The 1,023,304-nt window shown below is 41.5% G+C and overlaps 5 protein-coding genes and 2 pseudogenes across 11 annotated transcripts; 6 read left to right on the forward strand and 1 right to left on the reverse strand.

Annotated features, from left to right (window-relative positions):
• Window positions 1–69,322: 69,322 nt before the first annotated feature.
• On the forward strand, window positions 69,323–82,506 carry MSL3 (MSL complex subunit 3). Of its 6 annotated transcripts, none has more exons than XM_066356516.1 (13): window positions 69,323–69,509; window positions 70,810–70,892; window positions 71,262–71,357; window positions 71,624–71,784; window positions 72,336–72,421; window positions 73,314–73,436; window positions 74,076–74,236; window positions 74,933–75,091; window positions 76,228–76,490; window positions 77,071–77,180; window positions 79,840–79,939; window positions 80,489–80,573; window positions 81,720–82,506. In XM_066356516.1, the coding sequence occupies exons 1-13, from the start codon at window positions 69,408–69,410 to the stop codon at window positions 81,817–81,819; spliced, it is 1,629 nt and encodes a 542-aa protein (XP_066212613.1). In that variant the 5' UTR covers window positions 69,323–69,407; the 3' UTR covers window positions 81,820–82,506. The 6 variants fall into 6 exon arrangements, with proteins under 6 accessions (XP_066212613.1, XP_066212615.1, XP_066212617.1 ...); XM_066356518.1 differs by having other exon boundaries at window positions 71,690–71,784; XM_066356520.1 differs by having other exon boundaries at window positions 71,693–71,784.
• A 289,962-nt stretch (window positions 82,507–372,468) lies between these two features.
• Window positions 372,469–879,722, forward strand: FRMPD4 (FERM and PDZ domain containing 4). 2 transcript variants are annotated; one of them, XM_066356802.1, is made up of 17 exons: window positions 372,469–372,672; window positions 686,360–686,476; window positions 784,321–784,481; window positions 788,901–789,003; window positions 823,086–823,131; window positions 834,960–835,064; window positions 838,019–838,126; window positions 842,530–842,661; window positions 844,762–844,881; window positions 852,681–852,817; window positions 856,119–856,245; window positions 858,867–858,956; window positions 859,454–859,636; window positions 862,603–862,741; window positions 867,125–868,189; window positions 868,545–869,834; window positions 871,447–879,722. In XM_066356802.1, the coding sequence occupies exons 1-17, from the start codon at window positions 372,584–372,586 to the stop codon at window positions 872,769–872,771; spliced, it is 5,337 nt and encodes a 1,778-aa protein (XP_066212899.1). In that variant the 5' UTR covers window positions 372,469–372,583; the 3' UTR covers window positions 872,772–879,722. The 2 variants fall into 2 exon arrangements, with proteins under 2 accessions (XP_066212899.1, XP_066212900.1); XM_066356803.1 differs by having other exon boundaries at window positions 871,442–871,524.
• Window positions 446,935–447,839, forward strand: LOC136385934 (large ribosomal subunit protein uL23 pseudogene; annotated as a pseudogene).
• An 8,398-nt stretch (window positions 879,723–888,120) lies between the features above and the next one.
• On the forward strand, window positions 888,121–888,297 carry LOC136386545 (U2 spliceosomal RNA; annotated as a pseudogene).
• Window positions 888,298–926,072: 37,775 nt separating this feature from the next.
• On the forward strand, window positions 926,073–955,415 carry PRPS2 (phosphoribosyl pyrophosphate synthetase 2). The gene is made up of 7 exons (XM_066356556.1): window positions 926,073–926,307; window positions 931,814–931,997; window positions 941,517–941,615; window positions 942,439–942,563; window positions 950,518–950,691; window positions 951,820–951,979; window positions 952,922–955,415. Exons 1-7 carry the CDS (start codon window positions 926,186–926,188, stop codon window positions 953,012–953,014), a joined length of 957 nt encoding a protein of 318 aa, XP_066212653.1. The 5' UTR covers window positions 926,073–926,185; the 3' UTR covers window positions 953,015–955,415.
• Window positions 955,416–970,603: 15,188 nt separating this feature from the next.
• Window positions 970,604–1,002,245, forward strand: TLR7 (toll like receptor 7). The gene is made up of 3 exons (XM_066357270.1): window positions 970,604–970,768; window positions 971,123–971,223; window positions 998,002–1,002,245. Exons 2-3 carry the CDS (start codon window positions 971,221–971,223, stop codon window positions 1,001,146–1,001,148), a joined length of 3,150 nt encoding a protein of 1,049 aa, XP_066213367.1. The 5' UTR covers window positions 970,604–970,768; window positions 971,123–971,220; the 3' UTR covers window positions 1,001,149–1,002,245.
• A 6,166-nt stretch (window positions 1,002,246–1,008,411) lies between these two features.
• On the reverse strand, window positions 1,008,412–1,009,817 carry LOC136385442 (mRNA export factor-like). The gene has a single exon (XM_066356357.1). It carries the CDS (start codon window positions 1,009,674–1,009,676, stop codon window positions 1,008,570–1,008,572), a length of 1,107 nt encoding a protein of 368 aa, XP_066212454.1. The 5' UTR covers window positions 1,009,677–1,009,817; the 3' UTR covers window positions 1,008,412–1,008,569.
• Between the last annotated feature and the right edge of the window lie 13,487 nt (window positions 1,009,818–1,023,304).

The raw sequence follows: 1,023,304 nt of genomic DNA on the forward strand, positions 1-1,023,304 counted from the left end.
GATGGTGTTTGCGTTCTTCTCTCCTCAAAAGGAGTCACGTTAGAAGTAAAAGAGGGTGGGTCTTGCCTGCCCCTATCTTCCTTAGCAATACCTTGTAACTTGTCACGAGTAATGAAAACACTTAATGTCTCTACCTTTGGATACCATTGCATGGAATTGGTTATGCCTCACTGGAGTTTGGCATTTGGGGTAGATGGTTAACAAAGTCACACTCCATAGAATCACTTATAACTCAAGGTGGTTGAGCAAATGTAATTTAGGGTTCATATACATTCTGTTTCTCTAAGCCCATATGATGATCACGGGGTTGAAAATGCAACCCTGGCATAATTATGTCGGGCTAATAAGAATGCCCTCCAGGCACGAATTCACACATTCTTGGTCATGGAGAGCCAGTGAGCAGAGGAGCACGTCTATTGGCACTTGGTGCTTGGAGCAGACACATCCAGTTCATTCATCATCTTGTTTCCAAGGGGTCCTGACCCTCCATTAGCCTGGGGCTTGCCTCACAGTTGGAAACAATGAATAAATTGTTTAAATATTCATAAGTAAAGCTCAGGCTCCTTTAAAAAAAACCCAGTATAAGTATGTGTACTTTTAAAACACAGTGAAAAAATGGCACTTCTGGAAAGAAAACGTTTTTAAGAAAAGTATTCGAATTTTTAAGTGATATTTTAAAAACTATTTTGATTTCCAACCTGATTGCTATTAGATTTATTTTGCGGTCGTTGTGGCTTATGGTATATATTCATTCATTCTTAGTTAGGGCATCCTAGTTTACTCTTGTGTGTTATACAATCACTTTGCTTATATAGACCTACTCACATGGACCTTTCTGATTGATTGTCATATTATGACAAACTTGATTAAGGAAGATCGCGGTTTCATTTACCAATTACAAAAACGGCTGGTCTGCTCTGCTAATCCCCAGAGCCTTTCTCACTATTCGTAAACCTGCTTAAGAACCAATAGAAATGGTAGCCCAGAAACAAATAATCTGGAATATATATATACTTTAAAAATCAAGTCTCTAAGACTTTGCTCCTTCATTTGGGCATTTGCTATTGAAAAGTAGTATCCATATTTGTGGGATTTTTGTTTTGTTTTGTTTGCCTCAGAGCTCAAGTTAATCAAAGCCTTAGGATACCTTTTATTAAAGGACAGAACAGTCTGTTCACTATTCATTCCCCATTATACTTACCCTAGAAGTTCATGATTTAAAAAAAATCTGTTCCACCTGACCTGTGGTGGCGCAGTGGATAAAGCGTCGACCTGGAACGCTGAGGTCACCAGTTAGAAACCCCCAGGCTCGCCTGGTAAGGGCACATACAAGAAGTAGATACTATGAGTTGATGCTTCCTGGTCCTTCTGACCCCCTCCCTTTTCTCTCACTCTAAAAAATCAATAAATAAAATCTTTTTTTAAAAAAAAGAGTATGAAAAGGGGAGGGAAAAAATCTGTTCCATCTGGTCATGGCATAAGAATATTCTAATGAAAGTTCTAGAGGCCTTGGTCTGACATCAAGGTATCCTCTTATCAAGAATCCCAGAAAACTTATCAGTTTTCTCTCTACTCCCTTGACACCCTGTTCTATAAACATATACATGTTACTACCCAAGAATATGGTCCATTAAACTTAACTTTCCTCTTTCTTTATCCCTTGAAATTTTTCTTATCTGCAGCCAAAATTCCTCTTTCCCCTTGGTGTTAAGACCCTTGAGCTATTTGGAGATTTTGATCCTGCCCCTTGAGTCTGACTCTGTGGTTTGGCTACACTATAAAGTTCATATTTTGCTTGAAAAGCATCATTGTAGACGATGTCCTCTGGATTTCCTCCAGTCGCTCATTTCTTTGCAGTCCTGAGGTCCAATATTTCAGGTTAGGGCATCCTATTTTGCCCTTGTTTTGTTATATAATCCTATTGCTTATAGAGTCCCAAGTCACATTGCACTTCCTAATTGACTGCCCTTATATAATATTTCAGATTTCTATCTGATTGGCTCCCAGGTCTTAGTCAGCATCACTGATATTTGTTTCATCCTGTCTGTCTCTCAACCTGATTCTGATCCCTCTGGTATCATTTCCACCTTAGCAGCGTGCAGGGTAAATGGCTCATAGCACCTCGCTCTCCCGTAGAAGTCAAGGGTTCTGCCTCCAAGCCCTGAACCAAGAAAAGAGGAACATGATTGTAATCTGCATTGTGTGAAATATATGAGAAATGTGTGGAGAACTTTTACAGGCTTTAGGAATGCTAATTACATTAAATAGCCAGATTGCCCTACGCCTAAACTACTTCTTGACTGTAAGCAAGGAATGTTTTGCAGCTGAACTAAGAATGTTTCTTTAGATTCCTATTCTGGTATCTCCCTGAATGAATATAATTGCCAAGAAACTTACACTACAATTGATGGATGTTAGTGGAAGTAAATCTGCAGTTGCAGGATATTTCCATATGGATAAGATTAGTAAAAACTTACTTTCTTAAACACCAACCCAGCACTGAGGAACAGGAATCATTTTCCAAAAAATGGAAGGGTTGTCATAGTCACTCTCCAGAAGGTAAATATAATGATTTGCAAGATGTAAGGGTTATTTGAGAGCTTGAGTCCTAACTGGTACTATGGTGTGAGAAGACAAAGTTGTAAGTTTCTCTCTTCACCTTACAGAACAATGTAATATTATAATACCAGAAGAGATATTCAAGAAAAAAAAGGGAAAAGGTGCTAAACATGACTATACTGCTTTCTAAATCAAACTTAGTGTTGTACTCAAGATCATTTGCTCAGTTTGTTCCTGATCCTTTAATCAAAACAATATAAAAACAACACTTGTTGGAATTTACTGTATAGTGGGCACTGAGCTGAAATCATACATGCACTATCCAAATCAACAGTCACCCCCACACAAAATTGTAACACTTAACCCTCAATTTTATAGATGAAGAAAACCAAGACCTACACCAGTCCCATAGGTTTCCCCCTGGGTAAGTGGCAGAGATAGTATTCAGATCTATGTGATCTTACTTTGACCGCTAACTCTTGTGGGACTAGAATTGCAGATTAAGGTGCCATTTGATTTAGAAATGCTTTGGGACCCTTTTGGAATGGATTTCAATTTGTTGATTTCTTATCTAGCTATGTGACCTTGGGCACAGCACTTTACAGTTCTCATTCTCACTTACCACCTGCAAAATCATACCCACTTCAGAAGACATCGAGATGAGTAACAGACCTAATGTATGTCGAATGCTTAGCACAGAACATTCTAAAAAAAACGAATATAATGATAGGAGTTATATAAGCTATACAAAATCTATTATTTTTAAATCATATTATAAATCCAGATATATTGAACAACCATCCCTAATGTGAGTTCACCTGGTCTTACACTCAGAAGACCTACTCAGACCTTTCAAATTTGTTAATGAATTGTTTACTTAAAATTATTTGAAAAAGACCCATGGTCAACCCGGTGACTAGTCACAGCTGAGATTTTCACCACTCTCCTCAAGTTTCAGTGAGGTGTTGTCAGTACCAACTAAATTATATCAGCATGGGCTTTCAAAACAGGGCTCTTTCTTGAGTTAAATGAAAGACAATTTGGGGTTTTCTATATTCAGGATTTTTTCTGCCTCTTTTATTACATTTCTATATCAACAGGCCAGTTTCTTGGCTCCATATTTGGGATCAATTTCACATTGCCCAAAATTAGAAACACGACCCTCTTTTTAAAGCAGGCACCCAGTTGAGGTTTTCATATCCATCTAGTTAAGATCAAAATCTATAACAATTTCTTTTGACATTATATTCAGAAACCTAAATGACTATTTTTATACATCTATCTCACTTATCCCCACTGCATGTGTCTAATTTCACCATCCCTAACCAATCATGGCACAGTGGATAGAGCGTCAACCTGGACTGCAGAGGTAGCTGACAGGAGGCCTGCAGTTGCCAGCTCAAGCCCAGGGTCACCAACTAGATCATGAGGTCACCAGCTTGATCTCAACGTTGCCAACTTGAGCCTGAAATCACCTGTTCAGTCCCTGGTCAAGGCACATATGAGAAGCAATCAATGTTTGTGCAATTACGTGAAACGAGTTGATGCTTCTCTCTCTCTCTCTCTCTCTCTCCTTTCCTGTCTCTCTCTCTCTCAAAATAAATAAATTAATTAAGGGAAAAAGTTCCTGTGTCACTTGCAACACTGTCCATTCTCTCATTGTCTGTGCGAATATTAGCAACGTGCTGTATGTTTTCTAGTGTTTGATCCTCACCTTCTAAAAGCAGTCTGCATAGGCACGCTGTTCTACCCTTTCACTTACATGTTGATTTCTCCAGTTGGTGTGAAGATAGTATTCTTAAATATGAACCCTTTTGTTTTCAGGGTACCCATCAGTGAGGCAGCTGAAAAGCAAGGCTGAACAAACACCTTCAGCCAGGTTGCCGTATGGATGTGCTTAGCAGAGTGCCAGGGGCCATTCATAAAACAAGCAATTGTCTACCCGCAGCCAGCATTAAAAGAATATTCCAACAGCAAATCCTAAATGCATGACCGTTGTCATTTTTGTTTTTAGTTTCAAAAATCAGGAGTCTTTTAATAATAATAACACAAATTGTCTAACAACCAAATTGCATTTCGGCTTATCAACATTTTTGAATATGCACGTTGTGCCGGAGCCTTTCCTTCCTTGTTAGTTTCACTTTCTTCTGTCATTGAGGGTGAAGGTGTCTCAAAGTAAATGCATTTTAGCTGAACCTGGTGTGTGGCTCACCTGTACTTTATTACTTAAAGTATTTCTTAACATCTCCCTGTAATATGTTTTAGAAGTTGTTGGGGTTTTTTTTGTATTTTTCTGAAGCTGGAAACGGGGAGAGACAGTCAGACAGACTCCCACATGTGCCCGACCAGGATCCACCCGGCATGCCCACCAGGGGGCGATGCTCTGCCCACCAGGGGGCGATGCTCCGCCCCTCCAGGGGGTCGCTCTGCCGCGACCAGAGCCACTCTAGCACCTGGGGCAGAGGCCAAGGAGCCATCCCCAGCGCCCGGGCCATCTTTGCTCCAATGGAGCCTTGGCTGCGGGAGGGGAAGAGAGAGACAGAGAGGAAGGGGGGGTGGAGAAGCAAATGGGTGCTTCTCCTATGTGCCCTGGCCAGGAATCGAACCTGGGTCCCCCGCATGCCAGGCCGATGCTCTACCGCTGAGCCAACTGGCCAGGGCCTGTTTTAGAACTTTTGAGGATGAAGAATTATGAAATAATGTAAACCATTTTTAACATTTTGTTAATTACTCTGAAATTTCCCATAGTCTAAACATTTTTTCAATATTTCTAATTTTTCAAAGTAACTAAATAATGTGGAGTTTTTCTTCTAAAATTTTCATTCCCCCCCCCATAATCTTCACTCATCTATGTTGAATAGAAACAGGATAACGTATTTGCCCAATATGTGCTTCTAGTGACAAGATAGGGAGGGGTGTGTAAAGGAGAGGAGAAGAGAAAAATGGGTGCTGTGCCTTGGCCTCTATATTTGTTTCTCATCTACTTTACTTAGAAATAACCTACCAGCAATAAACTGTATCAGTGAGCATTGACAGCTATGCATACCTATGAGACCACCAGCAAAATTCGGATTCAGCACGCTGCCATCGCTTCCTGGTATGCTTTTATTAATGCTCCAAGAACATTGACAACTAGATTCTGCCCCACATAATGGTTAAATTGGGCCTTCAGTCAATATAGAAAGGGAGAAAGAACTAAATAGAGATCAGAGCTTTTTACTTCTTGTGATGGGTTCTGTTGTGTCCCCTCCAAAAAGATACATTCAAATCCTAATCCATGGTACTAGTGAATGTGACCTTATTTGGAAACAGGGTACTTGCAGATGGAATCGAGTTAAGATTAGGTCAGACTGCATTTGTGGATGAGGGCGGGTCCTAAATCCATGGACTTGTGTGTTTAGAAGAGATAGAACACAGCTTGGATAGACACACATGCACGTACATGGTGGAAAGACCACATGAAAATGAAGCAGAGAGAGATTGGAGTGCTGTGTCTACAAGCCAAAGGTTACCAAGGATTGCAGGCAACCTCCAGGAGCTAGAAGAGAAGCAGGAACCAGACTCTCCCTGACAGCCTCCAGAGGGAACCACTCCTCTCACCCGCCATCTTGATGGTGGCTATCTGGCCTCCTTAACTGTGAGAGAATACATTTCTCTTGTTTTAAGCCATCCAGTTTGTGGTAATTCGTTACACTTCTTAAGCATAGTACACCACAGCTTGGTTCTCATTCTTTCTAACTATGTAATAAAACCCAGAACCAAGGAATTAATTGATCAAAAAGCAATCTCAGAGAATTTAAAAGTAAGAATGGCTAATGAATGCTGTCAGCGTTTCATTTGAAAAGAAAGGAGAAAAACGATCAACCCATCAGACATCATGCCTAGGTGTTCCGCATGACGAGTGCCATCACTGTCATAGCAGCAGCTTAGCTGCGGCTGGGTCCCACACGTGGGTCTAGCCCCCCGTCAGGATGGCGTGGACTTCTCCCTCTGGGAAACTTCTGCCCTTCTGTGCATTTGTTTCAAGAAAAGTGTTTGGGGTTTAATTTTGTAATTGATCAATGGCACATAGAAGTGTATCACGGACGCAAGCCAGAAAGAGAAACTAAAATCCGGAGAACTGTGATGCTTTCATTTAACCTTTTTTGGTGTTTAATTCACTCTGCATTAAAGAGGCTGAGCGCACCCCTGAGATGCAAATGCGTTCAAGTGCCCGGCTCAAGAGAAATAAATGCCTTTGAGAGAACGGCTGGGAGCTGGTCAAACTCCTCAACGGACATGGAAAACCGAAGCCCACTGAGGTTTGCTTGAGACAGACCACCAGCCAGGCAGTAGAAAAAGCAGAGCTGCTCAAGTTCAGGACTGCACGCCCTTCATTTGCCTCCTGTACAATTTATTGGGAATTCCTCGGGTATTTTTCACAGTTCACTGCTTTGTGGCATGACACAGATTAGAGACATACCAAAGAACTCCCACCCCCTTCTCTTTTAAAGACATACGAATGAAATAAGTCACACAAGGATTGTAATAGCAGGTTGTAGACCAGGGAGCAAAATGTAAGGGGTTTTCTCCTTTTTAAATGGAAATGGCTCCACAAAGCAGTGTCCCCGAGTTGGCAAATGCTAACTGCCCAAGTTGCTGAAGGTTTAGCAGCAGTAGGGAAGACCCAGGAAGGATAATCATACAGCTAATTGTTAGTACAGGCTCAGCTACTAACTAGCCCAGTCCACTCACCTTATGCAAAATAAGTCCCTACTCACCTCCCAGGTCTTGGCTTAAGCATCACTCTCTTGAGAAGCTCTCCCTGATTTCCCCTGTAGCTAAATTAGGTCCATGTGATATGGTTTCTTACTCTCAGACTTCTTCATGATAGCATTTACCAAGACAATACCTATATGGTACTCATTAGTGCAGTTATCTATGCTCAGGCTCTGACACCCTCAAGATCATATGCTTCCTGAAGCGAGTGACATCACTGGTTAGTTCCCCCATGTGTTCCCTGGGCCGGAATAGCTCATATCACATAGGAATAAGAGTTTAATCAATAATTATAAACTGCCTGACCTGTGGTGGCGCAGTGGATAAAGCGTCGACCTGGAACCTGGAATGCTGAGGTCGCCAGTTCAAAACCCTGGGCTGGCCTGGTCAAGGCACATATGGGAGTTGATGCTTCCTGCTCCTCTCTCCCCCTTCTCTCTCTCTCTCTCTCTCTCTCTCTCTCTCTCTCTCTCTCCTCTCTAAAAATTAATAATAAAAAGTAAAATTGAAAAAAATAATTATAAACTGAGCTCTCAGCCCCAGTATTCTTATCTGAATTTTGGCTCTTCTGGTCCCTGATGGCTCTTGCCTTCTGTGTCTCAGAAAACTTGGAATTATCTGTAGGCATCAGTGGGAAGTATCTTTATTGATCTTACTCGGTGCGGGAGAACTAAAATAAGCAATAATAATATGGGCATCTGCTTATCAAAACCATTGATATTTCATTAAATGCATGGCCTCTGAGTTGGATGTCCCCTACTTGGAGTCCTAGGTGTGTGTGTGTGTCTGTGTGTGTGTGTGTGTGTGTGTGTGTGTGTGTGTGTGTGTGTGTGAGAGAGAGAGAGAGAGAGAGAGAGAGAGAGAGAGAGAGAGAGACAGATCAACCAAACTTGGACAAAGTTATTTAATTCTTCAGAGACTCAGGTCTTCTTCTGATACATGGAATTAACAGTTATAAGATGTAGAGCATTTAGTACATTTTCTTTTTTAATTTTTAAAAATTTATTTCAGTGAGAGAGGAAGGGAGACAGAGAGAGAGAGACAGGAACATTGAGCTATTCCTGTCTGTGCCCTGACTGGGGATCGAACCAGTAACCTCTGTGCTTTGGGACAATGCTCTAACCAACCGAGCTGCCAAGCCAGGGCATAGTACATTTTCTGATATAGAACAAACACATAATAACTGTTACCTATTATTAATAAAATTTATTAGCATAAATTACAGAAATAAGGCACATGATATGGCTTATCTAGACTTGTCTATCTGTATGTATTATCATAAAATCAAATACCTTATAAGAATAATAGTAATAATACCAACCCTTAATGTGCATCAAGCACTTTGCCAAGTGCTTTATATGGATTACATATTATTTAATCCTCACAGCTTGATGAGGTAGTTATTATCTTCAGTGTCCAAAGAAGGAAACTGAGTCACTAAAACGTTAAAAACTTGCCTAAGTGAGCCAGGATTTTTCCAAATTGACTGGTCAGTGTTGGAGCCAATAAACTAATCCCAACACACGATACTAACTGGGATTTTTTAATGTTTTCTGTATAAGGTGTGTGACAAAAGAAAAGTCATGCTAATCTTCCCATTCACCCAATGTAGACCACATCGAGGGCTGGGAGTGTCGGTCTGGGGGTCAGGTGTGGAGGAAGGTAGGGAAGGGCTAATCTTGCCCGAGCACCTATTCTATGCCAAGAACCTTTATACGGATTCTTTCTCTACCACATTGCTGTGATGTGAATATTTGTATCACCATTTTATAAATCAGTGATTCATAGCTACATCTGTCTAACATCAAAATCCATCTAATTCTCACTATACTTCATGAATGTTGAATCTGGCTAAAAAAGCGAAACGATCACTGTCATCACAAAACATGAACGGGAGAATTTGCCCTTCGTCGTTTCTGAATGTAGATGTAGTCATAGCTGTTTCTCGTGCATATTTTTATTTATTAAGAGTTCTAGCTTCCTTCAGGGTAAATCTTTAAGTTTTTTGTTTTCTCTAGTATCACTATCTAGTGCTTTAAATATATTCTTTTGAGCATTTTTTGTGTACTGCATATTCTTCTTAAGTTGCGAAGCCCCAGCCTGACCAGGTGGATGGCACAGTGGATAGAACATCGACGTGGGACACTGAGGACCCAGGTTTCAAACCCGGAGGTTGCCAACTTGAGCCTGAGCTCATCCACCTTGAACGCGGGTTCACCAGCTTGAGCACGGGGTCACAGGATTGAGTGTGGGATCACAGACATGACCTCAAGGTCTCTGGCTTGAGCAAGGGGTCACTCCGTCTGCTGTAGCCCCCTCCCCCCGTCAAGACACATATGAGAAAGAAATCAATGAACAACTAAGGTGCTGCAACGAAGAATTGATGCTTCTCATCTTTCTCCCTTCCTGTCTGTCCCTATTAGTACCTCTCTCTTCTGTCTGTCTGTCTGTCTGTCTCTCTCTCTGGCCAAAAAAAGAAAAGCTGTGAAGCCCCAAACAGACCCAGTACTCTTGTGAAGAACATATTCAAGCTCTGTTTAGTTTGATTGTGTGTGTCAAATAAGGAGTGAGGCTTTTATTCACCTTTTATAATTTGCTTGATGTCCTTAGGGTGGTGGTAAGTACATCAAATTCTTGTTATCTCTAATGTCAAGGGAGGCCACTGCTGTTCAGAACAGCTCCTTTGGCCCAAGTGAGTTGTCATGAATGGAAAGTCAGTGTTCCTGAGCCAGATGATCCTTGGGGCCTTTCCAAATTGCCTGCTGGAGCAAACAGTGACTTCTTAAATGGAGATTTATCTGACAAAGCAGAGGTCCAAGAAAAGATCTATTTGGCTCAAGCATATGACGCAAGGTGAATTGTTAAGATAATGGAAAAAACGTGTTTAAACTACTGTACGTGAGAGCCTGATTTGTGGAAATAATCAACTTTGATTAGATTGCATAAACTTTTTATTCTAAATATATTTATATATCACTGCTCAAAAAACTAGGGGATATTTCAAAATGAATATGAAGCGATAAAATATCCCCTAATTTTCTGTAAGCAGTGTCTATCCTCTATTGACAGTAAGCACTCACATCTCAGTAGCTGCCTAGCAGTTTTTGTGCCTGCAGTTATGCCCTAGGGTCCACATCTCCTCTTTGACCTAGTTGTTAGTACCTCCACCAGTGATGAGATTCATCCAAGTCGGAGAAGCACAGCATCGAGTCCATGTAGTGGAGAAATGGAGAAAGCTATGGCACGGAAATGGCAAGTGACATGTCCATGATAGATGAGACTGTGTTCCATTCAGTGTTTTTACCCCCAGAGTATTCCACAGTGCCTGATACAAGATAGGCACTCATTAAGATGAAAAAAATGAATGGGTGAGTGAATGAATGAGAGATTAATGGAGCTGGCATTCTTGCCACCTGGCACACTGAGGTCACCCTCCATAATGCACTTCTGAATTGCATATGTGACATTAATTCATTCAGCTCATTGCATTTCATTATATCATAAAATGTACCCAATTTCAGCTCAGTTCATTTTAACTCAATTTAGGCAAACAGAGTTGAGTTACATATATTTATTTAAAGTCTTTTTGAAGATTTATTGGGAAACAAGGTGAACAGGCACCATTAAAACTAGTTTTGGAATCCATCTCTTGATTTACTTGTGAATGCATCACTTGAGACCAGTTGAGAAATGAGTATATTTTTCAAAATATATATTGACTATAACTAAAAGAGATCGCCTGATACATTTGTAACTTAGTGGAGAAATAGTCCCAGCAATGAGGAGCTTGCTCTTTTCAGTAAGAGTCTTGCTAGTGAAAAAGAGCTTCCAAAGAAGAGTCATGGGATTTTCCAATGATTGACCAGATCCAGAGGCTAAGACTTCTAAAAAGGAGCCAGATGGATTTATTATTACTGATTTCCAGCAAGATAAAGTATTTGTTTTCACAGATTGCTTTAGTGTACTGGTTTCACATTTACTGTTGTTTTAAAAGGCAAATTAAAAACACTGGAAGTGAGAGGGCCAGATAAAACCCAATCCCAAACTGCCCTGGAGGAACAGTCATTGATAAAGGGATCGTGACCCCCCCCCCCCTTCTGTGGCCCTGGACAGCCCAGAGTCCAAGGGATTGTTTGCTTTGTAGCTCTCTCTATTTGAAAAAGATTTAATCCATGGTCAACTGGCTTCTTTCTCTTCTAGGAGCTCAAATTATTAGTCTCATACTGACTATCACCAACTTTTTTTTTTAGCGAGAGACAGATAGGAACAGACAGAAAGGGAGAGAGATGAAAAGCATCAATTCTTCGTTGAGGCACCTTAGTTTCTCATTGATTGCTTTCTCATATGTGCCTTGACTGGGGGGCTCTAGCAGAGTGAATGACCCCTTGCTCAAGCCAGCGACCTTGGGCTTCAAGCCAGCGACCTTTGGGCTCAAGCCAGCGACCATGCGGGCATGCCTATGATCCCACACTCAAGCCAGCAACCCTGCACTCAAGCTGGTGAGCCCACACTCAAGCCAGTGACCTCTGGGTTTCAACCTGGGTCCTCTGTGCCCCAGTCCAATGCTCTATCTACTGCATCACCACCTGGTCAGGCCAGGCTGTCATCAACTTTTAAAATTTTTATTTTGCAGCCTGACCTGTGGTGGCACAGTGGATAAAGCTTCGCCCTGAATGCTGAGGTCTCATGTTCAAAACTCTGGGCTTGCCTGGTCAAGGCACATATGGGAGTTGATGCTTCCTGCTCGTCCCCCCTTCTCTTTTTCTCTCTCCTCATTTAAAATGAATAAATAAAATCTTTAAAAAATAAAAATTTAGGCCCTGGCCAGTTGGCTCAGTGGTAGAGCGTTGGCCTGGCGTGCAGGAGTCCCGGGTTCGATTCCCGGCCAGGGCACACAGGATAAGCGCCCATCTGCTTCTCCACTCCTCCCCCTCTCCTTCCTTTCTCTCTCTTCCCCTCTTGCAGCCAAGGCTCCATCGGAGCAAAAAGTTGGCCCGGGTGCTGAGGATGGCTCCATGGCCACTGCCTCAGGCACTAGAATGGCCCTGGTTGCAACAGAGCAATACCCCAGATAGGCAGAGCATCGCCCCCTGGTGGGCATGCCGGGTGGATCCCGGTCAGGTGCATGCAGGAGTCTGTCTGACTGCCTCCCCGTTTCCAACTTCAGAAAAATAAATAAATAAATAAATAAAAATGTATTTTTCAATTACAGTATACATTAAATATTATTTTGTAATCTTTTCAGGTATATAACATAGTGAGTAGACAATCATGTACTTTACAAAATGTTCCCCCTGATATTTCCAGTGCCCACCTGGCACCATGCATAGTTATTTCAACATTACTGACTATATTCCCTATGCCTTACTTTACATCCCTGTGACTGTTTTGTAACTACCAACTGGTACTTCTTAATCCCTTTATTTTTTTTCCCATCCCCCAATCCTTTCCCTTCTGGCAACCATCAGTCTATTCTCTGTTTCTATGAGTCCATTTCATTTTTTTTATTTTGTCTTTTCGATTCTACATATAAATGAAGTCATATGGTTATTTGTCTTTCTTTGTCTAACTTAATTCACTTAACATAATACCCTCTAGGTCCATCCATGCTGTCGCAAAAAGTAAGATTTCACTCTTTTTAATGGCTGACTAATGTTCCATTTTATATAAGTACTACCTTTTTTTTTTAACATAGTTGTCTATTGATGGGCACTGGAGTTGCTTCCATCCATTGGCTATTGTAAATAGCACTGCAATAAACATAGTGCTGCATATATTCTTTTTAACATTTTGGATTTCTTTAGATATATCCCCAGAAGTGGAATTGCTGGGTCATAAGGCAGTTCCTTTTCTAACTTTTTGAGAACCCTCCATACTGTTTGTGGCTGTACTATTTGCATTCCTACCAATAGTTTAGGAGGGTTTTCTTTTCTTTACATCCTTGCCAACACTTGTTTGATCATCAACTTTTTTTTTTAAGATTTTATTTATTGATTTTACAGAGGGGGGGGTAGAGCAAGAAGTATCAACTCATAGTTGCTTCATTTTAGTTGTTTATTGATTGCTTCTCATATGTGCCTTGACCAGGCAAGCTCAGGGTTTCGAACCGATGACCTTGGCATTCCAGGTTGATGCCTTATCCACTACGCCACCACAGGTCAGGCTAATCATCAATTTTAAAGGACGGTATTAACTCAATGAAACCATCATCTGATAAGATTGAAACCCCAATGAAAGTAACCTGCTGGTGAGAAAGACCTTTTCTAGTTTTTGTTTTGTTTTTGTTTTTTTGGAGGGAGGCAGGGGTCAGCTGTTATGTTCTATGTTAAAGTGCTAAGGGAAATGAAACCTCTCCCAACATATAGCCCCTTTTGTGTGACAACCATAGTACACCTTGGAAATACTGACTTTCCCTCATGACCTTTATAGACAAAGAAAAGCTTTGGCACAGTACTCCTGACTAATCTGACCCAAATCAGACATAGTTTCAACAGATGGGTTTGACCCTCCAAATTCTTGTCAAAGCATCTCTTGAGCTACATCTCCCCAAAATGGATGAGCATGTTTTTTTTACCCCTAGTCAGTCAGTCAACAAATATCAAGCAACCATTTATGTACTAGGAGTTCTCCTATATAATATAACAGTAAACAGGAAAGAAAGCTTCCCTGCCTTCAAAAAAGTCATCAACTTGCAAAGGGAGGTACATAACCCATAAACAAGTTAATGTACAATTTCAAGAACTATTATGTACTATAAAGGGTAGAAAACAGAGGGGCTGGTGGGCTGCTTCAGCTACAAGGATGAAAAAAGACCTTTCTGAGGATACGGTAAACAATTTGATTTCTATTTCCTGAAGTAAACTCAGACTGAGACAATGACCCAAGGCAAATGGTGCTGAGCATGAATACCAGGAGTAAGCAAGGCCAAGCAAAGGGTGAGCCCTAACGACCCTGCCACTTTCCCAAAGGCATGCTTCACTGTGCTCATGAGAAAAGCCAAGTCTGGATTCTTTAAGATCCTGTTAGACGCTTTAATCACTTGCCTGCTGGTAAACGCAGTGGCTTTTTTACCTTTAGAAGCCCATGTATTCCAATTCAACCCACAGATCTGTAATCTTTCTGAAAAGACAGCACTTCTGTGATTAAAATACATATATTTTTGGTAAAAATGCTTCACTTATACTCAGAATACAGTTTCCAGAACTAAATATAGTTTTGGCATGTATGCCATTGGCTGACATCCTGCAGTCCATTTGCCTTTAAGGGCATGTCGCTTTCCAGTTCTCATGCCTTCGGACACCGCTGTCAGCTGGCTTCGCAGCCCTGCGAGGGCAGCATTTCAGTGACCTCCTATGTTTTCCTTAATTCTTTAAAAACCTTACACAAACATTGTTGTTCATATTAGGTTTTGCAAACCTTTACCCTTCTGCTTTTTTTTTTCTTTTGCAAAATCCTAAATTTGGTGCTTAAACTAATTTGACCTCAAAATATATCATCTTTTAAATAAATACAAGACTTGACAAGGTCCAGAGACTGGTGCTGAAATGGAAGACAGGATCTTCTTCAGTTTTCTGAGGCCAGGTCAACAGAGCTACAATTATCCCAATAACTCAAGGGGGAAATAAAACACTCTATTTTGGGGAAGGAAAATAAACATTCAAAGGGACTATCAGTTGCGGCGGGTAGGGTGGAGATCCATGAGATTTAAATGAGTGTTACCTGAATTCTTTATCTGCCCAAATCTTTTGAAGTATTTTCTGGAGTCTATTTCACTTTGGGTTGTAAAAATCAGCCCTAATGTCATTATTTCTTGGTCATAAAAATGCAAGAAAATTCAAATGATCAGCAGTAAACAGACTAATTAAACATGACTCCATGATTCAAAAAACTCCTCCTGACTGCAACTAACCATGTTAGTTTGGTCAAAGCTCTAAATAACCTCAGCCCTCTTGGTTGCTGGTCTGATGATGAGGACAATGATAACATCCCATATGCACGTCAGCCATCTTTGTTCACTCCCTGTCCACAATGAGTGAGAACTATTTAAATAGATAGCACATGCTATTGCCGTAATAGTAGAATCAGTTTTTAAAAGAAAACAATCGTGTGTCTTACAAAGCAAAGCTTCAGCATATAACTTTTATTACTTGTTAGGCTTTGAGGGAAAATTTGTAGAGCACAATTTCTAAGCCATTTGCCTCATTATTTCCACAGAAACCACAAGGGGAATTAAATAGGAGTGCTGAGCCATTATATGAGAAACTCACATGGAAAATGGCAGCTTTGTAATGAATTTTCTGAGTATTGCAGCACTGTAGAGATGATAGAAGAATGCTTTTTAAAAGCAAAGTCTCTTTCTGTCCCCATCTCCCCCTCTTTGCCCTCCTCTCCCTTTTCCCTCTGGCTATGGCCACCCTGTTGTAAGAAAAAGAAAAATGAGGGCTGAACCAAGCAAGATTAATGAGGATGCGGACTCTTGGAACATATACAGATTATGCATATCAGTAGGTTCGTCCTAGGGCCAGGTTCTTCAGCCCAATTATCTATGAGACTCACATAAATTCATAGTTCCCAGAAAGACAATTATTGCGAATAAAGACAGAAAGCTGAGAGGAAAATGGGTGAGGGGAAGAAATTTCATCAACCCAAATCGTTTCCTCTCTACCCAACTGGGCGATTAGGAAGAGAAACATAGGGAGGGAGGCAGAGGAAAAGGGAGGTGCGTCAGCCACTGCAGGCTGACAGGTTGCAAAGGGGTTGGCACCCTCTCGGGAAGGGTGCAGAGGAATGCAATGAGAGATGAGGAATGAGAAAGTGCCCTCAGCTCCCCTGTGACAAGCATGGCTAGCTGTCTAGTGCTGCATTGCTATACAATTCACATTGCTTTCTTCTTCAGAGACCACCATCCAGCAAATCATGCAAATGGCAAAGTATATCCGAGAGGCAGCAGAGTAAAGGGCAATGAGTAGACAAGATGGCTTTGGATTTCGTCTCTGCTCCTTACCAGTTCTGTGCCTCCATTCTTCTGCTATCAGTTGGTATAATAGCTGTCTTTGCTCCTGGCCTAGTATAAAAATTCAATGAGTTAATACTTGCAAAATGCTTAGAACTCTGCCTGGCACATGGTGATCACTCAATGAGCATTTAATTAATAAGCTCAGTTACTCCTATCACTTTTTTTTTTTTTTTAGAGAGAGAGAGAAAGGGGCAGACAGACAGGAAGGGAGAGAGATGAGAAGCATCAACTCATAGTTGTAGCACCTTAGTTGTTCATTGATTGCTTCTCATATGTCCCTTGACCACGGGCAGAGGGCCCCAGCTGAGCCAGTGACCCCTTGCTCAAGCCAATGACCTCAGGCTCAAGCCAGTGACATTTTGGGCTCAATCCAGTGACCATGGAGTGATGTTTATGATCGCACTCTCAAGACAGCAACCCCACGCTTAAGCTGATGACTTCAGGGTTTCAAATCTGGGTACTCAGCATTCCAGGCTAAAGCTCTATCCACTAAGCCACCATTTGGTCAAGCACCTACATTCTTTATTCTGTGTATTGGTAGGTTTATCAGCTGATAGATTACAGGAAGTATTTTTGATTGCTCATAATTCATACTTCAATTTCTTACTTTCCAAGTCAGAGTAATATTTCCATTTATTTTTATAATTTTTTAAATTCTGGGAAAATTCTTTTATAGAAATTTCCAGCCCTGGCTGGTTAGCTCAGCAGAAGAGCATCAGCCCGACATATGGAAGTCCTGGGTTTGATTTCCAGTCAGGGCACACAGGAGAAGCAACCATCTGCTTCCCCACCCCTCCCCTCCTCCTTCTCTCTCTCTCTTTTTCTCCTGCAGCCATGGCTCAAATGGTTTGAGCAAGTCAGCCCTGGGTTCTGAGGATGGCTCCATGGCTTCACTTCAGGCACTAAAATAGCTCGGCCGCCTGAGCAACGGAGCAGTGTCCCCAGATGGGCAGAGCATTGCTGTGTAGGGGGCTTTCCGGGTGGATACTGGGGTCAGGGAGCATGTGGGAGTCTGTCTGCCTGCCTCTCTACCTCTTATTTAAGAAAAAAAGAAAAAAAAAGAAATTTCCATGAGCTTGACCAGGCAGTGGTGCAGTAGGTAGACTGTTGGCCTGGGACTCTGAGGACCAGGTTCGAAACCCCAAAATCACAGACTTAAAGCCCAAAGTCACTGGCTTGAGTCCAAGGTCGCTGGCTTGAGCAAGGGGTCACTCGCTCTGCTGGAACCCCCCTCGTCAAGGCACATATGACAAAGCAGTCAATGAACAACTAAGGTGCTGTAACAAAGAATTGATGTGTCTCACCTCCCTCCCTTTCTGTCTGTCTGTCCCCCCCAACTCTGTCTCACAAAAAAAAATAAAAAATTTCCACGACAATTTCTTTTTCCCAAAATGAACCTGGTTTGTAGAAAGTTGATGAATTCCATGATGGCCACCCAATATTTTTTACCTACACAGCATGTACACACAATGCGTCGTAGGTACTGAGGACTTTTTCTCCTCCGGGAGCTGCCTTGACGTTCTTTCACACTGGGCCTTTCAAAGAATCCATTTGTGATTTTATGGAAACATTTCTAATGAATGGTGCTGCATTTGAAGTTAAACACACTTATTCTGTGGAAAATGTAAGTAACACTTGGCATGGAGAAGAGCAAGGCGATTCTGAGAAAGAAACCAAAATATTTATATATTTTTCCACAAAAGACGTGCACCAATGATCTTAGGTCTAGAGAAAAATGAGCTTTGCCTTCGATGCTCAGACATATTCATTTACAACAACATGAAAGATGCCATAAGCTTTCTCTTTGTTACTGAGTCGCCACAAATATGTGAGTTGGGTGAACTGAGTGTGTTCTTAGCACTATCTTTAGCTGCTAGTCTGGTGGTCCTGTTGGAGCCAGACTTCTCTTGTTAACTCCAACTTTTTTGGCAAAATGTAAAATAGCTGTTTTATTATTCCTTGCATTTTGGCAAAGATAAGTTTGAAGTTACTACTACTCTTTGACTGTATTCTGTTTCTTACACGACTTCATTTTTTTTTTTTATTATATAATTTTATTTTTTTAATGGGGTGACATCAATAAATCAGGATACATATATTCAAAGATAACAAGTCCAGGTTATCTTGTCGTTCAATTATGTTGCATACCCACCACCCAAAGTCAGATTGTCCTCTGTCACCTTCTATCTTGTTTTCTTTGTGCCCCTCCCCACCCCCTATCCCTCTCCCATTCCCCCCTCCCCCCCCCCCCGTAACCACCACACTCTTATAAATGTACACGACTTCATTTTTATCTAGCTGCCTGGTGCTGTTACATCTTCAGTTTGAATATTATGAAAGTGATTGACATTTGATGAATTTTATTTCCTCAAACACATTTTGCTGCCATTTTCCCCCCAAAGAAAGTTCTTTGAGTGGAATTGTACTACATTTCAGCAAAGGAACTAAAAAAATATATATTTCACTACATAATTTCTTTCGTTGTTTTTTCTTTTTAATTTTTTTCCACTGATTTGAGAAAGAGGAAGGGCGAGGGAAAGGGATAAAGAGAGAAAGAGAACTATCAACTCATTGGTTCACTTAGTTATTCCATTTAGTTATGCACTCATTGATTGTTTCTCAAACGTTCCCTGATCAGGGATCACACCTACAACCTTGGTATTCTGTGATGACATTTTATCCACTGAGCCTCCCAGCGAGGGCTCACTACATAATTTCTTACAGGTTTAATTTTGGACCACCATGTTATTTAAAGAAAAAATAAGAATAGATTTCTCTCTTAAGTAATATTCTACAATGTCTCCCAAACATTTTTCTAAACATCTATGTATACATAGACAAATACATGTATACATATAGACATACATATATATGCACATGTATAGACATAGGTGTTATAAATATTCCTACCAAGCTTTCCTCTGTATATAGAATGTTTTATAGTGGTTTGTAAGGTGGAGTAACTTCTCTTCAGTCAATGATGTCCGGAGACTTGAACACAGGCACTTTCAAAATTCAACTCTCAACAAAAAAAGATAAATAAATACTGGATGATCACTTCCAAAGGCCATTAGATAGGTAGGTAGGTTTTAAATAAAACTGCTCATTTAATGACCATTTCTCCATTAAGCAGGTCATGCTTTAGCATATCACGCGACAGAAAGCCTACATTCTGGTCGGAAGCCGGTATTAACAGTGCTGAAGAATGTGATCTGAGGTCTGTCCTCAAGCCGAGTGTCCCTTCTCCTAAACTTTCCTACTGGGCATCAGTAGGATGCACACACTGCCAGTTAAAGGTCACTTTTCACCAGGCAGTTATATTCCTACCTCATACCTGCGGCCAAGAACCTGGTGCAGGCAACCTAAGAAGCAAGTCACTCAGGCCCTTGACACCAAGCTCCCTGGCCCTGATCTCCCAAGGACACAGTGAGCAGCCCTCCTTGGCTTGCGAGAGCTCACACTCGTGCAGATCAACCCTAACTTTCTCCTTGGGGAGCTCGCCATTCTACTTAACTCTCCTTGCAGATTTCATTCTGTTAGTCCTGTCTTAGTCAGTTCGGGTTGCTATGACAAAGTGCCATGGACTGGTGGCTTATCGACAACAGAAAGCTATTTCTCCCAGCTCTGGAGGCTAGGGATCCAAGATTGCGGTGTCAGCGTGGTCACATTCTGATGAGGGCCCTCCTCCAGATTACAGGTGGCCGTCCTCTTGTTGTGTCCTCCCATGGCAGAAGGAAGACAAGGGAGCATTCTGATGTCTTTTTTTTTAAATGAGGTCACTATCCCATTCAAGGTTCTCCTAATCCCATGGCATTGTGGGATAGGATTTCAACATACGAATTTGGGGAAAACAAAAACATTCAGTCCATTGCAATCAAACTCCATGTCAGGGGGCGAGTAGATTGAGTAGGACCTTGAGGGTTTTTTTTAATGTTTTATTTATTGATTTTTTAGAGAGAGAGGAGTGAGAGAGAGAGACAGAGAGAGAGAGAAGGGGGAGGAGCAGGAAGCATCAACTCCCATATGTGCCTTGACCAGGCAAGCCCAAGGTTTCGAACCGGCGACCTCAGTGTTCCAGGTCGACGCTTTATCCCACTGCGCCACCACAGGTCAGGCCAGTAGGACCTTGAGTTTTGACTGGACATGTTCCAATGTTTCTATTTTCAGGGGACCCTTTGAATACTCACCAGTGCATATAACAACAACTGCATTCTAGAGACTATAACTACTAATGGGAATTATAAAATTTTGAATGAAACTACATTTTCTTTCCTACCACCGGCTAGAAAAGGACAAGCAAACACTTATCCTCTACAACTAATTTTTTTTACTTTAGAAATGAAAATAGTATCTATTTTGCCCATCTCACTTCTGGCACCATGAGAAAAGACATAAGCTTCATAATAAAATTACCTTGAAAGCAATCTTAAGTCCACAATTGGGAAAAAAAGACAATAGCCCCTAAGGACTAGAGGTGAAGTAAAGAGTCAGCCCAGGGAAGGTGCTTAGGAATTCCAGGACTGTCACAGAGTGTGTGTCACATAAAGTGGAACTGAGGGAGGGGTATGCTCCTTAGTCTAGAACTTCCAAGGCCCTGGTCAGAGCAAGCAGACATGCCTTCCCTGGTGAAAGAACTGTCTCCTCCAAACATGAAGTGAATAATTTCAATAATTTTTATTTTTTAAGTGAGAGGAGGGGAGATAAACAGACTCCCTCATGCACCCTGACTGGGATCTACCCAGCAACCCCCAATGGAGGTTGATGCTTGAATCAACCAAGCTATTTTTAGTGCCTGAGGCTGGTACACTCAGACCAACCCAGCCACTGGCTGCAGGAGGGGAAGAGAGAGAGAAAAGAGAGAGGGAGGGGAAGAGAAGCAGATGGTTGCTTCTTGTATGTGCCCTGACTAGGGACCAAACCCAGGACATCCACATGCCAGGCCGATACTCTGTCCACTGAACCAATCGGCCAGGGCTTAATTTCAATAATTTTGATTTTTAAAAACAGCAGTATTTCCTTTTTTGTGGTTGCACAACACATTTGAACTGATTGAATATTTGGGGTGCATTCCCCCATTTAAGTGAAATAAAAGCATCAAAGAGGGAATGAGAGGGAAATGCCAAGAGAACACGTTCCACACTAGTGGACAGCACGGTGGGCCAAAGCCAAATTCTGCAAGCCATTGGCAAGATTTACCATGTCAGCAATTAAAGCAGCCAAACAACTAGGGTCGTTTAGAAGAACAGAATTTTGGAACCAGAAGTTATCTTGGCACCAATATAATCCATCTTCCTTCGTCTTTGAGGAAACTGGGGCCACACAAAGTCACCCCGAGCTGGGTTTAAAATTTTTGAATATAGGGTTCTTGTGCCCAAGTCTTCTGACCGGCCGGGCTACGCTTCCTTTGAGTATGGGACTAAAGTAACTTCAGTCCAGGGTCGCTTTCAATTCACCACCCCGGCGCTGCTCCAGGATTTTTAAGAATTTCTGGCTGTCTAGGTCATAATAGTGAACACCTGTTATGCCTCACCTAACTTCTGATTCCTGCATCTTCAGTTACCTCTCTAGACTTCTTGCTACCTTCATATTCAAACTACTTTGTCCTGGGTTGAAGACACAGAGTCTACTCATCTTCATTGCCAAGATGGAACTCAGAGAGGTGCTGTGTTGTGTAGCAAAGTTTACCAAAGAGTGAAAAAAAGTGAAGAGGAATTGCCACGTTGTCCCAGAAATCACTTAAAACTAGGCACCCACGTGTTCCTAGGTCTCTTCAGCTACAGCTGTTATAGAGAAACATCTTATTGACTCTTTCCATAAGCCTCAATCTCTCCTTCTTCCCCCCACTTTTCAGACCTTAAATCTATTTCTTGCAGAGCACCAAGCAGGTATCTCCACCTTCCTCAAACTCCTGATCTGACACGAGGTCCAGTGACAGACCTCTGCAGAGCCCAAAGTCGCATTAAATATTTTCCTAAATCAAAGAGGAGTTCTTTTCTCGAGTTCTGTCTCCTAGCATACAAACATAAATGCAGTTTTCAAAACAGCATCTTTTTTCCTAGGTCGTGGATGTAGTAATCAAAATAAGAATCAGAGATGTTGCAATCATCAATTTAGAAGCCATCTGCTCAACTTCCAGGCCCACTGGTGGTTTACAAATTCATTTTGCTCCCTGATACCTCGCCCGCCCAGCCTCCTCTCCATCACTGGCATTGCAATGGACCATCCATCACTGGCATTGCATGGACCATCCATCACTGGCACTGCAATGGACCATCCATCACTGGCATTGCATGGACCATCCATCACTGGCATTGCATGGACCATCCATCACTGGCATTGCATGGACCATCCATCACTGGCACTGCAATGGACCATCCATCACTGGCACTGCAATGGACCATCCATCACTGGCATTGCATGGACCATCCATCACTGGCATTGCAATGGACCATCCATCACTGGCATTGCATGGACCATCCATCACTGGCATTGCATGGACCATCCATCACTGGCATTGCAATGGACCATCCATCACTGGCATTGCAATGGACCAAGCCCTTACCATCTTACCCGGGACTCTGACCGTTGCCTCCTCAGCTTATCTCCCTGAATCCAGCCTCTTTTTCTACCAATTGCATTCACCTGGCAAGCAAAGTTTTGTTTCAGAGATCAAACTTGACCAGGATGCTCTCCAAGTTAGTCATCATAATGACCAACACCAGCTGTCAAAAGCACATTGGTTTTAACCAGCTACAATCTAGGCCTTACTTAGCATTCTATCCTCACACCCTTCCATTCTCCTAATGAGGTGCCTGGCTGTAGAGCTTGCCTTCTCTTTCCACACCTCAGCATCTTAAAGAGGCCTTTTCCTCTTTTTGGAATGTGACCCATGACTTCAAAAATATCTTAACACACCTGTTTTAAAAATGAAGGCCCTGTCTATGGCCATACCACCCTGAACGCACCCGATCTCGCCTACAAATCAAGGCCCAGCTTGGACATCACTTCTATGAAGTCTCCCTCTTGGTTCTCATAACCTTCAGTCCATGCCTACCGTGTCGCATTTTCCATATTATTTTGTTAGTGTGGAAGTGTCCTCTACTAAAAATAAAAAGAAGCATTGGCTTTTTAAAAAACTTTATTTATTCATTTTAGAGAGAAGAGAGAGAGAGAGAGAGAGAGAGAGAGAGAGAGAACGGGGTTGGAGCAGGAAGCATCAACTCCTATATGTGCCTTGACCAGGCAAGCCCGGGGTTTTGAACTGGCAACTTCCGTGTTCGATGACAGAACATTAGCTTTAACTCATCTTGATTTCCTAGTACTCAGCACAATAATTAGCTCTGAGGAGACGCTTAAGAAATATTCATTTAATCGAATTAAATAGACTAAGTATTGTTGAGCCAGATCCAAAAATAAAGCAAGATATTTAAGGTGCTACATTAAGCTTTTTAAATGAACTTCAACTTATTTTTTTTAAATAAGGGAAAAGGGAAGATCCTGCTTTATTTCATTTAAAACCAAGGACAATAGTGTTTCCTGGATAATTTGGGGAAAATTAGCTCTATTTATGAAAAAAAATTATTTGAATTGGTATCTCAAACCATTGTGCAAAAATGACTTCAAAATGAATTAAAAATCCAAAACTGAAAGTCATCCATGGAAAACAAAGCAGTGATCAGAACTAAAAGTACATAAAAATGGGTAGATCTTAAAAACAGAGTTAAGTAAAATCATAAGAAACATAATCAAATCTAGAATACAACAACATTTATGTAAATTAAGATAATAAATATCAAAATACAAAACAACAATGAATATTTTCCCAGGATACTTTCTTCTGCGCGGACACGTATTGGCCACACTAAGGTATATGCCTAAGGCAGAATATAGAAGGAAGAAAGTTAACAAAATAAAAGAGAAAAGAGACGCTACCTGGACTGATGAAAATAATGGACCATGAAAGAGGATCTTTCAAAGGTACACCCATATGTAAAGAGATATGTTGAACCTGGTAGGGTGGTGTAAGGAAGAGGAAAATCAAGGGGAAAAATACAATTTTTGTAGTGTGTAATATAGGAGATGGTGTATTATGCACTGAAGAATATAAGCAACACAGTTGTGGATCTAAGGACTAAATAATGAAATCAAAAGTTGAGCAAATGCAAGAGAATATCCCAAGTTTGGTCTCCTAAACAATGGGTGTGTAGGCCCACAGAGTGTCTGCACCGAGTGATGTCATGGGATGCGCTGGCTGCCCGAATCAGCTGCGGCCCCTTTCTGCAGGCGATGGGGTAGAATGGGCCGGGGCAGACCGCAGGTTTCAGTTCCCTGTGTCTGGGACTCGCTGGGTGATCCCGGCAGGCCACTATACCCCCTCTCCCTCCTGCTTCTTATCAGAATGTCCCAGATAACAGCTCGGATGCCTCACCACAGAGGGCTGTGAGAGCAAGCAGAAGGGCTGGGCCTTACCAATAGCTTGTTTCCCTCCAGATAGCCAATGCATTCAACAAACAGAGGGGACTCCAGCTCCCAGGCGGACAGGAGCGCCTGCTGCCCATTGTCAGCAGCCTGCAACCACAGTAGTGGCATTAGGAAGGGAGGGAGCTTACAAACGAAGAGAAGTGACTGGCCCAGCCGTTGAAGCCATCTGTTGCCTGCTAGCTTTTGTCTCTGGGACTGCTAAAGCTTACTTAGCGTCCGTGTGACTTTGGGAGAGAGCATCCAGAGTCTGGGGTCTAGGGTCAAGTAATAGAATCAGATCTTCCAGTGACTGGAGACGCTTAGCCCCCAGCCCATTTCTGGAGAAGGGGGTCATATGGAGGTCATGTGATAACAGCCTGAGACCTACATTTCAAAAGTCTGAGGAAGGCTGCCCTAGAAATTTCCTTCCTGTTTGGATTGAAGAGAAACTGTTAACTACTTTTAAGGGCCGAACGGAAGGTTCACCTGTTTTGCTCATCTGCCAACACAAACAAGGAAAATCCCCCCTTTACATAAAACAGTGCATCTGGACTTATTAAATATTATTGCTATTTTGACACAATTTATGTTTAGTATGCCCTACAATTAGATTGGAGGTAAATATTTATAAAATGTGGACAATTATTTTTTTTTTTAAATTTTATTTATTCATTTTTAGAGAGGAGAGAGAGAGGGAGAGAGAGAAAGAGAGAGAGAAGGGGGGAGGACTGGAAGCATCAACTCCCATATGTGCCTTGACCAGGCAAGCCCAGGCTTTTGAACCGGTGACCTCAGCATTTCCAGGTCGACGCTTTATCCACTGCGCCACCACAGGTCAGGCGACAATTAATTTTTTAAAGATCTCCAAACTTACCTGTATTCAAACAGAACAGTAATTTCTAACCTTTAACAGTGGGACCTGCTGTGTGAAAAACATGAGCTCTTCCAGGCGTACACAGAGAAGACTGACGCTGAAGTCTCTTCAAGAGCATTGCTGATAATGCCTTATTCGTTCGCTTTCTTCCCGGGAACCGGCACCATGTTCACACCATCTGTCATCCAGCTGCACACCGTGCTGTGCCGTGGGGGCAGGTGAGTGACTCATCAAAAATGTCTGGAAGGAAAGACATGTTCTAGAGTTGGGCTTAGAACTCAAGCCTCTGACTTGATTTTAGAAAACTCGGTTGATCTTGTTGCTTTATGGTATTAATTATATCCTGTCTACACAGGAACAAAAAAAATAAATTTTTCTTGATGCAAAAAAAATCCTGACTTTAGTCTAAAAATGTACTCTCTGTTTTGGCAGATGGAGAGCCAAGTTGCAAAGGGCTTGTTCATAACTTGTCATCAAGTGTGTGCTGTAACGCAGTTCGACATCGTTCGCGTGAAGATTACGCGAGCAAGGAGGAGGGGGCTAGCAAAAGAGGAGAAGTAACTTTATCTTTGATCCATTGAGTGGCTTTTTGAAACCTGAGTCATCAGTTTAGGGTTGTCTTGTGGGAAAAGGCCAGGAGAGGATAAACAAAATAAATGACAGAAAAGCACTGTTCTGTGAGCGTCTGGCTGCACAAAGAGGAACAGTAGACACAAATCAGTTTCAAGATGGGATCTTGATAACATTATAAGGAGTGAAATAAGTAAATCAGAAAAAAACAAGAACTACATGATTCCATACATTGGTGGAACATAAAAATGAGACTAAGAGACATGGACAAGAGTGTGGTGGTTACCAGGGGTGGGGGGAGGGAGGACAGGGGGAGAGTTAGGGGGAGGGGGAGGGGCACAGAGAACTAGATAGAGGGTGGCGAAGGACAATCTGACTTTGGGCGAGGGGTATGCAACATAATTTAATGACAAAATAACCTAGACATGTTTTCTTTGAATATATGTACCCTGATTTATTAATGTCATCCCATTACCATTAATAAAAATTTATTAAAAAAAATAAAATAAATAAAAAAAATAAAAAAAAAAAGAACAATCATCCTGAAAAACCAAAAAAAAAAAAAAAAAAAAAAAAGACTGAACGTACGGCTACGTAATGTTTATGATGCCATAAACATAAAATGATTATTAAACCTGCTACTGAATTTACACTATTCCACTCAATTTGCACAGTCATGTACTGACAGCAGAAAACATTTTAGTATCGTAAAGCATCAGGAAAAGAACAGCGGTGTCGTAAACTGAACTAGATAAATCTGATGGCTCTGGTACCACTGACGTTATTCCTTGCTCACCATTAATTAGTATAAGGAAAATCAACCCCCCCCAATAACAACTCATGCAATTCAACTCCTTGGCAAGATGTTACTCTAATCTGGCAAGACAGGCACAGTAAAAAAGCTCATAATGAAGAATAGAGGAATTAACTTTTTGGACATGAAAATTCCTTTGTGATTATTATAGCTGTGTGTAATTTCTTTAAATATCCTGCGATACTGAATCTTAAACAACAAACTAAAGATAATGGTGTATGCCCCAGTCTATTGCTATCTTTAATGGATCATTGAGAAACATACTCTGCAGAGGATGAAACAGAAGTTTCTTTAATTTATGAGATATATTAAAGATGTTAAACATTGATAAAATAGCTGCCATTTATTGAGCACCTATGAGGTATGACATAAGTGGGTTTGTTAATGTTTTCTCAATCCAACAAAAATTAAATGTGTAATTCATAGGGAAACTCAGGAGTTAAAATTTTACCTTGAGAACTAGTAGCTTTAGTTATAATCAGGAGGTTTAATGGGTAATGCAAGTAAAAGCTTTCTTCCAAGAACCGGGACACCTGAACCCGCCCACAGATCTGCCATAATCCGCCGTCGAGCCCCAGAGGTTGCAAGCATTCCACCGGTTGTACCCCAGGGGGCTGCATGCAAAGTCTTTGTCCTCCAGGGACAGACAGAACACCCGCTGACTATGATCTAATTAACTTCCCTGAGTGCCAAACCTCCTCCCTACCCTTTTCTTCCTCTTATGAAAAGGCTGGCTGAGATGAGATGTTAAAATGGTTTTAGATACATGCCCCATCTTCTCAGGTCTCAGCCATCTGAATAAAGTGCCCATAAAGATTCAATCCCTGTATCTACTTAACTCGCTGAGCGGTGACAAAGCAGCACAAATGCTGATGTTTCCAGTGTCATTTCTGGTGACTCCGGTGAAATAGCTTCAGGACTCTTCGACCTGAGTATGTAGCAGGAAATGCAGTGGCTGTCTGGACTGGGGGGCCCTGGGGCACAGATTTGGAGACCCCTCAGCAGCTCCTGAGTGAATCCAATCCTTGGCTGGCACCCTCTGTGGCCTTCACCTTTGATTGAATTGCTGTTCTTTCTGGTTATAATTTTGGGTTATGTCCTAGAACGGTCATCAGGTTAAGATGCCTTCTGGTTTCCAGTTTTCAGTTTTACAGAACTCTGTCTCGTAGAATGGGGGTGGGGAGCTTCCTTTCCGGAAAAAGTCATCCTTTGGGGTGAATTCTGGCTCATTGGTCTACCTATGCTTGAAATGGGATGAAATCCTCAAGGTGGCACCAAAGGTTAAAGGTTGAGGTAAAGCAGGGCAGAAGGAAAAATGGATGGCTGGTTTTAACTTAGGCTTTTCCCTTCTCCCTCTCTCCCTCCCTCCCTTCTTTCCTTCCTTCCTTCTGAGACAGGAAGGGAGGAGAGGATGAGAAGTATCAATTCATAATTGCTTTCACTTTAATTATGCATTGATTGCATCTTGTACATCCTTGACCAAGCCAGTGTCTCTTTGCTCAAGCCAATGACCTTGGGCTTTTCATGCCAGTGACCTTTGGGCTCAAGTTGGAGAGTTTTGGGATCCTGTGAATGATTCTCTACTCAAGCCAGTGACACCACGCTGACAAGCCCATGCTCAGATCTAACAACCTCAGGGTTTGGAAACAGCAGCCTTAGCATTCCGGGTTGATGCTTTATTCACTGCACCACCACAGGTCAGGCTCTTTGGTTTTTCAATTGCAACTGCTTTCTGAGGGTCTAACCAAACTTTTTGATAGTAGAAAGTTGCAAGTACTTAAATCAACTTGTGATGACCAAAATGGAGCACTTTTTTATTCTTAAATTAATTTTTATGCAAAACTAGAAAACACCAGCTCTGAACTTAAAATAGCCTCATTTCTGCAGTATTTAGGTACTCTGGACAGTATTGCCTTGAAATTGAAATATATAAGGAGCACTCATTTAAATTTAACTGGAATGGGATTCTGGGTCCTGAACTTGTTCTCTGTTTTGTACTCTGTTAGGTGTGGCTATGTTGATGGTTATGCTCTGGGTCCGTCCTCTCCAGTGTTGAGAGCTGAGTAGCAACTCCGATATTAGGCTTGATTAGGTTTTATTTATGTGTCATGCTCATGTCCCTACATTGTATGTGTCTTATTTGTACGTGAAAATGTACTCCTGTTTATGAAATAGGAAGAGTCCGTTTGGGTTGAGAGCTCTCATCTGTCTGTCTGTCTGAAATTCTTGCCATTCTATGCACATTAGGAATCCTTTGTCCCCACTGTTTAGGCTTTGTGCCATCTGGACCTTATAAAGGTCATTTGCGGTACCAGTTGGCATGGGATAAAATTCTAAGACTAGTGTCTCAGTCCCTCCTTCTGAAGGATTTGATTTGTAAATGCTTGTTTGAACTTTGTCTTTCTTTTGGATTTTGTTTAAGTTTCCAAATAAAAGGCTTGGTTTCGGTTCCATCAGAGAGTTCATTAGACTGTAGTTTAGCTAACTGGTCTACTTGCAGCTAGACCTGTTTGCCAGTCCCAGAGAAATGGACAAAGGTTCCATATACCTAAGTCTTTATGGCTCTCAGGGATGACACTGAACTATGTAGATCTCTCTGTAATTGCTGCAGAGCCCGAAAGAAAAAACAACATATATATCCAGATGGAAAAAATTCCCCAGTTGGGTAAGTGAATTTGTCAGTCCTTTGCCAACATGTGGGTGGCAGCTCAATTCCTGAGGTATTAAAAACAACTGTTCTTGTTCATAAATAAAGTCTTTACTGAACCAGAGGTGTGGCTTCAGAAACAATTCAAAGCCCAGCAAATACTTTTTCAGTTTCATAATTATCATGAGTAAGGTAATTCGATTTTCTTTTTAAGAGCCTGCCCACTGAGTGAGTTTTCCAGCATAACCATCTATAGAGGTGATGTGTATTATGTTGTTATTGCTTAACATATGTCAAAATGCTATGTACACAGGACCTCCGGTGCCACTCTGGAATCAAATAACTGTTTATTTATTTTAAATTTATATATTATTTTGGTTCAAAATATGTTTTCCTCCTTGACTCATCTTTCTTATCAGGATTGAGTCAAGTGGATTTTATCTGAGTCAACAGTCTCAAACCAGTTACCACCATGTGGTAGGCATGATTTCTGAAGAGGAATTGCCCAAATGCCCTGAGCAAAGGCACCATCTCTACTCAATGTAATGACTCTCAAGGCTTTGTACAAGGGAATATGTGTCCTCTTCCACAGAAGTACGTTCAGGTGAGGTTGCATTAGAAAGATCAGCCACAGTCATTTGCAAGAGAGCAAGGAGCTATAACTCCTTATATGCCCTCCTTGCTCTCATCTAAGGTCCTTGTTTCTTATTTTACTGAGAAAATGAGACCTCCTCTTTTCTTTATCAACACTAATCTATGCACTCTCCATTCCAACCTCTCTTGCAGAAGAGCTGTCCACACTCTAGTCCAGTGGTTCTAATTAGCTTTTACATCTTTGTGGCATCTGTAGTTAGCCCTTTTTATATTTTTAAGAATAGTGGGGATGCCTTCTCTATTGTATGAGTTTTGTCAGTTGCTTGTCACTATTGTTAGTCTTTTAAAATACATTTTATCTTATTTTATTTTATTTTAATATACTCTACTACATCTTTTCTTTATTTTCTGTTATCTTTACTACTCTTATCCTTCTATATTCTTTGAGCTTAATGTTTCTTTATAGTTTCTTAATTTGGAAGTTTCATTTATTTTTAATTTTTTTTTGTATACACATCTGATTTGTATAAGCATCTATAAACTTCATATTAATACCACATTAGCTGCATCCCCCAAATTTTATGTGTAGTACTTTTAATATTTTTAAATGTTAAGTATTTTCAAATTTCCAATATTACTTCTGCTTTGAATTATATATATTTTTTCCTAATTTCCAAAACCGTGGGTTATGTTTTTGTTTTCTAATGTTTTATTTGTCCTTGAATTCTTGATAGGAAAAGTAAGATATGTGATAATGATTTTTTGACATTTGTTAGAATATTTTATGTTTCAGTATGTAGTCAGATTTTGTAAAGATCTACATATGCTTGAAAAAAATATGTATTGTATAGCTGTTTTGTATACTCTCTCTTTTTGCCCTACCTCCCCTCTTTCTCTCCACATATATATGATCAAGTTTGTTTATGATATATTCCATATCATTATTGTTTTCTTTCTTTTTTTAAAAAAAAGATTTTATTTATTGATTTTACAGAGAGAGAAGATAGAAGGGAGGAAGAATGAGAAGTATCAACTCATAGTTGCTTCACTTTAATTGTTCATTGACTGTTTGTTGTATGTGCCTTGACCAGGCAAGCTCAGGATTTTGAACCTGCGACCTCAGCATTCCAGGTTGAAGCTCTATCCACTGTGCCACTACAGGTCAGGCATTATTGTTTTCTTTATCTATGATTTCTTGATAAAGAAAAGTGAAAGTTATCCTTGTGACTGTAAGTTTGCTATTTCTCTTTATAATTCCATCAATATCTGTTTTACAGATTTTAAAGTTATGCTATTAGACAATATGTTTTAAATTGTCAAAATTTCTGATGCATTAAACCTTTTATTAATATTTAATGATCCTCTTAGTAATATATTTTGCCTGATATTATATATGTATCATATATGGATATGCCAACTTTCTTTTGATTAATATTTGTCTGATATAACCTTTCCAGTCATCTTACTTTCAACATTTCGGTGCTCTTTTGTTTTAGGTATGCGTTTCTTGTAAACAACATGATTTAGAAAAAGGGTATTTTTTTATTAAATTCAGGCTCCTGACCAATGCTTTTAATGAGAGAGTGAGTTATAATTCAATTATTGTGATTACAAACTACTTGGGGTTCATTTTTCCATATTATTGTATGTCTCCCCTTTGTTCTAGTTTTTATCTCCTTTTCCCTTTTCTCTACTTCTTCTGTCCTTTGAGTGAAGTTTTCTCTCTATTTATTTTTTCCCTCTGCTATGATCTGACGTCTGGTCCTGTCAGACTGCTCTGCACTTCCTAGAAACGTGTACACTGGCCACTACTTCTGTTCCCTTGATTTCCCCGCACCCCCATAAACAGTGCTCCAGCAGGCCCGGGGGATATCTGCTTGGACAGTTGCTCATGTTTGCACAACAGCCATTCTAGGTAGTTGGAGAAATATTTGGCTTCATTTTCATTCAGACAGATAAATAGGCCCAATCTAATCTCTCTCTGAGGATAACGTCAACTACCATGAATGTTATCAGTCGATATATTCTCTAGACTTCTCAGTTATTTTATCTTAGTAGTTTACTACACTGATAAAGCAAAAAGATTTGCTAATTATATAGCTCAGCAAATGTCTGTTGCTTTCATGGGTTACAGCAGTGTAAGTCCCTACCCCTACTCTTGACAAATGGTAACTCCATTTGGGAGGAAGAGAATTCTGTGCTGAAAACAACAGCAAACATGAGAAAGGTCTGTGGTTAAGGGCCAGGCTGGGCGGTAGAAAGCTGTACTGTAGACATTCAGAAATAGGACTTGTGAACTGGGGTGGGTGGAAGTGACATTGTGGCAGAAGCAGAAGCTGAGCCCAGTGAGTAGCACTTGAATAGCACATCCACCTATTGCATAATGTACCATTCTTTTCATAGTTAGCTATTCACCTGTCTATCATTGTTTACTCTGCCGTGCTTCTCAGAACATGAGTCACCTGGAGTCTCGTTAAAGGACAGAGTCTGGCTTACTAGGTCTGGGGTGGGACGTGAGAGTCTGCATTTCTCTAAGGTGATGTGATATTGATATTGCTGGGCCAGAGACCACACTTTGAGTAGCAGGTGAGAGACTATTAGTTCTCTGAGGTAGAGACCATGTCCCATTCACCTTCTCATTTCCAAAACCTAGCACACTGCCTGCACATAAGTAGTCTCAATAAATGCTACATGAACTCATGAATGAATGAGGATTAGGAGAAGGAGCATCATTCTCGTACAATATTATTTAGAAGGAAAACTGGAAAAGGCAATGTTGATGCCGGGAGGTCAAAATGTTGGTTTGCTAGGGCTAGAGAACAGGGTCAATTAGAAGTAAATCATGACACTCCATGAAAACCAAGCCTAGAATTTTATATTTGAAAAGTCTTAAACTGTGGAATCAGTAAGAACTGTAGACAGAGGACAGGGTAATAAGAGATGATTTTAAAGATGAATTTTTCATTAAAGCATAAAACATAGGGATTTCTTCTGCCAGTAATTGCCATGATTGAGCATCAAATACTAATCACATTTCTCAGTTACAGGATTTCTGTAAGATGGGTGCTCACTAACTGATACTTTTTATATACAACTAAGTCTTTACCACCAGGGCTGGTCTAAACATGCTCTTACTTTTGGAGCCTCCATCTACATTATATAAAACATATTACAACAAACCCACATCCCACGGGAAGTATAATTCATTGCTGTAAAAAATAGTTAAGGATTTTATAACTGTGTTTTATGATATTTGGCCAAAAGTAACTTTTGATTTATGAATTGGTTATAATTTTGCAGCAGTCATAACTTACAGATGGTTTTCAAATGTAATGAAATGTTTATGGGCACTAAATTTATTAATTATTGAAGTTGACATAATTTAGGATTTGTGGACATTTAACTAAACATTTATTCATTTATATTTTAGAGTTCTCACTTTGTGTTTTTGATCCCACAAATTTAATTTCAGTTCTTAAATATCTTTCAATCTCCAAAGAACCCCAAAGCCTTAATTATATGCTCATAAGATATAATGAATGAATTGGCCCTACCTCTATTTCCTGCCTGCTTTAATCCTGCACCAAAATTATGATCGATCTTTTTTATAGCCATAGAGACAATTGGCAATGACAACCACAGTAATGGAGAAGAAACCAGCCTATGTAAGATTGCCTTAAGAGTGAATGTGTTCACTTTATTCCAAAATATCAAGTAGGAAGTTATTGCTCATTTCTGCAGTATTGGTACATACCCTTTCTTTGGAAATGATCTTTGCTGCCCACATTCTCTTTGCTGTAAGACTTCTTATGTTCAGATACTAATTGACATGAATTTTTAAAGAGATGTTACTTAAAGTATGAAGCAAAACAAGCTATCCTTGAACCTAATCGAGTCTATGGACTTCATCACCTCCCACTTATCTGCACTATGGCAAGGTTTACTAAAGATTGAGACTTCCAAATGATGAAAGAGTACAGCATTGTGAAAGCATTTACATTGCTTTTAGATGTTATTTTAGTCTTTATCTCAGATGTCCTGGAGACTTAAAATACTTTAAAATGTTGGGTGCACCCTGTTAGGATCTCATGGCCTTCCCTACTATGCAAGATAGTATCTTTCTGATACTACTCTCAAATCATCTTTCTGATAGACTACTATTAGGAAACTAGCAATACCAGAAAGCAGAGTGGGTATTCTCTGAAAGGTGCAAAGAAGGAAAGAAGGACATTTTGAGAACCTACTGCATACTTGACACCTTCTCTACATCCTCTCGTTTAACCCTCAGAAGAATCCTATGTTGTCAAAACAGGGAGTAGGGTATGGAAAGAGTCTGGGGTCCGGCCACTGAAGAAGGTAGCAGATGCAGGTGTTCAGCCAAAGCTGTATCTGAAGCCAAAGCCTTGTCTGTAAGCTGCATTTCTGGAAATGGACTTTTTTTCAGGTTCACACCATCCTAGGACACAGAGATAATTATCTTGACTTAAAATTTTAGTTTACAGGCTTCATAGACTATTTAAAGATCGCATATGTATCGACAGACTAACTTCTTGAGCAAAGTTGGTGAAAACTCACTCTAGTATTGAATAATTGAAATCTGATTTTATTATTGATACTTACTATTAATTAAAATTAATTTAATATTGATATGAATTTTGTTCCTCTCATTTCCAGAGAGTTTGTTCAACTTACTTACGAAGTAAATCTGCTTCTCATTTTTGTGCAAAGAATTTGTTGTGCGATTTTATTGACATCCACTAATTTATTTGCCACTAGTTAAATATATTACTGTAACACACATGATTTCTTAAAATAGGAGCTGGTTATTTTTCCTAAAATAATTCCTCCTTAGAAGCCCCATTTGCAAAAGTCTATTTCAGGCACGCCTTTTGAACTTAATTTTGATCTATGTTTACTTGTATCACCAGTCTGCTATTTATAGATGAGGGATTAACATTCCCATGTTCCTTTTGACCTGTTATTCCCAACATCTAATTCCTTCCCTGAGACCTAATTAAATATAAATTAAAGTATTTAAGAGTCCAGATTACTTAAGTGAAGTGATGTGGTTTATGTTCAGTAAGAATTTAAATATTTTCTTAATGAAATGAAAGCTGAGTTTATTTACCAACAATCACATTTTGTGTAATAGTGACAGTCACATCAGTCTGTGTGCTATAAGAGCTGTGAGAAGCAATGGACCCATTGGAGCGGCTAAGTAAGTCTTCAAAGGGTAACTGCCTTTAGTGCTTTGGGGCTACAATAACCATATGCCATAGACAAGGTTGTTAACAAATAACAGACATGTAGTTCTCACAGTTCTGGAGGCTAGAAGTAGAAAATCAAGCCGCCAAGCAGATCCTGTGTCTGGCAAGGGCCAGCTTCTTGGGTTATAAATGCCCATCTCCTTGTCGGGTTCCCACTCGGTGGAAGGGGCAAGGGGAGTTTCTTTTCTAGGAGCATTAATCCCACTCGTAAGGTCTCTGCCCTCACGACTTAAGACCCCACATCCCAAAGACCCTTCCTCCAAATACGATCACATTAGGGATTAGGTTTCAACCTATCAATTTTAAGGGGACAAAAACATTACCTGTAATAGTTACTGAGCATCTTTTAGGTATATATTAAGAAGTTAGATATCAGGGGAACGCTCTATAGAAGAGGTTTAACAAAGAAAGAACGCAGAGGGGCAAACTGCTCACTACCCACTCTCTCCTTCTCCCCAGAGGACTCATTTTTCCGGGTTTGTCTTAGAGCAAGAGCTGGCCGTGTGACACTACGATGACATGTGTAACACAAGCCAAAGCTTTCAGAGGGTTCTGAAAAAGCTTCTGCTCTCCTGATTAAAGGAGACAGCTGGGATGGGCCTTTCCCTTTGCCCTCCTTGAATGCAGTTATGAGGTGTCAAGCTGCGGCCCGCTTTGGATCCCTCACCAACAAGCCTGAGGGAAAAGGCAAGGCGGGCACAGCTGTGTTGGGCTTGGTATCACGGAGTCCCATAATCAATGTTCTCCGTCAACTCTAGATTTCTTTTTTATTTATTTATTATTTTTAGATTTTATTTATTCAATTTTATTAGAGAGAGAGGGGAGAGAGAGAGAGAGAGAAGAGAGAGGAGCAAGAAGCATCAACTCCCATATGTGCCTTGACCGGGCCAGCCCGGGGTTTTGAACCGGCGACCAGTGTTCCAGGTCGATGCTTCAACCATGCGCCACCACCGGTCAGGAAACAACTCTAGATTTCCTGATGTGTGAGAACAAAGCATGGTACGATGCTGTTAGCTGTTGTGTCACGTGCAGCTGACTATTCTCCTAACAGCACACTTGTAAAGTGTTCTTCTAAGACTTTGTGGTGCAGAGTGTGGCCCATGTCCCAGCAGCCTTGGTGTCACCTGGAAGCACGTTCAGGCCCACCTCAGACTCTGAACCAGGATGTCAATTTTCACAAGATCCTCAAGTGATTTGTATGCTCATTACAGTTTGAAAATCACGGTTCTAAGATATTATGGAAACAGAGAGAAAAAATATACTCTGTTTAGAGTATAGAATAACGGTCATTTTTTCCAAACAAGATATTGTAGGAAAAAAGGGGGAGCAGAGGGGCGTAGTTTCAAACATTGGTATATCACCTTCTAGGTGCCAGGCATTTTATATATATGTTAGCTGCAGTTTCTAGTCATTATACTATTTAAACCTCAGCTACGATAAGCATTTATTCATTGATCCACATGATGAGGAAATGAGGCTTTAAAAAGTGAAATAATCTCCGGAGACATGAGACAGAGCTGTTTATTGAAGCTAGTTCTTCTTGGCTTCTAAGCCCATCGTTTTCTACTGTACTCCACTGACTTTCCGGCTACAGATTGAAAGGAGGTAGAATATGAATAAAACTGGGTTTTTTTTTTTTGTGATAGACAGAGAGAGAGAGACAGAGAGAGGGACAGACCAGCAGGAAGGGAGAGAGATGAGAAGCATCAATTCTTCCTTGCGGCACCTTAGTTGTTCATTGATTGCTTTCTAATATGTGCCTTGACCGTGGGGCTACAGAGGAGCAAGTGACTCTTTGCTCAAGCCAGCGACCTTGGGCTCAAGTCAGCAACCTTGGGCTTCAAGCCAGCAACCTTTGGGCTCAAGCCAGCGATCATGGTGTCATGTCTATGATCCCACCCTCAACCCAGCGACCCAGCGCTCAAGCTGGTGAGCCTATGCTCAAACCTGATGAGGCTGCGCTCAAACCGGCAACCTTGGGGTCATGTCTGTGATCCCATGCTCAAGCCAGTGACCCCATGCTCAAGTTTGTGAGCCTGCACTCAAGCCGGTGATCTTGGGGTTTCAAAACTGGGTCCTCTGCATCCCAGTCCGACACTCTAGCCACTGTGCCACTGACCGGTCAGGCTGACTAAAACTTTTGAAGGAAGAAAAAAGCGTGCTTTAATGGTGAGGGACCAAGAGAATGAACTCCTAGGGTCCACATCTCTGGGAAGAATTTAGGGGTTGGGGAGACTGAAGGCTCCATAGGAAAAGAGAACAGGATGGAGAAACATGGGAGAGAAGGGAGTTTACATTGTAAAAGGCAAATTGCAGGCACACACTTAATTGCGATGAAAAACTAAAGCTGTTAGGGACAAAGAACCAACCAATGTCATCAAATTGACTTGTTTTAGAAAGCCGCAGCCAGAATTTTAAATTCAAGCAGTTGTTTTCTGGCATGACATCCTGGAGATCATTTCTTATCTGTAACACTCATTTTTGTTCATGTTCCTAGGCAGTTCTGCTGACAATGCTGTTGGCTTAGCATTGCACATCTGGTCAGGGGGCCTCGTCTCGGCCTCCTGAGCTGCCTGAGATGGTATACATTCACATAACCTGTGAAACACCGACTGAAATCAGCAAGCACTGGGACGTATTTACTTTTCCTCAGGAAGATAATGTTCAGTGGAAATGACCGGGAATGTGGACAGATATCGACACTTATATATCAAGGGGAGATCCTTTGTCCAAAAAGCCTTGGCTCCTTCAGAAATATCTTTATTAACAAAAACCAAAAGAGAAACTTCCTGTTAATGTACACTGGGAAGGTGATAACATGCCTTGACTGTCTTACTTCACTGCGTGGATCAAAATCTCTATCATTAGAGATCCTCTTAATGAACTTAGAAACAAAGTTGAAGAATTATTCTCAGAAAAGCTCCACTCAGTAAATGTTTGCTAAAACTCCGAGTATGAAAGGAGGCCAAGAGACTCCTCTTTTCTGTTGGCGTCTGAGTATTTATTAAGCCAAGATAAGTGGAATTTTCTAATACATTGTTTGGATAGTGATAGTCCTTTGCTTTGAAAAAATATATGATCTAAATGTGTCCCCAGCCCTTTGTTATCTTTCTCATCATCCCATTTTATTATTTTCACCATGATTGTCCTGATCTAAAAGATGTCGTTAATTTCTTTCCTGGTTTATCGCCTGTCTTCCCCTTCCAGTAACAAAGGCTCCAGGGCGGCAGAGACTGAGCATCTTAGTCATCACTGCGTGATCGGCTCCGGGGACTGTGCCTGGCACTCCGTAACTGCTTCGAAAATGAATGAATCGTGCCCAATACAGACAAACAAGACAAACTCCAAACTCACCTCTGTTTGAGATCTTTCATGGGCTGACTCCATGGGTTTCCCAGGCTTACTACCTCCCTTCTTTCATGTTTAACTGCAGCCACATTTGCCCTGTTATTGGTCCACAAATAGAAGGACTTTCTCTCCATCAAGGTTTCTGACTGAGTTTCTCCCTGCCTGCGGACCTTCCTTGCCCTCTGCTGGCCCAGATTCTGTCTGTGGTTCGCCGATGCTTTTCCTTCCACTGGTACACGCCTTACTCTCTTCTGTACTCACATAGAGTGTGTTCATTCCATGTACTGGGCAACCATGTATGTTTCACCTGCATTCTCCTTCTCCTCTCATATTGGTCTCATTCATATTATCAATTTATTGTGCTATCTTTATTTTTTCTTTTCCTTTTTTTCTTCTTTCAGAGACAGAGAGAGAGTCAGAGAGAGGGATAGATAGGGACAGACAGACAGGAATGGAGAGAGATGAAAAGCATCAATCATTAGTTTTTCGTTGCGACACCTTAGTTGTTCATTGATTGCTTTCTCATATGTGCCTTGACCGTGGGCCTTCAGCAGACCGCTCAAGCTGGCGACCTCAGGGTCTCGAACCTGGGTCCTTTGCATCCCAGTCTGATGCTCTATCCACTGCACCACCGCCTGGTCAGGCTTATAGTGCTATCTTTAAATTGTTGTGTGTTTCTATTATTTTACACTGTATGTATACTAAGGAACTATATTTTTTTCACTTTGCTTTTCAAATAGCAAATTGCACAGGGCTTTTCACATAACAGACTTTAAAACAAGATATCAATTGAATAATAGATTGAATTAGCTAATTGACACTAATTCGAAGGTACAATGATAAGGGCCTGAGGAAGACGTTCCTTGTGATATGGAAATATTAAGAGACTAATAGTAGAGGAATTAATTATCTTGTGATTGGTGATAACCTATAGACGAGGGAGAAACAATAAACTTCCTTTAAAAGGTCAGATTAAAAAACAATTTTTTTTTTTTTTTTTTTACAGAGACAGAGAGAGGGATAGACAGGGACAGACAGACAGGAATGGAGAGATGAGAAGCATCAATCATTAGTTTTTCGTTGTGCATTGCAACACCTTAGTTTTTCATTGATTGCTTTCACATATGTGCCTTGACCATGGGCCTTCAGCAGACCGAGTAACCCCCTGCTTGAGCCAACGACCTTGGGTCAAGCTGGTGAGCTTTTTGCTCAAACCAGATGAGCCCATGCTCAAGCTGGCAACCTCGGGGTCTCGAACCTGGGTCCTCGGCATCCCAGTCTGACGCTCTATCCACTGCGCCACTGCTTGGTCAGGCAAAAAAACAATTCTTAAAAAGCAAGTTCCCATGCTATTTTGTGTAAGTAGTAAAATCAACTGCATTTCATTTTGGTGACATCAGATTTTAAAAGTTACACTTGCCATGTTTGGCCCTCAAAACTTTCCAATGAATAATACATGAAAAACAACTGACAATCCATACACTTGTGAAAGATTCACCTATGGTTTTCTCACCCACTAGCTCATTTGGCAATGTCCTTTATTATAGATAATAGTTCTCAAAAGCCAGTATTAGCTTGGTCATATCATGAATAGCTACCTAATAAGTATCTAAACCAATTGCCTGTTCTTACATGTCATCTAATGTAATGATTGTCCCCCACATTTCCTTATTTCCTACACAGTAGGATATAATTTTTAACTGTGTAAATGATGCAAAGTCAGTGATTTTATCAAGATAAATGAGCAAAGAATCACACATGCTGAGTTATCACTTTGGCTTATTTTCAAAGATTGACGTTTGTATCTCAGCATGGTGCCAATGTGTGAATGCATGGAAAACTAGTCACTTGGTTTTAAAATTACAGGGTTTTTTTCCATCTAGGATTAATCGAAGAGTCTTATGAATAAGAAGATTTAAATTTACTAACAGCAAAGGCTTTTGATTGTTTCCCTATTGAATGTGAAAGTAAGAAATTAGCTCCTTTCATGATTTGAACTTTAATCTGATGTTGAAGATTTCTACTTTGCTGCAATATATGAAAGCACATTGCCTATGTTTTCAAAGCTTTGACATAAATGTGAGATACTGAATAAAACTTCAAATAATAAATTTTCTATTACAAAACACTTGGTTGTTTTACTACTAAACTTAAAATTGCAGAATTCACCCCTATTATATGATTTGAACTTTTCATAAACTTTAAAAAGAATGATATCCTCATTTAAAATACTGAAAAGTATTTATTTAACAGATGTCATTGGGATTTTGATGGGGATTGCATTAAATATATATTGCTTTGGGTAATATGGCCATTTTAACTATATTGATTCTTCTTCTCCATGAACATGGGCTATCTTTCCATATCATCATGTTTTCTTCAATATCTTTTAATAATTCTTTGTAGTTTTCAGAATATAAGTCCTTCACATTCTTTGTTAAGGTTATTCCTAAGTATTTTATTCTATTTTGCTGCAATTGCAAAAGGAATTCCAGAATATTTTTATCACCCCCCAAAAAAACCCTGTGCATTAGTTGTCACTCCTTATTTCCCATTCCTCCAGTCCACTATTCATTTATTTAAAATTACAAAACATTCAAGCACAGAATGAATTCCAAGCAAAACTCAGAGCTGGTTTTTAAATAGCACATGTTCTTGTAGCCCTTGTGCCCAACACAGACAATATGATTTCTAGCAGGTTTAAGTCTGGTCTTGAGCTCAGTATCTACTTCTATTTTTAGATTTCAACATTTTCTTCTTTTTTTCTCCTCCTGCTCTTCTTTCTCCTCCTCCTCATTATTATTATTATCATTATTATTATTATTATTTTGAGGTCAGTGTGGGCTCTGCAGAAATACAATGCTCACATTTACACAGTGTTGTCAGACCTGCGCACACCCATTAACCCTTCATCACTAAATTCTTCTCATCTTGTCTTCTGCTAAAAGCAAACTTGGGAATTTGCACATTCATTATAATAGACACTGGTATCTATTCGTTTTTTGGTTTTTACATTTTGGTTAGAATGTCAAAGTAAATTTCTAAAAAAGGAAAGACAAGGAAAAGAAAAAGAATGCCTTCTATTCTTGAGATGTCACTATTTTCATTTGCCATGAATTATCTGAATCTACTATAAAAATTCAAATGTTATAAACCAAAGTTAATTTTTTTTCTCTCTAAAATATATACAGGTGTGAAAATGGCAATGGAAGAAGGTTAGCCTAATTAAGGAAATCATGCAACAACTATGTATTAAGTGCCTAAAGTGTGCAAGGTGTGGTAAGAAAGTGATGGGGAAAAGACTACTGGAGGATGAAAGAGAAGGTGAGATAGCTATCACCCAGTATTTCTACATTTCTCATTTTATCAAGGATCTTTCGCTCACTTGTAGTTTCCCACGTCTGCCAGCTTCTGGACACTCACCAAACATTTTTATTATAATGCTGGACCAGTTGCCATCCCCTTTTCTCCACCTCCACAACCATCACTTTGGTCCCTGGTCTTACTCTCTCCTGCCTGGATAAAAGAATGGCTCTTCACTTGTTGCACACAGCCTCATGTCCCCTTCTTCTCCAGTTCCTGCTCCTCATGGTTACGTAAAGCATTTTTCTAAAGCACAGACCTATTTATGTCCATCCCCTGCTTAGACTCATCACTTGGCTTCACCTTGGCTGCAGGATAAATTTTACTCTTTAGCGTGGTATGTAAGGCCTCCAAATCTGACCTAGCTCATGTTTTCAGCATGAACAATCATATATACGGCCCTGTCTCCCATGCCATTCTAGGGCTGCCTACACTACTCATTACCTACAGAGTTCTCCCCCAGTCAGGTCATGCATCTTCCTACATCCTCTTGTCCCGCCTCTTCCTCCTGCTCTTCCTAATCTCAATAGCTCCTCCCACCCCATCTACCTAGAACACTTTCTCTTGTCCCCTAAGATCCAACTCAAATGATACCTTATCTCTCATGCCTTTTTGGGTGGAAATGTATCACCATCACAATAGGCAACCATTTTAGGACTCAAGACTCTCATAGGAGCCTGACCAGGTGGTGGCACAATGGATAGAGCATTGGATTGGGACATGGGGACCCAGGTTTGAAACCCCGAGGTCTCTGGCTTGAGCGTGGGCTCATCTGGTTTGAGCAAGGCTCACCAGCTTGGACCCAAGGTCACTGACTTGAGCAAGGGGTCACTCGGTCTGCTGTAGTCCCCTGGTCAAGGCACAAATGAGAAAGCAATCAATGAACAACTAAGGAGCCGCAACGAAGAACTGATGCTTCTCATCTCTCTCCCTTCCTGTCTGTCCCTATCTGTCCCTCTCTCTGTCTCTCTCTGTCATAAATAAAATAAAAATAAAAATAAAAGACTCTCACAGGATTTATTCCAAAATCCTGATATTTAGGAGCAGACCTGGGCTATGCCCCGAAGATAGTGAGTTTTTATTTTGTGTCTGGTTGTGCTAGTTGATAGGAATGAGTGATTGGGCACCCGGTGATGTAGGCTAAAATAATGATGGCTGCCCATCCCTTACGACCCTAAGGGAGTGTTTGATAAGACTGAAAGCTGAAAGGGAACCAAAGAATGTCACCAATAACTGGTTTGGACAGTCCAGAGGAAGACTGTCCAAAGGTTTTCAGTGGTGAAAAAGAAGGTAATTACATATATGTGCCATTATTTCAAGTCAGCCTTAAAAACAAGGTATAAAATAGCTAACTATAAATAGCAATACCTATAGCCTCTTCTGTTTTCTGGTTATTTTTCTTGTAGTATTGTTGTTGTTTTATGTAACAGAGAGAGACTGAGAGAGGGACAGGTAGGGACAGACAGACAGGAAGGGAGAGAGATGAGAAGCATCAATTCTCCATTGCAGCTCCTTAGTTGTTCACTGGTTGCTTTCTCATATGTGCCCTGACTGGGGGGCTACAGCAGAGCGAGTGACCCTTTGCTCAAGCCAGCGACCTTGGGCTCAAGCCAGCAACCTTGGGCTTCAAGCCAGCAACCTTTGGGCTCAAGCCAGTGACCATGGGGTCATGTCTATGATCCCACACTCAAGCCAGATGAGCCCCCACTCAAGCCAGCGACCTCGAGGTTTCGAACTTGGGTCCCCTGTGTCCCAGTCTGATGCTCTATCCACTGTGCCACTGCCTGGTCAGATACATAGTATTGTTTTTAAATAAAGTTCAAAGAGGATTGAAAATTATCTTTTATACTTTTTCATATTTCAGATGAGGATAAACATCTGTACTGTGCTAATGTGTTGTAAAAGGTTTAATTTTTCCATCAGTGTCCAGTCAGGGAAAGGAAAATTATACCAGGTGTTTGAACAGAAAGAATTTGACGTAAAGAATTAGTCAAACATGCCTGACCTGTGGTGGCGCAGTGGATAAAGCATTGACCTGGAATACTGAGGTTGCTGGTTCAAAACCCTGGATTTGCCTGGTCAAGGTACATATGGGAGTTAATGCTTCCTGCTCTTACCCTCTTCTCTCTCTCTCTCGCTCTCTCTCTCTTTCTCTCTTGTCTCTAAAATGAATAAATAAAAAATCTTAAAAAAAAAAGAATTAGTCAAACAGGAAACAGGTACGGAGCCGCCTGGAAGGACATAAAGGACCCACCAAAGTAAGACAGACGAGCACCTGCGAGAAGCGGCTACTGTCCTAGGGCTGAGGGAACAAAGAGAAAGAAGATTTGCGGTTATTAGAACCCAGGAGAACAGACGAGGAATTGCACAGCACGGGGACCCAGGCCTCTAAAGAGCGGCATCGCTTGGCTAGTGCTGCAGTCTTCACGCAATACGGCTGATTCCGGGCTGATGGATGAAAGTCCTGGAATTGAGACAGCTGTCACTGTCAGGCGAAGAGCTACTGTGGGAATGACACTGACAGGGACAAGAAGCAAATAGTGGAGAGCAAGCCTCTTCCTTCCTTCAGCCTTGTAGTCTCCCCACCACCGCACTACCCCCCCCCCCCGCCCTTGTCCAATCATAACAGGGAGGGAACTGGCAGAAGAGAAATGAAGTCTGCAGACACTCGGCCACGACATCGCACAGAAGAATGGTGAAGACCGGGTTTGGGCTGAGAGACAAGAACCTAACGAACGGCACATTTCCTAGTATTTAGTTCCACGTTGATGGAGTGAAAGAAAAGTTCCCATGTAGGAACAAATGTATGCAAATGCACATTCTAAATCTATTGGCTTTTATAACTATAAGTTAATCATAAGCTACATAGTTTGTCTGATAATGTACTGGATTCATGGTTTTAGGGTTCCTGTCAATTAATTCTCAGGAACAGATGCCTTAAAAATTCTGAATCCAATTTAGGGATAGGATCAATGTTAACGATATGTGTGTCTACTGGACATACATTTCAAAGTCAGGATCGCTGACCTCTACCCATTAGATGCCAGTACCGCCCCTGCCCCAAGTTGTAACAACCAAACCATGTCTCCAGACATTGCTACATGTCCCCTAAGGGCCAAAATTACCCTGATTGAGAACCACTGGCTTACCACTACGTGAGCACGATGTTGATCAAACGTTTCTGATGATGACAAAGAAAAATGAGCAACGCGTCTCTCATTTTCACCATCCCTAACTGGAATAGTCTCTCTGCTACATCAGTGTGAAACTTGTAACTGTTTTTTAAAATCCTGTTAGGCTTTGTTTTAGAAAAGATGACTTTTTGGCCCTGGCCGGTTGTCTCAGTAGTAGAGCACCAGCCCAGCATATGGACGCCCTGGGTTCGATTCTCAGTCAGGGCACACAGGAAAAGTGACCATCTGCTTCTCCACCCCTCTCCTCCCCCCTTTCTCTCTTTCTTCTCCTCCCGCAGCCATGGCTCAGTTGGAGCAGGTTGGCCCCAGGTGCTGAGGATGACTCCATGGCCTCACCTCAGGAGCTGAAATAGCTTAATTGCTGAGCGATGGAGCAACAGCCCCAGATGGGCAGAGCATTGCCCAGTAGGGGGCTTTCCGGTTGGATCCTGGTTGGGGAGCATGTGGGAGTCTGTCTCTCTGCTTCCCCGCTTCTCACTTAAGAAAATAAATTAGAAAAAGAAAAAATGACTTCTCATCTTTGGGGAAACCATTCCTATATCTGGGCCAAAGTCTTTTCATTTGTGCTTGTAAAGGAACAGGAAGAATTCCTGAATCTGAGTGTGCCTCATGGCATTCCCAAGTACCAAGCTCAGAATACTGAGTTATGTTTCGTGACTGCTCCATACTATTCATCTTAAGCTTTTGTAGTCAAAAGCCAGAGCTCTAAGATGTCTGAACTGTGAAAGCTCTCAAACTGAATGTAAAAGAAAAACAAGTCAGGTGGAAGTAGAGAATGGTTTTCCCCAACAATCAGTTTTTAGATTCATTATTAGTAAAGAGACCATTGAATACAAACGCTAGAGATGTAAGAATTTTTTTTATTTAGCAAAATACCTACGAATGTTTGAAATAATTGTAGCTATATTTGAAATGTTTGTTTCTTTCTTTTTCATATGCTTTCAAGAGAAAACACAACAGAAATAAAGACAGCACAAAGCAAATGAAAGCTTCTGAAGCACACTTGGTTAGGAGAGGTAATCACTTTGCTGATATTTCCTTAAATGTAGAAAGATGGTCACCTATCCCACCAGAGCGATTCTATTCAATTAGTAAATATTTCATACAACCAATTCCATATAATTAATGAAGCCATTATTAACTGTTATAAATAGTTCAATCAAAGCATATCATTATTCACTGATGGTGTTAAATAGTTCTATGCAAGTAAATTTAGCTTCTCCTTCTGTCCCTGCCTTTCCTCTCTTTGTGCTGCAGACTACATACTGAATATGGAAAATGTACAAAATAAAGAGGGAAATAACTTAAAAAATCAGACAACATTTTGTTAATTTTATTTTATAAATTACATTTAGAAAGGTGACATTGATTAATAAGAGTATATAGGTTTCAGGTAACATTTCTGTAACATTTTGAACTATTGACTATGTTGTATACTCATCATTCAAAGTCCACTCATTTTCCTGAAGGTTAAGGATTGAATCTTTTTTAAAAAAATATTTATTTTATTAATTTGAGAGAGAGAGAGAAAGAAACATCAATCTGTTCCTGTGTGTGCCCTGACCAGGGATCAAATCTGCAAACCTCTGTGCTTTGGGACATTGCTCTAACCAGTTGAGCTGTCTGGACAGGGTTTTTTGTTTGTTTGTTTTAAAGATTTTATTTATTGATTTTACAGAGAGGAAGGGGGGAACAAGAAGTAGTTGCTTTCCTCTAGCTGTTCACTGGTTGCTTGTCATAGTGCCTTGATCAGCAAGCACAGGGTTTTGAACTGTCCACCTCCGTATCACAAGTTGACACTCTACCCACTGTGCCACCACAGGAGCTTTTTTTAAAATTTATTTATTCATTTTAGAGAGGAGAGGGAGAGACAGAGAGAGAGAAGGGGGGAGGAGCTGGAAGCATCAACTCCCATATGTGCCTTGACCAGGCAAGCCCAGGGTTTCAAACCGGCGACCTCAGCATTTCCAGGTCGACGCTTTATCCACTGCGCCACCACAGGTCAGGCGACCGGAGCTTTTTTATAGACAATATTTTAATGCATTTCATTCATTGCAGCATTTGTTCTCTGCACTATTTTGCCAGTGTGTTATTATTTATCAAAAAAATCCATATCTATGAATTGGGATTGTACTTTCTTTAAGTTTTATAGTTGAATTTTTTTTATTGAACATTATATCATGCACATTTTTCGATAGGGCTAAATAGTCTTCAAAAAGATCAAGTATTCTCAACTTCTTCATATAGAGTAACGTTATGCTTAACCATGTTTATGTTGTTTTTTTCTAAGAGTATTCCCACTCATGGAAGTGAGCTTCTTTGATAATTTATCCAGTGTTTATATGATTTTTAAATTAAGTTCTAAGCTAACTATTAAAAAGTCTCTAATTTTGTATTTCCTAGATTCTCACTTTATTTTTTGTATCAAAAGAAAAGCAGAGGGCCCTGCCTGGGTGGCTCGGTGGGAAAAGCATGGTCCAAGGGACTCAGAACAAGCAGTTAGTGAGTACACAACTAAATGGAACAACTCCGTGGGGCGAGTTGATGCTTTACTCCATGGAGGTCTAGCACTCCCTAAGGCCCCAGGTCCTCTGCCTCCAGAAAAGAGAAAATAAAAGGCCCTAGTGTCTTTGAAGACCCCATATGAACGAACAAACACGAGTCTCCACATTTCATTGGTGAGAACGAGAGGCACAGTCACACTGGGAGTAAGGACAGCTGGAAACCACAGTGCCAGGCTGGGCATGGCTTTGTGATAAGTATGACCTTCTGGGGATTGCTAGCATCCTGTTGTAATGAACAAAGTAGTTAAAAAAAATACTTAGTAATTGTTATGGGTTGAATTTTGCCTCCTCAAAAGATATAATACAGTGCTAACCCCTAGTACCTCAGATCATAACCTTATTTGGAAATAAAGTCACTGCGGATATAATTAAGATGAATTAAGATTAGTTAAGATGAGGTCACTTTTAGTGGTTCATTGACTGAGAAGGTGGTGGCACAGTGGATAGAGCGTTGGCCTGGGACACAGAGGACCCAAGTTTGAAACCCCGAGGTTGACAGCTTGAGCATAGGCTCACCAGATTAAGCAAGGGGTCACTGGCTTGAGTGTGGGATCATAGACATGACCCCATGGTCACTGGCTTGAGCTAGGGGTCACTCACTCTGCTGTAACCTCCCAGTCAAGGTACATATGAGAAAGCAATCAATGAACAACTAAAGTGCCACAATGAAGAACTGATGCTTCTCATCTCTCTCCCTTCCTGTCTGTCTGTCCCTATCTGTCCCTCTCTCTGTCTCTCTCACTAAAAAATAAAAAAAATGAAAGATGAATTCATACTGAGGTAGGTGTGCCTTTAATCCAATATGACTGTGTCCTTGTAGAAGGCGAGGGCATACAGGAATAAGACAGCTGTGGGATGACAGAGGCAGAAATTGAAGTGATGCGTCTACAGGCCAAAAAACACCATGGATTTCTGGCAAACAGCAGAAGTCGGAAGAGGCCGGAGGGATCCTCCCGTAAAGCCTTCAGAGGGAGCGTGGTCCTGCTGACAACTTGACTTCTGGCCTTGAGAACTGAGAAGAATAAATTTTTACTGCTTTAAGCCAGCCGGTTTACAATACTTTGTTATGACCACACTTGGAAACTAACACAGCAATCAATTACCGACATGTAATATAAAATAGTCATGAGAACATCCCCTGGACTCACATGTTCTATCTATCTTTGACTCAAGTGTCTCTGCTTTCTATTTGCCAAAGAAAACATGGCTGATGGTGGAGGAAAGGGGAGGGGAGCTGGTTGAAGAAACGGAGCTCTTTGGTGAGGATTTCATCCAAAGTCCCTCAAAGAGGGAGTTAGAGCTCAGTGCATATCTTTCTCCATCTCTGTTTCTTGAATTTCCTGCAAATGATCCTGTGCATTTAGCCTCTTGGGGTCCTAAGGAGGTGGAGGAGTTGCTGTAAGAGACAATAAACAGCACTGGGACATGAACTGTTCCTAGCGCAGGCCCACGAGGTGCCTTCAGGACCTGCTTCTCTGTCTCCCCGGGGCCCCTATGGCCTCTCCCTCAGGGAACCTCTGCTTCCTTCTGTCTGCTCCATTATTCTCCATGTCTGAACTGGCCAATGTTCCCCGCAGTTTCCCATCCAGATTTCACCAGGAGCTAGTCCCATCGGCTCAGCTCCTTCCCTCTGCCCTATGAGACAAAGTCCTACACCAGGTCACAACCGGGGACTCCAACCCGTGGGGGCTCTCTACTCCATCCTTGGGCCACTCGGCTGCTAAAGATAGCAATCCCTGTGGTAAGAAGAGGCCGTCAACGATTCTCCATCAGGGCGCTGTGTCTGGGGTGTGCCCAGCTAGTAGGGGGCCCTGCATTTTACATCTGAGGTGTCTGACAGAGACCCAATATATGTCCTGTTAGTCTTTGCTCTATCTTAATCGCTTATTCTTCATGCATGCCATTTTATCTTTCGATGTGGTGTGGTTGTTCAACGTGACTAAAGGCACAAAACCAGAGCCTGGAACTTCATTGGCTAGTTTCAGAGGCTACATGATGGGACCATGGTGGCTTCTCTGACAGCTAATTCCTTCACAGAACTTTCCAAGATGTTACCAGGCAGCCTTCAAAATACTTTGTATATAATAACTTCATACATAATAATGTTCATAACAATCTTCTTGAGGTGGACACCATTAATATCCCCATCTTTTTTTTAGATTTTATTTATTCATTTTTTAGAGGGGGGGAGGAGCAGGAAGCATCAACTCCCATATGTGCCTTCACCAGGCAAGCCAGGGGTTTTGAACCGGCGACCTCAGCGTTCCAGGTCGATGCTTTGTCCACTGCGCCACCACAGGCCGGGCAATATCCCCATCTTATAGCTAAGGGAAGTGAAGCACAGAAAGATCAAGTAACCTGCTCACACATGTGCAGTAATAAGTGGATGAGAAGGTATTTGTAAGGGAACATCTTAGGAAAGACCTTGAAAAACTAAGGACATGTGAACTGCATTTGGTAAAACACAGACAGACATTGAAGTTTCTGAGAACAGAACGATTCAACAGAGGGAGGAAGGGACAGAGCCCTTAAGGTCAGGGATGGGGCTCTGCGAGGAGCTCCTGCAGAAAGCCAGGTTTGGGGGAGAGTTCTGAACTGAGCAGAGGCAGAGGTGGTGAGACAAGGAGCAGGGAGTCAGGATCTCAGAGTCCTGCAGGACTGCCCGAGTAATGAGAGCAGCCGAACAGGTCCGGTTCCTGATGGCTCGTGCTGCCTCTTGACACATGGCTGTCAGTCCAACTTTCTGTCCCGATCACTGTTCCCCTCAGGAACCCTGATGGTTCTGTCTGGCCCTCTCCCTGGGCACGGAAGCTCTCGAGGGCTTTCTCCACTCCTGCCCCAAGTCTGACCTCCTGGTGATGAAAAGTGCCCCAAGGTCCTTGTTCCCCATTGGACCTTGCCTTTCGGGCGCTCAGTCACCCTCCCAGCCAGGCCTAAAGACAAGCGATCTTCTGAAATCAGTATCTTTACATGTGTGGTCCTCAGATCATCTGCATTAGAATCAAATGTAGTGTAGTACTGGTAAAAAAAAAAAAAAAAAGGCTGGATCTTCAGATGACTGAGACATACTGGCTAACAGTGTGGCTTGCGGGTAAAAATATATATTTTTAGCAAGTATTCTAGATCAAACATAGATTACTCACTCGTGGGGTGCTCCCACCTCAACAAAAGCTAAAATTTAAACCTCGGCCTGCTTCCCGACAGAAGCTATTCTGAGTTTATCATGATGTAGCTGATATCTAAAGTCAGGCTGTTCACAAAGTGTTCTTTTTAAGTTATGTATAAGGTATCTCTGGAAGTAAATGTTGACGAACCTTTGAGGAATCAGTGGAAACGCCATCTGGTGGTCACATAGAGCAATGGCTTATTCTCCAGAGGGAATGAGAGGTGACTTGGTAAAAGTGGGGGAGGTTTAACTAGCGCCTTGGTATCTATCTTAAGGGCTTGGCGATCACAGCCTCGCTTTTTATCTGGTATGCTCTGACTTTTTCCTGTATCAGCAGAGTTCTGACACACAGCTGTGCAGTGTACTTACACTTTCAGGCAGGAATGATTTTAATTAGATGATCTAGCCCAGAAAACTTGTTTTGTAAAGGGCCAGATAATAAATATTTTAGGTTTTGTGGGCCATCTGATCTCTGCTGAAATTACTCAGCTCCGCTGTTGTAGGGCGAGAGCAGCCACAGACAACATGTATACAACGGGCGCGGTGCGTTCCAATAAATCTTTGTTGACGGGCACTGGAATTTGAAATTCATGTCATTTTCACATGTCACAAAATATTTTTCATGTTTTTTAACCATTTAAAAATTCCACAACCACTCTCAGCTCACGGGCCTTGCAAAACCAGGCCAGTGGTCAGGACTGCTGGATACAGGACCATCCGACCACAGTTTGCTGACTCCTGATCTGGTCTACAAATTTCCATATCTGTTGCCTTCTGTGGGGATGACTGCGAGGGATACCTGCTGCATATTTGTGTTGAGGGTCTTTCCTTTGTGTCTCCACACATTAAAGAAATGCGGGACAGTAGGACTAAAGTCCACGTTATCCGGAAACTTGGAACCCTGCAGAGCTTTGACAAAGACAACCAGGAAAAGCTTACAGCAGGCTGATTAAAGGACCCACTATAGATCATTTCTTCTAAACATTGAGTTCCCAGATAAAATTTACAGGATATGTGAGGAAATCAAATGCTGTGAGAAATGATGATGAGAGCTACATAACAGATGAATCTGATTTGATCATTAAAATAAAGGACTGAGTAATGAGTTGAACAGCGGAGCAGACACAGCTGAATAGAAGATTGTGAATTAAAAGAGAGATCTATACAACCATTATGGAAGAAAGTATAATGTTCTTCAATAAATTAAGAATAGAACTACCATATGACCCAGCAATCCCTCTACTGGGTATCTACCCCCAAAACTCGAAAACACTGGTAAATAAAGACACATGCACCCTTGTGTTCATCGCAGCATTATTCACAGTGGCTAAGACATGGAAACAACCAAAGTGTCCCTTGATAGAGGACTGGATAAAGAAGATGTTGTAATATGTACAAAAGAATACTACTCAGCCATAAGAAATGATGACATAGTACCATTTACGACAACATGGGTGGACCTTGAGAACATTATACTAAGTGAAATAAGTAAATCAGAGAAAGCTAAGAACTATATGATTTCACATATAGGTGGGATATAAAACTGAGACTCATGGACACAGATAAAAGTGAAGTGCTTACCAGGGAGACAGGGGCAGGAGAAGGGGAGCAAAGAGGGACAAATACAAGGTGACAGAAAATGATTTGACTTTGGGTGATGGGCATACAATATAATCAACAGTTCAAATGTCATAGATATGTTTATCTGAAACCTGTGTACTCTTATTGATCAATTTCACCCTGTTAAAGTTAATTTTCTAAATAAAATTTAAAAATTAAAAAAAGAGAGATAGAGAGATCTAAAGAGAAGAGCAAATCCGTGCAGAAGAGTAAAGATAAGAAAATTGCTAAATAGAAGCTAAGAAACAAAACATGAAATGGTGAGAGCTCCAATATGCAATTCATAGGACTTACAGCCGGAAGGATGGACAGAAAGGAAGAGAGGCAATGATTACAGGGATAATGGCTGAGACATTTCCAGGAGATATTCTTGCAGACATGTGTAAAATTAATTTAAGTATAGTTGGGGGACTTGAAAACATGGACTTCAGGACCAGAAAGATTTCGGTTTGAGCATGGTTCTATCTCCTGGGACCTGAAATCTTGAGCAGATAGCTTGTCTTGATTTTCGCATCTGCCAATGTATCTTCCACAGAAAGCTCGTGACAACTGTCTCGGTTACTGCGCTGTCACGGGGAAGCACGAGGAAGCTCTCGGCTGGATGCAGAATTGGTTCTGGGACTGAGGCAGCACCTCGGACTCTCATCCGTCAATTCTTGAAGTGTCGATCTTTTCTCCCACGGTGGTCCTGTGTGACTCGTTTCTATTTGTCTTGATTTCCGCCTCGCTCTTTTGAGGGAGAGGGCACATTTTGTTTGCTTTTTACTTTCCCTGTCATCTCACACTGAGTCCCCATGGCCAGTTTCCCTGCTGAGAATGACCACTGCATCGTTATTGAGGTATTCCTCTTGGACTCTTCAATGCCGCTGGGATAGTTGGTGTGTCATACATACATAGAGTTCTCTTCACTTGTTATCCTCTTGACTCCAAGTTAGAACCTTGTGGAACTTTTAAGAAACAGGTGTTTGCCTGATCAGGCGGTGGCGCAGTGGATAGAGCATCGGACTGGGATGCGGAAGGACCCAGGTTCGAGACCCCCGAGCTCACCAGCTTGAGCGTGGGCTCATCTGGCTTGAGCAAAAAAAACAAGAAACAGGTGTTTGCATGAATCCTGCTCTGGAGCTATCTGCCAACCAATTCATTTCAAGTAAATTGAGCAGAAGACCTGAGGGAAAGAGGTCTGAGGAGGACACAAAGCTCCCAGCAGAGGTTCTGCGCCTTTGTCCTCTTCTCACCTGTTTTCTTCTTCCTGTTGTTCTTCTGCCTCTCCTCCTCGTTCCTGTGTCTAGTTTTAGATCACCATGTCATAGTTCAGTGACAATGAATACATCGTTTCACAAATGATAGTGCTTTGGGATTTTTTCCCCCAGACAAGTGCTTCATAGAGAACATTCTAGAACCTTATGAAGTTTACTCTCCTGTGCGCACTTCAGGGTACAATGGTGCAGAATACAGTTTCTCCGTCTCGGCGCTGCTGGCATTTGCTCCTGCAAAACTCGATCAGGGGCTGTCCCAGGCACTAGGGTTGTTAGGAGCATCCCCGGCCTCTTCCCATTAGATGTCAGCTGTTCTTCTCCCAAGAACTGACAACCCAAAGTGGACCCAAGCATTGCCAAATATTTCCTTTGGATGAGGGAGTGAAGCCGTCCCCAGCTGAGAACCACTGATTTAAAAAAATATGCATTGCTCATTTACCTAGGTTTATAGTGTTTATAATTAGCTAAAAATGAAGAAACATCTACTGCAACACCTATACTGCTGCTGGATATTTTTATTCTTGTCATAACTGCTTTCACATCGTTTCAAGTGTTCTTAACACTATAACTAATATGTAGCTTTATAAAGTTAAGAGATTGTTATATAAAATTCATGTCACCATCTGACCAGGTGCTGGCGCAGTGGATAGAGAGTCAGCATGGGACACTGAGGACCCAGGTTCGAAACCCCGAGGCCACCAGCTTGAGCGCAGGCTCATCCGGCTTGAGCACAGGCTCACCAGCTTGAGCGTGGGGTTGCTGGCTTGAGCGTGGGATCATAGACATGACCCCATGGGCTTGAGCCCAAAGGTCACTGGCTTGAACCCAAAGGTCAGTGACTTGAGCCCAAAGGTCGCTGGCTTGAGCACAAGGTTGCTGGCTTGGGCAAAGGGTCATTGGCTTGGCTGGAGCACACTCACCTCGGGTCAAGGCACATATGAGAAAGCAATCAATGACCAACTAAGATGCCTCAACTATGAGTTGATGCTTCTCATCTCTCTCCCTTCCTGTCTGTCTGTCACTGTCCACACCCTCTCTGTTGTTAAAATCAATAAAAATAAATAAGTAAATAAATAACTAATTCATGTCACCATCACGCTTGGTGCTTGTGCATTTTGGAGCCACAGCAGTGACTTCCAGCCTTTTTCATCTCATGGCTAATAAACTGATTAGTAAAATTCTGTGGCACACCAAAAGAATTTTTTTTTGCTGGTCTGACATAAAAATAGGTATAATTTTGTTTCATTTAGACTGGACATCCATTGTTGTGTTGGTTGTTGTCATTTTGTTATTTGACAATCTAAGGGAAAGTGCCCCTGACTCAATAGGACAGTGTTGCGTGCTTTAAAATTTCTTGTGGCACACTCGTGTGCCCGCCACACACAGCACAGCAGTGACCAGTTCTGAGCCCCGGGCCTAACCGCCATTTCTCCAGTGTGCTCGTACTTGCACACCAACCTATGTCCTAGTCACAATGGCAACATCTGGACTTCCTCCCTTGCTCTTTGATTGTAACCCCATCTTCTATCTATTTTCCATCCTGTCTCATTCTCAACTCTTTGTTTTGTTCTCTAGCCAGTTTCTCCTTTTTCCCAGGGTTCCATCAAGAATCCCTGCTGTCTCGAGTTTAAGCGGCCCATTAGATGGAACAGTATCAAAGGTTTTCTGAAAATTGAGATTATCCATGTTGCATGCATTACCGTTTTCCAATGTGTCTGTAAGCTGCGCCAAAGTATACAAAGAGCCAGTGAAGTTAGATAGATAACATCATTGTACATAAAACCTCCTCACTCTGTCTTCTTGAGGCCAAAACACCCATCTGAAAGGGAGAAAGATACTTGTCAAATATGTTTTGAATGCAGTCCAAATATTTGGATGCTTGGCATCATGTCGACAGCCATCTGGAAGGCTGATACATTTTTCTTCTAGATACTTTGGTGGTGTGTAGCCCGAGCTTCTGAGTTGTCTTGGAATACTCGCAAATGTGGCTGGTTCAGCATTAACTAATGTTTATTGAGCCCTTAGCAAACGTCACACATACAGTACGTATTTGATCCCCATGAGCATCTTATATGGTATGTGGGCTTTCCCGCCTATTTTACAAACAAGAGTGATGAATCTCAAAGACTGAGATCACAAACTAAGTGGCAGACACAAATTTGAACCCAGGGGTTCTGGCTCCTACTGCAGTCTCTCTCCTCTACAACACAGGGGAAGAGCACAGTGTCCTGTGCTGAAGATACAAGTTTTAATTCTCATTAGGTAGCTCTCCATGGTCTCTACTCAAAATGTGACCCTTGAACCAATAATGTCAGCAACATTTCTAGCATGGTTAGAAGTGCAGAATCAGGGACCCGCTGCCGACCTGCAGAATCAGAATTTGCATTTCAACAAGATCCTCAGTTGCTTGCTAAGTATATTAAGCTTTGAAAATTACTGCTCTTCAGCTCTAAAGATATGGAAACATGATCACCTAGCTGGTCACTGGACTGTGTCTCTTTGCAACACTAGTTTAACCAGCTACTTGGCCTCTTCTTGTTGCCACTGCCTACCTCCCACCACGGGCACTCTTATATCCTTCTGGGTGAGCATTCTGCCTCACATCCCAGGCTGGAAAACACCAAGAGGTTTCAACTCCTTTGCCAACACCAATGAATCTTCAGTGGTTTGCCAGAGCTCTGTGTTGATAAGGATTCTGAGGCTCTCTATCTGGCGTAGGCTGGTAAGAGTCTGGTGTTTATTACGTCTGGGGGTGAAGAGAAGGATCTGTCTGGGCATCTAGAAGTACTAGAGACACAGAAAGCGACCAAATACTTACTGGATGATGGGACACTGTATAGGGCAATGGTTCTTAATCTGCTTTCTAGAATTGAATGGACCCCATGGATGTTTGCTTCAGAAAAAGGACAGTTCATGTACAACTTCACACGCAATCTCAGGGGTTTAAGTACCCTCTAGGCATTCTTGAATGCCAGGCTAAGAACCCTCGATGTATAGTCTTCTAGGATAACTGTTCAGATGGGTCCTTATTCCATACCTCTCATCAAAACGCATTCTGATGAATCAAAGAATTTATCATTACAAAAGAAAGCATGCATTTTAAAAAGAATCTTAAGGTGATAGGGATCTTTCTAAACATAAGACAAAGATGTCTAAACAGTGAAAGAAAAGACTAACAAATTCAACCACAGAAGAGTGTGTGTGTGTGTTCTGTGCAGAAGTAGGACAGTAAACAAAATCGAAAGGCAAATGACAAAATAAGGAAAATACTTGCAATTCTTATCAAAGATAAAGGACTAATTTTTAAAAGATTTTATTTATTGATTTTACAGAGAGAGGAGGAGGCAGGGAACAAGAAGTAGGTGCTTCAGTCTAGCTGTTCATTGGTTGCTTGTCGTATGTGCCTTGACCGGGCGAGCCCAGGGTTTCAAACCTGCGACCTCAGCGTTCCCAGTCAGCACTCTAGCCACTGTGCCACCACAGGCCAGGAGAAGACAAAAGACTCATTTTGTTAATATTAAACACATTGATATTAATACTAAAGGGTAAGTTCACAAAATTTGATATAAAATTGTTTTATTTAGTATCTGAAAAGATGCAAAGATGCTCAGTTTCATTCATAATACAAGAAATTCCATTTTCAAATATTAATTTGGAAAATATGGAAAAGACCGAGCACAGTCTTGGTGATGGTACAGGAAGGATGCCATACATACACTGCGAGTGGGAGCGCAGCGCGGTGTGCAGCCTCCAGCCCGGTGCTTGTCGAGCTGCCGTGCGCACACAGATCACTTGGGGATCCTCTGAAATGCAGGCTCTGGTTCCATGAGTTGGGCGTGAGGCCTGAGGTTTTGCATTTCTAACCAGGTCCCAAGTGAGGCAGCCCTGTGGTTCACAGAGTGCACGCTGTGTTAGAAGTTCTACTAATTTGGCAGTGCTTAATAAAACTTTGAATGCACACATCTCTTAAACCAATTATATCATTTCTAGGAATTTATCCAGCTTATATTCTTGCATATGTGAAAAATGGGGTGTGCACAAAGAGGGGGAGTAGAATAACAAAAGACACTAAACAATAGAAACATGTTATCCTGAGTGCACTGCACAGTTCTCTCCCTTCTCTGTTCCTACTCTGCATCACAGGGGTTTAGAAGACGAGAAACTGCATTTACTAGGCTCTTGTGCTGCTAGGCTTTGTGACATGATTTAGATCTCTTTGGTGGGCCATGTGTACAAAATTTAAAATCAGAACGAGACACTTTCTGATGTTGTGGAGTCTGGAAAGGAAGGTGAGGCAGACACGAGCATTTGCAGCAGCTGCACTGTGTTCGCGAGTTTCCCACTCGCTCCATCCCTAAGAGGCTCAGTTGTGGTGACAGTACCGGTGGCGGCAGCTTCCTGACTTTGCAATCACAGCAGTTATGGTATGACCTTTACACCTTCAGTCCCTGGACTCAGCTCCTGACTCATTTCTAGAGTTTTCAGGTTCCTGGTTTGCTGTAGCAAACCCCTTTCTACTTGAAATACCTAGAGTGGGTTTTGTTGTTGTTGTTGCTGGCGATGGTTTGTTTTCTGCATGTAACTATTACTAAAACCACATTCTACACCAAAATTGAGAACTGGAGTTAAATATCTAATGGGTTTGGTTTTCATGGCAGTGATAACTTCATCACTATACTGGCTTATATCATCCAGCATATAAATAACCCTAACCAGCTGAAATACTATTCAAAGGCAAAAGAAACTTGGGATGCTAAATGAAGAAAGAAATGGATAAATGCCAAGTACAGCCTCAAGATTAGTTGTCATATTGAGGAATATAATGCCTACATATACTTTGTTTTGTTGTTTTTTTTTAAGTGAGAGGAGGAGAGATAGACAGACTCCCACATGTGCCCCAACTGGGATCCACCCAGCAACCCCATCTGGGACGATGGTTGAATCAACCGGGCTATCCTCAGCACCTGGGGCTGACGTTCAGACCAGCTGAGCCACTGGCTGTGGGAGGGGAAGAGGGAGAGGAGGGGAGAGGGAGAGAAAGAGAAGCAGATGGCTGCTTCTCATGTGTGTCTTGACGGGGGTCGGACCCGGGATGTCCATACTGGGCTGCCACTCTATCCACAGAGCCAGCCAGCCAGGGCCTTTTAGCCATTTTATGTATATATTTTTATATATTAACTAAATCCCTTTCTACTATTATTTTATTCCAAGATGTGTAAATAGTGATTATTTTTATCATTTAGTCCTTTTATAGGGTATGAAAGTTCAATTGTGACTAATTACAAAGAGTATCAAAATCAACCAGAGATGGATTCTGCAACTGATGGAATTTGTTCTCTCTTTTATGGGAAAAGCGTGAATGTATTTTCACTTGCATTAGGTATAATTGCACTACATAAGGCATGAGGCATGACCATGGTATTGCACTTTAAGGACGAGTGGAAGGCTGAGTATTTATGCAGAATAGCCAAAGGGGTGTTAGTCAGCCAGCTTTTGGTATCCATTTCTACTCCCTTTTCTGTTTTATTTAGGCTTTGCTGTTAGTTGCTTTTTTACGACAAGAAAGGGAGTACAACTGGTGTCCACGCTGAAAGTGAGACGAGGGCCGTCCAGTTCTCTGACACAGTGCAGGAGGCAAACAGTGAGACGTACATTGGTGTGGGCGCGTGCTGGCCTCCCTCTCCCAGGGTCTACTCTCCAACTCCATGGCTATGAGACAACAGTGACACTCTGTGGCCACAGTGACAGCAGCTTCTACAATTCCAGATCATGGCTTAGGTTCTGGAACTTGGAAATCAACAGTCCAGTGGCAACCCCATGACCTTCACTCGTTGGTTCCCTTTCAATCACTTCATTGTCATTTAAATCCTAGAAATAGAGTGAATTTCTACTTCCTACATTACATTCTGACTGCTACTAGAGGGCTGGTTAAACAAATGATTGTACATCCATATGTACGGAGAGAGTATATCCACCAAAAAAAAAAAAATGATGCGGTTCTCCATTTTCATATATGGAACAAGATACAGGATATATTATTTATTAAACAATTGCTGTAGTTCGTTCAGGTTGCTATAACAAAATACCATAAACTAGGTAGCTTTAAAACAACAGAAAAATGTTTCTCACAGTCTGGAAGCTGGAAGTCTGAGATCAGGACACCAGTATGGCCACGTAAGGACCCTCTTCTTGGTCAGAGACTTCTCATTGTAACTTCACATGCTAGAAGGGGTGAGGGATCTCTGTGGGGTGTCTTTTGCAAAGGCACTAACCTCACCTGACTGGTGGATAGAGCATCGACCTAGGACGCTGAGGACTCAGGTTACAAAACCCTGAGGCCACCGGCTTGATCACAGGCTCACCAGCTTGGGTGGGGTTGCCAGCTTGAGTGCAGAATCAATGACATGACCCCATGGGCGCTGGTTTGAGCCCTAGGTCACTGGCTTGAGTAAGGGATCACTGGCTCGGCTGGAGCCCCTGGGTCAAGGCACGTATGAGAAAGCAATCAGGCTCTGGCCGGTTGGCTCAGCAGTAGAGCGTCGGCCTGTTGTGTGGGGGACCCGGGCACATAGGAGAAGCGCCCATTTGCTTCTCCACCCCCCCTCCTTCCTCTCTGTCTCTCTCTTCCCCTCCCGCAGCCAAGGCTCCATTGGAGCAGAGATGGCCCGGGCGCTGGGGATGGCTCCCTGGCCTCTGCCCCAAGCGCTAGAGTGGCTCTGGTCGCGGCAAAGCGACACCCCGGAGGGGCAGAGCATTGCCCCCTGGTGGGCAGAGCGTAGCCCCTGGTGGGCATGCCAGGTGGGTCCCGGTCGGTCGGGCGCATGCGGGAGTCTGTCTGACTGTCTCTCCCCGTTTCTAGCTTCAGAAAAATACAAAAAAAAAGAAAGCAATGAATGAACAACTAAGATGCCGCAAGTTGATGCTTTTCACCTCTCTCCCTTCCTGTCTCTGTCTCTCTCTCTCTTTCTCTCTAAACAAAAAACAAACAAACAAACAAACAAAAAAACAAAAAAAAAACAAGATTCAAATCATTTTGGGGACTCCTACATACTACTAAAGACATTTATACCAATAAACTGCTGTGATTAAAATGCCTATATATTGCTTGCTAAATGAAATGTCACTTACGCAGAGCAGTCACTTACGAAAATTTAGAACAGACCTTCAAATATAATTTCCTAGGAAATAGCTTGGTTTCCAGAATGATCTGGCCTTTTATCTCCAAATTATAATCCTAGTCCTTCACTACCATCTTTTTAAAGTCTTGAAGAGGCTGATGTTTGCTAGTAATTAGGAAGGTAACATGGCTACCTTCAGTTTGTATATGGAAAATGAGATTCAAGGGGTTCAAGTGTTCTCGGGCTAAAGAGAGGGTGATCGGGAAGAAACAGTGATGTCATGGTTTTTAGATTTATTTTGTTTTGATTTCTTCCACAAAATTTATGTTAAAACTCATCACCTTCAATTGCCTTCCTCAGCTACACTTTTGTCCCTCAGAACTTAAAATCTAGCATAAACAACAGTGATATGGATATTCAGTGATATAGTCAGCATAAAGTTTAAATTACATAGGTTGAAAAAATACACATTTATGTATTATGCATGTGACATCCCATAATCTTTATTATCGTCACTTAAGGACGAGCCCGAAAATCAGAACTGTATACACTTTGTTGTTTTCATGCTTCTTTTGCAAGGCCTATTAGTCTCCAGTCTGTAAGAGACCTATCAGCAAAAGAACTGGTTCTCATTTTTAAATTACTTGGAGGATGTCAGTAAGCTAATAAAAGTGAATTAATATTTAGGTCTCGTTGAAATAACACAGTTTAAACAACAAGTAAAAAATGCATGACTTGTCTCAAGTGCTATTTTACAACATCAGTTTATTAGAATCCTAAAAACTGTTTTTTTAAACATTGTTAGATGAAAATTTTAAAAGATTTCCAAAAAAGGGAAGTTTGATAGCACAAATCTATTTGGTCAGAAATGCTGTCTTTATAGGGACTCTAGGAGCTTTCTGTTTATAAAATAAACCCAGTATTATTTGTATTTTTCCTTTGGGATATAAACAAGGGGAAAATGGTAAAAAAAAAAAAAATTCAATACAGTAAACTATAAAGTTAGCACGTTTAATCTATCTATCTTAGTGAGAAGACCCAAAGATGTTTATAAAGTAGGTGACTTCGACCAGCCACAATCCAGTACAAGGATTTAGGAAATAGAGTGAGCTGATGTGCCATCCTTAACAACGTTCTTCCACTGTCAGCTGTGGCCAGAGTCCCCACTGGGCAGTGAGCAGCTCCTGAAGCGCTCTCTGATGTCTAGACTTCAGGCAAAGCAGCCTTGTTCATGTTTGTAAGTCTCTGCACGGGCTCGTTTCCGCTCTAATTCTTTCTTCCCTTTCATCACAACTTCTTCTCCAGAAAACCCTCCCATGACCTTTGGACATGAAATTGCTTACCCCTTTCTGAGTTCCTCTAACCCTCCGTGCTTCCTCTATCATTACTTTTGTTTCTTCGCTGAGTTTGTAAATCCGTCTGACTGTTGCGCAAGACTCTAGTTTCCTGAGGGCAGGAGCATGCTTTCGGGCTGTCAGTTGCTTAGTCTCTCCTCTAGTGTCTAATGCTACTATGCCCTTTTTGGAGGAATGAGTGATCAAAATGAGCACGCTGCATGACTCTCTCTTTCCTATTCCCATGGTCTCTCACTGTGTTTCTCCTCCTAGGACACACATCTTTTTCAAAATGCAGAATTTGCACTGAAGATTTATTGCAACATAAACTTTCCTGCCTAGTGTAAAAGTACTGCTGGGTAGAAAAGGCACAGGGCTCTCTAGGATTCTCAAGTTCTGAATTGTATCCACATAAATTTCACCGTGCTCATTTCAGTATTAGATCAGGGAAGTGGGCATGTGTCTTGTACACATTTTTAATAAGTTTGCCTACCCATACATTCCTGCAGAAAAGGCAAGTCTTAAAAATAATGTTCATGTCTAGTTTGGGGTTTGGATTTGACAAGCTTATAAAGGATCAAGGAGCAGAATTAAGTAATGGCTGATGATGACAATGATGATGATGATGATGTCAAGGATGACAACAAACAATTATATGTGCCAGGCACAATTCTAAGTACTTCACAGTATCTTATCACTTAATTTTCCCAGCAATACTATGAGGTACATATGAATACTCACTTGACAGATGAGATGTGTGCACACACACATATTTCATGAAATATGGAGCCAAATGACCTGGGTTGGAACATGGGCGCTACCACCTGCCACCTCTCTGTGCCTCTTAGAACAGAACCTGGCACATGAGGGCTTTCTGGGTGCTCACCATGCTGTGTCTTGACTTCAGTTGGTTATATAAGCATTCATTTCACAATAAATTGTTATATAGTTAGATTGCATGTACGAAACATTTTACCATTTTAAAAAAGGTTGAAAGAGAAAAAGGACTGGAGGGTGGGAGGGAAGGAGACAGAGGAAGAAAAAAGAGCAGCAGAGATGGGGTAGGAAGGGAAGAGCCTAACAAAGTATTACACACCTGTCTACTATTATTATCTGAAAACAATTTCCTGTGTGCTTGGATGCATTTTGTTGTTGTTGTTTAACTTTTGTAAAAAGTTGGTTTGAGAAAGAGAGGAAGAGAGAGAGAGGGAGGCTGAGACATCGATCTGTTCCTGCATGTGTCCTGACCAGGGATCAAGCCCGTAACCTTGAGCTTTGGGGGACGCTCTAACCAACCAAGCTATCGGGCCAGCACTGGATGCATTTGTGACTGTAGGAACAAATATGGATCAGTAAGCTGCATGGAGTGAAGTGTCATCGGCACACGTATGTAAATAGCGCTGGGGGGTACTTTTGTGTTACCACTGTTGTACCTCTTATTACTATTAAGACGTTTTTATTATGAAATACTACAAACACACAGAAAGTTAGACAAAATGAAATAACAAATACGTGCATACTGTATCAATTCTTTATATTGTGTTCTATTTGTTTCTTATTTTCAAAGAAAAAATTAGTTGCACAATTATGCCACTAGAATATCTCCCCAATATGTTCCCCTTCGCTTCTGTTTCTCTCCTTTCTTGGGGTGACCACCATCATTAATTTATTGTTTATTTCCATGTGTTTTTATACAAGTATCACATATCATATGCACTATTATTTTGCATATTTTAAAAATTATATTTTACTCATTATTATGATTTTGATACAATGGCTCTCTGCTATTTTGTTTGATGTATAGTATTCTATTATATGAACATATAGTACATATTTTATCCATTCTCCCTTTATTATATATTTAGATCATTATCATAATTTTTTGCAATTACAAGCAATACTAGAAAGAATATTCTTATACTTGTTTCCTGTTACATAAAGAATTTTTCTAGCTATCTCCCTAAAAATGGAATTGGTGGCCTGACCTGTAGTGGCACAGTGGATAAAGCGTCGACCTGGAAATGCTGAGGTTGCCGGTTCGAAACCCTGGGCTTGCCTGGTCAAGGCACATATGGGAGTTGATGCTTCCAGCTCCTCCCCCCTTCTCTCTCTCCTCTCTCTCTCTCCTCTCTAAAATGAATAAATAAAATAAAATTAAAAATTAAAAAAAAATGGAATTGGTAAATCAAAGGATAGTGCATCTTCAACTTTATCATTTTTGACCAAATTGTTCTCCAAAGCATTTTGTTTTGTTTTTCTCCTTTACACTTCCACTAGCAGCATATAAGGATTCTCATCAGGCCTGACTAGGTGGTGGCACAGTAGATAGAGCATAGGCCTGGGACACTGAGGACCCAGGTTTAAAACCCCGAGGTCGCCGGCTTGAGTGAGGGCTCACCTGGCTTGAGCACGGCTCACCAGCTTGAGTGCAGGGTCGCTGGCTTGAGCGTGGGATCCTAGACATGACCCCATGGTTGCTGGCTTGAAATCCAAGGTCGCTGGTTTGAGCCTAAGGTCACTGGCTTGAGCAAGGGGTCAAGGCACATATAAGAAAGCAATCAGGCCCTGGCTGGTTGGCTGAGTGGTAGAGTGTCGGCCTGGCTTGCAGGAGTCCTGGGTTCAATTCCCAGCCAGGGCAACCAGGAGAAGCTCCCATCTGCTTCTCCACCCCTCCCCCTCTCCTTCCTCTCTGTCTCTCTCTTCCCCTCCCACAGCCAAGGCTCCATTGGAGCAAAGTTGGCCCAGGTGCTGAGGGTAGCTCCATGGCCTCTGCCTCAGGCACTAGAATGGCTCTGGTCTCAACAGAACTATGCCCCAGATGGGCAGAGCATCGCCCCCTGGTGGGCATGCCGGGTGGATCCTGGTAGGGCGCATGCAGGAGTCTGACTGCCTCCCCGTTTCCAACTTCAGAAAAATACAAAATCAAAAACAAAAACAAACAAAAAAGAAAGCAATCAATGAACTAAGGTGCCACAATTAGTTGATGCTTCTCATTTCTCCCTTCCTGTCTGTTTGTCCCTGTCTGTCCCCCTCTCTCTATCTCACTAAAAAAATAAAAAAGAAAAAATAAAATAAAAAATAAAAAAGAATTCTCATTGGTTAGTATCTGTACCAGAATTGTGTATTATCTAATCTTTACAGTTTTGTCAATTTGAGAATGCAAAATTAATATTGTTGCCCTAAACACTAACAGGGCTATACATATTTTCAAGTGCTTGTACCATTACAATTTTGTCCCACGATTCGAAACCCCAAGGTTCCTGGCTTGAGTCCAAAGGTCACTGGCTTGGACCCAAGGTCGCTGGCTTGAGCAAGGGATCACTGGTTCGACTGTAGCCCCTGGTCAAGGTACATATGAGAAAGCAATTAAATGAACAACTGAGGTGCCGCAACTAGGAGTTGATGCTTCTCATCTCTCTCCCTTCCTGTCTGTCTCTCTCTCTCTAAAATAAACAAATAAACAAATAAATAACACTGACATAACATATAGAGAAAAGAGGATCCAGATCATAAGCTCATGGCCCTGTAATTTTCACCAAGGTACCTATGGCCACATTACAAAACAGAACATGACTAGTGCCCAGAATAAACTCTTTTGTCATTCCTTCCTTCCAAGAGAAAACACTAGCCCAACTCCTAATACTATGCATAGTTGTTGCCTGTTTCACAACTTCATATAAATGGGGTTAGCCACTATGTACTACCTACTTGTAAGGATTCTTTCACTCAGTAATGTTCTTGAGAGATTCATCTATGTTGTTTGTTCTCTTTGATACATTTTGTTCATTGTAGTAATAACTTATAATTTATGTATCCAGTCTTCAGTTGATGTAACATTTGGCTATTACAAGAGTGTTACAATGATAAAACCAAGGAACACTTTTTAAGATTCACAGACTGAAATGTGAATGCTTAAATAATCAAAAAACTAATAAATTCCAGAATATAGTAAACAGCCAAATTTAGTTTACAGGAATTTTATTCTCCAGTCAGGGCTCATCAATAGTTCAAATATACAATGAATAGAAGTAGCTTCATTATTAGTAATACTGAGTCATCTTATGTGATTTTTTTTTCAGAGACAGATAGAGAGTCAGAGAGAGGGATAGACAGGAGCAGAGACAGATGAGAAGCATCAATCATCGGTTTTTCGTTGCGACACCTTAGTTGTTCATTGATTGCTTTGTCATATGTGCCTTGACCGTGGGCCTTCAGCAGACCAAGTAACCCCTTGCTCGAGCCAGCGACCTTGGGTCCAAGCTGGTGAGCTTTGCTCAAACCAGATAAGCTCAAGCTGGCGACCTCGGGGTTTCGAACCTGGGTCCTCTGCATCCCAGTCCGACACTCTATCCACTGCGCAACCACCTGGTCAGGCTAAAATTCTTATACTAAACTTCAGTTAAGCTTTAAAGAATCTTTGGCTTTGGGAGACATACATTATTATTTGCCACATTTTAAAAAATGATTTGATATTATAGACCTTATGTAAAATAGGTTCCTATAAATTTCTCTGATATTCTAATTGTAAGGAAACTTCTAATCTGGCTTTTGTAGCTGATCTGACTTTCAATATCATAAAGACGGAACTGATTCTAGGACTGTGCGTAACTTGGTCATGTAAATGATATTCTGTGTGCGAGCGCTAATTTGATACATCACAGGTGTAGAGAGCAGAGGTTACATGGCAGTATTAAGACATAGACATTTGAAACTTCTTTAGATTTTTCCATGCCTTTATCAAAGCTTGTAAAACCCGCTAGGAAGTTAACAAGTAAATTGAGAGAGTACTAGACATGGGAACTGGAATCAAGAGCGGAAGACATGTTTATTGGGCAAATCCCTTAATGTCCCTGAACCTTAGTATTCTCATTTTTAAGTTGAGAAAATAGTTCCTACCTCAGAGGACTGTTTATGGGATTAAATAAAATAATGAATAAAAAGCCCTGGCATTTGGCCACTTCATAAATAGCTGCTATTATTATTTGGTTCTGTTACATGGAGTAAGACTTAGCTTTGAACATTTAATTTTGACTAAGAAGGTTGAGAATCAAGTTATTTTTGGACTTATCCCTAGGGACAAACCTAATGCCAATAGTGACTTGACTCAAACTTGCCTGATAAACCACAACCTGAAGAGGAATCATGGCTCCAGTTGTGGCTTCTCCACTGTATTGTCTGGCTGACTTTCCCCAATCTACTCCTCCTCTGGTAACCATTATTCTGGTCAATGGACCTATCCCTCACCCAACTTACTCTGTCAGAAACATCCCTGAGTCTCTCAAGACTCCTCCTTCCTTCTCCCCTTTCACATCCAATAGGTCACTGAGTTTTGTCAACTGTTTCCTAAATCCGTAATCTGTTGTTTCATTAAATATTTATTGTGGCAGCCCTGTCCTCCCTGCTTCAAGCAGCTGAGCACCCGAGAGAGGGCATTTCCCAAAGGAATAGCCCCCTTTTATTGCAAGAAATGGATAGAGGCCTGGGAGGGAATGCTGGAGTATATGATTCATCTAGGGAAGCTTGAAGGTTTTACTCTGGGCCATGGCCCACCAGAAAGGCGAAGGATGTGACCCAGAAACCCAGTGATGGGGGAGGCAAGTGCAAATTCCTGGAGGCAAGAAGAGCCCAGAGCGTGGAGAACTGGCAGTTCACTACACCTCGGAGCCTCAAAGCCAGTCTCAGTCGGATCTGAATCCAGAAACTGCAGAACCCCAAAACTTTACGTTCCTGAAAATGGAGAGAATATAGTACCCTGTCTTCTGTTTCTGGAAGTTTGCCCTTCACGAATCTCCCAGCACCTGTCATTCGTTCATCAAATGTCTCCTGAGCACAGCCTCTGTGTGGGTACTTGCTAGTACCAGTCTAGCAGAGGGGTCTACCTTTAGTTTTCCTCTTATTATTATTTTTTTACTTTTTTTATTTATTGATTTTAGAGGGAGGGAGGGAAAGAGATCAGTTTGTTCCACTTGTTTATGCATTCATTGGATTATTCTGTGCGCCCTAACCGAGAATGGGATCCATAACCTTGGTGTATCAGGACTCCGCTCTAACCAACTGAGCTACCCACGCCAGGCTTAGTTTCCAAAGTATTGTGGAAGACAAACCTTGAGGGAGCAACTCTGAGAGCCGGGGGCTGGGAAACCACGCGGAAGCCAAGACTCAAGATGGGAAAGGACCTGGAAAGGACTCATCAGACTCACCGCCCACTGCTCACCCGCTGTCACTGGGGAGCTCCTGGCCTGCCGTCGGCTAGTGCTCGCCCAGGTTTGCCTTAGTGCTTTATTCACTCCCTCACTACCCTTTGCCGCCAAGGCCACTGCCATCCACACTTGCCTCCAGCCCCAGGTCCTCCGCGATTAGCCACGCAGGGGGCTCGTAGCCCTGCTAAGGTGGCCGGCGGGGCGCGGCCAGGGGGCTTCAGGACAGCAGCGGTGGGCAGGCTGCCCCACCGCCAAGTCCACCCCAGGCGGGCCCTATTTAAGAACTTCCCACATCCCGGCTGCAGAGCGTGAGCCGGCGTGATGACACCGTGGGAGCAGCCCACATCGGCAGCCTTTCCCACGAGGGCGGGAGGACACGCTCTGCAGGAGGACCTTGGCCACGGCAGGCGCCTCCCGATCGCAGCCTCTCTGAGCCCGGGAGAACTCGCGGGGTCACGCTCGCGGTGGGGAGGGCACGGAGCGCGCGCCCGGCGGCTCCGAGGTCCGGCGGGGGCTCGGGGCGGGCAGAGGCGGGACCGAGGGCGGGGCGGCCGTGGCCTCCGCCATTCCCCGTCCCTTCCCTCCCTCCCCCGCCTCAGAGCACCACCTCCCCGCCCCCAACCCCCGTTCCCCACCGCGCGCGCTCCGCCCGCCCCGGAGCCTCGCCCTCCGCCACGATGAGCAAATGAGCGCAAGCGAGGGCATGAAATTTAAATTCCACTCAGGGGAGAAAGTGCTGTGCTTCGAGCCTGACCCCACCAAGGCGCGAGTGCTGTACGATGCCAAGGTGCCGCCGCGGAGGGACAGGGAGGAGGCGCGGGGCGGGGGCCCCCGGACGGGATGCGGGTGCGGGCGAGGGTGCGGGTGGCAGCGCCGAGCAGGGGAAGCCGCGGGCCGCGGGGCTCCCTGCCCGTGACTCCTGGGCCTGCGCGGTGCCGCGCGGACGGCAGGGAGCGCTCGCGGACGCCGCGCGGGGAGGTCGGGGCCGGCACGCTTCCGCTTCCGTCCGGCGCACGGATCTGCGCACGCGCCTTTTGAAATCTCGCTCCTGCGGTATCGCGAGTCTGTGGTCGCGCGTCTGTTTGCTCACGTGACGTCAGTGAGATCCGCCTGTCTAGGAAACCTAACGGATGGCGCGCTAAATGTCTTCTCATCCTGCGCGGAGCGCCGCGTGGGCTCCCGTGTGACGCCCTGACCCACCGACCCAGGTCCTAATATATAGCACCATATCGTGGGCTGTCAACTCGCGATGTCGTTGTCCTGGGGCCCCAATTGTGTTTGGGCCCCTCCCGTCGGCCCCGAGGGTTAGGTTGACCCGGTGTTTTTTTCCCTCAGGGCCTTCCTACATTTTTGTCTTCCATCCCTGAGTCGCGCCCTGTGCCCATCACTTAAGTTTTAGGGGGTTTGCGGGGGACGGAGCCACATCTGCAGCTCCTTAGGTCTGGGTGGCGACAGGGAGTGGGCATCTCAGTCCGGCTCTGGGGCCTGACCGGGGGCCCCAGGTGCGTCTGCGCCGCGCTGCTCTTTGGGCGACTTCCCAAGGCCACCGGGTTCTGCGGTTTTAGGGTTCCGCACCGGCAACCGTGGTCTCTCTTTTCTGTTTGCTTTCTCGCCTCCCTCCCCGCCTTTAGTCTCCTCAGGGGTGACACGCCCCGTCATTTGCCCCAGATGTTCCCTCTGGCGGCACCGCTAGAATGGATGGCGTAATCTGCCAGCCATCTGGCCCTGGACGCAGCGGCGCCGGGCAGACTACAACTCCCAGAGGTCTCAGGGCTGCAGCTCTCTGGTCTGGCCAGGACTCTTTAGTGACAGATTGTCTGGCCAATGGCTTTAGAAGCTGCACCGAGTCCCGCACTCAGAAACCAATCACGGGGAGATTGGAGGGATGTTTCCTATTTTGAGGCATCCACTCAGGAAAAACATGTAATTGAAAGGAAAAATGTTTCAGCCCAGCTCTCGGTCTGAAAAAGGAGTGAAAGTGAATGCTTTCTTTTCTTTTAGAAGAAGGTCTATGATCTAGTTTTCCTGATCTAACCTCTAGTGTTCTGTATGTTCAATCATTTGTGGACAATATTTTCTGGTTTCAGATTGTCGATGTTATTGTTGGGAAAGACGAAAAAGGCAGAAAGATCCCAGAATATCTGATACATTTTAATGGTTGGAACAGAAGGTGAGTGTCCTTGTTAAACCGGACTGGAAACTGATCGTTTCTGCAGCACAGGAGCATTACAAACTCCTTTGTTAAGTTTTAGAAACACTTGTAGAAAAGTTTCATGTCCTGTTTTTGCTTTTTAAACAAATCTTGCCTATTCAGAAGAATAATTACTTTTAAGTCGATTGGATTTGGGTTCTCTGTGGGTAATTCTGGAAACTCCAGTTGCTTCTATGTCTAAATGAGTGCCTTTTTCAGTTTATTCGCATTTCTAGTGATTTTTAAAATATTTACATAGTTTTCTAAAATGTATGTAATTCTGGGACACTTTCATAGCAAGCTAAAACACTGAATTTTACATCCTTTTTTGTTTTTTTTTTCTCTTAGCTGGGATAGGTGGGCAGCCGAAGATCATGTCCTCCGTGACACCGATGAAAATCGGAGATTACAGCGTAAATTGGCAAGAAAAGCTGTAGCTCGCCTGTGAGAATTCAAAAATCATGACAAATGTGTTTTCTCTTAGTGATAGAATTTGTATGATATAAAAGTAAAAATGTAAACGTGGTTTATTATGCATTTTGACTGTTGAAAGTGTGTTGGGGAGGAGAGTTTTCCATTTCATTGTAACTGCTGTGTTTTCTGAGAGGATATTGTATAATCTGGAATGGAGATCCTCGTTCATGTTCTAAAGGTGGAGTATTTGTCAAGTGCTTAAGAAACTGTTGTCATCACTGGTTTTTTACCTCCAGACCCATGTCGGTCAACATTAAAATGCACTTCAGCTGTGGTTCTCGTTGCGCTCCTTTCCCCAGAAGCAGAGGGAGGAAGAAGAAACGCTGCCGCTTGCCTGGTGTTGATTCTGTCTTAAGAAGCCTCCCTGTTGAAGAAAAGGATAAAAAGGATGAGAACTGTGAGCGGCTTGACTTACTCTCTCTGGTTAAAAACACTTTTACCTAGTCCTTTCCTACTGCAGGATTGAAGAGGGAGGAATCATTGAAATTACAGACAGGGAAATGTTTTGAGCTTGTTACATATAATATTTGCCCCTTTTGTTTTTGACAGTTAAGGAAAGCGTCAGGAATTAGTCTTCATCAGTCATGCCCCTGATCACAGCCTTCTGTGCCAGGGTCTTTATACTCATCCCTTTGGGGTCTGTTCTCATGTGTTCTTATTGGTATCTTCAGGGCCTTGGCTCACTTTCCAATGCAACACATAACCATAGGATCCTAGGTAACTCAACACTTTCAGATCATTTTCTTGGGTGGTTTTGCATTCATTGAAATTAGTGCTATATTTTTCAAAATAAATTCCTATTTTGAAAGGTACAGCATTCGTGTTCAGCATTTAAAACACATGTGGGACTGTGTTTATTATTAGCGGTAGGACACATGCCACTTTAGACAATGGGGAGACTTAGGGACACATATTACGGGTTCTCCTGATCATGTTTGTCTCTCCTAGCGATAAGCACTTCCTCTGACAACAGTAGCGAAGAAAAGGATGAAGCAGTAAGTGACGAAAGTGACACTGAAGAAAAGACTAAAGCGGTAAAAAGTTTTCATTGTGAAAATTCTTTGTCTTTGCTATATATTTTAGTGGTAAAATTCTCCGATTATAATCATCTTATAAAATTACATTTTTAACCAAGTATTATAAAGTTATACTTCGTATTTAACCAAGTATTATAAAGTTATACTTCGTATTTATTTATGTCTTTATTGATTTTATTTAATTTTTTAGCGAGAGAGGTAGACAGACAGGGACAGATGGGAAGGGAGAGAGATGAGAAACATTAATTCTTTGTTGTGGCGTCTTAGTTGCTTGTTGATTACTTTCTCATATGAGCCTTGATTGGGAGTCCCAACTCCCAATCAAGCCAGTGACCCCTTGCTCAAGCCAGCGACCTTGGGCTTCAAGCCAGTGACCTCAGGGTTTCGAACTTCAATCCTCTGCATTCCAGGCTGACGCTCTATCCACTGGACCACCGCCTGGTCAGGCTATACTTGGTATTTAAGGGAAAGGAACTTTTATTTATAGTCACCATGTGAACCTGTCAGTGGCTCTTTATAGCTGTAAAGTATTTCCACAAATCATAGTATTTCCTTTTTAGTGAAATTGTGAACTTTATTTTTATACTGTGAACTATTTTTAAATGTTGTGTATTAGAGTTTATCATCTTCTGTCTGTCTTCAAAGTTGATGTGAATCCTGGTAAAATTAAATGAGGAAAAAAGAAAGTAAGTGTTTGCAGTGGGGTGATTATCCTGGAAGAGGTTAAGTTTTGGACTTTAATGTACTTTTCATGAGAACATGTATCATTATTGGTGTGGATGTTGAGACTTAACTGGGTTTGTGTCTTCGTGGGCTCTCATGTGTTAGTCCTTTGGATATAGACTCTACTCTTTTAAGAAACTGAAACTGTGGAACTGTGACGTTGCAGAAGGCAGGACTGGAGTTGCACATGAAGAGGGCAATGGAAGAGAGAGCAATAACTATAGACATCCCTGAGGTTCTGAAGAAGAAGCTGGAGGATGACTGCTACTACATCAACAGGAGGAAGCGGGTACACGGGGCAGCGGGGGCCGCGCACAGCACGTGGGTCTACAGTGGGACGGTCGTTCAGCCCTATTGGTAATCCCAGGTTCACACAACTGAGCGCCATGCCTGGGGGGAGTGGCATTTCTGTGTCAGGTTTGTACTGACAGGGGCGCTCTGCTGTGCAGTCTTCCCCAGCCCCGGCTCCCACTAGACTCCTCGCAGTGTTTTCCAACCACTGGTCTGCCAAAGAGTTAACCACCCTGCAGTTATATGGAGATTGCAGACCCAATGGTCTGCTGCCTGGTGGTTGAAAAGCACTGCTCTAGGGCGCTTCGCAGAGACCTGATGCCTGGTTTCCACCCGGAGGGTAAGACGGGATTGATGTGCAGTGGGGGGTGGCTGTCAGTACAGGCTTAGAGGGTTCCGCAGGTGGTTCTAATGGATCACTAACATGAGAATCACTGCCTGCATTTATTGAAAAAATGCTGCAATCTACATGATGATATGATCAGTAGACAGAACACACAATTTGAAAGATTCTCTTTGAGCAGAGTAGGCTTTATTTTTGAGGTTAAAAAGTGATACAGACAGGACTACTGTTTGTTGGAGTGGACAGTTTCTGTAGTGGGGTGAGTGCATCAGTTGTGTGCCTTTTTGTTCACAGTTAGTGAAACTTCCGTGCCAGACCAACATCATAACTATTTTGGAATCGTACGTGAAGCATTTTGCTATCAATGCAGCCTTTTCGGCCACTGAGAGACCTCGTCACCATCACGCCATGTCGCATGCCACCATGAATGTGCATTATATCCCAGCAGAAAAGAAGTAAGTAGAGGAGAGGGCTGGGCGGCTCGTGGCCCGTTCTCTGTGTGTTAGAGAAGTGATTTTCATTGAGAGGAGGTAACGCTTGTCTCCATTTCCATTACTATGAATTCATATAATATATTACTTAACATACAGTTCATTATCAAAGTATTATCCCTTTGAAACGTTCAATAACTGTATCTGGTCTGGATGCCACACCGAGACCAGTTTGTTCAGTGGTACAATTTAGGGACATAACTCTTCCTCGAGAAGCACCAGAATGAGCAATGAGAATTTTGTCCTCGCTTGTTTACAGACTCGACTTGATCGTAATCTGAGTTATATACTCCTAATCCGCCTCGGCACGCGTGACTCGGCTGGAGTAGAGACGTTGGCATCCGAGCAGGTGTTCGCTGCTCCTCGGCCCACGCCTCAGCTCCCGGGGGCCGCGGTGTGCCGGGGAGCCCTGTGTGCCACTGAACATGATGCTGTGTTCAGTGTTGTGAGTCAGACTGGCTGGCATACTCTGCCCTGTAAACCAGTGTTCCCATTTCATTATTTGTCGGCATCTACGAGTTCAGTTTGTTGTTTCTGTGTATAGATAGGTACAGTATGTAGTTTAAAACTCCGCCTTATTAAATATGTACAGTGGCATTGTGACATTTCGGAAAGTGCCGTTTCTTGCATCTCTAATGCCTTTTGGTTTTAACCCTTCAGTGTTGACCTTTGCAAGGAGATGGTGGACGGAATACGAATAACCTTTGATTACACTCTCCCGCTGGTCTTGCTGTACCCATATGAACAAGTTCAGTATAAAAAGGTGACTTCGTCTAAATTTTTTCTTCCGATTAAGGAGAGCGCGACAAGCACTAGTAGGTAAGTTTCAGCAGAGATAACGTGGTGGGATGTTGGCCGCCCTCCCCCTTTCCAAAGACAGTGGCTGAAGAGACCTTGGTCTGAGAAGGGTAGGAGAAGTGGGTTTGGCTTGAGTTCCTCACTGGCTGTAAGGCTCGGGAGGTGTCTTCCGAACCCCTTGCTTCTGCCTCTCTATTGTGGAAAGAGCATCTGTGTCCTTGGGTAGCTTCTGTTTAATGAAGTTTACGAAGGGCCAACCACGTGTGGCCTTCAAGTAAATGTCAGTTCCCTTCCCGCTGTGCTGCGTCGCCACTCTGTTCCATCAGTGGCCGAGCACAACCAAACTTCTGTTCTTTGAGGGGAAAAGTCCCCTGACCTGAAGTCCGCTGTGATCTGTATAAGCGCCCTCTGCCTCGTGCCTGTTCCTGAGCCAGGGTCTGCTCCGCTTTCCCCTGCCCCCTCTCTCCTGCCGCCCCACTGGTGTTGGCCACCTGCGGGGCCGTGTGCTGCAGAAGCCACCTTTCCCTCTGTCCGTTCCGCCCCTGGTGGCTCACTGCTCCTGGTTCTCAGCCTGCCTGCCTTTCCTGTGGGTGTCACTGCAGGTGCAAGGCTTGTGCGGCTCCCTGGGGGCCGGCATTGGTGTCCCCGTTCCCTATTCCAAACTGCAGGTTCCCAGTGTCTCTCGTGAGCTGTGTCTGCACACACTGGGGCTTTCGGTAGTTATGTTATGAGATAATATGCTCTTCTTATTCTTGCGACCAGGGTTTCTGAACTTTGGCCCTGTTGCTGTTTGGAACCTTGTTGTGCTTTGCTGCGGGGCGCCCTGCGAGCTGTAGCAGCGTGCCTGCTTTCACCACTAGATGCAGTAGTACTTCCCAGTTGTGAGAGCCAGAACAGTGCAGTGTCAGCGTCCCCTGGCAGGCCAGACACAGGAGGGCAGTGACCGAGAGGGTTAAGGTGGTTGAATGTGCTTAGTGACTTTTACGGAGACTGCCTGTCTCGGCAGACTTGAGAGTGGATGTTTACAGCCCTCCTGCGGTGGAGCTGAGAGTGTGTTTACTGGTCCGTCTGAAGGAGGACACGGAAGAGCCAGCCCCTCCAGGCTCTGCCAAGAGCCCACAGGCTAGGGGTGCGTGACACTCCACTTTCTTCCGCAGGAGCCAGGAGGAGCTCTCTCCAAGCCCCCCTTTGTTGAATCCGTCCACCCCGCAGTCCACGGAGAGCCAGCCGACCACCGGGGAACCGGCCACCCCGAAAAGGCGCAAAGCGGAGCCTGAGGCCCTGCAGTCTCTGCGGCGCTCCACGCGCCACTCTGCCAACAGCGACCGGCTGTCCGAGAGCAGCGCCTCGCCGCAGCCCAAGCGCCGGCAGCAGGATGCATCCGCCAGCATGCCCAAGCTGTTCCTGCACCTGGAAAAGAGTAGGTCCTCTTCTGGGTCCAGGGTGCAGTCTGACCGCAAGAGGGGCTGGGGAAGGGTCGGGGATGGTGCACAGCCCACCCAGGTTCTCCCACTCGCCTGGGGAATTCCATCCACGCTTGGCCCAGGCTGAGGCTCGGGGCGTTTCCCAGGCCTGGGAGCAGCGCAGTGAGAGAGGCGCCGCTCGGCCTCGGCCCGGCACCTGCTGCTTTAGTCGTGTGTTGCGGCCAGTTCAGCCACTCTGCACTCTCTCCCTGGCCTTGATACCAGGCAACCAGTGGTTACTTGCTGCCCCTGTGGACGTGTCTCCTCTGAATCTTCTCTGGGATCCTGCGCTGTGTCCCTTGTGTGCTTTCTTTCCCTCGGCGTCCTGTTTTCCCAGTCATCGTGCTGTGACTTCTGTTAGGACTTGACTCCTTTTCTTGGAGGTGGTCAGATGCTGCTGTACGTGCTGTCTTATACTAGGAGAGTCTTCCTGTAAAAGATTAGTAACTTCTCTGCTCTCTGTAACTGTCTGCCAGCGTCTGTCATTCAGTGCCATGTGGTTTGTAAGTGAATAATGAGCGTCTTTTCCTTCTGAAGAGACGCCTGTGCACAGCAGATCCTCCTCGCCTGTCCCTGTGACCCCCAGCAAGGAAGGCAGCACGGTGTTTGCCAGCTTTGAAGGCAGAAGAACCAATGAGATAAATGAGGTACAGTTAGTGTCTGGCTGGCTGTCCCCCGCAAGTCCTTCCTTGTGTGGCTGTTTCAGTCCCGTGGGAGGAAGTCAGGTTTCCTTAGAAGTATGATGTTGCCTTTGCTGTGGATAGTAACAGAATTGTTCATATGGTATGTAGCATTGTATATTTGGTTTCTTTTTTTTTTTTTTTGTATTTTTCTGAAGTTGGAAAGGGGGAGGGGGGAGGCAGTCGGACAGACTCCCGCATGCCCCTGACTGGGATCCACCCGGCACGCCCACCAGGGGGCGATGCTCTGCCCATCTGGGCCGTTGCTCTGTTGCAACCAGAGCCATTCTAGCGCCTGAGGCAGAGGCCATAGAGCCATCCTCAGCGCCCGGGCCATCTTTCCTCCAATGGAGCCTTGGCTGCGGGAGGGGAAGAGAGAGACAGAGAGGAAGGAGAGGGGGAGGGCTGGAGAAGCAGATGGGCGCTTCTCCTGTGTGCCCTGGCCGGGAATCAAACCCAGGACTCCTGCACACCAGGCCGACGCTCTACCACTGAACAACCGGCCAGGGCCTATTTAGTTTCTAAAAGGAAAGAATTGTTAGGATTTCAGCCCTACACAACATTCGTCTTTTTGTTTTTTGGTTTTTTTACAAAGACAGAGAGAGAGTCAGAGAAAGGGATAGACAGGGACAGACAGACAGGAACAGAGAGATGAGAAGCATCAATCATCAGTTTTTCATTGTGACACCTTAGTTGTTCATTGATTGCTTTCTCATATGTGCCTTGATCGCGGGCCTTCAGCAGACCAAGTGACCCCTTGCTCGAGCCAGCGACCTTGGGTCCAAGCTGGTGAGCTTTTGCTCAAACCAGATGAGCCCATGTTCAAGCTGGCGACCTCAGGGTCTCAAACCTGGGTCCTCCGCATCCCAGTCCGACGCTCTATCCACTGTGCCACTGCCCGGTCAGGCAACATTCGTCTTTTATCTTAAGTATTGAAATATGAGTACAGTAAGTCTTCACATAACATCATGGGTGGGTTCTTCCGCCTGAAGCAAAACGACATAAAATAAAAGCAGCCTTACTATAGGCTAATTGATATAAACAAGAGTTAAATTCCTGTGGGATCTCATCATAATCAAGTGATGTGATCTGAGGACCTGCTGTATTTTCATCTTATTGACTAGGCATCGGAACACTTACTCTGAAAAAGGCCAGAGCGGAAATGCTTGAGTCTTGGTGGGCTATACGGTGCTTCACAAGCTGCGCAGCTGCAGAAGTCTCCATGACACTACGTAATGAATGAGCAGCCTGTGTTCCAATTACACATGGACACGAAGATTTCAAATCAGATAGCTTTCATTGTGATGAGATGTTCCTTTTTTGCTATTCCAACCACTTACAAATACAAACCCATCCTTACCAATAATCTGAATAGCCATCCCTCTGAAGGCCTGCTGTATGTAGCATTGTGCCAAGCACTTGCCCTGAATTACCTCAGCTTCCTGCCTGCCACCAGGTTTCCATTTCACAGGCAGGGAAACTGGGTTGTGAAGCTGTTTATCAGGGCACTTCCCTGGTCTAGGTAGTGGGAGTTTCAAGGACCGAGGAGATGGATGTCTTAGGCCAGCAGGACATTCCGTGGGTCTCCCGAGCGAGGGGCGGTTTCCCTGTTTCTGAGTAGGGGAGGTGCCTACTGGGCGGAGTCAGATTGTCAGTGTTCTCAGCTTCCATGTCTATTTTCACTTGCTTCAGTGGGGGAATTTGTCTTCAAAGTGAATGTAACGGCAGACATGAAGGGTTTGGAAACAGCAGTGCCAACGTGTTTGGGTTACTTTTGCCGCTTCATTCTCGGACACAGCAGGGTCCCGACAGGCAAAGGGAGAGGCCCAGCAGCCACAGCTCATTGTAGGTCGTAGCTGCTGGAGATTAGGAAAGCACACATTTCCTTCATCTAATCTTAAGTCTCCCCCCGACTTTTATTTATTTTTATGAGCTTTTGTTTATTTTGATATGGTGGTATATTTTTCCTATACATATAATTCTAATTTTTTTGTGGTTAGAAGTATCTCCATGTAGCCAAGAAGGGTCCTGTGATTGATTTAAAAGGCAAAAATGTTTTGAAAAAGGATAGTAGAAAAGTATAATATATTATATATGCTAATGTATAGTCTGTATGGAAAACATATATCTATATTTTCTCCATGTCCCTGTACCATAATTCCACCACTAAGAAATGAACATTGACATTTCAGTGTACACTTCTTGGTACTTTTTTGTGTGTATTTACATAATAATTATGCACAGTATTTTATATTGTGTATTTACCTTTTTGCAAGTATCGCGTTGCGCTTACCCTGTAGCTTGATCCTGTTCAGCATAGCCCATTATACCCCCGTCCCTCCCGAGATCACGCCCACACAGAGCTCCGGCAGGAAAGTCGGACCGGACGGGTCCCTTCCGAACTGCCGCGTTGGTTTGTTGTCACTGTCTCCTCCCCGTCTCTGGTCCAGCTGCGGAGCAAGTTCTGAGGTGCCAGACGGCCGGGAGCTGGGACATGGGATTGGTGACAGCCTGCTGGTCTGCGGAAGTCCGAGCGCATGTGCTTCTGCCGGGCCTCCAGGTGCTGAGATGCGCTGCAAATGGCGTGTGCAGATCCAACAGAGCGTTCCATCTGTGCTTTTCCCAGGTCCTCGCCTGGAAACTGGTACCTGACAGCTACCCGCCAGGTGACCAGCCTCCTCCGCCCTCTTGCATTTACGGGGCTCAACACTTACTGCGATTGTTTGGTAAGAAATTCTGGTCCCTGCTTCCCCCCACCCCTTGTGTTTTTGGTTTTAACACTCTTGTTAGCTTGTATACAACTTGGGGTCTACGGAAAATTACTGGCAGGTCACCCTTTCATTAAAAACCAAGGTACTTACTGAACCTTAAATTTATAAAACTTGCACAGGCAGTCCCTGAGTTACGGACCAGAGGGGTCCTGTAGGTCTGCTCGCAAGTTGAATGTGTATGTAAGTTGGAATGGGTACATTCACTGATTAAATGCAACATAGATGTTTATCTTAACGTAGTCTTTATTTTTACCTCCTTATGCTTATAAATCCTTGAGACCATTTTCAAACCTCCAGAACCGATCTCACTTGTAACCTGAGGACTGCCCGCATGTGTAATATTAGTACTGCTATTCTGTCCTTGTGTTCACTCAGCTTTTCGTTCCATAATGTAGATGTTCATTTCAGTCACAATAAGGACAGAGCCCCAGACAGTCCCTAGTGTGTGCTACCCGTTGTCAGATTCTGCCGATAGTAAATGGTTCGCTTTTCTTTTTAATGCAGTGAAACTTCCAGAAATCCTTGGGAAGATGTCCTTTTCTGAGAAGAATCTGAAGGCTTTACTGAAGCACTTTGATCTCTTTCTGAGGTATTTTTATTACTTTGTCAAAACTTACCTCTACTGCGTGTATGTGATTGGCCTGGATTTCTCTGTAGCAGATGTGGAAGCTAGCTCTAATACATGTTTTATAATAAATACGAGCAGTATTACCTAAGTACAGTGGGTTCTAACTGCAGTTGTAATATTAGGGGGATTTTGGCTGTTTCTATTTTCCATGATTTATCTGCTTTCTGAATCAAGGCTACTCACTGTATGGAGGTGGTATTTTTTGTGTCACTAGAAGAATCCAGCTGGGTAACCTTGTAAAAAGAAAATTAATTTTCTACAGTAGAATTGATTAAGAATGATAATTTTGTACTTTTTATTCAGGAGTGTGTTAAGTATTAGACTCTTTGTCACAAGTACGTAAAGTAACTTGAAGATTAGCATTTATTGGTTGGATTTGAGGCTTTACTTCAGCGTTAAGAAAGAATGACTAATGTTGACAGTGTGTGAGTTTATCCTTACATTTTTAGGCATTTGGGATAGGAGGAGCTCGAGGGAACGTGAAGCCTGATTCGCTTGCTCGTTACTGGCCCGTGGGAGTGAGTGTTGAGCCCTCTGTGGTGAAGTCTGGGGCCCTTCCCTGTCACGGTAGCATCTGTGCGTTAGTCTGGAACGGGCGCACGGAAACTTCTGCTGCCCGCAGTCAGTCAGTGTTCTTGTTTGTACTTGAGTGCTGTAAGCTGGGACTCTTACACTTCCTTGTGGCAAATAAGGGCACAAAATGCTCCTTGCTTGTTACACCATTCGACTTCGGTGTAACTTAGCCACTAGAAGCGTTGTGAATTTTTCAGGTGGCATTTGCTGAGTTTATGGAAAGGTAGAAATGGTCACTGAGGCCTGTTGGCATAGAGGTGTTTATATAGTCAAGACTGCCACCTAGCGGAGTTTAGGTCCTATCTTTTTATCTGTACACTTGATAACGAAAGGATTCTGAGGAAATAGTCATTAACGTACAAGTTGGATGTATGCAGTGAAAGTAATCAGTATAGAGGCACCAAGATTATATTCATCCTTTCTTCCTAGTGCCAGAAAAGAGGGACGTGTTAGAGCAGTTGGCAGTTAAGACTGTGCTTGCTGGACGTGGGTCCTTCCTGTGGTCATCACTGATGCCATTGTTTCTTTCCCCAGGTTTTTAGCAGAGTACCATGATGACTTCTTTCCAGAGTCTGCCTACGTCGCGGCCTGTGAGGCACACTACAGCACTAAGAACCCCAGGGCCACTTACTAGTTGCGGTGGCTCTGGGCGGACAGCCTTCCTGCCCGGCTCTGCGCGCTGGGTCCCCAGTGGAGGACTGGGGGGCGGTGGGAGGTGCACTACCCACCCCAGGGAGGCTCTAGCAGAGGCGGGCCCAGTTCTTTGAGTTATCACATATACTGTAGTTAGTTTTGTTAAGGAGGACCTCCTTGGTCCCTGAACAGCCTCCATGTCACCCTAGCCACTGTACATGTCACCTGTGATGGGGGAAAGAACAGCTGTGTTCCCAGTGAAATGTTCATGAAAGTGTGCGTAGCTTAGGCTGTTTCAGTAGACATTGGAGTTGTTAGCAATAAGCATATTTTTAGTTATTTGTTAGCACTAAGCAAAATTCTTTTGCAAAAATGTTTTCATTCTGATGATGGGACTGAGCAACTCTGTCCAACAAATTTTAGTTTTTCTTGGAAACTGCAGAGTATTACCAAAATATTTTACAGGGAGTTGATATTGAAGGCAAAAGGAAATGTGCAGCTATACAGTTGCTTTATAGTTCCCTTTCTGTAAAATCTTATTTTTGGTGATCTAAAAAAAGCCTTGCCTGACTTGTTTGAGATTTTACCGCTGTACTTCGTGGTGTAGTTTATGGTTCCCATTCCGTGTAATGTTCTTTTTGATGTTCTAAATAAAGCAGAGCCCGTCTTGTTGGAAAGACCCAAGAGAGCGAGTCTCCACTCTGGCCTGGCCTCTTTCTTTATTGCAAAGGAGCAGTAAGGTAACTTGCTGACTTCTAATTGTTTGTTTGATTTCGTTTGACCTTTGTGCCTTTTTTTTTTTTTTTTTTTCATTTTTCTGAAGCTGGAAACGGGGAGAGACAGTCAGACAGACTCCCGCATGCGCCCGACCGGGATCCACCCGGCACGCCCACCATGGGGCGACGCTCTGCCCACCAGGGGGCGATGCTCTGCCCATCCTGGGCGTCGCCATATTGCGACCAGAGCCACTCTAGCGCCTGGGGCAGAGGCCACAGAGCCATCCCCAGCGCCCGGGCCATCTTTGCTCCAATGGAGCCTTGGCTGCGGGAGGGGAAGAGAGAGACAGAGAGGAAAGTGCGGCGGAGGGGTGGAGAAGCAAATGGGCGCTTCTCCTGTGTGCCCTGGCCGGGAATCGAACCCGGGTCCTCCGCACGCTAGGCCGACGCTCTACCGCTGAGCCAACCAGCCAGGGCCCTTTGTGCCTTTTTTGTTAATGCTTTTGGTTTTCCGTCTTTTGTGTCACTTGGCAGCTTGACTAGAAGGTGCTTACTGGAAGTTGGTACAGCCCTTCACTGTCGCTGCCTTCTGGGCCGGTCTACGTCTGACACATTGGTCCCCTCCATTGCAGCCCGCTGGTGGTCTCTCAGAGCACCTTCAGGTCCTCATCTTAGTCTCTCACATGCCTCCCCTCCCCTCCCACACAGTGTTTAAGAAAATCCCAACTCCATTCAAGGGATGCCAATACCATCTAAGCCTTAAATAGAGCACGTGCCTTCTAGCTCAGCTCAGTTGATCTTCATTTCCAAAGATCACTGGTTATGAATAACAAGGGCCACAAGAAATGTTTGAAAAAATTTGTAAATGGTTCCTTCCAGCAGAGAAACTTCTGCATATACTGACCAGTGAGAATCGGACCTTTAAATCAGAGTCGGTTTCAGCATGATCTTAGTGCACTTAGTTGCTAAGACCTCAGGTTGTTGCTATCTAATCTGGCGTAGCTTTTGGATTCGCGCTAAGTGTCATCTCCACTTGCTTTATGCGGTGTCTGTTCAAAGTCGGTGCCCCTGCAGCGTGCTCCAGAGAGTTGAAAACATGTAACCGGTAATTCTTCCTGGCTGGAAACGGAAAAAGGCTCCCTGACAAAGATCTGCTTGTTAAATGTCTCCAGTGAAATGACACAGCCTGTCTCTTGTTGGAGCACTTATGAACTTCTATGCCTTGAGTTTACAGTTAATTCACTTTCTAATTATGAAGAGTTCCTTTCACGTGCCATGGCCCGAGGCCGGCCGAGGTTTCTCTGCTCCACTGAGGTCACACTCCCCCCGAAGTCCAGAAGACCCAGCGCTGCACCTCCATACACTTTCCTTCCTAAGGGAACGTGGAGGTGACAGGTCTTCAAACTTCCTTGACTTCTAAATTCTGCATGGCAGGATATAAGGGACAAGTATATACTGATGTTATGATCTAAGCAAAAAAAGGTTAATAAACAGGTGAGTGACAGTAAAAATAAGAATAATGCAAATCGGAACCAGTTTATCTTCATAAGTCGTCATGTTTTAGCATTTACAACATCAGTCTCCATCATTCCAGAAGGTCGTGAAAAACCGAGGGTAGTAAAGTACTTGGCTGTGTTTTCCTGTTGATTTGTACTATTCTCACTCGGGTTTACAGCCTTCAGTGGAACGATTTACTAAGTCGTTTTGGAGATCTGCTTTGGCACAGGGGAATTGCAGCGGCCTCAGTTCTATTTACTGCCCAGTCTTCACTATTGTAAAGGGGACATTGGAGAAAATGTCAGGTCATCAGCCTCTATTAATTGTTGACTGTTATCCAGAAAAGAATATGGGGTGAGCTTATTTTTGAGCTGTCCAGAAACATAGCCATTAGTGTCAGGATGGTCACTGTTTAAATGTGTTTGGGCAGTACGTAAAACAAAGTCTGAAAATCTAAAGCACTCTCTTGGAGAGAAAACTTGGTCAGATTTTCTTCTGATATATGATTCACCTTGTCTTTTATATTTTATAGCACATAAACCTTAACTAATCATTGCACCATTGTTAATTTGGTGGTCCAAAGGTAGACAGATTTAAATGTTTGCAAATCTTTACACACACACCATACATGCCATGTCCCTGTCCCTTGAAATTTGAATTTGCAGTTTCTCTTAAGAGGTAGGATCTATTTTCCTGTCCCCTGAATTTGGTCTGTACTTTTTATTTCTTGTGTTGAGAGTGACTTTACAACAGCTCATATCAAGGGAGCTGTTATGCTAGGCACAGAATCCTGACTAGTCTGGCTTTGCGACTTTCCTTAGCCACAAAAATATGGCAGAAGTGATTTCACTTCCTTTCGCTCCTTTGGAATCTAGCTTGAGATGTGAACAAGTCTGAACTAACCTGCTGGGTAAGAGAAAGGCTGTCTACTTATTCTCATCACCCAGCCAACAACCAGTTGACTGCTCGGCATGTGAGTTAAGTAAACCTTGTTAGAGCAGTCAGCCCCCAGCCTATATCTAGCAGCCCACTACTGATACATGCACAAGCCAACTAAGATGTGCCAAGCCTAGCCTGGTTTAGCAGACAGCCGGTGACCCACATATCGTTGATCAATAATAAATGCATATTGCTTTAAGCCATTGTGTTTTGCAGTGGTTTGTTAGGCAGAAATAGCTAACATTAATGTGCCTTTGTGGTGTGTATGTTTTGTACCGTATTGAACAGCTCACACTTCATTGCCTGGCCTGAAATTGCTGAAATTCTGGAATGTTCAGAAACCATTAGCTAACCAAAGGACATGTACCCGCTCTTATGCTCATATAACAAGAAAGGAAATGGATAGAGAAAGCTACGCGTCTTTGAAATCTTGTAGCTAGCACGTTTTATTTTGTAAGAAATTTAACGTTTGCAGAACACAAAAAAGAACATAAAATGTTTTCACCATGAAATTAATAACTATTATGTTTTTTAAAGAAATTAGATGTTTTAAAATTTTACTTATTGATTTGAGGGAGAGGGAGAGACAGGAACATTGATCTGTTCCTGTATGTGCCCTGACCAGGGCTCAAACCAGCGCCTCTGCTTCGGGACAACGCTCTAACGTCCGACCAGGGCTCAAACCAGCGCCTCTGCTTCGGGACAATGCTCTAATGTCCGAGCTATCCGGCCACAGCCCTGTTATTATTTTGTAAGGTTTGTTCCCAGCCATTGTATTAAAAAGAAGACATTTGGATTTCACTGAAATTCCCTTTGCTATAACCTGGACCTCTCTCTGTCCTGTCCCTTTCCCAGAGGTAACACTAGCTTGATTTTGAGGTGTGGACTCAGATTGTACACAGGGAACTCCTTACTCGACTACTCTTCATCTTTTTATAGACATACATATATGTAGATATATACAGTGTGTCCATAAAGTCATGGTGCACATTTGACCGGTCACAGGAAAGCAACAAAAGACGATAGAAATGTGAAATCTGCACCAAATAAAAGGAAAACCCTCCCAGTTTCTGTAGGATGATGTGGCAGCATGTGCGCATGCACAGATGATGACATAACACTGTGTAGACAGCGGAGCAGCCCACGGCCATGCCAGTTGAGATGTGGACGGTACAGAGGAAAGTTCAGTGTGTTCTGTGGCTCTCTAAATTCGAATCCGTGACCAAAGTGCAACATGAATGTTGGCGCGTTTATAACGAAGCGCCACCACACAAGAATAACATGACTTGGTGGGATAAGCAGTTGAAGGAAACCGGAAGTTTGGTGGAGAAACCCCGTTCTGGTAGGCCATCCATAAGTCAGTGACGAGTCTGTAAAGGCTATACGGGATAGCTACCTAAGGAGCCGTAAAAAATCTGTGCGTGAGCCCACATCGAACTGTACTGAATAGGTTTGAAACGGGGAGGGTTTTCCTTTTATTTCCTTTACAGACACACTGTATATTGGATAAATGAATACATAAATAAGTAAATACTGGGTCTCAAGAATTGAGTAAAACTGATATAAGAAAGTGCCTCAAGTTTACCCTGCAATTCTCTGTGCTCCCTGGCACATTGCTGCATGCATGCGCACACGCGCGCGCACACACACCCACCGGAATATGCATAACCCAGTATGTAAACATTGGATAGACCTTACTCCATTTGACCCTCACAACAATCTTCTGTACTGGGCACGTATTATCTGCACTTCACAGCTGAGGAAACGGAGGCCTAGGGTATTAAGTGAGTTGCTTAGACCTAGGCTGGCAAGGAGGTGAAAACCACCTTGGGCCGCCAGACCAGGAGGAGCACGGGCTACAGCGTGGCTCCACTAGGCGCCCTCTCTGGGGAAATGGCCTCTGAGGACCAGAAGTCTCCCGGGAGGGGGTGTGCAGTCAGGCCTGTGTTTCAGAAAGATCCTTGTGGTGACTGCAGAGAAGGGATCAGAGTAGACCGAACTGGGGACAGGGAGACACCGGGGAGGCTGCCGAGACAGGTGCCCGGGCTGGGCTGGGAGAGAGGACCAAACCCAGCAGCTCCAACAGAAGAACTGGCAGGACCCGGGGTCACTGCCTGGCGAATGAGGACAGAAGGACGAATGTCCCGAGTGTGACTCCAAGGTTTCTGATCTGGAGAAAGGTCTAGCGAGGGGAGGGGCGCGTTCTCGGTGCATTGACCAACGACAAGCGAGAGGAAGCTAGTGCCCACCAGCAGGGAGGGGTGCAGAGCAGCAGAAGATGGGGCGGGCAGTTCAGGCCTCCAGGAGATGGGGCGGGGCCGGTCCAGGCCTCTAGGCCTCCAGGCCTCCACGAGATGGGGCGGGGCCCCATGAGGTGGGGCGGGGCCGGTTCAGTCCAGGCCTCCAGGCCTCCACATACCTCAGAGCCTGCACACCTCTGAGCCATCTACCTTTCTACCCCCCACCTCCAAGAGCACTGAAACTCCAACTCTGGTGCTAGTGACTGAGAGCTGCCACCAGAGGTGGCTCGTCCCCTGGCCTGCTGGCCTACATGGGGTGGGAGGAGGGTTTTGTGCTTGCAGAGAAATGTGGTGCTGCCTGGGGCAGGGTGGTGAGACCCCGCATGTAAAGGGGTCGAGGTGTGGGCAAGCCCCCACCCGTGCCCGCTGGAGCTCTCATTTCTCCTCTACATGGATGCAAAATAGGCATAGATTCCATAATACACCTAGGTTTTAATAAAAAAATACTGTACAGTGTGTCCGTAAAGTCATGGTGTACTTTTGACCGGTCACAGGAAAGCAACAAAAGATGATAGAAATGTGACGTCTGCACCAAATAAAAGGAAAACCCTCCCAGTTTCTGTAGGATGATGTGGCAGCATGTGCGCATGCACAGATGATGACGTAACACTGTGTAGACAGCGGAGCAGCCCACGGCCATGCCAGTCGAGATGTGGACGATACAGAGGAAAGTTCAGTGTGTTCTGTGGCTGGCTCAATTCGAATCCGTGACCAAAGTGCAACGTGAATGTCAGCACATTTATAACGAAGCGCCACACACAGGAATAACATGACTCGGTGGGATGAGCAGTTGAAGGAAACCGGCAGTTTGGTGGAGAAACCCCGTTCTGGTAGGCCATCAGTCAGTGACGAGTCTGTAGAGGCTATACGGGATAGCTACCTAAGGAGCCCTAAAAAATCTGTGCGTGAGCCCACATTGAACTGCACTGAATAGGAATGAAACTGGGAGAGTTTTCCTTTTATTTGGTGCAGATTTCACATTTCTATCGTCTTTTGTTGCTTTCCTGTGACCGGTCAAAAGTGCACCATGACTTTACGGACACACTGTATTTACACACACAGATATACGTATACATATATGACATTTATAATACATATGTACATATACATAACGGCATCAATTTGTGTTTTTACATATCTGCACATTTAGTTCAATCCTTTTAACTGCTATCTAAGCAGAGATTCTCACAGATGTATCACCCCGTTTCAATTCCTGTACCATTGGTGGACATTCAGATTGCTTCCAAGTGCCCCTTTTACTAACTGCTGCAAACCCCCCCAGTCCCTGTATCCAAATGCCAGTCTTTCTCGGTCATACAGCCAGAATTGCCGGATGCTCAGACACATGCTCTTTTACATTTACTGGAGTCTAACGTTACCCCATTAGGCAGGGACCTGGCTTTATAAGATTACCAGGTGTTAAGTTTCAGGGCACTCGTAGGTGGGACTGATTTATAACACAGGGAGCTAAACATAGAGCAAAACTGGATGAAAACTTGATACCATTTCAGAACATGCTGGGTTCCTTCATCTCACACCCCCACCCCCAGTGTTTTTATGCAGTATTGGGAATTGTTATTTGAGGGGTCTCGGAAATTGAAAAATAACTTAATAAATTACAGCAGGGGAAGAGGTGACGGTCTGTTCCTTTGCTCACTAATTGGTTTCCAGGGTAACTATTGACGTTGTGGAAAAGAGTGGATGGGTCATCCAACAAGTGTTTCAAACCTTGTGTTGAATAGGGCAAATGCACTGCATTCAATACTTTCTGAGGGGTCTCGGGTTTATTATTCAATAAGACAAATCAGTTCTTCTCTTCTTAGTGCAAAGGGCAAGTTTAAAAACTCGGGTTTTGCCATGCTAAGACATGATCTCATAAGCACACCAGGCATGCTGTGATCAAGGTTAGGTCAAACAATACTGTCTCTAAACAGGAGAAAATCACTCTTGTTGCATATGCAGCAAGTAGCTAACAGTTTTTAGGTTTTACACATCCCCTGTCATAAGTGAATTAGTACACGAGGAGACTGTCCTCATGATCGACGTTCTCCAGAAATTGTGTGCGCTCTGCGCCCTTTGTCTTTTGGGCTCAGTCCGGACCAGCTGATCTAACAAGATGATGTCAACATCCCCGATTGCCTTCAGCGTGTAACCGTATTTGAAAGCTGCCCGAGGATTTTCGATTTATGGCAGGTTACATTATAGATGCGCTGTAATGCAGCTGCTCTTAGTTTAAAATTCTCAGAACAGGCTATCAGAATTGCTGGTTTGTAGAAGTAAGACTCTATCATGCATTTTGTATTAAAAAATGAGGAGAAATAAAACTACTGGAAAACGACATCCTTGTCCTTAAAACTTCCAAGTCAGACCAATCACAAAGGCATGATCGAAATAAAATAACATTCACGAACTTGCTTGTTCCTGGGAATCACTCTAATGGAACATCTGATGCTAGTTTTACAATTCTGTCCTTTAAGATTTTTGGAATCAAGGCTCTGGTTTGGGGGTATCCAGTATATGTTGTACCCTTGAGGAAAATTTTATAAAGACATTTCAAGGTGTCTCCAGTTTTCCACGCACCGCTCTCTGCAGTGCTGTGTTTTTCTGTAAAGGGGAGCCAGCGCCCCACATTCGAGGATGCCGGCTGGCTTCCGGCTTCTGCCAGTAGAGGGCGCGGGAGAGGTGGCGGAGGACGCACGCGCAGGGCTTGCCACGGACTCGCACCTCGCCCTGGGGGCAGTACCTGCTTCCAGAGCGGCCTCCGGGGCGGCGCCCGGTCTTCCGAAATCGGAACCTCAGCCCCAGCGGCCCCTTCCGCCAGGCACCGGTCCGCAGCAGCCCGGCGGCGGCGCGCCGCTCCACAAGTAGCAACACGCACTGTCTACAACGCTGATAGGCTTCGTTACCCAGGTGCCAACTTGCTGTCCAGACCAGTTACTGCGACTGACCCTCTCCCTGGTTGAAAAGGCTTCTAGAACGCCCTCTCCTACTCAGTTTTTGTCGTTCATTAACTCGTTGTCTTTTACCTTTTTTTTTTTTTTTTGTATTTTTCTGAAGTTGGAAACCGGGAGGCAGTCAGACAGACTCCCGCACGTGCCCGACCGGGATCCATCCGGCACGCCCACCAGGGGGCGATGCTCTGCCCATCTGGGGCGCGCTCTGTTGCAACCAGAGCCATTCTAGCGCCTGAGGCAGAGGCCATGGAGCCATCCTCAGCGCCCCGGCCAACTTTGCTCCAATGGAGCCTCGGCTGCGGGAGGGGAAGAGACAGAGAGGAAGGAGAGGGGGAGGGGTGGGGAAGCAGATGGGCACTTCTCCTGTGTGCCCTGGCCGGGAATCGAACCTGGGACTCCTGCACGCCAGGCTGACACTCTACCACTGAGCCAGCTGGCCAGGGCCTGTCTTTTACCTTTTTAAAATGATGTTTAATTTTTATTTAGTGGCTTTAGAGAGAGAAACACTCATTTGCTGTTCCACTTATTTATGTATTCATTGGTTGATAACTGGATGTGCCCCAGCAGGGGATTGAACCCGCAACCTTCCTGCATCGAGTGGATGCTCTAATCCACTGAGCTACTGTGGCCAGGGCCCAACTTTTCCCTTTAAGTCAGAAATTCGGTGGTTCCCAAATGCAAGCTGAGATGGAGGGACCGCGACAGACTGTCCGCCCCAGCAAGCCTCCAATAGGTGTCTTCCAGCCCTCTGCAGATAAGGCTGGCCCACCTGGGCTAGCTCTTCAAATTTACTACAATCGCGCCTGCCTTTTTCTTTTCTTTTTACCTTTTCAGTAATTGTTGTTAGGTTCCTTTTAACATTCATAATTTAGGAGGCATTTTTCTCCTTTTTTATTGATTATATTTGTCAAAGGTAATCACTTTTTTTTTTACTAGAAATTTGCTCTTGGATTCCTAAACAATGCTGTATTTTTCTGTTTTCTAATATTTTTATTTATTTATTTATTTAGACAGAGACCAAGTCAGAGAGAGGGACAGACAGGGACAGACAGATAGGAAGGGAGAGAGATGATAAGCATTAATTCTTCATTGCAGCACATTAGTTGTTCATTGATTGCTTTCTCATATGTGCCCTGACTGGGGGTGGAGGTGGGGGCTACAGCAGAGCAAGTGACCCCTGCTCAAGCCAGCTACCTTTGGGCTCAAGCCAGCGACCATGAGATCATATTTATGATCCCACGCTCAAGCCAGCAGACCTGCGCTCACGCGTGAGCCTGCGCTCAAGCAGGCAACCTCAGGGTTTGAAATCTGGGTCCTACGCGTCCCAATCCGACGCTCTGTCCACTGCATCACCGCATGGTCAGGATCTAATATATTTATTTCAGTGCTTCCTTCTCTTCATTATACTTAGACTTTTAAAAAAATTACTAAAAATGTTAAGGTAATTATTAATTATCAGCACCAGTAGTAGTATTGATATCATTAATCAACCAATCCCCATTTCACACGATGCTAATATTTTCAGACCCCGAAGTAAAACCAAGTTAAAACTGAAAAGGGGCAGACACATCAGAGCACGATTAAGAAGAAGGAAAACAGTCATCCGCCGTCCCGCCGCCGTACATCTGCGCCGTGATCATTCTGGAGCGGTTTTGAGTTCCCTCTTTGAAGCACCTGTTTCAGTGGTTAGCAAAAGTCTCTCTGTTCTTTCAGATTTAAATTACATTTGCCTGAGCCCCGTTCTCCACACTCCATGGGAAATCTAATCCCCCCGCTCCGAGCTACTGTAACTACACAGGGACTTCTAGTCTCATGTCCATGTCAGTTTCTTCCCTCACTGCATTCCTCTCTAACCGCTTTCTCGTTTCTTCTGGGAGTAGTTGTCAACTTGGACCCTGTGAGCACTAGTCAATTACAAGTTGCCTCTCATCAGCAGACTTACTTAAATTCAACAACTATCTTTTTGGTTTCCATAAAGTCTTTCTCCTGACCTGTTTTCTATGTAATAAGACAAGTCAAAGAGAAGGAAGTGCTTTCTTCAAAGATGAGATTCTGAAACCCCTGACACTGAGATGGTGGATTAAAAAAGAAATCAGCCTGACCTGTGGTGGCGCAGTGGATAAAGCGTCAACCTGGAACGCCGAGGTCGCCGGTTCAAAACCCTGGACTTGCCTGGTCAAGGCACATATGGGAGCTGATGCTTCCTGCTCCTCCCTCCCCCTCTAAAGTAGATTTAAAAAAAAATCTTTTAAAAAATTTAAAACAGAAATCATTCCCCAGTCAGGGCACAGACAGGAGCAGCTGTATGTTCCTGTCTTTCTCTCCCACCTTCTCTCAAAAAAACAACAAAGAAAGAAATCATTCCAGAGTTTAGTTTATCAGTTGAATCTTCCTGCTGCTGCCCGTGGCTTCACTGCCTTGTGCGATTCTCCGCGTCTTCTATGTAGGTTAGGAGAGGCTTTTCAATCGACCTGCTCACTGCGGTCTGAGCAGAAGGGGGTTTCTTGATTTTAAGATATGAAAGATGATGATGGAGTTGGCTTGTTTTAGAACTATTTTTAAATATATTAAAAGGTTTTTTAAATTTTATTTATTGATTTGAGAGACAGAGAGAGAGAGGAAGGAAAAAATAATCATCGATTTATTGTTCCACTGAGTTGTGCATGCTTTGGTTGAGTCTTGTATGCGCCTTGATCCGGGGAACGAACCTGCAACCTTGGCGTATCAGACAATGTTCTAACCAGCAGAGCTGCCCTGCCAGGGCAGTATTTTAAAGTTTTGAAATACTAAATGGAATATCGAAACCTTGAGTCGCTCTGTTGCTGTGTAATGACAAAGTTTGGTGGTCTCAAACAAGGATTTCTTCTCGCGGCACCATCGGCTGCCTAGACGGAGCTAGGCAGTTCACCGCGGCGTGGTGTCGCCTCAGGCCACTCCTCCGCCTGTGTCCAGCCGGGAGCTCAGCTGGGCCGGGGGTGTCCAAGATAGCTTCACTCAAGACTGTCACCATAGCTCGGGGGCCTGCTATGTCTGGGGCCTGGCAGGGCCTCTCTCTTCAGCAAGGGAGACAGAATTTCCACGTGGCGATTCAGGGCGCCAACACCGAAGCAGAAGCTGCCAGGCGGCTTCTGCGCCATTCTGCTGTCAAAGCTGGTCACAGGGCTCCCCCAGACTCAACGGGGAGAAAGCAGACTTTCTGTCTCAGTACAGAGAGCAGAATGCAGCACAACAAGGGGAGGGCTCTTTGGCAGCTGTATTTTTAGAGACAATCTGCCAAAACGTAATGTAAATCCCATTAATTACATTGAGGAAAATAACACACTAGACATTGAAATTTTACATATCTGATATTTATTGTGCCAGAGAGACAGTGAGGATAAATAATGAAATGTCTAGTGCAGTGGCTGGTAAAAAGCCAGATAATAATTTAGGCTTCGTGGGCTGTCCAGTCTCTGTTGTAACCGCTGAACCTCCCATTGTAGGTGAAAGCGGCCCAAGAAGGTACATCTGTGTGTAAACACACAGACAAGGCTGCGCTCCGATACGACTGTCTTTGGGAAAAACAGGCGTGGACAGGATTTGTCCCAGGGGCTGTCTTTGGCTACCCCTGGTGCGTTCTAAAGGGATTTGAAGTAGTTGTCTAAGGAAGATTCCAGATTCTGATAATCCCCACATAAACTATCTGAAACTAAAGTGAGTATGATGAGCAGTAGTGCGCTTGTACTTGTTGTCGTATCATTAACATCACTCCACGCTGTGAGCATCGGCAGGCAGGATGTGTGGAATCTGTTTACTGCTTCTGAGCAATGCATGGCGAGACAGCCTTTGTCCTCACTTGATTACCATCGCCTTTTAGATGCTAGAAACTCTCTTCATTCCTCAGAGGAAGGGTGTTTGATCATGTGAAATCCTGCTTGGTAAGCAAAAGCAAACAGTGGGCTAGTTTCTATTTTGAAAATGCATTTACCAGCTTTATGTCCCCACAACTCCAAATATTTGCGTTCTTGGGTTCTTCCTAATGAAGCAGAAGGGAACTCATGATTTCAAAACCTTCCTGAGCACTTTTTTTTTTACCTCTGCATTTTTCTGTAAACCCTCAACCTCTCATATTTCATCCGTGATACATTAATGCTTTTATAAGGTCATAGTTTGCTGGTTGGTTTTTTTTCACGTCCAAGCATGTCCACAGGTGGGGGTGATTTTGGGGAATTTCCACCCTCAGCACCAAGGATACTTCTTGTCACATATTTTTATGTATGTGCATTATATAATTCAAACATACCATTCTTTCCATTGCTGCATTACGGTTTGTATTAAATCCAAACAGAAGTATTTCTTTTTGCAATTAAAAGAAGGAAGCTAGCCTGACCTGTGGTGGCGCAGTGGATAAAGCGTCGACCTGGAAATGCTGAGGTCGCCGGTTCGAAACCCTGGGCTTGCCTGGTCAAGGCACATATGGGAGTTGATGCTCCTCCACCCTTCTCTCTCTCTGTCTCTCTCCTCTCTCTCTCTCTCTCTTGTCCTCTCTCTCTCCTCTCTAAAAATGAATAAATAAAAACATTTTCAAAAAATTAAAAAAAAAAAGAAGGAAGCTAAAAAACATGCAGTCTTACAAATGAGTAGTTTGCAACGTTTTAGTCATGTCTTCGCCCTTTGAGACTCAGCGAGACTACAGCATCAGCCATAGTAGCAGATGGAGTCCTGTTGCCTGGACGGTCTCCATCGAAGTGAACAGCTCTAATCTTTTCCTGCGATGTGCCTCAAAATGAGTCTGCTCTCCGGACATGCGGAGAGAGCCAGGCAAGGCAAACGGTGTTCAGTGTTGATGACTTCATTGTGTATTTCGACCCAGTCAACTAAAGAGCATTTGAGCTCATTTTGGTCTCCTTAAAATATGGGTCTTGCTAGAACCATGGCTTGGCCTCCAGTTGGCTTCAGTCACTTGCTTTGGGGGCCCATTGGTCCTGTCGAGCTTCACAGTGGCTAAGTTGACAAATAGTCCATGTCTTGGCCCCTCTGACTACAGCGCCATTTTTCACAGTTGGCTGTTCTATAGCTCATTTGTCAACATGGCAAATTGCATTAAATTAAGAGGCCTAACTTGGGACTTGCGCCATGATTCTGTAATACTCATTTTGCCATGGTGTAACAGAGAGGTCCTTTCCACATGGTATGTATGCAGAGGAAAAAACACAGTTGATACAGGGTTCCATACTATCACGGTTTTAGGCATCCACTGGGGGTCTTGGACTGTATATTTAAAAAATATATTTGGTCTAGGATAAATACTGCATGCCTTAGTCATGTTAGATACTCAATAAACATTTGTTAACTGCACGGATGAAAGAATATTTTGACTATAATGTTTTCTTAAGATATTGGGAGTATAGGGTTATATTCCCTCTTAAAATGAATGAGTTTAGATTGTTGTATTTTATATTTGTCTACTTCAAAGTTTCTATTGCATTTTCTATGTATATGCTTAGTCTTCTGTTTCAGTTTCTTTGTTCCGATCAGGCCAGAAACGATGTCCAGCTATGTAATTGCTGATCTCTTCTTCGGTTTCTTTTCCATCTGGAGTTTTTCTCCCTCTTCTTTTATCCTCTTGCATTTTATTTTTTGAAGAGATTAGCTCTTTGTGTTGTAAAATTGCTCACAGTCTGGATTTTAGAAATGTTTGTTTATTAATTTGAGAGAGACAAGCAGGGGAGAGAAAGACAGGAACATGGATCTGTTTCTGTATGTGCCTTGACTGGGGATCGAACCAGCAGCCTCTGCCGCAGTGTGGATTTGGCTAACACAGCTACATGCTAATTGTTCACCATGTTTCTTTGTTCTCCCCGGTTCCTCTACATTAGTTGCTAGATCCAGAGGCTGAATCAGATTCAAGTTCACATTTTTTTTTGGCGAGACTCCTTCATAGCTGCTGCTTTGTTGCTTACATCAAGCGGCGATTCATGTCTGGTTGTCTCCCTGGTTGTGACGGGAGCAGCCATTGATGATTCTAGCACAGATCCATTCATTCATTGGGAGTATGAGGAACTGTGTTTGTGGTAGCCAGCCTCTAGGACAGCGAGGAGTGCTTCATGCCCTCCCAGATTCATCCCTCTCGGGATGTTCTTCTGCGTCGTGTCAGGGCTGCCCTGCACAACCAGCAGCAATGATGGTGTGTCACTTCTGAGGTGAGGCCCTAAAAGGCAGGATAGCTTCCGCTCGCCTGTCTCTGAGGCCCCTCACTCTGAGCAAAACCAGCAGCCATGTCATGAGGACCACGTGGGAAGGCACTGAGGTCTCCTGCCAGTAACTCTGGGACTGAGCTTGGTAGTCAAGTCTGCAGATGGCTGCAGCCATGGCTGGTGCTCTGATCGCACCTCCTGGAAAATCCTGAGCCAGACCCCTAGCTTAGCCATCCCTGAATTCTTCACCCATAGAAACTGTCTTGTTTGAAGCCTCTGTATTCTGGGGTAATTTGTTACTCAGCAAAGATAACTAATTCAGTGTATTCTAATACTTTAATACTTTCAAGCTTCATTTATTATGTGGAATACTTCCATAAAGAGAAACTTTCCTTCAAGAACTATTTGTTTATTCAGTGGTATAGTTGGTATAGAAAATAATAGTTATTCTTTTAATTCAGAATTATAATCATACCATATATATTCTTATAGAATATGTAGATAGATAGATTTATAGATATATTTAAGAAACTTAGAGTAATTTCTTATATTCTAACAGGTTGTCCTGAACATCCTGTTACTTGTTGTGTAATATTCCACTGAGCTTATTTAACTATTATTCCTCCTTGCTGGAAATTTGATTTGTTTTTAAGACTATTTTTTTTTAAAGATTTCAGTTATTGATTTTTAGAGAGAAGAGAGTGAGAGAAAGGGTTGTGGGGCACAGGAAGCATCAACTCGTAGTAGTTGGTTCTTGAATGTGCCTTGACCAGACGAGCCCGGGGTTGCAAACCAGCAACCTCTGTGTTCCAGGTCAGCACTTTATCCACTGCATCACCACAGGTCAGGCAATCTTTTTAAAAAAAATTAGACTCCTAAATATATAATGACTGAAACCAAAGTTATGGGGGATTTTAAGGCCTGATATATTTTTCTAAAGTACTTGTCAAAAAGGAAATACACTTTCTACTGGCTCCAGCGAACTCTGTGTGGCCATTTCACTGTGTTGTGTTAGGGATTTGTGTTATGTATTCATTCTATAGTATATTCGTACGAAAAACTTTTGTAAAGTGCCTACTATATGACAGGCACTGGTCGTAAAACCAAAACCAAAACAAAACAGAACAAAACAACACTCAACTTTTTTTTATCTGGTACCACAGTATCTTACAAATTTTGTTTGAAATGTTTTATATCTACTTTTTAAAATATTTTATTCATTTTTAGAGAGAGAACAGGAGAGAGAGAGAGAGAGAGAGAGAGAGAGAGAAGGGGGAAGGAGCAGGAAGCATCAACTCCCATATGTGCCTTGACCAGGCAAGCCCAGGGTTTCGAACCGGCGACCTCAGCATTCCAGGTTGACGTTTCATCCACTGCGCCACCACAGGTCAGGCCTGTATCTACTTTTAAAATACTATCTCTTGATCCCTGGCCAGCTAGCTCAGTTCATTAGAGCATCATCTTGAAGTGCAAAGGTGGCTAGTTTGATCTGCAGTCAAAGCACATACAGGAACAGATCGATGTTCCTGTCTCTCTCTTTTTCTTTCACTAAAGTCAATAAATAAAAATTTAAAAAGAAAAATAAAATATCTCTTAATACTTCTGTTTTACCCTGTGATCAGGCAGGCATTTATGGGGTCTGACCCGCCGCCAGGCTTGCAGTCTGCAGAACCTTCTCGCTCCGACCCTCTTCTGTTTGGTATCTTTTATTCCTACAGGCTGGGAAGCCGGATAACCCCCTTGTTAGGATGATGAATTAAATGAGGTGACTTTGATTCATCTACTGCCTCTATCCATTCTCGTAAATAGAAGTGTAAATCGCTTTGCAGGCCATATTTTATGTAGCTTGATTTATTATTTCTCACAAGAATAGCTTTCCTTGAAAGTCCTGGAGGGAAAGCAACCTTGTAAAGATGCAGCGAGACATTTACTAACAAAGCCTCTTTTGTAACAGAGACTGGCATCCTTTAAAGCAAAGAGACATGGACCAGTTTTCTTTTAGCAATGTTTTGGGTGATAAATGGAGAGCCGAGATTAGATTTCTTTACAAGGGCCAGCTTGTAGATTCCATCTCTGAAGGAACCAGTGGTTCCTTCTAGACCAAATCACCAAGTCGAGTTGCTGCTTCTGAGAGGCTACTATTGAGGTGGTTTCAGGTCCCTGTCGATAAAAACTATATCCCCTCTGCCATTCTCAAAGTAAGGAAGAAAGCTTACCAAGTCAGAAAAGTAGAAAGACAAGTAGCCAGTGCCCACAGCCCCACCACGCAGGTTCCATAGCGTGGCTAAGAGTAGGCCCTGTAGGGAAAGGATAGATGAATAAGACCAGGGCTGGTAAGAGACGAGCAGCGTGGGCGCCCCACCCTCCCCATATTCCACAGAAAGGAGGGTCACAGTAGCGCTTTTTGCTGTATATGCATCTAGGCCCACAGTCCAGTGGGATCACTTGCCCCTCGTGAGTTTTCATTCTTACAGGAGAGCATGTCAGCCGCCATATCCAGGGCTTCAGACAAGTAACCTGAAGGCTGGTATTGGGAAGTCTAGATCTGGTTGCCAGCTGTTTGTAGGACTTGTCTAGAAATGCTAAATCCCCAGGACGCAAGGCCCTTGGAGTCCATGGGAACTTACGTCCCCTCCTGTCTCAGAAAGGAAGCCAATGGCAAGCTGAGTTCCGGTGAGGTCCCTCTCTCTAGGAGAAAGGGCGGGAGCATCTTTCTTATGTAAGGCAGGATCCCAGCTGTGCTTTAGTCCAGGTGGTCAGCTGGGGTGGGAATGGGTTCCTCTGTCATCCCTGTGCCTGCATTTCTTCCTAGCTGGCTATGTGTGTGTGTGTGTGCGCGCGCGCGCACGTACGCCTGTTACTCTATCTTCCTGTACACACACGCACACACACACACACACACACACAGTACCCAAACTGCAGCGTGGGTTCCAGTTACTCTCAGACAGAGCTGCCCACACAACCTCCGCAGCTTTAAAGCATCCAATCAATTCTGTTTTAAGTATGCTCTTAACTTGCAGTGGTTCTCCTAATGTTATCATCTTATTTTTAAATTAAAACCGCAAAGAATCATCTTTAAGTTTTCATGTGTTTTTGGAAGGTAAGCTGAACCCCAATTATGAAAAGTGGACTTGTTTGCACCTTGCCAGGGACAGATCTTTTACGTCAATCAAGCGGTACAGTCTGTCAATTTCTGTTTCTATTGTCAGGTCTGGCTACTTCTCAGCCCTGGGGGAATAAAAAAAAATGAGAAAGGGTGAGATCCAGGCTGTGGCTCCTTCATTTCCCTGTTTATTTCAGTTGAAATTGAGGTTTTCTGCAGAGAAGCAGGAGGTCATTATAAGACCATTATGCGATTTCTGTCAAATCCCTCACACAGAGAACAAAGCAGAGCTGAGTTACCTGGCGGCAGATTTTAGAAATTGAGGAGCAAGGTCAAGAAGCAGATCTTGGCTAGGTGCCCTCTAAAATGTCCGCCGGACGATCTGGCGGGGGGTTTGTGCGAAGAGGGAAGAGGAAGAGGCCGCCTCGGTGTAGCACATGCTGGGCCAGAGCGACGTACACTTGCTCATCGAAGCCTCCCAGCAACTCCTGGGGGGCTCTGTGGACCCGCTTAGCTGACAAAGAGACACGGAGCTAAATAACACCTAGCCAGTAAGGGCAGAGCGGGACTCCGAACCCGAAACAGAACAGCTTAGCAGTGAGCCAATCACACAGTAGGCCTAGTTAGCCCTAACTCTGGGGCAGGGTTTCTCACTCAGCACAGTTGACTTTTTCAGGCTGGGTCAGGGTTCCTCATGGTGGGAAGGCTGGTGTATGCATTCCATTAAATTCAGCAGACTCCCTGGCCTCTACCAGCGAGATGCTGTAGCATCCCTTTTCTACTTGTGTCAATCCAGACTATCTCCAGACATTGCCATGTGTCCCAAGGGGCACGAGTCAGCCCTGCTGGAGAACCACAGACTGAGAGTGGTGATGGTGAAGATGAGGGCGGGCTCCCAGAATGGTCTTGCTGTCACGTGCTGTGTGAAGTTATCGGTCACCAACCTGTATGTGGTGTGAAAACCATGTCCAGGCAGAGAAGCAAAAGAAAAAATAGAAAGAACTAAGTGTGGACAAGGGTCTGTACCACTGACAAAGCAGAGTTCACTTCATTTATAAGATATACACACACACACATATGAAATTCTTCACTTACTTGTTCGTAAGAAGATAATACCCCAAATATTCTTGTTTCCTCTCCTGTTGGTTCTAAGTACAGTAAAATATTATACTTTCTTTTTATTTATCTTTTAACAGTTCATAATTTGACAGAGTGAAAGAATATGAATTCTTCAGGAAAAATTTGGGCACTTTTTATCATATAGTTACTATTCAATAAATAACAAGTAGACAACACCTCCCGTGATTTTGTGTGCTCTACGGTATCTATTTTAATGCATTCTTGTGTAACTTGTATTCTGTCACTTGTAATTTATGTCTCTTTGGAAAAGGAGATCTTAAGTTTTAATATATTATTAGCATCCCTTGAAAACATCTGCTTTGTAAACATCCCATCAATTCTGTTTCCACCACATGTTTATGATCAGGTTGGGAGATGGGAGACAAGGGAAGGGAAGGGGAATGAGGATGTTACAGCTTTCTAAAACTCTGGCTGGTGTTAATTGAAAATGAAGGCACTTTATTCCCCTTGTCATTTTGATGTATCTCTGAATTTTTGTAAATGGATTTTCTTTTAAGCTTCAGAGATTACAAGCTATGCAATATTCTAGCGCTGCCGGTGTAATTGATTAGCCGTATCTTTCGTTTTAACAGTGCAGTGGCCAGCGTGGAAAAGAATAGATTCAGGTCCAGCCTTCTGAACTGAACTTCAGTCAGTTGCATTGCAGCCCAGGACAGATGCGTTTTCTTAGACGGTCTAAGTTTCTCTTTGACATCAGTGTTTTCAAGTGTAATGCAGACTTAATTTTGCAGAAACTATTATTTTTTATTCCAGGCTATGAATATGTGCTGGTTGGGTTATGGTTAATTACACTCAAATAGATGGGTGGAAGACCAAAACAAGTATTCTTTGTTTTTAGACAATAAAGTAGCTCAGGGTCAATAAATGTATCTGAAGGAAATTAATTTCCTCAGATAATAGAAAAACTTTATGAAAGTGTATTATTATCTCATAAGTTTGAATGTGTTTCTGTAGAATTATAACATTTTAAAGAAAATTCCTATTCAGATATACATCTCAAACAGCAAATTGAGAAAAAGAGATTTCAATGCATCAGAATTCCAGTATGAGCTACCTGCCCAAAGTTTTACGAAAAGTAGGAATTTTTCTCAATTCCAATTACAAAAAACTGATTTGTAAATTTAAAATAATGCACACCTGCTCATGTTTGAGTTCTCTAAACTGTTCTCAAATATAAGCTTTCTCAACAACAAACATATCGCTACTTGTTAAACATACTTTCTCAACCTCCATCGGAGTGACGAATGGTAGCGAAGGGGGCGCCCTTCCTGAGCCAGAATTGGGATTCTGCAGGTGGAATGCAGGATGCTGACAGCCACGTGGTCTATTAGATACAAGCCCAGGGGGAAGCGGCTGAGGGCCAAACTCCTTGAAGTTTCTCTCAAACAACAGGGCAAAAGGGTTAGGGGTAGACTAGGAAGAGTTCAAGACTTCACAGTTCAAAGCCCAGTTAGGATAAAACTGGACATTTGAGGCAAGGTAAAATGGAGAAACCATTGTAAGAATAGCTCCTTGCAGGCTCCCAAATTGTCCACCAATCCCATTGGATGGACGTACGCCACACACTTCTAGGGAGAAGGGACTTAAAATGTGATTCTTTTTTTATGTTTATTTTATTTATTTTAGAGAGTGAGGAAAGGAGAGAGAGCGAGAAAGAGACAGGAACGTCAATCTGCTCCTGCATGTGCCCTGACCGGGATTGAACCGGCAACCTCTGTACCTCAGAACAGTGTTCTAACCACCCGAGCTATCTGTCCAGGGCATGTGTCTTTTTTTTTTTTGTAATAGAGAGCACCCATGTGCTGCTGAAAGCCCTGGAGGCTAGTTAGGATTGTCCAAGGGGCTCATTGGTGGGGACCACAGAGCATCCAACATTTTTAGAGCAGACCATGGCCACTTGGACTCAGAGTTGTGCAGCTGCCACGATAGAACACAGGCATAAGATGCTACGACATATGAACCCCGTGAAACAACATGGATGATGATAGGCGAGCTGCCTCTTCAATAGCAGGAGACTTTAGTAAAACAGTGTTAGAACACTTGGTGTAATTTCTTAGGATAGTGCCCTATTTGGAGCCTTTGGGAAAAAATCTATCTTGCCTGTCCTACCAAGATTCTGGAAAATTTCTTATGAATTGGAAACATAGAGGCAACAATGTGTGTTACCATGAAGAAGAAAGTTCTATTTAAGTATAATGTACAGGCAGTAACATGCAAAGACCATACGTGCACAGTTCAGTGAGTTTTGACAAAGAAATACATGCACGTACCCACCACTTCAGTCAAGATATGTAACATTTCACCCTGGCCTGGTAGCTCGGTTGGTTACAGCATTGTCCTGATATGCAGAGGATGCCAGTTCTATCCTCAGGCAGGGCACAGACAGGAACAGACCGATGTTTCCGTTTGCTCTCTCTCTCTCTCCCTTCCTCACTCTCTAAAATGGAACATTCAGGGGTGGGGGAGAATAATGAGGACAAATATACAGTAAAGGGATGGTTTGACTTTGAGTGATGTGTACACACATGATCAACAGTTCAGATGTTGTGGAGATGTTTGCATGAAAGCTATGTACTCTTGTTGATCAATGCCAGCTCATTACATTTATTTTTCTAAATAAAATGATAAAAAGTGTTTTAAAATATATGGAACATTTCTAATTCTCCAGAAAGTTCCCTCATGTCTCCATCCAGTCAAATCTACCCCGAATTCTTCCACCCAGCCCCAGGCCCCTCTACTTGATTTCTTCACTATAGAAGTTTTCTTTGTTCTAGAAATCGATAGAAATAGAACGATACAATATGTGTTGTTTCACATCTGATTTCAATCACTCAACGTACTGCTTTGGAGTTGTTCCTGCCTTTGCATGTATCAGTAGTGTGTTTCTATTGCTGAGTGATATAACATTATATGACTATACCACAATTTGATTAAATACTCACTTGTTAATAAAATTTGGGTGTTTGCAGTTTTGGGTGACAGTTCCTATGAACATTTATATATAAGTCTTTGTGCAGACATATGTTCTCGTTTCCACTGAGTAACTACCTAAAGAGAATATTTGGAGGGAAGTGGGTGGAAACTATATAAGAAAGTGTCAAACTCTTCTCCAGGTATGTCAAACCATCTCATATCCCTCACAACAATCTGTGACAATTCCTGTGACTCCATCCCCTCGCTACCACTTGTTGATACTAATATTTTCATTTAAACCATTTTATTGGGTTTATAGTAGTATCTCATTGTGGGCTCAGTTTGCATTTCCTGAGGACTAATGGTGCTGAGTATATTTGCATGCGTTTACTGGCCATCTGTAATCTTTTGTGAAGTATATTTTCTTTTTTTAAAAGATTTTAGAGAGTAGAGAGAGAAGGGGAGGAGAGAGAGAGAGAGAGAGGGAGGGAGAGAGAAAGGGGGAGGAGCAGGAAGCATCAACTCCCATCTGTGCCTTGACCAGGCAAGCCCCGGGTTTTAAACCAGCAACCTCAGCATTCCAGGTCGACGCTTTATCCCACTGCACCACCACAGGGCAGGCCGTGAAGTGTATTTTCAAACCCCAGTTTAAAAACGTAGAACTGTACTTGTTGGTTTGTAGCAGTTCTTTCTATCATCTGGGTTTGTGTACTCTGTGTGGATTATGAGTTACAAGTCTGATCATAATCTGTGGTTTGCTCTTTTATTTTCTTAATGGTGTCTTGGTGAGAAGAAGGTTTTAATTTTGATGAAGTGCAGTGTATCACTTTTTTTTTTTGTATTTCTCTGAAGCTGGAAACGGGGAGAGACAGTCAGACAGACTCCCACATGTGCCCGACCGGGATCCACCCGGCACGTCCACCAGGGGGCGACGCTCTGCCCACCAGGGGGCGATGCTCTGCCCCTCCGGGGCGTCGCTCTGTCGCGACCAGAGCCACTCTAGCGCCTGGGGCAGAGGCCAAGGAGCCATCCCCAGCGCCCGGGCCATCTTTGCTCCAATGGAGCCTGGGCTGCGAGAGGGGAAGAGAGAGACAGAGAGGAAAGAGAGGGGGAGGGGTGGAGAAGCAGATGGGCGCTTCTCCTGTGTGCTCTGGCCGGAAATCGAACCCGGGACTTCTGCAAGCCAGGCCGACGCTCTACCACTGAGCCAACCGGCCAGGGCACTTTTTAAAAAAATTATTTATTGATTTTAGAGAGAGAGAGAGACTGACAGAAACATCGATCTGTTCCTGTATGTGCCCAGGATTGAACCCATGACCTTTGCGTATCAAAATGATGCTCTAACCAACCGAGCTATCTGGCCAGGGCTATCACTTTCTATTTTATGGTTAATGTGTTTTGGGTCCTGTTTAATGAAATCTTTGCTTACTACAAGGTCAAATAGATATTCTCCTACGAGTTCCTTGAGAAATTTTATGGTTTCTGCTTTTTACATTTAAGCCTGTTTACGACTTATATACAAATCTGTCAGAGACACGAAAACATTTTATTTGGCAAAACATCTCTTTGTGAAAATAATGGCATGCAAAACATGTGTCCTAAAAATAAGTTATTCAGAGTGACCTATTAAATCGCAATGGTGTATTGGTAAGCAAGCGATTTAGAAAATCATCTGCCTTTCAAAAGGCTGGGAGAGCTTGCTAATTATTCTAACACTCACTTTGTAATAATATGAGAAAGAGTATCTGGCTGAATTCAGTTTTGCTAACAAAAGAATGTGCAGGCTCTTCCGTACATTTCTTTTACACAGATGCATTTCGCAATTTGAAATAATTTCTTACCAATGGCATATTGTCTCTAGAAATAGTTACGGTTTTGGAAATCTCTTCTCTCGGTGTCTATGCAGAACAGCGAACTCATCAGCCCTTTTCTTTTCTGAGTGGCACATGGTGACTCGTCCAAGAGGTGCTGAGGGTGGTCTCTACCAGCAGCAAGGCCAGTTGTTGCAGATGACCTACGTCTCTGTTTCCAGGGGGAAGCCCAGAGTGCACTTTGTGGATAGAAATGCCCATCTCCCTTCCTTTTCCTGTCATCAAAGAGCCAAGGCACCGCTGTTGTGCTGGGGGGTACACATAGTTAGAGGGGCATCTAGGATACTTCTTGATTGTGTTGTGTAATTTCCTTATTAATTTTACCCACATGAAATATGTAAATAAACAACTCTATCAGGTTCTCTAGAGACAGAGAATTAATAGAATATAAGTGTATATATATATATATATATATATGGATATATGTGTATATATATGTGTGTGTGTGTATATATATATATATATACATGAGGTGGCAAAAGTAAGTTTATAGTTGTGAGTACAGGACACCGAGGGGTTATTGTATTATTTGTTAATTATTGTATTATTCATCTGTATTATAACTGTAAACCTACTTTTGCCCACCCTATATGTACAAACATTACACATACATATGTATATATGCATACATTAGAGAGATTTATCTTAAGGAGTTGGCCCACAAGGTTGTGAGGCCTGGGGGATCCAACATCTGTAAGGCAGCTGGACACTCGGCAGGAGTCAATGTTGTAGTCCTAAGTTCTTGATATGGAGGGTAGGCCAGCAGACTGCACACTCAGGTGAGACTTCTCTGTTATAGTCTTAAGGCAGAACTCCTCTAGGAAACTTCAGTGTGAGAACAGAGGGTTTATGGGAGATCTGGGTACCCTGCCCTTAATATTTGCTGGGAACTTTATATGTCCTAAAAAAAATAAACTCTTAAAAAACAAAACAAAATTCCCGAACCCTTTCCATATTATACTCATTTATTTTAGATAAGAAGGGGGGACGACAGGGAGGTCAAGTAGTAGAACCAGGACTTTATTCTAATTCTTTGCCTCCAAAGTCCGTGGTCTTTCTGCTCTGCCACATTGGAGGGTCACTGACAGCGTCCTGCCCTCACCCTCTTGGTTCTCACTCTTCCCACACAAGATGACAACTTCCTGTCAGGAGCTCCCAGGCCTTTCTGCCGTCCTGGGCTGCAGAAATGTGCTTGGCTGTGCGCCAGGCAGCCCAGAAGGACCGGAAGTCCATGTTCTAGGGAGCACCCTTGATAATGATGGGCAGGTGTCAGGGAGAACTGTCCCAGCCTTCACCTGGGAAGCAGAACAGCAAGGCTATGGACTGTGGTGATGGCCAGGGTTGAGATTAAGGGACTGACCTGTCTGTGATAAGTGGGCACATTACTTCAGAGGTACCATTTAGAAACGCTTACAACAGTTGGACAGAGAAATTGCAAGTGTTTTGAGTCTAGTAATTTTTAAAAAGACTTGTATTTTGTGTTTTTTAAAATTTCATTTCCCCCCCAGTGATTCATTTTTTCGTGTATTTATAGAAGTCTTGTTTTGCAATGGATTGGGCATATTTTAAAAAATGGGTTTTTTACCACAGGAGTTTAAGAGACACTATTCTACAGTGAGGGGTTGACAAACTGCAGCCCTTGGACTGGCTGCTTAATTTTACAAATAATGTTTCATTGGAACATAGCTATATCCATTTATTTATATGCTGTCTTTGTCTGCTTTCACATCATGGAGGCAGAGCTGAGGCCTGTGACAGCGATCTTTTGACCCTAGTTGAAAACGTTCGCTCTCTGGCCCTTTACCAGAAGCGTTGGTGAGCCGCACCCGTCTCCGGTTTCCTGAATGCTACCGTGCCTTCCTGTCGCCTTCTTCCCCTTCCCTGTCTGATTGCCTCCCTCCCCGCCAAGGTTTCCTACATCTTCTCCCAAATAAGCGCCTTGAACTCACGTTCTTGACCCAAGGGCGGCTTCTGAGGGAAGTCAACCCAATGCACACGCACTGTCCTTGTTTGTTCCAATCCTGGGCCAAGCTCACTAGCAGAGTGGGGACCACTCACCAGCAGCTGCAGCCTTGGCACACCAAGGAAGCTGTTGCATGTATGTCCAACTATAATTACAAATAAATTTTAAAAAAGAAAAGGAAGTGCAAAAAACCCCAAAGCCGTAACACTGGCCCCCACCTGTGACACCTGTCCCTTTTGCAACACCCTGTGAAAATTCAACTTTGCGGGCATGGATTTTTCCCATTCATTTAGTCTATCTTACCAAGTGCCACCTCGGTGCCAGGGACGGTGGCGGAGAGAACAGAGACAGGGTGGAGGAAAGAAAATCTCCTCTTGCCCTGCATAGGATGCAGCCTGCCGGGAGCCGATCCCCGGTGTCCCTGGTGTCCCTGGTGTCCCTGGTGTCCCTGCCCCAGTCGGCGGCTGTGCCTCGCCTGCCAGGACATGTCCGTGCCATTCCTACCCCCACCTCACTGTCTCCCCTTTCGTTCTCTGTGTCTGCCCCTCCTAATTACTCAGGTCACTTCAGACTTAATTCTGTCTTCTAAAGTGTAACACTGCCATAATTAGGCCATATGTTAATTAGCAAGATGACGTCTTGTCACTCGTGAGAGATGTGGATCATCCCGGAAAGCGCCATCGAAGGGGAGGGCGGCGGGCAGGGGAGTGTGAGGCTGCAGGGGACTGGCCGCCCAGCGCCACTGCCTATGGCGTGGGGCAATGGCGGTGTGTGACAGGGCGAAGCGGTGGGGCCACACAGAGGAAAAGAGCTGGACTTGACCTCTGTCACACCCCAGGAATGAGATGGAAGCCAGGTGGCACACCTGAGGCCGGGAAGCCAGCAGGGATGGCAGAATCTTCTGAAGGGCTGGAGGTGACCAGGGCTGAGGTCAAGGCCCCGGAGGAGGCCGTGGGCAAGGTGAGTGTCAGCTGTGCCCCCGTCTCTGGCCTCTGGAAGCTGTGGGAATGCCAGTCAAAACTCAAGCCCTGTCTCGGCCTCTGTGGACTGTTTAAGTCCTCTCTAAGCCACCTGGAATAACGTGGTTCTGGTGGCCTGGGGGCTATTTCTCCATACTATTTACTAACTTCACGTCGGTTCCCTGTGTTCTGTTAACTAAACTTATTTTCTGACATTGACGAGAAAGCTGGAAAGAGTATTGGGCAGGTGGTGACTATTTCCGATTTCAGATAGTGCCACCGTTATCACCTGGGAGACAATTTTCCAGAGACTAATTACTCAGGGAATTCATGGTTGGGTGCAAGGACATGGGAATTATAATGACATTAACCACCCTCCAGTTCGCTGTCAAAACCTGATGCGATGGGAACTTGTTTTGTCATCACCCACGTAATGGATGAAAGGAATAAGACAGTTACTTTAAGTTGTTTTAAATGCATTTGCGTAGATTTCAAAAGGCATTTGACACAGGAAATGCCTGTCAAAAGCACACGAAAGGGGAAATTTTGAGGGGTAAAGTGTGCACTAGTGATACTATTAGTAAGATGGTTATTATCATTGCTAATGTTTCTTGAGCCTCTTGAGATGATTATTACCATTGCTAATGTTTCTTGTACTCCAAGCCTTCATAGCCATAACTTCTAATACACCCACCAACCCTCAGGGACAGTCCCTTTATCCTCATTTCACTTAAGGGTCCCAGACATTGGATCGTACTCAAAGATCACACCACCAGCCAAGACAAAACTGAAATCTACATTACTATTTTTTAACTCTAAAATTCGAGCTCTCGGCAGTACACCGGGCTCAGCAAACTTTTTCTGTAAAGGGCAGACAGTGAATGTTTTCAGCTTGCTGGCCAGACGTGTGTGTTGTGACTGCTCATTTCTGCCAGAGGCCATACCTAAGTGAATGAGTGTGGCTGTGTCCCAGTGAAACTTTATTTAAGGACACTAAGATTTGTTTTTAATATATTTCTCACACATCATGAACTGTTCTTTGGAAGCTTTCCCAACTGTTTAAGAGCTCACAGGTGGTACCAAACCAGGGGCAGGCCAGGTTTGGGCTGCAGGCTATAGTTTGCTGACCCTTCCACTGTACAAAACTGCCTAGCTAGTAATGACTTCTGAAAGCAATGAAATGAAAGCAACTGAGCTACGGATTTTACGTAGAGGAGTCATGGCAGCTACAGGAAAGCTCATCGGCGTGGAGCTGCAGGAGCGAGCCTCTCCTTCTGGCTCTCTCCTCACGTTAAATGCGTAGGTTTAGGGCCATCTCAGAACTTCTCGCTCTTCCTCTCCTCCTCTCCCAGAAAAAGATCCCTCACAGTTCCACTATTCTCGGACTCTAATCCTAGTATGCCTACACCGAATGGTTCCCTTATGATCAGAATCTTATTGTGAGATTATTTGAGTGGTGCCCTCGTTGATACGAAGGAAGCCTGGGGGAGCAGGTTTGGGGCTGAGAGCAAGAGTTTGCTTGTGAGCAGGTGATGTTTGCGGCACCTGATAGACGTAAGTGGAGCCAGTTGCGTAGAACCTGGAGTTGGGAGAAAAGGCAGGGCTAGAGACTGAAATGTGGGGTCCGCAGTGTGTAGACTGAATCTGGCTGTCTCGTGACATTGAATAACATCTTTTAGGGCAAGCTTATATAATCTTGGCACTGCTAACACTTGGGATGGGATGATTCTCCGTGGTGGACACTGTCCTGTCCTACAGTGTACATTGTTGGGTTTGCGGCAGCCTTGTGGGCTCCTACTCACTAGATGCCATTAACACACCTGCTCACCCTACCCCCAGCTGTGACAACCAAACATGTCTCCTGACGTCGCCAAGTGTCCCTGGGGCTGAAAATCACTCTTGGTTGAGAATCACTGTTTTAGGAAAAAGGCTGGAGATGGTCCCCAAGGACTCCAACATTGGAGGTCAGAAAGAGGAGAGGAGATGAGAAAGGGACCCAGAAGGAATGGCCAGTGAGATAGGAGAAAAAATTATGTGTGGCGTCCTGACTGTTCAGGCTGGGATTATTGTAATGGTTGATGACAGACAGAAGTGGAGGTCAGACTGGAAGTACGTAATGCTGCCAGGTCAGGGCTGAGCCCAGGGAGTTCTGCCATGCTTCCTCTGTGGGGCCCCCCATGGGGCTAGAAGGGCCAGGGGCGCAGGAAGCGTTAGGTCATACATTTTCTAACTTTATGGAGCCTGCAGATCATGCAATGGACAGTGTTTTCTATTCGGGTATTAAATAGGAGTTCACAAGTAACGTTTAGAAACCAAAGGTAAAGACATATTTCTTCTTCTTTCTCATTTTATTTTTAGAAATAATTCCCAGAGGATAAAAACGTTATTGTCTGAGTGCAGGAGCAAAACAGGAGCAGAAAACGAGTTGCTACAGTTTTGAGCAAAAGGGACTTCAGAGCTGGGCTGTTCGCCACCCTGAGATACAGAATGGACCCTATGGAAGTAAAAGGAAAAACAGTGATCAGATTGTATGAACCTTTTCTTTATACCTTTGAAAATTGAAGTGCTATGACTTAATAAAGACCCAATATAAAGGCTAAAAATATCAATTCTTTCAATCCTTCTGAATGAAATTAAGGCCATTATACAAGAGTGCCTCTTAGCACATGGCTGCTCTTAAAGGACCAGAAGAAGGGGAAACATCTGCTTTGTCCTTTCAGTTAAGTCGTCTCACTCAGGAAGGGGATAATGAGTTACCTCATTGGGCTGTTATGTATAAGTGCCCAACAGTGCCCAGTGCATAGTTGGCCTTCCATAAATGTTTAGAAAGAATAACAATGAGTGTTCTGGTTGTGGTGGTGATAACATGTGACTAAAGTTGCAAAAAAATTTCATAGAACTAGACCATCTATCCCCACCCTCAAAAACGTGCGTGGAAAGAATGAAATCTGAATAAGATTATTAGTTCACACTAATACGACACCGTTGGGTCAGCTTCCTGGCTTTGGCGAGGTGCTATGATTAGGTAAGATGTTGTTTGGGGAAGTTGTATAGCGGATATACAGAACTCGATATTATTTCTGCAACTTCCTGTGAGTCTTTCAACGATTTCAAATAAAAATATATAATATTTGAAAAGAAACAAGTTATTAGAGGTTGAAAGAGATTGACAAGACTCCCTGTTTATGACTGTTGTACAGCTCAGGGTCATTTGGTTTTGTGGTCAACTTGACCTTACAGATTCATTTTTAATTTAATGAAGATTTGTATCATGAGTAAGCCAAATTATCAGGTTTTATTTATAAATGACAAAACAGAATCTAATCACTATAGTTTAGGCTAATTCAATAGGTTATAATCCAGATTATGAATTTAATAAATATGAAGCCCTGGCCAAGTAGCTTGGTCGGTGGGAGTGTTGTTCCAACACACCAAGGTTGCAGATTCGATCCCCAGTCAGGGCACATGGAAGGAGCAACCAGTGAACGCATAAATAAGTGGACCAACAAATCAATGTTTCTCTCTTTCCTTCTCTGTCCCTTCCTCTTTCTCTAAAATCAATACATTTTTAAAAGGCCCTGGAAAGTGCAGCAGATAGACCATAGTCCTGGAGTGCCAAGGTCACCGGTTCAATCTCAGGGTCACCAGCTCCAGCCCGGGCTCATGATCCTGGTGTCACTAGCTCAATCTTGGGCCCACTGGCTCAATCCCAAGGGCACTGGCTCCACCCCGAGGTTGCTGGTTTGAGCCCCAGACAGGGGACATATGAGAAGGACTCAATGGCATAATGAGTAGATGCTTTTCTCTCTCTCTCTTTCTCTCGTCATCCTCTTTCTTTCTTTCTTCTCCCTTCCTCTCTCAAAAAAACTGCTTTCAGAACAGAAAATAAATAAATAAATGTGCAGTCATGAAGCCCAATGATAGGTGGAAACCTGAAATTAAACAGGATTGCCATTTAGCCTTCACTTTCGGCATATTTTATTTTTGGTTAGTCCAGGCCTCATCTAAGCTTGCCGAGGAGTGAGATTTTCACACAACACATCGTTAAATTCCTTGAGAAGTCGAAAAGTAGAGGTGGCTTGCCTACTTCTGTAGGTGAGAATTTCTACTTCAGCAGCCTTCGGGGAGGGCAAGCCTCCTCTATCTTGCTGATATGCCGAAGACGTGATCTATTTATATTACAAACCATATGCAGAGCCTGGCAAGCCTCTCTGGAAATGAGCTCATGGCTCTGTCCTAAAATAGGAAGCTGGGAGGGGAGGGGGCCACCAAAGACATTAAGTACCTTGAACAACGATTACGCCTCTTGGTGCTGATTGAACAGGAAGGATGAACAAGATCTATGAGTTCTGATGAAAAGGGTAAATAATAAATACCTGTCAAGGGGAACAAAATGCTCTCCCTGGTCCTGCAGGTCATCAAAGTCAAGTTCTTAAAGACTTGAGTACTTTTTAATGGGTTTTCTTTTGTGTGTGTGCATTGCACAAATTGCAAGTACAGATCATTTTAGATTTGTTTTACTAATGGGCCTCCTTCAAAGTGCGATGAGTTTTATAGACCTTCATTCAAAGCAACCAGTATTAACCAGTGTTAAGTAATTAGATCAATCTGTAAGGAAATAGAGACGAGCACTTGCTGACCTCAGAAGGCTCCCAGACAAGGACAAAAGAGGTGAGAAAGAAAGAAGTATATTACAAAATGACAAGCATAGAAGAGGGCCCCATACAAGGCTCAGAGGAAGGGACAAGTGGTTGCTCATTAACTGTTTAGAATGGCATGGCTTAAACGGAGCCTGCCAAAGGAGGTAGGCATTCTTGGGGGGGAGGGGAAGGAGGTATTCTTGGTGTGTGTTGAACTTGCTACAAGGATTTAAAATTTTCGTTTTTCATTTAGGTAAACATTATATGTTTACATTTATCCACATATGTGCACATTTTTTCCACTTATCTAGATGAGTCTGTAATGAGAGCAAACACAATTCCAGTCTCTGCTTCTATGAGTTTGACCACTCTCAGTCCCTCCTATAAGTCGAGTTATATAGTATTTGTCCTTCTGTGACTGAATTATTTCACTTAGCACAATGTCCTCCAGGTTCATTTATGTGTCACATAATGCAGGATTTCCTTCTTTTTCAAGGCTGAGTAATATTCCATTGCATGTATACGCCACATTTTCTTTCTCCATTCATCCATCCATGGATATTTAGGTTGTTTCCACACCTTAGTTACGGTAAAGTGGATGAGCCTGTGGATTTAATGCATTTGCACTATGTACTGTATAAAGCAGTATTTTGCTTTTGTTTAAATAGAGAAAAGTGGATAAGAAAACGGAGTCATTCCATATCTATTTGTCCCAACCAGCAAAACTTCCTTAGAAAGTGTGGTAGAACATATGCACTGAAGAACCCGTGCTCTCCAAACTTCAGTCACAACACAAAGGCATTCATTCAGTGCCTGCCTTTAAATGAACGGGAAGTTGTGCCTGTGACAGACCCATTCCCCTTCCTTTGTATTCTTATCATGAGCAAGGCAGTAGCAATTTTAACACTTTAAGAAAAGGCCCAAAAAGCTATAGATGCATTGGCAGTGCACCAATCAGAAATTGCACTCAGCTGCTACTAATAAAAACCCATCAAAGGGTGGCTTAAATTATGGCTTTCAGTCCAGTGCGGGTCATCTGAGGCAGTTATGGTAGTTACATGATATAACCAGGGTTCCATGCTCCTTTTTGTTTTGTGCTTTATTATCCTAATCCTCCTGTTCTTAAAATGGCTTTCAGAGCTCCAGGATCATGTTTTTTTTTTTCTTTTCTCCTTTTTTTTTTTTTTTTTTTTTGTATTTTTCTGAAGCTGGAAACGGGGAGAGACAGTCAGACAGACTCCCGCATGCGCCCGACCAGGATCCACCCGGCACGCCCACCAGGGGCGACGCTCTGCCCACCAGGGGCCGATGCTCTTCCCCTCCGGGGCGTTGCTCTGTTGCAACCAGAGCCACTCTAGTGCCTGGGGCAGAGGCCAAGGAGCCATCCCCAGCGCCCGGGCCATCTTTGCTCCAATGGAGCCTCGGCTGCGGGAGGGGAAGAGAGAGACAGAGAGGAAGGAGAGGGGGAGGGGTGGAGAAGCAGATGGGTGCTTCTCCTGTGTTCCCTGGCCGGGAATCGAACCCGGGACTTCCGCACGCCAGGCCGACGCTCTACCACTGAGCCAACCGGCCAGGACCCAGGATCATGTTTTTATTTCTGGCATAAAGAAAGGGAAGAACAAAGAGAAAAGAAGGCACATGCCAATTATGTTGAGCCCTTAAACTTGCCTCCCTGGAAGTCTCCTTCAGTGGTTTTTACTGACATCACACTGACCAGGACTGTCTCAAATACTGCCAGTTGTAAGAGAGACAGGGAATTCCGTTTTCAGCTTGTCACATTTTCCCTTTAAATAATCTCAAGGGTGGTCTAGTACACACAAGAGAAAATAGATATTTGGTAGACAGAGAGTAGCCTGTGCAATACTGGGATCTATTATCATTGAGTTCTAGATCCAACTTTAGCAACTACCCACATGCAGACTTCTTGACGCATGAAAGAAGCAGCCTTATTTGTTACAGCTACTGTTGTGATTCAGGTGTTTGTTAATTGCCGCTAAACACATTCCTGAGAGAAATATAGATACTGTTCATTAATGTTTAACTTTTTGAATTGACTCATTGATCAAGTATCAGGAATTCAAATATATTCAGGACTAGATAGGCAATGTTAGTGTGCGATCCTGGTTGGTGGGGGGCATGACAAACTATGTGGGCCCCATCTGAGGTGGGCTGCTGTTGCTATTGAGCTGAGACGTTTGCTTTCATACAGGACTCCCAGCCCACAGTTGCCTGATAAAAAACATTTAAAGCCTGACCAGGTGGTGGTGCATTGGATAGAGCATCAACCTGGGACACAGAGGACCCAAGTTCAAAGCCCTGAGGTCACCGGCTTGAGCACGAGCTCACCAGCTTGAGCATAGGGTCGCCAGCTTGAGCGTGGGATCGTAGACACGACCCCATGGTTGTTGGCTTGAGCCCAAGGTTGCTGGCTTGAGCAAGGAGGTCACTGGCTCAGCTGGAGCCCCACCGGTCAAGGCACATATAAGAAAGCAATCACTGAACAACTAAGATGCCACAACTATGAGTTGATGCTTCTTATCTCTCTCCTTTCCTGTCCCTGTCTCTCTCTTTTGCTAAAAAAGAAAAAAAAATATTCAAGAGAACCAGAAAACCTGGTCTTTATGCATATCACAAGGTCAGGAAATTTTTTTCCCACCACATTATAGATATGAAGAAAAGAATCTCATTTTTTTATTAATGTGCAATTATGACCTCTCCCAATCTCCCTTCTGCTGGTTAAAAGAAGAAAGACAAGATACTAACCAACACACCTAAAAGTCATTCTTGTTTAAATATTAGTTCACTCTGAAAATTTAGGAAATGTAGCTTTCTTCTTTTTTAAATGATTAAGGTACAATGCAAATACCATTAAAATTTACCCTTTGAAAGTTTACAAGTCCATGGTTTTTAGTATGTTCACAAAGTTATGCAACAATTGCCACTATCTAATGCCAGAACATTTCATCCCCCCCAAAAGAAACCCATACGCATTAGTAGTCACTCCCCACCCCAGCCGCTCATCTTATTTCTGTCCCTACGGGTCTGCCCACTCCAGACATTTCATATAAATGGAGCGAGCCAATATATGGCTCTTTGTGACTGGCTTCTTTCATTTAGTATAATGTTTTCAGGGTTTATCCATGTGTAACGTGTAGTAATAATTCATTCTTTTTTATGTCTGAATAATATTTCATTGTACAGATAGATCACATTGTGTTTATCCATCAACTGATGGACATTTGAGTGGGTTCCATTTTTGAGCTATTATGAATAATGCTGCTATGAACATTTAAGTACAAGTCTTTGTGCAGAGATAGGTTTTCACTTCCCTTAGGTATATTCCTAAGAGTGAAAATGTTGGATCAGATGCAAGCTTTGCATATAACTTTTTGGGGAGCAGCCAGACTGTTTTCCAAAGTGGCTGCACTAATTCTACATTCTCATCAGCAATGTGAGGGTTCTGATTTTCCCACTTCCTTGCCAATTCTTGTTATTGCCTGTCTTTTTTATTATAGATCTCATTGTGGTTTTTAAAAAAGTATTTATTGATTTTTGAGAGAAAGGAAGGGAGAGAGTGAGAGAGACAGAAACCTTGATCTATTCTTGTATGCACCCTGACTAGGCACTGAACCTGCACCCTTTACATATTGGGATGAAGCTCTACCCAGCCGAGCTATCTGACCAGGGCTCTTTGTAGTTTTGACTTTTATTTCCTTAATGACTAATAATGTTGAGTATCTTTTTATATGCTTATTGGAAATTTGCATATCTACTTTGGATAAATATCTATTTAAATCCTTTGTCTATTTTTAAAATTAGACTGTCCTTTTTAATTTTTTTTATTTTTTGAGAAAGAGAAAGGGAGAGAGATGAGAAGCATTAATTTGTAGTTGGATCATTTTAGTTGTTCATTGATTACTTCTCATATGTGCCTTGACTAGAGGCTCAAGCGGAGCCAGTGACCCCTTGCTCAAGCCAGCAACTTTGTGCTCAAGTCAATGACCTTGGGCTTCAAGCCAGAGACCTTTGGGCTCAAACCAGCAACCACGGATGGGGTCATGTTGATGATCTCTCACTCAAGCTGGCGAGCTACACTCAAGCTGGCAACCTCAGGGTTTTGAACCTGGGACCTCTGTATCCCAGGTTGACACTCTATCCAGTGCGCCCACCATTGGTCAGGCTATTTGTCTTCTTATTGAGCTGTATACTTAATTTTTATATACTTTACAATATATGTTATTGTCCTATTTCACAGGTTACAAATGGTTGAAGATTGGCAACTAATATGGTTCAAAGTAATATAAAAATGCCCAGGTTCATCCTGCCTTTGTCTGAGAAGAGCACTGAGATGTGGGGGTAGGTTGCAGCTTGTGTAGCCTCCTGGTTGGAGGGCAGAGTTCGGCTCTGGCTCTCTGGGGGCCCCTGAAGCAATGTTCCTTATCTACTTGGGTGCCGCTAGGGTGGCTGGCACTTGTGGCTCACGACCTTGATGGGAGAACTGGACATCGGGCCACTCTTGGCTTTGTGAGGGTCTTGTATTGCTATGGCTGCTTTGGCCTCAGTTCTGCCTATTTTTAACTTCATCTTTAATTATATATGCATATTGTAGACCCTGTGTTATATAAAATACACTGTTATACAAAATTGCCACATTCACTTCCAATTAGTGGGTTCATTGTAACATTTTGTGAATTTGACCAAGATGCCACCATTAGAAATTTTATCATGATTCACAGAGATCCACTAATTTGCAGTGAGCTCTGCAACATAAGCATTTAATGTATTATAATCAACTGATTTTTAAAAGGCCTTGTGCACTGTGGCAGCAGAATGAAGTTTGAAGTCATCTCTCCAGAAGTGATGACTGCATTACATTTATTTACCTTCACCATCAGGTCAAGTGACCTTTATCAGCATCCAAATTGAGTTTGATTGAGGTTATTTCAGGTTAATGTGACTTCCCCAAATAGTATTTTGTTGTTCAAAATGGAGTAATTGAGAGACTGCCTGTAATAGGAAACTCTTCCTAAAGACTCTATTTTGATGGTATAATTCTGAGGAAATATCTGGCCCTATATTTGGGTACATACAGAATTTTGGGAAGAAGAGTACTGGAAATTTTGTGGTGAGAGAAGTTAGTTAACTTTTCATCTATAGTAGAAGAAAATTATTAGAAATTTGATTTTGATAAGCCAAGAAATTGTGACCTGAAATATACTATCAATACCTAGAGATATTGAGGCAACTGCTAAATGATCAAGCACCAATGACAGCTTCAGTTAGTGGCTGTGGGGAGCTGTACTGGGACAAGGTAGGACCGAGTCAAGAAATGTTTTGTTCTTTATAAAAATGGCCCTGGCTGGTAGGCTCTGTGGTAGATGTCGACCTGGTGTGTGGATGTCCCGGTTTTGATTCCTGGTCAGGGCACACAGGAGAAGCGGCCATCTGCTTCTCCATCCTTCCCCTTTCCCTTTCTCTTTTTTTATTTCTTTCTCTCTTCCTCTCCTGCAGTCATGGCTTGATTGGTTCAAGCACATCGGCCCTGGGCACTGAGGATGGCTCTGTGGAGCCTCTACCGCAGGCACTAAAAATGGCTCAGTTGTAAGCGTGGCCCCAGATGGGCTGAGCATTGGCCCCATAGGGAGCTGGCCAGGTGGATCCCAGTGGGAGCGCATGTGGGAGTCTGTCCATCTCCCCTCCTCTCACTTAGAAAAGAAGAAAAATAAATTTTAATTAATAAAAAATAGTACTTAAATCATTATATTAATATATTATAATGAAAAATGTAGAAGTTAAAGCAGAATATTAAAATAGATCAAATGAGAGATGATGAAGCCTGTTATTGGTGGTGAGGATGGAAGGAAGAGGCAGATATTAGAGCCATCTCGGGGGAGAGTTGATGGGACTTTGTGCGGGAATTATGGGAGTTAACGGAGCCGTAAGGATGCAGGATGACTTGTAGTTTCCCAGCTTTGGAGACTGGGTAAATATAGTGCCACGTCGGAAATGCATGTACAGGGGAGTGAATGACAATTGGGTCTTTGTGAGCACACATACTCTGTACCTATGGCTTGTTCAGCATACAGGATTCAGGGGTGCAGGAGAGAGGCACTTGGAGAGACACGTTTGGGCTTCATGAACATACAAGTGGCTAGATTCCTGGAAGGTGTGTTCTATGTACCATAACAAGGCTGGGACTGGGCTTTGGGAACACCATCACTATTAGAAGGGAGGGGAGAGAATCCAATGAAAGGGACTGAGATAAAATAGGACAGAAAGAAAGAAGGTCAAGACAGTAAGGGGAACGTGTCAAAGAAAGCATATTTAGCAAGTACATATTTGATTTCAAAGGAACACCAAATGAAACAAGGAATAAAAGTATCCACTGGATTTAGCAAAATTCTTTTTTATTTTCTAAATAAGGCTGTGAACTCCTTAGCAGATACATATTTCTTCAAACAGCTTATACATTTTTAAAATGGATTTTAGTGAGAGAAAAAGTGAGAGAGAAATATCAATTTGTTGTCCCACTTATTTATGGGTTCATTGGTTGATTCTTGTATGTGCCCTGATGGGGGATTGAACTCATAAACCTGGTGTATCAGGACACTGGTCCAAAAAACTGTGCTACCCAGCCGGGGTCTCCAAGCAGTTTAGAAAAACCTTTTGAGGAAGGTATGATTCAGGAATATTTAGTTAAAAGAAAATATTCATCAAGGAGAGGATGAGACTGGAGAAGCAAGTGAGTGTGCTTTTGCCCAAATTTGCCTGTGGCCCTGCACAGTGATAACGGCCCAGAGGCCTGAACTGAGCGCCCTGACTCTGTGCTGCAGGATCTCAGGTTCACTCTGTGTCTGGCTTGTGGTCCAGTCTGGTTTTGTCTGCTTAGCGCCGACGCCTCCCTCAGTTTCTTTCAACGACATCTCTATGGCAAGGGCTTCACCTGTATTGGTGGGGTTTCTGTTGATTAGATATCTGATTTGCCTCCACATACACACTGCTGTCTTTCAGGTTCCCACTGACATATCAAAAGGGTGGGAACTATGGGAAGACACTGTTTCAATGCAAGGGTGACCCTCAGACACAGCAACTGAAAGAAGTAATCAAAGAGGCGCCAAATTTTCAGTCTCCAAACATCTTCTAGCACCCAACTAGGTGACCTTTCAGCAGTCACGCTGCAGAGAAAAGAATTCCTCTATCAGATGAGCTTTAAAACCCCTGCCTGTCCTGAGAGCCAGTGGTATCCCGACATTAAAGAGAGCATAGTAATAAGGGAAGCTCAGGGTCATCTGATTCACTTCCTACTGAATAAATATACCCCTTCTCCTGCCTTACTGAAGAGGAGGCTCCCCAGCTTCTTGGTTGTTTAAATTAATAAACTTTATTTTTTAGAGCTCTTTTAGGTTCACAGCAAAACTGAGTGGGAAGCACAGAGGTTTCCCATCCGCCTCCCAGCCCTGGGATGCACAGCTGCCCGCTGTCGCCACTCAGTGGAGGGCTCATTGGTGACAGTGCTGAGCCTGCACTGCCACTTAATGATCACCCGAAGTTCAATTTACACTAGGGTTCGCTCTTGGTGTCACCTACTTCATGGGTTTTGACAAGTATATAATGACATATGTCTACCATTGTAGTATTTAAAAATTTTTTTACTTATTTAATTTTTTAGCATATGTGTGTGAGAGAGAGACAGACAGGAAGGGAGAGAGATAAAAAGCATCAACTTACGGTTATGGCACTGTAGTTGCTCATTGAGTACTTCTCAGACATGCCTTGACTGGAGGGCTGAAGACATCTTGGTTGCTTTCAAGTTTGGGCAATTATAAAGAAAGCTGCTATAAACATCTGTGTGCTGGTTTTTGGGCAGACGTAAGTTTTCAATTCATTTGGAGTTTTCAGTTCTAGGAGCATGGTGGCTGGATCATATTGTAAGAATATGTTTAGTTTTGTAAGAAACTGTCAAGCTATCTTCCAAAGTGGCTGTACCATTTTGCATTCCTACCAGCAATGAATGAGAGCTCCTGTTGCTCCATATCCTTGCTTGCATTTGGTGCTGTCACTGTTTTGGATTTTGGCCATTCCTTGGCTCCTCTTTGAATGCTCAGTGAAAATTTACCATGCTGGAAGTGCAGAATGCATTTAATGGCCAGGCAAGGAAGGCCTTATCAGCAATAAGCTGAGATAAAGAATGTTTACAGCCTGACCAGGTGGTGGCGCGGTACATAGAGTGTCGGACTGGGACATGGAGGACCCAGGTTTGAAACCCCGAGGTCTCCCACTTGAGTGCAGACTCATCTGGTTTGCTCAAGGCTCACCAGATTGAGCCCAAGGTCACTGGCATGAGCAAGGGGTCACTCAGTCTGCTGAAGCCCCCCCCCCCCCAGTCAAGGCCCATATGAGAAAGCAATCAATGAACAATTAAGGTGCCGCAACGAAGAGTTAATGCTTCTAATCTGTCTCCCTTCCTGTCTGTCTGTCCTTATCTGTCCCCTTCTCTGTCCCTGTCACACACACACACAAAATGCTTACGGTACCTATGTTAACATTTCTAGCCAGCCCTCCCATTGGCTCTCCAGTGGTTTCTCCGAGTCTCACTAGTAACAGAGCTCCAGTCATGAGCTCACTCGGTGACGATGCCCTCACTTACAATTACAGAACAAGGCCGTTTATTCTATTTTTACAAGAATCTAACTCATTGTTTTTCAACCCCCGGTCCACTGACCAGTCTGCCAGAAATTTCATGCTGGTATGCATAAAAAGTTAACTTCCCTGATGTTGTGTGATGATTATAGACCCAGAGATCTTAGTCAAATTCGCTTATGCTCAGGGTGATTTCTGCCTTAGCGGTCCCAGAAGTAATTCTTCTATTTTCACCAGTCCTCAAGTGTAAAAAGGTTAAAACTGCTGGTCTAACTGACATCAGGTTTTTCCTTAAGTGAATTTAATGTGCCTAATGAAAATTGTCTTGTGTTTGCTCAACCTCCATTATCTGGAGTTGTGAAAATATCTTCTCCTTCTATGTGACAGTCCTACCTGAGGATGGAACGCTGTCATGTTTTTTCTAATGTCTTCTCTTATTGAGGGTGCCTGATTTCATCCAGGTGAATACATATATCTTTACACAAAGTGAAACTTTTCTGATAATAAGAAAATGCAATGATAAGAGGATATACACTTCAGTATGTGAATATAATTATAAATAATATTATACATTTAACCCAAGAGAGATGAACTTGTTTCAGAAAACCTAACACATATGTAAGCTGTATGCTAATACCTATAATCCATCTGCTTTTTATAGATCTTTCAGTTTTCTTGGTACGATTTCAGTCCGGATTGAAACTTGGCAAAGCCTTAGTCTGACAACAATTTTTAAAATATAAAATGTGAAAAATGGAGAAAAGGATTTGTCATATTTTTTAATGACACGAGCACTAAGGCAAGGAATAACTCCTTTATCTTCTTTTCCTTTTTATAAACTTAGAAAGTAAAAAGGGGGAGGGTTGGGAGAGCACCCTTCAACTTAAATACTAGCAACTTAAAAAAATAAAACCACTTGCCTGACTGTAGTGGCGCAGTGGATAAACTGTCGACCTGGAACACTGAGATGGAATGCTGAGGTCGTCGGTTCAAAACCCTGAAGTCAACGGCTCTGAGCACGGGCTTGTCAGCGTGGGTTCACTGGCTTGACTGGGGCGTTGTCCACAGGATCCCTAAGCTTACCAACTTGAACCCAGAAGGTCACTGGCATGAAAAGCCCAAGGTTGCTGGCTTGAACAAGGGGACACTGACATGGTCCTGGTCAAGGACATCTGAGAAGTTCAATGTACAGCTAAAGTAAAAGCAACTATGAGTTGAGGCTTCTCACCCTCTCCCTTCCTGTTTCTCTCTCTCTCAAAATCAATGAGTTCAGGCTTCTGAGCATTACCATCCTATTCTCCGTGACGGAGCCATTCATCAATAAACTAGCCAATATTTGTCCATTGCAGTTCACATTGTCTAGGGCAGTGGTAGTCAACCTGGTCCCTATCGCCCACTAGTGGGCGTTCCAGCTTTCATGGTGGGCAGTAGCGGAGCAACCAAAGTATAAATAAAAAGATTTAACTATAGTAAGTTGTTTTATAAAGATTTATTCTGCCGAACTTAGCGAAAATCCAACATAACGTACTTGGTAAGTAATTATTATATGCTTTAACTTGCTGTAACTCTGCTCTATAAACTTTATAAAGTAAAGTTACTTCTCTACTTTATAAATCATCATTATTGTGGAATCGGTGGGTGGTTAGAAAATTTTACTACTAACAGAGATACAAAAGTGGGGGTAGGTATTAAAAGGTTGACTACCCCTGGTCTAGGGCTTGGCTCTGCTAGGGCCAGGTGAATGGACTCATCCTGTTCTGTGACACTTCTAGCAAATCACTGAAGGTGTGGGTGGTCTTGGGACCGGTGAAACACGAATGAAAGCTAATGTTATGCCTGGCCCATTTTGCTACCTTCAAAGTGGCATTTAAAAGTCAGTAAAAGGACTGCTGATTTTCTTACCTTGTGAAAATTATTACTTTTTCCCACTGGGAAGAGACTTCTTTTAAAAGAAGGGGGTGAGGTAAGTGAAGACGATTACCAGTACATACCAGGCACTGTGCTAAGAGCTATAACTCTATTCTGTTCTTTAATCAACAACCCTGGGAGGTCGTTATCACTCCTAGTTTGAACATAGGAAGCTGGCTCACTGAGGTTGACAAAGATGGGACTGGAGGAGGCTTCAGGGGTTTAGTTCAGTTTCATGAACATTTATTGAACAACTAATATATATCAGGCAGTGTGATAGGGACAAGAGGGAAATGATAAAGGCGTCTGAGAACCGACTATAGGGCCGTTCACTCTTTAGGAAGCAGCCAGCCAGATAAACCTAATTGTTACACTCTCGTGAAAGCTGGCGACAAATATATGCCTACGGGGCTGGGAAAACTGAATCTAAATATTTTTGATGGCAAAGTTTAGGGTTTTTTTTTTTAAGTTCGTTATTACGAGAGCCCCCCCTTTCTTTAAAGGAAAATGTATATGAGCAAACGAAAAGCCTTATTTTGTTCTTGAATATGTTGTATTAGGTTATGAAATGTAGAAGTGCCATATGTTCATGATAAGAATGACAGTGCAAGAGTGTACAATGAAAAGTCAAAATCCATGTCTCTTTTTCAATAATTTCTTCCATTCTATCCTGCCAGAGAGAATCACGTTTCCCTTTTCCCGTTGTCCCATTCACTCCTTAATACTGGAAAATGTCAAATAAAGAGATATGAACCCAACAATACGAAATTTTAATGCTTCAAATAATAAATCACTTTTCTCACAGCCTTTCTGAGTAGAGTTTAAGCATCCTGACTGTCCATGGTCATATTGGACTGAATTTGTGTTTCTGACTCTGAATTGTATTTCTGACTAGAAATTATATTACTGCCCTGGCTGGATAGCTTGGTTGGTTAGAGCTTCATCCCAAAGTACAGAGGTTGCTGGTTCGATCCCCAGTCAGGGCACGGACAGGAGCAGATCGATGTTCCTGTCTCTCTCTCTCTCTCTCTCTCTCTCTCTTGCTGAAATCAATAAGTAAAAAACATTTTTAAAGAAATTATATTATTGACTATTTTAGTTTATCTTTCAGTTCATTTTGAACTGAAAAAAATGTGTATTTTAATGTTTTTTCATTAAAAAATCCTACCAGTCAATTCTTTAAGTTAGGCATCTCGAATATTTATGTTGCTGTTGGATTTTGAAAAGATTGTTTTGAACTGTCCCTGGATTCAGTTTTTTGAAAAGCTGAGATTTTGTTTCTTCTATCCTGAGAACTGAAAAAAAATTCTTACTTTCCTAAAAATGTGATAAAAGAACAGTGTGACAAAAATAGATTCATGCTCAACTGCTACAGAAATAGGCGACAGTGGGTAGACATGATAAATAATAGCCAGGAATAACAGGGGGTCGTGATTTCTGTCAGAGCTCGAAGGAACCCCGGAGCTCACCAGTGTGCCCCCTCGTTTTACATATAGGGCTTTCCATACTGCTAATGATGCCAAACAGAAATGAGTAATAATTCAGGAGAGGACAGTTTGTGGTTTGTTTGATATTTTTATTCTAGAGGCTATTTTTTGTTTGTCCCTGAATGTGAGTACTCTTGTGTATGTTTGGGAAATTTACAGCAGTATAAGCTGAGTAATTAAGGAATAGAAAGGCCACTCCCTTGGATCTAATTCAGGAGAAAGGCTCTGTATCATCAAGCTTATTCTTATGAATTTACATCAAGTAAGTTCAGTTCAAATTAACTCATCAAGAATCTAGCACAAATTCGTGCCCTATATTCCAAGCTGCTCTTTATCTCATGGGAAATAGGATTTTCAACATGAAAAATTAGAAAGCAATATCAGAGTTCAAACATGACATGCAGACAAAAGGTGGTAGAAGGCTATTCATGCATTTTATGAGCTAAAGAAGGCAATTTTCTTATTTGTAAAATAAAGATTTTGGATTAAGTTGACCCAATGTGTTTTTTTTCCTTAATTTTTCATAAATATATAGAGTGTGTAACCATCACCATATTCTTGTTTTATAATTTCCCCATTATTTTCAAAATCTTCCTTGAGCCCTGGCTGGATGGCTAGGTGGATTGGAGCATCGTCCTGAAGCACAGAGGTGGCTGGTTCGATCCCCAGTCACAGCACATATAGAAACAGATCCATGTTGCTGTCTTCTCTCCCTTCCTCTCTCTCTAAAATCAGTAAGTGAAAAAAAATTTAAAAATCTCCCTTGAGCCCATTTGTAGTCAATTTCCAGCACTATATCCCCACCTCACCCCACCCCCAGCAGGCCCAGGCAAAAAATGTTGTGCTTTCTATAGCTACAAATTTGCTCTTCTGAAATTTCAGGTACATGGAATTATACAGCATGTAGTCTTTTGCCTCTGGTGTCATTTATTTAGCATAACTTTTTGATGTTCATTCATGTTGTAGTATATATATCAGTAGTGTGTTTCTTTTTACTGTGGAGCAATATTGTATTGTATAGATACATCTCATTGTGTTTGATGAAGTCACTAGTTGATGGACATTTAGGTTATCTTCATTTTTTGACATTATGAATGATGCTACTACACACATTCACACTTCTCTCGTATAGATTACTGGAAGTAGAATTGCTGGTTTGTTTGATAAATTTAATTTTTAAAGAAACTGACATACTGTTTTACAAAGTTGCCATGTCATTTTGCATTCCTACCAGTGTAAGGGTTTTAGTTTCTTCAAATGAGAAATGATGTGCATCTTTTCATATGCTTATTATTTTTTGTATGTCTTTTTTGGGGGGAAATGTTTATCTACATTTTTTACTCATTTAAAATGGGCTTATTTGCCTTTTTATTGTTGAGTTATAAGTTCTATATATATTCTAGATACAAAGAACTAAGAAATGAATTTTTAATTTTTAAACTCTTCTTATGAATTTTGTTAAACAAAGGATTTTGGGAAGTACCTGATTTTAGCTTGAGTACAATAGTAATAGAAATTTTCAAGAATGCCTAAGCTCACACCTTGTAGTGCAAATTATATGCAGTTTACCTACAGTAACTTAGGTGTAAGTATATACAAACAAAAATCTCTAACAGATATACAACGAGGTTCTGCTCTCAATGTCTAATTCTTTATCACCAGGAAGTTAATGAAATCCCTTCATCTGGTATGACTTGTTTTGGTCTAGTGGCAAAACTTCCTTCCTTGTTGGATATTAGCTGAAAATAAGAGTCCAGACCATTGGGTTGAAAATGAATATAGGGTGAGGTGAGGGTTAAGATATCCCAGGTTAGCCACTTTATGCAACCTGGGCCACACAATCCTGCCTTCCATGTGGGAATTACATGTCAGTAAGAAGCACCAGGCTTTATCAGCAACATGGGCCTCCCTCCACATTCTGAGTCTATGGTAAGAACACACTATGATTTGTCTTTTTTAATTTTTATTTATTTTTATTTATTTATTTAATTCATTTTAGGTAGGAGAGAGAGAAAGAGAGAGAGAGAGAGAGAGAGAGAGAGAGAGAGAGAAGGGGGGAGGAGCAGGAAGCATCAACTCCCATATGTGCCTTGACCAGGCAAGCCCAGGGTTTCCAACCAGCAACCTCAGTGTTCCAGGTTGAGGCTTTATTTACTGTGCCACCACAGGTCAGGCTCAGTCTTTTCAAATTTATTGAGATTTGTTTTGTGTCCCAGTCTATAGGCTAGCCTGTAGAACAGGAGTCCCCAAACTTTTTACACAGGGGGCCAGTTCACTGTCCCTCAGACCGTTGGAGGGCCGTCACATACAGTGCTCCTCTCACTGACCACCAATGAAAGAGGTGCCCCTTCCGGAAGTGCAGTGGGGGCCCAGATAAATGGCCTCAGGGGGCCGTAGTTTGGGGACGCCTGCTAGAATGTTTGTTCCATGTATACTTTAAAAGAATCTTACTATGAAAACTCAAAGAGAAGAAAAGTTGATTCTGACTATAAAGTAGCCTGTGAAATGTGCTTTGAATCACTTTATGCTACCCTTGTGTAAATGAGGCTTCTTCCTATTCTCCTAAGGTAAATTTAACAAGAAGATGCATATTTATGATGCAGATTATTAAGAAAGCAAATATTATACTTGCAGAAATTCTTACAAAGGTAGCTGTGAAAGTAATTTATATTTTCCTATCCCTGGGTTTAATAAACAGTTGAAGGTGTGAAAATATTATTTATCTCCTCACCATGTTTTTCAACATTGTGCACATAATACAGGTTTATTAAGGCCATTCCTATTCTCAAACTGAACTATTTGACATTTACTTAATTAAAAAATTATTCATTTACTGCACATGGAAGAGCTACCCTTGCAGAGAAGGCCAAAATTATCAAGGATATCAATTTTGATTCTCTGCAATCTGAAGTTGATATTAGTTAAAAGCAGGAAGCCTGAAGCAGCAAAGCACAGCGTTAGGCAATGTTCTGAGGCTTTGACACATGGTGTTAAAACGGAATTTCGGGTTTCCAGCTGATCAAATTTTGCAAAGTATTTTTATTCTTGTCCTTTCAAATTTGAAATTGATCACTTTGAGACAATCTTGAGATGAGGTAGACATTTTCTAGGATAATTTTTTTAAAGATTTTATTTATTCATTTTTAGAGAGAAAAGAGAGAAGGGGAGGAGCAGGAAGCATCAACTCCCATATGTGCCTTGACCAGGCAAGCCCAGGGTTTCGAACCAGTGACCTCAGCGTTCCAGGTTGATGATTTATCCACTGCGCCACCACAGGTCAGGTTAGGACAATTACTTAAAAAATAAAAACCAGGTCATAACCATAGTATTCTTCCATTTTGCATAAAGGAAGGAGGCCTGCTTTCCAAGGCGGTGCTTTTTTGTGTTTTGGAAGCTAAATAGTTACGATTGCTTTGTTATTCAGTTTCTCACTATTTTTTGGAATAACAGTGAGGTTCAAGGTCAGGGAAGAATTACTGAATTGTTTCTCCCACATATTTTAAGTTTGCTTGTGGGGGTTACCTTTTCCACTACTCCACCTTCGTCTCTTGTTACATTAAGTGGTTTCCCATAGACTTGACCAGCTGCTGCCACCACTTCCGATGAAATACTCATTTCTGTTTCCTGATGTTTTCACTCTGCCTGTGTCCTCCTTCCTCTTGTTGGGTGTGCTTCATCTGGTTTTTATACTTGAGGATTTGGACTGTCATTTCCATTAACTTTGCTTAACTTTTACTTATGTGTTGCAAACTTCCAAGAATTATTGTTGACTTAAATGAGCCAAATTAGTAGTTAAATGCAACAAGGATACTTCTCGAGACAATATAGAATTAAGAACACATTTGCCAGAGCACTTGAAATTTATAGCAATAAGCACATATTTTGGAAAGAAAAGTTTCTCAGTGTATTGTTTTCTCTTGAAGAATGCATTGCGGTGGGGCTAAATTGTCTATTTTATTCTAAGCACACTTATTACACATGCTTACTATTTCTCAGGTTAATCAACTTTTTGAAATTGATGTGTAGGTATAAGAACTTCTTGGTTGAGGATTTTCTTTTCTTTTCTTTTCTTTTCTTTTCTTTTCTTTTCTTTTTTTTACAGACAGAGAGAGTCAGAGAGAGGGATAGATAGGGACAGACAGACAGGAAGGGAGAAAGATGAGAAGCATCAATCATCAGTTTTTCGTTGTGACACCTTAGTTGTTCATTGATTACTTTCTCACAGGTGCCTTGACCGGGGGGCTACAGCAGACTGAGTAACCCCTTCCTTGAGCCAGCGACCTTGGGTCCAAGCTGGTGAGCTTTCCTCAAACCAGATGAGCCCACGCTCAAGCTGGCAACCTCGGGGTCTCGAACCTGGGTCCTCCACATCCCAGTCCGACGCTCTATCCACTGCACCACCGCCTGGTCAGGCTTGGTTGGGGATTTTCTATGGGATTTTGGCCCAAAGATCGCCTTCTTCCAGGATGTATCTGGACTGTGGGATTGAAATCACTCCATGACTCAGGTGGCGTTTGCAATCCTGACTCATCCCCTGCCAAGCCACATGTTGATACCGGAGATTTTCTCCTGATTATCATTAAAGTTCCCTTTCCTTAGATACACGTGGCTTTTCCAGGAAACAGAGCTGGAACTTAAAGCCAGTTGGCACCTGGATAGCTATTATGTGTTCTCCCCCTGGGATGTCAGCTCCCCAAGGGCCCCACGCCAATCACACTTTAATGATATTTAAGAGAAGAATTCTCTTGGAGAAAATATTTCTGCCTTGCAAGCATCTTATGAGGTTCTTAAAAGTTGATTATACAAATGAACTCATGAAAGAGATAAAAGTTTTATACATCAGTTGACTTTTTCCTCAACCCAGTTAGGAATAGATGGTTCCTACATTGCTGTAGGTGGCGGGAGGTGAGTTTTAAGGGCTTTCTGTAAAGCTCAAATGCCTCGCTGTGCTTGGAGATGAAGATTGATGAATCTTCATTTAGTACTAATTGTTGTCTTGCTAAAAAGTTTTGGTAGTTCTCTGTTTACATCAAAGTAGAATCAATTTGTAGATTTCATTTTCATCTAAGACTCTGAATTCAGTTGGCATTTTTTTTCACAAAGTATTTCATTATTTTTAAAACAAAGAAGCCATTAAATCTGCTATGGGACTCATAAACAACTTCAAGGCATTTAATGATTTGATATGTCTATGCTAATTGTGGATGTACTTGGTCCCAAGGTGAACAAGAGCCCAAAGCTCCAGCAGAAGGCTGGCACTGAAACGTGAGATAAGTGAGAACCGGAGAAAGGAACGGGAATAGCTGGAGTATTAGTAGGATTGTTAAAAGATATAAAAGAGGCATATTAAAATTTTTAAGAGTTTAAGCAAAACTCAGTTGGAATTGGGTAGCACCAAATTCCTTGGAATATCTTGACGAGTTTCAGCCGGGCAAACAGCAAACATTCCCAGCAGTACTGATTGCCCAGAGGGAATCTCAGAGACACTCCCCTCCTCACATCCCGAACCACTCCCGGAGATAACCAGGGAACGGAGGCCTTGTACAAGTCTCCTGAGAGCAGGTGACAGTCATGAGGACCCTAGCCACAAATGGACTGCAACCTACATTCCTGCCCAGCCATATCTAGCCACAAGTGGAGTCCAGCCCAGGTTTCTATCCGGCAGTGTTTTGGGGGACCCCAACCTGCCAGTCACCAAAGCAAGTTCAAATGATACAAACAAGAAGGAAATAGCTGTCCCGGGAGAGAAAGTATCAGTAACCAATGCCTTTTATTGCCCATCTGAATTTGGAAAGGCAAGGGTAATGTGAAACGTTACGTTACTCCCTGGACCAGGCATACTGATAGACTCCTGAGCGAGCCGACTGGCAGGAATCTCCAGCCTTCCTGCAGAACTGGCTTTCTCAAGTTCGTCCAGGACGCCATCTGCAGGCTCTGGAGCGAGGGTCGTGTCCCCATGGGTCTCATCCTCATCACCAGAAAACTGTACAGATGGAAAAGTAATTTCCCCTCTATCCTCTGCAGTGAGTGCCTGGTTGAGACCCCTTTCTCTGTGAGGACCTTGGAAAGGGATAGGTTATCTAGGATGGTTCAAGTTTCTCCGCTGTAATTCATGATCATGTTTGGTTAGGCTCATCTCCTTGTTCAATCCTCAAACAAAATCTTCTTCCCCTGAGGTGTCACGTTGGCCCTGGGTAGGAAGCAGTCCAATTCCAGCAGTTTCCAGACCCGGTTCAAAAGAAGAAATGCTCAAATGAAGTGTGAAAGCTTGTAATGCCGAAGCGGAGAAGCTCATCCTCGGGGCCCAGAGGGACTGGCCCGCCATCTCCGGGGACAGGGCGACAGCAGCAGCTGCAGGAGCAGTGCCAGAGCAGTGAGCAGGAGCACCCCGCGGGGGCTCCAAGGCAGACCTGCCGGGAGAGGCAGGAGCGATGTGAGGAAATGATTGATTGTCTAGCACTTCAGGCCTAGTTGGCTGTTCGTGAGGCATTGTCCTTAGCTTCTGATTTTGTAACCTTGAGGTGTTAACAGGCTTAGATTTGGGTTTCCTTACATAGGCCTCAACGGCATTAGGGCCGCCGCAGTGCAATGGCCTCCTTGTTTAATTTAACAGGCTCTTATATTTAAATCTCTCACCAAATAGTCGTTTATTGGGTCAAGTTGTTATGTCAGCTAATTATACTGTGTGAATTTTTCCATGACTGCAGCAATGAAGGTGTCCTTTCCAAGGTCTGTTGGATTTTTTTGCCTTAATGTTAGAACTGTTACAAATTTTGGTTTGATAGTTTCTATTTATCTTATGAAATGAAAACGAAAAAGAACACAGACATGAAAAAGAGAACGAAGAAGTTATTTTACTTTTATTTTTAGTCTGGAGTTGATAAAGACACACCAGGCTAGAATTGGTCTCTCTTTAATTCACTTACTTATTCGGTTTGCTGTTTGCACAGAATTACAGGAATACAAACTGGAACTGTCCCGCGGAGGTTCTGAGGCAGGAGAGGACCTTCCTTCTCTAGTAGGGCTCGTCAGAAGCGGCGGGCGCAGCGGCGTTGAGGGCAGTCTCGGGGTTGGACTGGCATCTCAGCCAGGCCTCACAGAGTACATAGGGTCGGGAAAGAGGCTTGCAGGTGAGGAATGTACTAGGAGAAGGAAATGGCATCAGGGAAACCATTTTGGTCACCTATGGGGCTCAGATGGGGATTAAGGCAGTGGGGGATTTAAATACTTTAACAACCAGTTCTCTGCCCTAATGACTGTTTTAAGTATAAAAAAATGATATACCGTAAGGTAGTTTATTATTTCATACATTTAATAGTCAAGTAAGAATAATAAAAGACGTACACAAAACTAGATTGTTATAAGAAAAGGTTTTAAAATATTAATAAAAAAGTTTTAATAATATCTGACAAAAAAACCAAAAAGACTCTTATTTAAGATATTTCTGCCTACCAGGCAGTGGCGCAGTGGATAGAGTGTCAGACTGGACATGGAGGACCCAGGTTGGAAACCTCGAGGTTACCAGCTTGAATGCAGGCTCATCTGGTTTGAGCAAGGCTCACCAGCTTGAGCCTAAGGTCACTGGCTTGAGCAAGGGCTCACTGGCTCTGCTGAAGCCCCCGGTCAAGGCAGAAATGAGAAAGCAATCATTGAACTAAGGTGCCACAACGAAGAATTGATGCTTCTCATCTCTCTCCCTTTCGGTCTGTCTGTCCCTCAGTCTCTCTCTCTCTCTCTCACACACACAAAAAGATATTTTTATGTTACTTCTTGATTGGCATCCTGACTTCCAATTTTTTTCACCTATGGACAGAATGAACATTACCACGGGCACCTAAAACACGCTGGTGCGCAGATGCGCAGATGAACATTAAAAAAGAGTGAGGAATGTAAATCTGTGATTTCCACATTGGGCGGCTCCCAGGCGCCCACCTTAGAGAGAACCCTGATGACAAATGCCATTTGAACAACCACTTTGCTGACTCAACAAAAAATTAGGTATCGGTTCTACTGAATTGGTGTGAACCGGATGAATCCCACCACTGTGTATGGCCAAGGAGATTGTCTTGAAGACGTGTTTGTAAGGCAAGCGTGCTGCTTTTAGTCAGGTTGCGTGGCCACCTGAGGAGACTTGATGGAATTGGTGAAGACTATGGAGGCCTTTAGCACCCCTTAGGCAGTTTTTAAGTTATTATAAGAATGATGACAGACTATTTCATGGTGCAGTTATAAGCTCTGACTAAGGTCATATGTATGACTAAAGAAAACATTATTTTAACTCTAGTTAATGTAAACTAAAATATAGTTTCTGCTCCAGTTTAGTGCTTTTGATTTAGACAGAATTGATGTCTTAAGTGTTTGATAAAGACAGCTTAGAAATTCTTTTCTCCGTTATTTTCCCCTCAGTATCCCTTTAATACATTTTATCAGGAATTATGGCACGATGATACAATTTCTTAATTTACAATGCTCCTTCTTTATATAATTTGTGAAAGAACTCTTATGACAGCCAGGAATTATTTTGGCTCAATTTAGTATTAATAAAGACCTATGTTAAAGCGTGTGCCTTGTTCGCCTGTCCCTCCGCTTTGAGTTAGGCTTGTCTTGCATTGAAATAATTCTAGGACCATGCTGTTGGTTGCCTTGGATATCATGAGACTGTCACAACTTCAGGCTGTGACTTTGCTGCTGGTGATAACAGGAGGAGACAATAGACTGCCAGGCAGAGGCAGAGAAAGGAAAACTGGATTCCCACACAAGCTGTGGCCTTGGCAAGTCACGTTGCTTGGGTCTGTGAAAATAACTTCTACCGCGAATATATGTCAGAAGGAAACAAAGACCGCTCGGAAAGTTAACAGGAGGGAAGGAGTGAGGGAGGAAGCAGGCAGGAGCCTGGGTGCAGCCCGAGGGCACCTGGATAGCATTGCACTGGCAGCACTGAATGCATGGTCAGACAGCCCACAGGGCAAGGACAGAGGATGCCGCCTGAGGGATGCTAGAGCCCAGGAGAGGAAGCCAAGTCTTTGCACAGGGTAAGTAGAAGAGAAGGAGAAAGTGGCCAGTGGTGTTGATTTGCATGCACAATTGAATAATAGGAGCTTTTGTGCTCCTCCTTAGTGACTAATGGGTTTTTTAGCAAATGCAAAAGTAGTCAGGCCTCTGGTCTTTATATGCAAAACTATCCTGTCATTCTTTTGTTGCTCTGTGAATATTCTAGAGATTTTATGCCTCCTTCATCCAGGAAGACTTCCATTAAGCTGCTAATTCTCTAAGAACAGAGATGCATTCCAAAATAAAAAAAGAGTTTAAGGGACACTTTGCATTGGCTCCTTGATTTTGTTGGCATTCTATTTGTGTGTGTGTGTGTGTGTGTGTGTGTGTGACAGAGACAGAGAGAGGGACAGATAGGGACAAACAGGCAAAAGGGACACAGATGAGAAGACGCATCAGTTCTTCATTGTGGCACCTTAGTTGTTCATTGACTGCTTCTCATATGTGCCTTGATGGTGGGGGAGAGGGGCTCTAGCTGTGCCAGTGACCCCCTGCTCAAACCAGTGACATTGGGCTTCAAGTTGAAGAGTACACGCTCAAGTTGGATGAGCCCGCACTCAAGCCCGCAACCTCAGGGTTTCAAACCTGGGTCCTCTGCATCCCAGGCTGATGCTCTATCCACTGTGCCACCATCTGGTCAGGTTTGTTGGTATTCTTGACTCTTGTTTCTAGTGAAATGTGAATGCTTCCTTTTGGAGTAGAATGGATTTTTCTCTAGTTAATGTTTGGTTTTGTGCAGAAAAATAGGAAAGAAGCCTTATAATTTATTGTTACCAGTTTCATAAAGCTAATTATTATTTAAATTGAGGGTAGTAGAAGTAGAGAAGTCAGAAGAACACCCATTTGTGACATTCCCAGGAGAAGAATTCTTACAGTGAGTAAAAACAAGTGAATTATACTGTTCTTTAAAAATATAGTATATAATACATTTGTACAAAGATGACAGTCAAACAGGGCATCATTTCTCTTACAGGTGGATGGAAAACAGACCAAGAGAAAAAAATAAGTGACTTACTGACCGAACTACCCAGACAGTGCAAAACAAAGGCAAGATTCTGTACCCTGCCCTTCGTCTTTACCTTTGAAAAATACAGGTGAGTGTTTGTAATCATTTTAGGAGTTGACCTAGTGTCTATGGAAACCAAGTGACCGAGACAGCAGTGCCAATCTGATTCAAAAATTGTTTTCATTTTCTTGCAGTTATAATTGAATGGTATTGTTTTCTTATTTGTGAATGTGACAATGTGTGACTTCATTTTTTAAAGCACATCAATGTGAGTTGTGTAATATTATGAGGATATGCTACTTAGAACTAAATCTCTACAGGGAAGACAACTGTCACAATGGCAACAGTGATAGCCACAGCTTATAGAGTGCTCATTCTGTGCCTAGCATGGTGCTGACGTGCATTCCATAGATTTTCTAATCAATCCTTATGATATGCTTAAGTAAGTATTTTCAGCATTGTATGAATCTGAGAATGCATGAGGCATGAGGCTAAGACATTGGCTGAGGTCCATGGATATAACGTGACTAGTCCAAGTTCTTTTCTCTCTCTCCAAAGATAATTCTCTTAACCAGGAAAGATTATGTAACTGGTAAGTTGAGTGGTGATCAGGACACACCAGATCCTTTTTACACATTTGACTTTTCTAAAGGGATATTCAGATTGTAAAGTAAGTTGAATCAGAATGAACCCATTTCTACAAGGCTTTGACGGAATAATTATATGTGGCTTGGTCTTATGACATCTTATGTCTATTCATCACTTTTGTTGGGGAGAAGGATTCACAGAGTAGGGACAGTTTTCAGGCTACTAGTTCAGGTAGTAAAGGACTGTGAACATCAAGTTTAGGCAATGATGGGAGAAAGAAACCAAGTGCAAAAGCACAGTTCCCAGTTCTAGGGTCCTGATGGCTCCCTGCCCGTCCATGGTGGACAGATTCCATGCGTTACGGTGGTGGTCTCTAAACTTACTTGTTCACAGATTATCTCAGCAAAGACATGGGAACATTGTTTATTGATGCATGCATCTGTGTAGGTATTTATGTTTACAGATTATGTGAATTAATAAAATGAATCATTATATTAATTTATATATTAAGAGCTCTTAAAAGAGACTTAAATATGCATCAAATTTAGTAAAATTTAGTAAAGTAATGAACTGAATGTTGCCTCATGCTTTTTAATGTTACTGGAAACTATGGTAGTGGTTTGTTTTCAATGGACTGGATTTTAGTCTTAAAATATTTTATAAGTTGTGATGACTTCATGCTACCATTAGCCAATTTCTAAGGGGGATAATACACTTTTGTGGTGAGACTGATGATTGACAGTAATGGATGTGAATCTATGTTTAGCTAGTCATCTTAATTTTGATTTTATGTGGCTGATTTTTCCTCAGAATGGATTGTTATCAATATTTTTGAAACTGTATATCCCAACCTATTGGTGGATTATAATATTAGTAACAACTAACATTACTTTTAAGTAAATATTTTATTTGTTGATTTTTTAAAGGTTTATTTATTTTTTATTTATTCATTTTAGAGAGGAGAGGGAGAGACACAGAGAGAGAGAGAGAGAGAGAGAGAGAGAGAGAGAGGAGAGACAGAGAGAGAGAAGGGGGGGGAGGAGCAGGAAGCATCAACTCCCATATGTGCCTTGACCAGGCAAGCCCAGGGTTTCGAACAGGCGACCTCAGCATTTCCAGGTCGACGCTTTATCCACTGCGCCACCACAGGTCAGGCTATTTGTTGATTTTTTAAAGAAGAAAGAGAAAAAGAGAGAAAGGGGGCAGGAGCTAGAAGCATTAACTCATAGTAGTTGCTTCTTGTATGTTCCTTGACCAGGCAAGCCGGGCCTCGAACCGGCAATCTCAGCATTCTAGGTTGATGCTTTATTTACTGCATCACCACAGGTCAGGCATAACATCACTTTTTAATAAAATAGAAAAGAAAAGGTTAGAGTACATACTAATAAATATTGTTTTGAGAAAATCTTATTTTAATTATATGCCTATATCTTTATATTTTGATATAGAAGGTTGGATAAAACTAGGTTTATAGTTGTGAATATACAAAACTGAGTTTATTCTTATATTAGTTATGAATTATTGTATTATTTATGCGTATTACAACTGTAAACCTACTTTTACACATTCCATATTTACATGTCTATATATGCACATCTAAATACTGAATCATGATGTGAAATGTGTCAGTCAGACACTTGAAAAAATTGAATTAGATCATTATTGTTTTTACCCTGGACTTGTCGCTGTTAAAGAGCTTATGCTATGAGAAGGAGAACCACAAATTCTACTATTTTCTTGCTTTCTCTTGGGCTTGCGTTATTCGCATTACTTTCAATTCTTGATTATTTTTGCACACAGTTTTTTAAGCCATTCATGTATTGTATGAAGGTTCATTTAGATACAGCCAGAGAATATAATCTGTAAATTCACTTTGGGGAGAAGGACAGGCACACATATTAGCTGCAACAGAACAGAAGTATTGCAGGTGCTTGACAGACACTTTGATAACTCTTTTTCCCTCAAGCAACTTCTAGTAATGGCACCTGGTTCCTGACCTTCAGACATCCTGCCTGAGAGAGAGCACCAGTGGCAGTGTTTATATGACCTATCAGCAAAGCTTCCTATCTTTCCTATCACTTTAGACACAAAACCCTTTTAAACAAAAGTACTGATACTTTTATCTTGTACCTCAGTGGGTCGTCCTGGGCCCAGCCTGGTGGCGCATGGACCCTGATCTAAAGCCACTGTCTCCGAGGCCCCGTGGCCACAGACTGCAGCCACCCCTGCATTCTGCTTTGACTTCCTCTCACACCAGTCTGCCTGCTCTGATCGAAACATACTAAACACACCAAACAAGTTCCTGCCTCAGGGTATATGAGCTGCTGGTTCTTTTAATTTTATTTTTTAAATTTATTTTAGTGATTTCAGAGAGGGGTGGGAGAAAGGAGAGAAAAAGATAGAGAGAGAGAGAAACAATTTATTGGCTGAGTCCTGTATGTGCCCTGACCAGGGATCGAACCCACAACCTTGGCATATATAAGTGATGCTCTAACCAACTGAACTACCCGGCCAGTGCAAACCAGTGGTTTTTATTATGATGACCCCTATGAGGCTGGCTCTTTGTCATCATGCAGAACTTGGCTTAGAAGACACCCTCTTGAAGAGGCCGTCCTTGATCACTATATTTTAAACAGCTCCCTTATCTCTGTCCGTGGCCCTAGGTCACTCTCTGTTTCATTAGTCTCTTTTATTTATTGATTTTCTCAAAAGCTATCACCATCTGTTTCAGTCCCCCTCCTTAATTATTTTTTTAAAAATTTATTTTAGAGAAGAGAGAGAAAGAAGGGGGGAGGAGTAGGAAGCATCAACTCCCATATGTGCCTTGACCGGGCCAGCCCAGGCTTTCAAACCGGTTCCAGGTCGACATTCTACCACTGCGCCACCACAGGTCAGGCCCCACCACCACCAATTTAAGCTCCTCTAGAACAGATCGTTGTCTCGACAGCTTGCCCCCATCTCCCCAGATGTTGTTAGAGCTCATAAACATTTGCAGAAATGTTCAAAGAAAGACTTAATGCTTTCCCTGAAGCTCAGCTCCACTTGATCCGGTCTTCTCCTGCGTCCCTGAGACGTTCTTCCCCGGGGGGCATTTGGCAGAAGCACTAGATTAGAAGGAATGGAGCAGTGGTACGGTGACCAAATGCTGTGAGAATGACTTGGAAGAAATGCTCATGACTCCGGGGTCGGATAGGGTTTCTAGTTCTGGGAATCCTGAGGGTTCATTTCTGATAATTTTCAAGCCACCTGGGCACTTGAGGACAGAGAACTACACTGCAGATGTATTATGCTGTTTTCTCTAATGGAGAGCAAACATTTTGTGTCCCATAGCACATGATCAGAAATTTGATCTCCAATTGGAGATGTTTTCTTGAGACACAGTAGAGATTGTTAAATTTGATCACTGTAGACAAACTATTACAGTGTGTGAACTTGGAGTCAGTCAACTGTACCTGTATTCTGCCTCGTTTCCGGCACGCAGTGGATTCTTAATAAGTATTAGTTAGGTAAATAAAAAAACATAGCCAGTCATAGAAGCTGGGTCTGGCCTGTCTGACACTATTTAGCTGTGCAATTTAGATCAAGGTCTGACAAACTATGGCCCATAGGCCATGTCCAAGTCACCACCAGTTGTTGTTGTTGTTTAATTGATTTTAGAGAGGGTGGAAGGGAGAGAGAGAGAGAGAGAAATCAATTTGTTTTTCTACCTACTCATGTATTCATTGATTGATTCTTGTATGTGCCCTGACTGGGGTTTGAACCCACAACCTTAGCGTACCTGGATGATGCTCTAAGCAATTGAGCTGCCAGGTCAGGGCCCACCAGCAGTTTTTGTAAATAAAGTTTTATTGGAACATGGTCCCACTCATTTGTTGAGGTATTGCCTTTCATACTACAGTGGCAGAGCTGAGTAGGGTTCTCTCTGGCCCTTTACAGGAAAAGTTTTGCTGACCCCCATGCTGGAGAACATCACTGAATATCCCTGGGCATTGATTCTGTCATTTGTAAAAGGAGTTGAATGGATTCAGTGGTGTCCAAGATCCTTTTTGGGGCTCACATCTTGAGTTTCTGGAATCTAAGACACTATGTCCACAGAGAAATTCAAAGTGATATGGACTTAAGGTTACACTTAGAAAATGTATGATTTTGAGAAGTTATGTTTTTCTTAAGTGGATGTAAAGGTTTTACCACATTTATCTTGAAGACGTATGGCACGCTGCAGGTTGAGTTCATTTCTGTGGTTTGGTGTTTAAGTGCTTGGAGCAATAGAGTCATTATGCTGCTAGGGGCTTTCCCACTGCTTTGCCCAAAGCCTGTGCTAAAATAAACCCAAAGAGCTTGTAAAGTAAGTGATAAGTGGGCTCACTTACAGTCTATAATGCTTTATGCGTGAGCCTGGTGTATAGAGTTAACAAGTGAAGAATAGTGTTAAATATAACATTAAGATCCCAGTTGAATTTCTTTGACCTACTGTGAATTCATTTAGGGGCCAGATAAGAAAATTATTAGTTGCTACATTTTGCAGGAGAAAAAAATCCTGGTTTGGGAAGAAAATTTTGTTTTTATTAAGTTCGAATCAATGAGATTATCTTGATTGGTTTTCTTGTTTGGGTTTAAATGATAAATGCTTAAGTAAACAAAAGCCTCATGGACACTTTTTAAAGATCATTAGATGTATAAACATTTTGTTCGAGTCATAAAATTTGCATCGGATATTTCTTCCCATAGTGGCTGTCCTTTTCCCTCACTTCTCCTGTTACTATTGACTGGATCCTGTATCGTAGAATATGAACATAGCAAGCTAATCATGTCATCAGGGGTTTCTAACAAACTGAGCAAAAAAAAAGTGAAATACATTAACTTCTCTGTTCAAATAAGCAGTAAGTTGCAATTCAGGGACTCTGTCCCTCATTCATTAAATATTTACTGAGCATCTACTAAATGACAGTTTGTACCAGGAGGGAAAATATCTTGGTTATGTGTTATCTTTTATAGATTATAAATATGTAGAAATTTAGAGATTTGACACCATGATCCCACTTGATTTTCACCGCACATTTGGAAGGGAACAAGAGCAAGGCTTCTGCCCACCGCTGAGATTTGTGTGGGCCCCTCCTAGGAAAGGCTGGAGTGACAGAGTGACGGTGCGCCCAGCCTGGCACTGCCTGGGGATGTTCCATCTTCCTGGCTTGTTTACACGGGACCTCGGGACCTCGGTGTGGACTGGGGAAAGCCAGGTCCCTTGCTGGCCTGAGGATGCGGGGCAGGGTACCCTCTGCATGCAGGAGGCCTGATTCCTAACTCACATAGTACTCTTTCTCCCAGACCCAAGCAGATGGCTGGGTTTTCAGCTTGCAGTGATAGGGGCCCTTCTGAGTCTACCTAATGCCTGGATAATTCTGGTGTTTGCTCAGTACCCAACTCTTAACCAAACTCAGATTGCTGCTTCTCTGTAGGGTGTGGAGTGTAGGACCGGGGTCTATGGCAAGTGAAAATTCTTTGCAGCCACCCATCACTGTTTGATGGTGACCTGATAATAATAGAGAAGCAGCAACTTGGACCTGCCAATCAGTGACTCTTTGCCTTTGGGTAGGAAAGTCTGAGCCATTCTGTCCTGATCTGTGAAATAAGGGAGTTGGACCAGATTATATCATATATTTGAAGTCTTTCTCGATTCTTACTTGCCATGATTTTTGGAATTCCGGTTGACTCCCAAGTAAATTCAGTTTTTCTCTGGAGCTCACAATCCAGAAATATCACGGTGGCAGCTGCTGTCTCCGCAGTGCCACTCACATCCCCCTGACACTCAGCCTTCCAGCTGGCTTTGCTGGAAGCGCCTCTCTCTCTGCCGCGGGTCTTCACCTGGCCCAGAGGTGTGCTTGGCTGCAAACCCAGGGAGTCAAAATCCCCACGAGTGATACCCAACTAGTGCCACATATGAGCTGAAGGATAATGCAGACTGAGGAATACACTTTTTTTGCCCTGATGAGGGTTACCGGATTCAGCAAATGAAAATACAGGACTCCCACTTATGTCTGGGTTTCAGATAATATCAAATGACTGTTGATATAAGTGTGTCCCATCCCAAATATTATGTGGAATATACTTATACTAAAAAAGTCATTGTTTATTTGAAATCCAGATATAATGGGAGTCATGTATTTTATCTGCAATTTCTAATCCCAGCACTCAGTGAGCATTGGGCATGGCAACTAGACCAACTCAGAGCTGAGGAAAGGGGGTCATTGGCTCTGGCTTAGAAGATGTCCAGTGAGGAGGCAGTGAGGCAGACCTAAATCCCAATGCCCGAGGATAAAGATGTGTTGAGGACCATAGAACAGATGGGTGTGACGTGGTGGATAAGGAAGGATCAATCCAAACGGCTAAAGCAGAGAGGCAAAAACCAGGTACAATAACACTGCGACCAGCAGTCTCAAAAATGGTGGGGAGCGGGTGGCTGAGGGTACTGAACTTGGCCGGACGTTACTCATTCCTCCGGCCCTGCTGCGTAGTGCAGCGCCTGGCTCGGTCCTGGTGCTCAGTAAACACTGAGTGAATGCCAAGGAAGAAAGATTGATGGAAATACCAAATTCTGTCATTCTGTGAGTTTTATGGAAATGGTGCTCACTGAAAAATGCACAGGGCCTTTTTGAGCAATGATGCGTCTGATTATAGAGGAAAAGAAAATAGGAATTGCTTTGTGAATTCTAATAATGAGCTTTTCTAATCCTTCCCTCATTTTTCATTGCAGGTACAATTCAGCTTAAATCTTTCATGGCTAGACAGGTTTTTGAATGCCACTTGTATGTTCAAAGCTAATTTACTTAATAGCCAACTGGTCTGAACCTTGAACAATATTACTGGAGCATTTAGATTGAGCAAAAGGATTTGGAGGGAATTTTTCCATTCAATTTCAAAAGACTAATCAATTTATGTTTTCAATGACATTTCCTTTTCTTTCTGCAGGAAGGGTAAAAGGACGATAAAATCTCATTCTATGTTTATTATTTCTAACTACAAATTCAAGGTTGAAAAAGATCTGTTTTAGCCTCAGCAAGCCATGTGATCTTTCCTTTCTCATTTACAGAGAAATAGAAAAATAAACAATAGCATGTGGATAACAGAAAAGTACCATCAACATTTCCTCAGTTTTCTTTAAAGTCAGCTAAGTTTTATAGAACACTAAGCAGGCTGTTCTCCAAAGAGTGGTTTCAAATTCAAATAATTTATTCTGTGGATGATGCATTTTTTAAGAGTCAATGTGTTCATCCTATGCTAATAGTGTGTCAGCCACAGTAGCAGGGCAGAAATCTGTGTATGGAACAGTACTAAAAATATACCTAGGAATTCAAAATAATATATATTTTAATATAAAATTAAAGTTGCCCTTGTTCTTGGCATTCTATCAAAAATAAGTTTCCTCTGATGCTATATAGCCAATGATAGTTCTCTGAGGCTCATTGTACCAGCTGTGTGGCACCATCATGAAATTATATAAAAGAAATAAAAGGAGCTCTGGTCTAGAGCATTGTTCTAAAGTGCAGAGATGCCGGTTTGATCCACAGTCAGGGCACATACAGGAGCTGGTCTATGTTCCTCTCTCTCTCTCTCTCTCTCTCTCTCTCTCTCTCTCTCTCCCCCTCTCTCTCTCCCTTCCTCTCTCGTTAAAATCAATAAATTTAAAAAAAAAGGAGAAGTAAAAGGAAGTCTCTTGTTTCTGAGAGTGTCAGGGTCAGTGATTTAGACCAATTCTCTGGGTTTTTCTTTTTAGTTATTTTTTAAATTTTATTGATTTTAGAGAGAGGAAAGAAAAGGAGAAAGAGAGAAATGTCAATTTGTTGTCCCACTTATTTATGCATCATTGGTGGATTCTTGTATGTGCCTTGACCGGGGATGGAACCTGCAACCATGGAGTAGCAGGAGGATGATGCTTTAGCCAACTTAGCTAATTGGCCATGGCTAAAATATGTTTTAAAAAGCTTAAAATTACTGAAGAGCTAACAAAAGTACAAAAGGGTAGGAAGATGTAAGATACCAATATTGGCTAGGATGTGCCTAATTGGAGCCTTTGTATACCGTTGGTGGGAATGAAATGGTCCAGCTGCTGTGGAAAACAGTCTGGCAGTTTTGCGTAGAGTTAATCATTGAGTTACCAGATGGGCCAGTGACTCTACTCCTGGGTATGCGTTCAGAAGAACTAACGCAGGCATGCGGACAGATACTTGTACACCAATATTCATAGCAGCGTTAGTCACAATATCCAAAAGGTAGAAACAGTCCAAGTGTCCATCAGAAGATGGATGGAGAAACAAAATGTGTTCTATCTGGGGATGGAATATTATTAAGGTGACCAATCATCCTCCTTTAGGGAGGACAGTCCTTCTTTGTAAGTTCCATCCTCCCTCGAAAAGTGTCCTCCTACATGTCCTCCTTTTTGATATTGGAAGACTAATCTGTAAATGTCTGTATTCGATCAATGCAGAGTCGATCCCTTGAATGTGATGTGATGTATTTGTATCTAAATGAGTACTTTTTTCTTACAATTATTATTTAAAATTAATAGGCATGTAAGCATAATTACAAAATAAATTATTACAAATGTTTTCATTATGCATTTATCATATTATAGTATATTATTGTTGCAATGAATCAAATGTTTCTTTTATTTACGATATTGTTTTCTTCAATTTATTTTTGTCCTCCTTTTCATTGTAAAAAAGTTGGTCACCTTAATATTATTCATCTATAAAAAGAAATGAAATTCTCATACATGTTACAACATGGATAAGCTTTGAGAACATTGTTAAATGAATAAATACTCTATGATTGTGCTTATATGAGGAACCTAGAAGAGGCAAATGCACAGAGACAGAAAGTAGATTGGGGGTCACCAGCGGCTGTGCGAGGGGGTGATAAGTGTTGAATGAGGACAGTTTCAGTTTGGAAAGATGAAAAAAATTTGGAAATGGATAGTGGTTATGGTTGCACAGAATTGTGAATGAACACTTAATGTCATTGAATCGCCCACTTAAAATGATTGAAATGGTAAATTTTCTGTTCTGTGTATTCTATCACAGTTAAGAAAAAGAAAAAAATATGGAGGAAAAAATGAGAAACATGACAGGTAAATGAATAGGGAAGCTGCTTTTGACCTGCGGGTGGTGCCCTTTCTCAGAGCAACCTTTTCTTTTATAGCGTCTGGCAGCAAGAGAGAAACCAAAGCCCAGCGTCTTTCTGTTGGCTTTTAATATTCCTCTTCATTCATTTTATCTTGAATGTGCCCACCCGAGGCTTTCTGAATCAGTAGTTATTTACATAATAATGGCTGTATTGGGCCTTTGCCCCAGACCTTAACCCTGGGACATCACGGTGAAGGCCAAATGGATTCATCCCTTCTGTGAGGGGCCAGCTAATTCACAGGTAGGAAGTGGCAGAGTGGAGTTTCTCTGCTTATAGACAGGAAGAAGGGGCAGCTGCCTCCCCCTCTTCTCTCAAAAAGAGGGGATAAAACGTTTGGACTTAGTGATGAGATGAAAGTGATATTGGTTCTGGTACCATTTCTGAAGGGGTTTGTGTATGGTGTCGCATAAAAAGCATTTAGTAAAACCTGCGGTTGGAGAAGCTTATGCTTTTTCAGTAAGATATCTTCAGAGTGAAATACATAGAAGGTTGTTCATAGATTCCCAATGTCCCATCTCCCTCTGTGTTGCCAAAGGAAAAGTCCAATCTAGTCTTCAATACACCCAGTATAAAGACCAGAGCCCAGATATTCCGCGCCACGGCTTAGCCCATGTCAAAGCTCAGTCTAGTCCAGGCACTGCTCAGAGTCTGTGCTTAGAGACTGTGCAGCTGCCAGAGCACGTGCTCAATGTGGCTAGTGTGCTTCTCCCAGCAGGAAAGCAGAGAGAAGGGCAAAATGCCAAGAAGGGCGGAATCCCTGGTAAGCCTGTGTTTGTATTTTTCCAGCTGGGAAGGCCTAGCTTCCCTTTAAGCTAACCAATCAGTTTCTTTAAAACTTCTTGTGAGCTTGTGTTGGTCCCTCCCACTAACCAATCAGATTCTTCTGGACTACACTGACTATTGGTCGTCGCCATTGTTGCTTCCACTGAGGTGCCAGAAGAACATGCTCGGAAGCTCCTTCCCCATAGTCTGGGGTTGAATTGCTTTTATCCTGGCAGTCTGGAAAAACCTCTTCTTTTCCTTTTTTGTGTGACAGAGACAGAGAGAGGGACAGATAGGGATAGACAGACAGGAAGGGAGAGAGATGAGAAGCATCAATTCCTCATTGCGACACCTTAATTGTTCATTGATTGCTTTCTCATATGTACCTTGACCGTGGGGCTCCAACAGACCGAGTAACCCCTTGCTCGAGCTAGTGACCTTGGGTCCAAGCTGGTGAGCTTTGCTCAAACCAGATGAGCCCACGCTCAAGCTGGTGACCTTGGGTTCTCGAACCTGGGTCGTCTGCATCCCAGTTCGACGCTCTATCCACTGCGCCACCGCTTGGTCAGGCCCCTGTTCTTTTCTTAATGGTCTCATTGGCTCATTGTTCTTAATGGTCTCAGGTACCGAGGGCTCAGTGGCACAGTGGATTTCTGAAATGTGCAGTTGGGCCTGTGAACACTTTAAGCCTTTTAGCAGTTTAAGCTGAATGGGATGTTGCAGCTTCTTACTGAAGCAGGCCATCTAGTTTTATTCAACTTGAATATTTTGACTCCTTCTTCCGACTGCCTTTTGCTCCCTTACTAAGTGGCTAACTGTATATGCCACAAAAGGATTCTGGGTTCTCACTCTTACCTTTGGAATGTAATTAAACCTTTTAAAGGTCCTGAGACTCATTTCCCTGGAAACGCAAACACAGTCCTTCAGAGTTAGGTAAATCTCTGTGGAATTCTCGGTAGCGATACAGTTCTCAATTACCTTCCCAAGGCTTGCTCTTAGCTCAGGGTCCCAAGTTTTCAGCAAAGTTTATTCAGAAATACCCAGCCATGCAGAAACACAGATATTTCCCCTATATCCCATACTGTTGAAAAGCACTCTTTAAAAATGTTTATGAAGTTCAGTTTATCAACAATTTGTACTGCTTAAGAATGCTTTCCCCATCAGATCAGGGACAAGACAAGTAAGTGTCCATGTAAGAAATATTCAAACCCGTAGAGAATTTTTATGAGTTTATTTGAGCCGAACTGATGACAATTGCTGGGAAGCAAAATCTCAGCAGTCTGAGAGAGTGGCAGTTTGGCACATTATTTTATAGCTATCAAAGGAGGAGGTGTAAAGAGGGTTACATAAAATCCATCGTTGGTAGATTGGGGAAGCGGGAGAAAGCAAAGCAGGGAAACTCTGGGGTTGGATAAAAAGTCAAATAGAGAGACAAATACTTCTCTTACATTGCTAGGTACAGGACAGTTAATAACGAGCATTTCCAGCACAGAGAGGAGAGATGGTACACAGAGAACAAGATAAAGATTGACCTTTGTCAATGAAGACAGCAGCCTAGGACATGACCACTTGCCACGACTCAGTTTTAGATAAGTTTTAATTTCCAATCATCCTCTGTGGTTACTTTAGGTCCTTGAAGGGGACCCACCATTACAGGTCTTTCTGAACATTTCAGGTTTAGGATGGGGCCCTTTTTTGGTCCACCCGAGGATTTCCATTGTCACCACTTCTGTTCGACATTGTACTGCAAGTCCTAACCAGTACATTGAGGTGGGGCATGGAGAGGATTTGGAAAGGGAAGAAAGCTGAGTCTATTTGCAGATTACAGGATCTTCTATGTAGAAAATCCCCAAGGATCCACAGAAAGCCTGCTGGAACAATAAGTGAGTTTGCAAAATGGAACATAAGGACCTGCTATGTGAGGCAGAGTGTGACGGCTGCTTAGACATGAGTACCACGTGCTTTAGAAGTCCTCAGGCGGGGAGACTCATTCTCTTGGAGAAAGTGGGACACATCACAGGAGGGCAGCTGTGATCAGGTGTTTGAGGGAGGACTGGTTTTGGTCAGGAAGAAGGAAATTGGTGTTCTGATAGAAGAGAAGAGAAAAAAACAAATGTTTGGAGGTGGAAAATCATAGGGACCCGATTGCATTCTTTAATAAAATTGGCGCTGGAAGTCCAGGAAGGAGCAGAGGGGAGGAAGGGCCAGGAAGGAAAGTTGGAAAGTGATGGGAGAGGCCTTGAATTTCAGACGCACAATTCAGGACTTTATCTGAACAAATTTAAATAATTTTCAGCACCTTCCTTATAGGGGAATGAAATTATCTTCTCAACTATAAAATAGTTGTCTTATTTTCCTGTTGGACAATCAAAAAAAGATGGTTATGTTTACAAGTAATTGTAAAGTTACTCAATTACAGTGTATCTTTAGATTTTTAAACTAGGCAAATAATTCAATTTTATTTAAAAACATAAAATGAAAAAATGAAATCTCTTCAATCTGTTCCTCTTGGATGTTTATCATCCTGTATCCGAGGCCCCTAAGTAACGTGTTATCTAAGTCTTTTCTCTTCGCCATTGTACGGCCCATTCAGTAGGTGTATTTATTTATTTATTTATTTATTTATTTTTACGCAGAGACAGAGAGAGGGATAGATAGGGACAGACAGACAGGAAGGGAGAGAGATGAGAAGCATCAATCATTAGTTTTTTGTTTCGACACCTTAGTTGTTCATTGATTGTTTTCTCAAATGTGCCTTGACCACAGGCCTTCAGCAGACCGAGTAACCCGTTGCTTAAGCCAGCGACCTTGGGTCCAAGCTGGTGAGCTTTCCTCAAACCAGATGAGCCCGCGCTCAAGCTGGTGACCTCAGGGTCTCGAACCTGGGTCCTCTGCATCCCAGTCTGATGCTCTATCCATTGCGCTACTGCCTGGTCAGGCTCAGTAGGTGTTTAATACATCTTTGACACCCAGCTATGGTGGACAAGGGTGGTAATCTAGTTGGTAGCTTTTGACATTATTAAGAAGTGAGTGTTTTTGAGTTAAATAAAAAGAAAAAAACCACAGCACACAGTCAAGGAATAAATATGGGAAATAGGCTAGAAACAGATTTTATTTCTTGAAGCTTCTGCCCGTAGGGCCAGCACTCAAGTGTAGGTCCTTGCCCCGGCCAGTCCGCTTCGAGTGTCCTGACATTTCCCAAGGTGGACAGCTGCCACCTCCAGTTCAAGCCAGAGAGGGGACATAGTTTACCTATCTCAGAACACCACTCTGCTCTACTAAGAACCCTTTTTTCTCTTTTTATCCCAAAGGAAATTGGGCAGAGCTCCTCTCTTTCCTTGCCCACCCTTTCCATAGGAGCCTCGAAGCACAAGCCTCAGGCTTTCTTAGACTTACTCCACACCAATTTCCAAAACACGCCCAGAAGTGGGCCGTGTGCTGACGGTTACCCACGAGGAACTTGCCTTCGTTTTGATCATACCCACTTCCCCTCAGGAAGGAAAGTCTGAGGCTGTACACACTGTTCTTTCTCCCAAGACAACTTCCTTGCTGCAGGATTTCATTCCTAATGAGATGTCCACCATCACCTGTGGACTGCCGAACTGCACATTTGCTCTTGAAACCATCTGCCTGGTTTTCTGATTGTTGAATTTAAATAGGCTGCTGTTATTACCTTTAATTGAAAGGACTTTCCCCACTAACCTAAGGCACATAAGGAAACATCCTAACTGGGGTTGAGGTGACGTGACTAGGAGGGAAACTGCATCCTCATTATCTCTGCCTTGATTTGTTTTGCTGTCAAAGATCAGCTGGGGGTAGTTTGCCAGAACAACTCTACTTGTCATGGGATGACAGAAAGCAAGGTAAAACAAAGAGTGTGTAACTAAAGAGAAATTAGCCCATTCCAAACCATGGGTTTTAGAGGCTTTGAAACTATAGTAGGAAAAAAAAAAGAAACTATAGTAGGGTTATTAGAATTCTACAGAAAAACACAGAGAGAGATGTATTAATTTGTTATAAGGAATGGACTCACATGATTATGGAGGCTGAGAAAGAAGTGCTGTGACCTGCCAGCTGCGAGCTGGAAACCCCAGAGCGCCAGTGATATAAGTTCAAGTTAGAGTACAGGAGAAAACCCGTGTCCCTGCTCAGAAACAGCCACGCAGCCTGACCAGCAGGTGGCGCAGTGGATGGAGCTGGAAACCCCAGAGCGCCAGTGATATAAGTTCAAGTTAGAGTACAGGAGAAAACCCGTGTCCCTGCTCAGAAACAGCCACGCAGCCTGACCAGGAGGTGACGCAGTGGATGGAGCGTCGCACTGGGATGCGGAAAACCCAGGTTCGAAACCCCGAGGTCTCCGGCTTGAGTGCCAGCTCATCTGGTTTGAGCAAAGCTCACCAGCTTGAGCCCAAGGCCGCTGGCTTGAGCAAGGGGTTACTCAGTCTGCTGTAGCTCCCCAGTCAAGGCACATATGAGAAAGCAATCAATGAACAACTAAGGTGCCGCAATGAAGAATTGATGGTTTTCATCTCTCTCCCTTTCTGTCTCTCTGTCCCTATCTGTCTCAAGCAAGCAAGCAGAGCCCTGCCAGACAGCTCAGTTGCAGTTGGTTAGAGCAGCATCTCCTATGCAGAGGTTGCTGGTTTGGTGCCTGCTCAGGACACATACACAACAGAATGATATTTGCCTCACTCTCTCTCTCTCCTCTCTCTCCTGCCTGTCTTTGGCATAGTCCTATCTCAAATGTAAGTAACATTCCCCTCTTTTTTGAAAAGTTTTACTAAGGAAATGAGTCTAGAGCAGTGGTTTCAACCAGGGGTGATTTCTGCCTCCTGTGGGATATCCAGCAATGTCTTGTTAGGTAGAATGATTCTTACATGGCACTTTACATGACTGATTTAAGATTTTAAATAAGCTGACCACCTGTTTACCCCAGGAGGGGTGGACCCACATCACCTGAATGGGATATTCTTGCAAAAATAACTGGGCCCATTAAGCTGTTTGCTGCTTTGGATTATACTGTTCTCAACAAGCACGGGCCACGTGGCTATAAACCGCCTGCGCTGGCACGGGCCACGTGGCTATCCGTAGCCCCACTGGGTTTTGGGAGTGGAGATCTATTGTCTTGCTGGCTCTCAGGATGCTGCTTCTGTCTGTAAGTTCCCTTAATAAACTTTTGTAATGCTCAAGTTGCCGTCCCCTTAGTCCCTCGGTCCCAGGAAATTTCCCAACATGTCCAGAGCCATATTTTGGTTGTCACAACCAGTGACATGCTACTAGCTTCTAATGAGTAGAGGCCAGGGAGGCTGCCAAACTTCCCCCAGTGGACAGGGCAGCTCCACAAAAAGTATCCAACCCAAAGTGGCAATAGTGCCAAGGCTGAGACAGCGTGATCTAGAGAAAAGGGGACTTTCCACAGCACTTGACACGGGGTGCCCCAGATGCCCCGTCCGTGGCCTGGGGAGCTAGTGCTTTCAGGGCCAGCGTTTGCCCGCTGAGCTTAAATTGCTGGGTAGGCTGTAGCATTGAAATTGGCAACCTTCAACAGCTTTAAGGTAGACCCGTTAAATCTCAAATTTGGATGAAAAACAAGAAAGGCAGGAGGGAAGTTAAGCAGCACTTTAAAATCTAGGAGAGCTGCGAGAGTGGCACGCAGGTGACTTCGCTCCAGCTCATGGCGCCAAATGTCCTGTAGTGAGTTCATGGATGGGGAGGAGCAAATATTCATTTTCGTCAGAGGCAAATGCTGAAATTGCAATTGTGGCCTCTCAGCCCTTCAGAAGGCGCCACTTGATTCCCACTGTAATTCACTTCAGTTCTAGCTGTGCTGGGTTGTCCTGACTCATAGGGGTCAGTGGTGGAATATCAGAAAGCTTGTTTCTTTGGCTCGTCCGTTTATGTGCTCCATGCCAAACCGGATTGCTTTTTCGCTTTTTTTAAATGAATAATCTGCACATCTTTGCTCATGTCAGGAAAGACCATCCCTGTTAATAATTTACGAAGACACAGTTACTCCTCTTTTGCATCTTCAAATCTCTCCAAGCACGTGATTGTCTAAGCATATCTGGTTTCCAAGTAGCTGACTGATGAAATATGATTGGCCTCCCAGCATCGATTTCTCCTCTCCTCCCCCTCGCTCTTGTCTAGCAGTTATTTGTTCGGATACAATCATTCTCATGAAAGAGTAAAGAACAGGGTTCTTGCTTTCTATCCTCAGGCTGTGTTGGCTTCCTACCATGGCTGAGAATCTCGAAGGAGCAACTTGGCAGACCCTCTCCCATCCCTGGGGCTTCGGCAAGGCGCTGGAGGAGGAAGGAGGCCACGTGTGCCCGTGAGTAATAGTCCTCAGGTTAACACGGCGGGGGGCTGGTGGCGTTTTCTGAGATTAGCTCACTTTGAGGTGCGATGAATTGATCTGGACAAGGGTTGAAAGCCACATCTTGGGGTTATACGAGAATGATGCCTTTGATAGAAAAGTGATGAGATCATTTTGAGGTTTGTTTAGGTAATTCTAATACTTAAAAAGAATATTGAAAGTGAGGCAGGAGTATTTTGGAAAAGTACAAAATCATATATTACTTTGGTTGTTTACTTCTTCGAGACTCAATATCCAGAGGCACTTTCGGTAAAAGAGAAACTGATTTTAGCTGATTGTCCTTATACGTGGTATTATAACAGGCTCTGATTTACGGTAAACTTTTTACTACACTTTTGGGGAGGGAAATCGACTTGTGTGATGTTTATTTTCTTTTAAAAATGGTATCTTCTCAGTAACAAATGTATCAGTAAGGATGAAAAGTTCTGATTTTTAAACAGAAAATGGTATGTTGGTTATGCAAATTGGTTTATATTTAATTGCTTGTTTATGTTCAATGGTCTTGATAAATAAGTTTCTCTCCTTTGAGAAAAACCGCAATTGTACAGAAAGTTCAGATCATTCCTGAGTGGCTTAGGGTTTATATAAATATATCATTCTTTCTTGGGGTTGTCTAGGTTTCAAGTATAATCCATTTGTTAGGAATGCATACATTTTGGAAGGCTGATTGGAAAGTTTCCAGTCATTCTGCTATTTAATGCTTTCTCATTAATCACTGCTGCTGAGTATTACGAGCCACTTAAAAATTTGTGGAAGTGATATTCTTTCAGTAGGTTCTATGATTATTGAGTATTTAAGTATTGCAATAAGAACATTATGTGACAGTCCATGTATAAAGCAACTGCCACAGGTTAAGGGAAGCTCTCCAAGTGGAAAAAATTCACTACCTTGACTTTTACTGCTTGGGATGTAGAGCCAAATATTTTTTAGAATATTCAGAATTTTCTGGGATTGTAATTACTTGGTGACACTATTTGTTTTCAAACAGTTTTAAGGGTTTGCATGAGTGCAGATAAAACCTCTTTCTGTTATGTAGTTCACTGTAAGGAAAATTGAGAAATGGACATTGTCATTGTATGGGACTAGAATACAGAAGATTCGGACATTTTGGAACTTGCTACTTGATCCCCCGAAACGACTGCTTGTGTCATAATTTTATTTATTTTTAGTGCACAGATTTCCCCCTGGTTTCATGCTTGAAGGATGAAATGATTGGCTCTTTGGGCTGAGGAAAGTGACCACGAAAGACATAGGATCCTGAGATTTGTGTTTCTTGCTTGCTTGGTCAATAACATGAGAAGAAGAAAATCCAGCTCCAAGTTCATTGAAGCATACTGTTTATGGCTTTTGGAGAAAATGAGTGATAGAAGAGATAAGAAGTATTTAAAATCAAAACACTAAAGCCAAACCGCTATATTGCAGTTTGATAGCTTGTTGGCCATAGTTTTAACTACATGTATGCTGTGAAAAGTCTAGTGTTATTGTTTTATTAGAATTAGTGTTAGATAGGTCTCTAAAGACTGAAGCTCTGTGTTATCCCTGGATGTGCTTAGTAATTAGATGATTCAAGTAGTATATTATAATCTTTGTTTCTATATATAAAATACTATTTCATTTTCATGACAACATAAAAAGCAACCATTATTATAACTTCAGCCTATGTCTCCAGTGGAAGGTGTTCTCAAGTATAGAACTAGATAAACTTGCTTCAGGATTTAATGGATGGGATAATTTTCATAGAGCAACAAGTGATGTTGGTCTGATTTGTTCAACTGAGTCTCACTCAGCTGCTGGCTACATGGGAGGAAGATCTAAAATCTTTAGCCTGTCTTCCAATAGACAGTGCCGGCTGCCCTGACTGGAGGTCCCGCACCCTCATTCATGTGCCTCGGTGATCTGCAGGAGCTGTCATTAGACTGATGTGAAGAGGAGAAGGATTCACTTTCCTGAAGTTCTATAACACTTGAAAATGAAAGTGACTTGAGATGGTTTTTGCTGTTGATTAAAGAAGGAACTACCTGCCCTGGCCAGATAATGGTTGGGGCGCCATCCTGATGCGCAGAGGCTGTCGGTCCGATCCCCAGTCAGGGCACGTACAGGAGCAGATCAATGTTCCTGTCTCTTTCTCTCCCCCTTCCTCTCTCTCTAAAATTGATAAATAAAAATGAAATAAAATAAAGAGCAACTAATAGGCTCTTTTGCCCAGTCAAGCAGCCACAGGAAATAGTTAGGACTATGGTTTCAGAACGAGCCTGACCATCGCTTCTTGGCTGTGTGACTTCGGGCAAGTTTGTGAGTGTCATTAAACCTCAGTTGTCATGTCTGTAAAACGAGAATAACACCTACTCCTTCGGGTTGGAGGAGAGAATTACTATGGGAACAGCTCCTAGCACAGTGCCTGGCTCATCTAACTCACTGCTGATGGCGAGTCTTACTGTGAGCACCAGTAACCGCGACTGTGGGCCCTTTCAAAGCCATCTTGTTTATGTTGGAGTGAAAGTTATAGGCTGTATTGCTACATCAATCTTCTAGTGAAAAGAATGATTCCTTCAGAACTTGGGAGACAGCGTGAGTGCAGGAAGGCAGGGGAGAGTTTACTAGATCTATGCAACTTCTTTGGTTTTAAACACAAAGCCTGGTAGAAAGTGTAATTAAAACATTAGTGTATTTTAAAAACGGGATGAGTTTCTGTTCAACAAATACTTATTGAGAACGTACCAAGGTGCTAGGTGCTGTGGTACAAACATAAAAGCCAAGGCTGCAATGAGATGCCACATAGCACCTACTGGAATGGCAAAAATGGAAAATGCAGGCCGTGCTGAGTGCTGGCAAGGAACAGCTGGAGTTCTCGTACACTGCCAGTGCACCACCAACAAAATATTACTGCCACTCTGGCGACCGTTTGCTCGTTTCTCATCAAGCAGAATATATATTTGCCATAAAACCCATATGATCCCACTCCTGGGTCTTTACCCTAGAGAAATGAAACTCGTGTTCACAGAGGAAGCTTTCAAATGTTTATGGCAGCTGTATTCAAAGTTGCCCCAAACTGGAAACAGCCCCTAAATCCTTCAATGGATGAATGGATAAACTGTGTTAATTCTTCACAATGAAATACTATTCAGCAATAAAAAGGAACAATCGATTGATGTACACAACACTTTAGATGAATGTCAAAGGCAGTATACTGGGTGAAAGAAACAAGTTTCAGAAGGTTGCATGTTATACTATTCCATTTTTATGATCTCAAAAAGATAAAACTGTTGGGACGGAACGGATCAATGTGCGGGAGGGGTAGGGACAGAGCATGATAGCGCCTTATGTGACAGAAGTATTCTGTGTCCCAACTGGGGACGTGGTTATAAGAACCCATTCATGTGAGAACATGTATGAAACGACATCAAAAATCAGGTTTACTGTGCTGATTTAAACCATGAATAATGAGAACACGAGGTTCTTGCCCTTGCGGGGTTCACAGGTGCAATGCCCTCATAACACAGGTAATTGCATTAGTGTGGTGGATGTAGTGATTGCAGCGTGCTGTGAGAGCAGAGCTGCCAACCAGTGTGACAGGCCACGGCTGGGTTACAGGGGTTCCCAGATGCTGCTGCACGAGGACAGTGGTGGTCTGATACCCAGGCCCGCTGCTTGTGGCCTTTTATCCTTAACCACTTTCTACGTGCACCAAGATGTGAAAAGGTTCAAGTCCCGGGTTTGGGATTAGGAGAGCACAGGGGAAGAACACGTTGCCCGATTGCCTGGGAGATGGCAGGCTGGTACCAGAAAAGGCTTCATGGGGAGACAGTCCCTGCAGTGGGAATTCAAGGATGAGAAGGAGCTGGGCAACAAGCCTCTCCAGAGGAGTGGGGGAAAGCCTTTCCTTACATACAGAGGAAGAGGCGGGACAGAGAAGTGAGGCTGTGCACAATTCATGGACTGCCTTATACAGTAACGGAACATTCTGTGTTATGATAGTAGATTTTGAGCATAGTAAGAGGCAGATGGGGATGAGGCCGTAGACAGGACAATTTGTTAAAAGAGGAGCTGGAGGAATGAGATAATGGGAGAAGATGCAGGGTTTGGTCTTAACTGTCAAATGCTGGAGAACCTTCTAACATGTTTAGCATTAATGGAAGACTCTGCCTCCTAGGAAGATCTTTTCATTCATTTATTTATCAATTTATTCAACAAATCTTTACTGCATACCCACCGGAAATGCTAGGCATTATTTTAGGTCCTGGGGATCTGGCAGTGAACAAAAAGTTTTATGGTACTGATGTTTTAGGGGCTAAATGATCTCAGCTTTGGACGCTTTTGAAGTGTAATGAACCTCCGAGGTGCTAACGCCTGGGAGACAGGAGCTACAAAGAGCTGTCTGAGCTGCAAATACAAATTGGGAATCGCTAGCACAAAGATAGAAATTGGAGCCTTAGATATTGGCTAAATAATCTATTTCTATACCTAAATAAATATCGAAAAAAATCCTCTGCACCAGAATTCTCAGTGATTTGCCACCAGAACTGGTCCTTCTGTGAGACAAGGAGAGATGTATCTGGTTTATGCTGTTATCTTGTGGCTGCTTATTCATTTGTCCATATTCCTTTTCTGTGACATTCTGGTAAAGGGCTCTGTAATACTTCTAGAAGAAACTAGTACAAATGTCTCTGACATGCAGAGCATTATACTAAGCTCTGGGGGTACAGGGTAGGGAGTGTGGGGTAGGGCAGGTTGATAAGAAAGAGTAGATCTGGTTCCTATTCTGAAAATACTTCGAGCCTGAGGAGAAATGGCTGTGTTGTTAGAGCTATTATAACTCTGGTACTTATCGATGCCACCATGTTGATGTGGCCCCAAAACCAAATCATTAAACTTCCAGCTGTTCTGATAACCAGGAGATAAACAAATGGATATCCTTTCTGCATTCTGTGGACTCATCTCCCCTATAGTGGCTTGGGACAAGGTGGGAGTTAGAAGTGGCAGTTGAAGGGATAGGTTCAGACATGATCTGGCAGGGAAAATACCCAGGACAGGGAACTATGTGCTAACCATTGTCCTTGGCTCCTAAAGGACTTTTCATTTTTCTAAACTGAGTGACTGCTCTTTCTCAGAAAACTCATGGACATCTTGAATGGTCTACATTGCCTGTTAACTAATTTCACCTTTAAAGTTACAATGGCTTTACTTGTTTATATTCAACAAAGAACTACACTTACTCAACTAAAAATTTAACTTCTTTTTCCATATGACGGCTCAGGCTAGTCACCCCTGCTGGTTTGAAGGCTTCGTTAGCAGTTTCATTGATCAGTGTTCTGGACACCAAAGCAAAAGACGGGAGACATTTGTGTCCTTATTCCGAGGCCCATACTATGAAGAAAGTCTTTACATTTCTAACATATTCTAATATAGATATATCTTTTATTCATTTAGCAAAACTAATAAATTTTCTTTGAATTCACAGTCTTAAGAGATGGTTGAGATAATCTTAGATACTTATTTCTAACAGACTTTGAGAGATCTTTATTGCCTTTTAATTATCAAATGAATATATAGTTGTAAAAAATTAAAAAATACTGAGGTGAATAAAGTAGAAAGTGAAATCTACATAATTGAGGAGGGGATAAGTATAGAATGAGGGTCAGTGACGTCTGTTGTAAGTGTATGCCTTTGTCATGACATTTCACATTTTGTACGGGCCATTTGGACAAGGGACCTGCCTCAGGTTTGGTGAATTTTATTGTCCCTTGCATTTAAAGGGTCCATCAAAATAGCTGCATCAAAACCATTCTGGTCTGACCAGGTGGTGGCACAGTGGATGGAGCATCAGACTGGGATGTGGAGGACCCAGGTTCAAGACCCTGAGATCGCCAGCTTGAATGCGGGCTCATCTGGTTTGAGCAATGCTCACCAGCTTGGACCCAAGGTCGCTGGCTTGAGCAAGGGGTTACTGGGTCTGCTGAAGGCCCACAGTCAAGGCACATATGAGAAAGCAATCAATGAACAACTAAGGTGTCACAACGAAAAACTAATGATTAATGCTTCTCATCTCTCTTTGTTTCTGTCTGTCTGTCCCTGTCACTCTGACTCTCTCTCTGTCAAAAAAAAAAAAAAACCCACTACAAAACCATTCTGTTGTCCTGCTTCTGGTTATGTGGCCAAGATAATTGAGAGCAGGCTCTGAAAGAAAGATCTGCACTTCCATGTATATAGAAACTTTATTTACCATAGCCAAGAGGTAGCCTGACTAGGCAGTGGTGCAGTGGATAGGGAATCAGCCTGGGACCCAGAAGACCCAGGTTTGAAACCCTGAGGTCACCAGCTTGAGCATGGAATCATAGACATGACCCCATGGTCACTAGCTTGAGTCCAAAGGTCGCTGGCTTGAGCAAGGGGTCATTGGCTCAGCTGGAGCTCCCTGGACAAGGCACATATGAGAAAGCAATCAATGAACAACTAAGGTGCCACAATGAAGAATTGATGCTTCTCATCTTTCTTCCTTCCTGTCTGTCCCTCTCTCTCTTGCTAAAAATAAAAAAATAGAAGCAACCCAACTATCCAGTGATGGATGAATAGTTAAGCAAATGTACTGTATCTCTACAATGGAATATTATTCAGCCTTTAAAAGAAGGAAATTCTAACACATGCTACAACCTGGATGAATCTGCAGAGCAGTATGTTGAGTGAAATAAGCCAGTCACAAAAAGACAAGTACTGTATGACTCTGCCTGTATGAGGTACCTAGAGTTGTCAAATTCATATAGAAAGTAGAATGGTAATTGCCCAGGGCTGGGGGGAGGGAGAATGGGAGTTGTTTAATGGGTATAGAGGTTTTTTTGTAAGATGAAAAGAGTTCTGGAGATTGGTTGTGCCATAAAGGTAAATATATTTAACACAACTGAACTGTATACTAAAAAATGATTAACATGCTAAATTTTACATTATGTGTATTTTACTACAATTTAAAAATATTTTTTTAAATGTTTAAGGATAGGCCATGTCAACCTGTTCTGCTTGGGTGCACACGTGACCTATAAAATTGGCATTTTTCTGCTAGAGTCATGTAGACTTGAAGTGTTACTGTTGTCACATTCTCTGTCTGCCGGTATCTCTAAGGCAGGGGCTTCAATAATAGACCAGCGGATCTATGAACTCCATACTTAATGCAAATGTTTATCTGTTTAAGCATTTTTCTCGGGGAAAGGGGCCACCAGTTTTTTCAGGTTCTCAAAGAGGCGTATGTCTGCTTCTTCCTCAGGGGGAAAAAAAGCCTAGAAATGCTACCCAATACATTTTTTCTATTAGATTTCATTAAATTAACTGAACACAAAAGCTATTTTTTCAAAGCTTTTAATATACACTCAAATAAAGCAAAATCATATTAAGGCTTATTTATGCACTTGATTATTCCTTCCACAGTTTCAGTAGCTGGGATGACTTAGTGGACAAATACTTACAAAAGGAAGGTGCCCCTGTGTCACACCCGGCGTGGAGAGTGCTTTCTTCTGCGGGGATGCACACCCCATCCAGGAATCGGGTCTGTTGGCTTCTCCGCTCTTCCAGCACAAATCAAGAAGCTGTATCCAGTAGTAATCGATGCTTCAAACCCCGCCTATCTGTGCTCGCTGTTCACAATTTTCCTCTAATATGCACCCCTATTTTCTGAAGATTTTTTTTAGTTGACAATTAGAGAGTCTCCTACTGTCTCAATAAAGTAAATTTCTAGAAGGGAACAGCTGACAAACGTGGGAATTACAGAGAGGAGATCTATTTAGAGCTTTGTGTTGTTGTTTTTTTCCTGGTTACAAAGCACAAACTCAGTGCTTTGAAAAGCAAACAGAGATGTCAAGAGGTCTTTCCTCAGGCGGCTGCACATGTACTTGAAGGACCCTTCTCAGACAAGGACTGTGCTTTGCCCTTTGAAAGCTCACTCTCAGGTACAGATGGTTATCCTGTATTACAGATCCTTGCTGACTGAGTTGAACACAATCTTCCCAGGGGACTGGAGCTAATGGGCTGGAAGTTGTCTGTCTTTAATATATTTGCCCATAGAATACCATCTTCCCTTCCCAATATAGAACTCAAACCACCACAGCAGGGAATGTGCATGCACACACGCAAACCCAGGTCTTTTAAAAAAATATTTATTTTATTTTAAATATTTTTGTTGTTATCTGATAACCACATCTTAATACCAACTCTTCTTTTGACTCAGGATTTTCCTGCCAATTGTACCCTTTCTCTGGAATGTTCTATCACTCATGTTTCTACTCAGATGTCTTCTCTGTAGAAATTTTTTTCTGAATACCTTACCCCAGAATTGTTCCTGCTCACTGCTCCCTCCTCCCGATGCAGCTTGACTTTCTTTAGAACACTTGTAATCTTCAGATTGCAACTTTTATGCAATTTTTAAGAATACTTGCATTTTTATATATTTATTAGTTTACTATCTTTTTCCCCCCACCAAATAATAGGTACTCAACAAATATTCTTTTATTCCAATTTTAAGTTATTGAAATATTTTCCATATTTGTCTATTTATTTGTAGTTTAATAAATAAATGAAGAAATGTTCAAAGGAAGGTTTAATTATAAGAGCTTAAGGAAAAAAGCCCTATACTCTCGTACTTCCTGTCTCCAAGCCTGTCCTTGAGAAAGCATGCATGCACTGACCTTTTTCATTTAATGGCTCTATGGAGTGCTGTGTAGCTGGCACTCGTCTAAATGTTAGCGGGAGGGTAGCGTTGTGCCATTACTAAACCGATCTTTTGTCTCTCTGTGAACACTCAAACACTTGAGTAGGATTCGGGGCTGGAACTTCTGTTTAATACGGGCACTGTCCTGAGTTCTCACGTTACCAAATAGATCAGCATTGTGCTCTTTCCCTCTGGATTTTCCTGGAGGAAGAGACAGAAAAATGATAAATGGCGTTTTTTCAAGGTGCTTACAAGATTAATTTCCAGTTTAGAAAACTGGATTTATTTATTATGCAATACACTTAAAACATGATTTCTAAGTGTATAATTTCCTTACAGAAAATGCTTACAAAGGATATTATAAGATAAGTAAAAATCTATTTTTCACACCTTATTCATAACCATTGAACTCATTTTATTGGAATATTATTGGAAATTTTAAAGTCTGAATGCTCACATTTTTAGTGGCAACCATTTAATAGAAAATATTTTCCAAAATGAAGTACCTTAGAAGTGGGATGCAGGTTAGAGAGCTAAGGGTGATCACTACTTACATCGAATCCTTTATATTTATTCCTCAAATTTCTTTTGTGCACCCGTGTGTGTGTGTGTGTGTGTGTGTGTGTGTGTGTGTGTATGTGTATGTGCGTGCATGTGTGAGCGCGCGCACACGCGCGCGCATGCGTACAGCTCTCACCTTTAAAGTTCTATGTCATTATCTTTTGGCTTTCACATTATACCTTTATCATTTCCCCCGTATTACATCTCTGAAATTCTACTATTTCTATTTCTGTAGCATATATTCTATAATATTTTTGAATTCCTACAATTTACTACTTCACTGAAATTATGTGTGCCACGTACCTTAGCAACTAAGAATTTTAAAGATCTATTTAAAATTGTCATTCTCTGTATAAAGGACTTTGAGTATTTTCTAAAATATATTTGTCAATAGGGCTGACTTTTTTATTTTTGAATAGCAAATTTGAACACTATTACTCAGTTATTTATATATCTGTTTTTACTCCTCTACTGATCCAGGTTTAAGTTTTATTTCTTCTGGTGAACTGTTCTATGATAACTCCAGAACACACTGACTGAACTTCCAAGTGTCCATAGAGCAGGGGTTGGGAACCTTTGTGGCTGAGAGAGCCATGAACGCCACATATTTTAAAATGTAATTCCGTGAGAGCCATACAGTATGTTTAACACTAAATACAAGTAAATGTGTGCATTTTATGTAAGACCAACACTTTTAAAGTACAATAAGTCTCTGAATTCTTTTTAATAATGTTGTTATGCTGTTGCTAACAAATGATGAATAAAGTACTTCTTACCATTAATATAAATGTGCTACTCTCTTAGGAATATTATCTTGTCTACGGCCATACCACCCTGAACGCGCCCGATCTCATCTGATCTCGGAAGCTAAGCAGGGTTGGGCCTGGTTAGTACTTGGATGGGAGGAATATTATCTTTTATTTCCAACCTCATCCAGCAGTGTTTTAAACTGGCGATCATTTAAAGGTCGGGCAACAATAAAGTTGACCACCCAAATGACCAGTGACATCACCTCACCAAGCTGCTCGCCACACATCTGAGCACAAAGCGCCTCCTGATGTAGGATGCAGTGAAAACTTAGGATGGGTCTCTTTTCATGTTCACAAAGAAGCGCTACGAATCTTCTGTTTTTCCCCACCATGCACGGAGCAGCATCAGTACACACCAAAATAAGTTTATCCATTGGTAGATTTTTTTCTTTAGCGGACTCAGTGAAAGACTTGAATAAATCCTCCCCTCTTGTTGTCTCTTTCATAGGCAAAACAGCAAGACTTTCCTCACATAGTGTGTCACCGACAGCATACCTTGCAATCACGCTGAACTGGGATAAATGGCTTATGTCTGTTGACTCATCCAAAGTCAGAGAAAAGAATGGTGCTGCATTTATGTCCTTCACTTGTGTTGCCTCAATTTGATTTGCCATCATGATGGTACGATTGTGAACAGTTCTTGCCAACAGAGGCATGTCTTTTATTCGTTTGATTATCTTGTCTTTATCTGAAAAGTCGTCACAACATTCATTGGCAACATCAAGCATGAGTGTTTTGGCATACTCCCCATCTGTGAATGGCTTTCTGTTCTTCACAATTGCTAAAGCACCAGCAAAGCTAGCTGAATTTCAGTCTCCTTGTTGGGTCTTGCTTCTACTGTACTCTCAAAGCCCAACAATATTCAAGCTGGATTCAAGGGGAGGGGCTGCACTTCTGGATGGGAGGAACCACAAAGTCACTTTGCAGAAGAGCAAGAAGGGGGGGAGGAACAGCTGGCAGCCATTTTTCAGGTCATCTAGCACAACACAATAGTCTGAAAGGAATGTGAAGTCATCTAGATAGGGTGGAAAAATTTTGCATCTGAGAAAGCTGAAGCCTAGAGAGGTGACATGGCCTGCTCAGGGCACCACAGCTGGTTTCCTAGCCCCCTGCTACACAAAGTGTGGTCCTTGGACCAGTGACATCAACACCACTGGGAGTTTATCAGAAATGGAGACTCTCTGGCCACATCCCAGACCTACTGAAGCAGAGCCGACCCTTTTCCACCATTCCCAGGGGCTCTGAATGCATATTAAGCTGTGCCATGAGGTTTCATTGCTCCTTTGGCTACTGAAGGAGATTGAAGACCTGCCATTTACCAAAGAAGGTATTACAGCCAGAGGCTTGACTTGGCATAGAAAAGGCTTTGTTTACTTAATACCTATTATCTGTTTTTAAAAGTTCCATCCTTGGCTCTTGACCATTAATATTGAATTTAATCCTCCCAAGAACCTTGAGGGGTAATTTGTTTTATGATTAAAAAAAATGTTTTTTAATTATTCAATTAGATTTGACATGCCATATATTAGTTCCAGGTGTACAACATAGTGATTAGACATTTATATAATTTATAGAATGGTCACCCCGATAAGACACCATGCATATAATCATTATAATATTACTGACTGTGTTCCCTGTGCTGTACTTGACATCCCTTTGACTTTTTATAACTGGCAATTTGTACTTCTCAATTCCTTTGCTTTTTTCACTGAGGGGTCGTTATTATATTTCTATTTTACACAAAGAGGAGACTGATGCTCAGAAACCTATACTTGTACAGGGACCAGAATTCAAACCTAGGGTTTTCTGACTCCGAATTCCATGTTCCTAATGATGGACCGTATGCATGGGCAACTGCCATATGACAGCAGCGAAGGCGTCTACATGTTTAGAGGAAGAGATGGTTAGAGGGGAGCCATAGCATGTGGCTGGCTTGGGGGGCTGTCCTTCCTTTCCTGATGCCTCCCACTACCACCTTGCCTAAAGTGAGGAAGCTGGCATGGGCATGTGACAGATGGCGCCGCCTTGCTCTGCCATATGCGCGCTGCTCCCTGTTCCTGGGCGCACAGCTGCCTGACACAGACCTTGCCAGTTGGGCAGCCGCCTCTTGAGGTGTCTCCAAGGGCTGCTGCTCAGAGTGCAGGCCAGCATTTTCTCTGCTCTCCATTTTAGACGCATCTTCCGTCTGCTCCTTGGGTCTCCACCCAGAGCACAGAGCACCCTTCGGGTTCTGATTGAGAGCCAATGCCAGATCTGGAGCTGCACAAGACAGGTGGCTTGTGGATGAAGCTCATCCAACAGTGGGCCAGCTAAGGCAAAGAGCAGGGAACGGCTCCCACTGGCTCTCTGCTCCTGGGAGAGCGAGGCGTCTGCCAGAGCTTCCTCCGACAGCTGTGCGTGGGGTGCAGAGGCATCCCTCCTAGCCGTTCCCACACTGGGAACGAGAGGACAAAATGGAGAATGAGGAGCAAGTGCAAGCAAGGGCATTCCTCTTCCTAGACCCAGAAGCCGGGGGAGAGGTGGGGCCAAGAAGGAAAGCTCCAGAATCCTCCCACACTGGATAGAGAGAGTGATATTTCTATTTGCTTTGGTTCCGTCCGCACTCCATGCCAGCACTGGACGGGTTAACAGTTGACAGCTAACACCGAATGTGCATGCAGCTAGCTGGCTCACGTGCTGCAGGTACCCTCTCTAGATTCAAATCCTCTCTGCCATCACTTTCTTTGGGTAAATTGCCTGATCTTGATAAGCCTCAGATTCTTATCTGGAAACTGGGAGTAATCATTTGATTTCCTCATGTGGTTGTTTTGAGGAATAAGTGGTAAAACGCATGTAAAGGGATTACATAGCCCAGTAACTGACATTTAATACATATTTGATAAATGTTATTTAATAATGTTAAAGTTTTTGTGAGAGTAGTAACTGTCTTGTCTACTGATAATATCCCAAACTCCCAGAATAGCTCCTGGCACATAGTAGGTACTCATTATTTGATGAATGAATTAATGAACATGTTCTATAATATAATACTATGACAGTTATTTTTGTGCTTGATCAGAGGACTCAATGGCTTTAGGTATAGAGGGTTGCACTTATGTGTGTGTGTATGCATGATTTTGTGTATCTATATATAGGAGATGTGTGTATATATCACTTTCTTTGGGTAAATATATATATGTGTATATATATATATATATGGACAGACAGATTTTTTCAGATGCTGCTCAGTTGGTCAGAAATATTACTGCCTTTTTATTTTTCTGGAGCTAACTAACTTCTTCCCTCCCTCTCTTCCTCTCTCTCTCTCTCTCTCTCTCTCTCTCTCTCTTTCTTTCCTTTCTTTCTTGTTCCTATTTTGGCTTTGGTGTTAAAACCCTGTTTCAGAGCATATCTAAATAGGTTGCTTTCATGCTTACAGTAGAGTAGAAGAGAGTGACCTGGATAGAGGCCCAAGGTCTTTGCCAAGTGAAATAGTACAGCCTCTCTGCTCTAAAGAAGGTCTTTTGATAATGTGCTCACTTTCGTTGTGATTCAGACAAAACTCCAGGAGAGCCCTTCCACAGGCCTTCTTCGGAGAATGAGCAGTCTGCAGGCGTACAGCTCCTCTTGATCTTGGCCTGTTGGAGGTCGAGACTCTTAACAAGTACCTGCTCCTTGGATCCCACATGTGTTGGAAGGAAGACAGGAGGAACAAAGGGACACACATGCACTAGGATACAACTAGAAGCACAAGAATCAGCACAGAACATCTGCGGTGCGGAGAATGGAATGACTGTTCAGTAATGAAGTTCTGAGCTGGTATGACTGAGGGAACTTTTCACACTTAAAGAAAGAAGGAGAGAAGCCCTGGCTGGTTGGCTCAGTGGTGGAGCATCGGCCTGGCGTGCGGAAGTCCTGGTTCGATTCCCGGCCAGGGCACACAGGAGAAGCACCCATCTGCTTCTCCACCCCTCCCCCTCTCCTTCCTCTCTCTCTCTTCCCCTCCCGCAGCCAAGGCTCCATTGGAGCAAAATTTGCCCAGGCGCTGAGGATGGCTCTGTGGCCTCTGCCTCAGGCGCTAGAATGGCTCTGATTGCGGCAGAGCGACACCCCAAGATGGGCAGAGCATCGCCCCCTGGTGGGCATGCCGGGTGGATCCTGGTCGGGTGCATGCGGGAGTCTGTCTGACTGCCTCCCCATTTCCAACTTCGGAAAAATACAAAAGAAAAAAAAAAAAGAAAGAAAGAGAGAAGACTAATCTTGCTTTTCCTCGGGGTCTGCTGCTTGATCCTGGGCATAGGTTGCTCTCTTGTCCCTTAGGTTTCCTGTGTTGTTTTTTTTTTTTTTTTTTAATGTTTATTTTATTGACTTTAGAGGAAGAGGAAGAAGAAGAGAAGGAGAGACAGGGAGATAGGAACATCAGTCTGTCCTTGTATGTGCCCTGACTGGGGATTGAATCAACAACCTCTGCACTTCCAGATGATGCTCTAGCCAACCGACGTATTAAGCCAGAGCACCTGCGTTTTTCTAAAGAGATGATTTTATAGCAAGACTTGGGAACAGAGCCTGATCAGTGGTGGTGCAGTGGATAGAGTGATGACCTGGGATGCTGAGGACCCAGGTTCAACCCCTAGGTCGCTGGCTTGAGCACAGGCTCACCAGCTTGAGCATGGGGTCACTGGCTTGATCATGGGATCATAGACATGACCCCATGGTCGCTGGCTTGAGCCCAAAAGTCACTGGCTTGCAACCCAAGGTTGCTGGCTTAAGCGAGGGATCACTGGTTTGTCTGGAGGCCCCCCCCCCCCTGGTCAAGGCATGTATGAGAAAGAAATCAATGAACAACTAAGGTGCCACAGCTATGAGTTCGTGCTTCTCATCTCTCTCCCTTCCTGTCTCTGTCTCCCTCCCTCCCTCCCCCTCCTCTCTCTCACTAAAAAATAAACATAAATAATAATAAAAAGAATTGGGAATAGAATATGTTTCAGAAACAAATCTGGGGATGGGTCTCAATCCTGGGGCTTCCTACAAAAAGCAAGGAAAGCTTTCTCAATATACACGTCTGGACCTCAGAATTTTGAGCAAAATTCCTGGACGTTCTTCCAGTTTTGTTTGTTTACTATATTATTAAATGAATAACCCTGGTCATTCTAGGATAAATTTAGATTTGCAAAATGCTTGCAAAGGTAGAACATAGAGTTTCCATATTGTCCTCACTCAGTTCCTCTCATTGTTAACATCTTAGATTCCCTTGATACATTGTTATATTTCTATTAATATATAAATATATTTTTCCCTGAGTTTTTATTTATTTATTTATTTTTTTAAAATAATTTTATTTTTAATGGGGCGACATCAATAAATCAGGATACATATATTCAAAGATAACAACTCCAGGTTATCTTGTCATTCACTTATGTTGCATACCCATCACCCAAAGTCAGATTGTCCTCTGTCACCTTCTATCTAGTTTTCTTTGTGCCCCTCCCCCTACCCCTTTCCCTCTCCCTTTCCCCCCTCCCCCTGTAACCACCACACTCTTATCAAAGTCTCCCTGAGTTTTTAAATAGTTGGTAATGACGGTAGGGGTCTAAATTCCTTAGGGTTGATTATGGTCCTTATATTTTAGAGATAAGACTGATATTTACAAATAAATGATATGATTCCTGGGACTAACTTCAAAATAACGTGTGGGGAAATGGGTGGAGATACAGCTAAAATAAGAGTGACCATGTGGTGATAAGTGTGGGTGCTGGGTGTTAGGTATGTGACGCTCATTGTATTATTCTCTACTTCTGGAGATTTATATATATTTATATATATATATAAATGTTACCAGAATACAAACTAAAAAAAAAAAAGGTGATTTTCTGTTAGGATGTTTCTTCTTGTGATGAAAGCTTTCTAGGAATGTAGGAGATGTTATCACCAAAGACTACTTTTGTTCATTTATTCAACATATATTTATTGTGCACCTACTATGTGTCATGCATTGGGCACATAATGGGGATACATCAACAGATGAAATGGAAAAAAATAGGCCTACTGTCATTGCACTGGCTTGCTAGTGCAGAAGACAGCAGTAACTGACTAACATAAATCAGTAAATTAATTCTGTAATCTGCTGCACATAGGCGCTATGGGAAAGCTGGAATGGGGTAAGGGGACCAGAAGTGGTGGAAGGTGGCATGTGTGGTTGGGACATGTGAGGGTTCATTGGGCAGTTGGGTGTTCAGTGTAGGCCTTTGTGAGAAGATGACGTTTGCATCAAGTCCTGAAGTAAGTGAAGGATTTAGCTCACACAGATAATAGGACAGAATATTCTAGGCAAAGAACAGCCAGTGAGAAGGTCTGAGGCAGAAGCAGTCTGAGGTTTCAGCAAAGAGGAGGCCCTTGTGACTAAGAGGGGTGTAAATGGGAGGGGAGAAGGCATTTAGGGAGGAGCTTAGGGCACTGATCGGTCTCGATCAGTTACTGTAATGACTGACACTCTGAGATGAAGGCCACCTGATAATTTCGAACAGAGAATGGTGTGACCTCGCTGCCATGTTGTGAATAGACTTTCAGGGCCAGAGTGAAATGAAAGGGGGCGGGCAGGCAGGTGACTCCACTTGAGTGGTTTGTCCCCAATGCCTTCTCGGATGTGCTGCGTGTAGATGGCTCAGTACCCTGTAATTTACAGCCAAAGATAACTTCCTCTTTCCAACCTCTCCTCTCTTCTCAAATATCCTTCAATTTCAAATACACTGCAGAGCCTTGAAACCCAAGGTAGTTCGTGGGCCAGCAGCATCAGCCTTACCCGGACAGAGCCCCAGATATGCCCCATCACTAATCCAGGTGAGAGACTATGGGAGAGTCAGACAAAAGGGAAGCTCTGGAAGCAGGAAGAAGCCGGATTCTGGAAATGATTTGTAAGGAGCCAAGAGCATGCTGACCAATGTGATGTAGGCAGTGTGCCATGAGAGAGTGAAGGATGTCTTCAAGGTTGTAGCCCAAGTGAGTGGAAAGATGGAGTTGCCTTTGAAATAGGAAGACGGCTCTGGGTGTCTGAGAAAGGGTGCATAGGTTGTTTGACAGACCCTCCACTCTACTGTGCACATAACATCCAACTTAGTTTGTAGTTGTGCAATCGCTTCATAAAAACTACAAAATGGTTTTTCTATTGAATAGAATTTGAAGAGGTATTGAAACATGCAGGAAGTCTGAACTATGCATTTGTAGGACATTTTGTGTGATCTTAGCCACTCATGACAATATGTTCTACATTCCTCTCTCTGGCATCCTGACTTTTCACCCCTAAAATGCACCTGGGTAACAGAAAATGGATTTGCGGGATTCGCTTTTTTTTTCAGGATGTGGCTGGTGTCTGTAACAACCAGAATGTAGCAAAATAATTTGTTAGTACAGAGAAATGGCTCAGGTAATTGTAGACTAAAACTTGACATCAAGCTCAAGCCTACTCTGACTTTCACTTGCTGTGACTCAGGAGTGATGGTGACTTTCTTTGCTGCTGACACATCATGCTGCCAGTCTCCCCTTTTAAGTATTTGTTTGTTTTTTATGGTCATCCCATTGACATCTTTTTCTTCTCATGAGAGCTAAGGATTAAGGTTGAAGTGATAGATAATAATGATTACTTAGCCATGGTCAGTGAGTTGCCCAATACTGCTTTCATGTTTATGAGGAGCTTTGAACCTAAGTACACATTCACTTAGATGGACTACTATGAAAAATACTGGGGTCATTTTATAGCAACAATAGAGCACAGTTCCAAATGGACAGCAGTTTCTCCTTTCCATTACTTTGTTATTCGCCATCAGTATAGCAACATTCTTCCCTGAATCATCTTCTGCTATTACCACAATAATACAAAGCATTGGGTAGTAAAGAGTTATTCAAATGCCTGGTTTTTGGAAAAATAGTCTATTAGTGATTCAGGGGTCTGGGCTTCTGGACAATTTTGGTTAGACCAGTATTTTTAGGCCTGTTAAGAGCCAAGTTCTTTGTCTATCTTTTGCTTTTTCATCCAATTGTGAGCAATCCTATATGAAAGCTATCATAATTTGACAGATTATTAAATTGCCTTTCAGTGAGATTTGCTATTTAACTCTTACCTTGTAAAAATAGAATTACTGGGAATCTGTTCGTGACTGCTGACAAGTGGCATGGGAAATCATCTCCTGTACCAGAACTGGAGGGAAATAGTGGTGGCCTTTACCTCCCCCTCACGCCCAGTATGCAGGAGAATTTGCAGAAGGAAAATGAATGAATGATCAAAGGGCCGAGGTGATGACTGGAAGACTGGTTGGGGGTTGCTGCAGTCATTCAAGGGACTGATGGGGGAAGCTGGCATAACTGGACTGGCCATGGAGCTTGTGGGAGAGAGGCAGATTCTGGAAAAGTTTTAAATATAGGGTTAACAGGCGTGACCTATGGTGGCGCAGTGGATGAAGTGTCAACCTGGAACGCTGAGGTCGCTAGTTTGAAATCCTGGGCTTGCCTGGTCAAGGCATGTATGGGAGTTGATGCTTCCTGCTCCTCACCCTTCTCTCTTTCTCTCTCTCTCCTCTCCTCTCTAAAATGAATACATAAATATCTAAGGCAGCGATTCTCAACCTGTGGGTTGCGACCCCGGGGGGGGGGGGGTCGAACGACCAAAACACAGGGGTCGCCTAAAGCCATCGGAAATTGACCCACAGGTTGAGAACCGCTGATCTAAGGAAAAATAAAAATAAAATAAATATAGGGTTAACAGGATTTGCTGATGGGATAAATACTAAGCGTAAGTCAAGGATAACTCCTAGGTTTTTGGCCTGAATAACTAGAAGAAGATAGTTGTGAGGCAGCTATTCTTAGAGGCCTAGAGGAAGGGAACTGAGGAAGATGGGATTTGGAGAACAAAGCAGCACTGGGTAGGAGACAGCTGCCATTTTCCATTTTGTTTACAGCCTTTGAGTATGATTACCAGTCTAATCTGCCACTGGACAACTTCCAAAGCTTTCTAGTAAATGAAAATTATTGGGAAAGATAAGTGGTGTGTGTTTATATGTCAGTATTGAGCATAGACTTCGGCTCCAAAATGGAATATATTGCCCTCATTTTCTAAACTATAATATTCTCAATTTTAATATTCATGCGACCATAACATTCTTATTGAAGAAAATTGAATCAAACTTTGGTTGAAAAGCAAATGAAAGCAAACCACAGTTATATATAGTCTAAATTCCTTGACCCAGAACATCAAAATATTTAATGTAGCTATCAAGTAATAAGGCTGATTAATAAACCACCGGGAAACCTATTCTTGGCTCCTTATAGCCCAATTGCTCTTCCCCGACTCAAACCCAAATCGCAGTTCCATTTTGTTCAGGTTCCATCTTTTAAATTCCATGCTTTCTGGTTTGAAGTCAAGACGTTTTTAAATTACAAATTTAAAAGTCATTAAATTATATCAGAAACCTAATGATTGAACCATAGTTGTAAATTCAGATTCTATGTTCTCCAGCCAGGATGCTACAGAACTTCCTCTTTGTAGCCCTCCAGCTTGTCTTTTTTTAATTAAAGCTATTTTAAATCCTATGCTATTTTGATTTGAATGTATCCTGTTTTGAGTCTAATTTTGAGACTATTAAGTGGAACATCAGGATATTGTGGAAGCATTGTTGATTTATTTTGAAATGGTCACATTTATCTCCTCCGTCTTTCTCTTGCAAGTGGGTGGGGGTACAAATAATTATCATTTTGGTCTAAATAAATTTTATTTTTATTTTTTACAGTGTCTATTTCAAGAAAAACCAGACAGAGCTCTCTCCTCATGAAAGGTAGATTTAATCAGACTGCCTTACTCACTGAACCCAAGTAATTAAGGAGAGACTTTGCCACGAAGCTCTAGGTTAAGGAAGGTGTATGTCTTTCATCAAATCCTGTTGATTGTTGACCTTTTTGGTTGAAGGACAAGTGAAACTTAAAGTGTTGGCTTCAAGGAAGGCAAGAGCTTGATTTGGGCTTTAAATTTAACATTCAGTTTTGTCCTACCAACATTGAGTCAAGTGCTTTTACACAATTAGCTGAGACCGATATCGAATTTCCTGTCTTGCTCCTCACTTTCACCTTTCTAAGGAAACAAGTCAGCATCGACTCTACATCAGCCTTGACCTCTGAGACCCATGGGAGCTCAATACTCATCAGCCACCTTTTAGGACTATCAACAGTGACCATACTAGGACTGAGTCATTGATCCTTTGATTGGTGTTCTCACTTTAATGTTAGAACTTGACCTTGTCCCATAGCTCTTGAGCTTTTATAATGTTTATTTTTAAAGATACAACAGTATTATTGACATGTAGAGAAAAAAATCTATTTTGGATGATAATAGAATAGCTCCTCAAATAGTAAGACTGTGTTGTTCTTTTTATTTCTTCCTGTGGTAGATAAAATGTTATATCCATAATAGCATTTCCCTTTTCCTTGCCACCAGGAACTCAATTTCATTTAAGTGGCAATGTATACAAACCTTTGGGGATGAGTTTCAACCAGTGGTCTAAACTGGTGGTCTAAATAAGTGTATGGTAATTCCATTTCCCTTGGACAAATACTTTCTTTTCTAGCCCCTCTGGTAAATCAAATGACTTTTGGCCAATGAGACGTAAGGATAAGACTGCTGAGGGATAACCAGGAAAGCTTTTACTGCCTTACAAAAAAGGGAGTTTGGAAAGAAACCTCCTCTACACTGCACTTTCCCCCTCCTTCCTGCTTTAAATGTGGTTATAAGATGTGATGCCTGGATTTGTAGCATTCATTTTGCAAACATGAAGTTGAAGATGGCAAAATGGGAAGATAATGATCCTGAGACATTGATGATTTTGTTGATCTAAGGCATCAAACCAGGAACTCCCTACTGGTTTTATTTTGAGATAATAAAATATATTTTTTTACATTTTTAAATAATTCATCAGTAATAAACATTTCTTGTTGATTCAGCTTCTGTTGTGTTCTTGAGGCAAATCATCCACATACTTCACTTTGTGTATAGAAAGAACCCTGGTGGTACAGTGGATACACGTGGGCCTGGGACACTGAGGACCCAGGGTCAAAACCCTGAGGTCACCAGCTTGAGTACAGACTCATCTGACTTGAGCACAGGGTTGCTGGCTTGAGCATGGGATCATAGACAGGACCCCAAGGCTGCTGGCTTAAATCCAAGGTTGCTGGCTCGGCTGTAACCCCCCCCACCACCACCACCACTGCCCTGTCCATCAAGGCACATATGAGAAAGCAATCAACAAACAACTAAGGTGCCGCAACAATGAGTTATTGCTTCTCATCTCTCTCCCTTCCTGTCTGTCTGTTTCTGTTTCTCCCTCTCCCTCTCTGTCCTTCACTTAAAAAGTTTCTGGCTTTCCAGGTGCTCTGCCATTCACCCCCAGGGCGTGTTATAACCTCAGGCTAACAGAGCTATGGCCAGTCCTCTTTAGTTTCCTACTGAATTTGTAATTTTGAATGACAATACCATCGTTCATGGAGTTTTCACCCTCTGCTACAAATCAAAGCAGCTCCCTCTAACAGTGTTGGGTTTTACAGTATGAGCCCCACCTCACTCAACTACAGAATGTCCCTGCTTTGCTGGTGAATCTGGGGCAGGGATGGGTTTGTGTGTATCATCAGTTCCCTGCAGGAGTGCTGCAGCCTCACTATTTTGCTCAGATGTAACCCAATTTTGCATGGATTAATACATCTCAATTTGTTGTCTGCCTTTGGTTTATTTTGAGAGCCTTAAAATGGTTGGTTTTGGCATTTGTCTGGTTTTATAATTGGGCTTTGAGAAGAGATTTGCTGTTTGACTGTTGGTCAAATAAGTTTATAAATATGATGTATATGTTTGCTTGCTTATAGTTTGCATTGGGTGTGAGGGACAGGCTGTAAGCAGGCAGGGTCCTTATAGCCTAAGGCTTAGTTTTAAGACTAAGCTTTTCCCCACACCCTTGACTGTTGCATGATGTGGGGTGGCGCACTCTAATGAGGAATCCCATTATGCCGCAGATAAGTGACTTTGTATCATGGACTTCCTTGTTTGTATATTGGATTAAAGGTTTTGATTTATATACTATAAAATGAGGCAGACTGGAAACTTGCTCTCTCTCGGTTCCTGAGATTAGCATTAGAGGAGAGAGCAGAGAAAGGCCACGTGGAGGAGAGGAGAAGCAGCCAAGATGGCAGAGTGCTGAAGGAGAAGCCAGTTTGTGCAGAGTTTGTGCAGAGAGAAGGAGATGGGGAACAGAGGTGAATAAGGCTGGTGAGGTAGAAACCTTTGATTCTAGGAAACTCAGATAAGTCAGTGGCTTTGGGAGCCCTGAATAGAAAGGGAAGTGTTTTCCCACTGTGTGTATTTCTTGTCCGCCAGGTGCAAGCTAGGATTAAAGCTAATGGCCCACCAGTTCTTGGCTTCGTTGTTTCATTACCGTCTGTCCGAATAAAATGCAAACCTGCACGGGCCAGGCGGTCATGATAGTGGCTGTGGCTACTGGCCTTACATTGACTTTCACTGAAAATTTTACTTTTACTTGTTGTTGGGCAGATAAAATATATTATGCTTACTTTGTTAAAGATGGTGCTGCCCACGTGGAAGCCCGTTGCCCAGGTGATTGCTTGGGATGGGTGTGATTGTATTAATTTGTGTTGAGGAAGGGCTTTCATACCAAAAGGTTTTAAAAGGAAGAGAGATCATGTTGTTCCGGGAGAAGAGTGATGGTGTTCTAGGAGGATGGCAAAGAGCAGGGAGGAAAGCAGAGAAGGGCCACGTGGAAGAGGCCAGGAGAAGCAGCCAAGATGGCAGAATGCTGAAAGAGAAGCCAGTTAGTGCAGAGTTTGTGCAGAGAGAAGGAGATGGGGAACAGAGGTGAATAAGCCTGGTGAGCTAGAAACCTTTGATTCTAGGAAACTTGGATAAGTCAGTAGCTTTGTGAGCACTGAATGAGTGGGTTTTGGAGCCCAGTATGTGTTTTTACTTGCCCACCGGGTGCAAACTAGGATTAAAGGTAATGGCCCACCAGTTTTTGGTTCTGTTATTTCATTACCAACTGTCCAAATCAAATGCAAACCTGCATGTGAATGGCCATGATGGCGGCTCCTGGCTTTACATATATTTAATGTTAGACCTTGCATTCCCAGAGTAAATCCTATGGGGTTGTGACATGTTATTCTTTTTATGTATTGCTATGTTGAATCTGCTAACATTTTTTTTTTTTTGAGACAGAGACAGAAAGTGGGACAGATAGGGACAGACAGACAGGAAAAGGAGAGAGATGAGAAGCATCAATTCTTCGTTGTGGCGCCTTAGTTGTTCATTGATTGCTTTCTCACATGTGCCTTGATGGGTGGGGGGCTACAAGGGAGTGGCCCCTTGCTCAAGCTAGTGACCTTGGGCTCCAGCCAGCGACCATAGGATCATGTCTGTGATCTCATGCTCAAGCCAATGACCTCATGCTCAAGCTGGTTGAGCCCTTGCTCAAGATGGCGACCTCGGGGTTTCAAACCTCGGTCCTCTGTGTCCCAATCCAATGTTCTATCCACTGCACCACTGCCTGGTTAGGCTGATCTAACATTTTATTATAATTTTCCCTATCTGTTCATAAGTGATATTTGTTTCTTGTTTTGTTTACTTGTAATATTATTGTTTGTATTTGGTATCATTGTAATGTCCCACTCAAAAAATTAATTGAAAATAGAGTGGGGCAAAAGTAGGCTTACATTTGTTTGTATGGAATACACTACAAGTATTAATAATAATACAAGAATAAAGTGTGTCTTGCATACTCAACTGTAAACTTACTTTTGCTACAACCTGTATTCTGCCATCTCCTAGTTTCTGGAAATGTTTGTGAATAATTGGTCTTATTCCTTCTTTAAATATTAGCTAGAATTCACTGTTGAAGCCATTTATTGGGGGGGGAGTCTTTTAATAACAAATTCAATTACTTTAATAGATACAGGCTATTTTGTTTCTACCTGAAAGAGCTTTGATAGTTTGTGTCTTTCAAGAACTCTATTTTACTTAAGTTTCAAAATGTATTGACCTAACATTAGTCATGGTATTCCCTTAGTGCCCTTTAATGTCTGTAGGCTCTATGGGGATGTCTGCTTTTTCATTCCTGATATTGTTAATGCATGTGTATTTCCTCATTTTTTTCCATCAGTCTGGCTAAGTTTTTTTCAGTTTATCTTCTCAATTGTGATTTAATAGAATTTATTTATTGTCTTTCTATTTTTCTAGTTCTTTGCTGTTAGTCTAACACAAGGGTCCACAAACATTGTCTGTAAAGGGCCAGATAGTAACTGAATTAGGCTTTACAGTCTGTATCACCTCTGCCCAGGCCTGCTATTGCAGTGCAAAGGCTCTGTGCACAGTATGTGGCAGGATAAGCATGGCTCTGTTCCAGTAACACTTTCTTGATAGACACAGGTGGGCTTGATTTGGCTTGTGGGCCACAGTTTGCCAACCCTGGTATATCTAGTAACCTCTGTTTTGCTCTCCTCCAATTGAAATACTGCATTTGTTTATCTTTACACTTGCATTTTTAACTGAGAATGGCGAAAAGGTATTATGTTCAGGAATGGTGACAGGTAGATAGGACAAAAAAAGTTACTGCTTGTTTGGGCTGGTTTTGAACTCCCTGCAGTGAGAGCAATGTAAAGGCCAAGGTTAACAGAACTCTTCAAGTACTTTAGGAGACTCTGGTTACAATTAAAGAAGCTCTGTGGGACTGGCTGCCAGAATGTAGTACCGTGTTGTGGCAAAGGGCTTCTCTATCCTTCTGAATGGACTCCAACCCCATTCTGACAACTTGGAGAGCAGCCACAGAGAGAATATGGAGTAATTTGGGGGGGGGGGACACGAGAGGCATTGGCATCAGGTAGGCTGTTTCTAGAGAATGAGAGGCCAGTGGAGGGAGACATGGGTAGCAAGAGCAGGAGAGCAAACTGGGGTTGACATGCAGCCAGGATGGACTGAAGTTCGCAGACATTTTTGTGGACACATAGCCGCATCCTCTTGAGGACAGTCTAGTTGCTTTACAAATGAGTGCTGTTGAACCAGAAGACATTTAAGCAGCAAGAAGAAGTAGCTGAGGTGAGCCAAAGTGGCGTCACAGCCAGACTTGGCCAGAGAATAGAAGATGGGCAGGTGGAACCTATGCACCTTCCCCCAGGGTGCTTAGATGGTAGCAAGGAAGTGGGATCTTGGCTCTACTCGTGGGTTTAATCGATGGACTGGTTATGAGACCAAGATCCACAGTGCAGAGAGGGGAAGGCTTTCAGGGCTCCTTCATCTGTGGAGGCTGGCTCCGCCTACTCGGAAGCCAATGAAGGACGTGCCCTGAGGTCCTCGCAACTGCAGCCGGCATGCAGGTGAAGAGAGAGTCTCTGTAAGCCACTCTGCCTCTTTCCTTATTCTTTGCCTCTTACTTTAAAAGTTTTAATATAACCATGTTGGCTTCACATTTTTATATGTAGCTCAGCCTTGGAATGTTACCCTTGGAAATGAAAACTTACGCTTAACACCAGACAAAGTGTGCTCCTTTTCTCAAAAATCAAAAAGGAGATTATTTACCAGAGAGATTTTCCTCCCCGTCTTCCATCTAAATGATTGACACAGTGATCAGACAGTTTTAGTTTGCTACTGCTCTTGTACATTAGATAGCAAATGGCTTGTTGTGATAATAGCACATAAAACGAATATAAAAGCTCAGATTCCTAAGGACCAAAATACCACTTGACAGATGAGTCCACTGGCCTGACAAGCTAGTGAACTTACCTTGACCTATGGAGGAGAAAAGTCCTATGATGACAAAGCATGGTTTAGAATTGTGCCAGCAGGTATCATTTTGGTTAAACATACAACTTTAAAATGCTCCATCAATTCTTGTAAATTTTTATATGTGAAAGTATTCTGTTGTCCAGTGACAATTGTAGAATGTGATAGCAGATTGATTATTTTCAGGAATGTATAGCAAAATAAATGAGATTACAAAAAAAAAGAGAAAAGAAAAAAAGAGGAAGAGGCTTCTATTATACAATAGCAAAATGGGGAAGGGAATTTATGGATCACCAACTAGGCTCTGGGCATGGGACTGGGTCTTGTTTTATTTCTTTATATCATTTCACTTAATTCTGAGGTCATTACCGTTACCTTATTTTAGAGATAAACTAATACTAAATGAGATTAAGAACTGACCTTGAGGCCTGACCTGTGGTGGCGCAGTGGTTAAAGCATCGACTGGGAACACTGAGGTTGCCAGTTCAAAATCCTGGGCTTGCCTGGTCAAGGCACATACGGGAGTTGATGTTTCCTGCTCTTCCCCACTTCTATCTCTTCTCTCCAAAATGAGTAAATAAAAAAAATTTTTCTGTATTTTTCTGAAGTGAGAAGCAGGGAGGCAAAGAGACAGATACCCGCATGTGCTCGACTGGGATCCACCTAGCATGTCCACTAGGGGGCAATGCTCTGCCCATCTGGGGTGATGCTTTGTTGCAACTGGAGCCGTTCTAGCACCTGAGGCGGAGGCCACGGAGCCATACTCTGTGCCTGGGCCAGCTTTGCTCCAATGGAGCCTTGGCTGCGGGAGGAGAAGAGAGAGATAGAGAGAAAGGAGAGAAGGGGGAGGGGTGGAGAAGCAGATGGGTGCTTCTCCTGTGTGCCCTGACTGGAATTGAACCCGGGACTTCCACACACCAGGCCGACGCTCTACGGCTGAGCCAACCGACCAGGGCCAATAAATAAAATCTTGAAAAAAAAAAAGATTTAAGAAACTGACCTTGAACCTGACCAGGCGGTGGCTCAGTGGATAGAGTGTCAGACTAGGATACAAAAGACCCAGGTTCAAAACCCTGAGGTTGCTGGTTTGAGCGTGAACTCATCTGATTTGAGCAAGGTTCACCAGCTTGAGCCCCAGGTTGCTGGCTTGAGCAAGGAAGGGGTCACTCGGTCTGCTGTAGCCCCCGGGTCAAGGCACATATTAGAAAGCAATCAAAGAACAAATAAAGTGTCACAATGAAGAATTGCTACTTCTCATTTCTCTCCTTTCCTTTCTGTCTGTCCCTATCTGTCCTTCTCTCTGTCTCTGTCACAAAACAAACAAAAAAAACTGACCATGAAATGGGGCCCATAGCTTTTACATGGCCAAGCTGAGATTAATATTCATATCTGCCTCCAAAGCCAATGGTCCTTGTGTCTTTCTCTGCTTTCATGTAGCAGGTGGTTTATGGTCTTTATTGGGCCTGTGTATTTCAGAGAGTGCTAAGAATATGCAGATTCCTGTACCCTGGCCCCAGAGTTCCTAATTCTCTTGCTCTTTGAGGGGCACAATCAGGAGCTCCCGTTTTCCCGGCATGGTCCATGATTGTGACACTGAGTGACTGGAGACAGTCCTGGGAGGAGTGCTAGTCTGGACCTGAGGTTCTCCTTGCTGGCTTTACAGGAGGTTTACAAAGTACCAATGCTTGGTGCCTCGCCCCAGTTTCTCTGGAGTGGTGCCCAGGGATCAGTATGTAAAATGAAGTCCTGACCCCCTAGGCCATGGTCATTCTGATGGACAGCGAGGGCTGTGAATCACTTGTCTAGTTGTTTCCGGCCTATATTTCAACAATGAGCAAATATATAATCACTGACAGTCCTTACTTCTCTTTTATGTGTCAGTTGACTAGACTAAGGGATTCTTAGATAGCTGATAAAACATTATTTTGGGCTGTGCTTGTGCGGGTAATTCTGGAAGAGATTAGTGTTTGAAGCAGTAGACTGAGTCAACAAGATCTGTCCTCATCAATGTGGGCGGTGTGGTTCAAGCTACTGGGGCCCAGCTAGAACAAAAAGGCAGAGGAAGGAGCACTTTTTAGACTTGTAACCATGTGAGCTAATTACTATAATAAATCTCTTCTGTATATCTACATATTCTATTGTTTCCGTTCTCTGGAGAAGCCTAACTAATATGTGGGCTCTACCTTCAGGATCTCTTCCAGATGTCCAGGTCTTAGAGGAAAACTAGTTCAACTAGTTGATATTGGATGCATCATTCATTGTCAGTAAAAATTCCAAGTATATTATATATGGTTGTCTTGGAGTTTAAAAAGTACATATCATTGTCCCTTTGGCAAGTAAGAAAAACATGATTTTGGCAGGTAAAATCTGATTTTGTTTCAGAACTTCCTGTAGAATGAAGATCCAGAATTTTCCCAAAGCTCTGATACAGAATGGGAAAAAGACAAGGGCTGGAAACGGGAGGTGGAGTGAAGGTGCAGTGGTGAGGTATAACCCCAGGTCAAGTCTTCTTTTTCTTTCTTAAACATTTTTTTAATTTATTGACTTTAGAGATAGGAGAAGGAAGAGAGAGACAGACCATCTATCTGCTATTGTATGTGCCCTGACCCGGGATGGAACTAACAACCTCAACCGAGATTTTCGTTTTGCTAGAGATCTGTGACTTGAAGAACACAATGACTTAAAGAGCATGGGTCTACAACTCTGAATCCCATAAATACAACTCTGTATCCCATAAATACTTCCTGGGTCAATTAATTTCTCCAGATTTATAGAAGATTTATAGATGTAGAAAGTGATTTTGTCTTTTCTATAAAGAATTACTTCATACAGCATGGTGAACTGATGCTGTGTTGCATCTGAACAGCAAATTGCACAATGCCCTTCAATTCTGGTGTCACTTGGATAACAATTAGGTAAGAATATGAGTGCTCTGAGTTCCTATAGTGGAATACTGCCTACCCAGGGGTTGCAAACTCAAACGCCTATAGGGGGCCAGGCAGGAAAACTAGATAGGAGTACCAAGCAGATGTAGAACAGGGAGGAACCACAGAGCCCTTGAGCATGCAAGTCCTACTGGAAAGCATTCAAATACACATTAATCAAAAATACTGTTTAGGTGGAACAAAACATGTCTAGTGGCCATCACTTTACAACCCCTGATCCAAACAAAACCAATTAGTATCCAGTTGCAGTTTTATATTGTACAGCTTTAAAGTCATAATCATCTAGCCCTGGCCAGATAGCTCAGTTGGTTGGAGCCATTGACCTGATGTGCAGAGGTTTGCTGGTTCAATCCCTGGTCAGGGCATATATGGAAAGAGATTAATGTTTCTCTCTCTCTCTCTCTCTCTTATTCTCTCTCTTATTCTCTCTCTAAAATCAATTAAGTAAAAACTAAATAAGGTCATAATCCTTTGAAGTAGTGGAGAATTCTTTACAACCTTTAACATGCCACTTTGTTAGCAAGCTCTCTTCTCTTCCTGAGAAAGAAAACAAAACTTGAAGCACACAGAGAGCCCTGTGTGTCCTTAAGCTGTAGCGGCAGAGCTAAACCTATGGAGAAATTATTTGTATGGATATTGTTATTCTCCGTGTACTGTGCCAAATAGGGAACAAAATAAACTTCTTTCATGTATATGTTAAAGAACAGGGTAAGACACCACATATGCTGCCTTTGTCACTTCGATATTTTCACACTGAGTTGTGTTCAGAAATTTAAATTAATGTGATATCTTGATGCAGATACATGCTGTAATTTCTAAGCATGTAGCTACACACACATTTTAGGGATAGGAGAGAAAAAGAGCTTTCTAGCAACATAAAACCAAAGCTTGCAGGATGTGCTCATCTTTATTGTAGTTGACTTTTATTTCCTGTTCTGAGGCACACTGTGCTGACCTTATGAATGTTATTAGATGATGACCTGTAAATATAAATAAGAATTGTCAATAAGTAGAATTATATTTCTGAACACAAAGGTCAGATTCTCCTCTGAGCTGCATGAGGTTGCTTTGTGAGCTTGTAGTATCAAAAAGTAATAAAACAAAAAACAAAGTAATAAAAAATTTTTGAGAAGTATTTTCTTTTTTTTGTAGTTTTTTAAAGTTGATCTTTTAGAGAGAGAGGCAGGGAAACAGAGAGAGAGAGAGAGAGAAAGAACGAGAGAAACATGGATTTCTTGTTCTACTTATTTATGCATCATTGGTTGATTCTTGTGTGTCCTGACCAGGGATTGAACCCCCAATTTTGGCATGTCAGGATGACAGCTTGACCAACTGAGCTACTCTGCCAGGGCTCAGAAGCATTTTCAATTAGAGTAGTTAAGAAAAAAAAATTTTAAAGGATTTCTTGAGATTTAACATTCTTTTTTTAAAGTTTTGTGTTGATTTGAGAGAGAAAGGGGGAAAGAGGGGGGGGATAGAAAAAGAGAAGCACCAACTCCCCGTTCCCCTTAGTTGTTCCCTTTACTTGTGCACTCGGTGGTTGGTTCTCGCCTGTGCCTGGACTGGGATCCACCCCGTGCCCTCGGTGCGCCGTGCTGGGTGTACGTCCAATTTCCTGAGCCACTGCCTGGGGCAAGCAAGTTTTTAAAAAATGTATTAACTGGTTTTAGGGAGAGAGACAGAAACATTGATCTGTTCCCATATGTGCTCTGACCTGGGATCAAATTCACAATCTTTGCATAATGATGACAACACTCTAACTGACTGAGCTATCTTGGGCAGGGCAAGCAAATGATCTAATAATGATTGTTGAACCTGTGTTGCGGAGTGGGGACTCAGCAAACAGTCTGTCCCTCAATTGTAGTGGTAGGAAAGCTGCCGTAAGTTTTTATGGCAGAAAAGGAAATAGGCCCGACTATTTCATTCTAGCGAATACGAAGCTGTATCCTGGGGGGTAGGATAATGAACAAGCCACACCCTGCCCTCATACGGAGTGGAATACGGTGGTGAATGATGTGGGACCCAGTAGCCACACTGGCTGTTTAGCCCTGGCCGGATAGCTCGGTTGATTAGAACAGTGGTCCCCAACCCCCGGGCCGCAGACTGGTACCGATCTGTGGGCCATTTGGTACCGGTCCGCAGAGAAAGAATAAATAACTTACATTATTTCCGTTTTATTTATATTTAAGTCAGAACGATGTTTTATTTTTTAAAAATGACCAGATTCCCTCTGTTACATCCATCTAAGACTCACTCTTGACGCTTGTCTCGGTCACGTGATACATTTATCCGTCCCACCCTAAAGGCTGGTCTGTGAAAATATTTTCTGACATTAAACCGGTCCGTGGCCCAAAAAAGGTTGGGGACCACTGGGTTAGAACATTGCCCCGAAGCACAATGGTTGCTGGTTCAATCTCTGGTCAGGGCACATGTAGGAACAGATTGATGTTCCTCTTTCTCCCTTCGTCTGAAATCAGTAAACATTAAAAACCCAGTGTTTTAGTCCCACTGACCACATTGCAGGTGCTCACTAGCTACACGTGGTTTGCGGGTACCATACATAAAAGCAAAAGACGGAGAATCTGTCCTTCATGACAGAAGAGTTCATTGGATGATGTTGGTGTAGGAATTACCTCTAGAGTCAGACTGGTGGGTTTGAAACCAAAAAGAATTATTTGTTTTATGTGTATTTTATTGATTTTAGAGAGAGTGGAAGGAAAGGAGGGTGGTAGAGAAAGAGACGTAGAGACAGGAACATTGATCTGTTCCTGCATGTGCCCTGCCTGGGGATTGAACCAGCAACCTCTGTGCTTTGGGATGGTGCTTTAATAAACCGAGCTATCTGGTCAGGGCCTGAAAGAATTTCTTGAGATCATTGTGCCTCAGCTTCCCCTATCGGTGAAATTGGGAGGGTTGCAGGGACAGATAAGTGACTTTATCATGTGAGGTACTTATATAAGTACCTGGCCTATGGGAAGTGGACAATAGATACAGGGGCGCATTCCTCACTCGAGGTTCAACAGAACATTCTGAACACCCAGACGATGCAACAAATTATTTCCAACACGGAGACTGAGGAAGCTTCATGGAAATGGTGACATTTGCATTGAACCTAGAGTGATGAATTTTAATAAGTGAAGAAGGGGAGTGGATGGGAAGGAAGATTCCTTAGCCTCTTGAAAGGCATGGAGGTGTGAAATTACGTGGTGCATCTGAGTAATGGCTGATCGCCTGATCTGTCCATGAGCGGGGGTCAGGAGAAGGCAACGCTGGAAGGGCGGGGGAGAGACATGACCCAGTGCTGAGCGTGCCACACTGAGGAGGCCAGGCTCAGTTTTATATAGAAAAGAGAGAGGCAGCAAGGGATTTTGACAGGACCATATCTAAGTTCTGGCAATATAACTATATGCTAATATTGTGAGAAATGGGTTAAAGCGGGAGGCCAGCCATTGGGAAGGAGATGATGAGATCTTCAACCACGCCTGCAATCTTGAACTAAGGCTGAGAAATTGTGGAGGTAGAGGCAAGAGCAGTAGTGACAAGTTTCAGGGCTGAATTACATGTGGAGAAGCAGAAAAGGGGGATCTGAAGATAATTCCTTAGGCTTCTCACTTGGATGGAGATGCTTCCTACTGAAATGGGGATTTCTGGAGAAGGGTCAGTTGGGCATTGCCCGTCCAGCCTTCTTTGACCTCTCCAGACAGTGTTGCCAGCTCCTACTTTGTGTCTTACATTTTAGCTCTAGGTGGCAGCAAGCTACCAGTCACCAGCATTGCCTTGTGCTCATCTGATTCTCCCCGCAACAGGCTGTGAGTTCCCTGAGGACTAGACATGTCTACACTGTCACACGCCTTCTTGGGGAACCTGTCCTGCCCTTTCTTAGCTGCAGACACTCCCTCCCACTATGATGCCAGACCGCCGTATTCCCAGCCTCCCTCTCCACTAAGGCTAGGGCACGTGATTCAGTCCTGGCCAGTGTGAATTTAGGGAGGTATTGGGGCTGGGCTAGTCAAAAACTTTCTCCCTTGACCGAGGAGCAGTATGGGAAGCGTCTTTCCCATTCGTCTTTAAGACATCGTTCCATGAAAATGTGACAATTAGAGTTGTGGCCACCACATTGTGACAATGAGGCAAATGTGAAGAGATCATAGAAGATGACTCTGAACCAGATATTTGTTGAGGCCTCAGACCAAAAAGGGAACTGCCTTTCTCCTCACACCCTCCAGACTTTTTTTTAAATAGAGACAGAAAGAGAGTGGGATAGATAGGGACAGACAGACAGGAACAAAGAGAGATGAGAAACATCATCAGTTTTTCGTTGCGACACCTTAGTTCATTGATTGCTTTCTCATATGTACCTTGACCGTGGGCCTTCAGCAGACCGAGTAATGCCTTGCTCGAGCCAGCGACCTTGGGTCCAAGCTGGTGAGCTTTGCTCAAACCAGATGAGCCCGCGCTCAAGCTGGTGACCTCAGGGTCTCAAACCTGGGTCCTCCACATCCCAGTCCGATGCTCTATCCACTGCGCCACCACCCGGTCAGGTCCTCCAGACTTTTTACATCCCCTTGACTCACGTCTCCTGGGGGGCAAACTCTGGCCTGGTTGAAAACTATTGTTCTAGACAAAGGCTTTGGTTATATTGTCCTTTTATTTTACAGCCGTACTCAAACAGTCATTATCTGACTTTATTATTATTGAAAAATATTGGCAATCTACAGGAATAACTGGTAATAAATTATGTGGATTTGGAACCACAGGATTTCTGGGAATAACTATCTTATTTATAGCTTTGAGATTCTGTGTTAAGTCTATTTTACTTGAAATCTAGAATTACAAGGGTTTGTACATAGAACTACAAATTCCTTTTTCAGTAATCTAATCTATAATGGTCTTAATTTCAGCTCCTGGGGCATTAGATCTTAAAGGATATTGGTGAATCTTGCCAATATCTGTATTGAAAAAGGCCCAAAATTGTATTGGAATATTCTGCAACAAACCTTAGTCTCAAGATTATTTTCCTTTCATGGAAATTTCTTTAAAGTTATTATTTCCCCAGTTAGTGCAGTATTTGATTTAATTTTAAATACATTTTACCCTTTTGGAAGATATGTGGGCAATCACTGGTTTTATTTTATTTTTTTATTTATTTTTTATTTTTTTGTATTTTTCTGAAGCTGGAAACGGGGAGAGACAGTCAGACAGACTCCCGCATGCGCCCGACCAGGATCCACCCGGCACGCCCACCAGGGGCAATGCTCTGCCCACCAGGGGGCGATGCTCTGCCCCTCCGGGGCGTCGCTCTGCCTCGACCAGAGCCACTCTAGCACCTGGGGCAGAGGCCAAGGAGCCATCCCCAGCGCCCGGGCCATCTTTGCTCCAATGGAGCCTCGGCTGCGGGAGGGGAAGAGAGAGACAGAGAGGAAGGAGGGAGGAGGTGGAGAAGCAAATGGGCGCTTCTCCTATGTGCCCTGGCCGGGAATCGAACCCAGGTCCCCCGCACACCAGGCCGACGCTCTACCGCTGAGCCAACCAGCCAGGGCCCAATCACTGGTTTTAAAAAAAAAAGTTTACCCTGTCAGGTTAACTGGGGCCTGGTTGAAAACTATTGTTCTAGGCAAATGCTTTGGTTGTATGTCAAAGTGGAAAGAACAAATAATAGGACTACACAAATATCTGTTACGGATCATGGGTGAGTGCATCAGAATCCATCAAACCGCCTAACGAGTTGGATGGTGGGGAGCACAGGGCCTATGGGGCAGGGAGACTGCAGAGCAGTCAGGGGCCGGTGAGATCGTAGGTGTCACGGAGGGGAATGGGTCCAGCTCGAATGTTTCAGGGAACTCACAGAGAGTCGGGGTCAACGGTGGGTACCAGGAAATTGCGTTTGCTGGTTATCATCAGAGGGATCCAATGACAATCTGTGTACTTCAAGAGTTGTTGGAGATGAGTATTTGGGGAAAATGCTGCTCAAATGAGGAGTTCCACCATGAAAACTTGTTTATGTTTCCAATTCAAGGCTATTCATGCAAGCTCCGTCATCATAGCCAATTCTATAGATTTGAAAGCTAGAACAGAGTGGAGCATCTCTTGAAGAAGGCCTGCCTTCCCCCTGGAGCTCCTCTGAGATTGTCAGTGTCTGTACGCTGTGCCGCGGAGCTCAGAGTCCGTGACAGCACTGCACGCTGTCTGCTGGGTAGCCATTAACCTGTGCTGGAGTCAGGACTGAATCACGGAAGGACACTATGGCAAAGAAGAATAAGGAAATGGATATTTATTAGTGAGCAAATCTCTTTTTAGCCCTATAATTCCTGAATTCAAAAGAACACAGCTGCCATTTCTTTATGAGACATTGCAGAAACACATCAAACTCCCTCCCACCATCTCAATTCCTGATATAATTCCCAAAGCTTTCCCCCTGATTTTGTTTCTAATAAAAATAGAGATTTTTTTTTCCTCTGGACCATTGAGATTCTTCATTGCTAAGAGTGGGGGGGGATATTAAGTAAGGGGGGGGGAAGCCAAGCATGTTTTCAGCTTTTGCAGTAACTGTAAGCTTTAATCACAGTCAATGATTACTGTAACGTCTTTATGGCAACGCCGGCATCACTATGAGGAGTGTGCTGCAGCCACTTGCAGTGCCCTGTGCAATCCATGCACTGAGCATGTCGTCCTGCCTGCAGGTGGGCTCCGTCAGCCTCCCCTCCTCCTTCCCCGTGTCCTCTCTCTGGTCCCCAAACAGTGAGTCACTATATCTTCTGTACGGTAATTAGTCCTGTAAGATGAGCTCTGATTTCAAATGATGATTTATGGAACAAAGGAAAATGTCTTCTTTGATAAGACTGATACATGCAAAGCTTTGAATTCCCCTCAGGAGGAATTTCTTCCATTCCTAAAGTAGAATATAGGAAGAAAGCAAAATAATATTTAGTGGAAAGCTACTGTGTGCTAGGACTTTCTTTCATTTACTTCTCCGGGCAGTGCTGGGAAGCAGGTCGGATTCTTACTTGACAAAGTAAAACTCAAAGAGTTAATGAAATTTGCCCAAGGCCACAGCACTGATAAGTGTGAAATCAGGTTCCAAGGACAAGGTTGTGTAGCTATGACACCTGTCTCTTCCACTGGGGCCAGCTGCGGTTCATTCTTTGAAGTCTAGGAGCAGCGTCAGCCCTGGACGAAAGGAGAAGAGAAGGATGTTTTGCCTTTGGTGCCCCTGAACTACCTTTCTGCATGTGTCTAGCTAGATGCTCCCAGTGCATCTGAAAAGGTCAGGGTAACACTGACCAGATGCTTTAACAAACACCGCCTCCCACTTCAGTGGCATAACGTGATAGGTGATTTAATTGTCAGCAATTGTTTAGTCTCCTACTGTGTATGAAGACTATCATTGTCATCTGTTGCCATGTAACTTGAAATGCCTCTGTGTGGGGGGTGTCAGTCGGCATAGTCTGCCACAGACTGGGTGGCTTAAACAATAGAAATTTATCTCATGGCTCTGGAGACTAGAAGTCCAAGATCAAGCTGCTGGCAGGTTTGGTATCTCCCGAGGCCTCGCTCCTTAGTGTGCAGATGTCTGTCATCTTGTTATGTCCTCACATGGCCTACTTCTGGTGTCTCCTTCTTTTCTTATAATGATGACAGTATTACTGGATTATTAGGTTACCCATATGACCTCATTTATCTTTAGTTTCCTCTTTAAAAACCCTCTGTCCAAATCCAGTCACGTTGGTGGCTAGGGCTTAAACCTATGAATTGGCAGTGGGGGAGGGGATTATTCAGTCCATAACAGGAAGTAAGTAGAGTCTCCGCCCTGCGGAGGCTTGGCCATGTCACAGGCTTTTGCCAGGGGAATGTGAGCAAACAAGATGAATGCCACATCTGAGCAGAAGCTTAAGAGCCTACTGATGGTTCATGTACCCCCTGTGCCATGGAAACAGCATGTCCACAATAGGGGCTGAGCCAGTGTTAACCTGGATTCTGAACTGAAGAAACCATAAGGAGCCTCGCTATAGCCAAGCAACAGTTAGCATGTAATCTGAACAACAAATAAACCTTTGTTGTTATAAGCTGTTGAGATTTTTGGCTGTTTGTTACCGCAGCCTCGTCTAACAAACACTGATTGATACAGTAAACAATATAGAAATGTATTTCTTGCTCAGTACGGTCTGGCACAGGTTGGATAGCTTTCCTTTATGCTTCTCTCTCTGTTTTTAATTGTTTTAGTTATTGATGTTAGAGAGGAAGGGAGAGAGAAGCCTTAGTTTGTCGTTCCACTTATTTATGTATTCATTGGTTAATTGTTTTATTTATTCTGTAAATAAAAATTTAAGATATATTGATTAATTTTAGAGAGAGAGGAAGGTGTGTGTGGGGGAGACAGAGAGGGAGAGAGAGAAAGAGAGAGAGAAACATCCATCTGTTTCTTTATGTGCCCTGACCGGGGATTGAACCTGCAACCTCTGGATATCCAGAGGATGCTCTATGTTCTAACCAACCGAGCTTTCCGGCCAGGGCTCCTTCATGTTTCCCTTTTCACACAGTGTCTCAGGAATCCAGGCCCCTTGCATCCTAGGGTTCTGTCATCTTGAAGCCCTCATTTCTTGCCACAGAGATGGAAACAAGAGAATGCCAACATACTCTTAGGAAATTTTCATGGACAGACCTAGAAATGGAGTGTATCACTTGGTCTTCATTTCTTTTTTTATTTATTTATTTTTTTTATTCATTTTAGAAAGGAGAGAGAGAGAGAAGGGGGGAGGAGCTGGAAGCATCAACTCCCATATGTGCCTTGACCAGGCAAGCCCAGGGTTTCGAACAGGCGACCTCAGCATTTCCAGGTCGACGCTTTATCCACTGCACCACCACAGGTCAGGACACTTGGTCTTCATTTCTTTGATGAGAATCTCATAGGCTGAACCTAAATGCAGTGGAGGCTTAGAAATATCGTTTTCCAGAATCCCCAGGAAAAGGAAATATTGGTGAGCATTTTGTCACTCTCTGCTTGAGCACCTATCCTCAATGTTTAATTCTGAGAGGAGTCCTGTCCTCCAGCTGTTAATTATCCCTCTAGGGTATTAACGGACTCTGGCATACACATCTGTTTTAACAAAGAGCTTTTAAAGATCAGAAAGCCTTGTGAAGCCCAAGAAGAGGAATAAAGTGCCAGCAATCTACGTGAGATATGATGGTACACCTATATGCATCTGTTCACAAGCCAAGCCGAACTCAGGTACTTCAGTGAGTGCTTGTTAAGCACTTAGCTGTGCCCACGTGAGACTCGACAAGGTGCTGAAGGAAGTCGGGAGTGAGGAATTTCGCCTGTGAGGTACCGGCATGGTTGTATGGAACAGGTGAAATTTGAACAGCCCCCAAATATTTTTCCACTGGTGAACGTAGCAAATGGTGTTCTCGTCAGAAGGGCACTATCACGCGAACACAGTCATGCAGACACATGACAGAGCACAGTGTGTCATGAAGAGTGCCAGTGGCAAAGAGTGCTCAGATTACAGCCTGCATTGGACTAGGGACAAGGAGAAAGTGATGACATGGAAAAGTGAGGTAAAGTGGGTTGAGTGGTGGCCCCTGAAAGTTATGTCCATGTGGAACCTGTGATTCTGACCTCGTTTGGCAAAGGGTCTTTGTACATGCAAATAAATTATTTCCAAATGAGATTATCTTGGATTACCCAGGTGGGCCCTAAATCCAATAACAAGTGTCCTTGTAAGAAGAGGAGAGCATACACATAGAGAAGGCCACGTGAAGACAGAGGCAGAGATTGGAGCGATGTGGCCACAAGGCAAGGGATGCCTAGAGCCATCAGAAACTGGAACACGCAGAGAAGGATTCTCCCCTAGAGCTTTCAGTGGGACACTGGCCCTCCATATACCTTAATTTCAGACTTCTGTCTCTAAAACTGCAAGAAAAGAAATTTCTGTTTTAAGCCAGGAAGTTTATGGTGCTTTGTTATGCTATCCATAGGAAACCACTACGTGAGGATATGAAGTGTCCGTTCTATATCTTAATGAAGAGTCTGCACATCATGCTGGGGACAGGGGGTGGGCAGAGGAAGTAATATTGATAATCTTGAAGAAATAACTGATGCGGTCTGCTTTGTACATCAGAAAGGCAACTGTGATGGTCCTGAAGGCGATCGAGCCATTATTGCCCTTCTGCTTGTGCTTGGGAACAGGGATGCCGGTGACCTGTAGTTGAGCCCTGAGCGCAGTGCAGTTGAAGCAGAAACCTCAGCCTCGAGGGCCACTGGCTGTGCCATGGTCATGAGGTTTCATAGTCTCTTCCCAGAGAGTGAGTTACCGCAGCCCCCGCTCACTGGATACTTACTGGCCTGCCTTTATCTAGCTCCCTGCAGAACCAGTTCATCACTAGAGGGAGGGGAATAAAACCTTTTCAGCAATTCTTTTCTGGAAAAGGCAGAAAGTTTGTAAGCATCTGGTTTATACATTGGCTCTTCTAGAATGTGGACCTCTGAAATACTCTGAGTGCAACAATATGTATGAGTGTCACATTGCTGAGCCCCAAATTCCATTGAGGCTTATTTAGTTGTGCATGTGAGGTTTTTAACTGTATAATGAACCATCCCAAAATGTGGCAGCTTAAACCAACAGTCCTTTTATCCTCCCTGAGTTCTGTAGGTTGAAGAGGCTCTGCTGTGCCACTCTCCTGCTGGTTTTCCTTGGGGTCCTTCATAATTATAATCAGAGAACAGCTGGGTCTACAGTCTTCTGGAGGCTTGTCTGGGACTCTAGGATGGCAGGGCCTCTATCCCTCCTTCCATGGCTTCTCCATGTGGTCTTTCCTGAAGGGGAGTGGGGCTTTTTCCACGGTGGTTTTGTGGCCCTAAAATTTGAGAGATACAAGAGGGAGGAAGTGCTGGAGGGAAGACCTCAACAGCTCTTTTGGAAAATGTTATTTACATTAAGAGATTGGTCAACTGAACAGATCGCTATGTCATTCTAAAGCAGGACTCTTTAGCTGTGAAATGTGCCATGAAATTCTTCAACATTTACTTCTTTGAGTTTGGTGTCTCAAACCATGTGCCAGGTATTAAATACCCAAAGCAAGTACTGTTTTCCTGTTGGAACAAAGTGATGTCTTCAAGAGGAGCAAAGAATAAGACAAGAAACATGCTAATAAGCTTTGGACTCAGCAAGCATGTTCCTGGTGGGTTCCCCCAACCCACTCTTTCCCCATATCCTCCTCTGCTTGGAACTCACACCTTTGGCAGGACTTGCCCCTGATCCCCTTCAGAGGCCTGCTCAAATTTTGTCCCACTCATCAGAGTCACCTTTCCTGACTGCCCTTACTAAAATAGCGTCTCTATATTCTAAATTTCTTCATGGCTTGTAAGTTGAGTGGTTGGTTTCCTGTTTATAATTTGTCTCTCTCCACTGAGAGCAGGGGCATTGCTTTCTCATTGGCACCCTATAGTGCCTGGCACATAGCAGTTGCTCAGTAAATATGTATTATTCACAAGACCAAGTCCCACCCTGGCTTGGTAGCTCAGTTGGTTATATATCATCGTCCTGATATAGCAAAGGTTCTATCCCTGATCAAGGCACATACAAGAATCAACCAATGAATGTGTAAATAAGTAGAACAACAAATTGATGTCTCTGTCTTTTTTTCTTCCCCTCCCTCCCTCCCTCCCTCTCTCCCTCCCTCCCTCCTTTTCTTTATCTCTCAAATCAATTAATAAAATAAAATTAACCTTAAAAAAACAAGTCCCAAAATGTCAGTTTAATGTAATGCACCGGAGTCAAAGGCTTAGACACTCCAAGCCCAGGTACACATTTTCACAAAAGAGAAAAATAAACACTACTGATGGAAGTCTCAACCCTAGGTTCTAATGTGGAGACATCTGCACCAATTGTGCAAAAGGCTGCTGGTTTCGGATTGGTCTCATTATTCTCAAGTCGTAAAAAAATAATTGTCTGTTCTTAGAAGTGGTTCATCACCAGTATTTGCCCTTTTGTACTAACCGTGCCATTGCTGTGCTCTCCGTGAAGACAGCTTCCTACTTTGCACGACATTCCCCCTTCTCCATTTGCTGCCCTCTTTTTCTGTATTTAAGCTATGAGCTATCTCAGCAGTCTCAAATAATTGGTTGAAAATACTTTTCATTTAGATGAAAGTTTTCCAGATGTGTGAATTGCAGTATACCACGAAAAAGTGGAAAATCAAACATTTTATTTTATTGCTGCAAAATGATTTTCAATTCTCTTACACTCAAATCAGTACCCAGAAATTCCAAGAGATCAAACACTTCATTGCTTTTCAGTGCCTCCACTATCAGTTCTATTTCAGGAACCAATTGTACCCGCCCACTCTCAGTTGGGGAGAATAATTGTGTGCATTTGTAGGAGTGAAACTGAGTTTCCAAAATATTTGGTGATGTTGTTGAGGTTAGTTCTGTGTCTTTAGGGACGATCAATATCTTGCTAGAATAAATGTAGCATCAAATTGCATTACTTCAGTGGCAGGCTTCTAATTATGATTCCGTTGATAAATCTGGTGCTAAGCATGCAATAACCTTGCCTCTTCGTTTGTTTGCTCTGCGCTAATTTTCTTTTTAAATTAAACTCTTCAGAAGAGAGCCTAAGGTGTAGAATTTTTATTTCAGTTAAGTAGTCCTAGCTCATTCATGGCATATCCCCAGCTCTGTTGGTCCATTGCTCGTCATACTTAAAGCGTAGATGAGCGTTACCAAGATGGCAACTAGTTTAGTACCTGATAATCTCAATTTTCGAGAATTTCAAGCAAAGCGATATTGATTTAGTTGACTGTGCCTGGTTAATGGAAGGATTGCTGCATGCTTACTGGGTCAATGCTTTGGGTACTAAGACTTGAAGCTGTTGGGATTTTGTCCATTTGCTTGCCTTACTTGGCTCTCTCCCTAACCTTGAAAACAGAAACGTGTGCTTGAGTTCTCATGCAAGCATGGTTCTGCCAACCTGCATGGCAGTTGGTCTACCTAGGAGGGCTGGAAGGAACATATTGGCTCCCACTCTCCCTAAGCACAGCCAATCAAAGGCTGCTGAGCAATGGAAAGCATTTCTCTGTCGGCTTGGGATAGTACCGTATTTCCCCATGTATAAGACACACCCAGTTTTTAGACCCCAAATTTTTCCGAAAAAGTGTGTGTCTTATACATGGGGGAATACGGTAGTTCCTAGACTAAAGCCAGTCCCAGGGTAGTCTCCATGGTCGGGGTGATTTATTTAACTCATGAGAGAGACTGATGTTCATTATAAATGTACAAAGTGCAGTTGGGGAAACACTTTCTGTTTCTACGTTATGAAGTAATGTGTTTTTGAGAAATATAACTGGGTAGTAGTTTGTATTTTGAGAAAATAACTTGGTGAAGGAGGCCTTTGTCTTTTGTAAAATGGTTACTTTTTTGTAATTGCTTACAGAGATGTGACATCTCTCTCTGTCTTTTTTTCTTCCCCTCCCTCCCTCCCTCTTTTTCTTTCTCTCTCAAATCAATTAATAAAATAAAATTAACCTTAAAAAAACAAGTCCCAAAATGTCAGTTTAATGTAATGCACAGGAGTCAAAGGCTTAGACACTCCAAGCCCAGGTACACATTTTCACAAAAGAGAAAAATAAACACTGCTGATGGAAGTCTCAACCCTAGGTTCTAACGTGGAGACATCTGCATCAATTGTGCAAAAGGCTGCTGGTGAGATTATAAATGCTCTGAGGTTATAAACAAAGTCTTTCTCTTGCACTGATACATCACCAACCTAGGACAGGGTCTGACACGTGCCAGAGTGTCAGCAGACTGTATAATGAAGGAATGAATGATATCCTTGAAGCTGATAGCAACTTATTACCCAAGATCATTGTTGTTGTTGTTGTTTAATTTATTTGTAAAGGAAGAGGAATATACATTATATTATGTGAATAATAAAACAGGGGGATGACAAATTACATACAACTGGTCTCTCCTTGTGACTGTTGAAAGTCAAGTCCATTCATGTATACCAGTTTGTCAATAAACTTTAGCCTTTTGTGGCACTGGGTTTCTAGCAGTTTAATAAACTATTGGAGAGTTGTTTATAGTACTTTTGGGAGCTGTTAAGAGATGATTATTATGAGAAATACCATATGTTTACCTGTAGGCCATTCTGGTATTTTCTAGTAACTGCATTCCCCAGGCCCCCAGCGCTTTGTGAAATATAGAAGTTTTTACCCTTCCTCCCCGACAGTTAGCCATATGCCACCTCACATTGGTAGGTAAATCTTATATATCACTCCCTCTTGGGAAGGAAGAACAGCTTCCGTATACAAAGGCTCATTCGAAAATGAGAAGCATGGATAGTGTTTAGTGTAAGAAATACTTCAGCCTAAACTATTTAAAAGCTTAAAGACAGCAGTCCCTTTATTGGAATAAATCCCGTGTTCAAAGTTTGAGGAAATCCAGTCGGCTTCAAGCAAGCCTGTAGATTTATCCCCTAGTTTAAAAGACAGGCAAGGGAGATTGAAGGCATGGGAGTCATTTTTAGGACTGTTGAAATTGTATAGGGACACCTCTATTGCTCTGCAAGTTGAGAAGTCTTTGCTTCTGCGCTGAAAACACCAGGTCTTCTTCCTCCTTCCTAAGGTAATGGGTGAGGGTGATAGGAGACCTGGTAATCGTCAGCCATCAAGCCTCAAGTGTGACCAGGGGCTTCCGGGAAGGACATGTGCAGTGATGAAGTGAGGAAAACACACTATGCAGATGCCTGTGAATGCTAAAACTTTGAAGATGGACAAAGGCAAAACATTATTGCAAGTAAGCATCTGGTTTTGATGCATATAAAACAGCAAGGTAAAGGCCTCTACTCATCCTGCCCAATGCCAGCCACTCTTTGAAGTAGTTGTGCTTTGGTGGAAATTTGTGTTAGATTTTTCATTTTAATAGTAATTTTGCTTCAGACTCTTACCCTGTGGAAAGTTGCTGGGTGATTACGCCGGCTATCATCCTAATTGCAACATACATTTAAACAATTTATTGTTACTTAAGTAAAAGTATTTAATTTGAAAAGTATTAAATAAAAAGGCACAGAGGAAGCACAAGTAAAATTCTGGCTGTTGTAGAATTAAGGGAGAAGCAGTATCCTTCCGCCTCATGAAATTGATTGGAAATGAGCAAGTAGAAGGTTCCCCAAACATAGTGAGTTCATTATGCACTTAGGACTAGATTTTTTATCTGTTGATGTTAAAGATTAGCTTATCTTCCATCATTGGTCTCTTACTTTTAAAATGAGTAAAAGGAAATCACATGAGATCAATATTTTGTGTGTGTGTGGTAAAATACACATAAAATTCACCATCTTAACCATTTTAAAGTGTATATGATTCAGGGGCACTTACTATTTCACAGTGCTGTTCAACCATCAGAACTAGCTTGCTCCAGGACCTTTTAATCACCACAAAAGGAAACTCCATCCCCATTAAATGGTCACTTTCTATTTCCCCTCCTCCCAGCCCCCATAACCAAGCACCAGACGTGAGCAACCAGTAGAATCAGCTTGTGTTGCTTTGGGTTTACTTAGTTTGAATATTTCATATAAATAGGATCCACTTTTTGAAAGGGGGAAATCCAAGCCAGCAACAGCCATCAGTTGATAAGTAGGGAAAGATCAAAGCTTTGATTTGTAGTCAGGGACCTTTGCTTCTCCCAGCTGGCTACGCCAGAAGTGAGGGACAAACTGGAGAATCTTGATACTTGAGTGGGAACCAATACTGTAATACTTAGGTCCTACAGGTGAAAATCTATAGTTTCAGGTGAATTTCTATGCCCTAAAACCAGAAATTTGGACAGAATTCCCTAGTGGAATCTCAGATTGTTACAGTGACCTAAGTCTGAAACTTGAAATTACTCATGCTGACTTGTGAGAATTTAGCTTCCTTCATCTCTCCTACCCTTTCTTCTTTCCTTCCTTTTAAAAATAAGCTTTATTAAGTATGTAGTATGGTCAACACTATGGAATCTATGCCCTCAGAGTCTACACTTGTGTGGAGACAGACAGTAAAATAAGTACCTACGCTACTCTGTAAGTGTTGTGAAGAAAGAGAACACTGTATTATGAGTGAAAACAGTTGAAGTGAGCAGCTCTTTATACTGCATGATCAGGAGTGGTCTCTCTGAGGATATCACATCAAGCTAAGAGCTGAAGGAAGCAAAGAAGGCAGCCATGTGAAAAGTGGTGTATAGGAGTTCCAGGTAGCCCTGGCCAGATAGCTCAGTTGGTTCTAGCGTTGTCCTGAAGCACAGAGTTTGCTGGTTTGATCCCTGGTCAGGGCACATACAGGAGCAGATTGATGTTCCTGTCTTTTTATCCCTCTCTCCCTTCCTCTTTCTCTAAAATCAATTCAATAAAAACATAAAAAAAAGAAAGAGTTCCAGGTAGAAGAAATATCACATGCAGTGGCATTGTGGCAAGAAGGAACATAGCACTTTCCACCAAGAAAAGACCAGAAACCTAGTGAGCGAGATGAGGCTGCCGAAGTAGCCAAAGGCCCAGTCATGTAGGACTTTATAGTCCAAGGTACAGAATTTACTATAAAAGCAATGGCCAGTCATTGGACAGTATTACCGTAAGTAGAAGATGGAATTGATCCATTATTAAAAATTGTAAATTCACTTGCTGCTATGAGGAGATAGGATTGAGGGTGGAATAGACTCAGGGAGATCATCAGTTAGGCAGAGAATGAAAAGGTCTGGGTGAGAGAGAGTGGCAGTCTGGACAAGATGGAGATCCATCTATTTATACAATGGTCATCTGTGGAATCCTATGGCTGTGCTAGGCAAATGGATTGAACAGGATGTTCATATTATTGGGATATTTTGTCCATGTACCGTCCCTCTTAGGGAACTTGGAAGCAAAGAAAATACAAATCGCAAATACAGTTGGTAACTTGTTACAGTTTAATAAACATGTATTGAAGTCTTCTCTGCCTAGCAGAAGATGGCACCCTTTTCCTTCGGAACTTTGAAAGCTTTGCTTCCGTGTTCATCTTCTAGTCCCAGGATTGCTGTTGAGGAGCCCATTGCTGTTCTGATTTTCATTCCTTGCCTTGACCTAGATTTTCTCTCTGGAAGCTGGAGGGATTTTATATGTTCTGCTCTTTCATGATGATGGGCCTTGGTTGGGATCTCTGTTAGCCATTTACCTGGGCATTCCTGGGCCAATTCACTCTCAACATTTGTGCTTGTTAGTACCTGACATTTTTGAAATAATTTCATCAATGATTTCCTGTCGGCCATTTTCTTTTTACTTTCCGTATATTGTATTACATTCAGATGTTGAACTACTGGACTTATTTTTTGTCTTTCCCCCCTATTTTGAGGACAGTTATGTACCCAATTTTACCTTCTAACCCATCCATTGAGCTATTAATTTTTAGTTTCTATGATCCACCCTTCGTTCTTTATTTAATCTCAAAGGTTGTTCCTTTGTATTGGATCTGGGAACCGGGAAATCTAATTGCTTCTTAAATGTACTCTTCACCCCCCTTATAACTTCTTCCTTCTCCCAGCTGGCATTTATTTAGAAATTTTACCTTGGTCGGATGGTTTGGTTGGTTAGATCATGATCCCAATACTCAGAGGTTGCCTGTTTAATCCCATCAGGGCACATACAGAAACAGATCAGTGTGTTCTGCATCTCTTTCTCCCCTTCCTCTCTATAGAAAAACCATGAATTTGAAAAAATTTTCTTAAAATATGAAAAGGAAAAAGAGTCATCTATTTCCAGCAATTGGTGGAATCGTAGCATTTGTAATTTTGTGTAAAATTAATGGAATATAGATTTTCAGCAGCTCTGTCAATATATGGAGCTAACTTGCAATTGGAAGGTGAGAAAAACAGCTCTCCCAAGGAGATGCAGGCACCAGCCTAATATATTCAGATATCTGAGGCTGCTGCTCCCGTGGCCACCCACTGGAGTTAGAACAAAGGCCACTGAGGCTGTTGCTAGTCCTTGCAACCTGAACTTTGAGCCATGATGGCAAATAGGACAGGAAGCCACACTCTGAGCTAACACTTCCCAAGCAGCTCAGGGAATCAGCACATATGTTTCTAAACCATGATTATGCTCCAAAATCTCTCTCACTTCCTTTCCTAAAGCAACACAAACGTTTCCAGTGTGTTATTACTGAGGAAAGAAAGAAAAATACATTCAGTATTTTCTCCAGTGAGAGAATTTTTATTCAGTGTGTTAGGAAATATTCCAGGAGCAGTGGCTTTCTAACATGATTGCACACTGGTGTTACCTGGGGAGCTTTAGAAAACTCCTGATGCCCAGGTCCCACCCAACTCATTTACATCAGAGTTGCAGAGTGCAGAGCCCCCGGCCCACATTTCACAGCTCCCTGTGGGAGTTTCTTATATATTGTGGACATTAACCCTTTATCAGAAATAAGGTCTGCTCATATTTTCTTCCATTCTGTAGGTTGTCTTTTCATTTTGTTGACTTCTCTTTTCACTGTGCAGATACATGTTTCTTTTATGTCGTCTCCCTTGTCTACTTTGCTTTTGGTGTTAATAGCCAAAAAGTTATTGCCAAGACCAGCTCCAGGAAGCTTTTCCCCTGTGTTTTATTCTAGGATTTTTAGAGTTTCAGGTCTTATTGTTTAAGTCTTTAATTCATTCTGAGCTGATGTTTATGTGTGATGTAAGCTAGAAGTCCAGTATTATTCTTTGGCCCATGGATATCCAGTTTTCCCAACACCATTTGTTAAAGAAACGATTCTTTATTCCATTGTGTAGTTTTGGCTTCATTGTCAAAATTCAGTTGACTCTATGTGCTCAGATTTGTGTGTGTGTATGAGAGAGAGAGAGACAGACAGGAAGGGAGAGAGGTGAAAAGCATCAACTTGTTGTGGCACTTTAGTTGTGCATTGATTGCTTTCTCATATATACCTTGACTGGGGGGCTTCAGCTGAGCCAGTGATCCCTTGCTCAAGCCAGTTACCTTGGGCTTCAAGTCAGCGACTTTGGGCTTCAAGCCAGTGACCTTGGCTCAAGCCAGCGACCATGGGGTCACATCTATGATCCCATGCTCAAGCCAGTGAGCCCGTGCTCAAGCCAGCAACCTTGGGCATCAAGCCAGTGACCATGGAGTCATGGCTATGACCCTGCACTCAAGCTGGCGACCTAAGGGTTTCGAACCTGGGTCCTCTGCATTCCAGGCAGGTGCTCTATCCACTCTGCCTCTGCCTAGTCAGGCTCCCATGAAAATTTGAACCGTGTCATTGCTTGGAGCACAGCTATTTCCTGAAAACGGTAAATGGGCAGTCCTCTGCACTGAGCGCTTGGAAGGCAGGAATTGTCTCATTTATCTTGGTAGCCTTAATGCCTGCCGTGGAGTGAACACTTGGTAAACAGGCACTGAAAAGAATGATGGCACGAAGACAGTTTAATACCTGGAGCTTAAGCTCCAGGGGAAAGAGCAAAGAAGATATAAGAGGTGAAGGCAAAAGTTATCTACTTTATCTAGTTCACAATTTTGCCTTGTTCAAATAATGAAGTGGAGGCAGAGCAAATCCTGCTTGAAAGGACAGTCTAATGGCTCTAAGTACATGCTCATGGGTGGAAGTCAAGATTAACTAAGGTAATTTGAACAAGTAGGGCTCTTAGCACTGGTTTATAGTTAACCTGGAATAATTTTAGCTCTTATTAATTTAAAAATAGGTAGCAATCCTCAGAAAACTGTATAAGAGAGGGGAAATTTGCTAACCCTGTGATTTTCAAACTGTGCTTTACTGTGCTCTATGGACTGCGAAGCACATCTTCAGCACCCCTGGATGGGACATCTCAGGGCCCCGGGAGGGCAAGGATGGGGCTTGATCCATCAGTCAGCCCCTGCGCCAGCTGCAACAGCTCTCTGCTGTTTCACCATCGGGGAATGGCTTCCACACAGGCTTCTGTCTGAAGAAAGGGTCTTGAGAGCATCAAAACAACCTTGAAACCATTTGCATAATATATTTTTTAAAAAGACCTTTGGCAACAAGTGTTGAAGACTATGGCTTTTGGATAGATTTTTTAAAAAATTAAAAACATTAGAAATATTATTGACCTTTGAGAGAGAGAGGAAAGAAAGGAGAGAGCAACAGAGAGACAGGAACATTGATCTGTTCCTGTATGTGCCCTGACTGGGGATCGAACCGGCAACCTCTGCACTTCGGGATGATGCTCTAACCAACCAAGATATCCAGCCAAGGCAATAAATTTCATTTTAAAATAAATGAATGAATGAGTATTGATAGGGTTCTGGTATTCTGGCTAATTACGATTTTAATGTAGCATCTTGACATAACAGTTTAAAAACTAATGCTTTAGTAATCATGAGTGTGTGTGGGTCCTTGCAACATTGCCTACCTCCTCAGAAACCAAATGATGGATTTGGAAATTTGTAGTTTAATCACATAAGATATTTGCTAAGCTAGAATTTAATGAGATGTTACTTAAAGCTGCTAGAATCACCTTCTGCCTCATGAATTAGTGGTTCTGAAGGGCGCTCTATCAGTGTTGTGACTTAAGATAAAATTAGATATTTGGAGAAAAGGCCATTGCATGGATTCCATTTTTGAGGTCCCATTAATGTGCTAAATGTGACATCATGAAGTAACATCAGCTCAGTCTGGCATTTATTGTGTAGGGGGTAGATACAAGAAGGCAGTTCTCTCATGAACTGACTGACCCATGCGGTCTTACAACAAGATGATTTTACTGTTTACCCTTCATCCCTGTTGATTCTTTTTTTATTTATTTTTTTATTTTTCTGAAGTGAGAAGCAGGGAGGCAGAGAGATAGACTCCCACATGTGCCCAGCCAGGATCCACCTGACAAGCCCACTAGGGGCTGATGCTCTGCCCATCTGGGTCGTTGCTCTGTTGCAACCAGAGCCACTCTAGCGCCTGTGGCAGAGGCCATGGAGCCATCCTCAGTGCCTGGGCCAACTTTGCTCCAATGGAGCCTTGGCTGCGGGAGGGGAAGAGAGAGACAGAGAGGAAGGAGGGGGGAAGGGTGGAGAAGCAGATGGGCACTTCTCCTGTGTGCCCTGGCTGGGAATTGAACCTGGGACTTCCACACGCTGGGCTGACGCTCTACCGCTGAGCCAACCGGCCAGGGCCCTGTTGATTCTTTAAGAATTCCTGTTCTGGAAGCCTCTGTGTAGAAAACAAAAACGAAACTGGAAACTTTCAGAGTACTAGTCTGTTCATATGTGGGTAGGAACTGCTTAGAATACCTAATCCATTAAAGACTTTCAGGAGGGGGATGGTTTCTGAAGACAAATCTGATTGTTTTGAAATCTTGTCTGGAGTGAACCCTGAGAAGTGTGTATGTATGCATTGGTGAGGAGCAGCTAGAGGAGGAATGGAATTTTTCCCTCTTTCTCTTTTCTCTCTCAGAATATCTCTGAATCCTAGGATTCTCAAGTGAGACCAATATGATTAGGAGTCTACTTGAGGTCAAGCAGGGCTGCACTTGGCCTAGGGCCATGATGGCCTGAGCAACATTATCACAGGATGGGGAGAAATGCAACCTGGGTCCCCACTGTTTAAAATGGACCTTTGAAACCAGCACTCAGTCCCGTGCAGAAAGGAAGCCACCAGAGACATTTTCACCTCTCATATAAGTCTCTTGGATGACAATTCTTAGTATTGCCATTTAATATTTGAAGAAAGAGTCTAGATGACAGAACTTAAGTTTAAACTCAAAATGTCTGATGCCAAGTTCTGCTGTTTTTTTTTTCTCTCTCATTCATGGGAAAACCATCCCTGTGTCTGGAATACAATGGAAAATGTTCCCTATTGAATTGTATGAGTCCTGTTGGTGATGTTGACACCAGGGCCTGATGACACCAAAATCAGGACTCGTACAAGTGTAGGACTAGTAAGATCAAGCAGACTCTCCACAAGCTTGATTGCTTTGGGCATACCATTTTTGGCTCCTGTTTCTAGTGTGGGTTCCGTTTATTATCCTACCCTAGGATTTACTGCTAAGAGATGTGGGTTTTTTGTTTATGAAAAGTGGCTTTAAATTTTTTTTGTTAATTTTAGAGATAGGAAGGGAGAGAGAGAGAGAGAGAGAGAGAGAGAGAGAGAGAGAGAGAGAGATTGAATCTGTTCCTGTATGTGCCCTGACTAGGGATTGAACCCACAACCTTTGCATATCAGGACAATGCTTTAACCAACGGAGCTATCCGGGCAGAAAAGTAGGTTTTTTAGAGGCTTCTATTTGGTACTCACTGGAGAAGGGATATATAAAGTAACTTCTAAGACCTAGATACAGCTATCAATTAGGCTGTTTCTGAGTGGCAGGAGACCAGTTGCTTGGAGGGACTGTGTCACAGTCACTAACCCAGAGTTCAAAGTGGGGCAGGTGGGCTGCGGTTGGGCCAAATCTGGGACTTCTGTACTTGCCTATGAGTTTCCTGCTGGCTGAGAGAATAGTTTTGGTTTTTTTTGGGGGGGGTGTAACTATTAGAAGGCAATTTTATTTCTTTTTAAAAATGAAGATATAATTCACATACTATAAAATTCACCCTTTTAAAGACTCTGATTCAATGATGCTTAAGATGGTCGCAAGATTGGGCCCGTAACACTAGGCCTCTAGTGCCTAGTGGGTAAGTTAGTCCAGCCACTGGTCAGTGATATGGGTGGAGCTGGGGACAGCAGGAGTCCTTTCCCCTAAGGGGGGCTTTAAAGAAATAACAGGATGCATGTTCCTTCCCAGTCAAGCTAAGCTTCCTGCTTCTATTTCTTGAAGCTGCAAAATCGACACTTCTAGGGACAGCAGAATAGGCGCATTAAATCACAGCTGGAAGTCATATTTATCAGGGTAGCCTCTCCCTTAGGTTTATCTAAGATGCTGCAGTTTGCATCCCAGGGGAGCAAAACCTAATCTGCCTTCCCTAGAGCCCAATTGTAATCTTTGAAAGGAGTGGGAACTGGCAGCTGCCCAGCCTCCCTTCTCCTATCCCATGAGGAGGATGCTTGAAACTGAAGCAGCTAGTTATTCAAAGCTCAAAGGAGTGTCTTCTTAAGGGCCCTGATTTTTTGCATTTCCTCTTGTCCTAGAGACTCTAGGAGGAGAAAAACTGATCCTAGGAATGTATTTGCACCTGTCACACCATGTACATCCTCTCTCATCCTCCCCCGAGACCAGGGCCTCCCTTGGGGATGGCTGTCCTGGCAAGAGGCCTAGGGTTCCTTGGCCCAGGATAGAGGAATAGTGAATAGACCAGTGCCACTCGCGGTGGGGCCCATCGGCGGCAGCATCAGCTTGTTCTGAAGCCTGTTAGGAATGTCAATTTTCAGGTTCTACCAAAAGCAGAAACTGAGGGTGATGTCCAGCATAAAGCCATAACAAGCTCTCGGGAGATTCTTTTGCATGTTAAAATTTAAAGTACCTGTTGGTTGGAGCAGCATCCAGATGTGCCAGGGCTGCGTGTTTGATCCCTGGTCAGGACACATGCAAGAGTCAACCAATGGGCGCATGAATGGTGGAGTAGCAAATCAATCTCCTCTCTCTAAAAATCAATCAAAAGATTTTTAAAAAAATTTGTTGAGAAGATTCTTGATCAGGTGGGGCTTGGAGTACTAGACACATGAGATAACCCTGAAAGCTAGTGTAAAACCAGTACAAAGAAATCAGGTGACCAACTCCAAACATCTCAAGCTTGTGCATGGCCGTAAATACCCACACATTATGCCATTTTTATATAGGCTAAAAATGAATGGGATTTCCCATGTCCTACCAGTATCTGCTGGTTTATCATTTGGTAATGTCCTTCAAGAAGCTTTTTATTGTTAATTTCTGCAAATAGATTAAATTAAGACAAGAAAAAATGTAGTGGAGAGTGAAAAGAAGGGAATTTTTTTTTTTTTTTTGATCCTGGGATTTAGGAGTCTTAAGATTCCAGCTATGGTACTATTTAAGACTTTTACCCAGATGTCCATTGTCAAATAAAAACCAATATGGATTTAGGTAAGGAGAGTCTTACTGAAAGAGATCATTGCAATAAGGAAGGAGACTCTTGCAGTAAGAACAGAGAACTTGGCAATAGGGAGACCAGTTTGATTATAAGATCTGTAAGCATCTCAAAGACCATGCAGCAAGAAACTTTTTTATAGGGAGTAACAAGGCTAGAAAGAACCAGGTACAGGGCAGTGGGGCGGGCAGGTGGTAAGACCTATTAGTTGATCTAGAGATGTCTTTCCTTGTGCTCAACTGTCTCTCCTGAGGGGCTGGTGAAACGTGCTTGGTTGGTTGGTTGGTTGGCTGGCATGTCAATGCTGTTAGTAGGTATTTTGTTCAGACTGGTCAGTAAAGACAACCAGTTCAGCTAATTATTTATGGCAAGCAATGGGAATGTGGAGGATCTGGGTCTGATTTTCCATTACATGAATTCACAAGTGTTATTGGAGTCATATGGGGAAGGTGGTTCTTTGTGGTTGGCCACTTCCAGAACACAGAGGGATGGAAGGTTTCTTAACCTGTGCTGTTTTCCAGGCCCCCAACGCTCAGATAAAGTTGACATTGTCACTATATATCATTTAAACATTTTTAAAACACGAACCTCTTAGCATTGGTGTAATAAAACAAATTCTTTTTAATAGAAGATAACAGTTGTTGACTTTAATTTGGTTAACCTATGAGTTTTATAATTAAAGAGAATTTGCTCTATTGGATAGATGGTAAACTTCTCTCTTAGGAGAGGTACTAGTACCCAAACTTAACATTAAATACATGCAAATACCTAGCATGGACCTTTGTAAAGTATTTTGAAGATAGACTTGAGTGAACTATTTAAAGCTGGATGCTAGAGTTGCAACTGAAAAAGTACTACATATTTTCTCCCACGTCAGTAAATCTAGTATATATAATATGTGACTGTGGTACACAAAGACGTGCTGGCAAGTCATTAATTACAGTAATGATATAACAGTGTGGCTAAGATGGTGTTCACAAGTAGTCCCATTAGCACTTCCTACAAATAGTCATCATAGCTGAAGTGGTTTTATTTTTCATGTAGAAAGCTTAATAAGTAAAACAAAACAACTAAGAGCAGGGAAATCTTTAAGTAGAGGAGAGGGAGAATAAAAGGCTAATTGTTTAACATTTTTCAGTGCTGTGGTCCACTGTGACCATCAGCTGACTGCAACTTTAAAATAATGTAAATCCTTTCTGATATCATCCTGGAGTTTTGCCATTGTGTTCTGCAGTTTTGCACTGTTGTTCTCTATCATTCTGACTTTAACTATAGGGTCATAAATTGATTATAGGACCTGCTAATTCTTCAGGGAGGATTTGTTCTTGACCTTACAGGTGTCTTTTGAGGGCTGTTTTGCAAAGTAAGAAAGTTTTATCACCAGAGAAGAGTCCAAAACTCCTTCAGAATAACCACAGTGAGAATAATAATAAAAACATTTTTTAAGAATTAATGGGACACTGTCTTAGGCACAGATAAAGTTAATTTATATATTGGACCCACAAAATTGGGGCTGCCCCAGTGGCGCAGAACACGTCACAAATCTAAACTCAAATCAGTTTGCATTTATAGGAAATGTCTCATTGTCAAGGAATCATAATACCAATTCTAATCCTCCAACTCAGCTGTAGCTAGCTTATCATACCCTAGACAATGGTACCTGCTAGCCTCATAAGAAAATCTCAGACTTCATAGCTAATTGTACCCTGTTTCCAAGTTGCCATTTCCAACATTCTATGAAACTTGCTCTAGTCCATGTGGGGCTGGAAAAAGTAATTTTCTTTCTATTCTTCTAAAGTCTTCTGGCTGGACAAATTAATACAAGACAGGTTAACAGGAGAAAATGACCAAATTTATTAAATATGTGTGCATGGGGGGGTCCATAAGGATGTGAGTCTGAGGAGAAATTGGGCATTTAAGACTTATATGCCCCCCTGGCAGGGTAGCTCAGTTGGTTACAGTGTAGTTCCAGTACGCCAAGGTTGCGGATCTGATACATGGTCAGGACATATACAAGAATCAACCAATGAATGCATGAATGGTTGGAACAACAAATTGATATCACTCTTTCTCTCCTGCCTCCCCCTCCTCCCTATCTCCCTCTTTTCACTTTTGTTTGTCTCTTTCTAAAAATTAATAAAAATAATAAAAAAGGATTTATAAGCCATCTAGAGCTAAAGAGAAGGGGTGGGAGGGTTAGGGCTTGGGGCTTGAAGGCAATTCACATGGAGATGAAAAGCAAATGTTTGCTAAAGAAATGTTTTCTGGGCCATCTTTACCAATGGGACACAGGGGGGACTTTGATCAAACAGGCCTTGCCACCCAAAATGTGACACTTTGGCATATTGAATATTTTAAGCTAACGGAATTTGAGGAATAGTAAGTGCTGGAAGGAATCGCAGGCTTTTTCCTGAAGAGGGTCGTAGGACTCTCCTGTGAGAGGTGCCCTCCCTGTGCCTGGAGGGAAGCAGCGTCCTTATCTCTGAAGACAGAGGGTCACTGAGAGGAGTCCGAACGAATGGCCTCACTATGTCTTCCCCAGTCTACTGCCCTTACCTCGCACCCTTTAGTGTAATCACATTTCCTCATGACATTGTACTACTCCCTGGTCTCTATTTATTTATTTATTTATTTATTTATTTATTTATTTATTTATTTATTTATTTATTCGTTTTAGAGAGGGGAAAGAGAGAGAGAGAGACAGACAGAGAGAGAGAAGGGAGAGGAGCAGGAAGCACCAACTCTCATATGTGCCTTGACTAGGCAAGTCCAGGATTTCAAACCAGCAACCTCAGCGTTCCAGGTCGAAGCTTTATCCTTCTGCACCACCACAGGTCAGACCCCTTCCTGCTCTCAATCAAGGCTAGCATAAGAAGACGCAGGTTTAATTGCTTCTTTAGGTGTTCATTTTCTTATGAAGGTTCCTCTGTCACAAAAAACTGTATATGAAATAAATTTGACCTGACCAGGCAGTGGCGCACTGAATGGAACATTAGGCGGGGATGCTAAGGACCCAAGTTCAAAACTTTGAGGATGCTGGTTTGAGCGCAGGCTCACCAGCTAGAGCGTGGGATCATAGACATGACCCCATGGTCCCTGGCTTGAACCCAAAGGTCACTGGCTTGGCTGGAGCCATGCAGTCAAGGCACGTATGAGAAAGCAATCAATGAACAACTAAGGTGCCGTAAGAAGTTGATGCTTCTCATTTCTCTCCCTTCCTGTCTCTCTCTCCCTCACTTAAAAAAAATTTTGGATTTTTTTCTGGTTAATCTGTTATGGGGCCATGCTGAGCCTTAAAATGTGTTACACCCTTTGAAAGATGATTCTATAGTTTTTTTTTTTAATTGATTTCAGCGAGAGAGGGAGGGAGAGAGAGAGAGACAGGAACATCAACCTGCTCCTGTCTGTGCCCTGACTGGGGATGGAACCGGCAACCTCTGCGCTTCAGGAAGATGCTCCAACCAACCGAGCTGTGCAGCCAGGGCAGATGGCTCTATAGTTCTTACGGTTGCCGTGGGCTTGAGTGCTGTCCCCACCAAGCCAGAGGCTACCCCACCGCACCCGGCTCTCCACGCACGGAGAGGTCATCGCCTACTTCTACTCGGTCTCCTATAGTTCTTACGGTTGCTGTGGGCTTGAGTGCTGTGCCCACCGAGCCAGAGGCTACCCCACCGCACCCAGCTCTCCACGCACAAAGAAGTCATCGCCTACTTCTACTCGGTCTCCTATAGTTCTTACGGTTGCCGTGGGCTTGAGTGCTGTGCCCACCGAGCCAGGGTCTACCCCACCGCACCCGGCTCTCCACGCACGGAGAAGTCATCGCCTACTTCTACTCAGTCTCCTTATTACCATGTCGTTTTCTCTGCTGGCACTGGAGTCTGCCTGACTCTGTACTCTATTTCTTGCTTTCCAAAAGGTAATATTATAATAAATTCAATGAAAGATGCATGTGAGGTTTGGAGAGAGAGGGACTGCTTTAGAGTACCTTAGCTTCTCAAAGATAATGTAAAACCATTACGTTAGGAGATGCTGAATATAATAACAATAGGAGATCACTCTACTGTTAGTATATAGTTAGATTAACCCTTAATATGATTTGTGGCTGCTAGGGTTCTGTGATAAATGTATACACTTTAAAAATTACCCTCTGCTATAGCCTGACCAGGAGGTGGTGCAGTGGGTAGAGCATTGGACTGGGATGTGGAGGACCCAGGTTTGAAACCCCCAAGGTTGCCAGCTTGAGTGTGGGCTTGTCCAGCTTGAGCGCAGGGTCACCAGCTTGAGCGCAGGGTCACTGGTTTGAGCATGGGATCATAGACATGACCCCATGGTCACTGGCTTGAGTCCAAAGATTGCTGGCTTGAAGCTCATGGTCGCTGGCTTGAGCCCAAAGATTGTTGCCTTGAGCAAGGGGTCACTCACTCTACTGTTGTCCCTCCTCCACTGGTCAAGGCACATATGAGAAAGCAATCAATGGACAACTAAGGTGCCACAACGAAGAATTGATGCTTCTCATCTCTCTCCTTTCCTGTCTGTCCCTATCAGTCTCTCTCTCTCTCTCTGTCTCTGTCAAAAATAAATAAAAATTTCTCTCTATTGTAGCCTAAGTTTTTCCTTGTTTGTGGACAATTCTTGTTTAACCAATATACTTTCTTTTGCATAAACATTTTTCTGTACCAGGCTTTTTTTTAGAGATTTTATTTATTGATTTTAGAGGAGAGAGAGAGTATACCAGTTTTAAATAGCATCTTTGTTCTTTTTCTTTTTCATCCTTGACCTTTCAGAAAACACACTTAGGCTGTTTCAAAAGCATTAGAATATTCTATCCCACCTCACCCCCCCACCTACCTTGCATTGAAGTTAGAGCACTGAGATAGAATTGTCACCCAAGGAGGCAGTCTGGAGTTTCAGAAAAGGGAGTTAGGTGGTGCTGAGTCTGTCAGCCTTACATGTAGCCTGTTCTCATAGAAGCTGGTTTATCATCAGAGTTACAGCTTATTTGTTCGCACTGGGAAATTCAGTTTTCAAGTATACTAGAAAACCTGTTGTATCTGGGTATCACATTTTTTGTTATATCAATAGAAAAGCTCTTGTGGTTTTGTGAACTAGAGAACTAAAACAAGAAAGACCTAGATAGATGAAGTCACTAAAGGGTGTCATCTCCTCCAAGATCCTTTGGATGTTAACAACTTCCTGAAGAGAATCTGCTAAAGAATCATTTTTAACAAAAGGCAAAATCATGACTTATACAATATAAAGTGAACTCACAAAATATTTTATATAACTCATTACTTAAATGAAGGCCTCAGCAAGATAATCTCCAACTTATAGAGTTATAAGATAGCTCAAAGAAAAATAATCAGCTAACCCAAAAAGTTGTGCTCTGCACAAAGAATACAGGGGTCCTCGGGTTACGACAGTCTCGACATATGACATTTTGAATTTATGACGCTCACTCCCATAAAAACTTTAAAAAAATGAGATGTGTTTTGGATTACACCGTTAGTGTACTTATGGACTGTGTGGGAAAACTAGTTTGGTTGCGTGTGGCAAAAGAATACACAATAATGCAGATATGAGTGAGGGAGCTGAGTCCCCCAGTATGTTTACCTACATCATTTTGGAATGTTCAAAGTGCAAGTGTTCCATTTGTGTTGCTTTGTTTGGTGGCATTTTGGCCTTTTGTTTTTTTCATTAAGTGAAAGGCGGAGAAGCAGAGAGACAGACTCCCCACATGCGCCCTGACTGGGATCCACCCAGCAAGCCCCCTACCAGGCATGCTCTGCTCATCTGGGGCTGCTGCTCTGTTGCTTAGCAGCCAAGCTATTTTAGCACCTGAGGAGAAGCCATGGAGCCATCCTCAGTGCCCAGGGCCAACTTTTCTTGAACCATTGGAGCCATGGCTGCAGGAAGGGAAGAGAGAAGGAGAGAGAGAGAGAGAGAGAGAGAGAGAGAGAGAGAGAAGATGGAGAAGAAGGAGGAAGAAGAAGAAGAAGAAGAAGAAGAAGAAGAAGAAGAAGAAGAAGAAGAAGAAGAAGAAGAAGAAGAAGAAGGAGGAGGAGGAGGAGGAGGAGGAGGAGGAAAGGAAGGAAGGAAGGAAGGAAGGAAGGAAGGAAGGAAGGAAGGAAGGAAGGAAGGAAGGAAGGAAAGAGAGAGAGAGAGAGAGAGAGAGAGAGAAAGAAAGAAAGAAAGAAAAGAAAGAAAGAAAGAGAAAGAAAGAAAGAAAGAAGAGGATGGGGGAGGGATGGAGAAGCAGGTGGTCGCTTCTCTTGTGTGCCCTGACTGGGAATCAAAACTGGGACTTCCACGCTCTGGGCCAATGCTCTACTGCTGAGCCAACTGGCCAGGGACTTTTTGGCCCTCATCATGGCTCCTAAACTGTGTTAGGATAGGTAAGTACTTAGGCTAGGGTGTGTTTTGACTGACATCAAAATTCGGGTTACATCACTGTCATAGGAACAGAACTGTGTCGTAACCTGAGGACCCCCCTGTACTTTTCCCTTTGGATATATCCAGTGATCTTTTTGCTTTGTCCAAATTTTTTTTTTGACAGATACAGAGAGTCAGAGAGAGGGACAGATAGGGACAGACAGGAAGGGAGAGAGATGAGAAGCATCAATTCTTCATTGTGGCACCTTAGTTCATTGATTGCTTTCTCATATGTGCCTTGACAGGGTGGGGGTGCTACAGCAGAGCCAGTGACCCCTTGCTCAAGCCATTGACCTTAGGCTTCAAGCCAGTGACCTTTGGGCTCAAGCCAGTGACCTTAGGGTCATGTCTATGATCCCTCGCTCAAGCCAGCAACCATGTGCTCAAGCTGGTGAGCCTGCACTCAAGCCAGCAACCTCGGGGTTTTGAACCTGGGTCCTCCATATCCAATCCACTGTGCCACCATCTGGACAGGCTGTCCCAATTCTTATAAACTAGTCTACATCTTCTTTTGACTAGTTTGAAGGTTATTTTTAGGACTGATTTTTCTTGACCTTGAGGCACCTTTTCTCCCTCCCTTCTCCCAAACCTGGGTGATTAGAATCATTGAGTTGGATTTTCAGAAATACAGATACCCAGGCCCACTCTAGATTTTCTGATCTAGGTTCTTGAGAATTGGAGCCTTGAAACATACACGTCTTTAACAAAATTTTTTCTTAGGAATCGCTGGATATACTACAGGTTAGAGACAAAAGGGTCTGGAAGGAGGAAATGTCAGTATTGATGAAAAGGAGGGCTGGGCCAGAGGAATATTTGAGGTGAAATCGGCTGGACCTAGTGATAAATTGAGTATTGTAATGGATGAGGGGGGAAGAGGTGTTTTCACAAGTTGAGAATGAACAACTTGTTGGGTAGAGATAAGACCCGTCATCTGCTTTACCATATTTAAATCATTAAGATACCTGAGTATAGCTTTCCCTGCACCACTAATCTGGAATTGATTCCAACATTTACCATCACTTTACTAAGATGAATTTTGTGAAAGAATGCAATTCTCTGTATTGTCTTAGTAGTATTTTATATCAAAAACCGATATGCAAATAAAGGATGTTGGGTAGTTTTAGATTCCATTAAGTTTAATTAAATTGGCATTAAAAATCATAATGTGAAAATAAAATCAAAATGTAGTTTGTATCCTAAAAAGTAATCTTAAATGAAAAGCCCATACTGTTTTTTATTGCAGGTTGTATTTGTGAAATTGTGATATTGGGGAGGAGTGAGTTTTTCCCCACCCTCTTAGGGTCCCTGGCTGGGTCTGAAAATTGAACTGACAAAGAGATTAACATGAGAAAAGCATAACAAAATGATTTAATATAAGCTTTATGGTATTCAGGAGCCCTCAGAAGGAAATGAAGACTAGAAGAAGCTGTCAGGCCTGGGCGTTAAACTGGGGTGTGTGGGAGGCGGCTTAGCAAGGCTGTGTGATCACATTCTCCTTCCCCCTGAATCCTGGGCAAGCCCTTCTCACCTGAGGGCTTTATGACCCATTTCAGGGCCTACGGGGGTCGGAGCATGGTGAGCTTCCTGTTGATTTCTGCAACTTCTTCAGACCGTCTATGCTGAGATGCCTGATTTTGGGGTATCTTGCCTGAGTTCCATCAGTGATTTATAATAAGATATATATCTATTTGGTCTTTGTCCCTGTTTCTGGCACAGAGCTGCTTTATTTTTGTAATTTCCTGAGAGCTCTAGAGTGTTTTTTTTAAGTATACCAGAGTTTATGTTAATGCGGTGACTTTTGGAAAGCCCCAGGTTACCTAAGCAGGGGGGCTGGTTGCCAGGGGAACCAGTTCTGATTAAAGGGTTAGAACTTTGATCCCCAGCCCCCAGCCTCCCAGAAAGGGAAGTGGGGCTGGAGTTTGAGTCAGTCACCAAAAGCCAGTGACTTCATCAGCCATGCCTCTGTAGTGTAGGCTCCGTAAAAACCCTGAAAGGACTGGATTCATAGGGCTTCCAGGTGGGTGAACGCGAAGCGTCCGTGTGTCAGGAGGGTGACACACCCCGAACTCCAGACGATAGAAGCCTTTTTGCTCAAGACCCTTCTGGACGTGTGCATCTTCATTTGGCTGTTGTTCGTGTCCTTAAATGTCATTTGTAATGAGCTAGTAATCTTGTAAAACTAGTTTCCTGTTCTGTAAGCTGCTCAGGAAAATGGATGGTGTTGGTCAAATAAGTTTGTAAAATGTGATTTTTATGTTTGTTCACTTATAGTTTGCATTGGGGCTGGGAAGCTCCAGGTATATGTGATCTGTGAAGTTGCAAATTACCTTGCTGCTTGGGAAGGGCCGTGGTCTTGCTAATGTTTGCTGGAGGAGGTTTTCCAGCCAGAAAATTTTGAAAAGGAAGAGAAAAAGGAGAGAGAAGTCGTGTTTGCAGAGTGAGAGCAAAGAGAATGCAGGGTGCTTAGGAAGAATCCAGTTTGTGCAGAGAGAGGAGAAGGTGTGCCATTGGGGAACCAGAGCTGAGGGGCTTTTGCGAGCTCCGCTGAGACTGGTGGGGCCTTTGATTCCAGGAGAAACCGGAGAAGAATATCCTGGTTGTGGAACAGGAGAATGTGTCAGTGGCTTTGGGAGCTCTGAATCAAGAGGGAAGTGTTTTCCCTGTGTGTTGCTTGTCAGCTGGTGTGAGACTTTGATAAAGGAACAGCCCATCATTTTTTGGCTCCACTGTTCCTTTACCATCTGTCCAAATCCAACGAGAACCTGCATGTGCATGGCCACGACGGCCGCGGCTACTGGCTGGACAGATGGAGCCCAAGGAGAGACCTGTGGCGGCCTCCACTCAGTCAGAAGCACGGGTAGCAACCTGGGGACTTGTTATCGATGTCGGAAGTACATGTGTGCTCTTTTGGGCCAGCGTTGGTGGACCACGCTTCATAACCTGTGGGTTCTGATGCTACCTCCAGTTCGATGGGTTAGAGTTGAGTTAAACTGGAGGACACCCAGCTGTTGTCACAGACTTGCTTGATGTGTGGAGAAGCCACACGTCCGGTGTGAGAAGGGAAGCAGTGGTGTTGTGGGCAGTGAGAGGACGGGAGACAGAGGAGTATGTTTTGTTTTGTTTTTTACAGTATTTCTTTAAACAATTTCCATAAGTGAGGTGGACATGCCTTGTTCCCACCACAGCTACTTTCTAAAGGATATAAAAGCTCTTCATTGACAAATGGTCTATCTCATCGGGGGGAAAATCACTTCAGCAAACGGTAATCGATGATGCCAGAGAGAGCTCTGTTGGAGGTTCAAGTGTCTCAAATGATGGGACATCACTAAACAAATTCAAGAAGCCTTAATCCATCAGTGTTGAAAACGAAGTGCCTGCAAGGAAAGCAGCAGGTGGGAGCTCTTGCAGCAGATGGAATGCGTCCCAGACCCGGCCCAGCGCTGCTTATTACAGCATGTGCTTTACGGTGTGGGCAGTAATAAGTCAATACCAAGCTGCTTCCTTATGGATTAGGGTTTCCTGCATCTCCCCTGCCCTCCCCTCCCCTCGCCTCCCTCCAGCCTCCCCCTCTGGTTCACGTGGGTGTTGCCGGGGAGCGTTTGGATTTTAAAGAATGGAAAGTAAGATAAGTTCTTTCTCACCTGGATTGACCACTGACCAGCGGCTTCCTTTGGGTGTCCATGGATTTAAGTCATTGGGAAGGCTGCACATCCTCTGACAAAGAATTCCTCATGTGACTTAGTTCATGCTCCAGAATAATTCAAGGACATTTAATCAGGAATAAGGCTTCTCAGTTTATTAAAGCTCATCTCGCTCCAAAAAAAATCATGTCTGCTTATTTAGAGCAATCTGTGTTTTACCAAAGCTATTGTCTCTTCTCCAGGACCGTTATTTTCTTATTGTTGAATTCTGTAAATGATTCACTTCTTCAAGAGTCCTTGGATTGGCAGAATGAGTCTAGTAAAATCACCTTCCTATTTAATAGTTATTGTTGGGACTAAAAATAAGTATTCTTTTGTCAGTAGTACATGGTTCCTATATGTTGCTTTCCACTCTTACAGCGTCTTAAATTAAAAAACAATGCATTCATGAATACAAAAGGAAGTGGTGTTAGCTCTTTTCACTGCAGTGGGGATTGGAACAGTGCTCGGTTTGACTGTAATTTAGAAGCAACCTCCTTCTGTTCCACAGCCACACAGGGCAAGAAGCTCTTTGCTCTCTAACAAGGAGAAAATAATAGTTTTCTTACATCTTTCACAATATTTGTCACACTTTCTGAACTCTGTATTTTAATATTTAGTAAATCAATCTGGGGAGTATTTTTAAAGCACTGCTTGATAAAAGACATCCAAGACACAAACTTTATGTACAATACCCTTAAAATCTAGTGAAATATATATACAGGAATGGGGAAAAGCAGATTTATAGTGAGTATAGGAAACAGAGTGTATTCCTGAATTGTTTTTTAATTAATGTATTATTTTTCATAAGAACACCAAAGAGTAGAGTTAGCTGAACCTTTTCTATGCTATGGAAACATATTTGCATCTAATTATTATAATAATAGTAGATTTTAGCCTTAAGTTGCCTCTATTAACCATGGTACTGGGTTGAAAAGATAGCATGAATATGTAAAAATCATCTGTGATCTCAAAATATTTTAACTAAGAGTTAATTTTATCACAAATCTAGTCTTTTTCTGAAGTGAAATCAATAAGTAAAAGCAAACTGAGTTGAATTTCACTTTCCCCATTTAACCTTTTCAGTCATGCCAAGTGATGATTCCTTTGATTCGTACAGACTCTTAGATCTCAAATCCACCTGAAGGCTTCATTCCTTAAATCTCCAGTTTCTCAGTTTCTGTGTGTGTGTGTGTGTGTGCGTGTGTGTGTGTGCGCGTGCGTGTGTGTGCATGTGTCTGTGTGACAGAGAAAGAGAGAGGGACAGATAGGGACAGACAGGAAGGGAGAGAGATGAGAAGCATCAATTCTTCATTGTGGCACCTTAGTTGTTCATTTATTGCTTTCTCAAATGTGCCTTGACCAGGGGTTCCAGCAGAGCCAGTGACCCCTTACTCAAGTCATCAACCTTTGGGCTCAAGCCAGCAACCCTGCGCTCAAGCTGGATGAGTCCACGCTCAAGTTGGCAACCTCGGGGTGTCAAACTTGGGTCCTCTGCATCCTAGTCCAGTGCTCTATCCACTATGCCATTGCCTGGTCAGGCTAGTTTCATTTATTTTTTAAAAACTAACTTTATGAATGAAGCTGATATTTTTTTTCAAGTAGGATAGATTAAACATTCTGAATGGCCACACTTATTTGGGTTATACTGAATATTCTCTTCCAATTATGTTTATTTTAGCCCCACCCCCTTTTCAGCCATATGCAAGTAAGTGGCTTAGGTGTAAGGTTTTTTTAAATACTTTTTTTTGTGGCAGAGACAGAGAGAAACGGAGAGAAAGACAGACAGACAGGAAGGGAGAGAGATGGGAAGTATCAACTCTTCGTTGCAGCAACTTAGTTGTTCATTGATTGCTTTCTCATATGTGCCTTGACAGGGGGCTACAGCAGACTGAGTGACCCCTTGCTCAAGCCAGTGATCTTGGACTCAAGCTGATGAGCCTTGCTCAAACCAGATGAGCCCATGCTCAAGCCGGCAATCTTGGGGTTTCGAACCTGGGTCTTCCGTGTCCCAGTCTGACGCTTTATCCACCGCCTGGTCAGGCTTAGGTATAAGTTTTAATCACTTATCTGTTTTTTGTTTTTTTTTTGTATTTTTCTGAAGCTGGAAACGGGGAGAGACAGTCAGACAGACTCCCGCATGCGCCCGACCGGGATCCACCCGGCACGCCCACCAGGGGCGAGGCTCTGCCCACCAGGGGCGAGGCTCTGCCCACCAGGGAGCGATGCTCTGCCCCTCCGGGGCGTCGCTCTGCCGACCAGAGCCACTCTAGCGCCTGGGGCAGAGGCCAAGGAGCCATCCCCAGCGCCCGGGCCATCTTTGCTCCAATGGAGCCTTGGCTGCGGGAGGGGAAGAGAGAGACAGAGAGGAAGGAGGGGGGGTGGAGAAGCAGATGGGCGCTTCTCCTATGTGCCCTGGCCGGGAATCGAACCCGGGTCCCCCGCACGCCAGGCCAACGCTCTACCGCTGAGCCAACCTGCCAGGGCCCACTTACCTGTTTTTTGTTTGTTTTTTTGTTTTTTTGTTTGTTTGTTTTTCCCCATGCTTTTCAGGACAAGAAGTAACAATTTTAAAAAATGCTATTGTCCTGGAGTTTGAACTGTGCAGAGGCTTTAGATGTAATATAACTTCCCCATGTTGGGGTTTCTTCCCTTTCATTGTCTTAAGGAGTTGGAAACAGTGCCCCATCCCTCTGCCATTACTGAAAACATACACAGTGATGAACCGGTTTGCATGGACAGCGCTGATAATATGGTGGTGTGTGTGAGACCCTGGCGGATACATTATTAAGTTTATCTTTAGTCACAATTTACTGCTTCAATTAGAACTGTGTCTCCCAAATCCCTGAATGACTTATTTGCACTGTGCACTCATAGCGATGAGCTTTTGAATTTGTAAATTTCCAATGCCTGCGCTCTTACTGCCCGGCCTAATGATCATTTGCATTTCCAGCTTAGCAAGAGCACCTGCTCTGACGCTGCAGGAATGGAGGGGAAGCCCACCAGCTTCCTTCAGCTTATCTCAGGACTGATAGGAGCTCGAGATTCAGTGAAGGGCATGACTACCTGGTAATTGTGGTGGTTTCTGTAAGGAAGCTGACCTGCCATTATGGGAGTAGGTTTGTTCATTGCAGATGCTATTGTCACTGTCCTCTTGGTTTTCTCTGAGAAGGAGAAATAGAAGGTTGGCAAGTCTCTTTATGGATGGCAGTGGCCAGCATCTAGAATATTGTGTCTCCTCTTTTCTCTATTTGGCTACACAAGTCCACCAATTTTTTCCATTCCATCTTCCCTCGCTCTTGCATCCCTTTCTCCTGTGACCTCTCCCTTCGCATCCTCCCCCATCCCCATTGTTGGAGCTGTGGGTCTAGGTCATGGTGAAAGTAACTATTTTAGGCTAAGCACTGTGCTAATATTGGCAACAGTCCACGGTGGAGATGCTGATATTTTCTTCTGTGCCCTCTTGTTTCCCAGGTAAGGCAACTGAGGCACAGAGGGGTTAGATAAGTCGTCCGGAGCTACACATGGGCAGTGGGTGGTGGAGAGGATTCAGACCCAGACCACCTGACTTCAGCACCAGTGCTCTCAGCCAGCAAACTACCCTGTCACTCCATTCAGCCATATGCTGCCTATGTCTCATCCTGCCCGAGTATGGGAAGCAATAAAGTTGTTTATTCCTGCCTGACACAGAGACCAACCAAAATCCTATTTGCTTCATTTCAACCCCCTTCTTATCCAGTGGTAGTCAACCTGGTCCCTACCGCCCACTAGTGGGTGTTCCAGCTTTCATGGTGGGCGGTAGTGGAGCAACCAAAGTATAAATAAAAAGATAGATTTAACTATAGTAAGTTGTTTTTTAAAGATTTATTCTGCCAAACAGCGAAAATCTGACATAAAGGACTTGGTAAGTAGTTATTATTATATGCTTTAACTTGCTGTAACTCTGCTTCATAAATTTTATAAAGTAAAGTGACTTCCCTACTTTATAAATCACCATGACTGTGGAACCGGTGGGTGGTTAGAAAATGTTACTACTAACAGAGATACAAAAGTGAGCGGTAGGTATAAAAAGGTCGACTACCCCTGCTCTAGTCAGAGAAAATAAGGAACTTGTGGGGGGCTTACTTTCCAATATTTATGCTGAGTAAAGTTTTAGTCTTCTTTCCTGTCTATTTCTTATTCATTCCAATCCAGATATTCTTTTAACTGATGTATGCTACCTTCGTAAATGTGACTAGGAATGAGAGTTTTTCAGAGGTGCTATTAGCTATTGTTTAGTCATAGGGAAGTATTTTTAAAGAGTGATAGTCTCCCTAACCCCTGGCCATATAGCTCTGCTGGTTAGAGCATCACCCCGACGGACCCAAAGGTTGCAGTTTTGACTCCTCATCAAGGCACAGACAGAAAGAGATTGATGTTTCTATCTTGCTCTCTCCCTTCCTCACTCTATATTAGAAAAAAAAGGGGAGGGGGTGATAGTTCTGAGGAAGAAAAGACGGCCCTGAGTTTGTTGGCAGGAAAAAGAAGGGTGCCTGTAGGGGGAGAGGAAGCTCATCTGTTATTCCATGAAGCCATGTAGGATTGTTAAAACATGTTAAAATGTTTTCCGGGAAAGATTTGGGAATCACCTAGATCTCCTGCTTGTTTTGAACTCACTATATTTTGTTTAAAAATGCCTATCATTTATCTCATACTATGGTAACTGAGGCAGAGAAAATACATCCCACCCAAGAGTCTCATAGGTGTTGGATCACAGTTTGTGATAGTTAGGGGCCTTGGGTTGTAAACAGAAACTTCTAACAGGATGTTGACCATTTCTGGCATGTCTGTCACCAAGGAGGTCATCCCACTGCTGGCCACGAGTAGGTGTGAGAGCAGCAAACTTGGGCCTTGCACCCTGGGTGACTGCTTAACTTCAGTGGTGTCGTGTCAGTGGCGTGTTGACTGAAACAGAGTCTGTTTCTCATGACCATTTTCTCTCTGCAGCATGCCGAAAAGCCCCGAACGTCTTCTCGGGTGACACCTCCAGCAGAGCCTTAATCTAGTCACTGAGTCGCGGCCCAGCTATGGAAATCTCTCCTCAATGCTGATGAATTCAGCTGTGAAGTGGCATGCCCCCAAGAGTGCTACTGCTGAGGCAGTGCCATCCTAGGTGTGAAGGTTCCAGAAGCTTTCCATGGGGTTAGTTAAGCCTTAGACCTGAAAATAGGAGCCTCCCATCAAGGACTTGGATAATGGAATCATAGAATCATGGGCACTAAGATTCCAAATGGCCTTAACACAAATTTTAGGGGTTTGTCCTGCAGCTTGGACATCAGGTCCAAGTCTAAAGTTGCCTTGATAAATGGCAGTGATTATCAGGATCAAACAGTTAGAAGCCCAAGGCCATCTTGATAGACAGCCACCACAGAAGTTCTGTGTGAAGTGCTGTGCTTTGTGAAAGGCTGGCTAAGATTAGGATTAAGGCGATACAGAAAGCCTGGCGTCTATATGATTTAATAAAATATAATTGTCTTTGTTATGTAAAGTATGTAACAAACATGTCAGTGCAGCCTTACTTCACTCAAAGCAATTAGCTTAATAGACTGATGGGTTTCCTATCCCCCAGCCTGCCACCCTTCTTGGAGTATGCTGGGTTATGGTGATAAACTGACTAGCCTCAGATCCAGTAGCTGTGGCATTTTAGCGGTTTCTAAGATACTGGAGCAAAACCAGAGACAGATAATAGGTTGCTATATTTTTAGAAACTTTACTAATTTTGTGCTGCCTATTGGCACCAAGAGAATTGGCAGTTTTGCAGGTTTGCGTCTCCTGCCCAGATCAAAGAGAGATGCTTTTCCAAAGGTGTACATTATTAGTGTTCTTTTCCATTTTTCTTTCAACTCGGGAACCTTCACCCCTCCTGTCACCATAAGAACTTTCATCGTATAATAAGCAGTGATTATCAAGAGGGGCTAAAGAGGAAAGCTTTTCATGTTGTTTTTGCTTCTCTTCCTGGGGCCCATCTGGTGACCTTATCTTCCTGCAGGTGCTTTTCACTTTGTAATACATGATTATGGCCATTAGACTAGTGATGCTGCCACATTGTGTGGAAGCTTTTTGATCACTCTTGCTTCTCCATTGTCCAGCGTCTGCACATCATGGTCTGGGTAAATGCCCAATCATGTTGACTCTGTCTAGAAATTGGGAGAGAGGTTTGGTCCCAGCACTAACCAACTGTGTTCCAATCACAAAATTTAATAATGTTCTAAGCGAAAGAGCTGCAGGATGTCATTGCTCTTCTTAGATAGGAGCTATACAAGAACCACCAGGGGAAACAGAAAGAGTAGGTGTTTAAGTCAAGTCAGGAGTAAAATTTCTGCTGACTGCACACCTCTGCCACTTTGGCTGGGTGAAATGATTTTTCCGGGAAGATTTCAGTGATTGCCTAAAGCACTCGCTAGTTTTGATAATGTGGTTTGACCTCACTAGAGCTCTCATCACAGATGCCTGTCATTTATCTCAGATCCACACAGCTGAGGCAGAGAATTTATTCCCATCTAAGACTCTCACAGAAGTTGGATAACAACACCCTTTGGTTCAATCCAATTCCATTTGATTGTCTCCTAGTTTAAGTGTCCCCTACAAACAAATATAGTATTGATCTGCTTGTCTGTATGTGTAATTGGCAATTCTTCTTTCCCTTTTCCAGATCGTTTGTGTGTCTCACATGGTTGGCGATGGCTGAATTTGTCAGGGGTTTTCCCATTGGGCTTCCTAGATTTCTGCAGGTCATGATCTGATCTCCAGGGCTTATTTCCTGCCTTTCTGGAATCTCTGAGTCATCGAATGTGTGTTAACCATGGGCTGGCCTGCCATTCTTAGTCCAAAATTGGAACCTGTTGCTACCTTACATGCACCAGATTTTGTTAGGGCCGGAAAGATATGTTTCCTTTCACTTAACATTAAGGCTTTCTGGGTACAGTGTTCTACATGAACACATTTTCTATGGGCCTGCCATTTCCTTTCGTTGATTATTTGGTTATTATTCATAGAACATGACTCAGGGATTACTTTGATTTTATAACTTTATTACTTATCTAGAATATAGATCTAATACTCAACAATGTAAATGTCAGTATAGAGGATGAGCTGGCCACTGGCAGGATGTGTGTCTTGTTCATCTGTTATATCCTGGCACCTTGAAGAGTACCAGCTCATAGTTGGAATTCACTGAATGAATGCATTTCAATGACTAAGGGAATGAATAAATGAATGAATGATTTTGCACTGTTGGGCTTTTCCACATTAGTTAGTGCCTAGTAACTTAAAGGATATTTCATTGTTTTCCCAACATTCATTCCACACTCCCCCATGGGTAACAGCAGTAAAGCATTTGGTACAGGTATTGCACGCTCCCGGCTCTAGGGAGAATTATTGACTGGTTCAGACCTATTGTCCCTGTTTAGATGCCATTAAGAAAAAAATGAGGAAAAACCCTGACATGTATTTTACTTCAGAGATGTTACAATATGAAAAATATGTATCTTACAATGGATGCAATATGGTAAGTTGGTTCCATCATTGAAGTTCAGGATTTTTGATAGTTTTGAAAAGAGATATCCCTCTTCTCAAGTGCCGACGAGGAAACCAGTAGTTCTGAGACTCCCCAGCTACAAATATCCTAGACTCTGACTGGTGAGGGGTGAGGCTGGCCCCAAATGTGGCCAACAGTTGGAATAGCAAGGTAGAATGCCAAAGAAAAACTGGGTGGTTCTTAACATTATCCCATCTCTGGAGTTCTTCCATTATGTGGATTAATATTATACATTTCCTTTACCATTTAAGCCAGTTCCAATTTTACTTTTTTTTTTTAAATAATTTTATTTTTAATGGGGCGACATCAATAAATCAGAATACATATATTCAAAGATAACAACTCCAGGTTATCTTGTCATTCACTTATGTTGCATACCCATCACCCACCCAAAGTCAGATTGTCCTCTTTAAAACCCAGGTCCATGAGTTTAGTACCTATGTCTTCTTCTATGCACTTAATTGTTTAAGGTCTTATGTTTAGATCTTTGATCCATTTTGAGTTAATTTTAGTACAGGGGGACAGATTGTAGTCCAGTTTCATTCTTTTGCATGTCGCTTTCCAGTTTTCCCAGCACCATTTATTGAAGAGGCTTTCTTTTCTCCATTGTGTGTTCTTGGCCCCTTTATCAAAAATTATTTGACTATATATATGTGGTTTTATTTCTGGACTTTCTATTCTGTTCCATTGGTCTGAGTGTCTATTTTTCTGCCAATACCATGCTGTTTTGATTGTCGTGGCCCTATAATATAGTTTGAAGTCAGGTATTGTAATGCCCCCAGCTTCATTCTTTTTCTTTAGGATTGCTTTGGCTATTCGGGGTTTTTTATAGTTCCATATAAATCTGATGATTTTTTGCTCCATTTCTTTAAAAAATGTCATTGGAATTTTGATGGGAATTGCATTAAATTTGTATATTGCTTTGGGTAGTATGGTCATCTTGATTATATTTATTCTTCCTAACCAAGAACAAGGTATATTCTTCCATCTCATTACATCTTTTTCGATTTCCCTTAACAATGGTTTATAGTTTTCATTATATAAGTCCTTTACATTCTTTGTTATGTTTATTCCTAGGTATTTTATTTTTTTTGTTGCAATCGTGAAGGGGATTGTTCTTTTGAGTTCATTCTCAAATGTTTCATTGTTGGCATATAGAAAGGCTGTTGACTTCTGTATGTTAATTTTGTATCCTGCGACCTTACTGTATTGGCTTATTGTTTCTAGTAGTCTTTTTGTGGATTCTTTGGGATTTTCGATGTATAGGATCATATCATCTGCAAAAAGTGATACCTTTACTTCTTCTTTTCCGATATGGATGCCTTTTATTTCTTTGTCTTGTCTGATTGCTCTGGCTAGAATCTCTAGTACCACATTAAATAAGAGTGGAGAGAGTGGACAACCCTGTCTAGTTCCTGATTTAAGGGGGAAAGCCTTCAGTTTAGTGCCATTTAATATGATGTTAGCTGATGGTTTATCATATATGGCCTTTATCATGTTGAGATATTTTCCTTCTATACCCATTTTGTTGAGAGTCTTAAACATAAAATTGTATTGTATTTTATGAAAAGCCTTTTCTGCGTCTATTGATAAGATCATGTGGTTTTTGTTCTTTGTTTTGTTGATATGGTGTATTATGTTAACCGTTTTACGTATGTTGAATCATGCTTGAGATTCTGGGATGAATCCCACTTGATCATGATGTATTATCTTTTTAATATGTTGTTGTATTCGATTTGCTAGTATTTTGTTTAGTATTTTAGCATCTGTATTCATTAGAGATATTGGTCTGTAGTTTTCTTTTTTTGTGCAGTCCTTGCCTGGTTTTGGTATGAGGGTTATGTTCGCCTCATAAAATGTATTTGGAAGTATTGCTTCTTCTTCAATTTTTTGGAAGACTTTCAGTAGAATAGGAATCAAGTCTTCTTTGAATGTTTGATATAATTCGCTGGTATAGCCATCAGGGCCTGTACTTTTATTTTTAGGGAGGTTTTTAATGGTTTTTTCTATTTCTTCTCTACTAATAGGCCTGTTTAGGCTTTCTGCTTCTTCTTGACTCAGTCTAGGAAGGTTGTATTGTTCTAGGAATTTATCCATTTCTTCTAGGTTGTTGAATTTAGTGGCATAAAGTTTTTCATAGTATTCTACAATAATTCTTTGTATATCTACGGTGTCTGTGGTGATTTCTCCTCTTTCATTTTGGATTTTGTTTATATGAGTTCTTTCTCTTTTTTCCTTGGTGAGTGTTGCCAAGGGTTTGTCAATTTTGTTGATCTTTTCAAAGAACCAGCTCCTTGTTCTATTAATTTTTTCTATAGTTTTTCTGTTCTCTATTTCATTTATTTCTGCTCTGATTTTTTTTTTTAATCTCCTTTCTTTGGCTGGTTTTGGGTTGTCTTTGTTCTTCTTTTTCTAGTTCCTTAAGGTGTGAAGTTAAGTGGTTCACTTGGGCTCTCTCTTGTTTGTTCATATATGCCTGAAGTGATATGAACTTCCCTCTTATCACTGCTTTTGCTGCATCCCATAGATTCTGATATGTTGTATTGTCATTTTCATTAGTCTGTATATATCTTTTGATCTCAGCACTTATTTCTTCTTTGACCCCTTCATTTTTTAAAAGTATGTTGTTTAGTTTCCACATTTTTGTGGGAATTTTTTCCTCTTTTTTTGCAGTTAAATTCTAGTTTCAAGGCTTTATGATCAGAAAATATGCTTGGTACAACTTTGATTTTTCTGAATTTGCTGATGTTGTTTTTGTGGCCCAACATATGGTCAATTCTTGAGAATGATCCATGTACACTGGAGAAAAATGTATACTCAGTCACTTTGGGATGAAATGTCCTGTAGATGTCTATCATATCCAGGTGCTCTAGTGTTTTGTTTAAGGCCACTATATCTCTGTTGATTCTCTGTTTGGATGACCGATCTAGAGCCGTCAGCAGTGTATTGAGGTCTCCAAGTATGATTTTTGTCAGTTTTTGTTTTAAGGTCAATAAGTAGCTGTCTTATATATTTTGGTTCTCCTTGGTTTGGTGCATATATATTAAGAATTGTTATGTCTTTTTCATTCAGTGTCCCCTTAGCCATTATGAAATGGCCATTTTTGTCTCTGAGTACTTTTGCTATCTTGTAGTCAGCATTATCAGATATGAGTATTGCTATGCCTGCTTTTTTTTTTGGATGTTATTTGCTTGGAATATTGTTTTCCAGCCTTTCACTTTGAAAATGTTTTTATCCTTGTTACTTAGATGAGTTTCCTGTAGGCAGCATACAGTTGGATTTTCTTTTTTAATCCATTCTGCTACTCTGTACCTTTTTATTGGTAAGTTTAATCCATTTACATTTATTGTAATTATTGACACTTGTGAGTTCCCTATTGCCATTTTATATATTGCTTTCTGTTAGTTTTGTGTCTTGTTTGATCCTTCTCTTTCGTTTTTCTATCTTTTGTTTTTATTTGGTTGTATTCCATACATCTTTCTTCTGTTGCTATTTTATAAATCTCATGTGCTTCTGTGGTGGTTTTTTCAATGGTGGTTACCTTTAAGTAATGAAAAGGGTTCCTACCCTGTTCATTGTAGCGCAGTATTTTGTGAGTACTTTTGCACTCCATCGTCCTTTGCTACTGTTAATCTCCATCCTCTCCCCCCCTTTCTTTTTGTTGTTGTCACAGTTTAAATTTGGTTTTATTGTGTTCTTCTTGGAGCTTTTACTTGTGGCTTTCTTTTTTTTTTTTTTTGTTCTTTGTATCTGATTGGAGAACCCCCTTTAGTAATTCCTGGAGTGGGGGTTTTTTGATGATAAATTCCCTCATCTTTTCTGTATCTGTGAATGTTTTTATTTCTCCTTCATATTTAAAGGATAGCTTTGATGGGTATAGTATTTGTGGCTGGAAGTTCCTCTCTTTCAGAACTTTAAATATTGGGGTCCACTCTCTTCTAGCTTGTAGAGTTTCTGCTGAGAAATCTGATGATAATCTAATGAGCCTTCCTTTATATGTTGTATTCTTCTTTTCCCTGGCTGCCTTGAGAATTTTTTCTTTGCCATTGGTTTGTGCCAATTTCATTATGATATGCCTTGGAGTAGGTTTGTTGGGGTTAAGAAAACTCAGAGTTCTGTTTGCTTCTTGAATTTGAGGCTTTAGTTCTTTCCACAGGCTTGGGAAGTTCTCATCTATTATTTGTTTGAGTATGTTCTCCATTGCATTTTCTCTCTCTTTTCCCTCTGATATACCTATTATTCTTATGTTATTCTTTTTGATGGAGTCAGATAATTCTTGTAGGGCTATCTCATTTTTTTTAAATTTTTGAGTCTCTTTCTTCTTCTCTCTGTTGTGCCTCAAGTTGCTTGTCTTCTATTTCACTAATCCTCTCTTTTATCTGGCCTGTTCTATTAGCTAAGCTTGTTACCTTATTTTTCAGCTCGTGAATTGAGTTTTTCATCTCTGTTTGATTTGTTTTTATAGTTTCAATTTCCTTGGAAATATATTCTTTGTGTTCGTTGAGTTGTTTTCTGAGCTCCCTAAATTGCCTTTCAGTGTTTTCTTGTATATCTCGGAGGATTTTTAGGATTTATATCTTAAATTCTCTGTCATTTAGCTCCAAGGTTTCCAATATATTAAATTTTTTCTCCATAGATTTTTCCTCATCTAGCTGTATTACCTCTTTTTCTTTTGTATCCATGATATTCGATTTTCTCTTCCTTAATGGCATCTGAGGGTGGTTTTGTTGATAGTATTAATGAGATTTAATAAAGAATAAAAAGTTTAAAAAAATCAAAAAGAGTTTTTTTTTTGAAAAAAAAATTAATAATGAAATAAAGAAAAATAAAATAAATTTTTTTTAAAATAAGGAAATTATCCCCCCCTCCTTTTTTTCTCTCCTCTCCTCTCCCCTCTTTCTTGAGAAAATCTTGTGGTGAACTGTGAATTATATTTTACTAAATAGAACAAACAATGCCTGTAATGGAGGGCCTGAATTGGGGAGAAGTAATAAAGGGGCAAAAAAAAAAAAAAAAAAAAAAAAAAAAGGGCATATGGATCCACAAAAAGCAAATAAGAAAAAATATTGAGTTAATAATAAAATGATTTGCTTTTAGGTATTGGTTGACTAAGAGTTATGATGAGAGGAATAAGAGGGAAACAGAAAAATGGGGGGACAAATTAAAAAATTACTATTGTATTTTGTGGAACAAGAACTAGATAAAATGGAGAGCCAGGGATGGGAGCACTGCTAGTGTGTTAAAGAGGTGAAGTAAAAACCCCCCAAAATGCCACAAACATAAGTTTGAGTCTCAGATAAGATATTGTTCGTTATTGAGGTTCGAATGAGAGGAGCCATAAAGGAGAAAGGAAGAAACTAATATAGAGGGAGAAAAGAAAGAGAGAGAGAGAGAAAAAAAAGAGGGAACCACTAAAAGAAGAAAAAAGAAAAAAGAGGAGAGAGAGAGTTAAGGGTTTTGGAGTGCAACCCTCATAGAGAGAAAGGAAGAGGAAAGAAAAGATAATGGGAGATGTAACACTTATGGGTAGTGTAGTTTAAGGAGAGGAAAGAGTAAGACCGGCAGAGAGCTAAATGACCAAATTGGAGGAGGAATAAAAAATATCAAGAATGAAGATAAGAGAAACAAACGAAAAAATATAATAAAATGGGATAGGCTATAAAGTCTGCGTATTATTCTTGATTTTGAGAGGTTATCTTCTTGCTTTTTCTTTTCTCTCCCTCTTCCTGGTCGGTGACTCTGTACCTTGGGTTCTGCCCCTTTGGCACACTCAGGTAGAGGTTTGCAGTTGATAAGTCTCTATGGCAATGTCATGTATTGTGCTTTAGTCTCGTTGGCAGTTGAGGCTCATTAGCATTTATAGGCTCCACCAGTGAGAGAGTCTGTGTTCCTGAAGCCTTTCTCCTAGTCTTTCCTTCCTCAATTAGTAGCCTGATAATCCAGCTATGGGGTTGCTGCTGCCTCTGCCTGGATAGTAAAAGGCTCAAAGAGCTGGCAACTCCCCACTCTATTCCCACTCAGCACAGGGCTCTGGGTAAGGCTCAGTCAGTCAGAGCTGCTAGCATAATCAGGCGGGGCTTCTGCCCACTCAAAGACCTCTGGCTCTGCCACTCTGTGGGATAACACGGGTGCGCACTGCCGAGGTACTTGGAGGAATCTCTCGCCCACTATCTGCGCGCGCAGATCAGAATATCAGGCCAGCAGTCTCACACTCTGAGTGAAACCCCCACCCACACGGAAAAGTTCCAGCGTTGGAATTGGCTCTTGCTCCGTGCCCGGGCACAGCTTTTTCAAGGCGCTGGGGCGGCCCAAGATTATGCTTTTTGGCCCACACAAAGGCCCCTGACTCTACCCCTCTGTGGGATAACACGGGTGGGCACTGCCGAGGCACTCGAAGGAATCTCTCGCTCTCTATCTGCACGCACAGACCAGGATACCAGGCCAGCAGTCTCACCTGAGTGAAACCCCCACCCTCACGGAAAAGTTCCGGCGTTGCAATTGGCTCTCACTCTGTCCCCGTGCGTGGCTTTCCCAGGGCACTGGAGTGGCCCAGAGATTCTGCTTTCGGCCCACAAAGAGGCCTCTGACTCTGCCCCTCTGTGGGGTAACACGGGCGCCCACTCCTGAGGTGCTGGGAGAAATCTCTCGCTCACTCTCTGTGCGTGCCGACCAGGATATCAGGCCAGCCACCTCACCCTCTGAGTGAATCCCCCTCCCGCACGGAAAAGTTCCAGTGTTGGAATTAGTTCTCGCTCCCTCTCCGTGCGTGGCTTTCCCAGGGCGCTGGGGCAGCCCGGAGATTCCGCTTTCAGCCCACACAAAGGCCTCTGACTCTGCCTCTCTGTGGGATAACACGGGCGCACACTCTCGGGGCTTTGGAAGGAATCTCTCGCCCACTATCTGCGCGTGCCCACCAGGAGATCGGGGAAAATGGCTGCCCTGCTTGTCTTTCTTTGTCTGGGTTTGGCGCGAGTGTTAGCTTGTATTGCCCGGGTTACCACAGGAACAGTTTTTCCTCGGCCTGGATCTCTGTGCCACAGCCTGGTTCGGCCATTTGTGCCATGGCCTGGATCTATTCGCCCCCTTTGCCCGCCTCAGTTTCTATATTCTCAGTTCCCAGTGAAAGCCACCCTGTTTAGGTTAGTGAGGAAGGCGGAGCATTTCTTACTCCTTATTTCCTTCGGGGTTTGATTATATATTTAGCCAATTTTTCACTTGACCATATCTTCGGGTGTATTGCAAAACATCTGGAGGCTCCAAGGATAGGTTTTTCTGTTTCTGGTTGAAGATCTTGTTGAGTTTTGGGGGAGATTTATCGGTATCGCTTCCTACCGCGCCATTACTCTGACGTCATCCAATTTTACTTTTTAAATTTGATACCCTAAAGCATCTAAAATCCAGTATGACTTTTAATAAAGGATAGTGGGCTCAGAGAAGACAGACCATGTACTAGTCAGCAGTTGGAATGACAGTGAAAGAAATTATGCCTGACCAGGTGGTGGTGCAGTGGATAGAGTGTTGGACTGGGATGCTGAGGACCCAGGTTCGAAACCCTGAAGTTGCTGGCTTGATTGCAAGATCACTAGCTTGAGTGTGGGATCATAGACATGATCCCATGGTTGCTGGCTTGAGCCCAAAGGTCGCTGGCTTGAGCCCAAGGTCACTGGTTCGAGCAAGGGATCACTGGCTCAGCTGGAGTCCCCCCTCCTATCAAGGCACATATGAGAAAGCAGTTAATGAACAACTAAGGTGCCACAACAATGACCTGATACTTTTCATCTCTCTCTCTTTCTGTCTGTCTGTCCCTGCCTTCTCCCCCCACCCCCACCCTGCTAGAAAAAAAAAGAAAAAAAGAAATCGAAACCACAATGCAGTAAAGAATGTGAATAAAAGAACAACAAATAGGGGGAGTAAAATGAGCCCTTCTACCTGTTCATCTTATCTAGATTCTCAGATCGTCACTAGTTCCTGCTCCACCTTTGCTTGGAGAACTTTTTTTTTTTTATCATGCAGTTTTTAAAAAAAACTTTCATTTTTTTTAGAGAGAGGAGACAGAAGAGAGAGAGAGAGAGAGAGAGAGAGAGAGAGAGAGAAAGAAAAAGAAAAAGGGGGAGGAACAGAAAGTATTAACTCCCATATGTGCCTTGACCAGGCAAGTCCAGGGTTTTGAACCGTTTGGAGAACTTTTCATTAGAACTCCAGAGGACTTTTCCAGGGAAAGTTGATAAGAAAATAAATTGGAACTGTACAGTTTTGGGGGTAAAAAAACCACAAGAAGTAACAGAGGCAGGATTGTATAGTGGCTGAATGTTTAAGGCTAGCATTGAATGCCTGAGTTCAAATCCTGGCTATCTTGCTCCCTGCTCAGCACTGGCCGGATAGCTTGGTTAGTTAGAGTGTTGTCCCGATACACAAAGGTTGTGGGTTCGATCCCTAGTCAGGGCACATATAGGAACAGATCAGTGTTCCTGTCTCTTTCTCTCCCTCCCTTTCTCTAAAATCAAATAAAAATAATTAAAAATAGACTGACCTCAGGCACTTTGTTTGTATTCTCTTTTTTTTCTCATCTGCCAAAGGGACTAATTGAGTGCCTACCCTTTGCATCTTTAAGAGAATTAAATGAGATCGATTCATGTAAAGTGTGTATCAAATGTCTTACAGATGTTAGTCATTAGTATCATAAAAATTTAGAAGTCATTTTCAATTATATGCTATATTCAGAAGAGATAGTAATCAGGTAACCTTAGCTTCCTGGGTATGTAAGAATAAATTAGTTTATATTAAAGCTCAATGATTTCAGTTGATAAAAAAAAGAAAAAAAACTTCAGCCAGTAAAAGCTGCTAGACCTCAAGATAGTAGGAAAGTAACATTCTTATCTGTGTAGCTTCAGTGAAGTCCTGTCTGCAGTTTGCCGAGTGCAACGTTCTGAAATGGAAGGCTTGCTTTACCTCACTCTCCCATGGAGTCATGTCTTTGGGCTCTTTTATTCTTTCCGCAGCAGAATTCAATAACTTTAATTTGCCAGGTTGCCCAGTAACTTCTACTTTAATGCCTCTTTTTAATTTACATTCTCTGTTCTTTCTCTTTCTTCTGTTGAAAGAAACAACTTCTGTGTCTATTAATTCAGGCCCTCATCCATCGCTTTGAAGAAAGAAATTGTTATGTTTGAAAACATTTGGTTTTGCTTAAGTGTATTATAAAATGTGCTATTGTGAAGAAAAAGGCTATGGTTTGAATTGGAGACCAGGGCTGTGTAGGCTTGTGCGTACTGCTTAAGGAGGAAGCAAGGTGGAAGTCCATCTCCAGGTACTGGCAGGTTCAGGGCTTTGCTGCTCAAAGTGTGGGCCTTGCTGTAGCCAGGGCATCACGTGGGACTGCTCTCAGCACCTACCAAACCAGAATCTGCATTTTAATCGGTGCCTCCAGTGGCTCTGAAAGTTGGAGAAGCTCTGCTCCTTGACCTGGACACATGTGAAGAGCTGCATCTATCAAGTTTATCTTCTGATTGAAGAGGGCCTTTGTGTGATTTTATGGTGATAAGTTTCCATTCTTTGTTTTCTCTGCTAACCATTTATGTATTAAGAAAAAACAAACAATAGAGAGCTGCTGGGGATAAGGGATGTTACACAACACTAGGGACTAAGCAGTAAAAAGTGTATTCTGCCAGAGAAAGTCAAAGGGCTGTAAGAATGGTGGTTAATAAATTCTACTCAAGTCTTGAGAAGAATCAGGATTCGCTCCAGCAGCAATCAGCAATGACTGAAGTTTCCTCTGCACCCCGAGATGAAAAGGACTTGGGTTAAGAGACTCTGGACACAGCTCACAGGGGCACAGCTGAAAGGGTGGGCACAGAGTCAGGTTCCAGGAGGGACTGGGAGCCGAGAGTCTGGCAGAAACTAGAGAATTTGTGCAGTGAAACTCTGGTCAGCATGGAGTTGAAAAACATGCAGAGAGAAAAGATCAAAGTCAAGAGACAGAGATATGCAAATGGCATAGGAAAGAGCAAAGACAAAGGTTAAAAGTCCATATCAATAGTCAGAAAGAGAGGCTCCCTCAGAGCTGAAGTGAGAGGAGGAAAGGAAGGCAGACTTGGGGCTTCAGCTCAAGAGCATCTTTGCTAACGAGACTCTCAGCCAGAGAGATGCCGGTGATACATGCAGAACGTGGAGGTGTGCCTGTGGTTCAGCAGGTATGGCTGGGAGGGGGAGAGAGGCTCAGAGAGGCTGCCGCTGAGCAGGAGCTGTTGACCCAGGCCGGTGTCTGTGGTGTGGGTGGCAGTGAGGGAAGGCTGGGCAGGAAAGATGACATCCACAAGGTCAGAAAAGCCGCGCGAGATAGGTTAATGGAGGAGCCCCAGTTTTCCCATTGCACCAGCCCCAGGACAGAGTTCCTGAAGGATTGCTGGGGGCAGGAAGACAACAGGAGGTCAGCTTGGGTTGGAAAGGTGGAGGAGTCAGGTGGACAGAGCCGTTGGCCTGGGATGCTGAGGTTTGCCGCATGTTGGATCTTTGGGCCTTTTTTCCGAGCCTGATGATGGGCTTGAACATCCCTGAGCATAGATCACGTGCCAAAGGGAGCAGAGACCTACAGAGAAAGAGCAAGACACTGCAAATCAGTGAAGCCTGTACCTCTGTCCTGTGTTTTCATTTTAAGTCTTAATCCAAAGAAGATGAATGAGCTTGGTGGGTTAGAGCATTGTCCTGAAGCGCATAGGTAGCAGGTTTGATCCCCAGTCAGGGCACATAGAGGAACAGCTTGAGGTTCTCGTCTGCCTCTTTCTTGCCCTTCCTCTGTCTCTAAAGCCAATAAAGAAACATTACAAAAAGATGATACCAATTTAAATATAGGACAAAACGTGCTATCAAGAAAATTTGCAGGCATTGTGGCCAGACACATGGGGCTTTGGAAAATTATGTTTGAGCTTTAGTTCTGTTTCCATAAAATTGAGAAAATGCTGTTTGCAGGGTTGTTGGAAAGGTTTAACACATTCAGAACATCTAATTCAGTAACTAACTCCGAAGAAAGCTCTCCTCCTTGCTCACTGAGCCTTCCACCTACTGTGGACTAATCATGGACATTTCATTTTTCTTTTAGCATTAGGGGGTGCTATTTTTTTTTTTTTGTATTTACTGCAGGAGGAAGATGATAATTCCATTTCTGGTGATTAATGGATGAGGACAAATCTAATTCTTCATTAAAAATATAATTGATAAAGGGAAAGTTGAACTGTGCCCAGCAGGTGCACCCAGCATGGTGGTAGGGACAGTTCTCATTCCCACCCCCTTCCCTGCTGTGGGCAGAGCCTCAAGGGAAAGAACGGCTACTTCAGTGCCAGTCCTTAAGGTTCCTGTCTACAAAGGGAGGGCCAGCATCTCAGCTTAAATCAATCAGAGTTGCTATTTGTTTGGTGAATTATGTGTAATGCCAACTGCTATTGAAGGGGATAGGTAATAGGTTAGTATCCTACCTTCTCCAGACAATGGATTTGCATTTTAAGCAGGGATCTCCAGATAAAAATGCCACCATTCAAAGCAGTGACTCTTCCTCTGCCAAGTTTTGAGGCTGTGGTGTACCCATCCATGGGAGAGCTGTTTGCGGACAGGGAGGCTTTATGCTAGTCCTGTTCTGGGCACTCCTGGGCGGTCCCACTCTGGGTGGATGTGTCCTTGGCCAGGTCAGTCCTAAACTTGCCTGGTGTTGAGGTGGGGAGTAGATTCTTCTCAAGCTGTTTTCTGGCTTGAGAGTTTAGGTTTTGTGTCAGAGGTATCTGATAATTTGTAGCTTATCACACAAAAAAATCTAGAGACAAATTTTCCATGAAAGAGTAAAGAACAAAAAAGAAGGGCCTATTGGCCTTTTTTGATAGTTAGTACCATAGAAGATGAAAGTATTTCCTGTAGGAGCTATTTTTACTTTACAAAAATCATGGAGCTTTGATTTTCTGGTGCTGTCTTCCTTTTAAAAAAATCCTTTAAAACCCAACCCTCTTGACTACACATCCATTTTCAGGTGAGCTGTGGCCTGATCAATAAATTGATTTTTACTTAAATGGGAAGGAAAACCTACTTTTCTGTCAAGGGTAATCAGTCTGGTTGACCCTTTGAATGTGTTCATTACAATTGTCAAAGGAATTGAAAGATAATAGCGTTAGAAATTAGATCAGTTGATCAATTATAATGTGATTCCTCAGATCACACACTTATGTTTTGTATCAAACAAACCCATGGCAATTCAAGTTGTTGCCTTATGAGAACTGAGGCCAAACAAATGACCAGTGACTAGCCAATTGAAGAGATTAAACCTGCTCAAAAAGATCCTGTGAATGGCTGTGATTCAGCAGTCTCATTAGACCCAGTGCTTCCCTCTTTATTTACCATAACTCATCACCATTGAATGGACCAGTTTTGTGATCATTTTTCACTTTATTTCATCTTTTCTTTTAAATTGTACCAAAAAATTTTTAAAGATTTTATTCATTTATTTTAGAGAGGGGGAAAGAGAGAGAGAGAGAGAGAGAGAGAGAGAGAGAGAGAGAGAGAGAAGGGGGAGGAGCAGGAAGCATCAACTCCCACAAGCCCAGGGTTTTGAACCGGCGACCTCAGTGTTCCAGGTTGACGCTATATCCACTGCGCCACCACAGGTCAGGCAAATTGTACCAAATTTTTAATATCCATGGTACAAGATCATAGGGATTGCAGAAAGGCTTTTTCTTCTTGTAAAAAAACAAACAAAAGAAGTATTAATTCTGTTTTATGGAAACAGTGGCAAACTGTACCTGATCAGTAAGCAAATAATGTTTTTCTCCTTTATTAGGAGTAACAAATGTTAAGACGGCATTTACGTTGATATAGTTGGCTGCTTATTGGAAAGTAGCTAAAACAGTAGAAAACAAATTGTGAGAAAATGGCTGCATCCATGTAAATGGATGCAGCCATTTGCTTTCTAGAATGATCTCAGCCCATTGTGGTGCTGGGCTGTCGGCAATGGGATCTGTGTATGGAACGGAAGCAGGGACATCTGTCAGCGCACAGATATTTACATTCTGGTGCTTGGAACAATCTGACATCATTGGGGCTTCACACTGCTTCTTCTTGGAGAACGCCTCCGAGGCCGACATCCACCCTGTGGTTCAGAAGGGGCTGGCTACCATTCAGATCAGGAGAATGTGTTCAGTGATGTTAACTGCGGATGCGAGGAGAGAAGGGCACCCAAGATTCGGCAGCAGGTCTACTCTAGAATGATCGACATATCCAGGACATTCTGCCTGTTAAATAAAAACAAAAGACATTTGGAATTGACAACTGACTCAAACACTATATGCTATCCATTTTAAAAGGGAAAATCCTTCTGATAATGACTGTAGAAGAACTCTAAATGGAATCACTGAAGTAATGAACTGGCTAGAAGTCATTCTAGCTGCTAGGAAAAATGGAATTGTAATGAGTAGAATGTCTGTAGAGAATAAATCAGGCTCTACAGTAAAAACTTTATTTTGAAGCAATTAGAAAATTACTGGTCCTGCCCAAGATAGCTTGGTTCATCAGTATAGAGTCATCCAGATACGCAAAGGTTGCTGGTTTGATCCCTCATCAGGGCCCATACAGAAACAGATCGATGTTTCTCTCTGTTAGTTTGTCTCTCTTTCTCTTCCTCTCTGTCTAAAAATCAAGAAATAAAAACAAAAACAAAAATTATGGCACATAAGAAACTCTCTTTAAGATATTGTCATTTTTTGCCTGACCAGGCAGTGGCTCAGTGGATAGAGCATTGGCCTGGAATGCTGAGGGCCCAGGTTTGAAACCCCAAGGTTGCCGTCTTGAGTATGAACTCAGCTGACTTGAGTGTGGGCTCACCAGCTTGAGTGCAGGTTCACTGGGTTGAGTGTGGAATCATAGACATGACCCCATGGTTGCTGGCTTAAGCAAGGGGTCACTGGCTCAGTTGGAGCCCCCCGGTCAAGGCACATATGAGAAGCAATCAATGAACAACTAACGTGCTGAAGCTATGAGTTGATGCTTCTCATCTCTCTCCTTTCCTGTCTGTCTGTCTCTGTCCCTGTCTGTCCCTCTCTATCTCTCGCTAAAAGAAGATATTGCCATCTTTATTTTTTCAGCTTTATTGCGGTATAAATGACATAAAAATTATATATATTTAGGTTGTAAAACCAGACATTTTGATATACATATGTATTATAAAATTATTACCACAGTCAAGCTAATATATTCACGACTTCACATAGTTACCATTTTGTGTGTGTATGTTGAGAACACTTAATGTTTACTCTCTTAGCAAAGTATACAATACAGTATTGGTAGCTATAGTTAGCATGGTGTGTATTCGATCTCCAGAACTTAATCATCCCGCATAACCGAAACATTATCCCCTTTGACCAATATCCACATTGTCCTCTCCCCCAGGCAACTGCCATTCTCATCTCTTCTTGAGTTCTATGCTTTTAGGTTCCATGTATAAGTGAGATAAAGCAGAGTTTGTGTTTCTGTCTGGCTTATTTCACTTAGAATAATGCCTTGCAGGTTCATCTGTGTTATCAAAGATGGCAGTATTTTCTTCTCTTTAAAGGCTGAATTATACTCCATTGTGTGTGTGTGTGTGTGTGTGTGTGTGTGTGTGTGTGTCTCATGTTTCTTTATCCATTTATCTGATAATGAGCACATAGGTTGTCTTCATGTCTTGGCATCTTGAAGATCTTAATTCACATTGGGGTGGTACTTTTCTTGAAATTCGGGGTATATAGAACTGCAATGTTCCCTGTCTTCTCCCCTCTCCATACCACTGTCCCCCAACAACTCACCCTACATAGGTAGGTTTGTAATTATTATTACCTTTGAAAATTAATTATGGGGAAGTATGTCAACACCATGTGGTGGGACTCATTTGGGGTCACATTAGGGTCTATCTGCTGCAGTGTCTAATCCTTAACAGCATTTCAAAATGAGTTCCAATATTTCAGGCATAAACAGTTCCAAGTTATGGTTCCGTAAATAATTATCATGTAAAGCAAGAAGCCAGCCAGCCTTCTAGTCTTGCCTATAAAGATCTCATGCCTTTGAGTCTATTTCATCTTTTTCTTGGAAACACAGAAAAAATGAGATGCCTCAGTAAAAGACCACGTAGGTGTACACTGCAGCAGAATTTCTAACTTTGTATCTCTATTCTAACAACAAACAGGGATTTAAATTTAGACGCTAATTGTAGTTGAATAGACTTATAAAGTCAAGCTTAAGGGTAGTGGTTCTTTCTAAAGTTCCACCCTTCTCAAATCCTCTTGAATCTGAAACGTTTCTTCTGTGCTGTGAGCAATAGAAAAAATGGTTTCCATTACATTTGCCATTTGCCTTATAGTCACTTGAAAATATTTAAACATTTTTTTTTCTCTAAACCAAATAAGAGACAAGAGTATCTTTGAAGCCGAGAAAGCATGTGTTTCAGTTGAGGTGCATTATAAGGACTCAGAAGAGTTGAGTTGATTTTAGCTTTGCTTGCCCTAATTGTGAGGAGTGGCGATTGAAATCACACTGAAGTTTTATTGCAAGTGCACTCACATTCAGACCACAGGGATGTGTTGTATTTTGATGTCTAGACTGCTATCCAATGATTTAGAAGATAGATCTGCTCTAATTTTATTCAATGTGTTCTTTCTGGGTGCCAGACGAGGCTTTTGTTTGCACGCTGGCACCTAATTAAGAGAGGGGGGGAAAATCACTTGTCAAAATCAGCTGGGAATAATCAGAATGATCATTCCATGGCTAATAAATATTACATGAGCAATATGGGTGCATCAGTGATATTTAACCATTTCCCAGTTTTACTTAAAACTTTTTCTTCTAAAAGTCTCCAAGCCCAGGAGAATATTGGTGTTTTAAATTCTTGATCACAAGGAGAGTTTATAGGATGTCTATTTGCAGTGATTTGGCTTATTTACATACTTGAAAGGATTATTATAAAAAAACGAACATGTATTGCTGTAGCCAAGTGTTTAGCCTCTCAGGATTGAAATCCAGGGTGAGTTACCCAGAATCCCAAGGGTGAGACTCCTGCGTTTCTGGGGCTATTTCACCACCACTCATATTTTGTACCTTAATATTTTGACTACTTTTTTGTTGTTTGAATTCCATTGCATTTAGAGAACTTGGAGCAATGGGATAGATTACATAAATCTTCAAAAAAAAAGTTTAAGTTATATCAGAGCTCTGATTCCAAAAATTTAGCTGGAATTTCAGATGAGAGATAGAAAGAGAAAATAAATAGATGATGAAGAGATTTACTTAAAGAGGGAGGAGCATTCCAGCCCTGCTGGAGTTCTCTTAATCGCCCACTTCTGGGCCCCCTCATACCCTCTGAGGGTGCCTGAGCATACCTGCCCCGCAGGAAGCTGCCTCCTCCTCTTGAAGGACTCCCGGGGCAGAGGGAGTGATTCAGGCCGAGGAAGAGCCTGTTAAATGTATAACCAACAAATACTTTGTTCCAACATAATGATTTATGACATTTGATGGCCCTTGTTTTTTGCAAATGTTCCAATTTATCCATTTGAAAATAGGATTGTATTCTACCCATACTTTAAAAGTTTGGTTTACCAAGTATGTTTTAACTGAAAAGAATAAAGCTATTTCTTTGTCCTCTTTTTTCAAAAAAGTCAATTTTCAGGTAATAGTCACATGAGGCACCTGCTGTAGAGCTAGTCCTATACTTAGCATCATGATCATTAAACAAATAGAGAAGCTATGGGAACCATCACTTTCCCATAGTTTGTAACCAGCTCAGGGGCTGTGAGTGGGAGTTATTATTTTTCTAGACCAGGATTTGGCAGCCTTAGCACTATGGACTTTGGTGGCTGGATAATTGTTTGTGGTGGGGGCTGTCCTGAGCACTGTAGGGTGTCTAGCAACATCTCTGATCTCCACCCAGTAGATGTTAGTCACATTTTCCCTCCTCCCCCTCAGTAATGACAACCAAAACTATTTCAGAATATTGAAAAATGTTCTGCACCCTGGGGGGCAAAAACTGTCCCTATTTGAAACCCCTGTTTTCAGGAAACCATAGAGAATAGAGAGGGGCATACAAAAATTAGCAAAAATAAACATTCATTTTAAAGTCAATTTGTTCTATAGATTACTGTGTCAAAACTGAGCTAGAGTATTATACAAGTCAGGAATGTAGTATTCACATTTTTGGAAAAAAACAAGGTTGTGCCTTTTTATATGTTTATATAAAGTTACTTTACACTTCAGCCCTGGTCAGATAGCTCAGTTGGTTAGAGTATTTTCGTGAAGCACAGAGGTTTCCAGTTCGATCCCTGGTCAGGGCACATACAGGAGAAGATCTATGTTTCTGTCTCTTTCTCTCTTTCTCTTTCCTTTCCTCTCTCTCTGAAATCAATAAATTAAAACAATTTTAAAGTTATTTTTCATTTCAGTAGTTTTTGTGGTGCACTAAATTCAAGGGCTGTAGTGAGTCTAAAGGAATATAGTCAATTATTTGCCCTTTAATGCATATTCAAGTAGGTATTTGTAAATAAGTCCAAGGGCAAAGAATGTGACAATATATTGAGTCCTTGCTTGAGAATATTCATGTGTAAATTTTTCTTCAGTGAAGTAAGAACAAAAGCTCTTGACTGGTGGCCAGTTCTGCTAATTATTTTGTGATGAACAGGGTTCCTGTTTTGTTTTGTTCTTTGATTTCCAGAGAGTGAATTTATGTACTACTAATGGCAACTGCACAAGAATAAAAAAATAAAATCTGAGGCAATGAATTTAAGATTACTTGTGTTTGGCCTGACCTGTGGTGGCGCAGTGGACAAAGCCTTGACCTGGAATGTTGAAGTCGCTGGTTCAAAACCCTGAGCTTGCCTGGTCAAGGCACATATGATAAGCAACTATTACGGGTTGATGCTTCCAGCTCCTTCCCCCACCTTTCACCTCCCAACTCTCTCTCTAAAAAGTCTAAATCAAATCTTTAAGATTACTGGTGTTTGCAAGTAAGACACAGAACATCAGTTTTCAACTGCATGACCCCTGCACCCCTCCCCACTTGGCATTGTCCACGGATTATTGATTTTCACCACTGAGTGAAGGGATGTTATTGGCATCCAGTGGGTAGAGGCCAGGAATGCTGCTAAATGTCCTACAGTGCGCAGGACAGTTACTCATGACAAAGAATTCTGCAGCTCCAACTTCAGTAATACCAAGCTTGAGAAACTCTGGTATAGACATAATGAGAAAGGAGGTCTTTATCATATTAGGTGACTCAAGGGTCAGAGTAGGTACTATATCCCCCAAATTCCTCTCCTATTTTCCTATGAGAGTTCATTCCTTTGAGTGTAGCATAGACTTCTTATTCTTTTCTTTTAAAAGGTCTTAAAAGACATACAGTATTAAGTTTCTAAAATACAGTCAGAACCCTCCAAGTAGTTTGCTCTTGTGGAAAGAAGACTGTGGGATAGTGCAAGTGCCACACCTTTGTTTGGGGTGTGCATTTGGGAGGGGAGAAGTCTTGGCATTGAGGAGGAACTGCCGAAAGGGGCCGTGGAGTTTGTAATGTTGAAATGTGTTCTTGTTTCATTTTCTTATGGTTGGTGGTTTTTGAGGACATTCTTAGATTCATGAACACAGAATGGCAAACGGTATACAGGGGCGTGTGTGTGTGTTTGTGTATAGGAGTCATATTTTAGATTACATCTAAAAGGTAATTCCTAGAAAATGTGATTTCTATGCTTGCTAGTTCTCCAGATAATGAGTGATAACGAGGCCCATTCACCCCAATAAATCAAGCACCTCAAAGTTTACATTTAGTTCATAGACTTCTAGAAGACATCAGTTCTCTGGAAGCTCTATGCTGAGTCCCCCATTCCGGCTCTGCTTCTGTGTTCTGTCTTTTCATTGTTGCATATCTAATACCATATGTCTGCACCCAAGTCAGCCCAGAATAATTTGAGATACTGGTATCACTTCATAAAAATTCTTTTTCTCAAAGTCATTTTCCACTGAAGCCTCTAAAATCCTTGAGCAGTTCTCTTCTTTTCCCCCGAACAGCTTCAACATGTGCTCTTTGGACCTTTGTGTCCCTCTCAAGAGTATGTCTTTTGTTGGTGGACTGAAATGTTTCTCATTGCTAAATTGTAGTTCTTTACAATGAAAGTTGGGTTTAATTAAGAGTTGAACAGAAACTTTCAAAGTGATTTAAAGATCAAAGATTTGAAATTAAGAATGCCACACCATGGTGTGATTCTTTGAGATACAGTTTCCCTAAATTTGGGTTTCCTGACATCTATTTCTTCATGATGGCATACTGTAGCACTTTATTATTGTTGTTGTTATTGTATTATATATATTTTAGTCACAGATCATCCTGGAAGAAGCCCAGAAAAATTTCATTTTGTCATCTCAGTTTTTTCCACTCTTGCTTGAATCTTGCCAGCTTTAGTTTCTTAGGATCCCCATTTAGTTGCCAGTGAGCTGTAAGTAGAGTTGATTCTTTAACATCTCAGACTTATTTCCCCTGCTCACAGGCACAAAGTAAGGCTCTACTTTCCTTGGGAAGCACTCCTTAAAATCGAAAGGATGAGAATTGAAGATAATGAATTTTTTGATGCTTTTTTTTTACCAGTTAGCTTCTTAGGCATGCAGTTATTTAAAGTAGTAAGAGAAACATTTAAATTGTTAAAAATCTCACTGTGTCTGTTACCATAATTATTATAATTATTACTGTAGTTAGCCTTGTTGGTCATTTGAAGTCTTTAACCCAATGGGGTTATCATCATCTCTTCTGTTGGCATCCGTCATACCTGGAAACAAATAGTCCTGGACTTGAATGAGAAGTTGGTTAAATTACTCACTGACGTGGTTAAACATCTACTCCCATAATTAGTGTCAAATTGCACTTGAAGTAGCCAGCGTGTCAGCTCTTCATTATGACATGATTGAAATATTGGAGGCTGGAAGTGGTCTTCAATTAAACTTGACTTTTAATAAATACATCAAAGCTATTTTCGGAACCTTTCCAGTGTCACCTTAAAATTCCGTTACTGAGTTCTGTTTCATAAACACAATAGGATTTTAAATCTTCCTGAAAATCTGCCAGGTATAAGGATTCAGCTATTTAGATAGGCTCTCCATTTAGGGGGGGGGGGAAAGATCAGACTGTGTACCTAGAAAATGCAATTCCGTTACTTAGTGTATTGATTTTGTAACATAATACACTGCCTCTTTGATAAATTATGGAAGTTGCCTACATTTCTGTCAGATGACAAGGGGAAAATTGAGAAAACACATTTAAATATTTGTTTCTGGTAAACTGGGAAACTATAAATAGGGTGCCTTAGCAGAACATACCCTCCCCACATGCCCTTTTGGCCCTTCCTCACTGACTTTGCAAGGAAAATAAATAAGGATTGACAATCATGTTCCCGAAATGGTGGCAATTAGGTGAAGAACATTCTCTGGGTAGGACATGATGTGACTTCAGGAAATGGATATATCATGATCTTCTTCCATCTTTTTAGTTCAGCAATAGATATAGCATTTAAAATACATATGGAAAGCTAGCCGGGTAGCTCAATTGATTAGAGTGTTGTCTCGATGCTCCAGGGTTGTGGGTTCAATCCCTACTCAGGGCACATGCAAGAATCAACCAAATGAATGTATGAATAGTGGAACAACAAATTGACGTTTCTCTCTTTCTCTCTCTCTCCCTCTTTTTTTCTCTCTAAAATCAATAAATAAAAACCTAAAATATCTTGAAACTATATACAGCAAATACAACTCCTTCAAAGGAAAATAATAATGTTTCCTGTTGTGTACTTATTTGATGTTACTGTAAATTGTGAAGCTCTTGAGGCCATGGGCATTGGTTTATTCACCATTGCATATCACAGAGCCTGGCACATAGTAAGTTCTCACTTAATATATATTGAACAAATGAAAGCTTATTTTAGGGTATCCAACAAATATCCATTGCCTATTGTGTCCAACCATTCTGTACACAACTTTGAGGGAAGGGGCCAGAGACTATAGTAAAATTTGATACAGTTCTGACTTTCCAGTAGATTTCCAGGTAGTTGAAAAGAGAAGATGCATATACATGCACATATACAAAGTCAGTCCTTAACTAGATGCTGTCTAGACTAAAAATGTCATGGGGATATGAACAGTCCTTGCAGCTCTATGAAGTCTGGGAAGGGTGATTCCTACATGAAGTGGCTTAAAATAAGGCTTTGTAGATAGGATCAAAGAAGTAAATATTCTCAGTGGGGTTCAGGGGGAGAGGTTCTTTTGCCTGAACAAAGGTATGGCATAAAGTACTAATTAGTCTGGCATGCCAACACTGAAAAGATTAAACTCTTTGGTGGTGTTTGGAAATAAGGCAGCATTTGAATCTGAAATACAGTGTAAAGGGAAGCCCTGCAGATTGTGAGAAGGTGGTTTGTAAGAATAGTCTAGACATAGACTTCAGGGTGGATGAGAACTGAGCAAAACCAGACTCAGGGATATTGGTTAGGAGCCTGTTTCAGTAATCCAGTTCTAAGGAGGAATCGAAAGACTATCTTGATATTTTGAATTTGGAAGAAGAAGGGGTACAGGCTTAACTGGGAGGCAAACATTGTTGTCATATTTCCTAACATGAATATATTAGTCAGTTATTGCTGCAGTAAAGCTGTGTAACAAATCATTCCCAAATGTAGTCATTTATAACAATAAGCATAAGCTCATAAATTTTGGGGTTGGGTAAAGTGACTTTTTGGGTTAGCTAAAGTGGCAACTTGGTGGGGCTTGGTTCCAGGTCCTGGAATCCCTAGGCCATGATTGGAACTCTAGGCTTCTCATCTGAAGCATGCGTCTCATTAGGGGGCCCAGGTCAATGTGACATATGGTACTTAAAGCATGCTCTAATCATGATCATAATAGGAGGGCAAAACTTAAAGCTTTACTTTAGGTATATTCATACTCCTTTGGTCAAAGTAAGTCACATGACAAAGCCCATGCAAATGGAGCAGGGACTTATAAATGAGGGAATCTAAGGGAATATTTTCTGAGCAATAATCTAAATTTTCAAAACTGGTATTTTTTTTCAATGTTTCTAGACAAATCATTGAGTTGGCTCCTCACTTGTGTAAAAGCTAACCTTAGTAAAGTTGGAGCTTTACAGTCTGCTCATCCTCCCATCCTAGTGCTATGTTCCCGCTTCACTCTTCTGCTCCAATGACATTGACCTGTTTGGAGTTCACCGTGAAGTTTATGCCTTTTCACACATTGTTCTTTTCTTCCTTGAATGCCCCTCTCCTTTCAATCCCTCAAGATGCAATCTAAGTGTTGTCTTCTCTCAAAAGATTTTCTAAGATTCGGAAGGCTGTGATCGATGCCACTTGTCTTTATTACCTGATACTTTATGCATAATTCTGTCACAGTACCTACCACATTTTAATGATGTGCCCTGGAGGTTGGACATGTGGCTGGGCTGGCTTATTTACATATACCTCCTTTGCATGTATTGATTGAATTTGGTTAGGATAATGGCAAAATCTTTAGAAGGAATTGGAAGCTTGGGAAGCAGAACTAAAGGTTTTCTTCTTGTTATTATTGTGTGGGTTGATAACAGATAAGAAATTGAAAAGTTTTCCCTTTAGGTCTTTCTAGGTTTGAGATGAGGGTAGGATATCCAAGTGGCTCTCTATAGTTGGAACTCCTGGGACTGGAGTAAAGATGAGAGGTCTAGGACAGAAAACCCAGTTTTGCAGCCATCTGCATTAAAGTTGTGTTGCAGTCTTGACTATGGTGATGCAGTCTTTTCTGCCTGATTGCCTTCTGAAATTCTGCTTTTGAAAGTTCTTCCCATAAGAGAGAATTTCTTAAAAAGCTTTTTTTGAAATCAATTTCTAAATCATATAAATCATAGGAAATGTGTGATTATTCATACTCTGAGGAGAAATGATTGTTACATCAACTTGACATATCCTACCTCTAAAACTTTTATTTCTTAATGTTGATGAAAAGTTATGCAAACTTTGCTGCTTGAGGAAACAGCTTGTCTTTCAAAACAGCATGCATCAGGAACAGCTGTGCAGTCACTTAAAAGAAATAGTTGACTAAGAAGTGCTTTTCAGTTTGTATGGGAAAATGATTTTCCTTTGCTTAATAAAAAAAGAAAAAAGAAATCTGCTTTGGTTTTTAAAAGCAGAGATAGCTCAGGGTCCATATGTAAATGGGATATTAGTCTTTGCATAATTCCATATGTTTATGGGACACACAGTAAGTAACAGTTGATCATCTGATTGCTGGTGTATAAGGATTTCATTTAGAAAGCTGCTTCCTGTGGAGGCCTTGGGAGATGGTCACCTGTCAACCTGCCCCACCTACCCACACCACTTTATCCTGGGTCCAACATCCTGCCTCTGCACACATCCACAGGGCTCTTTTCAGAGTTGCCATATTGGTCCATGACCTGCCACTCAGTCCAAAGGCAATAAAGACATTGCTGGCTCTATCTACCAAACTAAAATTGAATGGTTCAGCTAGCAACTTCTTTGTTCTAAAGAAACTAAAGGAAGAAACAGGATCCAGAAATGGCCCACCCTTATAAATTAACATGTAGTTTTAATAATGAAATACTAACTTTAACAACTGAATCAGAAAACTTTCAAGTTAAATAAATGTTTTCTTTTAACAACTCCGACAAAGGATAAACTCAAGACAAATAATATTGGGTGTATTGCAGCTATCTCCTCAAGATGTCATTAAGGCAGGTTTGAAAGTTGATGGGGGAAGTTGTAGAAGTAATTGACAAATTCACCTCAGTCAGATGAGTTAGCACGTGCAGAGTGGCGTGCAGAGTGACGCCACACCTGTAACCATCACATCAGGGACTCTCCCAGGGCAGAAAGCAGGTCTGAATGGGAGATTGCAGAGAAACAGGCAGAGGAAGCAATCATCAAAGGGAGCACACCAGTTCCCCCAACTGAAAACCTCTGACATGATTATGAGCATCTATGCGTGCCGTTGATGGCTGTGTCTGTCCTTGGAGCCCATCAGAGATACTCAGAAAGTGGTAAAGGTGAGACTTTCCTTGTCAACACCCTGAGCACATGCTGAAAAGATGTCCTGTGATTTAAATTCTCTTCTACTTTTGAGGAAAAGAACTCAACTTACTAACGCGTAAAAGGCCCATGTTTGAGAATTAAGCCTGAAATGATAAAATGATATGTCTTCTCAAATTTATTTTTGATCACGCCAATTTATATATTCTAAAGAGGTTTTTTGTTGTTGTTTTTTTAGAGAAAGAGAGAGAGAGAGAGAGAGAGAGAGAGAGAGAGAGAAAGTCAGAGAGAGGGATACATAAGGACAGACAGGAACGGAGAGAAATGAGAAGCATCAATCATTAGTTTTTCATTGCAACACCTTAGTTGTTCATTGATTGCTTTTTCATATGTGCCTGGACCGGGGGGTACAGCAGACCGCGTAACCCCTTGCTCGAGCCAGTGACCTTGGGTCCAAGCTGGTGAGCTTTGCTCAAACCAGATGAGCCCACGCTCAAGCTGGCGACCTTGGGGTCTCGAACCTGTGTCCTCCGCATCCCAGTCCGACGCTCTATCCACTGCACCACTGTCTGGTCAGGTGGGTTTTTTTAAAAAGATATTATTTATTGATTTTACAGAGAGAGGAGGTTGGAATGAGAAGTATCAACTCATAGTTGCTTCACTTTAGTTGTTCATTGGTTGCTTGTTGTATGTACTTTGACCAGGCAAGCCCAGGGTTTCGAATCGGTGACCTCAGAGTTCCAGGTTGACGCTTTACCCACTGTGACAGCACAGGTCAGGCCAAAGACAGTTTGTTTTTTTTTTTGTTTTTTGTTTTTTTTTTTTTTTTGTATTTTTCTGAAGCTGGAAATGGGGAGAGACAGTCAGACAGACTCCCGCATGCGCCCGACCGGGATCCACCCGGCACGCCCACCAGGGGCGAAGCTCTGCCCACCAGGGGGCGATGTTCTGCCCCTCCGGGGCGTCGCTCTGCTGCGACCAGAGCCACTCTAGCGCCTGGGGCAGAGGCCAAGGAGCCATCCCCAGCGCCTGGGCTATCTTTGCTCCAATGGAGCCTTGGCTGCGAGAGGGGAAGAGAGAGACAGAGAGGAAGGAGGGGGGGAGGGGTGGAGTAGCAAATGGGCGCTTCTCCCATGTGCCCTGGCCAGGAATCGAACCTGGGTCCCCCACATGCCAGGCCGACGCTCTATCGCTGAGCCAACCGGCCAGGGCCCCAAAGACAGTTTTAAAAACCTTTTTTCCCCTCTATCTTACTGACTTGAGATTGTTTGTCTGTTTGTTTGTTTTTACCATCCCTGCTCTGCCCTCTTTGTGCTCCTACCACATGGAACCTTTTCTGCAGGTTTTGATACAGTTTGCATTATTTTTCCCCAATTAATTTGATATAGAGAAGAGTTGTGAAAGTATATGTGAAGATCTGAGTTATAGGAGGTAAGATGATGCATATGCCAAGGAAGCATATTTGCATTTCAACTCTTATTTTAAAATATCCTTAGCCTGACCTGTGGTAGTGCAGTGGATAGAGCATCAACCTGGAATGTTGAGGTCACCAGTTCGAAACCCTGGGCTTGCCTGGTCAAGGCACATACGATAAAGCAATCAATGAACAACTATGGTACCATAACAACGAGAGTTGATGCTGCTCATCTCTGTCCCTTTCTGCCTGTCTGTCCTTGTCTGTCCCTGTCTGTTCCCTACCCCAGCTAAGGAAATAAAACCCCTCATAATAGTGCTTGGAATTATGCAGGAGAAACAAATATATAGTCCAGTAGAGTCTAATAAAAGACAACTTTGACATGAATATGCAGCAAACCTTAATAGGAGAAAAGTTCAATATTATAATAGACCAAATATAGATGGTTTGCTTGTAGAGAAATTGTCAAATATGATACTGAGTTCAGCTTGTTCTGAGCATCCTCTGCTTATTCCTTCCAGTTCATGGTAGCTACCTTCAGACATATTTTCCTTGCCCAGGACATTCTTTTCTTCTTCAGGTTATATTCACACTTTTCAAGGCTGAGCTTGGGCACTGCTATCTCTGGGACAGTTGTCTGAAATCTCCAAATTAGATTTGGTGTCTTTTCTCTCTGCGACCTTAGCACCCCCAGGCTAGCTCCTTCATCATACTCAGTTACCCTACTTCCCACGTTTGTGAGCTCCTTCCCTATAAAACTGTTTCTTCTATTTCTTCAACCTCAAGCGCCATAACAGTATGTTGAATGAATGGTATTTTATCTGTAAATCTCACCTTTCTACTTGATTGAATTTGTAACTTATTGAATGCATTTTAGAAACTGACATGAATCTATTTATAGTCTTTATCTCGCCCAGTGTGAATAATCATGCATTTAGATGCAGAAATAAAAATGTGCTCGATAATTAGGTGCCATTCAGGACTCTACTCTTGAGTTATATAATAAATTGTATATGCATTGCTCACCTTTCTAAAATCAGAAGAACAAGGATACTTTTGAAATGCATATGACCTAAAGAGTTTCAGATAGATGTTGGTGGATCTCTGCCTACACACTGCTCCCTGGCACAGTACCTATGCATAGTTAGCAGGCATTTGCATAAATTAAGGTTGGTTGTGCTTGCTGCTGTAATGAGGAATGAGAGGGAATCACATTCATTATATGGTTCCTGATAATTCTTTAAGGTGGACCACATGAAATTATTCTGAGAAGAAGTGCAGGAATTTCCATTAAGTTGCCTTTTCTGCTGCTTTACTTGACAATCGCATAGCAGCATAATTGAAAATATAGGAAGGTGATAGGTGATAGTTTACATTAAGAAAGAGGGCAACCGGGCCTGACCAAGCAGTGGCGCAGTGGATAGAGCACCAGACTGGGATGCATAGGACCCAGGTTCGAGACCCCGAGGTCGCCAGCTTGAGCATGGGCTCATCTGGTTTGAGCAGAGCTCACCAGCTTGGACCCAAGGTCGCTGGCTCGAGCAAGGGGTAACTCGGTCTGCTGATGGCTCGCAGTCAAGGCACACATGAGAAAGCAATCAATGAACAACTAAGGTGTTGCAATGAAAAACTGATGATTGATGCTTCCCATCTCTCTCCATTCCTATCTGTCTGTCCCTGTGTATCCCTCTCTCTGACTCTCTCTCTGTCTCTGTTAAAAAAAAAAGAAAAGAAAAGAAGGAGAGCAACCGATACTAGAAGGAGAGAAGAGAGAGCAAGGAATCAAGAATCTGTTTGAGCCTGGCCCATGGTTGCATAGTGAATAAAGCATTGACCTAGAATGCTGATTTGAAACCCTGGACTTGCCTAGTCAAGGCATATATGGGAGTTGATGCTTCCTACTCCTCCCACCACTCTCTCTCTCTTTGTCCCTCTTCTCTAAAATGAATAAATTCTATTTTTTTTTTATTTTAGTGAGAGGAAGGGAGAAAGAGAGACAGATTCCTGCATGCACCCCGACTGGATCCAACGGCAAGCCCACTAGGGGGCGATGATCTGTCCATCTGGGGCTGTGCACTTTTTAGTGCCTGAGGCAGAGGCCACAGAGCCATCCTCAGCACCCTAGGCCAGTTCATTTGAATCAGTCGAGCCATGGCTGTGGGAGAGGAAGAGAGAGAGAGAGAGAGAGAGAGAGAGAGAGAGAGAGATAGAGAGAGAGAAGTAGAGAAGCAGATGGCTTTGACCAGAAATTGAGCTCCAGACATCCACAGGCCTGGCCAACACTCTACCTCTGAGCCAACAGAGTCTTTTTGTGTGTGTATGTGTGACAGAGACAGAGAGAGACAGAGAGAGAGAGACAGATAGGGACAGACAGACAGGAACGGAGAGAGATGAGAAGCATCAATTCTTTGTTGTGGCACCTTAGTTGTTCATTCATTGATTTCTCATATGTGCCTTGACTGTGGGGCTACAGCAGACTGAGTAACCCCTTGTTCAAGCCAGTGACCTTTGGTCCAAGCTAGTGAGTTTGCTCAAACCAGATGAGCCCGCGCTCAAGCTGGCGACCTCGGAGTCTCGAACCTGGGTCCTCCGTGTCCCAGTCTGTCACTCTATCCACTGCGCCACTGCCTGGTCAGGCCCAAATAAAATCTTAAAATAAGAATGAAAAAAACCCTTGATTTTCTTATAAAAAAATCTGTTTGCAGAAATAATGACCAAAAACTTCCCTAACCTGGTGAAAAAAAAAAAGACACAAAGTTGTCTAGGACATGAAGAGACACCCATACAAGATGAACCCAAAGAGGCCCATACCAAGATACTTCATATTTGAAATGGCAAAGGTTAAAGACTAGGAGAGAATCTTAAAAGCCACAAAAGAAAAACAGTTACCTACAAACGAGATCACATAAGAATGTTAGCTGACTTTTCAAGAGAAACATTTCAGGCCAGAAGGAATTGGCATGAAATATTCAAAGTGGTGGAAAGCAAGGACCTATAACCAATACCACTTTACCCAGCAAAGCTGTCATTTAAAATGAAAGGAGTAATGAAGAGCTCCCCAGACAGGAAAAAGCTGAACGACTCGTTACTACCAAATTGGTATTACAAGAAATATTCAAGGGCCTGCTTTTAGGAGGAGGAGGAAGAGGAAAAAAAACCCCAAAGGAACATAGTTAAAAAAAATAAAATGGCAATAAATACATACCTACAAATATATACTTTAAATATATATGGCTGAAATGCTTCAATCAAAAGATATAGAGTAGCTGAATGGGTAAGAAAACAAGACCCATAAATATACTATATACAGGAGACCCACCTCTGAATGAAAGATACACACAGACTAAAGTTAAAAGGATAGAAAAAGATATTTCATGCAAATGGAAGGGGAAAAAAGCTGGGGTAGCAATACTTGTAGCTGAAAAAATGGACTTTAAAACAAAGGCTATAAAAAGAGACAAAGAAGAACACTACATAATGATGGAAGGCATCAATTTAACAAGAGTATATAACCCTTGTAAACATTTATGTACCCAATATAGCAGCACCTAAATATATAAAGACATAAAGGAAAGATTGACAGTAATACAGTCATAGAAGAGAATTTTAACACCCCTCAAACATCAATGGATAGATTTTCCAGACAGAGAATCAATAAGGAAATGGTGGCCTTAAAGGACACACTAGATTAGATTAATTTAGTAGATATCTTCAGAACATTTCACCCTAAAGTAGCAAAATATACATTCTTTGCAAGTGCACAAGGAACATTTTATGAAATGGACCACATGTTAGGACACAAAACATATCTCAATAAATTTAAGAAGATTGAAATTATATCAAGCAACATCTCTGATTTTAATGGTATGAAGAACAAATCAATCACAGGAAAAAAAACTAAAAACATACAAAAACATGGAGCCAAAGTAACATATTATTAAGCAATAAATGGATTAACAATGAGATCATGGAATAAATCAAAAGATACCTTGAAACAAATGAAAATGAGAGCATGACAATCCTAAATCTATGGGACACAGTGAGAGCAGTTCTAAGAGGGAAATTCATAGTATTACAGGCCTATCTCAAGAAAAAAGAAAAATCTCAAATAAACAATCTAACTTTACACTTAAAGGAGATTGAAAAAAAAACAAACAAACAAAGCCCAAAATGAGTAGACGAAAGGAAATAAAAAATATCAGAGCAGATGTCAATGAAGTAGAGTCTAAAAAAAAAATACAAAAGATCAGTGAAACTGAGAGCTGGTTCTTTGAAAAGATAAATAAGATGGACAAACCTTTAACCAGACCCATCAAGAAAAAGAAAAGACCTATATGAATAAAATCAGAAATGAAGAAGAAGTTACTACTGACACCACACAAATACAAGGGGGTTTAAAGAAATATTGTGAATAGTTATATACCAACAAGTTGGACAATCTGGAAGAAATGGATAAATTCCTAGAAACATACAAAATTTTAAAACTGAACAAAAAGAAACAAAATCTGAACCATCTAGTTATAAGTAATGGAATTGAATCAGTAACCAAAAAAATTTCAAGAAACAAAGGTGCAGGACTGGATGGCTTCACAGGTGAATTTTATTAAACATTTAAAAAAGAATTAACTCCTATCCTTCTCAAAGTATTCCAAAAAATTCAATAGCAGAAAAGACTCCCAAGCATTATCCTAATTCCAAAATTATATAAAGATACTACAAAGAAAGAAAATTATACGCCATTATCTTTGATAAACACAGATGCTAAAATTCTCAACAAAATACTAGCAAACCTTATCCAGAAATACATGAAAAAGATTATACACCATGATCAAGAGGGATTTATTCCAGGGATGCAAGGTTGGTACAACATCCAGAAATCAGTAAATGTGATACATCACATAAAAAAATGGAGGATAAAAACCACATGATCATATCAACAGATGTAGAAAAAGCCAACACTAATTTATGACCAAAACTCTCAGCAAAGTGGGAACAGATTAAATATACCTCAATGTAATAAAGGCCATATATGACAAACCCACAGCTAGTATCATAGTCAAATAGCAAAAACTATCATATAAACCTTTCCCTTGAGGTTGGGAAAAAGATGGGGATGTCTGCTTTTACCACTTTTATTTAAACATAGTACTGGAAGTCCTAGCCATAGCAATCAGACAAGAAGAAGAAATAAAAGGTATCCAAATTGGAAAGGAAGAAGTAAAACTGTCATTATTTGTAGATGACATGATATTGTATATAGAAAACCCTAAATATCCCACAAAATCTACTAGAACTGATAAGTGAATTCAGTAAAGTAGCAGGATACAAGATCTCATACAACTTAACATCAAAATCACAATCCAATTAAAAAGTGGGTAAGGGGCCTTAATAGAAGACACTTTCTAAAGGGGACATACGGATGGACAATAGACATATGAAAAGATGCTTTATGTCTACTAATCATGAGAGAAATGCTAATTAAAACCACAATGAGATACTACCTCATACATACCAGAATGGCTATCATTAATAAATCAAGAAACAAGAGTTGGTGAGGATGTGGACAGCAGGGTGACACTACAACCAACTGTGCTACCTCTCCAGGGCAAAACTGGTGCATTTTTTATCATTGTAATTAGCGTATAATTCTTCCTTGTAAATGAATTCTCCAGAATGCTCTTTGAATTAATCATCTCACCATGTTTTTCCAAAGATTATTGGTTTTGAATGAAGATTGATTTGCCATCATTAGCAGACTGGAATCAAAGCCTGCGCTTTCAGGAGATTTCTTTAAGAGTGAGCCATGAATGAAATGTCTGTGTGTAACCAGAAAATAGGAAGTGAACAACAGCGATTGGGGCTTGCAGCCTTCCCAGGGGCCAGTAGAGCATCCAGCGACATACAAAGCTCTGCCTTAAACACAGGATTAGGCGGTTCTGTGAGGCCTTTTCTCATAATGCCAGAAAGGATGGTGCCGAATGTGACCACAGAGCATTGGACTTCGTTCTCAGTGCATTCCGTAGAGCATTTATTACCCAAATTCTGGACAAGGAAGGATGTGTTTTAATTAACTTTCTGTCTCTCCAGTGAGTTCTTGGGCCCCTCGTTCCCCTTTATGTGGCTTGAATGATATACAGGAGCAATAGCCTGCCCGCTTTTGCTCATGTGGGCATGGGAATCCTTTATTTTCCTGGGCTTGTTCATAGGCAGGCGGCTTTGATTGCCTGTCAAATCAGCAGTTCCAAGAAGTTTGATAGTATTACTCCTAGAATTGTATTTCTAATCACAGGACAATGCCCTGGACTGATTTAAAGCACGTGTGTAACATAACTGCCAAGCTAAATTAAGTAATGGTAGAAGTCAGAAGCAGTTTCTACTCTGTCTTATTCCTCTCTATGCTCAGTTTTTAAGCCCTTGATTTGAGTGTAATAGTATTGACAACTGAGAACTTCTGTTTGTGTTCATTGCTATATCCCCATCTCCTGGAATTGTGCATGGTGCATAGGACATGCTCAATAAATGGTTGTTGAATGTATGAAAAAAGTCCTTGGAAACTTGAGGAGTACTCCTCTGAGGTTCAGTTGTATGGTCATTTGTTCATTCATTCAACCATTATTAAGCAGTCACTATGTATTTCACAAGGGATGCAAGGCTGAATTCTGCCTGATCAAGTTTGTTGAGCCTAGAGAAGGTTTAGAACATGTGAAAATGCTAATGTCACTTATTTACTGAAGTCGCTGTGGTAGACATGCATTTCAGTAGTCTGACTAACCAAGGAGGGGAGGGAGCTTCTTTTCTAGAGACCCAGGCACTCAGACGCAATTGGGTGGAGTTTTAGTAAAATAAGCTGGTATCTACCAACTATTCTAGAAGCTGCTTTGTCATGAAGTTACTCTTATCAAGTCCCTATCCCTTCCAGGAATTCAAACTCAAAAGCACAAACTGCAATGACTGAGTTGCTGTGGCAGCATTGAGTTGGGTCGCGCCCTGGCATTGCTGCCTGTTGTAGCACAAGATGGCACAAGAGGGTGCAGATCTGAGAGCATTGATTTGGAGTGCCAGCTTTGCAAGTTTCTGTACCCTGTGTATGCCTTGATTTTTTTAATCTCTAAGATGGGGATATAATGCAGTTAATAAGGACAGTTGCAGAACTGAGGGAAGTGACCTTACTTAGAAGCCTGAGCAACTGTTCATTCCCTGCCCCGTTTGTCACCTGGTTCCTGTCACAGGTTCTTCTCCCTGTGCTTTATAAAATCTACCCATTGTTATTATTGCATCATCATTAACATTATAAAATGTACAATTTTTTTCCTATATTTTATCTCCGGTTCCACACAACTGATTGAGTGTGGGTATTTCAGGCACATGGGCTCCTAACATGATTAGCTCAACTGAGGTTCCAGTCATGAACCTGCCCCTCTACCTCCATATCTCTCCCCAAAGGCAGGCTGGGCCAGGGCTGGCTTTTTCTCCCCTCCCCTTGCCTCCTCTCAGTTCTCAAGCTGGCTGCATAACAGAATGACTTGGTGAACTTTTAAAAGTACTCCTGGGTCCCACCTAAGCTATACAATTCACCTGAGCCTGGACATCATGTTAAAAGTTGCAGATATCAAGCCTGACCAGGTGGTGGCGCAGTAGAGTGTTGGCCTGGGATGCAGAGAACCCAGGTTCAAAATCCCGAGGTCACTGGCTTGAGCCCAAAGGTCACTGACTTGAGCAAGAAGTCACTGATTCGGCTGGAGGGCCCCGGTCAAGGCACATATGAGAAAGCAATCAAGGAACAACTAAGGTTCCGCAACGAAGAATTGATGCTTCTCATCTCTCCCCCTTCCTGTCTGTCTGTCCCTATCTGTCCCTCTCTCTGTCTCTCTTAAAAAAAAAGAAAGAAAAGAAAATGTTCCAGAGATTGAGAGCCACTGTTCTAAAGCAGAGCTCCATTGAGGATGGAGGACATCTACCTGGGTCAAGGTCTGGCAGACTGATTCAGGCGAGTGCTGCTTCCTACCTAGGGCAGGGGGATTCTGATTCAGCCTGCATCTGTCACTTACTCAGTAATCATTGCAGAATACATTTGCTTCCTTGCTTTGACACACCAACAGAATACTTAACAATCTTGAACATGGTCTGATTTGCATCACCATTTTTAGTCTCCATACAGCCCACATAGCTCTTGTCTGGTTATGTTCTCCATGAGGGCTGGCCTGCCCACATCATACTATGAGCCAGTGTAAAACCCTTCTATCGTTTATTGCCTTGGTTGAGGCACTTAAAAAACGGGAACAAATTGGAATAGGTTAGATTTTAAGATTCTGATTCTGTGTTTCTGCTTGCTGTCTGTCCATGATCTATAACTGTCCCCTTGTATCTATGTGGAGTGTCTGGTCTACTGCCTCTCCATGCGAAGGGGCATGGTCTATCCAATCCAACTTGCTTCTTTGCCTGCGTGCCAGGGCCCGTCTCTCCTCCATCTGCAGAGCAGGAACCGGGGTCTGCTGGTTCAGCACTCTGCTTGACGTCTTCACATTTAGATCCTTAACACCTCATGTAAAACCTTAATCACCGTATACCATGCGTAATTTTGGGACAAATGATTTTGATAACTCATCTGTGAACTTGTTAAGTTTCATTGATTAGCATTTTATTCAGCTCCTGTCAAACTTGAGACAATTTCCTAAAGACCCAAAATACAGATGAATTATGCCTCATTTTGTTTTGCCTTCTTTAGCGTGAAGCCTGAGGAAAAGCAAATGGTATTTTTTGCTGTAGTTCCAGTCTGGAGCGGGGTGTCTCACACTGCAGCATGCATCAGGATCATCTGGGAGGCTGGTGGACACAGATTGCTGGCTCCGCCCCCAGAGGTGGTGACTCACTAGGTCTGGGATGGGGCCCAAGGATGCGCATCTCTGACATGCCAGGGGCTGCTGGTGTGCGGACCACACTCAGAGCAGCCCTGGCTGAAATCACAACTCTTCCATTCTGGGTTGACAGTTTACATTTGAACTTCAGCCTGACTGTTATTGAGAAACTCCAGCATGAAGAACTTGTGACAAGATAATCATTTGCTTGGTTCTCTTTCTTTTACCATTATATATATTTTTTTCCAGCCGAGACAGAGTCCATTTCATGTCCAATGTTTCTTTTAATCCTTAAGTACCTGGACATGCAGAACCATTGCATAGAACTTTATTGTCCTAGTTTTTACCCTGATGAGTCATCTTTTCACAGACACGTGAGCCTTCACCAAATGCATTATGTCACCCTCCTGCATGCTGCAGAGAAAATTGATAAGCTTTTGGATCCAATGGCTTCCGTGTGCCCGTCATCCAGCCACTCTGATTTGGGAGGCTTCCCAGAAGTGTGACAGAAAACCCTGTGGCTGGGGTCGAGTGGGACAGGGGTGGCCTGTGCCGCTGTTACTAAGCCTCCAACCTCCATGCTTGCGTGAGCAGGTGCGTCTCTGCCCAGGCTGCCACATTCAGGAGTGGATTCTATTTTTAGAGAGAAAAAATCATTAGTCATTAGACTCTTACAAACTTATTTTTCTCCCTCTGGGTAAGTTTTCCGGCTGTTAAAGGAGATGGTAAAATGATTATAGACTTGGTACAATGAACACACTTGCCTTTCTTCCAGATGAAGGCCACTTCCCACAGGAGTCGCTGCTCTTGGGCCCTGCGCCCGAGTGAGCCTTGTCTTTCACATATTATTAGAGAATCCCATGACTCTTGATTTCCTGGCCCCTCAAACCTAGTTTTTCAGAAAAGGAATTTTATCATACACTGAAAATGTATTTGTAAAGTCCATTATAAAATGTCATAAAAGAAGTTGATTTTTTAGCAAAATAGCTCTCAGCTTAAGTATGTACAAAATTTCACTGAAGAACAGTATGATTGAATAGATATAGTCTATATTAGAGCAGAAGACAGAATTTCTCTGATATCTTCAAATTCAGGGTTAAACTGTAAGGGCTTTTAACATGTTTCCATTGCCTTGGGCTAAATAAATGTGATGTTAATGGTTTTGCTACCAGAAAAGACACCAAGATAACCAGTTTCTGTTTTTAATTAAGTTGTGTCTATGAATGTATAGCTGGCAATATCATCATTTTTTTGGAGCATATCCAGAATTCATCATCACCTCATAGCTGATAAGGCTCAGCTGTCCCCTGGGAGGAGGGACACGGCACATTTCATCACATGCCCCCTCCCATGGCTGTAACATTTTATCACAGTTTAATCTTAGTGAGACAGTGACCATCAATTTTAAGAAAGCAGGAGATGGATTTTACAAAGGGAGTACCCGAAACCAAAGGTGGGAAGGATTCTCAAATATGACAACCCAAAGTCTGAACGGTTTTTGCGGTCTTAAGGCTAGAGCAGTGGTCGGCAAACTCATTAGTCAACAGAGCCAAATATCAACAGTACAACGATTGAAATTTCTTTTGAGAGCCAAATTTTTTAAACTTAAACTATACAGGTAGGTACATTCCTTATTGAGGTAGCACCCACACATGGTATTTTGTGGAAGAGCCACACTCAAGGGGCCAAAGAGCTGCATGTGGCTCGCGAGCCACGGTTTGCTGACCACTGGACTAGAGGAAGGGTCACATCATCATGGCTAGACAACTGTAGCTGCGCTGCTTTGCTGACTGATGGGCAAGGAGAGAGAGCTTATAGGAACTTTTTCTTTTTTAACTTAAAACAATGGAGTGTGGCAAATTAAGATGGCCACAAATTCTTTGACATGCCTCTCCTTGGCGGAAGACTCTATGGCTGTTTACTTGAACCTGAATGGGCTTTGTGATGGCTTAGGTGACAGAATGCAGTGGGATGTTGCTGTGTCAGTTTCTGGACCTGGACCTTAACAGACATGACACTTGTATTTCCTGTCTCTTGGAACACACTGTTCCTGAAACCCAGCCAACATGCTGGGAAGTAGTCCAAGAAGCTCTGGAAAGGCACACTTGGACATAACTGAGGCTAGATCCAGCCAATACTAATTTGGTGGCCCTATGAGTAAGCCATGTGGAGGTGGACCCTCCAGCTTCAGCAAAACTGCCCCATTGCCACCACGTGGTGTAGAGACAAGCCTTTCCTGCTAAACCCTGTTCACCTTGCAGTTTCAGGACCAACATAAATGATGGTTGTTATTTTAAACTACAGAGTTTTGAAGTCATTCTTCATGCAGTGATAGATACCTAGAACAGTTAGCATTTCCTTTTTCTACTCCTTCCCATACCTGCCCCTAGAGGCACTGCCAAGACTAGGCAGTGGCCCTAATGGCACCACCCTTCAGGCAGAGGCCGGCTCAAATTTCCAGAACTATCTATAGCTTTGTATGTGGCCATCCAGTTCTTTTCCCCAGCAAATGCTGTGGTCCAAACTGCTTTCTGCATCACCCCAGCATCCACAATTTGTCTTACTCTCATTCAGAGTCCACTTGCTAACCAAGTAATGTGTTTGGGATCAAGAGCAAGAAGTCACCTAAGATTTCCCACCTGCTGCTAATCATCATCCCAACAGAAAGCTCTTATCAAGATTAAAAGCTTTTCAGTCTTCTATATCCCCACTAGATGACATAAATATGCCTTTAGGGGATGTAGCTAAAATCTATGTTAGTGGTGAATTTTGAACAGGTATTGGTGATAATCACCTAAGAGTAAGTCTTGGCCTATTGGTGACCAGAGCTGGCATCCTCCCCTTAAACAGTGCTAGGAGGATGAGGAGACTCACCATTAAGAAGAACAAGGAGCCTGACCTGTGGTGGCACAGTGGATAAAGTGTCAGCCTGGAATGCTGAGGTCACCCATTCAAAACCCCTGGCTTGCCCAGTCAAGGCACATACAAGAAGCAACTAGAGTTGATGCTTCCCACTCCTTGCCCCCCCCTTCTCTCTCTCTCTCAAATCAATAAATATAATCTTTAAGAAAAAAAAGAAAAAGAACAAGGAGAGGTACATGGAAAAGTAAACAGGAAATGCAAAAGGCATCAGAAATGCACTCAGGTGGTTTACCCTGACTAGCGGGTTGTACTCCTGGGTCACGACTTCCCAGGCTGGTGCTGAAACATGACCATGATGAGTGCTAATCCTCCTAGTTGCTTTCATAGTAGGGCTTCCTTTGTGGCAGGTACATGTGCAACGCCCTATTGGAGACACTCAACGCCTATTGAGAAGACACTTGGCCAAGGTCACATGGCATGGCAGTGCATAACCAAATTGAGAACCAGGGTTCAGTCCCAGGGTGTCTGGCTCCAACATGTGTCACTGGCTTCAGCTGACATCTGAAGTCTGGGCATAGAACTGTGGGGATGCCGGTTTGGGTTCACGGTCTACATTTCATCTTTGGCTCCTGTCATGCATCATGTCATGTAGGCTAAGAGATGCTTTGTTTTTCTTATATTCAACACATTTTTAAATTTCAAATATATGACATTTACAAATAAACACTGAAATCTAGTTTATAAAAGCATATGTAGGCCTGACCTGTGGTGGCGCAGTGGATAAAGCATCAACCTGGAAATGCTGAGGTCGCATTTCCTGCAAGGGTTCCGGTTCGAAACCCTGGGCTTGCCTGGTCAAGGCACATATGGGAGTTGATGCTTCCAGCTCCTCCCCCCTTCTCTCTCTCTCTCTCTCTCTCTCTCTCTCTGTCTCTCTCTCTCTCTCCTCTCTAAAAATGAATAAATAAAATTAAAAAAAAATCTCTGCCTGCACCAAGACAGGGAGATTTTTTTTTTTTTTAAAAAAGCATATGTAAAAGACAACAGAGTAGCACTATATGGTAAGAATTAAGGGTTTGGGGTCCAGCCCATCACTTAGCCAGCCCACTGGCTCTCACTGTGATAGTCCAGGAAGCTGGGTCACATCTACTTTAAGCACATGTTTCTGAGTTCATGGGCAGTCCAATAAACCTTATTACAATGACTTTAAAAAATAATAATTTTTGCTTAAAAAATAATTTTTGCTTTAAAAAAATAGACGTAGGTGTTTTTGTTTTTAAAGTTTACAAATATGTATTGGTTGCCCACGGAGAGATGAATGTATTCTTCATGATCTGTGATTTGCCAATAGGTTGGCCTTCAGCTAATAGGACCACCTGCATGTATTGAAGCCTTACATTTGTGCTAAGTTGCATAGTTTAAACTGACTGTAATGCCTCAGAGAGGCTCAAAAACCACGTCCATTCTTTCTCACTGAGCAGAAATTAGAAGACGCTCCCTAACTATAAAGAATGTGACCCAGTTCAGAGAAAGGGGTATTTTTACAAAATTCTATTTGTGTATCAAAAACAGCAGAGTTCTCTAATATAAATGCAAAAACATTATAAATATTGTTTAAAAATTCATGAGTCTACTGTTCCATGTATTCAGAATAAAAGGTTTTTACAGGAAGACAAAACGAATGTCCTCTAATCTCGCCACTCTGCTTTTCCCCCATGTTTCATATCAGCTGTGTAAACAATCGATACAGAATAGGAAAGAGGTATTGCTGAGCAGATAATGGACTTGAATTAGATAAACTTGGCTTTGGCAGACTGAACATACCATTGGGGCGTATTATTCTTACTTATGGTTTAATCTGATAGCTACTAACTTGAAGTCAATAGGTTTGAATGAAACGTCGAATGAAAAAGAGAGAGCAACTGCCTTTGTCGGGAGGCCAAGCTGGGAGAAGTGGTGTTACTAGCCTGGGAAATGTACATTTTCTGTAGCTTCTGAAGTTTAAGAAACATCCCCTCCATTTTGAGGGCAGGGTGGGGAATTTTTTTGGATTAGATGTTTTACATCTTAAGTTTTGGAATTTAATATGAAAATTACTGTTTGATTTTATAAAACAAAATATTTTGAATCGCTAGTTCTTATAAAAACAGTTGTGTTTCTATTAAAAATAAGCATAGTGGCCCTGGCCGGTTGGGTCAGCGGTTGAGCGTTGGCCTGGTGTGTGGAGGTCCTGGGTTCGATTCCTGGTCAGAGCACATAGGAGAAGCGCTCATCTGCTTCTCCACTCCTCTCCCTCTCCTTTCTCTCAGTCTCTCTTCCCCTCCCTCAGCAAAGGCTCCATTGGAGCAAAGTTGGCCCAGGCTCTGAGGACGGCTCCATGGCCTCTGCCTCAGGTGCTGGAATGGCTCTGGTTGCAACAGAGTAAAGGCTCAGATGGGCAGAGCATCACCCCTTAGTGGGCATGCCAGGTGGATCCCGGTCAGGTGCATGTGGGAGTGTGTCTGTGTGCCTCCCTGCTTCTCACTTCAGAAAAAAAAGAAAAGAAAAAAAAAGTAAGCATGGCATACCTGGGCCACGGTTATTAATTCACCAACTAGATGTATATACATTGGTATTCTGAGTTCTGTTGGCATCTTAGTTCAATTCCAGGAAGCATAGAGACAAAATGGATTAGCTTGGAGCCAGAAATTCAAAGACCTGAGTTTATGACCCAGTTTTGCTCTGTGTCCATCAGCAAGTGTCTCTTTGTGCCTTAATTTCTCACAGTGTAAAATGTAGATAATGAGACCTACTTTCACTGTGTGGAGAAGTTATCTTGATGAGAAAATGACAAATTGGGTGGGATCATGTTTGCAAATAAAAAATGGATATACATAAGCAGGCACTATGGATTTCTTATAAAACAAAAAGGTATTTAAAATACTTATTAGGTTACTGCTATATGTAGGGCAATATTCTGGGTTTTGTGAAGATTTTTTTTTTAAGAGAGAGGGACAGACAGGAAGGGAGAGAGATGAGAAGCATCAATTCTTCATTGTGGCACCTTAGTTGTTCATTCATTGCTTCTCATATGTGTCTTGATTGGAGGGCTCCAGCAACAGAGCCCCTTGCTCAAGCCAGCTATCTTGGGCTAGTGACTTTGGCTTCAAGCCAGCGACCTTAGGGCTCAAGCCAGCAACCATGGAGACATGTCTCTGATCCCGTGCTCAAGCTGATGAGCCCGCTCTCAAGCCAGTGACCTCAAGGTTTCGAACCTGGGTCCTCAGCATCCCAGGCTGGCATTCTATCTACTGCATCACCACCTGGTCATGCAGTTTTGTGAAGATTTAAAAGAAATACAACAGATTGCCCCTGAGTCCATTCTGGAAGCTGAGAGTAACGAAGATCAGCAAAATTGCTGTGAAGAGCTAAGTAGAAAATGTGTTAGGCTTTGTCAGTCAGGTTGTCTCTGTTGCAGCTGCTCAACTCTGCCATTACTTGGCAAAGGCAGCTGTAGACAATAAGTAAAGCAATGAGCATAGCTGTGTTCTGATAAAACTTTATTTACAAAACCATGCAGCGAGCCACATTTAGTCCATAAGCTATAGTTGACTGATCCTTGGTCTAATCAGAGAGCTGATGGGCACATAAACCTATAACATGTGGTCAGAACACTAAATGTTAACCACGAAATAGATGAAGAATTGATGACATCCGGCTGAGACAAGAAAGTCCTCCAGGACATTGTAGATTTGAGTTACGTCCTGAAAGATGTGGTTGTGTTTGGATTTGTAGAGGTTGAAGAAGGCCTTTCTTCTCAGCAGAAAGGACAGTCAAAGAAAAGGTATAAAGGTGGAAATATTTAAAGAAGAGCAAGCAATTTGGCAAATATGTAGATTAGAGTTACAAGCAAGCATTTACTGGGGTGGGTGTAAAAGGGGAAAAACATATACAGTTATTTAAACATAAGCTATACTGTTTCTGACCTCCCACAGCCCCTTAATGAATACTAAGCTGTAGTTATTAGAAAAGCATTTCTTAGACAATGCCAAGTTAATGGCTACCAGATTTAATAGTTATATATGTTTTATTTTTTTATAAATTTTTATTAATTTTAATGGGGTGACATCAATAAATCAGGGTACAGATGTTCAAAGAAAACAGTTCCAGGTTATCTTGTCATTCGATTATGTTGCATACCCATCACCCAGTCAGATTGTCCTCTGTCACCTTGTATCTGGTTTTCTTTGTGCCCCTCCCCCCTTCTCCCTCTCTCTCCTCCCCCCCTTCTCCCTCTCTCTCCTCCCCCCCCCTCCCGTAACTATTACACTCTCGTCTATGTCTCTTAGTCTCATTTTTATGTCCCACCTATGTATGGAATCATGCAGTTCTTAGTTTTTTCTGATTTATTTCTTTCACTCCGTATAATGTTATCAAGATCCAACCATTTTGTTGTAAATGATCCTATGTCACCATTTCTTATGGCTGAGTAGTATTCCATAGTATATATGTGCCACATCTTCTTTATCCAGTCATATATTGAAGGGCTTTTTGGTTGTTTCCATGTCTTGGCCACTGTGAACAATGCTGCAATGAACATGGGGCTACATGTGTCTTTACGTATCAATGTCTTTGAGTTTTGGGGATATATACCCAGTAGAGGGATTGCTGGGTCATAAGGTAGTTCTATTTTCAGTTTTTTGAGGAACCACCATACTTTCTTCCATAATGGTTGTACTACTTTACATTCCCACCAACAGTGTATGAGGGTTCCTTTTTCTCCACAGCCTCTCCAACACCTGCTGTTACCTGTCTTGTTGAAAATAGCTAATCTAACAGGTGTGAGGTGGTATCTCATTGTAGTTTTGATTTGCATTTCTCTAATAACTAATGAAGATGAGCATCTTTTTATATATCTGTTGGCCATTTGTATTTTTTCCTGGGAGAAGTGTCAGTTCATGTCCTCTTCCCATTTTTTTATTGGATTGTTTGTTTGTTTGTTGTTGAGTTTTATGAGTTCTTTGTATATTTTGGATATTAGGCCCTTATCTGAGCTGTTGTTTGAAAATATCATCTCCCATTTAGTTGGCTGTCTGTTTATTTTGTTGTCAGTTTCTCTTGCTGAGCAAAAACTTTTTAGTCTGATATAGTCCCATTCATTTATCTTTGCCTTCACTTCTCTTGCCTTTGGAGTCAAATTCATAAAATGCTCTTTAAAACCAAGGTCCATGAGTTTAGTACCTATGTTTTCTTCTATGTACTTTATTGTTTCAGGTCTTATATTTAGGTCTTTGATCCATTTTGAATTAATTTTAGTACATGGGGACAAACTGTAGTCAAGTTTCATTCTTTTGCATGTGGCTTTCCAGTTTTCCCAGCACCATTAGTTGAAGAGGCTTTCTTTTCTCCATTGTGTGTTGTTGGCCCCTTTATCGAAAATTATTTGACCATACATATGTGGTTTTATTTCTGGACTTTCTATTCTGTTCCATTGGTCTGAGTGTCTATTTTTCTGCCAATACCATGCTGATTTGATTGTCGTGGCCCTATAATATAATTTGAAGTCAGGTATTGTAATGCCCCCAGCTTCATTCTTTTTCCTTAGGATTGCTTTGGCTATTCAGGGTTTTTTATAGTTCCATATAAATCTAATGATTTTTGTTCCATTTCTTTAAAAAATGTCATTGGAATTTTGATGGAATTACATTAAATTTTTATATTGCTTTGGGTAATATGGCCATTTTGATTATATTTATTCTTCCTATCCAAGAACAAGGAATATTTTTCCATTTCATTGTATCTTTTTCGATTTCCCTTAACAATGCTTTGTAGTTTTCGCTATATAGGTCCTTTACATTCTTTGTTATGTTTATTCCTAGGTATTTTATTTTTTTGTTGCAATCGTGAAGGGGATTATTTTTTTGAATTCGTTTTCTAATGTTTCTTTGTTGGCATATAGAAAGGCTATGGACTTTTGTATGTTAATTTTGTATCCTGCAACCTTACTGTATTGGTTTATTGTTTCTAGTAATCTTTTTGTGGAGTCTTTGGGGTTTTCGATGTATAGGATCATATCATCTGCAAAAAGTGAAACCTTTACTTCTTCTTTTCCAATATGGATGGCTTTATTTCTTTATCTTGTCTTGGGCTAGAACTTCTAGCACCACGTTAAATAAGAGTGGAGAGAGTGGACAACCCTGTAGTGTTCCTGATTTAAGGGGGAAAGCCTTCAGTTTTATGCTATTTAATATGATGTTAGCTGATGATTTATCATATATAGCCTTTATCATGTTGAGATATTTTCCTTCTATACCCATTTTGTTGAGTGTCTTAAACATAAAGTTGTGTTATATTTTATCAAATGCCTTTTCTTCATCTATTGATAAGATCATGTTATTATTGTTCTTTGTTTTGTTGATATGGTGTATTACATTAACCGTTTTACGTATGTTGAACCATCCTTGAGATTCTGGGATGAATTTCACTTGATCATGATGTATTATTTTTTTAATATGTCATGTATTTGATTTGCTAGTATTTTGTTTAGTATTTTAGCATCTGTATTCATTAGAGATATTGGTCTGTAGTTTTCTTTTATTGTGCCGTCCTTGCCAGGTTTCGGTATGAGGGTTATGTTGGCCTCATAAAATGTGTTTGGAAGTATTGCTTCTTCTTCAATTTTTTGAAAGACTTTGAGTAGAATAGGAACCAAGTCTTCTTTGAATGTTTGATAGAATTCGCTAGTATAACTGTCTGGGCCTGGACTTTTATTTTTGGGGAGGTTTTAAATAGTTTTTTCTATTTCCTCCCTGCTAATTGGTCTGTTTAGGCTTTCTGCTTCTTCATGACTCAGTCTAGGAAGGTTGTATTGTTCTAGGAATTTATCCATTTCTTCTAGGTTGTTGAATTTCGTGGCATATAGTTTTTCATAGTATTCTACAATAATTCTTTGTATATCTATGATGTCTGTGGTGATTTCTCCTCTTTCATTTTGGATTTTGTTTATATGAGTCCTTTCTCTTTTTTCCTTGGTGAGTGTTGCCAAGGGTTTGCCAATTTTGTTGATCTTTTCAAAGAACCAACTCCTTGTTTTATTAATTTTTTCTATAGTTTTTCTGTTCTCTATTTCATTTTTTCTGCTCTGATTTTTATTATTTCCTTTCTTTGGCTGGTTTTGGGTTGTCTTTGTTCTTCTTTTCCTAGTTTCTTAAGGTGTGAAGTTAAATGGTTTACCTGGGCCATCTCTTATTTGTTCATATAGGCCTGAAATGATATGAACTTCCCTCTTATCACTGCTTTGCTGCATCCCAGAGATTCTGATATGTTGTATTGTCATTTTCATTTGTCTGTATATATCTTTTGATCTCTGTGCTTATTTCTTCTTTGACCCATTCATTTTTTAAAACTATGTTGTTTAGTTTTCACATGTTTGTGGGTTTTTTTCCTCTTTTTTGCAGTTGAATTCTAGTTTCAAGGCTTTATGATCAGAAAATATGCTTGGTACAATTTCAATTTTTCAGAATTTGCTGATGTTATTTTTGTGGCCCAACATATGGTCAATTCTTGAGAATGTTCCATGTACACTAGAGAAAAATGCATACTCTGTCACTTTGGGATGAAATGTCCTATAGATGTCTATCATATCCAATTGCTCTAGTGTTTCGTTTAAGGCTAATATATTTTTATTGATTTTCTGTTTGGATGAACGATCTACAGGTGTCAGCAGTGTATTGAGGTCTCCAAGTATGATTGTATTTTTGTCAGTTTTTGTTTTTAGTTCAATAAGTAGCTGTCTTATATATTTTGGTGCTCCTTGGTTTGGTGCATATATATTAAGAATTGTTATGTCTTCTTGATTCAGTGTCCCCTTAATCATTATGAAATGACCATTTTTGTCTCTGATTACTTTTGCTGTCTTATAGTCAACATTATGAGATATAAGTGTTGCTACACCTGCTTTTTTTTGGGATGTTATTTGCTTGGAGTATTGTTTTCCAGCCTTTCACTTTGAATTTGTTTTTATCCTTGTTGCTTAGATGTGTTTCTTGTAGGCAGCATACAGTTGGATTTTCTTTTTTAATCCATTCTGCTACTCTGTGTCTTTTTATTGGTGAGTTTAAGCCATTTACATTTAGTGTTATTATTGACACTTGTGGTTTCCATATTGCCATTTTATAAATTGCTTTCTGTTAGTTTTGTATCTTGTTTGATTCTTCTCTTGTTTTTCTATCATTTGTTTTTGTTTGGTTGTATTCCATATTTTTTTCCTCTGTTGCTACCTTTTTTTTAAGTCATGTGCTTCTGTGGTGACTTTTTCAGGGGTGGTTACCATTAAGTAATGAAAAGGGTACCTACCATGTTCATTGTAGTACACTATCTTATGAGTGCTTCTGCACTCCATCATCCTTTGCTACTGTTAATCTCCGTCCTCTCCCCCCCCCTTTTTTTGTTTTTGTTGTCACAGTTTAAATTTGGTTTTATTTTGTTCTTGGTGTAGCTATTACCTGTGGTTTTGTTTTGTTTTGTTCCTTGTATCTGGTTGGAAAACCCTCTTTAGTATTTCCTGAAGTGGGGGTTTTCTGATGATAAACCCCCTCATCTTTTCTGTATCTGTGAATGTTTTTATTTCTCCTTTGTACTTGAAAGATAGCTTTGATGAGTATAGTATTTTTGGCTAAAAGTTCCTCTTGTTCAGAACTTTAAATATTGGGGTCCACTCTCTTCTAGCTTGTAGAGTTTCTGCTGAGAAATCTGATGATAATCTAATAGGCCTTTCTTTATATGTTGTATTCTTCTTTTCCCTGGCTGCCTTGAGAATTTTTCTTTGTTGTTGGTTTGTGCCAATTTCGTTATGATGTGCCTTGGAGTAGGTTTGTTGAGGTTGAGAAAACTCGGAATTCTGTTTGCTTCTTGAATTTGAGGCTTTAGTTCTTTCCACAGGTTTGGGAAGTTCTTGTCTATTATTTGTTTGAATATGTTCTCCATTCCATTTTCTCTCTCTTCTTCTGATATACCTATTATTCTTATGTTAGTCTTTTTGATGGAATCAGACAATTCCTGTAGGGCTTTCTCATTTTAAAAAATTTTTGAGTCTCTCTCTTCTTCTCTGTGTTGTGCCTCAAGTTGCTTGTCTTCTATGTCGCTAATCCTATCTTCTATCTGGGCTGTTCTGTTAGCTAAGCTTGTTACCTCGTTTTTCAGCTTGTGAATTGAGTTTTTCATTTCTGTTTGATTTGTTTTTATAGTTTCAGTTTCCTTGGTAATATATTCTTTGTGTTCATTGAGTTGTTTTCTGATCTCCCTAAATTGCCTTTCTGTGTTTTCTTGTATATCTCTGAGTATTTTAAGGATTTCTATTTTAAATTCTCTGTCATTTAGCTCCAAGGTTTCCAATACATTAAATTTTTTCTCCATAGATTTTTCCTCATCTATCTGTGCTACATCTCTGTCTTTTGTATCCACGATATTCAATTTCCTTTTTCTTAATGGCATCTGATGGTGGTCTTGTTAATAGCACTAATGAGAATTAATAAAGAATAAAAAGTAAAAAAAGAAAAAAAATGAAAAGAAATAAAAAAATTATTATTATTTTTTCTCTTTTCCCTTCCTCCTTTAGAAAATACTGTGATAAACTGTGAATTATATTGTGCTAAGTGGAACACAAACTACCTATAACAGAGAGCCTGAGTTGGGGAGAAGTGATAAAAGGGCAAAAAGGGAGGTAGGGACCCACAAAATGCAAAAAAGGAAAAAATTTGGATTAAGAATAAAATGACTTGCTTGTAAGTAATGGTCGACTGAGAGATATAATGAGAGAGATAAGAGGGAAACAGGAAAAAATTACTATTTTATTAAGTGGAACCAAAACTAGATAGAATGGAGTGTTGGGTTTGGTGGAATGCTAATGAGTTAAAAAGCGAAGTAAAAAGCACCCAAAATGCCACAAAAAAAAATTGAGTTCCTAATAAAGTAATTTGTGAGTGAGGATTGAATGAGAGGAAAAGTAAAGGAGAAAAGAAGAAACTAATAGAGAGGGAGAAAAAAGAAAAAGGGAATAAAAAGAAGAAAAAGAGAGAGAGAGAGTTAAGTGTTTTGGAGTGTAACCCTCAGAGAGAGAAAGGAAGAAGAAAAGAAAGAAAATGGGAAACATAACACTTATGGGTAATGTAGTTCAAGAAGAGAAAAGAATAAGACAGGCAACGAATAAAAGGACCAAGGTGGAAGAAAAACAAAAAAGACAAGAAGATGAAAGAAACAAAAAACAAAGTGGAAAAAATTATAAAGTCTATGGATTTTTCTTGATTTTGAGAGGTTATCTTCTTCCTTTTTCTTTCTTCTTCCTCTTCCTGGTTGGTGGCTCAGTACCCCAAGCTCTGCCCCTGTGGCACACTTAGGTAGATATTTGCAGTTGATGAGTCTCTATGGTGATGTCATATATTGGGCTTCAGTCTCATTGGTAGTTGGGGCTTGTTAGCATTTGCAGGTTCCAACCATGAGAGAGTCCATTTTCCCGGAGCATCTCTCCTAGTCTCTCCTTCCTGAATTAGCAGCCTGATGATCCAGCTATGAGGTTTCTGCTGCCTCTGCCTTCGTGTTCAGTGTGTGGGACTTCCAGATGCTCCAAGGATAGCTTTTTCTGTCACTGGTTGAAGAATTTGTTGAAATTTTGGGGAGAGGTATCTATCGGGAGTGCTCCTCACGGCGCCATTTCTCTGATGTCACTCCTCCATATGTTATATTTTTAATGCTACATTCCAATTCTATGAGTTTGGAAGCTTACTTCTGCAATCTCAAATGTTTGACTACATCTGACTTAGGCAAAAGGGTATAGGCATCCCCATCTGCTCAGAGCCTGTTGTGCAGAGAAGTAAGCCAGGTATTGTGGAAAATTATAAAGAAAGCAGAAGATAGTATTCTAGCATCAGACTTTTCAATGAGTGCTTCGAAGAGAAAAAAAGTCAGAATTTAAAAAGTCTATGGTTACAAAAAATAGAAACATATTCATATTTATCATGTGTATGTGGTATGTGTGGCAGTGTGTGTATATGATTAAGGAACCCGAGAGGGAGCCATGGCTTGAATTGCTGCTGAAAATACACAGCAGCTAGTGCCCTGTGATTTTGGTGGAAGCGGGAACTGCAAGTGCTGCATGTTGAAGAGGAGTGGCAATGAAAGATCTAAGGATGCAGTTGTGAAAGACTAATCTCTCTCCATTTCTCAATATATCACAGTATAAAACATTCTAGGTGGTAGAAAGACAAATAAGTTAGCTTGGTGAGGACTCCATGGTTGGATTCAAAGATAAAGAACAGTAAATGTGGGTGCATTTTTTATTTTTGCTACATTTGTGTAACTAGATTGCTGGATTTTGAAAAAAATTCTTGCCTTGTTTAAAAAAAATCCAAGAGTATGGTCAGACAAAAGAATTGATCTTCCTGTGAACTGGCTTTGGCAAGATTGTTATCTTCAAGTTCAGGAGTTTTAAAAGAGATGGCTTTAAACATGGCTCCCCCCATGTTATAATTTATTTCACAGTAAATTTTAAAAACTTAAGTTCCCAGTTTTGGCTGGTTGGCCACCTCCCCAGTTTGAACAGAGCAAAGAGAGCAAAATGCCTCCGCGCCTAGTTAATTCTGATTTATTTCTCAGGTTGCACTTCTCAATAAGTTCTTCGTGATTCTCTCCTCTTCCCCATGCTAAATCACATTGCCTCGTTCATTACATGCTCTCTAGCAACCAGTACTTTTTCTTTTTTTGACAGAGAGAGTTAGGGACAGACAGGCAGGAAGGGAGAGAGATGAGAAGCACTAGTTCTTCGTAGTGGCACCTTAGTGGTTCATTGATTGCTTTCTCATATATGCCTTGACAAGGGGGTGGGCTACAGCAGAGCTAGTGATCCCTTGCTCAAGTCAGCGACCTTGGGCTCAAGCCAGCGACCTTTAGGCTCAAGCTACCATAGGGTCATGTCTATGATTTCATGCTTAAGCTGGCAACCTCGTGCTCAAGCTGGTGAGCCCGTGCTCAAGCTGGTGAGCCCACTAGTGGGCGGTAGGGACCAGGTTGACTACCACTGGTCTAGAGGTATGTGTTACTCTCAGGACTCCAGGAAGGGAAGAAGAGTTAAAATCAGTGTAGGATATGCAAATATTGTCTCTTATTGAAAAGGAAAAGAAGTTCTTCAGATAACCTTTATTCTTTCAGAGAACTATAGTTAAACTGTGACTAGATGACCCAGTTGTTTTTGTAAGCCAGGAAGCTCCCACATCCTTCTCTCTCCATTCTCTAAAGAAAGGAGAGGGCAAGAAGCCTGACTTTTCCTCTTTAAAATGGCATTTGCAGTACTAAGTTTTACAGTTCTTTGGCACCTTATCACATCAGTTATATGGTTTGCAAATCTTTTCTGCCAGTCTTCAGGTTGCTTTTTTATTTCGTTGATTCCTTTTGCTGTGCAGACCTCTTTAGTTTGATGTTGTCCCACTTGTTTATTTTCAATTTTGTTGCTTGTGTTATTGCCCCTTTATTCTATCTAAAAATAACTATTTTGCTTCAGGTAGACATTTTCCCATCAAAAATCTGCATCTCTTAGACTCCTATACATTTGCAGCTGACCATATGGCATAATTCAGAACCATGAAGATATAGTTAAAACCATAGGGAATGCTTTTGAAAATGGCAACAGATACAGCTGACTTTAGGTGAATTTTTTTGGTTACACTTTCTCTTTTCCTGCTTAGGGAAGTCACAGCATTGGAACACAAGCAGCCACTTTGCAACCACGAGGCAATAAGTGTTAGATAGGTGATACACACTATGCTGAGCTGATTCAAAAGAAAAATGCAGAATGGATTCCTCAGTGGCATCACAGAGCCACCATACCCCTTGGGACTTGATTTTAACACAAGAAAAGAACCGCTTTGTTGATTTTCATTATTATTATTTTTTTTTATGTGAGAGGAGGGGAGATAGACCCCTGTATATGCCCCGACTGGGATCCACCTGGCAACCCTGTCTGGGGCCAGTGCTCAAATCAACCAAGCTATCTTCAGTACCTGACTGATGCCCAACCCAGTCGAGCCACTGATTGTGGGAGGGGAAGAGTGAAGGAGGAGAGGGAGGGGGCGAGAAGCAAATGGTCGCCTCTCACATGTGCCCTGACTGGGGATTGAACCCAGGATATCCGCATCCCAGGCCAATGCTCCATCCACTGAGCAGCCAGCCAGGTCCATTCATTGCTATTCTATTTTCAGTTTCTGTTGAAGTGGTATGGAGGAAAAGCAAAGAAGGAACAACAATGTTCACTGTATTACCTAGAGAAATGAGCTGGGTTTCATTACACTGAGGAGTGACATGAGGGAAGATAATACCCCTTCTGAGGAACTCATGACTGAAGAAGTCAGTAAGAGAGAAGAAAATTGTGGGCGAGGCCAAGACAGCACTAGAAAGAAATGGGAAAAGTGCTCAATATGAATGAGTTAAGTCAAAGGAAATGAAAGCTGATGTTCCTGTTGTAAAGTGTGGTTGAGTTCAGGAGAGAGACTCAATGTGGTTAGTACACTTATGTGCATTAAGCAGACCAGAGTGCATTAAAAGGGGAGTGAATTGATTTTACACAACTACCCTCGGCCATCTTTTTAGAAATGTAATGACTAATGCAACCCTACAAATGTATTTCTCCGGAAAAGCTTTTGGGGAGGGGAGATTTATTTTACCTAATCCCTTTCATCCATGTTCCTTATTACTTAATATGCTTATTTGACCTTGAGAACAATACTGGCCATGAGGCAAAGGAAGGCTTACCTCGGAACAAAAATTGTATTGAGCATTACCTGTACAAAATCAGCTATTTAGGTCCTTCAGACTGTCCACACTAGGGAAAGGCCCAGCTTTCCCACGAAGCAGGCCCCAGCCCCTCATCGGAGGGCAACTCTGGCCTCACTTCTCCAGGGCTTGCACCTGACCTCCTAAGTGTTCTACCGCTCCTCTATTTTCTCCATTTGCCAGGCTATTGTTCACCTTAGAATAGCACTTGCCCCATATATCAATACTATTTATATCCTCCCATTTCTTCCTGATTGACCTAGCTTTGGAATCCTCACTTGCCCTGATCTTGGATAGTTGTGTACATTCCCTGACTGGCTTGCCTTTTGGCTTCTGATCCATTTCCTGCTCTGATTTCTGGTATTTGTACAATCAGTAACTCACGCCCTGTCCCTGTTTCCTTGGTTCTTGGCTGGACCCTTGTAACACCTTGAATTCTTTTACAGGGCTAAACGCAGAGAAGCACAAAGATGGACTGTTTGGTAGGAAATTCTTATGAGCACATAACCTGCACGTACCCCAGCCATACAGTAGAAGCCCAACTTCCTGCCTGTGGCTGGTGATAGTATCCCTTCCCCAGCCAGTTAGAAATAAGCTAATCCTGGGAATCTGATTTTATAAGCAGGCTTCATTTCACATGTCCACATTCAAGTGCACCCTACCCTACACTTTGGGTGATCTCAAAGAAACATCAAAGTCATCCTTTATAGAAGAGCTTGTTTAGGTCAAATCAGTGGTCAGGGAAGGGTCAAAGGTCTATTGTTCCAAAATAAGGGAGAGGTATAGTACAAAAATACTACTTCCTCTTATATGTTTTTATATAAATTTTTTTATTAATACTTTATTTTTAGAGCAGTTTTACGTTTGCAGCAAAATTGAGGGGAAAGTACAGATTTTCGGTATACCCCTCCCCCCCACGTGCATAGCCTCCCCTGTCTCTGCCCTCCAGCAGAGTGGTGCATTTGTTATAATTGGTGACCCTACACTGACATATCATAATCAAGTCCAGAATTTACAGTTTGGTTCTTGCTTGGTGTTGTGCATTCTATGGCTTTGCACAAATGTGTGATGACATGTGTACACCATTGTGGTATTATACAGAGTATTTGTATTAACCCAAAAGTTCTCTGGCGCTCTGCCTGTTCCTTCTTCCCCTCCTTATCCCTGGATTATCTCCTTTCCACCGATTATCTCCATCGTTTTACCTTTTCCAGAACGTCATGTAGTTGGAATCACACAGTACAGTATGTACCTTTGCAGGTTGGCGTCTTTGAGTAATATGCATTTAAGGTTCTTCCATGTCTTCTCATGGCTTGAGAGATAATTTCTTCTTAGCCTTGAATAATATTCCACTGTCTGGATGGACCACAGTTTATTTATCCATCACCTACAGAAGGACATGGTGGACTCCAAGTTTGGAAGTTATGAATAAAGCTGCTATAAACCTCGTGTACAGTTTTTGTGAGGACACAAGTTTTGAGCTCCTTTGGGTAAATACCAAGGCTTGTGATTATTGTATCACATGGTAATGTATATTTTGTTTTATGAGAAATCATCAAACTGTCTTCCAAAGTAGCTGTCCTCTTTTTGCATTCTCACCAACAATGAAGGAGACTTCCTATTGCTCCATATCTTTGCTTAGATTTGATGTTGTCATTGTCCTGGATCTTGGCCATTCTAATAGGAATGTAGTGTTCTATATGTTGTTTTGTTTTGCCATTTATTTCCTTTTGACAGTGCTTCTATTATTCAGGGGAAATAGAAACAACGTGGTAAGTGGTTCTCCTGTTGCTTGTTCAAAATAAAATCTGTCTGCCCTGACCCTCTCCCAGATGTTTAAATGAAAATGAAAATCAATGTATCAGTACATGTAAAGCTCTTTGGAAAGTGTCTGGTGCTATATAAGCACAGTGCAATTGTTTGCTACTGTTTTAACTAAAAGTTCTTATGCATTCATGTGAACTGCTGGCAGCATGCACACCAGGAGCCCATTTGGTAGCGTGGGAGTGTTGCTGTGTTGAGCCTCGTTGGTAGGCAGGACCCGCTCATTCTTTAATAAAGGACACAGCAAAGATTTTTACCCCTGGAATTTCTCTCAGAATTGGTTCTGAAGATGAAATACTTTCCTGACTTACCAGCTGCAGCTCACACCTGACTCATTCTACGTTGTTAAACCAACATGGAGCTGTGCTGGGACATGACCCACCAGGTCTTCTCAGTCATGCTCAAGGTGTTATCAGCACCATTATGTCTCAGAAAGCCCAGATGATATATCTCCTTAATCATCTTCCTTAAGACCCAGGCTCTCTCCTGTGCTGATGGCTTTAATCATACCATCCTCTACAGTTTCTTCCAACTGAAGCAAGAGTCAGGTACCAACAAGGTCAGTCTTGGCTTTTAGTTAGTGATTCGGCTTAAACTCCTTATAAGAGTTAATCAGAGTCTGGTAGGTGTGCTTGGATTCTTGTGAAGCTGGTTGGATCCCTCTGCTCTCCTCCCCCTTACCCTCCATCATCCGGACTCCCTCCCCACCCGCATGCATAGCCTTGATGCCACTCTCAATGTGCCTCGGCACCATCAGATCAAATCTCATATTGTCCTTTACCCTGTTTGAACTGGGGAGTCACAAGAAGTTCAGTCTCCCCAAATCATTCCTCATCTCCTGGACTCTCATCCGCACACGTGTCACCTTATCAGGGAGCTTGTCCCTAATCACTGGATTATTAATTTTCAATCCTTCTGCCTAGTGCTCACCTGCTTTATTTTTCTAAATTACCACTATTTATCATTTCTTTGTTTATTATCTGTCTCTTCCCCCTACAACATAATCTTTGTGAGGGCCTGGATTTTGTCTTGTTTGCTGTGTCTCCCTGGTGCCAAGAACAGTATGTGGCATGTGATAGGAACTTAAAAGACAATTGTTGAGTGGACACATGACACTTGGGCAAAGATTCTTAGGACGTTATATTCTCTCATTTACCTTCATGTATTGTGCTCCATTCCTTCTTTTCAGCATCAATTTCCTTTAAATTTCTGTTCAGGGTCTGAGATTTGTTTGCCTTTCCCATAGTAGTCATGACTACAGTGATCCTCCTCTCTAGACTCCTGCCTCACTCTGTCTTTTCTTGGTTAAGTACTTGCTAAAGAGATTCCTGCTGTCTTTTTCTCTTCATTAGTTTTTTTGGGGGGACATGCAGTGGACAGGGTAGGGCTAGAAGACTGCTGTCTTTTGAAAGTCACGCAACTATCGTCAAGGCACAAACTTTGGCTTGCTTCTGGCGATCTTTTTTTCTTTTAGTTTCTTTGTAATAACACAGTCAGATCTGAATACCATTTAGCAGTATTCCTTGTTATTTTCTTTCCCCTTCCATTTCCATTTCTTTTAACTGTAATTTACATTCTAGCTAAGCTCTGAAAGATTGTCCTTTTTCAGCCCTCCTTGTGAAGGCTGAATTACAGCTATCATTTGTTTATTGCATAAGATACATTCATCTGTGTGTGCACTTATATGTTTGTGTTTGCATATATACACGTGTATTTGCGCATATACATTCATATGTATGTGTTATATACTCTCATGCTTGTGCAAACACACATATGTACATATATATGTATACACCATTTTACAGATGAGAAAACAAAGGTTCAGAGAGAGAAGCTATGGATAAATAACTTGTCCAAGATCACTCAGAGGATGGAGTCAAACTTCTCAGAAGAGCAGTCTGCCCTTTCTCACCTGCCATTCTCTAGCCGATTTAAACCTCCTTCATTTAAAACTATTTTTAAAAGTTGCTAGACCTTGTCAATTTTCATTCATTTAAAATTTTCACAATGAAATATTTTAAACATATAGACATATAAAAAATAATGTCGGAATACTCATTATTATTCTATATTTGCTTCAAACTTTTAAAATGAAATAATATACTACGAATAAAGTGATATCTATTGTGTACTTTTTCCCAATCATATCTCCATTCCTTCTCCAGATATAACTGCTTTCATGGGTTTTTTAAAGTAATTCCTATGCTTGCTTTAATATTATTTCTATTATAAATGAACCTATAAAATATATATTTTAGATATTTTTTAACTTTTAAATAATTACCTGTCTTGGTAATAGTTGCCTTTTTTTTTTTTTTTTTTTTTTTTTTTTTAGCTCAGTGTTATGTTTTGGGGATTTTTTCCATGTTGATGGGCATGTTTCTTTCTTCATTGTAATCGTTCTCAGTATTCTATTGCTTGAATAGACCACCTTATTCTACCTCTCAGCAACAATTTCCAAGGTTAACCTTCCCTTATTCTTCTATACTTTTCTCTCTTGGTTCTGCAACATCAAGACTCTTTGGTTTTTTCCTTTTCCTCTGGTCATTCCTGAGTTTTCTTTCTGCTCCTGGCCTCTTCTACTTCATCTAAAAATGTTGGGGTTCCCCAAAAGTTGGTATGGAACTTTTTCCTTCTCTCCCCCCCCCTTTCTTCCTAGATGGCCTCAACTATACCCATGCCTCTAAATATAAGCTGGCAATATTCAAAGTGCTATCTTTTGCTCATATCTCCCCTCTAACTCCAGATTCATGAATCATGACAATTGCCTGCCTACTTGACACATCTCTTCTTGGATATTTCAGAGGTCAAGTTTAAAATTATGACATCTAAAAAAAAAAAAAAAAGGAACTCTTCATTTTCTCTGTCTGGACTTATGGTAGAGAGTTTCTAATCTGGTCCTCAGTGACCTGTTTCCACTTTCTAGTATTTACATCTTTGCATAATCTCCCCTTGAGAGTGGGCTGGACCTAGTAACTTGCTTCTAATGAATAGATTAGAGCAAAAGTGATGGGATGCCTCTTCCAAGTTTAGGTTACAAAAGACTGACTTCCATCATGCTTGCATTCTCTCTGGCTCTTCTTACTTTCTTACTCTAAGGAAGCCATCTGTCCTGTTGTGAGCTGTTCAATGGAGAGGCCTCTATCAAGGAACTAAGAGCTATCTCTGGCCAAACACCAATAAAGAACTGTGTTCTATCAAAAATTACAAGGGTTTGACCTTGGAAGTTGCTCTTGCTGCAGTTGAAAGTTACGATGGCTGTAGCCATTGTTGGCATTTTGATTGCATTCTTTTTTTTTTAAGGTTTTAATTATTGATTAGAAAGAGAGGTGGGGAGAAGCAGAAAGCATCAACTCGAAGTAGTTGCTTCTTGTATGTGCCATGACCAGGCAAGCCCGGGTCTTTGAACCCACGACCTCAATGCTCCTGGTTGATGCTCCATCCACTGCACAACCACAGGCCAGGCTTAATTGCACTCTTTTGAGAGACCCTGAGACAGGATCTACCTAAGCTGTACTGGGATGCCTGACCCACAGAAACTAGGAGATAACAAATGTTTGTTGTTTTAAGCTGCTAAATTTGAGGTAATTTTTTATATGGTATTAGATATCTAGTAGAAATCCTGTTCACCTCCCAGTGGTCTCCATATCAATAAGCCATCAACTTGGCAACTCAAGTTAGAAACTTGAGTCATCCTTGACTCATTCCTCTTCCTTAGACTCTATAGCAATCCATTTGTTAGTCCTGTAGCTCTTATATTCTAAATAGAACATAAACACTTCTACTTTTCTCCCCACTAGCATATGCTGGGCCAAACCACCATTGACTCTTGCCTCCAGAGAGAAAGAAGAGGTCTTTGACCAGGCCAAGGGGATGTTAAGGTCATTTTAGCCTCCTGCCTATTTTTCTTACTAATTTGTTAATCATCTATATAATACATTTTTATCACTGAGGTCTTTTTTTAAGTATTAGGGATGGTGATCAAATCTCAATTTAACATGGTCCCTGAGTCATGGAGTTTGCAATAAAATAAGGTAAACAATATGAATCAAATTAACTGAGAAATGTCAAGATTATCTGAAAAGGTAACTGGTTCTAGGAGAATAGGGTCATATTGTTGCCCAGTGCACTAATGATTTCCAAAGCAATTTATATTGAGAACCATTCTATTCATTCATTCATTCATTCATTCATTCATTTTAAAGAGGAGGAAGAGAGAGAGAGAAAGAAGTGGTGGGGAGAGGAGCAGGAAGCATCAACTCCCATATGTGCCTCAACCAGGCAAGCCTAGGGTTTCAAACCAGTGACCTCAGTGGTCCAGGTTGATGCTTTATCTGCTGTACCACCACAGGTCAGACGAGGACCATTCTTGATCAGAGGTGCTTTTCCCAAATTGATTGTTTGAGGCAGAATTTTCCAGCATGGTGCCGAGAGTGATAATTTAAAATGTTATACATGTGTCATATTCCATCATCTGACTAATTATTCTCTTTCTTTCCTTAATTACCCTGCTCATATATGAATCTCTGGAGATGGGCCTTTAAACATCAGAACCTGTGAGTGGGAGTTTGGGCAAACTGTCAAGTTGCATTATGCCTCAGGAGAAAGGGCATAAATGTGTTCCTGTCATATATAATAAGTGATGTACATATTATACTATGATTTGTGTCCCAATACAACCATTTAATGATGTAGGATATCTCTCTAAATTATTATATTTTTTTTCTTTAGGATCATAAAACCTCTTTGATTGGTATATGGACTTTTACTGGTCATTGGGTTCACTCTCCCATGTAGCATAGGAATTTGCCCTAAACCTTCATAAATAGTGATCTTCCAATCTGGGAATCCTCACTTCTAGTAATTGGCAACTCATTATCTTCCAAGGCCAGATCACTTAATTGTTACAAAGGTGAAAATGTTTATAGCCTCCGACAGTGATTAGCATTGTGATACCTTTTGATTTATGTCTGTTGGGCCTGTTTACTATGGCCAAACTGAGTAATTGTAACCTAGGGTCCATTGCTACTCTGCAAATTCATATCAAAAGACTTACATCGTGCATGAGTAAGGCTTTTTAAACGGTTATTACTGTTAGGTCCTCAAAGTTAACTCAATTTGTTCATACACCAATCCAATGGATTCTTATAGTAAGAAACAATCTTTAGATACTAAATTGTGAGAACTGTAATACAGGTATTGATTGACTTATGACCTATGCAACTTACGACCATTCAACTTTACGACCATAATTGCTAGCCACGACTACTCCGCGTCTGGCAGTACAAGTGTTGCCCAGCTGGGCATACGACAGTGCGGACCAGCTTCCGGCAGCACTACCATCTCTGCATGCACCATTTCAACTGTTATCCCAGACTCGGTACAACAATTTGTGTTTTGTGTCTTGGATACTTTTCATCAAACCCCTCCCAAGATATCTACCAAGAGGAAATTGTCTTTGTCTTTGACTTAAAGATTTTTATAACATCATTTCACAAGCCCTGGTCGGTTGGCTCAGTGGTAGAGCGTCGGCCTGGCATGCAGAAGTCCCGGGTTCGATTCCCGGCCAGGGCACACAGGAGAAGCACCCATCTGCTTCTCCAGCCCTCCCCCTCTCCTTCCTCTGTCTCTCTCTTCCTCTCCCTCAGCTGAGGCTCCATTGGAGCAAAGATGGCCCAGGCGCTGGGGATGGCTCTATGGCCTTTGCCTCAGGCGCTAGAGTGGCTCTGGTCACAACAGAGCGACGCCCCGGATGGGCAGAGCATCGCCCCCTGGTGGGCAGAGTGTTGCTCCCTGGTGGGTGTGCCGGGTGGATCTCAGTCGGGCGCATGAGGGAGTCTGTATGACTGTCTCCCCGTTTCCAGCTTCAGAAAAATACAAAAAAAACCAAAACAAAACCCAAAACCAAAACCAAAAAACAAACAAAAAAAACCACAACAAACATCATTTCACAATACTGTACATATAGCCTACTCAACTTATGACCAAATCGTGTATGACCAGTCTGTCAGAACCAATCGTGGTCGTAAGTCGAGCACTAGCTGTATTCTCAATCATGGACATTTGAAGCAGTCATCTGATGTGAGCAAGCAACATATGTGAGTAAAACTAGACTCAGCCTGAAACAATTCCTTCCTGTTCCTTGGAATATGATAGAGTGATCAGAGAAAACTGTTTCTAGAATTCAACTCTCATTTCTCAGTCTTTGTTTTCTGAAAACAAATTTGCTGGCATATAAATAGGATAAGCAGTAAGTAAATAAGAAAGATAGGTCTAATGCCTCCAAGTAAGAAAAAAGCCAAGCAGAAACATCTCAGCCTCGCTTCTTGTCAATTGGACGTTGTGATGCATTTATAGATATCTAGTAGAGTATTTAGAACTAAATCATGCCTTTTTCTAGTCAAAACAAATATTAGTAAAGCTGATATCGGGAATATGTTACTTGTGCAGATAAAATTATTTCTGCTAAATGGTCAGTGTAGTCTTAAATGTATAGAAATCACTTGCTTTAAAACTATATAGTCTTTCTATTATTGGTGTCTAAATATCATTTATGTATTTGAGGTTCCCATAAGATGGAAGAAGCAAGTTTATTACATAGGTCACCCGCTCACTGATCTCCTGTTATCAACCAGTGAATTTTATATCTCAACATTAAGGATGCATTAATTTTCAGTGGCTATGCAACAAATTGCCAAAAACTTAGTGGCTTAAAAAACTTAGTATGAGCCAAGGGTCCATGCACTGCTTAGCTGGGTTCATGCTGTGTGTCACATGGAGTTTAAAGCAAGCTATTGATTGGGTTGCATTCCTTTCTGGAACTCGGAGTCCACTTTCAAGCTCATGTGGTTGTTGACAGAACTAAGTTCTTAGCAGTTGTATGACTGTTGACCCCACTTTCTTCTTGGCTGTGAGCTGCAGGCTGATCTCAGCTCCTAGGCACTCCTGCAGTTCCCTGCCACTTGCCTTTCTCAAAACATGTCAGCTTGCTTTTTCAAAGATAGCAGGAGACTCTGAACTCTATACCCCCTTTCTAAAGGCTCCTCTCTTTAGGTCAGGACCACCCAGGACAATCTCTCCTCTGATGGCTTGAATGTCAACTGATTAGGGACATTAGTTATGTAACTATCTGTGAAATCCCTTTATGCTTGACATATAATGTAACCTAATCATGGGATTGGCTTTTCCATCTTATCCACAGTTTATGCCCACATCTAGGAGAGATGATTACCTAGGGCATGTATACTGGAGCAGTGGGGATCTTGGGGGCCACCTTAGAATTCAGCCTACTACATTACATTTGTGCATTTCTGGTCCTAACCTGAGCCTCACTTTTATCATCTGTTAAATGAGAATTGCTAATAGATCAAATAGAACTGTTATACATATTAGGGCCCCACTGGTTGCAGCACCTCTGACTTTCTCTTGATGTGATTGTAGTAAAGATAGAAACCACATCGGCGTATAGAATCACAAGAAAATTTCCAGACTTCCCGAGGCACGCTGGTATCCTGGATGGAAAATGTTATGTTTTCTAGATCACCTCAAAGGAAGAGGCTTTCCAGAAAAGTTATTATCTACATTGCCATATCTTTCACAGTCTTCCTCTGGTTCCATGCCATGGCCATTAGCACAATACCCCAAAATAAATAGAAGGGATACCCACACACAGGATGTCAGAGTAAACCTCCAAATGAGAACTTCTCCCCTGGGTGGTTGTATTCCTGTTTGGATTTTTTTCTGATTGTTTTATGGTCTCTTGATTATGACCACCAACATGGAAAGCCTCATCAAGTCCAGTATTAATAGAAAAGACAAACAATGAAAACAATATATACTCTCTGTGGAATATCAGGGAATGGCAAAGAAACCATAGGCATCTAACCATCCCTTAGTTGCAAAGGAATCTGGACCATTCTAAGATAAATGGGCATTAAAGTGGTTAGAGAAGGCACCATCCATTAGCACTAGTAAAGAGAAAAAGAAAATTAAACCAAAAAATCAAGTTGGAGCTAGCCATCGACTTCCTAGAGGTAAGGAAAGACAGAATGCTAGTTAGTTGAAACAAAGCAAAAGGGTGAGAAATGAAGGCTGTGTTTTGATAATAGATATTTCCCTCTTAAGCTGAGTGCCTGGTGTTCCCAGTATTACCCACCCCCAATCCAACTGAGCATCACCTTGTCGATGATACCCTAGTAAATGCTAAAATGCCACTTTAAATGAATTTGAGTGAGGACCATCAACAAAATTTGTAAAGTACTTACCATGGTGCCTGACAGATCATGAATGCACAGAACATGCTAATCTGTAGTGTTTGTAGGAGAAATATGAATGGTCGACAGTGCAATTTCCGTAGGTAGGGAAACTATAGAACAGTGTTCACAGTAAACTTGAGGAGGCTGGGGAGAGGAGGATTGCATAGAGAAAAGCAAGTTCCAACATGCTTGGTTGGATTTCAGGAATAGGAGTGGTTGTGTGTTTCCCAGGAGGTCAGTCTTCTGGTAGAGACTAGTGACTAGAGAAGCATGTATCATCTGTGTCCCTATGATAAATGCTATTGGGAGCAAAGAATTATTTATAAAAATCTCTTGAAATTAAATCTGCAAAGTGTATTTGGCAGGTTAAGAAGAAATATGGTGGGATAGAGCAATACTGAGAACAAAAACTCAAAATGTTGAAAGAGACAATGTCCACTGTGGTGAATTTGTGCATTTCCTGCAAGGCCAATGGAAGGTGGAAATAATGACCTGTGTAGACAATGAGCTGGGAGGGGGAAAGCTGAGAGGTCCTTTGCTTTCAATTACTTCAGGCTGCTATTTCTCAGCTTCAGCTGAATTTGCCCCTCAGGCTACGTTTAGCGATGTTTGGAGACGTTTTTGATGGCCAAAATTGTAGGGAGGAAAGGTGACTACCAGTCTAGTGGGTGGGGGCCATGGATGCTGCTCAACAGCCTACAATGCCCAGGACAGCACCCACAACAAAGAGTTATCCTGCTCTTTCACACTGGTCAAAGTGCCATGGTGTGAAACCCCGCTCTACCTATTTTCATTCTATTACTGGATCAAGTGGAGCCAGACAATGTTACATCCATGGAATATATTTGTTGAGTCCCCTGTAGAATCACAGGGTTGTAGTTGCTTGATTTGCCTTTTATCTTTTTCAAAAGCCACCACTACAAATAAACATAGAAAATTTAGCATGACATTTGTGATTAAAAATATATTTATATTGTTCATACCTTTCATGTTTCTGTATTGCATGAGATGTTTCTTACTTTCATTGCTAGTAAAAAAGTATCCTTTGCTGAGGAATTTTTATGCATTTTTTGTTTAACAAGATCCACGTAGTAGATCTTCTATCCCATTTGCCTTAGTAGCCAGGGAATTCAGGACAAAGCTTAAAGCTCAATTGTGACTTTTGAGCATTTGAAGACATGGCTTGAATAATGTGTATCTTTCTTTACTTTGGTTATGATTTTCCTCTCACATTTCTTTTTTCTTTTGTCATTTTTTTCTATAAAATTTTTTTAAAAATTTTCTTATATTTCTATTGAATTACTATTCACATATATGAATATATATAATATTTATGATTTTCTCATAACCAGACAGAAAGAACTTCCCTTGCATAATAGAGTTTCTAATCATTGTTAACATGAATGACATACCTGGGTTGTTTATATGTAAGTTATTGTGACTTCATGCAACTTCATGCAATAAGGACCTTATTGGGATGCAAGACACAGCACTGTCACCTGCCATTGCTGCTGTGGGGACTTGGTATGAGCAAAGACACACAAAGGATTAGTAGTCAGGGCATCCTAAGGCCCAGTAAAGGCTGGCTCCCTTCAATTTAGTGCCCCAAATCCGGCTGATTGGGATTTCCTACAGCAATCACCAAGCATTTTGGTGCAGGCAGCATCCATGTAGACAGTTGGCTTGTTAGGGCTAAGGTTTGGCCAAGTGGATTTGAGAGAAGCCAGTGGAGGGAAGGGTACTGTGGATCACATGGCCATAGAACCAAAGTAAATGGAGAAGGAAAGACAGGGTGCAGAGTGACAGAATAGGAGAAAACAGAATAAGCAAGGAAACAGAGGGTCCCCCTGGGGGTAAAGAATAGCTAATTGGAAGAACTGGAGGCAGAGGAAGTTGTGGTGTGAGGGGAGCTATTTAAGTTTAAGGTTTCAGACTTAGAGGCCTTTCAAGTGAAGACAATGTGAAAATGTGACCATGGGTGGAGGCAGAGGAGGAGCAAAGATGAAGGGAATTGTAGATGAGGAAGTCAAGGACTTAAGTGACAAGGTTGTTAATGCAGTATCCAAATTAAGGTGGCCTCAAGAGGCAGTCATCATGGACTATTAAAGAAGAAATACCTTCATGGCACGAGGAGAGAGAGAGGTTTAAAGGGAACGGCAAGGAAGACAGGAGAGGAAGGTGGTGCTGCATGTCATCCACAGAGGAGGTACTGTAAACCAAGGACGCAGAATTGACATCTGCAGAAGTAGCCTGTAGGGTGAGGAGACAGAGAGCTCTTTCTCAACTACACTTAGTTAGGAGATTTGGAGACTGCATGGATTTCACTTGACAGACTTTGAGGGAACACATGATGGGAGAGAAGAAGAAAGAAATCAGCTGTTATCTCACTGTTCTGAGCGATTACTGTTAACACATTTAAGAAGATTGCACCAGGATGGTGCAATAATAGCTGGTCAGAGGGTGGAGACACAATGCACGCAAGAAGGTAGTGAAGTCTTGGACCATGGGTTGGGGTGGTTGGGACAGAGATGAAGATGGAGCCAGAGACAGATACAAGCAAAATCTGCATTCAGATAGTTGTTTTACTACCGTTCAATGCCAATGTTGGGCATAATCTGTGTTCACAAGGCCTGCCAGGGTTTTCAGTACTCCTCTTGGCTTATCCTTCATGCTGAGGTTCCCTTCATGTCACTCTTGCCTCCTGCTTCCTTCTATTGGGAGTTGATTTAGCAGAACACATTTCATTTGGTACATTATCCTCTTTTACTTGAAGTTTCAAGTGAAGTCACCAGCTTTACCAATGCTTATTTTAACACTTGTGAATATAGCACCAATGATCGTACAGCCTGCTGCTGTGGCTCCACCCTTTCTGGTGTTCTTACTGGGAAGGTCCATTCAGCAACCTTCCAGCTACATTACTCAAGAATTGGATCAGATGAACTCATTAAACAGCATGTAGACATTACTTGAAGGGAGTTATGCTTTGGTTAACTAATTTGTTTCTTTGTCAGAACCAATGTGTGTATGTGTGCACATTCATACATGTTTGCATTTTTGTTAGTGTTCCCTATAGCCCCGGGTGTTGGCAGTTCTGGCAGCCTGCGAAACTGATGCAGGGGACGGGCACCTCCAGTTGTTCTCTTAAAGCTGTACTCCATTCCGTGTGGTCAGCATAGAAAGCAGTCAGTCTCTTGAGCAGTTTCTACCTGGTTCTTGGCATCATTAAAATCCTGTTCTATTCAGTATTGCTTCATTTGTACAATCAAGATTCTCCGTTTTTAAACATTTAATGCCTTGAAAAATTTTAAATACATGGATTTTTATTTGGCATCAGATCCAAGTGAATGATCTTTTTATGTGGGTAACAACAATATAACTGTATTTTGGAAGGCATTTCCCCTTCTTTGACTAACATTTGTACGTGTTCTGTGGCTTCCAAAGCTCTTTAATGCACAATATATATTAGTGCTTATTCAACCTCACGGAGTTGGTACTGTGATCCCAGTATAAAGATGAGTACATGGGTTTTCAGAAAGGAAAACTAAATTGCCAAAGGCTGTGTTTTAGTGATGAATTTAAGATGAAAACACTGGTGGTCTTACAATCTAGGCGCCCTTTTATTATAACAATAACTTTGAGCCGGTGGAGTTTCTAGTGTATTACCAGTTCGTATTGTAATAGTGTATTCAACTTGATCTCACTGTATTTCAAGGTTAACACTTTATAAGTGGAACTAACTCACTGCAGCTTAGGCCAGGGGCTGGAAGTTCATTTATTGATCTACTCTGATATCTTGGGTTTGTTGGTATTTGGTGAGATGGTGCATTTGTCAGTACATTGGGGAAGCATTTTGATTCCTCCAGAATGAAGAGCACTGCTCTCAATTTTAAACAGAAGAAAAAACTGTCCAACAGGACTGTGGGCGCAAATCATAAACAGCAAGCCTCATGTTGGTACGAAAAGAAAGTAGGTAATTTCTGTAGGCCCTGTTTATCAACATCTACTTATAACAATGCCTTAAAAATAATAGGAATATATGATAGCCTCTGAAAAATCTAAATAATAAGTAAACATATTTTTCTATTCCAAAACTATATGTAATGAGATTATTGGTGATTAAGTGGGTTTATTTTCAAAGATATACTCTACGATGTCATAATATTTATTAAAATATATGTAATAAAACTAAATTATTAACTATGAAAGTATTTCTACATGGATTGCTTATTAATTACAGAAGGCAAAAGATCCCTTTATCACAGAGAAATCTGATGAGCAGATGATCCAAGTTAATACCCACAATCCTAGGATAAATGAAGATCACGTGCATTCTGATGAGATCAGCACGAAGCACACAGTATCACGTCTGTGGATACCCGCTTAAAATGCTTAACTAGCATCTAATCATAAGAAACACCAGACAAACCCAGGTTAGAAGGCATTTTACAGCAAAACTGACCCATACCCTTCAACATGGAAATATCTCGGAAGGCAAAGTCTGAGTAGCAGTTCCAGATTGAAGGAGTCTGAAGAGATGGGGCAACTGTCTGCAAAGGGTTACATCTGGATCAGAAAAGCAAAATTGCTGTAAAGGATGTGATTAGAGAAATTTGCAAAATAAAAAGTTGAGCAGGAAAAACAACCACTATCTTGACAAATAATTGAGAACATTTTTTAACATTTCTGTAGAAATAATAGCAATTGATTTGAATGTTATTTTGAAAACAATCTAAAGCTAAGAAATGACCAGTTTGCCCAGAAACTTTTGAATTTGCTTCATTATTTTAAAATACAGGAAAAATAACAAATCCTGCCTATTTTGAGTGAAACAAATTCATTACATAACTTTATTTCAACTCAGGCATTATCTAATTTATACAGATCAATTTTACTTGCATAGAATTGTAAGATTTAGGTAGACTTTCCTTATTTTGATTTGCTTACCTGATTTAAATTTTTAAGTGAGTTGTTTGAAAAACATTTTGTTCTTTATTCATGATCCATTTTAAAAAATGTTTATCTGTTTACTTTTTTGGCAGTACAATTATGTATAAGGATTCTAAAATGGCCACACAGGTACTATTTACACCAGGGGTCCCCAAACTATGGCCCACGGGCTGCATGCAGCCCCATGAGGCCATTTTTCCGGCCCCCAACGCACTTCTAGAAGGGGCACCTCTTTCATTGGTGGTCAGTGAGAGAAGCATAGTTCCCATTGAAATACTGGTCAGTTTGTTGATTTAAATTTACTTGTTCTTTATTTTAAATATTGTATTTGTTCCTGTTTTGTTTTTTTACTTTAAAATAAGATATGTGCAGTGTGCATAGGAATTTGTTCATAGTTTTTTTTTATAGTCCGGCCCTTGAACAGTCTGAGGGACAGTGAACTGGCTCCCTATGTAAAAAGTTTGGGGACCCCTGATTTACATAATAGTGTGAAGTCGATTTATTTATAGCTTCCTCAGTTTTCATATTTTACCATTTACGATTCTACCTCTATACCTGCCAGAGTATCTGAGTTTGACTAAGTATCTATGTTAGAAATAATTTATCTGTCCATTTGTTATACAAATATTTATTAAGCAGCTGTGAGATTATAGCCCTTTGCCGGATACTGGGACTCCAGCTGAGCCAGTGACCCCTTGCTCAAGCCAGCGACCTTGGGTTTCAAACCAGTGACCTTTGAGCTCATGCCAGTGACCATGGGGTCATGCCTATGATCCCATGCTCAAGCCGGTGACCTTGGGGTTTTAAACCTGGGTCTTCAGCATCCCAGGTCAATGCTTTATTCACTGCACGACTGTCTGATCAGGTGCAATGTGTGCTTTTTATATCTATATTCAGTAAAGCATTGCCTAACTTAATTTCACAAATGTATTCTCCTACGTTCTCTTACTTTTAGGTCTATCGTCAAAATGTCTTTATAAGAATGTGTTTATTTCAACTAATTTGCGTAGTATATTGGTATAAATGTGTGAAGCATATTTTCTGATAATTCATTCCATTTTCCTAGCATTGGTGATGATAGCCAATCCTTCATTCCTAAGTGTGGCAATTTGTTCTTGTTTTGGTCTAGCTGACTAAAAATTTACCAATTTTAGTGGTTGATCTTTAATGTTTTTCTGTTTTCTGCTTGATTGATTTCCTCTATCATGTTTATTTCTTTCCTGCTGGCTTTGGATCTGATTTCTCCTTTTTTTCTAATTTCTTAAGATGGAAACATGATTGGTTTGAGACATTTCTGTTTTTTCTTTTACTTATTTATTTTCATTGAATTTATTGTGGTGATGTTGTTTAATAAGATTATTTAGGTTTCAGGTATACAATTCTGTAATAAATTATCTGTATATTGTATTGTGTGGTCACTACCCCAAGTCAAGTCTCCCTCCATCACCATCTATCCCCCTTTACCCTGCTCCAACTCCCCTCACCACCCTTCCCCTCTGATAATCACTATGGTTTTTTTTCTAATGTAAGTCTTTAGAGGTATAAATTATCCCTAAATACTACTTTAGCTACATCTAAAAATTTTAATGTATGTGATTTTGTCATAATACAGTCCAAATACTTTCTAAGTTCCTTTGTGAGTTCTTCTCTACCTTTATAGTAGTTAGAAAATAATGTTTAATTTCTAAATATTTGGACCTGTGGTGACGTAGTACATAAAGCGTCGACCTGGAATGCTGAGGTCACCGGTTCAAAACCGTGCACTTGCCTGGTCAAGGCACATATGGGAGTTGATGCTTCCTGCTCCTCCCCCCTTTCTCTCTCTCTCTCTCTCTTTCACTCTCCTCTCTAAAAAATAAAAAGAAATAAAGATAATATTAAATAATAATAATAATTTATAAATATTTGGTGATTTCCTGAATCATTTTTTGTTGTCATTTTCTAACTTAATTTCATTGTGGTTTAAGAACATACTTAAATCATTCAGAACTTGGACAGTTATTGGGATTTCTTTTCTGGACCAGGATGCATTCTGTTCTGGGGACTGTTTCATGCGTACTTGGAGAAAAATGTGTGTTACGCTCTTTTGAATGCATTGTTTTCTAAGTGTAATTAAGGTGTGTGGTCACTGCTCTCTCTGTTTATCTTTGCTCCCACACTTGACATTTTTCCTGAACGAGGAGTTGCCTGCCCTATCTGCACAGCTTCGCATGCAGGCAGCGGTTGGGCAGAGGCTGCACTCAGACGCTGCAAGCCCTTCAGCGGCCACACTGTGCCAATGGCTTTGTGTGTGGGAGAGAAACCCATTCAGATACCAGGCATTTCAAAGTCTGGCTCGCCTTTTCCTTTCCGCAGGACCTGTTGTGCTCTATCTGCCCAGATATGTAATTTTCCCAGTCACTCAGATGTGTGGAAGGTGATCTCATTGTCAGGACCACCTCCTTGTGTAATCTCTGCCCTGCTTCCTATTTGCCCTGAAGTGAGGCCACACAGCTCTGGGTTTCCGCCTTTTGCTTCTTAAGGATTGCTGCTTTTCCTGACCACGCTGCTGGAAATGGCCAAGCCAAGTGAAGCCTCTTTGGCAGTGAAGAGGCTGGATTTCAGTCCAGCCCCTTACCTGCATGACTACCTTCTGTGCACTGAACCAAGAGGGGGCTGGGCGCGGCCTCACAAGCAGGCTACACACTTCCACCACTCTTACTGCGGAGTTTGGGGAGCTTTTCACAAACCAGGACTTTTCTGTTTGTGGTTTGCCTTTGGCCAAGTTTTGGAACTCTGAAACAGTTGTTAGTGACCCCTTGGTCCACCTTTATAAATGTCTGTGGGGGAGAGGATTTGCCAGAATTTTAACTCTGTCCTAAATGAAGTTCTTCCCATTATAATGGGTGAAATGAAAAAGTGTGAATTTTTGAGCGAAGAAAGAAATAATATATGGCTATTTTAGTAAGCTAAAGATAAAAGCTTGTAAATCAAATAAGAAAATAATGGAGACTGATAAAGATGTAAATTAAAAGGTAAATTCAATATCAAGTTTAAGGAAAAATTGAAAGCTTCTGAAAGAACTGTCTTTGGTGATCTGTTGTAAGTATGGCTTTAAAGGGTGAGACATTTAATATAGGGTAATGATGCAGAAAAAGAATTTAATTATGTTAAAGTATCAAGAGTTAAAAGAGACCTCAGATATTGTATAATCCAGTAGTCCCCAATCACTGACCTATAGATTATTAGGGCCTTTGGGAACTGGGACATTTTCTCCATAATCCCTAGCACAATTTAAAAAATAGTAACAATTTAATATGCTTTTTAAAAAGCTTAATGTAATTAATTTAAAAGACTACATTTTAACAATATAACATTGTTTTTCTACATTTTTGTATTAAAATGTTCTTTCTTTCTATGAAACGGTGGTAAGTGAGGATTATAAACACCATGTTCTTATTTAGCAGAATTAAAAAACTTTCCACTGCATGTTATTCTCTAGCATTTTAAAAATTTACTGCAGGGCCTTTGAAGTCAAATGCTTTTCTTGATTTTACTCAGTGAGTTTTTTTTTAAGAGAAAAAGATATCATCCTGTGATATGAGAACATAGTTTGTCTTCATATGAAATGCTTTTAAATTCTAACTGACAGGAAAAATGAGTTATTGTATAATTTACCTGTTTGAGTTCATTTTTAATAATTTTCTGAATGACAAAATCTTATTTGGGCTTGGAAAAATATTCACCCATAGTTTTTAAATCTTTCTTCTCAAAACCAGTTTAGCAGTGATTAGATGACTTTATAATTGGCAATTCAGAATCATACTCATATAATTTTATTGTGTTCTCATCACGACACTTCTGTCTTAAGACCCTGAGTTTGGTACGGCTTTGTGAGGCACTTACATATCATGTCGTTCTTGTTGTATTATATGATAAGTGACCCGCTCATTTTTACTCTTATCAGTTTGGTCCTGTCTCCCGGAAAGATATGAGGTTTACTCTGTGAATACCACACCCGTTCATTTAATAATGTTTAATTGAGCATTTCCATGTGTCAGCTTCATTAGTCTAGTTATGAGAAGAAGGTGAATAAGGAACACTCAAGCAAGAGAGAAGGGAGGAAAGTTTGCAGTTCAGTGATTAGTGCTACGAGGAGTCTGTACAAAGGGTAACGTGAGTTCAGATGCCTGAAGCGTTGACATTGGACACTTCAGGGGAAGGGCTCTGTGAGCAGGCAACCAATTTGAGCTGGATTTTGAATGATGAGTAAGGTTTTCTATGCCATGCTCCTAGTGTCCCGCATTGATGAGGTCACGTAAGCGTTTCAGGTTTCGGTGATCTAAGTCTTGTTCTAAAGTTCTGCTCTCAGATGAGTGCAGACCCAACCATTTTATTAAATCAATAAATTGGAGGCTGTGGTCTCATGTGCTTATGAGACATTGCTGTAAGTGGTACAATAAGAAGCTTCTCTTGGCCAGTTTGTTTAATGGGAAAAATATGGAAACAAATTAGTGATTATTAATGCTAAGTAGTTTAATAGTAATAACAACCACAGACATCACTTTCTGTGTGTTATAAAATGTTCTAAAGCAGGGGTTGGCAAATGTCTCCCTGTGGGCCACATCCGGCTCCTCTACCTGTTTTCAGACAGCCTGAGAGCTAAAAATGTTCTTTACATTTTTAAGTGTTAAAAAAGAAATAAGAATACTTATTGATATTTATAAATTATGCAAAATTCAGATTTCAGTGTCTGTAATATACTTTTATTGGCATGCAGGCATATGCATTCATTTATGAGTCTGAGTCCATGTTGCTTTCATGCCAAAACAGTAGAACTGATTAGTGCAATAGAGACATAGGGTCTTCAAAACCTAAATATTTAATACCTGGTTCTTTAAGAAAAAGTTTTGCAGCCTTTATTCTTTTCTTTTCTCTCTTTTTTTTCTTTTATGGAGAAAGGAAAGGGAAGGAGAGAGATGAGAAGCATCAACTCGAAGTTGTAGCACTTTAGTTGTTCATTGATAGCTTCTCATATGTGCCTTGACTGGGGACTCAAGATAAGTCAGTGACCCTTTGCTCAAGCCAGCAACCTTGGGATCATGTTGATGATCTGGTGCTTAAGCCAGTGACCTCACACTCAAGCTGACATGCCTGCACTCAAGCGGGCGACCCCACACTAAAGGTGCTAAGTCCCTACTCAAGCTGATGAGCCCATGCTTTAGCTGGTGACCCCAGGATTTCAAACTGGGCCCCTCAATGTCCTAGGTTGACACTGTATCTACTGCGTGACCGCCAGTCAGGCGAAGACTCTATTCTAAACGTATAACAAGGAACCTTTTCATGGCCTAGGTTGAAGATAGTTCTCTCCAAATGTGTTTTATATTTACTCCCAGGATTACTACCATTTGGAAACCAACCACCTTTTATTATTTCCTTTTTTGGGTTGTGGTTTCCAATGATGTTCTTTCTTTAACTCTGGGGGCATTATAACATTATAAATAGGGAAACATTTTAAATTATCTGTTCTTTCCTTGACACGAAGGGTCTTAGATCACATCAATGTTGAACATCTAAACTGCAGGCTCAAGTGAGGGCTGGTCTGTAATTTCAAATTCCAGAGGAAGACTTCTGTTTTTCCTGTGTGAGCCCATGTTGAGATGGACACTTTAGCAGGTCTATAGCCCTGTAAGTGTCCTTGATGAGAAGGAAATTAAACTCAGAATTGAGACTTGAGAAGGAAAAATGAGATGGGTAAATCTAAATATTTATGTCTGTAGGAGACAATGATAATGTCCAGATTTTAGGGTCAAAAGAAAAAAAACAAGATAAAAATAAACTAAAGGACTACAGTGACACTCAGAGTGGGTGGAGGCTATTTTCAGAGTTCAATGACACTAAGGTTCCTATATTCTTGAGAAGAGATAGACATGTTGATTAACTTGTGACAAAATATTCTTTGGGTCAAAAATTGCTATTAGGGATAAAGAGAGTCATGCTACAGTGAAAAAAGGTACATGTCAACCTAAAGATATACACATTCTAAACTTTTATGATAAAGTAAGTAGGTAATCTTAAATATATTAAAAGCAAGTATTTATTACAAGAATTACAAGATAAAACCAACAAATTCATAGTGGATGGTTTTAATAGACCATATATTTGTAATATTTTATTCAGGTGGTTGATGGATACACAAGTATTTTTTATAATGAATGTCATTAATTTTTAGGTAGACAGAGTAACAAATGAAACCTTACTATAGAACGTGTATACTAATTTTGAAAGAAAACTGTTGTATAAAAACTTATACGATGATTGTAGTGATGAAATGTTATTGATACCACAAGTATACAGCCAACCATCCATCCATCCATCCATCCATCCATCCATCCATCCATCCATCCATCCATGAATCCAATAAATGCCTAGTGTTGTATCAATCACTGTGATCATTAAAGTGACAAAAAAAGAAATCATGTTCTTTCTTCCAAGTCCTGTAGAATGAAATATAGGAAAGTAAATAGTTATATCACCATGTGAGTAGAGTTTCAAATGCTCCAGAGCACAGAAGAGGGAAGTAATAATTTGGTCAGTGGAGGCAATTTTCAGCTGTGTTGAATGTAGAGAATATAAAACAGTTTTTTTTTTTTCATTAAATGGAACCAGTGATTTTATTGTTAGGCATTTTTAATGGTGTATCTCAAATAATTTTTAATTTTGAATGGTATAAGCTATGTTGAAAAAAAACAGCAGTAAGGTCCAAGGGTTTTCTGCCATTTAGATGTCTTGTGCTACCTAAGGATGCCAAGATTTTATCAGGCTCCATATTCTTGAAGTTATCTCATCTAGTCAGAGGTAGATTCAAATGAGTCCTTTGTAAATCACTTTGTCAGATTTATAGAGTAGGGAAACTTGTAAAAGTTTTTTTTTTGGACATTAAACACCCCTCTGTCTTTTTCCTAGAGCTTGTAATATTGATGGTCTAGCCAACATATCAAAGAAATTTATAGAGTTGTAGCTTTGATCTCACCCAGTGAGAGAATCAGAAGGGAGTAGGAAAGCGAGGGTGTCTGAGTAAAATAATGTCTTTACACTATATCCAGAGATAAATTGGTTGGTGATTGTTTGAGTGGGTAAAGGAATATATACTTTGACTCCCATAGCAAAATAGATAGAATAGAAAAGCCCTGAATTGAAAACCAAGGAGCATGAAAAGTGTTGTCTTGTTCAGTCCCTCTGTGACAGTGCACAAATCAATCCACTATTGCATAGCAATCATTGACTATCCAGGTGTCTTTATTCCATAGTCATTCAATTTCCATGTAGGCAGGGTTCTCTCCCAATAATCTGAGTCCTTTTCAAGTCGGTCATTTAATGTGTTCTCTCAATTGGTTTGATCACCAATAAAAGGTACCTATAATAAATTAATAATAGTTCTGTAATATTAATATTGATACATTTATAATATGGCAGTATTTATGGCCTAGAACAGAGGTATTAAGAAAGGTATAGAAGTGTTTAAGGGAAATGAAAAGGTTAGTTTAAGAAGTCAATGTTAAGATATTCTAAACTTGCACCATATTTTTTGCTGGCTAAATCTATGACATATGGCAAGATTCAGGATTCTTATAACACTCTGTAGAATTAAACTTAAGCAACATTTTCAGGTGGAATGTATATAGTTTCATGTGGGAGTAACCTCAGTCAAGGACTATACATCACAAATGAAAAAAGGGTGAAGAAAATGTTTAGGTGAACAACCTAACTGTGGCCAGTTCTTAATTGTAAGTCTCTTTAAAGTCTTGATGATGTCATTTAGGAAACAGACCAGTTACCACCCAATTCCAGTTATGGGCTCCAGTGCGAAGGGCTTCAGTGCTCTTGCAGAGCCATGGATAGTAGTTTAAAGCAGTGGTCCCCAACCTTTTTGGGGCCATGGACCGGTTTAATGTCAGAAAATATTTTCACGGACCGGCATTCACGTGACTGAGACAAGCATCAAGAGTGAGTCTTAGACAGGTATAACAGAGGGAATCTGGTCATTTTAAAAAAATAAAACATCGTTCAGACTTAAATATAAATAAAACGGAAATAATGTAAGTTATTTATTCTTTCTCTGCATACCAGTACCAAATGACCCATGGACCCATACCGGTCCGCGGCCCGGGGGTTGGGGACCACTGGTTTAAAGGACAAGCTGGTTGGAAGATGAAAGACAGATATCTCCCATAGGTCCAGGCTATCCCTCTGCTCCCCAGACTTGTCCTGAGTATTATGGTTGATTTGTCCTGTTTCCTCACAACTTTGATTAGTTTCTTAAAATTCTAATTGACACATGCACTTCCCATCCATTCTCATTACCCTGTTCTTCTCTGCCTAGTCCCCCTCCAAATAATTTACTCATTTATGATGTTTATTGTTTAAGTGTTTGCCTCTTATTCTTAGAATGTATCACCATGAGAGTATCTGTTTTCATCTGGACACCATTTTCATTTTGATCACCATCTGGTCAGGAAATATTTGTTGAATTAAGCTTAATTAACTCTGATCTGATGAAAATGGAAAGGTTTCAATGCGAACAGATCTTCCAAGAAACAAATGGGGAAAAAGGTATACATCAGAAACAGTTAACTTAATAAAACATGTTTCATATTAATAAATTATGACTTGTCACATCACACCTTTATAATTCTTTTAATGTGTAGATGTTTCTAGTCTGTATATCTCAGCTTGCACAAAAAAGGAAGGAGTTTGCCTCTCTTGTCAAAGTGTTTCTTAGTAGGTTTTTGATTGAACTAAAATTCAGTAAAGAAAGCCCTAGATGGATAGCTCAGTTGGTTAGAGCGTCATCCCAACATGCAGATGTTGCCGGTTCAATCCCTGGTCAGGGCTCTTAAAGGAACAGATCTATACTTCTCTCTCTCTCTCTCTTTCCCCATCCCCCACATCTTCCTGCCTCTCTCTTTAAAATCAATGTATAAATTTTAAAAATTAGGTAGAGGAAGATGAGGTCTAAGTTCTTGAAGCATGAGGGCAGGGAGAGGTGAGGTAAAATAAGGTACGTTTATCTCAGCCTGGTTGCCTTTGGTTTATTAAAAGCCACAGACTTTTTCTGCTGTCTTCCCATGCTGCCATAATGGTGCACATAGTGATGATCCTGGCTGGAGGCTTTCTAGAGCATCAAGGGTGTTGAAAAGACAGGCAAACGCATGGCTCTCTTTAGGCCATACTCTAAAGCAGGAGTAGTCAACCCTTTTATACCTACAGCCCACTTTTTTATCTCTGTTAGTAGTAAAATCTTCTAACTGCCCACCGGTTCCATAGTCATGGTGATTTATTAAGTATGGAAGTAACTTTATTTTATAAAATTTATAAAGCAGAGTTACAGCAAGTTAAAGCATATAATAATAATTACTTACCCGTACTTTATGTCAGATTTTCTCTAAGTTTGGCAGAATAAATCTTTATAAAACAACTTACTATAGTTCAATCTATCTTTTTATTTCTACTTTGGTTGCTTTGCTACCACCCACCATGAAAGCCGGGACACCCACTAGTGGGCGGTAGGGACCAGGTTGACCACCACTGGTCTAAAGACATCACCCAGTTTCTGACTCTAATGAAGCATTGTTACATTGGTGTTTTTGAAATCACTGATGGTTATGGAGTTGGGAAATTGGTGGGAACCTCCTGGTCTGGTTAAACAGTGTTGAGCCCCAGATTTGATATACAACTCCATGATCTAGAAGAATGTGGGAGTACCCCCTCCTGTCCCTTCAGTTTGGTCTCATTGTACTGACATCCTCAGCAGGCCTCGTGGACCATGAGGAAACAAGACAAAAACACAGGAGGGAAAGTGGGTTTCTTTTCCTAGGGATGTAATACATATGTGCAAATAAAGTACTTCAATGGGCCAAATTTTTTTAAAAAGGCCCCAGAGCAGGACGGAGGATAGTGAAGTAGGAGAGGATGGGAGGGGAGAATTATTCATGTTCTGGGGGTTCGGATTTGCATCTGATTTTATGTGTTCAGGATGTGTAATTAGACAGTGTAGAAATTTGGTTACAAATAAGACTTTTTTTTTGTAACACTCTTCAATGTACACTTTTAGACATTGTTTTGATTTTTGACCCACTGACTGTAACCTTACAAGGAGGTCTGAGGCAAGGGCACTTCTTAATTTTTAAATTGGACATATTGGGGTGACATTGGTTAATAAAATTATATGGGTTTCAGGTGTACAATTCTATAATACATCATTTGTACATTGCATTCTGTGTTCACCACCTCAAGTCAAGTCTGCTTCCATCACCGTTTAGAAACGAGACATTTTCAACAATTATTATCCAATTTGTTTAGGTTTGTTTGGACTTTGTGGGTTCAGGATTTATACAGATTACAGTAAATGTAGAATTTTCACAATTTAAAAAAAATGGCTGCATAACATTGCATGATTGGTATATACCAAAATTTATTTAGCAATCCCAACACTGATGAGCATGTGGGGTGTGTATATATTTTATTATAACAAATAATGTTGCAATGATCAGCATTATATGTTTTAGCCATTATGTGATTAGGTCTGTTCAAATGACTCCTACAAGATATGATTTAAAATAGTAAAAAATTTATTTGAAAGTAAATAGATTTTTTTCTGCCACTATGTAAGTTTAATTTCTAATACTTATATTTAGAAAAAATATTTTGATACTATAAAAATTTTTGAAGCAAAGAATACAAACACTACGTAGTAAATTGTGTGGTAAGTTTAATATGTTCATAATGAAGACAGGCATTTATTTTAATTACTCCAAATTTGGCAGATGTCCCTTCTGCTTTCATTTGTCAATTCTTTCCGTTACTGATGATAGTCTTTTTGAAAAGAGCATAATTTAGTGTCAGCAGCATCACGGAAAACAATTAAAGTCAGAATTACTATTTTTAGTTGTTTTTCTTGTGTCATTTCTTATCTGTCATAAATAGAATATATTTAAATATTTAGATTGTGAATTTTAATTTGGGTATACTGTCCTATGTTAAGTATCAATAATATATTTTAAGAAGTGGTGATCCTGGCCAGATAGCTTGGTTGGGTAGACTGTCGTCCCCAAATGCAAAGGTTGCAGGTTCGATTCCTGGTCAAGGCACAGACAGAAACAGAGTAGAACAGAACAATATTTCTCTCTCTCTTTATATGTCACCTTCCCTCTCTCCCCCCTCTTTTTTTTTACAGAGACAGAGAGTGAGTCAGAGAGAGGGATAGACAGGGACAGACAGACAGGAACAGAGAGAGATGAGAAGCATCAATCATTAGTTTTTCATTGTGAGCTGCAACACCTTAGTTGTTCATTGATTGCTTTCTCATATGTATCTTGACCGCGGGCCCTCAGCAGACCAAGTAACCCCTTGCTGGAGCCAGCAATCTTGGGTTCAAGCTGGTGAGCTTTTGCTCAAACCAGATGAGCCCGTGCTCAAGCTGGCGACCTCGGGGTCTCAAACCTGGGTCCTCCGCATCCCAATCCGACGATCTATCCACTGTGCCACTGCCTTGTCAGGCCCTCTCTCCCTTTTTTCTTCCCTCTCTTTCTCTCCCCTTCCTCTCTCTCTAAAATCAATTTATTTAAAAATAGATGAGGTGAAATATAGAAAACTCCCTCCTTCTCATCAAGCCTTGTTGGTGCCAGAGATATTCAAAGAGAATGAATTTCCCAGATATAATAGTTGAAGTTTACTTTTTCAAGGGTTCAAATAGTTTGACCATATTAAATGGATGTCACCCTATATCAGTATTATTCATTTCCTTTAGTATTAGTTGTCTATTCTGAATTCACCAACAATGGCTTAAAACATATCAGCTTTTTAAAAAAAATATTATTTTACAATTTTTATTTATTCATTTTAGAGAGAAAGAGAGAGAGAAAGTGGGGGGAGGAGCAGAAAGCATCAACTCCCATATGCACCTTGACCAGGCAAGTCCAGGGTTTCAAACCAGCGACCTCAGCATTCTTGTTTGATCCTTATCCACTGTGCCATCACAGGCTAGGCCAGATCAGCTTTTTTATCTTTGTTTTAGGGTTAGTTTCCTGTGGCCTGAGTTTACTAGGGGGTCAATCACTAGATGAGTAAGAAATTCTTGTTCTGGAGCTGGTAGAAAAGGGCTGTCAATGCCAGACCAGGCGGTTGTACAGTGGATAGAGCATCAGACTGGGATGTAGAGGACCCAGGTTCGAAACCTTGAGGCTGCTGGCTTCAGCACAGGCTCATCTGGTTTGAGCACATCTCACCAGCTTAAGCCCAAGGTCTCTGGCTTGGACCCAAGGTCGCTGGCTTGAGCAAGGGGTCACTTGCTCCACTGTAGCCCCTGGTCAAGGCACATATGAGAAAGCAATCAATGAACCAAGGGGCTGCAAAGAAGAATTGATGCTTCTCATCTCTCCCTTCCTGTCTGTCTGTCCCTCTCTCTGTCTGTCTCGCTGTCTCTGTCACAAAAATAAATAAATAAACATCCTAGAATGCTGGCTTCCTCTTATGGTATTTCTATACACCCTTTACATTGTTTTCCTCTCACCACTTCAAATCTGTCCTAACAATGTGTTCAGTAAAATAAAAGTACTCATGGAACACAGAGGATGTCACCTATCATTCACAAGCAGAATTTATTTTGAAAAATATTGTCCTAAAACAAGGACTATATTTCATGAAACGCTCAATCATCAAATCAAATGACTTTAAACTCATTGAAGGGAAAATAAGAAATGAAATGCTAACAAATAAAAATGGTACATTATGATGTGTTTGCATCATTTTTCATGCACTGCTTTTATAACTAATTTTTATAAAGTATAATACACAGGATTGCGTAGTATTAGTGATATGAAAATACATTTGCTCTACAAATCTGTGTATCTATTGGCTTACCATGTCTGGAGAGTGGAGCAGAGATTCACTTTAAAAATGTTTATACCCTTTGACCAAATAATTCAACCTTTTAGTTTATCCTAAGAAAATTATTAGCATCCAAATAATTTTGTACAAATTGAAAATGAAGAGTTCATATTTGTAGAGTAATGATAAATGTGATGAGAGGGTTGTTTGCTTTAAAAACTTCTTTTTTAGAAATACTTATTTTCATGTGATTCTCTGTTCCTTTGTATTGGAGAACATTTTTGTTCCCCTAAAAGCTCAAAGTCTAACATATGTTTATTATAAGCCAAGATATGTTGAGCTGACAGATATGTTACTGGACTAAAAGAGTCCATTTGCCTGCACGCATCAGAGCCTGATAAGACACAAACAGGAATTTGCAGAAAGAAAGGGTTTCTTTTCAGAAAGTGGACCACACCCGGAGACACAGGTGAGCTAATGCTCAAAGACCTGGCTCCCCGATGGCTTCCAGGGCATGGGTTATATATGGGAAGATCAGTAATCATGGTGACTAAGGGAGGTAGGGTCAGGGTCAGTGTAATGATCTCTACTGACAGGTCAGCACCAGGGTAGGCGTTATCTGATAAGTGCCTCTGGTCCTGTTGTCAGCCATGGCATCACTTTATCTGGTTTCATCATAGTTCTGGGTCTGGAGCTGAGACAAAACTGAGGGCTTAGATGTCGTCTCTAGTTTGACATCTGACTCTGTGGTCAATGACATGAGGCTTTGTTCCTAAGATTATTTGATGGTGATCAGAACCTCATTGTGCCAAGGTCTCATTTTTTAAGGGAGTGGATGTGCAAGTGAGAAGGACACAGGTGAGTCGGGCTGGGTGAGGCCACTTTGAATCAAAAGGAAAGAAAGGAGGAAAAGTCCCGTTGAAGAGATGAAGTTTTTGCGTGGTTCCAGATTTAGAGAGATTTCATTAAAATCTATTTTGACCTAATTTGAAGACACGAATGTTCTTATAGTCAGACAAGAAACACATGATTTGTATCTGGAAGCATTTAGAAGAAGTCAATAAAAAAAATTCTAGGGCCTGACCTGTGGTGGCGCAGCGGATAAAGCATCGACCTGGAAATGCTGAGGTTGCCGGTTCGAAACCCTGGGCTTGCCTGGTCAAGGCACATATGGGAGTTGATGCCTCCAGCTCCTCCCCCTTCTCTCTCTCTTCCTCTCCTCTCTCTCTCTCTGTCTTTCCCTCTCCTCTCTAAAATGAATAAATAAATATAAACAATTTTTAAAAAAAATTTATAAAAAAAAATCTAGGACTTGGAAGATAATAGCAGAGTAGGCAGACACACAGACTCCCAGCTCACACCACCGAGCTGGATTATAAACTAATTTATGAACAATCAGCATGAAAAACCAAATCTGGACTACAAGAAGAGCTCTCAAAAACCAAGGAGCAAAGAAGAAGCCACAAAAAACCTGGTAGGGAGCGTCTGAATCTCCCCTGCTTACAGAAATGGGGGGGGTGAGGCTGGGCTCTCACTCCAAGGAAAGAGCAGTAAATACTGCTCACAGCCACTTGCCTGGTGACCAGGGAATGAGGTGTGTTGAAAGGGCCCGCTTGTCTTCCAAAAAGAAAGGAGAGAGAGAGAGAGAGACTGATGGTGAGGGGGAGAGGAATAAAGGTGAGGACATGAAAAGTTGACTAATTCAGTGCTGGAAGTGGCCATAACTGGGGGAGGGGCTGATCCTTCCACAAAGCAAAATACAAAAGTACTTCCAGGTCACAGAGATACAGACATCTCTCCAGGTCCAATCAGTGCAACAAGACACAGCTGAAAACAAGAAGTGGGGAGGAGGGGCAGTAATTCAGGTCTCCATGGGGATCTGAGATACACCTCTCCCTACTGAATCTGAGAAAGCAACCCGCCCCCAGAGAGATGAACTGGCAGAAGACAACTTCAGAGCCTCAGGTCACACCCACCGCATTCCTAGATACAGTTTCAAATAAGCCCCCTGCTGAGATCAGCAAACAAGACAATCACCTGTTAAGAAAATGAACAAATCAAGACTTCAAAGCGGCCCAAATCAGAAAGTGGATTACAAATAATAACTGATGCCAACCCAAGAAGACTTAGAAACAACACAAGTGAAAACTGGAGGCAGACAACACCAAGCCTAGACTCAACCAGCTCTACAAATAAAATACCCAAACACCCAGACACAATGAGAAGACAAAGAAGTGCAATCCAAATGAAACCACAAGAGAAACTTTCAAGAGATGAACTGAGTGATATGGAAATAATCAAACTTCCATATGCGTAGTTCAAAATAATGATTGTAAAGATGCTTAGGGATCTTAGAAAAACAATGGACAGTCATCACAAACACTTAAATAAAGAAATAGCAAGTATAAAAAAGGATATTAAAATATTAAAAAAGAATCAGTCGGAGATGACAAATACAATATCAGAAATGAAGACCACAATGGAAGGAATTAAAAACAGGATGGATAGAGCTGAGGATCGAATCAGCCAGTTGGAGGACAACTGGAATGAAGGCATGAAAGAGGAGAAGAAAAAACAAAAGAGACTCAAAAAGTCTGAGGAATCTCTTAGAGAGCTCTGTGACAACATAAAGAGAAATAACATCCGCATCATAGGGGTTCCTGAAGAAGAAGAGAAAGAACAAGGGATAGAGACTTTGTTCAATCATATCATAGCTGAAAACTTCCCTAAATTAATGCAGGAGAAACTCTCACAAGTTCAAGAAGCACAGAGAACTCCACTAAAGAGAAACCCAAAGAAACCTACACCAAGAGACATCATAATTAAAATACCAAAGCTAAGTGATAAAGAGAAAATATTTAAAGCTGCTAGAGAAAAAAAGGCTATCATCTACAAGGGAGCCCCCATAAGGATGACATGAGACTTTGCAACAGAAACACTTGAGGCCAGAAGGGAATGGCAAGAAATACTCAAAGTAATGCAGAACAAGAACCTACAACCAAGACTACTTTATCCAGCAAGGCTATCATTTAAAATTAAAGGAGAAATAAAAAGTTTCCCTGACAAAAATACTCAAGGAATTCATTACAACCAAACCAATGCTGCAGGAAATGTTAAGGAGGATGGTGTAAACAGATCAAAGTGAGAAAAGGATATAACAAAAGAGGAATACAGCTTTAAAGAATAAAATGGCAAAGTGGGAAAAGAATATAGCAAAAGAGGAATACAGCTTTAAAGAATAAAATGGCAATAAACAACTACATATCAATAATAACCTTAAATGTAAATGGATTAAATGATCCAATCAAAAGACATAGGGTAGCTGCATGGATAAGAAAACAGGACCCGTACATATGCTGTCTACAAGAGACACACCTTAAAACAAAAGATGCACATAGGTTGAAGGTAAAAGGATGGAAAAAAAAATTTTCATGCAAATGGAAATTTAAAAAAAGCAGGGGTAGCAATACTTATATCAGACAAAATGGACTTTAAAACAAAGAATATAAGCCTGACCTGTGGTGGCGCAGTGGATAAGGCGTCAACCTGGAAATGCTGAGGTTGCCGGTTCGAAACCCTGGGCTTGCCTGGTCAAGGCACATATGGGAGTTGATGCTTCCTGCTCCTCCCCCCTTCTCTCTCTCTGTCTCTCCTCTCTGTCTCTCCCTCTCCTCTCTAAAATGAATAAATAAAAAACAAACAAACAAACAAAGAATATAGTAAGAGATAAAGAAGGCCACTACATAGTGATAAAGGGAGCAATCCAACAGGAATATATAACTATTATAAATATCTACGCACCTAATATAGGAGCACCTAAATATATAAAGCAGACTTTAATGGATATAAAGAGCGAGATCAACAGCAACACTATAATAGTAGGGGATTTTAATACCCCACTAACATCACTAGATAGATTCTCAAGAAAGAAAATTAACAAAGAAACAGCAGACTTAAAGGACACACTAGATCAGGGGTCTCAAACTCGCGGCCCGCGAGCCGCATGTAGCCCGCCGAACAATTTTGTGCGGCCCGCAGACTAATCCACGAAGTTCAAGAAAAGTGTTGCGTAACAGTTGCCTTTTGTAGACCTAGTGCGGCCCGCTGAATGGCTGTGATCTTGCTCTGCGGCCCACATGCTGAGTTGAGTTTGAGACCCCTGCACTAGATCAACTTGATTTAATAGATATCTTCAGAACCTTTCACCCTAATGCAGCAGAATACACATTCTTTTCAAGTGCTCATGGTACATTCTCTAGGATAGACCACATGTTAGGGCACAAAAGTGGTCTGAACAAATTTAAGATTGAAATCATATCGAGCACTTTCTCTGATCACAATGGCATGAAACTAGAAATCAACCACAACAGAAAAGCTCAAAAATTCTCAAACACATGGACACTAAATAGCAGGTTGTTAAATAACGAATGGATTAAGAATGAGATCAAAGAAGAAATAAAAAAATTCCTAGAAACGAATGATAATGGGCACATAACAACTCAAAATTTATGCGACACAGCAGAAGCAGTACTGAGAGGGAAGTTCATAGCACTACAGGCACACTTTAAGAAGTAGAAAAAGCTCAAATAAACAACTTAACCCTGCATCTAAAAGAAGTGTAAAAAGAACAGCAAGTAAAGCCCAAATGTAGTAGAAGGAAAGAAGTAATAAAGATCAGAGCAGAAATAAATGACATAGAGACTAAAGAAACAATACAGAGGATCAGTCAAACTAGGAGCTGGTTCTTTCAAAAGGTAAATAAGATTGATGAACCTTTAACTAGACTCACCAAGAAAAAGAGAGAGAAGACTCAAATAAATAAAATTAGAAATGAGAGTGGAGAAATAACAACTGACACAACAGAAATACAAAGGATTGTAAGAAAATACTATGAAGAACTGTATGCCAAAAAACTAGACAGGCTAGATGAAATGGACAAATTCCTTGAAGCATACAATCTTCCAAAAATCAATCTGGAAGAATCAGAAAACCTAAACAGACCAATTACACCAAATGAGATCAAAACAGTAATCAAAAAACTCCCAACAAATAAAAGTCCTGGGACTGATGGCTTCACAAGTGAATTCTACCAAATATTCAAAGAAGAACTAACTCCTATCCTTCTCAAGCTATTTCAAAAAATTCAAGAGGAAGGAAGACTTCCAAGCTCCTTTTATGAGGCGAGCATAATTCTGATTCCAAAACCAGGCAAAGACAACACAAAGAATGAAAATTATAGGCCAATATTCCTGATAAATATAGATGCTAAAATCCCCACAAAATATTAGCAAAACCGGATGCAACAATATATGGAAAAAAACATACACCATGATCAAGTGGGATTTATTCTGGGGAGGCAAGGCTGGTACAATATTTGCAAATCAATCAATGTGATTCATCACATAAACAGAAGGAAGGATAAAAACTACATGATAATTTCAATAGATGCAGAAAAAGCATTTGATAAAATCCAGCACCCATTCATGATCAAAACTCTCAACAAAGTGAGAATGCAGGTAACATACCTCAATATGATAAAAGCCATCTATGACAAACCCACAGCCAACATCATACTCAATGGGCAAAAATTAAAAGAAATCCCCTTAAGATCAGGAACAAGGCAGGGATGCCCACTTTCACCACTCTTATTCAACATAGTCCTGGAAGTCCTAGCCACAGCAATCAGACAAGAAGAAGAAATAAAAGGCATTCAAGTTGGAAAATAAGAAGTAAAGCTATCATTATTTGCAGATGATATGATATTGTATATAGAAAATCCTAAAGTTTCAGTCAAAAAACTACTGGACCTGATAAATGAATTCAGCAAGGTGGCATGATATAAAATTAATACTCAGAAATCAGAGGCATTTTTATACACCAACAATGAACAATCAGAAAGAGAAATTAAGGAAACAATCCCCTTCACTATTACAACCAAAAAAATAAAGTACCTAGGAGTATTTTTAACCAAGGAGACTAAAGACTTATACTCGGAAAATTATACAACATTGATAAAAGAAGTCAAGGAAGATACAAACAAGTGGAAGCATATACTGTGCTCATGGTTAGGAAGAATAAACATCATTAAATTTCTATATTACCCAAAGCAATTTCTAAATTTAGTGCAATACCAATTAAAATACCAATGACATACTTTAAAGATATAAATCACATATTCCAAACATTTATATGGAACCAAAAGAGAACATGAATAGCCTCAGCAATCTTAAAAAAGAAGAATAAAGTGGGAGGTATCACACTTCCTGATATCAAGCTATACTACAAGGCCATTGTACTCAAAACAGCCTGGTACTGGCATAAGAACAGGCACATAGATCAATGGAACAGAACGGAGAACCCAGAAATAAACCCACCGATCTATGGACAACTGATATTTGACAAAGGAGGTAAGGGCATACAATGGAGTAAAGACAGCCTCTTCAACAAATGGTGTTGGGAAAATTGGACAGCAACCTGCAAAAAAAATGAAACTAGACCACCAACTTACACCATTCACAAAAATAAACTCAAAATGGATAAAAGACTTAAATGTAAGTCGTGAAACCATAAGCATCTTAGAAGAAAACATAGGCAGTAAGCTCTCTGCCATCTCTCGCATCGATATATTTGCTGAATTTTCTCCGGGCAAGGGAAATAAAAGACTGGATAAACAAATGGGACTATATCAAACTAAAAAGCTTTTGCACAGCCAAAGATAATAAGAACAGAATAAAAAGACAAACTAGGTCCTGGCTGGTTGGCTCAGTGGTAGAGCATCGGCCTGGCGTGCAGAGGTCCCAGGTTCGATTCCCAGCCAGGGCACATAGGAGAAGCGCCCATCTGCTTCTTCACCCCTCCCCCTCTCCTTCCTCTCTGTCTCTCTCTTCCCCTCCCGCAGCCGAAGCTCCATTGGAGCAAAGATGGCCCGGGTGCTGGGGATGGCTCCTTGGCCTCTGCCCCAGGCACTAGAGTGGCTCTGATCGCAGCAGAGCAAAGCTCCGGAGGGGCAGAGCATCGCCCCCTGGTAGGCAGAGCGTCGCCCCCTGGTGGGCATGCTGGGTGGATCCCGGTCGAGCGCATGCGGGAGTCTGTCTGACTGTCTCTCCCCGTTTCCAGCTTCAGAAAAATACAAAAAAAAAAAAAAAAAAAAAGACAAACTACACAGTGGGAGAACATATTTGACAATATGTCTGATAAAGGGTTAATAACCAAAATTTATAAAGAACTTGTAAATCTCAACAGCAGAAAGACAATCCAATCAAAAAAATGGGCAAAAGAAATGAATAGACACTTCTCCAAAGAGGACATACAGATGGCCAATAGGCATATTAAAAAGTGCTCAATATCACTAATTATTAGAGAAATGCAAATTAAAACCACAATGAGATATCATTTCACACAGGTCAGAATGGCGCTCATCAGCAAAACAACACAGAATAAGTGCTGGCAAGGATGTGGAGAAAAGGGAACCCTCCTGCACTGCTGGTGAGAATGCAGACTGGTGCAGCCTCTGTGGAAAAACAGTATGGAGATTACTCAAAAAATTGAAAATCGAACTGCCTTTTGACCCAGCCATCCCACTTTTAGGAATATACCCCAAGAACAACATAGAACGGTTCCGGAAGGAGAAATGAACCCCCATGTTTATAGCAGCATTGTTCACAATAGCGAAGATCTGGAAACAGCCCAAGTGTCCGTCAGAGGACGAGTGGATTAAAAAGCTTTGGTACATATATACTATGGAATACTACTCAGCCATAAGAAATGATGACATCAGATCATTTACAATAACATGGATGGACTGTGATAACATTATACGGAGTGAAATTAATAAATCAGAAAAAACTAAGAACTATATCAACCCATGCATAGATGGGACATAAAAATGAGACTCAGAGACATGGACAAGAGTGTGATGTAACAGGGGATGGGGTGGAGGGGTGGAGGGGCAAGGAAGGAGAGGGAAGGGGTAGGGGGAGTGTAGGGGCACAAAGAAAACCAGATAGAAGGTGACAGAAGACAATTTGACTTTGGGTGAGTGGTATGCAGCATAATCAAAAGTGAAAATAATCTGGAGATGTTTTCTCAGAACATATGTACCCTGATTTATCAATGTCACTGCATTAAAATTAATAAAAAGAAGATTAAAAAATTCTATTGAGTATTTAATATTCTTAATTATTAAGTTGAAAAATAAAGTTTGTAAAAATCAGAAGAATGCCGTCATAGGGATAAAATACAGTTCTTCCTTTCCCTCTCCTCCCCCTTCTCCCTATGGTATTACTGTTTGTCTCTATCCTCTGGTCTATGCACCATACACCTATACCATTTCCCCCTGGGTTTAGCATTAATAGAATCATTCTGGAAAATTTATGTTATTTCACCTGACAATGTATCATGGCCATTTGTCAGAGTACATGTAAATCTAATCAACTTTTTGTAGCTTTATGGTATTGCAAAATAAGTCTGTAACAGATTTATCCATTAATAAGATTATTTTGGTAAGAAATAACTTTTTATAATTTTTCTCTTTTTTAGTGAATTTATTGGGGTGACATTGTTTAATAAAATTATATAGGTTTCAGTTGTGAAATTCTGTAAAACATCATCTGTATATTGTATTGTGTATTCACCACCCCAAGTCAAGTCTCCTTACATCAATATTTATCCCCTGTACCCTCTTCTACCTCTCTCACCCCTCTTTCCCTCTGGGAATCACCATAATGTTGTCTGTGTCCATGAACTATTCTTTTCAATATTGAATGTTCTCTTCTAGGATTAGGGTCAGTCTCTCCTTTAACTATAGACTTTACAAAAACACTTTAATGATATTTTATAATTTTGTTTATGTAGGTCTTTCACATTTCTTAAGTTAACTCCTAGTTTATTAATATCTATTTCTTTTTTTTCTTCCTGTAGGTGGGTGGGCTAGTAAATAGATGGTGGAGCAGAGGTTGCTGTGCTATTGTGGGGAAGCCCTGCTTATTTTTCCGAATTATATTTTGAATTGGTTATTAGTATTCTATAGGAGTTCTTTAGTTGTTTAAGACTTTCTATCTCTTGATGATACTGACTTTTATTGTTAGTTTTAGTGGTTTTTCTACTGAGCCAGTAGAATTTTCTGGGTAGAAAATTATGTCAGAAGGATATCAAAAAATATTCATGATAACTTTTTCTGTCATTTTCTAATATTTATGCTTCTTATATTAGATAGGACTTCTAGTGTACTGTTGATTAGTTGAGATAAGCAAGTTGAGAGTATTGCCTTATTCATGGCTTTATAGGAATGTGTTCAGTATTTTATCACTGAGAATGAAGTTTACTGTAGATTACTGGCACACATCTTTATTCAAGTCAGAGCCTCTTTCTTGATATCTAGGCATCCCCCTCTTCTTGGCTAGGGTTAGGGAGACAACTCTACAAATGAAAATTTCCTTTACAAAAGGAAAACTTTTGCCCCCTGTTTTAGAACTTTGGCCGGTTCTCAATGGCTCTTATCTCAAAATAATCCATATGTCTAAGAGGCATATTTTGGGGTGACCTAATCTAGTACCCCTCAGTGCTATGTCCCTGGAGCAGACTTGAAATGTGATGGAACTTTTTAGGGATCTAGATAAATCAGTATTAAGGAGCCCTGAGAAGCCACTGTGCCACCTCACCCACAGGTGTTGTAAAGTACCAAAAGCTACAGAATTGATATTAATATTTTAAGAGGCTTAAAGAACATTTTATTAATTTGGGTTAAGGTGTGCAGAGAAATTTTGAGAATAATCTCTGTACTGTGTGATTGGCATAAAACCAGGATGGCCCTTGGCATTGTATTGTAAATGCAAAGGGAAAAAAACATGGATTCCCTGACATTCCACCACACCTGTGGGGAAAGGGGTGAATGGCTAGCCAGGTGCAGGAAGAGAAAAGCCAAAATAAATCTTTTCTTATAGTAATGAGCCATTTGCGGGCATTTGTCCCCAGGGAAACTACCTCTCCCATATGATGCATTTAGTTAATGTGTGTGAATCTGGACAAAGAGATGGCAGATAAACATTAGAAAATATAGGAATGTCTCTTAATATGTAAAGAAACATCTTTCTATCATTATGTTGACTTGTAATTTTTTTTTCTCCAAAATGATGTATGGCTTGCAAATGGAACATGATCCTATCATGTTAAAGGGCATATGACTATAACCAATAGTGGTAAAGGGCACCTAATTGCAATTTTTGCTTCTGTACTTCCCACTTGCAAAACTATAAAAACTAAGTAGAACAAAGGGCTGGCGCGCTCTTTCTCAGATTTCTGTTGGAGTTGCTGCCGCTTGGCCAAGCTAGACAATAAAACTGGTGTGTAATCGACAGATTTTGTTCGTGTCTTCAATGTTTGGAGTCCCTCTGGATTAGGCTTAACAGTATGTTCCCAGAATATGCTTCCTGGACACATTTGAATCCTGACAGGCACCTGGTCAAGAGATTTATCTGCGGTGTCAATTACTGGTCAGTTGTCTTTGTCTAGAGTTGAATCAAAGGATATATATATATATCACTTTCCCACTAATATATATATATATATATATTAGTGGGAAAGTGAGAGATACAGACAGACAAGAAGGAAAAGAGATGAGAAGCATCAGTTCTTTAAAAAAAATTTTTTTTTTAGAGAGGAGAGAGAGTGAGAGAGAGAAAGAGAAGGGGGAGTGAGGAGCAGGAAGCATTAACTCCTATATGTGCCTTGGCCAGGCAAGCCCAGGGTTTTGAACCAGCAACCTCAGCGTTTCCAGGTTGACGCTTTATCCATTGAGCCACCACAGGTCAGGAGAAGCATCAGTTCTTCATTGTGGCACCTTAGTTGTTCATTGATGGCTTGCTCATATGTGCCTTTTCTGGGGGGCTTCAGCTGAGCCAGTGAGACCTTGCTCAAGCCAGTGACATTTGGAACCAAACTGGCAAGCATGGGGTCATGTCTATGATCCCACACTCAAGCCAGGGACCCTGTGCATAAGCTGGCGACCTTGGGGATTCAAACCTGGGTTCTCTGCATCCCAGGACGATGCTCTATCTACCATATCGCCATCTGGTCAGTCTCATATTTCAAGTGAGGTAGAAAATACTCAAAGTGAGGAACACTGAGTTTAATCAGCACAGGAATAAAAACTTTACCAAGGACTTAATTAGGTGATTTCTCCAGTGCTTTAAGAAAAAATGATAATAGATAGCAGAAATCCCTGGCAATATATCCTAGGAGAAAATTTATTCAACAGCTTGATATAGTAATTAGATAAGCCCAACAAAAATTGATTAAAAATAATGTTCATTTTGGTGGATAAATGTAACTATTTTTAAATGCTTACTAAAATTTTTCTGTCTGATTTGTGGAAGAAGTTGTATGATTTAAACCCTTCAAGTTAGTAACAAGTACGCAGAATACATGTGGTTCTTAAATGTCAGTGTGCATAATTAATAATCCATTTCCTAAATGAAGAGGAGGCAGTTAACATGAAAATAGAGTGTTGTAATTTGCAGAAGGACCTAAAGATTCCTATTTGCAAATACTATTGAATTTTAAATCATTCTGAATTGGCAAATTCAGTGGGTTTTGGGACTTTTAAGAAGCGAGTGAATATTGAAGGAAATAAATCATTAATCCTTTAGACAGATTTCTATTTGAGCCCTAGGTGTTTGGATTTATCCATTTGAAACAGAGTTGTCCTAGCACAGGAACAGGTACTGAGCCATTGTGTAAGGCAGGTGGCTGGAAATGCAAAGTGACTCATGGTGGCAGAAGGCAAGAAAAGGAGTGTATGTTTAGCCAATGCCTGTGACTAGTGACAATTTCTTATTGTCATTAAGGGAACAAAGAGTTACTGAGATTCTTATTTCAGGACCTTGGACAGTTTCATTCAAAAGGCGCAGGCAAGCTGTCTGGCTAGATGATCAAGCGAGGGATATATTCTGCCTTCTTCCCTCTCCACTTCCATACTCACCCTTTAGACTGCATATTGAGTGAATAATATCTTCTTGCTTTGCGTTCGTGTTGCTGTGGCAGTCCACCTACTGTGGCTGCTTTCGTTTCTGCTTTGGCTTTTTGCTTCAAGGCTATACTTGATGATTATTTTGAATAGATTATTCCCTGCATACAGAAAATACAGCAGGAAGTGGGGACATAGACACAACTTACGGTTTGCCCTCGGGTATGGGTAAATTCAGCGGGTGGCTGTCTTTGTATCAAAGCAAATTTAATATTTAGTAATGTAAATTTGTAATTTGGGACTATATAGGAGGGAGATTATTTTCTTTCTCTCTCTTTTTTTAGTCTATAAAAATCTCGCTTATGCTGTATTTCTAGTCTTACCCATTGTTAAACTCCAGAAATCAGCCACAATTGTTTAAACATATAAATCTGAATGTATTTCTCCTCTGGGAGCTATATTATATCACAATCTTTGGGTCTAACCATGAGATAGATCATGTGTTTCAGATACTGAAATCCTTTGGTAGGAACCCAAGATAAACTAGCTAGATAACAATATCTTGCAGTGAATTAAGTTTCAGCAAGTTTTCAATTTTGTTTCTTCTTCCTGCTATTCTTATTAACTTAAATAAATTAAATTTCCTCCTAGAGAATAACATCCACCCCAGATCCTCTTTTAAGATGTCTGTTCAAGTCATCTTCTGTCTCTGCAATTTACACTCTGTCGCTTCAGGATCCTTTTCCATGTGGAAGCAAGATGATGAGGCGCATGGATACCAGATTCGAAGGGGTGTTACCTAGGAAACAAATCAAATTCTAAGATTGTATTTTCTATATTCATCCATGATTGGAAATGAACTCTTGAAATTTAGCTTCTTAGAAATGTCTTTTTGTGAGCCTGGTGTGCATAGATACAATTGAAAGGATCAATTAAGCAAATATATTTGATAAAATATTCAGCATTTCTAATCTGCTTTTTGCCCTTTAAACAACTTGAGTTCTATTTGACCTTTAACGAACATAAGTACTTTGGACTTATTTGTCGGGAAGGAAAATATTAGCTATGAGGTTTTTAATTTTTGCTTATTTGGGGTGCTTGAAGAGCAATAATAATAATGGGTATGGAACTCATATATTAGAGATTACCTAAGTTCCTGAAGTACTGTTTTATTATTGAAAAACTAAAAAAATCCTGGATAATTTTTTTCCATGGAAACTGTATAAAGTAAGCATTATTTGAGGGTGGGTGGGAACACATTGTAAAACAAATTCTAGTTCTTATGCTTTCTAATTGCAGATACCTTAAAAACTGAGCAAGACAAAATAAAACCGAAACATATCAGCGGCCCCAGGATTTTTGAGAAACACTGAAGTTCATGACAAGTTTCTTGCACAGTGACTTTCTTCTACACGAGGAGATGGCACCTGCCCTTGAGCTGCCTCTGTCAGCCTGCTTGCAGGTGGTGCCGGCTCCCGGAAGCGCCCCTTGCCAGTCAGGGCTTTCAAGACACACCCCTTCTGGTCTTTGTCACTCAGAGCCAAGATCCCACTGGAGTATATTTTCTGTAAATAATTTGTATATTTTTGAGTTCTACAATTTTTGCATGCCAAAGTTACTGATCTAATAGCTCAAAATAGTACATCTTTTCCTCTCCTCATAGTGAATGTTTATTTTAGGCGGTATAATGCTCTACCTCCATAGATGTTCATGCCCTAATTCTGACTATGTTATCTCACATGCCAAAGGAACTTTACTTTGCAGATGTGATTAAATTAAAGGTTTTGAGATAGGAAGATTATCCATAATTATCTGGAACGGTCCAATGAAATCATGAAGTTTCTTACAAGATGAAGACAGGAGGGTGAGAGTCAGTGGAAATGTGATGACAGAAGCGAAAGGGGAGAGAGAGAGATTTGAAGATGCCATATTGCTAGCTTTGAAGGTGGAGAAAGGGGCCATGGGCCAAGGGATCCCTGCAGCCTCTAAAAGCTGGGAGAGACAGAGAAACAAAATCTCCTCTAGAGCTTCTAAAGACACCCAGTGCTGCTGGCTTTTGATTTTAGCCCAGTGAGACAAATTTTGAACTTCTGACCTCCAGAAAATAAGAGAATAAATTTATGGTGCTTTAAATTACTAAGTATGTGGGAATTGATTACAGCAGCAATAGGAAGCATACAATGACAACCCTGTGTTTTTTAAATAGATCATGTTTTCCTCTGATAAGAATAAGCTTCAGAAGAATGTGGAGGAAGTAAGGGAGCATCCCTTGAAGATCACAGCACTCCTGTTGTAAATTCATCTGTATTGGGATCTTCTAACTCTAGCCCCCTACCCCATTTTCTGGTGAGAATCTAATGAAAACATTGTTATGACTTAAGATATGTTAATTAAACTTTATAGCTAGACTGCTTATTTTTTAAACTTTGCCCTTGAAATTATGAGCTCTTGAGTTCGGTTTCCTTTTTCATTCCTGGCTTTCAGCAAAATCTTTAACACATGGTAGGTCCATTATCGACAGTTGCTGAACTTGTTGATTAGTTGATTAATTGATAGGATGCTATTAAATCATTATCTAGAACTCATTAAGTGTGACACAAAATATTTGTTGAGTATCTATCGAATGGCAGTCTCAATCCTAGGCAATGCATAAAGAAGAAGTATCTGCCCCGGACTTGCTTACACATGGAGGGGATACACAGACAGAAAAAAATAATCAAAACAAATAAACATAATTCTTCCAGCAGTGATTAGTGCTTTGGAGAAAAAAAAATGACATGTGGGATGGAGAGTGTTAGGTTGGTGATATTTATATAGAAAGCAGAAAAGGCCACTCCAACAAGGTGACATTTGAGTAGAACACAGAGGAGATGAGGAATTGAGCAATGTCACTATCTCGGTGAAGAGGACAGGCCTTGAGCCAGGAGAATGGTTGGTATGTTTGCTGAGATACAGGAGGTGCCTGCTGGCAGTGAGATCAGAAAGGTAAATTGGGCCAGTTGTGAGGACCATGGTTCCAGCTGTGACTTTCACCCTAAGTGTGATGGGAAGCTCCAGGAGGCATTGTGACCTGGCCATGTGAAAGTATCCCTCTAGCTGCCATGTGTAGATTAGACTAGCTGGCATGGATGGAAGGAAAGAGCACAGGAATCCAGGCAAGGATATGGTAATGGTCCTGTAGCTCTCAGTAGCCGTGACAAAGGTGGTGAGAAGTTGCCATGCTGTGGTTATAATTCTGAGGTGTCAGGAGGGTTTGCTCATGGGTTGGATGTGAGATAGGGGATACGAATCTGGAGTTATGAGAAGAGACCCAGCTGAAGACAAGTTTTGGAAAGTCCAGTGGACAGATGAGCGTTCAGTCCGGGGGGCTTGGTGAGACCACCTAGGGAGTCTGGGCCGGAGCACCCCAATGTTAGGAGATAGAGGGAATGAAATAGAGTGGTTTGCCAGTGGGGTGAGCTGGAGAGAACCGAAGTCATTTAAGGAAGACTTTCAAGGAGCATGTGGATAATATGACAAAAATGGGAAAATGGGTGATGAGTTGTTTATGGGAACTGACTTTAGGAAAGTCATTGGTGATCTTGAATGAACCATTCAGGTAGAAAGATGGAGACAAGACCCGGCTGCAGTGGGTCCAGAGAGAAAGTGTAGACAGGAAGTGGACACAGTGAATACAGACAAACCCTTCTAGGAATTTAGCTGCAAATGCGAATGAGAAATTTTGGTGGAAGCTGGAAGATGGTATGGGACCACGGGAAGGTGTCTTTATTTTTAATGTTGGAGATATTACTGGATGTTTGGATGTAGATAGCAGTGATCAAATAGAGGAGGTGGGGATGAGGGTGCCAGAGTGAAGGGAGAAGGTTGCTTTCATGTGCCTGAACAATTGGGGGTGGGGTGCGAGGGTTCTGTGACATGCATGGCCCTTAAAGTGGTGAGAGGACAGGTCACAATTTCTGACCAATTGATGGACACATATTTTAAGTAGCATGAGGATTTTTTATGCTACCTTTTAGTGTGAGGGGGCATTTCAAAATATGTGCTTTTGATGCAGAAAAGAGAATAATAGAAATTTTTGATATTTTTTGTGGTTTAGAGGGGACAACAGGACAGAACATTTTAAAAAATGCTCTTTCACAGAAAACTCATGTATGCAGAGAACTGTCTTGAGTTTCAATGACCATATCTGCTTTGTTTAACTCATTTTGTTAAACTGTTAAGTCAAGGCCATGGTTCAAGGCTGCAACCCGATGTGGCTGTGCGGCCTTGAACATAAGGAATTGTTCTGCAGCTGTGGACTGCAGCACAGTGCGCCCTATAATAAAGGGTGCGGGGCCTAGCGCAGGCTGAGTCACTGCAGGACCCCTCACGCCTGGAAAGCGCCAGCTCCAGTGACCATGTCAGCATCCTTATCTCATATAAAAGATGGCCCTTTGGGCCAAAAAATACATAGATCTATGTTGTAGGGCTGATATTGTCAGTGTAATAAAAGAGTCTTTTCAAAGATGAGGTGCAATCCAACTAAATCATTTAACGTGCAAGCCTTAACGCTTCTTGGACGCATGTAGCAAACCCCTCCATTCCCTCACAGTGCTCAGGGCTATCTTGGTCATTATGACCTTTCAAGGGAGTGTATAGCCTGGCTTTATTTTAGAGTTAATTTTTTTTTGTCTTAGAAAATTACTGTGCAGTATTTTTGAGAGACTATTTAATATCGACACATTGCAGGTGACAGTAACGAGATGGTTGAGTTACCTGCCCAGAGCTCATAAATAGTGCTGATTGAACGGGTCTTTGCCTGTGAGGAGATGGATGCCGACTTCCCTTTGGAGGTGGTAGACAAGCTTCACTGGTCCCTTTCTTGTCTTTCCGTCCCATTTGGCCCTTTCTTCTCCCTCCTTCCCCCACCTTCCTTCTATGTTGCCTCTCTCTCACTCTCCTTCCCCTTTTCTTTCCCTTCCTCCTACCTCCTTCCTACCCCAACATTTTCCCACCCTTCCAGCCTCTCTCTCTCCCCCTCCATCCCTTCCTTTATAATCCCCCCACCATGGCACGCACTGCTCCTATCAGTGGAAATGGCCTCACCGAGTTGAACATTACACAAATCAAAGCATGACAGCTAATACCTCGACAGACTTAACCCTTTAAAAAGCATTTTTTGTGCAGATTTTTCCTTCAACTGTTCCACAGTCCCGTGACATAGATATGTAGCCTTATTAGCATATAGTTTCATTCATTCGGCTCTGGAGAGGACGAGCTGCTTACCCAGGGTGGCGCAGACAGCAAGTGGCAATGCTGATAAGGAAATCCAGGTTGCGTGGCTCCAAGACTCTTGCCCTAATGCTGCATAATTCCCACCGCTCCTGGCCTCCAGCTCGCGAAGGCAAGCAGGCATGGCTGGGAGGCCGGTACAGCCCGACAAAACCTCTGTGCCTTTGCTGTTTGCCCGTCTCCATAAATTGTTCCTTACAGGGTCATGAAAATGTTTCCACTTCTCTACCTCCAACATTACTAGCCAGAGGAATGCCCCTTAGGCTGGCAGGAGGGCCTGCAGTGGCTTCCACGACACTCTGGCCCCAGCAGATCTCAAACTCCCCCTCATTAAGATCAATGGTAGGAGTTTCCTACTGCATTTGACAAGCTCGTTTGTGTTTAATCATTATCGTAGCAATATTCCCCTCATCGTACAGGCGGGAGCAGCACGCTTTTGCTTCTTTCCCTGATACTGCTGTTGGAAACAAAAGCTGTGTTTTCATCCACTGTGTCTGGGAAATGCACACTTATTATTAACAGAGGGATAACTGAGAGGTGGCTCACTCATGCAATAGATTGCTATGGATTTTTTTTTCCATTTCCACCTCTGTGCCAGTATTCATAAAGCATTTGCCAGGTGTTACAGCAATTATTTTGTCACCCAGACCCTATAGTGTCATGGTAATTAGGTGTACAGTCACAGATCATGGCTTTATGGACTGTGCGATTCATCATGCCTGCTGGTGTGTGTTTCCTGGCATCCAACAGTGCAGAACTGACACTCACCAAACCTCTTGCCCGACTTCCTGCCCCAAGTGTTGTGTAATTCAAAGGGCACTTTCAGAAAAGCTTGTTGTCAGCTAAAAATGTGGACAATAGAAATAACAGCTATTGGAGTGGTTCTGTAATTCTGTGTTTGAAGTTATGAAAATATCTGATATACTTCAAAGCTAGAGAGTGCATTGTAATTAACACATATTTTCATAGTAAACACAGCTTCGTTTATATTTGTTATTGATTTTTCTTTTTTTTGACAGAGAGTCAGAGAGAGGGACAGATAGGGACAGATGGACAGGAAGGGAGAGAGATGAGAAGCATCAATTCTTCGTTGTGGCACCTTAGTGCATTGATTGCTCTCTCATATGTGCCTTGACTGGGGGCTCCAGCAAAGCAAGTAACCCCTTGCTCAAGCCAGCAACCTTGGGCTCAAGCCAGTGACCGTAGGCTTATGTCTATGATTTCATGCTCAAGCCAGCAACCCCATGCTTAAGCTGGTTAGTTACACTCAAGTTGGTGACCTTGGGGTTTCAAACCTGGGTTCTCTGCATCCTAGTCTGATGCTCTATCCACTGCACCACCATCTGGTCAGGCACTACTGATTTTTCTTATTAAAGCAGTAGAATATTATAGGTAAAGATCAAGGTCTCCACCCCATTCTCATCTCTGCAAAAATGACTGGCATCCTGAGGGTGTGGATTTTCCTCTCCATATTTTTATACTTTTATTCTCTTTCTCTATGTATATATCCACACACCATATATTGTATCATTTAGGGTATTTTTTCCAAATGTATATAGGTAGTTTAATACTGTATCATTTTGTAACATTTTTTTTTATCATTCACCTCTGAATATTTGAGATTTATCCAAGTTGAAACACGTTTGTCTATCTTTTTCTTTAACTATAGAGTTCATGTGAAGATTCATTTATGCGTCCTTCTTAGTGGACAGTCCTGTTGCTTCCAACTTCTTTCTCGTACAAACATCACCCCCGTGCACCCTTTTGCACTTCCTCCTTGCTCACGTGCATAAGAATTTCTATAGGACCAGGGGCTCCAGATTTTATGTAAAGGAGCAGATCGTCAGTATTTTCAGCCTTGCTGTCTAGATGGCCTCTGTCACCACTACTGAACTCTGCTGTGGCAGCAACAAAGCAGCCCCATACCATATATGGGCAAGCAGACACTGCTGTGTGCCTTGCACGGTAGCTATAGATGCTGACGTGAATGTCACACGTGAAGGTCTTCACGTCATTATTATTCTCTTCATTTTTGTCCCCTCGGCCATTTATAAATGCTAAGAAATATTTTGAGCTTGAGTGTCATACAAAAGCAGGCATTGGGCCCAGTTTGGCCCAAGTTATAATATGCTGACCCTTTCTCTATAGACTATATCTAGAAGAGGCATTACTAAACCAATTGATCTGTACTAGATAGGGCCAGATTATACTGCAAGATGGGTTTGTTTATTTAGCTTTATCTTCCTACCCACATTTCCCACTAGCTTCACTTACCCTGGGTTTCTCAGACTTTTTATGTATTACCAACCTGATGTATGTGAAATGGTGTCTCATTTTTAAAAGATTGTTTTCTTTTTCAAATTATAGTTTACATGAAATATTATCGTTTTTTAAATTTTTTATTAAATTTTAAATTTATTATGTTAACATAGATTCAAGTGTCCCACTCAATTTAACACCCTCATCCCCCCAACAACGTGCCCTCTATTACACCCCCTTTACCCCCTTCCTCTGACTCCCTCCCCTTCCCTCTGGGACTTGCTGTCCTGTTATCTGTATCTCTGTGTTATGTATATATAATTTCACTAATCTCTTCACCTTCTCTGATCCCGTCCTCTCACCCCCCTTCCCTCTGACAGCTGTCCCTCTGTTCCCTGTGACCCCGCCTCTGTCTCTATTCTGTTCCTCAGTTCACCATGTTCATTAGATTCCACACATAAGAGAGATCATATGATATTTGTCTTTCTCTGCCTGACTTATTTCACTTAGCATAATAATCTCCAGGTCCATCCATGCCATTGCAAAAGGTAAACTCTTCTTTTTCATGGCTGCGTAATATTCTGTTGTGTATATGTACCACTGCTTTTTTAGCCACTCGTCCACTGACAGACACTTGGGCTGTTTCCACATCTTGGCTGTTGTAAACAATGCTGCAGTAAACATGGGAGTGCATATCTTCTTTTGAATCAGTATTTTGGGATTCTTAGGCTATTACATTGAATATTATTTTATATTAGGTGTACTGCATAGTGGTTAGACAATCATATACTTTACAGAGTGTCTCCCATGGTGTGTCATTTTTTTTAATAGGCATTTTCTATGAACTGTCATTTTTACCTTTTCCTTCATTCAGGATTGGCTGACAGTATTTTATATGTTCGTTAGCTTCATGGTTTCCTTTTTCTGTTGATTTGCCTATCCGTTTTCTTTTCAAGTTTTCTATATGGTTGTTGGTCTTTTTTCTTACTAATGTATGGAATTCTCTATGTGTTCTGGATCCTAATCTTTTGTCAGATAGAATACTACGTTGCAAACATCTATAGTATGTGGCTTGCTTTTGTTGTACTAGAATAGTTAATATAAAATTCATTAAGATTTTATTGATGAGTTGTGCTTTTTGCAAACAAAATTTTCTTCCTCTAAAATCATTGATATTTGCGTAAAAGACCAGCATCCTGGCACAGCTCCCGCTCCACCCCTGAGGAGAAGCTGACAGTTACGCCAGGGGAGTCTGTCCCCTGCCTGAATCTGTCCCCTGCCTGAGTCTGTCCCCTGCCTGAGTCTGTCCCCTGCCTTTCCCGCTTGTCTTCTTCCCTGCAGCTCCTCCCCTGGGGCTGCCCCTTCCTCTCTCCTGGGCCCCTTCTCCCATGTGTCCTCTTAAATCCTACTCCTGCTCCCAGGTCCCCACTTAGGTACAAATCCCTGCTCCCTGCTTAGAGATTTTTCCAGATAAAGAGATCAATGCCTTAATCTAAAAGGATAACTGACTGATGTAAAATTTCAAGCATCAGTCAGAAAAAAAACAAGAGGATTTTCTTAACGCTATGAAATCAAGCCTGTTAAACAGCAACAGACCTGCCTCCCCATTGCAGGATACATGGAATTATCCCCCCAGCACAGCACATTATTGATTCAACATATGGTTCTTCTATTCTATTAATGAAATTGGAAATAATAAGAATGTGGAAGTGTTCCAGAATTGTATTACATGTTTTGCCAGCTTTTCTCCAGTAACAAGAGATGGAAACTGCATTTGCCCTGCATGGGTCTTGCTTCATGTCGAGTGACATAATTAAGATAATCTCTTTTCTCCTGTAATTCTTATCGCAGTGTTCAGAGATATTCTAACCCAAATACTTTAAATTATGGTCTTTAGAAAGAAAAGTGCATTGTTTATAAAGGGAAGAAGGATCTTGTAGCCCGTGTGGGAGGAGGGCTGTAACCGGTGGCGAAGCAGCTGCAGAGTCCGAAGCCTGCAGCGGCGGGAGGCAGCTGCGAGGCCAGAGCAGTCAGGAGCCAGGCTGCGTGATTCCTGCCCGCCGACGGCCCAGGGACTGGCAGCGCCTACAGTGGAGGCAGGCCTGGCTTTGCCTGGCCCTAGAGTGGACCCGCTGGTCTCTGTCTTTCATCTTTTAGGTCACAAATTGTTATTTTTATATACTGAGCATGTGAGAGGCAGTCAGATCAAATACAGGGCATTATGGAGGGGAGGAAGGCTGGGCGCACTCGATTATCAGTGCTATTTAAGTTCGGGGGGGGGAGCAGGGGCTGCTGTGAAACAACTCAGAAGCTGCTCTCTGGGGGTTCTAAAAAGAGAACAGGAACGGTGATGGGGAAAGATGGAAGAAACCAGAGGCACCTTGCAAAGAACTCTGGATGTAATTTCTTTCCTGTCTAGATGGCAGGAACCATAATACAACTCGGGACCATAGAGTGGAATGAAGAAAAAGATATATGTGAAAAAAAGAGATATAAACAGATTCTCCCTTTCTCTTGGGTTAAGGATGTGATATTCTGCCTGCATCGAGGCAACCTCAGGGAAAGAATGCAGCAAGACTATAACCAGAGTCCTGTTTCCTCCCTGCGCTGCGATAGGAACAGACACTCAGACACTGGGGTGGAAAATTAAGAACATTTCTCCGTTCCATAGGATGTTGGCAAAAACCCATTAAAATGCATGAATAAAGCATTTGATCCCTCTTCACTGACTCTTTACCCTTTGCAGAATACACCAACTAGTGCTGCCATTGGCAGCTTGGTAGTCCTTAGATGGGATAATACTGAGAAGGCATTAACTGTAGGTTAAACGAGAGAGAGAGAGAGAGAGAGAGAGAGAGAGAGAGAGAGAGAGAGGGAGAGAGAAGCATCCTGACCTTTTTACCAGGATTCATAAGACAGTAAGCTGTCTTGAGACAGAAATCTTATCTAAAATCTCCAAAAATTGTTTTCAAATCAAGTCCATTTGTCAGAAGCAAGGCTAGTTGGAAAAGAATTCCTCTTTGCTTAAGAATCCTAGTTGAAAACTAAAGATGATAACATAGACACCTGCTATTCCCACGTTGATCTAGAAATTTCACATGACCTCTGGCAGCCCGTAGAAATCAAGGACCTTCGAGGAACTACAATTTCAAGTTCTCTGATTTCCCTTCTTCCACCAGAGAAGGTTTCTCCTTCTCATTGATGACCTTTTCTTCGCCCTTGACCTCTACTGCCCTTACTTTTAGATACTTATTGTTCAAATTACACAATATGGCTTTATATTCATTCTCTCCATGCTTCTGTGACTGGGTAGTTTTCCTGCATCTTGTCTGTCTCCCCTAAATGTGTACTCCTCCTCTTCCATCTCCACTGCTGCCAGACTTAGGTAAGCCCATATCACATCAAGTTTATGTTTTCTCGATAAACTTCTGATTCTGTCCCTGCCTCTTGTTCTCTCTTTCAGTCTCACATGTACCATTTTTCTTCTTTTATTTCCTCAGCTTTGCCAGCATCCTTTTCTCTTCATTCTGTTTTTTAAATTAATTCATTTATTCTTATGATTTTACAGGGCCTATGTTTCCTTTCACTTCTACCAGCATTTGAGTCACTTTAAAAGTTCTTTTGTTTACTTGAATTAATCTTCTGATGCTTCACATCATTTGATTTCTCCAAACTTTATTCAGGCACCTTTGTTTAGATTCTGTATTTGCCTTTTGTGTGTGTCTTTGAATTGGTACATTTCTGTTCACACCACCCCCTCTGTCCCCAGTAAGTAGCACTGCCTATTTCCTTGATCACTTCTACTTTTACTTGAACTCTACTTGAATCTTCCTCTTGGAACCCTAGATGAACTGGGCATTGCCGTTTGTCCCCACAGTTTCAGTCCCTCAGTTTTCTAAGGGCACAGGGAGGGGGGTGTGGTGCATTGCAGCTGGAAACGGAATTTCATTTCCTTGAAATTTTGCTCCCCACCTAGTTAATCTCCAATGTCTGCCCATGGCGTGGCTGTTTCTCATAGAAAGCATTCATGTTTATGCTCACATAGGGGTGATCTGATCACCTTAGAGAGCAAATGGGTGAAATCTGGAGGTGTTCGTAATTCTGGGTGAAACTGTGGGCTTTTCTACATATAGGATCCTTTCTCCATTGCTGCCAGTTGGCCTCCAGGTGCCATTTGTGTGGTGAACACACCATAGAGTATACAGATGATTTATTATAGAATTGTGTACCCTAATCCTGTATAATTTATTAACCATTGTCGCCCTAGTAATTTCAATTTAAGAATTTTTTTAAAAAAAGAAGAATCAAGTCACAGGTCCCAGATCCCAGCTACATTCAAGAGGATGGAATTCTATAAGGCTATGACTCCTTGGAGGTCACCTTAGAGAATAAAGAACGAGAATCTGGCCATTTCTTCTTGGCAGGACCCCTTAGAATTTCCTTAGTCCCTTGCTGTCCCAGAAACCCCTTCTAAAGATCCTGTAACCCTCTGAATGAGAAGCATCAAGTTTCAGATACAGTAGGGCTCACAACCAGGACACCAACTGTGAAAGGATCTGAGTTCACAGCCCGTAGGCCTCAATAGAAATTGGGTCACAAGAGTTATCAACTGGTGGGTTCCCTCATTAGAAATCACTTGGAAATACAGTGTTCATGTAATGTTGGAAACTGTTCTGTCCAGTGGCAGATGTTTGGCAGCATCCCTGGCCTCTCTCACTAGATGACAATAGCCTCATCCCCTTCCACATGGGTTATAGCAACTAAAATGTTTCCAGGCATCACTGCATCCCTCGGAGGGGGATCATAACCGACCCTAGTTGCGATCTACTAAGCTAGGGTCTTTCCCCAGGTTTCCATTAAGGAGAAAGTAGGCGTCTCTTGATTGCAATAAAATCCGTGCAGTGTAATTTTATGGCAATATAATTAGGTTGAAATTGGTGTGAATACAGCTGCGAGTCTATCCAGCTGCATTATAACTGATGATGAGTCAGTGGGCCATTTAAAGCTGTGTGTCAGGCTGCCTACTAAGTTCTGAAGGGTTCCAGTCCTAGTTGGGACTGCAGCTCCTCCAGGCCCAGGCCACATCATCCATAAAATAAGGATCTTGTGTTTGCAGAAAAATGGTGCTTTTGCTTTGAAAAGTGCTGCTTCATTCATTGAAATCCCTCCACCCACCCTCAACAGTGTGCCCGGCACTTGAAATATCTGTATTTACCATTTACAGTCTCACATGATTTGTTTTAACTAAATAAAGAATGAAATTTCACTACTCACATAGTTAAACAATAATAAAAACATCTGTGAAACCTAGTTTCCTTATTAAATCTCTATACATGATTCATTTTCCAAATGTTTGTTTGTGTCCCCATTGTTGTACTTAAATTTAAGACTGCAATTTCCTAGCCCTTCAAACGATACTAAAGTGTTCACACCTGGAAATGAAGGTTCTCCACCACATGTTTGGTAATCCATTACAAATTGCAATTTGTATAGATGACCCCATGAATCGAACATATTGGCACTCATGAGAGATTCTTTCCATTTATTTTGTTGTTTTTTAAAAGTAATATTTTTCATTCAAGCTGAGGTGGTAACAAGTCCTATTGTCATAACGTGATGATTTCATTTATTTCATAAATATCTGCAGTCTTAGACCCACCCCTTCAGGTCATTCTGCTATTGGCAGCATGAGTTGAAATATATTCTGCAACCAAGGTCTTAAAATAGAGGCCTGTGAATAATCTATTGCTACAATATAAATTGGCTGGGAAGGACTATCTCTTTACATTCCATAGTTTAAATATAAAGTAAAATCAAAGATGTATTATACCTTAATGTACCACTTGGAAGTTCTTACATCTTGACAATAATTGCTGAACCAATTATTTTTAGAAACTTGGGAGAACGGGTACTACATCCTTTCGATGGGAAGTGTTCTTTTTTTCTCTGAAAGCAGGTAAAATGAGGACATTCTGCCCAAAGAGGAGAGGGTACCAACTCTGTGACTGTGTCTTGGCTCTCCCTTCCACAAGTTTTCAGATTCTGTTCCTTGCTTCATTTCAGTTACCTAGGAACAAATTCACTATTTCTAACTCTAATGCTACAATGGCCATACATCCTTGTTTGCCCAGAACAGGCCTGATGCATACCTGTTTTCTGGGTGTTAACTATTTTCAAAACCTCCACTTACTCTCCAAAGCATTCTGGTTGAAATGATAACATAACCAGCCCTCTTCCTTCTAACTATCACATGAGGAAGTCTGTAGAAAAAGTGGTCCATATTTCTATGTAGGTGGTATAGATGTCCACCAGGGAGTGTTCTTGTCTCTGGCTTACATCTCTTAGCTGGAGAAGATTTTTTTCCTTTGGGCAGATTTTTAAGATAAAGAGAAGAGTCGTTAACCCATGGATGACTATCTGTGGGAAGACATGAGTTGGACACAAAGCTCTCAGTAGAACTTCTAAAACATGGAAGCAAAAAATAAAAAAATAAAAGCACAGTCTACATTGAAAACACTAGAAAATATCAGAGCTTGAAAAGGAACAGAAGAGTTATTGCTAAGAGAAAAAATAGAATAAGAGGAAGCACGTAGAATTCTAGAAATTATTTATGGTGTGATTATTTGGGGATTATAATTCCAAGAGGATTTATGAGCATGTCACTTTCAGTAGTGATTACATCTGCTTTTCTAGGTAGCTACGGAAGGTCAGCACAATGCCATCATAGATTTCTTGAGCAACCCAGTTAAACAATGCCGAGCTGAATTATTTCTTTATAAAGGCATCAATATTACATTTTATTGCCCTCTGAAAATATGTCAGACTCAACTCCTGTGAATTATTTATCTATTTGCTTGCCTGTCCTCCCATTTAAATGGCTGCTTATTTAAAGCTACCCACAGGAAACTTCATCATGGCAAATCTTTCCTGGCTTCTCACACTGGTTATTTTTTCATGAACTAAGTCACCTTATACAGAGCAGACCTGCACATGACCAAATGATTAAGTTGTTCTGGTCTACCACAGCCCGCTGCCTAGCACGAAACCTGGACCCTTCACATGCTGAGACCACAGAGAATGAGAATAAGCTTTCCTTCATTGCATTTGTTTTTATCTTTCTTGTAGATACGACTGGTGTGTTGTAACTCATTGAGGTGAATGCTCACACCTTTTTTTTCCTTTTTTCCTTTCTAGGATAATGGTATCTTTCCTTTCAACTAAGATTTTCCCAGAAGCTATGATGTAGGATAATTGCAAATATATTTACTTAAAATTTAGTATGAAGAGAGTAGTCTTCCTCAGGCATTACTTGTGATCTCTCTCTCTCTCTCTCTCTCTTTTAATGTTTACTTTATTGATTTTGGAGTGAATGAGAGAGAGAGAGACAGAGACAGAGACAGAGACAGGAACATAGATCTGTTCCTGTATGTGCCCTGACCAGGATCAAACTAGCAATCTCTGCCTTGGGATGATGCTCTAATCAGCCAAGTTATTGGGCCAGGGCTGTGATTTGTTTTCTGGGAATGCCGTCTCAGCCATGCATTTGACCATTGTCTTAAATACTCGAAGTATTTAACGGATCTAATAACATGCTGAGGAAGGACCAGCAAAGCTGCCTCAAACCTTGACCACACCTGAAGACACTTGGACTGCTGCTTTTAGAATACCAGTTTCTACTGATGAATTCTTTCAGTATTATTTTAGATTCTAATGGGGAGGAAGAAATATATGACCATGGACTCTTCTACCAGTTGTGCTTTTTTAAAAATTACACTTGAAATCTCCTGATGTCACCAGAATTGACAGTTCCTACCTTCAAAAATTTCATCAGTATCCTCTGTTGTGGGATGAAACAAATTTCCTCATTCCTATGAAATTTATTGTTTGAGAAAGAAGCCACCATAGATGTTCTTACCTCTCGCTGTGACATTATTCAGGCAGTCGGTGAGATATTCTCTTGAAATAACCTGATACAGACTGACTCACGATATTTTTAGTTTGTTTCTTCCAGGAATCAAGTACAGTTATTTTTCTAGAGGAGAATAACTTGTTGTTAGAGCAAAATGAAATTTCAACCAAGTGGAATGGTAATATGAGATGTAGTTAACTCCTTGCCTATTGTTACTTGAAGAACATCTTATTGTATTTATATGTGGTTTTGTGTGCGTGTATGTATGTGCATTATAGAGTACTCTTCTTTTTGCAGAAAGGCTTATGTTTTACAATGAACAAATATGTCATATTCAGATGATTTTGATGCTTTGAAGGAGTGATGGGGAAGTTCTGCTGTTAATATTGAGTCTTATTTTAATCACCAAAAGAGAGCTAAATATGTGGGTAGTTCATTATCTAAAATGATGAACAACTTCCAATATATTAGAAAAACAAGTTAGTAATGGATTTTAAAATATCTTGCCTTTCCACTGTGAATGAAAGCAGAATGATATAATAAATACTTAAAAGACTCTTCTTATGGTATAAGAAACTGCCCGCAGACAGAAGCTCTGGAAAGATCAATGACTTCCATGTGCGATCCCCTTGTGTGTGGAGGACTGAATGACACACAAATATGGATGGGAGACTATGCAGATTGGTGACATAAAGCCTTAAGACAAACTCAAATATGACACCTTGAGTTTTGATAGAGCTAGAAGAGTGTTGGGGGTAAGGGATTGTTTGGATATCATCAGAAGATCACAAATAATGGCTCCCTTATCAAATATGAGTAAACCATGTATGTGAGGGTTTATTTCTGGGTCCTTGATGGTGTTCCATTGGTCTATGTACCTGTTTTTATGCCAGTACCATGCTATTTTGATTACTATAAGATAGTTTGAAATCCAGAAGTGTGATGCCTCCAGATTTGTTGTTCTTTCTCAGATTTGCATTGGCTATTTGGGGTCTTTCATGGTTCCACACAAATTAGGTTTGCTTTTTTTCATTTCTGTGAAAAAAATGTCATTAGAATTGTGATAAGATTTACTTTGAGTTTATAGATGGCTTTAGGTAGTATGGACATTTTAAGAATATTAATTCTTCCTATCTATGAACACAAAATACCTTTTCATTTGTTTGTGTAATCTTCAGTTTTTTCCCCTTAGTCTTGTAGTTTTTAGTGTATAGATCTTTAACCTATTTGGTTGAAGTTCTTCCTGAGTATTTTATTGTTTTTATTGCTATTGTGAATAGAATTGTTTTCTTTATTTCCTTTTCAGATATTTTGTTGTTAGCATATAGAAATGCAACTGTTTTCTGTGTGTTGATTTTGAAAATTTACTAATTTTTTTTTAATAGTTACAGCAGGTTTTTTTTGTGTGGAGTGTTTAGGAATTTTTCTATATAAGATCATAACATCTGTAAACAAAGATACTTTTCCTTTTTCCTTTCCTAATTGGATACTTTTTTTTTTCTTGCCTGATTGCTCTGGCTAGGAATTCCAGTACTGTGTTGAATAGGAGAGGTGACAGTGGACATCCTTGTGTTGTTCCTGATCTTAGAGGCAAAGCTTATAGTTTTTACCATTTAATATGATGTTCACTATTGGCTTGTCACTTATGGACTTTATTTTGATGAGGTATGTGCCTTCTATACCAAAAACATTGAAAGTTTTTCTTTTCATTAAAAATGTTGAATATTATCAGGTTCTTTTTCTGCTTCTATTGAGATGATCCTATGAATTTTATCTTTCATTCTGTTTATGTGATAAAACAGATAATGATTTGCATGTGTTGACCCATCCTTATACCCCAGGGATAAATCCCACTTGATTATGGTGTATAATCTTTTTAATGTGTTGTTGAATTCTGTTTGCTAAAATAATTCTGTTTGCTAACAGAATTCTCAGTTCATTAGGAATTTTGGACTTCAATTTTCTTTTCTTGTAGCGTCCTCATCTGGCTTTGGTATCAGGGTAAATGTTAGCCTCATAGAATGACTTTGGGAGTGTTTCCTCCTCAACTTTTTGGAAGAGTTTCAGAAGAATTGGCTTTAATTCTTTAAATCTTGGGTAGAATTTACTAGTAAAACTATCTGGTTCTGAGCTTTTCTGTGTTGGGATGTTTTTGATTACTGATTCAATTTCTTTACTCAGTATTGGTCTGCTCAGATTTTGTATTTCTTGATGTTTCAGTCTTGGCAATTTGTGTTTCTAGGAATATATCCATTTCTTCTGTTATTCAGTTTGTTGGCATATAATTATTCATAGTAGTCTCTCATGAACCTTTGTATTTCTGTGGCATCAGAAGTAATGCCTTTTTTATTATTTATTTAATTACTGTTCTCTGTCTTTTTTTCCTGAGTTAGTTTGGCTAGAGGTTTGTCAATTTTGTTTATCTTTTCAAAAGGGAGCTGTTAGTTTTATTTGTTTTTTTTATTTGTTTTATTTTTCAGTTACAGTTTACATTTAATATTATTCTGTCATATACTTTACAGCCTGGTCCCCCTTCCCCGATATTCCAAGTCTAAGTTTTATTGATCTTTTCAATTGTTCTTCTGCTCTCTATTTCATTTATTTCTGCTCTGATCTTTATTATTTCCTTCGGTTACCTTTGGGTTTAGTTTGTTCTTCTTTTTCTAGTTCCCCGATGGTAAAGTGAGGTTATTTATTTGAGATATTCTTTTTCTTCATGTACCTTATGGCTGCTTTCACAACATCCCATAGGTTTTAATAATCTGTGCTTTCATCTTCATTTGTTTGTAGATATTTCTTGATTTCCCTTTTGATTTCTTCTTTTACCCATTTGTTGTTCAAGTGCATGTAGTTTAATCTTACATTTGTGAGTTTTCCAGCTCTCCTCATGTTATCATGTATTTGTTTTCTTTTGCTGTATAACAGTTTACCACAGACTTAGTGGCTGAAAACAACACACATTTATTATTTTCCGGTTTCTTTGGTCAGGAGGACAGGTGTGGCTGAGCTGACATTGTCTCACAAGGGTGAAACCAAGTGTCAGCTGGGCTGCTTGATGTTCCTGTGATCCTCATCCAGACTCACCTGATTGTTGGCAGACTTGGTTCTTGGTTCTGTGCTGCTAAGGTCCAGAAACATCCTGCTGGCTGTCAGCTGGGACCACGCTTGCTCCTAGGGGCTGCCTGTGTTTCCTGCTCTGAGGCCCTGTCACAAGGCAGCTCTCCTGTCAATGCTAGCTAGCAAGGTGGACGAAGTCTCTCTCGTCAGCCTGCTAAGATGGGGTCTTACATAGCACCCCATCACTTTCGCCCTGTAATGGAACATAATCAAGGTAGTGACATCCCACCATCATTGCCATATTCTGTTCGTCAGAAGCAAGTCTTAAACTTCTCTACTTATATTCAAGAGGAGGGGATTATATAAAGGTGTGACTCTTTGGAGGTCACCTTAGAGTGTGTCCAGCAAAAGAACCTAAGGTCTAAGGACGGGCAGGGAGGCCATGCTGCAGGAGCTAAGAGGTGAGCAGAGAATGAAAGAGATGTGAGAAATTCAGATTATGGCAGCAAGAGGCTTTCCAAACCAATTTCCCATTTCATAATTGGGCTCTGCTCCGTCCTTCCCTCCAGCCTCTGTTTGATGTCCAAGTTGATGCACTCAGTACTCCTCTTAGAATTCCTGGCTCCTCGTTGATCCCACCCAGGGTCAGCATGGAGACTCTGAAATCCTCCTGGGTAGCCAGGTTATTTACTCAGGCTGGGTTATGTAAGCCTTTGGCCTCCTTTGCAGCTTCACCTCCTTGGCATATGTATGTGCTGAGCAGAAAAGAGATACAAAAGCCTTGTTCAAGGAGAAACAAAAAATATGCACCTCATTAATTTAAACATATTTTCCTTGAATACAAAATATAGATTTTTTGGGGTGGTAGCCTTCAAGATGACAAGGCAAATAAATGTTACTTGTAAGACTTTTCTCTTTTCCCCAGAGCATGTAACAACTATACAACACAATGTACCACATAATTAACCAAGTACAAGGTTTTGATTCTGCTGTTCAACCACAGAAATCAGCCTGTACCTATAGTCTGAAAGACACAGTTGTCCCCAAAGAAAATTAATGCATGTGTCCTCTCCAATTAGCTTTCTGTCAAGTTTTCATGGAAAAGTATGTCGGTGGGTAGCTCTCAGTGCCTTTGCTGCAGGCAGACAGACAGACCTTGCTGTGCTCCTGGGGTGGCTGCCCCCAGAGGGTGTACACTGTGGATCTGGACCACAGGGCCACATGTACAGAGGCAGCAGGCGTGTAGCTGGAGGTGGGCTCCTGGGACCATGCTCCCACCTCAGCTGTGTGGTCTCAGGCCAGCAGCTTGGCTTTTCAAGTTTGTTTTCTTGCCTGGAAAATGAAGTTCTTTCTGAATCTCAAGGGCTGAGCTCTGTGTAAAGAATGACACATTCCTGTGTGTTGAGCAAAAGCCTGGAGGTGGTGAACCAGGGCTGGAGGATGGAAGGCTCTTGGTGACAGTGAGCAGAACAACTTTTCTTTCATTATTGCTTGCTCTCTTCAGGGAATGGTGACTTTTTGTCAGATACCTACTATGCACAGAATTGAAAGCAGTACATGGAGGTGCAGGAGAATATTGCTAATGTACTCCTCTATTTAAATCAACCAAAATCATTTCAACTTTAAATTGAAGAATAGTCTACATATAGAAAAGGGTTCATCTTTTAATTGCACAGCTCAATGATTTTCACAAAATGAATACACCCATATAATGAGCACTCAGAGAAAAAAAAATTAGAACATTAGCAGTCTTCTTCAAGAAGATCCCTCATTCTCCCCTCTGTAAGAATACCCATTTTTGCCTTGGCAGCTCAGTTAGGTAGAGAGTCATCCAACATGCTAAGGTTGTGGGTTCGATCCTGGTTGGGGCACACACAAGAATCAACCCATGAATGTATAAATAAGTGGAACAACAAATTGATGCCCCCCTCTTTAATGTTCATTGTTGAATGCTAAATATTTTTTTAAGGGAGAGGAGGGGAGATAGAGAGATAGCCTTCTGCATGTGCAGTGACTGGGATCTACCCAGCAACCCCTATCTGGGGTTGATGCTCAAATCAACCAAGCTACCCTCAGCACCTAGGGCAATTCTCAGACCAATCGAGCCACTGGCTGCGGGAAGGGAAGAGGGAAAAAGAGGGAAGAGGGAGGGGAAGAGAAGCAAACGGTCGCTTCTCATGTGTGCCCTGACGTGGGATGGAACCCGAGACATCCATTTGCTGGGCTGATGCTCTATTCACTGAGTCAACTGGCCAAGGCCAACAATAATCCTTTTCTTAATTTCTGACAGTAGAGGTTTGTTTCATAGGTTTTATATATACATTGGATTGTACACTATGTACCCATGTCTGTCTGTCTTCTTTCACTCAACATTATATTTGTGAAATTGATGAGGTTATAGTGTATTGTCCCTTTCTCTTGTCCTATTCCATTAGAAAACTATAGATGTTTCTTTATTCATTCTGCTAACTAGCATTTAGGTGGTTTTCAGCCTTTGGCTATTTCTAGAAGTGTTACCATGAATGTTCTGGTATCTGTCTTTTAATGAACATATATATATATGTATTTCTGTGGGAAATATTCCAAGGAGTGGAATTGCTGAGTCATAGGATGTGGTTATATTGAGATTTTGTAGATACTGTTAAAGTTTCCCCAAAGAGTTATATCAATCTGTGGTCCTGTCATTGGGTGTGAAAATTTTACTTGCTGTACATAATTTTCATTTTGGACATTCTGGTGGGTGTGTAATGATAGTGACAAATATTTTAATTTGCATGTCCTTCATGACTAATGTAGTTGAGTATCTTCATATGTTTTTTGGCCATTTGTATAAACTCCTTTTAAGGAGTATCTGCTCAAGCATTTCACCTATTTCACTGTGTTTACTTTTTTATTGATTGGTAGTATATATCTCTCTCTATAGTTGACCCTTGAACAACTTGAGTTTGAACTGTGCTGGTCCGCTTATACATGGACTTTTTTCAATAAATAACGGTCAGCCTATTGTATCATCATGGATTTTGCATCCACAGATTCTACTCCTTGTGGATGAAAAACAGTATTTCTATCTGCAGTTGAGAATCTGTAGATTCAGGGGCCAACTGTATACACATTGTTCTACGCCATTTTGTATAAGGGACTTGAGCTTCTCTTGATTTTTGTGTCCATGGGTTGGGTGTGGGGTTCTGGAAGCAATCCCCTATGGATTTCAAGGGACAACTGTAGTTAAGTTTCTAGTGAGTCAAAAGTTGTAAATGACTGACCTGTGGTGGCACAGTGGATAAAGCATTGACCTGGAATGCTGATATCACCAGTTTGAAACCCCAGTCAAGTCACATAATGAAAAGCTATGAGTTGATATTTCCTGCTCCTCCACCTCTCCTCTCTCTGAAGTCAATAAATAAAGTTTCAAAAAAATTTGTGAATGATTTTTCAACTTGGGATGGGGTGACTTGTGTCCCTAATGCATGCACTGTTCAAGGGTCAACTGTATATCTATATATGTGAGTTCTTTACTGAATATATGCATTGTGTCAACCAATATAATTTTTAATTACTTAATATGTTAAGTGCCTACTATGAGCTCCCCCTTGAAACAGTGCAATAGGTGATACAAATAAGAAACAAGTTCAGTCCTTCCCACAGGTCAGTTGAAATTTGGTGGTACACAAGACAACCACATGTGCAGCAGTTGAGTAACAGCTGCAGTGAATGTGGGACGGTGTGCCTAGTTGAGAGGTGAAGCCTTCTGAGTATTTCTGGAATTTCAAGGGATCTGGAGAAAATGCCAAGGTCGATGGGGAAAGAAGAAGTATGTATAGTGACACCTGGAACATAAGTAGGAACTGGAGAAGTGGAAATAACCTAAGCCAGTGTTTGAGGACAAATAGGAATTTAATTTGCTTCTACGTGGTGAGGCTTCTCCCATCTCATTGAGCTGCCTTAGTTGTGTTCTTTCATCCAACAAACATTCACAGAGCCCTATGCAGCTTGCCTGACAGACTTCTAGGTGCCAGGAGACAGGAGTGATCCAGACAGACAAAAGCTCGGACTCAAAGTCCCTATAAACATACCGGTACATTTACAGTATAATGGAAGGTAACAGCACTCTGGAGAAAAATACACCAGCAGAGGATGGAGAGTGCTAAAAAGGAGATTGCAAATTGACAGTGAGGTGGTTATAACAGACCTGACTGTGAAGGTGACTTCTGGCAGAGTTGAAGGAGGTGCGAGATCAAGCCACCAGGGTCTGGACACTGAGTAAGGACGGTATGTGGTGAATTAGAGGAATGGTAAAAGGAATTGTGTGTTTGGATTGGGCTGAGCCAGGGGTAGTGGTCAGAGAGGGAGGAGGAAAGCCAGCTAGGATGGCATCTGCTGGGCCTTGGTAGGATTGTGGCTTTCACACGGGGCAGGACGCGGGCGGGGTTATGAGCAGGGGAGTGAGTGATAAGAGCTGCATGGTTTGAAAATGGATCTCTTGACATTGAGTTGAGAAGAAAACGTCCATTCTATAATAATAGAAAGTCTAGTCATATAAATTTATTTAGCCTTTGAGATTCTCTCCCTTTTTTTCTCCCCAATCTAAAGAATAACCACTGGCCTGACCTGTGGTGGTGCAGCGGATAAAAGCATCAACCTGGAAATGCTGAGGTTGCCGGTTCAAAACCCTGGGCTTGCCAGGTCAAGGCACATATGGGAGTTGATGCTTCCAACTCCTCCCCCCTTCTCTCTCTCTGTCTCTCTCTCCTCTCTCTCCCTCTCTCTCTCCTCTCTAAAAATGAATAAATAAATTAAAAAAAATAAAAATAAAAAAAAATAAAGAATAACCACATGCATGACAGTCTGTTTGGAAGACTGAAGAGTAGTCTTTTTTTTTTTTTTTTGTATTTTTCTGAAGTGAGAAAGAAGCAGGGAGGCAGAAAGAGACTCCCACATGCTCCTGACCGGTATCCACCTGGCATGCCCACCAGGGGGCAATGCTCTGCCCATCTGGGGTGTTGCTCCATTGAAGCCGGAGCTATTCTAGCCCCTGAGGCAGAGGCCAAGGAGCCGTCCTTAGTGCCCAGGCCAGCTTTTGCTTCAAAGGAGCTTGGCTGCAGGAGATGAAGAGAGATTGAGAGAAAGGAGAGGGGGGAGGGTAGAGAAGCAGATGGGCGCCTCTCCTGTGTGTCTTGGCCAGGAATTGAACCCGGGATTTCTACACACTGGGCCAACACTCTACCAGTGAGCCAACTGGCCAGGGCTCTTTTGTAGCTTTGAATTCCTTGCACATTTTAAGGTGCACTTTCTGATATGATTTTTATAATACCAAATATCATGTGTCATTCACTGTAATAGGTTTTATGTCAATATTAATGTTCTATACATGAACATTCTTCTTTGAGTTTTTCTTTTTCTTTTTATTTCACATTTCAAATGATCTTGGATTTTATAATAAGAATCTCAAAACTTACATAAATGTCACCCCAGCCTTCCCTAACTAAAATTCAATTACCCAAAATATATACGTAATAAAAAGTAACCAGTCAAATAAATGTTATTCTAGTGTCAATTAAAATATTACCTAGATCTAGACAATAACCAGTGTTGCCCAAGATGTAGGAGGATGGTGAAGGTACTTTGCAAAACAGGTTGGCAGTTTCTTCAAAAGTTAAACATCATTTGTTATAAGACCCAGCAATTCTTCTTGTCTTATTGATTTGCCCAAGATTAATACTCACACAAAAACCTGTACCCAAATTCTTAAAATAGCATTATTCATAGCAACCCAAAAGTGCACACAAAGCAAATGTTCCTTAATTGGTCAATGGGTAAACAAAATATAGTATGTTTATACAATGGAATATTAATTAAGACAAAAGTATAAAATGTTTCAGCAGCAAAGTGGTGAACTGGGATTCAAACCCATGTAGCCTGGCTACAGAATCATGTTTCTGTATGGACTTTCAGCTAATCAGTGCAACAACATAGAAGGCAAGTACCTTGGTCATGACTGTCTTATAAGTAAGAGAGCGAAGACAGAATTGGTAAGTACCTGCTCATATTCGTAAGAGCAAAAGCGCTGTGAGCTTTTGGTCAATCTGACCAACAGGACATACACTTAATCATCCCCACTTCCCACTGAGTATTAATGAATAAGCTGGGCACAGTTACATTTAGGGTAAAACTGGCAGATCATTGACTGGCAAGTCTGGGAATGGTCGTGTGCATAGCACCGAGCCTCTGAAACTAGTGATGTCAGATGAATGCAGAAAAGCAGGAAGATGGAATAAAAAGGAGATCTAGAAAAGTAAAAAAAAAGAATTAACTCTGCCTATACCAAATTTGGCCTCAGGGGGAGCCCTGCTTCCATAGCTCTTCTGTACAATGGATAATATTACTATTTACCAGTCTTGCCCAAGGACATTGAGTAAATTAATTAATGTCTTTAGATGGGAAAAAGTACATTAAGAACATGTATACTGGGTTAGTTAATTTGAATTTACAGTTTAATTCATTAACTCATCATTCTCCTGGTCTTCGGGAGGCTTTATGAATAAGCAGTGTATTAATTCTTCTCAGAACTATTCATATCATTCTGAGAAAACCAAGTCTAAATGCCAGGAGATGACAGCCACTGTGACAGAGGAGGTTTGGAGAGCCAAAGAATTACAATCTTTGAAATTTCTTTACTATTTCTGTCAATGTATAATTTTGTCAAAATAATGACAGGACAAACTTCAGCCTCTATGTCACATTTTTTGGAGAACCACTCCTGCACTGAGGAGTTCTTTTCACAGGAGGACTTCTGCTTCCTAAAAGGTATCACACTGCAGAAAGAAGAGGACCAGACAGATGAGGCAGGGAAACAGGCTGGGCTGAGGTCCCAGCCCAGAACTGAAGAAGGAAACTGATTTTTGGTCCCCTCATTCAGGGAGGACTAAATTTCCCTAATTTCCAACTGAGCTGGTTATCTCTCCTCTATACCTCAGTGGTACAAAGCACACCTCTATCACACTATGTATGCCCATATTTTGAAATACTTGATTTGCTCATCTAGATATTCCATGAGGGCAAGACTGTTTTGCCATGCTCTTGTCTGCAACTACTGTAAAGTGGGGCAGACTATGGACTCCCAATAAACATTCAATAACAATAAACAACAAACTGTCCTTGCTTCGCTCATCAGGAAAACCAGAGCACCAGATCAGATAATCATTAAAGACTCTTCTGGTCTTAAGATTTGGATTAAGACTACTCTTTGAGCCCTGGCCGGTTGGCTCAGTGGTAGAGCGTCGGCCGGTGTGTGGAAGTCCAGCGTTTGATTCCCAGCCAAGGCACAAAGGAGAAGCTACCATCTGCTTCCTCACCTTCCCCCCTCCTTTCTCTTTATCTCTCTTCCCCTCTCGCAGCCAAGGCTCCATTGGAGCAAAAGTTGGCCCGGGAGCTGAGGATGGCTCCATGGCCTCCACTTCAGGCACTAGAATGGCTCCTGTTGCAATGGAGTGACACCCCAGATGGGCAGAGCATCGCCCCCTAGTGGGCTTGCTGGGTGGATCCTGGTCAGGCACATGTGGGAGTCTGTCTCTTTGCCTCCCTGCTTTTCACTTCAGAAAAAATACAAAATAAATAAATAAATAAATAAATAAAGCTACAAAATAATGGCAACATTTAAATAAACAGTTGGGGCTATGTCAGGTGTAGTCAACCTTTTTATACCTACCGCCACTTTTGTATCTCTGTTAGTAGTAAAATTTTCTAACCACCCACCGGTTCCACAGTAATGGTGATTTATAAAGTAGGGAAGTAACTTTGCTTTATAAAATTTATGAAGCAGAGTTACAGCAAGTTAAAGCACATAATAATAATTACTTACCAAGTACTTTATGTCAGATTTTCCCTAAGTTTGGCAGAATAAATCTTTAAAAAACAACTTACTATAGTTAAATCTATCTTTTTATTTATACTTTGGTTGCTCCGCTACCGCCCACCATGAAAGCTAGAACGCCCCCTAGTGGGCGGTAGGGACCAAGTTGACTACTACCGAGCTATGTGGAAGCTTACGGTTTTTAACTAAAGGATAAGAAAAACGCTGTGACTTCATCTGAGGTGGACTTTTCTTCACCATTTTCTTTGGAATGAATATTAAGATCGAGTCAGAATCTGATGGTTTTTGTTCTAACCCAGTGCTTGACAATGAGGATACCTTTGCCTCCCAAGGGAACAGTTAGCAGTATCTGGGGACATTTTTCTTTTATTGTCACAATTGGGGGTGGGATGTTACTGACATCTAGTGGGTGGAGGCCAAGGCTGCTACTGTTCATTCTACAGTGCACAGGGCAGCTCCCCTCACCAGAGATGTTTCCAGCTCAACATCAGTGATGTGAAGTAGAAAATCCCTCCTTTAACCAATGCTTTTGAAGGTGGAATAATTAAAATCAGTTGAAGTGATTATTTCTCTTTATTTTTCTCTCTAAGAACAGATATCATGTCATTCCCTGATCCTACTCAGGGATACTTGAATCTTGAAAGGTTGGGGGTGAAAACTGGGCTGTATATTTGTGATAAAGATCACCAGTTGATTCTGTTACTCGTTCTTTCTCCATTCCTTGTCTTTGCAACCAAATGAAAACTATGACTCTAGGTATTTTGTAAATGACTCTGGACCATCTTGAAAGAAAATGAATGTTTAGAATGGAAATTTTCTTATTCCATTTCTTGTTCTTTAAAGAATTGATTAGTTCCTTTCTCTATGACAATGTATTAGATATTTAGGGTAAACCTCTGGGTTATTGAAACCCAAATAAGAAGATGTTTACCAGTGTTGTCCAGGAAATTCAGATTAAAATTACTTTTTGACATTTATATAATAACTTTTACTTGATTTTGGCAAGACCAACCAGCAAATTCTTTTGAGGCTATAAATTTTACAAAATGCATGGACCCTGGATGTTTGATATGTTCTATTTGAGTTATGTATTTAGTTTAGCAAAGTTTCTCCTAAACCATATATCCTGTTTTTAAATCACTGTAAAATACATGATGCCAATTAATACTAGTTAGCATGGGGTGAGGAACATGAGTGCTGGTTCAATGGGCCTGGGTTCAAATCCCAGGCCTGCCACTGATGACCTGAGTATTGCAGGGCAAGCAGCTTGAGCACTTTTTTGGGGTTTTTGGACAAAGAATCAGAGAGAGAGAGAGAGAGAGAGAGAGAGAGAGAGAGGAAGGGAGAGAGATGAGAAGCATCAATTCTTCATTGCAGCATCTTAGTTGTTCGCTGATTGCTTGTTCATTGATTGTTTTCTCATATGTGCCTTGACCAGGAGCTATAGCAGAGCGAGTGACCCCTTGCTCAAGCCAGCAACCTTGGGCTCAAGCCAGTGACCTTTGGGTTCAAGCCAGTGACCATGGGGTCATGTCTAGATTTCATGCTCAAGCCAGCGACTCCATGCTCAAGCTGGTGTGCCCATGCTCAAGCCAGTGGCCTTGGGTCCTCTGAGTCCCAATTCGACACTCTATCCACTGTGCCACTGCCTGATCAGGCTGCTTGAGTACTTTGACCAGTAGTTCCATACTGTCTAGCTCAATAGTAGAGAAACTGCCTCCCATTACCATGCAGCCTTTCTGAGGCAAATTGTTAACATTGCTTTTAATTCCAAGGTTTCAATCCCATTTATGAAACACTGCTGTCCATAAAGACAAGGTGCTGACTGTGGCTTATTGTTTTAGGTCTCAGCTCATAGCTCTAAGGAATATCTTTAAGGATGAGAACCAACTTGATGGTCACTTCTTATGAGGGGTTTTGGGCAGGAAGTATATTCAGCATCTAAGTTGGATGTTTGTTGGCAAGTGGATGTATATTTCCATGTATGGTTGTCTAGCCTCTGGGTTATTTTTACAGATGATGTTCCAGCACCTGTGTGTGTGTTTGTATAGATGGTCATCTGGAGATGTGCCTCCACAGAGAGGGAACCCTATCAACTTTTAGCACACTTTCATCATGGGAAAGTATTTCTGCCTCTATTGAACTTCAGTGAGCCTTCCTTTACTTTTCTCTCTATGGGTCCTGGATCTGTTCTCTGAAGCTTCCCAGAATAAAGTCTCATCCTGCCTATGCATGGTTGCTTTTCAGAGTATTTGATGAATCTTATTTTATCCTCTGAAGTCTTCATTTTTCCCATGATAGAAATTGCACAGTCCTTCAAATGTTTCTCGTGAGACAAGTTTCTGACCTTTTATTATCCAGTGGTTGTTTATATTGATCCATTCTAGTACATCAATGCTTTTGCAAGGGTAACTTTTCTGACTTCAAAGGTAATGAATATTCACTATTTAAAAAAAGGTTGGAAACATAAAAGTCCAAAAGAAAAATAAGGAAAGGAGGGGAAGAAGAAGGGAGAAAGGTGGAATATCACCCATTATCTAACTCAGATAAACACTTTAAAATTGAAGTTCTTTGTATTGTGTGTGTGAGGGAGTAGTGTATGTTTGCCATAATGTTTCTGAACATTGTTCCTTTTTTTAAGTGAAAGAGGGGAGATCGGGGGACAGGCAGACAGGAAGGAAGAAAGCTATGAAGCATTAACTCATAGTTGTGGAACCTTAGTTGTTCATTTGTTGCTTTCTCATATGTGCCTTGACCAGGATCTATAGCTAAGCCAGTGACCTCTTGCTCAAGCAAGTGACCTTGGGATTCAAGCCAGTGACTTTTGGATTCAAGCCAGAAACTGTGGAGTCATGTCTATGATTCCACACTCAAGCCGAATGAGCCTGCACTCAAGCCAGCTACCTCAGGGTTTTGAACCCGGGTCCTCAGCATCCCAGGTCAACACTCTATTCACTGTGATACCATCTGATCAGGTCTGAACATTGTTCTTAATGACTATATTCACTCTGCTGTATGGATACATGAGCATTGATCTGTACCCTTTGTGAAGTGTGATTGACAGAGGCAACCCCAATGTTCTATCCTAAACTGACTAAGCCACAGTTTGTTTGGCCCCTGTATTGTTATGAACTTCTACTTTTGCTCTTAAATATGTAAATGTGGGTCTTGAAAATAACTTCATTTTATTAGGTCCTAAGTAGAACTTTTCCTTAGCATCTGAGCAGACTTACCCACTCTGTGGAGGAGAGGCCCATTTACAAATGTGATAAGATATGTATAATAAACCTGACCAGGTGGTGGTGCAGTATATAGAGTGTCAACCTAGGATTCTGAGGACCAAGGTTTGAAACCCTGAGGTCACTAACTTGAGAGTGGGCTCACCAGCTTGAGTACAGGGTTGCTGGCTTGAGCTTGGGATCATAGACATGACCCCCACTGATGAGGATAGTTTCAAAGACCTTTTGGACAACATGAAGCATAACAACATCAGCATCATAGGATTACCAGAAGGTGAAGAAAAGGTAAGGAATCAAAAACCTATTAGTAGAAAAATGACTGAAATTTTTTCTAATCTGGTAAAGGAAAAAGACACACAAATCCAGGAATTGCATAGAGTCCCATACAAGATGGCCCAAAGAGGCCCACACCAATTAAAATGGCAAAGATTATAAACAAAAGGAATGACTCTTAAAAGCAGCAAGAGAAAAGGAGTTAGTTACCTCCAAGGGAGCTCCCATAATATTGTTAGCTGATTTCTGAAAAGAAACATTTCAGGCCAGAAAGGACTGGTGTGAAATATTCAAAGTGATGAAAAGCAAGGGCATATGACCAAGACTACTTTTCCCAGAAAAGCTATTCTTTAAAACTGAAGGAGAAATAAATAGCTTCCCAGACAAGATAAAGCTAAAAAGTTTGTTACCACTGAATTAGTATTGTAAGCAATATTGAAGGTCCTGGTTGAAGAAGAAGAAAGAAACTAAAAAGGAGAAGATGAAGAGGAAAAGGAGGAAGAAGAAGAAGAAAGAAGAAAGAAGAAAAAAAACAGAAGAACTTGATTAAAAGAATAAAATGGCAATATGTACATACCTTTCCATAATAATTTTAAATATAAATTGCTTAAGTGCTCCATTGAAAAGACATAGGGTTGCTGAATAGATAAGAAAGCAGGACCCATATATATGTTGTCTACAAAGGACCCACCTCAGACCAAAATATACAAATAGACTAAAGGGATAGAAAAAGTTATTTCATGCAAATGCAAATGAAAATAACTAAATCAGGAAGAATCAGAGAATCTGAATAAAGGAATTACAGCTAGTGAATTTGAAGTAGTAGAAATTAAAAACAAACAAACAAAAAAAAACTCCCAATAAACACAAGTCCTGGACCGATGGCTTCACAGGTGTGAAGGCTTCACCTATCTTTTTCAAGCTATTACAAAAAATTCAAAAGCAGAGTCATTTTATTAGGTCAGCATTATTCTTCTTCCTAAACTAGATAAAGATAAAGATACTACAAAAAAAAGTTATAGGCCACAATCCATGATGAACATACTTGCTAAAGTCCTCAACAATATATTTACAAACTAGATCCAGCAACACATTACAAAGATCGTAGACCATGATCAAGTGGGATTTATTCTGCAGATGCAAGATCGGTACAGCATCTACAAGTCCTTAAATCTGATACATCACAAAATCAAAATGAAGGATAGAAACCACATGATCATATAAATAAATGCCGAAAAAGCATTTGATAAAATCAAGCACCCATTTATGATAAAAAAAACAAACTCTCAGCAAAGTGGGAATATAGGGACCATACTTCATAATAAGGGCCATACACAACAAACTCACCACTAATATCATACTCAATCTGTAGAAATTAGAAACATTTCCCTTATGATCAGGAACAAACAAGGATTTCCACTATCACCACTCTTATTTAATATAGTACTGGAAATCCTAGCCACAGTGATCATAGAAGAAAAAAAAGAAAAGGCACTCAAATAGGAAAGGAATAACTGAAACTGTCATTATTTGCAGATGACATGATACTATATATACAGAATCCAAAACTTTCCAACAAGAAATTACTAGAACTAATAAGAGTTCAGTAAAGTAATATGAAACAAAATAAATATCCAGAAATCACTTGCGTTTTTGTACACCAATAATGACCTATCAGAAAGGGAAACTAAGAAAACAATACCATTCACAATTGCTTCAAAATGAATAAAATACCTAGGAATAAATTTAACTAAGGATGTAAAAGACCTGTACTCAGAAAATTATAAGACATTGAATAAAGAAATTGAAGATAGAAACTAGTGGCAGCATATACCATGTTCATGGATAGAAAGATTTTAACATCATTAAAAAGTTCATACTACCCAAAGCAGTCTATACATTCAACGCAATTCTTATCAAGATACCAATGGTGCATTTCACAGATGTAGAAAAATATTTCAAAACTTTGTATAAAACCACAAAAGACATCAATACGCCACAACAATTTTGAGAAAGAGCAAAGTTGGAGTCATTATGCTACTTGATATCAAACTACACTACAAGGCCATAGTAATCAAAACAGCATGGTATTAGCATAAAAACAGACATACAGTTCAGAGGAACAGGATAGAGAGCCCCGAAATCAACCTACACACCTACATGGTCAATTAATATTTATCATAGGAGGTCAGACCATACAATGGGGTAAGACAGTTTACTCCAGTGGTTTTCAACTGCTGGTCTGTAGACAGGTGCTCCCTCAGCCTTTTTACTCATTTCCATTTGCATGAAATATCTTCCTTTTATTTTTAGTCTTTGTCTTTCATTCTGAGGTGTTACCTCCTTATTTTCAACCATTGTATGTTCTGGTCTTCCTCAGTGTCTACTCCTTTCAAGGTGATAAACTACTTAGATATTGTTGCTTTTGGATTTGTGTTTGTAAATGTGAGCCCTTAAGAAAACTTAATAGATTGCTTTATTTGCTGCATTACAGCGTCTTTCAGATTCCTAGTTATTTTGTGTGCTAATGAGTATGAAATATAGTGATTATGTGTGTCTGTGTGTGTGCATGCTCTAAAGCAAGTGTTGTAACCTCGGGTTAATGGATGCCTCTGAGACAGTGGTATTTTGAGGGTCAGCAGTTTATGAACTCCTGGAAATTGAATACAAATTTTTGTTCAATTTGGGCTTTTTACCAGATTTTCTTATGTCCAATGATGATTGCTTTAGGGAGTAACTTAGTAAAACCATCCTGAAAGGCTTAGTTGGTGCCTTTTAACAACTATTCAACAAATCAAGAAACTAGTCAGCACAATGCTGTCATCATAGTGAAACAATGGCTAAGATGAGGGTGTAAATTGAGATTGCACTTCACTTTCCAGGTGATAGCCCTTTTCCTTACATGACTTCACTCATAACATATCAGATATCAGTTTATATATGAGAATGTGCACTCAGCATCTAGCAAAGTCTTTCCTTCGAATTATTTCTGAGATCCCTCCAGGAGCTGTGTCAGAGCGTTGAGGTTTCCCCTGCCATGCCACCACATGGCACCCTTTACATTTTCTGCTCCTGTCTTTCCCTGATGCAGACAACATAGGCCTTGAAAAGCTGAAATGTTGTTGTGAGCCCCTAGATACCTTCAGGTACCAGGCAAACGACCGTCTGGACGTGGCTCTCACTTCCTTGCCACCAATACCCACCACCTAAGTCCATAGAGCTGGAGTCATGGAAGCTCCGTTGTGTCTCCTTAGCAGTGTGTAGATGGTCTCTCCCCTGCCTGTTTGTATCAGTGTGACTCCCAAGCATCCTCTTTATTTTGTGCTGCTGCATAGCCTTTTGAGTACAGGTGAAAACTTCACTGTTGTGCTACTGCCTCTGTTTCTCTTCCTCTTTCTCTCTCCTCTTTCTCTGCCCTCTCCTGTCTGTTGCCTCTACCTCTCACTTCTCCCCCGTGCTCCCTCCCCCCATGCCCTGTCTGCACTCCTCTTCTAGCTGCCTCCTTACCCAACTTTTCTCTTTCCCTATGCACTGCTCTTCCCCTTCCTCTCCTTTTCCTTCCATCCCCTCCTCCTCTCCCAGCCCGTCAGTCCCACCATCCCTGCCTCTCCCTTTGCTCCCCCACTCTTTCCTCACCCTGGAGTCTCTGAGCTTCCCAGAGGCCCAGACTTTCAGACAAACATTTGTTCTTCTCCCACGCCTACCTCCTCCACCTTTAGAGAGTGACTTCTGCTTTGCTCCAGCCACGCCCCTGCCCCCCAATACCAGCACACAACCTCAGTGTTCATCAACTAGCCTTCCTCCACTGAAGTCTTCGGTAGTCTCACATGCCTTCCTGGGCCTGGCAGAGAGGACAGGTGAGTGGCATCTGGATGTGATGTCACAGGAAGGAGCAGTCAGTGTCTGCATGGAGAAGGTGTGCCTACTCTCAGGAATTTAAACTAGCTGTTCTCTAGTACTATGTGGCCAAACGCATCACTATGGGAAGATGTCACAGGGAGGCCAGGAGTTGGTGACTCCTGTGTTAAGGAAAACCAATGCTTGGCATATTTTTGAAGATAGAAAACCACAACATTTAAATCCCAAATGTTAGAAGACTTAGGCGTCCATGAGTTCCTGTGGTAGGGAAGGTCTTCTGTTCAACAGTTCAGCTTCACTATTAAGAGCATAGGTCTGGAACTCAGACTTCCTGGGTTCGATTTCTGTGAAATCCTACAAATGACATTGGACAAGTCACACTGTCTCAGTTTCCTCATTTAGAATATGCAGTGATAATAGAATCTATGTTTTAGGACTGTGGTAAGGACTAAATTAGTTCATAATATAAGGAACTTAGAAGAGTATAGTACCTGGGAGATAGTAATCACTCAATAAAGGTTAATGTTTATTTATTTATTTATGCAAATAAGGCAACTTAGGGATTAAATGAGTTGTCCAAACTGTCACATATAGGCAGGGGCCCACTTATAATTAGTATTTTATAATGGGCAGGCCATGCTTGAGAATGTTGTTTAGACTGACCAACTTTGGGATCAGCAAACTTTTTATAAAGGATCAAAAGAAGGCCATGAGGTCTCTGTCACTACTAACCAACTGTGCCATCGTGATACCAAAGCAGCCATGGAGAATAAATGTATCAATAAAGGATTGTGGCTGTGTTACAGTAAAACTTTATTTGCAAAAGCCGGGGACATTCAGACTAGTTTGTAGGCCCTTGCTTCTTCCATCTCCTGAAATAAGAAAATACTACTTAAGTATCTTCTGTTTCTTAATGCAAAGATCAATATGTGTATTAGAAAATTTATAAATTACCTATACACCCAGAAAAATGTTGAAAAGTAAAAATTACCTATATTCTATCATGCAGAGATAATGAGAATTTACATTTTGGTGTATATTCAATGAATATTCTTCCAGTAGCAAGATGCTGCTTTAAATCTCTTCCTTTTGCAGGTCTCTGGGAAATTGGTATATTGGTGATTTGTTTCTAACATTAAGGCTTAATTATGGTAATTAATGGGTGGGGATGCTGCTTGCATCTAGTACCTATGGCCCTAAAAAGCCAGGGGAGAGGTGGTGTGGTAACATATTATAGATTTATTCTTTTTAGTGCTGTCTTCTCTCTTCTTTGAGAGCAAACATAATGTGACTGCTTCAAAACTGGTTAGTATCTATGGGGTCTGTATCATTATATAATTTATTTGCTAAAAAGTTTTAGTCCATATCCCATGATTTTTATATAAGCACACATAAATATACTTATTTTTTAATTAAACATTATTGATTGATTTTAGAGAGAGAGAAAGGGAGGAAAGAGAAAGAGAGAGAGAGTAGCATAGATCTGTTCCTTCCTATATGTGTCCTGGCTGGTGATCTAACTCGCAATAGTTATTTCTTAATGATTTTGAAGGTTAGAGCACACACATTTACTTCTCTTTTTGTCATATTTAAATCTCTGAAACTTGCTAACTGTTTATTGAGCACTTACTATATACTAGACACCATGTGAAATACTTTATACACTGTTTTCTTCTTATAGACAGATAAGCTAAGGCTTCTAGAGGTTGAATTACTTGTCTAAGAGAACACAGAGAATAATTGCAGACCCAGGATTTGAACTCAAGTCTGTAGACTCCTTCTTAGCCTGCACACTTACTGTAGCTTAATCTGGTGCTAATTATCTCCCTTCATTTTTGTTTCAGATGGTGGCCTTGTGTAGTGTAGGGGAAGTGAAAATTCCAGCTGCGAATTACCTTGTCACTTGACAAGCAGAGCTGCTGTTGAGATGGAGTTCAGTTATTTGCATAGTTATCAGTATGCTGGCAGAGTCCGCTCCACACACTTGTGATTCCTTGTATCTTGTTTGCTGTTTGTTCACTTTGGCACATGAGGAAAGCGGTCCTCTCTTCTGGAGGATAGAGTGTTTGTCTCTGCTTCTGTTGATTGAGACATCCCGGCCCTAATTTCCTTGGTACTTGCTTCTCTAGTTATGGCATCGGCCTAGGCCACACCTGCGGCATCATGTTACTCTCCTGTGCTAAAAATAACCAAGATCCTGGGTGAGCCTTCATATATAATTCATGGTTTTGATTTATTAATCTCTCCATTAAGCCAGAAAATGACATTTTTGCTGGCTGCATTTCAATCGGCATTATCTTAGATGTTTAGAGTTTGCGTTCACTTGAATCCCCTCTGTGGGCACATATGTGTTTATTTGTGGTTTAGTAGCAAAATCATTGCTGTGTATAACTCCTTTAATCTTTCATTTAACCCCTGGCTTCAGACTCATAACTTGAATATAATATCTGAAAGAAGCAACATAAATGCATGTTGATAATAATAAAAATACAGAACCAGGATAAAAAAAATTTACCTTTTTTTATAGCCTTAACGCTGAATTTATATTCAAGTATGGAAGGGCAGCACTTGAAGCTGGTTCATTCATTCAGTACGTATTTAGTTAGTTCCTCCTCAGTGCTAGGACGTTTGGTAGGATGATCAAACAAGGTTGCTATAGATAATGGTTCAACTTTCATGCTGTCTCCTAAGTCTTTAAAGGAAATTACCGTATTTCCCCATGTAGAAGACACTCTTTCATTTTGGGGCCTGAAATTTGAAAAAAGTATTGCATAAGTTATTGAACTCAAGTTTTATTCATCACAAAATTCATACAACTCCTCATCAAGAGCAAAAAGTGGGAAATGCAAGAAAAAAAATGTACAACCACTGTATAAGACACACCCAGGTTTTAGACCCCAAATTTTTCAGGAAAGGGTGCATCTTATACATGGAGGAATATGGTAGTATCTTTTCTCACTCTTATTTGCATCAGAGTTTGTTTCATTCCCCTGAGATTTTAAAAGACACCTTGTAAAGAGTGAATACATTTTGATTGTTTTCTAAGGCACTTCTCTGAGATGTATGCCTTGAGGTCTGTACCAGTTTCTGGGACTCCGCCACCTTCAAGGAAGCCTTCACCACCTCTGCCACTTTTCCTGGGGCATAATCAGGCCCTTCAAAGCAGGAAGGGTGAACAGAGAGACAACAGATCAATAAATGGAGGAGACGCACCATCATAGTTCTGTTGCTCTGGTATCAAATTCTACCAAACATCTAATCTGTCAAATAGGTTAGTTTTTGGGAGCCATATTAATAATTAGGGTGGGGAAAGTCAAGGGCATTAATGAAGCCAGAGATGTCATCGAGATCTGGAATATTGTTTTTATTTTATAATAATGTTTGTGAAATTATATAATCAATATTCAAAGGGCATTGTGACATCAATTTTGACATTTTTGATCAAATACTAAATATGGACTTTGTAAATAGTATGTTATACTTTATATGCGGTGGCAGCTTGTGGTTCCTCACTATCCCTTCCTTTTCCCTCTTCTAAGTCACAGCACCCACCTTTCTTGTGGGGCCCCTAGTCCTCTGGTTTCTACGGGTCAGACCCTTCCTCACATCCAGCCATAGGGTGGGAGGACCCAGACTGGCTGATTGAAATACTGCATGCCCCTAGCTAAACATCCGGTCCAAGGCAAGGGTGTGGCCTGTGCCAATCCAATGGGATACCCGCTGGGTTTCTCCAGTTTGGTGAGGGGGGAAAGCTCTTTCTAGCTTTAAGCAGGTTCACCACACAATGCAGCTCCAGAGATCTCCATTCTTTAGTGACAAAGAAAGCCTTGAATCACCTGTGTTTATTGTTTTCTTCTGAAGGGGGTTATGGGGGCAAGAACATTAGAGATTAGTATAACAGACAGCTTCAGAGCGTCAGCTAAACATTGGATTAAAATCGGTGTGATGTGGCTCTCGCCAGATAGCTCCCGATATGCCAAGGTTGTGGTTTTGATCCTTGGTCAGGGCACGTACAAGAATCAACCAATGAATGCATGAATGCATGGATGAGTGGAAAACAAATTGGATGTTTCTATCTTTCCTTTCCTCTCTCTCTCAAATCAGTATATATAAAATAATAATAAATGGGCTGGATATTAGGTATAGTCCTTGAACCTATGGTAACATGAGTATAGTAGTTTACTGTTGCTGCCATAACAAATAGTCATGAACTTTGTGGCCTCAGACAACACATATTTATTATTTTGTACTTTGGAGATCAGAAGTCTACGATGGGTCTGCAGGGCCATGTCCCTCCTGGAGGCTTTAGGGGAGAATCCCCTTCCTTGCTTTTTCTACCTTCTAGGGGCTGCCTGCATTACCTGGCTTCTCATCTTCCTGGCCTCTGCTTCTGCCATCACTTCTGTCTCTGACTCTGACTCTACTGTCAGTCTCCAAATTTTCCCGTATAATGTACCTTGTGATTACATTTGGCCACCCAGATAATCCAAGATGACCACCCCATCTCAAAACTCTAACTTAATCATACCAGTGAAAGTTCCTTTTTTCCTGTATAGAAGCATATTTTCAGATTCTGGGGATTAGAACATGGACATCTTTGGGGACTTACCACAATGTACAAATTCATTCCTTTTTTGTTTAGGCTGGTCTGAGTTGGAATACTGTCATTTGTAATCAAGAGTCTTAAAAGATACTATAATAAAGAAAGTGAGATACTGGGGCAATTTAAGGACATTTATATAGATATTTGGAGTTATAAAGCTTTTTTGGGGGGGGAAAGATGAAAGTATACAGAGAACATTAAATTGTACATATAACTAAATGGCTCCAATATTTTTGCTTTTTTTTTTTTTTTTTTTTTTTTTTTTTTGAGAATGAGAGACAGACAGAAAAGGAAAGGGATGACAAGCATCAACTCATAGCTGTGGCACCTTAGTTGTTCACTGATTGCTTTCTCATATGTGCCTTGACCGGTGGGGCTCTAGCCAAGCCAGTGACCCCTTGCTTAATCCAGTGACCTTGGGCTCAAGCCAGCGACCTTGGGCTTCAAGCCAGCAACCTTTGGACTCAAGCCAGCAACCGTGGGGTCATGTCTATGATCCCATGCTCAAGCTGGTCACCCCTCATTCGAGCTGGATGAGCCTGCAGTCAAACCAGTGACCTCGGGGTTTCAATCCTGGGTATTCATTGTCCCCGATTGATGCTCTATCTACTGTGCCACCACCTGGTCAGGCTCTGTGTAGCTTTTTGAAACATCTTTCTCACTCTGTTATGCTACCATCTGGGAATGTTCTTGAACATGCTCTTGTTCTTACCCAAGTTCACCTTTATCATTTGGTTCCTATAGCCTGTTATTTGCTACAGAGCTTTTCTGCAATATTTTTTCTTCCCGTAATCCATTTGTCTTCTTAGCTCTCTATCATTCTATTTTTTTAGAATATTTATATATTCCTTTCTTAAATTGGAACCATTTTCTCTTGTTCATTGTATCTGTGAATAGTTTTTTTCTATATGTCTTTGGGGTTGTGAAATAGCTGTTCAAATAAAAGCTTTTGAAAAAATTGTATGCTTCTGATGTTCTAGAGAATGTTTTATGATAATTCTCATGGCTTATATCACATCACAATCTATCTCCTTCCAAAAGCCTACTTGACTCTCTTTTACCTAAATACTTACTGTTTTTAAATTTCCACTCTTACATTGCTTTATTGCCTTGTCTACATACTAGTAAGTGGAATTGTCCACTGGAACTCTCTTCATCAAGAATCATTAATGAACCTTTTAAGTATGCATTTAAGTGGCCAGCAAAGAAGAAGACTTTCATAAAAGTGTTTAGAAGTATTTTTACCCCAGTTTCTTTTTTTTGCACAAAATTGCTAAATTCTTTCTTTCTTTCTTTCTCCCTCCCTTCCTTCCTTCCTTCCTTCCTTCCTTCCTTCCTTCCTTCCTTCCTTCCTTCCTTCCTTCCTTCCTTCCTTCCTTTCAAGTGAGAGGAGGTGGAGATAAAGAGACAGACTTCCACGTGCACCCCAACTGGGATCCACCTGGCAACCCCCGTCTGAAGCCAATGCTCTGCCCATCTGGCCCCATACTCACACCTGAGCTATTTTTAGCACCTAAAGTGAGGCTTTACAGAGTCATCCTCAGTGCCTGGGGCCAATGTGCTCGAACCAACTGAGTCATGGCTGTGGGAGGGGAAGAGAGAGAAGAAGAGGAGATGGAGAGGTGGAGAAGTAGATGATCGCCTCTCCTATGTGTCCTGACCAGGAATCAAACCTGGCACTTCCACATGCTGGGGCAATGCTCTACTGTTGAACCAACTGGCCAGGGCCACTGAATACTTTCTCTAAAAAAATGTTGGAAGTCTACAGCAGGTCACTGCTGGATTCTTAACCAACTTAGGAATGAGCAAAATCCATTTCCAAGTCACTGTGGTTGCATTGGAACGTTGGCATTGTCAATGGAAACAGAAAGGCCTCCTTGTATGGCCTGGGAACTCAATGAGAACATCTTCTGCCATGTAGGAGTGGAGGTAGGAGTGAGGGGCAGGCTTGTCTTGGGTGTCCAAGGCTGTGTCAGATTTGGAGCAGCATCATGCTGCAAATCCTAACTCATCCAATTGTAATGGTGGTTTTGGCTGGTCATTTTGTTGTAAGAATTATTAATATGCTCAAACTAGCTCATAGAAAGGGGCATTGTAGTAAATTTACACTATACAGTTGCTATGACACAGGAATTAAAAAGTGGCCACACTTCCTGAGAATTGGAGATAGAAGACACTGAGACTGAAAAGCTCTCACTTTTTGTTCCTCTTCAACTCTTTGTTAGCAACCACAAGACCTTTCATTTCTGCTTCCAACAATGTTGACAAATACTAGGGCTTAAAAGGGCTGACCCAGATATATGACCTTCTAGCTGTATTACCCACCATTGACTGACTCTGAGTTCAAATTGTCAACTAAGATGATTTGGGTAATCGTTGGTTTGACAGTAGTGGTTGACCTTAGGCTAAGTTGTTCTCCTTGTTCCACAGCACTGTGTCTGGGATGGGGCTGCAGATTTTAAAGAAACATTTGCCCTGTATGTTCAATGGGGCTTTGAGTGAAATCACATGTTGGCCCCAAAACTTTCACTATGATATATGTATTTGAGATTCATCATTGAGTAACATAAGAGAATAATTTGTTTAACACCCTAAGACTATTTTTCTGCCTTCTTTCGATTTTAGTAGCTAGTTAGTTCACTATGATATACAAGAGGAATTGTCAGTTTAATCCGAAAATTAGTGTGTTATTGCTGCTGATTGATGTCATCAATATGAAATTAGGAAAAATTATGAATTAATTCTTATAATCACATATACCATATGTTATATGGTTAAAAATTGACCTTAATAGGGTGTGGGTGCAATTTGGGTTTGCAAATTTAAAAAAGCATATGGAAGAATTGGAGGGGGTCTGAAAAGCTAAGAAAATGATAAAAGACAAAGAAAATAAGATATGAGTTTCAAAGGAAGGAAAATGATACGCATATTTAGCCTAAGGAAGAGAAGACAGAATAATAATATGAGAATTTCCCCAAATGTGAAGTTGAAACAGGAATATATCGAGCTTATCTCTATTGCCTTGATATAATATGCAACAGCATATAGATTTTAATGACAGCATAAGCTCTACCTTTCAGACAGCACTGTTATATGTTAGGAGATTCACAGACCCTACTTATAGATGTATATGATATATAAATGTATCTGTAGGAGCAGAATGCGGTACCGTCATCACAGGAGTATAAATTAGAGGGCTTCGTTGAGATTGCCTCCAGCTCTATGAGGCTGACGTCAGTTCTATGATATTTAGTAGAAATAGAAGACAGAAATTTTCTAATCTATTTTTTTTTAATGAGTTATTCCAGGTGTGGCCAAATGAATTGTGCTCTCTAAGGGGCCTTCAAAGGAGCAGGAATAGTCACCAGTCTTTGGGATTTCTTTTGTATTGTGGGAATTATAAACTAAAGGTGAAAGTTACATTTTTCTCAATAAAAAAGTGGGAATATGAGTGACTCTGAGAGAAGGGAAAAAAGATGGAGTGAACAGAAATGGGGAAAGGGTGGAGTAAATTTCAGTGAAGGAAATTAACAGACTTTATTATAAGTAGCATGCCAGTGTAAGTTGTTTTTCTCCATCTTCTTTCTTGGAGATTTCTCAGCAAATTGTCACAATATAGCTGTCTCTGGTTATTGAGTCATGGAGTTGAATGTCTGTTAGGATGCGTGAAAAGTGCTCAGTGTAGCCTGAAGGAAGGATTCGAAAAGACCCAAGGTCACCTGTGGAAGATATACTATACTGAGATTATCTGCATTTATCAACCCAACAGTAGACTATGTAGACAGTTCAATGTAGTATCTGGACCAAGTAAGAACTTTAATTGGGAAGAAGAAAGCCCACGACTGGGGTTTCCAGAGCAATTTACTATATGACTTTGGGGGAAGTAATTCAACTTCTTGTGCCTTAATTTCTTCAGATGAAGATAGTGTGTATACCTCACTGACATCAGGATACAATAATATATGATCACTCAACAGAAAAGACAGGCACTGACTGCCACAAGTCCTACCATTCAACAGTAAGAACCATTGAGAACCGAGCAAGCAGCAGCACTGTGACAGAGAGTCTACCGTGTCCACTTGAAAGGAGGTCTGGCACTTCTCCCAGGAATAAATACAAATGGCCAACAGATATATGAAAAGATGCTCATCTTTATTAGTTATTAGAGAAATGCCAATCAAAACTGCAATGAGATACCACCTCACACCTGCCAGATTAGCTATTATCAGCAAGACAGGTAATAATAAATGCTGGAGAGGCTGTGGAGAAAAAGGAACCCTCATCCACTGTTGGTGGGAATGTAAAGTAGTACAACCATTATGGAAGAAAGTATGGTGGTTCCTCAAAAAAGTAAAAATAGAGCTACCATATGACCCAGCAATCCCTCTACTGGGTATATACCCCCAAAACTCAAAAGCATTGGTAAATAAAGACATATGCAGCCCCATGTTCATTGCAGCATTGTTCACAGTGGCCAAGACATGAAAACAACCAAAAAGCCCTTCAATAGATGACTGGATAAAGAAGATGTGGCACATATACACTATGGAATACTACTCAGCCATAAGAAATGGTGACATAGGATCATTTACAACATCATGGATGGACCTTGACAACATTATACAGAGTGAAATAAGTAAATCAGAAAAAACTAAGAACTATGATTCCATACATAGGTGGGACATAAAAATGAGACTCGGAGACATGGACAAGAGTGTGGTGGTTATGGGGGGGGGGAGAGGAGAGAGGGGTTTGGGGGAGGGGCGAGGCACAAAGAAAACCAGTTAGAAAGTGACAGAGGACAATTTGACTTTGGGTGATGGATATGCAACATAATCGAATGTCAAAATAACCTGGAGATGTTTTCTCTGAACATATGTACCCTGATTTATCAATGTCACCCCATTAAAATAAAAAAAATGAAAAAATGAAAGATGGTCTGGGATCCTGAAGGTCCCCAAATCTCATTCAGGGGGGCCGCAAGGTCAAAATTATTTTTAGAACAAGATGGCTTTATTTGTTTATTCCAATTTTATTTCCCCATGAAAACTTGTGGAGTTTACTTGGTGTTACATGGTTAGGGTTAGGGTCAGGGTTAGGGTTATATATGAGGAAATAAGGGTACCTATGTAAGCACATTCGCCCAAGTTCTCACATTGAAAAAGTAGTAGGAATTCCATTCAAACACAAGTACTCTCATTCTAAATTCTGTGGCATTAAACACTATATTTTATTATTCTCTCTGTAGACTTGATGACTATAATTTACCCCCTAGCAGTGTACTGGGAAGGTTAGGCTAACTGCTATAACAACCAACCTAAACTTTACAAAAACTGAATATAAATGTTGTTCCATTGTGTTCTAGTGCTAAGTGGGTTGGTGAGGTCTCAGGGTGGTCTTTCAGAGACCCAGGATTTTTCCATCTTGTTCTTTGGAGGCCTTTGAAGTTGTCTTCAGCCAGTTGATGGGGAAAGAGAGATTGGAAAACTTCACGTTGGAGGGCTTTATAGGCCAAGCCAGTATCTCCACCAATGGCCTACATTACTCATATGGCTACTCCCATGGCAAGGGATGCTTAGATGCAAAGTCTAGCTGCCCAGAAGAAAAATGGGAGTACTTGAGCAGTTACATAAGCACTTGGAAGAGATTTTACGTTAAGAAATAATGCAGAGGTTACAGAAATACTGCCAGGGTCTGAGCTCAGAGGTCAACTGATATTTAGAAGGTCTACCCATAATTCTACACCCCGAATATGGAAGGTTGTTTTCTTTAAGGCCTCTGGGACCTAGTTCTTCTTATATTTGAGGTTATATATATAGGTCTTGGGTTAATTATCAACACCTTTAATATGATAGTTGATTATAAGAAGCCCATATAGCCATATAGCATCTTAGTGAAAATTAATAAAGGGTGATGGAAAGAGACTTGACTTGGGGTGGTGAACGCACAATATAATGTACAGATGATGTATTATAGAATTCTCCACCTGAAACTTACATAATTCTATTAACTCACTTCAGTACATTTTTAAAAATTAAAAAAAGACCTTATTTTTTTAGGACATCTTAATGCTATGTTCCAGAAAATTTACTGAGCAAATATACAAACCTATAATTAACATAACATGAATGGTGCCTTCTAAAATTGTTCAATGTGCATTGGGCCCAGTTGTACAAGGACCGCCTACTTTCATGTTGACTAAGGACCTCCACCACTTTAGTCCTTACAGTTCAGCTCAGGTTTCCAGCAAGGTAGCTCCAGTGCACCCAGAAAGCTTAACTGAGTCATAGCTTGATTTTCTTTCTTTCTTTCTTTTTTTTTTTTTTTGTATTTTTCTGAAGCTGGAAATGGGGAGAGACAGTCAGACAGACTCCCGCATGCGCCCAACCGGGATCCACCCGGCACGCCCACCAGGGGCGAAGCTCTGCCCACCAGGGGGCGATGCTCTGCCCCTCCGGGGTGTCGCTCTGCCATGACCAGAGCCACTCTAGTGCCTGGGGCAGAGGCCAAGGAGCCCTCCCCAGCACCCGGGCCATCTTTGCTCCAATGGAGCCTTGGCTGCGGGAGGGGAAGAGAGAGACAGAGAGGAAGGAGGAGGGGTGGAGAAGCAAATGGGCGATTCTCCTATGTGCCCTGGCCGGGAATCGAACCCGGGTCCCCCGCACTCCAGGTCGACGCTCTACCGCTGAGCCAACCGGCCAGGGCCTGCTTGATTTTCTTTAAATGTTCCTCTTCTGGTTTTTGTTTGTCTGATGCACTGTAGAAACTCTTATCATTGCCTGACCTTAGTAGAAAAGAAAGATCAATTGGTTATTTCTTGAGTGAGGAACACTTAGTCCTAGAGTTCCAGCTTCTGGCTCCAAAAAGGCTTCTCAACACACATGGTTATTTAGTGTATAAAATTGTTTTGTAACTGGGTTTCCAAACCTTGACACTATTAACAGTTAGAGTGGATACATTAAAAAAATGTCTTATTGATTTTAGAGAGAGACAGGAAGGGGGAGAGAGAGAGAGACAAGAAGACCAATCTCTTCCTGTATGTGCCCTGACCTGGGATCTAACCAGCAACCTCTGTGCTTCAGAACGATGCTCTAATCAACAGAGCCATCTGTCCAGGGCTTGGATTGATAAATCTTCATTGTAGGGCCTGTCCTGTACATTACAGGATATTGAGCAGCATTCCTGGTCTTTGCCCTCTAGAGTCCAGTAGCAATCCCTCTTCCCAGTTGTTAGAATCAAAAATGTTTCCAGATATTACCAGATGTCTGCTCAGGGGCAAAATTGCCCCCAGGTCAGAATCACCAGAGGCAGATAGTAGACTGGAGTGTAGTTATTACCTCCTAAAGTTGTGGAGTTAAAACAGTCATCTAAGGGGCTGTTGTGCTTGTGTTACCTTGGCTAATCTCAAATATACAGGAAATCCAGAGGCTGGTGCCCAACATGACTTTCCTGAGTAATCTTTCTGTCTTTATAGTCTGCCTCTGATGAGCAAGTGGAAGTTTTTTTCTTTCTGGGCCCATTTTCTTAATTTTTCTACCTCTGGTCTCTTTCTGGAACATTCCTGAGTAGCAGATTGGGACCAGTGGGGTGGAAGCTGGCTTTACCTGCTCTGTTCCAGAAGGGATGCAATATATCCCTCTGGACAGGGTGACATCCTCCATGGGGGTTGATTTACATCTTTCTGCTTCTTCATGGTGCAACAATCATAAGACACACTTTCACTCACTAACGTTGACTACCCCTCATTACAGGAGTTCTAATATTATTGAGCTTAAGCAGACAAACACAAAAGTCCTCCAAGGGTGTGGAGAGCAAGGGATGATAGGGTGAGGAGCAGAGAGATCTCGACACTGCCACACTGAATGGCCTTGAAGGAGGGGTCTTAATGACCTCTTTCCATTCCCTGTGCTTTTGTTCCCCCAGCTGTCCCCCTTCACCTAGTGTTTTACTTTGGCTTATTCAGCAGGGTCCCCTTCGCTGATCTTTTCCAGAGTCCAAGGGGAAGGATGTGTGGGAGAACTTACATGATTCCCTATTCTAGTCCCCTAACAATTGAGATGACATTTTGTTAGATTACTTCTTGGTGATGGCAGAGAGGGCCTCCTAATAATACCTTGCAAGTTAACATGTCTGTAATTAGACTGTCCTGTAATTAGGGGTCTGACAATTTAGCCACGGCTTGTTACTAGCCAGTGACACAGTGGGACACTGGAAGAACTATAGAGAAGGACATCTGTCTGCTGATTGATTGTGAGGATCCTGAGGAAAGCCAGATCGAATAACATAATGATAATAATAATAGTAACAATAGTGACACCAAAAAGCGACAGAGAGAGGAGATGGTGTTTCCACATAGAAAGGGAATGCTTCTGGGAGAGAGGGCTGATGGACCTGCCTCCATCTTCCTGTGTGAGAGATTGATTCTGCTACTCACAAAGTTGGGTGACAGCTATGGATTGATGTGAAGTTTTGATGGTCAATCCAGGAAGGGTAGGAGAGGTCCACATCACACGTAAACCAGACTAAGGGCTCAAAAACAAGCCTTCTGAGTGGTTTTAGCAAGAAAATTTGATTAGATAAAATTCTAACATTCTTCTTAGGATGCTCAGGAGCACGTGGACTGAGCTTCCCTGTCATTCCCTTCAATCTGCTTCTAGTGAATTCCTTAAAGTCTCATTTGGCTCCTCCCTTCCATACCATCCCCCACACTTAGCATGGAAGTCTGGCCACCACCCTGTCTTTATCTCCTCCCTTCTGATTTCCATGTCCCAGTCCTAGTTTGGGCTATTAGCGCTCACTCTCTTATCTGGACAAACACCACAAATACCCCCTTACTGGTTTCTGCATTGTGGGCTTTCTTTTCCTTCACCTACTCAGAGCTCTACTGAAAGAGCTCATTTTCCTGTAAACCCCACCCCTCCCCACACACTCAGTCTCTCTTCTAAATTGGCTAATGGAACCATATTTCCACTAAAAGGAGTTATTGAGATGAAGTCTAAGGTCCAGTTTCAGCATCATGTCCCTTATATCTTTAGTTTCTCTCTAACTAAGGGTTGATACTCCAGTTGCAATAATTGTTCGGCTTACCCTGCACCTTCTATTTTCATTGTCATTATATTCTACTTGTCTGATCTTTTCCTGAACTTGTACCCGCCCTTTAAGGCCTTTTTTAGAGGGCTTCTCTTGTTTCCGCACCTGAGATGGTTTTCTCTACTGAACATTGCTTACCCCTCTCTGTACTCCTAACCTCCCTCCCTTCCAGGGTTTCCTCAGACCAATGGCCACTGTGCTGATTGAGGCCTCTCTGGTATACTGGAAAGCTCAGTAGCTTAGAAATTGAGTATTTTTATTTGAGGACTGCTGCTTCCACTTTGTTTGCTTGTTATGTCTGGTGAACCACTTACCCTCCATGAGCCTCAGTACTATTATTTACAAATTGGAGATAATAATCTTTGTCCACTGGATTGTTATAAGGCTGAGATGATATGTGCAGAAACCTTTTCTGAATTGGAAGGCATTATACCGGTCTAGATTATCATAATCATTGTCTATCATACACTCTAGTTATTTACACAGTTCCCTTATTATATTATATTTTGCATACTGTAGTTAACTTGAGAAATTATTTTACTGTTTCCTCCCACAACCAGTGTTATCACTTTGTATCAATTAGGCATACTTTCAGCGGCAATTAACAATCATGATTATCACATGCTTAAGCAAAAAAGAGATTTGATTATCTCACGAAATGGGAAATATGAAGGTCTGCCATTGAGGCTGGTTTTACAACTCGACAATATCTTCCAGGGCCAAGCTTCTTCCAACATCTACCCCATTGCCTTCAATATCTTCACTTACTGTTTTCATGCTTGTTGTTTCAGTGTTGCAAAAGATAAGAACAGTTCTAGATATGATCACCTCGTTTGAAAACAAGTGTGTGTGTGGGGGGGGTCAGTACTGGATTGGAGGCTCCTCCCCTTTGTAAATGGTCTTATTTCCACATGAAAAGAGGGAGTGTTCCTGTTGAGTAGAGAAAAGTGTCTGCTACAGTCTTTGATGACATGAATCAGTGTTCCTCTTGATTTCCTCTCCTCAGTGCCCAGTATATTGTAGATGATAAATGGTCAATGGTCAATAAATATTAATTGAATGAATTAATAAAATCAACTAATAAATGAATGAGAGTTCTAAAACCTGAAATGATTGGTCTTAACTTGGCATTTTTATACATACATCTTCCTTAAAGTTTACACTCAGGACTAGAGCAATTTATCTATCAGGATGAAGTGCTGTTCTTCAAATAGATTTGATTAGTTTTGGTCTCATCAGGGGCTAAGATGCAGGAACATTTTGTTAGGTAGACAGCTTTAGAGTGTGTCCAGATCTGAGAAGTTTAAAATAAGTTTTCTTTTTATACAATGTTGCATAGGAATTCTAAATATCATTATGGGCTACATCCCAGTAAGATTCATATTCTAAAAATTATACAACAGCAGAATCTTAAGTGACCTATTCCCTCTTTCCTTGCTTCATCAGACAAGAGGAGAGTCAGTGGGAAAGCAGTAATTACAATCCTTCTCACATTGACAAGTTGTGGTATATGCCTGAACGGAATGGGTAAGAGGAAGAATGAAGATATGAAGGAAATAGGTGACTTCATACAGCCTAGTGGGAAGTACATAGAGCAAATGTGGTTCTTAAATTTGGTTCAGCTTATAGAAGGATGAGCTAATAAGTTTCTATTTTATAGGTATACAATTGACTGGTAAAAGTTTCTGATCCTGAATTTGTTCTTATAGAACCTAGCCTACTTTTTATTTAATTTTTATTTTTTTTAAACTGAGATATAATTGACACATAACATTGTTTAAGGATAGAACATAATGATTTGATTAATGTATATTTCGTGAAATGATTAGGACAATAAGTTTAGTTAATATGTATCACCACACTTTGTTGCAAATTGTGTATGTGTGTGTGTGTGTGTGTGTGTGTGGTGAGAACTTTTAAGGTCTATTCTCTCAGTAACTTTCAAATATACAATACTATATTATTAATTACACTCACTGTGCTGTACATCACATTCCCAGGATTTGTTTATCTTGTAACTAGAAGTTTGTATCTTTCATAGCCTTCAGCCATTGTATCCCCTTACTCTGGAACTCTATCTGTTCTCTGTATCTGAGTTTGTTATATATATTTACATTCCACATAAAAGTGATAATCATACAGAGCTTGCTTTCTCTCTCTGGCTTACTTCACTTACTACAATGCTCTCAAGGTCCATCCATGTTGTTGTAATTGGCAGGATTTACTTTTTTATTTTTTAAATCGCTGAATAATATTCCATTGTGTATATATACAACCTTTTCTTGATTAATTCACTGATGGACATGATGTTTTTTTTTTTCCATATCTTGGATATTGTAAATAATGCTGCAATTGACATGGTGGGTGCACATATCTTTCCTTGATTACAGAATTACCAAAGTAGATGGGATCTCAAAACATTGTACCTTTAGGCCCTGGCTGGTTAGCTCAGCAGTAGAGTATTGGACGGGCATGTGAATATCCCAGGTTCAATTCCTGGTCAGGGCACACAGGAGAAGTGACCATCTGTTTCTCCACCCCTCCTCCTCTCCTTTCTCCCTCTATATCTCTCTCTTCCCTTCCTACAGCCATGGCTTTGTTGGGACAAGTTGGCGCTGGGCACTGAGGATGGCTCCCTGGCCTCACCTTAGGTGCTAAGATAGCTTGATTGTCTAGCAATGGAGCAGTGCCCCAGATGGGCAGAGCATTGCCCCATAGAGGTCTTGCCAGGTGGATCCCAGTCAGGGTGCATGTGGGAGTCTGTCTCTCTGCCTCCCACCTTGTCCCTTAAGGAAAAAAACAACAACATTGTACCTTTAGGAAGACTCACTTTGTTCATCTGCTTTGCAAGATAGGGTAAAGGGAATGAGAACATAAAACTTTATTTTAACACATAAATCTTATAGGTGAGGAAGTCAGATTAAGAAAAGCAAAGTGAATAAGAAACAATGAAATAGTATCATTTACGACAATACAGATGGACATTGAGAACATTATACTGAGTGAGATAAGTATATCAGAAAAAGTTAACTGTATGATTGCATACATAGATGGGACACAAAATTGAGACTCTTGGACATAGATAAGAGTGCAGTGGTTACCAGGGGGAGGGGAAGGAAGGAGAAAGAGGGGGTGGGGGAGGGGGAGGGGCATTAAGAGCAACAAATATAGGGGGACAGAGGATGATTTGATTTTGGGTGATGGGTATACAGCATAATCAACTGTCCGAATGATGTGGAGATGTCTTCTCTAAATCTATGTACTCTGGTTGACCAATGTCACCCTGTTAAATTTAATTGTTTAAATAAAAAATAATTTAAAAAAAAGAAAGAAAAGTGAAGTGATATCCCAAGAGTTACTTCTATTTACAGATTTGGGAATGGAATCAAGAAATCCCAGTATCTTGTCTGTTGTTCTTTCTAATGCCCCCTATAGCATCTTTATTTTATTTATTTATTTTTTTGTATTTTTCTGAAGCTGGAAACGGGGAGAGACAGTCAGACAGACTCCCGCATGCGCCCGACCGGGATCCACTGGGCACGCCCACCAGGGGGCGACGCTCTGCCCCTCTGGGGCGTCGCTCTGTTGCAACCAGAGCCACTCTAGCGCCTGGGGCAAAGGCCAAGGAGCCATCCCCAGCGCCTGGGCTATCTTTGCTCCAATGGAGCCTCGGCTGTGGGAGGGGAAGAGAGAGACAGAGAGGAAGGAGAGGGGGAGGGGTGGAGAAGCAGATGGGCGCTTCTCCTGTGTGCCCTGGCTGGGAATCGAACCCAGGACTTCTGCACGCCAGGCCGATGCTCTACCACTGAGGCAACAGGCCAGGGCCAGCATCTTTAATTTTTAAGTCTACTTTAAGTTAATAAAATATGAGAAAAATTGAATTATAGTGGTAGAACTTAAGAGTTTCTTATTATACAAATCATTATTCAAAATTCCCCTTCTGATGCTAGACTTATCTCCAGGAATCAATGTTTCCCATAATATAATAATCTTCATACTTTGTAGAAATTGTCATCAATTGGCGCATTTCTGGTCTCACCTTTTGTCATTGCTAAGATGGAATAATAATAACTTGTGTAATTTACAGGGTTATTTTAAGGTCTAATGGAATAAAAGCATTTAGAAAAATGAAAACTTACAAATATGTAGCATGATTCATCTCCTTATTTAATACTAATAAAAATATTATCTTTTTTATCAAGAGAGACAGAGACAGCCACAGAGAGAGACAGGGAGAGGGAAAGACAGACTGGAAGGGAGAGAGATGAAAAGCATCAATTCTTTGTTGTGGCACCTTAGTTGTCCATTGATTGCTTTCTCATATGTGCCTTGACTGGGGTGAGGGGTGGCTCCAGCCGAGCCAGTGACCCCTTGCTCAAGCCAGGAACCTTGGACTTCAAGCCAAAGACCTTTAGGCTCATGCCAGTGACCCTGTGCTCAAGCTGGTGAGCCCGTGCTAAAGCCGGTGACCTTGGAGTTTCAAACCTGGGTCCTTAGCATCCCAGGCTGACGCTCTATACACTGTGCCACTGCCTGGTCAGGCAAAAAAATATTATTTTTAAAACCATCTTGTCTTTCCTTGTAGCCTCCAGTCCCAACCCCACCCCTGTGAAATACTAAGACAGAAATACAAGGTAAAAAGTAAAAAACTAAAGAAAGGAAGGAAGGAGAGGGGAATAGAAGGAAATAAAGATAATTCTTCCTTTACTATTCATTTCTCAAGAATCCCATTGTCTTTAGATGCCTACTTTATCTCTGAGAAAGTTGTTCCATTATTTATACCCAGTGCCCCTGGAGAAGGGGGATTAATATTTGTGTTATGTTCATCATATTTGGTGGCTCACTGACATGGCAAAACTGCCATATTGGTTCAGACATGTTCCTCTAACATCCAATGGATGTCCCCTGGGTGTTCTATAGCCCATGAAATTTCAACATATCAGAGAGTGAATCATCCTTCCAAAACTGCTTTCAGGTACCCCTCTGTATCAGGGGCATCTCTATTGGGCCCGTCATATACGTTAAACACCTGAGAGAGTTCCTAGACACCCTGTCTCCCTTGCTTCCTACTACTATATATAATCAAATATTAGTCCTGGTGATATTCCCAGTACTATCTCTATCCCTTAAACTTTTGACATAGACTCCATCTGTGTTCCTTTGATTGGATCTATTTAAAATATCCATCTGACCAGATCATCTCCCACTTTAAGCCAGTCAGTGACTCCCCACCATGTGTGCTGTGGGCCTCCAGCAGCTTCCTATGGAGCCCTTGGGAGTACCTTAGATGGTGGGAGGAATGCAAGGGGATTGCATTTGGGCTGGAGTCTACATTCCCACTTCAAACAGGAAAATTAAACTATATATTTGCTTTCTGTATTGTGATTCTTGGAAATAATTGCTTCTGGTAAAAGCATCATGCTGTTCAAAATTGGAAGCCTACTGATCATAAAGTATAGTTCATGACCTGGCCTCTGCCTGCCTCTCAAGTTTCCTCTTTTTTTCTCTTCCTTCTCCTTGTAGAATCAAGCAACATCAGACTGCCCACATTTCCTGCATACACAACAGTTTGATGCCCTTGAGTGCCTTAGTATACTGTGCCTCCACCACAGAAACCATCCACACCCCCATCCCTACCTTGAGGATAACTAAATTTCACGTACATTTGAAGACTCGGTGTTGCCACCTTCAGGAAACAGTCCCTGTTTTCCGCCCCAGTTGCCCGTTCTCTCTGTGCAATCTACAGTCTATTACATACTAATTCAGATGGGACAGGCATCAGGTGGTGTAGTACAGAGAAATTGGATTCTGATCCTCACTCTTCTACTATCTATGTGACTCTAAGCAATTTGTTTCACTTTTATGGAATGCCATTTATTTAATCATTCATTCACTTATTCATTCAACGGTATGTATTGATCTCCCCTTATGGAGTTAACACTCAGGTTGAGGAAATAGGAAATAAAAAATAAATTTAAATTATCCTATGGTATGAAATGCTATGAAAAAAATAAAAAAAGCATGCATATGGCATTTAGAGGGTGGGATATTGGTTTGAAATAGAGTGTTATAAAAGAAAGGTCTCTCTCATCTCTGGTAGAAGAATTTTCTTGGCAAAAAGAGAACAAGTGCAAAGGCCCAAGGTCAGGAAATGGAGTAGCCAAGTGGTCAGTCTGATTAGGGGAGAGTGGGGCAGGGTATTGGGTCAGGAAGGGGCAAGGAACCATATCATGTGTGTTTGTGAGTGAATAGGGAAGTAGCTGAAGGTTCTGAGCAGAGAAACAGCATGATCTGCCAGTTGTTTTAAAAGGAGCCTGCTAGGTGTTGAGTACAGTGGGTGGCAGTGGAGTAAGCAAGGAGACCAGTTAGTAGGCCATTACAGTTATCTAAGGGAGAGATGGTGGAATGCTCATAGGTGGTTGTGGTGGAGTAGAGGTGTTTAACCATTGTGGGCCTATTAAGCAACTAGAAGGATGGAGTTGACATTGAGATGGAAAAGACTGTAGGGAGGAGTCTTCTCTATGGGAATTAGTTGTAGGACATGTTAGGTTCAAGGTGCCTATTAGCCATCAGATGGAGATATTAAGTAGATCATCTGGAGTCGAGGTATCCAGGCCAGAGATATAAATGTGGGTGTTGTCAGCCTATAGATAGTATCAAACATCATAAAATTAAATTAATTTACCTAGGAAGTAAGCATAGATACTCAATGAAAAGAAGGTCTAGACTGAGTCCTGGGACATTCCAATGTTTAAAGTTTGGCTAGAGGAGGCACAGTGACAGAAGAATAACAAAAGATATTGAGAAGAAACCTGGGTGTGATGGCCCCAAAGCCAAGTGAAAGAAATGATTCAAGGAAGAGGGAATGGATGGCTGAATCAAAGACAATGAGCACTGAGCCACTGGCCATTGTATTTATTTGTGTAGATGTCCCTGGTTACATTGACAAGAATTGTTTCAGTGGAGTAGTGATGACAAAGGTGTTTGGAAATCACGGATGGAGAAGATTCAAGATGCAGCAAGACATAGCAAATAAAGAAGGTTTTGGAGAAGTTTCACCATGAAGATAAGTAAAAGAATGAGTCTTAGTTAAAGGGAGGTGGATGTTGGGGTTAAGAGATTTTTTTTTAATGTACATGGGAATGATCCAGTCATTGAGGAGAAAATAGTAATGTAGTAAAAAGAGAGGGTAGGTGGTACATTGAGGGGCTGGAGCCAGCAGGAGAGGCGTGGATCACACATCAAGACCGTTGGCCTCCAGAGCATGAGAGTTCTTTGAGAGGAACAGGAGGGAAGGTAGATTACATGAGCAGAGAGTCAGGGAAAAACCTCTGGATTTTCTATGTTCAATACCTGGTGAAGGAAATTGGGGTATTTTTAAAATAACATTAATCAGTGTATTGTTCTTGGTTTCTCTCCTTACTTCTCAGAAATCCTGCTCAAAACATATCCTGTGTTTCTAAATTGTCCTCCTGCTCTTTTGTTCATATCCTTCAAGAAGGGTCATTTAAAATATAAATCTGATTCTGTCACTTCTATGTTTGTGAGACCAACCAGATGGTTAAGATGCTACAGTGCATGTGAGAAATGCATGAGGCTATCAACTGTAATTTATACTAAAAGAACCCTAAGCTGCCATCCTGTATGGAACATCTGGGCCAATAGCAGATTCGTGACACCCACTTGAGACAAAGCCTTACCAGTGACTCCTCTTCCCCTAAGAAGCCCACAGAGCACAAAGGATTCTATTGCTTAGGGCTTTGGAGATAAACTAGGCAACAATGAGATTGATTTTTAGGCAATCCGTCCACCTCTGATCAATCAGAGTAAATGTTTTCACCTTCGAAGTAGTGATCTTAGAGTCTGAAACTCTTTCTAACAGTAATGCCAAGGCTGAAGACAGTTGTTGAAATCCTTCTGGAATTTATACCCATGTGCCTCAATTTACATGCACGATGCTCTGAATCACTGTCCTTTTTCAAGGGCTCACTCTGTGTTAGCAGGGATGCATTATCATTTCATTTTACAGGTGGGAAAGCTGAGTCTCGGTTAAGGTAAATGACTTGCTCTAGAGCTGATACCCTTGAAGTCTCTTATTCGTGAATATATTCAAAAGCGTTTGAAAGTGTGTTTGGCTTTCAGAAATGACCAATTGTCACTTGGATTCGATTAAAGCAAATTAAATAGATTGCCAAGACTGGGTAATACAGTTTCCAATGAATAAATCTGTACGAGATCTAAAAGGGTCTTAAAATTTCTCCAGGCTGAAGATGAAACTTTAGAAAATCACCACTTTGAGTATGTACTCAAATGCCACCCAGTGGGTTTTGCTTTTTTAGGCAGATCTATTTCACGCTAGACAAAGAAACCTATCCCAAGGTGTACTGCACACACCTGGCACAGAGACGGACAGAGCTGACAGACCAGCTATTCAATTCTTTGCCTTTCTGCCAAGAGGGCTCGAAGGTACAGACTGGATGTGTTAGCATGTTTCAAGGGAACAGGTTCTTTCATTTTTACGTTAATCAAATATAAAGGAGGAGGGGGAGAAACTCTTTGCTTTAGAAAAAGATACCAATTCATTAGAATGCATACTTGATAATCAATATATCAGAGAAGTATGAAGACCCGAGGAGGCCGCTCATTTTCCTTGCTAGCTCTTAGGCTGTGGAGAGTCAGCATAGTGCTCAATTTGGCATAGACTGAAACCCAACGGCAAACTGTTCCAGGTAGACCAGGTGTCCTGAAGGGAGGCTTTCTACAAATAAACATGATGTGTATTTCCTGTCACATGTACTCTTGAATAACTATTTGGTATCTGGAATAATTCTTAATAATAGGGTTATCTTTTTTCAAGGGGCATCCCAACTGTTCTGTTCTCAGAAGGGAGCACTTTTTCAAAGCACATCCTGCATAAGGCATTGCTTTACCACCTTTCTTTGATCAACAGTGGTCTTGTGTTGCCAGATGTTGACAAAGAGATGGAGGAATGTGTTGGTGACCACTCTCTTGGGAAAAGGCGGAAAGAGAAAAGGGGAATAATAACTGAAGAGGGTAGGAGAGGGCAGTCACTGCTATCATCAGCAATCCAAAGGAGGAAGAAGTATGCTGGGATAAAGTAGTGGAGAGGAGATGGACAAACAGCTATGGGCTCAGAGAGGGACCAGTACCCACTGGGGATGCTTGGCCAGTGTCAATTTGGCTCTGATCTAAGGAACATAACATTCACTTAACAAATATCACATACTTCTACACCATAAAACTGTTCTAGGTATCTGGGACCCATCGATGGAAAACAAGATAAAACCAAAAGAAAAAATATATATCTCTGCCCTTGTGGAGCTTTTATTCCAGTCAAATAATCAGAAAAGAAAGAAGAAACAATAGATGTAAAAAATAAATGATGTAATAATATACTAGTCTAGTAGGTAATAAGTGCTGTATATCAAGAAAAAATAGTTAATAGAATCTTGGAGACCAGAGCATGGGGGCCTTGCCCTTTTAAATAGGCTTTTCAGAGGTGGCTTTTTGGAAGTGATATTTTTGCAATGGCTGTGGGTGAAGGAGCTGGCCATGCACATATCTGAGGAAAGGCATTCCAGAATGAGGGAACAACCATTGCAAAGAGCCAAGTAGGGAGGATGCTTGCAAAATTTTAAGGACAGCAAAGAGTCCAGTGTTCCGAGGGCTTTGGAAGTGCGGTGGTGGGAGCGAAGTGGGGAGTTTTAGATGAGGTCAGGGAGATCAAGGGCCAGGCATCGAGGGCCTTGCTGGCCCTTGTCGCGGAGTGCTACTTCAGCCCAAAAGAAAATGGGCAGCTTTTGCAAAGTTCAGATAGGAGAAGTAACCTTATCTGACCCATGTTTAAAATGCATCTCTTTCTCTAGCACATTGAGACAATATTGTGGCATAAAAATGAAATAATTTTCTTTTTTCAACACACTGCCTTACTTATATGACAGCATTGATATGAGACTCAAATGCAAAGTGCTTTAAAAATTATAAAACACAGTGCAGACCCAAACTATAATTATTTTTCGCAAGCGATAGGGGGTTCAAAAGCCAAGGTCCTTCTTGCCTCCTCCAGTTATGAATAATAATCCTGTTCATAAAATTATGCTAGTCTGTAAGAAACGAAAGGAAAGTTTATTCTATTTATTTTTTAAAACAATGTAATTTTATGCTTGATTTTTGAAAATATTTAGATTTTTTCAGATTGCTACTGACTTTATTTTTAATTTTTGAAAGAAATGCCTTTAGAAAAGGTGGAAGTCATAGGCTAGAATACTGAAGACTTGAAATACAGCAGCAGACCAGGAAAGGAACATGGTCTGGGAACTTCAAACCTATTTCCTTTTGCCTAATCCCCTCTGAGAGCTAGAAGCGCACTGGCCAGATCCTCCAACATTTCGGGGGTGGCATCTTTTCTTTGCGGTGGCCCTGCCATCAGGTGGACGCTTCTGGGTGGGAGAACACATACTTTGTGTAGCTGCCTGACCTTCAGAGAGTCTGGGGAGAGATTTTAAAGGATTTTGGAGAAGAGGCCTTGAGACTCCAAGAGAAAGAACAAGAAAAAGGGGCAGAAAAAGCCTGAGCCTGGGAGAGACAGAACTGAGTTAATGAAGAGGCGCGATTATCCCAGATAATTATGTAAAAGAAAAGGCTAGGAGTTCTTAATGGCTGCAACTTGGAGTTTACTCTGCCTAAGGTGAGTGTTTCTGTTTCTGGTTTTGTTTCTTGAGCACGAATTTTTTTGTCTTTCTTCCCCCACTGATCAATTTGAGGAAGCCGCTAGCGCTGTCTGCCGGAGCCTCATCCCATGCCTTCTCTTCCTTTACATTCTGAACCTCATTCAAATTCGTCTCCGCGCCACTGGCTGCCGGGACCCTCCTGTCTGTGCCCCTCTAGTGAGAAGCAGTTGTGTGGACCCTCACTTCCCAAAACGCCTCCCGTTCTTATTTTCTTATTTCTCCAATGCTTCCCCGGTGCTGCGGTCCAAAGACACATTCCCAGCAGCCCAGCTGTCACGTCTCGCTCCAGCGGTTCTGGGGGAAACAGTGGGGACTCTTCGCTCTCCAATCCGTGCCCACTGCGCTGGGCATCTCCCTCCGCTCCCCCTTGACAATCAGTCCAACGTCTGTCATCCCTGCCCGGTCCCCATCGCTAGTTTTGTTTTTGCAACAAACCAAGGCTTCGGACGACCTGCGGTTGCTTGGCTCTCCTTGGGTTCGGGGAGGGCGGGGGCAGCGTTCAGGTCCCGGGTGTGCCTAAGACCATTAGATCAGATCTTCCCGATCTAAAGGCACACAGAGCCGGGGACAGGAGAGCACCAAGCCCCCACCCCCATTCCGCGGGTGGGGGTGGGGAGAGGAGAAGGGACACTGCCTGAGGAAGGAGGCAGGGAGGCAGCTGCAGTGCCGGGAGGGGTGCGCGCGCGTGTGCCAAGCTGGCCAGCCGGCGCCCGGCTCAGTCTGCGCTCGTCGGCGCGCGGGCCAGCGGGGCCAGCGGAGCCAGCGGGCAGCGAGCGGTGGCAGCGCCCCTCGACCGGGCCTTGCTGGACGCCCGGCAGTCCCCCGCAGGGGCGCTCTGGGCGGAGCGCACGACCCAGCCCACTCTCCCCGCCTCGCGCAGCCTGCCCGCCCCTCTCTCAGTTGAGTTTTCCCTGCACGGGCGCCCCATCAATGGTCCAGCTTGGGGATGCACACGCAGCTCACGGCCGGAGGGGGGTAGCAGCCGCCACCTCCAGGTGCAGGCTCTCCAGGGCCGCTGCTGCCACCCACTGTCGCTGCCACTCGAGCCCCGGGGCGCGCTGAGGTCCTGGCCGGCCATGGGGCTGCGGAGGCTGCCCTTGCTGGCATGAGAAGGGGCGAGGAAGCCACCGCGCTCGGGTTCCCGGCTGCCTGCATGGATGTCTTCAGCTTTGTGAAGATTGCAAAGCTCTCGAGGTAGGGGCTGCGCCGGTTCATTTGCACCCAGGGCCGTCTCAGTGGGCAACTTGGTGCTTTATTTTCCAGGAGACTGGGGGAGAAGCAAAAGCTGGAGAGAGCAGCGGGGCTTAAGATAGGACTGAAACCAGGTGGCCAGGGGCTGCTGCGTTCAACTTAGGTCTCACTAGCTGATGGGGTTTGTGTGTCCATGGGTGTAGACCACGCACAGAGAAATACACATGCCCTCACTCACACCACAGTATTCACGACAGTTTGTTTTCTCTTAGGAAAAGACCCAGTGGTGCTTGGGTTACATTTATGATTTAGGGCTAAGAGAAGATGGTTGTAATTGCTACTGCCAGGGAGAACCCGAACTCCTTAGAGCTGGGGTCGGTCCTTCCGGGCACAGTGACCAAAAGTGGCCCCCTCCCCCCCCCCCACTGCTAAATGACACCTCCACACTGTAAAACTCAGCTTGTAGGTTGACCAGGTGTTTCCAGCAGTGACCTAGATGCTGAATTCAAGGAGACAAAAGAGAAAGACCTTTAGCCTTTCTTTAGGCAACTATATAGTCCAGAGCCTTGAGAGATTTAGGAATTTGTTTCCAAGTGGCCATGTTGTTGAAACAAAAGAACAATCAGCACTTCAGGCAGATTTCCCGGGCAGTGGTGATAGAGGGGCGACATGTCCACTTCTGGCCGCCTGCGATCACAGGGCCAGGGTCTTCTGGCCTGCTTCTACTTCCCAAGTCTTCGTGAAAACCGAAGAAGTCGGTCTGTGCCTGTTAAGGTATGGCATTGAGTGGGAAGAACCTAGTCTAAGTCTTAGCAGACCATGCTCCACCTTCTGTACCCAAGTGTCTGCAAGAACTGGCCTTCTGCCCCCAGGGCTCTGTATAGCAGTTACCACCACAACCTTAGGAGGTAGACGGTAGGGGTTTTTAGGACACAGTTTAGATTTGCTTGCGATATGGAGTGAGTAATTCTAGATTTTCCCTAATACCTCAGTATCCTGGTGGGATGTGTTGATTGCATCAGGCAAGAATAAGCAGCCTCAGATAGCCCAAGTCAGAAATGTATGTTGAGTTTGCTTTGCTAACTTAGCCTTGGGCCATTTCAGCAACCATCAGCTTAGATCTTGCCATACAGATGTGCCTCTCTCTCCAGCATCCACAGGTCTTTATTTGTTCTTCTTGCCTATCTCCACCTTCCCTCTCTACTCACATAGGGCAAGCTTAACATTGCAAGCAGGTTTCCCAGGGTATGTTCGTCTGTGTAGATGTGAGGTATACAGTTGATGGGTGAGTAGGGTCTGTCTTAGAGCAAACCGTCAATGAAGAGGTTTTGCCCTGCAAATCAGAGCACAGACATGTCAAGGCGAGGGTGGCTGTAGTATCGCAGATTGGTTTCACGCCAGTATCGTAGAGGGCCATGGCTTCACACCTCTGTTAACTTTGGGCATGCTTCTGCCTATGGCTGATTTATAAGCATCTGTCAAATCATGAGCCAGGGATGGGAAACAGCTGTGAGCAACAGTTTAGTGGTTGCCTGGTGCCATCTGTGTGATGGACAGAGATACTGCTGAAGGAGAAGTTCAACCAATAGTATAGTTTAAAGTAACCAAGTTTGATTTCCATGGCCTCAACTGATAAAATTGCTAAGATGAATGAAACATCTAGAGCCTGGATTTAGTCCTTAAACTCTGGAGCTTGGGAGAGGAAAGTGCTGTGTATCAGTGCAAAGATGTTTCATACTTGTTTTTCTGAATTCTAGGATGCCTTAATGATATTCACAAACTTGAGTTTTCACAACACTCAAACCAGGCTGTGGGGGATTAGTATCTTATTTTAAAGAGAGGTTAAAATTTAGTAAATGAGTGTGAATTTCACTTTCTATCCTTAATGTGATCCAAATAGAGTGTTTGTTCTAAAGCCAGAAGCTGCACATGTTCTGAACTTATGTGCTGAGGAAGGAATCTTCCATCCATAAGAATTCCTTTTGTTTCTCAGTGTGAGCTCAGCCATGGTCCCCAAGCTGAAATAGAGGGTCATCAGCATGCAGAAACACATGTTTGCAGCTGCTTGCTTCAGCCCTTGAAGGAATAGTCTTGTGTGTGATTTAAACACTGTTAAAGAAATGAAGCTCTTTTCTCAAAGGTGAAGTAGAAAAGTGCTTACACTGTCAGATTTTCCTGATTTCAGAATGGATAATCTTCCTGAAGGATTTAGCTTAGTTCAACGTAGTTACTTGAGTGCTTAAAATCCTCTTGATTTAGAGATAAATATACATAGTTATCCCAGGCCTCAGCCTTGCCTTTGGTTCCCAAGAACTTGGGTTTCTAAATGTTCATTCAGAAAGCATGTGCTTTAGAAAGCATACCTGGTATTTCCTAAACTTCCTGTCTATGTGTAAAACAGTGGTAATTACAGAGAACTCCAAGAAAATATTAATCCACAGTGGAATAAGCAACATATTTTAACTTTTAAAAGTAACTATATTTGAACACTTATACCCAGAATCTGTGCCTTTTTAATCATGTGAAAAGTCAGAATTCAGATTGCCTCTCAAGAACCCAGTACCATCTTATGGTCCTCACTAAGAAAATGCTGCCAAGTGTTAGAGTGGCTGGCCAGTTGTGACCCTTTCTGTCATCTTTTTGAGTTGTGACCCTTGATTAAATCCATCATAGGTGGCACAATGTGTCATGAATCTATCTGGAGATGATTTTTTCATTTTATTATTAAATGCTTGATAGTTTACATGTAGTTTTACTTCACTGTTTCCTTGGTAACCGTTATATATATTATTTTCCATCCCTGTAGATGAGCACTTTACAGACGATTGCCCTATAAACTCATAATAGTATAAAAACAGGCACATATATTTTTATTGTTACTGTTCTTTGTATCAGCTATTTTGTTTGTAAAGCAGATGCACTCTTTGAAGTGTTTATGGAATCCTCCAGTTCAGTAGGAAGACAGATGATTATGCCCCTTCACCTAAGGGAAGTCATTTGAAATGCAAAAACCCTAGGGGTATTATTAAACAGAGTAATGTGTTCATGGATTGAATAGCATGACTTCATTTCTTTTCTTTAAGCAAAATGGCAAACACTTTGAGATGATTGGATCCCAATTATTAACATGGATATTATTTCTTGTATTAGGTAAATTTGGGAGCTGCTTTATATTACATCGTCTTGTAATTTGCATGGGTTATTTTGTGATATGTAGCAGTCAGTAATATCTGTAATAGTAAAAGTGTCAAGTTAGTTACAAGCATCATGCATTTGAGGAAGAATAATATATTGTTTCCTCAGGTTTTTGTGTCTAATCTATTTAGAGATTCTGAACTTCTATTTTTTACCTTTACCTTATTCAGAATCAAATATTTCCTAGGGGAAAAGGGAAGTGAAAGAAGCAATGCAAAAGGTCAGATTTTCCCATCTCTCTCTTTTTACCTTAATGTTGCTGATCAGAGTGAGCTCAGGAGACTAGCAATAAAAAACTCCCCAAGACTCTGGATTTTAATTTTATCAACAATGCTACGTGCTTATCATCTGAGTCCTTTCTGAGTTCTGCTGATTCTCCTGGCTGTCAGGAGGTGAAATGAGCAGTTTCATAACAGAACTAGATTCCTGTTTTAGGAATATTCAACTCTAGTTTCCCTGGGGTTGCTAGTTTGCAGCTGTGAAAGTCTAGTCAATAGCAGTTTCAGGGGAGAGATTTCTAGTTCAGGCTGTGTACCATTTCAAGCATCACTCACTTTTCCTCTCAAGTGAATTTCACCATTTGCTATCAGAATTTGATATAGATTGTCAGCTGTACTGAAATTTACTTACACTTTGAAAGCATAACCCGGAAATTCTCACTTTCTGTTTATAGACCTTCCAGCTATTCATTCTCTCTTTGCATACATACGCACATACATGCGCACGCGTGCATGCGCGCGCGCACACACACACACACATCAACGTGGTTACTTTATTACTTCATTTGGAATCTTCCATGGAAGTTTAGCTATGAGAAAATATATATTATTGGTAAGATAGAAACATATTTAAGGAATGGACTTAAAAACTACTGATTTCATACTGAGCTCAATGAGAATATTGAAAGCATTTTGGGAGTTGTTGAGAAATACAGTCCTGAGATCTACCACTCTTACTGTCAAATGATCTTGGACTTTGAAAACTAGTCATAGGCAGAAAATAAAATTATAAATAGATTAGGTCAGGGGTTGACAAACCATGACCTGTGGGCCACATCTGGCTTACTGACTATTGTAGTATAGCCTGGGAGCTAAGAATGGTTTAAAAAGTATTTTTTCTAAAATTTTTAATGGTTCAAAAAAAATTAAAAGAACAATATGGAATTCAAATGTCAATGTCCATAAATAAAGTTTCCCCAAATGTCGTTATGCTCATGTATTTGAGTATTGTCTGTGGCTACAGTTTTCCATAACAGTGAAGTCGAATACATGCTGCAGAGACTTCCGGCCTGCAGAGCCTGACATGCTCTCTGGCCTGTTCAGAAACAGTTTACCAACCCCTTGCGTTAAACAGTGCCTTTTCCTATAGTCTCTTCTTTGCATAATCAGTATGTGTGTCTCATAAGTATAAACAAATATGCACTGTCAAAGATCAACAAAGCAGCCACTATTTATTAAAATGGTAAGGACAGATTTTAATCAGTAACATCTTATTGCAATAGGGAAAAGAGGCCTGTGTCAAATTCACACAACTTACAGTACAGAGGTGACTAGGCATTTTAAAGGGAAATGAGGGAATTGGGAGTGGGGTGAGCTGGGAACTCTGTAGAGGCAGGGAAGTGAATAATTGCCAAGACTGGTAAGGGGCATGGTTTGGTGCCTGTGAAACCCATCTCGGTCTGCTGACTGGCCCTTACCCAAGTTAAGCTCCTCCCCTCCCCAGGAGCTGGGAGACTGGACCCTGTGTTCAGGTTGGCTGGAACAGTTCATTCTCCAGCAGCCTTGAATTTTCTCAGGCAGGCATGGTAAAGGGGCTAGCGTCCTTTTAGAAACTTGGCCTGAAGCCTTTAGAAACTGTGCTTAAGTCTTTGTAGGCCACGGTTGAGGCCTGTGAGGTGGAGTCAAGACAGGGCTCTGAGGAGCCTGGCTATAGTTTGGTTAAAAAGAGAAACTTTGCCAGCTTAGGTCAAATTTAGCATGCTAAGTACATGAGTTCACCAGTGTATGTTCACCATTCATGTAGACGTTATCTATCTGATCTCCAATTATTTGTTCAACTTTGGGACACTGACCATTACAAGTGAACATATTGTCCTACGCTGTTGCACCAGCGACAATTTTAATTTCTTATTGTTTGGGTATTAAGTTGGCCTGCTTTCTTTGGGCTAAAGAGTTACTTGTTAGAGTGATACTTGCCTTCCATAGGCCTTTAAACTTCTCATTTAGCATGGATGGAAAAAGGAATTGGCAGTAATACTTCTCCCGCTTCAACCAACATGCTCTGAGAACTGATAAGTCCACAGGAGAAGGCCTGGTATTTCCTTACAGTACACTTGAGCCTCCTGGTGCTAATGGCTGATGACCTTTGTTAATTGTTTTCCATATGGAAAAAAAACTAGGTAAGTAGATTTAGTTGTAGGTAGAGGACTGGAGATAGACTGTCAATTTGGAGTTGAGTTTAACTCAACTTTCTTATGATTTGACTGAGAACGTCGTATTATAAACCTATACACTATCTTTAGTTTTTTTATATCAAAAATGCTGCCTTGCTTCTGAGCAATTTAGGTCATTATGCACTTAACCTGTGAAAATTATCTGGAAGAAATCTAAGACTTCGTTTTAGATAACAAAGTTAGCATTCCCATTTTTTTTCCTGGCAAAGAAATGAGAAAGGTTTCCTATCTGAACTCTTCTTTTAGAAATATATTTCAAGTATGGTTTACAGCATTTAGCATACTATAAATACTTTACAGTGAATGATGAGTGAGTAAAGTCTTAAACCATCCTAATACTTCTTGCAGATAAATGATCATTCTTTGTTTAGCGAAACAATTATCATTACTCAGGAATGTAAACTTAGCAACTCAGGAGTGGAAAAGACTACACGAGTTCAAAATAAATGGCCTGCTTTTGGACTAGCTCTCAGAGAATAAATTTTTATTTATGTTTTGACTTTTGAAACATGTTTTATTTTCTGTAATTGTTGGTTGAAAGTAATCAACTTGAACTTCTAAGAAATCTGTGCTTTCGTGCTATAAACTCAACAAGCAAAATTATGATTATGCACTAACGTGCTTTTATAGATGTCAGTAAGTTGGTATTTTTGGAAGTTCATTATGAATGATAGGAAAATCCTATCATTTTTAGGACAGAAATGTTTCTCAAATTTGAAAATGAAGAGCAATTCTCCTATAATTATAATTTACTATAGGATTTTCATTTTTGTCTTGATCGTTTTCCATATATTTTCTAAATTCTGTGAGATTTGCTTTATTTGAAAATAAGAACATGATCATTATCTGACAATAATGAGCTTAAAAGACAACAGTAGGCCGATGTTCATAGAATTAATATGAAATTCGCCCATGAAAGTAGAAAGGAGTATATATATTGAAGTGGCATGGTTGTTTCACTGGTCTCAGACTGCTGGCTAATTCGAGGCCAAGCATGGTGATTTTACAGTGGCCCTTCTGAGTGGAGTCTAGGGTGCTTGTCTTTTTCAGATTTTCCATTTCAAGTCACCAGCCTGGACCCCGGGGCAAGGGCATTTAGTAATGTCAGGTACACTGTGGCTGAAGTCTGGGATTAGTTTTGCTACAAGCCCCTCACCTGTCTAGTTGTGTTGCAGTTCAGGGCAAAGTCCTCCTCTGTGGCCTGGGGCACAGCTAATTTGCTTGCTTAAAAAAATACTTATTTTATTATAATTGCTCTGTTACTAGTTTTTGTAAATAAAGTTTTATTGGCACATGCCATGTTCATTTGTTTCTGTACTGTCTGTGGCTGCTTTTGGCAGAGCTCAGTACTGTAGCCTTGACTGAGACCCCATGGCTTGCGGGGCTCAAAGCCTCTTCCTTTGCTGGAAGCATTTCACTGTGATCCTCCCTGAGCTCTGCCCAGTCCGGGCTCACACTCCCCCCTGGGGCAGAGCCCTGCCCTGGCTGGCTGCCTGCTTTGCTGGGAGGCCAAGGCAGATGTGCTTGGGAGGACACCCCACCCCCAGCCAGCCCTGCCAGTCCCCCTGGGGGGGTCTTTCCTATTAGCACTCACTGTTCCACTCTGAGTTTAATTAAGAAGCTTTTCTAAAGTTCAAATCTGAGCCCCTTTTTCATCATTATCTCTTTGCTCTTGAATGCCCATAGGAAAAAAATCCACATTCTTTTTCCCCCTCTTCTCATTTCTATTTTTTTAATGTTGTTTTCCAGTTAAACTGCGCATTCAGTGTTATTATGTATTAGTTTCAACTGTACCGCAGAGAGGTTAGACAATCATATAGTTGACAATGTTTTATCCCTGAAAAATCTCCATTTTCTATCTCTATCTTTTTGGGGTTCGCCCGTTACCTTTGGGTGTCTTATTTGTGCACACTTGTCATTTCTGCTTCCCAGCCTTAACTTCCTGTTCATCCCCCCAAACACGTGCTCTCTGCAGTGATAGAGAACATTCTCTGGCTGTATTTATCAAGTAAAAATTGTTAGGTACAGACTGTTTTCAAAAGACAGGACATTATCTAGTCTTGTGTTTGCCTAAACATGACTGGAAGGACACATGGAGTTTAACTCTAAAGCAGGGTTTGGTAGCTTGTGTGTCTAGAGGGACTAGCTAGATAGAATGCATGAGTGGGTTCCCATGTCCCCATCCATCCTTTATATTTTTAATTTGATTTTTGAAGCCTAGGAATATATTAACTATTAATACATAAAATTGAAATTCTGAAAAGTGATAGAATGTTCAAGTGTCCAAATAACAATATCAACAGGTTTTTAACATGTTTGTTGTAATTGTAAGAATAAGATAACTTTATTATAAAATATTGTGAGAATATAGACTACATAAACAAATATATATATATATTTGAAATTCTAACAGCCAGATATAATCACTGATATCTCTCTATTTTCTGTGATCTATCTATTTTGCATAGTTAATATCATAGATACACAATTTTATACTTAAACCTTTACAAGATACTATGTTCCTGTATCATTAAATTCTTATAAATGTAAAATAAACAGCTACATATGCCATAGTTTACTGCATGACTTCCTATTTAATTAACATTTACTGCTTTTCCATTGTTTTCCACTGAATAATAATGTGATGAATATCTTTATGAGGAAGTCATTTGGTTTCATGGGCATATTTTTTAATGACATAACAGCATACTGAGTATTTCACAACTTATAAGTCAGAAGGTAGTTTGAGATGCCTTTAAAGTGATAATCACATTTTATGCCACAATTGTGGGCATTCTAGTTCCTCAAATGTATTAAAGTTGACAGGCAGCATTTGTCATAGGAGTTAACCTCAGGACAAGACTTGAAACAGTTGGTGATGGGAAAGCTTGAGGGATGGTGGCGGTAAGTTCAGGTGGATTTTTAGCAATTCAGACCTTTGTTTCCCATGTTTATGTAGTGGGAAAAATTATGTGATATTTCCTCTAAATTTAACTCTAAAACTCCCATCATTTTAATGTAGAATAAGCAAATTTCAAGGTGTGCATCAATGAGAACTTTCATTAAAATGACATGAAACACCATGCAGCTATAAAAAATAAAGAACAGGAAAACACTTATTAAATAAAAATAGTGAATTACACAAGAGTTAGCATACTTGTCTTTTATTATTATTATTATAATTAATTTTAAATAGAGGGGAGAGACTGAGAGAGAGAGAGAGAGAGAGAGAGAGAGAGAAGAGGGAGGAGCAGAAAGCATCAACTCCCATATGTGCCTTGACTGGGCAAGCCCAGGTTTTTTGTTTGTTTGTTTGTTTGTTTTTGGGGGTTTTTTTTTGTATTTTTCTGAAGTTGGAAATGGGGAGGCAGTCAGACTCCCACATGCACCTGACCAGGATCCACCCGGCACGCCCACCAGAGGGCGATGCTCTGCCCATCTGGGGCGTTGCTCTGCTGCAACCAGAGCCACTCTAGCACCTGAGGCAGAGGCCATAGAGCCATTCTCAGCACCCGGGCCAACTTTGCTCCATGGAGCCTCGGCTGCGGGAGGAGAAAAGAGAGACAGAGAGGAAGGAGAGGGGGAGGGGTGGAGAAGCAGATGGGCACTTCTCCTGTGTGCCCTGGCCGGGAATCGAACCCGGGACTCCTGCACACCAGGCCGACGCTCTACCACTGAGCCAACCGGCCAGGGCAAGCCCAGGGTTTTGAACCAGCGACCTCAGCGTTCCAGGTCGACGCTTTATCCACTGTGCCACCACAGGTCAGGTGCGTGCTTGTCTTTACATTAAAAATACTGAAAAGATACATGAGAAACTAATAAGAGTGTTATTAGATTCGGGAAAAGTAGGTAAAGAAGAAAGTTTACTTATACGAAAGAATGAGACTTGGGTAATAGATTTCCAAAAATGTGATAAAATGTTGAAAAATTTGCCCTGCATGAAAATATAAATCACTGACTCAGGCAGTTCTAACCTATAATTTCTTGGTTTTCCCTATTTGAAATGAATGAATCTAAAAGACAAAGTAAAGGAAGAAATAAGAGTAACAGACTCGTAGAAACAACTAGTAGGCTGTTGGTTGCCAGAGGGGAAGTAGATTGGGGGACTGGGTCAAGAGGTGGCGAAGAGTTAAGAAGTACAGATAAATAGTTACAAAAGTCACAGCGATATTAAGTCCAGCACAGGGACTATAGTCAGTCATGTTGTAATGGTGTATTGAGTCTGGGGGCACTGGAAATATTGGGGTGAGGGGGAACACTTTGTAAAATATGTGATTGTGTAATCACTGTGCTATACACCTGAAACTAAATGTCAAATGTAATTAAAAATTTTTAAAGGTCAAACTTTGAAAGTAATATAAAATAATATTGAATGTAAACTGTAATTGAAAACTAAAAATTTTTAAATTAAAATGACTGAAACACAAGCTAGTTAATAGATTAAGGCTATATATATCAAAAAAGTATAATAGAAATTTCAGATCTATAAAATTTTAATGGTAATTTTTATTAGCAAATTAAGATAACCTGGAAGAGCATATCATTATAAAAATGGTCTCTTTGTATGGAATTAAGTACTGGGAAGCAAATTTCCTTCCATTTTTATATCTATATCAGGCTTTCTTTAAGAGAAATATAATCAGAAACAGTTTCCTTTTGTTCCCCAGCCCTAAAAAGAATGTGTATACGTTATATAAAGTTTATTTTATTAATTTTTGGCAAAAATCCTGATACTCTTATCCTCTCATCATTTTCCATTCATTAAAGGGAACAAGTTGGTGTTCCTTTGAGAACCGCATTCTGGGGGTATGTGATGGATGTTTCCTCTCGGCCTGTAATTTGATTCTGATACCATGAGTTCATAATTTGGCTTTCCGGTTGAGATCATGTTGACAGGCTGAAGAATGGAGTGCCATTTAACTAAGTTGATGAAACGCGTGTAGGAGGCAATAAAGTGCCTAATCCTTCTCTACCAGTTCATCTTTTAGTTTGTCTCACTTTAGGGCCTATGCGGTCATGTGGAACTCCACAAACTTCCATTGATCCAGACTACAGAGATGTGTTTAATGAAGTGGTCTCACTCTTACAGGTATATGTTAACATTTTAATTTATTTCTCTGTTTAAAGTTTACTCTCCTTTTTTGCTCAATCCCTCTGAACACAAGAAAATACATGCGACACTGACTGTAATTCCGAATTGTCATGCTGACCTAGAAGCTGTTTCAAAGTTTCTCCTATTTTCTAGGTTAGGGATCAGGGGTTGCCTTGCCCCCTGTGGGTCAATGTCAGTCTGGGGCCTGCATTTCTAGAAAGCTAAGAATGGCTTTTACATATTTATATCATTCCCCCAAATAAAAGAATAATATTTCATGACACTTGAAAATTATATGAAATTCAAATGTAAGCGTCCATAAGTAAAGTGTTTTTGACCCAGCCTGTGCCTTCCATGCCTGTTTTCTCTATACAATGGGAGCGTGGAATGGTTGCTACAGGTACCAGGGGAAAGCTTGCTAACGCTTGTTTTATGTCATCAAATGTCATTAAGTGGTTCTTGTTGGAAGAGATTACAAATGAATATGTGGATATAGATTTAGATACATAAATATTTTTATCTTACTGAGTTTTTGAAAATCTGCTTAAATGGACACTCTGCAGTTAGGGTTCTCTTTGCTTTGAATGCTCCTTCTGTGAAGAACTCTTTCTCTTTCCAACTAGATTTTAAACAACTGGAATAGGAGTTATGTTGTAAATGTTTATATTCTCCTGCTGTGCTTGCTTTCTTTTCCATAAAGAGGTAATAACCAGTACTTGCTATGTAGTAAAGGACTCAAAGCAGAAGACTGATAAACTGTTTCCTCTCTGTCCACTTGAACCTTTGCTGGGAGGGGTGTGCTTTGAAGGGAAGGTAAGAAGCACTCGTGAAAGTGCTTTATCTCATAGGCTTGCTTCAGAGAACAGAAAAAACAGGAGAGGATATAGTTTCCCAGGCCATCCCAGCAAGGTTATTATTCTCTCCTATGTCTAAATCCTAGGAAGAAGATGTCAAAACTCTGCTACCGTGTGGGCAGTTTGTTTAGGGGCACTTATATTGATTAGTCCCCAAATAGCTTCTATGTTGTAAGATTAAAATGTCCATAGTATGCTTTTCTTTGAGTATATCAGGGTATCTTCACTGTAGGTAAAGGGGTACTTGGCTAACAATAAGCTGAGCAATGCATTCCTAGAGGTAGGTTTCTGGATATGGATTCATTGACTCTGGCTTTTTCCTTCTTTGTCTTCCACCACCTTCATGCTCGTTACTGCAGGGGTGGAAAGTGGTTGCCACAGCTCTGCAGCTCTAGGCACTATATCATCATAGGATTGGTTCAGGGGTAGGAAATGAATTGGTGAGAGCACTGGGAGGAACATCTTCTGCAGAAGCTGAGTATCTTCCCTTCTCCTTGCCCAGAATGGGTCATGTGGCCACACCTAGAAAAAGGCAATGAGATGTCCAATTCCGGATCACCTTCCCAGAGAGCCTAACTATCACAATCAGGGTAACATTATCATGGAGGAAGAAGGGAAGAGAGGTGGAGAAAACAGTGAAGATGCTGTTCTTCTTCAATATTTTCTCTAATATAATTCAAAGCTGCACTTGGAGAACAGCAACAAAGTTTTCTTTGCAGAAGAAACACTTAAATTTTAGAGGTTGGTAACAAGTGTTCATCTTGACCCCATACTCATATTCTGATAGAAATACTGACCTGTGTTGGCACAGTGGATACAGCCTTGACCTGGAACGCTGAGGTTGCTGATTGTTCAAAACCCTGGGCTTGCCTGACCAGGCGGTGGCGCAGTGGATAGAGCGTCAGACTGGGATGCGGAAGACCCAGGTTCGAGACCCCGAGGTTGCCAGTTTGAGTGCGGGCTCATCTGGCTTGAGCAAAAAGCTCGCCAGCTTGGACCCAAGGTCGCTGGCTCGAGCAAGGGGTTACTCGGTCTGCTGAAGGCCCGCAGTCAAGGCACATATGAGAAAGCAATCAATGAACAACTAAGGTGTCGCAACAAAAAACTAATGATTGATGCTTCTCATCTCTCCGTTCCTGTCTGTCTGTCCCTATCTATCCCTCACTCTGACTCTCTCTCTGTCTCTGTAAAAAAAACAAACAAACAAAAAAAAACAAAACAAAAACCCTGGGCTTGCCTGGTTAAGGCACAGATGGGAAGCAACTACTACAAGTTGATGCTTCCTGCTCCTTGTCTCTCCCTCTGCCTCCCTCTCTCTCACTCACCTTCCTCTCTCTAAAATCAATAAAAAAGTTCTTATATAAAAAGAAGAAATATATAACCCTTAGCTTTGTTATCAGTTTGAAAGTTTATTTAATTAGGATGCTTTCTTTAGTAAGAAATAGTAAACACAGCTACAAATAGCTTAAAAAAGAGGACAAGTTATCTCTCACCTAAGGAATCCGGAGCTGGGGCCATTTCCGGTATGGGTAACTGGATTTCGGGGCTCTGGGTTTTGTCATCTTTTTCGTGTGCCATCTCAGCATGGAGAGGCCACCTTTTGTGGACGCAAAGTGGCTGCAGTAGATTCAGCTATCGTATCTTCACAGAAAAGAACCCGGAGATGCAGAGAGGTGAGCAGGGTATGTTCCTTGTGGAGAACTTTTCCAGAAACCTCATAGCAGAATCTCTTTACCTTGCAGTATCCAGAATTATCATGGTTTCTCATGTGTTTATTAAATCTACCTGGTGAGGGGAGTCACCATGGCTGGTTTTGACTTAGAGTCAGAAACACAGAGATCTGTGGACCAAGTATAGCCCACCACCTATTTTTGTAAATAACGTTTTATTAAAACACAGCCACCCCAATCATTTACTTATGACTAATGGCTGCTTTTGCACTAACCACTGAGGTGAATAGTTGCAACAGAGAGCAGATGGCCCAAAAAGCTTAAAATACTTACTATCTGGCCCTTTATTGAAAAAAATTGCCAATCCCTGGTTTAGGGAACCAGTGGTTCACAACTGGGGGGGCAGGTGCTGGGCAATGCTCCTGAGTGTTGTAGTTGTTTATCATGTTGGGCTCAGGATAGGGGCATAGAAGGGGAAGAGATCAGGAAAATGAAGCATCCTAATATGAGTAAAACAGTTCTGTATAATGTAGACTTATCCCACTCAGAATAGCAGTGGTACACCCACAATGGCAAGTCCTGGCTTATATTATTAATTAGGAGTCAGTTTCTAGCGTGGGAGAGGCCTCGGCTCAGGCTGCTGCGGCTCTCTCACCCCAGCCCAGCATGTGGCCATCTGATAGCTCTGCAAACCTGAGACTCTGGGCCGGAAGCAGGAGGAAATGACTTTTGGTTAGGTGACCAAGAATGCCTGCTTTAAGGGCCTAGAGCAAGGGTCCCCAAACTATGGCCCACGCGGCACATGCGGCTGCCTGAGGCCATTTATCCGCCCCCCCCCACCGCACTTCCGGAAGAGGCACCTCTTTTATTGGTGGTCAGTGAGAGGAGCATAGTTCCCATTGAAATACTGGTCAGTTTGTTTTCCAGAAACCTCATAGCAGAATCTTAAATTTACTTCTTCTTTTTTTTTTTAAAGATTTTATTTATTCATTATAGAGAGGAGAGAGAGAGAGAGAGAGAGAAGGGGGGAGGAGCAGGAAGCATCAACTCCCATATGTGCCTTGACTAGGCAAGCCCAGGGTTTTGAACTGGCAACCTCAGCATTTACAGGTTGACGCTTTATCCACTGCGCCACCACAGGTCAGGCATAAATTTACTTGTTCTTTATTTTAAATATTGTATTTGTTCCCGTTTTGTTTTTTTACTTTAAAATAAGATATGTGCAGTGTGCATAGGGATTTGTTCATAGTTTTTTTATAGTCTGGCCCTCCAACGGTCTGAGGGACAGTGAACTGGCCCCCTGTGTAAAAAGTTTGGGTACCCCTGGCCTAGAGTCCTCACTGTAAGAAGAGATAAAAAAGGCTTTGTATTTCTTTGTTCTCAAATCAGTTGTAGTACCATAATACTTAATTATATGTTTTGTTTAGACATACTTTGCGCATAGTATTTTTTAGAAGTTGTATCTAATAGAGTGGCTTTTAACCATTATTGCTTGACTATATGGTTGTATTAAATTTTATTTACCAGCACCCCCTCCAAGTAGTACCTGCTTGGAGAGCAGAGAGGATTTGCTAAATTGGTCTCCGGAAAGGGATGGTTATATGGACACCTGATAATTATGGGCTGATTCATCAGCTGATAGTAGTGTTGCCCTGATGTGGAACAGCCCACGGTGACAGGGTTGACATGCGTGGGCAATGTGCCTCCCGTGTTCCACATGCTGTGCAATTGGAGTTTACGGGAACTGAAAAGTCTTTTCTTTCCTGCTGTTCTGTAATGAGCAAATTATTTCTAACAAGAATGTATTAATCATGTGATTGAAATGAAGTTTTATAGATAATTATAAATCATTCAGTAATTTAAAATTAATTTTCTTAGTGTTTATGATAATACCAATTAATTTATTAGGCACTTTTGTTTGCCTGTCATTGAAGAGAAACTTACAATTGTGCATTTCTCATTTCTAACCATTTTTCATTGATTGAATATGGTGTAATAGTTCATAATAAAAATGTGCTGTACTTTTTTGTATATCTATGGATGTCATTATATTAAATGAAGACATGGGAATAGGTATGAAATATTACTAAGTATTCCCATGAGTGGTTAGGTATAGATGCTTACATGTTACACGAATCTGATGTTTGATGATTGCCTAGAATATTATAGTACTCTGATTTTTTTCAATTTTTTTTTTTTTTAGACAGAGAGAGACAGGAAGAGAGAGAGATGAGAAGCATCAACTTGTAGTTGTGGCACCTTAGTTGTTCATTGATTGTTTCTCATATGTGCTTTGACCAGGGGCTCCAGCTGAGCCACTGTCCCCTTGCTCAAGTCAGCAACCTTGGGTCCATGTCTCTGATCCCATGTTCAAGCCAGTGACCTCTGGGTTTCGAACCTGGATCCTCAGCATCCCAGGTCAATGCTCTATCTACTGTGCTACCATCTGGTCAGGTGTACTCTGATTTTTTTAAACCAAAACTCCAATAAGAAATATACTTTCCATTGTTACCCAGTACAGACATATACTATATACACATACTTATACATAATTGACACAGAAGTTTCAACAAAATAATATAGAGTTGCATACAATGTGATTCTGTTCTACTTTATCCTTTTCCAATGTTTTATTCCTGTTCATTGTAGCCATCTGAAGTAGTTTTATGACACCTCCCTAACCCTGCCATATAAATTGCAGCTCATGTTTGAAGAATACTAGGTTTGTGAGTGTGTGATTTTCTTCCTCTTACTGGGAACACTTTCTTCTTCTTGGTACATCAGTCCTCCTCCTTTGGGTACTTCTCCGTCTCTGTGAAAACTAGAATTTACCTGCGTGGCTGCTTATCTTCGGCCCTCTGAGCCAGACCAAGCCAAGGAGCAGTCTTGCCCAGAGGTCTGTTTGTTTATTTTTAACTTGACCTAACAAAGAGGGGCTTTATTCCTCTATGGTGACAGCCTTTAAGAATGTAAGCCATAGGTGCCAGTCCCAGGGGACCTCTTGCCCAGAGCCTGAGTCGGTATGTAGTGAGAGACTGCTAGTAAGGACTTTGGTGACATCTGCTCTGAAAGGGTTCTAAGTAACACATGCCAACCAGCACAGAAAAGATGAGTCCTGATACACCATGGATTGTTTGCGTGACCAGACCTGCCCAGCAAATTTTCTCTTGCACCTGGAGTGTCAAGAGACACTGCATACCTCCGTGAGTCAAACAGTATGACAACACAAGAAAAAAGGAAGGGAGGGTACATGGGGAGAATTATTGAAAAAAAGTGATGTTATTAGTGGAGAAATCCAATTCTGCTTGTAGTCTTTATAGCATCTGTGTAGATGTGGCTCCTACCGACTGCTGATTCTAAGGCTTGAGCATAAACTTAGGCAGTAAATCAAAAATGTTTTGTTTGACTTGAAGGTAAGGGAATGGGGTGCAAGATGAGGATGTGGGTTAAGGTTGCCAGTAGTTGTAAACGTCCCACCAGGAAACATCTTGTGTCTCCCTTGCCTCACTGAGTGTGGTTGACACTGTGGACCCATTGCATCTTTGAGTCTCTAATGCACCTCCTTCAAAACAGTGTCCTAACATCAGTAATGCTGGTTAATTTTTTTAACAAACTTTTTACTGAAGCATAATAGTCATGTACAATTAAATCATAAGTGTGCACACTCAATTTTTGCAAACTGAGTGTACCCAAATAGCAACCACTCAGGTCAAGAATTAGGACGTAACTTGAACTCCCCTGGCCCTTTTTGGAACTCCTCCTGATGTTACCCTCTATTCTGACTTCTCTCACCATTGGTTCGTCTGCCCGCCCTTTGGATGGAATTATATGGATTTATCTGGCTTCTTTCACTCAGTAGTGTTCACGAGATTTATCTATGTTCGTGTGCAGTTGTAGTTCATTTGCTCTTATTGCTGTATAGTATTCCATTATTTGAAGATCTCCAATTTATTTATCCACTCTACTATTGATGGCTATTTGGTGAGTTTCCAGTTTTTACATTGAACAGAGCTATCCTGATCAATTTCATGACTTCCTCTGGTTGTATGGATGTGTGTCTGTTGTATATATTCCTAGGAGTGGAACTGCTGGCTCTGTGGCTATTGTTTGTAGTCATCCATATTTCTCTCTCCCTCCTTGCTAGACTGGAAATTCCTTGAAAGGAGAGGCTGTCTTGTTCATCATTGTCTGATCCCTATGCTTGCACAGAAAGTGCACAGACTTCTCAAACACTCCTGAAAATGCCCCCCCATTGGCTCTTTAACATTTAATCTGGAACATGGCCCAAGAGCCCAGGCTGGCTCTGTTGATCAGCCCACTGGATTTAAGAAGTTGAAGTTGCGGTATCAAAATAACTGCAAAATGTGAAATATATCCAAACCCAGAACCGCTCGTGTCTTGCTCTTGTAAGGTGTCCTCCAAGGGGTGATTAGGGACCTAACTTCCTTCCATCTTGTGGATCTATTGTCTTCAGTTTGCAGCTTCCATGCTTGTCTGAGTAAGGCAGTCTGACTTTGAGAGGAGGATCGAGCCGACCACATGGCACGAGTATCACCTCTGCTGTCATCCATTAGTTAGAACTGTTCTGAGGCTGATCCAAACACCTGAGATGCTGTGGTTTCCTGGGTTTCCTGAATAAGAGAAGTTGGCCTGGTGACCAGGTGACCAGTCTCTGCCACAGAATTCTTTCCGGAGTTCCCAGAGATTTGTCATTGATGCTACCATTCACACTCATTGAGGGGCTCACTGTCTATTCTGCCCTCTGTCCTCCTCTCTGGGCTGAGAAGGCTTGCTCTCAGGTGGTATTATGGTTTTTCCAACAGTCTGGCTCTCTGCTCTATATTCCTTTATAGAGGTTTGGCAGTAGCATCTCTCTTAAGCTAGGGAAGATTTGGAAAATAGATACAGCCACTTCTGCTATAATGCAACATATGCGTTCTTGAAATTATGGCACGATTTCAAAGTTTTGTTATAAAAATACCAGATTTGTAGGGGAACTGGGTGAAGGGCACTGCACTTAAAATACTAAAAAATGTTGTCAGTGACCCAATAAAAACAAAGATAAGAATCTAATAAAAAAACATTAGCACAATTTTAGACAAGTCGAGTGGTTAAGAAATATATAAATACTAAAATACACATGTCACTTTCCCCTGCAAAGCCTCAAGTTGGCTTGTGGAGGGGCATAAGCAGGCCTGTGGCTGGAATGTCACTGCAAATGGAGGCGGGTGGTCTAAAACCAGAGGGCTGCTTTGTAACAGCAGGTGTTGTTGGGTGAGACTCTTACTACATGCACTAAAACTGGGAGCTGTAGATGTGGAGAATGTGTGTGTGTATATATACACAGGCACACACACATTTTGTGTATTCCTGTTCAGCTCTGCTCAGCTGGATACAGTTTCTGAGTTTATATTGCTTTTCCTAGATGAAATTTGCATTAGCAGACATTAAATTTGCCTTGTACTCAAATCATTCCCTAATGTATCAATCGCATCGAAACAAATTTACATGGCCAAAGCAAGTGCCAGAGCCCAACTGACCATACCAGGATGGTGCAGGTAGATACAAAGTGGTCTTTATGCATTGCAATGAACTTCCGATTAGTACCTATCTTCTCATACGTGGATAGTTTTGCAGAATGTTTTGGCCACCATCATTCTCAAACCAGATAGCTCGCTTCTAGGTCATCAAGAATTAACTGTGGTTTGGAAACTATTGTTGCTAGAGTGATACGCTCATTTCCTTCTGTTTCAGGTGTGCTCCTCTGTATGTTTTTTCATAGTAATGATTTCTCCTCATTGGTAATCAGCACAACTCAAATAATCCTAACTTTAATGCTTCCTTTGTGGCTTTTATTCCCTTTTATCTACATGAAGATTGCTCTCTTTTTTACTAATACTGCTTCAAGATACAATTATCTTTGAGAGGAAGGCAGAAGGGCATCACAATCTTTAGATTACCCCTGTGTCCAAAATAAATGATCATTTCTAGTAGAAAATAGGTCAGTTTTTTATTGCATTCTTTTTATTGACTATGCAACGATTTTCAGGGTCTGTAGTATAATAAAGAGTACTGGTAATAGCAGGCTATTTTATATCGCTAATCACCAATGATGTTATTACAAATGTTAATATTAGTTTTAATAGTATTGCTAATAACATTACTAATATTATTAGCATTAATATTACTTAGTTCTGCAATTTTAAAATTACTAATACTACTTTTTATTATTTATGTTAGCAATTATTTTACTACTTCCAAAACCTAATGGTTGATTTAGTCCAAACTGTGACCTGTTCCTCCTCCTCCTCCTCCTCTTCCTTCTCCTCCTCTTCCTCCTCCCTCTTCCCTCCTCCTCCTTCTCTTCCTCCTCCTCCTCCTCCTCCGCCTCCTACTGCTGTTGCTGCTGATGCCTTTCCTACCATGAGTACCTCAAACAGATGGAGGGATTTCTATGTCCCAGACACTTTGATAATGAATGACAGTTTTTCAGCAACCTAGTCAGATAGGTTATATTGTTATTCTTAATTTGCTGAGGAGGAAGGGCATTGAGGGTCAAAGGGAATAAATAACTAACTTATCCAAGGAACAAGCAAACCCAGGAGCTGACCATTGCTCCAGAGCCCCTCCTTGCAACCGCTGTGTAATCCAGTGGCAATGAATGGACTTTTCTGTGCTGTCATCTTTTCTTTCCCACGCTCACATGGAGCTGCTTTTAAAACTATAATATTATCTCAGAGCAAAGAGAATATTTATACTTTGTTGTATTTTATATGTTTCCAGAGTTATAGTGTCAAACACTAATGATTTCATTTCCAACAATGTTTGTATTAAAGACAGTGGTTTCTTCCCTCCCTTTGAAAGCAGAATGATCATCATCACTCCTGAAGGAAATAGAGCAATTAGATATTCCAAAATTTCGAGTAACCTTTCTAGATAACCATCTTATTAGGTATTCCTGTCTTTCCTTTGAACCCACACTACCCTTGTACATTTTACTTCTGAATTAAATGAATGCAATCTACTTAAAAGAACAATAGCTGTCATGAGATGTTAGGGAATATAAAGGAGTATGCATTGTGGAAATTGCCAGTGAAAGTAGTTATTTTCCACCTGAAATAATTGTTGGTTGGTCTGATTATGAATTCTCAGTGGCATATCTCATTAACATTAGGGTGGAAATGGGTTTCTCATATTTTACAATGTTTATCCAGTTGGGAACAATGTTGAACTCAGAAATAATTCAGTGGGGTTGTATGGTCCAATTTGGGCATCACCAAATCAAGCCCTAGAAAGTTGCTGGTTTCTAAGAACAAAATAAGGAACCTTGTGGGAATAGAGGTTTTGAGGTGACTGTGGTACCTTCTCCTTGGAGCAGATGTGGGTTTGTGAGGTATGTTAGTAGGAAGAGAGTGCAATTACCCCACTAGGAATGCAATAGTAAGTTGAATCTAGACTGTCCTATATACAGATGCATTTTGTTTTGATGACTTGTCTTCTGTTTATTGTTTTCAATGACTTGACTGTGAGTGCTTTTGAGACCAAGGATCACGAGATCCAGGGAAGGGTATTCTATGTAACGGTGAATCTCAGTGGTGATAACAGGCTTTAGGATTCACTGCCCATTGTTGACACTGTGACAGCAGCATCTGGGGGCTAGTCCCAGGCCAACTCGGGAAGACTCCTTCAGTTCCTTCCCTAGCTGGTCCCCTTCCCTGTGGTGAAAGTGGCCTTCTCCAGTCAGGGAAATTCCTTCTTAATCCAACACATGATGTTCTTATGTTGTGAAATGGTAAAATTTGATAGATTTCCTTTCCCTGTAATTTCAAATGTTATGATGAGCCCTGGGCCTCCAGCCATATCCTTCACCACAGTCTTCACATACATTTCTTTAGTACGGAAATGTCTGCGTTCACTATGTTAAGTAAAAAGTTGCCTACATATTGTGATTTTTTCACTAGTAGTATCTTTTGATGCCTCTTTCTTAGGTCACTTCATGAAAGGTGTTGGATAAAGAGAAGAAAGGGCACATTTGTTTGTGCACAGGTAAAAATGAAATAGATAGTTATTAGAAGGTGGTTTCCAAATGATAAATGGAGCCATTAGGTTCCAATTAGGGACTCTAACCTCCCAAGTACGTGGGTGGCCTGCAACAGAGATATCCAGTATCTAATGGTATTTGTTGGCAAGATTTCCCGAGGACTTTGAGCAAGATGAACTATTCCAATTATTCCTTCTCCTTCTCCGGAGTGGTGTTTCTCCCTATGTTTTCCACACTTGGGGCCTAACATTATTACTGTTATCATTTTTGCTTATATGCATATTATTACTTGATTTCTCTTTCTTAATGTAATTTTTCACATTTGGATAGATTGTTTCCAGTAGCATTTTTGTTGTTTGGTTTTTAAAAAAAAGAGTGATTGAGACCTTGTGGTTTCATAGGTTGGTTTTGATAGCAGCCTTCATTCTATGTCCCCAGATCTAGGTGAATTGTCATCATTAAGGTTTTAGGGCAGTGTCCAGTAGTGCCAACACTGGTCAGTGAATTATTCCTTTTGCCTCCTAGATAACACGTTCATGAAATGACTTCAAGGTTTCCAGCATGTGAAAGCTGTAGAATAAACATTATGAGTTGTATGTACTACTCTTTCCTAAGGAACCACTAAATGTTAATGGGTATTTAAAGAAGATATAGATCTGCCTTTGATTACTTTTTAGGAGGTTTACATCAGTGAGAATGAGAGGTAGTTAGGATAATAATATACGTAATTTTCGGGGGACCCAACATTTGACTTATAACAGTCACCTTTACAATCCCATGGGATTTTTTGTTGCTTACAGAAGGTGCTTTTGTACCTAGACAGATGCCTTCCATTGGAGACAGGCTGATGAGATGGTGGATTCCTAAAGGGAGAGGAAATAAACATCAAATGAAACATACTGAGGAATGGAAGAATGCCAAAGGGAACCCATTTTACTCAGACTTTTAAAGACTTTATATGGAATTTATGGATGAGAGTTGTTCCTGTGGCCAATGGAATGGTTCTGACATGCTTGTGAAGTATTTCAGGGCAGGTAGATAGGGTACATGGTTTTTCTGCGAAGATAATATAATGGACTTTATAAAGGAAGCACCTTGTGTCCAACAGCTATTGCGATCATGTGCCATGTGTACTAGATCAACAAAGATATCTTTGATACTAAAAAAAGTTTTAAAGTGAACAAATTAGTTTTCCAGGGATAAATAGAACATATAATTTGTGACAAGTGATGTTCTTTGAGGAAGTCAGTGGTTCTCAATGTGGGGAGGGAACACTGTTGTGCCTGAAGGGGACATTTGGAAATCTCCGCAGACATCACTTTTGTTTAGCACGATGACTTGTGGGGTGTACTTCTAGTATCTAGTGCATAGAGAGCAGGGATGCTGCTAGATATTCTGTAATGCCTGGGAGGGCTCCTTACAACAAATAATGATCTGGCCCAAAACGCCAGCACTGCTAGTGTTGAGAAATCCTGGTCTAAAGGGTTTAGACCAGGCAGAGCCCACAGATTAAGATGCCTGGGACCCTACACAAGTGTGAGAGCAAAACACTCCCACACACCTTCCCCATCCCTTTATAATTTTACTGAACTGCGTTAGTGAAAAATAACTTTGACTAAGTTAGATCACTGATACTTTGGGATTGTTTTGTTTTGGCAAATAGCCTCTCCTGTTAATATAGATTTAAAACTAGACTTAGAAAACAGTACTCTCTAACCTACAGTGTGATCAGAATGCCACATGCATGCCACTTAAATGAATGACACACAACCTTGTTTTGATGCCATGAAAGCAAAACAGAAAGAGAATAATTTAGAAAGCCTTTTAAATGTGCATGTTCCAACAGTGGAAATACTGCCTGACCTGTGGTGGTGCAGTGAATGAAGCGTCAACCTAGAGTGCTGAGGTCACTGGTTTGAGGCCTTGGCTTTCCTGTTCAAGGCACATATGGGAGTTGAGGCTTCCTGCTCCTTACCCCTTCTCTCTCTCTCTCTCTCTCTCTCTCTCTCTCTCTCTCTCCCCCCCCCTCTCTAGAATGAATAAATAAAATCTTAAAAAAATAAAAGAAAGAAATAGGAAATAGGCTCTGGCTAAGTGGGTAGAGCATTGGCCAGTGTTGAAGTCCCCAGGTTCTATCTCTGGTAAGGGTACACATGAGAAGCAATCATCTCCTTCTCCCCCTCCTCTCTCTCTTTTCCTCATGCAGCCAGTGACTCGATTGGTTCCAAGCATCAGCCCCAGGTGCTGAGGATAGCTTGGTTGGTCTGATCATCAGACCCAGATCAGGGTTGCTGGCTAGATCCTGGTCAGGGCGCTTGAGGCAGTCCGTTTCTCCGCTTTCCCTCCTCTCACTTAAGAAAAAAACAGCGGAAATAAACTTTATTAGAGAATAAGGAAATGTAACTTTCTGAAATTTATTTTGTACCCTTTTGACAATTTTAGATGATAAAGACATTGATTCTTTATTACCTTACTTGACTTCAAAATTTTTCTTAAATCTTCTTTGACAAAGTGCATTCCTAATACAACTATTAAATTGTTCATGAGGAGGCTTGCATTTTGAGTCATGTGAAGATAGCTTTCTACTACCATTAGTCCAGAATGTTAGAAGAGAGAGTAAAAATGTGGCTAGGATTATAGATATTTGATAAAAATATTGTTAAATAAGTAGTGATTCATGAATATAAGAAAGAGGAAACACTTTGTATGTATTATCCATCTAAATAGAAAGAAAAGAGGTGGTGGGAAACACAGATGTTCAGTTTATTTCCTCAACTTTGCAACAATTGTTGTCATAGGAAAGAGTTCATGAATTGCTAGATATCTTTTTTTGTGCATACCACTAAGGAAATTAACACATAATGTTTTAGATATCCAAGATGGTTGTGGAGTAGGTATAAGTTGCACTCACCTCCTTCCAGGTCCAAACCGGAATTATAACTAAATTATAGAACAATTAACTTAAAGGGAATTACAGAAGAAGCCACATTGAGATTGGTAGGAAGAGGGGAGACTTGAAAAAGGCTGGCCCTGCCACATCTGGAGGCATATCTCAGCTGGAAAGTTTCACCCTGAGGAGCATGGGGTCTCAACCCCATAAATGTCTCTTCAGCCTGCAGTGCCGAAGCCAAGAAGATGAGCCCACATAATATCTGGCTGTGAAAATCAGTGAGGATTCTGTCCACCAGGAAGAAATGGGGTCATCTAGAAACCCAAGCACCCTCTTAAACAGTCAGCACACAAAATATTACTTGAAGCCATTCACCCTGGGATCACAATGAGGAAAGGTATCTTAGAGGGTTATGTGGCTTCCAGGAGATGGTTAAAGGGACAGCTACCAGAGATCTCTGTGCCGAGTCCCTTACCCATGCTGCCCAAAGATTTTAACTTTCTAGGGTTGAGCACTCCACTCCACTCCACATGGTATCAGCCTAAGGGAATGCAATAGCCCTACTGTCCCAATTCTCTGTGATTCTACCTTGCCTAGCTCATGCCCTATGGAGGAGTCTGTTGGCCACCACCAACCTCGACCCATGGTACAGACTTTCTTGGTGGGCTCTTAAGTAGGCCTACACAGATTTAGTGTATTAAGGAAGAACAGAGAAAAACTGAGTTGTGTTGCTTAGGGTGAGAACCATTTCCCCCCATTCACACCCCACTTGTACCATGTTCCCCATGGGAGATACACTAGCCCCATATTTCAGGATTCCTGTGGCCTCACCCTTCCCAGCTGGCTGCCACCATTCTGGGTCCCCAGTACAGACAATTAACAAAATTTTTGGAACACAACAAAAGCAGTACTAACAGGGAAAGTCATAGCATTGCAGACCTACCTGAAGAAATAAGGAAAACCTCATATAAATAATCTAACCTTGTACCTAAAAGAACTGGAAACAAGATGAAGCAAAATCCAAAGTGAGTTGAAGAAAGAAAATAATCAAGATCACAGAAATGAAGTAGAATCTAACTATACAATACAAAAGATCAATGAAACCAAGAGCTTGTTTTTGGAAAAGATTAACAAGAATGTTAAACCTTTCACAGGATTCATCAAGAAAATAGAAGAGGGAACCCAAATAAATATAATCAATGATGAAACAGGAAAAGTTACAACTGACACCACAGAAATACAAGGGATTTAAGAAAATCTATAATGAATTTAAGAAATCTTACAAACAGCTATATGCCAACAACTTGGTCAATCTGGAAGAAATGGAAAAATTCCTAGAAACATACAATCTCCCAAATCTGAATAAAAAAGAAACAAAAAATCTGAACAATTCAATTACAAGCAATGAAATTGAAGCTATAACTAAAAAACTTCCAACAAAGTCCTTGATCAGATGGCTTCACAGGTAGATTTTTACCAAATATTCAAAGAAAAGCTGACACCTATCCTTCCTTCTCAAAGTATTCCAACAAATTTAATAGGAGAGAACAATTCCAAGCTCATTTTAAAAGGCCAGTATTATCCTAATTCTAAAACCAGATTAAGATATTACAAAGAAGGAAAATTATAGGTCAGTATCTGTGATGAGCTTAGACGCAAAAATCCTTAACAAAATATTAGCAAACCAAATTCAGCAATACATTAAAAAGATCATACACAATGATCAAGTGGGATTTATTCATGGGATACAAGGTTGGTAAAATATCTTAAAAATCAACCTGATGCATCACATAAATGAAATGAAGACTAATAGTCATATGATCATATCAACAAATGCAGAAAAGAATTGACAAAATTCAGCACGTATTTATGATAAAAATCTCTCAGTCTGGCCTGTGGTGGTGCAGTGGATAAAGCGTCGACCTTGAATGCTAAAGTCGCTGGTTTGAAACCCTGGGCCTGCCTGGTCAGGGCACATATGGCAGTTGCTGCCTCCTGCTCTTCCCCCCTCTTTTGCTCTCTTTCTCTCTCTCTCTACTCTCTCTCTAAAAATGAATTATGAAAACTCTCAAGAACTTAGGAATGGAGGAACCATATCTCAACATAATAATGGCTATATATGACAGATCCATAGCTAACCTTATACTCAGCAAGGAACATTTCAAGTGTTTCTCCTAAGATCAAGAAGAACTTGAAGATGTCCACTTTCACCACTATTATTCAAAATATCCTGGAAATTGTAGCCACAGTGATCAGACAAGAAAAATACATTAAGAACATTCAAATTGAAAAGGAAGTTGTAAAACTGACAATGTTTGCAGTTGAAATGCTACTATATATAAAGAACCCTAAAGATTCTTCCAAAAAAAATCTACTAGAACTAATAAATTAGTACAGATATGTAGCAGGACATAAAATAAATACTCAGAAATCAGTTGCATTTTAATACACCAATAATAACCTTTTGAGAAAGGGAAACTAAGAAAGCATTTGTATTTACAATTGCATAAAAAATTAGAAAAAGAAAAAGAAAAAAACCCTAGGAATAATTTTTACTGTGGAGGTAAAAGACTTGTCTTCGGAAAATTATAAGATGCTAAAGAAAGAAATTGAGGAAGATAGAAATAAATGAAGCATTTACCATGCTCATGAATAGGAAGAATTGGCATCGTTAAAATGTCCTTACTACCTAAAACAATCTATAGATTCAATGCAATTTCTATCAAAATATCAATAGTGTATTTCATAGAAGGAACAAATATTCCAGAAATTTAAATATAACCAAACAAAACCCTGAATAGCCATAGCAATCTTGACAAAGAAGAACAAAATGGGAGGTATTACACTCTCTGATATCTAACTATACTAAAAGGGAATATTAATCAAAACAGCATGGTACTGACATAAAAGCAATGGCTAAACTTATGGATTTATCTTAGAGCAAGATTAGAAATCTTAGATTACTTTGTAATTTCAGAGCAATTAATCTGTAGATCTGCAGCAGAAAATAAAATTTGGGAAAGTATTTCTTAAAGTGAAAGGGAGGGATGAAAGTTAGAGTGGAAAAACAGAAAGTGCCTTATGCAGAAAATGTACAGGGAAAAATCTGCGTTAATATTTGTATAGTTTGATGCCCATTATGCCTTTTATTTTGTCCTATCATTTGCAGAGAAGTTTTCCAAGCTTTATATAGGAAATATATATTCCTGTATATTCACATAAATATATGTATGCTTATATACACTTCTATATACTGCCCACAAAAATTAGGGGATACTTTATCACTTAATATTCATTTTGAAATATCCCCTAATTTTTGTGAGCAGTGTATGTTTAAATATACACACATAGATGATAAACTATAAGGTAGGATAAAGGAAAGAACTGCAAATTGAGGGGCTAATAAATAAAAGCCAATATGATTCTTACATGGATTTTTATAGTGTTATTTTGTTTCAGCTTCTCAAGAGAGACTCAGATTAAAAAGCGATTTAGTCCTCCAAATCTTTGTTCCCCACCAAGGGAATAATATGCATTCCCCAAACTGGAAGTTTCAGTGAAACTCTGCTCAATGTTTGGATTTCCAAACTCAAAGTAGAGACTTGACAACTACTGTTTCGTTCTAAAACTTCAGAAATAACTCTTATCAAAGGACCATGCCTCCATGATTCTTCTAAAATCTTCAAATGATTTGTCTTTCCAACTGGCCTACAACTAGGTTAAGGTACTGAAGTCTTTATTATACATGTACTATTATGTAAAAAGAAATCCTACATTAAGCTTCAAAGGAGTGTCACAGATTTATCCCCTCCCCATCCCCCATTGTTTTCTCCATTTCCTAGCAATTGGTCAACTTATTAAGAGAAATCCCATTCTAGAACAAAGCAGTTGGTCCCTGGCTTCATTCAGTTGCCAAGCAGCTCTAAGAAGCTCTAGTTATTGCTCCAGACTGAGTTGGCCTGCCTGGGCGTTTAGCTGCTTTTCTCCATCATTGCAGAAGGCTTTCCTGATGAACTTTCTTCATGTCTGATACTGACGATGTCATTGAAGGGCACTGCATCCAACCCATAGCGGAAGCTGCTCATGAAAATTGGAACCAGTCACCCTGCCCTGAGGTGCACCTCCTTGATTCTGAATTCCATGGAGATGGGTGATGAGGATTCCTGGGGCCAACCTCGTTCTCCACTGAGACTTCCCTTGGGTTGGCATACGGACCTGGTCATAGAGCAAGCGGAGAGCCTTGAGATGAGACCCTTTTATAATTCTGAGGACAGTTCCAGAGCTTGTAAACTCCCCCATGGCCCAGTACCTGCTGTTGCGCAAGAGACCCTGGCAACACCGGAACTAAATAGCTCTAGGGCCGGCAGGCTGGAGACAGAGGGGACACAATCCTATCAATGTGTCTCAAGAATTTTCTGACTGCCTTCCTTCACTGATGATGCTGGGAGCACGGTTCAGCTGTGGGGATCTCTAGAGAGGTAGCAGTAATTCAGTTTTCCCTGTACCTTTTCCACTCAGAGGCCCGCAAGGCAAGGAAAAGGTTCTCAAGTTAGTCCCACCTTTAGATGGGGTAGAGGGATGGAGCAGCCTCCAGAAAATTGGAGAGTGGCCGGTAACGAAAGGTAGGCTCCTGTTTCTTTCTCTCCGGGAAGCTTGGGGCACTCCATGGAGAATTTGCTGGCGAATTGCTGGTGGCCCATCACCTCGCATTCCAGTGCTCAAGGTACATTGTCACCGGATGCTGCTCCTCCCCACATGCGTCCTCGACCTCCGCCTCCAAGCCCCAATCCAATCCCCTCTCTGCCTACTGGGTTTGCTGGTCCCCTGCTGCACCCTCCCTTGCAGCCTCCCCTTGTTGGCAATATTGTTTTCCTTGCTCTGCTGCCTGGAGCACAGCGTTCCAGAGTGAATGCAAAAAGAGGATGGGGACAATAAAACAGTGAAGCAGAAAGGGGTGGATGTTATTCGTTTATGTTTTTATACTTCAATCCCCTACCTTTTTACACTCGGTTAAGCACCAATGTGCTTTACATGCTGGGACATTCACTAACTGTTCTAAAGTTTGAAAACAAACAAACAAAAAAAGAATGTTAGAGTACTTTGATAAGAGGTTTTCAGTTGGCCTGTAGGTTAAATTTGGTCCATAGTTACACCCTTTCATTTCCATATTTTCTATGGCTATAGTGGCGTAGTTGAGTGATTGCAACAGCCCTTGTATGGCATACAAAGTTTAAACTATTTAATATATGGTCCTTTACAAGAAAAGTTTGGCAAAACCCTTATACTTTAATATTTTTTGAGGTAACTTTGAGATTTTGGCATAGATTTTAATCATATAATACTTTTTTTTTGCAAATTGAAAAGTGAAATAAGCCTGAGCTGTGATTGCACAGTAGATAGAGCATGGACCTGGAATGCTGAGGTCACTGGTTCAGAACCCCAGGCCTGCCTGGTCAAGGCACATATGAGAAGCAACTACTATGAGTTGATGCTTCCCGCTCCTCTCCCATTTCTCTCCCTCTCTCTCTCCTTTCTCTCCTCTCTCTGAAATCAATAAATAAAATCTTTACTTAAAAAAAGTGAAGTATAAGCCTACAACTTAGTTAAGGTAGCCCTCAAATTATTGTATATATAACATAGAGCTTGAAGCACATTACACACTTTTCAATGCAGTAAGTTTTGTCTCTGATATTCCACAGAATATGTTTGGAGCCATGGACAGCATTAGCAACTCCAGTTTTCTTGAATGAGTACACTATTACTGCCCCTAAGTTTTTCTTCCAAGGCGCTGAAGCCCATTCTACATGCTTTACTGAAAATATTTTCTTGATCTTCCTAGAACTTTTTAACAGACTTTTTTTTTCAGTGACCCCAGGTCTCCTATGCTTTCTTCAAATGGTCTGTAATCCTTTGCCTAAATCTGGGAGGGATTGTGGTTGTCTAGTCATGACTCCAGGAACCCGACCAGTTGGGCTTGCTCCAAGAATTCAGGGAGGGATTCAACAATGCCATTCATTAGTAGATTAGCCTAGAGACTTGAAAATTCTTCTTCAAATTCATGAAATGTGTTAGCTTGTTTGTGTCCAGCAGGTGGGGAATGGTTTAGCTTTTGGGTTGAGGGGAGGGAAAGACAAAGGGCTCCAGTTCCATGTCCCTGCATGTCCTTTATATGCCTGGTACTACTTGTATCCTTGAGATGCTTTGTACTTTCTCTGCTTGACTTTCTTAAGCTAAACAGACTTCCTATGAAGTCTCAAAGGGAAAGCTCATGAAAACATTCTTCAATAGTGTCTAGATTTTAAACTGTCCCACTCTTCCAAGGACTGCAATAATTTAAATTAGTTGTGGTGGTGCCTGGTGCTGATACAGGAGTTCAAGACATGCGAGCTGGATGGCCTGGGCTTGACAACTTGGCCCTAGAGCCTAAATCAGGCTCTTTTCGTGGCAGCCACAGGATCCCCTGTGACTTTTACAATGTAAGTTATCACTCTCCTCTTTACTGTGTGTACCGTCAGTGTCCAGTGCAAATCTGGAACCTCCTTGTTGGTTACCAGGATGAGATCTTTCTTGGAGTGGCTTTCCATTCACTGGAGTGGTTCAGAAGAGCTGTGCCCATGAGTGGGTGCTGCCATCCTCACATTTCTAGCTGCTGGTGCTGTACTTCAGAGATGTCTCCCATCGAGAATGTTGCTCGAAAGCATCTGAAGATCTGTTAGACAAGGCTCTTCTTCTCAGTACCAAGGGCCCCCAGTATTTGGGGTCTAGAAATTCCATTTTATTTCCCTGACAGTTTGTGTCATAATACTATGTAAACTCAAGTGCAAAGAAGGAAGTGCTGCTCATTTCCAGAATTCTCTTAGTGGGTAAGACCTTACCAGCCAAAAAGGCTTGTGATTCCTGCTTTTAGGGAGCCTAGCAAGATGCTAGCTTTTTGAAAATTGCGAGGTACAGACTAGGCTAGGGCTTTTCTACTAATTGTCCATCCCAGTTTGAGCTACATGTTCTATTTTATTTCCTTTATGCAAGATATGGTTACATAGCCTGACCTGTGGTGGCGCAGTGGATAAAGCATCGACCTGGAATGCTGAGGTCGCCAGTTCAAAACCCTGGGCTTGCCTGGTCAAAGTACATATTAGAGTTAATGCTTTCTGCTCCTCCCCTTTTCTCTCTCTCTCTCTTCTTCTCTCTCTCTCTTCTCTAAAATGAATAAATAAAATCTAATAATAAAAATTTTAAAAAAGATATGGTTATAGAAATAGCTTTCAAAATGATAAACCTTTTGATTTACCTATACTTTGCTTTTGTGGGATTCTGGAAGCCTTTTAAAGAACCAGGGCCATTTGCCAAAACTACAACACAACAGAGAAACCGTTTTCATGCTGGAGAGCATCATGGTGTTTGCACTTCCGACTGGTTCCAGTTAATGAGCTGCCTTATACCTTGGCAAGATTCCGGGGATAAAGGCAGGGTTGTAGGGTCACAGTGGTTACAGGGTCAATTTTTCAGAGCCTAACAAAACCAAGGAAAAAGCACCATAGGCTCAGAAAATAAAACCCGGCTGAGCTCATCTCCAAGCAAGCCAATGAGCGTGGGACCTCATACCACCCAGTCACTGTGGCTTAAGGGGAACCTAGAGACTTCTTGAATTCATTCACTTGTGGAAACACAGAAGGTCCTAGCAACACTTTCCAGAGACTTGGAGATGGAAGAAGGAACTAGCAAGTGCAGTCTGATCTAGCTGTCAGCGGGGGCCATTATCAGAGCTGAGAGCTGGTCCCAGAGGTAACCTCTCTGCTTGGCTTCTGCCTGAACTACACTTCTCCATTGCCAGTTATGCCCTCCTATCACCCTAATGCAGGCACCTGCGGGCGTGCCCTTTAGTGCAGCTCCCTTCCTCGGATTCCTGCTGTGAATGAGAGCTGTGCTCTCAGTTATCTCTGCCTGATGCGGACACATGGTTGATGCTTAGGCTCAGTCATGCCTTACCCAATGCACAGGATGTCTGTTGAGTAGTCTAGGGAGGTGCTGAGACAGCAAGCTTCAGTGCATTTATGGGGGTTTTCTAGGGGGAAGTGATGTTCAGGCCTCAAGTTCTTCCCTCAGTACCTTTACTCCTGCTCTGTCCTTAGAAACTGTTTGAACAAGATCTTCTGTGTGTCCATCAAAGGCACCTTGGAAGGCTTGTTAAAAATGCAGACTACTGGGCCCACCGCCAGGTTTCTGATAGAGTACCTCTGCAGCGGGGCCAGGAATTTCTCATAGCACACGGGTGTCCGGCAAGTGCTGACACTGCTGTTCCGAGGAGCACACTTTGAGAACCAAGAACCAGAATGAAGAACAAGGAATTGCAAAGAGAAGTCAGAGATTTGAAAGTGAGAGAGACAGACCCACCATGGCTGAGTTTGAAAGGACTGCACCACGGAACACGGTTGGCTCTCGAGGTTGAATCTAGAAGCTGTGGAGAAAGGGCAGCCAGGTCCGTCCCAGATGGGAAACCTTTCAGGCAGACACAGTCTCCAAGGAGGTGGCTCTGCCTACAGCCACGTCCTCAGTGGCCACTACTGTAGGGTTCACATTTCAAGCCTCTCCTGTACTAATTATACTCTCCACTTCACATTTGCTTAACTAAGTGGTCCATTCCCGAATAAAGTAATCCTGTGTCCAAAGCACATGTTTGCTTTCTACTGAGAAGAACTCCAAATTGCTGCAGCTCTTGCTTACAAAGCTGTAAAATCGAATACTTGGGCTGGGCACAAGCTCAAGGTCTCTATAACTTTCCTTTTGCTTAGAAGTATCTGGAAATGGGAAGGTGTTCTATGATGAGGAAGCCTTAAGTGGCTTCTGCTTAAAATAGCTATGTGTGTATGAGGCAGGTAATTGGCAGGTGTTAACAGCTTCTGCACCCAGAGTGTCGCTGTAAATGAGATCCGGGCTGTCTTCCAGCAGCCACATTGGGGGAAAGCATGGCCCCTTGTGCTTGTAGCAGCAGGGTGCAGTCGCAGCAAGGTGCCCTGCCAGGAGGGCGCCATGTGCATCCCTATCTAGCTCCTGGGCTCTCCGCTTTCCCTCTGGCTCTATGTCACTGTGGCCAGAAAGAAAAATGACTTTAATATTCAAATTCAAAGAAAGCCAATGGAAGAGAAGGTTATCTGAGTGTAAGCAGAAGGGTCACGAACAATGGTGTATGAGGAAATGCCATGCGCCTCTTTCTCAGTCACATTCAGCCTGGCTTGGCTGCCACCTGCCTGCTGGGCAGAGGGTGGGGAGAGGCCCGTGCTCTTACGTGCAGTGTATTTAGGGATTAGGCAGGCCAGGACTGTAAATGGGTGGGGGCTCTGCTCTTCATTTTATTATAACTTTGGTGGCAAAGCTCAGTTCTCAGGATGGCATTCAGAGATAGGTGTTGTAATTTTTAAAAAAGTTTTATTGGGGTCTAACCTGCGGTGGCGCAGTGGATAAAGCGTTGACCTGGAACACTGAGGTCGCTGGTTCAAAACCCTGGGCTTGCCTGGTCAAGGCACATATGGGAGTTGATGTTTCCTGCTCCTCCCCCTCTCCTCTCTCTCTCTTTCTCTCTACTCTCTCTCTCTAAAAATGAATAAATAAAATCTAAAAAAAAGTTTTATTTGGAAAATTAAATTTAATGGTGTGACTTTGGTCAAAAAGAGGGTATTTTTTTCCTAAGCCCCTGCTCAGAAGGTCCCAGAAGATATTTGCTCCATCTGAGGCACGGGCTTGGCCTGAGAGCCAGTCTCTAATCTCCAGGGCTTTGGCAGACATGGAAACCACCGGACGGCGGGCCCAGATGCAGGGACTGTAACTCTTCCTGGGTCTGGTCACTCCCTTCTCTGGCCTCTCAACATTTCTCCAGGATGGGCTCAGCAGATCTTCCTGCAAAGGGGCCGCTTTGCTGGCCATAGCCTCTGTTGCAGCTGTTCAGCTCTGCCTTTGCCATGTGAAAGTAGCCAGAGATGATTCATAAGTGAATGAATTTGGCTGTGTTTCAATAAAACTTTTTTATGGACACTGACATTTGAATTTCACAGAACATTCATGTGTCAAAAATATGACTCTTGGTCTGACCTGTGGTGGCGCAGTGCATAAAGCATTGACCTGGAACACTGAGGTCGCTAGTTCGAAACCCCTGGCCTACCTGGTCAAGGCACATATGGGAGTTGATGGTTCCTGCTTCCCTCCCTCCCTCTTTCTTTCTTTCTTTCTTTCTTTCTTTCTTTCTTTCTTTCTTTCTTTCTTTCTTTCTTTCTTTCTTTCTTTCTTTCTTTCTTTCTTCCTTCCTTCCTTCCTTCCTTCCTTCCTTCCTTCCTTCCTTCCTTCCTTCCTTCCTTCCTTTCTTTCTTTCTTTCTTTCTTTCTTTCTTTCTTTCTTTCTTTCTTTCTTTCTTTCTTTCTTTCTTTTTTTCTCTCTCTCTTTCTCTCTCTCTCTCTCTTTCTTTCCTTTCTTTCTCTCTCTCTTTCTTCTTTCTCTCCATTTCTTTCTTTCTCTCTTTCTTTCTTTCTTTCTTTCTTTCTTTCTTTCTTTCTTTCTTTCTTTCTTTCTCTCCTTTTCTTTCTTTCTTTCTTTCTCTCTTTCTTCCTTCCTTCCTTCCTTTCTTTCTTTCTTTCTTTCTTTCTTTCTTTCTTTCTTTCTTTCTTTCTTTCTTTCTTTCTTTCTTTCTTTCTTTCTTTCTTTCTTCCTCTCCTCTCCTCTCCTCTCCTCTCTCAAAAGTGCACAAATAAAGTCTAAAAAAATATGTTTGTTTGTTTTTCTCAACCATTGCTAAGTATAAAAACCATTCTTGTGAATGCTACTGAAGTGCATGGCAGGTCAGAGTGGACCAATGGACTGCAGTTTTCTGATCCTTGCTTTAGAAAATAAAAGCTTTTTTACTAGAATTGGGGCAGGGCACACCCAGATGGCCTGGGGAAGGTATAAACAATTTTTCAGTTAAACAAACAAGCAAACATAATTTCAAATTACTCTTTGCTGGCCAGCCCTAGTACTCTCGAATTCAGCTCCTCCTTCTGCCAGGAACCCCTGGTGCTACTCTAGCCCACCACATCTAGTCCTGATGCTTTGAGTCAGTGCTTTTTCAACCTTTGTGCTACATATCAGACACTCCTGGGAGTCAGTAAGAACACAGGGGCCCCTGGTGAAGGCCTGAGTCTTTGTAATTTTACCAAGTTTCCCAAAAAATCCCAATACCTACCCGATTTTGAGAGACTGCCATCAGGATGTTATTTGCAAATATGCCATTCTGCCCTCTAACCAGCAATTTGCTTTGCCTGGAATGGTTTATATCCTTCCTTCCTCTGGTTCACTTAACCTCTTACTTATCTTGTAAAAGCATAAGGCAGACTCCCTGATCCCTATCTTATTTTGAGCTCTTAAAGCAAGCTGTGCATCCTCCTGACGGCACAATTAACAGACCTTACTTTGGCTGTCTAGGTGTTTGTCTTCCCAGCAAGGTTGCAAGCTTCTAGACTAGGCCTTGTCCACTTTGATCTTTTACTTCTAACCTAGTATCATGAGAGAGATATAATAGAGAAGAAGATGGTGGTAGGAATGAATGAATGAATACACACAGAAAATGCATGACAAGTGGTAAGGCATGGGCAGTGCATGAAAGGATGGATAAGTAGAGATTTCTAATATTTCGGTCTTGTTCTCCAGCTTATTTTTTGTTAACAGTAATCTATCTGTTCTTATTTGCTTCTTCTCAATTTCTAGGACTAAGCAGTACACTTGTTAGTTCACACTAAATGCTCTGATCAGTGGTTCTCTAACTGTGGTCCCTGGATCAGTTTTATTAGCCTTACCTGTTAGAAATGCAACTTCTGTAGCTCTACTCCAGATCCACTGAGTTAAAAACCCAAATCACTGTTTTAACAAATCATCCATGTGATTCTGATGAGCCCTCAAGTTTAAACCACTGTGTTTACACCACTGATTTTCAAATTTGGCTGTACATCGAAACCAACTGGGGAGCTTGATGCCTATATCGCCATTCCTAAATGTACTGGTTCAGGCTGGTAAATGTTTAACAACTGACTCATAAAATAAGGAACCTCGATGTATACTGTCTGCCCATTTCTGTGGTGTAAATTCATCCACCATTGCTGATTTCAAGCTGCTAACATTAATGCTACTGAACACAGAGTTGGAAAAACGTGCATTATTGGCTCTTGGGAGCTCCTAGGAGCCAAGCTGGTTTGAGCACACATTGGTCCCATCCCTAGAGATCCAGACAAATTGGTCCAGGTTGTGACCTCGGCATTAGAAGTTTTTAGAAATGCCCCAGCAAAGTTTGAGATCCCCATCAGTAGTGTACTAGTGAAATAAATTTGATATGAATATAATTCCACTCACCCAGTCACTCCAAAATAGTTCCTGCTCCTTTTATTTCATCCCTTCTATATTATGACAAAGCAGTTTTTGTAGGGATAGTCAATGATTTTCAAACCAAGAAAAAATGTTGTATATGAACTTTAATCATTTCCCCAAACTTTATTCTCAAAAAAAAAAAAATGTCTGTGTAAGTATAAGACTAAATGCAATGTTAACAATCTGTACAATAGACTCTGGTTACATTCCTCAGTGGATAGAGAATCATCCCAGTATACCAAGATCGTGGGTTTGATCCCCTGTCAGGACGCTTATAAGAAGCAACTAGAAAGTGCACCCCACTACATCAACAACTAAGTGGAACAACGAGTTGATGCTTTTCCTCTTTCTCTCTCTCTCTCTATCTCTGTTCCTACTTTAATATTTCTCCCTCCCCCCTCAAATCAGTGGAAAACCTTTTTAAGTGTCTGTATAGTACCTTCCCGTTTATCCACAGTCTCACACTGCACATGTTTTATCATAGGAATGTATTTAAGGGAGAACCATAATATATATAGGGTTCAATACTATCCATGGTTTCAGGCATCCACGGGGATCTTGGAGCATGTCCCCCTCTGGTAAGAAGGGACTGTGTTATGATTAAAATCAAATTTAGTTTATATTTAATAATTTAAATAAAGTTTTTAGATCATAAAATATAAATACTATATTTGGGACAAGATAATTTTTCCTCACTGTAGAAGTGTACTTCAAGAGAGTGAATTATATTATCTCTTTTAAAATGGGTTTCAAATATTCTAAACACTTCACTAATATGATATCTAGACTCAAGCAGTACAGAAATGTTTTGTATTCTGAAAGTTAATAAATTGCAAGTGGGATTGTTTGACTAAAAGGCACAGCAAAACAACTGAAGTGCAGCAATTATGAGTTGATGCTTCTCATCCCTCTCCTCCTCCTCTTTCTACTTTCTTGTTGCTCTTTCTTTAAAAAAAAGGGGGGGGAATTAATTAATTAAAACAAAAAGCACAAAATATTTGAATATGTAGTATTTTGAAAAATCTGGTACTAGTGAAAAGGTTACCATATTTGATTTTCTCTTATGTAGCTTGCCCTAGTTATGTTTGAAAATGCATTTTCTCAGACCCTCAGGAAGAAAAATTGCTTAATAAGAGCAACAAATATAAAATTGATTTAACAAAATGAATAATTTATTCTAGTATGATGTTTAGTCTCCCATGAGTGAATAAAAATACAAAGGCATTATAAGTGGGTGATTCTTCATATACTTAGATAAAATCATTGTTAATGAGAAGATGCTATTAATTAGTGTCCATTAAGTACAAATAAAATTGGGACCTTAAACCTACTGGATTACAGGTGATAATGCTGAACTGAATCTTAAACCAGTTATTTGCTCCAAAGTATTTATATAGAATTTGAACAGGGAAGGAAGATGTCGTTTTCATGAAACAAGGTTGACCAAGGCTTGATGACGACTGAAGCAGAGTGATAGTCACTTGGAGATTCATTAAACTATTCTCTACTTTTATATATGTTGCAATTTTCCATAATAAAAGTTTAAAGTATTCATTACAATTTTTATTGTTTTTACCTGGAAAACGGGTAAAACAGAGTGGATAATACGGAAAAATGCAGGAGACAGTTCTAGGTCTTAAGATATGGAGAAAAATAAAGACACATTCTAATTCACTTATCTGGACGTCTATATCTGTCCAATTTTCAAAACAGTGAAGTTTACCTCTGTGTGTCCAAACTTTATAAAGCAGTTTTAGTAGAATTTTTTGAAAGGCATTACCTCTTACCCTATGTTCTTAAACTTGGTATAGTGGAGTGTGCTTGGTAGAATGTAAGTACCTTCTATTGGCTGTTGAAATGTTTAAGGTGACTTAGGTTAGTTCTTTGTAAGAAGAGACACCCGTTAGCTCAGAATCCTATACTTTACTCTAGTTCTCCTGTCTATTTTTTTTGTAGTTAATTTCATTCATTCCCTTTCTCTTTTCTGAGCTGTCACTTTTGTTACCTCTTAGTTAGTCTACAAAGAGGGATTAAAAAACAATTAATTGAATTAGGCTTTCTTGCCCATCAGTCAGGTCATTACTACTGGAATTTGCATAATGTGATCACTAGAGTCCTCACAAATGTGTATTAAATGAGTACATTCCTGAGTTGTGGTTGGGTACCTCTTGCCTTGCTCTGTCTTCCCCCTTCCTATTATTATTGTTTCTGTGTTATGAAATAGCTCAGATCTCTAGATGCATAATTCATTCCTTTGGCATTTAACAAATAGTTACTAAGCATCTACTATGTCCCAAATAATATTCTAGGAGCTGAGGATACATGGTATAAAACATAAATACAGTGCAGCTCCTGAGAGCTAGGATAAGGTACAAGAGTTTTTAATACCCTGGGCTAGACAAACAAGCATTTGCAAGGGCGCCCCACCAGGCTGGGCTTGGGGAATGAAGGAAGGGTGTGTAGTCTGAACCAGGGGAGAGAGACGCCTATAATTGTGGACTTTTAAAGTTTGATGAACTCTGAGACATGTGAGTGGGACATTTTGAAAACAGTTGCAATTTTTGTTCCCTATTGTTGCATGAAAAAGCACCATAAAACTAATAGCTTTAAGTAGAAACAGTATATTATTTCTCATAATTCATTGGATTTTCTGGAGAGTTCTACTGCTGGTTTTGCTTGTGCTTGCTCATTCATCCAGGTTGGCAGGTCCAAGAGAGCCTCACACGCTTGTTTGCTAGTGGCTGTTGCCTATTGGCTGGGGCACTTCGGTTCTTCTCCATGGGGTCACTGATCCTGTAGGATACTTGCTTGGTTGGCTTCCTTCCTTGCATGGTCTCTGGGCAGCATTCCAAGGCTGCAGAAGCAGAAGCAGCAAGGCCTCTTCGGGCTCAGCTTTGGAAGACACATAATGTCATTTCAGCTACAGTCTTCTGACCAAGACATTTCAAGACCAGCTCAGGGCTGAGGACTTGGGAAATAGACTCATTCTCTGAAAGGAGGAGCAACAAAGGCACCTTACAAGGGCTTTTTTGCACACAGGACGCAAAGAAGCCATGATGTATATTATAAATTACCACAGTTGCATAGATACATTTGACTTTCACGAGACTAACTTGGATGGAAAATAGAGATTGCTAAATTATCAATGTGTAGATTAGAGGCTTGTAAACCCTGGATGCATATCATTTTCCCCTTGGAGAAAGTGGTGGTTTCCCATATACTCCACGTGCAATAATGACTAAGTTTTTGCAAGATAAAAATGCTCTAAAACATTGTGTAAGACAACTCAGATCTTCATTGAGAATTGAGGCTCATTGCACACCAGGAAGCGAAGACTCCAGCCTCATTTCCTGCAGTAATTCCATGGAAACATGGTCAACACAATGACTTTAATCATAGTCCTTACCACTAAGATCAGTGCTCACTCAGGGATTCATTGTGTTCAATAAAGAATTTGCAATAAAATTAAAACTTAATGAATTTTCAGATAGCTTCTGTACTGTCCTAGTTTGCATGCTGTCTTGCTAACCTAGCCTTTTGGTGAAATGTATGTTTATTTCTCAGAATTCTTCTACAAATGAGTTAGGTTCAAAGCCCTCATTTGCTACTAACTATCATGGACAATGTAAAGTTCACCCTGCCCGTCATCTTTTGGTATTGGATACTAGAGAGCAGAGAGAATTCTCTGGAGGCAGTTATGGTGGAGCTCTGGAAAAGCCTTGGACATGAAAATGTTACTTAGTGAGCATGGAACATTTCTGTTTCTTAGTGTTATTAACTCTCTAATGCTGTCCTTTCTGATACAGTAGACACTAGCCACATGTGCATATTTATAGTTACTTTATTTTAAAGTCATTGGTTACATAAAGTTAAAAGTGAGTTCCTCTGTTGAACTAGGCATATTTGAAATGCCCAATAGGTATACATGACCAGTAGCTACCATGTTGGATCATTCAGATGTCGAGCATTTCTGCCAACATGGAAAGTTCTATCAGACAGCACCACTGTGACAGTTCTTGTCCAATTAAGAATACAATTTATAATGCCAGTATTAGAGTCACTTTATGTGGATTAAAATTAAGGGTGAAGGCTAATTTACTATATAAGCTAAAGTACACATTGCAGTTAAAATAGATTTTAGGAGGTGAATAATTATAGGGAATACAGCACAATCATGTTTGAGACCATTTGTGAATTAAAAGACTTCAGATGTAGGTTACATATTGATGGAATTAAAAAAAATTTCACCAAGCTGAAACAAGAGGCCTAAACTTATATAATAAAATCTAACAAGCATAAATATAAATGCTTATCTTGTTGATTAATATCAAGGGTTCACAAACTTTCTATAAAGGGCCAGGTATGTTTGACTTTGCATGTCATTCAATTTCTGTTATAACTGCTCAACTCTGACATTGTAGCATGAAAGCAGCCATAAACAGTATCTAAAATGTTGTTTGTGGCTGTATTCCAATAAAACTTTATTTATAAAGAAATGGTAGTAGACTTGATTTGGTTTATTGGCTGTAGTTTGTCCACACCTGTACTTGGTTGGTTGTTGAAGTACAAAATGAGGACAGACTTGACAGCTCTTCACCTGATGCTATCCTATGGGGTCTTTAGTTGACTGGGGGCTTGGCTTTAGTCAGTGTCTTAGGAAGGGCCATTTTAGTGTGTGATGGTAGACAAGCTCCATCCAAAGTCAGAGAAGGGAGAGGTCCACTGTAGTTCAGAGTAGGAGTTTGCATTCAATATGGATATTGACAATCTAGATATTTCATGGGATGTTCAAGATTTTGGAAACTAAATAAAAGGAGAATAGAAAGCACAAGGACCTGCCTGAATAATGGCAAGTTACTGGGGGATGTGAGAGTAGCTGTCTGTAAGCATTTGAAGTCCTGGCATGTAGCAGGAGGTGTGATTCATCTGAATAATTTGAGAGATTTTAAATAGAACTAATAGGTACAAGTTTATAAAAGGAGAACTTAAAGAGTTTTATAATTGTTATAAAATGGCCTATCTTACAAAGTACATAGTTTTCCACAAATAAATGGATTTTGAAAAAGGAGTGATATTTTTCTATGAATTGGTTGAAAAACATGTTCTAGAATTGGGTGGAAGGTTGTAAAAATAGTCTATTTTGTAGTTATACTATTAGATTAGAACTAAGGTGCACATACAGAAATCTCCACCCAAACTTGCTGAAACCAAGCTAAGAATCTGTTGGCTCCCATAACTAAGAGTTCCCAGGATAGGTATGATTTCAGACATGGTTAGATCCAGAGGTCTTACCAAAAACTTTAGGTAACACTGACTAAGTCATTTAGGAGTCTAATGCAGAATGAAAATTAAGCGTTCCTTGGTTAAAAATTAAGAATTTCAAAATGGTGATAGCATAGAATTAAATCAAGGCTGGAGCTTTTCCAAGTAAATGGCCCTCTGGAAGCACAGGGCACATGCCCATGAAGCCAGTCCTGCCTTTACGCTATTGTCTATCTATATTTCTAGCTCTCTTTTTCTCCAAGGTCGTTAGAGTTTTAGGAAGAATTTTACTTTGGCAGCTCAAAGCTCATGTTTATTTTTTAAAGATTTCATTTATTGATTTCAGAGGGAGAAGGAGAGAGTGAGGGAGAAAGATTGTAGTTGCTTCACTTAAATTGTTCATTGATTGCTTGTATATATATGCCTTGACGGGACAAGACCAGGGTTTTGGACCAGAGACCTCAGCAGTTCAGGTTGATGCTCTATCCACTGTGCCTCCTGAGGGCAGGCAAGACTTAGATTTTTATAGCTACAAAAGAGCATTCCTCTCTCCTGGTGACACTAGCAAATCATGCCATATAATTCTAATAAACTTTTCTCATCTGAATTGAAATACATGGTGGCACTCCCTTTGGCCAAGTCTTGGTTATGGGTCTACTCCGGGGACTAAGAATAGAGTCAACTTTACTCAAACCATCAGGAGCCAGAGAGAAAGGGATAGCTCCAAAATGCAAAATAGCATGGGGTGACCTGGAGAAGAGGAAGAGATGCAGGGTAGTCCGGTATCAACGTCTACTCTGTTTAGCACACACCAATTATGAAAGATAATGAAAAAGTGACTCAACATTAGAAAAAAAGTCTTCATCCCAAGATCTTGCCAATAAGTAATCAGATTCCTTTCACTTGAAAGAGTTTGTTACTTTTAAAATCTGTTTTCTCAGGTATACAAGTAAGATTTTTTCTGTCTCGTGGATATTTAGTATAACATTTGTATTCATTTCATGAACTGCTTGAAAAGTGTCTGTAATGATTCTGGGATTCTACACTTACTGCCCTGCTTCAATTTTAACGCAAGGAAGACTGTTCTGTGGAACCTTGTTATATTTCTCAGGCCCCCCTTTCATCTAAAACTTTGTTCAATTTCTTAGGAGAGGAAATACATGTGTGACTATTCAGTTGTCACTTTCTGTCTTGGTCACTTCTGTTGCTGAACCAGCACATTGTTTAATAAGCTCTGCTCAAAACATGCCTTTTTTGGTGAAATCTTAGGTTGACTACCTGGAAAGGAGACGAGAACCAGGTAAGCACCAGGTCCATGTAGGGTTGAACCTGTTATGGATTCACTATTCAGTCTAGACAAAACAGTCATTCTAATCCAGTGAGATCTGATTTATTTTTCCTGTCAAATTTGATGCTTTCAGATATTGGAATGAACTATATGTTATTTCAGTCTGTTTGTCAGTGGAGGCAGTGAACAGTTAAACAATTCCCCAGGTCGTGGTTCCATGCAGCTCAGGACAGTTAGTTACAATTCCCCAGGTCATGGTTCCATGCGGCTCATGGGGGACCCTTTCCTGAAGTCAGCTATACTAAGGCAGAAGTTAAAAGTGAGATCTGTGCAGTGAGATTTCTGGGTTTTAAGACCTGGTCCTGCCACTCATGAGCTGTATTTCCTTGGGCCAGTTTACCTCTCTGAGCTTCCTTATTCTCATCTGTAGAAATGTCATTGTTGCTACCTATGTGTAAGCCCACATAGAGAAACAATAAAAGGGTTGCTTCCCCAGTCCACCACACCTGCTGAGATTCACAGGGTAATTAATGTTTCTGGGTCATTCAACTTGGGTGCCAGAAGAGAAAATGCAATGGGAATACCTTGAGTTTCTCTTAATATAAACAAGTTATCAATTAGTAATATGCTTGGCTAAGCATGCATAGGAATACATTTACATTGGTTGATTTCCATCCAACACCAGTCCTTAATCAGCAGGACTCTTCCTCTATAAATCTATGAGGCATAAATTTACATGAATTGAAAGTCCAAGATGATAGTCTTTTAGCCTCTTCTTCTTTTAAAAACACACATACACACAAAACAACAACAAAAAGACACTAAGCTCTTGTGAGCTGCTAGGAGCTGGCTCCAGCTCATGGCTGCTGGTGGTCACGCTCAGTAGCCACATTGCCTGACTACATTTCTGTGCCAAGACACCCCCCTCTCCCACCCCCCACCCACTCTCAGAGCCCATCTGGCCAGGCCCCAACCCTAAAGAGAGGAAGCAAAATGGGTTACTGATCACAGGAAGGTTTGGCAGACAGTCAGAATATTTTAGACAGATCCACCTTCACTGTTGGGAGGCAAGCTCTAGTTTTGGGGTCTTAAATTGACTGAGTAGTGGAAGTGGCAGTGTTCAATGCTGATTAAAAGCACAGCTCTGAGTCTGATTCTGTGCAGGGGTCCCAGCTCTGCCCCTCATCCTTTGCCTCTTTTTCCCCTATCTCAGACAAAGGTCCTCACTAGAACAAAGAAGTCAAAGCTCTTGGAAAGAGAAGAGCTATTTCAATGAAGATTTAAGTTTTTGATCTTTCACCTAAAGATTGAAATCTGGTCAAATAATTACATCAAAGAATTTCCCACCAAATGTCTGGATGTTTCATGTTTACAGGTTTATGTTTACTTTGATCAGCTTGAGCACTTTTAATAGAAGTCGTAGAGGAAAAGGCTTGATGCCCTCCTGCTATCATCCACCAGAGGGAACTTGAATGTGTGTTCCCACTGATGGGCTCCTAGTTTGTGCCTTTTTAAAACAGTTTAGTATTTTTAAGACAGTCCGTGTTTTTCAGCATATAAATGGAAGCATTGAGAATACTCTTGGCGCTTCCTAAATTGACTTCCCTGAACTAAGTTGGAAGTTAGAGTTGGGCGGAGGGGCCTGTGTTTGGCTCATTAAATCCTGCCGTGTTTTTGCTGAGATGCTAGGTCTCCTGGAACAAATCAAGACTGTATTCTTAAAGACAATTCAAAGAATTCCCTAAAAATAAGAAGGGCAAAATTTTCCAACAAGTTAGAATTATTTTTTACTAGGACTTCATATTGCAATAAAGCATGTCAACTAGGAAGAAAAAGGAAATTGTTGAATGGAAATAAAAGGAACAAAATATATTTATATTTATATTTATATTCACTACCAAAGTTGTCAATAGCATAGCTGAGTTACTCAAAAGTCCTCGATACTTTCTCATCTTTGCTAACAGAATGACCATGATTTAAAACAGCATACATAGCTTTAGGGAACAGGAACAAAAATCTTGAACACCAAAGAGATTCATATTTGGAGGAGACTTTTGAGAACTACATAAATGCCTGTCTAGATGTCCAGAGAGGGAACTCAGCTTCCTGGGAATCCCTGGACATGCCTGCACTCCATGGTGGACAACCACTGATCTTGACCTGTCTCACATTGAACGAGATAATCATCCCCACTAAATCGACACAAATCGCAACAAAAATGATCACCTATACTTATAATGCATTCCAATAAGATTTCTGCCAATATATTTCTCTTCCATGAGCTAGAACATGAACCAGCATTGCACATTTACCTTGGTAAGTGCTCATGGCAAAAATAAGGTCCATATTATATATTTCATGGCCAAGGAGGTGCCACAACCCACAACTCCTCGGCTTCTACTTAAAAGGATTCATTAACATATTAGATGAAGGGTGCACAATTCACCATGGAAGTGGTTATTGACCATGGGTAAGCAAAAAAACTCATGTGCGGAAATTTTATAGAGGTGTGGTGCCCAGGCACCATCCCACACCCACCAAATTAGAAATTGTGGCTGCTTTTCTGGCTAGGTAGACGTTAATGCCCCACAAGTGAATCTCATTAAGCATTACAAGAGCCAAAGTCCTGTCCAGTTAGCTCAGTCAGAGCATCATTTCAAAACACCTAGGTTGAGGGTTCAGTCCCCACTCAGGGCACATAAGGATAGTGACCAATGGATGTATAAATAAGTGGAACAACAAATCACTGCTTCTCTCTCTCTCTCTCTCTCTCTTTTTCTATCTCTCTCTCTCTGCCTCTTCCCTCTTGCCCTCCCTCTGTCTCTAAAATTAGTCAGTAAAAATGGAAAAAAGAAAAAGAATTACAAGAGCCATATGAAATCAAGAACTTCCTCCTCCACCAGTAGACGTAATGTCAGAGCTGACTGTTTCAACAGTCATTCTGCCCGACCGGCCCACCTTCCTTTCTTCCTCCTGGCTCATTCATTCTCACAATTCCTGAAGGGGAAGATGCCCCAAAGGAGCAAACTGTTCAGTGAGTCATTTTAATGATATTATTATAAATGTAAGTATTTCTGACCTCACATGAGTAACAAAGGAAAGAAATGGAGTACTAATGGTGGTAAGAGTTTCAGGAACTCAGTTTATTCCCAGGGGTTCCATTCATCAAATATCACTATAACATTATTGCATATTCACCAGAAATCATTACAGTTTGGTAGTGTTGGAATCCCATTACCCAGCCAGGGTCATGAAATTTCCTCTAATAAGAAATCATGACTGTCAAGTCCATTCTGATTAGAGAGAATGACAGATGATCTGCAGCCTTGGAGATGATGTTTTTGGCTGCCCATTATTTCCCATATGAAAGATGATTGAATAATTATTATAGGAAATCCATAGGTACAATTATAGAGGCCCACATCATAAATAATTTTAAAGGCGTGTAATCTGAGCTTTTCATGTCTTTTATTGTTTGCATACAGTTCATTGAATTGCCTCAACCCCAAGGCCTTTCAATTCCATACTTCATGTAAAAGTCCTTTAAAAGACCTCATGAGCCATGCATAGCACCATGACCATAAAACTTAGGAGTTCGATTCTTTGCTGCTAATAAGCTAGAATGCTGTGTATCATGAAATACAACATACGTATCAAACAAGAAAACAGCGGTGTAGCTCTTCCTTCCTACTGTCTTAATTTCATAGTACTTGAGAATGCTTCAGAACTTTTTTTTTTTAATGGCTCTATATAATTACTTTTCATAGAATCTCTCAAAGTACTTGTTGGTGCTGTTTTTTCTTTTACTTACTATATGTCATGTGATAATGCAATACTGTCCCAAAAGAAGGATTTAATTTTTGATGTTAACATATCTTGATGATAACATGATAGCATTGATGTATTGTGATACTTAGCTTATGCAAACTTGGTAATAGTGAGTTCCTAATAATAAAATATTTAAAAAAGGCTGTAGCTCAAATGTGTCTTTGGCATGTGGCATTGTGGCATGATGATAAAATTAACATTTCACTAGGAGGAACAGAAATAATAATGTATCCATTCATACAGTATAAACTGGACTGTGATGTCTGGAAAGGAATAAAACTGTTATAACTGTTGTTTTTAGTACCAGTATATATTTTTTAAATTTATTAGGTTGACGTGGTTCACCAAACTATACAGGTTTCAAGTGTGCAACTCAATATATCACTATCTACACACTGCATCATGCCCTTCCCCCCTGCAGCAAGCAAAGTCTCTTTCTGCCTCCATTTTCTCCCTCATTTCCCCTCCAGACCCCCCATATCTCCCCTTCCCCCTCCCCCGGCCCCCTCTTACTATTGCCACTCTGTTGTGTGTGTATCTAGTTGTTATGTATATATGTTTTTTGGCTAATCCCTTCACCTTCTTTGGTCTCTGCCTGTGTAGCATTACATCTTACCTTTTTTTTCCCATCTTTTGGGAGAAAAGTATATCTGAAAATGCATCAATATATCTGTATATTTTCCTGTAAACTTTCCTTTATATCTCAGCAAAGGCCCTGAACAGCTAAAGTGAGGACTATTTGGGAGGACACCTGAGCACCTGAACATATCTTACCTGTGTAGGCATTCTTGTGGCTTCCGTTCCAGACCGCCTGAATAAAGTGAATAGCTCAACAGAGCAAATCATTCTCTTTTTCTAATGGAGGGTCTTGCCTTCAATTTGTTATAAAAAAAATTGGTGAAGTATAATAATGTGTAGCACAGTAAAAGCGAGGTGTGCCAGTATATGAGAATGCAGCCTAGTTTTCTCTCCTCCAGTAGTTGAAAGAAAGTATTAGAGTGGAAAAAAAGTGGTAATCATTTAAGTAAACAGGCTATTTTGGAGGGACTTACTTATAGGCCACTGCCCACCTGATCATAAAGAAGAGGTGTCCCCGGGTCCTCATGCCTTGGGTACACTTCCCCTCCGTGCCATTCCTATGGGTCTCTCTCAGCTGGAGTCTGGTGTTACTTTGTTTTTGATTGGGCCTCCCCCACTCCTTCCTCCCCCATGTAGTTCATAATATCCCTCAGAAATGTTACACATTATAATCATATCAAATTATATTTTAATTTTTTACAAGTCATTCTTTTCTAAACAAATGTGAAGTTTTTTTCCTAGCAGAACTGGATTAAATTTACTTTTTCACAACAAAAAAAGCTGATTCCATGAAAAGATCAATAAAATCAATAAGCTAAGTAATAAAGAAAACCAAAATTACAAATGTCAGAATTAAAAGCAGACTCATCATTACAGATCCCATGAACATTGGAAAGATAATAAAGAAATAATTTAAGCCTGATTGGTGGTGGTGCAGTGGATAAAGTGTCAGTTTGGGACACTGAAGTCCCAGGTTCGAAAACCTGAAGTCCTGGCTTGAGCATGGGCTCACCAGCTTGAGTGTGGATGTGCAAACCAGAATCATCAACATGATCCCATGGTTGCTGGCTTGGGCCAAAATGTGGCTGGTTTGAGCCCAAGGTCACTGGCTTAAGCAAGGGGTCACTGGCTTGGCTGGAGCCTTCTGGTCAAGGCACATATGAGAAGCAATCAATGAACAACTAAAATGCCACAACTACAAGTTGATATTTCTCATCTCTTTCCCTTCCTGTCTGTTCCTGTCTCTCTCTCTCTCTCTCTTTCTCTCTATCAAAAGAAAATATATATATATTTTTAATATATATATATTTAAAAAACTCTGTGGTCCCAAATTTGATATACTTGATGAAATAGACCAGTTCTTTGAAGGACACCATCTGTCAAATCTCACACAAGAAGAAATATAAATCTGAATAGGGCTATAACTATTAGACATTGAATCAATAATTAATCATCTTCCAACAGAGGAAGCACCAGGCCCATATGCATTCACTGGTGAATTCTACCTAATATTTAACCATAGACATTAATTATACCAATTCTCTGCAATCATTTTCTGAAGATAGAAGCAGAAGCAGTACTTTCTAATTCAGTCTTTGAAGCCAGCATTACCCTAATACCAATTCCAATGACATTAAAAGAGAAGTACAGCCTGATTATTTCTCATGAATATAAGATGAAAAAGTCCTAAAAAGTTATTAACAAATCGAATCCAACAACGTATTAAGAGAATTAGACATGACAACCAAGTGGGGTTTAACCCAGGTAAGCAAGGTTGGTTTAACATTTGAAAACTAATTAATGTAATCCATCATATCAACAGGCCAAAACATAAAAATCACATGATAAATATTTAATGAAAACCAATACCCATTATATGGGAACACTCTATACCTCTGTCCAGCTTTGCTGTGGACTGAAAACGGCTCTAAAATATCAAGTCCATTAAAAATTAATTAAACTAAAAATTGCTTATGAATCAACTCTTTCCTTACTAGAACACTTTCTCCTCAAGGCATTAATCTGCTTTGAGTTTGGTTCAAAGGCGCCGTTTCTACTCTGCTGATTGAATCAACTTTATTACTTTTCGGAACAACCAAAGCTTCTGGACATATTCCTTAAACTGAGTCTCAGAACCCTGTAGCGGCACTGCTGAAACCGTCCTGCATTGTCACTACCTACCATGTGACACGGATATCTGTGATGATTTTATTAACTTGCCTTCATTATTTCTGTAGTGGTATAGAGGGGAGGCAGTGTTCTTTAGTCATCAATAGGTGACGAAGCTTTTCCCTCAGAAAACTAGAAAGGTAGCTGATAACTGGAGCACATGCACAAAGATGGCGGCTACACTGACAGTGGAGTGAGCTTTGGTGCCCTGGTAGGAATGGGATTGTAAATTTTGCATGATCACTTCTCTTTCACCTTGCCAGTCAGGCATGACAGAAGGATGAATTCCTTGCCATCTGCTTCCCTTCCCTCTAAAGATGACACCTTGGGCACTCTGTACTTAGTGCTTCCAAGTTTAACTAGGTATTTGCCAGATATTGAGCACTGATTCCCAAATGCTAGTGTCCATCAAAATCCCTGGAGGGCTTGTTATAATCAAACTACTGGGCCCTATCTTCTGATTCATTAAATCCGTGATTGGGTCTGAGAATTTGCATTTTTAACAAGTTTCCTCATGAAGCTGTCTCTGCCGGTCTAGAGGCTACACTTTAAGGACATCTGCTTTACAGGGCGATCCACCTAGATAACAGGAAGAAGTTACTGGACGATGTTAAAGCAAAAGAAAGTAGAACATTCCTCCTTTTTAAAAGTGATTTGAGAGAGGGAGAAAAAAAGAGAAACATTGATTTGTTGTTCCACTTATTTATGCAATCATTGCTTGTTTTGTGTGTGTGTTGTAATCGGGGATGGAACCCGCAACCTTGGTGTATCGGGACAGCACTCTAACCAACTGAGCTACCCGGCCAGAACATAAGATTTTCTCTTGAAAGAAAATATAGTAAGTGTTCCAGATGAAAAATACAGCACGTACAACTTCCTTTTAAGGCATTGGCAGACATGGTATGAAATGAGAACAAAATGCTGGTAGAAAGCAGAGAGTAACGTCAGCTATGAAAAGTGGGAATCTTGCTGCCTGGTTCCAGATCTGTTTGGCCATTTCAAGGTCGCTGGGTGGTTTTCTCAATTGGGCTAACTGCCTGCTTTATAAGCAACACATAATAAGCTTCCAAAATTAATCTATTGACTTAGAAAGCTTTGTCATTTTTTGAATATTGCTTGAGAACCTTCTTGAATTGTTGCTATCCAAAGCCTATGTTTCTTCCCAAATACTATCAAACATTCCTTTAATGTCCAAAATATGGAGGTGCTGCACATTGTCGATTGAAGCAGAAATACATGACTTTTGAAGGAAATAGGGTCCTAGGTTCATGTGAAATAACCGCTGAAAGACTCATTGCAAGGGAATTGATGATAATTAGATAATTTAAAAATTGTTTCTTTAAACTGAAAAAATAAATAAATAAAAATTGTTTCTTTGCTAAACGTCTGATAGAGACAGAAGGGATTTATCCCTCTTTTCCCCATGACCTGGCTAATGGGTGGTATGTTGCAGTACTATAATGAAAGGAAGTCTAAGGTCAGTTTGTACAGACATTTATTGGTGATCTGCCACAGGAAAGAATGAACATTTTCACTATCTATTCCTGGTGAAGTTAGAGAGGCCCCATGTGTGGGAAGAGTTCTCTTGGAAACAGACCATTTGAGTGTCTAGCTGGATGAGGCACAGAGTCCTCTGTCAAGTGGGTGGTGGGTGAGCATGAGGGCTTTGGCACAAGACCAGACAGTGTGGCAGAATTGAGAGTATTACTCTTGGTTATATGGCTGATGGCTTTGCCTCGTTATTGTGTTCTTATGCAACAGGACCTCTATACCCAGCTCCATAGTTTTGCAACCCCACTCATTTCTTCAAGGAAAAATTGATTTCTGACACCCCTTTTGCTAATTAAACTTTCTGGTGCACATTTAGATAACACATTTGAATGACTTGCCTTGGAAATGTGGATTCCCGATTAGGCACCTTTAAATATGACCTAATTGTCTTTAGAATATGGGTGAAAATGAACTTATATAACCATGTACATATCACTGTTTTTCTTCAGTTATAAAATGAAACTAGCAGAAGTAAGGTATAGAGGTCCACAGGTCAATCGCGGCAGCACTGAAAAGCTTTGGGACAGCTAGCTGCCCATTGTCACATGTTCATGCTACAAGTAGAGAGGTAAAGAAATAAATTTGGGGACTGTTAGTGTTTACTGAAGTACCTTTATAAAAATTCGGAAGTTTTGTCTGTGATTTTGTTTAGGATGTAAGAAAGTATTATAAATATAATTGCAGCATTTTTGAATTCCATCTTCAAGTCCCAGGATGTTAGATTCTCTAAGGCAAGAAAGCTAATGAGAGAAGAGTCATGCTGGAAAAGCTGGACGGAATTTTCAGAGGGAATACTGTTTTCACACTTTGCTATTCCCAGTGCAACACTTGGGTAATGCTGATAGCAAGCCCTGCATTTAATTATCGCAAACAATGCCAACATGAAACGGAAGTTCCCAGTACTGCCTTCCCTCTTTCATCCAAGATCTGACTGTAAATGTGGTTTTCTTATGTGTGCTGAGGGTGACTTTTGTACACTGAAAAGATTTCTTAAGGGCAAGTTTTTGGACAAACTTGATATCCAATATATTCAAGTTATATACTCAAAATCCTGTTTTTACTTTCTAAAATATATTTATTAAACTAGCAAACTTCAAAGTCACTTTTATGAGGATATATTTAAATTTCCTTCAGCATTTTAAGTGGCATTTCTATATTTCTTTTTAAGTCCTTCAATTGTCTATCCAAACTTTCTAAGTATTTAAATTGCTCCTATAAATCTAGTGTCTTAAATTTACCTATAAAAATGTTTTGTTCTCTTAAATGCTCCAGCCCCATGTAAAAACTTGTATTATATAAACCCAAATTTAAAGCAGTTCCTCAAGTACACATTTTATTGACTGATTGACTAAATGTATTGGGATGATATTGGTTATTAAAATTGTATAGGATTCAGGTCTACAATTCTATAATTCATCATCTGTAGGTTGTGCTTTGTGTTGACAAACCCAAATCAAATCTCCTTGGAGCACCATCTAGCCGCCTCCACCCTCTTCTCCCTCCTCCCACCCGCCTTTCCCTCTAGTAATCACCATACTGTTGTCTGACTTTTTTTCCTTTTTTCTTTTTTTAGATTTTATTTATTCATTTTTAGAGAGAGAGGAGAAGCGGGAAGCATCGGCTTATAGTAGTTGCTTCCTGTATGTGCCTTGACCGGGCAAGTCCAGGGTTTCAAACTGGCCACCTCAGTGTTCCAGGTCGACGCTTTATCCACTGTGCCAGCACAGGTCAGGCCTGAGTTTTTTCCTTTGTCCCTTCGTCTTTTTCATCCAGCCCCCAACCCTCCTCCACTCTGAGAAGTGTCAATCTGTTTTCTATATCTATGAGTCTGTCTCTATTTTATAGTCTGTTAGTCCATTTTGTTCATTAGATTCCACATGGAAGAAAAATCATAAGGTACTTGTCTTTCTCTGTTTGACTTATTTCACTTAGCATGACACTCTACAGGTGCATTCATGCTGCCCTAAATGGTAAAATTTCCTTCTTTTTTATGGCCAAGTAGTTTTCTATTGTGTAAATGTGCCATAACTTTTTTATCCACTCATCTCCTGATGGGCACTTTGGCTGCTTCCAAATCTTCGCTATTGTAAATAATGCTGCAGTGAACACGAGGTGCACATATTCTTTCGAATTAGTGTTTCACATTTCTTTAGATTTTTAAATTAGAATTCTAAGTGTAACCTATTAAATGTTCTATATATGAAATTATCTTTAAAAATGTGAAGTTGGATTTATTTTTTCTATCATATTTATACTTAATTCTAAACTTTTCTTGGGTTAAAAGACATCCAATAAGGAATAAAAATTATTCTAACCAAGGCAAGTTGGGGTTCTCGTCCTAATTCCCCTGAGATTTAACACAGCCAGGCTGCAGAGCTCTGCTTTTACTTATACCTGTGACACTGATGGGATATCCCTTTCTCGGTTGATATCCCTATTATATCTATAACATATATACCAGTGGTTCTCAATCTTTAATGTGAACATAAATCACTCGTGGTACCCTTGACACGAAGACTTTGGTTCAGAAGCTCAGGAGTTCTGGGCGGGGTCTGTATTTCCCACAAGCTCCTCAGTGAAGTCCAAGCTGCTGGCGCACAAACACAGTTGAAATCTTTTGATTCAAGTGACATTTTGCATAATTCCTCCATCTATTCATGGATGACTTCTCCCAAAGAGATACCTAACTTCTTTCACAGTTTGATTGGTTTTATATTTCTTTGCCTCTCTTGCGATATTCAAACGCCATCCCCATTAGACTCTGCAGACTTCTCCAGGCTTTGTGTCACTGTGGTCATAAAATTTAAAAAATCCTTGAAGACTGAAATTAGTGACTCACTTAAAGGGAACAAAGGATTGTTTTGAAATAAATGCATAGAAATATTTCACCCCCTCCCTAAAAAAATACCCCCAAATACTAGAAGAAACAAGATAAGGTTGCTAGCTAACTACCATGAACTCTCTTGAGTTTTGTAAATAGTACGGCATTTTTGAAAGTTGATTCCTCTATCTAAATGAGTTTTAGATATTTCTAGATGCTTTGTATTAATTGAAGACATGAGCACTGATGCTGGTTTGTTGGGAGTTGTTTGTTTTAATATAATGGCTACTCTTCCTCTCTGCTCCTCACCAGTCCTTATTTGATTGTCCGCTAATACAGCTTACTGCACTACTTTTTCTGTCAGTTCTTTGGGAGGCAGTGCATCTCATAGAGCAGGGGTCTCAAACTTGCGGCCCGCCGAACAATTTTGTGCGGCCCGCAGACTAATCCACGAAGTTCAAAATATTTTGGATAAAATTAAGTAAGCCTAGGGGCCTACTTGTATTTTTCATTTCTCTAGCATCCTAGCTAGATATTAGCTTAGTTAACAGCAGTTGTGATGCGAACTACAGTTTCTGGTCGTTTTGTGACACTGAGTAAACTGCATGTACGATTGTGCCTGTTGTACTGATTTTTTGTTTTGTTTTGTTTTCAACTGCTGTGAGAAAAGTGTTGCATAACAGTTGCCTTTTGTAGACCTAGTGCGGCCACCAAACGGCTGTGATCTTGCTCTGCGGCTCACATGCTGAGTTGAGTTTGAGACCCCTGTCATAGAGTGAGCTTTTTATTTAAACTAGCTAATGCCAGGCCAAATTTCTCATTAATAGTCCCTTATTCAATTTAAGTGGACAACTTAAAATTTTAGGAAAGTGTGTGTGTGTATGTGTGTGTTTTCTTTTTGAATGCCTTTTCAGAGCAGGTAATGAGCAGAGAGCACTCTTCTGTTCCCATCATTGGTTATCTCGCTCTATGGTCTCACAGGAGCCCTGAGCATCACATCTTTGTTGCCTGACTGGCCTTCTAGGCAGCTCAGTTTGCTACCCTATTAGAAATAGGTCTTGTCATGTAGCATTCATAGGAGTAGACTTGTGTACAGCCGCCAGCAACAGGTTTCTCTACTCGAGTCACAGGTATTTTGACCCATCAATTCCATTTCAAATATATGTGCACAAAAATTAATTCAATAGGTGTGCAGTTTTGTTCACAGGCGTTCATTGTTGTATTGCTCACTGGGCCTAAATATCAGAAACCACCTAAATATTCATTAGTATGGAACAATCATGCAGTTGCAATAATATGTATTTATGACAAATCTATATTAATCAAAGAAAGACTTTCCAGAGATTGAGGTATTAGTTACAGTGGGATCACATTATGGCAATAAAAAAGAACATGTGTATTAAATTATAATTTTCAAAACCAAGTGAAATTATGACTCATAAATATAGAAATGAGCACTTGGTAAAGATTTAACTCATTATTTATTAGTGAGGTAACTGGTTAGATGTTAGAACAGTTCAAAACAGATCCAAAGAATGGCACATTTATGGATCAAGAATATTGAAATGAACGTGAAAATGGGCGCAAAGTTGGCTCCTTCAGTCATGGCAAAGGGAGTCAATGGCACCTTCATGGGATTTATTTCTCATCTATAGACGAGTATGACAGTTGTGAAAGAGTTCACAGGCAGTGACAGGTGCAGAGGTACCACACAGTCAGAATCAGGTCACTTGGGAGAGTGTGCTCTGAAGTGTAGAGCCGAAACAATGCATCATTTTTTCTTAAAATACAATCTTTCTCTAGCATGTATGTGTACATTACAGGCTGGAATGAGAACAGACAAATTATTAGTTGTTTTGTATGGATGGTGAGATTTTTTGTTAATTTTGTATTTATTTTTATTTTGTATTTTCACAGTATTTCTAAAACGGTGTATAATATTTTTCAGAATCAGGAAAGAACTGTACTTCTATGTTGAAAAACAATTACAAATCCTCCTCTCTTGTTTTCTGTAAATCCTTCAACAACAATAGTACCAACCATGCTACCTATCTGCTGCTTGTAGGAAGATGCTATGATTAAGATAATAGGATAAGAGTTGGGTTAGAATGGGGGGTTGTTGACAGTCCCCCTGCTAACTTGCTATTTCTGGTTGGCCCTTCAATTGATTGTTTTGTGTTCAGGCCTAAAATACCCAATTTACAAGAGGTGGTGATGAAACCAATGTCCTTTGGCATGTCAGTGGCGCTTTTAGCTGTGACACTCAATAAGGATGTGCCAGGAAGTTGCTAATGTTTGCTGTGCCTTTTTAAGTTAAGTCAGGAAAAATGGGTGGGAGAGGGCTGAAGGACAGCAACTCTGCGTGGTGTGTTGGAGAAGAGGCTGCCCGTTGCTGTGTGTGATGGCAGTTATTAAAGAATAGATGTTTCCAAGTTTATGCGGCCCCCTGAGGTTCCTGTGCTTATTTATAGAACTGATTTGGAAATTAAGCAGAGCTTTTTCTTTCCTCAATTTTACAGTTGTAAAGAGATATAAACATGTTGATGGGTTACATTATTCTATAAGTATTTGCCTAGGCATTGATTATTGCCTAGAGATTTGTTGTCTCTCTCTACTCTGGGTGTTCCCCCCACCCCCCACCCCCACACATCATTGTGTTTCTGGCTATAATCCTTATTTCCTTATAGCTTGCCAAACTGCAGCTCCTTTTGGATGCCAAGTTTTTATTATAATCCCCATCCTGATGAGAGAATTGCAGAGAAGTTGGCCCACACATACAATACAGTATGTATTTTATTGTCAGTACACATGTAGCATTTTTAATAGCACAAAATTATTATATTCATCTCCCATTGTATGAAAATGATTAATATCACATCAATAATTAAACAAAAGTCTCTCACTCTTTGGTTTAGCTCAGAGCTGTATTCATGTTGGTGCCAAAATGTTTTTGTTGAATGGATGAACTAAATAATGGTTATTTGGGTCAACTTCTGTCTGGCCTTCTGTATTTGACTTGTGTGTGGCTATGTAATATCCTGCCCTCATAGGGAACAACTTCAGCTATAATATACATGGGGGTGAGGGTGTGTGTTCGCATTTGCTTTGTGGATTTAGTTCTAAGAATACTATATCTCCTACAATGCTGGGCATCCTTCCTGTGATGCTCAGCACCCCCACGCTTATGGAGAACTGCTCTTGGAAGAGAGGAAGCAAGATGCAAATTTGATCTCTGAAGCCTGTACTGGGTGGAATAGTGTCCTCCTAAATTTCATATCCTGGTACCAGTGAATGTGATCTTATTTGAAAATAGAGTCTTTGTAGATGAAGTCATACTGGATTACTGTAGGCTCTAGTCCAGTATGACTGGTGTAAGAAGGACGTGTGAAGAGGGAACAATTGCATGTACCAATACAACCACAAGCCAAGGACTGTCAGCAATTCCTGGCAATGGGAGGAAGCATGTGAGGATTATGAATGTAGGATTCTTTCCTAGAGCGCTCATGGGAAGCAGGGCCCTTCTGACATCTTGATCTCAGACTTCCAGCTTGTAGACTATGAGAGAATAAATTTCTTTTGTTCTAAGCAGACCAATTTTTGGTTATTTGTTATAGAAGCCATGAAGAATGTTTCTTACTTCATAATGATGAAGTCGTTTAGTGTCTGTCATTCCCCTGGTATCCCGTGCCCTTATCATAAGGCTTTTTGCCAAAAAAACATTTTGGTACCAACATGCATACAAGGATAAGGCTTTATCCTTGTATCAGTCAGGGTTGAGTAAGATAGGCAGAAACCACTCTCGGTATAATGAGCAGGAAGTGACTGAATATAGGGAATTATCTGCTCTCACACTGGGAGAAGAATTAGGCAGTGAAGGTCAAAGAAACCTTGCTAGTATCAACAGCTCAGGAAGTGCGGGCAAGGCCAGAAACCACTACCTGACATTTTAGCAGCTTTCTGCACTTAATGGGAGTAATTTTCAGGAAGCTGCTTGGAAGATCCCAACAAAATTCTGCATATATCATCTGCTGATGCCCACACATCTGACTTCTGCTGCTGCCAGTGAATAATGTCTTTTCCCTCTTCCCCTAGAGGGTCTCTGTGACTGACTTTCATTGGCAGAATGTAAATGAAGCCTTGCTGCTAAGGAATTCTGGGAAGTATAGTTTCTAGACTTTCAGCCTCAGTGACACTGGAGAGAGTGATGAAGGGGAAGGGCAGAACAAAATACAGGAGATGATATCCTGCTTACTCATCTTAATTCTTTTCCCTCCAAGGAAGAAGAAAAGTACTTGCTTCCCAGAAAGATTCTGATGATCTATTTATTTATACCAAGGTATGAGGAACCAATAATAACTTAAAATGCTTTTTGCTCAGTACTACTTGTACTTTCGCATGATCAGAGAATTAATTCAAAGAAGTGAATCCATTTATTGGACACTTAGTTGAAAAAGGACTTACTTCCAACAGTGTTATCTCAGTGGTCCTCAGAAACATAAAGAAATTTCAGGTATAAATCGTTGTATGTTAGAATTTTTTTAGACTAATGTACTCTCTACTTTATTTTTTAAAAAAGATTTTAGAGAGAGTGTAGAGAGGGTGCAGGGGGGGGAAGAACAGGTAGTATCAACTCATAGTAGTTCTTGTCATATGTGCCTTGACCTGGCAAGCCCAGGGTTTCAAACTGGCAACCTCAGCATTCTAGGTCAACACTGTATCTACTGTGCCACCACAGGTCATGCTGACCATTAGGATTTTAATCCAATTTGGCTTTCTCTTTGTGACTACAATATTTGGTTTTGTTGATCTAATTTTGTTTTCCTTACAAAAGCATCAATGAGAGGGAGATTGTTTCTGGTGAAATTACTTTCAATTGTCTGTTACTAGTGCTGTTTTAGTGAGGCAGTTTTGCTCCCCCAGTGATTTCTCCAGGAGACATTGTACAATGTCTGAAGATATTTTTGGTTTTCGAAATTGTTGTGGTGCAGATGCCATTGGAATCAAGTTGGCTAAGGACAAGGATGCTGCTAACCGTTCTTCAGTGCACAGGATAACTTCCCCCAACTGCAAACGTCAATCATGCTGCAGTTGAGAGATCCTGCTCTGTGTGTGTTTGAATGGAAAAGGTGAAGTAGATCTTTATAATTGTGACCCTTTTGTAACCTCACGTCATCTTTCATGCTGCTTTCCCCAGCACTGTATGATTGTCCAATGCCTGAGCCCAGGAGTCCCCAAACTATGGCCTGCGGGCCGCATGCGGCCCCCTGAGGCCATTTATCTGGCCCCCGCCACGCTTCCAGAAGGGGCACCTCTTTCATTGGTGGTCAGTGAGAGGAGCATAGTTCCCATTGAAATACTGGTCAGTTTGTTGATTTAAATGTACTTGTTCTTTATTTTAAATATTGTATTTGTTCAGGTTTTTTTTTTTTTTTTTTTTTTTACTTTAAAATAAGATATGTGCAGTGTGCATAGGTATTTGTTCATAGTTTTTTTTATAGTCCGGCCCTCCAATGGTCTGAGGGACAGTGAACTGGCCCCTGTGTAAAAAGTTTGGGGACTCCGGCCTTAGCGCCTTCAATGTCCTCTAATGTCCACACCGAAAGGTGTGGCTGGCATTCCCCCCTGGCCACCCCATTCAGAAGCCCGTTGTGGGCAGTGCATCTCTTCCCTCTCTGCACTCTTGGGTTTGCTCCACTCAGAGACCCCCTCTCCTGCACTCTTGGGTTTGCTCCACTCAGAGACCCCCTCTCCTGCACTCTTGGGTTTGCTCCACTCAGAGATCCCCTCTCCTGCACTCTTTGGGTTTGTTCCACTCAGAGATCCCCTCTCCTGCACTCTTGGGTTTGCTCCACTCAGAGACCCCCTCTCCTGCACTCTTGGGTTTGCTCCACTCAGAGACCCCCTCTCCTGCACTCTTGGGTTTGCTCCACTCAGAGATCCCTCTCCTGCACTCTTGGGTTTGCTCCACTCAGAGACCCCCTCTCCTGCACTCTTGGGTTTGCTCCACTCAGAGATCCCCTCTCCTGCACTCTTGGGTTTGCTCCACTCAGAGACCCCCTCTCCCGCACTCTTGGGTTTGCTCCACTCAGAGACCCCCTCTCCTGCACTCTTGGGTTTGCTCCACTCAGAGATCCCCTCTCCTGCACTCTTTGGGTTTGCTCCACTCAGAGATCCCCTCTCCTGCACTCTTTGGGTTTGTTCCACTCAGAGATCTCCTCTCCTGCACTCTTGGGTTTGCTCCACTCAGAGATCCCTCTCCTGCGAAGCCCGCTTTTCCTCACAGTCTGCTCACAGCCCATCTGCCGGTTTGTCTCTAGTCCTCCGAGGATCTCCGGGTCTCATCACATGTCTAGAAGGCCTGTTCTCTTTACTTTATCACTCTTCCCTTTACCCCTGCCCTTTGCCAAATGGTGTGTGTCTTGCCATTTTAAATGTTTTTAGCTTCTCTCCATCAGCTGGAGGAAAGCTGATGGCACTGAAATCTGCTCTTTCCCCAAATCTCACCCTGCTTGTTTCCATCCCCTTTCTTGCTTCCCGTGCCCAAGGCCCTTACCCCGTGTTTGCTTTGCACAGGTTGTTCGTTGCTTTATTTGTGAATTGGGCTGATTATTTACTTGTTCATTTGCTCGATGCTGGAGGGGTCACTTCTCAAGGTTACTAAAGACTTTACATTCTTAGATGACAAAAACAAGGTCCCTATAGTGCTCTTAGGGCAACTTGTACACAAAATGAGAGCTAATTAAATGCTAAAGAAAGGCTTTCTGGTGATGAAAGTGGTGAGAGTCCACCCAGGCTGGAAGGGACTTTGGAGACCCAGGGAGCCTGTTCCAGTGCACACAGGTGCATTGAATCATCCAAGATAAATGAGGAGCTATCCAATCTTCAAAGATGGCCAGAGAGGAACATGTTATAACCTGTTCCAGCTTTTCACTAGCCCGTTCTGAAATACTTTCCTCTAGCTAAACTAAATTGCCTCCTTCTTAAAGAATCGACATTGTGTTAAAAAATACAGTAATAAATTTTGAAATATGACTTAAGATTTTCTTTATACATAAGAAATTTATATACTATAATTTTCCTTCAAGTTAAGAGGATTTTTATTTTTATCTGAAAAAAATTGCTAAGCTACAGCTTTTGGCAAGGGGATTGGGATGCAGGATAAATGAGTAGCTTGAAAAGACGATAGACAGTCTGAGGTAAGAAAAATAGTTCCATTCGCTCTGTAAACTCTCAGGGTGTTCCTGCACAGAGGACTGAGAATGCTGAGATCTCTTTTAAGATGACTCATATTGGCGTGGTTCATTTCTTTAACAGCCTCATCTCTCCTGTATTGCTTCCTTCATAACTTCCTACAGGGCAGCTTTTAAATTATGCAACTCACAGGGCCATTCTGTCTACCTCAGCATTGCCCCTTTCATCACAGAAATGAATTTTCACAATTCATGCCATTTATTGAGTAAATGAGGATGGAGCTTCTCTTGTGTGCTCAGGCACCATGTGGGCTAATTATAGGCTTGGAGAGGAAGATGCTGTTTTGACCTGTGAGGAACTGGGAATTTAGACATGTAAATAAGGCCCCTCAGGAAAGGCCTGTGGTCTTCACTACAGCAGTATGTGGAAAACACAATTGGGAACATTTGGTACATTACGTTTTAATAAGCATGCTTTCTTCCATTGTTTGACAACATATGACTTTGGACCAAGATAACCTGGTTCATATTTGGTGTCTATCGTTGTGTGATCTTTCTGAGCCTCAGAATTTACCTTGCTTGATAAGAATTCATCTGTGGTGATTAAATAAAATCAAAATAAATGAGATGTGCTTTAAAAGTGCCATGCAAAGGGCCTGTTTAAGTATTTAATAAATATTGTTTCTGTCTTCTGTCTTTGATAATTCAAGGAGATAAGTATAAGGAACTTTTATTCTTTTGGGGTGGCATATCCTGGGAGTATCAACATTACCTTCCTGCATGCGGGGACTCTCCCAAGTCATGAGGCTGAACCGCCCCTATGATTGAATCTAAAGATGCCACAAACCCATTTTTTACCTTTGCTTCCAGCCAGCCACAGGGCATGTGACCAAATAGACACATCAACACATGTCCTTGAATTAGAAGCTCATAGTTTGGAGAAGCAAGAGCCACACAGAATCCATTCTAATGGCAAATGATGTTGATGGTCGTCACTGCACCTGGTTGTTGGAGGTCTCATACCACATTGGTGGTATCCACTGTGCAAATTTCATGTCCGACCAGGAGGTGGTACAGTGGATAGAGTGTCAGCCTAGGATGCTGAGGACCCAGGTTTGAAACCCAGAGATTGCTGGCTTGAGCACGGGCTCCTCAGCTTGAGCACGGGGTTGCTGTCTTGACCATGGGATCATAGACATGACCCCATGGTCTCTGGCTTGAGGCCAAAGGTTACTGGCTTGAGTCCAAGGTCACTGGCTTTTGCAAGTGGTCCCTGGCAGGCCCCCAGTCAAGGCACATATGAGAAAGCAATCAATGAACAACTAAGGCGCCACAATGAAGAATTGATGCTTCTCATCTCTCTCCCTTCTTGTGTCTTTCCCTGTCTGTCCCTTTCTCTCTCTGTTTCAAATAAATAAACAAACAAACAAACAAATTTTAGTGTCAATGCTCAATATCAGGACAATGTTCTTAACTACTCATCTACCTGATCAGGCACGCCTTCCTTTATTGTTTATGTCATTTTTATTAGAAAAAAATAAGAGTATCCCCACAGTTTTCATTCTTTGGATATTATATCTCCATGACAGGGAAATATACCTGTAGAAATGTCAAGTCTTATAATGCCATATGCAGAGAGAAGCAATTCTGACTGCTTTTTTTGGATTCAAAAATGCCTCACAATTCTTCATTAATATTCTATTATAAAACCTAACTGTTAAGCCTCAAGGCTCTTTGCTATTGATAGCGATTTATCAATATTTTAAGTAAAGCTGTGAAATAGAAAAGGGGAGTGCTTCTTCAATTAAAAAAAACCAACCACATCAATCAATCAATCAATCAATCAATCAATCAAAACAAATGTCCCAGGTTCTTATTACACTATTGGCAGTGCAGCTTGTATTGTACTAACCATTATTGGAGTAAACATCTTGCTGATAACAATTATAAACTCAAAGTTATAAACTGTTAAAACAACTGTTTGAAAGCTGTTTGGAGAACAACAAAAGCAAGCAGAAACCACAATGTTTCTTGAAAAATGGAAGAGCACTTTTGGTGAGACCCGCAAAATCCTGGCTTTTGGACTGAGGGTGCTTCCCAGTGATATAGCTCAAGCAGCAAGCAGCATTCTAATTATATTGGGGAGAGTCATAGTTACATTTCTGGGCTGCTAAATCACCTGGAAATTGAGAGAAGAAATTCTGGAAATAGGAACCCCAAAATCTACATACAAATACCTGCTTGACTCCTAATCTGCATATTCAGATTAGGTCAGAAATCAGTAGTTGGAAAGTTATAGACTGGAAGAGAAATTTTACCAGCTCCTTTTTTCTGGATAAAAAGATTACATTGCTAATCCTGCCTAGTGCTAGGAATTTGGTAAATACCTCAAGGTTTTCATTGGAGCCTCAATGTGGTCATGCGTTAGAAGTAGGGCTGGTATGTCAGGAATAAGAACTTTGACCTTGATGTAAGGACGGAATTGAGATAGACCCAATTTAAGAAGGTCTAAAAGCCAAGCCTCCACAGAATAAAGTGATCCTCTAGTAATATAACTGCTTGTTACAACAAATATCAATACTTTTCAAAGAAAGATAACAGAATCCCGAATGTATAAATCATCAATAGTGTCAGTATATTATTACAAATTGTTAGTCAGGAAAAGGTAACCCATAATCAAGAAAGAAAATATGCCCTGGCCAGAAAGCTCAGCTGGTTAGAATGTCATCCTGATACCTAAAGGTTGCCGGTTCAATCCTGTCAGGGCACATGCAGGAACAGATTGATGTTTTTCTCCCCTCTTCCCTTTCTCCTTTTCCCTCTCTCTAAAATCAATAAGAGTTTTTTTTAAAGAAAAAATAGTCAATAGCTGAAGATCCACATTTCACCTAGGTGATGGAATTAGCAGACAAGTACTTTAAAATAATTAATGTGTTTAAAAATTCATAGGAAAAAATGGCTATAATTAGAAAAACGTGAATTCCAGGAGCGTGAAGGAAACTATAACGCAAAAAATACCAAATAGAAATACTTGAACAGAAAAACCAAGTACTCTCTTTGGTATCTTATTCATTTTGGCATGTTTTCCAATTCCTTTATGAGAAATAAAATTGCTTATTTTGCATAGTTGGTCATGAGTAATTTTTCATAGATAAATTTCTTGAAATCCAAACATTTGGGTTTCCTCCTTCAAATAATATAAAAATTAGTAGATATTACCTTAGTATATTATAATAAAAGGTTGTAGCAAATTAATGTGTTTAAGTAATTTTTGAATCCAGTTGAACAGATTATCTCAATCAAGCCATTCCACCTAAAATTATCTATTATATTTATTTCCTATATTTAAAATGTATAGAGTAGACATAATGGCAAAATTCTGTTTGAGAGGTCTTTGGATAGACTAGGAAACAGCTGCAAGATCCTGCAACAGTGATTTTGAATCATTCTGGTAGGATAGTTTTGCTTTTTTAGTATCAGGTAACTAAAAAAGCATTCAGTAGTTTTTTAATTTGTAGATTTTAATTATTGAATGTAAAAATTGTGAAATTAAGGATCACAAGATCTAACATAATGAACCTTTAATTGACTTTCAACTTTTTAAATTGGTGTTGTTCGTTAAGTGTCTTATTTCAACACTTGTGTGAATCTCTTCAGTGTATCTTGAATCAACATATAAAATCATTTCCAATCATAAAATATTTTCTTATATTTTTATAATGTAGTCCAGGGGGCTTTAATTTGGGCTTTATATGACTAAGCACACATCCCCATATATATTTTTTAATTTTTTTACAGAGCAATAATGTATTAAAAGTACAAATTTTGAGATTAACTCTGGATATTTGAAAGAGTAAACTACAAATCAACACCATGTACTAACTTCACTTCATAGAAGTAATGCCTTTGCAGAAACAAAAATCAATTTAGGAATCATAATAAGAAATTGAAATCCTCTATACACAATGTCTCATATATATATATATTTATACATAGTTGTACATATATTTATATACACTATTTACATTACCTCATTTTTCTCTTTTGACAGTTTCTCACTTAACATGGTTCTTGAGATCTCAATTTGCAAAGCCCTGCTGTAGTGTAGTGGGCTTCAATATCAGCATGACCTTGGTGGGTAGGAGTAGGTGGGTCTGTGAGTCCCTTGAATGTGTTTGCAAAAATATACCTATTTGTACACATTGGTTGTTTTCTGGGAAGAGGGTTCTTAATTCTCAGTTGATTATCAATTTTGTCCTTGTCTCCAAAAAGGAAGAGATTCCCTACTAATAATCTTCATCAGTTATTGACAGTCATGAATGTTTCCCATTTCTTCATTGCTCCTAACTTTTAATAACTGACAAGAGAACTCAGTTTAACGGGATAGTCATTTGGTCATTTCTAATAATCATTTGACTTATAAGAAGTGAGGTGAATCTGCTCAGTATCAGATGTTGCTATTTTAATATATGAGAGCCTCCACTATGTTTCTATGGGTTCCACTTAAGTGACAGTTGTTTGGTTTTCTTTCTGTGGTAGTACCTTTGTGAATAGTTGTTGGCCCTGTGGCTTTGAGCATATCAATGTATCAATGTCCCACATTATTCAAGGAAAAATCAAAACCACTTAAATACGTGCACAAAACAAGACAAAATGTAAAGTAAGCCTGACCAGGCGGTGGCGCAGTGGATAGAGTGTTGGACTGGGACAAAACCCCGAGGTTGCCGGCTTGAGCGTGGGCTCATCTGGTTTGAGCAAGGCTCACCAGTTTGAGCCCAAGGTTGCTGGCTTGAGCAAGGGGTCATTCACTCTGCTGGAGCCCCCTGGTCAAGGCACATATGAGAAAACAATTAATGAACAACTAAGGTGCCGCAACGAAGAATTGATGCTTCTCATCTCTCTCTTCCTGTCTGTCTGTCCCTATCTGTTTCTCTTTCTATCTCTGTCTGTCTCTGTCAAACACACACAAAAATGTAAAGTAAGTGAGAAAAACAAGTGAACAAGAAATTCTGATCAAGAAGAAAGGACAGAGGACAATGGTGCACCCATAACTTCTCCTTCGGGAACCATAGGAGTGTGTCCCACCCCCATTTTCCTGCTACTTCCCTCTATTGTCTCATCAGTGCTGTCCTCTTTCCTCCTTTCCATTCTTCTTTCTATAAATATTTCCTGTACCTTTCCTTGATGTCAGGTTCTCTGCTGGGCACTGGTGATATGTCATAGTGCAAAAGTTAGTGCCCTTGGAAGCTGGCAGTCTTCTGTAGAAGCCAGCAGTGACATGCAGTGTGGCAAGTGAGCTCCTAAGGGAAGTGGAGGGTACCCTTCTCGCTGCCTTGGGTTCTTTGTAAAGTGTTGGGATATTTGGCAGAGAAAAACCCATACATTTGAGGGACTTTAGGTTTGCATTTACTGGTACTGCTGGAGCCTGAAATCACTTCCAGTTTAAATGTGTACCAAGAATCTATAAAGTGTATCAAGAAAGCCTTTCTAAAGGGGCTGGCCTTCATTTTTCCTTAAAGATAAAGGGTGTGGCTTCTTAACACACATTTACCAAGAAGTTGGCTGTGCTCCAAGGAAACACAGTATGAAGCTCTGGAGACTCTGTAGCTGGTCATCCTTTGTCACTGTTAGAACCATCCCCCCAACACGCACACATGCACACACATAAGCATGCTCCAAAAAGGGGAAAATGTAACCAGACAACATGCGGTTGCATTTAGATGTATGTGAGAACATAGATAGCCTTAACATTCACAAAATTTAAAGCAACAGTATGCAATGGTAAGTTGTATATGAAAATATCAAACACTGTTATTTTAGACTTCCAGAAATATGAAGGTTTTAAAATGTCAAAACTTGACATTTAAAGAAATTTGCAGGTATGATTTCAAGGTGACAAGATGAAATAGAATATCTCTGTGAAAGTTAATTTTGTTAAAATAAAACAGCGTTTGATTGCAGTGGGTGGATGACTGCTTGCTTGTGCCTTCTCAGTAAGGACCCAGGAGAGAACAGCTCCATGTAAGAAGACAGGTGGAATGACTGGCTTTTTTGTAGTTCACACGAACAGGATTGAATATACCAAGGCAATAGTGCTAGTTGATTGATCCTCTGGGTATAACTGAATTTTCTTTGGTAAGTAACTCTGTAGAACTCTGGCACGAAATGGTGGAATATAACATTCAGCAAAGCAGGGGCGTTTGCTGTAGCATTGGATGAGTTTCCTGTATTTCCTGTTCTCATTCCCAATGCTCCCCTCCCTGGAGCTTCACTTGGCTTGCAGATCTGTTGAGCAGCCCATAACCTCCTTGATATTTGAGGGAAGCCTCTGCTTATTAAAAGGATATTTTACTGTAATTTTTTAAAGTTTATATTTAGTTTATTAAAGTTACACTTCCAAAATTCCTAGTTTTTGTGTGTGTTTTGAAGTTCAGTGAATAAATCTTATTATTATGTTTTTACATCAAGTAGAATAAAGACAATCACCTTCACATTTTCTTTGCCTAATATTTAATTAATTCATTTCAAACACATGATACTTATTTAAATAATAAGACCCGTTTGTTAAAGTAGTTAATTAAATTCCCTTAAATAGTTTGTACTGCAATTATTCATTTAATATATTTTCCTTTGAAGTGTTTCCAGTGACTAACAGGATAACTCAATGTACAAATATCAAAAGCTTTTTGAGTATTCAAAAGTACTCTTTTAGCAAAATAAATGAACAAACAAAATTGAAACAGACTCATAAACAAATAACAGACTGATGGTTACCAGAATGGATGATATTTGAGGTACTGGGAGAATGAGATGAAGGGATTAAGAAATACAAAATAGCCTGACCAGGTGTTGATGCAATGGAGAAATCATCTGTCTGGGTTGCTGAGAACCCAGGTTTAAAACCCCGAGGTCACTGGCTTGAACATGGGCTCACCAGCTTGAGTGCAAGGCCTCCAGCCTGAGTGTGGGATTATAAACGTAATCCCCTGGTCACTGCCTTGAGCCCAAAGGTTGCTGGCTTGAAGCCCAAGGTTGCTGGCTTGGCTGGAGACCCCCAGTCAAGGCACATATGAGAAAGCAATCAATGAATAACTAAGGTGCCACAACCGTGAGTTGATGCTTCCCATTTTTATCCCTTCCTGTCTGTCTTTCTCGCAAAAAAAAACAAAAAAACACAAAATAGTCACGTGGATATAAAGTACAACATGGGAAATATAGTCAATAATATTGTAATAAATACATATGGTGCCAGGGTTACTTGAAATATTGGGGGGAACACTTTGTAAAGTATGTAATTGTCTAACACTATGTTGTACAATTGAAACTAATTGAAAATAACATTGTATGTAAACTATAACTGACATAATATGTCGTCTCAGGAACCTTCACTCATCTTCATATCTGGAAGTCCCATTCCTTTCACTGTTTCCCTATGCTGTGTTATTAGAAAACGTGTGTGGTATTGTGATTTATGAGAAGTATATAGTTATGATTTATGCGAAGTATATAGTGGAAATATATTTTTCCACATCGTTGGTCTTTGTCCATGGTTCCTGGTTCACAGCTCCCCAAACCTTTCCTGAGTTATAAGAGGAATAGGAGCATCCTTTATTATAATGTTTACCCTTTTGTCCTCAGTTCTTGAAATTCCCCAGTGACATTAAGCTGAAAGAGTTTTCTTTTTATACATAGCAAGCTCCTCTCCACCACGGCTGGGTTTATGTTAATGGATAACGTAACAAAGCACCATGGGATGGGTGCTGGTTTCCAGGAAAACCAGCCTTAAGTAAAAATTTGGAACTTTGTGTCCCACCATTTCTCCCTGGAGGGGAGTGGGAGCTGGAGGTTGAATCAGTCACCAATGGTGAGTTATTTAATCAGTATGCTTGTATAATGAAGCTTCCATAAAAACTTGGAAGGATGGAGTTTTTATTTAGAGCTTCCAGGTTGGTGAACAGGTGAAGGTGCAGTGACAGCAGTGCACCTGGAGAGGGCATGGAAGTTCCGTGCCCCATCCCACATAACTTGCCCTATGCATCTCTTCTGTTTCGCTGTTCCTGAATTATAGCCTTTTATAATAAACTATCATCTTGCAAGTAAAGTGTTTCTCTGAGTTCTGTGAGCTGCTCTAGCCAATTAATCAAATCCAAAGCAGGAGCTCTGGTAATCTCTGATTTATATCCAGTTGTTTAGAAACACAGGTGACAACAAGGTCTTACAAATGCCATCAACTGGTGATAGTGCAATGAAGTCTTCTTCTGAGACTGAGCCCTTAGCCTGTGGGACCTAATGCTGTCTCCAAGTTGATAGTGTCATTATTGAGTTGAATTTTAGGACACCCAGCTCCTTTTTGTGGGGAAAGCCACCTCCCCACACATGAAAACTTTGTCCCCAAACCCAAATATCATCAGTCTTAATCTAATCACTGAGGATTGTTACTAGCCTCTAGCTCTGCTTTTTTAAAATCTTTTATGTGTGTTTTATGTTTTTGCTTCTGTACCTGAGTCAGAACCAAACCTTAAAAATCTAGAAGTGTGTATGCTTTTCCTTCCTGTATGTGCGCAAGACTTCTGCTCTGCCTGAGGTTTGAAATCTTTATTACCCTGTTCCGGTGCCTACAGAAATTCAATAGAAAAAGGATGGGATACAAGTGGCAGTATTGGACAATGTGAAATGTATATATGACAGGAGGGGATCAGGAGACTGTGGTGAAGTTGACTGTATACCAGTGTTTCACACATAACTACAAAAGGTCAATGGACATATTTTGAAAAAATTGTGGGTGGTGGGGTTGATGTGTGCATGACATCCCTTGGTTTTGCCACTGACATTTTTATTTTTGGACTGACCTTTTTGCCAGGTATAATTTTTCATTGTCTTTGGAAAATGTTTCTGGGGAAATACTTTGAGATTTACCAAAAGAAAGGGAAGGATAAAACAAAGAGAAGTATATCAGAAGTACCTCTGGTTGGTCTTCAAAGCCTGCCAATAATCCTGGGTAATAATAAAAGAAACTTCCCTTTGATATGTAAATGAGCTCATTTCTTTGAAAAGTATAAAAGCATGATATAACATTTTTGATGTTCCACCCCACTCGTTCTTGGAGTAATAAGCTTTATATACTTAGTTAGCCAACTACATAGTCATTATAGTTTATCTTAGCAAATAATATTTTGGTTATGTCTTTTATTCCATGCCTTATAAAATTTTCCACCTAAGTCAGTGGATAGCAATCTATATCCCACAGGCCAAATCCAGCCCTCCTCCTGTTTTGTAAATAAAGTTGTACTGGAACTCAGTCATGGCCATTCATTTACATTGTTGGCTCTGACTGCCTTGACACAATTGAGTTGCTGTGAGGGAGATCATGTCATCTGTCAAGTGAAATATTTAGTGTGTACTTTTACAGAAAAACTTTGCCCACCCAAAGCATTTGTTGCGACTTGAACTAATTTTTAGATTTCTATTTTTATTTAGATGTTAGGTAATACAGGGAATCAATCTATCCCATGGCTAATTTTAGTAGGGAAATTCTTAACTTTTCACAGAATTATGTATTTAGTCAATATAAAGGTGTCAAGAGAACCAAAATATCTGTTCATTTTTATACTTGTCCAATCGAACCTGAGAAGTAAATTCTTTAAAAAAAAAGGATCTTAGTTATAGGTATACAGTAATATCCTTAATTTTTTTTAAACATCTGAAAATAATTAATGAGGGAAAAAGTTGAACTTAGAAATCTATGAGATGAACTTTTTAAGAAAAGCTATTAAGGTTAATAACATCTTATTAATGTACTTAGAAGAAATTTTTGTAAAGGTTTTCAATGAGTTTCATAAATAGTAACAGTTGTTAAACTTCTTGACTGTAACAACAGAATGGTTGGTAGTGCCGAGATCTGGGATCGGTGAGAGGCATCCCTGTGCAGGCCTGTGGCCATGGGAATCGGTGGCCCTCACCTATACACTGCATGCAATTGGCATGAACTGTAATTAGGAAGTGTAGAAAGCTCTCTTGTCGGAGGATTTAGTAATGGTATTTTATAGAATCCATAATCAACCTTCATAGATCTCTGTTGAATTGGTTTTTTCTACTTTTAGCATAGCATAGCCCATCCTCTTCCCTAAATTAAGAAGAGGAAATAAGCTCCCAAAATAACAAAGTGGTAGAGGTGACTTTAATCAAAGGCTTTTGAGGATGGTAATCATGACTGTCAAGATTTAAGGACTGTGTAAGGGACCTGAGAAATGAGCGGGACCAGAGTTTTGGACTTTGTTTCAGGACCTGTGGCTTTCTGGGCTGTTGGGAACTCTCAGAGGCCCACTGAGCTGGAGGTCTTGGACGTGGTTCAGTGTGTCTCCCTCTCTCCTTCCAACCTGAACAGCACTGCTCTGTTTGCTGCGCACTGCCCTACACAGAAGCTTTGCTTTATCATTAGTTCTTAGTAAAGTGTTTGAAAACCATAGATCTTAGGCCAAGTCTTCAAATTTTACAGATGAGGAAACCAAAGTTATCATAATTTGGATGACTTTCTTTCAGCCATACATTGAACTGTAGTAACTACAATTAGAATCCAACTCTCCTGTGCTCAGACAAGAGCTTTTTCTTTATGATTCTATAATGAGGAGGAGCAGACTCCCATGATGAAAACCACTGAGATGAAGGGTAAACTTCTGTATTTTTATTTTGTTAATTTTTATTTTTAATTAATTTTTAATTATAGTTAATATACAATATTATGCTAGTTTCAGATGTACAATATAGTGATTAGATGTTTGTTTACCTTGCACAGTGATCACCATGACAACCAGAAATGTCTCCAGATTTTGCCAAGTGTTGCTTGGGGGACTAAATTACCCCTAGAGGAGAACTACTAGTGAGAAAGTTGATATGGAATGGAAAAAATAAAGCAAAAAGGTATGCAGTAAAAGTGGAACTTAGGTGTTTTATTTATATATATATATATATTTTTTTTTTAATTTATTGATTTTTATAGAGAGGGGAGAGAGCGAGAGAAGGGGAAAGGAGAGGAGAGGAGAGAAGAGGAGAGAAGCAGGAAGCATCAACTCATAGTGATTGCTTCCTGTAGATGCCTTGACCGGGCAAGCCCAGGGATTTGAATTGATGAGCTCAATGTTCCAGGTCGATGCTTTATCCACTGTGCCAGCACAGGTCAGGGGAGACTTAGGTGCTTTAAATGAATAGAATTTAGAAAAGTGGAAAGAAGAGGAGAACTTTCAGGTAAAGTAATACTTATAATAAATTTTGCTGCTGAAGCAGTTTTGCAATGACAGAGACTTAAGATGAGAATTTTATCTTCCCTTCCTCCTATCCAGACAACAATGCAGTTTCCTTCCTTTGTTTCCTTGTGATCTTTTTCCCGAGTTGTTTAGTTTGGCTCTGATTTTGTGCTTAGTTCAATCTTTCAGTGTTTTCTTCTGTTCAGATAGGTTTTGTTCTTCCTTGGAATTATTTTCTTAGAATGAATATCTATGAATAATATTACTTGGATAAAGGACATAACTTTTTCATATATAGATTTTAATACAAACCATCTCTTTGTTTTCTAAATTTGTACAGTTAGGAAATGTTTATTTCCAGTTTGTACAAATGCTGTTATACCAAAGATAGTCTTTGAATAAATCATTCTTTCTCTATCTACATCTCCAAAGCAGCCATGCTGGTTTCTAAGCGTCTAACAGTAATAGCCTAACACTTCTCCTTTCTTAAAAAGCCTATATAGGAAACAAACAATATGCTCTGTCAAAATTCCTTCTCTGTATAAAATCCTCACAACAGGCTAAGAGTTGAAGTATGGAAAGATAGGAAATGAGTTTAAAAAGATAAATCTACCTGTGAGCTGAGTAAGGATAGTACTTTGTATAATAAAGCCTCTTTAAGTAAACATTTGATGGAAGGAATAAAATCCTACTTGCACATAAATCTTTTTTATTAGCAGCAAGTTCGTGTGTATAAGTAAGAGCTAATGTACCCAGGGGAAGAGGAAATAGAAGGAGCGATTATGGCAAGTAAGAAGAGGGCAGAACTCTTTCACCATTCATTATAAATTGGTCCGAGTTGTTTAACCAAAACTGAGGAAAGATGGATGGCCATCTGATGGCACTTTACATAAGAGGGTGATGCTGATAATCAATAGCAACTTTCTCTAAGGACTCTGAGTGCTCCAAAAACCTAATGTATGTCATGCAGAGATGGAAGGTCTTGCAGTGCTTCTCTCCTTCTAGAATTTTGTAGCTTAACTGAAAATGGATCAACAACAACCCACCCCTGAAGTGGAGCTTTGTGATGGCATTTCCAGTTCTTTTATACACATCCAGGGACATTTCAACTGGTGGAATTCTCTGGAGAAGTCTGGCCTGAAGGAATTTGGACAAGGAAGACCCTCACTCTCTTCTAGGAGTTTTCTAGCAATTTGTAGCACTTTACAAACAAGTTCTCCTATAGGCATAAATAATGAGGAATAGTGAAATTAAGTAGGTGAATAATCACAATGAAGAGTAAATCTTCTTGGGCTAAGTGCGGTCCTGGGGTTCACTTCATGTGGACTACTGGGTCCATTGCATCGCCTTTGACATCAGCCTGCCTGGATTCAAATGATGATATCTACCCCATAGGGTTGTTGTGGGCGTTAAGTGGACAAACTGGTGCCTGGCACAAGAACTCAGGAAGTTTCAGCCACTTGTTATGTTTGTTTGTTTGTATTTACACCTAGGAAATATAAATCCCCAAGGCTGCTGGGGAGATTCATCCCGAGGCAAACTCAGTGTCACAGTCTCAGTCACCCTGAGGAGGGTTCTTAAAAGTGAAATACTGAATATCACTTGGAAGTTTTTCTAGTCTATTTTCATAATCTGTATTTTGATCATATTCTGAATTCAAATCTCAAGATCTGTGAAGGGTCTGAGATCTTTTTTACTTAATTTCAAGTTAACAAGTTAACCTACCACAATTTGATGGATGCTGACAGAAGACACAATAACTATGTCAGAGAAAAAAGACTTTATTACAGCAGAGAAGTACTCACAATATCAGCATTTTCGTCAATTTCTTGAGCCCCAGTTTCTACAGGTGAAGAAGAAGAGGACTGAATGGATGCTGGATATGCAGTGGTGTCAATTACAGAAAGGGATTCTGTACGTAGAGATCCCAATTCTTTTATAATGGACAGTAATCAGCTGTACCCTTTGCTCCAAAAGGATGACATGACCTGTTTCTTTCCAGGCTGCAAGCAAGCCTGCCTGCCCTCTGTTTGGAAGAGAGAGGGGACTTTATCTTAAAGGTCTGTACCAGAGATATTCAACTGGTGTGCTGCAAGAATTTTTAAAACATGCAATACCTGACTATTTAGGCAGGCATACTGACTTCTTTTCCCTTAGGTTGTCAAATAAAAAAATGACAATAGCCTTTTTTACAAAGATAGTGCTAAAAATGAAGAAGGAAGCCCTTGCCCCTTCCAAAGCTGAGGCCAAAGTAAAATCTTTGAAGGCAAAGAAAGCAATGCTGAAAGGTGTCCACAGCAACAAAGAAAAAGAAGATTCACACATCATCCATCTTCCGATGGTCAAAGACAGTTCTGCTCTGAAGGCAGCCTGAATATCCTCAGAAGAGCGCCCCCAGGACAGACAAACTGGACCGCTATGTTATTATGTTACCCCTGATTACTGCGATGGCCATGAGGAAGATAGAAGACAATAATCCACTTTGTGTTCATTGTGGATGTCAAGGTCAACAAGTACCAGCTCAAACAGGCTGTGAAGAAGCTTTATGACATTGACGTGGCCAAGGTCAACACCATGATTAGGCCTAATGGAGAGAAGAAGGCATATGTTTGCCTTGCTCCTGAATATGATGCGTTTGATGTTGCCAACAAAATTGGGATCATATAAACAGAGTCCAGCTGGCTAATTCTAAATATAAATATACTAAAAAAAGAGAGAGAGAGACAATAGCCAATACAGTAATAGCTGTCTGGTGTAAATTATTTAAAATTATACCTATTTTTTTTGTCATCTTGGCCAAAAATATATTTTTTGGTGTGCCGCAAAATTTTATTAATTACTTCGTATGCGCCATGAGATGAAAGAGTTTGAAAATAACTTGTCTAACCCTATATAAACATCTTTGCTTGTGTAAAATTAGTCCCAAGAAAGGTAGTCAGAATCTGTGCTGGACGGGTGTGTGGAAATAGGAGAGACCCGTGGAGAGTTGACTTGTGAAGGTAAAATCTGAAAACTATCTCTTTATTGAAAGATAGGGGAGGATGCAAGAAACAGTGCTTAGCATCCTGTGCGATAAAAAATAACAAACAATAAAGGAAAGAGAGTAGCAGTGGGATATTGAAGAGTCTGAAGACACATGGCATTTTAAAGACAGTGTGCATGTATTTGATGGAACTGGTGTGGTAATTCCAGAGTTTGTGGCACCTGGTGTTGGCATCAGGGGTTCCTGGTGGTTCATCAGTGGCACCCCATGGGAAGTGGGTACTCCTGGCCCCTCCTGGAGGTGCCGAGGAGGAACTTTCATGCAGATGCATAGGCATGAAGAGGATAGCTGGGAGATATGTCATAGAGGCTAACAGATTACTCAAGAGCATTTAGGCCCTTGTTCAGGCCTCCTACAGGGAATTGGAGACAGCTCTACAAGGAACTGAGGACTCCCGAAGAGTCAAGGAGAGTGAGATCCAACAGAACATTGGTTATATTTGAAGACAGCTTCTGCTACTTCTGATTTAAAGTTTCTATAGTGTGTGGGTATTTGTGTATAGAAATGGAAATTGGGTAAGCAAAAATAAACAATGACGAAGTAGTGAGGGACAATCAAATTGCTTTTCCAATGTTCACTTATTTTCTGTTTCTGAGCTTGATTGTCTCAGTGATGTGCAATTATCAAGTCTCCATTCCAACACTCCCAATGTAGTTTTGGGGAACCCCTGGATATCCCTTCAGATATCTAAAAAAAGAGAAACCTTTGGCCAAATATAGTTTGAAACTACTGAATATCATACCATCCCTTTGGGGATTATAGTTCACTATAACATATTACAGGCTCGAAGTTGTCCTGCTCTTTATGATGCTCTTGAACTTCATTTAAAATTACCTTTGCTGAATTCCCCTGATCCTATTTTTGAATAACAATAATGAAAACCTGATGGAACTAATGTTTGGGAGTGTACATTGAGGAAAATGCCTTATGGTAATGTTATGATATCAGTGATGTCACAATGATACAGTAATAAATAAGAAAGGAAACTTGTATATTCTTTGAGAGCTCTTCAATGATACCATTGTTTCCCTTGTTGCTTGTATTTAATTAAGGTCAGTTAGAAACTCAATCTTCCAATTATGCTTGGTACTGCATTGCATTCATCACTTCCAAGAAGTGTAATGTGCTAGATATTATCTAGAATTTCTGATATTGACGTTAGTATTTCATCCAAGCCTTTTATATGTCATAGTTATCACATAGAGTTGATATGATTCTGGAGAAAGGCAGACGTGTTTGGCATTTCATAGAGCTTGGGCAGCTAGCTTTCTTGAGGATAGATTCCCAATTTTCAACGGATTTATGGGATATTAAATAAAGTGACCAACTTTTTTACCATGAAAAGGAGGACAAAAATAAATTGAAGAAAGCAATATCATAAATAAAAGAAACATTTTATTCATTGCAACAATAATACACTATAATATAAATGCACAATAAAAACATGTGTAATATTTTATATTAAATTATGCTTACATGACTTTTTAATAATAATTGTAAGAAAAAAGCACTCATTTAGTAAAACTAAATATCAAACAAAATCACTAATTTGGAGTGATATTCAGGTGTGTTTATCATTTTCTAATTAAAAAAAGTCTGTTTTATGCAACTATTTAATCAAAATGCATTATTAATAGATATGGTTTGAGGTTAGATTTCCACTTTAAAACTCAAATTTCTGGAAAATACTTGTAAATAAAATTATACGTATTTGGAAATTATTAAATAGATAATTAATAAAACGTAAATTGCGCTTCCCTGTCTATGACTGAATATTCGCTGAGAAAGAAATAATCATGAGTCTGCAGTGTCATATGTGCCATCTTATGTTTCAGTAAGAAGTACACGAAGCCATTTGCGCACTAAGTATATCGCGCGCTCTCTCAAGGTCTCCTGTGCGGAGCGCGTGCCTCTCATAGTCATGTCTCGCCACACTATACTGATCCTTGACGAATCATCATGTCAAATGCAAATACATCATATCACATGCAATGGATTGACTCTGCATTGATTGAATATGGACATTTACAGACTAGCCTTCCAATATCAAAAAGGAGGACATGTAGGAGGATACTTTTCAAGGGAGGACAGACCTTACAAAAGAAGGACTGTCCTCCCTAAAGGAAGACAATTGGTCACCTTATATTAAAACTTGCTCACACACAGAAGTGGCTGAATTCCTTGACATAGGACATAAGGTTGGTGACCATTGGATTAGAATGTCTTCTTGGATCCATGTGGGATTTTTACTATTGTGCCTTTGTTGCCAGGTAAAAAATAAGGCTGCAGTTCAGAATTGGAGAACAGCCCTGGTCTATGGCCATACCACCCTGAACGCGCCCGATCTCATCTGATCTCAGAAGCTGAGCAGGGTCGGGCCTAGTTAGTACTTGGCTGGGAGACCAGCCCTGGTTTTTATCTTTAGAAGGTTGAGTCAATTAAAAGACTGTTTGGGAGTTTTTCATGATATTAAGTGAAGCACAGATTAGTTTTTTATCTCTTGTTTGTATAACACTTATCAAATTTTATACATGACAGTCGCTTCTTTTGTAGCTATCTCTTACAACACAAGTAGAGTGATAACTCGAAGTTAGTGGAATTGGTAGGAGGTATTCTGGCAGGAATTATAATCAAATTGCATATTGGGATAGATTTCATAGTGGCTCAAATTTTGATGTGGACAACACCTTCCCCCACTGCCCGACCCCAGTAACAACCCTTTCCTTTTTCTGTTTTATCTTGTATTCAAGTATTTAAGTCAGGGATATCAGTGAGGTCTGTGTTTTAATCATAGGTCTGTAGAAATAGACTTAATATCAATGAGCCTTAGTTTTCTCTTTTGCAAAGAGCAATATACTGATGTCATAGGATGTTAGGTGAATTAAATGAAATGTCAACTATAAAAGACCTAGTCTAGTTTCTGGTGTATAACATGTGATGTTGATGTGTTCATTTCTTGTCCTTCATTCCTTCCCTTCTGCACATTTAAAATTCTTCCCATTCCACCCCTTGCCTGAGCTCCATGTTGGGCTTCTGCCATCCCCAATCCAACTCATACACATTGCTTTTATCCTCATTCTTAATTGAATAGTTCTATTTTCCTTTCTATTGCCGTGTTCCTCAGCCTTTCCTTTGCGCTCTCCCTCTGCACTGGTTTTTCCTCTAAGCACCAATCCTACATTGATCTCAGCTATCTGAAAAAGGTCTTGGTTTTACTCTGTTCTCCTCTTGGGCTACCAACAAATCCCGGGACATGTTGTATACCAGCTGCTTTCATTTATTTACCCTTTAATCCTTCCTTAATTGTCAGCGTTTGCCCTAAGTCCTGATATTTTACTGTAGCACCTCTCTTGAAAGTCAACGAGAAACTGTTTTTGCAAAGTTCAATAACACCCTTCATTTGTCAGTTTTATGCTGCATTCAATTCTCTTGATTCCCCTTAAGTGTATCCTTTGCCTTTCACTGAAAATGTATGATCACAGTCCTTTTTCTCCCTTTATAATTACTGTTATTCCATAATCTCTTCCACATCTCCTTTCTCCTGCTGCCTGTTCACCCAAATGCTATCCCTGGCCCGTTGGCTCTGTCCCATACTCTGCAATCTAGTAAGATTAAATTATATCTGCAGATGCATCTGACCAGCTGTTTTTCTCTCATAGTCACATAGTTACCACTTGAGAAGTGGCCCATGGGGAAGTGATCCTTTCCAACTGGGTTGGCTGTGAGTAAACTTTTAGCACTGTTGTTACCCTCCTGATATTCAAGTCTCCAAAAATATATAAGTGTGCCAGCCTTCCTGTCCAGAAAGTGTATAAGGGGTGAACACTGGCAAGCTGAGACCCAAATTATTCTTTCTGCCTTTGGGCATGGAAGCAGGAGGCATGGCACTGTCATGTCACAGGATCTCCATCTTGCCTTTGAGCCACATAAACAGGTCTTGGAAGTCAGATGTAGCTCTCCCCCCACCCACCCATTGTACTTTTCCCAGCAACTTGATCCTTTTAAAATCGAGATATGGAGGGCTTCAAAGTCATGATTTGGAAGGCTCACAAGGATTGTGAGATTGGTTGGTAGGAGGTTATAGCTTCAAAGGGGCCAGCTTGCCCCAGGGAAAGTCTGGCTTGGTGAATGGATGAGCTTAAGACTCGACTCGAACCAAGGAGTTTTTCTTTCCCATTTCTATCTGTTATTTAATTATAGTTTATAGCCACTTCTAGTCTGCCTGGAACTACTGATTTTACAGGATTTCTCAACCTCTATGTTTTTTTTTTTTCTAGGCCTAATTATAAACCACCATTAAGACTTTTTTTTCATCCAAATAAATATTTTGTACATAGAGAGGATAGTGAGTATGTTCAGGCTCTGAAGTCAGCTTCAGTTAGATCTGAGTGCCTCCATTGGATGTATATCTGTGGGCAAATTGATAATTTTAGCATCAGCCTCTTCATTGTAAAGGATTAAATGCTGCAGTGCTTATAAAGTAGTTAGGACATGGCTTGGCTATTCCCCCAATAGTTGCTTCCGAGCTTAGCAGTTCCTTTTCTCCTGTGCTTCAATGAAGCATTGGTGACCAGCTGCCAAGGCTCCATGGGGTTCAACTTCTAAATATCCAAGTTCTTACCACCAGAGGTGAGGTGATTACATCAGATCAGTAATTGCCAGATATTTGCACAGAACACTCTTTTGGGCAAACTTTAAAAAACTATAGATTTCTTGGTCCTACTCAGATTTGCTATATAAAAATCTCTGCAGGAGGGCAGAGTACTATGAATCTGTGTATTTTTGAAATCTCCTGGAGCCTAGCTAGGGGGTTACTAATATTCAGCTGGGTTTTTTTCACCATGATTGGGAACAGATGAGATTAAAACACCCAGTACTTCCTACCATGTGAGAATGTTCTTCTAGTTTCTAGTTCTTGAGAATATTAGGGAGCATTGATTAGCTGGGGTCAATGTCTTTATCATGATCATTCTGAAGACAAACATTTTTGTACTTTTTGAGAATTTTCATATCACCTCTTTATTTAAAATGAGTTCTTGAGTGCCCTATCAGTAGGAGGAACCTCATTTCTGAATGTGAATTATTCTGGGATAACAGTCATACACCAGAATTGCCCCAAACAAATATGGATATATGGCTTCCCATTAGAATCTGGCTTAAATGTAGACAAAACTGAGGGGAGGAGAACACACTGGAAAAGGTCACATAGGAGTAGAACATTTGCCAAGTTTTGTTTCTTTCTGCCTCTCTCTCCTCCCTGATGCTTTATTTGATACTCAATGGAATATACTGGAAGTTAGATTGGCAAATACCAGTGTTAGGTGGGACGGCAGGAGGAATGGAACAGAGTGGGGGAATGATCTTTGAACTAGGTTATGCTGAGTGTGCAGCCTGTCAGTTAAATCCGGACACACCAATGCAGGGAACCACAAGAGGGAGCAAATATCTATGCTTACCTAGCTGGACGCTGGGACACAGAAATCAATGAGGTTTCTTGTCTTTAAAGAGCTAGCGGTACAGTAGGATATATAAGCAGGTGCCTAGGCCATTCAAATACTGTGCAACATTAAATACAGGTTTCCTTCAGGAAGAAGCAATGCAGGAATTCACACCACTGGGAGTCAAAGTAGATCTGGAAGTAATACCCAGCGGGACCGCAGCAACCATCAAATTTCCTGAGTTTCCCAGTCTCTCCTATTTCTTCTCTTAACCTCTGGTTGCCCATTTTCAGTTTTGTATGTGTTATATAATCCTAAATTTTATGTAGCCTTACCTAGTACTAAAGATATAAATGCTTCAGAGTCTAAATCCTCCCACTGCACAATCTTATTCTGTGTTCACAAATTGAATTTTCAGTTGCGATTAATGCTGAGAGATGACTCTTTACAATAATTGACATGAGGATATGGCCCTCCTAGGGATGATTTTTAACTTAAAAGTGAGATATTTAAACCCAAAGTAACCTCAAAATTGTATGTTTATAGGATTGCCAGATTTAATAAATAAAGATACCCAGTTAAATTTGAATTTCAGGTCAGCAATGATTTACCTTTCTTTTTAGTAGGAATATTTCCTATTTAGTGTTTGGGATATAGTTATACTAAATAAAATTCATTGCTTATCTGCAAGGCAAGCTAAACTTAGTGTCCTGTATCTTACTGGCAACCCTACATACTTGGGGAGCTAAGTTCGAATCATGAACTTCCAAGAGCTTTTTCATAAAGTCTTCATTTTTATAACCTTAGCTCCGACCATGCGCCATTCTTTCAGAAACCATTCATTAACTCTACTGTGGTTCAGGACTCAGAGGGACAAAGGTCAGTGCAGTGGGTCATGCATAAACAGTGCATTTGCTGAATGGGAGGTCCAGGTCAAGTGTGTGTAGGTGACGGCTTGCAGCTAAGGGCAGTGTGGTCTCATGGAAACTTCTATAGAAGGCAGTCCATGGCTAGGCCAGGAAATGGGGTAAATTTTGAATAGAAGCAAACAACTGTGGGCCACATAAACAAAGCAGGGGCACTTCCTGAAGGTAGGACATGTGCTTTATTCCCTTTATATTGTCACATGGCTTAAAGTCTCTTCACATAGCCACTGTTTAAATATTTGGTGAATTAAATTGCTTTAGCCGAGCCGATACATTCTGTCTTTTCTTCCTGCACAATCCACTGGGAAATGAAATCCTTGGCTAATGTATTTCTTAGCTGGCTGCTGTGCATGATTTGCTTTGTGGCCATGTGAGGTCCAGCGAGTGAATTAGCATGAGCAAGAACGAATGCTCTGGTAGACTGCATGGCCAGCCAACGTGGGCAGAGGGCTAGGGCTTCCTTTTAACATTAGGGCTGAGTGTGAGGGTATGAGTGAGTATGTGTGTGTCTGTGTGTGAGCTCAGGCTAAGTATAGATTGCTGTGTTGGCATTTTACAATATAAAACTTTCATTGAACGTCCAAAGTACAGATTAATTAAAAAGTGAGCCAAAGTTAATCCCGAAGGCAAAAAGTGACCCAGTGTCAAAGACAAGGTCGCTAAGCATTTGCTCAGGCCTGAGCAGAGAGGTGCTTAAAGACCACGGAGAGTTCATCATAATGAGCCACATCATGGCTTTCTGATGCTGCACTTTCCGGCAGCTCTGGTTTGTAGATGCCTGCAACATTGGCAGCCAACTGGGAGTGGGGGGATATCCAAAACAAACTTAAAATAAATTCCCTTTCATTTAAAATGCAATCGTATCTGTATATATATAATTTAGGAGCAGTGGGATTGGGAGTTAGAAAACTAGACAAAGCAAAGGGGTAGCAATAAAAAAATTGCAAAGTTGGAAAACAAGAAAACATGCTAATGGATTGTTAAGGGATTGAACCCTGCTGGGGAGGAGATAGAAACCAGAGTAAAAGAGCCCCTAAATTTTGTTTTCCTGAAACTCCTGAGAATTCATCTCTTTTCTTGAACTGTCATCAATAGAATGACTTGCCCTAATGGTATCTAATTTTAATCTTTGTTTATGATTCATTCATTCATTCATTCATTCATTCATCCATCCATTCAGTGTTCATTGTGTGTCCTAACTCTGTTAAATACAAGGCTTATTAACACACAGTGTCGGTTTTTTTATGGATTCATTTAACATCCTCATGTTGCTATCTCCTCTACAAATCCTGCTCTGGCTTTCACTGGGAGCTGGGGAGAGTGTGTGGATCAGAGGGTGGGATTTAGTGAGCTCTGGTGTGCAGAGTGCCACACACTCCTTCTAGGGAATACAGAGATGACAATGGCTTTGAGTATGAACTTATATGTGCCCAGGTCAAGGACAAAGGGGTAGAGCAATAAGAAGAGAGAGGATGAGCCTGAACAAGTGGTGGTGCAGTAGACAGAGCGTTGGCCTGGGACACTGAGGACCCAGGTTTGAAAACCCGAGGTTGCTGGCTTGAACATGAGATCATAGACATGACCCCATGGTCACTGGCTTGAGCCCAAAGGTTGCTGGCTTGAGCAAGGGGTCACTGGCTCGGCTTAAGCACCCCACCACCCCGGTCAAGGCACATATGAGGAAGCAACCAATGAACAACTATTGATGCTTTCTGTTTCTCACCTCTTCCTGTCTGTCTGTCAATCCCTGTCTCTCTTTGTCTCTCTCTCTCTCTCGCTTAAAAAAAAAAAAAGGAGAGAATGAAATATTCTTTCTTTTTGCAATCCTAAAGTGAATAGTCTGTAATAGTATTATCTTTCTCCATGCCTTTCCTGTGGGAAGAGATGTCTTCCCAATTTTGTGTATGATTATACCATTAAAGGGTCCAGAGAAGATTTGGGGTAATTTTATTTCTTCTTGCACCAAAACTTGATTTTTGCTTGACCATCAGATAACTAAAAACAATTTTTAAGCTATCAAAATTCATGGTTTCTCAAAATCAGAAAATTGAAAAAAATTAGGTTTTATGGCATATATAACTAACACTGTAAGAAGGAGTATTTAGCTGCTTTAGAAGATTTAAAGGGTCGTGCTTAGATTTTGTATAGCATTTTATATCTAGCATTCAGTACTGCACTTTTTATCCAGTATTGTATTCTACATAGAGCCATTTCTTAACACGTATTTGGAATTCAGAGTAGAATCATAGAACATGGCTTTTTATCAAAAACAAATGAACAAGAAAAATTATGGCATCAGAAAAGCACTGAGTATGAGATGAGCACCTAGTTATCAAATCCTGAATATATTCAGTTGACATTTTTAACATTTTGTTAGCACAAAGAATGATAAAACACAGCCATAGATGCATAACCCACATGTGTATATACCTTTGTAATCATGATATAAACATTTTATAATAAACTTAAGAGTAAAACATGTTTTTTCTTAAATCAGAGATGTAGACATGAAAGATGGAATGATAATTGAAAAGGAATTTTTACATTTGGAAATTAGCCAAAACAAAACTCACAAATATATTTTCTATATTTTTCTATGAAATTTTCTATGCTAATAAACATTTTTACAATGAACTATTTTTTTTTTCATTAGAAAGGTAGAAATTGGTGCTTTAAACTTAAATCAGAAATGCTACGCAAATAGCATTTTCAGTCACCTTCTTGGGGAGTTTATAATTTTGTTTTTGTTGAAAACCATCTTGACCTCTTATATTGCTTTTATGTGTTTCTCTGTAAATGACTGGAATATTTGCTGAAGAGAAATACACATATTTGAGGGAATTTTGGTTTCCAGTGACTGTTACTGCTGGAGTCTGAAATAATCCTCAAATTAAATATGTGCCATAAATTTGATCAGAAAGAATGCTTGACAACACGCTTAGGTGTAAATTAGAGACCTGAAGGCTGATATCTTACTATATTCATGATATTGGATATACCATTGGTTTCTGGAAGCCTTTAGAGCCTAGTACATTTCAGTTGTAAAGGATATTTATTTCTCTTGGATATTAGGAAATGAATAAATCTACACTAGTCATTCTTAACTGGGGTTATTTTGCCCACAGGGTACACTAGGACATCTCTGGAGACATTTTTGGGTTGTCACAACTGGCTAGGGTGCTACTAGAGAATAATGGCCAAGAACCTTACAATTCTCAATACAGCTGTCAGTAATGCCAAGGCTGAGAACCCTGGAACTATCTACATCTGTGATTTTCAACCATTTTCATCTTAGGGCATGTATAAAGTAATTACTGACGATCTGCAGCACAGCAAAAATATATATTTTGCTGATCTGATAAAAAAAAGAGGTAAAATTTTTATTGATTTACCAAAAAAATTATAATAGTAATTATCTACCCTTTTTGCTCCAAAGTAACTTTTTTAAATATCAGGTGCCACCCTGGCTGGTTGCACAGTGGATTGAACATTGAGAAGGAGTGCTGAAGCCGCTAGCTTGATCCCAAGGGTACCTGCTTGACCCCAAGGTTGCTGATTGGAGGCAATAAATGGGTACACAACTAAGTGGAGCAAGGAGTTGATGCTTTTCTCTCTCTCCCTCGCCTGCTTCCTCTCTCTCAAATCAATAGGAAAAAAAAATCAGGTGCCTATACTTATAATAAGGATTTATGACGAAGAATTAACCAATCAGATGCAACCTTATTATGCAACATGACCAATGACATGCAATTCCATTATATGATCTATATATTAATGATTCAAGACTGGGCATTCACACTGGCTGCTTATTATTGTGTTAGCAGTTGTCATTTTTTTTATTTGACAATCTAAAGGAGTAGAGGTCAGTGCCCTTGACTAAATAGCCAGGCATTGCATAATTTAAAAATTCTTGTGGTTGTACAGTAGTTGAAAATAGCTGTTCTACAAAAAACAAGAACAAGGGTTTAAATTTATTTCTTAAAATTATTATATAGAGGACATTCCTTATGCATAATTTTCTCGTGATAACAGATTGTTTATTAGAATAAAATGATTTTTAATGTTTGTCTTTAAATATAAGAAATACATTTTTGCAACATTTTTCCAATGTATAAGTTTTTGAGCAAATGCTCCTTTCTTGTATTTGTTTGTAGCTGTATCAGAAAATAGATGATTTAGCATGTTCAGACATGCTCAATTTATCCTGATCGTGAATGAAATGTCTGCCAGGAAAGTGTCATTTCATGCCAGATTTCATGTTGGCAATGAGCATTGGTTTGTTTTATTAGTGCTCTTAGCGTTCAAACAGATATCTTCCATATTCATGGGAAGGAAGATCTATTTGCCAATTAAATTCTGTTTTATTGTTGGTATCAACATATTTTATTTACTTTTATTATATGACTTTTGTTTTTGACCACACACTTTCTCATTGATGTTTGCTACAAGGGTTTTTCTTTACTCTGATCTCTTTCATTCTCAACAATCCATGTGTTTTCTTTATTGTACCTAAATAGTAAGAATAATTATTTAATATCAACTGTGCTTTACTCTTCAAATTATAATTGTGTGAAAGCTATTTTTGTAATTTGTGTTAATTAAAGTCCAAATTAGCTCTATACATTGCTGGTGATTGTGTCTCTTGTTTCTTTTAATCTTATAGGTTCTTCCTCTCTCTCTCTTTCTCTCCTAATTTTTTTAAGAACCTAAGTCATTTATTCTGTATATTTTCTACTCAGCCTGGATATTTTTCTGATTTCAGTTCCATCATATGTTTTAAAATGTTTCTTTGTTCTTTATATTTCCTGTACATTAATAGTTGAATTGAGACTTCATTTAACCTTAAAATTAAAATCAATAAATAAAAATTGGCCCTGGCTGGTTTTCTCCATGGTAGAGCAACAGCCCGGAGTGTGGATGTCCCAGATTCGATTCCTGGTCAGAGCACACAGGAGAAGCACCTATTTGCTTCCCCCTCTCATTTCCCCCTTTTCCCTCCCCCTCTTTCTCCCTCTTCCCCTCTCCCCCTTTTGCAGCCATGGCTCAATTGGAACAGATTGGCCCTAGGTGCTGAGGATGGCTCCATAGCCTCCACCTCAGGTGCTAAGGATGGCTCAATTGCTTAGCAACAGAGCAATGACCCAGATGGGCAGAGCATCACCCTAGATGGGGGTTACCCAGTGGGTCCCAGTCAGGCGCATGCGAGAGTCTGTCTCCCTGTCTCCCCTCCTATCACTGAAAAAAAAAAAAAAAAAGAAATAAAATCAATAAGAAAAAAGCATCCTCAATGTTTTTGAATTTGAAAGTCCATTTTTGGAGAGGGATAAAGGCTTGACAGAACATGTCCAGAAACTGGTAAGGAAAGTAAGGTTTATCATTATATTCCTAATTATTAGAAATATAAATTTTAATAGTTATATATATTATTACATTTATGGTATTTTTAATAATTGTAGTCCTTAGAATTTTATTCCTAAATATCAATCATTTAAGAGGTGAAGGAACTTGTTTTTTAATATACTCTTTTAGGTTATCCCTGGAAAATAGTACAATAGGAGGTGACAAACTACAACCAGGACAGGTGGTTGTATTTTAAATAAAGTTTTCTAGGATTATAGCCACAGTCACTCATTTACACATTGCCTGTTGCAGCTTAAACACTCAAACCACAAAGGAGAATAGTTACTACCAAAAATATTTATCATCTGTCCCTTTCAAAAAAAATCTTGCCATCCTTGTAAGTACAAGATTCAGCCTTAAAGTGATGTGTAATCTGTTATAAGCTATTAATAATTTTTTTCTTAAAATGGTTAGGTGTCACTATTACATGTCACAATAGATAATTAATAAGTATAGTGATTATTTCATTATGATATAGTCATACTTGATTACCCTAAAGTTAATTTCATATATGTTTACATCTCAAATGTAAAATGTTTACATATTTAAAAGTTTAATAAAAGTCATTAAGATGTTTTAAAAAAGAATTCCTTTTGAAAAGAAATTATGTGGATATTCTCAGATAACATAATCTGATCATCTTTAAACTGGCTATATTTTTATTACCTAATCTTTTCTATATACTTTTACTGTCCTTAAATGCAATTCAAAATCTGTAAAATCAAGAATGTTAGAGGCTTAATTCCAGTACCTGGAGTAGTTTTTAGATGGTGGAATAATAATGCTTTTAGAACAATAATTTCTGTATTTCATTAAATGGATTCTTGTGGTTCTACCTGAATATAAGAAAATTAATTATTTGTATATCTCATTGTATATCAATTATTACTTGCTATCAGTTCTTTTCATTTAGTCGGAGGCCATTGTTTAGAATGAGATTGTACCTTCTTTCTTTAAGGCAAGTACCACTCTTGTTCTCAGGTACCCATCATTTATAAATTGGTGACTGACAGGAGTTGTCTCCAAAACACTTAAGATAGCCCATCCAATGATCCTTGACAAATGTTAAAATGAGCGAGGGGAGGAGGCAGGGGAAGGAAAAGGAAAAACAAAACCTCTGTTTGTTTTACAATTGTACACAAGTCTTTTAGCACAGAGAAATTTGGATGCTGAACCCCTGATTCACTTCTGAAACAGTGTGTATAATCTTTTCATGATGGTCATGATTCTGCAATTGCTTATGTACTAGTATTCCCGCTACTGTGAGAATCTGAGAAACTTAACACAGTAAAACTGACCTCTTCCTTATGTCCTTGTCCAATGTGGGGGTGGGGGGATTTCTTCTCCACACATCATGCAGGGGTTCAGCATCTTTCATTCTAGAGGGGCTAGTACGGTCTGTGGGCTCAGTATAGTTTTTATATCTCCTCGATGTTTAAATGGTTTAATAACAACGAAAAGAAGAACACTGACACATGGAAAGTATATGCAATTCAGATTTCTGTGTCTGCCCTCCAGCTTTACTGGGGCCCAGCGTGCTTACTGTTTACTTACTGCATATGGCTGCTTTTGTTGCACTAGGGTAGGGTTGAGTGGTTGTGGCAGAGACTATATGTCCTGAAAGTCTAAACATTTCCTACCTGTCCTTTAAAGAAAAACTTTGGGCTAGCTCTGGCGTAGGGTCCTGACCGGTCTCTAGGGTGTCATTAATACCCACTGGCGGGGGACGAGACAGTGAACCTGGTAGATCTGGCAGGCTTCAGGACAGGACCAATATGTGGCACTGCCTACACAGCTGGCCTGAAGGCAAACAGATGTCCCCAATGCCTGGAACGGAGGCTGGTCAATGCAGTCTAACAAAGTGTTCTAGATGAGCGTGTGCAGATATGAGTCGATGTCTGTCATTTTGTATGAGATACTTATTTTTGTGGCCTCAGCCTTGCATTGTGGCCTCAATTCCGACGTCACATGATTGTAAGTTGTATAATGCATGTGCTCTTCTACCCCTGTCCACGCTGCCATTCGTTCAGGTCGTCACACTGCGTTTGCTCAGTGTGCACAGGTACACAGTGAAAGGCAGGTTCTTTGTTTTTCTGTTTTCAGATTTTAATTTCTTTTAGGATCAAGGTGAGCAATGTGATGAGAACAGCAGGGGTGTCCAATAATGGAGCTGGCTGTGACAGGTTCATTTGTGTATTTACTGAACTAGTCATACAATAGGTGTTTGAAATATTGATCAAAGCGGTGTTTTATTTTTCTGGATCCTGTCGTCTTTTTTTCAGGTCTGACTAGACCTGCTGCTGTTTGTGAGTTATTATCAAATGGGCACCTTCCCAAAGGGTAATGTTTCATTGGAGTATAATTTCATGTAAAAGTACAAGCTCCTATAAATTCAAAGATTGTGATCAGCCAGATTTCTCTTTTAAGACAGAAGAGACAACACAAATACAGCAATCAGAGATTTCTATATTTCCATAGGGAGGACTTCAAATTATAAAACCCAATTGGATCCTTGATTTTCTTTTGGATCTTAGGAATTTCCTGACATTAGGAATAACTTTTTAAAAGCTGGCAATAGGAGAAATTACAGCCATTTATTTGTATACCAAACGCAGGGCACCAAATTGGTGTGTGACTTATATTAGAGAGATTTATCTGTTTTGGTTTCAAAATCTAACAGAAGTGCCTCAGACCTCGTCCAAGTGGGTCACTTTTTTGCCATCTATGAGAATTCTTGGAGGGCCCTGGCATAGTTACAATTATATGGAAAGTGGGATGTGGACATACATTTGGAGAAACATCTCAATAACCTTTTGTTTTACCCTTCAGTTCCTTTGTGTAATTTATACTATTTCAGGCCATTCTAGGCCAGACTTCCTTTAGTCCACCTGCTATTGCAGGTCTTTCAGCCTCCTGTAAACTTTTTGGACCAAATCCCCCAAAAGGACCCAAATTGTTCAGACACTCTGTATAGATCTTTGGACAGCCTTGGTTAGGGCTTCTCTTTTCTCTGACTCTTGCCCTCTTTAGTGGCAGCTTCTGATGGCTGAAACTAAGGTGCCCATGCTAGATACAGATTCCATCAAGGTCAGTGGTTCTATCGGGGGATAGTTTTGTCCCCAGAAACGTTTTGGATATCATGACTGAGGGGCAGGGTGATCCTACTTATATCTAGTGGGTAGAGACCAAAGATGCTGCTAAAGATCCTACAGTGCACAGGACGTCTTCCCACCACAAAGAATGGCCCAGCCTAAAATAACAAAATCTAATAGCGCCAAGGATGATTAATTCTGAGTTAGAGGATTCTTTTCATCTGAATGAGCCTGGACCACTCCCAGTGTTCTAGTTTTGTGCAAAACTCAAGTCCCTCGATATCTGACTGCAGTGACTGAGTTCCCAGCTCTTTCCCTTTGGCCAGACTGTGTCTTATTAGGAAGTCTAGCCAGGCATCAAAAAGTTGTCATGATAGTCATGATTTATTGACTCTTCTTCCTTGAATAGTGTCCCTGCAGTGTTGCACATTGGAATCAACTGGCAAGCTTTAAAATAACTTTAGTCCCGAGGCTGCGCCCCAGACGCTGGAATCTCTCAGGACGGGGCCCACACTGTGGTATTTTTAAAGGTCCCCAGGTGAATCCAAGGCTCAAGCCAGCTTTGAGAACAACAGCTCTTGCCCAGCCCCTCAGGGTTCTGTCATCCTTATTTTTGGCATGAGCAGAGACCCCATAAAACACCAAGGAGGTATCAGGTCAGCCTCTGCCCCCGCCCCCCACACAACCGCAAATATATCTTGTTTGTCAATTACAGCCTTGTAACCTACACAAATGACAGTGATGCTGCAAAACCTGGAGAGTTGACATTTTGCAGTGAAAGCACACTTCAGAATTTCACATCGAAGTAGTTCTCTGTCTTTCTACCTCCATCAGAGAGAAACCCGTCTCCTGACTGGGATGCTACTCTGCTTAGTGTAAGGTATCCTGAGGGTTACTCAGAATTGCTCACCAAGTCCAACAGATAGTAAGAAGAAATAGAAGCATCTAGGAGCTTCTGACACTTGGTGACTTCTCATGACTTCATTTACTGTCTAACCCAGTGATTTTCACCTGGGGTGCCGCGAGAACTTAAAACATGCATTACCTGACTATTTAGTCAGGACACTGGCCTTTTTTCCCCTTGGATTGTTAAACAGGGAAATGGCAACTGCCTACACAATAGCCGTCTGATGTGAGTGAATCACAATTGCTGCTATATTTTTCTTGGTGTAAGGCAGAATTTTCGTGATTTGTTTATATTTGCCATGAGATGAAAAACATTGAAAATTGCTGCTCTAACCTTTCCGTAGGTGCTTTATTCACTTGAAGGCTGTTACCTGGCACAGGTACTGTGACTGGAGTTTCTGTGTGAACATATTTACGGTTTAAGAAATTACCTATTTTTCAGCTTATAATGAAGAAGATTAAATGTCCCAGCCCACATGGATAACCCACTGTTCTTCGTGCAGCTGTACATTTCTAAGAAAATAAGTGATCACCTCATTTCTGATGACATTCATGCTTATGTCTTCTCACCAGTCCTGTACATTGCATGCTTCCAAACTGTCTTATTCCAAAAAACATGTTAGATAGTGAGTTTAGGTACAAGGTGTTTATAAATATTTTATAGAGAAAAATTACAGTATTTTTTGCTCCATAAGATGCACCTGACCATAAGACACACCTAGGGTTTTAAGGAGAAAAATAAGAAAAAAAATCTAAACCAAATGGTGTGTTAAAATATTTAACAAAATACTATATTTTTCACTCCGTAAGACGCATGGGCATTTTCCCCTCCACTTTTGGGGTAAAAAAAAAGTGCATCTTATGGAGCAAAAAATACGGTAAGTACATTCCCAACTCACCCAAACATTGCACACTGTTTTCCCTCAAATATAGTAAAATAGTCTGTAACAAGCCAGAATGGGTTTCTGCGTGAGAAAACATGCACGACAGAAATGAGCGAGGACCGCATTTTGGGGTTTGCATGCACACGTGTGCAAACTGATTATGGCAGGTTTCCAGTTAGTGAATTTGCAGTACGAGTACCTTGCCTATTGTTCGAGTTGCCATTTGGAAGAAAGAATCAGGGGCACTTCTATAAAGTTTCTGTTCGCCAAGTAGGAGTCCTTCAGCTGGAGGACACATACCTCGGTTATGCTTGTGGTGGAAGCTTTCCTCTAAGACTGTATGGGAAGGTGAAGATGTGACAGAAGCATTTACTCTGGCAACAGTGTGACCATCAATTCCTGATCCCAGAGCCAGAAGCAGGTTGAAACTGTGGTCTGTGTCCTCGGGGACTTGTTGATTTATTGTTTTGTTTTATTGTGTTTGCAATGCTGCATTCATTCTTGCAAGGGAAGAAAGTATGCCCCATTGTCGCATGTGATTGGGTGGGCTTGGCTCTCACTCAGAGTCTGTCCTTCCAGCTCAGTAAGTGTCCCTCTCGTTCCCCCTGGCCAGGGGAGGGGTCGCTCCACTGTCCTTTAGGGCCCAAGAGGCCTGTCTGTGGCCCTTAGACAGCTTACTCCTCCATTTAGTGGATACGAGGTGTGTATCTCCTTCTTTCCATATGAGGTCTCTCTTCTCTTCAGGCAGTGGGCGAATGTTTGTTTTGCCAGTTGAGGAAGGAGTTGAGTGTGGACAGCCCAGTTCACTGATGCTTTAGTTCTGACTTATTAGGGAGATGTTCAGTTGGAGCCCTTGTGTATTGCCACATATTTTGTTGTCAGACAAGGGCCGAGCAGGTGACGGAAGCGTGGGGCTGAAATGTAGCCTAGCTCTTCCTTCTTGCTTTGGAAATGGCAGCAGTGGAGTCTTTAAAGTAGTAAGAAATGGGGGCCTCATGCCCCTGGCAGTGCTGTACAGGGGAATATAGTGCCCTCCACCCACGAGACACCTGTGAATACATTGGTAAATTGGAATGTTCTTGTAGCAACATTTAGGAAGATAAGAAAAAACCAGGTAGAGTTCGTATTAATAACATTTTATTTTACTACATATATCTCAAATATCATTTTAATATCTAACCGATATAAAATTAGCCAGAGTGGTGGCGGCTCAGTGGATAAAGCATCAACCAGGAATGCCGTGTTGCTGGTTCAAAGCCCCAAGTTCACTGGCTCAAGTGGGGGGGGGGCTTTGCTTGATCAGGGAATTGTCCTCACGATCCCAAATCTCACCAGCTTGAGCCCAAGGGTCCCTGGCATGAAAAGCCCAAGGTTGCTGGCTTGAGCACGGGGACACTGGTTAGGCCCTGGTGAAGGCACACGTGAAAACCAATCAATATACAACTAGTGAAAGCAACTATGAGTTGATGCTTCTCACCCTCTCTCCCTTCCTGTTTCTTTCTCTCTCTCAAAAAAAATAATGAGATAATTTGCATTGTTTATGCTGGTGGCTCTGGTGTTGGAGAGTTCCAGAAGGTCCATCTCAGTTCTCCTCCAGGCATACCTCTGCCCATGGTTCAGGAAATTTGTGGGACTGCAGGAGATGTGTCCTCTTTGAGCCCATAGCACCAGCCTTCTAGAAGCAGCCCAGAAAATAATGGCCTCTGGGCCATGTCTTCTGTTGGCAAATGGAAGTTTTGCTTGGGACACAGGCCCATTCATTCACGCATATATTATTGCTGTTTCTGTGCGTTAACGGCAGAGCTGAGTACCTGTGGCACAGACTGTAAGGCCTGCAAAGCCTCAAATATTTACTGAAAAATTCACTCTCTATAGGACAAATTAACCAGTGTGCTGGGGACGTGGGACTCCGGAACTCATTGGCCAATAGTCGTAAGCCTGCTTCCAGGTGCCTGAGGGCTAGCCCCTTGGTGATGGCCACGCAGGGGTTGTTTGCAGAGGAAAGGCAACAGAACTGAGGTCCCCATGCTGGCGGGTGGGCCTGAGCAGGAGTTGGGGTAAGATGTGGGCTGCGGCACCCCTGGGTGCTGTCTCCTCAATGCCACATTGTCAGGTGGGACTAGGAATCTAAAATTTTTAAATTTGGAATTTGTTTGATTTTACATGAAAATTGTTTGATTTGACAGATGAGTAGCTCAATTTGCAGGTTTCGCATATGTGGATATATTATGTATGGGCCCTGTACGTGTTCTTGCCAAGAGCTGCACTTGTTGAGGATGGTCCTGCACCGCAGAGGGGCCTCGTTTATGTAAGGATGCTGTGGCAGAGGGACAGAGTTGCCTGGCTGACCCGCCCTTTAATCTGGTCCTGGCATTCTTGCCTGAGAAAAGAAATGTTGTCTGTCCTTTCCTGAGGGTGATACAGCCCAGAAATTCACCAAGAGATGGAGATGCCAAGGTTTGAGAAGTGCCATCAAGTTCCTTGCCAACCCACAGATATCCACATGTGCCCCCTTGAGCAGCGATGACAGTTGACATAGCCCACTGGGTCTGATCTCTCACTTAGTCATCTCTGCTTTCCCTGGTCCTTGGCTCAGCCTGCAGAGGGTGTCCGAATCCAGTCACAGTGGATGGATTGCCATAGAGGTGCTTGCACTCAAATGAGGTTCCTGTGCCTTTGGAGCCAGCCAGGGAAGCCAGTAGTGTTCTTTCCCCCTTGGGCTTTGCAAACAGATGTTTTGACAGCTCACTGCTGCTTCTTGTGATTCATTTCCTCGCAATTACTGAACCATGGACCCCGTGGGGGTTCTGAAAGGAGGGCTTCACAGTCTGATTGCTGCACTGTTCAAATCGAAGTCATGGTTCACCTTGCATCAAAATGCATTCACTGTGACTATGCATTCACTTGACTGAAATAAAGAGGTTTGACTTCCCACCATCTTCTGATACATAAAGATTACATTTCCGTGCTCTTAGCAAAATGCCAAGGTGGAAGAAAGATATTCCCAGGATTATTCAGCCCTTGGCATCATTTCTCCATGAGGGTCCTGGATACAGTGACCTGCTATGGAGCCAATGTGAATTCGGGAATGAACCAGTTAATGTCTCTGTGTTTTGGTGTTCATTCCTTGAAATTAGAGTAACTGTCAGATTATTTTATCAGAATATAGTTGTCAAGTTCTCTGATAATGGTATTAAAAGACTTAGAGCCATGGGAAAAAGCCATATTTTTTCTTTGCGTAATTCTTAAGGTAAGTTTTTTTTTTCTTTTATTTCCTACTGATGAGAAAAATGGTGCAGATCAAAGGAGATACATATTGCATGAGATTTCTCAACCATTTTAGCACATTGTAGTATAATCTTTCCTGGACACCTTAAAATTAAGGTCTTGCTTTCCATTAATGTGATGGCCATAGAGTATCATTATATCTGCCAAACAGATGTCTGTTTGTTTTTTAATTTAAAAAGAAGATGAAAAATTCAGGAACCAGGTTTCTTTCACCCTAAATCTATGGTTTAAAACTAGAAGAGTTGGCAACTAGTAAGTCAAGAAGAAGATTTTTTGGTCTAATGGATCAGCAGTTAGTGCCGTCTAGAATCTTCAGGGGATTCAGAGTAGGTGAAATTTGTCATGAGTTTTCTTGCTTCACTCACTTCCATTTTTCTTATCTGTAGGGCAGGTATACTCAGGGCAGGATAACTTTTTGTTGTGGGCGCAGGAGTGTCCTGTGCGTAGTAGGCTGCTTAGCAGTACCCCTGGCTTCTGTCTACTAGATGTCAGTGATGCCCCCTCTTCAGTTAGTACAACCCAAAATGTATGGAAACATTGTGAGATGTCCACTGGGGGAGAGGAGCAAAATCCCCCTAGCTAAGAACTTCTGCCTTAGCAGCCTCCCGCCCCCAGTCTCTGGGTGATCCATGCTGTCTTCTGGAGTTCTGAACTCCAGTATCCCATCGCCCAGCATCTTCCACTGGAGTACGCATGCTCCAAAATCATTGCTCTTTCTTCTAAGGATGACCCTTATGAAGTAATGGTGTACTGTGCCACTTGTTTAAAGCGGTTTACACTAGTGTATGAATGTCTCATGGATTTACCTCAGATCAGCATATTTACATTTTAAAAGAGTTTGTTAAGCCCTGGACCGATAATTCAGTTGGTGATAGCATTGTCCCAATATGCAAAGGTTGTGGGTTCAATCCTGGGTCAAGGCACATACAGGAACAGATCAATGTTTCTATGTGTGTGTGTCTCCGCCCCCCCGCATTCCTCTATCTATAAGATCAGTAAATACAGCCTGACCTGTGGTAGTGCAGTGGATAAAGTGTTGACCTGGAATGCCGAGGTTTCTGGTTCAAGACCCCGGGCTTGCCCGGTCAAGGCACACATGAGAGTTGATGTTTTCTGTTTCTTCCCCCTCTTCTCTCTCTCTCTCACTCACTCACTCTCTCCTCACTAAAATAAATAAAAAATTTAAAAATCAGTAAATACATTAAAAAATAAAAGAATTTATTAAAATAAATGTATAATCAGTAAAAAATAAGAAACCTCTACAGCTTTACTATTTGTCACATGCTCTTTTTTAAGACTTACACCAATTTTCTCAGATTGGTAAGGATATGAAAGAGAAATTTGAAATTCAGGAAGATTATATAATGTGAACAAGGTCACTCGTATGACAAAGAAGAAATGTCATTCAGATCTCTGAGATCTGAGCAAGATGTTCTAGGCAGTTTGAAATGTCCAGAGAGTCTTTCTATATGCTTCCCAATTGTCCCAAGTGATCACTAACACTCTTCCTTTTCTAACTCCCACCTGGCATAGAAAGCAATCTTCTTTTATACCAAATATTGTTCCTTATAAGTTACAAAAATAGTGTTCAAGTCTTGAAATTCCCAGAAAGTGACATGTTTGTTTGAGTTTTATTGCAGTTTGAGGGTAGGTGATGTTATATGAAGTATAATTTCATCTGCTGATAGTCAGTAATTTTCTATACAGGCATCTTTTTCCCAGTTTTAAGCCTCCTTTATTGCAAACAAAAGCAAGCGCAAGGCTCTTCTTCATAATCCTTTTATAGATGATGATGACATAATCATTCTCAGATTTGCTCTTGACTTTGCAATTTTCACAAGAGGTACTCTGATAGTCCTTGTGAGGCAAGGTAGTGGGAAGCTAGGAAAATTCTTTGTCACGTGGAATGGGGAAACTGAGAGAGATAACTCATTCAAACCTGACTCACCTGCCTCTTTCCTTGCATGACCACTCCATTAAGCATTAAACTCTCAGGAATATGAGGTTCAGATCAGCATCTAATAATGTTTGGAACAAAGCTTCTGGTCTTTTGACCACAGAGACAGAGTTTTGGTCAAACTAGAGATAACATCTAGGGCTCAGTTGTATATCAGTTCCAGGTCCAGAAAAGCAGCAAGATCAATCACATGAAGTGATGTCATCATAGACATCAGGACCAGATGCAATGACTAATGATACCGTACTCTAATGTCAATCAATCAGTAGAGACTCTGACTACAGAAGGACACCCTGGAAAGTTGATAAATAATATATGGAGACCTTTCCCTTAGACCTCCCCTAAAATTTTCACCTTTAGAAAAACAGACAAAAAACTTTAAGACAAGTGGCCCAGTTCATGTGCCTCACCACCCCCTTTCCTTAGGTGCGCATCCTTTGTTTTCTTTCTCCTAAGCTCCAAAGGCCCTTCTTTTGCTTTTGTAACTTGTTTCCTGTGTCCGTGAAACCCAGCTGGCTCATTTCTTATGCCTCTGTGACTTTCTTTCTAAAAGGCTAAATAAACTTCTTGTGCTAGAGTTTTGGGCTCTGAATTCTTTCTTTGCCAAACTCAAGAACTGATGTCTAACACCGCCATTAACATTTGTAGAGTCCAGTTGACTTGCCTGTTAATTAATTTCTTGGTTTCCCATGGAAATGTTAAAAGTTCTGTAATGTGTGTTTCTAAACTTCCAAGAGAAAGAGGGCCATTTGAGCAGTGTTTAGAGACTGAAGCCATCTGAATCATTCCTTAATGTGTGTTTCTAAAATTTGTTAAGGGCCATGTGTAGTTTATATTTAACAACTATAAAAGTACTTTTTTAATGTACTCTTTATAATTGTACTGTATCAAATTTGGAAACAAAGTAAAACAACAAAAAATAAAGCAATTTGCATATAATCCCACTGCTCAGTCATAGCCATGGGTGAAAATTCAGCTTCTGTCATTTTAGTCTTTTTTTCATAGTTGTGTATTAAGAAAACAAACATGTTGGAATCATAGTAGTCATACTGTTTTTATGCATATATGTTTGTGGGCATGTTCTAGAATCATGTATTTGATTTTGATGACTACATTTGCTCCCTTTTGTATCACATCATGATCTATGTATTAATATTTTTTTCTGTTCAAAATCTTGAATTTAATAGGCACAAAAAACAGAAAAGGCTTTTTTCCCCTATCTACTGTAGGTCCCTTGTAATACTAACTTTCATTTGGAAAATATTGAGAAGGTAGAGCAAAGTCTGGACTTTGGTGTTTGTGAAAGTTGCAGGGCCAACTAAGTTACATAGAGAGAATATGGTCTTCACTTCCCAGTCATATTTAGTAGGGCAGCAGAGTTCAACTGGGTGCGTCGCCAGGTCTGGCTGACAGTGAAGGAGAGAGGATAACCCAAGAAATATGAACCTCTCATTCCTGGGACGATGGCAGGAAATTGGTGTTTTGGAGCATCTGAGTGGAGAAGAAAGAGGTTTATGTTTCCTATGTAGTCCTGTTTCCAGGGTGAGAAAATGCCACAATCATCACCTCCAACACATTTATTGACTATTTTCTCTGTTTGGTGGATCTCAAAAGATAGTGGGATGGATTTGAAAGTGTCTGCTTCATAACTGGGAATGCATTGCAAGAGAAAGAGGGCCATTTGGGCAGTTTTTAGAGACTGAAGCCATCTAAATCATTCCTTAAAAAAGTCTTCTAAGCCTGACCTGAGGTGGTACAGTTGATGGAGCCTTGACCTGGGACACTGAGACTGTTTAGTCAAGGCACATAGGGCAGGCAATGAGCATCTGGGGTAAGCAACTATGAGCTGATATTTCTCACTCTTCCTGCCCCTTCTCTTTCTGTAATATCAATAAGTAAAATCTTAAAAAAAATTCTTTCCCAAATTTTCAGAAGGAAAAAAAGTATTAATGAGTTATTAAATGTTGGTTAAAATGGATATGTTTGTTTTAAGACAAGAAACCCCACCCATCAAGTTGCATTGTGCAGTTGTGAATGTAATGGTTGTCAGCACTAAGAACCGCTGTATCATCAATGTGCTCATTTTGTAATATTTAGTTTAGAAAATAATTTTTACTGGAGCACTACTAGTTAAGCTTATTTGTGGTTGTTTTAATAATTAGTTATGACATATATAAATATAAGCATTTTTTTGCTCCAAATTTTGAATATAGTAGGCACAAAACGCATAAATGGATTTTTTTTTTTTTTTTTTTTGGTATGTGCTTGTGGTATGATCCTGTGTGGAAGGTTTGCTTAGTGATTTACCATCTAGGATCATACTGTGGTCCCAACCGGAAACTGCTTGTACATGGCATGAGTTATAGCTGGGCATTTCACAATGTCCTTCACCATATTTTTACAGCAATAATGGATCACCAAACACATCTAAACTTCTGATGAGTATGTTATAACATCTTAAGCATTCTTTGGGTTCTTTTCTTCCAGATACCATATGCAAATACTTCACTATAAGATTATAATTTCCAGGTTTGATTAGATTTTTTTTTGACAAAGTTTGCTGCTGATGTACACTGAAAAGGGAATATACCTTTGGGGAGATTGGTGCATATTATAAAATTAATTTCATAAAAGCAAAGAATAATGTTGAAATCTCTTAAGTAGATAATTTGTGTGTCTCATTCCAACTGGCTACCCAAGGGAATGACAGTCAAAATTAAAATTCATTTAAATTAATTTAGTGAACTTATATTTTCCAAAATTTAAATTTCACATAGAATTGCTTGTGAAAAGAGATCAATGCTAAAAAAAGATACAAACTTTTGCTCCTCTAATCTTCACCCAAATGGGCATAAATGGTCATCACCACCAATTTATCCAATGGCCAAAGTGCTTTGCCTTAATTAAAATAAAAGTTGCCCTGGCCGGTTGGCTCAGCGGTAGAGCGTCGGCCTAGCGTGCGGAGGACCCGGGTTCGATTCCCGGCCAGGGCACATAGGAGAAGCGCCCATTTGCTTCTCCACCCCTCCGCCGCGCTTTCCTCTCTGTCTCTCTCTTCCCCTCCCGCAGCCAAGGCTCCATTGGAGCAAAGATGGCCCGGGCGCTGGGCATGGCTCTGTGGCCTCTGCCTCAGGCGCTAGAGTGGCTCTGGTCGCAATATGGCAACGCCCAGGATGGGCAGAGCATCGCCCCCTGGGGGGCAGAGCATCGCCCCTGGTGGGCATGCCGGGTGGATCCCGGTCGGGCGCATGCGGGAGTCTGTCTGACTGTCTATCCCCGTTTCCAGCTTCAGAAAAATGAAAAAAAAAAAAAAAAAAAAAAACAAAAAAAAAAAAAAAAAAAAAGTTATCGGCCCTGGCTGGTTGGCTCAGCGGTAGAGCGTCGGCCTGGCGTGCGGGGGACTCGGGTTCAATTTCTGGCCAGGGCACATAGGAGAAGCGCCCATTTGCTTCTCCACCCCCCCCCTTCCTCTCTGTCTCTCTCTTCCCCTCCCGCAGCCAAGGCTCCATTGGAGCAAAGATGGCCCGGACGCTGGGGATGGCTCCTTGGCCTCTGCCCCAGGCGCTAGAGTGGCTCTGGTCGCGGCAGAGATACACCCCGGAGGGGCAGAGCATCACCCCCTGGTGGGCAGAGCGTCGCCCCTGGTGGGCGTGCCAGGTGGATCCTGGTCGGGCGCATGCAGGAGTCTGTCTGACTGTCTCTCCCTGTTTCCAGCTTCAGAAAAATACAAAAAAAAAAAAAAGTTATCAGTTTCTTGTGTGGGGATTGTGAAATTGTAGATAGAGAACCTGGAAAGTACATGCTGCGTCTAGTTGATGCGACAAATCGGATATCCCCACTGAGAGCCAAGAGCCCCTTGCCTTCTACCCTTCTGTTTCCTTGCTCCTCCTGGGTCCTGTTGGGGGTCATTGTTTATGGAGGGTTCAGCCAGGCTCAGGGCATACTTCACATTGTCTTTTGGCCTAGACACCACAGCACCCAGCTGGAGTTCTGCTGTTCTGTTGTTTAAAACTGTCTTTGCTGTTAGCACTGATCTCCCATGAAAGAAACGACAATTCTGAAGATTAGAAATGGCATTTAAGATGTGCTCAAATTGTCTAATGTTCAGAAATGCCATTTAATACGACACAGTCTTAGTCAATTCTCTTTATGACTTAGGAGATTTAGTTGATTTAAGAACAAGAAATAGGTGTCAGTCACCCACTGGGAAGTCATGCAAATGATCTGTGCTTCCCAAGTCTGCCCTGGATCCTTTCAGATCCATTGTACTGTTTTACTGCCCTTTTTGAACCTTTTGTTGATTCCAATAACACACTTTGAATCCACTCTGATTAATTAAATAGAAATCTAGAAGCACCTGACAGTTTATGCCCTTACTCCCACCTCCTACACACAAACACATAGCTCTTAACCAGTGACTGGCTCGTGCTGGACCACATAAACCCAATTCCTTAGGCTCAGATCAAGACAACTCTGAAGAATAACTCACTCTAGAGTTTCCTGAAGGGAACTGCCCAAAGCCATCCTATGGGAGACATTCTCTGGGAGTCTGTCTTCTGGGCTTCCCAACCTTTCCCATGCCACGACCATCCCATCCTACACGCCGCACCCTCCCACTCCCAGAAGTGTTTCTAGGGAGTGCTTCCTTTATCCTCACATGCATACAAGCTCTCCTTTTAGTGTATACTTCGGGATAACCAGGACTAAGAGAGCAAGTCAGCACCTATATTTGGAGAGGTAAGGGGAGCTAACGCTCACCAACACAACCACCGCCAAGTTGAGTGTGGCTTTTTTGCATAATGGTTAAGAATTTCCAGACTCAGAGAACCTTGTTTCTGGTCTCATCTCTTCCTTTGGTAGCTGTGCAACCTTGAGCAAAGTGGCCGACCTCTCTCACAGCTTTCCTTTCCTTTGCAAAGTAGAAGGAAAATGGAACCAAGCTCATAAGGTTGGGGTGAAACTTAATGCTCCAAAACGTGTTCTTGTCACATAATAAACCCTCAAGAAATGTTGCCTCTATAAAATTCATACTCCTAAGACTCAAAACAGTCCATACATTCAGATAATTCTCTCTAGTACAACTGAAACAAGCTTTATGAGAGAAGAGCAATATACATTCCCATTTTGTAGAGAAGGAGGTGGGCTCAGAAAAGTTAAGTGACTGTATTTCCGGCTGTAATGGATTGCTGTGATCTCTGAGTAGGACCCAGAGCGCTGGACTAACAGGGCACTGCCTTATCCAGGGTACACACAGTCCCTAGGCGTCTAGTGACCTGACATTTAGAAAATATGTTTGCCTGAACCAGAGAGCACATTGGATTCCATGTATAACAATGGATATGGAATGTTTAAAGAGCAGAAATAGTCTATTATTTAGGAAAGAGTTGTAAAATAAAGGAAGAAGCAATAGCACAGTAATATTATGTCCTCTAACCATTCTTTGAATGCCTCACAGAATAAGAATATTATATTAAATGAGATTCTTCATTTCAAATATTCCAATCTCTGGTATTGATTCTTCTACCTGAGCTAGAGGAAATGAGAAAGATTTTAGATGATGGTGTTCTCAGAAGTTCTTGAATCTGTGAATTTTTAAAATGTCACATGAGAAATGTGAAGGTCATATGCATAAATCTACATGATTACATTCATGTATGTGTTAATTACTTCCACAGAAATTAAGATCAGACTTATGGAAAACCATACGTATTGAGATGAGGAAAAACTCAGGTGTGCTGACTATGTGAAAGCACAGAAATCTGACCTGGTCAGACTGATGTGGGCAGGCACGTGGCAGTCAGGTCTGCAATGTGTAATGTAGTCAATGTGACTGTATTTCACTAGTTTTGGTGGGAAGGTCAAGGGTAGGGAATCTATTTAGAAGGACTTCAATTAATATATTAAGGATTTCAAATTATATTTGAGTTTCCTGGAGGATTTAGGGCTGCCTGGTCCGAGAGCCTTCAGCTACTTAGAAGAATGCCCAGAGGACAAAACAGTTGTAGTAGGAAAGACACAATGTAATGTCATCCAAGTAAGGAGCCTCTATTTTTTGTTTGTACGAGACAAGGTGCACACACAAATAAGGCGTGTGCTCCGAGTACTGGGAGGGGTGTGATGTGGATGAAGGTGTAGGTAGAATACCTTCTGGGGTTTCTGGAAGGTGAACAAAGATGGGGGGAGTTGGCTTTAATGTGTTAAGTACAGGAGGCACTTCTTAGAATTTAGCTGTAATCACTGAGCAAATTGACCATTGCTAGAGGTGTTCTTCACTTATCAGAGATATTACAGAACACTTTGGATAACATGTGACCCACCCCAACTTCTATGAATATTCATTTTAATTTTCATAGTCATTTGTGATTCATATAATTGAAAATTAATCAATGTTCTTAATAAGATATTTTAAAGTGTTGTGAGTTCTATACTCTTGTGATTTCTGTGAATCTAGTTAAAAAGCTGTGTCTTGAAGTCAAATATACCACACATAATGTCATTACCCTCAACTCAAAGAAATAGATATTAATTATTGATGCTATTCCTCATATAAAATGAAGATTATATTTTTTCAAATGGAAAGAATTATTTCAAGCATATTTTTAGTTAAAGTAATTCAAAAATATGTGTAGTTTAGTAATATCTTTGAAGTGCTGGGGGAAAGAGATAAAGGAGGTATAGATAGAGGGGGTGAGGGAGGGAGGGACTCCACTCTAGTAATTATGTAGCCAAAAAAAAAACCCTATTTCTTAAGTATAGGTTGAAACATAAGATATTTTCCAGTAAATGAAGCACAAGAGATTTTCTAGTTAGAGATGACAACTATAGAGTATATCCCAGGAGTGAAGGAATATTATCAGGATAGTATGTAAATAACATTTCTTTTTTTTTTTTTTCTTTTTCCTTTCCCCTGAAAGGGTAGGACAGGTCCAGGTTTTCTATGAGTTCACTGGCATAGTGCCCAGTGTCAGAATCCAAATTTTTTTAATAGAAAATATGGCGGTACAGTATTTCCTGGGGAAAAAGAATCTAGATTGGGAAAAGGCAAGAGTGGCTGTAGAAAACCAGGTTATAAGTTACTGCAGTGCTTTGGACACTGGAAGAAGAGGAATAGAGAAAGTGAAGAAACAAAGTTTAGAATCACAGGATCTGAGGCTGAAGGCTAGCCTGGAGGCCAGGTCGAGTGCCTAGATGTTGGTATTTAGTTTTGAGACTGATTACAAAATTGTATGAGACATCAGGGAAGATATCTAGTGGACAGTTGACTATATTGGTATAAGCAACAGTTATACCAATAGGGTCAATTTGTTTGGAGGTTGAAAGGAAATTACAATGTGTGGTACCCTATATAGTGCAGTGGGTGGCCCTCAGCCCTTCTGGGCTCTGGGGTTATCAATGGCAGAGCTGGTGGTAGGGAGGCAGGCTCGTAGGGTTTTGTGCTCATCACAGTCTGAAGTTCTACTTCTGCTGTATTTATTCATCAGACTGGTTGTCTTCTTGCACTCACATGCTCTCTATCTCTTCTTGTGGCAAGTGTGGCACGGAGTCCCATGTTATTGATAACATCAACGACAATTATTTTAGCAAACTTGAAGTTCTGGGAAAGTGGAGAGATGACATTAGATCAGTTGTTTTCTGATCTCCTTGATTTTCTGCCTTGCCACCAGCTTGCTCAGCCATCTTTCTTTTTCAAGACCCTCCCTTCACTGTTTTCTGGACCCTTTTTGCAACCTGTCTTGGGAAAGCCTGTTTTGCACACTCCATGCAGCATGGCGTCTTCTCCCTTCAGAATCCCCAGGTGCCTTGGGACTTGCTCTCTCTTTCCCCACACCTCATGTACAGCCCTGTGCTCTGGATCTGTGGAGAGTCCGCCTCTTCCTTCCTAGGATGGGGGCAGACAAGCACTTCATTTTCTCCTCGAAGGGAAATATTGCAGAAGTTGCAACAGTTTTGATCTTACAGAACTTTTATTCCATCTAACCTTGGGTCTTACTGCTCAGAAAAATGATCAGGACTAGGGAATGAATTTGAATTATTATCACACAGATCATAACAAGGGAAATGGCTGTGATGAAGATGGCATTCCAAACACAAGCTAGGAAGACAAAGAATTGTAAGGTTTCTGCTCAACTTACAAACTGGGAACAATGGACCTTTATTGGTTTGAAAGCATATTTGCCAAGAGGCCCCTCTGTGAGGGTGGCCTGAGAGGGGCAGGTTCACGGTCAGGATCTTGAGGGGAAAATGTTGTCAACTGTTAGGACATGATTTAGCAACTACTCTGTCTTTTCTGTCATTAGAGTAAGAAAATGAATTCAAATATTCAATGAATACCTTATTATTTTAACTGTTTATTTTAAAGGACATTTTAAGTTTCAAAAATAAATTTGAGTACTCAAGATGATGTGTCATTCTCCATTGTAGTTAAAGGGAGAATCTGGCCATTTAATCTAATGCATGTTCTTCAAGGTAACAGATTTGGAGATGGAGGATAGAAGCTTCTCTCTTGCTTTATTGTCCATCATTGTGGTCATGCTGCAAAAGGGTGTCATACTGTTAACTTTATTTTGTGAGACAAACACAAAGGGCTGATCACAGGGTAAAACCTTTGATAGTGGTACTGGTCTGGGCATTCTCTGTGGTTTAGAGACTTGATTCCTGAAGTCGAAAGCCAAGTTCTATCTCCCAGGGGCCAGACGGTAACCTGAACTCTGCAGGTGCACTTGCTAGATCTAGAGGTTGGATGCCAACGTCAAGGGCATGCAGCCAGTTGCAATCACATGTACTTGACCATGATCCTACTGGGAGGCTGGCAAAGGGGGGAATGTTGGCATGCAAAAAATGTGAGATTTGGAGGTGGTTGATGTTATGGATTTCTACATCATACCCCTGGGGTGCTTCCGATAAGCTCTATAGGGACTTTGGCAACACAGATCTCAGATGCTTTTGTGTTTCATTCAGAGGTGTCCCTGCCCCAGCCACTGACCTTCTCCACAAACAGATTAGGGTAGAACAAAAGATGCTAGACTGGGCTTACATGTCACCAAGTAGACACAGCTAGAACCTATGCTACAGGTAACTAGCTAGGGCTTGCCATCAACCAGTTATGTTCATGAGCAGGTAACCAAAACCTGTGTAATCACCCCCTAGTAAGGTGAAGTCAAGGTTAGAACCTAGTTACAAGTGAGTTATTGGGCCCTCATGACATGGCATTCCTAATTAACTTTGTAGTTGGGATGATTTTAAAGGACTCAGACCAGGGAATTGTTTATAAGGAGACCTTATAAAATTGACCTTTTCATAAAGTCCTGTTTACAATGGCATCACCTCTATTTGTGTGTTTGTCTGTCCTTCCCAACCTTTTCATGTCATGACAAATACATCCAGTAAGTGGCTGAGAGTATTGTGGCAGAAGATACAAACCTAGGGGCTCCAACTGTCCTAAGCCACTTCCTCTGGTTATACATTTGGTTATGATTATCTAGTTAAATATCACCACACACTTATAGCCCATGCATGGCACACCAGTGTACTTCAGTATTGTATGTTATTCTATAATTTCTTTTGTTTATAATTTCCACAATCAGTATTGAAAATAGGCATATTAAAGATATCTTTATTTTGAATAATGAAAATACTTTTAGATGTCAATGAAGAGTAACCATTCTAATGTAACCTACATTTTTTTTTCTCTCATTTATTTATTTATTTTTGTGTGTGTGTGAGAGAGAGAGAGAGAAAGAGAGGGACAAACAGGGATAGATAGACAGGAAGGTAGAGAAATGAGAGGCATCAATTCATAGTTGTGACATCTTAGTTGTTCATTGATTGCTTTCTCATACATGCCTTGACTGCGGGGGGAGTAGCCACAGCCACGCCAGTAACCCCTTTCTCAAGCCAGTGACCTTGGGTTCAAGCCAGCTACCTTGGTCTCAAGCCAGTGACCATGGGGTCATATCTATAATCCCACACTCAAGCTGTTGACCCTGAGCTCAAGCTGGTGACCTCGGGGTTTTGAACCTGGGTCCTTAGCATCCCAGGCCGATGTTCTATCTACTGAGCCACCACCTGGTCAGGCTCTTTTACTTTTTTAATTGTAATTGACATTCAATATTATTTTATTTTAGTTTCAGGTGTACAGGATAGCACTTCGTAAATTATATAAATGTCCATGATTCTTCTTAATCTCCTAAATGTTTATTCTACAACAGTTGATGGAATCAAATTATTATCTGTGTGTTCTCATTTGTTTAATGATCATGATGATGCGACTTTGTAAAAATATTTTTCAGAAAAGGTGTTTAATAGAAAACATTAAAAATGCCATCTGGTTTCTAAGTTAAATTTTAATAATCAGTAGTTGAAATGACTTGAGTTATTTCTTAGTTTTGCTGGTGTACTATTGCTTGCCAACATTTTTGTTTTCTTGATAATTGTTTGGTGCTTACTAGTCCCTCAGTTTCACCAATATTTGGCTTTATAATCTTTCCTTGCAAACTCTCAAGACCCATGTGCCTAGATGGGAACAGTCTCTTAATTGAAAATGTTATCATAGGTTTTAACACATTTTCTGTGTTTTTTCCCCCCTCTTCCCCTATAGTACAAATTCTAGGTACAGGATATACTTGTTCCTTTGCATTATAACACCAAAATTAAAAATTATTTAAAAGGTCATGCTTGGATTCTTTACTGGTTTTCCATTTTTTGATGTTTGAGGCCCAAGACTTTTTGTTTGTTTTGTTTTTTTATTATCTTGCCATTTCCAGCTTTATGGAAGCCAGAATAAATCTTGCATTTGTTCTGATGTTCTTTTCCTTTCCTGGATTTTCCCAATGAGCCATGAGAAGTGTGGTAAACAAGATTCAACGAGAGACTGCTCTAATCAGCCAGGTGTATTAGAACATGATATATATGTATGTATTTTTTGGTTTAATGAACCTCTGTTCTGGTCTTGACTCTTATTTATTAACTATATGACCTTGTAAAAGAATTTATGCCCTGAGTCATTTCTTCATCTCAAAAGAAGGAAATCCTAATGCTTGCTTTATGCACCTTGAAGAACTGTTTTAAGGAGTACATGAGAAAACATTATCTTGCATTGTGCCAGGGACCTACTAGAAATCAATAATTGTTGCTTATACCCTTCTAATGTTTTCTACTAGAAAAAACCCTCCATTTGTGCTTGCCTCCAGTTTCAGAGAACAAGCTGTATTCCCTGGCCCTATCCCTTCCTCCCTTGCCCAGGGTCATGATGTTGATGAGGAAGTGGGGGATAGTTGTTACCAGGTATTGAGAGCCTGCTACATCCCAGGAACTAAGCAAGGTGCTTTAACACCTATTATCTAAAACTGTCACAACAACACTGTAAAGTAGGAATTATTATTGCTCTTCTCAAGTGACCTTCTCCTTGTAGCTCAATTTATTTTATTTCTGTGACCCCCACCTAAGCCTCTTGGGTTTCGGTGAAATAACAGAAAATATGTATATCGGTCTCACTCTGGTTCCTGGCACCAAGCTACTAAATGTCTTTTGTGCTAATGAGATGACTCTTGGTGGGCTTCTGTGTGTAGGCTGCTCACCAGAATGACCAAGCCTTGTTTAGAAGATTGGAATTTTAAACTCCACCTTTTGTTCTCCAGAGATGGCTAAAAATTGATCGATCATTCCTCTGTAATAAAACATTCATAAAAGTTTATAAATGTCAAAGGTTCAGGAACTTCTAAGTTGGTGGACATGTGGAAGTGACAGGACAGTGGCTCGTGTGGAGAGGTTGCCATGGGAGCAACCTCTCCCCAAAAGTTCTTCTCCAGTTTCATCCTGAGAATTTTCTTCCATCTATATTCTCACAGTGACACTGCCTAGTCACCTCAAACAGAAAACCTACTCATTAGCAGTGTTACCTCCTCTAACTTTGAACTAGCTCCCATAGCTTCTATCTAACTAGACATTGCTTAGTTCTATCTCATTATTTCTCTCTGGATTTTGTTTTGGTAATTCTGGGTGGTCTCACTTGTTTATTTTGCCTCCTTCAAATACATTATCCATACTGGTACCGGCATGTTCTATCTGAAATGCTGGATGTACATACTTGTTCCCTGTTCAGTGATCAATGACTCCCCTTAATGTACCCATCCAAGCTCCTTACACAGCATTGAAGTTTGTGAATGACCTTCCATTCTGTGACTCTTCCTCAGCCTCATTCTACCTTCTGCACATCAGAAACTGTTTTAATTTTCCCAATATGCCATGCTATCTCACTACTCAGCACCTTTGCCAAAGCTGGTGTCTTTCCTCTTTTCTGAGTGTCGCTAACTCCTCTTATCCTTCAAGGTGACTCAGGTATCACTTTTTAAGATGCCTTTGGGTTGGTGCAAATCGCTCTTCTCTGGGCTCTACTCACACTCTGTGCCTTTTCTATCTTTGCATATTCTCTATTTCTGTGTTTCTGCACTAGAGTAGCTTTCCTGATGGCAGAGGCAGCATGTTCCAGTACCCTACATAGTAGTTTTTGGAAATAGTAGGTGCTGAATAAACATTTCCCGATGGGTTCAGCTTCTTGGAGACAGAATCACCGGGGTGGAGATTTAATGCCAGGATATTAATGCCAAGATATTACCACAGACGATGACTTCTCACCCCCATGCACCCCAAAGGTGAAGAAATATGCCTTACCTAGTAAAAATCTGTCAAAATGGCATTTCTGAATCATGAAACCTGACTGAATAGAAAGGAAAATAAACAAAGCTCTGAATTCTGTCTTAATTCTTTGGGTTTTGTTGATTTAAGGGGAAAAACCAATAATATTTTGATGTTTTGTAGAACCTCTGACTTCATAAGCTGGTCATTTGCACTAATCCTCTTAAAATAACAACAGTGGCTTTCCTACCCAAGTGCCTACCACTAGGACTTGACATTTAGGAAAGTAGCTATCAGAAGATAAGGGCTGGCAGACATTGTTTATTCATTTTTAATAAAAAAGGAACTTAAAAAAGCTTAGCCTAGCAAGAGGTCAAGAGAAAATTAGAATTAGAGCCCCCCAAAGAACTTAGGGTACAGTCACATTGTATTCAGACATAAGAAAGGCTCTTATAGTTTGAATTTTTTGCTATAAAAAATGTTTCAACATATAAACAGAATAGCAGAGCAACCCCTCTCAATACCCAGCTTCAGTAATTATCAACATTCTGCCATTTCTGAAATTTTCAATATTCATACATTGAGATAGTCTCTATTCCTACTTCTTTTTTTTCCTTAGAGTTGAAAGGAGCCTTTCATTTTATATATTCAAAAGCTCAAGGTCAAAATACCTATATTAAAATTTTTTTCATCATGAAATTAATATTATAAATACAACATACTAGATTTTTGTTGCTTTACATTGTAGTAAAAATAACTTATTTTTTGTCTCATTTACTTAATAGAACTTATGGCAAAAACCCCCCACATATAATCAATCACTGCATATATGAATGACATTATTTCTACTTCTCAATTGTTTTTGGAAGCACTTTAGTATAGTGCTTTAGAATAGGAGCAGTACATTCCAACCAACAGGGAAATTTTGGCTTTCTCCATGTTTTTGACAATAAAGTTTTATTAGGACACAGACATAGCCATTCATTTATGTAATGTTTGTGTCTGCCTTTGAGCTAAAATGACAGATTAGAGTGGATTATATGGCCCACAAATCCTAAAACATTTTCTATCTGGTTCTTTATAGATAAAGTTTGCCAACCTCTGGTTTAAAGTATGAGCTCCTTCTTATGAGTGTGGTCTCAGAAGAATCACGTAATCATCTGTCAATAGGAATGAAAGTCAAGTGTAGCTCAGAATTGCTTTAAGTATCAGAAGCGTTAATACCTGTGAACCTTTGACGGGGTTTTTGGCACGTCGTGAGGACTAAGTGTTAGCTATGTCATCAGTGTTGTTATTATAACTTTATTGGTGATGGTGGTAGAATTGGGGTCAGGTAATCCAGTGGCCTTCGAATTGCAGCTTCACATTGCAGGAAGTAAGTTACTCTGGCCGAGCCTCTTTCTGTGTCTGTAAATCGGAGATAGCAGTGTGTTTCTTGTGAGACTGTTGTTGGGAATGAGGACTACAAAGCCTTGAGACATGGCAAAGGTCCATGAAGTAGGGCTGTTACTAGTAGTGTGGATGCAAAAGGGGCCGTATGCTGAACCTGACCAGCTCAAGGGAGGCCTGCCTGGTGGCCTTGCAAAGTCAGAGACCTAAAATAGCTACACAGGATGGCCTGAAATTAAAACTTTTTAAAAGCAGTTCACGGAGGGCTGTCTTATCCTAGAGAGGTATTTTTCTCTTAACAAAAGTCAGTGCTTTCCTTCCTTGAACCTGTCTATTGTCTTTTTGCATCTATACCATACCTTTAAAATGCTGCTTAGGGCACAAGCATCCCACCAGAACAGGGACCAGCAAACCCACTCATCATTATTATTAGCACGCTCATGTAACTGTTAACTGCCATTTTCTGGAGAATTTTCTCAATCCCTTGCAATTTTGCTTTTAGGCAATTATTAACAATTTTGCTCAAGTAAACTCATAAAAAAAATCTTACAAGTTTGAATGTTTCCTACCTAGACATTAGTTTGTTTCTATAGGTATTCTCCACTTAGGTGGTTGTCATGGATCCTTGTAGAGACCTAGCTATCAGGTACTAAAGACCCAATGGGATAATGCTATAAATCTCGAGTAGTTTGCAGCAGTCTAGAGTCTAAGCCTCTGCTTTGAAGGCCTAGGAACCTTATTTTAATATTCTCCCTTTTGAACAGATTTCAGGTCATGAGATGAATGTATAAACCTGTGAAGTCACTTTGTACATTTACTTTTAAAACTAGAACTGTAAAGGGACTAAAATTCTGCCACCATGAAGCAGCTTCTGGGGATATTGATTTTAAGGTGTTTATTAATAGACAAAAGACTCAGAAAGAACCTTTAACCCAATCCCCTTTTCTGCCCAAGAAGTTCAAACAGAAACCTGCTTCAGGAAGGTGATCTCAGGGAGTTGCCTTAGTCTAATTTGAATGAATTATGGTAAACAAGAGGGCTTCAGGAAGGCCTGTTAGCTAAATACCCACTGTGTCCCATTGTTTCTGATTAGCCTGGCAAGAATTTTCTTATTATCTGTTTTCTGTTCTTTCTGAACTAACTGTAAATTGCCCACTCTCATTTCTGAAACCCAATAGCCCCTAACCTCCTATCTCCTTTGTCCAAAAATGTCCTATATACCCAATGTTGACTTACTGTCTTTGGGAATTTTCATAGATTTATCATGTCAATATGAATTTACCCATGTGCGTGTATTAAACTTTAATTTTCTTCTGTTAATCTATCTCTTTTAAACTGGTTATTAGCCCAGCCAGAAGAACTTAGAAGGTGGGGGAAAAATTATTAGTATTATTTTTTAGCTCCCACAACTGTTAAAGAGATTAGATGCTTGTGTGTCCAGACTATACAGTCCTGTCCATAACCTTCCATGAAAGGTTTTTAGTGGATTCAGAACAAGGCCAACTTTTAAATCACTTGCACGTTTAACGGATAGTGCCTAACAAGCGTCCATCTCCACTGCGTTCCAGGGCTGTGCCTTTGCATGGGCTCAGCCAGGACTTGGGTGGAAGGTCCCAGCCTTTCACTGTTTGTCTCCACTTCCGGGGGAATGTGGGCTTTAGTGGTATCCTTTCTTTCTCCGTGTAGTTGTATTGAATCAAGTTATGGCCCACTCTGTCAAACTGTGGGCAGGCCTAGGAAGCCCCAGTGTAGGGGACCAATGTGGCTCAGGGTAGCACTTCCTCATGCACTGATATTCAAAGTGTTTGACATTTGACACTGGGATTTGGTTTTCTGGTTAGCAAGGAGCATGGGCCTTGAATATTTTAAGTTTTAAACTCTGGAAATATATATCCAGAAAGTGAATTCAAAGCCAATCTTCATAAGAGAGGGAGAATAAAGAAAGTGGTTAGGAATTTTACCATTTATTTTCATGATGTAAACATTTCCCTCTTATGATGAAATATTTATTTGGGATGCAAACGAAGACTTCCCCAGCATATTCTTGCAATGATATCAATTTGTTTCTAAGACCAGTTGTGAGTGAAATGAGGTGATCACAGTTTCTGATGTGCATTGTACCTGATATACTGTCAGTCTTTAATGACAATAAAATGTATTAGACATCTTCTCCCTGCTTAGATGACTATGTCATTAGGATGTTGTTGGTTGGTATATTATAATAATTAATTTATATTATGCTTATAGCAACTGTCAGGGTGCTCTTCAGAATTATAAATGGACTTTAATGCATATGATTGCAAGAACAAATAGCAAAACTTATTCTATGCCTCACTAACTGCCCATTTTCAACTAGTCATTCCTGGGTACACTTTGGCTCAAATTTTAAGTTTATTTTTTTCTACAATTACTAAATTGTATATGTGCAATAGAGTTTTCTATTCATTTTATTGATTATAGTTCTTAAAATCTTTAAGAAATAGCATTGAACCTGACCTGTGGTGGCACAGTAAATAGAGCTTCAACCTGGAATGCTAAGGTCACTGGTTCGAGAACCCGGACTTGCTTGGTCAAGGCACATACAAGATGTAATCAATTACAACTAAAGTGAAGCAACTACAATATTACTCCCCCTGCCCCATCTCTAAATCAACAACAAAAAAGTTAAAAAAAAAAAGAGCATTGATCCAGTCATTGAACCATAAATACTCTTTAAATTATTCATATAGTGCAAGTAATTATTTCATTCAGAAAATATTTATTGAGTATCTTCTGTGTGCCAGGCATGATTCTAAATTCTGGGAATACAGCAGCAAATAAAACATCCTTCGTGGGCTTACCTGCTAGTAGAAAGAGTAGGAAATGAAACCAAATAAATCACTAAATGTAGAGCATGTTAGATAATGATAAGGGAGAAAAAGAAAACAAGAAGATTGAATATGGATAGTGAGGAGGGGCAAGAGTCACTTTATTGAATATAGGTAGTGAGCTAAGACCTAACATGATGGACGAAGAAAAACCAATGAACGTGTCTGGGAGAGGGAGTGGGGGGGGGCGATGTACATTTTGGTTTGCTCGGTACTTAATGCTATTTAGCATTGAAGGTCCTGCATCTTGGGAAACAGCTCAGTTCCTGGGGATCCAGGATGGTTGGTGACCTTAGGATTGGGGAGAACATACCTGGCATGCAAGAGAACTAGCAAGCAGACGAGTGAGTGTCAGAGGAAGTAGCAAATGATGAGATCAAAAGTGAATTGAGGGCATCAGATGTGTAGGTCCTTGTCAGGCATTTTAAGAACTAGGTTTGACTTTGAATGAAATACAAAGCCAATAGAGGTTTGGCACTGAAGTAATATGGGTTGATTAATATCTCTTACTGAAGCCTGTACTGGCTTCTGTTTTAAGACTAGAGAAGAGAGCAAGGGCAGCAGCAAGTCCCAAAATGATCTAGGCTCGAGATGATGGAACCTTGTATTAAAGCTCGAAGGAGCTGAGAGAAACAACTTTACTGACCCAGAATCAAGATGATATTGACTTAGGCCAAAGCCATGTAGCTATGGAAGTGAGAAGTGGTGGGATTCCAGTAAGTGTAATGAGTATTCTCTGTTTGTATGGGTTCTAATTCCTTAGAAGAGTTTGTGGGTGTATTTGAACGTTTGAAATATAATAAACATGGTCCGGCATATTTTCATATTTTTATCCTTTGCTTAGAAAATGATGTGGGAGATACATCTCCTGTGATTGTGTGTTCGAGTGGCCTGTGGCAGGTTTGGATGAATGCATTAGATGTCTGTATAATCAACCACTTGCTCTCTTTCTGCACACCATAGGTCTTTCAATTTAGATGAAAAAGATATATTTTAAGCATGACTTTAAAAGTACCTTGTAATTTCTCCAAATTTCTATTACAATAATAAGTACCGGTACTTTCATTGTGCTTGATTATTATGACAGCCCTTTTCCACCTTTGTATAATATAAAAAAATGTGTAGTGCTTCAAATAGCTCCTTTTTTTCTCTTAAGACAGATGGGATGCTTGGAAGCGAAATCTTGAAGCATGGTTATTAGTGTAAATCTTCATAAATTTAATAACAAATTATTGTTTCACTTTTTGGTTACTGGCTGTTGACAGCGTCATAATAAGCTGCTCTTGGTCTTGTTGATTTACATGAGTTCTGTATGGAAAATGTGTGGGAGGAGGGCTACACTTGGACATTATGCAATCTCCGTAGGTAAGTAAGGAGAACTAAGGGTGCTTTACCCCTCAAAGGCAGTTCTCATTAGGATAGTTATTCAAATAGTGGTCAGTAGGGAAGTCCTTGGGAAGTGAAATCCCTGATCAAAAGTGGAGAGGGCTTTATGAGGATGCACACCAGGTCTTACCCATTCAAACTGGAGACTTTCATTTGGGAGTCTGTGGAAAACATCTGCAGCTCCCTTCAAAATGCTGAACTCTGGAAGTTCCCTGGCAATGTACTAGGTATTCACTTTCCCAAATGTGTAGTTGTCCTCATTGTTTTTGACAAAAGCAGTGGTATTAGATCAGGTAATTATACCCCAAATCTCAGTGCTTTAATACAATAAAAGATTATTTCATGCTCACAGGCCTAGTCAATGCGTTTTGTATCAGGATGGCCCAGCTCCACATGGTCATTCAAGAATCTAGGCTTCTTCCATTTCATGTATCAGCCTTTCTCTAGATCTGTAGTCATCTCCATTTAGCTAGCAGATTGGCAAAAAGAGTGAGGACTTCAAGTGGGAAAATTTCAATTAGGCTTGAAAGTAGCACTTTCACTTGTCACATTGCATTGGCCAGAGTTCATCACATGGTCATGGCCAATATAAGGAAGACTGAAAAACTCAGCCTTCCTGTTTGTCCAGGAAAATGAGGAGAAATGGAATCCCCATGAGTCATTAGCATAGATAGACAAAGAGAGTAAGAAATACAGAGAATTATGAGAAGGTGGCTCTGAAATTCACACGACATTTGCTAACATTTAATTCCCAAAGTTCTAATTATTGACTTCTGGATCATAAAAACTTCCAGATGCGAAAAACACCCATGTGTTTATTATACATAATATTTACTGGCTATGGTCCACATGTAGAAATTTTTCTTTTGTTTTGTCAGCAAATGCAATTCTTTATAATGTCATTCTGATAAGGAATATTAGTTATCCTGCCAAATGCCATTGTCTTTTCCAAAATATGCTTTTAAAAAATACCTTTTTTGGTTTTTCTTGGATGAACTGCTTAAATGAACCATGTGTCAAATAATTTTCTTTTCTCTTAAGATGCTGTGACCATCTGGTTGATTTATAACTCTTGGAAACTGTAATCAGTCTAATTTAACTTGAGCGATTGCAGGAGGGAGGAAAGTACAGAGCAGTCCTGATACTGCTGTCAGGCAACTGGGCGCACTAAGTGATCACAGTGTAGTTAGGTGACAATGTCATGAGTAGGAAACATTCATTTAAAATTTACCAAATAATTGTTTTCATTTTCAATTTCAGATATATGTATAGCAATGTATGTATGTGTGTGTATCTATGTATAGATTTATATAGCCATATATATATAGAAAGTCCCTGACTGGGTTTGTCAATTGGTTAGAGCAGTGTCCCAATACGCCAAGGTTGTAGATTTGATATCCAGTCAGGGCACATACAAGAATCAACGGATAAATGTGTAAATAAATGGAACAACAAATGATGTTTCTCTTTCTTTCTCTCCTTTCCTCTCTCTATAAAGTCAATAAAATTTTTTTAAAATGTATACAGAGAAAGAATTATGTCTAACAAACAGTCAAACTAAACGAATTTTATGGTATTTACTTATGCATCATTTTTCTTTTTTTAAGTCTGTGAAGAGGGCCACAAGATATGACATTGGCAGCTAAAACAGAATATTCTTACTGTTGAAATATCAGAAGAGTCTATATTTTAGTTAATAGTACTGTACCAACATCAGCTTCTAGGCTTTGACAAAATACTATGGTTCCGGAAGATTGAATTAGCACTCAGAGAGGCTGGATGAAAGGTACATAGGAACTCTACAATATTTTTGCAATTTCTTGTAAGTCTAAAATTAAATGCTTTAAAAAATAAAAACATTAGAATGGTCTTCCTGCTTCCAACAGCCAATAAATTTAATTTTCTTCAAAAGAGAGCACACCTTGCTTTTTTCTTGGAAAATGTAATAATATTCCCATAAATACTCAGTGGTAATTCACATGACTGACTTGTAAAAATTATTATGTTGCAAATCTGTTAGTGAAACTATTTCGTAGAATAGCCACAATATAATTTCTTTTGTCAACATATACATGCAAAAATACCCAGTTTGCAGCTATGTTTTAAAAATTATTCATAGGCTTGAGAAAGAAATAGCAACATCAATTTGTTGTTCTTCTTATAGATGCCTTCATTGGTTGCTTCTTGATTGTGCCCTGACTGGGGATCGAACCACAACTTTGGCATATTGGAGTGAAGCTTTAACCAACTGAGCTTCCCAGCCAGGGCCTAAGTCTGGAACTATTGATTTTTCACAAATGGAATATATTCCCAAATCAGAAATTGAAATATGACCAAGAAACACCCATATTCACCACCATCATTGCCACTCCCTGCCAATCTCTAACTGGGCCCACCACTTCCAAGGTTAACAACTCATGACTTCTGTTACCATAGATTAACTCTGATGTGGCTTTGGCTTTGTGACATTTCCAGTGGCTCAAACTTGCTGCCAGAAGAAAGGTGTCGCCTGCACCTGCCATCACACAGGTTGTGAGCCACACTGTTCCAGTTTTCCTTTCTCACTTTGTGTGCAAATAGGTGCCATTGAACTCTTTCTTTTCTGCTCACCTGTGTCAGGTGAGCTAAAGTAAAGCAAGGCTGGGTACCCCAGATTTGTTTTATTTTCTAACTTAAATTTGTGGATTCCACTTGTCTTCTCAAGAGATTTTATTCACATGACAATGAGAGTTCTCACATGATGATCAAAAAGTTACCTAGGCAACTGCATGTCAGACTCTGTGAATATCAGCTTACCCTGGGGATTTCTTTTAAGTGTATTTTCTCATGCTGTAAGTCTGTGGTTGAGTCAAAGATTTTTGCAATTCTCCCAAGTTCCCTCTGATACTGATCCTGTGGATGTGAGGACCACAGTGATGTTGACATTTTCTTATAACCAGAGGCAGCACTGTATGGCAGTTGACAACAGGGATTCTCAGGCAAGATTATCGAGATTCAAATCCTGACATATGCCGGTGACTTCAAGTAAATATTTTCATCCTTCTCTGTGTCATTTTATACAATTATCAGGTGGGAAAAATAATAACAGGATATTGTGAGGGTTAAATGATATCTTATACATAAAGTGTTTCAGGTAGTGCCTGGCACATAGTAAGCACTCAGTAAATACCATCATTATTATTTGATGATTAGGCATTTGGGATATTCTCTGTCAATCACTGACATTGAACTTGTGGCCATTTGGCCTTCTAGCTTGGTATGTATTTATTTCTGGGAGAAGTGTTGAAGATAGAGTTTAGTCTTAGTCTTTGTATTTGGATGGACATCATGAAGATATTTACAATGTTGCAGAACCTGCAATCAAATAAATGATGGGGGTAATTGGAATAATTTCAGTGGCGACGGAGTATAGGCTCTTAATACCTGAGCAGCACATGATGAAACAAATGATTACTTCCCTGGTGGATAGCTCAGTTGGTTAGAGCATCGTTCTGGGATGTAGAGGTTGTGGGTTAAATTCCTGATCAGGGCACATACAGGAACAGATCAATGTTTCCATCTCTCTGTCTATCTCTCTGTCAAGTCAATTAAAAAATGATTATGGTGTTTGGGCCTAAGGTTACCTTAGAACAGGGGTCCCCAAACTACGGCCCGCGGGCCATATGCGGCCCCCCTGAGGCCATTTATCCGGCCCTCGCAGCACTTCCAGAAGGGGCACCTCTTTCATTGGTGGTCAGTGAGAGGAGCATAGTTCCCATTGAAATACTGGTCAGTTTGTTGATTTAAATTTACTTGTTCTTTATTTTAAATATTGTATTTGTTCCCGTTTTGTTTTTTACTTTAAAATAAGATATGTGCAGTGTGCATAGGGATTTGTTCATAGTTTTTTTTTATAGTCTGGCCCTCCAATGGCCTGAGGGACAGTGAACTGGCCCCCTGTGTAAAAAGTTTGGGGACCCCTGCCTTAGAACAAGCAGTTTTTACAAAATCCATCTTATCTTTAGATCATCTGATCTTGGAATTTAAAGGGTAAATCTTGACCTATTTGAAATCTCTAACATTTGTTAGCTGGTGACAATGAGCCAGCTTGTAGGGGGAAAATATCCTACCTAAGGTACAGTGTATTATATGACTTCACTCAAGTGTAATCTGATGAGCAAAATGAACAAGCAAACTAGACAGACTCACACATAGAGAGCAGGCTGACAGCTTTGTGGGGGTGAGGTGCTGGGCAAGGGAGGACAGAATAGACCTCATAGACAGGGACAGCAGTGTGGTGACTGCTGGGAGTGGGGGAGGGTATGGGGGATAAATGGTGATGGACAAAGACTTGATGTAGAGGAGTGAACATACAATAAATTTTATTTTAAAATATACAGTTCTTGTATGAATGCATAGCTTTCATTTTAATTTCCAGTGCTAGATGATATACCCACTTAGTTTTTAACAAAATATAGCTTCCTCCTCTACTGTCATTTTTGTAGATAAAAATGATTTTATGGAATAGTAGGCATTTCGTTTTACAAAATGAACTTTGTTAAAATGCACTCAGAAAGTGCCAGAAAGTGTGAGATTTTGAAAATATTAACAAGTGTCTAAAATTGTTAAAGAACTAGGTTGCTGTCCATTTTACTCAATTTTCTTGTATTTTATATTTTCTGCCAAAGGATAGTGTGACTGTTTTTTAAAGTACTTATTGTAATTTGGCTTTCAAATTAGACACATTAGGAAACAATAGAAATTTTGTAAATCATAAAAGTTCACATAGATTTATTTTCCAAATAGAGAATAAAAATGCCATAAATATTATTTTAGACAAACTCATTGTTTAATCATATGATATGCTAATATGATAGAATACTGTCTTGGTTTATAGAAGCTTCTGGTTTCTTGCTGTGCCAGTCCCCTTAATGGAGGTCGTATGCTCATAGAAGCACTCTAGAGTATATGGCGCTAGTTATTTGGAAGTTTTTCATGTTTTGCTTTTTAAGTGTCTCTGCCCTGCTGAGAGCATGAAAGTCTGTCTGTGGCTCTTTCATGCTTCATGCCCAGGGAATTACTTTGTAAAGACTCCTTTTGTACTGCATTTGCATTTCTGGGTATCAAAAATGCATGTGATTTAATTTATCTCCTTGACTGAAATGTTCCTTTGCTGGGTTGTCATTATCACACTGTTTTCCTCCACAGAGGTTACAGTATTTCCATCCTGCTATGCCATTTTTGAAAATGTGCCTATTTCCTCATTATGGAATCATATGACATCACAAAATTTCATTCAGGTATTCATTCAGTCATTGATTAAGGCATTCGTTCATTCAACAGGTGTTCTGGGCCATTTACATGTGGAAGGGGACATACTGAGAATACAGAATGTTTAGTCAACACACTCTCAAGGGCTTGGGAGACCCTAAATGGCCTCTAGAATTTATTTTCTAAAGATTGCCTCACCAGGCAGTGGTGCAGTGGATAGAGTGTCAACCTGGGATGCTGAGGACCCAGGTTCATAACTCTGAGGTTGCCTGCTTGAGTTTGGTGGTTGCTGGCTTGAGTGTGGGATCATAGGCATGACCATATGGTCACTGGCTTGAGCCCAAAGGTTGCTAGCTTGAAGCCCAAGGTTGCTGGCTTGAGCCTAAGGTCACTGGCTTGAGCCCAAGGTCACTGGCTTGAGCCCAAGGTTACTGGCTTGAGCAAGGGATCACTAGCTTGGCTGGGGCCCCCTGATCAAGGCACATATGAGAAAGTGATCCATGTATAACTAAGGAGCTGCAATTGTGAGTTGATGCTACTCATCTCTCTCCCTTTCTGCCTGTATGTCCCTCTTTCTCTCTCTTGCTTAAAAAAAGAAAAGAAAGAAAAATTAATATAGATTGAAAATAGGCTTAGGTTTCTGCTCTGTCAAATTAAAAAATAGAAGAGAACTAAAATCAGGCACAGATCCAGGTTTTATAGAGCCAGAAATTGTTACATAAAGAAAAACCCTCTTTGGGGAAGAATAATACAAAATTATGAATACACATTGTCAGAATCCCACCCAGAGTCCCTGAAGGAGTCTTTCAATTAAGTCCCTTAAACTGAGACATCATTAGTCTCACAGTCTGCTTGGAATAAATACAGGTCACTTTATTCTGAACAAAATCATGTTCTTTCTTTACTTCTGTAAAGGAGAGATAGTGCCAATAGAACAATGAAGCAAAGAAACGACATGATTGAGTTTTTCAGCTTATGTCCACAGCCGAGGAACCCACTGAATGCGGCCATGTCTGTTTCTGGAGAACTGTTAGCCGAAGGAAGTGAGGTGGAGGGCCAGTGTGGAGCACTGTGCTGGGACCACTGGGCTTCCAAGATGGGCCCTGCTTTTCAGGAGCGACTTTCCTCAATGAGATACGGAGAAGTGACCATGGCCCGAGATAGGATGCATTTCCTTTTTAGAAGGCAGTGACACATGGCGTTAAAGACGCCCAGAAGAGCTAAGATTACTACCAGCTGAGGATATATGAGCTCTCACAGAAAGGTAACATTTCAACCTTGACTGATTGATCGGTGACATCTGAAGGTGTGGGGATGCAGCCGAACAGGATGCCAAGCAGAGGACTAGGTGCAGACCACGGAAGAGCAAAAGGCATGAGGCCAGCTTTCTGGGACAGGACTGCAGAGTCTGGGGAAAGAAGTGGGAAAGGAGGCCCTACTGTGGAGAGCATGGGGCTAGGTGGAATTTTCCTTTTCGTTAAGTGGGTTATGGGAAGCCCATGAAGAACGTGGAGTCGGGAGTGACATGGGCATTTGAGGAAGATTATTTGATAGTATTAGGGTGATTTGGAAAACAGTTTAGCTGAACCTCTAACTGTACAGATGAATAAACTAGGACCCCAAAGTAGCAGCGACTTGTCAAGACCACAGTGTGAATTAGGGACTCAACGCTGGTTCTAGACGGGCAGTGTTTCCTCTTTGCTACCAAGACATCATGGGGCAGGACCTCTCTCCAGTCTTGTCACTTGTTTCACAAAACCTTGTCCCTTTGTGTATCAAAGCAATGGAAAGGGCGAGGTAAAACTGATTGACTGTTAGCTAAAATATCAAAAGTTTATTGTAGTCTGCCCTGTGGTGGCGCAGTGGATCAAGTGTCAACCTGGAATTCTGAGGTTGCCTATTTGAAACCCTGGATTTGCCCGGTCAAGGCACATATGGGAGTTGGTGCTTCTGTTCCTCCCCCATTCTCTCTCTCTCTTTTCTCTCTAAAAATGAATAAATAAATAAATCTTTAAAAAAGTTTATTTGAACATAAATATCAGTTTTCAAGGTTTTTAATGTAAAGCAGCACTGTCCAATATAAATAAGACACATAAGAAATTAAACATTTTCTAATAGCCATATTCAGAGAAGTTATAAGGTGATAAATAATAAATTTTATAACATAATTTACTTAAGCCAATAGATCCCAAACTTTATCACTTCAACATGTAATAAGGTATTGACATATAAAGTTTTGTTACGACATTTTACATTCTTAATTTTTTTAAACTAAGTCTTTTCTCTGTTCAGACTCACCACATTATATGATCTCATGGCGACCTTGGGCTGGTACTGTCATATTGAACACAGAGGAATAAAACTTTAGACTAACATCTAAAAGAGGGCAATTCTGAATTTCTAGGAAAGTATTTCATTTTCTAATTGGTCTCGTGTCTCAAATAGCTGGTGGAAACTGCCAGAAATAATGAAATAAATGTCCTCCAAGTCCTAGCTCTGTGTGAAACGTGGAGCCCCACCCTTTTACTCTCTACCCAAACCCTGGCTGAGGGCTCTGCATACATCTCAAGTCCATGACCAGTCTTTCTCTTGGCTCACTCGCCTCAAAAGGGTCCATATTCCCAAGAGAGTGGTGAGTACCTTTTCTTCAGAAATTCTTTTTCCTACCTAAATTCATTGTTCAGTATTACCAAAACGTGCAAAAAAAAGGACTGAGCCTCCCCCCTTTTAAATTTTTATTTATTCATTTTAGTGAGAGAGGAAAGGAGAGAGAGAAACAGGAACATTGATCTGTTCCTGTCTGTGCCCCGACCGGGACTAAAACTGGCAACCCCTGCACCTCAGGACAACACTCCAACCAACTGAGCTATCTGGCCAGGGGGGACTGAGCCTTTTTTTTTTTTTAACTGCAAACACTAGGGAATGATTTTTTTCCTGCCCATATTTGATTTTCACCCATTTTAGCTACTACTTCTGTTCACAGATGCTCCTAGCCACCTGTTCTGTGAATATATTCTTGTCCCAACTGGCTTCCTCATTTGTTTTGATATTGGGCAAAGTGGATTCCATCCATCACTCATTTATTAAGCCCATTCAATCTGAAAAGTTTTGTCTGCATTCAGCCAGGAGAACAAAGTCACAAGCATCATTTTCAAACCTGTTTGTAGAAGCTCATCAGTGGGTCCAGGCACCAACTTAACCCCCAATGGGAAAATAACGAGGAAGATATTCATCTCCGATTGAAACAGTGGAGAGTCACAGCTTCACAAAACATCCCTGGACATTGCCGCTAGACATACTGAGGACTCCCTGTTGCAGCACCTGGGGTTTACGGTGTGAGTTCTCACTTCTGCTCTTCCAGAGGGCAGGCCAAAAGCACTGGGCATTTGACATTTCTGGGACCAGGCCTCAGCTGATGCCAGATGGGAGTTGGGGGTTGAACACCTCAACCTTCTCTCTCCTCAGGTGACAGAACACTGAGACGTATTCTTCAGAATCTCCGAGGGTCCCAGTGATAGTGAGCTCCACCTGCCCTCAACCATCACATGCTTATCCACACTCCTCCTACTGCCTCCTTTCCCTGCCTCCCTTCCCCATGCCATTATCGCTTCCCACTCAAATCTTCGCCTCTGACTCTGCTTCTGAGGACCCAGAATGAGACATCTGCCCTTGCCAGCATTACCCAGAAGTCAACTGCGTTTGTAGTGCTTGCAAACACCTGGGGCTTGGGCTTTGAGTGCACCCAGCAGAATTAGTCTCAGTCCCGAGTCTCTTTCCTGAATTCCTTTTCTTCCCAGCTGCACCTGGGGATGGTCCAGCACTCTCCTTGGTCATCCCAGCTTCTTCACCATCACCTGTGTGGCCCCGTCTCTGCTGCCATGTCTGTCACCTCTGGCTCATGGCAATCCAATCTTTGCTTCCATCCACTGACCTGGGTGCTCTGGACCACCCACACTGCCCTCTATTCAGCATGGGAAGCTGTCTGCCTTCAGGGGTTCCAGTGATTTTCGGGCTTCCAAAGAGGTTGACCTTGGTCTCTGTTTCTTAAAAACCACCATGTGTTGGGTTCACGTTAGCCATTCTTAGCAGGTTCTTTTTAAGCCCACTGAGGAAGGTTCCTAGTGACATCTCCTCTGTCAAACATGTTTCGTATCTCAGCCCTCTTTTTTTCCACGTGAGGTCCCAGATCAGCCCAGGCTGGTTTAGCACACCAGGGGATTTTGCTGTTCCCATCCCGACATCTGGAGGAGTCATGAATCCTTATTCTTCTTTGCTCCCAGCAGTTCCCAGGTGCACAGGTGACGGGATTCCTGTACAGGCCGGCAAGGTCTGGCCAGAACCCGACTGCCTGGGCTCGAATCCCAAACCCTTTTCCAATAGGTGCCCCAGGACCTCTCTGTGCCTCAGTTCCCTTATTTATGAAATGAGGGTAATAACATGATTGACCTCACTGGGTTGTCAGAACCGTTAAATGAGTTTACTAATGTAAACTGTTCACAGTGCACACTATTGGCTCATTATTTAGCATGCCTGTGCACATACACATGCATACACATTTACCCTCCAATCTCAAACACAACAGAGCAGAGCTTTGCAATAAAATGTTTCCTTAACTGTTCAGGTTTCTATTCTATTTCTCTCGGTGCTTCCTCTTTAGTAAAGTTGCTTGCTTGCTTGCTTTATTTATTTATTTATTTATTTATTTATTTATTTATTTATTTTACAGAGACACAGAGAGAGAGTCAGAGAGAGGGATAGATAGGGACAGACAGACAGGAACGGAGAGAGATGAGAAGCATCAATCACTAGTTTTTCATTACAACACCTTAGTTGTTCATTGATTGCTTTCTCATATGTGCCTTGACCGTGGGCCTTCAGCAGACCCAGTAACCCCTTGCTCAAGCCAGTGACCTTGGGTTCAAGCTGGTGAGCCTTGCTCAAACCAGAGGAGCCCGCGCTCAAGCTGGCGACCTCGGGGTCTCGAACCTGGGTCCTCCGCATCCCAGTCCGATGCTTCTTCCACTGTGCCACTGCCTGGTCAAGCTAGTAAAGTTGCTTTAAAAAGTGATCATCAAATGACTTCATGAAAGAGAAGCAAAGCTGTCCAAGGAATCACATCTCTAGTATAATGTTAAATTGGAGGGATCTATGCTGTGGAGATCCAGCTTATTTCTTGACAGGAGTGGTCAGGAATGGGGAGGTTAGAGTTCCATTCCTTTATCTTAGCCCTCACCTACACCTGGAGAAAACTTCTGTCCTTTGCCAGGCAGCCAAGCCATCCCCTTCTGGTACATATTAATGGCCAGCTGTTTAATGAAGGGAACATCCTGAAAAATTTGACCTAATTCATTGGAACCATAATTAGCATGAGAATGGTAAATATGTTCGCATGCCTTGAAGCCTCCAATATCTTTGGGGGACAGTACCACCAGGCCACGGGGAAAGGTACACCTTCCTGTGCTGCCATCTACTGGCCTTGGCACCCTAACCTGGCGTCTTCACTTCCCCATTTCCTCGGCTTTCCACTTAAATGTCTATGATCTATGATGTCAGACTAGCTCCACATCTGTACATTTTACTATGGACAGCTGCAAAGTAGACATCCAAATCCCCAACTTACAGGGTGCTGACCATCATTGCCAGTCACTGTCAACCCTGTCATCCTCGCTCTCTCATTGGCCCACTGTGTACTGCTGCCTGATGATCCTCTGTCAGCCTGTCCCAAGATGTTTCCTTGCTTTTGTCTTCTATTACTTGGGGATGGAAGGGAGAAAGGGAGAAAAGGAAGGAAGGAAAGAAAGGAAGGAAAGAAGGAAGGAAGGAAAGGAAGGAAGGAAGGAAGGAAGGAAGGAAGGAAGGAAGGAAGGAAGGAAGGAAGGGAGGGAGGGAGGGAGGGAGGGAGGGAGGGAGGAAGGAAGGAAGGAAGGAAGGAAGGAAGGAAGGAAGGAAGGAAGGAAGGAAGGAAGGAAGGAAAGAAGGAAGGAAGGAAAGAAAGAAAGAAGGAGGGAGGGAAGGAGAGAAGGAGGTAGGGAAGGAGGGAGGGAAGGAGGGAAGGAGAGAAGGAGGGAGGGAAGGAGGGAAGGAGAGAGGAGGGAAGGAAGAAAGGAAGGAAGGGACGAAAGGAAAGAAATAAAAGAAAAAAATGAAGCTCCTCCAAGCATTATTTAAGGGAAAGGAGACAAGCCAAAAACTAGAAGCTGATTATTCTCCTTTTTTTTTTTTTTTTTTTTTGGTGACAGTTATATTTGGGTGATGGGAGACTGACTTCCCATTCTTTATAGAAAGTTTCACTTAAAGTTAGGGTGAGTTATAACTTTCTTTCTTATAGACTCTCATTCCCAAACCAAATGACTATACAAAAGAATAGAAAATCTGCCATGATCATCATGAATTACATTTTCAAAGCTAAGAATCCCAAGCCAGTTGGGTCTTTATTTTTTTTTAAATGTCCCTTCCTGTGTTGCACCCTTCTCTTATTTTTCTTAATTTAAATATTAGCAGTAAAATGTATTCTGTGAATCACTGTGTTTTGAAGACATTATATAATTGCCATTACAATCTGGTGAGGTAGGTATTATTTTGTTTCAGTGAGTTATTTAAAAAGTTATATACTCTATTACATTAAATAATTGGATATTCTTACTTGAAAAAAATGGAAAATTCAAAGATGTTAAGCAACATTCCAAGGTCATAGAGTTAGCAGTAGACCCAAGTTTGAATATGAATTAATGAGATACCAAATCCCTTGATTTGTCTTGCTTCTGTTTCAACCTAGCCTTCATGTATTTCCAAATCCTTTCATTTGGTAATATACTTGATATTACCTAGGAAGCAGGTATAAATTGATTATTGATGGAAATACGATCATAAATTACAAGGCCTGTGGGAGCTCTCTATGTTATCCTTTAATTTTGATTTTAAGTATTTTGAAAAGAAATGAACTTAAATATTACCAATTTGTAATTTATGCCTCAGCTGAATGTATCTGATGTTTCTCCCATTGTGAAGCCCCTCAAGCTTTCTCTAACCCACAGTCCTTCTATGCTCCTGTCACAGTGTCCCCAGGTGAGCAGTTCGGAGCTGCCAGCCAGCTTCCGCGTCTCCATCAGGTGTAGGGCTGAAGACTTGTAATACTTTTGCATATATTAAATACTTAGGAAACTGAACTTTTAGTTCAAAGAAAACATTTTAATATCTAACATTAGTACAGTTGATATCTTTATAGCGTTGCATTTATAAAATAATTTTTTTATGGCTGAATGGGTGCATAAGGACAAAAGTGTCTTGAGCCCATGGAAGGTGTCACGGTACGAGACAACTCCTACCAAAACCTGAAGCAAACACTAACTTCAAGCAGATCTTGTTGTAGTCTGTGGAATGCTTATGGGAATTGGCTTGGTCCTAGAGCTGGCCATGTTAACACCTCTATCATGATAGGTCCATGCCAACAAAATCAAAGAAAACTGCATTGCCTGCGTGGGGAGGAGGGCCAGTGTGTTCGTGCTGCCTCTAAGGCCTACCCCAGCTTGCTCTTGCTCTTGCCTTAACCAGTTGACTACACAACGAGGCAAAGGGTGCCATTCATCAGCCCAAGTCTAGAACGGAGAGGTCTAGAAATCTTCAAATAGGTCAATGTCTATATCTGCAGTGTCTGATACATAACCATTGGCCACAGATGGCTATTGAAATTGAAATTTAACCTAATAAATGGAATGTTATTAAAAACTCAGTTCCTCGACTACACTAGCCTGTTGGATAGTACAGCTATAGTACATATATACTGCCTTTTTCATCACGGCAGATAGTTCCATAGACAGTGCTGGGCCATATTGTATTAAAAGCTGGTTTTGGATTGCCTTGATAGTTTCCTAGTAGCAACATCTTAAGTTATATACCACGTGGAAAAGAGCCCAAATCTAATTTCTGCTAGTATCTTTGCTCCCTTGCAAAGTTCCATCTGTTGTGAGGATCTGGTTTTAGGCAGAAGACCAGGTGGAAAACCAAGTGGTTACCCCAGCTTTGGTAACAAGATAATGATTTGGAATCAACTACATCATTTCTGAGTGTTTTTTCAAGTGCTTGAGATCAGTTTGTCCTCGTGGGCAAATTACACATGTCTTCGGAAGTTTGACCCATTAAACTGATGAGCATCCTCTTCACAATGAAGAGATGAATTTAAGCTTAGGCAGGGTCACGGATGATACATGCTAAATTGGTGGGCTCTTAGTTAATGAGTATTTAGTAGAACTATCATTTTTCTCTACTAAACATTTCATTTCCATTGAGTTTTCAGAGTTTGAGTTGCTGAAATGACTAATTCCCATAGGAGACATTGGATTCCTGTTTAGCTATGTGACCAATTTTCATTTTTTCCTTTGCTAACAGTTCTTGTTCCATTTATTTATCAGACTGACACAAAGAAACAATGAATGATACTGGAGGTAGGCCCATAAGCTCATGTATACTGTTTGTTCTTTTAGGACTCATTGTTATTTCCTTAACAGAAGTTTAAGACATTCTGAACATCTCTGTTTGAATGGGAACAGATTATTAATAACCTTTATCATTTGTCAACCAGAGGAACTATCTGTTCTAGTTCATTATATCATCAGAGACTTTCCAAAACTTTGTTTTGAGTTACCCAGCTGTTCCCTGAGATCTGAAAACACGACTTTAGGAAGGAGGAAAAGCAAAAAACAAAAAAACATGGACAAGGAGTGTGGGAAACACTGCATACAAATCCAATATTGTTTCTAATAAATATTTCAGTAAATAAATCCATTGAAGATATTCTTAGCATTTGTCTCCTTTATTTGATTATAGAAATCTGTTTTGAAGTCATTGAGCTGTATGTTAGTATTATTTCTTGAAACTTTTTGGAAATATTTATGCACCTCATTAAAACTAATGAATTCCCTACTCCTATATACTAGTTCCCCCTCTGAAGTAGGAGCCCCCATTTTGGAATCTTTAATAAAAAAAAATATTTCTGGCCCTGGCCAGTTGGCTCAGCGGTTGAGCGTTGGCCTGGCATGTGGGGGACCCAGGTTCGATTCCCGGCCAGGGCACATAGGAGAAGCACCCATTTGCTTCTCCACACCACCCCCTTTCCTCTCTGTCTCTCTCTTCTCCTCCCGCAGCCAAGGCTCCATTGGAGCAAAGATGGCCCGGGCGCTGGGGATGGCTCCTTGGCCTCTGCCCCAGGAGCTAGAGTGGCTCTGGTCGCAGCAGAGCGATGCCCTGGAGGGGCAGGGCATTGCCCCCTCGTGGGCAGAGCGTCGCCCCTGGTGGGCATGCCGGGTGGATCCCGATCGGGCGCATGTGGGAGTCTGTCTGACGGTCTCTCCCCGTTTCCAGCTTCGGAAAAATACAAAAAAATAATATATATATATATATTTATATATATTATATATATATTATAATATATATAATATAAGCTTTGGAAAAATACAATATAATATATAATATAAGCTTATATAATATAAGCTTCGGAAAAATACAAAATATATATATATTTTTATATATAATATATATCTATAATTATATATATATTATAAATATATAATTATAGATATATATTATATATATAATATAAATATATAATTATAATATATATAATTATATATATATAAATATATATATATTTATGCAAAGTACCCTGGGTGCCAGAACAATTACCTTGCTGCTTCTTCTCCTTACTCCTTTTCCTCTCAAGTTCCCTATGTTTCTTGAGTAGTGACTAATTCAGTTGCTTCATATGACAACAAAAATTCCTTTTGTGACTTGACCGCAGAAGACAGAAATGTCTTTGCAGCAGTGAAGACCTGATTGCAGACAAGAATACACTTTCCCAAAGTTTTGTGATCAGAGATTAGAAAAGCTGAAATAGCCACATACTCTATTACATACATTGGTGGAACTTCTAGGGCTGAGCCTAAACTCAGCAGCTTTATTACCCTGTCAATTCACTTTCCCCATAAAGGCCACCTATGTCCCAAATCCCAAATTTTTTCTTTTTCCTTCCTTCTTTTCTTTCTTTCTTTCTTTCTTTCTTTCTTTCTTTCTTTCTTTCTTTCTTTCTTTCTTTCTTTCTTTCTTTCTTTCTTTCTTTCTTTCTTTCTTTTTTCTTATTAAATGAGAGAAGGGGAGGCAGAGAGGCAGACTCTTGCATGCACCCCACTGGGATCCACCCGGCAAGCCTTCTATGGGGCAATGCTCTACCCATATGAAGCCACTGCACCATTGCTTGGCAGCTGAGCTACTTTAGTGCCTGAGGGAAGGCCATTGAGCTATCCTCTGTGCCCAGGGACAACTTGTTCAAATCATTCAAGCTATGGCTGCAGGAGGGGAAGAGAGAGAGGGAGAGAGAGAAGCAAGAGGGGGAGGAATGGAGAAGCAGATGGTCACTTCTCCTGTGTGCTGGGCCGATGCTCTATCACTGATCCAACTGGCCAGGGCCTGTCCCTAAATATTTTCAACATGCATGGTAGCCAAGACATGTCCCATCCCCCCCAGCCCTCACAAGTGCATGTAACGATGTGTTTCTACATGAATGTGCAGGATGTCATGTCTAGTAGTGTCGGTGTTCTGTTTATTTTTTAAGGGTTTTCTTTTTCATTTTTTAAACAGATTAGACTTTAGTGATATTGAGAGAGAGAGAGAGAGAGAGAGAGAGAGAGAGAGAGAGAGAGAGTGAGGGAAGAGCCCAAAACATCAACTCATAGTAGTTTCTTCTTGTATATGCCTTGACCAGGCAACCCTGGGATTTCTAACTAGCGACCTCAGCATTCCAGGTCGACACTCTATCCACTGAGCAACCACAGGTCAGTGTTATGTTTTAACTTGATAGATTTGAGCTATACTTCCCTGCTGTCAAAATCCTTAAAGGGCACTTAGGAAACATATTAAGAATATAGACCTCTCTTTTTAAAATCTGACTCTGTTTCTCATGACTTACATGAACTTGGTAAATTTTCAAGTTTCTCTAAGCATTTGTTTTCTTATCTGGAAGATGGGGAAAATAAGATGACCTATCTCATAGGGTTGTTGGGAGAATTGTATAAGCAAATTTATATAAAGCATTTAGCAGTGTGTCAGGAATACAGTAAGGATGTAGTGGAGGAGTTTGCAAGAATGAGGTACACAAACATTATAATTTAATAATGTCCATGTTGTATTCGGGGACCCAGGCAGCTAACTCTGTATGTGTCCTTGTGTGTACAGTTTGATTTCCCATGCAGGTGAGGATAAGAGAGAAAGGTGAGTAAATTGAATAGTGTAAAGTAAAATAAGCCTGGATATAACAGGCAGTTTGGAAGGACAAGTTATGTAGGTTCTTTGGGCTGTTGGTAATGCAAATAGTATTTCAAGCAAGGAATTCTCTCTTCAAACTCTAGAGGAAGATTATGGAAAAGCATTTGAAAACTCATTGGGTTAGAGCCCTGGTCGGCAAAATGCAGCTCGCGAGCCACATGCAGCTCTTTGGCCCCTTGACTGTGGCTCTTCCACAAAATACCACATGCGAGCACTGCCTCGATAAGGAATGTACCTACTTATATAGTATAAATTTTAAAAATTGGCTCTCAAAAGAAATTTCAATCATTGTACTGTTGATATTTGGCTGTTGACTAATGAGTTTGCCGACCACTGGGTTAGAGCATCACCCCAATGTGTCAAGGTTGGGGGTTCAATCCCCAGTCAGGACACAAACAAGAATCAAGCAATGTATGCATATATAAATGGAACAGCAAATCGATATTTGTATCCCTCCCCTCCTCTCTCTCTAAAATCAATACATTAAAAAAGACTTCCTTGCTTTTTCTTTCTCTTCTGAGAAGACTTCCTCTGGCATCTTTCTTGTAGGAATCCAGCATCCAATGGCTAAAATGTGAGGTACATGTGAGGTATAAATGCATATGGGTTGCACTTATCAAACAATCCTGTGGATTTCCACCATAGGAAATTTTCTGGTTTGGTCTTCATACTCAATAGTGTTGCAATTAGATAAGCACGTGTAAAATTTAACTGTTAGTCAACTATTTTGTGACACATCCCGTTTCTGATAAATCCGTCATCAGCAGGGACCAATAGACCACTTCTTCATTGGTGGTTCTTTTCACTTAGGTGAGCAAAATACATTTTCTATACATATACAGGAAGACAAAGGTGCAAACGGTAAGCCTTTCATGTATTATAAAGGGTACTGCACACACTCAAAACCACCTCTGTTCAGATATCTAACTGTACCTTACCTGAAAGCTTAATTTGGGGATAATGATTTGCATTGTAGACAGAGTTTGGTTTCTATAAAAAAAATCTTGCCATCATTTTCCTATTAATCATACATCCTCCCAGTATATATAAAAATACACATTGTAAGTGCAGCCTGATCTTCCCACCTATAATCTGAGCAGGACTCCTGCTATGATGGGAATATTATAGAACAGTTCAATATGACCTGAAAATGAGGCAGTAGATTTGACTATCTAAAAGATTGCTTTGAACTCTGTGATTTCTATGACTCCTTAATGGCAAATATGAAACACATACTTAGTTAGGTCTTTGAAAATGGCTTGCCCATTATACTGTAATTTTGTGATTGACAGAATGTTGGAATATACAGAAGGACCCCTCTGCCTTTTTTGTGCCTTATGAGGGTGTCATATTGTTATAGCTTTGATTAAATTGGTCATAGACTGAATGAATAATTATTCAATATATCCTTTCATAGATTTTCAGGGCCTAATTCTTATTTTGTGCATAATAGTGTGTTGATTAGAAAGCTAAAGAATGCATGGATTAAGAAAGTCTACCTCATGATGTTTTGATGTCTTCCTAAGAATGAAAAAAGAAACTGGTGGCCAGGAACTTTGAGCCTGTATTGCAGAACACCCTCTTTGGAGGTCTCAGTTTTTGCATGGCCTAAATCAAGATATTTGGGAACATGGGTGGGTCCATATAGTTTCTTTCTTTTCTCTCTTTCTCTTTCTTTCTTTCTTTCTTTCTTTCTTTCTTTCTTTCTTTCTTTCTTTCTTTCTTTCTTTCTTTCTTTCTCTCTCTCTCTCTCTCTCTTTCTCTCTCTCTCCTTCTTCCTCCCTCCCTCCATCCCTTCCTTCCTTCTTTCCCTCTTCCTTCCCTCCTTTTTTTCTCCCTCCCTCCCTCCCTTCCTTCCTTCCTTCCTTCCTTCCTTCCTTCCTTCCTTCCTTCCTTCCTTCCTTCCCTCCCTCCTTTTTTCCTTCCTTCCCTCCTTTTTTCCTTCCTTCCTTCCTTCCTTCCTTCCTTCCTTCCTTCCTTCCTTCCTTCCTTCCTTCCTTCCTTCCTTCTTTCCTTTTTTTAGCTGACTTTAGTGAGAGAGGAAGACAGAGAGAGAGAGACAAAAAGAGAAAGAGACAGGAATATCAATCTGCTACTGAATGTGCCCTGACCATGGTTCGAACCAGCAACCTCTGTGCTTTGAGCCGTGCTAACCAACCAAGCTGTACTTCCAGAGCCATATGGTTTCTGTATTGATTTGCGTTGAGGCAGGATGTGAAAAAAGGCCCAATCTTTAATGTATTCATTCAACATTATTTATTGTATATACTCAATGTCTGATATGTTCTCAGCTCTGTCTAGGTGCTGGAGATATAGTGATGAACAGAGCAAGCCCAAATATTTGTCTTAGGGAGATTATTGTATTGAGGTTGAGGGATTTGGGCAAAGTAAACAACCAATTGCAGAGTTAAAGGAAGAATTGTGGGAAGTGAGAGCCCTTAAGTGGGGCAGCTAAAGCAGGTCCAGGTGAGTGAGGAAGGTTAACTTCCTAATAAGCCTATATTTTCCAAAGCTTAAGAAGGGGTTTGTGGGAGTGTCAGCTTCCTAGAGGAAGATTTTATGCCAGGAATTGGTGACATAGGTGACCATGGCACATTTGGGAGCCTTGTCAGAATGCAGAGATTAGCCTGGCATGTGGTGGTGCAGTGGCTAGAACGATGACCTGGAACGCTGAGGTCGCCGGTTCAAAACCCTGGCTCGTTTGGTCAAGGCACATACAACAAGCAAGCAATGAACAACTGAAGTGAAGCAACTATGAATTGATGCTTCTCATCTCTCTCCCTTCCTGTTTACCACACTCTCTCTCACTCTATCTGTCTCACTAAACTACATATATTAACAACTTCCTCATACTGACAATTTTTTATTTTAGGATCAGTGAAGCATTTTACATATTTGGCGCTTTTGAAAAAGGCAATAATGAAAAGCATAAACATATTTTCCTTAATGTTATTTAGTACCCATATACTATATTTTTGATCAGTTATTTGAAAACAGTTATATGGTAGAAGTAGAAAGATGTGTACCTGTGTGTTCCTTTCTATATTATAAGGTTTTATTGATCCTCCCCATTCCAATCTCTAAGGCCCCTACATGCAAACTTACAAATAGATAACCTTACATTTTATAGAGTGGTATTAGGGAACATGTTCTCTAAACACATCCAGGTGGATTCCTTACTTTGCTCTGGATTTTTTTGGAAGGAAAAGGAACTTCTTTCTTAAGATGCTATCTCTTCCAAAACCCTGGATTAAGTCCCTCCCTCTACCTTGTGACTTGAATTGTTACTTCTTTCCTAAAATGTTTACTCTGTCTAGGTTCGTAGCTGTGTCAGCATGGTTAAATTCTGCCTTGGGTAATGAAATAAAAATAAAAATGCCTTTCTATTCCTCTATCTTCCTTCCTACCCATCATTTAATGGTCTCCTAGGATGTTTCGTTGTCAAGTCCAAGGCCAGTTTTTGATCTTTATCTTCCTTAAACCACTATGCAACATTTGTTAATACCACTTTCACTTCTGGAAACTTTGTCTCTCTGATTCCTTTACTTCTTTGACACCTTATCATTGTTGGCTGTTCCATGTCAGTCAAATGTTATGATTCCACAAGAATTGTTCTTGGCTCACTTTAGGGCCTCATAGAACATTCTATCCCTGATGAACTTATTCTGCCTCAAGGATTCAAATGTCATTTGTATGCTAATTACCCTCACATCTTTGGCACTGGGTTCTCTCCCAGTCTCCAAATCTGTACTTCTGAATACAGGACATTTTCTACATAGATATCCTAAATCAATATCAACTTTAAAATTGCCAAATTTCATTATTGATCTTTTCTCCCTAACCACTTCTGCTTCTTGCTTTTTTTTTTGGTGACAGAGAGAGAGAGTCAGAGAGAGGTACAGATAGAGACACACAGACAGGAAGGGAGAGAGATGAGAAGCTTCAGTTCTTCATTGCGGCTCCTTAATCTCATTAGTTGTTCATTGATTGCTTTCTCTTATGTACCTTGACCAGGGGTGGGGGGCTACAGCAAAGTGAGTGACCCCTTGCTCAAGCCATTGACCTTGGGCTCAAGCCAGGGACCTTAGGCTTGAAGACAGAGATCTTGGACTTCAAGCCAGCAACCTTTGGCCTTAAGCCAGTGACAGTGGGGTCATGTCTATGATCCCACGCTCAAGCCAGTGACTCTACGCTCAAGCTGGTGAGCCCACACTCAAGGCAGATGAGCCTGCACTCAAGTTGGAGACCTTGGGGTTTCAAACCTTGGTCCTCCATGTCCCAGTCCAACTGTTTATCCACTGCACTACTGCCTGGTCAAGCAGTTTTGCTATTAATTTTGGATATTAACCCTTTATCAGATATATCATTAGCAAATATGTTCTCTGATTTGGTGAGTTGTCTTTTAATTTTGTTAGTGGCTTCCTTTGCTGTGCAAAAACTTTTTATTTCAGTGTAGTCCCATTTGCTTATTTTTATTTTATTTCCCTTGACTGAGGTATATATTAGGAAAAATATTGCTATAATAAATATCTGAGATTTTACTGCCTATATTTTCTTCTAGTATTTTTTTTTTCTGTATTTTTCTGAAGTTGGTAACGGGGAGGCAGTCAGACAGACTCCCGCATGCACCCAACCAGGATCCACCCAGCACGCCCACCAGGGGGCGATGCTCTGCCCATCTGGGGCTTTGCTCTGTTGCAACCAGAGCCATTCTAGGGCCTGAGGCAGAGGCCATAGAGCCATCCTCAGCGCCCGGGCCAACTTTGCTCCAATGGAACCCTGGCTGCGGGAGGGGAAGAGAGAGGCAGAGAGGAAGGAGAGGGGGAGGGGTGGAGAAGCAGATGGGTGCCTCTCCTGTGTGCCCTGGCCGGGAATCAAACCCGGGACTCCTGCACACCAGGCCGACACTCTACCACTGAGCCAACCCTAGGATTTTTATGGTTTCAAGTTGAACATTTCATGTTTTCATTCATTTACAGAGTGGTCTTGTATTTTTCTTGATCCATTGGTCACAGATTGACCTTGTCAGATGTAGCTCTTCTCTGAAATTATTCATATTTTACAAGATAACACACAGTCCCAGCTGTGAGTATGTACCAGCTTCCAAATGTCATGGCTGCTCTAATCTTCTCACAGGTGGCCATACTGTTCCAGTGGGTCCCTCTACCTTCCACTTTATCCTTGACACTTTCTCCAACTCACTTCTACTGGTTGTTGTACTCAGCATCCTATATTTTTTGTCACATTGAAGTCTCATACTTTTCTTAACCCTGCTATGTCATTTTTCCCCTTTCTGCCTTTGGCTTTTGCTGAAAACTGGCCCTCATTGATGCTCCTATAGTTTTGGCTGGAAAATGCAAAATCATCAAGTGTCTCCTTCCCAGCAGGGTTACATTTTGGCATTTTCCATCTTGCACTGGAGTGTATTTCTTTCCTTCAATGTAATATGACCTGCCACAGTGAGTAACTTACGAGCTATACAGCTTTGAGCTGGTTATATAACCTTTAATGTTCTCAGATTTTTTTATTTGTAACATGGAAATCTTAATAATAACAACCCAAAAGTATTGTGGGGTTTAATATATGCAATGTGCTTAGAACATTTTGTGGATCATAGTAAATAACAAATAAGAATTAGCAATCACTATTATTATTATTCATGGTGTTGGTGGCTAAGGGCAGTGTGACCTATTATTGATTTATTTCTAAAGTTTCACCAATGAATTCAGTGCCTGGCTCAAAACAATGGCAGTGGACTGAAATTTTTGTATATGTATATGTCTTTTCAGTGTAAAGTACTTATGCATTCAATGTTTGACTTAGATTTAGGATAACAATATAAGGTGATTCTTTTCATATCTAATTTGTAGTTGAATTAACAAATGAATAGTCATTAGTTGGCTTGCTCATGATCACACTAATAAAAATTGAAGTATGAGACTTGAACCAGGGTCTTCTCAAACATGATTCAGTGTTTGTCAAAGTGAATATGTCAATTTCAACTTCGAATCTTCCATGTACATTATTATATTCAAAGCAGGCTTTCTCCCTTGACATATGTTAGGGGAGATTTTGAATGATCTCAGTCATTTTAGTATATAAAACTGAGCCAAATGATGACTCTCTCCAATAAATGTAATCCAAGTATACAGGATTTTGGTATATGGGTACATTTACACTGGCACACTTATACATTTTAATATTTTTTGTTGGCTATAAAATATGGATTATAAAATCTAAAGTTTGTTAGTAACCATGACTGCATTCCTGTTCTCTCGATCACCTAGAATGTTATTTATGCTAGTAACTGTGGTCTGTCATTATAAAAATTTCAACTATATTTTTGGCTGATTCAAATATATGCTTCCAGAACACTGCACCTTGAAGTCTAAGCTGACAGTTTACAATAATAAGAATATAGGGGTGTAGAAATTAGGGTTGGGCAACAGAATACTAAAACTTATCAAGGGGAAATAAATTAGTCTGGTAAATAGTTTTACTTCAGGGGTGTCCATTTGCAGTGTTGCAAGTCCTAATGTAAATTACTGCCTGGAGAAGAGAACAATAAGAAATCCAACAGCAGAGAATAAATATGCAAATTGTTTTATTCTTTGAAATAGCAAGAAAGAATTATACCTTAATTTATTTGTGGTATCACAGTCCATTTTAATACTCACAGAAACACTGCATTCTTTCTACATTTAATTTGTTCATTGCCTTTTCTTAAATTATTTTCTTGGAGTGGGTACTCAGTATTGAACAACAACAACAAAAACTAGACTAATAAATTAAGACCGACAGCCTTATATACAAGTAATTTTGCTTGAATTTAGTATAAGGCAACTGTTGTGATTTGTTTGTATTTTTAGTTTTAGTGTTCTGGTGGCAATGTTTTTAGAATTTTATGTAGTATTTAGCATTAATTATGCTGTAAGTTACATATTTCTACTTTTGTTTTTTCAGCTACATTCTATTGTGTTATATATTACTAAATATGGGAATAGTTTCAAAATCTAGGGTTTTTTCAGAGTTGATTAAATATTTTATGTTTTGTGAATAAATATAATTTTCACTAAAGGTTTCTTTGACTATGAATAGTAGAGAAGTTCTTATAGCAATGCATTCTGCATATAGAAAGAATAGATTAATTGGTCATGAAGTATTTATTGGGCACTCACTGGTCCAAGGCAGTTATTATGTATTGAATTCACATAAGACATAGTCCTCTGAAGTAGATGTTTACAGTTTCATCAGTGTTTGGTAAATCTCTTTCCTCTTTTTCTTCATTCCTTTGAGCCCCCAAATCTGTTATTTACATACGATATTACCAAACTGCTCTTTTGCAAGGGGCATATGGTGGGGGGTTTGAGGAAGGTCCTAGGCTTGTCCAGGAGACCCTGAAGGGTGTCCCCAGAATTCTATGGTCCCTTAAAATATGTTGTAAAGTCTATTGCTCCACTTAATGAAATAAAATGCCATTTTGAAAAGGTAGTGGCATTTGTTGGCCATAAAAGGTATATATCAATTAGAGTCATAGATATGAAACCCAGAAGAAGTTTGAAAACAAACCATGGGATATAAGTAATTAAATTTGTTAATCAAAGGAAATATTTGAAACATGATCAACATTAAACACTTCAGAGAAACATGGTCATAAACCCATAGTTGTGAACACACACACACACACACATACAACCACACACAAAGCTTTGTAATAGATTTTTTCATTTTTGTTATGTAGCAGTTAAATAAAATGTATTTTGCCAAGATGTTACTCCACCTGTGATGTGTTTATGTCATAGGTATTTCACTAGATGCTATGTGACCTTGTGAGTGATGTCTTTGATCTAATTTGCATAAAGTTAGTGATAAGGTTGTGCCATGCCCCTACTAAAGAGGTTACCTGTACCAGAGCTGGTACTAAGTCATCCTCATTATCCCCAAATCTTCACTGCTCATTGTGGACCCTGGCAAATATGTGTTTAATGAAAAAGTGAGTTCAGAAGGCCAGGTGCTAGTCCTGATCAAGGAAATGGTCTTGTTTGAAAATCAGATTTTATTCTCATACTGAGCTGAAATTGGACTCTCAAGAATGAAATCCTATTAATCAAGTTCATGCAATTGAAGTATAAATTTACATATTGCATTAATTCATGTAAACACAGAGATTATATTTTGAAAATTTTATGCAAATGTTAGTGCATGAATCTACCATTAGAAACTAATACAGTTCTCATACAGACCAGAATATTCACTGTGTCATATCAATAAGTTCCTTCCCTGTAAGTGAGCTATGTGACAAGTTAACTTATTATCAGACTTTCAGTTTATAAAAGTATAATAAACACTCTTGAGTCTTCTGGAAGTTCATGTCAGCTTGATGTGCTCAGTGCTACAAGGAATCCAAATGATCAAAAAGCTATGTTGGTGAGTTGGGAATCAGGAGTTATGAGTAGTATCAGTTGACTGTGTCATTGCATCAGCATTTCATATTTCTGGCCATACCCATCAGGACAGGGGTATGTTTTTATGTTTGTGAAGGAAGCCTGTCTCTTCCAGTAGTGCACATGTGGACTCTGCTATGGTCTGCCTTCAAGAAAGAAATGTTTCTTTCTAATGATAACCTCTTAGAATTTTTGTGCTGATCACATGACATAGCGTCTGTAAGGCCCTTCCTGGGTATTTAGTAAATACTTGTTAAATAATGTGAATTCATTATTCCTTCTTTGTACCTTCCTTAGTTTTGGTCTTTCCCTTGTTCTTTATCTTACACTTCATCTCTTTTTTGGATGATTAACCCTTCTTCTGTAGGCCATTCTCTTTTCTTCTAGGTTTTGTTCTCTTACTCTTCTTTCAATCTAGGATAGGAGTCTTTGCCACTTTAAGAATTGATTTACATATTTCTGTTCTAATTTATTATTTACATATTTTGAAGTTTTGTTCTCACATATCAGCGTTTCTCATTTCCAAGTTTTTGAGAATTGTGGGGAACTTTGCCTTTAGCATCTGCATAACTAGCAGTTTTATCACACAGTGGGGAGGGCTGCCAGTGCCCAGCATCAGATGTGTTGCCTAGCATACAGTATACACTCAAAAACTATTGTTTGAGTTAATAATACCTTGAATTAATAAAAAAACCTTTCCTTTAAAGTAGGTCATATTGACATGTATACAATTTGTGGCTAGATCATTCTTTGTGTTGGGGACTGTCCTATGCACTATAACAGTGTTTTCAACTACTGGTCCCCTGGCACCCATCTGCCAGAAATTTCATGCAGGTCCATGAAAGAGTTAACTGCTCTGATGTTGTATGAAGATTATAGACCCAATAATTATAGACTATGTAATCTTCATATAACATCAGGGTGGTTAACTCTTTACCCACACCAGCATGAAGTTTCTGGCAGACCATCACTGGTCAACAGAGTGGCAGTTATAAAACACTGCACCATAGGATGTTGAGCAGCAACACTGGCCTCTACAGAGTAAATGCCAGTTGCATGAAGAATTAGAGGAAAAATGTATTTTGTGGGACAGAATAGAGATTTTGGGGAATTAGTAGGAACTTTGGGAGACATAAGGAATTGTGGGAAAGGAATAGAATTATGGGAGAGAATAGAGAATTGTAGGTTACTGAACCAAATTGTGGGAGACATAGGAAGTTGTCAGGGAAAAGAGGATTGTGATAATGAACAATTAATTGTATGGGAGACAAGAAATTGAGGGAGAGAGTAGAGAATTGTGGGATACTTCAGTGAATAGTGAGAAAGCAATAGAATTAGGGGAGAATATAAAGAATTATTGTATAGGACAGGAAATTGTGGGAGAGGAATGGAATTGTGAGAGAAAAATAAGAGTTGTTGGACAATACAGGGGATTATGGAAGACTTAAGAACTGTGGAGGAGAAAGACAGCTGGGAAGGAACAAAATGGGTTGTGGGAGAAGCAAAGAATTATGGAAGATAATGGATTATGGGGAAAGCAGGGAATTATGGGAGAAAATGGCATTATGGAGAAAGTGGAAAATTATGGAAGAAGCAGGAAATCATCTAAAAGAAAGGGATTATGGGAGAGGTTGGAATTATGGTAGAAATAGAAAAGTATGGAAGAGAATGAGATTATGGAAAAGAATGGAGACTTGTGGAGAAAGCAGGAAGTTTTGGGACAGTGCTTGGAATTATGGGAAATAAGCAGCTAGGAAAATTATACTGGGAATTGTGAAGAAGACGGAATTGTGTGGCATTGCAGATTGCAGGGAATTATGGGAGATAGGGGATTGTTAGAGGATTGTGGGAGTGAACAAAGAATTCTGGGACAGTACAGAGAATTTTAGAAGATAACCACATTGTTGGAAATGATGAGGAACTGTGGGATAGTGCGTGGAATTATGAGAAATACAGGAGGTTGTGGAAAAGTACAAGGAATTTGGGAAAGATGTAATTTTGGAGCAGTGCCAGGAATTTTGGGTGACACAAAGGGTTGTGAGAAAGAATAGAAAAATGGGAGACAAATGGCATTGTGGAGCATTGGCCAGAAACATGGAATTGTGGGAGAGGAAATGGAAAGTTTTTCCATTAAATAGTATTTGTGGGACAGTATAGATTTCTGAGGTGGTATAGGGAATTATGAGATGAAACAGAGGTGTTAGAGATGCTGAGAATTGTGGGACAGAATATAGGTTTGTGAGGTGGAGCAGGAAATGGGAGGAGATATCAGGACTTGTGCGGGAGCAATGGAATTGTGGAAGACAATAGAAAATAGTGGATTAGTATAGAAAACTGGGCGTCAGTGGTTGTGGGAAAATACTCAGAGTCTGAGCCCTGTAGATTCTGCCATTTGAGTCTGTCTCCAGTTCTTTGCGTTGACTGCCACCACCAGCACTGAGCACCCCCATCTCCTCCTAACTCATTACAACTGGCTATGGCTGGCATCTTGGCACCAGCTTCACCCACTCTCATGCACTGGCCACCAGATGAGGTCCAGACTCCCTTGCGGAGTCTGTAAGATCCCTTCTCATCTGTTGCCATCTGCCCCTCCAGCTTTTTGCAGGCCCTCCAGAGCATTACATGCTATGGCCGTCCCCAGAGCGGACACTGACATTCTGCTGAGTGACTCATGCAGGCTCTTCTCTGTCACTGCTGTCTTTCTCCTCTTCTGTCATTGCAGTCTGTCTCCTCCAGAAACTCTTACCAATGCCTTCAAAATTTAATATAGCATTTGCGTTTCTGTCCCTTTACCACTTCACAACTGGAAAAAACAGGGAAGTCCCTAGTATCTCACCCCAAGATGACCACTTTGAAGAGAATGCTGCCCCTTGCTTTGGGTTCTAACAGCAGCATGTTGCTTCAGGTTACATACATCTGTTTCTTGAACCTGAGGGTAGGTAGGTCCTATATGCCGTGTAAAAGGTTAATTAAAAGCAAACATTGTAGTTTTGCATAGAAGACTGTCATGTCTAAGTTGCAAAGTCTTCAAGATAGACCGTGCCCTCCTAAGTAGAAACTTCTATGCAGCAAGTGAAAACTGAACCTAATAATTGGAACCTAAGCTGGTGATGAGAAAAGTCACCACACCTACAGCTAAGAGGTTTTCCTCAGAGTATAGCATATGGCTTATTTATACATGTTAACAATACAAGTAATGCCAATTTACCAAGCTTTCAATGCCAGATATCATCTTCTGTGTACTAGGTTCTGAGTTGCTATTTCTCTCTCTCTCTCTCTCTCTCTCTCTCTCTCTCTGTGTGTGTGTGTGTGTGTGTGTTTTAGCAAGCGAGAGAGACAGAGAACAGACAGGAACAGACAGACAGGAACGGAGAGAGATGAGAAGCATCAACTCACAGTTTTGGCACCTTAGATGTTTATTGCTTGGTTCTCATATGTGCATTGATGGGGGGGGGGGCTCCAGCCAAGCCAGTGACCACTTCTCAAGCCAACCACCTTGGGCTCAAGCCAGTGACTTTGGGCTTCAAGCCAGCAACCTTTGGGCTCAAGATAGGGACCATAGACTCATTTCTGATTTCACGCTCAATCTGGTGACCCGCACTCAAACCAGTGACCTCAGGGTTTAGAACCTATGTCCTCAGTATCCCGGGATGATGCTCTATCCACTGTGCTATTGCCTGGTCAGGCAAAGTTGCTAATTTTAATAATATGAAACTAACAAGGAATTTGGGGTCCATTGCCAAAAAGCTTTGCACAATTAAAGTGGCAACTTTAGATTAAAATAGGCTCTGCCTGTCTGTGACTATTTTGTTCATTAGATTCTCCATATAAGTAAATTCATATGTTATTTGTCTCTTTCTGACTGGCTTATTTCACTTAACATAATAGAGTTTGGGGGAATTGGGTGAAAGAAGGTGAATGGATTAGCCAAAAATTTTATATACATAACACATATATACACTAACTAGTACAGTGATGGCCAGAGGAATGGGTTGTGGGGAGCAAGGCGGAGGTGGGCAAAGGGGATAGAAATGGGGACAGAAGGAGACATTGCTAAGCCAGAGAGTGCACTAGACATTGGGCAGATGGTGGCTTTTTGAGTTGTGGACTTGAAACCTGTATGGTTTTCCGAACTGATGTCATCCCAGTAAATTCAATTAAAAAAAAAAAGAAAAAAAGAAAAGCTAGGTTCTCTTAACCTTTGCACTATTGGCATTTGAGACCTGATAACTCTCTGTTGTGGGGCTGTCAGGCCTGTTCATTGTGGGGTGGTTAGCAGCATTTCTGACTTCTACCCACTAGATGCCAGAGTCTCTGCCAAGTTGTAACAACCAAAAATAGGTCCAGACATTGCCTGTCGTTCCTTCAGGAGTGAAATCACCCATGGTTGAGAACAAATGCTCCACAGTAAGCCTGTAATAATAAAACTCAAATCTTCCTTTTCCTCCCAAGATGTTATAAGTAAAAAATATTATTTGATGTTGAGTTCCGGAGGTGTATCTTTGCAGTCACTGTTCACTGTCAACAGAGACTGGAACATCACCACCTGCTTCTGCCCAGTGGAGCTGTTTATAGGCAGCCTCGCCCATCACTTCTTCACTCACTTGAGGCAAAAGCCACCCTGGGAAAATTTTAATTTTACAATCACATATGAAATATAGATGCCTAGTGCCCGATTTTGAATTTTTACTTGATGCATGTTATATGAAATAAATTATTCATGATGAAGACATGGTACAATCTATTGTAGAGCACTATAACTTTGAGAACCTTATTAATTGGCTGACTGTCAATAAAACATAAACTTGTAGGTCAGATCTTACTCTACCATTTTACCAATTTGTTACAACCCACTGCACAAGTGTGGATAGAGGTGATTAGAAACTAGAAATTAGGAAGCATGATTGATGGGAAAATATTCGTCAAACACCCTGACTTCAATATAAGTCCTTAATAGAAAAATGGATTTTAGAAGGATTTTTCCTTGACTTCATGCACCAAAGTAGCATCATAGATACATTTAACTTATTCAAATTCAGCTCTATCAGTGAAGGGTTGGGTAGGCAGAGGAGGTAGACATGGGTGAGAATTGTCTGTGTCCCAGGATTCCTGCCTCACAATCAGCCCATGCCCACGGGAGAGAGAGATGCTGCTGGCATCATTACTGCACCTTGGCACAGCCTCTGAAAATAATATTTAAATAACATTTCAGGATCCCACACCACTGACAGCGAGGTGAAGCACATTCTCAGGTGACAGGTACATAGCACCAGAGACATATTGACCAGAGAAGAGTTAGAAGGAATCCTAAAACTGTCCTCAGGGGACCATGGTGATGACAGCCCCAAAATCCTATGTGGGGATCTTCACAAATGGACTGAAATGTCCTAAGGAGCAAAATCCTGAAATGAATTAATGTTTGAAATTTCTCCATTATTTTTTAGTTTAATTTAATTATTTTTTAGAGAGAGAGAGGTCTACAAGCAGGAAAAGGAGAAAGATGAGAAGCCTCAACTCGTAGTTGCATCATTTTAATTATTCATTGATTGCTTCTCATATGTGCCTTGACCGGGGTCTTCCATTGGTATGGGCTTTTAAGATGGGAAAATATGATGTTTTCTCAAGATAGCCTGGAGCAGCTGGCCTTTTTTATGATCCTGGAAAGCTGTGGATGTTTACCGTAGGCACAAATGAATAGGGACAGGGCATTCAGGGTCCAAGCCACTGGAAAAACAAAGGCCCTGAGTGGGAAAGCAAGTGGGGTGTGTATGAGCAGTGCTGAGGTCCAATTTGGGTGAATAAACATGGAGGGCAGAGCTGGGTCATAAAGGTTGGGATGATGATTCAAATGTAGTAGCAGAGACTCTTTAATGTTAGAACCATGAAAACAGTTTTATTTGAAAGCAGTGAGAAGCCATTGGCACTTTATGTGATGTTTAGTTATATATTTTAATACTACTTAAATATCTGCCTGTAGTAAAACAAACATGTTGTATGGTAGTCCACTGTATGAATGTTTCACAGTGAAAGAGATACACCATCAATCCATGCAACCAGTTGGGTGAATCTCACAGACCAATGCTAAGCAAAAGAAGTCCAACATGAATCATTCCATTCACATAAAGTTCAAAAAGAGACAAAATTAGTCCATAGTGTGAGTCATCAGGATATGGTTTACCTTTTGGAGTAACGTTGACCGAGAAGGGGCATGAGGAGGCCTTCCAAATTCCTGGAAATAGTTTGTATCCTTCAGTGTCTCTGTAAGTTAGAATTCATCAGTCTGCACACTTCGATACATGCATGTTGTATTGCAAAAGAAAAAAAAATAGGAGTACAGAAAGAAACTACAGAAAGCCATTATAAGAGTTTTGAGTACAAGGAGGGGGCCTTCCCTAGAGACCTTTGATAACAAGCTAGGGCTAAACGTGGCAGCATTTCATGAGGTGGGTTGAGTCCAGGGCTCTGCACAGGATGGGCTGAGGACTCAGAAAGGAAAAGGAGTTAGAAAGGGCTCTGAAGTTCTCAAGTGCAGGTAAATGTGAGGCTGTGTGTGTGCGTGTGCATGCAGATGCAGATGTGTGCTACTCTAGCAACTAAAGTGGATAATGATCTCTGGGAACCGGGTCCGTACAGTTGGCTGACCATTTGATTTTCGGCAACATCACAAGCCTTGGCAGAATTCACCGTTCACCTGGGCTCTGTGGTCTTAGCATTTCTTGCATGCATCCGCTTTCTTTGTTCATGCCTATAAATTGCAAGAACTCCACCATGGTACTTCACATTCTGAATCCTTTGCATCTCATTAACTTGCACCTTGTATTCTGTACAGATCCACTCTTCACTCAGAAAATGAAGTACAGTCTCACCAAGGTCATTGCAGAGCTGGCACAGAAGTCGTTCTGTCTCCAAGAGTCTGCAGTCTGCAGCTATAGGAAGCTTTCTCTTTGCAGGGTCATTATGACTGCCGATTTGATGCTTGGTAGCTAATTTTCAAAGGCTACTTGGATTCCGTTACTGTGATCACAGAAGGAGATCATGAATCTTTCTTTTCATTCCTGTGTATACACTGGGCCCTGGAGAGGTGGGTTTGGGGCTTGGATGTGGCCGCTTTGCTGTGTTTGGGGCCTGTGAACTGGAATTGAACAGTAGTTCTTGAAGGAGCCACCGCCCTGGCAGTTCTTTGGGACGTCCTGAGGAGCCACCAGTGAGTGCCAGGACAGATGCTGGAAGAGAATAGATGGCACAGAGGCAAGACTGTCACAGGAACACAGCAGAATTGTGAAAACAATGGGAGACAGTGTGCACTCTTCAGAGCTCTGTCTGATCCATGCTCACTGAAGCAGTACAGGTGGTCGAGGAGCCCCGTTAGCATTTAATAAGGAAAAAAGGTGGGCATGGTTTAACTATGTGATGATAAATGTTTTGTTTTAATAAAAGCCTTTATTAAATAATGGCCTGGGCAGCTCCAGGGAGACAGTTTCATGTTTACCAGCTGCTGAAAGGACCTTGCCTCCTGGCTGTTCCACATTTGTCTGTGCACGGACGCTGAGCCTTTTTTCTTGAAGCTGAGAAATCCCTCCCAAGCTTTTTCTGTAAAGAACCGCATAGTCAATATGTTTGGCTTTGTGGCCCATATGATCCATGCTGCAGTTACTCTGCTCGGGCATTCTAGACTGGCATATGCCACAGACACTACATAAACAAATGAGCTTGGCTGTGTCCCAATAAAACTTTATCTACAAAGACAGGTGGCTGTGAGATCTGGCCCGAGAGCTGGAGTTTGCCACCCTGCTCCAGAGAGACCCTCATGCACAGAGCCAGTTCCAGATAGAGCGACTCTATGCCTCTGTGTGCTACCTCTAAAGTCAGGAAACTATGGCCCTGGCCGGTTGGCTCAGTGGTAGAGCATCGGCCTGGCGTGCAGGAGTCCCGGGTTCAATTCCCGGCCAGGGCACACGGGAGAAGCGCCCATCTTCTTTTCCACCCCTCCCCCTCTCCTTCCTCTCTGTCTCTTTCTTTTCCTCCCGCAGCCAGGGCTCCATTGGAGCAAAGTTGGCCCGGGGACTGGGGATGGCTCTATGGCCTCTGCCTCAGGCCCTAGAATGGCTCTGGTTGCAACAGAGCATCACCCCTTGGTGGGCATGCCGGGGTGGATCCCGGTTGGGCGCATGTGGGAGTCTGTCTGACTGCCTCCCCATTTCCAACTTCAGAAAAATACAAAAAAAAAAAAGTCAGGAAACTTTATCTGCAAGCAGTTTGCCCTGGAAGACACGTACAGAGTAACTTTCACCATTTAGAGGTTAAAATTTAAATAATTGACTAAAAGTTATAGAAAATAATGTCTGGGAATTCTCAAGGCCTAATGTTTTCTTGCTTCTCAGAAGAGTTGCACCAATCATTAAACGTTTTGAAGCTTTAAATTTGCTTTTGAAGTGAGAAATTGGTATATAAAAGTAAGTTAAATTGATGATTTACTAACATGTGTCCACCATGATGGTAGATACCGTCTTCTTGGACACACATTGCATAGTAAGATTCTAACCATAGGTACACAGTATTTGTCAAATGAAGTAAGAAATAGGGTCTGGGGATATAATTGTCTGTTATCTGAAAGCATTTTGAAAAAACTTATTCTAGTATAATCTGAGTGCAGGAGGCATGCTGCCTTTCTTACAGGGTGCCTGGGAGCAGGCTCCAGACGGCATCCTTGCATTGGGTTTGGTGTTCCAGATTGGCTCTGTTCTGTTGCCATGGTCTTGCTGATCCCCTGGTGTCAGAGTTGCTGATTGGACCTGAAAGGACATCTGTGCTTGTGCAGGAGCAAAGCTAACTGGTCCCCACAGATTGGATCCTGCTCATTTGTGTTCCAAGCACTGCCCTCGCAGCCTAATGAGCTGAACAATGTCATGTAACTAGTTATTGCTCTTAGTCCATCAGTGGCCTCAGAAAACTGAGGCGAGAATGTTCAAATACAATTCAGAAGCCATCACTAGTCCAGTTTCCTACTTTTCCTCCTATGAATATATATCATTGTCATAAAATAATATCGGTAGTTTTTCTTGAGGTATATCCAGCATAAAGTAGCTGTCATGTAGAGCAAAGGCGGAGTGACTGCTTGAAAAAGTATATTATCCCCAAGCCAATGTAGCTAGGTTGACTTAATTTGAGAAGTTGGTCATAATGGGTGACTATTTTCAACTTGAACAGTAGCATACCCTAATAGAACCAGAAATCTTTGTCTTCTTAGAAGGGAAAAAGATGATAATTAGTTTAAATTTTTTACTCTATTTAATGCTGGTCAATGGATATTCCTCTCTAGATTTCCTATGTTTTATTTGCCCTCTACCTTTTTTCTATTGTCTTAAATTTTATGCCTTACAAGCAGCATCAAGTTGAAATGATGAAATGTTTAATTTTATTTTATCTTGTAATGGTAACTTGAACATTTCTTTCATTTCCATTTAATGTAATTACAGAACTTTATATGCACAGATTTAAATCTACCATCTTATTCTGTATTTTGCATTTGTCTCAGTCATTCCATGTTCCTTTTCTATCTTTTGCTGCCTTATTTTTTTGAGGGAGTTTAGAACCTGGGCTCTACTGAGGCAGGGCCCTTCTTACTTTCATCTGTCTGTGCACCCACTCCCCAGGTGGGTCTGGCGAAGGAGTCAAGGTCATCTTTTTTTTTTCTTTAGCATGCAAGAGAGAAAGATAGACAGGTACAGACAGACAGGAAGAAAGGGAGAGAGATGAGAAGCATGAATTCTTCGTTGTAGCACCTTAGTTGTTCATTGATTGCTTTCTCATATGTGCCTTGACTGGGGGGATCCAGCAGAGTGAGTGACCATGCTCAAGCCAGCAACCTTGAGCTCAAAACCAGTGACCATGAGGTCATGTCTATGATCCCATGCTCAAGCCGGCAACCTTAGGGTTTTGAACCTGGGTCCTCATCATCCCAGACCGACACTCTATCCACTCTGCCACTGCCTGGTCAGTCGAGACAGGGTCATCTTAAAGAGATGGAGTTCCTGCATGGAAACACTGACACAAATAATTAAACTTCTCATTACTGGGAACTCTATTCCCTTTCAGCATTCTTTCCCCTTTTTTAGAAGAGAGCATCCTCAAATCCTAGGTTTAGTCATCCTAATCATAGCCCCCCTGCAATTATAAATTACCTCTTTTATGAGACCAAATATTTTCTTCTGTGAACTGACACCATCCCTGCACTCACTAGAGTGGAATAGCGGGTTGTAATTCAGGGATAATTCAGTGATAATTTAGTATGCACCCCTGGTGAAATGTGGAAGAGGATGTCCATGAAGAGTCTGGGGAGGTAGTGGGTAAAAATGATGGGTGAGTTCACCCATAAGAACATCTCCCAAATGAAGAGGGAAAGACTAAGTCTGAAAAATGCTCATATTTCATTTGTGAGGTTGAATAAGAGTGGACTTAAAGGAGGCTGAGAAGTAATATTTGACAGTTAGAAAGATAATAGAGCTTTGCATTCTGGACTGAGGGCAAATTTTAAACTTGACAATGAAGACTAGAACAGGTAATTTGATCAGGCTGTTTGGTGGCCATTGGTGACCTTTGCGAAAACAATTTTAGAAGCTGTAGGTAGAAGTCAGGACTCCTGGTGCAGGGGCAGTAACACAAGGGAGTGTTCTAGATTAAAGGACAGTGGCTTGTAAACCAAATCTAGCCCACTGCCTGTTTTGTAAATAAGGTTTTATTGTAATGAAGCTATGCTCATTCTTTTTAAAACCTATTATCTAAAGACAAGTTTGAGTAATTGGGACAGGGTGTGATGAAATCAATGCTGAAGACATTTACTATTTGGCCCTTCATACAAAATGTTTTTTGAACCATGAATTACACAGATGAGTAAAGTTTTATTTTTCTTCAGTGGTGCAGAAGGGCACATTTTAGGCCAATTTGGAGGGAAGAAGGGAAGGGAAAGGCTGAAGGTCATGGTAGAAGATGAGCTAATTGACGCTACAGGGTTCTCAAGGGAATGGGACCCCAAGGCTGAAAGGAAGACCAGTTTCCAGGTGTTGGTACTTGCTCAGAGTCACTATACTGATGAGGGAAGAGATAACGTCTGTATTTACCAAGGTAAGGCTTTGTGAGTTCTTTCCCCCATTCTTTCATGTTTATAACCACTCCTTTTAATTTCCTGAGGAATGGAGAGTTCCCTTTCTATTGTTAAATCTAGTTTCTGACTTGAGTCTTCCACTTAATTAATTTCTGTATTTTCTTTCTCAATGGATCTGACCCCCTCATCTGCATGAATTTTTCAAAATTAATCAATCATTAAGACTGAAAGTGGAGCTTCTCCAAAGTCTAATGTAATGTATGTATTATATGTGATGTAAATGTATTAAACTACAAAGTGAAAATCAAGGCCAACAAGGAGTGAAAAGTGTCTATAAATTATTGTATCGGTAAGTGATGTTAAACCTGCTCTAGGGTTTGAATTTGGCAAATATTTCTGGAATTCACGTTAAAACCCAAGTCATTAAATCGCAACCATCAGTATCAGAAAGTTGAAAGTGTATGTTCCTTCCACTAAATAATGGCTGCCTTCTACAGTGAGTCGTGGAGAAATGTGTAAATCTAAGGCACTCTCTGTAAGTAGTTTAGAGTACAGAGGGTGGTCAGAACTGAGCCAGCTCCACTACAGATAATAAGGGCAGTGATATGAGACAACTGAAAAGTCCCTTGCAAATACAAAAGATGGGTCTGCTAGCCAGCTCTAAGTTACTAAGCATGCTTCCTGGAGAAGGTGGGGCTAAGCTGTCTTAAAGCTGTGGTTTGCAAAGTCTAGGCACCTAGGTATCACCTGGAGATCTTGCCGACAGTATGCATTTCCAGACTCCTCCTCTCAGAGCTTCTAAATCAGTTTTAGGAGTGAGGCTGAAGATTCTGTGCATTGGCCTGGTGGTCTGTGGACCCTACACTGAACCACAGGCTGTAAAAGATGCATAGCAATTATCCAGCGGTGTTCGAGATAACATCCCATTGGGATGCTCAGAACATAAAAATTTCAATTTCAAATGAGCCCATAGTTGCTTTGGGAAAATTTGAGGTTATGAACATTGAGTGCTTATGGTTTATGTATGTTTTTATGACTCTTTTAAAAACTTGGTTATAGACTTGTTAGACCTGTGTTTTCTTCTCTCTCTGAATGTGGTGGTCATCCACTTAAGAGACAAGTGACTGTGGACAGCATGATTAAAGAAGGACTCTAATTAGTGGCATAGCTAACACTGCAAAAACGGAGGCATCTGCTACAGTTGCTAAATATAATTGCTAGGGAAAAGTTGATAAATATTCATTTAAATTTATTTCTCAAGGCCGCATGTTTGGAACCACAGCTGCTGGGTTGCCTGAGGAACACAAATGTACAATTAGTGCATTCTTAAAGGAAGAAAAAAGGCTTTATCTTTTATGTGCAGGCATTTCAGTAAATAGCATGGATCAGCGATTTCTATAGCTAGCATTTTGCATGTCATATTTATTAGACGGTGTTACTACTTAGACGTTAGGTGTTCTGTAGTTTCTCTGATTACGGCTTTCTCTGTTTAACAGTTATTATAATTTAACTTGTGCCGAGTGACTAATATACTCTTTAATGTCTGATGTGAATAAGTTTTGAGTTTGCTTGCCAGAAAATTTGGCTAAAGACTTTTAAAATGAATTTCATTTTCTTTTAAAACAAATCTGGGGAAAAAACATTTTATTTTATAATTGAAAACAAAGGTACGTGCAGGAGGTGGGGAAGGTGTTTGGTGTTCATCTTCCATTTTGTTGTCTTGAAATGAATGTCGTAATAATTATTCATTGCCTACTTGCGCCACTCTGTCTCCAAATATGACTACAATGACGGCGTTCCTTTGACAGTCTCATATTGTAGAAAATTCGTTTTCCTTCTACCTCCGAGGCTCTCTGCCTGGGGCCTTCATTGTAAGTGGGACTGACAAAAAACAGATAAACAAGAGAAGAACATACAAATTTATATTTACATGATATGAGAATCTTCATAAAGAAATGAAGACCCAAAGAAACAATTAAATTTGTGGGAGGGGACACATAGCAAAGACAGGGAGGCAGGAACCAGCCTGGGAAAATCAACTGTGTATCTTTAAGGGATATTTAGTTGCATGAGAATAAGATGGGCAAGGCCTGAAATAAAAATATGCAGATTCTCAAGGGTGAAGTAGGTAAGGCACATCAATGGCATACTTACTAGAGGCCAGAACAAGGCAAAAGGCAGCATTCACGATAGATCGATTAGAATAAGAACTAGGCAGCTGCAAACAAAATGTTGCCATGTGAACTTGATATTGATTCTAGATTTGGCCAGAGATTTGTCCTTTGGGCAACATTTGGCAATGTCTGAAGACGTTTTTGGTTGTCAGCAAATCTGAAGGATTGGGAAGACACAACTGATGTCTAGTGTGTAGAACCTAGTGATGCTGCTAAACCTCCCATAATGCATAGAACAGCCCCAACCATCAAGACTTATGTGGCTTCAAATATCAATTGTGCTGAGAGTGAAAAGTCACTCTCCTTAGTCAAGCAGATGAAGGTGGCATTGATAAGAAATGTCTTGTTAGATTTAGCAAACTGGTTGAATTATTACAGTTTGTATTTATTTTCATATTTTACTTGGTATGTACATGGTCTAAATTCTGTACATAAAAATAAAATTAAAAATATTCGTAACCAGCCTAACCTGTGGTGGTGCAGTGGATAAAGTGTTCACCTCGAACGCTGAGGTCACTGGTTCACAACTCTGGACTTGCCTAGTCAAGGCACATAAGGGAAGCAACAACTAGGAGTTGATGCTTCCTGCTTCTCCTCCCACTTCTTCTCGGTCTCTCTCTCTCTTATCTCTCTAAAATTCAATAAATAAAATCTTAAAAAAGTAAAAAAAAACAGTCACAACCATTGCACTTTTGAAGATGATATGACTATAATAACCTTGATTGAACTCAACTGGAAACTTGATGGTATTATTTATTGTTTATGAAGCATAAGTGGTTTTGTTGATGCTTTTCACACTCTCGTTTTCTTCTCATTATTTTAGACTCACTTCTAAAGTGCATTACTTCACAAGGGTATCCAGGCAAATCCTCTGTTTTGTATGCTTGCTTGCTTACAGCGTTAGAAAGAGTACTGTGAAAATCTTCCAGGGTTCCACACTATCCCCTTTAACATTATAGAGTTTGGTTGAAAGCCAGGCCTATAGTGCTAGAATGCACTGATTACACTGTCTGGTTTGGAAGCAAAAATCTTTTATAGTAATGGTTATCATCATCGAAAATGGCATGCACAGTTTAGTATTTTTTAATGTTACCAAAATCGTTAAAATTTACATGTACTAAAGAATGTTCAGTTGTGATTTAATGAACTTCCTATTGCCATTTTAAGATCTGAATATAGAAGCCATTTGAATTTTAAGGTCTTTGATGACTGCATAAATTGGGTTTCAAGTGAATGTTGTGGGAGTAGGGGAAATTTCCTTCTTCCCTTCTTTGGTTCTTTTGGCTGCTGGAGTAATTAAAATCACATAAGACAGATTAACAGAAGAAAATAATTCCTACTTTCAGGGAATCCACACAAACACAATAAATCCAAAGACAGCTATGCAAAATGAGGTATAGATGTCAATCTAGTTGAGGAGGTAGAGGTCTGGGATTTCAAAGGTTCCTAAGGCAATTCACAGGAAATGGAAAGAGTTAATGCTTGGTAAAGAAATAGAATTTGGGCCATACCAGTTGGAAGGGTCACAGAGAGGACTTTATTCAAAGAGCCTTGCTAAATAAGTTCTTCCCTGTCTGTCATACCTAATTTATATTATACCCTAGTTATCTAGGATGGTGGGTATCTTCCTTCCTAGTGCAAGTCTTCTGTCTAAATTCTTTTAGGCAGTAGACGGAAGGTCAAAGGTTCTTCCTGTATCTTTTGTTTAGTGAAATAATCAGCCTAAGATAAGCATTATGTCACAGAGATATATCTTGGGGTGGTGAATTTTGCTCCCTTACAGTGACAAAGACTTATGACTTATGTTCTGTCTTGTCCCTAATAAGAAACATTTCCTTTATTCTGTTTTGTTATAATAAGAACATAGGGGAAGGTGGCAGGAATGTTTAGGTGAAATGACAAACAACTTAGAAATAGTAATTTTGAGGGGTCTGTTTTGACTGTCTTTCCTTAAGAAGTCTGAATTGTTTGGGATGAGAATGTGATGGCTCTGTTTGTTTATTTAGCTTACCAAATATTACCTCATTTGGTAAGTTTCCCCAAAGTATAATCTGTGCCTAGTTAGAGCAGAGACAAAATGAGAAATGGATTTGATATTACTTTCCTGCCAGAATACCTAGCAATTGTACTTAGAGTCCTAGAGGCTTAGATTCATTCTGATTGATTTGTAATGTCTGCCAACAATAAAGAAATAAGGATATTGACTGACCATCCTTACTGGGCCCTTTATCTCTGCCTTATAGAGAGGGAACTCCAAAGCTGGGGATGTGGCATGCTTATCTAATGTAGGGCTTAATGTTTGCTTTTTATCTCAAAAAAAGAACAAATATTAAGCTTTTGCAGCATATAATATATGGATTGATGTTGGAATGCTCATTTTGGTCTTTGTCACATGTTTGTGTTTCATGATGACCATGCATACAGAGAGAAATGTAGAAAGTTCTATAATATGAAATGACTGTCAACTGTATTTTACTCCCCCCCCCTTTTTTTTTGGCTTTCAGTGTTTTGCATCATGTTGTCATTGACATCCTATAGGATGTCAGCCTGTGTTTAGTTTAATAAAAATGTACCTTCAAATAGTAGACTCTTTGCTATACTTTTGTAATGAGCTGGGTCATGGCCATGGAAATCTTTATTTATATAGAGGCTTGCTCCTTAGCTCATGTAAAATACTTCCAAAATTATAGGCAAAGTTAAGAGTGTTTCATTTTTATTTTATAAAATTTCTTTTCAATGTAACACAGCACATCAACAAAACAAAGGACAAAAATTATATGATTCTATCAATAGATACAGGAAAATATTTGATAATATTTAACATCCATTTATGCTTAAATCAGGTACCTTGACATAATAAAGGCCTTATGTGACAAAGCATCATCCAATGTCATATTAAATGGTGAAAAACTGAAAACTTTTCTTCTAAAATCAGTAACAAAAAAAGGATGCCCACCTTCTCCACATAGTACTAGAAGATCTAGCAAGAGAATTCAGGCAAAAAAGAAAAAGAAAAAGCATCCATTTGGGCAAGAAGAAGCAAAGGTGTCACATTTTGCAGATGATATGATCCTACATATAGAAAATCCTAAAGATTCTACCATAAAACTGTTAGAAACAATAAACAAATACAGTAAACTCACAGGATACAAAATCAATATACAAAAATCTACTGCTTTCCTATATGCCAACAATGAAACTTAAGAAAACAAATAGAAGAAAACAATTCCTTTTACAATTGTAACAAAAAAGAATAAACTACTTAGTAGTAAACTTAACAACATATGTGAAGTGCATATAAAGAAACTTAAAATATACAGTAAACTAGAAAAACATTCCCTGTTTATGGATGAGAAGAATCAATGAAGTTAAAATGGCATATTACCCAAAGAAATATACAAATTTAATGCAATCCTCATTAAAATCTCAATGTCATTTTTAAAGAAATAGTACAAAAACCCCCCCAGGTTTGTATGGAACCATAAAAGACCCCAAATAGCCAAAGCCATTCTGAGGAAAAGAATGAAGCCAGAGGTATCACACTACTTGACTTCAAATTATACTACAGAACCACAATAATCAAAACAACATGGTACTGGCAGAAAAACAGACATACAGACCAATGGAACAGAATCGAGAGCCCAGAAATAAAACCACATATATGTGGACAAATAATCTTCAAGAAAGGAGCCAAAAACACACAATGAGAAAAGAAAGCCTCTTCAATGAAAGGTGCTAAGAAAACTGGAAAGCCACATGCAAAAAATGAATTTTGACTACAGTTTGTTCCCCTGCACAAAAATTAATTCAAAATGGATCAAAAACTGAAATATAAGATCTGAAACAATTACATAGAAATAAACAGAGGTGTTAAACATATGGACCTTGGCCATAGAGAACATTTTATGAATTTGACCTCAAAGACAAGAGAAGTAAAGGCAAAAATAAATGAATGGAACTATGTCAAACCAGAAAGCTTCTGCACAGCAAAAGAAACCAACAACAAAACAAAAGGACAAGTGAAATAAGTAAATCAGAAAAAGCTAAGAACTGAATGATTTCACACATAGGTGGAATATAAAACTGAGACTCATGGACATAGATAAAAGTGAAGTGGTTATAGGTTACAGAGGGGAGTGGAGAAAATATGGACAATTATACAGCGATGGAGCATGATTTGACTTTGGGTGATGGGCACACAACCCAATCCATAGTCCAAACGCTATAGAAATGTTTACCTGAAACCTACGTATTCTTATTGATCAATGTCACCCCATTAAATTTAATTTCTAAATAAAAGAAACAAAAAAAATTCTGGACCATTTTACAAATGGATGTTTGTTCATGTTTCCATTGTTGTAGATTCTGAAATAATTATATTGTTGCTAAAAATGATGAGCATTACCAATCTACACTGATGGCTGTATGCTTAAAACCTTGGAAAGTGGATTTTGTAACCTGTTTCGATAGCTTCCAGATTTAAGTTTCCAGAGGGTTCTGAGCTCATATTTTAAGAATGGGATAATTAGCACAGTTTGACTAGTTTCCAGGACGACTAGTTATTTCCAGGAATAGTAGACATTTATTGTCAGAAAGTCAACAAAAATTATTTCCTGGCTCATGAGCATGGGTTGAAAAATGACTTTCATGAGTTGGAAAACTCAGCCAGTCACCATTTGGGTCAACATACCTGTCAAGGTTTTCTTTCAGTCTGAGAACCACTGATTCAAGTTTTGCAACAAACTTCATGCCAGACCTTCAGACTGCTGTATCATAGAGTAGAAAACTACAATTTTCAAAATGAATTAAGCATATTAAAACAAAGTGCTCTTTGTAAAAGAAATATTAAAAGGAATGTTTCTACTGTAGCACAGTCTGTGCTGTTAATAATAGAACATGCAGTGAAAGATACGTTTATTTTATCGGTTTAAACTTTCTGTGTGTGAGATAGGTAACCATGTAGCACAATCCAGGTTGGGGGTTAGCAAAGCAGGACTCCAGGTTGAATCTGGTCCTATGCCCTCTCATTTACATGGTGTCTCTGGCTGCTTTGTGTTGCCAAAGCAGACCTGAGTGGTCACATCAGACTGTGTGTGGCCAGCAACAGCAAAGCCAAAAGTACTTACTATCTGGCCTTTTATAGACCCAATTTGCTTGACCTTGGTCCAAGTTAATGAGGCAAAAATGGAAAAGAGAGGTCCTGCCCTGTCATTCCTTTAGGCGGTATTTGTTGAAGTGTCTCATGGTACTGGTTCTCATATGCAGTGTGCATTGTTATGATCTCAAGAGCTTGGAAAATACTGATATCTGGACCAAGCCCTAGCTGTTCTGGTGTAATTGGCAGGGGTGGGGCCTGGACACTAGGATGTTTAAAAGTTTACTGGGAGAATGTCATGTACAGTCAAGTGTGAGAGCCACTGCTTTATGGTGCTGGGCTCTCCTCATTGATGTGCATTTCTCTGCGAGCTGGAGCTCCCCCAAGTCACATGATGGTATCCATCCTTGCCTTCGTGTTCTGGCCAAGCCATGCTTGAGGCAAATGATCCCCACAGTTAGTGGAAAGAGATCGGGCTTGGGAATAGCAGTCCTTCGGCAAACCTTCAACTCCCCGAAACTTCCTTGGGGCTATGGCAAGAAGACATGAGATTGGGCAGGAAAAAACGAGTTGATACTCTACTTCAGTGAAATGTAAAATGCAAGGGCTTCCTTTGTCTGTGTTCAGTGCTGTCCTTGCCTCTGTGGGGCCTGTTTTTTACCACCAAGTAGAGAAAGTGTGTTAGTGGTGCTCCTAGTGCTGGTCTTCCATTCACGTGTCAAAGGGTGGCGATCTGAAGTTCTAGAAGCTGGGCCATGGTGGAGTGCCTTTCCTGCATGGGTTATTTCAGTAATCATCTTGTTTCTGAATGCCTGCTGCATAATATTATGTTGCGGCTCTCTGCACGGCTGTCATTGTAACACTGTTTATAGACCCTTCATCAGCTTTTGCTTCTGGAATTTATAAAACACTTAGTATAATTTACTGTGAAACCACTGGCGTTCTTTTGTTTGTTTTTGTTTGTTTGTTTGTTTTTAGCTTAATCAAATCACACATATGGAGTACTTGGGAGATAGCAGTTTACATTCTATAAAATGGCTTGCCAGTCTAAGAAACGTCTGTCTGAGCCATTGAAAATGATTGATTCGTTCATTCACACAGCCAGGTACTGTTCTCATTTTACAAATGAAGGAAATTAGGCAAAAAGAGGACAGGGAACTTCTTTAAGGCCACACAGTGAGGCAGGGGCAGTCTTCCTGGGCTGAACTTGCCCCTCCTTCCCTGGCCCCATGCCAGGTCCCGAGGACGCCCTGTTGGTCTACATGCTCCCTGAGATCAGGGCACCCCCAGCAGGTGCTTGAGGTAAAACACAGCACTGAGTCCCTGTTCCTGCCTTGAGCAGCACTTCTCCAAACTTGATTATTCTATTTTGCCTGCAGTGGCATAAATGCCGATAGATCCACTGAGAAACAAATGTTTAGCTTTTTAAATTAAACCAGGACTCGGGGTAGGCAGCATCATCTACCCAGCCGTCAGGCGGTAATTCCACACATGTTCTGTAGAGAAGGTGATAACCAGGAGAATGTTTTCTAAATGCTATAATTTAGCATGTTGTTATGCTGGTCATATCATTTAAAAGGCTTTTAAAAGAGGTGCCGTGGAACATAAGAAAAAGAGAAATGTACCTGGGAAGATAAAGCATTGCAAAAAATCCTTGCCACAACTTTATTAAAATTTTTAATTTTTTAGTCTAAGTACCAACAGAGAGCCTGTTTCTGTACAATGTAATCATGTTAACATTCCTAACAATGCCCCTGAGGGGAAGCAAGACACTCAATTATCGAACAAAATCCACTTCTCCTTGTATGTTCTAAGGAAGCAGAATAAATTTTTTGAATTGTAGCAAATATTTTGTAACCATGGCTAAGCCATGTTTATTCACCGAGAACGCCTGTTGAGTTGATTGTGTTGATGCTTTCAATGGGTTCGGCGACATGTGTTCTGGAGAACACAGTTTGCTAAAATGAGGCTGTTTTGCTCACATTTAAGATAGTTAAGCATTTCCATAGCAGAGGCATAACTTGAAAAAGAGGAAAATTGTATAATTTGTTCATTTTAAACTGAGTGAATAGAAGTATACTTGTATGTTAACAAGGATTTTATTATTACTTGATCTCTGTTCTCATGAGGGTTACCATCTAGGTAGGGGCATGTGGTGATAAGCAGAGACTCACATTAGTTTAGATGTAGTTAGTGCTGTAGGCAAGCACTGAGCAGACCCTTCGCAGTGGAGCTGCTAGGCTCGCTTAGCACACTCATGCCAATTCAGTTTGTAAGGAAAAATGAGCCCAAGTGAACTTAGACAGTTATTACGAGTGGCGCACCATGATTGTGTTAGGTCCCTGGGCCCCGGAGTGGCCCAGGGTGATGTGGAGGTGGCCTGGGTGGATGCTGGGCACGTAGAATGCTTGTGTCTGAACTGGGAAACATTGAGCCAGGATACTCCCAATGTTGTAAGGAATCTTCTAGCAAACCTGCCCAGGGTCCCCTTGACAGAGACTCTCTTCCTCAGCCCGCAGTGAACAGAAGCAGATCTCTCTGTAGAGTGGGAGACTTCTCCATACTTAATGTCTCACAATGCAGGGGACATCATCTGTCCCTTCACCTTCTTCTGTGACTCAGGGCTGCAGTAGCTTTAATTTTGGACTATTTGCTATCCGAACATGCTTGGACAAAGCTCTCCATGCCTTTGACTCAGAAGACTACAGGAAAATATGAGTTTTCTCTCAACACCAAAATGATGTGTTGTTATATAATGTGGCTGAAGGGTGTCACAGGGATGGGAGCTGACCTCAGAGGTGACTATGAACAGAACAGATTATAGGCACAACTCAAGAAAGGTGTTTTAAGAGAGGACACCATGCCCTGGCCGGATAGCGTGGTTGGTTAAGAGTGTCGTCCTGAAGAACAGAGGTTGCTGGTTCGATCCCTGGTCAGAGCACATATGGGAACAGGTGTTCACAGTCAGTATTTCTCCTCTAAAGCCCTCATTAATGGTGGCACGTTTCGGGCGGGCCAGAGGAGGCAGAATATGGTATAGAAAATGATGCCCCATCTGAGTGGGGTGATTCAGAGGAGACAGAAATAGCTTCGGGCTCTGGAAGCAAATAGGGTTGTTACTTGGGCCCACTATGTCAGCCGAGTGTGGTCAAGCCAGCAGACTCGGGGACTGACCAAATGTAACAGAATGTGGAGGGCGCCCGGTGCACAGAGGGAGCCCGTGAGCAGCAGGAGGAAAGGCAGCCTCTGCCCCTCCTGGGTACAAGGATAGTCACCAAGAAAGCTGTGTGGCAGGGAGAAGCAGGCCTAAGCACCCTTACCAAGCCTGGGGCAGCCAGACTGTGCTGCGAGGGAGACGGCTTCAGGACCAATGGGCTGCTCTTTCCCAGGCTCACCTCCTTGATCACGTTTCAACCGGACCCCACCTGTGGCTTGCTCACTGTTTACACGGAGTCTCAGTTGCCTCCTCTGAGGGCTTACTGATGGGAAATATGGTCAGGGGAGGGTCCCCCCTGGCTGTGCTTTGGGAGGCTAAGGTTTGGGACTGAGCCTCTGGGACTAAATGGAAGGCAGGCCAAGGCCTTTCTAGCCTCAATGCCAACTAAAGTCCCACAGTGTAGGGTGGGCTTTTGTAAATCCCAGCTGTTTACATGTAAGTTCAGTCCTTTCAAGAGTCAGGTGGAGCCTCTGTGGGGACCAGTTACTTTAAGGATGAGGAGGGCTGGATGCCTGGCAGGACACCTGGCAGGACTCCTGCTGTGGCTTCATGTTTTCATCTGTTGAGAGGATGGAAATACTGGATAGGTATGCAAAAGTAACATGGGTGGGTCAAGCCTACGAAGAAAAGGAAAACATAAGAACCCACCCTCTCCAAGTTCTCTGGTGAAAGCTTACCTTCATTTCTCCAGGGCAGATCCAAAATGGGAACAGAGAACTATCCTTTTGTGTGAGGCTAGACGGCAACCTATTTCGCTAGCTTCTTGTTGCAGCCTGATTTTGTGTACTTCAAGTGGTGTAACCTTCTCCTGAGGAAGTGAATTTAGTCAACGTATTTCCAGCGAGTTCTCCAAAATATGCCCTTTACTGATTGCCAGATTATGACTAAAATTACTCAAATCACTGAAGGATGCCCAGGACCAGTAAATTAGCTTGTGATAATTTGTTCTTCACCCAATGCTGTGTTCAAACCGTAGCTTCTTCCTTTATATGTGGGATATGTAACATCCAAAGGCATTTCTTGAGCTTGACAAGCTGACACATTTTGTGTTTAATTGTTCTCAAGTACTGTATAACAACTAGGATTTTAAAACATACTTTTAAGGCATCACGAATAGAAAGTGCCATTTTAATACATTATGAAATAAAACTGCCAGTTAACTAAAAAACAGTTTGAAAATAAAAATTACCGTGAAGTATTCTTAATTTTCTTGTGATTTTGGCTTATCTATAACAAATTATTTTATGTTCTCCAATATTAAGTTCCCAGATTATTTTACTTCTCTTTTTATTAACATGAAACTATATTCAGAAGTGGATATCTTGATGTATACGAATTAATTACCTTCTCCTTCGTCAATATGTTTAGTGAGCAGTCGCTATTACTGACAGATTTTCTAATTAAGATAATGGGTGAGGATTTTTTTGTTGTGCACAATTGATTCTTCCCAAGCACAAGCTGGTGTTTTATGGTCTTTTCATATTTGGATGACAAGAAAAGTTCTGCAGATTCAATAAAATTCAGTGAGGACAGAAAAACAATTTTGTCTGATGCTTTGTCAAAGCTGTAAGCTCTTTAATGTAATCTCCATTGGGGTTGCTTTTATTTCTATGATGCCACCCTCACCCAAAACACAAATAAAAATATTCCAGACGAGGAAAGTATTTGAAATGAATTCAATCTGTTTTCCTTTTTATATTCTGGAAAAAAATATTATTTGTTGTAAAATATTATGTAACCATTTTATCTACTATTTTGTATATTTTTTACATTGGACTCATTGAAAAAGATGTGATCAAATAAATACTGAAGACATATAATATGCTATAAATTTTCTCATTCTTGGGGATTGAAACCCAAGTTGATAATGTCATTTTCACTTAGAGGCAGTTTTACTTTTCAAGGGAGTGCTAACGGGGATTGTGCGGTGTGGCATGCAAAGCCAAAAAGATTTTCTAGAAATCGTAATCCAGATGCATTATTAGATTTATTCATGTACTTACTGAAGTCATGGAAAGTGGTCCTTAATATTGAAAGTTTGGCATTACTGCACTGGAATGGTAGTACTTATATTGACAGCCTTGTCAAGTCCCATGTCACAAATGCTACATCTGCCTTGTAGCACAGAGGCAACCATAGATAATAAATAGATGAATGTGACTATGTTCTAAGAAAACTTTATTTATAAAAACAAGCTTTGGCTGGCTTTGGCTCCCAGTTGTTTGCCAACCTCTTCAATCCCTTGTTAATCAAAGAACCCACAGGCTCATTGGAAATATAACATATCAGGCCCCACCTCTGACCTACTAAATAGAACCGACATTTTAACAAGATTCCTGGGAGACTTGTAAGCTCCTTAAAGTTGGAGAAACACTCGCCTAAATTGCTCTTTAAAAAAATAGCTCCCAAGGAAAATGTGAAAATTTCTGTGCAATCTTGATGGGCTTAACTCTAGGCTGAGTGCATAGGGAGCCGGCTGTTCCACTGTGGGCCTCTAAGTACTGGGATGTGGAGATCTTTATCTGGGACACCAATAAACCCACTGTCTGCTGTAGATCTTGTGTTAACTACTTTATTTCTTTTCTTTACGGAAACATCTCCTGATGTCTTGCCCTGGAAAACATTGGCTATTGCCCTGAAAACTATTATGAGAGAGTGGGTTAAATTATTTCATATGTCCATGTTTACCTTGCAGGACATTTGATCCATGCCAAAAAGTCATTGGTATTTGGTCCTGTCCTAAAATGTTTACAGAGGTATTATGTTCATGATTAATTATAAAATATAAACATTGAACCCTGTTCAAATTGTATGGATGTTTTTCTTGTAATTCATGAGCAATAATGAATATCATGGTGATTTTTATCCTTCCTAGTCATGAAGTTCAGCATGTTACTCTGAAGTCAATGAGCAATTGCTATCAAATATATATTGACCCAGTTATGGCTTTTATAGACATTCGTTCAGTCAATAGTTACTGTGATATTAATTTGATTCTTTTGTTATCACCATGAGGATGGTGGCCACATTTGAGTGTGACCACAAAGAATCTGGGTGATAGCTTCTTCATGGCTCTGCTGTCCATCTTTTCACATTTCTTGGACCCTTTGGCATGTCCTAATGTCTAGGTGGATGTATTGGGACAGGGCCCAATATCAGAAGCCTTTCAAGTGGTCCCAGTGTCTCTGGACATTTTCAGCACGTCCAAATATCTGCTAATCAAATTTCTTAACTTGGCTTCTGTTTTCTGTCTGGGGCTGTTCCACCCAATTTTATACCTGACATTTCTGAGCCCCAAATTTTTCTTTGTTTTTCCAGTGAGATCGATTTCATCCACCATTGTAGTTCCATCCCTCTGACTGTAGCCAAGCTTCCCAGCCTCCATAGTGAGCCGCAGAGGGAGTACAATAGGGCTTCTCAACATCTGCATTGTTGGCATTTGGGACTGGATCTTTGCTGTGTGGATTGTAAGATCTTTAGCGCATCCCTAGCCTCTCCTGATTCAATGCCAGTGATTCCCCTATTCCTGCATTCCTGCAGTTGTGATGGCCAAAAATATCTCTAGACTTTGCTAAATGTTCTTTGGAGGACAATTTGCCCTGGGCTGAGGACCACCGAATCACAGCGGTGCTGAGAAATCAATGCTTTTCCGGTTTATCTCAGGGTGGCTAGAGGCCTAGGACCTGGACCTTCAGCCTCAGGCATTCTCTCGTCTCATGCAATAACGGATAATAACGTTACTGTTCATGTAAGTCATGAAATAAAGAGTTTGAGCAGCACAGTAAGAGCTGTAGCGCCCACGCTGGGGGCTCTGGTCTGCTGTCAGCTCCTCATCCTCCCGTCACTGTTGCCGTCTCTGAGGTCTGAGCCATCCTCTTTCCTGTTTAGTGTTACTTCTTCTTCCTTCTTCTTTATACCCACTTGAAATAACCTGAAGTGGAAGGAAAGGTAAATATACATTTTGTTTGACATTTGGAACTGAAATCTGCATCATCGTGTCCTCTAAAGTGATACACTGGGGACTGGGGACAAACTGACTTTTATTGTTTAGAAATCTTCTCTCAAATTAAAATTTTGCTATTGCTTAGTTTTTGTTTTGTGGTCCACGGTGTACTTTCAGAAACCATCACCCAGTGATTTACTTTCTGTAGCTGATCCCCTGACTTGCTCATGACAAGTACGGGTGGTAATCTGTAGGTCTTCCGTGGGGGGGATGGTTGGCACTGGCTCAGTTGTGTGTGGGTAATCAGCCCTCAAAAAATGTTCATGGTCTGGTCAAATCTAATTCATTTACTCCTTTAAAGAAATCACTTATATTATTCAGTGATTAAAATATTAAATTTCAAATATTGAACTTTCCTATTCACTTATTTCTTGAACTTGTGGTATGCAAATTTGTAGTTGATTCAGTTGACTGTTATAACGGTTGCTAGAGGGAGTAAGTCTGGGTCAGCCAGAGAATTGGCTGTGTAATCTATCTCCTGAGATGGAAGTACTGCGTAGCAGATGTGATGTATGGTTTCATTTGGATATTTTCTCTTTTTCCAAATAGAAAAAGAAGATTATAGATCAGCGTTCCTGCTAGCACATACCATGCCTTTGTGAATATTACAGATTTATTTAAAACTTGGTTCCATTTCTCCATCTTTGCCTTTGTTCATGTTTGGTGTAATGTGACTTTTCAGTTCCTCCCATCAATAAATTGGGTCTGTTTCTCCTACCCTCTTCCCAGAAGGGTGGCCTTGTGCCTCACTTTGGCCAATAGAATGAAGGTACAATAATTATGTGCCTGTTGTAAGCCTAGTCCTTAAGATGCCCTATACACTTCTGCTCTCTGTATCTTGAGAAACTGCCCAGCTTCCACGAGAAGAATCCAGGGCTAGACTGCTGAACAGTGATGGACCACACGGGTTAGAGAAGAGCTGTCCCAGCTGAGGCCACATTATACCACTGAACCTAGCCACTCATGTCTGACTGTAGACACTTGATTGAGCTCCCCTTAGAAATACTACCCCACTGAGCCCAATCCATTTGCCACCTGCAGAGTCATGAGCTAAGTAAAGAGATATAATGTACACTGTTGTTTTCAGCCACTATATTTTCATATGATATGTTATACAACAAAAACTCACTAAAATGGTGAGAGCTGGTAGAAGTTACGTAACCCTTTGGGTAGATGAGTTAGATCACAGCGCCCTTATTCTAGCACAGACCTTTCTAGAGGACATACCACCATGCCCTCCCTTGGCTTTCCAGGGTGCAGCCTTCACAATGTAAAGCAGTAGCAATGAAATCTGGCTTGCTGCATTCACTTGAGGCCCAGACGTGTGGAAGTTGGTGATCTCCAGGAGGGACTCAGCTCTAGAAGCCTCTGTGTTCTTTTCCTAAGTTTGGCTATCTGAAAGTACTCATGGACTACTCACAATATACGTGCCATAAGGTTTTTGTTGAAAGAATAGGGTGGTTGCAGCAAGAGGAAGCAAATGTAGCCAAGCATTTGCATCCGAGAGATATACCAATGACCTTGTCTCTCCAAGGTCTTTTTCTTCACACACACAGAGCCAAACTCAGTCACTGACTTGAAGGCCAAGATCTGTGTGAGGATCTTGGCCTTAGGCAAGTTCAGGGTAGCTCTTAGTGCAGCACACTTCTAAATTGTCTTGTCATAATACAGTTAGAGTTGTCATACCAATTAGGACATTGTAAACCACCAGTAAAGAAACTGACGAGGGCCATTTCTAACCATGTAAAACACATCATAAACCCCACTGCATTTAGCTTGTCCAAGAGTCAAACACCAGTCTGTAGCATCTAGTAAATCAGTTATATCTGCCTCAATTTCCTTACTTGTGAAATAGAGTTAATTTTAAACCTTTTTATATGATTGCTATGAGGATTCTCTGACATGATTCAGGCAGAATACTTATTGGGAGTTCCTGGAACTTGGCAACCACTCAAAAATACTGTTTCTGTCATTAATTCAATGAAGAACCTCAACTGGTAGCCAGCAACCAAATTCAAGCAGGGTAACCCATGGACACAGTAGCCCAGCCACCTGGGCCTCAATTTCCTTTTACAAAATTAAGGTGGTAATTAATGATAGGTTGGTCCAATCCTTTGATTACATTATGAACACTCTTCAACGTACCTGATTCTCTGAAACCCCAACCAAGAAAGCCCTTTTATTACCTGTAGGTCATGCAGATTAGCATCTTCCTAGTGGAAAAGCTACTAAATGACTTTTATTATTCCTAATTTTGAAGGGATAGTGCATAATTATGTACATAAGCTAGGAAGCAAACTAAAGAAGCTTTGAGGTTTAGAAAAATCTATTGAGAAGAGGGTTGAGAAACTTTCCACATTAAAGGTCTAGACATCACAGAGTATACATTTTTGCATCTCCTTGGTGTTGGGGCTCCACTGTGGTCCATAAATTATTACTGATCAGTGGGTTTCACCAGTGGTCCATAGGCTGATGGAGAACTTAAGTTGGGATGTCACTTTCAAAACACCAGTGAGTCCCCTGAAGGAGAATGAAGGGTAACTGAAAAGTGTGGTCTGCCCCCTGTCCTTACGTGGCACTTGATTTTACGTGTGCTACAGTCCTATATACAACCTTGAAAGGCTGGCATTTTGGTATTTACAACAAAAATATTATTGGTGAAGAAGTTTAAATGCTTTACACTAAATTGTATTTTCCTGGTTTTTGAAGCAACCAGGACATTAGAAGCCATGCCCTCATTCAGTCTGAATCAAAGGAAATAAATACTTCAATGGTGCTCATTGGGAAGACTATGCATAGAGGAAATGCGAACACTGGCTAAAAGATATGGTTTAAATGCATTGTATTTTCAGGTTACTTTACTATTCATGTTGCAATTAATTTTCACTTAGGAGACAGGTAGATAAATTATAATTTACATATATATTTTCACCCCAACTTGAATTGGATCTTAGAACTTAGTATCTTGGGTTCATGGGTTAATGGAAAATCTTGAAAGTAGTGTCTTCCCTACTAGCACTTCTTTTTGAAACTTGAATTAAAAAAAATTTTAGTAATATAATTTAACATTTATAAAGGAAAAATGAAGTTCACTGATCAGCCCACTATATTATTTATTCTTTGTTCTTGAGAAGTTCTCTCACATACTGCCTCAGTCCACAAGGCGTCCTTGCGGTCTGAAAGCACCATATGGACAGAGTAAATGTGATCCCAATTAATCTCCCTACTTTAGATGGAATGCCAATATGGGAAGACAATTTAAATACCTGCAACTTGTCAACCCTTCATCTGGGGTTTCCCACAGGACTCATATAGGCAGTATAGTATATTTTTCCTAAGTACAGATGCTTGCCATTTCAATCATAATAAATGTACCAAAAGTTTTTTAAGCATTATATTATTCTACCCCATTTAAAGAGAAACATCTGTTTGCTTTAAAATGGAATAAAGTATATGAATCATAGAAAAAGTGACATTTATAAGCCATATGCACAAACTCTAGAAATGGGCTGATTTTCAAAAATTATTATGGACAGGAAATCATGTTCTTGCCTGTCAGTGATCAAAAAATTTCAAAAACAGGCCTGACCTGTGGTGGCGCAGTGGATAAAGCGTCGACCTGGAAATGCTGAGGTCGCCAGTTCGAAACCCTGGGCTTGCCTGGTCAAGGCACATATGGGAGTTGATTCTTCCTGCTCCTCCCCCCTTCTCTCTCTCTGTTTCTCTCTCCTCTCCCTCTCTATCTCCTTTCTAAAATGAATAAATTAAAAAAAATAAAATAAAAAAACAAATAAATTAAAAAAAAATTTCAAAAACACATCATGCATTACCTAAGCCACAGTGAGCAGTTTTTGCATTTAGAGTGTTATTTTATTTATTTATTTATTTATTTATTTATGTAAGATAGCAACCACTGGGGTATACTTCTTTTTTGGACTCATAGTTGCAGAGGTATGACCAAGATAACAGGTAACTAAAATTAGTGTATGTTTATAAAAAGGAATTATCTTCCACAAATGAGCTTCAGGTGTAACAGGGCGACCAAACAAATCTTCATTCCTTTAATTTAACAGGAGAGAGAGCTGTCTCCAGGGATTCCGTATACCCTAGGTTGTATGTTCACTTGGGTAAGTTAAAATCTGGGCTACAAATGGGTGCAGTTATAGTTTATAATTTCTGCAGATTTTTTATTTACTTTCTTGACCCTTTGTGGTCTATGATGTCAAGCACAGTAAACTGGTAAATATTACTTTTCAACACAGGATTAGAATCATGATTTTGCCTTTCTATGCTTTAACAAGCCAGCCAACCGAAGTTTATTTGGGATATGATTAAATTAAAATTGAGGGGTGTTTCTGATGTCCCAAAATATATACAGAAGGCATGTATGTATGTGGCTGGAAGAAACATATTCAGGTATGTATCTTTTTATTGGTGTGGTTGTCTCTAAATTGTTTTGGTTTGGGGCAGAAAACCGCAGTGATGTGCACTCTCAGGAACATATGTGCACCAGGGGTAGCTAGACTATGAACGGCTTCCGTGAGTTTTTAGAGATGTGTACAAGGGGCGCACATCAGTGCTTCTTCCCTTAGATCTTCTATGTATACTGTGCAGTCGTATACTTTGATCAGGAGGTCATGGAAACAGCCTTCACCTTTCCTGAAATTACAAAATATCACCAATGTATCCTTAGTATGTGCCTTTCTCTGGAAAGTAAGTTTGACAGTAAGCTTTATCCTGCACCTTTTGTCTTATTTCAGGGAAAGAGCAAGTCCTGCATTAAATTGTATTAAATGTATGAATTAACCTGTGTCAACCTAGTTATTCAATTTGCATGCAAATCAGAATGCCTCTGGCACTTCCTGCTCTCCTTCCTTCCCTCCTTTCCTCCTTTCCTTTTCTCCTTCTCTTTGCCCCTTCCTTTCTTTCTTCATTTCTTTTTTACTTCCTTCCTTCCTAATGAGGAAACAATTATAGCAATTCAAAGACCAATAACTGCAAATTATCACTGAATCCATGCAGTATACTTTCCTTGGCTTATGATTGATGCTAAAATTAAAGATGATCTTTCTGGAGGCAGGTATTTATTAAGAGACTTTTCTGTTATATTTCTTTATTAGCTCAATATCTTTTTAATTGCAAAAATGAGATAAAAATTATTATTACTTCCATTGTTTTAATGGATGTAGGGCTATTTATAATTGTTCATTGAGGATCCAGAGAGAAACTGTATGTACCTGAATATAAAAAATACAATTAGAACTTATACAGAATGTACACAGATTCTAGCAGTGTGTTGTGTAATATTTTTAAGTGTCCAGTTTATGGCATTGGTTTGGGATGTGGGTTTGAGGCAATGAAGTACACTGTTAGGAAGTATTTTGCTTATGTAAGGAAACAGTACTGTCAGGGGATGTTGTTTTCCTTAACAGGTATTCTGACAAGCAAGTTCCCCTTTGACCCTAATGATAGCCAAGTTGCTTTGAAACAACAAACACTGACTCCCATCAGTGGGTTATGAGGTCAACTGTGGCTTTTATAATGAAACTTGAGAAAGATTAACCATTAGAAAAGAAAGGAATTGGTGAAAATAGTTTTCTCTATGGTTTGTTGCTTAATCTTAATTTCTGATATCAGGTTTTACCTTCTTGATGATAATGTCTTTATAAATAATAATAGTATTTCTAAGTTTAGTTTGACTTTGCTTAGAAGCATAAATAAAAAGAGGTATGTGTACTCATGTGCAGACGTGTGTCTAGTCACAGAAATGTGTACCTGGACAGCACACTGTTCTATGGAAAAGGAAGACAAAAACAGCTTTAAAGGGAGTTATCATATCATCTGTATTATGCATTTGTCTATGACCCGACATATAACTGAAAAAAAAATACACCTATGTTTTTCATCCTACAATCCTTCCATTCAAGAAACTATAATTGAGTGCCCATCGTAGGAATTGATTGAACACCTGCTAGGTACTCAGCAAATGCAGAGGTGCATAAAATAGTTTCTTGTGTGGCAGAATTTAGATACATGATTTTTAAAACTACAAAATGAAAAGTGTTAGAAATGGGTATAAAATATTTCACAAGGTCAGAAATGGTTGCTTAATGTTACCCAAGTAAGTGAAACATTAGAAGGGAAGACACTGCTGTGGAATACGTACAACGTAGAGGAGCTTCGTGGGGCCCTGGCACAGTGTTGAACTTTCACAGTCAGCATTGGGTAGCATTATTGTTGCCTTTCCATAAATAAGGAACTGGAGGCTTCCAGAGGTGAAGCAGCTCATGCTGAGGCAAATGCCTCACCAGGAACAGAGCCAGTGTTTCCCTCTCAGCCCACTTGATTATGGAGCACATCACCCCACTGCTCTGTGTCGGATCTTGAAGGGTAACTAAGAGTTCACCAATTAGCATGTAGAGGAAAAGAAATTTGACCTAAGAACATAGCATGTGAAATGGCCTTTAAGTATCAAAATTTTGTTGCATTGGGGTCAAAACATTTGAGGGGATTGTCATTAGAAAGAAAGGAATTTGGGGTCGGGTGGGTTGGGGAGGGCATTATCAGATGACCAAAATTAAAGGGTACAGTCCAGCTGTGAGAAGTGAGAGATAGGCAGAGAGAAGGCTGAGCAGCCTTTTATGACCAAAGAACTGTTCATTTATTTTAGGGAAGCTCGATCAGATTTTGAAATTTATAATAATTTCAACATTGACAAATGATTATTTTGTTGACCCTAAATCTTGGTTTTTGAACATTCCCTGCCAGTTTCCTCATATTTGGACAGGATGCATATAATTATTTATGGATAGCAGACTTCTATGAATGGACCATAGTTTTCATGAAATTTGTTTTTCCTTCTTGGTTCTTGCTTTTATGCCTTGGTGTTTCACATCACTTCGTCATCTTTGCTTTTTATACTTTAACCCCGCTGATGAAATTCTCACTAGTCCTGCTAACCTATGTTAAAGCTATGTGTGCATATCTCCAGGTGGCCCATTCATCTCTGGCCTGTCTCACTTTGTAAACATTTCTGGGAACATAGGAAGTAATGGACGAGGCATAGCCTGACCAAGCTCTTGCTGACAAACCACAGAATTATTGGAAACAGTTTCATTCAATTACTTAAAGGACAAGTTTGCGTAGCAATCAAGTCATTCAGTGGAAGTGGGATTTCCCTCCACCCTTTGCAAGACTTAATTCCAATTGCCTTTAGAGGCGTTCTTCCCAGTGTACTAGTTTTGTAGCAGGTGCTGTGCCTTATAAGGCTTCCCATTAGTGACACCCAGGGACTGGGTTCTTAGATTGCCAAGTATGCTTAGGCTGATTGCGACCATGTTACACCAAAACATTGTTGATTACATCATAGAAATTGTTAACTATCTTATAAATCTAATTTTTTTCAGTGAAAGCAAATAACATTTCAATACCTAACACTTTTCAAACACACATAAGTATTTGCATTCACATTTAGATTTTTGGAAACTGTTCTATAGAAGCTTGTCAAAGAACTAGATTTCAGTGAGAGAAGAGAGGAGAAATACCAGCCTGGGAACAATCAATGTTGGTTAATGGTTTTGTTTATTTTTGTTTATTTGGTTTTCTTTGTTTGCAGGAAAGTGGAAAGCGTGCTGACAAAGAGGTCAAAGTGGGCATTTTGTTGTTCTTTAATAGGCCCACCGGGTGATCAAAGAAAGCCTTCTCGATTTTTATAGGTTCTCTGAGATTTTAGCTGAGAAGCACACATTCCTGGTTATCTCTGTGTTAAGATGTATAATTTTGGGGCCTTGACTTTAGCCTGTTTTATGCGTTGAAGGGTTTTGATTTTGACATCAACACTGAATTTCAGTCACACCTTCCTGGCCAGCACCCGTTAGTCTGCTTTTTAAGGATTTGCATTTGTGTCGCCAATGGTCTACCTAAATGAGCTGTTTAAATGAGGCGAGGGTTCAGCCCCTCACTTTCCCATGACTGCATTAACAGGCAAATGACATTCACATCACATATGGTGAGCTGGCCAGTACTTTCTGTAAGCAGCATGCTGGCTTGAGGATTGGAATCTCTTAACCTCAGGAAAACAACAAATTTCATTTTATGTATAGACTTACCTTCTAGTCCTCAGCTTAGTTTAATTTTGTAGGGTGTTTTGTTTGTCTGGTTGGTTTTCGTTTTCAAGTTAATTTGCTTATTTGTGAAATGGCTACCCTTGCAGCCATGTTACGGGTGCTTTTCAGCCTTAGATTCTGTGGCTAGGACTACCCTTCATGAAAACCTGCCTCCCAGAGTACTCCCTCCTATCTATCTTTAAGGCGGGAAATAACCTCCAGGATTGCATCATTTTAGGAAATGAATCTAAAACATTGACCAGAAAGGAATGACGCATAGATGGGAAGCGTACTGAAAGTTCGCCTTGTTCCGAATCATTTATCTATTTTCTTCATGGCTAAATTACTGATTTTACAAGAAGCCAAACTGTTACTGCTAATCTTGGGGACTTTGGTATCTTGATTATGGACTCAAAAGTAAAGGTACAATCTGTTTCCCCAAATTATTTTTACTGTGTCACAGTTACTGTTAATAACATACACCATTTACTGAGTGTTTTCTACTTTTAAGGCAGTCTACTGTTTTATGAGGTAGGCATTACTGTCCTCACGTATACCGAAGGAAACTGAGGCACAAAGCAGTTCATGGCATGAGGTCCTGCAGCTGACAAGTGTTCAAGATTTGAATACGCTACCATATTTGATTTCTGCTGCCTGACTATTCCTATGACTTTTGCACACAATTCTATATTATGTCATATCTCATAACAGTGAAAAAATCCTTGCTCTAAAGAACTTTTTTTTTTATTGTATATTTTACTGACTTTAGAGAGAGGAGGGGAGAGAGCAAGAGAGAGACAGGAACATCTGTTCTTGTATGTGCCCTTACTAGGAATCAAACTGGCAACCTGTGTGCTTTGGGACGATGCTCTAACCAACTGGGCTATCCAGCCAGGGCTGAGCCAAAGGACTTTTTAAAAATATCCACTCTCATGGCCCTGGCCGGTTGGCTCAGCGGTAGAGCGTCGGCCTAGCCTGCGGAGGACCCGGGTTCGATTCCCGGCCAGGGCACATAGGAGAAGCGCCCATTTGCTTCTCCACCCCTCCGCCGCGCTTTCCTCTCTGTCTCTCTCTTCCCCTCCCGCAGCCAAGGCTCCATTGGAGCAAAGATGGCCCGGGCGCTGGGCATGGCTCTGTGGCCTCTGCCTCAGGCGCTAGAGTGGCTCTGGTCGCAATATGGCGACGCCCAGGATGGGCAGAGCATCGCCCCCTGGGGGGCAGAGCACCGCCCCTGGTGGGCGTGCTGGGTGGATCCCGGTCGGGCGCATGCGGGAGTCTGTCTGACTGTCACTCCCTGTTTCCAGCTTCAGAAAAATGAAAAAGAAAAAAAAAAAAATATATCCACTCTCATATATTTCAATATATGGAATTAAATTTTAAAAAGTCCTATTATTAAAATTTTTAAAGTCCAGGAGCATCATAATTAATCAGAACTGTAATCTCACATAGAATTTCTTTATGAGCTAGACCTCATATAGGGAAATTTTTAAAAGGCTAATTGGAAAGGAAATAATTCATTAATAAAATTCTAAATATTGCTTCTGGATTTTGCCAAATGTCCTATATCTTTTAGAATTGATATTCAATAGAATAGAGCAGAATGAAATTCTGTTTGTGAACCTGCACAGATTTGCTCTGGTCCAACTACTGACACGGGTGGGTTGACTGATAATCAAGCAAAGGCTCATGTATGAAGTGATGTGGCTACACAGTGGGTGAGGATCAATTTGCAGAGGCCTACAATGGACAAATGGGCCAAACTGCCTCAGAACTATAGAGTAGACCTTGCACAGAACTAACCGAGTGTGCAGTTGCACATTAACTCAATTTTTTGCTCATAATGAGGTTATGTGTCATTATAACCATTCCCATTTCACAGATTGGGAAACTAAGGTTACAGAGATTTAATTGGCCAACAGTATTTAGTTGGTATGAGGTAGAGCTGTGATTTAAATTGAGGAACCCTGGTTCTACAGGCCATGATTTGAATTAGTGTGATGCTGTAGATACTTGGAAGTGAAGCGATGTAGTGTGTGTGTGTGTGTGTGTGTGTGTGTGTGTGTGTGTGTGTGTGTGTGTGTGTGTGTGTAAGCTGAGGTTACTGTCTCCTTCCACATAAGATGTAGTCAGTGTCTGTGGTAGAAGGTAGCAGGGGACAGGAGTGTGAGTTGAGAGAGATGAGTAACAGAGGCTTGAGTTATGGAAGTAGGAGCTTGGAGTTCACATTGTGACCCTGCCTTTCACTGGTTGCTGGGTGACCTTGGGCTAGCAGATGAACCCTTGAGCTTCGGTTTCTTTGTTCAGAAAGTGGGGGAGCCCAGCAGAGCCAGGGAAATGAATTCTATTTTGGCTCTGCTGATTTCGAGGTATCACAGGATATCCATCTGGCTGGGCCCAGCAGGTCAGTTGGAAATCTGGGTCTGGAGCTCAGGAAAGAGGTCAGGGCTATAAATGGACTCAGGAGTCACCTCCAGGCATGTGAGTGTCAAAATTGCTGAGGGGAGGAGAGAGGCCCAGAGAGGAGAGAGCGCTGACGAGTGAGGGTCCGCCTGCTCTGGGAAGCGGGCAGAAAGGGACGTGCGATGACGAGGAGGGTAGTAAACACTTTTCTAGATCTGTTCCCAAGTGGTTAATGTCTTTTTTGGTGTGGAAAGCCTCGCTAACCCCTTTCCTCACCTCAGCAGTTTTTACGTGCGCACCATGAGATTTAGGTTGTGACACTTTTCTCTAGTCTGCGCACTTCCTAGTTTCTTGAATAAAATCACGTCAGCAAGATGACCTCAACATACTCAACATAGCCTGATGGTTACTAAATCCATACACAAACCTCAAAACACGTTTTGCATTCTCTTTGGATGTCCCAGTGTCATTTTCTTTTCTATGGGGCATCATATGTTTCCAGTGAAATTCAATGGTGACATTTGGAATTTTCTGAGTGCATTCATTCCCTTAATTTAATTTGGAGTTTGAAATGTAGCCGGTGATTCCAAGTTGTTTGGAGGAAGGATTGCCCAAATTAGCAAATTTCAGCAATGGAGTTTGACTTGTCTTCTGTTAGAACTTTTAGGGTTTTTTAATTCCCAAGTCTCTCATCCACATGCCCAGTGCTGTCTGTCCAGGCTGCCTGTTCTTGCTTATGGTTCACCTCAGTAGACTGCGCCATTCAAAGGAACAAACAGAGCCTCTAGAAACCTTGCAAAAGCAATGGAGGTTCTTCCTGAATGTCGTGAGGATGTGTGTGTGCGGGACATGGGGGCACATCATTGGAGAACTTCCCTCCACCAATACTCATTAAACTTCTTCTCCCTTCCCAGTCCTTCTCCTGTCAGGAACCACTCTCATTTCTCCCCTTCTCCTCTCTTCTCTGTCTCCCTCCCTCAGCACCCCTCCCCTACTGTTTTAATCTGTAGCTATGACACTTTACCTCTTCTCTGTGTCCTCATTTGCATGCACACTTGCAGACCTTGTCAAAATGAACACATTTTCCTTATTCATAAACATTAGCTGGTGGGTGAGGAGGAATTTTAATGCTTTGTCCCTGTCTCACAAATATTAACTTCATCATTTATAGACTGAGCCCCGGTCAATAAATTGTGTACAGTGTATTCAGAGCTGAAGAGCACGTGTCTTTTCAGACATGAGTGGGATTTCACCACCTTTTGCAGACTGGTAGGGCTCACTTCTTTTAGAGTTTGTTTCTGCCTTTTAATTGCTTTCTCAAGCTTTACTAGATGGCAAGTGCTAGGTGTCCCCAAGCATTTGTAGTCCTCTCCACATCTGCCGCAGTGGGGAGGGAGGCACATCTGCAATTTTCATTTGCCCCACCCTCTAACTACTCCCTCAACACACCCAGAGCAGGAAGGAATACAGTGGTGCCTCGGTTTTTGTTGATAATACGCCCAAAAAACAATTGGCAAAATCCAAAAATGATGAAAACCGAGGCAATTATTTCCATACTAGTTAATGTAAATCCAATTAATTCATTCTAGACACTCCAAAATACAAACCAAAAACACATTACACCAAATACTGTATATACAGTAATCACTTACATGGAATTGTAGTATTAGCACTCACAATCAATAAAAAAAAGCACAAAAATACTGGAGAAGCAATGGAATTGTTTAGCTAGATGCACGGGGTGATGCTCACACAAGGAGAAACAAGGCCACACTGAGCAGGAGAACGTGTGGGTCGCCCTTTGTTTTTGCAAAATTAGCAACAAGGTCACATGGGCACACCAACGAAATCCGAGACAACTGATGAAAACTGAGACAAATTTTTCACAGAAAAAATTGACAAAAACTGAATCTGACAATAACCGAAGTCAACGAAAACCGAAGTAGTACTGTAGTTATAGGGATTTCTTTCCTTTTTTGTTGTTGTTGTTGTTGTTTAAAGATATTAGTTAAACCTGGTTAAAAATGAATATAAGAAATTCCAGGTATCATTCCATTGGACATTCAATGGATGGATGGATGGATGGATGGATGGATGGACGGACGGACGGACAGAGAGAGGAATGGATTGAGATATGGATGGGTGGGTGGGAAGGTGGATAGGTGGATTGATAATACAGGATGGATGTTATGATAAATGGAATGTGCTAAAGACTTTGATCCCCTCCGCCCCTCTAATGTGTGACAGTGAGAGAGAGAGAAGTGTGGGTGCTTATGGCCCACACTTGGAGTTTGACTTGTTTGAAACCCCAGGCTTCCCTAGTCTAGGCACATATGGGAGTTGATGCTTCCTGCTCCTCCCTCCCTTCTCTATCTGTCTCTGTCTCCTCTCTCTAAAATGAATAAATAACATTTAAAATAAATAAATAAAAATGGGCCCGGTTATGGATGTATGCGAGCTTGCACTTCAGATTTTTGTCCAAGAAGACACTTTCTTTTCTTCTACCAATTATACATCGAACCTTTCTCCCACACAATTTAGGAAGGCTGAGTAGCGTTCCCAAGGATCCAGGCCCAATAGTCCGTAGACCTGCACATCCCACCAGAGATCAGGAGCTGTGGAGCAGGGCTAGAATGCTTGGGGAGTTTGGGAACCTTTGTCATTCCTCCCATTGCTTATTGTTATCAAGTCCTCCCAGGTTCCCAGCAGTAGGCATGCATTTTACCATGTGGGTGCCTGATCTGTGGCACATTGGGATCCAGGAATTGATAGTAGAAAATCTAATCTGTCACTAATTTAGCTTATTTAGTTCAATCCTATTAATTCTTTTTTCCCCTCTTCATTGAATTTATTGGGTTGACACTGGTTAACATAATTATACTACTCAGCCATAAAGAAGGCAGTCCATTTAATTCAGTATATTATTGAACATTAAATGTACTCAATCTGGTAAAAGTTGTAATATCTCTTGTTCTTTGAAATACAACAATGTATGATATGATTATGGCTTAGAAACTTGACAAAGACCCCAAGAATATTTTTCCTCTTAACTTACAAAATGTGTTATTTTGTGAACAAGAAATCTATAAGAAAAAGGAAAAGGAAGCCTCTTTACCATTTCTCTTGTAAGAGCATTAGAACGTAATTATCCCATTAAAATACATTCTCCTTTGGAATTTTAAAATATATACATTTTAAAAAGTTTATTGCAAATATAAATGCTTAACAGAGACTAGTGAAGTTGAGTTGAACTCCATAATATTATGAAGCCAGTATGTAAAAGCAAAGTGAACCAGTAACAAAGATGTTGTATGTTGTTAGGATGACAAATGGATGTTTATTGAGAGTTATCTTTAATGAAATGCCATTATGATTCACCACAAAATAAGTGGAACATGTTCCTTGGAAAGATAAATTTTTGAATAAAAAAAAATCTGGTTGCATTGGGATGATGTCAATAAAGCTCAGAAATGCACAGTCCAGTCTGAAATTGTCATATATGAGAGAGGTTGAACCTTGAGGATAATGGGCTTTGAAATCAAGTCCAGATCTGATTTCATCTGCCACTCATTCCAGCTAAAACCCTGGAGAATTTATACAATTTATTTGCTTAGGTTGCCATATTTGTGAAATTGGCAAACAATACCTCATTGAGAGAAAAATTGCTTTGTAGATTATTAATTGTGTAGCAATTCTTTCTAGCTTGTCCCTTGAACATATTCAGCCATGTTATTGCCCCTTAAAATATTTTGGAATCGCCTGACCTGTGGTGGCACAGTGGGTAAAAGCGTGGACCTGAAACGCTGAGGTTGCTGGTTTGAAACCCCAGGCTTCCCTAGTCAAGGCACATATGGGAGTTGATGCTTCCTGCTCCTCCCTCCCTTCTCTATCTGTCTCTGTCTCCTCTCTCTAAAATGAATAAATAACATTTAAAATAAATAAATAAAAAACAAAAATAAAACTCAGACTAGATCCAGCCAACGGTGGTGATGACTGCTTCTCACTTTTAAAAAAAATTTTTTTGGAATCTGCCTCCTAGTTTTGACAAAAACGGAGTATGCTTTTTCATTCTCCATTTGCCTCATTGTTATGCACCTTTACTTATTGAGGGGAGAGTACTGATTTCTGCATATTTTTCTGTCTTTTGTTTAGAGATTTTTTTAAAGATCACAATCCTTAGTGATTCAGATAGATGCTTTATTTCCCTGAATACTATAATGATGATATTTTTTTCCCTTGAAAAAAAGATTGCCTTAATTTTAAAAGTCTTTTCATTAATTCATACTAGTAGAATTGGCATTTACAAATAAGATGTTAAAGTATGTAGGACCTATTATCCAAAATTCTGAGATAGGTAGGTAACATAATATTTTTCATTACCAAAAAGTGGTTGTATAATTTCCTTTTCATGTAATTAATTGGGGGTATTTGCAATAATATGATGATTCAGCCTATTTGGGAATATTCTGTTTAATCACATAATCCGATTGAGGAAAAGCTGCTTTCTCTGGATTTGGGCACAGGAATGTGGGCGGGGTAAACTTGATATTCTCTCTCTTGAAAATATGTGTTTAATATATTAGATAGTTAATCTTTTACATGGCCACCTGTTATAAGAATTCTGGCAGTATTTCTCAACTTTTAAAATCTAGAATTACAAAAAGAATCTTATAAAATGAATATCTAATTTTGCCCCAAGGTTAATTTACTTAATAGAAAGTGTCAAAATTTTGAATATTTTACTTTGTGATATAATGGCATTGATTTATATGAATGAATTAATTTTTTCATGAAAGTAGAAGTAGCTACTTTAAAATATTATTTTGAAATTTGACTAGTATTACTTTGGATTTTCTATTTATTTAACTGTTTTGTTGTATTATATGTACAAATATGTCATAGCTATTCCAGTTTTCTTCAAGCTTGATTATGTTATTAAAGTTAATATTGGAATTTATTTTTGAAGTAGTATTTCATAAGCTTATGTACATTTGACTATTTTGTTTCCTGCTGGGGTAATCTGCTGGGATAATCTAATTTATGAACAGTTGTTTAGAGGGAACTTTCTTAAAGTTTTAAGGGTAGGTTTCAGTAGGTTAAATTAAAAAACCTGGTAACATAAGTTATTTCTTTATAGTCATTAAGAAATGTTTACAAACCTTACATTGTATGGGCAGCAACTTATTTTAACAATGAGTCAAGGCTGAAGATGAAATTGTAAGTTTTACATTGTTGAAGTGTTCCTTTCAATCAAGTGATGCCTTTATTTACACCTTCAGCACTCCACCCACTAAAGTTGACTTCTGAGATTTCATGGTCCATAAATACAGGAAAATCTATGTGTGTGAGCGGGAAGCAGAGAAGGGGGATACATTATTATTCGATGTTTCAAGCTAGGAGGAATGGATCAATTGGAGTTCCCCAGGGATTTCAGACCATTCGCAGAGATAACATCAAGAGGAGGAACCAAGTGTTCTCATTACTTCTTGGACTTAGAACTTGTCCAAGGTCACCCCTTTTAAAAAGCAAATACTTTTTAAAACAAAGTTTTTTCAAAAAATAAGTGGACCTTGAATTAGTGTTTGCTGTCCAGAAGACCTCCCCCTTTTCAAACATTTAATGAACAAGATTTGAAAGTAAACCGAATAGTTAGTAGTCCTTAGGCTACAGTAGGGTCCCACTTGACAGTTCAATACTTTCCTAAACGGGATAATAGAGAAATGTTCTGAATGATGTCAGAGTTGGAGTGTTCTTACCCCAATATCCTCTCTTAAAACTACAAAAAGAATTGTAGAAAATTACAAAAAAAAAATGAAAAGGAAACCATCTTTGATGAAACCAAAGTAGGTATGAAAGTTTGTCAAAAACCCTAAACTACCAGCCATGACCGAGACTTGCCACAAACAGTGAAGTGTAGCCTAAACTGAGCCGTGGAGAGATGACAAACGGCTCCAGGAGGGAAGCTCTCCCCATAAATGGGAATTGCAGGTACGGAAGCCTCAGTGAGTGTCCCCAAAAGCGCAGGACCCTGGCATGGGTGCCTCCTGTCCCTACCAGCAAGCAGAGCGGGTGGCTGCTTGCAGGACAGTTCACTCAGTCATAGTATGTTTGACGAAAGGCAGGCCAACTAGCAGAGTGGCCCAGTGGAGGAAAGACAGCAGGTGGCAGTCAGCTATGCAGCAGCTCATCTCAGCCAAAGGAAATAAGTCATTTTAAAAACATGAAGTTCCCAGAAACTCATGCAAACTTTGTGACTACAAGGCTTCCCTGCAAGTCATATGCAGAACTTCTGCTTGCACCAAAAATGGTGGAGAGGAAAAGAATTCAATACATGCTCCTGCAATCCAGAGTAGATTGCCTGGGAGGGGTTGGGGATGAGGGTCAGGCAAGAAGGCTGCCCCCAGAATTCTCCATAGCTGAACCCAGCCCTGAAGTAGCCTTATATCTACATGGACAAGGAAAGACAATAGTGAAAGCCAAGTTGTCATTCAGGTGTAAAGTCAAAAGACAGACATTTTTTAACATTCAAATGAGTTTGAAATCTGTGAGCTCTTCATGCAACCGAAGACTTGATTTTGAGATTCCTTTAATCTGAAAATAATAGAGAAGCTGAAATTAGTACTATGTCCATTTCATTATAACTGTCTAAAAGATTGTGGGAAGTTGAGTTATAATAGAGAATGCAAATATTTTATGTCTTCATAATGAATCATTAATAATACAATTTAACATAATTAACAAAAATTCACGACAGGAGGGGGTATGAGAGAAGTTTGGGAATGCAGATTCCCTCGTGTTTCAGAGTGAGGAATAAAAATACTGCTGGAAATGAATATATTAAGCAGTACAGGCTTTCGAAATTATATTATAAATGTATTTTTTAAAGTTAACTAGTAAAGGAATCTAAAACACAGTATAACAAATTCAAGTTTTTTAAATGGAGCAAGCAGGGAGGTCAGGAGAAAGTGTCACCTGCATTTACTAGTTACGAGACCCTCCCTACAATTAGTACAGTTGTCCCCACTGTATCCCAATTTCCCTTCCTGTGGTTTCCTTAGCTGTGGCCAACCATGGTCTGAAAATATTAAATGGAGAATTCCAGAAGGAAACAACTCATCAGTTTTAAATAGCTGCCATTCTGAGGAGCATGGTGAAATCACACACCATCATGCTTTGTCCCACACTGGCCGCGAATCATGTCTCTGTCCACATGTTATCGGCTCCCTGCTAATTGTTAGATTGACTGTTGTGGCATTAGAGTGCTTGTGTTCAAGTAACCCCTACTTTATTGTTATAATTCTTCGATTTTGTTATTGGTCATCATTTATCTCTTACTGTGCTTAATTTATGAATTAAACTATGTCATAGGTATGTATGAGAAGGACAAAGCATTGTCTATATAAGGTTTGGTACTATTTACAGTTTCAGTCATCCACTGGGGTCTTGGACCGTATCCCCATGGATAAGAGGGGGCTACTGTGATGCATGAAACAGATGTTTGAATATTTAATACACTTGGACATTTAAAAAATTAATTATAATATGTCTAAATTGTCAGTACCAAAACACAAGAAAATTGACCAGGTAGCAAGATGCAGTTGGTGATGTGTGGGTGAGGTATGGGGCAGGAGGGAGGCAAACTCACTCTTCTTTTTATTCTTTATGTCATTTCTCTGGTAAGATTTAATTTTTCACTTTATTTTTTAATATCATTGACCTGTTTTGTTTTCATAATTCTAAAACAATGAGTAGAGATCTTTTTTTTTTTTTCAAGCTTCAAATTCCAGATTTGCTTTCATGGTTATATTCATTAAGTGAAAATCTTCTGGACAGTTCCTTTTGCCAGATTTCAGAAGATGGACCATCAGATTCCTATTTTGAATTGTTTGTAGACCCCAGCATCTTCCTTGGTCATTGTGACCTTGTTTTTATTGAATAGGAAAGTTGTTAGGGAATTACAGTAGTGGGTTGAGATAAACTGTCTCATGTTTAATTAAAATTTCAAACTGCTTTCAATGAAGAATACCTTGTTAAGAACTATTTGTTGAAATAGTAGGTTAGACATTTCAGATCACCTTTGTATTAAGTTAAAAAGAGGTCAGGAGACAGGAAGTAAAAATTGGAGGTGAACATGGAGGTGAACAAGCATAATCTCAGAGTAAGTAAATAAATCACATAAAGGAAATTCTTCTAGAATGAGTGTTTTTAAAGCTCTTCATCAAACTTTTGAAAGGGAGTACATCATGACATAGCAAGATGTGCCCCAAGTAGAAGATGGAACAAAATGAGAAAGAACATTCGGAGAAAAGATAGTTGCGTAATAATTTTTTATTTTAGTACAGTTCTTTCCAAAGAGCACTGTGTATGTAGAGTCCTCGGAAATTTGTAAATATTTCTGCTACCATGTGGTTCTAACACCATTTCTGGTGACTTATGTCATTGATCTACTGGCATTGTTTCCTCTTAGAAATAGAGGGACATATATGACTTATTTCTTTATGCTTGAGTTTCCCGGCGGTCTGTAGAGCAGCTGTTTCCAGACACGGTGATTTCCCAGTCTTCCAAATTTTTTTTAAATTAGGAACTATCATAGTGATATATCCAACATTTCAAAAAGCAAGACCTTTTTAAAGTAATTTTTTTGTTAAAGTGTGACAGAAAAATGCACAAGTCAAAAGTGGAAAGCTCAAAGCATTTTCACAAAGTATGAGCACACGTGTTTAGTACCCAGAATAAGAAAGAGCACAGCACTAGCCACGTTTGGCCCCTCATGCATCCTTGTGGTTGCTATCCAGCCTACAGTAACCTCTAGCCAGGCTTTAAACACACAGATTAGTGCTGCCTATTTTAAAACTTTCTGTCAATGGAATCATACAGTATGTGTTCTTTCTTTATGTAGTTTCCTTCACTAGACAGTGTTTGTGAATTTCCTTCATGTATGGTGTTGTCATTCATTTTCTTTTTTTTTTTTGTGGCAGAGACAGGGTCAGAGAGAGGGACAGATAGAGACAGACAGACAGGAAGGGAGAGAGATGAGAAACATCAATTCTTCATTGCGGCTCCTTAGTTGTTCATTGATTGATTTCTCATATATGCCTTGACTGGGGGGGGGGGCTACAGCAGACCGAGTGACCCCTTGCTCGAGCCAGTGACCTTGGGCTCAAGTTGGTGAGCTTTGCTCAAACCAGATGAGCCCACGCTCAAGCTGGCGATCCCAGGGTCTCAAACCTGGGTCCTTCCACAGCCCAGTCTGATGCTCTATCCACTGCACCACTGCCTGGTCAGGCATCATTCATTTTCAATATAATGGAAATTATAATGAATGACTATGCCACAAATTATTAGCCAGTCAGTCATTGATGGACATTTGAGTAATTTATAATGATGAACTATTACAAATAGTGTTCATATGAACATTTCAGTTCATGCCACTTGGTGAATATATCTACATATTTATGTTGAGTACATAGCTTTCCAAAGTACTTGCATCAATTTGTACTCCTACCAACAGTGTATGATAGTTCCCATTGCTTTTTTTCCATCTCTTCCCAAGGCTTGTCATTATGTATCTTTTCCTTTGTAGCCATTCTGATGGGTGCATCATGGTATGGTATTGTGGTTTTCAATTGCATTTCCAAAAAAAGTACATTTTATCAGCAAAATTAGAGAGTGTTAAATGCAGAAAAAGATACAATACTTTCTCAAAGAGAAGAGTTGGTAATTTTTTTTAATAAATAATTTTTTATTAATTTTAGTGGGGTGACATCAATAAATCAGGGTACATATATTCAAAGAAAACATGTCCCAAAGTCAGATTGCCCTCCGTCTTCTTCTATCTAGTTTTCTTTGTGCCCCTCCCCAGAGTTGGTCATTTTTGTTGACATGCAAATTTTTAATTTGCATATTGAAAATACAAATACCAGCCTGACCAGAGGGTGGCATAGTGCATAGAGCATCAACCTGATGTTGAGGGATGCTGAAGACCCAGGTTTGAAACCTGATGTCGCTGGCTTGAATGTGGGCTCATCTGGCTTGAGCATGGGTTCACCAGCTTCATTGTGGGGTCACTGGCTTGAGCATAGGATCATAGACTTGTGGTCCCTGGCTTGATGCCCAAGGTTGCTGGCTTGAAGCCCAAGGTCACTAGCTTGAACAAGGGTTCACTGGTGCGGCTGGAGCCTCCTCCCCATAAAGGCACATATGAGAATCAATGAATGAACGACTAAGGTGCCACACTATGAGTTGGTGCTTCTCATCTATCTCCCTTCCTGTCTGTCTTTCTGTCTTGTTAGAAAAAAAAATATATATATATATGCTAAAAAGTGACAACATAAAATTTTCCTTTAATCATGACATGGATCTTAGTTGTTCCTTGACATACCTGTATAATTGTGGATTATTTTAGATAGTTCAACATAAACCCAGATAATGGAGCCTCAGTATTCAATTTGTTCTGATGTTTCCATTGTTGTAACATTCATAATTGAAAATAGTATGAATATCTATATGCTGCTTCTCTAACTTGAGAATATTCTGGCCAGATTGAGAGAAACTGAAAAGTAACAGCTCACATGCCAGAGGCTCTCTGCTGGACCAGGAAGAAAGTAGGTTGGCTAGTTAGTCAGGACTAGAAAAGGTGAAAAGGCAACCCACCCACAGAATGGAAGAAAATAATTGCATATCATATATTTTATGAGAGACTGAAATTCAGAATATATAAAAAGCTCCTATAATTCAACAAAAGCCAAAAAACCTGATTAAAATATGAGGTTTTAAAATATCAACTCCAAGGCCTAGAGTAGGTATTTCCTCAAAGAAGATATATAATGGCCAATACACATATGAAAAGATGTTCAACCTCAGTAACATTATGGAAATTCAAGTCAAAACCACAATGAGCCCTGGAAAGATAGCTCGATTGTTAGAAACACAATCTTGAAGTGCAGAGGTTGCCAGTTCGAATGCCGGTTGGTGCACATGCAGGACTATATTGATGTTCCTGTCTCTTTCTCTGTCTCTTTCTCTCTCTCTCTCTCTCTTTCTCTCTCTCTCAAATCAATCAATAAAAAAATTAAAACAACAATGATATAAACACTTTACACTCACTGGGATAGTTATCATTAACACACAGAGAAAATAATAACTACTGGTGAGGATATGGAGAAATTGGAACCTTTGCATTGTTGGTAGGAATGTAAAGTGATGTCACTGCCATTTAAAATGGTATACTGATCCCTCAAACAATAAACATAGAATTGCCGTATGACCCAGCGTTTCTGCTTCTGGGAATATACCTAAAAGAAATGAGAACAGGGAATTGAGCAGATATTTGTACAACCATGTTTATAGTAGTGTTAATCACAATAACCATAAGGTGGGAGTAACTCAAGTGTTCACTGACAGATGAATGGATCCACAAAATGTGAAGTATATATACAATAGAATATTATTCAGACTTCAAAAGGACAGACAATCTGACATATGATAACATTGATACCCTTGAAGACATGCCCTGTGAAATAAGCCAGTAACACATGGCCAAATACTGCATGATTCTCCAAATATGAGGAACTTCTTGTAGTCAAATTCAGAGAGACAAAATAGGAGGTGGTTACGAAGGGCTGGGGGGAGGGAGAGATGAGCAGTGATTGTTTTAATGGGTTCAGATCTTTAGTGTGGGAAGATTAAAATGTTCTGGAAATGAATGGCAATGATCATTGCACAACCATGGGAGTGCCCTTAATGCCACAGAATTGTGCACTTAAAAATGCTGAAATATAAAGTATTTTTATTTTATACATTTTACAATCATATAGAAAATGAGAACTTGATATGATCAACTGCATATTCATTCCTGCTTTGCCTTGGGAGGTTTCAAAGAGGCAACACAAAGATTTCAACTCTGGTTTTCTTGATGAGCCTTGCTGCCCCAGGGTAGCTCAGCGGCAGCTCCATCTGTAATGCTTGGCTTGGGCATTTGTTTGCTCCTGTGGTATCCCAGGCACCCCAGGGAAGATCCTGTGCAGGACTGTAGATTCTGGAAGGGAGCAGAGGGGATGGGGAGGTTTTACACCATGGGAGTGGGCCTCTATCCATCAGCCCTCAAGCCAGATTTTGAAGCCACCTTTGATGTTCCCAAAGTGTGCTGTCCAAAGTGGTAGCCACTAGCCATATGGGCTATTTAAATGTAAATTAATTGAATTGAAATGAAATGAAATGAAATAATACAGTTACTCAGGTGAACCAGGCACAGCTCAAGTGATCATGAGTCAGACATCCCATCACCTAATAAATGAATCAATGATGTCTATTCATGTAATGGAATATTATCCAGCTAGAAAGAGGAATGAAGTACTGCTACAGAAATGAATGGATGAACCTTGAAAACATTATGCCCAATGAAAGAAGCCAGACACAGAATGCTACACATTTTGTGATTCCATGTATATGAAATGTCCATAATAGACGAATTCCAAAGACAGAATGTACATTAGTGATTGCTTGGGGTGGGGCGAAAATGGGTAGTGACTACCGTATTTCCCATGTATACGATATATTAATAGATATGGGTTCTTTGGGGGTAATGAAAATTTTCTGAAATTAGTGGTGAATTTTTTCATAATCTTATATCATAAATATTGACTTATACCTTTAAAAAGGTGAATTTTATGGTATGTGAATCATATCTCAAGCTATTTTTACAAAAAACACATGTAACTTTATAAAACGTATGCTATTATGTTGTGTGCAAATGTCCTTTTAATTTAAGTAACTGCCTTTGTAGTAATTAGTTTTTTAAAAATCATAATCTTGTGCCCCTCGTGGCCATTGTATTGGGAAGCCCAGCTAAAGAACACGTCCATATCTCCGTAGGTTCTATTGGGCTGCACTGCTCAGGAAAGAAAACCGTCTGCTTCTCAGATATTGGGTTCTCAGAATGTCACCACTGTCTTCTCTCCACAGTCCCATTCCTGACTTCATGGATATAGATTTGTTGAAATGGCTGTTTTGAAATCATCTATAAGGCTTGTTTCTGTAATAAAATTCTTCTAGAAATCCCTGGGGCTAAGATATTTCACACTTGAGGTATTGATTTTGGAGGCAACTAATTTCATTCCATAAATGACACATGAACACATTTGACAAATGGATGTTCTGATTATTTGAATGGTGCCTTTTAGTCCAGGGTAGGTTACTGTGAGTGCTTCTGAGGTCTGGGCCACATTCTGGTTATGTCAAGCCATGGCCAGCAGGCAGTCACTTACATTAAAATGAAGTCGTGGTGGTTTCTGAGCCAGCAGAGGTGGCAGTAGTATGGAACTTTCTGAGCTAATATTGACTTCTTCATCATGATTTATTGGTTTTTGAAGATAAACAACATTTAATATCTTTAAGGACTAATATTATAAATAGCTTCAATACCGAGGAAATATTGTTAAACTACTTTTCAAACCTCGCTGTTAAATACAGGAAACCCTAGAGGAAACTGTAATGCATATTGCTGGGTGGCGGAAGCCACCTTGGGAAAGGTACATCTCATCAGATTCCACCTCTATTGTATTGTGCTGAAAGCCCAACTGTGGGCAGATAGAAAGAGCTGAGATTGCCAGTGGTGTTGGGGAAGGAGAGATGAACAGACAGAAGGGAGGGGATGTTTAGGGCAGTGAAACTATTCTGGTAGATATTATAATGGTAGATACATGCCAATAGACATTTGTCAAAACCCATAGACTGTGCAATCCAGAGAGTGACAACAGGAAAGGCTTTTCAAAGTCAATGCTGGATGTGAGGAAAGCGGGGGGGGGGGGGGGCTGTCTATTCACAATGCTGAGGTATCCTTTTCTTGTTCTGTTTTTTTCAAATTTGAATTTTGTCTCACGTAATGTGTCATTCCTAATGCCTTCTAACTGGATTTCCAGACAGACATAACTTTTCTAACTTCAGTGGTGGTGTAAAATATGCTGCAAAGCTTACTTGCCCTGAAGGGAACAATTGCCTTTAAAAAAGAAACAAAACAAAACAAACCAAAAAAAATCAAAACCAAAAACAAAAAACCAAGGGTACAGAATGCTGGAAGCTATCATCAATGCTCAATGGAGAAAATGTGCTGTCTCTTTCCATGATGCTGCAAATGGGATTGCTGGTAGACCTATTAATAGCTCAGAGTTGATTTTGACCTTGGATTTTTTCAATTAAAGAAGCTATAAAAATAGATGAATCAAATGAACTGAAGGAAAGTCAGAGCATATTCCCCACTTGTTTTTAATGAATATTTAGTATTTTGGTATAATGAGGATACAGGCATATACATATAATTAGTGTGTGTGTGTGTGTACACTATTGGAGAATGGAAATACTACTTTTAAGTTAATCAGATTGGAGATAAAAAATGTTGTAGAGCTCATTACTCTCATCTTTCCACCAGTTCGTTTGTTTACAAACACCACTAAGTTCCCAACAAAGTCCCTCCATTCTGTTGGGGGACAGGGAGTGGAGGAAGCTTCTGCCTTTCTCTTCTCTTGCTTGTGCAGTTGGATATAGTCCATCTGTTGTGGGGCAAGGGTAGAGACCTCAGAGTCTCTCATGTGACATTAAACTATCCACTTCATCTGGTTATCTGGTTATGACAATAGACATTTCGGGCCAGTGTCTTGATCCAGCCTGGTGATGCCACCCCTTCTGAGATTCTGGTTTACATTGAATGCTACTTTCCTTTATTTTAGTAATGTACTTTGATTGCTCAAGTTTTGCTTTTATTTTTATTTTTCTGGCAGTCTTACCAGGTTGAATGTTGTAAAAATAGCTGCCCAAATATGTACCATAACACTAGCTCTGGATTTTTAAAGGCATTGTATAATTTAGATATGTACCCAATTGAGTTATATCAGCCATTCACACCTCAAATATGAGTAAGTTCTTGTGATTCTGTTCTGAATATGATTCGGATTGAGGGGCATTGAAATCAAATCAAATTCCAAGAACTATAACATTTTGCTAAAGATTAGGCTATTTAGTGAGTTAAGCTATAAAAAATATATATAGTTCATTGGGAAATAAAATGATGGTTTAATGGAAGGAAACTGTCCCTGTGTGTACATTGGCATACCTAATTTTTTAGCTTTATTTTCTATATCAAAATTATTCATGTAGCCTGACCAGATAGTGTCACAGTGCATAGAGCGTCAACCTGGTATGCTGAGAACACAGGTTCAAAACCCCAAGGTCACCGGCTTGAGCACAGGCTCATCCAACTTGAGTGTGGGCTCCTCAGCTTGAGCGTGGGGTCACTGGCTTGAGCATGGGATTATAGACATGACCCCATAGTCACTGGCTTGAGCCCAAAGGTCTCTGGCTTGAGCCAAAGGTCACTGGCTTGAGCAAAGGGTCATTGGCTCGGCTGAAGCCCTCTTGTCAAAGCACATATGAGCAGCAATCAATGAACAACTAAAGTGCCATAACTATGAGTTGATGCTTCTCATCTCTTTCCCTTCTGTCTGTCTGTCTGTCTCTCTTTCTCTAGAGGGGGAAAAATTATTCATTTAGAAGTAAAATGGAAAAAATATATTACTGTGTCATTTCATTTATATAAATTTCAATTTTGAACATGTCTTAGCTATCATTGGTCACCAGTATCTGAGTTGTTAAGAATAGTTTGAGGGAGGCCTGACCTGTGGTGGCGCAGTGGATAAAGCATCCACCTGGAAATGCTGAGGTCGCTGGTTCGAAACCCTGGGCTTGCCTGGTCAAGGCACATATGGGAGTTGATGCTTCCTGCTCCTCCCCCCCTTCTCTCTCTATCTCTCTCTCCTTTCTAAAATGAATAAATAAAATTAAAAAAAAAAAAAGAATAGTTTGAGGGATGAAGTATAGTCATCCAGGCTAACTAATAAAGATTCCTTTTGATTATTCCATAAATGAAACAGGTATTATGTTCTCATCATGCTTTGGTTAATTCCTGACAATTCTTTACTAGTTAAAAACTGATTGGTTGCCAAATACTTACTTTATGCTACATGTTCATCCATAGAGAACTAGACCACATTTTTGGGAAAATATTTCAAGAAATAGTATATTTGAATATTAGTTAGTGCTCAGGTAATTTAGTTGTTTTCTTTTTCTGACATTTACATTTCTGCTTTATATTAATATGTTCATTCATTTCCTAACAGTATTAGGTAGACAGATGTGTAAGGCTTCTTGTATTTTGTCATTCTTTCCCTAAAATCTCAAGTCATGTAAAGAGGACATCAATAAGTATTTTGGACTCTTCATACTTATATGGAGCTCTGAGGCTTTGGAGAATGATCACCAAAGTCACTCAAAATTAGTCTTGTTTTATCAACTGGAGAAATGAAAGGAGGATAGAGTTTCTCTGGAAAAAAATAAGAGTCAGAGTAATGAATTAGGTGAATTTAATGGCCTTGTCTTACAAACAAATGCAAATCAGCTCTTTCTTGAGCTATGTCAGACAGTACAGTCCTGAAAATGCATTTTTCTGAATCTAACATGTAGGGTACATTTTGAAAATTATTTGTGTATTTGTTAAGAGATGACTTTTACAAGTAGCCAAAGCAATAAAAGTTCAGCTAGAGTATTAAGAAAATCTTCTTTGTAGAATGCATAGGCACTAAAATAAAATTGCCAAGGAGAATAATGGGTTTGCTAACTCTGGAACGATTCCAGGCTGATCTTGACATTGCCTATCTGTGATCATTTAGAAATTGGAGGAGCAGATTTGCCTTAATGCAGGAGAGCAGGCAGAGGAAGCACCAGGCTTTGCTGGAAATACCCATTCTGTTTTTCTCTTTGGCTCACTTAGGATTTTCTTCTTGTTGCACAGAGAGCTAGATGCACTAGTTGAACATAGTGATTTTCACATGTTTTGAAACAAGAACACATTTTTGCATTGTTATTTGGGCCTTTTGGACTGTAGATGTACATATGACAGAATGTTAATGTCCTATGGTTGCTGTATTAAAGTGGAAGGCTTATAGCTACAGAAGGGTATTCTCTCACAGTCCTGGAGGTCAGAAGTCCAAAATCAAGGTGTTGGCAGGGTCACACTCCCTGTGAAGGCTCTGGGGGACAATCTTTTCATGCCTCTGTCAACTTTGGGGCACTTCATCCCCCTAGCATTTTCCACTCATCCCAGCTTGACTTGAATCCCTGCCTGTGTCATGACATGGATGTCTCCTGTGTGCTTTTCTCTATTTGTATCTTCTTGACTTGTAGGAACACTTGCCATTGAATTTAGGTCCCAGCCAGATAATCCAGGATGATCTCATCTCGAAATCCTTAACTTAATTACAACTGCGAAGACCCCCTTGTTGAGGGCAACCATTCAACCCACCACAGACAACCAAGGAGATGAAATTAAATTTATATTTAGTAGAAATCTCTCCATTTATTTTCTTCCAGCTCATGTAGGCAATCTTAATCTTCTTTGTGTCTCTGAAAATATTAAGAGTGAAAGCCCATTATCCAGAAATGTTCTTTATTGTACCCTGCAGTAATTTATAATTCTAAATTTTATCCCTATTTGGAAAATATTTTAATTTTCAAAATACTTGCCTTGACTGAACAAGGCAGTTCCAAAGGAAGGCTTCAAGTAGTAGTTAAATTTAATTGTTTGTTCACATTTCACATTGGGTCTTGGTCCATGCAGAGCTCCAGTGGCCTAGATATCAGCAGTGATCACACCTCAGCCTATGGAAGTCTCAACAGCTTAGCAGCTGGGCTCAGCTCCTCAGAGAGGTGGCAATCCACCAGCTGGAGTGCAAACCAAATGCAGTCGTGGGTATCTGCCATCGCTGTGATTTGCCCTTTGTCTCGCAGCTCTGACACATAGAACACAAGACAAGGGGCAGTCTAGCATATATGAGAAAAATTTAAACATTTTGAGTAGTGAGTTTTTTCATGCTTGCTGACCCCCAGGAGTGAGTTGGTTGTTTTTGTTTTTTTTTTAAATGAAATTAGTTCCAGTTCCAGTTTTATTAACTTAAAATCATGTTTGTTTGATAACCAATTTATGGAAACAGTAAGAACATTCATTTGCCTTCTTTTAATGTTGCCTTTACACATGTATGATCATACTCTGGATGGTCAGGAGGTATGAGAATGTACATGAATGTTTGTACTACTCAAAAGGTTAATTTAATTTCAAATTTATTTTTCTTTTGAAAATTCCTTTAAAATTTATTATACACACAAGTATTTGAAATCCTGCTGGTCTGTCTCCAAATCAGGTTTAAGAAATATTCTTGCCCTAGCCGAATAGCTGAGTTGGTTAGAGCATCGTCCCAGAGCACAGAAGTTGCTGGTTCGATCCCCAGTCTGGACACATACAGGAAGAACTCGATGTTCCGTTCTCTCTCTCTCTCTCTCTCTCTCTTTCTCTCACTGAAATTAATAATTTGTTTAAAAAATTACAAGAAAAGAAAAATTTTTTAGAGCATTAGTTATATTGTTTCATTGAAGCCTTCTTTTGGTCTGAATTGATTTTAAAGTCATTATATATTTAGATTTACTAAGTATTGTCTCAACAGTGAAGCCAGGAAGATGAATCCATCAGAATGGGAGGTGTGCAGTCTCATAGTGGAAACACATTCAAATGCCAAATGCATATTCATGCAATGTGAGAAGTGTCATAGGTCTGTCTAAAATGCCATTGTGACATTACCATGCATAGACTATTCTGGGGAGGCTTCATGGAGGAGGCAATGTTTTATTCTGGGTCTTGAGACAGATATATGAGTTCAACACAGTGGTTGAAGAGAAAAAGAGTCTCATAGTCAGTGGAAACCTCTTTTGTAAATAATGGCCCTGATGTATCAAATTCATGATGGTTCAAAGAACTTAGTTTGATTTAAGATCAATGAAACAGTGTGAGGCCAAGTCAAGTTGACATTGTTCCTAGGCTAAAGGGTTTGGACTTGGTTGTAGTTTGGACTTAGACACAGTTATAGCTGATACATTAAATCAACACTTCAGAGTGCTGATTTTTCTCCTCTGTTATATATAATATATTTTATATAATATATATTTTACATATATGTGTGTTGGTATATATAATTTTTGCCTCCTCTTTAATAGTTAATGCCTCTTTTTTTATTGGCCTTAACTTCTGCATGTGAAACACTTTTCTAATATTGAGCAAATGCTCTTTTACTCCTTCTAATCTTCCTTTTAAAAAAAAGCAAGTAAGTCTATGCTGTCCAATGACCATCATAATCCACAAAGAATATGTCCACATACAGTTGACTTCAAATTGGTCACTTCATGCAAAATTTTCAAAGTGGCAAAGCAGGAGAAGAACTAGCAATCTCTCCCAGTAGTTTCATATCAATGATCCCAGGGAAGGCAGTGACCTCACCCCTTGGGTTTGGTCACGTGGCACTAGGAACCCTTTCTGGGGGGCAGTAGGACAGCACAGCCCTTTGCACTCTCTCCAGGAGCCATCGCCTGTGCTGTGAAAATTTCTCATACTCAATGACAAGGATTCTGAAGATGCTTGCAAAACTTTTCATGTGTCCTAAACAAAGGTCTTTAGTGAGAGTAAGGAAAGTTTCTGGCAAACCATGGGCTGGTACTGTAATTCTTCCTATAGGGTTTTTTTATTTTTACAGAGACAGAGAGTGAGTCAGAGAGAGGGATAGACAGGGACAGACAGACAGGAATGGAGAGAGATGAGAAGCATCAATCATTAGTTTTTCATTGCACGTTGCAACACCTTAGTTGTTCATTGATTGCTTTCTCATATGTGCCTTGACCGCGGGCCATCAGCAGACCAAGTAACCCCTTGCTTGAGCCAGCGACCTTGGGTTCAAGCTGGTGGGTTTTTGCTCAAACCAGATGAGCCCGCGCTCAAGCTGGCGACCTCGGGGTCTCGAATGTGGGTCCTCTGCATCCCAGTCCGATGCTCTATCCACTGCACCACCGCCTGGTCAGGCTGTTATTGTAATTCTTGAAGCTTCAGCTAGATACCAGGTCTTTTCTAAAATTGCTAGGATGTAAACCATCTTCCTTAAACATATTTTTATTAATGGTTGTGTTTTTTTTTTGGTTTGTTTGTTTTTTTAAGCAAGAGAGACAGAGAGAGTGACAGATGGGAATGGAGAGAGATAAGAAGCATCAATTCTTCCATGTGACACCTTAGTTGTTCATTGATTGCTTTCTCATCTGTGCCTTGACTGGGGGAGGGGGCTCCAGTTGAGCCAGAGATCCCTTGCTCAAGCCAGTGACCATGGGGTCATGTCTATGATCCCATGCTCAAGCCAGTGACCTTGCGCTCAAGCTGGTTAGCCTGTGCTCAAGCCAGCAACCTCAGAGCTTTGAAACTGGGTCCTCTGCATCCTAGGCCAATACTCTATCCACTGTGTTACCGCCTGGTCAGGCTATTATTTTTTCTTGATTGCTTTCCATTTAGAGATTTTATCCTTAAGAATATTTGGAATCCAGAATGCTCCAGTATCTTTAGTAAAATACAAAAATAGTCCCAATCTTCTGTGTTGTCTGGGCATCTAGGTGATATATTAGTCTTATTTCCAGGAGAACTTCATCTCTGCTGATAAAGTGTGTATTAGACAGGGAACACAATCATAGATTGTGTTTCTTTTTTGTGTCTCTACTGCAGGGAAACCTATAGTTGTGTTTCATAGTAAATTGCCATAGCTATCTTCAGTATAGGTGCTTTGGTAAAGCTATCTCATTTCTTTCACTACTTGAATTTTGCACTTTTATACCTGTTTTAGTGATTTTTTTTTAGCATCTGTATTCCTTTGTTTGAGTCATCCAAATAAAATTTAGATTTATACACACCACAACACACAGTAAAGAGTTAGTTCCCATTTCTTGTCCCCAGCAAGTCACAGGTAGATCATCTGGTCACAATTACATAAGATGGGCCAGGATGGTGGAGAGGCAGGTGGAATGACAAGAAGAGAAAAAATTTAGCCTGTGGGGATGGGTAGAAATATCCCTAATTTAAATTAATTTTCCTGTAGCTTAAAAAACTGAGCCTGGCCTGACAGGTGGTGGCGCAGTGGATAGAGTGTCAGACTGGGATGCGGAGGACCCAGGTTCGAGACCCCAAGGTCTCAAGCGCAGGCTTATCTGGTTTGAGCAAAGCTCACCAGCTTGGACCCAAGGTCGCTGGCTCGAGCAAGGGCTTACTTGGTCTGCTGAAGGCCCCCGGTCAAGGCACATATGAGAGGGTAATCAATGAACAACTAAGGTGTCGCAACAAAAAACTTATGATTGATGCTTCTCATCTGTCTCTGTTCCTGTCTGTCTGTCCCTATCTATCCCTCTCTCTGACTCTCTGTCTCTGTAAAAAACAAACAAAAAACAAACAAAAAAAAAACTGAGCAGTAATTTCCATATTGAGTTTCATTTTTGGTTTCATTTTAATCTGAACATGTCTAAGATTTCATTGATATCACCTTGTTAGAAAGCCATGACCATGACTGCAATCATTTAAGGAGTCTTTATTGCACTCCAGGCACTGGGCTTGCTGCTTAGTAGACTCTTATTTGACTCTCATTATATCCCAGAAGAAAACCCCTATTACCTATAGGGGAACTGGGATAAGAATGGCTAAATTATTTGCTGCAAGGGTCACTGGAAGTGGTTGAGTACACATGCCTAGCTCTCCATCCTGAAATTTACCCAAGCTTTCTCAACAGGAGGAAGGAGAGCCAGAGGTCTCTCAGGCAAAGAGCTCTTCAAGGCTCAGTCATCTTCAGATCTGCATAAGTGTTGTGTCTGTGAAGATTAAATGTGCTAAAATGATTAGCACAATGGCTGGCACATGAGATCAATAAATAAGCCTATGAGAATAGCCAGATACAGTAAACAAACAAACAAAAAACAGGATGCATAGTGAAATTGAACTTGAAATAACAGTTTCGTAGTATAAGTATGGTCCATGAAATATTTGGGACATATCGATACTTATACTAAAAATGATTATACCTTAAAATATTTGAGCTATACCTACACTAAACAAAGTATTGTTTATGTGAAATTTATATTTAGCTGGCCATTCTGCATTTTACCCAGTAACCCATAATAAGAAGAAATGTGGAATGATGGTCTAGGGGAAATGCTGAGATACTTCCTGAAACCAGCCCTGCTCCTCTGTGGAGAAGACTCGCCCACTCGGTGTCTTCAGTGTAACCCAGAACGAGCCTGAGCCCCATCAGAGTTTCTTTATTTGTTTCAGTTTCCCTGTCTCTGCCATCAGGTTAACTTCAGTCCCGTGCAGCCTCCTGGTGTGACATGTGCTAACTTCCGGAAGCTGCCAGAAACCTGTCATCCTTACTCAATCCTGGCTGAATGTTTGCCTCACTTGAAGATATTTTAAATAAAAGTTCTAGTGTCCAGGTCACAGGGTAGACCAATTCAGTCAGAATCTCTAGGCTGGGGCTGGGCGTGAGTGCTTTAATTCTTTCCAAATGATTCAATGCACCATCTGAGATGGGAATCACCCTTGAGACTCATGGCCCTGTGATTCTGTGCTGAAGCAGTGACACAGCGCCTCCTAGGCCAGGCTGGGGTGTGCTGACATGCTGTCGTTCCTCTGGCCTGCTTGCCACCAGCATCCCCCTTACCTTCCAGATCGTCCAGCTGGACTCTTGGTAGAACTGCGAAGACCAGGGGTGCTGGGTCTCCCAGCAATCTGTAGGCAATGGCATTTTTTTGTCTCTGAGTTCTATACCTTAGGACTGGAAAGAGTTATTGAAACCTGAAAGTCTCCGAGGAAGATGATAAGGCATGGCCTTCTCCCTTTTTGTCATGTCGTCTCATTAGATGGTATTGTGACATTTTGCTCACAGAAGAGAATGAGCTCTGAGTTATTAAAATGTTTGTGTCTGATTAAAGACATCTGTCCTAAAGCATCATGGCCCAGACACCATCTGGAATGGTCCCCAGGAAATGCAGGAAGGCAAAGGTCCACCCGCCAGCCTCATGGTGCCTTGATGAAGCACAGAGGCCCATTAGAACTGTGAGAAACAGCCCTGTTGGGTCTGTTTTCCTGCCACCTCACCAGGTATTTTTACCCTTACAGGATAGTTTCTGTATACTTTGGCCTTTCTCAGGTATGAAATGTAACAATTTGCATTACTTAGCCCTAGATTTGTAAAGTCAAGTGCATAATCGCACTGTGCCTGACTGAATATTTTCACAGGGCAGCTTGACTCACTCGCTTTGCTCCGTGTGTTCTTTTGAATTATTGGAGTTCTAACTTATTGCTCACTGGGAAGGAAATAATGAATTTTGCAGAGAGAATATTTCGTTTCCCATGCTTTAACCTGGGTGTTTAAAAATTCAAGTTTTCATGTGACATTCTGTTGCCTTTTTTGCATTTTAATTATCCAGCCTTTAAAGAGAATTCAGTCATTAAGTAATAATAAGATGCTGATTGCTTAAATGCTACAAAGTGTTTGCTTTTAGAACCTCATTCCCACATAATAAATAGTGGGAGTTTATCAAAGCAAATGGCATATACTTTTCCTCTCTTTTGATTCAGATGTGTAACAATTTCTACCTGCTGGTTTAAATTGGCCTTGAGAACACCTTTTGTGTTAAGCCCACTCACAGCTAGAAAGAACCAATATCAACCAGACAACAGAGTAATATCATCTCCCAACTAAACAAAGCCAGAAAGCAAATGGGACAAATTGTTCTGTCAATAATCTCAAACCAAGACTGTGTGGTCTCCTGCTATTTTTAGAACTTGAGGGGAAAGAATCATCCCTATTGTAAAAATGATCTAATTAAATACTAAGTGGGCCAGAGATAGAAACTCAGAGTTTCTTTTGAGCACCATTTTGGAGACCAGTGTTCCTTTTATTAGAGCTCAAAAAGTTGGCCACAAAGGTGGAGGTCTTCAGAGGAGGACAGAGGCTTGTGAAGGTGGGGTCAGCTGCATCTCACAGGCCAGCTGGCTGTGCGGACGAGTCTCGGTACCACCTGCCTGAAGTTGCAGAAGTAGTTTGGCCTTGTTATACTAAGAATACAGAATACCTAACTGCAACTGAGCTCCCACCAAACCCTTCAGTTCAGTCTGCCTTTCTTTATAGGTGTTGGATGTCTGGAATGGGAGCTTCTGCATAGATTTTCTGGGGTGAAACTATTCTAATTGAACAGTGAAGTAAATGAATACTTTGAACAGACTCAACTGTTCAACTTAGGAACCATGGAGAACTTTTGGAATGAAGCTGTCTTTTTATAATGATGCTACATTACCTATAGACTCGTAGACTCTGAACTCTAGGACTAGAAAGAAGCGAGAGAGACATGGCTGTAGTCCTAGAATTGGAAAGCCGAAGCTGAAATGGTGAACAGCATCACCCTGACCCACCCTGGAGCGGTCCACGCGGTGCTGGTGAGGCCCTCACCCGGGGAGCAAAATTTAAAGAGCTGTTGTAAAATACTGTCATCAAGATAAATGACATTTTAACACAATATTTTAAATAAGTCAAAATGATTGCAAAAAAAGAAATCTCAGATGCATCAATAAGCATATTTTAAATCAAAACAGAATCCAACCTGGGTGAGACTAGGGTGAGTGAGAGAGGCAGCACTATGCAAGTGCGGGTCCAGCCCATCTTTATATAAAATGTTGATTTTTTTTTCTTTTGGTAGTTGGTAATAGTTGGTAATTGATAATCTTGGGGACTGGTACACACTCCGCTGGCAGTTTGGGGCTTGACACCACCTGTCACTCCAATCCTTCTCCCCATTCCCCCTTCTCAGGCCTCCAGATAAAAAGAATGGCTTGCTCCTCTGCTCCTGGTGTCTCCTGGTTCTGCTTTGCCTTCTAATTAGTGGCCCCATCTCCTCCATTCTGTTACAACCCCACAGAAGACAAGGGTCCTGTCTTCCTTGCCTCTGAAGCCCTGGAGCCTAGCAGAATCTGGGGCTTATTGGTAATATACTTCGCCCTCAGCCCAGCAGCCTTAGAATCATGTTGACCTATTGTCTTTCAAGCCTTGGCTTGTCCCTCCAGTGCCATCTGTGGCACTGGTAGGGGTTACCTTCCCCATGGGTGAGCCAAATGAATGAAGGCTATCTACAAATCAGGATGTTTTGTTTGTGGAAGATCACTCACCTTGGCCATAGGCAAAGCTGGCTTATTAGTTATCCCTTGCTGTGTGACAAATGACCACTAACTCCATGACGAATAACCTGCATTTATTATCTCACAGTATTTGTAAGACAGAAGCGCAGAGTGTCATGGGTGGATTCTCTGCTCACGATTTTACCAGGCTATGACCCAGCTGTCAGTCAGGACGGTGCCTCTCAGCTTCTAGTGCTTCTTCCAGCTCATGGTTTGTTGGCAGAATTCAGTTCCTTCCAGTGTGTAGGCCTGAGGTTGCCATTTTGCCGACATATCCCTTCATCTTTAAGCTATCAATGACACCCTCAATCCTTCTCAGCCTTCCAAGTCTCACTTCCTCTTTTGCCTTCCTTTTCTGCTTTTAAGGGCTCATGTGATTCTGTGGGGCTACTCAGGTAATCCAGGATAATCTTCCCTTTTCAGGGTCAGTTGGTTAATAACCTTAGTTATATCTGCAGAGTCTCTTTTGCCATCTGACAAAACACAGTCTGTCACCAAAAGGTAAAGTTTAAGGGAAACATCTGGTCCTTTTCTGTTCCTGCTGGTACTTCTGGGATTAGCAGTCCTTGCTGTTTTTTTTTTCAATTTTGTTCTCCAAGATATGTGGGAAGGCTGGGGTCATTTGCTTACAACCATAGGGCTGATACTGATAGGAATGATGTCCCTCTTGTGGAATCCTGCATTGTCATTTTCTGGGACTTTAGCAGAGGCATCTCTTTGACCATCTGGTCAGCAGCTATGATCTCTCATTCATTTCAGTGTCCCCTGATGGGTAGCACAGAGCATGGCCCATGGGAGGCAATTCAGAAAAGCTTATTTGAAGAAATGAATTGATCTATCCTGAGCATCTTTTGTTAGGAAATTTTCGAACCGATATTTATAATCACCATTTCCTACCAGCTGTTTCCATATTCCCCCAAATGCTGAAAAACATCCTCCAATTGTCCAGGTGGTATATATGTGAGCAATTCTTATCTCAAATAGCTTTTGAGAGAGCTGAATGAAATGTTTGCCTGAAAATTTTTTTCCTAATCATCGATGCCAACATATGCATCTGTTTCTCCTCCTCAGCACTCGTGTTTCCCTGCCTTATTCCAGAGGCTTTAGATGTCTGTGCTAGGACTAGAAATTGAATTTGTACTTGGGTCTGTTGTTGAATCTAAGAATCTACTTTATTTTATTTTAAGTTATTGTTTTATCAAGAATTTGTAATATCTCTTATCCATACTTTAAATTTCCTCTTGACTTCTGGGATAATATTTACATAACTTGATATTTATCACCATACTTTCAATTCACACCACACACTCACACACACGCACACACACACATTCACTACCTGCACAAAGTCCATGAAGGACAAATTGGCTACAGTTTCCAAGAGAAGCTTATAGAAGGTAAAGCTGCCAGAAATGTTACACTTGATTTTGTACTAAATTTCTTTCTTTCTTTCTTTCTTTCTTTCTTTCTTTCTTTCTTTCTTTCTTTCTTTCTTTCTTTCTTCCTTTCTTTCTTTCTTTCTTTCAAAAATGTCATTCTATGTACCTGAAATCCAAAACAATAGCAATAGTAAACCCCTCCCCCCTTGGTACCTGAATTCAGGAGAAAAGGTAGAGAGTTGTGTCAAGCTCGATTGGTAAATGTGAAATTTCTGGTTGTTTGAAAGATGCATCCTTTGTCATACCTTTATTAGGTGAATTAAAATTTATAATTAAATTTGGTTTATACTTCATTAGCTTGGGAGTATAATTAGTGTGACTTTATAATCACCCATCCAAAAAATAATTTTTCAGGCAAACATTTCATTCAGCTCTCTCAAAAGCTATTTGAGATCAGAATTGCCCACATATATACCACCTGGACAACTGGAGGATGTTTTTCATATAATTAGCTTAAGCCCTGGATATAGTGACCCAAAGTCCCTGCCTGGTAACACCAAGTTATGTCCCGAATGCCCAAAGGCTCAGAGCAAAACTTCACCTTGCAGAGATAATAACCAGAGCATGCTAGACAGCTGGGCTAATCTCAGGATGGAGAGGAAGCACCATCACAGTATTGTTTTTGCAACTCAAGTGACTGTGAGCTGTATGTGAGGGGAAAATGTGAAATTAATTATACCAAGAGACAGGCTTTCCCTCATTGCTGGAACAGGTCATTTTAATGAGATGGCACGTGGCCTGGTAGCCGCTCGATATTATGTTACATAATACTCCAAAGTATTTGGAAAGTGATTTTTTGTTAAGCTTGGATTTAACATTTTATATCAAAGATGAATTAAAGTTATGGCAGCTCGTATTCACAAATCCATTGTTAATACAGACCCACAGAGCAGTTCCTTCTCAGCATAAAGCTGACACACCACAGTACATCTGGTGATCATTTTTCCAGTCTTGAAAGTTGCTGATCAAAAGAGAAAAGAGAAGCATGGCAGCGCCAGCTCACTGAACATCACCGTCACCCGGTGCGTCCTGGGTGCAGATGCAGAAAAGGTACTTCCTTTAGCACAAGACATCACAATGTTTCGTGTGTGTATGAGTGTGGGGATGGGGCGTTGGCTTGAAGTCACAATGCTCACATACGTGCAGAGGGTGCTGGCTGTGGTTCAGGCAGCGAAATGTAAGCTAGCCCTGTAATAGAAGCTCTGGGAATGCAGAGGATGCCTCCCCATTAGGCATTCTCCTCGTGTTTCACATAAATGCATCCTGTTCTCAGGAGTGGACGAGCAGTGCATTTGCACTGGCTCATTCAAATTGAATGCTGGTAAAAGGAGAGTCCTGAGCACACAGAGCAGTCTGGCATCTCTGAAGGCAGGAGTGAGGTTAAGCTGTCACTCGTGTTCTCTTTTGTTTATTGGATGCTTATTTGCTGGCCTCATGCACACCCACAGCACGTTGCAAAGAGACACCAATGGGGGGCCCGGTGCCTGCACAGCACAGGCACCCATGCAGTTTGGCCTCGGCTTTTCTGGGCAATAAAGTTCAAGGCTTCATACGTGGCTTCACCTGTTGCCCCCAAGCCTGGTGTGGATAATGTTTTGCTGGAAGAGAAAACTCCTCCGGAGAGGCAGTTTGCACTGTATGTTTCTTTTGTTCTTTATCAGTGCTGCAGCTTGAACTTTGTCACAGCACGAGTGAGGAGAGTGAGCCTGCCGCGAGCTTTTTGCAAAGTGCTTTTCCCCGTTAGTTTCAACAAGAGCTGAGCAGCCCCAGCAGCGGGGCTTGCTTGCTCTCTAGTCCTTTGCTCTGAGGAATAAAGACACTGTAGGGCAGTGAACCTGAACTTGGCCCATTCATCCATACTGCATTGAGTGATTGCATGGAGTGGAGTCAAATGCCGCTCGGGGGAGAAGAGCACGCATCATCTTGCATTCCTTCTGGATATAGTAGGACGGACCCTTGACAGAATCCAGTAATTAAAAGGTAAACCATGAAGTGCAAGCTGGGTGTGGGAACATGTGGGCTGAGGGGAGATTGCATGGGGAAGAGGGAGTTAGGTTTCACTTTATTTGAAAGATATGTTTGCTAAATTTTCTTAACCAATAGATCAAAAGAGTATGGGGAGAGATTTTTTTTTTTTTACTTGCTGCTGACTTATAGTAGATTCTAGAAGTTACTTTTACATATGATGATGACTCTTGTCTCCCAGTTCTCTCATTTGGGACCCTGGGGAAAAGAAAAGTTTGGCCACAGAAATTAGTCTCCATTTGCTTTCAGTTGAAATCTCATCTTGCAAATTCATTTTGTATTTTGCAGTAGTGGTTCTGTTTGATTTTTCAAAATCTCCTAAAAAATGGCTTTTAAAGACACAAGAAAAACTAGGAAGTGTGCCGTTTCTCTTAAGTCCCTTTCTAAAGGTACATATAGTTTTCATCATCCTTTTGGGGAGAATGTTGATGAGAAGATGAAATTCTAGGTTAAAGCATGTCATCTGCTTAATGAAATTGAGTACTTATAAATCATTGTTGCATGTGATGGTTTTATAGGAAGTCTCTGAAATAAGCAGTGTCTTTTGGCAATATTCTATGCAAGTTCTTGATGAATTTTGTGACTGTAAACTTAGCTTGTGCCTAGTAAATCTCCTGTCCAGCTCTATGAGCTCTTTTTACAAGCTGCATTAAAAATAGAAGGATAGATTTTTAATTAAGTATTGTATTTGCCAGGAGCTTAAATGCAGTTATGTGGGCATGTGGACAGAGTGACTCTGTTACTTTTAACAGACTGTTCTTAGAAGTTGCGATCTTAAAATAATTCTTTTTTTTATTTTTCTTTTATTTTAATTTTTAACATTTTTTAATTTAATTAATTGTGTTTACACAGATTCTAGGGTCACCCCGAATGCCTCCTCCCTCACCCCTATTCCCTTCACCATCTTTAAAATAATTCTGCTCTTGAGATTTTTAGGGTGTTTTCTTTATCACCTCATACAACTGAATCTGTTGAATATCAGTGTCAACTAACAAACTGAATAAACACATAATGATAATTTGTGGTATGTTATATATGTGTATCCTTTATATACATACCTGTGTTATTTATTGACATGCACACACATGTCTATACATATCTTCCAGAAGATTTTGTTCAAAAAAGTTAGCTTGAGAGCAATGCTATTTGTCAGCAGCAGAGTTACTGAGACTCAGAATAAAGTAAAGCAGTCTTGGCCTCTCCGTGCAGGTTCTTAAAATGAAGCGAGATGCTCGAGTATACATCATCCAATGGTGTTTCCCGTGAGAGACAATGCTAGTGATTCTCCAGGGACTCATCGCAGCATCATATGTAGATCATTGTTTCTGTGCCAGAAACTGCATGTGATCTGAGGATGACAGGATGGGACTGGGGACAAAGATTTAAGGGACGAAATGCAAAATCTTTGGGGAAAGCTGATATTGGAAACAGCACTTCTAATGTAGTCCATGCTGGCACAGGGAACAACTCCATGTTAACATGATAGAAAAAAACAATTTTGATTGATTGGTGGCAGACTTTTCATCATTTTGAGCCTTTCAAAGCATATCTAACAGTCATTTTGGTTCATTTATTTAATTTCTTATTCAAGGTATCATTTAGGTTTTTCCAGGGACTGCTTTTTTAGTAAGGCATTAAATGTATGAACATATGGTTCCATTGAATATTTTATAGTAGAATGTAGAAAATAGAAAATATGTTATAAAAGAGGTTACTAAAATTTTAGAAATATACTTTTCAGTAATGAGTACTGAGTTTATAATGGGCAAGATATAGGGGTGCAGCCTAATAGGATTCAAACTAGTTTCCCCTCATTTTCAATTGAAATTGAGATTTCATTCCCTTAACACCTTTAATTAGAATATGAATAGCTGTGTAACAGTTGAAACCAGGGACAATAAACTCAGCTTCTATTCTAGAATGTTTCAGCTAATTTGAATGAACAATTGAGTTTTTGTTGTATGGATTATTTTGCTTAAACTAAAGAGTTCGGCCCATTGAAGAAAGGTATCCAAAACCCACTAGTACTCAATGTTGCTCCAATAAATGTTTCTTTGAGGATCCAGCCCTGCCTAGCTTATTAAAACAGATAAGAAGAGTTTTGTGATGCTGGAAGCCAGGAATGTCTGTGCTTGGGGTATTTCCTTGACCAAGTCACCAAAACAATTGTGATCTCATATTTATAGAGCTGTGTTTTGTGAAGAACTCTGAGTGTTTTCAGACATCATCTGATTTTCCGAATGCCATAGGAAATAGAGAGCTCACACTATCACAGAGGAACCAGAGGTAAATCAGTTTGTCCAGATGATTCTGAAAACCATACTAGGGAATGAGCTAAATTGAGTTCAGTGAGCGGGCCTGGGATTTTTTTTATGTAAGACCCCCTTACTTTACCCATTGGCTTTCAGTGTGCCCCAGGGGTCTTCTGTCCAAAGGGAGCAGTTCTAAACTGACGCCATCCCAACAATTTATGGTGTAAGATTTCAGTGACCTGTCTTATATCTGTGATGATCATCTGGAGTGGAAGCAGTGAGGATAATGCCTGTGGATTGCAAAACTGGGCTTGCTGGATTAGCAAATGTCACTAGAGGTCTTTACAACTGGTGCAGAAACTGACATCACTTAGGAATTCCCTGCATTCAGACTTGAAGATCATTTGTCCCCTGTTCAGAAGCCCATCAATTGGCAAGAGAGGAGTTGGGATTCTTTCTCTGCCTTGATATATGAACCATAAAACTGAAGGTTAGAAAATATGCTCCCTTTAGTATTTCAACTTTTAAGCATCAACACAGGCTAAGCTTGCTTGTTCAAAGTTGAATGAAAATTATTGAGAATTTGGACAAAGCGTTCTCATACACTCCTGAGGACTTACTCTGTTTTCTCTGCTCTAGTTAATGTTTATTTTGGAAGGAATTGTGTCCCAGTTACCAGGTAAGAAAATGATTTCACATACATGGAAGTTATGTATGTCCTATATTTTTGTGTATAATTTCAATTTTGAAATAGGAACCAGAGCATATCATAAAGGCCCCTCAGAAGTTGGGTTTAAGGTCTTCAAGAAAATGTATAACAGGCGCTTGGGGAAAATGAGGAAGAGAGAAAGGACTCTATATTATTCTTTATGGGTACTGCGTAAAGTAGCTCAGACCCAAACAGGAATAATGATGAGGGGGCGACTTGGAATAGAGGACACAGATGCAAAGGGCCAACCAAGCAGAGACAAGTGCCTCTGGGAGGATTGGGAAGTGGGGAAGGCGCGGAGGGGTTGTTGATGGCTTAAGTGTCAAGGTTTCAGCTTGCATTGTGCACTTGGAGAAACTGTGACTTAGGGAAGCCCAGGGCTTTTCTCATGTGCAGTGGGAGGGTAGCGTGTAATAATTGTTTTCTCAGCAAGAGTTGAACTTTGTGCTCGGTGCTGCTTACATCAATGGCCTCTGCTCCTCTGTAAGGCCAGCCTCAGGATCCCTGGGTCACACAGGGAATGACTTGGCCCTCAGCTTCCCACGCTTCCCACTCCTCCTTCCTGCTGTCTCTTAATCAGAAGCACTCTCCACCTTCTGCCACACTATGTGCTTTCTCTGTTTGTTACACGCTAGGATGGGGGCTCTGTCCTTGTAGTGATGATGTATCTTTTCACTGCCTTCTCCTCAGAGCCCAGAACAGTGCCTTTCCTGAATAGGAAATGTTTGTTGTCTAAATGACTTGCTGCTAACTCATTTATAGCCCCTTCTGGAACTTTCCCACCTGACCTGTGTTACTTGTATTCTGTCTTCCACCCTTCCCCTAAACAAGATTGTAAACCATTGAGAGCAGTAAGTTATGTCATACTGAGTTTTTAAAACTCTCAGTGAATAGGATAGCACCTTAAACTTCTGGAGGTATGTAATAAATACTTACCTGATTGAATTTATACCCACCCAAAATAGGACATAATTTCTATTGTTAGAATTTTATAGTAATACTCATTGAAGATGTAGTGCATAGATAAAAAAAAATTTTCTAACAATAAAACAAGTTATTTAAGTCAGCAGTTCTCAAATAAGGGTGATTTTGCCACCCCCTCCACATGGGACACTTGGAAATGTCCGAGGACATTTTTGTTGTCACATCCGGTGTGTGAGGGGTGCTGCTGGCATCTAGTGGGTAAAAGCCGGGATACTGCTGCACAACATATAGTGCACAGGACAGACCCCAACAGAGAGTCATCTGACCCCAAATGTCAATATTGCTGACTGAGAAACCCAGATTTTATAGTAAAACTCTTATCACATTGTTTTAGAACAACTTTTATGATTTGTTGGTATTTCCCATTAAACTCTGTGTTTTCAGGTGGCATAGTTTGTCTTCCTCATATTTGCCTGCTCCAGGTTCAGCGTAACACCTGGCATATAGAAACCTTTTAATCAATGACAGCTGAGTTTATGAATGAATGAATGAATATTAATGATGCCAATAAAGGAGCTCCAGTATCTTCTTTGGAACATTATAATTAGAAATGGCATTTCTAATCAAGGCCTCAACATGAAATAGTCAATAGGGTTAATGTCGGGTTGTAGGAGAGACAGCGGTCACACATTTGTGTCTTTCTTTAAAAAGTCCACTGGATCTCTTGTCATGGAAATTTAGCACTGAGGGGGACCCAGAGGTCATTCACCTCAACCTTCTATTTTTAAATTTTTAAAATTTAGGCCTGACCTGTGGTGGCGCAGTGGATAAAGCGTCGACCTGGAAATGCTGAGGTCACCGGTTCGAAACCCTGGTCAAGGCACATATGGGAGTTGATGCTTCCAGCTCCTCCCCCTGTCTCTCTCTCTCTCTCTCTCTCTCTCTCTCTCTCTCTCTCTCTCTCTCTCTCTCTCTCCTCTCTAAAATGAATAAATAAAATAAAAATTAGAATTTATTTATATTAGAGAGAGAATAAGGTGGAGAAAGAGAGAGAGAATCATTGATCTGTTTCTGTATGTACCCTGACCAAGGTTCGAACCTGCAACATTTGCGTATCTGGAGTATGCTCTAATCAACTGATGTTTCCAGCCAGGTACACCTCAGCCTTCTTAAACTACAGGTGAAGCAATGGAAACTCATGTTAAATGATTCACCTAGGGTCTCACAGGTAAATAGCAGAACCAGGAGTAGAATTGTTTCTAACTCTAGTCTTTGTATGTTTTCTTTATACAAAGCTGTCTCCATTCTATCAGCCCGACAAAAATTGGCACAACAGATTGTTATTAATGATTGTAGGAGGCACCATCCCGATGTAGTATTAAATATAACACAAAAATGATACCTTTACAGTATTGTAGAATTTGACCTTAAACTAATGTGCTAGTCATGATTAGCATCATTAGTGTAGAGTTTATTATAATGGAATATCAGGGCTGGAAGAAGTCTTCGTAGGGGTCTGCTCACCCCCTAGATTCTGAGCGAAGTGAGGGATGCAGTCTCCCAGGGCTATATCAAGGAGCATGGACAGGGGAGCTGGAACTCCGTGCTATATTCTTCTTCACCATAGGATGTTTCCTAAAATGGAATCTTAGTTGCAAAGGATATTGCTGGGAAACAGGGTTGTACTGTGAGATACATGTAGGAAATGCAAGGTCCGTTTTCCAGAGGACTTTCAGAGGTTTTCATATGTGGCACATCTGTCCACATGGGAGCTGTATACATGGCTCCTCCAAAACTTCTTAATTAGGACATAAGTTTTTACAAAGATTTTATTCATTTTAGATAGGAGAGAGAAAAAGAGAGAGAGAGAGAGGGAAGGGGGGAGGAGCAGGAAGCATCAATTCTATATGTGCCTTGACCTGGCAAGCCCAGGGTTTGTCCAAGTCGATGCTTTATCCACTGCGCCACTGCAGGTCAAGCAATTAGAACATTATTTGTACTGCTTACCAGGGTTCCTCAGAATAGAGTTTGGAAAATGCTCTATCTACTCTTTCTTCCAGTCCACTTAACTGATAGAAAAGTGTCTGGACCACTTAGGTTCTAGAGGGACTTGTTAGGTAGAATTTTGGATGGCTCATGTTGTCCCCCCCACAGCCCCCACCCCTATAGTGTCTTTTGGAAAAAGCTGTCCAAAGGAGTTTGAATCAATATATGCTATTTTTTTGCGATAAGTTTTTCACTCACAAGCCAAGGGTTCAAAGAGAGTCATTCCTGGAACCAAACTTGCAGGAAGAGGTATTGAAGCCTCATATAGCAGGAAGTCAGTAGACTTCAAGACAGAATATCCTGCTTTGGCAAGCCAGCTGACATCTGCTGGTTATCAATGTAATCAGACATGACCTGAACGGTCTTCCGTGCAGAATTCCAGTGTGCACATGGAAGATGGTAGGGCTAGTGAGTACAAAGATCGTGCTGAGAAATTCGGTGTCTTCCGTACTGTCTATGCAACGAAATCTTGGAGCTGCTTGGTATAGAGAGGCTGGTTCAGTTTCTCACCTGCTGCCTGCTGATTCCACACTGCTAAGAATACAGATGCTATCCTGTGATACCAAGGACTTCAGTCACTCCTCCCCTTGCTTTGTATACATGTCACAAGGTCACTACTTAAATTGACTTGAATTTCTAATAAAACTATTCTGTAGTGGGGAAGCACACCAACAGAATATTCCTCTTTACACATGGAGTCTTAGAGTGGGAACTGGGTTATATCAAAAAGTAGATATTTTACAGATATGCTTATTCCAACAGCATTTGGTGAATTTTAAGTGTATGGGCATGTCTTCAACAACAATGAAAATGAAGGAGAATCAGTTCAGATTGGCAATGATCCAAGTGACAGATAAAAATATGCACCTCAACCTACCATCTGAAGAGAGAGAGGGAGGGTGGGCCGTCTAAAAAGGCGGTCCCAGGAGTTTTAAACTGTGCCTTGTTTTCCTCACAATACATTTCCTTTTGATGGGAACCCAGGGATCTCAGAGATACCCCAGTGACAAACAGTCCTTTCAAGTTCACTGGGACCAAAACCTCCCTTAGGATATCACGTGAAGAACGCGGGTGTCTGCCTCCCAATTGGAAACCAATCCCCACCCTTACGAGTGAAACCAGGTTCTCAGCAGTAACTCTCCTGTCTTCTGCAAGGGGCTCAGTGTCGCTGAAATTTCCACCCAATGAAATAACCCTCTCAAATGTGAAGTACAAAGCAACAACCTATTTCTGTGGAAAACTAGGTGAGGGAGAAAAGCTTGGGAGAGTTGGCACCCACGTACAGATGAAATGGTTTGTACAGTGAGTGACGCAGGGAAATTTATAAGCAGCCAAGATTAAAAATGTGTGGACAGATTGACCAGGGAGGACTTCTCATTCTCATGGCTCAGCCTTTAGCTTGATAAATGGGCTGCTCAAAGCATTTTGGGGTCAACCTAACCTGCTTGTGAGTCTTTGCTGATGACTTGTTCAGTAGGTACATCCTTTACCTAGTCAGTGTGCTTTGAGGAAATAAAAAGAACCTGAGTGAATTCTCTGCTTCTCTGCTTGTTTTACTGTAGCTAGCATGTCATCTCTGCACAAAAATGCCTCGGCAGTTCTTGGATTTTTACCTAATACGTCTCAGGCTACGAAGGGGCAGGGAATTGGGAATTGAAGAGACGCAACTCCCTGGATAAAAGCTTTTCATCAAGAGTAATAAATAGACATGAGGATAAGTAAGTGACAGGACAAGCAATTGACCAGAAAAAAAGGAAGTTGTGATAAAGAGATATAGCTAATCTCAGGGAGGGAGGGTGATTCACCCTAAGAATCATTATGGACAATTTGTTTTCTGTTTTAATTATCCATATCAGGAGTAGAACATTTGGTGAACATTTCGCAGTTATACTAGAAAGGAACCAAAACATGCAATTATTGGTAAACAAGACATAAAGGAAAGCTGTTTTTATTTTATTGAAGGCTATTTTTCTGTACTGTATTTAGCTTTAACTGTGTTAATGGGGTTGCACTATTCTTTTAATTACTAAGTTAAGAGCATCATAAAACAATAGGGAAGCCATCCCTTCTTTGTCTCTGTCTGAGACGAGTGTCTAATGATATCAGGGGGCATCTTAGTAATAAAAATTGCAAATGAAGCTTCGATAAATATTTTCAGTGTTTCAGATCCCACAAACATCCTTGGGGGCTCAGGTACATTAAACTTGGGTTAACATAATTTCAGGAAAACCTGGTGATTAAAGGCTGTTCATTTCTATTTGACGGCATTAAATCTAAGCCTCTAGGAAATTCTAAGACAAATTAAATAATGTGAAAGCAGCCGGCTGAAAGATGCACAGAGGAGCACGAGGCTTATTGATTATAAAGTGAAATGAATCTCACTCAGAGACAGAAAGAATGCGGAAGGAAAGTTCTATCTACAAAGAAAGCTTTTTAATAAGGTGTCATGATTGAGGAGAGTAGTTTAAATCAAGTAAATAAGAAAAACATAATTAAAATGAATTAATTATAGATCAAAATCTTCCTAGAATTCTTTTTTATGAGATTTAAAAAAAATGTATTTATTAATAATATTACTTGTATCATTTTAGGAACTTCTGGTTTGTTTGTTTTTTTATAATGAGTATATGAAGGCTAGGTGAGCAGGAGGATATGACATAAAATGAACTCTGAGCTCCTCAAGTACTGTCCACCCCTTTTCTCACCTGCCCTTCTTCCTCAAGCAGATGACAGACCAGTCTTGGTAGTGGTCTGTGTCCGTCTCTTGACCATCTCAGTTGCCATTGTGGCACGTCTTCTTTTGCTAGCTTTACATTACAGCTATATTACAAGACAGTATAGTTATACAATGAAATACTATATAGCAATGCAAAGAATGAAATACTGTTAATACAAACATAATGTTTGAGTGATAGAAGCCAGATAAAAGTATGTATAGTGTACAATTTCATTTATATGAAGAATGAGAATAGTCATAACTAATCTAAGGAGAGAGAATAATGGTTACTTCTGGGGCCATTAGGTTATTGACTGTTAAGGTTTATACGTGAACATTTTGGGTGCTAGATATTACCCATATTTGGCATGACTGTTGATTATATAGGTGTGTACATATGTAAAAACTTACTGAGCCTATACACTTAAGATTTCTGTACTTTACCATGTATGTCATACCTCAATAAAATTTTTTAACTACTTACATATTTAGATGTAAGATATGTTTTAATAAATGTATAAGAGTTTACTTCTTAAGCAAGAAAGGGTTTCTGAATTGTAAATATATGAATATTTTATATACTTCATAATGATAGCAGAGACCCTTGCTAAATACTTAGCATATAAGTACCAGGCTGTTGTATTAAACTTGGGCTTAGCAATAGAGGAGTAAAACTGTGTAGGGAATCAAAGGCAGGTCACCAAACCAGGCCATACAGTCCATTTTCCTGCCTGAGGACAGAACATGGGAATGGCATGAAAAAGATAGTGTGAATGAAAACAAAAGAAATACAAAATCAATAACTTGTAACTAGTCAAGAGATGAAGTTTTCCTCTTTATTTGGTTATGGCCGCTTTTCCCCTTTTAATTATTTTGGTTTCTCAAAAGGTCCAGTTTATACAAAATCTTTGTGAGATGATTGCTTGCTGTCAGTTCTTTGGCCATTAACAAAAAATGTGGTTTTGCTTGGTATTTAATCCATATTACTTATGCTCTCTAGAATGATTTATATACCTAGATAATGCCACAAATATCGCAACTTTACTTTAGACCCTAGAATGGGACTATGTCCTTGGTGATCATATTTGCGACCTCTCATTTCTTTTTTTTTAAATTTCTTCTTTTTATTTTTGTATTTTTTTAAATTATTTATCAAGTGAGAGGCAGGGAGGTGGAGAGACCGACTCCTGCATGCGACCCTACTGGGATCCACCTGGCAACCCCTATCTGGGGCTGATGTTCTGCCCATCTGGGGCCGCTGCTCTGTTGTTCAGTAACCAAGCTATTTTAGCAGCTGAGGCAAGGACATAAAGCCATCCTCAGTGCCCAGGGTCATCTTGTTCATTCAATCCATGGCTGTGGGAGGGGAAGAAAGAGAAAGAAAGAGAGAGAGGGTGAGGGGTGGAGAAGCAGATGGTAGCTTCTTTTGTATGCACTGACTGGAAATCGAACCCAGGAATTCCACACGCCAGGCCAACACTCTATCACTGAGGCAACTGGCAGGGTCGTGACCTTCGTATTCAAAAAAGTCATTGCCCCCGAAGGTGCAGTGCTGGTTCACAGCTGTGTTGCTTAGGAGCAATGAAGCCAAGTTTGAAACAAATGACCTCATGATGTTTCTCCATCTGCGACGAATCACTTTAACTTAATGTTGAACTTCTAGGGCCAGTAACTAAGCCCTTTATCTTGTTCAGAAATCCCTTCCTATTTGCTTCCTTCTCATACATTTCTGATTTTAATGTAATGGCTCAAGAGGTACTTTAGAATATCATCAAGAGAGTATTGATTGCAATCATCTATTAAATTTATTCCCCCTGTGTCTCAAAGCCTTCACTGTGGTTCTGTAATCACTGAGTGTTCCAGGTTAGTGTGGAATGAAGTCTGGTCACCTCCGTAAGGCAGTCCTCTGGAACAGGATGGTGAGAGACGCTCTGTCCAAGCCCTGATCTGAAAGTGAGACCCTTTCACTTAGAATCACAAACTTCTCCTAGACTACGTCTCAGAAGTTTTGATTACTATTAATAAGGCAAATTCTCGGCTGAAAATTATATCCTTACTGTTATTGCTTCCAATCTTACCCCATTTCCTTATTCACATGAATGGAATTGGGAAGAGAGGAAAATAACACAAATCAGACTTCTAACATTTCAGGTCTCTTTGTCATCAAAAAAGATTAATAGCCTGACCAGGCAGTGGCTCAGTAGATAGAGCATCAGACTGGGATATAGAGGACCTGGGTTCAAAACCCTGAGGTTGCCGGCTTGAGTGTGGGCTCGTCTGGTTTGAGCAAAGCTCACCAGCTTGAGCCCAAGGTCGCTGGCTCGAGCAAAGGGTCATTTGGTCTGCTGTAGCCCCCGGTCAAGGCACATATGAGAAAGCAATCAATGAACAATTAGGATGCCTCAACAAAGAATTGATGGTTCTTTTTTTTTTTTTTTTTTTTTTTTTTGTATTTTTCTGAAGCTGGAAACGGGGAGAGACAGTCAGACAGACTCCTGCATGCGCCCGACCGGGATCCACCCAGCACATCCACCAGGGGTGATGCTCTGCCCACCAGAGGGCGATGCTCTGCCCCTCCGGGGCGACGCTCTGCTGCGACCAGAGCCACTCTAGCGCCTGGGGCAGAGGCCAAGGAGCCATCCCCAGCGCCTGGGCCATCTTTGCTCCAATGGAGCCTTGGCTGTGGGAGGGGAAGAGAGAGACAGAGAGGAAGGGGGGGAGGGGGGTGGAGAAGCAAATGGGTGCTTCTCCTATGTGCCCTGGCTGGGAATCGAACCCGGGTCCCCCGCACGCCAGACCAACGCTCTACTGCTGAGCCAACCGGCCAGGGCGAATTGATGCTTCTTATCTCCCTTCCTGTATGTCCCTATCTGCCCTCTCTCTGTCTATCACACACACACACACACACACACACACACACAAAGAATAATAGCTCAAGGAGGGTGACATCCTGGACAGAAGTTATTGCTACTTACAGTCATGTGAATAATGAGTCCTCAACATGATGCACCGGCCTCCTATGGGTCTTCGCTGAGGGCTGGAAGCAAAATAGGTAAGGAGCACTTCAACTTAACTATTATAGAATTGCCCTTGCTCCTTGGAACTCCAGTCGGGCCCAGTGCTGCTCACTCAGAGAATCATAGCATTTGAAAGGTAGATGAGCGTCTAATAATCAGCCAGCCCTTGCCCTTGCCCTTGCCCTGGCCAGGTAGCTCAGTTGGTTAGAGCATTGTCCCTATACGCCAAGGTTTGCAGGTTTGGTCCTCAGGTCAGGGCACATAGAAAAATCAACAGATAAATGCATAAATAAGTGGAACAACAAACCGATGTCACTCTCTATTTCCCTCTCTGTCCTAAATTAATAAAAATGAAGTATTTTTTTTTAAAAAAGGAAATCATCCAGTGCTCATCCTAGAAATGAGGGAACTGAGGTACAAAGAGGAGAAGCACCTTGCTTGCTGGTGGAGAGCTTATCAGGAGCGGGCTTCTCTGACTTCTGCTCCGAGGCTCTGCCCATCCGTCCGATATTACCTTCTCCAGAGTCAAGTCTCTCCAGCTGGTGCCACCTAGGTGAGCTCCTCAGGGACAAAGAACATGTAGACAGAGTTGATGCACAGAGGGCCCACCTACTATGGAACTGCAAAGACAAAAGTTCTGGCCAGGGGAATATAATTTGAGGCTTGGCCATTTCCCAACACTGCTTCTTACATCCGTATTCCTGTTATACATCAATGCACAGTTCTGTGCCGAGGAGGGTGTTAGTGGACTCCAGGCCAACCCTCTCCAATAAAACTTTCTGCAGGGGTGGAAATCTATGCTGATGGGCACGCATGGCTAGTGGGTGCTTAAATCAATAGAGCTGAGCTACTGAGGAACTAAAATATAATATTCAAAGGTTTTAGAAATTATAGTATTATATTGAGCTATTATATTTATTATTAAGACATCAAGTTACAATATTAAATAAGATACAAATTATAATACTTAAAGATTTTAAAATTATTTTTGGTTCCATCTTAGTGTACATTTACTTCATTTTTGAAGGTAACAAACTTAAAAATCATGGATGAGTTGTGAAAAGTTTGCGTCCGTGGTCTGGGGGCTGGAACTAGAAGTCCACAGTGGAAGTTCGGAACCAGCTTCTCTATGTCCTCTGTGTCTTTCGGTCTGTGCCCTGGCTTCTCTAGTTCTTAAGGAGGAACAGAGGACCACTAGCAGAATGGCCAGATTTAGTCAAAGAAATAAATAAAGGATAGTTTGCATGTTGATCTGAAATTCAAATGTAACTGAGTGTTTTATTTTGCAACCCTATTAATCTGGGGTTTTTTTAACATCCATTTTTGGTCCTGGCCAGTGGCCCAGTGTATGGATGTCTTGGGTTCGATCCCCAGTCAGGGCACATAGGAGAAGCGACCATCTGCTTCTCTCTCCTCCCCTCCACCGTCTCTCTTTCTTCCCCTCTCGTAGTCAGTGGCTTGATTTGTTCAAGCCCCTGGCACTGACAGCCTGGCTGGTCTAAGTAAGCATCAGCCACAGGCACGTAGGATAGCGTGGTTGATTCAACCATCAGCCTCAGACAAGGTTGCCGGGTGGATCCCAGTTGGGGCACATGCGGGAGTCTGTCTCACTATCTCCCTGCCTCTAACTTAAAAAGAAAAAAATTATTTTTATATCTCTATGTCACTTTAAGGAGAAAGAAAGGAGAAAACTGAAAAAATCTTAGACAAATATTCATCTTTTTTTCCCCATTCATATTACCCTAATAGGATTTTTTGAATATAGCAGTATTTTTTTTAAGCCACATGATTTATCTAAACTAAGATAGGCTTGGCTTATCTTGCCCTCTGGGCTGGAAAACAATTAAGTAGGTATTGAACTGAAGTTTAAAGAACTGTGAATTTCTAAAGAGTCATTGTATTCCATTAATGTTCATTCCAGATGGACTATGTGTTCCGAGGCCCCATTTTTAAATAACCAAACCATGGACCTATTTTTCTTTTTAAAGCAAGAGCATTTTTCGTTTTTGCTTTTGCTGTTTTAAGTGCAAATATATATAGATTTTCAGGAAAATGATAAAAGACGACATTTCCTTTTGAGTAATGTCTGTCTCCAAGAAGACTGGGAATTTGCATTTTTGTTTCTCAAGTTATCCATTTGTCCAGACAGCATTGTCACCCGCAAGGGAGTACAAGGTAATACAACCTAGTCCTACAGATCTACCAGATGCATTTTTAACAATCAGAATTTTAATCAAATCTTGGACACTCTCTATGAAAGATAGGCTCCTGTATCCCATCTGGAACTGTAATTGAAATTGCTGTATGTGTGTGACGATAAGAATAGGCGATAGTATCGACATCAATGTAGAAATGTCAGGAATTATTCCTTTGCTGTCACTGAGTGACGGCTGTCATGACTAAAAGGAGTAACCCTTTTAAGAGGACAGAATCACAGTGAAATCCTAGGATTTCAGGGTGAGAAAGTCACATGTATCTCCATGCCAGAGCTGGAAACTGGTGGACATAAGGGAATTTAAAATAAGTGCTTAGCGTGATTAAGCAGAATGGTGGCCCCTTTTCAGGGCCAATTGGCAAGTGAAATTTTTTGTGGCCTTAACCCCGTAACACTTTCCCAACTCTCATGAACATTTTCCTTCTCATTTAAATATTGTTTTAATTGCTTTTCAAATCAAAATAAAATATATAGTTCCTAATAAATGTTTTCCAGAGATGTTAGTTTTGCTCCCTGGCCTTCTTGACAGACGATTTAGCTTTGTTGGCCTACACAAAACTGAAGTTGTCCTGTGACAAACCCTGTGTCAAGTGTAATCCTCTTTCTCTCATTCTTCCTCCCTCCTTCCTTCCCTCCTTTCCTCCTTCCTTTCTCTGGCATGGCTGTCACAAAGTCATTAGTTGTATGGATCAAGTCTAACATGGAACATCCTGGAGGAGTGGCTGTGCATCTGTTGTTTCCATCCCCATATTTGATTTCTTTGTGTTCCGATTCCAAACGCTGATACGCAGTGCAGAACGCCCATTTATGAAGGTTGAGGTGGTGGGGCAGACACTTACACAGGATTTGGATTTGTTTGACAAGCCCTGAGGTAGCAATGACTGAGATATTCAGGTGGATCACGTGCTGCCAACATATTGTAGGTTGGCATTTCCAGCATGCAAAGAAGCCTGGATCCAGCTTGCCACATCTGAAGCATGAAATCTCCTACTTATCTGGCTGTGTTGACAAATTTAACAGACATCTGTTGGCGTAGGTGTTGGGCACTGACCAATAACAATTATAGCCTCCAACTGCTGGTGTGAGGCATAGTGTAGAATTAGTTCAGCTCTGTTGACAAGCACACCAGAAGATTAATTAGTCCCAGGAGGCTTCTCTGGGGAAATGGAGAATTTTGGAGTGTAAGATAGGTAGGCCCCTGACCAAACCTGTCCATAGGACTGACTTTACATGGAGAATAAACAGAAATTTCTTTGGTGATATAAAGTACATTAAATTGACCTCCTATATGTTTGTTTGTTTTTCCTACAAAGATGATGATATGAACTATGGTTTAATTAGAAACTAGCAAAGTTTCACCAAATTAATAGACAAATTTGTTTCTAGTTATCTATCCAATAAAGAATGAATCAAGTAATTATAAAATAATTTTAAGGATGTTAATAATAGGTGTTTTGTTCTGATTACCTGAAATATATCAAGTTTTCATCTCTACTCTTGATTGACATAATTTCCCTTGAAAGTATATTAGAGGCTCTAGAGTCTTTCTTTGCTTAGATTGTAACTATGGTTGCATATTTCATTAAATGTTTACATACAACTTAACATTGGTTTAACTTGGGAGCAGTGGTAACTATGCTTTTGTAATAATATAGAACTTGAGATATTAGAGGTAGAAATTTTGAGAACTCCTTAAGCAATGTTTTCAAGTTTTTGTCTATATCATGTATGTTGGGATGTTCTCATATTAGAATAATGTTCCACTTAATTTTAATATTACAACATCCTTTGTAAGCAGCAGAATTGAATGAAAGCTTTTTGTATGAATTAATGAGATATTATTTAGAGTAGTCCTGGCAGCTATGACAGATATACCCTGAAATCTTATTGGCTTAAAACAATAGAAGTCTAGACTGACCAGGTGGTGGCGCAGTGGATAGAGCATTGACCTGGTATGCTGAGGAGCCAGGTTTTAAATGCCAAGGTCTCAGACTTGAGCCCAAAGGTCACTGGCTTGAAGCTCAAGGTCACTTGCTTGAGCCCAAGGTTGCTGACTTGAGTAAGGGGTCACTGGCTCAGCTGGAGCCCCTTTCCCTGTCAAGGCACATATGAGAAGTAATTAGTAAACAACTAAAGTGCCACAACAACAAGTTGATGCTTTTCATCTCTTTCTCTCTTTCTGTCTGTCTGTCCCTGCCTGCCTCTCTCTCTCTCGCTCGCTCTCTCTCTCTCTCTCTCTCTCTATGTCACAAACATAAACTCTGATCTTTCTCTATTCAGTCACTCAAACCCCAAGGTTGATGAAAGCCCTTCTGTCCTCAAAACATGTGGTTTCTGGGCTTGCCTAGACATTGAGATTCATCAGACAGATGGAAAAAGAGAAAGCATAGAGACTTGCATGGTTTTGGACCAGGCCTGAAAGTGGCAGACATGATTTAGCTCATATCCCATTGCCTAGGATTGAGTCATTTAGTCACTTGTCTTTCTAGATTCAAGGGAGGCTGGGAAATGCAGTTTTTGACTGGCCAGCCATGTTTCAGCACAAATATACAGTATGGATGTCTGGTAGACAGCTAATTATCTGACACAGATGGTTATAAAATAATGCTATTATTTATGCTAATATGGTAGTCAGTCAACTCTGGCATATGATTGTCAGTATCTTCTAGGTAACAGTATCACCTGTTGACAATTCTCCAGTCTTTGGGGGTCCTTTCTCCATATAAATTACATAACTTTGGCTATCATTCCTTTGGTTCGACTCCTTTTGAAACTTTTCTATTTTTAATAACCAAGTAGGTACAATTTGGTACATCAGTTTTCTTAACTGAACTTTGTCAAAATTAAAACCTGAGAGAAGATACATGGGACATTGACCTCTGTGATGGTTTAGTAACCAAGAAGAGGGAGTAAACATGAGACTTTTGATAACTTTGTGTGCCAAAATCAAGTTAGGACATATTTTTGAAATCCTGACAGTTCCTACAGAGAGACTTAGCCAATGTTGTATGAAAGGTGACCCTAGAAGAATTATGTGTGAACTAAGAAAGCCATTGCCTGCTCCTCTCCTTTTGCTCAGGGGAGGGGATCATGGGGCATGTGAAGAAAGAAGGAAATAGCTATGCTAATCATTGCCTTGTATAGACTGCATGGTTCTAGGCTGTGTGTAGGAGTTTCTTGTACTAAATAAATAACTTTAGTTATTTTTAGTTATTTTTGTGCTTCTTGGATTAGAGAAGTGTTTATATAGCCAAAGTTAGTTTGGAGGACGTGGTGATCATTAAAATGACAAGGACATATAATTTTTTATGTCATACAGCCCTAAAACATCATCTCCACCTTTTTTGATATTATCTGATATGGTTCAGGAAGCTTATTTGGTCTATGAGAAATTATCCTGGGGTAGAAAGCTATTTCAGAAAAAATAAAAAGCATCCAAAAATAGCTTTACCTAGGCTGTTAACACATATTGTTTTCATCTTTCATGACATGTGTGTTATGCTTGTTTCAGTCCTTTCTGTATGAGGCTGGGTGTCAGTTCCAATGTATCTGTGGACCTGCCAAAAAGTTGTATCTATCAAGTATTTGTGCTTCCTATCCATGTGCAGGTGCAGCTCTCTGGACCGCCCCCTTCCCTCTGTCTCTGTTTCCTGGCTGATTGCTTTTCAGCCTCTGCGTCTCAAGACGGACAGCATTCTTGCCAAGATGATGTTTTTTCTTGGCCCCTATGCTTGGCTTAGCTTAGCCACTCCTCTTGCGTGAGTCTCCATAGCTCTGTTCATGCCTTCATTTGAGTGCATATTAAACCACGTGCTTGTTGTTTTGCTCTCTAGTCTGTAAGCTCCTTCAAGAAAGAAAGGTTCATGGCTACCTAGTGTGCTTACTACATAGGGTAGTTCCCAGCACTTAGGTTCGGTATAGATGTAGGGATATGTGTAAATGAACATGTGGGTATGGGTGGAAAGGTAGAGAGGTGGATACCATTGTAAATTTTTGCTGTACGAATTAAAAACATAAACTAAAAGTATCTTATAAGTTCCTCAAGGTCACAAACTGTGAAAACAGGATGTTCACTGAAGCTTTATCCCCAATATTTATGCTGCATCCATCCACATTGGCTTTTAATTTGTGCTTGACCTCACATTCTCTTGGGTATTCCTTAGGTAAAGTAATGTCTCACATCCATTTCACAAGTCTTCATCTGAAAGGTATTCTTTGGTAAAAGAGCCTTAGAAAGAACTCAATGCAAATATTTGCAGTTGCTTCAGATTTTTGTGACCAGGAAACTGAAGCAGGCATTGTACCCGGATTCTATTCCTTAATAGTCCCATTTTTAGAGGGTTTTAAACCAATGCCCAGCCCTCATATTGAGGTGAAATAAAGTTCATGTAAAATAATTAGTAACATTAACATTCAGTGATATTTTTGGAAAGTAAGTTGAACATCTGCTTCTTCGTATTTGTCATATTTAATTTACCAGGATGGCTTGTTGATTAGACAATGGGCAGCCACTGTATCCTTTTGGGAAATCTGCCTAAAGCAGAGAGAAAACATTAACTGGTAGAGTGCAAAGCCTAAAATGATTGGAAGGGAATTCATTCTAATGGGTCTTCCCTCAAATATCACTACATGTTTGAATACAGCAAGCATCATGACATATGTGAATCAGGTTCACTTGGTTTAAAGGAAAGTGACATTAACAACTGTCATTTCCCAGCTGTAAAATGTAATTTGAGATTACTTTTCTGCATTTTTTATCCCTACTCTTGGCATCATTAGTGCCCTTTGTGACCCAGGATGGGTGCCAAGCTGCTGCTTTAATTTGTATGACTTTTATGCCCTTTCAATCTGATTTCCAGTTTGGCTTTCAAACAAGTTGAGGCCAAATATCAAGATCACAAAAGAGTTTCATTTTGTTTAATTAGAATTTGTGTTATTCCTGTTTTGTCTTGATAGTTTATACTCATGAAAGATTTTGTAATGACACGGATTTGAAGAGAATGCTTGGTACTAATGTTTAGGCCAACAATTTAAACACACACACCATCCTATAACTAAAGCTCCCATACTTCCAGTTTTAGTATGTCTCATAGAATGGGTTAATTCTTATATTTTGTTATAAGTACATAATAAGAAGAATATAATTAAATTGCATTGCCCTTACCTTAAACCATATCTTAGCTGAATAAAATTTGTCATAAAAGGAAGTCTAATGTTCAAGTTACATATACATTTAATATTTTTTCTAGATAAAATGGGCAACTTAAATACAGTTGAAATCCATTTATCAGTTGATCTTATGTCATTCAATCCTGATTAGACTTGAAAAGTGAGTTAAAAATATCTCTCTCCCCGCCCCACATCTCTGGAGACTATGTAGTTCTCCATCTATGAAAATAAAAGTGTTCATACAGATCCTTGCTTATTTCAACAGCTCATAGCAGGTTGAGTGAGGACAGTGCGAAGACAGTTGCTTCTAGGAATTTTTGGCTTCTGTTGCTCCCATTTGTGGTCTTTGTCATGTCCCAGATTTCCCTGTTATTCTTATCCCCGGCCCTCTCCCTGTCTTTGGGAGGACCAAATGTGCCTGAGATAAATGTGGAAACAAGCAGAGGGGAGTCAATACCAACGTAAGCTGGATATGTTAAATTGGGACAGATGATGATTAAAGAATATTGATTTGATACGGTCAGTTAGACTTTAGATACATTATCATTATCATATGGAAATTTCTTAGATATAATAATGATATATGTGATACCATAATAAATCTGAGGACTAACTCTTCCAATATTTACAGATTCATACACTGCACAAACAGTGCATTTGCTAAGTAGGGAAAATTGGTATTTGTTTACTTATTTACAAACTAGTGTACCACATACTGTGGCAGATAAAGGTGACTCAGCTGGAGCTGTTTTCCTGAATTTGCTTGAGAGGAAGTATGTATGTGCACAGGTGCACAGTTTGTACCAGAAGGTCAAGTTGTGCTTCAGGCCGGCAAGGCCCTGGAGGATGAAGACAAAGCTGCCCTAGGTTGCTGTGGACTGAAGGCCATAGCCACTCTGCAAGTCGCCAGCTGCCTGTATTAAGTAAAGCCCAAGGTTCCCTGGTCCACACGGGGCAAGTTCAAGGTCAGACTCCCAAGATGGCCAAGGAGGAGAAGAAGAACAGGAGTTGGAGCAGGAGGAGGGGGAGGAGGAGGCAGAAACTGGGTGGGCCAAGTACAGCCAGCAGTTATCAGTGCCAACTCTGAAGTCCTTTGTAGTCTTGGCTCTGCCCAACAAAAGCAGTGATTAGTGTCTCTTCTTCCCTGCGGCCCCACCCCCAGGAAGTAGTTAGAGTGGTCAGGATAGAGCTCTCTGAATGGGGTGTTTTAGATGAGACCTGCCAATGCGACCCGAAGGAAGACATGTTTCACACAGGGGTAAAGACGTTTGGCGATCCTGAATCCAGAGAGGGCTTCATGTGTTCCAGCAACAAGCGTGCAGCTTTGAAGTTGTTTTCCCAGCTTAGTATATTACACCACAGCAGACACTCAGGCCGAGCCTCAATGAGTCATCCCTGCTTGCTTTCTTCCCCTTGCCACTTCCCCACTTCCTAGCCATAAACAAGAGTCTAGAATCGGCCCCTTCTGTTTGATCAGTACCATCAGTAAGCAAGGTCCACCACTATTGTCCAACTGAATCACTTTAGCTGCTGCTTTTTTTTTTTTTTTTTTTACAGTGAGAGAGAGAGAGGGATAGATAAGGACAGACAGACAGGAATGGAGAGAGATGAGAAGCATCAATCATTAGTTTTTCATTGCGACACCTTAGTTGTTCATTGATTGCTTTCTCATGTGCCTTGACCGCGGGCCTTCAGCAGACCGAGTAACCCCTTGCTCGAGCCAGCGACCTTGGGTCCAAGCTGGTGAGCTTTGCTCAAACCAGATGAGCCCGCGCTCAAGCTGGTGACCTCGGAGTCTCGAACCTGGGTCCTCCGAATCCCAGTCCGACGCTCTATCCACTGTGCCACGGCCCAGTGAGGCTAGCCGCTTCTTTACTGCTCTTCGTATTGCTACCCTTCTCCCTACAGCCTGTTTTTTGTGGACCAGCCAGAAAGGTCTTCCAAAAACACAACTCAGACCATACTATGTCCCCAGTTGTAATGCTACAGGGTCTTCCCACAGCACCAAGGATTAGCTCTCCAGTCCTCATCATGACTGCATGCTTGTCAGAATCTTTCCCCTGCCTACCTTCCCTGCCCTCTTTGGATCACTCTCCCTACTCCATTCCCTTTCGGGCACATGGGCAGCTTTGTTTTGCAATACATCAAGTTTATTCCTATCTCTTAGCCTTTGAGCTTCTGCCTCGTCTTCTTAGAATGCTTCTTCCCTCAGATCTCATTAATCAGGTCTCCTGGGAGATGCAGGCAACTGGACCACTCCATCTGAAGTAGCTCCCTTCTCTCTACTCAATTAATTCTATCCACCACCCCCCTTTTGTTTCCTGATGGTTTCAGCACCATGGACAGTTTCATTTATTGGCTGGCTGGTTTATAACCTGACATGCTGTTCTCTCCACTGTTCCTAAGGATGGAATCTCCCTGAGAGCTGTGCGTGTCTTGTCAGTCAAGGTCTCCCCAGCACCTCACGCAGGACGATGGCGGACAGCAGATGCAGGTTGGCTACTTGAGTAACAATCCCTCAGCAGCACAGCAGCCACCCTGAACAGATGCTGAATGGATGCTTCCGGCTCTCTCCTGTCTATTCTTCAGCTTTGACTTTGTGAGAGCTTCAAGTGCCCTCCTGTTCTTGCCTTGATTACATGTTCCTTTCCGTTGGCTCATGATATGCTCATAGTTTACTGTTTCTCTGCTGGGTTCAATGTTAGTGACTCAGAAAGCATTCATCAGGATTTGATCTCAGCACTGTTTTGTTATCAGTGTAGACCTTTTTGGATCTTTCACTAAGAACATTTCTTCAAACATACAAAAAAGGTCAGAGAATAGTATAATAACACCTGTATGCTCATTCTATCCACCTATGAATTTGATTTAACAATCATTGCAGTTTTCCATATCTGCATTGTATTTGGAGAACACATTTTGAAATAAATTACAGAAATCATAATTATATCTCATAAATACTTCAGCCTCCAATTTCAAAAAATGTTTTCTTTACATATACACAGTAGCATTCTCACACCTGTAGGTTAATGTCTTTAAATTGTGTAATATTGAGTTTATATTCAAACTTTCCCACTGTCTCCCAAATATATGTTCAAACTAGGATCCAAAAATGGGCTTTGACTAGCTGCCTTCCCTTATATTTAATGCCAGTGACTTTTCATGGCTAGGTAGCTCATTTCTTTTTAGCTATGAATACTATTCCATTATCTGAGTATAACACTATTTATTATCCCTTCACCTACTGAAGACATCTCGGTTGCTTCCAAGTTTTGCAATTAAGAATAAAACTGCTGTAAACATTCATAGGCAGGTTTTTGTGTAGATGTAAGTTTTTTAGTCCTTGGAGTAAATACCAAGGAGAGCATTTGCTGGATCATATGGTAAGAGTATGTTTAGTTTTGTAAGAAACTGCCAAACTGTTTTTCATAGTAGCTGTGCCATTTTGCATTCCCACCAGCAATGAACAAGAGTTTCTTTTGCTTTGTTGGTATCTCGAAGAGCTCTCCATGGGATCTTGATGTGGAACTCAGGCTGAGAACCCCTGCTTTAAAGGGAGCTATCCCCACTTGAGATGAGGAGTTCCCAAGGTGAAGTAAATATGCATGTGAACAACTAAAGAGTAAAATAACTGTTGTAAAGAAGGGAGAACTCATAGAAAGAAAGAGGAGGGGACGCATCAGAAAACTTTATCTAGGGATTGTCATTGTCCTTGAATTCTGAACAGGTTTTGATTCATGTAAAGGCACCAGCCATCTCTGGTCAAATGTCTGCAAAGTCCCGTTTCCCTCATGAATGTGAAATCGGAATGTAATTAAGAATTAACACCTGTATCCAGCATGCTTTGTTAATTTGCTTGTTGACATTATCTTACCCTTCGAGAATTAATATATCAGTGACTAAAGGCAAATGAAAAATTATATTTACTTAAATTTCCATTTTTTTAAGGAACTAAAAATAAAAGGCTGAGCTCTGAGGAACAATGCAGAGACAATGGAGCGAGTCTTGTACGCTTGCCCAGAACCCACTCTCCATGTTATTTCCGCAGAGCCACCGGTTCTTTTGTTTATTTAATTTTGACAGCGGTGGAGGGTTCTTGGGGCAGGATGGGAGAGTGGGACTGTGTAACAGCATGATGGAAGTGAACAAAAACGTAAGGTTTCTCTTTGATTATGCTAATGGTTCTCCTCCAGGGTTGATTTCGCCCAGCAGGGGACATTTTACAATGTCTAGAAACATCTTTTTCGTCACAGCTGAGGCAGGGGATGATCCTGGCATCTATCTAGTGGGTAGGATGCAGAGTTGCTCCTAAACGTCATACAATCCACAGGACAGCTGCCACCACAAGGAATTATTGCATCCCAAATATCAACAGCTGAGATGGAGAAACTCCATATTATGCTAATATATTCAGATTCACATAGCTTTTCAGGAACATTTCTGTCTGATATTTCAAGGTATACTTATATAATTATTCCCATAGGTCAAATTTTTAATAATATCTCTAAGTCAATGATATTTTTTAACAAAGTAGAGGACGATGGCATTAACATATTGGAACATCTCAAAATCAGCTTTTGGATGCTAAAGGGAGAAATCTCAGATTAGCAGAAGGCCTGCTCTTATAAAAAATAATCTTTATTACTGTCTCTGGCCCTTCGGACAATACAGCTCTTGTGCACAGGTGTGCTCTTTCTTTCTCTCTCTCCCTCTCCCCATCCCTGTCTCCCAGTCTCTCCCCTCCCTCCCTCTCTCTCCTTCTCTTTTCCTCTCTCTCCCTCTCTCTCCTTCTCTCTCCCTCTCTCCTTCCAACCTGTGGAGCTTCTTATCTGCCTTTAGGGAACATGGGCTGAACCTAGTCCTATCCATCTGGGCAATCAATCTCCTGTTCCTCCTCTCAGGTTTCCAGGCAGTTCCTTAGCTCAGAGCTTCTTCCCTAACTCAACTGCTACCTCATTGTCCATTATTATGCTCCAGAAGCTTCAAGGATTAACTTGATTTAGATTAAGTCCCTCTATTGCTGCCATTTTGTTTACTAAAGTGTGGCTCAAGTAAGTAAAACATAGCCTGTGTATGAGTTTCCTATTGCTGCTATAACAAATTACCACAGTGTATTGGAGTAAAGCTACATACACTTATTATCGTACAGTTCTGGGGGTCAGAAGTCCAGTGTGGGTTTCACTGGGCTAAAACCAATGTGCTGTCAGGCTTGTTCTGCCTGTAGGCTCTAGGAGAGAATCCATTGTCTTATTTTTATTTTTTCCCAATTCTGCAGGCTGTTTGCACTCCTTGATTTGTGTTCCCAAATCACTGTGTCCTTGGCTTCCCTTATCATACCTCCTTTTCTGACTGCCACATCTCCTTTTCTCTTTTCCTTGTCCAGACATTGAGATTACACTGGACTCACCTGGATAATCTAGGATTATTTCCCCATCTCATGATCCTTTAACTTAATTATGCCTGCAGAGTCCCTTCTGTCATGTAAAAGAACATGTTTTCAAGCTGGGAGAGTAGGGCTTGGACATCTCTGAAGGTCATTTGTCTAGTAACATGGCTGGAGCTCTGCTGACAAAGGACCTGAATTCTAGTTCTGGCCCCACCAGCTATGAGTTATGTAGATATGGGAAAGTTACTTCTCCTTGACTCAGTTTCCTTTTCCTGTCTAAAATGGGCATTCCAATAATCCCTCCTTGGTAGGATGATTGTTGAGGGCAGTAAATGAAATAGGTACTTAAGACAGTGAGAATAACGCCAGGTACATCATAACTGCTCAGTATGCACTAGCTATTAATATTGTCAGTCATGGGGCTGTTATGACAATTAAGCAAGACACTTCACCGGTCAGCAGACTTTTTGTAAAGGGCTACATAGTAAATATTTTTGGCCCTGCTGATCATGCAGTCTCTGTCACAACTAGTCAACTTTTGCTATAGGACAGAAGTAGCTACAGGCAGTATGTACATGTATGGATGTGGCTGCATTTCAATAAAACTTTATTTTTAAATACAGGCAGCTGAGTGGCTTTGGCATTCATAGTTCTTAGTTGGCCAACCCCTCCTCTAGAATAGTGAGAGTCAACCCTGGCCACTTATTGGCATCCCCTGCAGAGCTTTTACAAAGTGTTAATGGTATTACATCTAATCTGCAGTGTTCTTTTAATTAAAAATATAATTCCTTATTATTTGCACTGACTTCTGATTTCAGATTATGTGCCCAAGGGCACTGCCTCATGCATATTAATTTTTCAATAGTACTTTCTTTAAAAACATCACAGTGGTTCCTGGGCCCAGCCTCAGTCCATTCAAATCAGAATTTCTAGGGGCAAGGCCAAAGCATTTGTTATTAGATAGAGCTCTCCAGGTGAGGCTCCTGGCAGCCTGAATGAGAAATGCATGACCACCAGCCTTGCTTGGGTTTTCCATAACAAGAGTGGACCTGTCCCATCCTGAGTGCTAGATGGTAACTACCGAGTAGGAGTGAGGAGACAAGATGTACCACAGCCCAGTGCCGGGTTTGTGCCTAATCCAGTCAAAGAAAGTGATCATTTGGAGTCCTTTAATTGCAAAACTCCAAACTGACTAATTCAGCTAAAATAGGACATTATGGGAAGATATGGTTGCACTAAAAGATTCGGAGAAAACAAGTTCAGAAAGGACAAGAATGAGGGCAACTTGCAAGGTATGAGAAGCGGGACTCGGGTGGGCTTGTCAAGGATCCTCAGGAGGATGAATGACCTCTGTCTTTTTTCTTTTTCTTATGCTTAGAGATTGTTTACCCCACAGCTAGAAGAAAGTGGGACATCTTGATTGGCAACCCTCACCATCACTGTGACCGTTGGGGGAGAGTTTGCATCCAAGGCAAATAGTAGGAAGTCTCTTAGTAAAAGAAAGGGTAAGAGGTTAAGAAGCAAGGCAATAAGCTATCCATAGCAAGTTGTCGCTGTTTTTGTTATTACTATCCTAACAAGCATTAAAAAGTACTACCTGTGTTACCAGGCACACAATGGATGCTGAATCCTGTTATCATCAATGAACCTTTATTGAACACTGGTAAAACCAGTAAGCAACAATACTTGTTCTCCATTGATTTCAATTTGTCACTTTTATTCCAACATAGCGGTGGTTCTCACCCAGGTCATTTTGCCCTCTCTGCTAGATACAATTAGAGAGGGGGGCAAGTTGCTACACCCTCTAGTGGTTGAAGGTCAAGGATGCTCCTATACATCCCACAGTGCATAGGATGTCGTACAGCAAAGTATCACCCAGCTCACAATGTCAATAGGACTGAGAACGAGAAACTTGGGTAAGTATTTGTTGTGTTGATGTAGTCTTTCTTTCCAACTAAAAGGGATATGCTTTCTTCAGTTGCTAAATGATTTTTGTTCATGTGCCCTCCACTGCTGTTTGAGAGATTGAGTTTGATGGAAATGAGGGGTATTTGAATGTGTCCATTGATTAAGAAGTCAGAACTCTGAGAGGGTTCTGAACTCCAAATTAGAACAGTGCAATGCACCTGGTCAGGCAGTGGGGCAGTGAATAGAGCATCAGACTGGGGCACAGAGGTCCCAGGCTCGAAACACCAAGGTTGCCAGCTTGAGCGCTGGCGCACCAGGGTAGCCAGCTTGAGCACAGAGTAGATGGCTTGAGCGTGGATCATAGACATGACCCCATGGTCACTGGCTTAAAGCCCAAGGTTGCTGGTTTGAGCAAGGGGTCATTTGCTCTGCTGTAGCGAGTCAAGGCACAAATGAGAAGGCAATCAATGAACAACTAAGGTGCCGCAGCAAAGCATTCTTATGTCTCTCCCTTCCTGTCTGTCTGTCTCTATCCCTCTCTGTGTCTCTTTCTCTGTCACACACACACACACAAAACAACCAAAAACAGTGTGATGTAAGGTGATGGGAAATGTACAACACATTTCCAGACTTCACTTCTATGAGGCTACCCCAGAATCTAACTTGCTAAAATTAAATTAGCAGAAGTGAAAATTGAGTAAACATATATTAATGAAATGCAAAACATTATTAATGATCAGATAGAATATATATATATTACACAGAGACAGAGAGAGTCAGAGAGAGGGATAGATAAGGACAGACAGACAGGAACAAAGAGAGATAAGAAGCATCAATCATCAGTTTTTCGTTGCGACACTTTAGTTGTTCATTGATTGCTTTCTCTTATGTGCCTTGACCGCGGGCCTTCAGCAGACCGAGTAACTCCTTGCTTGAGCCAGCGACCTTGGGTCCAAGCTGGTGAGCCTTGCTCAAACCAGATGAGCCCGCGCTCAAGCTGGCGACCTCGGAGTCTTGAACCTGGGTCCTCTGTATCCCAGTCTGATGCTCTATCCACTGTGCCACCGCCTGGTCAGGCTAGAAAATATTTTAAAAGAAATTTAATTAAAACTATTTGGTTTTATGTTTTTCAATTTTTGTTCAAGAAATTTTTTTCATGAAGTGGAAACCATACTTGGCCTGACCTGTGGTGGCGCAGTTGATCAAGTGTCAACCTGGAATGCTGAGGTCGCTGGTTCAAAACCCTGGGCTTGCCTAGTCAAGGCACATATAGGAGTTGATGCTTCTTGCTCCTCCCCCCTTCTCTCTCTCTCTCTCTCTCTCTCTCTCTCTCTCTCTCTTCCCTAAAGTGAATAAATAAGGTCTTAAAAAAGAAGAAAAAGGAAAAAAAACCATGCTTTACAAAAATCACTCAAAATAATGATATTTTAGTTGAGTTTTTTTTGGAAGAGACATGCTGAGTAGTATCACTTTTGAATAATGGTAAATTTTTATTATTTCTAAAAGGTGGTTATTAAGTTCATTGGTGTGCCATAAATATTTTATCTCCTTTTTTCTTAAGTGTGTAATATTTCTACAGTGTGTGAATGGTATCTTTATTTTTCTCTCCTGAATGTTGGAAAGACAGGGCTTTCAAAAGATATTGGTACTGCATCTTTTGATGCTTATGCAGTACCAGTTTGAATTTCCAATCTAAGCTGTACCTTTTTCATGGGGAGGCATCAGATTGAGCTATTTATTTATTTATTTTTTTAGTTTATTACACATTATCATCACTGATAATTTGACTTCTTATGGTTTTTAAAATATTTTTAAGACTTTATTCATTTTTAGAGAGAAGAGAGAGAGGTAGAAAAGAGAGAAAGAGAAAGAAGGGGGGAGGAGCAGGAAACATCAACTCCCATATGTGCCTTGACTGGGCAAGCCTGAGGTTTTGAACTGGTGACCTCAGCATTCCAGGTCGACGCTTTATCCACTGTGCCACCAGAGGTCAGGTTCAACTTCTTGTGTTTGAAAAGCTCATCCATTTCCTTTTATACCCTATGCTATTCCTATTTACATATCCAAGTAATTATTCTACTGAGTTTAGTGTAAATCTTCTGTATACATTTGTTTTTACAAATTAGTATTATTGTTTTACATACATTCATATAAATTTGCCTAACTTTTATTGAGTATTATGTATCACTGTGTTTTTTCTGTGCCCTAAAATTTTTAATTCATCCGTGTTGCTCTGTATATTTTGAAGACGGTTTTTTTTCTATCTGCTACATAATGCTTGTTGGTGTGCAGCAAACTTAGTTTCAATATAACCACTTTAACTAGTAACTTCACATTCTGCCTTTTTTTTCTTTTACGGTGGAGTCATAAAATTATAATAAAAGAAAAAACTACTAGCTGGGAGTAGGAACTAAAATGTTCATTTTCAGTCCCTCAAAACTGATCCTGCCCACAATCCACTAAATTTATCTCATTTTTAATCCCAGTAAAAGGAAAATCTCTTTTCTTAACTCTCACGTCTGCCGCCCCTCCAGTGAGCATAGTTTCTTGTTAACTCTCACGTCTTTCTTTTTTCTTTATTGATTATATTAGGGTGACATTGGTTAAAAAAATGTACATGACCCCTGGCCGGTTGGCTCAGTGGTAGAGCGTCGGACTGGCGTGCAGGAGTCCCGGGTTCGATTCCCGGCCAGGGCACACAGGAGAAGCGCCCATCTGCTTCTCCGCCCCTCCCCCTCTCCTTCCTCTCTGTCTCTCTCTTCCCCTCCCGCAGCTGAGGCTCCATTGGAGCAAAGATCGCCCGGGCTCTGAGGATGGCTCTGTGGCCTCTGCCTCAGGTGCTACGATGGCTCTGGATGCAACAGAGCGATGCCCCAGAGGGGCGGAGCATCGCCCCCTGGTGGGCATGCCGGGTGGGTCCTGGTTGGGCGCATGCGGGAGTCTGTCTAACTGCCTCCCTGTTTCCAGCTTCAGGAAAAAAAAATGTACATGAGTTTCAGGTGTACAATTGTATAGTACATCATCTGTACACTGTGTTGTGTGTTCACCTCCCCAAGTCGAGTCTCCCATCACCACCTGTCCCCCCTGTACCCTCTTCTACCTGCCTCGCCACCCCTCTTATATCAGGCCCTTTACATCTTATCACTGATTTACAGGAATGGCCCCTGAATGCCTCTCTGTCTCCTTGTCTCTCTTAGACTTAGACTTCTTTTAGACTTAGATAGAGCTTTTATCATGTACATTCTTGAGCATCTATAAAAAGAAACATGTAAGTAAAATAAATTAAGGTATTCCTAAAAATTCTTCACAGTTAGAGCCCCTTGTGAATAGTTTTTTGACTGAGTGTCACTGGTGTCCGCACTTGTTCATACAGCTTTCTTCTTTGGGCTATCAGTAGTGTTGGTGACATGGCATTTTTTAGGAGTCCCCAATATTATCTCTAAAATTTTCTTACAAACTCCTGACACCCACTTTGCAAAGACTAATGCTTGGGTTTCTCTTGCGTGGCCCGGGATAGGCAGCACTTTTATATCTATCTTTGTAGCACTCTGTAACACAGCTTCATCTATTTGGGTGAATATCTTCCTAGCTTAGGTCCTGAAAGCATTTGTCACTTTGCTAGAAAATGTGTTCACTTCTTCAACCATGAATATTTGCTTTCCTAATATCATATTCATGGCCTGCTGCTCTGTCTCCATGTTTTTCTATATACCAGTAACTTTCCACTTCAATCTTGAGTCATAATATAGTCTTTTGGAAGAGATTTTAATGGGATTTAAACTTACCATGCATGGTATCAACACTAGATATAATTCAGTTGTCGTGAAGGCCTTATCAGTAGCAATGAGTACATTGTTCACATATGTGATGAGCAAACAGCTATTATGTGGTAGTTTAAAACACTATCATCTGTAAGACCTATCCCAATTTTAAAGATTTTAAATTGTGGAAAATGTACATCATCATAAGATGAGTCCAGAATTAGGTACTCAGGATTTAATATAGTGGGTCCATAATACACCAGAGTCCCAAGCGCCTTCTCCTCTTTGCCATCGCATCCTTAGCACGTAACTTCCATGGCTGAAGTTACTGCGAGATCCAAGTCAGAAAAAGGAAGTCAAAAAGGATAAAAAGGCAAAGTAGCTACTACTCACTGGATGCCCTAATATGAAGGACGCTGCTTGGGGAGTAAACTATTACTCTTTAACCTGGGCATCTTTGTCCCCTGGGAACAAGGTTGGGTGTTATCAGGGAAGTAGAGAATGGATGCTGAATAGTCAAGTAGGGGTCTGTCAACCACATCTTTTCGAAAGGCTCAATTCTCCTGCAACCTGATTTATGGCCCTCTTCCGCCTAATTTCAATCATGAGATAATTCCATGTGTAATGCTTTGTGACAAATCTCAACATTTTTTTTCTTATCATTATATGTGAGTCAAAAGTAGTCACTGGTAGTTAAAGTAATAACTGGTATTTAATGTGGCTACGTGACTTCTCCCTGGTGAGTCTGCAGCTTCCTAGAAGCATATCTGTGTCTTTTACATCTTAGTCCCATGTCTGCCCCACCACCCATCCCACTGCTCACTGTCTGAATTACCTTGTACAATACATGCTCCGTACATAGATTTTTTTTTTTTACAGAGACAGAGAGTCAGAGAGAGGGGTAGACAGACAGGAACGGAGAGAGATGAGAAGCATCAATCATCAGTTTTTCGTTGTGACACCTTAGTTGTTCATTGATTGCTTTCTCATATGTGCCTTGACCGCGGGCCTTCAGCAGAACGAGTGACCCCTTGCTCGAGCCAGCGACCTTGGGTCCAAGCTGGTGAGTTTTGCTCAAGCCAGATGAGCCTGCACTCAAGCTGGCAACCTCGGGGTCTTGAACCTGGGTCCTCTGCATCCCAGTCCGACGCTCTATCCACTGCACCACCGCCTGGTCAGGCTCCGTACATAAATTTGATGTCATCCGGTTTCTGGGCCTTGATAAGTGATTGCTACCTCCAGCTGATTTGGTGTCTGAAGTTCTCTCTTTGGGTCCTCAAGGAATTTTGTACATGTGACAGCTTTGTTTGTTTAGTTTGCTAATCTCCTTTGGAAACTTTTAATCCATGTTCTGGTGGGCACCAGTTCTGGGTCAGGCATTTCTATTAGCATTCAGATTCAATCAACTCAGCGACCGCCTGCTGTGAGCTTCTCAAGGTCATGCCTAATAACAGCAGCAGAAGTAGAGGCAGTGGATTTTATGAGAGTAAAGACCCGGCGGTTCTTGGAAGAGGAATTGTGTTTGTGGTTTGTTGTAGTTTGCAGTTCATCTCACAGCCACATAGTGTACAAAGGCAAACGTCCCCTGATTTTTCAGGGTAAGCTTTTCTGGTTGAGTCTGAATCATCATCATGAATCACCATAATAATCAAATGTTACAGAATAGCTACTCTTTGCAGCATCAACAAGGATCCTGGTAGCAAGACATAGACATAATACCTGGTAGCAGTAGTGCCTGATGCCTCAATGGGTAGTAATACTAATAATACTGATAGTCATAGTAAAGAACATTTATAGAATTCATTCCATGTGCCATGCGCTGCGCTACGCCCCTATGCACTTTAATTCTTTCAGCCCTGCCCACACTCCTTGGATCCTACCACAGCATTGTGCACTTGAAGACACCCAGCGGCCAGTATCTGTATCTCTGTGGCTGATAGATTTTTCTGGAACTGTCGCTGCTATAGTTTTGTCTGATAGCACTGTAAAAATTACTGACAAGAGCTGGTGTTTAAATACCCAAGTCCCTTGCTACTGACATAGGATAGTTCAGAGATGTGTCTTTCACAACATTTCCAAAAATTCTTGGCAGTATTGTGCTCCACTCACCTGCCATGGTAAGGGCTGGGTAATGCATTCTTTATTGACGGCTTTCTCTTCCCAGTACAGTGTCCCCATTGTAGTACTCGAATCTTTGTCTTGGGATCTACTCTTGGGAAACTCACACTAGGACGAATACTGCAACTTAAATACTATTAGTTACATTTATTTTACAGGCAAGAAAATTGAAACAAAGAAGTAAAGGATGTGGCAGAAGTGAGATTCAAGCCCACATAGTGAGTTTGGTTTCAGAGCTCACACTCTAGCTACTCTACATAAACACTACATGAGCTAAGAAAAGGAGAGAAAGGTTTGCCTAGTGGTCTGTAGATTTAATTAATTTTCCAAAAGAAAAATGTCTGATCAAATGTAGAAAGTGTGTTTTACAGATTTTCACTTATGACTTGGTCCCTGGAACATCACATGACAGCCTTTAAATGCACAAACTCTTATTTTTAAGGACCTGGCATGTTCACCAATTCAACCTTTTGGGTTGTATTTAAACTTGGTGTTGTTTTACGGATGTTCCCACTCCAAAGGCCTCTAGTATCATCAGCAGTCTAAATGGTGATATTTTTGTCATCTGTTCCCTTCAAATTCATTTAGCGTCTGGATGACAAATGTCTTTTAATTAAAGTTTGTAAGGCTACGGATTTACTGTTTGTCAAATGGTGGCTTTCCCTATTAAACTAACATTGGTCTATGTGATTATAAATAAGGGTTTCAGTAGTTTTACATTTCTTGACTAAGTGGAAAGGAATTAAAAAATTATTACAAAGGATTCTTTCAAAAACACTGAGTGCTAATTTATTATGCGTTGCTTCTACCTTTCACCTTAATATCCCTATGCAATAAAGCAGTTAGGTCCTACTAATCTTATCTATGCAACACACCAGAATTAACAGATTCTTACTAATGTAGCTTTTATCTGCCTCTTGTCAATTTTGTGGTTGTCTACTTTCTGGCAGACTATAGTCAAAAGGTCTATCATTAATTCAACATGAAATTTGATACTATTTGAGAAAGATATTTGAGTTATTTTCAAAGCCTTTTATGAAGTGAAAACATGTTTCTTAGCCTCAATTGATTTGTTTGCTATGTTACTTAACCCTTCTTGGTTTAGTAATATCATTTGGGAACTACTTTGTGTCAGCATGGAGGTCTGTGGGATACATATTTATATTTTCCTCCTCAACTGAAAACACACATTTCTTTACTTCTTAGTGTGAACAAAACAATCTCATTAAATTAATGTATTTGGAGAAAATCTGATCAAAGGATTTTGTACCAGAATTCCTCTCCTAACACCCTTTTTGACCCTTGCCAGGTCAATTTTCTATTTGACCACAATGATAGTTTCATATGATATTTTCAGGTGATATTTTAACAAGAGGATTTTGCTCTTAATCTTCCCTACTCAGCATACACCATCAATGCTGGGAATTCAACACAAAGAGGATTATGAATGGTGCCCTCAGAGGGAATAATTGGGTACCAGACAATAGTAGCTACACATTTTCCCCTTGGGAATTGGAATGAAATCAAATTAGCTGGGCTATTCAAGAGCAAAATTGTGAAGTAGGTGAAATGTGACTTTAGGCTTTTCTGTTTTCTTATTTTAGTTTTGACTACAATTATAATGGAATAAGATTGATTACTAAGGCTCCTACCATTAATAAAACTTTGTGACTAGCATCCAATTGCCATTTAGATACTATGATTATATACTATTCAATATATGAGAGTCACTCTTTCCTACATCGTGTTTGATTATAACACCTAGCACTATATGCAGATGAATCCAGAGTCTTCTGGTTTATTGCTCCCATAGCAAAACCTGTTGTTTAAAATAGTCAACATTTAGAGGAATGTTAGTCATTATCTCCCGAAAATATTTTGGTCATTCACTTTGAAGTGTGTTTTGTTACACTGCTGTTTACCTATGAGTCTAATCATTTCAAGGTCATGGCACATTAGTATTATTTACAGTTGTCCACAGAAGCTTAGCTTTCAGGTAATTTACTGGTAATCTAGAATTCTTCACAAAAATATGAGAAAAGTTATATACCTTTTGACAGCATGTATAATTTTAAAGAGAAAGAAGCATTCTATATGCTGTAAATTGTTACAGTGCTAAAAGCAGGCTATTAAGAAATGATAGCATCTACTGTGCATCTATTATGTTCTGAATAGTTTTTGTTCCTTTCCTTCTCCTCCTTCTCCTTCTCTCTGTCTCTCTCTTTTTGTTTCTCCCTATCTCTTCCCTTTTCCCTCTCCTTTTTTACCTCCTTTTTTTCCTTTTTCTTCTTTCCTTTCCTTCTTTCTTTTCTGGATATAAATGGTGATTGAGTGAGGATGGCAAAACAGCTCTCTCTTTTCTTTAAACTCCTTGGGGGAAAGTTTTGTTCTTAGAAGAGATTTATGGTCCATATCTTGGCTTGATCTCCTATCTGGGCCATCAGTTACCACTTCTACTCCTGTTGTCACTGACATGAACACGGATAACTTGTATGATGTAGACCTTTAAGGCAAGAAGCTACTTCTTAAACTCGGCCCTATGATTGTCTAATTTGTGGCATTAATAATCAGAATCTTTTAGATTTACTTAAGATTTTTTTATGTTAATGATATTGGCATTCTATCAAGATCAATGTTTATGGGACTAAATTCCAAGTCCTGATTTTCAAATAAAGGATTCATGTGGTTGGAGATTGTTTTATTGGGTGTCTTTTGACTCTCCATTTTACCTTTTTTTACCATTTTGGAGATGAGACATATAAAAAATTAGTTTGTCTTCCTTGTGGGCAAAGAAAAATTATCTGACTTGTTAAAAGCGATATTTCCTTTATTTTCTTCCTAGACTTTTCCTTAGCCACTTTACAAAAAAAAAAAAATCTATTACCATATACTTTACCTATCTTTCTTTAAAATCCTTTGATTTGAGATGGCAGAAAATGATTTTTTTTTTCAGATTTTCCACTCATTTCTGCAAAATCTCATTCATTAGTCATCCAGAGACTGTTTCAAATTAATTGTAAAATTTTGGCTTAATTTATAGATAAGAATAACATCTTCACCACCTGAAGTCTCATGCCAGATAGCATCTCCTCCAGAAAGGTGTTCCTAACCAAGAGACCTTCCTCTGTACTCAAAGCATGAGTGTATTTGCTACTTTAATATTTCCTCAGTTTATCCCATTTATATATTTGGGGCCTCCTTTCCATTAGGCTATAACCTAGTTTTTATACTGCCAACAGTCACCAGCACTCTGGACATTTAGCAGGACTGGACAATAGCATGACTTCAAAATAATGCTGGATCTTTCTAGTTAATGTATTCATATATTTCTTCATTATATGTTTTAAAATGTCGGTAATTATATTGAAGTATAATTGGATTCCTTTGTAATTCTATGCATTTCATTTTATGTATTTAAAATCCTTATTCTGAGGTGGACTCCATAAGCTTCAGCAGATGGTCCGTGTGGCTCATGGCATAGGAAAGGTTAAGAGCCTCTGCTGAAATAACATGTTCAACCGTTCAGAGACACCTCAAAGAGGTTTGAAAGGATGGTTTCACACCCCCTTGTTATATCATTGCCCTCTTCGTCATTGACTGATTCTCGTATCATCAGCACGGAGACAGCTTGTACACTTCCGGCTGGTGTGGGGAAGAGCCGAGACGGGGGACTGGGGGCTATTTCCAGGGCCAGCAGATGACTCATGGATTCGAGCCTCCATCCGTGTTTCTATTTGTAAACAATATTTGTTTCTCCGTGACAGGGTTGAGATATGCAGAGAACACTGCTGTTGAATCAGACATAATCACATTACTCTCCTGCTGCATCCTATGATAATACCATTATTGCTAGCTTATAAATAGCTGCAAATAGCTATTTCTCAAAACTTTTTTAGGAAGGCCAAAGATGTTGCATTTCTTTTGTTGTTTCTTCTAGAATGTTTTGGCATGAATTTCACTTTCCCAGAAGGCCTCACTATTTCACTAGCACCACAGATACCTTTCTTGTTATTTCATGTGTATTTTTCAGAGGCAACTCCATTTCTTGGATTTCTTGATAGAAAGGATGACAGTTATTTTGGCTCAAATATTCTTTGTGCTTTTAACATCTCTGACCCCTTCCTCCTCCTGTCTCATGACCCTATTTTGCAGGAAAAGTCTAACCTCCTGAATGAAAAGTCCCTTAACCTCCTGCCTCTACTTGTATTCATTTACAGCTATCCACACCCAGCATTGCCTCCTTACCTTTGTTACAATGGACAAGAAATTCCTTTCCCTCCATCAGGTGAAGGCATACTATCTGTGTTGCATCCTGACTCCCACAATATTGCAGCAGATTTCATCTAGGAGCTGATAGGAGAGACTCATTGTCATCTTTAAGCTGTATATTGAAGAGATCTATCTGCAGATGTGTAAAAAGATGCTATTCTTCTCATCAAATGCTTTTGTTTTGGAAAATGTATTTATGTTTTATAAAAATACGTAATGGAGATATTGTCTTTAAGTAAATTAGTAAATATATGGATAATTTCTGTTTTCATTTCCAGCACATTAAATATCAATAGATATAACCACCATAAACCAAAGGGTTGGTGGTATCCTTTTGCCCGAAAGTTGGAGAAGCACTGGTTTACACTTTCTGAATCTCTTCCTACACTTCCTGCCACTTCTTTAGCCAATCAAATGTAGCTTCTGTCCTCATCAATTAACCGAACCTTATTGTTCCGAAATTACCAGATTCAATGGGCAAGCCCTTATTAGACCTCTGGAACTCACTGCACACTGTTCTTTACCATCATGCTGGAGATACTTCTCCCTTGACATAGGGAAGTTGAAAGAGGAATACCATACACATTCCTCATGTTCCTTCTCCCTCCCTGGATCCTCCTGCTCCATCTCCTCAGGGGCATTTCTCCCTCTGACTTGCCTTGAAGGTTAGTGGCCCTTGGGGACCTCACCTCCCACCTCGGTGATCTCCTTGCCTTCTTGCTAGCCCCCTGTGCCTCGGTGGGTGAAAGTGCTGTGCTCGGTCCAGATCTTCCCTGCAAGCTTTGGACATGACTACTGAACGGCTCGCCAAGACACCTTTCCTTAGGTTCTCCACCAGCGCCTACAATTTAGCATGTCCTGCATGAACTTACCATGGGGGCACCCACCTGCTTCTTTGTCTGTGTTTCCTTGGTCTGTGTTATCTAGTTTTCAAGCCTGAAGTTTGGAAAGCATTCTTGGTTTTCTCCTTTCTTCTTAAGCCTCCACCACCCCTCAGGATATCCGAGCACTCCTGAAGCCGTATCACCTCCTAAATCCTCAGAATAACCCACTATTCTCTGACTTCTGACACTGCCCCAGCCCACAGCAGCCAGCAGCTCTTCTGGGAATGAGCGCAGCAGTGTCCTTATTAGCTCTCTACTAATCCGGTCTTCACAGTGCCACCAGGGTCATCTGTGAGAGCTACAGATGTCATCGTTCCATTATTCCTCCCAGGCCCTCAGTCACCTGGCCCCCACTCCCCTGCTCCCCTTTCTCATCGCCTCAGTCGCTCACACACCAGCCCCACAGGCTTCCATGTGGACGTCCCTGCCCCCACTCAGTCTGATCATACGTTTCTTGCTAGGGAACTCTAGGTGTTGATATCCCAGGTTAGACCTCCCCCCCAGGAAGGCCATTGCTCTGCCCCTGCCAGCCTGCCCAGCCCTTGCCCATTTCTGAGCTTCTATAACATTCCATATGTGCTTGGTGATGCCATTTGTCCCTCCAAACATGTAACCGCTCGTTTGATGTAACCTTCAAGTGGGCACTGACTCCTCACAGCATCTGATAGTTCTGTCATTCAGCAGAATCCCTTCGTAACTTTTTGTTGAATGAGGAAATTTGTATGTTTGAATTTATCATTTGCTCTAATGCTGGAAAGACGTCGCCAACTTTCCTCTCTCAGTCAGAGTGACTTGAGCACAGAAAAGCAGTAATCTCAGTATATACAATGTAGAACACTTGCAGTTGTCCTAAGACTTGGGTATAATTTCATTTATAACCCATACAAAAGACAAGCTAAATCTAAGAAGGATGGGGTGAGAAGAATGGAAATCTGAAACAAACATTATCCTGAGAAGAGCTTGTCACAAAAAAAATTAATTCCTTTGTATTTTTCTTTCCAAAAGTGGCTTTTAATTATCGAAACCCTAACTGTGAAATGGTCCTTTTATAGTTAACTGTTTTGTTAAACAAATAAAAATAAGACATTAGAATTTATGATAGGACATGAGTTCTAATCAGGTATCTGGTAGGTTAGGAGAATAAGGAAAAAAGGCTTCTATGTTAACTTGGGCCTTCTCAGAAATTGAAACATTTGCAATGAAGGTAAAGGGGTTTTTATCTATCATTTTCATACACAGGAGATCCGGGTCCCTGTATTTCACATCTTCCTGTTTTCTGTTCTTAACCACATCCCATTCTTCCCTATTTCCATTCTCCTGCCCACTATTGTGGGTAATTCACCAGATCTTTATTTACTCAAAATCAAAAACCCTTAAACCAATGTTAGGTTCTAACATTGTTAATTCTGGAAATTAGGGTGTGTATGTAAAGCATTTCCTCCTCAGTATTATAAGTTTGGTGTTTAATTGTAGATTTTAGAAATGCATATGGCTTTGGGACTTGCTTCTTATGAAAAGTAGCACATGACTACCAGCGCAAATGTACCTTGTGTGTGACTGCCCTCACGAGACACAGGTGCTGTCTAGCCAGAGAAGACCCCAGGCTACACGTCAGTTCAGTTCAACAAATACGTATTGGCCATCTTTCAAAAAGAGTTTGGGTTGAGATGCTTGCACAGGCTTCGGCATTTGGGGCAGAAGCCCGGATTAGGGAGCCTTTTCTTCTTCCTTTCCTTCCTAAATCCCATTTTCTTCATTTGAAAAATGAGACAAAGAATCCCTATTTTTCAGAGGTGTTTTAAGAATTAAATGAGATAGGCCCTGGCTGGTTGGCTCAGCGGTAGAGCGTTGGCCTGGCGTGCGGGGGACCCGGGTTCGATTCCCGGCCAGGGTACATAGGAGAAGCGCCCATTTGCTTCTCCACCCCCCCCTCCTTCCTCTCTGTCTCTCTCTTCCCCTCCCGCAGCCAAGGCTCCATTGGAGCAAAGATGGCCCGGGCGCTGGGGATGGCTCCTTGGCCTCTGCCCCAGGAGCTAGAGTGGCTCTGGTCGTGGCAGAGCGACGCCCCCGGAGGGGCAGAGCATCACCCCCTGGTGGGCGTGCCGGGTGGATCCCGGTCGGTCGCATGCGGGAGTCTGTCTGTCTCTCCCCGTTTCCAGCTTCAGAAAAAAAAAAAAAGAATTAAATGAGATAATGCAAATAAAGGGCCTAGCTCAGTGCCTGGTGCACAGAAGGAACTGAGGAAATAATGGCTTTAGGAGCGCTATGAACAAGATGACGGAGTTCGGGAAAAATTCCCTAGGATTCTAAGTGAGCTAGAAAGAGGTCTTGCATTTTTGTAAAAGGTGAAATATCTAGAATATTGAGAAACAGATGAGGAAATACATTTTTATAAAAGCGGGATATAGTTACACCAATTTCAGTCTGAAAGTAGAACTCTTGTTCTTTGATTTGATTCATTATTAATGAAGGTGATTAACTTTGCAGTGATTTGAAAACATCTTTGATAGGCTTTTTTGGAGGAGGGGTTGTTCTTAATGCTTATACCTTTTAAAGGGCAGACTAAATCAATAAATGGGAAAGATGGTCTTTTTTTCATTAGAGCCAACGTTCACTGGAGGGAAGGGTGGGCTCCAGGCATATGCATATTGTGTTTGTTCCAAGCGAGCTGGTCATTTGAGGTGAAAGGGGTTTCTTGACAGCTGGCTGTCTCGTGTCCTGCGTGCAGAAAGTCGGCGCTTTCCAGCAGCGGGTGCGCAGGCAGTCACACTGTGTTCCTGGCATTCTTGTGTGAAAGGATTATTTTCCAGCTTCGGGAGAGCAAAACACCTTTTAAAAAATTCCTGCTCCTCAAATCTGTTGGTACATGATTTCATTTGTAATCAGGTCATGGGGTCCAGTTAGAAGTAATCTTTTTCAAAAGTTGATCCCAAATTGTTAACCCTCCTCAAGTTCTTGGTGGAAAAAAAAATATGAGATTAGCTTTGAAGAGAAGGGAAACTTAAATGAGTGTTTTTTCTTAATTATGTTTTTGGCCACCACCACGGGGATTATGGGCTTTAAATTTCTAATCTTCCAGCTTTTTGATATTTTTTTCTGTTACTGTATCACTGCTGCCTGAGTAGGGGAAGGGCGGAGAGGAGAGAGAATGCCATCAGCACAACAGGAATGTCTTTCTCTGCAATTCAGTGACTGGCTTTATTTTCATTATATTTTAAAGAAAATTTCTTACAATTGCCTTTTTCTGTGACATCATTTGCCATTTATTTATGGAGCTTATTGTCTGCTAATTGTTGATGCTCTTTAACCTATACATTGAACTTTGACTCATCATTTTAAAACAAGAAGTATTACAACCAATGGAGTTGGTATCAGCAGACTGGATGCAAGGTTTCCTGTCCCAATAGTTTCAGGTCACAAAATCCCAGACCACATAGGCTTGTGGGCAGATGCTAATGAATATCAGCCGTCCTAAACTCTTAGGCTAAAAAGAAAGAGAGAAGGAAAGAAGGAAAGGGAAAGAAGAGGGGGGAAAAGAAGGAAGGGACGGAGGAACAAAATAAAGAAGGGAGGGAGGAACAAAATAAAGAAGAGAGAAACAGTGTCAAAACAAAATGTAGCATGCCCTTTTAGTGGAAGGGGCTATCTTAGGGTGTTGATTATTTGTTAATTACTTACTTGTTAATGCTAACATAGCAATTTATGTTTGTGTGAAAGAACTGAAACATGTCTTCATAAAGAAGTGATCGGCATTATCCACCTTGGGTCCAGTAACAGTCTGGGAACTGTTTCACCTTGAACTTTTTTTTCAGGTAGATTTCTCCAGCCCCATGTTAAATACTGAACCAAAACTACTTGTCCTTTGAAGAACATCTACAGAAAAGGTGTAATTCAGTCACTGTTATACTAATTTTATTTATTTTGGTTTTTGTTGTCACCTTTTATGTATAATATGCTATTCCAGGAATATCAGAGTTTTATTTTTAAAGATTTTTTAAAAAATATTTTGCAAGAAGTTCTAAAAAGAATATTTTCAAAAAATACGTATTTGTCTTAGATTAGTGGGAAAAATTCTATACAATATAGCTTAAATGACCCAACTGGACATTCCAGAGTAGTGCTTCTCAAACTTGAATGTGCATAATTAATACCTGGGGATCTTGTTAAGAAACAGCCTCTCATGAAATAGGGCAGGGGCAGGGTCTCGACTTCTGCGTTTCTCACCAGTTCATGATGCTCATGTTGCCCTTCCACAGACTTCATTCTGAGTAGGAAGGTTCAGGCCAGTTCTGAAGGTCAGACTCCCAGCTGGACTTCCCCATAGTGCCCTAGCCTCTACATCTGGGAAATAATGACATATTTTGTCACATCATGATAACATATAAAAGTTTTCCCCAGGTTTTCTAATGCCCTGAGAGTTTTCTGAATATCTCTGATTACAAATGCCATCTTGATTCCAAATAAAGATTATAATGTAAGATTCCTTCACTGGAGTAAAGGCAGTGCTACTTCCCTAATGCTTTTACTTTCTCAAAGACAAATCTTACTTTAAAAACAAAGTCCTCATGGCCCTGGCCGGTTGGCTCAGTGGTAGAGCATCGTCCTGGCATGCAGAAGTCCTGGGTTCGATTCCTGGCCAGGGCACACAGGAGAAGCGCCCATCTGCTCCACCCCCCTCCTCCTTCCTCTCTGTCTCTCTCTTCCCCTCCCGCAGCCAAGGCTCCATTGGAGCAAAGATGGCCCGGGCGCTGGGGATGGCTCCTTGGCCTCTGCCCCAGGCGCTAGAGTGGCTCTGGTCACAACAGAGCGACGCCCCGGAGGGGCAGAGCATCGCCCCCTGGTGGGCGTGCCGGGTGGATCCCGGTCGGGCACATGCGGGAGTCTGTCTGACTGTCTCTCCCCGTTTCCAGCTTCAGAAAAATACAAAAAAACAACAACAACAACAAAAAAACAAAGTCCTCATTAACTGGTTCCCCTTGCCCCCCCCCAATTGTTAGGAACTGAATGTCTTGTTCTAAAACTGATATGTTCAAGCCCTAACCCCAGAGTGATAGCATTGGAAATGGAGCCTTTGCGAACTAAATTGCATTGGATGTGGTCATGAACGTGGGGCCCTCAAAAGGGGATTCTATTTTTAATTTAATTAATTGTGTTTACATAGATTCTAGGGTCGCCCCGAATGCATACCCCTCCCCCATGTTCCCCTCAACATCTCCCTTGCCCCCCTCCCTACAGTGCCCTCCGCCTTTCCCTTCAGGTTTATCCCATCCTATCATCCCCTTTCCCTCTGTCCTCTTTTCCTCTGGGCCCTTTGATCTCTCCTCTGTCTCAATTCCGTTCCTCAGTTCTCACTGTTCCTTGGATTCCTCAAATGAGTGAGTGAGGTCATATGCCATTTTTCTTTCTCTGCCGGCTTATTTCACTCAATATAATAGTTTCCAGGTCCATCCATGAGATTAACATTCTTGTGAGAAGAGCCAGAGAGACCAGAAAACCCTCGGCCCTCTTTCTCCCTCTCTCTCTCTCTCTCTCTCTTTCTCTCTCTCTCTCTCTCTCCCTGCTCTGTGAGGACACAGTGAGAAGGTGGCTTTCTGGAAGCCAGGGAGAGGTTTCACACCAGGAAATGTATCTGCTGACACCTTGATCTTGAACTTTCTAACCACCATAACTGTGAGTAATAAGTGTTTGCATTTAAAGTACCTGGAATTTTGTTATAGCAGCCAAAAGTAGTTTTTAGTATTAATGACACCAAAAGTAGTTTGTTTTTTATAAGTTGAATATGCAAAATCCCTGTTTTTAACAAAATGACTAAATAATGTCAGTGAGGCCCTCCCTTCCTAGCTAATTAGTCATTTGATATGCTATGATTCAGGAGGCAAAGGAAATAAAAATTAATTCGAGCCTTGCCTTCTTAGCTAGACAGACGTATCTACTGAGCTTGTATTTATGCTTAGTTTTTCTCTATGCCTTTATTTGGTTAGACAGACTGCATTCTTCAAAGAAATGTCTCCTTCCGTTGGTTTAGGTTTTTTATTTGTGTTTCATGATGTTCTTCTATGTTCTTGGAGCAATTTGGAAGTTAGAAGAAATTGCTAGTCAGTCAAAGTTGTACTTCCTGTTCCTTCTCTTCATCATCAGTGAAAACAAAACTAATAAAAATTACATGTAAAAAGGACCTCTTTCTTAAGCTTCCTTAGCACACTGGGCCTGCTAACCCCTGTTCCTCATTTCCTACTGAATGAATCTTTGATCATCATTATAAATACAAAATAAATTTCTTCTATAAAAATTTAAATTGGAATTTAGGAATTTCCTGATAGGATCACAACTGAAATATTATGTCTCCCACAATGGTTCTCAGTGGGGGAGGGGACAATTCTACCACAAAGGGGACTCTTGACAATGCCCGGAGACATTTTGGTTGTTGTTGCTGGGGGTGGGTGGGAGCTGTTCCATACTGTGGGTCAAGGTCAGGGATGTCGCTGCATATTCCTTAAGGCATAGCACAGCTGCTCACAACAAAGAATTACTCAACCCCAAATGTCAAGAGTACTAATCGTGAGATGTCTGGGTCTACTCTTACTTGATAGTCTTTACCACTTAGTGCACTTGTTCTACTTTCTCCTTCATATTAAATTTCATTGGACTTTACATTATTTTGATGTGTGAGGTATTAGCCGTGTAATTCTGATTAGAGTAAGAATTGTGTATAATCTCTTTAGCAATGAAAGTGGATTCTTTCTGAGGATTTGACCTTTTTTGTGACAAGTAATTTCTGTGTTCTAAAGAGCAGGCAATTTCTTTGTGTATACTAAGCTGTTACAAATTTTAGAGAGTTGTTTTTCTAATTATGAATCTATTATGACATTCTCATTTGAACACATTTATTAAAAAAAAAACATTTTAGCGATACCTGTCCCTTGAAAAAGACTGGGGTCCCCACTTCTGGAAGAAATATGGAGTCAAGTTTTCTGTTTAAGTACTCTCATGTGGCTTGGGCAGAGCACATTGTAGAAGCTAGGTGACTACTTTTTAATTACAATGATCCTCAGTGCCCATGAATCTATGGCCTACCACCACTCCAGTGGCCCCAGAATCTTTGCTCACCCTTCCTTAGAGTGGTTTGAAGCAGCACACACACCTTAGACACTAGTTTTGGCAGTTTGCTATTGCTTATCCATGACAGTGGAAAGAGATTACACATAAAGAAGTCTGAGCCCTGAGATAGATTACCTAATTTGAATCAATACAGACAGGCTGGTGGTGTATAAAGGCTTTTTAGTCTTCCTCATCAGAGCTGCTGACCCTAAGAAGGACCTCTATGTGCCACCCTTCTTTCTCTGCCTTTAATAGACCTTAGATGAAAGCCTGGGTGACCCTACTCTACCCCAAGCAAAACGGAAACAGAGAAACAGAAACAACAGAAAGCAAGGAAAATAAATGGAGTGATAAAGTATCCCCATGGGCCCTTCCATAAACAGTGATTGATGCTTGCTTCTAAAGAACATTGATTCAGTCTGACTCTTAATTTCACCTCCTCTGGAAGCCATCTCATATTCTACTCATCTAGTATATACTTGAATCTTAACTTGCAAGTAAAATGTACTCAATCCCATGGCAGTTCCCTGAGGTTCTTAGTTATAGAATTCTGTGTTTCTAACAGGATTAGAATCTTGGCTGTCCCTAATTGTGTGACCTCAGGCAAGTTACATGACTTCTCTGTGCCTAATCTCTCTGAAAATAAGTATTGTAACAGTCCTTGCATGGTAGATGGGATGGTGAGGATTAGTTAAATTAATATATGTGAAGTCTTTATGATACTTTTTAAGCAAAATATAAATATCAGCTATCATTATTATTTATATACATATAACTCACTTTAGAACATATTTAATTATTTCAGAAATTAATTTTGATTTGATACAAAAGATAATGAATTGGTTGCTGAAATGCCTCTTCCAGTACTTTATCATTATATTTAAGAATATTTATATCTCCTTAATACAAAATTTCATATTCTAATGAGCTCATTTTATTTTCCAGTTTTATTCTCATCTTTTTATCTCTCTGGTAAAATAATAATAATAATAATAAGTATTCCAGCAATCAAAATTTTGCTAGCTGGATTCAAGACAAAGGCCAGTGCATCCATGTTTCTACTTGGGTAGACCAGCATGGTGCAGTCAAGTCAGGGCACAGGTATGAGATGAGCAGACAGATAAGTGACAATGACAATACGAGCATGAAGAAAAGTGAGGAGAATTGAACACTGCAGGAGTGAGTGGAATCAAGGTGTGGGTTTGTCTCTTTGGGGTTCTGAGCAAGAAGATATAAGGGACTTGCCAACTTCACATGGTAAAGCCAACCTGTCTCTAATCACCAATGGAGGTTGCTCATGTCACAATGACTGGCTTTATGTGAGTTTCTGTCTAGACAAAGATGCTATTTATTTTACCTTTAACAGAAATTTTACTTACAAATAATTTTCAAAGTCTCTTTGTGCTAAAGGGCTTGCAGCCTAAAACCAAAGTCTTACCTGCTCCCAGGAGGCAAATATAGTTAATCTGCTTATTTTTTCTCTTATTTATAAATGTATTATTAAAACCAATGAATACATTGCTATCTTTTTTCTTTATCCAATTTTAGCAATTTTCGGCATTATACTCAAACTTTTTACTATAAGAGATTTTTAATCCCATTTCAACTTTATTAAATCTATCTAGAATGATTGATGATGATGATGATGATGTAAACCTTATTCTCTGCTAAGCTAGGTATCAGGCTATAATTATACTTCCTTTCTTGAACAATTGTTTTGTTTTTATAACTGCTTTGTTTGTTTGCTTTTTGACCATCTGGGAAAGTCTTCATACAATTCAATAATTCTTTACTGTACTTCTCAACACAAGTATCCCTAGGATCCAGCTCATCTAAAACTGGTCAGTTTCTAGTTTTTTCTGAATTTCTCCAACCACCACCACTACTCTTGGGCAGCTTTTCTGAAGGCCTAGTCTGAAGCTCTCTTGGAAGACAGCTCTCATTTGGCCTTCATCTTGCATATTTCCTTTGTTTTCTTCGCTAGAAATGAGGTCTCTGTTTCTCCTGACTCCCAAGTCATTTCTGCTTACATTTACTCCCTCATTTTGATGGAGCGCTTCCTTCAGTACTTTTCTAAGGAAGAGTGCGTGGCTTTAATATCTTCTCTTAACTCTCTGAGAATTAATTAAAAGTTAAATTCTACTTCAGTTTCCCTTTCTTCTATGGAAGAACCTCCTGGTTTCTCCACTGGTCTGCATTCTCTCTATTGGCATTCCAGTTCTGCCAGAGAGACTGTTAATCTCAAGCGAACCGAGACAAAACAGATGCAAGATCCACTTACAGAGGACCAGGCTATGCAGAGCTGAAAGTCTCCTGCCTGCCCTCCAAAATGTGGGGTTCGAAACTTGTTTTAGACTAATCTTTGGCAGAATTGAACATTTTAAGTCCATGTCCAGCTCAGGCTTTTGTATTTGTTCCTTCTTCTTGAAAAGCACTTGCTGCAGATACTGGCATGGCTTAGATCCACACTCTCTTCGGTGCCACCTCAAGTGTTCCCTACTCCGAGAGGCTGTCACTGATCACACTTTATAAACTGGAAACCAGATTTCCACTCCAGTACCTGCTAAACTTGTTATCCTTATACATTGTATGTATCTAAAATATCATGTCTTAGTTATCCATTTTTATGTAACAAACTACCTTAAAACTTAGCAACTTTGAATCACAAACATGAGTAATTACATAATTTCTGAGGGTCAGGAATCTGGGGACAACTTAGCTTGGCCCTCTGTCTCAGGGTTTCTTACAAGTCCGCAATTAATATATGGACCAAAGTCACAGACATCTCAAGGGTAAACTGGAGAAGGTTAAACTAGAGCAGGTTAAATTCTGCTTCCTAGATCATTTGCATGGCTTTGGCAAAATTCAATTCCTTGAGGGTTGCTGGACTGATGACTCTCTGCCTGTAAGAGAGAGGCTACCTTAAGTTCCTGCTACATCAGTCTCTTTGTAGTGCAGCCTAAAACATGGCAGCTGGTTTCATCAAAGTGAGCAAGCCAGATAGTACCAGCTAGATGTTGCCTGTCTTGTTTACTGATGAATCTAAATGGTGTTTAATCCAACAGATACCTGTTGAAATTTTGCATTTCATAAAACTAAGGAGCTTTGGAAATAAATGTTAATATAATCTCCTTGACATCCACACTAGGAAATCACATCCCTCTTTCTTAACAAATGGATACTCATTAGTCACCTCTTTGACCTCTTTTTTTTTTTCTTTTTCTTATAATATCCCCTTTTGCATTTAAAGCTTTCATCGTGTGGAACTGAATTTAGTTCCCCATCATGCTCCATTTCATTTCTGAGACTTCACACATACAGGTCCTTCTTCGAAATTTCTCTTCTTCTGCCCATTCTTCCATTCTTGATTCTTTGGTCAATATCTTTAAAACTTGAAATAATAGGCTGGGTCCTTCGCTTTTCCATTCACAAACTGATTATCTCTTGATCCTTGCCTTGATAATTTAAGGATATTAATTTCTGTTATCTCATTAACATGTAGCATCTTATTTCCTTATATTATTATAACTTGTAGCATCATTTCTTTAGCTGACTTTTTTGGACATGTTGATTGTTTTCCATTGCTTTTTATAATTAACAATTATTAGATGTCTTTACCATGTCTTTGTTTATTCTTTCATAATAGGTTCTTTGGAATCATACTTCATAGTGAAATGCTTTGCATGTTTAAAAAGTTTTTGAGACCTACTGGCTAATTGCTATGTAGAAAAATTACATCGACGTGATCTCCTGCCATCTTTAACATTTGTGACTTTTTAGTCATCATTAAATAGTATCATCTTTATTTGGTTTTCCAGCTTGATAAATGAATTACATTGTAGCTTTTGATTCTTAGTGAAGTTGACTTGTTTTAATATTTCTGCCAACTATTTGTGTTTGTTTTTTAAATCAACTGTTTGTCCCATCATCATTCTTTTCAGTTGGGCATATTAGTCTTTTTCGTATTGATTTGTAAGCACTCTGTATATGAAATCTCTTCAGTATTGCCCACATTTATTACAAAAAGATTATCCTAATTTGTCAATATGTCTTTTAATGCTCTTTATGTTATGATGCAAAAGACTACCTTCAATTTTTATACAGACAAATGTATCTGTCCATTTTGATATCTTCTGCTTATATACTTAGCTCTTAATCTTCAACATATATTTAAACTTAAGTGCTTTACATTAGTTAATATTTTCTTTATTATTAGGCACCAGGTAGGGTTTCTCAACCTTGGCATTATTACATTTGGGCTGGATAACTCTTTGTTGGAGAAGGGACGGGGAGCTCTTCTGTGTATTGTAGAAAGTTAGCAACACCCCTGGCCTCTGCCCAGTAGATGCCAGTTAGCAGACCGTTCTTTTCATCATGACAATCAAAGTACCTCCAGATATTGATAGATGTCCCAGGGCCAGCAGAGAGAAGGTGTTGATCAAACCAGCCCCTAGCTGAAACTACTTTTCTAGAGCAATAGGTTGTATTAATAGTGGACAGTGAGGGAAAGGATGTTATGAAGTGGATGTAGAAAGGAATTGTATTTTGTATAAATGAAAGGGGACACAAATAATTTTAATCAGTTTCTAATGAATATTTTCTCAAAACAAGAGCTTTGGAAATATGAGGTGTTATGCTCATTCCTGTTGCTTTTTATTATAGAAAGTTTGTGGGTCTTTGATAAAAATATAGGCAAATACCTACTTATTCAATAAGGCACATTTTAATGTACAATAGAAGTTATATGAATAAAGCTTTAAAATATAGTCTTATGAATAATTTAAGCACACCTTGAATTGCTTGGTTGTTGATGAGCATGTTGTGATAAATTATGGTTTTTAAAATTTAACCTTTAGTCTTTTAAAGCTCTTGTTTAACTCGTAACTACTGGTAACTACAATTATATATAGAAAATGAATTACATTTTTCTGCTATGTAATGGAAGAGGTAGCCACAGAGGGCAGTGAAAACAATACTTTGCAAAAGAGATTTTGATGTAAGTAGCTGAGTTATAAATATACTTTGCTATCTTAAATAACCCTTTAATGTTTTATGTGTTAACTTTTAAGCTACAATAATCGTCAGTATGTTGGAGCTTGTTTTTGTAAATGAAGTCATGGGCAGAACAGACAAGTGCAGGGCAAAAATCAATCTGTTTCTGCTAACATGGGAGGAAGATGAAGACGATCAAGATCTAATGACAGCCTGGAGACTGTCATCACCTCTACTCCAAAAACAAGCTGTGTCCCTGGGTACAGACGGCTCCCTAGAATTGGAAAATGGGGTTATTTAATTGGCCCCTTGATCCTGGGAAGATATTGCTCTACAGAAGTTGGCGAAAATTTATAGCTGTGTCTTCCAAGTTAACTGATCAAAGGGGAGTGGGCAGGTTTAACAATTTGGATACAAGGTAATGGTAGCCAGTGGTGGATATGGGTGGGGTGAAAGTATAAGGTAAATCTGGTCAGAATGTAGATGGTTCAAAAAGCATGATCCCAGAAGTCCAATTTAATCAACAGTATTTTCAGAAAACTTGCTGTGTTAAAATAGAAAAGATCATAAAGATATGACTTGCTTCCTGTCCCCAAATAGGTAGCTGATCGTTTATTTGGAAAGAAGGCAAATAACTGAAAAGTTAGAAAGCAATAAAAGGTCTCAATGAAAGCAGAGGAGACCACCTGGCAACGCATCTTCAATTGACAACCTTATGACATCAACCTAAGGAGGAGTTCATTGGAAGAAGAGATGATATCCTGGGAAATCAAGGATGTGTTTGTGAACAAGGCACAATTGCTGCTGGGTTTTCAGGATGAGAATACCTTTATAGTTAGGGAAAAGGCATGAGGACCCTTCTAGTCTGTAGAATAGTATAAATTTATTTGGAGCTTGGAAATGAGACAGTGCAGAGTATGTTTAAGAACAAAGAAGCTGCAAATGTGGAGAGAAATAATATAAGAGAGCAGTTGTAGGGCATGGCTTATAGAGAAGCTGTCAAGTTCATGGTAGAGCTCTGCTCTCTGGGCCCCCTCTGCACCAGTATTGTTTCCGCACCAATATGTGCCTTCTATGCATGTGCTTTAGTTTATATCAATGGAATTGTGTTTTAAATATCCCACAAGAAATTGCTGTTCAGGGACACCTTGTGATGAATATAAGTTTCATTGCATGTAAGAGGATAATTTGTAAAATTACAGATTTCAGAAATTGTTATAAAGGGTTGTAGGATTGTATTAATCCAGTGGTTGTAACACTGTTTTCCTTTGCTAGTCTGGGTCACTCCTCTCCGTGTAGGAGTCATTGCCACTCTGCTATCAAGATGGCAGCCAAGTTCTGTGTATATATCTGTGCCGCACAATATCAAAATAGAGTAACACATCATTGCCTTTAACTCTCCAGGTAGTGAGATTCTTCTAGAAGCACCCAGGAAGCTTCCCCTCCAGTCTCCTTGGTCTGAATTACATCAAATCCCCTATCCTGAGCCAACCTCTGTTGGGTTGGGGATTTTCTGCCCAGATTGGCTGAGGCCTGGTTTTGAAACCACATGCCCTTAGGAGTAATAGGAAGGACTTTCCTATCCAAACCTCTCGGGGCCTCTCCTAGTGCACTTACCTACACAGGAGGGACAGAATGGATGTTGGGGAAAACCACAAAGTACCAGAATTTGTGCTTCAGTTGTGGTACAGGTATAGAATTTTGTATAGAAAGTTTGCTTTTTAAAAACTGCCATTGCTATTCTTACACATTTATTTACCCATGTTAAAATGAAGATCTTTTAGCCAAGTTCTAGTCCAAGTCTTTTTCAGATTTTGAATGGGATTTTAATAAAATAACTGAGAAGAATTGAGCCTTTAAAAGTTCATCCTTCTCACCCTTGAACACAGTGTGCAGCTACAGTCCTTTTTATATTTTTTAATATTATATACTTTTTTTCATATTTGGTTCCTCAGAAATGTTTTCTTCATAGCATACATTTTATTAGAATCATGGTAAGGCATTTTATCATGTTTCTTACTATTTCAAATGTAATCTATTCTTCTATTACATGTTCTACTTGATCTGAATATAGTATTTTGAGATCTTATTGATTGTTATATGTTCATCTTGTTATTAGTCACATGCTGATTTCCCATATAAGTTCAAATTATTCATTGATTACCTTGACTAGTACCCTATCTTCAAATAATGAAAATAGTGTCCTGTGCTGGCCACTGGTGCAATGGCTATAGTGCCGACTTTTGCGGGAGCACCAAAGTCTCCGATTCCATCCCGAGGTCACTGTCTAGATCCAGGGAATGCTGGCTATATGCCCGGGTCACCGGCTTATTCCTCAAGGTGCTGGATTGACCCCTTGACCCTGAGGTCACTGATTCTGGCACTGCTCAAGGCACATATGAGGAGCGATCAGTGAGTGCATGACTAAGTGGAACAACGAGTCGATGCTTCTCTCCCACTCCCTCCCTTCCTCCTTTCAAAAATAAAAATTAAATAAAAATTAAAAACCCGCTTGAAAATTAAAGGACAAAGTGTAAAAGAAAATAGTGTCCCTTTCTTTATGATCCTAAAACCATATTTTACTAATTTTTAAAATCACTTTGCTAACTGAAATCTCTAGCCCAATGTGGCATATCTGTTAAATACATTCTGGCAGCAGATATTTTTAGCTATTTCTGGGTTTTCATTGGAATACATCTTAAATTTAACTCCTAAGTAGGTTGTTTTCTGTACATTTTTTAGGAGGCACCCTTTTATTGACTTAGGAATTTTTTTTTCAGAGACAGAGAGAGAGTCAGAGGGAGGGATAGATAGGGACAGACAGACAGGAACGGAGAGATGAGAAGCATCAATCATTAGTTTTTCGTTGCACATTGCGACACCTTAGTTGTTCATTGATTGCTCTCTTATATGTGCCTTGACCACGGGCCTTCAGTAGACCGAGTAACTCCTTGCTCAAGCCAGCGACCTTGGGTCCAAGCTGGTGAGCTTTTGCTCAAACCAGATGAGCCCGCGCTCAAGCTGACAACCTCGGAGTCTCGAACCTAGGTCCTCGGCATCCCAGTCCGACGCTCTATCCACTGCGCCACCACCTGGTCAGGCTGACTTAGGAATTTCATCTTTCCCACTTTGTGATAAATTTTTATCATGAATAGGTGTCATAGTAAATTTGTATAATGTTCTTTTATGATTTTTGAAATCACAACAACATATAATTATGCCCTTCATTTTTAATATTATTTTTGCCTCCTTTCTCTTTCCTTCTTTCTAGAGCAGGGGTCCCCAAATTATGGCCCGCCCCTTGAGGCCATTTATCCGGCCCCCGCCGCAATTTCAGAAGGGGCACCTCTTTCATTGGTGGTCAGTGAGAGGAGTACATTGACCATCTCATTAGCCAAAAGCAGGCCCATAGTTCCCATTGAAATACTGGTCAGTTTGTTGATTTAAATTTACTTGTTCTTTATTTTAAATATATTTGTTCCCGTTTTGTTTTTTTTACTTTAAGATATGTGCAGTGTGCATAGGAATTTGTTCATAGTTTTTTTTTATAGTCCGGCCCTCCAACGGTCTGAGGGACAGTGAACTGGCCCCCTGTGTAAAAAGTTTGGGGACCCCTGTTCTAGAGGTTTATTTATTTTATTACAAATAAATTTATAGAATCAACATTAGCTATATTGAACAGCACTGTAGAAGTTTGTTTGGGTGGATTTTGAAGTTCTCTTTATATCTTTCTTTTTTTTTTCCTCTTCGTTTGGTATTTTCTGGTTTTGTGAGTGGGGTCACTTAATTGAGTTTTATTTTCTTTTTCTTTATTAATTTAAAATTTTTGACATTTATTGACTTTTAGTGAGAGAGAAAGGGAGAGAGAGAGACAGGAACATCAATCTGTTCCTGTATGTGTCCTGACTGGGAATCAAATTGGCAAACTCTATGCTTTGGGACAATGGTCTAAACAAATGAGCTATATATCCAGGGCTCTTTTTACCTTTTTAAAATTTTTATTTATTTACTCATTTATTTTTACTCAGTGAGAGGAGGGAAAACAGAAAGACAGACTCCCGCGTGTGCCCTGAACGGGATCCACCCAGAGAGCCCACTGGGGTGCGAAGATGGGGCATTGCTCCATTGCTCAGCAACCAAGTTAGCTCCTGAGACAGAGGCCATAGAGCCATCCTCAGTGCCTGGGGTCAACTGGCTCCAATTGAGCTGAGCCATGACTGCAGGAGGGAAAGAGGGAGAGAGAGAAAGAGAGAAAGAGAGACAGAGAAGCAAGAGGGGAGGGGTGGAAGGGCAGCTGGTCGCTTCTCCTGTATGCCCTGATTGAGATTCGAACCTGGCATATCCACACACCAAGCTAATGCTCTACCACAGATCTTTTTACTTAGTTTTAACAAATATTTAAATACTGCTTTAATTATTCCCACTAATTTTGATATGGACTGGTTTTCATTATAATTCAGTTCTAAATATTATATAATAGTTATTTTTCTTTTTTCTTTAACCATGATTTATTTAGACATATTATAATTTTTAAATATTTGACACTTGAAGTCTTTTTGTTTATACCTATTTATAGTGAGTATGAAGTCAGTTTTTTTTTTTGGCAGAGACAGAGAGAGTCAGAGAGAGGGAGAGATAGGGACAGACAGAAAGGAAGGGAGAGAGATGAGAAGCATTAATTTTTTTGTTGCAGCACCTTAGTTGTTCATTGATTGCTTTCTCATATATGCATTGACCAGGGGGCTACAACAGACCAAGTGACCCCTTGCTCAAGCCGGCGACCTCGGGGTTTCAAACCTGGGTCCTCCATGTCCCAGTTCAATGTTCTATCCACTGCACCACCGCCTAGTCAGGGTGAAGTCAGATATTTAAAATTATTTCATACTAATATATAGATGACATTTTTAAAAAATCTATTATCTGTCTTTTAGTAAGTGAATTCAACTGATTCATATTTATAAGGGCTATTGAAATACTTGGACTTATTTCTTATATCTTCTTGTATCTTCTTTCTCTTAATTTTTTTTTCTGACTACTACTGACTTGATTGAATTTTTCATGTTCCTTTGGATGCATCTTCCTTCCATGCAAAATGGAAGTGATACAATCCATTTTTATTATTTTTTTGCTTTTCTTTTTAGAATTAATAATACACATTCCAAGTTTTCTTGCAGGATCTAAGTTAGTTAATATCGGCCATCCCATGGAAGCTATTGTGTCTTCCTATGTTTTCCTAGCCTGGACCTACCTCCAGCTCCAACGGTAGTAGTCCTCGGACCCTAAGATCTTCATTCCAGCGTGTTATTATACCCCCCCATTCACCTACACTTCTTCCCCAGAGAGTAGGTATACTTCCAGTTTGCTATTTATATTTTATTGTTCTTTCTTTTGCCTGGGTATCTTACCCATTTCTTTGCTTTTTTATTGATTTTCGTTACACTGACATCCACCCTGACTTGTCCCCACAACTGTTGTCCACCAGTGGCAGACTTCCTGAGCCCAGTGTGTCCCAAAGGCCTTTATTTCATTCTTGTTCTTAAATGGTGGATTTGGATTCTCCGGTTTCCCCCTGACAGTGGTACCCCTTCAAAAGTATTACTCCGTTGTTTTCTACAATTTGCTGCCATGATTAGAAACCTGACCGTGGTCTCTCTATCCACTTTTACGGGTGACCTGCCTTTGCTTCTGTTCCTTTGACATTGCTCCCATTCTCTTGGATCTCTGAAGTTTCCTTATGAAGCATCTGACCCTAAAGTGAAACTTTCCTATCAGTTTATAAACTGTAGTTTTTTCCAAGGGCTCATTGAGAAACCAGTCACATTTTGCAGTCAAAGTCTCTTGGTCACTTATACTTTCAAAATAGAGTAAAATGTTGTTTTGTGAGTTCTGTTCAGGATCAAGGATCACAATTTGTTGGTGAAAAACAATCTGTGAATCCTTCCATCCATCTTTTACCTTCACCTAGAAAATAAGGGAGAGAAACAGATAAGCCAATGCTGCCTCTGGCCTATAGGGATGGCTTATTTTGTGATTTGCCATTCCTAAAAAGAATTAAAAGCTTTGGGGATTATATCCAACTATATTATTTAACAACTAAGTGTATTAGCAAACCAATACGCAAAAGAATTTTAGATGACCTTGTGAGGGAAACATTCCTTCTGTTTTAGTAAAGTTATAAAAAGTCAGTTTAAGCAGACACAGCACACAAAGACTTTGTGAAATTAGAAATCTAAGAGCAGAATATCAATGAAGTGACCTTACTTTGTCTTTCATCCTTTATGCAGTTTGGGATTGAGTATAAAAGTGTCCTACCTCCTCGGTCATTAAAGTATGCTAGTCTATTAATACAATTTGGGCACTACTAGATTCATAGGGTTATATGCCTATCATTCCTAATAATGATATGGAGAATATATAGCTTTTCTCATTTGAAAGAGAAGGAAACCTCAGAGATTCAGGATGTCTCTCAAGTAAGAGAAGTTAGATTAAGTCAGACAGTTTGGGCTTTTATCCAGAATGTTACACAAAGCCTCGTGGGTGGTAGGAGCTCACTATATATTTGCTTATTAAGTGGATGTCAAAACTTAGGATTCTGTTACCATACCCAAGGCACTTTCTACTTCCAGTGCTTTGATTTATTTTTTATTTTATTTTTTTTTAGTTCCCCTGCTTTTAGTCATATAGAATTATACTACCATTGTAGAGGAGATGGGAAACAGAACTGGTCAGAATACGGAATTATTTCTAGATGAAGGTGAGGAGAAAGTCTGTGAGATAGAAACCATATTTCCCATTTTATAGATGAGGAAAACAAGGCTTGGTGTTGGGAGAAAATTATACAGCCTTTATTGTTCACTTGATACATTCAGGTTCCCTAAGTTTTTTTTTTTGTTGTTGTTGTTGTTTTTTTGTATTTTTCTGAAGCTGGAAACGGGGATAGACAGACAGACTCCCGCATGCGCCCGACCGGGATCCACCCAGCACGCCCACCAGGGGGCGACGCTCTGCCCACCAGGGGGCGATGCTTTGCCCCTCCAGGGCGTCGCTCTGTCGCAACCTGAGCCACTCTAGCGCCTGGGGCAGAGGCCAAGGAGCCATCCCCAGCGCCTGGGCCATCTTTGCTCCAATGGAGCCTTGGCTGTGGGAGGGGAAGAGAGAGACAGAGAGGAAGGAGAGGGGGAGGGGTGGAGAAGCAGATGGACGCTTCTCCTGTGTGCCCTGGCCGGGAATCGAACCTGGGACTTCTGCACACCAGGCCGACGCTCTACCACTGAGCCAACTGGCCAGGGCCTCAGGTTCCCTAAGCTTTGGGTCCCTGTTCTGTCGCCAGTGTGTAGGTGTCACCTGAAGCTCTGTGGATCAGCCGTTCCCTCCATGGGAATTTGGGCTCTGGAACTTGTACCAGTGCTGATACTCTGGCTCTTGCCATTGCTCTAAGTAATAAATTCTTTTTTCTTCTGCCCCAGAGAGTTCTATATCTTCAGCAAACAAACATGACAAGCATAGCAAACCAACTTGTTAGCTTGCAAGTAGAGTAAAATTCTTGACCTTTCACAGTTCTTGAAGGTTAACAAGGCTCAATCCCATTTAAGCAGGAAATCATGGGGTTTGATCCCATGTGTGAGGGACCTCACAGCCAGAATACCCAGCCTACTCTCTTCTGTTTCCCATGGAAACAAGCCTAAACCACCTCTGCAGTAACCTGTGGTATAACTAGAACTGTTTTATTATTACATTCTAAACTCATGAAGTTTAGAGCTCATTTCATTTTCTTCTCTAATACAAGCCTTGAAATTATAGCCAACCTTATTCAGAGGCAAAGAAAATGGGTCACTTAGCCTGTAGTAAGGTCGGGAGAAGGTCATCTGTCGGCAGATGAGATATTTCCACTGGGAACAATTCACATTTTCCTAATAAGGCATTGTTTGTTAAAATGCCACATTCTGAATGGTTCAACACACCAAATAGCTATTGGCCATTGAAATTACTTTGGTAACTTTGCTTTTCCATCTGGGAGGTTGAAAAGTGCAGAGTTCTAAGAAAATGAGACAAGACAAAACAAAACAGAAACAGTGAAAAGGTCTCATGTATGAGTCAGGAAACTGACAACTCCTGTATGACCTTTGAAAAGTCACTAGACTTGCCCAAACTTTAGTCTTTTCATGTGTAAAATGGAGTTATTTATCTCAGTGGGTCTCTGTGTGCATGTGACATACTTACACTAAGTAATCTGTTGTGTATCTGAAATTTAACCTGGAATGGGAGGAACACCACAGATGTGTCTCAACCAGTGGTGAAAAAGCTAGGCTTTGATTTTCCCTGTACCTCTGTTACTGGTTAATGGGGTTACTCATGGCTCTCTGCAATAATTGGCAAAGAAGGTTCAAGGGTCATAGGGCAGCCCTCCAAATTCTTTAGCTGCAGATCATTGAGAGAGAAAGCAGATAGTGGAGAGCATGGAGGGGGGAGTCAACAGAATCCGAAAGGAAGGGATCTATGGACTCCTGGGAAGAGTGCCAGCACTGTAGAATACTATGAGTGATTGATTGATTGAGGGGCAATGGGAGACAGGACCCAGAGTTAAACTTAGTCTGTTTGGGCACTGAAATGGAATACACAGACTAAGTGTTTTTATAAACAATAAAAATTAATTTCTTACTGTTCTAGAGGCTGGAAGTCCAAGATCATGGCACCAGCAGATTTGGTGTCCGGTGAGGGCCTGCATTCTGATTCAAACACAGTCTTCTACTTCTGTCCTCACGTGGCCAAAGGCAGGTATCAGGGATCTTTTTGATAAGAGCAATAATCCCATTCATAAGGGCTCCACCTCCCCAAAAGGCCACACCTCCTAATGCCATTGTTTTAGGGCAGTGGTCCCCAACCCCCGGGCTGCAGACCAGTACCAGTCCGTGGGCCATTTGGTACCGGTCCACAGAGAAAGAATAAATAACTTACATTATTTCCATTTTATTTATATTTAAGTCTGAACGATATTTTATTTTTTAAAAATGACCAGATTCCCTCTGTTACATCCATCTAAAACTCACTGTTGACGCTTGTCTCAGTCACGTGATACATTTATCTGTCCCACCCTAAAGGCCAGTCCGTGAAAATATTTTCTGACATTAAACCGGTCCATGGCCCAAAAAAGGTTGGGGACCACTGCTTTAGGGGATTTCAACACATGAATTGGGGAAAGGGGCTCAAACATTCAGTTAATCACAGAAACCAAAGAGATAGAAGACCCTATTCCCCCAAAAGGTAAGTGTGTCTTATAGTCTTTTCCTAAATCCTGCCGTTCATCTAGAATATCTGATAGTGTTTCCTCTCCATTTCTTTTGCTTGTATCTGTGAAAAAATGAACATTCCTTGAATGCAGGGAGAAAGTAGCTCCTACAGACCGGCCTCCTCCTCCCTGGGCTGTGCAGAAGCCCCCGCAGGCAACTGCAAGTGGACAATCGCTGATCCTTGTGAGTCCTGGCCAGGCAGCTCCTGGGGGAGCTACAGGGCAAAATTTAAAAGTCCATAAAGTGCTACAAGGTTTTGTCTGAAAAATCTTGGAGAGAAGTTGAAGGGTCTTAAACCGATGCCTAAATTGCCCATTTAAAAGCCCTGTAATTTAGAGGTAATCTTCTCAGGAGGCTGTCCTCTGCTTTGCCTGTAACACTAAATATTAAAATTAAAAATAGCTAAATCCACAACTGGAAAATAACTGGTAAAATTATCATTTATTTAGTTTGTTTGCTTTTTGCCCCTTCTCTCTTGTTCAAGGATTAACTCCAGCAGGAAGAATCCTAGAGTATCACCCTCGCTTCCCTCACTCAAGCAGGAGACTCCCAGCAAAATGAGAGTTCAAGGGGCGGGGCACGCCGCCACTGTCTTGTGCATTATTTAGAGGTAAAAGGGAGCACACTGAGAAGCTAGGGGGAAAAGGAAAGAGTCTTTGGCAAGATATATGGGAGACTTATTTTTCAGAATTCAGCTTCGGGGGGAGAAAATGAACTGTATAGGGATAAACTATTGAGCAAGGTCTCTCAACTCAATGTCATCTACTAGTTACCAAGGCTGTCACCGTGATCGTGACATGACTTTAATTTATGAGGACCCCTTCCTCCAAGAAGTTCCATCTAAAAAATGATTATTTTAATGGAAACACAGATTTTGAGACTGACCAATAGATAGCAATGGTCACAAAAATAGTTTGGGAACATATAGCTCCTTGCTGACTTTGGCTACAGGCATTTGGATGCTTGAGATGTTGCTAAGCACAATGTAATGAGCTTCTCCCAGTGAGGCACCACTTCTAGAGCAAGCTTTTTAACCACGTGCCACAAATGAAATAAAGGCAGGGTGACCGTACGTCAGAATTTGCTGGGACATAATCATTAAAATTTGTTCATTTTGTCATAGACCTCTGCTCACTGAACTCAGCAGTTATGAGCACTGCCGTGGCAACAAGCTGGTCTTAGTTGTGTTGGAAAGCCAGGGGACAGAAAACTAACATTGAGGATGCAGTTAGTGCAGCCAAAATGTCCCTGCAGATTTGACAAATTGAAGTCTTTGTAGCTCCTCTTTAATAACTGTCTAACCTAGACCTGTCCGATAAAAATATAATGTAGTAAAACCACATGAGATGCCATTTCACATTCCTTAGGATTTATCACATGAAAAAGTTAGACACTAATAAGTGTTGAGGGTGATGCAGAAGAATGAGAACCCTCATACCCTCCTTGCTGGTGGGAACGTACAATGGAAGAGAGTCTAGGATTTCCTCAAACAGTGGAAGTGCCAGCAGTTCCACTCCCGGGTACATACCCAAGTGGAATGAAAACATGTCCTCACAAAAACATGTACAGTAATGGTCATAGCAACATTATTCATATGAGCAAAAAAGTGGAAACCACACATAGGTTCTTTAACTGATAACCTACTTACCAAAAAGTGGTCTATCCATACAATGGAATAGTATTTAGCCATAGAAAAGAATGCAATACTGGTAAAGATTGACCACAAATTGTACAATTTATTATTTATCAGAAATATCCAGAATAGGCAAACCTATAGAGACAGAAGATGCATTTGTGGTTTCCAGAGGCTATGGTGAAGGAAGAATGGGAAATGACTGCTAGTTTGTACAGTATTTTGGGGGCTGATGGTAATGTTATAAAAATAGAAAATGATAATGGTTGCACAACTCTGTTAACATACAAAGAAACACAGAGTTATACACTTCAGAAGAGGAATTATATGACATGCAAATGATATCTCAGTACATTTTTAATTCAAATACATATGTATTACAAGCTACAGGTATAATTATACATTTCCTAGTAGACACATTCTGGAAGATAATAGAAGCAGATGAAAATAATTTTAATAACACATTTTATTTGACCTAACCTATCCAAAATATCATCTTTGCATCTATCAATATTTTTTAATTATTGAAATATTTTACATTCTTTTTATTGTACTAAGGACTTTTTTGTTGAATTTATTGGGATGACGTTAATAAAAGTATACAAGTTTCAAGTGTACAATTCTATAACACATCATCTGTATATTGTATTGTGTGTTCACCACCCAAAGTCAAGTCTCCATCCATCACCATTTATACCCCTTTACCCTCACCTACCTCTCCCTCCCCCTTTCCCTCTGGTAATCTCCACACTGTTATACTGTTGTCTGTATCTATTAGGTTATTTTTTTCTTGCTTTATCTCTTGTTCTCTGATCCCAAGGCCTCAGGTCTCCAGGGAATAGATAGATTCTGCCTCTGAACCTAGCCCAGGTCCTAAGAGAATTCCTGGATTCAGCATATGATGTTTAATTTGGCCTTTGACCTTAGCAACTGGAGCCTATTACTTTTTTTATTGAATTAATTGGGGTAACATTGATTAATAAAATTATATAGATTTTAGGTGGACTTGTCTTCCAGGGTGAACTAAGGCCTTAAAAACCCAATGTATTTTATACTCAAAACACATTGCAGCCTGACCTGTGGTGGCGCAGTGGATCAAGCATTGACCTGGAATGCTGAGGTCGCTGGTTCAAAACCCTGGGCTTACCTGGTCAAGGCACATATGGGAGTTGATGCTTCCTGCTCCTCCCTACCCCTTCTCTCTCTCTCTCCTCTAACATGAATAAATAAAAATAAAGTGCTAAAAAAAAACTAAGTTGCCTGACCTCTGGTGGCGCAGTGGATAAAGCATCGACCTGGGAACATTGAGGTTGCAGGTTCAAAACCCTGCACTTGTCTGGTCAAGGCATATATGGGAGTTGATGCTTCCTGCTCCTCCCCCCTTTCTCTCTCTCTCTCTCTCTTCCTCTCCCTCCCTCCTCTCTAAAATAAATAAATAAAAATAAATTCTTTAAAAAAAAAAAAAAAAAAAAACTAAGTTGTTAAAAAAAAAAACATTGCAATTCAGACTGGCCACATTCCAAAGATTCAAATTCCACATGGGATTGGTGGCTACCATAATAGATAGTGGGAGTCTCACTAATGGTTAGAAGTAGAAACAAATGAAAGCAGGATTTAGTTGGGTTTTGGTAATCCTTAGGGCCAGCTTGTTTGTACCTTCTAGTACAGTTGGTTATTTCTCCAAAGTAACCATGAGATGCAAATATTGGTGCTCTTTAAGGGACAAGGCGAACCCATAGATACTCACTGAACTCACCATTCATATTTTGATCTCCTAGATAATTGTGTTTCAGCCATACGGTGTGTTAGCTTTCCTTGAAGAACTTCAGCTTACATATTATTTCTCTATTTTGTAAAAATTGACCTAATACTCATGTTGGCCCTTCTAACTTGACTTAAGAGCCCTGATTTGTCGAGTTCTAATTTCCTGTCCACCTGCTGATTTTGCTGCCCTCGTATCTCAACAGTATGGCGTAGGATACACCTTAACTCCCTCCTATATTATTCTACCCATCACCTAACTTCAAAAACGTGGGATTTTCATTATTCTATGGATGGGCTTTGGGTTTATTTGTGAAGCAGAGCGAAGGGAAAAGAATAACCTGTGGGGAATAAGCTCCTCACTTTCCTAAAGCTGAGGTTTTCTGAGGACAGGGAAATATAAGGAGCTTCCGATGGTAAATATCTTGCCTGACCAAAAGCAGAATTATGCCTCTCATTGATTTTGGTGAGTCTGTGTTTGTGTTGACAACTGGGAATAAGGGGTGGTAAGTTTTGTGCACAGAGGACCATAAACAATAGCTGTGAGGACATTTTCTTATGTGGATGGAAAAAGATCAACCTTTGCTACTTAACTCCAAAGATGGAGACACACGGCTTGCTTGCTTTTGTTTTCTTCCTAGACAGTGAAGTTCTTGGGACTTGAGGGCAGGGGATGAATCTTGTTGCTCTCTTTCCCCAGACCATATCTCACTCATTCTAGGAGCCACTGTCCTGACCTGGGTTCGACTCAGACAAGTTATGACAAGAGGGTTCTTGTTTTCTATCCTTCAACAGCTTCTGTTTGTCCTTGTCTTACAACCTGGGTTGGCTGGTTCCATGCTTTCATGGTGAATGGGTTGTGGTTAGCCAGTTTCTCTTATGCTGGCTGCTGCATTGGTTACCATAAAAGTAGAGCAGTTGTTCTCAAAGAGTGATCCCTGATGGGCATCATCAGCATCCCCTGGGAACCTGGTAGAAATGAAATATTTGGGACCCCTCTCCAGATCTTTTTGGTCAGAAAATGTGTTTTAGCCAGCCCTCCAAGTGATTGAAATGCATGCTAGCATTTGAGAACACTGATGTGGAGCGTTTGATACTATCTAGATAGCATTTCCTACTCAGTTGGAGGGACATTGAAAATAAATAGGAATGAAAATAATGGAAAAACTCCAGTTGAAATAAGTTTCAATAGCAGAAGTAGAAAAAAGGTATGGAAAAATGAATTTGGTCCTCGCCAGATAGCTCAGCTTGTTAAAGCATCGCCCCGAAGCACAGGAATTGCCGGTTTGATTCCTGGTCAGGGCATGTGCAGGAGTAGCTCGATGTTTCTGTCTTTCTCTCCCTCCCCTTCCTCTCTCACTAAAATAAAAAAAAACTTAAAACAAAGAAAAATGGATTTGGGAATAATAAATCATGTGTTGAAATCCTGTGATGTGTAAAACACTCTTCTAGCACCTTTTACATACATTTTCTCTAGTCTTAACAACAAATTGGAAAGGTTGGTGGGATATATCCATTTGTATCTCTGTTTACAGCTGAAGAAATTGTTACACAAAGAGGTTAAGTAAGGAGCCCAGCATCAACAGCTGATAAGAGGCAACATTCAAATGGGAGTTCAGTCCGGGTCTGTTTGCATAGAAAGCGTGGAGAGGTCGAGACTGTGCAGATTGTGCTGTTGCTGAGTGTGGGGAGATTAGCATTGTTGTTATCTATCCTTTTCTATTAGGAAAAGTGTTTGATGTCTGGTGTAGCATGTCCTGCCCTCTTTCCCAGCAGTTTATGAAGGATTCGCCTCAAGGATTTTCAAATATTCGCACAGAGAGCAAGTATGGACAAATTGCATGTATTTTTGTTTTAAAATGGCATCTCTTGGCCCTGGCTGGCTGGCTCAGCAGTAGAGCATCAGCCCAGCATGTGAAAATCCTGGGTTCGATTCCTGGCCAGGGCACACAAGACAAGTGCCCATCTGCTTCTCCATCCTTCCCCCTCTCCTTCCTCTCTGTCTCTTTTCCCCTCCCTCAGTCAGGCTCCATTGGAGCAAAGTTGGCTGGCCCGGGTGCTGAGGACAGCTCTATGGCCTCCACCTCAGGCACTAGAATGGCTCTGGTTGCAACAGAGCAATGCCCCAGATGGGCAGAGCATCGCCCTCTGGTGGGCTTGCCGGGTGGATCCTAGTCAGGCACATGCGGGAGTCTGTCTCTGCCTTCCTGCTTCTCACTTCAGAAAAATAGAAAAATAAAATAAATAAAAAATAATAAAATGGCATCTCTTTTTTAAAAAATGGTGCTTTATTACAAGGGTTCTTCAACAGAATGGGATTTTTATAAAATATGACTTGGGTTTGTGAGTTTTAGGAAGAGAGAGAGAAATCATAGGCTCTGATTATTTCAGAAACTGGATGGAGAATGGAGACAAGGGCTTAGATATACATTTTACAGTACATTGCAGGGCACACATAAATGTATGTACAGCTTTATCAAATGATCAAAATTGAACTAAACAATATTTGTAGGCAGTATGTGTGATGAATACTGATATTTGGTATTTTATTCTATTTATTGATTTAAATGCTAGCCACCACCTACTGTAGTGATTTTGCATTCCATTCATCAGTAGCCTCTTGCAATGGTGACAATATTGAAATGTTGAAAAACATTGTCTACAGTACACATTTTGAGGGAATCTGAGGTGCTTTGAGTGCTCAGAATAGGAAATAAGCATTCTTCACATCAGAAGCTGATAAACAACAAGGCTGAAGCTGATACATAAGAGTTGGTTTCCAAAGCCCTTAGATGGAATTTCTGCACCACACAATGGTGGACAGGAAGGAGACGGTCAGGTGGTCCCTTACCGGGGGCGGTTCTGCTTCTTTTTGGGACATGTGGAAATGCCTGACACGGTAGCACCATGACAGGGAGCACTGCTGGCATTAGTGCCTGGAAGACATGAATCCTTAACGCAGTGAGGAGCATGGAGCGGTCTTGCACTGCCGAGTTTTCTCTGTCCAGTGTGGTCAGAATGCTCCGACAGAGAAATGCAGTAGGGAACTCTCAGCCGCCAGCCCAGCATGGCACCTGGGAGTGTGAACACTGGGAAGACAGCCCAAGAGCAGATCTGAGGAATTCACTGGACTAGACTCTTGTTGTTTAAAATCACTAAATTAATACTCCAGTTCCAAATCAATGATAAAAAAAAGTCAAGAGAGGGGCAGCATGGATGACCGAGGCAGACTTTCTCAGCCGTGACGCTATTGACGTTTTGGGACCAGATGACCCTTTGTTCCAGGGAGCTGCCCTGGGCATGGTAGGATGTTTTACAAACTCCCTAGCCTTGAATCTAGCTGTCAGCAGCACTTCCCTCCACTTGCCAGTAGTGACAACCAAAAATGTTTCCAGATATTGCCAGTGTCCCCTAAAAGGCAAGGTCACCCTGGTTGAGAACCACTGGTCTAAGGTAATGAAGAGCGGCCCTAGACAACTTAAAAATGAATTTTAAGTAAGAATAGGAAATTCACAAGCAGCCTGCCCAGAACAGCCTGTCCTCTCCTGCAACTTGGCTGAGTCACACCAAGCTCCACTACAATGAGGTACAAACTGTGCAGAACCTTTTTTCTTCCCCCTAGAATCACATTTTCTACACCTTCTGTGGTGCATTCCTTTTAGTCAACACAATTTGAAATGATGTAGAAAAGCGAATGGAAGTGAAATCCATCTCTGCTCTCAGAGGAAGTCAAGTCCAGTGTTTCACAGCCTTTTACAGTGCAGCGGGGTAATATGTCTTAGACGGATGCTCCTGGGTCCTGAGTGGTTAGCTAATCATTTTACAGCCTATCGGCATCATGGATCCAGGGCCCAGTTCTGTGTACTTCTATATGGATAAATATGTAAATTATAATCTGCACAGGTTCCTGCTTAGATCCTGTCTGGAGGAACAAAGACAAGTCATGACACATGCTTATTTCCAGCTGTTACCAAAAATAAGCATTCTCCCTCTGCTAAATTTCCTTAATTTTCACTATGTTTCCTTTTCTTCTATTTCATCAGACTAAATGTAGTATGGCTTTCCAGTTCTACTTTCACAATGTAGAGCTGTCCTCTCAACAAGAATCCCACTTACAACTTTTCTGGGAACAAAGAATTTGGATTTAGGTGTCGTGAGTGGTAACAGTCCTTCTTTTACAAAGGTGATATTTATAGAATGGTAATTAATTATATGCTGCAAATATTGCTTAAATCTTTCTTTAGATTCGTTGACTGTGTACATCTAGAGAATGATAGAATGTTGTATACTCACTTAATCAAAGTGGAAGTGTCTTGTTATGTCCAAAGAAAACTAGCTTCTCTTAAAATTTATTAATTGAGAGTTACTGCTTCTGATAAATGAAATGATCTATGCATTTGTGAGATATTTGTCCTTTTTCTCAAGGATAACTGCATTTAGAGTTGGAAAGAATAGAAATATATTCTTTAGAATTCATTTTATTGATCATTAAGGAGATCACAGGATTTGAATTAATAAAAGTACAAACTACCTAATTCTTGGCCCAGGAACACTTCAGTAAATACAATGAGCTCCTTTTTTTCAAATAAACTGCTGAAATGCACAATGTAGACTAGGAAAATTAACCAATGTGTACAGCTTTACTCCTTGCAAATTTTATTATTTCTGTCATTGATTGAGTTAAGAAATGTTTGGCTGGAACAAAAATAATATTCCTAGCATATGCCTAAGAAATATTAAATTATCCAGGCAAATGGGTTTGCTTGTTTCTCATGTGAGAAAGACTAATAGAAATAATTGTTGTCCTCATAGAAAGATAAGGATCATAGGTCACACATACTGAAATGAAGGTGCTTCTATTTTCTGTACTAAAATGTTTGTTTGATTTCAGGTTAAGTGATATGCTGGAAATTAAACATCTCCTGACAAAATAAGTGTGTGAAGACAGAGCTGATCACATGTTGGTCTTTTCCCATTGCATGGGGCTACTGGCCCAATATACACCCCACCTATCTCTCCCTGTTGAGTAGGTTTAGAGTAACATTTTTTCTGGTTGGGTGCTTAAGACCTTGCTTGAACATTCCACCCCTGCTTTGAAATCTGACTCTGTGATGGCTAGGCACCTTTACTGTAAGAAATCAACACTCTTATTTCATACCTCGTTGATCTGGTCATACATGCAGAGATCCAAGGGTGGACCATGCTATTTGAAATTCTGAATGAAGGGATTTTCACATTACCTTTAACCAAACTGATTCCAGTCATCTATCTGCTCTCTGAGAAATGGTTTGGAGAGAAAAACCATGGCATAAAACAAAGACTAGATTTAGCAGTTAAAACAATCACATCTAAAGCTTTCCTCCTCATTTCCACGTGGGTAACTTTGGACAAGTTGCTCAAACTTTTGCTCCTCACTGTCCTCAAGTGTTCAGCAAGAGAAGCCTTTTTAATTGTTCTATTACATCAATATTGTTGATTTTGAGACAGTAATACATCTGAAATTTCTTTGGAAGTTAAATGCCTTCAAAATAAAAGATAATGCCATTGCTTAGTAATTCCAATTATATTTTCAGAATGGCTAGACCTGGAGAATGAACCATAAATATTTTTCTTAAAATAATGTAACAAATATAATACTGACACAAATCATGCAACTACTAATAAGAATGCTTTTTATTTATCTAAAGCAGTGATTTTCAACCTTTTCCATTTCATAGCAGTCTTAAACTAATTACTAAAATTCTGCAACACACCAAAAAAAAATATTTTTTGCTGATCTGACAAAAAATAGGTATAATTTTGCTTTACCAAAATAATAATAGTAGTAGTAATTACCTACTTTTTCCTCCTAAGTGACTTTTTAAAAGCTCAGGTGCCTATACTTGTATATGAAGATTTCTGGTACCAAGAATTAGCCAATCAGATGCAACCTTATTGTTCAATGTGACCAATAAGATGCAACTCTATTATATGAGCTATATATTTATGCTTCAAGACAGGGCATTCACACCAATGGCTATTGTTGTGTTGGCTATTGTCATATTTTTCTTTGACAATCTAAGGGAAAAAAGGTCAGTGCCCCTGACTAAATAGTCAGGTATTGCATGTTTCAAAAAGTCTTGTAGCACACCAGTTGAAAAGTGCCGAGCTGAAGGGCTTCCATACCTGTTACTTGCTCTGATTCTCATAGCACTGTGAAAAGTACCAGATTTTATTTGATATTTTGACTAATGAAATAAAAGGGGCATGGAGGACATCAGTTGGAGCTATAATAATGAAATCTCAAATGAGCATTTATTAAGCACCTCTTGTGTGTCGTGCCTGAACTAAAGATAAGTTTGTCATTTTTATTACAATATAGTTAATGTTTGTCACAATAATGTGATACTTATTATTATTCTCTATAGTTCTGAAATTTGAACCCATTTGCATGTTTTAAGAGGAATAAAAATGAGAAGAATTTTAGATTAAGTCATTCTTTCATAACATGGTGAAATACACAGTGTTCCAATCCAATGGGAATTTCTAATTCTCCTTGGTGCATCCATTTGAGCCAACCATGTTTAGAGCCAGTCTACAGGCACCCTGTGTACAGTATGGAGATACTACACTCTCTGTCTATGATTGGTTCAGCCAATTGGTCTGTAGTCTTAGACTTGGGTTCTGTCTTCCTGGTCTACTACTCAAGATACTCTTAATTATAAGCAGTGCTGTTTATTTGAACTGACTCTCTTTTTCCCTGTGAAAAGAGTTGCTAAATTTGTGGTACTAATTTGTGGAGAGAGGGATAGATTATTTAAAAGCCTAAGAAATAATGATTTTTAAAGCATAAAAGAAAAGCTAACAGAAGAAAAGACATAAGACTAAAACATCCTAGTTCTCTCTGTTAGAATTATGTTCCATTACATGTAATAAATAATTATAATAATAATAAATAGTAGTGTAAATAGATAAAAGTTTATCTCTCCTATAAAAGAAGTCTGAAGTTTGTTTTGATTGGAAAGGGCTTGGATGGACACTGCACAGTCACCAAAGGACCCATACTCCTTCTACCTTTCATTCCGTCATTGGAGTGAATTGCTGCCAATCTTAAGTTTCAGGATGATCATTGAGCCCACAGCATTGACCTCTGTATCCCAGAGCTTAGGAAGGCAGAGATGCAAGGGGCGCATTTCGCAGCTTTAAGCAAATTTCCTAGAAGTCCCACTCAGCACTTCCACTGCCATCTCACTGGCCAGAACTTGCTTTCGTGGCCTCAACAAGTTACAAAGCTGACAGTGCAGTTTTGTAGGTGCACATGCTGACACTGAAAAAAACAGGGATTATTTTAGTAAGGAAGAAAGGAAGGTGGCTATTAGAAAGCAACAAGCATCTCTATAGAATTAAAGTAGAATGTTCTAGGGGGGCTTTTTTATCCTGAATAATTACCACCAAGTCAATGAAAATATCTACCTTTGGTTTGGGCTCAATCCTGTGAAATTGGTCCATGTAAAGGAGAGCTGTAATGTCTAGACCAGGGGTCTCAAACTCAACTCAGCATGTGGGCCGCAGAGCAAGATCACAGCCGTTCGGCGGGCCGCACTAGGTCTACAAAAGGCAACTCTTACGCAACACTTTTCTCACTGCAGTTGAAAACAAAAAAAAAAATCAGTACAACAAGCACAATCGTACATGCAGTTTACTCAGTGTCACAAAACGACCAGAAACTGTAGTTCGCATCACAACTGCTGTTAACTAAGCTAATATCTAGCTAGGATGCTAGAGAAATGAAAAATACAAGTAGGCCCCTAGGCTTACTTAATTTTATCCAAAATATTTTGAACTTTGTGGATTAGTCTGCGGGCCGCACAGAATTGTTCGGCGGGCCACATGCGGCCCGTGGGCCGCGAGTTTGAGACCCCCTTAAGGTCTAGACGGTTCCTTAAGCCAGTGGCTCCCTTCTTTACACAGAGCAAAGCCAACATCCATAGGCCTTCCAAGAACTGGGCTGTTAAATCACTTCCTGCTCGCTCCATTTTGAACACACTGACCTTGGACATGCCCAGCAGGCCTCTGCCCTGGGGTCTGTTTCCTGGCTGCTCCACTGGGCCTGAACTTCTTTCCCTGCTTGGTTCAATCCATGTCCTCCTTCAAGTCTCTGCTCAAATTGACTCTTTTCAGTGAAACCTATTGTAATGTTGTGATTTATAATAAGAAATATTTATTTGGTCTTTGTCCCCATTTCTAAGAAAGAGTGCCTAAAACACTTAATGATGAGAGAGAAGAAGGTGTCTCTTATTATGTTAACGAGGTGACTTTTGGAAAGCACTGTGTAATTGGTAAGGGAGGAAGGGGATGTTGTGTGTGGCCTTCAAGGAAAGGTGCAAAATTGGCATACATATTTGAAATTTTTGTCTATTTCTCTGTATATAAAAATACCCTCACAAGATAGAAACAAGGAAAGTATCTATTTAAATATGTAACATTTGTCTTTAAAGTTTTCAGAATGTTCACTGTCAGTTTATAATACAAAATCCTTTTTTTCAAATTCTGTTTCCCTTGGAGCTTTCCACTATTACTACCCTCAGTGGTATGTGTGTGTGTGTGTGTGTGTGTGTGTGTGTGTGTGTGTGTGAATTTACTTTCCTCTTTTCCATTCTTATCTGGGTAACAAATCTTTCCATACTGAATAAGTTCTCCTCCTTGTCATCACTGCTTACTTTCTTCTGTTTTCTGGATCCGTTGGCCATACTCTCCTTGAACTGTTGCCACTAGCAACTCTGTTCTTTCTCTTCCCTTTTCCTAGCAGCCTTCTCTCATCCTCCAGTGGTTATAGCACAAGGCACTGTGTGGACTGTCAAGACTGATACCATTTAATTATCTAAGCAGAACAGTCTCGTGCTGAGTCCTTTCACCTCGTCTATAAGGATAACTATGTCAACCTAAATCAGCACCCAAATTCAAACCCAAGACCAATAAAGGCTGCCATTTCTAAAAAGTGACCTTCACTGGAGAAGGTCTTTATCTTCACAGAACAATTAAAAATAGCTTTTTTAAACCTTAAATCTCCCATTTACAATGCTATTCCTTGATGAGAGTACTTTTTTTTTTTTCTGAAGTTGGAAACGGGGAGGCAGTGAAACAGACTCCCGCATGTGCCCAACCGGAATCCACCCGGCATGCCCACCAGGGAGCGATGCTCTGCCCATCTGGGCTGTTGCTCTGTTGCAAGCAGAGCCACTCTAGCGCCTGAGGCAGAGGCCACAGAGCCATCCTCAGTGCCCGGACCAACTTTGCTCTAATGGAGCCTTAGCTGCAGGAGGGGAAGAGAGAGACAGAGAGGAAGGAGAGGGGGAGGGGTGGAGAAGCAGATGGGCGCTTCTCCTGTGTGCCCTGGCCGGGAATCGAACCCGGGACTCCTGCACGCCAGGCCGACGCGATGAGAGTCCATTTTAACAGTTTTTCAAAACTAATTTTATTTACCTCATAATCAAAATGTGATATTCGGATGGAGATATATCTTTTGTCATGCATTGCATTGTAAGTTATGAAATGACTTTTATTTAATACCGCCAACATATTCATGGCCAAAAGTCCTCGCTTGACATATTTTTTTTTAAATGACTAGACCAAGAGAACAAGGACAAATGATTCAGATACTTAGTCATCATTAGTCAAAAAAGCTGTTGCAACAAGAAAATTTCAATTTCCCATCGTTGGCAGTGGTCTTCACTGTCAGGAGCCTGAGCCTCCCTTCCTCTGTTCTGTGTCAGCCATTCCCATCTCTTTCTGAAGGAAAATATACAAAAATAAAAAGAAAGAATGTCACAGAAGTGGAATATCAGTTAAAATCCAAACCTATTTTTAATATCAGTATTCGCTTTGTTCTGTGAAATTGTCGTAACCTTTTATGTCCACTCATAAATGTTCAAGCAGGCCCATTATTCAGCTCCGTTAAATCACTTGGAAATGACCACAGATGGGGCTAAAATTGCTAGTTCTAAAAGTATACTACTGTGAGAGCTTCCTGTAGTTGGGTGAATTACCACCTCCAAACTGCCGATCCAGGTGCCCAGGCTGTCTGGTCAGACAGGATGAATGCTTGATGGTTGCTGACCTGGAGCTCCAAATGGCAAGCCCAGGCTTCTAGCCAGCATGGGTCTAATTATTGTTCCTTTTGATTTTGACTACCAGTGGTAGAGTAGAATGTTCAAAGAGTATAATTATATAACGTGACTCTCACTACTTAAAGAAAAACCAAGCATGTATTTTTCAATGTTGCTTAAAGTTGAGTAGCCTGGAAGCAGGTGAATGGTTATGCTGAGTTTTGTAACTCAGTATCAGCTTTTAGTTTATTGCCGGTGCCTTTTCAAAACTCCCTGCAGTGGGAAGAACAAATTAATCAAATAAAGGACAAAATTAGGCATTGGCAACTGCCCACACAGTAAGATGTTCTCTCTACTTTTTGAAAAAAGTAGATACACTTGTAAAACAAAGGAGCTGCAGAGGATGTGTGTTCATAATAGAATGGCAAGGCTGTTTTTTTGTTTGTATTTGGTTTGGTTTGGTTTGGTTTTGGATTTTTAAAATTACCTTTTAAGTTGGTAGTTTATATAAGGAATTTAGTTTGAAAAAATGCCCTATTTGATGTTTTCTTAAAAGCAGTAAAATGTTACCTAATAATACTGCAGAAGTATCCTTGATTTTGTTGGTAGGAGCAGAAAAGGTGAAAATAGGGCCGTGAGTTCTTTGGTTAGGTTGTCAGACCTCAGAGTCAGTTTTGAGTGACTTTAATGTCAAGGACCAGGGGGCAGGTTGCAGATGTTTGAGTTTCCCACCCGATCAAGTTCAGAACCATATCCTAACATTATTTCATGCACTCATTCATTCATTCGCCCATTCATTCAAACATGACTCTTGAAGCGAGATATAGCAGCATCTGAAAATTTAGCAGAATTTTGTTTTCTGGTATAGAATGAACTGTTAAAATCCAAGCCTATGAGACAGTTGGCAGGACCAAACCCCAAAGCACTCTCCATCCATGAGTAACAGGTGAAAAAATGGAATTCTCAAGAATTTGATGAACTGAGGGAAAGATTGGAGAAGGCATTAGGAACCTTCCTTTGAGTCTACCATCTCACGGCTCCCTTGTTTTGAGCAGGGATGCTTCCTCTTGTCACTGTTTATTTACTAAATCCTGAGAGTATTCATAGAACATATCTTAGTAGAGTCTTCTAGAAGGGCTGTTTGGAAAACAGTTCACAATGATTCATAATCAGCCTAGAGGCCATTTCACCAACACTGATGTACCTGCCAGCCCCCTGCTCCCTAGTTTGTAGCCCTACATGAGCCACATATGTTCCTCTGCAGTATTTTTCCCTTAAATAAATGATGGTTATGAGACACAGAATATAATGCTGATGGCCATTTAGTCTAATACTAGAATAAATCCTGACCCTGATGTTGCTGTTTCAGTTTCATTGTCATCTTCTAGCAAGCATCCATTCATCCCAGGGCAGCAAAGCCACTGTGCAGCGGTCACATTTTCTCATGCGTGCTTCCTTCGTTATTTCTGTCAACAAATTGTGAGTGCATGTCTGTGCCTGCTCCATGAGATAAGGATGTGAGGGCAGGTAATTTGTTTGGGGTGATTCCAGGAAGCAGGACTGAGGATGTAGGAAAAATGAGAGAGGGAAGGAAGAAAATCAAAACAAAACAAAAAATTGTATAGGTTAGCAGTGTGGGCATCTGGAGCTCAAACCCACTGGGGAATTTCTAAGAAATGATGTGGAACAGAGGTCAACAAACTATATCCTGAAGGCCCAAACCGGCCTGTTTTTGTAGAATTTGATTGACACATACCCCTTTGTTTACATGTTGTGACAGACATTGTAATGGCCTAAAATATCTTAACAGTACTTAAAAATACCTGGCTCAGTACTGGAAGAGTTTGCTGACTCCTGGTGTTGAACTTACCTTGGACTTGTCCTTCTGAAGGGTGAAAGACAGAGTATTCACTCGCTGACCCTTCCCTCTGGGTCACATGCTTTCCCCAAGAGCACCTAGACTGCATCAAAGCAACTTAAAAGACACGTGAGACAGAAAAGTGGGGAGACCACTCTATTTGGACATCTCCTTGTTGTATAGCTTGGTGGACAGTGCTGCGCCCACTGGCAGGGTCGTGGCACGGGTCCTTTTATCCTGCAAGGAATGGCTTCTTTTTACCCACCAAAAATTGTTTTTCTTTGATCAACAAGAGAGCTTTACTGTTGTTCCTTTGCCACTCCAACCTGAGTCCTCAAAATCATGTGTGTACCTGACAACAAGGGTGGGCTCCATGCAGCTGAATGTCTCCTGGAAGAACAACTTGCCATTTTTTATTTTTTTGTATTTTTCTGAAGCTGGAAACGGGGAGAGACAGTCAGACAGACTCCCGCATGCGCCCGACCGGGATCCACCCGGCACGCCCACCAGGGGCGACGCTCTGCCCACCAGGGGGCGATGCTCTGCCCCTCCGGGGCGTCGCTCTGCCACGACCAGAGCCACTCTAGCGCCTGGGGCAGAGGCCAAGGAGCCATCTCCAGTGCCCGGGCCATCTTTGCTCCAATGGAGCCTTGGCTGCGGGAGGGGAAGAGAGAGAGAGGAAGGAGGGGGGGTGGAGAAGCAAATGGGCACTTCTCCTATGTGCCCTGGCCGGGAATCGAACCTGGGTCCCCCGCACGCCAGGCCAACGCTCTACCGCTGAGCTAACTGGCCAGGGCCCAACTTGCCATTTTTAGAAAATGTTTATTTTCAGCAATTATGGGCATAGTTGTAATTATTTCCCTAATCTAATTAAGAGATAATTTTTTAGTGGATTATATAAGAATGACAGGTGAGTTAAATGCAACTGTGCTACACTGAGACTAAAAATAAATAGGGATGTTCATTTCAAGTAGGAGTGGAGCCCAAATGAAAAGAGAAGTGAAACCCAGGAGGTGGAGGTCCTGCTTCACATTACCCCACGTGGGAGTTAAGGTCAACATCTGTTCACTACATCCTCCGCTGTAGGTAATAACACATTTCATTAAGTAAACAACATATTTCCCAGTAGTTGGAGTGTATTTTGAGTATATATAGACGGCAGTTTCTTTAAGCAATGTCCTCTGACAAAATACAAGATATAACCTGAGGAATCTAAGGTTAGAAGGACTATGTCAAGTACTCTGACTTTCATTCTATCATGAGAAGCCTGTCTACACCAACTCTGGTGGCAAGCAAGCGAGGCCAGGAGAAGTAAGTGCTTATTTCTTTGCCAATGTGCCCATAATGTACCTTATAGGCATAACACAATGCCTATGGTTTGGAGAAATTATATAATCCCAAGCTAGGAATTGTTTCCACTCTTAGACTCAGTGGTGATTGAAGGGAAGGACCAGATGAAATGGTCCTGATTGTGTTTTCCCTGATGGGCTCATGTCCTAGTAGCCACATGGCTCATACCTCACACCTCAGTGACTAGGTCTGAATGTATTGGTGACATACAATGTAAGTGAGGTTGAATTTTATTATGAAACAGTCTAGAACAAAAGCCTTTCCAAACCCTAAATGAATGTGCCAGGCCATTCTTTAAAAAATACCTGGCTTTTCACTGACCTCTCTGTCCCTCAAAAAAAATACTTTGTTGGATTTTCAGTTAGGTTTTATGAGTTCAAGTGAATCATTGTTGATGTGTACTTTTGATATTTGAAGACCCAGGTCTAATATGTGTTGACTTGGAAGATTCATGAGCTTTGATTAAATGAAGGGATAGACAGCAATTCATGCAGGGCCCACAAGGCAGGGTTATCACAGGTTGTTATCATTGAAAACTAGCCAAAGTGAGGAGGGTCATATTCAGTGTAAAGAATTCCTTCTGACAAGAAGATCATTCTTGCCGCATCTGTTTGGAAAAGCAGAAAGGATACAAAGTGTAGATATCTTTCACTGTTGGACAAGAACCCAGGGTTTCATACCTCAGTTTAGCCATCAACTTCCCTGCACCATGACCTCCTTCTTTCTCTGGAGAAAGACCAGTGTACAGTTGTGTTTATTTCCTAAAAGGTCGTAGTATCTAGAAAACACTTTGAAATTAGTTCTACATGGGACTTTTTGGACTTTGATTTCTAGAGAAGATGGAGGCCGGGACTGGAAAAGGTGGGGAAGAAGGGAAGGAAGAATGATGAAAGCATAGTTCCAGTATTAGTATTTTTGGATTTATTTGTGTAAATCTCATTAATAGAAAGGAAGCTTTCCAACTGGGAATATAACCCTTTTTCTGAGAATAAGCCTTTTTGGTTTGCATTCTCAGAAATGCCTGTGAGATTAAACAGGCAAACAAAATGTTTAGCCAGGAAAAATCAGAGCTAATACATTTCTCAGTGTTGTTTTGTTCCCCCCAGAAGTGCCTTCAGTGAACAACAAAAAGTAAGAACCCTACTTTTCCGCCGTGTGATTAAGAGACTCTTTTGTTTCCTCAAATGCAGCTATGGTCTTCACTAGGCAGGCCTGAGACTTTCCTGTTTTTCTTTTTGATTTCCATCTCTCCCGAAAGTTTTTTTTTTCTTTTCTTGTGATCTGTTGTTATTCTTCTTTTCTGTGATCTCTAAAAACACATCAGTTTCTTTAGAACTTAACAAGAAAAAGAACTTCCATTTTGAATGCCTGTAGTCCTCATATCACAGAGGCAGAAAGCCAGAAAAGAGAGCTCACAGGAATCAAATCTTGTAACCACCTAAAGCTCACGCTTAAGGAATATGCAATGAGTGCTAAAGCACTTTGCAGAGCTGTTTGCTTCTTCCTAAAGAAATAGCCAGGAAAGGAATGGCTGGCGTTGAACAAGAAGTAACTTGGTGTGCATCTTGGGAAAGGTAGAATACATTTAAGGAGCATCAAAATGTTTTTTTATGTGTTGATATATTTGAACCGTCTCTCTCTGTTCCTGCACTTACAATTGCATCTGTCTCCAAAAATGGGGAGAATTGTGTGTGTGCATGTGTGTGTGTGTGTGTGTGTTGCTATAGAAACTTTTATGAGTGCCTGCTACATGGATGCATGCTTGATTGCTTGCTCAGAAATACTAATTATGCAGCCAGCCCTAAGGTAGTTGTTGGGGACATCAGTGGGCAGACTCCTAGGCTAACCATGGGGTTTATATTCTTTAAAAAAAAAAAAAGCAGTTTGCATGCACAGACCTTGGCCAATTCAAGTAACTACAAGAGAGTTTTGCCTCCAACCTACTGCATTGTACCAGGCCAATATGTGGTATGTAATCTAGCTTGTTAATCAATTTCCAGCATAGTTTCTGTTTTAGCTGAAGACTGCATTTTGCCTTGGGCTAAAAGGCTCAAAGAATCAAACTCATAGTCTTTTGATAAAGTACAGTACTTTGTGGTGTCTACTAAATAAGTGTTCATGTCCTGACAATCGTTCCTTCACATTTTAGTGGCAGAAGACTACTCTGATTGACATTTTAACTGGCTATCCCTGTTGGACAAGCCTCAGTGCTGTGAAATTGTCAGAATGCTAAGGTTTCACTGGCACATGGTGTCGCTGATTCACAGTGCAGCCGTGCCCTGTCTGACAATCAAAATGGATTAAGATAAAATTCTAGTTCATGAGCCATCAGGAAAAATGATCAGTTTTACTTTTAAGAAATGAAAAGTGCTTGTTGAGATTCAGCCCAAAGATATAGCGCTACTATCTTTTAATTAAGATGACAGTTCACTTATTTTCATGCAATGTTAAGTTAATCTGTTCCAATTTAACGCAAACAAAGGGAAGGGAAAATATGCCTACTCCTCTACATAAGATTCCTTCCATGTGTAATGTCTCATGGAAGGATTTGATTTTATGGTGGGCAAAGGGTTGAAATTGACACTAATTAGAACTACCCTAAAAATGAGATCTGAAGTAGAACAGATGAGTCCTTTGTGTTCATCACAGTCACATGATGCCACTTTCTAATTTACTTCTATTCTAGTGTACTAAAATATACTAATTACTTTCCTCATTTCCTTATGAGAAGGTCCATTTGTGCAAAACATCGAGTAACAAATGACAATTAGATTTGATCATTGAAAGGTCAAAATAAAATGAGTGGAGATGTGAATTAGTGAATTTTGGAGAATTAGTCAGAAATATGATGTATGCTAGAGTTACCCCCTTGTGTCATATTTGCCTTTGGGATGGGTATGAATTTTATCTCAGGGTATTGAGTGAATTAAAGGAGCATTTGCCTCACTTTATTTTCAACAAGCATGTAATTTTTTTTAGGAATAAATAAATGGGGTTCCAGCTGTACTAGTTGAAATGCTATCAAAGTACTGGAACCAATTATGCTTTTGAAAAGGAAGTGTTTTTGAACTGAACACACAGAAAAATGGTATCAGGCAAAGGCAGCAAAAACTAACAGCAAAATTGCGTAAAATGGAGATTTATCAAAGGGAAGTGTAAGGAAGTATCTATCCCAAGTTGCTGTTGCCATTATTCAGACGGCCCTGAAGGGAGAATGAAGTCTCCTGAGGCCCAAAGCTGAATATGTCTGTTCTCGGGTCCTGTGTAGAATCAGGTTGGTGGAAGTTCTTACAGAAAGGAAACTGTTCATTTGGGTGAAGTTATTTAACTTTCAGAAATACCTCCTCATGGTGTGTATATTACTTGCGGTTTACAAGTGACAGACAAGCCCCACATGGAACCCAAGTGAAGAGAATAGTCTATGCACATCATCACCCTGTTACTAAGAGACCCCAAGCATGAGTCACCTTGACACCCAGGACCAGACAGGCATATGCTTTTTTATTCCCCTGAAAGCCATACAGAAATTCCTAGAGTGATGTTTATAGTAGAGAATGAAATATCCTGAAAGCCCTCCTTGATCTTACAAGGAAAGGTAAGTTATAAATATGCATTTACCCTCCTGGTTTCACATTGTTTAGGACACACTAGACGTGAGTATGATCGAATCGAAGTTCTCTGCTACAGGTTGATAAAATAGTGTGGCCACAATTGGGGGAGGGGTTTGACAGTGTGCCTTGATTCCTTGAAAAAATGTCAATTTTACAAGTGATTTTGGAAAAACATGGTTCTTTGCCACATTAAAACTAAATTGAGCCATGTTTTTTTCTTAGAATGACCTAGACATTGGGTACAGTGTTCCAGACCTAGAATGGCAGTGATCTCTGGGCCATTGGAAAGTAGAGCTTAAAAGTTTGGATATTTGGAACTAACATAAATATACTTTTCCTCCCTCCCTCCATCCTTCCTTCCCTCCCTTCCTCCCTTCCTCCTTTTCTTCCTTCCTTCCTTCCTCTCTCCTTCCCTCCCTCCCTCCCTGCTTCCTTCTTTCTTTCCTTCCCTTTCTTCCTTCCTTTTTAAAAACTATCTTGCAAACGATATTTCTCCAGGAAAAAAATCTTACTCCCAGAGGTCTTGATTTTTCAGGTTGAGGTAGACTGGCTTTTGTAATTACCTTCTGGAAACTAAGCAGCGGTGCATACTCAAGGTGATGAGTGTTTCAAAGTCAACCTTAAAATGAGACTAATGAGAAGTAGAAAATTTTTGAAGTTATTTCAAATAAATTATCCACAGTTTTCTTATAATTTGACACCCTATGCAGAGAAATAGAAAGTTATCTATTAAATAAAAATGTCTCCAAATGTTTCACCTATTTATTGGGAGTCTGTTCTCTTAGATAGTTAACACGTAATGACGAGAAGACTAACACTCTTGCAGACAAATACTATCAGCTGTTTAGCCTGGGACAAGTCAGTTCATTATCTCCAAAATGGATATGCTAATAATTGACCCTTTTGTTCTGACAGTCAGGATCAGCTAAATTGACAGGTATAAACACTTTTTAAAGGGAAAGCTGTGATCCAAGATACCAGGTTTGCAAGTATCAATGCTATACTTCTATATACAAAGATAACACTGGTGCAAAATGCAATTAGGAGCCAATTGCAGTGGAGCCACAGTTAAAACCAATGCATTGGTAAGAAAAAAAACATTCCCTGCAGAGTGACTTAATGACTAGTAAAAATGATTATCTCTGAGCAGGTAGGATTCTTAGGCTGTCTTTCTGTTTAAACACAATTTGAAATTGTGGTAACATCTATATATTCTTTATTTGTTTTCCTCCATGTAATAACCATCTAACAAATGATCAATATGTCATTTTTTTCATCATAAATTGATGACTTTATGATGAGCCCACATTCAGGAGTACTTAAAATTCAACTCTTACCTCTGTATTACCCCATCCATTAAATTGCACTTGCATAGGAAAACATGAATTATTCATTAACATTGTTGATTGGCTATAATAACAATGTTGTTTTTCTTCCAGCAAAAAAAAAGATAGAATGGCCTGTAGTCTTTGTGACTAAGCTCAAACATACTAAACATGAATTAATTACATTTGTGAATGATCATAAATATGTCACTTTAATTCTAGTATTGTTATAATAATTTGTGTTTATTTCAAATAGGATACAAACCACTGGGGAAAAAAAACTGTCTTAAATTTCTTTGGGAAAATATAATTACATTTTCCTGAGACCTGGTATGAAAGGATGAAGCTGAGTTAATACGGTCTTCATTCAGATGTCCCTCCCTGAAGCTGTTATATGTGTCTTCTACTTCTGACAGCTTAAATAGGTTTTTTTCTCATTAAAATCTTTCACTATCTCCCTGTTGCTACTATAAACACATTCAGGAACCTGATTTTAGGCTTCTAAGCCCTTCATTGGTTATTCCTTTCATATGTGTGTTCATCCATCCATCCATCCATCCATCCATCCATCCATTCATCCATCCATCTATCAACCCATTATAGCAACAAATATTTATTGAGTATCTAATGTGTTCAACTAGATACTTACAAATACCCTAATTCAAGGCCTGCTTCTCCTGTTGTTATTTTCTTCTGTGTTCCCCATTTTAAGAGCTGTCATTCTCCCAATATAGCACTCAGATCAGCACGTGGACCTTCACAGACATTCTCCTCAGCATACCTTTCCATGTCCCCGTGGGTAGCCAGGTGTGAACATGACCTTCCTGGCTATGAGAATGGGAGCTTGGCAGACATGGCCTTGTCAGCACCTGGGGAGAAACTAGTCTCTGTAACAAACCACATCCCACCTTAAGGAAGGCTGCTCCAGAATAAGAACCACAAAGTCTGTGTTTTAGGAGCCTGATAACTGATTGAGCAAGGGTAAAAATACATACAGTACACTTACAGAAGACATCTGACATGAAACTAACACAGTTTGAAAGTACTGGTAAAGCACACAGGGTGGGCTCCATCATGAAGTTAGGCGGCTGAATACTGAGACCAGTCAGAAAGACTTTGTAGAGGAAGGTGATGCAAATTGGGTTCAGAATGATGATGGAGAGGACAGATTTGCTTTGGCAGTTCCTAAAGCACAGATGAAAAGTGAAGCCATGTCAGAAGCAAAGGCAAGCAGCAGGTGGGCTAAGCAAGTGCTTAGGCCAGGGAACCGGAGACCAGAGGCAGGGGAGTTTGCGGTGCTCCCTATTGTACTTCCATTGAGGAAAATGGTGCCCATCCTTCTTGGTGATTGTCAGAGCCCTGGAGGGTTGTAGATGACGAAGTCCATAGGTGAATACTCACTGCCGTGGTTCTTGACTACCAAGGTTGTTCACCCCGTAGGCTGCTGGAAACACACTCATCTCTGTACTTGGCATTCGTTATCTCGTTGAATTCACCCACAATCAAGGGACAAAGTAGTTTTCATTTTGCAGAAAGAAACTGAAGCTCAATTTCCATGCCAAAGGCAGAGCCCAGACTCAACCTCATGTCCTCCTAGCTCCCAACTCCCCTCGGTCACTTTTCCATATGCTTTTTCTAGGGCAGGGTTCCTCAGTCTTGGCACTCTCAGTATCAGTGGCTGGGCATTCTTTGTGCCAGGGTCAGCCCTGTGCACTGTAGGAGGTTTAGCAGCATCTCTGGCCTGCACCCACTAGATGCCAGTAGCAGCCCCACCCCCATTTGTGACAACCAAAATGCCTCCAGAGTTTGCCAAATGTCCTCTGGGTATAAGTACGAGTATGAACAAGCAAAACCACCCCTCGTTGAAAACTGCTATCTAGAATATTATAAGAATTTGGAAAATTGTTCTGTAAACCCTTATTCTCTTCCAGTTTTGCACTCAAAAGTGCAAAAGGGAACCTGGAAAACATTCCAAATGAAAGCTAAAGCCAAGTTTGTACAATTCAAACTCGGGAGGCCAATAACTTCCATTTTTGCCCAAACCTAATGTAATGATTACAGTTTAGAAGACTTGTCGCAAGTTGCAAGTCAAATGGCTGTTGTGAGGTCCACACGGAGCCTGAGAACTCTAGTCATGGACCAGAGCCCTGCACAGGCTTATCCTGCGGTCCTCCTTCAACCAGTGTAAGAAGCTGCAGCTTTCCCCCGTAAATCACTGGGAAGCCTCTTCATGCTGGGAGTGTGAGAAGCACTGCTGCGCACGCATCGGTCTTTTCAGCTGGGCTGTTTCCAGCTGCCTTGTTGAAGACAAAGATGAGTTATGAATATTGAAAGCTCCTTGAGGGTACAGACCATGTGTTAGACACAGTGGGGTTATTAAAAAGCAGAACTTATAATTAGCAATAAATGAGTTGGTGTTACAGTCCTTTGTTGACATATTCATTTAGTGCTGGTGGTGTGTAAGAACAGCATCACAATAGGTGTGTATCCCTCCTCAACATCATGATTATTTGATTGATTGTCTGGGAAAGTTTTGGAGATTGTTTTTGTGGTTATAGAGAAAACGGTTTGTGAAATAATTTAAGTTGAAAACAAAATAACTAGGACAGTAGTTGCCCCAACTCTAGAATGTCACAGCAGTAGACGCTAACCCAGGTTCTGCTGTCTAGAATTTGCCACATGCAAGAACAAATTTGGACTGAGAAATAAAAGCCTGGCATCGTCACTCTGATCACAGCCGCATCATGTGCTTCTGTCATATCTCACCCTCGGTAACAGATATAATATGCGCCTGGGATCCTAAAATTTATAGCTGTTAGAAGCAAATTGTTAATATGAAAATACATCGTTAAACATGTCAGTTGAATGTGTTTCCGAACATCAGCAAGGGTTAGTTAGAACATGATGGTTATGCTGCTTCAGAATATAGAACTCAAAAACATGACATATTTCTTAGCTTTGGGTCTGCTTCAGGTCTTATCTCAGAGTGCCCATTTGCAAAATAGAAAATAATTCCCTTTGTGTGTTAGGGTTACTTTCATCTGCTTGGTTATGGAGTTCACAAAAGTTATGCACTTGGAATCCCTTTGGCAATGTCATAAATACACAGAATATTGGTGTAAGATGTGTGTTTTAAAACGACTTAATTTTATGGAGTTCCTTCTCCCAGATAACCTGCCCATATGGAATTACGGAGCCATCCCTTCTTTCTGGGGCTGCTGCCCTAGCCAATAATTCCATAGGAGGCTGGAGGAGCAGATAACTAGATTAACCAGCAGCAAGATTTCTTCTTTCTTATTCTCTCAAAAAGTATATGAAAACTTTTCATATTTACACATTCCTCTGTGTATTGCATTGTTAATGATTAGAACCCATCTATTGTTTATAACAGCACAATGAATGATCTTGATACGAACTCATGTGTGTGTATAAGGGGGCATTTGTTTATAGATTAAATGCACCAAACAGGATTTTGAAGGAGTTTGAGTATTTGTTTTTCCTATCTCCAAGCAGAAATGTAAAGAATGACACATTTGTGTTCCCCAACAGCCTATGGCAAGGTAGGGACAGGTGGCATGGAAAGTGTCCCCAGGGTCTTGGCTGCCCTGTGCCCTTGACAACATTTGGCCTGGAGAGAGGTACAGCACTGCCGTACCTCTTGGGGACATGTATTTAAGTTTAAAACAAAACGATGTGCACGGCATGTCCCTTGGTGGACATTTTCTGTTCACAGGAGAAAGGAAGTCTCTGGGAGGCCACGCTATTGCTTTCTGTGGAAGAACTGTTCCAAGGTCAGGTGCCTGTGGGGGTGACAGGCCCTAGGAAACGTGGGTGCTTGTGGGGGTGACAGGCCCTAGGAAACGTGGGTGCTTGTGGGGGTGACAGGCCCTAGGAAATGTGGGTAAACCAGGTATTTGTGGGGAGGCTGTGCTGGAAATCCTATTCTTTAGTGTGTCAAGAAAGAAGCAGATGTTTAAAAAAAAAGTATAGACTAAGGATTTGAATTTGACAAACCTGGTTGAAATGCTGGCTCTCTACACTTAGTAGGCAGATAACGTTGGGCAAGTGGTCTAGCAGTTTCCTCATCTATGACATAGGCATGTTAATAATGACCTTATAGTGTTGTTTAAATCATTGAATGCAAAAAAATAAAACCCAAACAAACCCAGAAAAACTATAGACTGAGAGTTCTGAAGACGTAGAGCTAATTTGGACACACAACTAGCATGGTCCTGTCTGCTGATTTTTCAGCCCCACTTGCCCATCTATCACAGTGGTGTGGGGGAGGGGAGAGTTGTAGCTGGAAGCTTTTCCAGTTAAAAAGTTGTCAAAATTCATATGAAAAATAAACATCATTAAAATATCCACACTACCCCAAGCAATCTACAGATTCAACACAATTGACAATTACAATAGTAATGTCATATCTCACAGATAGAGAACAAATATTTTATAACTTTATATGAAACCTCAAAAGACCCTGGATAGTCTCAGAAATATTGAGAAAGAAAAACAAAGTTGGAGGAATAATGCCACCTAATATGAAACTATGCTACAAGGCCACGGTAATCAAAACAGCACAGTACTGGCACAAGAATGGGCATACAGATCAGTGAACAGAATAGAGAGCCCAGAAATACACCTACGCTTTTATGGTCAATTAATATTTGACAAAAGAGGCAAGAACATACTGTATGATGAGATAGAGACCATCTCCTCAGTAAATAGTGTTGGGAAAATAGGACAGATTCATGTAAAAAAAAAATGAAACTAGACTACCAATTTCTACCATACACAAGAATAAACTTAAAAAATGAATTAAAGACTTAAATACAAGTCATGAAATCATAAAAATCCCAAAAAAAAAGCATAGGCAGCAAAATTTTAGACATTTCTTGTAGCCATATTTTTGCTGAAATATCTCCTTGGACAAGTGAAACAGAGAAAGATAAACAAATGGGACTACATCAAACTAAAAAGCTTTTGCACAGCATAAGAAACCATCAACAAAGGGAACCTACTAAATGGGAGAACATATTTGCCAATAATATGTCTGCTAAGGGGTTAATTTCAAAAATATATAAAGAACTTATACAATTCAATACCAAGAAGGCAACCCAATTTAAAAATGGGCAAAGGATCTGAATAGACAGTTTTCTAGACAGGACATACAGATGGCCAATAGACATGAAAAGGTGCTTGACGCCAAAAATCATCAGGGAAATGCAAAATAAAACCGCAAAGAGATATCACCTCACACCTGTCAGAATGGGTATCATCAATAAATCAACAAACAACAAGTACTGGGGGCGATGTGGAGAAAAGGGAACCCTGGTGCATGCAATTTTGCTGGGAGTACAGGCTGGTGCAGCCACTGTGGAAAACAGTATGGAGATTCCTCAAAAAGTTAAAATGGAACTGCCTTATGACCCAGCAATTTCAGTTCTGAGAATATATCCAAATAAAACTAAAACACTAATGTGAAATAATATATGCACCCTTATGTTCATTGAAGCATTATTTACAATAGCTAAGACCTGGGAACAGCCCAAGTACCCATCAGTAGATGAGTGAATTAAAAAGCTGTGATACAGCCCTGGCCGGTTGGCTCAGCGGTAGAGCGTCGGCCTAGCGTGCGGAGGACCCGGGTTTGATTCCCGGCCAGGGCACACAGGAGAAGCGCCCATTTGCTTCTCCACCCCTCCGCCGCGCTTTCCTCTCTGTCTCTCTCTTCCCCTTCCGCAGCCAAGGCTCCATTGGAGCAAAGATGGCCCGGGCGCTGGGGATGGCTCTGTGGCCTCTGCCTCAGGCGCTAGAGTGGCTCTGGTTGCAACATGGCGACGCCCAGGATGGGCAGAGCATCGCCCCCTGGTGGGCAGAGCGTCGCCCCATGGCGGGCGTGCCGGGTGGAGCCCGGTCGGGCGCATGCGGGAGTCTGTCTGACTGTCTCTCCCTGTTTCCAGCTTCAGAAAAATGAAAAAAAAAAAAAAAAAAAAAAAAAGCTGTGATACAAATGCACAATGGAATACTGCTCAGACATTTAAAAAAAAAAAAAAAAGGAAATCATACCTTTTGCAACAGCATGGATGGACCTGAAAATTATTATACTAAGTGAAATAAGCCAGTCAGAGAAAGACCAATGCCATATGATTTCACTTATATGTGGAATCTAATGAACAAAATAAACTGATGAACCAAATACAAACAGAGGCAGGGATATATGGAACAGACTGACAGCTGTCAGAGGGAAGGGAATTTGGGGGCTGATGAAAAAAGGTGAAGGGATTAAACAAGAAAAAACCATATAAAACACATAGACATAATGAACAGTGTAGTGATGGCCAGAGAGAGAGGGAGTGTGGGTAGGTGGAGGTAGTCAAAGGGGAAAGAAATGGAGATGGAAAGTCTTTACTTGAAGCAATGTATGCATGATGTAATGGGTATATGATGTTTTATTCATATGTACACTTGAATTCTGTGTGGTTTTATAAGCCAATGTCACCCAAAAAAATCAATTTAAAAAAATAATTGGCCCTGCTGGTTGGCTCAGTGGTATAGAGCATCAGCCTGGCCTGTGAAAGTCCTGGGTTTGATTCCTAGTCAGGGCACACAGGAGAAGTAACCTTCTGCTTCTCCACCCTTCCCCTCCTCCCCCCCCCCCCCTCTGCCCTGCTGTAGCCATAGCTTGTCTGGAGCAAGTTGGCCCTGGGACACTGAGGATGGCACCATGGCCTTGCCTCAGGTGCTAAAATAGCTTAGTTGCCAAGCAATGGACCAACTGCCCTAGATAGGCAGAGCAGACTTGCTCAGTGGTTCCCGGTCCGGTTGCATGCAGGAGTCTGTCTCTCTGCCTCCCCACCTCTCACTTAATAATAATAATAAATAATAATAATAATCAAAATCCATATAATATAACTAAGTAAAATCATTAATGATATAGGAGCGGTAAGAGTGAAACATTTGTGGAGCTCTTCAAGGATCCCAACAACGGATATGAGACAGGGTAAAATCAAAAACATAGTCCATTTGTTTCTTCCTCTTTGTGCCTTTGTACAATGTGAGACAGAAAATAGACTGGAGATGATTCACCCTATTGTGTTGAGTAAGAGTTAAGGACGAGACTCTTGGAAGGCAAGAATGGGAGAAGTTACGTGTGTGGAGCTATTGTGATGTAAAGGAAAGACAGTCTGCTCCTGGTTCTTGAGGACTGGGGATGCTGCTATCTTTGTCCTCCCTTGTCTCTCCTGGGAAACGGGTCCCTCCTTTGCAGAGTTAGGAGAGGTTGTGAGGTCGTGCCTGCAGTGGCTTCACCGCCCTGGGTGAGGCTTCCTTTGCCAAGGCACATTCTGATCACCATGACCGTTGGGACCTCTGCAAAATACTGCCACAGGGGACGGGGGAGCCTGCTGGGACGGACACGTCCTCCAGCAAGAGATGAAAAAGAAGTGGAACGAAAGTTGACATTTAAAAAAGCCAGGGAAAGAAAAAGTAATTGCAAGAAAGAAATTAGAACAATTATATAAACAGAAATTGGCTTCAAGGACACATGGCCAAAATCCCAAAATCAGGGAGGCCAGCAGTGGGGAAGAAGAAAAACACAAGAACCTTTGAGAGTAAGAATGTCAAATTCTCCAGGGGTGATCAGAGAGCTTCCGGAATAGAAGCTTCAGGTAGGCTATATTTAAAAAGAAAAAAGAAATGAAGAAGAAAAATCAAAATTTCCAATAAGCTTTTGCAGTTTTGACTCCTCTACCGCACAGAATATATCTTTCAGTCATAAAATGTTGACTGTCCTGAAGAGAAATATGCATGGATTATAATGGAATGTAAAAAGTGATTATAGATTTTGTGCCTATTAAAGAAGTTTGTTATGGTTTTTTTTTCTTTTTGTATACAGTGCCTCTTTTCATGTCATTCACCTGAGCCCACAAAGCTTCTTTCCGCTGCCTCTTTCTTTTCACTAGAACGAGACTGGCCAGTATCAGGTTGCTCTGTGCATCCTGAGTGATGGCTGTGTTCTTGCTGGGAAAAAAGCAAGTGGTCTTAATGACTTCAGGAGTCTCCATCGGGACCGTTTATCACAGCGGTGGAGCTAACAGACTAAGCCTGTGAATGATGATGAACTGGACAACTGAGTTTCCAGTTAAATGAAAAAAACAAATCCTAGGAACAAACATGTTTAGGAGTGGATGTTTTGTTAAATAAACCTAGCCATTGATTAGTGGTGCATGGCTTGCTATAGGTATAACTTCAGATTTATTTTTTTTTATGAAAACACCTTGATGCAAAGAACAGATGACTTGGAGTCTTGAGATACTGTTACCGAAGTAGATGATCAACTCGGGGTAATACCCGATACCTTTGGGTTGGTCTTTCTTGCTTGCTCCTTACTGTCTGGAGGAGGAAAGAGGAGAGAGGATGTGTCTCTAAATACAGCCATTCCTTGGTACTGGCTTCTTTGGGAGCTTCTCAGTGGTGTGGCTTGTAGAGAATTTAACTTTTTGGAGCTTGCCTACTGCCCCCCACTCTACCCTTGCCCCAGCCCCTGCCCCGAGCTTCTCCCCTTTGAGAAAAGAGCTTTCATCTTTGTACCTGATTGAAGTCTGACAAAGTTGAAGGTCCATTCTCCCCCATCAGGCCCACTCTGTCAAACTTGAGAGCAAGTCTATATTTCTAGCTTACTATTTGTTGAATTGATAAAGATTTTTAAGGTAATAGTGTTTACCAAGTCCTGTGGAAGATAACAAGGAAAGACTAAGACATTTTTTTGAAAGAACTAAAAATCTGATGAGGAAATTCATTTAAACATCCACATTCAATAATTGCAGTCCATGAAACTTGAAGGGCTGGTAGCGACAACCTAATTTTACCCCCTATGAACAGTGGTCCAGGAAGTAAGGTGGCTGCGACTCCTGTGTCTTGATTCTTAATGTAGTTGTTTTCATCCTGCAAATTTATATGAGTGCCTCCTATGCATCAGTTACGGATTTAATCCTGAAAGAGAGTGCAGGTTCCCTGCTTCTAGCAGCCAACAGAGCCAGGGCAGATCATCAAGCCACCGGGCAAATGAACGAAAAGAATGGGGGCTATAAAGAAATCCGTGGGAGAAGCACCTGACCCTGTCCCAAGGGTCAGAGCAACACAGCCCAATGAAATTATGATGTGAGCTATTTACGTTATTTTAATTTTTCTGATTGTCATATTTTAAAAATGAAAAGAAATTGGTGAAATTAACTTTAATGGTATATTTTGCTTAACCCAATATATCCAAAATTGTATCATTATGATACGGAATCAATGTATAAAAAATTAGTACTGAAACATTCTATGTTCTTTTTTTTTTTTTTTTTTTTGTTAAGTCTTGGAAATTTGGTCTGTATTTGACCTTTAAGATCATTTCATCTTGGACCCGTCACATTTCCAGTATTCAATAGCTACATGTGGTGAGTGGCTGCCATATTGGACATAACAGGTTGATAGAAAGATCCTTGGTGGATGAACCATTAAGCCAGAAGGATAAGTCAGTCTGGAGAATTCATGGAGTTGAGAGAGCTGGAGAAGGAAGACTTCGAGGCTTTTGTGGACCAACTGTTTAAACACTCAAAGGCAAGTGAAGGCAAGTGTCTCCCAGGAAATACATGAATTCATTGTAGCATCTCTTGGAGTACATCTCTTGGTTGCCATTTGGAGGGATGGAGAAGGCAGGCAGAGCAGTGGGTTTGAGGGAGTCAAAGTGAGTTCAGTGTGAGGAGTTTTGAACTGAGTGGCCTGTGGATGACCATGTGTGGAGGAGAAGGTGAGAACTGCAGGAGCTTCGGGGGGGGGGGGGTGAACACTTACCCAGCACTTTAAAGAGTGGGTGTAGCCAATGCCATTTATCCTACAAGTGGCGGAATTTACACTGAGTTGGAGTTCTCAGGTTTTGCCCTTTGACAAAGAAGAACGGACACAGCAAAGTTAATATTGGAGCCATTGAAAGTTATACTCAGCAACTTAGCCTGTTTGTGTCCCTTACATGTCTTTACCTTCTATAAACAAAGTAGGGTTTCTTGTTATGCTAGAATGACATTTGGATGTAGGATGACAGACATTTATTGGGATATTTGTATTCTACTCCTTCATGAGCTCAAGATCCATTTTATGAGCTTTAGAGAACTTTATAAATTTTTAGTTTTTATTAAGAAAGATCATTCACTGAAATGCATACTTTTTACTATGTAAAATTGTGTTCCATGCCTAAATCAAGTAAATTGATTCTAAGAATCACACTTATTAGTCTTTTTTATTTTATTCTTTTTGTGACAAAGAGAGAGAGAAACAGAGAGAGGGACAGATAGGGACAGACAGACAGGAAGGGAGAGAGATGAGAAGCATCAATTCTTTGTTGTGACACCTTAGTTGTTCATTGATTGCTTTCTCATATGTACCTTGACTGAGGGACTACAGCAGAGCGAGTGACCCCTTGCTCAAGCCAGAGACCTTGGGCTCAAGCTGCTGAGCCTTGCTCAAATCAGATGAGTTCGTGCTCAAGCTGGCGACCTCAGGGTTTCAAACCTGGATCCTCCACATCCCAATCCAACGCTCTATCCATTGTGTCACCACCTGGTCAAGCTTAGTCTTTTTTATCCACATTATATCTAAGTTTTTTTAATCCTCTAAATTTCTATAAACTTCTGATAAAGTGGGTCTGGCAAGATGGATGTTTTAAAATTTTTTTAGTGGGGGGAAAACAAATGAAATAGCATGCTAGATCCATAAAGATGAAGTTTACTTTAAAGAGCCCCAAAGTTGCCAACATCTTGGGAATTCCTTTTTTCTATGATGTCGGGGACTAGTGGAACTGCGGTGGGCTTACAGGACTCACAATGACAAAGGTATGGACTTTGTCAGACTGGCTGAATGACAGCAAGTGGATGAAATATTGAGCATCAGAACATGAAATGGATGAATCCAAGAATTTGGGAAAGATTTGACTTCATCTTTCTTCCAGAGACAATGACAGAGGTGTCTGTTATTATCATGTTCTTAAAAAGTGGTGAACATAGAGGAGGAAATTTTAAAAGAAAGAAATAAGTTAATTGTTTATAAAATGCAATTACTGCCTTTTCTTCCTGCTGTGTCCTTGGAGCCCAGCTAAGATACCAGATGAGTGAGTCTGCTTAGCAAAAGGAGAAACCGACAGCCTTTAAACCAGCAAGCCGTTATCTATGCCTCTGGGTTGTTTGTATTGGAAAGAGTGGAAATTGTACTCTTTATCTCTGCTTGGGCTTGGAAGTAAAGATTCACGAAGGGTCAGTTGTGCTAATATCAAGTCTTTTATGGCTGCAATTCATTATGGAGCCTCTTGTAAAATCTGTCAAGCAAAATGGCTGAAGAACCACTTTTGTTTTGCTGCCAAAAGGACCATTTGGTCTCTGCTAATTTAGCTACAGGTATAATCAGATGTTTGCTTATTGCGCTTGGTAATTTCACTGTCCTAAATATTAAGGCTTTGGTTGTACCCAAGAAAAACTCCAGAGTTCAGTTTCACTCAACTCTATTCATTGAGCTCTATCTTTAGGCAAATCTCAATGCTGGTGGTCCACAACGTATCTTGGATATAATGATGCTTGGGACATGGAACATGTAAAGGAACTAGGATATGGGGTCACTTATCAATGATGTCACCTGGAGTTGTCCAACTGTGTGACCCTGAAGAGTGCTCTCTCTCTCTCTCTCTTCCCTGACCCCCTGCCTTATCCCTCCCTCCCCATTTCGAGGTGACTGTAGTGGAAAATGCAATAGAATTGATACCAGGGAGGTTCTCATTATTGCAGAAGTTAGCAAACTGTTTCTGTAAAGATCCAGCAACTAAATTTTTTAGGCTTTTCAGGCTATATGGTCTCTGAGACACTACTCAGCTCTGCCTATTTCACACAAAGAGAAATCATAGATTATACTTAATTAGTGAGCATGGCCATATTCCAATAAAATTTTATTTCCAAAAGCAGGTGGTGGGCCAGCCCATGGGCTATAGTTTGCTGACCACTTCCATGGAGAAAAGAGAAAGTTGACACCATTACTTGATGTGAGAGGCAAGCCCTTATGAAGGCAGGAGCCCAACAGATGGTTCTAAAGGGACATGTAATACTTCTCTATAGGGATACCTCTTTTCAGTCCAGTTTATTCTTGTTGTTCATTTTATCTATGATAGTTTCCTGTTGTCCGCTTTAGTATGTGTTCCTTGAGAACTGGGAACAAGTGATCATTGTGTGTTCCCACAGAGTTTAGACAACTTCTAAGATACTATATGTGCTCAACAAATCCCTTTGGAGAGGACTAGGGCAGGGGCTTCGAGGAAAGTTTCCCAGAGCTTTTGAACTCTGTTCTGCTAAAGCACCAAAGCCATAGCCTATAATCTGGAGATGAGGATGTGATAGGACTTCTAAGTTAGGCACTTAGCGCAGAATCCTGCCCCAAAAAGTGAACCCTTTGCACCAAGATCATAAGGGAGGTTATCTTCTAGCACTGGAGAAAAATGAGTTAGAGCTCCTTTTAATGGGTGTTCACCCTGCTCACATATTAGAAATCCGAGATGACTGAGAATGTGAAGTGCCACTATTGTTCGCGGGAGATGTACTTTTTTTGGTTTTCTTTTTCTTGTTCAAACCAGTTCTCATATACTCTTTTGCCTTGACCTGGATCTCTCAAGGTCAGTGTCAGGTAAGGAGTTAGTGCTGACTTCCATCTTGGCAAATCCTTGTCAGGCCGATCTCAATGGCTTCATGGACACCTGTCTGGGAGCCGGAAGTTGAAACCTCCAACAGCAATAGTTTTCTTCCTGTTTCAGAAACTTATTAAAGCTTGCTGCTCCCATCCTGCTGCTTGGACCAGCAGCATCAACACTACCTGGGAGCCATTAGAAATGCAGCCACACCCTCCCTAGACCTGAATTTTAACTAGATACTCAGCTAATTCTTATGCAAAAAGTGTATGAAAATTGGAGATGCTTTGCTGCAAGAGGCACTTTTTATTTTAAAAGGCTTTTCAGCACTTTCTAATAAATGTATCATCTAGTTGATAAAAATCTCTTTTCTGGAAATATGCACGGTGGTCTTATATTCTATTATTATCAGTTAGAGGAGTTGATTTTTTAGAACTTGTCTAATAAAAACTTAGCTTGTCATACATGGTTCCAATAAAACTCTTTCCCACAATTTGTAAGTCGACAGACTTTGTAAATAAATGTCTTCTTCGCTGTGGAAATAATTACTGCACACTGTAGAAATATTGAGAGCTTATTGTCTTTCTAGTGTTTTTACCTCGTTTCTTCTCCATGACAGATCTTGGGGAAATATATGATAGGTTTTGTCCCTATTTAGAAAATGGTTGTATTTGGACATAAAAAGGTAGGAGAGCTTAGTTGTGGTCATTACTGGACCTAGTACAACAACAAATTTCTGGATCTTTGTGTGTTCAGTGATAACCTACGTATCTGAGGAGCAAATAGAATGAAAAATATGAATGAACTCTCAATTGAAGCTGGGAGAAAATGGACGAAAGCAAAACCACCCTAATGTTGTTGCTAATGGCACTATTTTGCTATCATTTTTATTATACTTTTATGAGAAATATGATTGTTCTGGATTGTAATGGAAATGTGAGGGCAGAATGGGAAACTATGAAAACCATCCAGTAATGTGGGCTTTCTTTTTCACTGGCAGAATTTGAGGAGGATTGAAGCTCTTAGAGATTTCTAAAGAGGTAAACCACAATTCTCTTCCTCCATATGGAACAAGGGACCCCCTGCTCAGGTTGTCAGCCCAGCTCAGCGTAGCCTCCTCCCCTCTCCATTTTTTTTATCAGATTGTTCATTCTTTGAGGTCAGGGACCTGTCATCTTTTTTTTATCTATCACAGTTCAACCCATAAAATAGTACATAATAAAAAGGTTTTTGAATAAACAAGACAAACATAAATAGGAGAAGGGCAAAACTGGGCGAGAAACACCTGTATATTCATTCCCATTACAACCAGAAAGTTCCCACACTATCCTTAGATTGTTTTTTCTCCTTATATTCTTTAGTTATTTAAAGATCAATCAGTCAATCAATAAAAAAGTGGTAGAAAGGCCCTGAATGATAGATATCTATTTTTGAATATACATGTTTATGTCTTCTGTGAGGCTTGTTGTGCTCTCTACTCTCACACATCTTGGATGCCCTTTTAGATGTGCTGATATTGAGAAATCTAGTGAAATAATGTATTCCATTTGGTATATGGGCAGGGAGTATTAAAAATAATTTTACTTTCTGTATTTAGCATCATGAACACAGTTTTACTTCTGTATTAATACTTTAGGAAAATGAAGAGAAGCTATGGAACTGCACAACCAATTTGGGGTTATGATGGGGACAGGCTCTAGTCATGTAACTGCATGACCAAAGTAATAAATCTCCATATTAAATGACTCTAAATGAAAAGCCACAAGAAATCTTCCTAGAATTTGATAAAAATAAAGTATACTAGTTCAATGTGTTTTGTTTATATTATAAATCACCCACTGAAAATAGAACAAATGCAGTCCAACTCTAGGGAAGCTAGGCAACACATTTTGGTGTGCCAGTGCTTAGCTGTACCTAAATGAGTGATGATTCTGTCCTACCTTGTTAAGGATGTCAGCAGGTATGCTATAAACACCTGTTCTTTGGGATTATAATTCAGCAGTAAAGAAAGAAGTCTCCAATAGACACTGAAAGAGCAAACCAAACTCCGCTATGTTTTTAATTGAAAATAGAAATATGTTAGCTTTTAAAATTAATGGTCTTTGACAGTTTCAAAATTGTGAATAAGGCTAAAAAAAATGGTGGATGCTATTCAGCATCATCTATCTTGATATTAAAATAATCTTATAACATTAAATTTTTTGTCTACAAGCTAAAAGAATTTGTATTTGAATTTTGGAAGGCAGTCCTGGAGGGTTCTTTTTTTTTCATTTTAGGTTTAGACTGCCTACAAATTGCATATGTAAAACCCCATTCATCCAGATAGTGGCCCTATTTTTAAGACAAGATCAATGGGTCAGAGGTTTAAAATTCCCCATAAATATTCAGGTATGTGATGGACTGAACTATAATGTTCTGTTTTGGGGTCAAATGCTGCAGAAAATAGGAATCCTGTTCGCTGTCCTTGAGTGGTGAATTGTCATCTCAATGGGAAAAGAACTTCATGGAATTTGTGTATCTAGGTCTCTTCCAATCTGTTAAAGAGTATGACTTTTGAAGAAGAGATTTCTTTAGTTGATGAAAGTGACATTTTGGAGCTTGAAGGGACCTCAGATATCATGTAGTCCATCACCTTTATTCTATGCATGAAAGAATTGAGAGGCAGAAATAATAATAACTTGATCAAGGTGCAACTATATATCAGGGGTCAGCAAACTATGGCCAGATGACCAAATATAGATTTTCTTTTTTCTTTTGGAAATTAAGTTTAATTGGAACACAGCCACACCCTTTAGTTTACCTATCATCTGTGGCCACTTAAAATACAACAGTGGAGTTGAAGAAGAGCACAGTGGCCCTATGACACTCAAAGCTGAAAACACTTATTATCTGGCTTTTTACAGAAAAAGTTTGCTGATCTCTGCTATAAAATGGCTTAGTCTTCTGCCATCTGGGCTGGTGTTCTTTTGTATATATCTTTTTTTCACTTTTAGTTCACAAAAGATACATGCCTCGTTATATCAGTTTCTCTCTTACTCACTCCTCTTTTTTCTTTTTAACAATCTCTTCCCTTTTATTCCTGCTGGTGTCTAATTGAGGATAATTTTTAAGTAATATTTGATTATCTTACTGAGAAGTAAAACAACTTAATGCAATGAGAAATAGATCTTACATACACTTTTTAAACATACGATTCTACAAGTCTTTAAGTAAGACTATGATTAAAGTAACTACAGTGCAGTTCAGCAAATACTTTTTTATGGTAAAAATTCAGAAATTATCAAAGTGTATGTACATGTCCCCCCAAAATTATAAAAATATAATTTTCTCAATAGTTGGCTAGCTCAAAAAATGTTTGAATTTTTCATATGTAGTTCATAAAGATGTTCAATGGGAAGCCAATTGGATTTGGCTAAGCTTGTTCAGTAGCAATATTATGTTATGAGTCATCAAAATATAAGGCAAATGTGAACTTGAATGCTGCCTCTCAAAATGATGAGTGTTTGCAAAAGTGTTTTAACAATGCTTTTGAAAATTAGATTAGGCTATTTGGCAGATTCAGCCAATTCTGGGTTTCATTAATCCTGTAATCACTGTCAAGTTCAATGACACGATACATTTGGTGGGTCCTGAGAGTATATTCAAGTTCCATATTACAGCTAAGAGCGGAAGACTGGGCCCCATAGCAAGTAGGAAAGCACATTTAATGGTGACTCGGGGTGAGGCTGTCTTCTGTGTGGGGTAATTGGAGAGGAGTAAAGGGTTCCCTGTCTCCTGATTCCCACGTTTCCCAGCATGTGACTCCACCTGAGGAATTTCAGTGAGAGTTCAGGGTTCTGGGATCACCCAGAGCCAGGACAGTGCTTCCGATAGGGCAAGCCATGCTGCTTACCTTCTTCAACAGCACTGTCGATTCCCTGAGGGCAGGCACGCCATCTGCTTGTGAAAGCATTAGTCCCATGTAATACTGGCATGAAAATCCTCAAGAGAATGATGTTTTGAATGAATGAATGAATGAATGAATGGAGTGCTATGAAGTCACTAGGTGCCTGCAGAAGAGAAATAGTTCTCAGACTATTGATACATTATCACCAAGAGTAGGAACTGTATATTATAGGGTCTCTATATCATACACAGGCTGACCACAGAACTTTGTGAAAAGAAGTCAATGCCCAATGGATGCTTGTTCATCACCGGAAAGCCCCTCTGTGTAGAGGCGAGGCTTATGCAGTGCCTTGTGTGTTCACTCTGATTCTTCTCTCAGTCCAGATTGGCCAATCTTCTTTCCAGTAATCAGCTAAACCAAACTCTTTACTGTCTTTTTGAGAGATTCATTTGCCACTTCAGATCCTTTCTGGGAAGAGGAAGGACAAAAGGGATAGATACAGGTCTGAAGTGTACCAGCAAATGTGAATGGTCTAGTCTGACTGTACCCTGGGCTCCTGGCTCATCAAACCACCTGTGGTGGGCTTTCTCACTGGGGTACAATGTTCTTGGTGTTGAAGCCCTTGTTCTGTTGTGTATGCTGCCACTCTCACTGGTCTGTCTGCTGCCTTGCCCTCAGCACCAGAACATAGGGGCCTCTTAGTCCTGACTGGCCTGGTTCCTCATCATAAATTTAAGCCACTTTTTGTTCTGTTTTCTGGTGGCTAATACATTATTAATTTATGTTCATTTTTAACTCTGCTCTTCGAAATATCCCAGTAGTCTTTGGGGCCCTTTTCTGCCATGGCCCAACTACCCACAATCATCATAGTCCTTGTATAAAAAGTTTAACAACTTGTGTGTCAGGTCAGTTAACAAACAGTATCTGTTGCACAACTACCATTGCCAAGCCCTGTGAACCCTGGAAGTCATATCTGAGTAGACTCTATGGTATGATTTACACTGCTGCACAGTGTTTCTGAGTTTTAAAGAAAAAGTTTGCATCATCTTTTCTCCAGTCTTAAATTGATAACAGCGCATCCTTAAAACATGATTGAATAAAGAGACAGAATAACTAAGTGTAAGATATAAATCTTGATTGGATACTGAACCAAACAAAAGAAAACCTATAAAAGAACATTACTAGGATAATAGAGAAATTTGAATATGGGCTATATATTAGATAATATTGTACTGATATAAAATTTGAGTGTGATATGGTATTGTAGTTTTAAAGGAGAATGTCCTTTTTATGAAGAGATAGATGCTGCAAAATTTGAGGCTGAAGTGTTCTGATATCTGTTACTTACTACGGAATGGTTCGAGTAAACATTTTATGCACAGAAACAGCGAGAGGGAGAGGATAAAGGAGAGAATGGAGAGGAGACAAAACAAATGTTGCAAAATATTAACAATTGATAAACCTAGGTCATTGTTTTTCTTCTCTCTTTTTTTAAGATTTTATTGACTTTAAAGAGGGAGGAGTAGGGGGATTAGAAAGCATCAACTCATAGTTGTTTCACTTTAGTTGCTCACTGATTGCTTCTAGTATGTGCCTTGACCAGGCAAGCCCGGGGTTTTGAACCAGTGACCTCAGTGTTCCAGGTTCTATGCACTGCACCACCACAGGTCAGGCGTCATTGTTTTTCAACCTCCACTCCATTGACATTTGAGCCAAATTACTCTTTGTGGTGGGGCTGCTGTATATCTGTAGCAGCATCTCTGACCTCTACCCACTAGATGCCAGTAGCACTCTACCACCCCCAGTTGTAACTACCAAAAATATCTCTAGACATTGTCAAATGTCCACTGGGGGGCAAAATCTCCTTGTTGAGAACTACTGCTCTAGGTGAAGAGTACAAGGATGGTAGTTGTACATGCCTTTCAACTTTTTTGTATGACTGAAATTTCTTGAAATGAGGGGGTCAAGGAAATTAACAATCTTGGTCAGGAAGCTGAACTGGCCATCAATGGAGAGCCATATCCAGCTAAGTGAACCTTGACCTGGAAGATGAAAAGGACTTTGTACAAAGGAAACTGATCAAAGCTAAATTTAGTGTCAGTAAGGTTTAGATTTGAACCCTTGATTTCAATTTGAGGCCTCTGAATTGCAATCTAATCTTTTGAAAAACAAGAAGCACCAGGAATGCTAAGGCAGCAAGTTCATGTTGACAGCCAAGTCACCTTATGGGTTATAGCATCCATCTCCTGAAATCATGGATACACCTGGTCATTGTCATGTGGCTCCTTTTGGAGGATGCTCCACAGTTGACATTCATTCATTTGTTTTTTCAAACAAATGCTATCATAAAACAGTTTCTATGTGCCAGATCCTGTATTCAATGTTGATGTAAAAAGTGGTTGCAGTTTGGGATCTAATTATGCAGGGTACAGGCTTATTGGCCATTGGTGAACTCAAAGGAGTCCCATGAGTGCCACATCTATACATTCTGATTGTGCAGAGACATAGATTCACCAACCATTCAACAGCAGAAGGTAATATGAAGAGTTATGCTATTGCTTTCATGTATTTAGGTCTCCCATCCAAAAGCAATTGGTAATATTCCTATTTCCGTACAATTTTGTGTACTTAGTAAAGCAAGTGCAATAGGACCACTTATATGTCTTCCCACCTGCCATTGCCAAGTACTGTGAACTCCAGGGATATAAAGATAAAGGAGACTGCCCCTGTCTCTGTGGAAATCGTAATTGGCTAAAGGATATCACAGACAAAAAGCAATCATTTCAATTCAAGGTGGCAGGACTAATAAGAAGAGTTCAAGTTGCAACGAATCCATTAGTAAATCAATGTTTATTGAGCATCAGCGAAGTACAGCATGTGGAATTTTTTAAAAGGTATGAACTCTCAGGAGCTTATGATTTAGGAAGACATGGATTCACGTGGTAATTATATTGACAATATAGAAGATAGATGCTCCCTCCATGGTGCAGATAAATAGCTTCCCATATGTACAGGGGAAAAAGGTAATCATTTGAAAGCCAGAGTAGGGTGCATTTGATATGAGTTTTGCAGGATGGACCAATTTTGAACACTTACAGAGAGGAATTGGGAGTCAAAGTAGAAGAGTGTCTTAGCCAAAGGGGATAATATGAACACAAATACAGAAATATGAATTTGGAGATCATGTGTGTTCAAGGAATAATAGGAGAATTGGTTTAAAAGTTGCAGAATATTCGTATATGAAATTAGTGCAATGCCCAACTAGAAAAGATCTGGGCCAGGTGATTGGGGGTGTTGATCTTCTGTGTTGATGCATCTGGCTTTCATTGCCCATTTTGTTCACTGACATATTTCAAGTGCCTGGAACAGCATGTGGCACATACTAGGTACTTGATCAGTATTTGCTATATGTGTAAATATGTGCAAGCTATTTTGGGACACTTAATTCATGCAGTCCTTATTACAATCTACCATGGTGCTTAGTGTTACCCTTGGCTTCTAGGAGATAAAGCTGCTGGTTTGGTGAGGGGAAGGAAGCTACTCAGGTCCAGATGTAAGAGCTAGAGCCAAGGTGCAGCCATGGTTTGGCTTTATGTGGGCAGGCTTCATTCCTCCCTTGATTTTATACAAATGGAAGAAGGCAGTACATCCTTCTGCATCTTGCCTTTATTCTTTTTCTTTTTTAATTTCATTCACTTCAAGATCTTTCAAAATCTATGCACAAAGACATTCTTATTTTTTACAGCTGCATAGTATTCCACTGTGTTCTCGTGCCATAGCTTACTTAATTTATCCCCTGCTGACGGACCCTGAGGTCAAAGGGTGCACACATTTGCCATGTGGCTAGAAACCACCACCTGGCTGTTCATAGGGCCTGGGAGAGAGGCACTCTGAGCAGAGCACTAGTTACACATGGCCCTTTAGCTGTGTGGACACTGTTTTCCAGTGTTCAGCACTGCCTTACAGTATCTCCGGGGAAGTGACCAAAATCTACGTGGACTTATAGCCCTTTCATGGCTTCTTTTGATTAAAATAAAAATTTAATTACAAAACCAATACAAACTCATTATAGAAATTAAGACAAAAGCAGATAAACAAAACCCCAGCTGGTGTCACAGCCTAGAGGCAGCCACTGTGAATCCATCCCTCCAGACTGTTTCCTTTTGCCTGTGTACACAGATAGTTTTTAGAAGTATATCATATTGTGCCCACTCTTTCTGTGTCCAGTTTTGTTCCTTTTATGGCTGACTGGTATTCGTTGTCTGAGCAGTCATGGTGGCAAGCAGCCCCTCTGGTTAAGCTGTGGTGAGATTTAAAATGGAAGAACCAGTGGAAGTACCTAGAATGGTGCCTACCTAATAGCAGTTATGAAACCCATAGTACCCGCCTCCTCCCCCACACACTCTTAGCATTGAAGGCAGGGAGCTACCATTTTAATACCTAGATTTTGTGCCAGTACCATCATGTACCTTGGGCTCTTTATTGATTTCAATTCACATTGAGCTTCATTGAATACTGGACACTAGTCTGAGGAAGAGGGAGAGAAAGATGGAGAAGACCTGGTCCTGGCCCTCACAGGGTGTGCGCCAGCTTGACATGTCACTTGGCATCGTGTGCACAGACGATAGCGTTCTAGTGAAAGCATCTCGATTATTGATGGGTTGACTGTTCCCACATTTAGCTCTGGAACGCCTCTTTGGGCATCTTTGGCCAACCTGGCCAGTCTGCATCTGTTTCCTCCTGTACAATACAGGGCTAATTATAATTGTCCTTCCGGATCCACAGAGTTGGAGAATTCAGTGTGCTAACAGATGCAAATGCACTTTACAAAAATCAAATGTCTAATTAAAGGCAGAGCTGCGTCTGACTAATGGCCACTCCTTTGTGAAATGTTTGGGGACTCTAGATGTATGTCCTCAGACTGTCAGGATGTCTTGAGTCTGTCACAGGATCATTTACAAAGTGAGGCTAAAGTTTGTATGTCCAAATATTTGAAAAGAGAACCCGTAAGCCTGAACTTCATTCTCCCAGATACCCAATTAGAAAGCAAGTAATTCAGCGGCCTGATGAGAAGTTTGTATTGAAACTCATGGATGTATAATCAATCACACAATCAGTTGTATTGTGTGGGCTGCTAAACTATGCAGTGAAGCAGATGGAAATAATTGTAAAAATGTTTGCATTTGGTTATTAAAATATACATCCAAATGTCTTTTTCCATGGTTAAACTCTTGATTAATAATACATTTCAGCTTGACTAAAATGATTTGGTAATGAATGTCTTTTTGAATTTCTGCTTTTCAGAGGCTTGGCATTAATATTTAGAGAAGTTTTCTAGTGCCTGCTTTCCCCCCTTTGCTGTCCTCCTTGTCATAACAGAAGTGAAATCTTAAAAATAGTTGGGAGGATGATTCTTACTTCTGTCTGTGTGGCTTTGATGTTATCTTCATGTTATCAGTGTAGCTTTCTTCACATGCACCTGCACTGGAAGCTAACGAGGGACCATAGGATAGAAAACTCTGCCCTCCTGTATGAGACTGACACCCTGTGTCTCCGGTACTCAAGCCTGATTGGATGAAGAGAGTAATGTTCTGAGAATGGGGAGAAGGCGACTCAATTCAGACCAGGTCTGCTTATCAACAGCATCATTAACTAGAACTAAAAGACTAGATTGGTTAGTCAGTTACTCACGAGGACAAGAAACGGTAGAAAAGGACCCCCTCAACCTTAATAGGGCACACCAAGTTGGTCACAAAAGAACAAGGCTGCCAACAAAAGTGGAGCTTTTCAAATTCATTCCGAACCCTTTTCTCACTCCCTGTCTGCTTGTTTTGCCTTAATCCACATTGCATGGCAACCTTGAATGTCAGCTGCTTGCAGATTGTGTGATGTTAGGACTTGTTACTTTGTGGGCACTATAGCCCAACCACCATTTAGAGCAAAATGAGAAAATAGTTTACATTTTGTAACACCACCTGACACTATATAACCTTGGGTTATTCTGAAAACAATTGTTGTGAGTCCAAATGAAATAAGGATGATCAAAATCAGGGTCATGCCTATTTTGTTGGATTGGTGTGGTGTCACTCTATGTCAGAAATGAATAACTGAATAGATGTGACTTATCTGAATTGGACATAATAATTAACTTCTCAATGCCAATTTCCTAGGATACAGCTTAATCCTGGCTCCTGGTCATAAATACTACCATGTATTTAAGGAAGCCCATATATTGAAGTCAGTCTTAACTATTGTACAGTGTAAGTAATATGGGATTTTGAGTAGAAGCCTCAGGCTTTTGTCCTGCTCACTCTTGTAATCAGTTCTATAATGCCAGCAGGAGCTTTGTGTAAGGTAAGTTTGGGTGGGTTCTCCCATTATCACTCCCCGTTCTCACACCAGTACAATCTACGTGAAACACAGTACTCACCACAATGTGCAATCTCCCTTCCAACTAGATTGTTGGGTCTATTTCCCTCAAGTGAAGGAAATCTGGTGCCTCCACTGGACCTTGAGCCTCAGTGTCTTCATTTTTAAAATACATTTATGGATGCTTTACCAGGCATTCAGTTGCATGCTGAGGCAGGCTGGTAGATACCCAAGAAGTCCTGTAGGTACAAGTGCTGTTTAAGCTGTCAGGTCAAATATAAAAGTTATTTTCATTACTATTAGAACCCCTTGTGACAGAGCGTAGCATCCAATGGGACTGTTCTAAATGAGTCCAGCAGTATATTACAGGGCTTTCTATGTCTCACTCCTGTGCAGAATGTCACTGTGAACCAGACATAACTTCCATTTGACACAAAAACTAAGACCCAGAAAGGCCAAGGAATTTGCTCAAACCATGCAGCTATTTAGTGACCAACCTGGAATTTAAAGTTATCCTCTCTGATGTAAAGATGTAATCTATTTATCATACTTAGTCTTCAAGTGGAAATATTGACAAGACTTGTTTTTTGTTTTTTAAGTGTATTTGAGCAGCAATTATATGTGAAGTACTATGCTAAGAACTATACATTTATTACTTTATGAGCTAAGCAGGGGCACTATTGTTACTTTGGCTGGATCATTCTGTGTTCTGGGGGCTGTCGTGTGCACTGTAGGATGTTGAACAACATCCCTTATCTCCACCCACTAGATGTCAGAAGAAGCCGTTTCCCAGTTGTGACAGCCAACGATGTCTCCAGACATTGTCAAAACTCACCCCCCAGGTGAGAATCATTGAGTGAGATTAATGCTAGTTTACAGATGATGAAAATAAGCTACGAAGAGTTTAGAGTCCAGCATCACAAAGCCAGTAAGTGGCAGAATTTGAATCTGACTCGAGACTTTGGAACTGGACCTCATCTTCCTTCTCCCCTACACCATCTTCTTTTTTATATTGAGGTGTGTTTCCTAGGAAACTCAGATTACCATAGCAGCCTGCAGGTGGTTTCTAAGAGCCTGCCTGCTCCTAAGTAAGATGTGCCATCAGGATTTGTTGCTGAGCTGAGAGGTGTGCCCACGGGAAGAGACCATGGGTCACATCCACCAGTGGTCCCAACACAAATAGCTCCACAACCTTGCTTGTACCTCCCACAGCTGCTCTTACTTCATGTAAAGTATGAAGATAGTTTTGTCCAGGACAGTTTCAGCCTGTTGCAAAGAATAGATGGGTGAACCACAAAGTTGCAAACCAGTCCAGTGAGTACTAGGAAGTTTCTGGATGGACTGAAATAGCCCTGCCAATGTAGGTCGCTATTTTTAAGGCTGAGCTAAGTGTTTGAAAGTGGCTCACACAGCCACGATCTCAGGTTGAAGTCACAGAACATTGGACTTGCAAGGAATCTCGAGGTCTGGCCGGAGACAAGTGGAAACTGACCCTCTGTACCAAGGGTCACACTCACAGCTGGGATTACTGTCTCCTAGGAAAAACTAGGTAATATTTTCTTCTCCTTTGAGAACAGCTTGAACTCTTCAACTTCTGACCTTACAGGAGGATGTAACTGAGACTGGCTTCAACCCATTCTTGCCCTTCTCTTGCCAGACTAGGAAAAAATAGATGACTGGTCCATCCACCCTTTTTCTATTTCGAGAACAGATAAAGCCGTTTGTGCTCACATCAATACCCAAGTCCTATATCCTCTTGAGGGGTAGGCAGGGATTTATTTAGCAGAGACTATAGAGCACATGCTTACTGTGAGCCAGCCATCATACTAAGCACTTTTAAAAACTCATTTAATATTTTCCCAAAGACATGGTCCCATTACCATCCTCTTATTCAGGAGTAACTGGGACTGAGGGGGTCAGAGATTAAACAGCTTGCCCAAGTTTAGGGAACACAGGTGGCAGAACCTAGACTGAAGAGAGTCTGATCCCAGCTCAGTGGTTCTCAGACTTGAGTGGGCACCAGCATGGCCTGGAGGCTCGGTGACACAGACTACTGGGTTAGCCCCATCAGCTTGGAGTTTGGGGTTCAGTAGGTCTTGGGTGGTGCCCAATAATTTGCATTGATAACAAAGTCCTCAGTGCTGCTGCTGCTGCCACCGCCACTGCCACCACTGCTGCTGGTCCTGAGACCACACTTGCTGCTCCAGCAGCTGTGCTCTTGACTGCCACACCTGGCTACTCCCCTCTAATCAGATCATAGAGGCTCTAACATCATGTGCACTGGCCCTGCTGCTGCTCTACAAGGGGCCACCTCTTTGTGCCTAGGTAGAAAACAGTGTGTCCTTTGGCAGTAATGGATGGGGGCATTTGGGAGTGGTGGGGAGTTCAGTATAGCCACAGGGGTGGGATCCGGAATAGGAGGTTCCAGGAGCATCTTCCCAGCAGAGAGGGAAGTGCCAGCTTCCAAGGCTGCTATTGCTGGGGGGACCTCCAGAGATCACTGTGCCTGAGCAGCAGCCAAATGCCTCCGCGGTTATGACTGCATCCTTGGTTCTTCTCCAGACTGTTATGTACAAAGACTTTTACCTTTTTTCTATTCACACTTTTCCTTTGCTAGGTGCTGCTAATACCTTTCTGATCCATGTATTTTATGGTAACCGATATATAGTCATGTCTGAGTTTAATTATTCAATGATTTGTTTTAATGCAGCTGAAGTCCCTTGACCGGAATTAACTTGGTGTTCATGGATTTTTCCAGTAGTCGTGTTTCACTTGATGTTTTATGACAAAAGGATATACTAGAAACAACTTTCTGGACTGTGTATATTATTACTTCCTGAACATACAGTACAGGACAGATTGCAGTTCATAATCAGGCTTCCTCCAGCTTACTATTATAGTTCTGTATCTTACATGTCAATTATATTAGGAAGCCTGTGTCTTTCTTTGAGTGATTTAGACTTCGGGGGGCAGGGGCGGGGGGAGAATGGAAGAAAGGAAGAGAGACAAGCAGAAAAAGACTGTGCTGTATTTGCTTTTAATAAGTTAGCCCCCTTTGCGAACAATTAACATCCTGATTCAGTACATAATTTAGCAATCCGAAATAAATTGTAGCATTCTCTACAGAGGCCTCCTTTCATTTATCCTTTGCATCACCTCTTACAGTACTAATGCCTTTGCAAACCCTTGTAATAACAGGATAGACTGTGTTCAGACCTCTAAGGGCTCGTTTCTTTTGGTTCTGTGGTGAAAAACATTCCCGGTGCGCTCTCTGTGAACACAGAGAAATTGAAGGTTTGGGTGGTACCCTGGGCTGGAAATTCATGTGTTCTCTCACTGCTGGCAAGCAGCACATTTAAACGGAAACCATCACAGGAAATTGCCACTGCTGACTTTTGCATGAAGAAAAGGAACAAAAACTGTTGCCATGTCTTTGTTTTTAAATAGTCAATGGGCAAGAAAGAACCCTATGGTAGCATTCTAAATTTGCCTGACTGATGATAAATGTTTGAAGTCTTGCTCACCACATTTTATGAAGGATGTGGAAAAATGGAAAGGAAGTAAAAGAAAAAGCAAGGGACGTGGTTAAAATGATGTAAAACAGTTCCTCTCCAGAATACTTACAGGAAATGAGCTTGTTTCTCCTGAGGAGAAGTGTTGGGTCATGGGCAGACGCAGCCCTTGTTTGGGGGGTTGGGTGGGGGTGAGTTGCCCTGCACCCTGGGAAATGAAGTCTCCCCTCCCCACAGAAAGATTGTCACCCTGACTTGGGTGTTGGCTGCATGCGCCTTGCCATCCAGAGTTGAGTACATTGTGAATGTTGTGCCTGGTGCAGGAGTCGGGGTGGGTACGCTATTGAGGCGAATTGCGAAGCCCTAGAAATGTCCTCTCCACTCTTCCTCACACTCTTTGGCATCAGTCTGCAGTTTGGAACAGCCCAGAGTAGAATCTCTTCCAGCTCATCCAGAGAGTAACTTCCCTTGGAGCATAAGGCCCAAAGGATGAGGAATGTTGGTCAATAGTAAATGACATTGCTTAGTCCCTTTCCATGTTAAGCTCTGAAGGAGCCTTGGGCATTCATGCAACAATAATGGAATTTCTGCAGGTCCCAGGCAAGGTTAGGGTGACCAGGACTTGGCGATGCTCTAGAAACTGGGTATAGGCCTCTGGTTAGGGATCGTGACTGTGCAGAACTGCCCATAACAACTCTGTCACCTGTAGTCACTTCCCATTTTCTCTTCATCTTGGAAAGGTACTCTTCTAGAAAATTCTCTTTAACCTATTCTTTCATTTTACCGATGAGTCAAATTAAAGGTGTGAACTGGAAATTGTAAAAGTTAATATGAGGATTTTGGTGGCAAATTAAGTTTGGTCTAAACCTTAGACAAAAATAATTCGTCTAAGGTTTTATGACTCACCTTGATTGGAATGTGGTTAATATAAGTGCAACTTTTTTGTCTTTGGTCAGAAGATACTGAGGCTTGGTGTTGTTTGACCCCAAAATGCATAAAAATGGTAATTTATTGTCACATGTGTATTGTGGTGTGAGATATATTTATGTGCCGAACTGTCCTAATATCTGGTCTCAGGAATGCTTAGTTAATAGAAAGTGTGCAACTTTTCTCCAAAATTGGCTTTGTCTCCTCAGGAAATTTATTAATCTTTCAGAGCCATTCATTGTTTCCTCATCTGTAAAATGTAATAAGCACATTTACTTCATAGGGTGTCTGTGAAAATACAAGCAAGATACTATAAAAGCAATACTGAGCATGGTACCTGACACAGTATAGCCATTTAAATCAGCTAAGGATACAGCCCATAGTTGAGGAGAGCAAGTCCTATGCCCCTTTGGGAGTGTCTTGGAAGAAATATTCAGGAATCTGGTGTAATGCTGCTTTTCTTTCTTTTTTCCTTTCTTTTCTCTCTTTCTCTCCTTTCTTTCTTTCTCTTCTTACAGCCACAGAACGAAGTCTTCAGGCTGGCCGCCTCCCTCGGGAACCTGGGGCTTGAACCAGGTTCCGCCCTATGGATGGGAGATGACGGCGAACCGGGATGGCCGTGACTGCTTCATCAGGTAGGATGAGCTGAGACCTAACAGTCAAATCTTTACCTTTTTGGGTGTCTCTGTTTAGACCCTCTATCAGTAGAGGTAACATACTTAAATTAGGGACTCATGGGCATTGGGAGGCTATTATACAAGCAACTTGATTTCTGGTGTTTTCTATATCTTGTGACATGGAGTGGCTTCTTTCCTGGACAGGTGCCATCCTAGAGTGACAGTTCCCAATGTAGCATAGTAATCCTAGCCCAGAGCAAAAGTGTTCATTAATAAATCCAAGACCAGTTGTACTCATTGTCGCACAAAAGTTTGGCATGAGGAGTATCATTTAGAATGCTTTCTAAAAATGGTCAAGCAGAAATGTTACTGCTTCACCTGTAACTAGAAAAATCTGCTAAAAGGATTATGTACCTTATGGATTATATCATAAATTTCTCACACTGATATTGGCTAAAGTTCTATATTTTTGTGCTGTTCTTTGTTTTAATTGTGGTAAAGTATATATAAGATACAATTGCCATTTGAAACCATTTTTATTTGGACAATTTAGTGGCATTAAGTACATTTCAGTGTTGTGCAACCATCACCACCATCCATTTTCTGAACATTTTTATCATCCCCAACAGAAAGTCTGTTCCTGTTAAATAAAAACTTACTATCCCCCCTTTCCCCAGCCCCTGGTAAACTATTCTACTTTCTATTTCTATGAATCTACCTATTCTAGGTATTTCACATAAGTGAAATCATATAGTATTTGTCTTACTGTATCTGACTTTTTAAATAATTTTTAATATTTAATTATTTATGTACTTTTAGTGAGAGAGAGAGAGAGAGAGAGAGAGACAGGAAGGGAGAGAGACGAGAAGCATCAACTTATAGTTGCGGCACTTTAGTCGTTTATTGATTGCTTTTCATACATACCTTGACCGGGGGGGGGGGGGGGGAGGGTTCCAGCCAAGCCATTGACCCCTTGCTCAAGCCAGCAACCTTGAGCTTCAATCCAGCGACCTTCAGGCTCAATCCAGCAACTATAGGATCCTGTTGATGAGCCCACACTCAAGCCAGCAACCTAAGGGTTCCAAACCTGGCACCTCATTGTCCCTGGTCAACACTCTCATTGTCCCTGGTCAACACTCTATCCACTGTATCACTGCTGGTCAGGATGTATCTGCCTTATTTCACAGCATAATGTCCTTAAGGTTCATCCATGTTATAGCATATATCAGAATTTCATTTCTTTTTTAAAACTGAATAATATTCCATAGTATGTATATATAACTACATTTGATTTTCCATTCACCTGCCAATGGGGAGTTGGGTTGCTTTCACCTTTTGGCTCTTGTGAACAGTGCTTCTATAAGCATTAGTGCATAAGTATCTGTTTCTGTCCCTGTTTTCTTCTTTCTTGGGGATCTAGTTGGGAGTGGAATGGCTGACACATATGGTAATTCTGCATTTATCATTCTGAGGACCCACCAGTTGTTCCCACAGTGGCTGCAGTGCTCTGGTGATGTGCAGTTGTATGAGGAGAATACTTATATAACACAGCTCAAAGCCACAAGGATCTGCCCCACTATCTTTTTCCAATCTAAGTGAAATTCTGAATTATGAAAAATTAATGACATAGATTTAGGGTTTGGTTTTGTCTTGTTTAATTTTATTTAGAAAATTAAATTTAATGGGGTGACATTGATCAGTAAGAATACACAGGTTTCAAGTAAACATTTCTATAGCATTTGACCTGTTGATTGTCTTATATGCCCATCACTCAAAGTCCAATCATTTTCCATCAGTGTATGTGACATAGATTTGAAATCAGTAAGCACAGTTTGCCTTAGTCTAATACAATTGAGAGGAGGTTGGAGGTCAAGGGAGAAAAATCTTTCACACCATAGGCTGCATTCATTATGGACTGAACAGCAAGCATAAGCTTACCATGAGATGCGGGATGATTTTTACAAAAAATAAAATTTCTGCCAAGATCAGGGATTTGGTCTTTTGGATATCCCAACACCTCCATGTTGGGATTGTTGGAAAGTAGCTAGGAGAATAAGTCACATGGGTGCTGTGGCCAGTTTCCCAGTCTCTGCTGCTCGGATCCCTTCCATCCTAGAATCACTGTGGAGTGGACAGAACCTCTCTTGAGAGCACTGTTGGTGGCTGAGAGGCTTGTCTCCTGGGTCCATTCTGTGGAGTTCAAGTGGCCCTGGGACATGACCCACTCCAGGGGCCTGTAGGAGTGGCCCTCTGGCTCTTCCCAGCTTTCATGAGAACATAGTCCTAGAGAAACTATAGTAGAATTGGCGGAGGTGGGAGAATCTCCCAGAAAACTCAAAGTGTAGAAAAAAGGCCAATAGTTTTACATACCCTCTAACTCCTGAATAGTTAATTTCATTCAATTTGCCCAAGTCCCTCATACTGCTGGAAAGGTGCTTTTATATTATAGCATGCCACCCACTGTGTAAAATGATTATAAATTCATGTAATTCATTCTGTTGAGGCGGCCTAGATGCTTTAACTCAAAACAGTAATATTTTCTGCCAAAAAATGTGAAACTTTCAAAAATCATAGATTATGAATTTATAAAGGTACATCTCAGACTTCTGCAATTACAATAGATTTTTCTTTTTCCCTGGTTAGATCTGGGTTCCAGTACATTCCAGGCTATTTGATCAATACCTAGGAATTTGGGCTAGCCTGATGTCATTTTAACATTTGCAAAGGCCTCCTGCCAGCTGTTGAAATGTGTAAGAGCATATCAGCAATTTAACAGAAAAATCTACATTGATTCCTAAATGGCAGGTTTTAAAACCAAATTACCAATGTCACTTTTCATAATATGTGGGGTGTTTTTTTACTTGAAAAGTTAGTTTCTACAGTCCTCAAAGGCACTGTTTTAAGATGTCAAGAACAGTAGTTCTTTGGAAAGTATTTATACATTCCTTGTCACTAATGAGTTTTATAAATAATGAGAATCATTCTGATTTTCTTCTTACCTGCTGAGTAACGCCCATTATAAAGTGATGTGCTTAATTACTTGAATTTCTGGGGAAATTCAGGTTTGCAGTACGGAGTACATCTCTACTCATTAGGGTTAGAAGTTAAACAAGCAACTTGAAAATGAATCCATGGTTAGTAATTAGCACCTTTGCATTTCATTTTTCTTTCTTTCACATATTCTCTTTGAAAGAGATGAGATGTCTTCTTTTTTTTATATTGTCTTGGGATTTAACCCACATCAGACAGTCATTTTTGATAGAAGTACAACTACTTCCAAGTAATGGACAAAGCTATAGGAGGAACGAGCTTTCACATGTTTAAAGTTAGAGCCTCATAGAGGAAAATAATGAGAGAATTCTATCATGAGTCTTTCAGAACATGGGCCAAGATTATTCAAAACATATTCAAATTTCATCTTCCCCCTCCCATCCCCAGTTATTTAAAGTAGGACTGAATAACCTGTTTCCTATAAAGACTTACTAATCCACAGGGTTTAAAAAATTGAATGTCATCTGCACGTGTTAATGTATATTTGTATAATATTGTGTAGTCTGAGACTGGTAGTTCTCAACCTTGACTGCACCTCCCAAGAGCCTGAGGTGCAGTACAAGCTGCTGGGTCCTGGGCAGCTTCCTCTGAGTGGACTTTGTAGCAGAATACCCTATGGGGTGGCTCAAACAGCAATTGGTTTCTCATGGCTCTGGAGGCTGGGAATCCAAGACCAGGGTGCCAGCATGGTCGAGTTCTTGATATGGACTCTCTTCTTGGCTTAGAGACAACTGCTTTTTGCTACATCTTCATATAGAAAAGAGAGAAAGAATCTATGGGTATGCTTATAAGGGCACTCATCCCATCATGAGGGCTTCAACCTCATGACCTAATAATCATCTCTAAAAGGCCCCACTTGCAATTACCATTACATTGGGGATTTGGGCTTTAACATATGAATTTTGGGGAAAACAAACATTGACTCCATAGCACTGGCTCTGGGCCAGATACTAGGAATAGAAAGTTTCTGAATCTCCCAGGTGATTCTAACAAGTAGCTATGGTTGCTGCTCTAAAGCACTTTTCTGCACATGACCTGGTTAAAAAAGTATAATTATCCCATTTTCCAGATGATAAAACTGTGAGTCACACTAATCAAATGGCTTTCCCAATATTTACAGACATGTAGCTACTCTCAACCCATTGCTTCTTCAAATATACCGGATAGCCTACTAAGAAAGAACAAGTCTTGTTATTCTTAGAAAATATGAAATATAGTGTTTTGAGGACCAACAGATATTGGTTCAGAAATATGACAAATGTAAAATAAAAAACTGTTAGTTTATTTTTAAGAGAGAGAGCAGATGAAGAATGGGAGAGGACAGATATGATGAGAGAAAGTACAGTGTAATGGAAGAGTCTCAGGACAAAGAGCATCCTAGTTAGAAATGGATAAAAAAGGAGAGATGGATGGAAAGATAAATGAAGAGAAACAGAGAGTAAGGTACTCTGAGATGGTTGTCATAACAGCTTTGATAAATACTAGGTGTGGGTGTAGTTGTAAATGCAGGTGGATATATAGTTGTGGATATAAATAGAGATATAGTTGTAGATATAGATATAGATAAATATAGAACATAGATATTGGCATAGCTATTAATATAGATATACAGACATAATTGCAGACACAGATATAAATGGATATAGATTATAGAGATAGATGACATAGACACAGACATAAATATAGATAGATGAGTGTCCATACAACTGGGTGTACCCAGGAGGGTCCTGGTTTATGGGTGTTGTCCTGACACAATCACTGATAGCACCTCCATTTCCTTTTAGAGTGTTTGCTTTGAACAATACAAGATAACATAACTATATGTCATACTAGCAAAGTTTAGAAAATTCTTACAAGATATGAGATTTCATTTCATCTTGACAACTGTTCTCTGAGGTAATTAAGGTATACAGAGGAATATCCTTTCTGCAGAAAGAGCTGAGGTTCATACGGAGTGGGTTCTCCACACCCTGTGGCTAGTCAGACCAGTGTTTGTACCATGCCTTCGGATTTAAGGCTCTTTTGGAGTATAATCTATACCAAGCCTCCCAATATTCTTTAAGGACCCCCACCCCTCGAATTGCCAGCCCTATCAAAGTATGCTCAGCTCAACTCACCTCTGCCTGCCCCTGCCACATCCTCCCTGCTCAGCATCCTTAGAAACAGCCTGATTAGCCTGGTCATTTGGTCGTGAACTTCTTTCAAAATCATTCATTGGTCACACCCAACATCTACCCACCTATCATTTATTGAGCACCCTTAATGCTTAATATTTCAAGATGAATAAGACAAGCGCTTACTGTCAAGCATCATAGAGTGTGGTAGAAGTGGTAAGTCAAATAATAGCATATGCTTTAGATAGAGTAAAAGTTCCCAAGCAGGAATTAATGAAACGTGTTGGGAGTAGGGGTGAGGGCTAGGTGAGGATGCAGGACGTTGCCATGGTCCTCATACTACAAAAAGCCAGCCATCATTCTCAAGCGAACAATGTCTTACTTACCCTCTTTAGAGACACATAATATGTGTAATAATCAGAGACTAGGGAGCCTCATGTGTTACTTATTTTCCATTTTTGAGTTAGATGGAATAAGAACATATTTGTTCATGAAAGTGGGGAGAATTAACACAAAAATTATATGCTTCATAAATTTGGGGCTTTGGTTTTTGTACTTTGAAGGAAAAATTAAAACATGAGCAGAAGAAATATTAAAACAGAAGCTGGCAAGATAGATTATGATGAGGCAAGTTGGAGGATGGGGATAGGAATGGCGCAGGGGGAGACTGGAGGGTCATTTCTGAACTATATGCCCTGATTTTCCAAGCTCTAAGTTTTAGAAGCTTATATTTTTCTTCTCTAACCTGTTGGTTTTCTGGTCACCTTCATCCTATGAGGCTACAAAAGTAGGGCTGCATGTGTATTGGATAAGACACACTATTCTATTATTTTACCAGCGATTCCAGTGGAGGGCAATTAAACAGGGTCACTATCGTTGTAATGCAGGAGAATTCCATTCTGAAACCTGGATAGTGGAGATTAGAAATGAGATGTGGAAGCTTCCACTTTATTCTCCACTATAGACTTAGCCCAACTTGGGAAGAGTTTAGCCATTTCAATTTGCCAGTCAATTCTGTGGTCATGTGAAATGTGTTTTTGGCTCATCTAGCTCCAGAAAGGAATAATCCAAAAAGATACAGTTTGTGTGTCCCACCCTCTTTTCACTAATCACAGCAGAAGACAATCAAGTCAATGTGACAGGATTCTGTCACCATAGAAATTAGAAATGGCAAAGCCTTACCTCATCCTTATATGTGAGCCTCAAAGTTTTCCCTCTAGGCTCTGCCTAAGCCTAGTGTCTTGAAGACAGAAGAAGCAGCAGCTTATTATCTTCAAATGTTATTTGGTAGTTCTAGGGCTATTCTTCATGGTGATTTTTACCCAAAGATTTCATAAGAAATCTTACTGTTATTCTATGGATAAGTCCCTGGATCTGTTTCTCTGTGATGATTGAGCTTGAATTTTTCCTTCTCAAAAAAGATTTTTTAAATTTAAAAGTCAAGAAGAGTTAAGTAGTAAAGATGGATGTGGATATTTTAGAGCCTGTGAATTTTCTTTGCTGAAAAAATAACGGCTGGTAGTTCATTTTCTTTAGAGTATGTTTTTTAAGTGTCATGAAGCATGAAGGGTTGGCACAGCCCAGGTTGATAACATGATTCTGATATGGGCCCTCATTATGGGTTTGGGGGTTTTCCCCTATGAAAGAAAGGCTAGAAAAGGCTGCCTCAGTTCAGGCATTAGCATGTTGTTTCCCTCTGTCTGGAAAGGGGACTTGTGTATGAGAGGTTCAGAGGAAAGTGATGGCTGTATAATTTTCTATACTGATAAATTATTATAAGCCCCACAGCTGTCAGTGAAGGCCCGGCTGGCAGACTGCTGAGTGACACTGTGGAAAGACACAGCTGTTGGCTGGAGAGTGGTATCCTGTCCATGTTTGTGAGATTAAAACTACTCATATGAGTGTAAAATTTTAGGGGCTTACACTATTTGACATGTGTGTTTTTTAAAGGCATCAAGAAGGAATTGATTAATTTTGAACTTTATTTTATGAAAGTATATTTATACTTTGCTCTCACGTTACCCTTAGTTAAACATTTTTTTCCCTTAAATTTAAAAGTGAGCATCCCTTTTCTGCTTGTGAGGTATGCTTTCTAACCCCAGGCATACTTTGAATGACACCAATACATGGCTGTTATCAGAATGTTTGCCTTCTTCCTATCACACACAGTCCCCAGAATGATTGTACTTTTTATCCAAGTCTAGAAAAGTTCACCATTCTCAACTGTGCTTGCTACTTAGGTATAAACTGTTTTCTGTTATCTCATTTATTGGTTCTATTTTTTTCTCTTTTCCTTACATTGTAATCTTTACTCTTCTTTTCTGCCTCCTAATGTATTACCTTCTGCTTTGGGTCCCCTTTTAACTTGATTTTAGAATGTAAATGAACAGAGTTATCTGTAGCGACCCTGCAGAATGGGGAGCTGGTGGCGAGAGCCAAAGGGAGAGGAGTCACAGAGGAAGCCCAGAGCCCCTCTTAGGGGTTGGGAGCCACCGGGGGAATTAGGCCATTAGGCCGGGACATCAGTTTCAGAGGTGGCAGAAGTCCCCAGTCCCGTCTGGCCAGGGCATTCAGTAGCTGCAGGACCCTTAGATAAAAAGCGCTTACCTCCCTGGGCATTTGTTTTCTCATTTGTAATTTTTTCATATTTGAACCAGATGTCAGTTGCCTACTCTCCCAGGCCTACATTTTTAATACACATCCAACAATGAACAAATGTCTCTGAGAGATTACACAAGTTGTTAGCCTTTGTTTGTGGTGATAAAATGCAGAAGATCTTTATGAAAATTAAGAGTGGAACTCATACAGGAAATAAGAGAGATCTGTTTGGGGTGGGTTGCTCTGTTATTTTGTGAGGTTTTAAATATCCAGAGTTAAGAACTGGCATAATATTAGAGAAGAGGCAGTTTTCCTCTCTTTTTATGGTTTTGAAGAAGAATTCTTAAATAAAATAGTAGATCACTATGAAATGTACACACAATGAGTTCTGCATAAAGTACAAATAATTGCCTAATGGCAGGAACAAATACCATTTAGTTAAATGAGTTTCTTAGGATCTGAGTATCCAGTCAAAAGGACAAAGGTACATTATAATTTTGGAACTGGAGGAACAATGTAAGTGTGATAGTGTCATTACACAAAATGGAAGGTATGTTGTGTGAACATAAAAACTGCCAAGCTGAACATTAGGGGCTGTTTATCCCCTTCATTGGGGCAGATTTGTTTTCTTTCCAATCTGACAGAGCTCCTAGCCACCGAGTTAATAATCTCTGCTCCCAGTTGGAAGGTTAGTGTGCAAAGTTGATGGGAGGACTTTGAACAGGAAAGCTTAGAAATGACACCATCATTCCAGATATAACTTGGCATGTGACACACAGTGCTGTGTGCTAAGCAGACTTCTCTTGTATCAGAGGCCGTCTCATTTTCCTGCGCATTTCTTCTTGAAACTTTGCTGGTTTCCTTAACCTGGCCATCACCTAGGTCAAGTCTCTGAAGGAGTTGGCTTATGTGTCTAGCAGGCCCAAGTCTCTGAAGGGATTGTAATTATCTGCAGTGCCTTGGGCCACTGGATGACAGCAGGGTTGGGACAGGCACATTTGGGTAGAGCTGTGGGCACCGAGTTAGCTGGTGCACAGAGTGGCTCTTTCTTCTCCTGATCTTTTATGTAGCCCCTAGGGATGTACGTGAAATGGGTCACCAAGTCCATTCGGAATCACAGGGACAAGCAACCTGTGCAAAAGAGAGGCACCTGGATGACCAGGTTTCAGTCCCAGCCTGTAATTGAAATACTAGCTTGGGGCTGCCTACCACCTTGTGATTCTTTTGAGTGGCCTTTGGATCTCTTTCTTCTGGATTGAGCCAACCCTTGCAGAGAGCAATTTTGATGTCATCGCCTAAAGCTGGGGCACAGGCAGGACATGCTGGCCTATGCCAAAGGCCAAGTAGGGGGTGAAGGTGTTGCTGCCAAGTAAATTGGCTGAACTGAAAAGGACATGGAATCACCTTTGTGGCAGGTGTCTTTTCATTGTCTGCACTACTGCATTCGAGAAGAGGACTGGTGACAGAGTGCTTTCCTGTGGCCTACCAGGGGGTGTGAAGCAGCGACTCCCTGCCAAGCCCTTGTCCTCTAGCTCCTCTCAAAGCTTGAATAATACCTCGTTATGAATAGTCAATTTCTGGGCAAGAGCCTCTTCAGTTGCAGAGATGATGAGAGATGGCAGCACTTTCTTTGCCAGTGGACACTGATCAGTCTGAGTCAAGAGAAGCCATGCCACATAGTTATTGCGTGGAGTATGCCACTCAGCTGTTCCTGGAGCACAGGTTTGGTGATAGCAGTTCAAATTGGGAAGGCTATGAGTGACTCTCAAAGAAGACGGTTTTGATCTTACTGGGTACTGCTGAGGATGCAAGGCTGCATACATAATTTTCAGGCCTCACTGAAAAATAAAAATGCAAGCTCCATTTTCCTTCTTCTTCTCCTTCTATTTCCAAGTGAGAGGAGAGGAGTTAGAGAGAAAGACTCCTGCATGAGCCCTGACCGGGATCTACCCAGCAAGCTCACCAGGGGGTGATGCTCTGCCCATCTGAGGCATTGCTCCATTGAAACTGGAGTCAATCTAGCGCCTGAGGCAGAGACCATGGAGCCATCCTCAGTGTTTCAGGCCAACTTGTTCCAATCACGCCATGGCTTCAAGGGAGGGGGGGAGAAAGAGAGAGAGAGAGAGAGAGAGAGAGAGAGAAGCAAGAGGGTAAGGGGTGGAGAAGCAGATGGGTGCTTCTCCTGTGTGCCCTGGCCGGGAATTGAACCTGGGACATCCACATGCCGGGCCGACGCTCTACCACTGAACCAACTGGCCAGGGCTTGAAATTTTTTGAATTATTTTTCATGTGGCTTCTTAGTAAAGGCCTATGAAAGAATGAATACCTCTAAGTATTGACTCCCTTAGAAAGAAATCCCCATGGCCTCTCAAGCAGTTTTCTCACCAAAAGATTGAGACTCTTTTCCTCCTGCCTCCAGCCCTTAATTCTGTAGGCCAGTAACTTTTCTCTGTAAAAAAAATCACACAGTAAATATTTTAGGGTATGAAGGCAATATGAACTCTGTTGCAACTTAACACAATACAATTCTGCCATTGTAGTATAAACACAGCAATAAGAAATATGTGAGCAGCCTGACCTGTGGTGGCGCAGTAGATAAAGCGTCAACCTGGAAATGCTGAGGTAGCCGGTTCAAAACCCTGGGCTTGCCTGGTCAAGGCACATATGGGAGTTGATGCTTCCAGCTCCTCCCCCCTTCTCTCTCTCTGTCTCTCCTCTCTCTCTCTCTCTCTCTCTCTCTCTCTCTCTGTCTTTCCCTCTCCTCTCTAAAATGAATAAATTAAAAAAAAATTTAAAAAAAAGAAATATGTGAGCAAATGGACATGATTGTGTTTCAATAACATTTTAATTTTTAAAAATAGACTAAAAGCCCAATTTGATCCATGGTTTGCCAAACTCTGTTCTAGAGCATTATGCTTGTGACCCTATTTTCATATTTTTAATTCAGTAACAGAAAAATTTTCAAAACCCTTCCATGATATTGGGAGCTGTCATTTTTTTTAATATATGAAAGAAACTAGGGCAAACATTGGAAAAAGTGATTTTTCTAGGTTTGCACCATGAGTCATGCAAGGAGCTAAAAATGGACCCCAGAACCCAATTTTTTCCTACTTGTTGCCAGAAAGTTCTATGATGTAGCTACTGTCAAGAAGCAGTTCTTGCACAGCTCTGACATCCATGACCTACCTCTAGAGCAGTGGTCCCCAACCTTTTTTGGGCCACAGAGTGGTTTAATGTCAGAAAATATTTTCACGGACTGGCCTTTAGGGTGGGATGGATAAATGTATCACGTGACCGAGGCAAGCGTCAAGAGTGAGTCTTAGACGGATGTAACAGAGGGAATCTGGTCATTTTTAAAAAATAAAACATCGTTCAGACTTAAATATAAATAAAATGGAAATAATGTAAGTTATTTATTCTTTCTCTGCAGACCGGTACCAAATGGCCCATGGACCAGTACTGGTCCACGGCCCGGGGGTTGGGGACCACTGCTCTAAAGGATGTTCTAGGAATAATATTATCAAAAATTTTCTAAAGAAGTAGAACTTTTAACATGAAAGTGTCATGACTCCCCCTCTTCCTTGTTGTGTGTGCTTGGGGTGAAAAGGTCTGCTGATGACAGGATTGGTAGTCTCTCCCTCCCTCTAATGATCAACTTTATGGGAGGGGGTGGACGGACAGGAAATGATAGCAACATAAAACCCAATCACAATGGAATGCCTAATGCAAGAGCAAATAATTATTAAGGAGGCGAAAATTACATAGCAACTTGCTCTTACTAATAGTCTACAGAGAAACAGCCCCATTGTTCTGTCAAAAAGTTAATTGTCGATAGTGTTTTAAAAAAAAATTCTGCTCATTAGCCTTGTGGAAATGTATAAATCTCTCATATAAAAGTCCCCAGTTCATGTGTGGTGATGCTTCATTCTAGGCTCTTCTCTTGGCTGCCATGACACCATCCCCCTTCTTCTGCTTCAAATACTCTGGCGCTCCTTCTCATGTCTCCTCAGCTGGTTCTTCTTTTTTTAGCTCAACACTTAAACTTCAGTTTCCCACATTATCAAGCATACATTTCTACTTAGAATCCTTAACAAAGAAACAGAGTTCTTAAATTTGCATATGGTAATAGCATTTGGTTTAGGTCCAGATATTGCTGGCAACTTATGACTGTTCTAATACAGGAGATAAAAGAAATCAACAAGAATTAGTTTGCACTGCGTAGAGTGTTGTCTGAGCAATGGCAGGTGATTAATACATATTTGTTGAGTAAATATTTAGAGATATTTATGTATGTGTACATCCATCCATCTATTCATACATAAATACATCTAAATATGGATGGATGACTAGACTTTTTTCTAAAGCATTATATTCAATAAGTTGCGGTATAGATGCTGCTGATACATAAGCCAGTAAGTAAAAATTATCTCTCCTTAACTTGCTGATGTAGAAATTTCACTACAAGTACTTGGACACATAGATAAAGCCTATATCTTCTAATAAGTCTTTGAAAGTTCATTAAGGCCTTATCACTGATTCATGTCTTATGTGACTGTTTATAAGATCTACAAAATTCAGGATGTAATAAAGGTATCTTTCTGAGATAGTGTGATTGCAGTGTATCCCAGTAACAAGTGTGATAGAATCATAAAGCACAGGAATTAGAGAGTAAGAACACTTCAGCTAGGAGCTTAGCTCTTCTTCATACTAGCTATATAATGGTGGGTAATCATTTGGACACCATGCTCCTCACCTTTCTCATTATAAAAAAAATATTAACCAATTTAGCTTAAAGAATGAGAAGAATCCATTGGCTTTTGTACCTAAAAAGTAAGTGGTAGAACAGTTATAGCAAAGGGAAGCCTAAAGACACATGACATCTAAATGGGATGTGATGTTCTAGATGACATACTGGAACAGACATAGGACATTAGTTAATACCTAAGGGTATTTGAATAAAATATGGACTTTAGTTACTAAAAATATATCAATACTGATTTATTAATTATGACAAATGTACCATGCTAAAGTAAAATGTTAACAATAGGAGAGTCTGGCCTGTGGTGGCACAGTGGATAGAGTGTTGACCTGGAATGCTGAGGTCACCAATTTGAAAACCTGGGATTACCTGGTCAAGACACATGCAATGAGCAAACAATAAAAATTAAGTGAAGCAACTATACTTCCCCCATACCTGTAAAATCAATAAATAAAATCTTAAAACAAGATAATAGGGGTCTAGGTGACTAATACACAAGAACTCTCTGTGCTCTTTATAATTGTTTTGTAATTCTAAAACTATTCCAAAATAAGTTATTATGTAAAATATACACAGAATAAAGCGACACCAGCATGATAGTGGTCTAGGAAGCTTTAGACCCCACTCTCCCACAGAGAAATCAAGTTAATACATGGACCAATATACCTTTGTGAAAATTCTAGAGAACAAATGAGAAATTACAGCACCGAAACCAATGTAACACTAAGAAGGAATTCCAGCAAAAGAGGTATGAAAATTTTGGTTGTTCTGTATCTGATCATGGTCTTCCCTCTTGTCTGACCTAGCATGGTGCAAGCAGGAGGAAACCTCCCACACTGTGGATTTTTCCAGGTTAGAAAGAAAACAGTGGATCATGCATCCAATGTTCTGACTAGTCTAATAAACTAATGTCTGTCTTATCTGACCTGGAGTGCTGACAGACTGATGGCCTGGTTCACAAGCTGCTGAAAACAGACTTTCTCACCATAACATGTGAGAGCCACAGTTCCACAGTCATATTACAGGGCAGACGAGGGATTAGGAGCTTCTGAAGAGTAGGAATAAGCTGCTTAATGAATTTAAAATGACAAAAGCATATGAACAAGCCCAGAGAAGACACATCTTCTGAAAAGCTTTGAGAGGTTCTAGAATCTTTGGCTGTGCTGATCTGTAAATGTTTTCCCTGAACAAAACCAACCTATAAAGACTTGAAGAGATTTTATTTTCAAATGTCAAGTCTCAACACCAAAAAAAAAAAAAAAAAAATGTGTCAAAGACACCAGGAAATGTGGCCTATTCAAAGTAGGAATATAAAATTCCAGAGACCGGCTTTAAAGATACACAGATCAATGAGCATACCTTTATATTTTTCAAGTCAAAATAACTGTCATAAAAATGCTCAGTGAACTAAAAGGGAATGCAGATAGACACCTAATAAAAATCAGGAAAGCAATACATGAACATAATAAGAATATCAATAAAGAGATAGAAACTACAAAGAATTACCAAACAGAAATTCTCGAGCTTGAAAATATACATATAATAATTGAACTGAAAACATCACTAGAAAAGTTCAACATCTGAACTGATTCAGGCAAAAGAAAATAAATCAATAAACTTGAAGGCTGGTCATTTGAAATCTGGGAGTCAGGAAAAAAAGAAGGAAGAAAAATGAAGAAAGCTTAAGTTAGGACTCTGGGACACTGACAAGTAACAGCATATACATGAGGAGTCCCAGAAGGAGAATAGGAAGACAAAGGGGCAGAGAGATTATTTGAAGAAATAATGTCTGAAAACTTCCCAAATTTTAGGAAAAAAATAGACATAATAATTCAAGAGTTCAAATAACTCCAACCATGAAAAATCCAAAGAGACCCACACTAAGGCACATTATAACCACATTGTCAGCAGCTAAAGGCAAAGAGAAAATCGTAAAAGCAGTAAGAGAAAACAACTCATCACAATTCAGCAAATTTCTCAGCAGAAGCATTGCATGCTAGAAGGAGTGGGAAGATAAAGTCAAACTGCTAAATAAAAATCTCAGCCAAAAATACTATATCCAGCAAAAATGTCCTTCAAAATTTAAAGAGAAATTTAGACTTTCTAAGATAAACAAATGCTGAGAAATTCATTATTTCTAGACCTGCTTTGCAAGAATACTACAAGGAGTCCTTCAAGGTGAAAGGAATAGATGCTAGAGTAACACAAAAACAAATGAATTATAAAGTTCTCCAGGAAAGATAAATGCATGGACAAATATAGAAACCTGTATTAATATAATTTTGGTGCATAAATTCACTTTTAATTCCTTATTGAGTTTAATTAATAAAACAAAATTATCATTAATATGTTAATGCACATGCAATATATAAAGATGTAATTGGTGACATCAATAATATGAAGAGGAAGTGGAGTGTTATAAGAATAGCTTCTGTTTGCAATAAAAATTATTATGTGTTTAAAATAGAATGTGACCATTTAATATATTTTATATGCAAATGTAACCAGAAAGAAAGTATCTATAGGATATAAAGGAATAGGAATGAGAAGAGACTCAAAGCATGTCACTACAAAAAAATAAATTATCAATGGAACACAAAGGAAGGTGTTAAGGAGAAAAGTAGAGACAAAAACTACCATTTAAACAGCAATATTAAGTCCATATCAATAGTTACTTTAAATGCAAGTAGATTAAACTCCCCAACCAAAGGACAGAAAGTAAATAATTTGAAAATCACACACAGAATCCAACTATCTGCTGTCTACAAGAAACTCACTTTCAATCTAAGGATAAACATAGGCTGAAAGTGAAAGGATAGAAAAATTCAATGTAGATGATTCCAAAAGGGAGAAAGGGGGGTATACTAATATTAGACAAAATATATGTTAAGTCAAAAACTTACAATAGTAAAGTACATTATATAAAGATAAAAGGGACAATTCACCAAAGAGATATAGTTATAAATATGTATACCCCAAATATGAAAACTGGAGAGGGCTACTAAACATTTAAAGCATATTTAACATCAAACCTTCTCAAACTCTTCCAAAAAATTAAAGAGAATATAATGCTTCCAAGCAAATTCTATGAAGCCACTATTTCCCTGTTACCAAAGCCAGACAAAGACATCAAGAGGACAGAAAAATTATAGACAAAGATTAGTAAATTAAATTCAAAAGCATTATACACCATGACCAAGTAGGATTTATTCCTTGAGTGCTAGGTGCAAGAATGGTTCAACATACAGAAATCAATCACTATAATGTACCACATTCATTGAAAGAAATATTAAAACTATACGATTATCTAAATTGATGCAGAAAATGTATTTGACAAGATTTAACACTCTTTCATGCTAAAAATACTCAACAAACACTCATCAAACTCAGAATAGAAGGAATCTACTTTAACATTATAGAAGTCCATAGCTAACATCATACTCAATGATGAAAGACGGAAAGCTTTTCCTCTAAGCTCTGGAACAAGATAATGATACCCACTCTTACCACTTCTATTCAACATAGTATTAGAAATCCTAACCAGGGCAATTAAGCAATAAAAAGAAATAGAAGACATCCAAATTGAAAGGAAAGAAAAGAGTTATCCCTGTTTGCAGATGACATGATTTCATGTGGAGAAAACACTAAAGATTCCACACCAAAATGAACCAAACCAAGGAGGCAAAAGACTGTTACATTGAAAACTACACTTTAAAATGATTACAATTGTAAATTTTATGTGTGCTTTTTACAATTTTTAAAGTGCATAAAGTATCAGGACCAGCTTCAGAAGAGGTTTAAAGAGCATCTTAGAGTCAATCAGAGCTCTGCTCTAATTCTCTGGTCTCTTTCTATGAACTGTCTTCCTCCTTAAGTTTCGTTTCTCACAACTGAAGCCCCTACTATCTCAAACTCACTGTCCAGAAGAATGAAATAAGCTATGTCCCAGACTTCTCAGAATCAGCCCCTGAGTTTTCACTGATAGGATTGATGGAGACCACACCCCCATACCGGAAGCAATCACAATGGGTGGGGGTGATGGATGGTACTGATTGGAATCAATCCTACCAACACCATTTGGGAGAGAGTTGGTTTCCAAACGGACACAGGGGTCAGCAATCTTTTTCTATAAAGGGCCATATAAGTAAACATTTTAGGCTTTGTGGGTCATACAGTTTCCCTTGCAACTACTACACTTTTCAATTGTAACATGAGAGCAGCCATAGACATTATACAAATTAGCATGGCTGTTTCCAATAAAACTTTACAGACAGAAAATTTAAATTTTATATAATTTTCATATATCATGAAATATTATACTTATTTTGATTTTAAAAAACATTTTTAAAAATGTAAAATCATCCCATATACTGGGGTTTGCAGATCCCTGTTTAAGAGAACTCTTTCCAGATGCTTTTTAACTCATTGATTATTTTTCATCATAATTTTACCTGGGTCACCTTCATTTCTCCTTTCTGTGGTACCTGTAACTAGATTATCCTCAGCTTAAAATCCACAACCTTTCTTGAAATAACACATTTGTTTCTAACTTGCAATGTGGCATTTGGAAGGTCATACCATCTCTTTTCCTTTTCCCATGTGTACTGAATTGTCATGATACTTTGGTTGGCATACAACACTTGAGAAATGCAGGACAGTATACTGTTAAATATTAAAGATAATGATTCTTCCTCTCCACTATTATTAGAAATTGAAGACATGTCTTCAACTCTGCAGGTATGATTTATATAGAGTTAGGTTAAAACTGTCATGTTGCTAAGCAATTGTTCTCCTATTTTTGTTCACCTTTAGCAGTGCTTTTTTTTTCTAGCTTAAATATTTAGTAGACTAGAACTGTCTTCAGAATGATACATTTCTTCAAGGCTTTATTTTTCAGCCATTGGTCAGAGTTCCATTATGTAAATGATCTGAGGAAGTATTCAAAATGTGGATTTAAAGATCCTCAGGACCAGAGGGTGACCCTGAGAAGAGGGGAATGGGAGATAGAGCTGAACAGTAGGGAGTGGAAGAAGGACTGAATCATGGAAACTTTTAAATTCCTACAAGAAGAGGAATTGGCTGGAACTCTGGAAGAAGACAAAAAGAGAACAGGCTTAGGAGAAAGTAAAAATCATTGGAATAGCATGGACATATAGGAGGGGAATGATCAGTTTGGAAACTAAAATGGCCAATTGTGGGGTGATTTGGACAAATGTATGTTGGTGGCCTTTTAATTGTGATTCAAATGCACTTAGCTCGTGTAATAACTATTTTGTTGCTGTTCACTGTTTGTTTGTAACTGTCTACTTCTAAAAAAATAGTCTGAGCCTCAACTAGCTTGTGATTGCTTCAGGTGTAGGGGTGTGACCTCCACCAGTCCAATCAGTTAGAATTCAAGGGTTAATTCTAAGAATGCTGGGACACAATTTATTCCTCTCTTCTGGACAGTGAGTGTGAGGATGGTAAGGGCTGGATTACAAAAACCCACGTTGGGCTATTGTGTACCAGCCAGTAGCATTTTTGCTATGTTTCAAGGGTTTCAAGGCTCTGTGAGAGGGCTAGATTTCAATGTCCATTTGGCTCTTTGATGAGGCCCCCTGCACAACCACTTGCAAAGGCCTGGCTCTGAGGTGGTTCATGACCAAAGACACCTGACTTGATGGAAATGCACTTGAATAGCCATTCCCCAGATAAAGTTTTCAAACAAGATCAAAGGGCCATTTTGGGGAGAAGGATATGAAGGCCCATGTGGAATTCACTTGCATGGACACCACTGTATATATCAAAATAACGGACTCTTCTGTCTAGCTTTTCACAAAACTAAATTGTCCTAATACTGATAGATTAAAATTATAAATCCTAGAATTTTATTATAACACTTGCTTTAATGGCAGTATTTCCAAATACCTAGCCTATAATTCCCTCCTTTTTATACTCTCTTGTGCTACCATATGAGGCACAGTCAAGGTTAAGGAAGGAGAGTTAGCTTTGGTTCTCCTTCTAAGTGGTTCTGTGTTGCTTTTGTCTTTATCTGTTTTCTCTAGAGACTTTGTTGTTATTTCTTTTCCTCTCTTTTATTTTCTAAATTGGCGAACTACCATGTGGCAAACTGCTGACATAGATTTGGGCTTTAAACATGTCTTTTAATAGCAGCCCCTTCCAAAAATATCTTACTGCCTGATCCCATTTTAATGTTTCGTTTATAATGTGTTAATGACCAGGAAACCAGCTGATGGGCCTCATGGGCTCTCATGAAACAAACAAGCCTGAAGTTTAGTGCTCAGGTTGTGTAGTATCTCCTTGAGCTGCTGAAACATTCTTGCTTTAAATTACCCATGCTCTTATCACACTTGATTGTAGTGTTCCATATGATTGCATTTATAGGACAGTGACCTTCAAATTATGTTGTGCAGGAGGATTTTTATTACCTTTGGAATAAAAGCTAAGGTGCAGAAAAGTCTGGTGTTTACCAGTGAAAGCTCTAGATCTGGACTGCCTGGAGTTGAATCTTTTATATCTCTTCCCAGTGACATGTTCTAGGTATGTACATACCCAGAAATAGTGTTCTCTATGGTATCTTGGCATCCCTTAGCCTAGTCAAGTTGGCACAAATGAACAGAGCTATAGGGAAGAATGAACAACAATGCATGATTGTAGAAGACTACAATGCCCCACATTCAACAGTAAATGGATCGTTTAGACAGAGGATCGATGGGAAACAATGGACTTGAATGACATTGAGCCAGGTGGACCTAGAAGACATGTAAAGAATGTTTTCATTCAGCAGCATACAAGTACTTGTTCTTCTTGAGGCATTTCCTTAGATGGATCATATGTTGGGCTGTGGAACAAGTCTTGACAAATTTGGGAAAATTGAAATTATGTCAAATGTCTTTTTTTTTTAACGACAATGGCATGAAATCAATAGCGTGAGGCAAATGGGAGGATTCACAAATGAGCGGAAAGTGTATAGTATGCTCCTGGACAGTCAATAAGTCAGGAAGGAAATCAAGACAGAGATTAGAGAGTATTTTGAGACAGGCAGGAATGGAAACACAACATATCAGAACTTGTATATAGTAAGGGCAGTTCTAAAAGCCAAGTTTATAGTGATAAGTGCCTATGTTAGGTAAAAAGAAAGGTGTCAAATAAACAACTTAACTTTGTACCACAAGGAAGGAGAAGAAGAACAATGGTCTGGGCCCAAAGTTGGAAGAGGAAAGGAAATAATAGAGGAAAGGAAATAATAAAAGAGCAGAAATGAATGAAATAAAGACTAGAGAGACAATAAAGAGGGTTGACGTGGCTGGGAGTTGGTGTTGTAAAAGGATGGACAAAATTGACAAACATTTACCTATACTGACCAATAAAAAAGAAAGAGGTGCCCTGGCCGGTTGGCTCAGCGGTAGAGCGTCGGCCTAGCGTGCGGAGGACCCGGGTTCGATTCCCGGCCAGGGCACACGGGAGAAGCGCCCATTTGCTTCTCCACCCCTCTGCCGCGCTTTCCCTCGCTGTCTCTCTCTTCCCCTCCCGCAGCCAAGGCTCCATTGGAGCAAAGATGGCCCGGGCGCTGGGGATGGCTCTGTGGCCTCTGCCCCAGGCGCTAGAGTGGCTCTGGTCGCAACATGGTGATGCCCAGGATGGGCAGAGCATCGCCCCCTGGAGGGCAGAGCGTCACCCCTGGTGGGCGTGCCGGGTGGATCCCGGTCGGGCGCATGCGGGAGTCTGTCTGACTGTCTCTCCCTGTTTCCAGCTTCAGAAAAATGAAAAAAAAAAAAAAAAAAAAAAAAAAAAAGAAAGAGGACTTCAATTAATAAAAATTATAAGTGAAAGATGGGACATTGCAGCTAATGCCACACAGGTGCAGAGGATTACAAGAGACTACTATTAAAATTTCTATGCCAAAAAATTGGATGACCTAGAAGAGATAGATGGATTGCTGGAAATGTAGAGCCTGCCAAGGAAATTGTGAAGAAATAGAAAATCTAAACAGACCAATAATGAGTAATGGGACTGAAGAAGTAGAAAAGCTTGGGACCACATGGTTTCTTGGGTGAATTCTACCAAACATTTAAAGAATTAATGCCAATCCTTCTCAAATTCTTGCCCCCAAAAAATGAAAAGAAGGGAATACTTCCAAACTTTTTATGTGGCCAGCATTACTCTCATACCAAAACCAGACAAGGACACTCCAAGCAAAGAAAATTATAGACCAATATCCCTGAGGAACATAGATGCAAAAATCTTCAACAAAATACTGGTAAATCTTATTCAATAGCACATCAAGGAACAAAGTCAATATTCAAAACTCAGTTGCATTTATATATACTAACAATGAACTATCTAAAAAAGAAATTAAGGAAAAAATCCCATGTAAGCACCTTAAAAAGATCACACACCACAAACAAGTAGGATTTTCCCCTGGATACAAGGATAGTTCAACATATAAAAGCAATAAACGTGATACATCATGTTAACAGAATGAAAGATAAAAACCATATGATCATCTCAACTGATGGAGAAAAGCACTTGAGATTTTCAACATCCTTGCATGATAAAAACTCTCAGCTTATTAAGTATAGGAAGAATGTTCCTCAATATAATAAAGGTTATGAGAAACCCACAGCTAATCTCATACTCAGTGGTGAAAATCTGAAAGGTTTCCTCTACAATCAGGAACAAGACAAGGGTCCCCATTCTCACCACTCCTGTTCTACATAGTACTACTGGAAAGTCTAGCCAGAGCAATTAAGCAAGAAAAAGAAATAAAAAGAAAGGAGGAAGTAAACTTGTCACTGTTTGCAGATGACAAGATCTTCTATATAGATATCCCTAAAGATTCCACAAAAGGACTGTTAGAATAAATGAATTCAGTAATTAAAAAAATTTAAAATCAGCCTGACCTGTGGTGGTGCAGTGGATAAAGCGCTGACCTGGAAATGCTGAGGTCGCCAGTTCGAAACCCTGGGCTTGCCTGGTCAAGGCACATATAGGAGTTGATGCTTCCAGCTCCTCTCCCCTTCTCTCTCTCTGTCTCTCTTCTCTCTCCCTCTCTGTCTCTCTCTCCTCTCTAAAAATGAATAAATAAAATAAAATAAAATTAAAAAAATTAAAATCAATATACAAAAGCAGTTGCTTTTCTGTACACTTCCAATGAACTATCTAAACAAGAAATTATGAATACAATCCCACTTTGTAATAGCATCAAAAGAACTTAAGAATACATTTAATGAAGTAGGTAAACAATATATACAGTCTAAACTATAAGACCTGATTAAAGAAATTGAGGAAAACACAAATAAATAAGAAGGTATCTCTTTTTCATTGCCTGGGAGAATTCTGTTATTAAAATGCCCATACTACCCAAAGCGACCTACAGATTCAGTGCAATCTTTATCACAATTCTTATGACATTTCTTACAGAAATAGAATAAAACTACTCTAAAATTGGTATGAAACTACAAAAGATCCTAGTACAGTCTTGAGAAAGAAGAACAAAGCTAGAGAAAGGCATCACACTTCCTGATTTCAAACTATATTATAAAGTTATAATTATGAAAACAGTATGGTAGTGGCATAAAAACAGACACTTAAAGCAATGGAACAGAATGAAAAGTCCAGAAGTAATCCCAAGTATATATAGTCAACTAATCTTTGACAGGGTATTAAAGGAAAAGATAGGGAATAAGATAGTCTCTTCAACAAATGATGTTGGGAAAACTGGACCCATAACATTTTTAAAAGACAACGCGGGGGTAAAACTCCTTGACATTGGTCTTGACAATAATTTCTTGGATGTAAGACCAAAAGCACAGGCAACAATGGAAAATGTATGCAGGTTTCTCAAAAAATTAAAAATAGAACACCATGTGACTCAGAATGCCACTTCTGGGTATATATCAACAAAAAAGAATCAGACTTTTCAAGACATATCTACACTTTCATGCTCATTTCAACATCATGCACAGTAGCCGAGACATGAAAACAACCTAAATATCCATCAACAGATGAATGAATAAAGAATGTGTTGTGTATATATATGCAATGAAATATTTAGCTACAATAAAGAAGGAAATCCTGATATTTTCAGCAACATAGATAAAACTGAAGGATATTATTCTAAGTAAAATAAGCCAGACAGAGAAAGACAAATGCTGTATGATCTCACTGTGTGATGATCATGGAGAATCTAGAAAAGTCAAACTCATAAAAATAGAAATAGAATAATGTTGCATGGCGATGAGAGAAATGGGAAAATGAGAGATATGGTCAAAGTTTACAAACTTTCGGTTATCTAGTGAATAAGTTCTGGGGATCTAATATGGTTTTGCTTATTCTGGACATATCATAGAAATGGAATTGTACAATATGTGGTCTATTGTGACTGGCTTCTTTCACTTAGCATAATGTCTTTCAGTTTCATTCATACTGTAGTGTGTAGCAGTACTTCATTTCTTTTTATGGCTCAATACCACTCAATTGTATGGGTATATCACATTTTGTTTATCTCTGTCAGATGATAGACATTTAAGTTGTTTCCACTGCTTGAACATGTATGTAAAAATCTTTGCATGTGAACATATAAATTTATTTCTCTTGGGTAGATACCTAGGGATGGAACTGCTGGATCATATAGTAACTGTGTTTAACTTTTAAAGAAACTGACAGCTGTTTTCCATTTTACATTCCCACCAGAAATGTATGCTTGTTCCAATTTCTCCACATCATCACCAACACTTGTGATTATCTGTCTTTTGATTATAGCCATCCTAGTGAGTGTGCAGTGCTACCTCATTGTGGTTTTGATTTGAAATTCCCTGATGGCAAATTATATTGAAGATCTTTCCATATGCTTTCTGACCATCTGTGTATCTTCTCTTGGATCTATTGACATCTTTTGCCCATTTTCAAATGGGGTCATTTATTTTCTTATTACTAACATGTAAGAGTTCTTTTTATATTCTGGATAAAACATCTCTTTTTATTTCCTTAACTATTTTGTAATAATTTTTTCTCAGTCTGAGAGTGCTACAAGGGAGGTAATTTGAAGTTTGAAGGCTTTAAAGTGACTTCTTACAGAAAGAAGCAGCACCTATTAGCAATTCCCATAAGCATAGATCCCTTGGCAGGCTCCCCTGGTGGGTTAGTTCCCTTGGTGTGACCAATTCATCAAAGTGTACTTTTTGTCAGTCTCCAACGGCAGGAGCTGGGTGCACAGCAAGAAGTGGGTCTGACATTAGCCATCATCTGACCTGAATTTTCATTTTAAGCCCTTTCAGTACTAATGTTTGCCACTGAAATCTAGAGCAGCCAGAGTGAGTGACAGGAGCCTATAATGAGATCCCTTTTTGGTGTATTATTATTAATACATGCACACGTTTGTCTCTTCATTCACAAAGAGCCCCTTGGGGCAAGCGGCATTGTTAGCAGTTTCCTTGAGGAGTGCAGAAACTGCTGACTCAAGAGAAGTCCATTTCTAAAGGACTTGAGAGCAATCCTGATGTCAGTTCCACTCATCACACATCTCCTGGATCCTTTTCCCTTTGCCTTCCAGTGCCAACCTTCATAACACAGTCTCTAAATCTTCCTCTTGCGTGAACAGCAGCCATCTGGTGGTCAAATGAACATTAAAACTGTCTTTGACAGCCTTGTGGAAATTGTAACTCATGAAGCACCTTGGGTTTTTAAGAGAGTTAATTGATGGGTGACAATAGAAAGGATTTAAATTTCCAGAAGGAAGTTATCACATGAGAAAACAGTTTGATTTTCCACTAGCCCAAAGAGATGTTTTATGCTTTAAAAAATATGGCTGTCTTGTACATCAGCATGCATATCATCAAGAGGAATTACTCACAGGTGGCACTTGGTAAATGTTGCATCTTTCACAACACATTTGGTTGTAAATGCTGCTCCTGAGATTCTAAAGACTGTCAGTCCCAAAATTAGAAGTCAAAAAATAAGGAAGAATGTTTTTTCTTATCTACAGTCTGCCTTTGTCTGCTCCATCCAGTCAACTTCATGGATTATCATATATCCAAGATCAAATTTTAGAAAGTTGGAAAAATTAGTTGAACAATCCTTGAAGGAAATAATGGTCTTAACTGATCATTTTGTCTTTTAAATTATAAACACATAATTGGTACATCTCTTGAGGGATACATGCTGGTTGAGTAACTACGATCATCCCACATACCTCATGATGCTTAATTAAAGCTATTACTGATTTTCACTTGCTGGAAAATGACATGCTAGTGGCATCTTTCTGGCTGTGTCTTCCCCTGGAGAACTCGGTAAAGGTGTTTCCACTAATGTTGCCTGGTATTTAACCTCATTTCTTCCTCCATTAATTTGCATTTCTGTTTATTTTATTGGCACTGCTTCTGTTACTGTAAATGGTCCTTGTTAATCCTTTGGGTTTAGGGCTTGCAATGTTAATTGGCCATTACCCAACATCAGATACCTGAGTTGTAGTTTTCTGTTTTTGATGGGTTTTTGGGGGCGGGGTCTTCCTTCTTTGTGAAGCACAAGGAAATAACCATTGCCTTGGATCTGGGTGGTTTTGTTTTGGGGGTTTTGTTTGTTTGTTTGTTTATTGTTGGTTGGTTGGTTGATTTTGCTTTGCATTTCTGAAAACTTCTCCACTCAAGAGAAAAATCCTTCTCCCATTTTAACCATCTCCTTTATGGCAGTCAGATGTAGACAAAAGACTAATTTGTGTTGCGGCAATGTACATGACATACCCATGCAAATGTTAGTTTTTAACTATCTGAAACTCAACCACTGTGATGCATGTGACATATTCATTTGTTCTACTAGTAAAATTTTCTTAGAGAACTGAGATGTCATGATTGGAGTTTTCCCTAAAGTGTTAGATAATGCTTCTTGAATTTCCATTCCAATGAAATTTTAAAGAATAAGAACTCTCTTTAGCTTAGTAGGGAAATTGAATGTTTTCTTATAATTCCTTGTGTTGTAATATGTGTGTGTTATTACCTATCAACCAATCAGTCAATGGAAATTTATTGGCAATTCTCATGTGCCAAATGATGTGTTAGGTACCTTGAAAAGTAGGAAAAAGTGCAAAATGTGGGCGTGGTTTCAAGGAGCTCACATTAATTCACCTATTCATTTATTCATTCAACTAATGTTTACTAAACATCCAGTGTGTGCCAGATACATTATTTACTTCAGGCAAAATAAACCTAAGTTTTTCTAAGAGCTAGCCAGAGCTACTCATTTCATCAAAACACTCAATCAAAGAAGGCCATAGAGACAGTCTGGTAGCAAAATGAAAATTATAATTTTTGCAACTTAATCATAAAAGTGATATCTTCTCAATGTTAACATATTCTATTAGTTAGAAACAAGTTACTCAAAGGGAGGAGATTATACCAGGTAGTGAAATACCAGGAGGCGGGAATCATTGCGGGCCATCTTAGAAACTGAATTCATAAATATTTTATTCAGCAAACATTTATCAATCATCCAACATGTTACTGGGGTGCAACACTATTAATAAGTGGCCCTTGTCCTCAAGGTGCTCACAATTGGCCTGGGGACATGAGCACATCAACCTCAAACTCTAATTTACCATGGACAATCTTATAGTAGAGTTTGATTCAAAATCCAATGAGAATATGGAAAGAAAAGGATGTTTTTGTTCATGGTGGAACCCTCAATGGAAATGCTATTTTCTCTCACAGCTAAAAATATATATAATGTCACTTCTCTTGTGGAACCTTCTTTGACACTCCTCTTTTTCCCCAGTATAATTCCCAGAAGTAGTAACATTTGAGGTAGTTCTTATCAAATGAAGTAAGTAGAAATGGCTTCATAAGTGTAAAACACAGCATAATGAAAGTCGTAGAGATAGGACGAGTAGGACACATTTCAGAAACAATGGAACTACAGTATAGCTAAAATGTCAGGGATGTCGTCGGAAATGGGGAATTGTTACGGCAAGAAATGAGTCTGGAAAGATGAATTGGGATCTATTAGGAAAAGGAACTTGAATGCTGTACTATGGAGCTCAGGTTGTGCTATATAGTACAGAGGGCACCTGAAGGATTCTAATTAGTACAATAATGTAGTGAAGGGAGTTGTGGGAGCAAGAGAGAGAATTTGTTGAAGGTTCTAGATAGAAGGCGGAAACCGTATTCCAGGGAATTTTGGTAATGAGGTAGAATAAGATATAGGACAGAAAAGACCATGGAGGTGGAAAGTTCAAACTTAGGAGATGTTTTAGGACTAGAATTGGCAAGATTATCAGACGCAGAGAAAGACAAAATATCATGTGATTGTCCTTACTTGTGAAGTCTAAAAAGCAAAAGAAATGAGCCAACAAAACAGAAACTCATGGATACAGAGAACCAACTGGTGGTTGCCAGATGGGAGTGGAGTCGGAGGGCTGGGTGACAGTGGCTCAGGGTGGAGAAGTACAGATTGGCAGTTACACAACAGTCACAGGGATGTCAAGTACAGCAGTGGTCCCCAACCTTTTTTGGGCCACAGGCCAGTTTAAGGTCAGAAAATATTTTGGACGGATAAATGTATCACGTGACAAGCATCAAGAGTGAGTCTTGGATGTAACAGAGGGAATCTGGTCATTTTTTAAAAATAAAACATCGTTCAGACTTAAATATAAGTAAAACGGAAATAATGTAAGTTATTTATTCTTTCTCTGCGGACGGGTACCAAATGGCCCACAGACTGGTACTGGTCCACGGCCCGGGGGTTGGGGACTACTGAAGTAGAGCATAGGGAATAGAGTCAATAGTATTGTAATAACTGTGTATGGTGCCGGGTGGGGACTTATTGGCAGGGATCACTTCTAAATTGTTTATGTGTCTAACCACTATGCTGTACACCTGAAACTGATATAATATTGAATCTCAAATGTAATTGAAAAATTAAAAATGATTTCTTTTTATAAGAAAAAGGTAATGTGAAAAGAGGGAGGAATAGGGAAGCGCCAAGGATTTCTCTGGAAATTTTATCTCAAGAATAAAAACCTTTTAAAAGAGGGAGCATATCTTATTTGACTTCAGAATGTCAGTATTGTAATGGTGTCCTACTTGCTGAGTGGCACTCAATGAAGGGTGAGTGGATAGATTGAAGGGTGAGGATAGAAGGGTGTGTGGGTGGATGTGTGGATGGCTGTGTGGATGGTTGTTTAAACACTGAGGGGAGTCCAGCAGAGAGATTGGTTTGGGGCCCGAGGAGAGAATGGGCAGGAGGAGGTAATAAGACCCTGCTCTGGCAATGGTGACAGTGAAAAGAGTCAGGCTGCAAGTAGAAAATGAGCCCAGGCTTATTCTTTCTGGTAATCCATGGCTTCCAGAGTTTTCATCAGCAATTTGTTATTCTTTCTGCTTCAACAAATTTTAAGAAAGAGTACTTTCTTTAGAGAACAGAACTCTGTGCAAATCATACAACATTTTGGAAACTTGTTATGTTTCTCAGCGCTTAATCCTAAAACCTTATGCAAAGCAACTATGACTCTGGTCACTGAAGTTATGTAGCATCTCCTCAATTTCAGTAAGGGACAAGGGAATATTGAAAATATTTTCCAAAGACTCACATAAAATTTTCTTCCTTTCCTATCCTGTACTAACCTCACCTTTAATTTTCTATCAATGGTACAATCATACTTCTTGGCAAATCTCAAGTTTCGTGGACACCAGGTTTCCTGAATCAGTGCTTCTCAAACCTTAAAGTGTGCCATATGGAGATCCAGTTAAACTGTGGCTTCTGATTTTGAAGTTTCGGTTGGGACTCGAGGGTCTGTATTTCTAACAGACTTCCAGGCAGTTCTCATGCTGTCAATCCATGGACCGCACTTTGAATGGCAAGGCTGTTCAGGTGTTTGATATTGGTGGCTTGGCTGACATCCTTACTGTTGTTGACACAGGTTGTCAGCTGCCTGTCAATTCAACATTTACTTCCTGTCCTTGTTCATAACCTCCCTTGGTGTTTTATACTATCTATCCCTTCCCTGCTGCTTCCAGCTCCCCCGACTTACTAATAATATGCGAGGATGACTCCACTGTGCTGTCTTTTCCCACCTCCAGATCCCTAATGAAGCTGTCAAAGCTGACCTCATCACTCAGCTCTGCTTTTGCTCACCATCTCAGAGCTTAATGTTTTGTTTACAGTTCTTAGATCTAGTCATTAGTCTCTTGTTCCTTGAAGTCTTCAAACATCCCCAAACAATTAAGATTCAAAGGTAGTGGATCAAGTCCATTTTGTGACTAAGAATTTGGAGTCCGATAATTTTTGCAGGGTTTGGGGGGTCAGCAATGTGTGTAGCAGAAAAAAATGAGACAAGCAGTCCGCATGGATCACTGGGGACTGCTGGCCTCACTGGAAACAAGGCAGCTCAAGCCTCGGCCCTTCTGTGAGACAATTGCATGACCTCGAGGAATCACTTAGCCTGCCTGAGTCAATGTTCTGTCAGCTGTAAAATAGTACATTAAATTTAAATGATCTCTGTGGTCTATTAAAATGAACTATGCAGAGGCTGATGTAGACTCATATCTTCATTGCATGTCTAAACTAGAAGAGAGGTTCCTAACATGAGGTTCATGGGTCTCCAAGAATTCTGGATGGAATTCAGAGAGCCTGAACCTTCATTGGGTGGATGGGTGTGGAATTACATTTTTCCTTTCACGATCTCTGACTGTTAGGGAGCATTTTCTTCAATAAGGAATATAAACAGCAGACTAGAGTAGTATTCGCAGTGCCTGTGACTTAATCAACAATAGAAACAAGTATAGTGTATGTCACACTACTGTTTTTTTAATACCAAAATATCCTGATAATCGCCACCACAAAGTTTTGGTGCTTCTTAGACCCTCTGCTACATCTTCTCACAAACATGCTGATGAAGAAGTACATCTATTCCTATAGATCTGCGGTTGCAGTAGGGGAAGAGTTTACCCCGCAGGGCACATCTGACAAGGTCTAGAGACACTTTTAGTTGTTACAACTGGGAAAGGCTGATCTGCTAAGATCTGATTAGTGGAGGCCAGGGATGCTGCTCAATGTCCTACAGTGCACAGGACAGCCCCCCACCACGAGAAAAAATTATCCACTCCAAAATTTCAATGAGATTGAGATTGAAAAGTCTGCTGTAGCTTTTTACAATATTTTGATAACCATATTTTAGTATTACTAATTTATTTTTTACTCCTGTGTGGTTTTTTATACATTTATAATTTTTTTCTTAGAAGGGATCCCATCACCTTGCTAGACTATCAAAGGGGTCCTGGACACAAAATGTGTTCAAAAGCCGCAGTGTGAGCAGGAGGTAGTAAAGGCCATCTGATTCAAATAGTTTGCTTTGTAGACCACAAAACCAAAGCTCAGCTCCCGGACTCCACCACCCCAGGCAGCATGACACAGTAGATTCAAACACAGTTCAAATGCCAGCTTCACAAACCTCACTGTTCTCTAAAACTTTGGCCAAATCACTTACTTCTTCTTTGTCTTAGTATGTTTAGGCTTCGATAACAAAGTCTCAGAGACTGAGTGGCTTGAACAATAGACATTTGTTTTTCACAGTCTGGAGGCTGGAAGTCCGAGATCAAGGCACTGGCAGAGTCGGTGTCTGGGGAGGATCTACTGGCTGGTTCATAGACAGACCTTCTCATGTGTTCCTCACATTGTAAAAATCAGCTCTCTGGGGCCTCTCCATATAAGGGCACTAATTCCAATCACAAGGGCTCCACCCTCCTGATTTAATCACTTCCCAGAGTCCCTGCCTCCTAATAACTATCACCTTGGGGGGTAAGATTCAACATATGAAACTTGAAACACATTCAGATCATAGCATCTTGGAATCAATTTTCTCATTTATAAGATGGGTAAAATTTTTCTTCACTTAGAGCAGGTGTCAGCAAACTATGACCCAAGGGCCAAGTGTAGCCTGCTACTTGTTTTTATCAGTCAAGTTTAATATACACCATGTAGTCTACAATACCCAAAATATTTACTATCTGGCCTATCACAGAAAAAGTTTGCTGAATTGATCACTGTATACCTGTGGGAATAAAGGGATACAAAGTATGGAAAGATTTAGCTTATTATCTAGTCCAGGCTGAGCTACCTAGTTAGACTCTTGTCACCTTTCACTTGTTGATACCAGGTCTGTGTGCCTCTAGGGGCAGCTTTTATTCACAGACTAGAATCCTCAGGGGGCTGTTTTATTTAAATAATTATCATTCAATGCTTTAAAGTTTAACCCTTTGAGTAGTACCAAGGTCGTCGTGCCTCCTGACCATCCAGAGTACGATGGATTTATTTTAAAAATGTGTGAGGCAACATTAAAAAAAGGCAAATGTACGTTCTTCTTCTTTCCATACACTGGTTATAAAACAAACGTGATTCTAAGTTAATAAAACTGTAATTGGAACTAATTTCATTTTTTTTTTGAAAAAAAAATCTCACTCCTGGAGGTCAGCAAGCATGAAAAAAATCTCACTACACTAAAGGGTTAAATTCCAAACTCATTCTCGGGCTGTTAAGTTCAGGTTGTAAGTAAAGAACAGCCTATTTCAACAATCATTTCTAAGTGGCCTTTAAGCCACTGTTCCAATTTATACATTTTATTATTTAAATACCTTCAAATTTTCAAGAATTTTAATTACATATATACTTTTTTTACTCTTCAAATATATTCATTGCCTAAATTAATTAATAAAACCTTCCCATGTTCTAAATAAATCTTTCAAGGCTAAAAAACCAAACTTATAAATATAGTGACACAAATATATTTTTTAATGTCTAATATGCACATAAATTTATCTAGATTTCAACTGAAAAGGAAAAAACTCTATCAGTCACTTAATTATATACTTTATCTGGGGGTTACAACTATCATCTTAATAGACCAAATTCTCTTTTATTGACCATACAACAGCAAATTTGTGCAGATGCCTTAACCAAGAAATAAACAAAGCAATTTGGTGGTTTTGAGTCTGTCGGTTATTTCTGTTCTCAATTGTAAAACTTCCTAGGGTTGGAAGATGACCAGGCACTCAAAGTCAAGTGCAGTCTCAGTTACTGAGAGGACTTTTGGCCCTGGCCAGTTGGCTCAGTGGTAGAGCATCGTCCTGGCTTGCAGGAGTCCCGGGTTCGATTCCCGATCAGGGCACACAGGAGAAGTGCCCATCTGCTTCTCCACCCCTCCCCCTCTCCTTCCTCTCTGTCTCTCTCTTCCCCTCCAACAGCCAAGGCTCCATTGGAGCAAAGTTGGCCCGGGCGCTGAGGATGGCGCTGTGGCCTCTGCCTCAGGTGCTAGAATGGCTCTGGTTGCAACAGAGCGACGCCCCGGATGGGCAGAGCATCGCCCCCTGGTGGGCGTGCTGGGTGGATCCCTATTGGGCGCATGCAGGAGTCTGACTGCCTCCCTGTTTCCAACTTCAGAAAAATACAAAAAAAAAAAAAAAAAGAGAGAGGACTTTTGACCAAAGATTATAATTGGGTGTTAAAACTTGGAGTAGACAACCAAGGTGACTGTTCCCATACCAACTGTCATTTTATCTGATGAAATCTGGGAGTTGCCACGTCACCATGCTGGAGATATTGTACAGCCAGCAATTTCAGCCAGGAACTCACTGGATCCTTCTCAGGAACCTTAGTGGGGTATCCTAACTCGCTTCACCTAGCTGCTGTCAGTTAGCTCACAGTTTTCAGGAGTATGGACATGCAGCCCTGGTTCCTGGGGTTGAAATATATATAATACCTAATTTTTCTTCTCTCCCAAAACACTGCACACCCCACCCATGTTGATCACATAATTGGATTTTACACAGCTCTGCTTTTATACAAACCTACATGCCCTTTGTGTGTAATTTTAAGATGTTTGAATGTGGTAAAATATTGTTTTTTTCACATTCTCAGGACCCACCATGTCCTTGGATTTTTAAATCGAATCCTATTGAATTCTTTACCTGGCTATCTAACCAGTTACCACAACTTGTAAGGCTTTTTAGTAGCACACCGAATCAGAGTTTTGTTGGTTCTAGGGATATCCTCCACAGCGCCTCCCAACTCACTCATCCCCCCTGGATCAGCTGCAGAGTAAGCACTTTTCTAATTGATGGCTTTTGTCGTCAGGACCAAAGTGTTAGATACATCAAAGGGCTCTCTGGATGATGTGTACCCTAGGGCAGTTGCAGTGACCGACATACAAAAAAGGATAACCCAGAGATTTCAAAAATTACCTCAAATGGGCATAACTCCCTTGGAAACTGTGTAGCACAAGTTGCCTAGTTTTGGGGGGGAGGTAAGGGTTCTCTGTGCTACTTTAACGAGCCCTCAAGACTAAGCTTCATCCTCCCATAATGTGGCTTACTTTGGAAAGAGCAAGATGATGGCATTTAATGGTGATCTGCAAGAAACAGGCAGGCAAGAGGGGAAGATGCCATGGAGTAATGTGTCTGCATTTGAGTACACGGGCCAGCTTTTATTAAAGCATTCTTTCCAGTTTAGGGCTCTATAGCTTAGGGGGAAATTTGAAAAACAGGCTCATCTTAAAAGCAGGAATGGAAACTCCTTAATTATCAGCTAACTACCTGACTTATCTTAATTGGGCAACAGTTAGCTGTTCAGCTTAACATGGGTAGGTGACTGAAAAAAAGGTGATGTTTAAAGCCACCACTTTGAGCTGCAGTCACAGTATGGCAATGAGAGAGCTGTCCAGATTTTGGCATTTCATTTTCTAGTGAATTTTCCTCGGTGAACTGTATTGTATCCCGAATTGTGGAGTTTTCTGTCTTGCCAGCTGCCCTTCCTCCTGCTCTCTGTAGACCCCCGGCAGCTCCACTGCCGTCTGTGCTTATGACCAGATGCTTTCCATTATTGGTTTGTAAGCCAGAAATGGGAATATTGAATGTACTTTTTCCATAGATAGGATGTTAAATAAAAGTGGTGGCGAAATTCCAGGCTAGCCCACAAAAGATACTATGTTAACATATAATTTAGCTGTATCTGGGAATAGGGAGGGGTTTTTTTTTTTCATATTTTTCCATGCAACAATTTATTGTGCTGCATTAATTTCAATTCTGCTGCCTCAGAGGCACAAGTGACAAATGAGTCCACCCAGCAAAACCATGGAGCTAGGTCCAGCTGAGCCGTAACCTGCCACTGAGGCCATCCTCACGACTTGTAAGTCTCGACTAAAACCCTGGTACCTGACTTGTATGATCGTGGTAGGTTTGACACGTAAGTATGACAAGAGAAATAAAGAAAAAGTGAATATTTATTATGTGTCCTTCACTGACTAAGTTCCCCTTGCAGCAATCCTGCAGTGGTTCTACCTCCCCATTTCACAGTTGAGGGACTGAAGCAAGAAGATGTCAAGTAGCTTACCCAGCCAAGGTCATATGGCTTGCTAATGGCAGAACCGATTCAAATCCAAGCAGTCTGGCTCCAGTGGCCATGGTCTCAGTCACTACAGTGCAGGAGTCACCAAACTACAGCCCCACCTCCTGTTTCTCTATGGTGTGCAAGCTAAGAGTGGTTTTACCGTCTTTAAAGAGAGGGGAGGGCATAAAGAAGGATATTTTATGACATGTGAAAATGACATGAAATTCAAGTCTCAGTGTCCATAAATAAAGTCTTATTGGAACACGTATTCATGTTCATGACGTCTATAACTGCTTTGGGGCAGAATGGCAGAGTAGTTACAATCCTATGGCTTGTAAAGCTTAACCCACTATCTTTTCCTTTTTAGGAAATATGCCAATATCTGCTATAGTGCGTAAAACACTGTCAGATCCAATGCCTATCTTATAGTAAATCCTCAATAAATGTTGGCATCTGGAAAAACAGATTTATCTCCCTCTCCATGATGGAGCTGGTGCTATAACTCCAAGGTTTCTGCTGCAAAGTTAAGATTCTTCATTTGGAAGATTCTAGATAGCTCAGTCCCCAATTCAGGATCCCTGTGACATCACCTGCTTGCAAGCCTCCCACCCCCAGTGCATCAAGGTCAGGGCTCTTTCAAAGGTTTTATCCTGGAGGCTTTGCCTATATATGTGGAGGCCAGACTGACAGCAGCTTCCAAGGCCTTCCCCAGCAGCATATCAGGAGTGAGGCTTCCAGGTAGACCGGTATCATCTTCTGGGGCTGGGGGGATGGAATGACTCTAAATCCATCTGCCCTGAAAGAGCTGAATGTATCATCAGCAAGGGATACTTGGGACCCTTAACATTCTTAACCAGAGTGTTTCCCCCAGCCTGTAGGAATTGGATCTCTAGAATGGAGGAACTTAACATCTAGCAGAAGTGCTGTGAACAAATGAAAGACTTCTGCACATTGTGTACCAGAAGATTGCACAAAAATATTCAGAGTGGCAAACCCTGGGCACAACCCAAATGCTGATGGGCAGGAGAATAAATAATTAAATGTGGCTCATTTCCTTGTCTTCTTCAGATCTTGACTCAACTGATATATTACATAGAGACCTTCTCTGTCTGTCTGTCTCTCTCTCTCTTGCACACACACACACACACACACACACACACACACACACACACACACACAAAAGAAGAGAGCCAGCCAATGGTGAAGTGAATGACCCCTGTGACTTCAGTCTTTAGTGACCTCTGGGGCGAGTGTAGAACAAGCCTAACAGTTGTCCCCACTGAAGGGTAGGCATCCAACCCAGGGCTGTTATTATTGATATAAGGAAGAGTCCTTGGAAACATTGAAACTTGGATACCTTTTTGTGCTGCTCTCAGGCTGAGATGCCCATTGCCAGAATAAACACCCTCGGGCAGAAAATCTTCAGTTTATACTGTGAAGGCACAAGGATCTTGGGTACATTGTCAACTGCAATTGCTACCTTCGAGTTGGAGGTGGTAGTGACGTCTCCCTTCACCTCTGCTCAGCTGTGATTGAGAGCTTGCTCAGGTCCCCTGAGACTCTGCTCTAACACAAACATGAATGGATTTTGTAGGCCCTGAAACTCTGGACTCAAGCATGCTCGCTAAACTTTAGCACAATAAAATTTCATGTCAGATGCCATTGATGCCTTTCTCAACCAAAAATATCCAATGAAGTCACACTAGCTGTCTAGAGCTCTGTGCACTGCCACCCTCTTGCATGCCCCTTAGATAAAATTTTTTTAGATGCAAATCAAAGTAAATGGATGAATGAACTTACATAGTTATTATTTATAAACCAAATATCAAGAGTTTTGAAATTGTTGTGGCCTAAATTTACAGTTTTAATAGCATATGAATGTAATATATGAAATGCTTCAACTAAAAGGGAAAGAAAAGAATTCATTTCCTTTGGCCCAGTATGACTACATCAAAGAATATATCCTTTGGATATAGTAATGAATATAAAACTGATTTGTGTATAAAAATAATTATTGGGATATTTTTAATAATAGAGAAAATATAAAGCAAACTCAATTCCCAAACTTATCATAAGCATTAAATATATTGCTTAATAGCTACATTACAAGCTGTTTTTCAGCCACTGAAATTATTCTTATAAAGATTTTAAATATTATGACAGTGTTTATAGCATAATGGTAAGGGATAAAATGTATGCAGGAATTTATGATTCTACTAATTTATCCAAAATGTTTAAACAGAGAAAATACTGAAAAATAACTAAAAAGTTAACATTGGGCTATAGGAAAAATGAGTGATTTTTTAAAATCTGTATTTTCTTCTTTCTTTGCAATGATCAGGCATCACATTTGCAATAACAACGTCAACTTTAAAGATTAAGTTGGCACAGGACAGGTTCATTTGTCAAAGAATAGAGGGATTCTAAATGACAAGACTAAATAGACCTTTAATAAAAGACCCTGGGACCAGAGGTTCTAACTGCACTGTGTCCATTTTAATGACCTTGGCATGTAAATCACTATCGAGCACTTACATATTGTTGAAGGTACATTATGAAAATTTTAAAAGGCATGCTCATAATTATGATCTGCATATATTTCTGAGCATCTTTATTTTTCCATATATGCCTTTACTCATTCTAGAATAAGGGAAATGTAGACCTGAAGATTCTGTTTGTCTCATCATTAATTAGTTTCTTAAGGTGGAATCCTGAAATGAGATTTTGCCCTATGCATTCTACTGTCCTTCTATGTTATTGTTACTGAAATGCAAGATGTCTGAAAGGTATTGTTTCACAAAATTGTAACTAATGAAGAAATCTCTTTCATTGTAGGTTGAAGGAGTGGGAAAGGAGGTTTAAATAAAAAGGACTTTATAGGAGATTTTATAACTCTATAAGGATTATAAAGAGGGCCTTCTTTTCCTAGTATACAAATCAAGCTCTCTGCGTTATGCTTTCTTACCTTACGCCATTCAATCATTGCAACATGGTTGTTTAATCCTCTCTGAAATCTGAGACTTAGATAAATTTACTTTCCCAAAGTTGTGTTCTGCAGCTGAATGCTAGTCTTGCATCATATCTAATTCTATGTAAACGTGCTTCTCAACTGTTTGGCACCATTCTAACTTGATTCCATCCAGTGTAACTCTAATAGGCCAGACAGAATCCTGCATTCTATTTTCTCTTGGTTCTCATTAAAGAATGTCATTAAGTCACAGCATCCCTTTTTATCATCTCTTAGTGTACTGCTTGAATGAGAAGTGATTTTATGGGAACTAGTAGGCAATAGGCAAGCTAATCTGGAGCATGACAGTCAACATTTGAAGGGAGAGTAGACAAGCTTAGGTCTTATCTGGTCGAGCCATGCAGAAGGTACAGGTTTTCATCATGTCAGGCCAAGCATAAGTTGGAGAAGTGGCTAGCTCTTGCTAAGCCAATAATGGGAGGCAAAAATTAGACTAGTAAAGAAAACAAATAAGGTCCAGCCAGCCAAGGGGATTGACCCTTCATCATGGCTTTCTCTCTGAGGCAACTAGAACCTTGGACAGTTCCCAGGAAAGTAATTGGTTGTGACAGACTTTGATTACCTGGGGAGTCTCAGGTTGATTTTTTTTCTTTTTGTTGCCAAACTTCTACTTCTTTGAAAAACTTCCTGTTCTATCCTATGACCTCAGGGATCTTGTGTGCAGCATTGGGTAAAAGGAGCTACAACTAGAAAAATAAGCTCTCTTCTGAAGAGACCACACACGTAAGCGTTCCCAAGTTATTAGATAGAAAAAGGATTCCATCAGTTTGGGTTGGAACGAGGGGAGGGCATATGTATTTATGGTCCCCCTAGAGCTTTCCTCTCTTGGGTAAGACCAAAGTACTAACAACCCTGCCTCTTGTTTTTAAGTTTTTAAGAGGAAAACAATGTGATTTATTTCACGAATCTGATTTCTACAATGTGCATATTCAGAAACTATTTATTTTAGCAGTATTGACTGTTCTTAATTTCCCATAAAATGAGATTACTCTGATTGTAGACCCTTTTCATTTATATTCTACTGTTGAAATTAATGTACCTTTTCTTATTTAATTCTCAAAATGAGTTTCTATTTTGTATCAGGTCTCTGTAATACAAAAGCTCAGAATATATCTAAGTAAATGGGCTTATTTTTTCTATAAATTTGCCAGTCTCTATATCTGATTCAGAAAATAGAAGTTCTGAATCAGAGCTACAAAAAGATTGAATGAGCTCCATGCTGCTTGGTCTAATTACCTGTTGTTGGCACTATTTAGACGCCAATACACCAGCATTTCCCAAACTGTGTTTTACTGAATACTAGTCCAACAAAAAGCTCTGTGAAAGCAAATTGTTCCAAGAAAGAGAAGTTTGGAAAACTCTGCCTTACAATTTCTGCCTTTTTTTTGAGAATCACAATGCTCATTAGCTCTTCAGCCCAACATTTTCCAAATCCTTTGAACCACAGAACCTTTTGTTGTTGTTGTTAAATTAGTACTAACTATTAACATGTCCATGATCTATTATTTACTATAAAATGCTGGGATACCATTGAGGGAAGTAATGCATCTAATGCGCACAGTTTGCAAGATTTTCATCTCCTAACCTGAGAATCTGTGAATTTTGTTATCCTAGCTTAAATATTTACACCTGTGACAGTTTTAGTTAGAAACAGAAAATTGTACTTAAGCAATTCTGTTGCTTAAATAAAGCACTCTGGTACTTCAGGAAACATTTTTCTAACATTGAAGTATAATTAGAAAGGAGTAGGTCTATAGTACAGGCTTCAGACTCATGGGTTTTTCAAACCATGATTGAAATGTACAAAATGGATAGGCAATATGTTCTATTAATATTCTAGAGTAGATTTCTGTTAGGTGTGGAAAATAACCAAGCCAAAGTGTTAAATATTTCCTGGACCAAAGTGATTCATAATAACCTTAAAAATGTTAGTATCTTCTTTGAAGAATAAAACTTATTAATATTTAAAAAACAAACCAGAGCATTATATCTGATATTTTCAACCAGCAGGAGTGGAACAATTTATTTTGGATTCACTGGGGTGTACTATTAAATATTTCAGAATAGCATGCCAAGTGTAAGAACCATAGTACAGTGTTTGCAGCTTCTACTTTGAAAGCAGTTTTCCAACTCATTTGTTTAAAAGTATTCATTTTCTGAGCCAAATGATGTAGCAAAAAAAAAATTGTTCTCTATTTTTACACAGTACTTTTTTTTTCTTTGGGGCCTTGGGTTCAATAGATTGTTTTCATAATATATACTCCACAATTAATAGAACAATTATCATTTTTGATTTACATAGGCTCCCTCCTAATACACCTACACATATATCCATCTGTGCACATCTGTGTCTGTCTATTCTCTCATTTAGAGTTTATATAAGTACATATGAATATATTATATATCCCAATATATTCATATATATCCCATTTTCTATTAGTCATAAATATATAGGAATATATAGTATACACATATATATTTATGTGTATATATATATACACACCTATATATGTAAATATATGTATATTTCCTTTTACTCTTTCCTAGGGAAACACTAGAGAGGTTTAGTCAAATTTATGTTTTTCAAACTTACCTGAATAGTTTTCTTTCCTTACATTTATGTCACCAACTCAATTCACACTTAGGTTTCTCTCTTTCATTTTTCATTTGTAAAAAAAAAAAATCTTTTAAAATTTGAATCTGTCCTATTATTATTTTAAATATTTACCTGGTTCTGAAGTAAAATCTACAAAATAAGATGTATTCAGAGACGTCACTTACCCTGCCCTCTCCTCTTTGTTCGGTCTCTTCTCATAGGTAATAAAAGTTTTATTTTTTTCTGATTTTTATTCTATCCTCCCATCACTTTTAAGCAGAAGCCGGTATCTGTATGTGTCTGTGTGGCTGTCCCAGTTTGATAGTAAACAGCAGCCTGCAAAATACACTGTGCTCCACCATGTTTTTTGATTCACAGTGTCTTCTGGCAATACTCCCCAGAGCTATATAGGAGCAATGCTCACTCCATTTTCCAGTTACAGAGAAATCGGATGGGCATTTGTGCTGGTTCTTGTCTTCTCTTACTACAAATAGTGCTATGCAGCACTAACTTTATGAGACCTATTCACATTCTAAAATACGCATCAAGTCCACTGCTTTTAACTGCGGTGGCATACTCCATGTTGTGTGGCCACCACATCTTGCCTCTCCTCTAGTCCTGCCTTCACTGTAGCCTTCAACCCCTGTCACTAATCCAGGTCCCCAGGTCTTCCCCCATCCTCCAAAATGTAAGTGGCACTGTCCTTACAGGCTTAGTCCTGCTAGACCACATACAAGACCAGAGCCATCAAAGCTGGTATCTTAGTTGTGTCCATTTTCTCACCTAGCTTCTTCTTTTTTTTTTTTTTTTTTTTTTAAAGAGACAGAGAGTCAGAGGGAGGGACAGATAGGGACAGACAGACAGGAATGAAGAGAGATAAGCATCAATCATCAGTTTTTTGTTTTGACACCTTATTTGTTCATTGATTGTTTTCTCATATGTGCCTTGACCATGGGCCTTCAGCAGACCGAGTAACTCCTTGCTCGAATCAGCAACCTTAGACTCAAGCTAGTGAGCTTTGCTCAAACCAGATGAGCCCACACTCAAGCTGGGTCCTCCGCATCTCAGTCTGATGCTCTATCCACTGCGCCACCGCCTGGTCAGGCTCACCTAGCTTCTTCATGAAAGAAGCCTTTCAGGAGCAACTTCTACATAATTTAAGTCTTAAAAATAGCTGTCCTTCTCCCAAATGGTCTGAGTTTGTTTTATGGACAACGTGAGTTGTGTACGTGGCCAGATTTCCCTCAGCACTTGCTTACGAGAAGTACAGTATCAAATTTATGACCCACTCATAGCAAAAACATAAACTGCATGGCTGTATTTTTTTATTTTTTTCTAAAACTAATATTTTTTAAATTAAGATTATGGTAGACATAGTTTTTGAAGAGATCAAATCACTCTAGTTCTGCAGAGCTCAAGCCTTGCAACAACTCACCTATTTTGTATCCAGGCTAAGTCAGCATTTTAGAAAGACATATGCAAATATACCATGTTATTCCACTTCAGAAGATGTTTATAAACATCAGTGCCTTTGAAAAATGATTCTAACTGCAGCTTTCTAACATTCTGTGAAGCACATTTCTCTACAGTGATAACATTTTGAGAGAATTCTTGCATTGAAATAGTGACCTGATTCAAGAAGCAGAAGATTTGTTGTAGGTAGAAATGGGCTCTTTCATGGTGTGGCAAGAAAAGTATTTCTAGGCACCCATGTTTGGGGGAAGAGTTTTAATGGCAAGGTTTATTGGGATAGAAATGGAAGGCTGCCCCAGGTTCCCAGTATCTCATCTCCATCCTTTCCACTGTAGAAAAAGCCTCAACCTAGTCTGTTCCCAGCTGGCTTTGGCTGGTGCTGTGCCCAGACCTGCACTTGGAGTCTGTGCAGCTGCCAGAGCCCAGGTGGCAGCTCGGGTTGCATGGATGCTATGGAGAAAGAATGCATGAGCACATGGGGCAAGCATTGTGTGTGTGAGAGAGAGAGAGAGAGAGAGAGAGAGAGAGAGAAAGTGATTTCTTAGCTTAGGTTATATTACCTTGGGCTTGGGTTTGGGCAAGACCAAGCACTTCTTTAAACTAACCAATAAAATTCCCAATCTGTCTTGGTCCTGCATTGGGTCTTTCTAACCAACCCATTTCCTAGATCTTCCAGGGCTCTGTGTCCCTTATGCAATCCAACCCTTTTCCCAGGCTAGGCTCCGCCCCTTATGGTCGCCATCTTAGTTCCTACTGCACATGCCTCAAAGTAGGAGCACCTCCCCCTGTACCACCTTCACTTCTACTAGGCATGCCCCCAGCAGAGGAATTTCTCCTGTTGTTATTAGACCCTCCTTGATAACTGGTAAGGATCCTTCCTGCCACCTTCCTGCCTGCTTGGGGAATGCAGAGTTCCCCTGGGGAGCCTATAAAGCTGTAGCTTCCTAATGAAGCACGCTTTTTAATGTCTGATTTCTTTGGCTCCTTACCTTTATTGATATCTAGCTACTTATGCTAAGAGGTTCAGGAGGTTTATGTAGGAAAATATGAGTCATAGAAGGTAGATCCCTGCCTCATAATTTTATAGCTTAGAAAAAAAACAAGAGGAGTGTGCACTTGCATTTGTATATTTGTAAATCAGAAGCTATATTAAGAGGTATGTTTATATAAACATATTTCTGAACTTGTCAAGTAGTCAAACCTGTTTTCTTTTTCTAATGTTTTAATTACAGTTTACCTTCAATATTAGTTTCAGGTGTACAGCATAGTGGTTAGACAATTATATACTTTACAAAGTGCTCCTCTTGATATTTCTGGTACCCACCTGGCACCATATATAGTTATTACATTATTATTGACTATATTCTCTATGCTGTACTTTACATCGCTGTGACTGTTTTGTAACTACAAATTTGTGCTTCTTAACCCCTTCACCTTTCACCCAGTCCCCAACGCCCCTCCCCACTAGCAACCCTCAGTCTGCTCTCTATATGATTGCTATCTTGGTTGTTTGTTTATTTTGTTCTTTATATTCTACATATGAGTAAAATCATATGGTATTTGTCTTTCTCTGCTTTTAAGAATGTATTGCCTGTTAGAAAGAAACATAGCTTATATGTATATGTCATATTTAATAGTGTGCTTTAGTTCATGTTTAGTTTTAAAACAAAAACCATTCTAAGAAAATCTATGTGTAATGTAGTGTTTTATACAAGCTTTTATCATATACAAATTAATTTCATTATCTACCATCATTTCCAAATTAGTTATGCTATGAAAGGGTGTGTTTTGGTTTACCTGGAAGAGCTAATCTCCAAAGCTGGGCCCACTGGGGCATCCAGGAGCTACTGAAATGGAGAGAGTAGCAGTTCATATGCAAAAGAATATTTCCAAAGGCTCTCTGGATCAGTGTTTTTCAAACGGTAGCCATGACCTGTTAGTGACTCAGCAAACAAATTCAGTAAATCACTTCCCACACTTTAAAATCTACCCTATATTAAAATAGAAAATAGAATGTATTGTGCAGAGTATAAATATTGTTTTGTCAAGCTTCTCTTTCACTATTAGTAAATATATATGTATATTTAAATACATATTCTCGTGTAATTGGGGGTGGCAATCAAGAGAGAGAGAAAGACCCTGCTCAGGGGGATCACGGGATCTGAGCCACCTGATCCCCAAAAGGAATACACTGCTTCATCTCCCCAGATTATTTCCCCAATACCCACCATCCAATTCCCTCATCTTCTCATTACATTTCATCTTTCCTTTAAAAATTGTGTCTCATGACTTCTGGTTGCAATAAAGGACAGAAATCTATTATATTCTCATCTTTTTAATCTGCCTTTACATCCCCCTTCACATCCCCCTTCATCTCCATCTCCACCTCCATCTCCATCTCCACCTCCATCTCCACCTCCACCTCCATCTCCACCTCCACCTCCACCTCCATCTCCATCTCCACCTCCATCTCCATCTCCACCTCCACCTCCACCTCCACCTCCACCTCCATCTCCATCTCCATCTCCATCTCCATCTCTACCTCCACCTCCATCTCCATCTCCACCTCCACCTCCACCTCTACCTCCACCTCCACCTCCACCTCCACCTCCATCTCCATCTCCATCTCCATCTCCACCTCCACCTCCACCTCCACCTCCACCTCCATCTCCACCTCCATCTCCACCTCCACCTCCATCTCCATCTCCACCTCCATCTCCATCTCCACCTCCATCTCCATCTCCACCTCCATCTCCACCTCCACCTCCACCTCCCCCTTCATCTTCATCTCCCCCTTTATCTCCATCTCCCCCTCTGTCTCCATCTCCCCCTTCATCTCCACCTCCCCCTTCGTCTCCACCTCCACCTTCATCTCCACCTCCATCTCCACATCCATCTCTTCCTTCATCTCCATCTCCCCCTTCATCTCCACCTCCACCTCCATCTCCACCTCCACCTCCATCTCCACCTCCATCTCCATCTCCACCTCCATCTCCACATCCATCTCTTCCTTCATCTCCATCTCCCCCTTCATCTCCACCTCCACCTCCATCTCCACCTCCACCTCCATCTCCATCTCCATCTCCACCTCCATCTCCATCTCCACCTCCACCTCCACCTCCATCTCCATCTCCACCTCCATCTCCATCTCCACCTTCATCTCCATCTCCATCTCCACCTATGTCTCCATCTCCCCCTTTGTCTACATCTCCATCTCCATCTCTATCTCCACTTCCACCTCTGTCTCCATCTCCCCCTTCATCTCCATCTCCACCTCCACCTCCACCTTCATCTCTACCTCCATCTCCATCTCCACCTCCACCTCTGTCTCTATCTCCCCCTTCATCTTCATCTCCCCCTTCATCTTCATCTCCCCCTTCAGCTCTATCTCCAACTCCACCTCCATCTCCATCTCCACCTCCACCTCTGTCTCTATCTCCCCCTTCATCTCCATCTCCACATCCATCTCCATCTCCACCTCCACCTCTGTCTCTATCTCCCCCTTCATCTCCACCTTCACCTCCATCTCCATCTCCATCTCCACCTCCATCTCCATCTCCATCTCCACCTCCATCTCCATCTCCATCTCCACCTCCATCTCCACTTCCACCTTCATCTCCACTGCCTCCTCCATGTTCATCTTCACCTCCATCTCCACCTCCCCCTTCATCTCCATCTCCCCCTTTATCTCCACCTCCATCTCCACCTCCACCTCCACCTCCACCTTAATCTCTACCTCCATCTCCATCTCCACCTCCACCTCTGTCTCTATCTCCCCCTTCATCTCCACCTTCACCTCCATCTCCATCTCCACCTCCATCTCCACCTCCGTCTCCACCTCCACCTCCATCTCCATCTCCACCTCCATCTCCATCTCCACATCCATCTCCATCTCCACCTCCACCTCTGTCTCTATCTCCCCCTTCATCTCCACCTTCACCTCCATCTCCATCTCCACCTCCAACTCTGTCTCCACGTCCATCTCCATCTTCACCTCCATCTCCACTTCCACCTTCATCTCCACTGCCTCCTCCATGTTCATCTTCACCTCCATCTCCACCTCCCCCTTCATCTCCCCCTTTATCTTCACCTCCATCTCCACCTCCCCCTTCATCTCCATCTCCCCCTCCATCTCCACCTCCCCCTTCATCTCCATCTCCCCCTTCATCTCCACCTCCCCCTTCATCTTCACTTCCTCCTTCATCTCCACCTTTGTCTCCACCTCCACCTTCATCTCCACCTCCATCTCCATCTCCATCTCCATCTCCACCTCCACCTCCATCTCCACCTCCATCTCCACCTCCACCTTCATCTCCACCTCCATCTCAACCTCCATCTCCACCTCCATCTCCCCCTTCATCTCCACCTCCATCTCCACCTCCCCCTCCATCTCCATCTCCCCCTCCATCTCCACCTCCATTTCCACCTCCACCTCTCTCTCCATCTCCCCCTTCATCTCCATCTCCATCTCCATCTCCCCCTCCATCTCCACCTCCATTTCCACCTCCACCTCTCTCTCCATCTCCCCCTTCATCTCCACCTCCATCTCCATCTGCATCTCCACCTCCACCTCTGTCTTCATCTCCTCCTTCATCTCCATCTCCACCTCCACCTCCACCTTCATCTCCACCTCCACCTTCATCTCCACCTCCACTTCTATCTCCATCTCCACCTCCACTTCTATCTCCATCTCCACCTCCATCTCCACCTTCACCTCCACCTTCATCTCCAATACTGGATGCCAGGGTGGATTTCGGGCCCTCTGTGTCTTGTTTACTATGTTTGTCAGCCCACACAACCTAAAAGCTCTTTTTACTCCTTGCTTTTTTCTTTAAATAGGCTTTTGTGGTATTACAGGTGTCAGGAGACTTCATCATATATTTTTTGAGATTGATATATTAGCTCCATAAAATATGTATCATTCCTTTTACTGATCTTAAAAATCAAATTGAAATATATTGGGAAAATATTTTGCAGTATGGCTTAGTATAAACTGATAGATTCAGAAGAATTTGAATAGGGTAGGAGAAATTATTTTCCCTCTTTTTTTCTAGGTTCTTGACTGAGACCCTTCTCTAATAAAAGACAGATTAACAAAAACACAAAAACAAATGGTAGTTTAAGGACACGTATGCCTCCTATATACATGGAAGAGACCCAGGAAAACTGAGTAATCCCAGATATGGCCCAAGACAGTACCTTAAATACCATTTCTAGCTAAAGACCAAGGAAGATGAGGGATAAGGATCCAGGTATGGGAGGTTACCATGGAAACCTCAGTAAATCAGAGTAAGATTTGTTATGCAGACTTAAGTTTTGTTCATTGATTAGAGTTTCTTGAGATTTAGTCAGTCTTCCCTTCTGGGTGGAAAGAGAGAGAGAGACACCCTCAAATAAAGATATCCCTTATAAATGTGACTCTCTTACACAGAGATCACTTCTGCTGTGTTTTTAGAGATTCTCCTTTTTCTGCTTTTTCTCAAGATAATCAGCTCAAAATTATCTTTGTACCAAAGAGGCATATTTTGGGGTAACATATTCCTCTTTGTTAAAAGATAAACTGAGGCATATTAAAATTTTTATGAGTTGCCTGACCTGTGGTGGCACAGTGGATAAAGCGTCGACCTGGAATGCGGAGGTCGCCGGTTCGAAACCTGCACTTGTCTGGTCATGGCACATATGGGAGTTGATGCTTCCTGCTCCTCCCTCCTTCTCTCTCCCTCTCTCCTCTCTAAAATTAATCAATAATAAAAAAAACTAAAAAAATTTTTTATGAGTTAATCTGAACAAAAATCAATTCAAATCAGACACCTCCAAGCCAGAAGTAGGTAGGAAGACTGTGCAGACAGAACCAGAGGGAGACTTAGATGAGAAAGTGTGAAAAAAAAGGAATGGAATGACGACTGGCACTAGCTTTAAGCCTAGTTAGCTGTGATTGGTCATCCTTAGAGTTTTGCTTTTGTAACGTTGAGGCATTTATAGGCTTTGATTTGGGTTTTCTTATGTAACCCTTAATGGCATTAGAGCCCCCTCAGTCTAATTGCCCCCATTTTATACATTCAGTCTCATGAAGCAGGGGTTTTATCTGTTCAGAAGAGGGCTGGGTTAGAAGGAGAAGACAGTAAGTACTGTTAGCCTTCTGTGGATCCAGTCCTATAATACATAGTGGACACATTTCATTCTAACAGCATGTTCTAGGTTGAGCATCATTTGCTCTTTTTGTAGGAATGAGACAACAGACTTAGATATATGAAGTCAACTGAAGTCATGAATTTAGTACATGTTAAAAACAAGATTTGATGCTATCTGAAAGATTCCAAAGAGCCAGTCTCCTACACCACATCATGTGCAGTTAGAAATGAAAAGTGTATCAGACTTTACACATTCTTTCCTAAAGTCACCAATGAAGTCATTTGTGCATGATACTAACAGCTACCATTTGTCCATCCCTTTATGAGCTACAATGAACCTGCACGGGTTTCATTTGTCTACACAAGGTTGATTGCTCATGCAAAACTGTCATATGCTTTCCCCTTAATGAAGTTGAAGGTACATTATTTGGAAATGAAAAAAAATAGGTCATGCCTAAGTCCTTGATAAAAAGAAAAGGAAAAAAAAAATGACGTACAGATTTTTAGATGACCAAAGTTTTTGTTTTGTCACTGAAACAATAGCAATGCATATTATCTGTCTCTGCCACTGTGGGGTTACAGGGAAAATCAGACATTTTGTGTTTCTAATGACATTTACTTTTTTTAAAAAAGATTTTATTCATTATAGAGAGGAGAGAGAGAGAGAGACAGAGACAGAGACAGAGAAGGAGGAGGAGCAGGAAGCATCAACTCCCATATGTGCCTTGACTAGGCAAGCCCAGGGTTTTGAACCGGCAACCTCAGCGTTTCCAGGTTGACGCTTTATCCACTGCGCCACCACAGGTCAGGCCCATTTTGTATTTCTAACTTACATCCTCAGGAAGTGGTCTGAAGTTAAAATATAAAGTGTATTTGCTAAATGATGTCTGTTATAGCGTGATAGGTGGCAACTTTTTTCAAAAGTCATTTTGTTTTATATAAATGATCACAAAGAAAAATGAAAAAGAATTTTATTTTTCCTTACACATAGAAAGCCACGAAAAGCAATGTCTTTCTGGAAACAGCAGCTTTAGTTGCTAACTGGACTTATTAAAATAAGAAAAGCAACCCTCAAGAATGAAAAGGACAAGTTTCAGGGCCAGGTACTGTTTGTTGTGTCAGTGCTATGCTTGAATTTTATAGTGACATCCGATTTGAACCAGGAGAAATCAGGTAAATGTCAGAATTTTCAATTTTGAAACTGCTAAGATTTGCCTAATCATTACTCAAGATGATTCTTAAGCACAGAAACAGTGTTTGAGCTGCACAGACTCTATGCTGCCAGACTTTAATCAAGAAATGCTTTATTGGTTAATTGATTCAGTAATAAGCACACCTTCTAGCAAGTCAGCAGTGCCTTGGAGAAAACAAAAGCAAAGAGAAATATTGGAGGAGTAGAAAGAATTACCTTTAGAAATGACTATGGAAAATGGAAAAAGTTTACAAGTATATGGAAGGTTTGAAATGAGGTAAAAGAAGTTGCTAGTTAAGTATAATTGTACACTATGTTGAAGTCTTCATAAAACTCTTACTTGACAAAGAATCTACCTTCCTCGAATAAAGATTTAGTTACAGAAACATGTGTAATATAGGGGACTTGTGACTTGCTTGGTTGAACAATTCTTTTAAGTAGTAAATTTAGAAAAGGGAAAGATGATATCTTCTAATTAGATTTTGTTCTCTGAAGAATAAAAATGTCTATTCTATTTTCAATATGCCCTCCTTGTTTTCAGTACAGAAAGCTTAAGATTTATTTTGGAGAGAAAATAAGAGTTTTATTTTACAAATACTTTGCAATGATCGAGTTAACAGGACTTATATACCAATAATTTGTGATACATTTTTCAAAATCCACTGAAGAAAATATTGATTTAACTCTCCCAGCAAAATGTCAGGCACTATACATAAAGTTAGGAATCATTTCCCTTTAAGTATAAAGTTCTGAGATTCCATAATTAATATTCTTCCCTTTCAAAACCTGTATTCAAATATATATTTCTGTTTTCTTATCTGAAGTTCATTTACCTTTGAGTTGCCAAAACTGCATACAACAGAGTGTGAGAATTTAGAGCCATGCAAAAATAGCCAACCTGGATTGATGGAGGAAAAAGGAGTCAGCAAGAGAGAATGTAGGAAGGACCTAAACATAGAGTCACCAGAGGGACTTCAAGGGAGAGGTATTCAGTAGACCTTTCAGTAATCTGAGTCCATAACAATGACTCAATTTTAAGAAAAAAAAAAGAAACAATAATGCATGATTTCTTTTTAAAAAAAAGTTGAGGACTTTTTGGAAAATACTACAAGCAGAACAGGAAAATAAAATAAAACTGTAGAACTAAAAAATTAAGTTTCATTAACTGTTTATGTTTGTCATGTCCAATAATTCTCAGTCAGTTCTTGCTGTGTGTTGATAAGTCTGGAATGGCATGTCCCCAGTGATTGATGTGCATGTATATTTTCGTCACTTTCCAGCGTCTAGAGTAGGAGTTTTCCCGAGTGTTTGACAATTCTAACACTAATTCTCAGTCAACTGAAAAGTGTGTATGTTATTTACCTACTTTCACTGTTCATGGGCCTTGAGAAAATCAGTAAGTCTGAGTCTAAAAATCTCCAGATATTTCTACTTCTTCAAACAATTGAAGACTGAACAATTCAACATATCATTTATGATCAAAACAGTTAATAAATAAATAGGTTAAAAATATTTTCTCACTGAAGTCCATTTCCCCATGAATATATATTTCCTAGAAAATTATCTGCCTCTGTCAAGTGATAACATATAGTGTAAACACACTTACCTGTATTAAAGCTTTTTTCAGTGTGCTAAATGTTCAATCAATTCACATGATCTTTTTCGCACATTCATATTGACATTTATGAATATATCAATCTATGCAAGGCATCAGAATAGGTCCTATAAAATATTTTAAAATAACCTTTGTTCTCAAAAAGCTTATAATCTAGTTATCATAAACATAAATTAATCATACACGGTAGAGTGTTGTGCATACTAAGTACAAAAGACTGGCTAAGTGTAGGAGTTTTAAAAAAAGATCATTGTAATTATCATAATTAATATTTATCTGTTCCAGACATCAAGTTAATTCCATCCTCTCAGCATCCCTGAAACATAGTTCTTTAACTCCAAACTCTTTGGATTGCAAGAGACAGAAACTACAGCTCCTTACTGGATTGAGAACAAAGAAGGCGCTCTGTTGGCTCATTTCCAGGGGTGCGGTTGGGTCCAGGGACTCCAACACTATGATTCAGGACTCAGGAACTTCTGTTCCCCTGTGGGCTGGCTTCATTTCCAGGCAGATTCTCTTGGCCACCATCAGCCTCAGACTTACATCTTGTGAGCTTTGGGACTGGCAGGAAGAGTGCCTCTCTTTCCCAATAGTCCTTTGTATACAAAGTATAGATCTAACAATCATCTCTTTAAACAAATTTATTCAGGGGGTTCCACTTTGTTTTCCATTAATTTAATATCCATATGTTTCATATCCATGATTTAGGCTTAAAAACCTCCCTTAGAAGAACCTATGTAGGGGGTTGGGCGGCTGGTTGTTCCCCAGAAGGGTTTGAAAAGAAATTATTCTTCCTATAACTTGAAAATATTATTTTCCTATCATTCTGTCCTCTTACGGCGGTTTCCTCTTACTGTTCTACAAAGAAAAGAAAGACGGTGCCGAACTGAAATGATATAGTCAAAGCCTTTTGAACATTCTCCACTGTGCTATCCAGGAAACTGACCCAGATTGCTACTTCCTGATGCTGGCCATGGGCAAGCATATCTCTGGCCTCTTTTCCCTCATCTGGACAATTATGAAAATATTTGCAGTCTCCCTGCCTTGTAAACTTCTTTCTCCATCTTTCAGGTCCTCAGTGTGAAGTCATTTTAGCTTCTTAAGAGGAAAACACGCGCAAAGGAAGTGCAAAGTGTTTGATTAATTCCTTCATTCTTTTCAGAGGGTGTTGTTTGAAAGAGGAAACGAAATGAAAGACAGGAAATTTAGTTGAAAATTCACATAAACGCACACTCTGTGAACTGCCTTGCATGCTGAGACTCAGAGTGAAACATCAGTGAAAGAACAGATTTGGCGAAAATCTGTTAAGGGGGCTTATCTGGGCAGAAGTAAATCTTGGTCTGTTTTCTATTGGCATGCAAAAAGGTAAAGACATTTTTTCCCAAATGAAACCTTGGAACTTAATATGTTTGGTGCTTCTCACCAAGGTTTATAATCAAAATATTTGAACAACATTTACAGAATGGGAACAGACAGATCAGGGGGGAGACCTGCCAAAACCAACAGGTAGCACCAAACCAGTGGGCGCCTGGGGAAACAGCCCTGGTTTCCTTGGGGTATTGATTCTCAAAGTTGAGTTGGAAACAATGAAAGATCTAAATGCTACTCTTAAGCTAACAGATCAGCCTGTCACAGTTAGACGTGTGTAAATGTGTCTACACACCCGCGCACGCACACACAGACCTCTGGATTAGAAGCAGGCTCTATGCTTACAGAACAGCTTTTCCGCTAATCACAATTCCTTCCAGGGCGAGTCCGTAAAAGCCAGATGTACCTGCCTGTGTACACAGGTTTGCACCACAGGCAAGGAACTCTAGAATTATGGAATGCAGAGCTTGTATAGGAAATGCTGGCACATGTATCCATCCTCCCCTTTGGAGAGGCCAAGACAGTTACATTGGTCCTAAAAGTAAACAAATCTTCACGGGGCATAGAGGGTGAGGTCTCCAGTTCACCCCTTAGGATGTATACACAAGGCTCCAGAGAGACATAAGACTCTGTATCACTACCAAGGGCTCCATTTGGGGGAGATGGTAAAATAACTGACTTTTGTATGTTTAAAGTCAACATTATTTGGTGATCAGATGTTGAGAGCAGCCCCAACAATGCTGAGACTGGTGAGCTCACTGCTTTCCTGACAACCCTGGAGTTTGAGGGTGAAGTCTCTCCTGGACCCAAGCTCTGTTCTCTTTGCATTTTGAGCTCTTTGTATTTATTTGGAATTTTATTTTTTAATGTAGTCATTGCCATTTCTGGTGAGTACCAGTTTGGTTTACTTGCTATTTCTGTTTCCATTTGTTGAAGCCTCTTAAGTCACTGTTCAGAGCAGTTGTCATCGAAGAGGCGACTGGAGTGGAGTTGTGAGTAAGAGGTGATGGCTCAGCAGTAGAGCGTCAGCCCAGCATGTGGATGTCCCAGGTTCGATTCCCAGCCAGGGCACAGAGGAGAAGCACCCATCTGTTTCTCCACCCTTCCTCTCTCCTTTCTCTCTCTCTCTTCCCCTCCCACAGCCAAGGCTCCATTGGAGCAAAGTTGGCCCGGGTGCTGAGGATGGCTCCATGGCCTCTACTTCAGGCGCTAGAATGGCTCTGGTTGCAACAGAGCAATGCCCCAGATGGCAGAGCATCACCCCCTGGTGGGCATGCTGGGTGGATCCCGGTCAGGCTCATGCAGGAGTCTGTCTCTCTGCCTCCCTGCTTCTCACTTCAGAAAAATACAAAAAAAAGGGGGGGGGACAACAAGAAAGAGAAGCATACCTGTATCCCAGACAAGTGGCATGCTGGGTCAAAAGGGAGCTCCTCAGAGAAGGAAAATGTGAATCAGATTGTGGGAACCAGGGAGGGCCTTCTGGAGAAGGTGATGTCTACTCAACTGGAAGCTACAGTAGCACAATGTACTTCAATTTCTCTTAGATTTGGGGCAGAAGTTGTTTCCTTGGTGCTGTGGAATTTGCTTCTTCAAAGTGAACAATGCGGAAAGAGCTGAATCTTTAGGGTTGCTATTGTTTAGTTGTCGTTTAACTCAGGTGCCATACTATATTTTTAGTGTGCCCTAACCATGCAGAAATGTGAATGTATTCATGGAACATTATTCCCTTTTTTTATTAATTGGTACATTTATTAAAAATATAGACTAATGGACCTGTGCTTAAATGTTGTGGTTGATGCTGGCTTCCATAAAACATAACCAATCATGATGAGCTCTTCAACAAATATACTCCAGAAAGAAGTAAAAAGGTTACCAGGAATGACTGACAAGACAGGGCCACTGTAGACATAATTCCCTTATATAATTGATACCTGTAGAAAATGGAGTTTGACATTATTTACAATTACATCAACATTCATGGAGGCTGAACATCACAGGCATAAGCATGGACTATGGCCCCAAAACGTTTTCTCATGCTTCCCAAATAGTTTTCTATTTTAGCTCTGAAGTCAGTTACCACAACTAACCTTGTTCTTAACAAGCAGAAGTTTTATGTCCATTCAATCAAAGTGTCTCTTCCATCTTTCTGGTGCTGAGTAGAAATTGTAAGCAGGTTCTTCATATCATGCGTTCACATGGGATGGCCAATCTTTATATGCTATCCAGTTTCTTTGAGATGAACGGAGTGACTCTCAGCAGTGCTACATAGATGAAGGAGTTCCATATGGTGGAGGTCACATGCTCGCGCATCCTTCCTTTCATCTTCCCCGGGTCCAGCTTCATGCAAAGCCCCGGCAGGGAACATCACGCTCTGCCTCACTGGCTCCCAATGCTGCTCTCTGCTCTGGAGCATTATTTCTTGACATATGACTTTAGCTACCCACTAGATATCCTGAGGAACTTGGCTTTCCCCTAAATGCTGGTTGGTCTGGAATGCTTCCCTAGTAAATCTGAACCCATCATGTCCTGACAGTTGGGTTGAGAACCCCTGCTGTAAACTGCACTTTAGAGCAATGCTTGATATGGTGAGGAACTGAGTTGTAATAAGAACTTATCTTCAACATGACTGCGGAACCATACTGTGTTGTCTGAGCATGACACTTGCTCTACATGGAATTTACTTCCTGATTGGAACCTTGCCATAACTGAATATTAATTGGATGATAGTATTTTGAAATCTAAATGGCTCAGATTTCTATTTTATGGTAAAATAAGGACAAATGATGTAATATGGGCTGGTAGAGTTTATTCTAGCTGACAAAAAGGAATTCTTTAGTTATGTGTGGTTGTGTAAAGACCCTATTTAATTCTAAATATTGATGCTATGAAAGTGTAACAGTTTTTCCCAAGCGATAATGACTCTTATCTCAGAACCTAGAGTTTCACAATTGAAAGTCTAGGTGCTTATTGAGTATAATAAGTGAATTTTAGACTCAAAAAGTAATTTTCCTTGGAGTCAATAATTAGGTTCAATTTTAGGTTAAGGTACATGACTCCTATTAAGGCCCCTTAAGAGCAATACCATGCTCTATTAAAAAGAAGCAGTACTTCCTGGAGAAATGACTGACTTGGATACCAGAACAGGGAAAACCCCACAGCATTGTTTAGTGCTAGAATGTAGCAAATGTTAAAAAAAAGGACACATGAGAGGGACACAGAAGCCAACATGAAAGGGCACACAATGGCCAAAGCTGGGAAGTTTGAGCAACAAATAATAGCGTAGTATTGCATTACAACCCAATGTAACCATTAAATAGACATGATATTAAAATGTATGATACAAATCAATAATATTCAACCTTTTTCATCTCATGGCACACATAAACTAATTACTAAGATTCTGCAACACACCAAAAATTATTTTTTGCTGATCTGACAAAAAATGTGTATAATTTTGATTCAGTCACACCAAACTACTATTGTTGTTTTGCTGTTGTCATTTTTTTATTTGACAGTCTAATGAAAAAAGGTCAGAACCTCTAACTTAATAGTCAAATATCTCAGGTTTTAAAAATTCTTGTGGCACACCGGTTGAAAATCGCTGATATAAATGAGTGTGTTAATAAAGAAAGTAATGGGGAAGAAGAGACAAATCTTCCTTACAGAAGAACACCAAATAATTTATGTAAATACCTGTCTCATCCAGAAGGTGGAGCTTAACCACCTCCTCTACCTCCTTAAATGTAAATTGCACTTTGTGACTTGCTTCCAAAAAGTAGAACATATAAAGAGGTGAATAATAAGAAGAATAGCTTTACAGTGGAGAAAGTTGGAAGCATTACCTTGGCCAAGTGACCAAGATTAATATCACCAGTGATCAGTCATGTTGAGCACATGTACCACTGACATAATGTAGGAAGAAAGGCACATCGCCTCAGTGACATTCTTTCCAAAGTTCCATATCCTAGACCAACCCAGTTTGAGAGACAGTCTATCAAATAACCAACCAGCACTTCTTATAACTGTCAAGGTCTGTACGTGTGCATTATCCTTATCTTGTTTATAACCCAAAGTTCAGTGATAGAAAATAGCAATTAATACTGATTTTCATTATTCCATTTCAGTGTATTCTTCCCACAAAGGCATATAAGCCATTAGACATTTTCCTCTTTGTCCTACTTTTAAAAGGAAACCCATTTTTTTTCTCCACTGAATTCTCTCTGAAGCTCGTTTCTGTCATGTGCAAGCACATGCTTGAACTGTTGGTGATTTACATTGTCAGAATTCTTATAGGAAATAACAACTGTATTCTTACTGAGGAAGGTAAACTTCTAGTACCTCAGGGTTCAAGGGCAACAGATCTGTATAACGTTCATTCTCCAGAAGCCTCCACTGCTGGTTGTCCTAGATCCATTTGGATTTACGAAAAGGATTTTATTTGAAGTGAAATAGCTATGTCCCTTTGTCATGGTTCTGTGACATAGAACTAATTTTTCTAAGGAAACAAAACCTAAAATTTCAAGCTCTCTCTATCCATTCATTCATTTATGCATGCATGCACTCATCCATTTTTAAACACGTAGGGGCTACTGTAAGCCAGCTGGTAGGATTAAAAAAATAAATAAACTGATGGGCCCTACAATGAAGAGGTTACCATCACAAGGAGGGAACCAACATATAGAAGATAATCACAGTACCTGAGGCCAGTGCTGACCTAGAGAGATGAGCAGGAATGGAGAAGGTTGAGTACATGCGCTGACACTCACATGGTAAGTAGGAGTTTACTCTCTATAGTTAAGCAAAGACTTTGGGAGAGCGGGAACAGCATGGATGGTCAGGCCTGAGACAGACGTAGGTATTCCCTGTGCTAGGATCAGTGACCTGGAATTTTAGTGAGGGGTCGAATGGGATGATCACAGAGAGGACTGTTTAGCACAGCTTTCGAAGAGCCTACTTTGCTACACAAGAGACTGCACTTTTTCCTCTAGGGCTTGTGAACCAACAGAGGTTTTTAACCAGTAATTTTACATGAATAATCTCAGTTTATTATAATGTCTGAATACCCTTGACTGTTTTTTTTAAATGACCCAATTTTGTGTGTTTAAAGAGTTAGAAGCATTCTGGAAAGACTGTCTAAAAAAGAACTCAATTAATAATGACAGCCTCACAATGGAAAGGACTCTCTGCTGCCCTCCAGAGGCCGCCAGGACTCAGTGCTTTTGAAAAAATAGCCTTGAATCTGCACACACACTTCATTTCTTTTAACAAGAAAATATTAGCAATAGGAAAAGTTTAAGATAACCATATTAATAGCAACTAGAATGACAAATTGATGCAGAAAGGTAGTATATGGTATTGGTAAGTCCTTGCATTTCAGAGTCTTTTAAGTTTCAGTTCCGTAGTTCAAACTGTTTTCCAGGGTGCTTTATTTATCTAAGAGACTTGTCATGCTTTATAAACCCTAAGCTGGCAATAACTATGGCAATTAACAATAATTGTTTCAACATTTAAATAGATTAAGGCTCAAATACCAAAACGAATTTAAAAGGCCAACTGGGAAAAATATTCGCAGTACATATGATTAATAAAAAGGCTTTATTAATTGCTTTCTTTATTCAATTAATGAATTTCAAAGTTTTCCATATCCCACTCTCATTCTTTTTAAATGTGACATAGAATGGAATGATATGCAATTTTTAAATGATTTTAAAATCATAGATAAATATGAATTGTGTATATCATTAAAATATTTCTTTAAGGACACACAAGAAATGGTTAACATATCTTCTGGGCTGTGAGCCTGGGATTGGAGAATCTTGGGCGAGTTCCATATTTTCCATTTAATGGTCTTAGGTAGTGTTGAATTTTTCTCTTAAAACATGTTTTACTTCCATTATTTTCAAAAGCCGGTCTAGGATTATAAATTAGCAGTAAAAGGTATGAAGCCACTTGATTGCTAGTCTGTGGCTCTGACAGTTCAAAAGGGCTCAGCTGTGAGGATGATGACATTTCAAAGTTACATGATCTACAAAATCACACCTTTATTTCAAATGCCGAAGATATTACTCAAGAGTGAAATTTCAGAATATTGTCAGTGAAAATTTAGGTAAATTGCATTGAAGAAAACTAGTTATGTTAATGCAAGGTTGTATTAAAATGCTTTTAAGCTGGAAGTCAGTAGACCCAGAGTTTAAGATTTCTCTCTTGATTCGAGGCATTAAAATAGTTTCTCCATTGTGGCTCAATTTATCAACTAGCAAAATGATAATAATTCCATTTACTTATATCAGTGAGAGAGCAATATACATATATTCCCCACTATTCAAAGTCAATAAGAAATTCAGCTGGAAACTTGAAAAAAGAATTTTAAAAAATGAAAATTTCTATTTGCCACTGTTAGCTTTTACTTATAGTTTGTGCTTATAGAATAACTGATTGAATTCAGATTTTTTATCTTGGTCTAATGACATAGGAATTAGGTTTAAAACAAATGAGGTATCGATAGAAAGAATTGGGTACTAGTAAATATGTTTAAACCAGAGAAATCTTAGAGACTAAATCTTGGATGTTTCATTCGGGAGGTAAATACCTTAAGTTCAGAAACTAATCTAACATATTCATGTATGTACAGCAGTGTCTGGTACAGCGATAGGAATACAGTAGTTATTTAATAAATACCCATTAAAAGATAATTTTCTTTTTTTTTTTTTTTTTGTATTTTTCTGAAGCTGGAAACGGGGAGAGACAGTCAGACAGACTCCCGCATGCGCCCGACCGGGATCCACCTGGCACGCCCACCAGGGGCAACGCTCTGCCCACCAGGGAGCGATGCTCTGCCCCTCCGGGGTGTCGCTCTGCCGCGACCAGAGCCACTCTAGCGCCTGGGGCAGAGGCCAAGGAGCCATCCCCAGTGCCCGGGCCATCTTTGCTCCAATGGAGCCTCGGCTGCGGGAGGGGAAGAGAGAGACAGAGAGGAAGGACGGGGGGGTGGAGAAGCAAATGGGCGCTTCTCCTATGTGCCCTGGCCGGGAATTGAACCCGGGTCCCCCACATGCTAGGCCGACGCTCTACTGCTAAGCCAACCGGCCAGGGCCAAAAGATAATTTTCAAAACAAGGTAAAATGATGATTCATCCAGATATACAATGAACCCACTGCAGATTTTATGTAACTCATTAATGAGGAAACTGCTATGATGTTATAACCACTCAAAAGGAGAATCCTAAGAAAAGGATGCTCCTATCAATCAGGAATACTGAAATGGATGTGCCAATGGAGACAAACTTGGCTTCCATGGGGGGAGGGAGGGGCGAATCATCAACAGAACTTCCACCACAGGACAGGATAGAATTTGCACATCTATCTATGGACGTAAGTGATGTCCCGTTGCTATCAGTTCTGTACAATTTAGAGAGTTGTAAAATAGCTCCCACTGAATCAGAATCAGATAACAAGGAATGGTGTATCCTGGGCAATGCATAGTTTTGCACCAAATTACAGTTTCCCACTTGTAAACCCAATCTCATTTTCATTGATATAGAACAGTGATTTTAAACAGATGTGCTACAAGATTTTTTTTTTTAATTTAGCGAGAGGAAGGAAGGCAGAGACAGACTCCCGCGTGCCCCCCGACAGGGATCCACCTGGAAAGCCCACTAGGGGGTGATGTTCTGCCCATCTGGTGCATTGCTCCATTGCTTAGCAACTGAGCTCTTCTTAGTGCCTGAGGTAGAGACTATGGGGAAGAGAGAGAGACAGAGAGAGAGAGAGAGAGACAGAGAGAGAGAGAGAGAGAGAAATGAGAGGGAGGAGGGTTGGAGAAGCAGATGGGTACTTCTCCTGTGTTCCCTGACTGGGAATCAAACCTAAGAAATCCACATGCTGGGCCAATGCTCTACCACTGAGCTGACTGGCCAGGGCCTACAAGAATTTTTAAAACATGCAATATCTGACTATTTAGTCAGGGGCACTGCTATATTTTCCCTTAAATTGTCAAATAAAAAAAATAACAACAGCCAACCCAACAATAGCTGCCCGGTATAAATGAATTAAAATTATATCTAATTTTTGTCAGATTGGCAAAAAGTATATTTTTTAGTATTTTGAAGAATTTTAGTAATTATTTTATATGTGCTGGTCTAGATGTGTTTGGGGACACGTGCACATTCATGTCCTTCCTAAAGAATACTACATTTTTCTGCTTTCAAAGAGAGGAAGACTCAAGCGAGACCAATAAGGGCACTCTGCTCAGAGGACACTCTACCTGTTAGCTCTGAACCTGGTCCATCCTAGCTGTTGGGATTTGTTTATTGCCGTTGGTTGATTAAGGATCAGAGGGCAGTTAATGTGACCGCTACATATGATGTACTCCCAATAAATGGGGGAGGCAGAAACATTTCCTGAATGCCTACTCTGTGCCAAGTACCTAGCTGGCATTTTATAGTCCTAGACTCATTTCAACCTCGCCGTGGACCTCAGCTGAGAAAACAGGCGAAAATCCAGTCCCTGTCCAAGTCTGTAACCGAGGGAATGTAGAGCTAGGGGAAGGGTCTGACAGCTGCGCCCCGAACCCTGCTGTTTCACCATGTAAGAATAATACTCCAGCCATCATGTCTCTGAATGAACTTGCGGAAAGAGAAATGCAGATGGTTCCATTTTTAATGGCTGAAAGGGAAGACTATTTTGAGAAGGACAAAATTAGGTAAAACATGCCAGATTTTTAGATGAGATCGGGCACATTCAGGGTGGTATGGCCATAGACACATGCCAGACTTTTATACCATCATCAGTACCGCCCAAACTCGACTCACTGCAGTTTATTGGGCACCTTCTGTTTGTTAGGGCTTGCCCCAGGAGCCTTCCATTAATTTCCCTGAGCTGAATCCTCATCACAACCCTATGAGGTAGGTGTTATCCCCATTTTACAGATGAGTAACTGAGCTGCTGGATGTTAAGGAACTGGCTTTTCCCTTCAGGAGTCTCCTTCCTAGCCCATGTCTAGGCCCCATCTCACATCCTCAAAGGGCTATGTGTTCCCTACAGCTTGCAAACTGGCATTTGAAACCTTCCAACTTTGTTTCTCTTGGACATTTCTCCTGGTCTGGCTTTGACTTTGAGAGCCTCCTCTAACTGCTTGCAGGACCTGCAGGACACTTTCTCTCTTGCCTAGTTTACCCGCCCAGCCAGAGACCCCAGGCCTCCCAGTGCCTCCTGCCTCTCAGTGGGTCTGCGCTTTGCCGCTGACTCTCCATGGACTCCCCCGTCTCCAATGGAAAAGGTACTGAAGGACTGGACAGAGGTCCTGTCCCTGTGCTGGGAGGGCAGCTGACTCAGCCTGAGACACCCACTGCCCCCCATTGTTGAAGGAGAGGGACAATGTTCTCAAGCCCAGTGTTTGCATTCCTCTCCTCATCTAAACCTAGCACTCCCTTGTACAATAGCTCTGTGGCTTTGCTCCCTCTCCTAGCTGCCTTAGGTTAGAATCTCTTCAAAAAGAGCTCACACATGGAGCAAAATATACACCAAATACATTTCAATTGCTTCAGTTACCCTTGGTTTGAGTGTTTGCATTATACTCTTAGTTCATATGCATCTTCCTGTAACCTTAGAAATCAAATAGCATTTGTACTTGGCCAAGGACTTTTATATTGTTACCTCCTTTGGGTACCTGTAAATTTCCCAACAGTTGCCAGGAGGTGAGGCCACTTGTCTACTCAAGGCTACAATTTGAGCCCAGGGTGGCTCCTGGTAAATCTACTGCCCTTTCCACCAGTGCCTTACATCACTCCACTCTCTATGGCTTTTACATATTAAAGAGGCATCCACCTCCAGCTTTCCCCTACCCCAGAATCACAGTACAAAACAAGAAGTGCTGTTATCTTGGTAAATAAAAATAAACACCATTTTTATATTAAATGTCTCTAAGTAATCTGCACCCAAACCTTGACTTTGAGCTGAAGACTCCCTACCCACCTAACCAGGTGGTGGCACAGTGGATAGAGCATCAGACTGGGACGTGGAGGACTCAGGTTTGAAACCCCAAGGTTGCCAGCTTGAGCACAGGCTCATGTGGTTTGAGCAAGGCTCACCAGCTTGAGTCCAAGGTTGCTGGCTTGAGCCAGGGGTCACTGCTTCTGCTGTAGCCCCCCCTGCCCCAGTCAAGGCACATATGAGAAAGCCATCAATGAACAACTAAGGTGCTGCAATGAAGAATTGATGCTTCTCATCTGTCTCCCTTCCTGTCTGTCTGTCCCTCTCTCAGTCTCTCTCTGTCTCTGTCACACACACACAAAGACTACCTACCCAATAGGAAGCCTGACCTTAGTTCATTGAACCCTATGGAGCTCTCTTCTCCCACAATAAGTAATTCACTCCTTAGCCAGGCATGCCTGTGCAATAATTAAATGAAAACTACACAAATGATCATAAGAAAACCTTTATTAACTTACACATAAAACATATTTTTTGAAAGAAATCATGCTATTTGCTGATAGGCGTTGCTATGGCAGCAATTTTTGTAAATTTAAACATTTGGCACACTAAATAAAGTCTGGGCTGTGTGTAATTTTTTGAAAGTGTGTGTTTAAACGGCATTGAACATGATAGTGGCTTCATGGGAAACGAACAAGGCTGTACTCCTCCCTCCCCTTCCCTGCCTGCTTCTTCTTCTTAGGAGCCGTCCCAGCTTTTCAATCTTGATGAACTGTGTCTTAGTATCGGAGGGAACAGCTCAGAACACTTATTCTGTCCCATAATTGTAGATGATAAATTTTAATTCCACTCTGTAATTGCTAATAATCAGGCCATCTTCTGGCTCTTTTGAAGTGCTCAATAAAAGGCTCATGACCCTCTCTTTCTTACTCTTCCAGGGAAGCATCTATTCCTGACTCATCGCCATCCGAATGATTGTGTCTATAGTTACGTGATATGATACATATTCTCAGATTTGGAGGGCTTTGAAAAGGAGTTGCCTAATCACTATTGTTCACTTAATTGCAAATTTCCCACCTCTAAAGCCGTGGTCTGTTAATCATGAGGTCACCAAAGCTTTAATTTGCTTCAGAAAGGGTTCTTTTGTGTGGTTAGCAGTGAACATTGTTATAAAATAATAATAGTGATTTTATTTCTATTTCATTTCAACAAAGGGAGTATTTTCTAAACTGAAGAAAATACCAAGAAAAAATGGTTAAGATTCATTGGCTTTTCATTTCACATTTATAAAATTCTGAAACGGTTTGACTTTCTCCAAATGTGTTGCTCAGCTACTCCTGCCGAAGGGCTCCCTAAAGCAACGAGCCCCTATTCCCCAAGTGCCATGCAGTAGACACCCCTTTTGAAGGTCTGCAGTGTGTTCTGGGCTTTTAAAACTTACAGCGATTCTTGCAACCACAACAGAAACCCTGTTTGGTTTACTTTTTCCAATCTTACACTAACCCATTATCTCCCAGATGATTGTGAGACCCTGTTTTCGAATGACACATGTAAAGCATTTTCAAATCTTATTATAAATATATTAAGGCAAATTATGTTAGGGTTCTAGAAACTTTTAAAACAACGGGTGAAGGAGAAATGATTATGGTCCCATTAAAGAATGCAGAATAAATGCCACCTAAAGAAAAAGACATGCCCTCGTTCTAAGATGAAATTAAAAAGAAAGCCATTTTTTATACAGGCTTCTCAACTGTGGCACTATTTATAGTCGAGGCCAGATGCTTCTTTTGTCATGGGGTCCCTGCCCTGGACGGTGGTATGTTTAGCAGCATCCATGGTCTCTACCCACAGATGCCAGTAACAACCCCCATCCCCAGTTGTATAACAAGAAATGCCTCCCGACATTGCCAAACATGCCCTAGGGGCAAAATTGCCCCTCTGAGAACCACTGCTATAGAACTTGCAAACGGTGAGTAGCTACCAATTCATTTTCTACATGAAATATTAAAAGTTCTTCAAAACTTGACTCACTCCCATAAGTGTCTAGTATTTAAGGTGGGACCAAATAAAACATTTGAAGTTAGTTGCTCAAGATAATTGAGAGGCAGGCGAGGCCAGGAAATTTTCAAAGGGAACACTGATCAAGTGCCTTGGCTTCATATGGTGACTGCACAGTGGCCATCTACATGTTTTACTTATGAAATGGGGCTTAAAAAGAAAACATGCTTTTATTTTAGGTCACTGGTAATCACTGCTTAAAAACTCCTCTAGTTTGAAAATGCTCAGAAGAAAATGGAGGATAAAAAAGGAAACCAGACCTGTATAGAAGAAATCTTAGGGAAGAGGGTAGAAAGGGTATAATGGCCCACCAGAAACTGACTGAAAAACCGGCCCCCAAATGCCTCCTGCTTTTCACAGTTTTAACGACTAGATTCACTTGCAATTACAATATGGGACCATAGAACAAATGTTCACTTTTTAAGACAGTTTTTCTCTGTCTTCAGCTCCAGCAAATATTCTATGGAGCCCATACATTTATTTGTCATTTATCAGGAGTCCATAGAGTATGAACTCCCTGATGAGAAACATATTAGAGCAATGATTCTCAAAGTGTGCTCTAGGGACCCCATGAGTACAGAAGACCTACCATGGGGTAAATAATGTCAAAACTATTTGCAGAATATACTAAGATGGTAGTTGTCCTTTTCACTCTCATCCTGTCGCAGTGTACAGTCACATTTTCTGGATATGTGATCTCACAGGAGACTGCATGCAGAAGCAGAGACGACAGTCCAGCCGTCTTCGAGTAAGCCAGGCGTTAAAGAGATTTGCAAAAATGGAAAGCAACTCTCCTCTCCTCACTAATTATTCTTGTATGGGAAAACATAGTTCTATTTTATAAACACATTGCTGGTGCTATACTATGAAGGGTTTATTGTTCTAATGAATTAGTATTTTCTTAAAGTGTCAGTATTTTTATTTCCAACATGATAAAATCAATAGATATAATCCATGTAAACAAAAGCTCTTTGAGGTCCCCAACAGTTCTGAATCAGGTAATTGCGTTCTGAGACCAAGTGTATAAGAATTGCTGTGTTAGCCTGGCTGGTGGTGGTGCAGTGGATAGAGCATCAACCTGGGAAGCTGAGGTCCCAGATTCAAAACCCCAAGATCACCAGCTTGAGCATGGGGTTGCCCGCTTGAGCATAGGACCATTGACATGATCCCAAAGGTCACTGGCTTGAAGTCCAAGGTCACTGGTTTGAGCCCAACGTCACTGGCTTGAGCAAGGAGTCACTGGCTTGGCTGGAGCCAGATCAAGGAACATATGAGAAGGAACCAGTGTACAACTAAAGTGAAGCAACTGCAAGTTGATGCTTCTCACTCTCTCTCCTCCCTATCAGTCTTTCTGTCTGTCTCTTTCTCAAAATTAAAAATAAAGTGCTGTGCTAGAGAATGAGAAAATTCTGTTGGGAGTGTGTGGATAGGTAAAGATCAGACTAAACTGCCAGAAGCGTGGATAAGCATTTTAAATACACATTGAAAGGTAGAGAGAAGTCTCAGGGCTGGGATTCATTAACATCTTCAACCCAATAAAATGCCACATTAAAAATGAAGCTGCTCCCTGACACTCTCCTATCTCCTGAGGGTACTCATTAAGCAGGAAAATCTATGAAGATGTGTCTCCCTTCCTGATAGCTTTTGTATGAGTCTTCACCTTCTGCTAACTCCTAAAGAGCAGCTCTGATTTCAGGAGAGGGACAGCAGGTCCCTCGGCTGTCTGGCTCTTCTCCCCACCAGATCCATTGTTCCCAGCTGAAAATGACAGATCAAGGCGGTCCCTTAAGTGATGCTGTTAGTAGAGGGCTAACTCATGCGCACGAGCACTTGACTGCTAGAAGAAATGGAAAACGCACTTGGAGCCTGGATCATTAGAATTGACCATCAGGCTTTTCATGAATCTGACAAGTCACCTACCCTCTCGTGTTCTCCATTTGTTCAGTAAGTTGCAAAAACTGTCCAAGAAACTATCTTCCTTGATGGGCTTTTTTAAAAAAAGGAGTAAATTCATTTTTATGAGTAAAAACCGATTATTTTCAGGATCATATCTTATCTCTCTTGAAAACTTTCTCTTTTACTCAGTGCTGCTCAAGTTGAGGCCCAGGTGGATGAGCTTCAATCTTTCACTCTGGACCACATAACAGGGTCAATAACCTTTGTAGAATCCAGCTGTGTGAATGCTTCAAGAACCCTTTTAGCTTTGAGTCCAGTGATTTGTAAGTTCCCCTTTGAGAACCCCTTGATCGCTAGTAACCATTTCCCCCCAGGAGATGCATGTGGAAGCCCAACAATGGCTCTCCCTAATGCCCTGGGACCTATAGATGTGTTACATGGAGTAGCGAAGGGAAATTCAGGTAGCAGAGGGAATCAAGGTGGCTTTATTATTATTATTGTTATTGTTATTATTATTTAGCAAAGGAGGGAGAGATATAGACAGTAAGGGAGAGAGATGAGAAACATCAGGTCGTAGGTGCAGCACTTTAGTTGTTTATTAATCTAATCAGCTGGGTTTCAAAGAGGGAGATTAACCCAGATCATCCAGGTGGATCCAATGTAGTCACAAGACCCCTTAAATGTGCAAGAGGGTCAATATCATAGTGATACGATATGCAAAAGACTTGACCAGTCTTTGCTAACTTTGGAGATGGGAGGAGGCTACGAGTCAAGGAATGTAGGCACCTCTAGAGACCCATTTCAGACTTCTGACCTCCAAAACTGTAGTATCATCAATTAGTGTTATGTTAAGCCACTAAGCTTGCAGAACTTGTCGTGGTAGCAGTAGGAAAGGAAACAGTGCACATCTATGTATGCATACCCAACTTCGTGCACAGTTCCACAGAGGACTGGTCCCAGAGTAAGGACCCCATGCTATGTCCCCAAATCTCATTGTATGGTTGGTAGTAGAACCTAAACCTTTGACTTCAAGTCACTGATGCTGTTGGTTTCTAACACTGAAACACTTTTCTTTCTCACTTAGAGCCGAGTTCAGAGTTAAAATGGGCTCCAGTTATATTCACTTCCCATAAAAATAAGGGCATTGACTTCAAGTTGGATTTTTTAAAAATAAAACCAAAATAAGAAAAAGAGATTCAATCCAAACTTCCAAAATCATGCTGATGGTGAGGAAGAAAAATTAGAGTCTTGCTCAGAAAGAGCCCACAGTAATGCAGATACTGAGGTATGTCTGGGTCTGGGAGAACCTAGGAGGCAGCCTGTTGTCCGGGGAAATTTCTGTCCTTATCACACCGCCTAAGGCCTGTGGACTAAATTTGTGAAACTAGAAACCTGTCAGTCCCTCCCTACCCAGCAGCAGCAGCAGTCAGCTACTCTCCTGGGAATTGAAGCAAGAAAAATAAATCTGTTGTCAGGATTGCGGGCGGCAGGCTAAGAGTCAGGCAGGAGGAAGTGACTGGGGCCCGGCGCGCAGCCGTAGAAAGCCTTTCGTACCCCATGGCGACCCACCACTACGGGGGGCGGCTCTGAAACCTTGCAAATCATTTGTTAGCACCTTGTTTAGAAACCAAAAAGAAAACTAAGATCATTTAATCTGAAGAATTCACCATTTTTTAGCCACTTTCTGTCTGTAGTAAGAAAATGTGTAAGAGGGGACATTCCCTCTGAGGCCAGTTTAATGAATTGTATCTGTCACCCGGGCTGGCCGCAGGTCTTTGAGGAACCAGGAATGCCTGAGTTCCATGAGAGCTGTCACTTTCAGCCTGTTCTTTCTGTTAAATGGTGAGTGCATGGACCTGTCTTAAGACATCAGCTGAAATCCAAGCCCCTTGAGGAAAAGAATCATGCTCATTCACCACCCTTCTGTCCCAGAAGCAGAAGCATCATACCTAGTGGCTGCCCAGTAAACGTTCATTAGTTACGAGGCAGAGATGATACTGTTGTTTGCATCCACAGCTGTTTATTCATCCCAGGTATCGTGTTAGGTGCTCTAGATTCCACAAATAGATCACTAAAAAGCAACCTCTCTCCTGGAGAAGGCTACCTTTCAGGAGAGGAGAGAAGACCCTTATGCAGACAACTGTCATGTGAGCAAAATCTGGTGAGTGCCATGGGAGGTGAGGCTGAGGGCAGTGTGGGGCTCGCAGAGTGAGGGGCGCCATTTCCGGAATGAGGCTGAGGAAGGCCTTGGGAAGCAGGCTCTTTTGTGAGTTGCATGCTGGTGCTCAGCAGAACTTTTTTCAGATGATGTTGGAAGAGCCATTCTATCCAAGAAGACTAGAGAGATGAGAGAGTGTACGGAACCTGAAATGATCAGGTTTGGCCATACTTGAGTGGACAAGGAAGAGTGGAGTATCAGTCATTCAAACCCAGCGCAACATGAGAGAACTGCGTGGATGGCAGTGAGGACTGCCCGCGCTTGGCTGTTGGTAATGAGATGAGGTTGCGTTGAGAGCACCCAGGTTGTGCCTTCGTGACTAGTCTTGTGTGGTTTTTATCCACTCTGTGAAATGAGCAATTATCAGATGGAGGTTAAAGCATAGCTCTTCGAGATGATCATAATATTGAACTGACAGACTCTAAAACCCCAAACTGATATAAATACATAATTATAAAATCTATCTCTATCTATCTGTTGTGTAATTGTGTGTCTATACCTAATATATATTCAGATAGCTAGATAGCTGGCTAGATAGTGTGTGTCTATATCACCACTTCTTGTTCTTTTTCTATTAACCATACACACACACACACACACACACACACACACACACACACACGTGCGGAGCCTTTTTAGACATTTTCTAATTACCGCTCAATTAAATTTCAATACTACAGATACTTACACTGCATATGTTTACTCTTTATATGTGAAAAGAGTAAGATTTTTGTGCCCCCCACCAAGAACCAATTTTTATTCTCTTGCAAGTGATATCGTTCCCATTGCGAATACATGGTGTGTGTGTGTGTGTGTGTGCATGTGTGTGTTACCTTACTTCACAAAAGAATTAGGATCCCAAATCAGATGTTATTTATTCATTCACAATGAAAAGTGTAACTTTGTAAAGGAATGAATATTTCCATCTTTCATCCAACTACCAGGAAAATTGAAGTAGTAAACAGGAGGAAAAACTGCTTCCAGAGCATTGAGTCAAAACAAAATAAATTGGGTAGTCATGGAAATATTTCACCCAAAGTGTAGAAATGTCTGATGAACTATTCCTCACTCTAACACATAAAACCTTACTTGAGTGAAGAAATACATCTAACTCTATAATAGATGAAATGTTTCTCTCTGACAATGCTGAATGAAGTCTCAAATTACGTGTTTTGATTTTTTTTTTGTCCTGTTTTTCTTCGGACACCCTTCAGATCACCCTTCCAATTTCACGATAATACAGCAATTGTCTCATACTTGTTACAATGCAATTGAGTTGTTGATAGCCCTCAAGAACCATCTTAGTTTTCTTAATTGGATTAGACTGCAGACACTAGTCTCATCGGGACATATTTCGAATCTGTTGACTAAGAAGAGTTACTTCGGCAGATCTATTATGTGTTGTTCTGAGAGATTCAGCTTCAGGGCAACCTCTTTCTGACCTTGTGGCCAAAGCCTGTGGTCCCCCTGCGGCACCCACCGGTAGTGATCATGAGTCAGGGATGGACACGCTCTGTTCAGCCTGAGGTACATCTATGGATTTTGTAGACAAAAAAATCCATTTTTAATCATCAAGAGCTGACTCGTGAGTCAGTGCCTTCTCTAGCTTCTCATTGGACAGAGAAGTTGAATCCAGTTTCCTTCGTGAATACACGAATGCTTCCTTACCGGGTAAAAAATATTCCCAATAAACAGAAGAAAAGGAAAAAAAGTGATTTCTTGTTATAGGCTTCAGAAATAGATGATGATAAAAAGAGAGAAGATGTTAAAACTAAGAGATAAAATGTCTTTGGAAAATAAAATAAAACTCATTTCATTAGAATGAAAGCTATTTGAATAGGTAAAAAGTTCGGCTGACCAATATCAGCCTGTTAAATTTAATTGTCTAAATAAAAATTTAAAAAAGTTAAAATGGGGCTTGACCAGGCAGTGGCGCAGTGGATAGATAGAGTGTCAGCTTGGGACACTGAGGACCCAGGTTTGAAATCTCGAGGTTGCTGACTTGAGCACAGGCTCATCCTTGAACACAGGATCGCCGGCTTGAGCGTAGGATCATAGACATGATGACTCCATGGTCACTGGCTTGAAGCCCAAGGTCACTGGCTTGAGCCCAAGGTTGCTGGCTTGAGCAAGGGGTCACTGGCTCTGATGGAGCCCCCCTAGTCAAGTCACATATGAGAAAGCAATCACTGAACAACTAAGGTGCCGCAACTACGAGTTGATACTTCTTATCTCTCTCCCTTTCTGTCTCTCTTTCTCCTCTCTCTGACAAAAAAAAAGCAAAAATGGGTTTCCATTTCCAGTACAGCCATAGAAACTTCTACCAGACTGATTTCTTCAATATAATACCTAAACTCTGGACAAAGTTTTTAAAATTTAAACACTTGTCACAAGACATTGAAAAATGAATAATGGTAGGCAGATTTTCTAGGGGATTTGACACTTGGAATGGCAAAGGATAAGTTTACCAGCTTTTATGGCTTATAATGTCACAGTTGGCCCCATGTCAAGTGGCTAAAATTCACATAGGAAACCTGTATATAGTCTTTCTGGCCTAAAGAACAAGAGGGCAGAGTTTGGGACACCAGTACTGATGGAAGGTAAAGGGGAGACTCTCATAAAGGAGAAAGCCAAAGAAGGCGTGGCCTTTATTCTTTGTAAAAACTCTGCCCAAATCTCTGGCTGACTCCTGATCCATTTTCAAGCTAACTATAAGCAGTCTAGCTAAGGACAAGAGAACCAATCTGAAATTTTAGCTGATGCCTAAGAGAGAGTACGCTCTTTTAATCTAACCAAGTTATTTGACTGAAATACTTTTAAGAGAAACATAACAGAATACAAAGACTCCACAATATAAAGTCACGATGTCCAGTATATATTCCAAAATTACTTGACATATGAAGAAACAGGAAAATGTGAACCATTCTTAAGAGAAAAGACAATTAATAAAGACTAATATTGATGACACCGATGAGTATAACTATGCTTGATGTTCTAAAAGAAAATATGTATGAAATAAATGTAAAGATAGAAAATCTCAGCAGGAAACTAGAAATTATTTTTAAAAATGGAAGTTCCAGAATTGAAAAAAAATTAATAACTGAAAAATAAGTATAGCCATAATTAAAGACTCATATCAGAGTATATACTAGTGCCTGATAAAATGTCAAGAAGAATTCTTGCTTTAAATAACAGCCAAAAATTATTTGTTTTCTGGTTAGTAATTGTAAGTAAATGGATTTTACTAGTGTGGCATATAAAGTTTTAATAACGTATAAAAAGGGCCCTGGCCGGTTGGCTCACCGGTAGAGCATCGGCCTGGCGTGCGAGGGACCCGGGTTTGATTCCCGGCCAGGGCACATAGGAGAAGCACCCATTTGCTTCTCCACCCCCACCCCCTCCTTCCTCTCTGTCTCTCTCTTCCCCTCCCGCAGCCAAGGCTCCATTGGAGCAAAGATGGCCCCGGGCGCTGGGGATGGCTCCTTGGCCTCTGCCCCAGGCGCTAGAGTGGCTCTGGTCGCGGCAGAGCGACGCCCCGGAGGGGCAGAGCATCGCCCCCTGGTGGGCAGAGCGTCACCCCTGGTGGGCGTGCCGGGTGGATCCCGATCGGGCGCATGCGGGAGTCTGTCTGACTGTCTCTCCCCATTTCCAGCTTCAGAAAAGTAAAAAAAATAAAAAATTAAAAAATTAAAAAATAATAACGTATAAAAGGGTCCCATGCAATCTCTTTTCTCTTATTAAGTTGTTTGTTAAATCTCTCTCTTTCTCTTTTTTTTTCATAGAGAGCACAGCGATAAATTGGGTCTATCCTGTGTCCAAGTAATTACAATTTCAGAGCAGGATAAAAATTGGTATAACATAACTGTACCTATGAATTTTTATTGTCCTACAATGGATTATTTTCTTTCTGTGTTCCACTATCATGGAAAATAAGATTTGATATAACCCCGTGGCATTAACTGAAGAGTAAGTTTCCTTTGCATCTAAAGATAGGATACATGAAAGATGCCGGGTTATTGACTCTGGATACCTAGATCTGGTTGCCTTGGGAAGAGGTTGTGCTTCCCAGGCTCTGTTGCCAGCAGATATACTGATAAACTCAGCTCATCTTTTGGTGCTGGGCCATATCACAGGTCCAGTGATCAGCCTATAGATAGTGTTCCCTTGCATCAGTACCCACTCCTATTCAATGAGATGTGCCCCAGAGGCAGGATATGAGGGGACTTAGGCACAGTGGGTTATTTTAGAAAGAGTTATGAGTGGGACAGACACTAAAACAGAATCTCCATCCTGCCCTAAACTTAAAGTAGATTTCTATTTCCATAAAATGGTGACCTAGCAAATTATCATGGACCTACTTGCATAATTAAGATTTGGGTGCAACACCCAAAATTATAGAACGGTAAGTGGTAACAGTTTCTTTAAAATCTGAGTCTGTTACATGAATGACATAAAAATGCTCTCCTGGCATTTTTAAAAATTTATTTCAGCAATACATATTGTGCACCTACTATGTGTTAGGAACGGTAACAAATGCTATAGCTTCTGAGATTAAACTTGTAGTCTCTCCCCTCAAAAATGTAGGGAAATGGTCAGGGGGTTCTAGGAACATGAGTCACAGAACACTGCCAGCACCTGCAGTTTTCTTAGCCTTATTCTTACTACTACCTGGTTGCCAAGGTCACTACTGACTCTCTGCTTGCACTTTGCCTACCTTGCCCCCTCTCCCACCATCCCTACTGATCCCTTAAGATTGCTTTGCTTTGCCTCCTCAATTAAGCTTTGCCTGGGTCGCAGAACCTCATAGTGCATTCATTTCCTTGCACCCTCATTATGTTCTTGACCTGGGATCAGCTCCTCCCTCTATCACTAAATTACCATTTGTCTTTGGGCAAGTCGTGTCCATATACTCATCCGACAAGGGTTTACATTCGGACCACTGAGATTTCTTCTAGGACAAGAATTCTCTGATTCTGTGACTTAAAATATTCGAGTGCATTAAAATTATGAATATATTTATCAGCCTTCATCAGATCATAAATGTCGAAGGATAAGAATAATATTTTGTTTTCTGAACTATAGCTATGTCTTCTGTAAATTGGAAATGATTAAATCTCTAAATCAAGGTTGGAATATTAAGAATAATATATGTATAGCGCCTGGTACGTAGAAGACTCTCAAAATAGATGATCAATATATTGGCATATCTTTGTGCTTCAGGAAGAGCCTACTACAGTGTCTTGTATAGTAGAGGCATTCAAGAAATATCTGCTGCATTAGGAAGGAGAAACCAAAGGCCAGATGCTAGTTAGTGACAAAGCCAAGCTCCCTCACACTGCATGCTGTGACCTTCCCAGTCTTGCATATTGCCAGAGCCAGGAATTGATTAAATACTGGAGAACTGGCTTTATCTAGATTCTAGATATTAAAAGAGCTAGAAACCCAAATGGAAGCTATGCCTAATCACTTAGAGCCTCCGCCAACCAGCTGGTTCCAAGACAGAGAACTTTCTATCTCATCCACTCTTTTTTTGTTGTTGATCTTAATTTATTGTGTTTACATAGATTCTAGTGTTGCCCCAAATGCTTCCCCCTCTCCCCCATATTCCTCTCAACATCTCCCTTGCCCCCTTTCCCATAGTGCTCTCCCCCCTTCCCTTCAGCGTTATTCCATCCTATCATTCCCTTTCCCTCTGTCCTCTTTTCCTCTGGTCCCTTTGATCTCTCCTCTGTCTCAATTCTGTTCCTCAGTTCACATTGTTCATTGAATTACTCAAATAAGTGAAGTCATATGATATTTTTATTTTTCTGCCTGGCTTATTTCACTTAACATAATAGTTTCCATGTCTATCCATGTTGTCACAAAAGGTAAGATTTTCTTCTTTTTCATAGCCCCATAGTATTCCATAGTATATATAAGTACCACTGCTTTTTAATCCACTCGTCCACTGATGGACACTTGGGCTGTTTCCAGATCTTCGCTATTGTGAACAATGCTGCCATAAACATGGGGGTGCATTTCTCCTTTTGAAACAGTGCTATGGTGCTGTCTCATCCACTCTTGAAGCTTGTTCTTTGCTATTATTAAACATGGGAAGTCTGGATCTAATGCCAAGATCATATCCTATGGGTCTTCAAATGAAGCGACATCTTTAGTATCTGATGTTTCCATTTTGGTTGCTCTGCTATTATTATTTATTGCAGAGTCAAACATTCATCAGTGCCGGTTGCTGACTGCAAGGTTTGATCTGGATTAGATGCCTCTCTTTTTAATTTACCTATTGAAATTATTAACTGGACTGTGCAGACACAAGCTTTAGCTGTCACTTGTTCACTCACTGATACACAGATGTATGAGGACCAGAAGCTAATTCTTTAGCAACGAGTCTCCTGCTCAGAATCACAATTTATCAGACCAAAAACATTCTCAAACATTATTGCAAAACCTTCCCCTTGCAGGTAAGATTCATTTTACCTTTGTTTCAGATTCTTCCTTCACAGATACCCTTTCTCTCCCTTCTTCTCCACACTCCTCTCCTTGGAAAAGATTCCATGAATAATGGTTCAGGAAATTTAATACTTATATTCTGCAAGAGAGCTTCTGTTTTGTTTTAATATTATCCTTTCTCCTAGACAATGCTCCATAGGAGCATAAAGGGGAATGAAGGATTTTCAGGGAGAAAAATAACCCCTCAAAAGAAAATATTTTAATAAATTTTTATTGTGGTAAAATGCACATAACCTAAATTATACCATTAGTGACATTTAGTACATTCGTTATGTTTATAGCTATAATTCTGTGCCCAGTTCCATTGTGTGGTAGTACTCCCCCTCCCACCACCAAGCAATTATCCAACACCATCTGGGTGTCCCACAATTCAAGTCAATTCTTTCTACCTGGAGATAGTATTGGATTTCATGGATCCTACAAGACTGCTCCCTGCCCCCCAAATACACTTTAGAAGCCAGTCACAAACTTAGGTTGTTACCTATACTTCTGACCAACTGGCTATGGATCAGAGGATCCAATAAACCCCTCCATGCATTTGATTAGTTTGCTACAGTGGCTCAGAGAAACATTTTACTTACTAGATCACCAGTTTATTATGAAAGCTCAGGAGCAGCCAGACTGAAGGGATGCAGAAGGCAGGTATGGGGAAAGGGCTCAGGGCTTCCATGAGCTCTGAGCACGCCATTCTTCCCAACCCTGTGCAGGCTCACTACCCCCAAAAGCTCTCTGAACCCCATCCTTTTGGTTTTTTATGAAGGTTTTGTGTTATGGACATGCTTGATTAAATCAATGGATATTGGTGGTTGACTCAAATGACCTCTAGTTCCTCTCCTGTCCCCAGAGATCAGGGTCTGGGACTGAAAGTTTGAACCTACCAATCACATGGTTAGTCTTTTGTTATGTTAATGAGGCAACTTTTGGAAAACACCTAAAAGTAGGGAGCTGGTTGTCAAGGGACCACCCTGTTCCTGGCAGCCACAAATCTACTTTCTGTTTCTGTGGATTTGCCTATTCTGGGTGCTTCGTATAATGGAATTGTACAGTATGTGGCCTTTTGTGATTGGCTTCTTTCTTTTAACATAATGTTTTCAAGGTTCATCTATATTATTGAATGAATCAGTACAGGCAGTCTCTGGGTTCTGTAGATTTGTTCTGAAGTTGAATCTGTGTGTAATTTGGAACACTTACATTTACTTATTAAATGCAACTTAGGTATTTGTCTTCACATAGTATTTATTTTTACCTTTCTGCACATATGAATACTTAAACATTTTCCAATACCCCCGTAAGCAGTCTTGGGTGGTGCAGAAGATGACAGACTTGTTGGAGAGGAAGGACTGGTGTTAGAGTCGGGGTTTGATTCTGCTGCTCGAGTCAGTGTCTCAAAGTGTAGACATCAGAGAGGTGTGTACAGAGCTTTTCTTTTCCTCATCATCAATGACCTGTAGCATCTCAGGCCCTCGGTAACCATGCAGTAAACTTTGGTGAGCCTCTCCGTGTCAGGATCTTGCTCTTCTAACGTTGCCATTCCTGCTTCCATGAGACAAAAAGCATCAGCTAACTCTTGTAGAAAGATTTTTCTGTTCTGGAGTTTTCAGTTCCATGTTTTCTTCCCTAAATGCTATCATTTGCTGCTCTAGTTCCATAAGGTCTTCATTGGTTAGTTCCTTGCCAGGGGAGTCGAGTAACTCTGTGATATCATGTTCACTGATGTCCACCTGCAGTTAGTTACCAATAGCCTTGATGGTGGTCCGTTCATAAGAACAAGTTGTACAGAAGTTGTATGTTTGTAACTCGGGGACATACTATACTTCATTCATTTTTATGGCTGACTAATATTCCATTATATATGGTGTGTGTTTGTGAATATGTGTGTGTATGTGTATATTTGTGCATTTTAGGAAATCATTATTTATCTTCAGCCTTTCTAGTGTAAGGGCATTTTCCCAAGTCAATGTTATCCAAATATTTGGTTAAAAATGCATTGAAGTCATTTAGATTATTTTCTGAGTATAGTCAGATGATTTTAATAATTTAGACATAGGCATTTTAGGTTCACTAATATTTGATAGGTTTAAATGTTAAAATCTTTGAAAACATTTTATCTACTTTATTTTAAACTAAGCTGATGTCTACTATGATTTTTCTCCTTAGAACAAATCCAGGTGTTTCATTTTAAATTTCTATTGTCTAATGATAATATTTATGGAAGTAGGAAAGGCTGAACCACTGTTCATTCAGCTGCTCCTTAACAAATTCTCAGAATTGGTCCGACCAGGTGGTGGCACAGTGAATAGAACATCAACCTGGAAGGCTGAGGGTCCAGGTTCGAAACCCCAAGTTTTCTGTCTTGAGCACAGGCTCATCGGGCTTGAGTGTGGGACCATAGACATGACCCCATAGTCACTGTCTTGAGCCCAAAGATCACTGACTTGAAGCCCAAGATTGCTGGCTTGAGGCCAGGGTTTCTGGCTTGAGCAAGGAGTCACTGGCTCAAGGCACATATGAGAAGCAATCAATGAACAACTAAGGTTCCACAACAAAGAGTTGATGTTTCTCATCTCTCTCCCTTCCTGTCTGTCTGTCCCTGTCTATCCCTTTCTCTTTCTCTCTTTCCCTCTCTCTCACTAAAAAAATTAAAAAATAATTTTTTTACCCCAGAGTTCAAAGGAAACACTGTGAGGGAGAGAAACCCAAGCTCACAGGTGTGAAAAATCTCATATCTCAACATATCTGAAATTGAATAAAATGATACCTTCTGTTTTGCAATAATAGTCACACACAGAAAGTCTTTTTTCATGTAATATAAAGTCTTAGCAATTATATTTATTATGTATAGATCGCTAAATTTGATAGGAGCAGAAAACAAGTGTTTAAACTCTTTATTTACCAAACCTCCATTTTTGTGTGCTTTCAACATATTGAACACTTCCTGAGACATACCTATGAACAGTGAATTGTGGCCTTTCCAGGCTTAATTTGCTTCTTAATTGTGCATGATTTTATAGTGCCCATAAAATAATACTTATAGGCATAACATTTGGAAGGCGGCACTTTTCAGAAAAGGAGAATTAGATTTATTTCCAGATGTTTCCACCAAACCTCTTCTTTCCCTCACCCTACACTCCAATTTCATGGTTGTGATTAACAATGCAAAGCTCCGTAGCAAAAATTCATCAACCGCTTCCTCCTACCTACCAATTCAGTTTTCAGGGTTCAATTTGAGGCATAATGAAAGTCTGCTTTGCATAATTATCATATGAGACCATCTATAATTAAATGAGCAAATGTAGTTTCTGCTCCACTGTGTAGACTAGGCTTTATGTGAACTAAACCCACAATGATTTCTTTGCTTTACCTTTCATCTGGTGTTTGTGGAGGGAATGCAAACAAGTAGTTCACTTCCAGCAGATTTTAGTTCCCATGGGAATCTCTTTTTGTTTTTGTTTTTTAATTTCAAGAAAGACAATTTCTTAAATTGAAGAATAACAGGACACTTTAATATGATTGCCTCTTGCTTGTTAATAGATATTGTTCACAAACTTTAATAATAAGTGATCATTATCAACACTGTATTTTGAGATTTGCCTTTAAAATATTTTTAAAAGCTTTTCTGGTAGCTTTTCAAATACCTGTATTAAAGACCTGTTATTCATCATGTATTTCTAAGGCCTGCAATTAGCCTTGCAAAAACTTCTAATCTTAATTTATACTGTTGCTATTCTAATTTAGATAAGGCAAAGTTGTCTATACCAAGTTTTAAAGTAAAACAATGGTTCTAAAATTTCAAGTGGGGAATAACATTTCTGGGATTCTTTGTGAAATTCCATGGAATATTATTAAATTAAACTTACAAAACTAAATAGAAAAGTCTGGCGAAGTTATATCTATATTTTCCAAGCATTCTTTGCATAGCAACTCTATGCCACACACTGTGGAAGAGATTAAAAATAAAGATACATTATTCCACAACCTTCATGTTGTTCTGAGTCTAGTAGTATTCATTTATAAAATGGTCAGGGGGTTGCATTTATTAGGGATCTGTCTGGACAAATACTTGAATAAAGCTTCAGTTTAAGTACATTCCATTCTTTGGCCTTTTGTGTCCAAAATATTGGGGAAAGGCTACTATTATCTAATCAAAGCGGAACATTTGTGCTCTTGACATGAGTTTTAGAATCAACAAAGAACATTCCTCCTAGGAGCTAAACGAAGAAGAAATTTTAAGTGTCCGTCTTTAATGTCTCCTTAATGATAATTTGGAAAATCATGCTCTATTGTTCTAGTAAATGTGGTGATTTTCCATATATATCTATATCTGCTCAGCAAACTGTGGCCCAGAGGTCAAATCTGACCCTCAGCCTGATTTTATCAAGTTTTATTGGGACACAGTCATACCATTCTTCTTTAAAAATTATTGAATTTATTGGGATGACATTTGTTAATAAATTTATGTAGGTTTCAGGTGTCCAATTCTATAATACATTATCTTTACATTGTACTGTGTGTTCAGCACCCCAAGTTAAGTCTCCTTCCATCACCATTTATCCCGTCTCTACCCTCTTCTACTTCCTTCACCCCCTTTCCCTCTTGTAACCACGACACTGTTGTCCGTGTGTATGAGGGTCTTTTTCTTTGCTTAGTCCTTTTTCTATGCATTTGTCTCTGGCTGCTTTTGAACTACAGCATCAGAGTTCAGTAGTTGTGATGGAGACCAAATGACCTGTGAGGGCAAGCAGTTTGCCACACCAATATATACCTTTTGGTTATATATACTATATTGGTTATTTTTTAAAAGACACCCAGGAAAAACCTTTGACCTTCCCCCTAACTGCCTAAAAGAATTTAGGTAGAAGACCTGCTCTAGGAAGGAAGATACTGTCATAGATGACTATAGTTAATATGAAAGTGTGATATGAAGGAGTCTAGCAAAGTCCATTTGTTCAAAGTCCTGCCTGAATCCCATTGTTAAAGATAGGCCTGCAAACATTTATTTACCAAACATTTGCTGTTTTGTTTCCATGTGAAGTGCCTTCCTGACCTTTGAAGTTCCAAGCACAAATACCCTTCTCTTTAGTTCAAGATGGCATGTCAACCTCAACTGCCTGAATGGTCCTGAGATCTCATATTCTTATGGAGCCTGCACATGTACATACATCATAAATTTGGTCATTTTTCTCTTGTTAATCTATCTTATGTTAATATGATTATTAGTCCAACTGGAAGAATTTAGAAAGGTGGAGGAAAAATTGTTTTTTATCTCTCACACCACAAAGTCTCAAATATTTTACCATCTGACCCTTTACCAAAAAATATCCGCCATCCCCTGATCTAAGTGATATGCTTTAACTGGTATTTCTAGGATGACCTATTCTGGACTTCTATCTACTGTTTGTTTACTCTGCCAGATAACACTAGACTGATTGCACCTTTCCCTACCTCCTTCTCAGACTTCTCCCTGCCTGGTATAGTTCTCTAACGATAGAGCTATAAAATCACTTTGTGATTTGAAATGATAGACTATACTTTTATTTCTTCTTTCCTTCTCTAAACAGCATGTCCTGATTCTCATAATTTCCACTTAATCAGATGAAAATGTAATTCGTCATCCTTTTTGCTTACTTCTTCTTACCCTTTCCTTTCCCAACTTTTGTCTTCCAGATTTTGTCCTTAATATTGCAAAAATCAAAAACATTTACAATTTCTCTGTATCCACTTCTGAGTCTTTTGTGCCTCCGTTGTAGGTTGATTTGAAAATTTAAAACTCACTGGAGAGTTTTATTTTATTACTAAGAAAATATTCATAGCATAACCAATTATTGCTGGTTATAGTGCCGCTATTTTATTTATTTGTTTGGTTGGTTTTTATATTGCCACTATTTTAAATTTTTTTGCTTGTCTAGCTGTCTTTGCCTTTCGTATTTTCCCCCTTGCAAGTCCCGTCTGAAATGCTTGTTCTTCTCAAGAGGAGCATCAGACATCTGGAACCCCTTCTTTCTTCCTTCTGTTCTAGTGTGGACTGATGACTTCCTGAGCCACTATGAAACTGTCATCCTGTGACTCTGCTCCTCTCTTATCCCATGTTGGATCCATGGTTTCCTTAATTTCATGCCTTTCTTTCTCTTGATTTTGTTGGAGCACATCCTCAGATAACTTGCTTAGAAAAGATGTGTGGGAAGAAAACTGTCTGCATATTTGCATGTCTGGATATGTCATTATTCTGCCTTCTCACTTGACATAGAAATCCAGTTTGAAAATTATTTTTTCACAGAACGTTTAAGTCAAGCTACTTTGCCTTCAGGCCTCCAGTCCCACAGTCAGATAATGATCAGATTCTCTCTCCTTTACCTTCAATGTATCTTTTCTCTCTATAGCTTTAAAGATCGTTTCTGTACCGTGGTGTATTCAAAGCTCATTGTGATGCATCCAGATTTGAAGGTGCTTTTCTTGTCAGGCTAAAGGCTCTCAGGCTAAATTGTCAGGTCATTTAGCTAAGGGACTGTTCAGATTCATTTATTTGATCATTTCCTTTCTCCCTATTGTTTTCTCTTTTGTATTTAGAATTTCTTATCAATTGTATATTGAATCCTCTGAATTTACCATTGGCAGTTTTTTTATTTTATCTTGTGTTTCTAACACATTGTTTTTATTCAACTTTCTGTAAGGCTTTTTAAATTTTTAGTCTTCAAAATTTCTATTGAGTTGAATATATAATTATATATTTAATTTCCAAGAGCACTGCCTCGTTCTCACAGTTCTTTCTCATTTGTTTCCCAATAAAGGGCTGTAATGTACACCATTGGGCACATAGCTCTGCCCAGTTATCCTCAAGAATACAGGTCTAGAAATGAGATTTCTGAGACACATAACATATGCATTTAAATTCAGGAAGCTTATGATGACCCTTTAGAAGCAGGTTGCATCCCCTTATAGCTTTATTTCAAGGGGAAAAATGCCATATCAGTATTTTGCTTTTCATTCATTAATGAGAATTAGTGTCTTTTAGAACTTTATTGGCCATTTCTATTACTTTCATCTATGTGCCTGATGGTATACTTTACCATTTTAAAAATTGAGTTATCTTTTCTTTCTGAATTGTATAAGCTCTTTATTATATATACTTATCAGCTTTATATGTTACAGAATTTTTCTTCCAGCATATTATTTTATAGCTTTGCTTATGCTTTTGATTTTTAAAATTGCTCTGTAGTTGAACCTGTTTGTCTTTTCCTTTGTAGCCTCTCGATTTCGTGTTACTTACAAATGCCCTTCCAACCCAAGGCTTTAAATGTATTCTTTAGTATTTTCTTCTAGTACTTTAATTGCTTAGATGTCTTACATCTGAATATTTATAGGAAACTTTGTATATGATATGTTTATGGGTCTAGCTTATTTATCTTCCAAACAGATATTCAGTTAAATCCTTTTAAAACAATAGTTTATTCTTTCTCTGAGATTTGAATTAACCTCATGTTATCAGCATTGGGGTTCCTGGGTTCCCCAACTTAGAAATCAAGAGGAAACCCCAGAGAAATTTCTAGACAGATTTTAATAATTTTATGCTCTAGCACAAGGGAGGCAGCACAGAGGAAAGAAAGGTCCTCTGAACTGGCTCCGGGGCTGGCTCTGCTTGGCTGCTTTCATAAGCTGGGGCAAAGCGGGCTTTCAAGAGAAGGCAGGGTTTTTGAAGAAGGATGGTTTAAGGGATTTTCCATGTCAGGGTCAGGTGACTTCCTTTTCCTGCTGCATTGCCTGGTAAGTACGTTCTTGCCTGCACTGTTGGGACAAGATGGTGGACTGCTTATTACCACCACCCTAGGAAGGTTGTATAGGGGTGAAACCTTAATCAACTGCATATGTAAGCCAATAGTTTAAGCAGGTAGTTAGAGGGGCGATACAATCAGCTACCCCTGCATTTTTAAGTGGAGAGTGGAGGGGTTGTAACATATTTGCAGTTAGCTTATCCCACGTCTTTTTAGATTACCTAGTCTTACTTGGCTTCCAGGCCACCTGGCATTTTCCATTTCTGGGCCCAAGTTCCTATGCTATCTCATTTATACATTATTTCTGGGTCATTTCTGCTCTATTGCACTATTTATCAGGGTGCGTGTGTGTGTGTGTGTGTGTGTGTGTGTGTGTGTGTGTGTGTGTGTGTGACAGAGACAGAGAGAGGGACAGACAGACAGGAAGGGAGAGAGATGAGAAGCATCAATTTTGCGGCACCTTAGTTGTTCATTGATTGCTTTCTCATATGTGCCTTGACCGTGGGGCTTCAGCAGACTGAGTGACCCCTTGCCCAAGCCAGCGACCTTGGGCTCATGCTGGTGAGCTTTGCGCAAACCAGATGAGTCCACGCTCAAGCCGGTGACCTCTGGGTTTTAAACTTAGGTCCTCCACGTCCCAGTCTGATGCACTATCCACTGCGCCACTGCCTGGTCAGACTATCAGTTTCTTTGTAATATAATGTATTGCTTTGTAATATAATGGTTCAGTAGGGGCCCCCTTCACTGACACATACTAATTTTCCAAAGTCCAGTTCCTTTACTGCTCTGTGACTCAGTGTCCTCAACTGGAAATAATAATAAAAATACTACCCAACTAGTAAGTTTGTCATGAAAATAAATATGATAATGAATACCTTTAATCAAGAACAGTCCTTCCCTGACCTGTGGTGGCACAGTAGATAAAGCATTGACCTGGAATGTTGAGGTAGCTGGTTCGAAACCCTGGACTTACCTGGTCAAGGCACATAAGGGAGTTGATGCTTCTTGCTCATCCCCCTTCCCTCTCTCTCTCTCTCTCAAAATGAAAACAGTCCTTGACAAGTGTAGTGAATGTTAGCAGCACCTGCTGCCATTATGTTAAAGGTGCTTTTCTTCAGGGTCTAGCACAGTATCTGATTTAAAAATATATATGAATTAAAGTTTAGATACCCGAATGTAAATTATTGAAGGAAGAGAGTGGGGTATAAAGTTTTAATGCTCCTTTTTAGAAGTCAAGAGGTTTTGGGACAAACTCTCCCAGCATTTTCCTGGGTCGTCTACTTATTTTCCCCATGACTTGTGTGGCCCCAAAATGTGTCACACTAATATAGGTTGTAAATAGGTTTCAGCCCTTAATTTGAATTAAATGAATACTATTTTAAGATGATTAGAGATCCACACAATTGTTAAATATATGTAATTGAAAATGCCTATGTCCCATATTTTGTTAAACATTAATTATAATCATAAGAAATCTGCATCTAGTAAAATGGATCCTGCTGACACGTGTTAATTATTCCAGAAAATAATTAGTTTGGACTTTAGATGTTCAGGTCGGAATGCTCCCAAGTCTCAGCAGCTCCAGTATGTGTTGGAGCAGCCACAGGAAATCAATTAAAATAATCCATGCCTCCAATATACATGCTTTTCAATCACTGGCGGTGGTCTGGATTCATGCTTCTGTAATGGCAAATGTCAGTTCGAGTCATCAAATTGTTTATCATCAGGAATTGCTCTTGCTTCTCATAAATACCTCTCCATCTGGAAAGCCCGATTCTCCAGAAGGACACAGGGAATTAAGAAGATATACCAGAGGCCAGTGCTCCTCACGAGGCGTCAGATACATGAAGGCCGAGGCTGTGTTTCATCTCTGGAGCTCTCCTTGGATGTCTCCCACTGGCCGGAGCTGCACAGAGTGTGGTCTTGACCCTGCTTCCGAATCACCTGCCATGCGTTTCAAAAGCATTCCTGGGTTATATTGAATTAATTAATTAATTAATGGGAGAATTGAAGTTTAATTATTTTATTTTGAAATGGATATGGGTAATAAGAAATTCATAATTTTGCGAGGTAGTGACCATTCTTTTTTTTTAATTGTTTTTCTTTTTATTTATTTTTAAGACATAGTATGGTGGGGGTTTTTTAGATTTTATGTATTCAGTTTAGAGAAGGGGGTATAGAGAAAGAGAGAGAAGTGGGGAGGAGCAGGAAGCATCAACTCCCATATGTGCCTTGACCAGGCAAGCCCAGGGTTTCAAACTGGTGACCTCAGCATTCCAGGTTGACACTCCATCCACTGAGCCACCACAGGTCAGGCTGATAATGGCCACTCTGCCCTCAATGACTGTTCTTCTCTGCCAACTGAAATAGCAGGGCTTCTCCGCTTGAACAGTGCCAGAACAGCAAACCCTCTGATTTCCTTTCAGACCACTTTCCTGAGGCGTCTACCCCTGAATACACAGGACTTCCCACCAAGTGTCACAGAAAGACCACAGATATGAACTGAGATCCCTGCTCCTGAGTCCTACCCCATAGCTTAGAAGTCAGGGTTGCAAATAAAGGATATATTAGATCATGAATTAATGGAACCTATACAAGCATGAGCATATTGCTTAGATTTTTCCTAATATGGTTGCACCAATGTATTCTCCAGGAGTAGATTTTCATTGTATGTGAAGTGTTCTATAGTCTCCTCTCCAATTCACGGCCCATTAACTTACACTCATCCAGATATCACACTATTTATACAGGTTATTGCCAAACAGCATGTGATTCTGAGCATTTATTGCATGGCTACTTGCCTATGTTACCTGTCTTTTACATTTTAAATTCCCAGTAAATCTGAATCCAAGACAATGTTCCTTGAGAGTAATGTGTATCTGAGGTTGATGGTGAGAGGTGAGGTTGAATGTTACCAGCTCCGCTCAGCATCTCAATCAATCCAAGAATGTGACTTGATTATTATTGCCTCTGACACGTTAGAGTGTCATTAGCAGAAAAAGTCATCTCTTAAACACATTTAACTGAACGCAATTATTATAATTGATTGCCATCCTAGCTGTAGGGACTCTGCAGCTTTAGGGAAACTGACAAACATTTTGCCCTTTTAGATCCTACAATTAGATTCACAAGGCACAGTCAATAAGCATTTTGCAGGCGTAAATTCATCGTCTTTAACAATGACAAAAGTCTCTCTGGGTAGATGAATTTGCTGTTGATCATAGATTAATTGTTCAAATGGTTTTCAGTAGTGGTATTGACAAATAGAACTGAGTCCTTGAAGGATAAATTTGATCATGAATTAATGGAACCTATTTTGGACGTGCAGTTATACAAGCCCTAATACATCCTTGATTTATTGCATCTCATTCACTAAAGCTGAAAACATCACTGGGAAAAATGTGTCAGTCTAAGTTCTGTTTCAATTTTCTGTTTCTTTGAACTATAATACTCAAAATGAATAATATTCTGATTCACAAATTTAATAATGTGTGCACTCAAGTTAATATTTCAGAACTATGGTAACTTTATTTTCTAAGATAGTCACTTTAGTCTCCTAGAGTGTGAAGAAAATGTCAGGATTTTTATTTCCTCAACCCACTACATACCAGATCCTAATCAATTAATAGGCCTCAGAACCACTGGCCTTCTTAGGAGAACATGCTTGTTACACAGGGCGTTGGGCTGATATCGCCCAGCATTCTAACATGGCTTGTAGTTTCCCTGTCTCGCCTCTTTTCTCCACCATACTGCTCCCTCTCCTACAGATGTCCCAAACACCATTTGTTGTTTTTTCTGTCTCTATGGCTTTGCTTGCTGTTCCCTTGGGTTGGAATGTAATTTTCTTCCTGTTCCGCATGGTGCTTACCAGCATGCATCTCTAGACTCATCTCCCACGTGTCTACTCTGTGAAGTCTTTCCTGGACCCCCTTCGATGCCCTCGGGTTAGACTGACCACCTCCCTGGATTGTAGCCCCACAGTGTGAGGTGTATCTGTCCATCACACTTGCCTCTAGCAATCTATCACATTTAGATGTTTATGTTTTGGACTGCTTTTACTGAATTAGAGTTTCTTTGAGGGCATGGAACCAAGGAAAAACTTCACTAGAAATTGACACGCACTAATCATTTCTCGAATAAAGAAATGAAGACATGAGTAAAACAGTGGCTAGGAGACTGTTCTCTCAAGGCACTCGCACATCTGTCCCCCCAACCGAGGGTGCTTTTCCCAGGGGTACTCTCTCACCTCCATCCCTCCTTCCACATCTCAAGGGCGGCCTCTTTAGAGAGGCTTCCACTCCCATCCTGGTAAAACAATCCACCCCTTTATTCTCTAGCCTGCTGTTTTACCTTTACAAAATTATCAGCTTCTGATAATATGTGATATAGTTTATCTGTTTTTTATTGTCTCAGTTCTTCCACTAGAAGAGGGTTTGGCATTTTTTTCCTGTAAAGGACCAGATAGTAAATATTTTAGGCTCTGTGGCCCAGACAGTCTGTTATAACTATTGAACTCTGCCACTATAGTGTGCAAGCAATGGGTGTGGCTCTGTCCAATAAAATTTTATTTACAAAAACAGGTGGAGATCATATTGGGCCCACAGGCTATTGTGTGCTGATGCATGCACTAGAATAGAAGCTTGTCAGTCTGAGTCACAGCCATATCCTGGTCTCTAGGCACATAGAAAGTTTCTATTAAATAGTTGTTAAATGAATGGTAGATAAATTTGATCCACCATAAATAGCAAAAGAGAGTGATTTTGACTGAGTTTGAAAAATTAATATCTGCCAACTTGAAAGAAAATGGTAGACAAAATCTTAAAATGAGCAATCAACTCTTCCAAAACATGACAACATTAGCCAAGGTCTCTCCAGCTTTCAAATGCAATGATGTTCCCTCTCTTGTAAATTGTACTATATGTCTGTTATGTTTTCTATGCGGTAGCATTGACCAACATGAATGTTTACTAAGAACACTTGGACAATTCTTATTAATCACTGTCACTGTGTTAAAGTTAATTTTCTAAATAAAAATTTTAAATTATTAAAAATATATAAAACAAATGAAAGGGAAAAAAGAACATCTGGACAGAGAGACTAAGAGAAAATGCCTCAGTTAAGATAAAAGAGATGGCATTTCATTTAAATTGGGCAAATAGAAACGATTCCACAGTGGTCAGTATATTAACTCAAAGTCTTCAATGTATTTAAAAGTTTTAGGCCCTGGCCGGTTGGCTCAGTGGTAGAGCGTCAGCCTGGCGTGCAGAAGTCCCGGGTTCGATTCCCGGCCAGGGCACACAGGAGAGGCACCCATCTGCTTCTCCACCCCTCCCCCTTTCCTTCCTCTCTGTCTCTCTCTTCCCCTCCCGCAGCCGAGGCTCCATTGGAGCGAAGATGGCCTGGGCGCTGGGGATGGCTCCTTGGCCTCTGCCCCAGGCGCTAGAGTGGCTCTGGTCGCAACAGAGCGACGCCCCAGAGGGGCAGAGCATTGCCCCCTGGTGGGCAGAGCGTCGCCCCTGGTGGGCGTGCCGGGTGGATCCCGGTAGGGCGCATGCAGGAGTCTGTCTGTCTGTCTCTCCCCGTTTCTAGCTTCAGAAAAATACAAAAAAAAAAAAAAAAGTTTCCATGTGGAAAATATGTTTCATTCAGAAAGAAATGTTGATTTTGTAGGCGTTTGTTCTGGGGTTTTGTGGTTTGTTTTTTGAGAACCATGGGTATAAATATAAGTATGGTTGATATACATAAATTTTAGTTGAATAGTTCATCTCAGTGCTGCTCTCAATGCAGAAGTGTTTATTGCTCTTTGCTAAGAATCAAAAAAGAAGCTCAAATTACATTTTTCCCTGGAAGCCAGGACAAGTTGACTCTCCATCAGTGCTATCCAGGGGACAGGGTTTATTTCATGAGACTTTAAGGTTGCTTCATGGAAGAGAAAGGCGTGGTACATGGTTCAGAGGCCTACATGGACAAATGCAGGCCCAGAGAAGGAAATCAACAAGTCCCACTGAGGAGCCCAGGGACTAGCAGCAGCAGCTGGGACCTGTTAGTGCAACTAAGCCTCAAGGCCCCTGCCATGGAGCATGCTGAGCTCAGGAACCACGGAGGTAGGACTGACGGACAGTAACAGGAATCAGAGCGGATACAGTACTCCAGAACTTCATCAAAGCAAGGAAGGGGCAGAAGGAATAAGTACCTTCATCCCTCTCTCCTCCTTATCCCACTCTGTTCCGCCAGCTCCTCCCATTGGTTGAACTCAGAGGAAGCCAGAGGGCTGGGGCTGTAACACTGCCCATGGGAGCAGATTTCCCAGGGCACAGAGCAGGCAGAAAAGGAGCCAGGCACAGATCTGGACTGGAGGAATGGGGTCAGTTCACAGGGACTGGAGTTAAAATGGGAAACACAAGCAAACAAAACCCAAACAGAAACAGTGTTATCTTGGGCAGTGATGCACATTTATGTGTAAGGAAACTAAGTTCTCTAGGTAGGTCCTAAGAATAATTATCTTAATGTAGAAAAGCTTAAGAGACCAGAGGCCTTAATTAAAACTTAACTGTATAAAAAAAACAACAACAAAAACTGACCTGTTAGCTCACACCTTTGATTCTGTGATTTCCTTAAGCAACCCCTTTAACTTCTTGCAGAAGTTCTGAGTCATCAGAGTGCGCCCTTACCACTAGTGGGGAGGGGGAGAAGCCCTCCCTTCTTTATTATTATAGCTGGACTGACAATAACATAATCAAATTGACACAAGGCTAAATGAAGAGGAGAAAAGCCAATTTGATACTTGCACAAGAGGGAAGCGTAGTATAAGGCTCAGATCAAAAAAATGAGGCTCAGAGCAATGATTGAACCAGGAACATTTCTATACTTTTTAGACAAAGAAACAATTCCTATGTTGAAGAAACTGACAGAACACAGAAAGTCAGTGCTCACTAGAAAGGAATCTAAGCAAGATTTGGAATTTGTTAGTGAGGTACCTAACCAGAGTTTGGGCTTGGGGAGTAAGTTAGTCAAGGCCGTACAAGACATGGCCATACAAGCTTTCGCTCTGGGCTCTTTTAACTCGGAAGAGAAGATTGTCTCAGTGCTCACCTTTCACATGGAGATTTCTCTATTCTAGGGGGACAGAAGTCAGGGTTTCCTTTTTGCAAAGACAATTTCTTAAGTAACTTTAATTCAAAATAATCAATATGCCATTATGGGATATCTTGGGCAGCCTGACCTGGGCCCGGACACTAACTTAATTGTTAGGTTTGTAAAAAAAGAACGCCATTGGATATTTATGGATGTGAGAAGCTGGACTTTTCAAGAGCTAGGGTGAGCTTTGTAATATCAGTGATTCTGGCCACTAGATTTGAGCATATAATTCACCCTTTGGGGTCACACCATAAGTCAAGGACCCCCTGAATCATATAGAACATAAATCATTTTTGTTTTGTACTCCTATTAGTAAAATAGTCTTGAACACATACCCCATGATCTATATTAATTTATTCATAACTTATGTATATGTGTACTACTGTAAAGACTATATTATGGAGAGTATAAAGAATATGTAAAAATATAATAATGAAATGAAATAAGATGAAATGAGGATGAAATGTATATTTCAATCACTTGTCAACATCTTGCTATCACCACTGAATTAAAAATTATTTAATATTTTAAATGACAGCAAAGTGATGGAGGATACTTATTTAGTTTCAAGCACCTTGGTTTTCCACTTTATTGAATAAAAATGTGCAAGTTCAGCTTATTTCTCTACTTGGTTTCAATCATTGTCATGGGAGAGAAAAAGGAACCACAAAGGCATGAAGACGTAAACAGACACAGTGCTTGAGCAGCTTGCGAGCTCAATCTGGAAATGCTCTTCCCCATCCCGTTGACACAAAGCGAGGGATTTCTTTGAAACGCAGCTGCAAGTTTTCTTATTCCTTGATGTCCCACCACTGTTCTCACAAACAGAATGGGAGTTGTTGTGTTTGTTATATTTAACAGATGAGCTCACAATCCACCAAAAATGCTTCATTTGGAAGATTATAAAACAGGTTAGTGAAATTCATTCCCAATTTTTCAAAATCTGCTTTCTTTATAGATACATATTGCATAATTTTCAATAAAACAAACACATAATGGTTGAATCATTTCCAAACATCTGTTTCCCTATATTTTTGCCACCATCCGAGTATCCCTTTTATTTTTATTTTATTTATTTATTTTTATTTTTGTATTTTTCTGAGGTTGGAAATGGGGAGGCAGACAGACAGACTCCCGCATGCACCTGACCGGGATCCACCCAGCATGCCCACCAAGGGGTGATGCTCTGCCCATCTGGGGCGTTGCTCTATTGCAACCAGAGCCATTCTAGCATCTGAGGCAGAGGCCACAGAGCCATCCTCAGCACCCGGGCCATCTTTGCTCCAATGGAGCCTTGGCTACAGGAGGGGAAGAGAGAGACAGAGAGGAAGGAGAAGGGGAGGGGTGGAGAAGCAGATGGGCGCTTCTCCTGTGTGCCCTGGCCGGGAATTGAACCCGGGATTCCTGCACACCAGGCTGACGCTCTACCACTGAGCTAACCGGCCAGGGCCCGAGTATCCCTTTTAAAATGAGGTACTTTCTCACTTATTATTAAAACAATCTTTTGTAGTCAGAGGAGACAACTCTTAGTTCATTGTCCCCCGGTAGTCAGCAGAACAACCCCTGGGTAGGACAAAAGATTTTCATGGCCACTCTACTATAATGTAATGGCTTTCTTTTTGGAAGCCACCACATGGTTGACAAGCTAAAGCATTTCTGTTTCTTTTGGTGCCATAAGGTTTGCATTGAACTCTTTCAAGGGGGCAGGTGTCTCTAAATTTACCATGGAACCCGATATACTGTTCTGGTCAAAGCTACTACACCATCCTTTCCTACTTTCCTAGATTTGTGCCTGTATCACAATATCCTAAGAATGGTTACTTTACAGTACTTTCTGGTATCTCTAGGGCTAGACAACCAGAGTGTTTTTCTTGTTCAGAGTGATATTTTATTATATAAAATTTAGGATTCTTATTATTGAATTCTTTAAAAAGGACTGTTGAGATCTCTTTATTGGATGGTGTTAAATCTATAAATTAATTTGAAGGGATCTGAAATTTTCATATTTAGTCTACCCATTGAGGAGAAGCCCCATTTATTTCAAGCACTTCTAAAATTCTCCAACAAGTTTCCTCCAAACATTTTGTGATTTCTAAGCTTAAGCATTCTGGATTCTCTGAGCTTTTCAAGTACTACGTAAATTTTCAAGCTTGACTACACAATGTTAAATCTTTAACTGCTCTTGGTATGTTTGGGCAATTGACTGACAGTGGCCTGTGGAAATGATTCCTGAAGGTCAAGTTCTTCTGAAGCCACAATATGCCTATTCATGAAGGCAAAAAAACATGAGGCTCACTTTGTTTTGTGAACTGAAAACGTATGATCTGCAGTTATTTATGTTTAGATTAAATTTAACTCATCTCCAGTGGCAGGATTTGGTTAGGCTCTTCTAATTCCAAAGGACTGGGCCTTACCCAAATTTGCTAAAGCAAAAATGAGAGTTTGAGTATAAAACTTCCTATATCACAAGAGAGGTGGAATCGCATGGACATACGAGAACGGAAATGGAGAGTGGCGGAGCCTCCTAGCCTCCCGGAAGTGGAAGTAGTTCCAGATGTGGGAAGCTTTTGGATCCTCGTTAGCAGGCATTCCTGGAGGTTTGTTTACACCCCTTTTCATTCCAGTCTTAATCACCCTGGTGTCCCACCAGCCACCATCTTCCTAGATTCTTCAACTCCACACCAAAGATAATGGCTTTGAAATTTGGTTCTTCCTTTCAGACTTTTTCCACTCGGTACATAATCCAAAAAAGGACCTTGCTGTTTTAGTGAGTGCACGAGAAGCTGGAATTAGTTTAAATTTTCTTAGAGGGTGCTTCGTTCAAGTCAAAGGGGTTCTGTGTGATACATTGGGTGTATCCATCTTCATTTCCGCTTAGGCAGAAGGGCTCCCAGAGTTCAAGGAAACCCCTTCCCTCCCGTCATGGGAACTTAGGCAGCTGGATGACCATCATTCCTTTTCAAGTGAATCTGTCAGGACAGGAAGATTGTTCACTCGAATTCTGGACACTTTTCCATCACTATTAATCTGTATTTTCAGGTCATGGATTCCTGGCCTAATCTCTGTGTGCTAGAGAATGTTAGGGGCTGGGGCCAGGGGTTTGTGTAGCTCCTCAGCTGTGTTCTTCTAGTATCAGCAGCAGAATTCACTGAAGCATGTTCAAAAAATTGCTGCTTTTTCAGCTCATTATAAAAGGACTCAAGCAGCTTTATAATGTATATATATGGCAAGGAGAGAGCCAAAAAGTGCTTGCCTTAATACAAAGAGCAAAATGATGTTTCATGGGGGAACATTTTACTGTGGATTCATTCTTACTGGAAAAGAGACAGAGGTTGATTATTTTTAGATAATTTATTCTGAAAATATGACCTGTTGAGCAAGAAAATGATAATGCCATTAGGTTGTCCTCAAAGTGCAGGCAAAATAACAACAAAGAAAAATGCTAGAACAAGCAGTGACCACAAAATAAACATTTGGTCGTGAGTTTCAAACTTTATTTGGATGGGAAAGCGACGATAAAATAATAGGGACCAACATCACATTCTCTGTTGACACAGAGGATGGCAGTGTCTGGGATAAAAGGTCCTGCCCCCGTGTCCCACCCCTGACACCGTAATTAGTGTGCCTCATTTTCCCTGTGACCTGGGCTCACTCCCCAGCCCTGGACTCGATGTTCACTTAGTAATTAGAAACAAGACCAGGGAAAACTTACTAACAGTGATTCGGTTTCAAACAAGCCTGGATTTCTTGCTTCTTTTATTCTTCTGTATTCTGGTACATTTTGCTTCATTTATATCAATTTAAATTTGTGTTTACTGTGTCATTGCATTTGATGTGATTTTTCAAGTTGAAGGCCTCCAAGTTTATATAGTGTTTGTGAGGCATTTCACTGAGAAAACCGGTATTGAGTTTGTTATCATATTTTAATGAGATTGAATGAGTTCATGATGTCTGCAACCTATTCCTTTCTACTCATTGACCTCAGGAGATGAAAATAACAGCTAGTGCTTTGGACTGCTTACTATGTGCGAGACACTTGGCTGAGTGCTTTGCATTTATTCATTCAGCTACTTACCACAGCTTTCTTATGAGAGTGTTACTATTATTATCATCACCATTTTCCAGATGAGAAAACTGAGGCACAGAGTGATGAAGTAATTTGTACAGAACTCATGCTAGGAAGTGGTGGGGCCAAATTTGAATCAACAGAGCCTGGCTCCAAAGTCTCACTCTGAGCCACCATCTCAGTTCTCAGGGTCACCTATACCCGCGCATTTGTGTGTACTTCTTGTGCAAAACAAACAGTATTAGCTCCTTGGAGAGAAAATGTCTCCCGTGATTTGGATTCATCAGGACACAGGACTTGCACAGACAATGTGCTCATAGGTCGAAGCTCACTGGGAACGCCCTGTGTATATATGCAGGGAACAGGTTCCCAAGTAGGAATCCCAGCCCTGCTCGGTCACGGTGGTCTCTAAATGTGTGAAGAACCCAGCAATTTCCTGCCATCTCTGCCACTCTCACCCTGGTCCTAGCCACCATGGTATTTTGTTAAGACTGATGTAGTCAGTCCCGACATTCTCTCTCTGCTCCCACCAGCGCCCCCTCCTGTTGGTTCTCAGCGCAGCAGCTATCAGGTTACTTCTCTGTTCAAAATGGTCCAATGGCTTCTATTCTACTCAGCATGATACAGAAGTCCTTCCAAGAACCTGCATGATCTTAGATCTCCCCTCGGCATTTCTTTACCACTCCCCTCACTGCCTTCAATCTGTCCCCATTCCTGGCCTCTGGGCTGTCCCTTTGGCATGCTCTCACCAGGCATAAAACACCTCAGGGCCTTTGCACTTGGTGGTCCCACTGCCCACAGTGCGCCTCCCAGGCATTGCTCTGACCCCTGATACTACAGAATCAGGGCAGTCCCCTCACCCAGCAGCTCTCTATTCCTCCTCCTGCAGTAGTTTTCTCCTTAGTGCTTATAATGACCTGAGATGCTATAAACTTGACTCATTTCTTACTCTTTATTCTCTGCCTCTGAACACTAGAGTGAACAATTGATTTGGTTATTCTGCTTTTGTGTCTATCGTATCCCCAAAACTGAGAATCCAGTGGGCGTTTAATAAATATTTGTTGATTAAGTGAATGCATTATGGAGTTGTTTTGGAGAATTAAATTAACTAACATATGGAAAGTGTTTTGAAAAATGTTAAGCATGAAATGAGTGTTTAATAAATATCAGGTATTAATAAAATAATATAATAGTGATTGAGGGGAGGGGACAAAGAAAACCAGTTAGAAAGTGACGGAAGACAATTGGACTTTGGGTGAGGGGTATGCAGCATAATCAAATGTCAAAATAACCTAGAGATGTTTTCTCTGAACCTACGTACCCTGATTTATCAATGTCACCCCATTAAAATTAATAAAAAAAATAAAATAAATAAAATAAAAATTGGAGACTATTACTTTACCATGTAGTTACAAGAGGATAATCAAGTTATAGACACTTTAAATATACTGCTCACAAAAATTAGGGGATCAGGGAACGTGCAGATACTCCAGTACTTTCAGCCTTTTGTGTAGTACATTTTCACCAATGAAATAAAAGTTGGTTTTGCATCTCATTTGCATAACCAAACAACTTTCTTTGCCTTGTTGTTTGCTTTTCTGGTGTTCTTGTTTAATAAAAAAAAATCAAATGCTTCTTTTTTTATTGCTTCATATTCATTTTGAAATATCCCCTAATTTTTGTGAGCAGTACATTTTAGCTTACGTTTACAGTAGATGGTAGCAGACATAATTGGGACATCACTTGTGTCCTCTTTTCTTATCTAGAAGGCATACTAGACCCCACCCTTCCCTGGGCAGGTCAGTGGTCATCAAACGTTGCTACACTTTGGAAACACCTGGAGAATCTTTCAAAAAAATGATCCTGGCTCCTACCCTCAGATAGTCTGATGTGATTGGTCTGTCGTCAAACTTGGGCATAAGAGTGCTTTACTGCTGATCCAAATGTGCAGCAAAGCTTGGAAACTGTGGGAAGGCTTGGAAGCTTTTCACTGAACTGGCAACAGCGGAGAAAAGGTCTCCCCAGTCACTCCCTACATTTGGAATTCAGAGTTATGCCAACCAGGGTTCAGTTCTCTGTTCTGTAACATGTGCAACCATTAGCAAATCACTTCACCTTTATAGCCTTCCTCATTTAGAGTAGTCTTCTGTGAATCATGGTGCAAACTCAGAGCTCAGGGCCAGGCTCTACAAACGTTGGTTGCCCCTCCCGTTTTCCCTTTGTTACATCCAGGGATAAAGGAGAGACTCATTTCCGAAAGTAGTCCTTAGCTGACTCTCCTACAGAAGAGACAAGAGAACGGAACAGTCCACCCCCCCCCCCAGGCAGCTCTGTTCTTCCCCAGGCACGTGCAGCCATGCCTGCTATAGGCCTGTGAGGGATCAAGGGGGTCAAATTCCGCCCAGTGGAGCTGCTGTAGAAACATCAGAGGTCCCCCTGATGGTCTAGTTCCCGGCCCTGATGTTTCTACCTGTTTCCTGTGCCTCAGTCCCTCCCTGCCCAGGGCCCTGTCTGAGGCTCCTGCCCTGGAGTCTCAAGTTCACTCTGCATGGGTTTTGCTGGCTTAATCAGGGTCTTGAATTCTGTCCTTCAGACTACCATGCTTCTCCACGTGACTTTCTGCCCACCTGAGGTCTCCCCTCCTCCCTTCATCGCAAGCATGTGTGCCACCATGATAACCATGTCTAATCTCTGCAGTTTCACACAAGACAGCTCCTCCCCTTCAGCTCTATTGTGCTACCACGCTAAGCTTGGGTATTTCTAAAGTGGTTGTGGGACACTGGGGATAGCACACTACCAGGGCCAGCTTCATGGGTGTTGGGTTTCACATTCTGCTATCTCGAAGTTCTTGTGTAGTTATTTTATTATTATTATTATTATTATTATTATTATTATTATTATTATTAAGTGAGAGGCAGGGAGGCAGAGAGACAGACTCCCGCATGTACCCCAACCGGGATCCACCCAGTAAGACCCCTATGGGGTAACGCTCTGCCCATCTGGGGCCATTGCATTGTTGCTCAGCAACCAAGCTATTTTAGCACCTTAGGCAAAGCCATGGAGCCATCCTCAGCACCCAGGGCCAACTTTCTCAAATGAGCCATGGCTGCAGGAGGAGGTGAGAGAGAGAGAGAGAGAGAGAGAAGGGGGAGGGAGAGGGGTGGAGAAGCAGTGGTCACTTCTCCTGTGTGCCCTGACCAGAAATTGAACCTGGGACTTCCACATACCGGGCCAGCACTCTATTGCTGAGCCAACCAGCTAGGGCCAAGTTCTTATGTTTTAACAAGGAGCCCCAACATTTTCATTTTGCACTGTTCTTACAAATTATGTAGCTGGTTAAGCACATAACACTTAAAATCAGAATGCATAGTGTGAATTGCACCAGGTTTATACCTGAGAAAAGTGTGACCCTGGCCCAGTTATTCTTCCTCTCTTGTCATTTGCAGAGAGGATGTGGGTGGGGTCAACTGGCTCCATGAAAGGGAAGTTCTGAAAATGAAATAACAGATGAGTGTCAGCACGTGGCACACAACATGTTAGTTCTCAACAAACACTTCTCTTTCCCTTAGTGTTCCAGAGAACAAGCTGCTAAATTGAAGACATTTCTGTTTCAAAGGGATTTTAAATTTTATTTTCCTAGTCAGTGATATATGCCTAGAGGACAGATCCTGGAGGGTCTTCATTGATTTTTCGTGACTCTTATTAATGACACAGAAGGACAATAGGAATCCCCCTTCTTTGTCTTTTTTTTATTACATTTAAACAACATAAACTAGCATCTTTCAAGGTATTTAAAAATCATCTGTTCTCACTCATTGAAGAAAATTAGAGAGAGAAAATATTGAATTATGTCTGTCATTGAAATAATCTTAGCTTACATTACCTTAAGGAGATTTCTAGAGCTCAAACTAATGACATAACCTTTGAAAGAAGTCGGCCTTCGTAATGTGCATGAGTGAAGACTTCATTAAAAGTCATGGGAGTTGGTTTTTGACCTGACACTCTGACGTACCAGCCATGGGCTTCGAGTGACAAGAAGCCATTCTTTTTAACCTCAGTCTCCCTATTGGTAAATGCAGATAATACCACGTTCTCTGCTCCCTCATTCTCAAGGCTGTTCTGTGGATTGAGTGGGGTATTTGTGAAGCATTTAGAAGCTTTTTGAATGCTATATACATTTCGAGTTTAGATTACTGAGAAGACTTCTGAAGTTTAGGTGGTAATGAAAAGGTATTCATGGAGATCATTTGAAAACCTCTCCAGGAAAGAAATGCCAGGACTTCATTTCTCAACTTCTTTGGAAAGGGGGCATGTATTTGACACCAGTTTAACCTGTCGCCACCAAAATGCTCCCCACCACTTCAGTTTTCCTGAAGAAGCCACATATGTTCCTGAGGTTCTTTCTTAGTATATCAGTGATAATGTGGTAGGTTTCTACAAAGAATATTATTTTCTCTACTTCTTAATTCAGTTATTTGTTAAGAAGCCACTGTTCTAGGCACCTGGGATACATCAATGAATGAAATCAAGTTCCTTGCCTTCATGGAACTTACATTCTAGTATGGAAAACAATAAAATTAAGCATAAAAATGAGTATACTCATTAGCAGGTGCTTAGTGCTATAGAAAAAAAAATAACTAGAAGAAGGTAAAAGGGTCTGGATTTGGAGGAGCAGGCTGCAATTTTAAAGTGTGTAACCAGGATAGTCCTCTTAAAGGAGGTCACACCTGAGCAGAGTCTGAGCTATACGGACCCTGTAGGATAGGGATTCCAGGTTAGGGGAACAGCCAGTGCAAAGGCCTAAAGCAAAATTGGGCCTAGAGTTTTCCAGGACAGAGGAGGCCATGTGAACAGCATGACTGCGGCTCTCCCTGTGTCGTTCACACTCTCTTCCAGGCAGAACAGAAGGTTTTGAATGGGAGAGGATGAGATTACCAGGCCATTGTCCGACGCTTACTGACGCCTCATTTCTGTGTGTGCTTTTCCCACAGTCACATGACACAGGCAATCCCGTTTGACGACCCTCGGTTAGAGAGCTGCCAAATCATCCCTCCGGCCCCGCGGAAGGTGGAGATGAGGAGGGACCCTATCCTGGGATTCGGTTTCGTGGCAGGGAGTGAAAAGCCAGTGGTCGTTCGCTCAGTGACACCAGGTGAGCACCCGGCCCCACTCCTTGGTCTCCTGGGACCGTCCATCACGCCTCTGACAGAATGGCTGCTGTTTATTTTCCTAATTTCATGCTGTTCCATTACAGACTGAGAAGGCTAGTTGGATTTTCCCAACACCTATATAAAGTCAGACTCCCAGAGGGACAGAAAGTGCTCTGAAAACACACTTTAGACAGCTAAATACATTATATAGCTTGACTTAGGAAAACACCAAACCTTCATTTGTAACCATGGAAATGACCCACTTCTTAATGTGTGAATAGAAATAACAAGAGGCAGGCACTTGACTGTATTTCAGTAAGCTAGTGATGAACTCCTCAGTGAAGAAAATCAGGAAGTGCTATTTATTTACTGTAGGATTTAGTCATTGGTGTTGCTGGATTCTTTTGCAAAGATGCACTCCCCTCCCTTCCCACTAGAGGCAGAAGGTAGTTCCTTACCCATGGCTGTGAAGCTAGACCAGCTGACTGACTTCAGCCAATAGCATATTAGCATAGATGACAGGCAAAGACTCAAAATATACTTGAGCTTGTTTCTTTGGTTTCTGCCATAAGAATTTCCCTCAAGTGACTGCTGCCCCTTCAGCCTAAGCCCCAAAATGAACACTTGGGGCAGCCAGCCTACAGCATAGAGCTCAGCACATCTCAATCTGCAGCGTGACACGGAAAGGCCCAGCTGAACCTGGCCTGCACCAACAGTCCTCCTAAAGCCCCATCAGCATGAGAATAAGTGATTACTGCACACCCTACTGAGTTTCGGGGGCTCTGTCATATAGTAAACACTGACCGATACAGTGTGTGGCAGACCTCTTACACTAGTCTACAGGATGGCTGGGTAATTAACGGACTTCGCCTCAGTCATTCTCATTGGAGTACATGGCTGTTCCATTATAGACACAGGTGAATTTTATGTTGTATTTGCCTACAGTAGGCTGCCTTTGTCCTTTTTAGAAACAAGGCTTTTTTTTATTACTTATTTATTCTGCATATTTATGTACTTATTTTAATTGACTTGTATGGGATTTGTCTTCAGACTGAAAGAAACCATGTTCTGTGCTGCTTCTGGGATTTTGCCAATAAATAACAGAGTTGAGCAGTAAAGAGCACAGCCCGGGGCATCAGAGTGCCTGGGTTTGATGGATTTGATTCCTGCTTCTGCCCCTTATTAGATTTTTAGCCTCCTTGTGCACTCCCCTGCATTTCAGTGCGATGCAATTTCCCTCCATCATCTGGATCATGAGGGTTATAACAGTATCTTCACCTTACAGGGTGACGGACAGCATGAGATACGTTCGAAGAGGGCCAGGTACATACTTATTCCATAATGATGATGCTGCTGCTGATGATGATTAAACTCTAAGATATTTGGCCAGCTGAGTCTGTCAGTTAAGGGAAATGAAAGCCAACTAGTGAGCTAGTATCGATTTTTAAGTTGATTTAATTTTTTTATATTTTATTATTTGACATAATATGCTTCAGGACAAGCCCCACAGAACAGTCAGCCGCTGTGGACTCAGGCAGAGAGGGAAGTTTCCGCGTCACTCCTGCCATTGCCTCCACGTAGCCCCTTCTTCCTCTGTCTGCTGCGCTTTCCATTTCGCCAAGCCACCGATCACACTTTAGCTCCCTTTGTGGGCTTGTTGAGCTTGACTAAATTGAGAGTTTTGTCCTCCAAATAAAAAAGATTTGCTGCTTTTGATGATAAAATAATATATACGCTTTCTAAAAAATACAATGTACTAGATAGTATAGGGGAGAAAATGAAAAAACAGATCACCTGAGGTCCCACTCCTGGAAGTTGAGCATTATGGATGTATACACAGAAAGCATGCATATAGCAGACAGTTGCGTGCATACATGCACACATGCTATGCATCTATACATACGCAGTATTCTATGTGGGTATGCCCGTGTTCTTTCCTAAACGGGATCACATCTGGCATGCTGTTTGGTGATAGTGTTATATTTTAACTTCTTTGGCTATGAGGTTCTCTCAAGTACGTGTCTTCCTAGGAGCTGACTGGAGATTTCAAGTCTTGTTTTTCAATTTCTTATATTACCTCGCTGTTCCTTCAACCCTTGCTTGCCCTCAGCTCTCCTTAGCTTTAGACCCTAACACCTACTGTTAGACAATTTGCAGAACAGTAGAAAAAAGTGAAAACAGAGGTCAGAGAGTACTGTTTCCAGCCATTTTTATGAGTGAAAATACTGGCCATATCAACTGTGTCTATCACAAAAATGACTCTCCCGAAGTCCCAAATTATTTCAGCTGTGTGGCCAGGTTTCCTGTGCCCTGGCAGCCCAACTTTCTGCTTAGAGGGCAGGCGACAGTTCTCTGATGTGTGTGCTTCTACTTTATATTTCACAAGGGATTATGTTTCTTCCTGCAGAATTTTTGATTCAAGTCACTTGATTGAACAAGAATATCTCCATTCAATTAAATGACATAGGTCAAATATAAGAGTATGTCCTATTAATCTGCAAGTACTTTTTGCATCAGGGTTGTTAACATCTCTCACTCAAACAATTATTCTGAAAATCTTTCTGTATTTGACCAGCGTTTGATTTTTAACCATTTGTTTGAGTGAATTGGAATGATTGCTTGCAGTACTAAACAAACAAGCCTCCCCTGTGATTTTCAGAGTTCCTCTGTGTGCAAACACTGATTGTCAGTTCCCACATCTTGAAATCACTGTTTTTTCATCACTGGTATGGGGAATGTTAGGGTTCCCCTTTCTCTTACTCCCCGGAGAGGAGTTAAGTGTATGCTCCAGCTTGGGCGACACGTATATCATGTGTCTGGATGGCCAGAGAGCAACTGAATTGCTTTGAGTTCCATGTTCTGCATGTGAAGTGTTCACCTTCATTACTAAATAAAGTAATAGTGATAACATTTGAAACATAATGTTTCTGCTGCTCCTATTACCCTGTCACAGACCTCTGGAAATAAAGATAACATTGTAGCACTGTATCATTATTTGAAAAGTCATCCCATTAGATGTGTGAGGATATTGCAGGTAAGTAGAATATTTGTTTATCGATTTTCCTTTATATAGATGTGTGTTGCATGTAACTATGGCTTTAGTTTATGTGTCAACAGACCTGGCAGTGACCAGCTTTTGAATTATAGAAGCAATTTCAAAAGGGATGCTGGCCACTCTGAACCTGGAAGGGTCCACAGACCTAAGCTGAGACCCAGTCCTATCCTTGCAGCTCACCCTATAACTGCGTGAGCCTCAGTTCTCTCATTAGGTAGAAGGGATTACGGTATTCAGTGAGGTTACTAGGCGAAGCATTCCGTCCACTGCCTGGTGCTTAATAAACACACATCGAAAGTAATTCCCTGCCTCCTCCTTGGAAAAACAGCTGGAAGGGAGAAAAGCAGCCCCAGTCCTGGTAGCTGGCAGGCACTTGCAGCTGGACCTGGGGGTTCTCCTGTTGACTATGAATGATGCCAGTGAACACCCACATCCGACAAGACCAGGTGTGACAGTGATGGATCAAGACTAGTACAAGAGTCCTCCATAATCATGCGTGAGCACACACATAAACATCCAAGCCTAGTCCACACCACAGCCATGAGCAAACAGCCTCGTCTCCCAGCAGACACAGTGCCTGCTGCTCCTTTAACCAGCCCCAGCTGTGAGATGCTCAGACAGAACTACCCCGACCTCCTGAGAGCAAACCCCTACTATCTTACACCACCCCCCAAAGCACACAACACAGGCCGAGTCCTGTAAGGTCTCCCTAATACCCTGTCACTGGGCTGCCTCCCAGCGCTCAGTGCGTGGGCCTCCTCGTTGTAAAAGGTGAGCAAAGACACTGTTGTTCCGCTCCGGTGTGCCCAGGTTGCTGCAGCTTCGGCTGCAGAGCATCAACACAACTGATCAGCTACCTGTTGGGGGAATACCATATTTTAGGGGCCTCGAAACGGAGTTCGGTCAGTGGACCCGTGGCATGAGCATCCCCTGGGAGCTTCTGAAAAATGCATTCTGTTGCCCCCACATGCCTCCCAGCCTACTGACTGACTCATTCTGCAGGCTAACGAGGTCCCCGGGTGACTCTGTGCCCGTTAAAATGTTAGAAGCGCCGCTAGGCTGCTGAGCCTCAGCCTTGCCTGGAAAGTTTTAGAGAAATGTTGATAAGTGAGTGTCACCTCCAAAGGTTCTGTTTTAATTGGCCAGGGTGCAGCCTGGGCCTCTGGCTTATCCAGATGTCCCTGGTTCTTTCTACTGTGCAGCCGGGGTTGAGAAGGCCAGACGTAGAGAACGCCCAGGTAGGACTGGTTTTCTTTTTGCTGAAAACATTGTTTGCTCCCAGTGAATCATGATTGGAAGAGGAGGCCATCGATGACGGGAGTAGCGATGGTCTTCTCACCTGCGCCTCACTTTCATTTGTCTGCAGGCGGCCCCTCGGAAGGCAAGCTCATCCCGGGAGATCAGATCGTAATGATTAATGATGAGCCGGTCAGCGCCGCACCGAGGGAGCGGGTCATCGACCTGGTCAGGTGAGTGGCTCAGCCTCCTGTGCTCAGTCCTGCCGAGAAGGCTGCGACATAGCGCTGAGGCCTCATGCGGCAGCCGAGGGGGTTCCCGGGGGCCAGTTTGGGGCAGACACAGACACACAGGCCCATGCATTCACCTTGAAAATGCTGGTGACACTGACATCTACCATAAAGACACATGGTCCATAAACACAAAGCACAGAATCGCTCACTCTGTGAACATTCAGGGTGCCTATACTTCAGCTGACATTGTTTTTGACTCCTATTTCTGCCACTATATCCAAAGGTTGCATTGTGTGTGTGGGGGGGGGGGGGGGGCTCCTTCCAAAATTACTAACGCACTATTATTCCATAATCAAGGAGTTCAAAATGCAATGCCCAGTTTCAGATTAAGTGATGAGTAATTTCATATACACAGTCCCATAGAAACAAAAACATAAAGTTCACTGATTTTTTTTTATACTTGACTGAGTAATTCATTACTGAATTTTGAAGCCATCAACCGAAGCAAAAGGATAATTAGGTCAAAGCTAAGACAGTTTAGTTTAAAAATGTGCTTGGTTGATGGCTTTCGTTTTATCGTGGATGTAATTTATTATGTGATATTTTTAATGGGCACCAGAAAATATATTTTATGTGGTGTTAAAGTGTTGGTTAAGAATTTTCTTAGAAGCCTACAGGAGTTACACTTGTTCAGTGCATTTAGGGCCAAACGGATCTTTGGACATTTCCCAAAGAAACCTGTTCCTATTGGAGTAAGGGACACACTCATTCAGAACACTGTACACTGAGAAAGGGCTCTTCTGCTATTTCTGCACTTTGGGACCCACATCACATGGAATATTTCTGGGCTTTCTGGAGGTAGTTCCTGTCCTAAGCCTAGTTCAGCTTCTGCTTCACAGGGAAGCACTGAATGGTCCTGCATCCTTGGCAGACTTGGAAAAGGACAAAAAGATAGAAAAATAGAAAGCGAGGAAGCTAGCTTGTAGGATGACCAGCGTACCAGTTTTAACATGGAAAGGCCCACATCTTGGGAAACCCCTCAGTCCCTGAACAGTGAGTCGTCCTACCTTCGTCCAGATCTAACGATAGAGGCTTCACAGCTGGCTGCACAGCCATGCCTGTCTTCATGGGGTATCCAGGTCCCTAAGGGTGTTCCTACACGGGACTGGGCACTGAGGTTTGTGTCAGCTTCGCCCTGCTTTGCAAGCAAGACCTAGGAACACCTCGTCTTCCTGTGGACTAGGAATACGGCAGTCAGCAGCGGCTTTGGGAGCAAGCTGCGCTGTTACCGTTTGGAACCACTTTGCTCTTCAGATGTGTGTGGCTGTCAGCGGGAATGTACCTCATCCAGGCGGGCTCTTAGTCTGCTGGCTGGCATCCTTGAGTGCTGTGTTTGGGCCTGTTGGCAGGTCACACAGTCATTCTGTTTTCCCATGGCACATGCCTCTGGGACTAGTCCTATTGATTTGGGGGCCTGCGGATGACAATAGAAATGACACATCTGAGGCTGCACTGGCTATGGCAGAAATGCCCACTGCAGGACAGAGCGGAGTAAAGGCCCCGAAAACGTGATTACAGGAGGAGCCTTTAGAAAGATTTTTATTCCAAAAATAACAATACAAAACAAAACTTTTTTTCTTCTGGTTTGATGCATTATGGAAGAAAATGGCACCTCTGTAACCCAAAGTCTCCGTAGGACTTAATGTGTAATAATAGAGCTGAATGAATATTTGTTGAATAAATGAACCAATTACAAGAGGAGTTGTGAATGACAGCTCGCTCCCAGTCCGGCCAGCCTGCCACCTGTTTCTGCACAGCCCGTGAGCTAAGAATGGTTCTTACCATTTTGAAGAGTTGGAAAAAATCAAAGAGGAATGTTTTGTGACATGTGAAAATCCTATGAAATTCAAATCTCAGAGTCCGTAAGTAAAGTTTTATTGGAAAACGGCCATACCCGCTCATTTCCATCTTGCCTAAGAATGTTTTCTCTATGGTCTCAGAGTTGAGTCCTTGTGACAGACTGGTGGCCCACAAAGACTGAAATCTTTACTATCTGACCCTTTACAGAAAGGGCTTGCCAAGCCCTGCTTTCGGAGATGTTAGAGTAACTGACTGCCTTTTCTTTGAGTAAGCCAAATTTAGATAAAACTGCCAAATAATATACACAAACAATTTCTCTCAAAACGGGATTGTGATTAGGGCAACATCCCCACATACCTGACAAAGAGACTGCAGTGTTTTAAAAGGGATTGAAATGGAAAACATGCATGCTTTTTAAACATCATGAAATGCTGCAGGCATAGAAAAGTCTCCTTGCCTTCTCAGAGCCTGGCCCTTGTGGGCTGGAGCTCAGGACGGGGGAGGGGCGAGGAGAGAGGGCTGACGGCTCCTCGCGTCACTCCTGCACTTAGAGCCCTCTCCCGGGGGACTGTGGCTGCTCCTCTGACAAGCATTGGCTGTCCACTCCCTTCGTGTCACTGGAGCTTCCCTGCCGACCGCCCTGTGAAGCTCATGTGTGAGCTCTTTGGTGGCAGGAGAGGAGGCCCCGGAGGAGCACCCCGCCATCACACAGCAATGCACGGAGGGGGGGGGTCTGGGAAGGTTTCCTGACCAGACCTCTTTGATAAGGCTCCAACAAGACCAGTTACTCTTCCAGATGTCCACGTGACCTTAACACAGAGCGGAGGAAGTGGACTCTCACCAGATCACAGCCCTTCCGACAACGCCACAGTCTCTCTCCCACCCTTTCTGGCCTTCTGTAGACTGGGGAAAGAGAGGGGAAGAGCAGGAGGTGGAGACTGGCAGTAGCCAATCACATTGTGCCTCCTTCTAGAAAGTTCTTAGGGATCCCTCTTGTTTGCAGCTCATCTGAGAATGTAGTCTGAGTGTCTCTTTGCCAGAGTCTCACTGATAGGTGACAAGGACACAATTTAAATCTGGAATATAGCTTCCTATAGAATCAGGTGATGTGGATCCCAAGTTCCCCGAGAAGAGAGACCTTGTATGTACTGTCCCCTGCTGTGACCTTGCTGAGTGCCTGGCTCGTAGGAGGTGCTCAGTAACGATGTGTTGAGTGAGGAGTGGGCTCTGAAGAACACTCTTTGACAACCACAGAGTCAGATGGTGTCCCCCAGCTCTCTTCAGCTCTAAGTTCTTCAAGTTTGAATGTCACCTGATGAATCCATGCCTAAGAATACATTTGTTAGGTACCTATGTGCACAGACACAGAGCTAGGCACCCAATGCACAGGGATGGATGACACGAAGCCAGCTTTCAGGGAGCCCACAGTCTATGCTGCTATGAATAGTGACATCTACTCAAGTTGGACCTCCTTAAGGCAGACAAGTCCTGTCATTGGACACTTGGGGGAATTGACAGATTTAAAGCAGTTTTGCTAGTGACAGGAACACATAGACCCTGGATGCTGTTGCTATGATGAACATGTGATTCTTAAACATACTCCCATTTAATCAGGGAAACAGATGTATCTTTATAAAAGCAGCGAGGTACTTTATTTTAAGCAAATGAATCTAAGTACAATACACTGCAAATGTCAGAGATGACATGAAGCGGGCTTGCACTTCTGTCACCGATCCCTCCACACTCATTAAACCAGAATTTTGAAATAATGTATTTCTCACTAATGAAAAAGTTCATGCATTAGAAAAATGTCTTGTGCCTTCTCATCAGTTTGGTCATCTGTCTACTCCATGTGTGCTTACCTAGAAATTCCACTCTTATAAAATAATCTCTTTTGTTTTGGGCTTCTCAGCCATATTTCATTATCTATATCTTGCACAAGATAAATATCCCATTTTCTTAGCCACGAAGGAAATTCAGAAAAACGCTCATCATTTGAATAACACTGTAAAATTCTCTCTGTAAAAATTGGCATACCCATTTACTTGCCTAAGCAGGTCAGTCTTGTTTGGTCCCCTGTTTTCCCATTGCAGCATTTGCTCATGGATCATTTTTTGTTTCCAGAAACATTCGTGTTTCTTTGTGGATTAGTTTTCTTATTTGGTTGCTCTATTATAGAATTTTTTTTCTTGAGAAACTGAAAGAGCTTCTTGGAGACCAATTTACTGCTATAGTAACCACGGTCAAGTTTTCACATGTACCCTCCAAAAGAGCTATAATTGCTGCATGGAAATTTGACGAGTTCTGTTTATCTCCTAGTTTTCTAAGTTACTTCTCTCTCATACTTTATAGTGGCTGAACAGCAAAATCTTTGAACAGTTCACATCCTTTGCAAATTACCATAGCTTTCTTCTTTGGAAATATCTAAGGACTAAATAAATAAATAAATGATCCCTAGCCCCAAGGATACTTTCCCCTGGCTTTTTACAATTAAACAAATTAACTTAAGAAAGTCACCAAAATTTTGTATTTAAAAACTATGGACTGACCGGGCAATGGCTCAGTGGATAGAGCATCGGACTGGATGCGGAGGACCCAGGTTCAAGACCCCGAGGTCGCCAGCTTGAGTGTGGGCTCATCTGGTTTGAGCAAGGCTCACCAGCTTGGACCCAAGGTCGCTGGCTCAAGAAAAAGGTTACTCCGTCTGCTGTAGCCCCACGGTCAAGGCACATTATGAGAAGGCAATCAATGAACAACTAAGGTGTCGCAATGATGATTGATGCTTCTCATCTCTCTCCGTTCCTTTCTGTCTGTCCCTAGCTCGCTCTCTCTCTCTCTCTCTCTCTCTCTCTCTCTCTCTGACTCTCTCTCTGTCACTATAAAAAAAAAGGAAAAAAAAACTATGGAGCATAATTACTACTCACAGACATGTTGAATCATGCCCCACCCCCCAAGGCTAGCCACCCCAATTAAATTTCTTTTACTTCAACCATTATTAAGCAAATGTCATATAGGGCACTGGGGATGGATGTATACCTGAAACAGGATCCAGTTCACGGCAGGGAGGGCAGGGCTCAGCAGGAATGCTCCGTGGGGACAGAGGCAATGTGAGGAACACAGAAGTGGTGGTAAAGGATCGCCACTGACCCTAAGTGGGAGGGCAGGTCTGTGCGTGGAGAGAGGCTTGTGAATAGATCCTCCCTTTGTTCCTGCGGACCCCAGACCCTCCTAATGGATGCTCACTTTCCAACCTGAAAATATAGAACTATCATTGCCCGGATTGCTGTCCTGAACCCAAACCTCAAATTTGCTCCTGGCCTTCCTCAATTGCCCTTCAGAGTAGCAACAGAAATCTGCAGGCTCATGTTAGACTGAAGGCACTATCTTTTGGGGATTAGAGGTCCATTGTGAGAATCCGATAAATACATAACATGGACTCATTCCTCCACCCAGAAAAGTCTACATATGTATACAGTTTTGCATATAATATTGGAATGTTTCAGGGGCCCCCTCCCGAATGCCAGTCCCAGTGCTAGAGCCCTGGCAGCAGACTCGGAAACTGCTGGCCCTTTTCTCTCCCATCGTCTCTGTCTGAAGGTGGCCAAGTATGTGAGTAACTTGATCATGGAATGATCTTTCCATGGGGTAAGAAAGCACGAGGGTTGACCTGAAACCAGCCCTCCTCCCATCCTCGGCACCAGGGCAGCTAGCTGTCCCTCCAGCTGTCTGCTCTCGTTACCCAAGTCCATTATGTCTGCTTATCTGATTCATGATCCGTGCTATAGCTATGGCCACACGTGCAGAGGGTTGCCCACATCTATCGGCTCTTCTATACTAATACCCTGGGATCGTAGAGTATTTCTAAGGAGCAGTAGGGTTCTTCTGATAAAAAAGTAACCATAATAAGAAATAAAAATAAATGATAAATTACTAATCATTACTTTAAATCACAAAGGACAAAACCACTAATTTTCAATGACATTCCTTTTACCTAAGTAACTAATACATATAAACACATGCCCAGCAATGTGCAAATTCCACTTGAAAACCAGAAGGGCTTATTCTAACAATTCTACCAAGAGTTCTTGCAAAAGAAATGAGCCAACTCACTGCCACAATCAAGGTCAAAGCCTTGTATATAACTTTTAAGGGTTACTTTTTTGACACTTCAGGAAAAAATAGAATATTATTGATGGCATCCCAATGGATAAAAATAATAAGAATGAAATAGATTAAGTCTTCATTATATGCTAACCCTTCTGCTAAACATTTTCATTCCTTAGTGTTAGGACCAGCTAATACTTAGTGTGATACTTCTTAGGCCCTGTCCTGAGTACTTTTTGTCTGTTAACTCTTTGAATCTTCACAATAGTGAATGGAGACAATGGTTACCTCTGATTAAAGATGAGGAAACTGAGTCACAGAAAGGTCAAAGGACGTGCCCGAGATCCCATAACCAGTTAGCAGTGGGGTGAAACCCATTCTGGCCCCTGAGTACGCGCTCCCAACCTGCTCATTGCCTGTTTCCTTGTAGCCGCCCTGCGGGTGAGGACTGTTTATCACACCTGAATTAGAGAGTGGAAACCAAGGCTGGGAGAAGTTGAAGCACTTGTCCAGCCTGAGCACTTGATCAAAAAGAGTGGAGAGGCATGCAGTGGGTGGTGGAGGAAAGCCAGTACAAAATTACTGGGACCTGGTGGTCCAAAGGGGACAAGCCGGCTACCTGGCAAGTCAAGTCCTTACCTGGTGGGCCAGCAAACAACAGATCTGTAATTGGGCTCTAGAGCAGTGGTTCTCAACCTTTCTAATGCCGTGACCCTGCAATACAGTTCCTCATGTTGTGGTGACCCCAAACCAAAAAATAATTTTGGTGGCTACTTCATAACTGTAATTTTGCTACAGTTATGATTCGGAATGTAAATACCTGATATGCATTATGTATTTTCCGATGGCTTTAGGCGACCCTGCCGGGGTCGTGACCCACAGGTTGAGAACCGCTGTTCTAGAGCCTGGGTTTTAGCACCCACAACCCATAATTCTGCTTTTTTATTATTCACATATAGCCTGCCTCCTATCCCAGGCTCGTCAAGCAGTTGCCTTGAGTTTAGTAGGACTACCTGCTTGTGACGGTCAGTGGCGAATTGGCAAGCTTTTTTTTATTGATTGATTGATTGATTTTAGAGAGAGATAAAGGGGAGAGAAACAGAAACATCAATCTGTTCCTGTATGTGCCCTTACGGGGGATTGAACCCACAACCTTGGTGTATTGGGATGATACTCTAACGGTTCCAACCAAGCTATCCAGTCAGGGCTGGCAAATTTAATAAGTGCAAAATAAACCATGTAGAAGGGACCCATTTAAAAATTAGATCTCAGCATGTCTGTCTTTGTATCAGTCCCTTCTCATCAGAATTATAATGGAAAGTCAAGTCGGATCATGTTCCAGGGCTTCCGTGTCTGCAAAAGAATTTATTAAGAAGGTCACCTTTCTGTCTAATTTCAGCTGGGCTTAGATGCATGGTGGTGCTGCTTAGTAAAATAACAAAGAACATCTACCAAGCATCCGGCACATGAAATATACATGATGATGTATGATATAATAAGGCCTTATTATAGTAAGACCAGCGAGCAGTTTCAGTGAAAACACAAAAGAACAGCCCCTTGGTGTGCTGACACTACAGATTGTGGTCTCACCTAATACACACTTGCAGTGTACATGTTTTCTGACAATTGCAAATTACAGAGTCGGGGGAGAAAGAGGTCAGTGATTCTAGAAAATAGAATGTGTGCAAAAACATTCTAATAAGGATGAAATAGGAAAAGGGATTGGAGTTCATTGTTCATAAAGGTTATAATGACATATAATGATGAAAATTAATAAAAATGGCTTCACCCAGATTATTTCCACGTCCCTTAGAGTTTGTTAATGACCATCTCCCACTCTTCCATTAAATCTCTCCATTACTAGAGATGCCTTTACGCAACTGATGTGTGAAAAATGAATGTTGATGATTGAAGAACCAGAAAAAAAAATTTAAACTAGAGCAAGTTTTCAATGATCTCATGTGGTTGACATTACTGAATGTCGTAACATCTTCATTGTATTATGAAAAAAATGGAAGAAGATAATTATTGTCCTTGTGCCATGTTCTATTAATCCTTTAGAACTACAGATTTATAAATTATCCCATGCTCTTTTAATAAGTAGCTGAAAAGACCCGAAAAACATATTTTTACACCTGTAGTCAGAATGTGTCCAGAACTAAAGTATGATCCTTACTTCCTAGAGATCTGAGTAGAAGAGACTTGGGAGCTCAAAGGCAGAACCTACTTTCACAAAAGAACACAACGGGTAGGTGGGGAAGCCAGGAATCTCAGGTCATACATTCAGAGGTGCAAGAAATGTATCATTAGTTATCTACTAAGTGTAATAATCCATATTTGATGTCAGATCCCTGACCTAGTGTATGGCCAGTTCATCCCATTTTCTCTAGTACTGAGTCTACATTTAGGGGTGTTGGATTAACTGAAGAAAGTGTTGAGAAAGATGAAACGTACCTACTCTTTGGCCCCATCATCCATTTCACTAGAATTTACTGAGCTTTCTTGGTGTCATTCCCTGTTCACCATTGTCAACCCTCCTTACCCACTCCTCTGTTATCTTGGGTGCATTTGTGCTTTCTGAGTTGTCCTGGGACATAAGATAATGTCTAGCACCAATTCCCTTCGGGACCTTGCCATTTTCTCAAGATTGTTTTTTCTTTTTATTCTTTGTTTTGTGAAGTTAAGATATTATGTAGGGTGGAGGGTTTGTTGCACTTGGGAAAATTCTTGGGTTGTTTTGGAAACGTGACTTTGTTTTAAAGATCTGTATGATTTGCTGATGACTTTGCCCTGTAAATAAAGCAGTTTGGAGGTGGAGACTCTCTCTTGCAAGCCAAAGGCATTGCAGAGGTCTCCAGATCCCGTCCTTTTTCTCTTTGAGTTTATTTCTTCATTCTGCACCATTCTCACTCAGGACCTAGTTAATTACTAGCCGCACTGTTCCGTGGCATTCAAGTATCATTTTTTTTGTTGTTTTTTTTTTGTTTTTTTGTTTTGTTTTTTTTCTGAAGCTGGAAACGGGGAGAGACAGTCAGACAGACTCCCGCATGCGCCCGACCGGGATCCACCCGGCACGCCCACCAGGGGCGACGCTCTGCCCACCAGGGGGCGATGCTCTGCCCCTCTGGGGCATCGCTCTGTCGTGACCAGAGCCACTCTAGCACCTGGGGCAGAGGCCAAGGAGCCATCCCCAGCGCCCGGGCCATCTTTGCTCTAATGGAGCCTTGGCTGCGGGAGGGGAAGAGAGAGACAGAGAGGAAGGAGGGGGAGGGTTGGAGAAGCAAACGGGCACTTCTCCTATGTGCCCTGGCCGGGAATCGAACCCAGGTCCCCCGCACGCCAGGCTGACGCTCTACTGCTGAGCCAACTGGCCAGGGCCTAAAGTATCATTTTTAATAACATATTATTTAGTCTCCGTATGTTTGAGTGTTTTTCAGTATTTTTCACATGTGATTGATTTCTAGTTCCATAATATGATGGTCAGAGAAGATGCTTGATATGATTTCAATGTTTTTTAATTTATTGAGACCATTTTCCCAAGATTTAGACTAGGAAAGAAAGCACAGGTTGCTGCGCTCTTTGATTCCACAGCCATATTTGATGGTTCCCAGTTGATTCTTTCTGGAGGATGAGCTTCTGAAAGGGGTCAAGGGCTGCCTGCTCTCTTCCAGGCTCTTCGGCTTGCCCTGAGTCGCTGCTTCTCTCCGTCCTCTTGACAAAGCCCCATTCTGGAAAGGAGGCAGTTTTACTCTGATTTATTGAATACCTTTCCTAGCCTATAGTTTTTGTCCTTCGTTCCTAGAACCTAGCTATTACTCTTCTTTATAACAGCCCTCTCCCGAGGCAATGAGTGTTGTGTGGTATGGTCGAACAAATGGGCCAAAAAATAGGCCTGCTCAAATGGAACAAAGAAATGGGGGTGGGAGGGGAGCATCCGGGAATATTTCAAAATATGATCCTGCTACTCGGTGAAAAGATGTGGCATAGAAATGAGAAAAATCAGAATTCAGATTCTACCTCTGCAATGGATTAGCTGTGTATGACCTTAAGGCAAGGGCTTAATTTATATAATCCTCCATTTCTTGACCTATATAATGAAGACCTACCTGCTACACTTTTGTAAGAATTAGATAAACCACAGTGAGTAGAGCTCTTAGCAGAGTAAGAACACATGATAAGCTCTTAATAAATGTAAGTTATTATTGTTTTTATCAAGGTCATCATCACCAGAGCAGAATGATTGTGAACAAGTTGCTCAAGTCTCAGGGTCTTGGTCTCCTAGTCTATAAATGTAACTAAGAATTTGCACTTCTAAGCCTTTATCTAAGGATCCCATTGAGATAGTAAATGTGAACGCACTCTGTGACTTTAACCAGTTAGGTTATTGTGTCAGTTATTGCTCTTAAAGTTGCAGAGTAGTGGATTGGAGCACAAACCCTGGTGTTCAATCAAAACTAGAGAGAAAACTGGGTAGGAATCTAGTGTTTTAAGATAAATATAACTTTGAGGTACGATTAAAAAGTCCTGACACTCAGGGTTTGCAAAGAAGCCAGTAATGATTGTCACTGACCTTGACTTGGGGGACCACACAGGTGTGCAGCAATGTAATGAGGTGGTGGCTGGTACAAGTGTGACTTCAGTGTTGTTGTATGGGCAAAGGGGTTGTGGGAGGATTCAGGAGTTACTGGCTTGTGCCCGGCTGAGATGGTGTTTAAGTGAGGAATGACCTCCATCAGGGGTCAGAAAACTTTTTCTGCGAAGGACCACAGAGTAAATATTTTAGGTTTTGCTGGTGCTGTGCTCTCTGTCAGAGCAACTCAATGCCACCATTGTAGGATATAAGCAGCCATAGATAATATGTAAATAAGTGGGTGTGGTTATATTCCAACAAAACTTTATTTACAGAAGCAGGGGATGGTCTGGATATAGCCTACAGGTTGTTGTTGGCCACCCCGACTTAACCAATGAAACTTAGTGCTGATATCAAGAAAGTAGGACATAGGAGCAGAGAAACGAAGCCGCGGTGTGGGCTTCTTTTCTAGCAATGATAGTAAAGATAAAGAAATATTATGGGCCATGGCCGGTTGGCTCAGTGGTAGAGTGTCGGCCTGGCGTGCAGGAGTCCCAGGTTCGATTCCTGGCCAGGGCACACAGGAGAAGCACCCATCTGCTTCTCCACCCCTCCCCCTCTCCTTCCTCTCTGTCTCTCTCTTCCCCTCCTGCAGCCAAGGCTCCATTGGAGCAAAGTTGGCCCAGGTGCTGAGGATGACTCTGTGGCCTCTGCCTCAGGTGCTAGAATGGCCCTGGTTGCAACAGAGCAACACCCCAGATGGGCGGAGCATCGCCCCCTGGTGGGCGTGCCAGGTGGATCCCATCCGGCGCATGCAGGAGTCTGTCTGACTGCCTCACCATTTCCAACTTCAGAAAAATAGAAAAAAAAAAAAAAAGAAATATTATGAACTCTGGCCACCTAAAATCCTTTTTGAAAACTGGAGATATAGAAAAATCAATAAATAAACAGACTTCGTGGTGCTTTCCCTGACCCTCCCTAATCATTGTATTAGCTCTCTGCTTCACTACTACTGACTTCACAGTTCTCAACCTCTTCACATCCCTTCCGACTCCACTTACAGATGTAAAATGAGGTGTTTGGCACATGGTTTAAATTACCATTCTGGAATTAACCTGCCCCATGCCTCAATGAGGTGTCAGATCATATACCCAGTATAAGCAGAGTAACATTTAAGCTCTCACTTAAGATGACCTCTAGTTTGACATTAAATTCAATAGCCTGTCTTTCCTTGGGGAACATGCAGTGTTTACTGCCCTTTTTGTGTGGGGTTTTAAGGGATGTTTTTATGCCTTGTGTGCCTCATTTACATGTCAGCTTGTAGATAAACGTCCTCCTCCTGTTTTAACTGACTCAGCATCCAAGCTTTGTAATCTCCCTGTGCTCTCTCCTTGTCATTAAGAGGAAAAGAATGTGATAATGCAAAATAGAGCTGAATCTGGGTGAGGGAAGATCATGGATCAAAATGGCGTCTCCCAACCAGCTCTGTCGATTCGGGTGTATAATAGCTTTAGAGTCTTCATTCTCCAACTGGTTGGGATGGGGTCTTAGGCATTCTGTGTGAGACTGCTCTTCATTGTCTGTCCTTGAATGGGAGGACATTTAGCATCTGTGACCCCATCCACTAAATCCTGGTGGTGCTCCCTGATCACTCAGGATGCCCTCCCCCCACTGAGGGCCACTGGAGTTTGCTCTGAAACCCGTCCAGCGTAAGCACACTAGATGATAAGTAGTAGATACATCTCACCCTTTTCTCAAGAAGCTCCAGTTCTTAAATCTTGCAGATGAATGGTTCCCCAGTAGGCGGGAATGTTCTAAGATGGCAGACTATCTGTGAGATGGGGAGAAGAGAGGAGGGAGGTAATAAGGCATGTTCTGTCCCTGTTCCCAAGCAACAGAGCAGGGAGCAGGGAGAGAGCAGTTACAGGAGCCTTTTTCTCCCTGCTGGGAACCCAGATGCTGTAGTATCAGAGACCCTCATTTTCATAAACTCAATGATAAGACAGTGGCTTTTAATTATAAATAGAATCTAGAAAAACGAATTGGCTTATAAATCTTTAGGAGGAGGCAGGAAAGGACTCTTTGAACAAGTAAAATGCAAAGAGAGAGCTTTTAATCCCTTGCCACTCTTTTGCTACCTAGTTTTGTCATGCAAACAAAAACTTCTAGAAGAGACACTTGAAACAACTTTTAAAAAAATAAGGAAAAGGGAAGCAGCTACCATTTACTTAGTGCTCTCTGGGCTACATACATCAAATCCTAGCACATCTTTGTTATTGGTGGTAATTGACCTTATTTCTAGTTAAGAAACAGGATTAGACCAATGTGAGGCTCCATACTATATTAGTGAGTACTGTCATTTGCCCAAAACCAGCTGAGCAAATCTTTATGAAGCCAGGAAGTCAACCCAGTGTCCACCTGTGGTATGCATTACACCATGCTGCCACTTGACATCTAGGGACCCTTAAACACTGAGTGGGCCAGCGTGCAGTGGCTGGTGTGAATTTACACCCACAGGACCTTTCCTGAAAGCTGAGAGCTGTATAAGACCACCAGGACCCTTGCATGACCCAGGTAAGAGGGGAGACCTTTTAAGATATACCTGAAAATGTATTTTCCACCAGCCAACTGGGCAAGAGTTGAAAGTAGAGATATATCTTAGAAATGCAAAGAAATGGGTTATTTCTTACAACTAGTGTTATGGAGAAAAATTTTGAACATACCGCCTAGTCTTATTTTTTTATGTTCACCAAACGCAGAAGCAAAGAAAATGGGGACTTTCTTGAGTGCCATTTCTCTACTCTGAGTTATTTTTTGATTTCACATACAAACATATGAGCTCATGTCTCTCAAATCGGTCTTGGTCCAAATAAGATTACACTTTTATTTCACCATCTTTGCTTATTAGTATTCAGCACATTTTAAATCAGGCCTTCTTAAGTGTGCCAAGTTATACATCATCATGAGTCAGACATTAAAAATCAGTTAATAAGCCATTTGATAACAACTTAAAAGATTAAATATAGATTCATTTTCTCCATGTGGTACATATGTTTAGACAGAAAAGTACAAAAAAATTATACCTCTTGTCATTCAAACAGAAGCAATAATAATGTGTTATTATTCCAAATAAGATTTCATTTTTATTTCAACATCTTTGCTTTTTTGCATTCTAAATATTTCCAACTTCAACAACTGAGGCAAAATTCATTACCAATTCTAGGTCAAATAACAAAGGACCCCAAAAAGAAAAGATTTGTTACTTTCCCCCATGTGAGAACATATCACTGTTAAACATCCTTCTCTCCCTTTCGGCTCCTTGTTCCTGTTTCGTTTATATTTTTATGCACAATATAGTCTACATCTCTGTCTAATAAATGGGATTGCTTTGTGGGTGAGCTTTCTTGGATTCTTACAAGAAGTGTGTCAGCTGAGTTTTCATCACACGCTCTGAAACTCTACCCCAGGGTGTTATCATTTATATTTAATGTGAAATCAAGGGTATTAGAGGTGGAACAGACTGTTACTCGTTGAACCCAATCAACAGTATCAGCTCACTCTGAATTCTGGAAATAACATTTGGAATGTTCTTTCTGATAGAGCACTTCAGGGTATCTGTAACTTGGAGCTTGATAATTTCAAAATTGAATAGCTAAACACAATAGCAAAGGAACCTCTCTTGGGATTTATAAGAAAAAAGACCAAGTTTGGAGAAAGCTTCTAAGAGTACAAAGATTTTTTAAAACTCATGCACAGTTCTCTGCCTTTAATTTCCTGCATGTACTGTGTTTCCTAAGCACAGTGAGATACCTCTTCTCCATTATTTGACAAAGTAATACAGTATGTGGGAGGCCCTTAAAATTCGCCTTCTACTGTAATTTGTTTCTTTTCTCCATAAAGTAAGTCCCTCCCCTGAGCCCTCAAATATACAAGAATGTCTTAAAAGTAGCATAGCTGTGATCAGTCAGAGCCTTTTAGGCAGAAGTGAGACATAATTCCAACTGGCACACGCAGGAAAGTGAGTCTACTGGCTGCTGGAACTCGAAAGGAAGTGGGGGAAACTTGTCAGGCACCAGGGGGTTGGTTATTGAGACCCGTTGGTTGTTGAGGGCCAGAAATACTTGGCCCTCCCTCTCTTAGCTCGGCCCTCTTTTCTGTGTTGACTTCTTTCTCAGGAGAGCTTTCTCCAAGTAGGGTGGCACTGAACCAGAACTTGCACACTACCAGCTTAACACCTCAAGAAGGTGAAAGACTGCCATTTCCCACTAAATCCAACCCGACTTTTGAGACAGAGCTTTCACTGGCCCAGTATGGTGACTGTCTACTCCTATACGAGTCACTGCCACCCAGGGTGGGACTATGCTGAGATGCCAGGGGCTGGGTCATGTGATAGAAATGGGATCAGCCCTGCCTGAGTGCTCAGCATCTAAGAGTGGGAGAAGCTGGTTCTGCAGAGGAAATCTGGTGGCCATTACTAAACTGGTCAAGCCAAGGAAGCACCTGCCATTACAACTGGCTACTTGTGGCTGCAGGTTCTTTTGGGAGCATTTTTACTGAAAACTTTTGAACAAGGTAATAAGTATAGAGAACAGTATAGTCAAGCTCTGTTCCTATCGCCCAGCTGCAAGTCATCAACTCACGGCCAGTCATCCCCAAGATACTTCCCACCTTTTGATGACATGGAAGCAAAGCTCAGATGTCACATCATTTTGTCTATAATAATTTGGTATATATCCTTAAGGAATAAGCATATTTAATAAAAAGTAAAATTCCACAATAGCATTATCATACCTTATATATTAAGAATATTCTCTGAATATTATCAGATATCAAGTCAGTATTCAAATATCTTCCATGGTCTCATAAAATAATTTCTTGTTGCAGTATATCTGAATCAAGATCCATATAAAGTCCATATATTGTGATTTTTTTATATATCTTTTAATACTTTTTTAATCTCTATTTTCTTCTTCTATCTCTTTTTTATTATCTTTCAGAACAATTTATTTATAGTTAAAGAAACAAGTTATTTGTCCTATAGAGATTCCCAGAGACTGAATTGTACTGACTGCATCCCTGGATGTCTTGTTGCATGCTCTGTCCTCCTGGACTTCCTGTGAGGGTATGATCAAGCTCTTAGAGTAGATGCTCTGTACCTTCATCCTTTATAGGTTCATAGTACCTGATTGTGTTTCTTTCTGTGCTGTAAGCAATAATTGACCATCCTTGCCAGGATCCATCAATTCATTAAGGATAACAGAGAGGTCTTGAGCTAATGCCAGCATTTCTTCTTCAGTTATTAGCTGGATGACTCTATAAAGAAAACCTACTCAGTTACCCTGAGGAAGAGTTCTTATGAAAGGCAGGACAAATATTTGAGTCTGTCCCTTTCTGTACCACTTTTCAAAACCAGTTTTCAAAATAATGAGTTGTTTCTTTGACATTACCAAAACAGGTTGTTGTTGTTTTTTGTTCCAAGTATCATTATGAACTCATAGATTTAAGCATATTTGATTATGTAAACTCATTGATACTATTATTCTTGTTAAAGCCCAATTTGTCTAATCTTTGGTAAGTGGGAGGGGCCTATTCTAGAGGGCTATTGAGTCCTTTTGATGACCCTAATAATCTCTGACAAGATACGATGCTCAGGGTTCACCTGGTGTGTTTGTTACTCCACATCTGGAATCAGTCATTTCTCCAAGAAGCCATAATTCCTTCTAGGGGGAAATGGTAGTAATCTAAATGTAAGTATGCATTGATGAGGACAGAACTAAGACATTTGTTTACATTTTTTAAGGATAAAATACATCATGAGCTCATACCAATATGTCCGATTCAAATTCAGGACAAAATGTTTTTAGGTAATCTCACCTATCTTAAATCTTGATTTCCTTTTACTCAAACTGTATATCCCAAATCTCAGCCACTCCACCATAATTTCTCAACTTTATCCCACACGACACACACACACACACACACACACACACCAGCCTCAGCATGCCAATAGTATCACAAAAAACCTGATTACAGGACACATTTTAAAATATTTTTATTGCAGTTTTGTTTGTCTTTATGACATACCTTACAAGGATGTTCAAAATGCTGTTTTAAAATCACTCAGGATCGCTCCTCTCTGTGTCCTTCAGCCTCTGACTGGAGTCAAAAGTGCAGTTATTATTATTATTATTATTTTTACTTATAGTTGTTAAAGATAGCTCTTTTGTTTAATTCTGTTTTAACTAAAACCATGCCAACAACTGTATACACAGATACAGTTTATAAGCAACTTTTAGGGACTTGATTCAACTATATTTTATAATTATATACATTTACATGATTCCCAAGTTAAATCCACAAACTATATATTCAAAGAAGTATAAATTCTGTCCCTGTCCTCTTCTTTCTATTTCCTCCAATATAGATAAGACTTATTTTTACATTTTATTTTATGGCTCATTCTTCCATTGTTTAATATGAACACGAACTCCAATCCCTCTCCATTCGTAGAAAGCATAGTAAGTTAAAACACACTTATATTCACTTTGCTTTTTTCACTTAACTCTCTGTCATACTGAGCACTACAATATATCATGTGTTTATACATATACACAATTAGTAATTAGGAAGATGCACATTTTTGTTCTAGTGGTTGTCATTACACTAATATCTTTATGTTATCACCCTTCTCCAACTTACCGAACTTTTTTAAATTTCTGGCTATTGTCTTACTATGAACAGTATTGAAATTAGCTGAGTAACCACTTTGTACCTTTTGCTCTCTCTGGACATTTGATTTGGACTAATACCTTTATATCTGCAATGTATCTTAATACCTATAAGGCAAGCAGCTATCTACCTCTGTTCTTTGTAAATTTTCCTCCCCCTCCCCACTTTTGAATAGATGTGCTATATCCACCTTGTCAGAAGAGAGCCAATCCAGAGGCTACTTTGTCACCCCTTTAGCATCAGAGTGGTAGTTGCAGAGTTACGCAGGGAGGTGTGTGCTGGTGCCCCACCACACTGCTTCAGCACCAGTCATTCTGTGTTTGATAGATGTGTGCAGTTCGCTCTGCCTGGATGGGACTCGCACTTCTTGTGAGGACCTGCGGGCAATTCCGAGGTCTTTCTGGTCTTCAAGCCCTCAGATCCCCTTTCCTTTCCCTCCAACCACCCACTGAGATGCTGTTGATGGCTTACCCCCACCAGCTCCTATCTGGGCATTCGTGGGAGGATGTGGCCACCTAGTTTAGCTGTGGATGTTATCCGTAGATTTTTGGCTTTGCTTCCTAGTTGCTTTCTCTCTTGTTTTGTTAGAACTCCAGGATATTCAAAAACTATTTTACATAATTCACATAATCCTCAGTAGCTACAGATTGTCATCAAAATTTTTATTCTGAGAACTATTTATGAGTATTCAGTATATCTATGCTCATGTAGCACTTTCATTTGAGTAACTGTCAAGCAATCCGGCAATATTAACAAATGATCATTCTCACAGGCTCAGGAGAAATCTTGCTTTTTTTAATAAAGAAGAAATAGTCATATATTGTGGAAAAATAAGACATAGCCATTCTGTTCAAAACAAAGCATCCCCTTTTTCCTTGGAAGTGAATAGCACACCAATTTTTTTCTTTCTTTTTCTTTCTTTTTTTTTAAGATTTTACTTCCTCATTTATAGCAAGAGAGAGAGAAAGGGGTGGGGGACCAGGAAGCATCAACTCCCATATGTGCCTTGACCAGGCAATCCCAGGGTTTCGAACCAGTGACCTCAGCGTTCCAGGTTGATGCGTTATCCACTGTGCCACCACAGGTCAGGAATGGCAGATCACTTTTAATGATACAAATGTGATTTGCTGTATGAATTTTATTTTTTTAGAGAAAAATTTCTTTTTTAAAAATTTATTGATTTGAGAGAGAGAGAGAGAAAGGGAAAGAGAGAGACACATAAACATTGCTCTGTTTCTGTATGTGCCCTGACCGGGATCAAACCCGCAACCTTTGCCTGTCTGGATGACACTCCACCCAACCAGCTATCTGGCCAAGCTATATGAAGTTTAAACGTTGAGAATTTTATATTTGTGGACATCAAACAAAGCCTAGATTCAAAAAATTGACTTTCTGCAATGCAAGGTATCTATTTATAAAGTAGGGTGAGAAATGTATTTGACCCGCTGAAAGCATCTTCTGTGCCATGATTATTTTCATGCTATATGTTCCTCCGTGATTAATATATATGAATAAAGGGAACCGTTCACCATCACAAAATAGTGGATTAACAGAGAAGGGTTTTTTAAAATTCTATAAACGATGTTATAGAGGAAAGAAGTGTAGTATTTTCCCAGAGTTAGGCAGCCGGGAAAGAGCAGAGCCCAGAGTCAAACATGGATGACCAGGCAAAACAGCGGTTGAGAACCATTTAGTGGAGCACGCAGAAAGCAGCCAGCACCACTGTCAACATAAGAAGGGATTCTGTCCATTACCTTGGAGAAGAAAACTTAAGAGTTTTCATTGGCTTAAAGGATAGTGAAGGGAGGGTGGGGGGGAGACGGCAATTGCCAGGCTTCTATAGTCTAAAGATTGTGTAGATCTTTTATTTTCTTACAAGTTTTATAAGCTATAATTCAGAGTGGTATCTGCCCACCTCTGATGGAAAAAGGAGCACAGAATCCGGGCTATTTTAGTCGTCTGTCAGACTGTAATTACCTCCCTGCTCAGAGGAATCTTTATGTAAGACTAATACAGATTGGCATTTCTTCATTTTAAAAGAACATTTCCAGTCTTCATTTAAAATAAATGAGCCTTATTAGTGATCGTTATTTCAATATGTTTTGATAAGGAGAAACTGTTCCCAGGAAGGCCTTGACATAGGTTTTACTTTTAATCTGCTCTGTTTCTTATTTATTTGCAAGTTCCAAGCACTTCGAGTTCTCTCCTCCCACTCTTCAGAACTCAGAAATTGTTGAATGGCATTTGTTTAAAATTCTCAAGTAAGCTGGACTTGCCTGCATATACCATCCACAAAAGTTTACCCAAATTATGACCACAAAGACGTGGGACTGAGATGACAATTTACAGAGAGAAGACCAATTTTCCTCCTGAAGCACCTGGCCACTCTCTTGGGCTGAGATGAGGACCCATGATCCAGGGGCTTACTAAGAGTTCCCATGAAAAGTGACTGGGAGGCTTAGGATGGGGGGATCTGGAAGAAAAGGAAGAAAAGGAAGCAATGTCAGGCAAAGTCCCACATGGTAACTTCGGCACAATCCACAAGGGAGTTCTTGATATCTTTTTGGTCGCACCTAGTGGGTGTCCCATCAGGGGCAGGCAACTGGAGTCTTGGTACTCGTCCTCCACCACAGGGCAGTCTCTGGCTGAGGACTGCCCGGAGCATGTCAGTCCCCGGGGACTTTTAGTTCCCATGCTGGAGGATGGGAGTGAGAGGCCCTGCGCTCAGCATGTGCCTTGCACACTGGTCACCCTCGGGGCTCACACTGCTCCGCACATGCACTTCACTCCTGTGTTCCTCAGCGCACCTTCGAACTACCCACAGCGTCTTAAGCAAACCAAGGTAATTCTGTTACATTTTCTAGAAAGACATCAAATCAAATACCAGAGACCACCTGTCCCTGGTCTAACATTTGTTTCTAGCCCAACATCCCGCATTCACTGATAATTATCTCTAAATAAGGATTTGAGAGTGATTTAGTTTAGCCAGAAAAAAAAGTGCTTTAAAAAGAAAAGCATGCTTTTTCTAATCTTTAATACAGATTATAACTATGCAACTAAAGTAGCCTGAATGTTCTGACTGGGGTGACAGATCACCAACCACTTGAATGCCATTGGAAAGAGTGGATCTCTTTTTAAAGAAATGATCCTACCTGTTTAAGACTGCATCTGTGCAGAAGAGAACAAAATGCAGGGGAATCTCTGAGCCCAGCTCCCGCCCTGGGTCAACACAGCAATCCTCTAAGGCAGTGGTCCCCAACCCCTAGGCCGCGGGGACCGGTACCGGTCCGTGGGCCGTTTGGTACCGGTCCGCAGAGAAAGAATAAATAACTTACATTATTTCCATTTTATTTATATTTAAGTCTGAACGATGTTTTATTTTTTAAAAATGACCAGATTCCCTCTGTTACATCCATCTAAGACTCACTCTTGACGCGTGTCTTGGTCACGTGATACATTTATCGGTCCCACCCTAAAGGCCGGTCCGTGAAAATATTTTCTGACATTAAACTGTTCCATGGCCCAAGAAAGGTTGGGGACCACTGCTCTAAGGCAGGTGTTGTTACTGGCCATTTTAGACATGAAATCAAATGTATTTATTTAATAAATATTTATTAGGCACCCACTGTATGCTAGGCATGGCAATAGGTGGTGGTTATAGAGTAGCGCGCAGCACAGAACTGGTCATTCCCTCCCCCAGCACATGACCTGGTGAGGAATAGGGACAGTAACATATGAAGCAAGCAAATACATAGATAATTACAAATGATGGTAAGTGCCACAAGGAAGAACAGGACACTGTAGGGAGCATGATGAAAGAGGAGGTGACATTTAAGTTGTGACCGAGACGATGGGAAGTATCAAACAGGCAGAGTTGTGTTTGAGGAAGAGAAACAAGGGCAGTGTGGTTGTCGCTGTCCAGCAAAGAGGAAAGCGGCGTGAGAGGCCGGAGAAGCAGAAGGAACTGGGCCACAGAGGGTATAGGAGCTGCAAAGTTGGGGCTCGCTGTCCAGATCTGTCCCCTAACCCTGTTCTCGTAAATTGGGTTTTCCTGGAACATAGCCATGCCTGTACATTTACATATTGTCAGTGGGTATTTCTGCGCTACAACTGCAGAGTTAGAGTAGTAGCAAGAGACTGGCCCACGAAGCCAAAAATATTTGCTATCTGGCCTTAACAGAAAACTGAATAGACTGATCCCTGGTCTAGACCATGTGAAGAAGTCTGGATTGTATTCTAGGAAAGCGAGGGAACCATTGGAGGGTTTTAAGCAGAACAGTAAAATACTCCAATTTGCATGTTTAAAATATCACTCTGGCTACCCTGCACAGAGAATGGAATATGGGAGGCAAACATGGACATGGAGAAGCCATTAGAAGTTCTTGAGAGAGTCCAGGTGAGGAACGACAGCTAGAGGACTGGACCAGGGCAGTCCTGGGAAGAAGACTGTGTCATAGACGAAGAATTGGTAGAACTTGGTATTGTATTGGATGCCGAGGTTGAGAGACTCGACCAAATGGATAATGGTGTCAAAGAGACGAGCGAACAAGAGGTGGCGGAAATCATTTAGGTGACTAAATAAGTTTAAGTTGCTCCGAGTTCTCTGTTACTGAGTCACGAACTCGGCATTAGAGACCAAGTCATCATAATTTTTCTTTTAATTTTTTGAAAATTTGTTGATTGATTTTAGCAAAAGTGGAAGGGAGAGAGGGAGAGAGAGATGAACATCAAGCTGTTCTTGTATGTGCCCTGACCAGGGATAGAACCGGCCACCTCTGTGCTTCCCGATGATGCTCGAATCAGCCGAGCTATCTGGCCAGGGCATATGATTTTTCAATAAACAATAAATAGTGTGACCTCCCATAGGAATCATCACATGGGCTTAACTCTCAATTGAATTATTGCCTCTGACTCAAAACCACCAACAACAAATTTTCTCACTGCCAAGATTTTGAGCTGTTGTGTAATTGGGCCACAAAGAAATAGCCAGAGTAATCTCTTTTAGGCAGATATGCATGTGATTGTGTAGCCTTGTTTTTATGTTGGTGAATTTATACATAATCTGTATTATACATAAGTATGAGTTAATTTCAAGCTTCATCTTTAAAAGAAAATTCAGACTATTGAAAAAATATTTCAGATGCAAATTAAATATGTATCTATATATACTATGCAGACAGCCTCTTGGAGGACATACAATATAGGGTTCAAAATTGTTGTGGAACTCTTGTGGTCACCATAACATTTATTTTTCCTTGGGCAGCTGTGGGGGACTCACCCACCAACATTGCTCAGGTCTTGATTTGAAATCAGGAGACTCTAGAACTGTGCTTTGCCATAGACTGGACAAGAGTGGTTCAGAGGGACCCCAGCCTGAGCAAGACCTCCCATAGCTGTTTCATCTTCCCTTTTAGGTAGCTGGGAGAGTAGCAAGGGACTTCTCCTGGCGGCCTCCCTGCTGCACCCAGATGGCATGAATCTTAAGTCCCACGCCACCCCTAACCAAGTGTTCTTAAGCAGCAGAACTGGCCCAGGTTTGAATCTGGCACAACTTGGAAACCGGAGAATGACTCAGCTGGCCACATTTCAAATTTACACTCAAAGTACCACTTGTATTTAATCGTTTTCTGGGAATCTATTCGGAGGGCTTTTATTTTCCCTGTAAATGAATAACAGTTCGTCTACATGGAGAGACTGCATGTAAACAAAAGCAAAGCAGGTAAAAAGTGACTTATTAACTATGTAAATTGACTATTTCACTTGTTCCGTTCAGACTTCCCCTAACGGCTTTATAGGGCATATGTTTAATATTCTTGATGTGATGCATTACATTAGTTTCAAAGGAGCCATTAATGTCTCATTTGGACAAAGAAAATGCACTTTTTGAAAGAACCCCTAATGTGTGTTTATATAATCATGTCTCGTGATGTTTTTAATGTTGCTACTGTTCATCAAAAATGAAAAATAAAACTTTATAATATTATCAAAATAATATTCATGTAACGAGAGTCTCCTTCCTATTTTATGTTTTCTGCTAATTTCTTACCATAGTTCCCAACATATTATGATCCATCCAGAACCTTATTGTATTTTAGTCCATACTGGTTTTCTATGCATAATATTGTGTATTATGCATCGAGTAATTTTGAAAACTCTTGCTCTTTAACTCAGTTTTCTTTATACTCCTTTTCTTATCCCCTTACCACCCTACAGAACTCTTTTCTGTTTTACCTACTTGGATGTTGATCCTCCTTGGACATTAATGAAACTAAAGAAAAAATACTTAGCACAGAAGACAAAAATGTGTTCCTATTTTTAAATGTTGTTGCATATATTTATATTTTGGTTTGCATCCCTTTTGATTCCCTCTAGTTCTGGACATGAGGCCAAGCTTCCATGTGGTGGCAGGAGTGAAAAACAGACAAAGATTAAAAATGGAAACCACCAACCTTCACTTTCCCCTTCCTCCATAACCTCGAAAGCCGAATAAAGGCAATGGTGCTGCTAAGACTCGAATCCGTTAGTATCTTCGGTGCTATCCAAGGACTGGAGCTAAGCTATGCACTCAGGCGCAGCAGGAAGGAAGCTAGTTCACTACTCTTATTTGTTTGCTTGTTTTCATTTGTTTTTTAACCCTAATGGATATCTACTTTTGAAAAATACTCTTTACATGATTCTTTATGTTATAATTGAATAGCTTTTGTGAGCAAAACACTTTTCATATATATAGTAAGCCCAAGCGCAGACTGAAAATCCTATTAATACAAAGCAAGAAGGTCTCAGAATACAGTTGCAAGGTTAACGTGGTTCAAGTTCATGTTCAAAGCAGTATTTCCCAATAGACAGGAAAATGAGATTTCTCTCTGCCTTACCATGGGTAAATTATAACCATTGATTAATTTATAAATAGTTTTCCTAGGTTGAGTCTAAATTCAAACATGGAAGGCATACTTCAAAAATTTAGTATAAATCTCACAACCTCTTTCTGTCAAGGAAGATATTACCACAGATAACTGAAAACCTGTTAACTTCTGGAGAAGATGAGGGCATGGCTAGGTTTCCTGAGGTTCGAGGTGTGGTTTCAGGGTAGCTGTACTTGAACTATGTACCTCTTCTTGCGTCACCTGATTTGTCTCCTGGTATGAAGGTCTATTCTGTCCTGTAGCTGTTTACAAGCAGTCTCTGTATGTGCCATGTTTGAATTATGGCTTCTTCAATGGCATCATCTCTATTCCTTGCCAACATTAAAAATAGTATTTCTCTATTTTACACTTGCTCATCTCCCCTAATATGCATACAAAAGTTCTCGAGTTCCAAGGCTTGAACATTCCCTGATTGCTAAAATTCAAGTATAAGTTCGATCTTGGTAGAGCTGTGTGGAGTTCCAGGTCTGATACACGTAGATTGAAGGCAGCGACTATGACCATTAACCCCTATGGACACCTGAGAACCCGGCTGCTTTGGGCACCAGAACAACATTATATATAGATTGCATTTCTCTATATCTATCTGGGTCTTACTTCTTCATTCTTGGACAGCCCTCAGAATGTGTGGCCCCAACCAGTTCTTCAATCCCCCTTCTTTTCATCACCATTTCTACATCCTTAGCTTAAGTCCTCAGTCCATTTGACCTGGGATATGGCAATAGCTTCATCCCTGTGTCACCTTCTCCCCAGGCCCTGCACTGTTGACTGGGTGAATTTTTATTTTATTATATTTTTTAAACAAAACCAATTGTTTCAGTCCCCAGTTTAAAGGACCCACCGCAGGGTCACTGTCATCTGAGATAATGTGCACAGCGCATACATGAAGGGAGGCCCCGCCATGCTCCCGGTCAGCCTCAGACCCTGCCTGTCTTCTGGTGTGGCCTGGCGTCCAAATGCACCATGTTCTCTCTGATATTGTTTTCTTTGGACTTATTCCCACAGCCTGACATTTCCTTCATTGACTTCCTACCTGGTAAACTCCTCCACCATCCCTCAAGACCATTTCGAGCATCCCCTGCTCCACAAATGCAAATGCACCCCTGAGGGTAACTTTCCTCCCAGATGCTCTGGGGAAAGTTGGCCCTTCCCCCTTCACACCACTGTGTACCCATAGATGCTTCTACATGGCAACTTCATTGCAATTATACTTATCTGTTGGTCTAGACTGTGGGCTTCTTGAAGATAAGAAACCTGTTACATATTTTGTATTTCTATAGCCTAGCACAGTCTCAGGTACCTAAATGTTTATTGAATGAAAAAGAAAATGAATTAATGAATGAACGAACATATGAATCAGTGAGACACAGATTTGGCTGGCTGGTTTTGAAAACCCTTAGTCTGTGTCTGGCTTCCTTCTGGATAAAATAATAGGTTTCCTCAACATTCTAATAGTGGCAACAGGGATTCTAGAGCTTGCCTTGCTGCATTACACTCACTAAAAACACAAATTGAACTCACACATTAAAATGTTCACCTGTGACTCCACTTGGTTTTCTAAGCACAGGGTACTTTATGCTGGCTATTATCAACTGGCAGCATCCTCTCCATCTGTAATGACTCCGCTACTGAAGAGCGGTTCTCACAGGGATTCCGGGCATCGGCAGGGCCCTCTTCACCTGCCCCAGGCCTCCTTCCAGTCTTCTCTCTCTTAAGAGCCACCTACCCGTCTTGTGTCTTAGTTGTGCCGGGAAATGCCCCCTTCCCTCACCGGACTCAAAGTGCTCCTGCGTGGAGCACTCTTCTCACCTCAGTGCTCCTGGAATCACCTTCCTTGGCGAGCTGTTCCCCATCCATGCAGTCCATGCAGATCGAGCTCCAGAGCTGCCTTCTCTGTGGTCCCCCACCAATTGTCCCCCCATCTCCCACGAGTCAGGCTTGCTCTTTCCCAGACTGTGTTTCCGAGACACCTGCAGTAGCCCTACTTTGCAGCTGTTACCCCTGCCCTGCTGAGTGAGCAGACAAATGGCTTAGCCTCTTTTCACCACAGTTCAGTCAACTAGCAAGTGGAGAACGCAGTAGTTACCTGTCAGTAGCATTATGGAGATGGAAAGAAACAATATGCGAACATGTTTTGAAGGCCCTAAAGATGAACACAACATGTATCTTTATTGGGAAGCTCTAAGGAGCCAACAGAGGGAAGTGAAACTTTAGGATGCAGGCACTGTGGATACTGATAAGGACCTCGTCAAAGGCAAAGGAGCCTGTCGGGGCACGTGGCCGGGGTAGGATTCCTGGCCCCACCTCGAATGTGCAGTGTGGTCTTGGACACACGCAAAGTGGACATAATGACAACTATCTTGCAGAGCTTTTTGAAAGATTAGAGATGATAAGGCTCAGGCAACCCGGGGCAGCTCCGGTGCAGGCAGTGATGAATAGTAAATGAAAGCTGACAGAGTTCTGAGACTTGAACCCAAATGGCTTCTGCTATTTTTTTATCATCTCCCTCATGGACCGTACTGGTTAGGACACACACCCAGGGCAAGAGACAGTGCTTTGTGACTTGAGAAGACCTGTGAGGGAGTGACTGTCAGGCCTGTGAGACTGAATTCCGTCCTGAAAGGCCGCCTGCCTGAACAAGTGTCAAGATCCTGCTTGCAAATCTTGCTTTGCAAGCCAGTACACCCCCAGGTTTCTCCGAGTCCTGGCGAGAGCAGTCTGCAGCATCACACTGGCTCCGGCAGGAATTTTCCTCTGAACCTCAGAGCTAGTGAGCTCAGACAGGAGCTCCGAGAACGCGCAGCCTGTGTGGCCGGGGAGCGCAATTCTTTCTGCAGCAGTGAAATGAGCCACCTCCCTCGCTGGGCTAGACTCTCACCTATATCTTCTGGGATGCCCTCCCTTGGGGCCCCAGGGACAGGAATTCATAACAATAAAAACAATAATGCTTTAATGACAACAACAGCAGGCACCACCGATTGCGAAGATCTATGGGTCAGAGCAGCGCGCACTGGGCCTCTCATACCATATCCTACCCCATCCTGCCGCCTGGGTTTGTCCCAGGGCTGAGCGTGCAACCGGGTCTGTCACAAGGACCTACTGTGGCAGGAGTGGACATGCTTTGGTAAATGAGGATTTTTTTGGTACTTCTAGCACCTGGGCTCAAATACTTCAATTTCTAGAGCCTCTGTATCTTCATCTCTAAATGGGAATAATAATACCTAATTACTAACCTACGTGAAGGAGTACATGAAGCATATTGAGTGTGAAGTGCTTCACCCAGGCCCCAGCAAATAGTAGATGGGAAATATGTGATCACTCATACTGGTAGTTCCCCGGAGGATGTTTCTGTCTGGCTCTATATACATCCTGACTCTCCCTCTTTCCTGTTTGTCTTAAAATCTTATGCAAAGTAGTCTTCTGATGGAAGAAAGGAAAGGAGGGAGGGACGGAGGGAGGGAGGGAGGGAAAAGAAAGAAAGGAAGGAAGGAAGGAAGGAAGGAAGGAAGGAAGGAAGGAAGGAAGGAAGGAAGGAAGGAAGGAAGGAAGGAAGGAAGGAAGGAAGAAAGGAAGGAAAGAAGGAAGGAAAGAAAGAAAGAAAAGTGACTTCATGTGCCAGTTTCCCAATTTGCTCCTGCTTTTCTTTGAGAGTCAGAGCGCCCCCTACCGGCCCCTGCGTAGCCATCCCTGTGAACGGAAAGGTTGGCGTGGACACCAGCAGGGCCTGGAGGCAGATGGGGTACTCTGGGAAGACTTCAAAGACTCCAGGAGATTGTTCTGAAGAAAGGTCACAGGGAGTTTTAGGTGAATGACATTGAACAAAACAGTTCGATGAGGACTCAATAACTGAAAGGGTAAGAAGCTTTGGGTGTCAGGGAGAAACCCATGGAATTCAAGGTCTGGTCGTTTCTGCATCTCCTGGGTGAGAGCACAGGTAGCTAGAGGAGGCAGGAGAGGCGGCCCAGGATCGCTCCTAGCCAGCTAGGGCATGCTCTGCACAGAGGCCCAGGGGATTCCACAGAGTGGCAACCCCAGATGGGCAGGGCTTATTTTTGTTTTGGTCACTGGTGTATCCTTATAGCCCAGAACAGTCTTTGATGCATAGGAGGGTTTGTCAAACATTTGTGGAGTGAATTCCAGTGGTCTTTAAAGTTGAAATGTAAGATAAAGGGAAAGCTACTGGGAGTGTGCCCTATTGGGAGAAAAAAATGAGGAAATTTTCTAGAATCTGAGATGCCATTGGAAATCATAGTAGTTTGAGAAGGGAAGTGGCATAATCAACATAATATCTCAGTAAGATAGTTCAGATTACTTCCAAATTAACCAAAGAGAAAGGAGATCAGGGGCATTCCAGTTCTTAATGAAAAGTTATTTTTGGTCCTGGCCAGTTGGCTCTGCGGTAGAGGATGGGCCAGGTGTGTGGAAGTCCCGAGTTTGATTCCCATCAAGGCACACAGGAGAGACGACTGTCTGCTTCTCCACCCCTCATGCTTTCTCTTTCTCTTTCTCTCTCTCACTCTCTCTCTCCCCCTCCCTCTCCCTCTCCCTCTCTCTCTCTCCCCTCCCACAGCCATGGCTTGAATAGTTTGAGTGAATTGGCTCTGGGCACTGAGGATGGCTTCATGGCCTCACCTCAGGCTCTGTAATAGCTCAGTTGCCGAGCAACAGAGCAGCAGCCCCAGATGGGCAGAGCATCCCTTGGTAGGGGGCTTACCAGGTGGATCCTGGTCAGTGCGCATATGGGAGTCTATCTCTCTGTCAAATATGGTTACTGAATAAATGAATTTGAAAACCAATTCATGTACTGGTTGTCGTGAAAGCCATAGCTTCTCATTATCATCTCAGCTGACAAAGTTGAACATCCCCATAGAGTCCAAGATAGGAGTTTAACTTTCCTTAGTATAAATTGCAGCAAGCTGCCCGTCAGCCTTGTCTTCTGAAATGTTCAGTTTAAAACCACAGTTGCATGGACTGGCCTTGGCACGTTAACTGCCCCAGAGCACGGAGTAGAAGTAGCATGTCCGCCCTGGGGACCAGGCATTCCTAGTTGCCTGGGGGGAATATTCTCAGTGGGCACTAAACACACAGTGCACAGCGATGGGAGTAAAAGCAACAGCTATGTCAACAAGATGGAGAGGGTGCTCCCAGCACAGTGGGCATAAAATCAAGAAATTTCCTGGACAAGAACAAGAGGGCGGGAACTTCGGCATTCACTCCACCTCCTTCAAAGCTGTGTGACAGGGTAGGTGACGTTTATTTAAGCAAATGCACGGCCAGGAAGTACTTCTCTCTATCGCTTGCCTCTTTGAATTCTTTTCTCTCCCCTTCCTCACTCAATCCCTGTTCGCATCCACCCACTAGGAGCTTTTTTTTTTTTTTTTTTTTTTTTTTGGCAGTCTTCAAGGAAAAATAATGAAAAGAGAAAGAACTGGAATTTACATAATACCTTTCTTCCAAGATACTAAAAGCAGTTCACCCATCTATAATTTGTTCTCGTAACAGTCCTCTGAGCAGGACTGTTATTAGTATTATCATTATCATTTCCATTTGTAGTCACAGCGCTTGCTGCTGAGACTTTTGCTAACATCTCAGCCCCCCCACCCTTTGGTGCCTAAAAAAGCTTTATTATGTTTTGTCGATCTTGTTGTTATTAATGCTAAGACATCTATCTATCTGTCGGTTAGTAACATGTATCAGGCACTTGTTATATCCTAGGACTCCTATTAAGCATTTTACAAACATTATTTCACCTAATAGAATAATGCAATTAGACAAATACTGTTACCAATTCATTTTTACAGATAAAGAAACTGGAACTTAGAAAGGTTGTGTATCTTGTCCCAGATCCCAAGGCCAGGGAGTGGGGAGCTGGAGTTTGAAACCAGATTGCTGGGCTTTAAGGGCACATGTGATTATGTAGAATATTATATTGCTTCCCAAATATCAATAGCTACCCATTATCTGTTGAATTATTGCTAAATGAGAAAGGTTTAATCATTGACCTAATATCTTAGAGGTGGAAGTAGAATTTAACGTCTATTTGACTCCAAAGGTCAAGATTTTTCTACCACAATTGTACTTCAAAAGGGAAGTCATTTAAAATGTTTCTATGTGAGCACTAGCCAGATTGCTCAGATAGTTAAAGCATTATCCCAATTCACCAAGGTTGTAAGTTCAATCCCCAGTCAGGGTACCTACAAGAATCAACCAGTAAGTGCATGAATAAGTGAAACAACAAATCGATCTCCTCTCTCTCTCTCTCTCTCTCTCTCTCCATCTTTCTCTTCCTCCTCTCTCTCTAAAAAATCAATTTTAAAAAATGTTTCTATGCGGCTAAGGGATTTGTAACTAAATAAAATTAAGGTTCCTTCTCAGATGTCGTCAGAATGTAGGCAAGTACTTGCTTAAAGGTTCCTCGGGCCTAGAAAAACATGCTAAATATGAAAACGCAAAGTTGATTTAGTCAGGCAACTGATTTTTAACATCTCATTTCTTGAACAGTTTTAGCCCCCCAGCATAATGTATCAAAAGGCTTCAACCACCACCTCCATTTGTGACTTTGCCGCATGTCCCATTGCACTCTCTGGCCCTCTGTTTAATTTTATCATTTAAAAATCGATTGCATCCGTCTATTGTGAGAGTCCTGCGGGACTGGTGACCAGGGTGAGGAAAGAGCCGACAGAGAGCAGAATCCAACAGAAACATCTTCTGAACTAAGAGGAGAATAGAAAGCAACTGTCAAGGCAAACTGATTTGAATTGCATAAGCATGTGATTACAAAAAAGGAGTCGGGATACAAACTATTCTTTCTAACAGCTTCGACTTGGCAGGTGGCACTACCTGTCTCTTTCTAATCTCTTCCAGTCTTTCAGGCTCCAAATGTGTATTGGCTTTAAATTGTTTAATGTTTGAAAGATGTTTCCAGTGCACTGAATTACCCTACACATCTCACCTGCCCCTGCCAGCAGTGCCTTTGTGAGAATGGCCCTAACACAACACAAGCCACTTACAAACAGTTTCTTTTAATTACTGCAACAGTCGCTTCTTCCCTTGGCCTGCTACCTAATTTATTTTTAAAATGGAGAGCTTACATTCAGCAAACCAGATGCTGAATCTGATGTTTCCCCCTCTTTCTTCTCCTCTTACTCATACTCAGTGTTCCATCAAATTCTCAGGCTTCTCCCTCTGTAACACCTGCCTTATATTAGATACAGGCTCTAGCAGAACAAATAACTGCAAGAGCTCAGTAGCTTATAACAAGTATTTCCTTTTTTATTATTGTGCTAAAATATATATAACATAAAATCTGCCATTTTAACCACTTTGAAGTGTATGATTTAGAAGCATTACTTATACTTACAGTGTACCTCTACCTGTTTCCAAAACTTTTTTATCACCCCAAATTGAAATTCTGTACCCATTAAGAAAAAAACTCTCTGTTACCTCCTCCCCCAAGTCTTCGGTAACCTCTAGTCTTTTCTTCTTCTAGGGCTGGGCTAAGCATCCTAAGAGACCCACAGTACTATGGAGTGTATTCTTCTTGTCGGGCAGGTAGTAATTCACTACTCCCAGATAAGAGAAAACATGAAAACCCATTCCTGGAACTGCTGATAGATTGATAGATACCATAATGAGATATTTTACATAAATTATTTTATTTGTAACAGAATGGTGGTCAACCAACCCTCAGTAATGGTGGGAAGCAGGACTGCTCAGGAGACCACCAACATCTGTAACCTTTCCTCTTGCTCAGCTATGAATGTGACTCAGCTCTCAACTGTCTTTGGCTGTAGCTCCTCGTTCTGATTCTGAGAAAGGAAATCTGATTGGCTTACTCCAACACTGGGGTCCAATCAGCTGTGCCCAGGGCATGAGGTCTGGTGGCCCATCAGCTGCTACCGAGGGCTCTGGGAGCAGACTTGGGCAGAAGAGTCCAGGCAGGACACGGAGGCCCACTAGCAGGGCTGCCACACCCACAAGGTCCTTAGTGCCATTTCTTATGAGCTTGGTGTTTCCTATTTCATACAAACAAGGGAACTTGAGTGCGGCTCAGAAGCAGTACTTTGTTTCTGTTTGTGCTGCTTTCCACATGGGGGTCCAGTGACTGTTTACAGCCAGGGGAGAGCTGTTTCAGGGCAGCAGGAGGGGCGCCCCGACCAGGAAGGCTGGTTCTTCATTGTCTTAGTGGGCAAACTGGGGTTCCTTTAGAGAGCTCTTAGAACCACCTCCCCTGAAACCGTTTATAAGTTTTCTTTAAGTTATGATTATTTTTAAATCACAGGTGCAGAGGATTGAATTAACCAAACTCATAAATTCATGATATAAATAAATGATTATCAGGATAGACCTGTGCAAGGCCCCTCTCTGATTTTATTTATCTACACTCACACACACTCCCATCTCCCCCAAGAGAAAACCATTCTAATATATTTAGTGTGTACCCTATCATTTTTACTGCATTGTTCCAAATATATTGCTGTTTTGTGCATGTATTTTGAGCCTGTGTAAATGGCATTATCTTATACATCTCACACTATCACATGTAACAACATGTGTTGACATGCTCGCCAACAATGCACGATCATGCACCTTACCTACTGAATCCTCCTTTGATGACACTGCTGCCCTATTACCCCATCGGATGGGAACACCGGCTGTCTACTCCATTCACTGGGGCTCTCTGCCAATGCTTGGCAACCGGGGACTCATGAGAGCAGATGGGCCACTCAACAGTGAACTGTCCTTCCCACCATCACCATCAGCCTGTGTTCTGAGTGTTTCTTGGGTTCCTTGTGCTCTAGTCCTACTCTTCCTGGGTCCCTGCTCCCCAGTCGCTCCCTCAGGGCCCACTCTGACCACTGCTGTGGAAATCAGTAGAACATGATCCAACCCAGCCAGCCATGAGTGGGCCAAAGCACAGGGCAGCTAGTGCTGCAAATGCAATTTCTAGCAGCTCTCCAAGGGAACAGCCCACAACTGGTCCCTGTGCTACATTTGTTTGGGCAATAAATCACGACAGCAGGGAATTAATTACAACCCAAGGTAGGAGAAGTCAGCTGCTCCTCAACCAAGTGGCGACTGACCTTTCTCCTACTCATGATAAAAAAGGAACAAAGGAAGGAAGGAAGAAAAACTATTATAATCCATAATATAATTTCCCCCCAAGGGTTTGAATTATTTGAAAGGTTTGGGTTACTTGGGGGAAATTAAATAAACCATTATATTACACTGTTCTGCTTTTAGCTACAAAGTGTTTCTTATTGTGAAAAATATTTCCCAGTGAGTGGCTGTCTGAAATATTTATTGGCCCAAGTCCTAGGCATCATTACCACGGACTCAGTAAGCCACTCCGTGTGGGAAGTCATGTTTCCTGGGATGCTGTTTTTACCTAAAAACCTGCAGTAACATTTTCTTTCATGGTGCTGACCCTAAGAAGATAATGGTGTTCAACGAATTGATACAATTTTTAATAATCTATTGCCCTTACAGAAAACTACACAGAAATTTTTTAAGCAGCTAAAGGAAAATCCGAAGGGACCCATCAATCCTGAAAGCAGTGAAAAGTATATAAAGACTGAGTTGATGCTTCTAAAACCAATTTTCCCTCAGCAAGTTTTATTTTAGGGCCCTGCTGTTATGCATGGTAGATAGTATCGCCCAACATAAACCGCATGGGAAGCTTTCAATTGGGCTGTTTGTTACACTGGGGGAGCAATTGATTCTGGTTTTCTCTGTGGTCTGAAAGCCCACTTCTGAGCTGTTGGATTCTTTGCCCTGTGAGCCCAAGTGACATTCACCAAATCATCACACATTTCGTTTCAGAAGATCACTGTGACTGTTAGAATTCAGGCTCTGTGCCTTTCATAAATATGTGTGTTTTTTTTTCTCTTTTACAGAAGCTGCAAAGAATCAATACTCCTGACTGTCATTCAGCCTTACCCTGTAAGTATTCTGTGAGTAAAAGTGCCATCGTAGGATCTGGGGCTTCTTTCTCCTCCCCCCGCTCCAGTGAATCCATGATGATGAATGACGGCAGAGAAAAACTAGCATACATTCGCAATAGGAGCTCCAAACTCCTAATTGTTTGTATTTTGTACTTCATGAGAACAAACCCAATATTAGAGGGAAAGGAAAGTAGCGCATTTCCTAAATATCTTAAAAATCAACTCTTAGGCCCTATGCAACTCTCACCATCTGGAAATGACACAAAACTCAATATTTTCTTGGAATTTTCAGCTTAAGAATCATAAGTCTAATGGGAATGACCAATTGTAGGAAGCTGAAGCGCAATTGCTTTTCTTACCCCCGTCAAAATAATTTGGTAGAGAAATAGATGTTTCGGTGAGACCTGCTTTAAAAGGTGGGTATTAGAAGTAACATGGTCATCAGAATTTCATTCGTCAGCCTTCAGTTCCCATGATTTTTTAAAAAACAACTTTATCGTGGCTTAATGGTTTATATATATAAAAGACTCAGCTTTATATTGCCTGTTTCTTTTAGTCCCATCTCTCTGATAAAAACTACACACACATCTTTTGATGTGAAAACTAAGAAGACAACAAGATGTAAGAGAACCAAGATTTGAGATCTAGTTCCCAACAATATAATGGGTAATTCCTATACCTACGCAGAACTCCGGTTTCCTCATCTGAATGAGGAGAAGGTTAGTTCCCATCCAAGGACCTCCCTGCTCCACCATCTCCTGTTCTACGATGCCTTTTCTAGAAATTAGAGCTGCCCTGTTTTTAGACTGTTTCAGTTACCAAAATGTCACTCATACTCACTTCAAATTACCCAGACTTCTTTATTTCTTTGCTGTGGACAAATCTATTTTGGTCAAGCCGATGTAAATGTCAATAATGAGCAAGTGACTGACCAATTATCAATTCCTAGAGGAACTCAGGTTGACCCTGCCTTTCCTGAATTCTCTGTCTCCAGAGACGGAGAGTTATAACTTATTAGCAATGCAAGATCAAAACCACTTGACTCCAAACCAGGTTATTTTTGCAATGTGGATAACACTTTGCCCCATGCAGTAGACTTAGAGAAAGAGAGAGGAGTTTTGCATTAAGTTAAGGGTTGTGTCTTCTGGTTTTGCTTACTCTGTTTGCTGTTTGAATCTGCATGACTTGTTATTTATATGAATACCCATTATTACCATCAGTGAGTCAGTGAGTCATGGGACTTCCTTTTAACAGATAATCTCAAGTTTTCTAGGCAGTCCAGTGGCTCTCCCTGTTGTGTTCTATTGACAGTCAACATTCAGCAAGAGCATTTAGGAGCACATGCTACACGCTGGCCGACAGCTTTCCCTCTGCTCTTCAGAGTCGCTCTCCCCCTCCCAGTTATTGCGGATGAATTCACACCTTTGATTTCCTTTGACCAGCCCTCCTTCCTGAAATACCCACAACATATTCCACCCCACCACCTCCTCAGCCTAGTTGAATCCTTCTCACCCTTAAGTCTCAGCATTCTAAGTACTACCTTTGAGTTTCTCACTGTTGGCACTGTTGCTGTTTGGGCCGGAGAATTCCATGTTGTGGGTGCTGGCCTGTGCACTGTTGAGAGTTATGCAGCATCCCTGGTCTCCACCCACTAGATGGCAGTACCTCTCCATTAGTTGTGACAGCCAAAAATGTCTCCAGACATTGCCAAATGTTCCTTGGAGAACAAAATCTCCCTCACTTGGGAACCACCATCCTACTTAAAGTTTTCCCTCACTGATCTATTCCAAAGAGGCTCTTTCCTCCTATGTATTGTAGGAGTTGAAATAAAGGGGTTAAATCCCCAAAGTTACTGCTTGATCAGGCGGTGGTGCAGTGAATAGAGCATTAACCTGGGTCGCTGAGGACCCAGGTTCGAAATCCTGAGGTTGCTGCCTTGAGTGTGGGTTCATCTGACTTGAGTGTGGGCTCACCAGCTTGAGCACAGGGTTGCTGGCTTGAGCGTGGGATCATAGACATGACCCCATGGTCGCTGGCTTGAGCCCAAAGGTCGCTGGCTTGAGCCCAAGGTTGCTGGCTTGAGCAAGGGGTCAGTAGCTCAGCCGAAGACCCACCCCACCCCATCAAGGCACATGTGGAAAAGCTATCAATGAACAACTAAGGTGCCACAACTATGAGTTGATACTTCTCATCTCTCTCCCTCCCTGTTTGTCTCTCTGTCTCTCTCTCTTGCAAAACAAAACAAAACAAAGTTACTTAGATACATTGCATGTAGAGAGAAGAACAGATAAGAGAAGAAATTGCAAATTTTTACTTATATGTTTCTTTTTGGATTTTCCTACAAGCAAATTGTTGGGGTTTTTTTAAATTTTTTATTGGGTTTTATTTATTTTGCAAATATCCTCTTGGTAAATCAGGATTGACATACAGAAACAGATGACCCAACAGACCAAAAGAAAGTTCATGAATTTTATTTTTATTACAGATAATAAAAATCAGCATTTTAATTTCTTTGTAGTTTGCTGGCCAGCATTTTTCATGTTGTATTTCCTGTGCATAATAAGGTCTAGTCAAGATAGAAAACCAATGCTTACACCTTCTTGCCATATTTTACCTGGGTTCAGGGCACCTCAGTGTGACCCAGTCACAAAAATCAGTCTCCATTAAGGGTCAAGGAGGCTTGGAAGAAGATCTTAGGATCCTCAAAATTCTTTGAGAAGAAATAATTTTTAATATGTTGCTGCCTCCTACCTTAAGTAATATGGAGGGCTCTCTCTCCATCATTTTTAATTTATTTCTTAGGGAAAAGAGTAAATACCATAGGAAATACAGAAGCAGAAAAATATGTGTTGGCAGAAGTTTTTCTCAGAGACAACCATTGCAAACATTTTGGCCTATTTCTTTTCTTTTTTCTTTTTTTTAATTTTTATTTTAGAAAGAGAGGAAGGGGAAGAGAGAGAAACATCTATCTGTTCCTGTATGTGCCTTGACCAGGGATCAAACCCACAACCTTTGCTTGTCGGGACGATGTTCTAACCAACTGAACTATCTGGTCAGGACTTGGCCTATGTCTTTCCATCCTTTTGTTCTGTGCCTTGTCAACAGTTGAGATTATATTGTGTGTACAATTTTATTCTGCTTCTGTCACTTAGTATATCAAACATTTCCCCATGTCATCAAGGATTCTACATAAGCGTCATATACATGGCTATAAAACATTACATTGAACCAAGATTTACTTAACCAACTCCCTATCATTGAGCCCTTGTAATGTCTAATGTTTTGCTATGATAAATAATTCTGCAAAGAACATCTTTGTATATAAATCTTAATTCATATTTAGTAGTATTTCCTCAGTATGGAGTTTTAGAAGGCAAATCTCTGAGTTACTCATGAATTTTATTTGTTTGGTTGTGATGTACTATCTACTTGTACTGTTACTATTTTATTACAGATCTTTCTTAGCCAGCCTCTTTCTTTTGTCCTTTCCCCAATTCTCAAGTCCAGAACTTCCCAGTTCAACCATACCTGAGACAGAGAGTATTTCATGAGGTCTATAACCTCTCATCACACAACCCCAACTCTGGGACTTGGGCTAAGTCAGTTCCAGTTCCCATATCCCTGAACTACCATGAGTCACACTTTTTTAGGTTTCTTCTAAGCCAAAGAGCTTAGGGACCTGCTTGTCTGCATCTCACTTCCTACCTGCCTTCCAGCATATTGCACACACCGGAGGGAGGCTACAGAACTCCTCATGGAAGCCCCAGTGTCAGCCCAATTTCCAACTGGGAGCACTAGTGACTTTTTTGCCTGTTGGATTTTTCTGGACATAGGAGCATGCTCATGGAACAAACTGAAAGTGCTAACAAATTATCACTCCTGGGAGAGCAGCCATTCCATCACTGACAAGATCAATCTCCCAGCTTCCTCTCTTCCTAAGTCAAGACAACTCTGAAGCCTGTGGTCTACCTTGTTTCCCAAGGTTCCCAGTAGGGTTAGTTTCCAGTTGCTTACAGTGGTGCCTGACTTAACAATGAATGCTTTATTGGCTTACTCCATTCCCCAATTCACCTACCTACCCATGCTTCCTGGGAGCTCCTCCAAAATCAGCTATCTGCTTATAGGATCTACTTTGGGGGACTCCAAACAAAGTTATCTACGGGCTAGTAAGTCATCAACAAGCATTTTCTCAATGCCTACTATATAAGTAACTAGAAAGCCCGGCGGTCATACGAAATGACCGCTGCTCTAGATATTATAAATTGTAATTAAAATGATTTGTGCAAAGGTGTCTGCTAATTCAAACTGAATTACCCAGGGCAGGCGGCGAGGACGCCCCTTAGCTTAGTGCCCAGGGGTTTCCCCCTTCTACTTGTTTAATTGCTTAAAGTAGAGTGCAATGAAGGAAACCACTGGTGGTACATTTCTTAAGAGCCACCGCTAGCTCAATAAATAAAGGTGATTTAAATAATAAAATGTTAATTCACATGTCAAAGATCTCTTTGTACACAACATTTCTTGTGTAGATCTTTCCATCATTTTTAAGCTCGCCTTGCAGAGGACCATCAATTATTTTTAATTTTACGTGATTGCTGGCTCATTGCTTGCTATAGCATTAGAGGCCAACTTTTTTTCAACTTCGTGCAACATTTTATATGCAGTAGCAAATGGGTTAATGTCTTGAAATAATTCCCCCATGTCATTAAGTAAGGTCTCAGGAACTCTTTTATTCCATTCTAAATGTGCCGAACTGGCTTCTGAGGGATAAGTATATATAATTGAGCAAACTTTCTTTTCCCGTCAGAGGGATGCAAAGTTCCAGTTTGATGGTAAACTCGACCATGAAGTCGAAAGCAATAAAGTCCTGGTCCAGGCAAGTCAATTGGTTTGTTTCCCATGGACGCAAAAGCAAACGAACTATTAATGGATCGAATGCTATCCATGTACTGTTTGCTATTTGGATGCTGATTAGTCAATGCTATCCATGTACTGTTTGCTATTTGGATGCTGATTAGTCAAAAATTTATTCAAGAGTGGTGGATAATTCTCAATTAGTGGAACTACAATGTTTCCATCCTTGCAACATTGAGAAAATCCTTTTTTGCCACGATCAAATCGATTAGTTTCTAACTTGAAGTTTAAGGACTGACAGTGTTCACATTTAATATTCATGTCACCAGAGGAATGCTCCAAAATTAAAGTTTCTCTGTTTGAAACTGTTTTAATCCTTTTTGCGTTTCGGTCAGCATTACTCTGTTGTTTTTTTGCATTTCTCTCCTGCCTTTGTTCAAGGGACTCATTTTGTCGAGACAGGCTTTTTTGTCTTGCATCTGAGGCAAGCCTTGTTTCTCTATGCTCATCAGTCTCATTTTGCCGAGAAAGACGCATTTGCTCTGTGACTGAAGCAAGCCTTGTCTTTCTCTGCTCAGTGGTTTCTTTTTGTTGAGAAAGCCGTTTTTGTGCAGCTTTAGCTCCTTTTCTCTCCTCTTCAGTGCTGTATTTTCTAGGAGGCATTCTTAAAAGAAATTACGTTAAGACGTAGTTTTTATGTAAAACAGATGATTGCCAATGCAAACAAATGTTCACCTTCCCCCTGACATGCTCAATTTGTGTTCAGCCTTAAATTGTTTCAAAAGCAGATGATTGGCAATGCAAACAAATGTTCACCTTCCCCCGACCTGCTCAATTTGCGTTCAGCCATGGCAACTTCACCCCATTGGCTAGTACAGTTATGCAAGCAACCAATAAGCTATCGGCGACAAACAGACACTTAAGCCGCATATAATAAAGATACTGTAAAGCTAAAGGGATTGCAAGTTTAAGACCCTTACACTTCAGTTCCAGAAATTAATCTTATTTATGTAATTATTTTCAAGCTAAGTTCTAGTGACTTCTAAGAGCATCTAAAAGCGTCAGGAGCATGCCACACATTTGTCATTACCACCTTAGCAACAGCAGATTTGGAGAGAGGTGCCAGCGTTATTAAACTTAGAATTAATTAACAGTGGGAGAATCTGATTATTCTAAATGGTAATCATTTGTCATTTCCACCACGGGATATGCAGTACTTATGATCAGGTCTGCAGGTTGCTAAGAATTAGTTCACCAGGATTTTGTGTGCTGGGCATTGTACATTTTTTGAGCCACAAAGAGGGGTCTGAGTGAAAACTGCTGTCATGACTGGTTTACATTCTCCGTGAACCAAAGTAACTCTAGCCACTGGAATAAGCCATTACTTTGTTGATTCTAATTCAATAACCTTCAGACTTGAAGGGCTTATGTTTTTATTATCAGAAAGTAGTTCTTAAAATAAATGTCAATTATATGAAAAAGTCACAAATCTAGAATAAGAAAAATGTACCCATGTGGATTCTTAGGCTTCAAACTATGCATAAAGTAATATTTGCTTTACTACCTTGGCTATCTAGTTTGCATTCTGCTTTCCCTAGCTTACCAGGTCTGTCATTAGGTCCTGGTGACCTAGGTGAACAAATATGGGAATAAGGCTACAGGTGGTGGGCTTGCTCTAGATAGGGAGAGATGAGAGAAGCATCCCTTCTTTATAAGTTCTGCTACACGGGGCCACTTACCTTAGGGCAGGGGTCAGGAACCTTTTTGGTTGAGAGAGCCATGAATGCCACATATTTTAAAATGTAATTCTGTGAGAACCATACAATATGTTTAACACTAAATACAAGTAAATATGTATATTTTATGTAAGACCAACACTTTTAAAGTACAGTAAGTTTCTGAATTCTTTTTAATAACGTTGTTATGCTGTTGCTAACCAGTGAGGAATAAAGTACTTTTTACCATTAATGTGACTTCTGGTGCTGCATGGTTTTGCTGATGGCTTTGTAGTCTGGTTGATACGTGGGGAGGTTAAGCTTCATGCAGGCGCTGAGACTTCCATCCATTAAACGTGATTGTAGGTTGGTCCTAATGTTCTTTAGATGTGAGAAAGATGGCTCACATGCATACGTAGAGCCAAACATTGTCAGTACAGCAATATTCACACGCTGCAGTGTGTGATATGTGACGGGAAACGCGTTCCAAGTTTTGACAATCAGCTGGTCCGCGGGTTGAAGTTTCTTCATTTCTCCCCACTTGTGTTTGCTCGCCAACTCTGCTTGCTGTCGTGCAAGTCTTTCCAAATCTTCATTCAGTGACTTGAACTTATTCACCCACATGTCTGAGGCCTTCAGGTCAGCAGCTTGTAGCTCAAAATCTCTGATGGAGACTCCGGGGATGTAACTCAGGTCGGCGCTGTCCACTGCACACTCATGTGGATGGGTGATAAACTTAAAAAGAAGAGTGCGCTCATGAAATTCTCCAAAGAGCACTTTGAATGACTGCAGGAGATTAGATGTGAAGCCCACTAGCTGCTGAAGATCAAGATGTTGAGCAGGGTCACTTGCTGTGCATGCATCTTTAAACTCTCCCAGTTTTTCAAAGTGTAGTAAATGACCTGTTTCAAAGTCAGTGATGAAGAGTTCCAGCTTGTTTTCAAATGCAAACACTGCTTGTTGAAGGGATAAGACTGTATTTCCAACGCCTTGTATTTTCACATTGAGCTGGTTCAGATGTTCAGTCATGTCCACGAGGTACTAGAACTTCAGGAGCCACTCAGTGTTAGCTACCTCAGGATTTTCAACGTTTTTCATTTCAAGAAAAGTCTGGATTTCACTCAGACAAGCTGCGAAACGGGTGAGCACCTTCCCTTGACAACCAACGCACATTGCTGTGCAGAAGCAGACCAGGATAATTATTCCCAACTTCATCCAGCAGTGTTTTAAACTGGTAATCATTTAAAGCTTGGACAACAATAAAGTTGACCACCTGAATGACCAGCGACATCACCTCACCAAGCTGCTCGCCACACATCTGAGCACAAAGCGCCTTCTGATGTAGGATGCAGTGAAAACTTAGGATAGGTCTCTTTTCATGTTCATGAAGAAGCGCTATGAATTCTCTGTTTTTCCCCACCATGCACGGAGCACCATCAGTACACACCGAAATAAGTTTATCCATCGGTAGATTTTTTTCTTTAGTGATCTCAGCGAAAGACTTGAATAAATCCTCCCCTCTTGTTGTCTCTTTCATAGGCAAGACAGCAAGACTTTCCTCACGTAGTGTGTCACCGACAGCATACCTTGCAATCACGCTGAACTGGGATAAATGACTTACATCTGTTGACTCATCCAAAGCGAGAGAAAAGAATGGTGCTGCATTTATGTCCTTCACTTGTGTTGCCTCAATTTGATTTGCCATCATGATGGTACGATCGTGCACAGTTCTTGCTGACAGAGGCATGTCTTTTATTTGTTTGGTTATCTTGTCTTTATTCGAAAAGTCGTCAAAAAGTTCACTGGCAACATCAAGCATGAGTGTTTTGGCATATGTCCCATCTGTGAATGGCTTTCCGTTTCTCACAATTGCTAAAGCACCAGCAAAGCTAGCCGAATTCCAGTCACCTTGTTGGGTCCAAACATGGAGTTGCTGCTGACTAACTTGCACTCTACACAGTAGCTCTTGACATGCTTTCTTCCTGCTGTCCCCCGCTGGAATTTCAATGCAAATGTAGTATGGTGTGTGTCGAAGTGCCGCTTGCATTTCATCAATGCAAGTTTATCATTGCACATTAGACACACTGCAGAACCTGCTCTCTCCACAAAGGCAAATTCCTCGTCCATTCCTGCTGAAAAGTACGATACGCCTCATCTTTTTTTCTTTTAGCCATCTTCTTTGTCAAAAGGGTTTCTGCAATTAGCTAGATGACTACTTGATTAAAAGGAGGGAAGTTTACTTCCTGACCTCACAACGACCTGTGTACATTACGCATTATGCAATAAAAATTTGGTGTTGTCCCGGAGGACAGCTGTGATTGGCTCCAGCCACCTGCAACCATGAACAGAAGCTGTAGGAAATGAATGATTGTAATACATGAGAATGTTTTATTTTTAACGTTATTTTTTTATTAAAGATTTGTCTGCAAGCCAGATGCAGCCATCAAAAGAGCCACATCTGGCTCATGAGCCATAGGTTCCCGACCCCTGCCCTAGGGCCAGGTAACCCTTTCTACTTCCATGGGAACATCACTGCATTCTACCATTACATATCAAATGATATGAATAAAAAATAAGTCCTGTTAAACATACATTTTTATTGATGCAAGGACTTATGGGTCTGGCCTGTGGTGGCACAGTGGATAACGCATTGACCTGGAACACTGAGGTCACAGGTTTGAAACCCTGAGTTTGCCTGATCAAGGCACATACGGGAGTGAATGCTTCCTGCTCCCCCCTCCCCCCCTTTTCTCTCTCCTGTGTCTCTCTCTGTCTCTCCTCTCTAAAATGAATAAATTTAAAAAAAGAAAGTATGCAGAACATTTTAGAAAAGTATGATAAAATATTATCTTAAAAATTCAGATGCATAGAAGAATAAATGTCTGTATCTGACACATTGAACATGTATGAAATCCTCCATTCCAGAACAATACCAGGTAAGCGGGGCGTTGCTACATTCCGACAGCTTATCTAATTAGTAGCGTCTCTTCAGGGTAGCTTTATTACAGCCAGTGCATTGGCTAAACTCACTGTGCCAATGTAAATATCGCTGGCTTAAAATCATTAAAGGAGAATCATGCTTTCCCTTCAGCTAAAAATTGCACATCAAAAGCAAATGAACTCACTACTGTATGATTTGTTCATTAATCATTACTAAACTTGGCCTATAATTACCAGGCTACCGAAGAGAACACAATGTCATCACTTCACCTCTGCAGTGGGAGTTTTAACGTCACACTGAGCAAATTCAAAGCTGTTCTTTTTAAGGAGCAGCCATTCGGGGGGAGAGGGTTGTTTTGTCTGGTCATGTCTTATTTAAAGGGCAGCCATTCTCTTGAAACATCTTGCGTAAGGGGAGGAACTACAGCTCTGGAGGTCAAACCATCCATCCATCCAGTCCTGTGTCACTGCTCAAAGCAAAAGGTGGGCTGGGTGTGGAGGGGGACTTTCAAAATAACAGAACTTCCCCAGGATTAAAGCAAAATGCCACCAGGAACACACCCATACTTGTTTTACTGTTTTTTTTTAACAATGATTTTGTTTAATTGTAGTGTTTTGTATTATTATAATAAAATAAAAACATTTTCTTATTTATTATATACGCAGCATAAATTTACCATTTTAACCATTTTAAAGTGTACAATTCTGTGGCATTAAGTACATTCAAAATCTTGTGTAACCATTATCATTATCTAGCTCCAGGACTTTTGCATCACCCCCAAAGGAAAACCTGTACCCATTAAATACTCACTCCCTGGTCTCCCCTCCACTAGCCTCTGGCAACCACTAACCTACTTCTTTCTCTATGGATTTGCCTATTCTGGACATTTCATATAAAGGGAACCAAATCATATAATATGTAGCATTTTCTGTCTTGTTCCTTTTCACTTAACATGATGTTTTTGAGGTTCATGCATGTTGTAGCATGTGTCAGAACTTCATTCTTTTTTATGGCTGAATAATATTCTATTGTGTGGATAGACATGATACTTATCCATTAAATCATATTATTTTTTAATTGGTCTCAAATATAATTATATCTCACAAAGATAGGAATCCTTTTATTTTCCCACTTTAATTGAAATTCAAAGTATGGGACACCCAAATTGACTTTTGTGCCTTGAAATTAATGCAGTACACAAAAGGTTGAACCTCTGTGCTGATGCTACAGTCAATTACTACATAGAATTCTTTACACAATGTCCTCAGTCTCTTGGGACTATATAGTATGAAAACATTACGTTGAACCATATGCAATCTCTAACATTTGACCATTTTAATCTCTAAAATAGCAATTGGATGATTTAAGCATACAATTTTACCTCTATATTAGGTTCAATAGAGAATGTAGTTCCTTTTAAAAATGAACACAACTACTAGAAGTGAATTTTCTTTCCCTCAGGCTTCATTAAAATTCTGCAACAAGGATGATTCTCAGATGAAGTAAATTTACCAACATTGTGCAGCCAGGGATCTCCCTGGACACAGAGACCCTCTAGGCAGGATTTTCCAATGGACTTTCAGTTTCTGAGCAACTGAGTCTCTCAGCCCTCTTTCCAATAAAAGATTGTACAAAGAACCTGTAAGGAAAGGCAAAATAAGAGGTCAACTTTCAATTTTAAGTCAAGGGTTCCTCTCTACCCTGCCCAGTAAGACCACATGATCACAGGTTAAAAGCAAGAGGCTGAAACTCAAGTTTTGGGTACCTAAAGCGTGTGTGTGTAGGTGTGTGCATGTGTGTGTGTGCACACGTGTGTGTGTGCATGCACACGCACTTGCTTGCTCACATGCCCAATGCCCTTAATGTGAATAACAATGAAATTATCAATCATTTTAGAGCTGTCAATGGCTCTTCTTCACCTGATTAAAAAACATAATTAGTGAGCCACTTATCATAAGCCCAACATTATATTTGGCCACCACCTCACCTTCCACATGGTACTCAAAGCTCTGTATTAAAATCAGGGTGTAGGTACTTTCACAGCCATCATGTAAAAAGGTCCTTGGAAGTGTGCCCAGAGAGAATAGGAAACATGCTGTTTGTAGTTCTGGTCTGGTGACTAAATCAAACTTATTACCTTATGAGCATGACAAGGTTTCGAATGCATCTATAATTTGTATTTCATCCTTGAATTGGGCATGTACCAAACACTAAAAAATATTGCATATCTGGAAAGATAAAGATAAAAAGCAACTGTTATAAGGTTTGCATTATGTTACCAATAATCAGATCAAATGTTTTTGTTTTGTTTTGTTTTAGTCTCCCAAATCAGCATTTATTAGTGCTGCAAAAAAGGCCAGATTAAAGTCCAATCCTGTCAAAGTGCGCTTCTCCGAGGAGGTCATCATCAACGGCCAAGTGTCGGTGAGTTGACAGTCGCCTGCTTGTGACTCAGAGCGAGTAATTAAGGCACTAAGCAAAGCCAGTAGCCCTGCTGGAATGATTAATCTGAAATTCTATTTTGTAGGGGTGTCAACCCTCAGGATTGTAAAGGGCTTGAGCAGTCACCAAGTTGTGCCTGATGTGTTCCCTCTAACATTTCCAGAATCTGGAATAGTCTGGTGTTGAGTACTTCCAGTGTTAGAGACCTCACTAGTTTGCAAATTAGTTCATTTGATTTGAAGTCACTGATGTTGTCTCATTTTGAGCAAAATATACCTCTTTGAAACTTCCACCTACTTCTTCCCATTCTGCCAGCTAAGCATTCTTCCATGACAGCCCCTTATATATTTTGAAAAAAGTATGGTATTTCCACTAATTTTTCCTTAGCCAAAATAAAATGTTCTTATTCTTTCAACGAATCAAAATGAAAAAGAAGTTAAAATGGTGGGAAACTTTCATATATGCAACCAGAAGTGAAGAGATTCCTGCCAGGATTTTCATCAATAGGTCTTGATAGCAATCATGATTGCTCGCACACATAACTAATCTTCAAAATGAATAATGCAAACATTAATAGTATGTATTATTTTTAGGTTTTTTTCCAAAAAAAGTATAGCATAGTATTTTTAGTTTTTAGAAAACCATCATTACAGGCACTATTTTTTTTAGATCTTTGTAGTGCCAGCTTTTTTGTTGAGGTTTTATTGTTGCTGTTGGTATTGTTTAAATAAACTCACAAGGGTCAAAGCTCATCCATAGCATGCTCCTTATGGGTCACAAACTCTTCCTTGAGCATGGTCCTGGATCTGAATTTGAAGATGCGGACCTGCACATCCTGGGCGAGGCACTGATGGTCAAAGTATCTTCTAGCTCATGCTTACTGACCTCTGTCTGCCCTACATGGAGTCCAGGGGCTCAGCTGGCCAATCTGCGTACTACTGTGATGCTTGTAGGGAGTGTCATAAGGCAGTCACTGTACTGCCTATGAGCATTTAGCTGTGGCCTTGTCCTTCCAACTGCCTATCACCCCATCTCCCCTGCCCTCCCTCCACACCATAGTTTGTTCTGCTCAGTTCAGTGGATTCCCATCACTCTGAATACAGAGTTACCATACATTATCATTTCAGAACAAGACAACCAGTCCAGCCTAACGCTGGATGGTTCCAGCCATGGAGGAATCACTGTATCACAGAAGGTTGTGGGAAACTTCCCTCATCTTTTCTCAAGCTTCTGAGATTGGGCAATCAGTTTATGCTACTTCAGAAAGAATATGACTATAGAGGCTGCTGTGGAAGTTTCACTGTGTCCCTTGATAGAACAGGGCTCCCTCGAAGCAGCTGGTGTGTGGGGACAGCCCTGGGGGGTCGATCATCTCATGCAGCCTCCACTGCCTCTCAACAGACCTATGTCTGGCAGGGACATTCAGTCATGTGTCTGCTCTTCAGCCTTTGCGACAGTCTTCCCTTCCAGTCTGCTCTTGCTCTTCTGAGTCATTGTATATTATTTCTTCTGGACTTGGGGCCAGACAAACCCAGTGAATTGGGTAGCAAAGAAGTCATGGGTGAAGTAGAAAGCAGAGGAAGGAATTTCAGAGAAACAGGAAGTGAAAGGTGCGGAACCTGTCCCAGAAATTTTCAGGGATTAAATCCTCATAGACTAACTGTAGGGCATTAGCAAGTCTTCAGTTTCCTCATCTGTAAAACAAGGGACATGTGGTTTCATAATTGTTGAGTTCCCCTCAACTCTTGTGACTTGATGATCAACTACATGTGAGTAACACAATTTCCTCCACGGATTCCTGGAACTCATTCAACGTGCCTTCATTCTCCCCCTTTCATCTCTCCCTACTTGCAATTACAGAGGAAAGTCAAAGGATACAATTCTATTGTTTATTTTGGATTGTGTATTTTGTTTATTTATTTTGGGGGTTTTTTAAGAACTTTTCTTAAGTGATAAGTGAGGAGGCAGATAGACAGACTCTCACATATGCCCTGACCGGGATCAACCTGGCAAGCCTCCTATGGGGTGATGCTTTGCCCATCTGGGGCCATTGCTCTGTTGCTCAACAACCAAGCTATTTTAACACCTGAGGTGAGGCCATGGAGCCATCCTCAGCGCCCAGGGCCAACTTTGCGTGAATCATTTAAGACATGGCTTCAGGAGGGAAAGAGAGAGAGACAGAAAGAGAGAGAGAAGGGAAAGAGGGAGTGGTAGAGAAGCAGATAGTCACTTTTGTGTGCCCTAACTGGGAATCGAACCTCCACATGCCAAGCTGATACTCTACCACTGAGCCAACCAACCATGCCTAGTTGTTTTCTGAAGCACTTCTTTTTGAGTTAAATTTAAATTATCTGTTTGTTATAGAGTTAGTATTTTTCTCCATCAACACACTAACCCATTCCTTTTATATGTCCTCTTTGAGTTTTGGGAATATTCCTACATGAGCTAAAAATTGTTTCACAGAATAAGTCTATATTTGAAGCTGATTAATGCTTATGATTTGCACCCACAGGCCTCACATCTAACACATCATCACTGGTGCTCATTCTGCTAAGACATACTGCTCTGCTAAGTCTGGGCCTGTGGTTCCAAACATTGTGGCTTAGTTACAAAGGAGTCATTTCTGTGACCATATTTTCCAATGGGAAACCATGACTTTAAAAAAAAAAAACTCACTTGTTTGATTTTCTGATGGGAAAAGCTCTTTTATTTGAATGAACTGAGTTATTTGTAGCTGGAAAAGAATTTTTCCATGAACAACTGAACTCAGATATCACCAAAAGGACACCTTGGTTGGCCTCAGAGAGTTCAATTGTTTTGTTTTGTTTTTAATGTCACCTTAGAATAAATTGTAGATATGTGTGGCTATTGGCAGCAGCAGAATTATAATTCAACTGACCTAAACGCCATCCTCTCTTCATGTTGTTGTTAAACAGGAAACTGTTAAGGATAATTCACTTCTTTTTATGCCAAATGTTTTGAAAGTCTATCTGGAAAATGGGCAGACCAAATCATTTCGCTTTGACTCCAGTACCTCCATAAAGGTAAGGGGACCCACTAAACTCTGTGCTGTGCATCTCGTATGGGCACTTTCTTTCAAAACTGTCTGTTGATTTCTGAATTTTTTTTGCTTGCTTCAAACAACTCTGTGTACTTAAAAACAAACCAAAACAAAAAGCTTAAACTAAGAAGGTTCTTTTGTGTGTGTGTGCATGTATGTGTGTTACAAAACAATATAATATGCCATCAGTGATGAACTACAACAGCTAGTCATTTTAATGAAGCTGCAGATTAAATAAAATCGCCTGACTGTCACCAAGAAGGCTTGGCACCCTGCCCAAAGTCAGCATGATTTCTCAGCAGTGTTAGCCACCAAGAAGATTAAGATGGAAGCTGTTAATTGAATATCTGCTACTTTGGTGTCCAGCAAAAACAAGGAGAATAATTTAAAGATAACATTTACTTTTAATTACTTAGCTACTTTTATGGAAATGATGCATAAAAGACAGAAATGAGGCATGCATCTTAGGAGAAGAGGTGAAAAGGAAGAGTCACAAGGCAATTCAATTACAGTCATCCCACCTTATCCACGGGGGTACCTGCAAAGACCCCCAGTGGATGCCTGAAGCCCCAGATGGTAACAAACCCTATAATATACTATTTTTATTACCTTTTCACTGAAAGGAAGTACTTTATGACTTCTCTTTGGCATATCCAAATTTCCATGGTATTGTTAGTAAAACAAGGGTGACTTGAGCACAATCACCGTGATACCTTGACAGTCGATCCAATAACGAGACAACGACTGAATGACTAATGGGCAGGGAATGTCTACAGCATGGAGATGCTGGGTGCTGGAAGGAGTCACATCCTGGGAGGGATGTCACGAGAGTTCATCACACTACTCAGAACAGTGTTCAGTTTAAAACTTATAATTGTTTATGCCTGGAATTTTCCATTCAATATTTTTAACTGTAGTTGACCACAGATAACTGAAACCGCAAACAGCAATACTGCGGATAAAGGGTAACTACTTATTTCAGAGCCACAGGTAAGTTTGCATGATGGGTATTGTAACAAAGCATTCAGGTTTTTCCACATGCTTCCTTCCTGGCGAAGAAAAGTACATATTCTCTTTCTTATTGGACAAAAGTATGTTCAGAAGTTGATTATTCCCTAGTGCTCCATCAGCCGAAAATAGATTTTCTTCAAATGTGCATTAAAACTGATTTTACTGAGGTTTAAAATAAAAGTATCTAGTGATGATCTGTGCAATAATGTATCAAGATACTATTAACTGGGTATTTAAAATATCTATTAATAGTCAACCCCAATTATCAGTTTTTAAAATTAATCAGCATAAATCTTAAGAGCGGAAGCATTTGTGCAAAGGTCCCCCCACTGGGCATTCTTATTACCATGACACCAGCAAGCAGCTTGTTTGGAAATGTGCGAAATAGGTAGTGATTTAGTAGGTAACAGAGCAGACAATGAGAGTAGATTGATGATATGATGATATAACATTTAAATCATCCTTAAATCATTCCCGATGAAATATGAACTTCCTTCATACAAGATTGCTAATTTTAAATGGTGATAACTTAAAAAGTTATTTCCCTTTATTCCTACTCAAAATCAGTTGATAGTGGCATGTTCCTCTATTGATCAACTAACCCTAGGGGCTGACAAACTTTCTCTGAAAGGGTTTGAGGGTAAATATTTTAGGCTCTGTGGGACAATTGATCTCTGTTGCAACTATTCAACTCTTCTATTGCATCATGAAAGCAGCCACAGAAAGGTGGTTCAGGAGGTCCTTACAACCAGCCTCAGATTCAGTCATTCACATGAAGGACTCATAGAACTCAGAAAATTGTTATAGTCATGGTTGACACTTATTACAGCAGAAGGACAAAACTTGAAATCAACAATAGGAAAAGTGCATAGGGCAGCAGAGATCAGACGTAGAGCTTCTAGTTGTCCTCCCCCCAGAGTTGCTGTACAGACCGTCTATCTCCGGGCCATGATGTGTGACAACATGCACAGAGTACTGCCAACCAGGGAGGCGCACTCGAGCCTTAGGTTTGGTTTATTGGCAGTTGGCTACACAGACATAGCCGACCACTTGTGTGGCTGACCTCAGTATCCAGCCCCTCCAGAGGTCGAGCTGGTAGCACGTGGCCCAAGGTCCCCACCGAAAATCTCATTGTTAACACAGACCATGTGGTGTGACCCCAGATCCCCAGGTAAACAAAGCTACTCCTATCAGACAAGACTCTCAAAGGTTATAGAAGTTACCTCCCAAGAGCCAGGAGTAAAAAGACAAGCCTTTCTTGAAGCAAGATGAATATTTTTACTACACAGACACTATATAGATGAATGGGCAGGGCCAGATTTCATCCCCAAGATGTAGTTTGCAGATCCCTGACCTCACCCAGAGCTGCATCACTACAGATCCCGCACACACAGTGGCCTCGTTCTGTGACACCAACTGGTCAGGAAAGCTCCTGCCCATTGCACCCCTTCCCAATCGGAAGATCCTGCTAATGATTTAAATGCATTTTTTTTAACAGAAACAAATGTGAATGTAGAAAAGCCTGGCTCCTGCTGTAAAGTCCCTTCGGCCTCTCTATTACAGGAACCCACAGTAGACTAAGTTAGGTTTCCCTGGGGTGGCAGACGGCAGTGAGGAGACAGGAAGCAATGCAAGAAATTCCCATGAAATTATAGTTATCTTATCTGGGGCCTAATAGCCTTATTATCACAATGGACACGGACTGGTAGGCATAAAATGGAAATAGTATAGTCATGAAAAGGATATGACACTTTAATAAAAATTGGCAAAATTCTTACTACATAGTAACAATATGAACAGAGTATTGCTCTTGATTTCCCAGTGACCTCCCTGTTGATTGGGGGGTTTTATAAAGCATGTGTTGCTATACAAAAACTGATTTTGTGTTCTCTTTTCTGGGCCTCGAGCAAAAAATAATGAAACAGAAAATCTTTTTATGAAATTCAATAGAGTCAAGACATTTCTGTTGAATTATTATTTCTGGTGGAGGGTGGGGAGGATCTTTGTTTTAAAGGGGCCTGAAGACATTGGAAAAGTCCGCAGAGAAGAATCAAAACCTTAGAAAGATCAGTAAAACAAACAACTCTGTGTGTGGTGGGGTTTCTCTATCTTGGCATTGCTGATACCTAGGACCAAATGATCCTTTGTTGTGGGGTCTGTCTTATACATTAAAAGATACTTAATAGCATCCCTTCTGGCCTGGCATCCCCAATCCCATTGTCAACCAAAAATGCCTGCAGAAGTTGCCAAATGTTACTGTGAGGCAGAACTGCCCCAGTCCAGTAGCACTGCTGTCTGGGATTGTTGGCACTTGGGTATAAATGATCTTGTAGTGAGATCATTGACTAGTTTTAAGTACATGAGAAAAGTGATGGTACAGGACATTAGTTTTGCATGACAGTGAACATATGTTTGTGTATGCAACACCTTTCTGATTACAGACGTTTACTCCTCTAAAGGGTTGCTGACAAAGCTTGCTCACCCTACCTTCCCCAGAGATTTAAAATAACAGCTAATATCTGTATATTGTTACGGTGCCCTAACTCTGTGCCAGGCTGTGCTGTAATAGATGCTTCTGTGTATGAACTCATCGAGTCTTTATAAATTCTGAGGCAGGTATTGTGATTTCCCGGCATACAGATACAGACACCACGATGCTTGGAGGTTAAACATCGAGCCCTTAGCTGGACAGCTAATACTCAATAAAGCTGGGATTAGACACCAGCCTGTTTTTAGAGCTCACGTTCCTTACCACCTTACAAAAGGGTATGCTAGGGGCTGGCAAGCTTTCTCTGTAAAGGGCCAGAGAGCAAGTATCATAGGGTTCAGTTCAGTCTCTGTTGTAGCTACTCAACTAGGCTGATGCGCAGCGGGATAGCAGCCAGAGACATTACAGAATCAGATGGCTGTCACCGTGTGCCACTAAAACTTCATTTACACAAACACACGGTGGGCTGGATTTGGCGCGGGGGTTATTTCGCCGACCCCTGGGGCAGACCACTTTCAGAGATGGTTTATTTACCACCCCGTTTAGTGAAAGAGGGAACTGAACTGACTACACACTGCAGAGTCTGTTAATATCCTTTCTAGATTAAGACCTTAGGTAACAGGTAAGCGCCTCCCTCCGCTGTGTACCTCGTTGTCTATTTCTGAACCCCATAAAGTTGAGGCTGGGGAGGCCAAGAAAAGGATAAGAGAGAGAAGGCCTCCTTTCTGTATCTTTTTGGATCTTTGGAGCATCAAGCTTCAAAATCAACCAAAAGTATAACATCTAAAGATCTGAAGCTGTTTTGTGTAACACTTTTCGATCACGGTGGACTCCACAAGAGGGCTACCTCGGTTTTGATAGCATCTTGTCAATGTTTCCTCTGTAAGGACGTCATCCTAACCCTTCAAGAGAAGCTGTCCATCAAAGGCATCGAACACTTCTCCCTAATGCTGGAGCAGAGGACGGAAGGGGCCGGCACCAAGCTGCTCTTGCTTCACGAACAGGAGACACTAACTCAGGTGTGTGAAATTACACTGATCCTTCTGCTGCTGAGAGCAGGGGCCCGGCCCGGAATCCCCGCAGGCCTCAAAGCCTTGAGCTGTGTTCGCTGCCTTGCTGGGTAGCCCCACTAAAGGAAGCACTGGCATTGATAATGGATTTCACACCCCCAGGTGACGTTTCCTTTTCCGTCAATTTTTCAGAGACTGTCAGTTGGTCTCAGAAACAGATTTGTCATTCAGAGACTCAGCAGCCATTATGAGCACGTGGCTCTGTAGAATTATATTTTATGTCATTATAATGACTTGTTCATCTGTTTTCATATTTGATCTCTTGAAGCCATTAAAAGGAAATGGTTTCTGAGATTGTTTAAATTAAGGAGAAATCATATTAGTTGCTTTACGTTCTGGGTATATACTTGAGACTATTTCTGGAAGCCTGAAAGCCCTGCCCCGGCCCTGCCCACTGTAAATATGCGCTCCACCAATGCGTCCCCGTTCCCCGTTGTCAAGATGCCACCCCCATCTGTTCTCTGGGGAGACAGGCAGGCTGCTAAATTCAGCACTGCACCCTGACTTGTCTTGTAATTCCACACGGCACAGTCTGCTGCATGTATAAGGCATTTCAACACATTCCTCTCATGAAGGAGAGTTCAACGATGAGGAACCTTTCAGCTCTTAGGTTCCGACACTCCTTCGCTCTGCCTTCCTTCACCATCAGCCAGGGACGAGCAGCCCATGGCCCTCAGCCTCACGGGGCCACTCTGCTTTGCAGTCCTGCCCACAGCCAGAAAGCTGGGTCATTGTCACTGCCTGTCAGGATGCCCACTATGCATTTCAGAGTAGGGTGTGTTTTCCCATTAAAATTCTTCTCCTGATCGACATTAGCCACGTAACCTGTAAGCACGTAAATACACACGCACACACGAGTGTGCGCCATGGGGCTGAGTAACACTATTGCTCTATTTATTTTGTATTTCTAAATTGCAGGTCACAGACATTTTTGTTTTTCCAGATTTTCCCCCTGCACGAAAGTAGTTACAAGTACGTGAAACTACAGGTACCTGCGTAGAAAAGTATACACAAATATAACCGCTGTGCGGACTCATGCTGCGTGGTCTCCATTCCACTGTTGGCCTCTTTACGGGAAAATGAGGTTTTACCTTCTTTCTTGGAGTCCAGTGTCTTCTCATTCATACAACTGTGGACTAAGCAGCTACTATTCATTGACTGATCCCTTTTTGTTACAAGAGGAGTTAAGAAACTGACACCTAGTAGTTGGCATGGCTGTGCTGGCAAAAAAGGAAAACAAATCAGAATGATTCATGATCCTTAACCCTGAGAGGCCTGTGTTGTATCCTATGCTAACTGCCATCACTTTAAACAATGTCACGGTATCAGAAGTTTGGGGTCATTTGGACCCCAGGTTCAGTGCATGGGCCCAAACTTCTATCTTTCTGTCTTCCAACACGCTGTCATCCAAGTTTGAAACTGTCTGGCTGTCACTGCTACAGCCAGTCTGGAGTCTAATTTAGGAAAACCGCACATCGCTGTTATGCAGAAATAAACTGTAGTGGGCAACCTCTGTACTCCCCCTCTGGGTCCTCTTCTGTCCCTCCTGCGCCCACCCGAGTTTTGGTGTGCTGTCACAACACACAGCATCTTCAGACGACTGCTCTCCTAGTGCGCATTCTGTCCAAGCTGCAGAGTCCTGTCCCCCGGCCAGCCTGAAGCCAAGGACTGTCTGTGCTTCTTTGTTGCACGCCCCATGCCTCTGTGGTCTACATTACCCTCCAGAGCCCTCCAAGGGACAGGCCATAGCTGCCTCTTTCTGGGTGCCACTCAGCACCCTCTCTGCCCTGCCCTGCCGCCCCAGCTCCTTGCTGGGCCCTCCCGGGAGCAGTTCCTTAGTAAGCCCTGCACCCCAGGGTCATCTTCCAGGGAACTCAACCAGGTCACCAGGTCTGTGCAGTTTCCAGGAAACGCGTATCTATAACACATGCTGAAAGAACTTCAACCACTTTCTCCCTCAATGTCCAAAGAAAGTCACCTTTGCTTCTGTGTCCCTCAGCCATCTCTCAGTCCCCACTGAGGGTTGCTTTGATGGTTCTGCTCTTCTAGGTGACGCAGCGGCCCAGCTCCCACAAGATGCGGTGTCTTTTCCGAATCAGCTTCGTCCCCAAGGACCCGATTGACCTGTTAAGGAGAGACCCAGTCGCTTTTGAGTATCTGTATGTTCAGGTACGTGCGAATTTAGGCATGTTTTATATGAACGTTGTGGGATAAATGAAGTGTGGGGTTTTCCAGAATTCTTTAATTTAGGGATCCCTTTGTCCCCCACCCCAATCTCAGTGCATTGTAAAATGATTCCATGGCACTCCTTTTATTTTTACTTTTCATTTTGAAGTCATGTCATACTTATAAAAAAGATGCAAGAGTAGTAGAAGAACTCTGCTATCCTCCCCCCAATCCACCATTCATTCACATTTGAGTACGTTTACTAACTTTAGTTCCCTCTTTCTCATACACACAATTATTTTCCTCAACTGTATGAATATCAGTGGCCACAACCACACTCATTTACCCCTAAATACTTCAGGGTGTATTTTCTAGTATCAAGGACATTTTCTGGCTATTCTTGTACCAGCTGCTTCCTGGAAGGCGCTGTCACATGGAACTTCTTAGCCTCAGCATTCTGAGCTGCCGGAAGGGAGTTCCTCAAGTCAGATAGAATTATACACATATTGCTTCTTTGAAACCATCAGCGCTCAAGATCCAGGCAGTTCAAGGTCCCCACACCGCGACCTCAGTTTCAGCCCACTTGTTCTTGGTCCTCGTTCACTGCTCTCGGGCTGTCTGTTGTTGAAGCAGGAGCTGGGGGAGATGCGATCACTGTCTTGTTCTGTGGGCTTCTCCGAGCTCCAGTCATTGGTGCTTCTTTGCCGGCTCGTGCATGAAGGAGAACTACAGGGTGGGGCGGGGCTCCGAAGGACCTCCTCAATCAAACCTGCTTCTGAAAACATTTGAGCTCTTGAGGTTCCAGACTGAGCTGTGGGGTTCGAAAGTTCCAAAGAAACAGTAAATAGGCTGATTTGACATCCTCAGTTTTCCTATAAGTGAGAATAAATGGATATATACTAAAAGGGGGAAATGTTATTTTCACAACAAATAATGCACTGAAAAATGCAGCCTCTACTTTGAACTTGCTGGTTAGAAAGAGGCTCAAAGAGGTAAGATGGCTGAAATTTGCATAAGGAAGATTTTATAGTCTCAGAATTCTCAAAGCACATGGAATTGGAAGAAAGGAAACTCTTCCCAGAATCCTAGGAGGTCACCACTGTTCAGTTGTAGTCACTGCCTCCTGCATTGTTGAGGGATCTTTTCTCTATATGTTTGTTAGATCTTTGTTTCATTATCTCCCAGGTTAATATTCTACTTAGATATTAGATATCAAATCTAGTCAGTCAAATATTAAAACTTTTATTCCTTTGGGGAGAAAATGGATAAAAAAAATGTGTGCAGCGTATCTAACGTTGAAATGGAGAAAATATTTAATGTAAAAAAAAATACTTTGGGCCTGACCTGTGGTGGCGCAGTGGGATAAAGCGTCGACCTGGAACACTGAGGTCGCCGGTTCCAAACCTTGGGCTTGCCTGGTCAAGGCACATATGGGAGTTGATGCTTCCTGCTCCTCCCCCTTCTCTCTCTCTCTCTCTGTCTCTCTCTCTCTCTCTCACTCCTCTCTCTCTAAAAAAATCAATAAATAAGATATTTTAAAAAAAAAATACTTTGGATTGACAATGAGATAGAGAGATTTGTTTAAGAAAAAAAAGCCTTGGCCCTGGCTGGTTGGCTCAGCGATAGAACGTTGGCCCAGCATGAGAATGTCCCAGGTTCGATTTCTGGTCAGGGCACACAGGACAAGTGACCATTTGCTTCTCCACCCTACCCCATCTCTCCCTCTTTCTTCCCCTCCTGCAGCTATGGTTTGAATGGTTCAAACCCATCATTCCCGGGCACTGAGGATGGCTCCATGGCCTCTTCTCAGGCGCTAGGATTGCTCGGTTGCCGAGCAATGGAGAAGCAGCCCAGATAGGCAGAGCATCGCCTGGTAGGGGGCTTGCTGGGTGGATCCCTGTCAGGGCGCATGCAGGAATCTGTCTCTCTGCCTCCCACTTAATAATAAATAAGTAAATAAATTTTAAAAGCCTTTATAGTAACTGAGTAGCACCCCCATGGTGAAAGATACTGTATTAAATACAGTATAAGCCCATTGTATTGTAAGTTTTTAAAAAAAGACTTTTTTTATAATAATTGTCTAATTAACAAAATCAGAAAATTCAACACTGATATATTCCCGTTATTGAATCTATAGTCCATATACAAATTTTGCCTATTGTACCCCCAAAATGTCCTTTATGTAAATTTTTTCTAGACCAGGATCCACTCCCGGGTCCCACTTTACACCTAGTGGTCCTAGCACGTTAGGCTCCTTAAAGATCTATGTTACGAGGCGTGCCGATCACTTACTTCGTAGAAATCTCTCAGTTTGGGTTTCTCGGGTGATTCTTTGTAATTAGATCATTAGAGCATTTTGAGCAGAAGAGCCTAAGTGACTTGGTGTCCTCCATAGTGCCTTATGTCGGGGGGGACATGATGTCAGTTTGTCCCTTTAATGGCAAGGTTAACTTTCACTCTTAAATAATGTGATGTTCTCCAAATTTATCTGTCCAGAAGTTTCTTCTTTTCCTTTTCTAATTAGTAAGTAATTTGTGGGGAGTCACTTGCAATGTTTTTATTGTCCTTTGACCCACTAGTTTTAATATTGATTGATGATTCTTGCCAGAACCCATTATTATTACAATGGTTGAAAATGATGATTTTTCATATTCCATTATTGTTTTCTTCACTTAATTGGCATTCCACTGTAAGAAAGAGTTTTCCTTCTCCTTATTTACTGATTTACTCATTCATTTCTTTGGTGCTTAGATTGTTCTGAAACTGTGATATTCATTATACTGGAATTATTCATTTTAAGGCAATAAAACTTTAAGAAGACAGTATCCTTTGGAGACTGTCTCTGATTCTGGGATATAATTTTCAAAAAGCAAGGCCTCCAGAAATGAGAATCTTTACTTGTTTGTTCCAAAGGGAATTCATCCATTTGATACATACGAGATGTTCCAGATTCCTGTGTAACTGCTTCTTGTTACTCTTACTTAAATTCCCAATATAAGCACATTAAACAGTAGGAACAGGCCTGACCTGTGGTGGCGCAGTGGATAAAGCATCAACCTGGAAATGCTGAGGTCGCCGGTTCGAAACCCTGAGCTTGCCTGGCCAAGGCACATATGGGAGTTGATGCTTCCAGCTCCTCCCCCCATTCTCTCTCCCTGTCTCTCCTCTCTGTCTCTCCCTCTCCTCTCTAAAATGAATTAAAAAAAGAAAAGAAAAGTAGGAACACACTTACCTCATGCTTAGACATCTAGCAGTAGAACTGCTCAAAAAGGTTGTAAACCTAAAAATGTAACCATTCTCCACAAAAAAAAAAGAGGGGAAAAGGCAAATGTGAGGCACAAAAAAGATATGCTGTCTTTGGCTGGGGAGCCCTGTATAAGGAAGACTGCTAGAGCCATACAAAATAAAAGGCAAGGAAGTAAGAAAAAGAAAAGAAATGAAACATTTATCAACCTGGGTAGTTGCTATACTGGTATTCGTTTAAGTATTCTCGGTATTGTATATCTCAAAATTTTTGTAATCTTTAAAAAGTTGGTTGGGAAAAGAAAACAGGTAGAAGATGGCACAGACAAGATAAATGTCAGAAATTAGGAATGGTGACATAAATGAAAATGGCAATAAGCCCTGGAGAACAAAAATTACCTAAGAGAAGAAAGAAGCAGAATGTACCAGAACATTCTAACAGATGGGGACACTCAGGGAAAGCCCGACGAAACGCTCCCCGACTTCGGTGGTTGTTGAAGGAAGCTGGGGGACTTACTGCTCTGCAGGATGACTGAGGTTCGTGAAGATAACAAGTCATCAGGATGAGGCACGTCCTGTTCAGTATGCCCTGTTTAGCAAGTAGAGAAATGTGTAGTGTACTTTACACTGTTTTTGACCCAGAACAGTGGAACTGTCACAACGTGGGTTTTCTTAAATGTTGAGTTTTAGTCACCTGAGCCCCTCAACAAGGTCCCTTGTTCCCCAACAGGCCAGGTAACCCAGATGTAACTGCATGAAATGGGCTGATTGTCAGCGCATCAGTTACTGCTTCTTCCCCATGTTCCTGCTGAGAACTGACCCAGGGCTTTGCCAGTGCAGCTCAGACCTTGTGCTATGTTTTCAAATAGTTGCAAATAAATAGTGACAGGAGCCAGTCAGTGCATGGCCGGTCAGTGAGACACATTTGGTTGTCATCCTTTACAGTTATGTACTCATCCCATTAACAAGATGATGCTTCGAAACCATTTTGCTCTGCCTCTGTTTTAAGCATCACAAACCCATTGAATCTGTAAAAGAAAAATGTGGTTGCAGGTGTCTTGGGAGGGAAGACCTCTTAAGCAGACCAGGAGTGCTGCTTAGCACGGTTCTGTAGAAGGTGTGTTTGCCCAAATCCAATGCAGTTCATAGAGATCATTCTTATTCAAAAGACACATCTTTTATACCCTGGGATTGTCCTGAGAACAGGAAAACCTGTCCAGGGGTCTTACCCCAGGACCAGGCTTCCCCACTTTGAGTGTTGCGTGGGTGGTAGATTAACCACCCTTTCAACAAACAACCATTGGGGGAGGTAGAAAGCCATGTGTGGTGGACAATAGAGACTAAAGTTAAGCTACCATCACCTTACATATCTTCCATTGAAAATAGGAAATGAGAATTTCTTGGACTCAGACCCTCTGCTTCAAAATGTCTTCTATCACTGAATGTGAAGTGTGCCTAAAATAGCATCTGTCTGACATAAATCTTTGGGTCTTCAAATGGTGCTATGGGCCCATGTTGATTTTAAGGTACTAAAGAGATGCAATGAAACTAGCCTATGACACAAAAGAGTAAGCAGAAGCAATGTATGTATCATATCACAAAGATAAAAGTCAATCCAGCCTGGTGGGCTCCTGATGGGGACAGTAGCCATTGACTAGATGGGCCATGACAATGGAAACAGGTTTCAATCATGATAATATCTATTAATCTCCTAGTCAGTAATGGACCATGAGGTAGTTTCCAGATTCCAGCATATATAATAATGATAAGCCCTAATAATCCAGCCTGTTCTAATTCATAATTATAGTGAGCCATGCTGACATTTACCTGCCCACTACCCATTAAGAAAAAGATTGTTACACCAATCAGTAAACAGGGTAATACCAGGGGCTACACAATGTCTTTAAATACTTTAGCAGCAAGTTTTCTTTTTATCATCTAACATGTTCATTATAAATGAACTTTTTGTAGGAATAAACCAAAGTCTGTTGGGACTGCTATTTAGCAGAACAATGACCACCATTTGCTTGTGTAACTGTATTTTAAGTAAGGTACTTGAGAGTAATAAAAACATGATTAGTACCAAAATATGTAAGTCAGACTTTACACTAATTCTCCAGGAGCAATCTGAACTAATTATATATAATCACATTACACATAATGTAATTAAATGACTAATCACCTTGATAAAAACAAACAAACAGAAGTCCGGTTAAAATACAGGATCCATACACATACATACAGTATAATAAGGCTAGGAAAAATCAGTTCCAGTCACAACTCTTGGGAGAAGTGAGTGATGGCTCACCTTTATAAAGCACATTACAGTTTATGAAATATCCTTACAAGTATACCAGCAATCTTGAGTTAGCTGTTTTTAGCTCATTTATCATATAAAAAAACTGAGACTGAAGAGAGATGAAATGCCATGTCCAAGGTCATTTTAGGTGTTGACAGAGCCTAGGGTCGAACTTGGAACTTTTGTCTGTAAATACTATGCTAAAATGCTGTTTCAAATCCATTATGCAATAGCAACCATAGAAGAAAGTGATCTATCAAAATGCTGACTCAGGTACCTATTATGGCCTGACACCAACCTAAGTGACTTCCTCACTCATAATCCCTCATAAGACTGTAAAATGACCCTATCTGGGCCTCAACCCCAGGGCACACCATTATGGACAACACTGGGCACTTGGAAATAACTGGTAAACCCAAGACTAGGAAAACAAAATGGCAGCCTGAGATTGCTCTCAGGGTCTTCCTTCAGTCAGAAGACCCTATCTCCTACCTCCTGTCAGACCCGCTTCCAACAGCAGTGCTGTGCAAGCCTGGTGGGGTCAGATTCTATGGGGAAGCGAAGGTGGAAGACGGTGTTAGGGCTGGAAGGGGAAGAGAATGACTTACTCTTAGGGGTGCAGGGATAGCGGAGAGGTGCTCATCCAGAGCATGTGGGTAGGAGGTACATTATCGGCACCAGTACAGCATGGAGAAGTATCCAAAGGGTGAAAGTAAACACTGTGTGCAGAAACCATACAGGGGGACTTGTTCCCATTTAGTAAAATGAATAGATTTGGAAAAGAGGCAACCATCTTCATACAGTTTTCCATTTGGAATCATCTTGGGACAGGTAAAGAATAAGAAACAGAAAGAGGATATATACCGTATTTTCTAGCCCTAAAGCCTTGTTTCTGAGAAGAAACGTAACAAATACACATGCAGAATGTGCTTAGGCAGTGCTGCTTTGCCCGCGGACATTCGCTCAGTCCCCGCCTCCTAATGAGCGAAGAGAGTGCCACCGGAAACCGGAAACCGATCGCCTGTGCTCATGTGAGACTTGACAACACACTCTCAGCCACTCTTCAGTATGATGCTCCCCACAAGCCCTGAGAGCTAGATGGCTCCCCTTTAGAGATGAGCAAACTGAGGTCGAGAGACATGGTGTGACTCCGTCCACACGGCAGTGGGGCAGCCAGCAGCAGCATGCACTGAGGCCGGGGCAGCCAGCAGCAGCATGCACTGAGGCCGGGGCAGCCAGCAGCAGCATGCACTGAGGCCGGGGCAGCCAGCAGCAGCATGCACTGAGGCCGGGGCAGCCAGCAGCAGCATGCACTGAGGCCGGGGCAGCCAGCAGCAGCATGCACTGAGGCCGGGGCAGCCAGCAGCAGCCTGCACTGAGGCCGGGGCAGCCAGCAGCAGCATGCACTGAGGCCGGGCAGCCACCCTCTCCCGAGTGCGCCAGTGCGCCGGGATCAAGCGCTTGCTGTGCGTCTCAGCTGACCCAGCACCGCAGTGGTGAGGGAGTGGGAATCCCCATCGCATGGCCCAGCAAGCTGAGGCTGCAAGAGAAGGTAAACCGGTCCCAGTTACATGCACGGGGATTCCTGGGCGAAGCCAGGACCCAAAGCCGGCGGGGTAAGCCCAGAGCTGCTGCCCTCCGTAGCCTTGCTACTTCTGCCCCCAGCCCCGCCACGAAGCTGCTGGAAATGGTGACGGAGGGGAAGGTGCTGCTGAAGGCGCTGACGCACGAGTGCTTTCAGTGTACCAGGCAGACTTCCCGGGGCTGTGCATTGCTCACTCATCTCACCCGCACAGCCCCGGGAGTAGGGAGCAGTGCAGACCCCGTTTACAGAAGGGGAAAGTGAGGCACAGAACGAGAGACTTTCCCAATGCCATCCCCCTGTGAAGTGCGGGACGGGAGCCCAGCCCGGAGTCCAACCCCAGCAGCCCACCTCCAGAAGCCACCGTGCTATCCGTGTGTTTGATTGCAGCACCTGTGTTTGGAAATGCCATACCTTAATTCCTAATTATTTTTACAAAACAGCTAAATATTTAAATAGCAGCTCGCTTGTCGATGGATGTTAAATGTTTTGTGTGGTCTCTATGTTTGTGAGTGCAATTAAAGATTGACTCTGTTCCAAGCAGCGCGCGGAAATGTTTCCACATTTAGCCTCCTTGCCTCTGAAGTGAGGGGGGAAACTGATGTCACCTGTTCCAATGGGACAATGCCGTGCACCCCATTCTTTGACAAGCTGCGCCCTCTGCTGGTCTCTTTGCAGAGTTGTAACGATGTCGTACAGGAGCGATTTGGGCCGGAGCTGAAATATGACATAGCCCTGCGGCTGGCGGCGTTGCAAATGTACATTGCAACAGTTACTACCAAGCAAACGCAGAAAATCTCCCTCAAATACATCGAGTAAGTGTTTACTGGGAGCCATTTCTGGGACAAAGTTGCTGCCCTCTTAATGCCCAACTGTATTTTTGATCTATGTCTCTGTTGCCAAAATTGATCAGGTCTGTGACGGACCATTTTTTAAACATTGAAAAAAAATATATGAATAGCATGTTCATTTTTGGAGAACAGATCCATTTCTTACATAATCCACGTTTAGAGAATTGTGGTTAAGATGAGGGTCATATTTAAAATGAAACACATTTTAAAACTCCTAACAGACTTGGTTCCAAGCCATGCTTGGTCTCAGTGCTTTTAAGACATTAAGCTGTTTACTTCTCACAACATCCCTATGAGATAAGTAGGATTTTAGCCCCACTTTATAGAAGAGCAAGATGAGGCACAGAATGATTAAGTAATTTGCCCAAGTCACACAGGCTATTTACTAGAGGGGTGGGATTCAAACCCAGGCAGTGAGACTCCACATTGCACTGTAGTTTGTATGAGCACTTGAAGCACCTGTGTTAGAAAGTGGCCTGCATAATCCAAGATTACTTTGAGATGAGCAAAATGCGACGTAGAAAACAATGTTGTAGGTCGCAATCAGGAAGGCTGGTATTTGTAATGAAGAACTGCAACCGAGTGGAGAAGGACGGCACACAGTCAGACATTGCTTCGTGAATCAAATGTTGTTTGGAAAACGAGGATGCCATTTCCTGCCGAGTACCCACTGACAGCATCAATCTGCTACCTCTTTGACCAGAGAAGATCCCCTCTTCTTAGAAAAAAGCAGTTTGTGTTGCCTTCAGCTGATTAGTCTTTTTTAGGGGGCATCCTTGAAAAGAGAGCCCTCCGTTGCCCAGTCTGCACACTCCCTGTTGGCAAGTGATTCAGTACGCCAAAGCAGCCATACTTCCCCAGTCCTGGCAGCTCTAATGCTAAGACAAAGGAACACACATATTTCAGAGTCAGAAGCCACATCTCTGCCTAACACTAAAAGTCTTCGCTTCCTCTCCATTTCTACCTCCAAGAGATGTAGAAGCCAATTGAACTCTGGCCTCCTGGCCCTGGCTGCTTGGCTCAGCAGTAGAGCATGTGGCTCAGCAGTAGAGCGTCAGCCCAGCATGTGGATGGCCCAGGTTTGATTCCCAGCCAGGGCACACAGGAGAAGCTCCCATTTGCTTCTCTACCCTTCCCCCTCTCCTTCCTCTCTGTCTCTCTCTTCCCCTCCTGCAACCAAGGCTTCATTGGAGCAAAGTTGGCCCAGGCACTGAGGATGGTTCTATAGCCTCCACCTCAGGCACTAGAATGGCTCTGGTTGCAATGGAGCCATGGCCCCAGATGGGCAGAGCATCGCCCCCTGGTGGGCATGCTGGGTGGATCCCAGTCAGGCTCATGCGGAGTCTGTCTCTCTGCCTCCCCACCTCTCACTTAAGAAAAATAAAAGAAAAAGGGAAATCCTGCCTTCCAATCCCAAGGGCTGCTAATAAAGCCACTCTAAATTCCATAGTGCCAGACTGACCGCAGGGGGGGAAATGACTGTGGTTGACAGTCCCATGAGCCCACGCTGGGGAGGACAAGACCTCCACTTCGCTGACTCCGATGCCTCTGTTTTTTTGTTTGTTTGTTTGTTTTTTTGTATTTTTCTGAAGCTGGAAACGGGGAGAGACAGTCAGACAGACTCCCGCATGCGCCCGACCGGGATCCACCCGGCACGCCCACCAGGGGTGATGATGCCTCTGTTTTTGCAGTTCTCCTGTCAATGCTTAGGGACAATTCGTGTGCAGTTTGAGAACCTCAGGTCTTCCGGTCCCGGTCCAGCACTTTTCAGAGATGGCTTCTCTCTCTCCTGCCACACATGCGGTGACTATATGCATGCTGAGAAAGTTGGCTCACAGAGAGGTCTCACGTACAGATGGGCACATTCATACCCTCATCCACTCCCCTTCTTGAAGTCCTTGGGCATGGATGAAAATAGCTTCCATTTGAAAAGGTGGCCTGCACAAATTGAGATGATTTTCAGACAACCAAAATGCATTCTGTTCCTGCTCTCTGGACCTATGTTTTACCAGCTTGAACATGGTACAATCAAAAACTTCCAGAGATAACTAGCTTGACTAAGAATCTCGCGGCATCCGTGGTAATGTTCTCATTAATTCATGCAAGCAACAAGTGTTCACTGAGCATTTTATATGGTATTTACACTGGGACAGTAGAAAGTATGAAGTATAAATTATACATATAACCTTAACCATTCATCAACTTATGATCTGATTATAATGACAAGACATAGAGGTATGAAAAGTAATGATTTAAAATAATAACACAAGTGGAATTATAAGGTAGCCCCTGAGGAGTGCCAAATGATTGGTAGAGATGATAAGTACACACTGAGGAAGAGGAGAAAGAAAAAGGTGACTACAGAAAATAGCATCTGAACTAATGAAGGAGAGCATGAATGGTCGAGTGAAAGAAGGCTGTCTTCCTGCCCTTCCTTGGAGTGGATCTGAAGCAGGAGGAATACCCAGAACCTTCTCAAAGTTCTTCATGTAATTTAGAAAACACTGGTTGGGCACGTGATCAATCAGGATAGAGTTCCTAAAATAAAATACGGAATATTTTATTTTCTTAGGATGGGGTTGTAGTCATAAGGAAATGGCTTCTTGGCAAAAATATATTAACTTAGTCCCATTTGTTTGTTTGTTTCTTAAGTATCTACATCTATGAGATGTTTGTGCCTCCCTGTCAGCACCAGACATATGTGAGGGTCATGAACCCCACCTTACTTCCTCACCAGAAGCACTTGCGCCCAATGCCCACCCCAAGCAAGAAATGTTGACAGAAAGAGTTAGGTAGACATGAAGCAGCGGGGAGGAAGGAGGACTGGGTGTTTGTAGGGACACAGCCATTGGTGAGGGAAACAGGGAGGGAAGAACGGTTTGGGGCGGGAAGGAGTTGCATCCGTCCTCAGACAGGGAGAGGTGACAGTGGTAACAAACAAAGGCATGGAGAGAAATTGGTGTTGGACATGCAAACTCAGATAAGTTGAGTGAATTCTGAAACTCAGAGATGGGTTTCCATTGATCCCAAATTCCTCTTTGCACTCTTTCTGGGGAGTGAGCAGTATTTCCTTTAAATGCAAACATATTAAAGATCAAATAGTGTTTTCTGAGTGCAAATTAAAAGTTGCTTCCCTAATTAGGACTTGTCTCCTTTCCCTACCTTGCCAAGACTTCATTTGTTCCAACAAACATCAGAGCACCATTTTGTCTTAGATAACTCATCATCACAGAATGTGAAATTAAAGATATGCTCTTTATTGCAGAAAAGAATGGGGATTAGAGACTTTCCTTCCCTCCGCTGTGCTGCAAAGCATGAAAGAGAAGAACATAAAGAAAGCACTTTCACACCTTGTCAAAGCAAATCAAAACTTGGTACCACCCGGTAAAAAGGTATCACATTTGCATCTTAATAGAAAATGGATTTTAAAGAGAGAGGCTTGCATGCATTTTTTTAAATGTTTAAAATTAGCCCATGAATAAAGTACTTAGCACCATATTTTCAGAAGCAGTAACATTCTAACCTTTCTCAAAAATAAAAAAAAACCTTTTAGCATGTTTCTAGGACTAATGAAAACTAAGTATTCTTACGGAAACCTGTTTCTTTCTTGCGGGGTGTAGGCTCCTTGTTGTATGGGGGAGGTGTCCACACGGGCAGGCAGGAGGATGAGGCCCAGCCTGTCGTCTGGCCCAGAGAGCAGAGTTTGAGAGGGTTCACGTTTCCATCCTTCCTTGCTTTCCACTCAGACAGCTCACCTGCACGGCAGCCGGCGAGGGGACCCGCAGTCCAGACGCCACATCAGTGAAACCCGGCTCCTCTACCGCAGCATCCTGACCTTTGGGACCACATCGTTCTTCTCTGGGGGAGGCAGGGCTGTCCTGTGCACTGTAGGATGTTTAGCAGCAGCTCTGGCCTCAGTAGCACCCCAAACCCTCAATTGTGACAAAAATGTCTCCCGACGTGTGCCCTATGGCAGTGGTCCCCAACCTTTTTTGGGCCACGGACCGGTTTAATGTCAGAAAATATTTTCACGGACCGGCCTTTAGGGTGGGACGGATAAATGTATCATGTGACCAAGACAAGCGTCAAGAGTGAGTCTTAGATGGATGTAACAGAGGGAATCTGGTCATTTTTAAAAAATAAAACATCGTTCAGACTTAAATATAAATAAAATGGAAATAATGTAAGTTATTTATTCTTTCTCTGCGGACTGGTACCAAATGGCCCACGGACCAGTACCAGTCCGTGGCCCGGGGGTTGGGGACCACTGCCCTATGGAACAAAATCACCCTAGCTTGACAAACACGAAATTAAATATTAATTTTAGAGGAAAGATAAAATTAGTTCTGTCAATCACCATCATTAGTGTTAAAAGTTTTTTTTGCTTAATCAAGTAGAAGAAACACAAAGGATATTTTAAAACACGCTATTGGCCAGAATAAAGAGAGCTCTGTGTATGGTAATATACAGCAAAGGACTTCAGAAACCCGAAAGAGCAGGAGCTTTAAAACACTAGACCTATACATCGGAAGCAGTCTGGCCCCAAGAATGTTTTCCAGTTGCTGTTGGCCATAGAAACTGTGTGACTCTAATGCAAGTCACTGTTTATGTGGGTAATGTTTTGCTAGCAGGATCTGATTTAAGTTGTTTTTACTGGCTAAGATATGCTTATTTCTAGTTCCTCCTCATCCCATGGCTTTTTAAAACGAATAATCAAGTTTGACACACTAGCAGCCCCTGTGACTTACCTCCAGTTGCTGTCAAGTTCACAGAAATACAGCAAGCAGGTCATCATGGAGCAAGATTTTTTAAGTTTCAGTTCTGATTTGCCCAAAGCTAATTTCTTTTCATGAACTTGGTAGGATTTTTTTCAAGCCTGGTTCACTGGTTTTATAATTGGGATACCTGCTCTAAGATCAGCCTATCTACCTATCACTGTCTAGAAAGGTCATTCTTTCTAGGCAAGGGTGAGTGGTTTGCTTTCAGATCGATTTGCAAAATGCCTTGGGTTTTGAAAAGAGGTCAGATGGACGAGCAGTCCTTAATACCAGTTACATAAAGGGTAGTGCACTTAGGTGTAGCTCACAAATGAGTTGAGAAGTCATTTGCGAATAAAAACAGAATTTTACAGGCATTGCTTCTCAGGATCTACACCTTGTTGGAAAATCTCACCCCCAACAAACACTCCTGGTACATTCAGTATGAACCGTGGACCTTTTCTTTTTTTAATCAAGTACTTTTTTATGATGTGGGATTCTACATATTTAAGTCTTTATGAAGACAGATTTTATCTGGATAAAATGCCATTTGTAAGTCATTCATGAACCTCAGTAGATTCTTGGAATCAAATGAATAAAACAGGGACTTCTAGTGCAAGTTCAAACATGTCCACAATGGTTGGCACTTAGAAAGTTCATTTTCCCTAAAAACTTGCAAGGACTGTAAGAAACCTGAGGTAGGAGTAGAAAGCCTGTTTAAACACTTTATGTAGACTGCTCACAAAACTTAGGGGATATTTTATTGCTTCATATTCATTTTCAAATATCCCCTGATTTTTGTGAGCAGTATAGATTGAAAACAGCCCCCACAGCTCTGCGTCCGGGTAAACCTCCTGTCCGATCAGAGATTGTGTACAACCTGCCTTTGTCCCCAATTACAATTGGAGAACCCCACTCGCCTCTTGAAATCTCCCACGAGCAGAAGTTTCAGGGGAAAACATTCTCGTTTTGTTCGCACTTTGTTGACAGTCCTGGCCCACCATATCCGTATGTGTTTATGAGTCCCCCTACATTTCCCCCAAATAAAACGATTTTAATCCAAATGTTCTGTCACTGCCCTTCATCAGGAAACCACATAAAAACAGAGCAATTGTTTTTTATTCCTAAGCAAGAGTCCTAGTCCCCCTCCCCTGTGGGCAGGAGAGTCTTCTTGTTTGCCCTCATTTGCAGCTGGCCCCCGCATGGGCTGCATCACCCGATGGAGCTAACAGCTGAGGTTTCTTCTCTCTCCACAGCTCTCTGCCCTGCAGGCCAAGGTCCACTATCTCAAGTTCCTCAGTGACCTTCGTTTGTACGGGGGTCGTGTGTTCAAGGCGACATTAGTGGTAATTTCTTTTCTGCTTTTTCTGGGAAGCCACGGAGGCCTGCAAAATGTCACTGCATCGGCTTTCTTGAATGAGCTGCTTGGATGACAAAATCCAATCAGCTGTGAATGTCTCCCAGCTTTCATTTCTAATCGACTGCACCACAGTCTGAAGCTATCAGAAGAAATGGTAGACTAGATTACACCACAGCAGAATGCTCTAGAAAAAGAAATGGGAAGAACCAAGAGAATTGATGTACTCCAACTGTGGCCCTCCTTTAAATCACCTCTTGTGATTATGAATCTACGTGGTGCTATGATAACATTCACTTTCTACATTGTTCCTAATTTACCAGAGCCTCAAAGCAGTCATATATCTGGTTCTTCTAATCAGGGGGACTTAGTATCATATAATCCAGAAATACTTTCCAAAGAAAATGCAATTTTATAAAAAAAAAACAACAACAACCATTCTTTTAGGTCTAGTATTTTTATTTTTTGTCACTGTCGCTTTCTCAGCAGGCAGAAAAGCGCTCAGAAGTGACTCTCCTGGTCGGGCCCCGATATGGCATAAGCCACGTCATAAACACCAAAACCAATCTGGTGGCCCTTTTAGCTGACTTCAGCCATGTCAACAGGATCGAGATGTTTACCGAAGAGGAGAACTTGGTGAGGGTGGAGCTCCATGTGCTGGATGTAAAGGTAAATCTTTCCGGCGTTGACACGTGGTCCCGACTTGAACAGTGTGTTTGTGATACACCACTGATATTTACGAAGCAGGCAGAATTTCAGTGTGTGCAGAGCATCAAAGGTGTGACATAGCACAGAAAAATGCCCCCCCAACTCAGGCCTGAGGGTTCCAGCCCTTGCTAAATAAGCATGTGATTTAGGCACAAGTCACAATTCTCCTCTGGGCTCAGTTTCTTCATGTATCCATGGGGAAGCAAGCAAACTCATTTCTAACATCTGTTTGGCTAAGAATACATGAATCCTAGAGAGTGGGAGAGATATTTCACTGCTAACTTCTTAGAATGTATGACTCTTGTATAGATAGGCAGGGAGATTTGTCTTAACTTTGTTTAGAACCCCCAGTCCCTTTTGTTGGTTAGAACAGGTCTGATGTGTGTATTCTTTTGAAAAAGCTGAGAATTTTAGTCATTCTATCTTTCCGTACTATATCAATTGGTACTGACTGAATATCTGGTTCCTGTGACAGTCGTGACCTTTTTATTTAAAACAACTATCCGAGTTCATTCTCAGAAGGTAAAACTTTACTCCCCAAACCGAAGTTCTTAGGAAACCATCCAGGTCCCCTGTCCCTACTTTGTCCCAGTAATAGGTGAGTCATTGGATTTGGGCAGTACTGATATGTCCAGTGTTTCCTTGGAGAAGAGGCACTGGACCAGGAGAGAGACAGTGACTCCACAAGAGAAACAGTGTCCACTGGGCGTGCTATGAAAGCAGGTGGGGAAGACCCGCTCCCAGTGGGGTGGGGTGGGGAGAATGGACTAAGAGGAAGTGAGAATATGGAAAAGGGTTTCCACATAGCAAACTGGACAATTGGGCAGCAATAGTATGCAGTAGAAAGAGATGACTGTGAGAATGTGGAGCTCCGCCATATTGGCCATGGCCCATGGGTCTTCATAGGCTGAATCTAGTAACCCCAGTTGACTTTCAAGTACAAGAATGCACTTGGGATGCCTGCCCTCCTCTATGATCAAAGATGCAGAAAACAATAGCTCCAACTGTGGCGAAAAGAGGAACTGGATGCAGTCAGGACAGATCTGCTAACCAGGGATCAGGATCCCAAGCAGAAGTGGGGGCAAGACCCTGTCTCCTGTTTCTTGCCGGTCTAAAAGAATTGTGGGTTGGCTTGAGAGGAGACCTCAACTGAAATGAAAGGAGATGCAGCTCATTAAGTAGTACAGAGGTTTTGGATGGGAAGTTAGAATTCCTCCAGAAGGGCCATCATAGCTGGCCAGTGTCCTGCACCTGGGACTGAAGGCAAGGGGCCTGTCATTTTGCTGTTTCAGTGTCTCTGTGGGTGTCTGGTTTTTTGTTGTTCCTTTATTTCTCTCACTTTATCTCCCAACAAGAGTACACCAGCATGCCCTGGCCGGTTGGCTCAGCGGTAGAGCGTTGGCCTAGCGTGCGGAGGACCCGGGTTCGATTCCCGGCCAGGGCACACAGGAGAAGCGCCCATTTGCTTCTCCACCCCTCCGCTGCGCTTTCCTCTCTGTCTCTCTCTTCCCCTCCCGCAGCCAAGGCTCCATTGGAGCATGGATGGCCCGGGCGCTGGGCATGGCTCTGTGGCCTCTGCCTCAGGCGCTAGAGTGGCTCTGGTCGCAACATGGCGATGCCCAGGAGGGGCAGAGCATCACCCCCTGGTGGGCAGAGCGTCGCCCCTGGTGGGCGTGCCGGGTGGATCCCGGTCGGGCGCATGCGGGAGTCTGTCTGACTGTCTCTCCCTGTTTCCAGCTTCAGAAAAATGAAAAAAAAAAAAAAAGAGTACACCAGCCAGTGTCCCCTTCCTAACTCAATAAAAGTAGTGTTTAAATTGAACACTTCCAGGCCCTGGCCAGTTGGCTCAGTGGTAGAGCGTCAGCCTGGCGTGCAGGAGCCCTGGGTTCGATTCCCGGTCAGGGCACACAGAAGAAGTGCCCATCTGCTTCTCCACCCCTCCCCCTCTCCTTCCTCTCTGTCTCTCTCTTCCCCTCCTGCAGCCAAGGCTCCACTGGAGCAAAGATGGCCCAGACACTGAGGATGGCTCTGTGGCCTCTGCCTCAGGCACTAGAGTGGCTCTGGTTGCAACAGAGCGAGGGCCCAGATGGGCAGAGCATCGCCCCCTAGTGGGCGTGCTGGGTGGATCCCGGTCGGGCGCATGCGGGAGTCTGTCTGACTGCCTCCCCGTTTCCAACTTCAGAAAAATACAAAAAAAAAAAAAAATTGAACACTTTCTTCCCTATATGCCCAAGATCCATGTCCAATAAAAGGATAACCTCATTGTTTCCAGAACTTTTAGCAAGACCTTTTCTCAACTCCCATCTCTGTTTTGACTTCCTGTTTATTTACAGTTTCCTTTAGAAGCACCTTCTTTCCAGATCTCTTTGACACCGTTCTTTCGGTCTTAGCAGTAACTTCCGCTTAATTTTTCCTTCTCTTCAACACTGTCATCATGAACCCCAACGTAATCTTCCTATGACTTTTCAGGTTATGAGTTCTTAGCTGGTAACAAATGCCTTAATATTTGTTTGAATTGATCAATTTGGTAGTTTTGTTTACTTTGTAATAATATTTGGTTTTATAAACTTGTTTAAAAGAGCAATATGCTGGAGTTGTATCACTTAATGTGTATACATATAGAATATTGCAATAAAATGGTTTTTATGAACAAAAAAATATTAACTGGCAGCAAAAACAATGGGTTTTTTTCCTTTTTATTCCCAGAATGTCTAGGCTTTCGAAATGGTGTCACCTAAACCTTTTCCAGTACGGCTCTCAGTTACGCCTGACATTTTCCCCACACCTGTGTTTTTCCAGTGAAATGCTTGCTCAATAACGTCTGTTGTTTACATCTCGTAAGCACAGGTACACAGGTACAGCCATTGTCACCCGAGGGGAGTTTCTGAAGAGAGATGGCTTTAACTAGAACCTTGTCTTTTGTGCAGCCCATCACACTCCTAATGGAGTCATCGGATGCCATGAACCTGGCCTGCCTAACAGCGGGGTACTACAGGCTGCTCGTGGATTCCCGGAGGTCCATCTTTAACATGGCCAACAAGAAAAATTCAGGGGCCCAGGAAACAGGTATTCACTTCCTAAACCCCCAAAGCACTGACTCTCACCTTCCCCATCCCACCTGTCAAAAATACTAAAGATCGTTCTTGAAAAGTTAAAATTATATACATTAAAAAATCTAATGTCCAAATTTAACACAAAAGCCTTCAAATACATTTGATATGGCCTAATTTTTTTCTATGAAAACGTTGATTTTTTTACATCACATTTTACACGTCACTCAGACATGCTGGGGCGGATGCTTCAAAGGCAGTGATTTAATTGGTGGCTGTGACAGAAGTGAGCATCTGCCAGTCTTTACATCTGGGTTTCAATGTCTCACTCACACAGCAGGCAGGACACAGAGAACTAGCAGTGAAATGCCCAGCAGAAAGTATTAGCCCCAGCTTTAGGCCTGTCCCCTCTTCAGGTGCTCTAGGCCCAGCTGCCGGGGACCCTCCTCCTACCTGGGACTTACCCCCAGGATCTGGGAACTCTCCCCACAGGATGACTGGGGTATTGCCCAGCACTTGGATTTGGAGCTATAGAAGGGACCCTGGCAGCCATCTTAGCTCTGCATTGGGAGGTTAAGATAGCAAGATATCAATTAATTCAATCCAGCCACTTGAGAGGACGAAATAGCCCCACAGTGGGGCCGAAGAAGATGTAAATGTGACATTAATAATTTCTTTAAGGGTAGGTGGTTTTTGTTTGTTTTAGAACTTTCTTCTTCAGTGTTAGGCATCTCCTCTGTCTACACGAACACTCACTACATGTGGCTGATGGACAGACACAGCTATTCAAGCCAAAGCCACTGACCCATGAAAAATTTCTCATCAGATATTCTGTAATCAGGGTTTCTATTAAACAGCAATTATTTCTTTCTCTATTTATTTATTTGTTTGTTTGTTTATTTTTAGTGAGAGAGACAGAAAAATAGGGACAGACAGACAGAAAGGGAGAGAGATGAGAAGTATCAATTCTTCATTGTGGCACCTTAGTTGTTCACTGATTGCTTTCTCATATGTGCCTTGATGGGGGTGGGGACTCCAGCTGAGTCAGTGACACCTTGCTCAAGCCAGATACCTTGGGCTTCAAGCCAGTGACCATGGGGTCATGTCTATGATCCCACACTCAAGCCAGTGACCCTGCGCTCAAGCTGGTGAGCCTTGCTCAAGCCAGATGAGCCTGCACTCAAGCCAGTGACCTCAGGATTTTGAACCTGGGTCCTCCACATCCGAGTCCGATGCTCTATCCCCTACACCACCACCTGGTTTGACTTAGGGCAATTCTTAAGAGCAAATTCCATTGTCGCTGTTTTTGAGCGAAAAAGGGGAAGGAAAAAGAAAGGGAGGAAAATCTTCCTTTTAAACTTAGCAGAAAACAAATGATTATTCCATCAATACATTATGATGTGTAGAAAGACTCGCTCACAGATGGTGATGGTGGCTGGTTAAATGGAAGCAATTACAGTCACAGGATAAAGGGAAACCAGAGAGAAAGAGAGAGATGGACCAGGCATTCCAGGAGGCAACTGTGACTCGTGACTGGATTTAATCCAGTCCCTTCTTGAAATGCCTGGTTTTTTAAATATCAGGAGAAAAATCTCCACTTCAAATCTTTACATTTGCGTTATCTCATTTGTATAACTGGGATTTAAAACCTAAATTGCAAGGTCCTAAGTAGGGGGGAAATCTATGTATCACACCTAAAACAATACCCAGTGCTTCTAATAATTGACAGTGGGGAAAGAAAACAGAAATAGAAAATATTCAGAATGAAAGTGGAAGACAGGCAGGAGGCAAAGAAAGACGCTGGGAGGTGCACTTGGTTAGAAGTAAACGGGGAAGTACCAGAAAGGAGGCCGTGGATGCGTGCTGGGCCTGGCGGTGAGCTTCCTTGTGGCCGCACATTTGCACTGAGCCAGGGGATTTAGAGCAATTTAATGCTAACCTTCGAAATTCAGAAGAGTGGCTCGGCAATTTAGCGCAGTCCTCTAACATTGCAAAACCAGTTTTTGATGTTTTATTTTCAAATCTTAAAATTTATCTTGAAAATGAAACCTTTTCTCCACGGACTGTTAAGATTTACAAGTATACGAAGAAAACCAAGCCTACCATTCTAAAAGCGGTTACAGTAATGAGGGCCCAGGTTTTGTCATTTTATAGAGAGAGGGAGATAACACACACACACATGCCAAACCCCCACAGGTATATTTATTATAAGGTCACATGCAAATAAGGCTGGTATGTGACTCAACGTCTTCAAAATGATATCTCTGGTCCTGGCCAGCTGCCTCAGTGGTAGAGCGTCGGCCCAGCGTGTGGAAGTCCGGGGTTTGATTCCCGGCCAGGGCACACAGGAGAAGTGCCCATCTGCTTCTCCACCCCTCCCCCTCTCCTTCCTCTCTGTCTCTCTCTTCCCCTCCCGCAGCCAAGGCTCCACTGAAGCAAAGTTGGCCCGGGCGCTGGGGATGGCTCTATGGCCTCCACCTCAGGTGCTAGAAAGGCTCTGGTTGCAGCTGAGCAATGCCCGAGAGGGACCGAGCATCACCCCCTGGTGGGCATGCCAGGTGGATCCTTGTCAGGCACATACGGGAGTCTGTCTGTCTGCCTCCCCATTTGCTTCTCACTTCGGGGGGAAAAAAAGATATCTTACTTGCTATTCATAAAAAACATAGGTATTTAGTAAAATGACTTGGAAACTTGTTCAGCATTGAATGCACTGTACAATTTGGGGGGAACAAAATCCTCTTCAGTAAAACTGATATTTTCCCCTTATGTCTTGTATATCTGGTGTCAGTATTATCCAAACTTGGGCCAAGGGACAGTTTCAGGGAACAGAATAAATGGTCCTAACATTTCCTCAGAATGTTGCCTCTGGAATCCACAAAGCCACATTGACAGAGCAACGCACTGGCCTGTCTTGTTAAATATCAGGAGCAAAATCTCCACTTCAAAATGCCCTATTGCAGTGGTCGGCAAACTCATTAGTCAACAAAGTCAAATATCAACAGTACAGAGATTGAAATTTCTTTTGCGAGCCAACTTTTTTAAACTTAAACTATATAGGCAGGTACATTCCTTATCGAGGTAGCACCTGCACGTGGTATTTTGTGGAAGAGCCACACTCAAGGGGACGAAGAGCTGCGTGTGGCCACGAGCTGCAGTTTGCTGACCAGGGCTCTAACAGAAAGACCCTCGAAGAGCAAACAGGACAATTTTTAAATTAGCATTTTGCGATTTTAATTCAGAAAGAACATCAAACAAATCTTCAGAAGTTCTCATGACACAAATAAAAATTGAAATTAGTCCAAGTATTAACTATGTTTCCAAATAGCAGAGACGTATATTACCTCTGAGCATTTCACCTTCTGCACCATAAACACCTGCACTGTGTCCAGGCACAGATGCTAATGTTCATGGTGGGACATGTAAACATCCACTAGGGCAGGGGTCGGGAACCTTTTTGGCTGAGAGAGCCATGAACGCCACATATTTTAAAATGTAATTCCGTGAGAGCCATACAATGACCCGTGTACATTACGCATTATCCAATAAAAATTTGGTGTTGTCCCAGAGGACAGCTGTGATTGGCTCCAGCCACCCGCAACCATGAACATGAGTGGTAGGAAATGAATGGATTGTAATACGTGAGAATGTTTTATATTTTTAACGTTATTATTTTTTTATTAAAGATTTGTCTACGAGCCAGATGCAGCCATCAAAAGAGCCACATCTGGCTCGTGAGCCATAGGTTCCCGATCCCTGCACTAGGATATAAAAGAGTTGAAGACAGAGGATCTTGTGCTATTATTCCAGTATTTATTATCACACTATATTTTATTAATATATTGTATTATTACATTGTTACATGATCTTTACGATATCTTCTAAAATACATGGTAGAAGTATGTGGATCCCTGACTTTCCCTTAAGCCAATGAGGAAAATGTCTCACATCTTCCTCTACAAAGTTGGCAACATTAGATCTTGCTTTACGAAGTAGAGGGCAATCTATTTTCTGGGATAACAGCCGGTTGAACTCCAACCTTTTAAGAATTTTAAAAGGTGTGCTTTATATTCACATTCATAGATGTAAGTGAGGCCTTTTAATAATAGAACCGAGGATCGGGTGAAATTAAGCTATAGTTTCCTACGCACAGACACTATGATATTTTATCAAATAGCAATTATATTTTCTGCAATATCAATTCTGTTAAGGTCACTTCTCCTAACCAAGAAATCCTTATACCTGAAGCCTAGAATAGATCAACCACTACCATATTTGGAAAGCTGAATAACCCCGTTTCTAGAAAAGTGATGCTATAAACTAGTAAATTAAGAAACAGAGATGAGGCTCCCAGAAACCAGACAGCACTGTAACATGTCTTTGCATGATTCTTTCTCTTTAGGAACTGAAAATAAAGGAAAGCATAACATCCTTGGCCCTGATTGGAACTGTATACCCCAAATGACCACCTTCATTGGTGAAGGGGAACAAGAAGCCCAGATAACATATATAGATTCAAAACAGAAGACGGTTGAAATTACGGATGGCACCTCGTGTTCAAAAGACCACCGGCACTTGTACATAGCCAACACCTATAGTTCAGATGAACTCAATCAACCACTGCCTCAGCCGGGAGATGCTCCGTGCGAGGCAGACTACAGAAGTCTATCTCAGCGATCCCTGCTGACCTTCTCAGGACCAGAAACTCTGAAGAAAGCACAGGAGTCTCCAAGGGGAGCTAAAGTGTCCTTTATTTTTGGAGATCTCGCAATGGATGACGGTATTAATCCCCCAACTCTCAGCTATGAGAGACTGTTGGACGGGAGTCCGGAAGCGCTGGAGAAGCAGACAAATCTCTACATGAGCAGTGCCAATGACATGAAGACTCTGGAGCTACCTCCGGACACGGAGAACATCCAGTTCATGGAAAACTCTGTTTATGCAAACATCGGTGATGTGAAGAACTTCGAGGCCACCCAGGGGATAGAGGAACCCCTCCTCCATGATATTTGCTATGCCGAAAACACCGATGATGCAGAGGAAGAGGATGAGGTGAGCTGCGAGGAGGACCTCGTGGTGGGAGAGATTAGCCAGCCAGCCATCCTCAACCTGTCTGGGTCCAGTGATGACATAATTGACCTCACATCCCTGCCCCCTCCAGAGGGGGATGACAATGAGGATGACTTCCTGCTGCGTTCCTTGAACATGGCTATCGCTGCACCCCCACCTGGCTTTAGAGATAGCTCAGATGAAGAGGACTCTCAGAGCCAGGCAGCTTCCTTCCTTGGGGACAAGGAGCCAGGCAGCAGCCTGCAAAATGACGAGATCCCTGTGTCCCTCATCGACGCTGTGCCCACCAGCGCCGAGGGGACATGTGAGAAGGGACTGGATAACACCGTCGTTTCTCCACTGGATGCTCTAGAAGCTCTGTCCGTGTCAGAAGAACAGCAGACCAGTAACAATTCAGGTTCTTTCACGATTGTTACATTTATTCACTGATATCCATATCATCCATCCCATCGAGCCATTTGCCCTGGAGTCCTGTTATGTGTTGTTCTCCATTCCACGCATGTTCCATTTCCTAAATGTGCAGAAACTACCATCGTGGCTTTTTTTGTGTATGTGGTTTCCTTTGTTATTTTTTTAAAACATGTGGCATGTTTTTTCCCCCCATTTCTGGAACAACTGTGCAATAAACTCAGTCCTTACTGAAAAGGGAAAACCTTGTTTTGTTCTTAATAATAATGAGTCCCATTTTCATACATGTCTCCTAGTGCCTCTGATGCATCCATTAATTGGTTCTTGTTTTTTACGGCATGCAGGTGTAGCCATCTTGAGGGCTTATAGTCCCGAGTCTTCCTCAGACTCAGGCAATGAAACTAACTCTTCTGAAATGACTGAGAGTTCTGAACTGGCCACAGCGCAGAAGCAGTCAGAAAACCTGTCCCGCATGTTCTTGGCCACTCATGAAGGCTACCACCCCCTTGCAGAAGAGCAGACAGAGTTCTCCACCTCCAAACCCCCTGCTGGGGGCTTACCCCCAAAGTCCTCGCACACCCTGGCTAACCGTCCAGCGACTGACCTCCCGCCCAAAGCCGTGCCTTCGAAGCAGATACTTCACTCAGACCACATGGAGATGGAGCCGGAAACCATGGAGACCAAGTCGGTCACTGACTATTTTAGCAAACTGCACATGGGGTCAGTGGCGTATTCCTGCACCAGCAAAAGGAAAAGCAAGTTGGCGGATGGGGAGGGGAAAGCCCCCCCTGGTGGCAATATACCAGAGAAAAAGCAGCAGAGGACCAAAACAGCTGAGACAGAGGAGGACACCAAAGGTAAATTTGGTACCGTGTCTTCAAGGAATAGCCAGCACCTAAGCACTTTTAACCTGGAGAGAACTGCCTTCCGCAAGGACAGCCAAAGATGGTATATGGCCACTGAGGGCGGGGCGGCCGAAAAAGGTGGATTGGAAGCAGCACCAGGGATCATCTTTCCAAGAGCTTCTGGTCTAGGGACAAGGGAAACCGAAGGGAAGGATGAAGGGGCTCCCGATAGGGAAGCCAACGAGGTTGCAGGACTTGGCCAACGGGACCACTTCTTAACTGATGTGACATGTGTCTCTTCGGCCAAAGACTTAGATAATGCAGAGGATGCTGACCCGTCTACCTGTGATCATCCTTCCAAGCTTCCTGTGGCGGAAGAGAGTGTGGCCCATCTTTGTGACTACCATCTGGCCAAGCGGATGTCATCGTTACAAAGTGAGGGCCATTTTTCTCTCCAGAGCTCTCAGGGCTCTTCAGTAGATGCGGGCTGTGGCACAGGCAGCAGCAGCAGCACCTGCGCCACGCCTGTGGAGTCCCCACTCTGCCCCTCCATGGGGAAGCACTTGATTCCTGAGACTTCGGGGAAAGGCGTGGCTTATGTTCCTTCAGAGGAAAGAGCCACTGGGCTTCCCAACCATGGAGCCCCCTTTAAGGAATTACACCCGCAGCCGGAAGGGATGTGTCCACGGATGACAGTGCCTGCTCTGCACACAGCCATTAATGCTGAACCCTTGTTTGGCACCTTGAGAGATGGATGTCATCGACTCCCCAAGATTAAGGAAACCACAGGTACAGCAATGAGGGATTGAGCACTTTATCTTACACAACCAGGAACATGTAAACAAATTTACGAGAAACCTAAAAATAAAATCTCTAGAAGAAAAGTAAAAGTTAGAATGTTTCAAAAGGCTGCAGGACGGTGGCCAGGTTAAGTAGCAGCTATTCATCCTCGGTATTTAAAGACTACAAAAGTTTCTAGATCTGAAACAATGGTGAACATGGCATTTGCTCTTTAAAATCTTGCTCTGTTCTTGCTTTTAGATTCTAGTGGAGCAATGTTATTTTTTCTAAATTCTAAATGTAGGCTTTTAGCAGTACCCAGTGTGACTTTTAGTTACAAGGTAGTATTGCTTAGAGTCAAAAAATGGTTTGATTTCTTTTTTAACACATCGAATTTTTAATTTTGCCATTTTATTTTTGAGAGGCAAGGAAGGCTAACAGAGCAGGGGGCAGGGAGATTGAACAGACTCAGGAGGATCATTTGCCTTCAGCAATGCCTACAGATTCCTCTTCCTCTGTAAGACTCTCCTAAAGTAGTCTTCTGAAGTGTCTGGCACACTCAGCATCATGAAGATTTAAGGGGGTGCACAATGAGCTGCTTTATTTTACCCAAAGTATTAAAATATAGGCACAGGTAAAAACAAGAACACAGTCAATGCCTGTGCCCACTCACCATTTTACATTTTACTATCCCATAGCCTCTTATCCCGCTCACCCATCCACGTGGCCAGCCATCATGGGACACAAGCAGATACTCTTTTATACTTTCCAATTCAAAATTCTATCATCAGTAGGGTGTCTTCCATATAGGTCCATAGGTCTATATGGAGATTCCTACTCTTTTAAGATGATCTGCTTTCTCAAAACCCACCACTTTCTTCACCTGCCATGGGAAATCTTGCCCATGAATGTTAAATAACTCATCACTCACTAGCATCTCTACTTCTAAACTAATTAAAGCACACTACTTAATCCTTTGAAGTTGACAAAGAGCTTTCACTGAAATTACCTCTTGCTTCCCACAAAAATTCCATGAAATGGACATCTTCATATGACAACTTTTCTGAGAAAAGTTGAGTAATGTGCCCAGTGTCTCCACTTCAAACCCTATACCAGGGAAACTAGATGGGGTCCTCTTTAAAAGGCGAGCTGGTTTAATTTGCATTAATTAAAGTAGGGCACATCTTTATAAAATATTAACCAATGCCAGTATTAACTCCCTTGAAATGAAATTTAAATGTCATAAATCTGTTTGCATAATCGATATGTAGGATGTGTGTTTTCTAATCATGTGGCTAAGTTCTGGCAGATAAATATTTGTAAGCAAGGCAATTCATTGGATTCCATTGCTCCCTGAAAACATTGGGGATTTCTAGACAATTCCAAATGAATCAGTAGTTTAAGAAGTAACAGACTACAGTATTTTTTGAAATGTATTGAAATGAAAATCTATGTGTGATCTCAGGAGGCAGTCTTTGGAAAGTGGGGTGACCCTGACAAATGGTAACCCTTCTGGAATGCATTCTTGGGAAATAACAGACATCATACAGAGATGCAGTGAAATCGACCACCCATATGATGTTTAATGATTCTCTCTGTTTTTCTACTACCCCTAGTGTAGCTTTGACAGAGTCTGGGAAGGAGAGACGAGGAGGCATGCCTTCAGCTTGGTCTCAATATCCTAAAGCTGATCCCATCCTGCTACCATCAAACATTCACTTGGAATCAAAGGTGCCAATTCCAAATCAAGACCCCAATGATTTCTCCCAAGCATACCAGGCCTACAGAGAGGCTGTGAGCTGGCAGCCACTGGATATGAGAGAGGGGAGCCACGGGACACTCCCCAGCCAGAGGGCTCTGAGACGTAGCAGCAGTATCCTTTCAGGATGTGTAGGTTTGGAGAGTTTCCGAGAGAGAACCAAGGGTGTGGTCAGCTTCAAGTGTCCAGGTGTCACTGAAGCACAGGAGGCCAGTTCAGAAAGGCAAGCGGAACTCCCCCTGGGGAAGAAGCTCACCAAAAGTCTTTCCCAAAGCTCAATGCACTTTAGCTCTGACGGGAAGGTTCACAAAAGGTCCCCGGTCACTCACAAAGACTCAAAGCTGTACAAGACATTACCCTTGCGGAAGCTGGAGGGCAGCAATTGGAGATGCCGGGGACCTTTCAGCTACTGTTTCCTGAACCAAGGGCAGGATAAAGATGAGGAGGACGATGAAGAGGAGGGAGAGCCCTCCCTCCAAGTCTCTTGCCTCTTTCCACCACGGATGAATCAAGCCATGCCAGAACCAACCAGCCCACCCCTGGCTGTTGGAATTCAGAAGCAAAGAGGGGAGCTGTCCAGATATCAAGTGCTGAAGGTCTGGGCAGAAGACCTGAGTGGCCCAGATGACATAGACTTCAGCAACCTGGCTTTTGATGCCCAGATTGCAAGAATAAATGCCCTAAAGCAGAGCATATATGTAATGCCTGATGGGTTCCTTGCAGCCCAAAATGATGCCAATGAGTTGCTCTGCCTAGTTAGGGCAACCAAGGGGAAAAGAGAGGAGTCGCGCCCTGAAGCATATGACCTTACACTTTCTCAGTACAAGCAACTGTTATCCATTGATTCCAGACAGTTGGGAAGTGCCTGTAGGAAAATGGCGATGGCCGAGAAAAGCCCAGAGGAGATGCTCCTAGCAATGACTTCCAGCTTTCAAGTGCTCTGTTGCCTAACAGAAGCTTGCATGCGATTAGTTAAAGTCGTGAACTCAGAAACACAGCGGCAGGAAATTGTAGCGAAGATCGATGAAGTGGTCATAAACTACATTTGTCTCCTGAAAGCTGCAGAGGCAGCCACTGGAAAGACCACTGGGGATCCTAGTGTTGGACTCTCGACACGACATTCAACCACCATGGCCGCTCTCGTAAGCACACTAACACGTTCTCTCAAAATGCTTTTAAATAAATAAAGTGTGAAAGTCACGTCATATTCTACCTTTGCAAAGCCATACATGAACTTTTATTTACTTTCTGTGTACAATGAACAGATGTCTCCTTTCTTCTCTCCCTTTATTTTGTTATTTTGTATAAAATAGGAGATAAAGGTCACATTGGTGAAACGTTGAAATGTACTAATTAGATGTATTCTGTTTATATTATACATATATACATTTAAAAGAAATATACAAGAAAGTGATGACATTTGACTATTTTTCATATAGTCGAAACTCGGGGTATATGATGTGAAATTTTAAATTCTACAGTGTTAGAGCAAAAACAATGAATCCTATTCCCTTTCCTTCCAAGTGGATATCATTCATATTTAGAAGTAAAAAAAAAAAAAGAAAGAAATCACAATGTATATAAAATAATACTTATGTTTTAAAATTATGATTTTTAAGCATTGGAAATAGCAAAAAGACATTTAAAATTTCAAGAAGCTATTATGAATTATTAGAGAGTATATATAATAAATTAATTTTTTGCTCATAGTATTTGGTTACCTGATGCTTTATTCCAAGAATCCTACATACTTCATTTTGGCTTATTCCATTTGGGTTAAAAATGGGTGGAGGTGGATTCTATTGTATCAACACAGATGCTCTTCCTGATGTTCCTAGGATTAAAATACTTGCCAAATAGAACAGAGAAAGTGATGGGCAGGTTTCTGAGTGATATCTAGTTATAGATTATCTAATTACATATAATGAAAGAATTAATACCAAAATTAAATTTTTTGATGAAAAGGCAGATCTGCTTTGACTAAATGTCAAAATATGTAAACCAAAGACGTCATCCACCCCTCCAGCTCAACCATAAAACTTAGAATTCCCTTAAGAGTGACAGAACATTTAGTAAAGTATTTGCAAAAATACACACAAAGAATAACATGTACTGATCATTGAAAGCAAGTGCAGACTCAATCATGCAAAGCAGACTGCGCACCGCCTGAAGCAGAGCTCAGATCACAGGCCTCGGCATCGCAGGGCTTCATGCCACACCTCTTCCGCCGGGGCCAATGCTTCCCACCCAATTTGGAATTACAGACGAATGCTGCAACAAAATTACAAATCTGGACTGTTCAGGAAATCAGGGAGACATGGCTACTCTAATGTAGAAGCCATGATTAAACAAATAAGGATTTATTAAATGATCTAATCTGGATTGGCTTATAGAAATATGAAAGCTGAAAAAAAAAAACAAAACCAGAAGTGGTAAAATTGATCACTTTAGGTAAAACTGATGGAATGCAAAGAAGCTTTCAGAACCATCGTCTCTCTCAAAATGTATCTTTGGGTCAAAGCAAAAGGATGCAAACCAGTTGTAAAATAAATTTGACATGTACATATATACTTCATGGGTCATTTAGTGCTCAAGCTTCACACACTCCTGTTTGTGTATGTGGCTCCTTAAAATATGACAGGAGTGTGCCAAGTATGAGTGTTTCCATTTCAGTAGCCTACTGGGCAGGCAGGGGGCACAATACAGTCTATAGTTACTATCTCTCATCAGTCGTTCCTTAGAGACTCAATAGCAAAAGTCACCCATAGTTGTAGATGGTAGCCTACAAAAGAAGTTTAGACATGTGTTATTAAAAATAATGTTTAAATGATAAAACATTATTTTATTACAATTATAATTATTGATGTTTGATATTGAGAAATATTAATGGTGTTTACTGTGGAAAATTTTTGGTAAATATTCTGTGTACTAAAATACTAACATTAATAGGATGTGTGTTCTATGTCAGACAATGTGCTAAACATATCACATATATTATGTCATTTAGTCATCACAATCTTATGGTTTGGACGCTGCCATTAATTCCTTATGGAGGCAATATGGCTTAGTGGTTAAGGACATGGAGTTTGAGGTCAGAAACTTCTTGATTTATGTGTGAACTCTGACATTTTCTAGCCTTTTTATCTTGGAAAAGCCAATCAATGTTTTCTATGTCTCATAGGATTGTCATGAGTTTTAAATATGTAATGATCTTATAATACCTGGCAGATTAAATAATTAATGTTAGTTATTATTGTCATCGTAATCATTGTGTTAAATATGTTGCCCAAGTTAATATGTGGGGATGTTTGTTTTATATGCATATTGTATCCTGGCTCTATGTGCAGAATACATTATGTGTATTGCATCTGTACAAAAGAAATGTACAAAGAAGTGATGATCCTTGTTCAAATCACATATTCAGTTGAAATAACTTCTTCTATTTCAGTTCTTTGAGAAGCTTCAGTGAAGCACCTCTGGGTCTTTTCAATCTATTCCCATTACCTATGAGTGCTCCAATAAGTTTCTGTTTCTTATAAACAAACCCTTTCTTACTTAGAAACTTTAAGGGCCCCCCCATTTACTAAACATGGGGTTCCTAACTGGGTCCACATCCACTAGAGTATAGGAAGACCATATTAGAATGGTACTTGTGTTTATTTTTATCTAGCCTTTTTTATGTTTGTGTATGTTTTATAACGGCATAATAGTACAGGGTATATGTAGCGTTTTAAATAAATTAGTGAACTGACAAGCGAATGCCTGGTGCATGTGTGCAAAAGGAGAGAAGCAGGTAGGGTTGTGTTTGTTAAAGTTGGGAGGCCACTGAGCTAGGGAATAAACATTCCTTGTACTTGAGGTTCTTTACATTTGCTCCCCAGCCAAATTTTCCAAATGAATCACCTATTGTTTTATTAACTTTTTTATTATAAAACTTTCCAGCATACACAAAAGGGGACACCACAATAGAATGAATCAATATGTCCTCATCCCATACCAATTTGTGTCTAATCTTATTTTCTCTATTTCTCTGCCTCTCCTTCCACACTGTATATATCCGCAAGTCTCAGCGTAGCATTTAATCCATGACTGTTTCAGTAAGAACGTCCTATTGATGAGAACTTGTAGACATAATCGCAATGCCATTTTGACACTTTTAAAAAATTAATAATTCCCTAATCATATCAAGCAAATACTACAGAAATAAATGACATAGAAAGTGCAAATTCCTATAACCCTGAGCCCAAAGACAGTCATTGTCAACAATTTAGGGCCAAAACTTTACATATATATATATGTTATTATTGCATGTGTTTACGAGTTTAACTTTTGACTAAGAAAGTTGCTCTGACCACATTGGCCCTTCTGTTTTAGTCTCAGCTGCACCACATTTCCTGTAAGTGGATTGGCCAGAAGAGACATGATTGACACACACAGAAAGACAGAATTCTCAGCTGAACAACCACCATGGCACTGGGCTTAGAGTAATCCAACAACTAATGCAATTGTCTCAGACATTAACATTAACATTAACATTAACATTAACACAGATGCCTAGGCCCAGATGGAATTAGTCTAATCACAAAATAAATGATTTTTCCAGAAAAGAAAGACAATGTTAAAATGAGCAGCTGCAGCAGCACTACAATGGCTCAATCCCTTTTGCTATGACTTTCATCTTTCACTATGACTTATCTTAGCAAAGACAATCTGCCTTTGCTTCTGTTCGTTACATACATTTCTACAGGCCAGTTATTTCTTAAATGTTACTTCTGAGCTACTCAAGCTGTCGCTCTAATTTATTCCACGTAGATTACTCTTGGTTTGGCAATGGGGGAATTTTGCTCTCTCTTTCTGGTTACCACCCTTTGTAATTGTGCTGTTTCTGAGATTGGAAAAAAAGCAAAATCGGCTATGTTCACGTGATTCCTATCGCTTCTAAACATTTAGAAGTCTTCACAGAGATCAAAAATACATGGATGTCACATTATTTCTCTCTAACCTGATTTTGTCTCTACTTGGAAAGGGGTCAGTTTTTTTTTTGAAGGGGTGTGTGTGTGTGTGTGTGTGTGTGTGTGTGTGTGTGGAGGTTTGGGTGTATAGAGGTGTAGGAAAGGTATTTGAGTAGATAGTTGTGTGTGTGTGTGTGTGTCTGTGAGACTAGTTTTCAGTTTGGCTTTGTGAATTTCACTGCTAGTTTACCCTCTGGAAGTCTAAAAATTATGATAAAACTTTTTCTTTGTAACATTTCAAATCGTCCTTTATAGTCGGATTGCATGCCCTGGCCAGATAGCTCAACTGATAGAGTGTCAACCTGAGCACAAAGGTTGCAGGTTCAATCCCCGGCCAGGACACATGCGGAACAGCTCCATAATCCTGTCTCTCTCTCACTCCTCTCTCTCTAAAATCAGTAAATAAAAATAAAATTAAAGTCAGGTTGCAGAAATAGCCTCTCAGGTTTAAAAGATCAAAGAGTCAAAATCTTACCTTTTAAACTGACTTTTCATTCATACAACCTGAACAATAAAAGTTGAATATTTTTTAGTTATTTCCCCTATTCCCTGGTCTATCCCTCTCACTTTTAATTTCAAAGTCTATACATAGGAAATCCATGGGAGAACAATTCGTGTCTTTATCAAATATTTCTGCTGTGCTGAATAATGAAATGAATTAAATTCCTCATCTCTGAAAGAAATAGATAACCCAGTCGCTCATCCCAAGTAGTTATTTCACCATTCAACTTGAAATTAACCTGCTGCCTTCAGCTGAGCTGGCTCTAATCTTTTCTCCACATTTATAATTGCATCTCAGTTTTCTGTTACACCTTAATGTTAAAGCATTGAGGGTTTTTTTCATTGAACCTGTTATTTCTCATTTTCCATTCCCCACTTCGGAACAAAATTCTGTGCCATTGGCAGTACTGTCATCCAGAACTTCAGGTGGAATTAGCTTTGGGACTCAGGAAGCTAAGCCTTCTTGGTCATCTCCAACCAAGTAATGTTTTTCCTGTGTTCATCTCGATTAGTAACCTTTGCATGTCTTGCCCTTTCGCTAAATGATCCATGACTCCCTTCTGTCACCCGCTTAGAGAGGCGGGATAGGTCTATTCATTCATCCAAATGTTCACAGCCTTTTAATCTGGGCCAACATTGTGCTGGCTGTTGGAGGCGGGGTACAATGGAGAGCACAATTGACATGGTCCCTGTCATTTGTGAAGAAAGGACGGGACTCAGACTGGGTCCGCATTCCAAGCAGTCTGCACTTTGTATGGTTGTGCAGGACTTTAGCTCTGGCCATGCCAGCCCCAAACGGGCAAGGTGATCTTAATGATCAGCGAAAACAAATTGCAACTGTGCCATGACCTATGCTGATTTTTTCAAAACGTTACTTCTTACTGTCAATTATAAATGTAGAAGGGCATGAAAAAATAGAGTAAAACATTTATTTAGTATAGAGTCATTTACAACATTAGAAATGTGGAGGATTAAAGTGGGTCTCCCTTGTCAAACCTTATGAAGAGTATTTTGAACAGTGCTTGCTGTCTTTGACTCATCACAGAACTTGCAATGAGCATCATTTCTGCGCTTGCGCAAACTGTTCTACTCCTCTCTCCATTTGGATCAGCTCCCAACATTTTATCGTTGATGCTTTCAATGTTGTGGAATATCTCCAAGAGTTCCTTTTGCGTGAGAGTCTTTTATTTCCAGTGGGACAGCTCCATCTTCTCCATCACAGCCACCATCTTGATCTATGGTCAGGAAATTTGCCTTCGCCACATTCCTCCGGCCTGCTCGTCTAAGGTCTCAAATGAGGGCCGTATCAACAGCGCCACAGTCAACTGTCTTTTATTCCTCCATTTACAATTGATTTTCATTTTGCTCCCAGCATGAGCACTTTTTGTTTCTTTGCTGCACTTTCATCTTTTTGGCCGGTTCCCTCTTTCAATCTTCCATTTTTGTGAAATGTTAGGTGGCTGCTGTCAGGCCCTGAAGGCTGACCACAGTTCCTCGCTTATTGTATCAAGTACCTTAGCATTTTTCATTATTCACATTGTTACCAAGCCTCAGGGAGGCCTAGTGCCTCCCCCTTTTATGGGTTTTCCCTGATCAAGCCAGGCCCACTCATGATAATCCCCCTATTATTAACTCAAAATTAACTGATTTGGGACCTTAAGTACATCTTCAAAATTCCTTTCTCGTTGCCATAATATGTTGGTTAGAAGCATGTCACAGGTCCTGACCGTGCTCAAGGGGAGACAGCTGAACAGGGCATGAATACCGGGTAGGAAGCTTAGGGCCGCCTACGGGTCTTTCTGCCATGCCCTCTGAGGCTCTTCTCTCAGTGTAGACACTTGAAATACAGACTTGAAAGGTTTTCACGACCCAAGCCCTGACATAAGCCATCACAGTCCACATGGGCAGCCTCCAGCTTTCTCTGCCCTGGCCCAGGCCCATGCCATAGATATATATTTTTGTTTTAATCTAATTTTGTGCCAAGTTGCTCTGGGGCTGAGCACTGCGATAATTATGATGTACTGGCCTGTGCAGGTCAGGGTTTTATTAGTGCTAGGTCTATAGGTAAGTTTTCCTTGGCAATACAACTTTATTCATTGCACTCATTTTAGAGTAAAGTTATGACTTTGAGATCAGGTTATACTGAGTAATTCAACGGGCAGATGAATTATTAAAGATGCTGAACTTGAACCAGTGCGACCATGCCTTTCTCAAGTATTATGGCAAGGGGGATGAGTCAACTCAGCTCACTTGCTCCTAAGTTCATCTGGAGTTTGGTCTCCAATCTATTGTATGAATATAATGACATTACTAATAACTACGCCTAATATTCGTTCATGCAAAGGTGCCAGGTACCATGCTAAATGATCTTCCTGCGTAATTCTCACATCAATTTCCTAGAACAACCTATGAGAAATTACTATTATCATCCCTTTTTGCAGAAAGGCAATGGAGTTTAGAGACCCAAATAGCTTGTCCAAAATCATGGATGCTAGTTAGTATCAAGATTTGAACTCAGTAATTGCAATTTTGTGCATCGGTTTTTGGCCAAGTAAATAGGTTTGGTACTTTTGATCAAACAAATATCAGCATGTGTTTTGTAACAATGTAAATTCTACCAAAGAACTTTTTTAAAAAAGCCACCGTCTCCTGTCCTATAGCTCCCCAACCACTGCCCCAGTTCCAAGGAACAACCCATTCGACCAGTTTCTGCTTTCAGTTTTTCTAGTGGGTTTTCTCCTTAATTCCAAATAATATCATTTTTTGATTTACCAACTAATGGATGATTTCTACCAACTACTTCTTGAAAAATAAGGAATCCACTTACTTATGTTACCTTTCACCTTTCATTCTGCCTCCCTAACCAGTGTTTGATAGGGAGGTTATTATGATGTTCTCTTTTTGGTTAACTCTTTAACTTTAAATATTATCATTGAATGCAAGTCTGCTTCCTGTTTGGTCATCTCTGCCTAGTCTGCCCTGGCTCCTCACCTGGGCGGGATGAAGCTTGGTTGGCCCTGCCTTTCCCTCTTCTCCCCACTCCTTCACCTCTTCTTCCCATCTCTGCCTAGTCTGCCTGGCTCCTCACCTGGGCGGGATGAAGCTTGGTTGGCCCTGCCTTTCCCTCTTCTCCCCACTCCTTCACCTCTTCTTCCCATCTCTGCCTAGTCTGCCCTGGCTCCTCACATGGGCGGGATGAAGCTTGGTTGGCCCTGCCTTTCCCTCTTCTCCCCACTCCTTCACCTCTTCTTCCCATCTGAGGCCACCAGTACCTTCATATTACATCGCTTACATTGTTATTAAAAGTAGTGTTTTCTACATTGTTTAAGGATCAAAATTTTGTGAACCACTGCAGCCTGGAAAAACAGCATAGCCAACAGCTTTCTCAAAAAGCAAAGTTTTCCAGAGCTCGTCTGGAGGCTGAGACAACCCCCCACGTGGAGGGAAAGAAGAAAGCTCAAATAGAGTTTCCTGTGAATTCGTTGTATCTTAAACGGGGGTCCTCAAAGGGGGATCCTGAGCCAGCAGCGTCAGCATCACCTGGGGACTTGTTGGAGACACAGAGCCCTGTGTTCCATCCCTGACCTGCTCAGATACCAGGGGTGGCGCCCCGTGACCTGTGATGTAACAAGCCTTGCAGGTAATTCTAATGCATGCTCAAGTTTGAGAATCACTGTGTCAGATGATGAACAACGTTCCTCAAAATTAAGCCTTATTTAGATCCCTTTGTATTAACTTTCTAGGTTAATTTTTTTTCCTGGAGTTTCTATGGGTTTTCCTTTTTTCTTACCAAGTGAACACATGCTGTTCTGAATATCTATGGCTGTATTATAAACCATCCCAAAATGTGGAAGTTTAAAGAACAATTTATTATTCTCTCCTGGTTCTAGGAATGGGCTCAGCTGCACGGTTCCCATGTGCAGTCTCTCATACTGTTGTGGTCGGGTGGGGATGGGGCCAGAGGAGACGTCACAGGGGCTGTCGAGCAGTCTTACATGTGATCTTTCCATGAGGCTTGAACTTCTCAGAGCATAGCGTTCTCAGGATAGCAGCACCTGTCATGGGGGCTGGCCTCCAAAATGCAGCATCTCAAGAGCAAGTGTTCCCGGAGAAGCTGGCAGAAGCTGCAGTTCTTATGACCTAAGAGCCTTTTGACTTCATTTTCTAGTATAAATCTGTGTTTTTATCTTAATAAATACCATCCTAGGACTTCCAAGCATTCTTAGAATGGACCCCACAGTTTCCTGTTTCCTATATTACCTAGAGGAATTTTCCCATAAAAACTACATGGAATGTAACCTTTCTGAATCTAGCCTCTGAAAATACCTTCACTTTGCGCTTATGCTTAATCGATCGTTTGGCTGCATATGGGATTCCAGGCTCAAAACTACCCCATCCTGTTTTGGTATCAGTTTGATCATTGTAACTCTTTTCCCTTTGAAGGTACTCCCCCACTGTGCCTAGAAGATCTGTTTTGTCTGTCTCCCGGAAGTGAATTTCACAAATGTGTATCTAGGTCCAGAATTTTCTTTCATTCATTCTGCCTGGAATTTAGTGCCTCTTTTCCTCCTGAGAGCTCATGCTTTTCTTCAGCTCTAGATTGTTTTCCTCTTATTATTTATTGTTTTTCCTCTCAGTTTGCTCTGTAGCCATTATCTAGTGGTCAGAGAGGAGAGCAAATCAGTCACAGGTACTTGTTCGCAGATATCAGTTACACTGTTTTCATAAAATTCTTTTCCGGGCACTGCAGAGCCCTGGCTTGGCGTTTGTATGATTTGGGTTACAACGTGGGCAAACGGAGAATGTGGAAGCCATGAAGGAACAGCCGAGTTCCTGCCCTGGCCGTGGTCTAGTGTGTGTCACCAGGTGTGCAGGTAACCTTGTTTATAGCTCTACTTTAGCAAACATGGATTTATATTGTGATTTTTGTATACTTGAAGCATTCATTATGCTCCACAATTTTTTGAAGTCAATTCTTGTGTACCTAGCACCCAGATTTGTCAGATCCTAGCAACTTAACCATATTGTGTTGGATCTTTGTTTCAAGGAAATAAACATCAGAGACAGAGTTGCAATACTCTGAGGACCCTTCCCTGGTCTCATGTTCCCCTCATCCTCTTCAGAAATCATCAAGCTTGACTTTGCTTTTGTATCATTCCCATGCAGTTCTTCATATGTTGACCACATAACGACATGTCCTTAACAATGTGTGATATTGTTTGGCATGTTTTTGAACTTGATGTAAATGGTATCATACTGTACATATCCTTCCACACTTTGATTTTGTTATTGAACATTAGTTTTATAAGAACTATACCTTTTAATAGATATAGTTTTCATTCATTTATCTTCATTGCTTTATAGTAGTCTATTGCATATTAGAATTTAGATTCTGCTGTTAATGGACATTTAGGTTGTTTACAAGTTTTTGCTATTAAAAATACTGCTGCAACAAACATTCTTGTACCTGTCTCTTTGTGCATATCTGCTGTGATTTTTCTCTAGGCTATATGCCCAAGTGTGGAGTTTGAGAAATAGATAGGTATTCTTCCACTTTACCAGGTGGAGATTCCCCTCCACTGGGCAGTCCCAGCAATCCACCCTGAGGGCGGGAACAAGGACAATCCAAGCTAAGTTGCTCTGAATCTTCCTCCTCCAGTGTCTGAGGTATCCTGCCAAGCAGGATACCGAAACAGGCTGGCTGATTTTACAGGAAGAGAGAGATAAGCAGAGAGATAGAGAGACAGAGATAGAGAGATACTGATCACTCTCTCTGCGATAAATTACATATTCCCTAATGCCGACCAAAACCAAAAGACCCAGAAGTACTCTTGAGGATGTAGGCTCCTTTCAACCCCTCGTATAAGTTGTTTTGTTCCCCTCATGAAAGCATGAATTCAGTGTAGGAGAATGTTGGTAGTGGGTTTATAGTGACACTCCTAGACACAACCTGGATAAGCAGACAAAAAAATGAGAGAAGGAGAGGGAGAGAAGTGGAAGGAAAGGGAATTCAAAGAAAAATGGAGTGTTGTTTTCTTTGCCTGTACGATGACTTAATATAAATGGAACTATCCTGGTGTACTATAGATCTCATTCTAATTATTATATTTACCTTAATGTTCCCATGTTGCTATCTGTACTCTTCAGTTAGGTCCCAGCTTCTGATTGTTGTATGATATTCCATAGCATACATCCACCACCTTCGTTAGCCATTCCCCCAATGATGGACTCCTAGATGATCTTCAACTGCCTTCTACAAACAAAGCTGAGACGAATATCCCCATACACCCCCCTGTATAACAACAAAAAGCAACAACAACACATAACACATACTGGATCACAAGGTATATGTGTACTTAGTGGGACCAAGACTTCAGCACCTGTCTACCTACCCACAGGTCATTGGTCCAGGCATCCCACCAACGATGTGCATTATCCAGCACTATGCCCTGAGGGTTTTGTTTAAAAGTCCTCTCCAATTCTTTTTGGGAAATGTATTTTCCCACATTCTCTTCTATTTACTTAATGCTTTCACCATTCCTATTTCGGTCTTTAGTACATCTGACATTTGCTTTTGTCTCTGAAGGCAGGTAGGAATCCACTTTTTCTTTTTCTCCATGATGTAGACAGTTTCCCCTCATCAAATCTCTGATCAACTCCTATGGGACCAGTAGCATATTGAGACTTGGATGGTAAAGGGTGGACAGGTTGGGGATGGTGGTTTGCAGGTTTGCATCACTTTAAAGCGATGCACAGTCTGCCTCTGGTTCACTTGGGACTCTGGAGGGAACACCCTGGGCCATGACACAGATTCCATGGTGGCGCTGTGGTATGGGGAGAGGCTGAGGGGCTCGCCACCAGTTTAGAGGGAGTAGATCCCCAAAATGAACCGAGACAGAAAAACACGGGCGACGTCACAGTTCTGGGCAGAACCATTGGTGAACTCATGGAAGATTCCAGAAAGAACTCCCAGAAGAAACTGGGTGAGACATTAGCAGAAAAAAAAAAAAGAAGTCCTTCATTATTACTAGGTGGGCACAAAAGCAGCCAAGCCATGGTAAAGTTTTATGAATTTGATCCCTTCTATAATCACACATCTGACAGGCCAAGGGAAATAAAACAATACAGGGTGAGGCAAAAGCAGGTTTACAGTTGTGAGAATGCGAAACACAGAGTTTATTCTTGTGTTATTATTTTTTAATGTATTATTTTCCATATGAACAACTGTAAGCCTACTTTTGCCCTCCCCATATATATAAATTGAATTCACTGCTGTGTGATATGGGGAAACTACCATTTTATTTTCAGGTTCATTAAATAAGAATTATATTCCTGGGAGTAAATTGCAGCTGAAAAGAAAAAAATTATTTTTGAAACCAAGACTGTATATATCACCCTTTCATGTAGTTACAAGTGAAGGATTACTCTATATTTTAGAATTATTTTTCTATTACACAATATCGCACTGTTAAAGGTGAATAGATATGAAATAAGACATTATAATTATAACATTTAATCATGCGAAAATATCACTAAATCACACTTGAACATGCCTTAAATAAAATAGCATAATAGAAAGAATAACTCAACCCAGGAAGACATTCTTATCTGTCTTTACGAATATAGAACAGAAGGCAGACTGGAGGTCACAAATGCCTGAGGCAACACAGGAATAAATGTAGATTAAAAGTCTAAGAATGATTGATTTTGATAAATACTTGAATTTGGAATTACAGTTTTAAGTGACCTTTTTCAAGGAAAATAGCTCTCCAGCTTGAAATCATTCCTGTGCTTTCTCCAACTAGTAAAGCCTTATTCGTTTTTCAAATCATACCTCGGAGGTCACCTACCCAGGCAGCCCTCCAGGATTGCCCCTCCCACCCCACACCAGAGAGACACTTCCTCTTCTGAACTCCCTGTCTTGTTAATGCTTCTATTACTGAACTTCTCACATAGTATTCATTTTTTTGTTGTGCTTTTAAATTTATTCGGCTTAGGAAAGTACCTGATTCTTACATTGTGCTTAGAACAATACCTGGCACACAGCAAGTGTAAGATATTTACCCCGCCGAGAAAGAAGGAAAGGCGTAGCCACGAAGTGTGGAACAGCAAAAGCTTTATTTAGTAGAGCGCACTCCAGACAAGGTTCTCTGGTCCACGAGATGGGCCACAGAAGTCACACAGCCCCTGTTTGGGGGTAATTTATAGCATCGGTAGGGTGGTCAGGTTGATATGACGTGGTGAAATTTCACTGGCTGATAGACAGTCATCCTTTTTCAAAGGGCTCCTGGGAAGTTTCTTTTGGCATTCATGGGTGTGGGCGGTTCCAGCCAAAGTTCCCGGGCCTGGTTCCTCACGTGACCCTCCCCCATTGCCAACGGACCTCACATCCCGACCTTTTATGTTAGATAGGGGCACCGCTATTCGTCTGGCTACTCCCTGCTGGTTAGGGGCATCCTGGGGAAGGGACGTTGGAAGGTGGTGGCCCTGACGGGAGTCGCATATATGGGTGTAGGAGCATCTGTTTGACCGTGACTCGAGAAACCTCATAGATGCAGCCCTGTAAGAATTCTGGTTGCAGGCTCCCGGTGGGAGGGATAGGAGCAACAGGAGGATCTGCAGGGCCCAACCTTTTAGTGATCCAGAGACAGTAGGGCCCAGTGGTTCCGACTGCCAGCAGTCCCGCTACCTGTAGTATTACCCTGGGCTCAGCGAGAGTGATGTGGGTCTCTGAGTCTGGGCCGCGTCAGTCGTCCATGAGGCCTAGGAGTTTGAGCAATGGGCCCTCCTGGCTGGCTTGTCCTCCACATAGTAGGATCGAGGAAGAGCCTGTTGCCCAAAGGGGCAATTGCTCCGCCAGTGACTGGGCTGCTTGTAGTTAGGGCAGGGCTAGTGGGTGGCCTTGGGCAGGGGCACTGTCAGGACCAGTGACCCTCCTTGCCACATTTAAAGCAAGCTTCTGGTGGGATTCCTCTTTGCGGTCGGACTTGGGTCGGGCACCTTCTATGCCTTGCCCCTGTTGATCTGCCACAAGAGCCTGGGCTTGGAGTGTTACCTTCTGCTGCATACAGGCCTGGTGAGTAGCCTCGGCCTGTTCCTCCCAACCATTAAAAACCTTAAATGCCATGTTCATCAGGTCTCGACTAGGGGCTTGGGGGCTGAGAATAAGAGGAGGGAGGCTCCTGAGGAGCCTGACACCCAGATCCAGCCGGAAACGCCAGAGCCAGAGGGAGGACAGGGCCAGGCCTTCCTGCAAGAAGACCAGGGCTGGGCCGTGGGGTCAGGAGCCCTGCAAACCCACGTGAGGGCCAATGGCCAGCAGAGGAGGGCCTGACGGGGGAGGGGCTTAAGAACACAGTGGAGAGTCTGACCAGGCGATGGCACAGTGGATAGAGCATTGGACTGGGATGCGGAGGACCCAGGTTCGAGACCCCAAGGTCGCCAGCTTGAGCGTGGGCTCATCTGATTTGAGCAAGGCTATTGAGCTTGGACCCAAGGTCGCTGGCTTGAGCAAGGGGTTACTCGGTCTGCTATAGCCCCACGGTCAAGGCACATGTGAGAAAGCAATCAATGAAGAACTAAGGTGTTGCAATGAAAAACTAATGATTGATGCTTCTCATCTCTCCATTCCTGTCTGTCTGTCCCTATCTATTCCTCTCCCTTTCTCTGTCTCTGTAAAAAAAAAAAAAAAAAAAAAAAAAAAAAAAAAAAAAAAAAAAAAAAACTCAGCAGAGAAGGGAGGGGCTCCTGCTGGCAGGGAAGGGGGCTTCCTGGAGTAAAGAGACTCGAGCAGAAGAGGTTCGCAGAGGGACCAAAGAGGGCGTCCCGAGAAAAGGGCACCCCCCTGGGGGTCAGGCAGGAGGGGGAGAGAGTTGGGAGTTGGTGAAGGAGGAAAGATTAGGAGCAGAGGATTTAGGTGAGGTTTCTCTGGCCAAAAAGGGCCTGCACCATAGAGCAGGCAGCACAGAGATTAGGACAGGAGCGCAAATACTAGAAGCTCTGAATGTAAGGGATCTCCAACCATTTCCCAGTTCCTTGCAATATTTAAATTGGTGAGGGTGTTCAAATCGAAAGTACCTTCAGGAGGCCACCTGGTCTGGTTATCCAGTGGGTTCTGTGGCCCAGCCACATTGAAGAAGAAGATCAGTTTCCTCTTCTTTAGGGAGGGAGAGATTCTGGATAAGGCACTCCAGGAGTGTTTTTGAGTCAGGTTTGGATTCCTGTGCCTCTGTGGCTGCCCTCAGCCCTTGGAGTGCTCAGAGATGAGAATTGGCATCCCACAACTCAAGCTATGGCCACGAGATGGTTAGGTAGAGTGGGAGTGTCTGAGACGTCTCCATGGGAACAAACACACTCGGAATGGATAAGAGGTCCCTGATGCAGCTGCAATTACGGACAGGGAGTCTCGGTGGAAAGAACTGAGGGGAGGCTGGAGGCAGGGGACTTACCACACCATGTGCCAGAGTGGGTGGGAGGTCAGAGGTCCTGGTTCTTCCTCGGAAGGGAAGGGGAGAGGAGCAGCCCCAGCAAGCTTCAAGCTCCTCCAGGGTTTCAGCGCCAAATGTAAGGTATTTTCCTCACCGAGGAAGAAATAAGGGCATAGTCACCAAGTGTGGCATAGCAAAAGCTTTATTTAGTAGAGTGCTTCCCAGACGAGGTCCATGAGACGGGGCCAGAGAAGTTGCACCACCTCTCCTGTTTGGGGGTAATTTATAGCGTCGGTAGGGTGGTTGGGTTGATATGACATGGCAAAATTTCATTGGCTGACAGTCATTCTTTTTCAAAGGGCTCCTGAGAAGTTTCTTTTGGCACACATGGGTGTGGGCGGTTCCAGCCAAAGTTCCCGGGCCTGGTTCCTCACGTGACCCTCCCCCACTGCCAATGGACCTCACACCAGATAAATGTCTTTAAAAGTAAACTGAACTAAAACGCAAAGGGCTTTTTTTATGTACAGTACTGACGTAGTGATGAGACAGTTGTGGGGGAGGGGTATTTTTAAAAACTGTAATACAATCTGACCAGTATGGCTTCTCTACCTTTTGGCTAAAATCAAGTGTAGTATCTGTTCTTATCAGTTTAATCTGATCTGTGACCACATTCCAACTCACAGAATTCTTTGCCCCGAACTTTGGAATCAGATGTTATCTAGCTCAGCACCTCTCCAGCTTCATTTGCATATGAATCACTGGGGCGTGTGGTTAACTGCAGATTCTGGTTTAGGAGATCTGGGCAAGCCTGAGATTCTTTTTTTTTTTTTTTATAGAGGCAGGGAGAGTGAGAGACGGGAACAGGGAGCTGCTCCTCTATGTGCCCTGATCTGGGGTCGAACCCAAAGCTTGCTGTTTTAGGACGACACTCTTCACCGACTGAGCTAACAGCCAGGGCTGAGATTATGCATTTTTACCAAGCTCTGAGGGGATGTGCTGTTTTTGATCCACCAGCCACACATAAAGTAGCAGGAGGATAGCCCCATTTCTAATCATAGGCATGAATTATAGCTACAACGTTTGGAAAACTGGTCAGCAAGCAAGTGAATGTGAAAGTCAACTTTTCTAAACTAGCTCCATCAGTATCGCCTGGAGGGCTCATTAAACCACAGACTGCCGGCCCCATATCCAGCGTTCTTGATTCAGCAGAGCTAGGGCGGGGCTAGGAAGTTTGCGTTTCTAACCTGTTCTCAGGTGAGGCTGACGCTACAGGTCTGGCTACTACACTTTGAGTAATCTTGAAAGTCACTTTGAAACCATTGTAATCAGTGACCAATTCATCCATAATTGTCAGATTCCATTCATACAGGTGATAGCAGAGGAACAGATTGGAGCACTTCAGAACCATCTGCCACATGACAGTGAGTTATGGCCCCTGTATAGAGATTTGTCCCCAAGGAGGAAAGAGCACTGGATCAGGACCTGGCTTCTAATTCTGGGTCTTGAACCTGTGATTTACATCCCCTTGGAAATTTTCTGAACCTTCCCTAGTCCCAACCTTCTATCTGTACTAGACTCAACTGAAGTAGGCTCTGAACTGCCAGCCCACCAGAGTTCCCCCGGCACCCTGACCAGCCCCAACCTCACCGGACTTTTGCCCTTGACTCTTGAACAATTCAGTGGTGTGTCTTTAGCTGGGCAATGGGATTCCAAGTTCCTTGAGGACAAAGATGAGTCTTATTTATATTTATTCTCAAGCAGCTAGAGGTACCCCTTGGCAAAGAGCAGGTACTTGCTAAAAGTTTATTATTGAATGAATAAAAATAATAAATCCTGGGCTCCAAATAGCCCTTTAGGACCTGGCTTTATGCTAATTCTCTAATTTTAGGTTCTTCAAAGTATTAGAAAAGAACCCCCACCAAGTAGTGCTGGGAAAAAGAGACACATTTTAGTGCTTAATACATCTCTCCACGGACGAGTCCATGGTTAAGCTGCTAAGCTATGAATGTGTTTTAGGTTTTGTTTTTTGTTTTATATTTAGTGAGAGGAGGGGAGGCAGAGACAGACTTCCACATGTGCCCCCACCAGGATCCACCCCACAAGTTCACTAGGTGACAATGCTGTGCCCACATAGGGCCATTGTGCCATTGTTTAGTGACTGAGCTCTTCTTAGCGCCTGAGACAGAGGCCATGGAGCCATCCTCAGTGCCTGAGATGAACTCACTTTAATCAAGCCATGGATGCAGGAGGGGAAGAGAGAGAGAGAGAGAGAGAGAGAGAGAGAGAGAGAGAGAGAGAGAGAATCAAGAGGGGGAGGGGTAGAGAAGCAGATGAGCACTTCTCCTGTGTGTCCTGACCAGGAATAAAACTCAGGACTTCCACATGCCGGGCTGATGCTCTACCACTAAGCCAGCTTTGCTCCAGCCAGTTTTGCTTTGTTTTTAATTTTCAGATTTAACGATACATAGTTATTTTTGTAGAAAGTATTTTCACTGCTGCTTTTTATCACAAGCTGCATTAAGGCAAGCTTCTCTCTAGGGCCTTGCTTTTATAAATAAACTGTGTCTTTTATTACTGTAAAAGTTTTCATTGATAAAAGAGATCTTTTTTGGCTTAGGTGTTTGTTTTTCAGAGTTTTAGAAGTTCTATTTTAGTTAGAAACACTTTCCTGGTTAATAGAATAATAACTCCATATTTCTCCTGTTTTCAGTTTGTTACACAAAAACCTTCACAGCTGAAAGCTTTTCTGAAAGAAGGGTTTATTGAGCCATGCTAGCCAGAAGCAGGAGCAGGTGTGGGGTATGCCATCTACACCGCCAGCAGCCAGGTGAGGTGGGAAAGGCAACATGGCTGCCGTCCTGGGGCTGACGGGCTTCTGTACTCAGCTTGCAGAAGAAAGATGTAAGTTTTTTGTAAGACTTTACATTGGCTACCGATAAAGGGGGTGGAGTAAGTGAAGCAGGGCTAGTTCTGGGATATGTGCAGAGTCTCTAAGGAATAAATGTTTACTCTTTAGGGTTGATGTGGGAAATAGTCCGGAAAGTTCCTGCGTAAGCACGCAGCAGTGGCTCCCTGTGCTGGGCCACTCACCTATGCTCTTTAGATCTTTGTGGAAATAGCCACCTGGAAGCTAATTCTAAGTTTTAACATACTTTTAGAAATATACGCGGTCTTCATTGGTTTTACCCCGCAGTGTCTCTTCCTTCTACTCTCCCACCTGGTGTCATTTAGGACATCCTAGCATTTTCTCCTTATCAAGCTCTACCACGTTCCGGCTGTCACTTTGGTGAGTGACTCTGGATGAGGCACCAAAGGTTTGTGTACCTCAAACAGGGTATAGAACAGTTCCTATCTACACTTTTCATAAATACATGAGTGAATCGATGTTGTTAGAAGAGTGTCTAACATAATAACCCCTAGGACATGTTAGCAAATATTATTTTAAGATTGAGTAAAATGAGCAAGAGTATTTGCAGGAAGGGACAGACTTTCTAAATATAGCCAGAGGTGACATTTGCCCCCACCCAGATCATGGACCAGGAAAGGTCTGGTTTGGGCAGCTTTCATGAGTACATGCAAAGATGGACTTCCCTGCATAATTCAGTGGGTAATCTCTCATTTTGTTCAGCACTTCAGAGACTACAGAGCGCTTCTCCAGGTTTATTCTGCTTTCTAATTTGGCATGTCCTAATGATTCATTAGAACTGCATTCCCATTTTTGTAGCAACACTATTCACAATAGCCAAGACACATAACCTAAATGTCCATCGATGGATTAATGCAGGGGTCAGGAACCTTTTTTGGCTGAGAGAGCCATGAATGCCACATATTTTGAAATGTAATTCTGTGAGAGCCATACACTATGTTTAACACTAAATGCAAGTAAATGTGTACATTTTATGTAAGACCAACACTTTTAAAGCACAGTAAGTCTCTGAATTCTTTTTAATAACATTGTTATGTTGTTGCTAACCAATGATGAATAAACTACTTCTTACCATTAATGTGACTTCTGGTGCTGCATGGTTTTGCTGATGGCTTTGTAGTCTGGTTGATATCTGGTGGGGTTAAGCTTCATGCAGGCGTTGAGACTTTCATCCATTAAACGTGATCGTAGGTTGGTCTTAATTTTCTTTAGATGTGAGAAAGACTGCTCACATGCATACGCAGAGCCAAACATTGTCAGTACAGCAATACCCACACGCTGCAGTGTGTGGTATGTGACGGAAAGTGCGTTCCAAGTTTTGACAATCAGCTGGTCCACAGGTTGAAGTTTTTTCATTTCTCCCCACTTGTGTTTGCTCGCCAACTCTGCTTGCTGTCATGAAAGTCTTTCCAAATCTTCATTGAGTGACTTGAACTTATTCACCCACATGTCTGAGGCCTTCAGGTCAGCAGCTTGTAGCTCAAAATCTCTGATGGAGACACCGGGGGTGTAACTCAGGTCGGCGCTGTCCACTGCACACTCGTGTGGATGGGTGATGAACTTAAAAAGATGAGTTCGCTCATGAAATTCTTCAAAGCGTTCTTTGAATGACTGCAGGAGATTAGATGAGAAGCCCACTAGCTGCTGGAGATCAAGATGTTGAGCAGGGTCACTTGCTGTGCATGCATCTTTAAACTCTACCAGTTTTTCAAACTGTAGTAAACGACCTGTTTCAATGTCAGTGATGAACAGTTCCAGCTCATTTTCAATGCAAACACTGCTTGTTGAGGGGATAAGACTGTATTTCCAACACCTTTCATTTTCACATTGAGCTAGTTCAGATGTTCAGTCATGTCCAAGAGATAGTAGAACTTCAGGAGCCACTTAGTGTTAGCTAACTCAGGATGCTCGATGTTTTTCATTTCAAGAAAAGTTCAGATTTTGCTCAGACAAGCTGTAAAATGGCTGAGCACCTTCCCTCTTGACAACCAACGCACATTGCTGTGCAGAAGCAGACCAGGGTAATTATTCCCAACTTCAACCAGCAGTGTTTTAAACTGGCGATCAATTAAAGCTTGGACAACAATAAAGTTGACCACCTGAATGACCAGCGACATCACCTCACCAAGCTGCTCGCCACACATCTGAGCACAAAGCGCCTCCTGATGTAGGATGCAGTGAAAAATTAGGATAGGTCTCTTTTCATGTTCATGAAGAAGTGCTATGAATCCTCTGTTTTTCCTCACCATGCATGGAGCACCATCAGTACCCACTGAAATAAGTTTATCCATCAGTAGATTGTTTTCTTTAGCAAACTCAGTGAAAGACTTGAATAAATCCTCCCCTCTTGTTGTCTCTTTCATAGGCAAAACAGCAAGACTTTCCTCATGTAGTGTGTCACCAACAGCATACCTTGCAATCACACTGAACTGGGATAAATGGCTTACATCTGTTGACTCATCCAAAGCGAGAGAAAAGAATGGTGCTGCATTTATGTCCTTCACTTGTGTTGCCTCAATTTGATTTGCCATTATGATGGTATGATCGTGCACAGTTCTTGCTGACAGAGGCATGTCTTCTATTCGTTTGATTATCTTGTCTTTATCTGAAAAGTCGTCAAAACGTTCATTGGCAACATCAAGCATGAATGTTTTGGCATACGTCCCATCTGTGAATGGCTTTCCGTTTCTCACAATTGCTAAAGCACCAGCAAAGCTAGCCAAATTCCAGTCACCTTGTTGGGTCCAAACATGGAGTTGCTGCTGACTAGCTTGCACTCTGCACAGTAGCTCTTGACATGCTTTCTTCCTGCTGTCCCCCACTGGAATTTCAATGCAAATGTAGTATGGCGTGTGCCGAAGTGCCACTTTATATTTCACTGTTTCATTGATGCAATTTTATCATTGCATATTAGACACACTGCAGAACCTGCTCTCTCCACAAAGGTGAATTCCTCTGTCCATTCCTGCTGAAAAGTACGATACTCCTCATGTCTTTTTCTTTTAGCCATCTTCTTCGTCAAAAGGGTTTCTGCAATTAGCTAGCTGACTACTTGATTAAAAGGAGGTTAGTTTACTTCCTGACCTCGTAACAACCCGTGCACATTGCACATTATCCAATAAAGATTTGGTTTTGTCCCGGAGGACAGCTGTGATTGGCTCCAGCCACCCACAACCATGAACATGAGTGGAAGGAAATGAATGGACTGTAATACATGAGAATGTTTTATATTTTTAATGTTATTATATTTTTATTAAAGATTTGTCTGTGAGTCAGATGCAGCCATTAAAAGAGCCACATCTGGCTCACGAGCCATAGGTTCCCGACCCCTGGATTAATGGATTAAAAAAATGTAATATATATAGATATTATGTATAGCTATATAATATCTATATATTATATATAGATACATAATATTCATATATATAGATATATAATATATATGTATAGATATATGTAGGTATATATGTATAGCTATGTAGATATATAATATATATGTAGATATATATAGCTATGTAATAGATATATGTAGATATATAGATACATAATGTATAGAGTATATGTAGATATATAATACATATATGTAGGTATATATTATCTATATATCATGTATAGATATAATAGATATATGTAGATATAATATATAGCTATATAGAGATATATACTATATATGTATATTATATGTAGATATGTAATATATATTACATGTAGATATATAATAGATATATGTAGATATATAATGTATAGCTGTATTGTATGCAGATATATATTGTATAGATATAGTATATGTAGATGTGTAATATGTGTCCGTAAGGTCATGGTGTACTTTTGAGCGGTCACAGGAAAGCAACAAAAGACAATAGAAATGTGAAATCTGCACCAAATTAAAGGAAACCCCTCCCAGTTTCTGTAGGATGATGTGGCAGCATGTGCGCATGTGCTGATGATGACATAACACCATATATACAGCGGAGCAGCCCACAGCCTTGCCAGTCGAGATGTGGACAGTACAGAGGAAAGTTCAGTGTTCCATGGCTCGCTAAATTCGAATCCGTGACCAAACGTGAATATCGGCGCGTTTATAACGAAGCACCACCACATAGGAATAACATTACTCGGTGGGATAAGCAGTTGAAGGAAACCAGCAGTTTGGTGGAGAAATCCCGTTCTGGTAGGCCATCAGTCAGTGACGAGTCTGTAGAGGCTATACGGGATAGCTACCTAAGAAGCCCTAAAAAATCTGTGCATGAGCCCACATTGAACTGCACTGAATAGGTGTGAAACTGGGAGAGTTTTCCTTTTATTTGGTTCAGATTTCACATTTCTATCATCTTTTGTTGCTTTCCTGTGACCGGTCAAAAGTGCACCATGACTTTACAAACACACTGTATAATAGAATATTATTCAGCTGTAAAAAGAAAGAAATCTTGCCATTTGCAACAACATGAACCTGGAGGACGTCCTCACTAAAATAAGCCAGTCATAGGAGACAAATATTGTATGACTCCACTTATACGAGATATCTAAAGTAGTCAAACTCATAGAAGTAGAGAGCGGAATGGTGGTTGCCAGGAACTCGGGGGAGGGAGGGAGAAATGGGGAGTTGTTCAAGACATGTACAGTTTTCATTGAGCTGGATGAATCAGCTCTAGAGCTCCGCTGTAACTCCACTGTGCTTACAGTTAACAATATTGTACTGCAGTACACTTAAAAATGTGTGAAGAGGCTAGATCTCTTGTTAGGCACTCTTACCACAATTTTAAAATGTGGTATGATTCAAGTGGGCTTATATAGAGTTGTTTGCAAAGGAGCGTTCTCAATGGTCCTCCCTAAGTTCCCCAGACAATTCTGTGGTTATCCCCATCTGCCACTGAGGCAATGACCTCTAACGAGTCAGGTCAGAGGGCTGGTCAGAGGCCTGTGTAAAGGGAAGTGTAGAGGGCAGAGTGTGGCTCTGGTCTTTGACTCTGAGCTGCAAGCTGGCATCCTGAAACCACCATGTTATTTGACAAGTCATAAGATGTGGACACAGGAAGGATGTAAACATCTGTTGTTCAATGTAAAAATTCACGTATTGACTAATATCCCGCCTTTGAATCCACCAGAAACTCCTCCGTAGTTCTCTTGGCTCGCTCCCTGGCAGAGGCAAGTGGGGAGAGGAGTAGGAAGGTCAGGAGGCCAGGCTGGGTAGAATGAACTAAGGACGAAAGGCGGTGGTCGTATTTATCCTAATAGTTGGCCTGCGCCCCATGAGTGAAGGGTAGTAAGTGGCCTCAGTAGCCCTCAGTTTGGGGCTTTGGCTACATTTGTATGCTGAGGTAGGCTGGCTTTCCTCATGAACACTGCCTCCTGTGGCTGCGTGGCTCAAGGCCAGGAGCAGTGGGCTGAAAATGCACAGGCAGACAAAGGAAGGAAAACCAGCTGGAAGCATAAATTGCCTGAAAATGCTATATCCAGCAAGTCAGATCTGCTTTTCAGAATCAAGGGATTGCCATGGTGGGTGATTGAGGTAATGAAGAAGAAATCAAGTTAAAGGAAACCAGGATGAAGGCCCAGCGTCAGCAGTGACCACGGAGAAGGCTGCTTGCAGACTAAATAGTTAGGATTTGGGAAATCTCAGACAAGCCTGCTAGGTGAGGAGACTCATGGTCCTGTTGCCGAGGACACCCATCTGATAGCCAGACATCCTGCAGAAACAGAAGGGCCCCACTGACCAAAGCTGCACGAGAGAACCCAACTGAAGCCAGAACTGCCCAGCCCAGCACACCTAGAGAGCTGCACTAAAGAATCATGGGCTGAGCAAACAGCTGCTGCATGAAAGCACTGTTTGGGGGCATTTGTTATGTGGCAGTGGATAACTTATACAGGGAACAATTATGGTAATTCAACTATGGACGAGATATGATATCAGGATGTTATTGATTTTCTTAAGGTGGATAATGTCATTGTGATTATAGATAAATATGTCCTTATTTTGAGGAGATATAGGAGTGATATAGCATCTGCAACTTTCAAAAGATTCGGTAAAATATAGATAGTAGCTTGATAAATCGGTAAAACAAATATGACAAAATGTTATCAATATTGAATCTAGATGATGAGTATAAGATGATCATTGCACTATTTTTTTCAACTTTCCTATATATTTAAAAAATTCATAATAAAATTTGGAAAACAAAATTTTTAAATTATCCATATCATACAGTAAACATATATATGTTAAATGACATTTTTAATAATTTTCTTCTATGAGTAATCATTTAACTAGCTTTTGGCTATAATTTCTTGACTCTTCTCATGAACACTCAGGAATTTCATGAAGCATAAAATCCAATTTATGCCTGACCAGGTGGTGGCACAGTAGATAGAGCATCGGCCTGGGCACAGAGGATCCACGTTCAAAACCCCAAGGTGCCCACCTTGAGCACGGGCTCAACAGCTTGAGCGCAGTGTTGCTGGCTTGAGTGTGAAATCATAGACATGACCCCATGGTTGCTGACTTGAACCCAAAAGTCACTGGTTTGAGCCCAAGGCCGCTGGCTTGAGCCCTAGGTTGCTGGCTTAAGCAAGGGGTCATTGGCTCAGTGGGAGCCCCCCACTCCGTCAAGGCATATAAGAGAAAGCAATCAATAAACAACTAAGGTGCCGCTATGAATAATTGATGCTTCTCATCTCTCTCCCTTCCTGTCTGTCTGTCCCTATCTGCCCCTCTTTCTGTCTCTGTCTCTGTCTCTGTCTCTCCCACTAAAAAAGAAAATAACAAAATAAAATCTAATTTATAAACTGTTTCCAAATATAGAGGAATTTCTACAAAATATATGAATTTTTAGAAACTTTTGTGCACCAAATTTGTTTACCAAATTTACCAATGTATAGAGTTGGCATATGAAATCTCACAGCCATTTAATAGGACATTTATCACTGAATTAATTTTGACTTGGCAGTTTGGTTTTCCACGTAGGGGCCAGTGAGTTTCCCTCAGCCCTCCAATGCTTTCAGAGGCTATGTGTGAATAGTGCGTCAAGGCTAAAACAGCCGGTTCTGCTCCCTCATCAACTGTGAGAAGAAGTCACATATGTCACTTGGCGGAGTTAGTACAGAGAGTCATTCCTTGTGAGGGCCTTGGAACTGTGGCCATGGGAGCCAGGGAGGCCTGGGTTCAAATTCCAGTGATGATGCCTGACCTGTGGTGGCGCAGTGGATAAAGCATCGACCTGGAAATGCTGAGGTCGCCGGTTCGAAACCCTGGGCTTGCCTGGTCAAGGCACATATGGGAGTTGATGCTTCCAGCTCCTCCCCCCTTCTCTCTCTCTGTCTCTCTCTCCTCTCTCTCCCTCTCTGTCTCTCTCCTCTCTAAAAAAAAAATGAATAAATAAAATAAAACAAATTCCAGTGATGCCAGTTTTTAAGAAGCCACTTAACCCCTCGGCCTCAACCACTGTGAGGTTTAAAATGGAGATAACAACGATTCGATTGTCATGAGGACAAAATGAGGGAGTCATGTATAAGTTTGGTGCCACTGTTACTGGGACTTGTGGTTCTATTTCCCTTGAAATCGGATGACTGCAGAGATGGAAGGGCTGGGTGGGGTTTCCGGCTTGGTTCGGTGAGGGTCTCCGGGGCTCGCTGCAGAGCCCGCTGGAGACATGCCCTCCAGCCCACCACACGTCCAGCCCAGAAGAACAGTGGGCCAGCTCCTTGGGAGAACCTCAATAAATGATTGTCATATAAATGAATGGGACTTGTCACTACACTCTACATTCCCGAGAGGGAGTGCTGTGTTTGGGGGATGATCAAGGGGCAAGAGCCAGGAAGTTGGTAGCAGAAGTAGCTAAAGCACAACCGCTTCACTAACCCAGTCATCACTAAGATGGCCATTAGTCCAGGTGACGTCCTAGTGCAAATTAGAAAAGGTACGTCTTCCTGGAGATGCATTATGTGTTGGAAATTTGCTGAAATATACTGATTTATTTTAGGCCAAGACAATTTATTATTGTCTGCTAGGAAGTTGTCATAATAAATATACAAATTAATTGTATCTACCTTGTGAATTATAGCTAAAACTGGTGCTTATTTTTAAGCAATGACTGGATATTCCAAGTTGAATTCCAAGTTGAAATACACACACACACACACACACACACACACACACACACACACACACACATCACCACCATGCTCAAGAGTGAAAGTGAAATTTAACTCACGGTCTGCTCTTCCCTGAGCAACTGGGAAAGTATGAGAGGCTCAATCTCAGTAAAATTTAAGAGATTTTTGGTACTAAACCCAGAATAAAGTAAAGCAAAATCAATGTGAAAAAACACACACATACACACAAAAAAAATCCAAACCTGTATTTGTCATGAAATTATTCCTTCTTGAAGCTTTTTGGACACAGACCAGCATTTGTTCCTGGTTTTATTTTTAATCTTCCTGAAAAAATGCATTTCAATTTTCATTCCTATTAAGCTGTGGTCATTCACAAAAGACAACAGAAAGCAGCCTAGTCTAGTCCAGTAGTTTTCCAAAGTGACTAAGCATCATAATCACCTGGAAAACTATAGAAAAAAACCCTTTTATTTTGTTTTAGAAAGAGGCAGGGAGAGAGAGACGGAGACAGGAACATTAAGCTGCTCCTGTATGTGCCCTGACTGGGGAATGAACTGGCATCCTCTGTGCTTCAGGACGATGCTCCAACCCACCGAGCTGTCCAGCCAGGGCTTACTTTTTATTATTATTGTTATTATTATTATGATTGATTGATTGATTGATTGATTTTTAGAGATACAGAGGAAGGGAGAGGGAGGGGGAAGGAAAGCATTCATTTGTTGCTCCACTCAACAGTGCATTCATTGTTTGCTTCTTGTGTGCCCTGACCAGGGATCAAACCTCAACCTTGTTGTTCTGGACGACACTCTAACCAGCTAGGGCTAGTTTGGCTCATTTTAGAGCATGCTTTTGCAACATTTCACACAAGTTTTCTTTGTGAGGAACAGAATGCACACAATGTGCTTTAACAAAAAAATGTAGAGATAGTAAACATAAGTAAATCTTCTAAAGTTGCTGGCGCATGAATACCCCCCCCAGGAAGTGTGTTATCAGCTTCTGCATATTAACCTGAGGGGTGGGAGGCTCTGAATCTCCTCCCAAAGGCACAGTCAGTGCTAGCTGCATGAGTGAGCCCACGTACCCTATTCCTGAGATGGAGAAGAGAACGAAACAATAGGCAAACAGACCTTAACAGCAGCAACTCCAAAGAGCTGAGCGCAGAAAGTCTTTCTCTCCCAGTAGCTTAACTGAAGGTCAGCCTCACCCCATCGGAGTGGAAACCCGACTGCCTAAGATGAATTTTCAGCAGATGGAGCCCAGTAACCAGGGAGAGGAAAATGGAAGCGAAGTCCTAGAACATGTAGCTTCTAGTGAACAGTAATAGGTGGAAGAGACATATCACCTCTAAGCGAAAAGAAAATGAGAAGAGCCAAGGGAATTCAGTTGCAGCATTAGAAACAGACTTCCTGGAACTAAAACAAACATGATTTGCAAGTTTTAAAAGAGAATGTATAGGCTTTGTTCACTGCTCTACGTCCCTATTCATTACACATTTACACAAATATTCAATGAATAAAGAAAATTCAATGGAGAAAATAGAAGAGGCAATGGGAACTGAGAACAGAATTAGTGGCCTCAAAGTGGACTAAACACTAAACAATTAAGGAAATGAAAATCAAAACCCCAATGAGATACTATTTTACACCCATAAGGAATGATGGCTATTATTAAAAAACAAAACAAAATAAAACAGCCTGACCGGGTGGTGGTGCAGTGGATATAGCATCAGATTGGGATACGGAGGACCCAAGTTCGAGACCCTGAGGTGGCTGGCTTGAGCACAGGCTCATCTGCTTGAGCATGGGATCATAGACATGACCCCATGGTTGGTGGCTTGAAGCCCAAGGTCACTGTCTTGAACCTAAGGTTGCTGGCTTGAGCAAGGGGTCACTCACTCTGCTGTAGTCTCCTGGTCACGGCACATATGAGAAAGCAATCGATGAACAACTAAGGTGCCATAATGAAGAATTGATGCTTCTCATCTCTCTCCTTGCCTGCCTGTCTATTCCTATCTGTTCCTCTCTCTGACTCTCTCTGTCTCTGTCACACACACACACACACACACACACACACACACACACACACCAAAAAACAAAACAGAGTGTCGACCAGAACATGAAGGTTGCCAATTCAATCCCTGGTCAGGGCACATACAGGAACAGAGTGATGTTTTTCTCTCTCTTTCTCACTCTCTCTTTCCCTATCTCTCTCCCCTTCCTCTCACTCTAAAATTAATAAATAAATTTAAAAAAAACCCAGAAGATACCAAGTATTGATGAGTATGAGAAGTTGGGATTCTTCTGCATTAGTGGTAGGAACATATGATGGTACAGCTACTATGGAAAACAGTATGGCAGTTCCTCCACAAATTAAACCTAGAACTGCCATATGATAGTTCCAGTTCTGGGTATCTAACCAAAGTAAATGAAGGCAGGGACTGGAACAGATAATGTGTAAACCCATGTTCAGAGCAGTATTCACATTAGTCCAATGGTGGAAACAACACAACTGTCCATGGGGAGGTGAATGGATGGTCAGGTGTTATCTGACTGGATGAGGCCCATCAACAATAAGGAGGGTGATCTGTGAGCATTCTCTCCATACAATGGGATATGGTTTTCCCTAAGAAAGGAAGAACTCTGGCATATGGTACAGCGGAGCCGAACCTTGAGGACGTTGCACTAATTGAAATAAGCCGGATACAGAAGGACAAATACTGTATGATTCCACTTAATGGGAGTTTTCAAGAATAGTCAAATTCATAGAGATGGAAAGTGGAATGGGGCTGGAGGTGGTGGTGATTGTTTAATGGGAAGAGTTTCAATGAAAATGTTCTGGAGGAAAAGATAGCAAAGCAGAACTGATAAGGATCAGGACACATAAAGACAAGAGATTGGTGAAACCTAACATATAAGTAACAGGAGTTCTAGAAGGAGAAAAAGAACAAAAAGAAATTGAATAATTAAAGAGATAATAGAAGGATAATTTTCCTGGTCTGAAGAAAGACAAGTCTGAAAACTCCAAGGACCCATGAGTCCATATAGGATTAATGAAAAATCAAAGGCCCTTCCTTAACATCTACATGATAATCTGAGTTCCAGAGGTACAGGGAAAACCTTATAAGCATTGTTCAGACTGAAATAATACATTACTGAAAAGGGCAAAAGAATCAGGCAAGCATCAAACCTCTCATAACTAACTTTAAAAATTAGAAGGAAGTGAAATAACATTCATAAACCACTAACAGAAAAGAACTACAAGAAAACATTACAGTTGAAGGGCCCAATAGCCACGATGGCACTGGCCTGTCAGGGTGACGTATACATAGCAATAGATAATACTCATTTCAGCCTCCGAACAATCCTAGGAGGTAAATACCTTTATTATGGTCCCAGTGTTACAGATGAGGAAACTGAGGCACAAAGGAACGAAGTAAGCTGCGTGAAGTCACCCAGCCCAGAAGTACCAGAGTGGGGGATTGTGGGAGAAAACCAGCAGATAGAAGAAAATGCATGTTGTAATGTACACAGTAAATGTCAAACACAAAATGGTATAAGGTGTTTATGGCAAATATTTGATAAAAATTCCATGTACATATTGAGAACTAAAAGGTGATAAGGCATACAAAGACATGGATTTGATCTGACCACTGTACGAGTCATTTTATTCTTAGATTTTTGTTATTTCACTATGTATATTGTCTGTAATCGAGAGTTCAGGAAGAACAGAGTGCTGACTTGGGGGGCAGGCTCTCAGGATTCCGTTTCTCATTCGACTTAGTTGCTGAGTTTTCTTGGGGGAGCTCTAGGGTGTACATTTCACCGTGGAGCTGGTTCCACTTTGAGGGAAAGGAGGTGGGTCCTCAAACTCCTGCTGCCCACAGTCATCAGCTGTGGCTGCCGAGAGGCATGTGCGCTGTGACATCTCTTCTGGTCAACTGCTGGAGACTTCTCTGTAGACCTCAAAAGGAGATCACAGGTATGACTAGTTAGAGGCAGCATGCCCCTGAACGGGAGAAGTAGCCCTTAGAACCAGGAAAGTGTATTCAAGCAAATTTGGACAGAGTTCTGAAGCATCCATATGTTGTTTATTTTTCTCCCATAGCAAAAATCCAGAGGGAAGCAGTTGGAAGAGTGAGACTAGGGCGATGATATGCTATGAAGAAACAGCGCTTTCTACCTGGAGGCTCCCCCATGCCTAGCATGTTGGCTTTTGCTTTAGGGTTTGAGATAACTGCTCAGCTCCCAGACATAACATGCATGTTTCAAGCAGGAAGGAGTGACAGTCTTTTAAAAGGTCTTCCCTGCTGAGGCTTTTACACGTTTGTAATTTCTTTACCTGGAAAGGGAGACGCCCCCTCTCAGCTCATTAGCCAGGACTGGAGGACAGGCTGATGCCCAGAGCAATCACTGGCCCAGGGAATGAGAGCCCATGTTGCTTTAGACGAGCACTTTCAGTCCCTGTTCCTGGGGTAGGAGCCCACCCTCCCTGAGATCAAAGGTTGCCTGCAGTGACCTGAACACATTCGATCAGCAGCACTGATGGCTGGTGGGTTGGCTCTCAGCAGTACCTGCCACTGTCTTGTCCTAATTGAGGTCATATGAATCATGGGAATTATCCCATCCAAGGAAGGGCAAATAGCAGAGAAGGGGATGAGAGTGTGAGGAAGCAAGCTGTGGAGAGACTGGCAGAGGAAGAAGTGCCCATGGAGGGAGGAGTCAGGGAGGGAGCCACAGAGTGGGAGGAGGACTTGGGGAGTCCAAACTCACAGGAGCCAATGGACAAAAACTGTCCCACTCATGTAGCCGAGGCTGGAGTTGTCTCAAAGGCTTCGTCACGCCCCCGTCTCGTACGGGGCCGGGAAGATGCCAACAGCTGGCACCCGCAACAACTGCACAAGCATCACTCTCTAGCTCTGTGCTCTTTCTACAGCGCTTCCTCCCTGAGAATGCTTCACAGTAGCCTGACCTCTGACACCTTCCAAAAGTGCGCGATCCAAGGCGAGAGCCGGGCAGAAGTCATGTCACCTTTTATGACCTAGCCTCAGATGTCATGCAGCATCACCTCCCGTGGCATTCTCATGAGAAGCAAGTGACAAAGGTCCACCTCTAGTCAATGGCTCTTGATGGGAGCCAAGGCAACCAATTCCCAGGCATCTTCAATCACATCTCAAGTCATTTTTGTTTTAAACTACTGCTTGCTTGTCACAACAGGACAAGGATAAAATTGCTGGAAAGATCCCAGGCCAAGGATGCAAGCCTCTTCCATGTAGCTACAGGATATAAAAGCTCTGTGAGTAATCTACCCACAAAGAAGCCCAGGCATGCCTCCAACTGGAGGGACTACCTTCTCTAAGCTCTCCAGTTCCCCAAGTCACCCAGCTGATCACCTGTTCGAGCAGATCAGGTTTGCCATTCCCTCGGGGTTGTTCACACTCTCTGGCGCACACCCGAATCGCACCAAATGTCTGGAGCCCTACCCAGGCCGCCCAGCTCTCACGGGTGAGCTAACAGCCCTGCACGTGGCATTTTCTCAGTGTTTACTGTGACCCGGAGCCATTAGAGGGGTTTCTGCAGCCTGGCTTCTGCTAGCCGCCCTGCAGGCCCCTTCTTATCTAAAGTCTATACTCTGCCTGTTACCAAAGATTTGAGGCTACTCCCAGGATCCAGCAAAAGGCACAATGGGGTAATTAGAGAACAAAGGCCCCCCGTCTAAGGACAAAGGGAGCAGAAAATTATCCTGAGGCTCTCAGCTTCCTGAGAGTGAAGCCAAAAAGGCAAATCTTGGCTGCTGTGTTGTTTTCATTCCTCTTCAGAGACAAATTTTTCCTAAAGTCAGTTCATTTATCACAACAGGCTAATGAATAGAGGACACTTGGTTACCAAGTCCACATAACACCTTTAACTACCGTTATGTAAGAGTCACTGGCTGTCTGCATGATGGATTCTTCTATTGATCCTTTATAAAGATTAAAGATATACCATGCCCATTAGTCTGTCTCCTCCAATATGATGTGTCTTAAATGAGTCTTAGGTTTCTTCTCTGAAGAATGGATTGAATGTCGTCAATATGTCAGAAACTGTGCCAGGTGCTAAAATAGCAGTCCATTTATTTCCGAGCCCGCCCAGACAGCACTTCTAAACTTGAGAGTGAACACAGTCTAGGGAGCTTGTTAAAGCTCTGCACGCCATCCCCAGGGTTTCTGACTCACTAGCCCTGGGTGGGACCCAGGAATTTGCATTTTTTTTAGATTTTATTCATTTTAGAGAGGGGTGGGGGATCAGGAAGCATCAAGTCCCATATGTGCCTTGACTGAGGATTTCGAACCGGCAACTTCAGCGTTCCAGGTTGACGCTTTACCCACTGTGCCATCGCAGGTCAGGCAGGAATTTGCATTTCTAACACATTCCCAGGTGATGATGGCCTAGAGCCCACGCTTTGAGAACTACTACTTTAATAGTCACTGTATAGCTAAGTATTCTAAAAGTGTTTTTAAGTTTGTTACGTGCTTTGGATGTGAGATTTGAGAGGTAAGATGTGATAGAATACACATGCATGTGAGAAACAGTGAGAGTCGGCTTTATTTCCTGCTACAAGGAATATGAATTTACTTCATGAAAAGCATGGGAAATAGTGAGGCACATTATAGTAGGTTTCTCAGCCAAGAACTTGGGGTCTTTTTAAACAATATGTAAGGCCCTAAAGTTTCTGCCAAATAGAAAGGAAGAAATGCTATCTGCGCTGAAAATCATTTGAAACATCTGTTTCCTTCTCATTGCTTAGTGCATACAAGAACCCCAGTGTCGCCTCTAAGAACACCTAGCTTTAGGAAGAATATCACGATGGATTTGTCCAACTGAATTCAGTGCAAAATGCCATCGGAAGCATGTGCAATTGTCATGCTACTGTCCAAGAGCAGCTCACGGAAGCTTCCAGAGAGAGAAAGCAGAGAAGAAACAACCTGATACAAAAAAAGCAGGAATTGAAATACCTTGAAGGTCTCAACGGAACAATGGAAGCTGGAAGTGTTTAGAACAAAGCCGTTAAAATGTTGAAAAAACGGTTTCCAATCAAGAATCCTTCAGCCAGCCAAGTTAAAGTGTAAATGTCTGCTAAAGACATTTATAAACACGCAGAACCACAGAAATGTACTTCCTATACCCTAGTTCTCAGGAATCGACTGGAAGACAGGCTCCCCGGAAATGAGGGCGGGAATCCAAAAGAAAAAGAGAGAGGTGGTTCCCGGAAAATTCCCAACCGGTGATAAAGGTGAAGCTGGGAACAGGAAGACTGCACCTCAGGCAGCACAGATGTATTTTTAAATAATAGTTTTCATATATTTTAAGTACCAGAAAGGCCCCTGGAGCTGGGTTCTCAAACGTGAATGTGAATCACTGAGGGCTTGTTGAGTCGTGCAGCCTCCTGGGCAGAAATTGCTCGGTATCACATTGTTGAGAGAGATGGAGGTTAATTAGGAAGAAAGGAAACATTGAAAGGCGGTGTACCTAGGAGGGAAACACTGTGGCTGCAGAAGGTGGGGGCTGGGGGAGGGTGTGCAGCGCACTGCAGGACACTAGTGTAACTAACCCCTGTAGGCCTCGCGGAAAACCTGTTAGCTCCTGAAAGCAGAAGTCGGCAATTATGGCCAGAGAGCCAGCGGCCTATGCTTGTAAATAAGGTTTTATTGGCACGTTCTCTGGCTACTCTCCCACTACAAGTGCATGTTTAAATAGTGGAGACATAGTCCCTGTGGCCCAGAAAGCCTGAAATATGTAGTAGCTGGCTGTTCACAGGGAAAGTTGGCTAACCCTTGTTTTAAACCATCAGTGTTTAACCCATAAAGAAAAGTAAAACTCAAAAAGTAGTGACTATAGAATCATAAAATATGAGCACTGGAAGAGATCGCCTGCAGTTGTATTGATTTACAGGTGAGAAGACTAGGCTCCGGGAGGTGAGCTAGCTTGTCCAAGGTCCAGGGGTCACGGGAAGTCTGCGGGGAGCCTCCAGGTGACTGACTCCCCTCTCTGATCCGTGCCGCCACCGTGCTGCTATCTGCCTCTAATCTAGGGCTGCATTTCAACGGCTCCCATTAGGTGAGTCATAAAAAGTTACTAAAGGAAGGTACTCATGAGTTTAAATCAGCATGTGACTAAGGTTCACCAAGAGTTCTAATTTAGCATTCTACAGTGAAAGCTGTGAACCCTAGAGCTCACACACAGCTGGAATTCCCAAACTTTTCAAGAACTCTTGATTTGAGTCCACATTGTTGCCTTGGGTTTTCAACTGCTTTGCATTTTAAAGTATTACTCTAGCTTGTCAGGATTATAGGTCCCCATGTGTATTTGCCAATTGGGGACCTATAATCTTCCTAAAGTAAGATTTAAGGTGTCTAAGATTGAGAGTTCAAATATGAATCATCCACATGCTTTGTTATAAGCTAAACTGCTGTCCTGGATAGATGCAAAAATGTAATGGCGGCCCTGGCCAGTTGGCTCAGTGGTAGAGTGTCGGCCTGGCGTGCGGGGGACCCGGGTTCGATTCCCGGCCAGGGCACATAGGAGAAGTGCCCATTTGCTTCTCCACCCCCACCCTCTCCTTCCTCTCCGTCTCTCTCTTCCCCTCCCACAGCCAAGGCTCCATTGGAGCAGGGATGGCCCGGGGGCTGGGGATGGCTCCTTGGCCTCTGGCCCAGGTGCTAGAGTGGCTCTGGTCACGGCAGAGCGACGCCCCGGAGGGGCAGAGCATCTCCCCCTGCTGGGCAGAGCGTCGCCCCCTGGTGGGCGTGCCGGGTGGATCCCAGTCGGGCGCATGCGGGAGTCTGTCTGACTGTCTCTCCCCGTTTCCAGCTTCAGAAAAAAAAAATGTAATGGCTCTCACTCAAAGTTTCTGAGGCATGTGACACTTTGAAGGCACAGGAGTTAGGGGGGCATAGTTTACAAGGTTGGGGAGGCAAGAAAAGAGGGGCTCTGCTCCACGGTCTTCAGGGATCCAGCTGATGGCAGCTGTGCCACCTTTGAACATTTGGCTTCCAGGCACACTCTCTCACCATCACCGCAGCCAGCAGAAAGCAAGCGAGGCCATGGAGGAGTGTGGGAAGGTTCGTGTCACTTCCGCTCAAGGTCCATGCGCTAGAACTCAGCCACGTGCCAGCCCTTAACTGCAAAGGCAACAGGGAAATTTACAGGTACTGTATCTGGAAAACCAGGAAACGTACGAGGAACTTATTTTAAAAGAGTATTTTATATGCATTTTCAAATAAGATGCTCAAACTTTGTTTCAACTTCCAAACACCTTTTTATATATGTGGCCATGCGCTTGGGAAAAATAGGTGGGTTTCGGTGGTCTTCACCATTCCTGCTAAAAAGAGGATTGAGAGTCAAAAACGCTTATAAACCAACATCCCACTTTTATCACATTTTTCCTCTGTTGGAAAGCGGGATGAGTCATAGGTGTCCTCCAGGCCTCTTTTGTCCCATCTATCAAAAACACTGCTGCAGGAGAGCGGCTTCGTCTATAATTTGGTGGCTGGAAATTAAGGGGTGGGGATTTTAGCTGAGGCATAAAAAGGACATAGTCTCCCCAGGGACTCAGGTTTCAGGAGAAAGCCTACCTGACCTGACGCTGAACAAAACTAAAGCAGAAAATGCCATATTCACCTGCAAGAACTAACAAGTAATCATTTAGGATGGCTGGAAATGCCGTTATCTTGTCTAGTGGTCATGGTGTCAACCAGGAGACAGTCTAGAATCCCAGAAAGAGCACCTCCCTGCCCAGGGTCCTGTGAGCCCGGAGCTTCCTCCACTGATCAGGCCAATGTGAGTCCCGAGTCCTGGAGCAGCGTGCCCGAGTTTCCGTCGTCCTCCTACCGGTGGCACAGCTGCCTGGAAGAAACTACGGACCCGGGAGAGGTAGACATTCACTGCTCGGGTCTGGCATGAATTGGTCTGGGATTGGTATAGTCCACCTGGTCTGCCGTTTAGTTCGCCCTCCCAGCCCGTCCTGACCAGCAGGAGAAACGGAGCTTGTAGTGGGAGCAGCAGAATGGAGAGGCACACACCAAGGTGGGGGCGCCATCCCTGATGGGAACAGAGCCACCCCAATGCATGGGAGAAGGCATAGGAGTGAGGGGTGCAGTATATTAAATTAGTGAGGAGAGGAAAGAGGGGCTGTAGGGACAGCAAAGATAAATTGTACCTCCCTTAGAATATGACCTAAGCCAGTCCTCACCACTGAGCCATTTATTTGTGCCATCAGCATTTTTTGATTTAGTAAGAGCACTGGGTTTATGTTCATTTTGATTTACAAATTCCTGCCATCTAGTGGCAAAATTAATAATGCATCTTCCCTTTTAAACATGCCCAAGACTTGATGACCTGATCATTAAAATGTGTTTTTTAAATGCCTTATGTAGAGCAGATGTTTGAAAATATTTGATGCAAAAGTGAAATGTAGTTCAACCAGAAGTTTCAAGATCTGATATATGACCCACACGAGGAAAGGGAAGAAAACAGACATCAGACAAAACGGATGGCTGAGCTCTCTTGTCAGAGTGTTATCACCTGTAAGGTCTGTGGATAATGGGGGTTGGTCACTTGGGGAACTCAGACCCGCGAACTTTGGCTAGGACCGCCCACAACCAAGTGCGCCAAAAGAAACTTCACAGGAACCGTTTGGAAAAAAGCGACCGTCTACCAGCCAGTGGGATTTCCACGTCATGTTAGCTCGACTTCCCTAGAGGGACCCCTTTAAATATCTCCCACGCAGTTTAATCCTGGCAACTTCCCTGGCCTCCATCTTACCTCAGGGCCAGGGAACCTTGCCGGGCGGGATGTGCTGTACTCAATAAAGCTGTTTATTATTCCACACTTTGCGACTCCGGCCTCTTCCTTCCTTCTCGGTGGGGAAAAATACATTTTGGTGCCGAAACCCGGGAGGAGTAGAAGTCCACAAGGACCACTCCTCTTCCTCATCCCCTCCGAGAAAGAACCAGGAGAAAGAACCAGGATCTCCGACCTTCCACCCACTTCGGTGCATGGTGCAGTAAGTCCCCTGCCTCCACCTTCCTCTCAGTTCTTTCCTCCGAGACTCTCTGTCCGAAACCGTAGCTACGTCAGGGAAGTCTTTTCTGTCCGAGTGAGCGTGTGCTTCGGAGATGTCTGGAGCACATCCACTTTACCTTTTCCGTCTGTGGCCAGACTTTGAAATTTAGGATGCTAATACTGAAATCTGACCACTCCAAGGACTGAGGGCAGCCGTGGGGGCACAGGAATCTCCCTCCCTAAAGAAGAAGAAACTGTTCTTCTTCACTGTGGCCAGGCCACAGAACCCACTGAATTAGCCTCCTGAAGGGACTTTCAGTGTTAACACCCTCACCAATTTAACTATGGCCAAAAAAACTGGGAACTGATTGGAGATCTCTTACATACATGGATTCTAATTATTTGCGCACCCGTCCTTAATCTCTGTGCCACCTGTTCCACCGTGCAGGCCTTTTTCTGGCCAGAGAAACCTCCCCTGAAACCTCCACTCCTGATCCTTCCTTCTCCACAGACTCCCAACTCTCTCTCCCTCCTGTCTGACCCCCAGGGGTGCCCCTCTCTCGGGACTTTTTTCTGGTCCCTCTGCGGACCTCTTTTGTGCTCGGGTCTCTTTCCTCTGAGAGCCCCCTCCCCTCCCCTTACAAAACCTGTTTCTTATTCACCACTACCATTCTCTTTCTCCTCCCCTGCTGGTCAGGGGCCCCTCCCTTCACTGTGTTCTTTAACCCCTCCTCCATCAGGCCATTCTCAGCCTGGCATTGGCTCTTACACTGGTTTTCAGGATGTCCAACCCCAATTTTCTTGCAGGAAGTTCTGGCCCTGTCCTTCCTCTGGCTCCAGTGTTTTCTGTAGGATCTGGGTGCCGGGCTCCGCATGAGCCCCCCTCCTCTTATTCTCAACCCCCCCAAACCCCTATCCGGGACCTGTGAACACGGCATTTAAAGTTTTTAATGGTCCCAACTAGTAGAAACAGGCCAAGGCTGTTTGCCAGGCCCACATGCAGCAGAAGGTAACACTCTAAACCCCAACTCTTGTGGCAACCCTGAGACCAGCAGAGTCACCAGCAGCTTGCTTTAAGTGTGGCAAGCAGGACCACTGGTCCTGGCAGGGCCCCTGCTGGTGGCTGCCCACTAAATCCTGCCCTGACTGCAAACAGCCCAGTCACTGGTGGAGCGATTGCCCCTTTGGGCAACAGGTTTTTCCTCGGCGCCTCTATGTGGAGGACAAGCCGCCCGAATGGGAAGGCCAATCCAGCCAGGTGGGTGTATCGCTCAAACTCCTAGGACACGGCCTGGACTCAGAGAACCCAAGGTATGCTGCAACAAGTGGGTAAGTCCATCTCATTTCTTGTGGACATGGGGGCTGCCTTCTCTGTTTTGCCATCACACTCTGGATCTCTAGTTCCCTCACAGGTCTCGGTTATGGGAATGGATGGGACCCCTTCCTTTCCCCTTTTACACCACTCCTGACATGCAGTTTTGCCTCAAGCTTGCCTCCTTACAGGACCACTGGCTGTCGGAACCACTGGACTCTATCCATCTCCAGCTCACCAAAAGGCTGGACCCTGCAAATCCCCCTATTACTCCCCCTTTTTTTAAAATCCTTACAGGACCGCATCCGCGAAGTTTCTCCAATCATGGCCACAGATGTTCTTCCTGACACCCCTCCAAGCCACCACCTTCTGATCTCCCCCTCTCCATGACACCCCTAATCAGCAGGAAGTAGCCAGACGAATAAACGGCGCCCCTTTTTCTATTTAACACAAAAGGTCAGAATGTAAGGTCGGTGGATAATGGGGGATGGTCACGTGGGGAACTCAGATCCGAGAACTTTGGCTAGGACTGCCCACAACCAAGCGTGCCAAAAGAGGCTTCACAGGAACCATTTGGAAAAAAGCAACCATCTACCAGCCAGTGGGATTTCACCACGTCATGTTAGCTCGACTTCCCTAGAGGGACCCCTTTAAATATCTCCCACGTGGTTTAATCCGTGCAACTTCCCTGGCCTCCATCTTACTTTGGGGCCAGGGAACCTTGCTGGGTAGGATGAGCTGTACTCAATAAAGCCGTTTATTATTCCACACTTTGCGGCTCCAGCCTCTTCCTTCCTTCTTGGCAGGGAAAAATACCTTGCATCACCCAGTCAGGCTCTCTCCTGAGAGATCCTAGGAGAGCAAGTATCATGAATTATCTATGCCCCATCATCATTGTTGAGGGACCAATGACAGGTTTGCCTGGATTTGACATCTGTCTGCACCTTGGCATCGCCTGGGGAGCTTTTAAAAATGCTAAAGCTCAGGGGGCGCCCCGGGCCAATGAACTATTTACTCCTTCGGAAATTTGGACTCTCCCCCCAGGGTTCTACTGCACAGGCTCACTGGGAAGCACTAGCCTGCGGGTAGTTAGCACTTCCTACAGGGGTGTCTTACAAAGGGCACGTCCCATTTTTATGTTTCCTATTTCTCTGTTGAAGTTCTTACTGAAGCCCTCTACTCCTTCCCTAAGTTCATTGAGCAACTTTAGAATCAGTGTTTTGAACTTTGTGTCTAGTAGATTGCTTGTCTCCATTTTGTTTAGTTCTTTTTCTGGAGGTTTGTTCTGGTATTCCATTTGGGACATGTTTCATTGACTCCTCATTTTGGCTGACCCCCTGTGTGTGTGTTTTAACATCTCCCAGTCTTGGTCGAGTGGCTTTGTGTGGCAGGTGTCCTGTGGGGCCAGTGGCATAGCCTCCCCAGACACCTGAGCTGGGTACTCCAGGTGCACCCCCCACGTGAGCTGTGTGCACCCTGTTACAGTTGAACCTTAGTTGCTGTTGGTACATCAATGAGAGGGATTGACCTTCAGGACAATTGGCTATGCAGACAGGCTGCAGCCGCTATAGAGGATCTGCCGTGCAAGGGCCGACCCAGGGAGCAGAGCTCACTTCAGTGGGGCTCAGGGACCCACGGAGTCCACCCCTTGAGTGTGTCACTTATGAAGGCGGTGGGGTGGTGCTTCGGCATGGTCTGAAGCTTTCCAGAGAGTGCACTGGCTCTGGGGCCTCTCTGGAGGTGCAAGATCAGCCACCGCCTGTGCCCTGCCTAAGGCCACCCAGCATGAGCTCCAGAGCAGTGTGCAGATGGTGCTACTTGTGCTGCACTGGGAGGAACCCAGGAGAGGCCAAGCTGCGAACCAAGGCTGGTTGCTCCTAGTGCCAAGCCTGTGGCCACTCAGTGAGAGGTACAGGGCACGCTGAGGTCAGATGCTGCTTGTTTGAAAGAGTTTAGAAAAGTCTGAAACATGAGCCAAAACAGGCTATTTGTATAAAAAGCCACTGGAAACGGCTTGGGTAGGCCTGCAAGTTGGGTGGGTCAGGGTCTCAGGAAATCACCAGGGCTGGGCAAACAGTGTGAGCCAGGTTGATGGAGACTCAGATATGATGCCTGCCTGCGGGCTCGATGGGGAGGGCTCAGCCAAGGAACAATGGCCTCGGCCAGCACTTCTGTCTGGGAGGAAGCAGCTCCTCGTGTTCTCACCTTGATGCCAAACAATTCAGTTCCTCCCCTGTGTCTCTGGCTGCTGCCCCAGGGCCGGAGCTCAGAGCAAGTGAGTCTGAGTAAGCCCATGTGCAGAACCTTGAAGAGGAAAGCCTGAACAGCCTGCACGTCACTCAGCCACAGTCCCCACCAGTTTTTACAGCCAGAAGTTGTGGGGACTTATCTTCCAGGTACTGGAACTCTGGGCTGGGGGTTCTGGTGTGGTGCTGAGCTCCCTCACTTTTTTTTTTTTCCTGAAGCTGGAAATGGGGAGAGACAGTCAGACAGACTCCCTCATGCGCCCGACCGGAATCCACCCGGCACGCCCACCAGGGGCGACGCTCTGCCCACCAGGGGGCGATGCTCTGCCCCTGGGAGGGGTCGCTTTGCGGCAACCAGAGCCACTCTAGCGCCTGGGGCAGAGGCCAAGGAGCCATCCCCAGCGCCCGGGCCATCTTTGCTCCAATGGAGCCTCAGCTGTGGGAAGGGAAGAGAGAGACAGAGAGGAAGGAGGGGGTGGGGGTGGAGAAGCAAATGGGCGCTTCTCCTATGTGCCCTGACCGGGAATCGAACCTGGGTCCCCCGCACGCCAGGCCGACGCTCTACTGCTGAGCAAACCGGCCAGGGCCAAGCTCCCTCACTTTTTAAGGGGGCCTCTGTAACCAAGATAGCCCTCCCAATTTTTATCTGCCACAGGTGGGCATGGGACCAGACTGTTCCGTGTCTCCACCCCTGCTACCAGTCTCAACGTGGTTTCTTTATAGCCTTAGTTATAGGACTTCTGTTCGGTTAGAATTCAGGTTTCTGCATGATGGTTGCTCTGTAGCTTAGTGGTAATTTTGATGTGCTTGTAGGAGGATGCAAGCACTGCATTTACCTGTGCTGCCATTTTGACTGGAAGCTCCTTGACTCCTTTTTCTACATATTAAATTAGGCAGTTAAAAATCCAGTTCTATACTCACCTATTTTGCAATCCTATTTTTACTTCAAGCTAAGCACAGTGAAATATTTGTCCAAGTCATTGGCTTTTTTTTTTATACTTGTCCATCTAGCAGACAGTGAAGTAGAAAGAGAAACTTTCTGGCCCTGGCCAATTGACTCAGTGGTAGAGCATCAGCCCAGCATGTGGATGTCCTGGGTTTGATTCCTGGTCAGGGCACACAGGAAAAGTGCCCGTCTATACCTCCACTCCTCTCTTCTCTCTCTCCCTCTCTGTCTCTCTCTCTCTTCCCCTCCTGCAACCATGGCTCAATTGGAGAGAGTTGGCCCTGGGCACCGAGGATGGCTCCATGGCCTCCATTTCAGGTACTAAGAATAGCTCAGTTGCCAAGCAATGGAGCAATGCCCCAGATGGGCAGAGCATCGCCCCCTAGTGGGCTTGCCGGGTGGATCCTGGTCAGGGTACATGCAGGAATCTGTCTCTGCCTCCCCTCCTCTTGCTTAAAAAAACAACAACAACAACTTTCCAAAACGCAGAAGAGATTCCCCTCTTTTGGGGCTGCCATGTGTGGATGCACGGTCGCACTCTGTTCACCTCTGGGGAGCGGGGGGTGTGGACAGTGGTGTGAATCACAGCCCCCTGCTTGTGCAGCAGAGCAGAGCTGCTCTGCTGCAGGGTGTTGCAGGAGAAATAGAAATGCCTGAGGTATGTTTCTGACATGGAAGCTGGTGACCCACTGGCGCTGTCTCAGTAAACCCCACAGCCATACCTAATGGTTGTCATTTCCAAACTAGCACTGTTTCTCCTGGCATGGCTTTATGCTTGTTCTGGGTCATTTCTTGTACATCTGAAGAACATTTCTTTTTTTTTTTTTTTTCTAAAAATACTTTCTCTGAGAACACTTTTTTAAAAAGGTTTGTTCCAGCTCCTCCATATTCAAAAGAATTTTATGCCTTGTACTCTAAACACGAAGGATTCAGCTAATAGAAAGATCTTGTCTACTTCTTTGAACATATTCCGTGACCTTTTATTGACTCCCCCAGTGTCATTTTACCTTTATTTTTCTGAGCCAATACTCATTCCCCTTGTATTTAAATACAAGTTTGACTTCTCAAATACATGATCAGTTTTGTGTTTCAAATGGCCTTTGAAGTAGGTTCCCTTGTGAGTGCGCGCCTCCCTCAGCTGGGCATCACAAAGCAGGTCTTAGGAGGTAAGGTGGGGGCACCTTTCCTGCTGGCGTGGGTCTCCTGGCCTCAGGTATAATGGAACACTCCTAAGACCGATGTTGCGAACAGAGGGTTGAGCTCCTCCAGCTCCTAGCCAGTGGTCCTTGCATTTCTTCCAGCAACCACATCTTCTGTAGATGTCAAAAGTCATCTTTCAAAATCCGGAGTGTGGGGCTCTCCCCTCCCCGATCCAATGTTCCCCCAGGAATTTTATACACTACTTTGCCTTCTTTGCCTCCCTTGGTTGCCTGGAAGCTCAGAGGTATTGGGGATTTCAAATGTTCTCTTTTAATTTGGCTTACTAATGCAATTCTTGCAAAGCTATGAGGTCTTTTGAATCTTGTATTTGTATGTTTGGTTTTATTATTTCTGTGCTTTTTCTCTTTAAACTACACCAAATCCTTTTAGGAAGGGTAATAAAGGAAACAAATGCATGAATCAGACATATGCATCTCCAACTCTGTGCCTTTGAGATCTGGTCAGGAAGCAGGAGCTTGGGAAACCAGAGGCCAGGAGACCCTGAACCCTGCTTCCTGCTCTTGGAAGGGGTGGCTGCAGATAAAAATCTGTGTTTTCTCTCCTTTCTCTCAACACCTAGGAATCACGAGACATAAAGCCATAAACAGGATGTAAGGAGGCAATAGTTTAGGTAACTGGCTCCAGAGATCGGAGACCCCTGAGTTCAAACCCCAGCTCTGCCACTTGCTGCTGTCCATCATGCAGCGTCCGTTACATTACTTATTCTTTCTGCTCTTCAGTTTATTCATCTGTAAAATGGGGACAGTAATTCATACCGCTTCATCGTTTGTGAGGAGTGATTGAAACCATGAATCCAAACACTTAGCACAGGGCTTAGAAAATATGTTATTTAGGCTTAATATGTATTATAGCCAAATACAAAGAGTATGGTTTTATAATTGTGTTTCCCACAGAAAGCTAGCTAACAGTCTATGACTGACTAGTTTATTAGTCATCATTCTAAATAACAAGCACGATTCAAATTGTTCTCCTTTATAAAAAGGTGTGGGACCTATGGAAAGAAAAAACTTTTCAGAAAAACCTTATTCCTCTCTTCAGAAGTTTTCCCAGTATTTTTTCAGAATTTTTATATCATTGTAAGGTAACTGTTCTCAAACATTACTTTATTAAGACAGTTAAAAATTTGATTTTCCCACAGTAATCTTTAATTCAAGACAACAAAATGCTATTCCTTTAGAGTTTTTGTCCAAATTGAACTATTAAGAATATATCATCTCAGCACACATGTCAATAAAATAACCAAGAAGTAAAACTGTCTTCAATGTCCAGCACTGTTAGAAAAGCAAGTTTGCTGGAAGTTGCTCTATTTCAGAAACTAAAATAGTGAGTTCTAGTTCCTTCCTTTCTACCTGATTCACCATGATACCTATATAATTTCCATATTTTAATTTTTTTTCAAATGGTATATAATATGTACAATAAAAAATGTGAAGTATTACCAAAACAATGATGATATAATAAAAGCCTGTCTGGAAGAAAATTAAAATAGAAACATATTTATAAAATAAGTACTAATGAGGGCATTAAGCTAAACCTGCGAAGCTCATGCTACAGATGCATACAGTTGAAATGGAAAGGCACGTTGTTGACTAGTACTAGTAGTATCCGAAAGAAAAGTCTAAATTAAGATTTTTTTATTGATTGATTGATTGGAGAAAGAGAGAGAGAGAGAGAGAGAGAAACAAACATCAATTTGTTCCACCTATTTATGCATCATTGGTTGAGTCTCGTATGTGCCCTAACCAGGGATCGAACCTGCAACCTTGGCTTAGAAAAATCTAAATTTCGACAAGTCCACTGCACCTGTTGTCTCAGGGATGCGTTATTCATTTTTAAACAGGCTCTTTATTTAACTCTCTACACGGACGAGGCAGGGTGCAGATCCTTTGCTGTGAGAAGCACACCACCTCTGGTCATTGGGGTCCCTACTCCCCGACCTTCCCTGACTGGAGGCTCTGTGAGCAAGGGCAGACTCACCTGCCTAAGACTCAGCCCCATAGTAAGGCCGCATTTACTCAGACCTATTTGATATGCTCTTTGTTTCTTGTGTGTGTTTTGTTTGTTTGTTTGTTTTTCTTCAACAGTCAGAGCATACTTCCTGCCTAAGGGAGTAATTGAATTTCTGTAGCTGCAACACCATACACGTTCTAAACTGCAGGCCCGGGATAATTGGAGGCAAGTAGCCATTTGCCCTATAATTTAAATGAGTCCTAAGGCTTAGAGGTAGACAAGCAAATTCAGCCACCTGCAAGAGCTGAGGCAGCCGTGGACATCTGTGACTAGGGCATGGCGTCAGGACAGCCGGAAACACGATCGTGATGAAAAAGGACAGTCACCATTGGGCCTCCCTAGGAATAGAGACTCCAGAGCAGATGGCCAAGAGGAGATCACCGCTCCCCAGAGGGGACAGCCTCGACTCGGGGGACAAACAATTGTGTCTCAATGCAGAGGCAGGACCAGTGCTACCAGATCTTCTGATTTTTAAAGAGAATTCACAGATCTGGCTTTTATATAAAAGCTGTATTTTAAAAGTTAGCAACTCGTTTAAGTGTAAGGTAACAATCCAGCAATAGCACTATGATAACCAAGGGAAACACAATTGCAATTTTGGCCTAGAATATGATATTTTCTTCAGGGCTACATTTGCCCTTGAAATATAAATTGAGACAAATGCTATTCTTCTAAAACTCTTCTCTAGAAGAAATATTAAAGAAGAAACCCACACCAATTGTAATCTGATATTCTGGCTAAGATCCTGAAACAGAAAAAAACAAACCCTTCAAAACCATAGTGATAAAGTAGCAAAATCAAATCACGCCTGGAGGTTAGTTTGTAGCATTGGACCAACGTTAATTTCTTAGCTTTGACAAATGGCGGGGTGGTTCTGTAAACCCTCAGTGTGAGGGAGGCTGAGCGAAGGCTGTGCAGAAACTCTGGAGAAACTCGGCAACTTTTCTGTAGATCTGAAATTATTCCACAATTCAGAGTTCATTTCAAAATAAGTAAACAAGTTGCAAACAAGTTGTCCATGAACATTACTGTAGTCAGTGTAGCAATAGTAGCAAATAAGGGCAAATGCACAACTGAGTTCAGGTATGGGGTGCGGGCAAAAGTAAAAATGCCAAAAAGAACAAGATATGTTAAGACAATTGTGTAAACCAATGTGGGTGTGTCAGAGGTCCTATTAGGGGAGAATTGAGGTGAAAAGTTTAAAAGAAAATAAGAGCTAACTCTTATTGTCCTGAAGCCCATGTAGACACAGTAGACAATGGAATTATTCCTTTGTTTTCTCTTTACTTAAATATTGTTTTAAATACAGTAGCCTTCTTTATTCGTCTGTGGACTACCAATTTCCTAGCTTCTGATTTTCAATTGTGTTTTTCTTCGCTACATTAATGAAATAGAAGGTTTGTACTAATAAAGACTAAGCACAAATAAAGGGCCAGAGGAAGATGAAAGAGATACCAATTTAAGCCATGACAACACATACACATAGATAGATGGTCATCTGGTCTAAAAATTCTTCTATAGGAGGCTTTCTCACATTCAGTGCTATTGGCATTTTAGTCTCAATTATTCTTTGTGGTGGGGCTGTCCTGTGCATTGTAAGATGTTTAGCAACATCCCTAGTCTTTTCTGACTAGATGCCAGTAATAGCCCCTAACTTGTGACCAACATGTCTCCAGACATTGTCACATATACTCTGTGAGGCAAAATTGGCCCTGATTGAGAACCACTGGCCAAGAGAAAAGTATATTTCTCCAAATCAGGGGATAGAGTCCACAAGTACACCCCTGTACTGCCATTCAAGTTGTTGAATCTATCAGGTTGAACCATGTGAAACTCCCATTTCTGTAAGTCAAAAATGGTTCTGTATGAGCAGTTTCATAAGTTTCCACCTGAAATTGCTCTACTTCTATGTTAATTGGTAAGTAACAAAATAGCAACAGCTATTAGTGGTAAAAATAAAGAATAACTTGCATTCTAATATGAACTTGTTATTTGCAAGATAATTGCCATGTCATAGACTGTCATGATAACCAATCATCATGATGGCTGTGTGACTTGGGAAATGATAACTTATTAAAGATATTAACATCCCAGCTAGAAACAGTGGCTGGGAAATGTTTTTAATTAATTGGTGAAGGGCTCATCAGAAGCTAAAGGTGACTTTAGCACTGAGAATAATATCGTTGCTGTTAACATATATTCTCTGCTGATTAGTTAAGATGTCACCTGACACTATGGCCCTCTGGCAGCTTCAAAGGCAGGCAATGAGACGTGGGGGCTGTGCTGGTGGAGGGTGTCTAGCAATGGCATTGGAAAGGGGGTGGCCCCTTGGTCCACACTGTGTAGAAAGCTGTGGTTTCCACATGCTCAGCCATTTGAGATTCTGGGGCACCTAGCTTGGTGGCCCCTGTGCTACAACAAATCTGAGAGCTGGCACGGGGCCCTAATGACATCCATTTAAGGGGGCAATCACTGGATGAGGTCCCTTGTGTCAAACCATGACACAGACAGGAGAATCATTTAGCTGGCCATAGCTGTGTCAAACAAAATATCGCATCAACAATTTCTAAAAATTCAAATTGATTTGGAAATTATAAAGACATTTAGAGAGCAATATGCTATATCACTAAGATTACTGGGTAAGCAGTTTTGGATTGATGTTGCTTAGTTTATTTAGAGAATAAAAGGGAGCACATTTCTAATTTTACGTATATTGACTTTTATGTTCCCATTGCAGTTATAAAATAGATTTCACTGGTGGTCTGTCATCAGATGTCTAGAACCATATCGGTTCCCAAAGGACAGCTCACCCTATCCAGTATTGAAGAGTGAACAATTAGCTTCTGTGTTTCAACTTTTTTATATAAAAGGTATAAACGGAACAGAGAAGAGAGCTTAAATCCTTACCCACCACTAACCTGGATGTCTTACAAACTGTCTCTGAGCCTCAGTTTGCTCATCTGTGCTATAGGAGCTGGTGCCACCGTGGACGCTTTGAAAACCAAAAATGACTCCATGAGAGACAGATCAGGGCACAGAGGAAGGACTCACATCCCCTTCTGCTCTTCCCATTAATGGCTGAATTAATGAGCAACCTTTTTCTATATGAAACTGATAAAATTTGTGTTTAATGCTTTGTATTTCACACAATAAGGATTTTATTAAATGTTTTTTTGACTTGATTTAGAGCACTGGAAGTGTAAGGGTCTAAGCACACCAGAGGAATGTGTTTGAGCTAAAATTCCCGATTGTGGCTTGTTACAGCTCTTCTCTCGACTATGATAGTATAACCTTGAAGGGTTGCCAATAAAGTTAATAATTTATAAAGTGTGGCTTTCCCCCCAAAGACACTTGAGCTGAGTCTTTTTCAAGTCTGAGTGAGGTCACATGCTTATTATAAAAATCAAAATCACATCATGCTTTGAGAACTGATATGTAAATAGTTGTTATCATAAGTTGGCATTCAAGGAAATGAACTTTTCTTGGTTAAGATGGTGTGCTTATAAATCAGATTCTTACATACGATAAACCTGAAAGTATATGCTGAACTCTTTTTACCTTCTTTAGAGTTCTGTAGTGGAGAAAAATTTTCAAAACTTAATCACTTTATCTTTTTTTAAAAAAGATTATGTTTTAAAATAAACAGTTTTTAATAAAACATTGATTTCATCATTTCCCCCACTGCCTTTGCTAAATTAGCCAGGTGGCATAAACAGTTTGTATCTTCTTTAAAAAATATATATTGATTTTAGAAAGACAGAGGAAGTGGGAGATTGAGAAAGAGAGAGAGAGAGAGAAGGTAGCATTCATTTATTGTTTCACTTAGTTGTGCATTCATTGGTTGCTTTCCATATGTGCTCTGACCAGGGATTGAACCTGTAACCTTAGTTTACTTTGCCAACACCTGTTGTAGAGTTGATGTTCACATCTAGCTCACAGGGGAGAGGTCTGAGCTGGAGATGTAAACATGTAAATCATCAGAATTTGGTCAGGAGCCTAGATGACAGCCAGGGGAGCTTGTAAAAAGAACAAGGAAGACAGGAAAGGCCAGGATCATAGCAACTTCTCTTACTGGTTCTCACTTAATTTAGACCCTACACTTCTCTATCAAGCTTGGCTCACACTAATATAAAACTCAGTTCAACTTAACTGACTCTTCTCATCAGAACATTACTGCTCCTCCTCACAGCAATGCCGACTTTCTGTCCCTTTAAGAACCTTGTGGGTCCACCATTATAAAACTTCCTCGGGCTCCCACCTGAACCCTGGTTGGGAATTCCTGGGCTGCTTATCTTGCCTTGACTCCCGGCTTGAATTATGTATGCCGTATCCAACTCTGTTAAACTCACCCAGGGCCCCACAGTCTATCTTTGATCTAATTTCCAGAACTGACTGATGCGGCCCACATAAAAGGGACATTTCCCTGGGCAGTATCACATTATATGTAATAACCCAAGAAATCGGTTAATTCCACCTTTACCTTTCTTCTCAGGAAAAAGTACTCTTTAATGGCCGGGTTTCACAGAAAGGGGTTAGTTTAATATCCATCTCCATTGGATTCAAGTGACATCTACTTTTGTTCCTGTTTTGTTCTGGTTTCCATTTTAGTATCACCATGGACTCACTGATTTTTATACATTTGGTACATTTCAAGCAATTATCACTCCATGAATTTTTGATGTTCACACTGTCCTACTTTGGAGAAGTAGTAGCCGCTTTGAGCTGGCTGCTCCACCCTCCGGCCGTACTCCTCCTCTCCTTTGATAAAAGCTGAGGCAAGAAATCCTGGCTCAGCCTGTTCGTTCCTGCCCCAGACCTCAGCTCCGCCACGTCCCCAAGGAACCCTGGGTACTTGGAGCGGGCAGAGGCAGCATTCATACTCTGCACATTGGTGATTAAAAGAAATAAAATGAAACTTCTTTTGTCCTGATTTCTGCTACAAACTGTATTTGATAGTAACCAAGTACCCCCAGGAGATAAAGGGATGCTCTTCTCTACTGGAGAGTTCAGCTAATATTTGTAGACTGGAGAGACGTTCAACTAGAAAATTAGCGTTTGCAAGGGGAGAACACAGTCTTATAATGGTGGAATCAGACCTTCACCACCTTAAATCAACAACTGATCTCAATATCACTAACAGCAGGGGGCCCTGACATGTTAATATCTTAGATGTGATCACAGTATTGGATTCACAAAGAAAAATCCTGATCTTTTTGTTAAAATCATTCTTATTGAGATAGAATCCACATACCATTCAATCCACCATTTAAAGTGTTAAATTCAGTGGCTTTTAGTATATTCACAGAGCTGTGCCTCTGCCTCCACAGTCAATTTTAGAACATTTTCATTATCCCCCAGACAACCCCATACCCCTTAGCCGTCACCCCTCCTCCCTCCATCCTCCCATCTCCCAGCCCCAGGCAACCCCTAATTTACTTTCTCTCCATAGATTTGCCTATGCCGAACATGGAATCATGCAATATGTGGTCCTTTCTGACTGGCTTCTTTCATGTAGCATACTGTTGTCAGGGTTCATTCATGTCATAGTATGTATCGGAACTTCATTTCTATTTATGGCTAAATAATATTCCATCATATGGATAGACCACATTTTATTTATCCAACCATCAGTTGATAGACATCTGGGCTATATACATCTCTTGGTTATTGTGAATAGTATTGCTTTGGATGTTCATGTAAATGATTTGAGTACCTGTTTTTAGTTCTTTTGTTTATATACTCAGGAGTGTAACTGCTAGATCCTATGCTAATTCTGTTTAACTATATAAGGAACTACCAGACTATTTTCCAAAGCAGTTGCACTATTTTAAATTCCCACCAGCAATATAGGAAGGTTCCAATTTTTCTACATTCTCACCAACATTTGTTGTTATGTCTTTTTAAGTATTAGCTATCCTAGTGGGTGTGAAGTGGTATCTCATTGGTCTTTCCCCGATGGCTAATGATACTGACCATCTCTTCATGTGTTTATTAGCCATTTGTGTGTCTTCTTTGGAGAAATATCTATTTCACATCCTTTGCCTATTTGTTTTTAGAGCTGCTTTGGGTTCTCAGCAAAATCAAGTAGAACATACAGGGCATTCTCACACACCCTCTGCCTCCACACACACAGCCTTCCCCATTGTCAACATCCTGTGCCACTGTGGGCACATCTGTTGCCATTGACGAACCAAGATTGACATGTCATTTTAACCAAAGTTCATAGCTTACATTAGGGCTCACTCTTGATGTTGTGCATTCTATGGGTTTGGACAAATGTGTAATGACATGTGTCCACCATTATAGTGTCATACAAGATAGCCTTACTGCCCTAAAAATCCTCGGTGCTTCCCTATTCATCCCTCCCTCACTCCCCAAAACCCCTGGAAACCACTCATCTTTTAATTATCTCAGTAGTTTTGCCTTTCCCAGAATGTTGGAATCATACACTATGTAGCCTTTTTGGACTGGCTTCTTTCACTTAGTCACATGCATTTGAGATTCCTGTATGTCTTTTCATGGCTACATAGCTCATTTCTTATCAGAACTGAACAATACCCCATTCACCTATTGAAGGACATCTTGGTTGCTCCCAATTTTGACAATTATAAAGAAAGCTGCTATAAACATGTGTAGCTTCCTTTGCCCATTTTATTTATTATTACTTTTTAAAGTGAGAGTAGGGAAGATAGTGGGACAGAATTCTGCACGCACCCCAATAGGGATCTACCCAGCTACCCCTGTCTGGGGCCAATGCTCGAATCAACCGAGCTATCCTCAGCACCTGAGGCTGATGCTTGAATCAAGTGAGCCACTGGCTATGGAACGGGAAGAGAAAGAGAAGGGGGAGAGGGAGGAGGAGATAAGCAAATGGGTGCTTCTCATGTATGTCCTGACCAGGTACCAAACCCGGGACGTCCACATGCTGGGCTGATGCTCTATCCATTGAGCCATCCGGCCAGGGCACCTTTGCCCATTTAAAAATAACCTTTTCTCTCTTTTTTTGTTGTGGTTGCTTTTATATATTCTAAATACAAGTCCCTCATCAGGTGCATGAATTGCTAACATTTTCTCCCATGCTTTGCCTTGTCTTCAGTTTCTTATTGGTATCTTTTGAAACATAAAAGTTTTTAATTTTGATGTGCAGTTTATCTATTTTTGTTGTTGCTATTGCTTGTGCTTTTGGTGTCATATTAAAGAAATCATTGTCTAATCCAAGGTCATGCATTTTCTTCTGAGAGTTGTATACATTTAGCATTTACTTGAGGTTTTTGATCCATTTTGAATTAGTTTTTGTATATGGTGTGATATCCTTATATTTTTATAGATGCTCAGTCTAAGATGAAAGGTTTATAGGTGCTCATTATACTCCCAATTTTTTCAAAAATTCTTTAAATAGTAGAAAGTAAAAGATAGAGAAATAAAAATCAGAAAAATACTTGATTTATGAGTGAAAATGTAATAGAAGAAACTTGCATTAATTTTAACTAATATTTTAGGGTAAATGATAAACTTTAGCATTTTATAATCAGTTGTAAATTAGTTGTCACACTGCTAATGAAAACACAACAGGATGAATGAATCAGGGTGTCTTGGCACTGCTCTTAGGGACCAGTGTTCTAGAGCTTCTCCCTCTGACATGGCAACTCCTAGCCGCACGTGCCTGTTGAGCGCTTCATATGTTGGTGTCCAAGTTGAGATGTGCTGTGTTGGCAAACTTCGACTCCAGACTGGATGGTAAGTAAGTCAGGCTTTGTGGGCCAAGAGGCAAAATGGAGAAGAGATTGTGTAGGTGCTGATATAACAACAGAGAAAACAAATCTTCACAATGTTTTTATTGATGGAATCCCAAACAGTATAATTGAGTACAGTTTTTTTGTAGTACTCACCTATGAAAGGAGTTCTTTCTTGAGGGGGATATTTCTCTCTCTCTTTTTAAAATTTTTGTTTATTGATTTTAGCGAAGAGAGAGGAAGGGAGAGAAAGACGGAACATGGACCTGTTCCCCTATGTGCCCTGACCAGGGATGGAACTGGCAACCTCTGTGCCTCTGGTAGAAGATCGAGCCAACAGAGCTAGCCGGCCAGGGTAGGGGGATATTTCTCCTAATGGGAGTTCAAAGGTAGTGTGGCTATTATCATGTAGATTGCAAACGTTCACGTGTGAAAACAATGCATGGCTCTCAGGTACACAGAGGCAGCCCTGGGGGTCTGGCCCGGGACCACAGTTCGCAGACTGCTGTGGTTGCACACAAGTCCTCCTAAATGAGTGTTCGGCTTGAGGGCTCGCCTTGGCTGCGAGGCACGTCCATCGCTTCTCCCAGCACTCTGCCTCTCCCTCTCCCTCAGTGTCCACTTAGTCTGGTCCTTTGGCTTTCGCCCACGAGACAGGACCGAAAAGTCAAGGATTGTGCTCTGGAGCTCTCCCAGAGAGGTGACACCTCAACACTTCAGGACAACCCAGGGCTTCGAAGCCTAGCACCGGGGCGGTGGTCAGCGCCTGCCTCCCAGCACCCTCCGGCTCTCCCTCCACCCGCGCACCCCTACGCTCTCCAGCTCGCCTTCTCCTCCCCTCCCTGCTTGGCTCCTCCACCGCCCGACCCAGCCGCGGCGCGCTCCCGCTCCGCCCCCAGCCCCGGCCCCGCCCCTGCAGCCCCGCCTCCCGCGGCCCCGCCCCTGCAGCCCCGCCTCCCGCGGCCCCGCCCCTGCAGCTCCGCCTCCCGTGGCTCCACCTCCCGCGGCTACTTCTGGCCGGTTCCTCTGTCCGCCCGGCAGCAGCGCTTTCCCGCTCCTGCTGCAGCCTCTGGTGCCGCCGCTACCTGCGTCTCCGCCGCGCACCCGTCGAGCGTCAAGATGACCAACATCGTGCTCTTCAGCGGCAGCTCGCACCAGGACCTGTCCCAGCGGGTGGCCGACCGGCTGGGCCTGGAGCTGGGCAAGGTGGTCACCAAGAAGTTCAGCAACCAGGAGACCAGGTGGGCGCCCCGCCGGGCCGGGGAGAGCGCCGGCGCCCGGCTGCGGGGCCGGGCCAGGCGCTCCCCCTTCCGGGGCGGGCCGGCCACGACGCGGCCTCCGCGCCACCGCCGCGGCGCCCCGGAAAGTCGGGGAGGGCGGCCCCAGCCCGGAAGGGCGACCTGGGAGCGGCCGCGGCGCCTCGGGGCGCGGTGGGCGCAGCGGGCGGGAACCGCCTGGGTGCGGGGCCCGCGGGGAGGGCTGCCCCGGGTGTTCGCCCGGCTGTCGTGTCCCTGCGGCCGGAGCTGACCCCAGACCCCGCGTGTTCAGGGAGCTTCCGCCCACGCCCCCCGCCGGGACTGTGGACCGGATTCACCTGCGGTCGCTGAAAACACCGCTTCCCGGGCCTGGCCGCGAGGGTCTGAGCCCACGGGCTGGGCATCCGCGTGCTAAAAGCTACGAGGCGGCTCTCCTGTGCAGCCAGGGTGCAAACCTTTGGGTTAACCAGCAGGTGTGGTTGTGCAAAGGGTTTAAAGAGCGTGGGAACTCCGGGGGCGCACGTGCTGGGCTGCCCTGTGCTTCCTCTCATTTTTCTGCCACAAACATGATGGAGTTTCAGCTCCGTCAAAGATCTGGGACTTGGCTGTGCCCAGCAGCCAGGACATGGCTGGATTGGAAGTGCCACTCCTGTCTCAGGTCCACGAGAAGCGCTAGCCTCTGCTCAGTGAAGGCAGGCGGTGGTTCCGTGTTCCATCTGCCCGAGTCCCCAAAGCTCTTTGACTAACTTCAAGTTGGTCTCGTTTTCCCCTTCCCCTTTAAATGTCTGGCACTGCACATGGTTACAGAACATTTTTTAATTTGGCCAAGACCCGGCTTCAACATTTTCAACAAGTGGTGCTGGAACAATGGATGCCAGCTGGAAAAGAAAAAAGAAAAAGCAACTCGATCCTACTTTCTGCCATCTCAAAAATTAACTTGAAATAGATCATAGACCCACATATAAAACCTACAACTAAAAAATTGTAGATGAAAATATAGGAGAAAATCTTGATGACCTTGGGTAAACATTTCTTAGCTACTGTAGTATTATAGTAATACAAATGGGGAAGGTGGTGGTGTCAGCGTTTTAGGAGAGGAGAATCCTTTCTTCTCAGCGAGAAATTAAAATACAGTGGCCCTGATGATGATATAAGTGAAGACACATGTGTGACCGAGTAGTAGGTGGTATTAATGCTGGGAGTTCTTGGGCTAAGGATCTCGTCCGTGCAGTTTAACTAGGAGGATGTCAAGGGCTCAGGGGAAAGATAGTATAGATAGGTTTGAATGTTGCAATATTTTGCCAATCCTACTCAAGTTTCAGTACCGTTAGGACAGAAGAATAGGATTATACTTTTGTTCAGGAGGTGGCAGCATATAAGTAAAGGAGAAATTTCTAGATAAAGTGCCTTTTGCAAATGCATCTGTCACTTTTCCATGTTATGTGAGTGCAGCCCAATCCTTTCCTGCTAAAGAACGTGGTTGATCTAGACCAGAAGTCGATAAAGTGAAGTCACAGCTGGATTTCTGTTGGGTGAAACTCACTTAGACATTGAAGTATTAAAGCAGACTCAATTTTATTTGGTTTTGAGTATGTTGTAACTATCACTTGATAATTAGAAATCATGAGGTCTCAAAAAGCACTCTACATGAAGTCTTGGAATCACATATATACTTACATTTTATGTTTTTAATATCAAGGCTATAAGAGGTTAACTTCTTGACTTATTTCCCATGAACTGCGTATGTGTAGGTCCAGAGGTTGATTTTTACCAATAGTCCTCTCTGTACCAGGTGCTGTGCTAGTGATCTGGTTTTTACTATGTGCCCCTAAGAAACAGAGGGCAAAAGGAAGAGAGAACTGATTGAATTCGTGTAACGGGCCCCTTCCTGAATCTCTTACTGAGCCAGGACCAGAAATCTTGTTTGCTGTCTCCTAGTCATCATTGCTCCTGTTCCCTATTTCTCAAATACTACCACATTGGATGCAGAGCCTCCTGATTTGACCTTCTCATCTCCAAGTCGTTTCATATATGGGGAAATGTCTGCCTGGGCTTTACTGGGGACCACGGAAATGCCATGATGACGTCCTAGGACGGCACTGATGAAGGTGTCTGAATGTCTCTTGTAACGTTTTATCCTGGTCAGTTAACCTGCCCACAGAGTCGTTAGCTGTGTTGTAAGACCTGAAGTTCTGGTTGTCTCTTGTGTAACAAATCACCCACAACTTCATGGCTTAAAACAGTAATTATTTAGTTGACTCTCAGATCTGCAATTTGGGCAGGGTTCGGCAAGGAAGGCTTATTTTTGCCCTGTATAGTGGCATTTGGGACAATTAACTGGGACTGGAGGATTCGCTTCTAAGATGACTTACCCATGTGGCTGGTAAGTTGATACAAGCTTCTGCTTGAAAGCTTGGTTAGGAACCTCTCCACGGGGCTGCTTGAGCTTCCTCCTCATGGCATGGAAGCTGGGTGCCAAGCATGAGTATTCCAAAAGATGGGCTGTGGGGGCTGCCATCTTTTTGGGCCTGGGCAACGTCACTTCCGTCACATTCTCTTGTCAAGCAGACTCCTCCCTGATCCAAGGGGAGCCTGTTGATGGGAAAAATGTTAAAGAGTCTGAGGCTATCTTTTAGTTACCACATGCAGGCATTGTGAACTTGGATAAACTCATCAACTTTCTTATTTTGGGATCAGTAAAGATCCTTTATCCAAAGAGCAAATGGATGCTGCCTTCTGGGCCACAATTTTTAAAGGTCCTGGAATTAAAGGTCAGTTTTGCTTGTCTTTACGAGTTGAAGCAGGAATAGCTTTGGGAAAAAAGTTGCCATGGTAATAGTATTTTCTGCCCTCCCCTGGACTGCTAGTTGTATGGGGATTGAAGTTCCTGAGAAAGAAAGGACAAAGAGACTGAAATTTGGGGATAAACCATCATCACACCAGGAACTGGCAGAGTTTTTTTGTCAGGGGCCAGATGGTGAATATTTTAGGCTTTGCAGGCCACCGTCATCTCTGGCATCAGACATTCTGCAGGCTAGACGTCCATCCTGAGTCACTGCGTTCTTTCTGGTGGCCGCAGGGGCAGATCCATTTCCTGGGCTTTCCCAGCTTTTAGAGGCTGCTCACATTCCTTGGCTCTTGGCCCCTTCTTCCATCTTCAAAGCCAGCGACAAAGCATCTCTGTGACCTCCCCTGTCTCCCTTCCACTTTTAAGGATCCTTGTGATTACATTGGTCAACTAGAACAATCCAGAATAGTCTCCCTATTTGAAGGTCAGCTGGTTAGTAACCTTAATTCCATCTGCTACCTTGCTTCCTCTTTGCCAAATAAACTAACAGATTCAGAGGTTCGGGGAGTTAAAACAAAGATGTCTTCAGGAGGCCATTGCTCTGCCAACCACGTTATTCTCAACCGTGGGCTATAGATTGTGGGCCCATGAACTGCATAATATTGTGACTTCCAAACTGACTTCATCCCACGGTTGATGTGGTGTTCACAAAGGCGTTACATATAGCTTCTTTGTACTCAATATAGGAGGGAGTATGTAGAATTCTGTCCGTCCCTCTCGTCCTGAGATTGGCATTACACATCCATGGTTGAGCGCGTGCAAGAATATGACCCCTATGACCAAAACTCATTTTCAGATCGTGTCAACTTGGAAAACTTCATTTTTGTCTTCTAATCTACTTGAGATTGGGTAGAAGCCCCTAATGATTCAGATAGACTGCTATATGGTTTCCCCAAGAGTACTTATTTAAACAATACATAAATGCTGCAAAGAACATGGCAGATAGTGTCTGCTGTAAAAGGAGCCACAGCTTGCTTGTGGGAGTGGGTGTTGTCAGGGCTGCAGCTTGAGGTGTGAGGAGTTCGAAGGAGGGTGATCTGAGGTGGTGGGGAAAGTCGGAACAGCAGATGTGGGTGGGTATGGCTGCTGTCCGTGCAAAGGGGGTGTGTTTGGAATATTTCTCGGTGTCTCCATTAGCTGGGTGCAGCATTCTGCATTCTCATCTCAGGATAAGAGTTCATGGGAAAGCAAATGAGAAATTCACACTGTGCTCAGATGGTTTCTAATGCAGATTTGCCTTTTGAGAATGGGCTACAGAGCGATGCTGTCCTTGGTTCTCAGCAGCACTCTGAAGAGCCTGCCTGAGCACACAGCACCGCATGGTGTTGCTGCCTTCCCCATGGAAGGCGTGTGCCCACGGTGGGCAGGCTGGCTCATAGGTCAAATGCTCAGAATTCTCTACCCGAAAGACAGAAATTTCCAAAGTGCAATTTTTAGAGAATTTTTAAAGCTCCTATTTACTCTTCTCAAGAAACTGCTGGACAGTGCAGGTCAGCAAAACAGGGAAGTACACCAAGAAAGAGTACAGAAAGTGGGAAACGGCCGTGGCAGAGGGAATCCCCGGGGCAGCTGGGCCCTGGCCAGACGGGCCCAGGTCACACGGCCCTGGGCCAGCGAGGCGGAGGTACTGTGGAGGCCGCACTGGAGGCCCCAGACCTCGCGGGATTTAGATGGTTAGCCAAGGCTTTAGGCTGGAACATGTGTTCAGTCCTTAGAAAACTTAGCGGATGAAAAGATAAGATAAATTGCTCCAGGGAAAACAAACCTCAAGTAATTGTGCGGCAGAGGGAAATACTATAAACTTTGCTTTAAGCTTACTAGATAGGCTCGGCTCTGATCAGCATTAACGCAGTTAAAATGTAGCGCTCACGTTTGGTTAGAATGTTGGGACATGACCAAACGAGGTGGAGAGGTGGCATATAAAGTGGGTGGTAGGAGGGAATGGAGTTAAATCCTCATCTTCAGAGCGAGGCATCAACACGTGACATCTAGAACAAATCAAGATGAAGCCGTGCAATCATTACCTAGAGACTTGAAGATAACTATCAAAAAACCGTATCAAGCGTTGAAATTGGTTGCCTCTGGGCTGTTTGTTATAAGCCTTACAGAATGGTTTGAATTTTTAAAGCAGTGTGCACATGCTTAAAACTTTAATAAACATAAATTATTAAATATAATATTGAGTAGAAAACAGTTAATATAGCAAGACCAAGACGAATTTCTAAGGAGCGTGTAAGATCCCCTCAGGAATGAAGAAGGCCTGCTTGCAAGGTGGCCCTGGGCTGGCCTCTGGAAACATCCGCAAGGGTTCCCTCCGCCCCCGAGAGGAAGGGCACACTGAAGGGACAGTGTGGGGAATGCTGAGTGCCTGGGAGTCTGGCATTCTGGTACATGCCAGGCAGGGGGTGCCTACGTGACCAGCCCCCCCAAAAAAGACCCTCCAGGCACTGAGTCTCTAATAAGCTTCCTTGGTAGATAGCAAGCACTTCCCACTCCTCACAGCTCACCGCTGGGGGAATTAAGCCCGGCCCGGGTGACTCCACTGGGGACAACTTGTGGTGGCTTACACCAGGATTCTCTCTGGGGACCCCCCACGACACAAATCCGCTTCGGTATTAACGGATGGCATTTATCTTCTCCTAGCGTGGAGATTGGTGAAAGCGTGAGAGGGGAAGATGTCTATATCATTCAGAGTGGCTGCGGAGAGATCAACGACAACCTGATGGAGCTGCTCATCATGATCAACGCCTGCAAGATTGCGTCGTCCTCCAGGGTGACCGCAGTGATCCCGTGCTTTCCCTACGCTCGCCAGGATAAAAAGGACAAGGTGCGGAAGCTGCCTCCTGGGGTGGAACCTGATCTGCTTGACGCTGACATTAGTTTTGTCGTGTTACCTTGGACTACCTAGGAAATGTTTGCCTTCTATTTTAATGATTGAGTAAACATGCTTTTTCACCTTGGCTTTTGCAAAGGTTTGTCTTTGAACCAGCCATCCTGTTAATATTTATAGATACAGAAACCGATAAGGCATATTTTTACAGGTATTAAAATACCATTATAGCCCCATAGCAGCGATTTTCAACCTTTTTCATCTCATGGCACACATAAACTGAACTACTAGAATTCTGCAGCCAAAAAAATATTTTTGCTAATCTGACAAAAAAAATAGGTATAATTTTGATTGATTTCCAAAAATAATAAGAATAATTACCTACCCTTTGTGCTCCAAAGTGATATTTTTAAAATCGGGTGCCTATACTTGTATGTAAGGATTTCTGGTACCAAGAATTAACCAATCAGACACAACCTTATTATGAGGCATGGCCAATAAGATGCAACTCTACGATATGAGTTATATGTTTCTGGTTCAAGAGAGGACATTCACAGGGACAGCTATTGTTGTGTTGGCTGTGGTCATTTTTTTATTTGACACTCTAGAGCAGTGGTAGTCAGCCTGGTCCCTACCACCTACTAGTGGGCGTTCCAGGCGGTAGCGGAGCAATCAAAGTATAAATAAAAAGATAGATTTAACGGCCCTGGCCAGTTGGCTCAGTGGTAGAGCGTCGGCCTGGTGTGCAGAAGTCCCAGGTTCGATTCCCGGCCAGGGCACACAGGAGAAGCGCCCATCTGCTTCTCCACCCCTCCCCCCCTCCTTCCTCTCTGTCTCTCTCTTCCCCTCCCACAGCCGAGGCTCCACTGGAGCAAAGATGGCCCGGGCGCTGGGGATGGCTCCTCGGCCTCTGCCCCAGGCGCTAGAGTGGCTCTGGTCGCAACAGAGCTATGCCCCAGAGGGGCAGAGCATCGCCCCCTGGTGGGCAGAGCGTCGCCCCCTGGTGGGTGTGCCCAGTGGATCCCGGTCGGGTGCATGCAGGAGTCTGTCTGACTGTCTCTCCCCGTTTCCAGCTTCAGAAAAACACAGAAAAAAAAAAAAGATTTAACTATAGTAAGTTCTATAAAGATTGATTCTGCCAAACTTAGTGAAAATCCGACATAAAGTACTTGGTAAGTAATTATTATTATATGCTTTAACTTGCTGTAACTCTGTCTTATAAATTTTATAAAGTAAAGTGACTTCCCTACTTTATAAATCACCATGACTGTGGAACTGGTGGGCAGTTAGAAAATGTTACTACTAACAGAGATACGAAAGTGGGCGGTAGGTATAAAAAGGCTGACTACCCCTGCTCTAAAGGAATAGAGGTCAGTGCCCCTGGCTGAATAGTCAGGTATTACATGTTTTAAAAATCCTTGCAGCACACCAGTTAAAAATCACTCTGCTATAGTGATGAGATGGTTGCGTGTCTCTGTCGTAGTGGTTAGAAGTAAATACCCACTCACAGCCACTCTGAGCACAAAAAACCCAGGGGGGGGGGGAGTGTTAGGTCAGTGGACTATATTAGCGCCGGTAATCCTGGCTGTGATATTATACTGCAGTTTCTCAAAATGTTACCATGAGAAGGAAGCTAATGTTGAGTTATTCTTTTAGCAACACTAGCATGACGGGAAGTGACCTTGGAGGAAATCAGAGGAGCTGGAACCGAGGGAACGTGAAAGGGGATTGTACTGGTTTCCTAGGGCTGCCGTGGTCCATTCCCACTAACCGGGTGGCTAAAGACAGCAGGTGTTCTGGCCCCGTTCTGGAGGCCAGTGTGGGCAGCGCCGTGCTCCCTCTGAAGGTGCGGGGAGGGAGGCGGGCTTTGCCTCTGCTGGCTTCTGACGGCCCCTGGGAGTCCTTGACTTCTGGTAGCATCACCCCCATCTCTGCCACTGGCTTCCCGGGACCTTCCCAGTGTCTCTGGGTGTCCTTGACTGTTTTATAGAAGGACAGTCATTGGGTTTAGGGCCCACCCTAATCCAGAACAATCTCATCTTGCTCTTTACCTTCGTCATCTGTGCAAAGACCCCATTTCCAAATGAGCTGACATTCTGAGGCTCTGGGTGGACACGAGTTGTGGGGGAAACCGTTCAGCCCACTCTAGGGATCAGCTTCCATGCTGTGTTATCTGCTCTATGGCTTATGAATGGATGTTCAGTCGGGTTCCACGTGAATCCTCTCAGTTTACAAGGCACACTGCTATTCTGTGGTGTGTTGAGTAATTGTGACAAAGCTTTTCCCCAAGGCACCTCCATTTATTTATCTTCGTAATTCATTTTCTGAATCAATGTAAATTTATAAACAGCACACCAGATCCCCTTGCATATGAAAAAATTCCCTTTATAAATTTGACTTCCTATACCAACGGTGGTGTTGAGCATAGCTTAGTTAATTCTTCATGGGAATCTTGATCTGCAAACTGCATTCTGCATTTGACCTACGATTTAGCACACAGGGATTAGAAGGAGCAAGCAAGCTTTTTCTGTAAAAGGCTATGTGGTCTCTGGTAACTACTGAACTCTGGTTGTGGATCAGGCAGAGACAGATAACATGTAAATGATTGGTGTGGCCAAATTCGAATAAAACTTTTATTTATGGACACTGAAATATGAATTTCATATAATTTTCACATGGTATAAAATGTTCTCCTTTTGATTTTGTGTTTTACCTATTTAGTCATATAAAATCCATTATTAGCACACAAGCAATACAGAACCACATGGCTGGCCGGATTGGGCCCAGCAGGCCGGTTTGCAGACCCTCGGATGAGAGCATCTATTGGTTGTACGGGTGTCTGTCACATCAGGGCTTAGCGTCAGCTTGGGGCACCCTCAACCTTCGGTCACATAAGCTGCTGTGGAGCATGTGGCCTCCCACTTGCTACTTAATGGAACATTTTTTATTCTAAACTTGATTTGTAAGTTTATGTGTATTTTTAGCTGCTCAATTTCAGTTTGTTCATTTTGGCCCGTGAGTGCAGCTTGCTATTTTAGCTGTTCGTCCTGTCTCTGTCTCCCCAGGATGGGTGAGTGCCTCATCCTTGCCCCTGTCATAAAGGAACTGATATTCCGCTACTCGGTCCATTCCATGGGGCATGGGGCTCAGTGAGTGGTGTGTTCTGTCATTTGTCGCCAGGTTCTCCTTTCACTTGTAGTAGCTTTTACCCTTGGGGCTAAGATATTTGATACTTGTCTACTCTTGAATAAATTGTATCCTTGCTCATTGCAGGGCCCCTTCCAGCAGATTTGTCACCTAACTTCTATAACTGATACAAATATTAAGACTGCCACATTCTATGTTTGGGAGTTCTCCAGCGTTGTTTCTTCTGTGCATTCATAATGCAGTCTTTGTTGTATGGAGAGGCGAGCGCGGGCTGCTCTGCCTCACGGGATGTGACTGGCCCCTGGCCTCTGATGGCCAGCGCTGCCTCTTGCCACTGAGCTGACAAAAACAGCCCCACGGAATTCTGAAAACCCCGGTGGGGTTAGCTGTTCTGTGGGGCTGTGCTCGTCAGACTGGCGCTTTATCTATTTCACCATTGTGGGCCATGTAGACGGATTTGTCACCTGGGGCCACTTGGAGACCCCCCATTTCTTTCCGCGTCCTCACCCTTCCTTTGTCACTGTGCTGTGATTGTGTTCCCTGTTGGAGAAACTGGTAGAGAAGAAGGCATCGTGGAGAGCTGTGGTAATTGTCTGTTGCTGCCATGAGCAATTGGCACAGACTGCGTGGGTTAAAACAACAGAATGTATTCTCTCACTGTGCTGAGGCCAGAAGTGGAAGATGAAGGTGGGACAGTGCTCCCAGGGGCTGCAGGGGAGGGTCCTTCCTGGCCTGTTCCGGCTTCCCCCAGCCTCTGCTTCCCGTTTGCAAGGCCTTCTCCTCCTCTCTCCCTCAGCCCTCCCTCTTTAAGGACACAGCAGGTGGTAGCATCCGGGCCTCCAGGATAGTCCTCTAGCTCAGAACCCTCATTTACATCTGTGGAGACCCTCTTTCTAAGTGAGGGGGCAGTTACTCAGGTGCCAGGGACTAGGACTTGAGTCAGGTTCCTGCCAGCATTCGGTAACTCCTGGGCAGTTGAAGGAAGTCACTGATGTGTTACTAAATGGGCATTCTAAGGGCAGTTCAGGCTTTGCAGTCGTGTCATCATTATGTCATTTATCATCCAAGCCAAGCCACGTGAGAGCTTGGAAGGAGCTCTGTCGGTAATTATACCAGGAAACAGGTGTGCACCAGCTGTCCTGGCTGCTTCTGCCACATGGCCATCCTTCCAGAGGCCTCCAGCTTGGGGACTGACCTTGCAGCTGGCCAGGACATGTGGATGGTGCTGGCACTGTTATTTCTGTCGTGTCTGTGTGGTCAGTGTGACTCGTCTTAAAATAAGTAGAGAGATGGTTTCATTCTTTCACCAAACTGGTCAAAAGGGAAATTTTCCATTTTGTCTGTCATTTGAGGTATGTGCCCTTGTATTTTTAAAATTGCTGCTAATAGCTGTTAATTATTTTTCTAACCACTTCTTAGACCCAGTGGGTTGGCTTTGCATTGGGAAAGTGTGTGGCACTGGGGACAAAGGGCTTCAGGAAGGGTTTGAGGGAGGGCCGAGCCTGAGGTAGGGTCAGCCATGAGGAGACCCCAGTGACGGCGGAAACACTTCTTTGTTTTGGGCTTCGCTCAGGTAAGCTAAAAGTCAGGTGATGTTTGAAGGTGGTGGGAAGGCATGGGCCACAGTTGCTCTCTGGGCTCCGAAAGAAAACTCTCCCCGTGGGCAGCCCTCTCCTTGTCTTCTCCCTGCAAGAGAACTGTATAGCCTGGGATGTTTAACCCAAAGAAGTTCCAGGTAATCAACTGACTTGAGTTACCTGCAGGGGCGCCCCAGAGAAGATGCGGCCCTTTACCCATATTCAAAGCTTGTCTCATCATTTTTTTTTTCATTTTTCCTAAGCTGGAAACGGGGAGGCAGTCAGACAGACTCCCGCATGCACCCGACCGGGATCCACCCAGCACGCCCACTAGGGGGCGATGTTCTGCCCATCTGGGGCGTCGCTCTGTTGCATCCAGAGCCACTCTAGCACCTGAGGCAGAGGCCACAGAGCCATCCCCAGCGCCCGGGCCATCTTTGCTCCAATGGAGCCTCGGCTGCAGGAGGGGAAGAGAGAGACAGAGAGGAAGGAGGGGGGGGAGTGGAGAAGCAGATGGGCGCTTCTCCTGTGTGCCCTGGCTGGGAATCGAACCCGGGACTTCTGCACGCCAGGCCGACACTCTACCGCTGAGCCAACCGGCCAGGGCCTGTCTCATCATTTTTAACCTCCCTGGTTTTTGAAGCAAGCCCTGCACATGTGCGACATTTTATTTTTGATTTCATTTTTATGTGCAAAAAACCAGAGACAAGGTGTGACAGTGAAGGAAGGGTTTCCTGAATTGGACACTTCAGCACTATGTAATAGTCCCATGGAGACTGATGATGACCAAGTATTAGTTTTAGAGGGGTGGGCAGCGCGGTTGAGCTCTGGGCCCCAAGAGGAATTTGAACTCTGTGCCTTTAGTTTCCTCCGTAAATTCATGATATTATTCACTAGTATTTGTAAAGTGCTTAGCAGACTTTTTCCAAAAAGAGCCAGGTGTCAAACTTTGTAAGGTTTGTGGAGCACTGGGTAGAGACAAAGGGCTTAGCTGGGCCATTCCACATGGAAGCAGCCATATTGCGGATGTCAACGAGGCGACGGGGCTATGTTCCAGAGAAACTTGAAAGACTTAGAAATATGAGTTTCATATACTTTTCAGATGTCACAATATATTCTTCCTTGTTTTTCAACCACTTAAAAGTGTAAAAACCTCTTCTTGGCTCGTGGATCGTACAGAAGCAGGCTGGCCTTGGCCCACGGGCCTTGCCGACACCTTCTCTAGGGAACACTCGGTTACTGACAGTTTCCTTTCACAGGGAGGATTGTGACGTGGGCGAGGCTGCAGATAATTACTTTGGAGGTGATAGAGGAATGGTAGGTAGTTTGTTTCAAAACTATTTTCAAGGTTCTGTTCTGCTTTCAATGATGACATTGTTTCTTTTTATTTCTCTCTTTTTTAAATTGTTTTCTTTGATTTCAGAGAGAGAGAGAAAAGGGGAGGGGGAAATGGGAAGAGGGAGGCATCAACCCGTTCCATTTAAAGTATCAACTCATTGTTCCACCTCGCTGTTCCATTTTCTCATGCGTTCACTGGTTGCTTCTCATACGTGCCCTGCTGGGGAGCAAACCCGCAGCCTCGGTGTGCCAGGATGATGCTCTACCCACTTAGCACCTCGGCCAGGGCCTCTTTGTATTTCTTAACTTAAAAAATTGAGGACTGAAAAAAAAAATTGAGGACTGTTGTCTTAACACGAATTTCTAGAATCTTGTCAATTTTTTAAGGTTGTCAAATACATAATTTTAGCAGCATGGCGTCTAATGCATTGAATAAGTTCCGAAATAGCCGAAAAGTGTTTGTCCTGGTTGGGCTGGCCCACGAATCATTTGACCTTTATTCATTTTTCACTAGAATATTTGAATGTTTTATTTATGATTACTGTACTTTGGCTCTTCCTTTGTTGAAATAACATACTAATTTTTTTTTTTATTGGCTGTAAAGTCTCTTAACTTGTAAATCGTTTCTTTTTTTTTCTGCAAGATTCAGTTGGGTGTTGAGCCAAATTATGAAATGCAGTGTAAAAGCCAAGTTTGTAAATAGGGTCCTGTGGTAACAAATGATCAATGGCACTGAGAGAAATGGAGAAAACATTTTGCTGGTTATAAAATTATAGGAAGAGCCCTAAATTGACTAGTGTTTTGAGTCAGATTATATTACAGAGACATCCCAGTGATCAATTATTCTTTTACTTATCCAGAGATTTGTTAAAGTAAATAATTCTCATAGTCAGTGAGGCTAATGATGAAGCTTTGAAAACTTGATTCTATTATGAAATTCTTATCAAAGATAAATATTGAGACCCTGTCCTGTTGGCTTAGTGGTAGAGCATCAGCCTGGCATGTGGATGTCCCGAGTTCGGTTACCAGACAGGGCACACAGGAGAGGTGCCCATCTGTTTCTCCAGCTCTCCTCTGTCACTTCTCTCTCTCTCTCTCTCTCTCTCTCTCTTCTCCCCCTGTAGCCATGGGTCAATTGGAGCGAGCTGGCCCTGAGTGTTGAGGCTGGCTCCATGGCCTCCGCCTCAGGCGCTAAGAAGAGCTAGGTTGCTGAGCAATGGAACAACACTTCGGATGGGCAGAACATCACCCCCTAGTGGGCTTGCCAGATGGATCCCAGTCCGGGTGCATATGAGTCTGTCTCTGTCTCCCCTCCTCTCACTGAATAAAAAAATAAAAAGATAAGCATCGTATGCAAGGTACAGAGCTATGTGCTGCAGATGATGTGAAAATCTCCAAAACCAATTATTTGCCCCTGAGGACCACATGGCCTAGTTGTATATATAATATCTGATATCCGTACATATACTATCTTCTCAGGTCGACCTTTCAGCAGGTGGTCCCAAATGGTAGGGGCCAAATGCTTAGCAAGTGCCATGTCCCCTTAGAAGGGACAGATCATTTTTTTCTGGAGTTCTCAGAGTGCCTTAAAGTTTGGAGATTTGAACCAGATTGAGAGGGTCAGACACATTGGCTCAGTAGAGATGGGATGGAGTAGAGGTGTAGCAGGTGTCTGGGTGTAGACAGCGGTTGAAGCGCCCTCTGAAAGAGGGAGAGCAGGCCCAGGACAGACTGCAGGGAGGACCCCTGTAGCAGAGGCACGGGTGCAGTAGGACAGCTTTTGGTAGTCAGAGCCAGACTGGCCGGCAGGCATCTTACCCCAAAGGTAATGGGGAGCAGGACAGGGCAGTAGACAGTGAAAACATAAGTGATAATATGTGGTTAGTTGAGAAGGTTGGAAAATGTTTAAAAATGACAAAAATGTTTCCCCATAATCTCACTATCTAGGAACATCTCCTGTTAACATTTTGGGGCATTTTCTGTAATTCTTTGTGTGTTGGAAAGGTGTGTGAGTATATTTATATTATTTTAAAATAATGTTTCTTTTTTTAAAAAAAGAATGGTGTGTTAGACAAAATAGAAACTATCTTTTAACAGTATAATGTAATTCTTTTCTGTGTGTTTTTACAGGAATATACTGTATAATGTATATTTAACAGGGATCATTGATTTTTTTACTATTATGATTGAATCTTTTCAGCTTTATTGAGGTATAAATGACATAAATTGTGTAAGTTTGAATGAAATTCTTTTAAGCTTATGTTTTCTTTTTTATAGCTGGTATATATGAATACTATTATGTATTTACAGAAAAATGCTGGACTTTTTATCCTAGGTCTAATCATGTCTGTATAGTCTCTTGGATTTTTTAAAATATGGACAGTTATTGTCCATAATTTATGATGTGGAAGCTGAAGCTGTGGAGAAGGGAGGCCACTTTCAGGAGGACACGCAGTCAGTAGAGCGCAGTGCATCTGCTTCCCTAAAGATTAAATTATCGCCTGACCTGTGGTGGCGCAGTGGATAAAGCGTCGACCTGGAAATGCTGAGGTCGCCGGTTCAAAACCCTGGGCTTGCCTGGTCAAGGCACATATGGGAGTTGATGCTTCCAGCTCCTCCCCCCCTCCTCTCTCTCTCTGTCTCTCCTCTCTCTCTTTCTCTCTCTGTCTCTCCCTCTCCTCTCTAAAATGAATAAATTAAAAAAAAAAAAAAAAAATTTAAAAAAAAAAAAAAAAAAAAAAAAAAAAAAGATTAAATTATCAGTCACCTTAAGGTGTTTCTTTTTCGGTTGGCTTTGGTTTTACTTTGTAACAGCATTAGCTGCCACCTGCAGGATAGAAAGTCGTCTTTAAGAGCTGACCATGGGCTACAGCGCTGTGCAGGATGTCCCTGTGCCTTGTTGTCCAGCGGTTATACTCTCCCTGGCCCACTGCCTGTGACCTGACTGGTGACTGGACGTGATCGCTCGTCCTGGGTGATGCCACATGTTCTCTTTGGAACACTGGTCACCCTGCCTCTGCCAGCCTTCAAAGCCATTTCCTCCAAAGGCCTCTGACAACTAACCTTTTTAAACGTGATATCGTTCATGCTAGTGTCTCTCTTGATACCTCATCTTCCACACACACGTCATGATTTGAATTATTCAAATACGTGATCAGCTTAATTGTTTGCTTCTTTGACATTTGTTCTATATGTCCGGTGTCAAGCACATTGTCTTGCAAAAGTATATATAAGTAGTCAATGTTTGGTGATGAAAATGGAATGAATACTTTTTGTTATCACATGTAATTTTCTTCATTATTTATTAATTTAAAATTATTAATTTCCTTTATTAACATGTTACAAGTCAGCTGGGATTTATCTTTCCTGCCTACATCTTAGTGGGCGGAGTCTGAAGGTGTCCATCTCTTCGCTTCTCTTTCCCTATTGTAAAATCTATATCTTTATGTTTTAGAGTCGCGCTCCGATTTCTGCAAAACTTGTGGCCAATATGCTCTCAGTTGCTGGGGCCGACCACATCATCACCATGGACCTGCATGCCTCTCAGATCCAGGTTCTGGCATTTTCTTTCTTGCCCTTGGTTTTGATTGGGGGTCAATCCAATTGCTTATTAACTGTTAAGTTAAATAATTTTTGAAGGAGGTGCTGCGACTCATGTTTGAATTTGTATATGACAACTCTTGGCGTTTAATCTTCACTGAACTTGGAAAAGGTCCTTTCATAATGATATCGCCTGTGGAATGGCAGAGTCAAAATGTATGTTTTTAACCTCTCTGCACCTTTGTTCCTTCATCTAGTAAACAGGTCAGATTACCCTGTACCTACCTCTGATATCATGAATGTGAGGTGGTTTTTTTTTCTTTATAATTTTTCACGGATTTGAGAGAGAGGAAAGGGAGAGGAGACGGTAGGTAGAGAGAGACAGGGAGAGAGAGAGAAGCATCAGCACATTCCACTTTGCTCCATTTAGCAGTGCACTCGGTTGCCTCTCGTCCGTGCCCTAACCCGGCATCCAGCCTGCGTCTTTGGCGCACTGGATTGACGCTGTATCCATTGAGCCACCCAGCCACGGCAAATGTGAGGGGTATTTTAGACTTATCAAAAGGTACTTAAGAAACAACAAACTTCCCCCTCTGTTCTGTACACACTCTGTGTTCCTTAGAATAAGCGATTATAAGGCAGTAGAGCGTGTCCCAACAGATAACAGATCAAACTGAAATATGCTCCTGGAATATATCTGTCTTTTGATTTAATTCTGTTAAAATTAACAAAAGGGACTCTGTTGAACAGGCTTCCTTTAAGTAAAAAGTTCCGGTTTGTTTACTGAAGGACCCTCTTCTCAGACCCTGCAGTGTGACCCTGACTTCTGCCCACAGGGCTTCTTTGACATCCCGGTGGATAATTTGTACGCAGAGCCTGCAGTCCTGCAGTGGATTCGCGAGAACATCGCGGATTGGAAGAACTGTATCATCGTTTCCCCCGATGCGGGTGGAGCCAAAAGGTAGGCACCGGCCGCCCCGGCCGAGTTCTGCACGTGCCAATTGCTTTTCCCTTTTCCTGTGTATTAGGTAAGGAAGCGTGTGTAAAATTACATAATACTTTATTTTGCAAATGAGCAAATAAGGAGCAACAAGCTTCACCTCCAGAGTAGAGGCTGTCCTCTTTGTCAAGATTCCATCGCTCATGAAAGAAAATGAACTCATACGTGTACACACACAAACACGCGCACGCGCATGTGTTCAGATCTGTCCAGCATGTTACTGCACTGCATGCTGCAGGCAGTTGTAGCACAGTGCTATGCATGTATCGAAACAGAAAAGGTGCAGTAAGAACTCGGCATAAAGATGCAGAATGGCACCCCGTCCAGGGCACTTAGCATGAATGGAGGCGCTGACGGAAGCTGCCCTGGGGGCCTCGGTGAGCACGGGGTGGGGCTGAAGGCGCAGGACATCAGGGGATAGCAGTCAGTATACTACTGCAGTCCACTGTGCGCTTTCATTTCTGAACAGTGTCTTCAGTAATTCCTTACGGTACTGATTTTTTACTTTATAAACTTTAAAATTCTTCTGAACTTCTTGACTTTTGTAATAACTCTAAGTTTAAAACACATACAAGTGTACAAAAATCTTTCCTTTATATCCTTATTCTATAAGGATTTTACTCTTAATTTTTTTTTTTTTTTTTTTTTTTTTTTTTTGCCCTGGTGGGATAGCTCCATTGGTTAAGCGTTGGCCCGGAGCAGAGAGGGTGCCAGTTTGATCCCCAGTCAGGGCACATATAGAAATGGATTGATGCTCTTGCCTCTCTCTCCCTTCCTTCCTCTCTGGCTAAAATCAATAAAGATTTTTAAAAAATTTTGTTTTTTACTTTTCAAACTTTTTTGTTAAAAACAAAGGCACAGCCTGACCAGGCGGGGACGCAGTGGTTAGAGCATCGGACTGGGATGCGGAGGACCCAAGTTCGAAACCCTGAGGTCTCCAGCTTGAGCGCAGGCTCATCTGGTTTGAGCAAGGCTCACCAGCTTGAGCCCAAGGTCGCTGGCTCAAGCAAGGGGTCACTCCCTCTGCTGTAGCCCCCCCCCCAAGGCACATATGAGAAAGAAATCTGAGCAACTAAGGAGCTGCAACGAAGAACTGATGTTTCTCATCTCTCTCCTTTCCTGTCTGTCTGTCCCTATCCCTCTCTCTGTCTCTCTCTTTGTCACTCACACACACACACACACACACACACACACACACACACACACACACACACACAAAACGTAGGCTCCAGTGCACATTAGCCCAGGCCTGCACAGGGTCCGGGTGGTCAGTGTCCGAGTGCCCCATCTCTGCATCGCCTCCCTGGGAGGCCCTCTCCTGCGACGACTGCCTTCCCCCGGAGCACTTCCGGGACCTGCCGGAGGCTCTTCCTGAGGGGCCGCCACCCTTTTCAGAGTCGGGTTCGAAGTGGTTTGCTTGCTGCTTGTGTCTTTTTTCATCACAGACCTGCTGTGAACACATCAAGCACCATGAACAGTCCTCTCTATTAACGAAAAGCTTTTGATGTCGGCTTGCTGTGGGTAAGGTCAGGTGCCCTTGAAGCCATGTCTGTTTCCCACGAAGGTCTGTTCTTACCTGTTGCCTGTTCTGTTGACCAGAGGCCTTTCTGTTTGCACTGTGAGGGGTGCCGCATGGGCAAGGGGTCACCACCTTCGTTCTCGTGTGCTTGGGGGGGTACAGATGTTTCCCCAGCTGTTTTCATTTCTTCCCTTTGTGTATTTTTATTCTCTGCAGGACTTTATAAACATTCTTATGCATTCCTGTCTGTCTCTTCTTCACTGTGGCTTCTGGGGTTATGAAGGATTCAACCCCTCTCAACAGTTTTCTTCTTCCCTGATTTTATGTTAAGGGTTGTTTTCTTTCTTTAATGTTCCAGTTTTCTTTGATATGAAAATTGTTTCAGAATAAAGAGTGAAGTAAGAATCCAAACCCTCCCCGCAGTCATCTCATTGTTCCAAATCTACTTTATTAAATAATTCATCTCTCCCTCATTGACACAAAACACCATCTTTTATGGTAAGTTCCCCTATCTATTTGCCGACTCCTGCTTTAGAGAACTGCAGAATTAACTATCAGTAAGTGCTGGTGTCGAGCTGCTGTTTGCTCGGAGCCCCTTCAGAGCAGCCCCCTCCTTCTGCCAGGAAAGTCAGGGTGCTCAGGGGTGTCCCTTTCGGATGTTTGACCCCTCCCTTTTCCCTTTCCCCAGTTTCTGCCACACGTTATCATCCTCACATTCTGTGCTCAGTTATTTCTCAACTGACAAAACAGCCTCACAGGTAACACGTGATATGTGTGGTTTATATTATCTCTGGCTTCTCTGCTTGATGCAGAAAGTCATATCTCACCAAAGAAAGGACATATCTAAGAAACCGGAACTTGCTTGCTTTAGAAAAAGTTTTGAGGGTTTTCTTCGTCGTCAAAAAAAATACTTAATGTCGCCACAAGATGTCACTCTTGGGTAGTTTTTGAAGCTGATTGGGTTGATTGCTGAGAATAAGTCTGAGTAGGAAACACACCTGCCAGTGTTGTGATAATGGATAGTCGATATTAACTAAAACTGGTATGGGAAGTTGGTGAAACTAAGTAATTCAGATTCAATTTTTATTTTTATTTTGGAAAGAATGTAAATGTGTCCAGAAGAAATGGAAATCAAACTATGTATTCTTCTAGCCTTTTGTGCTTAGATTTCTGTATGATACATGGTCCCAACGTTATTTGTGAGAGTTATGTATTAAGTCTCAGTTATATACAAAAAGAAGAGTTGTAGGCTATTCAGGAATAGGAATGTTCTAGCAACCCAGAGGACTTTTTTCAGGGATATTTTCCTTTAGTTCCTGCTTCTGGCATTACTGCTGGATACCTGACATGGCTGGGCTCCCCACTCATGGCCCATGCTCACCGCCAGCCCCCACAGCCAGAGCTCAGCTGCTTTCCTGGTCCGCCTGCTGGTCTGCTGGTCTGCAGGGGAGGAGAGCGGGGTCAGCTGGCAGAGGTGGGAATCAGGGCGTACGCGGACAACTCTGCGGGCTTAGCACTTCGGCCACAGTGGTGGCGGGCCGTGGGCCAGGGTCCTTCCAAGCTGAGATCTTCCAGGTCCTCACGAGGAAACCGAAACTGTCATATATAAACACGTTGTATGTAAGCTGTTCCAGACTCTTTTTTATTGGGAAAATTTGTCTTGTTTTCTGAGAAACTAACTTTCCTGAATTAGTTTAAATGGCTTCTCTTTTATTGGAATACTGTACAGATAGTAAATAGTATACTTTTATGGTGATTATGGGGCAGCATTTTGTCAGCATTCAAATGAATTTTTTTTGCTCAATTGATTCCTTAAATCAGGAAAAGTGGTAAATACATTTAGAAACAAAGGGGCCCTGGCTGGTTGGCTCAGTGGGTAGAGCATCAGCCCGGCATGTGGATGTCCTGGGTTCGATCCCTAGTCAGGGCACACAGGAGAAGTGATTATCTGCTTGTCTCCTTTTCTCTTTCCTCCTCCTCTCCATCTTCCCCTCTCTTAGCCAGTGGCTTCATTGGTTTGAGCATAGGCCCCAGGCGCTGAGGATAGCTTGATTGATTCAAGCATTAGCCCCTGATGGCGGTTGCTAGGTGGATCCCGGTCGGGGACATGCAGGAGTCTGTCTCTCTATCCCCCCTCTTCTCACCTAAAAACAAATAAAATAAAAAGAAATGAAGCGTGTGAACTAGAGCCACTTGATTTTGGTTCAAGGCAGAAGAATGCATTTTTTCATGGTAGGAAGAACATGGACCTCATCATAGTAATGCTGCCCTTTGCTTCAGGGACTTCGGAGATCTGAAATTGGCGTCTTCTCTTAGCTAATCTAACAATGTTTGTCTTGAACTGGAAAGTTTGGTCCTCTTGCTGTTAATGATTATTGACATTTTGATTTGTGACCACCATCTTCTGTGCTAAAACTACTGCCCAGTGTAGTTTTCTGTTTTACACGAACTAGACAGTACTATTGTGGTTTTCCAGAATCAGCCCTTAGTTCGATTTGCCCACACATTGACAGTGCCTTCGCTTGCCTCTCTTCACATGCACCCCCCCTGGCCCGGCACATTGCAGTGTATCTATACCATCTTCCTTTCCTTAAGTTACATCCTTTAGTATTTCCTTAGTGCTTGTACTGGAAGTGACTGCTTGGGTTCTGTAGTTCTGGCAGAGCTGGGCCTGGAGCTGCCCTCTTTGGCAAGGCCGCTGGGCTGTATGTGAATCCTCGCCCGACGGTCATTTTCTCACGTTGGACTGAGGCTGCTCCTTCCTTCCCTCCCGGCTTCTGTTGTTGCTGCTGAGAGTCCGGCCGTCTGTTTGCTTGCTCTTCCTTTTCAGGTTACCAGTCTTTATCCTTTGCCTCTTAAGATTTCTTGGGGATTTATTTGTTGGGTTTATTATATCAGAGGATTGGTATCTTCCAATAGTTCTGGGGAATCCTCATTTTCTCTTTGAATATTGCCTCTTTCTTGTTCTCTTCTCTCTCTCTAGAGTTCCAGTTGTCACCTTATAATTCTGTTCTTCCCCTCTCTGAGCTTCTTTTGCATACATTTGCTCATGTTTTCTCTCTTGGGCTGCCTTCTAGATAGTGTCTTCATCTCTGCCCCCTAATTCACTCACTCTCTCACACTCTAAACACACTTAGGTGTGTTTAATCTTTTTATTAAGTTTTTAATTTCAAATATAATGTTTTCCATTTCTAGAAATTCTGTTCTTTCTCAAATCTTATTTTGTCATTCTTTAGAGTCTTTTTATTCTTACCAAGTTTCTGTTTTAGTTTTTCTAAAACAGAGAACACCATCATTTTTTACTCTTCCTTGGCTAATTGCAGTGTGTGATGTTTTGCCGAAACGGCCATGTCCCCAGTCATTTCTGGTGGCCCTCACTGTGGATGTCTCGCTTCCCTGGATGTTTTGCGACTCTTGTGTGACTCCTTCATCTTCCTTAGAATTGTGTCATTATAATTCTTTAGAGAGCAGTGGCATCTGTTGTGGCCAGTTCCCTTGGAGTGCTACCCCAAAGTATCACTCTGAATTAAATTCTCCACTGGTTGGTTTTCGTCACGTACAACCTGAGAATTGCGACGAACAACTGCCAGGAGTACCTTCATGTAGTTTACAACTCTCGCGAGAACTAACCCCTTTCTTAGTGTGGGGTTTGACACAGACACGCGTCCTTGCCATCCCCACCTGGGCCACAGGTGGGTTAGTTACTCGTCATTGTGCAGGGCTCCCCTTGAGCATCCCTGTGTCACAGTTGCCTTTCCACTCTGGTCTCAGCTGAGCCCTGGGCTTTCTCTGGCATCCCCCGCATCTCCGCCATCAAACAGGAGCCCAAGCTCTCTTAGGGCTCCTTAGAAACCCTTCGGGCAAGAACTTACCTGCATGCCAGCTCCTCAGGACGGCCTCCTTTTATGTTCTCTGCTTCTGAAGATTTCCTTCCGCTCTTCCGGCCCAGCAGTGCATTTGTGAAGATGTTCGCTTTAATCTAGCACTGCCGTACCCATCAGAGAGGGTAGCCAGACTCAGCAGCGTTGTCTGCAGAGAGAGTTTCCCACCTGGAGGAAAGGCGACCTCGCCTTCGGTCTCCTTTTCATTATGCCCCTGCTAATTGCAATATAGAAAAACCACAATCTGAAAAAGATGGCTGTAGTCTTTTCTTAATTTTTTTTAATTTTTCAAATTAATTTTTAGAGAGAGGGAGAAAGGGGAGAGAAACTTCAATGAGGAAAACTGACCACAAAACGTATGAGGGTTGTGTCCTCCCCTCCTCCTCACTCCTCTTTCCTCCTCCTTCCGCCTCCTCCCTACTTCTCTCTTCTCCTCCTCCCTCCTCCTCTCTTCTCCTCCTAACTCCCTTCTCCTCCCTCCCTTCTTCCTCCCTCCTCCTCTCTCCCTCCGCTCTCCTCCTCTCTTCTCCTCCTAACTCCCTTCTCCTCCCTCTCTCTCTCCTCCCTCTCCCTCCCTCCCTCCTCCCTCCTCCTCTCTCCACCTCCTTCCTCCTCCTCTCTTCTCCTCCTAACTCCCTTCTCCTCCCTCTCTCTCCTCCCTCACTCCTCCTTCCTCCTCTCTCCACCTCCTTCCTCCTCCTCTCTTCTCCTCCTAACTCCCTTCTCCTCCCTCCCTTCTTCCTCCCTCCTCCTCTCTCCCTCCGCTCTCCTCCTCTCTTCTCCTCCTAACTCCCTTCTCCTCCCTCTCTCTCTCCTCCCTCTCCCTCCTTCCCTCCTCCCTCCTCCTCTCTCCACCTCCTTCCTCCTCCTCTCTTCTCCTCCTAACTCCCTTCTCCTCCCTCCCTTCTTCCTCCCTCCTCCTCTCTCCCTCCGCTCTCCTCCTCTCTTCTCCTCCTAACTCCCTTCTCCTCCCTCTCTCTCTCCTCCCTCTCCCTCCTTCCCTCCTCCCTCCTCCTCTCTCCACCTCCTTCCTCCTCCTCTCTTCTCCTCCTAACTCCCTTATCCTCCCTCTCTCTCCTCCCTCACTCCTCCTTCCTCCTCCTTCCCTCCTCCTCCTCCCTTCCTCCCTTCTCACTGCTCCTCTCTCCTTCTCTCTTCACCTCCTTCCTCCTCTTCTCTTCGCCTCCTTCCTCCTCTTCTCTTCGCCTCCTCTCTCCTCCTCTCTTCACTTTCTTCCTTCTCCTTTCTCCTCCTCTCTCCCTCCTCCTCCCTATCTCCCTCCTCTCTCCCTCCCTCCCTCACTCTTCCCTTCTCCCTCCTCCCATCCCCTCCTCCCTCCTCCTCCTCTCTCCCTCTTCCCTCCCTCTCCTCATCCTCCTCCCTCCCTCCTCCCTCCTCTTCATCCTCCTCCCTCCTCTTCCCTCCTCTCCCTCCTTCCCTTTCTCCCCATCCCTCTCCCCCTCCCTTTCTTCCTGTCTCTCTCTCTGTGTCTCATATCAGTGGAAATGTTTTTAAAAAAACTGAAATAGGCCCTGGCCAGTTGGCTCAGTGATAGAGCATCGGCCTGGCGTGCAGGAATCCTGGGTTTGATTCCCGGCCAGAGCACACAGGAGAAGCGCCCATCTGCTTCTCCACCCCTCCCCCTCTCCTTCCTCTCTGTCTCTTTCTTCCCCTCCCGCAGCCAAGGCTCCATTGGAGCAAAGTTGGCCTGGGTGCTGAGAATGGCTCTGTGGCTTCTGCCTCAGGCGCTAGAATGGCTCTGGTTGCAACAGAGCAACACCCCAGATGGGCAGAGCATCGCCCCCTGGTGGGCATGCTGGGTGGATCCTGTCAGGCGCATGCGGGAGTCTGTCTGACTGCCTCCCCGTTTCCAACTTCAGAAAAAAACAAAACTGAAATAGTAAAATTTTATTTCATATCACATTATGTCTGTGGCATTATTTTGTGGTCAGTTTTCATCATTTAAGCCCAATTTTCATGGGAAAGATCGTAAATGTCCTGGACTTACTGACAGGTGGGGCCTGTCACTTTCCCTTTCTGTGGCCAGCTCAGCCCTTTCCGAGCGGCTGGTCTTTCTGCGCCTTCACAGCTGATGGGCAGAGGCGCTGACTCAGGGTTTACAGTCTCTTGAGGCCTCAAGTGCAGCCGAACCACTTTCATAGTCCACATGTCCTGTGGCCATGGTAACCAGGACTTTGTCCCTACCAGCTGCACCACTGACTGCACAAATGACAGTTTCCAAGTAACCTGCTTTGACTTATACCTGACATTTTTAAAATTACCACGCAACACTAACAAATTGAGTATCAGTTTCTTACCCAACTCCAGGCCATGTCACTGGGACATTTCTCCCCTGGGTTGCCCAGGCGTGTCCCGGACCAGGGCTAGCCTTAGAAGTGAGACCTGACTCTTTCATCATCTTGAGGGTGGGTGGTTACTGCATCCGTAACATACAACGTGAAAGACCGAGGTTTTCTATTGACCCTGTTGAATCTGGTCTTTTGCGTCTGTGCAGGGTCACATCGATTGCGGACAGGTTGAACGTGGACTTTGCCCTGATTCACAAAGAGAGGAAGAAGGCGAATGAAGTGGACCGGATGGTCCTGGTGGGCGACGTGAAGGACCGTGTGGCCATCCTCGTGGATGACATGGCCGACACGTGTGGCACAATCTGTCACGCTGCCGACAGGTTCGAGGGAGTGTTTGGGAAAGTGTTCAGCAGTCTCAGCAGGAAGGGGAAAATGTCAGCTTGTAAAAGTTGGGACTCTCTCCTCTTTATTGCTGTTCGCTAAGCCGTGGCATTTCAGACCAAAGGGGGTTCTAGGCCCATTTCCTTTTCCTGATAGAAGAGAACATAGTCCTCTATGGCCTGACTTTCAGGTTCAAGGTTGAGCTGTCCGTATTTGGGGGGGGGTTGGTTTTCTGAAGTGAGGAGCAGGGAGGCAGTCAGACAGACTCCCCCGTGTGCCCGACCGGGACCCACCCGGCATGCCCAGCAAGGGGCGATGCTCTGCCCATCTGGGCCGTTGCTCCGTTGCAACCAGAGCCATTCTAGCGCCTGAGGCAGAGGCCACGGAGCCATCCTCAGTGCCTGGGCCAACTTTGCTGCAGTGGAGCCAGGGCTGCGGGAGGGGAAGAGAGAGACAGAGAGAGAGGAAGGAGAGGGGGAGGGGTGGAGAAGCAGGTGGGTGCTTCTCCTGTGTGCCCTGGCCGAGAATCGAACCTGGGACTTCCACACGTTGGGCTGACGTTCTACCGCTGTCCGTATTTTATAAAGGGTCTGGGGCAGGGCATCCCCTGCGCCTGTGCACAAAGGAAGGAGGCCATCTCGCAGGCTTCATCAGAACCTGCTTCCTTCTGTTCAGCGTTCACTCCGGCCTTCAAACGCAGTACGGAACAAAGAACATGAAATCTCTCAGTCTTTTTCTTCCTGCTGTGTTGAAACGATGGCATTCTGGTTGTCTTGGTTTAAACCTGTGGCTCTCCACCAAGGGCCGTTTTGCTTCCTGCAGTACATTGGACAATATCTGGGGACATTTTTGATTCACACAGCTGAGGGGAGGGAGGCATTGCCTCAGGGAGGTCCAGGGGTGCAGCGACAAGGAATTCCCCAGACCCAAGGCCAGGGTCAGCGGTCCCAGGTTCAATGGGGAAGTATGTTGCCAGCACACACCTTAAAGATCCTGTTTTCAGCTAATAAATGAGAATGAAATTGGTTTTATGTTTTCCTTTGTGGGACGCACCTTTTGCTTTTAAATTCACACTGAGGAGAGACTGTTTTATTTTCCTCTGTTTGTCTTTGTTCTCTGTTTTACAGGCTGCTCTTGGCCGGAGCCACCAAAGTCTATGCTATCCTCACGCACGGGATCTTCTCTGGGCCAGCTATTTCCAGAATAAACAGCGCCTCCTTTGAGGCTGTTGTTGTGACGAACACGATTCCTCAAGAGGACAAAATGATGCACTGCTCCAAGATCCAGGTACTGTCTACACTGTGGGCAGAGCCAAGCAGTGAGGCCCCTCCCTTAGGTCCCCCAAAATAGCATCGAGTCTTCTGTGTGTGCCTGCTTACTAAGGCAAACGCCGGCGGAGGCCGCAGCTTCTCGGGTCTGAGGGTCTGAGGCACGTTAGATCTCTGAGAAGGGCTGGGGCTGGCGGACATCAAAGTCAGAAGCAGTAAGTGAATGAAACCATGATAGAGAAACAGTAAGAAACGGGCTGGGCTGAAGCAACAATCAGTGCATGGCCAAGCAGTCCACCTGATTAGCTGCAGTTGAGAGTCTGCAAGCTGTATAGCCCCCCAGCCCAGTCCGGCCCACCATCTGCCTTTGTGAATAAAGTTTTATTGGAACACAACCATACCTGTTCATTTATAGAGAGTCTATGACTATGTTCACACTATGACAACTGAGTTGAGCCTGGCTTACAAAATAGAAATTTATTATCAGCCCTTTACAGAAAAAGTAGTTTGCTGATCCCTGAGTTAGAATGGTCATAGCTGTGCTCTTAAATGATACAGTCACTGCATTTTCTGAAACCAAGAGAGAGAAACCTTCCATATAATTGAATAAAATTCATTTAAAAACAACAAACGCCCCAGAAAAGGATGTCTCTGGATTCCACAGCTCCAAAAAGCCTTTTGAGTATCTGCACTGAAAACCTCACTTCCAGGGCCCCATAGGGGGCTGGTGTAACAGGTCGTAGTTTGAAACTCGATCCGAAGCTGTCTGTCCTCTAAAAAGAAATGCATGTGGGGAAATTAATTTTTAAAAAATGAGAAAAAAAAGAAATGGGTATGAGAAGTCGTCATAGTAGCACATCAAATAGCTGGAGAAATTGTAGGTTACCTGGCTTTTATGTTTTTGAGGAAACATGACCAAGATGCCTCACTTTCTCACCCCTTCTCTGTTCTGGGGATTTAGGTTATTGACATTTCGATGATCTTGGCCGAGGCGATCCGCAGGACCCACAACGGGGAGTCTGTGTCGTATCTGTTCAGCCACGTCCCGCTGTGAGGCCGGGACAGGGCGGGCTGTGGAGCGAGCCTGCTGGCTGACCAGTGTGTGTGATCTGATTTCCTAGCGTCAGCACTCAGCAGTTAGAATGCAAAAGCAGCAGGTCTGTGCATCCTCCAAGGTTCATTGTTTCTGGCTTCTGTAGCTCAAGACCATTTGTTTCCAGTTTGGGGGGAGGGTGGTGGTTATTCGATTTGTGAACTATCATAAATCAGAAATGTTTTTGTCAACTTGACTTGTTCTGATAGGTGACTTTTCCTTTGTCCTGTCAGTATTTTGAGGCCACAACTTTCAAGTTTATAATTCCACTGTGGAAGTTCATAATTTATATATTTCAGGGTTGCCAAAGGTGACTTTAGGATAAAGACATGTATGTAGATATGTAATGATAATGCCTATGGACATTTGGGTAAAACCTTGTATAGAATGAGTCTTTTTAAGAAAACCTTGGAAAGTTTATTATACCATGAGATTTTTTTTTTTTTTTTTTTTTTTTTTTTTTTTTTTTAGTAACCAGGTTTCAAATAAACCATTTTGGTTTTTGTGCTTAATTCGGACCAGATTTTATGTAATTTAAGATGGCCACTGACACATTTTTGGATAAGCACTAGACATATCAGAGGCCATGCTTATTACTACTTTTGAAAAACATAACTGTCACCTACGCGAAATGCCACACCCTAAAATTCCAAAGTTCCGTTCAGCGATAGATGCGATTGGGAACCGTTTTTGAGTTGAGTCCTTGCACTCACCGTCACGTTCATGCTTGCCTCTGTCCATCCCGATGGACAGTTCCTTGGGCACCCTACTCTGTCATCTTGTTGTTCTAGGGCGTGTGTGTAGCTCTAGCTTTTACTTTGCCTTTTCCCCCAGTAATTTCATGTTGTCGATTTCCACCAGAACAAAACTCCGAAGTCCCCTCAAAGTGACTCATCTGCTCATACTTTTGCTTTTGACATAAACAAAAAGGTAGATTTTTGTGACTTAAACCAAATGCCTAAACATCATTAGTTTTGATTTTTAATGTTCTTTCGCTTTTTGTAATGAGAAGTAGCAAGTCTGGGCAGCTGATTAGTTCAACGAAAGCCGCTACATGAAAGATGTAGGAAAGGCCTTTGACAAAAGTACAAATACATAAACATTAGTTCCTCCATTAAAATAGGGGCCCGAGGGTGATTGATCGTGGAGGGGAAGATTGCTTTCCCCATAAGATGGCCCTTGATGTCATCCTCCCACATGAGGTGTCGTCCTGTGGCAGAGGCATGCCTGGCCTCTGTGAATTTTATCACGCACACTGGTGCACGAGCAGCTGAACTCCTCAGCCCTGGCAGCGAGTGCGCCTGCACGGAGTCATGTCAGCCGTCTCTTCCTTCTGCTGAATCTCAAAACTTAAAGAGAAGAAGTCCTTTAAATTTTGCAGGTAGAAAAGTAAAGTCTGTTGAAGTCATTAACAAGTAGAGCCATCTTTAAGGTTTCAGACTTCACGATAGCACAAGGGGAATCAAAGTGAAAAGTCATTTTGGTCCTCGCAGAAACAAGCAATTTGTGGGACCTTCAAATGGTGTTTGAGATGAAACGGTAGAGCCTGGGTAAGCCAGTTATGCTATACAGAGTGACTATATCTAGACAGAATTGACTTGAGATATGTGAAGAGTTTATTTAGATACTATATAACTTTAATTTTTGATAAATTAATTTTATCTGTATTTCTTGGAATTTCTATGCATAGAGAAATGAAAATGTAGTTACGAACATGCATATGTAGACAGCTTGGCGTACAAGTATAGACATGTTGACACAAAACCAGTTGATTTAACAGTAATCAATTCATCTAACATTTATAGTGAAATAGTTCATTTTAAAATAATGACCTGAAGATAAAAAATGATATAAAATCAATTATAATTCCATGAATTAAGAACTAATTATGTCTTACATCATTTAGTACCATGTGTGTGTACCAGTACTTGTAATGCATTGATTAACTGGTGAGCCTCGATTTAGCCATGCACAGCGATGGGGATCTGAGCGATTTGGTTGCAGTTCAACAAAGAGGAGGGAGAGGCCGCCGAGCAGTTTCAGCCCAGAACCCGCACTTTTCCTGCTGCTGGTGTAGAAACATTTAAGCGAAACCACCGAAGACGTTGGTCCTGTCCGGCCCTGCTGAACGGAGGCCGACCTGGTGTATATCCCGCCCAACAGGGGAGCCAGAGACATGTGAACATACCCAAATCGCTCAGCCTCCAGCTGAACTGCTACTAATCAGTTTACAGATATTCGTATGATAACTGTCCTTTGTTAGGTGAAATAGCAACCACTATAGATTCAGGAATGTATCATTTGCAGTGCTTATGCTGTTTAGAATGTATACACATTTCAATAAAGTCATGCTCCTACTTTCTTTCGCAGTGTGTCTCCTCATTGTGAAGTGATGTGTTTTATGGGGTGCCCGAAAATGTGTGCTTCTCCCCGAATACAGCGCACCATATAAAATTACAGAAACCCCAGAAGGTTTTGAAGTCAGCTCTTCTCCATTTTGAAGGTATTTTTCAAGGACTGATTAGCAGTTTTCTTGCCCCAAAGTATTAACTGCTGTGCCAGTGAAGGTACCCAAACAGATCATTTGGATACCTATAAAACTGAAGATCACACAGTATGTTTACACTGCAAAGTAATAATGTTCAGTATCCATAGATTGGAATAGACCAAACTTAAATGGAGGCCCCATAGAAGTTTTCATGTGCTTTGATTTCAGAAGTGCTAAGAAGAATTTCCCGCTCCCATAAAATACCTATTCAGTGATGCCTAAGTTACTCTCATGGGGCCAAAGTAAATTTATAATTATGTTCTCCCAGTAACACTCAGCTTTAAAGTGGATAACTGAGAGTAGCAACCGTTTGTCTTAACATCCCAGTGAAATATCAAGAACTAAAACCAGGTTCATTGGGGAACTGTTTAAGAGGGAGTGCGATAGAATGTACTAGAAGGGAGCGGGAAATGAGGGAGTGGTGGAAACACCAAAAACGCCTTCATTGCACCTGGAAATGCTACCACACCTCTTTGGGAAGGTTTCACTTAGTGGGCCAGGACTTACCACATCCAGCTGAGCTGTGGACGGACAGGCTGTCAGAGGGCGGGAGGAAACCAGTTCAGAGGACCAGTCAGGTTAGGGTGATCCGAAAGGGCTTCGCAGAAGGACTGCTTACTGCTGGTGCTCCATGGCAGAACTTTCCAGGACCCGATGGCCGTATTCCAGCAAGGACTGAAGCAGGACAGCACAGGGTGTTTGATATGTAACATGTTTGAGCAAGGGTAGCCAGTGGAGGTGGCAGCGAGGGCTGGAACGGACTCCTGTATCCTCCGTGTGTACTGCCTGGGGAAGTCCCACTACCAATCTTCGCTTTGTGAATGGGCCTCCCTGTGTCCCAGGAATTCATCCCTTCACCTTTGCCCTGCCCTTGCTTCCCAGCACCAGATTCTGGATCGCTTGGCTTCACAGTCATCTCCGAGCCATGTTTTCTAGAAAGGACACAAGCATGATGCCCTCACCCAGGGGCTCATAGTCCTGCCCATCACTGTCACGGGTAGCATTTGGTGCTGACAAGTAGTTGCAGGTTGAAAATCCTTCTAATGGGCTGCATCAACGACAGGAATGCATGCCATGCAGTAGTGCAGATGGTGAGCCACAGGCCATTTACAGCAACCTGATTGCTTCACCATCCCAACATAAACGACCAAAGCGGTGCTCGTGGGAGGGAGAGATCAGTCAGCACTGGCCTAAGGCTCAGTCCTGTGGTCAAAAGAAAAACCAGCCCGAATCACTTGACACTTTACAAGCGATAAAAAGAATGGGGAAGCCCAGACTGCAGTGCAGTCAGTGGAAAGTGCCCTAAGCTGGGCGAGGCAATCTGGAGGCTGGTTCCCGGTATGCGACTAGCAAGTCGTGTGACCCTGGGAAAGTGTCCCCACTACTATGAGTATCTACAAAATTGGAAGGTGTGTGAGTGCTCAAGTCCCCAGCACTTTTTTTTTTTTTTTTTCATTTTTCTGCAGCTGGAAACAGGGAGAGATAGTCATACAGACTCCTGCATGCGCCCGACCGGGATCCACCCGGCACGCCCACCATGGGGCGACGCTCTGCCCACCAGGGGGCGATGCTCTGTCCATCCTGGGCGTCGCCATGTTGCGACCAGAGCCATCCCCAGCGCCTGGGCCATCTTTGCTCCAATGGAGCCTTGGCTGCGGGAGGGCAAGAGAGAGACAGAGAGGAAGGCGCGGCAGAGGGGTGGAGAAGCAAATGGGCGCTTCTCCTGTGTACCCTGGCCGGGAATCGAATCCAAGTCCCCAGCACTTTTAATAGGCTGTGACATCTATTCTGGACTTTGTGGGACTCCACCACCTGAGGCAAAGCTGGTTACTTCTCCATCAGGTGGCCCGCTGGTTTGGGCTGGCAGGGGAATTTCTCAATTTCAGCGCTGGAAGCCCTGGGCCAACTGAGACGCTTGGTCACCCTGCTTCTCCTTCTTCTACAGTGAGTGGGTCTGGATCCCCAGTGCCACCTTGGCTAAGGAATCCTGTGTTCGTGGCTCTGATCTTGTGTCAGTTGCAACAAAAGCAGGTTAAGTGACATGTCCCTTGTCAATTAACTAAAAGCTGAACAGCTGTAGTCAAAACTAAAAGGAAAGAAGCTGGACATTTTTAGAAGATGCCTTCAAGACCCAGCTGGATTGCCAGTCCTCCACAGCAGCCTTTAGTGCCATAGGTGGTCTTTGAGACCCCAGGGGACCACCTGGGCAGAAGGCAGAGTGCCCGCACAGTCGCTGGTGGAAGTTGCCCTTCTGCACATTGGTTCTTACATCATTTTTAAGCAGCTTAACTTTGGCTGTCTTTTCAAACATTCAACTGTATCTTCTTATACTCAGAACTGAGCTATAATATTACAATTAAAATGTAACTAGCATAAAAAGGATTAGAAACAGTGGAATCTTGGAAATCAACTCAACTGGTGGATGCAGAAGGGCACGTATACTACTATAGTTAGTACCCTACCGACTTGAGATGGTCATAGGTCCTGGAGATCAATCCACTTCTTTTTTTATAGAAGGAAAGGAAAATGCAGGTCAACCAATCAGATTTTAAATAGAGGTCAACTCAAGAGAGCTTGTCCTGTTTCTATTGGTTTCATGCTTGTCAATTAGAATTAATTGAGCAGTATTAAAAACTCAATACCCAAGCCTCACCCAAAAGTGGTTAAATCAAAATCTTGGGTGCCAGACCTCACGATCCCTTTCCAATGTGCCGCCAAGATTGAGAATGTCTGGTTTTAGGTCACAGAGATGAAGCTCCTAAGGTCTGCTGTCTCCTCCCAGCATAGAAGTGTGTCAGCTTTGGGACGCTACATTTAGAAAGCAAAAGAGCAAAGCCTTGGCCAGCTAGCTCAGTGGTAGAGCTTTATCCCGGTGTGTAGAAGTCCCGGGTTCAATTCCCAGCCAGGGCACACAGAACTGCCCATCTGTTTCTCCACCCTTCCCCCTCTCCTTTCTCTCTCTCTTCCCCTCTCGCAGCCAAGGCTCCATTGGAGCAAGGTTGGCCCAGGTGCTGAGCATGGCTCCATGGCCTCCGCCTCAGGCACTAGAATGGCTCTGGTTGCAATAGAGCAACGCCCCCTGGTGGGCTTGCCAGGTGGATCCCAGTCGGGCACATGCGGGAATCTGTCTCTGCCTACCTGCTTCTCACTTAGAAAAATACAAAAACAAAAACAAAACAAAAAAAGCAAAAGAGAAAAAAAAGTATATAAAGAAACAAAAGTCCACCATTAATTTCATAAATCAGCCCTGGCCGGTTTGCTCAGTGGTAGAGCGTCGGCCTGGCGTGCAGAAGTCCCAGGTTCGATTCCCGGCCAGGGCACACAGGAGAAGCGCCCATCTGCTTCTCCACCCCTCCCCCTCTCCTTCTTCTCTGTCTCTCTCTTCCCCTCCCGCAGGGAGGCTCCATTGGAGCAAAGATGGCCCGGGCACTGGGGAAGGCTCCTTGGCCTCTGCCCCAGGCGCTGGAGTGGCTCTGGTCGCAACAGAGCGATGCCCCAGAGGGGCAGAGCATCGCCCCCTGGTGGGCGTGCTGGGTGGATCCCGGTCGGGCGCATGCGGGAGTCTGTCTGACTGTCTCTCCCCATTTCCAGCTTCAGAAAAATAAATAAATAAAATAAAAATTAAAAAAATTAATTCCATAAATTAATACAAGTCAAGACCTACATTTTGGAGAAAGGAACACTGAGCTGCTCCTGTATGTGCCCTGACCAGGGATTGAACCGGCAACCTTTGTGCTTCCAGATGATGCTCTAACCAACCGAGCTATTTGGCCAGGGCTAAATTCTGCTGTATTTTAATTGCTCACTGGAAAGGTGATATAAGTTCACACTCCCACTCAATGTCCCTAAATCCTGGCCAACACTGAATTGATAATCTTTTCCCCTTTCTCCCAATTTGATAATGTTTAAATGCTGGGATGTCATTTTATTTGCATTTCTGTAAGACCTTTATTTTATTGACTGCAAGTATTTATTTTATAGGCTCTATAAGATAATATAGTAATACAAATAAGAGATATACCCAAACCTTGTTAATCTGTTACCTATTGCTGCAATATTTTTATCTTTTTTCTTTAATTATAAAACCACTTTATTACTGATTATAAAAATATATATCCATTGAAGAAATTTTCATAAATACAATACAGGGACAAGAAAAATTTTAAATGTTCATATTTACTTGGCAATAACAATGGCTAAAACTGTAGCATATGACCAAACAAGTATTTGTTTTAAAATATTTTTTGTTCACATTTTGCTTATTATCTTTTTCCATGTCATTTAATATTCTAATATGTGACCTTTAGAGGCTACATAGTAATCTAAAGTAATGTGTTTTAAATCCGATATCCTTCAAAGCATCTGAAACCACATACCTTGGCTTAAATACTCATTCCTTCACCTTTCTCTTGTAGATGTTCCAGGTGGTTCCCAGTGAGCCAGGGCTCCCAGTGTTCATGCTCATGTACAGCGCCTTCCCATACTGACTCTGGGCTGAGCCCATAAATAGGACATCAGCGAGGGTGATGCCAGCAAGGACTTTGTGCTTGCACATTGGGGCGTGTCTAGAGGAACACTCACTCTTAGGGTCTAACCACCACAAAAAGAAGCCCAAGCAGCCTCGTGGATAGAAAAAGAACAAGAGGTCACAGCCTTCCAACTTCCCTACTGGGGCACCAGACATGTGAACAAAGCAATCTGACTGCAACCTCATGAGAGACCCCAATTGGGACCAACAGAAGAACAGTCCAGCAGAGCCCCTACCCACCCACAGAACAGTACACACATACAATTGTAGCTATTTTAAGCTGATAAGTTTCAGACTGTTTTGTTACACAGCAATAGATAACACTGGGGAACAATTTTTTTTTTCATTTTCCGTTGCATGAGGTTTTAGAACTGTTTCTATATATTTCTGCACAGCTGATTCCAAATCTGAAATCTGTTTTTTTGGTGCATGCGCTAGTTTTTAATGCAATTTTAATTTCTTTTTGTTACAGTTAATGGCATGCATTGGTTTTTTAATTGGAGTTAAAGGGCAATGGCTCTTGGATTGAACATAACCACATGGCAATTAATGTTTCACAAACATCACTTTTACATAATTATAGTTGTTTTTAAATGTAAAAAATTATTATCTGGTAAAAACACCCTCTTATTTTGTTTTAAGACTGAATCATGGCTTCTTCGAGTAGGCGTAAATGTAAGAATAGTCCTGACACCTTCTGTTATATATGTGGCTGTTACACACTTCAACGTCAAAGGCGCAATATTTCATCATTTGTGACACATGCATATATTGCCTATTTTCAAGTTCCCCTTGGCGATCAAGACAAGAATTGGGCTCCTCATATTGTGTGTCATAATTTTGAGGAAATGCTTCATGACTGGACAAGAGGAAAACGCAAAGGAATGCCTTTTGGTATTCCCATGGTTTGGCGTAAACCTGAGGACCACAGCAGTGACTGTTATTTCTATTGTTCTTGGCCTCTGTGAACAATGCTGCAATGAACATGGGGCTACATGTGTCTTTACGTATCAATGTCTCTGAGTTTTGGGGGTATATACCCAGTAGAGCAGTGGTCCCCAACCCCGGGCCACGGACCGGTACCAGTCCATGGGCCATTTGGTACCGGTCCGCAGAGAAAGAATAAATAACTTACATTATTTCCGTTTTATTTATATTTAAGTCTGAACAATGTTTTATTTTTAAAAAATGACCAGATTCCCTCTGTTACATCCGTCTAAGACTCACTCTTGACGCTTGTTTCAGTCACGTGATACATTTATCCGTCCCACCCTAAAGGCCGGTCCGTGAAAATATTTTCTGATATTAAACTGGTCCGTGGCCCAAAAAAAGGTTGGGGACCACTGCAGTAGAGGGATTGCTGGGTCATAAGGTAGTTCTATTTTCAGTTTTTTTTGAGGAACCACCATACTTTCTTCCATAATGGTTGTACTACTTTACATTCCCACCAACAGTGGATGAGGGTTCCTTTTTCTCCACAGCCTCTCCAACATTTGCTATTACCTGTCTTGTTGATAATAGCTAATGATTAGCTATTATCATTAGCTAATCATTTTACCTGTCAGGTGTGAGGTGGTATCTCATTGTAGTTTTGATTTGCATTTCTCTAATAACTAATGAAGATGAGCATCTTTTCATATATCTGTTGGCCATTTTTATTTCTTCCTGGGAGAAGTGTCTGTTCATGTCCTCTGTAAAGGACCTATATGACGAAAACTACAAAGCATTGTTAAGGGAAATCAAAAAAGATACAATAAAATGGAAAAATATTCCTTGTTCTTGGACAGGAAGAAGAAACATAATCAAAGTGGCCATATTACCCAAAGCAATATACAAATTTAATGCAATTCCCATTAAAATTCCAATGACATTTTTTAAAGAAATGGAACAAAAAATCATCAGATTTATATGGAACTATAAATAATACCAAATAGCCAAAGCAATCCTAAGGAAAAAGAATGAAGCTGGGGGCATTACAATACCTGACTTCAAACTATATTATAGGGCCACGACAATCAAAACAGCATGGTATTGGCAGAAAAATAGATACTCAGACCAATGGAACAGAATAGAAAGTCCAGAAATAAAACCACATATATATAGCCAAATAATTTTTGATAAAGGGGCCAACAACACACAATGGAGAAAAAAAAAAAGCCTCTTCAACAAATGGTGCTGGGAAAACTGGAAAGCCACATGCAAAAGAATCAAACTGGACTATTGAGGACTATTGTTTGTCCCCTTGTACTAAAATTAATTCAAAATGGATCAAAGACCTAAATATAAGACCTGTAACAATAAAGTACATAGAAGAAGACATAGGTTCTAAACTCATGGACCTTGGTTTTAAAGAGCATTTTATGAATTTGACTCCAAAGGCAAGGGAAGTGAAGGCAAAGATAAATGAATGGGAGCACATCAGACTAAGAAGTTTTTGCTCAGCAAGAGAAACTGACAACAAAATAAACAGACAGCCAACTAAATGGGAAATGATATTTTTAAACAACAGCTCAGATAAGGGCCTAATATCCAAAATATACAAAGAACTCATAAAACTCAACAACAAATAAACAATCCAATAAAATCTTGAATTGCACAAAAACTAGCTTACAGAGAAAAAGTAATGTCAGATTTGAGATCAGCACACTCGAATTAGGTAAGAACAAATGCTTTTGTGGATGCAAAATACGTAATTGAAACACGACAGCATCTAATGGGAACAGTTGCTTCAAATACAGAAAATAAATCTTTAGATTCATAACCCCAAAAAAGACTTTTTGTATTATCTGGTTAAATGGCTGAAGGCCTGGCTGATTAGATGACTTGCAGAAAGAACATGGGCAGTGGGGTAAAAAAACAAAACAAAACATGAACTGTCACCCAGTTTTACATATTACTAGATATATGACTTCTTAGAGCAGGCGTCCCCAAACTACAGCCTGCGGGCCACATGCGGCCCCCTGAGGCCATTTATCCGGCCCCCGCCGCACTTCCGGAAGGGGCACCTCTTTCATTGGTGGTCAGTGAGAGGAGCACTGTATGTGGCGGCCCTCCAACGGTCTGAGGGACAGTGAACTGGCCCCCTGTGTAAAAAGTTTGGGGAACCCTGTAGAGTATCAGCATCCTTGTGAGCAAATCAGGTTTTAACACTAGCTACCTTGCAGGTGTTTTATTTATTTTTATTATTTATTGATTTAGAGAGAGAGAGAAACAAACATTCATGTGCTGTTCCTCTTATTTATACATTCATTGGTTGACTCTTGTCTGTGCCCTGACCAAGGATCCAATCTGCAACCTTGGCATATCAGGATGATGCTCTAACTAACTGAGGTACCCAGCCAGAGCTCAGGTATTTTATTCTTAAGCTCTGTGAGTGATGGTGCTTCTAATGCAATAGAATCATAAATAGAATGAAGGAATGTACAGATGTGTGAGTTAACATTTTTATTAGGAAGTCATGTCTCTAGAAGGCAAGGGACTGTTCTTTCCACTATAGCTTACTACTAGCGAATCTACTTAGTGGGTGTACAAAAACCAGATGGTGAGACAGATTCTCTATAATACCCACCTGACAAACTGCTCTGGTTTTCAAGGCAGCAGGCAGACTGTTTGGAGACCATTACATCCATAAATAGCCTTTCTTCTTTTCAACCAAGTCATCTACTCTGTTATTTGCATTGGGGACTTTTTCTCAAAGCATCTGACCCTTTAGACTCTTCTGATAAACTGTAATACTTACGTGGAATCAGTCCTCAATAGGAAAGAAGGTTTTTGTTACATGAATTTGCATATCCTGTCAAAGACATCTTCAGAACACTTTCATTTCAAGATAAAATGAAACTTACAGGACTGAACAGAGAGGTGCTTCACAGTCCAGTTTAAAGGAAGGATGAGAAGCAAAAGACAAGGTTAATTGTGGCATGGGGCTTTGCAAGGCTAAAACATACTGTATACAAAGGAACTCCGTAGCCTGTGTTCTGTTTCCATGTGTCATTCACAAAGAGCAGACTCGTGGTATCTTCAACTTTCTAGGAAAGAATGATTTGAAAAACGTTCATAGTTGTATCTAACTGAAAGGGTCAAAACTTCAGCCTTGTTATAAAAATACCATTAAAGTCCTCTCTCCTTTTCATCAAGCAGACCCTGACCTTCAATCTCCAAAAGTGGAAACAGGCAGCAGAAGTTGGGGAAGCAGTGGAATTAGTAGCTACCTCTCATGTTCACCCAAATCAAGCAACCTGAATAGAGGAACAGTAAGGCATTTTTCTTCCCCGTGCCGGGAGCACAGCATTGGGTGGACTGGAGCAATTTGCTTACAGGGTTTATTTAGGTTGCCATGGGCTGTGGGAGAGTATTGTGGTGCTGTTTGTACTGAGCCACTTGCTGTATGCTGGAGTCAAAGCGCAGGCCTGGGCCCCAGACCTGGGCTTCTGTCCCCATCTGTGTACTTGTTCGACCGCCACGGCAGAAGCTGGATCAAGTCTGGCCTTCCTTTTAATTTTGGAGAGTTAAGCCTGAGACTCCTTCAATGTTTAAACCTAGATTAACATGACACTAAACCAGGGCTGCCAGATAAAATACAGGATACCCCATTAAACTTGAATTTTATATAGACAACCAATAATTTTTTAGTATCAACATGTCCCAGTGTGCCAAATTTAGCAATCCTACACTAAACCTTAACTACTCACCAAGGGCCATTCCTGATCCACAGAAAAGAAAAAATGAAATGCAATGGGATTTAGGAAACCAAGAATGAGGCAGCCCAGACAATGAGAGGCCTGTTTTCACAAGATACCTAGAAGAGCCCTATCTACTTCATCCAATAATTGCTCTTGATCTCACTGCAGGAGACTGGGCTGCAGACTAACCACCTTCTGGGTCATCACTCAGACTGGGCACTTCACTGGGGCCACACTCACTAACTCTTCAGCAGGTCTTCCGGAAGTTCAAGGTTAGTCGTTGCTCTACTGTTCCTAATACCAGATCTGAAACAAGCCGGCTATCCATCCATAGCTGGATGCTTAAGTATATTGTGGACTATGGAGACCACGAAGGCTTTCCAGCTGTGAGAAAGGGACGAGGATGCCCCTCTAAGAAGGGGTAGAAGGAATTCCACTTGAAAAGGCAAGTGAGGAACAAAGTGTCTGCTCACCGAGTATGGGGGGGGGGGGATAAGACGCTAAAGAAACTCGGAAAAGATGAATAAGGAAGCGATAACAATGGTTTCTTGTGGGCATAGGGCAGAGGTGGAATTGGAAAAATGGCTCATGGCGAGACCGAAGATGTCTTTGCTGTGTGTTCATCTACGCATGTGTGTATGTCTGCCTCTGAACCGACAGGTGTCGATAGCAGGTCCCAGAATGCCGTCATTAGAAAGGGCTGCTTCCAAGGTTGGCCTTTGACTAGCAGCTGCAGACTTGGATTTCTCGTGGTGCCCACCCTTCCCAGCACCGGGAGAGTGGTTCCCTGTGGCTCAAGTGTGTTTGTAACCAAGATGATTTATGCGAATACCAACCCTCCTAATGGGAGCCTGGAATTCTGGTATGCGCTAGGAAGGGGGCACCGACGTGACCGGCCCTCACTAACCACCCCGGGTGCTGAGCCCCTGATGAGCTTCCCCGGTAGGCAGCATTTTCGTATGTGTTTTTTCACCTGGTCGCTGGAGGGTTACGTGCACCCTGAGCTTGCGCCTGGCTTCCTCCAGCATGGCCTGGCATGCCTTTCCCCAGCACTGATTTTGCTTTGTAGCCTTCCACTGTGGTGAATCACAGCTGCGAGTGAACTAGATGCCGAGGCCTGTGCATCCCCCAGTGAACCATTCAAGCTAGGGATGCCTCTGCATACCCCTAACATCGCTCTCTCTCACCACGGGAATATATCATATGTTATCTATGAAAGTAAAAGAAAAATGAAAGTCCCTTTTCTTTTATTTGCCTAACTAAAAACCCAATTCAAAATGTTTTCAGAGAGGCCCTGGCTGTGTGGCTCAGTGGCTAGAACGCTGTCCATGCACAGCGGTCCCAGTTCTCATCTCATCAAGGCGTATTCGAGAAACAATCAATGAGCATGCTGCTAAATGGAACACGAAAGTGGAACAAGCTGATGCTTCTCCTTTTCTTCCCCTCTCTCTGTCCCTTTCTCTCTCTCTCTCTCTCTCTCTCTCTCTCAATCAATGGAGAAAAAACACAACTTTTTACTTTTTAGAGAAAAGTAGAAACAGAGGATGTGACGGAGAGAGAAGGAAAATCAAAAGAAACAAAAAATTCAACAAATTTCACTGCCTTGATCTATAAGGAAACAAAATTCCCATGGCTTTTAAATGCCAGTGTTAATTTGTTTGGCTTTTTTTTTTTTTTTTTTTTTAGATAGAGGAGAGAGAGAAGGGGGAGGGGGGGAGAAGCAGGAAACATCAACTCATAGTAGTTGCTTCCAGTATGTTCCTTGATCGGGCAAGCCCAGGCTTTCGAACCAGCAACCTCAACATTCCAGGTCGACACTTTATCCTCTGTGCCACCACAGGACAAGCTGGTTTTTTTTTTTCAAACTTTTTTCAGCTTGTACGTTAACCTTTCAAAAAAGGTTAACTTCTCTCAACTAGTAGGCAAGTTGCACTTGACTAAACTCCAGGTTAATTCAAACAGCTAGTGAAATTAGTCAGAGAACTAGTCATTTTAATTGATTAATCTGTATAAAGACCTTCCTCTCAAAATCAGTCTCATTGACTGAATTGTTCTTATTTTCATGATCACTTTCATTTTTATCATCACGAAGAGTGATTTTTTAAGCAACTACTATGGACAAGATTCTGGGGACAATGCATTCCCTTTAAAATTATTTATTTATTGAGTTTAAAGAGAGAGAAAGAGGAAGAGAGAGAGAGAGAGAGAAACATTGCATTGGGATGATGCTCTAACCAGCTGAGCTACCCAGCCAGGGCTCAGACAATGCATTCTTAACTCAAGAGGCTTGTAATATCATCGGGGAGATAGGCGATATGAATCAAAGAGAAATAACAAGACAAGAAAGAATAATCAATAAGCTAAATGTAGAGTATCATAACCTCTTAGAAAATCTGGATGTGTCTGTACTGACCACACAGTATTATATTGGTTTCATGTATACAACATAGTGATTAGACATGATTATACCTTACAAAGTGATCACCATAATAAGTTGAGAAACAGATTACTTTTATGTGGTCAAATGTTGTAGTGTTTTCTTTCAGACTCTGGGTTGTCACTGTTAATTTTTGTTGTAATCATAATTAGAATGACTTACCCATTTCAAGACTATAAAAATATTCATCTATGGCAGGGGTCAGGAACCTTTTTGGCTGAGAGAGCCATGAACACCACATATTTTAAAATGTAATTCCGTGACAGCCATACAACGACCCGTGTATGTTACGTGTTATCCAATAAAAATTTGGTGTTGTCCTGGAGGACAGCTGTGATTGGCTCCAGCCACCCGCAACCATGAACATGAGCGGTAGGAAATGAATGGATTGTAATACATAAGAATGTTTTATATTTCTAACATTATTTTTTTTATTAAAGATTTGTCTGCGAGTCAGATGCAACCATCAAAAGAGCCACATCTGGCTCGCGACCCATAGGTTCTCGACCTCTGATCTATGGTTTCTTCTAGTATTTTTAATGTTGAATGTCCTCCATTTAAATTTTTGAATGATGTGAAATTATTTTTGCTGTAAGAAACAAGATAGGACTATAGCTTGATTTTTTTCTAAGCTTTAAGCCAGTTGCCCAACATTGTTTTAGTACCTTTGATCATTGATGTGACTTCAAAGTGATGTGTTGTACCTGTTTTTACTTAATTTTGCTCGCCCACCTCTTTCATAAATGTGCTGGTACATAAATGTGCTGTTGTAGGCAATGCGGCATTGTAACGCCTGTATAAATCTGGAGGAGAAATCCTCCCCCTTCTTACGTTCTTATTCAGAAATTTCCTGACTATTCTCACAAGTGGTCTTAACCCAGTCATATCCAGTGCCTCATTTTAATAACAAAGTTGGTAATATGTCCTTTATCATATGAGAAGACATGACATTTTTGGATATCACAGCCCCATCTTTGTGATAAACAAAAATGCCCAACTGATTTCCAAAACACCCCAGTTGAGAATCAACCTGGCAAGTTATTGACGAAATCCTGTTGCTATTTGATTGGGATTGCACAGCATTTACACATCGGTTTAAGCAAAATTTCCATTTTGTTAGTGTTGTGCCGTCTGACCCTAATAACGATACATCTATCTTTATTTACTTATGTCTTCTTTGCATCATCCAGGGTCCTGGTAGGAACCAGGAGGAACAATCAAGTAAGAAATGGATACATTTAGCAAAGTGACTATTAATGACCGTTGGGACAGGATTTAGGGAAATCAGAAAGGATGGCGCAACAGTTCAGGGGGACGTCTTTACAACCCCAGATCTGAAATGGCAAGGGGAAGGAACGGTCAACGGAACTTGGGAAGAGTAGACATTAGGACAACACCACCTGACTAGAGTTTCTTTACAGGGTCACTGCCAACCCACAGCCTCGCACAGGGGGAGGGAGGAGTTAAATACTCTGGCCTCTCTCCATTGGTCAAAACCAACTCAAAGCCTGCCACTTGACGAAGTTCTTACAGCTCAGTCTCCCAGGACACAGAGCAGGGTGGGAAGGCGTGGATCTGGAGGGGAAATGCAAGCATGTGGCCTGCGAAGTAAAGTATTCTAGCCCCACACCCTCCTCCTACCTCTTCCTTCCCGAGCATTTCCTGTCAGTTTCCCTCCCAGGTTTTTCATAGCTTTGTTACGGTTTTGAATGGGATCTCTCCTTCTATTACCAATCTGGAACAGTTACTGTTTATATGGCAAAATGTTATTGATTTTAACAAATCGTTTGCCTAGCCAGGTGCTCTGATAAGGCGTTTGGTTTGTACTTCCTGTTGAATATCACGTGGTACGTGCCCTGGGGAAAGTCCATTGTGTTTCCTGCTTTAATTCCAGTTACTTTTTTTAAAAAAAAGGAAAATAAGATATTTGCTTTATCTTTTTAGTATCGAATGGGCTAATACACCTAAGCAGTTAAAGCGGAATCTGGCTCATAACAAATGCTCAGGAAAGATCACCTATCATTATCGCCTGTGATAGTTTAGCAGCTGATGTGGGGCACCGTCGGCTTTTCAATTCGGTATAGGCGCCCTGATCATTACCAGCTGCTTTCCCACGCCTAAGTGCTTTTTAAAATTCTCTCCAGGTGGGCCAGCTGAAGCATTTTAAACATAACTGAGTGTTTTGTCTCCACCTACAAAGAGCCCAATAGTCAGTTTGGAAGGGAACGGGTCTCTTGAGGACCCCACTTCGGGAAGCAAGGCTTATGGTGACGCTAACCTGCAAGCGCAGCTGACTGTTTGTTTGTTTGTTTGTTTATTGCATTTACATAGATTCTAATGTCTCCCGAATGCATCCCTCTCCCCCATATTCCCCTCAACATCTTCTTTACTCACCTCCCAACAGCTCACTCCCCCCTTCCCTTCAGGTTTAATTTCATTCCTCAGTTCTCATTATTCCTTGGATTCCTCAAATGAGTGAGGTCATATGATATTTTTCTTTCTCTGCCTGGCTTATTTCACCCAACATAATAGTTTCCAGGTCCATCCATGTTGTTGCAAAAGGTAATATTTCCTTATTTTTCATGGCCCTATAATATTCCATTGTGTATATGTACCACTGCTTTTTAATCCACTCATCCACTGACAGACACTTGGGCTGTTTCCAGATCTTCGCTATTGTGAACAATGCTGCCATAAACATGGGGGTGCATTTCTTTTTTTGAGTCAGTGATATGGTGTTCTTGGGGTATATTCCTAACAGTGGGATGGCTGGGTCAAAAGGCAGTTCGATTTCTAATTTTTTGAGGAATCTCCATACTGTTTTCCACAGTGGCTGCACCAGTCTGCATTCCCACCAGCAGTGCAGGAGGGTTCCCCTTTCTCCACATCCTCACCAGCACTTATCGTGTGTTGTTTTGTCAATGAGCGCCATTGTGACTGGTGTGAGGTGACCTTTTTTAACTGGTGAGCGAACCTTCAGCTGGGTCTAAGATGGGACAAGGTCAGTTTGAATGTATCTTTAAAATATCTATAGAACAGCGGTTCTCAACCTGGAGCTCTTGTGCCCCCGGCCCCCAGGGGATAGTTTGCAATGTCTGGAGATGTCTGTGGTTATCAGAACCGGGAGGCTGTAATGTTACTAGTATTTACTGTGTACAGGTCAGGGATGCTGCTAAACATCTTACAATGCAACAAACAATGATCTCACAGGAAGTGCCCATAGTGCTGAGGTCGAGAAAGTCTCCTGTGAGAAAGAGGAACGAGCAGTCGGCCAGGTTATTTGGATTTAGACAAGTCCTTGCCCCAGTTATGGTGGTAGAAATAAGAGGAACCTGGTGTTTCTGCAAAACTCGTGTCTGGGGTGGCTTGAGTCGTCACGCCCCTCCCCTACACGCCAACCTTGCCCCTGCGCTGGGAACCTCCAGGGCTAGCAGCCTGGCGTGTCTGTGACCTTCCACATCCAGCGTCTCTTCAGCTCAGAGGACCCCAGATATAGAATCGCTCTATGCAACTGAGAAAGGTATTTTAAACGGTGGGATAATTTAAGTAACTGGAGAGATGGACCGTTTTCAGGGAGTGGGGAGGAGAGGGAACCCAAATCATATGCCAAAAAAATGATTTTAGAACTTAAAATATTTACTGGTCGGGAATATCAATTCTTCAAACATAAAGTCAGACCCTTAATAATATTAGAAGTGCTTTCTGGGGTATGTTTCTAATCTGTACAAATTTGAGGAAGTAAATAATATTAATAGGTTTCCTCAACTGCACATTTTAGAACAATGTTCCCAGCATGTTTGGATGCTATTGTACTTTGCTGGGTTTGTCTGTTGTTTTTTTTAATGTACAGTTCGGTGTTTCCTCTTCCTCTTAGCCGATGCTATGGTACCCACATCAGGCTGATCTTGACATCTCTCCAGCTTTCTTCTCTTCAGCCAGACCTTTAGACTTCATTTTGGAAGAAGACTAAAAATGGTAAGGACAGCTACGCGCTCCCTAAAACGTGTTATCTGTCATTTTTCTGGAAAGCGCTGAAACCAGCTGGCCAGAGCGACATTTAAGAATCTGTACTTTGGTTATTTGCTGGGAGAAAGTTCTCAGTGATATTTCATAATCAGCATTAATCATGGGAGTATTTCGTAATTTCAGATTAATCAACACTTTCTCTGTCCAATTTCTAGAAGAAGCAGTGTGTGCTATGGTGAGGAGGAGCAGATGTTTGAATTGGGGAAGTAGCTTTGATGGGTCCATTTTTTTCTCATCCTACGGTTTTGGCTTTAAAGCCATATAGATCACTGCGGTTCCTGTGTGCTTTCCCGGTATACGGTACCATGCAAACAGGCACATTATATGGGAACACAGGGGACTAGGATGCAGGCCTGGGCGTGCGTGCTCTCTAAGAAACCCAGAGCTGCAGCCCCAAAAGAAGCAACAGTGAGTGTGAGACTGTTGTATCATCCAACCTGAAAAACCACGATGGTCACAAGTTTTTCGAATGAGTTGCGTTCAAAATCACAATGCACACGTAGTAGGAGTTAGAATGTCTCCACAGAGTGAATGTTGTGTCGTCTCTCTTCATTTTGTATCAGCTGGACCTGACATTCTAGAACTATGAAAGCACCCTAGGGAAAGGTGAGGTGGGGCATGACACTGGGGTCACATCACCATAGCTGCTGGGTCATGGTGTTCAGTGTCCTCTGGGGTGACTGGCTGTTGTTTTCTCTGCTGCCTTTGTACAGTCGCCAGATAGGGACTGTGACCACCTGGTTCTGAATGGCAGAGTGTGCGTCTTGTCCTATTTTTATGTGTTTAATTGCTATGCTAGGTAAACACTGTATAGACTAAACACTGGTTAACTGTCATACTTTGATGCCAGCAAAGTTTTAGGGATAAAGTGGTACCTGATCAACGTGAATGACTTGATAGCTGCTAAAAAAAATGGGATGTGCAGAGATGTTCTGTGTGTGAAGAGGACAAAAAAGAAAATAAAAGTAGATTTGAAAAATTTTAAAGAAAAGCAAAGCAGAACTGGGCAGTAAAGTTGAGAACACAGACTTTGTCCGGGTTCTGTGGCACTTGGGGAAGAGAGAACTCAGCACAGAGCGGTGCTCACTTCCAGAGGCAGCGAGGCCCAGTGGAGGTCTCCGGGCCAGCGGAGGAGGGGTCAGTGCATAGAAAATGACTAGGAAGGAACATCAGGCCTGGGGGGACTTGCTGTGCTCACTTCCAGAGGCAGCGAGGCCCAGTGGAGGTCTCCGGGCCAGCGGAGGAGGAGGTCAGTGCATGGAAAATGACTAGGAAGGAACACCAGGCCTGGGGGACTTGGGAGAACCTATTGGACAGGATTCTTGCTGAAAACAGGCCAGGGCGATCAGCTGGCACCTGGGCGGTGGTAGGGGGTGCGGTATTGGGTCAGATAGCACAGGTGATCAGATATCCACAGTGAGGAATTCTCGCTGAACTCACTTACCAGGAATCTTGTGAAAACTAGGCAGATGGACGCAGATGCCCCAAAGTCAAGGTCTAGTGGCTCTGGGGAGCCTGACGAAAGTTTTGTTAACCCTCTGAGTAGTACGAACATTCATGTACCTTTTCATGCCTTCTGACCATCCAGAGTTAAAAAATTTTTATTTTAAAAATGTGTAAGGCAAAAAAAAAAAAAATGTGTAAGGCAACATTAAAAAAAGACAAATGTATGTTCTTTCTATAAATTGGTTAACAAACAAACATGATTTTAAGTTAATAAAACTGTAACTGGAACTACTTTTCATTTTTTGGAAAAAAAACCCCTCACTCCTGGGGGTCAGTGGACAGGAAAAAAACTCACTACTCAAACGGTTAAAGAGAGAATCTTCACCTGATCAGGCGGTGGCATGGTGGATAGAGCGTTGGACTGGGATGCAGAGGACCCAGGTTCAAAACCCCAAGGTCGCCGGCTTGAGCACAGGCTCATCTGGTTTGAGCAAGGCTCACCAGCTTGAGCCCTAGGTTGCTGGCTTGAGCAAGGGGTCACTCGGTCTGCTGTAGTCCCCCGGTCAAGACACATATGAGAAAGCAATCAATGGACAACTAAGGTGCTGCAACGAAAAACTGATGATTGATGCTTCTCATCTCTCTCCGTTCCTGTCTGTCCCTGTCTGTCTCTCTCTGCTTCTCTCTCTGTCACACACACACAAAAAACGAGCAAGTCTTCACCAGTGCTGGCTATATCTATTACTTGCTGGGGGACCTTGGGCCTGTCCCCCACGTCCTCTGAAATGTAATTTCTTTAACTATAAAATGAACATTAATACCTTTCTGGTTACCTTTTAGGGCCATTGTGAGGCTCAAATAACAATATATGTTCAAGTCTTTTATAAACAGTAAGAGTTATTAGGTATGCCAAATATTATCAGAAAAATGCATCGGTGGCCTTTTTCTGAAATTATTCTGTCACTCAAATTAGACACAATAGAGCACATTCACCAGGAAACTGTCTTGACTTCTAGCTCTAAATGTTGGCAACAGGCCTCACTTTGTGTCTAGGGTCTAATATAATAAAGAGTTAACCAGGGGTGTATTAGGTTACAAAGGAAACAACTGCTTAGAGTTTCAGTTACTAGAAACTCAGATGTCTATTTTTATGCAAACCCATGCCCACATCAGCCTTTGCCCCTTGAGGGATGGCGCACAGGATTGAGGATAAAGAGAGCTCATCGCATTTGTTGACCACTTACTACAAATCAAGCATCATGCTGAGGGCTTGATGTCTATGATTCTGTGTTGGCTTCAAAGCAGCCTTTTGAGCTTGAGTGGTCTTGGCTGGGCACCTGTCTCCAGAAGCTATGATTGAGACCCCTCTACCGAGGCCAAGTCCAGCTTGCACTGTTATCCAGGAGACACTCAGTAACTATGGGCTTCGAGTAGGATATCTCACTAAAAAAATGAATAAATAAGTTGGCATGTCTTCTATAAAAAAAGATATGGAAACAATTTTCAAGAAACACAAAAGGCCAAAAATCACAGGGAAATTATTCAACCTTATTAATAGTTACAGATCTGATCTTTAGATATGGAAACTCCTCTACTTCCAGAAACTCTTCTTAAAGAAATCATCAGAGATGTGGCAAACTTTTACAAAAATAGTCTGTGCAGCATGGCAAAGAGAATCTCTCATGGCCAATGGTGGGGAGGAGTTCGTTCATTGTGCTTCGCTGTTGAATGGAATGTTACATAATCCATCATTTTTTAAAAATACTACTGAATGACATAAACAAATGCACAGCATATAATGCTAAATGGAAAAAAAAGGCAAACTAGAAATTGGAAGTATCAATATAGCCCTGATGCTTACTAAATGTCAGCTAATCTGGGATGATGGTTTGTTTACATGAATAAATGTGTTACCTATTTTCCTTAATAGTTTCACAAAAAAGCCCTGCCTCTAGCCATTTTACAGTAAAGAAATCTAAAGCTCAAGTAATTCATCCAAATCAGAGAGCTCTTATGTGGCAGAACAAAAATTTTAAGTCAAGTCTTCCCACTGACAAAGCCCCAGCTAGTACTAAAATGCTTCTCACTATGTGAAACAGATACAGGGACGGGGAGGTCACTGTTAGAGGGAAACATGCTGAAACCTAACAGTAGTTAAGCAATTTTCCAAATAAAAACATTATTTTGCTCTTAACTATAACAAATTTTGTTAAGTGAACTATTACGTTAAGTGAAACAAATTTCTTCATGTCTAAACACAGGAATCCGTTTACTAATTTAGTTAAATCTGATTATTTAAAAATTTGGAAGATGGTGCTGAAATTACAAACGATCATTACAGGTTAAGCAACCAGTGTCTTTGATTAGAAACCAAAATTCAAGTAAATTTGAAGATCTAATTGGCTTTCCTTGAGGGCAGCGTCCCATCCAGCAAGGACAAGGGTGTTATAAGGAGTTGTACAAAGTGGAGGGTTATATAGGGAGAAGGGGAGGCAAGGGAGCTGTCAACAAAAGAAAAGAACGGATTAATCTTGGCCTAGGGCTCTTTTCTTTCTTTTTTTTATTGCTTGATTTTAGAGAGATAGAAAAGAAGGGAGAGAGAGAGGCATTCGTTTGTTGTTCCACTTAGTTGTGCACTCATTGGTTGCTTCCTGTGTGTGCCCTGACCAGGGATCAAGCCCACAACCTTGACATATTGGTACGAGGGATAAGACTCTGATCTGCAAAGCTAACGGGCCAGGGCTCAGACCTCTTTTCTCTGAGGAACGAGAACCAGAAGGGTTTTTATCATACAGATTACCTCTTCTTCCTATGGGGGATGAAGAGGGCCCACGTGACAGGTTACTGGTGCTTGACCAAAAAATCCAGACTGGTTGATAATGATGACGTTTCTGGGAGAGCTTGAAACTAATTAGATAAGGTGTGAAATATAGCTTTGGTATCATGGGCTTTTAGCATTAGTGATGCCATTTTGGGTCTGTGGTTATCTCTTTAACATTTAGGACCCCAAGCATAGATCACTTATATCTTAGAAGACCTCCAAAATTTAGATCTGGGATTGGCACATTATGACTGTGGTCCGTATCCAGCCTGCCACCAGTTTTTGTATAGCCTATGAGTTAAGAATGCTTTTTTATGTATTTAAATTTAAAGGATGAATACTATTTCTTGATGTGTAAAAGTTATATTAAAATCACATTTCAGTGTCCATGAGTAGTTTTATTATTTGTATCTTTGTTTATATATTGCCTATGACTGCTTTTGCACTACAATTGCAAACTTCTGGAAGGGTTGAGTAGTTGTGACAGAGATTAATTGCCTGTAAAATGTAAAATATTTACTTAGTGGGCCTTACAGGGAAAAGTATGCAACCCATGGCTTATGGAAACCAGTGGATAGATGTAAGGTCAAATAAGGTTTAAAATCTCATGGTCTTCGGTGCCTGTTGTGGCGCATAGTAGCTGTTGAGTTCCTAATTCATGTAAGACTGCTTTATATCGTTTTATTCTTTTATTTGGAAAACAAAGTGTGTTGGACTAAAATGGCAGGAAGTAAATAACAAAAAGTCTATTCTTTTCATAGTAAGTGGGCAAATCTTGTACTTTAATTTTTGGTTTATAATGATACTTTGACATTTATAGTAATTACACTTTCCAGAGAACCATTTCAAAATTTGCAAAAAGAGGTCATAAATGTATTCGGGAAGTTTCCAGTGAAGGTTGGGTGTATCAGACAAATAGCACTTCAGTCACTTCTATTCGCAGGGCTCGGTCAGCCCCGAAGGGCTGTGAGCAGGGCGCGGCTAGAAGTCAGGCAGCTCGGTGCTCGATCAACATGGCGAAAGTCAGTGCATTCCAACGTAAGGGTTTCCAACAGTTGTTCCCCCACTCGCTGTCTCTTCCCTGCCCCTTTCTCATTCTTCTCCAATCAGTCATCACCTCTAGTGCAACACAGCCCATCCGCCTGCAGGCTCCCCGCCATGACAGCAGCCCTTGTTTCCACAGTTTGGCTCAAGCGACCTCCTCCACTGGAAATGCATATGCCAACATTTCCTGTTCAGCTGCCTGCTCTGTGGTCTTGCCAGTAAATCAGCCGAGTGCGAGGAGCTGCAGTCCCTGCAGCCTGACACAGAGCAGCCCACAGGGGTGCCCAGTGGCCTTCAGACTGGTTGGATGGGTGAATGAGTGGAGGAAGGACAAGAGCGAATTCTCTCTTAACTGCGTATGACAGTAAGGGCTCCCTTTCATCTCAAGATGAATGTCCATTTGTGAAGAACCTTGTGGAAGGTAATTCAATCTAACCAGATAACGGCTATGCAAAGAATATATGATAAAGACTGGGAATGCAGATGAAGTGTGGAAAGGTGAGCATTTGGGGGGAGTTCCTCGTTGCTGCCAGGTAACCACACTCAGCTCCCGCATCCAGTGCCTCCCGGACCCCCGGAGGACTCTCTCTACCTCTCTCTCTCTCTTTGAACGTCCAGCCCTTCCTGCTGTCTCCTCATTCTTTGCTAACCTTGCTTCTTCACCAAGAACATTGCAGCAATTGGGAAGAACTTCCACGTGTTTCCCTCTCCTTGTATACCTACCTGCAACTTCTGCGCCCGTATTTCCTGCCCGACTGCCTATCTAGTTACCTATCACTGTGTGACAGATCAGCCCCGAACGCACTGACTTAAAACAACAGCCGGAGACTGTTATGTGTTGTGGGTCCATGGGCTGAGTAGGCTCCGCCAGGCGGCTCTGGCCCTGGGTCTCCCACACAGTGGCAGTCAGTGCCTGAGCTGGGCTCCCGGGAGGACTCACTCCCTGGGGTCCCCTGTCTGGGCCGGGAGAGCCGATGGCTGTGGCTGGGCTCCCGGGAGGACTCACTCCCTGAGTCCCCTGTCTGGGCCGGGAGAGCCGATGGCTGTGGCTGGGTTCCCGGGAGGACTCACTCCCTGAGTCCCCTGTCTGGGCCGGGAGAGCCGATGGCTGTGGCTGGGCTCCCGGGAGGACTCACTCCCTGGGGTCCACCGTCTGGGCCGGGAGAGCCGATGGCTGAGGCTGGGCTCCCGGGAGGACTCACTCCCTGAGGTCCCCTGTCTGGGCCGGGAGAGCCGATGGCTGTGGCTGGGCTCCCGGGAGGACTCACTCCCTGAGGTCCCCTGTCTGGGCCGGGAGAGCCGATGGCTGTGGCTGGGCTCCCGGGAGGACTCACTCCCTGAGTCCCCTGTCTGGGCCGGGAGAGCCAGTGGCTGTGGCTGGGCTCCCGGGAGGACTCACTCCCTGAGTCCCCTGTCTGGGCCGGGAGAGCCGGTGGCTGTGGCTGGGCTCCCGGGAGGACTCACTCCCTGAGTCCCCTGTCTGGGCCGGGAGAGCCGATGGCTGAGGCTGGGCTCCCGGGAGGACTCACCCTCTGAGGTCCCCTGTCTGGGCCGGGAGAGCCGATGGCTGTGGCTGGGCTCCCGGGAGGACTCACTCCCTGAGGTCCCCTGTCTGGGCCGGGAGAGCCGATGGCTGTGGCTGGGCTCCCGGGAGGACTCATTCCCTGAGGTCCCCTGTCTGGGCCGGGAGAGCCGATGGCTGTGGCTGGGCTCCCGGGAGGACTCACTCCCTGAGTCCCCTGTCTGGGCCGGGAGAGCCGATGGCTGTGGCTGGGCTCCCGGGAGGACTCACTCCCTGAGTCCCCTGTCTGGGCCGGGAGAGCCGATGGCTGTGGCTGGGCTCCCGGGAGGACTCACTCCCTGAGGTCCCCTGTCTGGGCCGGGAGAGCCGATGGCTGTGGCTGGGCTCCCGGGAGGACTCACTCCCTGAGGTCCCCTGTCTGGGCCGGGAGAGCCGATGGCTGTGGCTGGGCTCCCGGGAGGACTCACTCCCTGAGTCCCCTGTCTGGGCCGGGAGAGCCAGTGGCTGTGGCTGGGCTCCCGGGAGGACTCACTCCCTGAGTCCCCTGTCTGGGCCGGGAGAGCCGATGGCTGTGGCTGGGCTCCCGGGAGGACTCACTCCCTGAGGTCCCCTGTCTGGGCCGGGAGAGCCAGTGGCTGTGGCTAGAGGAGCTGGGCTGCCCGGGTGTCTCAAGTGGTCTCTCCAATGTGGCAGCGGTGGTGTTATCAGCCTTCTTAAAGGGCGGATGGCTCAGAACTGCAAAGCAAGTGAAGAGAGAGAGAGAGAGAGAGAGAGAGAGAGAGAGAGAGAGAGATGGAGAGCAAACGAATGTGAGGTGAGGTGGAGACACCCTCCCCTTTTCTGCCTCAGCCTTGAAGACCTGTAGTGCCACTGCTGCTGCTCACAGAAGCCTACCCAGGCTCAAGGGAAAGTGAGAGGTGGCCAAGCAGGTGTGGACTCTTGAACTAGGAGTGAAATTTCCAGGCTTCTAGCTAGGGCCGACCTCCCCGCGGGAGCGCTGCCTCTCCTCCCGTCTCCCTCCTCAGGACCCATGCCCCAGCCTTCTTCCCTTTCTCTCCCACAGCATCATCAGCACTACTATTAATGGGGATTTTTTAATTATTATTTTGCTCTCATGACCTGAGTTGTGCCATTCTCACCCGAATTACAACATGCTGTTATTGCTCCTAAACTAAACTAAATTCACTTGACCTTGCTGGGCCTGTGGACTCCAGCCAGTTACTTTGTTCCCCCTCACAGGGAACTTCTCAGAAATGTTTGCTGTCTCTAATCCCTCTCCTCATTCTTCCAAGAGCTTTGAAGTTGTATTTTATTTGGCTCCTCCTTAAAATATATCCGGATCTAGCAAGTTCTCACCACGTCCACCCCTGCCAGCTGGGTCTCTTGCTTGAATTCCTGTAATAGCCTCTTGACTGGGCTCTGGGCTTCCACCCCTGCCCCTCAACATTTCAACACGGCAACCAGCATGATCCTCCAAAAACCTAAGTCACACCACACCACTCTTTAGCTCAAAAACTTGCAATGGGTCCTTATGCCACTCAGAGTCAAAGCCGCTATCCTTGGAATGGCTGACAAGGCCGCACATGCTCAGTATAGATGCTGAGGGCCCGCCCACTTTGGCTCCCATCTCCTGTCGTTCTTCTGCCTGTTCCGGGCACACCGGCCTTGTTGCCATGTTCATGAATGTTCCAGCATTTTTATTTACTGATTACTTTGTGTATTATTGCTTAATAAAGCCAATTAGACCTTCAAATTTACTTGGTTGACCTAGGGGCCTTCGTATGAGGCTCTTCCGTCGCCTGGAATGCTTCTCTGCTTGACAGACCTGCCTGGCCGACTCCCTCCTTTCCTTGAGACCCTGGCTCGGATGTCAGCTTCTCAGTGACACCCACCCACCCTGCCCTATTTGTGGTCACAGCCCAATCCACATTCCTGACCTCCTTCACCCTGCCCACGACTTCTCTCTCCAGAATACCTACCACCAAACACCCGACACAATTGATCACAGTTGTATGTTTTGGAGTTTATTATTTGGAGAACACAAGCTACAGAAGAGCAGGAATCTTGTCTGTCCGCTCCACTGATGCGACCCACCACTTAGAAGCAGGTACCTGGCACAAAAACAAGTATTAATAAGTACTTGTTGACTTTATCATTTTACACAATTTCCTTCCACATTATGAGGTTTTAGTACTTCCTCTGTAATTTTTAGAATGTTAAAAAAACCCATACATATTTTTGAAAAAAAAAATACCCTCAAAGAGTAAAGAAGAATATAGAAATCACTGTGAAAAGTTTCTAATGTGTTCTTCGATTATTATGGGACATTAATGCATTTCTTTGTAAATACAAATCGAATATATGTACTCATCATAAAGGAATCATACATTAAATGACACTCCTTTAAAATTTGTGATGCTCCTTTAAAAAACTGATTTTAATTTGTTGTACCTTAATAGTAATATCTAGCATAGCTTTCCATGTTAGCACCTCTGGCTCTCCCATCCTTTTAGTGGTATGTGCCACATGAAGTGATTTCCCATTTTTAACCATTTCCCCAGATTGGAGGATCATCGTCCAGTTCTTCCTATCCTTACGATTTCAGAGAGCTGAATAAAACGAATCAAACAGTTTTGTCTGAAGACATGTAATGTTTATTTTTATAAAAAGATGCACTAAGGTTTTTTGGTTTCCCTCAGTGAAATCCCTAGAGGGTTCATAGTGGTTGGAAGCTTTGCTTCGCCTTAGACCCTTTGAAAACATTAGCAGTCTGAGGTTCTGGGCGGCTAGGAAGCCTGGCTGAGGTCAGACCCTGGCAGATAAGCCTCAGAATCAGAGAATAATCACACTAGAAAGGAGCATTGAGGTCAGTTAGGTCAACCCCCGCTGTTTGTGGACGAGAAAGTCAAGCTTTAGGAGAATTTGGTCGGTAGCCCTGCATCAGACAGAGTGGGTGACTCCTGGTCTGACACTCAGCTCACAGGGTGCTAACCCCCAGAAAAAATAAACATGAGAAGTCAGACTAATCCTGAGCTTCCTCTAACTCATTGCAAGACACAAACCACTTAAGCTCACTTCCTCACTCTTGCTATCTGTCCTTCTGAGTCCTCAGATTGAGTCCTCAGATAGCAACTGTGCATGTCACAGACTTGCCAAGTCTTGAAGATAAAAATACTATCTGCACAGCCTGCAGTTAGAAAATCTTGGTGAGTGTGTTTTCCTATTAGTCATCCCAACTCTGCAACCACAGACACTCTGAGGAAATCTGATACGGCTCTAAACTCAGGAGGGTTTGGTTCAGAATCCAAGCTCGAGTCCTGCGCAGAAGCGATGGACCCAAGGGGATGCGTTTTGCCGCTTTGAAGGGTTGTTTCTTCAAGCTTTTGTTTGAAAGGGGGGCAGACACATTACCTTTAGGACTGACCAGCCCTTGTCCTGCAGCTTCTTGTTCCCACCTTGGATTTCCCTGGCAGCAGAGAGCCCTGTGTACAGAAGGTACACCCAGCTTCTTGAGATGTAGCAGCACGAATGGTGTCCCCTACTTTGTCTAGCACAGTGCTTGGCATGGAGTACATTCCCAGTAATGTTTGTTGAATAACTATGTGAGCATGTCATTCTTTAGTTTGAAGAAAAAGCTTAGCATGCCTTTAAATTTGCAAATTCATAAACTACCCTAACATAGCATTGCTGGACATCAGATGTGATTCATAAGAAATATATCATCCAACAAGTCTCTTTCTCTTTTTCCCACTCAAATCATAAATATCTCTTTTAATACTTAGAAACTTTTCTTACAAAAACTCTAACACCATATTGAAACATTACAGTGCCAAGAACCCTTTCACTGCAAAGGCAATGAACCAAGATGCAGACACACATTCTGCCAAGTGCATTGGCTGTAACTATAGGAGATAACTTTAAGATAATTGGTCAAAACGGAATTTGAATCTTGGTTTGAAATTGCCCCTCCAATCTCTGCTTCCTCATCAGTAAAATGGGAATATGTATATATTCTTTGATTTTACTGTCAGGGCTCAGTGATGTAATGAAAACAGTGTTTCTGCCTCAGCACCTGGCACATAGTAAGTACACCATGATAGGCAGCCCTGCGTAGAAAACAGAAACATAAATGACTGATGACTGTTCAATGTGAAGTCTACACTTTCTGTTTTAAGAAAAAGAGGTGATTTACTGAAAGAATGGAACACCTGCACATACAAAATCAAACATCCCCATTTTTACCATAATTAGTTCGCTAATTGAGCTTCTAGATTTACCCAGTGTATTTGCATGTGTAATTAGCTATGATTCATTACCAAAGCTGGGCCTGTGTCATGGTGTATTATGTTATTTTACACATCGAATTCTTGAAAGACACACGTCTTTTGGAAATCATTGCCCCAAAAAGCAAGCAAAACAAAAGCACATGGATTACTTGAATCAGATGACAAAATAGCCCTCGATCGGTGCTGAATGAACTCTTCCATTTACAAATAACCTCGGTTGAAGCTAAGCTCCAGGCTTCAGTCTGAAGTAGGTGGCTCCCCACGGTTTGAAAGGGAAATTTCCACGCTTCAGAAAATTTCCATCGGAATAAAGAAATATTTCCCAATTTTGCATCATCTTCTCAAGACTATCTTTTAAGTTTGGAAGCCTCAAAGGTATTATTTCTCGTTAAATAAGGAATTTTGAAAGGCTGTGTTCCTTGAGTCAGTTTTTCCCCCTCATCTGCTTAATCGGAAGCTAGCCATCTCCTTGAGGTCAATTTCCCTTTGATGGGGCTCTTGGAATGCAAACCTGCTCTTATCTCTGAGGCCCGGGGTCAGTGCGCCGCTGGCAGAAAGCCAGGAGAGGGCTGCTCTGGTGTCTAGCATTCCAAGCGCTGATTAGGCTGGGGCTCCGCTGTTGAGTACGGGACAGGGACAGTCCCGTTCTGGCTGTGCCTGCCCTCGATGCTCTGCACTCTCACTGGGCTTTCAGGTTCATGGGGCCAGTTCTGAGAAGGCTGATCGTGTAGGCGTCTTTCCGCAGTTCCATTTCCCATGGCGCTCCTCTGACACCCCCTTTCCCTCTGTGGCGCTTCCCCCACTTCAGCCCTTCCTTTAGAAGCCACAAACCCTCCTGCTTCCTCCTTGTCCTTCTTGCCAAGAAGCTGGTCTTTGAGGGAAACTACTACATGTGATCATTCAATGTGAGTCTTCCATGGGACTTGAAGCAAGTCCAGAGTCTCGATATATTAGCAAGTATGGATCGTGTGCTCACTATGGAGCAGGCGTTATAATGACAGGGTGCGTGGAAAGACAGGAAAGTTTCTGGATGTAGGAGTGTTCACCACCTACAGGGAGAAGCGGGGGAGTTGACATGGAGACTTCTGGAAAGGTTGTAGAGAGCACAGCTCTGTGTCTGAATTGCCTGGATCTCACCTTCGGCCGGTTCTATACCCTGTGTCAGTTTCCTCACTGAAAATGAACCTATCTCTTAGAATTGGGATGAGGATGAATACTTGGCTAAACGCTATTGGTTGAAGTTAGTGGCATGTGAATCTTATTGGCTTTGCAAGTAATAGACTTTCTTCTAATATTTGGCAGTCTCGAACTGAATTTGCTTACAGCTCATTCCATGGATAAGTTAGCAAAGCGGGAGATTTTTGTCTAGACTAGGGGCCTGCACACTATAGCTTGTGGGCCAGCTCTGTTGGCTGCCTGCTTTTGTATGGCTTGTGAGTTAAGAGTAGGTTTTTCTTACGACTTTAGTTACATTTGAAAAGTTATTTAAGTACCCACATAATATCCTCAATTTTGCTTAAAATATTTACTGTACAGCCCTTTACAGAGAAAGTTTACCAACCCTCAGTCTAAGCCAACATTCTCTAGTAGAACTCTCTGCAGTGATAAAAGATGTTCTGTATCTGCATGTTCGAGTACTGCGGCCTCCAGCCTCGGGTGGCTTATGAGCACTTGAAATATGGTTAGTGGGACTGAGAAAGTGAAATTTTAAATTGCATTTAATTCTAATTAATTTAAATAGCCACGTGTCTAGTGGCTGTCATATGAGACAGAGCAGCCTTAGACAACTTTAAGTCTAAAGAGTCTGTATTCTGGCCCTGGCCGGTTGGCTCATTGGTAGAGCGTTGGCCTGGCATGCAAGGGGTCCTGGGTTCGATTCCCGGCCAGGGCACACAGGGGAGGCGCCCATCTGCTTCTCCACCACTCCCCCTCTCCTTCCTCTCTGTCTCTCTCTTCCCCTCCCGCAGCGAGGCTCCATTGGAGCAAGGATGGCCCGGGTGCTGGGGATGGCTCCTTGGCTTCTGCCCCAGGCGCTAGAGTGGCTCTGGTCTGGCAGAGCGACGCCCCGGAGGGGCAGAGCATCGCCCCCTGGTGGTCAGAGCGTCGACCCCTGGTGGGCGTGCTGGGTGGATCCCGGTCGGGCGCATGCGGGAGTCTGTCTGGCTGTCTCTCTCCGTTTCCAGCTTCGGAAAAATACAAAAAAAAAAAAAAAAAAGTCTATTCTGTCAATGTCCCTCTCTCTCAATTTAATCAGCCCCCTGAGGCTGAATGAGTTCAGGTGAAAGCAGCCCTTTTTTTTTTTAATAATTTTATTTTTTTTAATGGGGCGACATCAATAAATCAAGATACATATATTCAAAGATAACAAGTCCAGGTTATCTTGTCGTTCAATTATGTTGCATACCCATCACCCAAAGTCAGATTGTCCTCTGTCACCTTCTATCTAGTTTTCTTTGTGCCCCTCCCCCTCCCCCTTTCCCTCTCCCTCTCCCCCCTCCCCCCGTAACCACCACACTCTTATCAATGTCTCTTAGTTTCACTTTTATGTCCCACCTACGTATGGAATAATGCAGTTCCTGGTTTTTTCTGATTTATTTATTTCACTTCGTATAATGTTATCAAAATCCCACCATTTTGCTGTAAATGATCCGATGTCATCATTTCTTATGGCTGAGTAGTATTCCATAGTGTATATGTGCCACATCTTCTTTATCCAGTCATCTATTGATGGGCTTTTTGGTTGTTTCCATGTCCTGGCCACTGTGAACAAGGCTGCAATGAACATGGGGCTGCATGTGTCTTTACGTATCAATGTTTCTGAGTTTTGGGGGTATATACCCAGTAGAGGGATTGCTGGGTCATAAGGTAGTTCTATTTTCAGTTTTTTGAGGAACCACCATACTTTCTTCCATAATGGTTGTACTACTTTACATTCCCACCAACAGTGTATGAGGGTTCCTTTTTCTCCACAGCCTCTCCAACATTTGCTATTACCTGTCTTGTTAATAATAGCTAATCTAACAGGTGTGAGGTGTTATCTCATTGCAGTTTTGATTTGCATTTCTCTAATAACTAAAGAAGATGAGCATCTTTTCATATATCTGTTGGCCATTTGTATTTCTTCCTGGGAGAAATGTCTGTTCATGTCCTCTTCCCATTTTTTTATTGGATTGTTTGTTTGTTTTTGTTGAGTTTTATGAGTTCTTTGTATATTTTGGATATTAGGCCCTTATCTGAGCTGCTGTTTGAAAATATCATTTCCCATTTAGTTGGCTGTCTGTTTATTTTGTTATCAGTTTCTCTTGCTGAGCAAAAACTTCTTAGTCTGATGTAGTCCCATTCATTAATTTTTGCCTTCACTTCTCTTGCCTGTGGAGTCAAATTCATAAAATGCTCTTTAAAACCCAGGTCCATGAGTTTAGTACCTATGTCTTCTTCTATGTACTTAATTGTTTCAGGTCTTATGTTTAGATCTTTGATCCATTTTGAGTTAATTTTAGTACAGAGTGACACACTGTAGTCCAGTTTGATTCTTTTGCATGTGGCTTTCCAGTTTTCCCAGCACCATTTATTGAAGAGGCTTTCTTTTCTCCATTGTGTGTTGTTGGCCCCTTTATCAAAAATTATTTGACTATATATATGTGGTTTTATTTCTGGACTTTCTATTCTGTTCCATTGGTCTGAGTGTCTACTTTTCTGCCAATACCATTCTGGTTTTTTGTTTTTTGTTTTCTTTTTTTGTTTTTTTAGAGAGAGAGACATAGACAGGGACAGACAGACAGGAATGGAGAGAGATGAGAAGCATCAATCATCAGTCTTTCGTCTCGGCGCCCTAGTTGTTCATTGACCGCCCTCTCGTATATGCCTTGACCGTAGGCCTCCAGCAGACCGAGCAACCCCCGCTCAAGCCGGCAACCCTGGGTCCAAGCTGGCGAGCTTTTTCTTTTTTTGCTCAAGCAAGATGAGCCCCCGCTCAAGCCAGCGACCTCGGGGTCTCAAACCTGGGTTCTTCCACATCCCAGTCCAATGCTCTATCCACTGCGCCACCGCCTGGTCAGGCAATACCATGCTGTTTTGATTGTCGTGGCCCTATAATATAGTTTGAAGTCAGGTATTGTAATGCCCCCAGCTTCATTCTTTTTCTTTAGGATTGCTTTGACTATTCAGGGTTTTTTATAGTTCCATATAGATCTGATGATTTTTTGCTCTATTTCTTTAAAAAATGTCATTGGAATTTTGATGGGAATTGCATTAAATTTGTATATTGCTTTGGGTAATATGGCCATCTTGATTATATTTATTCTTCCTAACCAAGAACAAGGTATATTCTTCCATCTCATTATATCTTTTTCGATTTCCCTTAACAATGGTTTATAGTTTTCATTATATAAGTCCTTTACATTCTTTGTTATGTTTATTCCTAAGTATTTTATTTTTTTTTGTTGCAATCGTGAAGGGGATTATTCTTTTGAGTTTGTTCTCAAATGTTTCATTGTTGGCATATAGAAAGGCTATTGACTTCTGTATGTTAATTTTGTATCCTGCGACCTTACTGTATTGGCTTATTGTTTCTAGTAGTCTTTTTGTGGATTCTTTGGAGTTTTCGATGTATAGGATCATATCATCTGCAAAAAGTGATACCTTTACTTTTTCTTTTCCAATATGGATGCCTTTTATTTCTTTGTCTTGTCTGATTGCTCTGGCTAGAACCTCTAGTACCACATTAAATAAGAGTGGAGAGAGTGGACAACCCTGTCTTGTTCCTGATTTAAGGGGGAAAGCCTTCAGTTTAGTGCCATTTAGTATGATGTTGGCTGATGGTTTATCATATATGGCCTTTATCATGTTGAGATATTTTCCTTCTATACCTATTTTGTTGAGAGTCTTAAACATAAAATTGTGTTGTATTTTATCGAAAGCCTTTTCTGCATCTATTGATAAGATCATGTGGTTTTGTTCTTTGTTTTGTTGATATGGTGTATTACGTTAACCGTTTTACGTATGTTGAACCATCCTTGAGATTCTGGGATGAATCCCACTTGATCAGATGTATTATTTTTTTAATATGTTGTTGTATTCGATTTGCTAGTATTTTGTTTAGTATTTTAGCATCTGTATTCATTAGAGATATTGGTCTGTAGTTTTCTTTTTTTGTGCCATCCTTGCCTGGTTTTGGTGTGAGGGTTATGTTGGCCTCATAAAATGTGTTTGGAAGTATTGCTTCTTCTTCAATTTTTTGGAAAACTTTCAGTAGAATAGGAACCAAGTCTTCTTTGAATGTTTGATAAAATTCGCTAGTATAGCCGTCAGGGCCTGGACTTTTATTTTGGGGGAGGTTTTTAATGGTTTTTTCTATTTCTTCTCTACTAATAGGTCTGTTTAGGCTTTCTGCTTCTTCTTGACTCAGTCTAGGAAGGTTGTATTGTTCTAGGAATTTATCCATTTCTTCTAGGTTGTTGAATTTATTGGCATAAAGTTTTTCATAGTATTCTACAATAATTCTTTGTATATCTATGGTGTCCATGGTGATTTCTCCTCTTTCATTTTGGATTTTGTTTATATGAGTTCTTTCTCTTTTTTCCTTGGTAAGTCTTGCCAAGGGTTTGTCAATTTTGTTGATCTTTTCAAAGAACCAGCTCCTTGTTCTATTAATTTTTTCTATAGTTTTTCTGTTCTCTATTTCATTTATTTCTGCTCTGATTTTTATTATCTCCTTTCTTCGGCTGGTTTTGGGTTGTCTTTGTTCTTCTTTTTCTAGTTCCTTAAGGTGTGAAGTTAAGTGGTTCACTTGGGCTCTCTCTTGTTTGTTCATATATGCCTGAAGTGATATGAACTTCCCTCTTATCACTGCTTTTGCTGCATCCCATAGATTCTGATATGTCGTATTGTCATTTTCATTAGTCGGTATATATCTTTTGATCTCTGCACTTATTTCTTCTTTGACCCATTCATTTTTTAAAAGTATGTTGTTTAGTTTCCACATTTTTGTGGGATTTTTTCCTCTTTTTTGCAGTTGAATTCTAGTTTCAAGGCTGTATGATCAGAAAATATGCTTGGTACAACTTTGATTTTTCTGAATTTGCTGATGTTGTTTTTGTGGCCCAACATATGGTCAATTCTTGAGAATGATCCAGGTACACTGGAGAAAAATGTATACTCTGTCACTTTGGGATGAAATGTCCTGTAGATGTCATCATATCCAGGTGCTCTAGTGTTTTGTTTAAGGCCACTATATCTCTGTTGATTCTCTGTTTGGATGACCAATCTAGAACTGTCAGCAGTGTATTGAGGTCTCCAAGTATGATTATATTTTTGTCAGTTTTTGTTTTAAGGTCAATAAGTAGCTGTCTTATATATTATGGTGCTCCTTGGTTTGGTGCATATATATTAAGAATTGTTATGTCTTCTTGATTCAGTGTCCCCTTAGCCATTATGAAATGGCCATTTTTGTCTCTGAGTACTTTTGCTGTCTTGTAGTCAGCATTATCAGATATGAGTATTGCTACGCCTGCTTTTTTTTGGATGTTATTTGCTTGGAGTATTGTTTTCCAGCCTTTCACTTTGAATTTGTTTTTATCCTTGTTGCTTAGATGAGTTTCCTGTAGGCAGCATATAGTGGATTTTCTTTTTTAATCCATTCTGCTACTCTGTGCCTTTTTATTGGTGAGTTTAATCCATTTACATTTAGTGTAATTATTGACACTTGTGAGTTCCCTATTGCCATTTTATATATTGCTTTCTGTTAGTTTTGTGTCTTGTTTGATCCTTCTCTTTCGTTTTTCTATCTTTTGTTTTTATTTGGTTGTATTCCATAAATCTTTCCTCTGTTGCTATCTTTTTTATCTCATGTGCTTCTGTGGTGGTTTTTTTAATGGTGGTTACCTTTAAGTAATGAAAAGGGTTCCTACCCTGTTCATTATAGCACACTATTTTGTGAGTACTCTTGTACTCCATCATCCTTTGCTACTGTTAATCTCCATCCTCTCCCCCCCTTTCTTTTTGTTGTTATCACAGTTTAAATTTGGTTTTATTGTGTTCTTCTTGGAGCTTTTACGTGTGGCTTTTTTTTGTTGTTGTTCTTTGTATCTGATTGGAGAACCCCCTTTAGTAATTCCTGGAGTGGGGGTTTTCTGATGATAAATTCCCTCATCTTTTCTGTATCTATGAATGTTTTTATTTCTCTTTCATATTTGAAGGATAGCTTTGATGGGTATAGTATTCGTGGCTGAAAGTTCCTCTCTTTCAGGACTTTAAATATTGGGGTCCACTCTCTTCTAGCTTGTAGAGTTTCTGCTGAGAAATCTGATGATAATCTAATGGGCCTTCCTTTATATGTTGTATTCTTCTTTTCCCTGGCTGCCTTGTGAATTTTTTCTTTGCCATTGGTTTGTGCCAATTTCATTATGATGTGCCTTGGAGTAGGTTTGTTGGGGTTAAGAAAACTCGGAGTTCTGTTTGCTTCTTGAATTTGAGGCTTTAGTTCTTTCCACAGGCTTGGGAAGTTCTCATCTATTATTTGTTTGAGTATGTTCTCCATTCCATTTTCTCTCTCTTCTCCCTCTGATATACCTATTATTCTTATGTTATTCTTTTTGATGGAGTCAGATAATTCTTGTAGGGCTATCTCATTTTTTTAAATTTTTGAGTCTTTTTCTTCTTCTCTCTGTTGTGCCTCAAGTTGCTTGTCTTCTATTTCACTAATCCTCTCTTCTATCTGGCCTGTTCTATTAGCTAAGCTTGTTACTTCGTTTTTCAGCTCGTGAATTGAGTTTTTCATCTCTGTTTGATTTGTTTTTATAGTTTCAATTTCCTTGGTAATATATTCTTTGTGTTCATTGAGTTGTTTTCTGAGCTCCCTAAATTGCCTTTCTGTGTTTTCTTGTATATCTCTGAGTATTTTTAGGATTTCTATCTTAAATTCTCTGTCATTTAGCTCCAAGGTTTCCAATATATTAAATTTTTTCTCCATAGATTTTTCCTCATCTATCTGTGTTACCTCTCTTTCTTTTGTATCCATGATATTCAATTTTCTCTTCCTTAATGGCATCTGAGGGTGGTTTTGTTGATAGTATTAATGAGATTTAATAAAGAATAAAAAGCTTAAAAAATAAATAAAAAATCAAAAAGAGTTGTTTTTTTTTTTAAAATTAATAATGAAATAAAGAAAAATAAAATAAAATAAAAATTAAAAAAAGGAAATTATTCCCCCCCTCTTTTTTTCCTCTCCTCTCCTCTCCCCTCTTTCTTGAGAAAATCTTGTGGTGAACTGTGAATTATATTGTACTAAATAGAACAAACAATGCCTGTAATGGAGGGCCTGAATTGGGGAGAAGTAATAAAGGGGCAAAAAAAGGGGGGAGTATGGACCCACAAAAAGCAAATAAGGAAAAAATTTGGGTCAAGAATAAAATGATTTGCTTTTAGGTGTTGGTTGACTAAGAGTTATGATGAGAAGAATAAGAGGGAAACAGGAAAATGGGGAGACAAATTAAAAAATTACTATTGTATTTAGTGGAACAAGAACTAGATAAAATGGATAGCCAGGCATGGGAGCACTGCTATTGAGTTAAAAAGGTGAAATAAAAACCCCCCAAAAATGCCACAAACATAAGTTTGAGTCCCAGATAAGATAATTTGTTCGTTATTGAGGTTTGAATGAGAGGAGACGTAAAGGAGAAAGGAAGAAACTAATATAGAGGGAGAAAAGAAAGAGAGAGAGAGAGAAAAAAAGAGGGAACCACTAAAAGAAGAAAAAAGAAAAAAAGAGGAGAGAGAGAGAGAGAAAGAGTTAAGGGTTTTGGAGTGCAACCCTCATAGAGATGAAGGAAGAGGAAAGAAAAGGTAATGGGAGATGTAACACTTATGGGTAGTGTAGTTCAAGGAGAGGAGAGAGTAAGACTGGCAGAGTTAAACAACCAAATTGGAGGAGGAAAAGAAAATATCAAGAATGAAGATAAGAGAAACAAACGAACAAATATAATAAAATGGGGTAGGTTATAAAGTCTGCGGATTATTCTTGATTTTGAGAGGTTATCTTCTTGCTTTTTCTTTTTTCTCCCTCTTCCTGGTCAGTGACTCTGTACCCTGGGTTCTGCCCCTTTGGCACGCTCAGGTAGAGGTTTGCAGTTGATAAGTCTCTATGGCAATGTCATGTATTGTGCTTTAGTCTCGTTGGCAGTCGAGGCTCATTAGCATTTATAGGCTCTGCCAGTGAGAGAGTCTGTGTTCCTGGAGCCTTTCTCCTAGTCTTTCCTTCCTCAATTAGTAGCCTGATAATCCAGCTATGGGGTTGCTGCTGCCTCTGCCTGGATAGTAAGAGGCTCAAAGAGCTGGCAACTCCCCACTCTATTCCCATTCAGCACAAGGCTCTGGGTAAGGCTCAGTCAGTCAGAGCTGCTAGCATAATCAGGCGGGGCTTCCACCCACTCAAAGACCTCTGGCTCTGCCACTCTGTCCGGTAACATGGGTGGGCACCCACTCCCGAGGCGCTTGGAGGAAACTCTCGCTCACTATCTGCGCACGCAGACCAGGATATCAGGCCACAGTCTCACACTCTGAGTGAAACCCCCACGTGCAAGGAAAAGTTCCAGCGTTGGAATTGGCTCTCGCTCCGTTCCCGTGCGCAGCTTTTTCAAGGTGCTGGGGTGGCCCGAGTTTCCGCTTTTGGCCCAAACAAAGGCCCTTGACTCTGCTCCTCTGTGGGATAACACGGGCGCACACTAAGGCAGCACTTTTACTCAGATCCTTTGTCCTGAACTAGCTTTCAGTGTGCACTAGAAAATGCTTAATGGAAAGTGCTTGAAAAATGCATGTGAGCATATATGCTTATGTTCTTTTAAGGCTGATCCTTTGACTATCAATTCCATCTGCTTTAGGTTGGGGTAAAGCAGTTGGCTTTTTCAACCCCACATGGCCCCAAATTAAGGAGCTTAATCAACTTGGGTTCAGGCTGCAGGCAGAGAAAACCTCCCTTAGCAAAGCTGTATTTCCCTCCATCCCTGTTTGCAGACTGGCTTAGATCATTTCTCTCGTGGCACTGCTAAAAATGGTGAGAAGCCATCAATGCACATCATCGTTATGAATACAGTAGGCCCTGAACAATGCGGGCTTGGGTGCACCAGCCACGTGCACAGGTGGAAATCCACATATAGCTACAGTGGAACCTCTGCCTCCCTGTTATCCTATCCACACATTGAAAATTCTGTTTCTGATCTGCAGTTGGTTGAATCCTCAGATGCAAAACCAAGGAATATGAAGGGCCGGCTGTATATTTATTGAAAAAAGTCCACATATAAGTGGACCCGTGCAGTTCAAACCCCTGTTGTTCAAGGGTCAGCCATGTTGCCAAACCATTTCCCCTAAGAGTAAAGTCACATTTGGCATTCTAGGGATGTGATGTAGAGCATGGTCACTGTAGTTGTTAAGAAAGTAGATCTTAAAAGTTCTCACCACTGGAAAAAATTCTAACTATGTAAAGTGATTGATGTTAACTAGACTTACTGTGATCATCATTTCACAACATACATATGTCTCAAATCATTCTGTTATACACCTTAAACTAATACAGTGTTATATGTCAATTAAATCTAAATGAAACTGAAAAAACAGAAGTCACAGTTGGCAGGTGTTCTGCCTTTCAAGATAGCCTAGGTGATAGTTGTGTCAAGTGTTCTGAGATGGCACAACTAGGGTCACCAGCTGTCCAGCCTACAATATCTTAGTCTTTCTTGCCCATAGATGGATGGTATCAATGTCACATATTTTCGTTTCTCTCATGGCAATACTTTTTTTCCCAGTTCTAACTTCTAAAATTAGGCTAAAATTAGATTTGCATTAAAATCCAATGGAAATAGAATTACTAATAAAAAAATAGAGAAAGAAGTAGACACTGCCATAGAAAATCCAGTTAACCCCGGATTGGCATAAGAATTTTATGATTTCTTATAAACTCCTAGAAGTTAGCAGGTTAGGACCATTATTTCTGCTTTGCTCTACTTGGTTAATGCAAGGATCTGAATACTCTTTATCTGCCTTGTTGCTCTATCATCCCTAACATGATTTCCTTATTCGCGTTGCCTAAGATGGCTGGCTACAACATCCATATTTTAAGAAGTGAGGTAGAAATAGACAGGAGAAAGAGGAACAGACCCACTGTTTAAGGACAGATCCCAGAAATCACACATTTCACTTCCTCTCATTTCATATTGGCTATCACTTAGTCTTGTGGCCAGGCTTAGCTGCAAAGGAGTCTGGAAAAGATAATCTTTTTTTAGAGTGGCATGTGCCCATCTACAGTTGGAGACTCTATCACTAGGAGATGAAAGAAAGGGAAAAAAGATACTGGGAGATATATAACAATCTCTGGGCTCTATGAGGATAATAAAGAGAATTAATTGGAAGTATCAGCAAATACCCCATGGAATAAGAACAACATACAGTTAAGCTACATGCAGGTAAAGTGTTGGCATCTCGTCTGGAAAGAACTAATGGTCTTCCACATTGTATTTTAAATCTGTATATATTTTCTCTCCTCCACTAGATTTTGAGCTCTTTAAGAGCAGGTACTGTGTCTACTGCCTCTCGTAGGTATTCAACAAGTATTTGCAAATGAAAGAATGAATATGAGTCAGTGGAATTCTGATTTTTTAAAATAAATCCTTTCTCACAAATACTTTGTACAGTTCTTAGCTAAGGAATTGTTGGAGAACTTTCTGGTCCTGGTCCATCATCTTGGTTCAGGAGAGTTGTCTGGGTCCTTGGTGTATCCCATCTTGTTGTTTCTGTGTCTCTCATTTTCTTGTAGGCGAGTCTTCTCCTGAGCACAGGGCATGCCTCAGATGGGCACAAGGGTGGTGAACTACTGAGCCAGGACTAGGGTCAGTTCTTCCAACCCTCAATCCAGAGTTCTTTTCCAAATCTCATGTGTGGTCAGTGCAGTAGAGATAGGGGGAGGGGTTGATCACAGAGAGCTTCTTGAAGAAGACAGGTTTGAACTGGGCATTATAGAAACAGATCTTCCTAAATCTTGACTTCATTCAAGGAATCCTGGGGGAAATAGAAGAAGCAGAACATGACCCTGGGGAGTCTGGGGTGTAGCCTGAAAGAACGTACTTCAATAAGAAGTTTCTTTCAAGTATTTTGCTTTATTTCACTATTCATTCATGCATGCATTTGGCACACATAATGGAGCACTAATTAATTGCCAGGTACTCTTTCACACAAGGATACCCACAGCCTCACTCTCTTGATGCTTACGTTCTCATGCAGAATGGACACTAAACAAGTATATAAATCATAACACACAAATTATCAGGAAGTTCATTTCTGATTGTGCTAAGGGCTATGAAGGAAACGAGGCAGGGCAGTCAAGTGCAGAATACATCTACCTCTTTGTGCCTCAGTTGACTCATCTGTTAAATGGAGATAATGATCGAGGCTTGTAATTTCAAAATCCTCAAACTGAAAGCTGTGTCCTAACTCAGTTGATGGCAAACACAACATGATCTGAACTTCTTTAAAAGCAAACCTTGGCCCTGGCCAATTGGCTTAGTGGTAGAGCATCAGCCCAACATGTGGATGTCCTGGGTTCAGTTCCCGGTCAGGGCACACAGGAGAAGCAACCATCTGCTTCTCCAGCCCTCCCCCTCCCTCCTCTCTCTCTCTCTCTCTTTCTCTCTCTCTCTCTCTCTCTCTCTCTCTCTCTTTTCCTCTCCCACAGTTATGGCTTGATTGGTTTGAGTGCATCGGCCCTGAGTGCTGAGGATGGCTCCATGGAGCCCCAGACTTAAGCGCTAAAAGTAGCTCAGTTCTGAGAATAGCCCTAGATGAGCAGAGCATCAACCCCAGATGGGTGTTGCCTGGTGGATCCTGGTCGGGGTGCATGTGGGAGTCCATCTCTTTATCTCCCCTCCTCTCACTTGGAAAAGAAGGAAAAAAAAGATAAAGGCAAACCTTGACCTGAATTGAATGAGCTAGTTCTTCCTGTTTTTAAAAATCCCATTTAAAGGGGCAATCCTGTGCCTCACTGATCAAATTGTGTGTGTGTGAGTAGGGAACACTGCCCCCGCCGCAGTGGGAGTAATCCATAATAATGGGGTATGTGCATCATACTACCCTCTGGCATCTGCGAAATTCCAAATTCCAAAACACATCTAGCCCCAAAGTTTTGGGATAAGGATTGAGGACCTTTTGTACCACCTCATGAGATTATTATGATTATTACATGAGCTAATATCTGTAAAGCACTGGAAATGGTGCCTAGCATATAGTAAGTGCTACCTTAGTTAACAAATGTTACTGTCGTTACACTATTATCACATGGGGAGGGGAGGATTTTGACAACTTGGCCAAAGGCAGCCTTTCTGAGGATATGTCACGAAACAGATACTTAAAAAGCTGAGCATGACCTGGCTGTGGGAAGAAGAAGAGAATTTCAGGAAGAGAGAATATCACGTGCCCAGATTGGCTTAAATGTAGAACAGAAAACAGGCCAGATGTCTAGTGTGTGGTCAAAAAAGGGGAAAGAGGGCTCAAGGTCAGAGAGGTAGGCTGGAATCAAGGGCATCCATGATATAAACAGTGGCAAAGACTTTGGATTTCATTCAAAGTGAAATAAGAAGTCATTGTAGTTGATCAGATTCATGTTTATAAGAATGCTCTGGTGAATGAATTGTAGAGGAGAAGGGGAATCAGGGAGACAGACCAGTTTGGAGTCTAGTGCGTTAGTCCAGGTGAGAGCTTAGTGGCTAATTGGAGTAGGGTGGTGGTAGTAGACGAAGAGAAAAGAGGACAGGTGCGAGAAGTTTAGAAACGAGGGATAAAAAACAATCTCTGATGAATTTTTCATTCTAATTTATAATGTATCCATGTGTAGAAGCTAAAAACCCCCACAGTCTTTGTCTCGGGTGTGTTATGGTCAATGGTTTGCTGGATCCAGGCCACATAGGCTTGCCAGGGCAATTCTGCACATCTCTTCCCAACTCTGCATTCAGTGCCATTGCACAGGCAGCTCAAAATAGCCAGAGTGGGAGTATTTACACTGTGGGAGTATTTACACTGTGGGAGTTGACAAGTGCCACAAATCAGGACTTAACAGATTGGACATTGGGGGTAGGAAGGGAGGAAGAAAGCTGGTTGTTAAACATTTACCAGCACACCATTGTTCTTTTTTTCTATAACTCAACTTTCTTCATTTTAGAGCCTCCATTTCCACCGATCACAAAAATACATCAGCTAAGCGTATCCTGGAAAACTCAGTTTGATGATCACTGTCTCAGCCACTCCATATTTGTAATTCAGTTAATTCAGGGACCCTCCCACTTCTTCCCAGGCATCATCTGGGTGCATGGGAATGGGATCAAAATAGGCACTGGGTTCGTGATTTTTTCATCCATTTTGGCCCTCTGTAGTACGTCACATCCCTGGTCCTTAATATCACTCTTAGCAGCATTGCTTCTTGCCTTTTGGTAGTGGAATTCATGCACCCATTATTCTTCTGACAGAAGTGTAGCTGGTGTGGGATCTTATTATCAGGGACCATACAAACGCTTACCCTTTTTCTTTTACTCTTCTAAAGCCCCTCCCCCATCTTGATTCAACCCCTCCTCCCTGAGTGATGAGTATTTCCCCTAAATCTTTGAGTAAGATTGATGCTCAAGGCTTCTTTCTTCAACTAAGGCTTCTTATATTCTCTAGCCAATTGCTGTGCCTTCCAAGGGAGCTGAGAGCCCCCGATCAAGAAGTATACTCTTAAAGGATAACTAGAATTTAAGCAGATTGGAAATGGTAGAGATTGAGAGTCAAGGGACTGCAAGCTGGGCTGGAATTTAGTGACTAGAGGAGCAGGTAGGGGAGTTATATCAGGTAAGCCTAGACAGATTGACAGGGAGCAAATTATGGAAGACTTTGGATGCCATGAGAAAAAGTTAGGGCTCATTTTGTAAAAAGAAAACTGTATTAAAGATTTGAGAGTAATATAATCCAATTAATGTTTGGGAAGCTAAATGGTTAGGGTGGATTGGAAGAGCGAGAGCCTGCGAACAAGGATGAAGCTTTGGAGCAGATCAGAGGTAGAATCATCGTGTCTGAAATTGTGTCAGTTAAAATGGCAAAGCAAGGAGGATGTCAAGAAGAACGGTGAAGGTCAACTGGACTCAGTGGATAGTTTTAATTTGGAAGACTCTTGTAATGTGTGTCGAAGCAGGCTTAGCAAGCGAACATCAATTGCGCTAACGTCTTAATGTGTCTTTCTTCCCAGATGTATTTGCATTTTAACATTCCTTCACCCCCCAAATTTCAGACTTTGGCAGCTACTTGATTTCATCTTCCATTTTAGCATTTAGATAATGTTGAATTGGGAAAGGCTGCTTCTACCACCTTAAAACCTATGTAACTAAAAAGCTAGGCTGCTAAAAGATAAATATGTAAGTAAATTATTATGAAACTCAGTGACTGACAAATATCATCACAAGAGATGCTGTTTAGACAGTTAGGAAAATACCTGAGTTGTTTATTTCAAAATGTAGCAAAAGAAAGGCAGCAAACAGGAAGTTGCAATTCTGATTCTTGTTATATTTTAGAATCCTGATTTATTCTTTCTTAACTTTCAGGTGTGTCCAGTGTGGATGCTGAGGAGGCCATTTTTTATCCTTTTAAACATGATCCTGATTTCCAAATTTGGGGCAAGATGGTTTCCTAAAACTCTGCCCTGCGATGTCAGTCAGGATGTTCCAAATGACCAGGTGATTGTGGATTGCACAGACAAGCATTTGACAGAAATTCCCAGAGGTATTCCCACCAACACCACTAACCTCACGCTCACCATTAATCACATACCAGACATCTCTCCAGCCTCCTTCCACCAGCTAGAGAAGCTGGTGGAGATCGATTTCAGATGCAACTGTGTACCTATTCGGCTGGGGCCGAAAGACAACATTTGCACCAGGAGGCTGCAGATTAAACCCAGAAGCTTTAGTGGACTCACTTACTTAAAATCCCTTTACCTGGATGGAAATCAGCTTGTAGAAATTCCGCGGGGCCTTCCTTCCAGCTTACAGCTGCTAAGCCTTGAAGCCAACAACATCTTTTCGATCAACACGAACAATTTAACAGAACTGGCCAATTTAGAGAAGCTCTACCTGGGCCAAAACTGTTATTATCGCAACCCTTGTAATGTTTCATTTTTCATTGAAAAAGACGCTTTCCAAAAACTGCTCAATTTAAAATTGCTCTCCCTAAAGGATAACAATATCACCGCTGTCCCCACGATTTTGCCATCTACTTTAACAGAGCTCGATCTTCATAACAACATCATTGCAAAAATCAAAGACGATGATTTCAGTAACCTCAGCCAACTGCAAACTCTTGACCTGAGTGGAAACTGCCCTCGTTGTTATAACGTCCCATTTCCTTGTACACCCTGTGAAAATAATTCTCCCCTCCAGATCTTTGAAAATGCTTTTGATGCGTTGACAGAATTACAAGTGTTACGTCTACACAGTAACTCTCTTCAGCATGTGCCCCAAGAATGGTTTAAAAACCTTAACAAACTTAAGGAACTAGATCTCTCCCAGAACTTCTTGGCCAGAGAAATCGAGGAAGCCAAATTTTTGAGTTTTCTGCACAACCTTGTCCAACTGGATCTGTCTTTCAATTATGAACTTCAGGTCTATCGTGCGTATATGAAGCTCTCAGATACATTTTCTTCCCTGAAAAACCTAAAAGTTTTGCGGATCAAAGGATACGTCTTTAAGGAGCTGGAATTCAGTAATCTCTCCCCATTACTTTCTCTTCCCAATCTTGAAGTTCTTGATCTTGGCACTAACTTTATAAAAATTGCTAACCTCAGCATATTTGAACAATTTAAAACATTGAAAGTGATAGATCTTTCAGTGAATAAAATATCACCTTCGGGAGACTCAAGTGAAGTTGGCTTCTGTTCTAACCCCGGAACTCCGTTCGGAGCTCACGGGCGCCAAGTCTTTGAAGCATTACATTATTTCAGATATGATGAGGATGCAAGGAGTTGCAGATTTAAAACCAAAGAAACGCCTTCTTACTTGCGTTTTGATGAAGATTGTTACGCATATGGGCCGACCTTGGACCTAAGTAGAAATAGTATCTTTTTTGTCAAGCCCTCTGATTTTCAGCATCTTTCTTTCCTCAGATGCCTGAACTTGTCAGGAAATAGCATTGGCCAAACTCTTAATGGCAGCGAATTTCAGCCTTTAGGGGAGTTAAGATATTTGGACTACTCTAACAACCGGCTTGATCTACTCTACTCAACGGCATTTGAAGGGCTTTGCAACCTGGAAGTTCTAGACATAAGTAGTAACAGCCATTATTTTCAATCAGAAGGAATTACTCACATGTTAAACTTTACCAAGAACCTAAAATTTCTCAAGAAACTGATGATGAACAACAATGACATCTCTACCTCTTCTAGCAGGACCATGGAGAGCGAATCTCTTAGAACTCTGGAATTTAGAGGAAATCATTTGGATGTTTTATGGAGAGATGGTGATGACAGATACTTAAATTTCTTCAAGAATCTGATAAACTTAGAGGAATTAGATCTCTCTAAAAATTCCCTAAGTTTCTTGCCTCCTGGAGTATTTGATGGTATGCCTCCACATCTAAAGACTCTCATTTTGGTCAAAAATGGGCTCAAGTCTTTCAACTGGGGGAAACTTCAGTATCTGAAGAATCTAGAAACTTTGGACCTCAGTTACAACCAGCTGAAGACGGTCCCTGAGAGATTATCCAACTGTTCCAGGAGCCTCAAGAAACTAATTCTTCACAATAATCAAATCAGACTCCTGACAAAGTACTTTCTGCAAGGTGCTTTCCAGTTGCGATATTTGGACCTCAGCTCAAATAAAATTCAGGTTATCCAAAAGACTAGCTTTCCAGAAGACATCCTCAACAATCTGGAGATGTTGCTTTTGCATCATAATCGGTTTTTGTGCACCTGTGATGCTGTGTGGTTTGTCTGGTGGGTTAACCATACAGAGGTGACTATTCCTCACTTAGCCACCGATGTAACTTGTGTGGGGCCAGGAGCACACAAGGGCCAAAGTGTGGTCTCTCTGGATCTGTATACCTGTGAGTTAAATCTGACGAACTTGATTTTGTTCTTTCTCTCCATATCAGCTACTCTCTTTCTTATGGTTGTGATGACAGTGAGCCACCTCTATTTCTGGGATGTGTGGTATAGTTACCATTTCTGTAAGGCCAAAATAAAGGGGTATCAACGCCTGATATCCCCGGACTCTTGCTATGATGCTTTCATTGTGTATGACACTAAAGATCCAGCAGTGACTGAGTGGGTTTTGGATGAGCTGGTGGCCAAATTGGAAGACCCAAGAGAGAAACATTTTAATTTATGCCTCGAGGAAAGGGACTGGTTACCAGGGCAGCCAGTGCTGGAAAACCTGTCCCAGAGCATACAGCTTAGCAAAAAGACGGTGTTTGTGATGACAGACAAGTATGCAAAGACTGAGAATTTTAAGATAGCATTTTACTTGTCCCATCAGAGGCTCATGGATGAAAAAGTGGATGTAATTATCTTGATATTCCTTGAGAAGCCCTTTCAGAAGTCCAAGTTCCTCCAGCTCCGGAAGCGGCTCTGCGGGAGCTCCGTCCTTGAGTGGCCCTCAAACCCACAAGCTCACCCGTATTTCTGGCAGTGTCTAAAAAATGCCCTGGCCACAGACAATCACATGACCTACAGCCGAGTGTTCAAAGAGACAGTCTAGCTCTTCGCAAACTGTGACTGCCTAACTTAGGAAGAGGAAGCTTGGCTGCTGACATTTTCTCCAAGATGTCTCACAAGAGTGGTTTTAAATTCTCTAATACTCGGCATGGCCAACATCAGAAAGGTGTCGCCAGTATATGACGAAGACATTAGAAAAAGGGGATTTGTATAATGTGTCGAGTCATCATTCTTATCTCTCTGTGCCTCCGTTGGCGCCCGACCCCCTTCCTTCTGCTCCTGTATAAAATCCAATTGGGAGAGGGAAGGGTAGCATTAGAGATGGATCTTTGCTTCTGCTGTAATTGTGATTACTAAATAGACACACAACCATGAGATTAAGAACGCACTTCCAGCCTTGAGAAGTACTGGTATGTATATAAATAGGGTAAAAAAATGCACGGGGTCTGTCTATATGACATCAAAATGTACCAGTTAATTAATGAAATGAAGACCCAGTTAACGCCTCAACTAATTACTTCAGTGTCACCTAGCGACCCCTCTGCAGACTGAGTATCAGCACACAACAGGCGGTGGCTGCCTGTTGAAACGCACTTGCTCTTTGCCCTTGGCCCTGTTGCTGGGTTCCCTGGGGAATAGTGAGAACCGTGTTTACCACTGATAGGCGCGGTCTGTTTACAAATGGAAAACAAATAAAAATGATCTGCTTTTATACAGAGCTCTTGACCTTTGATAATAATTTCCCTGCTTACGGAGGGAGCGTATGGAGTTTTTGTTTGCTCCCCCTAAAATGCATATGTTGAAACCCTAGCCCTCAATGTGATGGTGTTAGGAGGCGGGGCCTTTGGGAGGTGATCAGGCCCTGAAACTCGAGTCTCCATGATAGGATTTGTGCCCTGATAAGAAGAAGCCACAGAACTAGCTTGAGGTTCTCCCACCATGTGCGGATATGAAGAGAAGTCAACAGTCTGCAACCCAGAAGAGGGTCCTTACCAGAACCGGACCGCAATGGCCCTCTGACCTGGGCTTTCCAGCCTCCAGAACTGTGAGAAATCAGTGCTTGCTGTTTAAGCCCCCCAGTCTGTGGTATTTTATTATAGCTGCCCAAGCTGTGTTGCAAAGTACTCTATCCAAAGTAAAATTGCCTCATACAACATTCTTTCAAACTGCATTGTTAATTAATACTGTATATTTATAAGTATTTGCAAACTTGATCCATCAACATTAGGTGGTTTTGGTGGTAAGCTCTAAAAGAGGACCCAAGAGCATGTACTTATTTATACTCAGCAGGCAGGAATGACAATGACATGTCTTCCTTTAAATTTGGGGGGGGATAGGGGGAGGGAAAACTGAGGTTTAGAGGCCATAGCACTGAGAAAGCTTCAACCTTAACCTTCGGCTTTGCCTCTCAAAAACAACAGAGAGGACCAAGACATTCTGAAGATGCACATACTTTTAACTGGGTTGAAATTCACATGAGTTCATTAGTTGGGAGATGTATTTTCTTCATAGATGGAAATGTCAAAGGTTTAACTTCTAAGTATGGTCGTAAATACAATATATAGTATATGAATTATTTCCAAAGGACATGCGACTGACTGATTGCTAAGGGTCACGAATTCCCGAATTAATCCCTAGGATGAATAGAAAGATGGTTAAGTTGCTAGAGCCAACCATCTCTAAGGGAACTTGGAAGGACACAGCCTTTAAAGTTGCTATTTGACAACTTCTGGATTTAATGGATGCCTTCCTCCTTCAGTGAAAACAGAGGTAAGGACCTAGAAAATTGCCTTTTGGCCATCATTTTCTTCCATAAAACAAATACATAAAGCTGCAGCTCTTTTGGCCATTTTTAAACCAAAAAGCACTGGAAGACAACTTGAACATCTTCTGAAATGTATCAAGAGGAAGGGAAACTGAAAACAATGCAACTTAGGAACCACAGTGTATTGTGACATGAGGTTATAAGAACAGCGGTTTGTTGCAGGAAACGACCAAAAGCACATGAACAGATGGTTTTAGTTTTAATTCCCTTGTAATCTTGACAGGTCACTCTTTGAATCTTCTCAGGACCCTCTGGAGTTCTGATCTCCCAGTGCCACTCATAGATGGCTCAGATCCAAAGCCACCGACTCCGGCTGCCGGGAGAGCGACTGCCAGGCAGCGGCTGAGCTCTGGGCTTCGTGCTTCTCCGCCAATCGCTTCTGCTCGGGAAGCAGCTCCTGGTTCTCCGTAACTCCCATTCCCACCAAGGCTTGGCTCCCGCCCCTCCTAAACCCTGAACCTGGCCAGGGGGTGTCCTTCCTCCTCAGATACTGCACCTCAGTAAGACTTGGGCATTTTCAGGATCCAAGACAAGGGAGGCATCAGGCAGGACAAACATTATGGCGGATAAGAAAGGTCAAGCCTGTGTCCAGCATCTGTAGAGGAGAGGGGCAGAGTCTGAGCATAGCCCTGTTCCTGAGTCAGGTTCCTGCCCCCGTCCCCGCGTCTGCTTCTAGCTCTGTCTGTCCCGTCCCGTCCCCGCGTCTGCTTCTAGCTCTGTCTGTCCCGTCCCATCCCGTCCCCGCGTCTGCTTCTAGCTCTGTCTGTCCCGTCCCGTCCCATCCCCGCGTCTGCTTCTAGCTCTGTCTGTCCCGTCCCGTCCCCGCGTCTGCTTCTAGCTCTGTCTGTCCCGTCCCGTCCCCGCGTCTGCTTCTAGCTCTGTCTGTCCCGTCCCGTCCCCGCGTCTGCTTCTAGCTCTGTCTGTCCCGTCCCGTCCCCGCGTCTGCTTCTAGCTCTGTCTGTCCCGTCCCGTCCCCGTGTCTGCTTCTAGCTCTGTCTGTCCCGTCCTGTCCCCGCGTCTGCTTCTAGCTCTGTCTGTCCCGTCCCGTCCCGTCCCCGCGTCTGCTTCTAGCTCTGTCTGTCCTGTCCCGTCCCCGCGTCTGCTTCTAGCTCTGTCTGTCCTGTCCTGTCCCGTCCCCGCGTCTGCTTCTAGCTCTGTCTGTCCCGTCCTGTCCCCGCGTCTGCTTCTAGCTCTGTCTGTCCCGTCCCGTCCCCGCGTCTGCTTCTAGCTCTGTCTGTCTCAACACTCCGAGGTCTGGACGGCCTCTTAAATGTAGTCAGGGAACACAGAGTGTGACTTGACACCCTGAACATCTTGTTGCCCAGTCCCTAAGGAAAGTGCAATGGGGGAAGTGAGGACACATATTCTTCTTTTTTGTGAGGCTGTTCCTCCATCCCTATAAGATAGGCTTTTCATATACATCCTCCTTCTCATCCTAACCAGGGAGAACCAGGTTGCATATCCTGCAAGGTATTTCTGACCCAGTTTTCAGTGGGGATGGGGATGAGGCTCGATGTGGCCTCCACCTCTTCTGCATGTGCTGCAGTGAGCAGGGGAGACCAGTTTATGGGGCAGAGTTACTGGACAGAGCATGGGAGCTCACCCCTCCTTGGAGCTTTGGGTGCCGGGCCTCAGGCGTAGTTGGTAATAGGGCACGCCACCAGTTGCATCTGCTGGAAGACTGAACCCTTGACCCCAAGAAACACTGGGAATTATCTCTATCTTCTGAGTACAAATAGCATAGTGGGAAGGAAATTACCAGAGAACATGACTGGGGGGAGCTTGGAAGGACACAGACTTTAAAGAACACCAGGACCGAAGATGAATCCATCTCACTGGGTTAATGTAATGAAGAAGAGCATGAGACCAACCAGCCAACCAACCAAGGGAAGGGGAAGGGTTATAAAGAGAAAAAGATTTCAAGCTCATAATGGAACCGTGCGGATAAAGGCCTGGCGACATAGGGGCCGTTCATGCTGGTGACAGTGAAGTTACAATAGGGCGGTTTCACACTGTTCTGGTTTTCTATCCTTTCCATCTTGGTTTGCCTCCCCCTTCCTCTCAGTTGAGTTTTTCGGCTTTTGACACCCATGGTGAGTCTCATGTAATGCACAAGAACGAAGAGAAAGCTCTTGTTGCAGGTGGATTCTTCTTTTGGGAAGCAGTGGTTTTGTGTGTGCTTTGGTTTAAAACTGATCTCTTTCCCACGCGCACACAGTAAGTCCCCACCTGCTCCGATGAGCACGACCTTCTATAATCAGCTTGGTGAAACCTTCCCTGGGTGGCTCTGGCCGCACTCTTTGCCACATTCAAAATCATATTCTCTCTACTTATCTCAACTTTCAAACATGTGAGTTAAGAAACCAGATAAGACCTGGTCTAGGGTTGTAATTAATTTCTAACATGTTTGCCATGACATTTTGGTGGTGGTATTTCTATATATATATTTACACACACACATACACACACACACACACACACACACACACACACACACACACACACACACCTTCTCAGTCCTGTTGGTTTATGTTAAGTGTTTTCCAAGAGCTCAGACTTAAACTGACTGAGGAGGTTTGAGTCACAGTGTCTCGCAATGATCACCTTTCAGAAATGCCTGGTGATATGTGGAGGGGAAAGGCAGTCATGGTGGCCTTGTGGAAAGTTTCAGACATCCCTAGAGCCCACCGGTGGACTGTTGCCTCTAAACACAGAAATTGGCTCTTGGTGTTATTTCTGGCCAGTGGCAAGCCCGGAGTCTAAGGCCAGGCAGGGACAGCCAACTAGGATACCACACTTGTCTTGTATGACACACAATGGCTTCACTCTTCACTGGCTGAGGAGATGCAGTGGGCCGCGGATTCCAGGAGATTTCCTAATGAATTGCGTGAGTTAATATCTTGAGCAATAAGAATTTATTGTAACATCTCCACGAGCCCCTATCTGAGCCCATTGTCTAGGGTTCCACACTGATAAGAGCGCACAGGCTGTTTGGAAGTTAGAACTAGCCTGCTGTCCTGCAGTGACCCCGGGCACAGTGGGAAACTCTCCTCGGCCAGGTCCACACGATTGCCCACCCAGTGGAACTTCATAACCAGGTGCCAGGCAGCCAATCATATGGTTTACAGTGCCCACTTCTCCCTCCTGGGTCTGCATTTCCCATAATTTGTTGCCTTTTGATTGAAGCATCATAATTGAAATAGCCAGTTAATTTATAACCTGCCAGGGACTTCTTAAAACATATTCCCCTTGTCTGTTGACCCACTATCACGGGTTAATTTATGAGATGATCAACTCTCCAGAGCGGCCCACCTAAGTGGACAGAGCCCGGCAGCATGTTGAGTCGAGGATGGACTTTACAATCACCGCAGATCTGGCTCCTAGTCACGAGGGCAGGCCCTGAAAGGGAACGACAGGCCAGGAGAGGTGAGGAGGGTTTCAGGAAGAAGGGTGGGAGATAAAGTGACGGGCACCTGAGCAGTGTCATAGAGCGGGCTGTGGGACGGAAGAGGGCTGGAGGGAAGTCATATTTATTAAACAGCAAGTGCAAATTAAATGGTTCATTTTTCCATTAAATCTTCACATCGTCTCTATGAAGCTGGCATTAGGAGCTCTGTCTTAAAGCTGATGGGTCAACTCAGAGTTGAAGGTAGGATCAAAGGGCTCAAGTGAAATGCCCAAAGTCACACAGGAAGTTAATGGCTCTACCCCAAACAGATTCTGTTCCATCCAGCCAATCCAATGGCTTCTCCGGGGACCGGAGTCACCCAGGGAGCTTGGAAACCATGTAGATTCCAGGCCCACACATTAGAGAGCCTGGTCTCTGCGGCCCAGAAATCTGCATTTCTGCAATTAGCCCATTTGCTTCGGAAGCACATGGTCTACAGATCCCAGTCTGGGAAGCAGCATGTTTTCCTTTGGGATGCCAGGGCCTGCTAATCCAGGGGCCACTGCAGCAAGGAAAGCCCAGGCCCGTGCTACTCAATTTCTCTTTCTCCTGTGTGTAACCCTGAGTGCTTTTTCCCCCCGCATTGATGGGGCAGGGGGAGAAAGGAGGTTTCGAACTTACGACCTCCTGTGTGCCGGGTCGATGCTTTATCCGTCGAGCAACCCGGCCAGGGCAAGCTTCGGTGCTCTTCACCCAGTGCTAGGGCGCAGCGCTGCACCTCCACTCAACTTCGCTTCCCACTCAGCACCTGTTCTGGATGGGTATGATTATATAGCATCGGCAGTGTTGTTCGGGGCTGCAATGTGAAGACAGCTTGCACAAGTACTCTGGGAGGGTTTAGGTAGAGACTAGGGCAGGTGGCCAACTGAATCACAGTCCCGTAAATCCTGCTTCGAGTTGCGGTTTAAAAGATGGCTGAATTAGATGCTAACTGTTGTTCTATTTATGTGGTGGAAAGTGCCACCTAGTGGAACCTTGTAGATGTTACTGTTCAGCTACGGAGACCATTGGCTGGGTCTCCCAAGAGGGGTGTGGGAAGAAAATATTTTTATAATAGACATAATCATCTTTTAAAAAGTGTGTTTGTGGCTATTTTACCATATAACCAGTATAGTAATACAGATATATGTAGGTGTGTGTTAAATGTTATTTATTGATAAGAGGGCAATATGAAAAAGGTTGAAGACCACACACTATCAAATCTTTGTTTCAACCATTTATTTCCATTGCTTTTGCTTGGTGTCTCAGGAGGGGACTGGCCGTGCATTGCCCTTTGCAAATGCAGGTGTGGATGAAAAACGTGAGTTAACCAAGTTAGCAGCCCTTTTTCCCCATGACATAAGGACACATCTCCTCTTTTCATAAGGCATGGCCCCAATCTTAAACTGTGTTTTAAGTAGCAATGGCATCTCTCTTCGTATCTCTCTTTATCTATCCCTCTATCTTTGTGTCTCCTCTCTCTATTTCTATCATCTTTGTCTTCTACACATTTCTGAATAATCTAAGCACTAACCATTCTCTCCGGATACCCCTTCCCACTCCAGGCCATAAGTGGCCTCGTTAAAGCCTACTGTAACTTGGTAGTTTGAAGGTTAGCAGTCTTTGTAATCCGACTTAACTGTGAGTTTGTGAAAACCATTGTTGGGTGGGCACGATGCTTGGGTGTTTCTTGCCAGCTTCCTGCATACAAAGCTAAGCAATCAAAGATGATGGGATGCTCCCTTGCTGTTTTATAACATATACATATATAAATATATATATAACATATTAACATATATAACATATATATAATATAACATATATATATAAATATGCATATAACATTCCACAGACAGTGAATTTTTTTTTTGACAGTCTTCAAAATGTTTTATTACAAAGTACAGTACAACATTCGTAAAATGTTTCCCGGTGTCTCTATAACACACATTGCTGAACGAAGTACTGCAAACTAGCTGGCAGGGACCCACACGACTCTAACTTCAGTAATGACCTCAGTCCCTATAGTTACAGAGAACACCTGCAACGGGCAGTGGAATGGAGAGACAATAGTCACAAACTGCTAAACAATGACGTTGTTTTCCCCAGGGGTTGAAATGAACATCCATGGTTTACAACCCACCAAACACCGGGACCCAGATTCGTACAGACAAGCAGAGTGGAGAGAAAACACCTCCGAATAACCCAGTCTCCACTACTTCTTGTTCCTGGGTTTTAGCTCTTCAGCTGCGTTCCGCAGGAAAATGTAATTTTTCTTTTGGGGATTATAAAATTCATGGCCCTTGGACCAGTTGTAGCTGGAAGCATAGGCAAATATGTTTCCATTGTGATTGAAGCAGCAAGCTGATATGGGCTGATCTAACTGTTCTGAAGTTTTTAGTTTTGTTCTGGCATCTTTGTCCCAAAAGCTGAATCTGCCTTCAGATCCCACCGTGTCAAGTGTGCCGTGAACAGGATGGAATGCGATTCCATTGACCGCATAGATGTCCTGAGGAGCTGAAGTATTGGTTCCATTCGATCGGTGACATTTAAAGGTAAAGTTATCTTTGGCAGGGTTTGGAGGGGTGATGTAGTGAATGGCCACTCTGCCCTCAATACTTCCCAGGGCAAACCCAGTCGGCTTGTTCTGTTTGTCTTTAAAAATAGCCACACATCGATGCTGATGTTTCAGTGGAGACTCTATCCTCCTGAACTCGGATGGTTGGTTCTCTAACTTATAGACAATCAGTCCCCTCTCCGCAGTCGCCACCACGGCCATACGGTATATCACATCGGCACAGTAACACCTCTCAGGGAGCTGCAGAACCATCATGGGATTGGAGGATCGTTTATCCCAAAACTTCAGAGTCTTATCCCAGCTCCCGGTCATCACACAGCTGTAGTTCGGCGCTTTGATCCAATGAATGGTTTTAAGAGGAGCATCACGCTGTGTGATCTGGGTTGCCTGGTTACTGTGAAGGTCCCACATTTTGGCAGTTTTATCACATGAAGCCGTAAATACTTTGCTCCCATCGTCACTCCAGCAGACATCGAGCACGGGGCCAGTGTGCATCCGCTGGGCTTTTGGAATAGTCTGTCCACTGTCTTGAACTTCCCAGCAGCGAACATCGTTAGCCCACGATCCTGCAATAAGAAAGTTCCCCGGCAAGGTGGGCGGGCTAAAAGATAGACAACCAATGCTATCATCAGGAGAGGATGTTACTTCAATAGCCTTCATAGGGTTGTGGTTATCTGTGGTTGTGCTGCCAAACATGCTGGTCCCACTAGTTCCAAAACCCGAGGTTGTTCCAAACAGACTCATTTTGGTCTTGAGAGTCGCACTGCGGAGAGGAGCCGGCTGTGGGGACCAGAGGGACTGGGGAGGAGGCGAGGGCGAAATGGCGCGAAGTATCCTGAAATTTCTCCACAGCAGCGAAGGAAACCGTCCCGATTACTGTGGAAACATCGCGCCACAGTGAACATTTTAATTTTTTAGCATATAGTATCTGAGAGTTTTCTTCTAATTGTTTCTGCTTTGTATAAAGTATTTACTCAACATTTCATGTGCTATGTTTATATATTTCAAACGTTCTACTTAAAGGATGCTACTCAATTTGTTCGCTCTCCCATTCATTACACAGTCTCAATCACTTCCTGGTCTGTTCTCGCTTTATTTGGATTTAAGCCCATCAACTTTCCAGAAATGTCTCAGATACCCAGTGCTCATTTCTTTAAGCTTTTTTAAAAAATAGAATTTTTTATTTTCCATAATCTTCTTGCTACCATAAGAATGCTGACCACTTCCTGCTTAAAATTTCTGAGAAAAGTCCCCTTTTGTTGATCCAAGTTTCCATACACCCCCATTTCTGCTTTTTCCTGTGATCCTGCAAGAAGAAAATCCAAAAGTCTGGAGTGTGGCCAAGCGCTGGTCTGCCTGAGATCGTGCCACGCTCCTCACCTGTAAGACTCAGACAGCGTTCTTCCCTTCTTATCCCCTCCTCTCCTGACATGTCCCCTGGCTCTGGGCACGGCGGGTCTCCACTGTCACACTTGAGTCTCTGTTTTTCCCGATATAGCCTGTTTTCATAAAACTTAACTTAAAAATCTCTGTTTAGAGAGACCATATCAAGATTTATATACAAAAGTATAAAGTGCTTTCTTCTGAGAATGTGATGGGCAAAGTTTATCTCTCCCTAAAGAAAGAAGGACAAGTCCTCATTCTTCCCCATTTCAGGAGCTGAGGTCAAAGTGTAAGAAGAAGAAGAGAAGAACTCTCTCTAAACTACATTTTTTTTTGAGAGAGAGAGAGAGAGAGAGAGAGAGGCAGGAACATGGAGCTGTTCCTGTATGTGCCCTGACTGAGGGTTGAACCCACAACCCTGTGCTCTGGGATGATGTTTCAACCAACTGAGCTACTTGGCCAGGTCTTGTTGTTGTTGTTTATTGATCAACTTTTAAAGACACAGAGAGAGGAAGGGAGAAAGGGGGGAAGGGGAGCATTCATTTGTTGTCCCACTTGATCATGCACTCATTGGTTGCTTCCTATGTGTGATCTGACCGGGGATCAAACCCACAACCTTGCTGTTTCGGGATGATGTTCTTAACTGACTGAGCTAACTGGCCAGGGTCTAAACTACTATTCTGAATCAACAATAAATGAATACAACTTCAATGGAAGGATGTATACTAATAATTAATCTGCAAAGCATCATGGCATGCTTGGAGTCTTCAAATGAGGAAGACTCTTCTTTTTAGAGCCTAAGAAATAAAACTTATAGCACTGACCAGGCAGTGGCGCAGTGGATAGAGTGTCAGACTGGGATTCAGAGGACCCAGGTTTGAGACCCCGAGGTCGCCAGCTTGAGCGCGGGCTCATCTGGTTTGAGCAAGGCTCACCAACTTGAGCCCAAGGTTGCTGGCTTGATCAAGGGGTCACTGGCTCTGCTGTAGTCCCCTGGTCAAGGCACATATGAAAAAGCAATCAATGAACAACTACGGTGCCAAACAAAGAATTGATGCTTCTCATCTCCCTTCTTGTCTGTCTGTCCCTTTCTCTGTCTCTGTCACCAAAACAAAAGTAATAATAATAAAATAAAATAAAATAAAATAAATAAAACATAGATTTTCCACTCTTACGTATCTACCTTACAGAAGATAGAGTCCTTTCCTTTAGGGGCGCTAAAGATATCATTTCTAAGACTCATCTTTTAAGCACTCATAAGATAGTATAGAATGGAGTTATAAAATTTGTATTCTGCATTATGTAGATGCAGTATTTAGCTGTCAACCACATTTATTCATTCACATCTCATTCAGTCAGTTACTAAACATTTCCTGTGTGTTGCCCATGAACCAGGCACAGCGCTGGGGGCTGAGAGGACACCGGTGAGCAAATAGAGAAATGCTCCCTGTTCTCCCAGAGTGTCTTCAGAAACCCATTAACCAGATAATCACATTGAGGGAGAGTCAAGTGCTCTGAAGGAAAGGGAGAGTGTCTTCTAAGATTATATCATTCTCATCACAACTCAGAACTAAATCAGATTGAAGGGGGAGGGTAGTCTGCCTAAGGAAGGCCACGGGAGCTGAGGTGCAAAAATAAGTTAACCGAACAAGACCACACTGAAAGAGGACTTATCTGTGGCTGAGAGATCATGAGTGTAGCTTTGTCATAGCCAACTTGGCAGGTTTCCTAAACCCAAACTGGAGATGCCAAGTCCGTAGTTGGCCAAAGTCTATGGAGCTCAAGGAGAAGAGCTAAGCTAGAGATATGTGTTGGGGCGAAATGTATCCTCGGGGCTTCAAACTGCCTTCTCCCAACCCTTCTATCACGTTAGCACGTGATGAACTGTACTTAACCTTTAAGCTGGCCAAGCAGGAGCCCATTACCAATGAGGCAGGAGGCGAAACAGCATAAGGAGCCCGTTACCAATGGAGATAAGAACCAAAACAGAAGAATACCACAAGCCAGGCCAGAGGCCTGGTAACCAGCATCAACAGAAACTGCCAGGAGGAGGCAGCAGAGTATAAAACTAACTCTCTCCCCTGCCCAGCGCTGACTCTTATGGGACTCAGCCCACCTACACCCCAGTGTTGCAATAAATCCTGTTTGCTACACTTTGGCCTCTGCATGGTTGATGCAAATTCTTCTGCGTCCGTCCAGGACCTTTCAATATGTAGTTAAGTCTCCTGCGGCAATGACAATAATGGCCACCTAGAGCAGAGATGGTGTAGTCTAGGGCTTTGCTACTTCAACTGTGGTCCCTGGACCAGTTACATCAGCATTTCCTGGGAGTGCATCAAACACATGGAATCTCGGCCCCACATCACACCTGCCCAAATCAGAGTCTGAACTTTAACAAGAGACCCAGGTGTTTCCCAAGCATGTCACAGTTTGAGAAACACTGCTCTGCAGTAGACTCGCCCAACCTCAGCGCTATTGGCTTTCGGGGCAGAGAAGTCTTTGCTGGGGCTGGGAGTGGGATGGTGAGGGGAGAGCTGTCCAATGCACTATAAGACGTCTAGCTGCGTCCCTGTCCTCTACCCACTAGATATCAGGATCAACACTCACCCCCCAAGTTCTGAAGTTGTGACAACCAAAATACATGCCAAATGTCCTTTGGGGGACAAAACACATTGCCTTGTAGTTGAGAACCCTGACTAGGGGCAGGATAAAAAGAAAAGATGATTGGAATTGAGCTTTGAATACTTGCATCTTTTACAGCTGGTAGGAGGGAAGGTGGAAAAAGAAAAGGAGACAGAAGAAAACCCAGGAGAGCAGTGTCTAAGAAATCCAGGAAGCGAGGACAATGAGGACAGTGTCATGTGCTGCTCAGATGAGATGAAGATGAGGAATGCGAAGTACCTATTTAATTTAGAGAAGTGGAAGTTCCTGGTGACCTGAGAAGGAGCTCTGTTGGCAGAGGGGAGGTGCTAAAATCAGACCCGACAGGTCGGGAGTTGCAGAAACCCAGACTGTGTGTTGCGTTCTTGTTACTCAGCATGGCTCCCTGACCAGCAGTGGCAGCGCCTTTGGAAGCTTGTTAGAAATTCAGAATCCCGGTCTTTCCCTACACTTGCTGAATCAGAAGCTACATTTGTATGAGAGCCCTGGGTTCCCAGGTGATTCCTACGTCCACTAAAATTTAAGAAGCACTGCTAAAAGGTAAATCTTCAAACCAGTCCGGTAGTGGAGAAGAGGAAACTTACATTGTGCAATTGCATATACAACTGGTTTACTACATGTGACTGCCTTAACTATGTTTGCCTTCTATAAATAGATCTAAAAGAAGCACAGATGGTTGAACATTGAGGACATTCAAACAGGAAAATGTGCGATTTACAAAGTCAGAACTCAGAACTCAGGTTGCACTGCTATTTTTGAGACACTTGCTAGATTCAACATTTCATGATTTTATTCAAACCTCAAGTGCAATTGTTACCCTACACTTTTATCCAGGCAGTTCGTGCCCATGAATAAAGGAAACTGTGTTGCCACTAATTGGCTTTTATAAAAGAAGAATATCTAGTATAGTTTAGTGTAAACAGAATCTTAATGTTTATATTAATTGTTTTTATGCCAGTCAGCATATATGTATTACTCAAGTACTCATTTTCACACACACACACCCCGCCAGGTCTACTGAGGTATAGCTGACAGATAGAAATTGTACATGTTTAAGGTGTAGAACAGGGTGGTCTGATCTATGTATAGATTATGAAATGATTACCACAATCATTAACACGTCTCTCATCTAACGTAGTTAGCACGGGGGGGGGGGGGTGAGAACTACTATTTTAGCAAATTTCAAGTGTACAATCCAGTATTAACTATGAGCACCATGCTGTACATTAGATCCTCAAAATTTATTCATCTTATACTAAAAGTCTGTACCCTTTGACCGACATTTCCCCATTTTCCTCATTCACCCACCCCCACCCAGTACCTAGTAACCACCATTCTTCGCTCTGGTTCTGAGTTTGACATTTTTAGATTACACATGTAAGTAAGGTCATACAGTATTTGTCTTTCTCTGTCTGGCTTATTTCACTCAGCATAATGTCCTCCAGGTTCATACTTTTGCAAATGACAGGATTTCCACTGAATGGTTGAATAATATTCCATTGTATTGAATATATACCCCACATTTTCTTTATCCATTCATCCTAAATAGACACTAAGTTTGTTTCCATATATCTTGGCTACTGCGAATAAAGCTGCAGTAAACCAGGAGGGCAGATATCTCTGCGAGATACTGACTTCATTTCTTTTGGATATATAACTCGTAGTGAAATTGCTGGATTATATGGTAGTTCTAGTCTTAATTCTTTTGAGGACCCTCCATACTCTTTCCCCACATCTGCACAATCTGCACACTCCCACCAACAGTGCAGGAGTGTTCCCTTTCCTCCATACTTTCGCCTACACTTGTTAGCTTTTCTCTTTTTGGTAATAGCCATCCTGCCAAGTGTGAGGTGATATCTCATTGTGGTTTTGATTTGTATTTCTCATGATTAGCAATGTTTAGTGCCTTTTCATATACTTGTTGGCCATTTGTGTCTTCTTTGGAAAAATGTCTATTCAGTTCCTGTGTCCGTTTTTTCCTTTGTTCTTTTTTGCTATTGAGCTGTATGAGTTCCTTATATATTTTGGATATTAACCCCTAATCAGATATATGGCTTGAAAATGTCTTCTCCCATTCTGTATGTAGGTGGCCTTTACGTTTTCTTGATTGTTTACTTTGCTGTGCAGAAGCTTTTTAGGGTGATGTAGATCCATTTGTTGTTGATTGTTGCTTTTGTTGCCTGTGCTTTTGGTAACATATTCCATAAAATAATTGCCAAGACCAAGGAGCTTTTCTCCTGTTTTCTTCAGGGAGTTTTCTGATTTCAGGTCCTACATTTAAGTGTTTAATCCACGCAAACACTCAGGTGGAAGAAAACCTTGTCCCATCAATAACAAGGGGTAGAACTGCAGAAGCAGACTCCCAGGATGTGGATAGTACCAGGATATCCCAGAGGGAGGACATCTTTATTGTGGGACAGTCCCAGAGACTCAGAGGTCAACTTCCCCATCTGTTAGAATGGTTCTTAACCTTACTTGTACCTTGAATTACCTGGGGAGCTTTAAAAATCCCTGTGCATGACCCCCCCCCCACCCCCATGCAGATTCTGATTAATTGGTCTTTTGTAATCTGGGCTTTTGGATTTTAAAGCTCACAGATACCTCCAGTATGTCAGCAAAGTTGAGATCTCAGCTCGCTGAGTGGGTCTCAAACTTCATTGGCTTCGCTGGCTCAGGTCAATAGATTTGAGTCCTGACAGCTGCATTAAATAAGAACCAGCTGGTCCCCGTGCAAGTTCTATGAAGACAGAGCTCCGCACAGCCCTGCCCTGGGCCCAGTGGTGCTGGGCTTACACTGGGAGGCAGAGGAATCTTTGAGCAGGTCATCTTGTTTCCTTCGCTCCCATTCAGACTGACCTCAAGCTCTGTGCACGTTGCCTCGGGGGATGTGTGGGGTAAGTTGTTTGGATCTTGTCTTCTAAGGGCCTAGTGGGATCTTGGGGCTGCTCCTCCTCCCTTTTGGAGAGGGAAGGGAAGAGGAAAAGGGAGAAAGGAAACAGGAAGGAGGGCTCGGGAGGTCTGTTGGTTCTGAGCAAAGAGCGAAACCCGCCACCTTTACATGGAGAACGATTTAGAAATGGATCGTGCGTGCATGCGCATGCGCACACACCACCCTGGTGTGTCCCGACAGCAAACCCAGAAACTCTGCGGAACCGCGGGAGGCGAGGATCCCCGGTTCCCTGAAGGTCTGAGCGGAGCTTCGGGGGCGTCAGGTAAGAGAAAAGCTCAAAGACGGAAAGGGAACTGAGATACGAAGTAAAGTCGGCTTTTGTACATTGCAGTCGGTAGACCGAGTCACACCGGGGACGTTAGAGACGTGTTTGGTTATTCGCACATCTCCCACCTGGCTATATTTCTCTTGTTTTATTTTCTCAACATCTATCTGGGTAATTGGATATGGAATATACATTGGGAAGTCTGAGCTTTATTTCATGTTGTTTATAATTTTATGAAGTTGACCTTTCTCTAGTTCACACTTAGGTGACATTATCTATTCCCAAATGGGGGGGGGGGGGCTTATTGTGTTTGCCTTTCTTAAAGCCTCAACACTTTGAGACCCTTAGGGCAAATTGTCAGTACAGGTTGTTTTTATTTGGAACTTTGGGTTACCTTAAATGAAACGGTCCCCCAACCAGGAATAAAACTTTTATACATGTGTAGATTTCATGAACTTTTACAGAAAATAAGAATTTTTATGCTCGCTTTATCCTGTATATTATCATGCAATGACCAGTCTGCCTATTCGGAAAGCTCAAAGTACTGGACGGGGTGCGCCACCTGGTGGCAGGATGGTTATTCATTCCTTTGCCATTGCTTGGATCTGCGAAGAGGAATTTCTGACCCTGAGGCGTTTCTGGAGTCCCTTGGGATGCAGGTGCAGAAAGGAAGAAACAAACGTGGGTTTCTCTAACTCTAAAAGCACTATTTTGAGAGAGATGGAGATTGGGGTGAGAGGTTTAGCAGGAAAGAGGAACAGCGTGTTGGGGTGGGGGGACAGAGGAGAGGAGGGACACTTGGGATCACGAGGAGTCATGTGAAGGCCCCACGCGGTCTTCCTCTTCCGGCAGCCCTGGGCCTCAGACCGCGCAGGCGGTCATGCTCTCAGCGTGCCCTCGTGTATGTGAATTAAGTGCTGTCCCCGCCCTTCCCTGCACATTTTCAGCCTGTGGGATTGACACCCTCTACCCCAGCCAGACCTGCTCTCCCCCAGCCCACAGCCTCACCTCCTACATCTCAAAGAAATCCGAGGCCCCTCAGCGGCCACATCTTCAGATCCCGTCCAATCTGACTTCAGAATACGTTTTCTGTGACCATCCTTAGACCATCTCACAAGAACAAGATTCTTCCGCTAACGAGACTATCCACCAAGAAGCGCATCCTATTCCCCAGGGAGCGCTGGCCCTCCCTTGGTGTCCCTTCCGCTTGAAAGTGAAACCCACTCCAGCCCTGCTCCTGGGGTCTCTCCTTTGCACCAGCTTGGGAAACACACTTCATCGCATGGCCAACCATTCTCTTCTACTTTGCTGGTGCTCCTCACCCGAGGGCACTTCCTTTAAAATTCTCTTCCATAAGAAATGATGACATACTGCCATTTACAACAACACAGATGGACCTTGAGATTTTATTTTTTGTTTTTTTGCCAGAAAGAGACAGACAGGGACAGGGAAGAGAGAAGGGAAGCATCAATTCTTTGTTGCAGCATCCTAGTTCGTTGATTGCTTCTCTTACGTGCTATGATTGGGGGGAAGGGGTAGTGCTATAGCAGAGCCAGTGACCCCTTGCTGGAGCCGGCGACCTTGGGCTTTTAGTCAGCACTCTTGGGGCTCAAGCCAGTGACCTCCCAGTTTCAAATATGAATCCTCAGCATCCCAGGCCAACACTCTTATCTACTGTGCCACTGCCTGGTCAGGCTTTTTGGGAACATTATACTGAGTGAAATAAGTAAATCAGAAAAAGCTAAGAACTGTATGATTTCACACAGAGGTGGGATATAAAACTGAGATTCATGGACACTGATAAAAGTGGAGTGGGTAATGGGGGGGAGTGTGGGGCGAAGGAATAAAGAGGGACAAATACACAGTGACAGAAAATGATGTGACTTTGGGTGATGGGCATACAACACAACCAACAGTTGAAATGCTATAGAGATGTTCACCTGAAACCTACGTGCTCTTATTGATCAATGTCACCCCATTCAATGTAATTTTCTAAATAAAATTACTTTCCTCCAAAGAGGTTTGTTGTGGCATTGCTTGTAACTTCAAAAAATTAGGACAAACCCAAATCTCAGTCAGTAAGAGCTTCATTAAACAAAACATTACATCTATACAATGTATACAGCACAGACATTAAAAACAAGTAAGCAAACAAACAAAAACGACAGGTCTGCAGATCCAAAACCGTACAGCAAATGCGCAGAAAAGCACATATCATATAACCCCTTTTATTTTCAGAGAATTCTATTTATAATGGTATGCCAGTTTGTACATAGGAAAACTCTGGACATACACTGAACTGTTAATAATGGCTACCTTTGACAAGTGGAATTTGGAGGGCTTTCATCTTATATCTTTCTGAATTTGAATATTTAGAACTACATAATATTATAATCAGAAAACCTTTACATATAGAAAGTGTCCCTTAATTCTACCAGCATCGCACTCCGCATCTTCCTTTCATTTTCCCAGCGTTTACCCCCTGGGAAGTGCACAGGGCCGCTCGATGGGTCAAACAGCCCTCGGACTCAGAAGGTTTACAGTTTGGTAGGAGATGGAAGATGGACCCACCAAAATATAACCCAGGGCAGAATGTGACGAGTTGAGCAGAGCTTTTGGTTCGGTGTGGGCAAATTACTGAACCTTTGCACACCCGCTTCCTCCTCTGAAACCGGAAATGATGCGGACCACCCAGGATGCGTGTGAGATGTAAACAGGCCCAGCCTTCGATGGGTGCCTGGTGCGGAGAAGCTCAAACAGCACAACGGGCGGGCGTGGAGGCCTGAGAACTGAGACGGGTCACACCTGCTGACGAAGTGCGGCTGCGTCCCAGATGCTCGTCGCTGGAAGGCACTCACAGGAGCGCGGAGTGCCAGCTCCAGTGGTTTCCAAAGGTGGGTGAAGCCGGGACTTCCCCAGGAACAGCCGGAGGCATTGCAAGGAGCTAAGGGCAGTCATCTCAACTGAAGGGCAGGACTGAGGTCCAAGAATAGTGAGAGGAAGAGTTGGGAAAGATTGGGTCTGGATTTCGAGGAAACGTGCATCCCAGCTCGAGGGTCTGTGCTTAGGGCGGTGGCTCGAGCCAAGATAATGGTACTCATTCGGAAAGTGAGTCCCTTGTCCTGGGGTTGCTGCTAAGTGAGGGAGAAGTGACATGTCTGATCTCACCCCTCACTACTGTTTAACCCCTTATAACCTGGCTTTTGGTTCCACCACACTGTCAAACTGTTTTCTTGAGTATCACCTTCTCTTTGCCAAATTCGGTGACTTTTTCTAGGCCCTGTGATCCTTTGGTTGTTGGGAAGTTGGAGAGCGGTGCAGAGTACAACTCTGGAGCCAGAGTAACCTGACTGTCTTAACCACCTTGTGCTTCAGTTTCGTCCCATGAAAAATAGGAGTCGCCACAGTCCCTACATCACAAGGTCCCTGGAGAGAGAAATAAGGAGTGAAGTGAGTTAGCTCTACTTTAATGGTCAGCTGTGGCTCCGCAACACTTCCTTTCCCTAGTCTCCCTTCTCTCTATCCCTCCCTCCCTCCCTTAACTTCAGAAACATTGAGCAGGTTTCTCCTAGCCCACAGCCCCTGGGCTGGGAGCACAGGGAGAAAGTGACAGGTGCCTGCCCACAGGGAGTACCCAGTCCACAGTGGGGTACATGGCAGGCGCTCAGTGAATGATCAGAGTTTGGAAAGAGGTACACAGAGGATGGTGTGGCCCTTTGCAAGTGCAGAGCCCAAGCCAGAGTGGGGCTGGTTCAGACCCAGCATCTCAGAGTTGATGAAGTCCACTCTGAGTCCTGGGGGGCTCACAGGAGGTAGCCATATTTTGGTGGAGGGGTGAGATGGGAGCAATGTGAGAGAGTGCCCAGAGGTGTGTGTGAGTGGGACACGGAAGAGGAAATTCAAGTGGCTTTTAAAGGCTGGAATATTGGGTCCGAGGGGGGACTTGGTTTCTGAAGAGCTCATCAGAAAGTGTCTCGTTGGTAGGGCTGAGAAAGTGTCTCGAAGGCAATGGCAAGCCCTCTGAGGAGCTTTTATACAGGGGGATTGGCAGTGGGGTGTTGAGAGAAGCCGTCTAGTAAAACCAGCTTCTTGTCCCTAATCTTTGCCATACTGGTCAGTCCTGATTCACCCTTTCCTCGGGTGACTCTTCTCCTGGCTCCTTTGGCAGCTCTGTTTCCATCCCCCTCATTCAACAATGAATTTTCGCAGAGCCCTCACTGTAGGCCAGGCCCTGTGCAAGGAATCACTTTGCAAAATTCAGGTTGGCGTACCTGATGCACTAGTAGGCCGGAACATTGAGACTCAGGTGTTTGGAGACAGAGAAAGGTTTATTCCGATTTAGACGGGAGAGCAAGATCTCTCAAATTCTCTCTCCGAAAAGCAAAAGTAGGGAGTTTTTATGCCGCTAGGGAGTAGGGCAGCGGGGGCTCCAGGGGACTGAGAGAGACCGCTGTGTCTCTTTCGTCATAGATACAGTCATCCCTCGCCATATTGCAGTTCACTTCTCGTGGTCTCACTGTATTGCAGATTTTTAAATTGTATAGATATAATTTTGTATCGCGGATTTTTTGCTGTATCATGAGATGTTGTGGTATATAGATATTTTTTCTATATTTATTATTTTAATTATTTTTGCAGTAAAATAAGCATAGGAAGTGTTTATAAGAGTGTGGGAAAGGTTTATAAGAGTGTGAGGAGGGTTTATAAAGCCTTAAAATATATATAAATAATAAAATAAATATAAGGTTGCTGCTTTGCGGATTTTCGCCTATCGTGAGGGGTCTGGAACCCAACCCCCGTGATAGACGAGGGACCATGTAATGCTTTTTCCGTCAGACTCCTGTGGCCCTGGAGTTCTCTCCGCCTGCTTGGCAAAGAAACAGTACATCAGCAGCACAAAATTCGATTGTGAGAACAAGGGTGCTGGGCTGAAGAACCAAGATTCTGCAAAATATCTCATAATTGTGTGTCAATGACGTTATCTTTAAAGCAAAAAGCAGAAACTAGCAATCTTGTGACTATCACCATTTAAGCTATCGTTGCTTTGTGCTTAACTAGCTATATTTTTCTACTATCTCGGGCAAAGTGTACTTGTAAACATTTCTCTGGAAACCTGCTTTACAGGTAGACTTACGGTACATGATTAACAAACTTTCTTAATTTTGACTATGAGCTACGTGACAACCAAAACAGTTGAAACATTCAGTTAAAGCCTATACCTATGTCTTGTTAAGAATTAAATCGTTTAGTTCTATCTGCCCAAAATTTTAGGGGCATTAAAATCACAAAGGGCTCCACTACCTGAATGTCCACACTTTCTGCCTTTGCTTTTCCTGGGAAAAATCTTTGTTTTTCTCTGTTTTAAGCAAGAAATTTTACATATATTTGCATATATGTGCTTATATAGAGAATACTAACCTTTCTCACTGTACATAGTCATTTATTTTATTTATTTTTAAATTGATTTTTGGGAGAGAGAAAGCCAGTGAGGAGGGAGGAGCAGGAAGCATCAACTCCCATATGTGCCTTGACCGGGCCAGCCCAGGGTCTTGAACCCCGACCTCAGCATTCCAGGTCGATGCTTTATCCACTGCTCCACCACAGGTCAGGCCATTTTATTTTTAATTTTTAAGTAAACCTTTTATTTTAGAATAGTTTTAGATTTACAGAAAGGTTGCAAAGACAGAACAGAGTTCCTGTATATCCCACACCCAGTGTCCCCTGTTGGTAGCATCTTATATTACTGTCATGCATTTGTCACCACTAGTAAAGCAACATAGCTCCATTATTAAACTCCATACTTTGTTCAGTTTTTATTAGGTTTTCCTCAGTGTTCCGAATATCACATTAGATTTAGTTCTCATGTCTCCTTGGGTCCCTATGAGCTGTGACAGTTACTGACTTTCCTTGTTTTGATGACCTTGACAGTCTTGAGGAGTCCTGGTCAGATGTTTTGTCACGCACCTGTCCAGTTGGGTTTTTCTGATGGTTTTCTTATGAGGGGCCTGGTGTTATGGGTTTTGAGGAGAAAGACCCACAGAAGTGACATGCCATTCTTGACAGATCATATCAGTGGTGCCTGTTAATCTGCAAAATTGTTTTATATTCATGCATCGGTATCTATATTAAGCTACATATGGGTTTATACTGATGTCTCCAGCCCCAACCCAGTGCCACTCCGCTTTGCATGAGCTCTATTTTTGACCAAGCCCTGTTGTACCTTTATAAAGACTCCCCCTCCGCCCACTTCACCCACTGATGAGCACGGCTGACACTTAAAGCTTTACAAGCTAGGAAAACATTTCCATCTGACTTGTAGGCGCGGTGGAACAATCACACAGGATGGTCTTGCTTCATCAACCAGCTCATTCAGCTGTGGCCCGTTAGTTCACACTGCCACCCACTGTCCCTCCAGCCTGCCCTTGAAGGCCTCCCGGTCTGTCAGGCAGTCTTCGTGCTCTTCTCAGAGTCATTTCTGCCCATGATACGCTGGGGCTCAGACACAGCCAGGACAGCTGTCTCCGGCCCTCTCGGCCTCCACACTCTCATATAGGAGAGGGGCATGAGAACTATAGAAATAAACTAATTTCAAACAAGTCCCAGGCCTGCCACCTGCTGCCTGACACAGGACTTGGCTGACCCGAGATCCAAACAGATCTCAAGGAGCTTCCAGACAAAGGAGATTCCTGCAGAGATTGGTTAATAGCTACTCGCGCACACCTTGTCATTCACCCAGACCATAGGGAAAACAGACCTCAAAATATATATTGTAAAGGTTCAATCCCAACCTTTTCCCACTCTCTATTTCCCCATACCAGCGATTTTCCATGGAAACTACAAACATATAAGCTCAACCCCTAGACATGGCATTGGGTCCTGTACATTATCAGGCAATGACCAGTCTGCCTATTTAGAAAGTTCAAAATCCTGGACGGGGAGCGCCACCTTAACCTCTTGCCTGGCTTGCATCTTGGATTCTTTCCTGCAAGAAGCCAAGAACCGTCTTGGCTCAGGGCTTGCGTCCCCACTAGGGACTGCTCCTCTGATCAGTTCTATCCTGCTCTCATGCCATGGCAGTGAGGAATGTTCTAGACACTGCCCCTGAGAGCGGAA

This window comes from Saccopteryx leptura, chromosome X (assembly GCF_036850995.1).
Source record: "Saccopteryx leptura isolate mSacLep1 chromosome X, mSacLep1_pri_phased_curated, whole genome shotgun sequence".
Taxonomy (NCBI): Eukaryota; Metazoa; Chordata; class Mammalia; order Chiroptera; family Emballonuridae; genus Saccopteryx; species Saccopteryx leptura.

Bases quoted from the DNA above. Each gene is read 5' to 3' on its own strand.
- MSL3 (XM_066356516.1), top strand. From the start codon at position 69,408: ATGAGCGCAAGCGAGGGCATGAAATTTAAATTCCACTCAGGGGAGAAA. The intron at 71,358-71,623 runs GTGAGAATTCAA...TTTTACCTCCAG, and splicing joins AGAAAAGCTGTAGCTCGCCT to ACCCATGTCGGTCAACATTA. The intron at 77,181-79,839 runs GTACAGTTAGTG...TGCTTTTCCCAG, and splicing joins GAACCAATGAGATAAATGAG to GTCCTCGCCTGGAAACTGGT.
- FRMPD4 (XM_066356802.1), top strand. From the start codon at position 372,584: ATGAGAAGGGGCGAGGAAGCCACCGCGCTCGGGTTCCCGGCTGCCTGC. The intron at 856,246-858,866 runs GTATCACATTTG...CTCTCTCCACAG, and splicing joins TGGTACCACCCGGTAAAAAG to CTCTCTGCCCTGCAGGCCAA. The intron at 868,190-868,544 runs GTTCTTTCACGA...TACGGCATGCAG, and splicing joins GCAGACCAGTAACAATTCAG to GTGTAGCCATCTTGAGGGCT.
- PRPS2 (XM_066356556.1), top strand. From the start codon at position 926,186: ATGACCAACATCGTGCTCTTCAGCGGCAGCTCGCACCAGGACCTGTCC. The intron at 931,998-941,516 runs GTGCGGAAGCTG...TTTATGTTTTAG, and splicing joins GCCAGGATAAAAAGGACAAG to AGTCGCGCTCCGATTTCTGC. The intron at 951,980-952,921 runs GTACTGTCTACA...CTGGGGATTTAG, and splicing joins TGCACTGCTCCAAGATCCAG to GTTATTGACATTTCGATGAT.
- LOC136385442 (XM_066356357.1), bottom strand. From the start codon at position 1,009,676: ATGAGTCTGTTTGGAACAACCTCGGGTTTTGGAACTAGTGGGACCAGC.